This window comes from Lutra lutra, chromosome 4, assembly GCF_902655055.1.
Source record: "Lutra lutra chromosome 4, mLutLut1.2, whole genome shotgun sequence".
Lineage (NCBI taxonomy): Eukaryota > Metazoa > Chordata > Mammalia > Carnivora > Mustelidae > Lutra > Lutra lutra.
Genome location: NC_062281.1, coordinates 82203687 through 83357119, shown reverse-complemented (window position 1 = coordinate 83357119; position 1153433 = coordinate 82203687). Strand labels below are relative to the sequence as shown.

At 35.6% G+C, this 1153433-nt stretch overlaps 1 protein-coding gene, 1 long non-coding RNA gene, 1 other non-coding gene and 1 pseudogene across 3 annotated transcripts; 1 reads left to right on the top strand and 3 right to left on the bottom strand.

Moving 5' to 3' along the window:
- Positions 1 to 225567: 225567 nt before the first annotated feature.
- LOC125098715 (uncharacterized) lies at positions 225568 to 229028 on the bottom strand. Its single transcript, XR_007126925.1, has 3 exons — positions 228929 to 229028; positions 226941 to 226985; positions 225568 to 225620 (listed from the first exon to the last, which is right to left on the bottom strand). It is a non-coding gene; the product is annotated as an uncharacterized LOC125098715 (long non-coding RNA).
- Positions 229029 to 229150: 122 nt separating this feature from the next.
- On the top strand, positions 229151 to 1142331 carry SNTG1 (syntrophin gamma 1). The gene is given in 19 exon segments (XM_047727784.1): positions 229151 to 230202; positions 797800 to 797853; positions 806586 to 806720; positions 854311 to 854332; positions 854335 to 854366; positions 865999 to 866056; positions 866865 to 866908; positions 867000 to 867041; positions 909285 to 909387; positions 918018 to 918100; positions 924591 to 924721; positions 952253 to 952382; positions 980783 to 980821; positions 1052940 to 1053056; positions 1054165 to 1054236; positions 1083550 to 1083702; positions 1086207 to 1086299; positions 1111342 to 1111452; positions 1139910 to 1142331. Coding segments are annotated over 18 exon segments (1551 nt in total). The 5' UTR covers positions 229151 to 230202; positions 797800 to 797826; the 3' UTR covers positions 1140069 to 1142331.
- On the bottom strand, positions 633752 to 633858 carry LOC125099433 (U6 spliceosomal RNA). Its single transcript, XR_007127162.1, has one exon. It is a non-coding gene; the product is annotated as a U6 spliceosomal RNA (small nuclear RNA).
- Positions 973168 to 973285, bottom strand: LOC125099399 (uncharacterized; annotated as a pseudogene).
- Positions 1142332 to 1153433: the final 11102 nt, after the last annotated feature.

The following is a 1153433-nucleotide window of genomic DNA, read 5'->3' as shown; positions in this document are numbered from 1 at the left end:
ACACTATGGTGTTCGACCACAGATCAGCACTGAATCATGCTGAGTGTAGAATAATAACCTCACTCCATAAATGGGAATTAGTGGGACAAAAAAAGCATAGGATGGAACACAGTTTGTGAGATAGAGCTTTTAATAGGCAATCTATAGAAATGGCAATAGACTCCTAGGAACTGAGGTTTTACTAGTTTTATTAGTGCTTGTTTAGTTCATAAAATTCTAAATGTTTAGATCTGGCAAGGACTTTCACTCTTACTTAGCCTCATCTCTATATAGGAATGCAAATGTTCTGGACATTCAAGGCCTTGTCCAAAGTCAAATGACTAGGAGAGAGCAAAAGGTGTTGCATTGACTCTACCTCAGGGGTCAGGTAAGACCAAACTTCTTAACAATGTACTTACTCAACTGAACAGTGGAGAAATGAGTTACTACACCTGACCTGATATCACACGTATCCTGCTATGAGAAATGAAACCCGAAAGAAACCATACTGGTCATAATAATGATTAAAAATGTTTATGTCCAGATCATGTTCCATATGCTAATTATGATCTTAATTGACCCTTATGATTAAGAATGTCTAAGAAAGTCCATTTTTATGACAATTTTACAGATGAGGAAGTTGAGGGCAAAGGCATTAAGCAAGGTTTAATTGCATAGCTATCAAGAGACAGAGCTGGGAACTGAGACTCCAATTCCTTTGTTCTAACTTGATGCACTATATATTAATGTTTTTTGGTTCTATCTGATAAAAATAAACAAAACATTCAAAGGGCATAAAATGGGAAGGGCTATGTTAGGCTTAAAGAAACATCAGAAATAGAATGATATAATTTTAGCATTGTATGTGAAATTACTGTTTTATATTCTAAACATTTAAGATAGTCTTTTGTATTAAACATGTTACAGAAATATGATTCTATTGAATTACTCTCACAAATGTTGCACTTCAAATCCCTGTAGATTTTCCCCACATAAATATGTCTAGAAACAAACTCTTAAGTTAGAAGCTATATTTCTTATGTAATAAGTAATTTTTAAACTAGCTTTATTGAAATATAATTGAAATGTAATATTGTATAAGTTTAAGGTGTATAATAGGATGAGTAGATGTATAGATATAGTAAAATGATTATGACAATAAAGTTAGTTACACATTCATCCCCACACATAATTAACTATTTTTGTGTATATGTGTGATAAGAACATTTAAGATTCACTTTCTTAGCAACTTTCAAGAATATAATACAGTATTGTTAGCTATAGCATTAACTATGCAAATGCTGTACATTAGATCCCCAGAACTTATCCATCTTCTAACTGGAAGTTTGTACACTTTGACAAACTTTTCCCCATTTGCTCACTCCTTACCTCCTGGCAACCATCTTTCAACATTTTACTTCTCTGAGTGGCTATTTTTAGATTCCATATATAAGCAAGATCATACAATACTTGTCATTCTCTACCAGACTTATTTCACTTATCATAATGCCCTCGAGGTCCATTCATGTTGTTACAAATGACAACATTTCCTTCTTTTATATAGTTGAATAATATTCCAGTATATGTGTGTCAATATATGTCTCTTGATAGACTCATTGTTTCAATGTCTTGGTTATAGTGACTAATACTACAATGTACATGGGAGTACAGATATCTCTTCAATATCATGATTTTTTTTTGTATATATACTTAGAAATGGGGATGCCAGATCACATGATATTTCTAGTATAAGTTTTTTGAGGAAACTCAATCCTGTTCTTTATAGTGGCTGCACTGATTTATATTCCCATCAACTGTCTCCTTTTCTCCCTTATCCTCACCAATACTTGTTATCTCTTTTTTTCTTAATGATAGTCATTCAACAATATGAGGTGATACCTTGTGGTGGTTGTGATTTTTATTCCCTGATGGTTAGTAATGTTGAGAATCCTTTCACAAACCTGTAGTTCATTTGTATGTTTTCTTTGGGAAAATGTCTATTCAAGTACTCTGTCCATTTTTTAACCACATTATTTGATTTTATGCTATTGAGTTGTAAGATTGCCTATATATTTTGGATATTAACTTCTGATTTCATATCTAGTTCTCAAATACTTTCCCAATAGAGTATGTTGCCTCATTATTTCTTTAGCTATGCAGAAACTTTTAGGTTGACATAGTACCACTTGTTTATTTTTACTTTGGTCGTTTTTACAATTTGATGTCCTATACAAAAAATTGTAGCCAAGGCCAATGTCAAAGAGATTTTTCCCTGTTCTCTTCTAGGAGTTTTGCAGTTGCAGGTCTTATGCTTAAGTCTTTTATCCATTTCAAGTTAATTTTTGAGAGTGCTATAAGAAAGGGGTCCATTTTGGGGGCCCCTGGATGGCTCAATCTGTTAAGCATTTGACCCTTGATTTTGTCTCAGGTCATGATCTCCATGTTGTGAGATGGAGCCACACATTGGGCTCTGCGCTCAACATGGAGTCTGCTTTATTTCTCTCTCTCTACCTCTCTCTCTGTCCCGCCTCCTGCTTTCTTTCTTTCTCTTAAATAAATAAATAAATAATTTTTTCAAAAGGTAGAGGTCCATTTCACTTTCGTATGTAGTTGAACAGTTATCCTAACACCATTCACTAAAGAGATTATCTTGTCCCCACTGAGTGTTTTTGGTTCCCACATCAGATACTTGCTGACTATATATAACTGGCTTTATTTCAGGGTAATTGATTCTATAGCATTGGTCTATATGTCAGTTTTTATGCTAGCACTGTATTATTCTGATTACTATAATTTTATAATACAGTTTGAACAGGAAGTGTGAAGCCTCCAGCTTTGTTCTTTCTCAAGATTGCTTTGGCTATTTGGGGTCTTTAATGTTTCCATACAAATTTTAGGCTAGTTTTTTTTTTTTCTTTCTATTTCTATGAGAAATACTTTTGCAATTTTGATAAGACTTCCACTGAATCTGTATATTGGTTAATAACATTAATTCTTCCAAGTCTATTGATATGGGCATTTTTCCATCTGTTTGTGCTTCTTTTCAATTTCTTTCACTTATGTCTTATAGCTCCCAATGTACAGATCTTCCGCCCTCGGTTAAATTTATTATTAAGTACTTTATTCTTTTTCATACTATTGTAAATGAAATTGTTTTGCTTATTTTTCTTTCACATATTTCATTGTAAATGTTTAGAAATCCAACAGATTTTATATGTTGATCTTATATCCTGTCACGTTACTGAATTTGTTTATTATTTCTAAAAGATTTGTTGTAATCTTTAGGATATTCCTTTTATAAAGTCATGTCATCTGAAAACAGTTTTATATTTTCTTTTCTGACTTATATGCTTTTTACTTATTTTTCTTACCTAATTGCTCTGGATAGGACTTCTAGTACTATATTTAATAGGAATAAAGAGAATAAGCACCCATGTCTTCTTCCTGATTTTAAAGGAAAAACTTTCAAACTTGTGGAATATGATTTCAGCTGTGGATTTGTCATATAGAGCCCTTATTATGTTGAAATACACTCCTACTATACTCAATATATTGAAAATTTTTATCATAAAAGGACGTTGAATTTTGTCAAAAATTCCACATCTAATTGAGAGGATTATGGTTTTTATCATTTATTCTATTAATGTGATGTATAATATACACTGATTTGCATATTTGAACCATCTTTGCATTCCAGCAGAGATAAACTCCATTGATCATGGTGTATGATTCTTTAATTTGCTGCTGAATTTGGTTTGCTGAGAGTTTGAGATTTTTGAACCTATATAAATCAGGGACACTGGCCTGTAGTTTTCTTGTCTTGTAGTGTTTTTATCTTGCTTAGTATTATGGTACCCTGGCCTCATAAAACGTTTCTGAGGGTGTTACCTTCTATTTTTGGTAGAGCTTGAGAAAGAATGATATTAATGATAATTTAAACATTTGGTAGATTTCACTAGTGAAACCATCTGGTCCTAAGCTTTTCTGTGATGGGAAGTTTCTGATTACTGCTTCTATCTCCATAGTCATTATTATTCTGTTCAGACTTTCTGTTTTTTCATGATTCAGTCTTTGTAGGTTGTACCAGTAATGTATCCACTTAATCTAGGTTGTCCAATTTGCTTGCATGTAATTATTCATAAGAATAATAAACTCATATGGTCCTTTGCATTTCTATGGTATCCTTTGTAATGTTTCCTCTTCAATTTTTAGATTCTGTTTATTTGTGTCCTCTCTGGTTTTACTTGGTTAGCCTCTCTAATGACTTGTCAATTTTGTATATCTTTTTGAAAAACTAATTTTATTTTTGTTAGTTTTTTCCTATTGTATTTCTGGATTCTATTTCATTTATTTCTTCTCCAATCTTTATGGTTTTCTTCTTTCTACTAACTTTGGGCTTAGTTTGTTCTTGGGTTGTTTCTGTAAGATCTTTCTCTTTTCTTAATGTAGGCATTTATTGCTATAAACTTCCCTCTTAGAACTTCTTTTGTTGTAGCCCATAAATTTTGGTATGTTGTATTCTCATTTTGCTTTGCTTTGTTTCAAAACACTTTGTTGTTGTTTTATTTTTTAGATTTCTTCTTTGGCCCATTGGCTAAATGTGATTTTTTTCAGTTTTCTTCCTATTGATTTTTAGTTTCATACCACTATGGTCAGAAAAGTTACTAAGTAAGATTTTAATCTTTAATTTGTTAAGGCTTGCTTTGTGACTAACATAGTATCTATCCTTGAGAATGTCCCATGTGAACTTGAGAAGAATGTATATTCTGGTGCTATTGGGTGAAATGCTTTATTTATGTCTCTAAGTTCCATTTTTCTATAGTGCTATTAGGTCTGTTGTTTTCTTACTATTTTTTTTTTTTTTTTGCTTGGGTGATGTATCCAATGTTGAAAATGGGATGTTGAAACTTTGTATTGTTATTGTATTACTATTTATTGCTTCCTTCAGTTCTCTTAATATTTGCTTTAAACATTTAGGTACCCTAATGATGGGTGCATATATATTTATGATTGCTGTATCCTCTTTATGAATTGATCCCTTTGTCACTATATAATGATCACCTTTGTCTCGTGTCACTGATTCTTACTAAAATTCTATTTTATTGGATAAAAATATAACCACTTCTGCTTTCTTTTGGTTGCCATTTTTTATTGTGTTATTATGTTAGTCACCATAAAATACATCATTAGTTTTTTGATGCAGTGTTTCAAGATTCATTGTTTATGTACAACACCCAGAGCTCCATGCAATATGTGCCCTCCTTAATACCCATCACCAGGCTCCATTTGCATGGGATATGTTTTTCCATCTTTCATTTCCAACCTATGAGTGGTTTTAAAGCTTAAGTTAATTCTGTTATGGGCAGCATATTATTGAATCTTGTTCTTTTATCTATCCAGGCACTTTGTCTTTTTATGGAGTTATCCACTTACTTTTATGGAGTTATCCATTTACTTTTGAAGTAATTATCGATAATTATTGATAAAAATAATTGATAAATATGGATAATTATTGATAAGTAAGGACTTATTGTTTTCATTTTTTAATGAAAATTTTTCCTGACAGTTTTCCTTTAGTCTTTCTTACTGTGTTTCTTTCTGATTGATCTATTTCTCCTTAACTTTTGTGTAATTATAATAGTTTTTTTTTCTTTCTATGAGTAGGCTTACATATCTTATATCTTATAGAGATATTTTATAGAGAAAATGGTTTGTATTAGGTTGATTTTAACTTTCATTTAGTTGCATATAAAAACAAAACTTTGACTTTTCTTCCCTTGATATTTTGTGCCAATGATCTTACACTTTACATATTTTCATTTAGTGCATCTGTTAACAAATTATTGTAGCTATAATTATTTTAATATGATTGTTTCTTAACTTTTATGCTAGAGATACAATTGATTTATACAACACCATTACAGCATTACAGTATTCTGAATTTGACTATATATATACATTTACCAATGTATGAGTTTTATGTTTTTATATGTTTCATGTAGTTACTTAGCATCATTTCAACTCACAGAAATCTCTTTAGCATTTATTATAATGCGTGGTTAGTGATTAACTTTTTTAGTTTTTGTTTGTATAGGAATGTCTTTGTCTCTCATTTCTAAAGGTGAGCTTTATTGGGTATACTACTCTTGGTCGACAGGTTTTGTTTTGTTTGTTTGTTTTCTTAATTTTCCTTTCAGTATTTGCAAATATCATCCCACTCCCTCTGGCCCATAAGGTTTCTGCAGAGAAATCCACTGATAGCTTTATGGAAGTTCCCTTGATAAGTTGTTTTTCTACTGCTGCTTCAAAATGTTTCTTTCTTCTTTGACTCTTTGACAATTTGATTACAGGTCTCTTAGAGCAATTTTCTTTGGGTTGATATTGCTAAAAGTTATATGGCCTTCCTGTACCTATATGTACCATGATTTATGAAGCATTGATCTATTATTTCTTTATATAATCTTTCTGCTCTTTTTCTTTCTCTTTTCCTCTGGTACTCCCATGACTTGAATATTCACTTGCATGATGTTTTCCCATAATTCACATAATTGATAATTTTTCTTTACTCTTTTTCATTCATTTTTCTTTTTGTTTTCCTAATGGGCTAATTTCAAATTACTTTTCTTGAGGTTTGTCTGTTTTTTTCTTCTGAATGATGAAGTCTTTTATTGAAACTCTCTTTTGAATTTTTCAGACCTGTCATTGTATTCTTTAGTTTCAGGATTTCTGTTTGGTTCTTTTTTAAAGTCCCTAGTTTTTTATTAAACTTCTCATTTTCTTTATGCATTGTTTTCCTGATTTTATTTACTATTGCTTATGAAATACTTTTGATGAATAAATGAAGATTATACAGAAACAGAAACTAAAATCACTTTTAAAAAAATTTCTTTTGTTTAAGGTCTAGAAAAGACATTAAAATGACATCTTAAAAATCTAGTCAGTTGAAAATATTGGTGGTACAACCATGGTATATTTTTCATATGTGAAAATATTTTTTAATATAAATGGAGGCATCACTGACAAATGCATCAAGACATTGGTTATAAACTGCAGCTGACCAGGATCAGATCACTAATTGCTAAATGTCTGTTTCATAAGTAGATGATAAATAAAAGCAGACCAGGAGACAAAGCACAGTTCTTAAAGCTTGGGCTTTCTCTGTATTGGGTTTCTTTTCTTTCTTTCTTTCTTTTTTTTCATTCCTTTTTTTTTTCTTTTTACTGGCTGGTTACATCAGGATAGAAATCTTTCAGATTGTTGATAGCCATTATCCAGGAATGACTGACTTTTTTGGATCCTGTTTCTTTACCATGTGACTAGAAGAAGGACGTGCACTTTTGAGATCAGCTCATAGTCCTTTCTATTGTTAGTTACAGTCAAGGGCCAAAGAAAATGCATTTGAAGATGTATCACTTCACTTTCTTGAAGTTCACCATGCATAAGGTACTGCTGCTCACAGAAGCCCCAATTTTATCATCTGCATCCCATCAGCAACATACCCACAGTGAGTGTCCTCAAACCAAAACAGGATAACATCATCCCTGTGCATCAGCTACAGAGGAGACATTGTAGAAGTAAGGCCCCTTACTTAACACTTCCAAAGACTTATAGTTGGCAAAGTTGTTATCTCTTAAACTCCTGAGAAACATAAATATCAAACTCCCTTTCCCTTAATGCCTCATAGTAGTAGCACCAATAGAAAATCTCGTGTAAATTCTAGTCACTGAAGAACATATTTTATCTTTATTTCCTAACAAATTCTGTTCTCTTTTTAAGATACTTACTGCAACTTGCTGAGTGGCCTTTTGTAATTTCAGAGATCTTATTTGAGGCATTCATTATTCAACAATTTCTTTCTCTAATAAAAGAAACTGTTTCCTAGTTTTGTCTTTAACTACTATGTAGCTTACTCCATGCATGGCATGGCCTTAGGAAATAATTTGTATTTATCGCAAATGTCAGTGTTTAGTGAGAAATACAATGTAGAAACTTATACTCTACATATTGAATTATAGTGCATGATAATACAGTTTGCTGGTTTTGAACTAACGGAAAGTATTTCTCTCTTTATCTCTTGATTTCTTACACAAACAAGTATATAAACACATATATAAAAAATTAATGCATTTGTGAAATGATAGAAAAATAGAAAACACTCAGAAATAGACCAAAACATGTATAGTCAACTAATTTTTGACCAAACACTAAAGAAATTCAGTGAAGAAAAGATAATCTTTTCAACCGTGTTGAACAATTGCACATCCACATGCACAAAATAAAAGTAGATCCATACTTTACATTTTATAAAAAAATTAATTTGAAATGGATTTTAGATTTAAATGTAAAATCAAAAACCATATAACTCAGAATAAAACAAATTTAAGATGATTTTGGATTTGGTGATAAGTTTCTAACTAAAGCACATTCCGAAAAAGAAAAAAAAATTAAAATTTTTATCAAAGTTAGAAGTTTTGCACTGCAAAAGTCACTGTTACTAGACAGAAAGGACAAGTCACTTACTGAGAGGAAATATTAGCAGATTAGATATCAAGTAAAGGACATGCATCTAAAATATAATAATAAGGACAGTTAAAATACAACAATAAGAAAATTTAAAAATCAATTAAAAATAGGCTAAAGATCTGAATGTCTACCTATCAATGAAGATAGATTAGATAGATGATAGATGGATAGGTAGATGATATATTAGATAGATGGTAGGTAGATAGATAGCAAACAAAGATAGAGAAGGATGCTTCATGTAATTTATCATTAGGAAAATACAAATTAAAACAGTTTCAAGATGCCACTACAAACCTGTAAAAACAATTAAGTTTAAAAACAGAATACCAATTGCTGGTGAGGATGTAGAAAAACAAAAGCCCTCATTCATTCCTGGTCAAAATCAAAATGGTACAGTCACTTTGAAAAATAATTTTAAAGTTTCTTAAAAGTTAAACATTGTCTTATTCTATACTCCAAAAATGACACCAATAGGTATTTACTGGACAGATTGGAAAGTTTATGTCCTCAATAATCTTTGTAAGAGATTAACAATAGCTTTATTCATAATTACCTTAACTAGAAGCAACCAATATCTCCCTCTATAAGTGAATGGATACCAAACTGTAGTCATCCATAAGGACATATTATTTGTCAAAAAGAAAAATGTGCTATTTTTAAATATATTTTCTTTATTTATTCATGAGAAACACACAGAGAGAGAGGCACAGGCAGAGGGAGAGGGAGAAGCAAGCTCCCCATGGGGCAGGGAGCCCAATGGGGGCTCAATCCCAGGACCTTGGGATCACTAACCAAGCATAAGGCAGATACCTAACTGACTCAACCACCCAGGCACCCCAATAAATGAACTATTGAGCCCAAGAAAAACATAAAAGAATCTTAAATAAATATTGTAAGTCAGAAAAAAATCTGAGGTTTACTTCTATGTATGTGGAGTTTTAGAAAAAACAAAGCAACAAAGATTAAAAACAAGTCAGTGGGTGAGGAGTCAAGATGGCAGAGGAGTATCAATATGAGATGACGTCAGGTAACAGGAGATCAGCAAGATAGTTTATCAAACCATTCTGAACACCTACAAATCCAACAGGAGATCTAAGAGAAGAAGAGCAGCAATTTTGGAAACAGAAAATCGGCCACTTCCTGAAAGGTAGGACCTGCAGAGAAGTGAATCCAAAGCGACGGGAAGATAGACCGCAAGGGGAGGGGCCAGCTCCTGTCAAGCAGGGGGAGCAACAGAACACAAAAACAGAAATTTTAAGTCTGCTCCACTGAGGGACATCACTCCAGAGGCTAAGCTGGGGTGAAGACCACGCAGGGACAATGTGGTCTCAGGTCACACGGGGTCACAGAAGGATCGGGGGTTCCTGAATGTCGCAGAGCTCACAGGTATTAGAGTGGGGAAGCCAGCTACAGAGATGGAGAGGAGTGATCTCTCAAATTGGGGTTACCTTAAACTGTGATCTGTGGCACAGTTAGGCCACTGCTCTTTGAGCAAGGACCCCACAAAACCTGGGGAGACCCCCCTTGGAAGAGCGCAGGGATCTGCTGGGTTTGGAGACTCCAGGCAGGGCTGGGTGCCAGAGAGAGAGATGCTTGGTCACAGGCTGGGTGAGCTTAGAGCACGGCGGAAGGCCAGGGAGATAGGAGTGATTGAGCACTTTTCTCCAAGGGCACACTGAGGAGTTGGGCCCCAAGCTCTTGGCTCCTCCAGGACAGAGATTGGGAGGATGCCATTTTCATTCCTGTCCTCCAGAACTCTATGGAAAGTGTTCAGGGAACAAAAGCTCCTGAAAGCAAACCTGAGCAGATTACTTAGCCTGGCCCCTGGTAAGGACTGTGTAATTCTGCCTCGGGCAAAGACACTTGAGAATCACTACAACAGGCCCCTCCCCCAGAAGATCAGCAAGAAATCCTGCCAAGACCAAGCTCACTTATCAAGGAGAACAGTAGAATTTAAGGAAGAGAAAGCAAAGCATGGAATTCGTGGCTTTCTCTCCATGATTCTTTAGTCTTACAGAGTTAATTAATTTTTAAAATTTTATCTTTTTCTTACACTAATTTTTTTAACTTTCACTTTTTCCTCTTTTAATGTTTTTTAACTAGTTTATCTAAATAATACCTTCCATTTAAAAAAAAAAAACTTTTTGAACATTCATTATTATAGTCATATTTTATTCTTCATTGTATCTAACTTTATTTTTGTACACACATGGGGTTTTTACTACTAAAAGAATTTGGGATACCACTTCTTCTAATAGATGAAAATATACCCTGAATCTAGCACAGGATTTTGTTCTAGTCTCCAGCCTGAGCAGATTCTCTCCATTTCCTTTTTCTTTATTTTCTCAACCAACTTATCTTATAAACCTTTTTAAAGAATTTTTTCTAAAAATTTTCATCTTTAAAGTCATGTTCCATCCCTTCATCGTGTTTACCCTTATTGTGTGTGTGTGTGTGTGTGTGTGTGTATAAAAGTTTTTCATTCTTTAAAATTTTCAGAGGTGGGGCACCTGGGTGGCTCAGTGGGTTAAAGCCTCTGTCTTCGGCTCGGGTCATGATCTCAGGGTCCTGGGATCGAGCCCCGCATCGGGCTCTCTGCTCAGTGGGGAGCCTGCTTCCTCCTCTCTCTGTCTGCTTGCCTCTCTGCCTACTTGTGATCTCTGTCAAATAAATAAAATCTTAAAAAAATTTTTTTTCAGAGGTAGTTTCTTCTAAGAGACCAAAATAATCCCATAATTAAGTGGGTGACTATGTTCTATTCACCAATCTAATATATATATTTTTTCTTTTTTTCGTTTTTTTTTTCTGAACTTCTTGTTACCCTCTTCCTTCCCCCCATGATTTGAGGTCTCTTCTGATTTGGTTAAAGCACATTTTCCTGGGGTCTTTGTCACCCTTTTACTATCTTATTCTCTCCTTCATATATTCTTATCTGGATAAAATGACAAAGTGGAAGAACTCACCACCAAAAAAAAAAAAAAAAAAAAAAAAAAAAAGAACAAGACGCAGTACCAAAGGCTAGGGACCTAATCAATACGAACATTGATAGTATGTCCAAATGACGATACTCAAGGCACTAGGTGGGCTTGAAAAAGGCATGGAAGATATTAGGGAAACCCTGTTTGGAGAAATAAAAGCCCTTTCTAGAGAAATAAAAGAACTAAAATCTAGCAAAGCCAAAACAAAAAAGCTATTAATGAAGTGCAATAAAAAATGGAGGCTCTTACTGCAGCATAAATGAGGCAGAAGAGAGAATTAATGATATAGAAGACCAAATGACAGAGAATAAAGAAGCTGAGCAAGAGAGACAAACAACTACTGGACCCTCGAGGGGAGAATTCAAGAGATAAGTGATACCATAAGATGAAACAACATTAGAATAATTAGGATTCCAGAAGAAGAAGAAAGAGAGAGAGGAGCAGAAGGCATATTGGAGAGAATTATTGTAGAGAATTTCCCCAATATGGCAAAGGGAACAAGCATCAAAATCCAGGAGGTGCAGAGAACCCCCCTCAAAATCAATAAGAATAAGTCCACACCCAGTCATCTAAGAGTAAAATTTACAAGTCTTAGTGATGAAGAGAAAATCCTGAAAGCAGCCTGGGAAAAGAAGTCTGTAACATACAATGGTAAAAATATTAGGTTGGCAGCAGACTTATCCACAGAGACCTGGCAGGCCAGAAAGACTGGCATGATATATTCAGAGCACTAAACAAGAAAAACAAGCAGCGAAGAATACTATATCCAGCGAGGCTATCACTGAAAATAGAAGGAAAGATAAAAAGCTTCCAGGACAAACAAAAACTAAAAGAATTTATAAACACCAAACCAACTCTACAGGAAATTTTAAAAGGAGTCCTCTAAGCAAAGAGGGAGCCTAAAAGTAGTAGACCAGAAAGGAACAGAGACAATATACAGTAATAGTCACCTTACAGGCAATACAATGGCTCTAAATTCATACATCTCAATAGTTACCCTGAATGTTAATGGGCTAAACGCCCCAAACAAAAGACACAGGGTAACAGAATGGATAGAAAAAACAGAACCCATCAATGTGCAATCTACAAGAAACTCATTTTAGACCCGAAGACTCCGCCAGATTTAAAGTGAGGGGGAGGAAAACAATTTATCATGCTAATGGACATCAAAAGAAAGCTGTGGTGGCAATTTTTATATCAGATCAATTAGATTATAAGCCAAAGACTATCTTAAGAGATGAGGAAGGACACTACATCATACTTAAAGGGTCTGTCCAACAAGAAGATCTAACAATTTTAAATATATATGCCCAAAATATGGGAGCAGCCAACTATATAAACGAATATATAATAACAAAATCAAAGAAACACATCAGCAATACTACAATAATAGTTGGGGACTTTAACACTCCCCTCACTGAAATGGACAGATCATCTAAGCAAAAGATCAACAAGGAAATAAAGGCCTTAAATGACACATTGGACCAGATGGACATCACAAATATATTCAGAACATTCTATCCCAAAGCAACAGAATACACATTCTTCTCTAGTGCACATGGAACATTCTCCAGAATAGATCACATCCTGGGTCACAAATCAGGTCTCAACTGGTATCAAAAGATTGGGATCATTCCCTGCATATTTTCAGACCAAAATGCTCTGAAGCTAGAACTCAATCACAAGAGGAAATTTGGAAGATCCCAAATACATGGAGACTAAACAGCAACTTTCTAAAGGATAAATGGGTCAACCAGGAAATCAAAGAAAAATTGAAAAAATTCATGGAAACAAGTGATAATGAAAACACAACAGTTCAAAATCTGTGGGACACAGCAAAAGCAGTCCTGAGAGGAAAATATATAGTGATACAAGACTTTCTCAAGAAACAAAAAAGGGGGCACCTGGGTGGCTCAGTGGGTTAAAGCCTCTGCCTTCGGCTCGGGTCATGATCCCAGGGTCCTGGGATCGAGCCCCGCATCGGGCTCTCTGCTCAGCGGGGAGCCTGCTTCCTCCTCTCTCTCTCTGCCTGCCTCTCTGCCTCCTTGTGATCTCTCTCTCTGTGTGTCAAATAAATAAAAATCTTAAAAAAAAAAAAAAAGAAACAAGAAAGGTCTCAAATACACAACCTAGCCCTACACCTAAAGGAGCTGGAGAAAGAACAACAAAGAAAGCCTAAACCCAGCAGGAGAAGCAAAATAATACAGATCTGAGCAGAAATCAATGAAATAGAAACCAAATAAACAATAGAACAAATCAATGTAACTGGGTTCTTCTTCTTTGAAAGAATTAATAAGATTGATAAACCTGTGGCCAGTCCTATCAAAAAGAAAAGAGAAAGGACCCAAATTAACAAAATCATGAATGAAGAGGAGAGATCACAACCAAAACCAGAGAAATACAAACAATTATAAGAACATATTATGAACAACTATATGTCAGCAAATTTGACAATCTGGGAGAAATGGATGCATTCCTAGAGACATATAAACTACCACAAATGAACCAGGAAGAAATAGAAAACCTGAACAGACCCATAACCAGTAAGGAGATTGAAACAGTCCTCGAAAATCTCCAAACAAACAAAAGCCCAGGGCCAGACGGCTTCCCAGGGGGATTCTACCAAACATTTAAAGAAGAACTAATTCCTATTCTCCTGAAACTGTTCCAAAAAATAGAAATGGAAGGAAAACTTCCAAACTCATTCTATGAGGCCAGCTTTACCTTGATCCCAAAACCAAAGATCCCATCAAAAAAGAGGATTATAGACCAATATCCTTGATGAACACAGATGCAAAAATTCTCACCAAAATACTAGCCAATAGGATCCAACAGTACATTAAAAGGATTATTCACCACTACCTAGTGGTATTTATCCCAGGTCTGCAAGGTTGGTTCAACATCCAGAAATCAATCAATGTGATACAATTCATTAATAAAAGAAAGAACAAGAACCATATGATACTCTCAATCGATGCTGAAAAAGCATTTGACAAAGTACAGCATCCTTTCCTGATAAAAACTCTTCAAAGTGTAGGGATAGAGGGTACACACCTCAATATCATCAAAGCCATGTATGAAAAACCCACTGCAAATAACATTCTCAATGGAGAAAATCTGACAGCTTTTCTGCTAAGGTCAGGAACACGGCAGAGATATCCATTATCACCACTGCTATTCAACAGAGTTCTAGAAGTCCTAGCCTCAGCAATAACACAACAACAACAACAACAACAAATTAAAAACATCCAAATTGGCAAAGAAGTCAAACTATCACTCTTCACAGATGATATGATACTATATGTGGAAAACCCAAAAGACTCCACTCCAAAACTGCTAGAACTTGTACAGGAATTCAGTAAAGTGTCAGGATATAAAATCAATGCACAGAAATCATTGCATTTCTATACACCAACATCAAGACAGAAGAAAGAGAAATTAAGAAGTCAATCCCATTTATAATTGCACCCAAAACAATAAGATACCTAGGAATAAACCTATCCAAAGAGGCAAAGAATATATACTCAAAAAACTACAAAGTACTCATGAAAGAAATTGAGGAAGACACAAAGTAGTGGAAAAATGTTCCATGTTCATGGAGTGGAAGAACACATATTCTGAAAATGTCTATGCTACCTAAAGCAAGATACACACTTAATGCAATCCCTATCAAAATCCCATCCATTTTTTTTTTCAAAGAAATGGGACAAATAATCCTAAAATTTATATGGAACCAGAAAAGACCTTGAATAGCCAGACGAATATTGAAAAAGAAAGCCAAAGTTGGTGGCATCATAATTCCTGACTTCAAGCTCTATTACAAAGCTGTCATCATCAAGACACTATGGTACTGGCACAAAAACAGACACATAGATCAATGGAACAGAATAAAGAGCCCAGAAATAGACCCTCAACTCTATGGGCAACTAATCTTCAACAAAGGAGAAAAGAATATCCAATGGAAAAGAGACAGTCTCCTCCACAAATGGCGTTGGGAAAATTGGACAGCCACATGTAGAACAATGAAACTGGACCATTTCCTTATACCACACACGAAAATAGACTCCAAATGGATGAAGGACCTCAATGTGAGAAAGGAATCCATAAAAATCCTTCAGGAGAACACAGGCAGCAACCTCTTCAACCTCAGCCGCAGCAACTTCTTCCTAGGAATATTGCCAAAGGCATGGGAAGCAAGGGCAAAAATGAACTATTGGGACTTCATCAAGATCAAAACTTCTGCACAACAAAGGAAACAGTTAACCAAACCAAAAGATAACTGACAGAATGGGAGAAGATATTTGCAAAAGACATCACATAAAGGGCTAGTATCCAAAATCTATAAAGAACTTATCAAACTCGACACCTAAAGAACAAAGAATTCAATCAAGAAATGGGCAGAGGACATGAACAGACATTTCTGCAAAGAAGACATCCAAATGGCTAACGGACACATGAAAAATTGCTCCACATCACTCAGTGTCAGGGAAATATAAATCAAAGCCACAATGAGATATCACCTCATACCAGTCAGAATGACTAAAATTAACAAGTCAGATAATGACAGATGCTGGCAAGGATGCAGAGAAAGGGGAACCCTCCTACACTTATGGTGGGAATACAAGCTGGTGCAACCACTCTGGAAAACAGCATGGAGGTTCCTCAAAAAGTTGAAAATAGAGCTGCCCTATGACCCAGCAATTGTACTACTGGGTATTTACCCTAAAGATACAAACATAGTGATCTGAAGGGGCACGTTCACCTGAATGTTTGTAGCAGCAATGTCCACAATAGCCAAACTATGGAAAGAACCTAGATGTCCATCAACAGATGAATGGATAAAGATGATGTCACACACACACACACACACACACACACACACACACACACATATATACATACATACATACATACATAAATACATACATACATATATATACAATGCAGCCATCAAAAGAAATGAAATCTTGCCATTTGTGACAACATGGATAGAAGTAGAGGGTATATGCTTAGCAAAATAAGTCAATCAGAGAAAGACAACTATCATATGATCTCCCTGTTATGATGAAGTTGAAGAGGCAATATGGGGGATTTGCGGGGTAGGAGAAAAATAAATGAAATAAGATGGGATTGGGAGGGAGACAAACCGTAAGAGATTCTGAATCTCACAGAACAAACGGAGGGTTGCTGGGCGGAGGGGTGTAGGGAGAGGGTGGTGGGGTTCTGAACATTGGGGAATGTATGAGCTATGGTGAGTGCTGTGAAGTATGTAAACCTGGCAATTCACAGACCTGTATTCCTGGGACTAATAATACCTTATATGTTAATAAAAAAAATAAAAATGTTTAAAAAGTCAGTGTTTATCAATCGTTTATAAATAAACAAAACTGGCTTTTTTTTTAATATGGTCATTAGGCCATAGAGTGTAATGATATTTTTTTTAAGGTCATTAGGGCATATAGTGTAATGACAAAATTACATCATAGTGTAATGATGGTGTCATGGTGTGATGAATTTCACAAAATCCATAAAACTTTACAGATAGCAGTGAGGTTTAATGTACAGAAACTTTAAAAATCAACTAGTTCAAATGAATCCAGAATGGAATACAGACCATGAATAAGAATCTAACTATATTATAAATGTATGACATAATCCCTCTGAAGGGTCGGGAAAAAAAGTGGTGCTGACTTAATTGAGTTTGGAATTAACTGCAAACTCTGAGGCCAAATATGAAAATTCTGTATATAAGCATTATATGCTAGTTAATAACATTGTTTCTTACCAGGATATGTTAAAAACCTCAAAACTTCTGTATGCACACTGAAATTGAATACATAAATAAGTGCTTGTTGACAGTGGTGGCCAGGTAGTGACAGAAAGTAAGAAAGTGCTTAAAAAACAAAACTAAACAAAACAAAAACATATAATGAGAGGGAGCTATCAAGGAGACATAGGCGCCAACACAGAGAGTTTCCTATGGACAATGCTGGAATAATTTGAGCAAAAAAATAAATATTATACAGGAATATGACCCAGATTATAAAATAAATATCCGTGAGTACACACCGGTATAAATAATTGATCGAAGAAATAAATAAATGGGAGGGATGAGACATATATCTGGCATAAAATATTTTCAAATAATTATTGTTGATTCTAATCCCTCAAGGACAACACTTCTCTTCACCCCTTAAATGTGAGCTGTTCTTGTGACTTCCTTTCAAAGAGTACAGTATAGAAAAGAGGAAAGAAAGTTTGATTTTACAAAAGACAAATCTGATAAACCTACATAAGCCAGGTGGTCAAAGTTAACGTCAAGAGTGAGAAGTTATATTGATAGCATCTGGCTTGCATTTAATGTGATAAAAATGGCACTTTACTTTTGTGGCCTCCATCCAAAAATCCATAAGTTTCATCTAAACTTGAGAAAAACATCAGACAAACCCAAATTGGGAAACAGTATACAAAATGTCTGACCTATATTCCTCAAAGCCATCAAGGTCATAAAAATCAAGAAAACTCTGAGTAACTGTCACAGCCAAGAGGAACCTAAGGGGACCTGGTGAATAAATGTGATATGGTATCTTAGATGTGTGGCTGGAATATAAAAAAAGACTAGACAAAAACAAGGATGTTTGAATTAAACATAGATTTAAGCTGGTAGTAATTTAGTTCCTTTTTTTGAGACAAATATATCATCAATGAAACAAATTTTAACAATTGAGGGATGCCTGGATGGTCCCATTGGTTAAGCATCTGACTCTTGATTTCACCTCAGGTCATGATCTCAGAGTTGATTCCCATGTTAGACTCAGTGCTCCGCATGGAGTCTGCTTGAGTTCTGTCCCCTCTCCTTCTGCCCATCCCCCCGCTCATGTTTCTCTAAATCCATCCATACATACATACATACATACACCCATACAGTATTTTAAAAATATATTAACAATTGAGGAAACTGGATATAGGATGCATGGGAGCACACTGTACTATCTCTGCTACTTCCTGTAAGTCTAAAATTACTTTCAAATGAAAAGAATTATTTTTAAAATGTATGCATTTGTATTGGAGAAATATTATGAATAAATTCAAAAGGAAATTGATGATTTGGAAAAGTAGTTCGTTTCTTGTGCAAAAGTTGAAGAACTAAAGCAGTCATAAATTGATGTGTTTTTATTCTGGTAATAGGAAAATTAGGGCAAATATTAGTATATTCAAGTCCTTATAGAAAGTAATTGAATGATTTTAGTGAGGACCCCAGATATACCTGAGAAACTCTCTTCTTTGATTGATTTTAATGTCTAGAAAAAAGGGCGAATTTTACTTTCTGTTCTCTTAAAAATATTTCTGATTTTTCTAAGGCAATGTCTCAAAATCATTTTTTTATCTTATACACCTAATCCTTTCCCCAATATTTTTCTGTGCCTTCCCTAATAAAAGGCTTCAGAAGTCTTTTTTAATGATAGATTTATTCTAGAATGTTTTGGGGGCCACTACAAAGTGATGGGGATTGGCTTAGACTTTTCATATGGTTGCATGATTGCATTTCAGCAAGGAAAATTCTGTACAAAAGTACAATATTTCCTCTTTCCATAGCTTCTACAGCAAATGATCTCAAACTGGAATGCTCCCGTTGACGTATAACTGAAGTCTAGCCAGAGGTTTCCTTTGTTTTCAGTATATAACTGGGCTTCTGTAATTTCTCAGACAGGACAGTGAACCTTGATGGAAGAGAAACCCAGGCTCAAGTTGAGCTGGAAATACTGAGGACTGGATATCTTTTAAAATTACTGATGTTAAAATTCTTTTTATTTTTGTAATCATTTTTTAACTGAAGCATTACTGACATTTAACAGTGCATTAGCTTTAGGAGTATAACAGTGACCTGATATATGTATACATTGAAAAATGATTACCACAACACATTTAGTTAACATCCATCACACATTGTTATACTTTTTTCTTTTAATGAGAACTTTTAAGATCTATTCTCTTAGCAACTGGACAATCTTAAGTGATTAAGATTAGCCTTAATTCACTGTCTTATTTCATATGACTATTTCATGGTTAGTTCAAGTATTTGCTTATAGTGTGAATTAGTTCTATGACTTCTTGTTAGTTAAATTAGAAGGGGCACTGAGAACCACTTTGAAATCCTAAGCCTAGAGATTATTAATCAATGGTGACAAAGCCTCCATTTAATCATTCTTGTAACTTATATTTATTGAGCAAATTCAGGAATCAAATTGAGGACCCAAAATAAGGACTCAAAAACAAGCACTGCAAAATTACTAAATCTAGAAAAGGATAGACATATGTAAACATGATAAGGTTCATAAAATAGAGTCATAAGAGTCTTTGCAAATGTTTGCCTAAAAATAAATATTGCTTCAGGAATATTTCAAAAAAATTAAAATGGAAATGCCTAATCTGAATTTAAAAAAATTCATATATTGAAAGTGGAGAAATTTTAAATTTTAAAAAGAGAGAAAGAAAAATAGTGTAATAGAGAAGATAAATGTGATGAGTAGCAAGGACAAGACTGAGACACCTGACATAAAGAAATGCACAAGCCATGTCCAGGAGTTTGGAATTAGCCTGCATGTTCATGGGCCAGGGTTGTCACAACAAAGTGCCACAGACTGGGACTGGGTGATTTAAACAACAGAAACACTATTTTTCTCAGTTCTGGAGATTAAAAGTCTGAGATCAAGGTATTGGGGGAATTGGTTTCTTCTGAGGCCCCTCCTCTTGGCTTGTACAGGCAATTTTCTCACTATGGTTGCACATAGTCTTCCCCCTATGTATGTCTGTGTCCTATTCTCCCTATAAGGATAATGGAATTGGAATTAGGGAGCATCCTAATGAGTACATTTTATGTTTTCAACATCCCTACCTCCAAATAGTCACATTCTGAGGTACTTTGGGTTGCTATCCAACATGACTTTTTTTTTTAAGATTTTATTTATTTGCTTGAAAGAGAGTGTGTGTGAGAGAGAGAGCACAGGAGAGGGAGAAGCAGATGCCCCCCTGAGCAGAGAGTCCAACATAGAGCTATCCCAGGACTCCATGATCATGATCTGCACTGAAGGAAGACGCTTAACCAACTGAGCCACCCGCTCTCCCCTATTCAACAATTGAACTTTGGGGTGGGGTCACAGTTCAGCCTCAAACAGCCTGAGAATAGGATTAGGGAGGAAATGAAAGTCCCTTGAAGGGATTTGCAACACAAAGCAAACCCTTCCTAGTAGGAAGGATGAAACTGAAATCTGAACATATGATGTGCTAGCATGGTGACTGAGGCAAAAACAAAATAAATAACCAGGAACTAAAACAGGCAGGGATAATTTGAGACTCATCTTAATAGTTAATTATTGTGTCATGATAATTTATTAGATGTGGAGAGGGTTTTAAAGCAGTAGCTTTAAAATGAATCACTAAGTTTACTGCGTACAAAAAAAAAATGATCAGGATGTGAGAAGATGCAAGGATACACAAGAAAATTGTGTTAGGAAACACTGAATCCGAATTCATTAAACATTGACCCTGTGCTACCTAATTTTCAGTTTAATGAGAACTCTCAAATACTATATACCTTTATTTGTTTATGAGCATTCTTTTGTGTGGTAGTATGCAACCTAACTGAAGATGAAGCTTATCATGATTTAACAGCCTTGTTTTGGCCAGGAAGCTTTTTGTGATAATTTGCATGACATCTTATGAATATTTCAGTTGAATAAAAATCAATACAACAGCTGTTATATGATCATCTCAAAGATATCTGGTTATTGTGTCTTAAGGAATTCAGTTTTCCAGAAGAATATGGAACTATCATCCAAATTCAAAGAGTTACTTTTGTTATTTCCACAACTACAGGGGATTTGCTTCCTCTAATTATCCACTACTGGTTACATTTTTATGAGGGAAAAAAAAAAACAAGATGACAGTGTTGTGGAAATCACTTTATACTAAGCCATGAGTATGGCATAATGTACAATTTATATATCACAAACATAGTCTAGAGATGTAGACCAGAGTATAGAATTATAAATGTTTAGTTCATAATACAGTCCCTGGTTATTAATTTTCTTTTGCAGTAAGTAGTTATTCCATTCTAAACTATGCTTTGAAAAGGAATTTCTCTCTTTTCCAATCTTGAAAATAAGAGTTTACACTTTAGGGGCGCCTGGGTGGCTCAGTGGGTTAAGCCGCTGCCTTCGGCTCAGGTCATGATCTCAGGGTCCTGGGATCGAGCCCCGCATCGGGCTCTCTGCTCGGCAGGGAGCCTGCTTCCTCCTGCCTCCTTCCTCTGCCTGCTTGTGATCTCTCTCTCTGTCAAATAAATAAATAAAATCTTAAAAAAAAAAAAAAAGAGTTTACACTTTAATTGTGTCATGATTGACATATTGATAAAATATCATGAAAATTAAGGTCTTGGGTCTATTAGAAATTAACTACAATGACAATAAAGCAACATAATTTTCACTCCCCCAAAAGATTATAATGTACTATTCCAAGAATATATAATTTTCTATAGATATTTTAATACCATAACCTTTAGGCATGAAGCATTTAATAATATGCATGATTTTGAGTGTTGGTGAAAAGTTACACCATTTTCAAAAAAAAAAAGGAGTTAATTTTCCCACATGTCTTTAATAAGTAAACATAAAACTTAAAGGAAAATAATAACAGAGTAAACAACAACTAAAATGATAGATGATACAGAAATTACCCTGGCAAACTGTTCTCTCCCCAGAAAATGAAAGAAAACCTTAAAAAATAACATCAATTTCTCCCTCATGAAACAGTGATTTAAGTGTAAAAACAAGATATTTGATTTCCTGATGACAATATCAATAATATTTAAATTTAACATTATTGCTTGAAGCACAAAGCTGATTTTGAACGCTTGGTCACATTAGTTGTCAGAGGCAAAACCATGAGTTCTGGATTATGTTTTATTAGTTAATATTAAGAGCCACTATAGTTTATTTGTAAGCTTCTACAGCCACTGATATAACCAATAATAGAGCAACAGAAAGAGAGTGTGCCAAGGTAAAGTAGACGCTCATTAATACTTCAAGCACAGCTCAAAGATATTATTCTTTATAAATACTTAATTAACCAAGCCAAAGATCACCACACTTTTTCCTCTAGTTTTATAGAATTGCAGACTTTCATATGAACATGTCCATTATATACATACATGTTACAGACTTGGAGATAAATATACTACTCAGATTGTTTCTGATAAAGGAGGCCTTCAGTAGATGGCCTCCAGCTTTCCTACGTGAGGGTCTGCCTCAGCTGCAGATTACTGTCCCTTAAGCTAAGTCCCCTGAGCCCTGGCCATTTCAGTCCTACCAGGTCATTTAGATGGGCTGTGCTCACACCAGATTGGCTGAAGCTCTTGTTGGTCCTGCATTGCAGACGGACACTGGCTTCCTTTCTCCTTTTTCCCCCTGCTTTTCTCAGGCTTTGATACCTAATACACATCTTATACCCTCAACTCCAACTTGGTGTCTATTTCTGGAGAAATCAACCTGCGATATATATGGTCAAATTTTTAGTGGTCATATATGGTCAAATATTTAGTATAAAAATACTAAATAAGAAGCAATTGTTTTAAACATTAAAATTAATATTTTAAGTCAATTGAGACAAGAGGTAATAAATTACAAATCCAGAAGAGCAGTCAGTTCATATTCATGTAGAACATAGTTGACCAAAATGGTGTGTACATATAAAGAACTGTAATAGATAAGTGTCAAGTTAGAATCAAATTGTAAACCCTGTTACCATCCCAGACAAATGTGTAAGAAGAGGGAAAAATCATAAAGTAGGAAATTTGGGGATGTGAGTCACTAGTGAGGCTTCTCCAGAGATGGAAACTAAAAAGTAACAGTTGCTTGTGTACAAAAACACGTGTGGTCAAGAGCAAATTACCATACCAAATACTCTTGTGTTTGTTGTTTTAGTTAGGCAGATCAGAACTTGAACTCTATTCTGAATGATTCCAAAGCTCTTACATTTTCTTCTTATGCTTTCCCTTTGAAGAGATTGTGCAGAACAGATTAGTGAATATTCCAATACAATCAAGATGGCAACAGTGTAGGACCCTATTGTGGTCACATTTGGACAAGGTGCTTGGAGCATCCTATCATGCCAGAAAGCAAGGAAGTACTTGAAAAAGAAGATGGAAATGTCAAACACAGTAGGACACAGTAGCCAACTGAAGGAGCTTCCAGCAGTGAAAAATGGGGAATTTTTTTAACATTTTCTTCAATGCATTGTGGGGTTTTTGTTTGTTTTCATTAAGTTTTTAATTTAAATTCCAGTAGAGTTAGCAAACAATGTTATATTAGCTTCAGGTGTACAACATAGTATTCAACAATGCTATACCTTACTTAGTGCTCATCCTGACAAGTGTACTCTTTAATCCCCATTACCTATTTCACCCATCTCCCTACCACCTCCTTTCTGGTAACCATCAGTTTGTTCTCTAAAGTCAAGAGTCTTGTTTCTTGGCTTGTCTCTCTCTCTCTCTCTTCATCTCTTTTATTCTCTTGTTCATTTGTTTTGTTTCTTAAATTCTACATATGAGTGAAATCATATAGTATTTGTCTTTCTCTGACTGGCTTATTTCACTTAGTATTTTATTCTCTAGCTCAATCCATGCTATTGCAAATGGCAAGATTTATATATATATACCACATACTACATCTTCTTTATCCATTCATCTGTTGATAGATACTCCAACACAGGACCCCAAGACCATGGCCCAAACTAAAAGCAAATGCTTAACCAACTGGACCACCCCAACATCTGTAAAGTATAGGCTTTGAAATAATATATCATATTGATTGATTAGTTGTGGCAAATGCATTTTTATAAGATAATAATAATGGAACATGAGTGTTGGCATACAAATACTTGTGTTAGCCTTGTAACTTTCTGTAAATCTAAAACTATTTAAATATTATAAATTTTTTTCTTTAGAAAAGTGAACATTACAAAATAAAAAAAAACACATGCTGATATATATGGTCACTTAAAAAGTGTTCCAAGACTACACAATGGGTAAAAGACTGTTTCTTAAGCAAATGGTGCTGGGAAAACTGAATATTCACATGTAAAAGAATGAAATTGAATTTTTGCTTTAAACCATATGCAATAATTAGCTCATGATGGATTAAAGACAGAAACATAAGATCTAAAAGTATAAATCTGCTAGAAGAAAATGTAAGAGAATTGTGGGAATTCACAATCATCCTCCCTGGATGAGACTAATTGAAAAGCAAAGGAGGAGTGCCAGACACAAAAAGACAAAAACTCTATAATTCCACTTATGTGAGATACCTAACCCAGGCAAACCCTTAGAAACTTTACAGAAAGTAGATGGTGGTCACCAGGGTATAGGGAGATAAAAAAATGAGAGATTGTTCAATGGAAAGAAAGTTTCAGTTTTGCAAAATGAAAGATTTAAAGTTTTTTTCTACAACAATATGAATATAGTTATTCACCACTTCATTAAGAGAGTGTGTTTTCTAAGTTTCCTCCAAAACCTAAGAAATCTATTTTGATGTCCTACCTTGCAGAGCCTAAATAAAGACTTGTCTCTTGTTTCAATCATAGGGGTTGCATTAGGAAGCTCTACTTTGTCTGATACCGGTAGCTACCCTTAGAACCCTTTGCATATCATTCTGATCACATTTCTGTGATATCCGAGCATAACCCTTCCTATCTTTCAAACTCAGCTGTGATGAATGTTTTATGTATACTTGATCTGTAAGTTTTAGCTATTTCTTCTGGGGAGTTCTCTACCTATCCAGAGAAACTTAAATTGCCAGAAACATACCTCCTTTCAAGTCCTAGTCTTCACTAAATTATTTGCAACCACTTTTGTCACGCTCTTAATTTCTTCTCCTTCTTGCAGCATTTGACTGAAACCTAGGATGTGTAACTTTTAGCATGTCTAAGGATTTTTCTTTTCTCATTAATTGTGTTTGGATTATGAAAACTAGTATATTCATTATAGCAATCACTATTTTTATTTTTAATTATATATTTATTTATGTATTATATATTTATAAATAATACAAATTTGTTTTGTGCATCTAAAAACACAGACAATCCTATATTTGAAAATGTCAGGGCTTCTGAAATAGAACCCTGAAAGTTGTAGTCAGACTGAACTTTTATTGAATTATATAAAGTGAGCCAAAATTAATCTAATGATAATCTTTAAAAAGTAAATCTAATAGAGCAAAATTATTGAATCTAGGTGAAAAGAAAATGAATAATGGGTATGTATGACTTTTTGTTTATTTCATTTAGCCGATGCTAACTCAGAATTATGCCGGACAATTTTCTATATAATTTCTAAATATTAACTAAGTGATTCATTTAACAACTCAATGATAAAATGGAATCTCAGAGAGGTTCTATAACTTGCCCAAAATCTAGGAGTTCAGGCAATATGTTCAGGATTTCAACCTGTCTAATCTGGCTCTGGAGTCTATATTCTTGAGCCCCTACAGGATGCTGCCTCTCACTTATAAAAGTTTTATCTAGTTTAATTCTTGAATTTTTATCTTTTCCTTATGAAAGCACTTTTACTATTTAGAACAAAATACATTTTGATTCCATTCACTTTATATTTAAGAAGGTTTGTCTTTAGGCTTAATAACCATATTTTGGTTTACTTGTAAACAGGAAGTGACTAACAATGAATCTGATATCTTACAACATTCAAATACTCAAAAGGCTTGAAAAGAACAGCTTATAAAACAGCTGTTAGATTGCCTAAGGTAAAACTCATGGAAGTATATGATTCTCTCCTATAAGATTACTTATAAATGAAATAGTGCTAGGAAAAATAAGTGGATGCAATGAAACATAAATTAAAAATCAAAGTGAAAAGTATAATAATTTAAACAGCTTGATATATTTGAATTCCTATATAACAGATGGTTTTGTTGACTACAGTGTGTGGCTTGGTGTATTATAAATAACACTGCTGTCTCTGCCAGTTGAATGATAGTGGTCCACCAGTGTAGAGAGAATTGATATCAATAAGGCATAAAACAGAAGCATTTCTCAAGACATGCTCATTTGGTCCTTCCCTAAGGTTATAAATTAATTGGCAATCATGACACATGGGAGATGACAAACTGTTGTTAAAATGTCAAATATCCTCCTAAGGCAGAAATTTCTCTCAGATAAGAAACCACATTTAAATGAGATTTTTTTCTTAAATGAAAGATCTTTCGTGGCTTAATGAAAAAAAGCATTTCACTTCAGTATGAGAAATCCAGAACACAATGACAGAAAATAACAATTATTAAGTCACTGAGAGACAAAAGAATACTTTTTCATAAAAATGTTGAGAGGTGTGAAAATAAAAATTATTCCTCTGGAAACTACACAAAAAACATTGAGCTTTATATAAACAAAATGTATTATCACTCTTAGTTTGATGTTTGACATCTTTCCTGCAAAGCACTGCTTTGTATTTAAAAAGTGATTGAGTTGTGTTTTCTTTTAAAATTACCCTTCTGAAACTAATAATTTCAGTGATTTCTATGTATTTATACATAAGGGTAGTCTTACCGACAAACCCTAATAGCTTAGAATGGGAAGAATTCCCCTCTTATAATTCTCCCCCTTAATCCAGAGATTGATATTTTATTCCTGATATTAGTTATTATAGAATATGAATTGTTTATGATACAAATACCGTGTTTTAAATATGGTTTCTTCTCTGTGTCTGGGTGTTTAAAGTAATCCAAATTGGCATTAACTTTCTAAAAATTTTTTACTAGATGAGACATTGTTTCATTGGCTCTTAATATTCTACCATTTCTATCCTTTATACAATGTCTCAGGCTTAAGGAAACACCAAGCATTTAGCAATAAGTAATATATATGTACCATATAGAGCAAACCAAAAATTTCCAGGTGTATCCACATAGGGCATCAAATTTCTGGGAAATGTCATAGACTACAGCTATTTTTTTTCTTCTATTCCTATATGCTTTATTTTTACCAGATCTTGTAGTAGATTCATGTAAAAATCAATTAATTAGTTTAACAATATGTATTGTATTCAAAACCAAGATAATTAAGCCAAGACCTTCATTATCTACTGGGACTACAATATATATATGCAGGGAATGATGATGAACAAATTTTTTTTAGTAAGCAATATTTCCATTTTGAATAACATAGTCTAGTCACTTTTTCTTATAGAAACAGGGACTTTCAGGCTTCAAATCATTACTCAGAATTATTATATGAAAAAGAAGTCCATTTCTTCTACATTCTGCCACTCTTTTTTGCCTGTTCAGAGAGTATTTGGCCTACAAAACAACACTTCTGTGAGTTTCCTGATTTTGGTTCCCCATTTCCAATAAAATGGACTAGCCAGTATTGTACACATGTGTAGCTGTATCATTTTACATATTATGCTTTACATGTGCTCAAGTGTATTTACTTACAACCACTTTTCTTCCAAAAATGCTCTGTTGAAAAGTTTAAAAGTAACCTGAGAAAGTCACAAGAATAGTACAGCAAAAACCCATATACGCCACCTAGGTACACCAAATATAAACATAGCAAATATTTGCTTTATCTTTCATATTTGTTTCTTAATATTATGCTATAATTATAACTATAATAACAATGATTATTATTACTATTATAACATCAACTCCCTTTAAGCATATCTTAATTTTTCTGATGATCTCTGTGATGGTTAACTTTATATGTCATCTTGGTTAGGCTATGATGCCTAGGTGTTTTATCAAATACCAGTCCAGATTTAGTTCGAAGGTATATTTTTAGATGTGATTAACATTTCCATCAGTACACTTTGAATAAGGCAGATGAGATGGGCCTCATCCAATCATTTGAAGAGATTCAGAGCAAAAAATGGTGTTTCCTGAAAAAGAAGGGCTCAAGACTGCAACATGGAAACCCTGCTTGAGTTTCCATCTGTCATTCTGTGGAATTTAGATTTAAAACAGTGACATCAACCCTTACAAGTCCAGTCTGTCAGCTTGCTTTACAGATTTTAGATGCCCCAGCCCCCACACTCATGTGAAATATATATAAAATATATAGATATATATTTATATACATATAAAATATATTTATGTGAATATACATATGTGCAGAGAGAAATATATAATCATTTTTATATATTATACTGTATATCACATTACATGTATATTGTATATGTCTATACATACACTCATTGTATTATAAGTGTGTGTGTGTATATATATATATAGAGAGAGAGAGAGAAAGGGAGAAAGAGAGAGAGTATTAGTGAGGGTTGTAATCCACACCCACACATACATATCATATTGTCCTTTTTTCTCTGAAGAGCTCTAATTAATACAATCTATAAACCATTATTATATTCCCTGCGGACAGCAGAGATCTTGGCACTTATTAGGAATGCAATAAATACCATTGAATTAATAACCTGCTTTTTACTTGAATCTTCTACAAGACTTGGTAAAAAAAAACAAACAAACAGGAAGCATAGAACTAATATCTATGTTCTATGGTACTTTCTAGAAGATTTATAGAAAAAGGGATAAGGGAAATGGTAAGAGATGTTAAAAGAAAGTGTCTTGAAGAGATGTTAAAAAAAAATGTCTAGACTTAATTTCTTCAAAGTTCCTTATGATTTATGTTTATACTCTGCTTACTTTTTTATTTATTTCCCTGCTACATTTGTTTCCCCATTCTTTCAAATCTGTTTGTTTGAAGGCTAGATTTGAGGACGTTTTCTTTTATATGCTGCATAGAAGACATATCAGAAATCTGTCTACAGAAAAACAAAAGGGCAACTGTAATAACACACTGTAAAAGATAATACATTTTCATCAGCTACATGACAGAAAGTATTTATTTCCCCTCAGTGATTCACCATGGTGAGATCATCAGAATCAGCACCCAGACCAAAACACAGTCACCAAGCAAGTGGAACATGCAATCTAGATATGATTACTAGACTGGGGTTTGAAAACCAAAGATAAAGATACCTCAGAAAGCAAGTATGGAAGGGTTCTGGGACACGGAGAAGTAGGAAGTAAAAGAATTCTGTCTCCTCACCTAGACAACAATTGCAATAGCAGAATCCATGGGTTTTAACTATTTTGGAACTGGAGTCTGTTAGAAAGCTTTCAACTTCCAGGAAAAGTTTGAACGTAAATGTCAGTAATGTCAGTCAATTTTAGATTTAGTTCAGAGGGGCTACCCATTCCCCACTCCCCTACCCTTATGGAAAGCATCAATTCATGTTCTCTGAGCAGCTTTCACATAGCTTACAGTATTTGAAGTGGAGAGTGGAGGCCCTATTCCCCAAATATTAGGGACCTGTGTTCTCATTGCTGATTGTTGCTTCTGAACACCAAGCTCTCTTCTTGCTGTTGGAAATATCTCCCAGTTGGACTGAAGTGAATTTCAGGGGATTTAAAAAGCCAGCTTCTCTTCCTTCCTTTCTTTTTCCACCTTTTCAATTTATTTTTCTCTTTTTCCATTTTCAGGGACCAGATATTTAAAATGTAGGATGTTTAAAAGCAACCATATATACAGGTAAATTTAGAAAGTCACTACATATGCTCAGAGAAAGGCACAGATTCATAAGAAGCCCAATATCTTAAATGTACACCTCAGACTGATTCCCAGCACAAAGGTAGCCGGCAATAATCCAAAAACAAAAACTAATTAACACAGGAAAGGGGATGATCAAATTTCCAGAGTTACCAAATTATTTGATTCAAATATCCAATTTTCAAAAAGAAATAAATTATAAGGTGTACAAAGAAATAAGAAAGTATGGCCTGTGCAAGGGGATAAGAATAAGACAGCAGAAACTATCTGTGAGAAAGTCCAGATGGCAAACCTAAAACAAAAGTCTTTGTCAGACTTTGAAACAATTCTCTTAAAGATGGTCAAAAATCTAAGAAGATTGTGGAGAATGTCAAGAAAATTATGTATGAACAAAATGGAAACACCAATAAGAAAATAGAAAATCATAAAAACAATTCTATAGCTGGAAATAAAGTAACTGAAATGAAAATTTATGATAGGGATTCAAAGTCAGATGTGACCAGTGGGAGAATCAGTGAACTGGGACATGTGGATGGCTCAATCAGTTAAGCATCTGCCTTTGGCTCAAGTCTTGATCTTGGAGTTCTAGGATCGAGCCTGCATTAGGGTTCCTGCTCAGCAGGGAGTCTGCTTCTCCCTCTCCCTCCTCAAGCTTGTGTGCTCACTCTTTCTCTCAAATAAATAAAATCTTAAAAAAAAAAAAAAAGAAAGAAAGAAAGAAAGGAAAGTGAATAGAATTTAAGGGAACTATGTGAGACCATGAAGAAGACCAACATACACATTTTGGGTGTCCCAGAAGAGGAGAGACAGAAAAAAAACAGAGAGTTTATTTGAAGAAATAATGGCTGAAAATGTCCCAGATTTCATGAAAGACATAAAAATAAACATCCAAGAAACAACAAACTGTAGCCTGAACTGTAATAATCAAACTCTCAGAAGCCAGAGAAAAAGAGAGAATCTTGAAAGCAGCAAGACAGAATTTACTCTTCATGTACAAGGAATCCTCAATTAGCTAATCAGCCAACTTCTCACCAGAAACTGAAGGCCTGATACTTGGGCCTTTATATTCATAGTGATGAAAGAAAAACACTGTCAACCAAGAATCCTATATCTGACAGTACTTTTCTTCAAAAGTGAGAGAGAAATAAAGATGTTCCCAGATAAACAAAAGCTGAAGGAGTTCATCACCACTAGACTTGCCTGCCCGGAAAGAAAGACTGAAATGAAAAGAAACTGGCAGGTTACTCAGAGCCATACATAGAAAAAAATATCTCAGTTAAAGTAATACATGGGCAACTGTAAAAGCTAATGTGTTAACTTCAGTTTATACCTCAACTTTTTTCTTCTTCATGATTTAAAAAACTAATACATCTTTTACATATGTTATTTTTTTCTTACTTTATTGAGGTATAATCAAAATTAAAATTGTATATATTTGAGATGCACAGCTTGATGATTTGGTACATGCTGTGAATTACCACAATCAAGAAAACCAACATAAATATTACCTCATATAGCTATTATCATTTTAATATTTTTTCAGCTCAGTTGAGATATAATTGTCATATAACATTGTGTAAATTTAAGGTGTACAATATGAGGATTTGATGCACATATATATTGCAAAATGTTTACCAAAATATGGTTACTTAACACATCTTTCACTTCACCAATTGCCATTTCATTGTTGTTGTTATGCTGAGACATAAGTAAAATTTTATTTTCACATCAACTTTTTTTTTAAGATTTTATTTATTTATTTGACAGACAGAGATCACAAGTATGCAGAGAGGCAGGCAGAGAGAGAGGGAGAAGCAGGCTCCCTGCTGAGCAGAAAGCCTGTTCACATCAACTTTTGAGTATACTATTATTAACTACAGTCACCATGCTGTACCTTAGATACCCAGAACTTATTATTTTATAACTGAAAGTTTGTATCACTTGATCAATTCTCCCTATTTCTACCACCCCTCAATCCCTAGCAACCACCATTCTACTGTGTTCCTATCAATTCTAGCTTTTAAGATTCCACATATAAGTGAACTTTGATTAATTTCACTTAACCTAATGTCCACAAGGCCCATCCATGTTTTATAAATGACAGGATTGCCTCCATTACTATATATGAATAACATTCCATTTTATATATTTACTACATAATTCTTATCTACTCCCTCTCTATGGACACTTATGTTGTTGCCATGTCTTGGCTATTGCAATTAATAGTTCAATAAACATGTGAGTACAGATATTCTTTAAAATTTATTAAAAATTTAATTTCCTTAAGCTATATAACTAGTAGTGGGGTTGCTGGATCACATGGTACTTCTATCTTTAATTTTTTGAGGAAACTTTATACTGTTTTCTTTAACAATTGTATTAGTTTACATTTCTATCAATAGTAAATGAGAGTTCCCTTTTTCCCACATCCTTGACAGCATTTGTTATATATTGTGTTTTTGATAATAGCTTTTCAAGCAGGTATGAGGTGATATCACATTATGGTTTTGTTTTGATTTGCTTTCTCCTGATGATTAGTGATGTTGAGCACAATTTTGTTTCATTTGGCATTTGTATCTTTTCTTAGGAGAAATGTCTATTTAAGTCTTCTTCTCATCTTTTATTTTTATTTTTTTATTTTTATTTTTTTATTTATTTTTTTGCTATTGCTTTGTATGAGCTCCTTGTATATATTGGCTATTAACTCTTTATCAGATATAAGGTTTGCAAATTATTTTCTCCCATTCATTATGATCATTATGATGATCATTTCTTTTGTTATGCTGAAACTTCTTAGTTGATAGAGTACCACTTACTGGTTTTTGCTTTCATTGATCATGTTTTTGGTTTCATATCCAAAATTCATTGCCAAGACAGATGACAAGACATCTTTCCTACATTCTATTCTAGGAAGAAAGTTTTATAGTTTAGGTGTTACCTTTAAGACCTTAATCAATTTTTATGTAATTAATCAATTTTGAGTTATTTTTTGTCACTAGTATATGACAGGAGCTCAATTTTATTCTTTAGCATGTGCATATAATTTTCCCAACACCATTTTTTCCACCTTTTTTTCATTGAATATTCCTCTTCCCTTGTCAAATGTTAATTAACTGTATATGCATAGGTTTGTTTTGGGGTTACAATTATGTCCCATTGGTCTATGTATCTGTTTTCCTGCTTGTATGATACTGTTTTGATTACTATAGCTTTGTAGTATAATTTGAAATCAGTAAGTGTGATGTCTCCAGCTTTTTCTTCTTGCTCAAAATTGCTTTGGCTATTTGGCGGTTTTTGTAACTCCACATAAATGTTAGGATTTTATTATTTCTGTGGAAAATGCCTTTGGAATTTTTACAGGGATTTCATTGAATCAACAGATGGCTCTGAATAGTATTTATATTTTAACAAAATTAATTCTTCCAATACTTGAATAAAATATACCTTTCCATTTATTTGTACCTTCAATTTCTCTCATCAAAGTCTTATAGTTTGGGAATAAAGATCTTTCACTTTCTTGGTTAAATTTATTCTTAAGTATTTTATTATGTTGCTATTGCAAATGAAATTATTTTATTTCTTTTTAAATAGTTTATTTTAGTATATAAATACACAATTGATTTTGCTATGCTGATTTTGTATCCTGATGCTTTACTGGATTTGTTTATTAGTTCTAATACTTTTCTGGTGAAGTCTAAGATTTTCTGTATACTAGGTCATGTCATCATGATTTTCTCCTTTCTAAGCATTCTGACCAGGACTTCTAGTACTATGTTGAATACAAATGGTGAGAATGGACACCCTTCTCTTGTTCCAAATCTTAAAGGTAAAGCTTTCAAGCTTTCACTATTGAATTTGATGTTAGCTAAATATTTTTATTCACATCCTTTATAATTGAGGTATTTTCCTCCAAATCCAATTTCTTGAAGGTTTTTTACTAGAAATGCATGTTAAATTTTGTCAAATGCTTTTTATTTGCATATGACCTGAGATGATCATATGTTTATTCTATTTTATTTTATAAATTTTTGTATCATATTTATTGAGCATGTTGAACCATTACTAATATGTTCTAAAAAATAATTCCTATTTTAAAAGCTGTAACTTTGGTTTGTAACTCTGTATTTTGTCTTCTGCATAATTTAAAATACAATGCATAAAAATTAGTTTATCTTTTTAGACACACCACATATAAAAATGTAATTTTTTTAGTTTCTATTTTTTGTCCCTGCCAGGCTTTATATTAACATATAGTGCATTGTGTGTTTCAGGGATACAGGTCTGTGAATCGTCAGTCTCTGACATCAATGACTAAAAGGGGGTGTGGATTGAGGTCTAAAAGAGCAGATAATTTTTATGTTATTGAAGTTAAATTGATAAACATTCAGATTAGAATGTTGTAACTTTAGAATAGTATATATAATCCCCATGGTAACCACAAAGAAAATAGTTGCAGAATTTACCAAAACAGAAATGAGCATATAATCAAAACATTTCACTAAAAAATATAAACTAAATACAAAAGAAGGTAATAGGAAATGAAGGACAAAAATATATATATAAGGAATAGAGAAAATAGAAAAATGACAGAGGTTCCTCTTCATTGGTAATTACTTTAAATGTAAATAGATTAAACTTTCCAATCAAAAGACAGAGATTGTCAGTCTTTACGGGGTGGGAAGAAAAACATGATCCAACTTTATATTACCTCGGGCAAAAGACTCACTTTAGATCACTAAACCACAAATAGATCAAAAGTGAAGAGATGGATAAAGATACTTCATGCAAATATTTACCAGAAAAAAGCAGGGTGGTTATACTAATATAAGACAAAATTGATTTTAATTTTAAAAGGCTTACAAGAGGGGCTCCTGGGTGGCTCAGTGGGTTAAGCCTCTGCCTTCAGCTCAGGTCATGATCCCAGGGTCCTGGGATCGAGCCCCGCATCAGGCTCTCTGCTCAGTGGGAAGCCTTCTTCCTCCTCTCTCTCTCTCTGCCTGCCTCTCTGCCTACTTGTGTTCTCTCTCTGTCAAATAAATAAATAAAATCTTTAAAAAGTAAATAAATAAAATAAATAAATAAAAAGCTTACAAGAGGGGTGCCTTGGTGGCTTAGTCACTTAAGCATCTGACTCTTGATTTCAGCTCAGGACATGGTCTGAGGTTCACAAGATTGAGCCCTGCATCAGGCTCCACGCTGGGCACAGAATCTGCTTAAGATTCTCTCTCTCCTTCTCCCTCTGTCCCTCCCTTCCTACTCTCTGTCTTAAAAAAATAAATAAATAAAAATTTGTACAAGAGATAAAGATTATATATTTATAAAAGTTTTAACTCAACAAGAGTATATAAGAATTATTAATAATTACACCCATACTATCTGACCATCAATATATATCAGGCAAAAATTTGTAGGATTAAAATAAATAGATATTTATACAATAATAATTGAAATCTTTAATATCCTACACTCAATAAAAGGGAAACACACAATAAAACTATTATATATACCACATATATAGGACACTCTACCTAACAACAGTGATATATACATTAGTCTCAGGTGCACATGAGACATACTCCAGATTCCCAGATTCTATTAGGCTAAAATATAAGCCTCAATAAATTAAAAAATGTAAAGTATCCTGGGGTACCTGGGTTGCTCAGTCAGTTAAGCTTCTGACCCTTGATCTCAGCTCAGTTCTTGATCTTGGAATGTGGGTTCAGGCTCCACGCTGGGCTCCACATTGGGTATGGAGCCTACTTAAAAAAAGAAAAATATATAAATATATATATCTTTTATGATCACAATAGGATTGAAGTAAGCATCAGTAACAGAAGGAAAACCAGAAAATTCACAAATTTGCAGAAAGTAAACCACACATTCTTGATCAATTAATAAATCATAGAAAAATCACAAAGGAAATTCAGAATATACAGAGATTAATTAAAGTGAAAACACCACACATCCAAACTTACACAGTGAAAATAGTGTTAAGGGGGAAATGTATGGCTATATTCACTTCAGCATTATTCATAATACCCAAAAGGTGGAAGAAACTCAAGTGTCCATCAACAGATGAAAGAATGAAGAAAATACGGTATATACATACAATGGGATATTATTAAGTTTTAAAAATGGAGGAAATTCTGACTTATATTGTAACATGGGAGAACAAGGACACTAAGCTAAGTGAAACAATTCAGTTACAAAAAGGCAAATGCTGTATATTCTACTATGAGGTATCTGGAATAGTCAAACGCATAGAAACAGAAAGTGGAATGGTGGTTACCAAAGGATGGAAGGAGAGGTGAATGGGAAACTATTGTTTGATGTGTATAGAGTTTCAGTTTTGCAAAATGGACAGTTCTGGACATGGATGGTGGTGATGATCACAACAATATAAATGTATTTAATACCACTGAAGTAAACACTTAAAAAGGGTTACAACAATTATCATATGGTCTCGCTGATATGTGGAATTTAAGATATAAGGCAGAATATCATAGAGAAAGAGAGGGAAAAAATGAAACAAGAAGAAACCAGAGAGGAAGAAAAAATCATAAGAGACTCTTAATTTCAAGAAATAAAATGAGGGTTGCTGGAGGGGAGAGGGGTGAGGGATGAGGGTAGCTGGTGATGGACATTGGGGAGGGCATGTGCTGTGGTGAGTGCTGGGTGTTGTGTAAAACTGATGAATCAGAGACCTGTACCCCTGAAACAAATAATATATTATATGTTAATAATAAAAGTGGTTAAGATGATAAATTTCATACTCTATATTTTGCCACAATAAAAAATTTTATTTTTTTATTTAAAAAGAAAGAATAAAAAGTTGCTGATTTTCTAAAATTAAAGTACTCAGGCAAATAATGCCTGAGATCAGTGTTAGAAAAATGAGGGAATTAACTACTGAATTGCAGAAGATATTTGCAAATGACATATCCAATAAAGGGTTACTATCCAAAATATATAAAGAGCTTATAAAACTCAGCACTCAAAAATTAAATAATCCAATTAAAAATGAGCAGAAGACATGAACAAACTTTTTTTTTCCAAAGAAGACATACAGATGACCAATAGACAACATGAAGAGATGGTCAACATCACTCATCATCAGTGAAATCAAAACCACAATGAGATATCACCTCACACCTGTTAGAACGACTAAAATAAAAAACACAGGAAACAACAAATGTTGAAAAGGATGTGGAGAAAAAAGGAACCCTGTGTACAGTTGATGGCAATGCATACTGGTGCAGCCACCATGAAAAAACATTACGGAGTTTCCTCACTCTACTGGGTATTTACTTAAAGGATGTGAATACACTAATTTGAAAGGTATATGTACCCTTGTGTTTATTGCAGCACTAATTACAATAGCTAAAGTATGAAAGCAGCCCAAGTGTCCATCTACCGATGACTGGATAAAGATGTGATATATAATATTCACTTATATATGAATATTATTCATCTTTAAAAAAGAATGGAGTATTGCCATTTGCAACAGAGTTAGATACTATTATGTTAGATATATAGAGTTAGAAAGTATTATGCCGAGTGAAATAAATCATAAGACAAATACCATTTGATTTCATTCTTATGTGGAATTTAAGAAACAAAAGAAATGAACAAAGAAAAAAAAGAGAGACAAACCAAACAAAAAACAAAAACCAAACAAACAAACAACAAAAAAAAACCCAGTCTCGTAAATATAGAGAACAAACAGAGGGGAGGTGGGTGGGAGGATGAGAGAAATTGATGATGGAGATTAAGAATACACTTATACTGATGAGCACTGAGTAATGTATAGATATTGAATGACTAAATTGTACAACTGAAGCTAATATAATATATGTGAACTATATTGGAAGAAAGGGAAGGGAAGGGAAATTGCCACCTAAGCTTTCAGGTGGATTTTTTTTTAATTTTATTTTTTATAAACATATATTTTTATCCCCAGGGGTACAGGTCTGCGAATCGCCAGGTTTACATACTTCACAGCACTCACCATAGCACATACCCTCCCCAATATCCATAACCGCACCCCCCTCTCCCAACACCCCTCCCCCCATCAACCCTCAGTTTGTTTTGTGAGATTAAGAGTCACTTATGGTTTGTCTCCCTCCCAATACATCTTGCTTCATTTACTCTTCTCCTACCCCCTTAACCCCCCATGTTGCATCTCCTCTCCCTCATATCAGGGAGATCATATGATAGTTGTCTTTCTCCGATTGACTTATTTCGCTAAGCATGATACCCTCTAGTTCCATCCACGTTGTCGCAAATGGCAAGATATCAATTTTTTGATGGCTGCATAGTATTCCATTGTGTATATATACCACATCTTCTTTATCCATTCGTCTGTAGATGGACATCTAGGTTCTATCCATAGTTTGGCTATTGTAGACATTGCTGCTATAAACATTCGGGTGCACACGCCCCTTTGGATCACTACGTTTGTATCTTTAGGGTAAATACCCAGTATTGCAATTGCTGGGTCATAGGGTAGTTCTATTTTCAACATTTTGAGGAACCTCCATGCTGTTTTCCAGAGTGGTTGCACCAGCTTGTATTCCCACCAACAGTGTGGGAGGGTTCCCCTTTCTCCGCATCCTCGCCAGCATCTGTCATTTCCTGACTTGTTAATTTTAGCCATTCTGACTGGTGTGAGGTGATATCTCATGGTGGTTTTGATTTGTATTTCCCTGATGCCGAGTGATATGGAGCACTTTTTCATGTGTCTGTTGGCCATCTGGATGTCTTCTTTGCAGAAATGTCTGTTCATGTCCTCTGCCCATTTCTTGATTGGATTCTTTGTTCTTTGGGTGTTGAGTTTGCTAAGTTCTTTATAGATTTTGGACACTAGCCCTTTATCTGATATGTCATTTGCAAATATCTTCTCCCATTCTGTCAGTTGTCTTTTGGTTTTGTTAACTGTTTCCTTTGCTGTGCAAAAGCTTTTGATCTTGATAAAATCCCAATAGTTCATTTTTGCCCTTGCTTCCCTTGCCTTTGGTGATGTTCCTAGGAAGATGTTGCTGCGGTTGAGGTCGAAGAGGTTGCTGCCTGTGTTCTCCTCAAGGATTTTGATGGATTCCTTTCTCACATTGAGATCCTTCATCCATTTTGAGTCTATTTTCGTGTGTGGTGTAAGGAAATGGTCCAATTTCATTTTTCTGCATGTGGCTGTGCAATTTTCCCAACACCATTTATTGAAGAGGCTGTCTTTTTTCCATTGGACATTCTTTCCTGCTTTGTCGAAGATGAGCTGACCATAGAGTTGAGGGTCTATTTCTGGGCTCTCTATTCTGTTCCATTGATCTATGTGTCTGTTTTTGTGCCAGTACCATGCTGTCTTGATGATGACAGCTTTGTAATAGAGCTTGAAGTCCGGAATTGTGATGCCACCAACTTTGGCTTTCTTTTTCAATATTCCTTTGGCTATTCGAGGTCTTTTCTGGTTCCATATAAATTTTAGGATTATTTGTTCCATTTCTTTGAAAAAAATGGATGGTACTTTGATAGGAATTGCATTAAATGTGTAGATTGCTTTAGGTAGCATAGACATTTTCACAATATTTATTCTTCCAATCCAGGAGCATGGAACATTTTTCCATTTCTTTGTGTCTTCCTCAATTTCTTTCATGAGTACTTTATAGTTTTCTGTGAATAGATTCCTAGTCTCTTTGGTTAGGTTTATTCCTAGGTATCTTATAGTTTTGGGTGCAATTGTAAATGGGATTGACTTCTTAATTTCTGTTTCTTCTGTCTTGTTGTTGGTGTAGAGAAATGCAACTGATTTCTGTGCACTGATTTTATATCCTGACACTTTACTGAATTCCTGTACAAGTTCCAGCAGTTTTGGAGTGGAGTCTTTTGGGTTTTCCACATATAGTATCATATAATCTGTGAAGAGTGATAGTTTGACTTCTTCTTTGCCGATTTGGATGCCTTTAATTTCCTTTTGTTGTCTGATTGCTGAGGCTAGGACTTCTAGTACTATGTTGAATAGCAGTGGTATAACAGACATCCCTGCCGTGTTCCTGACCTTAGCGGAAAAGCTTTCAGTTTTTCTCCATTGAGAAAGATATTTGCGGTGGGTTTTTCATAGATGGCTTTGATAATATTGAGGTATGTGCCGTCTATCCTTACACTTTGCAGAGTTTTGATCAGGAAGGGATGCTGTACTTTGTCAAATGCTTTTTCATCATCTATTGAGAGTATCATATGGTTCTTGTTCTTTCTTTTATTAATGTGTTGTATCACATTGATTGATTTGCGGATGTTGAACCAACCTTGCAGCCCTGGAATAAATCCCACTTGGTCGTGGTGAATAATCCCTTTAATGTACTGTTGAATCCTATTGGCTAGTATTTTGGCGAGAACTTTTGCATCTGTGTTCATCAAGGATATTGGTCTGTAGTTCTCTTTTTTCTTGGGATCCTTGTCTGGTTTTGGGATCAAGGTGATGCTGGCCTCATCAAATGAGTTTGGAAGTTTTCCTTCCATTTCTATTTTTTGGAACAGTTTCAGGAGAATAGGAATTAGTTCTTCTTTAAATATTTGGTAGAATTCCCCCGGGAAGCCGTCTGGCCCTGGGCTTTTGTTTGTTTGGAGATTTTTGATGACTGTTTCAATCTCCTTACTGGTTATGGGTCTGTTCAGGCTTTCTATTTCTTCCTGGTTCAGTTGTGGTAGTTTATAGTCTCTAGGAATGCATCCATTTCTTCCAGATTGTCAAATTTGTTGGCGTAGTGTTGCTCCTAGTATGTTCTTATAATTGTCTGTATTTCTTTGGTGTTCGTTGTGATCTCTCCTCTTTCATTCATGATTTTATTTAATTGGGTCCTTTCTCTTTTCTTTTTGATAAGTCTGGCCAGGGGTTTATCAATCTTATTAATTCTTTCAAAGAACCAGCTCCTAGTTTCGTTGATTTGTTCTATTGTTTTTTTGGTTTCTATTTCATTGATTTCTGCTCTGATCTTTATGATTTCTCTTCTGCTGGGTTTAGGGTTTCTTTCTTGTTCTTTCTCCAGCTCCTTTAGGTGTAGGATTAGGTTGTGTACCTGAGACCTTTCTTGTTTCTTGAGAAAGGCTTGTACCGCTATATATTTTCCTCTCAGGACTGCCTTTGTTGTGTCCCACAGATTCTGAACCGTTGTGTTTTCATTATCATTTGCTTCCATAAATTTTTTCAATTCTTCTTTAATTTCCTGGTTGACCCATTCATTCTTTAGAAGGATGCTGTTTAGTCTCCATGTATTTGGGTTCTTTCCAAATTTCCTCTTGTGATTGAGTTCTAGCTTCAGAGCATTGTGGTCTGAAAATATGCAGGGAATGATCCCAATCTTTTGATACCGGTTGAGACTTGATTTAGGACCAAGAATGTGATCTATTCTGGAGAATGTTCCATGTGCACTAGAGAAGAATGTGTATTCTGTTGCTTTGGGATGAAATGTTCTGAATATATCTGTGATGTCCATCTGGTCCAGTGTGTCATTTAAGGCCTTGATTTCCTTGTTGATCTTTTGCTTGGATGATCTGTCCATTTCAGTGAGGGGAGTGTTAAAAACCCCTACTATTATTGTATTATTGTCGATGTGTTTCTTTGATTTTGTTATTAATTGGTTTACATAGTTGGCTGCTCCCACGTTAGGGGCATAGATATTTAAAATTGTTAGATCTTCTTGTTGGACAGTTCCTTTGAGTATGATATAGTGTCCTTCCTCATCTCTTATTATAGTCTTTGGCTTAAAATCTAATTGATCTGATATAAGGATTGCCACTCCTGCTTTCTTCTGATGTCCATTAGCATGGTAAATTCTTTTCCACCCCCTCACTTTAAACCTGGAGGTGTCTTCAGGTTTAAGATGAGTTTTTTGTAGGCAACATATAGATGGCTTTTCTTTTTTTATCCATTAGATACCCTGTGTCTTTTGATTGGGGCATTTAGCCCATTAACATTCAGGGTAAGTATTGAGAGATATGAATTTAGTGCCATTGTATTGCCTGTAAGGTGACTGTTATTGTATATTGTCTGTTTCTTTCTGATCTACTACTTTTAGGGTCTCTCTTTGTTTTTTAGAGGACCCCTTTCAATATTTCCTGTAGAGCTGGTTTGGTGTTTGCAAATTCTTTCAGTTTTTGTTTGTCCTGGAAGCTTTTAATCTCTCCTTCTATTTTCAATGATAGCCTAGCTGGATATAGTATTCTTGGCTGCATGTTTTTCTCATTTAGTGCTCTGAATATATCCTGCCAGCTCTTTCTGGCCTGCCAGGTCTCTGTGGATAAGTCTGCTGCCAATCTAATATTTCTACCATTGTACGTTACAGACTTCTTTTCCCGGGCTGCTTTCAGGATTTCCTCTTTGTCACTAAGACTTGTAAATTTTACTATTAGGTGACGGGGTGTGGACCTATTCTTATTGATTTTGAGGGGGGTTCTCTGAACCTCCTGGATTTTGATGCTTGTTCCCTTTGCCATATTGGGGAAATTCTCTCCAATAATTCTCTCCAACATACCTTCTGCTCCTCTCTCTGTTTCCTCTTCTTCTGGAATCCCAATTATTCTAATGTTGTTTCGTCTTATGGTGTCACTTATCTCTCGAATTCTTCCCTCGTGGTCCAGTAGCTGTTTGTCCCTCTTTTGCTCAGCTTCTTTATTCTCTGTCATTTGGTCTTCTATATCGCTAATTCTTTCTTCTGCCTCATTTATCCTAGCAGTGAGAGCCTCCATTTTTGATTGCACCTCATTAATAGCTTTTTTTTATTTCAACTTGGTTAGATTTTAGTTCTTTTATTTCTCCAGAAAGGGCTTTTATATCTCCCAAGAGGGTTGCTTTAATATCTTCCATGCCTTTTTCAAGCCCGGCTAGAACCTTGATAATTGTCATTCTGAACTCTATATCTGACATATTACCAATTTCTGTATTGATTAGGTCGCTAGTCTTTGGTACTGCTTCTTGTTCTTTTTTTTTGTTGTGAATTTTTCCACCTTGTCATTTTGTCCAGATAAGAGTATATGAAGGAGCAAGTAAAATACTAAAAGGGTGGCAATAACCCCAGGAAAATATGCTTTAGCCAAATCAGAAGAGATCCCAAATCGTGAGGGGGGAGAAAGGGGATAAAAAGGGGTTCAGAAAGAAAAAAAAAAAGAAACTATTAAAAAAAGTAAGCCGATAAAGAAAAAATATAAAAAGGGAAAAAAAAAAAATATATATATATATATATATTAGATAAACTATTTAAAAAACGTTAAAAAAGAAATGGTAAAACTTAAAGAAATTTAGCAGAAGAAGAGAAAAAAAATTGAAAAAGAAAAAAAAATTAAATTAAGTGCAAGGCTAAAGAATCATGGGGAAAAAGCCATGAGTTCCATGCTTTGCTTTCTTCTCCTCTGGAACTCTGCTGCTCTCCTTGGTATTGAAACTGTACTCCTTGGTAGGTGAACTTGGTCCTGGCTGGGTTTTTTGTTTATCTTCTGGGGGAACGGCCTGTTGTAGTGATTCTCAAGGGTCTTTGCCCCAGGCGGAGTTGCACCACCCTTACCCGGGGCCGGGCTGAGTAATCCGCTCAGGTTTGCTTTCGGGAGCTTTTGTTCCCTGAGTGTTTTCGGTAGAGTTCTGGAGGGCGGGAATGAAGATGGCGGCCTCCTGGTCTCCGGCCCAGAGGAGCCGAGAGCCCGGGGCCCCACTCCTCAGTGCGCACTCAGAGAACAGCGCCCTTTTACTCCCGTCACCCTGGCTTCCGGCTGCACTCCGAGCTGACCGAGCCTGCGACCGGTTCAAGGTAACCCCGAGCTGAGAGTTACTCCTTGGCTCTGTCTCTGTAGCCGGCTTCCCTGTTCTAATACTGGTAAACTCTGGGACTCAGACACCCCCAATCCTTCTGTCACCCTGCGGGACCTGAGGCCACGCTGACCCCGCGTGGGCTTCACCCCAGTTAAGCCTCTAGAGTGATGTCCCTCAGCGGAACAGACTTTTAAAAGTCCTGATTTTGTGCTCCGTTGCTCCGCCGCTCACCGGGATCTGGCCCCTCCCGCCGCGGTCTATCTTCCCGTCGCTTTGGATTCACTTCTCCGCCAGTCCTACCTTTCAGATAGTGGTTGATTTTCTGTTTCTAGAATTGCTGCTGTTCTTCTCTTCGATCTCCTGTTGGATTTGTAGGTGTTTGCAATCTTTAGATAAGCTATTTAGCTGATCTCCCACTACCTGAAGTAGTCTCAGCTGCTACTTCTCCGCCATCTTGACTCCCAGGTGGATTTTGTAAATATGTGTCAATATCCATTTTATTCCTAGTATCATTTCTTAGAGCACATTCCGTTAGTAGGCTTTGGTAACAACACAGTGCTCAGGACCACAACTTTTTTAAGTTTCTGGGGATGGGAAATCAAATTCCACAACGCAAATAGAAAACTGCAAAAAAATTATTATGTAATGAAATGTCTTTATTATATCTCATTATATCAACTAGTCACTGCAACTCAACTCTTAAAAAGCAGCATATAAAGTATAGCTGAATATGGGATGGAATGGATTTAAACAATTTGATATCACTGGGATGAGAGTTCCAGGAGTAAGGATAGCAAAGGTCTACAAAGTTCCGAATTTGTCCAGACTCAGAGAATAACTTTCTCATGTTTGGTCCTGTTGCTTTTTCTACAGGCTCTTACAAATGTAGCTCTTTATAAATAATAGAATAAAAATGAGATGAAGAAGAAGGAAAAAAAAAGAGAAAATAATTCTTATTTTATATAGGTCAAGTCAAAGCATTTGTTTCCAGATCCTTCAGTGTTCCTTCTAACTATATATAAGATACCTTAAAATTGGAATTTTGCAATTTTTAACATTATTAACTCTGAAACTTTTAAAGTGGTTGTGAGGAAAGGCCCACATGTGAATTAGAAAGACAGGTGCATTTGCCTTATTTCCTGACTGAATGTCCAGATGAAAACTAAAGAAAGGAAGCATTGAAGACGTGACCACAATTGTGCATACATAGGTGAAAATGAACTAAGGAGGTGGCTGATGAATGTGGTGCTGATTGTCCAGCAGGACAAGCAATTTTGTTTATTTGATAGTTTGTACAGATTGTGTTTAGCTTTGAAATGTTTTTAATTTTTTGGCAGCTGAAGCCTCTGTTTCTTGCCTCTAATCCCAAGCATTTCAATATGATGTCATTTAAAGATGGGAGCCAAGATAAAACAGGCATCTTTGGGATAAAAATTAGCCAGCTGCCAGGAAGTAAATGGTTTTGCAATAAACAAATGAGAGTGCTGTCACTTGCACAGCCCGAAGACTGTTCAATGAGTCTGTTAATCATTTTCCCTGCCTCTACTAAGATAGTCCCCTCTGTCCAGGGTGGCCATCTGTGACTGCCCTGTGGAAAAGGGGAAAGTCAAGATGCAGTGCCAATGTCCAACATTGTTCAGGGTCTTTGCAATGAAAATGTTAGAGATCCTGTCCAATTATATTAGTTAAAGGCATAGCACTTAATTTCACTATTACATTTTGTTGGGAAATGAACCCTTTGATATATTCAAGTGTATAAAGAGACACTGCATGCCAGTGAAATTATGTGATATCTGTGAAAATACCTCAAAAACGATAAACTATTCTTTGAAAGTTCCTAAATACATATTCTACAAATAAAAGTATTTTTTCATATTAATAGGATCAAAGCCTATAAGTGGCACAAGTCTGGAATTTTGGTTTCAGTTTTATTATTTTATATTGCTTCTACATCCATAATAGATTATGGTTAACACCCCTTAAAGCTATAGGTTAAAAAAAGGCATTATAATAGAAGACCGTAATAATAGAATATAAAGATATTTCAGTGAGAAGAAGCAATAAATATTCCTAAAATGAAAACATTAAGAGTTATTAGATATAACAATAAATTACCTTCTAAATTACCAGAAACTTCCTTAATGTATTAATACAATTTCCAACATGAAAATATTTTTCATGCAACCCAGAAATTTCACTCTGAGGCATTAACTCAAGAGAATTAAAACACAGAGGTGGGTGTGTGCATGCTTGCAGATTGCAGGTGTGCATGCACACACAGACACACACAACTTGTAAATGAATACTTATAAAAGTGCTTTGCATAATAATGCAGCTCTGGAAACAAGACGAATGTTCATTAACTGATGAATAAATAAAGAAATTTGGTATAGTCATAAAATAGATTATTATTCAATGATAAGAATAAAATACTAACGCACATACACATGGATGAATCTCAAAACATACTGTTAAAGAAGTCAGCCCCAAAAGGCAACAAACAGTGATTTCATTTATAGGAATTCCTAAAATAGGCAAAACTAACCCATGGTAGATCAGTGTTTGCTTGGAGGCAAGGAGGAGGAGGCTGACTTCAAAGAGACACAAAAAAATATTCAGTGTAATGCAAAAGTTGTATATGTCAATTTTGGTGATGCTCACTACTTGGGTATGTATTAGTATATTGGTGTGAACAACCCTAATTAGAGTAAAGGTTCAGCAGTGGGGTAAGCAGGAGTCTTTGTAAGTTTCAAAAGCTCTTTGGAAACTTTGGAAGCCACCTATTATCTAAACTGTGGAGCAATTCTGGCAGAGATTATCTCACTACCACCTTGTGGCATGTTCCCAAAATGTCCTTTAGTTACCCAAATGTTTTCAGGAAATACAGACCTCTACTTTTTAAAACCTTAAACAAATTATAATGTGAGCCTAATGGGGGTCTTCCTTTCATCTTGCCAGACTGTTTAAGTTTAGACAAGATCCAACTTTGGCTAATAGGAGTAATTTGGGTTCTGCCAGTAGCTTGCAGAAGTTTATCTTCATCATGGGATTGTTTTCTTCTATGATTGTTGTTAATGGATTTATTCCTACTCCATGTCATCCCATCCAGCACGAAATTGCCTATCATATCACATGCTGATGTTTATGCTAATAAACACCTTGTGGTTGAAGCCACTTTAAAAAAAATTTCACTTTCTTGTTAGAGCTGTGCTGTCAAATACAGTAGACACAAGGCATGTCTGGCTATTTAATTTCAGTTTAAACTGAAATTAAATAAAATTTAAAATTCAGTTCCTTAGTTGTGCTGTCACATTCCAAGCATTGAATACATCTTGTAACTGCCAAATAGTGGTGAAAATATAGAATAATTTCAACATCACAGAAAGTTCTATTGAAAAGTGCTCCTCTGGAACACGGATGAGGACTTTTCAAAATTTCTTGCCTTTTAAAATTATCACCGCTGAATTGTGGTATCCAAGGTCAACTTTAGGGCAATGATATTCTAGACTGCTGATTCTATCCTTTTCACAGATCTAGGAGCTCTAGGTATAATTCTAGGTACAATTTCATAGAAAACGAATCTCTTACTGCAAATATTTTAAGGCCTTACCCTTTTATTATCTAAGTTTAGTTTATCACCGGTTCTCTCCAATGGTTCATTTATTGGTGCTAAGTGATGTGGTTCCCTCATGTCTGTGCAACAAAAGGAGTTTTACACAGAGGTGATTCCCTCCTTCTCCAATAACAGCTGGTGAATAAGAGCTCGTGTACAGCACCAAATCCACTGTAGTTTCCCTCCAAGTTTACAATAATCCCACAGAAAATTTGGGATATTTAGGAGCTAGGCAGAACATGCCAATTAAATCAACCACAATGGTTGAAATAGAATAGGAAATAAATAATTGGATAATGAATGAATGATCAATTCTTATTGTGTTGATTAAGACTGTCCAATATACATGATAGAGATTTCCAAATATGTTTTCAATGAAATGTCTGTTAAAATCTTGTAATTAAAGAGTGGAACCTTTCCCAAAAGTATTACTTTGTGGGTATACACATACATACACACACACAAGGCTATATAAGACTTATATTCTTCAAGTTATTATTACAGAAGGTATGAAGCTATGCAAACTTCTACAAGTTAGGAGAAAAATATTGAACTACCATTAGGCTTTTCCCAGGAAAATTCCTGTCCTTGATTTTTTTTAATTTTTTTAAAAGATTTTATTTATTATTCATTGACAGAGAGAGAGAGATATCACAAGTAAGCATAGAGGCAGGCAGAGAGAGAGGAAGGGAAGCAGGCTTCCCGCCAAACAGAGAGCCCAATGCGGGGCTCGACCCCAGGACCCTGAGACCATGACCTGAGCCGAAGGCAGAGGCTTAACCCACTGAGCCACCCAGGCACCTCCCTGTCCTTGATTTAAAACTGACTCCCCAGTCAACATTTAAGAATGAATTGCATTAAAAATTGAGATAGACATGACTTCTCACTAAAAGTGAAAATAATTTTATCATTATATAGCAATGATAAAATCCAATCTTTAAAAAACTACATTGAGCTTTCAAAGGAATATTTCACTTTAAGTAACATGTTCCCAACTTCATCATTCAACTTATCACATACAATATATTTGATTCCTGGTGACTTTGACAGTTTGTTAGATAATGGAGTAATTTATATGTTTTATTAATGTGTAAATTAATTCTGATGTGTTCCAAATTAAGAACCTTGGCAGTACAGTACTTCAAAAGAAAACTTGACATTTTCAGGTTGGACTCACGCTATTTTTAAACGTTACCTAAAACTCAATTACACAGATCAAAGCAAAGATAACTCCACACATAATTGAAATGTTTGTCATATCAGAAATTGTTGTCTGGACTGATTAACTCATGGTTCTTGTAATTTTACATGGTTCTTGTAAATAACCTCTTTAAATATTATAATGTTTTAAAATACAAATTAATTGACTTATTCTAATAAGTCCATGTTTTTATCACTAAAGGTTTACAAGGTATAAATAATACATTTAATAACTCAATCCAACAAGTTTTTAGTGAGTAACTTTATTGCACAGTATTTTCCTAGGCCTTGAGGAAGGGACCCAATAAATGAAAGATACAAATCCTTTCCAGAGAGTCTATGTTACAGTAGACAGGAATTGGAGGTAGTTTTAGATGCAGGTGACTAAAGCTAGCTTATGATATATTTTACCTACATATCATGTATTTCATAAATAATATGTATGTTCAGATTTTCCACTTAGTAATCAAAAAGAAAATCAAAGGCACTGCTTTTTCTTATTATTAAAAGGAACAAATCTCTAAGCAATTCTCTAGGAAATTCAAATCTTATTGGAATAGTATTTTGCTGAACTTAACTGAGTTTTGGATGACCCTAGTCCTGTAGTGATAAGATCAGGAAAGAGAAGAATTCATCCATGCCTCTCTGCCTTCTCTGCAAGATGTCAAACATCATCAATTTTCATAACCTCAGAAAAGCCTGTTGGCTTCTCTTCACTGGCATGGGCTTGCCCTGCTACCATGACCACATGCAGAGATGGATAAAATAAAATGTCATTCAATAAATATTGTACTTCTGAATATTTTAAGGGTAAATTCTGTGTGACCCGATAAGAACAAAACAAACATAAAGAGTTTCATTTTTATCTTAGGTATGGTACAAACTTCATTTTGAATCTATGATCACTGCTATTTCAGCAACCTAAGATTCTTACCACCCCTGGGCATGCAATCCTTTCACTTCTAGATTATACTCTTCTGCTGATGGCTGATGAAATTGAACTGTGACCATAACACAACATTTACTATTACCCAAAAGGGGATTTCAAGAGACAGGTTGACCTTTGGAAATATCACTGGCTTAGTAACTTTTAAGATAATTTTATCTTGCAGGTTTGTTCACAATATATAGGGCCAAAATATTGAAAACTGTCACCAGTCTGCCTCTGTCACCAGCATAACCAGAATTGAGGAGTTTGAGCCATTGCCAATGAGATCGCCTGTCTAAATAAGATTTCAAAACCTATAATTGAGAGTAAGGCTTAATTACTAAAAGTTGTTTTCCAAGTAACCTATTATCAGATACATTCATTACCTTTTTTATTAAATTCAGTAATATGTGAAAGCTTTTTATAATTCACAGACCTGCACCCCTGAAACAAATAATACATTATATGTTAATAATAATAATAACAATAATAATAATAAAAGAATATTCTGCCAATAACAATGCAAAAATTCCAAAGTCTTGTCTAGACTCTATGTATGTAGTAAAAATAAAGCAATGTACACTGCAGAACCACATTCACTGAAGTTTTTTCACTGCTTTCACTGCTATTTTGTTCAATAGTATACACTAGCTTGTATTTTTAACTCTTTAAAGACAAGGTTCATATTTCAAACTGCTACTCTGCCAAAATGAGTGTTACACTTCTCAAAGTCTGTCTCTTGTCCAGGAACATCAGCATCATCCAGGACTCAGGTGAGGCACATTTTCACATTCCACCATGGACCTACTGAATCAAAGCATGGTGGACACAGGACGACCAAGATGATTCTGATACACATTCAGGTTTGAGAATCACTGGGCTAGAGCATTATAAGAGCCTCAATCTTGGGCGCCTGGGTGGCTCAGTGGGTTAAGCCGCTGCCTTCGGCTCAGGTCATGATCTCAGGGTCCTGGGATCGAGCCCCGCATCGGGCTCTCTGCTCAGCAGGGAGCCTGCTTCCCTTCCTCTCTCTCTGCCTGCCTCTCTGCCTACTTGTGATCTCTGTCTGTCAAATAAATAAATAAAATCTTTAAAAAAAAATAAAAAAAAAATAAAAAAAAAATAAAAAAGAGCCTCGATCTTGGGACCCACCAATGCTGGAGTATGTTCAGGACTCTTCCTATTTCTTTGTTATTGCTAGATATCTCCAGGAATGTGGAAGTCACTGTGTCCAAAATAACTCATTGAATCCTTGAAGAGATAGTAAAATCATAAAAAAGCTTCTTCTTCCCATGAGCCCAAAATCTTTAGAACCCAAGTGAGGACCCAGTTATTACAACTCCATTCTTAGGTGCTTAATTTTAAACAATGTATTCTTAATTCTAGTTGAAAATGATGGTCAAACCCATTTTATGCTAATTACCTTTCTACTTTTAGAAAATATTTCTCCTGTTATCTTTTTTTTTTAAATATGTCAGAAATTCACTTCATTTGCAAATGATTCTTGGTCCTCAACTTGACCGCTGGGTGACCTTAGGTACTAACAACTTTGGTGTTACCATGGACAGGATGGAAGAGGCACAACTTTCAAGGTCATTTTGAGGGCTAAATTAGGTGCCACCAGATGCAAGTGATTTAATTCTTGACAATAACACGGTGCTATTTCTCACTGTGTTTACCTTTCCTGGCTTCCTTCAATTACTTTTCCCCCCATTCCCACCAGCTCCAAGAAAACCTGTACTTTTTTCACCTTCTTGATGCTAATCAGAATTTCAAAAATCTCTTCTTGGCATTGTTGGGAAGTATAAGCTCATTTTCTATTTCAGTATTCTGCATTTTCTCACAGTGCTATATACCACAACCTGCATTCATTATGTGTTAGATATGCTTATTTTCATAATATGTTCATGTCCTTTAAAAAGTAAATCTAAATTCTGATAAATGTTGTACTGTAGCTGAAACTTGAAGACATTATGCTAAGTGAAACAAGACAGTCATAAAAAGGACAAATGTTTGACTCTACATACATGAGGTATTTACAGTAGTCAAATTCATAAAGACAGAAAGTAGAAGGGAGGTTACCCGAGGCTGAGGGAAATGGGGAGTTTGTGTTTTTAAGGGTACAGAGCTTCAGTGTACAAAGACAAAAAAGTTCTGCAGATAGATGGTGGTGATAGTTGCACAACAATGTAAATATACTCTAATGCATCGAACTGAACACTTAAAAATGGTAAATTTTTTGTTATGTATATTTTACTGCAATAAAAAATTTAAAAATTAAAGAGATTATGATTCATATATGTCACATAAATATCTGTGAATTATGCTTACCTGTAGGAAATACCACTTAAAGGAAAATCTGATTTTTCAGGAGAAAATAGTATTGAATATTTTATATAATCACTCCAAAGCAACTGAAATGAATAAAAAACAGGTCATTATAGATTTTTTTCCAACTGTTTGTACACAAGGATTTTTTAATATGTCTGTACAATTCACATATTTCTTAACTTAGAAAAGAGACAATATTTGCAGGTATTTATTCTAGTTTGTACCTTTCCTTTCATAAGTTTAAATACCAGTTTAAAAGAAATGTTAGGCTTAGACCAAGGGCCCTCATGTGTTCAATTAATTGGCACACTTTCTGTCAGAGGGGGAGAAGCTGTCTCACAAACAAGCTAGCTTGAATTGGCTCTGCTAACAAACCAGACCAACCAAGCTCCCACCAAATGCTCACCCTCTGTCCTAACATTAGCCATTGTTTTGATGCATTTCAACCAGCTTTCCTTTACCATTATTGAAAGATTTTTAAACTGAAATGACAAATTTTAAAGAGTACTTGGCAAGTCTACTCAGAGGCCAATATTTGGGCTACTGTCACTCTTTCTGTATGACTTTGTTTTCTTCATCAAGATTTATTTTCCATTTTATGAATATAAATTTGTTATATAAGAATAGAAGGAACTACACATATAAACATAATTCTGTAAGCACAATACATGAAAATAATTTAAATTTTTAACTTTCAGATGAATAACTGTACTATCATTAAAAGGAAAACTAAGAATGCATTGTTTTATTTTTATGTTTGTGTCACATAATATAATTATTCATTGAAAAAATAGAGCAAAACCCTATTTTTGTAAATTAGCTCTAATTACAACACTTTATGTAAATGGAACTTGTGTATAGATAAAGATTTTAAAATATCAAGAATTAATGAGAAATCATTTATTGGGATAGCAAAACTGGGATTGAACTTCTTTTTGAGAAAATGAAAAAGCACTGTCCCTGAACCTATGTTACTTTCTTAGAACAGTAGATGCCCTACATTTGACTTTCCAGGCTTTTGTGGGCTGTTTCACATCAATGGTAGGAGACCTCCTGTGAGTTCTGGAGCCCTTGTGCTCTGTGTTCCCACAGCACTTCCACAGCCAGAAGCCTCCTAATAGCGACAATGCTGCCTGTTCAAAGGAGATGTGATGTAAAAGGTGAACAGAGTCTGAGAGCCTTCACTTGCTGAGGATCATAGGATGGCCCACCACAACTTAACAGAAGCCATGAGAAAGGCTGTCCTCTTCTGTGGAAAGGAAATCCACTTTGCAGCATCATATCATCATTTCCATTCACACAATGGGTTTTTATGTGTTTCTGTGTTACCACATTTTACCTAGTTTTCCAAATCTAAATCTTGTTAAATGTCCATTTTTCAGTAACAGTTTATATGAAGTAGAATTTGTGTGAGTACAATACTGCATAACCTCATAGTTTTCTATTTACTATTACTAATTACTACTATTCTGTTCTGTTCTTCCTGTAGTGGTCCTGAACACCTATATTTGTTGGTAAGCTTATTGGGTGTAACAGCCATCTCTCCCTAGAACGATGTTCTCTTTCCAATTCTCTGACTCTAGTTTCTATTTTGGGTGACTCTCATCTTCACTGTGAAACTTGTCTGGTAGACAGCCATCTAAACTTGCATTCCTATCCACAGCTTCAAGTTAATTTGCTAAAAGCGATGTACTTTCTCGTCTGCATACCTTCCCCCCAGCCCACCCCCAGCCTAGCCCTCTGGCACTTTCAGTCTTTGTAGATAACCCAACTATTTAAACTGCTACCCAAAGCAAATTCCTGAGTCATCTTCGATTCCTCTCACTCAGAACTGACACTGAATCACTAATGGAGTGCAGTAAATTGTATCTCCTTAACTGATTAAATATCTTTTGTTCTTTCCACTTTTACAACACTTTTTTAGTTCAAGCTATAATTATCTTTCTTACATTGTCAAATACCCACAAAAGGGGAAATCATGGTCCTTCCTATGAAAGTTTTCCATATGGGAGAACATGAAACATTATTCTTATTTCATACTACGCACAATTATTAACTAATTAAATGGCAATTCAAGATGGACAATAGACTTAAACCTAAAAGATTAAACAATAGTGCTTCCAGAAAAATAAATAAGAGAACATGGCTATGATTTTCCTGGTCTTAAAGCTAAAAAAAAAAGTCAAGCTTCATTCTAAGAGAACATATTTGCAATATCTATCCATGCAATTGTGTCCAGACTATGTATCTCCAAATCAATAAGAAAAAACAAAAACCCAATTTTATTTTTTATTGGAGAAATATTTGAATGGGCATTTTATAAAAAGTGATATCAAATGGCAATACGCATAAGAAAAAGTGTTCAACATTGTTGAACATAGTTCAACATTGGGGAAATGCAAACAAAACCTTAATGAGAAACAAGATATCACTACACACCAACTAGGATTCACAATTCCTAGTTGTGAATAGCAACTTGCCATTCAGTTGCATAGCTGAACAGCATTGACAAGAATGCAGTTTTCATTAGTGGCTGATGGTATATACAGTGATTGAACCATTTTAGACGACCCTTTAACCATGTTTATTAAAGCTAAACAATTGCTTGTTTTATAAGCTGGCAATTTTATCACTAACCCAAGAAAAATAAGTATGTATGTCCATCAAAAGATATGTGCAAAAATGTTTGTCACAGCTTTACTAATAATAGGGCCCAAGTGGAAATAACCAAAATGTCCATCAGACAGAATAATATATTTTAAAACCATGATATACAATAAAATGAAGCAGGCGTAGTGAAGTACTGCCTCATGCAACATCGTAGAAGAAGTCTCAGACATAATATGGAGGAAAAAAAAAAGAAAAAAAAAACAGACATAAAACCATGTGTCCTCTATCATTACATTTACATGACATTCAAGATCAAGTATAATGAACAGAAGTTAGAAAAGCAGTTTTCTCTTTTGGAGGAAAGATGTTGACTGAAAAGATAGAACTCACAGTTCTGAATCCTGAAAACATTCTTTACTCAGTCTGGTTGGTGGAAACACTGGTGTTACATGTATAAAATGTTAACACATTGCACATTAAGATTATGCACTCAATTTTATGATAGTAAAAATGAGAGCTATATACATACATAACTTTTTCTTTTTAATTTTAAAAACCCTCCTGCCTAATTGCCCATACCCCCTTCTGTCACCACAGAAGTTTTTCTAAAATCCAAATCCCAAAATGCTCCCCCCATGGTCATCTTCATTTGATCCTTCTCCGTTGCCTTTAGGCAGAACTCTGTCATGGATTGGCCTATACCTCTATCTCCACATTTATCACTCTCACTCCTCTTTGAGCTCCCACCATTCCATCCAACTCTATTAAAGAAACTGCAGTTCTTCCCCTTTCTCCTGAATCTTTCTGTCCCAATAGCACTTAGTAGAGTACATCTATGTAGTTACTAATGTGATTGCTGCATTATAATTATATGCTTCATTTTTCATACTAGATTGCTTAATAGATTTCCTTAGATTTCCTTTCATACTAGATTACCTTAAAGATAAGGTCTCTAAATATTTTGCCTTATATCATGTTGTGTTATCTCCTGGATTTCATGCAATTAAGCACACAGACTCCAGAACAGGAGCACAGAATGGAACATAAAGTGTAGCACCCACCAGGACTTTGGCAGATGTTTTCAAGTAATACTTTAGTGGCTATAGAATGACTGCTTTTGAAAGGAGAGGATAAAAGTTGTGAGAGTTAAATCTTCATGGGTGAACCTTGATTCAAAGAAGTGATCTATAACTTCCTATGGCTATTAAACAATAGCACCTCCATCCAATAACTACCCAATACACAAGCTAGTTCATTTGGGGAGTGATAATGATGTGCATTATATCTACTGCTCTTTTAAATCTTGAAAACATTTTACAAGCACCAATTAATTTTCCCAGAACCCCTGCTAGGTAGGTGTTAGCTTTGAGTGTCACTTCATGCAGTGAACTCTGATGAGTCCATAAACCTAAGTTTGCAAAGCAAACATGCAAGACAATTGCAGTGGGTGAGGGGCACTGAGGATACTGGTAGCAAGTAGAGGAAGAATGACTTGTTTTTTAAAGATTATTTTTAGCTAATGGTCCTTCAATTTTTATTATGAACTTAGAAAGCACTTTGAGAAGTGTCAGCAATAGCAATTATGGTAAGACAAGTAAGTTTTCTATTAAACTGAATTATTATTAAGGATATTTTCACACTATTTATGTTTCTTATTTTATCTTATCTTTTCCCTTAGGTTCTTTGCAATAGTGTTAATTTGACTATTCTCTACCATACAAGTTTGGAATTTAGATGGGACTGACCCAAATGTTGATAGAACATAGATAGTCTTATATGGATCAATACATATCATTTTGGGGGCACCTAGTGGCTTGGTCAGTTGAGTGTCCAACTCTTGATCTCAGCTCAATCTTGATCTCAGAGCATGAGTTCAAGCCCCACATTGGGTTCCAAACTGGGCATGGAGCCTACTTAAAAAAGTTCAGTTCAGTTCAAGTCCTGGGATTGGGTTCCCTGCTCATACCCCTCCCCTCTGCTCATGATCTCTCTCATGCTCTCTCTCTCAAATAAATAAATAAAATTTTTTAAAAAAAGTTTTTTCTAGGAGGAGTTAAGATAGTGGTATAGTAGGTTTATACACTCACCTCATCCCAAGAACACAACTAAATAACTATCAAATCATTCTGAATACCCATAAAATCTAGAGTACTGACAGAACATACTGCACAACTAGAGGGAGAGAAAGGGCCACATCGAGGAAGGTAGGAAATATGGAACATGCTTCGGGGAAGAAATAGATCACAGGTGTTATGGAAAGGAGGCAGTGCTGGTCAAGAAGAAAGGTAAGAGAGAGTAGAGCACACATATATACACACAAGGAGAGCAGTTCCCGAAAGCTATTGGCTAGGAAAATGAGAGGGGCTGATTTTCATGAGTTTTTGCAACCAGTGGGGCTTGCAGATAGGAGTATTAAAGGTCAGTGACTTGGCTCAGACAAAGCCCTGAGGGCACAGCCCTACTCCTGGAGACAGACCAGGCAGATAACATAGGGTGTGACGGTGTGATCTCAGAAATACCTAAGGAACATGGGGGAGACTGCTTTCTCTTCTTGGAGGGGCATTTATAAAAACACCTCTCAAGGGACAAAAGACCAGGAGGCATCATTTCCCTCCCCTCTCACCTCAACATAGAGACAGAGACACCTGCTGAGGGCAACTTACCTTGATAATGGCTGCTTAGCCTGCTTGCTCCAAGTCTGACATCCTAGCGCTCTAGCACAATTGCCCTTCTCAGTCAAGCCTGCATGCATCTTAGCAGTGCCTAACCCTCCCCCAGAAGACTAGTGCAGACACACAACAGCATATCCCTAAAGTTTGGAGTTTTAAATGTTAGCAGGCTTGACTGGGATAGAGCCCAAAGTGCACTGTGTTGGCAGGCAAGCAACCTGGAGATGGGCAGCATAAAAATTGTAATCTGAGAAATGCCTGGGATGCAAGAGAGGATATTATTTGCTCTTATGAGAGTGCTTCCTTCAGAGCAACAAGCATGGAGATGCCTCTCTGGGGTCAAAGGAGCTGGCTGGTGCTATTTTCCTTCCCTGCCCCTCTATATAAATACAAAGCCACTTGTGGAATGAAGCTGAGCCCCCAACACTAGCTGCCTAACCTGTTTACACAGAGTACTACCCAACTCTTCTGATACTGTCCTTCGTGGGCTAGAAAGCCTAAGTCCCAATAGAGCAGGCCCCTTCCCCAGAAGACCAGCAGAGACCCCTGCATGCCCCACATCTCTTGAACAGAGATCTTCAGGGCCTCAGTTCTAGTAGAATTAGTTCCAGTCTTCTTTAAAATGCAGACCAGAGCACACCTAGATAAAACTCAACAGACACTGGCCAAGGTCCAAACATTGTCAACTATAGACAAGGAGGGTCTCTGCAGATGACTGGTCTGAAGGACTGGGCACCCAAAACACAGCAACAGAGTGCACATAGCATACACCAGAAATACTCCCTGAAATGCCATGTCCTAGAAACAATATGATCTTTTCTTCATAAAGCCATTATTCTCAGGAGCAGGAAACATAAGTAGCTTTTCTAGCACAGAGAAGAAGACAAAGACATAGGCAAAATGCAAAGATGGAGGAATTCATTCAAAAAAAAAAAAAAGAAGAAAGAAGAAGAGAAAAGAAAAAGATAAGGTCATGGTCTGAGAACTAAACAAAACAGATATAAGTAATATTCCTAATGAAAAGTTTAAAGCAATAGTCATGAGGATGCTCACTGGGTTTGAGAAAAGAATGGAAGATTTGAGGGAGACTCTTATCACAGAGATAAAAGAAGTAAAAAATAACCAGTCAGAAATGAAAAATACAATAACTTAGATTCAAAACAAACTGAATGCAATGATCACAAGGATAGAAGAGTCAGAGGAATGAATAAGTTATATAGAAGATAAAATAATGGAAAACAAAGAAGTTGAACAAAAGAGAGAAAGAATTGGGGAGAGTGAGAATAGACTTAGAGAACTCAGTAATTCCATCAAACATAATAACATTTATATTATAGGAGTCCCAGAAGAAGAAGGGGGGAAGGGAGCAGAAAATTTATTTGAAAGAATAATAGCAGAAAACTTCCCTAATCTGGGAAAGGAAACAGACATTCAAATACAGGAGGCTCAGAGACTTCCCAACAAAGTCAACAAAAGTAGGACAACACAAAAACATATTGTAATTAAATTTGCAGAACACACCAATAAACAAAATCTAAAAGCAGCAAGACAAAAGAAGTCTCTAACTTACATGGGAAAATCCATTAGTCTAGCTGGAGATTTAGCAACAGAAACTTAGCAAGCAAGAACAAAGTGGCATGCTATATTTAAAGTGCTGAATAGGAAAAATCTGCAGCCAAGAATTCTCTATCCAGGAAGGCTATCATTCAGATTAGACAGAAAGATAAAGAATTTCCCAGACAAAAAACTCAAGTATGGAACCACTAAACCTGCCTTAAAAGAAATATTAAAGGGGACTCCTTGAGTGGGAAAGACCAAAAGTAACAAAGACTAGAAAGGAACCAAGTAAAACACCAGAAATAACAAAAGAAGTAACAAAATGGCACTAAATACATATTATCAATAATTACTCTGAATGTAAATGGATTAAAAAGTCCAATCAAAAGACATAGGGTGTCAGAATGGTTAAAGAATCAAGACCCAGCTATATGCTGCCTCTAAAAAAAACTCATTTTAGACCTAAAGATGCCTGAAGATTGAAAGTGAAGGGAGGAAGAAACACTTATCATGCAAATGGAAGTCAAAAGAAAGCCAGAGTAGCAATTCTTATATCACACAAACTATATTTTAGGCCAAACACTGTACCAAGAGATGAAGAAGTGCACTCTATCATAATTAAGGGGTCTATCCAACAAGAAAAATCTGATAATTGTATATATTTATGACCCCATTACCATGGCTCTGAATGACACACTGGACTTCACAGATATATTCAGGACATTTCATCCTCAAGCAGCACAATACACATTCTTTTCAAGTGCACATGGGACGTTCTCCAGAATAGATAAATCACATATTGGATCATGAATCAGGCCTCAGTAGGTACAAAAAGTTTGTGATCATACCATACATACTTTCTGACCACAACACTTTGAAACTTGAAGCAAACCACACACACAAAAATTTGGAAAGTCATTTAATACATGGAGGTTAAACAGTATGCTACTAAAAAATGAATGGCCCATCCAGGAAATCAAAGAAAAAAGTAAAAACAAAATAAAACAAAAAATTAAAAAAAAAAAAACATAGAAACAAAATGAAACTATGACCATCCAAAACATCTGGGATGGGGTGCCTGGGTGGCTCAGTGGGTTAAAGCCTCTGCCTTCAGCTCAGGTCATGACCCCAGGGTCCTGGGATCGAGCCCCATGTCGGGCTCTCTGCTCAGAGGGGAGCCTGCTTCCCCCCTCTCTCTCCGCCTACCTCTCTGCCTACTTGGTATCTCTGTCTCTCAAATAAATAAAAATTAAATCTTAAAAAAAAAAAAAAACTCTGGGATACAGCAAAAGTGGTCATTAAGAGGGAATTATATTGGAGTACAGCCTACCTCAAGAAGGAAGAAAAGTCTCAAATATGAAACCTAAACTTACACCTAAACGAGCTAGAAAAAGAACAACAAATGAAGTCTAAAGCCAAGAAGAAAGGAAATAATAAAGATTAGAGCAGAAATAAATGATATAGAAACAAACAAACAAAGAATAGTACAGATCAAGGAAACCAGGAGTTGGTTCTTTGAAGCAATAAAATTGATGAACCCCTAGCCAGTTTTTTCAAAAGAAAAGAGAAAGACCCAAATAAATAAAATCATGAAAGAGGAGAGAAAGCACAACTAACACCACAGAAATACAAACAATAATAGGAGATTATAAAAACCTATATGCCAACAAATTGGACAACATGGAAGATGGATAAATTCTTAGAAACATATAAGCTACCAAAACTAAAACAGGAAGAAATAGAAAAACTTGAATGGGTCAATAACCAGCATAGAAGTTGAATCAGTAATCAAAAATCTCCCAAGAAACAAAAGTCCAGGGCCAGATGGCTTCATGGGAGAATTGTACCAAACAGTTTAGAAAGAGTTAATACCTATTCTTCTCAAACTATTCCCAAAAATAGAAAAAGAAGGGGACACCTGGGTGGCTCAGTGGGTTAAAGCCTCTGCCTTCAGCTCAGGTCATGATCCCAGGGTCCTGGGATCCAGCCCCACATCGGGCTCTCCACTCAGCAGGGAGCCTGCTTCCTCCTCTCTCTCTGCCTGCCTCTCTGACTACTTGTGACCTCTCTCTCTGTCAAATAAATAAAAAATATCTTTAAAAAAATAGAAAAAGAAGGAAAACTTCCAAATTCATTCTATCAAGCCAGCATTACCTTGATATCAAAATCAGACTCCACTAAAAAAGAAATCTACAGGCCAATATCCCTGATGAACATGGATGCAAAAAATCTCAATAAAATACTAGGATATCTTTTTTTTTTTAGATTGTATTTATTTATTTGAGAGAGAGAGAGAGAGAATGAGAATGAATGGGGAATGGGGAAGGAGGGGGCAGAGAGAGAGGGAGAAGCAGGTTCCCCGCTGAGCAGGGGGCCCAACACGGAGCTCTATCCTAGGACCCTGGGATCATGACCCAAGCTGAAGGCAGACACTTAACCAATCAACTGAGGCACCCATGTGCTCCAAAACCCTAGCAAATCTAATCCAACAGTACATTGAAAGGATCATTCACCACAAACAAGTGGGATTTACACCTGAGCTGTAAGTATGGTTCAAAATTTGCAAATCAATCAATGTGATACACCACATTAATAAAAGAAAGCATAAGAACTAGATGATCCTTTCAATAGACGTGGAAAGAGCATTTGACAAAGTACAACATCCATTCACAATTAAAAAAAAAAAACCTCAACAAAATAGAATTAGAGGGAATGTACTTCAACATAACATAATAAAGATCATATGCAAAAACCCCACATCTACTATCATCCTCAATGGTGAAAGCTTTTCCTCTATAGTCAGTAAAAAGAGAGGGATGTCCAGTCTCACTAGTGCTATTTATCATTGTGCTGGAAGTCCTAGCCACAGCAATCAGAAAACACAAAGAAATAAAAGGCATTCAAAAAAAAAACAGAAAAGAAGTCAAGCTTTCACTATTTGTAGACAACATGATATTCCATATAGACATAGATTTGTAAACAACATGATATTCCAAAAGACTACACAAAAAATTGCTAGAACTGATACATGAATTTGGTAAAGTTATAGGATACAAAATCAATGTACAGAAATGCATTGCATTTTGGTATACTAACAATGAAGCAGCATAAAGAGAAATCAAGGAATTGATCCCATTTATAATTGCACCAAAAACCATGATACCCGGGAATAAACCTAACAAAAAAGATAAAAGAGGTCTACTCTAAAAACTATACAACATTTATGAAAGAAATTGAAGATAACACAAGGAAATGGAAAAGCATGCCATGTGCATGGCCTGGAAGAAGAAATATTGTTAAAATATCTATATTACCCAAAGCAATCTGCACATGTAATGCAATCCCTATCAAAATACCACAGCATTCTTCACAGAGCTAGAACACACAATCCTAAAATTCATATGGAACCACAAAAGACCCCAAATAACCAAAGCAATCTTGAAAAAGAAAACCTGGAGGCATTATAATTCCAGATTTTAAGCTATATTACGTAGTGATCAAGACAGTAAGATACTGGCACAAAAACAGACACAGAGATCAATGGAACAGAATAGAGAGTCCAGAAATGGACTCAGAACTGTATATTCAACTAATCTTCAACAAAACAAGAATATCCAGTGGGGGAAAAAAATCTCTTCAACAAATGCTGTTGGGAAAATATACAAAAGAGTGAAACTGAACCATTTTCTTATACCATACACAAAAACAAGTTCAAAATGGATGAAGGACCTAGATGTGAGACAGGAAACCACTAAAATCCTGGAGAACACAAGAAGAACCTCTTTGATATTGGGTGTAAAAACTTCTTACTATATTTGTCTCCCAAAGAAAGGGAAACAAAAGCAAAATGCACTATTAGGACTTCAACAAAATAAAAAGGTTCTGCGTAGCAAAACAAACAATCAAGAAACTAAAAAGTGACATTTGGAATGGGAGAAGATATTTGCAAATGACACATCTGATAAAGGGTTAGTAGCCAAAATCTGTAAAGAACTTATCAACTTTAACATTCAAAAAAACCAAATAATCCAGTTTAAAAATAAAAGACATGAATAGACATTTTCCCAAAGAAAACATACAGATGGCTAGCAGACACATGAAAAGATGCCCAACATCATTCTTTGTAGGAGAAATACAAATCAAACTACAGTGAGATATCACCTCACACCATTCAGAGTGGCTAAAATTAATACAGGAAACAGCAGGTGGTGATGATGAGGTGGAGAAAGGGGAATCTTCTTACACCATTGTGGAGAATGCAAACTAGTGCAGCCACTCTGGAAAACAATATGGCGTTTCCTCAAAAAGTTAAAAATAGAATGACCCTACCATCCAGCAATTGCACTACTATGTATTTACCCAAAGGATACAAAAAACACTGATTTGAAGGTATACATGTACCCTGATGTTTATAGCAGCATTATCTACAATAACCAAATTATGGAAACAGCCCAGGTGTCCAATATATATAATGGGATAACACAACCATAAAAAAGAGTGAAATTTTTCCCTTTGCAGTCGCATGGATGGTACAAGAGAGTACTATGCTAAGCAAAATAAGTTCGTCAGAGAAAGACAAATAGTGTATGATTTCACTTATATGTGGAATTTAAAACAAAACAAAACAAATGAGCATGGGCAATGGAGGGGGAGGGTGGAGACAGGAGGGAAAGGAGGCAAACCAAAAACAGAACTCTTAACTAAAGAGAATACACTGATGGTTACTGGAGAGGAGGTGGTGGGGGATGGGTTAAACAGATGAGGGGATTAAGGAGTATACTTGTGAAAAGCACTGGGTGCTGTAGTGATAAATCACTAAATTCTACACCTGAAACTAATATCCCATTGTATGTTAACTTGCTGGAATATAAATAAAAACTTGGAAAAAAATAAATAAATTGTAAAATTTTTTAAAAAAAGTTTGTCCCTCCCCCCCAATAAATCTAATTTGGGGCAGGGAGATTTTCTTCACCTATAAAAAACTGACTGGTTTCTGCTTATATTAAATGTCTTTCCCCTTCTCCCTATCATTCACAACATAAGACACTCGAATTTGTTTCTACTTGGAATAACAGTTAGGACTAGATTGCTTGCCTTCATTTCTGTCACTTGTCCCTTGGACTAAGGGTCATTGTGGCCTCTTGACCTAGTAGGTATCTTGTGCTCCACCTTGTTTAAGCAAAAGGAAGGACCTCCTCCAGGATGCTATCATTCTCCCACCACCTATCTATTTGGACATCAACTCATGGTCCCTAGTTTGAAATCAGACTCGACACTGTCAGTTGATAAATGAGGCCAAATTATTGATTTCATTCATCTTTTTTGAAAACTACAGAAAGAAGAGTTGAACAGTGTGCTATGGCCAACAGAGGTTTCTTATGGAAAAATTAGCTTTAGTTCAAGCCTCAGTCCCAAAGAGCATTGATCAATTGACTAACACAATTTGGGGGAAATTCAGTAGATGTGAAGAATATAGTGAAACTGCTTTATATTTTGGAAAAAGGGCTGTGATACCGGGAACCACACCAGTCTATCAAATAAACTGTCATTGCAAAGCAGGAAGTTATTATTTATTCTGCTTGTGGCCTTATCGCTCTAACAGGAAACAGATTGCAAGATGAAACACTTTCAAATCCGATTTTACACTGTCCCTGATTATTAAAGTCCCTGTAGCAACACAGCAAACTTCTCAAATTTAGTTTAATCCATCAAAACTAATGACTTAAGTAGCAAACTTGTGATAGCTATTTACTCTCCAGCACCATACCCACTTTCCTAAGGCTTTGGCTTCTGACCTTATTTGTATCTAAATAGACTTCGTGAGTTGATTAAAGTTCTGGAGATCTGAAAATGTCATTTTGGAAATATTTGTTGGCATACAACTTTATGCTGACTCCTAAGATGAGGATATAAATTTAAGAATCATGCAGACAAAGAGATGTAGAAGAAAGAATAAAATTACTAGTGGGTAATTACGAACAGATTTACATGCATGCAAGGTAGAAGGAAAGTGAGAATTTAGGACAAAACTTCACATGTTTGATACAGGAAAGCAGAATATAGAATGACTCTGGTTGTCTCCTCTGGTATGGCTCCAGTACATCTCCTGAGAGACCCTAAGCTAATTTCTGAATTGTGCTTTTTACCTATGTAGACGTTTTCTGGCCTGTGCCCTTGGAGATACCTCCGAATTATAAAACTAGAGATTAGGCTTAATTCCGGAGATTTATCTCTATTCCAAAGGTTAATGTAAGGACTCCAATTTACTGTTTCTCTAAGGAACCACTGGAATGAAGAGAAGGGGAAATCATCTTTTTGCCCCTTGAAAGGGGAGAAAATAATTTTCATTTATCATTAATCCTCCTTAGTAGTTTACTTTCTCTAAAATGTTACAGTATTATTGTCCTATTATATACCAATATTCTGCATATATATATATATTGCAAATAGAACTTAAGGTATATGCAAGTCAGCCCAGTTATATTTGAAAGACAACTAATATGAAAAGCTATGTTTCACATATATAAAATGAGTTTATTTATCAATTAAGAAAAAGTCAATATACTATTGAAACTGATAATTAGCTCAGAGTATAGATTTTTTTTCACATATTTTTTCTATAAATGGATACTCAGTTTCAAGGAAATCACAATATTGAGTCCTTCATTCACTGTCAGTTGCAGTGCCTTAGATTTGGGGACAAATTCTGGTGATCAGCACAAAAGGTTCAATTTGAGGCCAAAATTAATCTCATAAACCCTAGAGAAAAGATTTATTTCTAGGTTAACTGAAAGATTTTAATTTATTCTTTTAATCGAACCTCTAGTTTAGGGCATTTTTCAGAACAGGTCTTATTTCTCTTGTCCTTTCATACTGAGAGACAGAACAGTAAAAACAGAGATGGAAATTTATCTCATTTCTTTTACTCTCTCACACAACTTATAAATATCAAAGCAATAATTTAATAAATTATTGATCTTGAGGTAGAAGTATGAGATCTGTAACAAAATTTTGTCCTGCTATTTTCCTCTTTATTCATGTATTCACCACAATGCAGTTTTAAGAAAAACAAATAATTTCTCTCTTTCTCTCTCTCTCTCTCTCTCTCTCTCACACACACACACACACACACACACACACACATGCACTACTTTATCTGCAGCAATAACCAGGATGCTTCTGTTATCAGAATTTTCTCATTAAAGGGATTTCAGAAAGGGAGATCTCAAGAACCAGAAAATTAGGAAATTTCTAGAATCTGCTTGGATGGATAAATTTATATTGAATATGTTATCTATGAGAAAATATTAAAATATTGCATGTGGGTCACATGCTCTCAGTGGGAAGTTTTATCCAAATGTAGGACTGAGGCAATGAGTGTCTGCAAGTTTTTGTGTGTGTATAGTTGGGTTGTGGGAGTGTTTTAAAGCAGACGCATTTATGTGCTGACAGACTTAAAACATCTATGTTTTCATTTAGAGCATGACATGAATCTTTTCGATATGTGTCAGAAACAAAGTTTTACTTACATCAATTCTGTCTAGATTTCAAATTAAATTTCCTTACTTTAATTAATGATCATTATTTAATGTAATCTACTGCATGAATTATTAGCTGAGTCTATTACTTTCTTTAGTTTTTCTTTTTATTATGTCCATAATATGCTCAAACTAGATCTGCAAAAAATTTTCTCTTTTTGATTGTAAAATTTTATCTGCATTAAAAATGAAAGCCAAAGAGATTTCCAATTTTTACTCCACTAGTTAGGAAAATTAATGACTTATGATTTCCTAACTGAAGTATCAGACATTCATATTTAACCAAATTTAGTTTGATTCATATCATATTTTATACAGCAAAATAGCCATAGGTATTTTATAGCCACAATACAAAAGAGTTAAAAAGAAAAGGACATTGTCAAAGAATAAAGAAAGATGACCAGTATCTTATTGTTTTTAACTCATGCAAAAAAAATATAGACTGAATGCAAAGCAGCTATTTTTAAAAGTGCAACAAAATTTACCATTTTAACCATTGTTGTGTCATTAAGTACATACACTTTGTTTTGCAACCATTGCTTCCATCCATCCCCAGCATTTTTACCATCTGCAAAACTAAAAATTTGTACTTTATTCTTCCCTCCTTCCAGCCACTGGCAACCATCATTCTGAAAGGAAGCAAATTTTAACATGTAGCTATTTACCATGTGATGATTGCCATTTGATGCTTGTTAAGAGTTAAAAAATGATTCCTCAGAGTACAGAAAGAGCTAAAGGAATAGAACGTATTGTTGACTGTGATTATTAGATGATGATGCTCATGGTTAAATTCTGTCAGTCATGTGGAAGTTATTTTTAACACTTAGCTTGTAAATTTTCGTAATACCTGATGTCACTTGGTTGTTTTTGAAAACTGATAGGAAAATGTTACATATTTATATGTTTTAAAAATATGTTCAAATTTTCTATAACCCTTCATTTAGAAGAACTTTAAATAAGTTAAAAGTTTCCATTTACAAGTTTTAAAATTTTGAAATATAAAATATTGAGGGGTGTGTGTGTGTGTGTGTGTGTGTGTGTATGAACACATTGTTTACAGCAACAAAATCACATAATGATACAAACACTTCTAAAGGAGCACCTGGGTGGCACAGTCTGTTAAGGGTCCAGCTGTTAGTTTTGGCTCAGACCATGATTTCAGGGTCCTAAGATCAAGCCTTTAGTCCTGCTCCCTGCTCAGCAGAGAGTCTGCTTCCTCTCTCCTCTCCCTCTGCCCTTCACTCTGCTCGTGCACATGTGCACAATCTCTCTCTTAAAATAAATGAATAATTTTTAAAAAAAAAAATAAACATTTCTAAACCTCTATAATTAAAATATTTCTCCATATCATAACTTTCTGTCAAAGCAATGATTTTCTCAGTGCTAATGTGTCACCCTTGCCTTGAAGTAAGGTGATATATGGTATAGTTCTAAATTCCATTTTTTTCTGTTACAGGAAAGATCAGCAAATTTAGATCACTTATTTTCTCCTTTTTTAAAATAATTATAATTTTTTACATTTAGCAATATGTTTTCTATAAAGTCAGTAAATTTTTTTTACTCAATGATTTCTATAACCAATCCTACAAAAATTGAAAACTAACTCAAAAACTGATATCAGTAGGTTAATCCGTACTCTAACTTAATTGATGGGAAGTAAACTTCAAAGACCATATATTAGTGAAAGACTAAGCCAACCACTATGGGCTCACTCTTCCTTGCATTACTCTTATAAATTATGAGATCAGAGAACTTCTGACACGTAGACCATTAATCATAAAATTTGGTTTTATTAATGTAAAAATCTATGGATTTTAATGATTTCTTTAACTCCAGGAGCTTCTGAACATCTGATTTTCATATCAAAGGTCCTATAATTTCTATCTTTTTATTATACATTAGGTTTATATTCTATATTATTCTTTTAAAATGTCAATTCTGTTGTCTTTACTCTTTCCTTCAAATTTGCTAAAGCATTATTTTTTTTAAAGATTTTATTTATTTATTTGTCAGAGAGAGAGAGAGGGAGAGAGAGCAAGCACAAGCAGACAGAATGGCAGGCAGAGGCAGAGGGAGAAGCAGGCTCCCTGATGAGCAAGGAGCCCGATGTGGGACTCGATCCCAGGACGCTGGGATCATGACCTGAGCCGCTTAACCAACTGAGCCACCCAGGTGTCCCTGCTAAAGCATTATTAATTTGAGTTATTAACATGAGTATTTGGACATATTAGAGTTTCACCCTCAACATGTCATCAAAAATAGACCCTTACTCCTGAAAAGAAAATATGATTGTGAAGAATAGTGTATAACTGAAAAGAGAAAAATGTGCATGAAAAAGAAAACAGGGAGTGACCTCAGTAGCAGCGGCCTTCATGGGAGAGGCCTCTTCTTGGGAGTGGCTCTGACCGGGGAGCGGCCTCATCTGCGGAGCAGCCTCATCTGGAGCGGCCTTCTTGGGAGGGACCTTGTTGGAATCATCGTCATCGTCTTTTCGTAAGAGACAGCCCTGACCGGTCAGTTTGATTTTTGATGCTTGGCATGAAATAAAGCTCTGTTTGATTTTCGCTTTATATCAGTCTTGTTCCTTTGATCACGGACCGTAACAGTTAGTATCTGACTTTTTTTAATCAGTCATTCTACTGAGAGTGTAGTGGTAGCTCAGTGTAGTTTTGATTAACATTTTCCTCATGATTAAACATCTTGAACATTTTTTCTTGTGCTTATTGTCCATTTATATATCTTCTTCAGAGCAACCTCTATTCAGATCCTTTGTCTATTTTGAATTGGGTTGTCTTTGTACTATCGAGTTATAAAAATCATAATGAAGTTTTACAGTTTAAAAATGATTACATATAAGGAAATAAAAGGAATACTGAATGCAAGAAGACATTACAGAGTATCATCAATGTTATAAGCAAAATAAAAAACAAAACAAAGAAATTTAATCTTAGATTTGTCACATATGGCAATGCTGAGCTTTACCTGAGCTCTCTATTCCTGCAAAACAGCAATGGTTAAGAAATTCACCCAGAAATTTTTGTTCCAAGAAATGGCTAACCGCAAAGGACCATCTTGCCTACACATACTCCTAAGGAGGACTTTTCTCCATACTTCTTCATAACTAATTCCCTTGTACATCTACCTCTACAAAACCTGAAGACCCCCTTCCTTTTCTTTCTAGATTTCCCTCACTAGTGAATGATAGCCTGATTTTATTAAGCTTGAATATGTATTGATATAACAATGAATAATTATTACAACTAATAAAGATAATAATAACATTGAATGTCGAGGTCATTAGAGCAGATGGAAATAAACTTTCAGATTCAGGTCAAGTTTAATCTAGATATTATTAGAGAAATTCAAGTTCTAGCATTTATGTGAAATTTAAAAGGTAATCCCTATAATAGAGGAAAGAATGTATAACTTTCAGATCAATAAGATTAGAACAATTAAAACAAACCAACATCAAATTCTAAATGAAATATTGATTATAAATTGACTTTAAGATTTACCAGAAGGTCCCTGGAAATGCGAAGGGTGTGTCTTTTCACCTTGTAAAATGGGAATGTTAAAATAATTAAGCTTATTTGATATGTTAGTTGCATGAAAATCATTGTCAAGTAAGAGATGCTGAATCTGTCTCTAAATTTCATATGAACAAATGCTATTACATTAATTCAGAAATTATATGAAATTCCTAGAAATTTGGAAGTATCCTCTATGTCCCTATGTCCTGATACTTGCTTGCCTAATATGAGACAACAGTAATGTTACTAGTCATAATTGCAGTTATTATATAAAATGTTGTACATTTCAAAAACTACCTGATTTCATCATCAAGTTGCATTACTTTAAAAATGAACTCTCATCAAATCTTTAACCATGACAAAAAAGGATTAAACCGGACTGCCCAGATCCTTATTGGCACTTTAGGTTAAGGCAGCTGCCCTTTTCCTGAAGACCTGTGAGCTGAAACTGGATGAGTCAATACAAACTATGAAGGACTCATCAATCCAATGGTTTGGCAACTCAAGAAGTTTTCCAGAACACTTGTATCTTCTATTCCCTGGTAAATAACCATGGTTGTAACATTGATGCCTATGCCATCAACAAATACACTGAAACTGCAAACCAGGAAATCCTGTAAATTGCAAACTACGGCCATCTTCACTCCAATCATCTAAAAACACTTTGAATCCAACCTTTAAAAAAATTATTTTGACTAGGCTGAATTCTGGATCTAAAAACTGGATTTTTTGGGTGCCTGGGTGGCTCAGTGGGTTAAGCCGCTGCCTTCGGCTCAGGTCATGATCTCGGAGTCCTGGGATCGAGTCCCGCATCGGGCTCTCTGCTCAGCAAGGAGCCTGCTTCCTCCTGTCTCTCTGCCTGCCTCTCTGCCTGCTTGTGATCTCTCTCTGTCAAATAAATAAATAAAATCTTTAAAAAAAAATAAAAACTGGATTTTTAGTCTGCTCTGATTATTCTTTATTTTTATTTTTCCATCAAAATGTCCTTCATTAAATTCCTCCTTAATCTTATGATCCAGTAAACACCCTCTACTCACAGAACTTGAATAATGATTCAACAGAATATATGATAATATTTAGCTCTGGTCTTTCATGCTTACTTGTCTTTGTTCTAACTTATGTTCTTATTTCCCTTTACAAGTGCCTTACTTCTGAACTGAATTTTCTCCACAAGAATCAAGCCAGATTCTTCTTTGTAAAACTTTTTGGAAAGTCTTAAATGGGGAGAAAGAAGGGATTAACAGCCCACAAGAGTGATATGAAAATTAGTTTAAACTGAAAGTGTTTGAATAATCAGCAGCCACGGAAAGGAACGTTACCTAATCTTGAGCAGAGCCTCCCAAAAATATAGCTTCCATTGATTCCTCTCTGAGGAAGTTTCCTTTTAGAAGAAGATTGACTCTTAGGACCAGGAAGTGTAAATTCAACTACTTACTAGCACCAAAAATCCAAATAGAACCTTCCATGCTTTCCCACTGAAGCCATAAACCTCTCTCCTATTTTTCTTTTTGTTAAGTTTATATATAGACATTTACTTCTGGTTATTCAGGGAGTTAGTCTTCACTGAGTACTTCTCACATGCATGTGTAAATAAACCTTGGCTTTTCTCTTATTAATCTGTCTATTTTCAGCTAACTCACAGGTCCCCAGCTCCCCAGCCAGTCAGACCTAAGATGTCAGAAAGGTTTTTCTTCTAACACACAGGTCAGGACCAGGTGGAATGGGTTGGTTATGGCGAAGGAGTTCTCACAGTCAGGACTTGGCTCTAAAGTCACCTCAGATAGAAACTCTTTCAGCCTTGTCCCATTTAACACCTGTGTTTTCAAATCCTCTTCCATATTCCTGACCCTTTATCTAAGAACTTTATGGTAAGGTATTTCATCTTCTGCCTGCAGTCAATGGTCTTCCCCAGTTCATCCATCTGCCTTTGCTGTATGCTCTCCCACAACTAAAAGCAATTAATTCTGAAAAGGAAGGTTAAATCCCTAGTTCTGCATGGGGTGAGCTTCATTCATTACTGAGTTGACAGTCTTAAGGAAATCCACAGACTGCCTCTTTACTGATCTTCTTAAAGTATTTAGTATCTGCATCATATATTTTTACCCTTAATTACAATGTTTTCCTTTATTAGGCTCCATTTCTTTAAGGCAGTCCAATTTCTTTCTTAGTTTGTGTTTCCTTATTTATTTATTTATTTATTTATTTGACAGACAGAGATCACAAGTAGGCAGAGAGGCAGGCAGAGAGAGAGAGAGGAGGAAGCAGGCTCCCCGCTGAGCAGAGAGCCCGATGTGGGGCTCGATCCCAGAACCCTGGGATCATGACCTAAGCCAAAGGCAGAGGCTTAACCCACTGAGACACCCAGGTGCCCCTTAGTTTGTGTTTCTTAAAAACATCAGTGGCAATCACTGTGATTTCTCTTTTTCTCCTACTCATTTGCCACCTCTCATTCCCTTCCTCTCCCCTCTTTCTCAGTTCTCCTTCCATCACAACATAACAAATGTATTCCTGAAACCATACAGGTAAACTCACAACACCTCTTAAAAGGAAGTCTTGCTATTATGGCATATGAAGAAATGTACATTTAAAGTTGATGTCACTTACTACATAGGTAGTGAAACATGGAGTCAGTATGTCAACACAAGCTGACCTGATACAAATCTTTCTCTTTTTCACAGGCCACTCTTCTTGACAATATCTATTAATGGATTAAAAATATCTAAATGTCAAATAAATTAAAACTTTCCATACTGAACTGCTGACTGTATGCTCATACTTCAATACACACAAAATTCCCACAGTCAACATTCTCATTTTAGATAAGAAGGATAGGTTCAATTTAAAGTTTAAATATGATCGTGTAGAGAAAAATTGTGCGTCATTGTTTAGAGCATACTCTATGGGGTTATTTGATTTTGATTCTGATTCTAGGGGACCTCTGTGTCTTTCATTGCCTTGGAGCTATTTTACAGCTCTGTAAATTATAGGCAAGTAAGGAAATGCAAATGAGGCTTGTCTATTGACAGGCAAATAATTTCTGTCTGGATGAGGTTCATTGACCATCCTCCCCTACCCCACCTCTGGAAAAGCCAATTTTATATCCATTTACAAATTCATTCAGAATTTGTGATCTATGAATATACTTTTTTGGTTTCTCCTTGAACTAGTCACATATAATAGATTCTCTCATTAATAGTAAGTTAAATAAAATCTCAATCATGTTTTAGTTTCATATCTATATGAGAATCATATTTTACCCTTTAAATGTTATGCCTTAACAATAAAATGATAGAATAATAATCCTACTTTAAAACACTCTTGTAATGGTAAAATTAGAAGGAATTTGAGAGATTTATTTAATCCCCCTTCAGATTACTAAACTAAAACACACTGAAATTGATTTGTCCACTTTCCCTTACCTAGTTAATACCATAGTTGCAACCAAATATAGATCTGCTGACTGGACACCAAAATCCAGTGTTTTTCCCATAATTGTAAAAATCTGTTTTATTGTTAAATAATTCCTGTAATTGTCTTGAGGAAAAAAAGAAGTAATAGACTGTAATTCATGAAATAGACATTAATAAAAATTATGAAGTAAGCTATTTTTAGTAATTATTCTTCAATTAATTTTTAAAACACATTCCCCAAAAAAGAGCAAATGTTGCAAAATTATTATCCAATTCTGATTGCAGCTACATAAATAATATAATTATATATAAGAAGATAGACTTTATAAATTATATCAAAATACTTAATATTGTCACAAGAGCAACCTAACAAAAAAAGGTGTGATAATGCTTTAGTAATACTTGAAACACCTATTTATAGTTTTTATAAATCATGGTGATGAATAATTTGGGGTAAGAGGGAAGTTCATCTGGGTTTCTCCCTCTCCTCTAGGTACTAGCTGTGTAATCAGAAATTATTTATGTAGAAAAGAAATCTTGTTTTTTTAAAAAACCATCCACTGTAGGGGCACCTGGGTGGCTCAGTGAGTTAAACCCCTGCCTTCGGCACAGGTCATGATCTCAGGGTCCTGGTATCGAGCCCTGCTTTGGGCTCTCTGCTCAGCGGGGAGCCTGCTTCCCCCCCACTGCCATGTATGCCTGCCTTTCTGCCTACTTGTGATCGCTCTCTGTCAAATACATAAAATCTTTAAAAATAAAATTAAATTAAATTAAAACCATTTACTGTCTATAGTATAGCATTCAAAGTTATCAGATTCTGCAAATTCTGTCCTGTCTGGTAGTGATTTTAATTGACTCTCCACTAGAAAAAAATGAATTCTGACCCATTTGTAATTTGTTTCAACATTTCTTTACTCCATATAAATTTCTCTTAATTCTTAGTTTTCTTTTGAACAGGCTATATCAACTACCCGCCTCCCTCAAATCATATGAATAAATAAATTCTTCAAAATTTTCTCATTTTTATATCTCTATAAGAATCATGATTGTACCTTTTCCTCAAATTTTTTTAATAATTCCTTACTCTACATCTGAAACTAATGATATACTATATGTTGGCTAAATGAATTTAAATTTAAAAATTTATATTTAAAAATCTCCTTACTCTAAGGCTTTAAAAGCCTTAGCCACTGTTGAATTAGATAATGTATTATAAGTTCCTGGCATAATATATGTTTCTAGCATATGTTTATATGCTCTGTTAAATAACAAAAATCTAACTGAATAAATTTTAAAGATCTAATTGAACATTGGACAACTCATTGGATCTTCATTGGACAACCCAGATCAGATAGCATCCCATCTAACTAGCAGAAACAAAGGGCTCTAGAAAGGGAAAGATTTTTAAAAACAACTGGGAAGCCATAAACAAAACAAAACAAAACAAAAGGAGTTATTTCAGCCAAGCTCATCTCCCTTTGTAGACAAAAGAGTCTTATTAGCTGGATAACCACACCAGTGCTGACCAGAAAATTTCAGATTAACTGGTAAGGACTCCATTTCTGGGGAATATTAAAACTGCAGTTAGTAGGTATTAAGCCATGGTTTGTTGATGTGGGCCTAGCACAAGTGACTCCATTCTGGATCTGTGGCTGGGTTTTTTGTTTGTTTGTTTGTTTGTTTGTTTGTTTTTTAAACAAATTTTAGTTTCTTTTACAATAAATCAAAGATGTCTCATTTTTATCTGCTTATATTACTCAGTAAAATACCATTCATGAATGAGCATTACGTGATATGATATTTAATTCAAATGAACCACATTCTTTCTTAGCAGATCTATTTATCAAATTTAATTTTATTTCTTGTTCCCATCTACTAGCTTTGAGCTTTCAGTTTTAGCAGGAAGCTCCATAGTTTGGTCATCAGAGCAGGTAATAAAACATAATGCCAGTAAAACCCACATTCTTTTGAGAAATACAAATTTTTAAGAAAAAGGTTTTATATGCTTCATGCTTGCAGGCTTTAGACTTCTGGGCAACATAAGCTAACAGACTAACAGGCTTTATGCCAATTCCAAAGCATCAAGTAGTTCTAAGAAATGATGGCTATTTTTAAAGCCACTCACTATATTTTTTCCTTTACCAACTATTTGATTCAATCATTGGAGAAAAATAGCAATACAAATTTACAACAAAAAGAAAACCAATAAAATTATTTTCAATATCCCTCATGAACATAGAGCATTAAACATGCCTTGAATTTTTTTTTATATTTATTTATTTAGAATATCTCTTGAATATTTAACTCTAGGAAATTCTTGCTTGGTTCATTTTCTTCCCAAAAGGTTAATCATCCAAACTCATTCTGTGTCATGAATATTTCCCTTGATGCCTAAAAAATATTTTGATCTTAAACTTAGTTGCTATTTCTACATCCTTTCATCACACTCAGCAATTAAAAAAATAAACATTTATTCTCAAATTGAAAATCAGTAAGAAAAAAAAACAAGTATATACTCAGAATTTTTAGGAACTCCTCCAGATCACATTCTCAATCTCAAGTAATAAAAAGAGAAATAAAGGGGTGCCTGGGTGGTTCCGTGGGTTAAGCCTCTACCTTCAGCTCAGGTCATGGTCTCAGGGTCCTGAGATCGAGCCCTGGATTGGGGTCTCTTTTCAGCAGAGAGCCTGCTTCCCCCTCTCTCTCTGCTTGCCTCTCTGCCTACTTGTGATCTCTGTCTGTCAAATAAATAAATAAAATCTTCAAAAAATAATTAAAAAGAGAAATAAAATTGAATTTCTGTCAACATTAAAGACACAAAAAACCCATAATTATATAAGTTGTGAAAGGAAGGGCTGTGACAATGGTTCAAAGATGTACTATTAGAAGAAACCTAGGGTAGGAAACCCAAAGAGGAAGCCATCTGGAAAGCTTCTAAGTTCCCCTGTGCAAATGAGGACATAGTATGGGAACTAGGGGCTGGTCTATATTGAAAAACTGGCTTCAAGGGTGAAGGGTGAACTCAACAGAGTTTGGGGAGTGGAAATGAAGTTTGGCATTGGCATAAATGCTTCTAACAATGTGTACCCATGATACAAGAAAAAAAAAATCTAAAACAGCAATTATTTCAGAGTATTAAACACTTATATGCTGCTAGAGAATAAAAACTGAACCCCAGGGTAGAGGAGTCAAGATGGCAGAGAAGTAGCAGGCTAAAACTACATCAGTTAGCAGGAGATCAGCTAGATAGCTTATCTAAAGATTGCAAACACCTACAAATCCAACAGGAGATCAAAGAGAAGAAGAACAGCAATTCTAGAAACAGAAAATCAACCACTTTCTGAAAGCTAGGACTGGCGGAGAAGTGAATCCAAAGCGACGGGAAGATAGACAGCGGGGGGAGGGGCCAGCTCCTGACAAGTGGCAGAGCAACAGAACACTAAATCAGGACTTTTTTTTTTTTTAATCATTTTTTTAATTTATTTTCAGCATAAAAGTATTCATTGTTTTTGTACCACACCCAGTGCTCCATGCAATCCGTGCCCTCTGAATACCCACCACCTGGTTCCCCCAACCTCCCATCCCCCACCTCTTCAAACCCTTCAGATTGTTTTCAGAGTCCATAGTCTCTTATTGTTCACCTCCCCTTCCAATTTCCCCCAACTCCCTTCTCCTAACTCCCGATGTCCTCCATGCTATTTGTTATGTTCCACAAATAAGTGAAACCATATGATAATTGACTCTCTCTGCTTGACTTATTTCACTCAGCATAATCTCTTCCAGTCCCATCCATGTTGCTACAAAAGTTGGGTATTCATCCTTTCTGATGGAGGCATAATACTCCATAGTGTATATGGACCACATCTTCCTTATCCATTCGTCCATTGAAGAGCATCTTTGTTCTTTCCACAGTTTGGCAACTGTGGCCATTGCGCTATAAACATTGGGGTACAGATGCCCTTCTTTTCACTACATCTGTATCTTTAGGGAAAATACCCAGTAGTGCAATGGCAGGGTCATAGGGAAGCTCTATTTTTAATTTCTTGAGGAATCTCCACACTGTTCTCCAAAGAGGCTGCACCAACTTGCATTCCTACCAACAGTGTAGGAGGGTTCCCCTTTCTCCACATCCCCTCCAACACATGTTGTTTCCTGTCTTGCTAACTTTGGCCATTCTAACTGGTGTAAGGTGGTATCTCAATGTGGTTTTAATTTAAATCTCCCTGATCGCTAGTGATGATGAACATTTTTTAATGTGTCTGATAGCCTTCTGTATGTCTTCACTGGAGAAGTGTTTGTTCATATCTTCTGCCCATTTTTTGATATGATTATCTGTTTTGTGTGTGTTGAGTTTGAGGAGTTCTTTATAGATCCTGGATATCAATCTTTTGTCTGTACTGTCATTTGCAAATATCTTCTCCCATTCCGTGGGTTGCCTCTTTGTTTTCTCAACTGTTTCCTTTGCTGTGTAGAAGCTTTTTAAATCAGGACTCTTAAAAGTCTGTTCCACTGAGGGTCATTGCTCCAGAGGCTAAACCGAGGTGAAGCCCAAGGGGGGTCAGCAAGGCCCAAGGTCCCACAGGGTCACAGAAGGATCGGGGTGTCTGAGTGTTGCAGAGCTCGCAGGTATTAGAGTGGGGAAGCCAGCTACAGAGACAGAGGCAAGGAGTGAGCTCTCAGCTCGGGGTTACCTTGAACCAGTCCAGGCTGGGTGAGCTTGGAGCACAGCCAGAGGCCAGGGAGATGGGAGTGATTGGGCGCTATTCTCTGAGGACTCACTGAGGACTGGGACCCAGAGCTCTTGGCTCATCTGGGCCAGAGACTGGGAGGCCACCATTTTCATTCCTGTCCTCCGGAACTCTACAGAAAATGCTCAGGAAACAAAAGCTCCAGAAAGCAAACCTGAGCAGATTACTCAGCCCGCCCCCTGGTAAGGGCAGTACAATTCCGCCTGGGGCAAGACACTTGAGAATCACTACAACAGTCCCCTCCCCCAGAAGATCAACAAGAAATCCAGCCAGGACCAAGTTCACCTACCAAGCAGTGCAGTTTCAATATCAAGGAGAACAGCAGAATTCCAGAGGAGGAGAAAGCAAAGCACGGAACTCATGCCTATCTCCCCATGATTCTTTAGTCATGCAGTTAAATTAATTTTTTTTTCTTTTTCAATTTTTTTTCTCTTCTTTGCTAAATTTTTTTAACTTTTACCCTTTTCTTTTTTAACGTTTTTTAACTAATTTATCTAATATATATATATATATTTTCTTTTTCGTATTTTTTCTTTATTTGTTTAGTTTTTTTAATTGTTTTTTTTTTCTTTCTTTCTGAACCTCTTTTTATCCCCCCCCCAACAGTTTGGGATCTCTTCTGATTTGGTTAAAGCATATTTTCCTGGGGTCTTTGCCACCCTTTTAGTATTTTATTGCTCCTTCATATACTCTTATCCAGACAAAATGACAAGGTGGAAAAATTCACAAGAAAAAAAAAGAACAAGAGGCAGTACCGAAGCCTAGGGACCTAATCAATACAGACAGTGGTAATATGTCATATCTAGAGTTCAGAATGATGATTCTCAAGGTTCTGGCCAGGCTCGAAAAATGCATGGAAGATATTAGAGAAACCCTCTCAGGAAATATAAAAGCCCTTTCTGGAGAAATAAAAGAGCTAAAATCTAACCAAGTTGAAATCAAAAAAGCTATTAATGAGGTGCAATCAAAAATGGAGGCGCTCACTGCTAGGATAAATGAGGCAGAAGAAAGAATTAGCGATATAGAAGACCAAATGACAGAGAATAAAGAAGCTCAGCAAAAGAGGGACAAACAGTTACTGGACCATGAGGGGAGAATTCGAGAGATAAGTGACACCATAAGACGAAACAACATTAGAATAATTGGGATTCCAGAAGAAGAAGAAAGAGAGAGAGGAGCAGAAGGTATATTGGAGAGAATTATTGGAGAGAACTTCCCTAATATGGCAAAGAGAACAAACATCAAAATCCAGGAGGTACAGAGAACCCCCCTCAAAATCAACAAGAATAGGTCCACACCCCATCACCTAATAGTAAAATTTACAAGTCTTAGTGACAAAGAGCAGCCCAGGAAAAGAAGTCTGTAACATACAATGGTAAAAATATTAGATTGGCAGCAGACTTATCCACAGAGACCTGGCAGGCCAGGAAGAGCTGGCAGGATATATTCCGAGCACTAAACGAGAAAAATATGCAGCCAAGAATACTCTATCCAGCTAGGCTATCATTGAAAATAGATGGAGAGATTAAAAGCTTCCAGGACAAACAAAAACTGAAAGAATTTGCAAACACCAAACCAGCTCTACAGGAAATATTGAAAGGGGTCCTCTAAGCCAAGAGAGAGCCTAAAAGTAGTAGATCAGAAAGGAACAGAGACAATATACATTAGCAGTCACCTTACAGGCAATACAATGGTACTAAATTCATATCTCTCAATACTTACCCTGAATGTTAATGGGCTAAATGGCCCAATCAAAAGACACAGGGTATCAAATGGATAAAAAAACAAAACCCATCTATATGTTGCCTACAAGAAACTCATTTTAAACCTGAATACACCTCCAGATTTAAAGTGAGGGGGTAGAAAACAATTTACCATGCTAACGGACATCAGAAGAAAGCAGTAGTGACAATCCTTTTCTGATCAATTAGATGTTAAACCATAGACTATAATAAGAGATGAGTAAGGACACTATATCATACTCAAAGGGTCTGTGCAACAAGAAGATATAACAATTTTATTTTTTTTAAGATTTTATCTATTTACTTGACAGAGAGATCACAAGCAGGCAGAGAGGCAGGCAGAGAGAGGAGGAAGCAGGCTCCCCGCTGAGCAGAGAGCCCGATGCGGGGCTCGATCACAGAACTCCGAGATCATGACCCGAGCCGAAGGCAGGGGCTTAACCCACTGAGCCACCCAGGCGCCCCAAAGATATAACAATTTTAAATATCTATGCCCCTAACGTGGGAGCAGCCAACTATATAAACCAATTAATAACAAAATCAAAGAAACACATCAACAATAATACAATAATAGTAGAGGACTTTACACTCCCCTCACTGAAATGGACAGATCATCCAAGCAAAAGATCAACAAGGAAATAAAGGCCTTAACTGATACACTGGACCAGATGGACATCACAGATATATTCAGAACAATTCATCCCAAAGCAACAGAATACACATTCTTCTCTAGTGCACATGGAACATTCTCCAGAATAGATCACATCCTTGGTCCTAAACCAGGTCTCAAATGGTATCAAAAGATTGGGATAATTCCCTGCATATTTTCAGACCACAATGCTCTGAAGCTAGAACTCAATCACAAGAGGAAATTTGGAAAGAACCCAAATACATGGAGACTAAACAGCATCCTTCTAAAGAATGAATGGGTCAACCAGGAAATTAAAGAAGAATTGAAAAAATTCATGGAAACAAATGATAATGAAAACACAACAGTTCAAAATCTTTGGGACACAGCAAAGGCAGTCCTGAGAGGAAAATATATACCAGTAGAAGCCTTTCTCAAGAAACAAGAAAGGTCTCAGGTACACAACCTAACCCTACACCTAAAGGAGCTGGAGAAAGAACAAGAAAGAAACCTTAAACCCAGCAGGAGAAGAGAAATCATAAAGATCAGAGCAGAAATCAATGAAATAGAAACCAAAAAAAACAATAGAGCAAATCAATGAAACTAGGAGCTGGTTCTTTGAAAGAATTAATAAGATTGATAAACCCCTGGCCAGACTTATCAAAAAGAAAAGAGAAAGGACCCAAATAAATAAAATCATGAATGAAAGAAGAGAGACCACAACCAACACCAAAGAAATAGAGACATTTATAAGAACATACTAGGAGCAACTCTATGCCAACAAATCTGACAATCTGGAAGAAATGGATGCATTCCTAGAGACATATAAGCTACCACAACTGATCCAGGATGAGATAGAAAACCTGAACAGACCCATAACCAGTAAGGAGATTGAAACAGTCATCAAAAATCTCCAAACGAACAAAAGCCCAGGGCCAGACGGCTTCCCGGGGGAATTCTACCAAACATTTAAAGAAGAACTAATTCCTATTTTTCTGAAACTGTTCCCAAAAATAGAAATGGAAGGAAAACTTCCAAACTCATTTTATGAGGCCAGCATCACCTTGATCCCAAAACCAGACAAGGATCCCATCAAAAAAGAGAATTACAGACCAATATCCTTGATGAACACAGATGCGAAAATTCTCACCAAAATACTAGCCAGTAGGATTCAACAGTACATTAAAAGGATTATTCACCAATACCAAGTGGGATTTATTCCAGGGCTGCAAGGTTGGTTCAACATCCTCAAATCAATCAATGTGATACAACACATTAATAAAAGAAAGAACAAGAACCATATGATACTCTCAATAGATGCTGAAAAAGCATTTGACAAAGTACAGCATCCCTTCCTGATCAAAACTCTTCTAAGCGTAGGGATAGAGGGCACATACCTCAATATTATCAAAGCCATCTATGAAAAACCCACCGCAAATATCTTTCTCAATGGAGAAAAACTGAAAGCTTTTCCGCTAAGGTCAGGAACACGGCAGGGATGTCTGTTATCACCACTGCTATTCAACATAGTACTACAAGTCCTAGCCTCAGCAATCAGACAACAAAAAGAAATTAAAGGCATCCAAATCGGCAAAGAAGAAGTCAAACTATCACTCTTCACAGATGATATGATACTATATGTGGAAAACCCAAAAGACTCCACTCCAAAACTGCTGGAAATTGTACAGGAATTCAGTAAAGTGTCAGGATATAAAATCAATGCACAGAAATCAGTTGCATTTCTCTACACCAACAACAAGACAGAAGAAACAAAAATTAAGGAGTCAATCCCATTTATAATTGCACCCAAAACTATAAGATACCTAGGAATAAACCTAACCAAAGAGACTAAGAATCTATTCACAGAAAACTATAAAGTACTCATGAAAGAAATTGAGGAAGACACAAAGAAATGGAAAAATGTTCCATGCTCCTGGATTGGAAGAATAAATATTGTGAAAATGTCTATGCTACCTAAAGCAATCTACACATTTAATGCAATTCCTATCAAAGTACCATCCATTTTTTTTTTTCAAAGAAATGGAACAAATAATCCTAAAATTTATATGGAACCAGAAAAGACCTCGAATAGCTAAAGGAATATTGAAAAAGAAAGCCAAAGTTGGTGGCATCACAATTCCGGACTTCAAGCTCTATTACAAAGCTGTCATCATCAAGACAGCATGGTACTGGCACAAAAACAGACACATAGATCAATGGAACAGTATAGAGCCCTGAAATGGACCCTCAACTCTATGGTCAACTAATCTTTGACAAAGCAGGAAAGAATGTCCAATGCAAAAAAGACAGCCTCTTCAATAAATGGTGTTGGGAAAATTGGACAGCCACATGCAGAAAAATGAAATGGACCATTTCCTTACACCACACACGAAAATAGACTCAAAATGGATGAAGGACCTCAATGTGAGAAAGGAATCCATCAAAATCCTTGAGGAGAACACAGGCAGCAACCTCTTCGACCTCAGGCACAGCAACATCTTCCTAGGAACATTTCCAAAGGCAAGGGAAGCACGGCCAAAAATGAAATATTGGGATTTTATCAAGATCAAAAGCTTTTGCACAGCAAAGGAAACAGTTAACAAAACCAAAAGACAACTGACAGAATGGGAGAAGAGATTTGCAAATGACATATCAGATAAAGGGCTATTGTCCAAAATCTATAAAGAACTTAGCAAACTCAATACCCAAAGAACTATTAATCCAATCAAGAAATGGGCAGAAGACATGAACAGACATTTCTGCAAAGAAGACATCCAAATGGCCAACAGACACGTGAAAAAGTGCTCCACATCACTTGGCATCAGGGAAATACAAATCAAAACCACAATGAGATATCACGTCACACCAGTCAAAATGGCTAAAATTAACAAGTCAGGAAATGACAGATGCCGGCGAGGATGCGGAGAAAGGGGAACCCTCCCACACTGTTGGTGGGAATGCAAGCTGGTGCAACCACTCTGGAAAACAGCATGGAGGTTCCTCAAAATGTTGAAAATAGAACTACCCTATGACCCAGCAATTGCAATACTGGGTATTTACCCTAAAGATACAAATGTGGTGCTCTGAAGGGGCATGTGCACCTGAATGTTTATAGCAGCAATGTCTACAATAGCCAAACTATGGAACGAACCTAGATGTCCATCAACAGATGAATGGATAACAAAGATGTGGTATATATACACAACGGAATACTATGCAGCCATCAAAAGAAATGAAATCTTGCCATTTGCGACGACATGGATGGAACTAGAGGGTATCATGCTTAGTGAAATAAGTCAATTGGAGAAAGACAACTATCATATGATGTCCCTGATATGAGGAAGTGGAGATGCAACATGAGGGGTTAAGGGGGTAGGAGAAGAATAAATGAAACAAGTCAGGATTGGGAGGGAGACAAGCCATAAGTGACTCTTAATCTCACAAAACAAACTGAGGGTTGCTGCGGGGAGGGGGTTTGGGAGGGGGGTGGGGTTATGGACATTGGGGAGGGTATGTGCTATGGAGTGCTGTGAAGTGTGTAAACCCAGCGATTCACAGACCTGTACCCCTGGGGATAAAAATACATTATATGTTTATAAAAAATAAAAAAAAAAAAAAACTGAACCCCAGACAAGGCGGTTGATCAAACTAGATGAGTCATTGAGTAGCATGTTCCAGAAGCCCTCAGCCACTCATTCTCAAAGAATAGAAAGGAGTCACAGAACTTTGAGTGGTCTTTTTGACAGGGAGTGGTGTGGTCATATGAATCTTACAAATTGTTTACTCCTCATAAATCAAAAGAAGAATATTAAGTCAAGTCAGGGAGATGAGTGAAATTCTGTTGCAAATGGTCTAACAAGGAGGGATCTGAGGGATTAAACCTAAGAAGTAAGTATAAAGTTACAAAAAAGAACCATCAAGATTTGAGAGTGTTTTGTTCTGATATTGGTGATGAAGTGTGTGTGCGCGTGTGTGTGTGTGTGTGTGTGTGTGTGTGTGTGTGTGTGTGTGTGTAAGAAAGTCCCCCCATTTCTTGAGAGTGGAGAAAAGAATGGAAGACATTTGAGGAGGCTGTGGATGGTATCCAAAAAGTCCTGGGATCTTGAAGTCTGAAGACTATACCTGGCAGTATGGATCTGGGAGTCATCACCATGTCATCATTTGTTAAAAATTAAGGATTTGATTAGATTATTTAGAAAGGGCTGTGTCTATATCCCCAAAAGAGGAATACAATTTCTAATATCTAAGCCTAAAAGTTAAACTTTTCCTTAAGTAACTTGCTATTCAGCCAAAGCATTCAAAAATTAACTTGAATAGTTTTATATAGTTAACTTTCTATTTAATGAAAAACTTTGTCAATATTGTACAAAAATTTCAAGATTATTCTTCACATTCTAATATGAGGTCCATAATCAAATTTGTACTCAACACACTTGCCAATTACAGTGAGTGTCAAACAGTTGCCAATTTAGCTATTGTAGCTCCTTGATAAACAAAAGGCAGAGAGAAAAACTTGTCCTTCACGGAGCTGTTAAACTTTTTCAAGTGTTTCAAGTAGCCCCCTGTGGAGACAGTTATTGAAATACAGTAAAAATATTCTATATGAAAGACTAATTTTCTTGGTTAGGGGAAAAAATGGTGTGTGTACAAATATTTTTTCTGCCATGGGACATATAATGATTTTATTTTACTCCTGACATTAACCTAAGTAAAAATATTAGAATGACAGAGTATTAGTTCCAACATTTAAATCTTAAATACATATTAAGATGAACATCAATAATTCCTATCTTTTTCTGAATTGAATCTGTGTCAAGGAAAGCCATTTTCACAGTAAGCACCTGTATTTAATGATGTGGATGATTATGGTAAATTATTTGTGAAATTGCTTTGTCTTTTTTTTCTTCTATAATATTTCTATAATTAATTCCTTGGTCTGTTGAAGGTTTAGGCAATGATTTCTATCATGTTTAAGTAATTAAATTGCTACACTACTTTGAAGAAAGATAACTGATTTTCACCTTAGGTTTACAGCAGTGTTTCACATAATAACTTGAGGTTTTATTATATTTTGTAAATATTAGTTAGGTATTTAGTGTGTCCTCAATGGTAGGTCTCCATTGTTATTCCCATTTCAGAAATGAGAGAACTGAAATGCACCAAGAACATGGCACAAAGTCCTGTTGAAACCTACTTTTCCTTTACTCACTTAGGACTCTCCTATGCACATAGATTTTGTTTACATCTGATACCCTGGGACCCTGAGATATGCTATAGATTTGTATTGACTTGTCCTCTTATATGAAATCAATTGCATAAAACATTACTCCATCTCAACAAGAAAGACATTTGGTGAGGCACCTGGGTGGTTCAGTTAGTTGAGTGGAACTCTTGATTTCAGCTCAGGTCTTTATCTCAGGGTTGTGAGTTCAAACCCTGCTGGGCTCCATGCTGGGCATAGAGCTTACTAAAAGGAAGGAGAAGAAGAAGGAGGAGGAGGGAAAGGGGAGAAGGGAGGGGAGGAGGGGGAGAAGAAGGAGAGGGAAAGTAGAAGGAGGAGGGAAAGAAAATAGAGAAAGAAAGAAAGAAAGAGAGAGAAAAAGAAAGAGAGAAAGAGACATTTAGATCAATAAATTTTGAATAATATGGTGGAATGGGAAATCCTAGACTTGTTTTCCCTCAGACACTGACTTAATGATAATATGCAGTACAAAAAGCCTTTATATGAACTTCAGAAACAAGTTATAAAGCCCCAGTGCTCCAGGAAAGTGCATAACTGCACTGAAAGTTCTTGTATTGTGTTTCACAGCAATAACCCCACCCACAAACTGTCATAGCCTAGTACAATTAGGAGAAAACACACAACTCATGGTCTCTCCCTTGGAAGGGAAATAGAGTTGAACATACATCCAATGTTTTGACTTTGGCTGACCAAGACTGGTTTCTGTCTCACCTGATTCCAAGTGCTGACTGAAAATCAGTGTATCTTGAATGTCTGGGGGGCCACTAAAAACAGGAGAACTCAGTGACTTGTTATAGACCAAAGAACCTACAGTACTATGGATAGAAACCAGAAAGAGCAAGAGATTAAAAGCTTCTAGAAAAAAGAAAAAACAAACAAAAACTAGCAGATCTCTCTACTTGAGGAATTTTTTCACAAGCCCAGAGAAGATATATCCTCAAAAAGTGTTTGAAAGGTCCCCAGAATCTCTAGCCAGGCTGACTGCTTTAGGTCTTTCCCTGCACAAAGACAATCTTTAGACTAGAGTAGATGATGTTTTCAAATGTCCAAATACTAGCAAAAAATCAAAAGAAATATCAAGAGTCAGAGAAACAGGATCCAATAAATGGAACTAGATAAATCTCTCCAAAAAATGACCCTAAATAAATGAAGGTTTATTAATTATTTGATAAATTCAAAGTATCTTTAAGTTATCTTAAAGAATCTCAATGAGCTTCAAGTCAATACAGACAATTAAATCAAATCAGGAAAATTAAAATGTCAACAAAGAAATAGAAACTCTGGGGCACCTGGGCAGCTCAGGTAGTTAAGTATCTGTCTTCAGTTCAGATCGTATCTAGGAATCCTAGGATCCAGCCTTCATCAGGCTTCCTGCTCAAGGGAAAGTCTGTTTCTCTCTCTGCCCACCTCCCTGCTCATGCTCACTCACTCTCTCTCTCTTTCTCACATAAATAGGTAAAATATTTTTTAAAAGAAATAGAAAAAATTTAAAAAGAAACAAATAGAAATCCTAGAGCTAAAGAGTACAATCACTAAATTGAAACTTCACTAGAAAAATTCAACATCAGACTTGATCAGACAGAAAAATCAGTTAATTCAGATAAGCTATTTAAAATTACTTCTAGGGGAAAAAAAGTAAACAGGATAAAGAAAAGTAAATAAAATCAGAGATATTTATGGGACATTGTAAAAGGATCAAGTTACATGTTATGGGAGTCTCGAAAGGACAAGAGACAGACAAAGTCTCAGAGAACTTACTTTAAGAAATAATGGCTGAGGGGCGCCTGGGTGGCTCAGTGGGCTGAAGCCTCTGCCTTTGGCTCAGGTCATGATCCCAGGGTCCTGGGATCAAGCCCCACATCGGGCTCTCTGCTCAGCAGGGAACCTGCTTCCTCCTCTCTCTCTCTGCCTGCCTCTCTGACTACTTGTAACCTCTCTCTCTCTGTCAAATAAATAAATAATTAAATAAATAAAATCTTTAAAAATAAAAGAAAGAAAGAATGGTTGAAAATGTCTTGAATATAAAAAGGAAATGGATATCCAAATTCAAGAAGCTTAAAAAACTCCGGTAGAATGAACTCAAAGAGACCCCTAGTAAGCCACATATTCTAATCAAACTGTCCATTATGGACTGAGTATTTGTGTCACCCCGAAATTCATATGTAGAAAACCTGTCCCCTGTGTAATTATATTAGGAAGTGGAACCTTCAAGCCCTACTTAGGATTATATGGGTGGGATTATAAAAGTCATTTTTTGTTCTCCTTTTTGTTCTCTGCCATGTGAGGATAAAACAAGAAATTGGCAGTCTGCAATCTGGAAGAAGTTTCTTACAAAATTCGACCATGCTTCTACCTTCAAATCAGATATAGAGTCTCCAGAACTGTGAGAAATAAAGTTTTGCTTTTTTATCCACTCAGTCTGTTGTCCTTTGCTATAGCAGTGCAAATTAACTAAAGACAAAGACAAAGAGAAATTCTTGAAAGCAGCAAGAGAAAAGTGGCTTATCACACACAAAAGACCATTCATAAGATTATCATCAGAAACATTACAGGGCATAAAAGAACGAGATTATATATTCAATGATCTAAAATTTAAAAATAAAATAAAATAACCCTACCAACCAGGAACACTATATCCAGCAAAACTGTCAATAAAGAAAGAGAAATAAAGACCTTTCATATAAGCAATAGCTGAGGGAGTTCATCATCATTATATCTGCTTAACACACACTGGTAAAGGGAATCCTTCAAGTTGAAATGAAATGGCACTAGACAGTACCATGAAAACATACAAAAATATAAAACTCTCCACTACATATAAATACATGGTCAAATTCAGAATTTTGTAAGACAGAAATCAGGGTGCATGAATTATTTTCACTATTGGTTATAGTAAAATCAATGACAAAAGAAGTTACTTTATAAGTTGAATGATAATTGGCATAAAATAATGACTGCCAAAAAAGATAAAAGCTTGTAAAAAAGTGTAACTAAAAAACCATGTTAATGCATAAAAATATTTTTTTCAAGTTTTTTAAAATTTACTTAAGAAAGAGAGGGGGAATTTGGGGAGAGATGGGGAGAGGGAGAGAGAGACTCCCTGCTGAGCTGGAACACCGATGAGGTACTGGATCCCAGGACCTGGAAATCATGATGTGAGCAAAAAGTATACGTTTAACCAAATAAGCCATCCAGGTACCCCAAAAGTATCTTAAAAGATAACATCGATAATGTAAGTGGAGTGGGGGGAAGATGTAAATTGTAGTGTATATTTTATGCAATTGAAGTTAAACTATAATCAAATTAAAATAATATCAGAATAACTATAGGATGTTTTCAAAAACCTCCCTGGTTAAAAAAAAAAAAAAAACTAATTGTAGAAGACTCTCAACGAAAATGAAAAAAGAATTGAAGCATACCATAAAAAATATTCACAAAAGCCAGAGAAGGATGGAAAAAGAGGAAAAGAGGTAAAGTGTTTCAAAATAACCACAAAACATTCAGAAAACAATTTAAAAAATTACAATAAAATGTCCTTCCCTTCCAGTAATTACTTTAAATATAAATGAATTAAGCTCATCAACCAAAAGATAGAGAGTGGCTGAATGGATGAAAAAAGTCCAACTATGTGCTGGCTACCGAAGTGTCTCTTTAGATGTAAATACATAAAAGCTAAAAGTGAAAGGGTAGAAAAATCATTCCATGCAAATGATAACTGAAAGAGAGCAGAGTTGTATCTACTAGCATGAGACAAAATAGACTTTAAGTCAAAAACTGTAACAAAATACAAAGAAAACATTATAGAATGATAAAAATATCAATTCAATGGAAAGATATCACAATTATAAACATATGTGGACATCATAGCAGAGAACCAAAATATATAAAGCAAACACTGAAAGAATTAGAAGAAGAAATAGAAAATGATACAATAATAAAATACAATGCAATAATACAATAAAAGTAGGAGATTTCCATACTACACCTCTAATAACAGAGACAACAATCAGACAAGATCAATAATGAAAACAAGAACCTGAATAGCACTTTAGACCAATTGGACCTAGCAGACATAGAAAGACCACTCCACCCTCTACTCATTCCTTTCAAGGAAAATGGAACATTCTTCAGGATAGTCACATATTAAGCCCACACATGTCTTAACACATTTAAGAAGGTTGAAATTATAACAAATATCTTTTCTAACCATAGCAGAATGAAACTAGAAATCAATAGCAGGATGAAAATTGGAAAACATGTGAAAATTAAACAACACACCCTTAAACAACTGATGGGTCAAAGAAGAAATCACAAGGGAAATTTAAAAATATCTTGAGACAAATGAAAATACAGACATATTATGCCAAAACTTAGGGGATAAAGCAAAAGCAGTGCTAAGAAGGAAGTTTACAGCAGAAAACATGTATATCAAAAACACACATCTCAAATCAACAACCTAAACTTAATACCTCAGAGAACTAGAAAAAGAACAAACTAAGCCTAAAGTTAGTAGAAAATTATGACTTAATAAGGATTAGAGCAGAAATAAGTGAAATGGTGAATGGGAAAAGAATAGGAAAAAAAAATCAATGAAACAAAGAATTTGTTTTTTGAAAAGACAAACACATCTGACAAAACTTAAGTAGACTAAGAAAAATGACAAAAAGATGCCAAAAAATTCAGAAATGAAATCAGATACATTCCAACCACCATAAAAATGCAAAGTATCAGAAGAGACTACTATGAAAAATTGCACACCAACAAACTGGTTAATTTAGAAAAAATGGATAAATTCCCAGAAACATAAAATCTTCTAAGACTGAATCACAAAAAAGTTAGAACACCTGAACAGACTAAAAATGAATCAGAAGATTGAATCAATTATCAAAACCTCCAACAAAGAAAAGGCCAGGAAATACTGAAATACTGAAAAGGGAGTCAAGGAGACTGAGTGGACAAAAGACAGTCTCCTCAAAAAATGGTGCTGGGAAAACTGGATAAACACATTTAAAAGAATGAAACTAGGCCTTTCCTCTTATATCATTCATAAAAATTAACCAAAAATGAATTCAAGATTTAAATGTAAGATCTGAAGTCATAACACTGAAAACAGGTGGTAAACTTCTCAAACAATTAATAATAGAATTACCATAGAATCTACAATTGGGCAATTCCACTTCTGGATAAATATCCAAAAGGATTAAAAACAAGATTTCCAAGAGATATTTTCACAACATGTTCATTACAATATTAATAACAATAGTCAGGAAAGGGAAACAACCTAAATGTCTATTGATGGGTGAATGGATAGAGAAAAGATAGTATACACCTACAATGGAATATTACAGAGCCTTAAAAAATGAAGAGGGGGAGACAAGATGGCAGGAAGTAGGAGGAGGAGCCCTTTCAACCTGTACCCTTAAGTGAGCTGATTATCTTCCAAAGAACTCCGATCACCCATGAAATCAGCCTGAGATCAGAATTATACACGTCTGGATCTCTACAGGGGCAGAAGACACCAGTGGGCAGGTAAAGCAGAGTGGGAACGTTGGACTGATATCGGAAGATAAACAAAAGGGGGAGGGAAAAGGTCCCTCAGTGGCGACCAATTGGAAAGTAATACCCCAATATGAGAGTGCCCAGCATCTGGGGACCAGCATTAACTTGGAGACTGGTTGAAAGCACTCAAAGAGAGCAAAGGATCGCGGGGGCGAGGGTGGGGAATTGTGGGAATCTGGGCGGCTAGGGACAGGGGCTTAAGTCCTGGGACCCAGGACAGCCTCCCCTGATGCTGAGCCAGAGAGAGTGCGGCGGAGAAACCAGGTCTTGGTCCCTGAGCACTGGTGTGCCCGAGAACGTGTGGGGTCCGGCTCCTGTGAGGGGCTGGGAGCCTCGCCAGACGGCAGAACACCTAGCAATGCTACAGAGACTGAGACGCTTGTGCCCCTCACCCTCCCCTGAGAGAGGTGCGTGAAGGCCCAGCCTGGCGCTCTTAGGCCCGCGTCATTCCACAAGAGCCTGAGATGCGAGGGCGACCCTCACCCTCCCCTGAGAGGTGCGCGCAAGCCCAGCACTCTTAGACCTGGAAAGACCAGGCACTCCCAGCCCAGGCCAGCGAGAAAATCTCAGTGTGCGATCACTGCTTGGAACCTCTCTGTCAGTCTGGAGCTGCCCAGACAGCCACCGCTGCCATGGCTTTGGGTACAAGTAAAAGATCCTGCGTCCCCAGGGACCGCGACTGGGAACCTGCTCTGCCAGCGGCCAAGGAGGAATTTATTTGGGCTCTGCAGCCAGACTGAGGCTTCTCTCAGAGAGGGAGGTCAGGATGCAGTTTGCTTTCCTCTAAACCTACAAAAATCATCAAAAGCAGTCAAGGTGAGAAAAAAAAAAAAAGCGAACAAACATAAAAACCTCCAGAGAACAAAAGCCTGAAAAAAAAAGTTTCCCCAGAGCCTACCCTCTTGAGGGGGGTGGGAGGACTTAACTCAAGGAACATCATTAAGTGAAAACCAACGTGGTAGGCCCTCCCCCAAGAAAACCAACCAGGAAAGAAAAAAACAAAACAAAACAAAACAAAACAAAACAAAAAAACAACAAGAGAACAACCACCACTACTTCATAAGACAACTTTTATTTTTAAATCATTCCCACTATTCTGGTTCATTTTTTTATATATATAGATAATTTTTTAACCTATTTACCATCACAGTGAGATGTCCAGTACATCAAATTCCATAATAACCTTCTAACCTGAACTTTTTGATACATACACCTGTGTTTTTCTTTTGCATTTCTATTCTTTTAATTTTTTTTAAATTTTAGTTTAGTTTAGTCTAGTTTATTCCTTTTTTATTTTTATTTTCTAATATTCATATAGAGTTAAACTTCAAGGTAATCCCCTTTCCCAATCAATGCTACCCCTATAAGTAAACCAATTTTTAATCCCCCTTTATTTTAGGAAAGTTGAGTCCTTTAACAAAGATGTCAAGATACATCCGGGAAGAATCAAAATAACCTTCCTTGCCCACACTGAGAATTTATTACCACTCTCCCATTATTTTCATCTGCCAGTGTATCTGTGTTTTTGTGTTTGTCCTGATAGTATATAAATCTTATACTTGGGGTTCTTTTTGATGAAGTTCTTCCTTTATTTGCTTATATATATTTTTTTCTCTTGTCATATACTTTTATCAGTCTTTTAGTTTGTCTGTTTTTGTTTGTATACTTCATAAATCTTACCTTGGGGCCCATTTGGGCTGAACCTTCTCTTTTATCTTCCCTTTTTTCCTGTCTCTCTCTCTTTTTCTTTTTCTTTTGCTTTTGCTTTTCTTTTTTCTCTCATTTGGGTGGGGAATCCTGATTGCTCAGAAGCGTTCCAGGGTGCACCTTGACTGCACCATGGGTGAGACATCCAGCTACATCCGTTCAGTCATCTCTCACCAAAATGACTAGGAGGAGGAATGCCCAACAGAAGAAAAATACAGAGGATGGGCCTTCTGCAACAGAGCTAACAGCTCTCAACATAGACAATATGTCGGAAAGAGAATTCAGGCTAACAATTATCCAGGCAATAGCTAGGTTGGAGAAAGCCATGGATGACCAAACAGAATTGATTAGGGCAGAAGTGAAAGCGACCAGGGATGATGTTCACAATGTTAGGGTAGAGTTGAAAGCCACCAGGGATGAGGTTCACAATGCTCTCAATGAGTTCCAATCTAATCTAAATTCTCTAAAAGCTAGGGTAACTGAGACAGAAGATAGAATTAGTGATCTGGAGGACAAACAGAGAGAAAGGATCAGTAGGAAGCCTGGAACAAACAGCTTAGAAGCCAAGAAAACAGAATCAGGGAAATAAATGATGCCATGAAACGTTCCAACATCAGAATTATTGGAATCCTTGAAGGGGAGGAGAAAGAAAGAAGTCTAGAAGATATAGTGGAACAAGTTCTTCTGGAAAATTTTCCTAATCTCGCAAATGGAACCAGCGTTCATGTACTAGAGGCTGAACAGTCTCCACCCAAGATTATAGATTCCAGAAAAACATCAAGGCACCTGATAGTCAAATTGAGGAATCATAATCATAGATATAATCTCTTGAAAGCCGCTAGGACAAAGAGGCTCCTTACTTACAGAGGAAAGCCCATCAGAATAACATCAGACCTGTCCACAGAGACCTGGCAAGCCAGAAAGGGCTGGCAAGATATATTCAGGGCACTAAATTAGAAGAACATGCAGCCAAGAATACTTTATCCAGCAAGACTGACATTCAAAATGGATGGAGAGATAAAGAGTTTCCAAGACCACCAAGGCTTAAAAGAGTATGCGACCACCAAGCCGACACTGCAGGAAATATTAAGAGGGGTTCTATAAAAGAGAAAAAAATCCTAAAAATATCACTGAACATAAATATAGAGACAATCTACAGAAAGAAAGACTTCAAAGGTAACATGATGTCAACAAAAAAGGTATCTATCAATAATCACTCTCAATGTGAATGGCCTAAATGTGCCCATAAAATGACACAGATTTGCAGATTGGATAAAATGACAGGACCCATCCATATGTTGTCTACAAGAGACCCATTTTGAACCTAAAGATACACCCAGACTGAAAGTGAAGGGATGGAGAAGCATCTTCCATGCCAATGGGCCTCAAAAGAAGGCCAGGGTAGTGATTCTCATATCAGATAAATTAGATTTTAAACTAAAGACTGTAGTCAGTGATACAGAAGGACACTACATAATTCTTAAAGGGACTATCCACCAAGGTGATCTAACAATTGTAAATATCTATGCCCCCAATATGGGAGCAGCCAATTACATAAGAAAACTGTTAATCAAGATAAAGAGTCATATTGATATGAATACATTAATAGTAGGAGATCTTAACACACCTCTCTCAGAAATAGACAGATCATCAAAGCAGAAAATCAATAAAGAAACAAGAGCATTGAATGACACATTGGACCAGATGGACCTCACAGATATATACAGAACATTCCACCCTAAAACAACAGAATACTCATTCTTCCCAAGTGTACATGGAACCTTCCCAAGAATAAACCACATACTGGGTCACAAATCAGGACTCAACTGATACCAAAAGACTGAGATTATTCCCTGCACATTCTCAGATCACAATGCTTTGAAACTTGAGCTCAATCACAAGGAAAAGTTTGGAAAATACTCAAACACCTGGAAGCTAAAGACCACCTTGCTTAAGAATGCTTGGATCAACCAGGACATCAAAGAAGAACTTAAACAATTCATGGAAACCAATGAGAATGAAGACACTTCGGTCCAAAACCTATGGGATACAGCAAAGGCAGTCCTAAGGGGGAAATACATAGCCATCCAAGCCTCCCTCAAAAAAATTGAAAAATCCAGAGTACACCAGCTGTCTCTACACCTTAAAGAACTGGAGAATCAACAACAAATCAAACCAACTCCACACATAAGAAGGGAAATAATCAAGATAAGAGCATAGATCATTGAGGTAGAAACCAGAGATACAGTAAAACGTATCAATGAAACTGGAAGCTGGTTTTTTGAAAGAAACAATAAGATCAATAAACCATTGGCCACACTGATCCAAAAGAAAAGAGAGAAAGCCTAAGTTAATAAAATTATAAATGAAAAGGGAGAGATCACAACTAACATCAAGAAAGTAGAAACAATCATCAGAAGTTATTATCAACAGTTATATGCCAATAAGCTAAGCAACCTAGATGAAATGGATGCATTCCTGGAAAACTGTAAACTCCCAAAATTGAACCAGGAAGAAACTGACAACCTGAATAGACTGATATCTAGTAACAAGATTGAAGCAATGATCAAAAACCACCCAAAATACAAGAGCCCAAGACCTGATGGATTCCATGGGGAATTCTACCAAACTTTCAAAGAAGAAATAACACCTCTTCTCCTGAAGCTGTTTCAAAAAAGTTGAAGCAGTAGGAAAACTCCAGACTCTTTCTATGAAGCCAGCATTATCCTGATCCCCAAACCAGGCAAAGACCCTACCAAAAAGGAGAATTTCAGACCAATATCACTGATGAATATGGAGGCTAAGATTCTAAACAAGATCCTAGCAAACAGGATCCAACAGCACATTAAAAAGATTGTCCACCATGACCAGGTGGGATTTATCCCTGGACTACAAGGATGGTTCAACATTCACAAATCAATCAATGTGACAGAACAAATTAAAAAGAGAAGAGAGAAGAACTACATGGTCCTCTCAATTGATGCAGAAAAAGCATTTGACAAAATCCAGCATCCGTTCCTGATTAAAACGCTTCAAAGTATAGAGATAGAGGGAACATTCCTGAACTTCATCAAATCTATCTATGAAAGACCCACAGCAAATATCATCCTCAAGGGGAAAAAGCTTACAGCCTTCCTGTTGAGATCAGGAACATGACAAGGATGCCCACTCTCACCACTCTTGTTCAACATAGTATTAGAAGTCCTAGCAACAGCAATCAGACAATAAAGAGAAATAAAAGGTATCCAAATTGGCAATGAAGAAGTCAAACTCTCTCTTCGCAGATGACATGATTCTTTATATGGAAAACCCAAAAGACTCCACCCCCAAACTATTAGAACTCATACAGCAATTCAGTAATGTGGCAGGATACAAAGTCAATGTACAGAAATCAGTGGCTTTCTTATATCATTACATCAGTGGCTTTCACTAACAATGAAAATATAGAAAGGGAAATTAGAGAATCGATTCCATTTACTATAGCACCAAGAACCATAAGATACCTAGGAATAAACCAAACCAAAGAAGTAAAGGAACTGTACTCGAGGAACTACAGAACATTCATGAAAGAAATTGAAGAAGACACAAAAAGATGGAAGACCATTCCATGCTCTTGGATCGGAAGAATAAACATTGTTAAAATGTCTATACTGCCTAGAGCAATCTATACTTTTAATGCCATTCCGATCAAAATACCACTGGTATTTTTCAAAGAGCTAGAGCAAACAATACTAAAATTTGTATGGAATCAGAAGAGACCCCGAATTGCTAAGGAAATGTTGAAAAACAAAAATAAAACTGGGGGCATCACGTTACCTGATTTCAAGCTTTACTACAAAGCTGTGATCACCAAGACAGCATGGTACTGGCATAAAAACAGAACATAGACCAGTGGAACAGAGTAGAGAGCCCAAATATGGACCCTCAACTCTACGGTCAAATAATCTTCGACAAAACAAGAAAAAATATACAGTGGAAAAAAGACAGTCTCTTCAATAAAGGGTGCTGGGAAAACTGGACAGCTATATGTAGAAGAATGAAACTCAGCCATTCTCTTACACCGTACACAAAGATAAACTCAAAATGGATAAAAGACCTCAACATGATTCAGGAATCCATCAGAATCCTAGAGGAGAACATAGGCAGTAACCTCTTTGATATCAGCCACAGCAACTTCTTTCAAAATATGTCTCCAAAGGCAAAGGAAACAAAAGCGAAAATGAATTTTTGGGACTTCATCAAGATCAAAAGCTTCTGCACAGCAAAGGAAACAGTCAACAAAACAAAGAGGCAACCCATGGAATGGAGAAGATATTTGCAAATGACAGTACAGACAAAAGGCTGATATCCAGGATCTATAAAGAACTCTTCAAACTCAACACACACAAAACAGATAATCATATCAAAAAATGGGCAGAAGATATGAACAGACAGTTCTCCAATGAAGACATACAAATGGCTATCAGACACACGAAGAAATGTTCATCATCACTAGCCATCAGGGAGATTCAAATTAAAACCACATTGAGATACCACCTTACACCAGTTAGAATGGCCAAAGTTAGGAAGACAGGAAACAACGTGTGTTGGAGGGGATGTGGAGAAAGGGGAACCCTCTTACACTGTTGGTGGGAATGCAAGTTGGTGCAGCCACTTTGGAAAACAGTGTGGAGATTCCTCAAGAAATTAAAAATAGAGCTTCCCTATGACCCTGCCATTGCACTACTGGGTATTTACCCCAAAGATACAGATGTAGTGAAAAGAAGGGCATCTGTACCCCAATGTTTATAGCAGCAATGGTCACGGTTGCCAAACTGTGGAAAGAACCAAAATGCCCTTCAACAGACAAATGGATAAGGAAGATGTGGTCCATATACGCTATGGAGTATTATGCCTCCATCAGAAACATGAATACCCAACTTTTGTAGCAACATGGACGGGACTGGAAGAGATTATGCTGAGTGAAATAAGTCAAGCAGAGAGAGTCAATTATCATATGGTTTCACTTATTTGTGGAGCATAACAAATAACATGGAGAACAAGGGGAGATGGAGAGAAGAAGGGAGTTGAGGGAAATTGGAAGGGGAGGTGAACCACGAGAGACTATGGACTCTGAAAAACAATCTGAGGGTTTTGAAGGAGCGGAGGGTGGGAGGTTGGGGGAACCAGGTGGTGGTATTAGAGAGGGCACGGATTGCATCAAGCACTGGGTGCAAAAACAATGAATACTGTTATGCTGAAAAGAAATAAAAAATTAAAAATTTAAAAAATAATAATGAAAAAAATAAAAAAAAATTTTAAAATGAAGAAAATACTATCATGTGTTACAACATGGATGGAACTTGAGGACATTATTCTAAGTGAAATAAACTAGATCCAAAGGGGAAATACTGTGTGATTGTATGTAAATGAGGCATCTAAATTAGTCAAACTGTTAGAAGTAAAAAGTAGGATGGAGATGTCCTGAGCCTCGGAAAAGGTGTAAATAGCAACTTCAGTTTTGCAAGTTGAAAATTCTAGAGGTTTGTTGCACAATAGTATTCATATATAGTTAACACTACTGTACAATGTACTTAAAATGGTTAAGATGGTAAATTTATTATGTTTTTTACAATAGAAAAAATATTACAGATTCACTTATATGCTCTTTTGGATTATTAAAAATGACTCTTGACAGGGACATAATTTGATGCTTATAAAATTATGCTTATTAAGTTATACTTTGGTGCTTATAAATTATGTGGATTCTCTTCTAAATTCATACCACCATGTTCTTGATACCTTCCTGTTAACACTCACCTGAGAGACAAAATATATCTTTGTGAATACCAAATACTTATAATAATAATAATAATAATAATAATAGCAAAGGCAAATGGTAAAACATTTTTTTAACATTTACTTAGTGCCACGTACAAAGTACTTTATGTGTATTTCCCATTTAGTCCTTGGATCTTCATTTATCCCTCCAACAAGCAGAACCATTATAACTTCATACCAACAAATAGCATTTTCATGCTCAGAGTAAAATATGTGGCAGCTTCTTGTGATCCACATCACTTGAAATTCTTTGTTTACAATATTTTTCCAATCACATCATACCTAGAGAGCTGTTCTTACTTAAAAACAAACCTTTTAAATTAAAATATGTCTTATTCTTTTAGGTATAATTAACAAGTCACTTTCTGTATATCCATCTATGGTGTTTATCCTATGGTGTTTATATATTTGTTAGGACAAGCTCATGGTGTGAGCCTGAGAACAGCTTATGGGCAGGGGTAAGGTTCTGTTTATTTCCAAATCCCTAACACATATGGTAAGACAATAGAACATATTACAATAGAACATATTACCTTATTAATGTTTTCATTATGGATGGATATATTACATGGAGAACAGTTTATATTTTGAATGGGTTTAGAGAAAGCGGTTCATAACCATAGATGATGAAATGATAAAACACACAATACTAATGGCACAGCACACCTAACTAATACAGTGTCCATGGACACTACCACCAGAATGGAAACCAGCTTCCAATTTCACAAAAACAGCGGTTGTGGCAATAAAATTGTTGGAAAAAATAAAAGAACAAAAAGCATACGAATTGGCTATTTAAAGAAGGGTAAGTGATCTATAAATGAGAATGAGAGGACTTCAATTAGGGGAAACTGGTGTGAGTAAAGGCACTAGAAAGTTATAACAATTCTTATATCTTGGGGACAGTGGATGAGTATTTTTGCCAACTTGCAGTGTCAGTGTAGAGGAACAGCGTGATGTGAGGTTGGAGAGGTATAACCCATTTATACCTAGATTTCTAGCTTCAAATTGCCCATCCAAAACATACTGCTACCCAACTATTTTCTTTTTTATACCTAAGATAAGTGTGTTTCATTACAGGCTTTTGACAGGATGTAACCAGCCCAGATTGGGCGCCAGAGACAGTCTAGTTCAAATCAAGAGTTACACAGCTAATTGGTTTTTAGGAATTACTTATAGTTGCTGAAACTTCAATTTCTTCAGCCAGAAAAGAATGATAAAAATACTCTCTTATAATATCTGCTGCAAAAATTACATAAAGTGTGTTAAAATTTCTAGTACTGTAGCATGTATTAGATACACAGTAAATGTTGTCTGGTTATGTTTCTTACATTTATAACTTTATAAACCTAGGAGTAATTATGCATCAGGCTTTATCTAATTCCCTGAATTTACTTAGATCTGCATCTATAGTATGATTCAGAAAAAGGGCACAGATAATACTAACACTTTGAGAAATTAGTTCTAAATGGCTGGTGATTTGTGTCTAGTAGTATCCTCACTCCTGAAAATCTCTAGCAACCATGGAAAGAAGGAGTGATCCACTTGTGTGAATAACTGAACAAAATAAGGATGGATTCCAACAGGGTGGCTAATGACAATCTAGAAGCATAAGGAATGAGACATTTTCTTCTTCTAAACACTAAGCAGAAGTCTGAGATATATTGCATTAGTTACATTGTTCTGTAACCCTTATGATTTTGAGAGTAGTAACGTGAAGCTAAAAATAGAATGGCTAAAAATAGAACAGGATATAATTATTGAGCACTATTAACATTTAGGAATAAAGGTTGTAAAACATTTTATGATTCATTTTTGTTTAACTGTTTATGCCAAAACACTTTACACCAACTAAACAATTGTCCTTCTTTCCTTTTTCTTTTTTATCAGATGCAGTTCTGGTTCTATTCTGTTTGCCAGACATCTTATTACACTACTCTGAACACTGTCTATGCATTTGTTAAAGATTTAAATCAGGGTGATGTCTGGGCAAAGAAAATAAAATTAGCAAAGAAATTAAATTCCATTTGATATGTCTGTTACAAGGGATAGTTACATGTTAAAGCATTAATAGTGGCTGTTTTCAATGTCTGCCTGGGTCTGCACACTCCACACAAACAGGTATGCATTACAGAATGCAAGATATTTGGAAATGCACATATAGTTTTACATATTTTTATAAGAATAAAGCTTTGACCAAGATTTAACAAATTAAAATCAACACATGCTAAGCCTTGTAAATTAAAGCAGAAACAAAATTTTACTCATCTAATGTGCATTATTGTATCCTCTTCAGGTATTAACCAAGGTTTGATTTTTGAAACCAGGGAACTAAACAGCTTGACCCCTCTGCAGATATACAGCAACAGCATGAATCTGAAATAAAATAAAAGTTCAACAAAGGAATCCTTACAGTCTTTTCCGGTGGGATATTTAGCAGACCCAGATTGTTTTCTAGGGGTAGGTTTTTAGAAGCATTATCTTTGTCTCAGTATCTTGAAGTGATAACTACATGCATTTCTCAGAATTTGCTTCTTAGGATCTTAAAGTGCTGGAGATTTTATCTCTTGAATTTTTTAGAAAAAAAGGATAGCTTTCCATCTTATAAAAGATGTTATATAAAATTTAAAATGAATATTCAATCCTCTCATATGCAGAATTTATTATGTGTGGGCTATTTATTTGAGAGATAGGGTCAGAACTTATGGAAAGGTATCTGTACAAGTGGTGGGACATTCTGGCATGATTTTTGCTATTTTATAGCCAAGTGTTTTTTTACTACATGGGATTGAATGAGAAGACATTTAAGGATTTTTTTTATTTACAGTTGATTGTTGGGTAGTTCATACAATTATCTATCAAATTTAGTGCCACTCAGGTATCCTATCTAACAATTGTTTGGTATTTCTGACAGATACTGCAAGCCACATCAGTAACAGGAGTATATTGATTTTGAGAGTTTACACACAAGTTTGAGACTGGGAGGCAAGAGACTTGAGCTCTGCTTCAGCTTGACTACTTGCCATGTTATGGGCTGAATCAGGTACTCCAATAAAATATTTAGAAGTCCCAACTCCTAGTACCTTAGAATGTGACTTGATTTGGAGACAGGGTCTTTACAGAGTTAATCAAGTTAAAATGAGTTCATTAGTGTGAACAATAATCCAGTATGACTGTTGTCCTTATAAAAAAAGGAAATTTAGGCACAGACACACACAAAGGGAAGAAGGCCATATGAAATGAAGAGAGAGGATGGAGTGATGCATGTTTAAGCCAAGGCATACCAGCAATTGACAGCAAACCAGCTGAAACTAGGAAAACACATAGAAGGATTCTTCCCCTCCAAGTTTCCAAGGGAGCATGGTCCCGCTCACATCTTGATTCCAGATTTCTTTCCCCCAAACTGAGACAATAAATTCTGTTGTTTGAAGCCACTCAGGTTTTGGTATCTTGTTATGGCAGCCTTAGCAAACTCACACACCACGTGAACTATCTTCTTTTTTTAAGGATTTTATGTATTTATTTGACACAGAGAGAGAGAGAGAGAGAGCGCATAAGCAGGGGGAGCAGGAGAGGGAGAAGCCGTGTCCTTGTTGAGAAGGGAGCCCAATGTGGGGCTCATTTCCAGGACCCTAGGATCATGACCTGAGCCAAAGCAGACGCTTAATGACTGAGACACCCAGGCACCCTTGACACCATGTGAACTTAAATAACATTTCACCTTGAGGTTTCTTTAATCTATACAATGGAAATAAGATGATAATAGCTATATTCATTTTTTTTAGAGAGTTGTTTGGAGAATCAAATGAGATAATGACTTTCAAAGAAAGCATATGTGTGTATGCACATTCTAAGCATAAATTTGACAATATGTGTCAAAGTGTATGAGTAAATAGATACATATTTCAGGTTTAAGTGTGTGTATGTACATGTACACATAATGTATTTTAATAGATGATAGAATAGAATAGAAGAAATTTTTCTTATGACTTCCTAGAAGGCAGAGGTAGAATCTTTTTCATTTTTATATCCTCATTGCACCCCATTTGGGTCATTTATCCAAGCAGAAATCTGTGGAAATTCAATACATCCTGGTTGAATTATATTTGCAATATTATGTATCTACAAACAGGTAAATATTACAAAATTAATTTTCCCAGGATTAATGTTAAAGGTGTAAGAAATTTAGAGCTATCATTATGGGAGAGTATATTTATGAAATTAACACGAATATTCCAATCCTTAAATAAAAATATTTTATTTATCTCAAGGTTGAAATTAGATTTTCACAACACTGTGAACATGAATTTGGAAATACTCTACTTTTTTTGTCATGTCACTCCATGTGTCTGTTCATGGTACACTGCTATTCTAATAGTCCTTGAAACACAAAAGCAGAAATTAAAATGTTAGCAAAGTCATTATGTGGATAAACATAGATGGTTAAAATAATGAATGACTTGTATATTGAATATCTTTGGCACTGACCAATCTTTCTTTTAAACCATGCTAAATAACAGTTAAATCATGTTTAACATCTTGACTTACAAGACATTTTTGATTTATAAAAAATTATTTGGAAACTTTGAGTGGATGTTAATATCTCAGGCCAAATATATAATAAGACTGCCTAAAACTATCAGTGATAGTTTTCACTTAGTTGAGCTCATTTAATTTGGGTCTGATTTATCTCTTTCAGCAATATATATATATGTATATTAATTTAATAAGTGTGAAATGCCCATGTCATGATGTAGCAATGAAACATCAAGTAATTTTTCCCTTTAGGTTCATTTTTTGCCATGATCTTTCACCCTTCAGATTAAAGATTTTTTTTTCCTTAAAATTAGTATTTTTGTATTTTTTGGGTAAATACTTACTAATGCAACTGTTGGATCATAAGGTAGTTCTATTTTTAACTTTTTGAGGACCCTCCATGCTGTTTCTTTTCTTTTCTGAAGTTATTACACCAGTTTGGATTCCCACTAACAATGTAAGAGAGTTCCTTTTTCTCCACATCCTAGCCAACATCCGTTGTCTCTTGTGTTGCTGATTTTAGCCATTCTGACAGGTGTGAGGTGATACCTTATTGTAGTTTTGATTTGTATTTCCCTGATGATCAGTGATATTGAACATCTTTTCAAGTGTCAGTTGGTCATCTGTATGTCTTCTTTAAAAAAATGTATATCTATGTCTTCTGCCTATTTTTTTAAAGACTTTATTTATTTATTTGACAGACAGAGATCACAAGTAGGCAGAGAGGCAGGCAGAGAGAGAGGGGAAAGCAGGCTCTCCGCTGAGCAGAGAGCCCGATGCAGGGCTCCATCCCAGGACCCTGGGATCATGACCTGAGCTGAAGGCAGAGGCTTTAACCCACTGAGCCACCCAGGTGCCCCATCTTCTGCCTATTTTTTAACTGAATATTTATTTGCTTTAGAGGGTTGAGTTCTATAAGTTCTTTATATTTTGGGGGTACTGACCCTTTATCAGGTATGCCATTTTCAAATTTCTTCTCCCACTCCATAGGTTCCCTTTTGTTCCGTTGATTGTTTCCCTCACTATTCAGAAGGTTTTTTTGTTTGTTGTTTGTTTGTTCTTTATCTTGTTGAAGTCCCAACAGTTTATTTTTGCTTTTGTTTCTTTTGCATTAGGAGACATATCTAGAAAGAAGTTGCTATGGTCAGTGTCAAAGAGGTTACTGTCTGTGTTCTCTTCCAGGAGATTTATGGTTTCCTGTCTTACATTCAGGTCTTTAATCCATATTGACTTTATTTTTATGTTTGGTAAAAGAAAGTGATTCATTTTCATTCTTTCACATGTTGCTGTCCAGTTTTCCCAATACCATTTGCTGTATTATCTGCAATAGCCAGATTATGGGAGCAGCCTACAGGTCCATCAACTGGTGAATGGATAAAGAAGATGCAGTATATATGCAATGGAATATTACTCAGCCATAAAAAAGAATGAGATATTGTCATTTGTGATGACATGGATGGAGCTAGAAAGTGTAATGCTAAGTGAAATGGGCCAGAGAAAGACAAGTACCATATGATCTCCCTCAGATATGGAATTTAAGGAACAAAACAAATGAGCAAAGGGACAAAAGTGAGAGAGAGAGAGAGGAAAACCAAGAAACAGACTCTTAAGTGTAGAGAACAAACTGATGGTTATCAGAGGGGAAGTGGGTGGAGGATGAGGTAAATAAGGGATGGGTATTAAGAGATGCTTGCTTGCTATGATGAGCGCTATGATGTATGGGAAGTGTTGAATCACTATATTGTATACCTGAAACTAATATTACACTGTATGTTAACAACTGGAATTAAAATAAAAATCTTTAAAATTTTAAAAAATAAAATTTTTTTTTCATGTGAGTATTGGGATTCAAAGTGTCAGAGAAGATGGTCAGCACCAAGCAAGTGAAAGGAGATTATACATATTATAGAAAGTGTTAAAATATTCTGTTTCTCAAAATAAAGCTATTGCCTCTAAAAATATAATACACATGTTAGTGTAATGAATCAATAGCATTCTCATTTTAATGTTGCTTTTCCCAAGCACATTTTCTTAGTGTTTCTTCATTAGCTGTGTGCAGTTTGAATTGCATGTCACCAGTCCATTATAACATTTTCTCAGTAAAATCTCAGTAAAAGTAGGCTTTCCCACCTCCAGGTTTTAGTGACCCTGGTAACAAACTACCTTCATTAAGTCCACAATGCCAACTCCAATTGCACTGAAATTACAAAATAAAATTGACTGTTTTACATATTCATTAAAACAATTTAGGTCTGAGTTATTTAATATAAATTGTAATCATCATCATAGAGTATAAAATTGCAAAAAAAAATAGTTTGATCTTTTTGGCATAGCTGCTCCATCTACAGGATTCTTTCTCTGGATGTATTAGCCTCTCTCATTTTTTATGAATCATTAAATCCTTCTTTTGCATTTATGATAATACATGCAACTTGTATAGTAGCTAACTAACTGATTACCATTTGTATTGCAAATTTTATTCATTTATATGGAAAATTTGAACTTTCTGGAACAACAATGCCTTAATATTTCTTGCTTCTTAATTTGTAGACAGTTGCCTCTGCCAGCATTTCTAACCTCTTTGTGTGTGGGTGAGCCTATAAATATAGATCCATAAACACATACTTGAATTTTTCTAGGCCTCACCCATTCATGGGTATAATTACTTTCATATTTCAAGTAACTTGAATTCCACTAGATTTTGCCCCAACATGTATCCAAGATTTCCAAAAAGTTTTTCTAATCTCCCAGAAACACCAGCACATATAGACGGAACTTATCCAGGAGGACCTGAAGCCAGCTGGAATTAGGTTCTAATTCCCTGAGGCCCATGGTGCAGAGAGCTACTGCCTCCAGGAGACCCTCATTCCCTGACAGCAGTGTTGCTCCCGAGCAGCCCTGCACCTCGATCATTTCTCTGTTTCCAAGCCCATCCCCTTTGTCAGACATCTCTGACAAACCCTGCTGAGCAAGAAGCCCCCCACTCTCATCTTCAGTGAATAGTCCTGGCAATAATCCCAGGGAGGTGGGGGACACATCTTCTTTCTTTCCTGCTGTGCAGTATATCTAAACAGTGTTGTTTGTATCTTAATAAAATAGCCCTGCATTATTTCCTTCTAGTGCTTCCCATCTCAGCACCCACAGACCACAGCCTGACTAGTGTACCAGTTGTGATGCTGAGCCTCTTTTCCTCAGGCCTTAGTCTCTTGTTGGGCATGAGTTTTTGTGGGTCTTCCCAGTTTCCGGGACATCCCATACATATTATAAGAGTCAGTTTAAATATGTTAGGACCTACCACACACCTATTTGTATGTACTTAAAAACAACCTCACTTGGGGGTACCTGGGTGGCTCAGTGGGTTAAGCATATGACTCTTGATTTTGGCTCAGGTCATGATTTTGGGGTCCTCAGATCAGGAACCCCACCTCCAGCTCCTTGCTCAGCAGGGAGTCTCTCCAGATTCTCTCTCCCTCTCCCTCCCCCTCTGCACACATGCAGGTGCTGTTTCTCTCTCTCTCAAATACATTAATTAGTTAAAAAAAAAAAAAGCCTCTCTGGGTTTTCTCCCTCTCTCTTCACCATGATACTTAGTCCTTTCTTTTCTCTGCTTAAAAAAAAGTAAGGAGGAAGAAAAAAAGAAAGGGAAGGAGGAAAGGGAGGGAAAAAATCTGTATAGAGTTGGGAGGTTCTCTAAATCCTCCCTGAATGTAGCCTCCTTTGAGGACTTGATGGGGCAAGTCTAAGATTTCGTATCAATCTGGTGGATGGAGATAAAGCCAAATTTAATTAAACTGAAAATACAATGGTCCTTGTCCTTGGACACCAAAGAGAAAATCTATATTCAATATCCTATATGACCAATTAGCTTTTTAGATCTTCTTGCCTCTAGCAACCACAGGTATTATATAACTAATAAAACAACCAGCAACTTGGCTTTTCCAAGGCAGGAAGGCCACATGATGTCACAGAGGCTACTCTGGACAGGAATCTGTAGCTCATGGGGAGAATGGAACTGAGAAGAGCTGGGAGGCCCAGAAACTGGGTCCCACACACCCACACTTCGGTTTCATCATTCCTAAAATGGGAATAAATGTCACTTATCTTATGTGATGGTTATGATAATGTAATTAGTATACAAAAAGCAGTTAGAAAACATTTATTAAATACTAGTTATTAACTCAATTTAGAATTCTTGATTTTCCATATCTTACTCTAGCCATGTTTATTTTAAACTTTCCCTGATTACACAACACTGATCTCTTTCTCTCATTTTGTTATTATTCATTATACTACATCATTTTCCACTTTAAATAGTAATCATTATAATTATTACAATAATGGTAATGTGCTAATTATGTTAATAATGAGTCATTTTCTATGAAAGTCTTTTATTAAACAAGTCAAATGTCAATTATGTCTGTTGATTACGACTTGCATTCATTATTAATTTTATCCTTGATAAGTGTTTGCACTAAACTAAGGAATCTTTTAAAACTCTAGCTAAGAAAGCTATCCCATCCACTTGGATTCATTGTCACCATGTGCTCACTAGTGCTAAGGAATTTGGTATCTAATGGTTTTGTACTTCCAAATTAGCGTGACCATTTATCAATAAATTAAAAATTAACCAAAGGGGGGGCGCCTGGGTGGCTCAGTCAGTTAAGTGCCTGCCCTTGGCTCAGGTCGTGATCTCAGGGTCCTGGGATCGAGCCCCGGCATGGGGCTCTCTGCTCAGCAGGGAGCCTGCTTCCTCCTCTCTCTCTGCCTGCCTCTCTGCCTACTTATGAGCTCTCTGTCAGATAAATAAATAAAATCTTTAAAAGAAAATTAACCAAAGGGTAAATAAGGGATAAGATCTTCCAGATGAATATCCCTAAAATGAATAATAATTTACTGAGATAAATATGGCATGCAAAATAGTATTAAAAATATTTTAGACTATATAGGTAGTCATTTTAAACTATTTTGTGTATAAATTGTGCAATATTTCTCTTTTTTTAAGGTTTTATTTAGTTATTTAAGAGAGAGAGAGGGAGAGACAGAACTCACACAAGTGGGAGAGCAGATGGAGGAGCGGAGGGAGAAGAAGACAGAGAAGGAGAGAACATCTCTAGCAGACTCCCTGAGTTCAGAGATTGCCAGGGTTCAATCTCACCAGGCCCCTGAAATCAAGTCCTGAGCCAAAACAGTCAGATGATTAACAAACTGAGCCACGTAGGCACCCCGATTGTGCAGTATTTCTATTTTCTTTTCAGTGTCATTAAGTACCTAAAAATAGTCATTTACAGGAACTTTAGAAAGAGATTTCTTACAGATTCAAAATAATACTTATGCCCTTCATTGCTTGCCCTCCAACCTTGTTGAGTCTCTATGGACCAAGATGAGATAACATTATTTATTTCAGGCAAAATCACTTTCAAACCCATTTACACACAATTTGAAATTGTAATTTTTCTAACAGACACATTTTTTAAAGTATGACCTTACTAATCATAATCATAATATACACAACTATAATATATGTCATCACCTGCTTTTCATTCTCCTAACCTATTTTAAAATGTTTCCTTTTTTTTTTTTTTTAATTTAAAATCATGTTCCAGGGTAGGCTTACTTTCACTTCTTTTCTTTCCTTTCCCTCTCTCTTTTTTTTTTTTTTGTTGTTGTTTTTTTTGGTTTTTGTTTTCCCAAATTAGTGAAGTAGAAAGAATAGGGACAGTGTCATCAGAATTCCAATATCAGCATTCACTCAATGTGTAAAATTAGGTTATCTATCAGGCAGGCTTCTTTTCACTCATTCTATAAATGGAGAGAATTCTCTCTGCCTTCCAAAAGTATTATAGCTGGGCTCGAAAAAATATATAAGAAATGAAACTATCATTATTCTAACTTTTACTGTCAACCGATAGGATGATAAATGCTTGATAATCATGTAGTCACTTATGCTTGAATAGTATTGGATATTATTGAAATATGTCTAATGATTCTTTGAATTTTTTTTTAGTTAGTCTATCCTTTTTGAGGTACCTGGCTGACTCAGTCAGTAGGGCATGCAACTCTTGATCTCAGGTTTGTAAGTTCAAGCCCCACCTTGGATATAGAGATTACTTAAAAATAAAATCTTAAAATAGATATTTCATAGCACATTCTTTTTATGTTAGTTAATTGTCCTAAGTTAACACTGTTTGTATATAAACATATATATGTTTATATATGTGTGTGTGTGTGTGTGTGTGTGTGTATATATATACATATATACGTGTGTGTGTGTGTGTGTATATACATATATACGTGTGTGTGTGTGTGTGTGTGTGTGTGTGTATCCAGAACATCTCTGACTTCTTTCTGAGTTTTCAGTTCAGTTTTTATTCACTGAGCAGCATTTATGTCCTCACACTCCTCTAGCTACACAAGTGAGCCAGACAGGTCCTTGCCTGGGGTTGTTAAGTAAACTCTTTGAGGATAAAAGAAAAGTAAGTAAGGAGAATTTCCCTATGGTTCCATAGGACAAATACAATGACAGGGTAAATAAAGTATAGTAAGTTGCTATAGAGAAAGAGTAGGCTTAGCCAGGTTGGGGAGGAGCAAAGGAAACCTGGAAGGTGGATGTGGATGCAGAGGGTTTTCCAGAGATTTACATCAGCACAGCTTACTTGGGGGAAGTTAGACAAGGACTCATCAAGTGACTTACGGGAGGTCATGCAATAGAACCGAGGACACTAAAAGTCTACTCTCACACAAACAAAATAATGATCCTAATGTTGCACTGCACAATAGCTTAATTTCTTATTAAATGATCACAGCAGAGATAGACATTGTTTCCAGGGGGCCACTGTTAATTAGGAACAAATCACATGGAAAGTGAGACTTATCACTGGTTGATAGTAGACCCTTTCTCTTTAGTTAGTATTGTGTTCGATTTTTAGATCAGCTCCATGGAATGCAATGAACATTCAGAAAAGTTAAACTCATGGAATGTCAATGTGCATGAATCAAGGAACAGATCAGCAAAAGAAGCCTGAGGTAATCGGTGCATCACTTGACAATCAAGGACAGAACCAATGCTTAAAGAATATAGAGAGAAATGGGGGAAAGAAGAGGATGAATAAGGGACAAAACCCCTCAAATACACAATAATATTGATGCAAGTTATTTGAAAATTACACCATCTGTCCTTGAAACCCATTTGATTTTTATCATGCTACTAATTTCTCCTCACACCTATTATAACACCCAGAATTCAAATGTTCATTGACAAGAAAATCTTTTGTGATGGTGAAATTGATAATAAACTATATTCGCTTATTTCTATGATCATCGCTGTGGTTCTCATAGATAAGTTCTGTGAGTTTACCATGTAGGATAATGATACCTACCGAAAAGAATGACAATTGCATTGATTGCTAACCTGAAAAAAAATGTAATCATGTATCTCTTTTCTCTGCAATACACAACACCAGACAATATAATCATCTTGAAATTGTGTGAGAGTTGGCAAAAGCAAACTCATGGATGTTCAGTATGGAATGAGAACAAGGGAGTACCTCAGTTAATCTTAGTTCAGACTGGAGAGTTCCACAGTACTGAAAAAGTGACCTATATTGGGATAAAGCAAATGGAGAGGTGCATTTTTTTAAATAGACTTTAAACAAAGTTTATGTTCTGCTCTCTATTTTTTCATATGGAATTCTGTTACTAAAAAGGGAGGGAGAGGAAAAAATGATACATAATGGTCAATGCCTTTAATTTTCAAGGGACATCTAAAGATGAGATTTATACTTATTTTTTCCTCAAGGATGACATGATAGAATCTCCCAAATATATGCAATTGTAGGAATGATTCTATTCTGTCAGAGTAAAATAAATATACTAACTTAAAAGAAAAGAATCTTTACCAAGGTCATAATGAGTTTCCAAAACACTGAATTTAACAGACAGACTTCAGAGTCTGTAGAAGAGATGATGGAGTAGAGTTCACTTTTCAATTTTTTTTTAAATCTTCTTTGTGTTAAGTGTCCCTTCTTTTTTTTTACTGCTGGTATCTACTTCTGACATTACCACTTAAGTGATAGTCCATACAGGAAGGCTTCACTGTACACCTTCCATGTCCAAAGGCTTGAGTCACCATTTTTCACAAAGCTGGTGCATGTATCTTTGTCATGGCAGTTACCGTGTGCATGACAATCATCTGGTGTATGTGACACCACCCACTGATGTGAGGACACGAGGTTTTTGAATCCACAGTGGCTAGTACATAATCAGCACTCAATATCACATACATTAAAAGAATGAATAGATGTATTCCTCTAACTTGGGTTTTCTCCAGTGGAAATGAAGCACACTCCTATTTGAAGAAAAAATGGGATTTTAGTAAGTTAGAAGCAGCAAGGCCAATACTTCAATTTTTTTTTTAAAAGAGGAGTTGATATTTTGAGTTGATTATTGAGTTCATTTTTCTCCATGGGGGAGGACTATGAAAGCAAAGCAAAAGAATAGGCTTCATATTCAAAGTGAGTTTTGCTATTATTCAGTTTTTGATAGTACTTAAAAGACAATGTTGTTGGGGCACCTGGGTAGCTCAGTCAGATAAGTGTCTGCCTTCAGATCAGGTCATGATCTCAGGGTCCTGGGATTGAGCCCCACATCCGGCTCTCTGCTCAGCAGGGAGCCTGCTTCCCCTCCTCTCTCTCTGCCTGCCTCTCTGCCTACTTGTGATCTGTCTGTCAAATGAATAAATAAAATCTTAAAAAAAAACTGGTGAGAATGGATTTCCTTTCTTTAGTCTTAATCTTTGTGGAAAGATATTAAGTCTCTTAGTTATGTTATTAGCTTTATTTTGCTTATTTTTAAAAGTCTGTATGGGGCACCTGGGTGGCTCAGTCGGTTAAGCAACAGCCTTCGGCTCAGGTCATGATCCTGGGGTCTTGGAATTGAGCCCAGCATCAGGCTCCCTGCTCAACAGGGAGTCTGCTTCTCCCTCTCCTTCTGCCCCTGCCACACACATGCTGTCACTCACTCATGCTGTCTCTTGTTCATGATCTCTCTCAATCATTGCTCTCTCTCTTTTTCAAATAAATAAATAAAATCTTTTAAAGTCCTTAAATCTGTCCCTGTGAAAAATGATTTTGATTGATTTTCAAATATTAAACTAATCTTAAATTTCTTGAATAAGGGCTACTTGGTCATATTGCATTTTAAGAAAAATGCATCATAATGTATTAGCAAATATATAAATATAAATACAAATAAAGTGTGTATATATGCATTATCAACAATAGCCAAATTAATGAAAAAAGTCTAATTGTCCATCAACTGGTGAATGGATAAAGAAGTGGGATGTGTTTGTGTGTGTGTGTAATGTATATTACTCAGCCATCAAAAAGAATGAAATCTTCCCATTTGCAATGATATCAATGAAGCTAGAGTATATTATGCTAAGTGAAATAAATCAGTCAGAAAAAGACAAATACCATACGATTTCTCTCATATGTGGAATATAAGAAACAAAACAGATGAACATAGGGGAAGATTTACTACTGCCATTTTACTTTTTCCTTCTGGTTATTTTTTTTTTTTCCATTTCTGTTTCTGTTTACTTTGTATATCAGTGGTTTTCACTGGTGATTTTCTCATTCTCTTCTTTTTATATGTTTTGTGTCACTGCTCTAGATTTTGCTTTGTGGTTACCATGAGGTTTACATAACATCACACCACCAAAATGACCCTTTTTCTGCTAGTAACAATCTGTCTTAATTTACCTATAAACCTTTCGTCCTTTTACTCTCCCCCTTTTATATTTTTGATGTCACAAATTATCTCTTTTTATGTTGTAATTTTATCACCAAGTTGTAGTAGCTATAGTTATTTTTAATGTTTTTTCTTTAGGCTTTACACAATAACTAAGAGTTTAATATACTATTCTGAAATAGAGTTACAGTTTCTGAGTTCGATTCATTACTTTAATCAGTGTTTTGTATAATTTCACCTTTTCATCTAAGCTTAAAGAGCTCCTTTCAACATTTCCTGTAACACAAATTAGTGGTGGTGAACTCCCTCAGATTTTGTTCGCCTGGGAACTTTTGATTTCTTCTTCATATCTAAAGACTAACTTTGCCAGATAGTATATTCTTTTTTTTTTAAGATTTTATTTATTTATTTGACAGAGATCACAAGTTGGCAGAGAGACAAGTAGAGAGAGAGATGAGGAAGCAGGCTCCCTGCAGAGCAGAGAGCCCTACGTGGGTCTCAATCCCAGAACTCCAGGATCATGAACTGAGCCAAAGGCAGAGGCTTTAACCGAGCCACCCAGGCACCCCCAGATGGTATATTCTTGGCTGATAATTTTTTTTTCTTTCAATGTTTTCACTGTCATTCCACTGTCTCTTGGCATGTCTCAGTTTCTGCTGAGAAATCTACTAATAGCCTCATGGGACATCCTTTGTAGGTTACTCCCCCCCCTTTCCTGGCTGCCTTTAATATTGACTTTGACAGTCTTAATATAATATGTCTTGGAGAAAGTCATTTTGCCCTGAAGTAATGGGGTATTCTATTAGCTTTGTGGGCTTGTATATACAATTCCTTCCCCATGTTTGGGAAGTTCTCCACAATTATTTTCCTAAATAACTTCTCTGCCTCCTTCTCCTTATCATCTCCTTCTGGTACACCCATTATTGATTGTTATGTTGGTTTTTCTAAGGATTCTGATAGCTTTCATTGAGTTTCTTCAGTTTTTAGAAATCTTTATTCTCTCTCCTCTTCCACCTGAATCATTTCTAGATTCCTATTTTCTAGCTAACTCTCTCTTGCCTCTTATCTGCTGTTACCAGTACATTCTAATGAGCTCTTCATCTCATTCACTGAGTACTTCAGTTCCAGAATTTTTGTTTAGCTCTTTTATAGAATTTCACTCTCGTGGTAATTAGTATTCCTTTTGTTCACTGATTTTATTCCTGAGATCACTTTATTGCCCAAGTCCTTTTGTAACAGGTTGAATTTCTTCATGGCAGCTATTTTAAATTCTTTATTGCCATATTCCATATCTTTGAGTTCAGTGGCTAAAAAATTATCATCTTCTTTTTGTGATACTATATTACTGTGATTTTTTTTTCATAGTGTTTGATGAAAAGTGAGTGTTTCTGCTACTTCATTTGAAATAGCAAACCCTTCTTAGGCAAGGTTCTGTTGACTTTGACACAAACAGTTGAACAGGTTGATAATTAGGAGCCTTCCTCTTTTTTCCAGAAGGTGGAGCTACAGCACAAGTTTTTGGTTTCTCTTACCAGTGCAGTGTGCCCCACCGCCACGCCCCCATTAAGGTGAAGTGTATACATTTAAAAGGAAAAAAAAAAAAAGGCAGAGGAAAAACGTGGTGGCAGAGTTGGGAGAGTGTGTACATACCACTTGGGGCTTTGAGTGTGCTCACCTTCAGCTACAGGGATTCTGCAGTGGGGGATCCCAGAGGTCTGTGAACTGCTCTTTTGTCAGAACCCAAGTAGGAAGACAGGAGACACTTTCCTTAGGTGCCCTTTGCCTCCTTCCCTTTCATTTCCCTCCTCCAATCACTGTGGTTTCTCTTCAGAGAGAGCAACAGGTCCCTCCAGCTGCGAAACAAATGCCCAGGCCGAACTCACTGCCTTCACTCTCCACCTCCTCTGCCTCACACCTGTCCCACCACCAGGTCGCCAGCACTCCCCTCTCCCCATTGCCTCCTCTGCTGACCAATTCACCCACTTTGGGGGGCACAGATGACTGGATCTCAAGTGTCCCTGCAAGCCCTGCACAGAACTTTTTTCCAAATATGAATGGACCATTAGCTGTAAATAGAAGGGCGGAAAGAAAAAGGAATGACAGGATGACTCAGCAGCCACGATGCTGATGTCACTCTCTAAATTTACTTTTATAAATGAACTCAACCAAAGTTATATCAAGTTCATACATCTTTTCAAAGGATTAAAATTTTATTTTATTTATTTATTCTACATTCTGTCATTTTAAATTTCATTGATCTCACCTTTATTTGAATCATGTACTTCGTTATACTCTGGATTACTTCACTTTTCTCTATATAATTTCTTTAGATGGTAGAATAGATCATTGAATTTATTTTAGACAACTTTCTTCTCTATTAGAGATGTTTCAAGATCTAAAATTCTGTCCAAGCACATTTAGCTTCATTCTCCACCTAATGTCATTTCATCCCATTCAAAATATTTTCTGGTTTTCCCTGTGATCACTACTGTGAGTTGTGATGCAAGTGTGCATAGGTGTGTTTGTTTAGTGGTATGTGTAATTTACAAATTTGTGGAGATTTTTAGATATCTTACTGTTTTCAATTTATAATTTATCTCAATGTTGGTGAGATAACACCCTGTATGATCCTAACTCTTAAATATGGCGTCTGCTCCGTGACACAATATAGAATCTATGTTGGTGAGTTTTCCATGACACCACAATACATGAGCTCCACTATTGTGTAGACAGCTCTAATACTGTTAATTAGCTCAAGATTATTGTAATGCTCTTCTAGTTTCCGATTTTCTAATTTCATGTCTACTTTTTAATCAATAACTGAGGGAGTAGTTTTGAAATCTCAAATTAAAATTGTAAATTAGTCTATTTTTTGGGTTTTGATAGTTTTTGCTTTATTTAAGTTTAATTTCTGTTGTAGGTAAATTAATAGGTATGATGTGATGTTATATATTCTTAATAAACTTTTCTTTACATTCTTTACATGTAATTTCATTACAAAATATTCCTCTGGCTTTTTTAAATATTTCTTGGATATTAATGTAACCACTTGAGCTTATGATTATTGTTTTTGTGGTATAACTTTTCTTTTTGTTTTGACCTATTGTGACATCTTATTGAAAAAGCATTTCTTTTAGACAGGATATATTTGGGTGTTGGATTTTTTTTTATATCAAGTCTAAAATTCTTGGCCTCTTAATTGTAGTGTTTAGATGATGTATACACAATGTCATTAATAATAGTTGGGTTTAAGCTTACCATTTGTAATTTGTTTTCTATTTGCTCCATCTAGTCTTTGTTTCTTTTTTTTTCCATTTCTAAGTGTTTTGATTAATTATATTTTTAGTATAACATTTGGTCTCCACTTTTTAAAAAATATTTTTTTTTATAAACATATATTTTTATCCCCAGGGGTACAGGTCTGCGAATCGCCAGGTTTACACACTTCACAGCACTCACCATAGCACATACCCTCTCCAATATCCATAACCCCACCCCCCTCTCCCAACCCCCCTCCCCCCATCAACCCTCAGTTTGTTTTGTGAGATTAAGAGTCACTTATGGTTTGTCTCCCTCCCAATCCCATCTTGTTTCATTTACTCTTCTCCTACCCCCTCGACCCCCCATGTTGCATCTCCTCTCCCTCATATCAGGGAGATCATATGATAGTTGTCTTTCTCTGATTGACTTATTTCGCTAAACATGATACCCTCTAGTTCCATCCACGTCGTCGCAAATGGCAAGATTTCATTTCTTTTGATGGCTGCATAGTATTCCATTGTGTATATATACCACATCTTCTTTATCCATTCGTCTGTTGATGGACATCTAGGTTCTTTCCATAGTTTGGCTATTGTAGACATTGCTGCTATAAACATTCGGGTGCACGTGCCCCTTCGGATCACTACGTTTGTATCTTTAGGGTAAATACCCAATACTTAGGCTATGTCTTTTAAAATTACAATGTCTACCCTAGTAGGACACCTGATGTAAATACACACACACACACACACACACACATGTCTAAGGACTAGGATATCATCATCATGGTAGTGTACACTGCCTGTACTTTTTGTCCCTCTTTAACAACTAAAAATTGACAACCATGCATAAACAAAAATGCCTCTGTGGGAGTTGTGGAATCTATCACTATATGTCAAAAAACCTGGTAGGAGTCTTGTCCACCTACGTATTGGATAGTGGGTAGATGGAACTTGGCATGTGTTGTGGAAGCAGCTGGCACTGGCAAACTGGCTCCATCCCTCTTAGCTACAGTGGAGAAAAGATGGACAGTGCTGGCTTGGGCAGACGTCCACAGATGAGAGAGACTTTATAGAAGTGCAACTGTCCTGGGAAGAGAGTCCAGCACTGTTTTAGAGGAAAAATACACACACATACATACACATTTACACATTGGAGAGAGTAAGGGGAACTTTGCTAACACTGCTTTATCCCCAAGAGGGCACAGAGTGGGACTGAACTAACCAGTGGTAGACCATCTATCATAAGGGAAAGGGAGAGTGGTAAGTGAGTATTTGCCTTCAGCTATTTGGGATGCTGATAGTAACATCTTGAGGTGGGAACTCCATGGCTGGAGGGAGACAGAGGGCATGATAGAGGCAGATATGAATATCAAAGGGCATTAAATGGACATGTTTCCTGGAATGTATTCAGGAAGCATGCCAATGAGCCACTGGTAGAACCCCACCTGAAGATTCCCCCCACTTGGCTCACAGGTACCCCAACACTACAAGTGCTAAACACACACTACCCCATATTCTCAGGAAAGAGTCCTTGTACACACTCATAACTGTGGCAACAAGAGTGAGTTCCATTAGACAGGGGATGCACTCAACAATCAAGCCAGGGTCTGCAGGCAAGAGAAACACCATCGTCTTCTAGAAAACAACAACAACAAAAAAAAAAAAAAAAAAAAAAAAAAAAAGAATTTTCTAGCTGTAAGAGTAAGACAAAATAAGCAAGCTTAATAATTTGTCCACAAAAGGGAGCAAGAAATGTAGAGCAGGCAAAATAATAAAAGACTGGAGAAAATGCCAGAAACAAGAAGGGTCACCAAAAAATATCCCCAACTGAATGACAACGAGTTAAGATCTGCAGAAGTGTCTGCTGGAACATGAAAAAGGAAACATGTGATCACCAAAAGATAATCATCGCTTAGTGACAGAACTCTAAGACACAGAATCTGATTTAGCTGATAAAAAATTAACAATTGTTCTAAAGAAACTTGACAAGCTACAAGAAAACACCGAAATATATTTCAATGAAATCAAGAAAGACATACATGGATTTTAAAAGCAGGTTGCCGGGAGGAGTCAAGATGGCAGAGAAGTAGCGGGCTGAGACTACTTCAGGTAGCAGGAGATCAGCTAGATAGCTTATCTAAAGATTGCAAACACCTACAAATCCAACGGGAGATCGAAGAGAAGAACAGCAATTCTAGAAACAGAAAATCCACCACTTTCTGAAAGGTAGGACTGGCGGAGAAGTGAATCCAAAGCGACGGGAAGATAGACCGCGGGGGGAGGGGCCGGCTCCCGGCAAGCAGTGGAGCAATGGAGCACAAAAGCAGGACTTTTAAAAGTCTGTTCCACTGAGGGACATCGTTCCAGAGGCTAACCTGGGGTGAAGCCCATGCGAGGTCAGCGTGGCCTCAGGTCCCGCAGGGTCACAGAAGGATCGGGGGTGTCTGAGTGTCACAGAGCTTACAGGTATTAGAACGGGGAAGCTGGCTATAGAGACAGAGCCAAGGAGTGAGCTCACAGCTCAGGGTTACCTTAAACAGGTTGCAGGCTCCGTGAGCTGGGAGCGCAGCCGGAGGCCAGGGAGACGGGAGTAGGTGAGCACTGTTCTCTGAGGGAACTCAGGGAACAAAAGCTCCCAAAAGCAAACCCTAGTGGATTACTCAGCCCAGCCCCTGGTAAAGGCAGTGCAATTCCACCTGGGGCAAAGACACTTGAGAATCACTCCAACAGTCCCCTCCCCCAGAAGATCAACAAGAAATCCAGCCAGGACCAAGTTCACCTACCAAGGAGTGTAGTTTCAATACCAAGGAGAGCAGCAGAATTCCAGAGCAGGAGAAAGCAAAGCACGGAACTCATGGCTTTCTCCCCAGGATACTTTAGTCTTGCAGTTAATTTAATTTTTTTTTTCTTTTTCAACTTTTTTTCTCTTCTTCTGATAATTTTTTTTAACTTTTACCCTTTTCTTTTTTAACGTTTTTTAACTAGTTTATCTAATATATGTTTTATTCTTTTTTATAGTTTTTTTCTTTATTGGTTTTCTTTTTTTAATTGTTTCTTTTTTTTTTTTCTTTCTGAACCTCTTTTTATCCCCTTCCCCTCCCTCAATGATTTGGGATCTCTTCTGATTTGGTTAAAGCATATTTTCCTGGGGTCTTTGCCACCCTTTTAGTATTTTACTTGCTCCTTCATATACTCTTATCTGGACAAAATGACAAGGTGGAAAAATTCACAACAAAAAAAAGAACAAGAGGCAGTACCGAAGACTAGGGACCTAATCAGTACAGACATTGGTAATATGTCATATCTAGAGTTCAGAATGATGATTCTCAAGGTACTAGCCAGCCTTGAAAAAGGCATGGAAGATATTAGAGACCCCACTTGGGAGATATAAAAGTCCTTTCTGGAGAAATAAAAGAACTAAAATCTAACTTGAAATCAAAAAAGCTATTAATGAGGTGCAATCAAAAATGGAGGCTCTCACTGCTAGGATAAATGAGGCAGAAGAAAGAATTAGCAATATAGAAGACCAAATGACACAGAATAAAGAAGGTGAGCAAAAGAGGGACAAAGAGCTACTGGACCACGAGGGGAGAATTCGAGAGATAAGTGACACCATAAGAAGAAACAACATTAGAATAATTGGGATTCCAGAAAAGAAGAAAGAGGGGAGCAGAAGGTATATTGGAGAGAATTTCCCTAATATGGCAAAGGGAACAAGCATCAAAATCCAGGAGGTTCAGAGAACCCCCCCTCAAAATCAATAAGAATAGGTCCACACCCTGTCACCTAATATTAAAATCTACAAGTCTTAGTGACAAAGAGAAAATCCTGAAAACAGCCCGGGAAAAGAAGTCTGTAACGTACAATGGTAAAAATATTAGATTGGCAGCAGACTTATCCACAGAGACCTGGCAGGCCAGAAAGAGCTGGCATAATATATTCAGAGCACTAAAAAAGAAAAACATGCAGCCAAGAATACTCAATCCAGCTAGGCTATCATTGAAAATAGAAGGAGAGATTAAAAGCTTCCAGGACAAACAAAAACTGAAAGAATTTGCAAACACCAAACCAGCTCTACAGGAAATATTGAAAGGGGTCCTCTAAGTCAAGAGAGAGCCTAAAAGTAGTAGATCAGAAAGGAACAGAGACAATATACAGTAACAGTCACCTTACAGTAACAGTCACCTTACAGGCAATGCAGTGGCACTAAATTCATATCTCTCAATACTTACCCTGAATGTTAATGGGCTAAATGCCCCAATCAAAAGACACAGGGTATCAGAATGGATCAAAAAACACAATCCATCAATGTGTTGCCTACAAGAAACTCATTTTAAACCAGAAGACACCTCCAGATTTAAAGTGAGGGGGTGGAAAACAATTTACCATGCTAATGGACATCAGAAGAAAGGAGGAGTGGCAATCCTTATATCAGATCAATTAGATTTTAAACCAAAGACTATAATAAGAGATGAGGAAGGACACTATATCATACCCAAAGGATCTGTCTAGCAAGAAGATCTAACAACTTTAAATATCTATGCCCCTAAAGTGGGAGCAGCCAACTATATAAACCAATTAATAACAAAATCAAAGAAACACATCAACAATAATACAATAATAGTAGAGGACTTTAACACTCCCCTCACTGAAATGGACAGATCATCCAAGCAAAAGATCAACAAGGAAATCAAGGCCTTAAATGACACACTGGACCAGATGGACATCACAGATATATTCAGAACATTTCATCCCAAAGCAACAGAATACACATTCTTCTCTAGTGCACATGGAACATTCTCCAGAATAGATCACATCCTTGGTCCTAAATCAGGTCTCAACTGGTATCAAAAGATTGGGATCATTCCCTGCATATTTTCAGACCACAATGCTCTGAAGCTAGAACTCAATCACAAGAGGAAATTTGGAAAGAACACAAATACATGGAGACTAAACAGCATCCTTCTAAGAATGAAAGGGTCAACCAAGAAATTAAAGAGGAATTGAAAAAATTCATGGAAACAAATGATAATGAAAACACAACTGTTCAAAATCTTTGGGACACAGCAAAGGCAGTCCTGAGAGGAAAATATATAGCAGTACAAGCCTTTCTCAAGAAACAAGAAAGGTCTCAGGTACAGAACCTAACCCTACACCTAAAGGAGCTGGAGAAAGAACAAGAAAGAAACCCTAAACCCAGCAGGAGAGGAGAAATCATAAAGATCAGAACAGAAATCAATAAAATAGAAACCAAAAAAACAATAGAGCAAATCAACGAAACTAGGAATTGGTTCTTTGAAAGAATTAATAAGATTGATAAACCCCTGGCCAGACTTATCAAAAGAAAAGAGAAAGGACCGAAATAAATAAAATCATGAATGAAAGAGGAGAGATCACAACGAACACCAAAGAAATACAGACAATTATAAGAACATACTAGGAGCAACTCTATGCCAACAAATTTGACAATCTGGAAGAAATGGATGCATTCCTAGAGACATATAAACTACCACAACTGAACCAGGAAGAAATAGAAAACCTGAACAGACCCATAACCAGGAAGGAGATTGAAACAGTCATCAAAAATCTCCAAACGAACAAAAGCCCAGGGCCAGACGGCTTCCCGGGGGAATTCTACCAAACATTTAAAGAAGAACTAATTCCTATTCTCCTGAAACTGTTCCAAAAAATAGAAATGGAAGGAAAACTTCCAAACTCATTTTATGAGTCCAGCATCACCTTGATCCCAAATCAGACAAGGATCCCAACAAAAAAGAGAACTACAGACCAATATCCTTGATGAACACAGATGCAAAAATTCTCGCCAAAATACTAGCCAATAGGATTCAACAGTACATTAAAATGATTATTCACCATGACCAAGTGGGATTTATTCCAGGGCTGCAAGCTTGGTTCAACATCCGCAAATCAATCAATGTGATACAACACATTAATAAAAGAAAGAACAAGAACCATATGATACTCTCAATAGATGCTGAAAAAGCATTTGACAAAGTACAGCATCCCTTCCTGATCAAAACTCTTCAAAGTGTAGGGATAGAGGGCACATACCTCAATACTATCAAAGCCATCTATGAAAAACCCACCGCAAATATCATTATCAATGGAGAAAAACTGAAAGCTTTTCCGCTAAGGTCAGGAACACGACAGGGATGTCCGTTATCACCACTGCTATTCAACATAGTACTAGAAGTCCTAGCCTCAGCAATCAGACAACAAAAGAAATTAAAGGCATCCAAATCAGCAAAGAAGAAGTCAAACTATCACTCTTCGCAGATGATATGATACTATATGTGGAAAACCCAAAAGACTCCACTCCAAAACTGCTGGAACTTGTACAGGAATTCAGTAAAGTGTCAGGATATAAAATCAATGCACAGAAATCAGTTGCATTTCTCTACACCAACAAGACAGAAGAAAGAGAAATTAAGGAGTCCATCCCATTTACAATTGCACCCAAAACCATAAGATACCTAGGAATAAACCTAACCAAAGAGACTAAGAATCTATACCCAGAAAACTATCAAGTACTCATGAAAGAAATTGAGGAAGACACAAAGAAATGGAAAAATGTTCCATGCTCCTGGATTGGAAGAATAAATATTGTGAAAATGTCTATGCTACCTAAAGCAATATACACATTTAATGCAATTCCTATCAAAGTACCATCCATTTTTTTCAAAGAAATGGAACAAATAATCCTAAAATTCACATGGAACCAGAAAAGACCTGGAATAGCCAAAGGAATATTCAAAAAGAAAGCCAAAGTTGGTGGCATCACAATCCCGGACTTCAAGCTCTATTACAAAGCTGTCATCATCAAGACAGCATGGTACTGACACAAAAACAGACACATAGATCAATGCAACAGAATAGAGAGCCCAAAAATAGACCCTCAACTCTATGGTCAATTAATCTTCGAAAAAGCAGGAAAGAATGTCCAATGGAAAAAAGACAGCCTCTTCAATAAATGGTGTTGGGAAAATTGGACAGCCATATGCAGAAAAATGAAATTGGATCATTTCCTTACACCACACACGAAAATAGACTCAAAATGGATGAAGGACCTCAATGTGAGAAAGGAATCCATCAAAATCCTTGAGGAGAACACAGGCAGCAACCTCTTCGACTTCAGTCGCAACAATGTCTTCCTAGGAACATCACCAAAGGCAAGGGAAGCAAGGGCAAAAATGAACTATTGGGATTATATCAAGATCAAAAGCTTTTGCACAGCAAAGGAAACAGTTAACAAAACCAAAAGACAACTGACAGAATGGGAGAAGAGATTTGCAAAAGACATCACATAAAGGGCTAGTATCCAAAATCTATAAAGAACTTATCAAACTCGACACCTAAAGAACAAAGAATTCAATCAAGAAATGGGCAGAGGACATGAACAGACAATTCTGCAAAGAAGACCTCCAGATGGCCAACAGACACATAAAAAAGTGCTCCACATCACTCGGCATCAGGGAAATACAAATCAAAACCACAATGAGCTACCACCTCACACCAGTCAAATGGCTAAAATGAACAAGTCAGGAAATGACAGATGCCGGCGAGGATGCGGAGAAAGGGGAACCCTCCTACACTGTTGGTGGGAATGCAAGCTGGTGCAACCACTCTGGAAAACAGCATGGAGGTTCCTCAAAATGTTGAAAATAGAACTACCCTATGACCCAGCAATTGCACTACTGAGTATTTACCCTAAAGATACAAATGTAGTGATCTGAAGGGGCACATGCACCTGAATGTTTATAGCAGCAATGTCTACAATAGCCAAACTATGGAAAGAACCTAGATGTCCATCAACAGATGAATGGATAACAAAGATGTGGTATATATACACAATGGAATACTATGCAGCCATCAAAAGAAATGATATCTTGCCATTTGCGATGACATGGATGGAAATAGAGGGTATCATGCTTAGCGAAATAAGTCAATCGGAGGAAGACAACTATCATATGATGTCCCTGATATGAGGAAGTAGAGATGCAACATGGTGAGTTAAGAGGGTAGGAGAAGAATAAATGAAACAAGATGGGATTGGGAGGGAGACAAACCATAAGTGACTCCTAATCTCACAAAAACTGAGGGTTGTTGGGGGGAGGAGGGTTGGGAGAAGGGTGGTGGGGTTATGGACATTGGGGAGGGTATGTGCTATGGTGAGTGCTGTGAAGTGTGTAAACCCGGTGATTCACAGATCTGTACCCCTGGGGATAAAAATATATGTTTATAAAAAATAAAAAAATAAATAATAAAATAATAAAAAGGAAAACCATACATAATCAAAATGAGAAAATTAATTTTAAAAAAAGAAAAAGAAAGAAAAAATAAGAGAGAACCAAACAGGGGTGCCTGAGTGTCTCAGTGTGTTAAGCCTCTGCCTTCAGTTCATGTCGTGATCTCAGGGTCTCTGCTCAGCAGAGAGCCTGCTTCCCCCTCTCTCTCTGTGCCTGCCTCCCTGCCTACTTGTGATTTGTCTGTCAAATAAATAAATAAAGTCTTTTAAAAAAGAAGAAAGAAAGAACCAAACAGAAATTCTAAAGGTGAAGTATCTAGAAATTTCAAATGCAGTAATGATCACCTACACCATAGGAGAACAAATGGAAGATAAAATGAGTGAGCTAGAGTTTAGGACTTAGAAATAAACAAGAGGAGGACAAAGAAAATGAATGAAAAAGATTAAAGAAACCCTACATGATCTATTGAACATCATCAAACATTCAAACATTAGAATATTTGGGAGTTCCTGAAGGCGAAGGGAGGGAGAAAGTGGTTAAATCCTCTTTAAGGAAATAATAACTGAGAACGTCTCCAATGGGGCGGGGGCGGGGGAGGGAAGTGAGGTGGGTTTAGATACTCATATTCAAGAAGGTAATAGGTCACACCTTCCTTTCAATGCAAAACAATATTCTCCAAGACATATAAATGAAACTGTCAAAACTGACAGACAAAGAGAGAACCCTAAAAGCAGAATGAGAATGAAAGATTGTAATTTACAGTTGGAGCTTTATTAGTCTAAGAGAAGATTTCTCAGCAGAAACTTCATAGGCCAGGAGAGAGTGAAATGATATAATCAAAATGTTGAAAGAAAAAAATTGCGAAGAAAGGATGTATTTGGCAGAGTGATCCTTCATATATGAAGGAAAAATAAAGACTTTCAAGCAAACACAAACTGAGGGAATTAATCACCACTAGACCTGCCTTGCCAGAAATGCTGAAGGAGATCTTTGAGCTAAAATGAAAAGATATTACTTAGTAAAATGAAAAAATACAACACACTAGTAAAGGTTAAATATACAGTCAGATTTAGAGAACTCTGATTCTGTAATAGGGTATTAACCACTTAACTATAGTGTAAACTTAATGCTTAAATATAGTATAAAGATTAAAGGAAAAGAGTATTAAATATAACTATAGCTAGCATAATTTGTTTAAAAATATACAAAACTAAAAGAGATTAGTTGTGACATCAAAAATATAAAAGAAAAATAAGAGTGAACTTTTTGTATGCATTGAAAAATTATTTTAGCTGAAAATGGGTTATTTTATTAATAAGATGTTTTACAAAAGCTTCAGGTAATCACTAAGAAAAATTGTAGAGTAGATGTACAAAAGGAAAAGAAAGGGTTATCAGAATTACCAATTGGAAAATCACCAATTCACAAAGGAAAGAAGTAAAAAAAAGAAATAATAGAACTACAAAACAGCTAGAAAGCAATTAATAACATGACATTAGCTTTTCCTTACAAATTAATAATTATTCTAACTACAAAGAGATTAAATTCACTATTAAAAAGCACATAGGGACACCTGGATGGCTCAGTTGATTGATCATCTGCCCTGGGCTCAGGTCATGATCCCAGGTTCCTGGGATCAAGTCCTGCATCAGCCTCCCTGCTTAGAAGGGAGTCTGCTGAGCCTACTTCTCCCTCTGCCTGCCACTCCCCTAGGTTGTACTTTCTCTCTCTGCCAAATAAATAAAAACTTAAAAAAAAAAAAAAACAGAGTTTCAGGAAGGATGAAAACATAAAACCCATTGTATGCTGCATATAAGAGCCTCACTTTAGCTTTAACAACATGCATAGGATCAAAGCAGAGAGATGGAATAAGATTTCCATGCAAGTGGAAACCAAAAGAAAGTAGGAGTATCTAAACCTATATAGACAAAATAGGCATTTAGCCAAAATTGGTTTAAAAAAAAAAAAGGAGACACAGAAAGTCATTGGATATGGTAAAGTGATTAATTTATTAAGAGGATATAACAATCATGAATACATATGCAGCCAACATCAAAACATTTCAATATACTAAGAAAATGTTAATAGACCTGAAGGGGAAAACAGACAATACAATGATAAAAAAGACTTCAGTAACCTTTCAGCAATGCAAAGACCATCCAGATGGAAAATCAACACAGAAACATTGGACTTGAACTATGATTTAGACCTAATAAAACAGCCACTGATAGAACACTGAAACCAAGAGAAATAGAATACAAATTTTTCTCAAATGCACATACCACATTTTCCAGGATTTGACTGGCCAGAAAACAAGTCATAGCAAATTTAAGATTGAAATCATACCAATATATTTTCTGATCACAACGGTATGAAACTAGAAATCAGTAACAGGAGGAAAGTTGAAATTCACAAATATATGTAGATTAAACAACAAGCTCCAGAACAATCAATGAGTCAAAGAAATCAAAAGGAAGACTAAGATATATCTTGAAAACTATATTAGCCAAAATACTATAGCAGACTGCACACAACACATTCTGCAGACACTCCCTAAAGCATCAAACCTTAGGTACCACATGATCTCTTTTTCATAAGACCATTAGTTTTCAGGTGCAGGAGACATAAATGGAGTTTCTAACACAGAGAAGGCAGAGACTAGACAAAATGCCAAGACAGAGAAATTTATCCCAAATAAAAGAACAAGATAAGGCCACAGCTAGGAAAAGAGATATAAGTAACATGCCTGATGGAGAATTTGAAGCAATAATCATAAGGATACTCTGGGCTTGAGAAAGGAATAGAAGGCATCAGTGAGATCCTTACCACAGTAATAAAAGAGTTAAAAAAGAATCAACCAGAGATGAAAAATACAGTAAATGAGATAAGAAAGCGGCTTCATGCAATGAACAGAAGGCTGGAAGAAACAGAAGGAACAAATTAGTGATCTACAAGACAAAATAGTGGAAAATAATGAGGCTAAACTAAAGAGAGAAAGAATAATTATGGAACATGAGAAAAGACTTAGGAAAATCAGAAGCTCCATCCAACATAATAACGTTCATATTATAGGAGTCCCAGAAGAAGAAACAGAAAAGGGGGCAGAAAATTTGTTTCAAGAAGTATTAGCTCAAAACCTTCCTAGTCTTGGTAAAGAAACAGGCATTCATATCCTTGTACAGAGAACTCCCAACAAAATCAACAAAAGCAGGCAAAGACCAAAGCATATTGTCACTTAATTTATAAAATATAGCAACAAAGAAAGAAATCTTAAAAGCATCAAGGCAAAAGAAGTCCCTAACTTAAAAGGAAAGATCATTAGGCTACCTGGAGATTTCTCAACAGAAACTTGGCAAGCCAGAAGAGAGTGGCATAATATATTCAAAGTGCTCAATGGGGGAAAACCTGCAGCCAAGAATACTCTAACCAGCAACGCTATTATTCTGAATAGATGGAGATAAAGTTTCCCAGACGAACAAAAACTAAAGGAGTAATGACCACTAATCCAGCCCTGCAAGAAATATTAAAGGCAACTCTTTGAGTGGGAAAGACCAAAAGTGACAAAGACTAGAAAGGAACAGAGAAAAATTCCAGAAACAACAAAACAAGTAATAAAATGGCACTAAATATATATCTATCAATAATTACTCTGAGGAGTGCCTGGGTTGTGTAGTTGGTTAAGCATCCGACTCTTGGTTTTGGCTCAAGCAGTGATCTCAAGGTCATGAACGAGCCTCATATCAGCTCCACGCTTAGGGCAGAGCCTGCTTAAGACTCTGTCTTGCTCTCTTTCTGCCCCTGCCCCCCCAAAATAAATAAACAGAGCTTTAAAAATAATAATTACTCTGAATGTAAATAGACTAAACACTCCAATCAAAAGACTAAGGTGTCAGAATGGATAAAAAACAAGACCCATCTAATATGCTGCTTACAAGAGACTCATTTTATTTTATTTTTTTTTAAAGATTTTATTTATTTATTTGACAGACAGAGATCACATGTAGGCAGAGGCCGGCAGAGAGAGAGAGAGACAGAGGAGGAAGCAGGCTCTCCACTGAGCAGAGAGCCCGATGTGGGGCTCGATCCCAGGACCTTGAGATCATGACCTGAGCCGAAGGCAGAGGCTTTAACCCACTGAGCCACCCAGGTGCCCCAAGAGACTCATTTTAGACCTAAGAACACCTGCAGATTGAAAGTGTGGGGGTGGAGAAATATTTATCATGCAAATGATAAAGAAAGTTGGGAGAAGTAATACTTGTACCAGACAAGTAGTTTTCGTTTTGCTTTGTTTTATTTTTCTTGTATTATGTTTTTCCAGCTTTGGTATCAGGGTAGTATTGGCTTCATGGATTGATTTTTAATGTGTTCACTGAATTCTGTTATTTGTAAGATTTTGATAAAAGTTGTCATTTTTATTTTAAGTGTTCGGTGAATTCACCAATGAAACCATGTGATCTTATGTTTTCTATGCTAGGAGATTTTTAATTCCTAATTCAACATTCATTCTTGTTACTGACATAAAATATTTCCTATTTCTTAGATTCAAGATTCATGATTCAATCTTGGTAAGTTATGCATTTTTAGGAATTATGTTTGTTTGTTTGTTTCCCTAAGTGTATGATTTCTGTAGTTCTGTGGTTATCTGTTGTATTGTTTTCTCCTCCATTTTTCATTTTAATTTTTGAGTCTCCTCTTTTTTTTTTTTAATAAGTTAATATAGTTAAGGCATTACCAGTTTTTTGTGGGGTTTTTTTGTTTTGTTTTTTTTTAGAAAAACTGGTTATTACTTTCAATGATATGTTATTGTTTATTCTGGCCTCTATTTTATTTCTGATTTTTCTTTGTTATTTTCTTTCTCTACTAAATTGTAGCTAAGGTTCTTCTTTTTCTAGTTCCTTGTGGTATAATATTAAGTTGCTTAAACTCTTTTCTTAGTACAAGCATTTATACCATAAATTTCCCTCTAACATCTGCTTTTGCTGCATCCCATAGATTTTAGAATATTATGTTTTCTTTTTCTTTTGCTTTGAGAAGTATTTTGATTTGCCATTTGATTTATTTAGCCCATTGTTTGTGCAACCATATGTTGTTTAATATTTACACGTTAAGTATTTCATATTACACTGTAGATTTTCCAGCTTTATTTTGTTGCTGAGCTTTAGTTTTTACCATCGTGGTTAGAAATATACTTGCCATGGTTTCAGTCTTCTTAAATTTGTAATTTTTAATTTGTAATTTTTGTTATGTCTCCTTTATGTGATTTAAACAGGGGATTCTTCTGTACCTGAAAAAAAATATATATTCTATTTTTCATATATATGTATATATACATACAAACACACACATAAATATATGTCTGTATATATATGTATATGTATATATATCTTTTAGAACAACATATTCTGAAATATCCTTCAGATAAAAAATGCTCTTATTGAAAAAAAATAATAATAACTTTAACTGAGGATACTTGTTTAAAATAAAGACTATCAGAGGGATGATGGGTGGAGTGATGGGTGAAATAAGTGAAGGGTATTAAGAGCACTGAAGATGATTTATAGAATGGTTGAATCACTATATCATACACCTCGAACTGATATAATACTATATGTTAACCATATTGGAATTAAAAGTAAAAACTTAATTAAAAAAAATTTAAGAAAAGAAATATCTTGAAACAAATGAAAATGGAGCACAACATACCAAAAACAATGGGATGCTTTAAAAGCAACCCCATGAGGGAATTTTATAGTAATAAATGTCTACACTAAAAGTATGCTAATAAATAACCTCACCTTATACATCAAGGAACTACAAAAAGGATAACAAATTAAATGCAAAGTTAGCAGAGGGAAGGAAATAATAAGATCAGAATGGAAATAAATAAAGAGAAGGAAAATAATAGAAAAATATCACTAAAACTAAGAGCAGACTTTTTGAAAAGATAAACTGGCAAACATTAGCTAGACTAAGAAAAATCAGAAACCTCAAATAAAATAAGAAAGAAGAGGCATTACACCTGATGCCATAGAAATACATAGAATTGGGGTACCAGGGTGACCATCGGTTAAGTGTCTGCATTCAGCTCAGGTCATGATCTCAGAGTCCTAGGATCTAGCTCCACATCAAGCTCTCTGCTCAGTGGGGAGTCTTTTTCTCTCTCTCTCCCTCTTTGCCTTCTTTCTTTCTCTCTCTTGCTATCTCTTTCTCAAATAAATAAAAACCTTTTAAAAATGCATAGAATTAAGAAACTACTATGAACAACAGTTATATATCAACAAATTGGAAAATCTAAAATAAATGGATAAACTATTAGAGAAACATATGAGACTTCTAGTACTATTTTGAACAACAGTGGTGAGACTGAGCATCCCTGTCATCTTCCTGACCTTAGAGGAAAAGCTTTCAGGTTTTATCCATTGAGAATGATAATCACTGTGGGCTTTTTGTAGATGGCTTTTATGATATTGAAGTATATTCCCTCTATTCCTACACTGTGGAGAATTTTAATCAAGAAAGGATGCCGTTGGGCGCCTGGGTGGCTCAGTTGGTTAAGTGACTGCCTTCGGCTCAGGTCATGATCCTGGAGTCCCGGGATCGAGTCCCGCATCAGGCTCCCAGCTCCACGGGGAGTCTGCTTCTCCCTCTGACCTTCTCCTCGCTCATGCTCTCTCTCACTGTCTCTCTCTTCTCTCAAATAAATAAATAAAATGTTTAAAAAAAAAAGAAAGGATGCTATAATTTTGTCAAAACCTTTTTCTGCATCAGTTGAAAGGATCATATGATTCTTGTCCTTTCTTTTATTAATGGGATGTAATACATTGATTGATTTGTGAATGTTGAACCACCCATTTAGTCCAGGAATAAATTCCACTCAGTCCTGGTGAATAACCCTTTTAATTTACTATTGGATCCTATTGGCTAGTGTCTTGGTGAGTGTTTTGACATCCATGTTTGTCAGGAACATAATTCTCTGTAATTCCATAATTATGGAATTAATTCTCCGTTTTAATAGGGTCCTTGTCTGGTTTTGGGATCAAGGTAATGTTGACCTCATAGAATGAGTTTGGAAGTTTTCCTTCCATTTCTATTTTTTGAAACAGCTTCAGTATAATAAGTATTATTTATTCTTTTTATGTTTGGTAGAATTCCCCTGAGAAGTCATCAGGCCATGGATTCTTGTTTTTTGGGAGGTTTTTGATTACTGCTTCAAATTCCTTGTTGATTATGGGTCAGTTCAGATCTTTTATTTCTTCCTGTTTCAGTTTTGGTAGTTTATAAGGTTCCAGGAATACATCCATTCCTTCCAAATTGCCTAAATTGTTACCATATAGTTGTTCATAATATGTTCTTAAAATTGATTGTATTTCTTCAGTGTTGGTCATGATCTCTCCTTTTTCATTCATGATTTTATTAATTTGGGTCCTTTCTCTTTTCTTTTTCATAAGTCTGTCTAGGGGTTTATCGATCTTATTAATTCTTTCAAAGAACAAGCTTCTAGTTTTGTTGATCTGTTCTACTCTCTTCTGGTTTCTATTTCATGGATTTCTGCTCTAATTTTTATTATTTCTCTTCACCTTCTGGGTTTAGGCTTTATTTGCTGTTCTTTCTCCAACTCCTTTATGAGTAAGATAAGCTTGTGTATTCGAGATTTCTCTTAATTTTTTGAAAGAGGCTTGTATTGCAATGTACTTCCCTCTTAGGACCAACTTTGAGATATTTCAAAGGTTTTAAACTGTTGTGATTTCATTTTCATTAGTTTCTATTATTTTTTTTTAATTTTTATTTTTAAAGATTTTTATTTATTTATTTGACAGAGAGATCACAAGTAGGCAGAGAGGCAGGCAGAGAGAGAGGAGGAAGCAGGCTCCCCGCCAAGCAGAGAGCCCGATGCAGGGCTCGATCCCAGGACTCTGAGATCATGACCTGAGCCGAAGGCAGCGGCTTAACCCACTGAGCCACCCAGGCGCCCCAGTTTCTATTATTTTTTATTCTTATTTAATTTCCTAGTTGAATCATTCATTCTTCAGTAGGATGATCTTTAACCTCCAAGTGTTCTGAAGGTTTGAAGTATTTGAGGCTAATTCCTAGCCTCAGCAACCAGAAAACAAAAAGAAATAAAAGGCATTCAAATTGGCAAAAAAGAAGTCAAACTCTCTTTTTGCAGATGACATGATACTTCACGTGGAAACCCCAAAAGTCTTCATCCCAAAATTGCTAGAACTCATGCAATAATTCAGCAACATGGCAGAATGCAAAGTCAATGTGCAGAAATCAGTTGCATTTCTATATACTAACAATGAGACTGAAGAAAGAGAAGTTAAGGAATCGATCCCATTTATAATTGCACCAAAACCCAGAAAATACTTAGGAATAAACCTACCAAAGATGGAAAAGGATCTGTACTCTAAAAACCACAGGACACTTATGAAAGAAACTGAGGAAGATACAAAGAGATGAAAAAAAAAAATCCATTCTCATGGATTGGAAGAATAAGTATTGTTAAAGTGACTATACTACCTAGTGCAATCTACAATTCAATTCAATCCCTATCAAAATACCATCAACTTTTTTCACAGAGCTGAAACAAACAATACTAAAAATTTGTATGGAGCCAGTCAAGACCCTGAATAGCCAAAGAAATGTTGACAAAGAAAACCAAAGCTGGTGGCACAAAAACAGACACATAGATCAGTGGAACAGAATAGAGAACTCAGAAATAGACCCTCAACTCTATGGTCAACTAATCTTTGACAAATCAAGAAATAATATCCAATGGAAGAAGAATAGTCTTTTCAATAAATAGTGCTGGGAAAACTGGATAGCCACATGCAGAAGAATGAAACTGGACCATTTCTTAGACCATACACAAAATAAACTCAAAATGGATGGAAGACCTGAATGTGAGACAGGAATCCATTAAAATTCTATAGGAGAACACAGTCAGTAATCTCTTCAACCTCAGCTGCAGCAACTTCTTACTAGACACATTTCCAAAAGCAAAGGAAACAAAAGCAAAAATGAGCTATTGGGACTTCATCAAGATAAAAAGCTTTTGCACACCAAAGGAAACAGTCAACAAAACTAAAAGGCAACCCATGGAATGGGAAAAGATATTTGCAAATAACATATCAGATAATGGGCTGGTATCTAAGACATATAAAGAACTTCTCAAACTCATACCCCAAAAAAACAAATAATCCAGTCAAGAAATAGGCAGAAGACTTGAGCAGATATTTCTCTAAAGAAGGATTCCAAATGGCCAACAGACACATGAAAAAATGCTCCACATCACTTGACATCAGGGAAATACAAACCATGATATACCACCTTACACCAGTCAGAATGGCTAAAATTAACAAAACAGGAAACAACAAATGTTGGTGATTTTAGAAGGAGAACCCTCCTATACTGTTACAAGTTGGTACTCTGGAAAACAGTATGCAGATTCCTCAAGAAGTTAAAAATAGAGCTACCCTCTGACTATGACAGAAATTACACTACTAGGTATTTACAAAAGATTCCAGAGGTAGTGAAATGAAGGGACACCTGCATCCAAATGTTCATAGCAACAATGTCCACAATAGCAGAACTGTGGAAGGAACCAAAATGTCCTTCAACAGAGGAATGGATAAAGAAGATGTTGTATATATATTCAATGAAATATTATTCAGTCATCAGAAAGGATGAATACTTACTATTTACATCGACGTGGATGGAACCGAAGGGGGTTATGCTAAGTGAAATAAGTCAGTCAGAGAAAGACAATTATCATATGGCTCCATTCATACGTGAAATATAAGAAACAGTTCAGAGGACCATAAGGGAAGGGAGGGGAAACTGGATGGGAAGAAATCAGAGAATATGAAAAGACATTCTCTTCTATAAATGGTATTAGGAAAACTGGATAACCAAATACAGAAAAATGAAATTGAACTCCTATCTTACACTACTCACAAAAATTAACTGGAAATGGAGTAAAGACTTGAACATAAGACTTAGTAATATAAAACTCCTAGAGGAAAAGATAGAGAAGAAGCTCCTTTTTTAGCAACAATTTTCTTGTACATGACACCAAAAGCATAAGAGACAAAAGTAAAAGTCAATAAGTGGGATTACATCAAAGTAAAAAAATCTCTGCATTGCAAAAGAAACAATCAACATTATGAAAAGCCAACCTATGGAGTGGGGGAAAATATTTTCAAACCATGTATCAGGTAAGGTATTAATATCCAAAATATAGAAAGAATTCACACAACTAAATAACAAAAAAAAATTAAAAATGGGCAGAGAAACTAAATAAACTTTTTTGCAAAGAAATATCCAGGAGTGCTTGGGTAGCTCCGTTGGTTAAGTGTCTGTCTTTGGCTTAGGTCATGATCCCAGGGTATTGGAATCAAACCCTGCATCAGGCTGCCTGCAAATGAGAAGACTGCTTCTTTCTCTCCCTCTGCCTCTCTCCCAGCTTCTGAGTGTTCTCTGTTTCTCCCTGTCTCACTCTCTCTCTCAAATAAATAAATGAAATCTTTTAAAAAATAAAGAAGACATCCAAAGGGCCAACAGGTACATGAAAAGATGCTCAGCATCATTAATTATCAGGGAACTGTCAAATCAAAACTTCAGTGAGCTATTACCTCACATCTACTAAAATGGCTATTATCAAGAGACAAGAGTAACAAGTGTTGACAAACATGTGGTTAAAGGGAACCCTCATGCACTGTTGGTGGGAATGCAAATCATTGCAGTCACAATGGAAAACAGTATGGAGATCTTTCCAAAAATTAAAAGTAGAACTGCCATGTGAGCCAACAACCTCCATTCTTGGTATATATCCAAAGGAAATGAAGACAGGGTGTTGAGAAGCTATCTGCTCTCTCATGTTCATTGCAGAATTATTTTCAATAGCTTCAATAGATATGGAAATAGTCTAAGTATCCATCAATGTATTGATGGATAAGGAACATGTGATATTCATATACAGTGGAATATTATGCAGCCATGAGAAAGAAGACAATCCTGTCATTTGCAAAAGCATGAATAGACCTTGAGGGCATTAGCTAAGTGAGATATGCTGGACAGAGAGGGATAAATACCATATAATATCACTAAATTGTGGAGTCTAAAAAAGCAAAATTTGTGAAAACAGAGAGTACAATGATGGTTAGAGGGTGGGGAAATTGGAGAGATATTGTTAAAGGATACAAACTTGGAATCTGTAGATGAATAAGTCCTAGAGATCTAGCGCACAGCACAGAGATTACAGTAAAAAATGCTGTGTTATATACTTCAAAGTTGCTGAGAGTCTAGATCTCACATGTTCTCACAACAAAAGAGAAATTATAATTATGTGAAGTGTTAGCTAATGCTACTGTGGTAATTATATAGTATCATAGAAATGTATCAAGTCAATACCTTATACATCTTGAACTTATACAATGGTATATTTGAATTATATCTCAATTGTTTAAAAATATCTAATTATAAATAATTATGAGAATTTTCTCTCATCTAGAACTACTCACTTTCCTAGGATAATACCATTAGTAACCTATTAATTTTCTACTAATAACTTACTTTTTTTGGTGTTGATCTTTTATTTTTCACATATTAAAATATTTCACAGATTGGGTGCTTTCCTTAAGTAAGTACATTTTTAAGTGACTGAGGGAAAATGTAATAATTTCTATTTAGCAACAGAACTGATCCAAGTGTGTGTGTGTAACCAAGGGAAAGAACAGGTATTTATTGAGATAGAGCACAAATATAACATATGTGGTATATACATACATATACATATGGTGTGTGTATAATATACACACATATACACGCACACCACATATATATAATACATATTTTTTCAAGTCCCTTTGAATACTTTAGAAGAAAATATTAAGGACTTATAAAAACCTCTTGATAATTTTCTCATGTTTCATTTCTGAAATTTAATAAAGACAGTTAAGATTTGCTATCTTTGTTTTTATCTACTAAAATATATTTATAAAAGCAGAGTACTTATAATAGTCTGTGAACCCTGCTATTATTCCAGAAGTTACCCCTTTCCCTTCATGTTAAAACTACTTAGCAACAAAGAGAACTCCTTCAGTATTCTATAGATTTTCCTTCCTTATTTCTTTGTTTCCATGGTATTTTAACATAGAGTGTTTTCTTAGTTCCCTTGATACCAGCTTACAAAAGCAATAGAATATGAAACTATTTTAAACTTCATGCTCCTAGCTTTTAATGTCTTCTATGAGTGAACTGTGTTGGTTAGAGAAAAAATTATATATATATTTATATATATATAAATATATATATATATCCTCTCTCATCTTTTCCAGATCCAAATTCATCAAACCCAGGACTTTCTTATACATAAACAAATACAGTGTGAGATGTTATTTACTGTCAATAATAAAGTGGAGTGTGTGGGATAGATTAGAATGTGGCCAGAAGATACATTTGACATGTGAATGTAAACAATGCTACTCTGTGATGTGAGTAGGTGAAGGTGTCCTACAAGGGGACTCTACAAAACAGTAGTAGCAGCACTTTGGAGTTAAGCTACAGAAGAAATGGCATGTCCTAAAGATTTTTAGTAAGGATGGTATTGTCAATTCAGCTTTTAATAGAAAATAAAATTTAGTTTTCTTTTTTTTTTTAAGATTTTTTTTTATTTATTTGTCAGAGAGAGAGGGAGAGAGAGCAAGCACAGGCAGACAGAATGGCAGGCAGAGGCAGAGGGAGAAGCAGGCTCCCCACCAAGCAAGGAGCCTGATGTGGGACTCGATCCCAGGACACTGGGATCATGACCTGAGCCGAAGGCAGCTGCTTAACCAACTGAGCCACCCAGGCGTCCCTAAAATTTAGTTTTCAAACGTATTTCTTTTTGGTCCAAAATTAAATTAAGTCAGCTGGAGAGCTCATTCACTTACTGATATATTCTTGTTCCTTCTGTTGACCAAGAATTGCATTTTAAAGATGCCAGGACATAGATAGATAGATAGATGGAGAGCTGTTGTAAGCATTATAATATTTTCTGTTCTATTTGACTTTCAACCCTGTACAAGTATTAATTTGATTAAAATTAATTTTACATAACATTTTCCCATTACTAATACATGGTAAAAGTACCATATCTAGTGCTGTATTTATTAACCATAGAAAAGAAATTATTCTGTATATTGTTAATGTGTAACTGGCTAAGTATTTGGCAAATGAAGTTAGATTCTTACCTCATCTCACCAGAATGGATTCTAACTGGAATAAAAATTTACATACAAAAGTTAAACTATAAAAATACAGGGGAACATATTTAAGGAAGAAGGCATTTTTCCATATAATACTTAAGGTTACAGTGGGAAATCAGGATCAACAGAATTAGATACATAACCACTTAGAAATCTAGATAAATCTAGTAAAACAAAAACTATAAAAGCATCTGAATATTATAAGACAAAGAATTACTAATCTTCTGAAGAATGAACATTTTTTAGAAACCAATAGGGAATGTTAAGCATCTTTGTAGACACTTGGGCCAAATTTTAGAAGGGCTAATTTAGATAAAAATAAATTCAATTATACATAAATAGAGAAAATTAATTTCTCTGGAAAATTTGAAATTAAAAAAATTACTAAGATAATTAGACACTGTTTATTGCTTCTGAAAGTATAAATAATGCCTAGTTTTAATATAGGTTGTAAGTTTTGGGTTATTTTTCATGAAATATACATGCAAAAGAATACATAAGATGAACACTGATGATTTAAAGAACAAATTAGCAACAGTGTACCCATTACCCAGGTTAAGAAACAGAAAAAATTGGTACCTCACATGCCCTGTGGTAAAAATCACATCTTCCTCTGCTTATCCTGAATTTTGTGTTAGGATAACTCATTTTTTAAAAAAAATAATTATATTCCCAATATACTGTACATCTTTACTATATATATATATACACATATATATATATATATATATATCCTGTATTGCTTTACATTAAATAATATGTAATTTTTTTCTATTAACAATTTTGCATACTCTAAGCTTTTTTCTTTGACTTGCTACTGTATTTTAATGTAAAAGTTTTGAACTTTAGCCACATTGTTGCCCATAATTGTAGTTCATTCATTTGTGAAGCTGTATAGATGCACTTAAATATATGTATATATTTTACTCCCAATAGAAAGTTGTATTTGGGCAGTTTCTTTTCTTTTTCCTAATATTTCTATGTGAAATCCTACAGTTTGTCTTAAAATGTCACATATGCAAAAGTTTCTCTAAGGTAGATATATTTAAGAGCCAGATAGCTAGGACATAAAGTTTGTGTATTAGCATTTTCATAGTTATATCCATTTTTCCAAAGTGGTTGTTGTGATTTGTATTTTTATCAGCCATGGCTGAGTTGCTGTTGTCTCACATCCTAATGACTTTTAACTTTTGTTTTTTTAAAACTATCTGACAACATTTAGCCCATTAGGTGTACATATAATGCTATCTCATTTTTATCTTGGTTTGCATTTTTGTAATTATTAATGATGTGTGTATCTTCCCAGAATTTGGAGTCATTTGTGTTTGTTCTTCTTTAAAATGTCTGCTTGTTTCCTTTGGTCATTTTTCTAATATCTAATATTACTATTATTTATTAATGTTATTACTATTATTTATTAATGTTCTCAGTATCAAATACATCCAAATCTTGTGTCAGTTATAAAATTTCCAAATATCTCCACATTTTGTGGCATATATTCTCTTTTCACTTTCTTCATGATTTGTTTCTAAGAACATCAATTATTAATGCTGTCTAATCTTTCAAATATTTCCTTAATTATTTGAAAAGTCTGTGCATCATTGGTAAATCTGTTACCTAAACTGGAGACACAAATGCAGAATAGGCCAAGCTGGATAACATAATTATTTACTATGTAACTGACCTATATCTATAATTTGTTTTTTACATATTTTTTCTTTGCATTTTTTATAGGAGCATGAACATCACAAGTAGTCAAACTAGGTAATTAGGACCAATGCTTCTGAGAATAACTGGTAAAATTGGAAAAATATTTTTTAAAAAATAACATGAATTGGAAAACACTAGAGAACTATGAGGAAGTGAACTATTGCAGAGTCAAGATCCAAGGAAGACATCCCAGAGAGATGATATTTGGCATCACTTTTCCCCAGCGCATTACCAGTTCCATAGGAAGCATCTGAGAACAAAGCAGAGCTTTCCATGAGGCCAGAGCCAGCCAGGAAGGGGGGTGGAAGAAGTGCTGACAAACTCACCTTGGGGATTCCATGTCAAATCCACCTGCAAGTCCTCTAAGTACTACCTCCAAAACAAAATAGATCATTTTTAAGTATAAGATTGAGTGTTCCCCCGATTTACCTTCTCTGAGAATTTTCCCAACCCCCCAATTATCCATCAAATATCATCGACATTAGGCACATCATTTCACCCATTACCCTTTTTAATTCTTCGACGTATGGATGACTCTCTGAAATTGCCTTGTTCAGCATCTCACTCCAACTCCAGAATACTCCAACTGAGAGTGAGGATGTTGGCTGCCCTTATTCATTGCTGTACACGTTGTGCTAACCGAATAGCTGGAATATAACATACACTGAGTAAACATACTGATGTTTGTTGCACAAGTGTTGACTCACCAAGCCCTTCTAGGCAGTAGAAACAACAGAGAATTGAAGGGTTTTGTTTTCCCACACAAGTCACAAATATTTCTTCTTCCTTCATCTAAATTGAAGGCTCTGTTTTACATTTACCACTGTTTTTTTGAGCTCAGTGGAAATAGATTGTTCTGAGATAATCTAAGAAAATAATCACAGGAATCTCACCCATCCAAATGAGATAGAAAAGCTTTCCTTTATTTGTAATTTGAGAGAGTAAGTATCTGCTTATAGCCGGGAAGAGCGGTGTTTCTGGAGTGCCTTGTGGGGGTAGCTCCTCTGCTTCCCCTCATCATCCCTCCTTCTACCTGTCTGGCTGGTTTCTCTTCTTCTCCTCGCACTATTAGAATAATGATAGCAATATTCTAATTACTTCCTCCCCTTTACTTCTTTCATATCCTTGCTTTTTTAATTTCACCTCCTGCCCATTCACCCCCTGTGGCATCCTTTGAAAACCGTCATACTTCATCTACTATCGTAACTGAACGCACATTAGTTTTGTTGTCTTTGTTTTTAGAAAGTGGGAATTTTAATGGTTGGATTTTAATCTGTTATTTCCTAAGCAATTGATTTCTTTTTTCTGAATTAAACTGTATTTATGCTTGGTGCAAGTGTATACGTGTATGTGGACAAAGAAAGTCGGGATCAGTTCTTCCCCTCTCCATAGCTTGATGTCCATAATAATTCACTGATAACAGGGAACGATTACAACTGGGGTCAGTCAAGCTTGCTCATAAGCACTTATTTAAAATGACAATTTTAGCTGAAAGCAAATATAAATGAGAGTAAGAAAAGATAAACTACATGTACTTAAAACCTTGGTAAAACACAAACTAATTATTAGACTGTTATAAACATTTCCTTGACTAAAGAGTGTCTGAAACTGGTAGATTGTATCCACCTTTATTATCTTGTATGACACCAAGTACTCCCAAGTGATTCAAAACCTCCCAAATGGGGTGCCTGGCTGACTCAGTCAGTTAAGTGTCTGCCTTCAGTTAAGGTTAGGATCCCAGGGTCCTGAGATGGAGTCCAGCATTAGGCTCCCTGCTCAGTGGGGAGTCTGCTTCCTTTGCTCCCTCTGGCCGTACCCGCTGTTCATGCTATCTCTCTTGTTCTTTCTCAAATAAATAATAAAATCTTTAAAAAAAAAAAAAAAGACCTTTCCAAATGTATTTATCCCAGTACACTCTAGATTTATTTATTTATTTATTTATTTATTTATTTATTTATTTATTATTTTGCCTGAATTCTGTTTTATAATGATTCCATGAACATATATGGATGACTTTTACTCTAAATACAACATGAAAAGTTCCAATCAGGGACTCCTGGGTCACTCAGGGGATTAACCATCTGCCTTTGGCTCAGGTCATGATCCTCAGATCAAGTCCTATGTCTGGCTCCCTGATCAGCAGGCAGCCTGCTTCTCTCTCTACCCCTCCCCCCACATGCTTGCTCTCGCTCTTTCTCTAAAATAAATAAATAAAATCTTTAAAAAGTTCCAGTCAATTCATTTGATGCTTTTTATTTTCAAAGTGATGTGTATACAAAATAATATTAAAGTTCACATGGTCAGGGGAACCTGGGTGGCTCTCTCTCTCTCTCACTCCCCTTGCTTATGTTCCCTCTCTTGCTCCTCTCTCTCTCTCTCTCTCTCTGTCAAATAAGTCCATTAAATCTTAAAAAAAAAAAAAAAATTCACATGGCCCTTGCTCTGAGGCCTCTTCAGTGAAACTTCAGGGAGCCTCCTGCTTTCCTAGTGGGATTTTTCATTAACATTCTCTCACCACATTGGCTTTGAACTCAACTTTTCCCATTATGATGTGATCTTTATCCTGCTGCCCCAGTTTCTCACCTGAATTCCTCATAACGGTCTCATTAATATGACAAGGTCTTCTCAGCCACACTGAAACTGAGCAACTCTTAGGCTCAAATGTTATCTTGGCAATTGCCATTCCTTTTGGGACTGTTTTTTGGAGGTAATAGATGTCCACTCTCCATGCCTTGTTTAAAAAAAAAATGAATCCTGAAATTTTTATTCTTATAAAAAAAATCTAAGTGTGCACTGCTGCAGAGATCGGGGAGACAGGAATCACATGGAAGCACAGTTCCCCAGGTCACTAACAATCACACCACTAGTCCACATATTGTGATCACTGAGATGTTGCTTATGAGGGCTTTAATCATGACCAGAGGTGATGAGCTACTTTTCTATCTAGAATTATCTTGGTGCTACATGCCTGGTTACTTTCCCAATCTTTATCCCAAACTAAAATTAAATACTATCTGTTAATGGATGAATTGTGTTTCTGCAAAATTCACATGTCAAAGTCTTAATCCGCAGTACCTCAGACTGTGACTGTATTTTTAAGGGTCTTTAAAGAAGTAATGAAGTTAAGATGAGCTCCTTAGAGTAGGCCCTAATCTTCTCTGACTAGTGTCCTGAAAAGAGAAAATGAGGACACAGACATGTACAGAAGGAAGACCCTCTGAGGACAAGGTAGAAGATGACCATCCACAAGCCAAGGAGAGGGGCCTCAGAAAAAACAACCCTACTGACACCTTGATCTTGGACTTGTGACCTCCAAAACTATGAGAAAATAAGTGTCTATTGTTTAAGCCACCCAGTCTGTAGTACTTTGTTATAGCAACCCTAGCAAACTAATATGGCCTCTCAGTAGCAAACTAATATGGCCTCTCACCAGCCTTACAGTTCACATTTGCAGAGGTCTCCTGGTATGATTCCACTATAATCTCTCCTTAAGCATGTTGGTGCCATCTTACTGCAAAGTGGCTATGCTTGGTTTATTGGTGGCGCTGCCTGAGCTCTGCTGATGACCAGACAACAACACAAATGTTACAGAGAATCTCACATAGATCTGAACATTCATATTTTCATGTCTGATTTTTGTCTTCAAAATGTGTTTTCCCAATTAAATGATTCAATCAATATTCCTAAAAATTCACATTGTAAACTTTAAAAAAGCACATTTTTTAGGACATAAACCTTTTTTTAAGTATTTTTTTTGAAGATTTTATTTATTTATTTGGTAGATAGAGATCACAAGTAGGCAGAGAGAGCAAGAAGAGGAAGCAGGCTCCCTGCTGAGCAGAGAGCCCGATGCGGGGCTCGATCCCAGGACTCTGGGATCATGACTCAAGCCGAAGGCAGAGGCTTTAACCCACTGAGCCACCCAGGCACCCTAGGACATAAACCTTAAACAAATCTCTTTGCCCATAATATTTTTACTTCTTTGTTGAACTTTACTATTTCTAAAATCATATCAAGGCTTTTTTTTTTTTTTTTTCCTTTAAAGCCAGATGTTACTTCTTGTTTGTGCTTCCAAGTCAGTATCACATGCTCTTCTTTTTGCTGAGCTGGCCCTAGGTTTGTATTGATTCCCTTCAGGGTTTCCTTGGAATCTAATCTTTCAACTTTGGATTTCTATTACCACACTTTTCCCCATTATTATGAATAATGTTCCTGTCTACCTATGATCTTTCTTCAGTGACTTCAATTCAGGGGAAATCGGTATAAGTTAATGCTCTCCACTAGTTTATCAGAATCTCTCCACCTGCTCCCATCTTTTTACTCTAGAATTCAGACTAAAATATTTTTAATTTTCTCCTAACAATATGCCTAAGCATTTATATGGCATTAATCATGATCCAAGCACTGTGATAAATACTTTATGTTAGGTATGATTATTCCCAATTTTCTTGATGAGGAAACCAAGATTTAGAAATTAAAAAACTTTTCAGAGTTCATTCAAGTATTAAGGGTTGGAAATATTATATAAATATAAGTCTGTCTGATTTTGTAACTAAGATTAAAGCACTTATTTAGGTTTCTTTTAAAGATTCTTAATTTCAGATTCTGTATACTCTAAAAATATGATATATAGTTCTTTCTTTTTTAAAAAGATTTACTTATTTATTTTAGGAAAAAAGAGTGTCTGTGCAAGAACTACGGGTAGGGGGGCGGCGCAGAGAGAGATGTAGAGAGAGAATCCCAAGCAGACTGTCGGTTGAGCAGGAAGACCAACACAGGGCTCGATCTCATAATCCTGAGATCATGACCTAATCCAAAATCAAGAGACAAATGCGTAACCAATTGAACCACCTAGGTGCTCTGATATATAGTTCTTTTTTAAAGAATTTTTTTTCTAAGTTGGTGCAGCCAATATGGAAAACAGTGCAAGATTTCTTAAGAAATTAAAAATAGAGCTTCCTATGACCCTGCAATTGCACTACTGGGTATTTACCCCAGAGATGTTGATGTAGTGAAAAGAAGGGCCATCTGTACCCCAATGTTCACAGCAGCAATGGCTACAGTCACCAAACTGTGGAAAGAACCAAGATGCCCTTCAGTGGACGAATGGATAAAGATTATATGGTCCATGTATACAATGGAGTATTATGCCTCCATCAGAAAGGATGAATACCCAACTTTTGTATCAACATAGATGGGACTGGAAGAGATTATGCTGAGTGAAATAAGTCAAGAAGAGAGAGTCAAGTATCATATGGTTTCACTTACTTGTGGAGCATAAGGAATAACACGGAGGACATTGGGAGATGGTGCGGAGAAGTGAGTTGTGGGAAATTGGAGGGGGAGACAAACCATGAGAGACTGTGGACTCTGAGAAACAGAGAGTTTTGGAGGGGTGGGGGGTTGGATGAGCCTGATGGTGGGTATTATGGAGGGCACATATTGCATGGAACACTGGATGTGGTACATTAACAATGAATGCTGGAACACTGAAAAGAAATAAAATAAAATGGAAAAAAAAGATTTTTTTTCTTATAAGAACAATCCACACTAATTTGTACAAAATATGAATAAAAGTATAAAAGAAAATTACACCTTTATGCTCATGGCCTAAAAATATTGGATTGAATATTTGATGTACTTCCTACTAGGCATCTCTCTTTATCTCTCTTTCTTTTGTTTAGGGAGGATCTGAGCCTCTAGTGGATATTTTAGGGAGGATCTGGTGGATACTTTATATAAATATATCATACTTCATATAGAAACAACTTTTTCCATTTAACATTTAACATAACTATTTCCCATTTTAACTTTTTGAAAATACTCACAATGGCTGTGTAATATTCAATTAAGTGGATAAACTCAAATATAATTTTAAAAGTCTCCTATCTTATATTGGATATGATTCTTGTTTTTGTATGTTAATAGATTCCTGTTCTTATCCTTATAAATAATGAAATCAGTAAGTATCTTTGAAACAAACTTTAAATTTTGTAATACGTTTTAATTTACAGAAAAGTTGAGAAGATACTATAATTTTCATAGATTCAACACACAGTTTCCCTTAGTATTCAAATCTTATATTAAGTTACATTTGTCACTATCAGTGAACCAATATTGATACATTATTAAGTAAATTCCATACTTTTTTCAGATTTCTTTAGTTTGCCTATGTTTTCTTTTTTTTTTTTTTTTTTTTGCTCAGAATCCTATCTGACATCCCACATTACATTTAGTTATCATCTCATGTTCCTTTTGATTGTAACAGTTCATCACACTTTACTTATTTCTGACAGTTTTGAGAAGTGTTGGCCAGGTTTTTACAGAATGTCCCTCAACTGAGTTTTATCTGCTTTTCCTATTTTTAGACTGGAGTTATAAACTTTTGGGTTGAAGACCATTTTTATCACATCTTTCCAGAAAACATACTATCAACATGACTTACCCCTATTGATGTTGACCTATTCCCCTGCCTGAGGTAGTGTTTGCCAGGTATCTCTGCTGTGAAATTACTCTTTTTCTCCTTTCCATACTGGACACTTGGGAAGGGAGGCACCCACACTTAAGGATAGGGAGTTGTACTCAACCTCCTTGAGGACAGAGTGCCTATGTAAATTATTTGGAATTATTATGCACTGGAGATTTGTCTGATGTCCCCCCATCTATTTGTTTATGCAATTATTATATAAATATGGACTCAGGGATATTTTTTTCATACTTTTAATTATAGTCTAAACTATTTTGTGTGTGTGTGTTATTCACTCAGATTGTCCCAGGTTTGTCCATTGGGAGATCTTTCAGTTGACTCCTTTGTCCCTTTCACATGTTCCCTCATTGTGTGTGTGTGTTTGTGTGTTTGTGTGCATGTGTCAAAGAGAGAGAGAGAGAGAGAGAAAGGAAGAAAGAGCACTTTCACTGTGTACATTTCATTGTGTATATTCCCTTTGAAAGAGAGTAATGTCACAAAGCTGACTGTAAAGAACCCTTTTCAGTTCAGGGAAACTTTTCTGAAAGTGAAAATATCCCAAAGAGTTACAGCTTTAGAACCTTCCTGAAGTGTCGCCTCTCCCTTCTCCTCTGATAGGTCAAAGAATCATAAAAGATGTTCACTACCTGTCTTGCAAATTATAATGATTCCAGATCACTGATGATGCCTTGTGGTGTGAAAATTAATAAAGGGGAACCACACTAAAGTGGACTTAAGAGTCTAAAAAGTGTGGCTAGAGGGGAAGATGCACCATTCTGTGTCAGTTACAGGAGGAAGTGTCAGTTATAGACCTCAAGAGAAGAATCATCAATGGGAAAGGATCATCAATTACAGGTTGCAACTGGAAAAGATGTACACTGCATCTCCTACAAGAAATCCATGAACCCTGCATCCACTCCATGAGAAACAGGTATCACCCTGAACTCTTGTTTTTCTCCAACAGATTTTCATTCAAAACAACCCCACCCACCTTCCTCCTTTTCCATAAAATCACGTTCCTCTCCTTTGTTTGTTGGATTTGCCTTTGGTTTTGCCATAGCTTGTGTGTCATTAATTGCAATTCTCCCTTATTCCTGAATAAATTCATTTTTCTGGGAAAATAACTGACAGTTTTATTTTTAAGCTTATCAGTGGTGACAGAAGTGTATTCAGGAGTGTTCTACTTTGGGGGAATCAATACCTTCCTGTATTAATATGCCGCAGCAGCATTTGCAAGTTTCACACAGTTCAGAACCTGCTGGGTGAGAAAGCCACACCTAAAAATAGGATTTTACAGCAAGTCTGTAGGCCAAGCAAACACTGCCCTTCCTCATTCCTTTACTGACCAGTTCTTGGCCTGGTGAGGATGTAATAGCAGGAAATCTACACTCAGTTTAGTACAAAATGAGTAACAAATGTTAGCTTTTAGCTCCTGTTTCTTAAGAGAAAAATGAAACTTTTGCAAAAACAGACAAATAATTTTCCAAGGGGCCTGATAACCATGTGATGCATCCTCATGCAGAGAGACTTTGGGCTACCACTTTGGGTTTCCCCAACCCATGAAAGGAGTTTAAAAATGGACTAATGGATGTTGAATTTAATTAAATATTACTCAAGATAAAAAAGAAAATAACATAATTCTTGAAGACAAAAATTTCTTGTATTCACAGTGTAAAGTAGGAATTTGTTTTTCTCAACTTTCCACTCTCCCTAATGTCCTGGAAAAGACAAGTTTTTGGAGAAGTCACCTCCAAGCACTTGTGTCTTCCTCAGAACTGATACATAGGGTAAGTTGTTTCACAAATGCTTTGGCTTAAAATTCACTTTGGCTTTAAAATTCATACTTTTTATCTGTAAAGGTCTTTCAACTGAATAGTTGTTAGTATCATTTCAAACCCTAAAATTGAAAAAGTCCTCAAAGATGTTTTAAACTTTAAATGTAAAATAATTGTAGTAAAATATTATTTAAGCTTTAAAAACACAAAATAACCCATTGGCTAAGGAGTTAAAATTCTGGTATCTCTCCCACTTTAATGTCCTGTTTCTTTCCTTTCCTTTCTGGTCCTTACCAGGGAGAGATCTGGTGTGGGGACACTGGGAGAGGAGGAGAAGTGTGCAGGCAGGCCAGCTGTCAACTTAACCCAGCTGAGGACCAGGAAGAAACAGAAAGCACAGTGTGTCCCTCTGAAAAGTCCAGTATTCCCTTCCCTGTCATAGGAGATGTGAACATCAGGTGTGCCTTCTTCAGCTCAAAAGGGGCACTGGGCATTGTGTCTGCTTACATCCTCAAAGGCAAACCTATTATTATTTCCAAGGTATCCAGAAACGTCATTCTTGAATTGCTTACAAATAGAATTGTAAGCTACCTGTCCCCCAAAAACTATTTATTCTGAAAAAATTATCTTAACTTTGAAGATTATATGCAAAATTTGAATTTTATTCTCAGGCTGACCATGAAAATGTATAGATCTCATAAGCCATTTATGGGGGAACAATAATAGATTAAATCAAATTATCAGATGTTTAAAGATTGCATTTCTCACCTAATACGTAGTTTTATTTTTACCTTAACTGTGAAATATGTTGACTGTCTTTTACCGCAGTACCTTGACAACCACTAAGACCACTTAGTGCAAGTTGTCACCCTGTGACACCCTAGAGCGGAGGCTGCTAATTCTCTGGCATGATTTACTGGCAGCACACACATTATTTATCAGTCAGTACAACTGACACACACTCAAAGTACCGGGGAAAGTTGATTGTGCCTCTGTTGACAAGATCGATTACCCATGCTAAGCTCAAAATTTTTAATTATGCATAATTTAATGCAGTTCCCCTCCTCGTAATTTGCATGTTTATACCCTTTCAGAGTTAAAAGAATATGTATGTGTATATATAGCAACAGGAGAGAGAACTACTAATGCAAGTAAGAAACCCAACGGAATACATATGAGTTACACATTTAATAGCAAACATTAGGCTCCTCTGTTTAGGAAAAATTAATATACAAAGTATTTTATATTAAAAATTATACCATCTGTTCAAAATGTGTCTGCTGCAGTGACTACAGTTTTCAAACATTACAGTGGAAAGCTAACTTATCTACTGTCTATAGTTTAGAAGATGGTTAGGTAGATGCTTGCTTTCCTAATGATGTCAGTTCATGATGTGATAGTTCATTCAATTTTTTCAGGTACATAATTTTTCTGCAAAAATTCAACCTATTTACTGATTCTAAAATTCTGAAATTAGACCAGAATCAAAACTTAAGTTTACATATTAAATGGTAATATAGGGGCACCTGGGTGGCTCAGTGGGTTAAGCCTCCGCCTTCAGCTCAGGTCATCATCTCAGGGTCCTGGGATTGAGCCCTGCATTGGGTTCTCTGCTATGCAGGGATCCTGCTTCCCCCTCTCTCTCTGCCTACTTGTGATCTCTCTGTCAAATAAATAAATAAAATCTTTAAAAAAATGGTAATATAGTATATATAATGGCAGGAAAGGTAACCAAATATTCAGAAAAATAAAATATAAAATTTTGATTCCCCTTATACTAGGATTTTAAATCAAACAAATTTGTTTGTATTTAATGCAATTCAGGGCATGTCTCTGTTTAGAGATATATATAGACAAACAAGGCAGAATACCAAACAAAAATGAATATTAATCTCATACTGAGCAGAAAAAATATATGTTCCCTAAGTTTGGTTTCTGCTTTAAAAAGGTGTGCTATATAGCATTTCTAGTAACTTATCGAAGAAGTTATATTGTGAAAATTACTGTCTGGCTCTGACTTCCCCAATTTAGGGACTTTGCATAGCTCATTCCAACTGCACTTCATTTCTTACCCACTAAGCAGGGGAGCACTTAATACCCAATTTCTACTCAGCTCACAGGGACATGGTCAAGGTCAAAGTGACCTGGACCTCATTGTACATATTTATTGTTCTCAAGCCTTGAATACTGAATCAGCATGGAGGAGATGGCTCACATTCTTGTGTTCAAACAGAACCTGTCCTTAAAGAACATTCCTACCATCAAATGAGAAGAAATGGTGGGTTTGCCATGACTGGTAGTAGAGACCAATTTTGCTAACTAATGGAGAAAGTGGGGATTCTGTGGCAGCATGAATTGGCTAGGAAGGCACACCTGGAAATGGTAGCTCTGCTCTACTTTTGCAAAAACAGTGTCTTCAAACACCCATCAGGACTTTTTCACTGAGATAATCTATTTACCACAGTGCAGATGCTATGATTAGCATATAGCAAATTAGGTTCTTAATGGGAGTTTGTGAACATAGATTAGAAAAAAAATGTGCCTTCAGTTTCACTGACTTCTAATTGATATTTAGCAGTTTTTTTCAATTATGAATGTAGACAAAAAAACAAAGCTTTGGGTGTACCAGTAGAACCCATAGCCATGGGGCACCTGGATAGTTCAGTCAGTTAAGCCACCAACTCTTGATTTCAGCTCAGGTCATTATCTCAGGTCCTGGGATTGAGTCCTGTGTTGGGCTCCACATTCTCCACTCTTGTCCCACTCCCTCTGCTCCTCCTCCTGCTCCTGCTCTCTCTCCAATAAATAAATAAAATCTTAAAAAAATAAAAGAACCCATATATATTTTAAATATTTTAATATTTATATACAATTATTGTTACAGATAACTCAAAAATATTGTTTCACTTATCACTATAATCATGGTATTTATTAAATTAAGAGGAATTTATTAAGTCATGGTACTTACTAATCCCACTGTTAAGTCTTACTTAAGGTGATTCAATATATATATATATATATATATATATATATATATATATAATTTGCTTTCTTTGTGCTTGTATGTATCTTACTTTATGTATTTACATGATTCTTCTGAGAAATGTTAATAAGTTCATTTTGCCATAGAAATACAGACAAAGTAAAAGAATTTTTATTGTGGCATGGTTTTCAGTGGCAGGGCAGAAAGTAAAGGCTTTTGAAGGCATTCTCCTTCCCATTTCAGTTTCCTGAAATTCTGACACCCCTCAGGGGAGAAGCATAAAAGAAAAGTAGTCAAGACCGAGATAGGATGGGAAAGAAAGAGGCTTTATTCCTGAAAGAACCATACTTTGCTTGTTGATGTCCTGCAGGAAGATGGCAGGTCCTCTGAAGGCTCTGGTTTAAAAGATGAGGTTTACCCAGAAAAGCTGTACCCTGGCACTGAGGTTCCCAGAATATATAAAGATGACTAATCCAGCTTGACATGGGATAGTAGAATCCCCAACTTCAAAGGAATATAAGGACTTGGCCAGAAAGAAGCACAATCAGTGGTGACCATGATGGATTAGAGCCCATACCCTTGTTTTCTGTACAACTGGAAAAAAAAAAAAAAAAAAAAAACTAATACCAGCTCAGATAATTGTGCAGCCTTGAGAAAAGACACGTAGCTTAAAAATGATCATAATTGAATTTACTGCCATTGTAGCAAAATGCTGGCATGGACTCAGATTTATTTTCATCTTAAGAAAAATGAGTACATATTTTACCTACATTCAAGTTGGGAAAGAATCAACCACATAGATTACATTATATACTTATATTTTTACACTTATTTTATAATATTAACGTTTTTAATTGTTATCATTTTTATGAGTATAAGAATATTATTTCAAGTCCTGATATTTGGGAAGAATGATGAGGCTTAATTTTTTATAGTTTTTGAAATCTGTACTCTGATTTGGGAGATAAGTTTGGGAAGACTATTTCATTATAGAAGGAGGCATTTTATAATGAAGAATCATAACTTCTGAACATGATTTTATGACTATCAACTTTAGTCCTTCATTAACAAATAATTGTAATGTGTGTACTTTAGAACACACTGGACATTATTAGAAGCAACAAAACTACTGCCATGGACAAGAGGTAGTTCTAAATTCGTAGTGTAACAGGAGAAAGATAGCTGAACGATCATGTAACATTAGCCAATGATAAGTACTGGGAGGGGAGAGGACTGGAGCATGTAACAGACACTGGTGAGTAGTTGGTAGGCTATTTTTGTTGGGTGGCGAGGAAAGGCTGTCTAAGGAATTGGCATTTATTCTAAGACATGAACACTGAGAAGGCACTAATCACAAGGAAGAACTCTAGACTCAGAGACTGGAGGATCCAGAGGCTTCTGGGAATTAGTGTAGCAATGTAAGGATGGAGATGTGTTTCTTAATGTACTGGACAAGAACAAAGAGAATAAAAGCTCAAGAACCAATAGCAGGAATTTTGCCTTTTCCATATGACACTACCTGCTTCAAGGAATGTGGTTAACATTTGGTAAAGATCACTTTGGATGCCGTTTTGAGACTGAATGCAGAGTACACAGTAGGTGTTCAAGATAACAGAGGCTTGGGTCATGTTAACAACAAAAAGAGGGAAAGGGTGGACAACTAGAACTATGTTTTATAGGTTGCTCTAACAGGGCTTGTTGGAGAAAGGAGTTTAGGAGAAAAGATAGAGTAACTGTATAATTTACTATCCAAACCAGAATGCTTTTGAGAGTAAAAGGAAGTGATTAGTAATAAGCCAGGGTAAACAATGTTAGCTAGGACTGTCCTTAATTAATCAAGACGTATGTTTATCCCAGATTAAAGGAAGAAGAGTCACAAGACTGAAACTGAGGTTTTGGCTTTGGTGACAATTAGAAAGTGTTGTGCTTAGTAGGAAGAAGCGCAAAGCCCAGAGCAGAACAAATTTGGGAGAAGAAATCAACTGGTCCCTATTAGATGTTAAACCTTAGAAACATAAGTTTTTTTTAAAAGATCTTATTTATTTATTTGACACAGAGAGAGATCACAAGTAGGCAGAAAGGCAGGCAGAGAGAGAGGGAAAAGTAGGCTCCCCTCTGAGCAGAGAGCCCGATGCAGGGCTCAATCCCAGGACCCCAAGATCATGACCTGAGCCAAAGGCAGAGCTTAACCCACTGGGCCACCCAAGCAACCCCCCCCCATTTTTTTAATCATTAGAATCTAAGTAAGGATTTAAGGGTTAAAATGCCCCTTAAAATACCATGTGAAGTTTTGCTAAGTTTTGTTCATTAATTTTCTAAAACAGGTAGGCTGCACTTCATAATGTTATATTCCAAATTTGCTGGGGGGTAGAAATCAGTGAACCAATTTATTTCATAAGAGGTTTTGTTAAGAAACTAATGTTATCATCAAATATGTCAAATTGTTTCCTTTATGCTATTCTATTCCTTTATAATTTGTTTACATAGGCCTGGGCTCATCATTTCAAAATCAGAATAATGAGAACAAAGTATAATGACTCTTAAGATTGAATTCTTTTTGAGACTCTTATGATACTTGTAAACCCTTTCAATAGTAGCACTTATCTTTTGAAGATAATTAGTCACATCTATTCTTCAAGAGATGGACACAATATTGAGAAAAATGTACCCAATCAAGAGAAAAGAATATATTTTTTGCTTAATACACTCTACTATGAATTGGGCACATAAATTCTCGATTAAGGCTGCATTATGTCTTGTGACAATGGTTTCCAAATCTGGGCTTCACATCCCAGGGATACACAAAATGATTATTTGTTAGAGTAAATATGTGTATATTCCTTCTACTCATCTGTAAACATTTTATTATTAGCAAAATATACTGGCATGGTAATACATTTATAAGATAGAAACATATAAAATCAGTGCTCAGGAAATATTTTATTGATGCAACTATCAGAAATGTCATATGGCACCACTGATACTAGAACTTTTTCACTCATTTCAACACATTTTCACTCATTTGGACTTTTTACCTGATAGAGTGGACTCTGAATTTGGCCAGGTGACCTTTGTTTGGGCTCACACCCACCCTAAAAATGCCTAGGTTGCAGAGTATTTCCTGTTCTCACCTAAGGGAAAGTCCCAAATCTGACTGGTCAAGAATTTGTCACATGACCTTAAGCAAATCACTTTTTCTCTCTTAATATTCTTATCTGTGAAACCAGAAATTTGGAATTAATACCTTGTTAAATTAAAGCATGAGTGAATAAATGATGACATAGGAATGAAATTTGTACTTAGGTTCCATCAGTATAAGACAGATTAACAGGAGAAAAACACCAGTTTTATTACATGCAGACAAAGGTCTGACTGTGAAAATGAAACCCAAAGAAATGAACAAGAAAGCAGTTTTTATTCATTTTAGACAAGAAGACAAATTTTTGAGGAACTGACAGGACAAAGAAAACAGATATTTAGGAGCTTTAACTTGTAAAGAATTCTAAATGGAATTTGAGCTAGGGTAGTAGATTAGAAAAAAAGTAACGAGGTGTGTATATACCGCTTTCTCAGCTTTAGTCCCTATCTCTGGTGATACAAGGATGTCTCACTTCTTAGAACAGGGAGGATATTTCTGACATAGGAGGTGTGTTTCCTGCTTGCAGGGGACAAAAGAGAGTTCTTGCACTAGCTGTTTCTTAAGTAACTTTCATTTAAAATAGTCAGTATGCTCCCAATGTTTATAGCAGCAATTTTCTCAAGAGCCAAACTAAAGAAAGAGCTCAGACATCCACTGATAGATGAGTAGATAAAGTTGTGGGATATGTATACAATGAAATATTATGCAGCCATCAAAGAAAAATAAAATCTTGCCATTTGCAACAATATGGATGGAAGTAGAAAGTATTATGCTAAATGAAATAAGTCCATCAAAGAAAGAAAATTATCATCTGATCTCACTGATATGTGGAATTTAAGAAACAAAACAGGATCATAGGGGAAGAGAGGAAAAAATAAAACAAGATGAAAGCAGAGAGGGAGACAAACCATAAGAGACTCATAATCATAGGAAATAAACTGAGGGTTACTAGAGGGAAGGGAGGTGGAGGGATGGGGAAAGTAGATGATGGGCATTAAGGAGGGCATGTGATATAATGAGCACTGGGTATTATATAAGACTGAATCACAGACCTGTCCCAAGACCAATAATACACTATATGTTAATTAATTGAATTAAAATTTTAAATGTTAAAACGATAAAATAAAATAATATGCCAAAGCTGAATATTTTGGGGCAGCCTACCTTTGACCCTTGCAGTGCCCTGGCATTCACTTCCTCTCAGATGCTCATCTTCAAAGCTCTAAAGTAGGAGAAAGAAATCTTAATCTCATCTTTGAAGTTACCACAACATAACATTGGATGTTTTGTACTTTGCAAATATGTCTACACATTGCACATATTTCAACAGTAAATTATAAATGACACCATTTAAATTGTGCAATAGGTACACATAGGGAAAATGTAAATCATGATAGGCCACAATGTGGTAGAGTTATTTTTTCTTTGCAAAGATAAATTTAACTAATTCATTAGTTCATTTTCATGGAGACAATAATTTTTTAAAAACACTGGAAAATTTTACTCAATGGATTTCCAGTGTAATGTTGGAGAAATGTCAGAAGCTACATTTGCATACCTTCTGGGATTCCCCCTAAATTAAAGGAATTTGGAAAATAATTATAAATGTAATATATGCAACCTTATCTTGTCTTATGGCATCAAAACTAATAAATCATGTAGATTAATAAAGCCCTGGAACCATAAATTTTAATAGAGTAAGCTTGCGCAAAAACAATAATGTCTACCAAAAATGTATTTACAAGTCATGGTTGCAACTATATTTCCATAACATAATTTATGAAATCATTATGAAGTACATACTTCATAATGATTACAAAACTAACTTTGAAGGCATTACTCTATTTTATGGAAAATAAAGTAATTTAAATGAACTTCAATTTTCATTTCAAATGTCATAACTCTTTCTACAATTTATCAAATGCCGCATTCTTGTCTCTGTGATTTGTTAAAAATGCCATCTTCCTGTCTCCAGCAAATTTGCACATCTATATTTCATTGCCAAGTATCATCAGTTGAAAAATATCTCTAAGGACTACTCTCCATTGAAAAATCTCTTCCTGACATTTTCTATGTAATACTTGTAATATATAATCAATACTTGATAAATCAGTGTGTTTCCATATAGCATCTCCAGAACACCTAATCCAGGTAAAACTTGCAAAATGTGTTCAATCACTATGCTTGCCACTACATCACCATAAACAGCAGCAATGGCAGCCCCCTGATTTCTCTATAATGCCAGGAGGGAGGACACTGGGTGCTTTAATAACATTGTGAGAATGGAAAAAGGCAGGAACATGGGTTACAGCATACAAATATTTACAGATTATTTGGAAGGAAATGTTGAGAAAGCTTAAAACAAGTTCTTCCTGATAAGAAGTAGTTTTCATGTGATGATCAGATAAGAAATCATTATATATATGAGGCAGATAAGAAATTGATGGGCACAGTATCCCCCCAGGAGCAAACCATCCCAAGTTCTGATCAGAGATTGTAACCCATGGTCTGCCACTCAGTGTGAGGACACCTGAAGCCCTTCTGAATGCTTTCCCACTTATGTGATGAGTCTGGTGAAAAAGCAATGATCCCAGAATGTGAAGAACACAAGTAATAAGTGTGTCATCCATCTGAGCTCAGTTGTCCATTTCTAGACGTTTCTCATTCTTTGCCAAGTTCCTGCAGGCCAGTGGAACCCATTAAATAACTTCTAGAGTGTGGTTTGGGGCTTCTTTACTAACAGTGTATCTCCTAAACTGGATTCTCACTTTTTCAAAGGTTGTCTGAGCTGCCAAAAGTCTTTTAATAAGTTCCTTTTCTGTTTAAATTATTTGAAGCTTTACTCCTATTTGTGGAGTAGCTGTGGCTGATAGGAGGCCTATGGAGACAGTGGTGTAAAGTGGCTAAAAGCTTTCCTGAAGACAGCTGGAGCCATGGTCACCAAATGTGTTTGCTGGGGAGCCACAGGTAAGTCAATGGAGGCCTTATTGTAATAAAAAATAAATGCTTGGTCTCTGTGCCTGATTCCTGTCATACAGCTTCTAAAACACTTGGACTCTCCAGAATAGAGTGGTAAGACTGTTTTGTTTTGTTTTGTTTTTTAATGCTAATAAGATGACTGGTGGTTGGGGGCCCTACAACACTCCAGGATAGGGGCTGGTCACCAGAAAGGCTCTGGCTTGACTAGAAGGGTGGGACTTTCAGCCTCACTGACTTTAAGGGAGTGGAGAAGAGCTGGAGATTGAATTAATCACTAGTGACAAAAGTTTTAATCAGTAATGCCTGCACAATGAAACCTCCACCAACACCATTTACCAACAGAATTCAGAGTTCTGAGTTGGTGAACACATCCACATGCCAGGAGGGTGGCACACCCCAACACCCTGGGGACAAAAGCTTCTGTGCTTAGGATCTTTCAGGACCTTCAGGATCTCTGTCATTTGTACCCTTTTTAATAAACCTGTGATACTAAGTGGAGCATCTTCCTGAGTTCCTGAGTTCTGTGAGTCGTCCTGGAGAATTAGCAAACCTCTTTAGGAGGGGTTCATGGAAACTGCTGATTTATAGCTGATTAGCCAGAACTACAGTTGGCAGGTTAGGATTTGCTACTGATGTTTGAAGTTAGGGCAGTTTGTGGGACTAAACTCTTCATCTCTGGGTTGCATGTTAACTTGGGTGGTTAGTGTCAGAATTGAACTGAATTGTAGGACACCCAATTGGTATTAGAGAGTTAAATTACTGGCTGATATGGAAACAATTCCTGCACATTTGGTGTTAAAAATGTTGTAAACAGAAAGAGTTGGAGTCCCCAGAAAAAAGAAGGACAAGACATAGATAGAGACTGAAGAGAAGTTCTTTTAGGACCCCAGCTATTTTTGTGATCTGTGCCCAACTGACTCTATTTGCCCAAACATACTTTTTGCAGAACTTCCTAGGAGGTGTTAGAATTACAAAGAAATGCAAAAACATCAGTAGTTAAGGAAAAAGGGAATTTTAAGGAATGCAAAAAGGAAATGGAAGGGAATACAAAAATCTAGCAGTCTCTACCAATGTGGGAAGTAAAGATAAGAGAAAAAAAAATTAAATTCCTTACTTACCATGACAAGTCCTTGAAACAGGTAGATTGACCTTCCTTTGGGAGTTCCACTGCCTCAATGTTAACACTTTGCTGTAGGCACAAGGCAATCTTAGTTTAACATCATCCCAACACTCCCAGGATCCTCTAAGTCTACTTTAACATATATAAAAATTCCTTTAGAAACTTCCATTATCTTTACCCTCCAAAACATATGCTGACAATTGCCCCTCAAGCATACGACCCACCAATATATATCTGAAGGGTCTCATGACTAAGGTTTTACTAGACAGTAATAAATTACTTTTTCCTAACAATAGCTGGCCCCTTCGAGGTCCTAGAAACCTTGCTTCCAAAGTTCCTTAAAAACATACACTATCCCTAACCCCCTCCCAACTTGAAAGTATATAATTAGCCACTCCTCATGACCCCAAGTGCAGCTCTTTCTGCCCGCATGTCCTGTCCCCATTCTTTAATAAAACCAACTTTTTGCACTGAACACATCTCAAGAGTTCTTTCTTGGCTATTGGATCTGAGTCCCAACCATTTCCTACCTCATCTACCAGGCCAGAAAATAGCCTGACCAAATTAGAGACAGTAAGTCAATGGTAAAACTCCTAGTGCTGTTTCAAAAATAAGGATCGACCTAATGCACACTCTTGAGTCATTTTTGTAAGAATTTAAATCACTTTGAGTACTCAAACACATGGCTAATTGGAGCCAGAGAACTGTTGATGCTGACCCTTGTTGGCCCTGTGACTTCAATCAACCAAGACCTGGGCTCTCTCAACTTAGGATGTCTTTTTGCCCCAGTTCTACAGTGAATTTTCCCTTGCCAAGTACCTCCATGAATATGCATGCACCCTTAACTTAAAACTGTCTCCATTTTTTTTTTTTTTTTTTGGAAGTAGAGCATTGCTTTGGGAAATGTGCTCACCATTCTCCTTAGTTGTTGAAACTAAAATCCCTCCTTTTCCCAGTTTTTGGCTTGGCTTTTTGGCTCAATGCCCAGCAAGAGGTGAAGCCAGTTTTGAGTTACATTGTGAATAAAAATAAAGCTCATATGTGGGAAACAAAGGCAGAAGGAAATGTAGATAAAATTAAATGTTCTTATAACCTGCAGCTCATGAACAAATCACTAAGTCAGGCAGAGTATAACTCCAGGAAACTCCCAATCATCTTAATGTTAATTCCTTGCTAGTGGGAAAAACTACCTTAGCTTGACAATAGCAAGGTCTCCAGTATCTTTGAGTCTTCTTTAATGTATGAAAATCCTTTGGAATTTCCCTTTTCTTTACTTCCCCTAACCCAGAAGTACATAATCACTTATTCCTCACAATCCTGGGGTGGCAGTCTCTTGTCCTGTGCTTTAATAAAATCACCTTTTTGCATCAAAGATGTCTCAAGAATTCTTTCTTAGCCATCAGCTCTGGACCCCAACAAAACACTACCTTGGATAAATTATTGACAAGATAAGAAACAGTCTGTTCACTCACTTTTCATTCATGCTATATGTGCTAGGTGCTGAGATTAGGTGGTGTCAATAATATGATAAGATAGTTTTATCCCAGCTATAGCTGCCAATGTCTACATTAGACTCACTGAGGGAAAGAAGAGGGAGCCACCCTCAGAAAGCTTAGAATCATAGTTATATATTGAATAAGAAGAAATGTAAAACAGGAAACATACATTTGGCGGAAGTATTCCTCTCCAGGAATAGAGAGGTACTCCTGATGTGGGAAACAAAGGCAGAAGAAAAAAAAATTCCTTACTATTTAGAGCCCATTGACAAGTCCTTAAAACAGGCAGAGTGCCATTCCCCTAGGGACTCAACTGCCTGGATGTTGACACTTTGCTAGGGCAAAAGGCAATCTTAGCCTGATCTCCAGGATCCTGTTAAGTCTACTTTAATGTATAAAAATTCCTTTGGAAACTTCCTTTATCTTTACCTCCCCACCCCACACCCCCACCAAAGATCCGTGTTGGCAATCATCCCCCAAGTATATGACCCATCAATATACATCTGAAAGGTGTCATAGAGTAAGGGACAGGAAGGGCTGGGTAGGGAGAGATAGATAGGGGGCTACATGATCAGGCTCACAAAAAGCACAGAAATGCTGAGGTGTAATGAAACTAGAGATAAGGGAATAAACAGGACCATCCTGTCCTGGACATCAGAGGTGGGTCTTTTTATGATAGTCACCTTGTTACTAACAAAGAATAACCAGATTCGAAAGAAGAAGTAAGCCATTAAAGATGTTATCACCAGTGGGGTGCCTGGGTGGCTCAGTGGGTTGAGCCTCTGCCTTCAGCTCAGGTCATGATCCCAGGGTCCTGGGAGGGAGCCCCACATCCGGTTCTCTGCTCAGTGGGGAGCCTGCTTCCTCCTCTCTCTCTCTCTCTCTGCCTACTTGTGATCTCTATCTGCCAAATAAATGGATAAAATCTTGAAAAAAAAAAAAAAGATGTTATCACCAGTCTTTATTTAAACCAACACATCACCAGGATGTTAAGGCCAAAAGCTCCCTGGTCAATTTAAATCAGTTTTAAACAAAAGACTGTCGGTGGAGGCCCATGTTGGCAACCCTGTCAGGACTCCTCTCACTCTTGAGAGCTTTTCCTGTGTCTTTGCTTAATAAAACTCTCTTTACTCACTCTCTTTTGTCCATAGGTTTCATTCTTCAACTCCATAAGACAAGAACCTCACTCTCCTGCTTTACACGTATATGAAAAGTGATCAACACTGTTGGGTCCGGACCCTCCGGGAATACAGGAGAAACAATAGAAATGACCACTGGGGCCGCCATCTTCTAGCCCCCCACCCTTCCTTAACCTTTGACTCTCCCGCCAAAAGGATGTATGCCCAGGTAACATCTGCATAGGTAACCCGATACCTATGCAAGAAACAGGAGCATCAGGAGCCCCCCCCCATACCCTCTGATCACCAAATACCTTACCATGTATGGATGTGAGCCCATGCCCTGCCTTGGCCCGATAAAAGACCCTGCCGAATCCCTCCAAGCGCGACTTCCCCGACTCCCCCTTCCTGAGTCGCAGAACCTCACCCGAGAGTGCTGACCTCCTCCGGCGCGACTTTCCTGGCTCCCCATCTCCTGAGCCCCGAAACTTCACCGGAGAGTGCCTTTAATAAATCTTGCCTTGTGCCTACTTCTCCTGGTGTTTTGTTTACCTCGCCTGTAAAACTTTACAAACATCAAATAGAGTCCTATATTTCCCACCCATGTGAGAATTTTGCAAGATGATTACTCTCCCTGCAATCAGAGATTGAAGGACTTTGCTTGAGGAGATCAGTTACTGGCTTTACATCCTAAATCAGAATCCTTATTTACCCTGATGATGTAATTTATGGAATGAAAATTAGGATACATGTTGATTCCCATGCAGAGTACAATCAGGTTAAAGGTTAAATTTCATCATGATTCAAATTCAAGGTGCCCTAAATTTGATTTCAATAATACATTTAAATGAAGAATATTGTCAGATATGTCACTAAAAGAGATAAGGGGAGTTGCATAGGATTTTCTCTACAGTTTGAAAGACAAGTTAGAGTACTTCTAGGGCTCACCACATTCCAATGGATAGTAATTATAATAATAAACAACAATAACAACAGTAAATATTTTTGAGAGCTTATTATGTGCTAAGCACAGTCCAGGTTCCAAAAATGCATGACTTATTTTGGACATCATTTTTATCCATGAGTCTTAGTTTTTTCTGCCTTTATTATATCTTCAGTCATTTCTTGATTTTTTTTTTTTTGAATCTTGGTATGTAGCATGAATTTTAAATCTTTATCCAAATATTTTTGGAAAAAATTGGGGGAATATGTTGAACATAAGCAAAACAAAGGAAGAACCAAACAAATAAATTTAAAGGTAAATATGTATAATTTATTTCAAAATGTTTTTTTCTGCTTCTAAATTATTATGCTTTGCCAATTACTTATTCAAAATGCCTCAAAGCCATGATTATCTCTGAGATCCTGAATGCAGCTAAGACTAAATTTTATGACATGGACTTCAAAATTTAGTTCTATCTAGCCCTGCTCTGGCTTGCTGTGGTGTCTTCATTTTTGGAAGCATGTGGGGAAGATGTACATGTAGTCCTTGGCTTACCTACTCCTCTGTTGGATGGTTTGGCTATGTTCCAGTTCAATTCCATAAACTTCTGGCTCTACAGCAGATTTGCTGATTCATTGCAGGGGGTCTAAACACTATCACTGCCTTCTCACATCCCTCCAATGGTGAGAATTACAGATACCCAGACACAACACCCAAGGTGAAATAACTCAAGGGACAATTTCACATGGGTATTTTTTTTTTTACAGTCTCTCTGTAAGGCCTTTTGGAAAAGTAAGTCTTCCTCTGGATACTGTATACTTCATATATCACAAAAAATTCTATTTTTAAAATAAATGTGTATTTATTCAAAGATAACTAAATTTCTTCAAAACTAACTAAACCATAGTTTAGTTTTATGAGTGTAGAGAACAAAATGGAGTCTCTCATGTCAAGCAAGCGTTTGTTTCAAGCAAAGACTCAAGCAGTTAAGGTACTGCAGCTAGGAGATTTCACCAGGACCAATGTCAGCCAACACCCCAGAACTGATAATGTGCAGAACTAGAGGAGGTCTGCAGAGACCCAAAACTGATTGAATCCCTTTAAACAGAGAAGGATTTTGTCAGCAAACTGTCAGACTCTTTAGACCTGACCCCTCTATGTCGACCACTTCACAAAGGCAGCTGTCACTGAAGGCTCTGTCTGATGGATCTCTGAACAGAACCAAGATCCTTCCCTGCTTGAGCATCAGAAGCAGTAAGTGCCAGAGAGTTGACCCGGACCAAACAGAGAGGCCTTATCTCAGCTGTACACCCACAAACTGACTTCACATTTGATTCCTTAACTTCCCGCACCCTTCTGTTAGCTTGTTTGTTGTGTAGCTTGCCTTGTACCCTGCTCCCTGTGCTGTGTAAGAAGCCAGGTTTAATCTGATAGTGAATTGTCATTGAGTTTGGAATCCTAAACCACTTTATCAGTGTGAATTAACTTTGCTTTATAACTGAATAAAGCCAACATTATAGAAAGATACAATTCATGTGTATGCCTTCATAGCATCCTTATGACAATGAGATTATTAAATGTTTAAACAAGTGATACAATTAGAATCAGTGAATTTTAGATATATTTATATCTGCTTGAATATAACATGCTACTTTGATGATATTATTATAAACTATTATATGTACTTTCCATAAAGCAGGAGAATACTTATTGATTACCTGTATTATTTTTGTAGTTTAATTTTGAAGTTACTGTTGACAAGCTTTCATTGTAACATATATAATTTAGAAGATGTGTATAGAAAATTCTCTTAAGATAGAAAGTTGAGGAAGTGAGGAAAGATTTCCAAGTACTTTTTTGGGGTTAGATAGAATGTGAGGGTGAACACTCTCATCTTTAAGTCTAATGTGTCAGGTCCCCATAGTTTACACATCCCATACCTCAAACTCTCCTCTGGTTATAAGACATAAATGGTAATATTTGGAAAGTCATGTGATACTAAGAATAGGAAGCCAGAAAACTAAGTATCTACTGTCCAAGCCAGATAATCATAAAACCAACCTTAGCTGAAAAAATCAAACAGGATATTGGGCAGGCTAGTTCAAGCAAAGTATGTAATGTGTTTTTCTGTATAGGTGTTTGGAAAGTTAACAAGTCTGGATACTGCCAGGAAAGGCCTTTACACTCTAGGAATAAAAAGAACATCATGAGGGTGCTTGGGTGGTTCAGTCAGTTAAAAGTCTGACTCTTGATTTCTGCTTAGGTCATGGTCTCAGGGTTGTGAGATTGGTATCTGCACTAGGTGTGGAGCCTGCTTAAGATTCGCTCTCTCCTTCTAAATAAATAAATAAATAAATAAATTACCATGAGAAAAAGTTAAATAATAATTTTTACATTTATTGCATGTTGAAGTGATATTTGGATATACCGTGTTAAGTAAAAAAGGATTTTTCCAAAGCTATGAGACTTTTGGATTCCTTTGAATTTCAAAGGCTGACAAGCAATTCATAGCCCAAATCAAATAGGAGGACTCTCCAGTGTAGCAACTCTTCCTACTTCTATGAACAAGGAAGTCTTGAGGATGACTCACAACCGAGAAAGCTCTGGGTGCTTGTTGAGCAGATGTGGAAGGAAATTTACAGTCTTTGAGGATGATCTGGAGCATGAAATAAGGTGATTTTGAGGCCTCAATGACCTATGGTGGGCATCTCAAATAAAATTTCCGTTCAGTCCTATATATACTAGGGCTGGATAAAGAAATTGGTGGGGAAGTAGACATATTGGTAGGAGTAAATACTATTTAATCCTTGAGGAATATTCTGGAACACCACTCCATTGGTAGTGAAGCTACCCACAGGGAAGAAAAAGGAAGATGTTTGGCAACAGATATTATAGTCTCTAGGGCTAGTAGGGCAAATGAAAGATATGAAGGCAGACTGGAAGGATATGAAGGATTATTAGAAAATTATTTCTTTTGAAATATAGAGGTTGGTGTTAAATCAAAAAACAACAGTTCAAGCAATATAAGACAGACTTATAGAATTTAGGAGATAACCTGCACTTATAATCTATAGTTTTCACCCTAGAATAGGAAAGTAGAAGTAGTCACCTAGAGATGGTGAGCAGTTCAGAGTGACTCCTAATCAGACATGTTCCATCCCTATGTGGCATCAACTGCTATCTGATGTCTTATAGAGGTACACATATATGGAAAATTTCCATGGTAAACTGAATTTAAAAAGGACTAGGCAGATGACGTGACACAGAAGTGAGGGAAAAACAAGGAAGGGCATTCCAGGTCTGCCACACCACAAGCTGCTTTGATATAAGTCAAATTATATTGCATTACACCCAGTGAACAAATTACATTGCCTTACACCCAGGAAACTGCAGGAGAATCCTCAGAATCCTCAAATAAAAATAGAGGGGGAAAATATGATAGTCCAAAAAGTACAGAACCTCTAGAGTTGTCTCTGCCAAGGACAACCACCAGTCCACCAAATTACTTGAAGTATGAAGATATTTTTGTTGCTCTTGTTTCTGCCTTTAAAAATAGCACTACAATTGTGTAATTAGCAAGTCTGTTTTGGAAGACACCATAACTTCTCCAAATAGTGATTTTCTGCTGGTGAACGAAAAGCTTAGGAGAGAAAGAGATTGAAGACTTTTGATCCTAATTGGCAGTATATGTTCATGCTTCTACAAAAGAAACAAGGTTTAAAATGAACTGCACTGAGCAGAAATTAAAGTGCCAAATCGAAGTATGAATGCAGCTAAAAGAAGTCATACTACAGACTTGGATATAGGAAATGAGGAAATGAAGAAACAAAAGGCACTGCTACAGAAAGGTAGAAAGAATCTATCAATCCTGTTTGAAGCTGAGTTATCCTGCTGAGCTTCCCAGATCCTGAATTGAGAACACAACTGTTAAGAATTTGTCAAATTAACACTTGTTAAGAGGAGCACAGGATACCAGATGGTGAATCGCTGTTCAACAACAGACCACAGGAGAAAGTGAAATAGAGTTTATTATTCATAGGTCCTGAAGGAAGTACTCTTTATGCCTCCAGGGGTCACATGGAGGACCAAGGCAGAGGGCAGAGAGAAACACAGGCCTTTACTAGGGTCTATGAGTAGAGTGCTTTGGGATTCCCAGGCTAAGGCCAGTTGGTCAATTCAAACAATTGGGGTTTTGGTAAGCCCAATGAGTCTTATGTAAGGGGTCCATAAAAGGAAGGAATTGGGAGGCAGAGGGAACTGTTGCTCACAACAGCTGCTGGGAAAGTCATACTAGGAATTTACAGTTGCTGGTGACTTTGCTGGCTCTGATCTGGGGCAGATGCTTGCATGAGGGGCTATAGTCAGTGGTCCCGGCAGCCCACCTGGCCTAACAAAAAGGGTACCAAAGCAAATTATCATGGAGGATCTTTGCTAAACTCTCAGCATCAACTGTTGCTTAAGACTTCACTTACAGGGAAACAGAAGGAATGAATGTCCCTTCCCACCCTATAATCCTGATTCCAGGTACTGAACCAAGTGCAAGAACCAGATCATATATTCCCAAAGCTCAAGGTAATATTGAAGTGCTTAAGTAGGTAAGCTCTTGAGAAAGAATGTCTATGTTCAAATCCTGACCACATACTTATATCCTGGACTTAACTTGCAGATTACTTAAACTTTCAGTGACTTACTTTTTTCATCTATCAAGTGGTAATAAAATCGATGCCTATGTTGGGGAGCTGAATGTAATGAGTTAATACCAACAAATCACTTAGAAAAATACTTGCAAGTACTGAGTAAATGGTAATTATTGTTATTGTCACTGTGGGACAGAAAATCAAAGCAATCATTATAAGGATTGAGTCTGAACCAAGAAGCATCAAACAAGAAGGTAGTAGACATCTATGTATAAACCTATGGACAGGATAAGTCAGCAAAAGAAAAAAATAATTCCACTTAGTATGAGTCTAAAATCACCAATTCTAAAAACCAGAACAATAAAAACTATTGCTAAAAAGGCAGCTAACAGGGGCGCCTGGGTGGCTCAGTGGGTTAAGCCGCTGCCTTTGGCTCAGGTCATGATCTCAGAGTCCTGGGATCGAGCCCCGCACCGGGCTCTCTGCTCAGCAGGGAGCCTGCTTCCTCCTCTCTCTCTGCCTGCCTCTCTGCCTGCTTGTGATCTCTCTGTCAAATAAATAAATAAAATCTTTAAAAAAAAAAAAGGCAGCTAACAAAATCAGTATCAGGTACATGAAAACATTCTAGATAAAACTATTTAATGAACTAGTCTGGGAAGGACTGAAGCATATTTAAGATTTCAAAAAGATTAACTGAGGAATTATATCAATCAAACCAAAACAAGAAATTCTGATCTTTAAAAATGGGTAGAAAGGAAACAACCAAAAAATGTCTAGAAACAATTAGAATCTTTAAAATTAAAAATAAAGTCATGGAAATTTAAAAAATAAGATTAAATCTGGACTGATCATAGTTAAGGAAACAAATTGGAGTATTGCAACATAAACATGAAGCAGTTACCCAGGATGTAACAAAGAAATACAGACAGAAAAGGCATTAAAGGGCAGTTACAAAACATAGATAATAGATTGAAACACTCCCATTTGGGTTTTCTTAGAGTGTTAGATGAAGGAAATGGAGAAAATGTGAGAGACACAATATATGAAGGGATCATAGCAGAGATTTTCCTAGAAATAAAGATGTCTTGCAACAAAAAACAAACGAAAAAACCTACTTTCCAAACAGGATAAATAAACATTAGTCTAAACTTAGAATATTGTAGTAAAAATGGAGAATATAAAAAAATGAAGAGAAAAATAAAAGCAGAGGGAACATTTAGATTATAAAGGACTGAAAGCAGTTTACTTGCCAGCTATGCAAATACTGAAAGACAAAGGATTACTGTCTTCCAAGAGGCTGAGGAAAACCAATAATCCCAAAAATCTGTGCTGAAACAAACTATCATTCAAGACTTACCAAAAAAAAGTGAAAATATTTTGCCACCCTCAAGCACTATATATATAACTCAATGATATACTCAAGCAAGAAGGACAATAATCCATAACCAAGATAAGAAAGAAACGATGAAAAGCACAAATATTGATAAAATGTCACTATACTCTCCAACAACTATAGTAATTAATGTTAAAAAAGTAAAGCTAAAAAAAAATCTGTATATCATATTAAGATCAAGGGAGTTGGAGCTTGATGATACCTTAAACACATGGTTCAATTACTCTAAGTTCCTTCTGCTTTGTAGGAAGAAGGAAAAGTTTATATCTGCAACTTGTTTAGAACAAAAGAAAAAGGTTAAAGCTCATGTAAAATTCAAATATATCTGTAAAAACCATAGAAGTATATTCTGTAGCTTAGCCGCATTGTGTGGTTGAGATGTATATATAGCACTGACCCCATAAGTATGAATAATGGCTCTTTGATTCAATAGTTTCATGAGGAAGCGAAGGCAAGTTTCTGGATCTTTCTCTGCCTCAACAGACTCATCTTTATTTTATTAATTTTTTTAAAAGATTTTATTTATTTATTTGACAGACAGAGATCACAAGTAGACAGAGAGGCAGGCAGAGAGAGAAGGGGAAGCAGGCTCCACGCGAAGCAGAGAGCCCAATTGGGGACTTGATCTCAGGACCCTGAGATTATGACCTGAGCCAAAGGTAGAGGCTTAACTCACTGAGCCACCCAGGAGCCCCAATAAATACATCTTTAAAAATTAATAAAATAGGGGCACCTGGGTGGCTCACTGGGTTAAAGTCTCTGCCTTCCGCTCAGGTCATGATCTCAGGGTCCTGGGATTGAGCCCCACATTGGGCTCTCTGCTCAGGAGGGAGCCTGTTTCCCCTCTCTCTGCCTGCCTCTCTGCCTACTTGTGATCTCTCTGTCTCTCTCTCTGTCAAATAAATAAATAAAATCTTTATTTATAAAGATGTATTTATTTATTTGACAGAGTGAGAGAGGAGGGACAGAGGGAGAGGAAGAAAAAAATCTCAAGCAACCTTCCCTCTGAGCATGGAGCCCTACATGGGGCTCAATCCCAAGACCCTGAGTTCATGACTTTAGCAGAAATCAAGAGTTGAATGCTTACCTGACTGAGCTACCCAGACACCCTTGACTCCCTCATCTTTAAATTGGGCATTGCAGGGTGCCTGGGTTGCTCAGTGGTTTGGCCTCTGCCTTCAGCTCAGGTCATGATCCCAGCGTCTTGGGATCGAGCCACGCATCAGGCTCTCTGCTTGGCAGGGAGCATGCTTCCTCCTCTCTCTGCCTACCTCTCTGCCTACTTGTGATCTCTATCTGTGAAATAAATAAATAAAATCTTTAAATAAATAAATAAATAAATAAAAATAAAAATAAATTGGGCATTGCATTAGTGCTCACCTCCTAAGCTTAATAGGAGAACAAAATGAATCAATGCCAATGAAGCTTTCTTCACCACACTGTATTTCAGGGAATTTCCTTGTACATTTAATCCAGCTTGGTGATTCTCTCTGTAGATGCATTGGTCCTAAACCGCCTGACCCACTGAGACTTCCTTTCAGTGACTATACTTTTCAGAAAGGTATTGCCTTTATATTCAAATGCTGAATCTTCTCCTTCTTTTAAATATTGACTTAATCTTTGTGACCACTTAAACATGTATTTCATACACTCCTTCATATTGTTATTTAAACAGCTTAGATCTCTGTAATGTTAATCCTTCTACTTGTTCTGTTTGCTGATTAAGGAGGATTGCTTCCACCATAGGTTTGTAATGTTCAAATGTAAATTCATCTTAAATTGGTGGTATGGTTGTAGATGCGATGTTAGGATTTCTCCCTCCAGAGTGATATTTTTTTCTTCATTTTTTCCTGCAATAATTCCAGAGGTATCTGTTGGGTTGGCAGGCTCCAGGAGTGCAGGAGGAACAATAGAAATGACCCCGGGCCCCGCTGTCTTCCAGCCTAACCCCCCCCCCTTTCCTTAACCCTTGATTCTCCCGCCAAAAGGATGTTTGCCCAGGTCACATCTCCATAGGTAATCTGATACCTATGCAGGAAACAGATAAAAGACCCCCGCCAACTCCCTCCCCAGTGCGACTTCCTCGACTTCCCTTTTCTGAGTCACGGAACCTCGCTGGAGTGCCCACCTCCTCCCGGTGCAACTTTCCTGGCTCCCCTTCTCCCTAGCCCTGAAACTTTGCCGAGGGTGCCTTTAATAAATCTTGCCTTGCGCCCACCTTGCCTGGTCTTGTGTTTATCTCACCTGCGAAACTTTACAGTATCATTGACTTAGCATCAGGTTTTCTGTTAACTTCTTGGCTCAGTCAGTGAAATGTCTGCCTTCAGTTCAGGTCATGAACCCAGGGTCCTGCAATCTAGCCCCACATTAAGATCCCTGCTCAGCAGGGAGTTTGCTTCTCTCTCTGCCCCTCCTTCCACTTGTGCTCTCAATCTCTCTCTTAAATAAATAAATGAAATCTTTAAAAAGATTTCTCATCATTTCTCATGCACTGTTGTTTTTGAAACTGTATTCAAGCCAAAATTAAGCCCTAAGTTTAGATTTTATCATGTGACAATTTTTTCATACATGTTTTCTTTGTTGTCTTCTTGGGCCACTGGCAGAAGATTTTTAGTCTCTCTTTCATTGGAATTATAGCTTAATGCAAGAGTTTTAATTTCAGTTCTCTACTTTTCTCAAGCCATAGACGTTCTATCTAATTAGGCTTTTACCATGGTGCCAAAACTCATTTCCCTACCGACTGCAGTTCAGGTAACAACACCACCACCACATTCCTGGGTTGTAATAGCACCAGGTAATGAGCTCATTGCTCCAGCCTTCTGCTCTTTTTTTGTTTCTGACATTTGAGGATTGCCCCTCTTTACTTGTGTGCTGCATCATACATTTTTTTCAAGTACTTGGATATGTTTGTAGGACAGACTTTCCTGTTACACAACAGAATTAGAACTCCACATTTAACTTTTATTATTCAGAAAAATGTAATAAATACATTAATTTTAATGTAGTTTTGGTTAACTTTCTGCTTGAGAGTGTTAATACTGTCATACTATACATTTTTTCTCCAATAACACTTAATATAATTTACAATGCTGCATTTCTTAAGAGTTTCTTGCTAAAGGAAGTTAGAGTTTTGCCAGAAAAACTTCAACATTTTTAATTCCTCTGTCACTGATTTGGTTTTAGTTTTTCAGCTGTCTTAAAAAACAAAACAAACGTATCTTCTTTGCTAAATAACTTTGGCTATTTGGATGGATAGTTCTAAGAGTTAAAATTTCAAAAGAGCAAGGCTTTGATTCTGTGCATTTGTGCTCTAATTTGGAAACAATGCTACAATGCATGGTCAAGTGGAAGTGGAAGAGAGGAAAAGAGACAAAGGGAAGAAGAAGTACTTAATTATATCATTATTCACATAGATATATTCAGTTTTTAAAATGCCCTGACTCTCTAAAGAATAATATAGATCAAAATATGAGATTAATGTTTCTATATATTATACATGAAAATACTGAAATTCCCAACACTGTAATATATATATACCATTTGGTATGCCATTGATATGGGTCCAATGTGTCTAATAATTTAGTTATTGAATGGTTGTGATATTTGATATATGAAGTTTATGCTACATTTTCATAATATTATGCATAAAAAGTTTTAAGAATCATGCTTATCCAGGTTCAAATATTCTCCACACAAAAAAGCAAATATCCTAAATGCAACTGAAAAAAAAATCCTATTTTAACAACAATTGCAAACTGATTATATGTTGCTTAAAGCATGTTTGCATACCAGGATAACACCATTTTTCAAATGAGTGTCTGCATATTGAATAGAGAATAGTGGTAGATTGAATTATTCACCTGGTACTTCACCACACTGAGATCACATTCTTTGCCTTTTACAGTTCTTCCCACTAGGAGAGGAATATTCTTTTCACTAAATGGACTTCCTTTGGACAAAAAGATTTTGGCTGATGTAACACAAGTACATCATTAAATGTAGTACATCAGTACTACATTAAAATAGACCTGAAATGTTTTGCCTTTGTCATGAGGACAACATGCTCCACTAGCACACTGGTTCCACAGGTCCATGGAGAACAAATACACAGGAGCATCCCAGACCAGCCTTGAAGTTTAGAGCCAAACCCAGCTGGGCTCATCTCCAGAGGCTTGGACCAGAATAAATAAATATCATTTTAAGCCATTAAGTTATGGTCTGGTCTGTTAGTCAGCATTACTGAATCAATAGTTAAAATACACAATAAAATATGCTTAATCATTCTGGTTTTGATAGACAGTTGAATTTATGCGTGTAACATATTTATTGATTTTTCAACAACAGGTTGACTTTAATGGTCTATTTTTATGATTCAATAAATATGAAACAGGGTATTGAAGCTAATATACCCTAAAATTAGACAGACTATCCATTATCTGTATTAAAAATGACTATAAATCTTAAAATAGCTGAGTAGAAATTTATTCTAGTAATAGTAGGCTGAATAATTCAGACCACTTACTAAATAAGACAAGGGAAAATGCTACAGGAAATTCACAGACAAAAACTTTTTAAATGCTTCTCAAAGATTTTCAAATCTAAGATGGAAAAATTATAAGACCAAAATCTGTGGGAAGAAGATACCCCAGAGACCAAAAAACAGCACTCAGATTTGCTTTTGGCTAAGGACATTTATTAATCCAAAAGAAATGGCTAAAACTTTTTAATAAATAGGTATCCATGTGGATGAAAAAGACAACCCATATCAGGGACACCTGGGTGGCTCAGTTGGTTAAGCATCTGCCTTTGGCTCAGGTCATGATCCCAAGGTCCTGGGATTGAGTCCAGCATCAGCCTTTTTGCCCAGCAGGGAGCCTGCCTCTCCCTCTGCTTGCCACTCCACCTGCTTATGCTCTCTCTCTCTCTTTCTCTGACAACTAAATAAAAAAAATATTTTTTTAAAAAAGAAAATACATACCTTATATCATATGCATAAAAACACTTGCAAAGAGATCAAAGGCCCAAATATGTCAAAAAGTTAAAATCAATATTAGAGAATATCTTTATACCTCAGTACATAAATGATCACACATTTTGAAAAATTACTTAACAACAAAGGGAAATCAGATGGTATTTGAATGAAATGATAAAGTGTACCATCACATTGGTAACCAGGGAAGTGCACATTAAAACCACACTGAAATATAATTACACTGACACTACATTTTTTTATCTATTTTCAGTTTTTGTTGTTTTTTTTTTTTTTTAAGATTATATTTGAGAGAGAGAGAGCAAGCCAGGGGAAGGGGCAGCGGGAGAGGGAGAAGCAGACCCCCCTGAATAGGAAGCCCAATGAGGCTCTTGGTCCCAGGACCCTGAGATAAAAACCTGAGCCTAAGGTAGATGTTTAACCAACTGAGCCACCCTGGCACCACACCACTACATTGTTTAAAGTTAAAAAACCTGGCAATACTAATGCTCAGTAGGAGTGATGTTTTCGAGTAAAGGAGCTTCCATATAATTACTATACTATACTATACTATACTATACTATACTATACTATACTATATTATACTATACCATACTGGAATTCAATTTTTTCATTGTCTAATGAACTGACTATACACAAAACCTATGGCTCAACAATTTCAATCTTGCATACATGTTTGAGAGACTAATGTTACACGAGTTACATATTGTTGCATAAAATTTATCCCTAAAAGAATCTTAAAACTATACACATTATCTCACATTCTCTCATTGTCAGAAATCTGGGAGAAGTTTAGTGTGTTGTTCTGCTTTAAGATGTCCCATAATGTTATAGTTCACCTTTCAGGCCAGGGATGCAGTCATCCAAGGCTCAAATGGAAGATCTGTTTCAAAGCCCATTCACATAGTTATTGAGGGAGCTCAGTCCCTCAGGATCTGTTAGGTAGAGGTCTCAGTTTTTTACCTAATGGGCCTCCTCACTCACAATATGGTAGCTATCTTCCTCCAGAGCAAGAAATCTGAGAGAGAAGCCACCTGGGTGATGCAGTTGGTTAAGCACCCAACTCTTGGTTTCAGCTCAAGTCCCAATTTCGGGGTGGTGAAATGGAGCTCCGTGTGGGGCTCTAAGCTCAGCATGGACTCAGCTTAAGACTTTATCTCCTCTGCCCCTTCCACCACTCTTGATCTCTCTCTTTCTGAAATAAATTAATTAATTAAAAAAAAGAAATCTGAGGAAGAGGGAGATAGAGATACACACACACATACACACATATACAGAGAGAGAGAGAGAGAGAGAGAGTCAGATAGAAAGACAAAGAGACAAAGACAGAAAGAGACACAGAGAGCCAGAGAGAATAGGGGAGCTGGTGAGCACCCAGAAAGGAACTACAGACTTGTATAACCTAACCTCTCAAGGGCCATCCATTCCTTAACTCATGTCATCCACTACTAGCCATACAGAGCAACTACTATAGAAATAAAACATGAACTTCAGAGTACACAGAGTGTGAAGATCAAAAGGCAGGGATCATTAGAGACCATGCAATGAGGCCCTGGTAACACATACATGGCTCTTCCCTATCCACATTGTTTATCATAGGTCCTAATAAGAAAGAATCCAAATGTTCATTAATGTTAAGAAAGATAAATAATCTTTGGAATAGTCTCAAATTGGAATATTATACATTAGTGAGAATAAATGAACTATAGTAACAATATAAAGATAAATCTTATAATATTGGCCAAAGGAATATAATAGAATCATTATAATTTGATGGCAACTACATATGTTCCTAAATAGACAAAATTAATTGCATTTTTACTAATGTATACATTGGAGGTAAAACTGTGAGAAAAACAAGCTGATTACAATATCAGTCAAGATAGAGGTTATAACTAGTGGAGTGAAACAGAAAGTGTTTGGAAAAGACCACAGGAGGATTTAGAAAAGAAACATTATGTCTATTTCTTAATCTGAATAATGGGTATGAATGTTTTCTATGTACGAATTCATTATGCCCTATATAGATGTATATTTTAACATTTTTCCCATGTGTGTTATAGTCATGTTGAATTATCTAAATATTACATAATGTTGGAGGAGAGGCAAGATGGCAAAGGAGTAGGAAACCCTATTTCAACTGGTCCCCTGAATTGAGCTAAATACTTACCAGAGCATTCTGAACACCTATGAAATCAGACTGAGATGTAAGATTATATGATTCTTGATCTCTACAGAGGCAGAGGATCTTCAGTGGAGGGTGAACCTTGCCTGGATTGTGGCTGATATTTTCAGCTAGACATCCCCTCAACCACCTCTCACCAAAATGACTAGGAGGAGGAACACCCAACAGAGGAAAAATTCAGAGACTGTGACCTCTGCCACAGAACCATTGGATATGGACATAAACAATATGTCAGAAATAGAACTCAGGGTAACAATTATCCAGACAACAGCTAGGTTGGAGAAGACCATTAGTGGTAACATAAAATCTCTAAGGTCAGAAGTGAGAGGTGATCTGGCAGAACTTTAAAATACTATCAATGAGATCCAAACTAAACTAAGTACTCTAACAGCTGGAGTAATGAGGCAGAAGATTGAACTAGTGAATTAGAAGACAAACTGATAAAACAACAGAAAGATCAGGAGGAGGTCTGGAACAAACAGCTTAGAAGCCAAGAAAACAGAATTAGGGAAATAAATGATGCCATGAAATGTTCCAATGTCAGAATTAGTGGGATTCCTGAGGGGGTGGAGAGAGAGAGAGGACTAGAAGTTATAGTTGAACAAATCCTAAATGAAAAGTTCCATAATCTGGGGAATGGAACAAGTGTTCATGTCCTAGAGGCAGAAAAGACACCTTTTAAGATCAACAAGGGTAGAAAGACCTCCAGGCATGTAATTGGGAAATTCACAGTTCATAAATTCAGAGAAAATATCTTGAGGGCAGCTAAGAAGAGATTGCTTACGTACAAAGGAAGGACCATCAGAATAACATCAGATCTGTCCACAGAAACCTGGAAAGCCAAAAAGGGCTGCCAAGACATATTCAGAGCACTAAATGAGAATAACATGCAGCCAAGATGACTTTACCCAGCAAGGCTGACATTCAGAATAGATAGAAAAAAAGCTTTCAAGGCCAACCAAGTTTAAAAGATTATGTGACCACCAAGCCAGCACTACAAGAAATATTAAAGGGGGATTCTATAAAAGAAGAAAGAACCCAAGAGTGACATAGAACAGAAATTTACAGAGACAATCAATAGAAACAAGGACTTCATAGGCAACACGATGTCAATAAAAACTTATCTTTTAATAATCGCTCTCAACATAAATGGCCTAAATGCTCCCATAGAACAGCACAAGATTGCAGACTGAATAAAATGACAGTAGCCATCCATATGCTGTCTACAAGAGACACATTTTGAACCTAAAGGTACATCCAGAATGAAAGTGAAGGGATGGAGAACCATCTTTCATGCCAACAGACCTCAAAAGAAAGCTGGGTAGTGATTCTCATATCAGATAAATTAGATTTTAAGCTATAAACTGTAGTCAGAGACACAGAAGGACACTACATTCTTGAAGGGTCTATCCACCAAGAAGATCTAACAATTGTAACTATTTATGACCCCAACATGGGACCAGCCAACTACATAAGACAACTGTTAATCAAAATAAAGAGTCCTGGGGCGCCTGGGTGGCTCAGCGGGTTAAGCCGCTGCCTTCGGCTCAGGTCATGATCTCAGGGTCCTGGGATCGAGCCCCGCATCGGGCTCTCTGCTCAGCGGAGAACCTGCTTCCTCCTCTCTCTCTGCCTGCCTCTCTGCCTGCTTGTGATCTCTCTCTGTCAAATAAATAAATAAAAATCTTTTTAAAATAAATAAATAAATAAATAAATAAATAAATAAAGAGTCCTATTGATAAGAATATGTTAATTGTAAGGGATCTTACCATGCCACTCTCAGCACCAGACAGATCATCTAAGCAGAAAATCAACAAAGCAACAAGAACTTTGAATGACACATTGAACTACATGGAGCTCATAGATATATATAGAACATTCCAACCTAAAACAACAGAATACTCATTCTTCTCAAGCCCACATGGAACAGTCTCCAGAACAGACCATGTATTGGGTCATAATTCAGCTCTCAATTGATACCAAAGGTTGAGGTTATCAACTTCATATTCTCAGACCACAGTGCTTTGAAACTGGAACTCAATCACAAGAAAAAGTTGGAAAGAATTCAAATACCTGGAAGCTAAAGACCATCCTGTTCAAGAATGTTTGAGTCTACCAGGAAATCAAAGTACTTAAATAATTCATGGAAACCAATGAAAACAAAGACGCATCGGTCCAAAACTTGTGGAATATGGCAAAGGCGGTCCTAAGTTGGAAATACACAGCCATCCAAGCCTCCCTCAAAAAAACTGAAAAATACAAATACACACTCTTTACACCTTAAAAAACTGGAGAATCAACAACAAATTAAGCCAACCCCATGCACAAGAAGGGAAATAATTAAGATAAGAGCAAAGATCAATGAGTTAGAAACTAGAGATACAGTAGAACACATCAATGAAAATAATAGGTGTTTCTTTGAAAGAATAAGATTGATAAATCACTGGCCAAACTAATCCAAAAGAAAAGAGAGAGGACCCAAATTAATAAAATTATGAATGAAAGGGGAAAGATCATGACTAAAACCAAGGAAATAGAAACAATCATCAGAAATTATTACCAATAGTTAAATGCCAATAAGTTAAGCAACCTAGAAGAAATGGGGTGTATTCCTGGAAACCAATAAACTTCCAAAACTGAAACAGGAAGAAATTGACAACCTGAATAGACCAATATCTAGAAATGAGATTGAAGCAGTGATCAAAAACCTCTCAAAAAACAAGAGCCCAGGACCTGATGTGTCTACCAAACATTCAAAGAAGAAATTATACCTATTCTCCTAAAGTTGTTTCAAAAAATAGAAACAGAAAGAAAATGTCCAGACTCTTTCTACAAAACCAGAATTACCTTGATCCACAAACCAAGCAAAGACCCTGTCAAAAAGGAGAACTTCAGACCAATATCTGAGATGAATATGGATGCCAAGATTCTCAAGATCCTAGCTAATAGGATGCAACAGTACATTAAATAGATTATCCACCATGACCAGGTGGGATTTATCCATGGAATGAAGTGTGGTTCAACATTTGCAAATCAAACAATGTGATAGAAGAAATCAATAAAAGAAGAGAGAAGAAACACATGGTCCTCTCAATTGATGCAGAAAAAACATTTGACAAAATACAGCATCCTTTCCTGATTAAAACTCTTCAAAGTATAGGGATAGAGAGAACATTCCTCAACTTCATAAAATCCATCAATGAAAACCCCACAGCAAATATCATCCTCAATGGGGATAAACTGAGAGCCTTCCCACTGAGATCAGGCACATGACAAGGATGCCCACTCTCACCACTATTGTTCAGCATAGTGCTAGAAGTCCTAGCAATAGCAATCAGACAACAAAAAGAAATAAATGTTATTCAAATTGGCAAAGAAGAAGTCAAATTCTCTCTTCACAGATGGCATGATACTTTATATGGAAAACCCAAAAGACTCCACCCCCAAATTACTCGAACTCATACAGCAATTCAGTAATGTAGCAGGATACAAAATCAAAGCACAGAAATCAGTTGCTTTCTTATGCACTAACAATGAAACTCTAGAAAGGGAAATTAAAGAATTAATTCCATTTACTACAGCACCAAAAAAACCATATGTACCTTGGAATAAACCTAACCAAAGAGGTAAAGGATCTATACTCAAGAAACTATAGAACACTCATGAAAGAAATTGAAGAAGACATAAAAAGATGGGAAAACATTCCATGCTCATAGATCAGAAGAATAAACATTGTTAAAATGTCTCTACTGCCCAGAGCAATCTATATTTTCAATGCCATTCCGATCAATATCCATTAGCATTTTCAAAATGCTGGAACAAACAATCCTAAAACTATATGGAACCAGAAAAGACCCTAAATTGCTAAGGAAATGTTGAAAAAGAAAAAACAAAGCTGGGGGCATCATGTTGTCTGATTTCAAGCTTTATTACAAAGCTGTGACTACAGACACATAGACCAGTGGAACAGAGTAGAGAGCCCAGATATGGTCACTCAACTATATGGTCAATAATCTTCAACAAAGCAGGAAAAAATATTTAGTGAGAAAAGACATTCTTTTCAATAAATGGTGACGGGAAAATTGGACAGCTATGTATAGAAGAATGAAACTTGACCATTCTTTTACACAATACACAAAGATAATCTTGAAATGGATAAAAGACCTCAACATGAGATAGGAATTCATCAAAATTTTATAGGTAGGGACCTCTTCAACATCAGCCACAGCAACTTCTTCTTTTTTTTTTTTTTTAAGATTTTATTCATCCACTTGACAGACAGAGATCACAAGTAGGCAGAGAGGCAGGCAGGGAGAGAGGTGGAGGCAAGCTCCCTGTGGAGCAGAGAGCCCAATGCGGGGCTCGATCCCAGGACCCTGGGATCATGACCCGAGCTGAAGGCAGAGGCTTAACCCACTGAGCCACCCAGGCGCCCCAGCCACAGCAACTTCTTTCAAGACAGGCCTCCAAAGGCAAAGGAAACAAAAGCAAAAATGAACTTTTGGGACTTCATCAAGTTAAAAAGCTTCTGGACAACGAAGGAGAAATAGTCAACAAAACAATCCCATGGATTGGGAGAAGATATTTGCAAATGACACTACAGGCAAAGGACTGATATCCAAGATCTATAAAGAATTCCTCAAGCTCAACACCCAAAAAAATAGATAATCATGTCAAAAAATGGGCAGAAGACATGAACAGACAATTCTCCAATGAAGACATACAAAAGGCTAGCAGACACATAAAAAAATGTCCATCATCATTAGCCATCAGAGAGATTCAAATCAAAACCACATTGAGATATCACCTTATGCCAGTTAAAATGGCAAAGATTAACAAGATGGTAAACAACAAGTGTCGGAGAGGATGTGGAGAAAGGGAACCCCTCTCACACTGTTGGTGGGAATGCAAGTTGGTGCAGCCACTTTGGAGAACAGTGTGGAGGGTCCTTAAGAAATTAAAAATAAAGCTATCCTATGACCCTGCAATTGCACTACTGGGTATTTACCCCAAAGATATAGATGTAATGATAAGAAGGGTCATATGCATTCCAATGTTCATAGCAGCAATGTCCACAATAGCCAAACTGTGGAAAGAGCCAAGAAGCCCTTTAACAGATGAATGGATAAAGAAGATGTGGTCCATATATTCAATGGAATATTACTCAGCCATTAGAAAGGATGAATACCCGAGGTCTTTTCTGGTTCCATATAAATTTTAGGATTATTTGTTCCATTTCTTTGAAAAAAATGGATGGTACTTTGATAGGAATTGCATTAAATGTGTAGATTGCTTTAGGTAGCATAGACATTTTCACAATATTTATTCTTCCAATCCAGGAGCATGGAACATTTTTCCATTTCTTTGTGTCTTCCTCAATTTCTTTCATGAGTACTTGATAGTTTTCTGGGTATAGATTCTTAGCCTCTTTGGTTAGGTTTATTCCTAGGTATCTTATGGTTTTGGGTGCAATTGTAAATGGGATGGACTCCTTAATTTCTCTTTCTTCTGTCTTGTTGTTGGTGTAGAGAAATGTAACTGATTTCTGTGCATTGATTTTATATCCTGACACTTTACTGAATTCCTGTACAAGTTCTAGCAGTTTTGGAGTGGAGTCTTTTGGGTTTTCCACATATAGTATCCTATCATCTGCAAAGAGTGATAGTTTGACTTCTTCTTTGCCGATTTGGATGCCTTTAATTTCCTTTTGTTGTCTGATTGCTGAGGCTAGGACTTCTAGTACTATGTTGAATAGCAGTGGTGATAACAGACATCCCTGCCGTGTTCCTGACCTTAGTGGAAAAGCTTTCAGTTTTTCTCCATTGAGAAAGATATTTGCGGTGGGTTTTTCATAGATGGCTTTGATAATATTGAGGTATGTGCCGTCTATCCCTACACTTTGAAGAGTTTTGATCAGGAAGGGATGCTGTACTTTGTCAAAATGCTTTTTCAGCATCTATGGAGAGTATCATATGGTTTTTGTTCTTTCTTTTATTAATGTGTTGTATCACATTGATTGATTTGCGGATGTTGAACCAACCTTGCAGCCCTGGAATAAATCCCACTTGGTCGTGGTGAATAATCCTTTTAATGTACTGTTGAATCCTATTGGCTAGTATTTTGGCGAGAATTTTTGCATCTGTGTTCATCAAGGATATTGGTCTGTAGTTCTCTTTTTTCTTGGGATCCTTGTCTGGTTTTGGGATCAAGGTGATGCTGGCCTCATAAAATGAGTTTGGAAGTTTTCCTTCTATTGCTATTTTTTGGAACAGTTTCAGGAGAATAGGAATTAGTTCTTTTTTAAATGTTTGGTAGAATTCCCCCGGGAAGCCGTCTGGCCCTGGGCTTTTGTTTGTTTGGAGATTTTTGATGACTGTTTCAATCTCCTTACTGGTTATGGGTCTGTTCAGGCTTTCTATTTCTTCCTGGTTCAGTTGTGGTAGTTTATATGTCTCTAGGAATGCATCCATTTCTTCCAGATTGTCAAATTTGTTGGCGTAGAGTTGCTCATAGTATGTTCTTATAATTGTCTGTATTTCTTTGGTGTTCGTTGTGATCTCTCCTCTTTCATTCATGATTTTATTTATTTGGGTCCTTTCTCTTTTCTTTTTGATAAGTCTGGCCAGGGGTTTATCAATCTTATTAATTCTTTCAAAGAACCAATTCCTAGTTTCGTTGATTTGTTCTATTGTTTTTTTGGCTTCTAATTCATTGATTTCTGCTCTAATCTTTATGATTTCTCTTCTCCTGCTGGGTTTAGGGTTTCTTTCTTGTTCTTTCTCCAGCTCCTTTAGGTGTAGGGTTAGGTTGTGTACCTGAGACCTTTCTTGTTTCTTGAGAAAGGCTTGTACCGCTATATATTTTCCTCTCAGGACTGCCTTTGTTGTGTCCCACAGATTCTGAACCGTTGTGTTTTCATTATCATTTGTTTCCATAAATTTTTTCAATTCTTCTTTAATTTCCTGGTTGACCCATTCATTCTTTAGAAGTATGCTGTTTAGTCTCCATGTATTTGGGTTCTTTCCAAATTTCCTCTTGTGATTGAGTTCTAGCTTTAGAGTATTGTTGTCTGAAATTATGCAGGGAATGATCCCAATCTTTTGATACTGGTTGAGACTTGAGTTAGGACCAAGAATGTGATCTATTCTGGAGAATGTTCCATGTGCACTAGAGAAGAATGTGTATTCTGTTGCTTTGGGATGAAATGTTCTGAATATATCTGTGATGTCCATCTGGTCCAGTGTGTCATTTAAGGCCTTGATTTCCTTGTTGATCTTTTGCTTGGATGATCTGTCCATTTCAGTGAGGGGAGTGTTAAAATCCCCTACTATTATTGTATTCTTGTCGATGTGTTTCTTTGATTTTGTTATTAATTGGTTTATATAGTTGGCTGCTCCCACGTTAGGGGCATAGATATTTAAAATTGTTAGATCTTCTTGTTGGACAGTTCCTTTGACTATGATATAGTGTCCTTCCTCATCTCTTATTATAGTCTTTGGCTTAAAATCGAATTGATCTGATATAAGGATTGCCACTCCTGCTTTCTTCTGATGTCCATTAGCATGGTAAATTCTTTTCCACCCCCTCACTTTAAACCTGGAGGTGTCTTCGGGTTTAACATGAGTTTCTTGTAGGCAACATATAGATGGGTTGGTGGCATCACAATTCCGGACTTCAAGCTCTATTACAAAGCTGTCATCATCAAGACAGCATGGTACTGGCACAAAAACAGACACATAGATCAATGGAACAGAATAGAGAGCCCAGAAATGGACCCTCAAGTCTATGGTCAACTCATCTTCGACAAAGCAGGAAAGACTGTTCAATGGAAAAAAGACAGCCTCTTCAATAAATGGTGTTGGGAAAATTGGACAGCCACATGCAGAAAAATGAAATTGGATCATTTCCTTACACCACACACGAAAATAGATTCAAAATGGATGAAGGATCTCAATGTGAGAAAGGAATCCATCAAAATCCTCGAGGAGAACACAGGCAGCAACCTCTTCGACCTCAGCCGCAGCAACATCTTCCTAGGAACATCACCAAAGGCAAGGGAAGCAAGGGCAAAAACGAACTATTGGGATTTTATCAAGATCAAAAGCTTTTGCACAGCAAAGGAAACAGTTAACAAAACCAAAAGACAACTGACAGAATGGGAGAAGAGATTTGCAAATGACATATCAGATAAAGGGCTAGTGTCCAAAATCTATAAAGAACTTAGCAAACTCAACACCCAAAGAACAAATAATCCAATCAAGAAATGGGCAGAGGACATGAACAGACATTTCTGCCAAGAAGACATCCAGATGGCCAACAGACAGATGAAAAAGTGCTCCACATCACTCGGCATCAGGGAAATACAAATCAAAACCACCATGAGATATCACCTCACACCAGTCAGAATGGCTAAAATTAACAAGTCAGGAAATGACAGATGCTGGCGAGGATGCGGAGAAAGGGGAACCCTCCTACACTGTTGGTGGGAATGCAAGCTGGTGCAACCACTCTGGAAAACAGCATGGAGGTTCCTCAAAATGTTGAAAATAGAACTACCCTATGACCCTGCAATTGCACTGCTGGGTATTTACCCTAAAGATACAAACGTAGTGATCCGAAGGGGCACGTGCACCCGAATGTTTATAGCAGCAATGTCTACAATAGCCAAACTATGGAAAGAACCTAGATGTCCATCTATAGACGAATGGATAAAGAAGATGTGGTATATATACACAATGGAATACTATGCAGCCATCAAAAGAAATGAAATCTTGCCATTTGCGACGACGTGGATGGAACTAGAGGGTATCATGCTTAGCAAAATCAGTCAATTGGAGAAAGACAACTATCATATGATCTCCCTGATATGAGGGAGAGGAGATGCAACATGGGGGGTTGAGGGTGTAGGAGAAGAGTAAATGAAACAAGATGGGATTGGGAGGGAGACAAACCATAAGTGACTCTTAATCTCACAAAACAAACTGAGGGTTGATGGGGGGAGGGGGTTGGGAGAGGGGGTGGGGTTATGGATATCGGGGAGGGTATGTGCTATGGTGAGTGTTGTGAAGTGTGTAAACCTGGCGATTCGCAGACCTGTACCCCTGGGGATAAAAATATATGTTTATAAAGCTGTAAAAAAAAAAAAAAAGAAAGAAAGAAAGGATGAATCCCCAAGTTTTGTAGCAACATGGACGGGACTGGAAGAGATTATGCTGAGCGAAATAAGTCAAGCAGAGAGAGTCAATTATCATATGGTTTCACTTATTTGTGGAGCATAACAAATAGCATGGAGGACAAGGGGAGATGGAGAGGAGAAGGGAGTTGAGGGAAATTGGAAGGGGAGGTGAACCATGAGAGACTATGGACTCTGAAAAACGATCTGGGAATTTTGAAGGGGTGGGGGGTGGGAGGTTGGGGGCACCAGGTGGTGGGTATTGTAGAGGGCACGGATTGCATGGAGCACTGGGTGTGGTGCAAAAATAATGAATACTGTTATGCTGAAAAAATTAAAAATTAAAAAAAAAAAAAGAAAGGATGAATACCCAAATTTTGTAACATGGATGGGACTGGAGGAGCTTATGCTGTGTGGAATAAGTCAGGCAGAGAAAGTCAATTATTACATGGTTTCACTGACTTATAGAATATAAAGAATAATAACATGAAGAACATTAGGAGAAGGAAAGGAAAAGTGAATTAGGGGAAATCAGAGGGGGAGATGAACCATGAGAGACTGTGGACTCTGAGAAACAAACTGAGGGTTTTAGAGGAGAAGGGGATGGAGGGATGGGTGAGTCTGGTGGTATTAAGGAGGGCATGTATTGCATGGGGCACTGGGTGTTGTACATAAACAATGAGTCTTGGAACACTGCATCAAAAACTAATGATGTATTTTTTATGGTGACTAACATAACACATTAAATTTTTTAAATAATAAATAAATAGTTCATAAAGTTGAGTTAGTTTCTTAAATGAAACCCATTCCATATGCATTACAACAGTCTTTGATCTAATAATTGCTTATAAACAAATGCCTTAAATATCAGGGAAAATAAACTTGAACATTCCTAGATCAATACAAATGTCTCACTGTCAAACAATGAAAATTGCTCCTGTTCCACTCCAATGTTCCTTATGTTCAAGGGCACAGTCAAATATTCCTTAAATGTCACACAGAGGTCTCAGAGTTATCATGAATTGTGTTGATAGTCAGAAAATATTAGAACGGAGAAGAAGAGAGAAGAAGAGCAGAAGAAAAACCAGGAGATAATGGAAGAGGAAAGGGCAGGATCTGGGATAATGGAAGGAGAAATGAGAGACAGTAAGATAACAGAGGCTTTATCTATGGGGACAAGGGGTTGAGGAATCACCTTGCTGGTTCAATCAGCATTGGTTACCCAAAATGTGACTGAGATTTTCCAAAAATATATCATTTATGTCTTTATATTGTTGAATTAATTAGGCTAAACTAATTATTAGCTGAGAAATAGGCTATCAGTATCTGTCTTCTCTATTAAGGAAAGACATAAGAAAACAGAAAAGAGCTTGGTAAATTAAAAGTTTCTAACTGAACATTAGTTATTATTGTGATCTTATATCTTCAGTGGTGTATTTTGAATTTATAAATTCCAAGTCATTTGAAAAAACTTTTAATAATTTCCAAAAGACTGAGGTTATCATCTAAACATTTTAACATTTCCAGTATACTGCTTAGCCCTACACTGCAATTACAAATAATGTTACTCTATGGACATTTAAGAGAGCAGAAATCAACAACAGCACTCACTAATGTTTCTGAGTTCAAAGGTGACCACTGTATTTCATCAGACTGGGTGAAGTCCAGGTCAAGGATTTGCCAGAGCCACCCTCCTACATTGCTCTTTTTAACTGACTCCTCAGCTCTGATTCTTACTGTGTAGCTTCAACATCTGAGTATTAACACAGCAACAACCAGTAAGGTTCCTGGAAAAGCCTTTGGAAGGTTTTCTTTCATGTCATGTCAATGGCATTTAGAATATCTGCTGCATATATCTACATGTATTTAAATCAAATCCATGACAGTTATGATTTTTTAAATTATGATCCAAATGCTATAAACAGCATGTAATATTGTCATGGCAGGGCACCTCATTGCTAAGTACCTTGCTTGGTCTCCTTCCCTTCCCACACCAGCTCTATAAGGGGCAGACTTCTTTATGGTCTTTGTCATTTGTGAGTAGATATGTAAAAATATTATACAGTTTTTAAACACAGCCAACTAATAAATATATAGCACAAAATGCAATCATATAAGCACCATTTTAAAATAAATATATATTATTGTACTATTAGATAGAAAACATGTAATAATCCCAATAACGTGGTAGCTAAAACAAGATAAAGCACTTCCATTGGGCTTCTCTGTGGACTGCTGATCTGTTCTCCTAAACAAATTCTTTTGAAGGTAAATAATTCTATAACATTAATTTTTTGGCAATTTATATGCTGGTATATCTGCTCTCTATGGCTTTTGAAATTAGTTTTTCCATCAACTTTGTCTTTTTCCCTTCAATGTTAATCTGACCATAAAACAAAATTGTCTATTATAAATGCAACAAAAAAATATACTGCTCTTTATACTCTCTAATCTAAATCTCTAGCTTTCTGAAAAATATTAATCTGTACTTCCTATACCCTCTCTTTGTCCTATGTCTCCACAAGTTTGAGGATACATTACACTGTCTTCCAAGTAACTACTCGAAATCCACCCCACTGTTCTCACCAACCTGATGAATGAGAAATGTACATGTGTATTTTGAAACAGATTTTTATATCAATCATTAATTTTTACTTGAATTTCTACCTCCTGCTTAAAAGGACTTCATATGACTCAGAGAAGTGGCTATTGTTCATTCTTTGACCAATATCATAAATGACTCCTGACAAAATATTCTTTTCAAGGTTATTAATTTTACACTTTAGAGTATTATAGGAATAACATTTGTAGCCTCGTTGAAACTTCACTTTCTTATACAGTTCTCACAGTAGGTAAGTCTATAAAAAAATTTTGTCTATAAAAATTTTAATCTATTTGAAAATTATACAATCATTAAAATGTAGATGAAACAGCATTATTATTCAACACATTAGTTTTAAATATAATAAAAATAACCTTTAACTTTTCTAGAGATTATGACCTACAGGGATCCTTCACATAATTATTACATTATTTTGGTCAAAATTACTGTCAACTCTGATATATTTTGGAAATTTAAATTAGATCTAGAGTGAACTAGTGCAGTCCTAAAAGACTGTTGGAATTTCAGGGTGCATCAAATCTGCAAGTTCACCCACCAGAAAAGAGCAAGATGCTCCTATGCTACATTTCCTTGCCCTTACTTTGCTCAGCTTTCTGGGAGTGTTGAAGTGTTAAAATTGGATCTAAAGGTAAGCAAAAATGTATATGAACAGTGGAAAAAATAGAACAGAGAGTCAGGCATTTGAGCTAGATGGAACAGACATCAGGGCCAGCACACACCTGCAAGGATAAGCCTAAAGCTCTTGTGTCTTCCCACTACCCAAACCAAAGACAACTTGTGGCCAGACACAATCTCCTGGGAGATATTACAGCATCCTGCCTGGTGGGAGGGAGGGAATGACTTGGACAATCCAAATCACACACCAGAGAGCTCAGGTAGACTACAAATATGGCTTTAAGTTGGAGTTTTTCAGTTGGTAGCACTCTGCCACCTCACAGAATATTATTAGCTTCTTAGAAGATCTAAATCCAGCATCAAATTATCAGTAATTTAGTTTTTTTCACCAGTAGAGGCAGTTCATGCCAGCAGGAATTTGCATACCTTTTAGGACATGGCAGTGTGGAATTCACACACAGGACAAGATATCAAAGGGCAAAAAAACCCAGAAATAATAAAGGAGTTTTATTCAGTACTATTCAGTACTACTGCAGTAGGGAAGAGATACTAGCCTAACCCGACCTCTAGTACACAGAAAAGGTGAAAGGAGATGCTTCTTAAACACTGGGATGTGCTAACATACAAGTCCCCAGGGATTTTAAGGGCTATGATTAGGCCATCTCTGACTACTAACTGGTGTTTATGAAAGTTAGGCTCCTACCGTCTGCAAAGACAGGGAAACAGGGGCCCTATTCTTCCTCATGATTACATTTCAAAACAATGGCTCCTAAGTCATTGAGGAAGATACTCCTGGGTTGTAGAACATAGCTGTGTGTCTCAAAAGGACAGAGAAAAGATTTTTTTTTTTAAAGATTTTATTTATTTATTTGTCAGAAAGAGAGAGAGAGAGCGAGCACAGGCAGACAGAGTGGCAGGCAGAGGCAGAGGGAGAAGCAGGCTCCCCACAGAACAAGGAGCCCGATGTGGGACTCGATCCCAGAACGCTGGGATCATGACCTGAGCGGAAGGCAGCTGCTTAAGCAATTGAGCCATCCAGGCGTCCCCAGAGAAAGGATTTACAATGCCAAGTTTTCCAAAGTAATTGTTCTGAAAATAGAGAAGTTATGGGCCTATGTCAGGTTTTTGGCTGAAACAATTATTTGGTAGCTTTGAGTTTTCCCAGGTAGGGACTTAGAGGAGCCAGCGTCATCCCACAGACAAGGCCTTAAAGTACTAGAAGCCATGCTAAGTTTGATTATCTCTCTTAGTGTGAGAGGTCAGAGAGATGGTTCCAGCTCAGAGTGTTTGCAGTTCTCAAGGGCATGTCTGAGACCTGGCCCATTTGACTGGTAAAAGTACAAAGAATCACTTAGATTTAGACAGAGATAAGGAGAATAAACTAGAAGTGCCAGCTTCCTATGGTCTTGAATCACACACACACAAAAGGGCAGTGCTAAAACAAAAGGGTTCAGCTGTGTGAGAATTACCCCTGCATACTGGCAGTGATCTGGACTCCCATTTGGACTCTCTATCCACTCTGAGCTGCTGATGGCTTCTCAGAGCAGTGATGAGGCAGCCAGAGACCACACAGAGGAGCTGACCCCAGGCTGGGGCTCAGCAAATCGAGTGGGACCCACCCAGACACGACAAGTTCAGGCTCCCCCCCAGCATTGCACAGCATCTGCTTGGAGTTGCATACTTGGCTGCACTGCCTTATGGGTGTTAAACATTGGCAATTTTTCTCTTTTCCTCTACTTCTAATTGAGTGTCACTTCAGTTTAGGGCAGGCTGACACTTTGATTTCTGTGTCTTACACTCACTGCTGGTTATTGTAGCATGATTTTCATTCTGTCTACAGGCAGGGCATTTTAGATTGGTTTGTTTCTCAGAGTTTCATGAACTCTGCAAAACTGAATCCATACTGGATAGGCAGGTGAAAAAAGGTATGATGTTTTTCTAGTATTGAATCTTTAGATGCACCCTGTCACAGTCTCCTATATGGAACTGTTTTGTTTGGTTTTGTTTTTTTCTTTTGAACCACTGGGAATTGTCAATATGCGAACAATTGCAAACTTTCAACTGTTTGTGGAGCTCCTGACTATGAGGCAGGCGGTTCCTTAAAGGCAAGAGGCCATTTTTGAGATTGTAAGTTTATTTAAATACATACTTATTATTAAATTTTGCACGTCTAAATTAGAACCTATCTTTAAAAATGGTGGATAATTTTCATCTAAGGACTTCATTCAAGTAATATTCTGATAAATTAAGTTTTTCTCTGGTTTTCAAATTCACCCACTTTACTGTGCAGGTGTGTCCAAAGGCTTCCAGATAGGCATAGTGTTAACAGTTCAAATTCTATAAATACAGCATTAGAAAAGAGTGAAATCTGACTGAGCAAAAATCTATATACAAATGAATACTATTTGATAGTGAAAACTTGGGGCCAAAATATATATCCAAAGAAATTAAATAATGATCATTTTTATAAGTTGCAAAAAGATTGACACTATTTTTCTTCCTAAAATGTATAATGTAGTTGAAAGGATGGTATTGACCAGGAACTGAGGCTTTAAATTAATCCAACATTCTTTAGAATCATATGATAGGTGAACTAATATAGTCTAAGAGTCAGGGAAGACTTTTCCAAGGAAGTAATGCTTAAGATAAGACCTAATATCTGGTGATGAAATGGGAAGAGCAGGTGAAACCAGTGGAGTTTGAAGTTTTGTGAGCAGAAGGAAAGGACTCCAAGAATACAGGGAGGTAATTTATTCAGAACATCTTGAATTTGGCATGTCTAACATAACTACAAACAAACAGATAAAACAAAATCAGAACAGAACAACAGCAAAAAAAAAAAATTGGAATTATTTTAATCCTCTGTCCTCACAAACATGACATGAAATTTATCATTGTAACTATTTTTTTTAAAGATTTTATTTATTTATTTGACAGAGATCACAAGTAGGCAGAGAGGCAGGCAGAGAGAGAGAGAAGGGGAAGCAGGCTCCCCGCTGTGCAGAGAGCCCAATGCGGGGCTCGATCCCAGGACCCTGGGATCATGACCTGAGCTGAAGGCAGAGGCTTTAACCCACTGAGCCACCCAGGCGCCCCCCGTTGTAACTATTTTTAAGTGTGAAGGTCATACATTCACATTGCTGTACGACCATTCTTACCACCCATCTCTGGAACTTTCTTTCATCTCATAAAACTGAAATTCTGAATCCATTAAACAACAACTCTGCATTAACTCTTGCCCCCCCCAGCTCTATTCTACTTTCTGATTCTACAAATTTGACTTTTCTATTTGACTTTTCTACTTCATGTAAGTGAATCATAGAGTGTTGTCTCTTTGTAACTGCCTTATTTCACTTAGCATAATGTCTTTGAGGTCATCTATGTTGTAGAATGTGTCAGAATTTTCTTTTTGTGGTTGAATTATATCTCATTACATATATAGCATCTTTGTTTATCCATTCACCCACCAATAGGCATTTGGGTTGCTTTCACCTTTTGGTTACAGTGAATATGCATTTACAAATATCTGTTGGAGTTCCTGTTTTCACTACTCAGTGTACATATCCAGTAGTGGAATTTGGGGATCATATGATGATTCTATTTTTAATTTTTTAAAAAAACTGCCATACTGTTTTCCATAGCTGTGGCCCGTTTTACATTTCTACCAGCAGTATACAAGGGATCTAATTTCTCCACATCTTCAACAACAATTCTTATTTTCTGTTATATTGATAATAACCACTCTAGTAAGAGTGAAGTGGTATATCATTGTGTTTTGATTTGTATTTCCCCAATTTTTAGTGAAGTTCAGTGTCATTTCATGTGCTTATTGCCCAATTGTATGTCTTATTTGGAGAAATGTCTACTTAAAATATTAGCAGATTTTTTAAATTGGATTTTTTTTGTTGTTGTTGTTAGATTTTAGGAGTTCTATTTATACTTTGAATGTTAGCCCATTATCAGATACATGACTTGCAAATATTTGCTCCTATTCTTTCAAGTGCTTTTCACTTTGTTGTTAGAGTCCTTTGATGCACAAAAGAGTTTAGTTTTAAGTGGTTCAATTTATCTATTTTTGTTTTTGTTGCCTGTGATTTGGGTGTCAAATCCAAGAAATCATTGCTAAATCCAGTATCATGAAGCTTTATCCTTTAATGTTTTATTTTAAGAGTCTTATAATTCTAGTTCTTATGTTTAGGTCTTTTATCCATTTTGAATTAATTCTCATATGCAGGATAAGCTAAGGGTCTGATTTTACTCTTTTGCATTTGTACAGGTTTTATAACACTATTTGTGAAGGAGGTAAGGGCAGATGACACCAATGAGAGCTCAAATAATAAGTGAGCACCTTGTATATATTGTATTTCCATTTTAAATAATTGTCCAAGATGAGCGTTCTGGGTCAGCAGATCTGTGCACTCTGTTCTGTGGAAATTGGGATTCCCTCCATCTTGTTTGTCTTTGATTCTTGGTGTGAGGCCTCAACTTCCTGTTGGGAGCTAGACTTTGAGTGTCTCTTTGTGGCTTGAAGAAAGAGGTGAAAAGTTCTCAAATAGACATTCCTGCTGAGGCTCCTGGGTGGTTCAGTCAATTAAGCATCTGACTCTTGGTTTCAGCTCAGGTCATATCTCATGGGCTGTGAGATCAAGCCCCATGTGGAGCCCCATGTGGGATTTCATGCTCTGTGGGGATTCTGCTTGGGGAGAGATTTTCTCCTTCTGCCCTTCCCCCCACTTGTGTGTACTCTCTCTTGCAAATAAATAAAATAAATAAAACTTTAAAGAGAGAGAGAGAGGCATGCCTGCTGCCTTACGGTGTAAGCCTAGATGATCCACATGTTTCCACTTCTCTTCCATGAAGGAAGACCATGGCAAGTGCTGGACAGCCATGTTCTCAGCCATCATTCTATACCAGTGGAAATGGGGGATAAATTTTGGTGGATAGCCAGCAGTATACATTGCAATAATCCTCTCTTGCCACCAAACAATTGTTTATCCCCTTTCTATAATATTTGAGTGTACTTGTGGCCATAATGGAGGTAACCACAATCTCATCCAGTTATAGCATACAAGTGAAGTCCATGGTTTTTAGCTAATGTGCCATTTTGTTGAGAGTCCAAATATGGTGTCTCATGATCTAGTAACTTATAATTAAAAATCAATTTATCTGGACCCTCAGATGCAAAATACAAAGAAACAAACACTGTATGATTCACTTGCATGAAGTACATAGAAAAGTCACGTTTGTAGAGGCAGAAAGTAGAATAGGGCTGGGGGAAGAGTTAATGTAGAGTTATTGTTTAATGGATACGGAGTTTTAAAAGATTTAAAAGATAAAGGATTTATCAGATTTAAAAGATAAAGGAAAGTTCTAGAAATGGATGGTAAGAATGGTTGTACTTTTTCCTTGGAAAGAAAATATAGAAATATAGAAATAATTCATCTAAAACCATCATTATACAGGGGGAGGAGTAAGATAGCAGAGGAGTAGGAGACATAAATTTCATCTGGTCCCAGGAGTCCAGCTAGGTTATCAAGCCATTCTGAACACCTACAAATTCAACAGGAGATCAAAAAGAAGATTAGCAGCAATTCTATGAACAGAAAAGTGACCACTTCCTGGAAGGTAGGATGTGTGGAGAAGTGAATCCAAGCCAGCATATGAGAAGAGAGACCACGGCAGGAGGGAGCCTCCATCAGCAAGCTACCAGCAAGTGAGAGAGCAGTGGAGAACAAAATCAGAAGATTTAGAAGTCGGCTCCTTGTAGGGACATCGCTCCAATGGCTAAGTGGAGGATGAAATCCTCACTAGGACAGTGTGGTCTCAGGACCCTCAGGATCACAGAAAGACCAGGGGTGTCTGAGTGTGACAGAGCTCCCAGGTATCAGAGCAGGGAAGCTGGCTGCAAAGAAAGAGCCAAGGAATTGGCTTTCAGCTCCGAGTTGCCATAAACCATGACCCAAGGCAAAGGTAGGCCACTAATCTGAGCAAGGATCCCACAAGTGGCAGATCCAGGGAGACCTCCTTCCTCCACCAGGGGGAGCAGTGTGGGAATGTGCTGAAGGAATCTGCTGGGTTCGGAGACTTCAAACAGGGCCATGTGCCAGAGATAGAAATGCTCAGTCAGGCGGGGTGAGCTCCAAGTGCAGCTGGAGACCAGAAAGAAAGGTGTGATTGACTGCTTTTCTCTGAGGGCTCACTGAAGAAGGGGACCCTGAGCTCTCAGCTCCCCTCTGGCTGGAGATTTCAAGGCTGCCGTTTTTATTCTTGTCCTCCAAAGCTATGTGGAAAGTTTTCAGGGAACAAAAATTACTGAGAGAAAACCCAAGCAGATTGATTAGCCTGGGCCCTAGCAAGGGTGGTGCAATTTTGCCTGGGGCAAAGATATTTGAAAATCACTGTAATAGGCTCCTCTCCCAGAATATCAACAAGAACATAGAGCCAAGACCAAGTTTACTAGGCAATGAGAACTGTGACACACCAGTGCTAGGGAAATACAGCACATAGCATTCATGTCTTTTTTCCCCATGATTCTCCAGTCTTTCTAAGTTAATTTTTTAAATTTTTCATTATTTTTTCTTTTTTTTTTAATTTTCCTCTTTCCTTTTTAACCAACATCTTATCTTATCAATACCTTTTAAAAATCTTTTTAAATTCTAACTTTTATAGTCATATTCTATCCCTTCTTTACATTTAACCTTATTTTTTGTATACATGTAAGCTTTTTGTTATTTAAATTTTAGGGGTAGTTTCTTCTAACAGACCAAAATATACCTTAAATCTAGTGTATGTATGGCTTTGATCTAGTCTCCCTGATCACATTTTCTCCTCTTTTTTTTTTTATTTTTTCTTCCCTTTTTCAACTTTTTATAAATTCCTTCTTAAAAATATTTTTTTAAATTTTCACCTTTACAGTCATATTCCATCCCTTCATTGTGTTTACTCTTATTTGTGTGTGTGTGTGTGTGTGTATGTTTTTTTCCTTTAAAATTTTGGAAGGCAAGATGCCTCACTGGCTCAGTGGGTTAAAGCCTCTGCCTTCAGTTCAGGTCATGATCTCAGGGTCCTGGGATTGACCCCACATTGGACTCTCTGCTCAGTGGGGAGCCTGCTTCCCCTCTATCTCTGCCTGTTTCTCTGCCTACTTGTGATCTCTCTCTCTCTGTCAAATAAATTAATAAAATCTTTTTTAAAAATAAAAATAAAAACAAAATTTTGGAAAGCAGTATCTTCTAACAGACCAAAATACACTCCAAATCAAGTTTGAGGCTCTGTTCTATTCACCAGCCTTTTTTTTTTTTTTTCCTTCTCTTCTCTTTCTCCCCCCCGCCACCCAGTATCAGGTCTCTTCGGATTAGGTTAGTGTATATTTTTTCTGGGGTTGTTGTTACCCTTTTAACATTTTGTTTCCTCATTCATCTATTCTTTGGACAAACTGAACAGGTAGAAATTCACCTCAGGAAAAAGAACAAAGAGGCAGTACTGACTGCTAGGGACTTAATCAATATGGACATGAGTAAGATGTCAGAATTAGAAAAGATCAACAAGAAAACAAAGGCTTTAAATGACACATTGGACCAGATGGACTTCACAGATATATTCGGAATATTCCATCCCAAAGAAATGGAATACATGTTCTTCTCTACTGGACACAGAACATTCTCCAGGATAGATCACATCCTAGGTCACAAATCAGGTCTCAACTGATACTAAAAGACTAGAATCATTCCCTGCATATTTTCAGACCACAGTGCTTTGAAACTAGAACTCAACCACTAGAGGAAAGTTGGAAAGAATGCAAATACATGGAGGCTAAAGAGCATCCTACTAAAGAATGAGTAGGTCAACCAGGAAATTAAAGAAGAATTGAAAAAAATTCATGGAAACAAAAAAAGTTAAAAACACAACTGTTCACAATTTTGGGGATGCAGCAAACATGGTCCTGAGGGAAAAGTTTATAGCAGTACAAAGCTTCCTCAAGAAACAAGAAAGGTTAAAAAAAAAAAAAGAAAGAAACAAGAAAGGTCTCAAATACACAACCTAACCCTAACTTAAAGGAGCTGGAGAAAGAACAACAAAGAAAGCCTAAACCCAGTAGGGAAGAGAAATAATAAAGGACAGAGCAAAAATCAATGAAATAGAAACCAAAAGAACAGCAGAACAAGTCAACAAAACTAGGAGCTGGTTCTTTGAAAGAATTAATAAGATTGATAAACACCTGGCCAGACTTATCAAAAAGAAAAGAGAAAGACCCAAATTATAAAATCATGAATGAAAGAGAAGAATTCGCAAGCATCACTAAAGAAATACAAACAATTATAAGAACATATTACGAGCAACTATATACCAGCAAATTTGACAATCTGGAAGATATGGATGCATTCCTAGAGACACATAAACTATCAAAACTGAACAGGAAGAAATAGAAAACCTGAACAAACCCAAAACCAGTAAGGAGATTGAAACAGTCATCAAAATCTCCCAACAAATAAGACCCCAGGGCCAGACAGCTTCCCTGGGGAATTCTACCAAACATTTAAAGGAGAATTAATACCTACTCTCCTGAAACTGTTCCAAAAAATAAAAATGAAGGAAAACGTTGAAACTCGTTTTATGAGGCCAGCATTACTTTGATCCAAAACCAGACAAAGACCTCATCAAAAAGAATTACAGACCAATATCCCTGATGAACATGGATGTAAAAAATTCTCACCTAATACTAGCCAGTAGGATCCAACAATACCTTAAAAAGATTATCCACCACGACCAAGTGGGATTTATTCCTAGGCTGCAAGGTTGGTTCAACATCCACAAATCAATCAATGTGATGCAATACATTAATAAAAGAAAGAACAAGAACCATATGATACTCTCAATAGATGCTCAAAAAGCATTTGACAAAGTACAACATACTTTCTTGATCAAAAGCCTTCACAGTGTTGGGATGGAGGGTACATACCTCAATATCATAAAAGCCACATATGAAAAAACACACAGTAAATATTATTCTCAATGGGGAAAAACTGAGAGCTTTTCTGCTAAGGCCAGGAACATGGCAGGGATGCCCACTATCACTACTGCTATTCAACATAGTACTAGAAGTCCTAGCCTCAGCAATCAGACAACAGAAAGAAATAAAAGGCATCTGAATTGGCAAAGAATAAGTCAAATGCCTACTCTTTGCATATGATACGATATTTGATGTGGAAAACCCGAAAGACTCTACTTCAAAACTGTTAAAACTCATACAGGAATTCAGTAAAGTGTCAGTATATATAAAATCAATGCACAGAAATCAGTTGCATTTCTATTCACCAACAACAAGACAAGAAAGAGAAATGAAGGAGTTGATCCCATTTAGAAGTGCTCCCAAAACCATAAGATACCTGGGAATAAATCTAACCAAAGAGGCAAAGAATCTGTACTTAGAAAACTACGGATTACTCATGAAAGAAATTGAGGAAGTCACAAAAAAAGGGGGGGAGGAAAATGTTTCATGCTCATAGATTGGAAGAACAAATATTGTAAAAAATGTCTATGGTACCTAGAGCAATCTATACATTTAATGCAATCCCTATCAAAAAACCATCAACCTGGGGCACCTGGGTGGCTCAGTGGGTTAAGCCTCTGCCTTCGGCTCAGGTCATAATCTCAGGGTCCTGGGATTGAGTCCCGCATTGGGCTCTCTGCTTGGCAGGGAGCCTGCTTCCCTACCCCCTCTCTGCCTGCCTCTCTGCCTACTTGTGATCTTTAAAAAAAAAAAAAAAGACCATCAACCTTTTTCAAAGAAATGGAACAAATAATCTTAAAATGTATATGGAATAAGAAAAGACTCCTGTTAGCCAGAGAAATGCTGAAAAAGAAAACCAAAGTTGGCGGCATCATAATTAGACTTCAAACTCTATTACAAAGCTGTCATCATCAAGACAGCATGGTACTGGCACAAAAACAGACACATAGATCAATGGAACAGAATAAAGAGCCCAGAAATGGACCTCAACTCTATGGTCAATTAATCTTCGACAAAACAGGAAAGAATGTCCAGTGGAAAAAAGACAGTCTCTTCAACAAATGGTGTTGGGAGAACTGAACAGCCACATGCCGAAGAATGAAACTGGACCATTTCCTTACACCACACACGAAAATAGACTCAAAAATGGATGAAAGACCCCAATGTGAGAAAGGAATCCCTCAAAATCCTTGAGGAGAACCCACGAAGCAACCTCTTCAACCTCAGTCGCAGCAACTTCTTCCTAGAAACATTGTCAAAGGCAAGGGAAGCAAGGAAAAAAATGAATTATTGGGACTTCATCAAGATCAAAATCTTTTGCACAGCAAAGGAAACAGTCCACGAAACCAAAAGACAACCCACAGAATGGGAGAAGATATTTGCAAATGATATATCACATAAAGGGCTAGTATCCAAAATCTATAAAGAACTTAACAAACTCAACACCCAAAGAACAAATAATCCAATCAAGAAATGGGCAGAAGACATGAACAGACATTTCTGCAAAGAAGACATCCAAATGGCCAACAGACACATGAAAAAGTGTTCCATATCACTCGGCATCAGGGAAATACAAATCAAAACCACAATGACCTACTAACTCACACCAGTCAGAATGGCTAAAATTAACCAGTCAGGAAATGACAGTTGTTGGTGAGAATGCAGAGAAAGGGGAAACCTCCTACACTGCTGGTGGGAGTGCAAGCTGGTGCAGCCACTCTGGAAAACAGTATGGAGGTTCCTCAAAAAGTTGAAAACAGAGCTACCCTATGACCCAGCAATTGCACTACTGGGTATTTACCCTAAAGATACAAATGTAGGGATCCAAAGGGGCACATGCACCTGAATGTTTATAGCAGCAATGTTCACAATAGCCAAACAATAGAAAGAATCCATCAACAGATGAATGGATAAAGAAGATGTGGAGTGTGTGTGTGTGTGTGTGTGTGTGTGTGTGTGTGTGTGTTTAAAATGGAGTATTATGCAGCCATCAAAAAATGAGATCTTGCTATTTGCAATGATGTGGATGGATGTAGAGGGTATTATGCTAAGCAAAATACATCAATCAGAGAAAGACAAGTATCATATGATCTCACTGATATGAGGAATTTGAGAAACAAGACAGGATCATAGGGGAAGGGAGGGAAAGATGAAACAAGATGAAACCAGAGAGCAAGACAAACCATAAGAGACTCTTAATCTCAGGAACAAACTGAGGGTTTCTGGAGCAGGAAGGAGGGATGGGGTGGTTAGGGTACGGTCACTGGGGAGGGTATGTGCTATGGTGAGTGCTGTGAATTGTGTAAGACTGATGAATCACAGACCTGTACCCCTGAAACAAATAATACATTATATATTAATATAAATAAATAAATAAATAAATAAGATGGCCAATAAAGATAAGGATACATATTTACAGAAACAAAACAAAACAAATCAAAACAAAACCATCACTATACTCTTCAAAATAGGAATTGAAAATATCCCTTGTCCCTGCACTGGTGAAAATTGGTTGATATGGAATGAAGGAAAACATGTAAGAAAGGCTTAAGGATTTATTTTTGGACTTTCTATTTCTATTCCATTGATCTAGAGGTCTTTTCTTTAGTCAAATACCACAGTGATTCTCCAGATTTATTGTAAAGTTTGGAATCAGGTAGTTTAATTTCTCCAATTACCAAAAAAAAAATGTATTGACTATTCTAGGTTCTTCTCATTTAGATATAAATATTAGAATTAGCTTATTGATTTCTGCAAAAATCTTTCTGGAATTTGAATAGAGATTGCATTGATATTTATAGGTCAACATGGGGAAAGTTGCCATCTTAATACTACTGAATCTTCAAATTCATTAATGTCAAATGTCCTTCTATTTATTTAGATTTTCCTTAGTTTATCTTAGGAATGTTTAGTAATTTTCAGTGTTTAATTCCTGTGTTTATTTTTTTAAATATTTTCTTAACTATTTTATTATTGCTTATGTTTATATGAATGGAAATTCTTTCTAGAATTCATTTTTGGGTTGTTCACTGGAAATGTAATCAATTTTGTATATTGATCTTGCATTCTGTACCTTTGGTAAACTCTTATTTGTTTGTTATTTTTATGTTATTCCTAAGAAGGTCTGCCCTGAAGGACATTATTTCAACAGAGCATACATAACTCTGGTTTTAACACAGCTCGGTGGATCTGGGCAAAGGGAAAAACTTATGTCCAGCCCCCTCTAGCTTTGTCTCATATAAGGCAAGAGGTAAAACTGAGAATTATTTTTGGATGTCACAACCCAGGGGTGCAAAGCCAATATAGGACTGAGATCTAATCATAACACAATGGTTCCCCTACTCCCACCTTACTGTCACATCAGTAGAGGTCTTATATAGTAACAAATAGTTAGAACTGGGGTCGGGGCGGGGGGGACTTTGCATCTCAGACCTTATTTAAGAAGGTCCTAAATATATAAGAACCCACAAAACCTTTATATCCTATATAAAACCCACATAAAATACATGTTTTAAATATAGAGAACCCTCAACATGGGAGACAAAACAAGGGATACCAAACAAAGGAAACCAGAGAAAATGTTATCCATTGACACCTACAGGTACATCAAAGCATATGGAAAGCCTAAATCCTACCCAGACAAACAAAACCTCAACTGAGGCCCTGTTTACCTCAGTTCTTTCATCTAGTACTTTTTATCTGGTTTAAAAATAACTATAAAGCATAGTAAAAGACAATAAGGCAAAATGAAGAGTTTGATGAGACAGACCAATAACCAGAAACAGACTCAGAAATATCAGGGATGTTGGAGTTACCAGAGTGGTACTTTAAAACACCATGATTAATATGCCAAAATCTCTAATGGAAAGAGTGGACAACATGTGAGAACAGATGGGTAATATAAGCAGATGGATAATATAACAGAAAATGTTAAAAATTTAAAAAAAATACTCTAACAGAAATAAAGAATACCATTGATGGGCTTGTCAATATACTGAACATAGCTGAAGAAAGAATTAGCAAGTTGGACAAAACGTCAACACAAACTTTCAAAACTGAAACTCAAAGAGAAAAAAGAATATAAAAGGCAAAATGGAGTATGCAAGAACTGTGAGAGTACTACAAAAGGCATAGATAGCATATACATAATTATAAATCAGAAGGAGAAGAAAAAGAAAAAGGAAAAGAAGAAATATTTGAAGCAGTAATAATTGAGAATTTCTGAAATGAATGATAGACACCAAGCCAAAGTACCAGGAAGCTCAGAGAACATCAAACATAAACACACACACACACACGCGCGCGCACACACACACCATATCTGTGTACAATATATTCGAACTATAGGAAAGAAATTTCAGACAGAGAAAAGCTTGAAAGATGTGGAGGTCTGGGGGAACATATTCACCTATACAGGAAAAAGATAAAAATTATATCAGACTTCTTTTCAAAAACCATGCAAGCAAGAAGACAGTGGAGTGAAATATATGAAGTACTAAAAGAAGAAAAAAATTAACCTAGAATTCTGTATCTAGGGAAATTATCCTTCAAAAGTGAAGGAGAAATAAAGGCAAAAGTAAAGAGAGGATACAAATAACTAAAATCAGAAATGAATGTGGGACATTAATACAGATCTTGCAGAAATGAAAAGGGTTATAAAAGAGTATTATGAGCAGGGGCTCCTAGGTGGTGGAGTCAGGTAGGCACCCAACTCTTGGTTTTGGCTCCAGGTCAGGATCTCAGGGTGGTGAGATAGAGCCCCACATCCGGCTCTGCACTCAGCATAGAGTCTGCTTCAGATTCTCTCTATCTCTCCGTCTGCTCCTCCCCCTGCTCATGCTCTATCTCTTTTTCCTCTCTCTCTCAAATAAATAAATAAATCTTAAAAAGATAACATTATGAACAATTGTATACAAACAAATGAGATATCTTGGGTGAAATGGACATAATCATAGAAACACAAAATTACCTAAGCTCACTTAAGAAAAAGTACAATTTCTTAAGAGAACTATAATGATTAAAGTGTTTGAATCATTAGAGAAGTCCAGGACTAAGAGGCTTCATTAGTGAATTTATCAAACATTTAAAGAAGAATTAATAATAATTTCCTCAAACTTTGCCAAAAAAAAAAAAAAAAAGAAGAAGAAGAAGCATATGGTTTACTTCCTAAATCATTCTGTGTATGAGGCTAGCATCACACTGATACCACACAAGGTAAAAACATTACAAGAAAATAAATTACAGGCCAATATCTTTGGTGAATATAAATGCAAAAATCCTGGACAACAAACTAGGAAACCAAATTTATCAGAATATTAAAAGGACTATATAAATGATTAAAAGGGCTACATAGATGATTAAATAGGATTTATATATAAATGAATGCAAAGATTGTTCAACATTAAAAAAAAATGTACCACATTGATAGAACTTGAGGGAAAACACAGGGTCATCCTAGTTGACTCTATAAAGTCATTTGATAAAATCAGACACTTTGTTTTTTATAGTAAACACCCTCAGAAAACTAGGAACAAAGGGGAACTTCCTTAACATGATAAAGGGCATTTACCAACCTCCCTTTCAAACCTGACATCATATTCAATAGTGAAAGAGTGAAAGCTTTCTCCCTAAGGTTAGGAAAAAGATAAAGTTGCCTGATTCATACCATTACTTTTCAGTATTATACTTGCTGTTTTAGCCAGGGTACTTTTAAAGAAGAAAAAATAAAATAAAATTTTACAAGTTGGAAAAAGAACTTCAAAGTTGACATGAAAATGTATTTTTGTATATATATTTTTTATAAAACACAAAATTCAGTAAATTTGCATGTAGAAGATCAAGATATTAAAATTCAATGTGTTTCTATACATCAACAAAGAGAAATCAGGAAAATAAATGAAGAAAACATTTCAATTTATATCATCATTCAAAAGAATAAGATATCAAGGGAAAATTTTAATCAAAGAAATAGAAGGCTTGTACACTGAAAACTGCAAAGCATTGCTGAGACTAATTAAATAAGACATAAATAAGTGTAACTCCAACTGAGTCCATAGACAGGAAGTCTTAATAATATAATGCCAATACTACCCAACACAATCTAGATATTCAGCTGCCTTGTAGAATCCTTTGAAAGAACCATACATGACATCTGAAAATTATTAGTTTTCTTTTTTAGAAGAAAAAATTTCCAAAAGATCTTTTCAAAGATGATGTCATAGATCTTTTGTTTGTTGTTCTCTGTAGTGAGAATTAATATGTTATAAAAAAAAATGTAACTGACTTGTTAATCGACAAATTCTTTCCTTTTACAGAAGGAATGGACCATAAAAGAGAAAAAATTAATAAGTAAAAATTTAGGGAGAAAAAACTTTTCCAAAATTCCAACAGACTTTATTTTCAGAAATAGAAAAAGTGGGGCGCCTGGGTGGCTCAGTGGGTTAAAGCCTCTGCCTTCACCTCAGGTCATGATCCCAAAGTCCTGGGATCGAGCCCCGCATCAAACCGGGGAGCCTACTTCCCTTCCTCTCTCTGCCTGCCTCTCTGCCTACCTGTGATCTCTGTCTGTCAAATAAATAAATAAAATCTTAAAAAAAAAAGAAATAGAAAAAGCCTATTGTCAAATAATTGACAAAATTGTCAAGTCCATTCAAATGGGGAAAAATGATTTCTTGAATAAGTGATACTGAGATGACTGGGTTTCCACATGCCAGAGAAAGAAGTTGGATCCCTATTCCACACCATTCACAAAAATTATCAAATTGGACCAATGATCTAAAATTTAAAAAATTTTTATTTTAAAAGCTTCAAGCTCATGGAGTAAAACATAAGTTATACACCTTCATGATCTTGGATTTGACAATGGATTTTTAGCTATGACACCAAAAGCACAAACATCAAAGGTAAAAACAGAAAACCTCATCAAAATTAAAACTTCTGAGCATCAAGTGACACTATCAAGAATGTGGAGGGCACCTGTGTGGCTCAGTTGGTTGGGCAACTGATTCTTGGTTTCACTTTGGGTCATGATCTCAGGGTCATGAGATTGAGCTCTGCATCAGGATCTGCACTCAGCATGGAGTCTGCTTGAGATTCTTTCCCTCTCTCTCTGCCCCTACCCCAAATCACTGACTCACTTTTTCTCTCTCTTAAAAAATAAAAAGAATTTTAAAAGAATAATGTGAAATACAACCAATGTTTGACAGAAAACATTCTCAAATTATTTATCTGATAAAGAATATCCACTATATATCAATCAACAAAAGAAACAATTCAATTAAAATGGGAAAGAACTTGAATAGATATTTCTCTAAACAAAATATACGAATGGCCAAAATCACATGAAAAGATGCTCAAAATCTTTAGTCATTAGGGAAATGCATATAAAACTACAATAAAGTTACTATTTTATACCTACTACCATAGCTATATTTAAAAATGGAAAATATCAGGTGTTGGTGAGAATATGGAGAAATTGGAATCCTTAGGTATTGCTATTGGGAATGTAAACTGATGGAAGACACTACAGAAAACAGTTTGGTGGTTCCTGAAAAAGTTAAACATATAAGGACAATATGACCCAGCAATTTCACTCCTAGATATATACCCCCAAAAAATTGAAAAGAAGGACTCAGGTGGATTCTTGTACATTGATATTCATTGCAACATTATTCACGATAGCTAAAAGGTGGAAGCAATTCAAGTGCCCACAACAGAAAAATAGGCAAACAAAATAGGGTACATATATAATGGAATATTATTCAACCATGAAAAGAACGAAGTTATATTACATGGGTAAACCTTAAAAACATGACACTGAATTAAATGTCAAACATTAAAGGACAAATATTGTATGATTCCATTTATATGAAATGCCTATAATAAGCAAGTTCACAGAGACAGAAAATAGATTTAGAGATTTACAGGAGCTAATGCAGAGGGGTGGTAGGTTATTGCTTAATGGGTCTGGAATTTCTGTTTCAGTTACTGAAAACTTTTGGAACTTGATAATGGTGATGGTTGTACAACATTGTGAATGTCATTAGTGCCACAAAATTATACACTTAAATATTGTTAAAATGGCAAATTTTATGTTTATATATATTTTAAAACAATTTTTTTAAAGATTTTATTTATTTGACAGATAGAGATCACAGATAGGCAGCAAGACAGGCAGAGAGAGAGAGGAGGAAGCAGACTCCCTGCTGAGCAGAGAGCCCGATGTGGGGCTCGATCCCAGGACCCTGGGATCATGACCTGAGCCAAAGGCAGAGGCTTTAACCCACTGAGCCACCCAGGCGCTCCCTAAAACAATTTTTTACAAAGGCTTTTAAGAAGTTAGTAGATGGCAATAATGGGAACTAGCTTGATGTGTTCAAGGCACAATAAGACGGGTACAAGTGGAACATGATAATAACGCAAACAGTGTTAGGGACTAAGTTGCAGATGAAGTCAAGGATGACGTCATGAAGGATCCTGAGGCCAAATTAGAGGTCCTTATTTGATTATAAATGCAGTGGACAGCAATGAAATTTTAAACAAGGGAAATAATCTGATATATGTTATAAAAAGATCACTCTGCCAATTGGACAAAGAATACAACAGGGCAAAAAATGGAGGGAATGACCAATAATAATGAAATGTATGTACACAAAGCAGCATAATTCATAATAGCCCTAAAGTGGAAACAACTCAAATGTCCATCAACAGATTAATAAATATATAAAAATTGGTGTATCCATAAAATAGAATATTACTCAGCCATAAAAAGGAGTTAATTCTATAACATGAATTACAGATATTTTGTTTTATAGATATTATGCTAAGAAAAGCCATTCATAAAAGGCCATAAACCCGGGGCACCTGGGTGGCTCAGTGGGTTAAAGCCTCTGCCTTCAGCTCAGATCATGATCTCAGGGTCCTGGAATCAAGCCCTGCATTGGGCTCTCTGCTCAGTGGGGAGCTGCTTCCCCTCTCTCTCTGCCTGCCTCTCTGCCTACTTGTGATCTCTGTCAAATAAATAAATAAAATATTTTTTAAAAAGGCCATAAACCCTATGATTTCATTTATACAACATATCCAGAATAGGAAAATTCATAGAAACAGAAAATAAGTGGGTGGTTTCTAGTAACTGGTGGTTGGGAAGAAATGGAATGTAACTGCTAATGAGTATGGTGTTTCTTTGAGAATGATGAAAATGTTCTGGAATTAGATAGTTGTAATGGCTGCACAATTTTGTGAATGTATTGAATCCTACACTTTAAAACAGTTAATATTATGGTGTGTGAACTACGTCTCAGTTAAAAAGAGAAAGACAGGAATGAAACCAAAGGAACAAATGAAGAAAGAAAGATTTTTCTACTGTACCCTCTGAATTCCCTTGGCATTTCTTTTTTTTTTTTTTACATATTTTTTTAGTTAATTTTATTGGTTTCTCTGAGGATTACAATGAATACCTTAAATTATAATAATCTTTTTCAGTAACATCAACTGAATTTCAATAATATATACAAACTTTGCTCCTTTCTTCCTCTTTCCCTTACTTCTCCTATGTGCTATGTTCATATAAAATTGTATCTTTATACACACATGTCAAACTTAATTTGTAATTTTTTTGCATGCTAGTATTTTAAATCACATATGATACAAGTAGTTATAAATAGAAAATATATTTATATTTTTTCATATTCACTTTTGTAATTACCTTCACTACTGTTATTCATTTCTTTGTTGGATTTGAGTTATTGTCTTGTATCCTGAAGTATTCCCTTTTGTCTTTGTTATAGGACAGGTATCCTTGTAACAAATTCTCTCAGTTTTTATTTATCAAGTAATGTCTAAATTTTCTTAATTTTTGAAGAATAATTCTGATGGCTGTATACCTTCAAGTTGACTATTGTTGTTTTTTTGGGTTTTATTTACTTATTTTATTTCTTTTTTAATATTTTAAATCTATCATACCACTCTCCTCTCTCTTTCATGGTTTCTGACAAGAAACCTTAGTTATGAATATTACTGGGGTACTCTTGTATGCACTTCTGTCTTTCTACTTTCAAGTTTCTCTTTATCTTTGTATTTCAACTGCTTGATTATGATGTGTTTAGTTGTGTGATTTTCTTTGAATTATACTAACTAGAGTTTGTTGAGCTCCTTGGATGTGTAGCATTTTTTTTTTTCCTAATCAAGTTTTGGCCATTATTTCTTCAAATATTTTTTCCACTTTCTCACTCTCTCTTCTCCTTCTAGGACACCACTTGATGTGTATGTTGGTATGCTTGATGGTGTCTCACTGGACCATGAGGCACTCATTTCACTTATTTTTTTTACTGTCTCTCAAACTGACTATTAATTAATCTATCTTTACATTCATTCAGACTCAAATATTTTGTTGAGCCCTCCAGTGAATTTTTTGGTTCAATTACTGTATTTTCAAATGAGAACACAAATTCAAAAAGGTATATGCATCCTTATGTTTTTTGAAGCATTGTTTTTAAGAGCCAAGATATGGAAGCAAGTGAAGTGTCCATCAATAGATGAATAGATTTCAAAAATAATATGATGCACATACAATGGACTATTACACATCTATAAAAAAGAATGAGATCTTGGGTTTTTTTAGTACCTTACTTGGACTTAATCTGAGACTTCTCTCTGACCAGTTGTAGGCAGCCCCTGACATCTCTGTTTATTATTGTATTCTTTATCCTGGCTTTGTAGTGCTTAGCTTAGTAGTAGGTCAATGATTATTCAGTGGTTATGATAAAACAGCTCAAGCCCATTAGGTTTCTACTTTCTGTTGATAGATCTGTATGTGAATTGGGAAGCACATTCAGTGTTTGGAAGGCTTCAATCTGTCCCAGTTTTTCCTTCCACCAGGTCTTTTCAGGAATTCCTTGAATTGATTATAGACTCTCAAATAGCCAGAAGTGTGTTGGGTGCTTGCCTCCCTCAGGTCTCTCCTTCCAAATATTTATCTCCTCATCAGTAAGGGATTTTTAGAGAGCAGAACTATTGCTTCTAATTGTGTATGGTTTTCTATTGGTGTATGGTCTTCAGAAATATTTTCCTATCAATATTTCTGTCATTAATTACAATGACAAAGTACATTAGTTTCTCTTCTCTGCTCCAACTCAAATTAGTAACTTCTGCCAGCAAAGATCATTGTTTTCATGACCAACATGTCTTGTTAACATTTTTTTTAAGAGAGGGGAGAGAGAGTGAAAGAGAGAGCTGGGGAGGGGAGGCAAAGGGAGAGGGAGAGAATCTTAAGTAAGCTCCATGCCCAGCACAGAGGCTTTTAACATAAACTGTTATAGGTTAAATAAAGCAACATATAGGATACCATGGAAACAGCTCTCCTAGGTTACATGGGTGTCAAGAAAGCAACTCAAAGAAGATGGGACTGAGGGATAAATAGAAATTAACCACTCTGGAGGAGGGAAGAAAGGTAGAAGGCACTTCCAACCATGCTGGAGTAAACACGTAGAAAATCATTACTCCCCCACAGCAAACAAAACAAAACAAAACAAAAAAAAAAAAAAAAAAAAACAACTATGACATAAACAAAGTTGTCAAAAACTCCTTTACATTATCAGGGCTCCAGAAATTGACCAAAGATCAACAATGAATGGAAAACATTTATTCATAAGGAGCTGTTAAAGTTCCATGAGTCTCCTGTGTCTTTGTTCAGTTTTCCCTCCCTTCCCCAATGGTCCTCTGCACTATTCCTTATATTCCACATATGAGTGAAAGCATATGATAATTCTTTCTCTACCTGACTTATTTCACTTAGCGTAATCCCCCAGCTCCATCCATGTTGATGCAAATGGTGGGTATTCATCCTTTCTAATGGCTGAGTAATATTCCATTGTATATATGAAACACATCTTCTTTATCCATTCATCCATTGAAGGACATCTCATCTCCTTCCACAGTTTGGCTATTGTGGACATCGCTGCTATGAACATTTGGGTGCATGTGCCCCTTCTTTTCACTACATCTGTACCTTTGGGGTAAATACTCAGTAGTGCAATGTTGGTCATAGGGTAGTTCTATTTTTTACATCTTGAGGAACCCCCATACTGTTTTCCAGAGTGGCTGTACCAGCTTGCATTCCCACCAACAGAGTAAGAGTGTTCCCCTTTCTCCACATCCTCGACAACATTTGTTGTTCTCTGTCTTGTTAATTTTAGCCATTCTGACTGGTGTAAGGTGGTATCTCATTGTAGTTTTGATTTGTATTTCCCTCATGGCTAGTGATGTGGAGCACTTTTTCATGTGTATGTTGGCCATTTGTATGTCTTCTTTAGAGAAATGTCTGTTCATGTCTTTTGCCCATTTCTTGACAAGTTTTGAAGTGTTGAGTTTGATAAATACTTTATGTATCTTGGATACCAGCCCTTTATCTGATACATCATTTGCAAATATTTTTTCCCATTTCATGAGTTGCCTTTTAGTTTTGCGGACTGTTTCCTTTGTTGTGCAGAAGTTTTTTTATGTTGATGATGTCCCAAAAGTTCATTTTTGCTTTTGTTTCCCTTGCCTTTAGAGATGTGTTTGAAGGAAGTTGTTGTGGCTGATGTCAAAGAGATTGCTGCCTGTGTTCTTCTCTAGGATTTTGATGGATTCCTGTCTCACATTTAGGCCTTTCATCCATTTTGAGTTTATCTTTGTGGATGGTATAAAAGAATGGTCCAGTTTCATTCTTCTACATCTGGCTATTCAGAGTCTTGACTGGCTCCATACAAATTTAAGGATTGTTGTCTGTGAAAAAATGTCAATGGTATTTTGGTAGGGATTGCATTGAATGTGTAGATTGCTTTGGGCAGCAGAGATATTTTAACAATGTTTATTCTTCCACTTCATGAGCATGGCATGTTTTTACATCTCTTTGGGTCTTCCTCAATTTCTTTCATAAGTTTTCTGTAGTTTCTAGAGTATAGGTCCTCTTCCTCTTTGGTTAGTTTTGTTCCTAGGTATCTTATGGTTTTGGGTTCTATTATAAATGGGCTCAATTCCTTAATTTCTCTTTCTTCAGTCACATTGTTAGTGTATAGAAATGTAACTGATTTCTGTGTATTGTTTTTGTATCCTGCTCCATTGCTGAATTGCTGTATGAGTTCTAGTAATTTGGGAGTTGAGTCTTTTGGGTTTTCCACATAAAGCATCATGTCATCTGCAAACAGAAAGAGTTTGACCTCTTTGCCAATTCAAATACATTTTATTTCTTTTTGTTGTCTGATTGCTGAGGCTAGGATTTCTAATACTATGCTGAATAAAAGTGGTGAGAGTGGGTATCCCTGCCATGTTTTTTACCTTAAGGGAAAAGTTCTTAGTTTTCCCCATTAAGAATGATATTTGCTCTGGGCCTCTCATACATGGCTTTTATGATATTGAGGTATCTTTCCTCAATCCCTATATTTTGAAGAGTTTACATCAAGAAAGGATGCTGTATTTTGTCAAATGCTTTTTCTGCATCTATTGAGAGGATCATATAAGGATCATATGATGGTTTACTCTCTTAAGGCAAAAACTTGGGTCTTAAATTTTAATTCTTTTTGATAGAATAGTAGCTTGGGTTATTAGAAACAAGTTTTTTCTTTATTGACTTAGACTACTTTTTATTTTGGTGTCTGTGTGGTGAATTTATTACCAATTGTGTCTAATATCTGCCTAAATGCTCTATTTCAGTTATCCTCAAATATGCAAAAACAGAGAAAGCATGTTTATATGCACATTGCACATAATTTTAGCAATTACAAATTTATTATTTTGACAGAAAATTAGTATTTTTCACTGTTTTATCTATGTGTGATTGACATCAACATATATTATTGAATTCCAATTCAAGAGATGGCACATCAGATATTAGCTAAATAACAAACTAGCTGCCTTCAAAATAAAAGTAGAGTAAGTTAAAATCTGTAATTTGATATTGCCATTAACATAAGATAAATCCTTGAATACATGTTACTCTATGGGGGGTGTAATAGGAACAGAATTATAAGAAGGAAAATATGGTCACTTTTACCTTTCTGCCTTACTGATGGCCTGAGATCTGAGGTTCTACTGCGTGGGTTTAGGTAATGACTCTTCATTTGCTAGTTAGAGTATGTTGGGCAAGTAACTTAATCTTAACCTTTCCAAACCTCAGTTTTGGCATCAGTAAAAAGGGAACAATAGAAGCTAGAGAACTGTCTGGCATTCAGAAACACGAACAGATGTTAGCTGTTATTATTACTACAATTACTATTATCATTATGGTCATTCTTACAGGCAAGCAGCAATGAAGAATGTCTCACATTAGGGAAACTTTAAAAATTTCAGGTACATATGCCTTGAAAAATAATACTTTACATCAAGGAAGTAGATTGATTCTTTCTAAGTTAAATAAATCCAGGTATGTTAATCCAATAAAGGTACTGAGCATAATGTTGAGGAGAATAAACACACATCTTAAAAGCAATAAACATTTTCAATTCACTGAATTTAAATGCCAGTTAAATTACTACACAGTGTACCGTTTACCAAAAGACATTCTGCCTAGAAGATAAGTAAGTCTTTAAATGTGGAAGAAGTATTTTCTCTTTCCCTAGTAATAACACTATAATAACTTGCATATCAGAAGTAGCATTAAGACAAACATGGTATAAGTCCGAAATCCTGCAGTAGCTTAAACAGAAAAAGTTTCTCTCTTCCTCCTCCCTTCCTCCTTCTCTCTCTCTCTCTCTCTCTCTCAGGAAAGAGATTTCCTTCAAGGTAATTTGTTCTCCAGCAGGTATTACACCTAGAGTAAACAGGTGGCACCACAGTGCTATGAGGTTATCAAGTCCATACATAACCCCCAAGACTAGGGAGCTTCCTTCCACAGAATGCTGCTGGGGATCACAAGATACTGCTCTGACATGCTGTTACCAGAGCTATGTGAAGCACTTTTAAAGAACAGTATCAAAGCTGTTCAGCCTTTTAAGTGCTTCACCATTATTCCCAGCAATGCCTCTTTTAATGAAGGTTTTTATATAGACAATGAAAACAACGTGAAAGACAAAAACCTACTATTTCCTAGAAAGCTATTAGAAAAGACCTTCAGTTTTGGGGAAGACCATAATGGTTCTTTTTCTTTTTTTCTCTAGAAATTATTGGTCTAAAAATGACCAAAAAGAAAAAGATGGAGAAATGAACTACTCATATTCTCTTTCTGCCTATTTATACCTAGAAAAGTTGTCTACTTCCCACATTCTAAATAAATTACTGGGCATATTTTATGGCCTCTCTTTTGAACATAGGCTTTCTTTTCCCTCAAGCTGAATAACTTCTTTTAATATCTTTAATGGGCATGGATAATTTAGAGATGATAAGAATGATACTTTTATCCAGAACAATGTGTGTGTGTGTGTGTGTGTATGTATATGTATGTATGTATATGTATATATGTATATATACGTATGTATATATGTATGTGTATATATATGTGTGTGTGTGTGTATATACACACACACACATATATATATATTTCACCCCCCCAACAAGTCAGCACTCAATGTATGTGGTCCAAACCTTTCAAAGACTTACCTGGCATATGAATTTGTGCACAGCATATATATCATGAATAGCACCATATGGTATGAATAGAGGAAATTACCAGGTGCCTGGGTGGCTCAGTGGGTTAAAGCCTCTGCCTTTGGCTCAGATCATGATCCCAGGTCCTGGCATTGAGCCCCACATGGGGCCCTCTGCTCAGCAGGGAGCCTGCTTCCTCCTCTTTCTCTGCCTGCCTCTCTGCCTACTTATAACCTCTGTCTGTCAAATAAATAAATAAAAATAAATAAATAAGTAAAGGCAATTACCAAACAGAATAGAAAGAGTAGGTTAAAGAGTGACTTCGGGGTGCTAAATAATCAGCTTTTGATGGCTTGTTTTGCTTGATGTCAAAATCAGATAATTGACGTTGATCGTTGTCAGATTAAACCTTATAAGCATATTTTGAGCTTTTACACGGATAAATTTCATATTGCATCTTAGTAGTGAAAGGGATCAGAATATGTCACCCCAAAATATGCCATTTTGGCATAGTGATTATTTTGAGCTGAAGGCAATTGAGAAGTAGCAGACTTAGGAAGAACTGTCCTCCTTTCTACCCTCCCCCTTTCTGCATGAAAGCAGGGCACACATTTCCATTTGTGAAGGGAACTCTCCAGTACTGGAAGATAACTGTTGATCAAAAGTGATGACTTATTTCCATAAACAAACCTTACTAAATAAGGCTTATCTTTCATTAGTTCCCCCCTATATTTACCTTCCCACAATTTACCACACTTAAATGCCAAAACCTCTCTTTGGTCTTTGCAAAAGCTTTTTCTCCTCTGCAGTTGCTAGATATAGCCCCCTTAAAAATATCAGACAATTACAATTCTACATGTTTCCCTTCTTTCTGTCTGTATTCCTTATTTTATAATTCTTTCTCTTTGTGTCTTTCCCCTTAAAAAAAAAAAATCACAGTTATAAAAGTTGTAATTCTCGTGGAGCCTGGGTGGCTCAGTGGGTTAAAGCCTCTGCCTTCGGCTCAGGGCATGATCCCAGCGTCCTGGGATCGAGCCCCACATTGGGGTCTCTGCTCCGCAAGGAGCCTGCATCCCTTCTTCTCTCTCTGCCTGCCTCTCTGCCTCCTGTGATCTCTGTGTCTGTCAAATAAATAAATAAAATCTTTAAAAAAAAAGTTGTAATTCTGGCTAAAGTTGTTGGTGTAAGATAATTAAAAAAAGGGGGGACACCAGGGGGCTTACTTGGTTAAGAGTCCAACTGTTGACCTTGACTCAGGTCATAATCTCAGAGTGGTGAAATCTAGCCCCGCATCCTGCTCCATGTTCAGCGGGGAGTCTCCTGGAGATTCTCTCTCTCTCCCATCCCGCTCTAAAAAAATAACTAATTAAAAAAAGAAAGAAAAAGCTTTTTAAATAAATATACTGATATGATAATTTATTTTGGGTAAAAAAAGATAACTTGGGCTAGAACTCATGAAAATGAAAAACAAAGCGATAAAAGTAGTTTTCCTTTCTCTCCTAGTTTATATAAAGGCACAACAGAATAAATGCATTACAAGTTTGGTGCAGACAGAAAATGTAAATGTTTTTGAAAATTAGGCAGCATTTTATAGAAGAAAGTCAAATAGAGAAAAGGGGGTTATTTTTTTTTTAGGAACTAAAGTTGTTTTGCTTTGTTTTTGCTTATTCTATTGTGGTAACAAGACATTTTACCATTTTAACCATTTTTAAATGTATAATTCAGTGGCATGAGCCCCACTCACGTTGCACAACTATCAGCATCACCAGCTTCAGTTCTTTTTCTTCTTTCCACTGTAACTCTGTACCCATTAGACAATAACTCCTAACACTCCTCCTCCCCACAACCGTGCTCCTAGGAATGTGTTTATTCCAGGTACCTCATATAATAAATACGGTTGGGGGGGTATTTGTTTTTCATTCATTTATTTTAGAGAGAGAGAGAGAGAGAATGCAAGAAAAGGGGGAAAGGCAGAGTGAGAGGGAGAGAGAGAAGAAGACTCACTTCTGAGCACTGAACCTGATTTGGGGCTTAATCTCACAACCTTGAGATCATGACCTGAGCCAAAATCAAGAATCAGATATTTAACTGACTGAGCCACACAGGCACCCCAGAAAATAAGCTTTTATTACATCATTTTATGAAGACATTTTCCTGCATAAGATGATTTTAGGACTGATAACAGGATGTCCTATTTTCATGAGGACCATATTGAATAGAATGGAATGGGACTTTTATGTTATAAGAGGAATGGAAAATATGTTATACCTAGCTAACGGCCATTAAAAATGAAAAAAAAAAAAAAAAAAAAGCAAAGCCAAATAATCACAGCAAAATTGGTTCTACACTGTTGCAGGGAATGTAGGATTCCCCAGTTCTTCATGGAGAATTTTCAAGGCTTGAAGTTTCACAGAGGCTATGATAGTCTTCTCCTCAGCATTATTCATGTATGTCTCATTGTTTCTCAGTTAAGCCATTGCTAGGATGCTTTAATAGAAATTTTCTATCTGCTTTTCTATCTGCTTTCTGTATTTTAACCATCTCTTACAAAAGAGATTCGGTGGCAATTGTGGACAAAAGCAAAGCAAGAAATGTGCAGCCACACAGGAGGCTGCTACCAACAGTCATGCAGGCAAACTTAAAGGCCTTTCCAAAGGTAACAACTAGGAGGGATAAGTGATCAATTTGGAAAAAAATATCCAATATGTTTCAAATCCATGTCAACAAGAGCAATAAGGCAAAAGACCATGTTTAGTTATTATCACATTACTGGTTACTTATATTTAAGAGAATGAGATGTATACCTAAGTATAAATTAGAATTATGTTCAGTTGCATTGTTGGCTCTGGTTACATTGAGGCTTACGTTACTACCTCCTGTGTTTATCCATTTGAAATAGTATGTTTCTTTATACGTTGCACTTCAAAGTAAAATGTGCACTCTGATTTATATAATTCCATATTTTGAAAGAAAATACTCAGGTTTATTTGTAAAATTAATTACTAACTACTTTTAAAATTTTATTTAAATAACTGTAAGATACCATCAGAAGAGGAATATGCATGTTATCAAAAAAGTTTTGCTATGAATTGTTAGGGAGGAAAAATTTTCCTTTATCGTTTAAGGACTCTTCTGGCTAATCCGAAAAATAAATTGACATGAGAAAGATTAGTTTTTTTTTTTTTATGTATGGGAACCCCAAATATATGAGAGGTTTAAAGACAGAAAGTTAAAATGAAGTATGTATGTCATCCTGAGCTAAAGAATGGAATAGGGGGCTGGGACTTCAGAGGGAAGGAGGACAATTCACAGGGAAATAAGTGAAGGGCAGATATTCGGTAGTAATGTATTTGCTTTACCAGATAGATGGAACACTTGGAAAAAAAAAATTATCCCTGGCCAAAACTCATTCTGGAAAAGAACCTCAATTTATATTTTTCTAGGTAGTTAAGGGAGTGGAAAATTCTCTTCTGGGCCTGCAGGGTCTCAATTGCCTTCAACTCAAAATAGTCCATGTGCTAAAGTGACACATTTTGGGGTGACTTGTTCTGAATCCCTTTGAGGTATATAAACATGATATAAATATTTTTGCAAAAGGCAGAATGCTAAGATGACTAGATACATCTTTTCTTCCTTTTAACACAGGCAAAATAAGTTTATCTTAGCTAAATATATGTGGATATATATGCCAATATTATAAACCCAAATCCATTAATCTAGTCAATTCATAAAAGTCACATTATTTTAATTCTCTTTGGTGTCACTGTTACACTTGTTGTGTAACAACACAACACACAGTTGTGACCCCAAGATCATGACCTGAGGCAAAACCAAGATTCAGATGTTTAACTTACTGAGCCACCCAGACATCCCACCAATAAGATTTATTTATGAAATTTTTTTTTTCTAGGGGCACCTGGGTGGCTCAGTGCGTTGAGCCTCTGTCTTCAGCTCAGGTCATGATCTCGAGGGGTCCTGGGATAGAGCCCCACATCTGGCTCTCTGCTCAGCAGGAAGCCTGCTTCCCCCTCTCTCTGCCTGCTGTTCTGCCTACGTGTGATCTCTTTCTCTCTGTCAGATAAATAAATAAAATTTATTTTAAAAAATTTCTCTAAGTAGAATATATGTAGGCAAAACAGTAAATATTTAGTACATTGAACAAAATTTTCTTTAACTTATGTAAAATATTCAAGGATTTAAAATTTTAGAAATGTATATAAAGTTAAAATCCTCAGCACTAATACAGCATCCTTGTAAAATGCTTTGGTTTTATTTGTTTTTAAGACATTAACTGATCCATGTCATGTTCATTAAAAGTAGATTTTTTTAAAAATGTCCTAAAATTTTCATTATTATACCACTAAACTGTCACAAAATATTCTCTAAAAATTTGATAGCATTATGATTGGAGACAGAAAGCTATGTCAGATATGATATTTTGATGGATTTTGATAAGATACAATTAACTTATTGCATTTCCCAGACATTGAGAAATATCTCCACCCTAATTCTTATTTTGGGTAGAGATTCTTTCAAAAACATTTAAGATGACTCTTGGAACACTGAAAAAATAAAGTAAAATTAAAATTAAAAAACATTAAGAATGTAAGTTGACTCTAAGTTCAAAACTCTAGGGGCATCTGGGTGGCTCAGTTGGTTAAGCATCTGCCTTCAGCCTCAGGACATGATCCCAAGGCCCTGGGATCAAACCCCGTGTTTGGGGGCGCCTGGGTGGCTCAGTGGGTTGGGCCGCTACCTTCGGCTCAGGTCATGATCCCAGGTCCTGGGTTCGAGCCCCACATCGGGCTTTCTGCTCAGCAGGGAGCCTGCTTCCTCCTCTCTCTCTGCCTGCCTCTCTGCCTACTTGTGATTTCTCTCTGTCAAATAAATAAATAAAATCTTAAAAAAAAAAAAAAAAACCCGTGTTTGGGCTCCCTGCTCAGTGGGGAGTCTGCTTTTCCTTCTGCCTGCATCTCCGTATGTCTGCTGCTCCCTCTCCCTGCTATGTTATCTCTCTCTCTCTCTGTCAAATAAATAAAATCTTTAAAAAAAATTAAAGTTTTCTTGGTTTATGTACTTTTTAAATGTAATTTGAGGGTCAAATTGCTTATTATTAGAAATAAGAAGTCCTAGATATAATCTGTTGATGTCAAACTGCTTGTCATGCTATAAACTTATTCTTCAATGTGGTGCCTCTCTGGGTTGGATGGGAGCCCTCAAATGTGGGGTGATGATGGGGTGAAAGCCAGTAGCATGGGTGGTGAAAGGACTCACCCAAGGCAGAACAAAGGAGATAGAAGTTTATTGAATATACCACAAAGAAGTAGCAGGCAGGATAGCAAAGAAGTAACTGCCACAAGGCAGTGGGTGGGGGGTGTATTTAAAGGGGGGCGATGAGGAGGTATGGTGATGTGTGAAATTTTCCCTTGTTTTGGTAACGTTACCTGGTTTTAATTAGCCCATTTGTTACTTAGAGTTATTGATATTTGAGATGGGCTGCCTTCATGGGTGTGTCTGTATTCAGCCAGGTGGTTGCTGTGGGCCCTTTTGCCTTGATCAAGTTTTCATTGCTCAAGCCTGTTGTCTAAAAGTGTCCTCTACGTCCAACTGCCTAACCCATTTTGCTATTTTCAGGAGGGTAGGTTCAGTTATCTTTTCAGGGATAGGTCTATCCTGCTAGGGAGGGCTGTATGGGCTTCACTTTTCCTTTTCTTACAAATGGTTGAAGGAAACTGAGTGGCCTTAGGTGCCAATCCTGTGAGTCTTTATTTCAGATTCCACCTGTGTCCTTAGCTTTCCTCCATTGACTGCCAAGGCTGACTTCTGTTCAGAGTGTTAAGAAATGGCTCTCTTGGGCTGAGATCTGCACCTCTCACAGTAGTGAGAAGGGTCTTACAGCTCAGTATAAAGATATTTTGACCCCAGAGTTGGTAATCTTTTTTTTTTTTAAGATTTTATTTATTCATTTGACAGAGAGAGATCACAGTAGACAGAGGCAGGCAGAGAGAGAGAGAGGGAAGCAGGCTCCCTGCTGAGCAGAGAGCCCGATGCGGGACTCGATCCCAGGATCCCGAGACCACGACCTGAGCTGAAGGCAGCGATCCAACCCACTGAGCCACCCAGGCATCCCGGTAATCTTGACCTTTCAGTTTCAGCTTCTGTGTTGAGATCAAGATTTCAAGGACTTGCACTAGAAAGGGGAATGCCAGAAATGTATGCTGTGCAGACAGCACTCCTCTTGCACGAGGTCTTGGTGCTCTGCTGTGGGGCACAAGAGAGATCTGCTGTCTCTCGGTCCTTGCTTGTCCACCTTCAAGCAAGTGAGAGCCCTGGTGCCTGCAATGAATCCTCCACATCCTGCAGGTGGAAACAGATCAGTTTCATTCTACTTTTCTAAGTTATTTGCACTTTCCACATCTTTTATTGGGAGGAAACCTCATAAAAATGAAATACAACATCACAGACTTCTTGTTTTTTTCTTGTATCTGAAACAATTCTTATTTCTCAATTTATCCATAAATTCATTTCCACTCTCATCCTCCTTGTATGTATATCAAGTCAACTGAAACCAACATGGACTTATTATAGTGTGATAATTTTTTGGCACCTAAGCCATATTAGCTGCTCAGGAGCCCCCAGATTTCCTCTGCATCCAGTTAGCACTATATTGTAAATTCACTGAACTTGGGATAGATTCTTCTTCATGGTCTGTTGGGGTTTTTAGCAATGCGTATAGCAAGGTGCTCTGCAAATAGCGGGTACCCCAAAACATTTACTAACAGATTATTGAATAAAGGCATGAAGACACACAATAAATGAATATTATAAGTAATTGTTCTAGACAATTAGAATTTTGAAAGATGGTGGGGTCACTTAGACACAAAAAGAATACTCCTTATATAGACAAAGCTTGATTATTAAGATCTTTGAAATTCTGAGAACTGAAAACATGCTTTTACCACATCAGAAGAACATCAGAAGACATACGAATTTTGTTTTGCATGTATATATCTTCACTGGTCATGAAATCTGTGTTGTATAATTCTGCATTTTTCTATATGGAAGATAAACTAGAAAAAGAGAAAAAGAGTAAGATGAACAGGAAGATGAGAAAAAGAAGGAATAAAAAGCAACAGAAATACAAAGGAAAGAGAGGAGAAGGCAATAGGAGCAGAAATGAAGGAGAAAAGAAAAAAAATTAGTAAAATGAATGAATAAACCTTTGATACTATAAATTGTAAAGAAACATTGTCAGTTTTAGCCAACATTGGAAATTCAGGTTTCCTTTTGATTATGATAACCCAGAAAAAATGAAATATAAAATTTCCAACTAAGATTGTTAATAAAATATAGAAATATAAAAATTTGTTAAAAGTGTAATTATTTGCATGAAAATATTTCTGTGATCCCATACACGTGTATCATATGTGTTTGTGTATAGTTTATATATAGATACTATAATATTTATATTATATACACACAGTGTTAAATAAATTTTATTCCAAGATTAAAACATAAGTTTAGGTTTCATTTATGAGGTCCTGCAATGCAAGAAATTGCTCTTTGAGAGAATCACTTGATTTTCTCCTAGAATGAGAGATTTATTTGGTGTTCAGAGGGTACTGTTTTCACATGTACAAGCTGAAGGGCAGGTGTTAGGGAGAGAATTCCAAGATTAGCTAGGAACAACATTAAAGTCTCTGTGCTTGGAAGTCAATTACTTTTGTGATTTAGTTGAGGTAATAGAGAGTTACCTTCCATGAATTTTTCAAAGGGGTTGAAATGCAGCCAAGTGCATAAATTTCATATACCTTTGTTGGGCCACCAATCCATGACGCTCACTACTTGAGAGTCTAACCATGTCCTTCTATTGTTCATTCCCTCGTGTTTCACATACGTAAGTGATGTTTTCCCCAATGAGCTTGCTAGATAACATGAATCTGGAGCTATCTGTGTCCAATATTTCCATTAAATGTTTGGAACACTTGGGCAACTCAGAAAAAAAGTAAGAGGAGTGGCAACACCTGCCCTAAAGGTTTAAGCTGTAGAATAAAATGTGCATGATCTTCTCTGGGCTTCTCACTGTGAGAGTCAATATATTCCCCAATTTTCCTTTAAAAATTTCTCCAAAACAACAATCAAAGGAACCAAAGGAATTCAATGTGAAAAGTGCTATAGAATGATATACTGGGCTTTTACATTTTCTTGCTCCCAACTAATTTCAATACAGAAGAAAAAAACTAAAAAGAAGAAATGAAGTTTTCAGAAGCAAGAGGAGGATGTGACCAACTCAACTGGCTTGTTTTGAAAAGGATTCATGGAAAATGCAACAGTTGGGCTCAGAAAAAGATATACTGTATCAGTTGATTATTGATAAACAAACTACCCCCAAAGTTAGTGTCATGAGTCAAGGTCATCTAATTTCAGGTGGGTTTGCAGATGTCTGTGGTGAACTGGGGGAAGGCTTGGAAATGGTTGGGCTAGAATAATGTCTACTGAGTGGACTCAGTTCTGCCCCATATCATTTCTCTGGCTGGCTTTTCCAGGGGAAAGTTCCACAAGGGAACCAGAAAGCTCAAGGGCTCTTGAAGTCCAAATCTAGGATTAACATACTATTACTCCTGGTTCCTTCTATTAGCAAGAACAAATTTCAAAACTACCCAGATTCAAGGGAGAAATAGATTCCAATACTTTACAAAAACTGAAGTATATTGCAAAGTGTGGGTGCAAGGAAGCCATTGATTAAACTTGTTAATCCAATCAATCCACTAGGAAAGATAGATAGAATATAGATAGATGACAGATAGATAATAGATAGATAGATGGACTTTACACATATGTATGTATCTGAACCAAAAAACCATTATATGATCTAGTGTGTAGATAAACTGTAACATACTATATAGTTGCATCCTTGCCAGAGGGTTTTTTTTGTTTGTTTGTTTATTTGTTTGTTTGTTTTTGTCTTTCATCTCAGGAGTTTATGACAAGGTAATGAATCAGTGTAAAAAGAAAGCAACATTTACATTATATCCACAGTTAATCAGAATCCATCATAAATTTATACTTTAATACATTAACTTTGGCATTGTGTTTGGTTCTAATCTTTTTGAAAAAATATGTATGTATTAAAAAAGCAAAGAAATAAAAAGTTTATGTTTGTCCTTTTTTAAAAAAATTTTCTGTTATAAACATCTGAATGAGTTTATGTTTGGGATATTCTTACTTAAAAAAGATATGCAATCTGAAATCTACAGGGGAGGACCCTCGAGAGAAATTCAAAGATTTTAAATGGTTATCACCCAGAGAAGCTTGGATGAGAATGTATTTTCACCGCATTTGAATGGCACTTTTGAGGCGCTTGGACAAAAACACAAGTTTTTGTGGCATTTACAGAATTTAATCTTGGGGAATTGGATGATATACCTCTAAAAGGCAGATAGTTATCCTCTTGAAATTCTGAAAATTTAATATTACAAGAAGTATGCAATACTGACACACACATATTAAGATGTGAAAAAGGGAAACAAACAGTAGTTGCAGATATACGTCCACAGAGAGAGTCACAAGGGAAAGTTACACATATTAATTTGAAGTCAGGCTGCCTTTCACCTGGGAAACTCTATAGAGTAAGTCCTGGAGAGAATAACACCATGACAGAACTCATTTATCATGCATGTATGGCTAACGGTTAAAGATTCTCCCTAGTAAGGCAGGGTAGGCCAGGCAATTTCCTCTCTTTCTGTACGCCTATCTCACACATACACGAACTATACATTAGAAGTCATCTACTTTATATCTGCTTTTCCATTTCTCTGACTCTTACCCCAAAATAATGCAAACAATAGAAATGATATTTCCATGAAACTATTCATACAAATAATATCAAAATTAGAAAATAGACTATGTCATAAAATAAAGATATGACCAATTATATTACCTCCACATAATAATTACATAGTCTTTAAAAGTGATTTTAAAAGTGATTTTAAAGACTACATAAAAGAAAAGTTGTACATATTGTGTTCAATTAAAAATGTTAGTAAAAATTATAAGTATACTGTGATAATTAATGAGAGATGGGGCAATTTACTGAAAAAAATTTTAGGAGAAAATACACTAAAGTTGTGAAGTAATTGATAAGGATGTGGCAGACAATTATCTTCATGCTTTTCCAATTTTTCCACAGTTAATTGTATTGGATTTTATAATAGAAGATGCATCTATAGATAAAAGCAATCATGTGCCTATTTCTCTTATGGAAGTGAAAATAATGAAAGTGTAAAGAATATAGATCAAAGAGAACGAAGGGAAGGGTATAGAACCAAATCTGTGCTTATGCCCTTCTGTTTTTGCTAACCTATGAATAATTTTAGTAATTTTAAACATGAATATCATGATTATACTAAAATATTATAATTATAGAAACATACAAGGTGAAACTTTCTACAAAAATACGCTTATTACAATATCAAAAATACACCTTTGGTGGTTTCAAATTGACTGAGTATAATTTTAAAAAGCAATTGTCTTAGGAAGTAACCACAGTATTAAAGCTCTTTCTTATGCCTGTAAATAACAAATTTTTCCAGGTTTGAAAAACAAAGACAGTATTTTGTTTAATTTTATATTCTTGGCAATTATCACAGTGCTTCAGTAGTCTGATCATTCAATTACCAACCATTTACTGTGCACTCACTGTGTGCACACCAGTGTACTGCACACTGTTCTAAAGAAGGGGATTCATAAGCACGCGGATTTATTACAGCCTGGATTACAGAGGGAGAGAGGAGTCAATAAGGAAAGTTAAGGGGCACCTGGGTGGCTAAGTGGGTTAAAGCCTCTGCTTTCAGCTTGGGTCATGATCTCAGGGTCCTGGGATCCAGCCCCACATTGGGCTCTCTGCTCAGCGGGGAGCCTGTTTCCCTTCCCCTCTCTTTGCCTGCCTCTCTGCCTACATGTGATCTCTGTCTGCCAAATAAATAAATAAAAATCTTAAAAAAAAAAAAAGGAAAGTTAATAATTTCCCATGGTGATACTTGTTATAAAGACATTAAAACACATTGATGGATACACAGAAAGACAGTGAAGGTTGTTTAAATTGGCAGGTCAGGGGAGGCCTCATTGATAATGAGACTTTCAAGCCAAGATACGAAGGAAAAGTGGGACCAAACATGTAAAGATCTGGGCGGTGAGAGTAGTACTTCAGTTTTAGGGAATGGCATTTGCAAAGTTTCTACAGCAGGACTGAGTTTGGTGAATATGAAGATTTGAAATGTAGGTGATCAAGGAGGAAAGAGTGATGAAGTAAATATCACACTGGCCAAACAGTGGTTATGCTCAATGGATTAGGAAACCCTGGGATGTTTTAAGCACAGGCAAGATATGGAATGATTTGTGTTGTCAAGAATCCATTCCTACTGCTGTGCAAAGATTCCAATGGAAAAACTGGCTGGAATGAGATAAATTATTGGTATGTTATGGATATATCAATTGCACTAGAGTGAAAAGTTATCCTGGAGGAAGTGGAAGGATTTGGGAAATATTTTAGGAACAAAAACAAGAGTTTTTCTTTGCTGATTCTTTGAATATGGTGTGTAAGTGTAGATAAATATTTACATGGCTCCTTGGTTTTGAGCTTTAACTGGAAGGGCAGTGGTGTATTTACTTGATGAAGACTATGTTCAGAGGAACAGATTCAGTGGGGGTGATGATCGAGTTGAGATGTCTAGTAAGTTTTCAAGTAGCTATGTCAATGACACAACTTGCATCTACATATATCTGGGACACAATGGAGTCTTTCTCAGATTGAAGTGTCAGTGTCATATAAATGATATTTTCAAAGCAATGGGATTTGGGATTGGATGAGATCACTTATGCAGATAATGCAGAAAAAGAAGAGTAGATTTCCAAGAACAAAATCCTGGAAATTCGAACATTAAGGGGTTTGAGCAGATAAGGTATCAGCACTGAAAACTGAGGAAAAAATATCCATTTAAGTGAATAACTTCACAAGAAGGAAGCAGGCATCAAATGGGTCAAAGACTGCTCTGGAGTCAGGTAAGATGTTGAATCTAATGTTAACTTCAAAAATAAAAGTTATTTTGGGGTGCCTGGGTGGCTCAGTGGGTTAAAGCCTCTGCCTTCAGCTCAGGTCATGATTCCAGGGTCCTGGGATCGAGCCCTGCATCAGGATCTCTGCTCAGCAGGTAGCCTGCTTCTTCCTCTCTCCCTGCCTGCCTCTCTGACTACTTGTAATCTCTATCAAATAAATAAATAAAATCTTAAAAAAAGTTATTTTATCACAAAAATGGGTTTATTTGAGAATAAAGAGAGAATTGCAGTTTGGGTTGTGCAAGCTATGGCAAAGCTATAGGTGAGTCCAACAAACAAAGGAGAGGAGTTATTTTATGAAGAAGGAGGAACTTGGGAAGCATTGTTTTGAATGTAAGTCAATTGGAGAAAAGCAGGAATTCAGGATGATGACAATTTCTCCTTGGCTGAGTTTTAGTACAGGTAGTCAATTTCTTGTAGGAGATGTAGTGTCCTTTTTTTTTTTTTCTTTAGCCATGTAACTGACACTTCTTCCTGTAACTGACAGTGAGCAGTACCACTCCCCATTCTTGTTTTCAGACTCTACTTTGGTGAGGTCTCCCTTTATTATTTTTCACAAATGTAAGGAAAGAATAATGACCACTGGATTCAGAAATAGAAAACTCATTGGTTACCTTGATAGAGAAGCCCAATTAGATGGGTCTAGGAAAAAAAAAATGGTGACATATAGGCTAAATTGGCAGTATATCTTTTAAGGATAGTTTCATTTTTTGTCATTGGTTAGCAACCTGCTACCATGCAGGACTTGATGAGCTGTGAAAGGATTTCTATAACACTGAAAACGTGAAGTGGAATTTCCACATATTTGTATATAAGCTCTATTCACATTGATGTGTCTGAATAAAGCAGTATTCCCTACTTGAAGTTAGTGAACAAAAACAAAAAACAAAAAAACAAAAAACTTTCCAAGACACTGCCTCTGTCAAAGAGGCATGAAGAGACGTCCTAGAAGTAGACTAGCTTGTCATATGTTGAGCATTTTGTGAATAAGGTCCTCAGCCAGGTGCTGTGTGTTAGTTAACCTTACTAAGTAGATTGCCTTATTTCGGTTTAAAAATGAGGATATAGGCTCAAAATATTAAGTAACTTATCCAGTGACAAAAGCACACTCTTTTTTTTTTTAAGCAAGTCATACTCAATTTTTTTTTCTAAAGAAAAATAAATAAGAAAGTGTTCAGTCATTGTCTAAAATTAAATCTTACACATGGGCAGCTGTGGTTTACACTGCCCAACTACACTCCTAAGTTTCTCTTACCTCCACTTATTACTTTCCCCAACAGAAAAATCAAACAAATGTAACTGATGGATTTTTGTACTTCAGCTGCTTTGAAACAGTAGACTTCTGAAATCTCATCTACCTTTTCCTATAACTGAAGTCAATTGAGCTCAACTAATACAAAAGCAAACACAAATTCCTCTAGATTTACCTAGTGATAATTCAGCAAATTAGAACATGTTAGCTGGAGGTGGTCCAGTTGCAACTGACAAAAGCCAAAAGTTCATGGTATTCCAAGAATTGAAATAGAAGACCTGCATAGCCCTGCTTCCTCAATATCCTTCCTCCTGATCCCATTTTGAATGATTCTCTTAGGAATGCTTTCTCCATTTGGGATTTTTTTCCCCCCACAAACTCAACATTTCATTAGGAAACATACAAAAGAAAAAAAATAAATAAGATCCAATTCGGAAATAATTGGCAATAGATAGATAATACCTACTGGTACTTGAACACAAGAGAATACCAGCTCAAAACGATGCTAGGGGTGTTGATTGAAAGAGTCAGATGTGGGTATTGGGTTATCTCTAAAAGGAAACATAAGGAAAATACAGAAATAATGAGAAAAATATGTTAATAAAAACAGAACCCCCGCACACTTGGTTGGCTCAGTCAGTTAAGCGGTTAAGCAGCTGCCTTCTGCTCGGGTAATGATCCCAGGGTCCTGGGATTGAGTCCCACATCCGGGGAGGAGGGTCCCTGTTCAGCAGGGAGCCTGCTTCTCCCTCTGCCTCTACCTGCTGCTCTGCCTGATTGTGCTCTCTCTGACAAATGAATAAATTTAAAATATTCTATTAAAAAAAAAAAAACAAACCACAAAAGAACAGAACCCCCAAGTTATCTATTCAGTCTTGAAATTGAGGTGTAGAAATGGTGACTAAGGGATACTCCATAAATAATATTACCTATTTTTTATAGATATATACAAAGGTACTAAGATTTTATATGCAATGCTTTTTTTTTTTTTTTTTGGTATATGACAATTCAGTTTCACAGGAATTATATTACCACCATTTTATATATGGAGTCAAGGTAGCTCAAAATAGGAGGCTTATATAAGTTATATAGAAGGTCAGAATTTTATATACAATAGATCATATTGTATGGATATTTTGCTTTACATTTCAAACTCCCCCCTTCAAAGGACTTCAAATTATTTCCAAAATGTTTCACAAACATGTTTCCTAAGATTCCTATACTGTGAAGAATGGGCTGGGTGGGATTGTATCCTAGTTTTGTAAACAAAGAAATTAAATGACCTGGTTTAGGATTCACAGTAACCATTCTAGAGTATTGAATTTTCTTATGAATGTAATTCTTCATATACCGCATGGTGTTGATGTTTACATTCACATTTTACTATGTTTACATTTTTAAAAATTAAAAAAAATTCTTTAAAGATTTTCTTTGAGAGAGAGCACGAGAGCATGAGCTGGGGGAGAGGCAGAAGGAAAGACCCAAGAAGGTCTCAGAAGCAGGGAGCCCCAAGGTAGGTCTCAATTCTAGGACCCTGGGATCATGACCTGAGCAGAAGGCAGACCTTGAACCGACAACCACCCAGGCACCCCTATGTTTACATTTTTAAAATAATAACTTAAAATAATAAAAAATACATTAATTTTTTTAATCTGCTCCAAGGGTGACATTTCTTAAAACATTTCCTTGATTGATCCCAGTATATCTGTCACCTGGTTTTGTTGCATTTTACTCATTTGTAGCATCAGATGTTTGACCACATTTAATTTTCATCTTAATTTCCATAACTGGTTATACAATTTGATGAGGAAAAATATGGAGTGGATTTTGCTTCTTAAAAAAAAAAAAAGACATCAAACTAACATACTTACTGGGATTGACAGTTCAAATTAATCAACCACTTCTTTTTTCTCTTCCTGGCAGAGAGAGAGGGAGGGGGAGAAAGATTGAAAGAGAGAGAGGTTCCGCATTAATGTCAATCAGTGCTTAGAAAGATAATCTGTTCCTCTAGGTCTGAATAATCAAGTGCATATGTTTTTAATTAGTAACGTCTTTGTACCCTGTGCCTCATTTAAGTGCTCTTCTTTTATTTGGTGCGTTAAATTTCTGCAATTATTCTTGTTTTTATATGTCTGGAGAAAATAATTCAAACAATCAAATCAACTAGAATAAGCACAAAATTAAATACTGCGGAGAGATGCCTCTTGACTGATAGGGAGAGAGTGGCCCCTGAAGAGTGTAGCTCTCACACAACAAGGCTGATTTTTCTCTCTTGACAAAACCCCAGCACTTTCTGAAACTTCCTTGTACGGATGACACATACTTATTTGTGCAGATACAAGAAGCATGTGTTCCAATACATTTAAGGAAAAGGGAAATTTCATTTACCACAATCCTGAGAATTCCATCTATTTTCACATGGACCGTAAAGCAAAACACACCCTTACAAATTAGCCTCAAATAACAAATACTCCAAGGAAGTTTGTGTATGTTAGTGAGACCAAAATATTTCGTCAGGCACGGTTCCAGAGATTCACACCTTTTAACCGTTCCTCTGCTCAAAAGGTCTGTTAGAGTAAGTAGATAATGGGCTTCTTTCCACTGCTACATTTTCTGCGTGTGTAGCTCCACACAGCGTCCGCGGCCTGCAATGAGCCCAACACTGGGCACCGTCTCCTGCAGCCAGAGCTGGAAGCGGGCAGGGCGCCTGGTGCTCACCCCGGGGGAAATGAAGGTAGCGCTGAGCAGCGAAATAGCTCAAAGTCCAACGAAAACATGCACTTTTCGTGTGGATAAATAACCTGCCAGCTTGATTTTCGTTCCCAAGTGATCCCGGTTCAAATGTTTCAGCTCAAGAGAACCAGCTAGCATTTTGCGGGCGCTGGCGTCTCCTACGTCCCTCGCTCAGCCAGTGCCTTGGAGAGCGCATTTAGCTCCGGGAGGCTTAGACCGGCCCACCAGCATGGACGGTTCCAGACCCACGCGCTAATCCGTAATGGAAGCGTGGGAGGAAAGCGTTGCGTTTATGACTTCCTCTGTGCTGCCAGAATCAGAGGACGAGGAATCTGAGAAATTGTCAAGGAAGGGAGGCCAGGGACAGGCGACAGCTCTTCTGCTACCACAAATTAGTGTTTCGCTCCGCCCTCCCCGCCCCCCGCCTCCCGGCTTCCATAGTAATTCTTTTCCAAATTTCCTTGCAAGTCTACTAACAGTCTTCTAGCACAGAAATCTACACTGAATAAGTTCAGAGCCTGAAGGGTTGGGCTGTTACACTACATTTTTCCTCTTCACTATACATAGCTTCGAGGGTCCCAGTGGATGTGATTTGGATCAGTTTTCCAACAGTTTCAACGTTGTGTATTTCAATTCCTCTGCTCACAACACTTGCATCTGCACCCGTTGCAGAGTGTGGGTGGCGAAGCCCTCAGTGACCGCCCTGGGGACCATCCACACAAACCCTTCCTTATGCTTTGGTATCAGCCGGTTAAGAGCAGGTAGAATGGGCAGAAGTGGGGGGACTGTACGGAGCTGGAGCGAAGTGCCTGCAAGGCCCAGGGAGACTCTGGATCAGAGAGGCTAGGGGGCGGCGTGGGAGACGAACGGGAAATGCACTGAAAAGCCAGGCAAAGGGCCGGGTGGGTTGGGCATTGTTCTGGCTTTTAAAGGGCGGGGATGGTCGAGCCCTCCCGCTGACTTTATGCATTTCTCATTCGATCCTTTGTGAAATCAGAGTCTTCCCACACCCCTGCGAGGATCCTGGGCCGTGGGCGGCTCTCCAGCACTGCCCTGGGAATGCAACCTCCCGAGGCTCCCGACTCGACACACTGTTTCACGAGGCTCCCGGAGCACTGACACTCACATGAACCGCGTCCGGCTGGATCCTCTTAGCTGCTCGGCAAGGATTCCGAACCAATTCAGCCGCGTTTTAAAAGGTAGCAAAGCCGAGATAGATGCTTTTTCTTTCCTTTTTCTTTTTTCGTTCTCTGTCTTTGTTTTTTTTTTTTGTTTGTTTGTTTGTTTTTTTTTGTTTGTTTTTTTTAACCTGTCATTTATGCCTGGAGGGTCCAAGAGGAACCCACGACCTCTTTACTGTGTCTAACCCAGGGATTTCAAACGGGGTTTTTCAGAATTTAAGTATGGTCCCCCCTAATTGATAATCAAGATTGCGGAGTGTTCTAAAATAACCCTTTCCATTTTCTGTAATTAGAAACCCAGAGAAACTCTGGATTTTCCACGGTACATAATCTATATTTATTCATATTCCCTCTCTCCCTGCCTCCCCTCCCCCCCACTTCCTCGTGCGCGTGTGTGCGCGCGCTTGTGCGTGCGTTTCCTTTCATTTCTAGAATTAGGAAACTCGTTCAGGGCCACTGAAAAGTCAGGAGAGGCTCAAATCTGATCTCTCACGGATTCTTTCCTCTAATGTTAGGTAATGTCCGGAAACGTTGTCACCAAATAAGTATGAGAGTATTATTTTGGAGAAACAGTTAACCCCTACCAAAATATAAAGCGCCAGAGGAAAAGAGGTGAGACTGGAAGACAAGGAAGCCCTTTGCATTCGCTGGTGGAGCAAAGTGCGATCAGGGGACGGGCTGGGGTTCCAGTCCTTATACTTCAGCACCGGAGGGGATGGACAGCGTCTCTGGACTGGGCTGCCGTCACAGGGACAGAACTGCGCTGCCCTTGCTACCACTGTCGTCGCCTCGGGGATCTGGGCTCCCTGCTCCTCGCAGCTAAAAGGCGGTGCCTCCTGATACCCCTTGGTTCCCCCTCTCTTTCCTTGATAGACGGAAAGTAACCCTTCTTATCCACCTGCTACAACTACCATACAGGGCTCTGAGGAGTCCTATTTTTCCACAGATTAAACTCTGAGCAACAACTTCAAGAATATTTCTCCGCAGGGGGCTGGGAGGAAATGCAAGCAGGAGAGTGAAGTTGAAGTTCTTAAAGGCTCTGAAAAACCATGGGCTCTGCAGAAGGGGTTGAAATGCTCAAAGGCCCACACTTCATGAAATAAACAGAATGCTCACGGGAGAGTTGCAACTATTTTGGAAATAGCTTTGAAAGAAGAGTTCCAGATCTACTCTCATCCCTACCTTAGAGACTGAGACTTCTAATTCCTTTACTCGGCTGGTAAGTGATAATATTATTACTTCTACTTATTTACAACTCTAATGACTTTTTAATAACGGTTTTAACAGAAAGATTATAAACAGTATGATCTTGCCTTGTGGGTTAAGGAGTAGATAATTTTATTTTTCAGTGATTGTTCCTGCAGCATGATCTTAGGAAACCTCTTGCCTCATAAAACAGTAGGATATTTTACTTCTCTGAAGCCTCTTATGTGACAAGAATATTAAAAATAATATGTATTGCCTTATATGATTAGAGTAAACTCTCGGTTGAGTATTTTTCTTAGTGCTGATCTTTTTGAATTTGTGTATTTAGTTTTTTTTTCAAAATTAATATAATCTGGCATTTTGTAAAAGGCTTTTTTTTAATCCTATGCATGCGGTTTAAAGTAATCTTATCTGTGTTATATAGTATTCAAGACTCAAAGTTACAAGTAGAGATGGTTTAGCAACCTCTTCTATTATATTTTATATTATTATAATTTGCCAAACCAGATATAAGAACAAACACATGTATACATACACACTTGATCCCTCTCTCTACCCAAACCCCCAAGTATACTTACACCTGTAGAATCTTATCTAAGAAATACACACATTTTTTTGCTTAGCATAGTCTTTCCAGCCTTTTAAATCTTAACACGGCTTGCTTAAACCAGATCTGCCAGAAGGGAGAAAATGAGAAGCTTTAGTGTCCCTTTTTAGGAGAGTTGGCTTTTGATACCATACTGACTTCTTCATTCTACAAAATGCATTTGTCACTGAAATCCAAAAAGCAATAGGCCAATAGGTTCTTGACAAACCATAAATTTTAAAGTGTTAATTAAATCTGTTTTCTGTTGATTCTTATTTCTGGAGTCTTCTTCTAGAGGTTTAAAAGTACAGTCTTTCACAGTGACCTTGATAAACATTCTGCTTTAATAAAAAGGGTTCACTGGGTAAAGGCAGTTACACAAATTTATAGCATATGCCTGACATTTCCGTTAGAGCTTGATCAATTCCAATAAGAACATTCGGTTCAGCAAGTAAGGACTTCTACAATCATGTAAATACATGTGATGCTATCTGCATAACCAATACTGTGGAAACAGTTCGTCCCTTTGAAAAATTATAGTTCTTTATGGTTCTCTTTTAATTTCATAGTTCATATATAAAAGTGATATAGAATGTCTCTAGTACATATCCATACATACTCCTCACTTTCAATATGAAAATCATCTGAGGCAGTTAAGATGGTATTTGTTGGTGAGTTGATGGGCCCTTATTTTGCATTGGCTCAGAGTGGCAGTTAAACTCTGAGGAAATATCATTCTTAACTGTCACTTACCGCTTACAATGAACCTGCTTGCTAAGCAGAAAGGAGCAGAGGCATCTATGTCATTGAGCTCCTTGGGGACTATTTTGCCCTATATAGGTCAGAAATGATAATCTGAGGAAAAGAAAATGTACCATTGATTTGGATTCCTTCCCAGGAGACTTAAAATGTGCTCCTAACGCAACCTGATTTTTTTTTTTTTAATTTTAGAGATGTGAAAGTGAAATTACCACATGTAATGATAAATCATGTTTTAAGAGAATGACAGCATATTGTTAAACTTTTATTCTGGTTGTCTATTAATTACCATAGAGAGACTCCCCTGGTCGGCAGAGCATAAAAAGAAAGCAGAGAATGTATTCCAGGAAGCATGGCTGTTGGTATGTGGCCGCAATTACCTTCTTGGTGATAGAGGGGGCAGGCTTGCCCTATGTGTGGCTGAACTACACAAAGTAGAAGTTACCTTTGCCTAATTCCTCTGGAGATTTAGTAGTAGAAATAAATAACTCACATTCACCCACTGAAGCTCAGGCAAAGTGCTCATATCAATCCTTATTTTTGGGGAAATTGAGATAGACTTCTGCAGACCAGCTTAATGCCTACCTATATACTAATATCTAACTGTCTTCCACTCCAAAAAAAGAAGAAAAAAAAAAAAAAAAAGGAGTTGGTGGGCTAATGAACCAGACCTTTCTTTTGTATAGAATCACCTGTCTTTAAAGAGAAGTCAATAATTTACTCTAGTAAATCCTTATCTTATTAAAGTCAGCTGTTTTAATAGTTATTTTGGTTTGTTACAGAAAAAGGATGCATGTGGTTTGGCCAGTACCAGACACAGCAATTCAGCATCCCCTCTCCTGGGGGTTAGGGGAGGGGAAGTATTATTGATAGGATAAGTGTTGTTGGCTGTTGCTTATATTTAAGACTCAAAAAAGAAAAGCAAGATAAGATTACATAATCAGGAAAATGTAAAGTGTATATAGGACAGAGGATAATTAACAGTGAGCTCTGGAATCTATTAGTTGCTTTTCTAATTTTAATAAGAAATAGTGGAGAGTGGGACAGAGTTCAGATCGGAATCTTTAAATTATGAAATATTATAAAACTACTTCTTGATCAACTTTTTCTGTAGGCCATCTAAATATTCATTTGATATTCTAATGTAATCACTGATATAGTCATATCATATTGGATTTGAGTATCTTCAAGTTGCTTTAGAATTGTTGCTTGAGTTTGAACCAAGTTACATATGCTTTTATCAAAACACATGGGAATATGAAATGATTATTATTGAAACTTAGTAAGGCCCCTAGTAATTGACTTTTATTTTTGTACAGTTTAAAATATGTGAATTCTAGGCAAACAACCACTTATTCATCCAATTCTAACAAGCAAGGTAAAAGCCACTGGTGAAGAAAAGTATTTCGTAAGTCAGAAATTATTTCTAGATATCTCACCTCCCCAGAAACCTTTACAGTGAGTCATAGAATAGCACTCAAATGGAAAAAGAATTCTTATTTAGTATATTCCTTCTGTTTAGATTAGGAGATTGAGTCGTACATGGCATGCATTGAAAGAAGCAAACATGCTGCAGTACAAAATATGTTATGCATCATGATGTAGCAGAACAAGTACTGTTTGACAGTTAAAAGGTCAGGATTCTTGAACTGCTTGTCATTAGATCTTGGACAAGTCACTCAACCCACTGAAACTTAATTTTTCTTCCCTAAAAGAGGTTATCTTACCTACTATTAAGGCACAATGCTTTATGTATGGTTGAAACCTAAGTATTTGTGGGACAAATGAATGAATGAATGAATGCCTACTCTATGAAAGGTTGGAGAGTCACGATATGATGCTTTTGAGAGCATTTTGGAAACCTGAGTGCTGTATCTTTGATTTATTATAAATAATCTCCAATAGCATTGATTGCTTCATTCATTGAAAAATTCCCTGGTGTTTCCTATATGGTGGCCATATCTCCTATATTTAAAAACTAAAGTGTAAGTAATACAATATTTTCCTGTTAACTCAGCATCAATTTTTTATATCTCTTAATCAAATCAATGTTAGAATGCAGGTAGGATTTATGCATTTATTACTCAAAACTGATACCATGTCTTACACCAAATAATCAAGCTTAGGTCAGCATGACTGGAGTTCATTTTATCTACTTTAATTTTGCCCTTAATTGGATCAATCACTGCCTTCGTGTCATCATTTTCTGGTCTGTAAAAGAGGAATGATATTATTAGTTATACCAATAAGAAAACTCATAGGATCAAATGAAGTTTAAAACTGAGTATCTAACAACACATGTAGAAAGCTTAGGTTTGATTCAGGGCAAGTGACAATGGAGTGAAGTGTGGACAACATGGACTGATCCATGGAGATGTCATGGAAATGCTGTGAAGATTAGTCCAAAGCTTAGATTCTATTCATGGACATCTTCAGGAATCTCAAGTTAAGCAACATCTCATTGCTTATTTTCTTTACGTTGGAGTTAAAACTACAACTATGATTTTTTAAATGTAATGACTATGATTTTTTTAAATGTAATTTTTGAACATGTAGTCTTTTTAGATTTCTGTATCTATAAAGATAGATACAGATTTCTATATCTGTATCACTAAAAATATTGTGATAACATGTTTAAGAAATCTAAATTGTTGTGATGAAAATTATAAGATTACCTAGTGATAGAATGTAAAGATTTTTTTTTTGTTTTTTTTTTTTGTTTTTTTGTTATCAGTTACCAAAAAGGGAAAAGGAAATAAACTACAAATAAAGGAAAATGGAGAAAAAGTAGGAAATGAAAGTCATTTAAATAATGTCATGTGACCAAGAACTTTATCTTTGAATTATCACTATGAAGCTTTTTTTTTTTTTAAAGATTTTATTTATTTATTTGACAGATAGAGATCACAAGTAGGCAGAGAGGCAGGCAGAGAGAGAGAGGAGGAGGCAGGTTCCCTGCTTAGCAGAGAGCCCGATGTGGGGGCTCGATCCTAGAACACTGGGACCATGACCTCAGCTGAAGGCAGAGGCTTTAACCCACTGAGCCACTCAGGCGCCCCTCACTGTGAAGCTTTTTGAACACATTCCATACAAAGTGTCAGAAGATCATTTTAGATTTTCATAAATTTAGTCTTCAAATTATCAGCAAAACTAAAATAATACCATTTTCTTAAATTAAAAGAATCATCAAATCAATGCATTAGAGTAGTGGCTAGCTCTCTATCACTTCATAACATTTAATGCACATACTTACTCAAATTTTAAAATTAAAATTTGTAAGGTAGTTATAACTACATTTATATTTAGTAAATTTATTACCAGTTACTCAACATTTGAAAGAGCCAGATTTAATTTTTTAAAGGAATACATGCTTACCTGATAAATTCACCAAATAAATTCACAGAAAGTAGGAATCTTTTAGAAATGGTATCAGAATTTTAACAATGTTACTCATATAAAACAGTTGAAAAAATAATACATTCTCTTTAAAACTTCTCAAATGGATCTATGGTGAGAAATAAGTAAGTATCTGAGATTAAGAAATTTAAGAATGTTGATAAGAAAAAAGTGTCAATGGGGGAAACAGGGTGGTGGGTATTAGAGAGGGCAGGGATTGCATGGAGCACTGGGTGTGGTACAAAAAACAATGAATACTGTTATGCTGGAAAAAAAGTGTCAATTGCATGGTAAAAAATACTTATTAAAATACTTATTAAGTACATATGAAGTCTAGTATCAAATATATTAGTTTTCTCATCAATTGATTATGTGATCTTGGGTAATTCACTTTATCTTAATTTAATAGCTTAACTATTTTCTTGATTCTCTTGGGAAATCATTATTGACTATTAGAAAACAAACACACAAAAACATACAGGTTTAGTTGAGCTGAAAATTTTCTTCTGCTTCCCTCAGATCATTTTTCTTGAAAACATTCCCATACTTTTATGATGGAAAGTGCATGAGATTTGGGATCAGTTGAATCCTGGTAGTCTCATTAGCTATACAAACGTGGGAAAGGGATGTAAACTCTGAGTCTCTTTATTTTCATATGTAAAACAAAGAAAATTTCCACCTCATCTCTTGTTGGGAATGGGTAAAATAACAGGGCATAGAGAATGGTTGGTGAACTGCCTCTACCCATCAGGAACTTGGTCAAGTTGGTGTTTGTTATTACTTCCTTTGTTAGGCCCATCTGCATGTGGTGGCTCTCACTATTCCGCAATTTTCTTTAATTACTTCTCCAGATGAATCTCCCATTTTGTCTTTCGAAGTGTACTGTGCTCATCACTACCTAGTTCTTTTCATCACGCTTTGTCCTAGACTGTTTGTTTTTCTGTTTACCTATCCAAACCTACTCTTCGTTGCATAGATTGTAAATTGAAATGCCTACTGGGTTTAGGCATGTATGCTAATGAGAGCGGCTGGCCAGGAGAGCCTGCAGCAAACTGCTGAAAGCAAGGCCCCCAAGAGGTTCCTGACTCTCTGCTTTTTTTTTTTTTTTTTTAAGATTTTATTTATTTGACAGAGAGAGATCACAAGCGGGCAGAGAGGCAAGCAGAGAGAGAGAGAGGAAGAAGCAGGCTCCCTGCAGAGGGGAAAGCCCGATGCGGGACTCGATCCCAGGACCCTGAGATCATGACCCGAGCCGAAAGCAGAGGCTTAACCACTGAGCCACCCAGGTGCCCCCTGACTCTCTGCTTTTCTCTATTAAAGAGAAATCTGGAAAGCGAAAGCAGAGTTTTGTGTGAAATCTCATTTTCAGCTAGTTTAGCTTTTAAAGCTTTTTAATAGAACAAACGCATTAGAAACTGGATTCAGTGCATAGGCTGCCTTTGTTCCTGTGGCCTGCAGAACCAGCACTTCTCTGCTTTCAGGGACATCTGTTAGAACTGACATTTGTAGTCAGTCTTTATTTTATTTTATTTTTTAAGATTTTATTTATTTATTTGACAGAGAGGGACAGCAAGAGAGGGTACACAAGGAGGGGGAGTGGGAGAGGGAGAAGCAGGCTTCCCCCATAGGAGGGAGCCTGATGTGGGACTCCATTCTATGACTGGGATCATGACCTGAGCTGAAGGCAGCCGCTTAAGAACTAAGTCACCCAGGCACCCAGTAATCAGGGCCTTTTACTAGTCCTGTTTTTATCTAAAAATAGGAGAATGAACCATGACTCAGCGAAAACCCTTATCTTAATACCTGTTGGAAGTTTACAGCTAATAAATCTCAAATGATGAGGAGTGGCTGAGATGAAGTAGATACTCCCATTTCTCTGGTGGTCAAAAATATTGTGGGAAAAATAGTTCATATAATAAATAGGAATGAATATAGATCAACAATATCCCATCATGTATTTATTCTGGCATCTTTTCTCACTACTGTCTTTCTTTCCTCTTCTTATACGTGCCACAACAACAATAACCCAGATGTTAATTTTGATTAAACTGTTAGGTGAAGAAAAAAAAAAGATAATAAATTACGGACTATGGTCTATTAAGTGCAAAGCAGTTCCTCTATCCCCAGATTCAAATTTTGGTGCATTCTGCAGGAAAAGGGGGACTATACCATAGGATAAAAAGAACAGCAACTGTCCTCTACAGGATTATTCTAAGACATTTAATGTATCTAATGCTGACCAAATACTCAGCAAAAATGGGCTTCTAGGTTTGTTGTCTTGATTTTCTAAGAAAGAACATCTTTAGGATGAAATGTATACAACATGAACTGCAATGTAATTAATATACCAAATCTTTGTGGGTGTCCTTTTTACTTTATTAGTCAAAAATGTATAATACTAAAAGGATATGTGGATGGAATAGGGAAAGTAACCAGTGTGGATAATAGTACTTCCAATTGGATAGCATTTTTTTTTCCTTTGGATGGTGTTTTTTTCTTTTTTTCCCTAGCATTTTAAAGTAATATATCTTCATTTATGATATGATAAGCTTGCTCCAGTTTAGATTATATATATATATTTTTTCCTCTGGTCTGATTTTAATATTGAAAAAGTAACACTCCTAAAGGCAGATCAATTGCCTAAATACTGCACCATGTATCATAAACGATCTGACCAAGAAGTAGTATGATAGGGCACATTTAGAGTTAAGGTAAATAAAGATAGGGTAGTTCATCTAATTCATTAAATTCATAAATAAGCTGTTCATTTTTCTCCTTGGGTTCATCATTTTCTCTACTTATAAATCCTTTAAGTGATTTATCTATTAACCACCTAATCAATTTATTTTTGTTTTCCATTTTGTATTTTCTTTTTATGGCAATAAATTTCTGAAAAGTCCCTTGAAGTTGGAGTTTAGAGTATTTCGTTGTTATATAGAATCTTCACAGAACATAAGAAATATGTTCCAGGAAACTTTACCTTTTTAAATTTCTAGTCATACTATGATTCTCTTGGCATTTTGTATGATAGTAACAGTTTTTAAGAAGTCCACTTTAGGGAATCTCATGTGATTTTTATGGCAGGACTGTGAGGCTGACTGTCATTCCTGTTTTCCAAATGAGGTAATGGCAAACTGGGAAAGTTAAATGCTTCTCCTATATTAAATAAAAATTAAGATTTATTGATATTTCATACTTTTCCACATGCTGTGGGTAGTTTGGGAAGAAAAACTGCCACTTATTCTATGCATATCTCACCTGTTATATGCTTCACTTGCTTCAGATTGTGATAAAAATAAAAAACCTCAGAAACTGTATTTTACTGACATTTTAGTAAGTTATGGAGGAGTTTAGATTCTTAAGGATCTTGAAGGGCTCCTATGTTATCATGACCCAAATTTTCTACAGATAGGGAGGTTTGTGGACAACATAATGACATGTTGAAGTCATATTTTAGAAGCATCAGGGTGTCATGAAGGACCAGGATTGGTTCTGTTGCAGTAATTCAGATTGGAGGTGATGAGAACTTGACCTAAGGGGATTAAAATTAAAAATAAGCAGATTAAAACTGGATGATTAGGTGAGAGTTATGCCACTAAAAAACAAAAGAAGAGTCAAGAAGAGGAGCTCTAATGAGATAATACTTTCAATACATGCTAGGTAAACGCTAAGCATATAAATGTCAACTGCTTTTCTTTGGAAGGAACCATGTCGCATCTGACTTGGAACATGTTAAATGAAGAGTGAAAGGGTGTTACAGCCAAATGGCAGGTGAAGGAGCCATTAGGTTCAGAAGGAGGATAAAACCTGACATACCCAAATCAGTCATTGCTATAAAGATTATTGCTGAAGCTGTGAAATACATTAACTTTTTGAGAGAATGAAGGGAAAACATTTATGAACATAAAGATTTACATTTGGGAATAGAAAAGTAATAGAAGAGAAGATTATAAAAAAGTACTTAGAAAAGTGTAAGTTTGAAAACAAAATTTCAAGAAAAAAATAAGTTAACATTGTTGATGCTATGTGGAGGTGAAAGGAATAAGGATTCAAGTGCCTTTGGGTTCACGCATGAGTAGATCAATGGGCATCTTGGAGAGAACAGTTTTTGAAAAATGATTAGGATAATCCTTCAGAGTATGAGGTCCTAAGGACCAAACCAAGGACAAGTGAATGGAAAGACCACATTCTTTCCAAGAATGTGATAGGAAGCAATATAGTTATCTTTTCACTCCTAGTTTACAGCCCCCACCCCCTTGAAATCTGGTGACATCATATTCCTGGGAAAATGAATACTTTGTTGCATTCATAGTTTTGCCTGTGGTAATGGGAGGTCTGGTGAGAAAAATGTCATTTATCATAGAGTAAATCTAAAAGAGATACATACAATACTTGGGAAGAGATTTGCTTAAGCTTTTATTTTTCCCATTATGTAAATATTTATTTTTAAGTGATCATGTAAAATATATAGAAGTCAATAATTGGTCTTCTTAGTTATTGGAAAATTAACTTTCCTCCACTAGTAACATGTAACATAGTTTTGACTTTGCTTGAAAGGATGAAACTCATCTCATATTATTAATTATTAATAATTATTAATCCTCCTTTGTATTATTATCTATATTATCCACTTTTTTCTGCTTTAGATGTGTAACATTTTGATATCTATCTAAAAGAAATTTCTGAGGATGAAAATGGGTACAAGAGATCTTCAGACCAATCAAAATCTCTGTACTTTTTTCTCATTGAGTTGAATGACCTGAAAGACCACAGAAGTATTGCCAGTTCTACTGAAACAGCTGGAATTTCCCAAAGAGTTCAGGCAAACAAAAACTTTGCTCTTGTCTAATATTTAAATTCCTTTCTCAAACCACTCAAATTCCTAGATGATTGCCTGGTTTACCTTGGTACAAAAAGAGTAAATTATCTACCTTTTGGGGGCCAATTAAGTTTTCTAAGCCTCTAATGTGCCATTTAGCAAATTACCTTTTCAGTGCGCTAAAAGGCTCTCTGGTAACCCTAAAGGAGTTAATGCACCACCAAACAGTGGGTGATTTATTCCCTCATCTCTGATGGAATCAGATGGTTTAGAGTGTCAGTGTGAACTTCTGCTTTGAATCAATGAGTTACATTTGCGTCTATGTGAGGCTAAGCCATAGAGGACAGGAGGTGTTTATCAATGTGGTGGAGGAAGAAGGGGAGTGGGAAGTGCAGATAATCTTTTCAACTATTATCCGAATGGAATTCCTATGCTATTACCTGTATATTTGATAGTGATAGGTTAGTTAGCAATCCATGGGCACAAGGTTATAGATTTATACAAGAGTTCTTTGTGAAGGAACCATCTCCTTTACTTTTAATGTAGTGACCATTGGTTTTTTTTTCTCCTGGTCTTATTTGAGAAATGGAATAATTTATTTCTGGCCAATTATAAATTCGCATGACTTAAATGTAAATGAGCTTACTAAATGCAACTCTTTGGTTATAATCCTTCTCACGTTTCTCCATAAACTCACCAATAGTTGTAGTGATTCATGTCTATTAGATACTATAATTTTCTGTTGCTGTTGATATTCTATCTGGCATGTCAGATGAAAAATTTTTTAGAATTTTTTCCTTCTACCCGTGAATCATATTTAAAGTAATATATGTATACATACTACATACTGTTCTACTGAATAAATTATAGGTGTTCTACATTATTTTAGGGTATACTATAAAAAATTGACAAATGGTAAATATTTACCAGTTATGTTTATGAATAAACGAAATTGTTTTTGAGAAATAAACAATTCTATTATAAACAATGCAATTTTTGTGAAAATGAATTTCTTTAACTCATATCCAAACTTTAGTTCTCTGAGAAAATATATTATTATATATATAAAAGCAGTAAAAGCATAGAACAATCAATTAAGTGAAGCTTAGAAATCATTTACATTATTTTTATAAGCAAGTAAAGCCCCCAACAGGCTAGTTTCTCCTGAATGGAATTAACAAAACTCCAAATGAAATACAGTCTCTTCCTTCTATGTAGTCCTAGAATATTTGCATAAGAGCTTCACTTCAGTGTGTGTAGCTGAGCCAAACAAACCACTGAGTTTTTTCAAGTTTATCAAGGACACATACACATTAAGAGATTGAATCCTAAGAGCAAGATGGCACTCAAATAGATAAAAGTTGTAAACATCAATCTGAGACTATATTATAAATATTTTTTATGAACATGGAAGTTGAGTGGTTGGAACAAGGCCAATATGTGGCCAAAAAAAAAAAAAAAAAAGTTTGGCAACTGATGAATTACTTAGCATTTCTTTTTGTAAAGAATAAAAGCTCTCTGGCTTCTAACAAAGAGTTTGTGAGCTGTATGGCAGTATTTTGAACAAGGAGATCATTTATAAATGCAGTCTTTATATTTAGGAAATGATTACGGGATGCAGCTGCAGTTTTTAATGACTTTTAATAAAGCACATTATAAAGTGAATTAGCAAAAATGTTTAACAGATGATAGTGAATCAAGACATTATAGAGCATCAGTAGATCTGTATATTAGATTGTTAAAGCAATATATGAGTTCCTGTAATACCACTGGGTTTGTAATTTTCTGGGATATTTTGAAGGAAAATTCAGGGCAGATTTAAGTTTAATGAATGAGATTAATGTATCAACAATTCTGCTAAGATAGTAAGAACTTTAGTTGTATGTCTGATTAAGTGAAGAATCTGAAAGTTCCTTAAATTTCTACAATATATAGAATTATAGAATTATAAAATAAGATTCATACGCAAATACATGAAAATATAATACTTCAACCATTTTAAATACTTGAGTGTTTCATAAAGGGTGAATGTACTTTGTAGAAAGAAATCGTTTGTTAGAAATAATCTGTGTTCAACACTTGTTTTACTGGCATTGTCAAAATTCTAAATTTCAGTGTCAAGTGGTTAGAATACTGATGAATAGAAGCAAGCCCGGCCCATAACTTAGCAGTTTCTGTACAATATTTGTAGGCCACTTCAGTATACAGAACTATTATAGAATTATATAAATACCTTTTAAAGACTAAGCTTGGTCTCTGACTTCAAGAAGTTTAGAGTCTAAAGAGGCAAACAATGGATATCCAGAATCATGAAATCATAACAAGGTAGAACCTGAAGTGAGCTCAGAGGTTATCAGGTTAGGAAACTGACCTTCAGAAAACTTTTGATATTTGCTAACAAGTTCAAATTAGTTCATGGCTGAGTTGAAGTGGAACCATAAATTATGATTTAATCAATCAATGATGATACTCCAAGAACAGTAAAAGAAAGATAAATACTGTTTAATGCCCATCATAGACACAGTTAGGGACAGCAATGCTATATTTGGATAATCTTTTTTCAACTTTTTAATCCAACTTAAATAATTATAAACTCAAAAGGATGTTGCAGAGACGGTTTCTTATGAAACCTATCCCCAACTTCCCCGCAAGGTAACAGTTTACATACTTAGAAAACAATACCAAAACTAGGAATTGATATTGCCACAATCCTGTCTAACAAATTATAAGTCTTCTTTAGTTCATCAGTTTTTATCTCAGCCCATTTGTGTGTGTGTGTGTGTGTGTGTGTGTGTATGCAATGTGTGTAGTTTTATGTAATTTATACCACTAGATTTACACAGCCACCCTAACAATCAAGATATAGAACTGTTTCATTCCTGCAAAAGAATTGCCTTGTTCTAACCCTTAATAGTGTGACCCACTCCCACTTGCAACCACTAATCCATTCTCGAGAATTTTGCCATTTTTTCATTTTGTGAATGTAATATAAGTGTGATCATACAATATATAATCTTTTGAAAATGACTTTTGTTTTTCCACTCAGCAAAATGCCTTTCAGAGCCAATCAATTTGATGCATATGTCAGAAGTTTATCCTTTGAATTGCTGGATAGTATTCCATGGTACAGTTGTACCAGATTTTTGGCCCATCTAGTGGTCAGAGGACACTTGGGTTGTCTCAAATCTAGGGCTACAATGAATAACAGTGTTATGAACCCTCATGTTTATGGAGTTTGTTATATAATAACAGATAATCAGAATGTCTCATTATAAATATATGGGACACTTAATTAGGATATGTTAATAATACATATACAGAAGTCAGGTAACATATTGGAGAAAATAAAGAATTTTGAGCAAGTAATACTATTTTAAACTGATGGTTGATGGATTTATACCAGTTACTTTTGCTTTATGAGCACTAATTTCTGATATGTATTAGGTATAAAGCAATAATATTTGTCTAAGAATTAATGCAAAAGTTTAAATTATTCAATAATCCCACACAATTACTGATTTCCTAAAAAAATTTCATTAATGCCATATGTATTTGATTTTATAATCTCTCCCACATTCTATAACAAAAATAAGGATATAGGTATGCAAATTAAAAAAATCTACATAATACTTAAAATGTAGATTATTTGCAATTTACATTATTTAGAAGTTCAAAAAGACATTTACAAAAACTTGATCATATATTGTGCCACATAGTAACCTATGACAAATTTCAAATGTTTGAAATTCTAAGAGCATGGGCTTTAATCAGTACCATTCAATTAAATAAATTAATTAAAAAATTCTAGAGTTTTTTCAGCAAATGGTGTTGGAACAACTAGATATTCACATGTCAAAAAAAAATAAATAAAGAATCTAGACACAAATCTCACACCTTTCTTAAGAAATAACTCAAAATGGAAAATAGACCTAAATGTAAAATGAAAAACTGTAAAACAAAAGACAACATAGGAGAAAATCTAGATCATCTTAGGTATGGTGATGACTTTTTAGATACAATACAAAGACACAATTCCTTAGAGAAATAATTGAATAATTGGTAAGTTGGATTTCATTAAAGCTAAAAACGTAGCTCTATGACAGATCATGTCAAGAATGAGAAGACAAACCATGGACTTGGAGAAAATTATTTGTAAAAGACATATTTGGGGGCATCTGGGTGGCTCAGTCATTAAGCTGCTGCCTTCCACTTGGATCATGATTCCAGGATCCTGAGATATCACCTTGCCGTGGGCTCCCTGCTCAGCAAGAAGTCTGCTTCTCCCTCTCCCACTCCCCCTGCTTGTATTCCCTCTTTTGTGTCTTTCTCTTTCTCTGTGAAATAAATAAATAAAATCTTTAAAAGACATATTATATAAAAACTATTACCCAAAATATATGAAGAACTCTTAAAACTCAACAGTAAAAGAAAGAACTTGGGGGAAATCGGAGGGGGAGACAAACCATGAGAGACTGTGGACTCTGAGAAACAAACTGAGAGTTCTGGAGGGGAGGCGAGTGGGGTGTTAGGTGAGCGGTGGTAGATATTAAGGAGGGCATGTATTGCATGGAGCACTGGGTGGTGCACAAACAATGAATCTTGCAACATTGAAAAAATAAAACAAAATTAAAAAAAAAATTAAAGTTAAAAATGGGTAAAAGACCTAAACAGAAACCTCAACAGGCACTTCACAAAGAAGATATACAGATGGCAAAAAAGCATATGAAAAGATGTTCAACATCATTTGTAATCAAGGAATTACATATTAACACAACAATGAGATACTACTACACTGCTATTAGAAAGGGGAGAGGGAGACGAACCATGAGAGACTGTGGACTCTGAGAAACAAACTGAGGGTTTTGGAGGGGAGAGATGGGGCTTCGGAGAGCCTGTGATGGGTATAAAGGAGGGCACGTATTGCATGGAGCACTGGATGTGGTGCATAAACAATAAATCTTGGAACACTGAAAAAAAAAAAAAAAGAATGTGACTAGGATGGCCTAAGGTACTTAAAAGTGATGATTATTATAACAGTTATAGGTTCTAATATTAATAAATAAAAATTGTAACATTTATAATGAAAAAAAAAAAAGAATGGCCAACATGCACCTAATGCTGGTGAGGATATGGAGCAAAATAAACTCTAATTCACTGTTGGTAGGAAAGAAAAATAGTACAACCACTTTGAGGACAGTTTTGCAGTTTCTTACATATCTAAACATAATCTAACCATGCAATCCAGCAACTGTGCTTTTGGTATTACTCTAATGAATCAAAAACCTATGTCCACACAAAAACCTGTGCAAGGATGTCTATAGCAGCTTTATTCACAATTGCCAAAACTTGGAAGCAATCTTGATGTATTGGGTGGATAGGTAGATGAATAAACTGTGGTACATACAGTGGAACATTATTCATTTCTAAAAAGAAGTGAGCTGTTAAGCTATGAAAAGACCCAGTCCCTCCAGTTCCTGGTGCTTTTTGCCTACCGCATTTACTCAGAAGTGCTCAAAAATTGTTGTTAAATGATTGAATAGTTACCTTTTTAAAGAGGATTAATATTACATATAGTTTTTGCTCTGCTGTTTAACTTCAGTGCTATTCCTAGTTCACTTTTCTTCTAAACTTTTATTTTGAAAAATTTCCATCCTATAAAAAAGGTTGAAAGAATGGTACAATAAACATCTGCAAATCTTTCACAGAGACTCTTTGTTAGTATAGTCTCTCATGTCTTTCATTACGGTGTTCAGTGTTATATTGTTATACATTATTTTTAACTATCTCAAACTAGTCCTTGTTACTGGTTTTTTTTTTTTTTTTTTTTTTTTTTTTTTTTTTTTAATTTGACAGAGAGATCACAAGCAGGCAGAGAGGCAGGCAGAGAGAGAGGAGGAAGCAGGCTCCCCGAGAGAGCAGAGAGCCCGATGCGGGGCTCGATCCCAGGACTCCGAGATCATGACCCGAGCCGAAGGCTGCGGCTTAACCCACTGAGCCACCCAGGCGCCCCTTGTTACTGTTTTTTAAAAGAGTCAGCACTTCTTCAGTTTTACTGACAATTTCTGTTTGATATTGTCTTTAGAAAATAGATATGATTTCCAAACATAGTATCTAGCCTTTTAGAATATATAATTCAATGGTTCTCAGTATATTTACAAGGTGTGCAGCCTAATTTCAGACTATTTTTAGTACCCAAAAAGAAATTCTGTATCCGTTAGCAGTCACTCTCCTTTTTCCTTTCTTCTCAGCCCTTAGCATTTCCTAATCTTTTTTCTGTCTCTATCTTAGAATAGGTTTCCTTCCGCACATTTCATGTAAATGGAATCATAAAATCTGTGGTCTTTCATGATTGACTTTTTCACTTAGAGTAATGTCAAAGTTTATGCGTGTTGTAGAATAAATGAATACTCCATTCATTTTCATGTATGATATTCTATTCTATTTTATGAATATACCACATTTTGTTTATCTGTTCATCAGCTGATGGGCATTTTGGTGTTTGTACTTTCTTTTTTTTAAGATTTTTATTTATTTACTTGAGAGATAGAGACAGCGATAGCGATAGGGAGGACAGGAGGAAGCAGGCTCCCCGCTGAGCCGGGAGCCCATGGGGGGCTAGGTCCCTGGACCCTGGGACCATGACCTGAGCAGAAGGCAGATGCTTAACCAACTGAGCCACTCAGGCGCCTTAGTGTTTCCACTTTTCTGACTGTTTTGAATAGTTATTAATATTAACATTCATCTACAAGTTTTTATGTGAAAATATATTTTCAATTCTCTTGGGTATATACCTTGGAGTGAAATTGCTTGGTCATATGGTTAATAATTTGATTAACTACAAAAGTGTTTTCCAAAGTAACTGCACCATTTCACATTCCCAGCAATAATGTGTGAAGGTTCCAATTTCTCTACATCTTTACCAACACATGTCATATCTGCTTTTTGATTTTAGCCATCTGAGTGGGTGTAAAGTGGTATCTCCTTGTTTTGATTTGCATTTACCTGATGATTAGTGATGTTCAGCATTGTTTCATGTGATTATTGGTTTATCTATATATCTTGTTCAGAGGAATGTCTATACAATGCTTTGCCTGGTTTTTAAAGGGGGGTGTTTGTCTTTTTGATAATGCCTTGTGAATGTTCTTTTTATTTTCTGGGTATTCCAACTTTATTAGATAAATGATTTCAAAATATCTTCTCCAGTTCTGTAGAGTGTTTTTTTTTTTTTTTTTTACTTTGTCAGTAATGTTCTTTAAAGCACAAAAGATTTCAACTTTGATAAATTCCAATTTATTATATACTTTGCCTGTGATGATTGATTGATTGATTTTTGGTATAAGTAAGGAACCACTGACTAATTTAAGAGAAGATTTTCATCTATGTTTTTTTTCCAAGACGTTTACAGTTTTAGCTCTTTAGGTATTTGATCCATTATGTGCTATGTTGTAGGGGCCGATTTCATTTTTTTTTTTTTTTTTGAGTGTATATCCAGGTATCTCAACACCATTTTTTGGAAAAAAACATTTTTTGTCCTTGAATGATCTTGGCACTTTGTTGGAAATCACTTGGCCACAGATGCAAGGGTTTATTTTTGGATTCTTATTTTTTTTCATTGATCTAGATGTCTAATCTCATTCCTTTACCAGTCTTGTCATTGCGCTTTTATACTAAGTTTCTAAAATAGGTGAACCCATTCACTTTTATCCCTCCTTGCTTGATGCCCTTTCATTTACATGATGGCTACTTATTTGTAACTTCCTAAACTCATTTTTATAAGGTTTGAAAAGGATACTAATATGCATTATATCATCCTTGTTTAGCTTAGTATTTGGGAAAGAAAAGAGGAATAAGCATGAAGGAATAAATAAATACATAAAAATTTATATCCAAAATATTTACTTTTTTTGAGATTCAGTAAGTTTATAATGGAAGTCAAATATGCTTAGACACAGAAGTAAATGATACAGTCTCTGAGACTACTATGCATGTGAGAAAGTCTCTTATGTAGTGAGTGGTCTGAGGCTGCCATCCATATCCTTAACCTAAATTTGACTCTAGTTCTTGTCATGGATAATTTCAGCATGGATATCTTCTCTGATTGTGAACACTTTTCCTTGCAAAAAACACCTCTTCTTCTCATGGCTATCTTTCCTGGTCATGTATTCCTTTGTACCTTTATATAAATATAATAATACATGTTATATGTGTGTATATTATATGTATTGCATTTTTATAACACCAATGTAACATATAATGATATAAATTATATCATGCATTATATACCATATATGTGTGTATATCACCGTATGATGCATATGTTATATATAACATTATGTGTGGGTTGTGTATATGTAATATACAATATGAATATATAATATACATATGTGATGTTATATAATATGTATATATTAAAGAACACATATACTTATATATACAACCATATATTATATACAAAATATGTTGTATTAATATACATGTACATGTTATATATGTTGTACATATACATATATTAAATATGTACCTAAACTGTATAATATGTTCTTTGTCATATTTCCATGTAGACCTTCTTTGAGGGAAAGCATGATGGAGTGGTATTTGCAAACTAGACAATTTGTGGGGGTCTGAACCACATTCCACTTGAATATTAAACTACTAATTCGAAGAGGAAATGCTGTGATTGAGAAAGGAAAGATTACTGTTTGGGAGGGAGAGACCTCAGGGTGAAACTATACACTGGACAATATTCCTCTGGAGGCTGTGTATCTTATGATATTTTTTCTGCCTGAAAGTAAAGTGAGTGCAAAGTAAACCCCAAAATAATTGTCAATGCCATGGTTATCTATAGTTCAATGATATTTCATAAAAATTTCAGGTGCAAAAAATCTGTTTGAATGTGCGTATGAGAATATCCTTTTTGAACAGGTAAATAAGTTGATTTAAAGGCTAATTTCCGGGGCCCCTGGGTGGCTCAGTGGGTTAAGCCGCTGCCTTCGGCTCAGGTCATGATCTCAGGGTCCTGGGATCAAGTCCCGCATCGTGCTCTCTGCTCAGTAGGGAGCCTGCTTCCCTCTCTCTCTCTTTCTCTGCCTGCCTCTCTGTCTACTTGTGATCTCTCTCTGTCAAATAAATAAATAAAATCTTTAAAAAAAATAAAAAATAAAGTCTAATTTCCTAGGGTAATATGGGTTACAGTATGAAGTGCCTAATCAATCAAATAGTTGAAACAAGTTTATGCATATGTGTTATAAATGGATCTTTGACAGGATTAGATAAGAAGCCTGGAGACAAATGCAGGAATAAAGAAATTGTTTCTCTTTGAACTTGTGGAAAAAAAGTCTTAAATATGGTTTTACAAATCATTATTATGTATCTCTGTGAGAAGGCCTGAGAAATCAATGCCAATACTCATTTAACGCAAGGAATTTCAATCCGTCCAATACCATAAAGATTGAGGAAAGCAAACAAAGTTGTCTAGATTACTAGTTAATAAGACTGACCAAGCAATTTTGGGAAGATTTAAATGTATGAATAGACCCTATTCTAGACTTGCTAAATCTTAATCTTAACTCTGTAATGAGAGAGTAGCAAAAAAGCAGTGTGTGTATATATTACAGCTCTCCTGGATATTCTGATGTTGTCTTCTGAGAATAAATGTTTGTAGAACACCTGATGAAATGAGGAATTAGAAGCATATCATTGGCCACCCCCATACTATTCCCCTTATTAAGGGCCCTCAGAGCCATAATTCACAGGCAGAGATGCTCTGGAGGATTTTGCATGTGGGAAATGCTGGGCCACTGGAATAAGTGGGTTTATTTGAGGAAGAGGAGCTGAGACAAGAAAGAATCACTGAAGCAGAGAAGGTGGCCCTGTTTAAACACATGCTGGTTCTCACCTTCCCAGTCCAGCTCAAGAGAGATGCCAAGGCATTGAACCAAGGTTTGCAGCACCCAGATTGGTATGTCTGTTGCTTGTGAACTCTCTTTTGTACAATTGGCAGCATTCTTTGTTCTCAGCCTCCATCTCTGACCCAAAGGATGCAAGCTAGAATCCTGACACCCTGGACATTGCAAAACCGAAAATTATAATTCATCAGCGAGCCTGGCACATGTGCTCATTTTGGTTTTTAATTTTTATTTGCATCTTAATTCTCCATTCACTTTCTCTACTGGACTATGAGACATGATCATGTTTTGTTTTTGTTTTTAAGTTCCCTGTCATAATATCTGTGATCTTTCAATGGCCATGGATACCAATGCTTTGGCATTTTAGTTTAAAGGAACTAATCGATAATATGAAAATGAACCCAATGAAAACCAGTTAAAGTTGAAACTAAAAAATGTTTATGACCACTGAATAAAATCCTAATGGAATGGATCCTGTGGACTTAGTTGGCAAGAGTTGAGTTTCCAAAATGCAAAGCCATTTGCAAACTAATGGATATAATTTAAAAGGTTTAGTACATGAGTAAGAATCATTAACAGAGTTGGCCAAAATTATGTCAGCTAAATTAATACCTTTTAAAAATAAATTTAAAAATTGATTTGGCCGAAAGGAACATTTTCTTTTTTTTTTATGTGTGGCTCCAATAATTATGTGCCTTGACAATTCAGTGTGCTTAAAATTTCAAATCCACTTTTGCTATGATTTCCCTATTTATTTATTAGTATGAGTTGATTTCATTGTGATCTTAATATTCTTTTGAGAATTATTATGCAACTTACAGTTTTGGAGACTTGTATAAGTATCATTCACATGTTTGGTAATTAAAATATAATTGTCAAATTGGTTCAAGTAAAGTGTTGAGTATCTTGATTGTGGTAATAGTTTTAAATTGAGCACTTTAAATATGTGCAGTCTGTTATGTTAATTATTCTCACACTGCTAAAAGAATTTCATTTAATCTATTTCTTTAACCTTTTAAGGTGGCTGTTAGATAATTTAAAATGACCTATGTGGCTCACATTACATCTCTATCAGAAAGTGATGATCTAGCCTTAACTACCATTTCACAGGAAATGCAGGGAACAAAAAAGTCTTTTATACAACACCGCTGGGATTCAATCAGCTATATCCAGAGTGGAGAATGTGTAGCACAAATGACCAGGCCTTTTCAACTAATATATGGCAAAACAAATCATAGCTAAAAATGGGTCTTATGAAAAATAACAGCAAAGGCAAAATGTGACTTTTTTTAGAGCTTGATTTTACATTTCTCTTTAAAGAGTTGTTCAGTTCTCTTAAACACAGTGTGTTTTCTCTCTCGCTCTTTCTTTTACTACCTCCCTCTCTTGTTTTAGGGCTTTTCTGTTTGTGAAATATTGCTTCAGCCAGATCCACAAGCTGGTAGTTTTGGCATAGTCATTGACTTTGTCTCTACCTCCTTTTTCATACCCCATCAATAATCAGTCTTAAATTCTGCTCTATGTTTGTCTTTCAATTTGGCTTCTCCTCTCCATGGCTATGCTAGCAGTCTCCTAACTGGTCTTAACAACTCCTTTCAAACCCATACCGCTCTCAGATTTATTTCTAAAACACAAATCCTAATCTTTCGATGACCTAGACCCTTACCCTCACTGATTGCAGACAGCTGACAGGGTAACTCCTTGTCATAATTTTCAAAGCTGAAATAATTTTACAAGCTGAACCCACTCGTCTCTCTAATCTCATGTATGGTCATGTCCCATGATACTTTCCAAATGACAGTATCAGCTGAGTATGTACTAAGTACTTTGCCTGCCATATCAAATTTAATCTGTACAAGAATCCTGGAAGGTAGATAACAATTGTAATCTCTGTTTATAGAGGAAGAGACATGGTGCATGTTTATTAAATTGGATACTCAAGATGAAAACAATGGCATTATTGTCAAAAGACAGTTTAACTACTGTACTGCTCTGCCACTGCCTACCTAACATTGAGTGGAATTCTTCCCTCCCCCACATCCACACCCTGTTCTCTCCCTCTTCCTTTTTTCCATTACTTTCTTGGACTTCATGACAGAAGTTAATTTAATTATACCACTTAATACCAGTGAGTTCCTCAGCAGGAAATATCCATCACTGAAAGTAGATAATCTGAAGGGAACTTAATAAATGGATTATTTCCACAGTGTGGGAAGGATTCAGGGAAACAGCATGAGCCTGCATGCAGTATACCATTGGGTGCAGTCTGAAGGAGCAAAGGATAGAGGACGGGAGCACTCATTTGGTCTCAGAGAAGGTGAGTGTGTGGACAGAGGTGACTGCCAGGATCTGTGTTTTCCTGAAGAGGGACTTTGCCAACTCAGAGACTTCATAGGCAGCTGACTTGGGGACAAACACCCCGAGCTCTCTTTCTCCACTCTCCCATCTCCTGTTGGTGCCTCTCATTGACTTTATTTAAGCAGAAGCCAGAGGCAAGGAAGCCACTTGATATAATCCGCTCAGCTCAGGCTCCTGTGGCACAGAGGTGAGTGGAGAATATGTATGAAGGATTTTTAAAAGACAAAAATATCACTATAAAATAGGTAACACATTTTGTATGTTATAAATTCATATAAACAATATTGTGATACAGACTTGTTATGCTTATCACCTTTTTTCTTCCGGCAATATGTTTGTGAAGATACCACCATGGTATTTATATACTTATAGTTCAGTACTCCCAGGTACCACATAGTATTCCATACTAGAGATCTAACATTTTTTACTTACTTATTTCATGGAGATGGACCCACAGATTGCTTTCAGGGACAGGATACTACGTGGGGTAATATAATAAAGTCCTCACACATGTCTCCTATTGATTTAATGAGTTTGCTGAGTAGAAGGTTTTCACAATTTTAATTTCATTAAATTAAACTGTTCTCCAAACTGTCTATTTGAATTTATACTTTCTTCACCAGTGCATGAAGATTTCCATTTTCTCACATTCTGGATAACTTTTGGCATATTCCATTCTTTAAATTTGCCATTCTGTTGGGTGAAAATTAATATGTTGACATTTGAATTTGCATTTCTATCTATATGAGTAAATGTTAGAATCTTTTCAAATTATTTTCAACCATTACGATCCCGTCTGTAAATTGTCTTTTTATGGTCAGATGTCAGTAAGTAGTATAAATGAATGACAGAGCACTGTAGCATGTGGTTTTATCACAGCTTTTTGAAAGCCCCTTGCTCTTGACCACTTAGTAGACACAGATAAATGCTCATTTAATATAGAGCAGTGTACTGTACTTACTTTTTGTATGTAGAATTCCTGCCATATGTCTTTTGAGTTGGCTCTGACTCTTCCGTCAGTCAATAAGGCTTTTAAAGTAACCAGACTGAACAACTTGTTCTCTAACTCCTTAGTACATTCTATACTTATGGATTCTTTTTTTAGAAAGGCCCACCTTTAGAACCTCTGTTCTCCCAGACAGCACTGAATGTTAGAAGAAATTCTAAACATGGGGCTTCTTGGGAAGACAGCAGATTCTGAATAGATCTAGAATTCTCCTCCCTGACTTTTATTTTAAAAAAGAAAAAAGAAGAATACTGAAATTCACTTTATAAAGTGAAATAAGCTAAAATGTGAAAGCCTTATAAAGCATAGTAAATTATACATTAGAGGGTATTTGAATGTGAGGTAGTATGAGGTAAATTCTAGGCTCTTGGGATTCCACTTGTTCAGGATTTGGTCTGTATAATCTGAAGTCCCTGGAATTTGAGGTGCTGGGATTGAACAGCTCACTACAGAGAAATGTTGCATTGAATCCTGGAGGAGGAGCAAGGGCACAAACCAAATGCCCTGAAAGACCTCAGAAACTGGGCCTGGAGACAGTGAGCTCAGCAGTCCTCAACAAATACATTAAATAGGAGTGAGCAAAAATGTCTTAAAAGGCAGAGATTCCCACACCAGAGACTGTTACAAATTAATATATCTGAGGAAAGCCTGTACCCACTCTTAGGGTAGGTGACAGTTGGTTAATTTAGGAAAAAAGTTGATTTACCTGGAAAATACTTTCTAAGTAGAAGCAGGCATAGCTGATCCAATCATAACAGATCTATCCTTATCTGTTAATATTCTTAATTTAAAAAATATAATTTTTAATTGAAATATAGTTGGCATATAACGTTATAGTAGTTTCAGGTATACAACATAGTGATTTGACCGTTATATACGTTAGGAAGTGTTCACTGTGCTAAGTGTGTTACCCTCTGTCAGCATACAAAATTACTACAATATTATTGAGTATTCCCTATGCTGTACTTTTCATCCTCATGACTTATTTCTTTTATAACTGGAATTTTGCACCTTTTAATCCTCTTCACCTATTTTTGCCTATCCCCCAACATCCTGCCCTCTGGCAGCCACCAGTTCATTCTGTGTATCTATGAGCCTATTTCTTTTTTGTTATTTAGTTTTGTTACTTATCTTTCTCTGACTTGTTTCACTTTGTATAGGACCCTCTAGGCTCATCCACATTGTCACAAATGGCAAGATTTCATTCTTTTTTAAGGTTTCGCATTTGATCTCTTCACTTGATTATATATAATATTTAATTTATATGGCTAAATCATTGGTTTTGATTCCAGAATTACCAAGGAAACTTTTCTAACATTTGAGCTCTTCTTAAATTTGCTCAATGAGAGACACTATGTACAACAGACAACATTTCTGTGCATTCCCTTTCCTCAAGGGACATATTGTAAATATATATTGAGGACCTGTTATGTTCCCAATATTGTGCCAGGGACAGAGGATACAAAACAGTTATGGCCCTGCCCTCATGGAGTTTATAATCTGGTGAGGGAGAGAAATATTAGACATATAATCATACAAGTGAAAATGTAAGATGTGAATGAATATGTGAGGGAGAAATGCAGGATGCTACCACCGTGAATGTCCTAGCCTAAGGTGTCAGGAATGACTACCTTGAGGAAATGATCTTTGGACTGATATTCTAAATTTAATAAACTTTAATTGATAAAATCGAGGTAACTTTAATGGGACAATATTTAGTGCACTGTTGGAACCACCTTGGAGATTTAGAGTGGAACATTAAATAGACTGAATTCGCCAATAAAATATGTATCTATATAGAGTGTATCTGAGTGGACAACCGTCATTCCAAGAGAAAAACTCTGCAAACCCATATCCTTTTGCATTCAAAATATGAAAAACGTAAATAATAATAAAATAAAAAGGTAGCTAGGTTCTTGGGTAATGTCATAGGACACTATCCTTTGACCTTTCACCCACTTTCCATCCAAGAGGTGCAAAAACATAGGCTCCTTGCTTTTTCTTTTGAGACAACTTAATGTCATCTAGCGGGTTGAATGACTTTCTTGTACAGTAACAGGGCCCCTCTTCACAGAGAAAGTCATCTTTATAGCTCCCCTTTACCTCCCAGAAGTTATAAGATGGAGCTTATAATAACCCTACTTATAATTGATATTCCTAGCAACACTTGATGTTGCTTCTTACCTTAATTCTGACTTTCCCATTGAAACTCATTAAACAATAATTGCTTACATTAAAACACTGAAGACATTTTTAATAAAAAGTAGCATTTAAGGTCAGTCATGGAGGTCTTTGCATATCCTTAAAATTAACGAGGGGCACAGCTGACAGCCCGAATTAGCACCTTGGGCTTGGAATGCCCGACCCTGTCCTGTGCACTGATTTACTTTATGCACCTGGCAAGCATTCCCAAGAGGGAATCTGTGCCGTGCTTTGCTAGAGGATACCATGAACTCTATTATAAAGTTTGTAATGAAAGTGTAGGAAGTTTTTGGGATAGAGGCTGGATATTCCTACTAATCTATTTCAGTATGCCTGAAATTATATGTGGTTCTTTTCTTCCAGATGCAACTCTGCCTTGGTTTACCATTTTATACTTATTTACTTATTTTTGGAGTAATAAGTTTTTATGAGTCTGAGAAACCTACTGAGAGCACATACGAGGATAAAAGATAATGAGAATTGTTTAGAATCTGAAGTCCTGTCTTTGCCATCAAGAGGCTTAAAATCTAGTGGGATATGTGAGAATGGATACAAATGATTATAGGTCAATATAGACCAATAAGACGAAGGGGGGATATGTATACTAAACATAGACTAGGCTACATCTATCTGCCTTTCTAGTTAGACAATGATATGAAGGAGTAAAGGAGGCAGTCTAACCCTTGACCATATAATCTGGTAAGAACTTTTCTTAATAGAGGCTGTATTTGGCATGAGGGAATCCTACCCAAGATTGGGGAAAAGAAAAATGAACTAATTGTGTTCATAGCTCTCAGCTTGCAGATCACTTTGTAGCCTAGAAAAATCTTACATACATTTCTTTTTTAAAAATAAGCTTTATTTTTTAGAATAGCTTTAAATATACAGAAAAGGTACAGGGAGAGTACAGAGAATTCCCATATACTTCATACCAAGTTTTCCCCTTCATTAGCATCATGGCATATTTGTTACAATTAATGAACCGATATTAACACACTATTTTTCACTTAAGTCTACAGTTTGTCTGGGTTTCCTTTAGCTTTCATCTGCTGTTCTGTAAAGGATTCTACCCAGGATACCACACACATTACATTTAGTCATTATGTTTCTTCGGGTTTCTCTTGACTGTGGTAGTTTCTCAGACTCTCTTGTTTCTTGATGCCCCTGACAGTTTTGAGGCATACTGGTCAGGTGTAGTATAGGATGTCCCTCTATTGGGGTCTGTCTGATGTTTCTCCCTAGGATTAAATTGGGGTGATGGGTTTTAAAGAAAAAGATTGTGGGGGTAAGCTGTCATCTTCATCAAATCAAGTCAATATGCCTAAGATCAACAACGGCTTATTACTGTTGATGTTGACCTTGGTCACCTGGCTCAGGTGGTGTTTGTCAGGTTTCTCCCTCATACGATTACCTGTCTACCTGCCCCTTTCCATCTTATACTCTTAGAAGGAATTCACTATAGAGAGTTGGGTTCCACGTCCTTGAAGGAAGACTATCTATAAAAATTATTTGAAATTCTTCTTCATGAGTGATTTTCTCTTCTCCTCCTTGTTTAGTTATTTAATCACTGATTATATTAGTATGGACTCATGGATGTTTATTTCATACTTTATTTATAGTGCAACAGCCTTTATTTTTTGGTTCAGTAAGTTTCTCTTAAAAATATTTAATACTCGGTTCCATCCATTAGGTAGAAGTGAAAGGTTGGGTCAGAGAGGTTAAGTGACTTGCAGAAAGATGTGCATTCAGAACTTCACCCAATTATGCAACTCATAGGCATTGCTCATTGTTTGGCAATAGGAAGCCTCCAAAGTAGTGGAGAAATTGGACAATAAAGGAAAAATTGCAGGACTGGGTATTGTAGGATGAAGATGAAATGCATGTTCTAGTAACTATTTAATTCAATAAATATTAAGCACCAGTTACATGTGCTGACATTTTAGGATAACTTTCAGGTCTTCAGACCTCTGAAACTGTATTAATTTTCCTGAAATACATAAAGAAGGACAGGATGACTTATTAAGGCTGGGAATTATAGTGAAGCAATTTATTTTGGAAGCTACGGTAGCATCTCCCTCTCTGAAGGCTTGAGCCAACATGGCAGCATTTTGGAATGATTACTATTTTGTCCAATCTATAAAATTATTATTTCTGCCCCTTTGGCCCTATAATCCATCTTTTTAAAATTTCACTCTGAGCCCCACAGTAAATAATACTTCATGTATTAGGCATTTAATATATAATAATTTAAAAATTATCTTTCTAAATGTCCTTATCCAAAGTAGTGCTAGTTAATCTATCTTTATTTTATGCATCCCTTGATTCTATATGATACTATCCTGGTGCCAGATCTTTGTAAGTTTTGAATTCTTACTCACATTTCCAAACTGTTTCTTTGGGAAGAGAAAAACACTCCTAAGATGGCTAAACGTGTATCAGGTTTGACTTTGCAAAGCTGTCTTTGGACTGTGAGCCTATAATTATATTTTAAGAAATACGGTATTGACTATTATACCTTTTATTCTATAAATCAGTAGACACTATGTTAGGAAGAAGTATTTGGAGAAAAGACATTGTGTCAATTTCAGAACATATTCTTAATTATGGAATCTGAAAATTAGCTAATGTTTGTTATTGTACTTGGCATAAAGTCCCCCCATTAAAATAATTAATTATGTAGTTTGCTCTTGCAGTGTGATGAACCGACTATTCTGAGTAGATACCTAATAATTATGTATTTAGTACCCTACATAGGATGACATCCATTTTTCCATCTTTAGTATTTCAATTTATAATTTTCAAAACAATGTTAGAAGTTTGGTAACTTAACTTTGGTACTAAAACACACACACACACACACACACACACACACACACACACACACTCATAGATTGACAAAATCTGGGGTTAAGAGACTCTCCTCCTCTGAATGTGCAAGTCTCTGGCGCAGTGTCCTGGTCCATCAGCATTTCATCTGTGCTCTGCTGGAGCACCTCCCATGGCAGAAACATTTGATTATTAGAGGCAGCCTATTCCAGCATTTGGGAAGCTCTAAATGGTTAGAAAGCCAGTGTCTGCATCGATTTAGTCTTTTTCCACTGATCTTCTATTAATCAACTATTGCCCCAAGAACTCTGCATTATGGAGACAGTGACTTGCAATGATCTTACAACAACAAACCATTATTTTTACATTAGTGTTCTGCTGATAAACCATATTCACCCTATCTGTGCTGGGCTGAGCCTTGCTCCAGACTCAGGTTAGGTTAGGTCTGTTTCTTACCCGTGCCTCCTGGGGCAGAAGGGGCAGCATCTGTCAGGCTCATGTTCTCGTGATGGCTGGAGCATGTCAAACAAGCCAAAGAATGCAGGCATGTTTAAGGTCTCTGCTTGCATCAGTTCACCAAGTGTCCATTGTGAAAGCATATCCTATGGCCCAGCTAAGCCTGAGTGGAGCAAGGATGGACACTGTACACAGGGGAGCAGGAGGGCGGGAACATTTGCTGGACAATAATTCAAAATATCATGCCTCTTAAATCTGATCTCTGTGTGAAAGCAGGTCATGCTAAGCATCCCCTCATATTGCAAATGAAGTGACTGAGAATCAGAAAGATTAAATATCTTGCCTCGGGTTACATTGAGTGCAAAAGCTAGGAAGCTAACTGAGATCTGAGTCCAAAGCTGCTTTTCTTTGGACTTTGTGCTTTTCATTGTGCCCACTATCTCACCCTGGTCCAGTATCTTTCTCTCTATTTACATACATTAATGTTGGGAGACAGTGTCATGCTTCCCTAAAGATTTCTCTTTTCCAGCTTTAGTATTCTACATTCAGCATCCTTTGATTTTCCAGGTGAACTCAGGCTCCTACCATATATAATAACCATTATCTTCTACTCGTAAGCATATTAAAGTCTATTAATTCAACTAGACAAAATACTGAGAATAACTTCAAAGATATAATAATTCAGTGTATGTTTTGACCAGTTTAGGCTTCAGTAAGATTCTAAAAATGACATTTTGAAAACTCTGGGAGATGTGTATGGTGGAGAAATATGCGTACTTCTATCAAGAGCATCAGTTCTGGGGCGCCTGGGTGGCTCAGTGGGTTAGGCTGCTGCCTTCGGCTCAGGTCATGATCCCAGGTCCTGGGTTCGAGCCCCACATCGGGCTTTCTGCTCAGCAGGGAGTCTGCTTCCTCCTCTCTCTCTCTGCCTGCCTCTCTGCTTACTTGTGATTTCTCTCTGTCAAATAAATAAATAAAAAATCTAAAAAAAAAAAAAGATCATCAGTTCTTTCTAAATTTTACTTGGATTCATGGGGCACCTGGGTGGCTCAGTGGGTTAAGCCTCTGCTTTCAGCTCAGATCATGATCTGATCCTGGGGTCCTGAGTTCAAGCCCCGATCCCTGCTCCAGGCTTCCTGCTCGGTGGGGAGTCTGCTACTTCCTCTCCCTCTGCTCCTTGGCCTCCCTCATGCTGTCTCTCACTCTCTTGCATGTAGGCTGTCTCTTAAATAAACAAATAAAATCTAAAAAAAGTACATTTTACTTGACTTCTTAAAAATTTTAAGTATTTAAAAAGTACCAATTCTATTTATTTATTTCATTATAAAATTTATTTTTAAAGTTTTTATTTTAATTCCAGTTAACATACAGTATTATATTAGTTTCAGGTGTAAAATATATGGATTCAGCACTTCCATACAATATCAGGTTCTCATCACAAATGCCCTCCTTAATTCCCATCACCTGTTTAACCCATCTCATCACTTCTCCCCACTCTGGTGATCATCAGGTTTTTTCTCTATAATTAACAGTCTGTTTCTTAATTAGTCTCTCTCTCTTCCATTTGCTCATTTGTTTTATTGTTTTCAAATCTACATAATAGTGAAATTATATGGTATTTTTCTTTCAAGGGCTTATTTCACTTAACATTATACTCTTCAGATCCATCCATGTCATTGCAAATAGCAAGATGCCATTCTTCTTGATTGAATACTATTCCATTGTGTGTGTGTGTGTGTGTGTGTGTGTCCCTTTTTCTTTATCTGTTCACCAATCAGGGGACACTTGGGCTGTGTCTCTATCTTGGCATTGTTAAGTAATGCTGCCATAAACATTGGGATACATGTATCCCTTTGAATTATTGTTCTCATATCCTTTGGGTAAAACCCAGTAGTGCAATTGCTGGATCATAGTTTTCTGTTTTCCACAGTGGCTGACCAGTTTGCATTCCTACCAACAGTGCCCTAGTGTTCCTTTTTCTCCACATCCTAGCCAACATGTGTTGTCTCTTATATAGTTGATTTTAGCCACTCTGACAGGTGCGAGGTGATCTCTCATTGTTTTGATCTGAATTTCCTTGATGGCAAGTGCTGGTGAGAATCTTTTCATGTGTTTGTTGGCTATCTGGATGTTTTGTTTTTGTTTCTTTTTTAATCTGGATGTCTTCTTTAGAGAAATGATTGTTCATGTCTTCTGCCCATTTTTTAATTGGGTTATTTGGTTTTTTGGTGTTGAGATTTTTAAGTACTTTATATATTTTGGATACTGATCCTTATTTAGATATGTCATCTGCAAATATCATTTCTCATTCCGTAGATTGCCTTTTAGTTTTGTTGATTGTTCCCTTCACTGTGCAGAAGCTAAAACATTCTAGTTTTAAAGTGGTGTTGGTAACTTTTAGGGATGTTAGTGGATTTCTTCCTTTTAGTGTTTTTAGTGGTTTCAGGATTTTTTTTTCTTTCTTTTATTTATTAAATAGAAGACAATATTTCTTTTTGTCTTTTCTTTTTTTTTAAGACTATTCTTTTGACAGAGAGGAAGAGATAGCGAGAGAGTGAGAGAGAGAGAGAGAGAGAGAGAATATGAGAACAAGCAGGGGGAGCGGCAGGCAGAGGAAAAGGAGAAGCAGACTCTCTGCTTAGCAAGGAGCCCAATGCCGGGCTCGATCCCAGGATCCTGGGATCATGACCTGAGCAGAAGGCAGACCCTTAACCAACTGACACACCCAGGTGCCCCAAAAGACAGTATTTCTGATTTGGAAAAGAAAGAAATTGCCTTAGTACTTTAAGTCTCACAATGTTTTCACGCAGTCAAATTGGACCTTTTGGTATAATCTGAATTTGGTCAGTGTTACGAAAATCAACCATTTTATGACACAAGTCCTCTTTGTTGGGACCAGACCTAAACAATGAAAAGGATACCTTTTTCTCTGTTAAATAATCTTAAGAGACGTAACCTTTAGTTGGATTCAAATTCATGTTAATTGCATACCATTTTATTTCTTCTTAAATTGAGTATGTTTATAAATATTTATATTTTCAATTTTTATATTAATAGAGTCAACATACATGTTTATCCCATCTACTAAAACTAAGTCCTCCTTAATCTTACAAGAGATTAAAGGAGAGTAAAGATATGTCTGTCCTCAAAACAGCTACAAGTTATTCTCATTGGTAAGATAATTCTGACATGTGAAGTTGCAGAGAAAATTACAAAGATGTAAGGAAAAGGACCTGGGCATGGATTTGCCAGAGCACCCTCACTGTGTGACCCTACACAAGGCACTTTTCTCATTGAATTTTACTTTCTTTATTTGGAAAAAAATATAATACTAGAAAACCTTTTAAGATTTTCTAGAAATAACAAATTAATGAATTAAACATCTATACAAATATCTGTCTTATGAATGCTCAGTATTAGCTTTTTTTCTATAAGCAGCATAACTTACATGTCTTCTGAAATAAAAAGCTATAAAATAATCATTAAAAGTGTTCAGTTATTATCAAGGGCTTGATCTTTCTTAGCACATCCTTACATTCTTTTTTTTAAAGATTTTATTTTATCTTACTTTTAAGGTTTTATTTATTCATTTGAGAGAGGGAGAGAGAGGGCACACATGAGCAGGGGGAGAGGCAGAAGAAGAGGGAGAAGCAGACTCCTGCTAGGCTAGGAGCCCATGGGTTTCAATCCCAAGACCTAAACTGGGACACGTAACTGACTGAGACACCAAGGCACCCCAGCACATCCTTACCTTCTTGATATTTACATTAAAAAGAAGTTCTTTAAAATTCACTCTAAGTATAAATATAACTGTATGAGTTCTTGGATTCATACCTTAAATAAGTTGGCATGAAAAAATAGCTACACTTGTGCTGTGTATTTTAATGATCACAACCTTTTCTTTTACAATATTCCATAGAACATGACAAATCAGAAAGAACTGGCATTGGGATATTTCATCTTATTACACATTTACAAAATTGCAAATAAAAAATAAAAATAAGTGTTTCCCAAATATCCATTTCATCTCTTTAAGATATTTTGTATGTTAGAAAAAGGCTTCTTAGAACCCTAAAATGATTACTGGAAAAAGAGCTAATTCATTGATTTGACCAAGAAAACCAAAACCCAAATCAAAAACAAATAACAAAAAAACCCTGAGTGGAAGCATATGTAAGCAATTAAACCAGGAAATAGAAGAAATATCATGAGGGACATCTGGGTGGCACAGTCAGTTAAGTGTCTGCCTTTAGCTGAGGTTATGGTCCCAGGGTTCTGGGATTGAGTCCTGCATCAGGCTCCTTGCTTGGCGGGAAGCCTGCTTCTTTCTCTGCCTGCTGTTCCTCCGGCCTGCCGCTTCCCTGCACGTGCTTGCTTGCTCTCTCTCTCTCTCTCTGACAAAATAAATAAATAAATAAATAAATAAAATCTTTAAAAAGAAAAAAAAAAAGATAATTTTTTAAAAGCTTCAGACCAAAAGTCAGGTATCTCATTCCAAAATCTGCATGTGCAATTTATTAGTCATGTATCATTTTATAAGCTATTTGGTCCTTTGGATACTCAATTTCTTTTTTTTTTAATTTTTATTTTATTATTTATTTGACAGAGAGAGAGAGATCACAAGTAGGCAGAGAGGCAGGCAGAGAGAGAGAGAGAGAGAGAGAGAGGAGGAAGCAGGCTCCCCACTGAGCAGAGAGCCCGATGCGGGGCTCGATCCCAGGACCCTGAGATCATGACCTGAGCCGAAGGCAGAGGCTTTAACCCACTGAGCCACCCAGGTGCCCCTGGATACTCAATTTCTTAATCTGTTAAGTAAAAACATTTCCGATGCTAACCATACAAGGTCTTTGTAAATTTCAGGTGCAAGAAGGCATGTGAAACCACTTAGCAAACCAGAGTGCTCTATTGTATTGATGAAGGCGTTGTTTTCACCATCATCATCTTTATCAGGGTAGTAAGTAAATCAAGAGATTTGCTCCCTGCATTCACTGGTAATACATACATATTATAAATTGTGCCTTCCAGGAAGGATGTTTCTTCTTAAAACTTAAATATATTTTAATCTCCTGTAGATGTTGTCTGTGTCAATGAATATATTTGCATTTTCTAACTGATAAACTGTGAAAATGGGTAACAAGATGTATATTGCTAGAAGACTTTTTAATCCCTATAGAATGTTTACTCAGGAGTTGATTTTATGTGATCATAATGACCATCTTCTAACTTCTTCAGAGACCAGGTCATTGGAGTTTAGGATTTTAAAGGAAAATGCTCAAAGATTTTAAATTTTCTACAAATAAATATATTTTGCCTCTATTAAAACTCCATTAACATTAAAATATGACACCTTAAAATTCAGAAGAAGTTTTGATCTCTGATTACAGCATAAATGTCTCTGACTCTTATTATTCTCTTCTATTTAATCTCATGAGATCTCTGTAAATTAAAATCCACATGGACTCATGTTTATCATTAAAATCTAACATTTGTTAAGGTCATACTGTAAGCTGGATCTCCAAAACCTGTGTTAAGTATATTATTTCATTATTCATTAACCATCACAGGTTATTTTCCTCATTTTGCATTGTGGAATTTGAAGTTCAAAGATGTTTAACTGTCTTCTACCAGACATGAAGACTGATAGATGTTGTAACAAAGACCTGAGTGTCTCCTCCAAGTATGTTAACTTTTCCTTAATGGTTCCTGTCCTGTGCGTTTTTTATTATATGATTTAATGTATTTCTTCAACCTTAACTTCCAAGCCACTCAACAATTATTATCTCATTCTTCGATCATCTACTGAATCATTTAATTTAAAAATTATGTTCTTATTTCCGGGACTTTTGAGGGTTGAACTTGAATTTACTCAAGTACTTTTATTATTTTTTTTAGATCAAAACATCCTCTGTCCTCTTGAGCAGCTATATTTTGGTAAAAGTCCATTTTTGTTTCTTTTTCCTCTCTCTAGATCCCCCCCTCTTTTCTTCTTCTTTTTTTCTGTTTATGATTGATACCTAAAGCTCAGTTCTGGCTGTTAAGAAAAATCAGTGAAAATGTTGGAACATCTGTGGCTGGAATGTTATCAGTCTTCTGCTGAGGCATTAGGAAGAAGCCGTTCTTTCTACAGTTGCCTTAACTACAAATCAAAAGGGCTTGCAGCTCAGGATATAGAGGAGACCAATTTACCTATTCATCTTGTCCATTAGGTCCTCCAGGATCTATGTTACTCGTCCTTTAGAGGTTCCAGAGCCACTGAGAATCACATTCTGTACATCATAAGTGGACTGATTCGTTCTCATTGGTTTTCACCCCCTGATCTCCAAGCTTCTTGAGGTCAAGTAGAAAAAATCCTGTGCTTATTGTTGGTCCAGACAGTATTGATGTTTGAAGCCATTCTGTCTCCTGGTCTGATGACTCAAGAAGCTCTTCCTAGGACATACTGCTGATTGATTAGTAGTTAGTGAGGAGGCCTGCTGGGATCCTGTCCACCACTTACTAATGAGGTATTTGAAATGATAGTGCACATTTATATGAACACAGATCAAGAATCAGTGTCATTATGGGGAAAAAAGATACCTTTAAACTGTTTCCATAGACAACTGATTTACAGCTTGATTGCAAATTAAAAATAAATGCTCACTTCTTGTGTGCTGAACTATTCACCCCTTATGCTCACGTGATACATAGTTCACTGGTCTTCATAAAAGAAGACCAGTGAACTTTCTTTTTCTTTTATGGGCATGAAGGTTACATCAAGATCTTCATTATTATTTACTTATTTCAAATTGTGTAAATTCATGTGCAAATAGTTGGGACAAGCTTTACTAGTTTTGTTTTTTTTTTTTTTTTAAGATTTAAAAATTTATTTTAGAGGGACACCTGGTGGCTGAGTCATTTAAGCATCTGTCTTTGGCTCAAGTCAGGATCCCAGTGTCCTGGGTTTGAGTCCACATTGGGCTTCCTGCTCAGTGGGGAGTCTGCTTTTCCCTCTGCCTGCTGATCTCCCTGCTTATACTCTCTCTCCCTCCCTCTGAAAAATAGATAAATAAAATCTTTTAAAAAATCCTATTTTAAAGAGAGAGGTCATGTGGGCAGAGGGAAAGGTAGATGGAGAGGTAGAGAGGGAATCCTTAAGCACACTCGATGCTGAGTGTGGAACCTGATGTTGGGTTCAGAATCAGGACCCTGAGATCATAACCTGAGCCAAAGTCAAGAATTGGCTGCTTAACCCACTGAGCCACCCTGGTTACCCAAGCTTTACCAATTCTGAACTACATGCAGCTCCTCAAAAGAAAGAGTATTATATGTTAGATGGACTCATTGGATGTTTTTGATTTTTGTATTTTTCAGTTGTGATAAAGGAGAGATCTGACTTCTGTGCTTAGCTTATTTTGCCTGAAAATGCCATACTTCTAAAAGTATGAGGGAGTATTGTTGATGCACACTTCTGAGTTAGCTGAACTATTTTTTCTTGTATATGTTTTTGTGGATTATTTATTGTGGATAATTATTCTTCGTTGAAATTCTCAAGCATGTTTTAGTTACTATTGGAACATTTTGACCTTAAAGGACAGTTTGAAGGACAGTTTCACTGAAATGTTTCCTTTTTTTTTTTAAATTAATTTATTTATTTGTGAGAAGAAATGAGAGATAGAGAGCATGAGCAGGTTCAGGGCAGAGGGAGAAGCAGACTCCCCATTGAGCAGGTAGCTCCATGTGGTGTTCTGTCCCAGGACACTGGGAACATGACCTGAGCCGAAGGCAGACCCTTAACTGACTGAGCCACCCAGGTGCCCCTTACTGAATCTTTATAGACTGTCCCCCTCTGGGTAAATCCTAAATGTTAGTTGCTTAATTTCTTCTTTTTTTTTTTTTAATTTTATTTATTTATTTGACAGACAGAGATCACAAATAGGCAGAGAGACAGGCAGAGAGGGAGGAGGAAGCAGGCTCCCTGCTGAGCAGAGAGCCCCATGTGGGGCTTGATCCCAGGACTCTAGGATCATGACCTGAGCTGAAGGCAGAGGCTTTAACCCACTGAACCACCCAGGCGCCCCCCCCCCCCGTTGCTTAACTTCTATTAAAACTAAATTTATTATTGTCCCAAATGGCCTATGACACATGATTGGTAATATAAATAATTTATTTTTAGTTTTAATCATAATTGTAAAGGTTTGAATAAGTATTGTTTACATTGTGTATGCTATTTCTCTAGCAGTTCCTATTTGTATTAATATTTAGGCTATATTTTTTCCTTTTTAAATGATAACAGGAATTCAGGGAAAAAGCTGTTTCTTTGCCAATCAAATAAAAGGCAGCTTCTTAATGTCTTGGTATTTTTTTCATGAAAAGGATCTATTTCGCCTTCTCAAAACGACAAATTTGATCATGCAGCAGTCTGGGCAGTTGGTTTTGATTTGGCATGTAGAAACTCCATCAATTTTCACCTTCACCATCTGCCAAATGTGGGTTATAGCAAATGCTCCCCAAGCTTTCTCTATTTCTCAGAGCTCTGAGACATATGAATTTCTTCCAGAATTCCAGAAAATATTGTCACTGTGAAACTGTCCATTTCTTAATTGCGAGGAGCTCACACCATACTTTTTTTCAATATAAAATGATCTGACTAGATGATAGCGGAACTGTTTTTTCTTTAGTCATTCATTAGGGTTGTCAGGTAGAACTGACAAAAAGTTCCAATACTTTCATTTTTAGAGATAGTGAAATTAGGACAAAGAAAGATTATGTCTTTACTCCAATTTTACACAGCTAATTAATGGTCAAAGTAAGAATAGATACTCGGTTTGCTGACATCTAATTCATCATGCTATTGTTTTAACGTGAATACTCTGTTTTGTTTTTTTTTTTAAAGATTTTATTTATTTATTTGACAGATAGAGATCACAGGTAGGCAGAGAGGGAGGCAGAGAGAGAGAGGAGGAATCAGGCTCCCTGCTGGAAGCTTATGTTATAGAACCCCTTAAATTAGTAGCCCTATCCTCATGAAATACTGAGGCCTAAATTAAATGGCAAAGCCTATTTTTATTAGACGTTCAGAATATTTTTCAGAAAGAAGGCTGTTTTTCCACTAACAGCTTTTACTATTTTCTTTAAAAAAAAAAAAAAAAGCCCACTGATGTATTAGTTTGCAATATTACTTTAAGTAATGTGTATCTTATTGTTTGCTTCAAAAAAGTTAGAACACTCTATTATTTTTTAGTTTTCTAGTATCCATATGTTGTAAATGTTTATCTAGTATTTTATTAAGCGGAGTGTTATCAACTGGCATCCCTATAGTTGGCAATGATATTAATGACTCCAAAAAGGTGAACGATTTTGAAGTGCTTCCATGAACATCCAAAGAATAATTATACCTGGCATCATTTTAATATTAGGTATATTTTGTACCTTTGTTTCTTAAAGATTCATAACCCACATATGGCATGAGGGAAAACAGTCTCAGCCAGATTAGTTGGCATAACTGCATTTCTGTTAAAGACCAAAGACTGTATAGTGTATCTCAGTGTATATCGTCATCTCATAAATCTGTTGTATGTACTGAGTTGACAAATAATGTTTTCTTTTTTAGCCAGATAACATCATTTTTTAACTTAAAATAATCTCATTAGAAAGTATTCATGCAACACAGTGATACTCTCAGCATTGTCTTGCTCTCTGTGGATCTTTCAGTGGCAGGCATTTTCAGTGTGCCCTTTGCAGGAGGGTTAAGGTGAGGTGAAGCTCTTTGTGTACAATGAGCCCCAGTGTTTTAAGCTGCTTTTTTGTCCATTCAAATGCAGAGACAGGAAGTAAACCTCTTACAAATACAAATCTAGCTGGCAAAGACACACCCAGTAGCTTTTTGTCACTTACTTATCTTTAACAGGAAATGGATTAATGTGGTTTACTTTTTTTACCTGGCACTTCCATTGATTTTAATGAACTCTCTGCTTTAAAATACATCTACTCGCTTGTGTAAAAAACCAAAACAAAATCTTTAGGCACTACGAAACTGCCTTGGTCATCCAGACTGCTGAGCAGATTTGCTACATATTCATCACAATTTCATCATGGAGATAAATGCCCTTAATAAGCTTTTCTCGGCCTTGCCTAGTGCAAGGCTGGTAAACTTTGACAGACCTTTGATTCCTAAGCTCTTGGCAAAAGAATTTTGGGACCCATATATGTCATCTCATTTTCAGTGCCATTTTTCTTCTGCTTTTTTTGATTGACATGTTTCTTTACTGTGCCAAATTTTTCTTTGATCCAGCTGGATAGATGTTCTCATCACAGAAATATCCTTTAGTATTATATGTATCAGTTGCTGTTTATTTAACAAGAGTCATGGGTATAAAGAACATACAGATTTAAAATTCTTACCTGGTTTATTTTACATTTTCCAGGAAGAAATTTTACTTTATTATTTTATTATTTTTGCATAAATAGTAATAAACACATAATCTAGGAGTTTGAGCAGAAAACATGGTATAACTAGTGAGTTGAAGAATCCCTCAGAGACAATGTATGCAATTAAGGCAAAACCCAAGATATAACTACCCTAACTTTGTCTTTTGATTGAATTATCTAGATTACAAGACTTGATCTTTCTAAGTAACTGTGCATCTCAGACTTTGCTTTGCTATTTTATAAATAGGGTCCTAGCATATTATTAACTTGTATTAAAAGAAATGTCAGTGCTAATGAGGGAGCAGGAGGCTGGCTGAGGACAAAGCAAAAGCTGGCACCTTGCACCCCACCTCTCCACCCGCTCCCCTAGGTAATGTGTGTGACATTCCTCAGGCACCCCTGACTGCCATAAGTGAGAAACAAATAGTTAACTTGTAGAAAATCACAATCCTACAAAACAGGAGTCTCCCTTGGTTTACAAATGTCCTAGAGATCTACAAACAAATAAGTTGCCTTATCAATAGCATAATTTCCAGAGGCAAATAACTCAGTTCCTCAAGCCCTAAATAAAGTTAAATTTCTTCTAAACCCAAATCTCACTAACAAAGACACTTGATAGCAGAAATGTGAATGGCTTGCCAAAAGACAACACTGATCAAGCTGCAAGGCCTCGGGTGTGCGGGCACCTTGTAGGCCCTCTTCAGCATATGAAAGCTCCGTTGAAACCTCCCTTCCCCTCACCTTACCCCAACCGCAAGGTACATAACCTGCCATCTCTCGCAACCAGAGGCAGCAGCAGCTCTTTCTGCCCACGGGTCCTGTCCCCATGCTTTAATAAACCACCATTTTGCACCAAAGATGTCTCAAGAATTCTTTCTTGGTCATCAGCTCCAGACCTCAGGCCACCGAACCTCACCTAGGTTCTAGAACTTCATCACTAAGGCCGGTGTGGCTATGATCCGTGGGCAACCCTGGGCAGTGCAATACGCGGGGTAGCTCTGATAACATTGTTACTCATATTTGTCTCCATTAACATATATGAAGTGGGACCCCAAGAAATAAAGTAGGAGCCTTAGACAAGCAAAGGTTAATTCAAGTCTTTTAAAGGCAGCGACCTCTAGAGCTTTAACAAAAACAATGCAGTCAGCATTATAACTTCTAGAACTCCACCATTTAGGATAATGCAATCCTCACTGGTATTTCATGTAGACTTGTGAAAAGGTGTGTGGGTTGTCTCATTTTCACACTTTCCAGGAGAGAGTGGTATTTTGTTAGCAAGAATGAGAACAGCAAAATCAACAAAATGCCATTTTCCTGAGCTCATTTTAGTCACTGGCTGTCCAACCTGTAGTATATATTTTTACTGTAATTAAATGCATTCATTTTAAAAAATGTGAATATTACTATGGGTGTCATTCATTTTTATGTTCTTTTCGTTCATTACTGCTATATTTTATATGAAACCGTTTTGAGCAATTGGAATTGGCTTAGCCATATATGGAACAGGGAGAATGTCATGATTTGTTGGTCCCCACACATAGGAGAGAGTAACAGGGAGGAAAATGCATGGCAAAGATAGGCTGGTGGGAAAGAACGTTTTCCAGAAGACAAAGTTCTCTTACTAATGTTTCTTACAGATGTCCAGATAAAAATAAAAACTGGAATGTCAGCAGAGACTGCATGAGGTTACTTAATCAAATCATTACCTTCATGGAGTCCTTTGGTTGGATTTTGAAAAGTTTGCTGAAAGGGTGGTGGCTTTAAAATTATGCAGATGACGTAGGACCTATAGAACGTGATATTTGAAGTCTTGCCCTTAAAAAGTCTCTCTGCTGTCCTATATCTAATGCTGCACTTCCATATTTAAAGATTTGCCATTGGGTTTAATAAGAGGTCAGGGTTTTAATAAACACAGGGAAAGATCAGGGAAGGAAGGTAGATGAGACTGAAGCCAATTGCTGAGGTCCCTGAGACACTGTGGCCAGTGAGAGGGGCTGTGTCCTGTCTAAAGGATCACATACCCCATTTTAAATCCACTGTGGAACCAAACATAAGGCAAACCACCTGTAGGGAGGCCTCCCACCTGCCAGCAGCATGGGAGAGAGGTGATACCGTTTATAGAGCTGGACATGCCTCTATGAGAAGGAGGCATTCCTACAACTCTAGAGCTAATTTGGTTGTCAATGTTTTCTTTCTAGTCCAAGAATTTACTACTATGAAACCTAATTAAGATCATTCTTAGGTGGAAACAGTGAAGTATATAATCACAGGTGAATCATTACTGGTCATGGAGTAGAAAGATGACACTTTTTATTAGAGAAATATTTCTCCTTTTTTTGGGTCTCCATAGCAGAGATTATAGCCTTCATAAAAGTGAAAATATACCTTCAATCAGAGCTTAAATTATCTCATGGTTGAAAATGTGCTTCTAAGCATCCAGTGGCTTGCTTTTTGAACTTTTAGTCACTGTGGAAAATATGATTCTCCTTGCAATATGAAAATTTAATTCGTCTAATTAGCTCTTGATCTTTTTTGTTTGTTTGTTACAGTATTTCTTAACTAGTAAAAATAAGTGGGATGCATTCTTTATATTTTTAATAGTAATTGTTAAATAACACTGCAGACATTTTCTGATTTGTGGAAATCATGCTCATGAGAAAATGATCTACAGTCCATGTGTGCCAAGGGTTCTCTCTCCATCCTGCTGCCCCTGAGATGGAGCATGGTGGCAAAGAGCAAGGAAGGGGAGGAAAGACCTTTCTGGTTTTTATTATTAGTATTAAGTATCATTGAGAAATAGGACATCATCGACCTGGGGCCCCTAATTCTTATTGCCAGAAAGTTAACATTTTAGTGAACATGTGATTCCATGTTTTGACCTCACAGCAGTCAGACATCTGAATTGTTTTTCCATAGAGAGATTTTTTTTTTTTTTAGATTTTTTTAAAATTTATTTGACAGATCACAAGTAGGCAGAGAGGCGGGCAGAGAGAGACAGGAGGAGGAGGCAGGTTCCCTGCTGAGCAGAGAGCCCGATGCGGGACTCCTTCCCAGGACCCTGAGATTATGACCTGAGCCGAAGGCAGAGGCTTTAACCACTGAGCCACCCAGGCGCCCCGCCGTAGAGAGATTCTTAACACACTGCATTATAATTGTAGCTTTATTGAAATATAATTCAAGTATCATAGTATTCACCTAAAGTGTAAAATTCATTGTTTTTTCTTTGTATGTACACAGTGTTGTGCAACCATCATCATAATTGTAGAACATTTCATCACCCCAAATAGAATGTTCAGACCCTTTAGTAATTCCTCCCATTCTCCTCACCCCCAGCCCCAAGCAACCACTAATCTGCTTCTGTCTCCATAGATCTGTTAATTCTTGACATTTCATACAAATAGACTCATACAATGTGTGTGCGTGTGTGTGTGTGTGTGTGTGTGTGAGAGAGAGAGAGAGAGAGAGAGAGAGAGAGTCTGGCATTTTCATTTAGTATAACGTTTTCAAGACCCATCCATGTTGTAGCATGTATTAGTAATTAATTCCTTTTTATGGCCAAATATATTCCATTGTAGGGAGAAATCACAGTTTGTTTATCTATTATTAGGTGATGGGAATTTTGGCTGTCTCCATCTTTTGGCTATTATGAAGAATGTTCCTATGGACATTTGTGCCTTTGTTTTTGTGTGGAAGCCCATTACAATGCACATTTAGTTTCTAGAATCCTGATGGTAACTTTTCTTGGTCTGCAGAGCACACCTGCTGATCCACATGTAATATTAAATTGCATCAGAATCTTTTCAGGATAGACTGGATGAAGATTTCTAGTTTAACCCCTTCACTTTGCTGATAAGAAAACTGGGAAGCCCATGAAGTTGGGAAGTTACCCACAGTGTTGCAGCTCCAAAGAGTCAGCACTGAAACTCCAGATCTGCTGGAGACTTAGCCTAGCATTCTTCATGTTGTACATTATACAACCAAATTGGATGCCATCAAAATGAACTAGAATCACATGAGCTGTACTGGGAAACTTATTTTTATAGTCTTTTTTTTTTCTTTAGAGAATATATTTGTTTTACAAATGTATTTGAATTGTAATTCAATTACAATTCCATATGTAATTGAACTTTCATTAGGTGCTATATCTGATGCTTCAAAGAGTGTATATGTATGCAGTATGTTAGGTATTAACATGCATATTCATATGCATGTAATATTTTAATAATGGCATTATTTTTTAGAAGATTTTATTTGAGAGAGAGAAAGAGATCATGGACAGGGGAAGGGGTACAGGGAAAGGGACAAGCAGACTTCCTGCTGAGTGGGGAGCCAGGTGTGGGGCTGGATGAGCTGGAGTCAGATGCTTAACCACCTGAGCCACCCAGACGTGCCTGATGACATGTTTTTTTTTGGTTTGTTTTTTTGTTTTTTTTTTTTTAAAGATTTTATTTATTTGAGACAGAGAGAGAGAGCACAAATGGGGAGGAGGATCAGAGGGAGAGAGAGTAGCAGACCCTCCTCTGAGCAGGGAGCTTGATGAGGGACTTGATCCCAGGATCCTGAGGTCATGACCGAGTCAAAGGCAGATGCTTAACTAACTGAGCCACAGAGGCACCCCATCTGATGACATTCTTTATAACAATTTTGATTTATGTTTTTCTTCAATTTGCTGTAAGACAGCCTATAAAGAATGTTGTATATGTCAACTATATCTCAATAGAGTTGGTGAAATTTATGTTTTTCTTGACTTTGAATTTGGATGTTTTTAATCCAACAACATGTATTTGTTGAACATAAATATGGACTTACTATTAGATATTTTGAAGTTCAGGAGAAAATACAGTTATATTAAGGAGTCAAAATAATACAACAAATAATGAACAAGGAAGTGAATAACAGAGGGTTAGGTTGGATGTTCTAAGGTCAGTTTAAGCAAATACACAGATACGACTTAAAATACAGATTTTGGTGACACTTTTTTTTCTTTAAGATTTTATTTATTTATTTGTCAGAGAGAGAGAGAGCACAAGCAGGCAGAGTGGCAGGCAGAGGCAGAGAGAAGCAGGCTCCCTGCTGAGCAGGGAGCCGGATGCAGAACTTGATCCCAGGACCCTGGGATCATGACCTGAGTGGAAGGCAATGGCTTAACCGACTGAGCCACCCAGGCATCCCAGGTGACACTCTTTATATTAATTAGAAATAGGACTTTGACAGAAAGATCTATATCTTTAAGCCTAACTTATGTTATCTTTGAGTGGATTGGATATGTTGATGTATAGAGTGTTTTATAGCTATGAAATGCTATGGTATAAATGGTACTATGAGTTATTTTGAGGACTACAAATGCAGGTATAATGGATTGATATTCAAATATATCAGATGCAAGTGAGTGGAGGGGATGAGGGCACAAAGTGGATAGAGCTCTAGAAGGAGCTGGGTCTTGTTCCAGTTCTATTCTGTTGCTAAAAGCTTGTGTGACCTTCTCGGTCTGTATCTTTCTAAATTGAAGATAAAAGATGTGCCCCTGCCCTTTAATGGTATGTAACAAGACATTGGCTCTTCATTCTCAGGTAGCATGGTGAAGGTCTTCCAACACTTAGGGAAGTGTGGAGGAATCCCCAGCCTGGATATGGCTAGGAGACTTAACAGGAGCAAGGCTATGAAGAGGGGAAAGGGTTACATGTATAGAAAAATATACTTTTATTAAAAGACCATCTTACAAACAGTTTTTCTCTTTTCAGGGCTGTTATTTTCCAGATGTTAGCTGCTGACTTGGGGAAAAATACAACTGGAGAAGCAGGACACTGCCCTACCATTTGACTAAAGCTCGGTTATATAGGGTTGTAGGGGTCCTGTTTTTGGCAAATTCTACTTCAGAAACACAGCTGGCTCTTTTTTCTGCCCCCCCCCCACCAAGCTGTTCCTTCTTTAAAGGAAATTTCTATTCACTGTTTGCCAGGCAACAACACTTTGCTGCAACACTGTTGTCATTAAGCATTGTATTTATGATTTGCCATTATTATCTACAATAAAAAGAAAAGTCTTATCTTCAGTAAGAGGTTGAACTCCACTGTCATCCATAGGCTGAGATTCCACGCTGGATGGAAACTGCTGGTTGTGGGAACCAGAGTGGCTGGTGCTTTCTGAAGTGTAGAAGATGCATGTATCCTTGCCAGGGATACTTGTCACCCATGTACCCCGACCCACTGTCTTTCTGCATAGAATTTTCAACACTGTCCCCCTTTTGTGGGAGGGGGGTGTTGAAGGTCCATGTTTGTAACTGTTATCCTGGTAAATGAAAACTCTGTGGTAAAGAATACCTACATCACTGCTGATGACATTTTTCTGGTGGGCTTCTTGGAGGAATACTTTCTGTCATAAATTATTGTTATAGAATGTACTTGATCGACTTTAAGGAGAATAGTAATAACTTACATTGATGGAAATTGTTTGCTGACTCATCTCCCCATTGTGATACTTTTACTGGTCTTGTGGCTCACATTACCTCCTGAGCCCGGATCCCCTGTCATCTTCTGTTGGTGGGAGACACTGAGACTCAGGAGAATACAGTGACTTGTTAGAATCACACAGTTAATTAGTACCAAGGTCACTTCTTGATTTTCCATCAAACTGTAAGAAAAATGACATTGTTTCTACTGGTTTTACAAAAATAACTTGTAATTGGCCTTGAGGGAGTCTGAGAATGGCAGTCAAAGTACACCAGTGGCAGCTGGGCAAACACCAGCTGCCCTTCTGTTTCTTGAGCTCTTGCACAGGCTCTGGTTAGCAGGTTCTAGTCAAGGGGACATTTAAAAACAAATATTAGCTTCTGCAGGTGTTGCTGAGGTGAGAGTGCAGAAGAAGAGACATGGGGTCAGGTTGGCACTGGTGACTAGGTCTGACTCTAGGATGTACCGAGCTGGTCTTAGTGGTCAGACTGGAGCAGTACCCTGGTAGATGAGTATAGATGGCACCTGAAGTCAGCAGGATGAGGAGATGTGAGGGGTTGGGCCTGGGCTACTCAAGTAGCTGGGTGAGGGACTCTAATGGCAGGCATCCTGGACTGTGTATAGCTGTGAGGCAGGCAGTGTCCTGGCGGGAGCAGGGATACACGTGGGGCTGCATGAACCAGAGTGGTGGTACTCAGACTAGAAGAGGGCAGCGCATACAGGGAGCTTCTGACTTCCAGCAGTTTCATTGCACCACATAACATAATTGTGTAAGATGGAATCTGAACAGATTAGTTAAAAGGATAAATGAATGGATGAGTGAATAAAATATGAATGGTTGAGTAGCTAATCCAACTCCAAGTTAGGAAGTCATCTTTAACCTGCCCCACTGTCATTTCCTTGGTTTTTCCCATGCCAGGAAGCTGAGAGACCCCAGGCATGAGCCCTCAGCACATGCTAGTTGAGCATTTTTCTGCAAAGGCTCTCCCAAGGAATCAGATGAAGAGAATATTGGAGACCAGTGCTTAAAAGTGAGTTTTGGCACATTGTCCAATTCTTACCTTGGCAAGTCTGATCTTGTTTTGGTTCTTGTCTTGGGCTTGCAGTGTCCATTTATATACTACCATCTCACATTTTTATTATTGTCTTTGGATCACCATTTGTAAGGCCCTGGTTTATATTATTATTTCAGTGCATTAGGGTGCCTTTGTTAGTGTTTACTCTGTTATCTTAAAAACTAAGGGTCATTTATCTTTATTCTTTTCCTTACAGGGAACATTCCTGACCAAGCAGGCAGTGCCTGTATACTTTGCTTCTTTTAATTCTGTAAGCCAGGTAGAATTCAGGTCTAGTGCTTATAGGCTGGAGTTTCCTTTACCGTAAGCTACTGATCTTTTTATTGTACATTTGTATGACTAGGAGCTCAAATTCATGAAGCAGTGCTATGAATAGATACCAATTTATTTCAGTGAGTTCTAAAATCTGTTAAAAATAGAACCTTGAAGAGATTTCATTTTCTTCTCTGTTTTCCATAGCTGATGTGACAAAATATGTCTTTGTAAATCTTTTCTTTTTTGTAAATCTTTTCAATTTAGAGAGAATTTTTCCTTGCTTCCCTACTAATGTCTGACTAAAAAAAAAAAAAAAAAAATTTCTAAAGCTTAAAATGAGAAAAATGGTTTGAATCAAACCTGTTAAATTCCCACAATTTATTTTCAACTTAACACAAGTTAAATGGAATATATGTGTATTTCACACTTGCCACAGTTCTTGTTCATAGTAGGTCCTTAGTGAGATCATTAATTTAATGTGTCAACATCAAAGTACCCAGGTAATTGATCAAACATTATTTTTGATGTTTCTTTAAAGGTGTTTGTAGGAGCACCTGGGTGACGCAGTTGTTTGGGTGTCTGACTCTTGATTTTGACTCAGGTCATGATCTCAGGGTCGTGAGATAGAGCCCTGCCTTGGCTTCATGCTGCTCGTGGAGCCTGCTTAAGACTGTCTCTCTCTCTCTCTCACCTCTCCCCCTCCCCCACTCAAAAAAATAAAAGTGTTTTTATATGAAATTAACATTTAAATTGGCAAACTTGAGTAGAGCAGGTTGCCTTCCATTTTGTGGGTAGGCCTGCAAGCATTTGAAGGCCTTCATAGAAGAACTGACCTTCTCTGAACAACAGGGAATTCTGGCAGCTGACTGCCTTTGAACTTGAGCTGCAATGTCAATTCTTTCCTGAGTGCCAGCATCCTCTGCAGAGTTAGACTTGCCACTCTCCACAGTCATGTGATCCGATTCCTTGAATTGAGTCTCTCTCTTTCTGTGTCTCTCTGTGTGTACACACACACACACACACACACACATGCACACACACAGAGCAAGCTCTAATGGTTCAGTTTCTCTGATGAACCCTGACTAATACACTTAGTGACGTTGGGTTTTGTCATTTCTTCTTTCTCATGAGGTGGCAAACCTTTGGTACAAACCTTTGTGTGTCCTGCTCACCTTTGCAATCTTCCATCCTAGCAAAATCTTGGCATGAGCAAGATACACAATCATGTTTGTTGAAATAAATTAGACTGTTCCTTTTTCTCATTTTTATGATGTTCCTATTTTCTTTTCTCTTTTTAACAAGTATTTTTATATTTATCCACTTCAGTGACAGTATTACTTAGTGATGTCCATGAAACAATGAAGTTTTTAAAAATGTTTTATGAATGTCCAAGATAGATAGAATTATGCTCAAAATAATTTTGAAATTTTGGATATTTTGTTTCTTCATATGGTACCTGAAGTACTGTCCAGACATATTAGTGCCAATATTTAATATAAATTAGAGGGTTTTGTTTGTTTGTTTGTTTGTTTGTTTTAGAGAAAGAGAGCACAAGTGGGAGTGGTGGGACACAGGAAGAGGGAGAGGGAGAATCTCAAGCAGGCTCCACACCCAGTGCAGAGCCCAACACAGGGCTTCATCTTACAACCCTGAAATCATTACCTGAGACAAAATCAAGGGTTGGATGCTTACTGACTGAGCCACCCAGGCATCCCTATAAATTAGAGTTTCTATGTACAGTAATCACTGAAGCAAATAGAAATTATAAATGGCATATGGAACAGGATAGGACATGGAATTTCTGACCTTTATTTTCAGTTAAAACAGGAAACACTGATACTATTTTTTGTTAAATGATGTCTGGTATCACATGTCTTCTTTGTTGAATGGTTGTGTTTTAGATGTTATCCTGGTAAGTGAAAATCTGAGGTAAAGAATACCTACATCATCTCTAATGGTGTTCTTTACCTCAGGTAAAGGATACTGGCATTCATTGCTCCCTGAAAGGTATTAAAATGGCACGATTTGATTGTACATCAGCAATATTGGACTTGCATATTTGTTACACCTACAGCGGTGAGGAATTTGCATTAAATAAATGGTGATAGGCTACACATACTTAGCTGTAAGTAGGTAGTTTTCTATTGAAGATTATAACACATCTGGTTACAGAGAGCAAGATGTTTAATGGGTGGTGATGATGTTGGTGGTGGTGGTGGAATCCAATGGCCCTTTTCACACTCCTTTCTTTATGAACAGCTGAATATGTGAGTATGTGGTGATTGAGGCCTGAATGTATTTGCCAGTATGACAACTTGCTGGTTAATCGGCTTGTTCTCTTCCTAAGGACATCTCTGATTTTCATGCTTACTCACCTGAGCAAACAGAGAATGAAATAAGAAAGTGAATATGTTAGATTATCAGTGAGAACTCAAGAGAGTTCTTGCTCTAGACAACAGTGATCTCTGTAGAAATTTGACATCTAGATATTCAAACACCTGACATATTTCCTTAAGGCGGGTGTTAGCATCTCCATTAATCACCATCCCCTATCTCCACCAGAAGGATTCAGTTTTCAAATAACAGAGAATTTTTTAATGAAAATAGTATAAATAGGGGCACCTGGGTGGCTCAGTGGGTTAAAGCCTCTGTCTTCAGCTCAGGACATGATCCCAGGGTCCTGGGATCGAGCCCCACATCGGGCTCTCTGCTCAGCAGGAAGCCTGCTTCCTCCTCTCTCTCTCTCTGCCTGTCTCTCTGCCTACTTGTGATCTCTGTCTGTCAAATAAATAAAATCTTAAAAAAAAAAAAAGAAAATAGTATAAATAAGTACAACTCTGGTTCATGTAATTTCAAAGCTATTTCAGACCAAATGTTATGTCACAAAATTTAGTTTATTTGCACTCTTTCTTTCCTAGATGTTATGTTAACTAATTTACTGAGTTTTTCCTTTGTCCCGAGATCTTTCATTTTAGCTTCTATTTTGTTTAACAATATTAAAGCCAATTTATTTTTTGTTCTTCAACCTTTGACGTTGGGTCTTCTTACTCTTCCCCTTCATCCACTATTTAAATTTTTGTGCACCTTCTCTGTTTTTCCCTGGTATTTTTACCATGAAATATTCGTATCTAAAATATATTTTGTTTCTTTTTTTTTTTAAGATTTTATTTGTTTATTTGACAGAGAGAGATCACAAGCAGACAGAGAGGCAGGCAGAGAGAGAGAGAGAGAGAGGGAAGCAGGCTCCCTGCTGAGCAGAGAGCCCGATGCGGGACTCGATCCCAGGACCCTGAGATCATGACCTGAGCCGAAGGCAGTGGCTCAACCCACTGAGCCACCCAGGCGCCCTAAAATATATTTTGTTTCTATTTCTGATTGAATTTTACTTATTTTCTATTTTTCTTGCTCCTCTTGGGAAAATGGTATGAAAAAATAAACTTTGGAGTCTGACTACTTGGGTTTTAATCATTGATCAAGTTGCTTCTTTCATGCCTCAGCTTATGTATCTATTAAAAAGGAGCTAAGAAATTATGGGGTTGTTATAAATTGCAGATTTTCCCTCAAAATACAGTTAGTACTTTAGATGTATTAGTTACTGTTGTTTTTCTTTTTTTTTTAAATAGTGTATTACAGATTCCAGTCTTTTTTACTAAAACATAGATTTTTGCCTCTGCAAATGATTTATTTTTATTCTACATTTTTCATTCCAGTAGTAGTTAATTTGTGATAAACAAAGGACGTCATGACTTGTGAAATCATTTTATTTTACAGCCATATTTTGTATGTACTGTATGCCTAGCACATAATAAATGCTCAATAAATATTTGTTTTATGACTATAATGCAAAGCTAACAGCTGTATTACAGTTTATGTAAGTTTGGTGTCTTATCATGAATTTGCCAACAATATATTTTTTGATCTTTCTATAAACAGTATCAGCAAATGTTTCTGTGTTCTATATATCATTTGAAGGGCACTGTGCTAGACAATACCATGAATAATACTAAAAGCTAACACTTCCTTAACACTTAATATTGGCTAGCATTGATCCAAGGGCTTAAGCGAATTACAATCCTCTTAGTAACCTCAGAAGCTGGATGTGTTGATTTCTATTTTGCAGAAGAATAAGCTGACACACAGAAAGTTTATGTGACTGGCCCAAAGTCATTTAGTTAATAAAGTAGCACAGCAAGGCTTTGAACAACGCTTTTCTGGCTTTGGGTTCTGTGCCTTTAATAATTCTTCTATATTTCCACCAAAATGCAGAGTCCCTGTTAGCAGGGTACTTACAGTCTATCACATTATGGTGTTTGTCACCATGCAACATAGCCCTTTGTTCTATTTCATTTGATCTACTATAGAGTCTACTTTTGTAGATATTGATGTGGTTTTGGAATATAGATGAAGTTCGGCAGGGTGAGGTCTGGAGCCGACGACCAAGAAAGAATTCTTGAGACATTTTTGGTTTAAAATGGTGGTTTTATTAAAGCACAAGGACAGGACATGTGGGCAGAAAGAGCTGCTGCACCATGGTTGTGAAGGGTGGTTGATTACATATTTTGGTTTGGGGGGAGGTAAGGAAAAAGGGAGGTTTTCAAAAGCACTTTTTCGTATGTTAAAGAGGACCTACAAGATATCATAGACCAAGCCATTGTCAAGTTAAGGTTGTTTCCCCCACTAGCAAAGCATTAACATTAAGATATTTGGGACCTTCTTGGAAGGATGTCACACATAACCCATGCAGAAGTGGGGGTGAGGAGGGAGGCTGCAGGGTGTCAGCTTATGCTTTGTCTTCAGCTAACCTTATGTTCCCTCATCAGTATGAGCCTATGAACCTTTCTGACTTGGTTTATTTTCTTCTTCAGGCTACAAATTTGCTCAGTGCATATATGACAATAAAAGTTTTCATTGATAAAGTGATAAAATCTTCACTACTCATCAATTTTTGTTTTCAATTTTTGTTAATTTATTATAACATATAGTATATATTAATATATAATGTATAATGCATATAATCCATTGTATAATCCATTATACATTATATAATCAGATCAGATGAAGCTTCATGATGAAGGTAATTCTTAAGCTAGATTTTGAAGAATCCCGGGCTGATGAGAGAGTATTTGTTTTTAAGTTCAATCACAGTTATATATTTATATATACTATGCTCTGATGTTTCAGAAAGTTAAAAGGGAATCCACTCAGGAACTTAGGAAGCAACTGGAAATAATACTGGGCCTTTCCATTGGTTTGGTATTGACTTGAGGCAACAGCCAATGTTGAAAAGGAAAGAGCAAAAACTAGGCTGCATCTAAAACTTGGGGGACTTGTGTACCAAGTAAAGGGACTTGGATAAAATCTGGACAAATGGGATGGGAAGTGAACATGTCTGAGCTTCATATATTTTAATTTAAGAACAGTGTGTAAAATGGATAAGAGGTGAAATGAGAGAAAAATTAGGTGCTAGCATATCCAGATCAAGGTAGTTAATGTATTGGTGGCTTGTATAAGCACTGCTTAATTCAATTAAAGCTCTGATTATTTTTTTAATGAGGTGGTTGAACTAATTTTTTAGGAGGCTTAGTTCACTTCTTAAATTTCCTTTTTTGATTGATTATGAATCTGTAAGAACTCAGAGGCTTTAATACAATAAAACCTTGGATTTCTTTCACCACAGGATCCATATATCACTTTACAGAGAATTGTATGATGTAGAAAAATTTCTAATAGCAAATTTATTTCATTTTAATTCACTTAATTTTTCAAACTACGTTTGTGACATATGGCACTTTGCATTGGGCACATAAGAGAACACAGATAGCTGTGCAATGAAAACAATGATACAGTGTAAATTCTAAGTTTATAGAACTTGAAAAATAGTGGTTTCTTCCCCCTCTGCTCTCCTCAGCTGCACTCCAAATACTGTTGATGGTGCATGTACCAATATTTGCAGTTTTTTGATGATGAGATTAAGGATCATTTGTATTTTTTTTTTTTTCCAGCCTGGTGTACAGTTGAGTGCTAACAAGACAAACTCATGTTTTTATTATTTGTTTTAGTCAACTTGCCATGATGCATACTGACTGAAGGGAACATTTATATCAGTCTTGGGATGACTGGCAGGGGTTAGATGACGAATGAAAATTCTAGTATGGTTAATGTCTATTAAAAAGTTTTTCACTGACCCGAAACTAATAATATCTTTGGGCCTCACCTTCTTGCAAAAATTCTCAGTGTGTGTATGTTAAGATCAACACACAGTTTCAACAGCTGTGGGTAGTGCTGCAGAAACGTGTGTTGAAATATGTTGCATTCTTCTGGTAATACATGTAAGCCCTACTATACAGTTTTTAATTTATTCAACATCTAGCACTTGGTGGCCTTGTCAGATTAGAGCAGACATTGTCTCGTCAGGACACATGCAGTTGTTTTAGATGATTATTTCTGTTCTGGAACTTCCAAAATAATTAATAACAAATTATCCATTCATTAGAGAATAAGCACTTACTACTCCCATCCAAATTATAGTCAGATGTCTGTCTTTTTTTTTTTTTTTTAATTTTGTAAGATTCCTGCCTGACTTGAGGGTCAGAGAAAGTAATAACTGATGCGGTTCTAATCGCTGTGTCTCTAGAGAAGGACAACTCTGCTGTCCTAGATTCTACAGCTAGTGAGACAGGCAAACAGCTTTTTTTTTTCCCCTCTCCTTAATTCTAGAGACCCTTTTCTCTTACCTTGAACAATTGGCAGCTGTGGTTAGAGAATGATGCCAAGTTTAAGCAAAGTTGACTTAAAGGTGTAGGGCATGTGGGCAAACTAGTGGCACTGTGAATGCACTGGAGACTCAGGTCCAAGCTGGCTTCAAGTAAAAAAGAGACTGTTTCAGATGAGATGAAATTCACTGCTTTCATTTGGTGAGTCCTGGCTTTCATAAAATATGCACCTGTGTATTTTAAAACACTAAAAAAATAATTTAAGCAAGATAGAAAGGTGTAAGAAGAAGTATAGGTTGGAAAAAAAGAGTATTTTTTAATGTTTTTAGTATTCAATATATTTCAATGTGAGGTCACATCAATTGAATTTAGGACTTTAGAACAAAATTAGAGATGCAGAGATTGAGAAAGGAATATTTGGAGAAATAAAACTGAAACCAACATTGATAATTCTGATCCTGTTTGATAACATATATAGCATTTCATTTCAACAAGCTGATATTTCTACAATTAGTCTAACAATTGCATTAAATTCTGTATTTTTATTCGAATTAGGGAGCATTCTTGGCATTATGCACATTATCATCTTAAAGGAGGGGAAAGCATGTTAATGTTATACTAGAAATCCCAGCTTTCCTTGTGTTAGACTCCTGGTGTTAGACTACGAGGTTGTTTCCTTTTTGAATACACTAAAATTAACCATTAGTTCAGGTTTTTATTTTGTTATATTAGGAAACATGCTGTTTTCCAAAGTGAATGAATGTCGCTTCCAAAATTTCAAATAGTACAGCTGTCTTTTTGTTCCTATCTAGAAGCATAGGCAATAACTCCATTAGTAAGTCATAAAAATCATAGACTGATAACTTTAATTACAAAAAATCACCTTAGATTTCCAAATGGAGGTCGATGAAGTAAAACAACCACCATTACAATATTATTTAATGAGGACTAATACTTGGTTAGTCCTCCATATTGTATAGAGTGCTTTTATGTATTTTATTACCTTTTTTGCACTTAACAATTCTATGGGATAGGTAGATAAATCATTATTAAAATAACTTTTCTACAAGGGAAATTTATATTCTAAGGACATACAGTTAAAAAGTGGTAAAATTATTCTGAGGCCTTTGATTTCAAATTTCTTGTTCTTTTCAGCCATTCTCAGGATGATGCATAAGGGATTATTTTGTTTGTTTTGTTTCTCTTTTGGCTTCAGTAAGAGATAAGCCCGGGCCTGGAAATTTGGAGAACATATCCCCCACATGCCAGAGCAGCGATTTACTAGCTGCATGACCTTGTGGCTCCTTTTATTAACTATAAATTGAGGGCTTTGAACTAGATAATTTTAAGTTCTTTCAGCTATAAAATTTGGTGATTCTATTTGAAGTAATGTAAGATGTTTCAGAAAAAATTACATCTACAATAATATATTTTATTGCTGAAAGTTTCCCAGAATGTATTCTGAAAATATTAGTTTCATATATATCAATATATATTATGTCATAAAAGGGTTTTATGGGTAATTAGTTTTGGGAAATTCAGGGTAAAACAAAATTAGACGTCTATTTATGGTAGAACTTCTAGGTGACTTTAGCAGACTAAGTACGGAGTAAATCTAGCAAAAGGGCACGTAGAATGAATACGTTGAAGTGTGCATTGCAGGTGTACTTCTCCGGAGGGTTGGATGGTCCAGAGAATGCTCCCTATGGAAACCCATCCTAGCCCAAACCTTCAGAGCCTGTTGTCAATCAGCAGATCATCATTGTGTCTAGCTACACCTTGTCTCTTCGAAAATGAGTTGGGGAGGGTTTTTGTTTGTTTGTTTTTGTTTTTAAGATTTTATTTATTTATTTGACAGAGAGAGAGATCACAAGTAGGCAGAGAGGCAGGCAAAGAGAGAAGGGGAAGCAGGCTCCCTGCCGATCAGAGAGCCTGATGCGGGGCTCGATCCCAGGACCCTGAGATCATGACCTGTGCTGAAAGCAGAGGCTTAACCCACTGAGCCACCCAGGTGCCCCTAGAATGTCTTAATTCATAGTGATTTCAGCAACTGAGATTACGCAGCAGCATTCAAGAGATATTTTCATTCTTCATTTATGGTAGGGTTGGGTGAAAGAATTTATGAAATTTCTTGGAATTTTTTACTAAGGATCCTTGAATTAGTTTACTTTCAGGCTATTTAATTTTGACTTTATGATACAATGCTTTTCAACTAAGTTTTTCAAGGTTAAGATTTTAAAAAATTGCCACAAAATATATAGCAACATTTGCCTTCAAGATCCTTATAATTTCTTCTGAGTCGTAGAGTTGGCACACAGTCTCTGCAACTCTTGATAATGTTTTTTTTGTTGTTGTTTTATTTTTTGTTTGTTTGTTTTTGTTTTTAATTGTGTTTAGGATAAGAACACTATGAACCTGAGCTGAATGTTTTGGTCTTTCACAGACCTTGCAAGATAGCTCTCCAATAACCATAATAGACAGGTTGTCTATGCTCATAAATCATAGGAGGTCCACAAGAAGGGGACTGTTGCTTTCAGTTTGGGGAAAGATTTCTCCTGTTTTACAACAGCATTGTTGTGTGCCTGCAACACTTAGAAAAACATATTTACATGTTCAGCATCTTCATTTGCTGATACATGCCTTCTTTATTTCTGACAAATTAACAAGGTTGAGAATTTGCTAACTTGCTTTTTCATCATTTCTTTTCTTTTTTTTTTTTTTGTTTTGTTTTGTTTATGTTGGTAGTAGGGCATATGGAATTCACTTTCATTTATTTTTCAATTAACAGCTTCTTTCAGAAACTGTATTTTCTCCCTGAGTCATTTATTCTTATTTTATTTCAAAAATTGGGATGGTGAGAGAATCGGAAAGATCTACTCCTGTTTTTGACATCTATTACTAATTTTCAAGATTCATATCCCAATTTACTATAACCATGATTTATCCAGATGTACCTTTCAATCAGTGGCAAATTTAATAAAGTTTTATATCTTTTTTGAGGGGAAAGCAAGGCCTTCTTTGAAGGCCCCATGTGTAAATATTAATGTGGAAAATGAAGGAATGGGAAGTTTTTGTTTTTGTAAAGTGAGGTAGTATATAACATTATTTAAGTGCCATTGATACAAAACAAGCCACTCACTTATTTTCTACATTTTTGCATTTTTATATTTATTTCCAAAACATTTTACTTGATTTCTCCCAGGTCATGAGGCTGACTGAGGCAGACTGTTTCTTGTGTTTGTGAAACTTACATGGAAGAGTGTGTGTTTGGGAGGAATAGGGGAAGGAGAAATAAAACATGACACTGGTTAATGTTCAGCAAAGAATTTTACAGTATCACAACAAAAGAAAAGTGAATTAAACTTGCCCAGGGAAGCCTTTTCTAAGGAGATAAGATTTAAACTGAGCTATAATGAACAGAACAAAGCTAAGTACATGAAGAGCAGGGGAAGAGGTCATGAAGCAGCTGGAGGGGAGGTGCCGAGGTGCCTGTTTGAGGAACCAAAGCAGAGAGGAAGAGCACCCTGGGTCCTGGTCCTGTGGAGAATTTTAAAGCCAAGGAGAGGAGTTTCAACTTAATTCTAAGTATAAGAGGAAGCCACCAGCAGGTTTTAAGCAAGATTAAATAGCATGATTCCATTTGTTTTGAAGAGATCACTGTCTATATTATGTGCAGAAAAGAATTGCAGAGTCAAGAAGGCATCTCAGAGACCAGGAGGTGGGCTCTGTTCTAGTGACCCAAAAGATAGATGCTGATGCTTTGCACTGAGGACATGCTGGTGAGGAAAATAGAGGTATTTGGGGCTCTGAGCTCATGATTTAATTACAAGCTGTGGAAAAGCACAGTCATTCCAACCTACCCAATTCAAAGAGAAGGAAGACCACCCTGAAAGGGAAAGTCAGTGAGAAGAGGAGAGCTGAGAGATACGGTTCTAGAGGATGAAGTAAAAATGGGTTTCACACCCTCTCAGCATCCTTAATCAGACTCAGTGCATAAAAGCAGGCATACAACTATAAAATATCTTTATATAACTCCTTGTACTACACCCATAAGTATTTTAGAGGATTTTCTTCAGAAAAAAAAAAAAGTCTCATAAAACAAACAAAAAGTACGCAGACTGTACCTTTGGTTCATTCTCCCTTTGAATGTAGAATCCTACTTTTGAAGCCAGAAAGGATCTTGAAGGCCGTTAAAAATCTAAGCCTTCATTTAGGTAAATGAGGATACTCACATCCAGAAAGTGTTACACCATATGCAAGGCCACTGGACCAACCGTGCACAGGTTGGGCCTAGAGCCTCATTGTTCTGCTGCCCATTCCGGTACGATTATATCAGAGTTTTTATACTGAATTAATAGCTTGAAGTAAATGTTTCGAAAGAAAAATGAGGTAGGAAAACAGAACAGAAGAAAAATGGGTGTGTGGACAGAAACTTGTAGGTTAAGGGGCAGGCCATTCAGTCTGGACATTTTGTGTGGGCAGGGTTCCCTCCGGGAAGAGATATTCATGGAGATGTTACAATGGATCACTTACCTTTCCTCAAATGAAGACAAAACAGATACTGTTTCTCCTCTTGACCATCACTATGGTCTCTGTCCCCTAATGATCCCATGCCTGCAGCACCAAAGTGTTCTGTCTTTCATCCTCAGATGCTGAGGGTCAGGGCCTCCTTGCGAATGTAGTTGGGTGCGCTCTTCTGTGTAGTCACTTGTTTCTCTCTCATCTTTCTTCCCTGTTAGATGGCAAATCGCTCCAAGGCAGAAACTATGTTAGGGTGAACTCAGAAGAAAGTTGCAATAAGTGGATGTTGAAACTAGTGGGAAAGAGACCCTGCCCGGGATATAACACCACCTCTCCTACACATAGTCTTTAAAGTGTGAATCTTGACTTCAGTTCTGCTTTCCCACTGTTGATCATGTCATAGGTAGAACATGGAAAGGGAGGAATTCACAACAAAGATTACTCAAAGTTGAGATTAGAAGACAAGAACACATGCATAGTTGCTGAGGTAGACACAACAGAGGTTAAAACACTGCTTTGGAGTCTAGAAGGTCCTAAATTTCTTTCCTGGGAAAACAGCCTGAAAGCTTGGTAAACGTGGGCAGGTGAACTTGTTTGAATCTTAATTTCAATATCTCCATAACGGAAAGTAAAAATTGATCATGTTACAATGATGAGGGGATGATCGTTTATGTTAATATGTATATCATGCTTCACACAAATCAACTTACTGTTCATTCTCATTGTGTATAAGTAGTTCATAACCAACATTCTGTGGTTTTGATGATAGTATTCTTCTTTTTCCAGGTCATTTTCATATTTTGACTCTTTTACTTAACCTTTGCTCTTCCTTTTGGACCCTCTCTCCATTTGTCTACAAACATACATCCTTAGGACTTATTCATTCTTGGGTTTTTAGCTTGGTCTGGGTAGACATCCAGTTCTTACCTTATTGTGTACTCCATGGCTGTAGCATCAGGAACTGTCTCCAGATTATAGGCTCCATGTGGGTTGGGACCATGTTTCTTCTGTTTATTGATGGCCTGGGCATAGAGGCTGCTCAGTGCACATTGGCTGAATGTCCAGTAAGAACTGTGCTGTGTCCATATCTCATATCTCATGAGTGTGCAAGCAGCATATGCATGTTATTTATAGCTGTGTGTGTGTGTGTGTGTGTGTGCGTGTGTGTGTGTGTGTCTGTAGAAAGACAGCCAGGCAGATGCACATGGTTATTTATATCTGCAGATTATTTCTTTGGGGAAAATTCTATCCTAGTAATGGAGCTTGCTGTTAGGAAGCAATCATTGTACCCAGATCAAAGGGACAAAATTTGCTGAATGTTGCTTGACAGGCATACTTCATACTGTTAGGATATAAGGAGCCATTGAGCCTCTTGAAATGTAGGGATAGAGCAAGTGAAGGGAAAAGACAGATGCATTTTATATCTACATTTTCTAGATAATCACTTTAAATTTTCATTTTTCTTTGCTGTCTTGATTGTATTAGATTGTAAATCATAGTCCTTTAAAAAAATAGTGATGGTAAATTACATATGACAAAGTTTTCCATCTTAACCATTCTTAAGTAGTTTACTCGTATTAAGTACATTAATACTGTTGGGCAATCAGTTTCCTGAACCTTTTCATGTTGCAAAACTGAAACTCTATACCCATTAAACAACACCCCAATTCTCCCTACAACCAGCCCCTGGCAGCAGCTATACTACATCCTATTTGAATTTGATTCTGTAGATACCTTTGTATTTTATTAAGGCCTGCTTGACACTGTAAAGGAACTAAGTGTTTGGACCAGCAACCATTTTCATATACACACTCTGGATCCAGTCACTCTGAAATTCTCAAAAAAATCTAAGCCCTGAGAAGACTGATCTCTTTGCTCCTCGACTTATACCTGGGCTTGGTCTCATACAAAATGCCCTGTCCCAAATCTGTCTTCACTAGTTCCTCCATATCCAGCCCCAGGGCCCTAATTTCTCCAGCACAGGAGCCTTTACCTCCTGACCTCCTGGTCCATAGTTGGGAGGCATCTGTGTTGCCCAGAGCGTTTCCTTGTGAAGTATAGTGTAGACTCCTTTTTTTTTTTTTTTTTGGCATAAAACTATGTTTTTAAATCTATAAAAACTATAAATTATACTTGGGTGTGGTAGAAATAAAATTTAATGTTGGGTGTTTTTAATAAAGTGGTCTTGTTGTTTAGACCAAAAAATTAAATTTACTATAAAACAATCCTTAGGAAAATGTGCTCCTAAGAGTTAGAAACATTAAACCTAACTTTTGCTAAGTGTTCCTTCACTAACTGTACACGTGTAGGGTTCCTGTTGTGTTTTTCTCAATCTTGTATGAGAAAAAAAAGTATTTTTTTCCTTAGAGAAGACCTGTATTTCTAATAAAAATGGTGTGGATTCCCACCACAGCAGCCTCATCTCTATAACTGCCAGTCTAGAGCTGGTGTACGCATAAGACAGTGAAGAGCAAAGTGCTTGTCTTTGGGGAACTAAATAAGAGATGCTTTTAAGTGTCTAACTTCTATCCAGGCTGAGTTCCTGATCAGCATTGAATTGAGTCCCCTGGCAGGCCTGATTATTAATCTGGGGAGAAGGAAAGGCATATGAGTTAAAAGAAGAAGTATCAGAGAACAAGAGCAAACAACAGCATTTGAAGTAATCTTAGCAATAATAGCAGAAAAGGAAAGGAAGAAAGAGAGAAACACACCGGAACCAGATCCCTGTACAAGTCTCATAATTAGAAGAACCAAATAATACAAATGCAAATAAGGAACACTTGACTTTCCACAGGCTTCAGGCTCAGAAAGTTTGCCTGTTGCTTTGCTAGACCATGAAAGTCATTATTTTGTTTGTCTTGAAGGCAGGCTAGACTGGAATGATAAAGAGTCTGGACTCTATGACATTTAGGTTTCCAATATTACACTATTACTTTTAAGGACATTATTGATTAGAATAAGTCAAAAACTGAATCGATATCATTTGTTTTAGCCTGTCCTGTATTATGGTTAGTTGTTTATTTGTCTGCCACCAACTATGTTAAATGCAATTTTAGAAAAAGAAGATGGCCATCTAACCACTACAACCTACTATTGAATTCAATTGAATAGCTTTATCTTTTTCAGGTGATCAATAATAGCTAAAATAATATAACCTGTTCATCCTTTTTATGCATTTTTACCTACGTGTTTTATGAAATGTTTTCCTGATCCTTAAAGCTTCATGAAAATATTTTTCTTTCAATTAAGTAATTAAATATGTTCTCTGTGTGTGTGTGTTTATAAAATGACCTAACAATCCCTGCCATTGTTGGGTATTTGGAGGATATAAACTTTCAAAAAAAATTTTTGTAGTGAAATAAGAGTATTAAGAAATAAAATACTACTTTTAGAATATATTTGCCTTAAGTTTATCTTTAATGTTTGGGAGGAGGATACTACTAATATTTTACTACAGGTCTTTTTTAAGCAAAATAACTAAATCTAATCTGTGAAAATGATAGCTTTAAAAATAAAAGTCTTTGAGAAGAAAATGAGTATGATTATCAAAATAAGTTGGTCCAAAGCTTCATGTCCTGGGACGCCTGGGTGACTCAGTCAGTTAGGCCACTGCCTTCAGCTCAGGTCATGATCCCAGGGTCCCGGGATCGAGGCCCGCATCATCGGGCTCCTTGCTCGGCGGGGAGCTGCTTCTTTCCCGCCTCTGCCTGCCTCTCTGCCTGCTTGTGTGGCCTCTCTCTCTCTCTCTCGCTGTCTCTGACAAATAAATAAATACATTAATTAATTAAAAAAACAAAGCTTCATGTCCCTTTTAAGTTAAAGAACACTATTCTTCCATTTCTGCATGAAGTCACTTATAAAAGCAAAAGTGTATATGTGTTTGGGAAAGTTACCTGAGAATGTGAGGTCTTTTCAATGATAATATGAATGGGTACCTCAGTGTTCAACTGCTGAAGAAGTCAACATTTGAATCTTTAAGCATTCAGAATATTGGGTATCTGGGTGGCTCAGTGGGTTAAACCTCTGCCTTCAGCTCAGGTCATGATCTCAGGGTCCTAGGATGGAGCCCTGCATCGGGCTCTCTGCTCAGTGGGGAGCCTGCTTCCCCCTCTTTCTCTGCCTGCCTCTCTGCCTACTTGTGATCTCTCTGTCAAATAAATAAATAAAATCTTAAAAAAAAAAAAACATTCCGAATATTTTATGAGGCATTAAATAACAAAAATACAGACCTGTAAATTTAAAGATCAAATTGGCTGTATTCAACAATTCATGAATTTGGCAATATCCCACCTAGCAATAGAAAGGAGTTTTGCAGAGCATAGGAAAGGAGAAGTTTTTGAATATGGAAAGGAGTGGGAAAAAATTATTAGCAAAGAATGCATTGTTTCAGGCAATGCACTGTTTCTGCCCTCCTTAAAGGGAACAGAAGGAGTCTGTGGGGCACATTATGTCACCAGTGCTGATCAGGTAACTCCACGTTGACTGGTTAAAGTTTATATTCTTGGGAGAGGTTGAAACTGCAATTAGGTTAGTTATTAAGCCTTGGTTTGCTAATGTGGAGTTTAGGACAAGTGACTCCATTTTGGGCTTGCAGTCACCTTTTTAACAATTCTCCCCCTTTGATCAGTTGTAGCTTAAGTAAAACATGTGATCATAATTTAAGGCATTGGCACCACTCAGCCAATTCTTATAGATTTTGTTGATCTTCTTTGTGGTGTTCAGAGGTCATGATGACTTCAGATTCACAATCTTTTAAGTTGGACACGCTCTTCATTCCTTTTCTGAGGTTCCAGTTTTAGGAGATTATTTCTTTGCTGGTTGGTGGCCACGAATATGCATTTAAAGTTTTTGAGAGGGGCGCCTGGGTTGCTCAGTGGGTTAAAGTCTCTGCCTTCAGCTCAGGTCATGATCTCAGGGTACTGGGATCGAGCCCCGCGTCAGCTCTCTGCTCAGCAGGGAGCCTGCTTCCCCCTCTCTCTTGCCTACTTGTGATCTCTGTCTGTCAAATAAATAAATAAAATCTTTAAAAAAAAAAGTTTTTGAGAGAATACAGTGCACATAGGAGATACTAGAATGATTATAAACAGGATAATTCTTAATGTTTGGAGTGCATTTTGGAGCAATTGTCCCTAAGACCTAAACCAATCAGAATCAAATAAGTCAAAGGAAGACCTTCCCGAAGGATCTTTAAGCTACTAACTAGCTTAGTCATCTTTAGTAATTGAGTTTCAACTTTCCCAGAAGTATTTTGTTTTCAGTTTTCCCAGAAATATTAATCCAGGTGCAACAGATGGTGTTGGCCACAGCACAAACACTTCCTTGCTCAGCTAAAAGATAATCAAGAGTTATTATTCTATCATCAGAAACAATTTTGGCCCCGGAGTCTAAGGATCTTTTTTGGGCAGCTGTTGTCCTAGCAATGGATTCTACAATATCATTAAGAGTTAAGGAGAGATTTCTGATTATATTTTCATTACATTTACTCCTAACTGGGAAAGTATGGCCCTACCAAAGGAAGTAAACCCTGAGTTGTGAATACCTCCTGGTAGTTCTTTTGATTCAATAATGGACTTAGTTCATTTGTGGAAAGTTGGGTGCACAGTTAGATAATTTAAGAGATATTGTCCAGCTATGTGCCAGCTATCTAAGCATGGATAGCCCAAGGAAAATGATAACCACCACAGACAAAAACAAATGCTGTGCATACATAGACCATTTCCAGGAAGGTTGTATTATCGATGGATTCATTCACAGGGATTGCTGCGTTTACCCATTCAAGCAGAGTAAGTGAGGTTTTCAGTACATACAGGGAAAAAAAAAAAATCTCCTAGCCTGAAATACAAAGTCATTTTAAATATTTTGCAAAGAGGTGCTGCTGGTGAGAATTTTTAGTGAAAAGGGACACATCTGACTTAGATAATCATGGGCATGTGAGGGTACAAGTATGTTAAGATTTATGTAGGTCATGTCTACTTAGGTTAGTACAATTAAAATTAGAGAAAGAAACAAAACAAGGCACTGGATGCTCTGGGTGTATGAACTGAACTTGGTAAGAGACTTCCAAGGGTGTCAACTGTAATTTCTGGTCATGTAGGGAATAGAAGGGAAATTGGTCACAGGGAGGACCAGGGGCTCTAGCAATAGAGAGAGATGGGAATCTTTGAATACAAATCCAACACTCTGAAAGTTTACCCCCCCCTTAGCAATGGCCTGGTAGATTCAGATGAGGGTGTTATCTTTCCAGGCTAATGCCAGAGTAAAGGAAAGAAAGAGAAGGGGAAAAAAAAAAAAAAAGTTTTATTTTCAGTTAGAGTCTAAGTCATGATCCTGGTACCTTATGTGGAAACAATCTACCTTGGTGTCAGCTACTTATTATCCTTGTCAATTTGATTCAGAGGTCTTCATTGTCTGCACAGGACCAGATGTCAGAAAGAGGTTGCTTGTTTAGCTGTGAGAAATCTCAATGCTTTCCAGTTTTGTAGCTGTGTCAGTGTTCAGGAGTGCTTGGTAAGGTCCTTTCCAATGGAATGTGATTATTTCCTCTGTTGATGTTTCCAGAGTACCTAATCACCACAGGCTCCAGATGATGACCAACAGGATGCTTTGAGTTGGGATCCAGGAAAGCTTCTTTAACCTTTAGCATAAAGCATTAAGCACTTACAATAACTGGTCATACTAACATGGGATAATGAGGGATCAGCAGAAAGTTGTATACCGATGGACAACTGTCTACTGGTGACTGTCAATGTGGAGTTTGTTTCCAAAAGTGGGAACTGTGAACAGTTAGCAAGGTGTGAAGTAGTCACACCTTAGGCCAAGGCAGTCTAGTATTATCAGTAAGTTTAGAGATTTTAAGTTGGAGAATCTCATCAGTTCTTTCAAACTTGTCTGGTGACTGAGGGTGACAGGGACACATTGATAATTACAAGAGGTTTGCAAAGCTTTCATTAAGGTTTGTATGATTTTCCAAGTGAAGTGGATGTCTCAGTCACTGCAGATTATGGGAGGTAGAACCCAAGTGGAAAACGTGTTCTCCAATAATATCTCTGGCACTGTGAGGTCATGCTTTGTGGCAAGAGAAAGCTCCAAACCATCCAGGAAACATACATACCATAAGAAGAATAAATTGATAACAGCTACTAACTGTAGTTGAATGGAATCCAGCTATAGGTATTCAACAGGTCCAGAGTGAGGAGGTCTGAGGCCTCTGGAGACAAAGGTTGTTTTTCCCGATTATGGGCCTGACAGGTCAGACATTATTGATAGACTGTTCTCATAGTTGTATAGAAGTACCCCCACCAATGTCTATTCATAATTAGAGTCATCTCAAACATGCCATGGTGAGTGAAGGAATGCAAAAAATTTGAAAAAAATGGGGTTTTCCAGGGATCTGGGAAGAACCAAGAGGCCTTCTTGGGTTTCTCATAGCTCCGACTGTTCATTGAATTTACAACCATTTTTTGCTCATTTTAATTTCTCTGTATCAGGAACAGACTGTTGCCGTTACAAGGACATCAGAATGGCAAAAGTCTAGCAGTGAGGGATCATTTTTACAGAAACAGAATGTACTTCATCTACAGTCAGCTGGGGCATTTCCCTGATGCTCAGGTTCAGTATTTTTAGTGTAAGCCTCAGTTTTGATGACAGCAATTTTAGAAGGTAAATAGCAGTAAGAAGATCATTTACTTGTTGCTCATTTTTGTTTGGGGTCCCAGAGAACCTATGAAAAACCCCTTTGTTTTCATAACATCCCCAAATTATGGAGAAATCTAAAGGTATACCAGCTACCAGTGTAAATATTGACAGTTTGTCCTCCTGATAACTGGCAACCTCCTGATAACTGGCAAGATCTGGCTAGACTGTGGAGCTCTGCTTGTTGGGCAGATTGAGTTTGTGGGAGGAAGGTTTCCCCTTTCAAGTAGTTTATATTGGGTAGTAATAGCACCACCAGCTTAGAAGTTCCCTTTCCTTTTTATGGTATAACCCATCAACAAACAAGGTTGGATCAGGATTAATTAAAAGGGTGTCTCAGAAATCAGGACATGGTGTTACAAAATGGGCTGTTATTACCATGGGACTCGTGGGGCTCATCTTCATCATGAAGGGGTACTAATATAGCAGAATTAAGAACTTTGGGACATTTAAGATTAGATTAGGTGGTGACAACAGAAGGGTCTCAGAGGAGGTTAGTCGCCTGCAGAGAAATATTGAGTTAATTCAGAGTTAAGAAGACTTTGGACAGCGTGAGGGTTTGTACATAAACATCATTTACTAGGGTTAAGTCTGCCGAGGCTTCTCCCCTCCTTTGCAGCTACAGCATATAGCTTTTGAGCAGTTAAGGTAGGCATGAGCAACTGAATCAAGGTGTATGCCACAATGGACAATGAGCCTATATTTATTGCCATGTTGTTATGTGAGCATTCGCAGGGCCTGGCTATCTCATTCATGCACAAATAAAACGAAAATGTTTTGAATGGTTAGGTAGTTCTAAGGCAGGTGTGGTTCTATAGTCTTAGTCGTATGAAAGCCTGCTCATATTTATCTTTCCAAGGAAGCGTTTCAAGGACTAAATTTTAGGAAGTTCATAGATTGAGGAAGCCAAAAGAGAAAAATTAGGTCTGTAATAGTCAGCCCAAAGTCCACAACGCTCTCACTTAGTAGTGGGCCTAGGAAATCCTTGGGGTAACTTAATTCTTTTTGGAGACAATGTTCCTTTAGCATTCAGGTTATGACTTAGGTCATGAATACTATATAGAGATAATTGCAAATATGGAAACTTTTATGAGCACCTATTTGGTAACCAACCACAGCAAGCAGTCATCTACATTTTGAGGAAGGGTTAATTTTCCCAGGATCTGGAGTGTGCTTGAATCTTGGTGGAGTACTTGGAAGAAAGAAGAAGGGATCTTGGTGAATGATTAAGGCATGACTGTCCAGGTATATTGTTGATTCTTTCAAGTAAATACAAATTGATATTGTGGCTGTGGTCAATAGGAATTTTGGAAAAGGCTGAGCAAAGGTCCAGAACAGTGAATTATTTTGATTCAGGTGGAATTGATCAATCACAAAAGGTTTCAGCTTTGGAACAACTGGGAAATGAAGAATAACTATCTTATTAATAACTTTAAGTCCTGGACAAATTACCATCCCTTCCCATTAGGTTTCTGGGTGATAAGATCCCTATGTTATAACGGCTGGTACTGGGCATAATTAGCCCCGGAGTGACTAGGTCTTATGTTAATTGGTGTGAGGCCCTGTGTGGACTCAGACTTTAACGGATATTGAGCCAATTTATCAAGACGTTTAGTCACATCCATCTGCACGTTTTATTCTCCCAGTGTCAGTATATGAAGTAGCACACAGAATTTCAGGCATCTAAATGAAATTAGGGGACTTTTGTTGGACTTCTTCCTCTTCTATATCAAGGACAGATGACAAAGTAACATGAAAGGTCAGGTTTAAGTTGGCCAGAAAACTCTCAGGTGAGGTCTTCACTGGAAGCAAAATGTACTAGCCCTTTTAATTTAGAAAGGAGATCTTGAGCTAATAGATTGCCTGAGGTGATATCACACAGCAAAAAATGCTTTTCAGTAAAAGGTCTCAGAGTCATTTGTACTGGTTGAGATAGAAACTTGCTCTGAATTTTATTAGATACACGTACTACAGAACCCTCTTTTTTACTCTGAGTGATTTGTTGTCCTGTGAGGGTGGATTTAAAGTAGAAAACATAGCTCTGGTATCAACTAGAATTTGGCAAGGCTTTCCGTTGTTATAGCTATAAAGCTAATAGCTTGATAGATTTTTGTTTATAGTCTTGCTCCAAGGTCTTTTCAAAGTATTTTGCTATGGTCACGAGTTCTGTCAGGCTGGTGGCCCCCATCCTATTTTCTGCCTTTTGATTAACCCACTAATCTCAGGAAATAGTTCATTTACAAATAGAGCAGCTAGAGCAGGTTAAGTGACCTCATTTATCTTATGAAATTCAGAATGCTGTAGGAAGAGAGCTTCCAAATGGGCTTTAAAGTTTGCCACAGATTCATCTTTCTTTTGTTTGTGTGTTTGAATAATAGACCAGTCAATGTGGCACGGAAGACTCCAGGAATGGCTATTAAAAGATCATTTGTGAGACACCTGGATGGCTCAGTTAAGTGTTTACCCTCCGCTGAGGTCATGATTCTAGGGTCCTGGGATGGAGCCCCACATGGAGCCCTGCATGGAGCTCCCTGCTCAGTGGGGAGCCTACTTCTCCCTCTCCTTCTACCCCTCCCCGCAACTTGTGTTCTCTCTTGCTTGCCCCACTCTCTCTCTCTCTCAAATAAATAATCTTTTAAAAAAAATTAAAAATGAGTTGTTATATTGTGAGTTATTTCTTGTCCACTAGAAGACCATGCTGGAAATCAAGATCTTGAATCTTGGGGCACCTGGGTGGTTCAGTCATTAAACATCTACCTTCGGCTCTAGTCATGATCCTAGGGTCCTGGGTTTGAGCCCCACATTGGGCTCCTTGCTCCACGGGAGCCTGCTTCTCCCTCTCCCACTCCCTCTGCTGTGTTCCTTCTCTTGCCATCTCTCTCTCTGTGTCAAATAAAGAAATAAAATCTTAAAAATAAAAAAAGATCTTGAAAATCATTCTTGGGATTGTGCTATTCTGCTTCCAAATCTAGTTTTGGGCGTTACCAGGTCTTACTGCCATGTGCACAAACTGATAAAAATCTGGTAACCCGTGCTTACAGGTCCCAATTAGGACTCTAACACTTAAAAAAAAAACAAACATTTAGGGATCACTGCTGGCTTAGAAAATCCTTTAATTGTGACCTTTAGTTCAGTCTTTGGTCAAGGAGTGAAAGATATCTAGGGAGGAAATCCTGCAACGGTGGGTGGCTTTTTTTTTTTTTTTTTTTCTTTAAAGTAAGCCTTTTGGCCAATATGGGGCTTGAATTCACGACCTGGAGATCAAGTGTTACATGCTCTACTGACTGAGCCAGCAAGATGTCCCACTGGATTGCTTTGCTTTAATTCAATATTCTCTTCAGAGTGGACAGGCATTAGTATTCTCTTCAGAGTGGACAGAGTTAGTAAAATGTGAGTTACTCAGGTAAGGAAGGATAGAGGGGAATGGGATCACCTTAGTTTTATCATCTTTTGTTTTGGGTACCTCTGTGTCTTCAATTTCTCATTAGCCTTTTGTAGAGTCTTTAATGAGGCTATTTTGGAATCTTGAAGCCTTTTGGAAGGTTCTGCATATCAGTTAAAGTAGGTACCACATTCTGTTTGTTTAATTTTGGAAACCTTACTTTGAGTTGCACTTCTTAAATGAATGAGCCTGTCTTAACTGGAACTTCCCCATAACAGCCATTGTAATTCTAGGTTGTTTTTAGTAGGATTTGGGAAGGGATTTCAATCAAATGGGGAAACTGTAGAAAACTAATTAGATCAGGAGCTCCATGCAAAGAGAGTAGAACTTGGAATCCAGAACCGACCTTAGAACTGCAGAGAGCTCTAATAGGTTTGTACCAGGCTTGTGTTTCTTGTTGTCCCCAAAGCTGCTGGAATTGTCTTTTAGCCCTGCTGCTACCAAATCTGCTCAATAAAGAAATTCATCCATTTAAATTTAAAGATCAAATTGGCTTTATCCAATGATTCATGAATTGGGCAGTGTCCCATAGCAATAGAAAGGAACTCCGAGAAGCTATAGAAAAGGAAAGACTTTTAAAGAGGAAAAGGAACAGGAAAAGGAAATTATTAGCAAAGAATGCATTGTTTTTGGCAAGGCCGCCTTTCTTAGGGGATTGGATAGGGTCTGTTAGGCATATAATCTCCTTATTTTGACCAGGTAATTCCATGTTGATGGATTAAGGTGGCATACCTGGGAGGTTGAAAGGTTAGGCATTAAGTGTTGGTTTGCTGATGGTGGGTTTAGCATAAGTGACTCCACCTTGGACCCGTTGTCTTCTGTTTTAACAGGAGTCAAATAATTTTGATTCATTTGGTAAATGTTTTTGCATTCTTGCTTTTTGTTAGGCACTGTTTTAAGTTTTGTGAATAGGCAAATATGTAAGAAATTCTGATAGCTGAAAAATGTGGATTTATAAATATATGGACATGCAGATACTATATGTAGTACAAAAATATGTATATATGTATATTAGTGTGTGTTTCTAAATGTAGAACTATATACACTTGACAAAAGCCTAAGGATTTTACCTTACCTTTTATTTACCTTAAAAAAAATGATGACTTAATCCAGTCTACTTTAAATCATATCTAGTTTTATTTTTAGAAAAATAATCAAATGACTGTTATCTAGTAATATAATGTCCAGATGTTTCCTACATTATTCGGTTGACAGAATACTTTAGAGTTAGTGTTAAATCATGAGATAGAAAATACCATTCAATTGATAAAATTCCATTCAGTTGAGTTAGAAAGTTATTACTTTTATAAAAGCATTAAATAATATGGGCTTTGTATATTTTCAGTGAAATTTTTTCAAAGGCTAAAAAGCTATCTGAAGTAAGTCTAGTGACCCTTCATAACCACAGGTTCTTCTCATATTTAACAAAGAGGTGATGCAGGAATAGGAGGATTTTTACTGAGTGGTTTCATGGACCATAAAACTTCAAGTATAGCTCCACAGTTATGCAATTACTTTGAGTCTTGGCAACTGGTCTTTGATGGATAATTATATTTTATGGAAACTCAACTCTAACTGGCAAGGGAAAAAATTTAACATAGAAACCTTCTGATTAATCTTTGCAAAGAGAGAGTTGCCCATACATCAAATAGAAAGGTCAAGTGTCTTGGAATTCAAAATTCAAATAACCTCTCTTTAAATTGTACATTTAGTGTGACTCCATATAGTATTGTTTATTCTGAGTTCAATAAAAAGACCAGATTTAGTTACTTAATACAAAGCATATGAACTATATGTTTAAGGATCCCTTTATTCTCTAGTTTTAAATCTCTAAATATTTTAAAAATAATTTCATTTGCTTTTTATTATTGAGAAGTTTATGAGGTATGAGAACTTAAATAACCACTTGAGATAACATAAATAAGGTGACACGTAAGTGTAGTGTTGAGGTTGCCAACAACTTATTGTTCCTGCTTTTCTGCTCCTACCTTTACCTGGTAAAGCCCCACACTGACCTTGTCCCAGGGAAGCAGTCAGCAACACCCGCTGAGGTCACCAGGATTATGCTATCTCTGTGTCCTGTATTTTTAAGGTTTGCAGGAGAGAGATGTAGGAAAAAACACTGCTAGCATAGTATGCTAGCATACTCCCATTTCCTTGTGTTCTCTCTACAGTATGCAGAAATGAAATACTCTAGATTTCAAAATTCATGTTTAGTTGTATTCAAGGGAGTATTTCATCATGGTCAGATGAGTGGGGAAGACTGTTGCCATGAGGTCCTCCTAGGATTTAACTTTTGGGCATGTACAAATTCTATTTAGAAGAGGCATAGTTCTGTCTTGTTTTCTTCCATATGTACCATTTTTTCTCACTCTCTTGACTACAGGTTTCCTTTGAGGGCAATTGTAGCTTCTAAGTTGTAGATTTAAAAACAAATTAACTTGAAATAAAGCACAAATATTTAAAAATATAATTCATGCTGTGACCAGCTTTTGTTTTTGTTATTTGTAAACAGTATTTTTCTCTTAGGTTGGAGGGAGATCAAGTATAAATTATGTTCAATAGCATTAAATGAATGATGAGGTATGAAAATTTTCTTAATGTCTCAGACCTAAAGCTATAGTTTATTCCCCCCGCCCAAACCATCACTACATTCTGTGGGAAGTAAATTGAAGAATTGACACTTTGTAATAGGAAGAGATTACCGTGTTAAGTGTTGTACAGCTTTAAGAATTTCTGCCTTGCTGATTTCATTAATGAAATGGCAAACTTCCCACATAATACCATTAAAAATTTTGGCTGTAGATGTGTCATGAAAGGTAAGTTGCTTCTGTAATGTTAATTTCTTAAGCATCTGTAACACAGCAATCTGTTCTTCTCTTGGGGTACGCTTTCTATCCTCTGCTTTATCAATTTCCAGAAGGAAAATTATCTCAAAGACATTTTTAATTGAATCCTGATTAATCAGCTTTCACTGGTAGCCAGGATTAGATTCCTAAGGAAGTTGAAGTTTCAGTATCAGGACTTGGGAAGCAAGGTTACAGAGGTACAAAATGACAGTTGAAAAATACTGCAAGGGCTATAAAAGTGGAAGCAAACATAATGCTTTTATTTTATTAAGATAAATATTGAAGTCCTACTTCTTATTATCTTCCTGGAGAATATCAATGTAACTTGTTATAGAATTTTCTTAGGGTAGATTAGACTTCTATTTAGAGGTGAAAATATTTTTTTTCTTTGACTAACAAGTTAAGGGAATTGATGACAAAGTATTTCATAGAAATCACTATACTGTAAAATGGTTAAAAGAAGACTCATATTTAGTCTATGGCAATACAAGTTTTGACGATCAAATCAGCAGTTTCAGATAATTCAGCAGATGGCATGCTTTTCTTTAGCTCTTGGTTGTGTTAGTTTCTTATCATAGGTGACCACAATTTCACTTGATCAGTTTTTAAACTTTTGATTTTATAAACATTTTATTTGACATTTTTTCCAGATGATAATGATCTAAATTTGTGCTAGTATATCTGTTATGATCTTCCTATTTTATAAGTAGAATTTTTGTGAGAGGTCTCATAAAATTCTACTTATTAAAAAAAGTCAAATAATTCATTGTAATGACAAAGAACTATGTGAGGTGAGCTCTGTAGAGAAGTGTTAATTTTTTAAAAAATCAGTGATTAGGATCATTTACATTTACTGAAGTGAATGATATGTTGATCTCAGTTCTACAATACTATTTTATATTATAATATATCACAAAAATGTTCTAAGTAAAGGTTGCAAGGTTGATCTTCAGATCTACAGACATAATTTTCTAGCATTAGTATTCTACATAAAATAGAAGGTGGAATGAAAGACAAGATGGTCAGATCAACAGGGAGACTGTGATAATCTGAGTCTTTCATGTCAGTCAGCACTTTATATATTATATTTCCATTTTCCTAAGGATCTAATTGGTTTAGCTAGTCTTCAGATAATGAGGTTTTCGAGTGTAGGTGAAATGCTCATCTAAGTCCTTTGGGCTACTGTGACAAAATACAAAATACAAAACAAATTTTAAGTTCCAAAAATACTTTATTTAAAAATATTTTTGCAAATACATTAACAAAATAATAAAAGTAATAATATGTACATAAGGAGAACAATGTATTCATACAAAGTAAAAACTAGTAAAGGGTCAAATGTTTATAACTGAACAAAACCTATGTAAATATTTTAATGATAGTGTAAGTAGAGTAGGTGCCGATATTTTCTTAAACAATTCCTTACCCTCTACATCCATGTGGAAGTACTTCTTCAAATGGATTGTGAACCTATTCTAGTATTTTATTTATTCCTTCAAAGCATTTGTATCTTTCCACTGATGGTTTTTAAAACATGTTTTCAATCTTACTTTGTTAGATAAAATGAGAAATTTACCTTTACAAGGAAAATAATTCATTTACCTTTTTATAATATAAGGAATAATATGAGATTATTATACAACAGATTTTGGTTTTTATATCTCTACAATTTTTTTTTTTTTTTTTTGCATTTTATGAACTGGCTTAACAGTATTGGATTTCTTAACTCTTGTAAGTTTTGAAGTGTACAGAGCTGGCTTCTTTCTCAAAGCAGATATAATGCAAGATTATTGCTGAAATACTTAAAGACCATTTCATAAAATGTGGAAAAGTTGTGGTTTTAAACTTAGAGCTTGATGGGGTCAGTGGTCATAGACTGGGTGGCTTACACATTACAGAATTTTTTTCTTCATAGGTCTGGAGGCTAAAAGTCCTAAGATCAGTATACCAGCATGTTCAGGTTCTGGTGAAGTCTTGTTTCTAGGGTACAGACAGCTGTCTTCTCACTGTGTCCTCACATGGTGGAGGGGGTGAGGTCTTCCTCTCAGGCTTCTTTTGAAGGACACTATTCTCATTCATGAAGTCTTCTTCCTCATGACCTAATCACTTCCCAAAGGTCCCACCTTCTAATAACATCACATTAGGCATTAGGATTTCAACATTAAATTTTGGGAAACACGTTCAGAGCATAACAGATCCCTTCAACATATAACTGGTCTAAATGTGGGTAAGAAGCTGATCCTTGATTAAACCAGTTGTAGATAAGCTGAATATATTACATGTATCAAATCATGGTCACTGTACATAATTAACACTTAACAATTTAATGCACAGCAGCTTTCATCAGAATAGGATTTTCAGTATGGTGCATACTCAGTATAGCCCAGATTAAATAATAAACTAGTGGACACTGGGTATGAAGAAGTCTTCCATAATGGTTGTTGCCAATTAAAATTCAAGGTTAGACCAAAATTTTTACCTGAAGTAAGGGATTTGGGTTGGCTTTAGCTGATATTGGGGAAAAATGGGTTATGTTTGGGACAATATGATAAGTTCTATTTGGGGGATGTTGAATTTGGATAACATGTCGGTATTCATGAGGACTGATCGAATTGAAGTGCCATATAGGACCTCAGAAGAGAAGCTGGGAGTTGTCCCTATGCAGATGATGAATATATAGAATGAAAAGAAAATAGATGAAGATATTTCATGGAAGACATGAAATTTAAGAGGATATATAAAAAAAATACGATAATAAGAATGGATTAGGAGAATGACTTCCAGAATGTTAATTTAAGGAGCTCCATAGCCCTCAGAGCAACAGTCATAATAGTTAAAATTGTAAAACGAAGCAACAATGATTTAAAGTCTGTGGAAATTCAGTGGCCTACAGCAAATAAAGAAACATTTATTCAAGGAACTTATTAAATCTCCATAAGAATACTGACAATCTGTGTTTGAGTCACAACCAACTCTCCCCAGTTTGACTCAGTATGACAAATGCTTTTTCCTGATCAAGTGCAGCCAAGGTACAGGCCACCCTTTCCATCCAGTTCTCAATATGGGGCTACATAATCTCCTTTGGAGGGGCAGGTCATCAACTTTTCTCATCTTACTCAGCTCCATGTTCCAGAAGCTCCATTCCAGGCAAGAAAAACTGGGAGGTCGGGGGCTCAATTCACCTACCTATCTCCCATTTGTAAGGTAGAAACTCTCAAAGATGCTGCTGGTCCAAAATACTGGGATTGCAATTTCCTTAGTCCTGGCTTAAACATAGAGGTTCATTGCAAGGAAAGGCAAACATTAGAGAAGATTAGAGCTTCTTGTTCTACCCAGCTCCTGATCATAAAACAGCTGTAATTCTAGAAGTGGGCTTCTAGTTTTTGACTTGAATTATGGAACAGTAACATAGAAGGTTTTCCCAAGAGGAGAGGCAGACTTTCAGATGCAGTGCTCCTAAGATTTCCCAAAGGGAAATGATTTTATTTGGAAGCAGGTGTGGGAATTTTAAGCCTAAAAGTGCTACTGAAAACAATGAAAATTTTGTTTATAAGCAATTAGGAGGATACTGGTAGTTCTTTGAGAGCAACAAGCTAAATCTTGTTCTATCTAAAACTTTAACAGAGAAAATAAAGTTTAGAGACGAACAAGAACAGATACAGTTAAGAAGAACCTTCCTGGGGCTGGAACAAACCATGAGTTCTGTCCCCTAAGTCTGCAAAGGGACCTAAATTTAACTGGATCATTTTTGTGGAACAATTTCAGCTCAGGGCACTTTTGAATATAATAAAGCAATGAGCCTGAAATTAATGGGAGCTTATAGCTAAGCGTGATATAAACAGATGTAGACAGCTTAACAGAGAGATCAAGGAAAGAGACCATCAAAAGAGCTTTTGAAAACCTCTGTCATTCCAGGGTGACTGCACACAGGCTCAAGGCAGTGACTTCTGAGAAGTTACACCAGAGATGGCACATGGAAAGGGAGAGACATCAGTGAAATAGTCTAGCCAACTAATGAGACAAACGAGAAAGCAAAAGCTGCAATAAGATTTGGGGAAATAGGGTTAAGTATCAGTAATCATAATTGTTACATTATTATCTAAAATGTCTGTTTTTCAACAAAAAATAGGGACATTAAAAAAAAACAGGAAAAAATGACCTATATATGGGATGAAAAAATAGAAACTGTTTGGAGAGGCTCAGATGTCAGATTTCACAGAAAGACTTCAAATCAGCAAGTACTGGTATGTTTAAAGAACCAATGCCAGTGATACATAGAAAAGTAAAGGAAGCTATGATGACAGTGTGTCATCAAACAGGCAATAAAAATACAGTGATAATATTATAAAAAAGAACCAAATGAAAGTTCTGGATTTGGAGTAATTGAAATCAGTGATCAGTAAGTTGAAATGAAACTAAGCAGTAATTGAAATAAAAATTCAATAGATGGGTCCATCAGTAGATTTGAGCTGGCAGATGAAAGTAAACTTAAAGATAGATCAGTAGAGACTGTGTAACCTGAACAGCAAAAAAGAAATGAAGAAAAATCAACAGAGAGCTTCACGGAATAACCAACACATGAATAATGGGAGTAACAGAGTAAGTAGGGAAAAAGAAAGTAGAAAAAATATTTGAAGTAATAATAGTGGAAAATTTCCTAAATATGATGAAACAAAGTGAATCTAGATTTTGGAGAAGCCGAGTATACTCTAATTAGCCTAAAGACAAAGACTCTCAAACCCGGACACATCATAGAAATATAGTGTATACTGAAATCCAAAGATGAAGATACGATCTTAAAAGCAGCAAGAGAAAAATAACTCCTCATGCGTAAAAGAATGCCAATAAAATTAATTGCAAACTTCTTGTCAGAAACAATTTAGTCCAGAAGTCAGTGAAATGACATACTAAGGTGCCAAAAGGAAAACAACAACAACAACAACCTGTAAAACAAGAATCTTATATCCACTAAAAATGTATTTAAAAGTTAAGAGAAAATAAAAGCATATCCAAAGCAAAACCTGAGAGAAATTATTGCTTCTAGACTTGCCTTCAAAAAAATGTTGAAGTTCCTCAGACTGAAAACAAGTGATCCCATAAAGTCGTTTTAATCTAAACAAAAATATTAAAGCTATAAATAAAATATATAAATAAAATATAATAAATAAAATAATAAATAAAATAAATAAAATATAAATATTAAATATCAATGTTAAAGTAATTATGCAGTTAAAAGAGAGTATAATTAATTGTAGATTTATTCTCCTTTTCTCTGTTGCCTGATGTATAGCATTGTATTTTTGGGACTGTAACACGTACGAATATAACTGACTATAACACCACTAGGATGTGGGTGGTAACAAAGCTTATTAGAGTTAAGGATATAATACTAGACAATAATGTGAATCCACAGGAAACAGAGCCAGTTAGGAGTCACATTTACATATATGACTGGATTAAGTCTGTATATATCTGAAACAGATTTTGTTAACAAAATCTGTAAATTAGCCTCAGAGCAACTAAAGAAATTGACCCAAAAGTGTAGTGAAAAATACATAAAAAATCAAAGCTATATAATAAAAATATTCATTCAATGAAAAATAAGAAAGAGAAGAATAGTGGTATAAAAAATATATGATGGATAAAAAAGCCAAAGTATAATGGAAAATAAAAACCTAACTATAGAAATAATAACATTAAATATGAATGAATTAATCCACTCAAATATAATCAAAAGGCAGATCTAGTCTGATTGGTAAGAAAAAAATCCAACTATGTGCTGTCCACAGGAGGCACACTTTAGAGTCAAAGAAACTGAAAGAGAGTCTGAAAGTAAAACCCTGGAAGGAGATAAAAGAGATCTTTTAACAAATGGAGTGGCTATCCTGCTGTCAGAGAATATGTATTTTATTATTTTATTTTATTTATTTCATCTCATTTCATTTTTAAATATTTTTTAAATGGGATCCATACTAGGCACAAACTCTTGGCCCTGATTAAGACCTGAGCTGAGATCAAGAGTTAAACATTAACTGACTGAGCAAGCCTGGTGCCCCAGACAACATGCATTTTAAAACTTATATTTGTTGCTAGACGTTAAGAGCAGTATTTTTATAATAATAAAAGGTAAATCAGTGAGGACTATATAACATATATATATGTATATATATATATAGTTTTGATTCTTTATTTTTCACTACACTTTTGGGTCAATTTCTTTAGTTGCTCTGAGGCTAACAGTACAGATTTTGTTAACAAAATCTGTTTCAGGGGCGTCTGGGTGGCTCAGTGGGTTAAAGCCTCTGCCTTTGGCTCAGGTCATGATCCCAGGGTCCTGGGATCCAGCCCCACATCGGGCTCTCTGCTCAGCGGGGAGCCTGCTTCCTCCTCTCTCTCTCTCTCTCTCTCTGCCTGCCTCTCTGCCTGCCTATGATCTCTATCTGTCAAATAAATAAATAAAATCTTTAAAAAAAACAACAACAAAATCTGTTTCAGATATATACAGACTTAATCCAGTCATATGTGTGTGTGTGTGTGTGTGTGTGTGTGTGTGTGTGTGTGTGTGTGTATGCCTAATAACAGAGCTTCAAAAGACATGAAGCAAGAAGTACCAGGATGGAATAAAAAGACAATTCAAAAATAATCAAAAATAATAGTTGGAGACTTTAACTTCTTATCAGATAATACATTTAATAATGGATAAGACATCCAGAAAGGAAATCAATAAGGGAAGAGGAACCTTGAACAACGCCATCTAGATTTAACAAACACCTATAGAACATTCCATTGAACAACAGCAGAGTACATGTGTTTCTCAAGAGCCCTTGGGACATTGTCCAGGATAGACTATGTATTAAGCTATAAAACAAGCCTTAATAAATTTAAAGATATTGAAGTCATGCTAAGCATGTTCTTAGATCATGTAATTAAAATCCGTATTAGGTGGTGCCTGGGTGTCCAATGGGTTTAGCGTCTGCCTTGGACTCAGGTCATGATCAGGGTACTGGGATGGAGCCCCATGTTAGGCTTCCCACTCAGCAGGGAGCCTGCTTTTCCCTCTGCCTCTCCCCGCTGCTTATGTTCTCTCTCTCTCTCTGTCCCTATCTTTCAAATAAATAAATAAAATCTTAAAAAAAATAAAATCAGTATCAGAAGAAAAACTGGAAAATTCACAAATACATGGAAATTAAGCTAAATCCTTGTAAATAACCGATTGGTCGATGAATAAATCACAGTGGCAATTAGAATATACTTGAGATGAAAGTAACTGAAGACACAGCATACCAAAACTTACTGATATATATATATATATTTAGTTAAAACGGTGCTTAGAGAGAATTATATAGATTAGTGCTTATATTAAAAAAAAAATCTTGAATGACCTAGTCTATCTCATCAAAAGCTGGGAAAAAAGGCAAGGTATACAGAAGTCAAGAATAAGAAAGATGAGAACAAAAATTAATAAAATGGAAAATAAAAAACAGTAGGAAAAAAAAAATCAGTGGACTTAAAAATGGTTCTTTTAAAATACCAAAAAAATTGACAAACTTTTTTGCTAGAATGACTATATTCAGTCGACCCTTAGCCAGTGTGGGGGTTAGAGGCACAACCTCCCTTGCAGTTGAAATCCATGTATAACTTTTGACTTCCCCAGAGCTTAACTATTAATAGCCTATTTTTAAAAAAGATTTTATTTATTTACTTGACAGAGATCACAAGTAGGCAGAGAGGCAGGCAGAGAGAGGGGGGGAAGCAGGCTCCCCGCTGAGCAGAGAGCCTGATACGGGGCTTGATCCCAGGATCCTGGGATCATGACCTGAGCGGAAGGCGGAGGCTTTAACCCACTGAGCCACCCAGGTGCCCCAATAGCCTATTATTGACCATAAGACTGTTACTACATATTTTGTATGTTACATGTATTATATACAGTATTCTTACAATAAAGGAAGCTAGGAAAAAGAAAATGTTATTAAGAAAATAATAAGGAAGAGAAAATACATTTATAATACTGTACTGTAGGTTAGCTATGATCAGAAAGAAAGGTAATAATGAGAATTGTTGAGGATATGGAAGAACCCTTCATGTTCTGCTGGTGGGATTGTAAAATGGTGCAGTCACTTTTGAAAGCAATCCTCAAATGTTAAACACTGTTACTATGTGAGCCAGAAATCCCACTCTTAGGGGATATACCGAGAAAAATGGAAACATATGTCCACCTACAAACTTGTACGCAAATGCTTACATTATTCATAATAGTCAAAAGGTAGAAAGAACCCAAATACCCATCAGTTCATAAAGGGATAAACAAAATGTGGTATATCTATAAAATGAAGACTACTGATAATAAAAAAGATTGAAATAATGATATATATTACAACATGGATGAACTATGAAAATATTACAGGAAGTGCAATAATGCATTCAACAGAAGAGCATTATTCCCTTTCTATAGAATGTCCAGAACAGGCAAATCCATAGAGTCAGTAAGTAGATGAGTGCTTGCCAGGGGATGGAGGAGGGGAGAACAGGTGTGATTGCTAATCAACATTGTGTTTCTTTAAAGCTTTATGCAATATAATAAAATTAGACAGTGGTGACGTTTGCACAACTCTATACAAATGAATTATAATTTTTTAATAGGGAGAATGTTATGGTTTGGGGATTATAACTCATTAAAATTATTAAAAGATAAAGAATGTCTTAAAGAGAATTCTCCCAATTTTTTTCTCCTGGTGTATTTCTCTAATACTACACTAATTTTCTATGCCTCCCTTACAACATGTATTCCTATACAGGAACAAGAATTTAACAACCTTGAAATTTATTATATGTATATTGCCTGTATTCGTGGAGCTGCATAACATACATTTCTACATAGTCAAGGAAGAGTACTTTCAAATTATATTATTGTAATAGTTTTCAAACTGAGATTATAAGAAAGTAAGGAATTTTCAGAAGTGGTACCACATTGTAGTGTAGATCAGGATGTGTGGGTGAAAGATACAAGATGATTGTAAATGAGAAAGGAATACAACAACCCTACCCTGAGTTCAGAAGTCAACCATAGCATACTGACCTTTAGTAATTTTGCATGGAAGAATTTGCCGTATTCCAATTCTCCACCAATGATAATGTTTTTTCTATGCCACCAAACAATTCTCCAGTTCTCAGTGGACACTGACAAGGTGTCTCACATATTTAACACAATTCTGGTACTGTCTACATGGAGAGTGTCAGATTCCACAGATTAAGGGTTCAGTTCCACGAGATGGCCCCAATTTAGATACCAGTCACAAACCCAGGCAGTCAGTTGCCTGTGCTTCTGACCAACTAGCTTGAATCTGGAGGTTCCTACAACTCCCCTCTTGGGTTTGATTTATTTGCTAATTCGCTCAAAGGAAACCAGTTCACTTCCTAGGTTAGCAGTTTGTTATAAAAGAATATAGTTCAGGAACAGCCAGATGGAAGAGATGCACACAGCAAGAAGTGGGAAGGAGCAAGGAGCTTCCATGCTCTTTGCCAAGATACTCTCAGAATCTCCACATTTACCAACCTTGGAGTTCTCCAAACCTCGTCCAGTAGGATTTTAATGGAAACCTTGTTACATAGGCATGATTGATTAATCACTGGCCTTTGGTGATTGATTCAGCCTTCAGCCCTTCTCCCTCTCCAGATACCAGGTGGATGAGACTGAAAGTTGGTTCTACTGAAAGTTTATCCTTAGGTGTCTTCCAAAAGTCATCTCATTTACATAAACTCAGTTGTGGTTGAGAGGGGCTTGTTAGGAATACCAAGACATCTTTGTTGTTTTTATCACTTGGGAAATTCCAAGGGTTTTAGTAACTCTTTGCAGAAACTGGGATGAATACCAAATACATAGTTCTCATTAATCACAATATCACATTGTAATTGTTTTTTATTTGGGAAAGATTTGTTTTCCATTTTAAATATAGCTTGAAAACTGTAATTTTATTGCATAGTAATTTGGACACAGATTTCTACTATATTTGAGTTGAAGCACATTAACTTTTATATTACTTGAGGTACTTGTAGTACAGATAATCTTGGTGGGTAAAAGTAATAAGTACACAGACAGCCTCAGAAACCTGCTTAACTGGAAACAAACTCCCACATATCTGCATTGACAAACGGGTAGTGTTAAAAGAAACTTTAAATTGGCTTTTTGTGGTAGTGTCTAACATCAGCAGAAAGGTGAAATTTTAAGTAGTACCTATCTCCTAATTAAAATACTTTACTATCCCTCTAGGGTAAAAAGTGAGTTTCATCTAGTAATGGACCTCTTGAGAATAATTAGGTTTTACATATTGCTTTAACCATTAATTTACAGACATAATTCAAGGTATGATGCCAAAAATGTATTCATAGTAAATAGAATGCCTAGAGAAATACTAAAATCAGCATTTTGTGAATGCAACCAATAGTATTTATATTGTATTTTTAAACTCACTTTCTTGGCTAGATTTTAAATACATACAGACATTGGAAACTTGGAAGCAGAGCATTATTTTTGCAGGAATACATTATCCATGTTTAAGGTTTTCATGTTCCTAAATCTCTTTGTGAAGGAAAAGCTTGTCATTGTATTTATGCTTACATGTATATATGCAAGCATTTTAAGTAATTGTATTGTTAAGGTCAAAGAGGATGTTAGGGAAGGTCTTTGATCCTAAGGTGAGAACAATACTTTTCTGTGGCTCTGCATTGAAAGGAGGATGATGTTGATAATTGAATGGAATACAAGATGAACCATCATATTCCTGTTGAAGAACCTTTGAATTCTTACACACCTAAGCATGTGGGGACATTTCTTTTCCTTTAGATCCTTTTCTACTCTCTAACATAAGATTCTAGTTCCCTAGGGTATCCGATATATGCTCAGTAGTCCAGTGAATTTTATTATATACTTTTTTGGTTGTTTAATAGTAATGAACATGTTTGTGTGTGTGTGTGTGCATGTGGGTGTGCACATATGTGTCTTTGTAAGTATGTATATACCAATAAATTGTTTTTATAGTATCATAGATTATGATACTATGTCAATATAGTACTTTGTCTTAGGTGGTATAAATGAGTTGTGAAAAAATAAATTATTTTCTACCATCCACATAATATTGGTCAAAATTCTCCAGTTCATTTTTCTTACTAAGGAACATTATAAAGAATTGTGCATTGAATTGGGATAATTCAATGAAATAATATTATTTCAAAACCAAAAGAATTATTAAAGTTATTGAATATAATACCCTAATTTTTACATGACAATACTCATCTTTTTTTTTCTCTGAACCTAGAGAATACCCTGATGAAATGAGATGAAAGGTGACAATGTTTATGTAGAAAAGTCAGGAGCTAAGGACTTTGAATGGGTTAGAGGACACAGCAAAGATAGGGTATTAAAGATAATTATGGCCACTTCTTTATTTCATTTAGAATCATTTCAGATGTTAAAATATAGTAAAGGAAACTTTATTATCTCAAAGTCAATAGGTCTTTTAATTAATAGAACGGAAGTGCTAGAGAAAATGGAGTAATTACTTAGTCATATCACCTCATGCTTTAAATCAGAGTATTAAAATCCAATAAGGTGATTTGAAATTGGTTTTTACTTTAAGATGGGAGAATACAGAGATAGAAAAACACCAGTTGAGAGAGAGATATTAATGAAAAAGAGATAAGGAAATAATCAGTTGATAAGATCTCAGAAGTTCCAGAATGGAGGAAATCCCAAGTCTGATAAAAAATTCTACTGAAAATTGAAGAGGGCCACTCAATGTAGTGTGAAACAATAAATGAAAAAGAAAGGATAGTTGTGTCTATTGGCACATTTGTTGGATTTGGGTAAGTTTTGGGGGATGTTATTTTTAGATTGCCCTTTTAAAAGGAAAATTGGAAATAAGATTATTTTCTGGAAATAAATCAGGTGGCCATAGGTTTGTAAGTTTGAGAGGAATGGAGACATTGGAAAATAATGTGCTAAGAAGAATGGGAGAAAATACTGATATTAGGAGAATTGTAGGTACTTGCTGAGAACCCAGTTGAGTTTGGAAAGTTAGTACATAATAAAGGCAGCACCAGTGTATGAAATTGTGTGACCTTTCTCCCATGGCATTCAGCAGTTTAGGGGTTTTGCAGGGCTGGCAAGCACGTTTATCCAGGTGAGGTTCCCCCCACCATACACACATGTACATGCACACACTCCGCCACCACTACTCCACCTGGTCAGTGTAAAAGAATACTGTAGTAGAAGTGCTTAGGATACTAACAAAATTGGGGCTGGCTTCTATGCTCAATAAAGAATGAAAACTGACTCTAGAACACTCTGCAGTGTGCTCACAGCTCACCAGCTGGACCTGCACACATAGGCATTACTCCCTACTTTTTCAATAGATTGCCATTTTCCTCTGTTCGTTGAATACCACTTATTTGGCTTCTTAGTAGTTGACAATCAAGATTCTCTTGTACCCTGAAGTTTTAAAGTTTTTTTAGGTCTAAATGCCTATTTCTTTAAACATAAATATTTTCTGAGTTTCACTAAGTCTACAGATGCACGTTGACAATCAGGGAGGATAACTATTGGCAAATGAGTCAACTGTAAATTTTAAGGCAAAAGAAAGGAGACTTGGAAATTCAAAAGACTAGCTGAATGCTGTGAAATATATTCTATTCAGTTTAATGTTTAAATTAGCATTTATTGGCTTGTCTTGTTATTTGCCATTTTAGAAAGCAAGTCTCTTAGCTTTTTTCATTTATTTTATCCTATTTCCCCAATCTTATACATACAGCTAAATGAAATGAAAAGATGTTAGTATTTTGCAACTGCTTTAGTTATTCTACGGTGATAGGATTTTTCAAAGGAATAAGCATGTGCCAAATCACCTGCAGTATTAAGGATCTTGGAAATAAGGACTGTACTGCTCATTATTCTTGGATAAATGTATCAAGGTGAAAAGTTAAAGCAGAAGCAATATAGATACATATTTTTTTCCTCCACAATGTTTGAGGAAGCATTCTTTATGGAAAGAGCACTTCATTTTTCCATCCTTGTGCTTCTCGTCTCCTTCAGTTCTAATTTTATCTGAAAACCTCACATTGCGTGTCAGAGAGAGTTATTTTGACACAATAAAGCTTGGAAATAAGGACAAGATTAAAATATATAGAGTGTACTTTCTAAAACAATAAAGTCCCTCTGAGTAAATAAGCTGAGGTACTTCGTAAAATTCTAACTATTAAAGAATACAGTTTTGGGGCACCTGGGTGGCTCAGTGGGTTAAAGCCTCTGCCTTTCGCTCAGGTCATGATCCCAGGGTGCTGGGATCGAGCCCGGCATCGGACTCTCTGCTCAGCGGGGAGCCTGCTTCCTTCTCTCTCTCTCTGCCTGCCTCTCTGCCTACTTGTAATCTCTGTCAAATAAATAAATAAATAAATCTTAAAAAAAATAAAACAAAGAGAGTTGCACCGTATCCCCACAACCCTAATTAAAAAAAAAAAAAAAGAATACAGTTTTAGTTGATGATATGACCTGATGATGATCAAGATGTTTGTTAAAATGTGCTCCCTGGAGGGATACCTGGGTGGCTCAGTTGGTTAAGCAGCTGCCTTTGGCTCAGGTCATGATCCCAGCGTCCTGGGATCGAGTCCCACATCGGGCTCCTTGCTCATCAGGGAGCCTGCTTCTCCCTCTGCCTCTGCCTGCCATTCTGTCTGCCTGTGCTTGCTCTCTCTCCCTCTCTCTCTCTGACAAATAAATAAATAAAATCTTTAAAAAAAAAAGTGCTCCCTGGAAATGATCTAGATCTCCTATCAATGCTTTTCACTACTGAATACTATCAGAAGGGTTATAGTTTTAATAACTGCCATTTCTCATAAGCCTCGAAGTTCTAATATCTAGGAACTTGATATTAGCAGGGACCTAAGAGCGTTGCTTGCTTTCTGATATAAATTTGAAGGTGGAAGCCAGTATCACATACCTTTTAGATTGCCAGCAGCCCTGGCATAATAATATTTAATATACTTATTTTATACAGTGTATGTGTAATGAATGACACATCTAAAAAATAATTAGCCTTTTTAATGGTAGACTTTTGTGAGCTACTGGCCTAGTTTATCACTTGAAAATATAAAATTTAACTTGGATTTACCCAAACTCAACAATTATGTGAATCCATGAAACTGTTCTCTGTATGAACTATCCCTGTGGATAGTTTGTTTTATTTTTTTTTTAAAGATTTTATTTATTTATTTGACAGATAGAAATCACATGTAGGCTGAGAGGCAGGCAGAGAGAGGGAGAAGAGGAAGCAGGCTCCCCGCTGAGCAGAGAGCCCGATGCAGGGCTCGATCCCAGGACCCTGGGATCATGACCCGAGCAGAAGGCAGAGGCTTTAACCCACTGAGCCACCCAGGTGCCCCCCCCCCGTATGTTTTATTTTAATTTAAATTAAATTAAGCTTAAACTAAACTTAAGCTGTGGGTCTGTCTAGAGCCAAAGAGAGCATGCGCATGTTTCACTCCATTGCATCACACTGTCTCATTCCCTCCCTCCAGCTTTTCAAGGGCATCACTCCAGAAATTTGGCCCTCGGGGCGCCTGGGTGGCTCAGTGGGTTGGGCCGCTGCCTTCGGCTCAGGTCATGATCCCAGGTCCTGGGTTCAAGCCCCGCATCGGGCTTTCTGCTCAGCGGGGAGCCTGCTTCCTCCTCTCTCTCTGCCTGCCTCTCTGCCTACTTGTGATTTCTCTCTGTCAAATAAATAAATAAAATCTTTAAAAAAAAAAAAAAGAAATTTGGCCCTCTCTCTAGGGCAGCTTTTAATCCCTATGCTTAGTAGATTATTCCCATAAGCATATAGACCTATATTTATGTTTTCCATCAAAAAAAAGGTAAAACTTAAATTTCTTGATTTTCATGAATTGCCACTTTCTCTGCTTTCTCTTACTCTTCAGTGGAATTGTCCACAGCCTGTCTTCGATTCCTTTCCACTCCTGTTTCATTTTGAATGCACTCATGTCATAGTTCTCCCTCACTCCATTACTGAAACTTTCCCCAGTCACCATTGAGATTTATGTTATTAAAACAATAACCAATTCTTAGTACTCATTTTAGTGAGTGCTAGCGAATTAGCTGTTAGTACATTTGTCACAGTGGGTCATACTCTTACCTAGAGAATGTTATATCACTTGACTTCAGAAGAACAGTGGCCTGGTTTTCCTCCACTCTCACTAGTTATTCTTTCTTACTTTTTGGGGAGTGATTGGGGGCAGATTAGGGGGAGGATTAGGAGCTCCCCAATCTGGAGATTTTGGAGAGTCCCAGGGTTTGATTGTTGGACATCTGCTATTTTATCCAGTTTCCTGCCTCTAAAATCTAAACTAATTCTGAAATTTGTATCTTTAATCAAGACAGGTCCAGCCTCGTATATATCTAAGTTTATATATCTATATTTATATCTATATCTATCTATCTATATATATGTATGCAGCTCAACATAGCTCTTTTATTTAAAAAATTTTTTATTTATTAGAGAGAGCACATGGAGGAGTTGGGGTGGGGGACAGGGGCAGAAGGAGAGGGAGAATCAGACTTCCTGCTGGGCAGGGAGCCCAATGCGGGGCTTGATCCCAGCAGGACCCTGGGATCATGACCCAAGCCGAAGGCAGATGCTCAACGACTGAGCCACACAGGTACCCTCAACATAGCTCTTTGGATGTCCAAAAACCATATTAAAGTTATGTCTAAACTTAATTCTTGATTTTTTTTCCCTCTCAAACCTCATCTTCTGCATTAAAAGTTTCTGTTTTTGCAGTTCTTAAAGCCAGAATCTTTCTTCCTCTTTTTCACTGTATATTTACTCCCCTAAGACAGTATCTCTTTTCTTAAAATATATCAGAATTCTACTATGTCACATGACTTCTGCCATCACTGTTTCATCCAAGTCAACGTGTCTTGTGCCTGGATTGTAATTACAGCCTCCTGACTGGGCATTAGTCATTTTTTTGTTTTTTGTTTTTGTTTGTTTGTTTGTCTTTGACCACCCCTCTCCAGTGTGTTCTCAAAACAATGGCCAGAGTGATCTTATTAAAGTCGGAACTGATCAATTCCACTCAGTGATGTTCCATCCCACTCTCATGAAAGCCAGGATCCTGTCCTGGCCTGTGATGAATCTGGCCACACAGGCCCCTTCTTTTTGAACACAGATACTGCCTAGTCCTTCACTCACCTCTAAAAACCCACAGGTCTCTGCATGGGGCTTTGCTTTGCCATCCTGTCAAGCCTGAGTCTTCTCTCTTCAGTTGTTGTCACCTCTCTCCTACGGTTCCTTCATGACTCGCTCCTGTGTCTCTGTCACAGGTATGCCTTCTCTGCCAGGTCTGTGAGATGCTCACTTGACCCTGGCATCTTGCCCCTACTTCCCATTCTTATGTTCTGCTTTCTTTTTTTCCATAGCACTTGTCAACCATGGGATCTCTAAATACGCTAAATGATTTGCTTCAGTTTGTTTGATTCCCCCACTAGAATCTAAGCCGCAGAAGAGTGGGGATAATTTTAGCTATGTTGTTCCCTGCTGCATCCCCAGAACCGAGATCAGTTCCTGGCCTAATAAACATTGTTGAATCTGTCGGGTAATTGTGGCTGGTATTAACGTTTCATCATTCCTCACTACAGGAAAAGTACAACCGCGGTCTAGAAAGACCAGGAGGGGAGTCTGTTCTTTCATTTAGTGCTGACCATAATAACTAGTCCAGGTGTTGCTTCTTCACGTTTCAGCCTCTGTGATCTGCCTCTGCTCTTGCCGTCTGTGTAGAAATGATTGTTTGCTTAGGGCCAGGCTTTTAATATCTACAGCGCAGAGTTTTCAGTCTTTTTCGCGCTAACATTATTTCTAGTTCAGATTTTAAGCCCAAGTGTCATCAACTCTGTTCCTAAAAATCTATCAACTCCAATTCCTGCAAGTTTTTAAATCACAGAAATGCAGCAAGAGCTGTGTGTACTCTGGGAGTGCCTGTTCTTCCCCATTATCCTGGAACGACTTCTCTTTTTCTCCTGTTAGATTTTAGTTCTGCACATCTTTATCCCTGTGTATGCCTCTTTCATCTTTCCTGTGACAGCTGGAGGGGCTTTCCATTTTTGGGAAAAGAAAGAAAACATCAGTGGTGAGCCTGACCTGAGAAGAGCTAGCCCATAATGCAAGTATCGCAGACCCCGTGCTACTTACTGTTAGCAATATCAAATATTCTCGTTGTCTCCAATAAACCAGGCCTTTACTCTTTCCTGCCCTAATGTCACATCAGTATATAAAGAGCAGGGACTGTGCTTTATAAATACGGGCAGAAATAGCGGCTTCCTGCTAGTTATTTAATGTACTTCATTCCATTCTTGCTAGTCTACTGTAAATTTGAATGAGAGGTTATCCTTTGTGTCACTGGCAGACTAATTTGTTTATTTTAGCTGATTGAGGGAAACTGTTTCACTATGTCTGAACTTTTGGCCCTTTGAAAGCATCAGAGCATAGTTACTAAGTGATACAGTTGTCACAGTGCATTTTTGGGGGTTGTTTTTTGTTTTGTTTTGTTTTTGCCTTTCATTTTCTTTGCAGATACCTTATCATCTAATCTCGTTGATGACTCTAGTTCATCATTACCACCCAGGCACTCAATAAGACAGGGTTTCCTGGAATTTGAACTCTACACATAAGACAGGCCTCCTATTGCATAATCAAAGTAGAATGTAAATGGGATAGCCATAAAACTAGTGTTAGGTTCTCTTTCTGGTCTAAACTGGTGTGACTTGATTACTGTTTGTCGAAGGGCACTGACAATTTCCCTCTCAATGTCAGCAGGCAGTGGTCTGCTACATGTGCCTAATCATGTGGTTCCCTCAAGGTTAAACACCTAGTTTGCAGCAAAATGTATGGATTATAAAAAAGTCATTTTACAAGTATCAGTTTATTTGATTTATACAACCCTTGTGAGAAGAAAGCAGAGAACTGAAATCCGTTTTGTAGATAAGAACTCTAAGCTCAGAGAAATTAAGTGCTTGCCAAAGGTGACACCGGCAATAGAGCCATTGAATCATCTCAAGAACTAAGGTTCTGGGGCTCCAGGACCAATGCTTTGCCAATACTTGGCACCTCATTTCTTATCATGCTTCTCATGTGTCACTAGACATTTTATTATATTAAAAAGTTTTGTTGATCAGTAATATCTCTGGAGACAAGGAAGAAGCATAGCTATGAACTGAAATGATGAGATTAAATCATTTAGGAAATTGATACATCACAAAACAGACATTTTTTGAAAAGGTGTTTTCTCTCTCCTGAATACAGAAACATAATGTCATTACTGTTTAGCCCTCAAGATAGTTTACTGCGTTTTTCCCCCAACTGTGTCTCCTTCATCTTTATTGTTTCTCCAGCTATAATGTGATTTTATGGAAGATATGGGTGATATCTTTTATTTGTATGTATTACTAATGGTTTATACTTGGTGTTTAGTGTGACTACAGGATCGATTATTGATGATGAAATGTATTTTCATTTTTAAGGTTCTCTGAACCTTCCCCCTACAAAACTATAAATGTTATTTTGGACTATGATTCAGTGAGAAGATTCATTTATGGAGGGTAGGGAGGTATAATAAAGATGGTCAGAAATTTTAGTAAATGTGAAAAGAGTACATCCAACTAAAACTCTTTGTTTAAAATTGAAGTATAGTTGACATATAATTTTATATTGGTTTCATTGTGTAACATATCCATTTAACAATTATATTCATTACATATGCTTACCCAGTAAGCATAGTTACCATACAGTTATCATAGTAATTATTAACCGTGTTCCCAATTCTGTACCTACATTCCCTGTGACTTATTTATTTTCTAACTGGAAGTTTGTACCTCTTAATCCCATTTACCAATTTTACCCATCCCTTGCCCTCCTCCCCTCTGGAAAGTACTAGTTTTTTCTCTGTATTTGTGAGTCTGTTTCTCTTTTGTTGTTCCTGTTTATTTGCTTGTTCATTTGTTCTGTTTTTTAGAATCCACATAAGTGAAATAATATGTTGTCTTTTTCTCTCTTAGTTATTTCACTTAGCATAATACCTTCTAGGTCCACCCATGTTGTTCCAAATGGCAAGATTTAATTCCTTTTTATGGTTGAGTAATTTCTATTGTGTATATGTACCACATCTTCTTTATCTGACATCTATTGACAGACCCTTAGGGTGCTTCCATATCTTGGATATTGTAAATAATGCTGCAATAAACATAGGGGTGCATATATTTTTTGAATGAGTGTTTTCAAATAACCCCATTAAAAATGGTCAGAGAAACTGGATCTTCCAAAGAAGACATCCAGATGGCCAATAGACACATGAAAAGATACTCAGCATCATTCATCATCAGGGAGATACAAGTCAAAACCACAGAGAGCTTTCACTTCACACTTGTTAGAATGGCCAGCATCAAAAAGATAAGAAATAACCAGTGTTGGTGATGATGTGGAGAAAAGGGAACTCTCCTGCACTGTTGGTGGGAATGTATCTTGTTGCAACTACTATGGAAAATAGTATATGGAAGTTCTTCAAAAAAACTAACAATAGAAGTAACATATAGTCCAGCAGTTTCACTTCTGCTATTTACCCAAGGAAAATGAAAACACTAAAAACTCCAAATTATTAAAGAAATAGATGGAAAAAAAGAGAAATGACTTGGACAATTTGGTATTGACCATTTCTCTCTGGGATATTGGATTATTTTCGGTACAAATGCAGTATTTGTAACATGAACAGCCATTAAGTTCAACTGTAAAAAAAAATCATTATTTTAGTATCTTAGTACGATTTCCTCCTTTGTTGTGGAAAGAAATCCAAGACCATTGGGAGGACTGCTCAGTTCTTCTGTTTGTTTTCCATAAGACTTGTTCAGATTTCAATTCTTAAATTGTTTAAGAGATTATGTATATTACATCCTCCAAATTTGGCAAATTTGAATATCATTCGTATAATAGAATGAAAGTTACCATATGACCCAACAATTCCACTACCAAGTGTATACCCACTACCAAGTGTATACCCAAGGGAAATGAAAATCTATCTAAACAAAACCTTATACAAAATGTTTTTAGTAATATTATTTATAGTCAATATGTGGGAACAAGCCAAATCCCCATCAACAGACTAATGGATAAGTGAATTGTGGTATAGCCCCCATATTGGAACATTATACAGCCACAAAAAGGAGTGAAGTAATGATACATGCTACAACACAGGTGAACCTTGGCAATGTTATGCTGCATGAAAGAAGTTGTTACAAAAGACATTTTATATGATTCCATGTATATGAAATGCCAAGAATAGGCAAAATAACAAAGACAGAATTCAGATTAATGGTTGTCAGGGTCTGGTGGGATGGGAGAATGAGGAATAACTGCTTAAAGTTACGAGGTTCTCTTTTGGTGTGACAAAAATGCTGTGAAATTAGATTGTGTTAATCGTTGCACAAGTCCATGAATATGCTAAAAATCACCAAATTGCACTTGTAAAACATGAATTTAAAGATCCACCAATTATATCTCAATAAAGCTGAATGTAAAAAAATTGCAGTGCATTTTATATTTGTTTAAAATAAAGGGCAAATAAATTATTTCTTTTTAATACTTAAAATATAAATGTTACCTACTGAAGATTAAATATTGCTGTTTTTTATCTCCCAACAACTGCAGTGGCTTTATGGGAAAAGTAGATGCTTTAGGAAAATCTTCATGGAATCTAGCAACATTTACCATTTTTTTTTTTTTTTTGCTAAGTACTTGAACTAAAAAAAAAAATCATTTTATTTAATTTAAAAGAAATTTAAATTTTAAGGAGAAAACAATACATTTCACAGTTTTGATGTAATTATCATGGAAATGTTTATTGTCTTGCTTTAATTAAAAGGCATGATTATCATGTGAAATTTATTTTCTCCTCCTAAAGAATAATTCTATACATGGGGCGCCTGGGTGGCTCAGTGGGTTAAAGACTCTGCCTTCAGCTCAGGTCATGATCTCAGGGTCCTGGGTTCGAGTCCCACATCAGGATCTCTGCTCAGCAGGGAGCCTGCTTCCTCCTCTCTCTGCCTTCCTCTCTGCCTACTTCTGATCTGTCTCTGTCAAAGAAATAAATAAAACCTTTAAAAAAAAAGAATAATTCTATACAGAAGACAGATGTTTTTATTACTGGAATTACTTGATATTTTACATTTTTTCCCCTGCAAGTGGAGCCACCCTTATAAATATTAGAACACTGTACTAATGCCTCCATAGGGGATAAAAGTGATTTGGCCATTTTCTTTCTGGAAAATGTCCAAATGAAAATTGCTTGCTCACTTGGCATTATCAGTTAGAATTAAGTCATGCTTCCAGGTGTCACCATCTTGTTCCCTAGAGTCTGGTCCTGATCCAGAACAATCCAGGGGAGGTGAATTTCACTGTGGTTGATATAGGGTTATTGCTCTAGTTAAAAGACTTTGCCAAGGATTCAAAATTATGCTAAGACTTTATTTCCTGTCAGATCTGCAAAATTTGCAGAAGAGTACACATTATGGCAGGGTTTAACAGCATATACGTGAGGACCATGTACTACCAGGAACATTATTTAATGTCCTTTAACCTCAATTTGTGGTCTTTATTAATGCTTTTTGTAAGGGTTAAATGTGATGATGTACACAAAGCGTTAGAATAATAACTTAAGTAGTTGTAATAGTGATCATACAACTGCTTGAATTCTGTCCTCTTTTCTGCCCCATTTATTTTGTTTATACTACACCAGCTTCACACTAATTGAGAATTACTAACTTTGAACTGTTTATTCTGGAATTCCTAGTAAATTAGGGAAATTTTTTGGAAATATTTGTCACTTTAAATACTTGTATCAAAGGCTGGTGGTTTCCCACATCCCAGCAGAGAAAGACAATGGTAAGTCATGTTTACTAAGAATTCAGGTTTTTGTCAGGATCCAGAGGATGCGCTCTTAATATAATTCTGCCATGGATATTGTGCTTACCTTTCCAATACCTCCTTCCCCTTCCCTTTTCATGCTCTCAACACCTCCCCTATGCAGCTAATGCTTGGTGAAGCAGACTCAATCTTGACTGGACAAAAAGACAGATTGCTCCATCCTAACATCCTAACCAGTGGAAATATTTGCTATTGGCATGTGACCCCTTGTGTTTCAATAATGTCTATGTAGAAATGTCTGGAGCTATTAGAGAAACAAATAAAGTTCCTTTTTCTCCTGAAATACCTTCTAGAAGAAAGCCTCTGTTGTCCTTGGAAGTAGATGAAGGAGCAAATAGCCATATAGCTACTTAGAACTAAAAGGGGAGCCAACATTAGAAGAAACCTGGTATCACATGAGATGGAGCAGAAGAAATAAGTGAAATTGGAATCTTTATGGCATTACTGCACTGCTGAACTAAATCATGTATGAAGCCTCCCTGCCTGTTAGCTTTCCATTATTTGAGCCAAAAAATTTGCTTTATTGTATAGCCAGGTAGAATTATATTTTTTAGATTTGTTTTGTTTCTTGCAACAGAAAATATACTGAAGTACCACAAAGTCATATGTATTTTTCTATTTCTAATATGAACACTTAGAAAGATATAGTCTAGTAAGTGTCAAAAATCTCTCTCTTCAAACTGTTACTCATGATAATGAAAGCATATTAAAACAAAAAAGAAAAATTTACATCTAAACTAGGGAACAAAATGATATAGAACATGGTGTCCTTTAACAGTCATTATGACTGTTAAAGAAATACAAAGGAAATCTTACTTTATTTTGCAAAATGCAGTGAATCATTTCAAGAATGATAAAATTATTAATCTTTAGTAAGAGATTATATATTGTCATGATAATGTGTCTTACATATTACCTTTAATTGAATGTATGCATCATGAATTTTTTTCAAATTTCCTGTGATGTTTTTCATCTTTGAAAAAAGAATAAAGATTATTTAAATATAATGGCATAGTCTACAGCTTTTGCTATAAAAAATGAAAATGATTAGCCATGTGATTGTATATTTAACACAATACATTTTTAAAAATAGAATTCAAGTAGCTTTTTATCTAAAATAAACTGAAAATGTACATAAAGATTGTGGTATATGTATAAATGTAAAATAGTCTATTGCATCATTTTTGAAGGAGGATATATATCTTAGTTAAGATACAGATGATGAATATTTAAAACTCTGACATAGGAGCGCCTGGGTGGTTCAGTGGGTTAAAACCTCTGCCTTCGCTCGGGTCATGATCCCAGAGTCCTGGGATCGAGCCCCGCATCGGGCTCTCTGCTCAGCGGGGAGCCTGCTTCCTCCTCTCTCTCTGCCTGCCTCTCTGCATACTTGTGATCTCTGTCTGTCAAATAAATAAATAAAATCCTTTAAAAAAAATTAAAAAAAAAAACTCTGACATAAAACAGTGCATGAGGTAGAGTTAGATTTGATGATGTGTCTGTTGGATATTTTGCTAATATTCCATGGGTCACTGAGGCTATATTCCTTGTTTCTTAGGTTGGGTAAAGTCTTTCGATCTGTCCTCCAGCTCACTGTTCTATCTTCTGTTCTATCATCAACTCAAAAGTCAGGCTTATCCAGAGGTTCTTATTTTTGTTATTTTATTTTTCATTTCCATAACTTCTGTTTTTTAAACTCCTTTTACTTTGTTGAATTTTTTTTTCGTTCATTTCAAGAGAATTTGAATTTGCTTGCTGAAACATTTCCATGATGATTGCTTTAAAATTCTTGTCAGGTTACAATATGTGTGATTCATCTCATTGTCAGTGTAAGAGAATAGTCTTCTAACTTTCCAATTGTGATCTTCCTGGTTCTTGGTATGACACGTAATTTTTTTATTATATCCTGTCTTTTTTCTGAACATCTTATGAAACTCTGCATCTTATTTAAGGGTTTTTATGTTTTGTTTTGTTTTGTTTTTCTTTTCTTTTTAGCAGGCATTCACTCTATCTAGATGTAGCAGCATACAGGTTCTGTCCTAATTTTGTAGACTGACTGGTATCATTGGCTGTTGCATTTTTTGACCCTGTGTGGTACTATTTCGGTTTCAATAGTTTATCTTGTGTCACCAGAGTATCCACTGGTCCCTTCTGGTACTGCCTGAATGGACAGAAGAAGTTGCCCAGGCTAGGCCTTTGAGTGCCTCTAAATGAGGAAAGGGATCCCTTGCCTAGTGGTGACTCTGAGCATTACCAGGCTAATACCTGTTGTGTAAAGATATCCCCTCAATTACAGATGAAGTAGGGCAGATGGAGATCACCTCTCAAGAGGATGCTTGTTGGGTCAGGGTTATCCTTGTGGGTCTTTCTTACAGTGTATTGTCTCTGGGTAGGAGGAAGTAGTCTCAGGTCATAGGGAACAAACTGACTTCCTAGGCTGGGCACATTTTGTAGCTCCATGCTTCTGCTGATGACCCTGGCTGGATGATGCCTGTAGGTGGGAGAGAAGAGTCAGGCCAGGGAAGGAGGCCATCTCCACTGGCCACTTACTGTCACATGGCTTCTGATTTTCACCAGTTTTCCCCAACATATTTGTGTTGGTGGGACTCCCTTTCTATGCTAGAGGAGCTTGTAAGCCTGCCTGGTCTGCTTTTGTTTTTATATGGAGGGTCAGGAATTGCTGGGCCTGAACGTCCTTCCTCTGATGAGTGGGGGTGCTGAATGACACCTCCCTTCTGAGCTTCTCCTCTAGTCCTGGGGCCCCAATCAACTCCTTTTCATTTTCTACCATTTAGAGCTCTCTTTTGGTCGTCTTCTTGCAATTTGTCCCAGAGTCTGTCATTGTACTGGCAAAGAGGAGCTGGGAGAGATCGCCTTCACCGTTTTGTTTGGACTAGGAAATTGTGTGTGTGTGTGTGTCTGTGTGTTTTGTGTTTTGTTTTGTTTTGTTTTAGCTTTTTAGGTGACACTGCATTCTCTGGAGAGGAAAATAAATTAGCAATATTTATCTACTGAAGGAGCTGAGAGTTGACTAGACAAAATTTTAAAGGTGAAAAAGTGGTAACTAGGTAATATATATTGAAGTTCTATGAATTGGTTTCATATCTGTCATTAGGCAGACCATGACTGGTTCCTGAATGATGATAATTCTGTAGGATTTCAGAGAAGAGAAGCATCACGTTGAGCTAGTGGGTGGGAGAATTTTACTGAGTCCAGTTCCAAATTTCCTCAATAAGAAATTTAGAGGGACAGAGAAGTATTTCTGGGATTATATACCAAAATAATATTTCTGTGTAGAATGCAATACTTTGTGTTTTAGAGTAAGAGCTCTAGAGTCAGATTTCTGGATCAGAATATTCAGTCTTCTCCTAACAACTAAGTGATGCCAAGAAGGTTACCAAACTCTGTACAGTTTTCTCATAGGAAAATGAGCTAGTAATAGCATCTGTGTCAAAGGGACGTTTGAAGGAGTAGATGAGCAAATATGTGCCCATTTCTTAAAGGTGATGTCTAGACAAGTACTTGATGCTTGTTCTTTTCTATTATTAGACATATCCTGTGGGAACTATTTCTCTTCTTAGCAGTCAGGTCCAATTTTCCAGTTTCTCTTCTTATGTGAGGTTCATTATTGCGGGCTGTTTTTTTCTTTTTCTTTTTTTCTTTTCTTTTTTTTTTTTTTGTTGTTGTTTTTTTTCTTTTTTTCTTTTTTGTTGTTGTTGTTGTTGTTTGTTTGTTTGTTTTTTAGTCATCCCAGATGTGGTTTGTGGCTGCATGAATGGATGGATGGAGAAACAAAGAAAAATTTTCATCATACTTATAGCAGCTAATACTAGAGAATGCTATGCTGATTTAATTCTACCTATGGCTAATCCCAGTAAATCAAATGATCTGTCAACCACCTGTTGTGTCAAACTGCTGATTTGTTAGAATAAGTGAATTAGATTCCTCATATGATTTACAAATGATTATGCTAAGATGCATTGCTTAATGCATTCTCTATGTAGCTCCTGTGCTTGTCTGTACTTGCAAAGTTAAATCACTATGTTAGAGGCATCATTGTATTTCCTCACAACATGTGAATAGTTATTTCAAGTAATTTTGGGTAATTTTAATTTTCATTCTTACCCTCACAATTTTCCTCTTATGGTGACATGACTTCTCTGTTGGTGCTTCAATTAATTATTGATTTGTTACAGTTTAATTCACTTCTACCAAATCTTAGATTTTCCATGATTATCTGTAAGGATATTACATGTGCTTGTTTGAGAAGTTGGTAAGCTGACAGATTGTCATTTCTGGCCTCCTCTGCACCCTAATTCTGTATGATTTGCATGCTAGTTGACTGGGAACTGATTTTTATATAACATGTAGCTCCCACTTAAAATGTATAATTTAATTTCAATGTCCATGCTTTTTAAAATTTTAGTTTTAATATTGGGAATATCTCATTGTTCATGGGATACAAATTCTAATACGAATACTACTCTAGCTGAAGGAATGGTTGGGTATACTTGGACTACATTTCCTTTTGGTCTAAGAAGCATGGGAATGTACTTTGGCATATGTTTGCTTATCTTTGTCAGAAACTCATGCTAAAGGAAGGAGGTCTATAATCTGAGAAGGAGCCTAAGCATTTTTGCTTATGGATTTAATGGTGACATTTTATCTTACTATGCTCTACGGTTTGAGAACAAATCTTTCCACAGCCATTGTCTCTTTATTTGTCTGGAGTATTTTTGTTGGAGTATTTAAATTTTTGTTTTGATTGTTGTCAATCTTCCAAAATCAATGATAGTTTCTTTTGAACTCTTATAAAAAATCTTGCAAGGTGCTAATTATCTTTTTCTCAAGTAAGATTATGTATAATGCTGGCACGCTGTATCATTTATCTCTTGAACCTCCTTTTTTTTTTTTTTTCCTTTCCATAAAGATTTCTTAATGGAGCCTACTTTCTTGGTAAATTTTATCAATCTATTGATTTTAAAAGAAATTCCTTAACATGTATAAAAGTAAAAACTTAATAGTTACTGATTCTCTCAATAGTAGTTTGGAATTATGTCTATTCACTACTTAAATGTAGTAAATATTATGTTCAATTATGTCAGGCACTATTCTATGTGTAATACTTAGAATGATCTATTGAATCCTCATAGAATCTCATGAGATCCTTTTCACATTTGATAGGTGAGCGAAATGAAGCACAGAGAGTTTTAGGAGCTTGATCATGATCACACAGTTAGTAAGGGGTATTCTTGTGTGGTTTAGTAGTTTTACCAATCCTTATGTGTTTCACTAATGTTTAGAGTGATAAGCCAATCAAATTCCTAACTTCAAAAGACAACATCTGAATGTATCATATAATTACCAATACATATAGATAACAAATCATTTATTTTAGAGAATCACCAATATAGGTTTTTTTTTCTTTTGAAGAATAAGACATTTACTAGGTGAACATGATGAATGCATTATCTTAAATTCTGAGAGGTTCTCTTAAGTTGTAAATTTTTACATATATATATATATATATATATATATATACATATACATATATATATAATTTTTTTTTTTTTTTTGCTAAATACACACCCACTTGCTATAAAACTTCCCCATACAGAATCAATGTTTTGGTTGCTTAGGAAACCTCAACTCATATTCTATCAACCACAGCTTTCAATAAACAAGCTACCATCTTTTAGGTATGATTTTTGGTTATAAGATGATGTTTGGTTGTAGGTTTCCTAGTGGGGAGTAAAGGGAAGCTGCTGATGTCTGTTAACTCAGAGACTAGTTAACTGGTTGCCCTTAACTAGGGCACAGGCCTCTTTCAAACAGTTCCATTTTTTGGCAGTCAGAGGGCAAGATGTTTTGCTGTGTTTCAAATTTCATTGCTCACTTCCCTGGAAATAGAGTAGTGTCATTTTCTTTATATTTTATTTCCTCATGTTGTCACACTGCAGCTCATTCATTTTAATAATAGTGAAATATTTCCCTAAATCAATAATATATATGCCACTTGACATGTTGAATATGAATAAAATAGAGACAAATTTAAATTACTTCTGTCATATGTCTGGTTTGTCCTTTTAAATGCAGGACTAGGTGTATCCATGTGACTGCATATGACATCGCTTTGAAATGGGATAGGCTCCACATTAAATAATGAGTGCACTTTTTACATATGGCTTATTGGATCAGTCTGATCACATTATTGACAGCCTGGAGAACCAAAAAGACTGTAAAGGATTTATAATCTGGCAGACATAATTTTGAATCTCTGCTCTGACATTTTAAGCTTTTTTACATTTAACAAATAAAGAAAACTTTCTAAGTCACAGTTAATAAGTGAGATTAAAATACTCATGTTTAAGGAGTTTTGAAAGATAAAAACAATGTTTTAAAGAGCTAGACATTTGTACATGATACTCAGGAATACTCCATGAACCCTCCCATATTTTTAAGTAAAAATATTTCTCACTTTCCCCAAAGATCTGTAACAACTCAGAATTTTGAGGGCTTTGGTAGATTTATTTAAGTTTAAGCTTTTTTTTTTTTTTTTTTTTTTTTAAGCTGGGAAGTATTCTTTAATGACAGCAAAATGTTAAACCTAGTGCTTTCCGGTTTTACTCTGTGTGTGTGTGTATGTGTGTGTGATTCCAGCGTATTGCCCCAAGGCTAGAAAATATCTTTTGAACATTTCTGGTCCTTTTATGTTTCTTTTAGGAATTGTGCTATTAAATATTAGCACAATTTTGGACAGAGATTGTCAATTCCTTAATGCCACATGAAGAGGAATGTATTTTGTGAAATCACCCTGTTTTCTGACACTGAAAGATGGACGGGTTGCTGACTTAGCACCTGGTGCTGAGAATACAGAGGTGAGCAGAGATAGTAGCTTCAGCCCTCCTGGACATTGTGTTCTGATGAAGGTGGCAAATTCTTAAATAGCAATAAAATGTAGTGCTTCTAGATTCATAGTGGAAATACTCGTTTTCATTGCCTCTTTGTTAGGATCATGCTATGGCCCACAAAGCCCTCCCCATGTAGGACTTTTCATGTAGTGGATTCAGGCTGTTGCACCATAAAAATAGCATCAAATATACTTGTGGTGAAAGGTTAGGTGAAATTGGCTGAAGATGATTTCCATACACACATTAATTTTACCTAAAAGGGGGGTTTTCATTAAATAAAATTTTACTGTTTACATGTTACATCCATACTGTCCTTTTTCTGGGTATGTTTCCTGAATCCCATTTTTTGTTTGCTTATCCTTATGCAGGAAAGTGCAATGGAGGCTGTTAGTTGGAGTGTTTGTGTCTTAAGGGTGGACTGTATTGTAAGAAAACGGAGTCCTGCTGCACACATAGAAATTACTTTTACTATCCTGTGTGCATCCAGAGTTAGTACTGTGGGTACTGGACTGCAAAGTTGATGAACCACAAAAATGATGAAACGTGCAGAGTCTTGATATTAATTCCCTACCTTTGTACAAACTTTAAAATTTCAGACAGACTGTCTATTGGTTAATGTCTCATCTAGTTGCAGCGACTCTGAGGTTGAGAGGTCATACTATTAAACTTACTGGAATGTAGGCCATGCTTTAAAATGTAGGTTGTGTCATTATTCCAATATGGTGAGGTTGGCACATCAGGAGATATTGCTATTGAAGTGATAGTTTGTGGATCAGTTTCCAAGAGGAAGGGACACAACACCTCATGGGAGTTCACATGGGAAAGTACCAGGTCCAGTAACAAAGTAGAGGATGAGGGTCCAACTATGAGCAAGAGACTTTATTGTGGTTTCTGTGGGAAATGACAAGTGAAGCAGGATAAACAGGTTTAGATTAATAGTATAAAACTTTAAATGCATCTAACCTATTTCCCTGAGGAAATTAGAGAAAAAATAAACATGGGCCCAGGGTTTTCACAGTACCCATGCTGAGAGAGGACAAACCTGAAACCTGAAAAATTTACTCTGGAGGAGGAATTCCAGAATTGCAGAGTGAAGACCTCAATTAACTCAGTCTTTCTCTAAAGCAACAAAAATATGACAAAACATCTAAAATCAATCATATCATAAATTGGGCAATTAACCAAGCCTACAAAATGAACCAAAGATCATTTATCCGACAGAAAATATTGAACTACAATGTGACAACAGGCTCTGTGATGTTTTAACTTGGGGCTATTCCCATCCTTTCTCCCAGCTGCACATACAGACCAGTTCAGTGGTATAGTAACCAAAAGCCAGAATCATTGCAGACAATGGAGAGATGTGACTATTTTTACAGCTCCACTAAAGCACCATCCCTTGGGATGCCTGGGTGCTCAGTCGGTTAAGCATCTCCTTCAACTCAGGTCAGAATCCCAGGGTCCTGGGATTGAGTCCCACATCTGGTTCCTTGCTCAGCGAGGAGCCTGCTTCTCCCTCTGCCTTGCTGCTCCCCCTCCTAGTGCTCTCTCTCTCTCACACAAATCAATAAAATCTTAAAAAAAAAAAAAACCATCTCAGGTTACAGTCAATATATTGTTCAAATTTTCAGTTCTTTGGAAAATCTCAGAATATTGTAGCTATTTGATTTGACTCAGAGCTCAGCTCAGAGTGGGAGCAGCAAATAAAAAAGTCTACCCCCATATTACCACAGAAACAACGGAAAACTGCTGGCAACATGCTAGATACTTAAGGCTGCCATTCAGTTGGGGCAAACAAGAGTCTGGTTATGAATTTAAAAGGAAACAGAACCAAAAGACAGCTGACAGAATGGGAGAAGATATTTGCAAATGACATAACAAATAAAGGGCTAGTATCCAAAATCTATAAAGAACTTAAACTTAACACCCAAAGAATGAATAATTCAACCAAGAAATGGGCAGAAGACATGAACAGACATTTCTGCAAAGAAGACATCCAATTGATAGATGAAAATGTGCTCAAATTACTTTGCATCAGGGAAATACAATGACATAGCACATCACACCAGTCAGAATGACTAAAATTAACAAGTCAGGAAAGTTATTGGTGAGGATACAGAGAAAGAGGAACCTTCCTACACTGTTGGTGGGAATGCAAGTTGGTGCAGCTACTCTGGAAAAGAGTATGGGGTTTCCTCAAAAAGTTTAAATTAGAGCTACTGTTGACCCAGCAATTTTACTACTGGATATTTACCCCAAAGATACAAATGTAGTGATCTGAAGGGGCACCTGCACCCTAATTATATAGCAGCAGTGTCCACAATAACCAAACTATGGAAAGAGCCCAGATGTTCGTTGACAGAAGGATGGATAAAGAAGATGTGGCATATATATATTCAATAGATTATTACACAGCCATAAAAAATGAAACCTTGCCATTTGCAATAACTTTGATGGAACCAGAGGGTATTATGCTGAGGGAAATGAGTCAATCAGAGAAAGACAATTATCATATGATCTCACTGATATGTGAAATTTAAGAAACAAGGCAGAGGATCATAAGGGAAGAGAGGGAAAAATGAAACAAGATGAAACCAGAGAGTGAGACAAGCCATAAGAGACTCTTAATCTCAGAAAACAAAATGAGGGTTGCTGGAGGGGAAGGGAGTGGGGATAGGGTAACCGGGTGATGGACATTGGGAAGGATATGTGTTGTAATGAGCACCAGGTATTATATAAGACAGATAAATCACAGACTTGTACCCCTGAAACAAATAATACATTATAATGAATTAAATTAAATTTAAATTTAAAAAAAAAACTCAACAATAAGCAAAAAAAGAAATCATATGAACACAATGATAAGGACCTCAAAGAAGTTTGATAGGTGTCTGAAAGTATGTGTCTATGTACAAGAAAGATCTGAGAAAGAAGGCACCAGTCACTCAATGTTGGATTACCTTGAAGCCCTGTAGAAGCAGGAAATGAGAGCTACAGCTGTCTTATAGGTTGTCTGAAGTTGAAATGTATGCTCTTACACACAGATCCTCATGGCAAAGTATGGAAAAATACAGGCAAGGCACCTAAGGAAATCCAGCCAATCATTGACCAATCCCTAAATCATAATGACCAAGGTAAGGTTCTTAGGAAACTGAGCTTAAAAATAATAACAAGAATTTAAAAACAATGTTAGTGGAGATCTCAATGGCCATAAACTACAGGAAGTACAGACTCCGTATTAAATTAGTCCAGGAGTTACTAAACAAATAATAACAGCAGCAAGATACCTTGCAAAGAGGTGCAGAGTGGAAGAATCTGACAGCAGAGAAGTTATGATAGGTCCAGTTTTCAACAAAAAACAATTATGAGGGACACCTGGGTGGCTCAGTTGGTTAAGTCATGCCTTCGGCTCAGGTCATGATCCCAGGATCCTGGGATCGAGTCCTGCATCAGGCTCCTTGCTTGGCAGGGAGCCTGCTTCTCTCTCTACCTCTCTCTCTCTCTTACAAATAAATAAATAAATAAAATCTTAAGAAAAAATATGAGACAGGCAAAAGAAAAACACACACATACACAGAAGTGTGTCATATGCATAAGGGAAAGAAGGGAGACAAAAAAATATATATACATATATATATCCTGAAGGAACACAGATTTGGGACTTAGTGGAAAGAGACTAGGTTATAAAATAAAAGGATAGATAAAACATACAATTTATAGTTTAACCAATGGAGCTGGAATAACAATGCTAATATCAGACAAAATACAAAATATGAGAGACTGTGGACTCTGAGAAACAGACTGAGGGTTTTAGAGGGGAGGGGTGTGGGGGGTTGGGTGAACCTGGTGGTAGGTATTATGGAGGGAACATCGTATTGCATGGAACACTGTATGTGGTGCATAAACAATGAATTCTGGAACACTGAAAAGAAGTAAAATAAAATAAAATGGAAAAAATAAATACTGTAGCATTTATATGAGCAAGATTCACTGTAATCTTAAGGAAAAAATGCTAGTGGGGTTTTTATATGGCAAGCTGCTCATAAAATTTGTATAAAGTGGCAATGACTCAGAATAGTCAAAATAACTTTGAGAAAGAATATTATTGGAAGATTCATTTTCCTGATTTCAAAAAACCTCCTGGAAAGCTACAGTAATGAAGATATTGAAGTATTGGCAAAAGGATAGACATCTAGATCACTGAAACATAATTGAGAGTCCAGAACTAGACATTCACATTTATTCTCAATTCATTTATGACAACAGTGATCACTCAATGGGGAGAAAATAGTCTTATTAACAGATTGGGCTGGCACAACAGAATATCTACATGCAAAGAATGAGTTTGGGCCCCCACCTTTTAACATAGTCAAAAATCAACTCAAAACAAACTGTAGACCTAAATGTAAGAGCTAAAACAATTTAGCCAGAAGGAAATACACAAGTAAACATCAGTTACTATGTATTAGAGAATGTGTTTTTACATATGACACCAGAAGCAAAAACAATAAAATAAAAAAAAATAAACTGGACATCATCAAAATTAAAAACTTTATGTCAAAAGGCACCATAAAGAAAGTGAAAAACAATGCATAAGATGTTTTCAAATTATATATTTGGTAATGTTTTAGTACCTAAAATATAAAGAGCTCCTATAACTTAACAGCAAAAAGATAACCCAATTTTTAAATAGGAAAGGATTTTGCTATATGTATCTCCAAAGACAATACACATAAAATAAGCACATAAAAAGATGCTCAACCTCAGTAGTCATTTAGTAAATGTAAATTGAAAGGATGTTGAGATACCACTTCCCACCCACTAAGATGGCTGGAATCCAAGAGACAGAAAAGAATAAGCATTGACCATTATGTGGAGAAAACAGGCCCCTTGGCTATTTCTGTTGAGATGTAACCTGGTGAAACCCTCTGTGGAAAACAGCTGGGCATTCCTCCTTGCAAATGCAGACTTGGAGCCACCATATGATTGAGCAATTCCATGATGGGCTACATATCCAAGAGAAATGGAGACGTATGTCCATGACGGTTCATAGCCATATTCTGCATAATATCCCCAAAGTGGACACATCATAAAAGTTCATCAACTGATGAATGGATAAAAAAATCCATTCATGGTATATCTGTACAATGGAATAATATTTAGTGATGTAAAATAATGAAATACATGCTACAATATCAATGGCACATGGGAACATGCCAACCAAAAGAAGGCAGTCACATAAGAGCACATATTGTGTAACTTTATTTATTTTAATATCCAGAATAGGCAAATATTTAGAGACACCAAATAGATTAATAATTGATAAGGTTGCATCTGGTGGAAGGATGAAGGGAAAACAGAAAAGAGGAATGCCTGCTGGTGTGTACGGGGTTTCTTCTTGGGATACTGAAAAAGTCCTAAAATTAGTTTGTGGTAATGTTTGCACAACCCTGTGAATATATAAAAAAAGGCTAAAGTGAATACGTTGAATGGGTGACTTTTATCTCAATAAAGCTTTAGAAAAAGTTTCCATTATCACTCTGATAGATGAGAAAAATTATTTAGTTCTCTTATTTGATAAGATTCTCAGTCTTTAGAAAGAATTAGTTAAATAGAGAATATGCTTATAAACACAATAAATACAAGTGAGTTTGCAGAGGTGTGTGTAATGAATGTGTTGTACACTTTATGATGGAAGAAGAACAGTCTATTTGTTGAGTGAAATCCAAAGAACTTTCCTTTATACTTTCTACTTATTTTCAGCAAAATTTTAATTTAACTTGCTTTCTGTAGCTGGAAATTTTTATCTGGGCCATTCATTTATCCCTTTAGCATCCACTTACACATCTGTTTGTTCATCCTTCCATCCCTGGATCCATCCAATACACTTTATGAACCTCTTAGCTCAAAGGAAGAGAGTTCTGGATGTGTTTTATGCATTCAGTAAAAACATAAATAACAGAGTCTCTCAAAATACACAAGGATATTTTAGGAGTAGATAGCAATATGATAATAAGGAAATGATATTAAGGCATTGGAACTAGGAATTCAACTGCACAGATATTTGATGGACTTTAATCCATGTTGAGATCCCATTGTGTGTAATGCCTTATGCACAGGGGTACCAAATATTCCAAGAGAGATAAAGGTGTTCTCTAAACATGGTTGTTATTTTGCCCCACCTGTAAAATTGAGAAACTATGAAAAATAATGTGATTGAGGAAATAAAACAGATGGTAATTTGGCGGTAGAATGCATGATCACTTATACTGTTAATCTGTAAAAAAAGATGAGAAAGCAGTCAGGTCTACGTGTCACTACACTTTGCCATTTTGCCATTTAATATAGGATTCCTCTTCTTAAACAGCACTTAACAGGGCAATCTCTTGCTCATTGACAAATCTGAAATCCCAAAGGAAAATATTTGATTTGATGGAAAGCTATTCTCCTCCTTTTTTTTTTTTTTTTTTTTTTTTGGTCTTCTCCTTCTTATTTTTTTCATTTTATTAGAGAAAGGAAAGTTTTCCACAATACAGAATAAGTAAAGTACCTATACTTTCTTTGGGTGGGTTTTGATGTATTTACTAGGGTCTTCCTAGGCACAAAGCAGACACAAGGCTTCCTACACATCTGCCAGTCTGCTATTCATTTCACTTATAAATCATTGGGTTTAATGCAAACAAAGTTTATTAACCTTGGATAATAACCTTTTTTTTAAAGATTTTATTTATTTAATCGACAGAGATCATAAGTAGGCAGAGAGGCAGGCAGAGAGAGAGGAGGAAGCAGGCTCCCTGCTAAGGAGAGAGCCCGATGTGGGTCTCGATTCCAGCACCCTGGGATCATGACCTGAGCCGAAGGCAGAGGCTTTAACCCTCTGAGCCACCCAGGCGCCCCTTGGATAATAACTTTACTATGTACAATGTAATCGTTTGGGGAAAATAAACTTTTAATTATATTTAAAATATTATTTATCTGTAAAGTATTTTTCTTGTAAATATTGTCTATTTAGGCACACTACCCATCTGCATAGAGTTTTTCTTTTTAATCTACATATCTTCTCATAAAAGTATATTTTATTGGAATGAAGATGGTGAAAATATACACAAATCATATCCCTGGGTGGCTTGATGATTTCTATTCTGTTAAGCTACAATGGGGAGGAGACCACTAATGCTTCTCTTTCTTAGGACATAAATATAATATACAAGCTCCTGGGATTTTGACTTTTGTGTAGTACATGAAGGAATTTACTTTTGTAGATTCAAAGAAATTTGGTGGTGAAAATCTCTACTTGGTAGGAATTAAATTATTTGGTGGGGTTAAACTCAATTATAAGTAGGTTCTTTATCCTGTTTTAAAATCTTAGATACAGGGGTGCCTGGGTGGCTCAGTGGGTTAAAGCCTCTGCCTTCGGCTCGGGTCAGGATCCCAGGGTTCTGGGATCGAGCCCCGCGTCGGACTCTCTGCTCAGCAGGGAGCTTGCTTCCTCCTCTTTCTCTCTCTCTGCTTGCCTCTCTGCCTACTTGTGATCTCTCTCTGGGTGTGAAATAAATAAAAAACGTTTTAAAAAAATAAAAAATAAATAAAATCTTAGATACAGGCACAATCCAGGGTTTCTCAAACTGTTGTAAAAGCCTGCTATCTCAGAATCACCCCAAATGTCTTTTAACCATGGAGATGGTTAAGGGCCACCCCTAATCTGCTGCAATAGAATCTCTCTGGTGGGGGCAGAGGGGGCTGCATTTTAACTACAGTTCCAGGTGTAGATTTTGCCCACAAAATCCTGAGACCCACAAAGGGCCTTCTGTAGGTTTTCTTCAGAGCTGACCACCCTTGAAGAACTGGCTGTAATAAACCCCACTGATTTCAGATTTGATCTTTAAGTAAAAGCTGGAAAGTCTATCCAAAATTTTCCAGTCTTATAATGCTCTTCTGTTGGCTTCTTTAATTCTGAATCCACTGTCATCATTTCTCAGTGCTATTAGGTGAATTCTGTCTCATTTACCCTTCTTTAGCTAGCCCCATTGTCAAAACAGATACAGTCTGTTATTCTTCCCAGATCCCAACTTCTCTTTATTTGTCCCACCAACATCGCATATATTTCTCCATTTAGATGCGAACATTTAATTTGATAGTGAAACTAAAGACACTTTCTATAGGTACAGTTAATGTGGGGGCTAGAGCAGGCCTGAAGAGTCAGTGCTGTGGCCACAGTGCTGGTGAATTACACAGCTCCTTGATAACCAATAAGCCTGTTCAAGCACCCTCTGAATGTTGGTTGCTACCTACATATGTGTTGAGTTGCGAGAAGTAATTAACACAGTTAACTTTAAAGATACTTCATTCCAGTGAACAAAAAAGCAGTGATGGAAAAATTTACCATATATGTTAAGGGAGCATGGTCATGTCATGCAAGGGACCAGGCTCCACTACTTTCTTGTTCTGTCACAATTTACAAGATACAAAACCACTGTGGGACCCAGTAATGGGGATGGTGAATCCCAGGTTAATGAGAGAATGGTGCTGATAAGTGCAGTAGTAGAAATCTGTACAAAAATGCTTGAAGTTTTAGAGAGTAAAATACCCAATTAGGTCTTGAGATGTGGGAGAAGAGGGCCTCTCGGACAGGCCTTACCAAGGCAGCTGGGCCAGAAGCCAGTGCCGTCATTGGAAGTATGTGAATAGTCTAGCAGTGTAGAGCAAAAGCAATTATTATTAAATTCTGGAAAGCCACAGAAATCCCAAATCAAGTCACCTTATCAAACAAACACATGAAAGCTACAGGTCCACTCTGGCAACTTAGAGGAGGACCGCAACTTAGTCAATGTCTTAAATATATAGTGAATTAAATTGGAAGGAACTAGATTTAATTAAGCAGGTTAGATTGCCTCTAGGCTACCTCATGTCACCCTTGTACCCATCTGGCAAAATCCAAACTGCAACAAAGATATGTGGGGTGAGGGTGGATCCTGATTTTCAAGTCATTCTCACACAATACACGTTGGTGAGGAGCAAAATGGGACCTTCAGGATCTCCAGGTTAAGGGTATTTAGAATTATCTTAACAGGATATAAGTAGATAATCAATGTGATCAGTGGCAAAAGAGAGAAAAAAACAACAACAAAAAAAACCCCAAAAACCAACCAAACAAACAGAAAACCTTCCATCAATGTTTTCTGTAAATATATAGTAGGAAAAGAATGGGAGCCCCAGGCTAAGAAGTCTGGCCATTTATGGAAGATTAACATGGATAAAAATAGGTGGATAATAGAGTGAAAATCTTTCTAGACTTGGGGAAGAATTAAACTTGTTCAATATCCATTAGGAGGGAGCCTGTGGAGAGGGACAGAGTAAAGATAGGATGGGCAGATATCCACAATAGCCAAACTATGGAAAGAACCTAGATGTCCCACAATAGATGAATGATTAAAGAAGATGTGTATACACACACACACACACACACACATGCACACACACACACACTGAAATACTATGCAACAATCAAAAATACAAAATCTTGCCATTTACAATGATGTGGATGAAACTAGAGGGTATTATGTTACATGAAATAAGTCAATGAGAGAAATACAATTATCATATGATCTCTCTGAGATGAGGGATTTGAGAGTCAGGGTGGGGATTTGTTGGGGAGGTGAGGAAAAAGAATGAAACAAGATGGGATCAGGGAGGGAGACAAAACCATGAGACTCTTAATCCTAGGAAACAAACTAAGGGTGACTAGGGGGTTGTGGGAGGGATAGGGTGGCTGGGTTATGGACATTGGGGAGGGTTTGTGCTATGGAGAGTGCTGTGAATTGTGTAAGACTGATGATTCACAGACCTGCACCCCTGAAGCAAATAATGCATTATATGTTAAAAAAAAAAAAAAAAAAAAAAGATGGGCAGGAGGGAGTGAATCCTAGGACAGAGGTAATGTTAATAAAAATTGGAATGAGTCAGTGCTTCTTACTTATTATTTTCTGTATCCTCACCACAAATGACACATTTATAAATTTTTTTTAAGTCAGGTAGCACTTAAGATGGTACTATTTTGTTGATGATGCTTTCCCAGATACAGTAGAAAACTCCTTAGGTCATCTGTATAAGGTTCCCAGGGTAAAGATGAAAGACCCTTTTGTATTTGTTGCAAAAACCTTACCTGTGTATGCAGCTATGGGTTTCAGAAAATTGTATTTCATCCATGCAATTTTAAGAGGCTTCTAGAGATTTCATAAGTATTTTGACCATTAAACTTAACTACAGCCTCTTTCCTTGTGCTTTTCAACATCTTTCATGTCTTCTCTAAAGACTCCTGCTGCTCACAGCAAAGTTAATGCAGTTTCATTAATATCCAGTACATTCAGTGAGTTAGTCTTTCCTAAACTGAAAGAATGGGTGGCTATAATAATAGCGACAAAATATTTTAACCATACATTTCCATGACACCCAGATAATCATGAGATGAACTAGAGACCCCAGTAAATGTTTAAGCTCTTTTGTAATCATCAGTGCAAACTTCAGTTGGGTCCACAGGCATTCAGGCTTCAGCTCAACTAGGACATCAACTGAGTTATATTAAGCCATGGGCATGTGTTTATGTAGATGGTGAGGGAACGCACTTCAGTTCTAAACTTGATTCTATATTAAGGTTGTGTCTTTTGTCAGTCTGGATATAGTTTCTGTAGTGGTGAAAAGGAGGGTATTCTCATTTTTACCCATGCATTCTCCGTATGTGATCCATGGACCAGCTTTGTCCGCATCACCGAGAAACTTGCTAGAAATTCAAATTTGGGCTCCACCCTAGAGCTACTGAATCAGAAACTCTGACGGTATAGCCTAGCAACCTGTATTTAATGAACTCTCCAGGTGATTCTCTTGTACAATAAGGTTTGAGAATTACTGTTCAAGGCAGATAGAATCAAAATATAAGAAGAGAAATGAGTATGTACTATAAAAGCAGCATGACCTTAGACATTAACTAATGGAAATTTGCAAAATCCTACACGTTAGATTTGTGTCAGGAAAGCTTACTTTTAAACATATGGAAATAACTTACTCCCTTTTAGTCATCATACTCTGTTACCCTCCACCATGTTTTCTATCAAAAACTAATACTGTACTATGTTACTTGAATAATGCCAGTCTCTTTTTGAAATGTAATCTTTTACACATTAATTCTTGGTAATATGTCTTTATAGCCACCACTCTGAAAAATATAGAAAACTGAGAAAAAGACATATTTTTGATGAGCTTTCTGAAATATAAAAATACATTCTCTCTGGTGCTTTCCTGGCACAAAGTAGGCTGCTATTTCACATTTAAAAAAAGGGTATATTCATTAACTTCAGTCATTTATAATAGGCCATTTTATCAGTAATCTGAGTCCTAATTTATCTAAAATTTTAATTACTAGGTATTTTTTTCTCTACTAACTTTACCATGCATTCAAACATGTCTGTCAAACTATTAATTAGTTTAGAGTGATAAATTTGTCCTAAAAATTAATGGAAGGTAAGAAGTCTAATTCTATGTGATGATGCGATATCCACAGTGTATGAAATGTATTTTCGGGACGCCTGGGTGGCTCAGTTGGTTGGACGACTGCCTTCGGCTCAGGTCATGATCCCGGGGTCCCGGGATCGAGTCCCACATCGGGCTCCCAGCTCCATGGGGAGTCTGCTTCTCCTCTGACCTTCTCCTTGCTCATGCTGTCTCTCACTGTCTCTCTCTCAAATAAATAAATAAAATCTTTAAAAAAAAAAAAAGAAAAGAAATGTATTTTCTTTTTATAATGCTACTCAGAGGCATATAATAAGTCAAAGAGAAGAACTATTAGATGAGAACTTTATGAAAAGGGAGGTGGGAAAAGAAACGGTTTTTGTTTAGTAACTCCTTCAGTCTGAAAAAGCAATGTTGGTATTTTTTTAAAGCCTTTTGACACCAATTCAAGATTTCAGATATTTAGGAAAATCCCATGTTGTTATAAAACTTTACTGTTTTGGAAAAATGTTTGGAAATCTCAGCATGCTGAAAATGTTAGAACCACTCTAAAACTATTCTTTCACTTTGCTCTTGCTTTAGGAAATAACTTCCTAATTGATTCATTGCAATTCTTTTTCTTTCACTGTTACATATTGGTATACAGAGTGCATCCCATTGGCTACAGTGAAGCAAATAACTCTATTCCTCACATTGATAAAATGCTAGACCAGTGGTTACATAAATGAGCTTGTATCAAGCCAGCAATCCTCCTCAGAGCTCTGTATTTAGGTCTCTGGCCCAGATTTTCTCAACCTTTTAGGCTGCTGTATATTTAGAGTAGAATACAAATGAGTTTCAGAAGAACATAAATTATCTAAAATTGTTCCCTACTGCAAAAAAGTTCAGATGTTTATTTGTAAAGAATTTCTTTGATCACTTGTGTGCTATTTTCCATCAATGCACATTCTGTTTCTGATATAATAGAAAAGTAGTCTTATGTTGTTATCAAGTCCAATTTTTAGGTTACTTTTCACTCCATGTATATCTTATAAATAATGATTTTGGTCTATTTGTAGGATTTAAAAAAATGTCTTTGGGCATGTACAGACAGTAATGGTTCTATATTTATCTTAGACCTCTTGTTGTGGAAAATCTTTGCTATCTGAATTCTACTTGGTTTGGACTACTTGGTATGTATATTTTTGTGAATGACAATATAATGGATTTATACTGCTCTAATGTAAGACGCTTGTCTGGCTAGTTAATCTGGTTAAAGGAAATTGATAATGAGATAAAGATTGAAGGTTCCAACTCCCTGTTGACCAATTGTCTTCATAAGGAGGAGAACCCAGTGTCCACACTCTTGTGCTGGAGACTACCACATCACAATTGGAAAATGTTGCACAGGAGTAAAATTTATGAGCATAAGGATAGTTGAACAGGAACACAAAACCACAAATAGAAAAATAGCCTAAGTTAAGAAACCCCAAACAGGAGGAGATTTATATATTCATTCAAAAATTACATTTATAGCACACATCTATATATGTGTGTGTATATATATATATATATATATATATATATATGGCCTAAAATTATCTTGCCTCCATTGAAAGGAACAAATGCTACATAAATATCACAAAGAGATGGGTATATAGATTTTTGAATTTATAGATTTTGTATTGTTAAAACCTATTTTTTTCCCCGTTAAGAAATACCTTTGGAGTGTCAGTGGTAAAAGAACATTAGAATAAGCATATAGATAAGAGTTAAATAAACAAACACTGAATTAATTTGTTTGATGATGGCTTTTGCCTAAGATCTCCATCCCCATTGTTTAAAACCACATTGTTACTCATGTACAGCATTGCTGTGTCTTCCTAACTGATCATTCACTTTAAGCTTTCTCTCCTGAGTACATCCTGTATACCTTTGTAAGACTGATCTTTCTACAGATCACTACTAGTTTCAAATAAGCAAAAGTGGGAATAAAGAGAGTGCTTTGGTGGTGTAATGGAAAAAGCAGGTAATATAGCAAACGGTAGCCTCATCTCTCAGGGCTACATGCTTTCTATACCTTTCTTTGTGGTAAGGTTTTGTTGTCATCCTTTATGGCTTAATGATTTTCTCTTCAGTTGGCACCAACCCCATCCAGAGATCTCATGTGTTATTTTGTTGCCCAACTGTACTGGGTTTAATACTTACCCTCCTCCAAATATTGCCCATTCAGAACTTTAAAATGTGACCTTGTTTGGAAATATTCTTTGCAGATGTGACTAGCTAAGATGAGAGCATGTGGAGTAGCGTGTGCCCAATGTGAAGATATGTGACATGTGAAGACAAAGACAAACATAAAGGGGGAAAATGTATGTGACAAGAGAAGCACAGGTCAGAGTGATGCATCTGTAAGCCAAGGGGTGGCAAAGATTGAGACCAACCACTAAAAGCTGGAAAAAGCAAAGATGGAAGCATGGCCCTGCTGCCACCTTGACCTCAGACTTTAAGCCTCCCTGACTGTGAGACAATAACTTTCTGTCCTTTGAAGACATACACTTTGTGTACTTTGTTATAGCAGCTCAAGGAAGCTAATACACCATCCAACACAATTCATTGCACATAGCACCTGTTCAGACTTTGATTTTTGTCCCCATACCCAACTTTCTCAATTCATCCTATTTTCTAATGGATTACTCATTTTCCATATCTTTTATTTTGGAATAAATATAAACTACAGAATAAATACAAACTTACAGAAAATTGTAAAGATAGTACAGGGATGTCCAGTTTATCCTTCCCCCAGTTTTCTCCAATGGTTGTTTCTTACATAATTAGAGTACAATACTGAAAGTAAGAAATTGACATTGGTACATTGTGTATATATAGTTTTATGTCATTTTATGACATATGTAGTTCCTGTAATTGCTACTTTGACCAATCAAGATACAGAATTATTCTATCACTATGAAGATTATATATATTCACACCCTTCCCTTAACCTGTAGACACCATCATGTTCTCTGTTGTTACAGTTCTGTCATTTCAAAATATTATACGTATGGTAATATATCACCTTAGAGATTGGCCTTCTTTTTCAACATAATGACATTGAGATCCATCAAAGTTATTGAGTGCCTTAACAGTTCATTTTTATTGTTAAGTAACATTCCATGGTATGGATTTTTTCAATTTATAAACTTTGACTTATAAATTTGATATATCTTAAATTATAATTTGCTATAATTCATAAAGTTTCCTTCAGTAAATTTGTTTAACCATTCAGTCTTTGAGAGATACTGAGCTCTTGGCTATTACAAATGAAGCTGTTATGATCAGTTGTATACAGAAATTTGGGTAGAATATAAGCTTTCATTTCCCTGGGATAAATGCTCAGGAGTGTAATTGCTGGGTCAGGTGGAAGTTTGATATTTATTTATTTATTTTTAAGAAACTCTCAGAATTTTAATTTCTTACTAGTGATGTTTGAGAGATTCAGTTTCTTCAAAACCCTGCCAGAATTTATATTTTTATTAATTTCTTAAAAATTTTTGTTAATAAATGTTATAAAATTTCATTATAGTGTTATTTGCATTTCCTTAATGGCTAGAGGTTGACTATGGGTTTATTTTACATCCATATAGTTTCATTAGTGATATATCTGTTCATCTCATTTGCCATTTTCTAACTGAATTGTTTTTTAATGTTGAATTTTGAGAGATATTTATATGTTGCAGTTACAAGTGTACAAGATTTGTGATTTGCAAATATTTTCGCTATGTTTGTGACTTTGTTTTCATCCCTTTAAGAGGATCTTTTATAGAAAATTTTTTTTTTAAATTTTTATGAAGTGTAGTTAATCAGTATTTTTCTTTTCTGTTTGTGCTTTTGGTTTTATGTCTAAGATCTCTTTACCTAACCTTAGATCCAAATAATTTTTTCTTAAGCTTTATTCTTAAAGTTTTACAGTTGTTATTTTTGCATTTCATTTTGTTTTATATTTTATTATTTTGAAGATTTTATTCATTTACTTAACAGAGAGAGAGTGCACAAGCAGGGGGAGCAGCAGGGCAGAAGGAGAAGCAAACTCCCCTCTGAGAGACCCTGGGATCGTGACCTGAGCCAAAACCAGACACTTAACTGAGCCACCCAGGCACCCCTAATTTTACATTTTAACCTAAGATTCATTTTAAGTTGGTTTTTTTTTTTTTTTGTATAAGGTATAAGATTTAATTAGATGTCCATATTTTTTTTGCCCATGGATTCTCAGTTGCTCCAGCACCATTTATTAAATAGACAACAATTACTCCATTGAATTGCTTTTGCTCTTTTGTCAAACATCAGTTGTCGATACTTGTATGTGTCTGTTTGTAGATTCTCTTTTTTCTTATTGATCTTTCTCTATTGATTTTATGTCAGTCCTTCCACTAACATTACACAGTATTGATTAGAATATAATAAATCTTAAAATTGGGTGGAATATTTCACTCATTTTATTCTGCTTTTAAATGATTTCAGCTGTTTTTCCTTCTCTTTTCAAATACATTTTATTTATTTTTTAAAAGATGTTATTTATTTATTTAAGAGAGAGGGTGAGCAAGCACGGGTGGGGGAAGAGTAGGGCAGACTCCCCGCTGAGCAGGAAGCCCAGCTATGCAGGCAGTGCTCCATTTGGAAACTCCTGGAACATGACCTGAGCCAAAGGCAGGCGCTTAACTGACTGAGCCACCCATACACCCCTCCATATACATTTTAGAATAATTTTGCTTAAATCTTCTAACAAATGTGGTAGGAATTTGGTAAAAATTGTGTTAAACCTGTATGTAAATTAGTAGCAAATTAACATTGTCACTATGTTAAATCCACCAGTTCATGGACATGGCATTTAATTTCTTAGATCTTACTTGATTTTTTTCAGCAGTCTTTGGTAGTTTTGTAATTTTGTGTCTGATATAATTTGTTATATAGTCAAATCTAATTTGTTAGATTTATATTTAAATATTCTTTTAGTGACTATAAATGGTATTGTGTTTAAAATTTGTGTTTCTATCACTAATATAAAGAAATGTAATTGATTTTTTTATGGTGCTCGTGTATCCTGTGACCTTGCTGAACTTATTTATGAGTTTTAGGCCTTTTTGAATAGATTGCTTGACATTTTCTGCATAGACCATGATGTGATTTGCAAATAAGAACCATTTTATATCTGTCTTTTAGATTTGTGTGTCTTTTATTTCTGTTGCTTATCTTAATGCCTCTAGCTGTAACTTTCAGTACTATGTTGAATAGTAGTGATAAGAGTAGATTTCTGTTTTTTTATTCCCAATCTTAAGGGGAAAACAATGTTTTACCAGACCGGCTCTCCATTTTTTAGTTACACTTTATCAGGTTTAGAAAGTTATCCTTCTATTTCTGCTTTACTGGGAGTTTTTATTATGAATGGGTATTAAATTTTGACAAATGCTTATTCTGCATCAATTGATATGATCATTTGATTTTTTTTCTCTAGCTTGTGAAATGATGGAGTATATGGATTGATTTTCAAATGCTAAATCGGCTTTGCATCTGTAGAATAAATCACACTTACTGATGGTGTGTAATTCCTTTTCTATATTGATAAATCTTATTTGTTAATATTTTATTAATAATTTTTGTATCAGATCCACTAATGATATTGGTCTGTAGTTTGTTTGCATTTTCTTTGACTGTTTTGGTATGAAAATAATACTAGATTCATAGAATGAGTCGAGAAATGTTGCCCTGTTTTCTGGATGAGAATGTATGATGATCATTCTTGAATATTTGAAGAATATGAAACTCCATGAAACCACTGAACCTATATATTTCTCTTTTGGAAGTATTTAATTATAGATTTGATTTCTTTAATAGTTATAGGGTTATTGAAATAATTTATTTCATCCTTGTTGGATTTCGGTAGAGTATTTTTTTTTCCAGGAAGTTGTCTATTTTGTCTAATTTATGTGTGTAGAGTTGTTCATAGAAGCTGTTTTATCTTTTTGCTATCTACACAGTCTATTATGATCCCCCTTGTTCCTATTGTTAGTAGTTCATATCTTCTCCCTTTGTTTTTTCTTAGTCAGTCCCACTAGAGATGTGTCAATTTTACTATTTTTTTCCCAAAGAACCACTTTTTCTGTCATTGATTTTGTTTTCAATTTCATTGTTTTATTCTCTTTATTATTTATTTCTTTTTGCCTGTTTATGGCTCATTTTCATCTTCTTTTGCTAATTGCTTAAGATAGAAGAATTGATAATTGATTTGAGACTTTCCCTTTTTTCTACTATAAACTTAGTGCCCAGAGTTTCCCTCTCAGCATTTCTTTAATGGAGCCTCGTATTTTTCTGTTTGTTTATTTTCACTTTTATCCAATTTGACCTGTGAATTATTTAGATGCATATGTTTAATTTCCAGGTATTGGAGATTTTCTTGTGATCTCTCTGTTACTGATTTATATTTTGATTCTATTCTGGTCAAATAATGTAGTCTGTATGATTTCAATTCTTTGAAACCTCTGTTATGTTTTTAAAAGTCCAAAATATAGTCTATCTTTGTCTGTAGGCACTTAAAGATAATGTTACTGGGTTGAATGTTTTATATATGTTGATTAGATGCTTTTGTTTGATGGTATTGATGAGTTCTTTTTTTTTTTTTTTGTCTTTTGTTCTATTAATTGGTGAAGAACATAATTGTGGATATCAGTTCTGTCAGTTTTTGCTTCACATATTGTAGAGCTCTGTTATTTGTTATTTGTTACATACACACTAACTGTTCCTCTCTGTCACTGGCAATTTTCTTTGCTCTAAAGTCTGTTTTATCTAATATTAACATAACTACTCCTGATTCATGATTGTATGATATCTCTTTTTTCATTGCTTCCCTGGGCATATTCAAGCTGAGTTTCTCATAGTTAGCATAGAGTTTTGCAACTTTATTATTTTTAATCCACACTGCAAATTTTTGTCTTCTAATTGGTGCATTTAGAAATTTACATTTAATATCATTCTTGATATCTTGGTGGTTAAGTCTGCCATTTATTTTAGCTTTTTAAAATTTTTTCTTATTTCTGTTTACTTTTTCTACCTTTCTCTTGTTAATTAAGCAATATTAAGAGCTCTATTTTAGTTTACTTGTAGTGTTTTTGAGTATATCAGTTTGCACGGCATTTTTAGTGGTTGCAGTAGGAATTACTGCACACTCACACACACCTGAGTATTTAAATATATACCTACACATCTATGTGTGTTTACACATGTGCACAAACAAAAATTCATACAGACACATACAGACATCTTATCAGAGTCTACTGGAATTGCTATTTTACCAGTTCACATGAAGTTTAGAAACCTTATTTGCTTTACATTCCTTTAAAATGCTCCATTTATAATATAATTATTTTATTTATTTTACATATATTGAGAGCCATATTATAGTGTCATATTTATAGTTTTAACCCTCAGATGTAATTAAGAAAACTGGAGAAGAGAAGTAGATTCTATCCACATATAATTTTGCTCTATCCATATTTTCTTTTAATTTCCCATTATCCCTTTTTCTTCTCCTTCATATTCTTTCTGTTCTGAGAACTTCCTATAGCTTTTCTTTCAGGGTATGGTCTGAATCTCTGTGTCCCCTCAGAAGTCACTTGTTGAAATCCCAACATCTAATGTGATATGTTAGGAAGTAGGACCTTTGGGAGGTGATTAAGTCATGAGGTGGAGCCCCACAGAGACCTTGTAAAAGAGACTCACAGACCCACAGATCTCCCTTGCCAAGTCCACCATGTGAGAATACAAGAAGTTTGGAACACAGAAAAGGTATCCCACCTGACCGTATTCATACTCTGACCTCAGAATTCCAGGATCCAGAACCATGATTACTAGTTTATTATACAGCATATAACTAAACAATGGCTAGATGGAAGAGATGCGCTGGGCAAAGTATGGAGAAAGGGTGCAGTTTCCATGCCCTCTTCAGGGCACCACCCTTTCACCACATTTACATGTTCACCAACCCCAAAGCTCACCTTATTAACATAACAAAAGACACTTTTTTGTCTCTTTCACTTAGGACATTCCAAGAGTTTTAGGAACTCTGCAAGAAATGGGGACAAAAACCGAATATATATTTATTATTATAAATCATGGTATCACACTCTTCCATCTACTTAAGTTGTGGGTTTGTTTTAGAGAAGAAAATGAGATGTTGCAGGTTGAAACTTCTTTGAAAACTGTCTTGCACAGTAATAGGCAAAAGTAATAAACTTTCTTAAAAATCATGGTTGACATATACCCAAAATCCCTCATATTATTTGGGATAGAGAAAATGCTGTATAATCTCTTGAATTTGATTGTTTAGTCATGGATAGGAAAGGGTGAGCAGTAAGAAGGGAAAATGAACTCTCGGCAACCACTTACTTGATAGTGATAACACATTTTTAATTAGTTGCATTCTTTGTTGGTGAAAGTCACCCTTTCATAAAGAAAAAAGAGCAGGGATGAAGGTTTTTCTTCTGTTAAACTAGTAGAAAAATCTGGAGCAGTCAGGCACAAGTTTCCCTAAGGATCTGGATTGTGGGAGAAATTAGTGTTTCCCCTTCTCAATCTGAAGAAATGTAGCAATTGGACCATCAAGCTTGTTGGCAGAATGCTTTCAAAGCATTAGAAGGAAGCTGCCAAAGAATCATGAAGAATAATAAAAACCATACTCCTTTGTCTTCATTTCATTAGAATAAATAAGAAGCGATGCAATGTGGATAAAGCTTTTCTTAGACTTGGCTACCTAGTCTACTTAGAAGGCAAACAAGATTGTTGAAGCTCCTAGGAATACTGACTGCTTTTCTGTTTAAGAGGTTTAAATACAAGGTAAGTGACAGCATTATTAAAGCAAAGGGAATTCTTTCATTGAAATTGCTATAGCAGTAAGAGCATAGGTGACTCAGTGGGTTGAAGTTGGAGTAGGGGGAATCTTTACTCTCATCTGATGTGATCCTCTGCCCATAGCCTAGGAAGAATGCCATTCTGGAGAGTTTGGTGTTTGAGAAGCTGATGTCATTTTCTGAGATCAGTAATATTCTTAAGTAACACCATGATCAGCCTAATGTAGATTGGGATGGATTATCCACCAGCAGGCCGGCATTCTCAACCGAAATTCCTAATTTACAACAATGATGGGGCTGTCTTATGTAGAACTACCTGCTCTCCAAGCTTCCCTTCTGGCTGCATTCTTTTCTGCTTTGCTGATCTGAGATTTCCTCCTGGCTGGTTCCTTTCTTAGCACTCCATATATCAAAAGTCTTAGGCCTGCCTCAGCAGAAGCTTTATTGACCCTTCTAAGGATATTTGGAATTTCCACAATGTTTCCTTTTAGAAATACAGCTCCTCTCATAGAGTTAATGTTAAATGTTGAAGAAATGAACCACATTGCTCCTTCTTCATACTTTTGCTAATGCTGGGAATGATTTTCTACTAGCATTTCCCACTTCTGTGGCCTCCCTTGATTCTTTTTTCTTAAACTTTTGTGTTGTTTGCTATCTAATATGAGGCTGCTTGCCTCTTCACTTTCCTATATGTGAACATTTTTTTCCTTTTTTCAAGATATGTAGGTTTGGACACACACAGTCTTTTTTCCTTGTACCCATTTTTCCTAGATGTGAAGAAAAAAATGTGAAACTTTTATAAAGGTACAAGTCAAATATTTTGGGAGTTGTCAAAATTTTCACCTTCTTACTATAAAAATGTGTGCTGTATCCCCAAGAAAAGAACTGGTATGTCCTCTTGTATTCAGCTCAGTTTAGCTTTAAGAGTCATTTGTCAGTTGGGATTCCAAAATTCAGGCAAAGGAAATCACTTTTGGCTTCTGCCCAGTGTCACAGGCCTTTATAGATAGCTATCCTACGTAGACAGTCTCAATAGGTTCTAAACAAGCCATTTAAGGCACAGTGGAATAAAGGGGACATCTGTGACTAGACTAGCAAGTGCTAACCTGACAGCAAGGAAGGCCAGATGGAGTTCCTTTTGAAAAAGATTTGGGTTGATCGTTAGGACAGATGTCCAAGCATGGCCTGCACCTGCCACAATCAAACTACAGACAAGTTGGAGACTAGTTTTGGGTTTCTATCAGAGATCTAGTGAGGAAAAAAGCTGGTGAAAAGGTCGGTCATCAAGAATCAGTATTGCAAAATTTAGAAAATTTGCTCTCTTTATGCCTAGATTTCTGTTTACAACAAGTCCACTCAGAATAGTATAAAATGATTGAAAAGGGTGTAACTGTGTAGTAGTATGAATGACTTGTTATATATGAACATGAATTAAATGTGTCATGTTGCATAACACATTATGCTTTCCCATTAATTCTCTCTTGAACATTCAAAAAAAAAGCTGCAAGGTAGATAAATAAGATTGTTTTGATAAAAAAAGAAAATTTTGACATGTTTGTGCAATTTCTGTACAATCTTTTTAGATCTTCTTGTGTTCCATGCCCAATGTCACTCTCAACTCTGGGCATGCTCTTTCCTCTACCTGAAAAATCTCTTTCCCACCTTGGCTGTCATTAGGTTCATGCTTATTCTTAAGCATCTTCCTAGATTTAATTTTCTCCAGATGCCTCATAGTGTGGGATGGATATTCTCAGAAGTACTTCCCCTGTCATCACACATACATTCCATCAACATGGCCTATCTCCTCGTCCATCTCTTTTTTAGATGAGGAATTCCCTGTACACAGGGGAATATCTCATGCATTAAGGAATCTTCAGATCCCAGTTGTGTGCCTAGTCTACACTGGCAGAGGATGACAGTTGTAGAATGAATGGATAGCACAGCTGATAATTTATTATGTATATTTAACATGCTAAAAATGAAGTACCTTTTCTTAAGCCATAGCAAACATCCTCTATAAGTTTAGAAGAACTTGTTTTCTTTCCCTCAGAAATATTATATCACATTTTATTTTGCCTAAAATCATATTCTAACAATAAGTATTGTTCCTGAGCACACAGACTCTTCTGGGACTAGACACTTATGAAATATACAGGAAGTTATGTAAGAATAAAAAAATTACCATTATATAACCTGCAGTCTTGAGAAGTGAATACCTATGTAAATTTTAATGATACAAGTTCATCTGTTTACTGCATACTTAACAGCGTCTTCATTTAAACAGTAGATACATAACTGTTTCATAACTCTGTAGCTTTCCAGCATTATGTGGTCTGGATTCCTTTTCCAATTCATGTGACAACTGAACTGCACAGCCAGCACATTTATTTTCTAAGTTTAGGAAGTGATCGGCTTTGTGTGTATTTCCACTCTTAAAATAGACAGTTTTGGTAAACTATAGATAGTTCAAAGTCGTTATTTTAATGAAGGGTATTTCTAAGGTTTTTGATGAGTGTATAATAAACCAGTGCTTCTCCAACTTTATTTCATATGAATCATCCTGGGATTCTGTTACAGGGAGATTCAGATTCAGCAGATATGGAGGAAGGCCTGAGATTCTGCATTTTTCACTAGCTCTCTCTGATGGCTTATATGTCACCCATGGACCAGAACCTCAAAATACAAGTTCTTATCTGCTTTGCTTGAGCTTCATAAAGCTCAAAATGGAATCAATATTAAGTTTGGTAATAAAAATACAATAAGTGAATAGTTAAAATATCAATGCTTCACATTAACTCTGTTAATGTGAATTAAATAATTCTGTTTCTTATAATACCCATGATGTATTTTTTAAAGCTTAGAGACATGAGTTTTAAAATGAGATTTCTGGGATTTGATTTTTGGATCACCATTTTAGTGACTGGTCTTTGGGAAGAATCATTATTGTATTAAGTTATTAGCACTGGGTAGGTACTAAACTTAAGATCCCTTTTCTGGGTGTTGTTTTGAGAAAAATAGGTAAATTCACGTAAAACAGCAATAAGTATGAGATAAAGACATTATAATAATAGTAATTACCATTATTATAGTAGAAACCCTTTAGAAACTGATAAAAGAATTACCAAACTTTAGGGTTGAAAGGGATTTTATGGTCATCTAACTCAAACATTCATGTGACATTTGAATCCCATTTGATAAGACGCCCATCCTCACCCATATGACAGCCCATGGCACTTGGGATTAATTTAATCACTGAAATCCCTACACTAGGTCTTCAGTCTGTCTTCTGGGAACTTCTTCCTGGGGGGCTCATTTTTTCCTGTGGATTCCTATAGAAATATCCTCATCAGTCTTCCATGTGCTGATCCTTCAGGGTTTGATAGTTACTACTAGCTTGCCCCCTTGCTTTTACCTCTTCAGATTGAAAACACAGACTCTTCAGTTTATACCCTCCTTCACATCTACCCCTTAAGCTAATCTATAGTCCCCACTTTACATCTTAAAGTCGGCCATTTGGAGGTGAGTGCCATGTTCCTGGGGTGGACTAATCCTGGGCATGTGCTGTAGGATGGGTTCTTCCACATTTCCTGTTCTGACTGCAGTAGTTCTCTTAATCACATTAACACTATGGTCATATCACAGTGTGGACCCAGAACTGCAGCTAATTATATCCCACATTCTTCCACGTGTGACTCTGTTACTCTTCTTTCTAGCCCTTCTGTGCATTAGGGCCCTCGTAGAACCACTTACCATGATTCCTGTTAAATGCATTCCTGTTATGTAGGCCTCATGCCAGTCCACATGGATAATTTTCTCTTCAATGAATTTGCTATTCCTCCAATTTTGTTTCAAAGGTAAAAAATGTATACATTAGCCTGACCTTGAAGTCCTCATCTAAGTCCCAAATAAAAGTTCTAAAAGGGAGAACCCTAAAGAAACAAATATAATGACCAATGATACTTAAAGAATATCCTTGAATTAATTTTTTATGTAGTTATGATGAATCAAAGAAAGGGTTACCATAGAAGATTATATTTATAGCTACTTTTATCCAGACTGGTATTTTAGTGTTAACAGGAAGATGAAGTATAGATGCATATTTATTTAATGGGAAATTATCTCATTTATAGGTTAACTAGTCTTGATTGATTTTCCTCATTTCTATCCTATTGCTTGATTCTTGGTTATTTAAGTTTACTAAATGCCTGAAGAAAACAGACACGAAATTTAAGATCATCTAATATGTAAATTTTGTCAGAGCCCTGGAAGAAGAGAGACTGAAGTGACTGCACATTAATTCAAGTTTTTTTTTTTATGATTATCTATATATTCTAGTATTTTCTTTCCTTCCATTTCTTCTCTTAAAATTGGATGTAGCAATAAGGGAAAAATATTGGCTTAAATATGTCAACTCTATGAGTGTAGCCTATAGTTTTAATATATCTTTCTGTTCGGTGTTCTGGTAGTGTGAATGGTAGTTTTGTTTTTTATGGCCATGACACTCAATTGCAAACCTTGCTCCTGATTGGCAAGAACTCACTGCTAAGAAAAACCCAAGGATAAGAAGATGGAAGGGGAGGGTAGGATCTAAAGAGAGTTTAAATACAATCCAGGAGGAAGTGGCTGCCACATGTGAGTGAGCTCTACCCACATGGTGATGAAGATAGTGCTAATCACTCGTTTGACATCGTTATGACAAAATGATACCACAGACACTGTGGACACTCTCCTTGGCCAACACCTAGTAGGAAAGTGTGTGTTTCCGTAGATTCAGTTTTTGTTACTCGAGTGTTTGTTTCCTGTCTGACAAATAGCCTGATGCTCACTCTTTGTACAGCAGATAAGCTCTTCATCCATGGTGCAGTGTGTTCCAGTGGGACCTGAGGAAATACTGTGCTTACAACATGACGTCCCACTTCTTTTTGTGAGATGGGAATAGAGAAAAATTTAATAAGCTGTGGGTGCCATTTGCCTAGAATGGCCACAACAGTTCCCTGCATTTATCCAAATAACTTCCTATATTTGATAAACTCTGGGAATAAAAGCTCAGTTTAATTACCAGGCCATTTCCTTATATAAAATGGGTATTAGGATAAGTTAGGCCCTCTAATTGGCTTTTTAAAAAATCTGATCCCTTTTATCTAAATCTAATGTAGTTGAGCATTTTATCATTCCTTTCATCTTTCCCCATACATTTCTCTAATTATTTATTTATTTATTTTGGCCTATTGAATATGTTCCCTATTACCTCTTGTTATTGAATTCTCCGGAGTGCTTTAATAGATGTGAATTTTCTAGTTTCTTTCTTCTTCTTTTATGTCAAATTAATCACATTCATTTTGTTTTTTCTAGTGGTGTGGGTACCATAAATCTAAGACCTAGACCCATAAGTCATGATTCCAAAGATACCAGACTTGCTTTTGTTAACTGACAGGTTAGTGGTGAAGGTGGAGATGACCTGCGCCCATAGTATCCTGCAAGGCAGAGACATTTCCATGGCCATGGACTGAGCCACAGTGTAAGGGAAGGACAGATGTCTGTGTACCCAAGGATTATCCATGGGGGCAGTGCATGTTGATTCTTGGAAAACACACTTGAGTTTCCAAAATGAGAACTAAGATGAGTCATTTTGAATCAAGGACTTATGTGACCTTTAAAACAGTGAAGCAGAAAGGCAAGCTAAGGGCAGGAAGTATGCTTATCTCAGCTTTAAACAAGCACCAGGAGTCTGCTTACGCTTCTTGTGGGGTTGTGGACTGTGAACACTCATGTCTCAGCCTGGCTTGAAACAAACAGTGTGCTTCACTTTTCAACTCCGGTAGAAATAGACTAGCTCTTTTTTTTTTTTTTTTTTAAAGATTTTATTTATTTATTTGACAGACAGAGATCACAAGTAGGCAGAGAGGCAGGCAGAGAGAGAGGAGGAAGCAGGCTCCCTGCTGAGCAGAGAGCCCGATGCGGGGCTCGATCCCAGGACCCTGAGATCATGACCTGAGCGGAAGGCAAGGCTTTAACCCACTGAGCCACCCAGGCGCCCCTAGACTAGCTCTTTTGCACCAAACATTGAATATAACATCTTTGGTTTTGTTAAGTCTTTAGTATTTGTCAAATATCATTAGAAATAAGTGGGACACACACATATTTTTTTCCATGAAACTTATTGTAGCCTTTTTTCTCTTACATATTCATTGTCTGACATATTAATAAGCATTTATGATTGGTATAGTTTAATTACACTATAAGCCTTAATTTGTTAGTGGTCTCTTGGAATGCTTTTAACTTATAACATTTAATATTTATCCAAGAAGAGAGATTTGCTCTTCTGATTAAGGTCATCCAGAGTTTATTCAGTATTTATTAGGAAGCAATCAAGGAAACTGAGATTATTAGATATTCTGCAGGACAAGCAATGCTATTTCTTCAAGTAATGGCATGGGAGAAAATGAGAGAAAAGTTATGAATAAAAGAGATTTAAGAGACAAAGCAAATGAATGCAACATATGGACCTTTTAGAAACCTTGAATGAAGCAAAACAATAATAAATTCTATGAGACTTTCAGGGAAAAGTTTAAAATGAATTGGGTATTAGATGGTATTAAGCAGTTCTTACTAATTTTATTAGTTATTTTCATTGCATTTTTTTGTTATTTAAAATGTTGTCTGACATGTTACACATGGCAACAGAGATATTCACAGTTGAAATAAAATGATATCAAAAATTGTCTTAAAATTCAGCAAAAAATAAAGATGGGGGGAAGATAGAATTAGTAGCCAAATATTGATGGCTGTTGGAAGTGAATTGTGTGTACAGGCAGGGTCACTACACTATTCTAATTCTATAAACTTTTGAAAGTTTTCATAATAAAACCTATATAATACATTAACAAACGAATATTACTAAAGGCTTTCAGGCATTTTACCATCTAAGATTAATGTTAAACAGTGACCTTCAAAACTCAAGGTTTCTAGGTGAAGGTAAATAAATCAGTAAGTCATTGTGAATCTGGAAAGATAAGACAGGAACGAGAATTGTATTCAATGTGAAAAATAGACATTGATTTGGGATTAAAAGGGATTGAGCTCAGTAAAAGCTTTAATGTCAAGAAGTATTTTTTTCCTTTTAAATCATTATTGCATTTTGAAACATTTACATTTCTTTTATTATTTATACCTCCTTTTATTCAGCGTAGGGGAAAGTAAGGGACTGTGGAGCCATATTTATGTGCTAGTTGAAAAGTTACAGTCTCCTTTTTTGATTCCTGCTTGCTTGTGATAGAATTAATTCCTGGAATTAGGATTTGATAATCTTTGTTATTAGGACAGCGTGAGTTGATTTTTCCACCTACTGAGTTTGCCCAAGCACGTAGGAAGAACATCAGACAACATTCCTTCTTGCAGGAGCGGCCTTTGCTCCTAACAGGGGAGCTTGTCAACTTCATAGCCGAAGCTAGATCTTGCCTTATCAATGTGTCACACTTTTGAAAGTCTAGCTTGTCCTTTATTTGCAGTTTTTTTCTTTTCTCCTAGTTTTCTTTTTTTTCTATTTTTTAAGATTTTATTTATTTATTTGACAGAGAGAGATCACAAGTAGGCAGAGAGGCAGGCAGAGAGAGAAGAAGGGAAGCAGGCTCCCTGCTGAGCAGAGAGCCCGATGCGGGACTCGATCCCAGGACCCTGAGATCATGACCTGAGCCAAAGGCAGCAGCTTAACCCACTGAGCCACCCAGGCGCCCCTCTCCTAGTTTTCTGTTATCAGCAATTATACATGAGATAATTTCTCTAATCTTCAATTTTCTTTGCTTTGATTATGCAAAGAACAATTAAATATAATTTACTCCCTAATTCTCTCAGTGATCTCTTCCCATCTTGCCAATCCTAGGTCACCTCTCTAACTACCCCTCCCCCAAATGTCTTTCCCCTGGACGATGCTAACATGTCACAGATCCTACTCTTTTCAAATTATTATTCATATGGCATGTTGAAATAACTTTGTGAAAAAATAAGCTACCTCCATAAATCTGTTGACTTAAAAACCTTCAGTGGTGCCCATTTTCCATTTGTTATAGTGTAAACATCCCCTTATGGTATTACGGGCTCAGTCGTGTCCCCACAAAATTCATATGTTCAAGCCCTAAGTCCTCCTACCTCAGATGTGGCTGCCTTTGCAGTAGGGCCTCTAAAGAGGTGATTAGGTTAAAATTAGGTATTAGGGTGGGCTGTAATCCAATATCGGTGGAATCTTCATAAGAAGAGGAATTAGGACACAGAGACATCAGCCATGTGCACACATAGAGGGAAGACCATATGGGGACACAGCAAGAAAGTGGCCATTTGCAAGCTTGAGAGAGGACTCAGAAGAAACCAATTCTGCCCACACCTTGACCTTGGACTTTTAGCTTCCAGAACTGTGAGAAAATTAATTTCTTTAAAGTCAACCAATCTACTCTGTTATGGTAGCCCTGACAAACTAATAGTACATGTGGTTTCCATGTTTTGGTCCATTATCTTTCCAGTTTCTCCTTTTTCTGTTTTTTTTTATTCCAGTTCTGCCAGTATTTTCAGGGTGACATGTTCTTAGCCTCTGCACCTCTGTACGTGCTCTAAATAGTTCTTCCCATCATAGCTTTATTTAGCCTTCAGGCCTTTGCTTAAATCATACATCATTAGAAGAGTTGCTTTCATTTCTAAATACATTCAGATCTTTTGATATGTATTACTATAGTATGCTACACCTCACTATCACCACATCAGTCATAATGTTCTTTGCATGATGATTAAATTAATGGATATTTTCACTTGCCTATTTTGACCTTTGGAAGGTCAAAGATATCAGTTCCCTAGGTATTTTAGGACTGAAGAACTTGGATTGATGTTGGAAGGCTATATGTGAGAGAATCGTATTTACCAAAATTAAAAACACTATTTGAAGCTTTCTTAGAAGAAAAGTTCTTTAGGTGACTCAACGCTTGAATTAATTAGATGTATTTTGTATTTTTTTAAGAAAGCAATGAAAATTCTAGAACCTGATGATACTTTTTATCTGAAAGAAGCCCTTCCTAGTATCAGTTCTTAGATTCCTGTGACAATATATAATTTCCCTGATATGTGATCTTTCATCACTTAACTGAGGACCCCTATAACTTCACCTAATAACTGGGTTTTACAGAATAAAAAAAAATCACGCTAAAACTTCATATTTATGGGATTGATAACAATAATTTAATTTCTCTGTCATTTTGTGGGGCCATATTTTATAGTCTAAAAGAACTGAAGATATGAATATATCAGGATTAAGAAAATGGAAATTTTATTACCATTGCTATTAAAAATGTGTCTTTTTTTTTTTTACCACATATCCCAATTATAATAATTAGGGATAAGTTAAACAAAAATCTTATAGAAATGAAATTATGATGGTTAATATGTACTTATTTTGAAGATTCACCCAAATTAAATATAACTGCATTTTAAATATACTGGCCTTTATTATTGTGGTTAAAATTCAAGGCTGAAATCCCCCTTTTCCAGTCCTAATATAAAATAAGGTCTTACTGTCTCTATCTTTAAGGTTTCTATTAATTTTACTCTTAATTTATTGGTATCTAAGCAATTTGAATTATTTTTGAAGTTAACCAATAATTTCATTTTCAGATATTATGTAATTTTTGAAAATACATTTTGAGATTCGTATGTTCATGTAAAGTTTTCATATTAGTTTGATTTGTATGTTCATGTAAAGTTTTCATATTAGTTTGATTATGATTCTCTCTAAAATATGTTTATATTTTGAATATATAATTATTATATTATTATATTATAATATATACACCAATAATTTTGTTTAGAATTAAAGCAATGTAGTCTTTGGTTTGTGACCATCTATGTATTAACCATTGGTTCATAAAAGAATAGCTCATTACTCAATATCTTGATTTTAAAATAATCATTATATCCTAAAGATTACTGACTTTAGCTTCATTTATTTTCCTCTTCTTCTTTTCCTCCCCCATTATTTTCCTTCCTCCTACTTTAAAATAATAAATATATCACAATTTTTTGCACTTTCTCAAATATTAATATGCAAAATAATCATTTAGGAAGAGCTTGTTAAAATATAAATGTTTCATTATCAGCAGAGATTCTATATTAGCAAGTATGGAGTGAAGCCAGGGATCTGAATTTTTATAAGCACAACGAATGAATGATCTTAAAAAAAATATATTTATTTATTTGACAATGAGAGAGAGAGACTATGAGAGCAGGAACAAGAACAGGGGGAGTGAGAGAGGGAAAGCAGGCTTCCTGCCTAGCAAGGAACCCAATGTGGGGCTTGATCCCAGGACCCTGGGATCATGACCTGAGCTGAAGGCAGACGCTTAACGTCTGAGCCAACCAGGTGCCCCTGAATGAATGATCTTAATAGATAGTGTCCATTTACAGACACTCCAAAGTCTTCTGAACTTATTTCTTATGTAGCAGAAGTTAAATTAGAATGTTTGACTAAAGCACAAATGTATAATTTTATGGTATACCAACATGACCAAGAAAAAAATTTTAAAAAGAAGTAACTGGGAACTATTTCTGGTACACCTTAGTTATATCAAGCATATAAAAGTAGTCTGGCTAACAAAATAGTTTGTGCACGGGATATCTCTGGACAGAGCTGATGGTGTGAACTGTGAGTTCTTTTACCCTCAAGCTAGTGTGAGTGGTCTCAACAAAACCACTTCTAGAGCTGACTATGTGTCCCCACAATTAAAGGATCATGGTAGATAGGTGTCTGACTCATGCCCAGACAATCTATGAGACATGGATGGTTCTTGCTTCCTTGGGAGAATTAACAATGCCTTGTATGCAAATATGCTCCTAGTATGTTAGGGGATGCTTCCTGTAGACAGGTAAGACTGCCACTTGAGGACATAGTCACACACACACACACACACACATACACACGCACACCCACCCCTCTTTCCCCACAAACAACAACATGGGCTGAGGGGGAAAGCCAGCATCCTAGAGAAAATCCCAATGAAAACACATTACCCACATCAAAGTAAGTTTTGGGAGATATTCTTAGTGAAGATCTTTGAAGAACCACCAGAAAATGAATAAACATCAAACATTTCCCAAGTTTATGAAGTGATAAGTCATCTTGTGATAACCACTCACAAAAGAACTTTACCATCCTTCTGCCCTGTGCCTGCACACTGCTTTTCCCAAAGAACACTGAAAATATTTTTTTAAAAATCACAATTTTCAACCTTGGGGCAAGTGAAAGAAGAGAAGGACCATACCTCCTCTGACTTCAGAAGTCAGCTCACACAACATCCTGCTGGGTTTAAAAGAAGATACAAATTTCAAAGAAGTTCATTGCTTCTAATATAACATAACGTCAGACATATTTAAACATCAAATTGAAAATGTGTTTCTAGGTTAAAGTGACCATAGAGTTTTTAACCAAGAATTATCAAGTCAGTCATGAAATTGACAATATCTTTATCCAAAAGCAGAGGAGAAATTTCTCCAAACATATTTTAGAGGGAATCATAAGTGCTATTTGTTAGATATGCCAGTTATAAATCCTAATTGTCATTTAAATTCTTTGCTGTTTATCAAAATTCAACCTGTTTTGAAAACAAAACAAAACAAAAATAATAAAATTATGTGCAATTATGACATTAATGTCCTTTAGTGATGGAAGGAGCTCAGAAACCGATCATTCTCTTTTGTACCTATGAATGTCACCACTGCTTTGACCATTCCATATCCTGACATCACCTAAGGGTTCTGATTCAGAGATTCTGTGACATGCAGCCACAGAATCTTTTTAGTAGCTCTGAAAATTAATCTGAAATGCACCATAGGTTGAGAACTATAGGTTTGTATAGAGATCTAGGGTGTGGCTTTGGGTTTATTGAAAAACATACCTATAAATTGATGTATCTAAAGTTTTTAAGTAGATTAATAAATTGTGTCATTGAATTAGGCATTGCAAACATTTGTCTTGGGCAAGGAGAGAAAAAGTTACTGATTTCAAGATCTTCTAGATAGAAGAACTTAATAATTGGTTATATGGTTACAAAAATTTTTTCTAGTTGTTCAGTGGATTGAATATGTGATTTACAAAGTACTTGGAAGAGTTTCTAAACTATAAGAGAATCTTATTGGCTTATATAGAAATGTGGTAGCTATATAGAAACATAAAAGATGTTGGTAGATGATATAGATAGATAGATTAGATAGATAGATAGATGATAGATTGATTGATAGATAGAGAGAGATAGAGTGCCAGACTGAGGCACCAAGTCTACATGTTGGAAGGATCAAACAGATAACTTACCTGATAAGTGACTTGCATAGAGTAGGATAAATATGGGGTAACTTTTGAACTTCTGTCACTCTAGGTCTGTGATTCTAGTAAGACAAAAGAGATGCAGGGTAGTGGCACTAGTGGAAAAATCTCACAGGCAGTCAGGATAGCTGGGTCCTGATTCTACATTCTGCTGTGAACAATTTGCAGGACCTTGGACAGGTGATCAGGGCTCTAAAAACTTTATTGTGGGAAGAAAAGTTCAACCGGATCACTGGTTAGCAAATTTTTCAGTGAAGCACCAGACAGGGAAAAAGTTTAGGCTTTGAGGGCCTATGTGATACCATTGCCACCACGCAAAGTGCCTGCTGTTTTTGCAAGGAAGCAGTCATAGACCATACATGAACAAATGGTCCTATACCTATGGGCCTAGAAAACAGTGTTTATGAACACTGAAATCTTAATTTCATGTAATTTTCACTTTTCATAAAACATTCTTTTTTTTTTTCTTACTTTCTTCAATATTTGTAGTATAAAAATCATTCTTAACTCAGGGACCAGAAGAAAGAAGTGGCAGAGGGGATTTAGTACCAGGGCTAGAGTTTTCTGACCCCTAAATTAGAGTATTTCCATTAGCTGTCATACTCTCAAGCTCTTGGGTTTTTGTTGTTGTTGTTGTTTTTAAGAGAGAAAGAGAGCACGAGTGAGAGTGGGGGGGCAGAGGAGAGAGAATCTTAAGCAGACACCGCACTCAGTGTGGTGCCAGACTGGGGGCTTGATTTCACGACACTGACATCATTACTTGAGCTGTAATAGTCAGACTCTTAACTGACAGAGCCACCCATGCCCCCTCAAGCTCTTGATTCTGTTATTATGACTGCTGTCCCTCTTCAGTCTGTTTTCTCATTTCTCTGCTATATCCTTATTTTTGCCTATCCATCTGGTACTATTTTTGAAAATAACCTTGTAGCTGCAGACTCACAATTTTTGTAGGACAGTCACAAAGATACCACATTCTTTCTCTCATACTTCTCTTCACTCATCAAATGGAAAGTTAATTCACCTCCTTTCAAAATGTTCTGAAATCTGTAATCACAGCCAACTTCATTCTAAAATGACTATAAAGCCTCCAAGACCTGGGCCAAGAGTAATCACTGATTAAACTGAATTCAATTAAATAAATCTAAAAAAAAGCAATCCTGTTTCCTTATAGAGATTGAAGATAAATGATCTCAGCATTTCCTTGAGTTTTGTATATGTTTGTTCATTTAAACAAAATAAATGATACCTTACTGCCACAGATGCTGGTTGTTCAATTTTTGTGTAATTTCCAATTTTCCTACATGTCTAATCCCTTTAATGTGTTATAGCTTCTACTTTTACCTAGTGGAAATTGCTATTTCTTTATAGTCAAATTATTAACTTTACTATAATAATTTTTGGATTCTTTATTCATATTAATTTTGTTCTAGTAAACGTCTCCTCCCAAATTTTAAGTGTCACTTATTTCATGAGGATAAGTGATTTACTTCTTTTTACTCACATTCTAGTTTTTAGGAGTATTAGATTTTGTTAGAATACATAGTAAAGGCTAAAGAGATATAATTTTGAGTTCAGCATAGAACTGTAAACATCATTTACCTGTACACAGAGCCATTATAAAATTATGTGCTTAAAATATTTTGTTAAAAAATTCATTTTATGTACAATATGAGAAAGAAAACCTAGGTCCTAGGGAATATTCAAAATTAAAAGATACTAGGAATTTAGGGGCACCTGGGTGGTGCAGTTGGTTAAGCATCTGACTCTGGGTTTCAGCTCAGGTCGTGATCTCAGGGTTGTGGGGTTGAGTCCCAAGTCAGGTTCTGGGCTCAAAACAAAGTCAGCTTGAGATTCTCCCTCCCTCTCCCTTTGCCCCTCCTGCTCATTCTCAATATCTCTCTTTCTCTAAGACACATAAATCTTTTTTTTTTAAATAAAGTATATTAGGAAATCATAAAAAGCTATTATAGTTACATGACCAGAAGAGTTAGAGTATGTTTCTTGTAGTAAATTGATAGGAGAAATAATTGCCATTTTAGAAAAACTTCTATTCCTAAGATTTTAACCAAATAACTGTGATTTCTTTAATGTTTTCTAATTAGCTAAACACAAACTTTTCTCCCACTCTTCTCCCTCAAAGAAGTGGTGACATCAAAGCTTATCTAGTGTTTCCTGCCCTTGTCTATGATAATGACCTTGGGAAGCACATGTTGAAATAAACATCCTCCGTGTCTTAGAGATTCTAAGCAAGGAATTTGCATTTTAACAGGTGGCTGATACTACTACTTTTTAAAAATTAAATCAGGCACACTTGATAATCCTTGTTTTTAAGAATTTAATTTAATTTAATTTAAGAATTAAGGATCAGGGTTTTAGTTTCTTCTGCTTTGAAATTGAATAATATTACCCATTTTAAAACAGTGATTAGAGGATTAAATGAGAAAACCCATATAATGGATTTATTTCAGAACTTGGCACACTGGAAATAATAAATCACCCTAATAATCACAATAAAACATAAGTAAAGTAGCTTTATTGTTGGCGTTCATGAGTGAGGGTATTACAGATACATTGTTCTATTTATCAGATAGAATAATTTCCTTCAGTCAACCAGCTTAGATGTTTCAAGCAAATTTTAGTTTATCCTACTCTAAACTGAAGGGTTAAAATAGTTCCAGAAGTATTGGGATAAAGGAAAATTTGAAACCTCGAAGATAATTACAATAGGAGACCAAAATAAGCAAGCAAAGAAAAAGGTGAAATGCACAGGATTCAGAGTTAAATTGTTGCACACATGAAATGAGGATCCCGACTTCCTGTCTTAAAGTCTACTGTTACTGGCAGTGGGCAGAACCACAGAACATGAGGAAAATCTGCAGTCTTCGTGTGCAGCATTGCTTGCACCTGATTTATTATGTCTCACAGCCGAATGTGCCCATTTGTTGCAGTATATTCCATTTATTGTCTTTTTGCCTTTTTTTTTTGGATGTTCAACTTTATCTCTTTTTGCCTTTTAAAAAAGTGATTAACATAAGTAGATTTTTTAGGTTTAGCCTTTTTCAAGATTATATTTATCATAAAGCACAAAGAGCATCAACTCCTAAAAAAAAAGAAAAAGAAAAAAAAGTGCACCTGAGTGGCTCAGTCAGTTGAGCATCCAACTCTTGCTTTTGGTTTAAGTCATGATCCTAGGGTTGCGAGATCAAGCCACTTGTCATTCTCCATGCTCAACTGCGAGTCTGCTTGAGATGCTCTCTCTCTCTGCCCCACTTCCCCTCATCCTCTCTCAGTATCTTTCGAAAATAAATAAATAAATTTTTTAAAGCAAATATTGTATGAAAATAATGATACTAGCTTTTTTTCCCCAATCAGTTCATTAGTTTTATTTCTGTAGTATATGTCTCATTACTCTTCAACATGAATTAGGTGAACACTGGCAATATAATAAACTTCCTCTTTTTTTACTTTAATATTGACTTTTTGACTTTAACATTTTATTCTTGACTTCAAATTAGTGTAGCATTGTTATAAATGGTGATATTGCCAACTAAGTTTTGCTTTCACAGCACTAATTTGCATTTCTATTGACTTATTCTTTATTTTTCTATCTATTTTTTAATTATCCTTTACATTGTAGCTGTCTGATTCTCACAGTGTGCCATTTAAGTCTCTTGAAGGCATGAGCTCTGTCACATGAATCAACAATGCTTTAGTATTTGTAAAATGAATGAATGCACAATGATTTTCCTGAGTCTTTCTCTGTGTTGTGTTGTGTCGATTTCTTTTGTGTTCTTAAAATTTTACTTTTCATTGCCCCTGCTACTTTCTAACTTGAATTGCCATTATTTATAATGTGCCTTACTGCCTTTAGAGGAACATACAGTTTTCTTGAGTGTAGAACTGTTTTCTGATTCACATTTTCATTCCCAAAGTTTTGCCCAAGTCTTAAGAATTCCTTTCCTATGTTTCAAAATAATCTGGATTTATAAGAAATTGTAAAGTTTGAAGATACAAAAAACTATAAGTTGCTCTCAAGAAGGTACATTAGAGGTGGACAGTATTTTTCAAAGAGTTATCAGTGTTCAGTCACAATTCATTGAATATCTGTTTCTTTCCTTATGTGGTGTGCAGTGAACACACAAAAATAAGGCAAGGTCCTGTTCTCAAGAAGTTTACAGTTTAAAGACAGAGAAAATAACCAGGTAGAAGCATGTGTAATACAAAATAGCTCAAGCCCTACAAGAGAAGTATTTACATAACATAGTGGGGCACAGAAACTGGAATAACTAATTTTATCTGTGGATTTCAGTAAAGTTTTCTCAGAAGTTACACAGTTACACAGTCCTGGTAATTTTTACATGTGTTTAGTCTATACAAGTAGTTATATTCTTTTATATACATATATGTGAAGAAAAATATATGTATAAATATGTAAAATATATATATATATATAAATAGGTATAGAATATATAGATATACAATTGTCATAAAGTATAAATATATAAAATATATTATTTGTCTTACATCAAATATTAAATGTATATAGTATATAATTATATTAGATTTAATATCAAATATAATTTATAATATAAATAAAAATAAAATAGAGAATCTATATGTATAGAATATAAATAAAAAATTAAAAATATATAAAAGCATTTCTATAATGATAAAGTAAGGACCCCTTGAAATCTGTGTCCTTATAAAAGGAAGGCCCCTTAAAAAAGAACAGGAAAGCACTGGCAAAAATTGTCAAATTAACTTTTACAGAACTCTGGACATTAATCAGTGGCTTATAACATTTCAAAAAAAATGATTGAATCTCATCAAAAGTCATGATCTTTCTGAATGTTAACATGCCATATTTTCATTTTTTATCTCAACTTCCATGCTCTCCTAGAAGACCAGCAGCCTCACAACCATGGTAGATGTGAAAATTCACAGCATAGCTACCACCAGAAGGGAGGACAACAGATTCCTAAGGAAGCTGCATCCACAGAAAACTGTCACTACATGATTTGTCTGATAGCTCCCTGGAAAATTCCGTTTTGACAGGGTCTGTTTTATTTGATCTGACTCAGAATTCTCACAGTGAATAGCCTTTCTCCCAGGGTGTTTGTTGAAAGCAGTCAATGACATTTGTTTAACATTGTAACTGTCCATGCCAGCAGTACCAGTAGGCAAACAAGAGGCTGATCAGAAAATTTACAAAGGAAATCTGGGAAACAAGATGTCTATATAGGACTTTGAAAAGCTCCAATATATTCCTGAAGGTCTAGAATGCTATCTGAATCTTCAAGGCTGGGCATATGCCTGGGAGAGACCTGAGAAGGCCCTATTGTTTCATCTTTGGCTGACTTTGAGGCTCTCCACAAGCAGAAAGTGAAGGCTATGAGAGAGTTGTAAACTGCTGTAACATGGGAAGCATGCCACAACACAGATGTGTGTACATGCACACATACACCAACACATCCACTGAGCTGAGAATTAAGTGGCCACATACAACAAAAAATACAGATATTACCTAATTAGTCCAGGAGTCTCCAGAGAAAAAACAACACAATAACAACAGCAAACAAAAACAACAAATCTTTTTTTTTTTTTTTTAAGATTTTATTTATTTATTTGTCAGAATGAGAGAGAGAGAGTGAGAGCACAAGCAGGGAGAACAGCAAGCAGAAGGAGAGGGAGAAGCAAGCTCCCATACAAATCCAACATAGGACTTAATCCCAGGACCCTGGAACATGACCTGAGCTGAAGGCAGACACTTAACCAACTGAGCCACCCAGGTGTCCCAAAAATAATAAATCTTGGAGATACAGGGGGTTAGTTTAGAGAATTGCCATAGTATATTATTTTAAATGTTCAATTTCATCAAAAATTATGAAACAGATAAGAAATAGCCCAATAATCCAATACCAGGAATAAATTCAGTGAATAGAAACTATCTCTGAGGAAGTCCAGACAGAATTACTGAATGAAGCCTTTATTTTTTTTATTTTTTTTTATTTTTTTAAAGATTTTATTTATTTGACAGAGAGAGAGAGATCACAAATAGGCAGAGAGGCAGGCAGAGAGAGGAGGAAGCAGGCTCAGTGCTGAGCAGAGAACCCGATGCGGGGCTCGATCCCAGGACCCTGAGATCGTGACCTGAGCCGAAGGCAGAGGCTTAACCCACTGAGCCACCCAGGCGCCCCTGAATGAAGCCTTTAAATCAGTGATTATGAATATATTTTAATAAGCTAAAGGATATTATACCTGACAAATTAAAGGAAAGTGTGAGAATGATGTCTCACCAATGGAAAAATTTTAAAAAAGAGATAAATTATTTCTAAAGAACCTAATAGGTATTCTAGAGATGAAAGTGGAATAACTTAAATAAAAAATTTGCTACTGAGGTTAAAGAGCAGATTTGTGTTGGCAGCAGAAACAATCAGTCCATTTCAAAATGCATTAACTAAGATTACTTATATGAGGAACAGTAAGAAAAAATAAATGAAAATGAATACAACTGACTTTTGGATTCTGCTTTGGCAAGTAAGGAGTTTGGAAATCATTACTTCCATTTTCAGGATAAAAAAAAAATTGAATGAATTAAAAATCAACAACTATTTTTAGACCCATCAGAAAATTCAGGTCACAAACAAAACAGTGCCCTCTCGGGGCGCCTGGGTGGCTCAGTGGGTTAAGCCGCTGCCTTCGGCTCAGGTCATGATCCCAGGTCCTGGGTTCGAGCCCCGCATCGGGCTTTCTGCTCAGCAGGGAGCCTGCTTCCTCCTCTCTCTCTGCCTGCCTCTCTGCCTACTTGTGATTTCTCTCTGTCAAATAAATAAATAAAATCTTTAAAAAAAAACAAAAAAAAAAAAACCAGTGCCCTCTAAATTGGACAGACAGATAGGCAGATACAGATAATCATTGCTTACCACAGCAGAAGACCAGGAGCAGTAACCTCTGTTGAAATCAGTACTGGGTAGGAACATTTGAATTATGATTAATGGTTTACTGGGGGATCAGTGTGGATCCAAAATTCCAAAGGGGTTAAAAGTTCCAAAGGGGTTCAGTTTTATAAGACCCCAAGCCCAATATTTTTGTGAGTTTTACCTTGAAGATCCCTACTAGATGAGAAAAGATGTCTTTGTGCTGCTAGCAAAGAAAAGTAGTCATTTTGAAATATGCCCAGAAAATTATGTTCTTAAGGCCTGTCTTCAAGGGAAAGAATTCTACTATAGACTAGGACTTTACCAAAGACCAGCTGGCTTGAGGAAAAGGAAATTCCCAATTTCAGACCCCTTTAGCCTTTCTTTCTACCTGAGGAGTCAGGGGAATAAACAGATTCAATGTGCAGGTCACACAGCCTATGCCCACAGGCTTCCTGAAAGACTGACATTAAATCATTAGGTCTAAAGAACACTTCTTCTACCCCACACCTTATCACCACACTAGTAGGGCTCCTGTGTAATTAACAGGAATACAACTGGAACAACTACATGTCTGATCTTATTTAAGATTTAGGGGAATCCAGAGACTAAAGGGGAGAGAAAACAAGGACGACACCACAGGAAATTTAAGCCACTGACACTAACAGCTCTAACAGTAAGCAGAGCTTTAACTACAGGCCAGATAAACATACAATCTCACACTAAAGGCCAGTTTATCTCAGTTCTTTTAAACCTAGCTTTTCTTTTTTTTCTTTCTTTTTTTTTTTAAAGTATTGTTTATATTGATTAAGTAATACCTGTTGCTTGTGGAATTTTTAAATTTGTTTTGTTGCTGTTGATTTCTTACATTTGTATCTTTGCATGATACCAATCAAGATTCTGGATAAGGGTCATTATCACGGGAACCTGTATGATTTTATTAATCCCTGGTGCCACAGGCATTCTATTTCTATTGTTTTATTTAATTAATTATTCTTTTAAATTTCAAAAAAATTTTAAAAAGATTTTATTTATATATTTAACAGAGTGAGAGAGAGAGTGCATAACAGGGGGAGAGGTAGAGGGAGAAACAGACTCTGGCTGAGGGTGGAGCCCAAGAGAGGGCTCCATTTTAGGGCCCCCAAATCATGACCTGAGCTGAAATCAAGAGCCTGAGGCTCAACTGCTTGAACCACTTGGTGCCCATTTATTTAATTATTTTTTAAAAATATTTGAGTATAGTTGACATACAATGTTACATTAGTTTCAGGTGTGTAATGTTGTGATTCAACATCTCTATACATTATGCTTTTCTCACCACAAGTGTATCCACCATCTGTCACCATAAAATGCAAATATAGTATCATTGACTATATTCCCCATGCTATACCTTTTGTCCCCAGATTTATTCATTCCATTACTGGAAGTCTGCATCTCCTATTCCCATTCACCCATCTCTCTATCCACTTCCTTCCGGTAACCATCTGTTTGTTCTGTCTATTTTTTCAGTGAAGAAAACTATCAACAAAATAAAAAGGTAACCTACGGCATGTGAGAAAACATTTACAAATTACATATCTGATAAGAGGTTAATACCAAAAATGTATAAGAAATTTATAAAACTCAACACACACACACACACAAAACTAAACAATCTGATTAAGAAATGGGCAAAGGACCTGAATAGACATTTTTATGAATATATACCTGTGGCAAACAGACATATGAAAAGATTCTCAATATCACTAATCATCAGGAAAATGCAAATTAAAACCACAATGAGATACCACCTTACACCTGTCAGAATGGCTAAAATAAAAAGATAACAGTAACAAGTGTTGACAAGGATGTGGTGAAAAAAGAACTCTTGTACATTATTGGTGGGAATGCAGTCACTGTGGAAAGCAGTATGGAGGTTTCTCTAGAAACTAAAAGTGGAAATACCATATGATCCAGTAATTCCACTACTGAGTATTTATTCAAAGAAAATAAAAACACTAATTTGAAAAGATATATGCAACCTTATGTTTATTGCAACATTATTGACAACAGCCAAGATATGGAAACAACCTAAGCATCCACTGATACACAAATGAGTAAGGAAGATCTGTTATGTTATATATGTGATATATGTATTTATCTATTACCTATCTACCTATCTATAATATAACTCAAAATGGATTATAGACTTAAATATAAGAGCAAAAGTTTAAAAATTTTAAAGGAAAATATAAGAATATCCATGCCTTATGTTAGATAATATTTTCTTAGCTATGCAACCAAAATCATGAGCAAAAAGTTAAAAAATATATAAGCTGTATTCCATTAAATTTACAGAAGCACATTTTCCTTCAGTGAACACTATGAAGAATAAAAAGAAATACCAAACTCTACAAATTAAAGAAAATATTTGCCAATTAATTTTTTTTTAAAGATTTTATTTATTTATTTATTTGACAGAGAGAGATCACAAGTAGGCAGAGAGGCAGGCAGAGAGAGGGAGAAGGCAGGCTCCCTGCTGAGCAGAGAGCCGGACTCGGGGCTTGATCCCAGGACCCTGAGGTCACGACCCGAGCCGAAGGCAGAGGCTTAACCCACTGAGCCACCCAGGTGCCCCTTGCCAATTAATTTTTGATGGATTTATGATCCAGAATATATAAACAAAATTTCAACTCACAATAAGAAATAATCCACATTTTAAAAGGGAAAAAGTTGAACTTACATTTCTCCAAAAGAATATATACCCATGGCCAATAAGCACATGGATATATACTTAACATCATTAATTACTTTTGAAATGCAAATCAAAACTACATTGAAATACCATTTAATACCCAACAGAATAGTTATAGTCAAAACCCAACAACAACAAATGTTGGCCTATATGTGGAGAAATTTGAATAATCCTGCTTTGCTGATAGGCATGTGAAATGGTGTAGCCACTTTGGACAACATTTTGGCCTCTATATGTTTAACCTGGTTAAACCTAGTGATTTGACTGTTACATATATGGCAGGATAAATGAGGGATGCCTGGGTAACTCAGTGGGTTAAGGGTCTGCCTTCAGCTCAGATCATGATCCGATCAACGGTCCAGATCATGGTCCTGAGATCAAGTCCCACATTAAGCTCCCTGCTCAACAGGGAGTCTGCTTCTTCTACCTGCTGCTCCCCACTGCTTGTGCTCTCTCTCTCTGACAAATTAATACATAAAATCTTAAAAAAAGAAGACATTTACACACAACTACTTTCACAAAAAGATTTATAGTAGTATTATGCATAAAAGTCACAAAATGGAAACAGTCCAAATATAATGAAAAGATAAACACAATGTGGTTGTCCGTAGTGTAATATTATTTGTCAATACAAAAGGATGAACGACTGATACATATTAGAACATGGGATGAACTTGAAAACATTAAGCTAAATGAAAGACGCTAAATCACAAAAGACCACATATTGTATGATTGCATTTATATAAAATGTTTGGGATAGGCAAATTTTTTCAGTTGCCCAAGCCAGGCACCTGGATGTCATTTTGAATGCTCCTCTCCTCCTTATATTATACATGCTGTCAATCACCAAATTCTGTGTTTTTTTTTTTTAAAGAAATTGTTAATCTCTCCAATTCTCTCCTAACCATCCTTGCCCAAACTACCATCTTCTCATACCTAGAGTATTCAGCAAACTCTTAAGCTGTTTCCAACTTTGTTCCCATAAAATCATGTTTTATGCTGTTGCCAGAATGTTTATTCTCATCTGAGCATTCTTTTTTTTTTTATTTGACAGAGAGAGAGAGAGATCACAAGTAGGCAGAGAGGCAGGCAGAGAGAGGAGGAAGCAGGCTCAGTGCTGAGCAGAGAGCCCGATGCGGGGCCCGATCCCAGGACCCTGAGATCGTGACCTGAGCCGAAGGCAGAGGCTTAACCCACTGAGCCACCCAGGCGCCCCTCATCTGAGCATTCTTCAGTGCCTTCCTTTTTTCAGGGTAATGTCCAAGTTTCTTTCTTTTTTTTTTTTTTTTTAAGATTTTATTTATTTATTTGACAGACAGAGATCACAAGTAGGCAGAGAGGCAGACAGAGAGAGAGAGAGGAGGAAGCAGGCTCCCTGCTGAGCAGAGAACCTGATGTGGGGCTTGATCCCAGGATCCTGGGATCATGACCTGAGCTGAAGGCAGAGGCCTCAGCCCACTGAGCCACCCAGGCACCCCAGTGTCCAAGTTTCTTGATGTGGTTCCTGAATAACCTGTTCCTGGCCTACCTTCCCATCCTTCATTTCTTTTAACTTCCCTCACTCCTGTGGTTGACACACAATGACCTTTCTTACATTCCTCAAATGGGATGCAAACTTTGTCATTCCAAACTTGCCCCTGTGACCCACTCTCTTTCCTGAATTGATGTCAACTGCTTCCATGGCCTCAACTAGCTAATATCTACTGAATAGTCAAGAGTGGGGTGAGCTGTTATCGCTTCTAGGAATCTCTCTGACCTCCCCCATCCTGGTGTGGTGTTCTTACTATAAACTTCCTTAACACCTTGCTATAATTATGTGTTTAATTTTCTATTCCTTCCACAGTGTTATATCTGGGAAAATAGGGGTCACTTCTATTTCATTATATCTTGCTTTGTAAAAAGAAAACAAACAAACAAACACCTCGTGTCCAGTAGATATTTTTGAATGAATGAATGTAATATTCCCTGAAAGATACCTTCCAGGTTTTCAATAAATTTGGAAAACATGTTAATGCTCTTGTTTCTCTGCTCCTCAGTCTTGTAGTGCAGTTCACGTCAAGGGGTTCCATAATGCTGGAAAGTGTGGGGTCGGGAGAAAAACAGATGTTTTTTTCCTGTGTGGGAAGCTTATTAACATCTCTGACTCTCACTTTCCTCATCCGTAATAGGCATGACAATGCCTTAAAGGACTGACTGAGGATAAAAAGAAATGTATGTAAAGAATGCCAATGTAGTAGGCAGTTCTCTTTTCCACCTTTGCTCAAAGAACCTCTCTCAACCTCACTCAGACTTGAGAACGGATATCTCTGAGGTTTGACATAACTTACAATTCATCCTTTTTTTCTCTAAGAAGTTGTTTGCACCATTTCTAAGCTAAACTTAGATAATCACATCAATATATTTTGTAACTTTTTAGAAATTCCTTTTTTTTAATAGATTTGATAGTCTCTCTTTCCCTTAGAAAATAAATTTTACTGTCTATTTATTGGAAACTGGATGCTATACCATGCCAGACCATCTCTTTGACCCCATTTTTCTGTCCTTTCTGTTTTCAAGGGCTTGGAAGCAGTTCCAAAGAGAGGAAAATATGAATCATTGCCTTCCCGTACATGCATTTTGAATTGTCAGGTTGTATTTGAAAATAGCCTTTTATTGTTTCACTTCATAATAGATAAAACATGGATTTCTGTCAGCCTCATGATCTTTTTGGTTCTCTGGGTCCTCCTGCTTAATCTAAGGATTCTCTGTCCTTAGGTTTTTTTTTTTTTTTTTTTTTTTTAATGTTATGCTAGTCACCATACACCATTTATTTTTGATGTAGTGTTCCACGATTCATTGTTTGCATATTATGCCCAGTGCTTCATGCAATATGTGCCCTCCTTAATTAATATCCATCACCTGGCTAACCCATGAGAGAAAATTAGTGGAAGATCATGTATTCTACATATAAGACATTGATCTCAGTCATGAAGGACAAAGCTGAATAGGCACAGAAATTTTGGACTTAGCACTAAACTTCGGTGCTTTTCTCTGAAAGAGAAGAACCAGCCCTTTACTTGGGGCTACATCCCTACATCTTCCGATCACTATGGAAACTCATCTCTAATTTTTTTTTTCTTCTTTTTTTGTGGTTGCCAGCCATATGACACAGCAGAAAAGCTATGGCAAATGGTGAAGTCAGGAGTTGGGAAACAGCTTTCAAAATACATAGCCAACTGGTTAAATTTGGAGGCACTGGAGCCTAATTGCTTGCATTTTGAATTTGTTTGCAAATCACATGAAGCAGGTTTCTTAACCTCTCTGTGCAAGCCATCACATTGTTATTCAGGTAGGGATAATAATAATAATTCTGCAGCACAAGATCACAGTCGATGTTACCTATCATTATCAAACGTCTCCTTCCAACAGTCAAGTAAGACAAATGAGTGAGTGGGCTCCATGGATTACCCAAACAGTAGTACATTGGACTATACATATTCAGATTAAGGGCATTTCATTTGGAAATAAACAAGCAAGCTTAAAAATTGTCATGGAGCCTCCAGGCTCAGTTCAAGAGGCTTACCATGTCAGTTGCACTGCATTTTGGGGTTTTGCCTAATAAATTTGTTATGTCTAACAATATATTGTCACAGGACGTGATATAGACAGCTATATTTCATTGTGCATGTCTGTGGTGATTCAGCAAGACATAATTTAGAGGAAATACTTAGAACTGTGATTGTTATTAAGGGATTGATTACTTGGGTGGCTTTCCTTTTCTTCTTCCCTCCCTCTCTCCTTCTTTCTGTCTGTCCGTCCATCTATCTGTCTCTCTTTTTCCCTTCCTTTCCCTTCCCTTTTTTTGGGGGGGGGGGGATTGTATACTCATAATGTGGTGTTATACTTGCCAAAGATAGGTGATTTTGTCATAGGTGTTCATTCATCTTTTGTTGCGTTAGTCAGCCGAAATGTAGTTGTCAAAAATAAGTTTAGCCCATAGATGGAAGCCAGGATGCATGACAGCAAAATGCGCTAAAGTGATGACATCTTGTTGGGAAGTGTGCCTTGGCTGAGCCTGTACATTTTTTTCTTTTTTTTCCTTTTGAAGCCTTAGTTCTTTACTTTTTTTTTTTTTCCCCTCCAGTCTTTTTAATTTTGTGTAAGCTGCCACAGTGCAGCAGAAGGTCTGTGGGCTCTAAAATTAGAGAGAACTAAGGTCAAATGTAAGGTCTGGTAATTATCTGGGGGAATTATATAAACTCCTCAAGCATCAGTGTCAGTGTCTGGAAAATGGAGATAATGTCTACTTACCAGGATTGCTTTAAGGATTAAACACTACAAGGCAGATGCTTGTGTCTACAGCACTATGCACATAGGATAAGGTGTAAACACGAACTTCCTCCTGTCATTTTAAACTGTGAGGGACCTGTGAGCTGAGACTGTGTCCTCCCTGTGTTTGTTGCTCAGCGGCATTTGGCTATGTCCCTTCTATGGCCTGGATGTTACGGGAATGTCACATCTCAGGGCCGGGGTTCTTATTTCAGGATCCCAGGATTCATGATCAACTTAGGGAATGATATGCACAAAAAAATTCTGACTGATGACATGTCTTTTGGATAATGATAACAGTCTTCTGTGCTTTATAACTTATTGACTGAGTTGCATGTAATTTGATAAGGTACTTACATATATTGGAAAAATGATTCATATGCAAGCTCTTTGTGGCTTGTGGTGTAAATCTAAATCGGTACCTTGGAATCCTAGGTCTCAAAGAGAGCTTTGAGATTTTGTATTCTATCTTTTGAAATTTGCACACCATAAGTTGTGGAGCCCATAGAGCTGAGGAGCTATAGCAAGGGGTCCTAAGACCCTTAAAGGCTGTACACATGTTCTGTAGGATAGAGGAATGATACATTCATGACACACTATACTTCTCCTAGTGTATGTAGGTGTTTATGCAATTAATAAAAGCAGAGGCACACAGAATAGATTTTTTTTAAATATGAAAATCTCTATCAGTGGTTGCTAAATATAGTGATGATCATGGTAGTAGAGGATAGTGGAGAAGGGCCTATGAAATGTTTTGCTGTGTAAAGTGATTATAATTATCATATGGCCTGGAAATCCTACATCGTATCTAAATCCTTCCTTTTCTTATAAAGAAACTGAAGCCTAAAATAATAAAGTGAATTTTTTGAGGTGACACAGCTAAGTTAGGGGTAGGCCGGAGTCTGGAAAACGTATGGCTTCACACCCAGTCCTCTGTTCTTTCTACAGCTACCTCAGATTTCTTAAATAAACTTTTTATTTTGAGATAATTATAGATGGTCATGCAGTTGAAAGAAATGATGTAGATGATCCTGTGTCTCCTTTACCCAGTTTCCCCCAGTGGTAACAATGACAATGATAAATGATAGTAAAATCAAATAACCAGGATCCTAACATTGATACAGTCAAATGATCTTTCACACATAACTGCAGTTTTACTATATTCATGTGTGTGTGTGTGTCTTTGGTTCCACACGAGTGTATCTTGAGTACAGATTCTTGAGTATATCATCTGAGTCAAGATGTGGAGTTTCATCACTATGGGGATCCTTGCTGCCGTGCTTTGATAACCATCCCAACCTTTCTCTCACCCATTCCCACAGGCTCCCCTAACTCTGGCAGGCAATAAATTGTTCTCCATATTTATAACTTTGTAATTTCAAGAATGTTATATAAGTGAAATCATATGGTGTGCAATCTTTTAGGACTGACATCTTTCAGTCTCGTTCCCTTGACATTCATAGAAGTTACTATGTGTATCAGTAGTTTCTTCTTTTTTATTTCTGAGTAATACTCCCCAGAAAGGATTTGCCATAGTTTGTTTAACCAGTCATCCATTGAAGGACATCTGGATTGTTTCCAGCTTTTGGCTTTTATAAATAAAGCTGCAATATATATGCATTTAAATTTTTTGTGGATGAACAGAAATTTTTCTTTCAGTAGGATAAATTTCAAGATTGCAGTTGCTAGATTGTATGGAAGCTTCCTGTTTAGTTCAGCTTAGTTTTAGTTTTTATTTTAATAACTTTATTGAGATATAATTCACATACCAAACAATTCACCCATTTGTCTGAAATTAAAGTAAAAAACTTAATTAAAAAACACAACTCGGCCATTTTAAACATATAATTCTGTGGCTTTTAGTATATTCATGGAGTTATGCATTTATCAACACATTCAAATTTTGGACATTTTCATTACTCAAAAAAGAAGCACTACACTCCACCCATCACCTCCCCCAACTTCCCAATCCCTCTAATTCCCTAGCATTAGGCAGTTACTAATATATTTTCTGCTTCCTATAGATATACCTATTCTGGGACTTCTGTATAAATGAATCATGAATTCTGTGGTCTCTTGTGATTTTCTTTTTTCACTTAGCATAATATTTTCCAGGTTCATTCATTGGAAAAAGTGTCAGGTTTTTAAAGTGGTAAGATAACTTTCCATTTTATGGATATACATTTTATTTATATGTTCATCATTTGGTGGACATTAGGGTTATCTGCATTTTTGGTTATTATGAATCATGTTGCTATGAATATTTGTGTACAATTTTTTGTGTGGATATGTTTTCATTTATCTTGGGTATATCTTGGAGTGGGAATTATTGAACCATATCATAACTCTAATATTTAACCATTTGAAGAACTGTTTCCCAAAGCAGTAGTAACATCTACATTCTTACCAGAAGTGTGTGAGTGTTTCAATTTCTGCACACCCTCATAAATGCTTGTTATTTTCTGTGGCGTTGATTGTAGTCATCTTTGTGAGTGGAAGCATTAACTCACGGTTTTGATTTGTTAACTCACGGTTTTGATTTGTGTGTTCCTGACAGTTAATGATGCTGAGCATATTTTCACGTACTTACTGGCCATTTGTGTATATTCTTTAGAGAAACATCTGTTGAGATCATTTGCCCATTTAAAGAAAATTGGGTCATTTGTTTATTATTGAGTACTAATTATTCTTTGTATATTTTAGGTACAAGTGCCATAACATACATGGTTTGCAAAAAATGTGTTTTCACTCTATGGGCTATATTTTCAGTTTCTTTTTTTTTTTATTTTTTTATTTTTTATTTTTTTAAGGATTTTATTTATTTATTTGACAGAGAGAGATCACAAGTAGATGGAGAGGCAGGCAGAGAGAGAGAGCGAAGCAGGCCTCCTGCCGAGCAGAGAGCCCGATGTGGTACTCGATCCCAGGACCCCGAGATCATGACCCGAGCCGAAGGCAGCGGCCCAACCCACTGAGCCACCCAGGCGCCCTATATTTTCAGTTTCTTAATGGTGTCCTTTAAAGTAAAACATTTTTAATTTTGATGATAACCAGTTTATTTTATCTTTTGTGGCTTGTACATTTTTTGTGTTCTATCTAAGAAACCATAGCCTTGTTATCCAAACTCACAGGGTTTACACCTATGTTTTCCTCCAGAAGTTTCATCATGCTAGCTCCTGCATTTAAGTTTTTGATCCATGTTTGGTTAACGTTTTTAGATGGTATAAAGTGTGGGGGGGTCTTTCTTTTTTCCAGTTTCCCTTTGCCCCCTTATTGTAGATGCTTAAACTTAGAATTTTCAGTGCTGTGTTGAATAAAAATGATGAAAAGAACCATCTTTGCTTGCTCCTCTTAGGGGAAGGGGGAATGGTCTCTAAGCATTATGTGTATTGTTAGCTGACCATTATGTGTATTGTTAGCTGCAAATTTTTATAAATGCTCTTTTTCTACTTAAGGTATTTCTTCTATTTCTAGATTGCTTGGAGTTTTTCCCTCTCCCTCCGTGGATTTGTCTTCAGATATGTCAAATGTTTTTAATGTCAATTAGTATGATCATATGATTTTTCTTTTTTATCCTGTTGATTTGGTGGATGGCAATGGTTGAATTTCTCATACCTGGAATAAATCCCAGTAAACATAGTGTATACTTTTTTTTTATGTATTGGTTGAATCAGTTGGCTAATATTTGGTTGATGCCTTTTGTATGTAAGTTCAATGGAAATATTTGAAATAGGGTTTATCTTTGTTCAGTCATTGTCTGGTTTTGCTAACTGGGTAACACTGGCTTTATAAAATGAGTGGGAAGTGTTTTTTTAAATTTGCTGATGTTTGCTTTATGGCTCTGGATAAAGTCCCTCTTAGTGAATGTTTGTTTAGTTTTGGAAAAAGAAATGCATTCTGCTGTTATTGGATAGAATATGCTATATGTGAATTAGATTATATTGTTGGTTGATTACGTTGCTTATATTTGTAATGCTGATCTGTTGTTTTGCGGTTTTATCAGGTGCTAAGAGTAGTGTTGGAATCTTGGAGTATAACCGCAGATTTGTTTACTTTTTCTTTCAACTCTGTCAATATTTGTGTCCAGCATTTTGTGGACCTGTTGCTTGATGCATACGCATTTTTTTTAAAGATTTTATTTATTTATTTGACAGAGATCACAAGTAGGCAGAGAAGGAGACAGAGAGAGAGGAGGAAGCAGACTCTCTGCTGAGCAGAGAGCCCGATGCGGGGCTCGATCCCAGCACTCTGGGATCATGACCTGAGCCAAAGGCAGAGGCTTGAACCCACTGAGCCACCCAGGCGCCCCGATGCATACACATTTAAAGTTGTTATGTCTTACTAGTGGTTTGAGCGTTTTGTCATTATGTAATACCCCTTTTTGCCTCTAGCAAGTTTTTTTGTTGTTTTTCTGAATACTGATACTAGTGTTGCCACACCTGCTTTATTTTTTTTTTTTAATGTTTGCATGTTATATCTTTTTTCTGTTCTTTTACTTTAACCTACCTGTGTCTTTGAATTTGAAGTGAGTCTCTTGTAGTCAGCAAAATAGGATTCAGCCCAACTAGGATTTGGTTTTTCTTGAAATTCTGAGAACTCTAAAAGGTGTTTTGCCCACAAATATTGGTTTAGTCCATAAATCACATATCATAAATATGAATGAACTTTGCACATTTTAATACATTCTCTGTATTATTTATGTAGTTTGAGTGTATAATATATAATATTATGTCTTATATATTTCCCCAATTGTATTAATTGTATGGTGAATTCAGTTGAACGTAAGGAAACTGGAGATAAGATATATGAAGTGTTACTTAACCACAGACTAATTAACTAATGGCTATAGACTTAGATTTAATTCTTTTGTCAAAGTAGGTAAATTTACAAGATGCTTCAGATATGTGTACTGATATTAAGACACATGGTGACATCATGGTGGATTTTTGCTTCTCCAAGGAAAATACTCTCTTTCAAGAGGCATCAACGTGAAGCACCACTGCGGCAGTAAATCTGTCCTAGTATGGAGTTGGAATTGCTAATCTACAATCTCAGATAACCAATTTTATTAACAAAATTAAAGTAGATACACTTTTTAGAGGTTACCACAGTAACCAAACTTGGGAGATAGATGAATTAAGTCAGCAAATAAAAATACTGAGAATTTCCAAAGTGTCCAGAATACTCATGTGTGCGTGGCCATACATTTGTATACTCAAAATGAGAATTCACTGTCATGTGTCTTATATCAGCAGACAAATAATAATGAGAATTCATGAAGAGAAGAAAACAGGGAAATGAATTAGATGATTCAAGTGTTAAATAATACCAGTCCACAAAAAAAGAACAGTAGGATCAGGATGCTCAACTGTCTTGCCAGTGGCCACTGAAACTAAAAATGTTGACTGATGTCCCCTGGGAGAGCACTGCCAATGCTAACTGACATCTTTCCTGTGCCCTCCACATCTATGACCAGATCCTTCCCAGCTGACACATTCTTTGTATGTAGAAGTGGTTGATATCAGATCACATTACAGTTGTATAACCCCTTTCTGGAAATCATGGCTCCCTTCCCTTTGATTTTGACTACTTATTGGCATTAGGACAGGTGGGGGATGGGTGAAATAAGGGAGGGGTTAAGAAGTGCACTTGCACTGATGAATACCAGGTGTTGTATGGAAGCATTGAATCACTATATTTATACCTGAAATTACTATTACACTATAAATGACCTAACTGGAATTTAAATAAAAACTTGAAAAATGCTAACAGGGGCTATCTCATTTTCAAGTCTTTAGGATGAACCTTATTGTAGTTTTAAAATGTTTAAAATATATCCCAAGGTTGTTGTGGGTGCTGGTGACCTCCAAGTGTCCAGATCTTAAATTCTGCTCTCCTCACTAAGACTGTGCATAATTTCACAGGGATTAAGAACACAAACTTGAGTCAGACTATTTGAGTCAAATTCTGTGTATACCAACTTAACTAACTGTACAGCTCTGGGTAACCTTCTGCTCCTTTCATTTGTAAAATACCTAACCATAGGATTATGATGAAGATATGATATTATAATATGATAATACATAAAGCAACATAAATAGTGCTTGGCATAAATTGAACATTCAATAAATATTAGCTGTTCTTAATGGTTTCTCAACATTACCAAGTATAACATGCCTAAGACAGAATCTTTGATTCCCGTATTCAGTTTCTCCTCAATCCCTGGAAATGGCATCAACCCATTTTCTTAGGCCCTCAGCTTAGCCATCAAAATGCATGTACCTTTCCCTTCTTCCCATTCTTCTCTCTCTCAGGAACTTCTGCTTTCTGTGCCTACAAATAGTAAATCCATTTCCTTGTCTCATGACTCCCATCTAGTTCAAGCCACTGTCATCCCCTGATGGGCATCTGCATCCTTCTCCTGACTTTTCTGCTTGCACTTCCTGTTGCCGGACTTTTACCACACTACAATCCAACATCTGTGCATTAGAATAAGTGATCTTTTCATATCCAGCAGTATGCTTTCACCTTCCACAGTTTGTTGGTGCATACTTTCCCTGAGAGCCTGGTGGCCAGGCATGATTTGGGCCTGCCCACTCTTCTGATTTCATCTCCTGGTGTTTCCCTGAGGCCACTCCATCTGTCCTTGGTGCATGCCTCTCTGGCGCTTCAACACATTCACCTAATTCTCATTTCAGAGCCATTCCTTGCTCGGTCTCTTCTGTCTGCAAGACTCTGACCAGATATTCACATGCTGGGTTCCTTCAAATTCTGATTTCAGTAGCTTATCACCTTCTCAGAAAGCTAATTTTGACCACCATATTTAAAATGCTCTCTGTCCCTTCGGATGCCTGAGTGGCTCAGTGTGTTAAGCATCTGCCTTCCACTCAGGTCATGACCCCAGGATTCTGGGATTGAGTCCACATCAGACTCCTTCCTCAGCAGGGAGCCTGCTTCTCCTTCTGCTTGCCGTTCCCTCTGCTTGTGCTCTTTTCTGACAAATAAAGTCTTTACAAAAAATAAAAATAAAAATAATGAAATACTCTCTGTCCTTACACCTGCTTGCCCATATTGGCATGTCTGTTGTCTGCATAGCCATCCTAAGTAAGTTTGGTGCATTAACTTATTATTTATTATCCCTGTATGATAATGTTTAGAATATGAAATTTTTTGCAGTCTTAAGTGCCTAGGACAGTGCTTAGCACATAGTAATTCTTCAGTAAGTATTGGTAAAATAGACAAATTTAGGGACACCTAGGTGGCTTAGTTGGTTAAGAGTCTGCCTTCAGCTCAGGTCATTATCCCAGCAATTGAGCCTCCAGGCTTCCAGCCCAGCGGGAAATCTTCTCCCTCCGCCCCCTCTGCTCCTTCCTCCTGCTTGTGCTCCCTCTCTCTCTCTCTCTCAAGTAATTAAATGAAATCTTAAAAAAAAAAAAAGACAAATCTAAGGAGAAATATAAAGTGAGAGGGTAATTACATCTGCAAAAGTTTCAAAAGATTTAAATTTTAGGTTATTACCCTTCAAATATTTATTAAAATATTATGAGCCAATAAAATAGTTAACCTCACATATTAGCAGGTAATTTTCTTTTTTTTCTTTATGCTTTTTTTTTTTTTAAGATATTTTTTGTAAGTAATCTCTATACCCAACATACAGCTTGAACTTACAACTCTGAGATCAGGAGCTGCATTCTCTACTGACTGAGCCGTAATTTTCAAATGAAGGAATCGGACTATGTTACAAATCTAATAAAATGTGATAAATTAAAATATCTTGAGATGTTTATTTTCTTTAAAAAAATCTTCTTTCTCTAATGCCAAGAAGAAGTTGATAATAAACGTCAAACTTCTAATCTTATTTTTGTTTAAAATATTTAAAGAATAAAAGCAATTATAATTTTAAATTAAAAAGAGTCTAGAGACAAACAAGTGAACAATTAAAAAGATGAATAAATAAACCTAAGAAATAAAACAGCAACTTAATTTGAAGTCCAGTTTACTGAAACTGAGTTGTTAGGCCTTTATGTGGTTATGACTTATCAAAATTACAGGTTCTAAGTACATATAACCTGTAAGAAAAACACGTGATTCAATCATGGTTTCTTTTTAACTGCATCATAGGGTATTTTGAAATCCTTTTTAAAAGTTTGTCTTGGGGGGATGCCTGGATGGCTCAGTGAGTTAAAGCCTCTGCCTTCAGCTTTGGTCACGATCCCAGGGTCCTGGGATCGAGCCCCGTATTGGGCCCTCTGCTCAGTGGGGAGCCTGCTTCCCTTCCTCTCTCTCTGCCTGCCTCTCTGCCTGCTTGTGATCTCTGTCTGTCAAATAAATAAATAAAATCTTTAAAAAAAAATTTGTCTTGGGAGATGCAGACATATTCAGAATCATCACAGGATATTGGACCATGGGGTAAATAGATGTTCATTTTTCTGTATGAACCCTGGCAGTTTAATTACACATAAGCTGAAATGCATGAATATGCTGTTTAACCAATCTGGGAAGTACTTTTAAATGAGGTAGTTAATTTGGACAATTAAAAAAAAAATATATATATATCAATATATATATATATATATATATATATATATATATATATATATATCTCCACTCTCTTCTTAATGTATTCAAGGTACAGATGTTTCCCAGGATGCTTTGACTAGAGGAATAGGTCTATGGAATCCAGTTTCTCAATATTATTTTCTCAGCTTTAAATAATCCTGACATCATATGGACTTTTTACTTTCTTGGATTTTTTTTTTAATTCAGTGAACATTTTTTTAGAAATAAAGGTAGTAATAATACTTCTAATAATAATAAAATGACAACTTGTAAATAATGATTAAATTCCTCCTTTTGTTCTCCCCTATATTTTTCAGTTTGTTTATGTCTATGCTATTGCAATGAAAATGTTTTCAGTCACAAGTAGCACAGGCTTTACAGTGAAAATGTATGAGCCCATAATTCTATTTCCTTATGTTCTAAATCAGTAGTGAAGGATAAATCGGAGTTGTTTTAGCTTTAATACTTAATAAAGGATAACATGAAATTACTCTAATATCAGGACTTTGTAAATCATGACAAATAATACCTATCATATTTGCCTTTACACTGTTATACCTGTCTAACTACCTAGCATTAGTAGTTTCTAGCACTTATGGAGAAATTTGTTGGAAGATCTTTGAATAGATAAAGATAAACATAGTAAGAAAATTTTTGTACTCTTATGTAGAAAATAGTGGAAAAAACCAGAAGAATGAATTATAACAGTAAATACATACAATAAATATTAACCATTGCTTATTCTTTCAACAATTATTTTTCATTCTTTTTTAAAAAGCCGTTCTGCCATTAACCACATTCATCTTTTTTGTTTTAAATGTGCCTCTTCCTGAAAGATGTCAAAGTGCTACATTATTTTGTGTTTAGTCCCTTTCATTAGTTTGCTTGTTATGTTTTGGTGCAAGCAATTTAAATGAAGTTTTACAAACTTGAGAACATTCTTATTTGGCACATATGTGGTTTTTCACCAGTTTATTTCAAAATCCAAACTCATGCTATTACTTTAAAAATTGAACTATTAATTTACACACCATTTAACTTCCAATTGCATTCTGAACCTAATTTAACTTTAAATTTACCTTTGAGCCATTAAGAAAATAAGATTAGTTGAAATACAATTGCAGGCCATATGGTTGTTTCAGGTCTTTCCTTTTCCGATGTGGAATTTTATTTCAATGGGCTTGTTTACTTAGCTCAGTGTGAAATTAATTGCTTTCTTGAAGTACCCTTCAGTTGTTAAAATTTGTGAAACTTTTTTGGTGTTCCCTTTAACAATTTGTAATTTGTTTTCTTTTGACTTTTCAAAGTATACTTCCTTAGTCATAACTCATGTGTTATCTTCATTGGATGAAAATCTGTGGTTGAGCAACATTCTCTCTCTTTTTTTTCCTTCAACTTTCTCTTTGTGTCAAAGATCAACAAAACACATAATTTTGATGTCTTTGGCCCAATATCTTCAGAATGCACATGTAGAGATACTGCCTTTCTACTGCTTTGCTTGCTCAATCTTGTCCTAGGAGATCTCTGATGACATAGAGTGCATGGTCCCAGGTCCTGGTCCTCTGTCTTCAGGATTTAGGCACAAGTTCTGAGGGGGCTTGTCACAGGGTAGGTTCTCAATCAGTAGTTGCTGCACAAATGATTACAAGAATATTTTATTTATTTATTTTTTAAGATTTTATTTATTTATTTGACAGGCAGAGATCACAGGAGGCAGAAAGGCAGGCAGAGAGAGAAGAAGGGAAGTAGGCTCCTTGTGGAGCAGAGAGCCCGATGCGGGGCTTGATCCCAGGACCCTAGGATCATGACCTGAGCCAAAGGCAGAGGTTAACACTGAGCCACCCAGGTGCCCCAATTACAGGAATATTTTAGATAAATTTAAATGTTTCCCAAAAATCCCACTGATCATTTCATTTTAGTATACATTATGCCCAAGCAAACCCAAACTTTTCAGACATAACAAAAAATCAGACAAAATACACAGGAAAACTTCTAAAATAAATCTGAGGGATCCATATGAAGAAAAGTAGAAAAGTTTGCTGAAAGACATAAAACAGGTGAAGGAATGGAGAGCTATCAGTCTTGTTCCTTGATAAATTCTCCATGTGACAATATTTTTGTTCTTTCCAGGTAATAGATGTGAAGCACTTCTAATTACAATCTCAGTGGGATTAATGGGTGTAACTGGGGAGGGGTTCTAGAAATTTTGCTTTTAAATTTATCTGCAATTATCTCCAGGCAGATTATCTACCTGCTATACCACCTCTAATTGTAGCATTTCTTGTCACCTGACTTGTACTTTTTATCTAAATCAATCTTGTCAACTCAGACTATAGTAGCCATTGAAAAAAAAAATGAGCAAAAAATCACTTCAAAGTGTTTCCAAGGTGTTTGGCATGAACAGCGCCCAAGGACACTTGCAGTGATATTTCAAGCGCTCTAAACTCTCAGCGAGCATGGCCTGAACTCTGTATGAAAGGAGAAATAATTTCTGCTCTACCATTCTTGGTTCTTGGCTAAAACATCCCTGTAATAAAAGACAGATTAACAGAAGAGGAAAAAACAAACAAACAAAAAACCAAAAAACCCTTTCAAAATAATGTATGTACATACCAGGTCCCCATAAAGATATAAGACTCAAAAGGTAGCCCAATAATTGAGGCTTATATACCATGAGCTAAGGAAACAAATAGGAATTTGGGGGTTCAAAAAGGGGAAAGCAATTCCTGGGAAGGTGAGAAGAAGAAACTGTGATAAGTGCCTTGTGGATAAGTCCCTCAGGTAAATCAGCGGTCTCTGGTAATAGGTCTCTCCTTAGTACAGATCCTGTTCCTAATGTAAACTTCCCTTCTAAAAGAGTAACTTCTACTCTGTTTTTAGAACTTCTCTAGAGCCTACTTTTTTTTTGGAATAATCAGCTCAAAATACTCCTTACACCAAAAAGGCATATTTTGGGGTGGTACATTCTGCTACTCTTCCCTCCCTGTCTAAAGCTGTGGCTAGACCTCTGCCAGATGGAGCAATTCTTAGTCTTCTTCTCTAGCTATTTTTTGTCCAGTAATACTGAGCACTTTGTAACATATTATATGCTACTGATTGATCTTATTCATTATCTATCTCCCATACTAGAATGGATGTTCATATATAATAAGTATTTCTTTCCAGGGGTGCCTGGGTGACTCAGTCAGTTAAGTGTCTGCCTTCAGCTCAGGTCATGATCCTGAAGTCCTGGGATTGAGCCCCACATCAGGCTCGCCACTCAGCAGGGAATCTGCTTCTCCCTCTGCCCATCACCCCTCTAGTGCACTATCTCAAATAAATAAATTAAATCTCAAAAAAATAAGTAATTATTTCTGTTAGCTCACTACTGCATCAATACTACCCCAAAATAATCCCCAAAACGTAGTACACACTCAATAAAGATTTCTTAAATGGGTGTGCTGCTGTTGAATGACTAGTTGAATGTTTTGTTCTTGCTTAGCTGATGTTAGTTATTCCTTTTCCTTGCTCCTGCTTTGTCCCATCATTTCCCCATGTGTCTTTCCTAAATCTATTCACAGATACTGTAACTTAAAGCATTATTTACAAAAAGTGCATGGAAGTGGTAGTTTTTATAAAATGACCATGTATAATCTATTCAGTGTAGTTCTTGACAAAACAGAAGAAAAAGCAAAAATGTTATCGTACCAATGATTTAAAATTGTTTTTAAATTTAAATTGTTTTAAAACAGTTTTCTCTAGACTGTTGATAACTGTCACTACCCCTTGAAAATATTATCTAGTGTTTTTCCTTTCAGAACTAGATGCTGGAGTGACATATTTTATGTATAAAAGGAAGTATATGTGAATTAACTAAGTGTCCAACAACAAAAAGGTGAAATAAAGTTTTGTTTAGCTCTACTATTTAAATTAAACTAAATGATGTACTTGAACTGACTTATGTGAGCTTACAAGAATCTATTCTGTGCATTTCTTCCTAAAATTACATTCAATGGAATCATGTTGGTAGGTAAGAATTGGACAAAGTGAGGGTATTTACATAAGAAAAACTTTCAAATTCTACAAATCACAGCTTCTTTTTTTTCTGAAGTGCTACTTGTCAAACATTTGCCTCAGTATTTACCAGCACACCGGTAAAAGTAACTCAGTGACATGGGAAAGAGATAATATGAACAGGCCTATATCTATTAAGAAGATTGAACCAATAATTAATACTCTTCCAAAACAGAAAGCACAGGCCCAGATGAGTTCACTGGTGATTTCTACCAAACAGTTATGAAATAAATTATGTTAATTCCCTATGATTTTTTTTTCAGTGGATAGAAACAGAAGAAATATTTCCTAACTCATTTTATGAGGCTAGTGTCATTCTATTACTAAAACCCCTGCAAAGATATAATAAGAAAACTGCAGATCAATATCTCTCATGAACATAGATGTCTAACCTTAACTAAATATTAACAAATAGAATTCAACAACGTATAACAAGAATTATACACCACAACCGAATGAAGTTTATCCCAGTATGCAATGCTGATTCAGTATTTTAAAATTAATTAATGTAATCCATCATAAGAATAGGTTAAAAAAGAAAAACCACATGATCGTATTAATAGATACAGAAAATCATTTGACAAAATCCAGCACCAATTCATGATAAAAATTCCCAGTAAACTGGGAATACAAGGAAACTTCCTTAATTTAATAAAGAATATTTTCCAAAAAAAACCCCCACATGACATTTACAACTTATAATTAATATCACATTCACTAGTAAGAAACTCCTCAAGCTTTCCTACTCAGATTGAAGTATGAGGCAAAGTTGTTTTCACTCAATGCTCATTTCCAACATTGTAGTAGAAGTTCTAGCTAATGCAATAAGCTAAGAAATGGAAATAAATGTATACAGATTGGAAAGGAAGAAATAAACTGTATTTATTCACAGTTAACATGATCAGCTATGTAGAAAATCCAAAAGAATAGACAGAAAAACTCCTGGAACTAATAAGTGATTATAGCAAGGCTGCAGGATACAAGGTTAACACCCGAAGATCAATTGGTTTCCTATATATCAGTAATGAACAAGAGGAATTCAAATTAAAAACACAATACCATTTACAGTAGCAACCTCACAATGAAAACTGTTCATATAAATCTAATGAAATATGTACAAGGTTTATACAAGGAAGACTAGTAGACTGATGAATGAAATCAAAGAAGAAATGAATGGAGAGATATTCTATATTCATGGTAGGAAGACTCTATTGACAGGATGTTAGTTCTTCCCAACATGATCTATAGATTCTATGCAATCTCAATAAAAATCTCATTGAGTTATTTTGTCAATATTCTAAAAGTTATATAGAAAGGCATGAATCCCAGAAGAGCCAACATAATTTTGGAGGAGAAGAACAAAGTTGGGGGACTGACCTTATGTGTCTTCTAAACTTAGAAGAAAGTTACAGTAATCAAGACAGTTTCATGTTGATTAAAATAAATAAATAAATAATAAATCAAAGAAATCAGTGGGGCAGAATAGAAAACAGAGAAATACATCCATATAACTATAGTCAACTGAGCTCTGACAAAGGGCCAAGAGCAATATAATGGAGTAAAGATAGTCTTTTTAACAGATAGCACTGGAATGACTTGGATATCAACATGCAATAAAATGAATCTAGACACAGAACCTTACACAATGCACAAAAATTAACTCAAAATGGATCACAGGACTAATTGTAAAATCCCAAACTATAAAACTCCTAGAAGATAACATAGGAAAAAAACAAACTAGAAGTCCTTGTATGTCAATAACTTTTTAGATATAACACTAAATGAACACCCCCTGAAAGAAATAACTGACAAACTGGACTTCATCAAAATTTAGAATTTCTGTGGAAGATAAGAGAATAAGAAGACAAGCTACAGAATGGGAGAAAACATTGTCAAAAGATCCATCTGATAAAGGATCCAAATCTGATAAGCCAAAATACACAAAGCACTCTTAAAACTCAACAAGAAGAAAACAAACAACCCAATTAAAAAGTGAGCTACATAACCTCATCAAAGAATATATGCAGATGGCAAATACAAGTGAGTACATGAAAAAAAAAAGTTCTACCTCATTTATCTTCAGGGAAATGAAAATTAAAATGTTGAGATATGATATGCCCATTAGAGTGCCAAACTCGAAAGCACTGACAACACTAAATGCTGGTGAGGATATACAGCAACAAGAACTCTCATTCGTTATTGATGGGAATGTAAAATGGTACAGACACTTTGGAAGAGTTTGGTGGTTTCTTAGAAAACTAAACATATTCTTACCATATGATTCTGTAGTTATGCTCCTTGGTATTTACCCAAAGGAGTTATAAATGTATGTCCACACAGAAACCTGCACAGGGATGTTTATAGCAGTCTTTTAGTTCTGTAATTCATTTCCTAGTTTGGGAGGGAGGGTCTCCAGTAGTGAACAATTCTTAGGACACTGGAAGGGTATCCTATAATTCATGTAGATTCAGACACTATCTAGCATCAGATTCCACAGGTTGAGGGCTCAGTACCACAAGACTACCTCCCACTTCAGATGCCAATTGCAAGCTGGTCTTTTTACCTGTACATCTGCCTGACCAGCTACTGATTAGAGGCTTTCAAGATCTCCTCTTTAGACTTCAGACCTCAGTCAAGCTCAAGCTGTTACCTACTCTTCTAACTAGCTATAAATCAGAGGTTTGGACAACCTCAGATTCAGTTAATTTACTATAGCAGGTCACAGAATTCAGAGACACGTTGCACTTACAGGATCACCAGGTAATTATAAAACATGGAAGGACATAACTCAGCCAGATGGAAAAAATAGTTAGGGCAAGGTATGGGGAAAGGACACAGAGCTTCCATGACCTCTCTAGATCCACCGTTCTCCCAGAACCTCCACATGTTCACCAACTAGGAACCCAGTCCTTTTGGGATTTTGTAGAGACTTCATTACATAGTCAAGACTGATTAAATCATTGCCCATTGGGGATTGATTCAACCTTGGGTTTCTATTCCCTTAGTGGAGGTTGAGGTGGGGTGGGACTAAAAGTTCCAATCCTTTATCACATAGTTCATTTCAAGAGCAATGAGCCCCCACCTTAGGTGCTTTCCAAAAGTTACCTCATTAACATAACACAAGATACCTTTCTCACTCTCAGCACTTGGGAAATTCCAAGGGTTTTGGGAGGTGTGAGCCAGGAAATGAGGATGAAGACCTAATATATATGATAAATATATTTTGGTTATTTGAATGACCAAATATATATTTTTTCTTATAAATCACAATATCTCAAGGAGCTTTATTTATAACTTCCAAAACTTGGAAGCAACCAAGACATCCTTCAGTAGGTGAATGGATAAATAAACTATTGCACATCAAGACAATGAAACATTATTCAGTGCTAAAAAGAAATGAGCTATCAAGCTATGAAAAGACTAGAGGAACTTCAAATGCACATGACTAAATAAGATTGATAAGATTATCAGATTGATAAGGCTACATATTGTCTAATTCCAACTATATGATATTCTGGAAAAGTCAAAACTATGGAGATGGTTAAAAGCTCAGTGGTTGCAAGCTGTTCTGGTGAGAAAATGAGTATAGAAGGAACACAGTGCATTTTTAGGACAATGAAAATACTATGTATGGTATCATAATCATAGGAACATGTCATTATACTTTAGCCCAAACCCACAGAATGTACAAAACCAGGAGTCCACTATAATGTAGACTGTGGGTTTTGAGCGATTATGATGTGTCAGTTTGGTTTAGTTATAACAAGTGTGACTCCTGAGTGTGAGATGTTGCTGTTGAGGGAAGCTGTGTAGTATAGGGACATGGAGTACATGTGAATTCTCTGTATATTTCATTTTTGCTGTGAACTTTGTTTTCAAAAAATTCTCTTAATTAAAAAATAATAATTTAGTGATTATAAAGTTATATTTTAGAGAATATTTTTTGACATGGGAAAATACAATTTAAAAATACTATATAAGAAAAGAAAAAGGAAGAAAGTAGTAAAAATAAAGAGTACATTTTCTCTATTAAAAATAAAATAAAAATGGGACACCTGGGTGGTTTCATTGGTTGAGCATCTGACTCTTGTTTTTGGCTCAGGTCATGATCTCAGTCATGAGATGTAGCCCCATGTTGGGCTCTGTGCCTGCTGGGAGTCTGCTTGAGATTTTGTCCCTCTACCTCCTCCTCTGCTCTTCCCCTGCTTATGTACTCTCTCTCTCTCTCTTTTTCTCAAATAAGTAAATACATCTTTAAAAAAATTTTAAAATAAAAATACTATATATAATTATTCATTACTAAAAATTGTATTATGAAACTCTACTGAAAATAAGAACTTTTAATATGGTATTGGTGGTTATCTCTGGATAGTGGGATTGGGAGTGTATTTTTTATTTTTTATTTTTTTCCAGTGACAATATACAGTTTAATCAGAAAATCTTTTCCTTTCAAAGCTCTGATGCATTCTCCTCTACCTGACTGCTTCCTCTACAGTCACAATGGATTCCTGATGTGATTTCCCGTGCTTTATTTCCTTCCTACTGCTCGCTCTTTTTTCTGCTTAGTGCACATTCCCTGTCAAAGAGAAACCAGAGCTGGACAGTAGTTAAAGTGGCAAAAGTAGATTATAGTCATGAATATTGCAAGAAGGGAAAAGAGATCTTAGTATAGAAGTGGGCTGAATTCCGAATACAACACGGACAAGTGGGAATTTATAGTCAAGGAGCAGAGTGAATGGAAAATTACTAAGAGGAAAGTTCAAGGGTAAGGGGGATTCTGGCTACTGACTTAAGAGGATTCTGGCTGATGAGTGACCAGACACCCACTTGAGGGGGTGAGGAATTTGATCAGTTATCTACGGTGATCAGATATTGAGGGTGAGGATTCTCTCTAAATAGACTCAGCAGAATTCTTGCTACAACAGGGCTTTACAGGACAGCAACCAAAGCCCAGCTGTGGACCTACTAGAGTAGAGAGCTCAGAAGAACCTGAATAAAATTTGGTCAAGGAGAGTATCTGGTAGTCGCTACTGTTCAAAGGAAGAAGAAATGTTCTTTCACTTGAAAAATATGTCAGTTTTCTCATTCAGTTGCTTTTTGTTTATTAAGAGCCAAAAGAACCATCTGTTGGAACTTAGTGGTAGAGAATATTTGTGAGCAGTCAAGCATTTAATGAGGGGAATTTCTGTGGAAATAAAAGAAAGAAAGAAAGAAAAAAAAAAAAGAAAAACAAAACAAAACAGTGGTTGGAAACCCATTTCTGAGCCCAGAGAGTAGCCAGCCGAAAAGATTTATAGATGTTGGGTTGGAAGTATTTTCTGATGGTGGAAAGAGGACAGTGCTGACGAGTAGACAGATTTCCTAGTTTGCAGTCTGAATATCTCTGGCGATGGCATATGTATCAGTATTAGTCATGTTTATTGGAGTAGAGCATAGAAACATCCAGCTTCAGCTTATGGAGTTCTTCAGAAAATCCAAATAAGAATTGAGGAAGTCAGGTTTTAGTTCTCAGTGACACCAGGTAAATAAGGTGAAAGAAATATTGGAAACACTGATTTGGAGAATAGTAGCCATATATTGGAGGAAATTAGAGGAATTGAGAACTCACAACAATTCACTATAAATTTTCCATTCAAACATAAAATTTCCCTCTACAGTTGACCCCTTCTGATTCTGTTTACAAAAACAAATCTGGTCTCCTTAGATTTGGCCTAGTTATTTACATAAATGCAGCAAGAATGATAACTGACCATACAGGTCTTTCTTTCAGGAACTCTGCTTTGCTGGAACTTTTCAAAAGAAATGTCATACTAGACTCTTAAAAGTCTCTAGACTCTAGGAAGCCAAGCCAATAACTCACCACCAGACTTCGCCTTTTGTACCTATTGATTTAAGTGACTTCTTCTTTCCTCTGGGTCCCCAAAATACCCCAAGTTTCCTAGGGCTGCCAGAAAGTGACCTTGCTCACTTACCTATAAGCTGGGAATCCTTTAAACCAGGTACCAATCTAATTTTTCTGAGAGGGTTTTGTAAAAGTTCTGTAATTCAACTTAGTTCTTTAAAACTGATTTATGTATGCATGTTGTTCTCAAACATGACATTCCCATCAAAGCCTGGGTTTTATAACCATTGTTTCAAATTATGTCCTGTAACAAAGAGAACTAACTCTCTTTTAATTTATGCAAATAGTTGTATTGCCATAAAAATAAAAGTACTCAATAAAAGTTTCCAAATTTTGGAGGATTAGGCAGGGAGAAAATGTTTCCTTTTTGTTTATAATGGTATAATCTATAAAATTGCTATAAATTATTGATAGCTGAAGAGAAAAAAGAAAGGAGGTTTTTTAACAACCAGAGAATAGATCTTTAAAGCACCATCAATGTTTCAAGCAAAACCATAATCATCCTTTATCACTTCATTCAGTCCCTATGTAATTAATTCTTATTCTGCTTGATCTTAGGTTATTAGTTTCATAAACCTATCAGTTTCTCCACTAGAATTCTGGACATTCTAACTCAGTTCACTGGTATATACTTAGAGTTATTTAGGCAACTCAATCACAGAGGATTCTGGCCTATAGCTGATGGCAAGAGCTTTTAGGAAAACATCAAAGTAAAATAACAACCGTCTGTGAATGACAAAAAGCTTAAAATGACCATGGTTAAAGATCTGATGAGGGGGCATTTGACAAGAAAATGTGATTATTTTTGTGACATATACAACATTTTAAATAATAACTGGATTTGTAACTGATAACATTATATCAAGACATACCATGAACAGCAAGGGGACTGACAATATTCAATGAACTTCACACAATTTCTAGAATACCGACATTAATAACACTTATCTATATAAATACAATCTAGGAAATGTTAAAACATCTTTTCTTACTTGACAGTATCTCTCATGTCATTCAACATATCATATAAACCAAATTATTTTTAACACGTCTCTTTTCACAAGGTGAAAGAATAAATCCTTTGAGATTATCCAGGAACCCTCCAGATGATGTCAATGTTAGTTTAAGAACATGATTTCATTTAGGATTTGATTTGGGAAAGACAAGTCTGTCAAAAATGTAAAATACCTTACCTCTGTAAAAGTAAGAAGTCTCACTTCTTTTAAGTAATCAAGGACATGGGAAAGGTTAATATAAAGCATAAGAAATTATTCTTATAAAAAAAACATAATGTTGGTGTTCTAAGAACGTTACTCAAAAGGTAAAAATGTTTTATAATGTCCTATAAAGAGCAGACCAATAATCCAAGACAATTTTGTCATTTTAATAGGAAAAAAAACCCAAGTTCTAGTTTTATACCAGTGTATTTTATATTGAAATTTGTTAAAAAATCAAACTTATGAATAAATCCATTCAGATCTTAGCCAGTTTGTCCACACATAATTTTTTTCTTCAAACCTTCTATAACTTTCTATGTTTAGTTAGTATTTTTTCCTTCATTTTCCTTTGTCTCATTCTGAAATACCTAGTCACTCTGACTTTAGGACAAAATGACTCTTTTACCCTTAATGAAAATATATCCTTCAAGTACATCTTACTTTCCTTGCATACTTTTCATGCAGAATTGTTTCCCTTATTATGTTTAGTAGTTTTATCTCCATATTTGGTCATAATTTCTAACCATTAGTAAATTTTTCCGCAGAAAATTGGAAGGTAGAAAGCTCTGAATTGTCTACAACATACCAGCATTCTGTAGAATATTAGCAAATTTTATATCATCTCACATTTTTTAGAGGTTTATTGTTCCTCATAGTATGGTTTTAAATGTAGCAAAAAGAACACGTTTATTAACAGGCTTAAATATGTTTAGCTTCCCTTTATCATGTAAAGATAATATGCCAGAAGTATTTAATCTTAAATTTATGTTCAATAATATAAAGATAATATGCCAAAAGTATTTAAGCTTAAATTTATGTTCAATAATTAGTGCTGCAGGAGTTTATCTTACTTTGAAATGACCGAGGTTTTAATCAAATATTAACATAATTTAGCATAGATCTAAAAGAGCATGTTACCACAGAGATTTTGGAAACTTGTTATTTTTGTTTGTGTATTTTTTGGACAGATTAATATTTAATAGATTTAGGCATCATCTTAAGATAGTTCCCAGTTAATTACTTTTACAGCATAAACATGTCAGGAAATATCACAAATGCAAAAAAACTAAGAAGTTAAATACATGGGTTTTTGTTTTATTGCTGTGCCTGATATGAATAAAGTAATGGATTATCAAACAATTCATTTTTTACTCTATATTTATTATTTTTTGTTCATAAGTTGAATTTCTACTTTTTATAATCTAAACATCTAGTAGAGATTTACAAATAAGTTTATTTCACTAGTAAACACAAGTAGAATTAAAATGTATGGTTATATTGTATTTCATGCTAACTCAGAAGATGCTGCTGTTTTTATTAAATTAACTATGAACCCAATATTATTCACGCAAGATTTCCAAATTTATGTGAACCTGAGAAGCATTCGGGTTAGTTTCTATACTTCTGGAATTTTAGGAATATTTAATTTATATAAGTGCTCACTTATCTTTAAACCAGTTTGAAAAGAACCCCTTTAACTCATTTGTAAATTAATTTGGTAATACCCTCTGGAGGTAAGAATATATCATGAATGCATAGCATACATATTTGATGCCCCGAAACATACTAATAGATGCAAATAGAGCTCTTACAGCTTTTATTCTAAAAATTTGAGCCAGGACCCAGGCTCAAATGTAGTGATATACTCTCATATTTGCTCCACTTTATAGATTTTATTTGAACTTTTGGCAAACGGGACAAACTGAGATTACTTAACTCTTCAATGTGAGGACTAAAACTTTTTTACCAATATTTATAGAGGAGACTTTTAAGATTTTCTTTGGCTTATGAACATTATGAAAACTGCGGACTGTGCACTTCTAGGTGAGAGATGGAGGGGACAACAAGCAGCTGTCTAGTTGTCTCCAGGCCTCATCTGAGTGGAAAAAATATCCAGTCTAGTTCCAGTTAGCCTTTTCCCCTCTTTTTAGCCCGGGGTGGTTGCTTCTAGGGGTCCCCGGGTCCCCGGAGAGGGGAGCAGTTTAAGGTGGCTGGACAGAGCTGTGGGGTTGACAGTGTGGAGAAAGATGTGGGAGGGACATTGAAGGGAGATGTATCGAAGGATTCAAAGTGCTGAAGGGAAGAGCGAGGTGGATAAAAGAGGAAGAAGGAGCAGATGTGTGGGAAGGGAGAGACCTTAGAGGAGAGGAGCCGGTTTCGGGAAATCTTTAGTTTCCCAAAGAGGCCGCTTGTACTCTGTATCATCCTTAGTAAAATTGTGCCAGTGAGAAAAGAAACAGCTAGTGGAGCAGTCAGCAGAGGTTCAAGAAGGGGGTTCAGTCAGCTGGGAAACTCCTATTCTTAAGTAATGCTATCTGGTGCTTATGAACAGGGAAACTGGGGTCTCTAACCTAGCCTCAGAGCCACTCACAAATAGAGAAGTTTAGGGCTAATCTAGCCTCTGTTAATCTGTGGCCCAGGGCCTCTCCTATGTTAAACTGAGAATCTTAAGGATCAGATTATTTTAAGAATGTCCTATTCTGTTTCAACTGATTGCCATCCGAAGCCCTGGCTTGGGAGTGAGTCTCCCCAAGAAGCCCAAATCAGTCAGCCAAGAGTGAGGGCAGGCTTTTTGAAAGGTGCACATTTGGGATCCTGTGCAAGAGGGTCCTGGGTCTGAAGATGGATCTAACTCTGAGCGATTTGTGGGCACCCCAATTATCAACCAGAGCTGGACAGTAGTTAAAGTTAGTAAAACATATTTTACTCAGGATCTCCAGCATTAAGAGGAGACCTTAGGATAGAACTGGGCCCAATTCTGGATACAATGTAGACAAGTGGGATGTATGGTCAAGGAGCTTCACTCCCAGTGGATGGAGAATTACTAAGAGGAAACTTTAAAGGCAAAGGAGGATTTTCTGCTGGAAAAATCTGACAGGATTCTTACTGAAGGCAGGCTGGAGTGACCAGATCCACCTGGGCCATGGTGTGGCAGAGAAATTCAGTCAGATATCCAGAATGAACATATTTCAAGGATGAGGGTTCTCTCCACACTGACTTAATGGGGTTCTTGCTAAAACCAACCTCTATAAGGCTGGGGTTGGAAGCCTAGGGTTGGCCTAGTTAAGCAAGGGGCTCAGAGTCTACTAAGAACATTAGGAAAATTTGGTTCAGGAGAACACTTGTTATCTTCCACACTCCCTTGCTCTGACACCAGACTTTTCTTTTGAAGATAGGTTGTGGTCAGGCTCCTCCAGCAGGTGTGGTCTGAGGCTGCCTCTCCTCAGCCCTCCCATCCCTCCCCTAGGGAGGTTCTTCCTTTGCAGCACATAAGGTTGGGCAGCATATGGTTTCTAACTTGTCAGTCTCTTCTCTTGTGATTATTTTCAAGGTCATTGTGGGATTTGCATACCCAATAGAATATCTGAAACAGAAAATAGTCAATAAATTTGTGGTAAAATAATAATGAATGGATATCATGATAGTAGAAGTATAATCATCGCAACAGTTAATAAAGTATTATAAGTAATTCACTCTTTATAAAAATGTAAAAAACAAAACATTTACTGAGGAATATCATAAACAGCTATATAGAAGTTACCTGGATATGGGAAAAATCTTAAACTCCATTATGGAAATGCTTGTGCATTTTCTTTTTGGAAGTCAAGATCTGAAAAATAGCTGTTGCTCCCATCATTTGAAAATGAAAAAATAGTTTTTCTTTTCTTTTACAAATTGTTTTTAAATTTTGGAGACAAGATTGGAAATCTATCATGCCTTAAAAACAAAAAGCATTATGCTACTTTCTTGTAAGCAGATGCAACTATAAATTAAATCTGTATTTTTTCCTATTATAAATAAAACTATTAAGTTAAATAACATATGTAGTCATGCACCTCCAAATTGCTGGTCAGGCCAAATGACAAATCTCATTAGTAGACTGGGCAGGACCTCCATGTTAGAGATTTAGGGTAGAAGCAAAAAAAAAAAAAAAAAAAAAAAAAGAAAATGGTTTTAGCTCCATTCTACAAACTACATTTGAGTAAACTGTTCAGGTTATCTCTTGCTACATAGCAAAGTGCCCTTCAAATCTAGTACTTTAAAACAACCACTGTGGGGTACCTGGGTGGCTCAGCTGGTTAAGCATCTGACCTTGGTTCAGGTCATGATCTCAGAGTCCTGCGATCCAGTGCTTTCCCCCACTTCCAGTGTCTTCGGGTTCCTTGCTCAGTGGGGAGTCTGCTTCTCTCTCTCCTTCTGCTCCTCCCACTCCTTGCTCATTCATGCTCTCTCTCTCTAATAAATAAATAAATAATCCTTAAAAAATAATAAATAAAATAATCACCATTTTATTATATCTAATGGCAGTGTGATTCAAGAATTCAGGCAGAAATTGACTTGGTAATACTTCTGCCTGGCCTGTTATTAGTTGTGATCACAGTGTGTTCATTTGGTGCCTGGGCTGGACTACGGAGTCCAAAAAGACTCAAAAAAGACTTTACTTACATGCCTGATACCATGGTAGGAATCGCTTGAAGCCACACCTTTGACTCGCCTTCTTTATGAAGACTAGACTTTCCATACATTTCTTTAGCTGGGCGGTTGTTCTTCTTACATCACACCTCAGGAATCCAAGGGAGAGTGTTTCAAGAGACACGCAGTGGAAACTACCCATGTTTTAAGGCCTGGACATAGAAATGGGTACAAACTACTTACTCTGTATTCTACTGCCCAAAGTGGTTACGAAGATTGCCCAGATTCAAATGGAGTATACCTATTACTTTAACTCCTAAAGGAACAATGTGGAAGAATCTGTAGATTTTTTTTTAATCTGCCATATATTCACAAACTTCATTTAAGAGACAATAAACTTTAAATTCAAGAGAACATGCTAGCACTAATAAAACTAAAAGGAATTACTGAGAAATAAAATGTAAAGTTTCACTTGATTTATTTTCTGTCATGTGAGATAATGTCAATGATAAAACATAAAAATGGTAAGAACAGATCCATTCATTTTATTCCATTAAAAATGGTATTATTGTTGAATAATATTCCATTGTATATCTATATACCACATCTTCTTTATCCATGCATCTATCAGTGGGCACTTCTCTTAACTATAGAAAACAAACTGATGGTTACCAGAAGGGAGGTGGGTGGGAGGATGGGGGAAATGGGTAAAGGGGATTAAAAGTACATTTATCATAGTGAACACTGAGTAATATATAAAATTGTTGAATCACTATATTCTACACCTGAAACTAATATAACCCTGTATGTTACCAACACTGGAATTAAAATGACAAAAAAGACTTTTATAAGTACTATATGTATTGTATATCTACCATATATCTTGAGAATGCTTCTTTAAAAAATTTTTAGTAATTAGAAATACTTGAATTTTTAAAAATGATATTATGTCCTTGCTAATAGTTATAGGATTCCTAGAAACTTAAACTATGGAAAAGTATAGCAAGGTGGGCCCCTTAGTTTTATTTGTATGAATTCACTCTTGAGCACATTTTTGAAAGTAGTTGTATTTTTGAAAGTCAAATATCAGAAAAATAAGCAGGAAATTACAGTTTAGCATCGTGGTTAAGAGCTTGAGACGTAGATTCAGACTGACATGGATCTATTATTTGGTCAAGTAATAGAATTTTGATGATCTTCCATTGTGATAGAAGAAATAATAGTAACTACCATCAAGAATGATTGATTATTAAGTGACAGTGTATGTGAATTACTTAACATAATGATGAGACATATAGACAATTAACAAATAACATTATTTTTACAAGTTACAGGTCTTGTAGGGGAAGAAACTAAGGAAGGGTATAAACTTCTAAACTATGGTGCACACAGTTAATAATTTCTTCAATCTCAGTCTTTTTGACAAGAAGCATGAAAATAGCAACTGAGGATCTTCCCTTTCTAGGAATTAACTATTTTTATAGTTTCATAAGATTGCTATAAAAAAGTACAAAAACTGGTGCCCTGAAAAAACAGGAATTTATTTTCTCACAGTTTTAGAGCTAGAAGTCCAAAATCAAGGTGTTAGCAGGGTCATACTCCTTCTGAGGCTAAGGAGAATTGTTCCTTGCCTTTTCCAGCTTCTGATGGTGGCCAGAGACTCTTGCCCTCTTCTGGTTTTCAACTACATCACTGCAGTAGGTAAAGCTATCATTACTTGGCATTTCACTGAGTGTCCCTGTCTTCACGGGATTTTTTTTTTTCCAGTATATAAAGATACAAGTCATTGAATTAGGCCACACCTAATGACATCCTAATTTGATTACATCTGTGAGACTGACCCAATTTCCAAATAAGATCACATTCACAGGTAGTCATGTTAAGACTTCAACTTAACATCCCAGGAGACAGAATTCAACCCATAACAGTCAACCTTCTGGTTCTTTGAAATTTATATCTTTCTCATGTGTAAAATGTATTCACCTATTTCAACATCCCCCAAAGCATTAACCAAATCCAGCATCAGCTCTAGGTCTAAAACCTTACCTAGATTTAATCAACTAAAAAAAAAAAAAAATCCCAAATACTATGTTCTTTATCATCTAAACCAGTTATGAGAGAGACCTAGGATATAAATGATCCTAGAGAGTATACCTTAGCATCAGTGGACCTATAATCAGACAATTCACTTGCTTCCAGAATGGAATGGTGGGAGAGGCATTGAATAGACATTCACATTCTCAAAGGAAGAAATTAGAAGCATAAAAGGTGTAATGGGTACTAAGCAAGTCCAGAACATAGCAAGAATAAATTATTTTTTTATTTCAAGGCCTGAGAATAATCATCTGTGTTTCAGTGGTTTTTTTTGTTGTTGTTGTTCTTGACCAGAAGAGGTTATGTTGACTCAACCGTGTGCATCTGTGGCTTGGCCTCAGAGTTAATCTTTGTTTTGTCCCATCTCTGTTTTTTTTGTTTGTTTGTTTGTTTTGGGGTTTTTTTTTCTTTTTTTTTTTTTTTTTTTTTTCAGACCAGGCTGGAAATGTTTCTGATGAAATAAAATTCTCATAAACCTTGTCAATTCATGACAGGGGTAAGTCATCAGATGAATGCTTTCCACAGAAAATTGCATATCTATTCCTAGATTCTGATGAGATGGTTGTGTGGATTTAAGAATAATACAACTAGTCTCTTTAGAAAATGATTGTCCACCCACAGCCTTTAATGTTCATATTTTTGTCAGTATTCCTATTCACGTTGATACATGTATTCTTTAAGAAAACAGGAAGCTTTTTTTCAAGCTCTCTCTCTCTCTCTTTCTCTTTTTTTATCCCCCCCCAGGTTCTTAACAGAATCACATCCAAATTTCTACGAACAGTCTTTTCAAGCCAAGCTAGGTTTTTTCTTATTAGATGTCTCCAGACTCTTCTAGTCTGTACTTTTTACCCAGTTTCAAGTCCACTTTCATGTTTTTCCTTGTTTTTTACAGTAGCCCCCGACTTCTTGACATCAGTTTACATAGTGAATTTCAGGGCCGTTGTACCAAATTATCACAAACTAGGAGGCTTAACACAACAGAAATTTTAATTTCTCAAAGCCACTTCAGGCTTCCTGCAGTTCCTAGAGGGGAGGATCCTTCCTTGCTTCTCCTAGCTTCTGGTAGCCCAAAGCATTCCTTGCCTTGCAGGTACATCACTCCAGTATCTGCCTCTGTCATTAGTTGGTGTTCCCCTGTGTGTTTCTGTCTTCATATGACATTTTTCTCAGTGGTCACATTGAATTAGGGCACAACTTAAAGACCTCATATTAGCTTACTACTGCAGACCTTATTTCCAAATAAGGTCCTGTTTACATGAACTGGAGGTTAGGACTTAAAACATATCTTGTTGATGGACATAGTTCAACCCATAACACTGTCCTAATCAGATCATATCCCAAAGGACTAAGATACAGAATCTAACAATCTTAAATTCTATTTTGGGATTGATTAGGTCTAGAGTGGTCTAGAGTGGAATTTTAGGAAACAAATCTATCTTATCCACATGGGTGAAGAAGAATGCTATTCCTGAGTACTCTAAAGATCCCTAGCTGGAAGCCTGTCTACCTTCAATAAACACTGATCCCACAGGGGCACCTGGGTGACTTAGTTGGTTAATGACTTTGGCTAGAGTCATGATCTCCAGGTCCTGGTACAGAGCCATGGGTCAGGCTTCCCTCTCAGTGGGGAATCTGATTCTCTCTCTCCCTCTCTCACATTCCCCCTGTGTCTCCCACCACTTGCTCAAATAAATAAATAAAATATTAAAAAACAAAACACACTGATCCCAAGTAGTGTGGGGAATTTTTTAGCAGGTCAAGAAGCTGGAACCATGAGCACGGGCCAACAAATACTGCACACCAGTTTAGCTGGAGTCAAACCCTTTCTCTTAATGGTATAATTGGCAATGATTACTTCTTAAGTAACATATTTTTTAAAAACTAAGTTGAAAGTTGAAAGTTGGTCTGTGTGCATTATATAACACATTAATATGTTATTAATGTTAAATATTAGTGCAGGTTCTATGAAAACATGATTGACAATACATGAAAATAGAGAAATAAAATTCTTTCTTTCCTAGAAGAATTGCTTTGAATGGATATGAAAGGGCCTCAAAAATTATATTAATTACTATTAAACCAAAAAAAGTAAGTACTAGTCAAGAAATAGAAGTTGACATACACTTAGGCCTACATAGTCTATTATATATCATAAAAATCTTAAGATTCTCAGGTGTATCACCAACTAACTTGAGACTTTCAGGTCTTTCTCTGAAATTTTAAATTTATATTTACAGGCACCTTGTTTTCCTTTGTAAATTATAGTAATTCAAATCTCATACTCCTGGGGTATAATATTTTAAGTTCCTTGGAAAAAGAAACTTTTAGAGAATCACTACAAATTATATAGCTGTTATTTATAATGTAGTCTGTATTTACAGTTTTAAAGTAGTAGTGACTGGGACGCCTGGGTGGCTCAGTTGGTTGGACGACTGCCTTCAGCTCAGGTCATGATCCTGGGAGTCCCGCATCGGGCTCCCAGCTCCATGGGGAGTCTGCTTCTCTCTCTGACCTTCTCCTAGCTCATGCTCTCTCTCACTGTCTCTCTCTCAAATAAATAAATAAAATCTTTAAAAAAAATAAATAAAGTAGTTGTGACTCAGGAGATTCCTAGCACCACACTTTCTCTCATACTTTGCTTTAAATATATAAGTAAATTTAAATTAAAATTATCACCAGGCAAAGCCAATTTAAAGGGGAAGATACAGAGTAGACAATTTAGGTATTAGTGACACAAACTTTAGAATTTCAGCATTGACACCATTTTTTTTAAAAGATTTTATTTACTTATTTGAGAGAGAGAAAGAGCATGAAATGGGAGAAGGTCTGGGGGAGAAGCAGACTCCCGCTGACCTGGGAGCCTGACTCAGGACTTGATCTTGTAACTCCGGGTTCATGACTCGAGCCAAAGGCAGTTGGTTAACCAACTGAGCTACCCAGGAACCCTGACACCATTTTTTGAGGTACAGAAATTTTATCAAAATGGCATGACCATTTTTTCTGCTTCTGACTTAACCTTCCATACGTACTCTCTGACGTGTTGCTGGCTTTTGTTGATTGACAGATTGCAGATGCCAGTACAACATCCGGACACATATTTTGGCTACAAAGAAAAGAAGGTGCAGATTAATCTGTATTCAGTTTGGCAGCTCTGTGTAGAATCATCCTTGCTTCTTCGTTTTATGCCTCCCCCATCTGATTGGCAGGAATTTCAATTATCATCCAGGGCAGGATATCTGAAGGAAAATTTTCTGGCACTCAGGTTATTAAATCATTTTACTGTTTCACGATTTCCTATTTTATTTTACAAGATAGTCCTAAAATAAAAACCCTATCTCTTAACTTGTTCAGAGTAGTAATGAATATTTTTTTTCTTTTTTATTTCTTTTATGAGGGGAAAAATTCAAATCAATTTAATTTTCTAACACTCTTGTACTTATGTATCATTATTAATCATATTTCATAGAATATTCTGAGATATATATCTTCAACTTTCATTCTCTAACTTAAGTATTTTTTTTAAAGATTTTATTTATTTATTTGACAGAGAGAGATCACAAGTAGGCAGAGAGGGAGGCAGAGAGACTGAGGTGGAAGCAGGCTCCCCGCTGAGCAGAGAGCCCAATGCGGGGCTCGATCCCAGGACCCTGAGCCAAAGGCAGAGGCTTAACCCACTGAGCCACCCAGGTGCCCCAAACTTAAGTATTTTTAATATCTTTAGGCTATATTTTTATGTAACATAAAATTCTCCTTTGTAGTGGACAATTCACATATTTGTAGTGAGCTTATAGTGTTGTGCGCAACAATAATTTCAGTAAATTTTTACAGCAGTTCCATCACCTTGAAAAGTCTGTTCATGTCCTTTTGGAGTCAATTCTTACTCCTAACACCAGCCCTTTTGTGTATGTCCAGTAATTTTTGCCTGATTCAATGTCATAAAGACTGTGTTCTGTGTGTGTGTGTATAAATGTGTATACATATGTGTTTAAATCTTACAGTTTCAGCTTTTGCCTTTAGATCATTTTGAGTTAGTACTTTTTATGGTGTGAAGTTAAGGGCTTATACATGTTTATATTTCTATTTACATATATGCATATATGTGCCTGCATATGTATATATGTGTATATATGTATATATATGTTGTATATACATATATATATGCATATATATGTGTATGTATGTATATATATATAAATATCCAATTGTTGAAGGAACTTTCTTTCCTTCATTGAATTCTCATTGCAAATTTGTCAAAGATTGTTGAAAAATACAGGTAAAGATTTATTGGTGTACTCCCAATTAATTTTGCTGACTTACATTAAATCTTTAGACAATACCACACTGTCTTGGTTTTTGTAGCAGTATAGTAAGTTTCAAAATTGACTATGGTGCATCTTCTATCTTAGTTCTTCTTTTACAAAAACTATTTTCACTATTTGTTCCTTTGCATTTCCATGAAAGCTTTATGTTTAGTTTGTCAATTTCTGCAATACTGTAAATGCCTCCTGGGCTCTTGATAGAGATTGGAATGAAAAAATAGGTACATTTTCAGAGAATTGTCCTCTTAATAATATTCAGTGTTCTATCCCATGACCACGAGTATCTCTGTTTATTTTGATCTGCTTTAATATTTCTTAGCAATGCTTTATAGATTGCAGTGTATAAGTGTTCATATTTAGTTAATTTTATTTCTAGATATAAAATTGTTGCTGTTGCTAATGGACTTTTTATTCGTTTTTTGGAATCTAATGTTATTATATAGAAACACAATTTATACTCATGGATCTTCTAATCTATGACCTTGCTAAACTTGTTTATTAGTTCTATTAGTTTTATTGTGGATTCTGTAGGATTTTCTATATAAAGGGTCATGTATATTACAAATAAAGATGGTTTTATTCCTTTCTTTCCAATCCAGATTCTTTTATTGATTTATTTGTTTGTTTGTTATGGACTATGTGTTTGTTATGGACTTACTGCATTGTAAAATGCAGTTATTGCAAAGTAAAATGTTGAATATAAGTAGTGAAAATTGATAGTCTTACCTTCCTCCAAAGTTAAGGAGAAAACATTTACTCTTTCTCTATTAAGTATAATGTAAACCATAGGTTTTTCAAAGAAGCCCCTCATCAGTTGTAAAACTTCTGTTGAAATTCTTTAGTCAGGAACTGGATTTTGTAAAATTCTTTGTTATCTATGCAGGTAACTATGTGTTTTTTATCATTTATTCTATCACTATCACTTAAATGAATACATTAATTAACTTTTGGATACTAAATCAGTCTTGCATTACTGAAATGAATTCCACTTGGCCATGATATATAAATTTTTGTAAGTTGTTAAATGTGATTTGTTAATATTTTTTAAAGTCTTTCATGTCTATGTTTAAGAGGAAGGATGTTCTATAATTTGCCCATTCTTGTGATATTTTCGTCTGATTTAGGATTACAGTGTCCTGGACTCTAGAATGAGTTGAGAAGTGTTCTACACTATTTTCTGAAATACTTTGAGAAAGTTATGTTAATTCTTTAAAATTTGATGGAATTCAGAGTGAAGCCACTTGGGTGGGCTTTTCGTTGTGGAAGATTTTAATTGCTAATTATATATATTTTATTAGCAAGTAACATAATAAGTAATAAGTCTACATAAATGACTTTATTTACTTTAATTGTTCAGTTTGCATAATTTGTGTCTTTCTATATATTTTTCTGTTTCATCTAAATTGTCTAATTTGCTGGCATACACTTGTTTTAATTGTACCTGACAAGTTTTTTGCTTTCATTATAAAGTTAGCAGTGATGTTTCTTTGTCTTTCCTACTTTCATGGACAGATTACATTTGTCTGTCTTTTTTATTTTTTTAATCCTTTTAGTGAACCATGATTTGGTTTTATTGATTTTCTATCTTGTTGGTTTCTTAACACACTGAGCCACCCAAGTGCCCCATTATCTTGTTGGTTTCTTTTAAAGTTTCTACTCTATAGTTTATTATTTCCCTCTGTTTGCTTGGATTGGAGCTTAGTTGAGTTCTTTCCTAGTTTCCTAAAATGAAAGCTTAACGTAGTAACTTGTTACCTTTCCTCTTTTTTGATATAGCATTAAAAATACAAATTTTTCTCAAAATACTGTTCAGCTTCATTTCATAAACTTAGTATGTTCTGTTTCATTTTCATCCAAGAAAAAAATTTTTAGAAGTTTAATTTGTAATTTCTTTTTGACTTATGTACTATCAAAACTGTATTCTTTAATTTCTTAATATTTTTGGTTTCCCAATTTTATTTTTGTGGTGGATCTCCAATTCTTTTTTTGCCACAGAATATACTTCTCATGACATTAATCTTTTTTACATATATTAAGTCTTCTTTTAGTAGACTTGCATAAAATCTGCCATTAGAATGTTCCATGTGTATTTTAAAAGAAATGTTTATTATTTAGTTGTTGGATTGAGTATTTTAAAAATGCCTACCAGGTCAAATTCACTGATAATGTTCCCTGGTTTTCTATAGATTTCCTGACTTTTTTTTTTTATCTTGTTTTATTAATTGTTTAGAAAGGATAGTTGAAGACTTCAATTGTTGTTGTTAAACTTTTTAGTTCTCTTTAATATTTTGTCAATTTTTTGTTTCCTATATGTTGGGACTCATGTATATATGATTATATAATTCTCATTTTTTTGTGTATAATGACAAATTTATCATTATGAACATCACTCTTTTCTCTTGCAATATTTCTTGTTTTAAAATTTATTTTGTCTGATATAATAAAACCAGTCCAGCTTTCTGATGGTTACTGTTTGTATGTGTTTATATGTTGTATCACTTGTTTTTTTTCATTCTCAATCTGTTTATGACCTTGATTGAAGATGTGTTTCTTATTGACAAATATATTTGCATCTTGATTTTTAATCAGAACTGAGAAATCTGCTTCTTTAATAGAATGTTTAATCTATTCATATTTAATGTTAGTATCATATTCTAGTTGTCTGACATTTATTACTCATAATTTAATTATCTCATGTCTTTTCAGCTTTTCTGTACCCCCACTTTTTAAAATATTAATTTGAGAGAGAGAGAAAGAGAGAACAGGAAGGGCAGAGGGTGAGAGAGAATCTTGAGCAAACTCCCTCCTGAGCACAGAGCCCGATGAGGGGCTCAGTCCTGACATGACCTATGAGATCATGACCTGAGCTAAAATCATGAGTCAGATGCTAAACTGACTAAGCCACCCAGGCACTGTGTTCCCTTTTAAAATCTCCTTTTGTGCTAAGCAATTTTAGTATGTTATTTTATCTGTTTATATTTTTACTACATTATTTCAAATTATTTTTTAGTGTTCATCTGTGGTAAGGTTTGTCAGACATTTTTCTGTAAAGACTCACATAATAGATACTTCAGACTTTGTAGACTATATGTTCTTTATTACGACTGATCAGCTGTTCTATTGTAGTGTGAAGTTAGGCACAGCCAATATATTCATGAAGAAGGATGACTATTTTTCAATACAAATTAAAGTATAAAGCCAGTGGTGGACCAATTCTGATCTATGGGTCAGTTTTGTCCTCTTAAGTTCTAAGGATTACACTGTATATATTAATTTGTTACAATCTACTTCAGAAGCATGATAGTTACATTATGATAAAATAGACAAATTTGCTAATTTCCTTATTCCACTCCCCTTTTGTTATATAAATAACATATATTATATCTATATGTTAATAAACCCCAAAATGTCTGTGATAATTTTTACTTCATATCATCTTATGATTTTAAATAGGCTAATAGAAGAATTGAGAATATATTTTTATAGATTCTTTTGCATAAACCCACACAATTACCATTCCAGAAATCTTGAAATTTCTTTCTGTCAATTTTAATTGCTATTTCATTCTTTTTACTTTCAGAGTAAATGGTTTATTTTAGTATTTCTTGTAAGTCAGTTCTGGTGGTAACATATTTCCTTAGAATTCTTTCTTCCTGAGAATGTCCATATGATTTGCCTTCATTTCTTAGATGAGTTTTACTGGTTATAACATTTTGGATTGACAATATTTTTCTGTCATCAATTTGAACAGAATAAAATGGTTTTTTTTTTTTTGGAATAGAATAAAACTTTTTTTTGCTCATTATGTCTGATGTCAGACATTAATCATGTTGTATATGATTATAATATATGATCATTTATTTATTGCGGTGAACAAGTTTTTTTCTTTGTCTTTTGCTTTCAATAGTCTGATTGATGTGGCTAGATGTTATATCTTTATCTTTATTTGGGATTTATTTGGCCTCTTAAATCTGTAGATTAAGGTTTTCCATAATGTTTAGAAAGTTTGAAATATTATTTCTTCATCTATTTTTCTTCCCCTTTCTCTTTCTCCTTTCTTCTTGTGGTTCAATTTCATATATGTTGCTCTTCTATCAATTTTATCACATGTTTCTGAAGTTATGTTCAGTTTTATTTAATCTTCTTTCTCCTTGTTCTTTAGATCTTGCTTTATCATCAAGTTCATGGGTTCTTTCTTCTCCCCTCTCAAATTTTCTGTTAAACTCTCCTAGGAAATTGATTTTAATCATTGTGCTTTTTAAAACCACAGAATTTCCAATTGATTTTAAAAAATAATTTCTGTGCTAGCTGAGACTCTCTTTGTTGAGATGTTGTTGTTCTGCTTTAACTCTTTAGATATTATTTCCTATAGCTCTTTGAACATATTTATAAAGGCTGCCTAGATGTCTTGGCTGAATCCCACATCTGGGCAGTCAGGAGAAATAATGCAGACATTTTTCAGTCTTCTAAGTATTGGTCATACTTCTTGTTTTTTTATTTATGTTTATTTTGTGGCATAATGGTACTTTGATCATTTATTGGAGCAACTCTGAATTCTGACTTTTTCCACTAAGTGCTGTTGTTATTTTGTCTGTTTGATTGTTTTGTAACTTTTCTGGATATATTTATAAAACCTTCTTCCCTGCAGCGTACCCCTGATTATTTCTCTGCTTTGATTTGTGTGGTTTTATTTTTAAGTCTGGATTCCTGTTATTCCAAACTGCTGTGTTTGAATAGTTTTGGATTCATCTTAAGGTTGATAAAAAGATATACTCAGGGACCTGTAGTCAGTCAACTTTCTAATCCCTGCTGTCAGATCTCTGTGTGTTCTGGAGAGAGTTTTTAAATGTCAGATCATTTTAAAGCTTCCTTAGCTATTACTTCTGATGGACTCATTCATGCCACCTGTGCACATGCAGAGGGTCTTAAAAGTTGCCAGGGATGTCTGAGTGTTACTACCCCCATCTCTGTTGTGCATGCACACTGACTCCTATCAGTCAGGAATATGTGGACACTTTATAAAGTCCCTTAGACCCTAATGACTATCTCAACTTCTTAGGCACCCTGTTAAACCCTATGCTCTTTTGGGACCTGGATCTCTGGCTGATGGAGTAACAGGACTCTCTTTAGTTGCCAGCAGAATTGCCAATTTAACTGACAGTGTTTCAAATCAAATGAGATTTTCCCAAGTGATTGTGGAGGTACTGGTTTTCATAGCCTGTCCCATCCTGATTATGCTACTATGCCAACAGAACCAAGGAAGCCTTGGTAAAACAGCCACAGTCCGTTGGGCACATTTTTTCATGGCTTTTAGCTTAAGTTCGGTAGTCTCCATGACCAAATACTTCTGTTTGTTATATGGCTTTGGCCAAAATCCAGAACTCTGAAATAGCCTATTTTATCATTTGGCCAGTTTTGTAGTTGATTTTTAAGAGAAAGATGTGTCTATTCATGCCAGAGGTCAGAACAACATTTTTATATAAGTGCTTATACAAAAAGCTAAAGGTACTTAGACATCTTTTTTTCTTTTCAAATCCACTGTTCAATAGTTGAAGTCAGTTTTATACCTGTGGATTACCTTGTGGTGGTTATATGTAACCAAACACAGTTAATATAATCAAGCTTTTCAATGAGAAAAATGGCTTATAATAGAGGAAGAATTAGACAATTGGAAACCTGGGCTAATTTCATTAACAATGTGCAATTTTAGGTCTTAAATGTGTGAGTTTTATGTAAAGCAACACATTCTTTCACTTCCGGTATTCTTTTTTAATTTTTTTTCACAACCAGAATTCTGTTCTTCAGAAATAGTGTAAGATGTACATAAGCTATAAGATTAAACAACTTCTTCAAGCATTCATTCAATTGGTGTGTTAATAGTTCATTGTCATCTTAACACAGATCTACATTTGTGCTATGATATATTTCTATTTATTGGGAAGAAATGAATTACCAAAATGATGGAACCATATTTGCTTGTGTTTTTCACTTGCATAATGCATCATGCTTTCTGACTATCCAGTCAGTAGTTTTGCAATGTCTGATTATTTAAAATTGTGAATCTTTAGTTCTGCAAATATTATCACATAGTTTCCTTAATCTATAATTTCTAGAAAAATCTACAGTGCATAAATTAATACTTCTTTGGCCATCCTGAATATATTTTATTTAAGACTTCTTTAAACATCAAGTGCCTCATTTTATGTGCAAACTCATGATTTTGTAAGCAAATTCATTTCATATTGAATAAATATACCCACCTTTTAAAGGTGGTGGGTATTATCCCTCTAATACTAGATGACACATTTGGAGAAAATACTGTCCTCAATATTGTGTAGTGGTACAAAAATTTTAATATACTATATTTTTGTTTTAATTTAATTTAAATTTGTTTTAAGTTACTTTTAATATACTATATTTTTGTTCTGGCCAAAATCTAGATGACCAAAATTTACATAACTTTGCATAAGTTATTTGTGGATCTTTTCCTTAATTATTTTATTACTGAAGTGAGAGTAAACTGTTATGGTTTAATGATTACAATTACTAATTATGAACACATTAATGATTAAAATTAAGATGTTTGTAATTACAATTAAGTATGAGCACGTTTTTAATTTTTATATGTATCAGTAAAAATATAGTCTCAAATTAGATGATGCAATAGCAGGAAGTCATCATGCAGCATTTTCTTCAGGTAATCCCAACTCTCTATGTTATAAAGTAATTGTGAAGGAAATTTGAAAAAAAAAAAAATCTTTTGTTTATTTTTAAAAATAACTTTTCTTCCATTGTGAAAATTATACACAGACATTTCAGAATATTAAGAAAATGCAGAAAATGTATACAAGTCAAGGCAAATGGTCAATAATCTAGAGCACTAATTCTTCATAGAAAAATCCACAAGTCATTGAAAACATGCTTATTTCTCAATAAGTATGTCTGGACTTTCTTTTTGAAATGTAACAATTCATAAAAATTAAGTTCCTTCTCCCTTTTTTTCTTCTTCCTTGCACATTTTATTAAGTCCCAGAGGCTCTGAGCACTCCTCTGGGCACTATATAAGCAGTACTGGATAACTCCAATGAAGTTTTTTTCACATTTGGATTACATTCCGGGGAAGTCAAAAGCTAAAAGCTTTCAAAGACCAGAGACAGGGTTGTATGCACAATAAAATCAGCACCTCAATATCATCAAATCCTTAGGTTCTTCTATTCTTCTTCTCTACTTCTCTTAGTGCTTACTTCATTCTTAGGTTGCTTTCATTGTCACGTTACATAGGCAATCTGTGCTTCAGTCTGTACTAAATATCTCCTGTTCAAGTCAGGAGGATGTAAAGAAAACTTACTTCCTGAGCCTGGAATATTATTTACTTTCTTTGATTAGGTCATCAAGTCATGTACCCAACCCTGGGACAGTAAAAAATCTTCAGGTTCATTTACTTCAAAGTTGTCCTCATGCAAGTTGTACTTTGGGATTTTTGGAAAAACTTACAGTACACATGGATGCAGGTTCTGGTTCAAGATGGCAACATACCATCCTGAGCTCGCCTTCTTCTATGGACACACTGAGTCTATACTTATACAAGCAAAAACTTCCTCTTATAATTTTGTAAAGGCTGACTGAGAGACTACTACACATCAGGCAAACAAAAAGAAAACCATATCAAAGTGTGCGGGAGGGGCTGGAACACAATCTTGACATAAACTCTACTTTTGGTGAGGCAATGTACAAATGGCAGAAAACTCAAACTCTGGAGCTTCTCATTGAGGAGTCAAGGGTTTGAACCCTACATTGGGTACCTCAACTTTTAAGACCGGCACCTGAGCGATGAATCCTTAAAACTTATAACTTTGAAAACCAACAGGCTCAAGTCCTGAGAATAACAAGATTGTAGTGATATTACAGATAGCTTTCAAAGGGCCCATATAATCAGACGTATCTGCCCTATTTCCAGCTCAGAGGAAGCCAGTCATGCCCAGACTTAAAAGTGAAGGAGGCTAATCTGCTTACAGTGCAGTGTCAGGCTGAGGACGGTATCTAATTTATCACATACCTTTACGAGCTTGCCGGAATACTCTCCAGGGTTACAGACTGCTGGGTACCATATCTGCACTCTCCCTTTGCCATGCTGCAGAGCACCAGTCTCTCTGAGAAGGGAGACTTTACATAGATCTGGTGCTCTTATCTTTGTGGCTGCTATCCAGGGGACACCTGTTGACTGCTTGGCTCTGGAGGGCAAGGAAGCTTGCATTCTTAGTCCTATAGGACTGTAATAATTGGTGTCACCTAGAAAGGAGCACATACCTCTGATTTTTGTGTGGCTGTGGTGGCCAGTTGGGCTTATGCTCATGCATTCCTTGGAACTCTAATCAAAGAAGAAAGGGTGTTTAAACAGCTGCTGTCCCCAGGGCACAGACAGAGGCAATAGGCCCAGGAGCTCCATCTTTGTGTGAAGGAGGCCTATTAGCTATTAACCATAGCTGCAGCCTGAGGGATAGTCTTGTAATTAACCATGTATCTAGGGTCTTACTGAAGGACCTCAGATGGCTGGCACTGTCTTTACACTCTTTCTTTGCTGCACTCCAGAGCTCTAGTGTCTCTTGAGGGAGAGTTATATATGTGGCTGATGCCCTGCTTTTTATATTTGATGCTCTGGTTTTTGCATTTGAAACCCTGGGGATGTCTCTTGATTGCCTGGCTTTGGTGGCCAGCGGGGTTTACATTCCTGGGTCCCCTGAGACTGTGGTAATCAGAGAGATGGCACTTGCCTACAGCACACTACAGTTAGAAGACCAGAACATGCTTCCCCTTTTTACCCCCTTGCTGTCTTTTTTGAAAAAGGCCTCTTTGTGCCCTTTGTATGTCTTGGACCTTTGGCCTGAGGGACAGGCTTCAGGTTTGGCATACTTCTAGTGGACTATGGAGCTGCTCTGAATGAATTTAGCTGTGGACACCATTTTGGTGCTCTTTCTCTGCCTTGCTCCAGCTTGCCAGTTATCACCCAGGAAATAGCTTGTACACTATCTGGAGCCCTGATTTTGTGACTACTGCCCAGAGGACACTGCTAGATTTTCTAGCCAGTAGGATTACACTTGTGATCCCATATGATATATTTGTGTACTTTTAAAGGCTACTGCTTGAAGGTCTGCCTTCCAAACAGTCTGAATCTGTGTGCCAGGATGCTCCCTTTAGAGACACTAACAGGTCTTGGCATACCCTTAAGTCCTGGGAGCTATAAAAAGATAATAGGCTGCTCGGGCAAACACAAAGGTCTAAGTGACAACTAAAAGCTGAGGCAGGATTGAACAATAAGATTCTCCTCCTACATGAGGCCACTTTTTTAAGATTGAAGTGGTGTGGGTTTTTTTTTGTTGTTGTTGTTTGTTTGTTTGTTTTTTTAATTTGCTGATAGGAACCAACACAGAGAACCAAGCAAATGAAGAAACAAAGGAATGTGTTACAAATGAAAGAAAAAGACAAAAGCCTCAGGAAAAACTCTTACTAAAATAGAGATAAGTAAAGATGTTTTCTGGATTCAGGAGATGAATGGATGGATATAGTGAGAATTTCAACAAGGAGATGGAAAATGTAAGAAATAAAACATAAGAAAGAAGTCAGAGACTTGAATATAAAATAATTGAACTGAAAAAATACAGTAGGCTAGTTGAAGCAGAAGAAAGGATCAGGCAAGCTGAAGACCAGGTGGTAGAACTTAGCCAATTAGAGCAGCGCAAAGAAAAAAGAATGAAGAAAAGAGAAGAGTTTAAGGGGCTTGTGGAACAATATCAAGCAGACCAACATTTGCATTGTGAGTTCCCAGAAGGAGAAGAGAGAGAAAGGAGCAGAGGTTAAATTTGAAGAAATTCTGTCTGAAAATCTCCCTAACCTAGGGAAGGAAACAAACATTTGGATCCAAGAAGCTCTGAGAATTTCAAATAAGATGAGCCCAAAGAGACCCACACCAAGACAGGTTATAATTAAAATGTCGTAAGATAAAGACAAGGAGAGAATATTAAAAGCAGCAAGAGAAAAAAAATCCTGTTATATACAAGGGAAGCCATATAAAGCTATCAGCAGATTTTTCAGTGGAAACTTTGCAGACCAAAAGGATCTTCATAGATACACTGATGATAAACAAAAAACAAAACAAACAAACAAACAAAAAAGCAAAAAAAACCTTCCAACCAAGAACATTTTTCTTAAAGCTTTTATTCAAAGTAGAAGGAGAGATGATGGGGCACCTGGGTGGCTCAGTGGGTTACAGCCTCTGCCTTCGGCTCAGGTCATAATCCCAGGATCCTGGGATTGAGTCCCACTTCGGGCCCTCTGCTCAGCAGGGAGCCTGCTTCCCCCTCTCTCTCTGCCTGTCTCTCTGCCTACTTGTGATCTCTGTCTGTCAAATAAATAAATCTTTAGGGGGGGGGGGGAAGGAGAGTTGTAGTTTTCCAGAAGAGCAGAAGTTAATGCAGTTCATTACTACTAAACCAGGCTTACCAGAAATGTTAAAGAAACATTTTTTTAAAGGATTTTTATTTATTTATTTGACAGAGAGAGATCACAAGTAGGCAGAGAGCCAGGCAGAGAGAGGGGGAAGCAGGCTCCCTGTTGAGCAGAGAACCTGATGTGGGGCTCGATCTCAGGACCCTGAGATCATAACCAGAGCCAGAGACAGAGGCTTAACCCACTGGGCCAGCCAGGCACCCCGAAGAGACTTCTTAAGAACAAAAACAATGGTCAGTAATTCTTAACAAGAAAAATCATGAAAGAATAAATATCCCTGGAAAGGTAAATATATAGTAAAGATCAATTACTTACAAAGATAGTATGAAAGTTAAAAGACAAAAGTCATAAAAATAACTATGATTACAATAATTAGTTAAGAGATGCATATATAACAAGATATAAAATGTGACATCAAAACAAAACATTGGGGATTGGAAAGAGAGTAAAATTGCCGGGCTTTAGATTATGATCAAACTTAAGTTGTTATCAACTTAAAATAGACTGTTATAAGTCCTTATATGTAAGCCTCATGATAACCATAAAGCAAAAGCTGTTGTAGATACACAAAAGATTGAGACAAAGGACATAAGTATAACACTAAAGAAAATCATGCAACCACAAAGGAAGAGAGTAAGAGAAGAAGGAACAAATAGGACTGCAAAAACAGCCAATAAATAATTAACAAAGTGGCAATGAACACATACCTATCAATAATTGTTTTAAAGCAAATGGACTAAATTGTCCAATCAGAAGGCATAGTATAGCTAAATGGATAAAAAACAAGACCCATCTATATGTTGCCCACAAAAACAAGACCTGAAAAAACAAAAACAAGACCACAAAAAATAAGACCCATCTATATGTTGCCCACAAAACACTCACTTTAGAATAAGGAAGTACACAGACTGAAATGAAGGGATGGAAAAGATATTCCATACAAATGGAAGCAAAAGAAGGCTGGAGTAGCTATACTTAGAACACACAAAATAGATTTTAAAACAAAGACAGTAATTAGAAACAAAGATGGGCATTGCAAAATGATGAAGTATATAACATTTAGGAAACTTTAATACCCAAGTTGCATCAAAGGATAGATCATCCAGACAAAATCATTAAGTATTGGTCTTGAATGACACATTATTAGATCAGATGGACTTAACACACACACAAATATATATATATATATATATATATATATATATATATATATATATATTTAACACTCCATCTAAAAGTAACAGAATACATATTCTTCTCAAGTGCACATGGAAAATTTTTCAGAATAGATCATGTTAGGTCATAAAACAAGTCTTAGCAAATTTAAGAGAATAGAAATTATATTGTGTCTTTTCTGATTACTATGGCATTAAGTAGGAAATTAAAGAAAACTGGAAAATTCATAAAAATGTGAAGATTAAACTATATGCTACTGAACAACTAATGGGTCAAAGAAGAAATCAAAGGATAAAAAATACCTTGAAACAATTGAAAATGGGTACATAACATATCAAAATATGTGAAATGCAACTGAGTAGTTCTAGGAGAAAGTTCATAGTAATAAATGCTTACCTCAAAAAACAAGAAAAAGTCTCAAACAGCCTAACTTTACACTTCAAAGAACTAGAACAAGAAGGACAAATGAAACCCAACGTTAGTAGGAGAACAGAAATAACCAAGATTAAAGCAGAAAAAATGACATAGAAACTAAAAAGGCAGTAGAGAAGATGAATATAACTGAGACCTGATTTTTGAAAAGATAAAATTGGCAAGCTAAAACTCACCACAGGGGGTGGGGGGAAGAAGATTCAAATAAGTAAAATCAGAAATGACACAGAAAACTTTATAACTGATTCCACAGAAATATAAAAGATCATAAGAGACTACCATAAACAATTATATGCTAACAAATTGGGCAATCTAGAAGAGAGAGAAATTCCTAGAAACATACAACCTATCTAGACTGAATCATCATAAAATAAAAAATCTTAATTACTAGTAATAAGATTGAATTAGTAATCAAAAACATCCCAACAAACAAAAGCCCAAGACCAGATAGCTTCATTGGTGAATTCTACAAAACATTCAAAGAACAATAGAATTAATATCAATTCTTCCCACAGTTTCTCAAAAAATTGCAGAGAAGGTAACTCTAGCAAACTCATTTTTTGAAGTCTGAATTATTTTGATACCACAAACAGACAAAGATACCACAACAAAAATTATAAACCAATATTTCTGGTGAACATGGAAGCAAAAACCCTCAACATAATACCAAACTAACAAACTTAATTTAGCAATACATTAAAGAATCATACATCAAAATCAAGTGAAATTTATTCTAAGGGTACAAGGATTGTTCAACATCCACAAATCAATATGATATACTACATTAATAAAATGAAAGATGAAAATCATATGATCATTTTAATAGGTGCAGAAAAAGCATTTGATGAAATTCAATGGCCATTTATGATAAAAACTCTCAACAAAGTGGGTATAAAGAGAATGGTCCTCAATATGATAAAGGCCATATATGACAAGCCAACAGCAAACATACTCAGAGGTGAAAAGCACACAACTTTTCCTTTAAGATCAGGAATAAAACAAGGATGTTCAATCTCACCATCTTTATTCAATATAGTATCATATGCCTTACCCAGAGAAATTAAGCAAGGAAAAAGAAGGTATATAAATTGGAAAGGAGGAAGTAAAACTGTCATTATTTGCAGATAAGATGGTATTATATATAGAAGACTCTAAAGACTCTATCAAAAAAACTATTAGAACTAATAAATTTAGCAAAGTGGCAGGAGACAAAATCAAAATACAAAAATCCAGTGCATTTCTATACACTAATAATAAGCTATGAGAAAGAAAAAAAAAAAAAAATCCCATGCACAATTGAGTTAAAAAGAACAAAATACCTTAAAGTAAATTTAACCAAGGAGGTAAAAGGCTTATATAGTGAAAATGATAAGACATTAATGAAAAAATTGAAGAAGACACAAATAAATTAAGATACCCCAAATTCATGGATAGAAAAATAAATACTGTTAAAATGTCCACACTGCCAAAGCAGTCTGTAGATTAAATTCAATTACTGTCAAAATTCTAAAGGTAATTTTCAATGAAATTCAAAAATAATCTTAAAATTTGTGTATAACCAACCAACCAACCAAATGAAACAAAACTCAGATTGCTAAAACAATCTTGAGAAAGAAAAACAAAATTGGAGATAACACACTCTCATTTCAAATTATAGTACAAAGCTATACTAATTAAAACAACATGGTATTGGCATAAAAACAGACTCATAGATCAATAGAATGGAATAAAGAGATCAGAAATAAATCAACACATATATGATCAATTCACTTATGATAAAGAATCCAAGAATATACAGTGGGGAAATGACATTTTTTTCAATAAATGATACTGGGAAAACTGGACAACCACATGCAAAATAAATGAAATAGACCACTATCTTATACCTTATACAGAAAATCAACTCAAAATAGATTAAAGACTTGACTCTAGGACCTAAAATCAGAAAACTCCTGGAAAAATACATAGTCAGTAAGCTCCTTGACATAGGTCTTGGTGATGACTTTTTGCATCTGACATCAAAAACAAAAGCAAGAAAAGCAAAAATAAATAAATGAAACTGTATCATAAGAAAACATTTCTGCACATCAAAGGGAATGATTGGCAAATTTAAAAAGGCAACCTGATGAATGGGAGAAAATATTTGTAATTCATTTATCTATTAAGGAGATATTATCCAAAATATATCAAGAATTCATACAACTTAATTGCAACAACAACAAAAAATCCAATTAAAAAATGGACAAATGTGAATATACATTTTTCCCCCAAAAGACAAACAGATGGCCAAAAAGTACATAAAAAGATGGCCAACATCAAATCACTAAGGAACTGAAAATCAAAACCACAATGAGATATAACCTCATTCCCATTAGAATGGCTATTATCATAAAGACAAGAAATAACAAGAGTTGGCAAGGATGCTGAGAAAAGGAAACTTTGTGCACTATTGGTGAGAATGTAAATTGGTGCAGCCACTGTGAAAAACCATATGGAGGTTTTCAAAAAATTCAAAATAAGACTAACATATGATCCAACAATTCCACCTCTGGGTATTTATCCAAAGAAAATGAAAACATGAACCTGAAAAGATATATACATGCCCTGGTCACTGTAGCATTACTTAAAATAGCCAATATATGGAAAGAATCTAACTGTCCACTAATGGATGAATGGATAAAGAAATGATATATACACATGCACACACACACACACACACACACACACACACACACAGTAGAATTATTCAGCCATGAAAAAAGAAAAAAATTGCCATGTGATAACATGGTTGGATCTCAAGGACATTATGCTAAGTAAAATAAGTCAGACAGAGAAAGACAAATACTGTATGATCTCTCTCAGATGAGGAATCTAAAAGAAACAAAAGCAAAACAACCTACTAAAACAACAACAAAAAGTAGCTCATGATAGAACAAATTGATGGTTTTCAGAGGAGGGAGGGGTGGGAGAAATAGTAAAAGGAGTCAAAAGGTAAAAAGAAAAATTGGGATCTAAAATTCTTGAGCTTCTGGAATAATGAGCCAAGGGAAAAAAGTGAAATTTCACAGGAAAGAAGTCCTGATTTTAGGTTAAAACAAATAAGTCACAAGAAAAGGTTTGAGGATATTTGAATCAGCTCATGTAAAGAGAAAAACAATCAAACAAAACACACTGATGCCCAGGTAGCATTCTGGATCATTTATATCAAAATCTTTGATGCTGGGGATGTGGCAGTCACTTTTTTGCAAAAGATGCACATTTTCAGGTAGGCCTGAGGGCTGCTGGCTTACCATGAGAATTTACTTGTTGTCTTATGTGAGTGGAAACTCCTATTGAACTGGGGTTCTCTTAGAAAGGAAGGATTGATTTGGGGTAGCAACCAACTATGTCCAAGTTTTTCACACTTCGCAGGAGTGTTTAGACGGAGTCGGGATACTGTGTTGTGGGAGGAGAAGGCAGAGGGGCAGTGAGGCTGGCCAGAGTACCACAGAAAGCTTCAACTGATGTTTGAAGTGAGTCTCAAAGAATAATAACTGGCAAGACAAGTGTTAGACATCATCTAATTTTCAGTATCAATTGTTTGATCTGAAGATAGTGCAGAGACAATATTGGGTACAGAGGAAGAAAGTGGAGGCAGAGAGACCATTTGGAAGCTGTGAGTGTACAGCTGGTGAGGAGAGACCATGTACTGAATTAATTCAGTAAGGAAGGACCTGAAGACAAGGGTACAGATTCAAGGAATACATAGGAAGAGGATTGACAAGATGTAATAATCAGTGTTGTGAATGGTGAGGAATGGTTTTTTAGGTTAACAACCGGTTTTCTGCTTGAATGATCAGATGAAGCAGATGGACTCCTGAGCCTAGAATACGACTTATTCCTTATGTCTCTGAGGCATAGGAAATAACAGGAGGAAGACAGGCTTGGAAGGCAATGGCTTGGGTTGTATCTGAAGTTTCCGAGGCTTTCCATGGAGCTATGCCCAGCATACAAGTGGGTAGCAATCCAGTGAGTCAACTGAATGTGTTCATGAATAGACACTGATTTCTGTGTTGTTTGCAAGAGGTCATTGAAAATATGGGTTTGGTGACCACCATTTGAAGGAAAATATCCAAAGGCCTATTACATATTGTGTAACATAGTAAGGAACTAGGATACAGGTTTTAAGCAAATGGTAACTTTTAGTAACTGTAGTAGTGGACCAAAGGTCTTCTAAGACAGGAAATGGGCAGTGTTTTAGAATACTCTTCTTGAAGGTAGTTATGTTTCGTGGCTTTCCACAGTTTGAAGGAAGGACCATTGCTCTTTTATTGCTCCACACAGGAAGGCGCTTCAAGGTCTTGTCAGGATTAAAAGTGTCTTTGGCTTGTGGTTACACCATTACGTTCCAGATAGTTTTTGTGAAATAAATGAGAGAATGTCATGTCTATTTTTTTTCACCTGGGCTCTGTTATTGAACTTTTGTGAGCAAGACATGTTTCAGAAATCTCAGGAATGCCTGACTCATTTTCAGGTTCTTCTTTTGTTGATATAATACATCTCTCAATTGTTGTGATCTCCTGGGGATTCTACCTTCCTTTCAAAGGGTCAGATTTGTCTTTGATTATAACAAGACTCTTGCTCAAATATCCCTGAGTCTTGATCTGTCAAATAGAGAGTTTGCACAGTTTTAGAGTACCTGAAATTTTTAGTAATATATTTTATTATTTTACTATGACATGTAGAAATGTCTTCTTTCAATAATTTCAGGCATCATTACATGGTATCAAAGTAGTATTAAAAATCCTGACTTTACTTGCTTACATTTCCTCCCACTTCCCTTTTGATTCTAAAATATTTTAGGTGTTTTCATATGAAAGAATGTTCTTAAATAATCAAACCACGTATTAGTCTATGCAAGTATTCTCCTTATCTGAGTAATTTTGAACAAAGTATGAACTTGATAATATTCCCTATTTGAAAATATGTGTGAGTAATATTTATTATTATTATTAATATTATTATTATTTTTTAAGATTTTATTTATTTATTTATTTGACAGACAGAGATCACAAGCAGGCAGAGAGGCAGGCAGAGAGAGAGGAGGAAGCAGGCTCCCTGCTGAGCAGAGAGCCTGATGCGGGGCTCGATCCCAGGACCCTGAGATCATGACCTGAGCCGAAGGCAGCGGCTTAACCCACTGAGCCACCCAGGCGCCCCAGTAATATTTATTATTAAACTTAAATCCAAATTAGCCAACAGTCATCCATTGGAAGTCCTATTACACTTCAAAAAAAAATTTTTAGAAGGTATTCCTTTCATAATTTGTAGTTCGAGAAAAAACAGATTCTATCTTTTCTTCTTATGCATGTTTTAATTAAGGTGATATGTGTGTCTTTCTTTAATGTACTCTGGCTGATGGGATCCCTGAAGATTGACTGATGGGAAATGAAGCTATAGGTAATCTACTGGGAGGATAACAGATAACTGGTTCCTTTTTAATTTTAAAATTTATCTGTTGCTTAATGGTCCCTGGAAGCTTGAGCATCATTTTAATTAAAACAAAATTCAATTTGAGTGAAATATGCAGTATGACAAGAACGCAGCCAAGGACTAATGTCAATGACAAAACAAAATTTGTCACATAGGTATTCCCAGTCTATATATAGAACTCCATCCCTTTTTCCTACTGTATGAAAAGTATCTCAAAGCACTTATTCCTTGTGACGTGTAATGAAATTAGAGTCAATAAACTATTTGCATACCTTTGTTGTTTCATGACCTTCAGCTCTCTGATGGCAGAGACCTCTCCACCTGGTTAAGTTCACTGTCCCTTAAATAGAGACAAAGAAGACACTTCATGAGTGATGAGGTGACAATGTCAAATGAAATGAAATACAAGCACCTAACCAGGATGCTTGTTGATATCAGTGAACGAGTTGTGAAACAATCTAAATAAGTAAACTTTAGTAGGTTTGTGAAAACCACTGTGGCAACAATGAAAGTACCTCCTAGACTATTGACTTTAGGGAACATAATTAATATAGGGTCCTCTGGGCTCTGGTCTGAATTCTAGCTCTGTGTTTGCTCCACAGCTGTGTTTCCTATAGGATGCTCTCAGATGCGGCCTGACTGAGGTAGGGATAAGTGAAACAAGTGGGATTCCTCTGGTGGGTGACTTTGGCTACAGACTCCACAGTGGTCTAGCAGAAATTTTCTAAGCCTGCTAGGCAGTTTAGGGGATGACCACCTCGTCTTACCTTTCTTTCCTCTTTACCCAGAAACAGCCTTGTGTCATGCATGGGCTGATGTGCCAGATTTCCTGGACCCATTTACATTTTCTTTCACAGACATTTCCTCCCCAAAATTATTGTGTATTAAATCTCATCTGAGCATTTGCTTTTCAAAGAGCCAGGACTAATACAATCTTGTTACACTGACAAATAATTTTATTATTTGACAACCTGTGTGCAGTATGATGTTATTTGATGCTAGTTCTAGAAATGCAAAGACAAAAAAGAGAGCACTCTTAATGAAATCTTGCTAAATTGGGAGAAAGAGTAATTGCAATACAATAAAAGTGTAATGATTTATGATACATGGATTTATCACAAAAGGAAAATGATGTGATTAGTGGAAATGCACCAATGGATACAACAAAAGATGAATTCTGAATATCAAAGTATATGAACACTCATCTGTATATAGATAATTATGCACATCATTGATCCCAGCTGGGAACAAACATTCTTGACAATTATGGCCTTATGAAGGTGTGTATGTGTTTCCAAAGTTTTATTATGCTTCACTTTATTGTGCTTTGCATATTTTATGTTTTTTGCAAATCTATGGTTTATGGCAACCCTGTGTTTAGCAAGTCAACTGGCATTTCTCCAGCAGCATTTGTTTACTTTGTGTCTCTGTGTAACATTTTGGTAACTCTCACAGATTTTAAGCTTTTTCATTAATACTGTATTTGTTATGGTGACAGTGATTATGACTCACACAAAGTTCAGATGATGGTCACCACCTTTCAGTAATAAAGCTTTTTAAAATTAAGGTATCTGCTTCTTTATATTTTTAAGTTTTTATTTAAATTTAAGTTGGTGAACATACAGTGTAATATTAGTTCCAGGTGTATAATACAGTGATTCAGAACTTCTATACCACTTCTTGCTCATCACAACAAATGCATGCCTTAATCACCATCACCTGTTTAACCCATCCTCCCACTCACCTCCCCCTTGGTACTCATCAGTTTGTTCTCTATAGTTAAGGGTCTGTTTCTTGGTTTGCCTATAACTGAGTGTTTTTTTCCCCCTTTGCTACATTTGTTTTGTTTCCTAAATTCCATATATGAGTGAGATCATATTGTATTTGATATGAATATATTTAGGTATATGTATTGAAATATATCTGACATCATCTTTATCCATTCAGAGTTAATGTCTCTTTCCATAGTTTGGCTACTGTGGATAATGCTGCTATGAACATTGGGGTGCATACTTCCCTTTGAATTCATATTTTTGTGTTCTTTGGGTAAATACCTAGTAGTAGTACAATTGCTGGATGGTAGGGCAGTTCTATTTTTAACTTTTGAGGACCCTCCCTCCTGTTTACAGAGTGGCCACACCAGTTTGCATTCCCACCAACAGTGTAAGAAGGTTCTCCTTTCTCCACATACTCACCAGTCAATACCTGTTGTTTATTGTGTAATTGATTTTAGCTATTCTGATAGTTGTGAGGTGATATCTCACTTTAGTTTTTGATTTGGATTAACCTGATGATCAGTGAAGTTGAGCATCTTTTCATGTGTCTGTTGGCCACCTGTAAGTCTTCTTTGGAAAAAATGTCTATTCATGTTTTCTGCCTATTTAGTAATTGGATTATTTGTTTTTTGGGTATTGAGTTTTATAAGTTCTTTATATATTTTGGATACTAACCCTTTATCAGCTATGTCATTTGCAAATATCTTCTCCCATTTCATAGGTTACCTTTTGGTTTTGTTGTTTCCTTCACTGGGCAGAAGCTTTTATTTTGATGGAATCCCAAAAGTTTATTTTTGTTTTTGTTTCCCTTGCCTCAGAAGACATATCTAGAAAGAAATTAATATGGCCAATATCAAAGAAGTTACTGCCTGTGTTCTTCTGTAGGATTTTTATGGTTTTAGGTCTCACATTTAGATCTTTCATCCATTTTGAATTTATTTTTGTGTGTGGTGTAAAAAAGTGGCCCAGTTTTGTTCTTTTGCTTCCTGCTGTCCAGTTTTCCCAACACCATTTGTTGAAGGGACTTTTTTTCCACTGAATAGTCTTTCCTGCTTTGGTGAAGATTAAGTGATCATATAGTTGTGGGTTCATTTCTGGGTTTTCTATTCTGTACCATTGATCTATGTCTATTTCTATGCTGGTACCATACTCTTTTGATAACTATAGCTTTGTTATATAACTTGAAGTCCAGAATTGTGATGCCTCCAGCTTTGCTTTTCTTTTTCAAGATTGGTTTGGCTAATCAGGGTCTTTTGTGGTTCCATACAAATTTAGGATTGTTTGTTCAAGTTTTGTGAAAAATGCTGGTGGTATTCTGATAGTGATTATATTAAATGTGTAGAATGCTCTGGGTATTATGGACATTTTAACAATATTTGTTCTTCTAGTACATGAGCTTGGAATATTTTTCCATTACTTTGTGTCATCTTAAGTTTCTTTCATCAGCATTTTATAATTATAATTTTATAATTTAAAGGGTTTTTCATCCCTTAAGTTAGACTTATTTTTAGGTATCTTGTTATTTTTGGTGTAATTATAAATGAGATTTATTTCTCAATTTCTCTTTCTCCTGCTTCTTTTTTGGTGTGTAGAAATACAACATATCACTGTATGTTGATTTTGTGTCCTGTGACTTCACTGAATTCATTTATCAGTTCTAGCAGTTTTTTTGGTGGAGCTGTTAGGGTTTTTTTGTTTTGTTTTTTAATATATAGCATCACATCATCTGCAAACAGTGAAAGTTTTACTTCTTCTTGGTGGATTTGGATGCTTTTTATTTCTTTTTGTTGTCTGTTTATTGTGGTTAGGATTTGAATAAAAGGGTAAGAATGAATATCCCTGTCTTGCTTCTGATCATAGAGGAAAAGCTCTCAGTTTTTTTTCCCATTTAGGATGCTATTAAACTGGGGGTTTTTCATATGTGGTTTTTAATATGTTGATATATGTTCCCTCTAAACCTACTTGACTGAGGAATTTTATAAAGAATGGATTTTTTTTATAAAGAATGGATGCTCTTTCTGCATCTATTAAAATGATAATGTGGTTCTTATTCTCTTTCCATTAATATGATATATCATGTTGATTGATTCGTGAATATTGAACTACCCTTATAACCCACGAATAAAGCCCACTTGGTCATGGTGAATAATAAAGACATCACTAAAACAATATTCCTAATGAACCAATATTCCTAATGAACAAAGATGTGAAAATTCTCAATAAAATACTGGCAAACGAAATCTAACAACGCATTAAAAAGACAAAAAAAATCAGTCCCCATGATCAAGTTTTGATGTCAGGGTAATGCTGGCCTCATAGAATGAATTTGCAAATTTTCCTTTCTTTCCTTTTTTTTTTTTTTTTTTTTTTGAATAGTCTGAGAAAATAGGTATTCACTCTTCTTTAAATATTCAGTAGAATTTACCTATGAAGTCATTTGGCCTTGCCATTTTATTTGCTGGGAAATTTTTTTTGATACTGATTCAGTTTCTTTACTGGTGATGGGTCTGTTCAAGTTTTCTGTTTCTTCCTGTTTCAGTTTTTGTAGCTTGTATGCTTCTAGGAATTTATCCATTTCTTCCAGGTTGTCCAATTTGTTGGCATATAGTTTTTTTCATAATATTCTCTAATAATTGTTTTTATTTCTGTAGTGTTGTTTGTTATTTCTCCTCTCTCATTTGTGATTTTATTTATTTGGGTCCTTTATCTTTGCTTTTAGATAAGTCTGGCTACAGGTTTATCAATTTTTTAAATTTTTTTCAAAGAACAAGCTCCTGGTTTCATTAATCTGTCCTTTTTTTTTTTTTTTTTTTGGTATCTATATCATTTATTTCTGCACCATATTATTTCCTTCCTTCTGCTGGCTTTAGGCTTTGTTCATTGTTCTTTTTCTAGCTTCTTTAGATGTAAGGTTTGGTTTTCTTTTGATATTTTTCGTGCTTCTTGAGTCATGCCTGTATTGCTATAATATACTTACATATTAAGACTGCTGTTGCTGTATCCTGAAGGTTTGGACCATTGTGTTTCATTTTGATTTGTTACCATGTAGTTTTTAATTTCTTTTTTGATTTCCTGGTTGCTCTATTCATTGTTCAGTAGCATGTTATCTAAACTCTATGTATTTGTGGTCTTTCTCAATTTTTTCTTGTGGTTGACTTCTAGTTTCATAGCATTGTGGTCAGAGAAAGTGCATGGTGTAACTTCAGTCTTTTTGTATCTGTTGAGGCCTGTTCTGTGACATAATATGTGATCTACTCTGAGAATGTTTCATGTGCACTTGAGAAGAATGTGTATTTTGCTGCTTTAGGATGGAATGTTGTGAATATACCTTTAATTCCATCTGGGTCAGTGTGTCTGTCATTCAGAGCCATTGTTTCTTTGTTTATTTTCTATGTAGAAAAATATATATAGGTTTTAAATTGTATTATTATCAATTATTGAATTACTATGTTAATATTGTATTATTATCAATGAGCCCTTTTATGCTTATTATTAATTGTTTTATGGATTTGGGTGCTCCCATTTTAGGTGCATAAATATTGAGAATTGCTATAAATTTCTTGTTGGGTTGTCACTTTTATTATTGTATTGGTCCCTCTCTGTATCTTATTAATGTCTTTGTTTAAGTGTCTGGTTCCTCTGATGTAAGTATTGCTACTCTGGCTTTCTTTTGACAAACATTTGCAAGATAAATGTTTCTCCATCCCTTCACTTTCAATCTTCAGGTGTCTTCAGCTCTAAAATGAGTCTTTTGCAGGCAGTATGTAGATGGGTCTTATTTTATTGTTGTTGTTGTTGTTAAATCCATTTTGACACCCTATGCCTTTGATTTAGTCCATTTACATTCAAACTAATAAATGGTAGATATATATTTATTGTCATTTTATTACTTGTTTTGTAGTTGTTTCTGGGAGATTTTCTCCGATTCTTTCTTGTCTTTGTCACTTTCAGTCTCTCCTTTCTACTCAAAGAGACCTCTTTAATATTTCTTGCAGGGCTGGTTTAGTGGTCATGAACTCGGTTAGTTTTGTTTCCCTGGGAAGTTATCTCTCCTATTTTGAATGATAACCTTTCTGGATGGAATATTGTTGGCTACAGATTTTTTCCCATTCAACACTTTGACTATCATGCCACTTCTTCTGGATTGCCAAATCTGTGTTGTGAAATCTCCAGCTAGCCTTATTCAGGACTTCATTTGTCTGGCTGCTTTTAAGATTTTCTCTTCATCACTATATTTTGGAAGTTTAATTACAATATGCCTTTTTCTTTCTTTCTTTCTTTTTTTTTTTTTTGTATTTCTGTGACTTTTTTTTTTTCAGTGTTCTAAGATTCATTGTTTAGGCACCACACCCAGTGCTCCATGCAATATGTACCCTCCTTAATACCCACCACCAGGCTCACCCATCCAACCACCCCCTCCCGCCAAAACCCTCAGTTTCTTTCTCAGAGTCCAGTCTCTCATGGTTTGTCTCCCCGTCTAATTTCCCCTAATTCACTTTTCCTTTCCTTTTCCTGTCCTCCGTGTTATTCCTTATGCTCCACAAGTAAGTGAAATCATATGATAATTGACTTTCTCTCCTTGACTTATTTCACTCTGCATAATCTCTTCCAGTCCCATCCATGTTGATACAAAAGTTGGGTATTCATCATTTCTGATGGAGGTGTAATATTCCATTGTGTATATGGACTGTATCTTCTTTATCCATTCGTCTGTTGAAGGGCATCTTGGTCCTTTCCACAGTTAGGTGATTATGGCCATTGCTGCTATGAACATTGGTGTACATATGGCCCCTCTTTTCACCACATCTGTATGTTTGGGGTAAATGCCCAGTACTGCAATTGCAGGGTCATAGGGTAGTTCTATTTTTAATTTCTTAAGGACCCTCCACACTGTTTTCCGAAGTGGCTGTACAAACTTGCATTCCCAACAGTGTAAGAGGTTCCCCTTTCTCCACATCCTCTCCAATACTTGTTGTTTCTTGTCTTGTTGATTTTGCCCATTCTAACTGGTGTAAGGTGGTATCTCAGTGTGGTTTTGATCTCAACCTCCCTGATAGCTAGTGATGATGATTTTTTTTTCATGTGTCTGTTAGCCATTTGTATGTCTTCTTTGGAGAAGTGTCTGTTCATGTCTCTGCCCACTTTTTGATGTGATTACCCGTTTTTTGAGTGTTGTGTTTGAGGAGTTCTTAATAGATCCTGGATATCAGCCTTTTGTCTGCACTGTCATTTGCGAATATATTCTCCCATTCTGTGGGTTGTCTCTTTGTTTTATTGGCTGTTTCCTTTGCTGTGCAGAAGCTTTTGATATTGATGAAGTCCCAAAAGTTCATTTTCACTGTTGTTTCCTTTGCCTTTGGAGACATGTCTTGAAAGAAATTGCTGAGGCTGATGTCAAAGAGATTGCTGCCTATGTTCTTCTCTAGGATTTTGATAGATTCCTGCCTCACGTTTAGGTCTTTCCTCCATTTTGAATTTATCTTTGTGTATGGTGTAAGAGAATGGTTGAGTTTCATTCTTCTATACATAGCTGTCCAATTTTCCCAGGACCATTTATTGAAGAGACTGTCTTTTTTCCACTGGATATTTTTTTCTGCTTTGTCGAAGGTTATTTGACCATAGAGTTGTGGGTCCATATCTGGACTCTCTACTCTGTTCCAGTGGTCTATCTGCCTATTTTTGTGTCAGTACCATGCTGTCTTGGTGATCACAGCTTTGTAGTAAAGCTTGAAATCAGGCAGTGTGATGCCCCCAGCTTTGTTTTTCTTTTTTCAACATTTCCTTAGCAATTTAGGGTCTTTTCTAGTTCCATACAAATTTTAAGATAGTTTGTTCCAACACTTGGAAACATGCTGGTAGAATTTTGATGAGGATGGCATTGAAGGTATAGATTGCTCTGGGCAGTAGAGACATTGTAACAATGTTTATTCTTCTGATCCATGAACATGGAATGCTTTTCCATCTCTTTGTGTCTTCTTCAGTTTCTTTCATGAGTGTTCTGTAGTTTCTTGAGTATGGATCCTTTACCTCCTTGGTTAGGTTTATTACAAGGTATCATATTGTTCTTGGTGCTATAGTAAATGGAATCAATTATTTAATTTCCCTTTCTGTATTTTCATTGTTAGTGTATAAGGAAGAAACTGATTTCTGTACATTGATTTTGTATCCTGCCACATTACTGAATTGCTGTATGAGTTCTAGTAGTTTGAGAGTGGAGTCTTTTGGGTTTTCCATATAAAGTATCATGTCATCTGTGAAGAGAGAGAGTGTGACTTCTTCATTGCCAATTTGAGTACCTTTTATTTCTCTTTGTTTTTTGATTGCTGCTGCTAGGACTTCTAGTACTATGTTGTACAACAGTGGCAAGAGTAGGCATCCTTGTTGTGTTCCTGATCCCAAAGGGAAGGCTGTCAGCTTTTCCCCTTTGAGAATGATATTTGCTGTGGGTTTTTCATAGATGGATTTTATGAAGTTGAGGAAAATCCCTCTATCCCTGTACTTTGAAGAGTTTTAATCAGGAGCAGATGCTATATTTTGTCAAATGCTTTTTCTGCATCAATTGAGAGGACCATGTGGTTCTTCTCTCTTCTCTTATTGATGTGTTCTATCTTATCAATTGATTTGCAAATGTTGAACCACCCTTGCATCCCAGGGATAAATCCCACTTGGTCCTGGTGAATAATCTTTTTAATGTACTATTGGATCCTATTAGCTGGGATCTTGTTGAGAATCTTGACATCCAAATTCATCAGGGATATTGGTCTGAAATTCTCATTTTTGATGGGGTCTTTGCCTGGTTTGGGAGTAATTGAGTAATTGCTGAGAAAAGCCAGAGTAATTGCTGGCTTCATAAAAAGAGTTTGGAAGTTTCTCTCCCATTTCTATTTTTTGAAACATCTTCAAAAGAATAAGTATTATTTCTTCTTTAAATGTTTGGTAGAATTCTCCAGGGAATCCATCAGGTCCTGGGCTCTTGTTTTTTGGGAGGTTTTTGATCACTGCTTCAATCTCGTTACTAGATATTGGTCTATTCAGGTTGTCAATTTCTTCCTGTTTCAGTCTTGGAAGTTTAAAGGTTTCCAGGAATGCATCCATTTCTTCTAGGTTGCTTAACTTATTGGAATATATATAACTTTTGATAATAATTTCTGGTGATTGTTTCTTTTTCTTTGGTGTTGGTCATGATCTCTCCCCTTTCAGTCATAATTTTATTAATTTGGTTCCTCTCTCTTTTCTTTTGGATTAGATTGGCCAATGGCTTTTCAATCTTATTGATTCTTTCAGAGAACAAGCTTCTAGTTTCATTGATGTGTTGTACTGTATCTCTAGTTTCTAAGTCATTGATCTCTGCTCTAATGTTGATTATTCCCCTTCTTGTGTGTGAGGTGGGCTTAATTTGATGTTGATTCTTCAGCTCTTTAAGGTGTAAAGAGAGTTGGTGTATTCAGGATTTTTCAGTTTTTTTGAGTGATGCTTGGATGGCTATGTATTTCTCCCTTAGGACTCCTTTTGTTGTATCCCACAGGTTTTGGACCAATGTGTCTTCATTCTCATTGGTTTTCATGAATTGTTTAAATTCTTCTTTGATTTCCTGGTTGATCCAAACATTCTTGAGCAGGATGATCTTTAGCTTCCAAATGTTTGAATTCCTTCCAAATTTTTTTCTTGTGATTGAGTTCCAGTTTCAAAGCACTGTGGTCTGAGAATATTCAGGGAACTATCTCAATCTTTTGGTATCAGTTGAGCCCTGAATTGTGACCCAGTATATGGTCTATTCTGGAGAAAGTTCCATGTGCACTCAAGAAGAATTAGTATTCTGTTGTTTTAGGGTGGAATGTTCTTTGCATATCTATGAAGTCCATCTGGTCCAATGTGTCATTCAAAGCCTTTTTCTTTATTGATATTCTGCTTGGATGATTTGTTTGTTACTGAGAGTGGTGTGTTAAGATCCCTACTACTAATGTATTCATATCAATATGACTCTTTATCTTGATCAACAGTTGGCTTAGGTAGTTGGCTGCTCCCATACCTGGGGGATAACTATTTACAATTGTTAGATCTTCTTAGTGGATAGACCCTTTAAGAATGATGTATTGTCTTTCTGTATCTCTGACTACAGTCTTTAGTTTAGAATCTAAACTAAAAAACATATCTTATATGTGAATCATTACCCCAGCTTTCTTTTGAGGCCCATTGGCATGAAAGATGATTCTCCATCCCTTCTCTTTCAGTCTGGAAGTATCTTTAGATTCCAAATGTGTGTCTTGTAGCCAGCATATGAATGGGCCCTGCCCTTTTATCCAATCTGTAACCCTGTGCCATTTTATGGGAGCATTTAGGCCATTTCACATTGAGAGTGATTATTGAAAGATAAGTTTTTATTGACATTATGTTGCCTATGAAGTTCTTTTTTCTGTAGATTGTACATTTCTATCTGTGTCACTCATGGGTTCTTTCTTCTTTTATACAACCGCCCTTAATATTCTTGTAGTGCTGGCCTGGTGGTCACTTACTCTTTTAAACCTTGCTGGTCTTAGGAGCTCTTTATCTCTCCATCCGTTTTTAATGTCAGTCTTGCTTGATAACGTATTCTTGGCTACATGTTCTTCTCATTTAGTGCCCTGAATATGTCTTGCCAGCCCTTTCTGGCTTGCCAGGTTTCTGTGGACACATCTGATGTTATTCTGGTGGTCCTTCCTCTGTATGTAAGGAATCTCTTCCCCCTAGTTGCCCTTAAGACCTCCTCTCTGAAATTGTGATTCATGAATTTCACAATTAAGTGTCTGGATGTCTTTCTAGAGTTGTTGATCTTGGAGGGTATCTTTTCGGCCTCTAGGGCGTGAACACTTGTTCTATTCCCCAGATTAGGGAAATTTTTATCCAGAATTTGTTCAGCTATATCTTCTAGTTTTTCTCTCTTTCTCCACCCCATCAGGGATCCCAATAATTCTTTCTTGGAACATTTAATGGCATTATTTATTTCCCTAATTCTGTTTCATTGCTTCTAAGCTGTTTATTCCAAGTCTTCTCCTGATCCTTCTTTTCTATCAGTTTGTCTTCTAGATTAGTAATTCTATCTTCTGCTTTGGTTACTGTAGCTATTAGTGCATTTAGATTAGATTGGACATCACTGATAGTACTTTTAACTTCTGCCAGATTGGCTATCACTTCTGCCCTTAGAGATTCTATGTTGTCACTAATGGTCTTCTCCAACTTAGCCATTGCCTGGATAATTGTTACCCTGAATTCCCTTTCTGACATACTGCTTATGTCCATATCCAGTAGTTCTGTGGCAGAGGGAATTCTGAGTTTTTCTGCTGTTGAGTGTTCCTCCTCCTAGTCATTTTAGTGAGAGATGGTTGAGGGGATGTATAGATGAATATATCAACCACGATCAAGGCAAGGTGCACACTTGCTACTTTTGCTGAATGGCCAGATGGGTAGGATCCGACATAGTTGATTGCTGCATGTATGTGGTAACCAGAGGCTTCTGGAATTAGTTCAGTTTTTAACTCTCACAGTTTCTGTAGATCAGGAATTTGAGAGCAGCTTAGCTGTTGGTTTTGGGTCTTTGAGTTGTGCTGCAGTCATCTGGCATCTTGACTGGGGGCTGGAGGATACACTTCTAAACTCACTCATATGGCTGTTACAGTGGGCTTCAATTCTTCACCACATAGGCCATGCCTCACAATGTGATAGCTGACTTCTCTCAGAGTGAGTGATCTTGTGTTTTTGGTTAATATTTAAAAGTGACTTTTTCATATATTTAGGTCACAAAATTCCTGAGCACTCCAGGAGGAATGCCACCCTGGACCACAACCTACAATATGTCTTGATGTGGACCTGCTTTTTTTTTTTTTTTTTTTAGTCTTTTGCTTCCTGGATCTGGATGTCTGTTTCCTTCCACAATTTATATGTTTTCTGCCAGTATGTCTTAAAATAAGTTTTCTGTCCCCTTTCCCTCTCTTTTTCCTCTGGAACTCCTTTAATATGAATATCATTTCATTTGATGGAGTCACTGATTCCCTAGTCAATTCTCATGTTCCCTAATTCTTTTTCTCTTTTGTTAAGCTTCATTACTTTCAATTACTTTGTCTTTTATGTCACTAATTCATTCCTCTCCTTCTTCCAGCCTGCTGTTCATTGCATCCAGCATGTTTCTAATCTTGTGTATTGCACTGTTCATCTCTGATCTAATCTTTTTAAATTATTTTTTCTCTCTTGTATGGGCCTCACTGATGTTGTCTATTCTTTTCTGATGCCCAGTGAGTATCTCTATGGTTGTTGCTTTAAATTCTCCATCTGGGATCTGCATTGTGAAGATCTTTAGCTATGGCCTTATCTTGTTCTTCATTTGGGATAAATTCCTCCATCTTCGCATTTTGTCTAAGTCTCTGCCTTCTTTTCTATATTACAAAAGCCAGTTATGTCTCTACTCCTGAAGGTAATTGGCCTTATGAAGAAGAGGTGATATAGGGCCCAGGGCCTGGAACTTCACATGCTGTCTCTGGTGTCTGCTAAGTGTGCTCTGCTATTGTGTTTTGGCTGCTCTTTTCTTTCGACCAGTCATCTGCAGAGGCTCTTCTTGCCTGCTCTGGGCACTGTTTGGTCCCTATCTTGAATGTGTGAAAAGTAGAATACAATAAGATAATAGTGATGCTAGTTACTATTGTTGCTCAGTTTTAATTTCCTTATAATAATCAGGAAAGAATGTAGAGCACTGTTACACTGAGAGAAGTCTGGTGTGTGTGTATGTGTGTTTCTCCCTGTTGGGTGCCTTTAAATAATAAATAAAGTGGAAAAAACTGTGAATGAAGATTAAGATCACATATTTTGTTTTTCAGAGTACCTACTTTGTGGGTCGATTTTTCTTTATGGAGTTTGTTTTTCTCATTCCTTAAAATAAACCAGAGTCTCTTTTTCAGAAATTTTTAATAAAACCCAAGGCTTATAATATATGCAAGTTATTTTGAAATGTGGAAAGTGATTTGGCGTTGTAAATGATTCTCTTCACTGCCATTATTTAAATGTAAGAAATAATTCCTTAGATGACAACCTTTTTTAAGGACAGAAGAACCCAGTCAAGTTAAGGACTAAAATGTGGAAATTATAGTTCACACTGAAATATAATTTAGTTATGTTGTGCAATGGGCTGAATATTTGTGCTTTCCCAAAATTCATATGTTGGAATTCTAATCCTAATGTTAAGGGTATTGAGAGGGGGGACCTTTAGGAGCCCTCATCAATGGGATTAGTGCCCTTCTTATGGGATTAGTGCCCTTCTTATGGGATTAGGGAATTTATAAGAAGAGGCCTCAGAGAGCGAGCTCATGCTCTTACCTCCTTGTGGCAAAACAAGTCCTCAGTCTGCACTCCAGAAAGCTCTCACAGAACTGGGTTATGCTGGCACTTTGATTTCAGAGTTCCAGTCTCCAGAACTGTGAGGAAAAAAAAATTGGTTGTATAAACAAGTTTATTTGTAAATGTAGTCAATCATACATAATTAACTTCAACAGAAGGATACATTTTAAACTCACTCAGAAAGCCGTCCATAAGTGATGTTCCCAAGACTGTAGGTCAGATGTACCCTAACCTGATGCCATCTTAACTGGCATAGTTTAAGTGGGATTAAAAAAAAAAAAAAACAATTAAAATGTAATTGAGGAGGATTTAAGCATATTTTTAAATTGCAGTGGCTCAAGTTTGTTCCCTTGAATTTTTTCAGCAAGGTTTAACTCTATAAATCTTTGAGTTTCTGCAAAATACATAGAAACTTTTAGGGCAGAAGAGTCTAATCATGAAGACGACCTTGGGATACTTACTTACAGGACAGTGAAGTCCAAATGAATCTGCTTTTGAAGGAAATAAAGGCTTTTCTTAGTTTACAACACAATTGTAGTCCTACTGAAAACTGAATTGCAGAGTTAAGTGTTTTCCAGTGAAAGGAACAGTTTTTGTCTGTTCATAATATGACCCGCTATTGGTAGAAATCATAAAATGTGCTTAAGAAGGTGGCAAAATGTGAAAACATAAGACACTTAGGAACTTGAATAGATACAGATTGCAAAATTTGTTTTGTTTTGTTTAAGAAAAAATAGCTGCCTGTAAGTTTCATTTTATTTTTAGAAGGGTACATGGAGAAGATTTGGTGTGATGGTGCATAAAAGTTAAGGATGGATCCAACTGACTTTTGTGCCAGAGCCTGTAGTCATAGTCTAAGTAGTTGTTCATGATATATATGAACAAATTTCCTCAAGCATTTATGTATGAGGATGAAATAAATAGTAGTAGTGTTTCTAGAATAAGTAGCATAGAGATCATTGAAGGAAAACATGAAACACGAATTCTTACTATAACTTGTTTGGATTGCTGATTCAACTAAAAATTACCTGTAGAAATGGTTATGAGTTTTGGATGCTTCATGTTGAAGAATTAAGTTCTGCTAGGACCCAATAATTTAGATGAATGTGGTGTTATCAGAAGTTTAAAGTTGAAATAATCTCTTTCTCATAGTCTATTTTTTAGAGAAGTATAAATCATACAATTGCAAAGTTTTTTTTTTCTTTTTAGCATTTCTTAGTTCCAAAGATAAATTATGACTTGATGTCAAGAAATATCCTTCTTTTCTCAGCCAATTTTGAAGTTTAAGAACAGTTCTGTATATAGTGTGTGTGTGTGCGCGTGCGTGTGTGTGTGCGTGCGTGTGTGTGTGTGTGTGTGTATCGCAGAGTTTAAAGAAAAGTTTCTTTGAATCCTGATTCAGAGAGGAAAATTTTTTTTAAATTTTTAAAAAAATTTTTATTTATTTATTTGAGAGAGAGAGAGATCACAAGTAGACAGAGAGGCAGGCAGAGAGAAGGGAGAAGCAGGCCCCCTGTTGAGCAGAGAGCCCGATGTGGGGCTCGATCCCAGGACCCCGAGAACATGACCTGAGCTGAAGGCAGAGGCTTAACCCACTGAGCCACCCAGGCGCCCCCAGAGAGGAAAATTTTAAGAGAATTTCTACCCATCAAGAATTTTGTCAGATACCAGACTAAAAAAAAACTTTTAGGTAAAGTAGATATTTGTTTTAAGTGTGCTGTATTTTGTTCAAACTTATTTATGTTACAGTGTTTGTTTCAATGATTTTCCTTGGCATACTTAAACTTATATATTGATTTTTATATGAATATTTTGAATGATTTGAGTATCACATTTTGGGAAAAATATATTCTTTTTTGGTGTTTGAAGAGCTATTGGAATTCTTCTTGCTTCTCTAAAATCTGATAATTTTCATTATTTTTCTTATGGGAATAAGAATTTCAGATTAATTAAAACATAGAATGAACCGCAGGCAAGGAGACAGATTTAATCTTCATTGTCTCCTGATACTCTTTTAAATTATTTTCATGTTTTCAGCATCTTTCTAGTGAGCTCAAAATGTTTCTACTGATTTGATCTTAATGGTCAAGAAGAGGACATCTGCCAAATTAATTTACCCTAGAGGATTTAATGAACAATACATTCTTTCCAAAGGACTGTATTTCAAGAGAGAGTAAAATAATGCTTCTTAATATAGTAGAGAAAGCATGGATTTGGGATTTTGACAAGCCATTTTTCATAATGTGATCCTTATCATGTGATGATGAACAAGTTATTTCTTTATTCCTCAGTTTTTGTTTAAAAATCATCATGTGATTTGGGGGAGAATTTAACATGATATATTATCTATTTCTCAGGGATTGTGCTAGGTTTTGGAGGTTCTATGAAACAAAAACCTATTTTCACATACAGTTCATACTCTAGCAAAGGAGATAGATATGCATTATAGGTATATAAAAAATAGTGACCAAATCACCCTAATTTCCTTTTTAGGGAGCGTATAATGAGCCATGTGCACAGTAAACAAAAAGCCACAATATATCTAGAGGTTACAGAAGGTGTTGGGGAGTTATTAATATTTTATACTGAGTTTTATATTTTTAAAAGTATATAAAGCTGTCTCACACAAAATGGGTGACTCAGCTGAAAGAAATATGTCTCAAATGGTAGAATTTTTGACATTTTGTTACCTGCATGGGAAAGATATTTAGAGACAGGTAGATATCTAGTCACACTCCACTGCTGATGATAGTCTCTACTCTAAAAGTGGATTTCTGTTGTTGGTCTTTGAAAATTTAGTTAGCTTTCTTATTTTATGAATAGACCCTGGACATTTTTTTTTTTAATTTTAAATAGCTTCTGTCACTGAAACACACACATAGCTACACACACATGCACACTATAGTGCAGGAACCAGAGATGGTTAATTGAGAACATTGGTTAAAAAGGGAATCTTTAAAAATGACATATTCTCCTAAATATGTTAACATCAGCTTACAATTGCATATTTACTTCTCAATCTTCTGCAATAAGGCCAAGATATTTTCTTTGATTATAAATGTGTTGATTATGGTCTTATTTTTTTCTTGCATAAATCATAACTGGTTTGTACTTTTTGTACTACATTTCTATTTTAAGGATTTTTTGAGTATAATAATACTTAGATTCTTGATAAACAACTTGAATGCAGAGCTTTCCTTTATATTTTTAGTAGTTTTTCAAACTTCTAAGGTTGTCTTGCTTTAATTTTGATAACATTTTGCTTAACAACTTACTTTTAGTATGTCTGTCTAAACATTCATAAACATTCATAGCCTCAATTCTGTATCTTGGCATGGATATTTCAAGAATTTGAGTATGTTTCTCAATATTATATTAAGTAGTCACACTAACATGTCATGCTAGAATCAATAGGTTTGGACAAACACAGTTGATTGACTCATGGTACCAATGTGAATTTTTCTGACTGGCAAGAGAGGAAGTGTATGGGTATCCTGTAACCTGTTGACAGCATGCAACAGCATGACAGGATACCCATACACATAGAGCACATAGCAATAGTCAATACAATTATTAGAAGACTTCCATTCTAAATCAGGACAGTTTCAGAGATTAAATTTTCACTATATTTATTTTTTTAAATATATATTTTTAAAATTTATTTGAGAGAGAGAGAGATCACAAGTAGGCAGAGAGGCAGGCAGAGAGAGTGGGGGAAGCAGGCTCCCCGCTGAGCAGAGAGCCCAATGTGGGGCTTGATCCCAGGACCCTGAGATCATGATCTGAGCCGAAGGCAGAGGCTTAACCCACTGAGACACCAAGGCGCCCCAAATTTTCACTATCTTTAAAGACAATATTACTAATATCCATTAAAATAATTTTTAAATGCCCTTTAATATTTTCATTTTCTAAAGATCTTTATATTGTATGGAAGTCCTTAAAAACTGTCAGAATTTGGGGGAAAAAAAAGTAACAATCAAACTGGAGAAAGAAGAATAGGATGCCTCCCTCCATGCTATAATAGATTTCTATACAGTATATCAACAACAGAAACAGATGGAGAGATACATAGATAGGTATGTAGGTAGATTGATAGAGAGATAAATCAATTTGCACTTATGGATGTTATTTAAAGGTCAGCTTTTAAATGCAATTTATATTTATTTTTTGCTTTCTTTTTAAGATTTATTTATTTATTTGAGTGAGAGAGAAACAAAGACAGAGGAGGGGAAGGAGGGAGAGAGAAACTCAAGCAGACTCTGTGTTGAGTGTGGAGCTCAACATGGGGTTTGATTTCACAACCTTGAGATTACCATCTGAGCTGAAACCAAGAGTCAGATTCTTAACCAACTGTGCCACGTAGGCACTCCTAAATTTAATTTGTTTTTAAATACTTCATTGTTAATTAGCTAATTTTTAATAACTCTACAATTAATATTCTCACTTTATTTGAGATTTATGAGTAAGTCACCTCAAAGCTTATTTTAAGGACTAAAGTAGCTTAAATTAGGAATCATGGTTTTAGAGAGAAAAATCACAAAGCAATTGTTAGAATCAAATGAAGATATGTTTAAAATATTTAGTGTTAGCATCTCATAAATAATTTCCCTTGACAAGTGCTAATTACTTTGTCTTTGCCTTGGATATTACCTAAGCCATACTTTAAATTATGAATCAGTATCCATATCATAGATCACATCCAAACTGCCTAATGTAGTGTACTAAATATTTGCATCAGATGAGGATCTAGATTCAGAGGTAGTAACCTTCCATGGGCTCACAAAAGCCCTGCCTTGCAGAATTTTCTGTCTTCAGGTGCTTGGGCCAGTATCACATACTAACAGAACAGAACTTTGTTAAAAGATATAGAAGCAATACAGAACATTTTTTGTTTGTTTGTTTGTTTGTTTGTTTGTTTAAAAATAGGGGCACCTGGATGGCTCAGTGGGTTAAGGCCTCTGCCTTTGGCTCAGGTCATGATCCCAGGGTCCTGGGATCGATCCCCACATTGGGCTCTCTGCTCCGGCGGGGGGGAGCCTGCTTCTCCCTCTCTCTCTGCCTGCCTCTCTGCCTACTTGTGATCTCTGTCAAATAAATAAAATTTAAAAAAATCTTAAAAAAAATCTTAAAAAAATATAGTAGGGCACTGTTATTTATTCAACTTGATGTGCTGAGTAAAGTCAGGTGGTCTTGGAAGACTGAAGAAATGTTACAAAAATACAAGACAGGTTATATTCTGGTATTTCAGAGGATAGGTCAAAGGCTGATGTGGTAAGAGTAACATACATTTGCCATCCCTAGCAATAATTTCGTAAGGAATTTGGATTGATAGATGTTTAATAACAATAGTAGGAAAGAAATGTGGAAACAAGGATTATCACTGTTATAAAGATGATACTCTATAATAATCCAGATTTATATTGTAAAAAGTGTCTATGAAGGAGGGGAAAAAAAAAAAACTAGCCAAAATTTAATACCTAAATAAATCAACAACAAAAGTGTGATCTGGTAATTTATTTTTGTAACATTATTAAAGCAAAAAGTACTTTATATATTTTTGTTCCATTTATCAAATCTTTGTTGAAAGATTTGATTTGTTAAAAACCTATGAAGCAGGCTCTTTGTTAATTTATTTGTGAGGTATTCTGGTCATAGAGTTGTCTGAACAAATCTCAAGACTCCTAGAAAAATCATCTCTCTTGGTTATAGCAGTAATGCTAATAAATACACATCAGTTTTGGTGGGGTTCTTTTGTTTTTTTTTTTTCTTTTCCTATCTTACTCTCTGAATTCCCTCACATTTGCATTTCTGGGATCACCTCCTAAATAAGCTTCTATACCTCCCAATATGGCCTGAATTATGAACTCCCTAATTGTGTTAAAGCCTCAACCCCCAAGGTGACTGTATTTAAAGAAAGGACCTTTCAGGGTAATTTAAGGCTAAGTGACATCATAAGGGTAAATAGGATTACTTGCCATATAAGTAGAGACAGCAGAGAGCTTTCTTTCTCTCCTTACATGCACAAAAGAAAAACCATGTGAGGAATTAGTAAGAAGGCAGCCATCTGCAAGCCAGGAATAGTCCTCACCAGAAGTAAATCCAGAAAGTACCTTCATCTGGAACTTCTAGCCTCCAGAACTGTAAGAAAATAATTTCTATTGTTAAAGTCACACACTCTATGGTATTTTATTATGGCAGCCCTAGTGGACTAATATACTCACGCTCCCTAGTGAAAATTTTTAATAGAAAGAGAAAAAGAGGATCACAGGTGAAACTGCGTTAACATTTGCCAAGGCCCAGCAAAGGACCTCTGCCACAGTTCCAAGCAAAAATCCTAGGATATGGAAATCATGATTGATAAATGAGACATGGTGGACAATTCCATTATCAAATAATAGGAGAAGAACTGGAAAGAAAAAAAAAAAAAAAGAAAAAGAATAAGAAAGAAGAAGAAGGAGGAGGAGAAGGGGGAGAAATGAAAGAAAAGAAGAAAGAAAAAGAGAAAAAGAAAAAAAAATGAATCTATTTGGGGCATCTGGGTGGCTCAGTCATTAAGTGTCTGCCTTGGGCTCAGGTCATGATCCCAGAGTCCTGGGATGGAGGAGGAGGAAGAAGAAAGGAGAAAGGAGAAAGGAGAAGAGAAAGGAGAAAGGAGAAAGGAGAAAGGAGAAAGGAGAAAGGAGAAAGGAGAAGAAAGAAAGAAAGAAAGAAAGAAAGAAAGAAAGAAAGAAAGAAAGAAAGAAAGAAAGAAAGAAACAAACAAGCCAGTTTACTTTTCTGATGTTCTCCTGCAAAATTATGGTGTTCAGATATATGATTGAAAGAAGTGTTGATTGAATTCCACTAAAATGTGGTTTTACAATGTGAGGGAGAGAATTAAGATTGTTTAAGGGCTCTTCAGGGACATTATTATCATGAAGCTTCAAATAATATTCAATTATTTAATTTATTAAGGTTAGATTTTTGAACTAGAATGTGTTTTTCTTGTGACTGTTTCATGGCTGCTTGAGAAAGCTTAATGTGATGTTAGGCCACTAATCTATAATGCTTATGTTGATTGATGGTGTTGTTGAGTTCTTCTATATCCTTCCTTATTTTTGTCTAGTTGTTTTGTTTTGTTTTGTTTTTGTTTTTAAGATTTTTGTTTATTTGGGCACCTCGGTGACTCAGTGGGTTAAAGTCTCTGCCTTCAGCTCAGGTCATGATCCCATGGTTCTGGGATCGAGCCCCACATTGGACTCTCTGCTCTGCGGGGAGCCCGCTTCCTCCTCCTCCTCTCTCTCTCTCTCTCTCTCCGCCTGCTTGTCTGCCTACTTGTGATCTCTGTCAAATAAATAAATAAAATCTTTAAAAAAAAAAGATTTTTGTTTATTTGAGAGCGGGGGGGAGAGAGAAAGAGAGGAATAGAGTGACGAGCAGTGGGGGATGCAGAGGGAGAAGGAAAAAGCAGGCTCTCTGGTCCCTGGGATCATGACCTGAGCTAAAGGCAGTTGCTTAACTGACTGCGCCACTGAGGAATCCTTGTCCAGTAGTTTTATCAGTTGCTGAGAGATCAGTGGTGAGATCCCAGCATAGTTGCGGATGGCTTTATTTCTCCTTTCAACTCTAACAGTTTTTACTACATAAATCCTGAAGCTCTGTCCATTGAGATATACACAATTAGGATTTGCTGTATCAAGTGTTAATCATCCTAGCCTACTTCTGAGGTCATATAAAATATGCCATCATGCAGCATAAAAAAAATCAGTATTTAAGTATCCATTCTTCAATAAAGTATTACTTAAGTATTTAAGTCATCATGCTTGTGGCACTGTTTCAAGAGTGTTCATATGTCTCTATTTAACCTTTTATGAGATATGTTCCATTTTCCTCCTTGTAAAAATTGTAAAAAATACAGTTAGACATTAGCGACTTTCAATTGCTAATAAATAGTCAAATTTTGGATGCAGGATCCTAGACCTCATGATAGGAACCATTATAATTAACATGGTCTGCCATTTTACACTTCAGACGTGACTTTTTTCCTATTTAATACTTGCTGTGACTCTGTGATGTAGGATTTACTCAGACATGCCTGGCTCTGTTTCCTTGTTTGCCGAGCAAGAAGATAAGATTCGAGGATATCTCCAAAATCTGTTTTAGCATAAAATTGGTCCTTCTGACTTCTCAGTGGTCCTGACTTGTTCCCAACTATCCTGCTAGGTCCTTCATTTCTATGACTTTTAACTTGTCCTTTTGTTTACTGTGCTTATGATTTAAGAAACACTTTGTGTTGGAAAGGATTTTGTATAGATATAATAAAATTCTTACCCACTTCTGTGTCTTCAGTCATTGCCCACATCATTGTGAGTCTATACATTTATGAGAAATTTGAATATTTACTTTCTCAGTATGCACTTGGCATGCTCACTGGATGCATGCCTCGTGAAGTTTTATATTTTAAAAGTCTACCTGTATCTTCCTCTTGACAGTTATATTTTTTAATATGCCCAAAGTGTTTTGTTTTAATCTCACCTTCTGTGAGCATTTAGGTATGAGGCTTAGGGTGATCATTGGTTTTATTTCTATGTTGATACAGGAATTATATTTCAATAACTTCCTGAGTTTTATTCTCTCATTCTGAAAATTTACACATGATTCTACCTGATCATACCATTAGCAGAATAATCTCTAGTAGAACTGTGAGAGAGTCACAAAATATTTTAGCATTTTAAGTGGAAAAAAATTATATTTCACTTACAGAGGACCAGAGATTCTGAATATATATTATATATATTTATACATATAAATATATATAATATATATATTTATACATACATATGTACATTTTTATATGTATTTTTAGTGCTAGGACTCATTTTCTCAGTGGAGAATGAGGTACAGCACAGTATGAAAAATATTATATTTGATAATGTTTTAAATTAGGTTCATACTGTAAAACACAGTTTAATAGTACTGGAATCAACATATTTTATTCTTTCTGCTTAACAAAGTTCTGATCACTAAGCTGAAAGAGAACCACTATTTGTCATTGTTCTACGTATGTGTAAAAATGTTCAAATACCTTTTTAGATATCATTTCCAGAGTGTGCACACAGTTTGGACTTGTTATAGTATAAAAACAATTTAGCTTAAGAATGGATCCAATTTATTATTTTAACTTTAGAATCCAAAATTATATTTCAGCATATCAAAATACAGGGCTAACTTTGCTGTAATCTGAAAATGTATGTGATTCTTCAAAGTTTCAGAATATTTTGGAAAAGTAAAACAAGAAGAATTACTCTTTATCTAAGACTGATTCATAACTTCAGTATGTGACATATTTCACCTTCTTTTCCTTATAAGAAACATAAGATGTAAGGTGTGTGAATCACATAAAGGAAAGCACCAATATCTCAGAGTCAACCGGCAAGTAGTTACAGATACACTGAGACACCGTGTGAGCCTTCATGTCTCTCAGTAAAATCCTCTTCACTAGATTCCTCTCTGAATCCTAGAATTCATTTTTAACAAATAACTTTTCCACATACTTTAATATAGCATCACAGATACAACTCTCATTGAATTGATGGAGGGAGAGATGACATTTGCTCTCCATAGGTCACTAAGCTCAGTTGTTCTCTCTGTTGCCACTAGATGCTAACAGTGAGCATTTATCAGTAACTTAAGGTCTCAGGAACTAGGAGGAAAGTAATGTTTCCCACAGTCATTTTTATTTTCTTTTCAGAGCAGGTCCCAAGTTATGTTTTTGTTTCTCCTCACAGTCTAATAATTACTGGTTGGATTTATAATTAGCAAAACTGAGGCCTGTTAAATACACCATCACTTGGGAAGAGCTATGTGAGTGTTGGTACTTGAGGAGGAAAGAGACCATGAGTACTGTACAAACTTTGGTCCACCACGTTTTGAGGTTCCATTTACCATAAAGCCTCTATGCGTTTCCCTATTTTTCAAATTTTTGGTTTGAAAATGGTCTATGTGATTTTGAGGCTAAGCTGCAACCTGCAACTTGAAAACATGATTTGCTGACTTTCTGGTTAACTTAGAATTTTCTAGTTGTTCAGATATTTCAGGTATTTGAGCCACTAAAGGTCCACTGTCAATGGACTCTACCCTGAAGAGTAGAAACCATTTTTCAATGGCTGGAGGAGGTAGTAATTCAGTTCCAACAAGCAACAGTTTATTTTAATTCCTAAGGCTTTTTAAAAAATTACATTTAGCATAATCTCCAATATTTTATGTCAAATAAATGATAAGAGGAATTAAGAGTTATTGTCACGTGTTGTTCTCAGTGCTTCCTTGATTTACCAATGTAGAGTCATGTAATCCTTACAATGTCCCTATGAGGTAGACACAATTGTTCTCTCTATGTAAAAGAAAATAGAAAGAAGAGGATTTTACTTATTTCTTAAAAAGATTTATTTATTTTAGAGTGAGAGAGAGAGTGTACATGTGTGGGGGAAGGGCCAGAGGGAGAGAATCTTCAAGTGACTCCCCACCAAGCATGGAGCCTGATGTGGGGAATCAATCCCATGATCCTGAGATCATGACTGAGCTGAAACCAAGAGGTGGATGCTTAACTAGCTGAGCCACCCAGGCACCCCAAGAGGATTGTATTCAAGGCTGGATAAGCAGTGACTTGCTGAGCTGGGTTATGTAAGGATGCTGACTACAGAGCCTGATTCTTCATCTTCTTCCATATGGCCTGCAAAGAATCTGAAGAAGTTTGAAAGAAAGAGTGAATAATTCTTTTCTTTTCTTTTCTTTTTATAGTTTATAAAAGTTGAAATCCATTCTTAAACTCCATGGATGTTAGTTTTTCAAATTTAAAAAAAATGTATCTGCTTTTTTTTTATCATTCTGAAGACATGGATATAATATTATGTGCATTTTGAAAACAAAATGTAATGTCTTTAACAGAATTGGAAGCAGAATAATGAAATCTAGAACCACTATGTATTAGTCTTGAATAGAGATGTATTGTGTTCCAGTTGGATAAAAGAATCTTACCCTTGACTAGCTCAGGAAAATATGGGTGCTATATTGGGTAAGGAAAATTAAGGAAGAGTCAAACCCCCTATCTGCTGGGATTGGAGGCACACAGCTGGCTTCAGAAACATCTGAAACAAACAAACAAATAAAAAAAAAAAATCAAACCTGAATACAACCCAAAAATACCTTTTAGAAATTTATTATTTCTAAAAATTCATTCATTCATTCATTTAATAATATGTAAATATATATACATATATATTTACATATTTACAAATATGTAAATAATAATTTATATAATTTATTATTTCTAAAAAAAATCAAACCTGAAAACAACCCAAAAAATCCTTTTAGAAATTTATTATTTCCTGAGTTTTCTCTTGAGTTAGTCTTTTTTCTTTCTCTCATTAACGTTCTCTACATAGTGGGAAAATACAACCAGTAAAGGCACTCAATTTTATATTTTATCACTGCTACAACTGGGAGAAGACTGAATGTCTTTTTTGGGTGCAATCTGAAAAATTTCCTGAAGAAAGCACTCAGGATGCCATTCCTGGGGGTGGGAGGAGGTGGCCTCCTTGGCATTGCTTTGCACATAGGAGGCTTTTGGATGAAGCTGGGTCATAGCATCAGTGGAGATTAAGTGATATGAGAGTGGATCTGAATAGACCAAACCCACGACAATGACCTTGCCTCCAAGAAAATAATAATATGACACAGTGGCAAGAGCAGAGGATTTAAGAGTTAAAGAAATAGTGATTCAAATCCTGGTCCAAATAATCACTTGGATGACTGAAGTTAGTGAATCTCTTTTTACGTTGGTTCATTCATCTAAAAAATGTTACGATAAATAAATGAGATAATATATAAACAAGTCATAGCTAGCATTAGGCTAGCTCGGTATCATTTTTATCTAAGCCCCTGTATTGTTCATGTATTATCTAAGCCCTTATTAGTCCATATAATTCACTCTGTAAATCCAGTTAATAGCCCCCTTTCAGATGAGAAACTGAGACATATGAAACTTAAAAAAGATGTTCTATACTCATATTTAGTAAATTTAGGAGACAGAATATGTAGATGTTCAAAAAATATCAATCATTTATAATATAAATTCAAAGTTCATTAATCTTCAGAGCATGCTTGCTCTTCCAGGAGAGCTCAATGTTCAGAGGTAGAACATGCATCATGTACTTTTCTGAATCAAACTTAGAATGGCCATAATTATAAAAATATCCCTCATTCTTCATTAATGATTGCTCATCACTGGTCTTGTACATAATTCAGTATCATACCTTGAGATATGTGGTGGTTAAGAGCATGGACTTGGGAGCCAGTCTGCTTGGGTTAAAAGTGTAACTTTGCCATTTTTACCAAATACAGTTTCTTGACTGTGTTGCTCAACATATTTGTGTTTTGAGTCTCTTTCTCGTCAAAAATCAATAGTAATAATATCTACCTTTCAAAGGTATTACAAGGAAAACATTAATGAACCAGCACTTTTAAGGGCTCTGAATAATGCCCGACCCTTAGTAATTACTCGAGAAATAGCTACCAAAACAAACAAAAAAAGAAATAGCTGCTACCACTGCTACCAACTATTACCATCTCTACTACCACCACCACCATTACCACCACCACCATTAATATTAAGGTGGGCTTTCTTCTTCTGAATCCACTGTTTCTGTTAATCACATTTTAATTTTTAGTTTCTACTTAATTTATGTGTCTCATATTTAATGTAGTCAAGAACTACATATCAAGTTCTAACCTATACTAAACTGGTAAAGAAATGGTGTATAGTATATTAAGGGAACACATCATGTAGCTCTGGAATGAGTGCAGTTATATGAGACAACAGATCGTATTTTATGGCAGCTTGCTAGATACTTTCATAAACATATTGTAGGAAAAATTGACCTACAAGAAACACTGAAAAGTTCTTTTCTCAGAGTGTTATTTTCTTTTTGCCCATACTTTAGGAAGACTGCAACCTAAAAGACATTGAAAAGTTATTGTTATTTATTGAATTTATTTTTCCTTAAGAATATTACAGTGTCTTCTGATTTTATTGCCAATAAATACACACTTGTAACACAAAAAAATAGTCTCTCACTATGTTATTTTTTAAATTACTTTTCATACGTAAGTGGTTGTGAACATAATAACAGAATCTTCAAATAGAGTCAAAATATATTGTACTGGATGCCTGACTAATTTTGGCTTTTGACTTGATTCTGTAATTTATGACTTTTGTGAATTTAGACAAATTACAACCACTGAGCCTAGTTTCCATATCTTTAAATAAAACACCTTAGCTAGATGGTATCTAAGCTCCCTTGAAGTTCTGATATTCTTAGTTCTACATGTAAACAAAGAAACCCAAGTGCATTCTAGGAAAGTTAAGCTCATCTATTTATCAGCATATACAAAATTTTATATAAAAAATAAAAATAATCTTAAAGAAAACTGTCAGACATAATCTTTATGTTCTTTGGAAAGTAACAGAGGCTGTCAGACAGGTATATGAAATAACATGATTTCATCATATAAATATAAACTTACTTTAGTTATATTATGCAGAGTATTTTAGAATAGTTGGATATTGGGAAACCAGTAGCACAGATGTAGAATTTTTCCAGGACTTCCAAGATACTGTGACTATACCAAAAGTTTGAATTTATGAAAATAATGCAGTTTGAGCTTTAACCTAAATGAGCAGTGGGGGGCCAGGGAAGGTATGGAATAAGACAGGCATATTTATCTTAAATCTAAATCTCAAAGTTTATGTTTCTGGATGAGAAAATGAAGAGTGGTGGTTCTATATTTTGGTGGTATAAATACTGGGGTGAGGAGTAATCCTGAGTGAAGCTGTGTGAGAAGTTGGCATGTGCATGCTGGCCCCTCAACTCCAGCCTCAACACTGTGCCTGCCTTCCAGTGCTTGTTATCTTTGCCGAGGGCCCTTGCATGTCCTTTGTCACACAGACACGCACATCTTGTAGGCTATGTGCCCTATATATTTCACAATTTTTAATCCATGCTTTCTTTGGATAATATTTAAAAAATTAAAGACACATACACATCCTTGGTAATGTGCACCGTACTTACCCACCTCCCAACCCTTGATTTCTATTCTTTTTGCAAAGCAAATAGCAAGATGTTAGTATTTCCAGGCTTATCCCAAGCAGAAGGTCCAGTGTGCTCACGTGTCTGGAGAGTGAGGGGATGGGAGAGGCAAAGAAGAGAGGGAGTGAGGGCACTTTCAGGAACTAAAGTAGATTACAAAGCCAGGTACACAGGAAGGACATGGAGAGAAGCAGGTTGTGGATCTAAAGGCCCTGTAAACTTTGGTAAGCTGTGTGGATGCCACTCTCAAGTTACTTGTAGAATCAAAGTCTTTTGAGTAGAGGAATGATACTTAGATTCATATTTTTAAAAGAGCATCCTGAAAAATAAACAAACAAACCATTCTGGCTACAATGTCAAAAAGTAATAAAGGGGTGGGATAAGGGGGGTGATTGTTGGCGTTCTCCAGGTTGGGAAGCAGTGGCCTGGACAGAAGCTGGTCATGGAAGGGGGACAAGAAGATTTGTGTGAAAGCACTGTTGGCCAGTTAAGAGTAGTTACAGAGTAGTAAAGAGAAGAAATTTCAGAGGTTATCTGGTAAAATACAGTGTCGATACTTCTTCTCACAGGAAATTGAGTTGTATGAGCTCCCATAGGAAGCGTATACCAAGGGAATAGAGAAGAGAATCTGATCTCTTTGCTTATAAAACAAGACTGGCAGTACATATATTTAACACCTGTTTATTGAGTGTCTGTTATGTGCTAACTACAAATACTGGATGGATTCTAGCAACTCATACTTCCAGTGTTGTCATAAAGATTACAGAACTATGTGGGGACAGGTGGCAAAATAAGTCATAGGTACTGAAGCAAAAATTAGATCATGAGGGTATAAAACCTTAGGTTCATTTGCTGTGGTTGCTACATGCCTCTAAGAAGTCTTGAAACTCTTCTTAACCTAATTTGCCAGTTTGTATCTAGGCATTGCAGAGGTTTATGTAAAAAAGACTGCCAGCTAACAGCAATCATTGTACTGCTCAGTACTTCTGCACACAGTTGTGTTGACATATAGGAGCATACAGACTTAATTGTCAGACAGGTAATTTAATAAAAGAAATGTGTTCACTCGTTTCAGTGTTTCTGAAAGGTGAGCCTAGGATGCTGAGTGAGTCTTATATGAATTCCTAATAACGAATAGATAAACCAACTGTTACAGCAGTGAGCATATGATACAGAGACACTGAGCTCAGTTTTATTTGCTACTGCCAAAAATATAAAGAGATCAGGTATTTAAGAATATCTTTATGTTAAGAAAGTGAAAGGGCAGTTTTATCTCACATACTTTAAAAATGATGAAATGGCAGATTGCTAAAAATTTCCTATTATAATCCTTCATTAATTATCATAATTTTCACATAAAAGCTTTCTTTCAAAATAAAATGTACCTTTTAAGTGTGTCCAAAAACACTTGTTTTGTTTCTTCCCAGGAAATAGCGGTATCGTGGAAAGCAAAGAAAGAGACACTTTCAAGGTCGAATACTGATAGTCATGATAGGGAAAGCCATGGTCATGATGTTGACAACATCAACAATTGTTCTTAATGTTCACTGACCCTTATCACAGCACACTTGTAGAAATATGAAGTGAGGGCACAGAAAGCTAAGTAGGGGCATTGTCTAGAAAAGAGGGGAAGCATGTTGGGATCTTCTAGTCTTTCCTGTTCAGAACCAGCAGGGTATTTGTTAAACACCAATTCCTAGTCCCCCTCTCAGATGCAGTGACTCAGAATCCTCTGGGAAGAGTACCTGGGAAACTGTGGTTGATAACACTCCCTGCTCCCTTCTCCCAAGCACTTCTAATTGGGGTATTTGGGAAACAGGTTTTTATGGGATAGTAAGTTTTAAGGAGTCCTGCATGAAGAAGAGCTATATAGCCCACAAGTATGTAGTTTAAAATGCTCAAAGGTCACCACATATTTGCTTTTTTAAATGATTTTTCCAAGGCCATGTAGGTTCTAAGTAGCAGAGCTTGGATCAAACCATCGCTAGAAGTGATTTTATTTCCAACACAATTGAATATGAATAAATATAATTCAGGGCTTTTAGTCTCTTTTTCTTAGCATAAGAAAAGTATCTTTCAATTTTGGGCTGAATTGCATCACCCCAAATTTATGTGTTGAAGTCCCAACCCTCTGGAGCTCAGAATGGATTCTCTGAAGAAGTAATTAAATTAAAATGAGGCCATTAGGATTGACTTTCATCTGATGGTTGGTGTTCTTATAAAAAGAAAGAACTGTACACAGACACCCAAGAAAGACTATGAGAGGACACAGGGAGAAGATGACCATCTGCAAGCCACAGAGAAAGTCCACAGGAGAACCTCCTTTGCACCCCCACCCCACAAAAGTGCCTGGATCTCAGACTTTTAGCTTCCAGGACTGTGAGAAGTAGATTTCTGTTGTTTAGACATTGTTGCTGTGAACATTAGAATGTATGTGCCCCTTCTTTTCACTACATCTGTACCTTTGGGGTAAATATCCAGTGTAATTGCTGGGCCATAGGGTAGTTCTATTTTAACATCTTGAGGAACCTCCATACTGTTTTCCAGAGTGGCTGTACCAGCTTGCATTCCCACCAACAATGTAAGAAGGATCCCCTTTCTCCAAATCCTTGCCAATACATTTGTTTTTTCCTGTTTTGTTAATTTTTGTCATTCTAACTGGTATAAGGTGGTATCTCCTTGTGGTTTTGATTTGTATTTCCCTGATGACCAGTGATATTGAACATTTTTTCATGTGTCTGTTGGCCTTTTATATGTCTTCTTTGGAGAAGTGTCTGTTCATGTCTTCTGCCCATTTTTTGATTGGGTTATTTGTTTTTTGGGTGTTGAGTTTGATAAGTTCTTTATAGATCTTGGATATCAGCACTTTATCTGTATTGCCATTTGCAAATATCTTCTCCCACTCCATGGGCTGCCTCTTAGTTTTGTTAACTGTTTCCTTTGCTGTGCAGAAGCTTTTTATCTTGGTGAAGTCCCAAAAGTTCAGTTTTGCTTTTGTTTCACTTACCTTTGGAGATGTGTCTTAAAAGAAGTTACTGTCGCCAGTGTTGAAGAGGTTACTGCCTATGTTTTCCTCTAGGATTTTGATGGATTCCTGTCTCATGCTGAGGTCTTCCATTCATTTTGAGTTTATCTTTGTGTGTTGTATAAGGGGATGGTCCAGTTTCATTTTTCTATATGTAGCTGTCCAATTTTCCTGAGCCAAAATGCCCTTCAACAGGTGAATGGATAAAGAAGATGTGGTCCATACATACAATGGAATATTATTCAGCCATCAGAAAGGATGAATACCCGCCATTTGCATTGACATGGATGGAGCTGGAGGGGATTACGCTAAGTGAAGTAAGTCAAGCAGAAAAAGATAATTATCATATGGTTTTGCTCATATGCAGAAGATAAGCAATAGCACAGAGCACCACAGGGGAAGGGAGGGAAATCTGAAGGGGCAGAACTTAGTGAGGGAGATGAGCCATGTGAGACTACGGAAATAACCTGAGGCTTTCAGAGGGGAGGGAGTAACAGGTTGATGGATATGAAAGAGTGCATGTGTTAATGATGAGCACTGGGTGTTATACATAACTAATAAATCATTGAACACTACATTTTAAAAAAAAGGAAAAGCAAATAAAAATAAAGTTTTTACATCAAAAAGAAAAAAAAAAAGGAGAGAGATTTCAGTTGTTTAAGTCACCAGTACCTTTTTAGTATATCTATAGGCATATATGGGCATAATGAATAATTTTTTAGAAATTTCTTGTAGACTGTGTAAAATAGTATTTTTCTGATGCTTCTGAAACATAAAAATCATTTAAAAAACTAAAACTACATATTGGTAAAACTGACATCTAAACATAAGATGATGAAAAGCAATATGTTCCTCACAACATGAATGGAACAGATTGAAGCTTTATTTTTAATCATCTACTTATAAATTATTGATATAGCTTCAAAATATGAGTAAATAAGGCAGAAAATTATCCCATTTACATGCCAAATTACTTCCAAGGGGCTTTCCTTTTTTCCATTTGTGCTAGGCAGTGATGGAGAAAATTGTTGCCAAATTTCTAAAGAAACTGGCCCTACATGTTGAAGCTTATTGCTAAAATTGGAGTAGTAGGCTGAAGAAAGTATGAGAATGGGATTTATTCTTAAAGATGTGATCGAATACTTCCTAGAATTTTCCAAGTATTTGCTTTGTCAAAGGGTTGATAACTGGATTACAAATTCCATTTGTTGATATGTAGTTGCTTGCACTGAACATAAGTTATTTTATTTTCATGGTATATTATCTCATAAATGATACTATAAAACAATTACTTACCCACTGATACAGCCTACCTGAAATTGCTCAGACTGTTACTATCACTATGTAAGAGTTCAACTGCTTATTCTTAAAAGCCATATTTTGGTTTTGGGTTGGAGCTCTTAAAAGAGATGAGGTGGATAAGAAGTAAATTGCAGAGGTCTCCTTCTCCTTCAGTCGGAAGTGGAGTGGTGAGGGAGCATATGTGCTTTTAATGTCAGGAACTCAGTCATCAATTTCCTCTAACTGTGAAATTAAATCCTGACTAAGAACCTAAGCCCTTTCAAAAGCAATTACATGTGAAATTCTAAATATAGATATTATCATCTCTTGTTTTTCCCTTCTCTAAACATTCTCAAAATGATTTCACTGTCATTATAAAAAAATGCACTATATTTATATTTATATATTATAAAAAAATCCCACTAAACTGAGGGAAAGGTTAATTTGGTCCAGTATTATTATCCTTTATTTTTGTTTCCTTTCAGAGGCATCAAGTTTTCTCTTTATTTACTAGCATGTGTCACATAGTAGTCATTCAAATGTCTATTTAATTAGTATCTATTAAGCTTAAATACATAGAACATGAATTTTTCTGTGAAAAGCACATAAAACATAAAAGATTTTTTTATTACTAAAACAACTATTGTGCTAAGTACTCCACCATTGAATTCATTCTCTGTACTAAGATAATACTGTGGAAAGTGCTGTGGATAGAAAGATAAGATGTAAACTTGCTGTCATGGGGCTCATGTTTGGTCTGGTAGTAAAGTATCATTTATAATGAAGTGTATCCTCTGTGACCACCATATAATGTGCTATGAGCCTATGGTAAGGTATGCTCGATGCTCACTGACACATCTTACGTAACCATTCTATGTGCTTATTGGCCATCATATATTATGCTGTGCCCATCATACAGTATGCAAAGTACCCATTGTATGGTGTGCTAGGTGATTTTTTACACCGTACTTAATGCCCATTATATGGCATGCTGAGTGTTAATCATAAAGCGTGCTAAGTGCAATATGTGATTGCTAATTGACCATTATAATACATGCTAAATGCCCATTACATGGTGTGCTAAGTACCACTGTATGTCTTGCTAAGTGCTTTTGTATGGAGTGCTATGGATGGGGGGTCAGTGGAGGGTAAAAGGCACATTAACATATTAACCTTGGGGAAAATAAGGACTATTTCAGAGAGGGAGTAACATGCTTAGCTGTGATGAATTAAAGGCATAGGATTGAATGTCAGACAAATCTAAGTTGAGTCTCGGCTCTCCATATATGTAGCTGTGTTATTGGTCAAACTATGTAGTATGTCTGAATCACCATTTCCTGACCTGTGAAATGAGCTAATACCACACAACCCATATAGTTGTGAGAATGAAATAAGATACTGTATCCATTACACTTGAAAACATGGCTCTAGAGTTTAGTCTTCAATCCATGGCCTTCATCTACTAACTGGTAACCTTGGACAAGTTATGCGAATTCTCAGTGCACATGAGTTATATGTAAATGGAGGACGACAGTTTATAGTCTTGGGGCTAAAATTAGATGAGTTCATTCAGGTAAATATGCTTAGAAACATTCTTTATACATAGTAATAAGTGTTAGTAAATATTTGTTATTCTTAGTTTATGGTAGATGTTCATGGATCAATAAATAGCAGCCATTACCCATAGATATTCATCTAGGAATGTTTAAAAATAACGGAGAGTAGCCAGGCAGAGAAGCAAAATAAACTATATGAGGAGACACTTGGAATATTTTGACTCTGTTTTACGGTTCATTTTGAGTGTATTAGAGAAAAAGCATAAGGTAGGAATGGAAAATAAATCTAGATGATAATTATCATCATAATAATATTGAATGATTGATATTATTAAGCCATTTTTTAGTCAGGTCTGGAGGGTATGGAAAGTATATATTGAAGTCACATTTTAACAGATACTTTTTAATTGCCTACCTCCAAATTAACCTTCACTCTGATTCAAATGCATTTTTTTTTTTAAATAACAGGAATCCTATTTTGTTCATGTGTCAATGAGTGAGCAGAGCCCAGGGAATACAAGATGATCTATCCAAACTAAACAGAGTTACAGAATTCCCTATGGTAGTGATTGACCTGGAAAAGGGCACGTGACTCAATTCTGGCTGACAAGACATGCGTTAAAGAACACTGATCATAAGAAAAATGGTCTCTGGTTGCCCTGATGACGTTGTACTGAGGGTCTGATGGCTGGTGCTGAAGCAGCATTCTTGGGTCAAGAGATCCATGGGCAAATGTTTACATGCTGAGGAAGCTGTAGTGAAAGAGTACCAATCCTGGGCAGGAATATTCAGGGATATCGCTCTTTTATATTACTCAGTAACAAACACAGTGATTTTAACTTCTGAAAGGGACATGTGACTAAACTGGATGCAGAATAGCCAAGTTAAATGGCTATGCCACATCATGTAGTTTTCTGAGAGGTTCTACAATGATAATAGATATAGGAGAGGAAATAGATTTGAATGGAATGAAAATGAGTTTTTTTTTCCAGAACTGTTCATTAGAATGTATATAAATTCAATTAAAATAAGTTAATAGTGAATACCTAAACAGATTAGATTAATACATTCTTTCAAAAAGTTTAGTGTTGATGGAACAGGAAGGGATGGAGTTAACTTGACAAGGTAGGGGTTTAAGAGCTGTTTTCCTTATATCACACAGACCCCAGTATTGGTGATTATCAAGACATCATTGTGGAGGAAGGTGTGGAATTGACACATTAGTGAAGAAACATTTGAAACCATTCAAAATAGTACTCAGGTTAGGCAGAAAGGCAAATGAGAGCCGAAGAGATTCCATGAGGCATGAGGACCAGAAAAGGCCTGTCTACAAAGTGATGAGTGCAAGTGTCCTGGAATACAAGATCCCAAGGTAGAATGCTTTCAAAGTAGTAATGGTGTCAGGGGTGTTAAAGGGATTTAGGACCTGTGCAGTCAGAGATACAAGTATGATTGTTAAGTCATTTGGTAAATAGAGACAATGCAATGGTGAAGGTAGAGAACTCTGATGTATAATAGAGTATAGTGTCTTTCAGTACATGGTAGATTCTTTAAAAAATAAAGAGAATTCTGGTGAGATGGTGGAGCAGAGATTTTCTTGATACAGATGTGGAAATTGAGCCTGGTGCCCCCTCTTCAGAGTGTGGTCCATATGAGAGTCACTTTGGGCAGCAGTTTTTTGTTACTTGTAATAGTAATAAGGTGGTACCAATATTATATTAAAATACATTTTTAGACCATCAAAGGGAAAATGAAGTCATAGTGAACTTACAGGCTTAATTAATAATCCTAAAAATAAAGTATATCAGACTTAATTGTCTTGAATAACAGGTGGTCATTGTAGGTCTTTTTAATCAAAATAATTCTTCTGGTTTCCAGACAAAGAGGGGGAGGGTCTGGAACAAAAGTCTCAGAGGCTTTTCCAGGTCTCAGTCCTCTTACAGCTGACCTGTCTCTGGGCCTAGCAGAGAGACTGCCCAGTCCAAACTGAGTCTTACTGGGTTGAGTTCAAGGCAAAAAGTGAGCTTTCTATCACTTTTAATGCCATTTTGATTAGTTTTCTAATAAAGTTTCATACCAAAATGCCCAAACCTAGTATCTTTATATTCCCAGTGTTATCTCAACTTATGAACTCTCTGACCAACAGTATACCATTAAGACATACTCTCTTCAGTAAAGAAAATGTTATCTCCATTTATTTTTATTGGATTATCTTCAAGTATGTTTTGTAAGTCCAATTGTGATGGTCTGACCGTGACTGCTTCTGTATGGCTACACACCAGTGCATCTAAACACAGCTCCAGTATCACTTCTGTATTCAGTAGGTGGCTTGTAAATTTATGTGTATCATTATCATGCTAAACTGGTCATTAGATTGGGGAGAGAGCCTAAAGAAATGTCTTTTACTGCAAACAAATGCGAGGGATCAAATTTTAAATTGCTTAAACTGGATAGCACTGCATATTAAGTTTCTAATGTGGAACTCCAATTACCCTCTAATGAGGAATCACAACTCACAAAAGCAACAAATATATTGAGGGGGGGAAGGATTTACATGGAGATACTATTTGCTTATCTCAGTATCAGTGCTGATGTGTTAATTTTATCTTTCTCCATTACTGACAGTGAAGGAGAATGAAGGTAAAGATGTACACCAAGCACAGAGTGAAGGAAACAATGCTTGGGATTAAGGGATAAACACTTTGCTGTATTTCAATGTATCACTCATAACAAGAGCTTCTGTCTTTAGATTTGAGCCTATAGCAAGAGCTTGTAGAAATTTAAAAGGAATATTTCTTTATATCATGCACTTAAGCCTCTAGCAGATTCTAAAATTCACAGATCCTAAAAGCAATAATAGTGAGCACCTATATTCTTTCCAAAATACCTGTATAAATAAATGTCCATTTAAAAAATGAAATATATATTGCTTCCAATATTTTATCCTAGATTCAATTCCAGTGCCATGACTTTAGAGTGATATTATGTTGGACAAATTACATTTCTTTTTCTTCTTCAATAAAGTGGAGAAAATAATTGAACCTGCCTTATGGAGTGTTGAAGAGTAAATGAGATAATAATGTGCCCAAGTTCTTACTATAATACTCAAATTATATATAGCCAGTGCTCAATAAATGTTAATTCTAATTACAATTACAAAAACTTTTAGAGTTTTCTTTGGCCTATCTATGTGTTCATCCTGTTCTTTAAAGAACTCACAATTTTAACTCTATAGCATTATATATTCATGAGTTGCAAAATACATGTTGTATTCATGTCTCAGTTCAGTAACCTGTGACTGAGTATCCACTTAACTATAAACATAGCTATGTCAGTCCAAAAGATAATGAAATTATGAAGAAAACCAATGTGACTAAGAACTGACATGACTAATACTGAATCAAAATACCATTTCATGAAAATTGAATATGGTAGACAACTCTGTTCTTGGAAATTGCAGATATCTTAATTTATAGCACTGAAGTTATTATTCCTACAACTAACATTTATTGGGTGCTTACTATTTATGTTGTACTACACTAAATATTAGGAAAACAGGAATACATAGGCTAAGTTAAATCTCTCTTCCCTACCATTGCTTAAATCTGTTTGATTAATTTAACATATAGGATACCTGATCACAGAGCACTGAACATTGTGCTGAAAGTAAAAGAATATTTAAGGGAGTTCTTGTTTCAAAGTTTTTGTTTTGTTTTGTTTTTTGTTTGTTTTGCTTTGTTTGTTTAGCATCTTTTAAAAAAGTATTGTATTTGTTTATTTTAGAGAGAGAGCACACACAGCAGGATGGGGAGGAGCAGGGGGCGGAGCAGAGGGGAGGGGAGGGGAGGAGGGAAGAATCTCGAGGAGACTCTGTCCTTAGTGCAAAGCCTGAGGGGGGCTCCATTCCCATGACCCTGAGATCATGACCTGAGCCAAAACCAAGAGTTGGATGCTCAATCAACTAAGCCACCCGGGTGCACCTCAAGGGTTTATAGCAGAAGAAAGCCTTGGCTTTTACTCTCCAAGTAAAAGACAGAAGGCAAGTGTATTAATCTGCTCTAGCTGCTATAACAAAATAACATAGACTATGTGGCTTCAACAGTAGTTTATTTTTCACTGTTTTAGAGGATGGGAATTCCAAGATCAAGGTGCTGTTAAAGTAGATTTCATTCTGGGCTCTTCTCTTGGCTTCTGGGGAGTCTCCATCTCACTTGTGTTCCCATGACTTTTTCTTTGTGCATTCACAGAGAAAGAGAGAGAGGACGCAAGCTCTCCGGCATCTCTTAGTGTAAGGGCACTCATCCCATTACGTGGACCCCACCTTCACGAACTCATCTAAATCTAATTACCTCCCAAGGGCCTCATCTCCAAATACCATGATACCGGGGTTAAGGCTTCAACATATGAATTTTCGGTGGGCAGACTCCAGCTCATGATAGCAAAGGTCTAAATAAATTTGAACTGAAGCTTCAGTTTAAATCCAAGACTTTTCAAAAAATCCAGAAACGTGTCCAGAAAAAGTATCAGTCTGTCTGCAAAAATTAACAGCACAAGGCTATGACAGTCTTGGCCTGGGTTCTCAGTGGCACACAAGATATTATTAGAAACAATTTTACCCTCTCTCTGCCTGCCTTTCTGCCTACTTGTGAGCTCTGTCTATCAAACAAATAAATAAAATCTTAAAAAAACGGTGAGGGCTCCTTGGTGGCTCAGTGGGTTAAACCTCTGCCTTCGGCTTAGGTCATGATCTCAGGGTCCTGGGATCGAGCCCTGCATCAGGCTCTCTACTCAGCAGGGAGCCTGCTTCCCCCTCTCTCTCTCTGCCTACTTGTGATCTCTGTCTGTCAAATAAATAAATAAAATCATTAAAAAAAAAGAAAAAGAAACAATTTTACCCACAGACTTGTCCTCAGGATCTTAGGTTTAAATTTATACTATCCCCAGTGGAGAATTATTTCAGGCTTGATAGTTCTCCCAAGTGTGATATGGTGAAACCACCCTCAACTGTCATGTATAGGTTTCTCAAGATAAAGAACAACCAAAAATTATGTCACATTTTTACATAATCAACAACTATAAATTACAAATTACAAGAGAAGCAAACTTCTTTTATTAAATATCAGAAGAAAACATAAGCATAAAGCAATACTGTATTTCAAGAATTTCACCCAACAGTGCCTGGCAACCACCATTCTACTCCCTGCTTCTATGTGTTTGACTTTTTTAGATTATGTATATAAATGAGATGATGCTCTCTTTCTTGTTTCTCATTCTGGATTATTTCACTTGGTGTAATGTCCTCCAGATTTATCAAAGTTCTTAAAAATGGCAGAATTTCTTTCCTTTTTCTAGCTGAGTAATATTCAGTTGCATATTTATACCACATTTTCTTCATCCAGTCATGCGGCAACAGAGACTAAGGTTATTTCCATATATTGGCTACTGTGAATAATGCTGCAGTGAACATAGGCATGCAGATATATCTGTGAGAGCCTGACTTCATTTCTTTGGCTATATAACCAAAAGTGAGATTGCTGGATCATATGGGAGTTCATATTTTTACTTTCTAGAGGAGCCTCCCTATTGGTTCTGTAATGGCTGTGCCAGTTTACATTTCCACCAACCGTGTGTGAGTTCCTTTTTCTTCTCACCTTCAACAAGAGTTTTTATCTCTTTTCTTTACTCTAGCCACTCTAACAGGTGTGCTTGTGCTCTCTCAAGCTGTCTCTCAAATAAACAAATAAAATCTTTAAAAATCAATAAAAATAAAAAATAAAATTACAACAGGCATAAAGGAAATTGAAACGTTAACTAAAGAATAAGACTTTTTTTTTTAAAGAAGGACAAGTAAAAAACAAAAGAAACTAACCACCCCCCCAAATGGGGTGGGGGAACAGAAGGAAATGTCAATATGAAAAGATTTTCCTATAACTGAAAAATACATTTATTAAAATTAAAAAGTTAATAGACAAGGTAAACAACAGATGAGACAGAGTTGAAGAGGGAATTACTAGAAGATAGATCTGGGGAAATCACCCTCAATTCAACCCAAAAAAGATAAATGGGTAGAAAATGAGTAAGCTCTAGTATTTAGAAGACAGAATGAGAAGATCCAACAAATACGTTACAGTAGTCCCAAAATACAAAAGAAAAAAATGGGAGAGAATTGAAATTCAAAGGGATAATGGCCTAAAATTTCCAGAAGCAATGAGACAAAAAATCCTCATCTAGAACGAGCCCGACAAATAAAGTCACACCTAGATGCATCATAGGGAGATTACAGATCACCAAAAAGTAAATCTTAAAAGCAACCAATGAATAAAGCAGATTACTTACAAAGAAACAATTAGGTTAAAAAATTTCTCAACAACTGAAACCAGAGTACAACAGGATAGTATCTCCAAAGTGCAAGGGAAAACAGATGTAACTAAACTTCTCCAGTGAGGTAAAATATTATTCAAGAGAGAAAGTGAAAACTACTCTAGCACTTGACTGCATTATGTTCTTTCATGCCTGTGAAGCTTTGTGTGTTCTGTTCCTTTATCCATAAAGTCCTCCTTCACCTCCCAATCTCCCTGCAGATCAAATTCAAATTCTTTGTAAAGTTTTCCTTAACGTTGACTAATATGCAGTAGCAAAAGAGGCCCTAGTAAAGAGCTAAGAACACAGGTTTTGGTGTGGATAGAAATAGTTATGAATGAGAACTGTGCAACTTTGGCCAAATTGCTGCTCTGAGACAATATTTTACTTGTGTAAATGATAATTTCAATCCCTAAGGGCTTGTTGAAAATGTTAAGTGAGATATATGTAAATTCCTGATATAAAATAAGCACTCATCAATAAGAAAATCTACAGATTAACTATTAGGAAAAAAAAAAAAAACTTCAGAAGGTTGCTTAAGATTGTCCAATATAAACAACTCAATAGTATTTGAAAATGTTTAACATGTAAAATACTGGATAAAAATCTTCTGATTCAGAAACCACAAGAATTAAGAAAGAGAAATAAAAAAATACATGTTTTGACTGTTTTATGGTAGGTTCCAGAATGCCAAAAGAAAAGAGAAAAATGTATTTAGTAGCCAGAGAATAAAGATCATACATTTTATAGTCATAATGGAAATCAGATATATTTTTAGGTATTTGTTTCAAGTACTTGTTACATCAGTGCTCTACTTTCCAGTACCAAAAACTGTATTAGTTTCCTAGGATTGCCATAACAAAGTACCACAACCTGGATGGCTTCAGATAACAGAAATTTATTCTCACACAGTTCTGGAGGCTACATGTCCGAGATCAAGATGTCAACAGAGCCAAGCTCCTTTCGCAACTCCAAAGAGGAATTTCTCCTTTCCAGTTTCTAGTGGTAGCTGTCTGTGCTTGCCATTCCTGGCTTGTAGCTGCGTCACTCCTATTTCTGCCTCCATTGTCACAGGGCATTTTCCCTCTGGATCTCTTTTCTTATAAGGATATTAATCATTTTGGATTAATGACCCTTGACTCTAGTACTTCACCTTTACTAATGACATCTGCAATGCCCATGTTTGCAATGAGGGTCTGTATTCCGAGATACTAGGCATATCTTTTGGGCACAATTCAACCCCTAAAAAAAGAATTCAATATAATAAACAGAGGACATTATGAGAGGAGAGAAAAGAGACAGCTTCTCCAAACTGGGATGCATAGGAAGATGGTGTTTGAGGACATGGTGCTTAAATAGTCTAGCATAAGAATTTCTTAAGGCCAATCAATATAAAGAAAATAGGTATTTTCCAAGGTTCAGTAGATTCTATAAAAAATATGAAACTCAACATTGCTGATGGAGGTTTAATGTCAGAGAAGATGGTATCCTTGAATAGATGAGAACATGTGGGGTTGTTCTGACAGTTATTATGATATAAGTTATAGGGGAACCACTGAAAGCAAATAGATCTCCCAGGTTAATCAGATGTGCGTAGCTAATTAGAGAGAAGAGAAAATGGAGTTCTGGAAATTGCCAACATGTGTGGAAAGGACAAAAGAAGGTGAACTTTCAGATGGGGTTAAAATATCAGATGGTATAAAAAGAGAGAATGTGTTGAACCCAGAGAGGATGGGTTGGGTATGAACTGTTCCAAAGAGATTAAGCAAGAGAGGGACATGCATGTGTTCACTGGATTTGGCAAATAAACTCTTTGTGACTTGTGGAAAAGATGTTTTGGTGGAATTTTACGGAAATGTACTCAACAAGTGTAGACAACAATTTCAAGTGTCCTTACTGTGGTGAGAAGAAAAGATAGAATGTGATAGGTAGGTGACTATTTTTTAAAAAATGAGAGATGGGTACCTTGGTAGTTCAGTTAGTTAAGCGACGGACTCTTGGTTTTGGCTCAGGTCGCGATCTCATGGGTCAAGATATTGCGCCCCACATGGGCTCCATTCTCAGCAGGGTTTGCTTAAAGATTCTCTTCCTCTACCCCTCTTCCCAGTCACACATCTACTCTCTCTCACTCCCTAAAATAAATAAATAGATCTTTAAGAAAAATGAGAGACACTGAGGTATATATATGTATTTAAAAAGAAAAAAATGTTGAAAGCTTCAAATTAAAAATATGAGGAAATTGCATTTTTTGCTTTTTTTTTAGTATTTTTTTAACTTTACTTTTTAAAGTAGACTCCACACCCAGCCTTGGGATCAAACTCATGGCCCTGAGATCAAGAGCTATATGCTCCTCTGACTGAGCCAGCCAAGAAAGGGGATATTTGAATAACATATGGAGTGTTATTCCTGGAAGAAGGGACACTGAGAGCATGGGTGGGGGGATTCACTTCGGATTGGAGACTAAAATGACCCAAACTTACTATAAAAAGGAATCCAGCTCTGATGGTGCTCTAACGGTGATTCTAGGAGTAATTTCAATTCTCTCTTTACAATGAGGAAGGATCAAAGAAATAGAAACAGTGCCGTAGATTTGATCTTGAGTTGGTTGTTTTCTGTGATCCTAGTGAGAAACAGCTTTACAGGTTCCCTGCTGTCAGCCCAGTAGTCAGCCTGGAAATGAACATCACTGCAAGGTTCAGGCTGCCTGGCTGCACACTGTAGAGCAAGAAAAGTTTAGCTCTTCAGAGTGGTACTCCATCAACAGGAAAAAATATCAAATGTGACTGAGTCTAATTCCTGGTTGTTCACTCCTTTTAGCCAAGACTCTCTCTTCATTGTCTCCTGAGTGAAGCCTGGTTTTATTTTATTTTATGTGCATTAATATTTAAATCTGATTTTAGATCAAAATGGTGACAGTTCTTAAATAACATTCCATCAGGTGGTAATAAATAAATAGATAAATCAAAAATTAAAATATTGCATAAAGGAATAAAACTGTAGCCTTCTTTTATGTTTACTTTCATTTTTTAAGCATTTGTCATTATTTGTATTGGTATATTCTATTTGCATATATAATAACAGAATTTTTTTCATAGCTACGATTACTATGTAACAGATGTTAAAATGATCACGGGCAAACAAGAACTATTTTATTGTTTTTCATAAGTCTGTTCATGGATATATGATGCTTTCATATTTCTGTTCATGGATATATGACTAGTTAAATTCCACATAGTCTTTCAGAATTTTTTTGGCTTACTTTATAATGTTCCTGTTTAGACAAAACAAAAATATTAAATAAAACATTGAACACTTGGAAAAGAGATTTACATTCCATCAAAATTAAAACTGTCTCAAAATCACTAATTATCTTGCAGTATAAAATTCAGTAGTTAATTTCCAGATGTTTCCACTATAGGAGGAGTTTTTCTCTTTGAAATACTTTGTTTAAAAAAATCTGTTTGATCTCTTCCAGTCCCGTCCATATTGCTACAAAAGTTGGGTATTCATCCTTTCTGATGGAGGCATAATACTCCATAGTGTATATGGACCACATCTTCCTTATTTGTGGGGCATAACAAATAGCATGGAGGACATGGGGAGTTAGGAGAAGGCAGTTGGGGAAAATTGGAAGGGGAGGTGAACCATGAGAGACTATGGACTCTGAAAACCAATCTGAGGGGTTTGAAGGGGTGGGGGTGGGAGGTTGGGGGAAACAGGTGGTGGGTATTGGAGATGGCATGGATTGCATGGAGCACTGGGTGTGGTGCAAAAACAATGAATACTGTTATGCTGAAAATAAATAAAAAAAATTAAAAAAAAATCTGTTTGGCCATAGATTCCACCATCCTGGCCAATTTTTATTTCTTTTTTTTAACTTTATCACAATTTGACACCTCTTTCTTTACCAATTCTGCTAATGTCAGTACCCTTTGGAGTTATTTTTACTTTCTTTTGCTTTGTGAGCTACATATTTTGTGAGGATTACTACATAAACTTCACACAATTTCAACTAATCTCTTTCTCCTCTCTCATTTTCCTTGTTCTATTTCATTTTCTTCTTGCTGGGTCATTTACTTGCTGGAGACTTGATTTGATATTTGTTGAATATTATTTTAGGTTTCAGCTGCAACGAACACAGAGATGAAGAGACTTATCCCTATGCTTTAGGAGCTTATGTTAAACAGACCTATAAACCAACCAACAGGTCCCATAATGACTGAGAGAAGTCCACACAAGTCACAGGGTAGAGGCCCTGAGGAAATTGTGATCACTACTGCCTTATTGAGGAGGAGATTGGGAGAATCTTTAGAATGGACTCATTTGAATTGTCGAATGAAAGTAGGTTTTTCACCAAGAAGAAAGGGCACAAAGCATTTGGGGACCCATGGTACTTGTTGGAAAAGGATATGTGGAGAGCAACCTAAATCACCACACATCTGGGGAAAAAATAACTGCTTCAGAATGACTTTAGTTTCAGCAAGATTGTTGCCATGGAGGACACTCCAAAATACTGTAAGAAACAGAAACATTACGTCCTACACAGTATTAATGCACTGTATTTAGAAATCCTCCCAGGCAGTGTAGGGGGGAAGGGAAGATGGAGAAAGGCAGTAGGAAGATGTGTGAGAGGCTCCTGCATTCATTAGTATAATGAGAGAATAAAAGGCAGCATAGCTTAGGATAGTGTTTTCAGTCAGCCCACTCATCTTCATTCCCATGCAGATGACAAGATCTGAGCCCCCATTTCACTGATAGAAGGTCCCCACATCACCGGGCTTCCTGCAGCTTCCATTCACTTCTTCTGCACTCACTCAGCAAGTGTTTATGTGAGGATTACTTTATGTGTTGCTTGCGCTGGTGTACGTGTGGGAACATGACGGTAAACAAAGACTGGTACTTAAGGAGTTTATCCTCTAGCAGGGGAGGACAGTCACTAATTAAGTAAACATGCAATAGATAGTCTCCTGGAAAGCACTTCAAAGGTCTGAGAATAAAGAAAGAGGGTGAGAAAAGTAGAGTGAGGATATGCTGCTTTACATGGTATGGTCCGGGATAGACTCACTGAGAATGTCATGAATGACAGTGACTTGGAGGAAGTGATGGCAAGTGAACCATGAGGGTCCCTGGAGAAGAGATCCCTGGATAAGCCTGAGGCAGGAGGCTTTTTGTCCTGAGGCATCGTCAACTCAGTGATTGCATTTGATACTCAGGTTGGACAGGGTCACTTTGGAAACGACTGTACAGGAAACAGGAGCTGTGAGGACTAAGGCTCAGGGCCTTCCGAAATATATGGATCGATGAGCTAAAAACTAACAGAAGAACCAAAAATTATCAGCAGTGAGGAAAGAGGAAACCAAGAGAAGGGAGTGTTCTGGTAGTCAGATGAAGAGCCTGCTCCTGAAAAAAGAGAAGGAACGATCAGCTATGCTGCATTAGTTCTCTATTGCTGCATAGTATATGATCACAAATCCAGTGACTTAGTACAAAATACACTTACTATCTCACACTGTCCATGTGGGTCAGGAATCTGAGCACAGGTTAGCCAGGTTCTCTGCTTCAGGAACTCATGAGGCTAAAATCAAGGTGTTGGCCAGGATGCATTCTCATCCAGAGGCTCAGTGGGGGAAGATTCTGCTTCCGAGTTTGCTCAGATTGTTTGCCAAATTCAGTTTCTTGCACCTCTATGACTGAGTGTCTCAGCTATTTGCTGACTGTCAGATGAAGGCCACCTGAAGTTCCTTATGAAATAGCTTTCTCCAGCATGGTCACTCTCTTCATCAACCCTTCAAGGAGAATCTTTGGCTTCAGAATACTAAGATGGGGTATTATCAATACAACATGGTCAAAGCAGTGACATCCTCTTTGGCCCCTACTGCCCGTCAGAAGTAAGTCTCAGATACCTCCTGTTCTTGAGGGAAAAGTGTTGCCCAAAGACATTAATATCGAAAGATGGGGACTGTCTTCCTATAGCCATAGAAGGGTCATCTCTGCTGGCACACATGCCAGAAGATGCAAAGAGGTCAGAAAAAAATGGAGATCGAGATTGGGTCTTTGGATTATGAGTGAAGGAGGGATAATTGACATTAAAAGCTGTTTCCTGGGTTAAGAATTTTTTGTTCAAGAAAGAATGGTTGAGAAGAATTGTAGAATACACAAATCTGAATACTTCAAACCTCTGCTTTAAAACGTTTAAACCCTATCCATTTCCTGGAGGATAAAGTTCTAATTCTTTGGCCTAGTCTTCAGAGAAGCCTTTTTCATCCCCTCCACAAACTCTACTTTGCAGGCTCTTCTATCTCTTCCCTATAATCTACTATGTGCATCCTATGTCCCAGGCAGGAGTGACCTCTCACCACCCCCTGAATATATCTAGTACTTCATGACTATCTAGTACTGCATGACTTTGCTCAGTGTAACTTTTTCTCTAATTTTCTTTTCTCTTTTCTACTTGGAAAAATACTACTAATTTCTTAACAACTGGTGTATATATCACTTAATTTATGACTTCTTCCTCAAGTCCCCCAGGCAGAATTGCTCATCTGTTCCTATCCATATTATAAGCCATACATAGATTTTTCTTTTCATTCATTTACAAACAGTTGTGTGTTTACTGCAATGACTTGTATTTAGAATTAAAAGAGGTGTGACCGGGACGCCTGGGTGGCTCAGTTGGTTAAGCAGCTGTCTTCGGCTCAGGTCATGATCCCAGCGTCCTGGGATAGAGTCCCACATCGGGCTCCTTGCTCATCAGGGAGCCTGCTTCTCCCTCTGCCTCTGCCTGCCATTCTGTCTGCCTGTGCTCGCTCTCTCTCCCTCTCTCTCTCTGACAAATAAATAAATAAAATCTTAAAAAAAAAAAGAGGTATGACATTTTCTTGTAAGGAGTTGTTCTCTCTGTATCTCAGTAAAGCATTTATAGAGCATTCTTTTATTTTATGGGTGTTAGTTTATTTTTTAAAATATGTCTGCATGTTGTGAGGTTCATGGGACATGAACAATTTCCAACATAGATCTGCATGCTAAATCTAACAAGTATTGATAGTTAATAGGTCCTTTATAACTAATAAATGGATTAATGAATAATGTTAATGGATTGGCTGTGGGTACATTTATGCTTCTTTTCATGGCAGCTAAACCTAATAGTAAAGTGAAAGCTAAAAAAACATTTATTTCATGTTTTGATAAAATTACAAATATAATAGATTTTTACATGTACAACATGGTCACACACATTTATTTACATAAAATTTATAGCTGATTACCTCCCTAAGACCCTTTCTCTGGATACAGTCAGGTTGGAAATAGAGTTTTGACATACGAATTTTGGGAGGACATAATTTAGTCCATAGAAGACTATGGGAAAATTATGTGAACAGAAAACTTAAAGACTTTTATTTACTTATTTTTACTCTATTCTCCAGTCTTTATTTTTCATATCTGAGGTTTTTTAAAATGTAAGTATAGTTGATATACAATATTAAATTAGTTTCAAGTGTACAACATAGTGATTCAGCATAATACATTCTAAGTCTGTCCATGTTGTTGCAAATGCATATTTGCAGTAATATTTCATTGTGCACATATACCACATCTTTTTTATATTCTTTATTAAAAAGTTTTAAATGGCAGCAAAAAATTATATTGAATGCATATACCATAATTTATTTAATCAATAATTTATATTTAGACATGTAATAAACATTTTTATTTTATTTATCCACATTTTCTGTGGATATTCATATATTCTGTTGCTATGTCTTACTTCCTTAAGTCCTAAATGTGGACTTACTGAACCAAAGGATATAAACAGTTTAAGCCTTTATATATATTGTTGAATGGCCCTCCCAGAATGGCTGCAACATATGAGAAGATGTCACTGACCTAGAAAACTGGATGCCTGTGCCATGTCTGCCAATAGTCGACTCCATTAAAATTCCCAAATATATGCTAAAATGACTCCAAATTATTTTCTTAAGAATCCATTAGTGAAGACCTGAAAAACAAGGGCATATTCACTAGATGTGTCATGATACAGGCTGATTTTTGAGAATTCTGCAAGGGGAAGAAGGAAGAGCCCTCATTTGTAGGACTCAAAATTATCTTAATGTACTCCACAATGGTGCTATTTGAAGAAACAGCTAATTATCTTTCATGTGCCCACTGTGCACATTCCCCAGATACCTGGCAGGATTGCAAAGCATCAGAGCCAAGAATGAGTCACTGAAATTTAAAGGAGATGAGACAGTTTGCAGGAAGATTCACAGTGATTTTTAGTGATGAGTACCCTGAAATAGCTCAGTAATTTAGTTCGGTTTAGATCAGTTGGTTTTCTAAGTTAAGCTGAGGTCTTAAGATTTTCAGAAAACCTTGTAGTTTTGATCTATATTGTAAAGAAACCAATGCAAAAATTATTATAGGGACCAGAGTAAAATGTCACACAATTCATGATGTCATTGAAATGATATATTATTGTATAAGGTCCCAGTATGGATTATCAGAAATCATCAATTAGTGACATCTATGAGGCAAACCTTTGTTCAGTGCAACCCAAGAAGTGAAGAAGTGACTTGAAGAAGTCAAGAAGTGACTAGTTCACATAACTAACTCAGTAGTTGCTACAGTACTCAAGAAGAAGGCTACTCGGAGTGGAACAAGGGTCTCACTTTCAGAATTGCAGTGTGTCAGTTGTATACATGTTTGCAGTCTTCTGAGTCTAATTCAATGCCACAGGAGATATTTTATCCTCAGCCAAATTCCTTGTTCTTGTTCATCTTGAATGTGTGTGTGTGCCTGTGTGAATGCATATGTAAATTTTTACCTGTTAAGCAAAAACCAAAGTTTATTTCATTTGTATTAAAATTCCAGAACACGTTTAGGATATATTTTAATGAAGGTCACTTGTGAATACATCCTCTTAATTTTTGCTTCTATAAAAATTTTGCTTGTTTTTGTTGTTAAAAATTAATTTTTCTGGAAATTCAGATTTTTAAATTAAAAAATAAAATTTATTATTAAAAATAATATTTTTAATATGGAGTTTCACTGTGGTATTTTAGGTGTTGATGCCTTTTTAATTATTTCTCTTATTTTAATTTTCTTGATCCTTAAGGTTGATGATTTCAACAATTTTGGAAAATTATTAACCATTATTTCTCTATATAGTATCTCTTCCTTGTTATACTTCTTGAGATAAGATGATCTTCTTGAAACTGTGATTTAAACATCTTTATTGTCTCTAGAAATGTCTTACTTATTATCCTTCTGAATATTGTTTTTGGCCAGTCTGTTTTTATACTCCAGAACTTGGACCAGATGTATGTTAGTGCTTACTTGACCTTTCATAGATTCCATATATACATTTTTTATTTGTTGTTCTCAGTATTTATTTGAGATCTGTCTAATTTGCTGATTCTACTGCTTAACTTTTTTTAAAATTTATTTATTATGTATTGCATTTTTATAAGATCTTTATTCTCTTTGAGTTATTTAATTAATTTTAATATTTTTATTCTTATAGTTTCTTTTCCAACTTGTCTTCAATTATTTAAACATGTAATGAACTTAATGAAACTTTTTTTTTTTACAATTTTATTTATTTATTTGAGAGAAAGAGCACAGTCGGGGTAGCAGCAAAGAGGAAGATGGAGAAGCAGGCTTCCTGATGAGCAAGAAGCCTGATGTGGGATTCGGTCTCAGGACTCTGGGATCATGACTTGAGTAGAAGACAAGGTTTTCTGAAAATCAGTTTAATGGACTGAGCTACCCAAGTACCCCTAATGAAACATTTCTGTGTTTCATAGTTGCTAATTATAATTTTGGTGGCATTTGCACTTTTGATTCTGTAGAATTTCCAATGGTAGTGTCTGTACTGCTTTGTTTATGAACATATGTCTTCACTAATAATTTCCTGTACCATTTGTTTGTGATTTTGATTGTGTTTTCATTTTCTTTTTACCTTTGCCTTTGGAATTTGTGGCATCTGATTTAATAAGTCATTAGAATTGCTCAACAATAATCTGTGTCTCTTACTGACCATCCACTAAGAGTTAGGTATGTTCGTAAGATTGGTTTTTATCAATGAAATGTGAGTAGAGAAGAAGGTTTTAGAACCAATATACATTTCCGGTGCTCTCTCTTCTCTGTGTTTCACTAAGAAACAATCCAGAGAGAAGCTAATCAGTAACATGAGTTCCAGAACTTCAACTTAACTGTAATGCACTTATTTTTTTTTAAAGATTTTATTTGTTTATTTATTTGACACACACACACACAGAGATAGTGAGAGACATGGCACAAGCAGGGGGAGTGGCAGGCAGGCAGGCAAAGGAAGAGGGAGAAGCAGGTTTCCCCCTGAACAAGGAGCCTGATGTGGGGCCCAATCCCAGGACCCTGGGATCATGACCTGAACTGAAGGCAGAGGCTAAACCCACTGAGCCATCCAGGTGCCCTAACTGTAATGCATTTATGAGCAAGAAATAAAACTGTTGTTTTAAGTTAGTGAGATTTAGGGGGAAGGGTGTTTTTAATACCAGTGTAACCTAGCCTGTCCTGAATTTAATATGCATATTTTTTGCAGATATTTGTGTTTACCTCTGTTGGGTGCATTTGGGCATGTTATAGTAACATATTAGCTTGAAGTTTTTCAAGTAACATATAGAGTGTTACTTGCAGCTCCAAATCCAGTTTATTTTAGAATTCTATATAGCTAAAAATTCTCAGGACTCACTTTTGTTTCTTGTTATCTTTTCTTGTGTTTAAATAACTTAATAACAAATAATAATTATTTAAATAATTTTAATAGTTTCTTATTAAGTATTTATTCAATAATATGTTCTATGAAGGAGATGGTAAATTTTGAAAAAAATAACAAAGTTAATCTAAAGTATTAAGAAACTTGGCTGTAGTGTTCTTAAATATGCCTTCTATTAAAAAGATAATTTTGGTTTATTTTTAAATTTGTTCTTTCACTGTAATGTTTTCCTTTTAATTCATGTTTTGGATAAAACTTGCTCAAGATATATGTTTTAATGAATTAATATTCATAGGTGCTAAACTATATGAACATAGATTGATGTCTTTTTATTGACTTTTGCATGTGAAATGCTATATTCCTTTAAATCACTAAAGGATATCTTTCATTAGATATAATCTTTTTTTTTGTAATTATGCTCAAGTTGTCTGGTTCTATATCCTTGTGCTCACAACATTTCCAGAAGTATGCTTCTTTCCCCTCTTTAAATATCTGTAATTAAAAAAAAAAAAAAAACCTTGTATTAAGTATAGCACACTAAATCAAATTCAGATTTAAGTGACTTCAAATAGCTAATGATTGATTTTTTAACTGGATGTTTATACCCTTTGACCACCTTCAGTCATTTCCTCCCTCCCTCTTAGCCCCTGGCAACTACAGTCTACCCTCTGCTTCTATGAGTTCACTTTTTTTTTTTTTTTTAGATTCTCTGTATAAATGTGATTATACAGTACCTGTCTTTCTTTGTATGATTCATTTCACTTAGCACAATGCATAAAGGTTCACTGATGTTTTCATAAATGGCAGAATGCCCTTATTTTTTATAACTAGATAATATTCCATCATATGTGTATACCATTCTTTCTTTAATCCATTTCTCTGTGACAGACACTTAGATTGTTTCCATAGCTTAGCTATTGTAAATAATGTTGCAGTGAATATGGAATGGGGTTGTAGACATCTCTTGAGAAAGTGAATCCATTTCTTTCAGATATATACTCAGAAATGGGATCACTGGATCATATGATAGTTCTGTTTTTAATTTTTTGAGGGGCCTCTCTTCCATTGTCATAGTGCCTATACCAATTTACATTCATACCAACAGTGTACAGGGTTGAGTAGAAAACCTTTTCATGTATCTACTGGCCATTTGTATTCTTTCTTTGAAAAAATGTACTTAAGTACTGTAACCTTCTTTAAAATGGATTATTTGATTTTTTTGCTAATGAGTTACATGAGTTTCTTGTTTATCAACTCACTTTTTAATTTTTGCTTTGTTATTTGTGCCCTCGGTGTCAAAAATTTAAAAAATCTTTGCCAAAACCAGTGTCAAGGAGCTTTTTTCCTGTGTTTTCTTCGAGGATTTTATAGTTTTAGGTCTTACATTTTAGTTTCACTCAATTTTGAATTGATTATTGTGTATTACATAGGATAAAGGTCCAATTTCATTCTTTTGCATGTAGATATATAAAATTCCCAATACATTTGTTGAGACTATCATTTCCCCATTGTGTACTATTGGCACATTGCTCAGAACTTCATTGACAGTATTAATTGTACAATTTTTCCTACATCAACCCTAACAGTAGTGAAAATAAAGGATGAAATATAACTTACAGTATAATGTTATCAAATTTATTACAGAATTGTGAGCAAAGAAACTTGTGAAAATGGATTAAGATATTCGAGAATGGTTCACAATGGATATGCATAACAACTATAAATAATTTTGCCTTTCCCTTCTTAATACACCTCTCATTTCTTTGAATATTTGGGTGAATGAGTTAAATGATTAGCTATATGACATTTTATTTATATTTTAAGAAATGGTAACCAGAAAGAATGCATGCCAGTGACATTGCACTCAGGTTTATTTGGGAAGAGATATGTTTTTACTAATTAAGTTAATGGTAAATGGAGTAAATTTTTCTAATAGCATGAATTTTTATTCTGTGAAATTGTGATATACTGTATGAATACATGCTAGTAGGTATAACTCATTATAACTTTTCACTGAAGTTTTGCAACAACAAGGCAATTTAAAAGTGAAGTCCAGGGGTGCCTGGGTGGCTCAGTCGGTTGTGTCTGCTTTCAGCTCAAGGCATGATCCCAGAGTCCTGGGATCAAGCCCTGCATCAGGCTCCCTGCTCAGTGGGGAGTCTGCTTCCCCTTTTCCTTCTGCCTGCTGCTCCCCCTACTTGTTCTCTCTCTCTCTTTCTCTCTCAAATAAATAAATAAAATATTTCAAGAAAATTAAAAAAAAAAGTGAAGTCCATGGTGCATCCCTATACACAGGACAGTGACATTAAATTACCATGTGCCACCATCTGCTAGAACACTTCCTCCTATAGGAAATTTGTTTATGTGCTTCTCATGCTATTATAATAACATCACTTTTTGTCCGAGACAAAAATTTTGCTTAGTTTTCAGGTTTTGCTTTGCTAGTTTTTATATTATTAAATTATATACTGAAGACAAAAATTGAAATTGCTCATTTTCCTCCCTTAATATTGAAATGCTGAATAAAAGAGGAGTAAAATCACATTTCAGTAATGGATGGAATGATTCTAGAATTTTTTTTTCCAGATGGGGTGACAGCTAATCATTGGTGTAGCAGAAACTCATTCTGTGTATTAAAAACCTTGCATTAGAGACAAAACTTAAAAAATGTCATATAGAAACCATTTTCCACCAAATTTTCTGTTACTCTCTTATGTTTAAATATGTGTGTATAACTTTTTAAAAATTATGTGTTTATTTTTATTTTAAAGAGAGAGGGAGAGAGCAGAGGGGACCAGCAAAGGGAAAGAGAGTCTTAAGCGGACTTTGCACTGAGTGCAGAGCCCTGAGGAGCTCAATCTCACAACCCTGAGATCATGACCTGAGCAAAAACCAAGAGTCTGATGCTTAACTGAATGTGCCACCCAGGCAGCCCATGTGTGTATAACATTTGCTCAGATGCAAGGTTTGATAAAATTTGCTTAGCTATCAATCTGCAAAAGCAATTTAGGGTGAACCAATACATTATTTTGGCATACAACTGTAGTTGTGATCTGGTTTAATTTGGGAGTACATTTTAGTGTAAGTGAAAAAATGGACATGTCACATATTCCTGAGTAAAACTTCCATTAAAGATACTTTTCTTTTTTTTTTTTTTAAAGATTTTATTTATTTATTTGTCAGAGAGAGAGAGAGAGAGCGAGCACAGGCAGACAGAGTGGCAGGCAGAGGCAGAGGGAGAAGCAGGCTCCCCACAGAACAAGGAGCCCGATGTGGGACTCGATCCCAGGACGCTGGGATCATGACCTGAGCTGAAGGCAGCTGCTTAACCAACTGAGCCACCCAGGCATCCCCATTAAAGATACTTTTCTAATGACATACTGTATGATGACTAACATAACATAATAATAATAATAATAATAAATTGAAAATTCAGTATTAAAAAAAGATACTTTTCACTTTATTGGTAATGGGATTAAATGCTAAGACTGAGTTCCTAATAAAGAGTTGGAATGCACCTATTCTATGTTGCCAATAAACAATGACATTATATACCTTAATCAGTATTTGAAAATTCCTCTTTAACATGAGGTAACTGAGTCACCAGAAAGCTTGCTATTCTCTTTTGTGCAGATTTCATTCAAAGTGTACCTTGGAGAGCAGGACCAAATGATACCACATTTCATCAGAAGCATTGGCAAAAGGATGTAACCACAAATGTTAAACATTAGCTTAGAAAATTTTGTCAGATAGAACCAAATGCCTACTTCAACCATCACTTTGCCCAATACTATCTCAAGTTATTGTATTGAAATTTTTAAAAACTTCAAATGGCCACAAAAGTTACTTATAACTTTTGTTAAATAAAGTTACTTTATTTAACAAATTATTTAGGTTGCACTGGACGTTGGATCTCCACCAGGCAGGTAGAGGGTAAAACCAATTAGCTGGAAAGTACACAAATGAAGATGATAATTTGAGGTAGTGGTAATCTCTGTAAGAAAAATAAAATATATTGACAAGATAGAGATGCATATAAGGCCTGACACTGTCTTGGTTAGGTTATCAAGCAGTAGTGTTTCTCTAAGCAAGAAATATTTCATCCAGAGAAATAATATTTTAGGAATAAGGAGCAGTAAGTGCAAGGGTTTGAGTTAAGACCAAACTCATCGTATTTAGGTAAAAGATGTCCACTCAGTAAGCCAAGAGGGAGTTGTAAGATATAAGGATTAGTTTAGGCAATTTAATGACAAAGGGGTCATCTCATTAAAAAAATGATTATATAAGACTTATGAGAGCTTCCAAATATATGATGCAAAAATTTGAAAGAAAAATAGGAAAAAATGGAAAAATCCATAATCACATTTGGAAATTTTGATGTCTTTCAATAATTCATAGAACAGGTAGATCACATAAAAAACTAGCATTAAAAAAAAAACTAGCATCAATCACCTTCATCTAATAGACAACTAATAAAACATTTTAACAAATAATATAATATAAATTTTTTTTCAAGTTCTAGCATATAGAGCATTCACAGACCAAATGATACAACTAAAAAATGTCTCAATAAACTCAAAGGACTATAAATACAGAAATAGTGGAAATATTAGAAGGGACATTCACAACTGTTTTTTGTTTGTGTGTGGTTTTGTTTGTTTGTTTGTTTGTTTTTAGCCCAGCATAGCCCTGAATCCAACACTTGAAAAACACTATAGCAGAATGGAAAAGTATAAATTACTGACCTTTATCATTTATGAGCATGGACACCAAAATATTATATGAAATATTGTCAGATCTCATCCACAATATATAAAAATAAGTGGAACTGCTGGATCACTGTGGTAGTTCTATCTTTGATTTTTTGAGAAGATTCCATCCTGTTTTTATTAGTGGTTATACCATTTTACATCCTTACCAACAGTGTGCAAGGGTTCTTTATCTATGTCCTCACCAACATTTGCTATTTCTTTTGATAACAGCCAAAAGAGGTGATATTTCGCTGTGGTTTTGATTTGCATTTCCCTGATGATTAATAACATTGAGCACGTTTTCATGTACCTGTTCATCATTTGAATATATTAGGAAAGCTGTCTATTCATTTATTCTGCCCATTTTAATTAGATTATTTTCTTTTCTGGTATTGAGTTTTTTGAGTTCTTCATATGTTTTGAATATTAACCCCTTATCTGATATATGGTTACAAATACTTTCTCCCATCCCATAGGTTACCTCTTTACTTTGTTAATTGTTTCTTTTGCTGTGCAGAAGCTTTTTAGTTTGATGCAATCTCACTTGTTTATTTTTACTTTTTTTTTTAAGATTTTATTTATTTATTTGACAGATAGAGATCACAAGTAGGCAGAGAGGCAGGCAGAGAGAGAGAGGAGGAAGCAGGCTCCCTGCTGAGCAGAGAGCCCGATGTGGGGCTCGATCCCAGGACCCTGAGATCAGGACCTGAGCCGAAGGCAGAGGCTTTACCCACTGAGCCACCCAGGCGCCCCTATTTTTGCTTTTGTTGCTTGTGCTTTTGATGTCATATCTAAAAAATCACTGTGAAGACCTATGTAAAGGATATTTTTTTCTGTTTCCTTCTAAAATTTTTATGCTTTTGGGCTTACATTTAAGTTTATGATCCATTTTGAGTTACTCTTTTAGATTATTTATTTATTTATGAGAGGGAGAGAGCAAGAGGAGAGGGAGAATCAGACTCACCACTGAGCAGGGAGACATGGATGTGGGGCTCGATCCCAGTACTCCAACATCATGACCTAAGTCAAAGGCAAACACTCAACTGAGTGAGCCACCCAGGTGCCCCTTGAATTAATTTTTATGAGTGGTCAAAGATGGGGGTCCAGTGTCCTTCTTTGACATGTGAATACCCAGTTTTCCCAACACCATTTATTGAAAAGTCTATCCTTTTGCCCATTGAGTAGTCTTGGCTGTCTTGTCAAATATTGGCAATATATGCATAGATTTATTTCTAAGCCTTCAGTTTTGGCCCATTGGTCTATTATGCTGTTTTTATTCCAGTACTACAGTGTTTCTACTACTATAGCTTTGTAGTGCATTTTGAAGTCAGAAAATGTGATGTCTCCACCTCTGTTCTTTCTCAAGATTGCCTTGGAGATTCAAGGTCTTTTGCGGTTCCATATGGATTTTAGAACTGTTCTATTTCCATGAAAAATGCTTTCAGAATTTTGATAAGGATTGCACTGAATATGTAAATTTGTTTAGGCAATACAGACATTTTAACAATGTAAATTTTTCTCATCAATGAACATGGATATCTTTCTATTTATTTGTGTCTTTTTGGATTTCTTTCATCAATGTCTTATAATTTTCAGTGTATCGATCTTTGACTTCTTTTGTTCAATTTATTCCTAAGCATTTCATTGTTTGTTCTATAGTGAATGAGATTGTTTACTTAATTTCTCTCTCAGATAGTTTGTTGTTCATGTGTAGAAATGCAACTGATTTTTGTTTGTTGATTTTGTATCCTGTAACTTTGCTGAATTCATTTATTAGCTTTGTTTTTTGGTAGAACTTTTAGGGTCCTTTATATAGCAGATAATGTCATCTGCAAAAAAGAGACAGTTTTACCTCTTCCTTTCTGTTTTGGATAGTTTTTATTTCTTTTCTTGCTCAAGTGCTCTGGATAGGACTTGCAATAGTTTATTGAATCTTAAAGGAAAAACTTTTCAGCTTTCCTGATCTTAAAGGAAAAACTTTCCAGCTTTCCACCATTGAGTATATTAGGTGTGTGGTTATCACATGGGATCTTTATAATGTAGGGTTAATGTTCCTTCTATACACAATTTATAGAGAGATTTTATGATGAAAGGGTGTTGAAATTCATCAAATGTATTTTCCTGAATCAACTGGAAGGATTATATGACTTGTATCTATCCTTCTATTAATGAGATATATCACATTGATTGAAGTATGTATGTTGAGCCCTCTTTGTGTCAATCAATCAATCAATCAATCAAGGTGTATGATCCTTTTTTTGTGCTATTGAATTTTGTCTTCTAGAAATTTGTTAAGACTGTTTATATGTGTATTCATCAGGGACATTGGTCTGTAAGTATCTTTTCTGGTAGCATCCTTTTTTTTTTTTTTTTTTTTTTTAAAGATTTTATTTATTTATTTGACAGAGAGAAATCACAAGTAAGCAGAGAGGCAGGCAGAGAGAGAGGAGGAAGCAGGCTCCCTGCTGAGCAGAAAGCCTGATGTGGGGCTCGAACCCAGGACCTGGGATCATGACCTGAGCCGAAGGCAGCGGCTTAACCCACTGAGCCACCCAGGCGCCCCTCTGGTAGCATCCTTAACTGACTTTAGTATCAGAGTAATGTTGGCATTGTAAAAAGAATTTGAGAGTGTTCTCACTTCAGTATTTCAAAAGAATTTGTGAGAAATTGATATTAATTATTCACTTAATGTTTGATAGGATTCACCAATGAGGCCTCTGGCCCTGGCTTTTTCTTAGTTCAGGAGGATTTTAATTACACCTTCAAGCTCCTTAGTCATTATTGGTATGTTCAGATTTTCTATCTTTTCATAATTCAGTCTCGGTATGTTTATGTTTCTAAGAAATTTATCCATTTTTTCCAGGTTTTCTAATTTGTTGGTGTATGAAAGTGCTTAGTAATCTCTGGTGAATTTTCATATTTCTGATTCTGTTATTCCTTTGTATTTTTATTTCAGTTATAATGTCTTCTCTTTCATTTATAATTTTATTTTATCCTCGTTTTTTTCTTCCTTCGTAATTTTGTTTATCCTTTCGAAAAACCAACTCTTAGTTTCCTTAACTTTTTTCTATTGTCTTTCTATTCTATATTTCCATTTACTTCTGCTTTAATCTTTATTGTTTTCTGCACTCTGCAAACTTCAGGCTTAGTTTCTTTTTTCTTTTTCTAGTTCCTTGAGGTGTTAACTTAGGATGATAACTTCTATTGAGCAGTAAATTGCTCTTTTCCCACCCTCAGAGACAGATTGCAGTGAATCTGTGATATTCAAGGCTAGAACTGTAGAAAACATAGAAATCTCTGAATTTACATGATGTCTATTCATCTCTTCATATGTTGTTATTTTTAGTATGTCTCTAAGGACAAAAACAACACATTTTTTAAGCTGATTACCAGGCTGAGATTCTTCAGCTAAATAAGAATTACTTTGTTAATTACTTTGTTACTTTGTTATACACATTTTTTATCACTTTGTTAATTACTTTGTTACTTTGTTGTACACATTTATCACTGTTGAATACATTTTTGTTTAGATTTCCATATTTTAATTATCTTAAAAATGAAGGCTGTGAACTATGAGAGAACTATGGACTCTGAACTGTGAACTATGAGAGACTATGGACTCTGAAATCCTTGCTGAGAAATCCTGAATGGCTTCCCAATGCCCTAAAAGTTGATATAATCCAATTGAGTGCTTAAGTATTCACTAACTTGGTGTGCTCCCTACTCTTCTGGCACCTACCAAGATGAGCACTTTGCCACAGCCACAAGTACATCCTTTCGTATTTTGACAATGCCATGTTTTTTCATGACGTTAGGAGGCAACTTCCTTTCCCTTTATCTCTTCAGTGAATTTAAGACTAGGCTAGAACCCTGCTTTATCTGTGAGTCACTGTGAGCATAAATAGGCTTTGGAGATGGTAAGTGTTGAAAACAGGGTAAATGATTTAATGACCAAAAGAACATGCACATTAGTTATTGAAAATGGTATGGGGTGCCTGGGTGGCTCAGCGTCTGACTCTTGATCTCAGCTAAGGTCTTCATCTCAGGGTCGTGAGTTCACAATGACTGTAAATTGAGAGACCAAACCTTCAGGATAGAAAGCAAAGGTGATATTCTAAAATACAAGTACTGCTTGATTACTACAGTGTTTACAAATCAAATTCTTCCTATCCAGTGTAGAAGATGCTGACCCAGCCCCAAAATATAAAGTTCTGTGAACTAAAAACAAACAAACAAACAAAAAAAACAACCTGAGGGTCTTGAAGGGGTGGGGGGTGGGAGGTTGGGGGAACAAGGTGGTGGGTATTAGGGAGGGCACATATTGCATGGAGCACTGGATGTGGTGCAAAAACAATGAATACTGTTACGCAGAAAAGAAATTAAAAAAAAAATGAAGGCTAATCATAACTAGCCATTTCCTAAGTGGATGGCTTTAGTGGTTTTGAGCTCAGCTCTAAAAATAACTTTGATCCCTAAAAAAAAAAAGATGGGAAAGGGCAGAAACTAAACTAGAAGTTGGTCACTGGAGTTATGGGTTTGAACTGACCCACTCAGAAGTCCAGCTGACACAATGCCAGTTACACTGATACCTGTGCCTTTCAGTTCACATCCCACTTACTTTCTCATTTGCACATATTTCCTCCTCTGATTTCTTTAGGTAGAGAATCAGTCTTTACATCTCCAAATTTGCAAGACATTAACTCCCCTAAGGAGCGTTTTCCTTGGACCCTAAGAAGAAGATCCTTTCACCTGTGTCTGAATTCCAAAGACACTTTTGACTTTTATGTCATTTATTACTTTCTGGTGTGCAGTATATAGACTTTTCTCTTCTACTTGATTATAATAAGCTCATTTGTGCTGTGGTTCATTTTAGCTCTGTTTGCCAAGGTGGTATCTGCACAATTTGGGGGAATGTATTGAGTCTGAGAGGTCAAAGCTGTGTGTATAAGAATATTGTGTTTTTAATTTTCCAGTTGTGCTGCTTATATTTGCACAGTGGTCCGAAAACACCTGTGGGTAAAACCTCTGGTGCCTTAGCACCAGGACAACAGCACCAAACCACAGAGTAGTCACAGTATCTTTCACTACTGCACATTCATAGTTAGAAAACAAAGCATCGGGCGCCTGGGTGGCTCAGTGGGTTAAGCCGCTGCCTTCGGCTCAGGTCATGATCTCAGGGTCCTGGGATCGAGTCCCACATCGGGCTCTCTGCTCGGCAGGGAGCCTGCTTCCCTCTCTCTCTCTCTCTCTCTCTGCCTGCCTCTCCATCTACTTGTGATCTCTCTGTCAAATAAATAAATAAAAAATCTTTAAAAAAAAAAAGAAAACAAAGCATCATTTATGAAACAAAAAATATGACTTTATTAAGTCTCTACCCCTGAGTACACATCCTTTGAATATTCTGTGTGAAGAAATGGGACCTACGCATACAACCTTCTGCAGCAAACCAAAGTACATGGTTATCTCAAGGAAAAACACTTGGGAGATTTAATTGTGGCCTGAACACTTTTTCATGGATCTCCTTTATTCCTTGCAAAAAGGACTGACAGATGTAAGATAGTTACTCAAGCCTGGGATTTTGGCAGACATTTTCTCAAAAATGAATGAAGTGAGTTTGTTATATCAAAGAAAACAAATGATAGTATTTGTTATCAATGATAAAATGCAAGCTTTCAAAAGAAAATTAGACTTGGGGAAACATGTATTTCATCTGCTTCACTCAAAACAGCATATCACAACAGCTACAATGCTGAAGCAAATAGGGCAATCTAGCTGTTGTTTCATAAGGTAGACACATTAAAGAGGTTCACATAAAAAAGGTACAGCAGTGACACTCTTCAGTAATTTACTTTGCTATAGAAGGGAAAATAGTTATTTTTATAAGAAGATGATATTTAAGTTAACATATAACTGACTGTTATTTTTAACTAAATTGATAGATATCTTGAAAATTTCTGTTTAATTTCTAATATAGCATTTATTGATAGATGTGACCCACATGCCCAATAACTCGTTAAGTTCTGAATACTTTTTAAGGGTATGAAAGGGTTCTGAGGGGAGCACTGGGCAAACTCTCTGACAACAATGTTCAGCAGATGCTGTCCCCTTGATAATGGAGCATGAATAGTACTTTCGTTTAACAAAATTAACAGAATTCAAAACACAACATAGGCTAGGAGGTTAAAGTTTCTTATTTTTTTCAACTGCACAGTTAATTAAGTACGTGAGCACATTTCCAAGTTACCCATGTTGATTCATACAGCTGTAGTTGATTCCTTTATACTGTTGTAACCAACCTTCTATTATAATATTGCACAATTTGTTCTTCTATCCTTCCCCCCACAACCATGGACATGTCTTTGTTTTTCTTAAGTGTTTTGCTATTACAAAAATGCTTTTGGTGAACAAACATTCAGTTATATTTTAATTTGCATGTGCAAGAGATGTTTTGTCCTTTTTTTAAATGGATGTATGTCTGATAATAGAATATTTGATACTTCAGATATAGAGTTCTGCAAAGTTAATAAATAAAACAAGACTACTTTCTATCCTGATTTACCAATTTATTGTCCTACTAGAATGTAAAAATTAGTTGCTCCACTTAGTCATAAACATTTATTATCTATTGCTTTCCAATTTGATGGTTACAGATGACATTGTATTGTGAATATTATATGTCTTTGCCTGATTACCAATGAGCAGGAATGCCTTTTGATATGATTGCTGGCCATTTGAATTTTTTCTTCCTTAAAATTCCTGTCTTAGGTTCATTTTTATATTGATTGTCTTTTTTTTAAGTGAAGTTTTTTTTTTTACATACTTTATTCCTTTTCTTCAGTTGTATTTTGTTACACAATTATTTGAGGTGTTTTTGACTTAATGCTTCAGATATCCTGTAAATCAGTCTTCTTGTTTTTAGTCCCACTTGTGGCAATACTTTCAGATTATCTAGTTTCTACATTTCCTAGCTTTCCTGTAGTTTTGCAATATAAATTGTCTAATTTCTGTTCTTGCCAACTGCTGGCTTAGGACAACTTTAAAAGTTCTTTGGTTTTCCAAGCAAAGTACCCATTATCTATCTGATTTTTAACTTCTAAAATTTCGTTGTTGTGTCCTTTCCTGCAGTTTCTAGTTTTTGATTCATGTTTTTTCTAATACCTTTACTATAATGTCCATGGAATTTTGGTTGATGGAAGGAAGGAAAATATGTCTTTAGTCTATTGTTATGGCATAGGTACTAGAAAATGTTTTCAGTATTTGATATGTGAATTTTAAAAATAAAATACTCATAATTATTTTGAAGCCTCAGTGAAACTAAAAACCATCTGCTTACATTTGTTTATTTGACTCTATCAGCAGTTTTTATTTGATAGTGTTGTCTTGTGATTCCAGGATACTTTCACAGACATGCTCTTATTCTCCCCCCAAATGTATTATGTCCCACTGGTTTTACTAATTCCATCACATATGAAAGTGTACCACAGTTCAGAGGTCTTAATTAGCTTGATAAGGAATACCACTGGAGAAATAGAACAAGAAATTAAACCAAGTCCTTCAGAATCCACCTGCAACTTCCTTTACTACAGAAAAATAAACCCAATTACCTAAAATAGACACTTAACCCAAAAGACTTAAAACGATAAACCAGCTGGGAGCAATTTTAATTCAGAAGAAGAAGAATGTAGAAATGCTGCATGTTTGACATTTCTTCGGGACATACTGAACAACGTATTTGCCAGGTTTTCTAATAAAAGAAAGACGTGCTCTTGAGCATTGCATTTAATTTCTGATGCAGTTTGCTCCAAGTCTTTTGAGAAAAATTTACTAATCCTTAGAGTTGGAGCAACTGTTTCTAGATATTCCTCATTTGGAGCCTTGTGGAATTGAATTCAATTTCTGACACATAGATTTTGCTACAGCAAATTGATTTTCAATTATTACTGAAATTTTTGTGTGAAATGATATAAACAATATCTATTGTAATGGTAACTGGAAATCTTTTGCTGACTTCTGAGAACAACTGCAGTGGGAAAAATGCTATTGATGTCAAAGAATTACCTCTTTCCAAGAAGAAAACATCTCAGTTTTCTTAAAGTCGTAGGGAGTACTGAAGATATGCACTAATCATTAGAGGCTGTGACATGCTTTTCCCTTTTGTACTTTGATTTTTGTATTATCAGCTAGAGTAATTCATGGTGAATTCATGGTAAATGAAATGTAAACAAAATAATACAGTATGTTATTAAGTTTCCTTGAATAACAAAATGTGTAGTTTGTACTTCCTGAATAGTAATGTCTATGAAATTTTCCTTAGTAACAAACAGGTGTCATTTGTAATTACTCTGTAATATATTTTATGCATTTTGAGTTGACATCACATTTACATGTATATTAGCTTATTACGATACTTCCAAGAAGCTCTTACAGAAGTACAGGCTAGCTAGTGTATTTCTTCTGGAGTGTACAACTTGAATATGAATCATGGACTGGAGAGAACTTTCTGTAAGGTTTTGGAAAACAAATGGGAACTGACCCATTTGCTTCCTGGCAGAAGGATATGAGGCTAAAGGGCACAGAGAAAGAAGAGTCCAGGCAGATGCAACTACCAATGGAAAGTAACACTGGTGCAGAAGAGGAATTCACATTTAGAGAATGACAATGACTATGGAATAGTAAAACTGAGGAGAAGATGAGATTGTAAAGTCAGGGCTTACAAACATATTATTAAGGACAGTGAATATTACTGTAAATGATATTGTGTCCAGAAGACAGGGAGATCCATGAAAGGGCTAGAAGCTGAGGACCTGCATGATTATACATTTGCATTTTTAAAGGATTATATGTTTGTAATTTAGAAAAAATAACTTAGGGGCGCTTGGGTGGCTCGGTGGGTTAAAGCCTCTGCCTTTGGCTCAGGTCATGATCCCGGGGTCCTGGGATCAAGCCCCGCATCGGGCTCTCTGCTCAGCGGGGAGCCTGCTTCCCCCCCCCTCTCTGCTTGCCTCTCTGCCTACTTGTGATCTCTCTCTGTGTCAAATACATAAATAAAATTTAAAAAAATAACTTAAGCATAGGGGAACAGGATAAGTGAGGAGTTTTTATGTGGGACACCATATGATCAGTATGTTTATGGAAATCTAAGCATGGAATGATAACAGAATAAAGCCAAGTAGAAGCCAAGGGAGGTGGAAAGACTTAGAGGGTGTGTAAGTTTAAGAAACAATTTGGAGGATATTTTCAAAGAACTTAATGGCCCACTGAATGTGGAGGATGGAAATGAAGGAAGAAATCAGTTTTTTGTCTTAGAAGATGTCTACCATTGATGGAGACAGGTTCTATGGAAAGATGAGTGTGTTTGGGGTGGAAGAAGGCTAACTTCCAATTTCCACATGTTGATTTTGAAGATTACATAGAGGAAACATATGGCAGGATGTTGTGTACATTTGAATTCAGGAAAAACTCTGGCCTAGAGTATAAATCAGTGATTGATTCTTGACTGGATATGGTAAAGTATGGTCTAGACTTGAAAGTACTGGTATAGTGAGGAAAGAGTTCCCAAGAGGAAAAGTGTAGAATGATCTGGGGAGGGGGGAAATGACTAACTTTGTAAGGTGCAGAAGATAAGACCCTAAATTACATCAATAAGTAATATTTTTTTTCAAAAACACGGTTCATTTTTCATTGTGCATTGATAAAGTATATAACCTTAGTTAGACATTCAGGCCTCTGTATTCTGGCCTCAACTGCTTTATAAGAATGAAGTAAAGAGGATGAACTCAGGGAAGGAGGAGACAGAATGAAGGAGAAGAGTAACAAGGAGAAAAAAAAATGTTACTTTGTTGAATTCAGTGAGTTGTGGAAATTACAGACTAGAAAGTTCGAGAGCTTGACTTGGCTACCACTCACTTAGGAGGACAAAAGAAGTTATTGAGAGAAATACATTAGATGAGAGTATCATCACCCTGGCTCTTGTCAGGGCAGTTCTGTGAACAACCTTTGGGTAAGAAAGCAGGTAACAAAGCCAGAAGGAATATGAGACAGCACCAAGAGCTGACCCTGAAGTCAACTGGTTATTAAGAACTATGCAATAGATAATAGGACTTTATCTTCCATTATGGTATCTGTCCTCAGAAGTCTAAAGCTCAATTTTACCTAGAGAGCTGGGATACATCCGGGTACTAAGGCATATACTTAAAATGTGGTCATAAAATAAAAATTACCAGGAAATTACCTTCTCCTTTTCATATATAAGCTTAAAATTATTAAGGAGAATAAAATATTACTCTGCTGCTATTCAGATACTTTACCGTGGTTGACATGACATGATGAACAATTATGAAGAACTTTGCATATGAACATGTTCTATTCCAGTATCAAATTCTGAAAAGGATTACTTTTTACTAGAGAACACATAATTCTCAAATGACAAGCATGGATAGTAGATGACACAGCAAATCCCATTAACTGGTACTTGTCAGATTAAAGCCATAACTATGAGACATTCTCTCCGAAATGGTATTTTAGTTATGAAAAGTCAAAAGATATTTAAAAGCAGATAGGTTTTTAAGTAAACTACAAATAGATACATTTTTAATCACGAGGGGATTTTTGGTTGCAATTCTTTTCGGTGCATTTAATATATCATATAAATAAATTTCATTTTTTTAAAGATTTTATTTATTTATTTGACAGACAGAGATCACAAGTAGGCAGAGAAGCAGGCAGAGAGAGAGAGGAGGAAGCAGGCTCCCTGCATAGCAGAGAGACCAATGTGGGGCTTGATCCCAAGACCCTGGCATCATGACCTGAGCTGAAGGCAGAGGCTTTAACCCACTGAGCCACCCAGGCACCATATAAATTTCATTTTTAAATTCATTTTCTGTGTTCTTCCTCTGCAGTGTTTACAGACCCTAGAACAGTACTGGGTTCTTAGTAGTCACTCAGATATTTGGTGATGTATAAATAGAAATAGTCTCATGAAATATATAACTTCATACCAGCAGTTGGAAATAGTGTGTTTGGCCATCTTAAGAAGTATGGCTATATGTGAGAGGATAAACTTTGTTCTTGTGAATATTTCTCTGGAATTCTGGTCAAAAGATGGAGTCATTCTTTATTTACACGTTTTTAAATTTGCCTTTAGCTTATTTCATGTGTGCCATGAGTTAAGAAAATAACCATAGGAACTAAGGTCCCTATGGAACCTTAGGAAATCAATTGAATTACTCTAGGAAAATAGGACCTAACCATAGGAAAAATCCATAGGAACTAAGCTCTTTTTACTCCCTAAGGAAAAAAAAAAATTCCCTCATTTTTAAGAAATGCTTGAATTTTGAGTCACGTGTTTTTAATCTTTAGAATAGGATAGAGAGTTGCATTCTGCATTGATGAACTTCACAAAAATAGCTTTGTTTACTGAAAAAAGTACAAATGGCCTAATGCTGCTCTATTTCGTTAAGTGAAATCAATTTAATGTAAAGATTAGTCTCCATTCCCAATCAGGGATTCCCATTCATTTTGCTCTAGCAAATTCTTTACTTGGAAAAATAAACATTCTACATCACAGTGCAGTCAGCGATAGGAATGATACGTTAGCAAACTGATGTATGTATATATTGAAAACATTTTGTAGGCTAGTCATTTATTCAAAGCGAAAACCAAAAAAAGAATGCTAGTCAAAATACACCCCAAAGTCTTTCTGTGCTGTATCACTGGTGTTTTTCTCTTTGTCTTATCCTTGTACTCATCTCTAGATAGAGTCTCTTAAACTGGAAAGTGTACAATTGACTTATTATTGCTTAATTTAACTAAGTGAAATAATTAAACTCATATGACAGTTTTCAGGCCCAGCCAGGCACACCTGTCCAGCTTGTGCTGGCTTATTATCTTCCAGTCCCTAAGCCTGGACTGTCACCCATTTAATTAAGTCCTCTTTGAATGATTTTTGTCAACAGTTACAGAAGTAACTCTTGCTATGCAGGTGCTGTGCATGTTCATTATATTTACATCTAAATATTTCTTTTGCCTTGGGATGATCCTAAATAGCATTGCATTTTTAAATTTGGTTTCTGCTTGTCTGAGGTTAGTATATAGAAATGAAGTTTAATTTTGTATTTTGACCTTGTATCCTGTAACTTCACTAATTATTAGTAATAGATTTTTTGATAAATTATTAGGGATTTCCTGCACAGACAATTATGTAGTCTGCAAATAGAGTTTTACTTCTTCCTCTCCAATCTTTAGACTGGTTAGAATTTAAACTACCATGCTGGGGAAAAAAAAAAAAAAAAGAAGAAGAAGAAGGAAAAAAGCAAGCAAGCAAGCTATGTTTAATGGAGTTGTGACAAAAGGCATTACTGTCTTTTCAGTATTAGAGGAAACATTGTTTCTTCATTAAGTCTGATGTTAACTGTGGTTTTGGGGTTTTGCTATTTAAAAAAAAAGATTTTTATTTTATGTATGTATGTATGTATGTATGTATGCATGTATGTATTTTGAGACCAGAGAATGTGTGAGAGAGAGCGTGAGCCAGGGAGCAGCAGAGGGAAAAGCGGACTCATGGCTAAGCAGGGAGCCTCACAGGGGGACTTTATCCCAGCACCCAGGGATCATGACCTAAGCCAAAGTCAGACACTTAACTGACTGAGTCACCCAGGTGCCCTGGGTTTTGTTATTGTTGTTGTTGTTATGAGTCTTTTTATTTGTTTTTGTAGAGTGTCTATTGAATTTTATCAAATTATTCTTCACCTATTGATGTGATTATGTGATTTTTCCTCTTTAACCTGTGGAAATGATGGATAACACCGACTGACTTTCAAATATTGAATCAGCCTTGTATGCCTGGAACCAAACTCACTTGGACTTGGTGGGTCATATAATTATTTTTATTCATTGTTTGATTTGATTTTCTAATTTATTTTTGAGGGGTTTTTGTTTGTTTGTTTTTGTTTTTTTACTTTTAAGTGTGTAAGAGATACAGTGTTCTCTAGTATTCTTTTTTTTGTATGTGTTGTACTTGTCTGGTTTGGGCATCAGTTAATCCTAGATCCATAAATTGAGTTGAAAAATGCTCCCTTCCTCTTGTAGTTTTAGGAAAAGTTTATATAAAATGGTTTAAATTCCTCTTTGAATATTTGGAAAAACTGTCCAGTAGCCATCTCAGGATAGAGATTACTTTTCAGAAGATTTTAATTAAAAATATAAATTTTTTAACCATATTAGACCATTTGGTTTATCTTTTCTTTTTGTGGTTGTTCGCAAAAGTTCAGTTGGTTGTTGTCTCAAGAAATTAATCCATCTCTTGGTGAATTCAAAGTGGAAAGTTTTTCATATTATTTCCCTATGATCCTTTTAATGACTGCAGGGGATTTTTTTTTTTTAATTCTCTATTTTATTCCATACATTTGAGATATGTGCTTTCAATGTTTTTATCTTTATCACTCTTGCTAAAGACTTAACATTATTGTTTATTTTTTCCTAAAAACCAGATTTTACCTTGCTAACTTTTGCTAAAGTTACTGTTTTAAATTTCGTTGACCGGCATTCTATTCTTTAACTTTTTTTTTTTTTTTTTTTGCTTACTTTAGATTTATTTTGCTCCTTTTCTAGTTTCTTGAGGGAGGAACTTCGATTATTGATTTGAGATATCCAGTCTTTCCTGATATAAGCATCTAGTGCTATAAATTTCACTCAGAACTGTTTTGTGTGTATGCAATAACTTTTGATGTTATATTTTCATTTTCATTCAGTTTAGTGTATTTTTTTTTATTTCCTTTTGAGACTTTTTCTTAGAACCATGGAATGTTTATAATTTTTTTTAAAAATTTCTACATCTTTGAAGATTTTTCTCGTCATTAATTTTGTTAATGTTTGTTTTATAATCCAGAATATGATCTATCTTGATGGATTGTTCCACAGACACATGAAAAGACCTAATTTTGCTAGGTAGAATGCACTATAAAATCCATCATCTATTGATGGATCCTTAGACTTCCAACTGTTTTAGCTATTCTGAATAATACTGCTATGATCTTGGGTGTAGAAATATATCTTTGAGATTATTTTTTTCCATTTCTTTGGGTATATCCCTAGAAGTGAATTGTTGGGTCATATGGTAATTATGTCTTCAATTATTTGAAGAATCTCCATACTGTTTTCCATAGCATCTCTACCATTTTACATTCATACCAACAATGTACAGATATTCAAATTGCTCCACATCCTCACCAACAACTGTTATTTTCTGTTTTATTTTTTATTATTTTTTCTTTAATACCAGTCATCCTAACTAGTGTGAAGTTGTATCTCATTGTAGTTTTGATTTCCCTAGTTAGTGATGTTGAGTATCTTTCCATGGGTTTAATGTTCATTTGTGTATCTTCTTTGAAGAAATGTGTTTTCAGTCTTTTTGCCCATTTTTAAATCAGGTTGTTTATTTGTTGTTTTAGTTCTCTGTGTATACTGGATATTAATCCCTTATTGGAAACATGATTTACGAATACTTTCTCTCATTCTCTGGATAACCCTTTTACTCTTTGATATTGTCCTTTGGTGAACAAAATATTTAATTTTAATGAAGTCTAATTTGCCCATTTTGTTTCTTTGCTAAATATGCATTTGGGGTCATATCCAAGAAATCATTGCAAAATCCAGAGTTGTAAAGCTTTTGCCTTATGTTTTGTTCTCTCTGTTTTGTTATACTCTGTTAACTTTAAATAACTTTTGTTATTTCTCTATTATGTTTTGTTATACTTTAAGGTCTTACATTGGGGTCTTTGATCTCTTTTGAGATGTTTGTTTATGGTATTAAGAGAGGATCCAATTTCATTTTTTTTGCATGTGAATATACAGCTTTTTCAATACATTTGTTGTCAAGACTGTTTCCCCATTGAATAATCTTGCCACTTTGTCAAAAATCATTTTACCATACATGTGAAGCTTTTTTTTTTTTTTTTAAAGCTGATCTTCATATTCAATTCCATTGGTCTACAGGTCTATCTGCCTTTCTGCCAGTACCACACAGATTCTTTTGATTGCCAAAGTTTTGTAGTTAAGTTTTGAAACTAGGACATTTGTGAGTTTTTGGCTTTGTACTTTTTTTTTTTTCAAAATTTTTTGACTATTTGGGATAGTCTGTGATCTCTGTATCTGTGAGCTTGGCTACATATATATTTTAGATTCCATGTAGGAGGGATCTTAAAGTATCTCTTTCTTTGTCGACTATACTTTGCATAATGCCTTCAGGGTCCATCTATATTATCACAAATGGCAATGTATCATTCTTTCTTTATGGCCAAATAGTATTCCATTGTGTATATGTACCATATCTTTTTTATCCATTTATCCATCAATGGATACTTAGGTTGTACCCTATCTTGGATATTATAAATAATGCTACAATGAAAATGTAGCTGCATATTTTTTCAGTTTATTATTTTCATTTTCTTTGCATAAATAACCCAAGGTATATTGCTGGATTATATGGTAGTTCTATTTTTAATTTTTTGAGGAATCTCTGTATTTTCCTCAGTGGCTGCTCCAATTTACATTCCCACTCCCATGCAACACTGCATGGGAGTTCTCCTTTGTCCACATCCTTGCCAGCACTTGCTACTTTTTGTCTTTTTGATTCTAGCCATGGTAACAGATATGAGAAGTTATCTCATTGTGGTTTTGATTTTCATTTCCCTAATGAATAAAGAGGTTAACTATCATTCCATGTACCTTTTAGCCGTCTATATGTCTTCTTTGGAAAATGTCTATTAATGTCCCCTGCCCATTTTAATTTTTTTTTTTTTTTTTTTTTTGCTATTGAGTTATGTAAGTTCTTTATATATTTTGGATACTAGACCCTTACCATAAACATGATTTGCAAAAATTTTCTCCCATTCAGTAGGTTGCCTTTTCATTTTGTTGATCATTTCCTTTGCTGTGGAGAAGATTTTTGGACTGATTTGGCCTCAGTTGTTTGTTTCTTTTGTTGTTTTTGATTTTAGTGTCAGAGTAAAAAATCATCATCAACATCTATGTCAAAGAGCTTACTGATTATGTTTTCTTCTAGAATGTTTATAGTTACAGGTCTTATGTTCAAGTTTTTAATCCTTTTTGAGTTAATTTTTGTGCATGGTGTAAAAGAGTGGTTCATTTTATTAATTTGCATGTGACTGTTTAATATTCCCAACATCATTTATCGAAGAGACTGTACCTTTCCTATTAAATATTCTTGGCTTCTTTGTCATAAATTTGTTGGCTGTATATATGTGGATTTATTTCTGGATTTTTTATTCTGTTCCATTGATCTCTCTTTATGCCAATACCATACTGTTTTTAATTACTGTAGCTTTGCATAATTTGAAATCAGGGAATGTGATGGCTTTATGCTTTGTATTTCCTAGTGATTTGGTCTTAAGTTTTTGTTTCTAGGAATTTGTCCATTTCATCTGAATTATTCCATTTTCTGACATATAATTGTTCATAGTACTCTCTTGAAATATTTTTTAGTTTTATTGATTTGGCAATAATATCTCCACTTTCTGATTTTATTAATTTGGGTCTTTCTTTCTTTCTTTCTTTTTCTTTTTCTTTTCCTAGTCCATGTGGCTAAAATTTTGTCAATTACTTTAATCCTTTCAAGGAATTTTTGGTTTCACTGATTTTCTCTACTGTTTTTCCTAATATCTATTTTTTTTAAAGATTTTATTTATTTTAGAGAGAGAGTGTGTGTGCAAGTGGTGGGAGGGACAGAGGGAGAGAGAAAATCACAAGTGGATTCACCACTGAGCATGAAGCCTGACATAGTACTCAGTATCACGATCCTGAGATAATGACCTGAGCTGAAATCAAGAGTCAGCACTTAACCAATTGAACTATGCAGGCACCCATCTAATATATATTTTGATTGTTTTGTGTATAATCTTATTATTTCCTTACTTCTTCTAGCTTTGGGCTTAGTTTGTCATTCTCCCTCCATTTCCTTAACTTGTCAAGTTAGGCTGTTGATTTGAGACCATTCTCCTTTTTCATGTAAGCATTTGCATCTCTTGAGTTCCGCCTTAGCATTAAATTTCCTGGTCAGAGAAGATACTTTGCATGATATCTATCTTTTCCAGATCTACTGAGACATACTTTGTGGCCCACCATATGACCTATCCTGGAAGATTCCCCATGTGCACTTGAGAGAATGCACGTGCCGTTGTTGTTTCAGTAGAGTGTCTGGCATATGTCTCTTAGGTTTACTTAGTTACTGCATTTAACTTGGCTCTCTCTGTACATTTTGAGTCTGGTTATCTATCCATTATTCATAGTAGAGTACTGAAGTCTCCAACTATTATTGTAGACCCATGTACTCCCTTCTGTCAGTTTTTGCTTTATATATTTTGATTGTTACTAGATGCACAAATGTTTATAATTATTTTATCTTCTTGACATATTATACCTTTTATTAATATACAATATGATCCTTTGTCTCATAAACTTTTTTGATTTAAAGTCTATTTTGTTTGATAATTGTGTAGTCACCATTGCACTCTTTTGGTTACTATTTGCATGGAGTAATTTTTTCCATTCTTATACTTTCAATTTCTTTGTGTCTTTGGTCCAGGATGAATATCCAATAGATAACACTTAGTTGAATTATAAGTTATTATCCATTCTGCCAATCTCTGTCTTTTGATTTGATAGTTAAATCCATTTACATTTGAATAAGGAATTTATTTCTGTCATTTTTCTATTTGTTATCTATATCTTAAAGGTTTTTGTCCTTTATTTCCTACATTATTTCTTTTCTGTTTAGTTGATACTTTGTAGTGAAATGTTTAACTTCTTATTTCCTTTTATGTATATTCTGTAGCTAATTTATTGATAGTTACCATGGGGATCATATCTGACATTCTAAATTTATAACACTCTAATTTGAATTTATATTAACCTAACTTCAACAACATACAAAAACTCTGCTCCTTTACACATCTACCTGTATTGTTTTTGGATGTTGATGTCACAAAATTACATATTTATACATTCTATGCCCCCCCCAAACATAAACTAGTAATTCTTTTAAATACATTAGTTTCTTATATTAGGTAGAAAACAAAACATGAAGTTATAAACCAATGTTAAAACAATGCTAGCTTTTAGACTAATAATTCTTTAAAAAATATATTAGTCTTTTAAATCATGTAGAAAAAAGGTAGCATTATAATGTACTTACAGTAATACTAACTTTTTAAAATTGCCAATGTATTGCCTTTCTTGAGAATTGTTTTTATAACTACAAATTACATTCTAATGTTCTTTCGTTTCATCCAGCAGGATTGCCTTGAGCATTATTGAAGAGCAGTTCTAATTATAATGAACTTCCTCAGCTTTTATTTTAGAAGAATGTTTTAATTTCCCTCACACTGTTGAAGGGCAGTTTTGCCAGATGCAGGAATCTTGGTTGACAGCTCTTTTGTTTTGTTTTTGTTTTTGTTTTTCCAGTTAGTACTTTGAATATATTTCCTACTGCTTTCTGGCCTTTGAAGTTTCTGATGAGAAATCTGCTGATAATCTAATTGAGAATCAATTGTATATTGTGGGCCAATTTTCTGTCTTTGACTTTTATTAATTTAACTAAAATGTGTCTTGCTGTGGGTCTCTTTGAGTTCATTTTGTTTGGAGTTCATTGAAATTTTTGGATGGGTGTGTTAATGTTCATGAAATTTAAGACATTTCAGCAATATTTCTTCAGATGTTCTCTTTATCCCTTTCTCTGTCTTTGCCATTTGAAACTTCTATTGCATGCATGCTTGTTTTCTAGGTGATGTCCCATTAGCCCCTTAAGCTCCGTTTACTTTTCTTCAACCTTCTTTTTTTTCCTTTCCAAACCTCAGATTCAATAATTTCCATTGCTTTATCTACAAGATTCTGAGGTTTTTTGTTTTTTGTTTTGGCCTAGTCAAACCTGCTTGTAAATTTATTGATACTTTTCACTTCCAGGTCCTTTTTTTGTTGTTGTTTCTTTTTAGGCTTTCTTATTATTAATATCTTCATTTTGTTTATACATAAACTTCTTGACTTCATTTTCTTCTTTAGGTCTTTGGATATCTCCAAATCAGTTATTTTAAGGTCTTTATCTAGTAGATCTGTCAGTAGGTCATTTTTCAGAAACAGTTTCAATGATTATTTTTTCTCTTTGAAAGGGCCAGACTTTCCAGTTTCTTTGTATACTTTGTGATTGAGTATGTGTGTTTGTATGTGCATGTGCATGTTGTCAACTGGATATTTGATTCTAATAATATAATACTTGAAATCATATTGTCCTTCCCTGACTTTTCAATTCTTAAAAAAATTTTTGCTTTAGTTTTTTTTGTTTTTTGTTTTGTTTTGTTTTGTTTACTTTTATAGGCAGTTGCTGTGCCAAGTATTTGTCTCAGATGTAAACTTAAGTTCTTCTCAGGCTTTTTCTGAATCTTTGCCCTTTTCCTGGACATATACAGCTGCTTTCTGTCACTGTATATACACTTGCTTGTACATGTCCTGGCCTTCGAAGTCTGACTCCCAAAAGAGAAAAAGAAAAAATGAATGCAGTGGTAAAGAGCACGCAATCCCCTCATAAGTCACTTCCACTAGAGGGGAAGGGAATTACCATATTGGGGGGAGATGTAACAACATCTCAGCCTCTTATCTCACTGTCTGCACCTCTGTGATCATAAGACACAATCAGTGATCAGAACATAAATCCCCAGTACTTGGAGGACGGGGTCATTTTTTGCTTACTCCGGCTCCAGAAATCTGTGTACAGGCTGCTCTAGGAACATGTGCACAGCTGCCTGACATTGGGCTGGAAATGAAAGATACACAGCTGCTACTGTACTAAGAGCTAAAATTAACTACAATTTATTGTCCAAGTCCTCCCCTGGAAGTTTCAGGCCTTCAAATAAAGTCCCAAACTCCCAAATTACATTAGACATATTCTGACAGTGCAATTGTTGTTCAGGTGAGGAAGCAGATTCCCTGCACTTACTATTCTGCCATCTTCCCAGGATCCTCTCCTTTTCCTTGCTTTTTTGAAAAGTATGTATGGTTGAACAATCTGGCATTTAATTTTCTTCTGTTTTACCTTTATAAAAATTATGTTATAATGCACATCATTTTCAGATACTTAAATGTTCTTCATTTAACACTTTATTTCAAAGACTTAAACATACTCCCTTTGTGACACTCTGTTAACAGATGAAATAGCAGATGTCTCTTGTACATTCATTTCATACTTTGAAGGACTAGCAAATTGTTTTCCAAGTTGTTGCATTAATTCCAGGGGACAGAGATGCATTTCTGTGGCTGCAATGAAGGACATTGACTATGCCTTTTGATTTTTGCAATAACTGTATATAGGTTTATTTTGTCATGACAGTGATAGAAACAAAGGACAGAAAGACACCCGATAATTCACAGACTAATGCTATTGTAGAAGTCTACAAAGGATGTTCTCTGAAGACAATAAGAAAATGCATATATAATCATTGCTTAAGCAATTCAATGTAAATGAGTTAGAGAAAATTAGATTCGTGAAAGTATCTGTTAAATGTACAATTGTGTGCATTTTTTTTTCTTTTTTGTGGTCATATTCCTTAGTGTTTGGTGCGTAACAAACTTTCCAAAATTTTAGTAATTTGAAAAAATAAGTAGTTACTATTGCTTATGTGACTATGGGTCAGCTAAGAATCTCTAGCTTTGGCTCTTGCATGGTTCTCTGGTTGACTATGAGTCAGATAAGCACTTTTGGTGTCTTCTCAAAGGTTCAGGGCCTCACATGGGACAATTAGTCTCTCTATGTGAACTCTCCTCATTCAGCAGGCTCTTCTGGGGTTGTTCTTTCCACTGGAAAAGTTCTGAGAGAAAGTGGAAATATGCAAAGCTTCTTGAGCCCTGGTTCCAGTACTAGCATATGTTTCCTTTTGTGGAAAGTACTGATCAAGCCCAGCACAGATATAAATGGTAAGAAACTAGTCACTCTTACTGGGAGATGCTATGGGCCAATTGCAAGGGATCAGAGTACAGGGAAGAATTAAGAATTATGGCTCTTTTTACAATCTCTGTCACAGTTTTGAAAGATTGATTTTTCCCTGTCTCTATTATCCTAAATGGATTGATAAATCAGCTCATTGCCTTAGCACAATAATCTCATAAAATGTATTTTAAAATGCAAGTCAAGAAAACATCACTGAGTCACTTATTATGTTTTTGTAAATATTATGAAAATAATTAATTAAAATTTATTTTGCCATTCTTGAAAACCCTAAATTCCCATTAATAATATTCCTACACTCTGTAGTGTGGAATGCTTGCTACTAGCCAGCAACTTGAACATATATCCTGACCCCTATGATTATAGCACACTGTACTATGCATATTCTTAACTACTGCTGGCAAGCTTAATTTGAGGTTGTCATTCTATTACAACATGCTTTATGTTGTAACAAAAGACTCATGTTTGGAGGACACAAAAATGTCTTTTCTTAGCTATAACAAGGTTCTGGAGTAAGGAAAGCTTACTGCAGTACTGCTGACAGAATTTGATTTTTTTTTTGTTCTGTTTTGCTCTGTTTTGTTTTTTCTCTTTGTAACATCAAAGCTGATAGAATTTTTCAAATAGTGACAAACATTCCATTTTAAAAGCTCTGACTTGTGAAGTTTTTATTGTTCATAAAATTTAAAAAAGTTGTTTTGAAAACATATCAAAATGACTCGCCAGTTTAATAATGATGCTTTTTGTCTTACAAGTGTATGAAGAAACCCTATGTTGAAACCCAAGTAGAATTTGGATAATGATGTGCCTCATTAAATAATGATTGCTTAAAATGTCTATATAGATGAATAATGTTCCAAAATACCGTAGATTTCATTTATTTAATTTTCTTTTTTTAACTTTTCAACACTTGTGAATTTGTTTTCTTCAATGGTATTTGTGGTACAGTGTTTTCAGTGCATAACAATTTATGAAAATCCAGTATAGGGCATATAGGCAATATGATTAAATCTGTATTAAATGACATACCTTGAATAACTGAAGTAAGAATTTTTTTAAAGTCATAAGTATTCTCTTACATTTCTCATTTTAAAAAGTTTCCATTAAATTCCTAAAACAAAAATTGAGTTGGATTTCTGGTTCTAAAGAAACTGGAGTAGGGGAAGTTTTATCTATTTCTTATACTTAAGTACAGCTTAAGATCCTAGACATCCTATGTAAAACATGTGTACTATGACCTGGAAGGCAGAGATAGAAAGACAGACCAGTCAGACAACTTAGAACCTGAGGAAGGACATGGTAACAAGGTCTCCAGAATTTCTTTTTTGTCTTGTTTCCCAGGTGGCAGAAACTCTGAATCCCTCATTTCTTGGATTTTCTTAAGCAATAAATTATTCTACTTAAACTTCTTTAAGTATTGACTTATTAGCATTAGCAAATTCAGAGTTTTTTTGGTTACTTGATTATTGTTTTGGATTTAGTTTTTATTTGGCTTCTTTGTTTCACTCATGATGTTACATTAAAATCTCTGTGGAGCCCCCAACTGCTGCTTATAAGTAAACATCATTGGGTGGTTGTGGAATTAAAAATGGTGAGTATGTGAACAAATGACATAAACTGTGACGTCTAGCCATCGGGTTTCTTTTCCCTTTTTCACTTGTCCTTGCTACTGCTTGCCCCTGGGGATGTAAGAATGGTTGCTTATGGCAGTGTAGTGCTAATACCTGTTCCCATCTATAATTATAGAAACCAGATGTGGAGCTGCCTGAGTGATGGCAGCATATTTTTCTCTAAGAAATGTTCCTACTCTTACATCTCAATAGGGACCTGTGGAACATGTTTTATATGTTTGTTTTTAATTGGAGAGATTTGATGTATATTTATTATTTCTGAACTAAAACCCATGGAATTCATCTATAGGGAAAGAGAAATGCAGAAAATGGGATAGGGTTAAGTAATTAGTTCATGGAAAACAAAGAAACAATAAAGGCTTAAATTGTATGGACCTTGAGATACTGTGTGGAGAATTGTACTGCAATTGATATTTTTCTCACTTAATATATAATTCTGAATCATCAGATTTATGAATTAAAAAAATAACCCTAGTGATAGGCAGGGTTTCCCAAGGCTGCAGTCATGTATCAGCTGGGGTATGTTTTGTTCCTAAGCTCAGGGTCTTTTCCAAATCCATATAAGTAATTGGCAGAATCCAGTTTTTTTTTTTTTTCTTTCAGCATAACAGTATTCATTATTTTTGCACCACACCCAGTGCTCCATGCAATCCGTGCCCTCTACAATACCCACCACCTGGTGCCCCCAACCTCCCACCCCCCACCCCTTCAAAATTCTCAGATCGTTTTTCAGAGTCCATAGTCTCTCATGGTTCACCTCCCCTTCCAATTGCCCTCAACTCCCTTCTCCTCTCCATCTCCCCTTGTCCTCCATGCTATTTGTTATGCTCCACAAATAAGTGAAACCATATGATAATTGACTCTCTTTGCTTGACTTATTTCACTCAGCATAATCTCTTCCAGTCCCGTCCATGTTGCTACAAAACTTGGGTATTCATCCTTTCTTTTTTCTTTTTTTTTTTTTTTTACAGCTTTATAAACATATATTTTTATCCCCAGGGGTACAGGTCTGCGAATCGCCAGGTTTACACACTTCACAGCACTCACCATAGCACATACCCTCCCCAATATCCATAACCCCACCCCCCGTCTCCCAACCCCCTCCCCCCATCAACGCTCAGTTTGTTTTGTGAGATTAAGAGTCACTTATGGTTTGTCTCCCTCCCAATCCCATCTTGTTTCATTTACTCTTCTCCTACCCCCTCAACCCCCCATGTTGCATCTCCTCTCCCTCATATCAGGGAGATCATATGATAGTTGTCTTTCTCCGATTGACTTATTTCGCTAAGCATGATACCCTCTAGTTCCATCCACGTCGTCGCAAATGGCAAGATTTCATTTCTTTTGATGGCTGCATAGTATTCCATTGTGTATATATACCACATCTTCTTCATCCATTCGTCTGTAGATGGACATCTAGGTTCTTTCCATAGTTTGGCTATTGTAGACATTGCTGCTATAAATTTTCGGGTGCACATGCCCCTTCGGATCACTACATTTGTAACTTTAGGGTAAATACCCAGCAGTGCAATTGCTGGGTCATAGGGTAGTTCTATTTTCAACATTTTGAGGAACCTCCATGCTGTTTTCCAGAGTGGTTGCACCAGCTTGCATTCCCACCAACAGTGTAGGAGGGTTCCCCTTTCTCCGCATCCTCGCCAGCATCTGTCATTTCCTGACTTGTTAATTTTAGCCATTCTGACTGGTGTGAGGTGATATCTCATGGTGGTTTTGATTTGTATTTCCCTGATGCCGAGTGATATGGAGCACTTTTTCATGTGTCTGTTGGCCATCTGGATGTCTTCTTTGCAGAAATGTCTGTTCATGTCCTCTGCCCATTTCTTGATTGGATTATTTGTCCTTTGGGTGTTGAGTTTGCTAAGTTCTTTATAGATTTTGGACACTAGCCCTTTATCTGATATGTCATTTGCAAATATCTTCTCCCATTCTGTCAGTTGTCTTTTGGTTTTTTTAACTGTTTCCTTTGCTGTGCAAAAGCTTTTGATCTTGATAAAATCCCAAAAGTTCATTTTGCCCTTGCTTCCCTTGCCTTTGGTGATGTTCCTAGGAAGATGTTGCTGCGGCTGACGTCGAAGAGGTTGCTGCCTGTGTTCTCCTTGAGGATTTTGATGGATTCCTTTCGCACATTGAGATCCTTCATCCATTTTGAGTCTATTTTCGTGTGTGGTGTAAGGAAATGATCCAATTTCATTTTTCTGCATGTGGCTGTCCAATTTTCCCAACACCATTTATTGAAGAGGCTGTCTTTGTTCCATTGGACATTCTTTCCTGCTTTGTCGAAGATGAGTTGACCATAGAGTTGAGGGTCCATTTCTGGGCTCTCTATTCTGTTCCATTGATCTATGTGTCTGTTTTTGTGCCAGTACCATGCTGTCTTGATGATGACAGCTTTGGAATAGAGCTTGAAGTCCGGAATTGTGATGCCACCAACTTTGGCTTTCTTTTTCAATATTCCTTTGGCTATTCGAGGTCTTTTCTGGTTCCATATAAATTTTAGGATTATTTGTTCCATTTCTTTGAAAAAAAATGGATGGTACTTTGATAGGAATTGCATTAAATGTGTAGATTGCTTTAGGTGGCATAGACATTTTCACAATATTTATTCTTCCAATCCAGGAGCATGGAACATTTTTCCATTTCTTTGTGTCTTCCTCAATTTCTTTCATGAGTACTTTATAGTTTTCTGTGAATAGATTCTTAGTCTCTTTGGTTAGGTTTATTCCTAGGTATCTTATAGTTTTGGGTGCAATTGTAAATGGGATGGACTCCTTAATTTCTCTTTCTTCTGTCTCGTTGTTGGTGTAGAGAAATGCAACTGATTTCTGTGCATTGATTTTATATCCTGACACTTTACTGAATTCCTGTACAAGTTCTAGCAGTTTTGGAGTGGAGTCTTTTGGGTTTTCCACATATAGTATCCTATCATCTGCAAAGAGTGATAGTTTGACTTCTTCTTTGCCGATTTGGATGCCTTTAATTTCCTTTTGTTGTCTGATTGCTGAGGCTAGGACTTCTAGTACTATGTTGAATAGCAGTGGTGATAACGGACATCCCTGCCGTGTTCCTGACCTTAACGGAAAAGCTTTCAGTTTTTCTCCATTGAGAATGATATTTGCGGTGGGTTTTTCATAGATGGCTTTGATAATATTGAGGTATGTGCCGTCTATCCCTACACTTTGAAGAGTTTTGATCAGGAAGGGATGCTGTACTTTGTCAAATGCTTTTTCAGCATCTATGGAGAGTATCATATGATTCTTGTTCTTTCTTTTATTAATGTGTTGTATCACATTGATTGATTTGCGGATGTTGAACCAACCTTGCAGCCCTGGAATAAATCCCACTTGGTCATGGTGAATAATCCTTTTAATGTACTGTTGAATCCTATTGGCTAGTATTTTGGCAAGAATTTTTGCATCTGTGTTCATCAAGGATATTGGTCTGTAGTTCTCTTTTTTGTTGGGATCCTTGTCTGGTTTTGGGATCAAGGTGATGCTGGCCTCATAAAATGAGTTTGGAAGTTTTCCTTCTATTTCTATTTTTTGGAAGAGTTTCAGGAGAATAGGAATTAGTTCTTCTTTAAATGTTTGGTAGAATTCCCACGGGAAGCCGTCTGGACCTGGGCTTTTGTTTGTTTGGAGATTTTTGATGACTGTTTCAATCTCCTTACTGTTTATGGGTCTGTTCAGGCTTTCTATTTCTTCCTGGTTCAGTTGTGGTAGTTTATATGTCTCTAGGAATGCATCCATTTCTTCCAGATTGTCAAATTTGTTGGCGTAGAGTTGCTCATAGTATGTTCTTATAATTGTCTGTATTTCTTGGGTGTTCGTTGTGATCTCTCCTCTTTCATTCATGATTTTATTGATTTGGGTCCTTTCTCTTTTCTTTTTGATAAGTCTGGCCAGGGGTTTATCAATCTTATTAATTCTTTCAAAGAACCAGCTCCTCGTTTCGTTGATTTGTTCTATTGTTATTTTGGTTTCTATTTCATTGATTTCTGCTCTAATCTTTATGATTTCTCTTCTCCTGCTGGGTTTAGGGTTTCTTTCTTGTTCTTTCTCCAGCTCCTTTAGGTGTAGGGTTAGGTTGTGTACCTGAGACCATTCTTGTTTCTTGAGAAAGGCTTGTACCGCTATATATTTTCCTCTCAGGATTGCCTTTGTTGTGTCCCACAGATTCTGAACCGTTGTGTTTTCATTATCATTTGCTTCCATAAATTTTTTCAATTCCTCTTTAATTTCCTGGTTGACCCATTCATTCTTTAGAAGGATGCTTTTTAGTCTCCATGTATTTGGGTTCTTTCCAAATTTCCTCTTGTTATTGAGTTCTAGCTTTAGAGTATTGTTGTCTGAAATTATGCTGGGAATGATCCCAATCTTTTGATACCAGTTGAGACTTGATTTAGGACCAAGAATGTGATCTATTCTGGAGAATGTTCCATGTGCACTAGAGAAGAATGTGTATTCTGTTGCTTTGGGATGAATTGTTCTGAATATATCTGTGATGTCCATCTGGTCCAGTGTGTCATTTAAGGCCTTGATTTCCTTGTTGATCTTTTGCTTGGATGATCTGTCCATTTCAGTGAGGGGAGTGTTAAAATCCCCTACTATTATTGTATTCTTGTCCATGTGTTTCTTTGATTTTGTTATTAATTGGTTTATATAGTTGGCTGCTCCCACGTTAGGGGCATAGATATTTAAAATTGTTAGATCTTCTTGTTGGACAGTTCCTTTGAGTATGATATAGTGTCCTTCCTCATCTCTTATTATAGTCTTTGGCTTAAAATCTAATTGATCTGATATAAGGATTGCCACTCCTGCTTTCTTCTGATGTCCATTAGCATGGTAAATTCTTTTCCACCCCCTCACTTTAAACCTGGAGGTGTCTTCGGGTGTAAGATGAGTTTCTTGTAGGCAACATAGAGATGGGTTTTGTTTTTTTATCCATTCTGATACCCTGTGTCTTTTGATTGGGGCATTTAGCCCATTAACATTCAGGGTAAGTATTGAGAGATATGAATTTAGTGCCATTGTATTGCCTGTAAGGTGACTGTTATTGTATATTGTCTCTGTTTCTTTCTGATCTACTACTTTGAGGGTCTCTCTTTGCTTAGAGGACCCCTTTCAATATTTTCTGTAGAGCTGGTTTGGTATTTGCAAATTCTTTCAGTTTTTGTTTGTCCTGGAAGCTTTTAATCTCTCCTTCTATTTTCAATGATAGCCTAGCTGGATATAGTATTCTTGGCTGCATGTTTTTCTCATTTAGTACTCTGAATATATCATGCCAGCTCTTTCTGGCCTGCCAGGTCTCTGTGGATAAGTCTGCTGCCAATCTAATATTTTTACCATTGTAGGTTACAGACTTCTTTTCCCGGGCTGCTTTCAGGATCTTTTCTTTGTCACTAAGACTTGTAAATTTTACTATTAGGTGACGGGGTGTGGACCTATTCTTATTGATTTTGAGGGGGGTTCTCTGAACCTCCTGAATTTTGATGCTTGTTCCCTTTGCCGTATTGGGGAAATTCTCTCCAATAATTCTCTCCAACATACCTTCTGCTCCCCTCTCTGTTTCCTCTTCTTCTGGAATCCCAATTATTCTAATGTTGTTTCATCTTATGGTGTCACTTATCTCTCGAATTCTCCCCTCGTGGTCCAGTAGCTGTTTGTCCCTCTTTTGCTCAGCTTCTTTATTCTCTGTCATTTGGTCTTCTATATCGCTAATTCTTTCTTCTGCCTCATTTATCCTAGCAGTGAGAGCCTCCATTTTGATTGCACCTCATTAATAGCTTTTTTGATTTCAACTTGGTTAGATTTTAGTTCTTTTATTTCTCCAGAAAGGGCTTTTATATCTCCCGAGAGGGTTGCTTTAATATCTTCCATGCCTTTTTCAAGCCCGACTAGAACCTTGAGAATCGTCATTCTGAACTCTATATCTGACATATTACCAATGTCTGTATTACTTAGGTCCCTAGACTTTGGTACTGCCTCTTGTTCTTTTTTTTGTTGTGAATTTTGCCGCCTTGTCATTTTGTCCAGAAGAGAGTTTATGAAGGAGCAAGTAAAATACTAAAAGGGTGGCAACAACCCCAGGAAAATATGCTTTAGCCAAATCAGAAGAGATCCCAAATTGTGAGGGAGGAGAAAGGGGATAAAAAAGGGTTCAAAAAGAAAAAAAAAAAAAGAAACTATTTAAAAAAAGAAAGCCAATAAAGAAAAAATATAAAAAGAGGGAAAAAATATATATATATATATTAGATAAAGTATTTAAAAAACGTTAAAAAAGAAAACGGTAAAAGTTAAAAAAATTTAGCAGAAGAAGAGAAAAAGAAAAAAAAATTGAAAAAGAAAAAAAAATTAAATTAACTGCAAGGCTAAAAAACCATGGGGAGAAAGCCATGAGTTCCGTGCTTTGCTTTCTTCTCCTCTGGAATTCCGCTGCTCTCCCTGGTATTGAAACTACACTCCTCGGTAGGTGAACTTGGTCCTGCCTGGGTTTCCGTTGATCTTCTGGGGGAGGGGCCTGTTGTAGTGATTCTCAAGCGTCTTTGCCCCAGGCGGAGTTGCACCGCCCTTACCCGGGGCCGTGCTGAGTAATCCGCTCGAGTTTGCTTTCGGGAGCTTTTGTTCCCTGAGCGCTTTCCGTAGAGTTCCGGAGGGCGGGAATGAAGATGGCGGCCTCCTGGTCTCCAGCCCGGAGGAGCCGAGAGCCCGGGGCCCCACTCCTCAGTGCGCCCTCAGAGAACAGCGCCCAGTGACTCCCGTCACCCTGGCCTCCGGCCACGCTCCTAGCTGACCGAGCCTGCGACCGATTCAAGGCAACCCCGAGCTAAGAGTCACTCCTCGGCTCTGTCTCTGTAGCCGGCTTCCCCATTCTAATACCAGTAAGCTCTGCAACACTCAGATACCCCCAATCCTTCTGCAACCCTGCGGGACCTGAGGCCGCGCTGACCCTGCCTGGGCTTCACCCCAGTTAAGCCTCTGGAGCGATGTCCCTCAGCGGAACAGACTTTTAAAAGTCCTGATTTTGCTCCGTTGCTCCGCCGCTCGCCGGGAAGCGGCCCCTCCCCCCGCGGTCTATTTTCCCGTCGCTTTGGATTCACTTCTCCGCCAGTCCTACCTTGCAGATAGTGGTTGATTTTCTGTTTCTAGAATTGCTGTTCTTCTTCTCTTCAATCTCCCGTTGGATTTGTAGGTGTTTGCAATCTTTAGATAAGCTATTTAGCTGATCTCCCGCTACCCGAAGTAGTCTCAGCCTGCTACTTCTCCGCCATCTTGACTCCTCCCCCCAGAATCCAGTTTTTTGTATTTGTAGGAATAATTTCCTTATTTTTATGTTGCATCAGCTGGTGGCTTCTCTGACCTCCTACAGGCAGTCTTCTGAAGATCTTAGGTATATGTTCTTCCATATACCTAAGGATAAGGTATAGGCATGAGGGTTAGGGTTCCCCTAACAAGACAGCTTACTTCTTCAAAGGAGGAAAATCTTTCCCAGTTTCAGTCTCTGACCCTTTGTAGGACTCCCCTCCTTTGGCCAACTCTGGCTACCCCAAGATAATTTCCCTCAAATTGGTTGACTCAAAATTAACTGATTTGGAAATTATGGCTACAAAATCCCTTTGCATTTGTCCTCTAATGGAAACCCATCACAGAAGTGATGTCACAAGCTCAACCCACAATCACGAGATCATGGGGAAGGGATTATACAGGGTGTATACTAAGGCATGGGAATCTAGGATACAGTCCAGAATTATTCCTCCCATAGTCCAGAAGCTTATAATCTGGTTTTGGGTTCTCAACATGGTTAAGGTTCAGATTTCTCTATGGAGTTTTTAAAAAAATCATATATTTATATTCATAGGCCTCTGTATAAATCTGATTTGGATATATCTGTTGAATCAGATATATATCTTTAACAAGACATACAAACAATTTCTATGCAGCCAGCTGTATGCCTCTGGAACTTCTCCCAATAACCACTGCTCTATTAAATATAACATTTCACCTGCCTATCATTTTAATAAAGTGTTAGAGCATTTTGAAAACTACGATTGAGTTCATGGGAGGACAAATAACATAAATGGGATCATTAAAAATGAAGTGTAAAGGCAGAAACATCATTCTAGCCTTTGGAAATTGCAATCTGTTGCCAGGCCTTGATGTGTAGAGGCTATCCCCCCTCTCCCTCAGTATAAAACTGAGTTAATAGCTATGTCTCATTAAAAATAATGGCATCAAATCAATAGACTATTCCTCACAAGGAGTGCTTTTAAATAATATTAATAATTTAAACTTGGACTCTAATTCTAAAGGCTGTGGTATTGGCAGCTTATATCTAAATGCTGACTACTGGCAGATAAGTTTTGGGAAGATTACCAAATATGCTTTTGTACTTTTTTTTTTTTTTAATAAGCCAATTTCCCCAAAATGTGTTCTGCAGAGCTCAATCTTATGACAGTAGCCATTTGGGAAATACCATCATGTTATTTTTCCCCTTGGTGATTCACAAGGTTTTGAGTTACTCCTAGAAATTCACAAAGAAATGTGTTGAAAATGTGTATGATATAAACATAAATGGGATGCATGTCTTCCTTATGGATAAAGTGAATAAATTTCAGTGTATAGATTTTATCGCTTCTATTTTTGAATGCTCATAGGACTTTTACTTTTGCTTTTTGCATCTAGACTATTCCCCAGAATGTTGAGATTGCCAGAGAAGTGACCTTTGAAAAAGGAAAATATTGCTCTACCTAAATTCAAGTAAGACCATTACTTTTCAAAAAGTCATTGTGAGTAAATTAATGAAAAAGATTCACTTTTCTACATTTCTATTACAAGTTGTTTTCTTCAATATTAAGTTTTCTGAAGCCACTTTCCTCTAGAACAATATCATTTTTTTTTTTTTTAATTTCCTGGTGTGGGAAGGGGAACAACACTCTGAACACAGGTCAAGATTCAGTAGTTAAACTACATTTGGACATATCCTTCCACCATATTTACTTAAACAACCGTATTAAATGTATGTTGTTCTTTTAATGAGCATCATTCAGAGGAAAGAGCAATATAAATTAGGTTTTCTAAAGCTTACTTTATTAGGTGAGGGGTCCATGACTCCTGATCAGGATGAGAGCTGGTGTCACATACTTTTGTGAACTCTGCAGTCCCAGAGAAAGGATAGATATGTGACCATACAAGGGAGGGTGGGGCTTGGCTAAATGTTCTAAAATGCTTTACAGCACTAGGGCCTAGAGAACTATCACATTCTCTGCTGTTTAGTCAGAACAAAGGGTGAGAAAGGGTAATGAAAATTAGTAAAGTAAATCAAATTGCCTTCAGAAAGGGAGCTTGAATCAGTACAGGCAAAGCAGGTGGAAGATGAGACTAGGTCTCTGACTTTGGCGCTAGGACAAATATTACATTTAGAAGGATTCACACTCTATTTGCTTGGAAGAGCAGAACCTGGTCACTAAAGTTTAGGACTGAAGTAACTCATTTTATTTTCCTAATAAATCTTCACAGCATTTTTGAGTTCTAATTTCCTGTCATGCAAGGACTTCATATATTATGGTCTTAGTGAGAATCATGAAACTCATTGTCATCTATTATGTTTAAAGGAACTTTAACACTTAAAAGTGTGTTGGGCATATATTGTTGCATTAAATTATATCTAAATGTAATGTTAAAATGCCAGGAATTCTTGAGAATATACCTGTGCATTATGAAAATCATAGAGTTCTAGGACTAAATGCATCCACCAGATAACCTATTAGAGGATTTCCCAGACTGGGTTCTCAAGGAGTATGGCAAGGTTCAGAGTCACTTAGGATGATAAACAACTATATCTAAAGTTGTTCTGGTTACTCAATATCTAAATTCTTTAATAATAAATATTTAGAATGGAACCCATGTAATGTTATATTACTCATAGTAGCACTCAGATAGAGATGGATTGCTAATACATTCACTCTTCTTTCCTCACTGAATCCTGATCCCTAACCACCTGAATGCAGGTAGTTTTTGGCTTCATGTTAAAACACAGATCATTCTTGGGGGCCTGGGTGGCTCAGTGGGTTAAAAAGCCTCTGCCTTCGACTCAGATCATGATCCCAGGACCCTGAGATCGCCCACATCGGGCTCTCTGCTCAGCGGGGATCCTGCTTCCCCCTTCCTCCCCGCCCTCGTCTCTGCCTACTTGTGATCTCTGTCTGTCAAATAAATAAATAAAATCTTAAAAAAAACCCCACAAATCATTCTCATCATTTGAATGCACTTAGAAAATTCTAAAGCACAGTTTCCAAGGAATCAAAAGGAACACATCCCAGTGCATCAGAAAATTGTATCCAAGGTTTTCCACTGATTTTTCATCACTATACTGTTTTCATAGTTGGACCTGTCCAAAACAATATCAGAGAGAAGCCCAAAAGACAAAAGAGAGGGGAAATAAAAAAAGAAATTATTGCAACAGGAATGGGTGTTGTAGATCCTTGGTTTCTCAACCTCTGCCTTTCCTTACCTCTGAATCCATTCCTCATTCCCCTAAACCCTACAAACCTAACAGACATTACCGTTTCCTGTGATTTTTTGGCTTCCCAGTCCTTTGTTTTGAAGCCCATGTAGAAGCATTAACTTAAACAGAGATAGAGAGTGAAACATAGAAGTAAGAATTCCCAGAATTACACTATGTTAGCCAGAAATGGAAAAGTGATTACTGTGCAAGAGAGATCATTCATTACTAACTTAGGTTTCCCAGTGTCAGGTGTTGCCATCTGTGCTTTCACTTCACCATCGTGCAAAGCTAAGTCTACATGATTTCAAAGTATCATACACTGTCAATGCTGTTTGAAACCCAGAGAGGTACATATAAATGAAAGCAGGGAGAAAGGCAGTCATAAGAAGAGTAATGGAAATTCATTTGAGGGTGGCTATTCTCATCCTTAAAACACCCCACAAAGAATAGTTAATATTTTATTTAAAAAATATCTCCAGATGCATTTCAAACATCTCTCTATTGTCTTTGGTATATATCTTTGACTCCCATATTTGTTTGTTTTAGTTTAACATACTTTATTGATAAGCAACATGTCTGAATTGATAATGCTTTTTTTTGAATAATGCTTTTTTTTTTTGAAGATTTTTAAAAATTTATTTGACAGAAAAAGAGAGAGAGAGAGAGTTACCAGGAGTGGGGGGAGTGGCAGGCAGAGGGAGAAGCACACTCCCACTGAGCAGGGAGCCAGATGTGAGGCCTTGATCCCAAGACCCCAGGATCACGACTTGAGCTGAAGAAAAATGCCCAACAGACTGAGCCCCACCAGGTGCCCCTGAATTGATACTCTTTTGAGACAGGTTGAGTAAAGAAGAGAAGTACTAGACATGGTCTAATAACACATCGCCTACCCACACTGCCTATTTTCTGATACTTGGCGCATACGAAATATGTCAGAACAACATGTCTCAGCATATACTGTACTGGTTTCCTTTTCCTTACAGTTTCTGACCTGACCTGTAGAATTTTACTTGTGCTTCCAGTGTTTTACTCATGCTTATATTTGTACAAATTTAAAGTTAAACTGGCTTCATGTTCGAATGGAAAATAGCCCCAAGAGCAGGAGCAAACTAGATATCCTCCGGGTGAGCAGGTATCCCAGCCTGCTCACCTGTCCCTACTTTCCACTGACTGCCATCTTTACTTGGCTAAAGGGATTTTTCTGGGCTTTTTCTATTGCCAGAACAAGATTACTGTAATATAAATACTTATGTTTGGATGTGTAGAGTTTTTTTCTATTACTGCTTCTCTATGCTTTTAGGATATTTGCGGCATCTGACATTGTACTTTGGTCTTCCTGTGGTCTGTCCCCTAGTGTTACCACTGCATCTGCTAGGAGGGTGCAACTTCTGTAGACCCATTTGCACCAGGATTGTTATTCAGATCCCCAGTCCTTCAGGCGTGCTTGTGAGTTTAGTCATTGGCTTCAATGGTGAAACATCTCTATTTTTGGTTTTGCTGGCTCTCTTTGTCCTGGGTAAAGCGACACAATTATCAAACACAAAGAAGCTTAGCCTTGAGCACAAAACTGGCTTTACATTCTAGGCAACTTTCTTAATGTTTTCTGACTGAGCTTCACTCCCCATCTACCTTGTTTAGAGGAATATGACTGAGTAAGTTGCCTGTGGGAGTTGCAGCTCCTGGTCGAGATACAAACACCGGTACAAAGAGCAATACTGTTCCCTGCTGACTTGTGTTTTAGTTTTTGCTTATTGTCTGTTTTCATGAGAATTTGAGGAGAAAACTATAGTTACTCTTTGTGACCCCAGGAGGTACCATCATGCCAAGGTGTATAGGGTCCCAATAAATATTTCAAAAAAAGTAATACAGTGATGAAAATATTTTTGGAGCTGTAGTCTGTGCATTTAATTTATTCATTTTAGAGAGAGTGTGTGTGCAAGTGGGGGGAGGAGCAGGGGGAGAGAGAAAAAAATCTTAAGTAGACTCCCTGTTGAGCACAAAGCCCACTGTGGGACTCTATCTCATGATCCTGAGATCATGACCTGTGCTAAAAATCAGGTGTTGGCCATTTGACTCATTGAGCCACCCAGGTGTCCCTGCATTCTATGCATTGTAGACGTTCTCTCATGGTTGAAAAAAGAATGGCTAAATTAAAAATATATTACATATATAAAATTAATATAAAATACATATATATGTATATATATGTATGTGTATATACACACATACATATATGTATATATCTATCATGGGCAGATTATTGTATTATCTTGATATTATTATTATCTTGATAATTCCATTCCATCTCCCTCTATTCTGGAGTATTCTCAGTGAAGAGAAGCAAGGATAATTCTGGCTGGATGAAGACTATTGGCAGCCTCTCAAGATTCAAAGTATATTCTCATGTCTGTGTCTGGCTGTGAAGAAGATTCACAAACTCTTCAGGTTACCATCAGTTACTTTGGTGATAAAGAAAACAACAAAAGTTCTAAAGAAATCTCATAAATATTATCCCTTTAAATGTTAGGCATTGTATCAAAGCTACAGAGCAGAACTGGAGAAATGCTGGAGCTTGGCAACGAAAATGACGCTCAGAGATACAGGTTGTGCCCAGCAGAAGTACAAGGGATAATAGGTTCACTAGGCAAACATGGATCAATGAAACAGGATCAGGGATGACTTTGTGGGAGGGAGAAGTGTGTACTCAGAGAAGGCCTTGCACACAGAAGAGCCTTACTTTTGATCCGATTTACATTAAGTTCTCAAGATCTATAGGTTTTTTTCAAAAACACAGTGTCATGTACCTATTGTTAGAGTATCATACAGAGGAGTTTCACAGCCCAACAGTATTCCCTGTGCTTGGCCTGTTTAGCCCTCCTCCTTTCCTTCTGAACTCTTAGAAATGATTTGTTCTGTTTTAAATTGTCTCTAGAATTTTGCCTTTTCCCAGACGTCATGTAACAGGAATCATACAGTGTGTAGCCTTTTCAGCCTGGCTTCTTTCACTTAACAATATTCATTTAAGAGTCTGTGTGTGTGTGTGTGTGTGTGTGTGTGTGTGTGACTTCCGTGGAACTTTCTTTTTATCTGAATAGTATGTCATTCTATAGAGGTCCCACAGTTTGTTTATTCATTTACCAACTTAAGGAAATTATGAAAAAAATCCTCTATAAACCTTCCTGTGAAGGTTTAACATGTTCTTGAATCAGTTGGCTGAATATCTAGTAATGCAATTGCTGTTTCATATGGTAAGACTATAGATAGTCTTGTAAAAACCTATAAAACTCTTACCATTTAGCATTCCTACCAGCAATGGAGAGCTCCTGTTGCTCCACGTCCTTCCCAGCAAATGATATTATGAGTTTTAAAATTTCTTTTTTTTTAAATTAAGTTTTATAGTATCTTTTTAAAAATGAGGAACCAAGGCATTAATTTAAAAATATACTTTTATAGTAAGTAGACACACCTTTTTCCCAAAACAACAAAGTTTATTAACACAATATCCAGCAAATATACATCACAAATGTATTTGGTGGGAGACATATACATTAAAGAATTAATAACAAAAACAAAGTACTTACAAATTCAAAATGAATTAAAGACCTAAATGTGAGACTTGAAATCATAAAAATCCTAGAGGAGTAACAGGCAGTAACCTCTTTGGCATTAGCTGGAGCAACTTCTTTCTAGGTATGTCTCTTGAGGCAAGGGAAACAAAGGCAAAAATAAACCATTGGGACCTCATTAAATTAAAAAGGTTCTGCACAGTGAAGGCAGCAGTCAACAAAAGTAAAAGGCAACTATTAGAATGGGAGAAGATATTTGCGAATGACATACCTGATAAAGGGTTAATATCCAAAATATATAAAGAACTTATAAAGCTCAACACTCAAAACACATGAAATGATGTTCAACATCATTTAGGGAAATACAAATCAAAATTAAAATGAGATATCTCGGCACATCTGTCAGAGTGGCTAAAATCAACAACACAAAAAACAATAGGAGTTGGCAAGGATGTGAAGAAGGGGGAACTCTCTGACACTGTTTGTGGAAATGCGAACTGGTGCAGCCACTCTGGAAAACAGTATGGAGGGTCCTCAAAAAGTTGAAAATAAAAGTACTCTATCACCCAGCAATTGTACTACCAGGTATTTACCCAAAGAGTACAAAAATACTAATTCAAAGGGATACACCAATGTTTATAGCAGCATTATCTATAATAGCCAAAGTACGAAAACACCCCAAGTGTCCATCCACTGACAAATAGATAAAGAAGAAATCATATACATACATAGATACAATGGCACATAGCCATAAAAGAGAATGGAATCCTGCTATTTGCAATGACATGGCTGGGGCTAGAGAGTATTAGGCTAAAGGAAATAAGTTAGAGAAAGAGAAGTACTGTGTAATTTCACTCATATGTGTAAGTTAAACAAATGAATAAAGGGAAAATAAAAAGAGAAGTGGAGGCAAACCAAGAAACAGACTCTTAATGATAGAGAGCAAACTGAGGGTTACCAGAGGGATGGGTTGAATAGGATTAAGGAGCACACTTGTGATGAGCAGTGGGTGTTGTATGCAACTGTTGAATTACTAAATCGTACACCAAAAACTAATATTACATTGTGTGTTAACTAACTGGAGTGTATATAAAAACTTAAAAAAAGAGGGGCATCTGGGTGGCTCAGTGGGTTAAGCCGCTGCCTTCGGCTCAGGTCATGATCTCAGGGTCCTGGGATTGAGCCCCGCATCGCATCGCATGGGGCTCTCTGCTCAGCAGGGAGCCTGCTTCTTCCTCTCTCTCTGCCTGCCTCTCTGCCTGCTTGTGATCTCTCTCTGTCAAATAAATAAATAAAATCTTAAAAAAAAAACAACTTAAAGAAACTAAAAAATAATAAATCTATGTATCTCAAACAGAAAAAAAAAATAGCTATAATTAGTTGGAAGTTCTATGAAGGAAAGGCTAAGTAGCTAGGGGAGAAACCAAAGGAGATTTCTTCTTTCCCTTCCCCTTGCCTCTCCTCCCCCTCCTTCTCCCTCTCCCTCTCCAGCCCCCAGCTCAGAACCGTAAGGCTATTTTGGGGGTTGCCTAACATTTAAGTATTGAAATGAACAATTAGAAACAACACAAATTAATGCATGAACGAACAGATACAATATGAAGCGTCTTTATCAAATCAGTATATATACCTAGTCAGTTCTTAGTCTAACAACTTCCTCCACCTCTCAGAGAAATTAGTCATATAATGAATCGGACATTTCTTACTCCTGAATATCAGTTATTCGTAACATTTGCAACCAGCCATTCTTCCTGTATTTTCACCCACTTTCTGATGATTATTTCTGTTCTTCCTATCTTGATCTATTTTTGCTTTATTCTTAAATCTCACTTTTCTTCAGTGCTGTTAACTCTGTATGTACTAATTCTTTACAGGAATGGCCTTTATTCTAGTAAAAGCCTTCTCATCATATAAGAACCAGACACAGTTCCCATCACCTTCCTCAAATTTTGCAGGAGGCCCAAACCTAATTAATTATTTTTTTCCTATACATACATGAAGACATTTTAGATTATTTTTTGCCTGTTTCCCCTACCAAATTGTGAAGTCCCAAAGAGAAAGGATTGGTTTTACTTTATAACTAATACTTGTTCAATCCTGTTCATTTCGTCCAGCCTGTCAGAACCAGGATTCTCCAGTCTCTGTTGGTGGAAACTGCCCTGGGCATGATTTCCAATTAACTAACTCTGGCTCGGATTCCATGTCCCTATACATTTTCCAGTCTCCAAACTCATTTTTCTGTACCTTGCACCCCTCAAATACTGCATCTGGCTGTTTGGACTTGATCTTTGTATTTGATTTTCCTAATAGACTTTAACATAAATGTGACCCCTGGTTCGGTTAATTATCTTGATGTAATTCCAGCATTCTTGCTTTTGCACAAACTAAAGCTCCAGGAACAACCATTTGGCTAGCAGTTTCATTGTTCCACCTCCATAAATAGGCAGAGAGGGAGGCTCAGGAGAGTTCAGAAGGTGCTATTTGCACACTGTACATTCTCATTATGTTTTAACTGAATTGAGTTTAACTGGTATTTACAGCATTCATTGATTCAGCAAGTTAACATTTTGAGTAATTTAAGGAAGAAAATAATGTTAGTACAATGGATAATGGTTAACAGGTTTTTAATTTCTTTTAAACTATTATGATTGCTAGTATGAGTATAAAAGTGCTTTAAGGTGAAAAAATGCAAAATTTCATCTGTCAGATTTCTTAGTGATGGATAATACTTAGTGATGGATATATAAAAAATGAGATGCTTTTGAATTATATTACGTTTTAGTCTTTTAGAAGTCCTCTTTGGATGTTTCCACTTACTATATTTTGAATAACACTGGAGGAAAACCAACAGTTTGAGAAGAGGCCAGTTGGCCAGATGAAGAAACAACAGTTCTTCTGAAATGAATGTCATGACACAATACAAGAATTATTATGCTATTTAAAAACTGAGCCAGATTTTCAAAATTACCCTACACCTGTGTGTCACAATATATAATTCCTAAACTCAGTGGAGCAAAGGGGAAACAGCTGATTAAGAACATAAGATTGTTTTCTAAAGTTAGATCAAAACTAACAAGCCTTTTATTGTAAAAAAGAATGATATTTACAAAGTGAGAATCCTTTGCAAGCTTTCTCAACTGTGGCCTAAATTCTTATGTATCGAAGAGACAGAGAGAAATGAATATATAATAATAACTTGTCATTTGTATAGTATTTCACATCTTTCATTTTTTTGTTTTTTGTTTTGTTTTGTTTTTTAAATTTCAGTGCAGCATCCAGCTTTTGATATATGGATGGTAGATTCTATTATTGCCAATTGCATTTCCCCTAATTTATACATTGTTATAATGGCAGATCAAGAATTGTCTCTTTGGGGACGCCTGGGTGGCTCAGTTGGTTGGACGACTGCCTTCGGCTCAGGTCATGATCCTGGAGTCCCGGGATCGAGTCCCGCATCGGGCTCCCAGCTCCACGGGGAGTCTGCTTCTCTCTCTGACCTTCTCCTAGCTCATGCTCTCTCTCACTGTCTCTCTCTCAAATAAATAAATAAAATCTTTAAAAAAAAAAAAAAAAGAATTGTCTCTTTGGGATTCCAGTTGACTGATCCAATATTTTTTTCACTACATGGCCCAACTAAATTTATTAGTTTGTGGTATGAAGAATCTAAGGAATGAGTCCTCAGTTAAATAATTAATAATAAAGATGAAATGAAGAGAAAATACATAAAATATGGATAGATATTACTAAATGCAAATTATTTTATGAGTCTGTCTACTGATGACCCAATGTATTAGTGATAAAAATAGCCTGAACCATAACAAGAAGCATTTTTCAAGAAAATAAAATACTTTGGAGATTGTGTGTGTGTGTCTGTGTCTGTGTACCAGACGGCTCTTAAGAATGACTTCACATTCTTTCTCTCTCTCTCTCTCTCTCACACACACACAAACACACACACACACACCCCTCTTTGGGTCACTTTTTCCAATTTTATCACTTCCATAGTGGTCAGGTCTACCTGGATTTGAAATACTTTATGCAGGCCCACGTCACCAATTCCTCATCTTATTTCTGCATCTCATACCTTTCAGTTATTTTCTCTTTCCTGGAAAGTACTATAAATATTCCTTTTACCTACTTGCTCTAATTCAAACCTGGAGGTCTCCTGTGGGTAATAACTTTCTCTCCAGGCTTCTCAGATGTGGTTGCCTCTGGTACAACTTAAGAACCACTAGACCTGGAGGTGGGCCTGTGTTCTCCATTGCTCCTCTTTGCTTACTGCATATGGAATTTGTCTCCTCTTTCTGTTCTCATAAACTGCTGCTCCTCTGCAGTGCATTCCAGCAGATGTTTTGGCTCATCTGTAGGATGGCAGCATCTACAAAAACACGGACCCTTGCTCATTTCCTGAAGATATTAGCCTCTGCCTAACGGTGTTTTTCTACGCTACTTATGGAGTTTCTATGCTTCAGTATTTATGTAGAAGTTTCAAAACTCAGCTTTCAGTTTACACTTCTTCCCTTTCAATTGTTTTTCCCTTCTTACACAACATTCCATTCCTGTTAATTTCTTAAACAACATTATTGCCTTTTACTGAAATATCTTCAAAATCTGTTTTTGGACTCTTTATAGTTCCCTTAGTTTAGTTAGTCCACATCACTGTTTATTGAGTACTTCTAATCCATCAATATTTTACCCTAATCACCATCTATAACCAGTTATGTCTTCATATTCTTTAATATAACTTGGATTCCATAGTGTGTCAGTATAATTTCTATCACACATTTTTTTTGCCTTTCTTTCATTTTCTAATACTTCCCTGGAAAAACCTTAACCAAGATTAAAACATATTTCTGTCTGCTTGTCCAAGTAGCAGAATAGACTTAAGGAAAACACAATTATGCTGATAAGTCAACTTTTAATTTTGATCCCAAACCTCAGTCAGGTCATAACAATTACTTGTTAGTAATCATTTGTCTTAGCTGGCTATTTATTTCTTCATTCTCTCCAAAATCTTCAGCAAACTTCCCCATCCATCATTTATATCTAATAATCTTGCTTTTACTTTACTCCAACAGAAGCAATAAGAAACAAATTATTTTTGTCTGTGTATGAGAAAATCTACCAAACCTGCATTCTTACCCATATTTCTCTTGTTACTGTGGGTGGAATGTATGTGCTCCTATCTTAGGCAAAACCCCTACACTTTTACATTAGATTCCATCTTTCTTCACCCCACTTACGGACTTTACTCCTGAAATTGCATCTTAACTATCCAAGTTTCACCAATTTTTTGATGTCTGTTCTATTTCTATATTTCCACCAGAATACAAACATGGCTATATCTTAAAACTAAAAATAAAATCCTTCCTTTAATTCCACTTATCCCTCTAGCACAGTCTGAAATTTCTGTTTTTCTCAATGTCAGACTTATTGAAGTAGCTGTGAATATTCCGTGTTTCCAAATAGTTACATCTTAGTCATTCCTAAAACTGTTATTCACTTATTCATTACTAAAACATCATTCCATGGATACCCTTCTTTTTGAGGTGACCAGTGATTGTCTAAAATATATTTCTGTCCCTTTACTCTCCATTTAAAATATCCTCCTTCACATCCTATTAATTCAATACCATTTATATTGCTTTTAAAAGTTGTTTAAACAATACACACTAGAATTTCAAAGTAAAAAAAGAAAATGGCTATGGTTGCTTTATTATTTGACATTTGAAAAAAAGTTAATATGTTCCTTTAAGTATCCTTTTCATATAATTTATGAATCATCTTCTTAATTGCAGTTATTTATTCCCATGGGGCTCTAAATTTTTACCAATGTTTTAAAATTATGATTGTTCATTTTTAGTAAAACAAAGAACAATTTGAATTTTTTTCTCAATTGGATATTTTGTAACATTAATTTCTCTGATGATGATGAATTCCTTTCATAAAGGGATGAAGTTCTAGAGTATGCTTAGAAAACATTTGCAGGTTGGTGTGCCTACGTGGCTCAGCTGTTTAAGTGACCAACTCTTGATTTTGGCTCCGGTCATGATCTCAGGGTTATGAGCCGAACCCAACTTAGGCTCCATGCTTGGTGCTGAGTCTGCTTGAGATTCTTTCCCTTTGTCCCTCCCCTGCTTGTGCTCCCTTTCTCTGCACCTCTTAAATGAATAAATAAAATCTTAAGAAAATATTTGCACACTGTGTTAAAAGTTATACCTCTAAACTTAGACTTCAGAGGTTAAAAGTTGATTCCATCATTCACCAGCTGTGAGACTTTTGACAATTTCTTAAACCCTCAGTCTTAGTTCCCACATAGATAATTGCCTTAGAAAGATTAAATGGATGATACATGTGAAGTGCTTAATATAATATCTATCAAATAATAAGCAAATAATATTAGTAAATAAATTTTAAATGCTAAGTATTTATTTCATTTTAAAGTTTATAAATAATTTTTCCAAGTGCCATATTTAACATTTTATTTAATTTTTGCACAGGCCTTATTAGAAGATGATGTTCTTTAGCTCATTTTATAGCTGATTAAAAAAATAAGAAACATCAAATTGTATAAAGCCATTTTGGTATAAACTCAGAATGTAATTGTTTCACAGAATTAATAAGTTTAGATCATTTAACACACTTCTTTTGCTATGAAATGAGCTCTATGGTTAAAAGCAATGCTGAATAAATACCATGGTGTTCGAGAAGGCATTTTATAAGTTCATGAATGGTAATTTGACAGAAGTGTCAGGGAAGGTAAATTGGTATCTATAGCAAATATCTTCTCCACAAAGAACTAAATGCTGCCCCTTCCATAATGGCAGTGATCCAATGTAAACAATCTGCCACTAGGCATCTGTCTGATCACAACAGGAAAGGAAGCCATATTAGCATTGATTGTATCCAGTTCAGCCTGGGGGAGTGGAAGTCCTTGTCACTTAGTCCATGCATATCCTCCATCCCTGCTACCATGACCATTTTGTTCAGCAACCCCTGGCTGGGGAAAGAGACTGACTGATACCAACAGAATGAGTCATCTCATCCTTATAAAATATTCTTCTGCTGAGGTCACTTGTTGGAAATCATTCACACATCTTCACATTCTATGCCAGTCTGGATTGGACTACCCTCATTCCAGTTTCCTAGACCTCCTTGTTGCCAATATTCCCATCATACTTCTTTAGATTCTTAACTATTCACCCAAGTCATTAGCCTCAGCACACAAATCAGTCAGATCATAAATCTTCTCTTCTTCCAGGCAAAGTGAATAACCAGGTAGGTATGCTGATCCAGATTCTGTCCACAGGTTGTATTTTACTTCATGATTGTCTTTAGGACTGTTCTGGAGTAAAGCTGTGGTGCCCTCTCTGTTCACCTGTGGATGGTACCCACAATATCATAGAACTACACCTATAAACCAAGCCTGAGTTTTTTTCATCCTCAGCCAACTAGTCAAAGGGAACTCCTCCTAAGATCATAGATGCAGGGTGGGAGAGAGAAGGCAGGATAGCAGGAGGGGACCGTGGGCATTCAGGCCCACTTCTTTATGCTATCTCAAAGCTATGTCCTTGGAACAACTCCCATTGTGGAAATGGTGTAGAGTGCATTACAGTAACAGGGGACTGGATGAAGAACTTCAATAGCCTGGGCCCAGCGTGTGGGCAGGTCAGCTAGCCCTCATGTGCTTGCTATTATGTCCTTCAGCAACAAGGTACACTATAAGATCATGTCAGAATGTTTGTGTTACTTCTTTTTGCATTCAGTCACTGTGTGATATTTATACAGCAGAATTAAATATTTAATATATTTCAGAAGAGAAACAATTTTGAGCAAGTATGAGTATTGAATATTCTAGGCATATAGTATCTTTTCAAAAAAAGTGTAAAAATTAAAAAAAAAGAAATTATCTTAAGTTGACATTGGTAGTAGATCTAAAAATTGACATTCTCGGAATCATCATCCTAGATTCTAATCTGAGTTAAATTCTAATCTAAATTAATTTACCTCTAAAGCATGTTTGATCAGAGGTATTTTGTGAACAATGGGGAAAGATTTGAGTATGTTATGGATGTTTCTGATTTTGTATTTGAAAATTAAATTATCCATAACAGTTATTTGGTAGCTTTCATTCAATATTCATCCATTCAACAAGTATGTGTTGAATACCCACCAGGTATACTAGGTTCTCCATTAATCACAGATGTTTAAACATGAATAAGATAAAAATCACTGCCTTTATGGAGTTTGCAAACTAGTGATTTTAACTAAGTATTTACAGAGGAAGACCAGCATTCTAATTCTGATACTTCCTAGAACAATTTCAAGTTTCACTGAATAAGATGACATGTCTAGTGCAAAATTCAGCTGTTAACTGTGTTTTACAGTCTTCACCTTCCTAGACTGAGGAGGTCAGTCAGAACAAAGAGTAAGACTCATGTTCTACGTGTTCCGCTCTTACAATTACAATCTAGATAAATTTTTATTCAATGTGTCAAATAAAAAATTAAATGAATATTTTCAGTTGTCTTCAAAACATATGTTTTTATGTCACAAATTCAAACTTGTCCTACCTGCTCTACTGAATTCAGAGGGTAATAACTATATGTATAATTAAAATTAAAGGCATACTGATTTAAGTCTGCTATTAACAGCATCGGCAACATCAATAAGGGTATGACTATTTCCAGTCAGCTTGAAACGTATAGCTCCAGTTGATTTAAATTGTTTCTTTTTGATAAAGGAACAGAGAATTGGCTGTAACTGACTAACAGGTCATAAATCAAATGGATATTCTTTTCCATTTGAAAAACTGAGGAAGGTATAGTCACAGCAAGTACTCTGTTTTCCTTTTTTTACCAGTGCCTTTTAAAGGTGTATTATTTCAATCAAGCTTCTTGCACACTCTTGGAGAAGATTTGTAAGCCATCTTAATGTCTCCTGTTGATAAACACAGCAAGATTCTGCACACATCACAGAAGTGCTATGCCTGGTCATTTGAGGCAAGAGCTATTAGCAAGGCAGTATGACAGACTCCAGTGATGAAGCAGCCACCTGTTTACTCTTTCAATAGGTGAAGCAAGGTGGCTAGAATTTCTGTAGGAGAAAGGTGCAATGACAAGATAATAAGACTAAATTGGGCTCAGATGGAATGGTGCAATTATACTACAAACAGCTTGCTTTTCATTGCTAATAAGCCATGCTGGGTTAGAGTATTTTCTGGATAGCCAGCTTATTTTTGTTACTGCTCTTATTTTCAGATTTTACCTCTTCAGTATTTTGTTTTCATTTGTCTTGCCATGCATCATAAATGCACATTTCTTTGAAACCTCACAGGTTTATGAGATTTTTTGTCAAAAACATTAGCATTTTTTTATATTACATATTAGACTGTGATTTTTCAGGGGACAAAAGTCTCTCTGATGTCTGACAAGCTGCATTATATGTAGCTGTTTGGTGATGGTAAGAAGACCAAGATTTTATTCTAAAAATATTTTTATTCTCATTTTTGTTTGATTGGAATCAACATTGTAGGACAAAGGGAAAAGAATGCTTTGCAAATTGTTATTAATTTTGAAACTGAGTTCTTGGCATAGGTTGTTCTATTATGCCAGATCAATCAGTATTATTCAGTTTTTTCACAAGAGCAATTTGAAATAACTTGGCAAATCACTTACTCTGTTGTCTTTGGTTAATTAGCTGCAAATGATACTGAAAAAGATGTATTTTTAATGTAGAATTATGAGGGAGAAATTATTCTTGAGATGAGAACAGTGATACGAATTACTATGAGATGTTTGTCCTTCAATAAATTAGCATATGATGACAGGAAAAAAAATGAAACACAAGATTTCCAAATTTTGCTGCCTCAATTTACCTCCCAGTATTACTAGATTACATAGAGTCAGAGAAACCATGGAGGTGGCTATGTGTGGCCTAATTTGTCCAGAACAAGCCAGTCTAAAGGCCATGGAGAGCCTGAGTCATGCTGAGTGTAGCAGAAAAGCACAACTAAAAGTTTTTGTTTGTTTTAGAACAAAACCACAGATTCTATTGGCTTGGGATGTCGGGAGTCTAGCTCAACTATTCATCTACTTTATCAACTTGAGAAATTTATTTCCTTTCCTTGAGCCTTAGTTATGTCATCTGTAAGACAAAAAAGTGCCCCATTCCATTGTTACATTCTAATTGCACTTAGCCCAAGGATTAAGGTGTGCTACCTATAGGCATAAGCATGGAATTACCTCTGAGAGAAATATATAAATTTAATCATGTCTTTCTCTGATAGTGTGTTCATTTGCTTTATTTATTTACCATATTAACAAAAGAATTAAGTTTGTGCTATGTCTCAACTATCTCTAAGCAGGTAAAGTAAGCAATTAATGCAGAATTTGTTAATCTATTTTAAAACAGAGCTTCATTTTTAAGATTTAAAAAATACTAAAACATCAACTTTAATTAGGAGACTTTCTTATGGTTTAAATTTATCTTTTGTTACTTGAAAGCTCTTTTTTATCCTTAAATCAGATTTTCTTAGGACAATGACATTATTTTAAGTACTGTGTTAAAGCCTTTGAGTACTCTATCTTCCTACTGTAATATAAAGATTAAAATTCCTTGATCAGGGACGCCTGGGTGGCTCAGTTGGTTAAGCAGCTGCCTTCGGCTCAGGTCATGATCCCAGTGTCCTGGGATCAAGTCCCACATCGGGCTCCTTGCTCATCAGGGAGCCTGCTTCTCCCTCTGCCTCTGCCTGCCATTCTGTCTGCCTGTGCTTGCTCTCTCTCCCTCTCTCTCTCTGACAAATAAATAAATAAAATCTTTAAAAAAATAAAATAAAATAAAATTCCTTGATCAAAACATTCATCAGTATAATTTATTAGAAAGACAACTCTTCCAGTTTCAGTACTATTGGAGTTTACAAAGGGGTAGTTATCCTCTTTCTAAGCTACAACCTAAAGTCTTAAGTCTCTATGAGTTGAATCTGTAAGATAAGAACTTAATGTCTTTAGTAACAAAAATATATGAATTATTATAATTGAATATCTTTTATGAATGTAGTCCATTAGTTGCTTTCCATATATCATTTGATCATCTCAAGATGAACAAGCTGGCACAAATGAAAGTCTAAGGAAAGATTACATACATAACCTTTTGTCAAAAAGACCACAATTTAATAAGTGACCAAGATCTGTTTTCAAGTGAACTTTTATGCATTTTATGTTTAATTAAATGCAGAAATGGCTTAAGAGAACTATAAAGCATAACAAAGCATATTACTTTAAAACCACTAGAAACTTCATTTTCCACTTTGTCCTAATTAAATATGGTTAAAAGTGTCTTAATTACATATATTACAAGTTAGACTATTATCTAACTTCTATCAAGTTAGAAGAAATACACATTGTTTACACTTAGATGGGACAAGTATCACACCACAAACCAAATATGTTGGTTTCTCTCACAAAGAAAGAGTACCAGAAACCAACTTGCTGCTTTAAAACTTGACAATCTATTTAGCTTAAGTCTGTTTTTGGAGAATCACCTTATTATAATCTACTTTGTCTCTTGCCCTTAAAATTGTTCATTGAATACCTATTACCGTTAAATTTGTTGCTTGAATTTAGGTGATGAGCCAAAGTAGTGCTGTATAGATTATTCTTCATGAGATTAAAAAGATAATGTTATTTATTTTCAATGTGAAAAATTTCAATAATGAAAATCTTGCTGTTGACTTTAAAATAGTATTTATTTCTAAAGTGTGGGTCAGATGCCAATGTGATAAGTCCTTCAGGAAATATCTATGAAAGATGGTGTACCAAAACAAGCAAATTTTAGTTTAGACTTAAAAAAAAGTGGATTCAGCAAGCCAAGACATCACGAAATGTATGCATATTTGAATTGTTGGTTTGAATTTCTTTATTATTTTATATAACCTTCTTAATAACAGTAAATTTCTGTTGCTGTCATGGCTGTAAAATTGTGTCCATAATTTCAGGACTCTGTTTTAGTTATACATTGACATATAATAAATTAGCACAAACTAAATGGCTTAAAACAGCACATAGTTAATATTTATCTCAAGGTTTCAGTGGGTGGGAAATCTGACACAGCTTGGTTGGGACCTCCATCTCAGGGCTGTGACAGGGCTTTAGTCTCATGGCAAGTATCTTGTCTAAAGGTCTCAGAACTGTTCATGAGCCCATTTGTTTCTAAGTTACTCAGGACCTCTCTCTTTGAACCAATCAGATACAATTTAAGAAGGGATTAACTAATTTAAAACACTTAAAAGTATATAAGTAAGAAAAAAGACAAAGGGAGTTCATTACACTGGAGATGACTGATATTGGAAATATTTTGAGAAAACTAAGAGGTGCTCCAGGATTATGGTGAACTACATACATAGCAACTGTTTAAGGAGAACCACAAACAGCAAAATATAAGAAATAATGAAGGAATGTTCCTTGTGGGGTAGTTTGTTGCATTGCATAACTTCGAAAATGCTTTTACCTTTAAGAATTTTGGTGTTCAGACTGATATTTTCCACGAGTCAAGCAGAAGGTAAATTCATTTTCAGGTTCTTCAGAAAATGCATGTTTTAAAGCCATCATTGTCATCCTTTCAGATCAACCAAGAGGATCTACTCCTATAAAATTATTTAAAAAGACTCTTCCAGGATTTCAAATAATGACAGTCTTTTTAAGAGTTTTTTTTAAAGAGTTTTTAAGAGTTCAGCTCTATAAAGATCGCAGTTATCATTTCAACATCTTTTGTGGGGCTTGAGCGGGTAGCCTGTATTATCTCTACTTATTACAGCTACTCATTCTTAGAGCCATTCTGTGTGTGCACAATTTGAGATACTCTGTTGGTTGAAAAAGTTCTCCTTTCTAAATACCTGCCACTGTATTTTTTAATCCAAGCCTTCCCTCTCTTCTCAGTCTACCACATTTAAAAGAATAAAAACAACAGGGGGTAACATTGGAAGCTGAAGGGTAGAAGAAATTTTCATAGTGATAGAATGATACTAAGGACCAATAAACTCAGTCATTTGAAAAATTTAAAAAGACAGAGGGATGCATGATGGTGGTGCAGTGCCCTGGGCTACTATGGACTGATGAAAGATGTCATGGCCACCCATACATTCAGCAGGTCCAGGTGGCAGCTAAAAGTCATCACAATACCACAGTGATGCACTTCTCCTCTGAGATTTGGCATGCTTCTAGATTAACCTTCTGAATTGTCCTTGTGCATCTAGAATCTATTCACTCTATTCCAGGTATTTTTTGGTTGTAGCCTTAAAAAGTTTTAACTCCATAAAATCTTTACTCCAAAGTAGGATCAGATCCCACATATGTCAGGAGAATGGTCTAATCATTTTCTAAAATGTTTACAGATATTTGGTAAAATTTCACCACCTAATAGTCTGTTAACATTGTTTATGATCTTCACACTTCTGTTTTTTCTTTGACCTTTAGCAACCTACAGTGTCATTTAAAAGACTTGAACCAAGTATCAAAGTAGAAGAATGTTTCTGTGTAATACTAGGTCATTCAGGTCTAGGATGAGTCTCCTTTAGCATGAATTATATATTACTGAGTGTGTGCGTGCATGCGTGTGTGTGTGTGTGTGTGTGTGTGTGTGTATCCATATCAGTGACCTTGATTTTGTTTATATGGAATGGTAGGACAAGTAACCGGTGAGTGTGGTGCAAGCTCATCAGTCAAAATTAGGGACTAACGGGACAGAGTGAAAGAAGGGTTTTACTTTGCTACTGTTAAAAGATGAAATGAGGCTTATTAAACACTTTAAGTGTTTACGTGAGCCAACATTGATTACAGTTGGGCACTGCCAGACTAGAAGTGGTTGGTAACAGGAACTGGGGGAAGAGTTTTATAGAAGAGGCAGAAGCAAGACAAAGAAACTATGTGATTGGCTCTAACTTCAACAGTTGTCTTATTTGTGAAAATCTAGTTGGGTGTTTGTGATTGGTTGTCCTTTGGTTTCGATTTCTTAAGCTTGAGACATTGCAAGCTTAGACTTTAGTTTGCTTAAGTAAGCTACTGAGGCATTTAAACCATTGTCAGTCAAATAGCCTTATTTTAAAAATAATTTAACATTTCTCACTTTAGGGGTTTAACTTTCCTTTTCATGATTCTCTGGATAATAACTTTAGTGCAGAGAGACTATTGATCATTAATTCTTTTGAACACGTTGAGTACAGCTGCCATGAGAAAATATTTAAATTATTCAAATAAAGTTATTTAAATAAAAGTGGTTCATTGAAAGAATCTTAAGCTCTGGGAAAATAAAAGAAAGAAAGAACAAAAAATAAATGTATAGATTCATATGTTATTTCTTTTTTAACAATTTTATTTATCTGTTTGACAGAGACACAGTGAGAGAGGGAATAGGAGGAGGGGAGTGGGAGAGGGAGAAGTAGGCTTCCTGCTGAGCAGGGAGCCCAATGCAGGGCTAGAACCCGGGGTCCTGGGATCATGACCTTACCTGAAGGCAGACGCTTAACAACTGAGCCACCCAGGTGCCCCCGTACATTAATTTTAATAGGAAATCTGCTTTACAGTAAAAATTTTCTTAATGTTTTTATGAAAAGGTCACTTTTAGTTATGTTTTTCTCCTATTTTATAATATTATTTTATATTATCATTATTGTAATATTTTTACTGTAGGATGGAGAATCGGTATAAAGACAATGAAGAATAGTTTGAGGCCAAAGAAAGAAAAATAAATTATATAGATTCATACTGACTGCGAGTGGGGATAAGCTGTTCTTCGATAACAAAATAATGCAGATCAGAATTAAAAAAATATATATCCTAGAGGTTATATGCTTCCATTGCCAAAGAACTTGCTGTAATGTTCCCTGAATTTTCCTAAGGTGATACAATGTGTTAATTTTAACTATTTGAACAAAGCATATAAAATATGATTTATATGAGATGTCAATTAAAATTAATACCAATAAAATTATGCCATTGTTAATATTATATAAATACATGAAAAATGATAAGAAAACTATCATTTTCAGGAAACACTGTGTTTGAAGACCACCTCTGTTATGTAAACATAGACATAGAATTGGAAAAAGAATGTTTCCCTCTGGTGATAGTTCTAAGTTCTAGAGAGAATCTAATTCCATATATAAAATGGAACTTTTCCTAAGCTGGATATCTAAATCATGGCTTTGTTCCAAGATCATATTCATGTAGTTCTCAGCGATTATAGAACTAGAAAACATCCAGGGATTCTTGATCTATGTTTGCATTCAAAGAAACAGAGCTCTCCTAATTGAGAACAAGCTCTTACATGTTGTTTGTTTAATTAAATGTTTAGTTGGCTGCTATCTAAGTTACTCTGAGGTGAGTGGGAAAAAATACTTGCATCCTGAGTATGTCTTTGTTTCAAAGGTATTATTTTTTCCCCTAAGGAAGCTCTGAAGAACAAAATAACTCTGAACTTGGATAGGTTACTCTCTAGAATATCAGTTCAGAGCTATTAGTTTTTTATGCAGCAGTATTTTTGCAATATAATCTTCAGGTTGAATTTTTTTTTTCTTGAGAAAAGCTTTTTTATTGACATATAATGTTGTGTAAGTATAAGGTGAATACTGTGATGATTTAATACATTTATATATTACAGTATGATCACCAGTGTAACATAAGCTAATACAACCGTTACACCACATAATTATTATTTTTTTCTGTTCTGAGAATATTTAAGACCTAGTGTCTTATAACTTTGAAGTATATGATACAGTATTAACTATAAACACAACACTGTAGGTTGGATCTCTGGAATTTATTAATCTTCTAACTGCAGGTTTGTACACTTTTATTAGTATCTTCCCTTTCCCACACACCCAGCCCCTGGTAACCACTGTACTACTCCCAGTTTCTATGAGTTTGGCTTTTTTTAGATTTTACATATAAGTGATAGCATACAGAATTTGTCTTTCTCTGATTTATCTTGCTTAGCACAATAGTCATGGAGTATCCACATTGTTGTAAATTGCAAAATTTGTTTATTTCTCATTGCTGAGTAATATTACATTGTATTTTAAAAAATCATCTTCTTTATCCTTTCATCCATTGACAGGCACTTGGATTATTTCCATATCTTTATTAATGTGAATAATGCTTCAATAAACATAGGATATCTTATTATCTTATTTACATTTCTTTTGGATATATACCCAGAAGTGGGATTGTTGGATCACCTGCTTTTCCCATTTTTTAATTTCTTCAGCAAATTCATACTGTTTTCTCTAGTGGTTTCACCAATTTACATTCCCACCAATAGTACACAAGGTTTCCTTTCTCTCCAAATCCTTGCCAACATAGGTTTCTCTTGTCTTTTTGATAATAGTCATTCTAATAGGATGAGGTAATATCTCATTGTGCTTTTTTATTTGCATTTCTCTGATGATGAATGAGTCAGAGCACCTTTTCAAGTATCTGTTGGCCATTTCTATGTCCTTTTGAAAAAAAGTCTCTTCAATTTCTTTGTCCATTTTTAATCATTTTTTAAAAGATTTTATTTATTTGAGAGAGAGAGAAATAGTGAAAGCACAAGCAGGAGTGGTGGGACAGTGGGAGAGGGAGAAGCAGGCTTCCCGCTGAGTGGTGAGCTTGATGTGGGCTGGATTCCAGGACTCTGAGATCATGACCTGAGCCAAAGACAGATTCTTAACCAACTGAGGCACCCAGGTGCCCCAATCAGATTATGTTTGCTATTGAATTGTATGCAGCCTTTTATATTTTGGATACTAAACCCTCCTTATCCAATACATGGTTTGCTAACATTTTCTTCCATTCAATAGGTTGTCTTTTCAATTTGGTGATTGTTATCCTTTGCTGTGCAGAAGATTTTGTTCAAAGTAGTCCCACTTGTTTATTTTTTTCTTTTGTTATTTGTGTTTGATGTCATATCCAAAAAATTTTTTTTTTGCCAAAACCAGTACCAAGGATCATTTTATCAATGTGTTCTTTTAGGAGTTTTGAGTTTACTGGCCTTATATTTAAGTCTTAAATCCATTTCAAGTTAATTTGTGTGAGTGATGTAAGATAAGGGCCCATTTTCTCTTTTTTACATGTAGTTATCCAATTTCCCAACACCACTTATTGAAGAGACTGTCCTTTTCCCATTGAATATTTTGGCTCCATTGTCAAATATTAGTAGACAAGATAAGTGGTTTTTATTTCCATGGGGCTTTTTATTCTGTTCTATTGATTTATGTATCTATTTTTATGCCAGTGCCAGACTGTTTTGATGGCTGCCTAATTTCAAATCAGGAAGTGTGATGCTTCCAGCTTTCTTCTTCCTCAGGTTTCCTTTAGCTATTTGGGGTCTTTTGTGGTTCTAGAATTGTTATTTCTACTACTGCTTTGAAAAAAACGGCATTAGAATTTTCATAGGGATTGCATTGACTCTGGATGGATTTGGCAGGCATGGACATTTTAACAATATCAATTTTTGCAATCCACAAACATGGGATATTTTTCCATTGGTTTATACCCTCTTTAATCTTTTTCTGTGAGTCTGGTACTTTTCATTGTACACATCTTTCAGTTTCTTGGATAAGTTTACTTCTGAAGATTTTATTGGTTTGGTACTATTGTAAAATATAGTGAATATTTCTTTTTCAGATATTTTGTTGGTAGTGTATGGAAAAACAACTAATTTCTGTATGTTAATTTTATTTCCTGCAATTCACTGAAATTGTAGATTAGTTCCAATGTTTTGTTTTGTTTTCTGGTTTTGGGGGTCTTTTTTGGGTCTTTAGAATTTCCTATATATAACATCTTATTATCTGCTAATAAAGACAGTTTTTTTTTTTTTTTCCTTCCTTTCTGATTTGGATGCCTTTTATGTCTTCGTCTTGCCTGAGTGCTCTACTAGGAATTCTAGTACAATGTTGAATAACAGTAGTGTTAGCATCCTCATTTTGTTCTTGACCTTGAAGGAAGAGCTTCCTTTTCTTTTCTTTTTTTTCTTTTCAGTGTTCCAAAATTCATTGTTTATGCACCACACCCAGCGCCCCATGCAATACGTGCCCTCCATAATACCCACCACCAGGCTAACCCAACCTCCCACACCCATCCCCTCCAAAACCCTCAGTTTGTTTCTCAGAGTCCACAGTCTCTCATGGTTCGTCGTCCCCTCCAATTTCCCGAACTCACTTTTCTCCATCTCCCCATGTCCTCTGTGATATTCCTTATGCTCCACAAATAAGCTAAACCATATGATAATTTACTCTCTCTGCTTGACTTATTTCACTCAGAAGGAAGAGCTTTCAGCCCTTTACCACTGAGCATGATAGCTGTGAATTTGTAAAAAAAAAAAAAAAGGCCTTTATTATGGTGAGATATGTTCCTTCTATACCCAATTTGGTGAGGGTTTTTAATTATGAAAAGATGTTGTATTTTATCAAATGGCCTTCCTGAAGTAAGGTTCAAATCCAATATTTCCTTGTTGGTTTCTGTCTAGATGAGCTGTGCATTGTTGAAAGTGTGGTATTGAAATCCCCTTCTATTACTGTACAGTTGTCTATTTCTCCTTTAATTATATTAGTATTTGATTAAAATATTTAGGTATTTCACTATATTTAGGTATACATATAATCATAATTGTATATGAGTAATTGCAATTAACAGTAGATAAAATTGCCTTAAACTATCGAGCAGTAGATATATAGATATTTTCTATATATATATATGGTTATTTGTATACATGTGTTTATATACACACATATATGTAATTATAAATATATAATGATCATTTTTGCTCAAGTAAGCTTTCTGCTAATTTATGTTCTTTAAGAGAATAAAACATTAGCATAGCAGAATCTTTCAGATAAGAGGATTTTCTCTTTTTCTTTCTTTGCTACTTACAAACGCATCCATTAAACATTTTTGTATCTACTTGCCAAGTATATCCCCGAAAAACTATTCTCCTTCCTCTTTATTCACTTCTTTATTCTTCTCCTGAATGAAATAAATAATAAAAAAAGCAGAAGATATTTTGATCCAAATTAGCCAAACAGATAATTCTTCGTTTCTTCAATGAGCCAGACTTGGAGAAAATGAGGAATGAAGTAGAGTTTACTCAAATAGGAGGAAAAGACAGCTTGAAGGCTGATTCTAAAGAAAAGTTCTAAATTGAACAATCATGATGATTGTTACCTTCACCAGGCATGATAATGTTATCCTATAACATTTTTGCATTTGGGTTTTATAAATTGTCTTATTAGACCTTCATAAGGACCCATATCCTTGTCAATTCTAAGAACATGGTATAGTTCAACAACTAGATGTTTAGTTAGCTATAAGATGGCAAATCACATTTCTGTCCTAGCCTTCTGAGTACTTTTTCAGTTCCCTTTCCTTGACATTAAATCAAAAACTCCTGTAAATTTTGGTCACCCTAGGTTAGGTTTCCTAGAATTTACAGAGGTGATTTAGTAGGAGAATTCCATCAAATACAGCAGTCCAAAATGATAACGACATTAGGAAAAAATAGTAATTTTTTTATTGAGCTAAAAGAACTCCTGAAATTAACTCTAGTTAAATAACCTCCATATACATAGATGGATATAGATTTGCAATCGTTATTGATATTAATATTATATCTCAAGACTCTTTCTTAAAATTAACGTTTTAATTAAAATATTTTATTGGTAAATTCTGAGTATTAGGGAAGAATCTGCTTGCACTTCCTATACATATATGTTTGATTAGAGATGGATTTGTTATCTGATTTACATTTTTTCATTTTCATTATCCCTTCACTATTATAACCTTCAAAATTTAATGATGTGCTAATTTTAAAATTTGCAAGAAGCATGTAGATAAATTTATTCAGTGGAACTATGAGAGGCAAGTAGGTGAGGCAAGTATTATTTTTTCTAATTCCAGTTTGACTTGTCATTGAATTTTTCTTCTGAGGAACACAAATCATTTTCCTAAATTTTTTTTCTGTCCCTTCAAATGTCATGGGATAAGTGTGGAAGACGTATACTCTTATTGACTTACTTCAAGTTGAAATTCAGTGGGTTTTCATCATTTATAGGCACATAGATAATTACTTTCAATAAAATATATGTGCTATACCTATAACATAAATCATACTAAGTAAAAAAATTTCAATTCTGAGAATTTTGACTCTTTGTATGAGAATGTCTTCACAATTTTTATCCAGGATTACATTGTCTTTGCCCTAAGGGTTACACATACATAATTAGATTCTGTATTGCCAGATTAATCTCCAGGATGGTGCATGAAACTATCACTGCAGGGAATAAAAATATTCTAGTTCATTATCTCCTATTATCTTTATTGTTTTATCTTCCACATTTATGTTTTCAATACATCTGGTTTCATACTTTGAACATGGAATTATGTGGGGAAACAGTTTTAATTTTTTCCCTAATAGTGGACCATTTCCTAAAACCATCTGCTAAACAATCTATTTCCCCCATTGATTTTAGTGGCATCTTTATTGCATAATTAGTTGCTACTTACAAATTGGTCCATCTGAAACCTCCCAATTGTGTTCCTTGGGTATATGCAGCTCTACCAGTACTATTGTATTTATTTTTGTGGTTCTGTAGTATATCCGTATACTTGTTTACTTTTGGGAATGAGCCACACACCCAATAGCAACACACTCCTTAACACTGCAGTGAGCTCCCTTGTTTGATGGCCAGTCCTCATGTCAAAAACCGACTTTAGACTGTTAGAAAGAAATAGTACTGGGGAGGAGCAAACCAGGAGGACAGTCTCCCACTTTTAATCTGCCAGCTGTGAAGGTGAGAAGCGGGAAATTAATGTACTTTGGTAGCTCCTTACACCTAAGAGCTTTTCAGTACCTTGAAAAGCATGCCATACTGTTGGCCTGAGCTTCTACTGATTATTTCTCTGGAGATGATTGTACTAGACAACACGGGACAAGCAGAAGCTGAATTAAAGATTTACTTCATTCTCAACACAATCTTCAGGAGCTGCAGAGCCCACTCCGCATGTCAAATCTGCAGGGGCTCTGCAAGTCCATGCCTCCTTACTTCCATAGTTTCATAAGGCAAGTTTGAGTGCAGTCCTAGTTGACTTTTGTGACAGATGACAGATATTAAGGAAGTATTTATAACAGAAAAGACAGAATTATAGCCCAGAAGAGTAATATCATCAGCAAAGTACAGTAAGGCATCCATTTCTGCTTTTATAAGCTATCTCTTCTTTAAACTGATGACATAGAACTTTGTTTTAGGTTAAGAAGATAGTAAAAACTGCTTTTCAACTTTTAATGTTGCAAATCAAGGAAACAAAAGTTCTTCTGTGATCAGTTGCTTTTACTACAGCCCAAGTCTTTATGTTCCTGTATTTTCTGATATCACAATCATGAGGAGGCTCAAACAGAATAAATAGTATAGTGGTTTATGAAATGATTGAAAGCAGAACTACCCAAGTTAAATTATTTCCAATACTTGTTTAATGTGACCCTGGAGAATTATTTTCATTTTTGATGAAAATTCCATATGAAATGGTTAATAGAAAAATTTATTGTTGAGTATGGTGAGGATCATCTCACCTGGAAAGTTCAAAAGGAATTTAATCCTGCTTACATTTGGAATGTTGTCTCTGGACAAAGGTAGGAAATACTTCTGTTCAGTAGAAATTTGTGTATTTTCCTTTTACTGTTATAAAATTTTCTTTATTTAGTTAGTTAGGTAGAACTGTTTAAACACAGTGGATTAGAACTTAAATTCTAATGTGCTCCTAAAAAAGCAAGTCAACTAATTAGGAGTTAAGCCAACAATTCTGACTGAGTAGCACAATTCTGGGCTGGCCCAAGAAATCCAAACCCCATTTGTGATTACAGATTCTGAGAAGCTATTAAAATGATAAAGGCAGGTTACCAGCTGTCTGCTATAGTATACGGTTATCTATAAGATGTTCTTCAGTCTATGGTGTAAATAGGGGGCTGGTCTGCCCAACATTCATCCCAGGGCTCATATAGTGTGTGTGTATTATAACACAATATAGAGTTCCCAAATGTAGAGTTTCCAGACCCCTTGTGATTTAAATTTTATCAGTCCACTTATATTTATGGGGATTTGATTCTGAACTGAATTACATGGATAAAGAAACAAGATCTTGAGACTATCATTTTGCTTTGTGTGGATGTTAACAAAAGACTGAGTGAGTAATAGGGTGATAGATAATTAATCCAACTATTCTTTTTGGTTTACCACTCTCCCAGTAAGTTGATTTTTCTTTTGAGGCTCTGAATGACATACTTACCTTCATTTTCCATATGATTGTGTTGGATGAGTACATAGGACATAATATTGGCAATTTTTCTTAATGCCTCCTGCATAACAGGCAGTGCACTAAGGCTTTATATACATTGACTCACTAAATCCTATAGTATCTTGTGAATTAAGTCCTGTTAGTATGCCACTTTACAGTGGGGAAATCAGGTCACCAAAACTGAAAATATTTTGCCCAAGTTCACAATGAGAAAAATCTCGGCAATGGAACTTCAACTCAGACAGGTTAGCTTTGAACTCTCTTTACTTAACCACTCTACAGTTAATTCTCTGCTAAAATATTTAAACCTCTTAATGGTTGTGATACCAGAAAGTCCACAGTCCTAACAACTTGGACTGTAGAGAAAGTGAATAACCATAGCAGAATACGTTGATTCCTCGATTTGCACTATTAATGCGTGAGGCTTGGTCCCCAGACTTGGACTAAAACTTGGAAAATATAGCAAGCTGAAACATTTCTTGCATGATAAGATGAACAGCTTGAAATCTGGCCTGTTCCATTCAGGCATTTATCAAACAATATGCCTTCTAAGCCAGGGTCCTTCTTTCTCAACTATTCATTCTTCTTGTGGTTACCAGAAGCACAATAGTAGCAAGTGTTAGAAGCATTTCGGGAAGACCTCAGTTGGCAAAAGACAATTTCAGAGGGAACCAAGGGAATTGAAGACCAAAGGGGTTTCTGAAGAAGGATGAGGAATAATCCATACCATGTTCAATTTGCATTGTGTTGATAGTATTTAAGGCCGCTGGGACTAGAAAAAACAAACAGAAACAGCAACAATAAAGAAAACTGAAGTACAAGAGTGTCACATTTGACATAAGAAAATATATCTGCTTTATTCTTCACTGCAGTGAACAGAGTACACACATTATTATTTCCCCTGAATCAGAAAAAGGGCTCGTATTTATAAGCAGCTTCATTATCTATTTGACTTTTCATTCCAAGCCTTTGAACTTTCTCTAGTACCAGGTGTTACATTGAGGTATGCTGACTATAACTCTTGAGGAAGGAATATAGATGGAAATAAAATATCACTTCCTCAAAGTAGAAACTAGGGGTTTAAAATGGTTACCATGCACTTTAAGGACATAAACCCAAGGTTAGGAAATAAATAATTGGGATTAAAGTTTTTTCATTTCTGTACCACTTATGTGGTATTTTGTTATAACTAGGTGGCTGCAATTTCTTTTTCCCAAGAGAATTGAAAATAAATGGGTTGCAGTTGTGAATAGAATGTAGAATGATTAGTCTAATTTTATGTTTTTGAATTAGGAAGAAAAATGAGTGTCATTCAGATTAGGGTTGGACATCTGTGATGTCCATTTTATACTTTTGCTGTGATTTTTAAATAGACTTTAATATTTAAAATGGTTTTAAATTTATAGAAATATTGAGAAGATAGTACAGCATTCTCATGTATTCCCACACCCAATTATTGTTATATTAATATGATGAATTTGTTACAACTAATGAACCAATATTAATACATTATTTTAACTGAAGTCTGCTTCTGTGGACTATACAATGGAGTATACTTTTTCAGATATATTTAATTTTTACGTAGTGTTCTTTTCATTCAGGATCTCATCAAATATATCATATTACTTTTAGTCTTCATGCTTCTTTAAGCTTCTTTTGGCTGAAACATTTCCTTAGACTTCTCATGATTTCGATGACCTAGACAACTTTGAGGAATACTGGCCAGGTATCTTATATATAGAATGCCCCTCAGTTGGAATTTTTCTGATTCTTTTTCTCCTGATTAAATGGGGTTATTAGAAGGAAGATGGAAAATGGAAGTGCATTTTTCATCACCTTATATGAAAGGCATAAACCATTGATGTGATTTATGACTATTGGTGTTGATCTTGATCACCTGGCAAAAGCAATTTCCCCACAGTAAAGTTACTTGTCACCTCTCTCCATCTTGTACTCTAGAAAGAACTTACTTTGTGCATGAGAAGTTATACTCTTTTATTTAGAGTAGAGCATCTACAAAATTTATTTGGATTTTTTTTTCTTTAGCAAGGAAATTTCTTTCTTTTTCCCATTTATAAATTTGCTCAGTCATTACTTTATTTGAGTATGGGCTCATTTTTATTTTATACTTTAGATTTTAATTAAATACTAACTTATTTATTTTTTAACTCAAATTGTTTTACTTTTGGCCATTGGGAGATCTTTTCAGTGGCTTCTGCATTTTTGACATACTCCCATGATGAAGAGGTTTTCATTTTTGTTTGTTTTTGAAGAACTTTGTTATGTTCTTATGATCATCTTGTATATGGTTTTTATTTTTGTTTGTTTTTGAAGAACTTTGTTATGTTCTTATGATCATCTTGTATATTTCCTGTCCAAATTCTGGAATCAGACATTTCTCCAAGGAGCCTGGTTCTTTTTATTGGAGAATGATATTAGGAATCAGCGTCTGGGGGCTGTGTATCTTCACTGCTGCTTTTAGGTACTCTTAGCTGACAGAACTAAGAAATATGTGTGTGAATACTAAGCCTGGTGCAAACATATCTATATCTGTTCTATATCTGTATCATCAATATCTACTGTATATCTGAGTCTATACCTGTATCTATTAAGCCAAACATGAGTGGATACTAATTACTCCAACTCTTAATCTGTTGCCACATGGACCGATTTAGCTTCCTTTCTTGATTATTTGTAAATTCTCACACCAAATATTGAAAATTTGCCCCCCACAATCAGATACAAATTTACTGAAATATTTAATTCCAGAATATCAATATCAGGATTCTTAATCTATATTCCCATGGGAAAGACCTTTATTGACTTAAGTAATAGTGTTTTTGTGTAGTTCCTTTTATTTTTAGCCTTGTAGACTCTAGTCCTTTCCAAAGTTACATAGTTCTGCACCTTCTGTCCCCAAGCCCATCAATAAAATTGTTTAATACATATTCATAGTAGAATTAGAGTCTCTTGGCACAGTGTGAATTCCTCCTTGGGATCCCCTAAGCTCCTAAATTACTATTATTATTATTATTATTTTTTACTTTGCATGCAGTATATTTCACTCTTTTTAAGTTCTATGGTTATTGTTAAATGGATAAGAGTCATATATCTATGATTACAGTACCACACAGAATAGTTTCAGTGGCCTAAATAATTTGTGCCTTCCCACCCTGTTTCCTTCCCCCTGTTATTACTAACCTTTTAAAATCATATCTATATTGGGGCACCTGGGTGGCTCAGTGGGTTAAAGCCTCCGCCTTCTGCTCAGGTCATGATTCCAGGGTCCTGGGATCAGGGAGCCTACTTCCTCCTCTCTCTGTGCCTACTTGTGATCTTTGTCTGCCAAATAAATAAATAAAATCTTAAATAAAAGACATACCTAATATCTTTGCCTTTTCCAAATGTGATATAATTAGAAACATGCAGTATATATTCTTTTCACACTAGTCTCTCCACTTAGCACATATTGTTTCCTTACTGTCTTTTTGTGGCTTGAAAGTCCATTTCTTCTTTTTGGTAAATTTTGTTTTATTGTACATATGAACTACAGTTTCTAATTCATTTACTTATTGAAAGACATCTTGATTGTTCCCACATTTTGGCAATTACGAATGAGTTGATATAGACGTCAGTGTTCATCATTATCTGTGGAAATAAATTTTCAAATCAAATGAGTAAATACTTGGTGAAGCAAAGATGGATTGTTTAGGGAGACTAAATTTAGCTTCAGATGAAACTTCCAAACTATCTTCCAAAGTGACTGTACCATTTTTCATGTCCATTGGTAATCAAGGAGTGATTTTTTTTTCCCAAAGATTTATTTATTTATTTGACACACACACACACACAGAGAGAAAGAGAGAGAGATTGAGAGAGAGATCTATCACAAGTAGGCAGAGAGGCGGTCAGAGAGAGTGTGGTAAGGGGTAGGGGGGGAGGTGGTGGGGAAGCAGGCTCCCTGCTGAGCAGAGAGCCAGATGCTAGGCTTCATCCCAGGACCCTGAGAACATGACCTGAGCTGAAGGCAGAGGCTTACCCCACTGAGCCACCCAGGTGCCCCTCAAGGAGAGATTTTGATCCACATCCTTGCCAGCAATTGCTATTCTCAGGTTTTGGATTAAGTCATTACAATAAGTAACGTAATGGTAACTCATTGTTTAATTTGCAATTTTCTACTGACTAACAATGTTCAGTAACTTTTCATATGCTTATTAACCAGTTACACATCTTCTTTATAAAGTCTATGTTCAAGTCCTTTGCTTATTATTTAATTTAACGACGTTATTTGTTTTCCGAGTGTAGAATTTTAAGAAAAGTCTATATTTTGGATCCGAAGGCACATACATGGATTTTCCTTTTCTTCTCCCCAGTCTTCAGCTTCTATCTGCATTTTCTTAACAGTGTCTTCTACAGGCAGATGTTTTAATTTGATGTAAATTTCCAATTCATTATTTTCTTTCTAATTTCATGTTTACACTTTTAGTTTTATATCTAAAATCTCATCACAAAACCTAAGATTATATAGATTTTCCTCTATATTTTCTTGTAGAAATTTTATATAGATTTGTGTTTTACATTTAGGCATGCATTTTATTTTGAGTTAATTTATGTGTAATGTAATGCATCTTCCTAGTTTTTTTGTTTTGTTTTGTTACATGGATATCATAATATAGCAACACCATTTGTTAGGAGCCATTCTTTCTTCTTAAAATTGCCTTTGCTTCTTTGTCAGAGATTCACTGACTATATTTTTGTGGGTTTATTTTTGGGCTCTCTGTTCCAGCCCATTGATCTATGTATCTATTCATTTGCTAGTACCACACTGTCCTGATTACTGTAGCTTTATATTGAAACTTGACACCCATTAGTGTAAATCTTCCAACTTTTCTCTTATTTTACAGTATTCTGCTATTTATTATGGAAACATCTTTTGTCTTTCCATATACATTTTATAATCAGTTTGTGACTGTAAATAAAGTAGGTGTCTAAATATTAAATAGGATTGTGTTGAATCTATAGATAAATATGGAAGGATGGATATCTTAGCAATACTGAGTCTTCTAATCTCTGAGCACAGAGTTTTATAGATTCTCATGAATAGATCAGTACATTTTTGTCAGAATTATACATTTCTATTTCATTTGGGTTGATTTTGTAACTGGTATTTTTTATTTCAAATTTTAGTTGTTCACTGCTGATACATAACAAAGCACCTGGCTTTTGTATATCAACCTTGTATCTGGTGACATTGTATTATTCACTTATTGGCTCTAGGAGATTTTTAAAAAATCAATTCATGTCAATTATTGTTCAACACAAATTACTATATCATATGCAAATAAAATGTTATAAAATAATCATATTATCTGCAAATAAAATGAAAGTTTTTTTTTTTTCTTTGTAATCTGTATATCTTTGATTTCCTTCTCTTGTCTTACTACACTAGCTAATACCTTAATTGAAAGTTCCAATAAGCAGAGGTGGGAGAGAGCATCAGTGTTAAATAAATAAATCTTTTAAAAAATTAAAATATTTTATTTATTTATTTGACAGCAGAGATCACAAGTAGGCAGAGAGGCAGGCACAGAGAGAGAAAGGAGGAAGCAGGCTCCCTGCTGAGCAGAGAGCCCGATGTGGGGCTCGATCCCAGGACCCGGGGATCGTGACCTGAGCTGAAGGCAGAGGCTTTAACCCACTGAGCCATCCAGGCGCCCCAATAAATAAAATCTTCAAAAAAAAAAATCTATCATGCATACAAATATTTACTATTCATTAATTTTTTTTTCTCTTCTTTCCCTCTTTTTCTACCTCTGTGGTTTTAGTCAAGAGAAGACATGAATCCTGGATCTGTAGTTTGATATGCCATAATTTTGGCAAGTTCTCAGCTACTATTACTTAAAATACTTCTGCCTCATCTCTCTCCTCTTACACATATGATACATCTTCAGAATTATCTCAAAGTTCTTGAATATTCAGTTCTTCTATTCTTTTTTTTTCCTTTGTATTTCAGTTTGGGAAGTTAGCATGTTTTCAAGCTCACGTATTCTTTCCTTAGCCATGTCTAGGGTTCTGATGAGTCCATCCAAAGCAGTCTTCATTTCCATTACAGATCTTTTGGTTCAAGTATTTTTTTTTTATTCTTTCTTATGGTTTCTCTCTCTCTCTGTTTGCATAGCACATCTGTTTCTGCAAGCTCTCTACTTCTTCCAGTAGAGTCCAGTTTATGGCTCCAGCAGCCCTCTCCTTGAGTTAAGCTTATCTCAGCTCATTCTTTGTGTTCACCTGTCTGTCTAGGTTTCAGAGTGGCAGTTTGCTCTCAGACCTTAGCTCTGATGGGTACAACAAATTTGTTGACTTTTGGTTTGTTCTGTTTTTTTTTCCTATCGTAAAGACGGAAATGACGGCTTCCAAGCTCTCTGTTTTATCAGAGCTGAAACAAGAAGTATATCATTTTTTCAATAGCAGTATTCAGACTGTTTATTTCATTGTTTTACTCTCTATGCAGAAAATCAGGCAGTAAGTAGGAAATGTATACCTTTTACTTATTTATTTTACTTACTGAATTTGAAGTATAGTTGATATACAATGTTGTATTAGTTTCAGGTATACAACATAGTGATTCAACAATTCTATAGGTTATAGTGCTCACCACAGTAGTGCAGTCACAGCCTACCAGCTCCAACATAATAACAATATTATTGACTGTATATCTTATGCTGTACTTTTCATTCCTGTGACTTACTTATTTTCTAACTGAAAGTTTGTACATTTTAATCCCTTTAATGTATTTCACCCATCCCCTTATCATCCTCCTGTGTCAGCCACAAGTTTGTTTACTGTATTTATGAGTCTGTTTTGCTTTGTTTGTTCACTTATGATTTTTAGACTCCATTGATAAGTGAAATCATGTGGTATTTGTATGACTTATTTCACTTAGCATAATACCCTCCAGATCTATCTGTGTATACTTTTTAATTGGGCATTCTAAAAACCAGAGAGAGAGAGGCTAATACAAAAGTTCACTCATTGTGCTATCTTGTCTTGCTATTTGGTTGATTTAAAAAAGCACAGGTGTTTGCAAGAAAATCTGGTTATATTTATAGTGAAGAATAATGTAACACTTTTAGTTTAAAAAATAAGTTTTAAAAGGGATGAATGTAAGATGACTAGAAATAGCTAGGCAATGTCAAAGCAATTTTTTAGCAAATATATGATTTTCAAACCCAATAATTCTGTTGTTATTGATGAACTCTATAAAGGACAGTCCTGCCTTAGAGACCTTTCAGTTTTGTAAGTTTATGAAAAACATATAGTGTTATTTCCTGAAAAAAATATGTAGTGAATACATTTTGTGTACAGAGAATTTTATCTAAATTCAGTAATTTACCAACACATTAAAACAGGAACAGAAAGGGACGCCTGGGTGGCTCAGTCATTAAGCGTCTGCCTTCAGCTCAGGTCATGATCTCAGGGTCCTGGGATGGAGTCCCTCATCAGGCTCTCTGCTCGGCAGGGAGCCTGCTTCCTCCTCTCTCTCTCTCTCTGCTTGCCTCTTTGGCTACTTGGGACCTCTCTCTGTCAAATAAATAAATAAAATCTTTAAAAAACAAAACAAAAAACAGGAACAAAAATGTTTGATTTCCTCAAGTGAGAGTGACTGCTATAGCCTAGTTGTCTGCCTTGTAAGTTTTGAAGTATATCTGCAAATGAGATTTATTTTTTAAATGAAGATCTTTTAATTTTTGAATATTTTAATTTATCTTCACTATACCTACATCTGTATTAGGTATGTTTTTGGTGTCTAATGGATGTGATACTGAAAGGGATAAAATCAGTACTGGATTATTTGGGTATGAATTGGACTCACAGTGGATTATCCTAACAGTGTTTTTCTGTCTTGTTCTTGCCAGTGAAAATACATTTTTTGATCAGATATCTTCGAGTAAACTACTGGTTTTATTCCTATAAATATTAGATTGGCATAAATGTGAAAATAAATCTTTGAAAATCAATTTAATTCTAAAATGAAATAGAAATACTTTAATGGTAGCCCCATCATTGCTAAATAGAATTAGGCAGTGATTAAATAATAGAGTGATTTCCACCATTTGGTTTTAACACTCAAGGATTTCTTCAGATATCTCAAAAGAGTATTGTAATAATACCAACAAATTTATTAAAGAGGATGAGTTTCATGGTAATTTAGCCCTTAGAAGTGGCAGAGTATAAAACGAGCACAATTAGAAGCTAGTCTTTTTTTTAAAGATTGATTTATTTATTTGAGAGAGAGAGAGAGAGAGAGCATGAGTGGGAGGAAGGGCAGAGGGAAAGAGAGAGAGGACCCTGTCAACCAGACTACCCCCCACCCCACCAAGGGGCTCAATCGCAGGACCTGAAATTACAACCTGAGCCAAAAATCAAGTGTTGGACGCTTAACCTACTGAGCCACCCAGGTGGCCCACTTTTTATTTTTTTTTAAAAGATCTAATTTTTAAGTAATTTCCATAACCAACATGGGCTTCGAACTTATAACCCTGAGATCAAGATCACATGCTCTGCTGACTGAGCCAGCTAGGTGTCCCTAGAAACTAGTCTTAATTGTACATAGTCACTAATTAACTTTGTTCTTAGACAAGTTGTGCATCTTTTAAGATATTATCTGTAGTGTAAGACTCCTGCAGTGACTGAAATTCACACATGGATAATTTATGATTGTTTTTTCCAAGACTAACATTTTAGAGTCGTTGTTTAAGAATACAAGTGGGGAAACAGGGTGCTAAAAATCAGACCAAAGAAATGTAATGTAATTCAATTGATACTAAATATGTTGACTATAAAAAAACTATGAACAAGGGATCTTTTAATCACATAGTGATATTGAGATAAATTTCATAACAGTGCACAGAAATCTGGAGCTTTGTTGTTTAGCACGTCCATCAGGAGAATATAAGAAATCTGTTCTACTTAATATGGAAATGTTTAAATGATGCATTTTAAATAATGCCATTTGTTGGGACACCTGGATGGCTCAGTTGGGTAAGCATCCAACTCTTGATTTCAACTCAAGTCATGATTTCAGGGCTGTGAGATTGAGCCCTGCATTGGCCTCTATGCTGGGCATGGACCCTGCTTAAGATTCTTTCTCTCCCTCTCCCTCCATCCCTTCCCCACCTCTCTCACTCTCTCTTCCTCTCTAAAGGAATACTATGATTATTTGAAAGTGATTGCTATAAATAGAAATGTTAATAAAAATATAGGATAGTAGTAGAAAACCATTTGTGACATTTGAATTGATTTTGATCAGAACTTTATTATCAGAGATTATTTCATTTTCTCTATATGATTATATTCGGTTAATAATAATGATTATGTAAAAAAATGATTGTGTGATCCTTATTTCATGCCTCAGACTGTGTTAATTCTTCAATGTCTTGACTTTTTTAATCTTAATAATAACACTATGTAGTCAATAATCTTTTCCTCTCACTCACCTTGAAGTAACAAGTCTATTATAGTCAGAGCTGGAATTCCAAGACAAGCAATTTGATTTTAGAAACTTGTATGTGTTACTATCTCTCCTTTAAGAAAACCTTAAGGGAAAAAAAAGAGAATTTTAAGAGAAATGAAATAATTATCAACAAAAAATTATCTGATACTTTTAAAAAGAGAGATATCAAGTATTTATAGAAAGTATTTTATTTTCATAAGAAATGCTACAATTACAAATATAAAATCATTTTGGTTTAATGGGATGAAAGAATTTGCACATTAGATAGTGTCAGACACTGAGTTTCAGAATTTATTTTCTTGTCATTCTGTGCCTCCCAGTATGTGAGTCAACCACTGTGAACAAGATCGAAAGGCTTCCCCTCTCAAGATGCTCACAGTTCAAAAAGAGAAATAAATGAGTAAAAAATAAATGACAAACTGGATATGTGCACTCCAGTAAACTGAATTCTTTCAGGGATTTCAATAATAGCTTTTTATAGAATAAAATGTATTAAAATATAATCCAAAGCATTAAAAGAAGTCTAGAAATTTCACAATTGTCACTTAAAAGCAGTAGTTTTTCTCATTCTCTCCATCAGCACACGTATATACAAACTCAGTAATTTCTTGAACATTGTTTATTTTAACTTCCATTGTGATAATAAGGAAAGTCATTCAAACTAAGCAGCCCTGTTGCCTGGGCAACGTTTTTCTTTCCTGTATTCATCTCGTTCCAGATAGGGAACCATTTTAACCATCAGTAAAGATATGCAGATTATATCCTCTAATGAATGACAGGGATTCTATCCATCCTGAGTAACGAAATTCACTTGTAGGAGAAATACATCTCTATTAAACAAGATGGAATTTAGTGCTGAAATGCAGGATTGCATGGAAGCTATAACATAATCACTCTTTACCTATTAGGTTTCCATTAGGCAAACATTGTCTACACATATAAATAATGTGTGACTAAATAAAAATATGCACAACTCTTGCCCTCCAAGAATTCACAGGTCTGCAGGAAAGACATATGAGCAAACAAAAACAAAAGTGACAACAAAAACCCAAAACTAAATATTTTAGCATAAGAAAAATGGTATTTTATTTTTCTACTACAAGGTGCCACAGTGATTTGAGTTAGTTAACTCACATTTTGCCATGTGATATATTCACTGAGGCTCTGTCTATATATATATTCACTAGCAGAAAAGTTCCACTTCCAAATGTGCTATTGAATGGTGCAGATCAGTTACGGTTTGTCCATGTGGCAGTGTGATTGGCAGGAATTCAAAAGTACCATTCACTTCCTTTGAGCAGCTGTGTTTTAAGATCAAGCTGACCAATTTGAATGGAAGTTTTGGTTGGAATGTTTTTCAGAACTGTTCCATCAGAGAACGTGTGGATGCAGCTACAGCACAATTTAGGCATGTCTGTGCAATGGTGAGCATTTCAGTGACGCTTCCCCCAATAACCTCCATTAGAAATAACTTTTCTTATGCCTCTAAACTACTTACAATTTTGCCTGTCCCAGTTATAGAGCCATTGCTCTACTTTCTTTTGTGTCTTTTTTTTAAGATTATTTATTTATTTATTTATTTATTTATTTATTTATTTGAGAGAGAGAGAGAGCGCAAGTGAGCGTGACCAGGGGAGGGGCAGAGGTAGAGGGAGAAGCAGACTCCCCACTGAGCAGGGAGACTGATGTGGGGCTCTATTCCAGGACCCTGGGATCATGACCTGAGCTGAAGGAAAATGCTTAACCAACTGAGCCACTCAGTCACTCCTCACTGTATCTTTAAAGCATGCATATATGCATCTCTTTAGTATTTAAATGTTCTAGAAAATTTTTAGGAGATTATAAGAGTTTAATTAAATTTATCCCAGATGACTTTTCACATACTGTTTATCACAGAGTAATAAGAATTAAGAACAATGAAATTCTTATGAGAGATATCTAGTTTAGTTGCAAAATTGAATCAGTGATCAGTATTTTTTTTAAGAATTATTATTATTATTATTATTTTTTAATTTAAGACAGAAAGAGAGAGAGAGATAGTGGGGGTAAGGGGCAGAAGGAAAAGGAAAGAAGTCTTACAAAGACTCTACTCTGAGCACAGAGCCTGACCTGGGCTCTTTCTCATGACCTCAAGATCAGGACCTGAGCTAAAACCAAGAGTCCACCACTCAACCACTGTACCACCCAGGGGCCCCAAATTAGTGATCAGTCTTGATTAGAATACCTTATTTATGAAAAATATATTGGCAAATCCATTGATTAACATTAATTTTAAAACCAAAAGGTTTTGCTGTTGTTTTGTTTTCATTTTTAAAGAAAGAGAGTTTCGATCTCCCATCAGGAGCATGGCTCACATGTGTCTTCCTTTCTGACAAATGTCTAATTCTTTGGTGCTGACAGGAGTCTGGGACATCCGTCATTCTATGGATTGCTTAGATGAGGAAGCTTATTGACTGGCCTTCTTTCTTATCTTTTCATTTAGGTGACTTCCAAAGCTATAAAGGTACAAGAACAATTTTAAATCCCATCTTTAGATATTATTGACCTTTTTAAATTTTAGATTCATTTTTTATTTTAGATTTCTTAGCATTTGTTTTTTGTGGCTTAATGTGTTTCAGCACTTCATTTTATATATATATATATATATTTTTTTTTTTTAACTGCTTTTCAAATATGGAACTCCTAGCCCTCCAGTAGGACTAAAGGAAATACGTGCTGAAGGAAAATCTGTGCTACTTGTTTTGTCAATAATCATATATTTGGTTTTTATAAGAACCTGGTAAAAGGAAAATAAGAAAATTCAATCAATCACATCTTCAAGAGGGTGATGGCCTTGGAGGAAGGAGGTAGTTGCCACTGATCTATGACATCTACTTATTTTAAGTTACTTTGATAAATTTGTTTCCAGTTTTATCTGAGTTAGTGTATACTAGCCTTTATGATTAAAATAATTATTTTAGGGCAGATGCAATAATTATAGTTTCTTTTAAATTGAAGTACAATTACCATGCACTATTATTTTTGTTTCAGTTGTTCAATATAATGATTTGATAATTCTGTACATTTTGCAGTGCTCATCAAGACAAGGGTAATCTTAATCCCCTTTAACTATTTCAGCCAATCTGCCCACCCACCTCCCTCCAGCAACCAACAGTTTGTTGCAATTTTTTTTTTTTAAATTGAAGGAATTTGGGTGTGAGGATGATCTGCCTATGACATTTATCCTGTTGATTGCTAGGGTTGGTTTGGTTGATCTGCCTGGCTAGAGGGGTGTCCTCTTTCTCTCTCACTGCACTGTAGACATTAGTAGAACAATGGGGCTTGTCAAACTTCCAAACATTTAAGTGAAGTCCTGTGTGTGGCAGTCTGCCTTTCTAAACAAACAAACAAACAGACGAACAAAATGTACAATCATGAATCATGGTATTTGAATGTTAGAAAGGGAATCTTGGGATTCTTTTATTTTTTTTGAAGATTTTATTTATTTATTTGACAGAGAACACAAGTAGGCAGAGAGGCAGGCAGAGAGAGGAAGGGAAGCAGGCTCCCTGCTGAGCAGAGAGCCCCATGCAGGGCTCAATCCCAGGACCCTGGGATCATGACCTGAGTCGAAGGCAGAGGCTTTAACGTACTGAGCCACCCAGGTGCTCTTTGGGATTCTTTTAATAAGGACAGGAAAGTTGCTAAAATTTGTATGTCAACAATAAATTAGAAAAATATAGTTTAATGATTGTTTTTAGAGAATATTAGATGTATTTAACCCCAGAATTCATGCTAGGAGAACATTTGGAATACCATTATTACAAGGTTTGTTGGGACAGAGATTGTTCAATACACCAGGTTTTCTGTTAATATTTAATAGAAATAGAAAACTTATTTATTGAGCTTGGAGGGAAAAACAGTTAAAGGGTAAACACAGAAAAAAATATTGTTTAAATCTTATTAGTATTGAACAATAATGGAATAAGTATGCTGACACCAAAAAAGAAGTCGAATTTTAAGGTTGTGATTCAACATGATCCAGATATGTTAATTTAATAAAAAGAAACTTTATCATGATATGAATGTTTACATATTTAAATGTTACTAATTTAAGTATGATTGGTATATTGATAAGTAACTCATTTCGTATTGCTGATGTATATTCATATATAAGAAATATCTAATAAAATTACATTAGACTATGATGAGAGTTATATTAATGGAGTAGAAGTAGACTTTTTAAAGGCACTAGGGAGATGGCCCAGAGGGGTAAAGAATTTTACATTTGCCATATGTCTAAATCAGTGTTTAAAATACTATTTCCTGACCTTGGTAATTGCTCCCTTCTATTGTAATCCAACACCTTCATAATAAGATGATGAATATAATAATGTTCTTATCTCATTCCATAAAATGAAAATAAATCCACAATAGATTTAATAGAAAAAAAAATCAAATGGAAGCACACAAGGCCAACTCTACACACAATTTAATTCAAGGATTTAGAAGGACTTATGATAATAAAAGCTGATTACACTTAATATCCCTTTACATTCTACAAAACACTAATTTCACATCTAATAAAAGTATACTCATCATGACAACTCTACAGATCTTGAGAGTAAGAATGATTACTTGATTTTCAAATGACCATGAGAGTGATAGAAAAGCTCTTCGAGCCCAGTTCCTCTGACCTGTTCTGTGCTGTTACCACGTCATTATCAGGAGGAGTCGGTGGATTCAAAGATGAGGGAAAGATTGGAGACTGAATTCCATGGAGAGCCATGAGAAAAAGGGCTTATCAGCTCAGGTTGGGGGCTTTTGATTCCTTCTCTTAATTTTGTTGTCATCAACTTCTGCTCTTCCCAGAGGAATAAAAATATATATTTTATTTCTATGTATAAACATAAAACATAACAAAAATACACTATTACATCAGACCTTGAGACAGGAAAGCATCATGTGTGTTCACAACTGTTGAAATACTATTCAGCATGAATTGATTCTCTATGAAATTTGGGTATATGGCTTTGTTCATTTTTTCATGGTAGTAAAAATTTGGATTCTTAATACAAATGTTTTATAAAATGAGAACAATGTTTTCTGTTTAGCAATATGAACAGTATACTTAACTAACATTCTTTATAGCATATAAAGGTTTCAAGGAAGATGGAAGGAGATTGCAGGATTAAAAGTATGAAAGAATGTGTCGCATTGTGTGCAGTTCTTTTTTTGCTTCTCAACACCCTCAGCCATTCCAAGTAGTTATGAATGAAAAAAGTTTAAAAATTCACACACTAAAAGGATTCATTCACATTCAATGTATTGGATTGCAGTATATAAGAATACTCACTGTGTGGTCATTTCTCATGTGTGTGTGTGTGTGTGTTATGTATTCAGATTTGTTTAACATTCATAAGTACCTGTGTTACGTATTCTTAGAAATAAAAAGAGCTATTCGTCTTTAGAAGTATAAAAACTTATAAAATACTTGACAATCACTATTACATTGTTCTTATACTTTCTTACATTATAGGGGATTAGAGTGAAGGTTTCAAATCACCAAATGCTATTTTGCTTAAAATAACACTTTATCATCATAGTAATATCATGATAATATGATAATATGATTTTAGTTATGAAAATGCAAAAAATATGGACTAGAGTTAAACAAAGAGCAACAATAATCAGCCCTCATATTCCAACATATGTACAGCAGACTAATTTCCTGAATAACTTTTGCAACACATCATGTATAAAAAAGTAGGTACAAAATCCCTTTATGTGCCCATTTGATTTGGCAAGACAGTGAGAGAAATACCAAAGCCTGAAACAGCAAATTGGATGAGTAATAAAGCACCAAAGCTGAAGGCTGAGGTGAGAGCTCTTGATCCTCAATGGACAAAGTGTTTCCATTTTAATGAGACTCATGAAGAAGAAAGGAGAAAATGCCCAGACCTGCACAAGGTGGGGAATCATTAAGAGAATCTCACAAAAACAGACTCCAGAAGGTGATTTTCTCAAGAAAGGGGCAAATTATACAAAGAAGAAAGTGCTCAAAGGATAAGACAGAGGGAAAACTTTTATGCTTTATGTAGATGGAGGAAAAACAGCTTTAGCAAAAAATTTCTGTTGAGAGTCTGGTTATAATATACCTTTTAGACTAGAATCCACTCTATTGCTGTTGCCCTCAAAAGGCATAAACCTGGAATTTACTTTAAGAAGTTCCCAACTGGTGACCCCCTACATAATGGAATGAATAAAGGGAATCCATTTTAAATCAAAACCTCAAAAAATCCCACAGATAAAATTTTATTGATCATAATCTCACATTACTCAAAATCACATAAACTGAAGCTACATCCATCATGAGCAAGTGTAAGCAGAAGCAACAAATACCCATAACAATGTAGCATATTTTTCAGATGGAATAATCATATTATAAAAGGCAAATGACACAAAAGAACAGTAGTATTATTTTAATAATGTAAGTTAAAATGGATTTTATGACAATAGCCTTTCTAGAGAACAGACATGGAAGTAAATTTACCAGGAGAAAATAACAATTCTAAACTTTCATGAACACAGTAACATAACTTAAAAATATATAAAATATATAAAATCAAAAGTGATTGAACTACAAGAAAGAATTAACCTAGCTATAAGTCTTTGGAGAGATTTTAATAATTCATCTTCAAAATTGATAGTAAATATATGGAAGGTTTTTTTAAGTAAGTTTTTCACTTTAATTCCAGTATAGTAAACATACAATATTAGTTTCAGAAGTCCAATACAGCAATTGAACATTTCTATACATTATGTGGTACTCATTAGGATAAGTGTACTCTTAATCCCTTTTACTTATTCCACCCATCCCCCCACCCATCTCCCTTCTGGTAACCATCAGTGTATTCTTTACATTAAGAGTCTGTATTTTGGTTTGTTGCTGTCTCTTTCTTTTCTTCCCTTGCCCACTTGTTTTGTTTGTTAAATTCCACATGTGAGTGAAATCATATATTTGTCTCATATTTGTCTCCTACTGACTGACTTTACTGGCAAAATGTATGGAGGATTTGCACCACATAAATTGCAAGGCGAAATAGTAATTTCTCCTCTAAAGCAGCATATGTCCTAACAATCTTTTTGTTCTGTCAAAATATACACAAATAAACAGCAAGGCTTCTGAGAAAGGGAGAATTGGAGAGGATAGTACAAAACCACGTGGCTTTGTAAAAAAAACTCACAAAGCAAAAAAAAAAAAAAAAGATTTAAGACTCCAGGGGATAATTTGGACAGCCCATGCAGACGTGTTAATGGCAACAGATGCTGTCACAGTGGTTACTAAAAATGTACCAAAACAATAGAGTAGTTATGATGGCAAAACTTGATTTGGACCATGGCTGGTGGTTGCTGAGACAAGATAGATGGAAAGGAGCATGAGCCAGTGTGCTCCTGTTAGGGTGATCACAGGCAGTAGGGCAGTGAACAAGAGCCAAACATAAGAGCAGGGAGTGTGCCACTCTGGGATGGAGCCCAGGAAGCCTGTGTCTAGGATAGGACACGCTTCCCATCATCTTAAGATAGATGATAAAATGCTCTTCCTGATGGTATAGCAACAGTGCTGAACATTTTTTCATTTCCTCATAAAGACCATAATTCTGCTATCATTTGACCTTATTTTGTCTAGGATGTGTTATAGATGAATGAAAATCAACACAATTTGTATGCTATTCCAGAATAATTCTCCTATTAATGTATCATATGTAAGTGAATTTGCTTAACAGAAACACATGTTGTGGTGTACCAGGCTGCACTTAGAATTTTGCACTGAGTGATTGGAGAAAACTTCTTTCAAATCAACTCCATGAAACAAGTGTGGGTATCCGATAGACTATATTCTCTGACTACAGCACAATTAAATTAACACAACGAATTCAACAATAACAACAAAAAAAGTCATTAAAACCTCCATATATTTGAAAATGAAAACATTGGAGATTAATTTTAATCTCCTAAGTAGCTCATAGTTCAAGAAGAAATCATACTGGAAATGCATGCATATGTATACAAAATTGTAAAATAGAAATGGCTAAATATAAAAATGTGTGCACAGGGGCGCCTGGGTGGCTCAGTGGTTAAAGCCTCTGCCTTCGGCTCAGGTCATGATCTCAGGGTCCTGGGATCGAGGCCCGCATCGGGCTCTCTGCTCAGCGGGGAGCCTGCTTCCTCCTCTCTCTCTGCCTGCCTCTCTGCCTACTTGTAATCTCTCTCTCTCTCTCTGTCAAATAAATAAATAAAATCTTTAAAAAAAAAATGTGTGCACAGAGAAACATACAACCATTAATGCATTTATTGAAGAAGAAATCCAAGACTAAAAATTATTTTAAATATTAAGAAAAGTGCAATAAGAAAGAAATCATAAAAACGTGAATTGCAATGGAAGGCAGAGATACAATGGAGATCAATGAAGCTCAGGTGTCAAAATGGAAAAGCTCAAAAAAAAAAAGATGAATACAAAAATTACAAAAAAATCTTAATACCAGGTTTTCCACTTCTGCTATTCCTCCCCACCACATACACACATACAACAAAATCTTAACCAATTATAAGAAAGTGTATTCAAAGGTGGCAAAAGAGAACTAATGATAAAGGAAGGGTCTGATAGAGAAAGCAGTTCAGCAACGTGTGCTGTGTTCTTGGCCCACTTTTCCTCTGTATTTTCCAATTTGGGAGGAATTTGACAGCTTTGTGGCACTATGGGGATAGCAATTTGAAACTAGTGCTTACCGAGTGTTAGGATCTTAAAAAGCAGCATGTTAAGAGTAAGAATAAACCTGAAGTAGACAATTTGTCACTAGGGACTGCTGCTCAGTCTCAAGTGATCTCCAATGCCAAAATTAGTTTAAATGGTCCTTGGAGTGTTTGTGTCTCCAGGTACAGACAGAAGCAAATGTATCTCTTCTCTGAAGGCAGATAACATCACCCTAGGCTGCCTATTATTTCTGTAGATAACCTTTCAGATACAATGTTCTGCTTGCAATAGAAATTAATCACCAACAGGAGGAGGAGGTAAGAAAACATGAATGAAAATTGCAGAAACTGAGAAATAAGTCAACAGTGGTTTCAGTAATTGGGGTTATCAGAAGCAGTCCCTTAAACTCATAATACATTTGAAAATTTATATAAAATTGCAAAATTCCTGAAATAGTTTTTTAGGACTAACTCAAAACAAAACAAACAAGCTAACAAATAATTGGAAGAGATATTAATGGGAGTGGCAATAAAAAAAAATGACCCCCTAAGTGGTACAGGTTTCTTTTGAGGGTAACAAAAATGTTCTGGAGTTAGATACTAGTTAACAAAGTTAACAACTTTTTGAATACATTGAAAACCACTGAACTGTATACTTAAAAGACTAGAAATGTTAAATATCTCCCCAGAGTCAGGAGAGTCTAACATGGAGTTTCACCAGTTATTCAATCTTTTTTTCCAGCTTTATTGTTGCAATATTACATTGTATAAGCTAAAGGTTTATGATATGATGATTTGATACATGTGTATAATGTAAAGTGATTACCACAATGAGGTCAATTAACATATATATTACCTCACATAACTACTATTTTTTTTTTTTTGTAACAGAAGCATTTAAGATCTACTTCCTTAAGAACTTTCAAATCTACATTATTGTAGTCACCATGTTGTACACTATATCCCCTAAACTTATTTATCTTACACTGAGAATTTGTACCCTTTGACCCACATCTCCTTATGTCCTCCATATCTCATCACTGGCAACCACCAATCTACTCTGTTTCTAAAAGATCAACTTTTTCAGATTCCACATAGAAGTGAGATAATACATTTGTCTTTTCTGTCTGACTTATTTTTTAAATTTCCTTTATGTTCATCTATGTTGTTACAAAAGAGAGTCTTCTCTCCTTTTTAATGGCTGAAAGATTCTGTTACAGAAACACACACACTTCAGTTGTTTCTATGTCTTAGTTATTGTAAATGCTGCAGTGAACATGAGGAGTACAAATATCTTTTTGAGGTATTAATTTCATTTCTTCTGGATATGTACCCAGACATGGGATCATAGGATCATAATACTAATTCTCTTTTTAATTTTTGAAGAAACTCCACACTGTTTTCATAGTGGATATACCAATTTATATTCCAAACAACAGTGTAGAAGTGTTCCCTTTTTCCATACCTTTGCCAGCATTTGTCTGTCATTTTGAGAATCGTCATTCTTAAGAGTGGTAAGATGATATCTCATCAGTTTTGATTTGCATTTCCATAATGATTAATAATGTTGAACACTTTTTAATATACCTGTTGGCCATTTGAATGTCTTCTCTGAAAAAATATCTATTCAGGTCCTTTTTGCAGTCATATTATTACTTTTGTTGCTATCAAACTGATTGAGTTTCTTATATATTTTGGATTTTATACCCTTATCAAATATATAGTTCGGAAATAGTTTCTCCCATTCCACAGGTGGCCTTTCTATTTTATTGACTGTTTCTGTTGCTATGGGAAAGCTCATTAGTTTGATGAAGCACGACATACTCATATTTTTGCTTTTATTTCTAGTGTTTTTGGTGTAGAAAAAATAACTGCTAAGTCCAATTTTAAGGAGATTTTTCCTTATGTATTCTTCTACAGGGCTTATGGTTTCAAGTCTGATGTTTAAATCCTTAATCCATTTCAAGTTTCAGTGAGTGGTGTAAGATAGGGGTCCAGTTTTCCCAACACCACTTATTGAAGAAACTATCCTCTCTTCATTTGGTATTCTTAGCTTTCTTGCCAAATCTTAGTTGACGCTAATATGCATTATTTCTGAGCTCTATATTCTGTTTCACTGGTCTGTTGGTTGTATGCCAGTATTGTATGTTTTGATTACCATAGGTTTGCAATATGGTTTGAAATCAGAAAGTCCAATGCCTCCAGCTTCATCATTTTGCAAAATTGCTTTGGTCTTTTGTGGTACTGCATAAATTTAAGGATTGTTTTTTCTATTTCTGTGAAAAATGCTATTATAATTTTGACAAGAATTGCATTGAATCTACAGATGACTTTTGGTAGTATGGACATTTTAACAATATTATTTCTCCCACTCTGTAAACATAGGGTGTCTTTTCATTTGTTTGTATTTCTTCAATTTATTTCTTCAATGTAATAGTCTTCCATGTACACATTTATCACCACTTTGATTAAATTTATTCCAAAATATTTTTTGATGATTTTATTTTGATGCTATTGTGAGTGGGGTTATCTTCTTGTTTTATTTATTTATTTTTTTCCCAAAGATTTTATTTATTTATTTGACAGACAGAGATCACAAGTAGGCAGAGAGGCAGGCAGAGAGAGAGGAAGGGAAGCAGGCTCCCTGCTGAGCAGAGAGCCCGATGCGGGCCTCGATCCCAGGACCCTGAGATCATGACCTGAGCGGAAGGCAGCGGCTTAACCCACTGAGCCACCCAGGCGCCCTATTTTCTTGTTTTAAAATATTTATTTTATTTATGTATTTGAGAGAACTTATTTGTTTATTTATTTGAGAAAGAGTGGGGGAAGGGCAGGGTGAGTGGGAGGGAGGGAAACTCAAGCATACTCTGCTTTGAATGAACACGACTCAAGGCTCAGTCTCACAACCCTGAGATCATGACTTCAGCTGAAACCAAGAGTCAGATGCTCAGCTGACTGCACTCCACAGGCATCCCAGGAATTATTTTCTTTTTCCTATTGTATGTAGTTTTTTTTGCCAGTAAATAAAAGGAAATTGATTTTTATCTGTTGATTTTGTATCCTGTAAACTTAATGAATTAATTGAATAGTTTTGATAGCTTTTTTTTGGAGTCTTTGATTTTCTATATATGAAATGATACATCTAAAAAGATAATTTTACATCTTTCTAATTTAGCTGCCTTTCCTTTCTTTATTTTTCCTAATTGCTCTACCTAGGATTTTCAATAATATGTTGAATAGTAATAGTGAGGGACTTGCTCCTCATCTTGTCCTGATCTTCTGATCTTATAGGAAAATGTTTCAACTTTTCACCATTGGCTATGATGATAGTTTTGGGCTTGCCGTATATGGCTTTTATCACATTGAGATATCTTTCTTCTATACACTCTTTTAATAGTTTTTATCATGAAAGGATATTTAATTTTGTTAAAGGCTCTTTCTGCATTTATTGAAATGATCATATATCTTGATTTTCACTTTATCAATAAAGAGTATCACATTTATTGATTCAGTATGTTGAACCATTCTTGTATCTCAGAGATAAATCCCGCTTGATCATGGTGTATGATTCTTTTTACATGTTGCTGAATTCAGTTTACTAATATTTTGTTGAGGATTTTTTTTTCTATATTCATGATAGATATTAGCCATTAGCTTTCTTTTTATACAGTGTTTTTCTCTGGCTTTTGTATTAGTATAATGCTGTCTTCCTTGTTAAATAAATTTGGGAGTAGTTCAACCTCTTCAATATTTGGAAGAATTTGAGAAGACTTGGTATTAATTATTCTTTATTTTTTTACTTTTCATTTTATTTTATTTTTTTAAGAATTCACCTTGAAGCCATCTGGTGCTTTGCTTCTCTTTTGGGGGGAGTTTTTGATTACTGATTCAGTCTTGTTTGTTATTGGCTTGTTCAGATTTTCTATCTTTTCATAATTCAGTGTTGGTAAGTTCTGTGTTTCTAGGGATTCATCCATTTCTTATAGGTTTTCCAATTTGTTGGCTTATTGTATGTTCATTGTAGTATATTGTGATCTTTTGTATTTCTGTGGTATCACCTGTAAATGATGTGGGAGAGCTAGGTTCTTGTCTCACAGAATTGAAGAATGAATCTAACGGACAAAGGAGAGTGAGTAAAGCAATAGAAGTTTACTAAGCAAGGATAGAAAAAGCTATCAGAAGTTAGAGGGCTCCTGACAGGGTTGCCACTGAAGGCTTTTAGGGATGGTCTTTTATGGAAAGCCAACCAGGGAACTTAAATCATTTAACATCTCTTCCTGGGGTCCAGGGGAAGGAATGAATAAGGGACAGACAGGGCTAGGTAGGGAGAGATAGGTAAGGGGCCATGGGATCAGGCTCACAAAATTCAAAATGTGAGAGATGAAAGGAAACCAGAGATAAGGGAACAAACCAGACCATCCTGTCCTAGGTGTCGGAGTTAAGGTCTTCTTAGAACAGCTACTTGTGACCAAATAAGAATTACCAGATGCAAAAAGAAAGTAAGCCATTGAAGGTGTTATCACTAGTCTTTACTCAATGGTTCCATCAAGAGAGATGCAGAGGCTAGCTTCAGACAAATACACAATAGTGAGCAGTAGCCATGGGATCCTGGGACAGCACAGTGACAGAGGCCACAGCTAGCTATTGGTATGAATGTAGGCTGCAGTGGGAAGAGGCTGAGGGAACAGGGGGAGACTCAGGTAATTGATGTCTGCAGTCACAAAAACTATGTATAAAAACTTTATTAGCAAAATGGAGGGCATCCATGAAGGCTATAGTAGCCATTGGTTTTCTCAGTGATAAAAGCTGATATGGTCATCTGTGGAATAGACTTCCGGGGTCCAACGCAATGCCCTGAGTGATGACAGCTAGGGGATCTGAAGCATTTGCAAGAGCTGTGGAGGTCCTTAGTTGTGAAAGCTGCTGGAGTCTTCTGCAGAGCAAACCACTGAGAATTGCAGGTTCTTCTACCGAGTGGCTCATACTGGTAACTCCAACCCTCCTTCCTTATTCCTAACCATCTTTAGCAGTCTCAACTTTGCCTATCTCTTGGTGTGGTAAACTGACACAGGTCCATTGTGTAGTTCCTTGAAAGGCTGGGGTAGCTGGTCACTCAACCCATTCTCCTTTTCTTGGAGAGAAGAACTCTCTTAGAGGAATTCCATCTTGGTGCTGAGTAGTGTCAGCCTGGGGGATGGGATGATGCAAGAAAATGAATCCATTCTTCCTTAACCTTATGTGTTATTATTCTGTTATTTTGTTCTGCTGTTACTAAACTTTTTAATCTGGACTTCTGAGCTCTCTTACTTAGAGTTATTTTTATTTGTCAGTAGGTATCTAATAATTGTTCATTATGAGGAAGCAGAGGCTGAGTCTCCTGCTCTGCCATCTTGATGACATCACTGTCCCTAGATCATTTCAATCTAATACAAAAATTTTCAGAGAACAAAAAAGAAAGAAAACTCCTAATTCAGTATTATTAATTATTCTATATGACTAATATAACTGGATAAGACAACTAGAAAATGAGAGTGAGATGAAGGGGAAAAAATGTCAATTTTACTCAAGTACAGAGATGCAAATGGATTACATAAAAATTAACAAATGGAATGCAGTATAAAACATAACCATCACATCACTGAGTTTATTATAGTAGAGAAAGATGTTTTTCATATTAGAAAATCAATTAATGAAATGCACCTCCTAAAGGAACTTAAGAAAACTGTTATCCCATTAAATGCAAAGATAATCATTTTATGAAATGCAGCTACCACTCATCAAAAAACAAAATGTGAACAAAAAACAATAAAATAAAACAACATTAAAAATTTTATTTTTGTTTAAGTGAAGTGTATTTTTTTTTAAAGATTTTATTTATTTATTTGACAGAGAGAAATCACAAGTAGGCAGAGAGGCAGGCAGAGAGAGAGGAGGAAGCAGGCTCCCTGCTGAGCAGAAAGCCTGATGTGGGGCTCGAACCCAGGACCTGGGATCATGACCTGAGCCGAAGGCAGCGGCTTAACCCACTGAGCCACGCAGGCACCCCTGAAGTGTATTTTTGAAAAATACAGCAAAGATTGTCTTCAATGGACAATAATTTTTTAAAAACCTATGTAAATTAGACAGCATTTTTAATTTCAGTACTTCTTTCAATATTGCACTAATAGCCTTGCCACATAAAAATAGTAATAGTATAAACATATAAGGAATGAAGAATAAAATACTGCTACTATTTGCATAGGAGGTATTTATTTGTCTACATAGACACACCCTTCAATCTCAAATTGATAAACCAAGAAACTAGCAAAATTATTATGTATAAGATAAATCCATGTTAATGTGTGATATTTCTATATAGCAGGAACAAGCATTTTGAGACTATAATAAAATACAAATTCTTTAAAATGCCAAAACTATAAAATAAGCATTATAGTAAATGAAACAACACTTATAAGACTTGCATGTGAAAGTACATAAAGCAATAAAATACATTACAGAAAACCCAGATGGTTAAGAGAAATATCACATTAATGGAAATGGTACTGTTTTAAGCAAATTGAATCTACTTAAATTGATTTAAATATTTAAAGCAAGGGAAAATGCTATTTAGTGAACACAGGTTTTCAAAGAGTATCATGCTTAGACTTAGGCAAAATGTGTCCATCTACAGACCCCAGACTTTGTAGAATTCCACACACCATAAATACAAATACTTTTGTTGTAGCACATTTGGCTTCTCTGTCATGGGATCCTTAACTCAGCTTTCACATGGTAAGACTCACAACCCTAAATATGGATCTAGTTATTAATATAACTTGGGCTCCAGGAAAGCTTTCTCAATATCTAATATTCTAAATCCATAAAACAAAAGTTTTTTTTTCTTTTTTTTTCCTGAATGCCATAAATGTTTGTCATAATGCCATAAATGTTTGTCATTTGGACAACATAAAAAACAAAGAGACATTTGAACAGTGAAGTGCTTAGGTAAGGGAAATAAATTAAATAACATGTCAGATACTTTTTAGGTGCGTGAATGCAGTATGTTCTTGCATAACAAAATATGCTTACTCAGTAGAGCCAAAGAATCATTTTGTTTTCTTTCTGCTCTAACTTATGGTTCCTGGAATATTCACAAGTTAGCATAGCATTCGCAACAGTTAACAGCTGACAGTTGAAGATATTTTGCAATATTAAAAAAAATTGTATTACTATTAGATATTTTCATAGTGTGCCTAGACATGCATGCATGAAACATGACACTAATTTACTCCTTAAATATATGAACACTGAAGCATAAGATTGTAAATAGTGTTATTTTATTAAAAATGATAAAAATTTAGTTTCACTTTTAGCAATTTAATATTAAATTTTCATATGTATTCATTTTAAAATAATACTTTATCATTTAATGGAATAGATGGTTTTGAATATTTTCAAAATACAATTATAAACATATTTGAGGGGCAATTTGGTTAACATGCAAAGAATCTGGAAGTTGTCTCTCCATTTTTTACAAGATAATACTGAACAAACTGAAAATCAGTGACTTTTATTGTATTCATCAGAGAACTGACTGTAAGGCACATCACCACACCAAAATTTGGAGACATCAAATCAAGAAAATGATATCTCAGATATGCTCATGTGAGACAGAAATTCCTAAAAATATAAGCTGGTAGGAACAATTAGCTGACAATGTTATCAAATTGGCAGAGAGTAAATGTGAACTAGGATGATGGGGACAAACTCAAGGTGTTACAGTCTTAGGGGAGGTCTTTATACTTGCATGGTTTCACCTCCAGGAACCATTAGGTACTGATGGTGAAAATCTCAGAAAGGTGTCCTGTGGGCAGAAGGAGGGGTAGAATAATCATTGTGGGATAGTTGATTTATGTCTACATGAAAAAGACTAACTCTCTAGAGTTTTACTGTGCCTGGGGAATGGTATTTCTCCCACTCCAACTTACTCTAACCCTCCAGTTCATAAGGTGAAAATAAACTATACCTTTGAGAAAAACTTGTAAAGATCACAGCCCAGAAACAAAGACCCACTAAGAAATGAGCTGTCACTATTAGATTGTAGACTGTTTCTCATCCTTCCTACTTTATCAGTACACCAACACGATTCCAGTAAAGTCATAGTAAATTACACTTGAAAGAGCTGCAAGATACAAACTCTCTGAGGAGGAGTATATAGAGAAAGCAAAAGCCAAGAGAGAAAGGAGAAAGAAGAAAAGCTTAGGAATTGAAGCCTCTGACCATCATAGTTAAAAACAGGATTTAAAAAGCCCAATTGTTAGAAAATTAATTTATATATTAACATGTAAGGCCATTTTACCCTCAGTCCTTATTACTGAATAAAATATGTGCAGCTTTCAACAAAAAGTATAAACAATAACAACACAAACAAATAAAATTAAAACAAAATCATGCAAAACAAAACACAATGTGGGACCAAATAAACAGAATGTTCACTAGCAAGAGTGAACCTTAAGGTAAGCTTTAGATAGTGGGTGATTATGATGTGTCAATATAGGTTCATAGTTATAAAAAATGTACCACTCTTGTGGGGATGTTGATAATGGCAGAAGCTGTGTCAGTACAGGTCCAAGGGGTCTGTGGGAAATCTCTGTATCATCCTCTCAAATTTTCTGTGAACTAAAACTGCTCTAAAAAAAATAAAATCTCAGTAAGACAAAACAAAAGTTGTCAAGAAACAAACCAAGCAGTAGAAATAGAATCAGATACGGTATCAATTTTAGAATTATCAGGGGGAGAATTAAAAATGCTGTTAAGTCTCTAATAGTCTCTAATAGAAAAAGAAATAGATAATATAAAATAACAGATATAAAAAGATCAGAGAGATAAATCACTAAAAAGGAATTTAAGAAGAAATGTTAGAAATCTAAAACACTTGGGGCACCTGAGTGGCTGTGAGTTAAGTATCTACCTTTGGCTCAGGTCATGATTCCAGAGTTCTGGGATCAAGCCCTACTTTGATGTCCCTGCTCAGCGGGGAATGTACTTCTCCCTCTCCTCCCCACTTATGCATATGCTTTCTCTCGCTCTCTCAGATAAATAAGTAAAATCTTTAAAAAAAAAAAAAATACATAAATCTGAAACACTCCAAGGAAAAGAACAAATATTTTTGTTGTTCAGATTTGTAGACTTGGCATAGCCAAAGAATGTCACCAAACTTAAATGCAAAAGGGAAAGAAAAAGAATGAAAAAAAGCAAAAAAGCATCCAAGAAATATGGGACAGTTTCAAAAGATATCATATATAAATGCTTGAAGAATTTGAAGAAGAATAAAGAAAGAACAGAGTAAAGGAAATATTAAAAGTACTAATAATTGAGAACTTTCCAAAACAACAGATACCAAACATAAATCCAGGGGGAATAGGCAACACCAAGCATCATAAATGCCAAAATTATCTATGCCTAATAATATTATATTTATGTAGAAACCAGAAGCAAAGATAAAATATTGAAATAAGCCAGGAAAAGAAACACTTTACCAATAGAGGATTGAAGATATAAAATGCAGCAAACTTTTCATCAGAAATCATGCAAGTAAGAAGAGAAAGGAGTGAAATATTTAAAATATTTAAGGAAAAATTTCCACCAACTTAGAATTCTATATCGGGTAAAACTATCTTCAAAGTGTTAAGAAAAATAAAGCCTTTCTTAGAAAAACTCAAACTGAAGGAATTCATCACTGGCAGACATGCCCTGGAATGAATGTTTAAAAGAAGTTCTTTAGGGAGAAGGAATTGATATAACACAGAAACTCAGGTCTCATAAAAATGAAAAGCACAGGAGAAGGGATAAATAAAAATACAATAGATAAGTTATTTTCTTATTCTTAATTGAAAACATAACTATTTAAAGTATTAATAGATCAATTCACAAGGTGATTATATCATATGGTTAAGTTGAATGACAATACCATAATGAATGTAGGGGAGGAATGGGGTATACTCTCTTAGAAGGTACATTCATAGCAAGTTAAACAATATAGTGTTACCTGAAGATGTACTTAGATTAGTTAGAATTATACATTGCAAACACTACTACTGATTTTAAAGTGTATAGTGAATGTACTTAGAGATAAAATGATAAAAATGGAATCATAGAAAGGTCAATTCAAATCAGAGAAGGTGGAAAGAGAAGAAAATAAAAATAAGTACAAAAATTGAAAATGGGTAAACATGGCAAATATTAATCTAATAATTATTTTGAATACCAATTATCTAAATACATCAGTTAATAGACGGAGCTTCAGAATAGTGCAGGAAAACAAAACAAAACAGAACTGAATGTTGTTGCATTGTGTACCAGGAGACACTTTAAATGGAAGTAATCTGATTGGTTACACTTAAAAGTATGGAGAAAGATATATTAACACTAACAAGAAGAAAGTTGGAGTAGCAATATAAATGTCAGGGAAAAAGATCCTTCCAAACAAGACAGAGTAACAGGAACAATAGTTTTACAGGAAGACCTTGAAATCTTTTAATATGTACACAACTAAACTAACTAGAATGTCAAAATATGTGAGGCAAAAACTGATGGGTCTGAAAGAAATATACACAGAAATATGATTATGATTGAAAACTTCATCATCCTTCTTTCAGCAACTGACAGATCAAACAGGCAGAAAGTCAGTATAATTGATCTGAATGGCACCATAAATCAATTTTTCCTAACTGATATTTCAAAAATTATTTAGCCAGTGATAGCAGAATAAATATTCTTCTCATGCTCACATGGAACATCCACCAAGATAGATCAAATTATAAACAATAGAATTACATATTAACACATTTAAAATAATAAAAATTATATGATGTTTTCAGAATGTGATGAAATGAAGGTAGAATAACAGAAAGATAACTGGGACATCCCCCACCAAATATCTGATGATTAAATAACATACCTCTAAGTAGCACTTGTATTGAAAGTCTTAAAAGTTATTTAAGTTTATAGCAGCAATGTCCACAATAGCCAAACTATGGAAAGAACCTAGATGTCCATCACCAGACGAATGGATAAAGAAGATGTGGTATATATACACAATGGAATACTATGCAGCCATCAAAAGAAATGAAATCTTGCCATTTGCGACGACGTGGATGGAACTAGAGGGTATCATGCTTAGTGAAATAAGTCAACCGGAGAAAGACAACTATCATATGATCTCCCTTATAGGAGGAAGTGGAGATGCAACATGGGGGGTTTGGGGGGTAGGAAAAGAAAAAATGAAAGATGAGATCGGGAGGGAGAAAAACCATAAAAGACCCGATCTCAAAAAACAGACTGATGGGTTCACCTGGGTGGCTCAAAAAGTTAAAGCCTCTGCCTTCAGCTCAGGTCATGATCTCAGAGTCCTGGGATTGAGCCCCACATCGGGCTCTCTGCTCAGTGGGGAGCCTGCTTCCCTTCCTCTCTCTCTGCCTGCCTCTCTGCCTACTTGTGATCTCTGTCTGTCAAGTGAATAAATAAAATCTTTAAAAAAAAAAAAAGGCGCCTGGGTGGCTCAGTTGGTTAAGTAACTGCCTTCAGCTCAGGTCATGGTCCCAGAGTCCTGGGATCGAGTCCCACATCAGGCTCTCAGCGCCATGGGGAATCTGCTTCTCCCTCTGACCTCCCCTCTCATGCTCTCTCTCACTCTGTCTCTCTCTCTCTCTCAAAATAAATAAATAAAAATCTTAAAAAAAAAAACAAACTGAGAGTTGCTGGGGGAAGGGGGATCGGGAGACAGTAGTGGGGATATGGACATTGGGGAGTGTATGGGCTATGGTGAGTGCTGTGAAATGTGTAAACCTGGCGATTGACAGACCTGTACCCCTGGGGATAAAAATACATTATATGTTTATAAAAAAAATAAAAATTAATTTTAAAAGTTATTTAAAATATTTTTATTTAAATAAAAATGGAAATACAATTTATCAAAAAAGTGGAATGTGGCAATGTAGAAAGAGTTTACAGCATCAAAAATCAAACAACAGTAAAACACATAGGCACACACACACATATATATGTGACAGAGAAAATCAATGAAAACAAATCTGTTTCTTAGAGAAGTTTAATAAAATTGACAAATTTCTAAAAAGGCTAAGAAACAGAAAAAATGATATAAGTTTTCATTATCACTTGAAAAAGGTAATTTCACTACCGACCCTTCAGAAATACAAAAGTATCTTGATGGAGTCAAAGGTATATTAATGAAATAATAGCCTGACACATGAATTAACAATTTAGATAATATAAAACAATTTCTTAAAAAGGCAAAGTACCACCACTCATCTAATGACAAATGAAAATTTAAGTAGTTTTATAACTATTAAGAAAATAGAAATTATAACATAAAAACTCCTAAAAAGAAAATCTATAGGATTAAAGTATTTCATTGATGAATTCTATGAAAGATTTAAGGGAAAATTAATGCCAGTTCTACACAGTCTCTTCTAGAAAACAGAAAAGAAGAAAAAACCATTTCATTTTTTTTCAGCTCTTTTTTATTTTATTTTTTATTTTTTATTAACATATCATGTATTATTGGCCCCAGGGGTATTGTCAGGCTTACATACTTCACAGCACTCACCATAGCACATACCCTCCCCAACGTCCATAACCCAACCACCCAATACCATTTCATTTTAATGAAGCTAGTACTACCCGATCCCAAAACTAGCAAAAAGAAAAAAAAAAAGTACAGGGCTCTATCTCATTAATATAAATGCAAATGTATTTTAAAAAAATAGCAGGGGCACCTGGATAGTGCAGTTGGTTAAGCATCTGACTCTTAGTTTTGGCTCATAATCTCCTGGTCATCAGATTAAGCCCTTACCTAGAGCTCCGTGCTCAGCAGTCTGCTTTGATTCTCTGTCCCTCTGCCTCTGCCCTTCCTACATGTACTCTCTCTCTCTCTCAAATAAGTGAATAAATCTTAGAAAAAAAAAAAAAAAAAGGCAAGAAGTGGAATTAAGCAGTACATATACCAAGTGGGTTTTCCAGGGATGCAAGGCTGGTTAAATAATTTAAAAGAAATCAAAACAATCCATGATAATTTCAATCCAAAAGGAGAAGTTACTTGAAGAACTTGACAAAGTTCAGTATACATTTATGATAAATACTCTCAAAAACTTAATAGTAGAAAGCAAGGAACTTTCTCCACTTAATGAAGAACATCTACACAAAACTAATGGTTTACATACTACTTAGTTGTGAAGGACTGAACCTTTCCCTCTAAATTTAGGAACAAGCAAGAATGTTTACTCTCCTTACCCTTAGTAAACATCATTTAGGAAGTTAGGGGCAATGAAATAAGACAAAAACAAAATGCATATGGATCTGAAAGAAGAAATATCATCCCTAATTCTAGGTGACATGGCTATCTACACAGAAAATACCAAAGAACATGCAAAAACAAACAAACAAACAACAAAACAAAAACAAAACCCTCTTAGAACTTAGAAGTGAGTTTAACAAGGTCATAAGAATTATGATATCAATATTCCAAAAGTGCTTTGTATTTCTGCACATTAGAAGCAACAAATGGAAACTAAAATAAAAAATATAGTACCATTTACAACTGCTCAAAATGACAAAATACTGGGGTATAAATGTAAACATTTACAGGGCTTCTAAGCTAATGAATAAAACATTCCAATAAAATGAATCAAAGAAAATGGATGTATAGCCTTAATGCAATTCTTGTCAAAATTACAGCAAGATATTTTGTGGATAAGGACATGATGATCTAAAGTCAAATAGTAAAAATAATTTTGAAAGGGAACAATAAAGTGGAGTGGATCACTATATCTGATTTCAAGATTTATTTTAGAGCTTCAGAAATCAGACCCTGATGTACTGGCAGAGGCATAGGAACAAGGATCAACAGACCAGGATAGATATCCCAGACTTATACACACACAAATATGACCAACTGACTTTTAACAAAGGTGCAAAAGCAATTGAATATAGGAAGGACTGCTGTCTTTTTTAAAAATGTTACTGGAGTAACTGGATATCCATAGGTAAAAGTGAACCTTGATTTAAACCTCACTCCTTATTTAAAAAAATAACTCAAATCATAAACTTAAATAAAAACTGTAAGTCTATAAAATCTTTAGAATAAAATATAAGACAAAATAGATGTTGAAGACTAAGAAGTCTAAGAAGACTTCTTAGACGTGAACACCAAAAGCATGATCATTAAAGGAAAAAATCAATAGATTGGACTTCCTCAAAATTAAAACACTTGATTTGTGAAATTCTCCATCAAGAAGGACAAACTCCAGGTTGGCGTAAAATATCTGGAAACCACAAATCTAACGAGGGGCTCATATTTAGAAGTTAGTTGTAAAGATTTCTCAATACTCAACAGTTTAAAAATAAAACCACTCTGATTAGAAAACAGGGGGAAAAACATGAAGGCACATTTCACTGAAAAGGATATAAGGATGGCAAATAGATACATGAAAGTATGTTCAACTGCACTAACTTTTAGGGACATGAAAATAAATTGCACAGTATAATATCACTGCATGCCTATCAGTTTAACTAAAATAAAAATTCAGACAAGTTCAAATGCTGACAAGGATGCAGAGAAGGTGGATCTTCCATACAATTCTGGTGGAAGCATAAAATGATTCAGGAATGTGGGAAATACTTTGAGAGATTTTTTATAAAACTAAATGGATTATTCATTCTTTGGGTGTTGAGTTTGATAAATTCTTTATGTATTTTGGATACTCACCTTTGATCAGATAGGACATTGGCAAATATCTTCTCCCACTCCATAGATTGCCTTTTAATTGTATTATTTCCTTTGCTGTACAGAAGCTTTTTATTTTGATGAAGTTCCAATAGTTTATTTTTGCTTTTGTTTCCTTTGCTTTTGGAGATCTCTAGAAGGAAGTTGCTATGGCTGATGTCAAAGAGGTTATTGTCTGTGTTTTCTTCTACAATTTGTATGGTTTTACGTCTCACATTTAGGTCTTTAAACCATTTTAAATTTATTTTTTTATGGTGTAGGAAAATGGTCCAGTTTCATTATTTTGTGTGGTGGTGTCCAGTTTTCCCAACATCATGTGTTGAAGAAAATGTCCTTTCTCCATTGGATATTTCTTCCTGCTTTGGTGAAGATTAGTTGACCACATAGTTGTGGATTCATTTCTGGTCTTGCATTCTGTTCTATTATCTATTCGTCTATTTTTGTGCCACTACCATGCTGTCTTGATCAGCTTTGTAATATAACTTGAACTCTGGAATTGTGATGCCTCTAGCTTTGCTTTTTCAAGGTTGCTTTGGCTATTTGGGACCTTTTGTGATTCCACACATATTTTAGGATTGTTCTAGCTTTGTGAAAAATACTGGTGGTATTTTGATAGGAACTACATTAAATGCACCCCAGTGCTTATAGCAGTATTATCTATAGCAGACAAATTATGGAAATAGCCCAAGCATCAATCAACTGATGAATGATAAAGAAGTTGTGATATTTAACTATATATAGCACTTGCTGTGATGAGCACAGGGTGATGTATGGAAGTGTTGAATCACTATACTGTACACCTGAAACAATTATTACACTGCATTTAACTAATGGGAATTTAAATAAGTACTTAAAAAAAAGAAAAAAGAAACTAAATGGAAACTTACTATAGGACCCTGTAATTGCACTCCTGGGCATTTATCCTAAAGACATGGAAATTTATGTCGACACAAAACCCATACCCAATTATTCATAGCAATTTTATTTGTAATAGTTAAAGACTGGAAACAACAAATGCCACTTAATAGGTAAATGATTAAACAAACTTTGCATATCCATATCATGGAATACTACTCAGTAACAAAAAGGAGAAACTATTGATACATGTAGCAACTTAAAGAGATCTCAGGGACATTATGCTAAGTAAAAAAAAAAAAAGCCAGTATCAAAAGGCCTCATGCAAAACAAACAAGCAAAAAGCAAAGGTCTCATACTGTATGATTCCATTAATAGAACATTCTTGAAATGATCATATTAATGAAATTGAGCACATATTATTAGTTACTATGGGTTAGGATAAATTGGTGGCAATACAGAGGTCTCTGTGGAAATGGAATGGTTCTGTATTTTTATTTTGTTGATTAACAGAATCCAAATGTGTGACAAAATCACACTGCACTTTACACACACTTCATAACAATGTCAATTTTTTTGCATTTATTTTACTATAGTTATCTTGGTTGTAACAACTGGGGAAAACTGGGTGAAGGGTAAACAAAATGCTCTGTATTATCTTGAATTTCTGTGGGTCCATAAAAATCTTAAAATAAAGAAGTTAAAAATATACTAAATTTCTAAAACCATAATGTAAATACTACTAATATTATTTATTCTTAAATATTACCAAAAATCCAAAATGAGATAACTTCATATCACAGTTACTTTAAAAAATGATATCGCACAATTATTCAAAAATTTTAAGAGTTTTTCAGGTATTAAAAAATAACTGAATCATGTGTTAGAATGAAAGTCAGTAACTAGTTGTTATAACCTGTTAGTAAATGTAGAAAAATAGATAGTTTTAACAAAGATAATCACAGAGAATTACACAAAAGAAAGCAGTATTAGGGAAGCTGCAAGTACCTTTGGAAAGTTCAGTAAAAAATTAAAAATGAAAGAATCAGTGTTTGATTGGTTATTCGTAACATTCTATTGAGTGTTGACAGGGTGTATGGTGTTCTGTGACTGGAAATAAACCAAAGCTTTTTTGTTGAAAGGAAACACTGAGCAGACCATTAAGGTCAGCTATGCTTCTTGTAATAAACCTGCTGTTTTATGGGGAAGGGGTTTTATGGGGAAGGGAAGAAGTAGATAGAGCTTAGAAAGGATTCTTCTTTTTTCCCCCCTACTGGTACGCTTCATAGATTTTCCTTTCCTAAATGTGTGGAAGAACAACAGCACACAGTGTTTAAAATAAACTCACTTGGGTTTTTATTTTTCCTTCAAGTTGAATGTTAGCTGTTTTTGTTTTCACAATGACTCCAATGCAAGAAAAAAAAAAATGTTTCTAACCTTTCATTTTATTTTAAGGAATATATATTATACTCCATACTGAGTGCACAGCCCCACGTGGGACTAGATCTTATGACCCTGAGATTTTGAACTGAGCTGAAACCAAGAGCCCAGTGCTAAACTGATTGAGCCACTCAAGTGCCCTCCCAGAGATGTTTCTACTTTTCTTTTTTTTTAAGATTTTATTTATCAGAGAGTGTGCACAGAGGTGGGAGGGGTAAGGAGGGGAGGGACAGAGGGAGAGGGGAAGCAGATTCCCTACTTGGCAGGGAGCCAATGTCAGGCTCAAGCCCAGAACCTGAGATCATGTCCTGAGCTGAAGGCAGAAGCTTAATGAACTGAGCCACTGAAGCATCCCTGATATGTTTCTGACTTAAAGTAGATAATACCTTAGCCATGGAGAATTACAGAACATTGAAAAATCTATCCCTGATGAATTTGTAAACAACTTTAGGAGTCTAAAGCCCACTTATCTCAAAAGAGCAGAGGCATTGCCCCTCATTCTCAATGTGACAGATTTCTGAGTGGTGCTGGGGGGTGTAAAGAGGAGGACATGCCTCTTTAAAGAAGACATCCAATCCCACTGGATGGCTTTTCCAGATCACACAAATTTCTTTTTAATATCCTAACATAGATGAGCCACCCTTGTCCGTGATGATATGCTGTACTGCTCGTGTACAATGAAGGCAGAAATTACAGATTTAGAAGAAATAATTTCTGGAATTAGAAAATAGACCATAACTGAGTGTAGAGAGACATTCCATGATATTCATTGTAATTAGTTGCTTAATGACTAAGGTCTTAAACTTTTTCCTCTCAAGGTGTAAGATCAAGGTGTACTGCTGTTTTATCTGTTTATATTTTGTAAGTGAAATCTCTTTTTATGTTCACAATCATTTTTTAATTAGAAAAACTTTCAAATATCAAATATATACAAATATAAAATAACATAACAAACCCTAATGTAGGTATCGTACAGCTTCAACAACCGTCAGTTTATGGTCAATTTTATTTCATTTATATTCTCTACCCACTTCCCTCTATTTTCTCTGATTATTTTGAAGAAGATCCTAGACATCATAGAACTTCCTTTTTAAGTAGTTTAGTGTATGTATCTAAAAAATAAGAATAATTTTTAGAGGCACAACTGCAATACATCATTATCATAAGCAATGCTTTCACATAAACAACTATTCAGTGTTTGAACTCCCCCAATTGTTTTGTAATATTTTAAAAACTTTATTCAAATAGAGATAAATAAAGATCATACCTTAAGTCCCTTTTATCCCTCTCCCTCCTTTATTTTTGTTCTCTCTTTTTTTCTTTCTGTTTTTGCTTGCGATTTCTTTCTTTCTTTTTTTTTTTTAAAGATTTTATTTATTTATTTATTTGACAGAGATTACAAGTAGGTGGAGAGGCAGGCAGAGAGAGAGGGGGAAGCAGGCTCCCCACTTAGCAGAGAGCCTGATGCGGGGCTCGATCCCACAACCTTGGGATCATGACCCGAGCTGAAGGCAGAGGCTTAACCCACTGAGCCATCCAGGTTCCCCGCTTGTGATTTATTTCTTAAAAGAACTAGCACTTTTGTCTGGTAGTGTTTCCCGCATTCTGCGTTCTTTTTTCCAATGGCATTTCCAGGCGGTAATTACTATACCTATGTTCCTTTGCTCCCTATATATTTTCCTGCAAATCTCAAATTAGAGCTATGGGCTTGATAAGATTCAAGTTTCATTATTTTTGTCAAGGATACTTAATTAGTGGTGTTAGGTACATTATCAGAAGCTGCATGTCCAATTTTCTCTCTTTTTATGAAGTCAACCATCACCAGTGACCATTTACTAGATCCATCTTTTCACTAGATTTTGAAAGTGGTCTTAATTTATTACCTAGAATATACTTGTAACAGAAACCTTCCTCTTACCAACTGTTTAGTTGCCACGAGGAATAATCCATATGTGAAAGAAAGGACAAATGCTAGATTGATTTTCGTTACTTACCAGTTTTTGAAATAATGATTTTCCCCCAAAGCAATCTACAGAGAAGTGAAAAGGGATTTAATTTTTAGTCTTTCTTTAATATTTTAAACACATTTAGTCCATCTCTGTGAAATTACTAATATTATTAATTATTAATGCTAAAATAATCTCAACTTTGGTCAACAAGAACCTCCTAAATTGTTTTCTGAGTCCATATAATACACCATTAGTAGTGTTTGTAGTGTTGATAATCTATTATAACAAGATTTCTCTGGTGTATATATTACCTGCTCTAGAATTAGCTAAACCTTTAAGAGAACATTTAGAGACAGAACTCTGGGTACTGTGGGTATTCACTGTTACTCATACAGTCCTGGCTTCTCAGTCTTTTAGTAGGAAGATTCAACTTTTTTTTTTTTTCCTCCAAGATGAGATATATCATGGGATCATACTTCTACTTCTAATCCAAAGTTTTGGAATTATTACTTAACTCTGGCTTTGCATTTATTTCTCCTTCCCACAATGAAAACTCCTGATTCCTAACAGCATTAAGATCCTAATTTATTTTATTCCACAACATGTACAATGTGAGAATCATAGCACCAACCTTCCTAAAAAACAAGAATACTGAAAATTTTGCTGTGATTTTGCAGTTCTGGTATTTCCTTTCCACATAACCTCTAATAATATTTGATAATTATTGTATTCTCAAGCCACTTGAAATAATTTCTTTCTGTGAGATTTTACTGCTCTGGATAAATAGGTTTCATTAGTTTCACTTTCAATTTTTAGAATTGTCTTTTTAAATATATTTTTTCAAATTCAAAGGTACAAACCAATATATAATCATAGAATGCTATAAAAGCCTTATATAATCAAAGAATCTTAGCTCTATTCTCTCCAACATAGGTTTTTATTTTAGTTTCTAGTGTAGCTTTCTAATGTCAAAATAGAAAATACTGTCTTTATACCATATACAGATAAGTGATAACATACTGTGTTTAATTTCATTTTTATCCCCCAGAATCCTTAAGAGTACTTCATAGTTTCATGGATGTATTAAGTTGCATAATGAAAGGCCATTTCTGTTTCTCTTGCTTAAACTATCGGCGCATTTCACCTGTTCATTTTTACATAGAGCTGTTGTTCTTTTTTAATTAATTATTTCAAATCTTTTAAAATATATTAGTGATAATGCAATTGTGATATGTTTCAAATACATGCAAAACTATTTTCAAGTTTGTTATTTATGTTCTAATAGTTTTTGCTGGGACAGAGTGTTTCATTTTATTTTATTCTTATTTAGTCAAATAATCAACCTTTTTGTTTTTTCTTTTTATCTCTGTATTTTGACTCACAATAAGGAAAGGTTTTTTTCACTCAGAAGGCAAAGAATAGTTAATTGAAATAGTATTCATGCTTTTAAAACTACATATAAATATCTGATGTGTGGTCATTTATCCTGGAGTATGGTTTAGGCTAATAAATCCAATTTGAACTTTCTATATCTACCTATGCAATCATTGCCCGAGTTATTTATTAGAAAGTCCACCTTTTCCACTTATTTGAGATACTATTGCCTTATTTATAGCAACCAAACTTTAACTAGCAGTAGAGACTATTTCTGTGGTTTATTTTAATCCATTTGTCTTTTTGCCTATTCATGTATCAGAACTACACTGCTTTAATTTATAATTTTTGTAATTGGTTATAATGTCCTAATTACTCTGCTTTTTTAGAATTTTCCTGTCTATTCTTGCCTCTTACAGCTTCCAAATGAGTTTCAAATTTACATTTCTAGGCCAAAAAAAATACTTAATGACATTTTGTGGTATGTTTCATTGAATTCCTTAATTAACAAGGGATTTCAATGTCCTATAATAGATTTCAACATAGATCATGAATAGATTATCCTATAATGATTTCAAAAAACTTGGAATAATGCTGTTTTCTGATCCAAGAACCTATGTTTTTTGTCCAAGTCCGACTTTATGTTTTTCAGAAGTGTTTCTTCACATGGATTTATATATGTGTGTGTGTGTGTGTGTGTGTGTGTGTGTGTGTGTGCTTTGATGGGTTTTTGTTTTTTGGCCTTGAATTAATACTTTCCATTATTTCTTCATGACGTTTTCTGTTTGTTTACATGCAGCTAGTGATTTTTGCATGTTGATGTTCTCACCTCTTGTCTCTTACTGGTATAAAATTTCCCGCTTTTCTTTTGACACATTGTTCTCATGATCAGTTTTTCCATTGATTCTTTTCATTATTCCAGGTATGTTACATGCATTTCCCTTTATATTTGTGTACCTCTAACTGTTGTGTTTTGTCCAACTCCAGTTCTTACTCCCAGACAATGTTGAATAGAAGTGGTGGGGATATCTTTATTGTCCTTTTGAGTTCATCAGGAAAACTTCTAGTGTTTCCTGCTCAAGGAAGATGACAGATACATCTCTACATGTATCATATAGTTGTTATATTAACATTTGAAACTTGGTAAATCTTTCTACTTGTGTATGTGGTAATATGAATTCTTCCTTAAATATATGAAAATGGCAGATAATATTAAAAGCACTTTATAATTTTAAATCAATTACAATTCCATAAACTCTAAATGTCAATGTTGTGGAATTATTTAATATGCTCAAACATTATAAGAATGTTTACCTTAATTAAATAATTCTGTAGTGTTCTTCTTTGGTGCAATTTATTAGACTTGTAGCTATTATCTTATTGAGTAGAATAGAATGGAAATGGAAATTTTGCTCTGTTTTTACACTCAAGAACAGGTTTAGTACCGTTAATGTCTGTTTCAGAGGTTTAGTGTGAGTCTATTTTGAAACTATCTGAACTTACTGTTTGTAGGGAAACTTGTCAACAACTTTTTTATTTCTTCTATGATACTTCCTCTGTTTAGTTTCTGTATATACCAGTTTTATCACAATTGATTATATTCTCTTTAAAAATTTTTTCACTCCACCTAGATTTAAAATGTATTTTTTAAGGATCTAAGACTTTTGAAATTTCCTCTCTTAATAAATAGTTATTCCCTTTTTAATTTCCAGTTTTATTTAGTTGAGCTTCCTCTCTCTTTTCTATGTGTTAGATTGGCCAGAGCTTTCCCTATTTTATTGATTTAATTAATGAATCCCTTTTTGGATTTTTATATTAGATCCAATTCTTTTGTTCTTTTAACTTTTTTTCTTTCTGACTTAAAATCACTAATTCCATTCCTCTCCTCATTTTTTTATATCTTATTTTATTTACTTTTTCTTTAGTAGTGTTTAATTTATTATTTTCATTTTTAAAGGTATCAGGATCTTCTGTCGTAAGCTTCCTTCTCATAATTCCTTTAGCTATTTCCCACATAACCAGAAAAATATTCAATGCCATTATTTTAAAATAATTCTTTCATTTTGCATTTTTATTTAATCTAAAGTTGTTGAATAAAACATTTTTATTTTGTGTTTGTGCTTTTTCTACCTAACTAATTGTAACAACATTGAAGTTGTGTTGTTAGCATCATTTTTATTTTTTCAAAATGATTGAGATCTTTTTTATGACAAGACACAGAAAATTTTGCCAAGGCTCTCTGTGAACTTAAAATGAAGATAATATTCTATATCATCAACCCTTGGTCATAAACTAAAACCTGCAAAGTCCATCTTCAGCTGCTGTTAATCTTTTCATACTGAGTGACAATGCTAAGTTGGAATAGCTTCTACTTTGCTGATCCACCCAGGACTGCAGAGCTACTGACACCATCCAGGGACTGCTGCCCAATGCAATTGGGATCCGTTGGAAATATTTTGGGTTTGTGAAGATACTTTGTCAATATTGTAGATATTGTCCATGGTTTTATTTGTTTCTTTGTTTGTTTGTTTCACCCCACTTGTTCTGTTGTTTCATTTTTTGTCAAGGCTTGGGAGAGGGGTAAAGATTGTGAAGTAGTTCATCCATCAATGTCTTGACCAGTTCTTGAACTTACTCATTTGATCTTTTGAGTAGTTAGAATAGCTTCAGGTTAAAAAGTCCCAATTCTCCCTTCAGACACAAGAATAGCCTTTGACTTCTATCACAACTTGAAATTGTGATCTAAATGTTACATGCATTGTAAATTGAAAAAGTACATTATAGCTTATAAGTAATTATAATATTTTGGCATTTGCTAATGGGTGGAGAGCTGGAGGAATAGTTGTAAGAATAGTTAATACTAAGGCTATCAACCAGAGTTAATGGAAAAGCAGGGTGAAGACCCTATCGAGATTTGCTGAGAGCAGCCCAAAACATGTCAGCTGGACTTTTGAAGCAGATATGCCCAGGCCCGGGTGTTTCCGTTTTGGAAGGCAAGTAAACAACAGTGCGAGGGAATGACAAATTCATGCTTTTGAAGCATGGACAACGTTTTGCGTATTGTTTATTTTAACAGTGAGCTAAAGCATTTTAATTTTACCATACTGAGTTTATAATTTTAATCTCAGCAGAAGGTGATGACAGCCTGAACTGCTTTTTCAAATACTGAAAGTCACAGTTCTCATTTTGATGTTTGTGTAATAAATGAAATTTACATAGTTAAAAGAATTAAAATTCCAGTAAGTTCCCTTTAGTTATTCCTAAAGTAATTTAAATTTTATGAACCATCATTAATCTTTCATTCTACTTTTGTTTTGTGACTTTGCTTAACAAATTTGCCTTACAATTTTACATTTGATATTTCATCCCAAGAGAGTTCTCATCTGTGGTAACCAGAGAAAATGGAAAACAATCAATAAAGATACTCCTGCTTATAGAATCAAATTTAATCCTCAAAATTGTCTCAACTGATGGGTTAGCAATAGAAATTCTTTATATTTAAGTCCCTTATCCACAAGTGAAAGAATTTATAATATAGTGCTTAAACAAACAAAAAAATTAAGCTTAATAATTTTGATTACCCATTTTTTTTTAAGATTTTATTTATTTGTCAGAGAGAGAGGGAAAGAGAGCAAGCACAGGCAGACAGAATGGCAGACAGAGGCAGAGGGAGAAGCAGGCTCCCTGCTGAGCAAGGAGCCTGATGCGGGACTCGATCCCAGGACGCTGGGATCATGACCTGAGCCGAAGGCAGCTGCTTAACCAACTGAGCCACCCAGGCATCCCTGATTACCCATTTTTAAATAAACTCCTTCTCACTCATGAGACATTCATATTCTGAATTTATATATATTTTTAAAGATTTCGTTTGTTTATTTGACAGAGAGAGACAGTGAGAGAGGGAGCACAAACAGGGAGAGAGGAAGAGGGAGAAGCAGGCTCCCCGCTGTTCAGGGATCCCGATGTGGGAATCGATCCCAGGATGCCAGGATCATGACCCAAGCCAAAGGCAGACTCCTAATGACTGAGCCACCCAGGCGCTCCTGAATTTATATTTTTTAATCTTTAGGAAATGATATGCACTTTTCTGTTTTACTTTTTATGGCAATGAAGGATGGTAAAGAGAAGAAAGGTTGCTTTCTCTAAAGAACTCTCCTTGGAAGAATCAAGAAGTATCTACTCTAAAAAGCCATCCAGAAATTCATGAGGACATAGGATAACTTTCTCTTTTACTAGAAAATTAGAATTAAAAAAAAAAAAGACTGTGCCACATAGGTATAGATAAGGACTAATAGTAAGGTAAAAAATTATTATACATTTAAAATTTAAAAGCTAGATCAATACACTTGTTTGATGTTTTTATTTTATAAAATGTTTTGACATACTTATTTTTTGTTGTTGTTTTGTTTCTTAAGTACTTTATTTATTTGTCAGGAAGGGAAGCACAAGAAGGGGGAAGAACAAGCAGAGGGAGAAGCCGTCTCCCTGCTGAGCAAGGAGCCCAATCTGGGGCTCCATCCCAGGATTCCAGGATCATGACCTGAGCCCAAGGCAGATGCTTAACCAACTGAGCCACCCAGGTGTCCCCTTATTTATTTATTTATTTTTATTATTATTTTTTTTTACATTTTCTACTTTCTAGCTTTAGATTCATGTGAATCATTGTGTTATATTTAAGGCTTAACATCCAAGAAATCCAAGAAGGAGGGCAGAGAGCATGAAAGGGAACAGCTTGGCACCAGAGTTACAATTTGGGAGAGACAAATTCAGACTGCATGGGATTAGATGAGGTAACAGAAAAGTCTTGAATGAAGGAGAAACAGTATTTTTGGTGTATCATAATATAACACTGAATTTTACCTTCTGACCTTCAACAGTGACTAAGATGAAGCTGTGTGATAATCCTGTAAATACGTATAGGAGCTGGAGTAAGGGGATAAGGGATTTGGGTGGCAGATGTTCCAGTGTACATGTGGGCAGGCATGCAGTATCTGAGGAGTCTCTTCAAGCTCCTGAGTACGGCTTTCAGTTAAATAGACAGAGTTTAGATCTTGGGGAGAGAGGAATAGCAAGATGCCTGTCACAATCCTAAGATCAGCTATAATAATAGTTGCCACAAAGTGTACCGAGAAACACGAACTAATGTAGAGCATTGCTGATGAGGAGGGAAAGACTTGAGCCATGGGGTAATGACAGACTTCTCAGTTACGTGATGAGCTTTGTTATGAGAACAGAAGTACCATGGGGTACTTCTGGAACCAGGAAGCAAGAGGGCTCACACTGGGCAAAGCTGACATCAAAGCCTCAAGTCATCTGAGTGAGAACTATTCATGGAAAGTCCTGTGGTCCTGAGGTCCCTGGCACAAATATAAACCTTACTACTGAGTGATGGAAACATGGGCTAAGGCTCCTGCTCCCTTTCTACATCACACTTAGACAGCCAGTGGCCTAGACTGATCTGTAACTCACGTGACTTACAGTTGTTGAAAATAAAGGCAGAAAGAGGTGTGCTTGGATGTGGATTTGAGGGTAGCAGAGGACTAATCTGTTCACTACAACTTAATTAAACAAGGCATTTATTATTATCTCAAAATTTTATTTAAGAATTAGCCTTGAAGAAGTTGAGATGTTTGTGCAAGGTGAAATGTATGGCGTGTGATAGGGTCAGGTATTTTTCTAACATGCTCTTTCTACTACATCCCAAAGTCATTCTTCTTATGCTCATTTGTTTTTACTAATTACTAGTACTGGTGTTACTGTTAGTATTAGCCCTTGATCATTTTTTTTTAATTTTTAATTTTTTTATTTTTATAAACATATAATATATTTTTATCCCCAGGGGTACAGGTCTGTGAATCGCCAGGTTTACACACTTCACAGCACTCACCATATCACATACCCTCCCCAATGTCCATAAACCCACCTCCCCTCCTAACTCTCCTCGCCCCAGCAACCCTCAGTTTGTTTTGTGAGATTAAGAGTAACTTATGGTTTATCTCCCTCCCAATCCCATCTTGTTTCATTTACTCTTCTCCTACCCCCTTAACCCCCCATGTTGCATCTTCTTTCCCTCAAATCAGGGAGATCATATGATAGTTGTCTTTCTCCGATTGACTTATTTCGCTAAGCATGATACCCTCTAGTTCCATCCACGTCGTCGCAAATGGCAAGATTTCATTTCTTTTGATGGCTGCATAGTATTCCATTGTGTATATATACCACATCTTCTTTATCCATTCATCTGGTGATGGACATCTAGGTTCTTTTCATAGTTAGGCTATTGTAGACATTGCTGCTATAAACATTTGGGTGCATGTGCCCCTTCGGATCACTACGTTTGTATCTTTAGGGTAAATACCCAACAGTGCAATTGCTGGGTCATAGGGTAGCTCTATTTTCAACATTTTGAGGAACCTCCATGCTGTTTTCCAGAGTGGTTACACCAGCTTGTGTTCCCACCAACAGTGTAGGAGGGTTCCCCTTTCTCCGCATCCTCGCCGGCATCTGTCATTTCCTGACTTGTTCATTTTAGCCATTCTGACTGGTGTGAGGTGATATCTCATTGTGGTTTTGATTTGTATTTCCCTGATGCCGAGTGATATGGAGCACTTTTTCATGTATCTGTTGGCCATCTGGATGTCTTCTTTGCAGAAATGTCTGTTCATGTCTTCTGTCCATTTCTTGATTGGATTCTTTGTTCTTTTGGTGTTGAGTTTGCTAAGTTCTTTATAGATATTGGACACTAGCCCTTTATCTGATACGTCGCTTGCAAATATCTTCTCCCATTCTGTCAGTTGTCTTTTGGTTTTGTTAACTGTTTCCTTTGCTGTGCAAAAGCTTTTAATCTTATGAAATCCCAATAGTTCATGTTTGCCCTTTCTTCCCTTGCCTTTGGCAATGTTCCTAGGAAGATGTTGCTGCGGCTGAGGTCAAAGAGGTTGCTGCCTGTGTTCTCCTCAAGGATTTTGATGGATTCCTTTCGCACATTGAGGTCCTTCATCCATTTTGAGTCTATTTTTGTGTGTGGTGTAAAGAAATGATCCAATTTCATTTTTCTGCATGTGTCTGTCCAATTTTCCCAACACCATTTATTGAAGAGGCTGTCTTTTTTCCAATGGACATTCTTTCCTGCTTTGTCGAAGATGAGTTGACCATAGAGTTGAGGGTCTATTTCTGGGCTCTCTATTCTGTTCCATTGATCTATGTGTCTGTTTTTGTGCCAGTACCATGCTGTCTTGATGATGACAGCTTTGTAATAGAGCTTGAAGTCCGGAATTGTGATGCCACCAACTTTGGCTTTCTTTTTCAATATGCCTTTGGCTATTCGAGGTCTTTTCTGGTTCCATATAAATTTTAAGATTATTTGTTCCATTTCTTTGAAAAAAAATGGATGGGATTTTGATAGGAATTGCATTAAATGTGTATATTGCTTTAGGTAGCATAGACATTTTCACAATATTTATTCTTCCAATCCAGGAGCATGGAACATTTTTCCATTTCTTTGTGTCTTCCTCAATTTCTTTCATGAGTACTTTATAGTTTTCTGTGTATAGATTCTTAGTCTCTTTGGTTAGGTTTATTCCTAGGTATCTTATAGTTTTGGGTGCAATTGTAAATGGGATGGACTCCTTAATTTCTCTTTCTTCTGTCTTGTTGTTGGTGTAGAGAAATGCAACTGATTTCTGTGCATTGATTTTATATCCTGACACTTTACTGAATTCCTGTACAACTTCTAGCAGTTTTGGAGTGGAGTCTTTTGGGTTTTCCACATATAGTATCCTATCATCTGGGAAGAGTGATAGTTTGACTTCTTCTTTGCCGATTTGGATGCCTTTAATTTCCTTTTGTTGTCTGATTGCTGAGGCTAGGACTTCTAATACTATGTTGAATAGCAGTGGTGATAATGGAAATCCCTGTGGTGTTCCTGACCTTAGCAGAAAAGCTTTCAGTTTTTCTCCATTGAGAATGATATTTGCAGTGGGTTTTTCATAGATGGCTTTGATAATATTGAGGTATGTGCCCTCTATCCTTACACTTTGAAGAGTTTTGGTCAGGAAGGGATGCTGTACTTTGTCAAATGCTTTTTCAGCATCTATGGAGAGTATAATATGGTTCTTGTTCTTTCTTTTATTAATGTGTTGTATCACATTGATTGATTTGCGGATGTTGAACCAACCTTGCAGCCCTGGAATGAATCCCACTTGGTCGTGGTGAATAATCCTTTTAATGTACTGTTGAATCCTATTGGCTAGTATTTTGGTGAGAATTTTTGCATCTGTGTTCATCAAGGATATTGGTCTGTAGTTCTCTTTTTTGTTGGGATCCTTGTCTGGTTTTGGGATCAAGGTGATGCTGGCCTCATAAAAAGAGTGTGGAAGTTTTCCTTCCATTTCTATTTTTGGGACAATTTCAGGAGAATTGGAATTAGTTCTTCTTTAAATGTTTGGTAGAATTCCCCTGGGAAGCCATCTGGCCCCGGGCTTTTGTTTGTTTGGAGATTTTTGATGACTGTTTCAATCTCCTTACTGGTTATGGGTCTGTTCAGGCTTTCTATTTCTTCCTGGTTCAGTTGTGGTAGTTTATATGTCTTTAGGAATGCATCCATTTCTTCCAAATTGTCAAATTTGTTGGCGTATTATTGCTCATAGTATGTTCTTATAATTGTCTGTATTTCTTGGGTGTTAGTTGTGATCTCTCCTCTTTCATTCATGATTTTATTTATTTGGGTCCTCTCTCTTTTCTATTTGATAAGTCTGGCCAGGGGTTTATCGATCTTATTAATTCTTTCAAAGAACCAGCTCCTAGTTTCGTTGATTTGTTCTATTTTTTTTTTTTTTTTTAGTTTCTATTTCATTGATTTCTGCTCTGATCTTTATGATTTCTCTTCTCCTGCTGGGTTTAGGGTTTCTTTCTTGTTCTTTTTCCAGCTCCTTTAGGTGTAGGGTTAGGTTGTGTACCTGAGACCTTTCTTGTTTCTTGAGAAAGGCTTGTACCACTATATATTTTCCTCTCAGGACTGCCTTTGTTGTGTCCCACAGATTCTGAACCATTGTGTTTTCATTATCATTTGTTTCCATGAATTTTTTCAATTCTTCTTTAATTTCCTGGTTGACCCATTCATTCTTTAAAAGGATGCTGTTTAGTCTCCATATATTTGGGTTCTTTCCAAATTTCCTCTTGTGATTGAGTTCTAGCTTCAGAGCATTGTAGTCTGAAAATATGCAGGGAATGATCCCAATCTTTTGATACCAGTTGAGACCTGATTTAGGACCGAGAATGTGATCTATTCTGGAGAATGTTCCATGTGCCCTAGAGAAGAATGTGTATTCTGTTGCTTTGGGATTAAATGTTCTGAATATATCTGTGATGTCCATCTGGTCCAGTGTGTCATTTAAGGCCTTTATTTCCTTGTTGATCTCTTGCTTGGATGATCTGTCCATTTCAGTGAGGGGAGTGTTAAAGTCCCCTACTATTATTGTATTATTGTTGATGTGTTTCTTTGATTTTGTTATTAATTGGTTTATATAGTTGGCTGCTCCCACGTTAGGGGCATAGATATTTAAAATTGTTAGATCTTCCTGTTGGACAGATCCTTTGAGTATGATATAGTCTCCTTCCTCATCTCTTATTATAGTCTTTGGTTTAAAATCTAATTGATCTGATATGAGGATTGCCACTCCTGCTTTCTTCTGATGTCCATTAGCATGGTAAATTGTTTTCCACCCCCTCACTTTGAATCTGGAGGTGTCTTCCGGTTTAAGATGAGTTTCTTGTTCGCAACATATAGATGGGTTTTGTTTTTTTTTATCTATTCTGATAGCCTGTATCTTTTTACTGGGGCTTTTAGCCCATTATCATTCAGGGTAACTATTGAGAGATATGAATTTAGTGTCATTGTATTGCCTGTAAGGTGACTGTTATTGTATATTGTCTCTATTTCCTTATGATCTACTACTTTTAGGGTCTCTCTTTGCTTAGAGGACCCCTTTCAATATTTCCTGTAGAGCTGGTTTGGTGTTTGCAAATTCTTTCAGTTATTGTTTGTCCTGGAAGCTTTTAATCTCTCCTTCTATTTTCAATGATAGCCTAGCTGGATATAGTATTCTTGGCTGCATGTTTTTCTCGTTTAGTGTTCTGAATATATCTTGTCAGCTCTTTCTGGCCTGCCAGGTCTCTGTGGATAAGTCTGCTGCCAATCTAATATTTTTACCATTGTATGTTACAGACTTCTTTTCCCGGGCTGCTTTCAGGATTTTCTCTTTGTCACTAAGACTTGTAAATTTTACTATTAGGTGACAGGGTGTGGAACTATTCTTATTGATTTTGAGGGGGGTTCTCTGAACCTCCTGGATTTTGATGCTTGTTCCCTTTGCCATATTGGGGAAATTCTCTCCAATAATTCTCTCCAATATACCTTCTGCTCCCCTCTCTGTTTCCTCTTCTTCTGGAATCCCAATTATTCTAATGTTGTTTCATCTTATGGTGTCACTTATCTCTCGAATTCTCCCCTCGTGGTCCAGTAGCTGTTTTTGTCCCTCTTTTGCTCAGCTTCTTTATTCTCTGTCATTTGGTCTTCTTATATCGCTAATTCTTTCTTCTGCCTCATTTATCCTAGCAGTCAGAGCCTCCATTTTTGGTTGCACCTCATTAATAGCTTTTTTTTATTTCAACTTGGCTAGATTTTAGTTCCTTTATTTCTCCAGAAAGGGCTTTTATCTCTCCGGAGAGGGTTTCTCTAATATCTTCCATGCCTTTTTTGAGCCTGGCTCGAAACTTGAGAATCGTCATTCTGAACTCTAGATCTGACATATTACCATTGTCTGTATTGGTTAGGTCCCTAGTCTTCGGTACTGCCTCTTGTTCTTTTTTTTGTGGTGAATTTTTCCACCTTGTCATTTTGTCCAGATAAGAGTATATGAAGGAGCAAGTAAAATATTAAAAGGGTGGCAACAACCCCAGGAAAATATGCTTTAACCAAATCAGAAGAGATCCCAAATTGTGAGGGGGGATAAAGGGGATAATAAGAGGTTCAAAAAGAAAGAAAGAAAGAAAAAGAAACAATTAAAAAAAGAAAACGAATAAAGAAAAAATATAAAAAAGAAAAAAATATATATGTATTAGATAATCTAGTTAAAAAACGTTAAAAAAGAAAAGGGTAAAAGTTAAAAAAAATTGGCAGAGGAAGAGAAAAAAAATTGAAAAAGAAAAAGAAATTAAATTAAGTGCAAGGCTAAAGAATCATGGGGAGAAAGCCATGAGTTCCGTGCTTTGCTTTCTCCTCCTTTGGAATTCCGCTGCTCTCCTTGGTATTGAAACTGCACTCCTTGGTAGGTGAACTTGGTCCTGGCTGGGTTTCTTGTTGATCTTCTGGGGGAGGGGCCTGTTGTAGTGATTCTCAAGTGTCTTTGCCCCAGGCGGAATTGCACCACCCTTACCAGGGGCAGGGCTGAGTAATCCGCTCGGGTTTGCTTTTGGGAGCTTTTGTTCCCTGAGCGCTTTCTGTGAGTTCCAGAGGATGGGAATCAAGTAGGTGGCCTCCCAGTCTCTGGCCCGCAGGAGCCGAGAGCCCAGGGCCCTATTCCTCAGTGTGCCCTCAGAGAACAGCGCCCAATTACTCCCGTCTGCCTGGCCTCGGGCCGCACTCTGAGCTCACCCAGCCTGTGGCCGGTTCAAGGTAACCCCGAGCTGTGAGCTCACTTCTCGGCTCCGTCTCTGTAGCCTGCTTCCCCGTTCTAATACCTGCAAGCTCTGGGACACTCAGACACCCCCGATCCTTCTGTGACCCTGTGGAACCTGAGGCCACACTGACCCCGCATTGGCTTCACCCCAGTTAAGCCTCTGGAGCGATGTCTCTCAGCGGAACAGACTTTTAAAAGTCCTGATTTTGTGCTCTGTTGCTCTGCCGCTTGCCGGGAGCCCGTCCCTTCCCCCGCGGTCTATCTTACCGTTGCTTTGAATTCACTTCTCTGACAGTACTACCTGTCAGAAAGTGGTTGATTTTCTGTTTCTAGAATTGCTGTTCTTTTCTTCGATCTCCCGTTGGATTTGTAGGTGTTTGCAATCTTTAGATAAGCTATCTAGCTGATCTCCCGCTACCTGAAGTAGTCTCAGCCTGCTACTTCTCTGCCATCTTGTCTCCTCCCCAGCTCTTGATCATTTTTAAAGACTGGAACTCCCTCCATCTCTTTTGCAAAAAACATTCCATTTTTTTTTTTTTTTTTTTGGTTAGTTAAAAACCTTATTTTAAAATGAAATAAAGGAAGAAATAAGTGATTTCCTTAGTGAAGGACAAATGATACAAATGTTCATAGGTTACTTCACACATCCTCAGTGAGCATTCACAGCCAGAAGAGTCCCAGTATCAGAATCCTTACGAGGGTGTGACACTTAGATTTTCTAGCCTAAATTATTCTTTCCTAAACGGACTGGTAAAAATTTCTCTTTACTCGGTGCATCTGAATTCCTTTTATAAAACTTACAATGACAAAGTGAAATTGTGTTTGAGAATTAGTTAGAAGCTAAAGCAGCAGACCCTTCACAAAGAATGCAGGGCCATTTCAGGTGTTCAAAGGAACTTCAAGTCAGAAGTTTGAACTTCAAGTGATATCTAAAAGGAAGGCGCATCTGGAAGAACCCATGGCAGAAATACATTTTTTAAATCCAGAGGTTATTTTTTAATATGATTTTTCCTTCACATCTACTCTATTCATATGTATGTTTGGTTTATCATAAGGCAGTCTCTTCTCTAGATCTTTGAGTAAGACTGATGCTTAAAGACACACCCTATTTATTCTGTATCTGTTTATACCATTTAGTGTATTGACGTGAACCTCCAAGGAATACACACATTCTACTTTGTGAACATGGCAGTGTGTAGACATTATGTTTCCAATAAACCTTTTGTATACCATATCGATGTGTATACAACCTTTAATTTAATTGTGTATAGAAAACAGATAATGAGGTCTGTTTGTAGAATAGTACTGCATAGAAATCATGGAGTTTACTTTGATTCTTGGACTGACTGACTTTACTTTGATTCTTGGACTTACTGAGTGTTGCTGTTGAGATCAGTGAGCTTGTCTGCTCTTTCTACTGAAGTCTTGGACTCAAGTAAATGTTGACTTATATAAAATTAAGTTCTACTTCTGAAAGTTAAATGATTAACATATGTGTGTGTGTGTGTGTGTGTGTGTGTGTGTGTGAATTAGCATTCAGTTCAACAACAAATATATCTATAAAATATTTAGGAATAAATTGACAGCTAATGACATGTGCACCAGATAAATCAGTGTTGAACTGTTATCTTCATATATATTAAAAAAAAAAAACCCGTGTGACAAATACCTAATTTTAGTGTTGTGATAGTCTGATAAAAAATTTTAAGAGCATTCTTTGATATTTCAGATTCCATAAGCAATTTTAACTATTTAATGTTCATTTAGGGTTTCATGTAAGTACAGTTCCTCTGAGTTTGTAGATATTTTGAGTGCTTTACTTATGAGTACTTTTTCCTTGTTCACATTGTTTGCAAGATCAATTTGACTGTTTTAATCCTCTCACATCAATATCTTCCTTTTCACTTCTACTGTACCAATATTAGAAACCAAATCTCTTACAATTTGAATGGATTTTAGAATGCAAATGCCCACCTGATGTTTCCCAATTCTATGCCATTTTTTTGTTACATTATTGACCAACCACTGTTGAACACTTTCAAGGATGTGAACTAATCAGTTTCAGCACAGCTCTCCTTGGGACTACTCTTAAGAACAAAAGTCATGTATTTTAAGGTATTTGTCTTCAGGCCAGATGTCAGTGGAAAACCTCCATCTCTTTTTGTTTTTCTGTGTTATGCCAAGGGCATACATCCAGATCACAAGCTCTAAAAGGTGAGATTGGAAACTTGAACTCTGGCAGGTTTCCTCATCATCTTTTCAGAATCACAAATATGTAGTGCCAGAATCTACATGTGATAGAGGATATGAAAAATGAATACATTCTCCAATGCTTCTTTTTTCTCACTGAGATAAATGTGGAGGGGTCTCAGAAGGGTGTAGAACTGACTTGGTGGCACTGACCTGGTTTCCAGGGCTGGGGGAGGCTGTTGGCAAGTAGGGAGATGATGAAGTCACTCATTTCCACATTCTGCTTCCCACTGTCAACAATCTACTCAGAGTGTCAAGGCAGCAGGCCTGTGGAAATGCTACCCTGTAACCTCTTGATATACTCAATATTGTTTCATGTTTTTTCTCTTAAAATAGAAAAGTCATGGACTTTAGAACCAAGTCCATTTGACTCTAAAATGTACTCCCCTCAGTTTTAGATAAAACATGCTCCATCTTCTGTGTTTCCTTTAGGAGTACTATAGACATTTTAAATTTCAATATGAAAGCCAGCCCCTCTCAAGCTGGGAGCTGTGTTAACACAGAAGAGATTCTCGTGGGCTTCACCCTGTATATCTGCGGCATCCACAAACATGAATATTTACCAACTCTTTGCCAATGGAGGATCACATAATGGCCAGTTCAATGTTAAGACATACGTGTCTCAGCACTTTTTTTTTTTTTTAAAGAAAAACCTGGGGTGCCTGGGTGGCTCAGTGGGTTAAGCCGCTGCCTTCAGCTCAGGTCATGATCTCGGGGTCCTGGGATCGAGTCCCTCATTGGGCTCTCTGCTCAGCAGGGAGCCTGCTTCCCTCTCTCTCTCTGCCTGCCTCTCTGTCTACTTGTGATCTCTGTCTGTCAAATAAATAAATAAAATCTTTAAAAAAAAAAAAAAAGAAAAAAAAAGAAAAACCTGTAGTTTCAAATATGCTTGGTGATCACAGAGTGGATGATGGTAGACTACTATTTCTGGTGTATAAGCCTATAGCCTTAACTCACAGAGGGAAAGGGATAGAAACAGACATTCTACAAACCTAGAGCTTGTTTTCCTTTGAAAATCGTATTCTCCCATTTAAAGTGTTGTGGTTTGGATAAATCCTAGCATATAGAGTTTTTCCAATTCTTTTCCATTTTCATTCTCCCAACAAAGTTTTTTATTAAGTTTTCTTGGCAAGATCAGAGCAATTATAACTCTCAAAGTGCCTAGGAATATTCTCAGTGCATGCCTATGGAGCAATAAACATGTTTCATATGCTATGTTAACCCGAATGTTTTCCTTCTCCCAAAGAGCCTAATAAGTCAACACACCAAGATGAGTCTGACTTCAGAATCCTGCCTGGGGCTACTCTCTCACTCCTGAGAGCAGTGATCTGGGGCTTTCAGTGTCTCACAAGTGCCTGATTTGAGGCAGAATGCCAGACCATAGATTTTGGTCCCTGTTGCTCTTCTGAGGTTGATGGCTAAATAAATAGATGGCAACACAGTCTGGAAGGTGAACACTGGGTGTAGAACCCTCTGCTCACTGTAACCTGGGGCTTTTCACTTATCCATCTGCCCTCAAGTTTCTCTGTCAAGACGGTAAGACCACAGGAATGAGTGCCCTCCTCCTCTTTTGGTTATTATGAAACACTACTGAATGCATACAAATGAATTTGGAAAGTACAAAAACTGTGTGAACTATTAATTGTTACAGCAATGGTTCATGGAACTTATCTTTAAATTGGGAGAATGCCACACAATTGCAAGTCTTAAAAACCAGAATTGATATAAAGCTTGCAGAAGTCCTTATAAATTGAGTAATTTAAGAAAGAGTGAAAATCCTTAAATATTTCTTATTAAAATGGTTAATGCATAGAAATAACATACACTCGATATTAGATGTATTAAATGTGACGCTACTTAGACTGAATAAATAGGGATTATTTGCTCTTTCCTAATTAATGCAGAAACATAGCATCTTTGTTCTTCATCTTCTGCATTAGTTTGCTAGGGCTACAGTAAAAAAGTATCACCAATTAGGTTGCTTACACAACAGAAATTTATTGTCTCACAGTTCTGGAGGCTACAAGTCCAAGATCAAGGTATAGACAAAGTTGGCTCCTGTTGGGGGTTGTGAGGGAAGAGTCTGTTCCAAGGCTCTCTCCTTGACTTGTAGATGACCATCTTCTCCATAAGTCTTGTCCTGTCATGTTTCCTCTATGCACGTCTGGCTCTTTATCCAGATTTCTCCTTTTTTATGAGGATACAAGTTATAGTGAATTAGCGTTCATCCTAATGACTTTTTGTTTTAACTGCTTGCCTTTATAAGGATGCTATCTCCAAATAAGGTCACATTCTGTGGTACTGGGTGCTGGAACTTCAACATCTGTATTTTGGAGGTAACATAATTCAACCTATCACATCCCCTATTTTGAAGAGGACAGCCCTCAAATCAAAGCTCTTTATTTTTTAGTTAGACAGCCTTCTTGCTTTTCAAATAATACTGACAACTCTTTACCACAATGCTTCAAAGATTCAACTTTCAGCTTTTCGGCATCATGCTTTTAAACACAATTCTCCCAAGGACAAATCCATCCTTATTTATCTCTGCATTTCCAAAAGTTGATTTCCTTTTTCCCAAAAGCTTTTTCTCTGCTTGACACCTTCATAAATTTCTCCCCATCCTAGTGGACTCAGTCAGACTGTCAATTCCCCTGTGAAGCTCCTTAAAACTTTCACCCCAATCTTGACAACAGTAAATTCTACAGAACCTTCCTGGGCTGCCTGCTCCTTATTATGGGTCTGTGCTCTTTGAAATGAAAAACTCTTTTTATTTATATATATATCTAGATATTTCTAAAACCCAGCACAAAAATAAGGTACATAAAACACAGCAACCACTCAATTTCAGTTAAAACAAAGAATCAGAGTGAATGGCTGGAAGTGAAAATAGTGGTAACACTGGTCATCCTATTAGCAAGACCTCATGTTTGTTTGCTATTTACCATGTGCCACGTATACATTAATTGTTTTACAAATTTATTCTCATTTTACAAATAGAAATATTATACAATGTAGTTAAACAACCTGCCTCGGTTTATAAAGTCATTAACGGGGATGCCAGGATTAGAACCATGGCAATGAGCATCAAAGACTACATTCTCAACTACACAAAATATTGTCTAGCAAAGAATATAATCTTTGAGAGATTTTTGTGTTAGATGATGAAGTTGTTTTGCAGAACCTACTTTCATTTCAGTTGTCTTTCTGGAAACTGAAAGATACTAAAAGTAATGGTGAAATCTCATTTTCATTATTCCCTAGATAGCCCGAGTTGTAATTATCATGGAAACTCTTAGGTAATTTCTTGCACCTTATTCTCCTACTAGAATCTTAGGTTTCCTTTCAGTAATGTCAATACTAAAAAGAAGTGAATGAGGAAGGACAAATGGGTGTTTGTATTCTGCCAAGATTTTTGGTGCTGGGGAATTGATGGTCTTTTTTATTCTCACTGCTTTTGCTTTGAACACTTTTGTTATCTAGCAATTCTCATTAAGTTCATCTCAGTCTGAATTGTAACCTTTCTGATATTATTCATCTTTTTTTTTTTACTTTATTTGCTATAGCTTATTCAGTGTACCTTCTGTCCTTTTTAATTGACCCTTTTAGATTTGAGCTCATCACAGAGCAGAGAGCTATCTTTGCATCTGTAATTAGTCTTTAGAAACCCTTAGTTTTCTTTCTCACCAGGGTCATTTGTAATTTTAATGTCAGACTTGTATTTTTAGAATGGGGCATGGGTATTTATCATGTTTAGCCATGATTATTATTCTTACCACTTAACTGGTTTCCTTGCCTCTGGAAGTCTCTTTCTCTCTAATTCATTTTATAAATATGTCACATTTCTATTGTTTTGAACTAAATTCTAAAGGACATCATCATACTTTGTAACCTTCACTGTCATCACATGTATTAGCTAGGATGGCAGTAATACAGTACCACAAACTGGATGTTTTAAGCAACAGAAATTTATATATTCACAGTTGTGAAGACTAGAAGCCCAAAATCAAAGTGTCAGTAGAGTTTGTTGATCTTTTCTGAGGTTTTGAAGAAAAATATGTTCCATCTCTTGCTCCTCGTTTCTGGTGGTTTGATAGCAACTTTTGGTATTCCTTGGCTTATAGAAGTATAACTGCAATCCATCTACACATAGTGTTCTCTCTGTGTGCATGTCTATCCACAAATTCCCCCTTTTTATTAAGATATAATTTTATTGGATTAAGGACCCATCTTACTGATTACATCTGTAATGCCGCTATTCTCAAAAGAGATCACATTATGAAAGTACTGGGGACAAAGACTTCAACATATGAATGTTTATTTAACTCATAATACCATGTTACTTGACACTGCAAAACTCTGTCCTTTCATTTTTCTATAGGATAAAGTAAACTCTACCTCGCCTCCAAGATCTGTCACAGTCTGACACTTAAAAATACCATGATCTACTGCTTCCCCACAGTAATGTCCTTCTCAAATACTGATCTGTTTACCAATGACAAAGCATGTTATCTGCATTTTACTGCTTCTGTGTTTAGTTTTCTTACTGTTTTTTTTCATCATCTGGATATTCTCTTCCTTGAGTCTCCTGTGGAGTTTCATAATTATAGGACTGTTTCCATATTTAAATATGCTCCATATATTAGTAATAATCTCTTGGTGTATACTCCTATTTATCTTACTAAACTGTGAGCATCCACAAGATAGGGGCCAAGCCTCTTATGTCTTTCTAATTTGCACAGGGCCCACCATAGGGTCTGAAATATGGTAGATATCCATATATTGTTTTCTTAAAAAGACTGATAATCAGTAATAATAAGAAATGAAAGACTAATTATTATAGTGAGTTAACAAATGAACTACCTGATCTACCATAAAATATTTAAAAATTTTTTAATATTTAATATTAAAGTATTTAAGGACTAGAACCTTATTAATGTTTTTATGTTTTTATTTATTAAATAACATGTCCCAGAAACCATGTAAACTTGAATAAAACATATCTTCAAGAAGTTTATTATCTGAGGAAATAGTCAAAACATGAGAAAATAGAAAAGGGAGAAAATTAATTCCAACATTGTTTTGACTAATATTGAATGTGTTGAACAAATATTTTAATGGAAAGTAAAATAAAAGGAAATTACTGTAACTTAAAAAACTGGCCTTGACTTTCAGAATGGAATTGTGAAGAGCTCAAAGTTTGGACCTTTTCTATAACTATGTAAGTCCTTAACTGGAGATAGTGGTATATATATGTGTGATTTCTGGACATTCTCCTAATGGCATACACCAAATGGAGAACGATTTATTCAAGAAAAACTGCTTAATCTTAATCAGAGTAGCAAGAATTATCGCATTTGAGTCACACCTGCTCTCACCTTTCACCACACAACTCCATATGATGGAAAACCTATTCTGTGTAAATATGGTAATGATAGGACTCTCTCCTTAGATTCCTCATCATGGTTTAATCCCAGCAAGAGTGAACCAACCAGATCTTTCATCAACCCTGCCCCCAGCTTGTGTTGAAGGAGCTCTTAGAGGCAGGCATGGTAGAGATTGAGGATTCTTCCCTCACTGAACCCATACTAATTAGGACTTAAGTTCTGTATAAGATATGAGTGGCAGAGAATATTGGGCCCAATAGTTTTCAACTGAATCTGCTCATAGGGTGTTTGTTCCATGCCAGAAGAAAGCCAAAACAACAATAACAACAAGAAGCCAGAAGCTACCATCTTCATCTAGCACCTTGCTTCAAGAGTAAGGATATCCCTCCAGAAGCAGGATGATAACAGGATAATCATCATGTTCAGTGCAGTAGTGTGGATTTTCTGCCAAGTGTGAGACAGAGGCTATAAGAACAGAAAACGTCATATCTCTCCCTAAAGAGGACACCTTTGGAATTATTTTCTAAGGGTGTTACGGAAAACAATGGAAATTTTTTGGTCAGTAATTCAGAAAGAAATACCACCTAAAAATTTAAAAGAGAGAATCAAGATACAAAGACAGCTAAGAAGAATTCTCCTAAGGTTCTGGGAAGTTATAAAAATTATAAAATATGCATAGTGTGAATATCAGAAGCAGAAGAAATACAGAAAGGAAGATAAGAAATATACAAAGCAATGATGACTGGAAATTTTCCAAGATTAATGTCAGAAACAAAACTACAGATCTAGGAAACTAAGAGAACAAAAGCATGATAAATACTTAAGTATATATACCTAGGCACACTGAATTCAAACTGAAAAAGTAAAAAATACATATTTTTAAAGTATTGAAAAAAGTGAGAATAAAAGTAAAAGTGCATATAAAGGACAAAGGGTAAGAATCATATAAGATTTGTCTTTAGAAATTGTGCAAAGATTTATACCTGAAAACTACAGAACACTTATGAAAGGAATTGAGGAGGACACAATGACATAGAAAAATATTCCATGCTTATGGATTGGAAGAACAAATATTGTGAAAATATTTATGCTACCCAGAGCAATCTACACATTCAATGCAATCCCTATCAAAATACCATCAACAGGGGCGCCTGGGTGGCTCAGTGGATTAAGCCGCTGCCTTTGGCTCAGGTCATGATCTCAGGGTCCTGGGATCGAGTCCCGCATCGGGCTCTCTGCTCAGCGAGAAGCCTGCTTCCCTCTCTCTCTCTCTGCCTGCCTCTCTGTCTGCTTGTGATCTCTCTCTGTCAAATAAATAAATAAAATCTTAAAAAAAAAAATACCATCAACATTTTCCACAGAGGTGGAACAAATAATCCTACAATTTCTATGGAGCTGAATAGCCAGAGGAATGTTGAAAAAAGAAAACCAAAGTTGGTGGCACCACAATTCCAGACTTCAAGCTATATTACAAAGCTGTAATCATCAAGACCTTATGGTACTGGAACAAAAATAGACACATAGGTCAATGGTACAGAATAGAGGCCCCAGAAATGGACTCTCAACTCTCTAGTCAACTAATCTTTGATAAAGCAGGAAAGAATATTCAATGGAAAAAGGACAGTCCCTTCAACAAATGGTGTTGGGAAAATTGGTCAGCCACATGTAGAAGATGAAATTAGACCATTTTTTTAAATATCATATACAAAAATAAACTCAATGAATGAAAGACCCAAATGTGAGACAGGAACCTATCAAAATCCTAAAGAACACATTCAGTAACCTCTTTGACCTTGGCCACAACAGTTTCTTGCAAGACATGTCTCCAAAGGCAAGGGAAACAAAAGCAAAAATGAACTACTGGACTGCAGGGATGTCACTCTGGAGAACAGTATAGAGGTGCCTCAAAAAGTTAAAAATAGAGCTATCCTACCACCCAACAACAGCACTCCAGTTTACCCAAAGGATACAAATGTTGTGATCTGAAGGGTTACGTGTACCCCAGTGTTGTAGCAACAATGTTCACAATAGCCAAACAATGGAAAGAGCCCAGGTGTCCATCGACAAATGAATGGATAAAGAAGATGTGGTGTATAGGGTTCCTGATTGGCTCAGTCATTGGCGGCTGCCTTTGGCTCAGGTTATGATCCCAGGGTCCTGGGAAAAGCCCACATCAGGCTCCCTGCTCAGGAGGAAGCCTGCTTCTCCCTCTCCCACTCCCACTGCTTGTATTCCCTCTCTCTCTGTCAAATAAATAAATAAAATCTTAAAAAAAAAAAAAAGATGTGCTGTATAAACACAATGGAGTCTTACCCAACCATTTAAAAAAAAAAAAAAATCTTGCCATTTACAATGATGTGGATGGAACTAGAAGGTATTATGTTAAGTGAAATAAATCAATCAGAGAAAGACAATTATGATATGATTTCACTCATGTGGAATTTAAGAAACAAAACAGAGGATTGTAGGGGAAGGGAGGGAAAGGTAGAACAAGAGAGACAAAAGATAGAACAAGAGAGGGACACAAACCATAAAAGACTCTTAATCATAGGAAACAAACAGGGTTGCTGGAGGGAGGTGGGGGGTTTTGGGATAACTGGGTGATGGTCAGGGAGAGCATGTGGTGTAATGAGCACTGGGTGTTATATGCAGCTGATGAATAAATGAACTCTATTTTGGAAACTAATGATACACTATGTTAATTAATTGAATTTAAATAAAATAAAATGGAAAAAAAAAAGAAACTGTGAGAAAGAAGAGAGTAGAATGAAATACATAGTGTTGAAAAAAGTGAAACCCACAAACCTAATATTCTGGATCCAGTGAAAGTATTTTTCAAAAGTGAAAAATAAATGACTTCCTCAGAGAAATAAAAATTTAAGAAATTTGTTGATTGTATATTATTTGTTTCTTCAGAAACAAGAAAATGGTGTAGGACAAAAATTTGGTAAATAAAAACTGAAGAGCATTAGAAAAGAAGTAAGTGAAGGTAAAAGAAAAGATTTATTTTTTAATTCTTAATTGAAGTAACAAGTAATAGTCCATTCAAAATAATTATAGCAACAATATATTCGGTGGATATAGCTAATGGGTAAGTAAAATGATGACAGCAAGGATAGAAGGAATTAATGTGAAGAATTAGAAATACTTCCTTACAAGGTACTTTTACTACTCATAAATCAATATAGAGTTATTTGAAAGTAGAATTGAGTTATACATAAGTGTATATTGCCAACCTAGGACAACTAATAATTTAAAAAAGAGCATAATTGTTATGCTTAACAGGAGAAAAATGGAATCATATAAAATATCCAATTAAAACCAAGAAAACAGAAAGCATAGAAGATAAAAATAAAAATAAAGAACAAGGGACCCCAGATAACATGATATTCAGTGGTGAAAAACTATTCAATATAGTGGTGGTGGAAGGGTCCTAGCCACAGGAATTAGACAAGAGAAGAAAAGAAAAAATACCAAAATCAGAAAGAAGAAGTAAAAATGTCTCTATGTGCAGATGACATGATATTATATATACAAAAATCTGTTGGAACCAACGAAGGAATTCAGAGAAATTGCAGGATACAACTTTATTATAGAAAATATATAAATTTAATACACAAAAGCTGCATTTCTGTACACTAATAACAAATTATCAGAAACAGAAATATAAAAAATAATTACATGTATGATTACATCATAAAGAATAAGATATGTAGGAATTTATTTAACCAAGGATGTGAAAGATCTCTACACTGAATATTTTAAGACATTGATAAAAGAAATCGAAGAAGACACAAAAAGTAGAAACATATCCTGTGTGAACATGGGACTGGAACAACTATGACTATTAGAATCCATTTAACTGAAAGCAATTTGTGGATTCAATGCAGTCACTATCAAAATTCAAATGATATCTTTCATAGAAATAGAACAACCTTAAAATTTCAATGGAACAAAAAAAGACTATGAATAGTCAAAATAGTCCTAAGAAAAAAGGACAAAGTTAGAAGCATTATGCTTCCTGATATCAAGCTATATTGCAAAACTAGAATAATCAAAATAATATGGTTTTGCAAGAAACAGATACATAGAATACAGAGCCCAGAAATAGACCCCTGTGTGCCACCTCCTGACCGCACACAGGAGAAGAATGAGGCACAAACAAGTCAGCTGCAGGAGAATAGGAGCAGGGGGCAAAAATAGAAAAGACTGTTGCCCCAAACAATTCCTCAGTCTCATATTTATTAGAGAACTAACAAAGAACCAACAAAGAAGCCAGAGTAGATGACACATTGACCATGAGTCTTGTAGATACATAAAAAGAAAGGCAAAATATGTCTGGTCACATAGTACATGACCTATAGTGAGCAAGCCCAAATGAAAGGATTATCTGACTAAAGGCTGATGCTCTTGGGGGAAGAGGAGATAACGGAAAAATGAAGCAGGTGGCGTTCAGCCTTGAGTGAGCTAGGCATCCCCAGTTGCTTGGCTTCAAGGACATATATCGTCCTCTCCCCCAGAAGCCTGTTGCCAGTACATGTTTTTCTTAAAGCAATATCTAAGCATACTTGGTAACTAGCAATAAAAAGAATTATCATTTCACCTATAATGCCAAGATGAGTTTGTTTGATCCAAGTTTTGCTGGCATTCTGGTGCCACTTTAGTACAAATTGTGCAGTTTGTACAGTCTGATGCAAAGCTATTCCTATAGTGGTAGCTGTAGCAGTAATGGCTATAATTCCTAGGATAGCTGTTATAAGCAGCCCAAGATAGCTGTTATAAGCAGCCCAAGATATAGCTGTTATAAGTAGCCCAAGATATCTAAGCAGGTCAAGATATGACCCAATTCTTCAAAACTGTTAAAAGTACATGCATATTTGGGGAAGTTTCCCAAACATGGTGATGTTTGCTTCTTCTTCTGTAAGCAGATGCTTACAGATGTAACCAGATGCTGCTGCTTCTTCTATCTATGAGAATAATAAAATTGTCTGTGTAAACATTCTCATTCACACAAGTGAACACCTTAAATTTGGGATAGTTTATTTCTCCAATGTTATGATCAAAAGTCATTTTGCATTTGGGAATAGGGGGTGCTGCTGTGCTATATTTAGGACCCCGATATTCATTGGCTAGGAGAGTGGAGAGTATACATAACTGAACTTTAGTTAGATTAGTATTAGTAGGAAAGTCCACTAACCATCTTTGATCATCAGAGGTAAGACAACTGGAATGATTGCCAATACATATCTGTCTATTTTGACATTCTAATGTAAGATTAATATTTGTGCCTTCCTCTTGAGGCAATAATGGCAATTTGTAATCCAATATTTCAGGGACCCACTTTGCGGCATTCAAATAAATTGGTATTATATCTTCTCCCCATTTTACTGGACGGAGCAGGAGAGGATTGAGTATATAAGCCCAATAAGTAAAGTTATCTTTTTTTGCATAGCATCCAGGAAGACTTATGGCTACTGTGATGAGGGCCATCATAGATGTAGATGTAGAAATAGTAGATTAGATGTAGAAACATCTAATCTAAACATAGATTAGATGTAGAAATGGTAGCAGTTTTAATATGCTATAAAATATACACTGTATATAAAGAATCAGATAACAGACTAAATGAGGAAGAAACATCTTGAAATGTAATAACTGTCATTAATTTTGATTTTTTTAAAAGATTTTATTTATTTATTTGACAGGGAGAGATCACAAGTAGGCAGAGAAGCAGGCAGAGAGAGAGGAGGAAGCAGGCTCCTTGCTGAGCAGAGAGCCCGATGTGGGGCTTGATCCCAGGACGCTGGGATCATGACCTGAGCTGAAGGCAGAGGCTTAACCCACTGAGCCACCCAGGAGCCCCATTAATTTTGATTTTTGTGTTGAGAGACCGGTAGTAGATATTTTTGAGGTAGGACCATAATAATAGGCTTTGCCTTTTGTTCCCTTATCATTGCCCCTGAACAACTTTTGACCCTTTAATCTTTAAGGTTGTTGAAGGTGGAAGGTCTTATCTTCTGTAACTTCTTCCTACTGAATAGGGGCGTAGAGTTGTCCCTACTTATTTGGGTCAACATTGGTCAGTTGGGGAGGGTATAGGGAAGTTAGAAAAGACAGAGGCAACTCAATCCAATGCTGACAGTAAAGAAGTGTCTCTGTGTGTGGTAGTTTCTCTGATTTTTACCTCAAGTTGTCTATCTTAGGTAAACTACAAACATTTAAAGACAATCAGATCTAGAATTTAACATCCACAAAGGTGGGTGTTATTTAAACAATTTTTCGCTTTAAAATAGCCCCTTTTTCCAGAGATAGCCAAATCCGGACCAATTTATTTGAAAAATAAGTCCAGTTTTAGCAAACTTGGCCTAATTATTTACATAAGCTCAGTAAGAACAGTGAGTGATCATACAGATTTTTTAGAATCTGCTTTGCTGGAACTTTATAAGGAATCTCTAGGTTGAACTCTTAGTAGCTTCTATAGGCTAGAAGCCAAGCCATATACTTGCCATCAGATATACCTGTAATACCTGTAGATTTGGGAGGAATTCCTCTTCCTGAGGTCCTCAGAGTATCCTGAGGTTCCTGCACCTGTCAAGAAGTGACATTCTTTACTCACCTGGTGAGACTGCTGAGAACCTGTAAGCAAGGTATCAGGCCAACAGTTCCAAGGAGCTCTGTGGCTCCAGGTTTCATAAAGCCAACCCCAATTCCTTAAAGCTGTCTGGTTATATCTGAGTCTATACATGTCCTTTTCAAATATGACATTCCAGTCAAAGCCTTGGTAAAATAACCCATGTTTCCAATGGTGTCCTGTTATAAGGAGAACAGATTCTTACGAATTTATGCAAATGACTAGGATTATTATGGAAGAAAGAATACTTATTGAGACCTTTTGAATTTGAGGGTTCAGGTAGAGAGAAAAGTTGAATGCTTTGATTTGTTTACAAATGAGTATTTTTACATTTCTGTAAGTCACAGATGTCTTAAGAAAAGGTCTCCTTAGTCTGGAAGAGCAAACATTAGATAACCAGCAATGTTTCAAACAAGAGTCGTAACACTATAAACCTTTTAGTTTATTTAGTCCTATCTTACTAATTCTGGTTTAGTTTGAATGCAGCTTTTACTTAGTTCTAGATTTTACCCATTTCACTTTTAGGATTTTTAATATAATGAATACCTGTATCTGTCTTAAAAGTCTTTTATATGAATCTCTTTGAAGATATAACTTATTTTACAAGAGAATAAAAACAATTATAAATGACAAAAAAAAAAAACCCTCAGAAATGGACATTGTTAATGATGATAGGAGAGTTCACTAGGATACGATTAGACAAGGAAACTCAGTTATTCTGTGATACATAACACTTCAACAGCCAGAACCAGAGTGTTACATACCAAACAAGCAAGCCAAATTAGTCAACAAGACATTGCTTATGATTTAAGTCTTTGGGAAGTTTGTTAAAAACCTTAGAATTTTTAAAACACATGCCTAAATATATCAGGGACTTTAAAGACCTGATAAAGGCATGACATAGAAACTGTTTTTTTTTCTAGGCAGGAAGAGAGAGCTATTTGCATTTTCTTATCAAGAACAGACCAACAATTGAGAAACCTTTGTCTTTTTGAACAAGGTGAAACCAACTTTTTATTCTATACCAGTGTCTTTAAAATTAATTCATTTCAATCTTAGTCCATCCTGACCACACCTAAAATTTGTTTCCAAAGATTTCCCTTCATAAACTTTCTATAGCTTTCTTTTACATTCAGATTCTGTCCTGAGCCATTTCTTTCCAAAAACTAATTTAGGACAAAATAACCTTCTTTTTTTTTTTTAAGATTTTATTTATTTTTTTGACAGACAGAGATCACAAGTAGGCAGAGATGCAGGCAGAGAGAGAGAAAGGAGGAAGCAGGCTCCCTGCTGAGCAGAGAGCCCAATGCGGGACTCGATCCCAGGACCCTGAAGGCAGAGGCTTTAACCCACTGAGCCACCCAGGCACCCAAAATTACCTTCTTTTACCTTTAAGAAAAATGTATTCCCATTCCTCATCTTTCTTATATATCTCCTACTTTTCTATATACATAGTTGCATCCCTTATTTCCATCAGTCTTACAGTTAGTAGAATTTTTCACTCTTTAGAAACCTTAATCTCCTGTGCTCGCTTCGGCAGCACATATAGAAACCTTAATCTCCAGCGAAGACCAAAGAGTAACCAGTTGTGAACTGTTATGTCAGAATTCTTAAATGGCACATTTGTGAATCAGTTAAGCACAAAGCTTTTATTTTATTTTATTTAAAACTCTTTACCAACAGTTTTAAATATTTCTTTGAAATAAGTCAAAAGCACAAACCTATGTCCAGTAGTCAGTGCTTTAGCAATTTATCCCATTTGGAAAAGACCTAGGTGTCCAACAAATTTTATTCCATTTATCATCCAAGCAAAACTGTTTAAAGTTTTAGGCAACCAAAAACTTTGAAAGCTATATTAACAATTACCCAAGAAAACTTCGAGACAATTAACTATCAGTTTAGTCATCTTTTTGTTAACAAATTCCAACAGAGATAATATCAGCTTATTTGAACTTCAGCAAACCTTCATAGAAAAAGTTTTATATATTGTGATGATAAATTTAAAGACATGTCTATCTTACTTAAACCAACAAATTTAACTTAGTTAAAATACTGATTTATGTTCCACTTGGGCCCACCCCATTTTCAATTTTTACCTGAGACACCGGGTTTTGTAAAAGCTGTAGAATGGAGCAAATAAGAGTCCAAGTAGATCATATAGTAACTGGAATTGGTTTACCTTTAGCAGGCAAAAGTTTTAACTTGTCCTACTTTTTCCCATGTCCATAAATCTAAAGTCCCTAATATGGGGAATTAGGAGAAATGTTCTTTAATTACCTTTAAAAGCTCCAAAATTTTGCCCTCCCTGACTTCTGCTCCTCCCTCCTTAGGAGCCATCTCAACAAACATACATAAGGGCGATAAGTGTTAGTGCTCTTTATATTACCCATACCCATACCCAACGCACTAGCGGGAAAAAGGCACAGTGGTGCAAAACTCACATTGGAGCTTCTTCTCCTGTTTCATTTCTCGTCTCTTGTGTCTTGTCCCTGTTCGGGCACCACTTGCTGCCTCCTGACCACGCATGGGAGAAGAAGGAGGCACAAACAAGTCAGCTGCAGGAGAATAGGAGCAGGGGGCCACAACAGAAAAGACTGTCACCCCGAACAACTCCTCAGCCTCATATTTATTAGAAAGTAGGTAACAACCAACAAAGAAGCCAGAGTAGATGACACATTGACCATGAGTCTTATAGATACATAAAAAGAAAGGCAAAATATGTCTGGTCACATAGTACATGACCTATAGTGAGCAAGCCCAAATGAAAGGATTGTCTGACTAACTGCTGATGCATTCAGCCCTGAGCAAGCCAGTCATCCCCAGCTGCTTGGCTTCAAGGACATATATCATCCTCTCCCCCAGAAGCCTGTTGCCAGTACATGTTTTTCTTAAAGCTATATCTATACTTGGTAACTAGTATAATTTCTCATAGGTTATATTTTAAGCAGTACATTATTCTGAGGGACAGTTAAACTTGTGTTACATAATTGTTTAATTTGTGACAAAGGAGCGAGGAAAATAAATGGGGGAGTACAGTCTCATCAACAAATGATGTTAGGAAAACTGGACAGCCACATGCAAAATAATGAAACTAGACCCATATCTTAAACCATAGACAAAAATGAATAACAACAACAAAGAAAAACAACAACCAAAACAAAAATATGGATCAAGGGCAAATAAAAAATAATAACATATATGGTACATATTAATCCAAATACATCAGTAATCACTTAAAATATCAATGTTCCAAATATACCAAGTAAAATGTAGAGACTGTTGGACTGGATCAAAAAACAAGCTTCAACTATATCTAGTCTGAAAGAAAAACCCACTTTAAAAATAAAGGCACAATAGATTACATATAAAAGGATGAAAAATGATATACAATTCTTACACTACTCAAAGGAGACTGAATTAATTACAGTTGTTAATAGTAGTAGTATTAAGCAAACTGTAGAACAAGGAAATTATGAAGGATACAGAAGGATATTACATAGTCACAAAGGGTTCCATTCTCTGAGAAGATTTAACAATCCTTATAATGTTAAATGCATGTATTAGAAAAGAAGAAAGATATAAAATCAATAAAAATTTTATAAAGATTAGAAAACTAGAAAAGGAAGAGCAAATTAAGTCTAAAGTAAAAGAAAAGTCCAAAGTAAAAGAAAAAAATGACAAAAAACATAGCAGAAATCATTGAAATATAAAACCAATAGAGAAAATAAACAAAAGAGCTAGTTTTCTGAAAATATCAATAAAATTAATAAATGTCCAGCCTCTTTCTATGAAAAGAAAGAGATGATATACAATGTTAATATCAGAAATGAAAGAGGGGCCATCATTAGTGATTCTACTAAAAGGAGAGTAATATTAATATTATAATCCATCACATTAACAGGACATAGAAGAAAAATCTCATGATTACATTAATAGATTCAGAAAAAGCATTTGATGAAATTCAACACTCAGACATGATAAAAACTCTCAGCAAACTGGAAGTAGAGGTCAACTCCTCAACTTGCTGAAGAACGTTTACAAAACCCTATAGATATACCCAATGAAGAGAAACTAGATCCGTTCCAGTAAGATGAAGAACAAGACATAAATATTTGTTCTCACCACTCCTACCAAGTATCACACTAGAAGTCCTAAATAACATGAAAAGACAAGAAAAGGAATAAAAGTATACAGATAGGGAATGAAGAAATAAGACTGCCTTTGTTCATAGATGACATGATTGCCTATGTAGAATGTCCCAAAGCATCAGTAAAAAAAACTCCTGGACCTAATTAATGATAACAGCAAGGATGCACAATACAAGGTTAATATGCAAAAGTCCATTGTTTTCCTATATACCAGCAATGAAAATAGAAATTTAAATTGAAAATACAATACCATTTATATTAGCACCAAAAGTAAAATATTTATATATAAATCTAACAAAATCTGTACAAGATGTATTTGAGGAAAACTGCAAAACTTGAATACATGAACTTAACAAAATAATAGAGAAATATATCATGTTCATAGATAGGAAGAAAATGTTGAGATATTAATCACTTCCAACTTGATCTAGAGATTCAGTGGTATCCCAGACAAACTCTAGCAAGATCAGTGGGAGGAAAGGAAGAATGATACATAGGGTAATGAGGATTTTTAGGACAGGGAAACTATTCTGTATGATACGATAATCATGTATGTCTGTCATTATACATTTGTCAAACCCTATAGAAGTTATAATAGAAAACAAATCCTAATGTTAATGGTGAACTTTAGTTGATAATGGCCTGTCAATATTGTTTCACTGATACAACAAATGATGTAGAATGTTAACAGCAGGACAGCTATATGTTTTGGGGGAGGAAATATGTGGAATTTCTCTGTGCTTTCTGCTCAGTTTTGCTGCAAATCTAAAAATTTTCTACAAACTAAAATCTATTAAGTTTTTAAAAAGAAATATAACTACTTAAGTTCGATCTTCAAGCTAAAAAGCAAATAATAGCATACAATAATTCAAATCCACATAAAAAAATCTAAAAGAACAGAAAAAGATAATCAGGTAATTATAAAAGGTATTATAATTGGATGTTTATTCCTTTTCTTCTCATAACTGATTTAAAATTAAATGGCATAACACAACATGTATGTAATTTCATTGTTGAGCCTATAACAAATAGAAATGTTTGTAACAGCACAAAAAATTTGGACGATGATGAGGGAGAATTACAGTAAGGAAATGATATCAGAGGGTAAATAAATTCACAAAAAGAACAACCAGAATGGTAAAAATGAAGTTTAATATTACAATCTCCAAATATATATCCTTGGTCTTCTCATCATCTTTTTTTTCCCTCAGCATCTTCATAAATTAGTACAAAGTAATTATTTTTAAAATGCATTACTTGGTTTGTAATACAGAGAGATATCACATGTATAACAATAATTACAAAATAAAAAGAAAAATGGTAAATAGGAAAAACAATCTTAGGTTTCTTCTTTTCGCTGCTACTCACATCAAACATTTATGTAAACAATGTGTGGTGTTCTTCCCCTGAACAGAAAAACTCTCTGATACCAGCTGGGTAACCTACAATTTAACTAAATTCTGACAACTACCTGGAGATAGTATCAGACCCCACAGATTAAGGGTTCAATTTCACGAATCAGCCCCTGCTTCAGATGCCAATCTTAAATCCAGGTTGGTGATTAAACTGAATCTTGAGCTTTTCTCCTGTCTCCAGAGGTTGGGGATGGGACTGAAAATTTCAACCTTCTAATCATATGGTTGGTTCTAGAGTAACCAGCCCCCACCCTAAAGGACTTTTGGAAAGTTATTTTATTAGTAGAAATTCAGAAGTGGTTGAAAGGGGTTTGTTATAAATAACAAAAGTTATTATCACTTATCAAATACCAAGAATTTTAGAACCTCTGTGGGAGGGACAGGGACAAAGAATAAATATATATTTATTATAAGTCACAATATCACAGAGACAACTAGGTTATATAGGAGTATAATTTCTTTATCTCACTGAAATTGGATTAGTATAAATGTGGTATAGTTTGTTAAGATGTATGTTCTAAACTGTGGAGTAAACACTGAGAAAAGTGCTTAAGAAATATAATTAAGGTAACTAGAAGAATTAAAATGTTAATAATAGAAAATACACACTTAATGTAAAAGAATGGAGGAAAAATCAGAAGACAAAAACAGATATGAGATATATAAAAACAAAAGCAAAATGTCAGATGTAAATCCCACCATATCAATGACATTATTAAAAATAAATGGGTTAAACAATCTAATCAAGACAGAGATAGTGGAATTGGATTAACACAGCCTAGATTCAAAGGTATATATAAATTGAAAGTAGAAGGACAGAAAAAGGTATATCACATCAACAACAATCTTAAGGCATGGTTTTACTAATATCATGCAAAATAGTTTAAGATAATCATTTTTACAACCAATGAAGGGTATTTTATCATAAGTTTATAATACTTCAGGAAGAAATGGTAGTTATAAAAAATATGTGCGCCTAACAAGAGAAATATATGAAGCAAAACTGACAGATTAGAATGAAAAAAAAAAAAACAGACAATTCAGAAGAGTATTTGGAGACATTGTACCACACTTTCAGTACTGGGTAGGATAGGCAGAAAGAGCATGAGAATATAGAAGTCTTGAACAACACTATAAATGAACTAAACCTAACAGGAATATGTAGAACCACTCTACAAGAACAGAATGCATGTTTAGGAACACATGGAACATTTACATGATAGGTCAAATGCTAAGCCACAAAACAAACTTCAATCAATTTGAATACAAAGAAATGAAATTTTAAAAAGATTAAAAGGAAATCTGGTAAAAATAGAAATATATGAAAATTAAACATTCCCATATAGTCAAAACATCAAAAAAAGAAGTTGCAATGGAAATTAGAAAATACTTGGAGAAAATTTACAAATACAATATACCAAAACCTATGGAAGCCAGTTAATGTTGGGTTTAGTAGAAAATTATAACTATAAATGCCTATATCAAAAAATAAAGATCTCAAATAACATAACTTCCACCTTAAAAACAGTTAAAAAAAGAAAGCAAAGTAAGTCCAAAGAAAGCAGAAGAAAGGGAATTATAAAATAGAAAAAAATATATACAGAATAGAAAACAGGATAAAGAAAATCAATGAAAACAGTTGATTCTTTGAAAAGATCCACAAAATTATAAAATCATTAATTAGACTGACAAAATAAGAAAGCTCAAATTACTAAAATCAAAATTAGAAAAGAAGACATCAGCATTGCACTTACAGAAATAAAAAGGAATTTAAAAGGAACTATGAACAACTGTATATTTTAAGATTGATACATTAAAAGGCAAATTCCTAGAAGGGAACAAAATACCGCACTAACTCATTAAGAAATATTATAATAAGCCTATAAATATAAATGAGATTAAATTGCTAAGTCAAAATCTTTCTTAGAAATTAGAACCCAGGATCAGATGGCATTACTGATAAATTCTATCAAATATTTAAGGAAGAATTAATACCAGTCTTTCATATATAACTCTAAAAAATTAAAAAGGAGTCAATACTTCCTAATTCATCCTCTATGACCAATATTACCATAATATAAAAAATGCATATTTATGTAACAGTTTCCAAAAACACTAGAAAACTAGACCTAGGAACACATAAAAACATTATACACCAAACCCTGTGTGTATATCACTAGAATGAAAACATAGTTTAACATAAAAAAATCAATTAATGTAAAATCCTATGTTATTAAAGTAACTTAAATGTAATTATTGGGGTGCCTGGGTGGCTTTGGGTTAAAGCCTCTGCCTTCAGCTCAGGTCATGATCTCAGGGCCCTGGGATCAAGCCCCACATAGGGCTCTCTGCTCAGCAGGGACCTTGCTTCCCCCTTTTTCTCTGCCTACCTCTCTGCCTACTTGTGATCTCTCTCTCTGTGTGAAATAAATAAATAAAATATTTTTTTAAAATGTGATTATCTTAATGCGTAAAAAATCTTTTGGCAAAATATAACACCATTGCATAATGAAAACACTCAACAGACTAGAAAGAAGGCAACTCCCTCAATCTGTAAAGAGCAGCTTTAAAAAACCCACAGAAGGCAGCATTCTTAGTAATTAAAGACTATCATCTTTCTTGATAAGTTCTGAAACAAGACTACTTGCTTTTGCCACTTTTATTCATCTGTGATAGAAAGTTCCAGTACCACAATTATGCAAGAAAATGGAATAACAGGCATCCTTATTGGAAGAAACAAATAAAACTATAATTATTTATAAATAACATGGTCTTCTAAGTAGAAGATTCTGTAAAATACACACATACACACACACACAATAGAGCTAATAGACCAGTTAAAAAGAGTTTCAACTACAACAGCATAAAATGAATTATATTTTAAAAACTAGCAATAGTTTTTTAAAGAAATCAAGCAAACAATTCCTTTTGCAGTAGCATTGAAAATAATAAAACAAATTTATTTAAAGTAAATTTAACAAAAGCAGAACAAAATAGGTACAGTAAAAATTACAACATTTTTGTAGGAAATTAAAGACCTAAATAATTAGAAAGACATTCCATTTTCCCTGACTGTAGGACAACATTATTAAAAGAATTATACTTTATAAATTGATCTATAGACTACATGTAATTCCTGTTAACACCACAATTGGCTTTCTTGCAAAAATTGATAAGCGACTGCTTCTAATATTTATGTAGAATTTCTAAGGACTGAAGTTATCAAATTCAGTCTTGAAATAGAGGAATAAAGTTAAAAGACTCACACTTCTAGATTTCAATACTTACTTCAAAGCTACAGTAACCAGGATGTATGATGGAATTCATAAGGAAATATATAAACAAAAGAATGTAATTAAGATTCCAAAAATCAACCTTTACATTTGCAACAAATGGATCTTCAACAAAAATGCTGAAAGAATTGAGTAGGAAAAGTAGTCTTTTCAATAACTTGCTGTGGGACTATAGGATATACACAGACAAAATAATCAAGTATCACTTCATCAGACCATAAACAATAATTAGCTTAAAATGGATTATATACCTAAATATATGATCTAAAACTATAAAAGTCTTAGAACACTGAAGTAAATCTTCATGAAATTTGGTTAGGCAATGATGTCTTATGATAGGAAACAAAAGCTCAAGTAAAAAATAAAAATACATAAATTAATAAAATTAATAACTTTGGTGTTACATATGGTATCACTAAGAAAAGTGAAAAGACAACACACAGAATGAGATAAAAGATTCCAAACTGTGCATAGTCCTTTAGAGTTAAAAGACAATCTCCATGTCCCACACTTACCTAATTTTCACTCCATTCTTGGAGGGTAGGTGTGCTGAAGATTACCCTTCTGACTTTAAATCTACCTTTTGGAGGGTCAATGAGGTCCACTAAGTGAAAGATTCTGGATTAAATCTCAGCTTTTCTGCTGACCAATGGTCTCCCTAGTAAACTACCATTGAAGGTGGTAGAATAAATATGTTATATGTGGTGAATGGTTGGAGATGAGGATGAGTGGATAAAGGAAATAGAGCAAAGGAAGTGTTTTGGATAGGAATAGAGGGAGATCTATATGGGCATATGTAGTCAGATAGGTTTTAAAGAACACATTTATGAGCTCAAATGTGATTGAGGTGGCAACAGGAAAAGAGAATGGTTTGGGGGAAAATTGTAGACAATATTTCATACCTAGCTTTAGAGTTGGCAAAGCCAGGGTAAATATGGCAAGCTATGTAATTTCCCCAGATCTGAGTTTCCTTATCTTTAGAGTGAAAGTACTTATCCCTTCCATCACCAAAGTTTTATAGTGACCAGAAAGGATGACTGTGATAATGTCTGTGAGATGTACACAGCCAGCTCTCCATCAAGAGCATTGGCTCTGATTATAATCCTAAATAAAGTGAAATAGAAACTATGTTCCAAGTTGGTTAACCTGGAAACAATGTAGAAAAGAAGGGAAACATGAGAACTTGGGTCAAGGGAAAAAATAATGTGGCATCATTTCAACATATAAAATTCTACTCTTCTCCTTCATACCTGATACTGGCTTCCCATTGTATTTGTGTTCAAGGAGGCATTACAGTAAGGTGGCTTGAATGGCCTGGTCACCTTTATAAGTAAGCCAAAACCTAAGCCAGAGACAATTCCTGCAAGTAACTCAAGGTTAAGAAGGGAACCAGTCACAAATAGCCAACTACACTTTCACAAGTAATGCAACCGCTTCAGCTATATCCAAACAAATAACTTCCTTGCTTTGCTTCCCACCTTCTCTATAAAAACTGGGCCTCCTAGCTTCTATGGTGGAGCTGCCCTACTTCCTGTTTCATATTGCCTAATTAGAATTAATGTTTGTCAAAATAAAATTCCTCAATTAAAAAAAAAAAGATTTCAAACCATGTCTGATAATGAAATTGTATCCAGAATGTATAAAAAATGTTACATCTCAGTAATAAAAAGACAAATGACCCAACTGAAAAACGGGTGAAGCATTCAAATAAATGTTTCTCCAATGACGGTATGCAATTGGAAAATCAGCATATGAAAACACATTTAACATTCTTAGGGAATTAAAGTCAAACCACTAGGAGATACAGTTCACCCTCACTAGAATTGGTGTAATAAAAAAGATACTATATACTGCTGAATGTGAAGATAGGAAGGAATTGGAATGCCCATGCATTGTTGTTGGGAATGTAAAATAGTGTAGTCACATGGAAAGACAATTTAGCAGTCCCTAAAAATGTTAAACACTAAGTTGCTTTATGAATTAGCAAGGCATATTCAATATTCAAAAATCAAACTGAGTAATCTGCTTTATTAATGGGCTAAAGAAGAAAATATATAGTCCTATCAATTGATGCAGAAACCACACTTAAAAAATCCAACACTCATTCATGACAAAACTGTCAATAATTTAAGATATTAAAAAAAACCAAAACCAAAAAAAAAACAACCAAAAAAAAAAAAAACCTCATCCTGAGAGAGAACATCTACGAAACCACACAAGCTAACATGATATTTACAGTAGTGGAATAAATGTTTTCCCCCATTTATGAACAAGGCAAGAATATCCACTCTCATTCTTACTGAGCACAATACTAGAAGGTAAATATACATGGTGAAAATGAAAAAATAAAACCATATCTATTTGCCAATGAAATAATTAAAAAATCAAAATGAATCTGCAGAAAACTCCTAGAAAGAATGTATGAGTTTAGCAGGATTATAGGATACAAGACCAATACAGAAAATTCATTTGCATTTCTACATACTAACAATAAACATGAGGAAACAAAAATTTTAAAAACACATAAATTCAAAATCTGGACAAAGAAAAGTATATATTTTGGTAAAAAATTAACAAAACATGTACAGAATCTATATGCTAGAAATCAGAAAATGTTGCTGATGCAAATCAAAGAAGATTTAAATACGTGGAGGGAAATAATGTGTTCACAGACCCCATGATCATGAAAGACTCCTCATAGCAGAGAGTTCAGTTCTCACCCAAGCTGACATATAGATTGAATCTGATATTCATCAAAATACTAACAATTTTTTATAGACATAGATGAGAATATTCTAAAGCAAAGTCTCTGGTGCTAGACTAGCCAAAGTATCATTGAATGTATGAGCATTCCAATTCCTTCATATCTTCATAGTCAGCTGTATGCTTTTTGTAGATCAAGATGAGTTAACTTCCATTTATTCTTAAATTGTCCAAAGTTTTGTCAGAAACGAATACAATATTGGTTGTAATACTGTACTAGTTTTCCAAGGTGTTACCATTGAAGGAAAGTGTATAAAGGGTACATAGGATCTATCTGTGTTGACTCTTGCAAGTGCTTTTCAATCTAAAATTTACTCAAAAAGTTTTTTGAGAAGAAAAAAAAACATTATGTACAGGCAAAATTATATTTGAATGTCCTTCATGGTATTCTTAAAATATGGTGGTGATATTTATGTGCACAGTATTATACTATAAATATGTATAGTATGCATGTGCAAATATGCATGTGCAAACTTTTAGTATCTAACCATGTATAATAGCTCCCATGTTGCAAACCAGAATCTGAAACAGACCAAAAAAAAAAAAAAAAAAGAAAATAACACATACATATATAGTTTTTGCCTTCAAGGATTTTGCAAGCTAGTAAGATAATGAGACATATAGAAATGACTCTGGTACAGGGCATTATGTGGTAAGATACATGAAAGACATACTCGCATTTACCATGTAAGCAAAGAAGGGAGATAGCAATGCTCTTAGGAAAAGTCCATGGGACACCCGTCTTTTGTGGTAATCTTTAAGGATAAGACAATTGTTATAAACCTAAATTAGTAGTAGGGAGAAAACAAGGATGAAAGAAACACCTTAAACAAGGATATAAAAGCATGAAACATGACATGGCAAAATACATTGATTTCTTCCAAATCAATAACTATATGTGATGATGTCAGGAAAAAAAAAAATCAGAGCCAGATTTTAGAAGGTCTTGAATGCTAAATTAAGAATTTTATATTCATCCCATACATGGTTAGAGTCATTTAAGATGTTTCAATAAGACTGCGCATATATAAACCAGGAAATCTGATAAAAAAGCATGCATATGTGAAAACTTTCTATTTTATCCTAAAAAAATGAATTAAGAATTATGAAAAAGAAAAGTTATTTTAACAAATAACTCTGTTATCTTGTGATTTAAAAAACAAAAGTCTTCCATAATTAGGGTACAAAGAGGTCTTCTGTAGTTAGGTTATTGAAATATTCCAGTCCAGAGGAACTGAGATTTGCATGGTCTTTGAAAGAACTGAGTTGAACTAAGTTGAAAAAAATGAAATGCAAGGGTCACTATGTCAAGGAATTTGAAATGGAGCCTGAAAACCATCAAGGAGGTGGGCTTTATGCACATCCCCATTGGTGGAACCATGAACTTTTGAACTTGGCCAAACCACAGATGCTTCAAGGACTCTGCCTGAAAAACCCGCAGCTTGCTGTAGTAATAGACTTTTTCATAGTGATAGCCCTAGCAACCAATTATGTTAGCCAAGATTAGTTTCCTGCTGCCAACACCAAACAAAATTTCTTTGTAAACAACATATAGAAGCAATTCCTTTTGTCTTTAAAAAACCTTTAACCCTTTGCTTCTGCCTTTATTCTCGGTCGATTCAAGAGCACTACTGTCCTATAAGTTCAGTGAGGGAAGAACTCAGTCTGTTCAGGGCTTTTAGCATTTTGCATGGTGTTTGGAATGGAACAACAGATCAATATCTATTTTATTTATTTATTATTTTTTAAAGATTTATTTATTTGAGAGAGAGTGTGGGTGGGGGGAGGGGCAGAGGGAGAAAGCGAGAGAGAACCTCAAGCAGACTCCCCACTGAGTGCAGTGCCTGTTGTTGTGAGGCTTGATCTCATGACTCTGAGATGGTGAACTGAGCCCAAATTAGGAGTCAGCTTTGTTGTTGTTTGTTTTTTGTTTAAAGATTTTATTTATTTATTTGATAGAGATCACAAGTAGGCAGAGAGGCAGGCAGAGAAAGAGGGAGGAAGCAGGCTTCCTGCCGAGCAGAAAGCCCCATACAGACCTGGATCCCAGGACCCTAAGACCATGACCTGAGCCCAAGGCAGAGGCTTTAACCCACTGAGCCACCCAGGCTCTCCAAGAGTCAGCTTCTTAACTGACTGAGCTACCAATATGTATTTTATTTTATCTTATTATTTTTTTAATCTATTTATTTGACACTGAGAGAGGGAACACAAACAGGGGAAGTGGGAGAAGGGAGAGCAGGTTTCCATCTGAGCAGGGAGCCTGATGTGCAGTTAGATCCCAGGACCCTGGGATCATGACCTGAGCTGAAAGCAGACACTTAATGAATGAGCCACCCAGGCACCCGTCAATGTGCATTTTAATGAATTATGAATGCAGACACACATTAAATAGAATCACTAGGCTTAGTGAATATTGATTTTGTGTGTCAAAGAGAAAGGAAAGATGTAAAAGCAAATCTGTTGAGGCGCTGGTGTCTGTGTCCTATGAATTATGAGACAATCACAGCTCAGCTGTTTGCAGTGCCTTTGGGCATAGCTGGAATAAGGTGAAAGTTACTCTAAATATGCTCTTGCTGCCTCTGTTATTGCTACTTAGAAACACTCAGTCAGAGTCAGAGAAATAGATGAACCTGGTTATTTTTTCTGAGGGAGAACATGAGATACTATGTACCAAATTCAAATCAACAATGAATCCTTTGAGCTTGGATGATTAAATGGAATAACAATATCCCTGGCAAGCATGATTTGAGGTAAGATTATAGAAGTGTGTGAGAAATGGAAAGTATTAAAAATGTGGTTTTTTTTGGTATTTCATCCCTAACCCTTTCTGAAGATACATTATTATGTCAACAAACTGAGAATAATGATGGCGACATTTACTGAACAAGTACAAACAGTATAAGTTTCCTTTTTAATGCACCATATTTCTCATGTTTATCTGGAACTCAGAAATTTTTTATGTCCAAATTCATTGTGGGTTTTTTTTTTTCACTTGTTTTTAAAATAACAAATACTTTTTGCATCCACTTAAAGTTTGAAGCTCTAGGAGGCTTTCTGGTAGTGAATAGGCAGTGACATCATTTTAATCAGCTCTAGGTGAGCTGTTTTTTTACTGATTATATTTACAGGGGTTTGTTTTATACCTACATAGATTTCTTACAGCAATTTGCTTTCCAAGAATTAAATTGCAGGCTAAAAATTTAAGGTATAATTCAGTTTTCTTTCATCAGGATGATTCAACTGAGTTTAATTAGGGAGTTAGCTATCATATTTGTACTTGAGCTTACTTTCTAAACATTTATTCTCTGAAAATCCTACGGTTAAGATTATTTGGGAGCTTCTTGTGTTTAAGTAAAGGCATGTACTATGCATACTCAGTTATAGTATTATCCATTTGTCAATTAATTGCTGATTGTTATGGCTTTCTCAATGTTCACTTGTTTAGTTTGTACTACATTTCCCTGAATTCTCACTCTGTATAATGCTGGTTAGTGTGGGCAGTAAAGAATATCCTTTTGCAAGATTTGGGGGGCAGAGGTGAAGCAACAACTTCTGTGTAGCTCCCACATATAGTTTGCTTCCCTGCTGGCTGACCTTGTTGGCCTGAATTAGTGGTCAGGGTTGTGACTGACATCTTCCCCTGAATCCTCTAGCATCTTTGTTTTCTTGGCCAAGGGTATATACTTAGCTTTATAACAAAGAGCCTTGACTTCTGGAAGGCCCCCATACCATTAAGATCAACATAATAAGAACTGAGAGGGAAAAGCAGCTGTAATTATAATAACAAAATGATACATAGTATGTTAAATAGTTAAGTGTTACAGAGTAAATTGTAACATTGATCAGTGTTATGAAGATAGGAAGGGCTAAAAGGGTTTAGACATACATTTCAGTTTCAAACAGAAAGGTCAGTATGGGTCTCCTGGAGATGAATTTAAACAAAAGCTTCAAGCAAGTGAGAGGATTAACGTCAATGAAGAATATTTTATATCTTGGAAAAAGCCATGCCAAGGCCCTGTAGTGAGTTTATGACTGATATGGCTGAGCCATGGCAAGGAAGCCAAAATGGTGGGAATGATGGGAGAAAGGGAGAAGATAAGAAAGAAAGTCAGAGACTTAATGGGGAAGTACCAGGAAGAATATTATTTGAGGACTAGGGATCTTTTATTAGAGATTGGGCTTATGGTGGAGTGAGGTTGGAGCCATCTTTGGGTTTGAATTAAATATGGACATGGTCAGACCAAACATTTCTAGAAATTCATCCCACCTGCTGTAGGAAAAATTGACATGAGTGGCTCAAGTCAAGTCCTAAAGACCAGTAAAAACCATACGGTACCCATGTGAACATTATGATGGTTCCTGACGACGGTGATTGCAGAGGAGGTGGTGGGAAAAGTTAGTATATGGATGCTCTTTATAGTAAGGTCAACAGCATTCCTTAATGGATTAGATGTGAAGTTGACTAAGAGAGACAACCCAATAGCTTTAGCCCTCCAAATCAGGAAGTTGCTATCCCTGGAGATGAGGAAGGCTCTGAGTGTAACCTATTTTGTCAGTGCCTGTTGGAGAATCAGAATACAGAGAGGTTCTAAACTCTGATAAAAATCAAATATTTTAGATTTTGTTTAAGGACAAGTGTTTATAAGTTGCCAGGTCAAAGCATCCCCTGCCAGATATAGGTAAACAATACCTGTTATTAATTCATGAAGTTATTCCATGGAACAATGTGGCAAGTGATAACTGGTAGCATATACCACATAAGCAAAGCAAATTTAGGAAAATCCAGACTTAAAAATTAATACTGAACTGTTATATGTTGAAAAGTATTATTTAAAGAATTCACAAGCCCTGATGTATCAAATGTGTTTTCATGTTAAACAAATCTTTTCAAGAACATATCCATTGATTGTAGAAAGGTATCCCTGTGTCTTATAGTAATGTTTTCTTAGTAGACCCATGTGTGATGGGGTCAGATATGGGAGAACAGAACAGACAGTCCTAAAATGAGGAATGCAAATTAAATGCAAAATGAGACATCACTACACATCTATTAGAACAGATAAACTTTTAAAAACACCTAACAATAAAACATTAACAATAAAACAATAAAACATATCTCACTATCATTTTCCTTCTTCTGTCCTCCTAAACCATGCACATTTTTAGAGGGAAAAGCGCTTCTAGTCATTAAACCAATATGATTGCTAGGCATTGCTCTAAAGGCTGATGTTGGTCAAGGAACAGAGAATAACAGTGTGACTAGGAGTTTACACACCGGTGAGAAGAGATTGGTAATATACACATAAGCTAGTAATAACATAGACTATGACATTTTCTGTAAAACAAAACCAAATGGGTAACAAGGTAGAGATATGCCAATTTATGTAGGGAAAACCAAGGATACCCAAGTTATATAAAAAAATGTAATGAAAGACCAAGAAGTAGTCCTCCACAAGCAATCTAGTCATAGCCCAAATGGGATAAAAGGGTGGAAAAAGGCATGGTTCCCTTAGCCAGACTTTTCTGAGTTGTCCTGACATGAACAACTATTTAAATCAGTAGACTTTATTCTTTTAAAAGAGTTTTAGGTTTAGATAAAGATTGAACAGATAGTACAGAAAAGTTCCACACACTCCCTCTGCACATAGTTTATCTTCCTATTAGCCACTTGTATTATTAGTGGAATACATTTGTTATAATTAATGAACCAATATATTATTATTAACTAAAATCCATAGTTTACACTAAGGTTGACATTTTGTGTTGTACAGGTCTGTGGGCTTTGACAAATGCATAATATCATATATATATCATTATAGCATCATGTGGAATAGTTTCAGCACTCTAAAAACCAACTGTGCTTCACCTGTTCAATCCCAGCCACCTCCAAAATTCCTGGCAAGCATTGATCTTTTATTGTCTCTATGGTTTTGCCTTTTCCAGAATTTCATATAGTTGGAATCATAATGTAGCTTCTTAAGATTGGCTTCTTTCACTTAGTAATATGCATTTAACATTCCCCATGTCTTTTTTTTTCCCATGTCTTTTTTGTAAATTGATGTCTCATTTCTTTTTATTGCTGAATGATATTCCATTGTATGGATATATCATGATTTATTTGCCAACTTACCTAGAAGGGCACGTTGGTTGCTTTTAGTTTGTGATGGTTACACGTAAAGCTGCCATAAACGTTTGTGTACAGTTCTTTGTGTAGTTATATGTTTTCAAATCAGTTGGGTAGTGCTATAGGAATAGGTTCACCTGATCATATGGTAACACTACACTTATCTTCATAAGAAACTTGAAAGCTGTCTCCCAAAGTGGCTATACCATTGTATATTCCCACTGACAATGAATGAAAGTTCCTGGTACTCTTAACTACATCCTCACCAGAATATTTTATTGTTAGGTGTTTTTAAAAGTTTATCTTTTCTAATAGATGTGTAGTGGTGTCTTATTTTGCATTTAATTTGCATTCCTCATTTTAGGACTGTCTGTTCTGTTCTCCCAATCTGTGTGTCTTTTCCTGCACCACCGTTGCGTACAACTTTATAGTAAATCATGAAGTCATATAGTGTGAGTTGCCTAACTTGTTCTTTAGTGTTGTTTTGGCTATTCTGAGTCTTCTGTCATTTCATGTAAACTTTAGAAACCAGTATGTCTGTATCCACAATATCTTGTAATTTTGATTGGGATTGCAATGAATCTACAGATCAAATAGACCTATCATCCTAACAATTCTGAGTCTTTCAAAATCACTGAAGTGATTTATAAATGTTAATTAGATCCAGTTGATCAATGGTCCTCTTCAGTTCAGCCATGTCCTTATAATTTTCTGTCTCCTGTAATTTTATTTATTCATTTGACAGAGAGGACAAGCTGGGGGAGCAGCGGGCAGTGGGAGAGAGAGAAGCAGGCTCCCCACTGAGCAAGTAGCCTGATGTGGGGCTCAATCCCAGCACCCTGGGATTATGACCTGAGACGAAGGCAGACACTTAATCGACTAAGCCACCCAGGATCCCCTAAACCCACTTTTAAATATTACCATAATACTTCACAAGTAGTGCAGGTATACAGGTACCTTATAACCCTTACAACAGAGTAATTCATTAGTCCTCACTCTCTTTGTTGTGACATTGCTGTCACTCATTTCATTTATCCATGTGCTATCATCTCCTAGTACATGGTTGCTATTATTACTTTGTACAGTTACCTATTAGATCAATTTGGATATGGAAAATAAAATACTTTATCATTTTTGATGTTCTTTCTTTATGTAGATCTAAGTTTTACATATATCATTTTCCTTCTGTCTGATGAACTTCTTTTAATATTTCTTGCAATGTAAATTCATTGAGAAAATCCCTTCAGTTTTTTTTTTTTTTAAAGATTTTATTTATTTGACAGAGAGAGAGAGAGATCACAAGTAGGCAGAGAGGCAGGCAGAGAGAGAGAGGGGAGAAAGCAGGCTCCCTGCGGAGCAGAGAGCCCGATGCGGGGCTCGATCCCAGGACCCTGGGATCATGACCTGAGCCGAAGGCAGAGGCTTTAACCCACTGAGCCACCCAGGCGCCCCCCCCTTCAGTTTTTACTTGTTTGAGAAAGTCCATATTTTTCCTTCACTTTTGAAAGATAATTTCACTGGATACATAATCTGTGATGGTATTTTTTTCAATACTTTAAATACCACCCTTTTGCTCTGTGGTGTCTGATGAGAAACACAATATAATTCTTATCCATGTTTCTCTATAAGTAAGATGTTTTGTTCCCCTCTGTCTTTTTTCAAGATATCCTCTTTGTTTTTGTTCCCTGAAGTTTGAATTTAATATGCCCAGGCATAAATTTTTTAGTGTTCATCTTTCTTAGTGTTTTTAGAATTTCTTATATCTGTGGTTTGGTTTCTGTCATTACAAAATTCAGAGCCATTATTACTTCAAATATTTCTTCTATGTTCTCTTTTCCTTCTGATATTTCATTTATGCATAAGTGACAACTATTGTACTGGTTTCACAGTTCTTTTTTAAAATTTAAATTCAGTTAATTAACATTTAATGTATTATTTGTTTGAGGGGTACAGGACTGTGATTCATCAATCTTATATAATACCCAGTGCTCATTACAACACATACCCTCCCCAGTGTCCATCACCCTGTTAAACCATTCTCCTGGCCCCTCCCCTCCAGTAACCCTCAGTTTGTTTCCTAAGGTTAAGAGTCTCTTATGGTTTGTCTCCCTCTCTGGTTTCATCTTGTTTCACTTTTTCCTCTCTTCCCCTAAATTCTTAGATATCCTGGGGTGCCTTCATCTCTTTCCTTTCAGTTTGGGAAGTTTCTATTAGCATATCTTCAAGCTCACTGATTCTTACCTCAGCCATGTTCAGTATACCAATAAGCCCATAATTTTTTTTTTTAATTTTACTTTTTCAGTGTTCCAAATTTCATTGTTTATGCATACTTTTTAATAATTTTTTTAGCTTTATTAAGGTAGTGAGTGTCAAGAGATTATAGTGAGGCAATGACTCACTGAATCCTTCCATTAACTATTAATTAACAAAGATGCAAAGTTCTGATATTTTGCTAACTAACTAAACAAAATTCATCTGATTTATATTTTTTTCTTACAGATCTTAAAACTGAATTAACATCTTTCTTTCTTTCTTTCTTTTTTTTTTAACTTACCCAGGAAACAATGAATTTAGCAGTGTAATAGGAAACTAACATTTGCTTTCTCCCACCTCTCATTTTTCATAGTTTAAAAGTATCAGGACTAATTGGATAAGAGAATGACTTAATCTATAAATCTTAATTCTGTATACTATTTTTATCTATTTATGTTGTGGAATGCCAGCATACCATGCATTTCTGTATTTTGCTTCCTCTCTACCTAATCTGGTTACTCAATATCAATAGTAAAAATTTTGCTTGCAATTATCTGTAATGTATAAATTATTACAAACTAGAAACTGTCTTTCATGAAAAGAGGCTTCCATAAAATAGCCAAACTAGAAATTGATTATGTTAACATAATAAGTTCAGTTAGTGCTTAACATTCTTTTAACACAAAAAGCTTTTGTGGCTGTGCCTGATCATAGAAAGTTTTTAGAAGTTTCAAGAGAATCATATGTAGTTTTGAGAGGAAAACCATAAGATGAAATAATTTTATATGTAAAGTTAGGCAGACATATGATTTCAATTTATTTTTGAATGGAATTGAAAATGGGACCATCCGAGTAATAGATGTCATAAAATGGAATTTAAAATACCATTAAACAATTATGAGATATGTTCCAATGTTGATGTAAATAGTTGTTTATTTTTTGTCCAGAGGTGTAGACATTTTACAAACTTTTTCTAAATCCTATTTCAGAATTATATAGTTAATGCATCAGGGAAATACTAAACATTTCTGTGAAATGCCCTGTTTCTAGTATTATTGATGGTTATGGAAGACACTCAGGATCTAGATTAATTAAGTTTTTATTAAATAATTGTGCTTGTGTTTTATTAGTTTTATTTAAAATTTTCACCATTTTTTAAAAATTAAGTGTTGATGCTTATGGAAGACACCTAATCAGGACCTATATTAATTAACAAAAATTAACTTTATGAACTGTTTTTTCTCCAAATTTTAAAAGTATGATTTTATACACAATTGAGCATAATACTTCCCAAAGACATGTCATTTCTCTGACAACTTAGTCATTTCTAGCTCTTCACTCCTTGAAATTGCAAGATTTTTTTTTATTGATTTTGCACTTTGTCTCTTCCTGTTGATTTGACCTTGTGATGTGTTTTCTGCTTCATTAAAAGTATGATAATGAGACCTGCCTAATTGAAATGGAAATCTCCTCGGAACTCCCTGTGATTGAATTTATTGTGAATCATAAATAGGGATCCTTGAAGATAAACAAACTTTGAATGTTGATTCATAGCCAAATGCTGAGGCTGTTATGGGATGCTTATTTGTCAAATAAACTCTGTTATATGAAACCTTCTGGGGAAACATCAGTGGACTCTAAATCAATAATCTCAAGCATGAAGGAGAAAAAAATAAGAAAGAAAAATGAATAAAGAAGAATGTAGAACTCTTTAAATGTGTACATTGAATCAAAATAATTACATATCTGGGGAAATAAATAGCAGGCACTTCTCTATTAGCTACAATGTTTCAAGTAAAGTAAATATGCTCTTATCTTGAATCCTTAATATCTGGGAGAGCAGTTTAGGGTTATTAGACTGCCATTTTCTGCTACAGAATTCCAGGAATATTTGTAACATTGTTGAAATTCTCTTAGGGATCATTCTTATCATTCTTACCATGTTATTGCTATAAAATCCACCATGGCTTACATAATAATTTATAATACAGTATGAGTTTAGGACATGAGAGGATACTTTCAAATATTTTCACGTATCTGCCCTTTACACACTTGCTTAACCACTATTTACTGGAAACTTAAGGGGTGCATAGAAACCATGCAGAAAAGCATGGTTCCTTACCTAAATAATCTATAGTCTAATTGAGAATCATTAGTGTTTGGTAAAATTAGTAAGAGTGTGTATAGAGTGAACTAGACAGCTCCAAATAAAATCAATGAAATCAGATGATACTAAGAAAACTCTTTGAAGATGCTGTGATTTCAGTATGTTATTCCTCTTTTTGGTTCTAAAAAAAATGAGAGAAGCATTATAAAATTTTGAATTAATATTTTTAAACATCAACTTGATGAATTTTACCAAAACAATTTTTTACTTACTCACTGTATAATGGAATGAATAAATAGACAAAAGAGTAACAACTAGGAATAGTTTGCCCTTTTAATCTCCTTAGTTCATGTTTTTCATATGTATATTTATATTTGTTTTGAAAGCTTATCATAAAACAGGCAATCTTTAAGTTTTGAATATTCCATTTATTTCGTGTAAATTCACTTTTTTTTTTGCCATCACTCTTTCCAAAATCCTTTGATAGTAGCACTCTGTTTATATGGATTTAGTTCTTACCAGAGTTTTAAGCAGTTTCTTCAAGGTCACATGAGTACTGTACTTCCCGTGCTTTTCTGGTTGAGCAAGTTTGTAGTTTCCTTGATGTGTATGTACAATAATTTGAGTTGCATATATTTTTGTTTTTAATAAACTTGGTTTTTTAGAACAGTTTCAGACTTAGAAAAACTTAAAATATGGTATGGAGTTCCCGTGGCATCCCCTGTTATTAAGAGCACATTAGTATGGTGCACTTGTTAAAATTAATGAACTAATATTGATACATTAATATTAAGTAGAATCTATAGTTATTTAGATTTCCTTAGATGCCCTGTTCTGTTCCGTGATCCTATCTAGGATACCACATAGCATCATTCATCATGTCTGTTCAACTTCTCTTGGTTGGTACAATTTCTTTGCCTTTGATGACCTTGAAGTTTGAGGAGTACTTGTCAGTATTTAGTAGAATGCTTCTCTATTGGAAGTGGTTTGAAATTTTGCTCATGAAAAGAATGGGTGTGTAGGTTTTGGTGGAGAAGACCACAGAGATAATGTGTTTTTTCATCACATCTAATCAAGCACACATATTATCAACATAACTTATCACTATTGATGGGTTACAATATATTACTAATTTGTTATTTTATTGCTCGAATTGTTCTTGGTCTTGACCACTGGAAACTCTTTTAGCTGACTCCCGTATCCCTTTGGCATCCCTCCATCAATGTGTATGTGTTTGTGTTTTAGCACTTCCTTACTTCACTTCACTACTAGATGCTCTGGTCTTACCTTGTATATTTCTTCTCCCAATCCTAGAATTGGCCATTTCTCTAAAGAGCCCTCGTTCATTTGACTGGAGAAGGATATTAGAAAATAAGGTCTGAACATTAAATCTGTCATGTGTACTAAATGTCATTTCATTTGGTTCTCCCAGCTAACAGTAAAAGGGATTGTATTTATGCACAGTAACTCATATACCTGTATTTGTATAGAGCTAAATGAGATCTTATGATGTCTCCACAACTATTCTGTTACTACATGAATTTTTATAGCCTCTAGACACCTTGTTATATGTGAATCCCCTCTCCCAGAGTGAGATATGTCTCCCACCATTTTCTGAATTATTCAATTCTAGAATACATTCACAGCAGTATCAGAATTGTTAAGCATGACCCCTTGGGCAAAACATTAATGATTACACCACACTGCTTATGTGCAGTTTCTTTTGCCTCAAACTTTTAGTTGAAGACTCTCCTGACATCCAAAGTTTCTTAAACCAGCAACTTTTTCCTTCAGTGACATCATTGTCACATTTTGGATTTCATCCTAGTTTCTCCTGACAACTTAAATTATTTTTAAAACATGTTCATACATTAAAGTTCACTCTTTGTGTTTGGCAATAAAGAATGTGGCCTCATTTAGAGAGGGGTCTGGCCTTTGTCCAGGCTTCTGGGAGGTAACCTCTAAAACTTTTGGTATATTCTGAGTGATAGGAATATCTTTATTATTTATGGCAAACTGCTTTGAGCACAGTTGGTAGTTTATGCTAAGAAGGTGACTACTCAGGCAGCCTGGCTACACTTGATGTTCTTAGGATGGGAATTGCCAGAAAGCCCGACCATATGATTTACTGAGGGCTTTGGGTAACACAGTATCAGGTCAGCCTGGATTCTAGGCTCAACCATGTAGACAATCAACCATCCAATCATGGTTAGGTAATGAAGGCTGTAGACACTGAAGCATGGATGAGATGCCCAGGGTGGCAATACTCCATACTGTTTGTTATCTATCAGTTCTGGGAGAAAAAAACTTTCTGAAAACAATGCCAGCTTCATATTTGGAACCCTCCTAGATTCTACCCTATGTGTCTGTTCCCTGTGCTGATATTAATGTATCCTTTCTCTGTAATAAGTGTATTCATAAATACAATAGATTTTGGTAAGATACGTGCAACTTCCTATCAGTTTTTGAAACTGAAATTAATTTTGGAAACCCCAAATGTAGTTGGTGTCAGAAATGAGAGTGGTCTTATGTGGAAACTGTGCCCTCAAACTTGATATGTGGACCCTAACTTCTTGTAGTTGGGGTTAAAAGTCTTTGGTAGACTTGGCAACCTGGAAGGCTGTGCCCTTGACATCACAGTTTTTCCAACTTGGGGGAATGCTCTACAGTTCTGTGAATTTTGATGAATGCATAGAGCCATATAGCTATCATTACCTTATCATAAAGAGTAGTTTTGCTGCCCTAAGATATCCCTTGTGCTTCACTATTGGTAACTCACCCCCCTCAGGAAATCTCTGGGCATCTCTGATTTTATTACTGCCTCCATAGAGTTGTCTTTTCCAGAATGTTATGTTATAGGATCATACAATATATACCTTTTGCAGACTGGTATTTTCCCTTTGTGATATGCATTTAAGATTCTTCCATGTCTTTTCATGACTTGATAGATAATTTTTAAATTACTGAATAATATTACATTGTATTGACATACCATCTTTGTTTATCTTGTCATGTATCAAAAGACATGTTGCTTCCTGTTTCTGGCAAATATGCCATATAAATATTTGCAGGCAATTTTTTGCATAAAAATAAGTTTCAACACAAGTGGATTAATTGCTTGAGCAAATGGTAAGACTATGTTATACTTAGTAAGGGACTGTCAAATTGTCTTGTCAGTTTTCTGTTTTGTATTTTGGAGATTTTAAAATGAATATGATAGTATCTGATTATTGTTTTAATTTGTATGTGCCAAATGAAAATTTATGTTTAGAATATTTGCATATACTTATTTATCTTCTCTATATCTCTTTTGGTGAGGTGCTTCTTGAATTTATTGTCCATGTTTTAATTGGATTGTTTTGGATACAGATCTTAGATGTGTTTGGAATTTTCTTTCATGTGGTTAGCATTTTCTCCCATGTGGTTTATATTTGTTTTACTTTAACAGTGTATTTTGCATATAAGAATTTTTTAATAAAGTTCAACTTACCACCTTTTTACTCAAATATCGTGCTCTTTTTAGAAAGGTTTTATTTGTTTATTTGACAAAGAGAGATAGAGAGCACAAACAGGGAAAGGGGCAGAGGGAGAGTGAGAAGCAGACTCCCCACTGAGCAGAAAGCAGACCTAGGGCTCACTCCCAGGAACAGGGTCAGGATCGTGACCTGAGACAAAAGCAGACACTTAAATGACTGAGCCACCCAGGTGCCCTGTATCAAGCTCTTGATATTGTTTATAAACACTCTTTGCCAAATCTGAGTTCCACTGGATTTTCTCTTATGTTTTCTTCTACAGGTTTTATATAGATTTAGGTAATATAATCCATTTTGAGCTAATTTTTATGAGTGGTATAATGTATGTCTATATTCATGTTTTTGCATATGATGTCCAGCATAGTTTGTCAAACAGACTGTTTTTCCCCCATTGAATTATACTTCATGTTTTGTCAAAAATCTGTTGATTATATTGTATGGATCTATTTCTGGGCTGTCTATTCTGTCCCATTGATCCACATGTCTATTTTTTCACAACCAGATTCTCTTGATTACTATAGCTCTGTAGTAAGTTTTAGTGTCTGGTATTTTGAGTTCTTCAACTGTTTTTCTTTGTGTTGTTTTGACTATTTTTATTTATTTATTTAAAAATGTTTTATTTATTTATTTGACAGAAAGAGAGAGTGATCACAAGTAGGCAAAAAGGCAGGCAGAGATAGACTGAGACTGATACAGAGAGCCTGATGCAGGGGTCAATCCTGGGACCCTGAGGTCATGACCTGAGGCAAAGGCAGAGGCTTAACCAACTGAACCACCCAGATGCTCCTGTTTTGACTATTTTGATTCTTTGCATTTCCAAACATTCTTTAGGATCTCCTTATGAATGCACTGAATCTGCAGATCATGTTGGGAAGAATTAAAATCTTAATGGTATTATATCTTTCTTTCTGTGAGCATGGAACATCTCATTATCATTTCAGATTTTTTAAATAAATTTATTTACTCAGATTTCTGTAGTTTTTCTCATTTAGATCTTATGTTTATTTTGTCAAGTTTATAACTTAAGTATTCATTTTTTCATTATTGATTTAAATGATATTTTGTCTATAATGCCAAACTACAATTGTCCATTACTGGTGTATTATAAAGCAATTGACTTGAGTATATTAACCTTATGTCCCATGAACTTACTTATAATTATTTATTAGTTTCAGGAATTTTTTTGTCATATAATTGGGACTATCTTACATAGACAACTATGTTAATTACAAGCAGACATTATCATTTCTTCTTTCCCAATCTGTATCAGTTTTTAAAAAAGATTTTATTTATTTATTTGAGAGACAGAGATCACAAGTAGGCAGAGAGGCAGGCAGAGAGAGAGGAGGAAGCAGACTCCCTGTGGAGGAAAGAGCCCGATGTGGGGCTCAGTCCCAGGTCCCTGGCCCACTGAGGCACTCAGGCGTCCCACAATCTGTATCAATTTTATTTACTTTTCCTGTCTTATTGCATAAGTAGGACTTTCACTACAGTGTTGAACTGGAATGATGAGAGAAAGTATTTTGCTTTGTTCCTGATCGTAGGGGAAAATATGTAATTTTTCACCATTGAGTATGACATTAGCAATAGGTTTTTCATACACTCTTTAAACCAATTAAGGAAAGTTCTCTTTTAATTTGCTGACAATTTTTATTATGAATGGATGCTGTATTTTGTCCACTGTTATTTCTAAACATTTTATTTATTTATTTATTTATTTGAGAGACAGAGAGAGAGAGGGAGAGAGGGAGAGAGAGAGAACATGAACAGAGGGAGAGACAAAGTGGAAAAGGAGAAGGAATCAAGCAGTCTCCCTGCTGAGTGCACAGGCCAATGATGAGCTGGATCCCATGACCCTGAGGTCATGACTTGAGCTAAAACCAATCTACTGAGTCACCCAGATACCCCTTTTCCACTGTTATTTCTGAATCTATTAACACAATGCTATGATTGTTCTTATTTAATGTGTTGCTATGATGGAATTATATTAATTTGTTTTTGAATGTTGAAGGAGCATTCATACCTGGAATAAATCTCATTTGGTTATGTGGGTTATGTTTTACTATTCTTTAAATGAATTGTTGAATTTCAATTGCTAATTTTTTTCTGAGTCCACATGTTCTTTATTCAGAATTGTATAAATCCTTATCAGTTGCCTTTGTGTACTTTTTCTATGTATATGTGTGATGCTAGCTTGATTTTGCAGAATCCTCCTTTTTTCTTAATAGCTTAACTAGAATTTCATATATTATATATATATATACATACATACACATAAAAATATTATCTGAAGTTTATATAGATAGATAGCTCACAGTAACATTTTCTTGCATAGTACATTTTAATACATTTCTTCAAGTAGGCGGTACTGTATTTCAGGCACAATAATTATCCTTCAGTTAAAAGTTTTTCTACTTTCACTTATTTAATTGCTTTATATTTTCACTTGCCTTTACTCTCATTTTTGCAAATCTTTTCTTTTTATTAGGTATGAAAATTATTTTTATTATGCTTCTCATTTTTAATAGTGTTTGTTTGCTTTAAAATGTTATTTTAAACCTCAATGAATTCCTTGAGATTGGCAAATTCTCTTTTCATTTCATTCTATTTTTTTTAATTTTCTCACTCTTAAACTCTTCCTATATGGAATTCAAGTGCTTACTAATCTGATATTGAATGAAATAGTTATGATATCATAAAACAAGTGTGAGAAATTTCTCTCAGCATCTTGAATTATGTTATGTTCATTTGTCTCATTAATAACATGGTTCTTATATTCTATTGGTTTTCTACTTCAATATTATGTTTGCATAACATATTTGCCAGGTTCTTTAACTCACCTCTGTGACCTTATGTTCAGTACTTTCTTTTGTTCTGATACAGTATGACAGATTTCTCAGTTCTTTTCCTACTTTATGCATGACATCCTTTCCCTCTTTCTGACTATCTGACTTGTACCTTAAAGCCTATGCTGTGCTCTTTTCTGTCTACTTATTTATATATACCTTGAAGGAATGATAGGGGTGGGCGATAGCATCAACAGAATGGGGGGATCCAAGTGGACGTGGCCACATAAAAGCATATTGTCTTTGCTAGAATACCAGAATTCCACTTTCCTTCTGGTATTGTATTTTTAAAGTGCTCCCCACTAGTATTTTTTCAACCTATTTGGAGGCTATATCTATTTCAATGTGACAAATCTCTTGAGTTTTGGTTTTCTTTGTTTGCTTAATGTCAGTGTGTAGTGTAAGAACCTTCACCTCTACAGTCATTCTTGGCATTTTTTTATCCTTGACTCACCTATTTCTCTCCACCAGTAACATATTTTATACGTCCATTAAAAATAAGACCATAAAACAGTAGCCACAATTTTCTTTTCTTGAGATCTGGAGTATTAGGGGGAATTCCTTACATTGCTACCATATACCTGTATCTCTTAGAAATTGTGAAGGAAGTGTTAAGATCTGAGTTGGTTTGGGTGTCTCTTTAGTCCCCCAATTTAATTTTTATCCTTTTTTATTAATTTCTAAAGTTAATTGCATTCTGTTAATTCTGATATATGGGTTGGGGTGCAGGTTTTGTTACTGTTTTTAATACATTTTTGTTAATTTCATAATTGATGAAGAAAGTTTGCAATGCAATTTTTTTTTTCAAAGATTTTATTTATTTATTTGACACAGAGAGATCACAAGTAGACGGAGAGGAAGGCAGAGAGAGAGAGAGGGAAGCAGGCTTCTCGCTGAGCAGAGAGCCCGATGTGGGACTCCATCCCAGGACCCTAAGATCATGACCTGAGCCGAAGGCAGCGGCTTAACCCACTGAGCCACCCAGGCGCCCCCAAAAAATATGGAACGCTTCACGAATTTGCGTGTCATCCTTGCGCAGGGGCCATGCTAATCTTCTCTGTATCGTTCCAATTTTAGTATATGTGCTGCCGAAGCGAGCACTGCAATGCAATTTTAACCCATTATTTTAATAAGGAACAACCAGTTTATTTTTTAAGCTATACTATTAGGCTTCTGTCCCATTACTCAACTGAACACAGTTCAATTGAAGCCATCAATGATTTCTTCCTTACTAAATCCAAGCATCTGTTTTCAGAGCTAATTTTATCCCACCTCACTCAAGCATTTAATGTGATCAGTTTCTTTTTCTGTCCAAAAATTCTCTTCTCCTTTCTCATCAGTTAACTTACTCTCTCCTTACTGTGTTCTAATCTGCTTAAGTTCTTCCAGTTCTATTAGCATGTTTCTTCCTCTGACTTCTATTGAAACATGGGTTTTCCTCTCATCTTCATTCTTTCCCTCCCTGCATAATCACTTCCATGCTTACTGTCTCAAACATGTGTCAGGTTAAAGTCTCTTTCTCAAGATCTAAACCTACTGTCCACTTCCCAATGAAAGATACCATATGGGACCTTATTGTTTTTTTTAATTTTCCCCTATTATTGTTCTTTCCCTGTTTTGTTTGTTTTGTTTGTTTGTTGGTCTTCATGAATGAAACCACTCCACCAGAGAGTCTGAAAGGTAAACTCATTCCCTCTTACCTTTGTGTACAATAGTGCCAGTCACTGACTCAGAACAGTACCTAGTACAGAGGACTGGCTTGGGTCACTTTTCTTAGCAAGAACCAAGATGCCTATGGTCTAGTTGTTGCCTGTCTCCACATATAAAACAATACTCAAGGCTTTTAACCATGAAACTAATTACTAATCCGTGGTCAGTTGCCTGCTTTCTGCCTCTTTCCAAGTTTATAAACTCTTCATTTTATACCTAACTTGTCTTCCTCCTTCCATAATCATCACCATCTGATCCAGCTTCTACATTGCTTGATTGATATTTTTAACACATAGTCTTAAGCATGCTATTTTCCTTGCATAAACACTTAACTAACCTTCTACCACTGTAACCTGAGTCCAGACCCTGAAAAATCTTTAAAACCTCTTGTTTTCCTCATTAATAATCCCTTATTCCTTATTGCCTGCTACTGGCCTTTAACAACATTCAGCAGCAAATTCAAAAATTATTTCATGAAAATTTTGTTATGCTCACTGGCACTCCCAATATCTGCTGTGTTCTTTCTACTCATCTGTGTCCATCTGGCTCTCCCTTGTTTATTATATTGCCAGTCTCGTTGTGCATATCATCTCTATGATGCCTTTTCTGACTCCCTGCCTGTTATCTACTTTCTCCTTTGCCTTCCTCCAAGTATGGCATTCATATTATGGACATTCAAGAACTGTAAATCTCTTTAGGAAAAGAACAAGATGTGCTTGTTTATTTAAATTTTTTCTCTCTAGTATTTAGATGAATGCCAGTCATACAGTAAGACAGAATAGAATGATAGTAATGAATGAAGTATATGTTCTAAGCTCTGAAGAAGCATTCATTTATTGAAGAGTAACAATTTGGGAGTGCCTGGGTAGCTTAGTTGGTTAAGCAACTGCCTTCAGCTCAGGTCATTATCCTGGAGTCCCAGGATCGAGTCCCATATTAGGTTCCCTGCTCATCACAGAGTCTGTTCTCCCTCTGACCCTCCCCACCACCTCGTGCTCTCTCTCTCTTTCTCTCTCTCTCTCATTCTTTCTCTCTCTCTCAAATAAATTAAAAAAAATTAAAAAAATGAAGAGTAACAATTTGGGTTTCTCAAAAAAAAAATTAAAACTCCACACACCTAGATTGGTCATATTATCTAAATACAAAGCCCCTCATATTTTGTATTCGTTTAGAAAAAGAAAAATAATTAACCCAGTCAAGTAACAAAACATATTTTCCAGAGGTTTAAATTGTATGCCATTGATTTATTGATTTAATTGGTTTAAACTTATTAGAAATCAGTGATGTACACCATTTATTTCCCCATAGTTAAAGACATATTTTCTATAATGGGAAACTCTATACTTTATACTGCTCTTCTTTGAGAGCAAAGAAAATCCTTGTTTTTTCCCTCATAAACCAAACACTTTGCATTTGTACTCAGTAGGTCCTCACTGAACTAAACTGCTCATTTCAAGACAATACAACTATCTGGGGAACTCATGGGTTCAGAAACATTGAAGATTTTATGCAATAAGGTTTGCTATAAGGTTATAAAATGTTGTTTAAGGTCCTCTGGATAATAAAGGGTAGGATAAATCGAATGATTTCATGTTATACAATGAAATGACATTGAAATATATGACTATTTTTGTCATTTCAGAAGTTAATGTACTTAACACTTTGGTCTTACACCAAAAGGGATAATTTATCTTTTAATTACCACCCAAGTATCACATGTTTAAGGTTGCTAACATCAATCTACAGTGTCTCTTCTTTTTAAATTAAGCATGGCAATTTTACCTTTTTCTTGTCAGAAGAGCAGGGCTGAGTTCTAAGGTTCTATCTATTTAATAGGAAAATATATAGTTTCAGAATGTGACCAACTGGAAAGTAGGAATTTGATTCTGGTGCTGTTCTAAATTTTGCTTTGGAAGATTTTTTTTTTTTTTTAAGGATCAAAATGGTAAAGCTCAACTTTTAGACTTACAATAATTAGAATGCATATAATAAGCTTAGCTAGATGATTCTTATATAAATACCTCAGTCTTTTGTTCTACGGGATGTGGAAAATAAAGTGACATAAAACCTAATCATGTGCTGTAATGTTTATGGGAATCCAGGTAAAACTGTGTCTTCAGTAGATAATACATCAATTTTAGTGAATCTTACAGCATTGTCTCCTAAGTTATCATTGAGTAGCATGTACAAATCTCCAATTCATGAATGCTTCAGTGCCCATGACTCTTCTGTAGAGCAATAAAACATAACAACCTCAGAAAGTGCAGATATGCAGTCAGTGCCTAAGGTAGATCGTTTCTTTTTGCTTCTACCTCGGTTTTGATGAAATATTGTTGTGTAATATTAAATAGTTTCCATACATCAGTGCATCACTGACACCCCTAAAGTTCTTTAATATTTACTTATTTGAACTTAAAGAAATATGAAACTAGAATATAAACTATATCTGGCAGGAAACTTTGTCTGTTTTGTTCTTTGCTGTATTTTCAGTGACTCTACGGGCAGAATAATGAATAGTTACTGAATGAATATTGACAAAAGGAGAAGCCAAATAGGCTTACCATGGTTACAGTCAGGATGGATGCCAGAAAAAAAAAAAATGGGTGAAATTGGTTGAGCATTCATCTTCCTGTAGGATACCTATGTTTCTTTCCTTTTATAGCAAGGGAATATATGGTATATACATCTAGTGAGTTTGAGGTTCCTCAAAAATGTACTCACAAATTTAGATGACCATGAACATCAGTCCTGTAGAGTGTGTGTATGTGCAGGGGGTATGATTAAGATCCCTTCAAACTAGCAGCGTTTTTTAATTCTTTCACTGAGAGCAGAGCCCTCACGTTTAGAGTATACTTTGACCTCTCAGAAAGGGCAGCTTTATATCTCATGTGGGCTGAGAACCTCTTCTGACATATTCTGTCAAGCTTATGTTCCTCAAACCCCTTCTGTGCCAAGGTTCTCCAAATCCTGCTTATTTTAGGCATCTGGAATTACTCTAATAAATAAACCATCTTATGTGCTTTGACAGTTATATTATTTCTCTTTATTCATCACGACTTTTTAAAAAGTACCGTAACTCAGGTTTCAGAATGCCATTGTGAATGCCAAATGGTTCTTAAGAGAGGATTTTTTTTCATTCTTTGTAATCAAAATAATTACAGCATAACTTATACCAATGTTCACTGGTGTATTTTCTATGTAATATTGGACTACTGCAGGAAAACATCATTGTTAGGATTACTGGGGTGATAGAAAAGTTACTGGTTAACTGCACAATCTTTATTTTTCAGAAACTTTGGGGTTATAGTTTTCAGAGATATGTTAAGTTCTTTCAACTTTGTACATCCCATGCCCCTAAATATCACCATGTTAGCACATATATATCACTACATTGCCTTTATTTGTCTTCATGTTTGTCTGTTCTTTTTGTTCTTCTTGAGAATGGGTCTAGGAATTTACCCATTCATTCACTCTTTTTTTTTTTTTTTAAAGATTTTTTTTAATTTATTTGTCAGAGAGAGAGGGAGAGAGAGCGAGCACAGGCGGACAGAATGGCAGGCAGAGGCAGAGGGAGAAGCAGGCTCCCCGCCAAGCAAGGAGCCTGATGTGGGACTCGATCCCAGGACGCTGGGATCATGACCTGAGCCGAAGGCAGCTGCTTAACCAACTGAGCCACCCAGGCGTCCCCATTCATTCACTCTTATTCATTTTTGCATGTGTGCACTTCATTCAATTAATAACTAATGAGTGTTTGTAATGCACTCCTCCAAACTCTGAGGTTTTGGCAGAGAACAAAATGGCCAAATATTTCCTCAGGTGTCTTACTACTAGACATAGAGAGACAGATACATGTAAATATGTAATAAAAACATATGTGAATTTATAATAAAATACCAGGGCTATGAAGTAAAAACAGAGCACAGGATAGAGTCTGAATGGTACTATTTTTAAAAGTGTGGTCAGTGAAGAGCTCTGAGGCAAGTGATTTGAGCAGAGACCTGAATTAGGTGGGGAGCAAGCTATGTCAATATTTAGGAGAAATCTTCACCAGGTGCAAGGAAAAGGTTGTATCTATGTCATGCAGTAGAAAGCTTGCTTTGTGGCTTGAGGATCAAGGATATAATGAATGGGAAATGAAATAGTAAGAATGACATTGGAGAGGATGCAGGGCCAGATTGTGGAAGCCCTCCTAGACTGTGCTAAGGATTTGGAATTTTATTGTGTGTGATAGAGTCAACACAGATTTTGGACAAGATGTAACATGACCAAATGGTTGATTTTTTGTTTTGTTTTGCCTAATTACTCTGGTTATTATGTGGAGTGACTGTGAAAAGGGAAGAATGGAATTAGAGTTATCAGTTGGGAGAATTATAGAATAATCAGGTGATAGTTGTGTGCTAGACAAGAGTGTTAGGAATAAAGTTAAATAGAAAGGATAGTTGGGGGGTGCCTGGGTGGCTCAGAGGCAGAAGCCTCTGCCTTCGGCTCAGGTCATGGTCTCAGGGTTCTGGGATCGAGCCCCGCTTCGGGCTCTCTGGTCAGTGGGGAGCCTGTTCCCCCCCTCTCTCTGCCTGCCTCTCTGCCTACTTGTGGTTTCTCTCTCTCTGTCAAATAAGTAAATAAAATCTTTGAAAAAAATTAAAAAAAAAAAGAAGGGATAGTTGGGATATATTTTGAAGACAGAGAAGATAAGATTTGTTGATAGATTGGACCTGAGAAGTGAGAGAGAGGAAGGCATCAGGATGACTCCTAGTGTTTTGGACTGGCCAATATAGAGATATTTATTGGAGCAGAGAAAGGTTTGTGGTAGAAAGCAGAATGGGGGAATTTTTGTGTTGTTTTGAGTGCTCAGTGTGAATGCTATTATATGTGTAATTGAAATAGGTGGTTAACCTGAGTCTGGAGTTCATAGAAGAAGTTGATCCTAGACAGACAAATGTGGGAGATGCCAGTGATGTAGATGGCATCTAAAACTGTGGACATGGTTGATACCATCCAGGGAGTAATACTGACAGGAGAGGAGCAGAGGGTCAGGGAGAGGGAAGTTGAGTGGTTACCAGATTAGGAAAGCAGAAGGAAGATTCCAGGCTGATATAATATATAACAGGTGTAGTTGAGAACAGGACTCATTTGAAGACAGGACAAACCAATTCGAGTAAACTACAGAACAGAGTGTGATATGAAATGAACAGAAGGAAGGAACAAAGCAGGTGCTAAGTCGAGATGAAGCTGATTAGTGACTGACTGAAGGATTTTTCACTGGCAATTACTAACATATTCAATTGTTTCTTTAAAATCCATCTAATTGGGGGAACCTGGGTGGCTCAGATGGTTAAGCATTTGCCTTTGGCTCAAGTCATGATCCCAGGTCCTGGGATTGAGTCCTGTGCTGGGCTCCCAGCTCAGCAGGGAGTCTGCTTCTCCCTTTCCCTCTGCTTCTCCCACTGCTTGTGCTATCTCTGTTTCTCTTTCTCCCTCTCTTGAATGAAAAAATAAAATCTTTTTAAAAATAAAAATAAAATCCATCTAATTGAATTGTGAAAACTTGTTTAGAGAGGTAAAGAGAAGGGGCAGATAAACCTAGCATTCAAGAAGTACAGGTGAGAGGTGGTTGATCTTGGGCCCTGATGGTGACTGTAGAAAGAGAAAAGTGAAGGTATTTGAAAGAAAATGAGAAGACTCAGGTCAGGTTGCTAGTCTAAGTGCTTGGAAGAAGTGTTATTATCTGCTGAGATGGAAACCACTCATACATGGAAGAAGCATCACAAATTTGATGTGTTTCTTGTCAGGTGGGTGTTTTGGTATTTGGGAGAAAAACTAGACGCATATTCTGATTTTTAATCATCTACAACATCCAGTTGGCAATTAAAGCCAAAAGGGTAAATGAGCTTTCTCTGTGAGTGCATGGAATTAGGGGAAGCAAGAAGCACTGGAGAAAAAGCCATGTCCAACAGTATTTGAGACAGATGGAGAACAAAAGAGATGGAGAAGGAGCAGACAGAGATCTGAGATAAAACCCAGTGGATTCTGAACACAGAAACAAACAAACAAACAAAAACAACATACAAGAGCCTCATTTTCAGGGCATTGAATGTAGGCAGTATTCATGAGGTCCCAAAATTGTACTCCTACCAATTTGCTTCTTAGAATATCCTTAGAATATGAGAGTCTATTGTGCAGCAAATAGAATTGATTGTGGAATTGGGACATCCAGAATGTTGTGTCAGTGTATTAGTTTGCTAGAGATATGGTTTGGTTTAACCACCAAATAAATGTATATTCTCAAATTTCTGGAGGCTTAAGGTCTGAGATCAAGGTTTGAGCAGCGTAGGGTTTCTTCTGGGTCCACTTTCCTTGGCTTTAGATGGCCCTCTTTTTGTGTCCTCCCAGTGTCTTGCCTCTGTCCTCATTGTCCTAATATCTTTTTATAAAGATGCTAGTCATATTGGATTAGGACCCACCCTAATACCTCCCTTTTAACTTAGTTACCTATTTAAAGACCCTATCTCCAAATATACTCATATTCTGAGTGATTTCAATATGGGAGGGTTAAGATTTCAACACATGAACTTTGGGGAAACATAACATATCCCATCATATTCAGATTACATAAAATCCAAAATTTATAGGATTTATGACTTGAAAGGAAAAAAACTTAAAATTTGTCTAGAAATCATTCTATATGTAGCATCATACAACTTTACTATTCCTAAAGAAAAAGTAATTTATACTTCTATATTGCTGGAGAGTATGTTTAATCAAGAAAAAATTGTGACATAATTAATGATACCTTAATTTAACATCTGTTATTAGGAAATGTGGAAGAATGGATCAAGTTGTGAACAGGTGCCCACGGCACCCTCTCTTCTACCCCAAAATCTATAAAATAATGAAAAGAAAAGAACAGAATAAATCTTTTGCATAAAAAAGCTAAGAACAAGTGAAAAAAGTGAAAAGGTCAGATCAATAGACTAGATGATTACATCTCTAATGACACATTAATTATTGCATTTGAGCAGAGTTCAGGTAGTACTAACCCAGATTCAATAAATATAAGAAGCAGAAAGAGCTCAGGAGCCACTGAACCGACTTCAAGGCGCAGTGTTTGATACAGGTAGTATGTTTAGCTACTGCAGAAAAGCAACCAGTCAGATGTTTGTAAATATAATAGACAGGTATATTTTGAGGAATGGACTTGTGCTTATGGAAATTTGAGCCCCAAATCTGCAGTTCAACTGTGAAGGCCTATAGGCTGGAGACCCGGAAAAGAGCCTAAGCTGCAGTTTTCTTCCTAAAGCTATCTGCGGGAAGAATTCCTTTTTTGCTTAGGGAGGTCGTTCTTTTGTTCTAGTCAGGCCTTCAGTGTGTTGGAGTATTGGATAAGGCACACCCACATTGCACAGGGTAATCAGCTTGACTTAAAGTCCACCAATTTAAAATGTTAATTTCATCCAAAACACTTTCACAGAAACTTCAAGAATAATGTTTAAATACATATCTGAGCACCACGGCCCAGCTGACACACAAAATTAACCATTACAGCAATCTGTTTTTCCTCTACCACTGCTTACTTGCAGCAAAGCATAAATCAGGGAGGAGGCCAGTGTGGCTGATACACAGGTCAGCGGTTCAAGTGGCCACTGTCCTGTCAAGAGCCTCCCTTTCCCTGGCTGGACAGTGGACTCTAAATCATTCCTTCCACCAATATGTCACAGCCCTTCCCTCAGTAGCCAGGTGCTAAAGAGATGAAAGCAGTCAGATAAATAAAATCTTTTTATAAAAGTCATTTTGTACAGATCATATGCTCATGGATGTACTAGATTCTGAGAAAGAAACAATTTAAGACAACATCTACTTCCAAAGCATTTAGAAATGTTAACAAAAAAGCAAAGGCAATAAAATCAAGCCTAGGAATAAAGTACATTTTTAAAGGCAATGATTTAAATACTAAATAATAATATACATTTTTTATTATAATCCAGCTCATGGTAAAAGAATGAAGTACTACTAATGTTAACATTGGTAGGCAGTTGAGTTGTGGAAATGCTCTGTGCTTTCTACCTCCACTTCAAGAACTCATAAGATTTCCACACCCCTGTTCATTTATATATATATATATATATATATTTATATATACATATATACACACACATACACACACACACATTTTTATTGTTTATGTCCTAATATATATACATATATATACACATTATATATATGCATATATATAACGATACACATACACTATATTTTTTGTGTACTATGCTAGAACATACACTGTATGTGCAAAAGTGTTTACAGTGTCCCTGAAAATATATTTTCCATTTAAGGTGCCTGGGTGACTCAGTCACTTGAGAATCTGACTCTTGATTTTTATTCAGGTCATGATTTCATGGTTGTGGGATCAAGCCCAAGGTAAGGTTCAGCATGGAGTTTGCTTGAGATTCTCTCTTTCCCTCTCCTTCTGTCCCTCTGTCCCCTCATTCTCTGTCTCTCTAAAATAAATAAATAGGGGGACCTGAGTGCTCAGTTGGTTAATTGTCTACTTTTGGCTCAGGTCATAATCCCGGGGTCTTGGGATTGAATCCTGCACTGGGCTTCCTGTTCAGCGGGGATCCTGCTTCTCCCTCTCCCTCTCCTGTTCCCCCTGCTTGTGCTCTCCTCTCTCTCTCTCTCTCTCTGTCAAATAAATAAATAAATAAAGAATAAATCTTTAAAAAATAAATAAATAAAATCTTCTTTGAAAGAGTTTTTGCATTTAACATAATAAGTGAATAATTTCTTTGAAATAAAAGTTCTATTCTAAACCAGTGTGCCATTAATAGGATTTGTAGTTTTAACTGAGAAGTGGTTTCCCAGCTGCCGCCACAGATCTATTGATCTGAGTCATCTGGATTATGGAATCATAGATTTTTCTTTTTTGTGATAGGTTAAAGGGAGAAAACATGACTGCCAGTGAGTATTGATGCAAATAATTTTTCACAAGGTTAATTATCCTCATTCTGTGGAGATTCTTAACTGCCACATTCTTTGCATAGCTATTCAAATGTCAATTTAAAGAAAATTTAGAAACTTCAAGAATCCCCATATACTATTCATAAAAAATAAAGCACTAAAGACACTAATATCTTTAGACAAATGTTCCCCTGTTGAATCTAAATCCATTCTAGAGATTTCAATTCCTGATTGTTCATAAAGAAAGTAAGTCTCAATCTACAAAGTACACCTAATGCATGTGGATCCTATGATGGCATTAAGCATGTGCTTATCTCATTAATAGGATCTGAAACAGGAAAATGTGTTAAGGTATTTAAGATTTTAAGATCTAAAGTTATTTAGGATCGAGTCTGTTCTCCTCCAGACCCAAGCACAGCACCATCTTTTGCATTTTAATTAAAGGAGAGAACACTAGTAATGGAAAGGGTGGGTTACAAGTGGCAATGAGACCAAACTTCCTGTCATATCTGAGGAAATAAACAATCCTTCCCTTAAATAGTGAGTACAAGAAGAACTGCCTAAACATGTGCTCCACTTATCCCATAAGTCCATCTCAAGATTTATTGTTCATCAACTTGACTCTGGGTTCCTTAATAGGAGAGTCCATTATTATTTATGCCATTAGTGCTTGGCATAGCTCAGAACACATGGTAATCCCCAGTGCATGTTTATGGTTTTCTATTGCATGGATGCAAGCATTTCTTAAATTAACTACAGAAATGGAATGGGAAACTTTTAAGCAATTCATTATGGAGCTGAGGAGTAGCGCAGTAGGAGGAGGAACACAGAGCTTTGGGAGGAGAGTTGGTTGGTATACCTGGCTTTTTTGACAGCAACCATTCAATCAATAACCACATGTCTGGTATGTGAGGACACTCTGCTAGAGGAGGAGAAAGTGAATGTAAGTAAAATATTGCTTTTGTTGTCAAAACAGAGTAATGGAATAGCATTGAGGAGGGAAGAACACAGATCCTTTATGTCATTATCCTGTTCAAAGCTAAAACATCCCTAGCAAGGACCAAACTCTCCTACTCATTGGCCGGCTTTACCAGTGCTCCTGAATTTCACTCCCTTAAACGGGTGTTCCCAACACACTGGCCATTTTTTCCATGCCTTTCCTTCTCAACATCTAACCGCATGTTCCTTATGCTTGACATATTTTTCACATCAACTGCTAATCATTCCTCAGGAAGACACTCCTTCTGGCTTCTTTCCAATGGTTAGCTTATTTTTTCAGGTCTCATTAAAAAAGTTATTTCCAGGGCACCTGGGTGGCTTAGTCATTAAGCATCTGCCTTCAGCTCAGCTCGTGATCCCAGGGTCCTGGGATTGAGCCCGCATCCGGCTCTCTGCTCAGCAGGAGGCCTGTTTCTCCCTCTCCCACTCCCTCTGCTTCTGTTCCCTCTCTCACTGTCTCTCTCTGTGTCAAATAAATAAATAAAATCTAAAAAAAAAAAGTTATTTCCTTGAGGATGTAAATCATAATACTAATAAGAAATGAGAAGTGAAATAACATATGCCCTGTTACTCCCAATGCTTCTTAGCAGGTTCATTCCTCCTGTTTGTTACCTCCTGTGTTGTTCTTTCAGAACAATCTGACAATCTTAATTATTCAAGGAAAAACTGATTATATATTTATTAAATTATAAGTTATAAGAAAGCAGAGATCAACTCTGCTATACTTAGCATATGATAAATATATAGGTATGTGTGTCTATACATGAGAGGACAGAGCATTATATTTGTGTAAGAATGGACATGCATACAGAAGTGATGACGAAAGGCATTTCCAACAGATTAGGGTATCAGGAAAGGCTCCCAAGGAGGCTAAGATGTTCAGACTGCGGAGTTTTGCATGATGAGACAGTAGTTAACAGTTTTGTCTCCAGAATCACCTTGCCTGGGTTTGTCACTTTACTATGTAATATTTGCTAGTACAGCTCTTAGAAGGTCCTCAATAAAAATCACCCAATTATTTATTCATTACTTATTACTTATTCGTTATCACTTTGATGCCATAGCTGGTCATAGTTAGTGTACTCTGTCAAAATAATTGTTGTCTTTGACTCATCCATTTACTGAACAAAAGTTTACTGAATGCCAACTATGAGCATTGTGTTAGATTCAATTCTAAACAAGATACCCACATCTTAGATCATGTAGTGATCTTCACTTTTCTGCCCCCACTGTGCTAGATGCAAGGGTACAAGTATAAGCAAGAAACAGTATCACAGAACCGAACTATTTCCCACTCCCCTGACCCATAGTGGCAACTTAAAGCACTTGCAGATTTACCTTTCATGTCTTTTTATGAATCTTGCCCACAGAGCATAAGAAAAATGTCAGAAAAATTAGTATAAAAACTTGGCAGCCTGTCTTTTTAAACAAAATTGTTAAGTTTCTTATCTTAATTCCAGTGTAATTAACATACATTGCTACATTAGTTTCAGTTGTACAATATAGTGATTCCACAATTCTATACATCACTCAGTGTTCATCATGATAAGTGCATTCTTTAATCCCCATCACCTATTTCCACTCATCCCCCTACCCACCTCCCCTCTGGTAGCCATCAGTTTGTTCTCTATAGTTAAGATCTGTTTCTTGGTTTCTCTTTCCTTTTTTCCCCTTTATTCATTTGTTTTCCATCTTAAATGACACTTATGAATGAAATCATATGTTATCTGTCTTTCTCGGATTTATTTCACTTAGCATTATACTTCTAGTTCTATTTATGTCATTACAAATGGCAAGATTTCATTTTTCTATGGCTGAACAGTATTCCATTATATATATGCACCACATCTTCTTTATCCACTCATTGACTGATCGACATTTGGGCTGCTTCCATAATTTAGCTATTGTAAATAATGCTGCAATAAAGAGTAGTGCATGCATTCCTTTGAATTAGTGTTTTTGTATTCTTTGGGTAAATACCCAGTAGTGTGATTATTGGATTATAGGGTAGTTCTGTTTTTAACTTTTTGAGGAACCTCCATACTGTCTTCCATAGTGGCTGTGCCAGTGTTCATTCCTATCAACAGTGCACAAGTGTTCCTTTTTCTCCACATCTTCACCAACACCTGCTGCTTCTTGTGTTTTTGATTTTAGTCATCTCACAGGTATGAGGTGATATCACATTGTGGTTTCAATTTGCATTTCTCTGATGATGAGTGATGATGTTTTATGTTTTCTTGTGTGTGTTGGCCATCTATATGTTCTCTTTGGAAAAATGTCTATTCATGTCATCTGTATGGCAGCTAATCTTTAAAACAGATTAATATGACCACATCACTATGAGAATTCCTTAATTGTATTTTTCAAATTATATATTCTAAAATAGACTCTATATAGTACAATTTCCAGTAACTTATACAATAAATAATCTCAAAATTTAGGAGCTTAAAACAGTAATAATCATTGTATTATCTCTACAGGTTACTGAGAAGATTTGATAGGAAAAAGCTCAGCTCAGGGAATTTGCTTGGTTTCCTTATATTTGTTTCAAAAACAACAAACCAAAACAATGGTGTGGATCTCTTTCTTTTCATGAAATTAAAGGGCATACTCGTGTTTCTTTTCACATAGTTTGGTTTAGGTACCTTGCAGTGAGGTGGCCAGTGAGACATTCACATGGTTACTGAAGTCTTCCAAAGTATGTACTCCAGGGAACAAAGTAGAGACTGCATTGCCTTTCATGATAAAGCCTCAGAAATCAAATAATGTTATTCCCACCATACTCTATTAGTCAAATGTCACAAAATCCTCCCCAGTTGTAAAGGGAATGGTCATAGGCCCCACCACTCTGTGGGAAGTGGGGTAGTTTCACATTGCAAGAAGAATATATGAGATGGGAGATATTGTTGTGGACATATTTGCAAATACATCTGGCCATGTTGAAATTTCAGAAATTTTGTCCTAAAAGGTTCCTCCCTTTGCCTAAAAGGGTACATAAATATCTAGTGTTTGCAATTTATTTCTTTGACTTAGCAGATATATCTCTTCAAAAGTTATTTTCCTTCATTTTCATTAAGGCATACCTACTGAGAAAATGTGAATGAAGGAATTGCTTGATGTAACTGAGTTTAATAAAGAAAATTATTCCACTTTTTGTCTTATCTCAATTCATGAAATAATTATTTTCTTTATTTTTGAGGAAGGTATAATGAATATCTCTGAATACAAGAAGTAATAAACCTAAAAAGGTAAAGAAATAAATCTGATTTCAGCAATAATATTGGTGAATTAAACTATCCTGGTAAATATTATTATGCAATCAGAAATATAGAATTGAAGAAGAACATTGGAACAGAAAGTATTCATGAACACATATTTCTGAAAGTATATATGCACATAATACACAAGACACATTTTCAGGCATATATTCTAAGAGTACAGTGTGTGACTTGAAATTGATTTAAACAAAAATTGATATACTAATAAATATCAACAATTAGAAAATTTCTCTTGTGGTTATAGATTAGGTAATTCAGACAAATCTTCCCATGGAGCAAAAATATAAAGGGAAAAGGCTTATTAAAGAATCTAGATAGAGCTGGGGCGCCTGGGTGGCTCAGTGGGTTAAGCCGCTGCCTTTGGCTCAGGTCATGATCTGGGAGACCTGGGATCGAGTCCCGCATCGGGCTCTCTGCTCAGCAGGGAGCCTGCTTCCTCCTCCCTCTCTGCCTGCTTGTGATCTCTCTCTGTCAAATAAATAAATAAAATCTTTAAAGAAAAAAAGAATCTAGATAGAGCTAAAAAAATAAGGACAATTACTAGAGTAAGATCTGGGAGACAGTGAATACTAATGTATGCTGATGTAAAATTCCTAATCAGTACTTATTATTTCTTTGTATGAATTTGAGTTACTGGTGTCATTTCCTGTTAGCCTCAAAAAATTATTTCAGAAAAAAAAGTTATTTCGGTACCTTTTGTAAAGCAGGTATTAGCAATAAAATCTATTTTTTTTGTTTTGCATTATCTTTGCTTTGCCTTTATTTTGGAAAGATAGTTTTGTTTGATATATAATTTGTGGTTGGCATTTTAATTTTCATTCAACAGTTTGAATATGTCATTCTGCTGCCTTCTTGCTTTCATTCATTCTAATGGGTAGTAAGATATTTAATATTGTGGTTTCCTTGTATGTGATGAGTTATTTTTCTCTTGCTGTTTTCAAGATTTTTTTTTATTGATCCTTGTCTATCAATAGTTTGACTCTGATACAGTTAGATGTGGATGTTCTGTGTTTATCTTTTTGAAGTTCATTGAGCTACTTGAATGCACAGACTAATATTTTTTGTCAAAGGTGAGAAATTTTTTCAAATATTTTTCTGCCCCCCTTTCCTCTATTTTTAGGACTCCTATTGCACATATGTGTTTATGCTTGATGTAGTCCTAATGGACTATGGGTCTCTCTATTTTTTTAATTCTCTGTAGTTTTTGTTCTTTAAATTGGTATTTTCTATTGATCTATCTTCAGGTTTACGGATTCTTTTTTGGCCAACTCAAATTTACTGTAATCCTATCTATATTGAAATTTTCATTTCAACTATTATATTTATTTCTGTTTGGTTCGTTTTAAATAATATCTGGGGGCGCCTGGGTGGCCCAGTGGATTAAAGCCTCTGCTTTTGGCTCAGGTCATGATCCCAGGGTCCTGGGATGGAGCCCCGAATCAGGCTCTTTGCTCAGTGGGGAGCCTGCTTCCCCCCACCCCCCGCCTGCCTCTCTGCCTACTTGTGATCTCTGTCTGTCAAATAAATAAATAAAATCTTAAAAATAAATAAATAAATAAATAAATAAATAATATCTGTCTCTTTATTGATTGTTTATTTTTGAATAATCATTGCCAACATACTTTCAATTAATTCTTTGAACATATCATTTTCTTCTTTGGACATATTCATAATAGCTAATTTGAAGTCATTTACTAGTATGTACAGTAGCTGGAAGTTCTCTGGGAAGTTTCTATTGACTTCTTCTTCTTCTTCTTCTTCTTCTTTGGGTCTCACTTTTGTGATTCTATGAATGTTTTATTTTATTTATTTATTTCTGGAAACTGGAAATTTTATATTCTATTTTATGTACTATACTGTTGCTTATAGTTTGTCATGTCCTCTGTATTATTATAATTTTTGCTATTTTTTCTATTCTTCTTTTCTCTTTTTTTGTCCTTTATTTTTAAATGACTTGCCTGGACTGTTTCTATATAACTGGCTTCCTGCAGCATTCATTCACTGAAGGCCCTGATTTTAAACTCTATTTCTTTTCTTTTCTTTTTTCTTTTCTCTTTCCTTCTTCCCTCACCCTCTCTTCTCTTTCTTTCATTCTATTTCTTTTTAAATATTTTATTTATTTATTTATTTCAGAGAGAGAGAGAGAGCATGCACAAGTGCAGAGGTAGAGTCAGAAAGAGAGGGAGAAGCAGACTCCCCTCTGAGCAGGCAGCCTGATGAGGCACTTGATCCCAGGTCCTCAGCTGAAGGCAGACCCAACTGAGCCACCCAGGTGCCCCATCTATCTTCCCCCCTTCCTCCCTCCCTTCCTTTCTTCCCTCTTTCCTTCCTTCTTCCCTTCCTCCCTTTTCTCTCTCCCTCCCTCTCTTTTTTTCCTTCTCCCCCTCCTTCCCTTTGCTTTCCTTCCCTTCCCTTTCCTTTCCTTTCCTTTCTTTTCTCTGAGGTTCCTAGGGGTTACCTGTAAATCAGCCTTGTTTAGGGATTCATCAGAGGTAGTGCTTAAGCATATATTATTTAGTGACACTTTGCAGAAAGATCAGATCAGTGTAGGATATTGGGAAGCACATTCAATGTTGAGGCAATTTATAGCATATCTTAGCTTTTATTTTCTGCATGTGTTAGTTTCCCTGCTCAGCTGAAGAATTTCAGTTAGCTGCAGCTCTCTGCTATCTCTTCTGAGATGCACAGCCTTCTAGACAGCCAGGGATGCTGGGAGTTTCTCAAAGACCATTATGGTTGTTTTGTCCCCAGATTGCCTTATCGTTTCAACTAGGCTGTTCCTTGGCTTTCTCTGCTGTTTGTCAATGGGATGATGAGAGCTTTTGCTAACACCTCTGGTTATGTTCCCCCTGCCCCCCTCCATATTTCCCTTGGAATCAAGACCTCTGAAGAAGTAATAAACCTAAAAAGGTAAAGAAGTGACCTCCAGAAGTGAGATTACCGTACTCATGACTTTCCTAGCCTGGTAGGTTTGGGCCACATTGGAGCTGGGTGGGGACTTAAGAAAAGCTTGAAGTGACACTCGGGGTCTGCCATATCCCTCCTTATCTTCACCAGCCCTCTGTACTCCCTGCCCACATGATGCTCAGGAAGACCTGGTACTCACGGCCTTGTTCTCCCTAGCTGTGGTTTACCTCATAATAATTCATTACTGACTTAGACTTGATCATTGACCTTGAGTTGATTAATGCCCTTGAGTTGACTGCTGAACTAGATTCCACTGCTGACCTCGAATTGGCCACCACAGAGTTCCCTGCCCACCTGGAGTTATCCACCACTGCAGAGTCCACTGCTACCTTGGAGTCCTCTGATGACTTGGAGTCCCCCACTGACCTGGAGTCCCCTAGTCACCTGAAGTTGACCACTGACCTGGAGTCCACTGCCACCCTGGAGGTCCCTGCTGACTGGGAGTCTACTGCAACCCAGAGTTCACCACTGACCTGAAGTCCACTGGCACCCCCAGATCCCCCGCTGACCCAGAGTCCACTACCCCTCAGAGTCCCCCCACTGACCTGGAGTCTCCCACTGATGTAGTCTCCATTAGTCATGTAGAATTGACCATGGATGTGCATTTTGTAGACATATAAGCTTTCAGATCATCTACTGAGGTGGAATCAAACACTCATAGATTTGAGGAAGCAATCACTAAAGCCATGGAAGATGTCACTGCAGCTCATTCAGAAGAGCCCATGACTAGAATACCAGACGAGCCAGGCACCTTTGTGGGATGCAACAAGTCCATCTCAGTACTTTTTAAAAATGAAGCAGATTTTCAATTATTTGTGAACATCACTCTTCCAACCACAACTTTGTAAGAAGATTAGGAGATCCTGAACAAGCTTCCATTCCACTATAGGATACTGACTAATTGTAAAGGACTAGTAAGACATAAGATGTACCAGCTGAAGATAAACAGAGTGGCAGGAGTTATACCTACACAGAGGAGGGCTATCTCTTAACCATGTCCCATCTCATAGGGGCTCAATAAATGATTTTTTTTTTTGGAATTGAAAAAAAAAAAGAAAAAAAGTTCAGACCAAATACGAAAAATCCCAAATGTTTTTATGGAAGTTCAGCAAATTTCCTTGAATAAATGCATCTTGATCAGTTGTATGATTTTGGTCAATTTTAAGAATAAGAACTAATTTATTTTGACAATTTTTTTCCAGTATTATCATTGTTCTTTTAGAGATTTGCTGAAATGTCCACTTCCAGAATAACTAAAATATACATTCCAGACTGAAAAATATTTGATGAATAAAATAATTAATTAATATATTAATTAATATCCCACTTGGCCAAAAAGTCTTGAGATGGCTCATTTTATTAACATGTTAAAATAATTCAGTGCTGTGATGCCTGCATAGCTCAGTCTGTTAAGCATCCCAGTCTTGATTTCTTGAGATCAAGCCCCACATAAGGCTCCATGCTGAGCGTGCAACCTGTTTAAGATTTTATCTCCTTTTCCTTTTGTCCCTCCCTTGCTGATGTTTGCTCATTTTTGCTCTCTCTCTCTAAAACAATAAAAATAAAATAAAATAATTTAGTGTTGAACACTTAAGCACATATTTATGTTACCACTTCCAAAGTTTTTAAATGTTTTAGTAGTATTCTATGGTCTTCAAGGTGTGAAATTACTATTTTTATCACATTAGACTCTCAGATGTTTTAATCAGTAGTTAAATAGGTAATATTCACCTCTTTATTCTAAATCAAACAAGTTTAGGCCTCAAAATTTTTAATAATAAGATGCATAAAAATATAAAAGAACATAACTTATATAACAGTATGCTCTCATAGAACATTATAAATTCTCCAGGATATGGAAATGTGTATTTTACTAGAAATGAATATGTAAAATGTATATTTTACTAGAAATGAAAATGCATGTTTGTAAAATTTCAAATAGGATACTTTTAGAATATTTGTGTTTGGTCACCTGAAATTTTATTTATTTGTTTTTATTTAAAAAACATAAAACAATTCTAATATTTTAATGTTTTAGCTTGTGTAACTTGTATTGAGTCTGATTGCAGGCCATGGGACATAGTCCTCTGTGAATTGGACATGGAAAATGGAGTAAATTCAAAGTCAAAAGTTATCACCTCAAAAGCAAAAATCCATTTGATGTCCTTACTCAAATTTGCTACTTTAAAAAAGAACCTTATTTATTGTCCAAGCTGCTTTCCTCTAATGATGTTAAATGCAGTTGGATATTGTGAGTCACACCATAGTTATGCCAAAACAGATGTGTTTGTGCTCTGCTTTGGCACCCCAGCTTGGTCCTGTTTCCGTCATAACATTACAGCTTCTTTTGAATGAAATAACAACTTGGATAAACTATAATGCCACATAATTATATCAGTTGAGTTTTCTGCAGTGGAATAGACTGACATTGACCAAATTGTTTCCATATCTGATAAAGAAGAAACTTATGGACCCCACTAGCATGGTCAAGGGACAGACCCAACTGAGAGGATGAAGATAAAACAATGGCAGAAAGGTGTTATTTAGATAAATCATATTTAAAAAGATATTTTTATTAACAGACATTATTTATTAGAGCCATTTTAGATTCACAGCAAAAATGCACGGAAGATATAAAGATATCTCATATACCCTCCATCATACACAGACATAGGTGTTCCCATTATTAACATTCCCTACCAGACTAGTACATTGGTTACAAAGGACATACTTACACTGATGCATCATTACTACCAAAGTAATGGTTATGTTAGAGATGATTCTTGGAGTTGTACATTCTATGAGTCTGAACCATATATAATGACAATATAATGACATACATTCACAATGTTAGTATCATTTGGAGTAGTTTCACTACCCTAAAAATTCATACTCCACATATTCATCCCATCCTCATCCCAGCCCCTAGCAATCATTGATTGCTTGCTTGATTTTTTTTTTTTGTTACTGTTTCCATAGTTTTGTGTTTTCCAGAATGTCCTACAGAATCGTACACTGTGTAGACTTTTTGAATAGTCTTCTTTGACTAGTCAACTGTATTTAGGGTGCCTCCACGTCTTATGGCTCAATAGCTCATCTTAATTAGAACTGAATAATATTCCATTTTCTGGATAAGCAAGAGTTTATCCATTTATCTACTGAAATCCTTCCTGGTTGCTCTCTATTTTTTATTAGGAATAAAGCTATGTTTAGCTTTATTTTATTAGGAATAAAGCTAAGTCTATATTTATAGACATCTGTTTGTAGGCTTTTGTGTGAAAATGAATTTTCAGCTGTTGGAGTAAATAACAAGAATACAATAACTGGATTTTATGGTAAAAATATGTTTAGTTTATAAGAAATCACTAAACTATCTTCTGAGGTAGATGTACCATTTTGCATTTTCACCAAATGCAAAATTCCTGTTAATTGTATTAACATGGGTAATGGCTATATTAACATGGCTTCCTGTTCCTGCACATCCTAACCAGCATTTAGTATTGTCAGTGCTCCAAATTTTGGCCATTCTAATAGGCATGTAGTAATGTCTCATTGTTGTTTAGTTTTACATTTTCCTGATGATACACGACGAGGAGCATCTTTACATATCTGTACATACACTTGTACATCTTCTTCAGTGAGGTGATTGTTAGGAGCTTTGGTCAGCTCCTATTTTTGTCAGCTCATTTTCTTATTGCTGAGTTTTAAGAGTTCCTCTCGTATATTTTATCTATTTTATCAGGTATGTATTTCGTAAATATTTTCTCTGAGTCTGTGGCTTTTCTTTACATTTTCTCGACAGTATCTTTTTTTACCTTTTTTTTTTCATTTTTACTTTTTTATTTATTTATTTTAGTAGACTCCACACTCAGCATGGAGCCTAGTGTGGGGGTTGAACTCACCACAATGAGATAAAGACCTGAGCTAAGATCAGGAGTTGGTTGCTCAAATGACTGAGCCACCTGGGTGCCCTGACAGTATCTTTCCTAGAGTATACTTTTTAAAATTTTAATGTGGTCCACACTGTCAGTTGTTCTTTCTTTCATTGATTATGCCTGTGGTGTTGTATCTAAAAAAAAAATATTGCTGAACCTAAAGTCATCTAGATTTACTTCTATTCACTTCTATCTAGAAATTTTATAATAGATATGTGATCCATTTTGAATTAATTTAGAAGAGTACAAATTATATGTCTAGATTCATTGTTTTTGCATGTGGATGTCAATCAGTTACAGCACTATTTATTAAAAACAGTCTTTGCTGCATTGTGTTGCCTTTGTTCCTTTTTCTAAGACTAATTGGCTATATTGGGGTGCCTGAGTGGCTCCGTCGGTAGAGCTTGCAACTCTTAAATCTTAGGGTTGTGAGTTCAAGCCCCACATTGGGCGTGGAGCCTACTTAAAAGCAAAACAAAGATTTGTTGGCTATATTAACGTGGGTGAGACTTTGAGCTTTATAGTCTGTTCCATACATCTATTTGTCTATTCTTTTGCCAATATCATAGTGTCTTGATTAGTGCAGTTTTATAGTAAGTCTTGAAGCCAGATAAAGTTGATCTCAACATTGTTCTTCTTTTCATTATTGTGTTAGCTATTCTGGATCTTTTGCTTGTACATATAAAACTTAGAATCAGTTTGCCGATATCCACAAAATAATTTCCTTGGATTTTAATGGGAATGCTTTTTTTTTTTTTTAAAGGTTATTCTTATTCACTAGAGAGAGAGAGCGAGCTAGACCACAAGTAAGGGTGAGGGTTAGAGGGAGAGGGAGAAGCAGGCTTCCTGCTGAGCAGGGTGCCCAGTGTGGGGCTCCCTCCCAGGACCCTGAGATCATGACCTGAACCTAAGCCACCCACGTAGCCCTTATTGGGATTGAATCTAAAGGTCAAGTTGAAAAGAACTAACATCTAAAAATATTGAGACTTCCTTATTAAAACATGAAAAATTTCATCGCTCCATTTATTTATTTCTTGTTTTTTTCTCATCAAAATTTTGTAGTTTTACTCATATTGATCTTGAACTTTTTTTTTAGATTTATAACTGTTTCATATATGGGTGGTAATGTAATTTGCAGCATGGTTTTAATTTCAAATTCTAGTTGTTCATTGTGGGTATAAAAAAGAGTGATTGAGGAGGAGTCAAGTGGTGGAGAAGTAGCAGGCTGAGACTACTTCAGGTAGCGGGAGATCAGCTAGATAGCTCATCTAAGGATTGCAAACACCTACAAATCCAACGGGAGATCGAAGAGAAGAAGAACAGCAACTGAGAAACAGAAAATCAACCACTTTCTGAAAGGTAGGACTGGCGGAGAAGTGAATCCAAAGCGACGGGAAGATAGACCGCGGCGGGAGGGGCCGGCTCCCGCGAGTGGCGGAGCAACGGAGCACAAAATCAGGACTTTTAAAAGTCTTTTCCGCTGAGGGACATCGCTCCAGAGGCTTAACCGGGGTGAAGCCCAGGTGGGGTCAGCGTGGCCTCAGGTCCCACAGGGTCACAGAAGGAACGGGGGTGTCAGTGTCGCAGAGCTTACAGGTATTAGAACAGGGAAGCTGGCTACAGAGACAGAGCCGAGGAGTAAGCTCTAAGCTCGGGGTTACCTTGAACCGGTCGCAGGCTCGGTCAGCTTGGAGCATGGCTGGAGGCCAGGGTGACGGGAGTAATTGGGTGCTGTTCTCTAAGCACACTGAGGAGTGGGGCCCCGGGCTCTCTGCTCCTCTGGGCCGGAGACCGGGAGGCTGCCATCTTCATTCCTGCCCTCCAGAACTCTACGGAAAGCGCTCAGGGAACAAAAGCTCCCGAAAGCAAACCCAATGGGATTACTCAGACCAGCCCCAGGTAAGGGTGGTGCAACTCCGCCTGGGGCAAAGACACTTGAGAATCACTACAACAGGCCCCTCCCCCAGAAGATCAACAAGAAACCCAGCCAGGACCAAATTCACCTACCAAGGAGTACAGTTTCAATACCAAGGAGAGCATCGGAATTCCAGAGAAGGAGAAAGCAAAGCACGGAACTCATGGCTTTCTCCCCATGATTCTTTAGCCTTGCAGTTAATTTAATTTTTTTTTTCTTTTCTCTTTCAATTTTTTTTTCTTCTACTGCTAAATTTTTTTAACGTTTACCCTTTCTTTCTGAACGTTTTTTAACTAGTTTACCTTATATATATATTTTTTCCTTTTTATATTTTTTCTTTATTGGTTTTCTTTTTTTAACTGTTTCATTTTTTTCTTTTTTTTTTTCTGTTTTTTTCTTTCTCAACCTCTTTTTATCCCTTTTCTCCCCCCTCACGATTTGGGATCTATTCTGATTTGGCTAAAGCATATTTTCCTGGGGTTGTTGCCACACTTTTAGTGTTTTACTTGCTCCTTCATATACTCTTATCTGGACAAAATGACAAGGCGGAAAAATTCACCACAAAAAAAAGAACAAGAGGCAGTACCAAAGGCTAGGGACCTAATCAATACAGACATTGGTAATATGTCAGATCTAGAGTTCAGAATGACGATGCTCAAGGTTCTAGCTGGGCTTGAAAAAGGCATGGAAGATATTAGAGTAACCCTCTCGGGAGATATAAAAGCCCTTTCTGGAGAAATAAAAGAACTAAAATCGAACCAAGTTGAAATCAAATAAGCTATTAATGAGGTGCAACCAAAAATGGAGGCTCTGACTGCTAGGATAAATGAGGCAGAAGAAAGAATTAGCGATATAGAAGACCAAATGACAGAGAATAAAGAACTGGAACACGAGGGGAGAATTCGAGAGATAAGTGACACCATAAGACGAAACAACATTAGAATAATTGGGATTCCAGAAGAAGAGGAAACAGAGAGGGGAGCAGAAGGTATATTGGAGAGAATTATTGGAGAGAATTTCCCCAATATGGCAAAGGGAACAAGCATCAAAATCCAGGAGGTTCAGAGAAGCCCCCTCAAGATCAATAAGAATAGGTCCACACCCCATCACCTAATAGTAAAATTGACAAGTCTTAGTGACAAAGAGAAGATCCTGAAAGCAGCCCGGGAAAAGAAGTCTGTAACGTACAATGGTAAAAATATTAGATTGGCAGCAGACTTATCCACAGAGACCTGGCAGGCCAGAAAGAGCTGGCATGATATATTCAGAGTACTAAACGAGAAAAACATGCAGCCAAGAATACTATATCCAGCTAGGCTATCATTGAAAATAGAAGGAGAGATTAAAAGCTTCCAGGACAAACAAAAACTGAAAGAATTTGCAAATACCAAACCAGCTCTACAGGAAACATTGAAAGGGGTCCTCTAAGCAAAGAGAGACCCTAAAAGTAGTAGATCAGAAAGAAACAGAGACAATATACAATAACAGTCACCTTACAGGTAATACAATGGCACTAAATTCATATCTCTCAATACTTACCCTGAATGTTAATGGGCTAAATGCCCCAATCAAAAGACACAGGGTATCAGAATGGATAAAAAAACAAAACCTATCTATATGTTGCCTACAAGAAACTCATCTTAAACCCGAAGACACCTCCAGATTTAAAGTGAGGGGGTGGAAAAGAATTTACCATGCTAATGGACATCAGAAGAAAGCAGGAGTGGCAATCCTTATATCAGATCAATTAGATTTTAAGCCAAAGACTATAATAAGAGATGAGGAAGGACACTATATCATACTCAAAGGAACTGTCCAACAAGAAGATCTAACAATTTTAAATATCTATGCACCTAACATGGGAGCAGCCAACTATATAAACCAATTAATAACAAAATCAAAGAAACACATCGACAAGAATACAATAATAGTAGGGGACTTTAACACTCCCCTCACTGAAATGGACAGATCATCCAAGCAAAAGATCAACAAGGAAATCAAGGCCTTAAATGACACACTGGACCAGATGGACATCACAGATATATTCAGAACATTTCATCCCAAAGCAACAGAATACACATTCTTCTCTAGTGCACATGGAACATTCTCCAGAATAGATCACATTCTCGGTCCTAAATCAGGTCTCAACTGGTATCAAAAGATTGGGATCATTCCCTGCCTATTTTCAGACTACAATGCTCTGAAGCTAGAACTCAATCACAAGGGGAAATTTGGAAAGAACCCAAATACATGGAGGCTAAACAGCATCCTTCTAAAGAATGAATGGGTCAACCAGGAAATTAAAGAAGAATTGAAAAAATTAATGGAAACAAATGATAATGAAAACACAACGGTTCAAAATCTGTGGGACACAACAAAGGCAGTCCTGAGAGGAAAATATATAGCGGTACAAGCCTTTCTCAAGAAACAAGAAAGGTCTCAGGTACACAACCTAACCCTACACCTAAAAGAGCTGGAGAAAGAAGAAGAAAGAAAGCCTAAACCCAGCAGGAGAAGAGAAATCATAAAGATCAGAGCAGAAATCAATGAAATAGAAACCAAAAAAACAATAGAACAAATCAACGAAACTAGGAGCTGGTTCTTTGAAAGAATTAATAAGATCGATAAACCCCTGGCCAGACTTATCAAATAGAAAAGAGAGAGGACCCAAATAAATAAAATCATGAATGAAAGAGGAGAGATCACAACTAACACCCAAGAAATACAGACAATTATAAGAACATACTATGAGCAACTCTACGCCAACAAATTTGACAATCTGGAAGAAATGGATGCATTCCTAGAGACATATAAACTACCACAACTGAACCAGGAAGAAATAGAAAGCCTGAACAGACCCATAACCAGTAAGGAGATTGAAACAGTCATCAAAAATCTCCAAACAAACAAAAGCCCAGGGCCAGATGGCTTCCCGGGGGAATTCTACCAAACATTTAAAGAAGAACTAATACCTATTCTCCTGAAACTGTTCCAAAAAATAGAAATGGAAGGAAAAATTCCACACTCTTTTTATGAGGCCAGCATCACCTTGATCTCAAAACCAGACAAGGATCCCAACAAAAAAGAGAACTACAGACCAATATCCTTGATGAAAACAGATGCAAAAATTCTCGCCAAAATACTAGCCAATAGGATTCAACAGTACATTAAAAGGATTATTCACCATGATCAAGTGGGATTTATTCCAGGGCTGCAAGGTTGGTTCAACATCCGCAAATCAATCAATGTGATACAACACATTAATAAAAGAAAGAACAAGAAGCATATGATACTCTCCATAGATGCTGAAAAAGCTTTTGACAAAGTATAGTATCCTTTCCTGATCAAAACTCTTCAAAGTGTAGGGATAGAGGGCACATACCTCAATATCATCAGGCCATCTATGAAAAACCCACGGCAAATATCATTCTCAATGGAGAAAAACTGAAAGCTTTTCCGCTAAGGTCAGGAACATGGCAGGGATGTCAGTTATCACCACTGCTATTCAACATAGTACTAGAAGTCCTAGCCTCAGCAATAAGACAACAAAAGGAAATTAAAGGCATCCAAATCGGCAAAGAAGAAGTCAAACTATCACTCTTTGCAGATGATAGGATACTATATGTGGAAAACCCAAAAGACTCCACTCCAAAACTGCTAGAACTTGTACAGGAATTCAGTAAAGTGTCAGGACATAAAATCAATGCACAGAAATCAGTTGCATTTCTCTACACCAACAACAAGACAGAAGAAAGAGAAATTAAGGAGTCCATCCCATTTACAATTGCACCCAAAACTATAAGATACCTAGGAATAAACCTAACCAAGGAGACTAAGAATCTATACACAGAAAACTATAAAGTACTCATGAAAGAAATTGAGGAAGACACAAAGAAATGGAAAAATGTTCCATGCTCCTGGATTGGAAGAATAAATATTGTGAAAATGTCTATGCTACCTAAAGCAATCTACACATTTAATGCAATTGCTATCAAAGTACTATCCATTTTTTTCAAAGAAATGGAACAAATAATCCTAAAATTTATATGGAATCAGAAAAGACCTCGAATAGCCAAAGGAATATTGAAAAAGAAAGCCAAAGTTGGTGGCATCACAATTCCGGACTTCAAGCTCTATTACAAAGCTGTCATCATCAAGACAGCATGGTACTGGCACAAAAACAGACACATAGATCAATGGAACAGAATAGAGAGCCCAGAAATAGACCCTCAACTCTATGGTCAACTCATCTTCGACAAAGCAGGAAAGAATGTCCACTGGAAAAAAGACAGCCTCTTCAATAAATGGTGTTGGGAAAATTGGACAGCCACATGCAGAAAAATGAAATTGGATCATTTCCTTACACCACACACGAAAATAGACTCAAAATGGATGAAGGATCTCAATGTGAGAAAGAAATCCATCAAAATCCTTGAGGAGAACACAGGCAGCAACCTCTTCGACCTCAGCCGCAGCAACATCTTCCTAGGAACATCGCCAAAAGCAAGGGAAGCTAGGGCAAACATGAACTATTGGGATTTCATAAGATCAAAAGATTTTGCACAGCAAAGGAAACAGTTAACAAAACCAAAAGACAACTGACAGAATGGGAGAAGATATTTGCAAATGACATATCAAATAAAGGGCTAGTGTCCAAAATCTATAAAGAACTTAGCAAACTCAACACCCAAAGTACAAATAATCCAATCATGAAATGGGCAGAGGACATGAAACAGACATTTCTGCAAAGAAGACATCCAGATGGCCAGCAGACACATGAAAAAGTGCTCCACATCACTCGGCATCAGGGAAATACAAATCAAAACCACAATGATATACCACCTCACACCAGTCAGAATGGCTAAAATTAACAAGTCAGGAAATGACAGATGCTGGCGAGGATGCGGAGAAAGGGGAACCCTCCTACACTGTTGGTGGGAATGCAAGCTGGTGCAACCACTCTGGAAAACAGCATGGAGGTTCCTCAAAATGTTGAAAATAGAACTACCCTATGACCCAGCAATTGCACTGCTGGGTATTTACCCTAAAGATACAAACGTATCTTTAGTGATCCAAAGGGGCACGTGCACCCAAATGTTTATAGCAGCAATGTCTACAATAGCCAAACTATGGAATGAACCTAGATGTCTATCAACAGATGAATGGATAAAGAAGAAGTGTTATATATACACAATGGAATACTATGCAGCCATCAAAAGAAATGAAATCTTGCCATGTGCGACGACGTGGATGGAACTAGAGGGTATCATGCTTAGTGAAATAAGTCATTCGGAGAAAGACAACTATTATATGATCTCCCTGATATGAGGGAGAGGAGATGCAACATTGGGGGTTAAGGGGGTAGGAGAAGAATAAATGAAACAAGATGGAATTGGGAGGGAGACAATCCATAAGTGACTCTTAATCTCACAAAACAAACTGAGGGTTGATGGGGGGAGGGAGGTTGGGAAGGGGGGTGGGATTATGGGCATTGGGGAAGGTATGTGCTATGGTGAGTGCTGTGAAATATGTAAACCTGGCAATTCACAGACCTGTACCCCTGGGGATAAGAATATATTATATGTTTATAAATAATAAAATTAAAAAAAAAGAGTGATTGATTTTTGTATCCTGCAACCTTACAATAATTACTTATTAGTTTCAGGATTTTTTTTTCTTAATTCTTTTATAGGTTTTCTATATACATGATTATGTCATCTGTAAACAAAGATAGTTTTATTTTTTTTTCATTCCTAATCTGTATAACTTTTATTTCCTTTTCTTTTTTTAAAATTTCGTATTCAATATATTAAACTTGAAACCAACAGTGAAGCTTGTCAGAGCCTTTAAGCTCTACTTAAAAATCTTTGTTTACAAATCCAGTATACTTTGTTTTAAAATTTTAAAAATATCTACCTTCACCTCTTGTAATTAATACTCAATTTTTTTTAATTTTGACAGATTAAACTTCTGTAAATATTTCCCAAGCATATACAAGCTTTATTAAGTAATTTCTCCTAAACTTTTTAAACCATCACAAATTTGATTCAATAGATCAAAATTGTTCAAGCGTTTCACACACTAAACAAAGCAAAGCCAGCTTTACAACAGTAATGACAAATCTTCCTTAGGACGTAAATTCTTTTGCAAGCCCATTCTAGACATACCAGTTTACTAAATCAGATCCTTTTAAACTTTGTGAGACTGTTTACACTCACATTCTCTTAAATGTCAAATTAAAATGATATCCCATCAGTCTCAAACATTATTAAGTACAAGAATAACATTATTTTACTATGTTAGGTGGGCCTTCTATATATTCACACATTTTTTTACCTTCTGTATAATGTTGACAAGCTCTGGTGAGAGATGTCATGTTTGCCTTGTTTCTGTTTTTAGTCAGAAAGCTTCAAGTTTCTCACTAATGAGTATGTTTGATGTAGTTTTTTTTTTTTTTCTCTTTTGTGGATTTTTTTTTTTTTTAAATCAAGTTGAGGAAGTTCCCCTCTATTCCTAGTTTACTGGGAGTTTTTATCATGGGGGGGGGGTGTTTGATTTTCTCACATACTCTTTTCTGAGTCTATTGATACAATTAAGTGACTTTTCTTCTTTAAGCTTTTGAAGTGATGGATGACATAAAACTGATTTTTGAACGTTGAACTCACTTTGTATACCTGGAATAAATCATACTTGGTTATGGTATATAATCCTTTTTATACATTGTTGGATTTGACTTGCTAATATTTCACTGAGGACTTCTGCATCCATATTAATGAGAAATAATGGTCTATACTCTTCTGTTCTTGTAACATTTGTCAGATTTTGATATTAGGGTAGTATTTATCCCATGAAATGAGTTGGAAAATTTTCCCTCTTTTTTAATCTTTAGGAAGAGATTGTAGAGAATTTGCATAATTTCTTTCTTAAAAGTTTGGTATAATTCACCAGTGAACCCATATGAGGCTGAATGGTTATGGATTAGTGCTTCAATTTCTTTAATAGATATGGGCATAATCAGTTTGCCTATATCTTCTTGTGAGAATTCTGACAGATTATGTCTTTCAAGGAATTGATCTATTTGTTATCAGTTTTTTGAGCATAGAGTTGTTCATAATATTCCTTTTTTATTCTTCCAGTACCCATGGAATCTGTAATATCTCTCCTCTTTCATTTCTGATAGTAGTAAATTTTGTCTTCAATTTTATCTTATCTTTATCTTCTCTAGCATATCAGTTTTATGGATATTTTCACAGACTGCTTTTGTTTTTATTTATTTTCTGAATTGATACCCTGTCTTCAATTTCATTGATTTCTATTCTTTTTTTTTTTTTTCTTAATAGGCTCCACACCCACTGTGGAGCCCAATGTAGGGGGAGGCTTGGACTCACAACCCTGAGATCAAGACCTGAGATGAGATCGTGAATTAGATGCTTATCTGACTGAGCCATCCAGGCATGCCATTTTAATTTTTATTATTTCTTTTCTTCTGTTTTATTTAGATTTTATTAACTTAAAAAAAAATCCTTAAGTTTAGATGATCGATTTTTAGATCTTTCTTATTTCTAATATATGCATTCAATGATACAAATTTCCTTCTAAACACTGCTTTTGTTGAATTACACAAATTTTGGTATGTTGCATTTTCATTTTCACTTAGTTTAAGATATTGTAAAATTTCTCTTGAGATTTCTTCTTGTACCCATATGTTATTTAGAAGTGTACTGTTTAGGAACACCTGGATAGCTCAGTTGGTTAAGCAGCTGCTTTTGGCTCAGGTCATGACCCAGGTTCTTGGGATTGGGCCCCACATCAGGCTTCTTGCTTAGTGGGGAATCTGCTTCTCCCTCTGCCTGCTCTGCCTGTTGTTCTCCCGGCTTCTGTTCTCCCTCTCTCTCTGGCAAATGTATAAATAAAATCTTTAAAAAAAAAAAGTGTACTCTTTAATCTTCACATAATTTGAGGATTTCCCAACTATCCATTATTTATTCTTAGTTTAATTTCATTGTGATTTGACAGCAGAAATTTTATTATTTCCATCCTTTTAAATTTTAAGGTGTTTTTTATGGTCCAGAATATGGTCTATCTTGATGAATATTTTGTGGAGCTTGTGAAGAAATATGTATTCTACCGTTGTGGATAAAGTAGTCTATAGATGTTCATTTTATCTAGTTGATTGATGGTGCTGTTGAATTGAACTATTTTCTTACTAATTTTCTGCCTGCTGACTCTGTCCATTTCTCATAAAGGGGTGCTAAAGTACTGAAGTATAACAATGGCATTATCTATTTCTCTTTGTAGTTCTATCTGGTTTTGCTCATGTATGTTCACACAGTGTTGTTAAGCACATACATGTTAAGAATTGTTAATTCTTGGAGAGTTGATCTATTTATCATTATGTAATGCTCTTCTTTATCCCTTATAATTTGGTTTGCTCTGAAGTCTGTTCCATTCATTATTATAATAGCTACTCCAACTTAGTGTTGGACAATTAGTGCTATCTTGATATATTTTTCCTCATCCATTTACTTTTAATTTCTATGTTTCCTTACTTATAAAGTAAGGATGAGCACAATATCACACAAATCACACTTATAAAGTAAGTATGAGCACAATATATAATTTGCTCCACTCTGACAATCTCTGACTTTTAATTGGTACATTTAGACATTGACATTTAAAAAGGCAGTTGATATAGTTGGATTAATATCTACCACATTTATTACTTTGTTTGTTGCCATTGCCACTGTTTTTTGCTCCTATTTTTGTCCTCTACTTTTTTCTACCTTTTGTGGTATTAACTGATCATTTTATATGATTCTAGTTTCCACCTTTGTTTCCATTCTAGTTTTTCTCCTATATAATTTATACTTATTTTTTTAACTTTCTTTATTGGTTGACCTAGAGTTTACAGTATGCATTTACAACAAATCCACATTCACTTATAAATAACACTATTGCTTCTCAGGTAGTGCAAGCACCTTATAGTAACATAATCCCAATTTCTCCCTCCTCTTATGTTGTTGCTGTCATTCATTTCACTTATACATAAGCACAGATAAGAATAAAATATTTTTTTCCAGGTACAGAACTCTCTCAACACTTTAAATATTTTCTCTCAACACTTTAAATATTTCACTTCACTCTCTTCTTATTTACATAATTTCTGAGGAGGATTCAGGCGTAATTCTTATCTTGCTCCTCTATAAGTAAAATTTTTCCCCTCTAGTTTCTTGCAGGAGTTTTTCTTTATCTTTGATATTTGTATTCTGGAAGTGATATGTCCATCTATAGTTTTTATTTGTTTGGTTTTGGTTTTTTATTTTTAGGAGGGAGGGGGCATTTATCCATCATCATGTTTTCTGAGCTTCTTGTATTTGTGGTTTAGTATCTGACTATAACTTGGGAAAATTATGTTACTGTTCTTTCAGGGAGTTCTTCTGTTCCTTTCTTTCTTCTCCTTCTGGCATTTCCATTATGCATATGTTACATCTTTTGTAGTTCTCTGAAAGATTTTTGATATTCTTTTCTGTGTTTTTGTTTGTTTTTCTTTTTTCGATCTCCTTCTCCCTTCCTTTCTCTTCATATTTTGAGGTTTCAATTGAGATATCCACAAGGTTAGAGATTTGTTCCTTATCTGTGTCTTAGCTACTAATAATCCCATCAAAGGCATTCTTCATTTCCATTATATGATTTTGATCTTTAGCATTTCTTTTTTTCCCCCCTTAGGCTTTTCATCTCTCCGCTTACATGTCCATCTGTTCTTGCATGTTGTCACCGTTATCCATTAGCACCCTCAGTATATGTATCAGAGTTGTTTTAAATTCCCAGTTAGGTAACTCCAACATCCTTGCCATATCCGAGTCTGGTTCTGCTGCTTGCTCTGTGTCTTCAAACTGTATTCTGTGTTTCCTGTTAGTATATCTTTTAATTTTTAGCTGCTTTCCAGACATGATGTACCAGATAAAAGGAACAACTGTAAATAGGTCATTACTAATACATCAGTGTGAAGAGAAAATATTCTACAATCCATGATTAAATCTCAGTCTTTTAATTAATCTTCACTTTTGGATATGAATTCCACCTGTATCTCAGCTACCCTCCTTCAACTTTAGATAGAACAGAAAGGTTAAAGGAGGATATGGCTTGGTATCTCCCTTCCTCCAGGTCAGATTAAGCTGTGATAAAAGCCCAGCAAGTTAAGATGTGGTTAAGTAGTTACTCCTAAAGGCAGAGATTTTTAAGAACAGAAGTACAGAATGCTGTGTCATATTTCAAAATGGTAATTTTTTTTTCTCCCCCTGCTAGAAACACATGGGAATTTTCTCTGATATAACTGAAATCATTTCAAAATTACACAAGGGAATGGAAAACAAAAAGTGCAAAAAATTTTGGATACCCTTGGACTAGATTTTTAAATAGAGTTAATAACGTTTCATCCCATTTACTTTATGTCTGTTTTTTCTCTTCTTCCTTACTCCCTCTGTTCCTCTCCCATGCCTCCCTAAGTCTTTTTCTCATATACATACGCATTTTCCTCTACTTTATTTATTGTGAATTATAGCCTTAGTGGAATAAGGATACTCCTTATTTTTTCAATGCTTTATTACTCTGAAATATATCTTGTCAGGTACCAAGTTTGTAGCTCGTGCTCTCTTTATATTTGTATTTACTTGGCATCTTTGCTTAAACTTGTATTTTAACCTTCCTATCTTTGTCTTTATATCTTTTAAATACAGGATAGAGTAGGGTTTTGTTTTGTCAACTGGAAATTTTTTTTTTAAGATTTTATTTATTTATTTAACAGACAGAGATCACAAATAGGCAGAGAGGCAGGCAGAGAGAGAGGAGGAAGCAGACTCCCTGCTGAGCAGAGAACCCGATAAGGGACTCCAGCCCAGGACCCTGGGATCATGAACTGAGCCGAAGGCAGAGGCTTTAACCCATTAAGCCACCCAGGCGCCCCATGTCAACTGGAAGTTTAATTTTTTTAATTGTTTGAATCAATTTACCTTATTGATATATTTAATCTGTTCAGTGTTTCACTGTGTTTATGCATATTCACATCTCTTACATAAACAGACTCTGGTATTATATAAATTCTCTCTGACATTTCATTTTCTTTCTCTTCCATTTTAAATCTTTTTTTTTTTCATTAGGAAGTTCTTAATTTTTGATCTAATGGTTACTCTTCTATTAACATCAATGCATTTATATAATTTTCTTTCTCATTTATTATCTTCCTCTACAAAGAGCATTATTTAAACATCTTGTAACTTCTGCCCACCCCAGCCTTTTCCTACATCATCCAATCTGAAGTAATATCTTTTACTCTTTAAATATTTATAAGACAATCATTAAGCCAGTTCTGGTTTTCATTTGTTTTCCCCATTAGCTCCTCATACCCTTGATTTTTTTTTTTAAGATTATTTATTTATTTATTTGACAGAGAGAGAGATCACAAGTAGACGGAGAGGCAGGCAGAGAGAGAGAGAGGGAAGGAGGCTTCCTGCTGAGCAGAGAGCCCGATGCGGGACTCGATCCCAGGACCCTGAGATCATGACCTGAGCCGAACGCAGCGGCTTAACCCACTGAGCCACCCAGGTGCCCCATATCCTTGATTTTGATATTTGACCTGGATCTGTGTTCACTGAAAATATAACTGTAGCATGCTATATTCTATCCCATCATTTAATGTTGATCGAATGGCAAATATAATTTGCATTCACCATTATTCTTCTTGTCAATGTCTCTCCTCCCATTATGTTTATCTGAAGTTCTTTCTCTAAGACAGTCTTCAAGAAGTACTCATGGGAACGGTTCTCTGGGCTTCTAGGTTCATGACTATTTTACATTGTCTATTTTACTCAAAATAATGCCCTTGGCTCACATTTTCTTTTCATGAATATCTTAAATATGTTACTTCACTTCCTTCTAGCAAAAAGCATGGTGATTAAGAAACTGAAAAGCAGTATTATCCTCTTTCCTTTATATTTGACTAGCTCAATTTTTTCTTAAATGATGAAATGATTCATAAAAATCTCTTTAAATTATATTTAAGTCCGGTATTTTTCTAAAACATACCTTGATGTTGGTCATTTAGATTTAACATTTCCAGATTTCAGACTATTTAAATTTCAGATATTGTTTGAGGAAAGACGTGTGTGTGTGTGTGTGTGTGTGTGTGTGTGTGTATAAAATAGACTACATGTATAAATATATAATATTATATAATATTACATAATACCATATATTATAAAATCACATATATATATATATATATATATATATATATATATATAATTCTTTTGCTTTGGTTTTCTCCTGTGGTCTTACCATATGTGTGTTAGATCTTTTTTCCTTTCTTCAATATGTTACATTTTAAAATGCTTTTAAAATTTCCTTTCTTTCATTTTTTAAAAGAAATTTTGGTTGAATTGTAACATATACATTAAAACATGTAATAAAGATTACAGTTAAATGAATTGAACATACTCATGTAAACAGTGTTTAAAGAAGAAGTGGAAAGTTATCAAAACCCCAGTAGTCCCACATTTCTTCATTTAATTGCTAATATCATGAAAGGCAACTCCCATCTTGAATTTTAATATGGATTTAAGTTTTATGTAAGGGATAACTACAGTATGTACTTTTTTCATATTCACATACAATTCCTTATTCACTCAATCATATCCTTGTTGTTGTGTATAATTGTTAATTAAATCTCTTTTATATATATATATTCCATTGACTTACTATGTCATGATTTGTTATTTATTGTGCAGCTAAATGAAATTTGGGCTTTTTTAAGGTCTTAGTTATTAAGAAGAGTTCTGTTATGACTATGAGGCTATCTGTCTTTCAGTGAACATATATAGACATTCGTGTGCATAAGCCTACAAATGGGATGGCTGGGTCTTAGAGATACTGGATATGGCCAATTTTGGTAGGTACTGCCAGTCCACCAGTGTTCTATGAGATGTGTAATAATTCTTCATCTATGAAAACAATTGAGATTGTCTTTTTTTTTTTTTTTTTAGCTGTTCTGGAGGTGTTCTGTTTTTTTCTTTCTTTCTTTTTTAAAATTTAGTTGTATGTGGTAATATTGCATTGTAGTTTTTTTTTTTTTCCTTCTTTCCCCATGTCTTTTTTATTAAAAAAAAAAAAAGCTTCCAACTTCTCTTTCTCTGAAGGCATTTTCTGATGGGTTTACTTCTGCTTTTTTTCTTAATTTTACTTCTAAAAAATGTGTTTTTCACTTCTAATTCTTTCCTGATTTATCAATTAGCTTCTCAGTTTTATTCATTATTTTTTTTTCTTCTACCATGTCCTTAATTTATTTTAGTTCATTTTGAACAGTTAGGTAATAGTTTTTATCTATTTGTGAGCAGGTCTTATTGTCTGTAAGGACACTATTCTGCTCCTCATTACCTTTTTCTTATAGTAACTTTGTGAGTAATTCAATTATGATTTGTTTCCTATTCTTAATTTTTTAAATAAGACATTCAATTTCCCCCCCAACTTTTGGGAAGGAGATTATAAAACTTACTCTTCTAAGTTTGTGGCTTTAGCAGTTCTTCAGTAGCCATAATGAGTTTTTCAAAAAGAGTTTCATGCTTTCTGAGACATCCTGGGTCTCCTCTTTTCTCCCACTCAGCTGTATCCTCCCTTTTCTTTGCCACTATTTTTCCCTGTCCTTTCAGTGATGAATATGTTCCCAGAGGTTTGTCCTCAGTCCAGGGCTTTGTTCTGAAAGATAGCTTTGCCTGGACAACTTGAAGCTTAAAGATTTGCTGTTCCAGCCTCTGTAGACCTTATCAGAGTCCTCCTTCTATGCACCTATTAATTGGAGAATACAAAAAATCCTCCAAGCTTCAGCTGTTCTTCTCAAATAAGCCTGCTGCACTCTCCAGAGAGCTCTTGTTAGCTATGAGTATTTCTTTTTTCTGTTCTTTCATATCCGTCAGAGAATTTTTTGTTTCTCTCTTCTTCCTTCCATACAGATAACAGTTCCAGCACAGATTAGAACTGTTCTTGTGTTTTTTCTCCACTACCAAACACAGTTTGGGGTGTGTGAGGCTACCTCATTTCTTTTTGTGTTGTCATTGTTGTAGATTTTATTTGTTTTTTAATACATTAATATGTTATTATTAGTATGTGTGTGTCTCAGTCACTTTGTTTTAGGGAGAATTTAAGAAGATCAGAAAGTCACATTGACACCACCTTTGTCTTCCATTTTCTTTAAGATTTATAATATTCCAAGTTCTACATTTTAAGCTGGATAGACTACAGTAGTGTTAACTTCATTTTCCTCAATGTCTCACATATTATAACTATTCATTCATGCATATTAAATGTCTAGTAAAATAAAAGTTGGTATCATTTTGTAACTGTCCATAGATATAAAATAACTGTTAGCAATGGACTATTAAAATTATAAATGCTATTTAGATTTTTTTTTTGTTCTTGCTACTTTTTTGCTTTCATTTTCTTAAAAAATGTATTCCAGAGCTACAGAATTACAGACATAGTGGTGGATTTTCTAGGAGTTGCATTTATTCTATTTTTATTGTTATAAATCAATATTTTATTAATGTAGTTATATTTCAAGTACTTTATTTGGGTTGTTATTAAAGGTAATCCATTTGAGGAAATTTTTCTCATAAGAAAATAATTACTCTAAATTTAAAAAGTTATTCTCTTGATGCAATTACAAAAATATGAATGTCCCTTATTTTTCATCATGTTTTTGAGAACTTTGGGAAAACAGCACACTCTCTGTGCTCTATAGACTGCAGTTATCCCCTTTAAGTAAAATATGAGTTATATATTTTTAAAATAAAATGCTAACTGATGTCATCTATAAGTTTATGGAAATTAATGACAGCTTAAACATATATTTGCACTTCAAGACAGAAGGTAGTGAAAAATAGGTATTGACATATTCCATGGCATGTGAAGTTCTTTTTTTAAAAATTTAATTTAATTTTTTTTAGTGTTTCAAAGTTCATTGTTTATGCACCACACTCAGTGCTCCATGCAATACATGCTCTCTTTAATAAACACCACCAGGTTCACCCAACCCCCCACACTCCTCCCCTCCAAAACCTTCAATTTGTTTCTCAGAGTCCACAGTCTCTAACGGTTTGTCTCCCCTTCTGATTTTCCCCAACTCACTTCCCCTCTCCACCTCCCAATGTCCTCTGTATTATTCCTTATGCTCCACAGTAAGTGAAACCATTTGAGAATTGACTGACTCTGCTTGACTTATGTCACTCAGCATAATCTCTTCCATGTTGAGCCTTGTCCATGTTGATAACAAAAGTTGGGTCCTGTCCATGTTGATACAAAAGTTGGGTCCTGTCCATGTTGTTATAAAAGCTGGGTATTCATCCTTTCTGATGGAGGCACAATACTCCTTTGTATATATGGACCATATCTTCTTTATCCATTCATCTTTTGAAGGGCATCTTGGTCCTTTCCACAGTTTGGCGACCGTGGTGGCCATTGTTGCTATGAACATTGGGGTACAGATGGTCCTTCTTTTCACTACATCTGTATCTTTGGGGTAAATACCCAGTAGTGCAATATCCCAGTAGGGTCATAGGGTACCTCTATTTTTAATTTCTTAAGACTCTCCACACTGTTTTCCAAAGGGATTGCACCACCTTGCATTCCCACCAACAGTGTAAGAGGGTTCCCGAAGATGCATTCATTCCATTCATAAGCCAGGTTTTGTCTATTATAACTAGAAAGTCATAGTTTTGATTTGCACGTCAAAGATGACTTGAAACAGTTTTGTTTTTGAAGCTTTGAAGAAAGCAAATGCATCCTCATGAATTCTTGGCATTTATAGTCATCTGGAAAGAGCTAATAAAAATATTTTTCTGAAGTTGTCTGATGGTGTTAATGGCCCTTTACTGAGTTTAAACAAGCTTAAAGTTCAAGAGGCAAACCACATGCTTTTGGCTATTCTTACATATTTTAAAGGGCACCTAGCCTTAAATTTATTTTAAATTTTTTTAGTTTTATTTTTTAAAGATTTTAATTACTTATTTGACAGAGAGAAAGAGAGAGACAGTGAGAGGGGAACACGAGGAGGGGGAGTGGGAAAGGGAGAAGCAGGCCCTCTGCTGATCAGGGAGCCTGACATGGGGCGCAATCCCATCACACTGGGATCTTGACCTGAGCTGAAGGCAGAGGCTTAATGACTGAGCCACCTCCCCACCCCCAGGCACCCCGGCTTAAATTTCTTTTAAAACCTATCATTTCCCAAACCAAAATTTCATGATTAGAAGTGAGCAGTATATTTACTCTTCTCTCTCTCTTTTTAAAAATTTTAAATATTAAAAAGTCTATGCCTTTTAATCTTTTGAATATTAAAAAAAGGATTATTATTCTAAGAAATACAGGTCCAGTGGCTTTGATCCCCCCCCCCCAACCCCACCACATTGTTTGATGCCAAACTACTGCTGGGCAACCAAATGGATTTAGAAGCATATCTGATTTTACTGCATTCAAATTTCAATAGGATAAGTGGGAAATTTGACATGCAACCTATTTCATTCATTTAAAGCAGATTATTTCTGTCTTAGTGAGAAGTTTTGAAAATCTACAAAAGTGACAGACAAGTTCCGAATTGTCTGAGTTGTTAGATAGCTGATGTAAACACCTGAAAGAAGAAGTAGAGCTGGAAGGCAAATGTCTACCTCATTTCTCTGTCACCATCTCTCTTCCAAAATTTCCTAATTCCTTAGAGGAAAATCATTTTAATTCTTAACATAATAGGAAAATGTTTTTCAATTCAATACCATGCATATTTGAATTCCTTATCCACAAACCCCTTGGCCAGTAAGCAAGAAATACTGAGTTGAGACAGTTTACTGGAGAACATAATTTTTTGTTACTTCTGTCATATTGATATTAAAAGTGAAAACTCAGTCCCTACATATGTGAAAATAGGCAGTTGTCCCTTTTATTTAATATATGTTAATTAAACTTCATGGTCCTTATATGCATATCCATTGGCAAATGCTTTAATCTAAAAGATATACCTAAACTTGTAGGTCTTTTAAAAATTTTTATTAACATATAATGGAAATTTGTAGTTCTAAATGAATGTTATCCTTCAAATTGGTCACCTTGGAAAGGAGTATACATATTACAGTGATACCATAATTGCTCAAGATTCCTGTTCTTTTTTGTTTTTCATACTTGTTTCCCATCTTGTTCTATAGTTTTATTAAATAAAATGGATTTTGCGAATTCCTTGGAATACATAAAATTTCAATTTCAAAGGATGAAGATTTGACATGGCTAAAGGAGAGTTGAAGAAATGCATTCTAAAAGTAGTTCTAAGAGTAGGATTAAACGTCTTAAAGAAAAATAGTTGTATATAAGTACTGTCTGAAATTGAGTATTTAAAACTTATGCTGGTTAAGTAATTTGTTTATTTAGATAAAGGTATGAATATGACTCTAAAAATATGTTTACCCAAATATAAAGAGTATGCGTGTATATGTTGTATATTTCATCAATATATAACGGAATGATAGAATGTCATAGCTAACAAGGGTCTTATAATCTATCAATTCTCAATTGGTGCTGTCTTTAAACAAATGTCCAGAAGGTTTTATTTCCCGATTTCACAGCTTCTTAAGAGAAAACTGAAAGTATGTCCTAGCTTCTGATTCATTGTTTATTCACTGAAGCATGCTTTTTAAAAAATGTTATGAACTTTCATTTGAACTCAAAATTATTGCTGCTAACTTTTGTTTCTGAAAATGTATTCCTTTAATTTTGTAACTGGGTAATTGAGGTGTTCTATCTCTGTATTTCCCCCCACTCTATTCATCTAACAGGACCAAGGGGTCTGGCTGTGACCAGCCTGAGTAATTATGTACCTCAGCATTTATATCAGGGACTGTAGGACCCCTGAAGTGAGCCATTTAATAAAGGTTATGCTCCATTGTGAATACAGATCCAAAGTGTTTTTATAATCACATTTTGATGTGGTTTATGTTTATATGTGACTTTTGATTGAAAGCAAAATTAACCTTTTATTAACATGAGGGCTTGAAATAGTTATACCAAAAGTAGGTTGTGTGTCCTGAATTACAAATAACCTTTCATACGTAAATGTCTTATTTTCAAAATATATCTTTTTAAAATGTGTAATGTGACAGGAAATACAAATAATTTGATCCATGGACCTTGAAATTTTAGAAATATATTTCATAATTTTAATCTGTTATCACCTGCAACTGGGTCAATTTTCTCTCTCTCCATACACACACACACACACACACACACACACACTGAACCCTACAAATAACACATTTAAAAAATAGATAGGAATTAGAAAAATGCCTAGTTTAAGATTATTTTCAAAAATATTCCATAGAAAAATGCATGAAAATACACTTTGCATAGTTTTGACTAACCCAAGAGTCATGTGAAGTAAGTCATCAAGGTAAGCAAACAGTCTTTGTAGTTGATTCATCTAGTTCAAATATTTGATATTTACGTATTATCATCTCCTCTGATCACCATGAAGTATTAATTATCTATATAAATGGAGAAGACTGGAAGAATAGATTCTCCTTAATAACAAACATTAAGTGAATGTAATGTGAATATGATTTGGAAATGTATTTTAGAACTGTGTATGTAGAATATTTTTTCTGTCTTTATTTTTTTTTCCGTCTTTAAAATAGACAATATAGCTGTATGACAATGGATAAGTTATTCCTCTACTCTGGGATTCACTCTGGTCCTCAATGTTCTTATCTTCAAAGTGTGAAAGTTTGATTAAGTAATAAATCTAAAGCTATTAGAATAAATGTATCATTTGAGTGGTATCATAAAAACTTAAACCAGCAACTAACACTTTTCAGTTCCTACTTACATTATCTGCTTGAATCCTCCCTAGACCTGTTTCCAAAAAAGTGAATGTTTAGTTATCATCTTAAAGTATACAAACAGGTACCCTAGCCCACAGATAGCTTATTTCTCTAATAATCACAATTAAATTATTTATTTTACTTCCAAACATAAGACAGATTTAATAATATGAAAATATAAACTTTGGTACAGAATGTCTAAAACTTGCAATAAATCATAACATTGTTTTAAGTTTATAACAGATTTCAAAAATAAGTAAGGTGAGGGGGCATCTGCCTTCAGATCAGGTGATGATCCCAGGGTCCTGGGATTGAGTCCCAGGTAGGGTTTCTTGCTCAGCGGAGAGTCTGCTTTTTCCTCCCTCTCTGTCCCTCCCCCTGCTTGTGTTCCCTCTCTCACAGTCTCTCTGTCAAATAAAAAAATAAAATCTTAAAAAAAAAAAAAAACCAACTAAGGTATCACCATAAAATTAGAAATTAGAGTTGTAACTAAAGCCAGTGCTTCCAGGGTCTCAAGGAAAGAGGAACATGGATACAGAAGGGGTCTACTACTCGCCAACCAAGGCTTTGGATTAAAAAATGTACTGGGCTGCCTGGGTGGCTCAGTTGATTAAGCCCACTGCCTTTGGCTCAGTCATGATCCAGCTCCCACCTCCGTGGGGAGTCTGCTTCTCTCTCTGACCTTTTCCCCTTTCATGCTCTCTCTCACTCTTAAATAAATAAAATCTTTAAATATATGCTATGATAATGGGGAATTTTAAGTATACAAAAATACAGAAAATAGTATAATAAACGACCACATATGCATCACCAAACGGCTATATAACAAAACATGGTATATCTTTACCTCTTCTCAACTCCCAAAACTCCTTCTTTGGTTTGCAACAAAAAACAGATGACATACAATTTCATCTGTAAAACTTTTCTCAAGGTGCCTTAGTGCAGGAGTAGACTTGAAAAACTATGTACAGCAAAGGGAGGATATCCAGGTAATGTATTTATTACCTTTGGTCTGTGGGTAAAAATCATCTTCTCTAATATTCACAGCCATACATCTACCATTAGATAGCTTTGGGATTTAAATTTGCAAATTCTATATGATCTGTGAATAGGCAGTAAACAAAGTTAACACCTAAAATCATTTGCACACTGAAAATATTGCCGGAAGGATCCATCCTTGATGGAGAACACACGAGTCCTTTAGGTCATCCACCAGAACATGAGTTCACAATCCAAATTGCAAAATACACAACGAAACTTCCAATTTTAGTGTAAGGAATGTCAGAAAGTACAGCAAGCAAATTAATGTAACCACAAAGTTTTTACAAAATAACTTTAACAGAAGCAGAATCTAAAATCAATATATACAAAATGATTAAATAAAGATTTAAATATATAATAAGTTATTGTCAAACAATATACCAGTCTTAAAGAAATATACCAGACTTAAAAGAATAAGTAGAAATTCAAAAATATATATATTATATTTTATATTATAAAAATATAATATAAAAATATGTGTATATAATATAACCATGGAAATTAAAAAGTGTGGTAAATATATTTGGTAAATAACATAAACTATAGTTGTTGCAATATAAGAGGTAATTAGAAAGTTGGGGTACATACTCTTATTTAAAATATGGAAAATGTGACAGAGGAGTTAAGAGAGATGGTTATGGAAAAATATGTCTAACATATATCATTTAAGGATTCCAAAGAAAAAATACAGAGAAAACAGAGAAAATATTTATTTGAAGGTATGGGTATAATTGGAGTTTTAAGGGATTCCCCAATAAATAACAGTATTTTTTTAATCTGGCCCTAAACAATTTTACAATATAATTAATGTAAGAAAAATATCACTTTTATTATTGATAGAGAATGTATTAAATAATGTTTCTTATTGTGAGAAACAAACTTATGAATGAAATTCTAGAATTGAACAGAAATACTGACCCATCAACATCAGTGTTTTACTGGGTAATATTGTGAGGTAAAACTTGCAGGATGGAAGAACAGTAAGAAACTTCCCAAAAGAACAAAGTCAATGATAAGTCATGAGCAGGTAATCTCTCTAAATTTACCGTCATGTGAGTAAGTCATTCTACATCCTCTGAGGGTAAGTGGATTAAGGGATAGTGGGATACACAAAGTTATAAAGACTGAAGATATTTCAAATTTTTGAAAATTCAGATGATAGGAGAAAAGGGCAAATAACATCACAAAGTTGATTAAAGGTAGGATAAAACTCCTAAACAGGGTAAATTGATAAAAATCCACACCAACACATGATGGAATGAAATTACAAAGAATCAAAAGCAAAAAGATTATCTGAAAAGCACACAAAGAAGAAATGCAAATTACATAAATAAAAAACAAATATTAGAATAATGGTACATTTCTCAGTGGCAAAACTGGAAGCCAGAACTCAATGACATAGTAACATCAAATGTTTGAGTTAAATTAACTCTTGACCTATAATTTCATACTTACGTAAACTACTATTCAAAAAACAAGACCAAGATAAAAAAATTTTTCAGACGATATACTTGAAAGCATTTACCTCTTACACGATATACTTGAAAGCATTTACCTCTTACACAGTTTCATTACAGAATTTTCTAGATTGTTCAAAATGTGTAGAAACATTGAACATTAAAATAAAGGACCGAGATGCAAGAATGAATTATGTATAGGTATTTAGATAAATTTGGGAGTAAGTGTAAAATTGTTTGACAAACTGTAGTGATAAAATTTAGATCATACTGGGACACCTGGGTGGCTCAGTTAGTTGAGTGGCTGCCTTCGGCTCAGGTCATAATCCCAGGGTCCTGGGATCGAGTCCCACATCGGGCTCCTTGCTCAGCAGGAAGTCTGCTTCTCCCTCTGCCTCTGCCTACCACTTTGTCTGCCTGTGCTCTCTCTCTCTGACAAATACATAAATAAAATCTTAAAAAAAAATTTAGATCATACTAAATCATACTAAAATAATATGCTATTTGCATATATGTTATGAAACAGTTAAACATAATGTAAGTCATGGTCAGTCAAGTCAGGGAGATAGAGGTATTTATTGTCTAATATGAATATATATATATATGTTAGCAGAAATAAAATAATTAAAATAAAGTGTAAATTGCAAAATAGTAGAAAAATTCAATTAACAATAAAATAAAAATAATTCAGCTAAGAAAAAAAAAAAAAAACTCTTGAATAAACCAAAAATAAAGGAAAGAACAATAACAACAACAACAAGAAAAAAGACAGGCTGGGGCGCCTGGGTGGCTCAGTGGGTTGAGCCGCTGCCTTCGGCTCGGGTCATGATCTCAGGGTCCTGGGATCGAGGCCCACATCGGGCTCTCTGCTCAGCAGGGAGCCTGCTTCTCTCTCTCTCTCTCTCTCTCTCTCTCTCTGCCTGCCTCTCCGTCTACTTGTGATCTCTCTCTGTCGAATAAATAAATAAAATCTTAAAAAAAAAAAAGAAAAGAAAAAAGACAGGTAAATCAAAAGCTCAGTGTGAGGGGCGCCTGGGTGGCTCAGTGGGTTAAGCCTCTGCTTTTGGCTCAGGTCATGATCCCAGATCCTGGGATGGAGCCCTGCATTGGGCTCTCTGCTCAGCAGGGAGCCTGCTTCCCCTCCCTCTCTGCCTGCCTCTCTGCCTACTTGTGATCTCTGTCTGTCAAATAAATAAATAAAATCTTCAAAAAAATAAAAAAAAAGCTCAATGTGAAATGTAACCAAATAATATAGTATATGATATTAAATGTGAATGAGCTAAACTTACTAGTAAAAAGATTCCCATTTTATGTATAGTAATGCAGTAATTCAGTGTAATGCTTATAAAGAGTTTTTTATTCCATTTAGTCAGATACTAGAAATTTTAAAAATGGACAACCAACATATTATATAATTAAGTAAAAATAGCAATGACATTTATAAGGTTTTGTCATATTTCCAATAAATGATTTCCTACAGTACTTCAGCTTATAGTAATATACTTTTCACACCAAAATATGCTTCTGGATTTTTCAAGTCTTTCTTCATCAAAAATAATTTTGGGACAATTTTTTGTGGAAGTAACCATGCAAAATATAGTAAGATATAGGAAAAGATAAAACATTTTATTTTTTATTTTTATTTTATTTATTTATTTTTTTTTAAAGATTTTATTTATTTGAGAAAGAGACAATGAGAGAGAGCACGAACAAGGAGAAGGTCAGAGGGAGAAGCAGACTCCCCATGGAGCTGGGAGCCCGACGCGGGACTCCATCTGGGAACTCCAGGATCATGACCTGAGCCGAAGGCAGTCGTCCAACCAACTGCGCCACCAAGGTGTCCCAACATTTTATTTTTTAAAGATTTATTTATTTTTATTTTGGAGCGAGAGAGAACAAATGCACAAATGTGGGGGGGGGAAGTTGAGGGAGAGGGAGAAAAGCAGATTCCCCACTGAGCACAGAGCTGACTCAGGGCTCAATCTCACAAACTGGAGATCATGACCTGAGCCAAAACCAAGAAGAGCCAGATGTTTAACCAACTAAGTCACCTAGGTGCCCCAAAATAAAACATTTTAAATCATTACTTGCACTTAGGTATATCTTTTTTAGTATATTTCATTTATATTTGTTATTACATTAACTTCTAAGACTGTTTCTTGTTTACTCTGCATTGATTCAGTGAAATTTAACCATGTTCATTGATTTGACTACATTAAAATTATTTATAAGACTGCCCATATCTGCCATCTATCATGTATCTTCCACATAAATGATTCCAGAAATCTGTTTTATTCTTTTTATTTATTTTATATATTCTTTTTTTGTCTTTCTCTGATTTCTCAGGAGTAGCAACCATTTTTTTTTCTTTTCATTTACTTGCTCAGAATATATTTTAGCCATTCCGTAGTATAATCTATATATTTATCTTGAATTTTTGATCTTTCTGTATTTTTAAAAGCACTTATTCCTTTATTTCATCATCAATTGAAAAATGAAATTTATTATGTGACAGTTTGCCATCTTTTATTTATTTCCTTTTCTTCATTTGTTCTGTGGTTTCATTAATTATATTACTTCTTTGTTCATACTAATTGTGTTTTCTTCACAATGCTTGTTTTCATTATTTATTGACTTTTTCTTTCTTTTTTTTTTAATGAAGATTTATCCATTACTTTTAGAGAGAGGGCTAGAGAATATGGGGGAGGAGCAGAGTGTGAGGGAGCAGGACAAGCAGACTCCACATGGAGTGTTGAATACAGAGCTTGATCCCAGGATCCTGAGATCATGACCTGAGCTGAAAACAAGAGCCTGATGCTCAACCTACTCTGACACCCAGACATTCCCCCCCTGACCTTTTTCAGTTATGGTCTTTTGAATCTTAAAAATATCATTTCTGTACTTTTATTCATGTGTGTGTGTGTGTGTGTGTGTGTGTGTATTAAGTTGATTAATGGAGCTAAATATTGCACTATACCTAGTTAATCATAGACTAATAAAAATAAGAAACACGTTTGGACCAAATGATTCTGTGTAATGTTCAGATTCGGATTTACATAGATTCAGCCTTCTATAACACATTTTGGTTATTCATCCTCATTTCCAATTCTTGATGGATTAATGGTACAGAAATCACAAATTTATTTTGGTATATATTGATGTATAAGCTGCAATAAAATGTTAGAAATGATGCTCTCAATTTTCAAAATTGTTTTCTAAACTGCCATAATAAATGCTTTTTGTATGTGTGTTTATCAATATGGATTCCAGCAACTACATTAGTAGGATGTCATTGTAAGAGCCTATTTAGTTAGAATGTGATAGAAAGGCTACTTAGAAAAACCTTCTGTTCTTCACCAAAATTTGTAAAACACATGCCAAAATCAATTTTATTTACCTGTAGTCTAGTTTTAAGTATTTAAGTTGTACAGTTTCTTAATTGCTATATATCTTATAGCAGATAGCCTGGATTACAACTGGTTTTGATTATGGAAATTGCCCATTTCTTTAAAAATTTTATGTTAAATGACAGCATTTTCAAGATAAAGAGGGAAAAGGCATATGAAAATATAAAACCCACCTTGTAACTTCAGCTGCAATTTCCTAGTTTGAATCTGTACATCCACTGTCACATTAATTGCTTTATATGAAATTTTCACTTGCAGGAAATATTTTATTTGTTGGTCACCAGGTATTTCTGTAGGTGGAGGAATTATGTCATATAGGACAATGAAACTTAATTGTTAAAGTGCACATTCTGAATTTATTTTATGTTGTCAAAACCATGGAGAACAAGCTTGGAAAGAACATTTAAAAATGCATCTTTATAGTTGTTTTAAAAAGCCTTTTATTATGGAAAGCAAATAGAGAATAGTATAGTGAAATAATAGTGATCAATATCTTCTTTCATTTCCTCTCAATATCATTTTCTTCAGACATATTTAAAAATAAATTTTCACTTCCTCTCATTTCTACCTTAACTAATCCAGTATGCAAACCTAAAATACAAAAACTTTCTTTTTCTGCTTAATCAGCTATTATCATGATTTTAAAAAATATTGATAAAACTTGTATCAGTATTTAATAAACAACCAATTTTCAGATTTTTTATTATCTCCAGGCTATCTTTTCCACTTTGGTTTCTTCAATTTAAACCAAACAAGCTTTTACATTGTTAAGGAATCTCCTTTGCCTTTAGGCCTCTTCTATGGAAGCTATTTATTAAACATGAGGTGAGCATTCCAACTCAAATTCAATTAGTGTGTTTTACCTAAGTATTTTTTGAGTTTATACTTGCACCTTTTTTCTCTCCAAGATGCTTATCTTGGCCCTTTTTCTCTCTGGTTCATTGAACATTTTCCTTTTTATCACTCATTTTGACCAATTTGACCATGGCATATTTGTTGTACTTTCCCTTGTGTTTCTTGTGCCTAAGCTTTGTTGAAATTCTTGGATCTGTGTGTGTATAGTTTTTACCAAATTGAAAAACTTCCAGACATTGTTTTTTCAAATATTTTCCTTTCCTACTCTAGACATTCCAATTACATTTGTAGTTGGCCAATTATGATGGTTTGTTTATTTTTTGGAAAATGTTTATTTTCTCACTCATGTGCATTCAAGTTCAGTTTTTTCCTTCGTAATGTCTAAATTTCTGTCAATCTTATTGAGTTTTTTTAATTAGATATTGTACTTTTCATATCTGGAAGTTGAATTAGGAACTTATTTTCATATCTCTAATATCTCTACTTACCACTTTGAATATGGAGAATCTAGTTATAATTATTGTTCTAATATCCTCATCTTAATTCTAACAGCTGGTCATTTCTAAGGCAGTTTTGATTGATTTCTTATCTTCTTACTATATAGCCAATTGTCTTGCTTCTTTGCATGCCTAGTAATTTTTTATTGCTGTAAGACATGAATTTTACTTTACTGTGTACTAGCTGTGTTCTATATTTTTATAAATAATACTAAGCTCTATCTGAATGTAACTATTTAGAAGGAGTTTGATCCTTTTGGATTTTGTTTTCGGGTTTCTTAGGCTGAATTAAGTTTGTTTAGATTTTACTAGGACACTGTTCAGACTAGGGGTAATTATACCTCATTGTTGAGTCATGCCCCTTCCAAGTAATTTACCCAGTGGTCATGGAGTCTGGATGAGGGGAGAGGCACTCTTCTTGGCCAGTATGAGAATGGAGTACTATTTCACCAAATCTTTTTAGGTGCTTTTTTCCTGGTCTTGAATAATTACTTCATATACATATGCCGTTTGTCCTGTGGCCTGGAAATTCCCTCAGGCAGTCACCTGGGGCAATCATAGTGGTCACTTCATTTTTTCCCATTACTATGTATCATTGGCTTTATTCCTTTATTATTTTGAAAACCATTTTTTCTATCTTTATTTTCTATTGTTTTCTGCAGGAGGGTATATCCTATCTGTTACCCCATCTTGGCCAGGAGCCTAACTCATTATTAGTCTGAATAGCCAATTTTTACTTTGTATTATGATTAGTTCAGTGATATGATAACTTTAATGTAAATCAGTCATATTTATTACACCATAGCTTAATTTAAGGTGATGTAATTGTTATGCAAAAGAGACAATCAATGCAAGGATAATTGGGCAATAAAATCTATATAACTTGATCACCTTCAGTTTTACTTGATGTAAAGGGAAGACTAAAAAATGGATATCAAGCTTACTGGAGTGTCAGAAGTAGATGATTTTCAGTGGAAGATGTTGAGACCCTTGTTAGGCATGTCTCATGTCAAGTGAGAAAACAGTATCCATTTAAAGAAATGGAGGGGTGAGGGTGGAGATCTGAATCACATGAAGGAGTTTGGAACACTTCACTATTTCCTGAAAGAGCCTTATAATTTCTAAATTATGCTTTGCCTTATGTTGTTTTACCAATCTGGAATGATCTGTGTCACCTGCCCCTTTATTCCAAGTCAAATTTAGAGAATTGCAAATGTCACTTGTTTAATAAAAACTTTTGTAATCTAACTAAATATAATTGCGTCCCTCTCTGCATTTGGCTTATACATCTATTGAGTACTTTAAATTTATCCTGTATTGTAGGTACTTGTAAACTTTATTCTCTACTAAATGGTTATTACCTTGAAAGATAGATTGTGCATTAGATTTTTTGCATCCCTTACTAGAGATCGTGAATTGTGTACTTCATTTAAAAATGAGTTTAAAAAGATTCAAGTTTAACGTTAGTATAGTATTCTTTTATGCACATTATTTTTTATTTTTAATATGTGAGATCAAGGGCTAAGGCTACATTGATCACTAAGGTGATTGCCAGTTCAGCTTCAGTCTGTTACAGAGGTGATGCAGACAGTGTGCAGTACAATTCAACTTCATTTCCCACTTATGTCCTGCAGCAAAACCAAAACCAAAACAAGCAAACAAACAAAAAAACATTGATTTTCAGGAGCTAATAGGAGATACATTACAAGTTGGGATAAATAATTATAATATTTTTCTTACTTCATAAATACCTTAATATCATTCAAACTCCATATGCATTTTATTGAGATTTCCCCACAAATTAGATAGTAAATAGTAAAACAAATAAAAAATAACTGAATCAATTGCCTTATGTAACATCCTTAGGAAATTGTTTAAGGGTAATAAAAACAGCATTTAAGATATAGTAAACTAATATTGTAAGCAATGAAAACAATGTAACAGAAAGTTATTGAATTTTGGATGGAAAAATCAGAAATTTCGGATTGCTTCAGAAAACAAAGTGGAAAACCTGTAGCATTGGATTAAAATGTGGACTAGATGAAATTATGTTAACATAATCATTCCAAGAACTTTTTTTCTCTTGAATACTCACAGGAAAAATAGCTAACTTTCATTCAAAATCACCAAAAAACCCTCCAGAACAATAATACTAAGCATGCAAAATCATCAAAGCTCTGCTCTCCCTATTTATGCCATGAACAACTGTATCACAATTAAGCTCAACAATTCATAGGTGTAAACTGGAAGTATACTGCTTACAAGCCTATTTCTTTCTAGCTTTTGAATTTTCATTGAATAAAATATGACCTGAGAATTCAGAATAGTATGAAAATAAATATGAGAAGAAATCATTCAAAGGAAAGAGTATTACTCAAATGCTATCCCCAATTTCTTTTTATTGAAATTACAATTCAATTGGTTTTCAAGGAACCAAATTTTGAAATTGTACGTTTTCTCAAAGATTTCAGGTGTTATGGTTTGCTTTATGTTATTTCATTATATTTCAGGTTATATTTAATCTTCTTTTCCCTTAGTCTTGTAATTGAAAGTAATCAATTCAAAAACATTATCATAGTCTAGTAAAATAGTACTTAAATCTATATTCTAGTTCTACGTAATTTCCACCTAACAAATGTGCCTTTAAGCACATTTTTAATACTCTTTGAACCTCACTTCCTTCACCTGTTAGATGGAGGTAAGCCAGCTGATCTTTAAAATCTGTTAGACTAGAGCCCAGTTGTACTTTCTTTAAAACAACAAATTACTTTTGGGAATTTTTCACCTGCAATACACCACTGACCTATTCACCTCATGGTAAACATGTATACGTTCTCCTAGCCTATAGAATTTGAGAAACATGGAAGAATCTACAACAATGTCAGATGTTTATTAAGAGCAGAAAATGCAAATTCTGGGCATTGAAAGTTTGGTGCATAGACCCAGCCTCTGTTAATGACTCACCTTGTGACCACGGCCATGTGTGTTTAATCAATTTTGGACTAATTTTGCATGTTTCATTCTACTTAAAAGTAAAGCATGTTTCTGAGAAAGAAAAATCGGTGCTTTTCCTCATGTTACTATTAATAAAACCCCATAAAACATAATTAAGAAAAGTGAAAGGTATTGAAATTTTCTTTATGTAACTTAATGCTTGGTCATTATCTTATAGAGCAAATTTGTCTAAAAATATAATTTACAAAGAGATTTTAAATAATTTTACTTTTCTTTTGTATCTGTGTCTTCACAGTATACTTCCCTGCTTAAAGCACATTACTTAGCACCTGGGTTGTAATTACTACAGGCTCATTTGTCTTCCTCAGTGGACTTGAGGGCAAAGAGCTGTCTCTTTTCACATTTGTTTAGTTTGTACTTGGAACTGTTCCCAGCATGTACCAATACAATCTACAAATATGTGTAAAGAATATTTTAAGGTAATTATATAATTATGCCACTGTGGAATCCACTGGATACCATGCTTAACTGCATAAAGAACATCCGTCTTTCTGTAACTTGAGAACATATACTGATACTCTCCTTGTGGTCTAGATCTTGTTTACCTCCCTGGAGCTCCATCTGTTAAATTTACTTACTCATTTCCCCAGGAGAAAGGAAGATAATGTGTGATTCATTACCCTCCATCACTTCACAGCACAGAACTAATCTCTCAATTACCCATAATACAAATGGCGCTGTGTGACTCCCGTGGTAACACTCTGCACAGTTTATCTCAGAAGGATCTAACAGAGGACCAAGAGCTCTGCTGCCAATACTGCTGGGTAAATTTCCTTAAGTAGATTTAAGAAGCTGCCAGTCTTTCTTGTCAGCATGTGAATTATGTAATTTGTGAACATCTAGATTTATAGAGCCATGAATATTGGTTTTAAAATCCTGAAATTTATGTTCTGTGTATGTGTTTGAACCACAAGTGTTATTATAAGAAAATAATACATGCATATCCATCCAACTGGCAACCTCGTATTTTAATGTACTTCTTTTTTTTAAAAAAAGATTTTATTTATTTATTTGACAGAGAGAGATCACAAGTAGGCAAAGAGACACTCAGAGAGAGAGAGAGAGAAGGGGCAATGCACTTCTTTTTAAAAGAAGTTTTCAGAGTGCTTTTATACACATTTTCTATTCTGTCATTCTATCTTCCATTATAAACTGGTATATTCATATGAAAAGAAATATCACTTCTACTATTTATCTAGTGTTACAGCTTATATAGAAAAGGCAAGACACATACTTCTTTCCATTTATTTAAGAGTTTTCAGAAAATGATTTGGTATTCTTCATAGAAATACATCCCTGGGGCCATTAAAATTTTAAAAATAGTCATAGTAGCTTTATTTACAATAGCTAAGAACTGGGAAATAAGCCAAATGCCCATCAATAGAATAGTGAAATGAATTGTGTTGTATCCACGTAGTGGAATATTATATAGCTTTCAGATAACTTGATTAGCAATAGCACAACAGCATGGTTAAATCTCAAAAATATAATATTGAATTAAGAAAAGTCAGACAAAAAGTACATAGTGTATATTTCTATTTATGTAAGTTTAAAAGGAAATAAAATTAATCTCTGGTGTCAGCAGCTAGATTAGCAGTTACCCCTTGAGGCAGATAATTCTGAGCAACCTGTGAAGTCTTCTGGAGTGTAGGAGTCTTCCTCTGTCAAACTGTTCGTGGAAGTCTTCTGTTATAGAAAGTATGCAAAGTATAATGCAATTGTAAACTGTGGTTTAGTTCATATGTCAGCGGCTAATAACATGAACATACACATGCAGTCTTGCAATACTTCTTTTTATTGGTCTTCAGAGTATCTTTTATGATGACAACATTGACTATCATGTAACTAGATACTTTATATTTATCTTTCTGTAAATTCATTAGCCTCTTGAATTTTAGTATTTCTATCTATTCCAGTGACAAATGCAGCAAATGTATATTGACCTTTCTGAATTGATTGATCCCATGATTCCAGATTGCTACATAGCCCTTTCATTTTTGTTTTGTTTTGTTTTTTAAGATTTTATTTATATATTTGACAGGGAGAGAGATAGTGAGAGAGGGAACACAAGCAAGGGGAGGCGGAAGCAGGTTTCCTGCAGAGTAGGGAGCTTGATACATCTCAGGACCGGGGATCATGACCTGAGCCAAAGGCAGATGCTTAATAACTGAGCCACCCAGGCGCCCAGCCTTCTTCTTCTTTTTTTTTTAATCCATCTGTTTTTTCCCTGTGAAGCTCATACTTAAAATTTTCATGATTACTGGATATTTTTTTCATGGATATGATATTCTATTTCACTTCTTAGAGTATATTAATCACAGTTTTAATTTTTTTATTAACTCAGCTTCCTTTTTTTAAAATTGTAGTTTATAAATTTGTAGACTTCCTGCTTGTTATTATACAACATGTCAGGCATGAGAAACAGTACAAGAGATAGTATCGCAGGCCCACTTAATCACTACCGTACTAAAGAAATGCCCAGAGGTAACTCTCTAAAATGCTGTATCCTTTCTGCTTCCTGAATCTGGTATTTACAATTTCCAATGCATATTTTTACACATTTAATACTCTTAAGGAAATATTTTAAGTTGTGATAAATTCTCCAAAAGCAAAAGTTTGTCCTGAATTTTGAATCATAGGTAATCCATGGAACTGCAAGCAGATTGTTCCGAAGACCCACAAGGGCTGGAGGATCTTCTTTATATTTAGCCTGGAAGATTTATGCAGTAGTTCGGAGAGATAGAATATAGTCTATCTTTAGTGTAGAGTCAGTTTAAAAACATATTTTTTCTCACATGGCAAATTAACCACAACGGCTCAATGCTTTTATTTAGCCTGTTCCTATTTTATCTATGAAAAGAATAAATCTTAAATATATTTCTCAACCCTGAAGTAAATCATATGTTGCATGTTATGCAATTAAAAATAAAATTGCCTACATTGTCTGCAGCTATTTGTAGAGACACAACTTTTAAAATTAAAAGACTTTAGTTTCTGGAGCAGTTTAAAGTTTATGGAAATACTGAGGAGAAAGTGCAGTGAGGCACATTTAACTCTCACGCCCATGATTTCCTCTGTTATTCATATCTTGCTTTACTGTGGCACATTTGTTAACAGTTGATGAACCAATATTACTATTAACTAAAACCCACAGTTTGTGTTAGATTCTGTGTTTTCAAGTTCTATGATTGAAGAAAAGTATGTCATCTATCCACCCTTACAGTATCATACACAGTAGTTCCTTGATCTAAAGATCCTGGGCTCCACCTTTTTGTACCTTCACTCCTCACTCTAAACCACTGGCAGTCGCTGGTCTTTTCACCCTCTGTAGAGTCTGACCTTTACAGAATGTCATGTGGTTAGGATAATACAGTGTGTAGCCATTTTATAAGCCTGCCTGCCTTCCTGCCTTCCTTCCTCCTTTTCTTTCTTTTTTTCTCTTTCTTTCTGATTTATTTATTTGACACAGAAAGAGTATAAGCAGGGGGAGCAGCAGAGAGAGAGGGAGAAGCAGGCTCCCTGCTGAGCAAGGAGCCTGAGGTGGGACTCATCCCAAGACCCCAGGATCATGACCTGAGCCAAAGGCAGACACTTAACCAACTGAGCCACCAGGTGCCCCTAAACTGGCTTCTTTCTTGCGATAATAGTCATTTAAGGCTTCTCCTTGAATGGCTTGAGAGCTCCTTTTTCTTTATTGCTGGACAATATTCCATTGTCTGGATGTACCAGTTTATCCATTCACTTATTAAAAGACATGTTGGTTGCTTCTTTGGTAATTAAAAACAAAGCTACTATAAGCATTTGTGTGCAGGGTTTTGTGTGGACCTAAATTTTCATTCCAGTTAATACCTAGGAGTGAGCTTGCAGGATCATGGCAAGACTATGTTTAGTTTTGTAAGAAACTCCTAAACTGTTTTCTGAAGTGGCTGTACCATATTATTTTCCCACCAAAAAAAGAAAAAAGAAAAAAAAGAACAGGAAAAAAAATAAAAAATTTACTCCACATCCTTGCCAGGATTTCATGTTGTCAGTTTTCTGGATTTTTCCCATTCTAATAACTGTAGTGATATCTCATTGTCGTTTTGATTTGAAATTCCCTAATGCATGTTGAACATCTTTCCATACATTTATGTGCCTTCTGTATATATTACTTTGTAAGGAACATCTGCTCTTTTGGCCATTTTTTGTTTTAAAGATTTTATTTATTTATTTGACAGAAAGAGAGAAAGAGCTCAAGCAGGGGGAGCTGCAGGCAGAGGGAGAGGAAGAAGCAGACTCTCTGCTGAGCAGGAAGCCAGAGGCAGAGCTTAATCCCAGGACCCTGGGATGAGGACCTGAGTGGAAGGCAGACCCTTCACCAACTGAGCCATCCAGGCACCCCTCTTTGCCCATTTTGTAATTGGGTTGGATGTTTTCTTACTGCTGAGATTTAAGAGTTCTTTGTCTATTTGGATAAACAACTTTTATCAGTTATATTTTTTATAAGTTATTTTCTCCAAATCTGGCTTATCTTCTCATGTATGAGAGTGTCTTCCACATAGCATTATTTTTAAAATTTGGATAAAATCCAAGTTATCCATTATTCTTTCATAGATCATGCCTTTGGTGTTGTATCTGAAAGGTTGTTGACAAACCCAAGGCCACCTACATTTTCTCCTATGTTATTTCTAGGAGTTTTATAGTTCTGCATTTCACTTCCAATACAGTTAAAAAAGACAGGTCTTGTTCCTGATCTTAGCAGGACAGCTCATAGTTTTTCACCATTAGTAGAACTTTAACTGTAGATTTTTTGTAGGTGTTCTTTATCAGGTTTAAGAAGTTCTGTTCTTACTAGCTTAATTTTGTCAAACGTTTTTTCCACATTCCTGTGAACATGCGATTTTTCTTCTTTAGTCTTTCAATGTGATAGACTGAAATACTTAATTTTGAACTGCTAAACCAACCTAGGAACCTATGATAAATTCCGCTTGGTCCTGGTGAATAATCCATTTTATACATTGTTAGATTCAATTGGCTCATTTTTGCTGAGGCTCTTTGCATTTGTATTTATGAGAGATACTAGTCTGTAGTTCCCTTGTACTGCCGTTGTCTGATATTGATACTACTGTTAATACTAGCCTCATAAGATGAGCTAGGAAATATGGAAAAGCATGCAGAGAACTAGTATGATTTCTTACTTAAATGTTTGGTGGACTTCATCATGGAATCCATATGGATTCCATATTGGATTCCATTGCTTTCAATTTGGGAAGGTTTTAATTTTTCCTTCAATTTCTTTATTAGGTATAGACTTAATTATATTATCTATTTCTTCTTGTGTGGGTTTTATCAGATTATGTTTTCAAGGGGTTGATCCATTTCATATAGGCTACCAATTTTGTGAGCATAGAGTTTTCCATAATATTCCTTTACTATCATTTTAGTATCCACAAAGTCTGTGGTGATAGCCGCTTTATCATTTCTGATAGTAGTAGATTGTGTTCTTTCTCTTATCTTCCTAGCCTGGCTAAAAATTTGTCAATTTTATTGATCTTTTCAATTAATCATTTTTGTTTTCATTGATTTTTCTCTATTGAGTTTTTTATTTTTAATTTCATTGACTTGTGCTCTCATAATTTTTTTGTTTACTTTAATTGCTCTTTCTTTTCTAGTTTTAAAAGATAGAAGCTTAGATTATTGGTTTTTATCTTTCTTCTTTTCTAGTATGTGCCTCCAATTTTATAAATTTTTCTCTAAGCACTGCTTTTGCTGAATCCCACACTTCTGATTAGTTGTATTTTCATTTTAATTTGTAATATTTAAAAAATTTTTTTTGTAATATTTTTAATATTACTTTATTTTTCTTCCTTGAACGATGTGTTATTTGAAAGTGTATTGATTAATATCTAAGTGTTTTGAGATTTTCTGGCTATCATTCTGTTATTTATTTCTTGTTTAATTCTATTGTATAGAACACACACTGTATGATATCTAGTCTTTTACAATGTTAAGATGCTTTTTTATGATCCAGATGTGATATTCCGGGAGTTGTTTCCTGTGAGCTTAAGAAGAACTTGTATTATGACTGTTGGATGAAGTAGTCTATAGATATTAATTAATTAATTTTATCCAGTCCATTAATTATGCATTTGAGTTCAGTTATGTCCTTAGTGATTTTTTTGCCTGCCAGGTCTATGCATTTCTCAAAAAGGGATGTTGAGGTCAAGATGGCGGAGAAGTAGCAGGCTGAGACTACTTCGGGTAGCGGGAGATCAGCTAAATAGCTTATCTAAAGATTGCAAACACCTACAAATCCAATGGGAGATTGAAGAGAAGAACAGCAATTCTAGAAACAGAAAACCAACCACTATCTGAAAGGTAGGACTGGCGGAGAAGTGAATCCAAAGCGACTGGAAGATAGACCGCGGGGGGAGGGGCCGGCTCCCGGCGAGTGGCGGAGCAACAGAGCACAAAATCAGGACTTTTAAAAGTCTGTTCCTCTGAGGGACATTGCTCCAGAGGCTAAACTGGGGTGAAGCCCAGGCGGGGTCATCGCGGCCTCAGGTCCCGCAGGGTCGCAGAAGGATCGGGGGTGTCTGAGTGCTGCAGAGCTTACCGATATTAGAACAGGGAAGCCGGCTACAGAGATAGAGCCAAGGAGTGACTCACAGCTCGGGGTTGCCTTGAACCGGTAGCAGGCTCGGTCAGCTCGGAGCACGGCCGGAGGCCAGGGTGACGGGAGTCATTGGGCGCTGTTCTCTGAGGGCGCACTGAGGAGTGGGGCCCCGGGCTCTCAGCTCCTCCGGGCCGGAGACTGGGAGGCCGCCATCTTCATTCCCATCCTCCGGAACTCTACGGAAAGCGCTCAGGGAACAAAAGCTCCCGAAAGCAAACCCGAGCGGATTACACAGCACAGCCCCGGGTAAGGGCAGTGCAACTCTGCCTGGGGCAAAGACGCTTGAGATTCACTACAACAGGCCCCTCCCCCAGAAGATCAACGGGAAATCCAGCCAGGACCAAGTTCACCTACCAAGGTGTGCAGTTTCAATACCAAGGAGAGCGGCGGAATTCCAAGAAGAAAGCAAAGCACGGAACTCATGGCTTTCTCCCCATGATTTTTTAGCCTGGCAGTTAATTTAATTTTTTTTTTCTTTTTCAATTTTTTTTTTCTTTTTCTCTTCTTCTGCTAAATGTTTTTAACTTTTACCGTTTTCTTTTTTAACGTTTTTTAAATAGTTTATCTAATATATATATATATATTTTTTTCCTCTTTTTATATATTTTTTTTATCGGCTTTCTTTTTTTAAATAGTTTCTTTTTTTTTTTCTTTTTGAACCCCTTTTTATCCCCTTTCTCCCCCCTCACAATTGGGGATCTCTTCTGATTTGGCTAAAGCATATTTTCCTGGGGTTGTTGCCACCCTTTTAGTATTTTACTTGCTCCTTCATAAACTCTTACCTGGACAAAATGACAAGGTGGAAAAATTCACAAGAAAAAAAAGAACAAGAGGCAGTACCAAAGGCTAGGGACCTAATCAATACAGACATTGGTAATATGTCAGATCTAGAGTTCAGAATGATGATTCTCAAGGTTCTAGCCGGGCTTGAAAAAGGCATGGAAGATATTAAAGTAAACCTCTCAGGAGATATAAAAGCCCTTTCTGGAGAAATAAAAGAACTAAAATCTAACCAAGTTGAAATAAAAAAACCTATTAATGAGGTGCAATCAAAAATGGAGGCTCTGACTGCTAGGATAAATGAGGCAGAAGAAAGAATTAGCGATATAGAAGACCAAATGACAGAGAATAAAGAAGCTGAGCAAAAGAGGGACAAACAGCTACTGGACCACGAGGGGAGAATTCGAGAGATAAGTGACACCATAAGACGAAACAACATTAGAATAATTGGGATTCCAGAAGAAGAGGAAACAGAGAGGGGAGCAAAGGTATATTGGAGAGAATTATTGGAGAGAATTTCCCCAATATGGCAAAGGGAATAAGCATCAAAATTCAAGAGGTTCAGAGAACCCCCCTCAAAATCAATAAGAATAGGTCCACACCCCGTCACCTAATAGTAAAATTGACAAGTCTTAGTGACAAAGAGAAGATCCTGAAAGCAGCCCGGGAAAAGAAGTCTGTAACGTACAATGGTAAAAATATTAGATTGGCAGCAGACTTATCCACAGAGACCTGGCAGGCCAGAAAGAGCTGGCATGATATATTCAGAGTACTAAACGAGAAAAACATGCAGCCAAGAATACTATATCCAGCTAGGCTATCATTGAAAATAGAAGGAGAGATTAAAAGCTTCCAGGACAAACAAAAACTGAAAGAATTTGCAAATACCAAACCAGCTCTACAGGAAACATTGAAAGGGGTCCTCTAAGCAAAGAGAGACCCTAAAAGTAGTAGATCAGAAAGAAACAGAGACAATATACAATAACAGTCACCTTACAGGCAATACAATGGCACTAAGTTCATATCTCTCAATACTAACCCTGAATGTTAATGGGCTAAATGCCCCAATCAAAAGACACAGGGTATCAGAATGGATAAAAAAACAAAACCCATCTCTATGTTGCCTACAAGAAACTCATCTTAAACCCGAAGACACCTCCAGGTTTAAAGTGAGGGGGTGGAAAAGAATTTACCATGCTAATGGACATCAGAAGAAAGCAGGAGTGGCAATCCTTATATCAGATCAATTAGATTTTAAGCCAAAGACTATAATAAGAGATGAGGAAGGACACTATATCATACTCAAAGGAACTGTCCAACAAGAAGATCTAACAGTTTTATTTATTTGTTTTTTTAAAGATTTCATTTTTTTATTTGACAGAGAGAGAGATCATCAGTAGGCAGAGAGGCAGGCAGAGAGAGAGAGGAGGAAGCAGGCTCCCTGCTGAGCAGAGAGCCCGATGTGGGGCTGGATCCCAGGACCCTGAGATCATGACCTGAGCCAAAGGCAGAGGCTTAACCCACTGATCCACCCAGGCGTCCCAAGATCTAACAGTTTTAAATATCTATGCCCCTAACGTGGGAGCAGCCAACTATATAAACCAATTAATAACAAAATCAAAGAAACACATCGACAAGAATACAATAATAGTAGGGGATTTTAACACTCCCCTCACTGAAATGGACAGATCATCCAAGCAAAAGATCAACAAGGAAATCAAGGCCTTAAATGACACACTGGACCAGATGGACATCACAGATATATTCAGAACATTTCATCCCAAAGCAACAGAATACACATTCTTCTCTAGTGCACATGGAACATTCTCCAGAATAGATCACATTCTTGGTCCTAAATCAAGTCTCAACCGGTATCAAAAGATTGGGATCATTCCCTGCATATTTTCAGAACACAATGCTCTAAAGCTAGAACTCAGTCACAAGAGGAAATTTGGAAAGAACCCAAATACATGGAGACTGAACAGCATCCTTCTAAAGAATGAATAGGTCAACCAGGAAATTAAAGAAGAATTGAAAAAATTAATGGAAACAAATGATAATGAAAACACAACGGTTCAGAATCTGTGGGACACAACAAAGGCAGTCCTGAGAGGAAAATATATAGCGGTACAAGCCTTTCTCAAGAACAAGAAAGGTCTCAGGTACACAACCTAACCCTACACCTAAAGGAGCTGGAGAAAGAACAAGAAAGAAACCCTAAACCCAGCAGGAGAAGAGAAATCATAAAGATTAGAGCAGAAATCAATGAAATAGAAACCAAAAAAACAATAGAACAAATCAACGAAACGAGGAGCTGGTTCTTTGAAAGAATTAATAAGATTGATAAACCCCAGGCCAGACTTATCAAAAAGAAAAGAGAGAGGACCCAAATAAATAAAATCATGAATGAAAGAGGAGAGATCACAACGAACACCCAAGAAATACAGACAATTATAAGAACATACTATGAGGAACTCTACGCCAACAAATTTGACAATCTGGAAGAAATGGATGCATTCCTAGAGACATATAAACTACCACAACTGAACCAGGAAGAAATAGAAAGCCTAAACAGACCCATAACCAGTAAGGAGATTGAAACAGTCATCAAAAATCTCCAAACAAACAAAAGCCCAGGGCCAGACGGCTTCCCGGGGGAATTCTACCAAACATTTAAAGAAGAACTAATTCCTATTCTCCTGAAACTGTTCCAAAAAATAGAAATGGAAGGAAAACTTCCAAACTCATTTGATGAGGCCAGCATCACCTTGATCCCAAAACCAGACAAGGATCCCAACAAAAAAGAGAACTACAGACCAATATCCTTGATGAACACAGATGCAAAAATTCTCGCCAAAATACTAGCCAATAGGATTCAACAGTACATTAAAAGGATTATTCACCACGACCAAGTGGGATTTATTCCAGGGCTGCAAGGTTGGTTGAACATCCGCAAATCAATCAATGTGATACAACACATCAATAAAAGAAAGAACAAGAACCATATGATACTCTCCATAGATGCTGAAAAAGCATTTGACAAAGTACAGCATCCCTTCCTGATCAAAACTCTTCAAAGTGTAGGGATAGAGGGCACATACCTCAGTATTATCAAAGCCATCTATGAAAAACCCACCGCAAATATCATTCTCAATGGAGAAAAACTGAAAGCTTTTCCGCTAAGGTCAGGAACACGGCAGGGATGTCCGTTATCACCACTGCTATTCAACATAGTACTAGAAGTCCTAGCCTCAGCAATCAGACAACAAAAGGAAATTAAAGGCATCCAAATCGGCAAAGAAGAAGTCAAACTATCACTCTTCGCAGATGATAGGATACCATATGTGGAAAACCCAAAAGACTCCACTCCAAAACTGCTAGAAGTTGTACAGGAATTCAGTAAAGTGTCAGGATATAAAATCAATGCACAGAAATCAGTTGCATTTCTCTACACCAACAACGAGACAGAAGAAAGAGAAATTAAGGAGTCCATCCCATTTACAATTGGACCCAAAACTATAAGATACCTAGGAATAAACCTAACCAAAGACACTAAGAATCTATGCTCAGAAAACTATAAAGTACTCATGAAAGAAATTGAGGAAGACACAAAGAAATGGAAAAATGTTCCATGCTCCTGGATTTGAAGAATTAATATTGTGAAAATGTCTATGCCACCTAAAGCAATCTACACATTTAATGCAATTCCTATCAAAGTACCATCCATTTTTTTCAAAGAAATGGAACAAATAATCCTAAAATTTATATGGAACCAGAAAAGACCTCGAATAGCCAAAGGAATATTGAAAAAGAAAGCCAAAGTTGGTTGCATCACAATTCCGGACTTCAAGCTCTATTCCAAAGCTGTCATCATCAAGACAGCATGGTACTGGCACAAAAACAGACACATAGATCAATGGAACAGAATAGAGAGCCCAGAAATGGACCCTCAACTCTATGGTCAACTCATCTTCAACAAAGCAGGAAAGAATGTCCACTGGAAAAAAGACAGCCTCTTCAATAAATGGTGTTGGGAAAATTGGACAGCCACATGCAGAAAAATGAAATTGGATCATTTCCTTCCACCACACACGAAAATAGACTCAAAATGGATGAAGGATCTCAATGTGAGAAAGGAATCCATCAAAATCCTCGAGGAGAACACAGGCAGCAACCTCTTCGACCTCAGCCGCAGCAACATCTTCCTAGGAACATCACCAAAGGCAAGGGAAGCAAGGGCAAAAATGAACTTTTGGGATTTTATCAAGATCAAAAGCTTTTGCACAGCAAAGGAAACAGTTAACAAAACCAAAAGACAACTGACAGAATGGGAGAAGATATTTGCAAACGACATATCAGATAAAGGGCTAGTGTCCAAAATCTATAAAGAACTTAGCAAACTCAACACCCAAAGAACAAATAATCCAATCAAGAAATGGGCAGAGGACATGAACAGACATTTCTGCAAAGAAGACATCCAGATGGCCAACAGACACATGAAAAAGTGCTCCATATCACTCGGCATCAGGGAAATACAAATCAAAACCACCATGAGATATCACCTCACACCAGTCAGAATGGCTAAAATGAACAAGTCAGGAAATGACAGATGCTGGCGAGGATGCGGAGAAAGGGGAACCCTCCTACACTGTTGGTGGGAATGCAAGCTGGTGCAACCACTCTGGAAAACAGCATGGAGGTTCCTCAAAATGTTGAAAATAGAACTACCTTATGACCCAGCAATTGCACTGCTGGGTATTTACCCTAAAGATACAAACGTAGTGATCCGAAGGGGCACGTGCACCCGAAAATTTATAGCAGCAATGTCTACAATAGCCAAACTATGGAAAGAACCTAGATGTCCATCAACAGACGAATGGATGAAGAAGAGGTGGTATATATATACACAATGGAATACTATGCAGCCATCAAAAGAAATGAAATCTTGCCATTTGCGACGACGTGGATGGAACTAGACGGGATCATGCTTAGCAAAATAAGTCAATCGGAGAAAGACAACTATCATATGATCTCCCTGATATGAGGGAGAGGAGATGCAACATGGGGGGTTGAGGGGGTAGGAGAAGAGTAAATGAAACAAGATGGGATTGGGAGGGAGACAAACCATAAGTGACCCTTAATCTCACAAAACAAACTGAGGGTTGGTGGGGGGAGGGGGTTGGGAGAGGGGGGTGTGGTTATGGATATTGGGGAGGGTATGTGCTATGGTGAGTGCTGTGAAGTGTGTAAACCTGGCGATTCACAGACCTGTACCCCTGGGGATAAAAATATATGTTTATAAAGCTGTAAAAAAAAAAAAAAAAAGAAAGAAAAAAGAAAAAAGAAAGGATGAATACCCAAGTTTTGTAGCAACATGGACGGGACTGGAAGAGATTATGCTGAGTGAAATTAGTCAAGCAGAGAGAGTCAATTATCATATGGTTTCACTTATTTGTGGAGCATAACAAATAGCATGGAGGACAAGGGGAGATGGAGAGGAGAAGGGAGTTGAGGGAAATTGGAAGGGGAGGTGAACAATGAGAGATTATGGACTCTGAAAAACGATCTGAGAATTTTGAAGGGGTGGGGGGTGGGAGGTTGGGGGCACCAGGTGGTGGGTATTGTAGAGGGCACGGATTGCATGGAGCACTGGGTGTGGTGCAAAAATAATGAATACTGTTTTGCTGAAAAAATAAAAGATTTAAAAAAAAAAGTTAAAAAAAAAAAAGTTCCAGTAAAACAAACTTAAAAAGAAAAAAAAAAAAAGAATAGATCTTCTGTTTTATCTCCTGATTCATTTTAAGTATCTAGAATAATGCTTGGAACATAGTAAACATTCAATAAATATTTGTTGAAAGAGTGAAGAAAAAAGTAAAAAAAAAAAAAGGGATCTTGAAGTTTTTAATTATAATAGTGGCTTAATTTATTTCTTGTATTTCTATCAAATTTTTCTTAAGGTTTTTTATAGTCTGTTGTTAGATGCGTAAGCATTAAAGATTATTATGTGTTCTTGGAGACTTGACCTCCTTACCATTATGTAATGTCTGTCTGTATCCCTAATAATTTTTCTCAGTTTGATGTCTGCTCTACCTAAAATTAACACAGCTACTATAGCTTTGATCAGTATTCACATTATACACTTTTTTCATCCCTTTCTTTTCATTTAATTAATTAATTTATATTTAAATTTTATTTATTTATCCAACAGAGATCACTAATAGGCAGAGAGACAGGCAGAGAGAGAGGGGAAAGCAGGCTGCCTGCTGAGCAGAGAGCCTGATGTGGGGCTTGATCCGAGGACCCTGGGAGCATGACCTGGGCCGACTGAGCCACCCAGATGCCCCCATCCCTTTGTTTTTAATCTATATGTATCTTTATATTTAAAGCGAGTTTCTTATAAACAACGTACAGTTGGGTCCTGTTTTTTTATCTACTCTACAATCTTTGTCTTTTAGTTAGTGTACGTGGATGTCTGATATTATAATGATTATTACTGCTATACTTGGATTAATATCCACAATATTTGTTATTGTTTCTATTCATTTATGTTTTGCTGTGTTTCTATTTTCCACTCTTTCTGCCTTCTGTGGTTTTAATTAAGCATTTATATGGTTCCAATTTCCCTCCATTCCTAGCATATTATTTTACTTCTTTTTAAAGTTTATCAGTGGTTGTCTAGAGTTCACAGTATTCATTTGCCACTAATCCAAGTTTACTTCAAATAACTCTACTCCATTTACAGTTAGTGCAAGTAACTTAGAATAAATTATTCTTAATTCATCTATTACATTCTTTTGTTATTGGTGCTATTCATTTCACTTATACATGATCTATACTTATCAAATACATCGTTGCTATTATTTTGAACAAAGTGTTATATTTTAGATTAATTAAGAATAAGAAAAATAAATTTTATTTTATTTTAACTTATTTCTTCTCTAGTTTCTTTTATTTATTTATTTATTTATTTGACAGAGAGAGAGAGATCACAAGTAGGCAGAGAGGCAGGCAGAGAGAGAGGAGGCAGCAGGCTCCCCGCTGAGCAGAAAGCCCGATGCAGGGCTCGATCCCAGGACCCTGAGATCATGACCTGAGCCAAAGGCAGAGGCTTTAAACCACCTAGCCACCCAGGCGCCCCTCTTCTCTAGTTTCTGATCTGTATCATTTTCCCTTTCTCTTAATATCTTTACATGTTCATAAGAGAGGCCTACCAGCAATAAATTTTCTCAATTTTTGTTTTCCTGAGAAAGATTTTATTTATATTTCACTACTGAAGAATATATATTTTTTTCAGGTAAAGAATTCTTGGTTTTTGTTTTGTTGTTTTGTTTTTTTCTGCCCACCCCCCCACCTGTCTTCTTTCCACTTTCTTCTTGCTTGCTTGATTTTATGAGAAGAAGAATAAAATTTTTTGTCATTGCTTCCTTATAAATAAGGATTTTTTCCCTTTAGTTTCTTTCAAAAATTTCTTTTTCTTTTATTTTTGCAGTTAAACTATGATATGCTAAATGTAATTTTTTGTTGTTGTTTGTTTTTTGTTTGTTTGCAAGTTACCTTGCTTGGTGTTCTCTGAGCTTCCTGGATTTGTGGTTTGGTGTCCGACATTAATTTGGGGGAAGTTCTTTGTCATTAGTGGGTATATGAGGATTATTTCTGGCTAATATACAAATCTCTGGACCTTCTTAAACAGTTTAATATTCCTGTTCCTTTATTTCCTAGCAGAACACTGTTAAGGGTCACATTTTTGGTAGGAGAGAACTATCGTTAGGAGAGTAAAATATGATAAACATATTAAAGCAGTGACAAGTTACAGTTGCCATGACTGAACAAAGAAAGGTGTGAGATTCCTAATGAGCAAATACTGAGTGAACATAAAATGGAGTGTTTGAAAGAATTTAATAAGATTATGTATTAAAAGTGAAAATTATTTCCTATGATACTTTGTTTCATAGTAATAAAAATTTGTCTTACACAATTGGGCATTTTAGTAAATTATTGTTTAGTAGGATTCCCCCCCTTCCAAAAAAAAGGACAAATATTAAACTGTTACTTGTCCCATATTTTCCTAGGTTTAAGGAAGAAACCAGAGGCTTATGTTGTAGGAAGATTATTTGAAAAGCCAGTAGGAAGACAGAATCAGAAATAATAAAATGAGAAATCTTTTAAAGTAATTTAATGTTCTGAAGGTGTCTATTACCCCCCCTTTTTTTAAAGAAGATGGTTAAAATGTCAAGGGTAAAATACATAAAAGAAAATAAATTCAAGATGAAAAAAGTCTGAAAGAAAGTTTGCAACTACATAGAAACCAAGATGATAGATAGATAGATAGATGATGGATTCAAGTGTCTGGCTAAGATAAGGATCCATTCACAATAACCATCCATCTATAAGACTTCAGAATCTTTTATTTTAAGATCATATATACAAATAAAAGTTCATAATATTCTCTCTCTAGTTTTAAAGCCAAAATGTTAAAAATATAAATCATATAATGAGTATATCTTCCAACATTAAATTAAATCTCTATCATCACTATTCACTTTAATGACATATTATTTAAGCAAAATGGTGAATTGGACAGCTATGTCCTATGTGACAAGTTATAGACATGCACTATTATAAAACTGTCACATTATAAGAATTCATTTAGCTAATGAAAAAATTTTTCATCAATTCCATAAGCACTTATAAATGCATACATATATATACGTATACATGACAATGTATTTTTATTATTTATATATTACGTATATTATTATTTTATAGATTAAATATACCTGTGAATATTTTAGATATGTCAACATAAATAAATTTATATAGCTTTTGAGTGATTTTACAAGAAATGATGAAAAAGTGATTTGAACTTAATAGATTCACATAATATTTCAGTGTTTTTCCCCATTCTCCTCTGAACTGGATAAATTTGCTGAGAAATTCTAGGCAAAAATTCTAAATGTAGTTGGTACTACATGCTAAATGTAATAGGCAAGAATTTTAAATGCAGTAGGTAGCTTATGCTTGATTCTTTCTGAAAAGCTTTACAAACATTACTTACTTAATCCTTCAACTATTTTGTCAGGCAGGTATTATCTGCCCCATTTTACACAGGAGAGTATTTTACAAACTAAGTACCTTTCTCAAGTACTTTATAGATACATTTTATACATACTTTTTAAAAGTAGCTGCTGTGAACCATCCTGTGTTGTGGTCACAGCAGCAAACAGTTGTGGAGTTGATGCACTCTCTTTGGGCAAGGTGAAGATTACTGGGGTCTGATTTGGTTGAAGAAGTCAGAAGAAGAATTGCTGAAAAGTTGTATTAACTTGAGGCCAAAGGATACTCAATGAGTGGAAGAAATAGCCCTGACTGAGAACAGAGCTTTGTATTTTTAGAAATTGAAGGAAGGTCAGCAGGGCAAGAAACCCAACCAAGGAGAGAGAAACCTCCATTGGCAATCATATGATTCCATCCTTGGGAGGATTTTTTTTTCTATTTTTTTTCTCAGTTCACAGAAGGCTCACATGGCATTTAAGTACAGGCATGGTAAGGCAAATGTATATTTTAACAGTATTTGTGGACAATGGATGCTTGCAGATAATTAATTGGGGATACATTAAAAAAAGAGGAGTTCTTGTAAAAGATGGTTGTGGCTTGAATTTCTAGGGGAGCTAGAGAAAGTTATAGTTGGGACATAGTTAATAGGATATGGTAATGAATAATGTCCAGAAAGTGGAAAAAAAAATTCTTAGCTTCTTCACATCAAAGCTAGGGCAGGAGCAACTGATGGGTGGAAGTTCCCTGATTCTAAGTGGAGGAAATAGTAGAAAGAGTATTCAATTAAGATTCTGTCAGTTAAATGAGTCAGGTCTGAAGCCAGGAGGGCAGATACAGATGGGAAATTAAAAAAAAAAATTAGGATCATCATTGCTGAACAAGGAATTCTGAGGCTACACTGCTAATTGCTGCAGATCCACCATTTAATTATTGGCTTTCTAACTCCCAGACATATGTTCTTAACCACTAAGCAATGGAGCCAGGCAGGCACACAATTTTATGAAATCTGAAAAACTTCAACATTGGAAAACTCCCTTATATACTACATCCACTCTAATGAGCTACCATATTATGAGCATCATATGATGTTTATTACATACATACTTTTTAATCTGTTCTCTAACCATTTCTCTAAATGGTGGTTGTTATTTTCATTTCATAGAAAAGAAAGCTTCAAGTTTAGAAGGTTAAAAACTAAGCCAAGGCATTGGTTTAGAACCTTTCTCTTGAAGTTCCCTTTAGGGCTCCCGTGATGCCCACCAGCTTAAAAGAACAACATTCTTAGGAGGAAATGATTCCTTAGGCTTGTAGTAGTGGTGGTAGTTGCAGGGGGAGGTATGGATTCTTTTCATAATTAAGTTAATAGTAAAATAAATTTCACTGAGGTATAATCAAGCTTGTTTTGGCAATAAGTCATATTTGACTTGGCAATAAGGCAATAATTTACAGAGTCATGTGTGAAATGTTTAACAATATTTACTTAATTGTGTGATTCTCCTGTTGGAATCAGCTATTATGTCAAGATCTCATCTCATCTACTATTAATAATGTATGTCCCAGGTGTATGCATGACTGGTCCACTAATGTAGCCGTCTGTCTCTAAAATTAAAATGAAAGCTTCACCAGCAATTCATATTCGCCATCACCAGAGCAGGTTATATACCAGTCCCCTCAGTACAAGGAAGGGTGAAGGCACTGCTTTCATGTAGGGGCATTTGAGACACTCAGTGCTAAACAAAGAGAGTGTCACCAGGAAAGAGTTCAGTTACAGAATAACACAGTTAGAGCAGTCACTTTCTTCTGAAGTATGATTACTTCCTTCACTGAACCAATGTAATCATTTGAGTAGACCCATTTCTTCCATGTATTCAGGTTGTAAATGTGTATCAATAGGTAGCCTAATACTATTAGGTAAAATCTATTACATTTGAAGTCAACTAACAGTAATTTGATGTGGCTTTAGATATATGAATATTGCCCCTAAAATAAGTGAAAGTATTGCTAACAACTTAAGCTTACGGAAATAGTAATGAAACTAAAACAAATAAAAAATGCAGGACAAAGAAAAAAACATTTTTAAAAGTCACTGCTACTTTGTCAAAAATGTGATATTCCAATGTTCCAGGGAGTCTCTTCCGTCCATTTGCCTGATGTGTAGAATGGCTGAACTAATTTTCCCCATGTGTTTATGCTAAATATTTTGTTTTGGTATCAAATCTGACATATTTTTTTAATTCTTTTTTTTTAAAGATTTTATTTATTTATTTGACAGAGAGAGATCACAAGTAGGCAGAGAGGCAGGCAGAGAGAGAGGAAGGGAAGCAAAGCAGGCTCCCTGCTGAGCAGAGAGCCCGATGCAGGACTCGATCCCAGGACCCCGAGATCATGACCTGAGCCGAAGGCAGCGGCTTAACCCACTGAGCCACCCAGGCGCCCTCAAATCTGACACATTTTAAATAACAGTTAATGCTGTGTATTTTGAGGCACTTTTTTTAAAAAGATAGATTTATTTATTTATTTACTTGGCACAGAGAGAGAGAGAGCGAGCACAAGTAGGCAGAGCGACAGACAGTGGGAGAGGAAGAACCAGGCTCTCCACTGAGCTGGGAGCCTGATGTGGGGCTTGATCCCAGGACCCTGGGATCATGATCTGAGCTGATGGCAGCCGCTTAACCAACTGAGCCACCCAGGTGCCTTAAAGCACGTTTTAAAAAATATTTTATTTATTTATTAGAGAGAGAGAAATAGACAGCAAGAGAGATCATGGGCGGTGGGGAAGAGGGGCAGAGGGAGAGAGAGGAATAGACTCCCTTCTGAGCAGGGAGCCCAACACAAGCTCTATCATGGGACCCTGAGATCATGACCTGAGCCAAAGGCAGATGCTTTGCCTACTGAGCCACCCAGATGCCCCTCAAGGCACATTTTAAGCATAGAGGAGTTGTGAAGTGACAAACTCTAGAGTCAGACTGATAACCTCAGGGCCTGGCCCCATCAATTCACAGCTAGGATCTTAGTTAGGCACCATCACTTAACCTCTCTGTGCCTATGCTTCATTATCTACAAAGTGGAAATAATAAAAGTGCCTACCACAAAGCATTGCTATATAGAGATTAAATGAATTAGTATTTTTCAGTTAATACCATTCAATGCTATTTTAGTGTTTATTTTGCTTTTACTGACATTTTCTAAATATATGTGTTTTATATGTTCCCCAGACTTTTGTAGATATGCTTACCTTATTATTCAGAGTTCTATGGCTTCAATTTCTATCTGAATCACAAATACATCATATAATACTTCAGCTTATCTTTTCATTTCAAAGCCAGACTTTGCCTTTTTTTTTTTCTTTTTGTGATGAATACGCATTACTATTTATTGTTACTATTGGGAACATTATGGTGACTACACACTGGAATTTATTCTGAGCTTTTCCCTCAACATGTCATCCCATCCACAGTGATTCTGTGCATTCATGCTTGCCCCTCTTCCTGGAATGCTCTATCTCCATTTACTTCCTTGGAGATATACCACTCATTTATCAATGACATTCCTTTTGTGGCATTGGTAGAGGCTTTGCGAGGTTCTCCTCAATTATCTGATTGAGTCATTTTGCTTCTTGTCCTTGCACAGTAAATTGTTTGCATACTACATATCAAATGAACCATAGTTGTAGTCTGCCTCCTTAGAATGTAGGGAGATGTTTTCTCAGGGCAGAGATTGTATCTGTGCACACCCAGCCTTTGCAAAATTCCAAAAGTAGAGTATGTTTGTTTGTTGGAATGAAGGAATGATGTATAAAAGAATGTCTCATAAATATCAGATAAACTTCTTGACTACATGTCTCTTAATTATAATAGTTTCTTCTTCTAGTAGCCTTCTTATGTAGCACTCCCAACTATTCTACAATAAGGAAACTAAGCCATTGTGCAGTTAAATTACTGCATAAATTCATGACCCAGGGATGGGTAGAGATGTACTTTGAACCCAACCATTCTGGCTATTGAGTTTGTACTCTTTACTACTATATGTCTCTTAATATCAACATTACTAAAGAATTAACTGTTTATTTTTGTACTTATTATGTGCCAGACAGTATAAATGTTGCTTTGGGAATATTAATGGTTGTTTTTTAATCTTCAAAACTTCCTTTCAGAAGAGGTATTGCTATGCCCTTTTTATCCTCCAATTGTATCAGATTAGAAAATCAAGAATTCAGACTGTTGGTTCTTACTCTTATATATAAAGAGTTTAAAGGTCATAACTCCTTTTTTCACAAAAGAAAATGTAAGAAACAGTAAGTCAACAACTCTTTCAGACCCATTGGAAAACTGATCAAAGAGAAAAATGACACCCCCAGGACTGGAGAGACGGGCAAATGTAGGGTGTCACTAAAGCTTACCAAGAACATAAAACACCATTGAACTCAGCAAATGGTAGGAAATGGTGAACTGTAATTGACAAATTTTCAGGAGTTCAGTTTAGGCTAGATTTAACTCCTGTTAAATACTCCTGGGGGTCCAGCCTTAAGGGGCCACTGAACATTCAGGTGTCTTTTCTTTAATAGCCCCACCTGGTTCTCACAGTAATGATCACAGAAAAATAAATACCCATCTGCTTCCTGCAATACCAAGGGAAAAGTAATTATTTTGAAATACACCAAGAGCATTCTCTCTCTAATTAACGAAGATACTTCATCAAGAAAAACACTTTATAGAGCCTAGCCAACCTGGGGAAATGTAAATACTAGCCTCCAGACTTCTCAAGATTTCCTATCTCACTCAAGGGCATGGGAGGGAAGAGAAGCTGAGAAAGACTTGTGAAGGTCACAGCCCAGGAGCAAAAAGAGTACCTTATCAAAAGATAAAGGACTGTTTCCCTTTCTCTCCCACCTTACCACCATAACAACAGCCTCCAGTAAAAGAGCAGTGGATTGCAGCTGAGAGAACCCAGGGAACAGACTCCATTTAAAAAGGAGTCTGTCTGGAAACTCAAAAATAGCACAGGAGATAAAAACAAGCATACTAGAGTAAATTGAAAGCTCAGATGCCTATAACTACTAAAAAGAGTAAACACCAGATAAACATAAAACCTCACACCGAAGTTCTTTTTTACCTACATATCTTATCTAGTTTTGAACCAAAAATTTCAGGCATACTGAAAGACAAAAAACAAAACACAAAACACAGTTTGAAAAGAGCAAATAAAAGAATGGAAATCAGATAAGGCAGAGATTTTGGAATTATCAGAGTGGGAGTTAGAATAACTGTAAAGAACCTAATGGGAAAGGATGGACAACATACAATATCAGAAGCATAGATATAGAAACTACAATAAGAAATCAAAAATAAATGCTAGAGGTGAAAAACTTTGCAACGGAAATGAAAGAATGTCTTTGGTGGGCTTGCTAGTGACTGAATAGAGTCAAAAACTTAATCAGTAACCTTAAAGATTTATCATTAGAAATTTTCTTTTTTTTTTAAATTAACATATAATGTATTATTAGTCCCAGGGGTACAGGTCTGTAAATCACCAGGTTTACACACTTCACAGCATTCACCATGGCACATACCCTCCCAAAGTCCATAACCTCACCACCCTCTCCCTAACCCCCTCCCTCCAGCAACCCTTAGTTTGTTTTGCGAGATTACAAGATGGGATTGGGAGGGAGACAAAAAATAAGAGACTCTTAATCACTTTCTATTTCTGTGCCTTTGTCTATTCTGGGCATTTTCTTTAAATGGAGTCATTTAAAATGTGGTCTTTTGTGACTGACTTCTTTCACATGGTGCAGTGTTTTTAAGCGCGCCTATTTAGTGGCATGACTTTATACCTTTCATTTAATCTTTGCAGATCATCTTTTTTTTTAATTTTATTTTTTATAAACATATATTTTTATCCCCAGGGGTACAGGTCTGCAAATCGCCAGGTTTACACACTTCACAGCACTCACCATAGCACATACCCTCCTCAATATCCATAACCCCACCCCTCAACCCCCCTCCCCCCATCAACCCTCAGTTTGTTTTGTGAGATTAAGGGTCACTTATGGTTTGTCTCCCTCCCAATCCCATCTTGTTTCATTTATTCTTCTCCTACCCCCTTAACCCCCCATGTTGCATCTCCTCTCCCTCATATCAGGGAGATCATATGATAGCAGTCTTTCTCCGATTGACTTATTTCGCTAAGCATGATCCCCTCTAGTTCCATCCACGTCGTCGCAAATGGCAAGATTTCATTTCTTTTGATGGCTGCATAGTATTCCATTGTGTATATATACCACATCTTCTTCATCCATTCGTCTGTTGATGGACATCTAGGTTCTTTCCATAGTTTGGCTATTGTAGACATTGCTGCTATAAATTTTCGGGTGCACGTGCCCCTTTGGATCACTACATTTGTATCTTTAGGGTAAATACCCAGCAGTGCAATTGCTGGGTCATAGGGTAGTTCTATTTTCAACATTTTGAGGAACCTCCATGCTGTTTTCCAGAGTGGTTGCACCAGCTTGCATTCCCACCAACAGTGTAGGAGGGTTCCCCTTTCTCCGCATCCTCGCCAGCATCTGTCATTTCCTGACTTGTTCATTTTAGCCATTCTGACTGGTGTGAGGTGATATCTCATGGTGGTTTTGATTTGTATTTCCCTGATGCCGAGTGATATGGAGCACTTTTTCATGTGTCTGTTGGCCATCTGGATGTCTTCTTTGCAGAAATGTCTGTTCATGTCCTCTGCCCATTTCTTGATTGGATTATTTGTTCTTTGGGTGTTGAGTTTGCTAAGTTCTTTATAGATTTTGGACACTAGCCCTTTATCTGATATGTCGTTTGCAAATATCTTCTCCCATTCTGTCAGTTGTCTTTTGGTTTTGTTAACTGTTTCCTTTGCTGTGCAAAAGCTTTTGATCTTGATAAAATCCCAAAAGTTCATTTTTGCCCTTGCTTCCCTTGCCTTTGGTGATGTTCCTAGGAAGATGTTGCTGCGGCTGAGGTCGAAGAGGTTGCTGCCTGTGTTCTCCTCGAGGATTTTGATGGATTCCTTTCTCACATTGAGATCCTTCATCCATTTTGAGTCTATTTTCGTGTGTGGTGGAAGGAAATGATCCAATTTCATTTTTCTGCATGTGGCTGTCCAATTTTCCCAACACCATTTATTGAAGAGGCTGTCTTTTTTCCAGTGGACATTCTTTCCTGCTTTGTCAAAGATGAGTTGACCATAGAGTTGAGGGTCCATTTCTGGGCTCTCTATTCTGTTCCATTGATCTATGTGTCTGTTTTTGTGCCAGTACCATGCTGTCTTGAGGATGACAGCTTTGGAATAGAGCTTGAAGTCCGGAATTGTGATGCAACCAACTTTGGCTTTCTTTTTCAATATTCCTTTGGCTATTCGAGGTCTTTTCTGGTTCCATATAAATTTTAGGATTATTTGTTCCATTTCTTTGAAAAAAATGGATGGTACTTTGATAGGAATTGCATTAAATGTGTAGATTGCTTTAGGTAGCATAGACATAGCTGGATATAGTATTCTTGGCTGCATGTTTTTCTCATTTAGTACTCTGAATATATCATGCCAGCTCTTTCTGGCCTGCCAGGTCTCTGTGGATAAGTCTGCTGCCAATCTAATATTTTTACCATTGTATGTTACAGACTTCTTTTCCCGGGCTGCTTTCAGGATCTTCTCTTTGTCACTAAGACTTGTCAATTTTACTATTAGGTGATGGGGTGTGGACCTATTCTTATTGATTTTGAGGGGGGTTCTCTGAACCTCCTGGATTTTGATGCTTATTCCCTTTGCCATATTGGGGAAATTCTCTCCAATAATTCTCTCCAACATACCTTCTGCTCCCCTCTCTGTTTCCTCTTCTTCTGGAATCCCAATTATTCTAATGTTGTTTCGTCTTATGGTGTCACTTATCTCTCGAATTCTCCCCTTGTGGTCCAGTAGCTGTTTGTCCCTCTTTTGCTCAGCTTCTTTATTCTCTGTCATTTGGTCTTCTATATCGCTAATTCTTTCTTCTGCCTCATTTATCCTAGCAGTCAGAGCCTCCATTTTTGATTGCACCTCATTAATAGCTTCTTTGATTTCAACTTGGTTCGATTTTAGTTCTTTTATTTCTCCAGAAAGGGCTTTTATATCTCCCGAGAGGGTTACTCTAATATCTTCCATGCCTTTTTCGAGCCCGGCTAGAACCTTGAGAATCGTCATTCTGAACTCTATATCTGACATATTACCAATGTCTGTATTGATTAGGTCCCTAGCCTTTGGTACTGCTTCTTGTTCTTTTTTTTGTTGTGAATTTTTCCACCTTGTCATTTTGTCCAGATAAGAGTATATGAAGGAGCAAGTAAAATACTAAAAGGGTGGCAACAACCCCAGGAAAATATGCTTTAGCCAAATCAGAAGAGATCCCAAATCGTGAGGGGGGAGGAAGGGGATACAAAGGGGATCAGAAGGAAAAAAAAAAAAGAAACTATTAAAAAAAGAAAGCCGATAAAAAATATAAAAAGGAAAAATATATATATATATATTTGATAAACTATTTAAAAAACGTTAAAAAAGAAAACGGTAAAAGTTAAAAAAATTTAGCAGAAGAAGAGAAAAAAAAATTGAAAAAGAAAAAAAATTAAATTAACTGCAAGGCTAAAGAATCATGGGGAGAAAGCCATGAGTTCCATGCTTTGCTTTCTTCTCCTCTGGAATTCTGCCGCTCTCCATGGTATAGAAACTGCACTCCTTGGTACATGAACTTGATCCTGGCTGGGTTTCTTGTTGATCTTCTGGGGGAGGGGCCTGTTGTAGTGATTCTCAAGCGTCTTTGCCCCAGGCGGAGTTGCACCGCCCTTACCCGGGGCCGGGCTGAGTAATCCGCTCGGGTTTGCTTTTGGGAGCTTTTGTTCCCTGAGCGCTTTCCGTAGAGTTCTGGAAGAAGGGAATGAAGATGGCAGCCTCCCGGTCTCCGGCCCGGAGGAGCCGAGAGCCCGGGGCCCCACTCCTCAGTGCGCCCTCAGAGAATAGCGCCCAATGACTCCCGTCACCCTGGCCTCCTGCCGTGCTCCAAGCTGACCGAGCCTGCGACCGGTTCAAGGTAACCCTGAGCTGAGAGCTCACTCCTCAGCTCTGTCTCTGTAGCCAGCTTCCCCGTTCTAATACCGGTAAGCTCTGCGGCACTCAGACACCCCCGATCCTTCTGTGACCCTGTGGGACCTGAGGCCGCGCTGACCCCACCTGGGCTTCACCCCGGTTAAGCCTCTGGAGCGATGTCCCTCAGCAGAACAGACTTTTAAAAGTCCTGATTTTGTGCTCTGTTGCTCCGCCACTCGCCGGGAGCCGGCCCCTCCCCCCGCGGTCTATCTTCCAGTCGCTTTGGATTCACTTCTCCGCCAGTCCTACCTTTCAGATAGTGGTTGGTTTTCTGTTTCTAGAATTGCTGTTCTTCTTCTCTTCAATCTCCCGTTGGATTTGTAGGTGTTTGCAATCTTTAGATAAGCTATTTAGCTGATCTCCCGCTACCTGAAGTAGTCTCAGCCTGCTACTTCTCTGCCATCTTGACTCCTCCCCTCATTAGAAATTTTCAAACATAAAAACAAAAGCAAAAAAAGACTGGGGGGAAAAAAAGAAACAGAGTATTCCAGAACTCTGGGACAGTTTCACAAGGAGTAACCTGTGTGTAATGGAAAAACCAAAAGAGACAGAAAGGAATAGAAGACATCTCGAAGTAAAAATGACTGGGAATTTTCCAAAGTTAATGATAGACATAAACCACATATTCAGGAAGTTCAGAGAACATCAAACAGAATAAATGCATTAAAAAAAAAATCTCTCCATCTATCTATTTAAAATCTATACCTAGGCCCATCATTGCAAAAAAATTAAGAACAATAAAAATCATGAAAGAAATCATATGGAAAAAACAAAACAAAACAAAACCAAAACTAAAACAAACAAATAAAAAAAAAGTTCTTTAAAGAGAAGGATAATTATATAGATCAGAAACTTTGATCTAAGTGTTCCAAAATTCATTGTTTATGCACCACACTCAGTGCTCTATGAAATAAAATAAATTAAATGGGGGAAAAAAAAAGAAACTTAGATCTGTATAAAGAAAAGAAGAATGCTAAAGAAGGAATAAATGTAGGTGGGATAAAACGATTTGTCTTTCTTACACTTAATTGATCTAACATATCTGTTCAAAATATTAATGGCAACACTATAATTGGTGATAATAGTTTCTAGACTAGTGAAATGAAAGAGCGGAATTAAGAATATTGGTTATAAGTTACCTGTATTCCCATGAAAACACATAATGTATTTCAAAGTGGATTAGTTATAAATGTATATTGCAATCATTACAGCAAACACGGAAATAATTGAAAAAATTAAATTGATATGCTAAGGGACAAGAAGAAATGAAATTGTGTGAAATGCTTAACTGAAACCAAAAAAAGCAGAAAAATAGGGGAAGGCAAAACAGAAACAAAACAAAAATAAAAGGCAACAAATAGAAAACAGTTACAAATGTGATAGATAAAAATCCAACTATGTGAGTTATGACCTTAAATGTGAATGACCTAAGGACAGCAACTAAAAGAGCATCAAATTGGGCAAAAATCAAGAAGACCCAAGATATTTTGACAAAGTTTTACAAAAATAACCATACTCTTACCATATTATGCAGCAATAGTACTCCTACAATGTTTCCAACTTAGTTGAAAACCTACTTCCACACAGAAATATATGGACTAATGTTATAGCAGCTTTGTTCATAATTACAAAAAACTATAAGCAAACAAAATATCTTTCAATAAGAGAATGAGTAAAGAAAATGTGATGCATTCGTAAATAGGATATTATTCAGTGATAAAAAGACATGGGCTATCAGGCCACAAAAATACTTGGAGGCACTTGTAATGCATATTGCTAAGTGAAAATTCAGTCTATAATGGGAACATAATGTATGGTTCCAACTATATGACATTTTGTAAAAAACAAAACTGTACAAACATTAAGTTCTGTGATTTACAAGAATTTGAGGAGAGGGAAGAAAGGATGAGTAGGAGGAGCACAGGGTTTGTAGGGCAGTGAAACTGTTCTGTATGACATGGTAGTGGTGGGTATATGACAATGCATTTGTCACAACCCGTAGACACATAGAATATGGAGAGTGAAACTTAACCTCAATATAAGCTAAGGACGTTAGTTAATAATGTATTGATAATGACTCATCAATTGTAATGAATGTGCCACACTAATACAAGGTTTAATAATAGGAAATGTTGTATATGACAAAGAGGTGGTATACTGAATCTCTCTATACTTTCTCAAGTTTTCTGTCAACCTAAAACTGCTAGGCAACATAAAGACTATTATCTTTTAATCTTTTCTATTTTGCCCATCCCCCACCTGCCTCCCCTCTAACAACCGCCAGCTTGTTTTCTGTATTTAAGAGTTTGGTTGTATTTGTTTGTTCATTTGTTTTGTTTTTTAGATTCCACATGTAAGTGAAGTCCTGTGGTATTTATTTTTCTCTAGCTGACTTATTTCACTTAGCACAATACTTTCTAGGTCCATCCTTGTTGCCAAAAATTTTATATATATATACATATATATACACATATATATATCCCATTATTTATACACACACACACCCTACACATCTTCTTTATTCACTCATCTACTGATGGACATTTGGGTTGTTTACATATCTGGCCTATTGTAATTAACACTGCAAAAAACATAAAGCTGCATATATCTTTTTGAATGCGTGTTTTCATTTTCTCTGGTAAGTACCCATTAATGGAATTACTGGATCATAAGGTATTTCTATTTTTAGGTTTTTGAGGAACTTTCAATTATAAAATAAATAAGTCAAAGAGATGAAAAGTGCACCATAGGGAATATAGTCAACATATTGTAATAACGTTGTATGGTGGCAGATGGTGACTATACTTAATCATGGTGAGAACTGAATAATGTATAGAATTGTCAAATCAATAGGTTATAAAGCCCATATATGTTAATTATACATCAATAATAATGCTGAAGAAAACAAAATAAAGTATATTAATTTAAAAGTTGTTAAATTAACTTATGCTTCTTGTATGTGGCAGAGCCAGGATTCCAGCCCAGTCCATCCTACTCAAATACCATTACTTTTAAAAAATTCAACATGTCTTCTGGGCGCCTGGGTGGCTCAGTGGATTAAAAAATTCAACATGTCTTCTGAAATGACACTAAGCCATCTACTAAGGAAGAGGATTGCTTGGTTATTAGCATGCAAAGAGAGGACTAATAAGATACTTATTAGGAGTGTTATTAAAAAATAATATTTTTCTTGAAATAATATATGACTGACAAAGTAACTTTGAGCAGAATTTACCTTTGTTTTATCATAATTTTTGAACTGGGTATGTTGTGCTCAGGGAACAAGAACACACCATTAGAGACGCCTGGGTGGCTCAGTTGGTTAAGCAGCTGCCTTCGGCTCAGGTCATGATCCCAGTGTCCTGGGATTGAGTCCCACATCGGGCTCCTTGCTCGGCAGGGAACCTGCTTCTCCCTCTGCCTCTGCCTGCCTCTCTGTCTGCCTGTGCTCGCTCGCTCTCTCTCCCTCTGTCCCTGATAAATAAATAAATAAAATCTTAAAAAAAAAACAAAAAAACCCATACCATTAGCCTTTCAGAACCTGAGATTCCATAATTAAAAGTATTTGTGCATGAAGACCTTAAAATTATTCTATGTGTTTCTGATAAACTTTGAGCATGTGACTTATAATCATACCATCTCTTTTGTCTTCCTTAACTGAGAACAGATTTTTTTCCAAGAGTTTAAACAGAGTGTGTGTTAGCATATCCCACTGGGTCATTGATTACAAGCAGATTAAAAATATACTGTATAAGGCAGAGACATTATTTTCATCTTTGCAGTATCTCTAAAATGTAAACACTCCCTACTTCAATAGGTGCTCAGGTTAGTTGAATGAGTTTGATTATAGAGAATCTTTCATTTTAATGTAGAAAAAAGTATTTGACTTGTTCAGAAAAGAATGACATTTTACTCTTGGATTTGAGACTTAACCTAATTCAAACCTTCAAGTATGGACAATCCTGGATGAAAGAAAGCAAAGAGGTTTAAGTTATTTGAGTTTTTATTGCTGGGGCTGTTTGTTGTTGTCTTCCTTTGTTTCTGGCTAAATAGCATTTGGGCTAACTCAGTGCAGTGTAGCCTAGGTTAAGAGATGTAGGACCAGGCTTCCTTGGAGAGATTAATCTCTCTCTCCCTCTTTCTTTATATATATAGCCAAGTATATAACCGTGTGTGTGTGTGTGTGTGTGTGTGTGTGTGTGTGTGTGTAACCAAATATACAACCAAGTACTCTATGTGGCATACTGAGAAGTAATCAATACTATAAAAATAGGCAGCTAATGTGCTGGAGTTCAACAAGGAATTTATAAGAGAGGAACAGTCCCTAATATATTTTTTCCCTGTTTCATAAGTGGGGCTTTTTCTCTTCCATCCATATAGGCACACTTTAAGCTTAATGAATATTGTTATTTTCATTTCTGTGCAAAATATTGGGCCAATCTGACATATTATTTATTTGACAAACAATTGTATTAATTGGTTCAATAGTGTTTATTAGAGTTAACTACTGTTTGCTACTCCTTTGAATACTGAATGTCAATAGATGTAGAAAATGAAATTAGGTGAATATTGATGTGAGAAACAAGACTCAATGGCTGAGAATAAATTCTGATTGCAGGAAAGGAAGAAATTAAACAATTGGAAAGAAAACATGATAGTAAAGCAACTTAATCATTTAATTCTATTGCCCAGATGAATGGAATTTAATGTATTACCAGAAAACTAATATTGGCAGGGTTGGACTCAAGCATTAGTGGTACCAGTTTGGCAGTGACAAATGTCATTTTTGCATAGTAAAGGTAATTGATACTGAGAGTCTGAATAACCACCCCCCTCCCCCGTACATGACAAGATCATTGTCCTTATAGAATAATCAAAGGCCAAAAAAAAAAAAAGAAAGGTCAATACAGTGATCTTTTCATTCACTCTTAGCTGTTAGAAAATAGTCAAGTAACTGACCAGTTTCCCCAAAATAATTTTTGCATGGCTGCCTATTTCTGTATTCTCAAATTAAATGTACTATCCCAAATATTGTGGTTTTCAACCTCACTTCCTCCAAGCCACTTTTATAGTCTGGATGACCATAAAAATGGCATAATCACTATTTGTGCAGTAGCAATTTTGTCACTACTTGCAGAATTGCAATAAATATATAACTTGTTTTTGTTCCAAAGAATAAATAGGCTGCTATAAAAGGCAGTTTTTTTTTTTAACTTCTGCTCATTTTAGTTGTTCCTGAAGTAGTTTAAAAGCTTTCAGATACCATGTACCTTTTTAACATTACAGACTGCCACCTACTGGAAGATAAACTAAATATGTAGACACCAGTGAAAACACAGTATTTATCTTGTTGAATGCACACACACATTTAAGAAAAGAAAACATCAATATACTTTATGCAAACAATAATTGGCTTGAGTATTTCTGGATTGTTTTAAAGACAAGAATTTTTCATAGCTAACCAGAAATGAAATATAGTCTATGCACTACACAAAATAGTTCTTTACCTGCAAATCAATATATAGGACAAAAATATGTTTTACTAAGGTAGACAAATCAGAAATATATTTAGAAAGAAGTGTTTGGCTCTAAAAATGCAATTATATCCATTGATTTAATCTGCCAGTGGTTCAATTACATCATATTCTAAGTTGCCTTAAATCTGTCACCTATATTTCCCAAGCAAAATTGAAGCCAAATCGGTTGGAAGAGAGGCCTAGGAAACCACATGATTATTAATAGAGAGGAACAACTATCCAAATAAGTTAAAAGTAACTTCGAAAGAAAAAAAAATGATTGCTCATGGTAATGTTTATTTAACCTTATCTTACTTGTCTTAGCTATATGTACCTCAACCTTCTACTTGCTATAATTAATTACAGAAAAGGATTCTTATATCGTTTGTTATTCATGTTAAAACAAATGTGTTTTTCTCATTTATCATTATTGATAATGACTCTTAGAAAACTGGAAATGAAGGTTGAGATATTATTACCCCCGGGCCTTGTACACATGGGGACTTTCTGTACAAATTAAACATAAAACAAGTATGAGGCACTATATGTATTTCACTATATTTATTTCCTTCTATTTCTGAATAAAACTGAATAAAAACTGATAAAACTAGTAAGCTCCACACAGGCAACAGGAAGACCACGTTTAAGTTCAATTAATGTATCACCTAGTCCTTGGAATCTGAACCAATCCATCTGGGACAGCCTGAAGGAGTGCCTCAAAAGGCAGCTCCAGGGAGTACAGGAAAAGCACAGAAGTAGATGAACCCTGCATTGAGCTTCCTTTGTCATTGGTGGGAATGGAAAATCATGGCTTGGTTATATGACACCAATGCCAGTCTCACACAAAAGCTTGGTGTGATTCAGTTCTACCTAATTCCGTCTTGAGTAATGAAACTAGAGCCTAAATTTAACAAACAAATAAACAAACAAACAACCCTGGTGAAAAAAACCTACTCAAGATAGAACAAAATTTTACAGTGATGCCTGGGAATATGTTTCTACAGGACCAAGCCCTTCTTCAGGATAGAGACTATGTTCACATCTTTATACCTATAATGTCTAGCTCAGAGTCTAAGGCATAGTAAGTACTTAGTAAATATTTATTAAACAAATGACCACTTTTGACTCACAAGGCTTTTGGTAAAAGCACTCCTATGCTATAAACTGGGAATGATTACTTACTCCTATAAATAACTGAACCACAAAAACAAAATATTTTTATTCCAGACAAAAATCTAGGAAAGCTGGGAAAGACATACATGTTTGTCCTTGTCTTATTTTCAGACTGTATGTGACAACAGAAGTAGAATTACCATAACGATTTTCTCTACTGGGAGGTTTTCTGAGATTGTCTAGCAGGCCATGGACATCATGATAGAATGCTCTTCATAACTGAATGGTGGGGCAGTGACGGGATCTGGAATTATCAGTGAGCCTTCTCCAGTCCCATGGACCTATCAGGGTTCCTTGAACACATTCAGCTTGTCTACTTCTCAATCTCTGCAAGTGGGTTTCCCTTTGCCTGAAGCAATCTTATCCTGAATTTTCTTTAAATTCATTTTCCTTCTGAAACCCACTCTCTGCACTTCTTCTCAAATGTATTTAGAGACACTAGCATTGGCAATGTGTATTATATTTTCTTCTTGCGTGATCACTAAAGATATTTGAAAGGTGGTTATGAGAATTGGAATTACCCATGTACTTTTGCTTTATCTTAGATTCAGTCAAAACTCTTCAGTTTGGTCGTTTCATTTAGAAACATAATAGATTTCTCAATGTATACATGATGTATTTGTATTTTGGCCAAATCCCCATTAGTGTAATAAAAATAATACTGTTTTTAAACACTTCACAGTCTATGGCTGGATAGTTTGCATTTTTCTCTGTGTCTGGATGTGTGTTTAAGGATTTATTATTTATTTGACAGAGAGAAAGAGGGTCCACAAGTTAGGGGAGGGGCACAGGGAGAAGGTGAGATTCTCAAGTTGACTCCGAGCTGAGTGCAGAGCCCTTTGCAGGGCTCAATCCCAGTACCTTGAGATCATGACCTGAGCCATTGAAATCAATAGTCAGACACTTAACACACATGGGCACCCCATGTGTGTGTGTTTAAAATAAAGTTATAAACTATTGGAAGGTCATTTTATGGTAAGGTTGAAATATAAAAAATTGCAATTTCTGTGGGCCCTAAAATTCTCCATATCAGCAATTTCATATGGCATAACTTAACACTTATAAATAAAGTTGACTCAATTTTCTTTTAAGGATACATTTATATTCTCAACTTAAAAAAATATTTTTGTTAAATGGCAGTGCATTAATAATTTTCATGTGATAGTGAGCCAATTCTCTTTAACTAAATGCCATGTTTTCTGGGCTCTTCTACATCTGGTATTTATTAGTTTGTGACTATGATAATTTGTAACATATAATCAGTAAGAGAGGAAATAAATTTTAGGAAATAAATTTTATTCATATACATGCATGTTGTCATTTAAGCAAATAGTAATATGAGAAGTTCTAGGTAAAAACAAGTCTTTATATTTGCTTTGCTTTTTAAAAAGAGAAAAAAAAATCTTCCTTTTATCTGACATTCTAATCCTCGATGTATACAATCTCTCTAGACTAAATTTAAGACATGCTTTGTCATAAAATATGTTACTTTGATCTCTGGTATTTTCTGTTTTCATATTTGCAATTAAACTTTCTACATTATACTTCTTCTAAAGGACTATTAACATCTTAATAGTCCTTAATATTATGTCTCTGGACATAATAGTTTCCATTGTATCATATCTTATGATTTCATTACAAATATTTATAATAACAGAAAGAAAAGGCAGAATTCATTATTCTGTAGAGAAGCTTATTAAAATGCTCAACATGGATGGAAGGGTGAAGACAGAGACTAGAATCATGTTCACATAGTAAAACAGGGGTTTAGGCTCTGTGCATGTGAACATAAAAGAGTTGGCCTTGTGGAGTTGGAAAAGGACTGACATGTTTTCTGTTCTAATCCATCTTTCTCAGAGCTGAAGCAAGTGGATTCCAGAGAAGTCAAATGATCTTTCTGGAGCTCTTGGGCATATCCTTCAGTATAATAATTCTGTATTATTACATCAAACTTCTTTTTTAGGGAAAATGAAGATTTTAGTCCTAGGAAACAAAGTTGAAACCAAAATTAGATACCCAAGAAACACAACAATCAAACAAAATTTTGTCACTGAAAATTTTCCTGCCTTATTGTTTAATCAACGCTAATTTCTAGTGGATTTATATCAATCAGCCCAGATTGCACCCTGTTAAACCTGAACAAGCTTAACTTCCCAGTGAGTGAAGGTCTTTCAAACCTACAATAATAGCAAATTGGATAGATAGAAATGCCATCAGCAATGATTAAATAGATTCCATGGCATTAGTTAGAACATAGTTTATGAATCAACTACTAAATGGATAACCTTTGTATCATTGCTATGTTTTATAGGTCAAAGTCCCTACCTAAGATTATGAAACAACATTTTAAGGATAGAATAGTAAAGTAAAATATTTCTGTAAGAACCATCAATGTCTTATGAATATTACAATGGTTGAAAGAAATTAATAATGGATTTGCTTTATAGAAATATTTTTAAAGATTGCAAAATACAAACAAAATAAAGTCAAGGGAATTATTTTTTTAAAGATTTTATTTATTTATTTATTTATTTATTTATTTATTTATTTATTTGACAAAGAGATAGAGACAAGTTGGCAGAGCGGCAGGCAGAGAGAGAGGGAGAAGCAGGCTCCCTGCTGAGCAGGGAGCCAGATGCAGGGACTCGATCCCAGGACCCTGGGATCATGACCTGACCCAAAGGTGGGTGCTTAAAAGCCAAGGGAATTATTAACAGAACTGCCTATGTTCCTTCATTTGTAAATGAAGAAATGTAAATAGCAAACAAATAGTAAACTAGATCAAATATAGAAATAATTTCTTTACTGTATTTTATCTGTATTTGTATAAAAATGACTTTAATCATTTTTATTCTTTTTGACTCTTGTGTGATCACCATATGCACTTAACATAGTGAGGTTATCAGATAATGAAAACCAAGGCAATGTCCCTGTTGATTTTTTAAATAAAAAATAACGATGACTAATAGAAGAGGTGCACTTTTTTTTTTAATCAGGTTATGTTCTAGGCTTAATAAAGTTGAACCCTGGGCCTTAACATCATTACAGTAAAGATGAATGTGGATGCTTCTCAGGCTTGCAAATTTAGGAAGACATTAATCAATAGAAAGGAGAGATCAGGGTGGCTTGGCTGGTGTTAGCACCTTGAGAAGATGCTAACTCAGTCCTGCAGCAGGTTTTTCTTCTTTCTGATGGAGTACCATAGTCTCCAGTGATAATCTTCCAAAAGACAGTACATAGACCCCAAGGTCAAACATTTTGCTTTCTGTTTGAAAAGGTTTAGTTTTGTAGTTTGCTGTATAAGAATCTATTGGCTGATTATATTTTACTCAAAATTTATTATGGTTTTTCTGTGAATCTTGACATGTGACCATTTTTGAAAAACAAAAAACTCAGTGTTAGAGTTAAGTATAGCTTTGTTTTAAAAAAGTGCACATACGCTAGTGGTTTAAAACAACACAGCAATGTTTATCTCATGCCGTATTAGCTGGGGCCTGTTGAAGGCTGGCCCATGTGTTCATATAAAGACTCGCTCACTCATCAGTCTACTATACCACTGCAGCCTCTCTATGTGGCCTGAGCATCCTCACAACATGGTGAATGCATTCCGAGAGTAAGTGGCCTGAGATAAACAAGAAAGAGTGAGACAGAGAGAGGGAGAAAACCAGGATGAGGCCACCAGTGCAGTTATAAGGTAGCTTTGGAAAGCATGTGTGTGTTATGGCACACTTTTACCCATCTATTCATATGTGTGTGTGTGTGTGTGTGTGTGTGTATAAAACATCTCTCGATAAAAAAAAAACACTTACATTAAAAAAAATTTTTTTTGAGGGAGAGAGAGTGCATACGTGCATACAAGCAGAGGGAGGAGCAAAGGGAGAGGGAGAAACTCTTAAGCTGGCTCCATGCCCAGCACAGAGCCCAACACGGGGCCTGATCTCATGACCTCGAGAACATGACCTGCGCCAAAATCAAGAGTCAGATGCTCAACCAACTGAGCTATCTAGGCACCCCTAAAACTTCTTTATATAAAACAAGGTATTTTTTTCAGGTATGCTTTCTTAGTTGATATTTTTAAAGATTTTATTTTATTTATTTGTCAGAGAGAGAGGGAGAGAGCGAGCACAGGCAGACAGAATGGCAGGCAGAGGCAGAGGGAGAAGCAGGCTCCCTGCCGAGCAAGGAGCCCGATGTGGGACTCGATCCCAGGACGCTGGGATCATGACCTGAGCCGAAGGCAGCTGCTTAACCAACTGAGCTACCCAGGCATCCCCTTAGTTGATATTTTTAGTGTCTCTTTCATTTTATCTGCATTTGCCTGGTGTCTTTTTCCATCCAGTTAATTTTAACCACCTTTGCTTTAGTTTAACTGCCTTACTTTATCAAATATAATTGTGTTTAATTTCAGTAACTGGATATCGTTAACTTTACTGGTAGTATGTAAATATTCAATTTATTTCAATTGTGTTTTATTATATTATTTGACATGATGAGAGGACATAGTGGAGCAAAGTGTAATTCTAAGTAGTTGCCAAAAGTCGTCTGATCTATTAAACAGGTGTCTACGATGCATTAACCACAGACAGGTAGGCATTTCCTTCTAGCTTAACTTTAATAAATGGCATTAGATGTAGTTGTGCTGTATTGGTACTTCCTTAGATTTCAACCTGGGATCCATTGATTGATTGATTGATTGATTGATTGATTCTGAGCACTTGCTGTGTACTTGGCGCATAACATACACATAATTGAAAACTTATTAAACTGTAAGCTCCTTGAGGGTAAGGACCACACATTGCTCATCTGTGTATCCCCTGCTTAGCCTATACTAGGTGTTGAACAAATATTCCTTCCTTCATTCACTGCAAGAAAGTATGATGTTATGGGTCCCTAAAAGAGTTTCCAGTTGAATCCCTTAAGTAAGATAAACAGACATAAATAATCATATATACATATATACTTGAAATAGGACTGTGGATTTCCCAGTGAGCCTGTAAAAAGCCCTAGCCTAACGAGCCATGGAAATATAAATTAGAGAATATTTACTTTCTCTCTCCCAAGAAACCCACTTACATACCATAAGGATCAGATCTTTAGCCATCAGATCTGTTGCTCTAATAATGGACTTAATTGCTGTGATACAATAGGAAAATAAACCTTGTCTCATCTCCCCAAAAGCTAACTGGATACATTGTATGATAGGCACTTAGATTAGCTCCCAAGATGGTAGGGTGGCTGAAGACTTATCTTTCTAGGTATTCACATTTTAAGAAGGAGTGAGGTCAGGGAACTAGGAGCTATCTCTAGGTCTTAGAAGTCAGAGACAGAGGGGTTATCTGGCCTTTGGAAGGTGCATTTACATTCCAAGATGTTAGAGTAAGAATCGAGTCCCTCCCCTCCAGTCTCACTGGAGCAAAAGTGTCCCTCTTCACTCTTTCTCCTTTAGGGGAGATGGAATGAGTCTCTCTCTTCTGTATATAATGGAGAAAATCCATGTTTTTAATCACTTGCATATGAGTGTCCAGTTACTCATGTAGGATGCTTGGCTTGGTTTTCATTATGTTGCCTCAAGGGTAAGGGCTGAGGCAAGGAGAGACAGTGCACTTAGTATTTATTATAAGATGATGAATCAGACATCTGTCTGATCCAGAACACCTTGTGTGCTCAATCAGAATAAAACTAATAAAGATGAATATTAAATGCCACACAAGTAGATAGCCTATAATGAATGTGGCAAATATAAATAGCACCCTATGGATTTAAGATAAGAAGCTCTTACACTGATTTTTCCTTTTTTCTTTTTCCTTTTTTTTTTTTTAATATTCATTTATTTGACAGAGAGAGAGAGATCACAAGTAGGCAGAGAGGCGGGAAGCAGGCTCCCTGCTGAGCAGAGAGCCCCATGCGGGGCTCAATCCCAGGACCCTGAGATCATGACCTGAGCCAAAGGCAGAGGCTTAACCCACTGAGCCACCCAGGCGCCCCTTTCTTTTTCTTTTTTTTTGTCTTCCTCAAAGGGAGGAATATAAAGGCAAAAGGCAATCATTCTATACTTCCATCATCATGCCTATCCTGTGGACACCTGGTATAGATTAAGTTTTCCCTTTGCACTTTTCCCCTCTGAAGATTTAAAAGTTACAGAGAGTTTTTTAAACAGCTTAAGCAGGAACAAGCAGAGAGAGTCAATCAATTATCATATGGTTTCACTTATTTGTGGAGCATAAGGAATAACACAGAGGACATTGGGAGATGGAGAGGAGAAGTGAGTTGGGGGAAATTGGAGGGGGGGATGAATCATGAGAGACTGTGCACTCTGAGAAACAAATTGAGGGTTTTAGAGGGGGGTGGGGGATTGGGTGAGACTGATAGTGGGTATTAAGGAGGGCATGTATTGCTTGGAGCTCTGGGTGTGGTGCATAAACAATGAATGCTGGAACACACAACAAAATAGGCAATTACATTAAAAAATCATAATAATATTGCTAGGCTGGGGCTTTGTAGGAAGACTTTCAGTATATTTTCTATACATGCATATGATTATAGCCATCACTGCTGAGGATTTAAACCTAATTTCATTCTTACAGTATGTATTGTTTAACTGTTATAGGTATGACATCAAAAAAGATATTGCATAGTTTGTAATAACTTGAAAGAGTCCCCACATAAAGAGGTTTTAATGCTTCTAACCTGGTTAGATATTTAAAATACCTACATTAAGCATTTAAGAACAAAAAGCATTTAAGAACAGAAGCATTAAGCATTTAAGAACATTAAAGCATTAGTAAAATGTTGAATGTGGTAAAGTCTGCAAATTGGCAGTATTTTCCGTTTTTTTAAGGGTCAACCACATATGTACCTCGGAAACATTGCTTTAGATAGAACACCCAAAACATAGACAGTGTTGGTTATAGTAATTATAACCACAGAATTTCTTGACTATCCAAAAGGCTAATAATGAAACTACCCAAAATATGAAATTGTAACACATCTTTCATCATAATAGCTTAATTTATGATATTTTTAATTCCCTAAAGCCTACTTTTCTCATGGTATTTATATATGTCTACTTAGAAGTTACTAAGAACTTACTAAGGGTTGTTCTTTTTGCTTTATGTTGAAACCATTTAAGATACTGTTTTTCCTAAGACATAATTTATCCTGTTGAAAAATTCTTTCTTGTAAGGAATTGTATTAATCTATATTATTTTGTATGCTTCTCTGTGTTTTGGCTATAGCAAGAAAAGGAGATTTTAGAACTTTTGGTAAACCTTTCTGTGGAGTCTGTTTTTACCTGATTTTTTAAAAACAAGAACTACACATATACCCATATCTTTCTTTTACCTACCTTTACAAGTGAAATTGGATCGTGAACCTAGGGAATTTTGGTCTCCGACAGACTTTAAGTAAACTTATTTATAACCATCTCATCTTAGATATTGCCTAAGACTCAGAAAGGTAGACTTACTCAAATTAACTGCCGAGGGTAAATACAATTAGATAATTAGCTTAAGATTGGAAAGTAATTTTCAAAACAGAGTTGCTCTAATACATCCCCATGTAAATTGACTCCTGAGGAGAACTTTTACTGCTTCTTTCTGTTGGCTGCAGGGGACCCCTGTGGAGAAGGGAGAAGCTCTGGATCACAATTACTCAAAAAACAAAAAACAAACAAACAAAAAAAGGCCTAAATCTTGGTTATTGCTTTTCATTCTTTCCATTATGGAAACAGCTAATACACAAATTAAGACAGGTATTAGACAGGTTTCTAAAAGCAGTAGAAATCCTCTTCCCCAGACTTACAGTGTGTAGACTTCTCAGAGTTCCTGCCCCAAAAGAAAACTTTTAGTGATTCCCATCCTCCCTGAAAGTAGAAAGTAGAAATGGACAGGAGCTCATTTATTACTTCAAGCAAGTAGAACTTAGCGGTATCACAAAAATAAGAAGTTACCCTGATAAATAATTCAAGTCCAAAGCTCCCTTTTAATGATATATGACACCTTAGATCGGGTTTTTGTTTTGTTTTGTTTTGCATGATCCTGAGGTCAAATGCAGAATGAACATTTATTTTAAGCACATTTAGCCAGGCATGTATGTTTGTACGTGTGTCCATCCACAGTATGTTCTTACACATCATTCACTGATAATGCACCGAGGCCAGGAACCAGCCCTTTCATTCATACAAGGTAAATTTCAACCACAAAATCCAAATCCATTTTGGATTCCAAAATCCAAAATCCGTATGACAAGAGAAGCAATACTTTCAACTGAAATGTGAATAGGTGAAGAGTTGTTAAATCAAGGCTAGAAACCTTCTAAGAATGCAAGGGTGAAAGACTTCAGTTGTGAATCACATGCTTTTAATGTCTAGTATTTTAACTGGTCCCCAAGAAAACCCATGGCGCTGTAGAAGGACTAATTGGGAGTGTGTATCTTCTGCTCAGAGTGAGGAGGCCACATAAGCCCTCCATGGGAGTGGACCTATCTTGGAAGGGCAGACCTGTGAATGAGAAATGCACTCAGTGATTGCCAAAGCAGCATTTTCCATTTCAGAGGACTCTGTTGTCCCCTACTGTCCTTATCCAGAAAGCTCCATTTGTCTGTTTTCACTGCACTCCTGCTGATACAAACCACCTTTACAAGCTTTTACTAAGAAAGCCTTGACTTTTCCCCTCTGAAGATTTAAAAGTTACAGAGAGTTCTTTAAACAGCTTAAGCAGGAACAAACAGTTACAGATCTACCATTTTATTAAGAGGAAGTATTGACTCTGCAAAATGAAACACAATCAAGCTTCCATCCAAAAGCTTGGCAACATTTTCACACCTGGCTTGGAATACTCTGTTTAATACTGATACTCTATGGAATATTAATAAAAAATTTCTTTCTTCCCTATTTTATTTATGATACTTCTTTTTTTTTTTAAGATTTTATTTATTTATTTGAGAGAAAGAGAGAGAGAGAATGCAGTCAGGTGAGGAGCAGAAGGAAAGGGACAAGCAGACTCTTGTCTGTCTAGACTGTTGCTGAGTGAGGAGCTGGAAACAAGGCTCAATCCTATGACCCTGAGATCATATCCTGAGCCAAAACCAAGAGTTGGGTGCTAAACCAACTGAGCTACCTGCTTATGATAATTCTTATGGTCAATTGTCACATTTTCTATGCATTGTATCACTACTGAATCTTGCATATAGTGATTAAAAATGAATTAGCAGTGATTATATGTTGTTTCACCTTGTTCTGGTTACCTGTAAGCAAATTCTGCAATCTGAAGGTTGGCCTAACCATATCTTCTGCTATATTAGTTTCCTATTGTTGTATAATAGATTACCACAAACTTAGTGGCTTAAAACAGCATTCATTATTACCACATTTTCTATGTGTCAGGAGACCAAGCATGGCTTAGCTGGGTACCTTGTTCAGGATCTTCCGAAACCACAATCAAGGTGTCAGGCTGCGTCCTTTCTGGATCTTGGGGCTTCTTTCCAGCTTACACGATTGTTGGCAGAATTTAGCTCCTGGCAGTTGGAGTACTGAGGTCCCCATTCTCTTTCTGGCTATAAATAAAACAATTAAATGTAAAATCAGCACACAGAAATGCATGCCTAGTGTGTAAAATTGATGCTATTAAGCCTCTTGAAAGTGGAAGGATATAGAGAAATGTACTTAGATATAATACTCAAGTATCTTTTAATAAAAGAAAGCCTAGCATTCTTTAGAAGCATATATTATTTCCAACAAGAAGACTTAAGGTCTGAAAGTCATGGAAGGAATTAAAATGTGAGTCTGTTGACTTTCAACACCTACACCATTTCCCTGAAATCATGCTGCCTTACAGAGAATTTTAGTTTAAATATTTCATTTTATACATGAAGAAACAGAAAAATAAAAGACAAATATGTACTTAGTAAAAGCTTTGAGAGCAGAAGAACTTAGATCTCATAATTATTTATTGATTTTCTTATTAATTAGATTGCCAATTTTAATCCAAATAATATGCTCACATCTCTAATTCATGATGTATAATGATTAGATATTATCGAGTGAAGGGAGAAAATTGAGGTCATTTATATTGCTTCCTCATGCTGCCCATTATCCCTGTCCAATCTGAGAATTCTTATTTTGGATTCTATGGTACTCTAATACATTTTTATATACTCACGTTCATTATATCCTCAACTGCTTTTACTTGAGAAAGGACACATGAAGGATAAAACGTGTGAATCTTTTAAGTTCCAAAAAGGTTTTTGTTCTGCCTTAATATTTGAAGAATAGTTTGGAAACATTTTGCCCCAGGGCTTACTCCATTGTTCTAGCACCATTACTGCTGTTGAGCAGTGTGACTCCCCAGATGTTTTACCTTCACTTGAGAATCAATTGACCTCAGACCGTGGGATTCCTATACTGTACAAATGAAGAGATTTCATTCTAGGGCAAGAATATCCTCATTTTTAGACTTAACTTTCATGAGAACAAATTAAAAAGCTTCTAATTATTTGTCTGGAGTTAATCACAGCATTTAGGCTCCTTGATTTCAGGCTTCAGGTGTAACTGCTGGTTCTGAGCTCAGAGAGCCATCCAGTCCTAGAAGAATTGTCCACACTCAACATCCTATGCAATTTTATCATATTTTATTTTAAGCTATGGTCCTTCTACTGTCAAAATTCTTCCATTTCTTTTTTTTTTTTCTTTCAGCATTTTTGAAATAACCCTTGCCATGCTAACTCCCTATCTTTGTGCTGTCCTCACTTGGGAGGCTTAATTTTTCTACACTTGTACATGAGGGGACGTCTGAAGGGTTAAAAGTCAAACACCTGCTCAGTTCACCACATTGAAGGCACCACCTGAAGTCTGGATCCATCTTCCTAAGGAAGGTGTGAAAGCAGCCCATAGAAGCACAGCAGGCCTCTATTAGCCTGGTTTTACCTCTCCCCTCAGGAATCTCAAAAAGAGAAACAAGGAACTGTGTGCTGTTGTGGACAGAACCAGGGATTTATAGTTGAAAAGAAGTGTTCAGTTCTACCATAAAAATAAATGTAATGTTACATTGGGCAAATGTTCTGTACTCATTGTGTCTGTTTCTTTATCTTCATAAGTAGAAATAACTCTTATGAGAACTACTTAAGATGATGTTTGTACAATGCCAGACTCTACTGGTCTCCAAACATCCAAACACTTTTGCACAACTTAAGGGCCCCTATGAGTCATCCCTGTGTTCTGCTTTTCCAGTCTTAATGAATCAGTGTGTTTGTGTTATATCCAAAATTGCCCCACTGGGCCTTTAGCATGTGTACTGTCTTCTCTCTGGACAGCCTTCCCTCCATATGTATTTTGAGAACCTGCTCTGCCTATGAGATTTGGTTTCACCTTCTCCTTGGGAATGATTGCCTCATGTCTGTTACCTGTACCAGCCATACTCTGCAAGCAGGGTGTTACCTGTTCCCCTTGGCAAGCAGGACACAGGGCTCTATTAAATGTGGCCCCATTACAGCACTGCCCACACTGTTGGGTAGTTGAGTTTCTCTCACTGGTCTCCTTAGCCAGAACTCTCAGACGGCAGGGATTTAGTTCTCTACCTCTCTGTATTCCTGTGTCAGCTGCTATCCAGGTATGTAGAAGTCAATCAATAAGTGCTAAGTTAAATTGAATTGAAATGAAATCCTAAGTACACATATTGTTTCTGAGACATGCTTTATTACTCCTTTGAAGTGGTGTGAATTCTCAGAGCATCAGACATGTTTAATGTTCTAAGGGAGGTTTGAAATTACATTCCAGAATCAATATAAATGTTCCTGGCATTTGGGAATTATCACTATTCCTCCCAACACCAAGCTGAATAGATTTTATATGGTGTTAACATCATTTTCTGTGGAGTAAGACTGGACTTAAAAAACAATTGACTTCCTTGATGCTGAGGCAGGTTTAATACTGTTATCTCTTGATTGTCCTTGTCAGTACACTCATATTTATCTGTAATCCCAGAATGATTTTCACTTGTCACCTAGGTTATTTTCCAGTATATTAATAACTGCTTAGTGTTGGGATTTTCAAGAATATAAAGTAATTTTATCTTGTATTATTTTTAAAATGGTGAAATAGGCTTAATAAGAAAAAGTATATATAAGTGAACACTCCAAAGCATATTGTAAATGATTGTTGGATTATAGTGGCCCCTATTTCCCTACATGAACCCAGGTAGTTGGTAATTTGTGCCCACATTGACTATGTATATAGGTAGAAGTTGTAGTTGTTTTCTTTTTCTATGATGTTTTAAGTACTGCCTTAGTCTTTTAATATACAATCCTCAGCTTATCCATAAAAGCTTTCTTCAGCCACATTGACATAATAGGAGACCTTTTTCAAATATTTCATGTGTGCCCATCATGTGGAGGTACCCGCATGACCTGGGTTTTGGGGGTCCTATGTCTTCCAGTGAGAAGCAAGCCTTCTCTTAGGAGTCTTACTTCCAAAATCACTTTAAACTGTATAGGAATGAAAGTTAAGGAAATAGTAGTTTTGCTATACCAGTTATACGCCAGGTCATTCCCAGTTTGTTTGGAAGAACACTCTTATATTTGCTTTGTGTTTGTTAGAGCACGTGTGTGTGTGTGTGTGTGTGTGTGTGTGTGTGTTTAATTTTACCAACTAATGGAAGATAAGAGCAAAGGTTAGGACCATTTATCTCCATGTGTTCTCAGGAAACCCTGATAGACAGTCTAAGGAACAGTTCCATGTTTACATTTGACCCACTGAAGGCGATAATTGAATTAAAAAAGGATAGATGGCTCTGGAGATGATTAGCCCAGAACCCCAGTTCACAATTCAAGATTTCTGATGAGCTTTGCAATGATTTAGGCACTAGAAAACATTGACTCAATAATAATATGTTTAACTTTCACAATTTCATTCTTTTAGAAAATTCTGGTACGTTTATTGGGATAATTTTAATCATTGTAAATTACCAAATAATGTTACCGTAAGTATAGAAAAGATAATTTACTTTTAGCAGTATTGGGATTAGTGCTATGTTTTTTTAACAGACTTCAAATTTAGTCAATAAATTAGTTTGTGCTATGGAAAATTACCACCTTCTATGCAGATACGGTAGTGTTTTTTTAAACCTTGATTAATTATTCAGGTTCAAACCATCAAGTGTGACAACAGAACATTTTTGTGCCTGACATTTATATTTCTTCTTATTATAAGTAATTTGCACAGAGTTAGGTATTCCTTTGCCTCTAAATATTTAAAGAATTATGCATAGTGGTAATCTGTGACCTCACCAGAGTGGTCTTTCTGACATCCTCGTTGTGGAACATCACAGACATATCACCACCCTGCCCTGCAGTGTCAGGGAAAGTGACCATTTCTGCCTTCCAGCTGCAGAATGTCCTTATATTTTTCCCGTTTGCCTTTGCTGTCATAACTGAAGCTGTCAGCTAGTTCTTTCCATGGGTACATGAACATCAAAATTTCCCAAAATAGGCATGCCTTTTATTCTGCGCTAGGCTCAATGTTCAGCTGAGTTTACAGTCTTTGTCCATGAAATCGTCCCCTATTCAAAGGGGCCTCTGGATTTCTGACATTTTCACTCTTCCTATTCCCCAGTTCATAGGCATGTATTTGACATCTGGACGGGGCTGGATCTTACCCTGCACTGCGCAATTTGCTTTCTGGGACTGTACGTTGTAAACTGCTGTCATTTAAGTAGTCCTGAATTTGCTTGCCTTGGATGTTATAACATAGGATAGCCCTGGCTTATCTCCAATTTTTGCATCTCTGCTTTTCTTGTTGTTTCCAATGTGATAATCTTTTTCAAGAAAGTTCCTTTGAGCTAGTCTTGCATCAATGACAGGAGTAATGTTTTCTAATCTCAAAGTGATTTTGTGAATCTGTCTAAAATATGCTGCTGTCTTACAAGTGAAAACAAATGTATGTTCAATTAAATGTGTGAAAAAAGCTGGAGTGGTCCGTCAACTTCTACATCTTAAACTCTTAAGACATCTTTCAGTATGATGGGAGTAAATTTTAAGGCATAAAGCTTCAAGATTAAAGATTTTAAAAATCCTATTTAAGAGTATTTTTCTAATTCCTTCCCCCCCCCCCCGCTTTCTATTGGCTTCTTTCAGTCCTTGTTCCACATTTAAACCTTCAATCCATCACCATTTCCAAAATATCTACTACACAAATGTAGTAGATACGCGCGCGCACACACACACACACGCACACGCACACGCACACACATATATATATATATACTAATCCCAGAACCTGGAGCTTAGCATCTACTTGGTAATCCAATTTTCTATCAACATTAGACAGAGATCATGCTTCCCCCTTCCCCTTTTTCTTCTTTTGGAGAAAACTATCAGTCTTATCATCGTGGTACTTGTTTGGTATCCTGGAAAGCGTTGATGTGTTATTATCATTTTTTTCTGACACATTTAAATAATAACACCACCTTTCTTTCTTATTTATCCTGAAGTGCATTACTACATTTCATCTCAGTGTCTTTTCTAGGATATTTTTATAGCAAATAGCCTTAGGAAAAAGGACACTATCTCCCTCCAGAGCAAAGGGCAGGGTGCTTAATGTCCAGTATAAGAAAAGTAATGTCTTTCTATAGAGAGGAAGGCAAAGATGTTTCTGCTCGTTGTAAAATATTTAGGTTTCCTAAGCCCAATATTGCTTTACTGTGAGGCAGCTTACTTCTTGTGCTGTCACCCTTCTGGACCCTTCTGTGCCACCTCCATGGGACATTGGGACAAAGAAATCTGGTAGAACATGGTGATGCTTGTGAAGCTTGTTATGCTGTGAGTGTGTAATGAAGTTCTTAACCCTGACCCAGGAGTCTCATGTTTTCTCTCAGACACTTGAAACTGAGACAAGACAAATTGTTAACTTGCAAGTAAATTATGAGCTTGTGAAATCTTAGACTCTTCACTGTTCTTCACAACCAGGTCATGGGCTAACTATTATTATCTTATAATTACTTAAGTCACTGTTAATAGATAGGTATTAAGGAGGGCACATGTTTTGATGAGCACTGGGTGTTATACACAACTAATGAATCATTGAACACTACATAAAAAACTAATGATGTACTATATGGTGGCTAACTGAACATAATTTTAAAAAGGCAAAAATTAAAAAATGTAAATATTCAGTATTACAGATATTTTAATTAAAATTATTTTTTTCATAAATGTTGAAAAAGCAAGAGAAGGAACACAAGCAGGGGGAATGGGAGATGGATAAGCAGACTTCCTGCCAAGTAGGCACGATCCCAGGATCCTGGGATCATGACCCAAGCCAAAGGCAGATGCCCAATGACTGAGCCACCCAGGTGCCCTAAGAAGAAAGAATTTTAAAAATGAAAAGTTATTTGCCATGTATTATGTATTAAATCCTTTTGTGTTTTCCTATAAATACATTTTATAAACCAACTCAATTTCCAATAAAAGGTATTTTAGAGAATCTTTGATAAGCATGTGATTTATGACTGAAACCGCATTTGAATTTCACATTTTGGTAAGATATTTTTCAACTATTGGTTGAGGAAGATATAAATTTACTAACCAAGAAACCCTACCAAAACCAAAACCAAACAAACAACAAAAATCCACTTTATATTTCTGCATGGCAGAATATCTCTAACAATAGAACAAAACAAGGAATCATCGTTTTCTTAGAGGTCATCCATTGCCTTTGTTCAGAAGTTTCATTTTTCATGACCTCAGAAAAGCAATGTAGAAGCTAAGTTTAATAGAGGAATAAAAGTGAACTATGGAAATGTTCTCAAGAATTTCAAATAAAATCAGAATACATTATAATTGAACAACCTGAAAAAATAGTTGAGACCTCTTCTGAATTCATATTTTTTGTGTATTTTTGCTCACAGCTTTATACAAATATCAAAGATATATGCTGTTCATATTTACCTGGAGAATACAATGGCACATAGTAAAAATGTTCTGGGACAGTAACAACCATTTAACAAATGTAAAGCATGGATATTAACCTTTACTCTGAGATGATCATTTACTGCTACATAATGTGTACATCACAGAATTGCATATTTTTTATACCAAAGATCCAATTAAGATGGAAAAAAAACACAATAGAATTGCATATTTATTAGCAAAAGGACTCTTTAACAACATTTTAAGTAATTTTTCTCAAAAGGTTATTAGATTATATTACTATCCAAAAAGTTATGTAAGTATGTATTTGCATAAAATAAATGTAAAATATACTTATTTTTGTATAAATGCATATATGTGTTTATACATATATATATAGTTACAAGAAATGTCTAGATACAGGTAATGCATACATTCCTGTCACATATTAATATGTACAAATACAAAATGTATATGTGTATTCCAAATTATTTTGATTAAAGAAAGAAAAAAAAAACATGGATTCTTACTATCCCAGGTAGTTCATATTTTTATTTTAGATTTGATAAGATCACTTTAATTTCAGTGCTGTAATTTATGTCACACTATTATATGTACTTTTTTTCTTTGTTTTTGGTTTCATAAAACAATCACCTCTGCAGGACTTGAGGTGAAATGTTATGTCTTTTGCCAGGCTTGCCAGAACTCCCCCTTCTTTTTTTTTTTTATATTTTATTTATTTTATTTGAGAGAGAGAGACAGTGAGAGAGAGCATGAGCGAGGAGAAGGTCAGAGGGAGAAGCAGACTCCCCGTGGAGCTGGGAGCCTGATGTGGGACTCGATCCCGGGACTCCAGGATCATGACCTGAGCAGAAGGCAGTCGCTTAACCAACTGAGCCACCCAGGCGCCCCAGAACTCCCCCTTCTTGTATGATGTGGCATAATATCATAAATTCAAATCTCCCACCAGGGTACTGTATGCATGATATTCTTATGGATTCAAATGACACCAGGCATTTATTGCTGGTGTTCATTAAATGACACTCTTCTGGCATGGGAGCCAGCTTTAATTTTGAAAACTGTCTTTTCTCCCAGGTAGGTGTGTTCAGGAAGAATCTGATGTCCGATTTCTTTATTTGTACTCAAGAAATGAAAATGGTCTATCCTAAAATCTTAAGAGGGGAAATTCTTTTGAGCCTGTTTAGTTTCTTACCTTCAGACTCCAGTTACTTACACATGTAGAATTATATATAGTGGCTGAGTCTAATTTCAGAATGTCTGAAAATTATTTACTCTGTTCTCCTTATTATACACAGGAGAAATTAGGAGTTTCTATTGAAATATATTTATATCACACATAAGTGAATTAGAATAATTTAGATTATAAAGGTAACTTATCAAAAGACAAACATCATTAAAAAAAGAAAATCTAATAAAATGATTTAGATTTTAAGTCATATCTCTAATCATTTAATGTGTATACATATTTTTATTTAATTTTAACATTTTATCTGAGATTTCTCATGGGATTAAAAATATGAATAGAACTCTACATGTTAAGGATAGAAATAAGTTCAAGCACCTTGGTAGAGAAATGTGGTAAATTATAATATTGGAGCCTTCCTTTATAATTGTCCCAGTTTTAGTTATAAAAAGTTACCCAAAGGGGCACCTGGGTGGCTCAGCGGGTTAAGGCCTCTGCCTTCGGCTCGGGTCATGATCCCAGAGTCCTGGGATCGAGCCCCACATCGGGCTCTCTGCTCCGCGGGGAGCCTGCTTCCCCCTCTCTCTCTTTCTGCCTGCCTCTCTGCCTACTTGTAATCTCTATCTGTCAAATAAATAAATAAAATCTTAAAAAAAAAAAAGTTACCCAAATACACACAAGTTATTTCTTGTAAACTAAATTATTTTATATCCCTAAGGTAAGATAATTCTATCATGATGACATGATCTTTTCTCTAATTATAACCATGGTAAGTATAGAAATAATACAAATTGACCATTGCTGAAACTCCTCTCCCCGTCCGACTGTCATACGCAGGGCTTTTGTTATTAAAAAAAAAAAAAATCTTCTTGGACTTAAATAGAGCAGAAGTCGCTTCTCCTCCACCTGCCATTTCTGTTCCTCTCAACCTTTCTACAACAGTGCAGAATGCTGATATGTGCTGGGATCGCTTGTGTCACACTGTTTTCCCTGTGCATGTCTAATATGATGTCAGAGCTCATGATTTCTTACTGTCATCTTAAACCATCTCCTTCCAGTCTTCATCTTCCATGGCTAGTTCTCTTTAGGACTAGCTCCCTCTATCATGATTCTTTATGTTTCAGGTGACAGAAAAGCAAATACAAATTGTCTCACTAAATGGAGAAGTGTGGAGGTAAAACTAGTTTAGTTCTAGCAAGCAGCTCGAGGTAGAGAGGGCCACGTTCTCTGCACCTTTCTGGTCTGCATTCCTCAGCATTAGCTCTGCAAATCCTCCAGCTCCATGTGTCAACCTCAGGGGTTTGCCCTGGGTCTACCAAAAGCTGCTGCAGCCTTGAATGCTTATGTGCTGTCCGGGCCAATGATTCTCAGACTTCAGTGTGTATCACCTTGAAGATTAAGCAACACCTTGCGAGGCCTCACCTCCCAGAGTTTCTGATTCAATAGGTTACGGTAGTGCCTGAAAACGTGCAGTTCTAACAAGATCCAAGGTGACACTAATGCTGCTGAACCTCTTTGAAAATCACTCTTCTAAGTAAAATGTGTTTCCCAAACTTTAATGCACTTATGAATCTTGAAGAACATGTTAAAGTTTAGAATCAGATTCAGTAATCCAGGAGAAGGTCCTGGAAGTCCTCCTCCGCAACAAGATCTTGGGTATTTCTGATGCAGCTCAAATGGAACCACATCGTGAGAAGCTGGGATCATTGTAGGCCAGTGTTTTCCAACTTTACATCCTGAGTCTTCTGGAAATACTTTCACACATGTGGATTTCCAGGAGCTTCCCATGACGATTCAGGTCAGGGTGTCTGGAGTGTGATCCTGGAATCAATTATTAAGAAATGCCTCAGGTGACTTAAATTTTGACAAGTTTAGGAAGCATAGAAGAAGGAGAAAACTTCAGAGTGATCTCCTGGATGAGAGAAAAGATATTTTCCCCAAAGTCCCAGCAAACCTTGTTTACATTTTGTCCCTCGTTGAGTTTCCTGATGCTAGGGTGTTGGCTAACTAGAACGACCTTGAAAATGAGGATAATCAGATACAAACAGCACATGTTCAGTTCTTGTACCCACAGTAAGGGTGACAATACACAAACAAAACAAAAACTGAATATATATCTAATAAACCAACATAGTAGCCTTAATCTGGTCAATGAAGGTTTTTGGAAATCTTTTAACAAGGGAAAGGGGAAAAATTGGAGACTTTCATATCTCATTTTTTTTCCTTATACACTTACAATATTTTTCATTTTAAAGGTAATTTGTTTTCTTTTTTCTTCCTCCCTCCCTCCCTTCCTTTTTACCCTCCCTTCCTCCCTCCTTTCTCCTTCTTTCCCTTCCTTCCTTCTTTCCTCCTTTCCCCCTCCCTCCCTCCCTCTTTCTTTTCTTTTCTCTCTCTTTCCTTCCTTCCTTCCTTCCTTCCTCCCTTCCTTCCCTCCTTCCTTCCTTCTCTTTCTTTCTTTCTCTCTTAGGAAAAACTATAAAAGTGATTTAGCAGAATTTTAATTTTCTTCACATGAACAAATCAAGAGCCTTTTAAATTACATTGCCAAGGTCACACAGACATTAAACAGTCATTATAAAGTATAAAATTGAGTGTTTTCTTCCCAATTCTATTTCTACCACATAGAAGCAACTTATATTTATTGAGATTTTTAAACACATTTTATTAAAATTTAGCAACATATGTAGGTGATAAATAACTTCTCATCATATAAATGGTCTAATTTCCATAAGGCACTGTGCTTTGTTATGTATATTTTATGGATGGTATTTTGCAATCTTGGTGTTAAGGCTTTGCTGAGATAGATGCAAATATGCATCTAAGTGTGAAATAAAATCAAATGTACAATCAAAACATAAATGAACCATATTCCTAAAATCTATGAAGATCTATTTCCATTAATAAATGCTAATAACTGGATTGCCAACAGAACTATAGCCACTGGAGAACAGAAACGATGACAAATGAAACTAATAGAGTCTGCCTTTCTTTAGGCCTATTAGGACACAGAATTTTTTTAATCCTATTTTATTTGTTTTGTCTTAAGGCTAACTGAAAGTCTATTTTCCCAATAACAGTGCCAAGGCCAAGCAGAATTTCTAATCAGAATTTACTGCTAAATAATCAGATTTTAGTTGAAAATGCTTTTGGTTAATCTTTTTAACTGTTTACTCAATAAATACTTATTAAGAACATATTAGATGCTAGCTTTTATTTTAGGAGCTGAAATGAATAAGAGTGGTCTTTGCTCTACCTGGGTTGGCATCTCCTATTTCTTTTTCAGTAGAGATTGCACTGGTGGTCCATCTGGGAGGAGAAGATGGTGGTCAGTGTGCAAGCAATGACCACAGTAGCAGAAGGTGCTACATGGGGATTAGAATTCAAGCTGAATCTATGTGACTGCTAGTGTTAGAGCAAGCAGTTCACCTTTAAAAACTGAACTTTATCCTTGAATCTTGTGGTTGGGGAAAACCTTTGTGGTGCGTGTGTGTGAAATAATTCTAGCTATTCAAGTGTGATGTTAGTGATTGTAAAGAAATGAGAAGTTCAGAGAACTATAAGGTGTATTCAATTTCAATTACTCACAAATATTAAGCAAGCTGTATCTATTTTATCCAAGTTGAAACAAGAGCATTTTTTCTTCAAAAATTAACTTACAAGTTGTGTGTTATTATAAGTTTAGTGTACAGCCATTTTATGAGGTGTTTTTGTAGGTTTAAATAAACTCAGCCATCTTCAGATGCAATTCCTTTGGGAGGAAATATCTGGAGAAACTCTTATAGGTATTTGTATACTGGCCAAACCAAAGGTGGAAGGGTGGTATGAAATTTTCCTATTGGTATTTTTTTCTTAGTCCACTGAAGGATACAAGTTATTAGAGAGAGTTCCATAGGTATTTATATACCTATCTACCCAAGGACAGTCCTCTCTCTGAAATTCATGCCTTACAATATGAATGAGCTCTTGCCATAGTGCAAAACTGATTAAAAAATAAAACAAGTTACCACACTCTCAACAGTATTTATTTCCTTGAAAATGTTGTTGTGTGTACATGTGTTTTTTTTTCCCCTCCAGATTTATTTATTTATTTATTTGAGATGGAGAGAGAGAGTGTGTGTGAGTTGGGGTGGGATATAGGGAGAGGGAGAGAATCTCAAGCAGACTCCCCACCCAGCTGGGAGCCTGAGGCAGGGCTCAATCCCACCCTGAGATCCCAACCTGAGCCAAAATCAAGAGTCAGAGGCTAAGCCAAATAGCCACCCAGGCACCCCTGTATGTGTGTTTTCTAATGGCAATGGCTTACATGTATTTTGAAAGTAACTAGAAATATAGACAAGATCAATTTAGACTAATGTGTTTTTTCTGTATGGTTTGGCAACATCTACCCAATGTTTATTAATGCATTTTCTCAGAGACACAGTATCTTAAAATACTGTATTAATGACAGTACCTCTCATTATCTTGGATGTGAAAAAGGTTATGATGAGTAATTCACTCATATTCAGGATTCATGCCTGCATTTGCTTTTCTATAATCCTTGAACTTTGATGAAGGTATTTAAAATAAATTATATTCAGGGGCACTTGGGTGGCTCAGTGGGTTAAGCCTCTGCCTTCGGCTCTGGTCATGATCTCAGGGTCCTGAGATCAGGCCCCGCATCGGGCTGTCTGCTTGGCAGGGAGCCTGCTTCCCGCCTCCCCGCCTGTCTCTCTGCCTATTTGTGATCTCTCTCTCTGTCAAATAAATAAATAAAATCTTTTAAAATAAATTATATTCAATTCTAGCTTACTCATCATTTGCAGGCCAGGAAACTATTTTTGTTTTTCTCTTATTTTAATAAGCATTTAAATAATTTTGTTGAGTTCTTACAAATCACAAAACTTAAATAATAGTAATGATGTCTTTCTGGAAAGAAACAATTTAAAGTGATGGGTAGTTTTTAAAGCAGTAAAATATCACTCGAGGCTTTTTACAAATTGAATAACATTTTCTTTTTACTGCTATTACTATTACAATTGTTACCACCTTCCATAATCATAATTTCTATTTATTAAGCACTGATCTTGTGCTGGGTCTTATGTTGAATACTTTAGATGTATTACTGATGTGCTCGATTTCAACAATTTCAGACTGCATATAAGAGTCAACTAATTTCCAGACTACATGTAAGACTACACTAGTTCCCATCAATATAGTCACATTTACATGAGTAATTAGGGAAAAATACAAAAGGAAAAACTGGAAATATAAAAGATCTCTAAAATTAGATTTCTAAAAGTTTTTTGTTGAAATATAATTGACATAGAACATTAGGTAACTTTGTATACAATATGCTGATTTGATATATTTATATATTATAAATGGTTACCACTATAGCATTAGCAAGCATCTCTATAATTTCCTTTTTGTGGTTGGAAGAATTAAGATCTAATCTCTCAGCAACTTTGAAGTTTATAGTACAGTGTTATGACTGTAATCACTATGCTACGCATTAGATCTCTGGGACTTATTTATACACTAGGTCCCAGATTGTACCCTTAAACAACAGGTCTCCAATTCTCCCACACCCAGCCTCTGGTAACCACCAATCTACTCTCTGTTTTTACAAGTTTGTTTGTTTGTTTGTTTTTTTCCTGGTTCCACATATATGTGATATCATACTGTATTTGTCTTTCTCTGTCACTTCACATAGCATAATGCTCTCAAGGTTCATTCATGGTGTTTGAAATAACACGATTTCCTTTTTTCTCATGGCTGAATAATATTCTCTTCATCTTCTTTATCTACTTATCTACTGACAGACATATAGCTTGTTTCCATATCTTGGCTATTGTGAATAATGCTGCAATAAACATAAAAAAGCATAGGTCTCCTTAAACTCCTGTTTTCATTTCATTTGGGTATTTTCCCCAAAGTGGAGTTTCTTAATCATGTGATAGATCTGTTTTTAAATGTTTGAGGAACTTCAAACTGTACCAATTTACATTTACATTCCCACCAACAGTGTTTAATAGTTCCCTATTCTCCACTCTCACCTACATTTGTTATTTCTTGTCTTCTTGATGATCAATTTTTAACAGGCGTTAGGTAGTATCTAATGCATTTGGGATTTGCATTCCCTTGATCCTTAGCGATGTTGAACATCTTTTCATGTGCCTTTTTGTCACTGGATATCTTCTTTAAAAAAAAAAGTCTATTTAGGTCCTCTGGCTTTTTTATCAGATTGTTTCTTTGTTATTGAGTTGTATGAGTTTTTAAAAAAATATATTTTGGACATTAACCCATTATATGATATATGGTTTACAAATATTTTCTCCATATAGTTTCTCCTTATGTTCCCTTTTCATTTTGTTGTTTGTACCCACAAACAACAGAAGCCTTGTTTTGCAGATGCCTTCTTTAGTTCTTTAGTCTAGCTTTTAGTTTGATGTAGTCCCACTTGTTGATTATAGCTCCTGTTGCTTGTACTTTTGGTGTCATACCCCCCAAAATTGCCCAGCCTAATGTCAAGGAGTTTCTTCTTTGTCTTCTTCTAGGAGTTTTATGGTATTTGGTTTTATGCTTAAGTGTTTGATTCTTTTTGAGTTAATTTTTATGAATGATGCCCAATTTCATTTTTTTGCATGTGATTATCCAGTTTTCTCCCATCACTGTTTAATGAAGAAACTGTCCTTTCTCCATTGAGAATTCTTATCTCTTTGGTCAAATATTAGTTGGTGTATATGCAGTTGTTATTTTCTTGTCCCTCTATTCTGTTCCATTGATTTATGTGTCTATTTTTATGCCAACACCATACTTTTTTAATTACTATAGCTTTGTAGTATGTTTTGAAATCAGAAAGTGATACCTTCAAGTTTTTTGTCCTTTCTCATGATTGCTTTGGCTATTTGGGATCTTTTGTGGTTTCATACAAATTTTAAGGTTACTTGTTTTATTTCTTTTATTTTTAAGTTTTTTGTTTGTTTGTTTATTCGACAAAGAGAGAGATCACAAGCAGGTAGAGCAGCAGGCAGAGAGAGAGGCGGAAGCAGGCTCCCTGCTGAGCAGAGGGCCTGATGTGGGGCTTGATCCCAGGATCCTGAGATCATGACCTGAGCCAAAGGCAGAGGCTTAACCCACTGAGCCACCCAGGCACCCCGTTTGTTCTATTTCTGTGAAAAATGTCATTTCTTTTCCACATGTTTCATTACTAATCAATGAAAACACAAATGACTTCTGTATGTTTATATCCTGCAATTTTGCTGAATTCATTGATTAGCTCCAACAGATTTTTGGTTGACTCTTCAGAATTTCTGTATATAAGATCATATCATCTGCAAATAACAATAATTTTATTTTTCCTTTCTGATTTTGATGTCTTTAATTTATTAGTCTTGCTAATTGCTCTAGCTAAGACTTTCAGTACAATTTTGAATACAAGTGATAAGAGTGGGTGTCCTTCTTTTGGTCCTGATTTTAGAGGAAAAGTTTTCAGCCTTTTGGCATTGAGTATGATAGCTGTGGGTTTGTTGAAAATGGTCTTAATTATGTTAAGGTATGTTTTTTCAGGACTCAATTTATTAAGAATTTTAATCATGAAAGGATGTTGTATTTTGCCAAATGCTTTTTCTGCATCTATTCAAATAATCATTTATTTTTTATTCTTTCATGCTGTTATTGTGGTGTATTACATTTATTGATTTGCGTAGCTGGACATTCTTACCTCTTAGGGACAGCCCACTTGATCATAATGTATAATCCATTTTATTGGACTATTGAATTTGGCTTGCTAATATTTTGTTGACAATTTTTGCATGTATATTTTTCAGTCATATAGGTCTCTAGTTTTCTCTTCTGTAGTATCCTTATTTGGCTTTGGTTTCAGGATAATGCTGGCCTTGTGAAATGAGTAGGGAAGTATTCCCTTCTCTTCAGTGTTTTTGGAAGAGTTTGGGAAAGATTAACATTAATTTTTATTTAAATATCTGGTAGAATGTGCTAGTGAAGCCATCTGATCCTGAACTTCTCTGCTTTGGGAGGTTTTTAATTACTCATTCAATCCCTTTAATTGTTATTGGTATGTTCAGATTTTCCACTTTTTCCTAATTTGGCCTTGTTTGGCTGTATGTTTCTAAGGTTTATACCTCTCCATTTCTTCTAGGTTATCTAATTTATTGGCATGTAATTTTTCATAGTGGTCTCTTGTGATCCTGTGTTTCTCTATAGAAATAGTTGTAATCTCTCCTTTTCATTCTGATTTTATTTATCTCAGCCTTTATGTTTTCTAAGTTAATCTAGTTAAAGATTTGTCAGTTTTGTTTAGCTTATCAAAAACTAGCTCTCAGTTTTGTTTTTTTCTACTGATTTTTGTGGTCTCAATTTTATTTATTTCTGCGTTCATCATTGATACTTCCTTCTGCTAAATGTAGTCTCAGTTTGTTCTCCTTTTTCTAGTTCCCTGAAGTATAAACTTAGATTGTTTCATTGAGATCTTTGTATTTTCTTCTTCTTCTTTTTTTTTTTAAGATTTTATTTATTTACTTGTCAGAGAGAGAGAGAGAGAGCGAGCACAGGAAGACAGACAGAGTGGCAGAGGGAGAAGCAGGTTCCCTGCCCAGCAAGGAACCTGATGTAGGACTCGATCCCAGGACACTGGGATCATGACCCAAGCTGAAGGCAGCTGCTTAACCAACTGAGCCACCCAGGGGTCCCGAGATCTTTATATTTTCTTAATATCTGCATTTATTACTATAAATTTCCCTTCCCAAAACTACTTTTGCAGCATCCCACAGTTTCTGGTATATTGTTTCCATAATGATTTGTTTTGAAATAGCCTTGATTTTGCATTTGATTTCTTCTTTGGTTGATTGATTATTCAGGAGTGTGTGGCCTAATTTCCATGTGTTTGTTGATTCTCAGCTTTCTTTTTGTTGATTTTGCTTTATGCTGTTATGATCTGAAAAGGTATGTGGTATAATGTCAATCTTCATAAGTCTGATAAGACTTGTTTTGTGTCTTATCATATTATGATATATCTTGGAGAATGTTTTGTGAACTTTGAGAAGAATGTCTATTCTGTTTCCTTTGGATGGAATGCTGTCTAAATATGAAGTTCATTTGATCTAATGTGCGGTGCAATTCCATTGTATCCTTGTTGATTTAATGTCTAGATGATCTATCCCTTCCTTGAAAGTTGGGTATTAAAGTACCCTATTATTGTATTGTTGTGTATTTCTCCCTTGATATCTGTTAGTGTTTTTTTTTTAAGATTTTATTTATTTATTTGACAGGGATCACAAGTAGGCAGAGAGACAGGTGGGGGGTGGGGGCAGGGAAGCAGGGTCCCTTCTGAGTGGAGAGCCTGATGTGGGGTCTCTGATTCCAGGACGCTTAGATCATGACCTGAGCTGAAGGTAGAGGCTTAAGCCACTGAGCCACCCAGGCGCCCCAGTATTTTTTTTTAATATATTTCAGTCATCCAATGTTTTATATATATATATAATTGCTGTATCTTTTTGATGAATTGACCCCTTTATCATTATAGAATAATGTTCTTTATCTCTTGTTACCATTTTTGCTTTAAAGCCTATTTTGGTCTGATTGAGTATAGCTACCTCCACTTTCTTTTGGTTCCTAATTTTAAAAAATTATCTTTTGCTATCCCTTCACTTTGAGCCCATATGTATTCTTAAAGTGAGTCCTCCAAATGCCCCATAGAGTTGGGTCTTGTTTTTTAATCCATCCAACTACTCTGCTTTTTCATCAGGGCATTCAATGGATTTACATTTAGAATAAGTACTGATATGTAAGGACTTACTAATGCCATCTTATTTTTTTCTAGTTGTTTTGTATTTCCATTGCTTCTTTTTCCCTCTGTTCTGCCTACCTTTGTAAGTTATTGATTTTCTGAGACAGTATCCTCTGTTTCTCATTTCTTTATCATTTGTACACCTGTTGTAGGGTTTTGCTTTGTGTTTATCTAAGCTTACATAAAACACCTTTACAGATAAAACAGTCCATTTTAAGCTGATAGTAAGTTAAATTTAGTTGCCACAAAATCTTCACCCTTTTACTTTTCCCTTTTATATTTTTGATGCCATTGTTTACCTTTTTTTACATTGTATACTTATTAAAACATCACAGCAGCTATAATTATTTTAATATTTTTTCTTTGACCTTTATACTGTACTTAAGTGATTTATATACCCTCCTATTACAGATTAAGAGTTTTTTTTATGTCTGAATATATCTTTACCATTATTAATGTGTGGTATACTGTTATATGTTTTTATGTAGCTGATTTATACCTTTTCATTTCAGCTTAAAGAGAATTTTTTCAGCATTTCTTGCAAAACAGGTCTAGTGGTAGTGATCTCCTTAGCTTTTGCTTGTCTGGGTAAGCCTTTATTTCTTCTTCATATCCATAGAATAACTTTGCTGGCAAAGTATTCTTGTCTGGCAATTCTTTTCTTTCTGCAATTGAATATGTCATTCCACTCTATCCTGGACTCTAGGGTTTTGCAGGGAATTCTGCTGATAGACTAATGGAGATTCTCAGGTTGCATTTCATTTTCCCCTGGATGCTTTTAGATTTCTTTCTTTATTCTTGATTTTTGGCAGTTTCATTATAAAGTGTTTTGGAGATTTCTTTGCATTGAGATAATAGGATCATTCATTAGCTTTATGAACTTGGATGTCCAGTTTGTTCCCCAAGTTTGGGAAGTTTTCAGGTATTAGATCCTTAAATAAATGTTCTGCTCCATTCTTCTTCTGGTTCCCTGATTATTCAAATATTTGTTTGTTTTATGAGTTTCTATCAATCATGTATGTTTTCTTCATTATTTCATTCTTTTTTCTCTGATCTTCTATAACTGGGTTATTTCAAAATTCCTGTCATCTAACTCAGTGTCTTCCATTTGCTCTACTCACTGCAGATATTCACTACTGCATATATAAAGTTTTTAATTTCACACAGAGTTCTTCAGTTCCAGAATTTCTCTTCAATTCTTTTTTGTGATTTCTATCACTTTGGAAAAAATTTCATTTGATCACATATATTTTTGAGAATTCATTGAATGGTTTTCTGGGTTTCCTTTTTTTTTTTTAAGATTTTACTAATTTATTTGACAGAGAGAGAGAGAACATAAGCAAGGAGTAAGAGCAGGGGAGAAGAGGAGGCAGCCTCCCCACCAAGCAGGAAGCCCGATACAAGACTCAGTTCCTGGACCCCAGGGCCATGACCTGAGCCAAAAGCAGATGTTTAGCCAACTGAGCCACCCAGGAGCCCAGTTTTCTGAGTTTCCTTGTAGCTCATCGAGTTTCTACAAAACTGCTATCTTCAAATCTTTATCATCTAGATAAAAAAAATTCTATGTCTTTGAATATGGTTATTGAAGAATTATTATTATTATTATTATTATTAAGATTTTATTTATTTATTTGCAGAGAGAGATCACAAGTAGACAGAGAGGCAGGCACAGAGAGAGAGAGAGAGAGAGAGGGACGCAGGCTCCCCGCTGAGCAGAGAGCCCAATGCGGGCCTCGATTCCAGGACCCTGAGATCATGACCTGAGCCGAAGGCAGCGGCTTAACCCACTGAGCCACCCAGGCGCCCAAGAATTATTATTTTCTTTCTTTCTTTCTTTCTTTTTTCTTTCTTTCTTTCTTTCTTCGTTTGATTACATGTTTCCTTGATTTTTTTCATGTTCCTTGTAGTTTTGTATGGATGCTTACACATTTGGTATAGCAGATGCTTCCTTATATGTTTTCTAGTTCCCTTCAAATGAAGTATTCTGGTTAATGTTAATATCTCTGGAATTACCTATCTTTGTATTGATATACCTGTTCTACATTTCTGATCCTTCTGGCAGCAGAATTTGTTAAGTTTTCATGTTTTCTCTGGTTCTTACAAGGCACCAGGATGCTACTAGAATCACTTCTTCTTCTTCTTCTTCTTCTTCTTCTTCTTCTTCTTCTTCATTCTTTTTTTTTTTTTTTTTTTAAGAAGGTGGCATTATAGCTCAAGTTTGTAGTTTCTCCCTTGTCGACAGACTGAGGTCTGTTTTCTCAATGCACTCTCTCTTGCTGCTGCCCATGGAAATGCACACAAGAAGATGATTGCAGTTTGTTGGGAGGTGTGGATTTGGCAGAGTTGGGCATACCTGTGGATCTACCAACCACAGGTTGGTAGGTGGACTTTCTTCTTCGTGAATTCACCAGGAACCATGTCGCTTATCTTCCTTTTCCCCAGTCTTCTCTATCCCTCCTGCTGCAGTCAGCATTTAGTATTGCTGGAGAGAAATGGATTTCTCCAGCCATGTCCCACACAACTGGATTAGCTGGGCACCCACTCACCACTGCCTTTGCCCTTGTGGGAAAGTCATCACTGTTAGATAGATCACACATATGGTGTTTCCTTTTGGGGTGGTGCAACTCTGGGAAAGCTTCTTTCGTCATTGTCTCCTCTGTGATCAAACTCACTTTTTTTTTTTTCTTTCTTTAATGGCATGCTGAAATTTCGTCTCAGGAAAGCTGGAGTTCTGCAAATTCTCTCTTATGCATGGGTATTTGTCCAGTTCAACACTCTCTAGGTTTTTTTCCCCAAAAGCACAGAGAGGGCTCTGGGCAGGTTTGCTGACCTTCCTGGCTCTATGGCTCTTACAGAGCTACCTGCCTATTACCAGATGCACAGGTGGGAGAAACTCCTCCTGGGTTCCTTGTGGTGTATGTGCTAGATTCCTCAACGTCCACAAATGTGGATGCCTATTCTGTTGTTAAAAAGAGGGAGGATAAAAAAGAGGAACATCTTATGACACCACAATGCTGTTGTAATAACCTAAATGTTTTATGCATTGATTTTCTCCTAAGAATATTTAAACTTTTGGTTATGTCATTATACTATGCAAAAGGACATAGTGATATGATTACCTAAATATCCCTCTAGGACAAAATAATCCAAATGTGGAGACAAAGATAGTTAATGAATTTACTTTTATATCAGTTATTTTTAGTATACTTTTTAGCACTGGATATATATATGTATATATATATATATGTGTGTGTATGTATATATATGTATATAATATATATATATATTAAGTGTATTTATTAAATGAAGTTAATATACTGTACTACATGTTATATAAGTATATATGTTATAATTAAGCATACATTTATGTCTATTAAATACATGTTATATATTGTATATCTTTAAATATACACAATATATATTCTTTTTTTTTTTAAAGATTTTATTTATTTATTTGACAGACAGAGATCACAAGTAGGCAGAGAGGCAGGCAGAGAGAGAGGAAGGGAAGCAGGCTCCCTGCTGAGCAGAGAGCCCGATGCGGGACTCAATCCCAGGACCCTGAGATCATGACCTGAGCTGAAGGCAGCGGCTTAACCCACTGAGCCACCCAGGCGCCCCACAATATATATTCTATATATACATATTTGAAAAGTGAATATGTATATGGAATGTACATATTTATTTATTTTCCCTTTGAGAGTTGCTAGTCCAAGAGTAAGAAACTTTGCCATATCTGAACTAAAATATTTGTGAGGTGACCTTAAAGATTCATACATTATTTTTTTTTAAGATTTTATTTACTTATTTGACAGAGAGAGATCACAAATAGGCAGAGAGGCAGGCAGAGAGAGAGGGGAAAGCAGGCTCCCTGCTGAGCAGAGAGTCTGATGCGGGGCTTGATCCCAGGACCCTGAGATCATGACCTGAGCTGAAGGCAGAGGCTTAACTCACTGAGCCACCCAGGCACCCTGAAATTCATACATTCTTAAAATCTTGCAGGAATAAATTAAGAAATTTTTTTAAAGTCATATATAGACTATGAGACTAGAAGAATGAATATAGCAATTCAAATTCAGTTACTTTGACCAGTTCCTTCAATTTATTATGCTCTTTTTAAATTCAATAGTCTGATTACTTTATGGTATCTTCATAATTATGGCTGTTGATTAAGAGCTCTTAAAAACATAAATTATGAAAGTAAAGCACAATTATTCTTGCTTATTCATTTTAAATTGCACAAAATATTTCAAAACCTTATTGGTCTCTAATTATTAACATAAATCCTTTTGATACCTTTCTTTTCCAAAGTGTTGTAAAACTGCCTAAAATCTAGTTTTGAATCTGGGCACCTGACATAGAAACTATTTTCTGAGTATTTCCTGCTTTTCTAAAATACATCACCAATTGGATATATATAAAACAGTTAAATTGATTGCCATAACTATTGATATGTTAGCAAACCATTTATCATCCAAGCATTTGAGTAATATGGAACTTTCATCATTCAATATTAAAAATTTCCAATGAACAATGATAGAATGAGAGCTATGTTTACCCAATGGATAAAATCATTCCCAAATGCATTTCTACTTTTATATGTCCTCAGGAGCTTGAGGTATGGTAAAGGCAATATACCACAATAACACCACAAAGGTATGCTTGTAGGCCCTGAAATCCAGAAAAGAGCAGAGTTCAATCCTGGTACTTGGATATGACTATACCAAAATCAAGAGATGCTACACAATTATGCTCAAGATCACAAAGTGAGTCAGGAGAGAATTATATCTTAACCCAATGATTTTTCTGCTACACTGTGGAATTATATTTAAGTCTGTATTTTCAAAGTATGACCACTTGAATCCAAATAATTTGGATACCTATGAAAAATTCAAATTCTTGAATTTTTCCCAAAATCCACTGAATCAAAATGAAGTCTGGGAGGATCTGCACTAATAACAATCAACCTGTAACCCTTTCTTATATGCATCAATTAAAATATATATATATATATATAATACAAACATTAAGGAGTAAAATATAGCTATAACTATAAGCAATCAACTTTTTTGTCAGTGTCATTAATATACTAATACCATCAAAATAACTGGGGGAAATTCTCAATAACAATAATGTAAGTTCTTAAGAGTTTATTCCACATATGATTGTTGTTCTAGTGCGAACACAAATGATGGATAAAATGGAAAACATTTTTCTATGTGATGCCATCATTTCTTTTCCCAAGTGCATTAGCTAGGCATTAGAAATTTATTGTTCTTTTTATAAAGCTATTTTTCTTAAGCTACAAGTTGAGAACTAGTCACTTGACTAGCAGTGAGTCTATTGAAGCACATGACATTTCCTAGTTAGCTGTACTAAAATGTACATAGCTGTAGAATTCATAAAGCTCCTAGAATAAACTTAATTAAGAGCACATTAATTTTATTTCTGGCTGTACTAAATGCTGGATTATAGCCAATATTAAAAGATATCACTAAATATATCCTAAGCCTACATACAAACTTCATTGATTTTATTATGTTTATAATAGTAACAGAAGTATATGTTTGCATGCATGGTCTTTCAAAAAATTACTGCTTTTGATTAGAACTCCATTGAAAATATAGAATATGTATTTTAACTAATATAAAATACGTTCTAATCATTATCCCTCATAGTTTGCTAAAAATATTAAAGCATTCAATCATGACTTTATTGGCAGATAATATATAGCAACCTCCTGTGGTGGTTAATTTTAAATGTCAGACTGATTGGCCTACAAAGTGCCCAAATATTTAGTCAAGTATTATTCTGAGTGTGTCTGGGAAGGTGTTTTTGGATGAGATTAACATTTGAATCTGTAAGGTAAGCAAAGTAGATTGCCCTCCCTCCTTGTGAGTTGTCCTGATGCCATCAGAATGCCTGAATCAAACAAAAATGGTTGACTCTTATGCAAATAAGCGTGAATTCCTGAAATAAAATAAAATTAAAAAAAAAATTTAAAAAGAGTGAACTCCTCCTGCTGACTGACTTGAGTTGGAACATCAGTCTTTCCTTGAGTTTTGACTTGAAGCAAAACACATCTTTTGAGTTCTTGAGCTTGCTGACTTTCAGATTAGAATCTATACCTTTGGTTGTTCTGGGTCTCAGGCCTCTGGACTGAAATGGAAACAACCCCATTGGCTCTCTTGCGTCTCCAGCTTGCTAATTGCAACTCTTAGAATTTCTCAGCCTCCATAATTATGTAGGACAATTTCTTATAATTAAGGAATATAGTTTTATATATACATATCTGTGGGGATGTATGTATATGTTGTGTAGGAATACATATATAGATAATATTTAAACATACATACATGCATGTATGTACATCCTTTCTGGCTCTGTTTCTTTTGAGAACCTTGACCAATATATCACCTTCCCACCTACGTGAAGTACAGCTCAGCTTTATTACAGACAACAGAAACCACAGATGTGCTTTCTGGCAATATAATCTTTGATGAAGTACATATGCTTTTCCTTCACAGAAAACAAGATGCTGACATCATACTAGAACATTGTTAGTCAGTGATTTCCTGCTAGAACAGATGTAACATAATAGTATATTTAGGTAAAAATGGTACAGAATAAATTCTTGTGTAAGAGAGACTTCAAATTAAATTTGTATGTTGCTTATACTTGTAATTATGTTTATTCTCATTTGAATGAGATTAAGTCAAGCTGGTAGAATAACTCCCACATTGTACTATCTGTCCACTATGAGGCAAATAATTCAGGAACAAGTTAATAAATATGCCCATGTTGTGTATTTCCTTATCATTTTTCTCTTTATGAGTATCTTTGACTACCTCCCATTTTTGACAGTAGAGAAAATAAAATTAAGTGTGGAAAGAGCATGGTCACACATATTTTATATCCCAGCTCTATCACTTCTGAATTTGGCTAAGTCCCTTAACCAAACTGAGTTTCCCGACCTTCCTCAGAAAATGTGTTCTATATAACAAACACCTTAGGCTTATAAAATTTCAGTTATTTATCATGATATAGGTAATCTAGTAGACTTTCAATAAATATTTATTAAGTAGAAATTTATACTTGCTTCAAAAGACCCATACATCATTATGATATTTTCCCCTATTTTAGAAGAATACAAATGTAAAATGAGGGATAAAATAAGTTGTTTAGAGGTCACTGTTGAGGAAATGTTAAAAAATCCAGATGTTTGAAAGTATCTAGTTGCCAAATTTATATAATCTTAATGTGGAAATTGACTAAAAATATTTGAGAATGAATTCATTACATATATATATGTATGTGATGAGGTTTTGCCTCTTAAATTTTGAAATAATTTTCATAAATAAACTATCCTATTAAATTTAATCATTAAATAAAAATAAATTTAATTTTGAAATAATTATAGATTCACAGAAATTTCCAAAGAAATGTACAGGGAAGTCCCTTGCATTCTTTACTTAGCTTCTTGTAATGTTAATATCTTCAACATCAAAGGCAGGACACTGTGTGTGTGTGTATGTGTGTGTGTGTGTATGTCTACAGCACTGTGCATTTTTATCACATGTGGCTTCATGTAAATACCACCACAATCAAGATATATGTCAATACCATAACATAAAGCTCCCTTTTACTTCCATTATAGCCCTCTCCCCATTTCTTTTCCCTCCCTTTTTTATTATTGAATTATCTTGATGATTAATAACATCATCATCAACAGCAACATCAGACATTTTTTTAAGTAGGCTCCACATCCAGCATGGAGTCAAGCATGGGACTGAACTCAGAACCCTGAGGTGAAGACCTAAGCTGAAACCAAGATTCGGACACTCAACAGACTGAGCCATCCAGGTGCCCCAATATCTGACATTCTTTTTTTTTTTTTTTAATTTTTTTTTTTTTCAGCATAACAGTATTCATTATTTTTGCACCACACCTAGTGCTCCACGCAATCCGTGCCCTCTACAATATCCACCACCTGGTGCCCCCAACCTCCCACACCCCACCCCCCCAAAATTCCCAGATCGTTTTTCAGAGTCCATAGTCTCTCATGGTTCACCTCCCCCTCCAATTTCCCTCAACTCCCTTCTCCTCTCCATCTCCCCTTGTCCTCCATGCTATTTGTTATGCTCCACAAATAAGTGAAACGATATGATAATTGACTCTCTCTGCTTGACTTATTTCACTCAGCATAATCTCTTCCAGTCCCGTCCATGTTGCTACAAAACTTGGGTATTCATCCTTTCTTTTTTCTTTTTCTTTTTTTTTTTTTTTTACAGCTTTATAAACATATATTTTTATCCCCAGGGGTACAGGTCTGCGATTCGCCAGGTTTACACACTTCACAGCACTCACCATAGCACATACCCTCCCCAATATCCATAACCCCACCCCCCTCTCCCAACCCCCTCCGCTCATCAACCCTCAGTTTGTTTTGTGAGATTAAGAGTCACTTATGGTTTGTCTCCCTCCCAATCCCATCTTGTTTCATTTACTCTTCTCCTACCCCCTCAACCCCCCATGTTGCATCTCCTCTCCCTCATATCAGGGAGATCATATGATAGTTGTCTTTCTCCGATTGACTTATTTCGCTAAGCATGATACCCTCTAGTTCCATCCACGTCGTCGCAAATGGCAAGATTTCATTTCTTTTGATGGCTGCATAGTATTCCATTGTGTATATATACCACATCTTCTTTATCCATTCGTCTGTTGATGGACATCTAGGTTCTTTCCATAGTTTGGCTATTGTAGACATTGCTGCTATAAACATTCGGGTGCACGTGCCCCTTCGGATCACTACGTTTGTATCTTTAGGGTAAATACCCAGCAGTGCAATTGCTGGGTCATAGGGTAGTTCTATTTTCAACATTTTGAGGAACCTCCATGCTGTTTTCCAGAGTGGTTGCACCAGCTTGCATTCCCACCAACAGTGTAGGAGGGTTCCCCTTTCTCCGCATCCTCGCCAGCATCTGTCATTTCCTGACTTGTTAATTTTAGCCATTCTGACTGGTGTGAGGTGATATCTCATGGTGGTTTTGATTTGTATTTCCCTGATGCCGAGTGATATGGAGCACTTTTTCATGTGTCTGTTGGCCATCTGGATGTCTTCTTTGCAGAAATGTCTGTTCATGTCCTCTGCCCATTTCTTGATTGGATTATTTGTTCTTTGGGTGTTGAGTTTGCTAAGTTCTTTATAGATTTTGGACACTAGCCCTTTATCTGATATGTCATTTGCAAATATCTTCTCCCATTCTGTCAGTTGTCTTTTGGTTTTGTTAACTGTCTCCTTTGCTGTGCAAAAGCTTTTGATCTTGATAAAATCCCAATAGTTCATTTTTGCCCTTGGTTCCCTTGCCTTTGGCGATGTTCCTAGGAAGATGTTGCTGCGGCTGAGGTCGAAGAGGTTGCTGCCTGTGTTCTCCTCGAGGATTTTGATGGATTCCTTTCTCACATTGAGATCCTTCATCCATTTTGAGTCTATTTTCGTGTGTGGTGTAAGGAAATGATCCAGTTTCATTTTTCTGCATGTGGCTGTCCAATTTTCCCAACACCATTTATTGAAGAGGCTGTCTTTTTTCCAGTGGACATTCTTTCCTGCTTTGTCGAAGATGAGTTGACCATAGAGTTGAGGGTCCATTTCTGGGCTCTCTATTCTGTTCCATTTATCTATGTGTCCGTTTTTGTGCCAGTACCATGCTGTCTTGATGATGACAGCTTTGGAATAGAGCTTGAAGTCCGGAATTGTGATGCCACCAACTTTGGCTTTCTTTTTCAATATTCCTTTGGCTATTCGAGGTCTTTTCTGGTTCCATATAAATTTTAGGATTATTTGTTCCATTTCTTTGAAAAAAATGGATGGTATTTTGATAGGAATTGCATTAAATGTGTAGATTGCTTTAGGTAGCATAGACATTTTCACAATATTTATTCTTCCAATCCAGGAGCATGGAACATTTTTCCATTTCTTTGTGTCTTCCTCAATTTCTTTCATGAGTACTTTATAGTTTTCTGAGTATAGATTCTTAGTCTCTTTGGTTAGGTTTATTCCTAGGTATCTTATAGTTTTGGGTGCAATTGTAAATGGGATGGACTCCTTAATTTCTCTTTCTTCTGTCTTGTTGTTGGTGTAGAGAAATGCAACTGATTTCTGTGCATTGATTTTATGTCCTGACACTTTACTGAATTCCTGTACAAGTTCTAGCAGTTTTGGAGTGGAGTCTTTTGGGTTTTCCACATATAGTATCATATCATCTGCAAAGAGTGATAGTTTGACTTCTTCTTTGCCGATTTGGATGCCTTTAATTTTCTTTTGTTGTCTGATTGCTGAGGCTAGGACTTCTAGTACTATGTTGAATAGCAGTGGTGATAACGGACATCCCTGTCGTGTTCCTGATCTTAGCGGAAAAGCTTTCAGTTTTTCTCCATTGAGAATGATATTTGCAGTGGGTTTTTCATAGATGGCTTTGATAATATTGAGGTATGTGCCGTCTATCCCTACACTTTGAAGAGTTTTGATCAGGAAGGGATGCTGTACTTTGTCAAATGCTTTTCCAGCATCTATGGAGAGTATCATATGGTTCTTGTTCTTTCTTTTATTAATGTGTTGTATCACATTGATTGATTTGCGGATGTTCAACCAACCTTGCATCCCTGGAATAAATCCCACTTGGTCGTGGTGAATAATCCTTTTAATGTGCTGTTGAATCCTATTGGCTAGTATTTTGGCGAGAATTTTTGCATCTGTGTTCATCAAGGATATTGGTCTGTAGTTCTCTTTTTTGTTGGGATCCTTGTCTGGTTTTGGGATCAAGGTGATGCTGGCCTCATAAAATGAGTTTGGAAGTTTTCCTTCTATTTCTATTTTTTGGAACAGTTTCAGGAGAATAGGAATTAGTTCTTCTTTAAATGTTTGGTAGAATTCCCCCGGGAAGCCGTCTGGCCCTGGGCTTTTGTTTGTTTGGAGATTTTTGATGGCTGTTTCAATCTCCTTACTGGTTATGGGTCTGTTGAGGCTTTCTATTTCTTCCTGGTTCAGTTGTGGTAGTTTATATGTCTCTAGGAATGCATCCATTTCTTCCAGATTGTCAAATTTGTTGGCGTAGAGTTGCTCATAGTATGTTCTTATAATTGTCTGTATTTCTTTGGTGTTCGTTGTGATCTCTCCTCTTTCATTCATGATTTTATTTATTTGGGTCCTTTCTCTTTTCTTTTTGATAAGTCTGGCCAGGGGTTTATCAATCTTATTAATTCTTTCAAAGAACCAGCTCCTAGTTTCGTTGATTTGTTCTATTGTTTTTTTTGGTTTCTATTTCATTGATTTCTGCTCTGATCTTTATGATTTCTCTTCTCCTGCTGGGTTTAGGGTTTCTTTCTTGTTCTTTCTCCAGCTCCTTTAGGTGTAGGGTTAGGTTGTGTACCTGAGACCTTTCTTGTTTCTTGAGAAAGGCTTGTACCGCTATATATTTTCCTCTCAGGACTGCCTTTGTTGTGTCCCACAGATTCTGAACCGTTGTGCTTTCATTATCATTTGTTTCCATAAATTTTTTCAATTCTTCTTTAATTTCCTGGTTGACCCATTCATTCTTTAGAAGGATGCTGTTTAGTCTCCATGTATTTGGGTTCTTTCCAAATTTCCTCTTGTGATTGAGTTCTAGCTTTAGAGCATTGTGTTCTGAAAATATGCAGGGAATGATCCCAATCTTTTGATACCAGTTGAGACTTGATTTAGGACCAAGAATGTGATCTATTCTGGAGAATGTTCCATGTGCACTAGAGAAGAATGTGTATTCTGTTGCTTTGGGATGAAATGTTCTGAATATATCTGTGATGTCCATCTGGTCCAGTGTGTCATTTAAGGCCTTGATTTCCTTGTTGATCTTTTGCTTGGATGATCTGTCCATTTCAGTGAGGGGAGTGTTAAAATCCCCTACTATTATTGTATTCTTGTCGATGTGTTTCTTTGATTTTGTTATTAATTGGTTTATATAGTTGGCTGCTCCCACGTTAGGGGCATAGATATTTAAAATTGTTAGATCTTCTTGTTGGACAGTTCCTTTGAGTATGATATAGTGTCCTTCCTCATCTCTTATTATAGTCTTTGGCTTAAAATCTAATTGATCTTATATAAGGATTGCCACTCCTGCTTTCTTCTGATGTCCATTAGCATGGTAAATTCTTTTCCACCCCCTCACTTTAAACCTGGAGGTGTCTTCAGGCTTAAGATGAGTTTCTTGTAGGCAACATAGAGATGGGTTTTGTTTTTTTATCCATTCTGATACCCTGTGTCTTTTGATTGGGGCATTTAGCCCATTAACATTCAGGGTAAGTATTGAGAGATATGAATTTAGTGCCATTGTATTGCCTGTAAGGTGATTGTTATTGTATATTGTCTCTGTTTCTTTCTGATCTACTACTTTTAGGGTCTCTCTTTGCTTAGAGGACCCCTTTCAATATTTCCTGTAGAGCTGGTTTGGTGTTTGCAAATTCTTTCAGTTTTTGTTTGTCCTGGAAGCTTTTAATCTCTCCTTCTATTTTCAATGATAGCCTAGCTGGATATAGTATTCTTGGCTGCATGTTTTTCTCGTTTAGTACTCTGAATATATCATGCCAGCTCTTTCTGGCCTGCCAGGTCTCTGTGGATAAGTCTGCTGCCAATCTAATATTTTTACCATTGTACGTTACAGACTTCTTTTCCCGGGCTGCTTTCAGGATCTTTTCTTTGTCACTAAGACTTGTCAATTTTACTATTAGGTGACGGGGTGTGGACCTATTCTTATTAATTTTGAGGGGGGTTCTCTGAACCTCTTGAATTTTGATGCTTGTTCCCTTTGCCATATAGGGGAAATTCTCTCCAATAATTCTCTCCAATATACCTTCTGCTCCCCTCTCTGTTTCCTCTTCTTCTGGAATCCCAATTATTCTAATGTTGTTTCGTCTTATGGTGTCACTTATCTCTCGAATTCTCCCCTCATGGTCCAGTAGCTGTTTGTCCCTCTCCTGCTCAGCTTCTTTATTCTCTGTCATTTGGTCTTCTATATCGCTAATTCTTTCTTCTGCCTCATTTATCCTAGCAGTGAGAGCCTCCATTTTTGATTGCACCTCATAATAGCTTTTTTGATTTCAACTTGGTTAGATTTTAGTTCCTTTATTTCTCCAGAAAGGGCTTTTATATCTCCCAAGAGGGTTGCTTTAATATCTTCCATGCCTTTTTTAAGCCCGGCTAGAACCTTGAGAATCATCATTCTGAACTCCATATCTGACATATTACCAATGTCTGTATTGATTAGGTCCCTAGCCTTTGGTACTGCCTCTTGTTCTTTTTTTTGTTGTGAATTTTTCCGCCTTGTCATTTTGTCCAGGTAAGAGTTTATGAAGGAGCAAGTAAAATACTAAAAGGGTGGCAACAACCCCAGGAAAATATGCTTTAGCCAAATCAGAAGAGATCCCAAATTGTGAGGGGGGAGAAAGGGGATAAAAAGGGGTTCAAAAAGAAAAAAAAAACTATTTAAAAACAGAAAGCCGATAAAGAAAAAATATAAAAAGAGGAAAAAATATATATATATTAGATAAAGTATTTAAAAAACGTTAAAAAAGAAAACGGTAAAAGTTAAAAAAAATTAGCAGAAGAAGAGAAAAAGAAAAAGAAAAAAAAATTGAAAAAAAAAATTAAGTTAACTGCAAGGCTAAAAAATCATGGGGAGAAAGCCATGAGTTCCGTGCTTTGCTTTCTTCTCCTCTGGAATTCCGCCACGCTCCTTGGTGTTGAAACTACACTCCTAGGTAGGTGAACTTGGTCCTGGCTGGGTTTCCCGTTGATCTTCTGGGGGAGGGGCCTGTTGTAGTGATTCTCAAGTGTCTTTGCCCCAGGCGGAGTTGCAACGCCCTTACCCGGGGCCGCGCTGAGTAATCCGCTCGGGTTTGCTTTCGGGAGCTTTTGTTCCCTGAGCGCTTTCCGTAGAGTTCTGGATTACGGGAGTGAAGATGGCGGCCTCCCGGTCTCCGGCCCAGCGGAGCCGAGAGCCCGGGGTCCCACTCCTCAGTGCGCCCTCAGAGAACAGCGCCCAATGACTCCCTTCACCTTGACCTCCAGCCGTGCTCCGAGCTGACCGAGCCTGCTACCGGTTCAAGGCAACCCCGAGCTGAGAGTCACTCCTCGGCTCTGTCTCTGTAGCCGGCTTCCCCGCTCCAATACCGGTAAGCTCTGCGACACGCAGACACCCCCGATCCTTCTGTGACCCTGAGGGACCTGAGGCCGCGCTGACCCCGCCTGGGCTTCACCCCTGTTAAGCCTCTGGAGCGATGTCCCTCAGCAGAACAGACTTCTAAAAGTCCTGATTTTGCTCCGTTGCTCCGCCGCTTGCCGGGAGCCGGCCCCTCCCCCCTCGGTCTAATTTCCCGTCTCTTTGGATTCACTTCTCCGCCAGTCCTACCTTTCAGATAGTGGTTGATTTTCTGTTTCTAGAATTGCTGTTCTTCTTCTCTTCAATCTCCCGTTGGATTTGTAGGTGTTGGCAATCTTTAGATAAGCTATTTAGCTGATCTCCCGCTACCCGAAGTAGTCTCAGCTGGTACTTCTCCGCCATCTTGACTCCTCCTCCAATATCTGACATTCTTAAATGAAGACCAAAGTTATGCCTTGTGTTAAATATCTTCCAATACTCCAACTTTCCACTCCTCCCATTCCTAACTTTGAGACACAGCAATAGACTTAGTGACTGTCAGGACTTGACCTAACATGACTGGTTTTTGTTGTTGTTGTTGTTTTACCATATTCATCATTTCTACTTAAATACATACACATTATTCTGCAATTGTCAGTAACTTTTTTATTTTGTAATCCTGTTGAACAACAATGCCACTTTTCCCAGCCTCCCAGCCACTGGATACTGATGTCCCCCTTTATGTCTCTAAGACTTTGATTCCTTTAGATAGCTCATTGTGAGTAGAATCATGTAGTATTTGTATTTTTGTGATTGGTTTATTTTGCTTATTGTAATATCCTTAAGGTTTATCCATGTTGTACCATATGACAAAATTTCCTTTGTTTTTAAGGCTGAATAATATTTCATTGCAGGTACACTACATTTTGTTTATCCATTCATCCATCAGTGAATATTTGGGTTACTTCCATCTCTTGGCTATTATGAACAATTTTTAAAGAATATGAATGTGCAAATACCATTTTGAGATCCTGTTTTATAATTGATGGTTAATTATAAATGGAATTCTTTTGGCTGTATACCCAGAAGTGGGATTGCTGGATCATATAGTAATTTTATTTTTAATTTTTTTGAGGAAGATCTGTACTCTTTTCCATAACAGCCATATGGAAATTATACATTCCCACCAACAGTGCACAAGTATTTCAATTTCTCCACATCTTTGTCATCTCTTGTTATTTTCTATGTTTTTTTTAACTAAGTTCTTTATTTAACTGCAGTATAGTTAAAATACAGTGTTATATTAGTTTTAGGTTTAGAATATAGTAATTCAGCAATTTTGTCCATTACTTAGTGCTTATCATAAATGCATCGTTAATCCCCATCTTCTATTTCACCCATTATCCCACCCATCTACCCTCTGGTAACCATCTATTTATTCTCTATAGTTAACAATCTGTTTTTCTGTTTTTTTTTTCCCCTTTGTTTGTTTTATTTCTTAAATCCCATATATTAGTGAAATCATATGGTATTTGTTTTTCTCTGACTTCCTTATTTCACTAAGCATTCTACCTTCTAACTCCATCCAAGTAGTTGTAAATGGTAGGATTTCATTCTTTTTTATGACTCAGTAATATTCTATTATATGTACCATATGTTCCTTATCCATTCATCTATCAATAGACACTAGGGCTGCTTCCATATTGTAAATAATGCTGCTGTAATATAGAGGTACAAATATCTTTCTAATTAGTGTTTTTGTAGTTTTGGGGAGAATTCCCAGTAGTATGACTGTTGGATCATAGGGTAGTTCTATTTTCAATTTTTTAAGGAAACTCCATACTGTTTTTTGTTTTGTTTTTGATAGTGGACAGTCTAAGAGGTATGAAATAGTATGTCCTTGCGGTTTTGACTTGCATCGCTATTATGACTACAGATATTGAGCATCTTTTCCTATGCCTATTGACCATTTATCTATCTTCTTTGGAGAAATATTTATTCATATATTTTCCCAATATTTCATTTGAATATTTTTTGTTGTTTTGTTTTTGAATTGCATGGATTCTTTATGTATTGAAGATATTAACCCATTACTAGATATATGCTTTGAAAATATTTTCTCCCATTTCTTAGTCTGCCATTTTACTAGGTTGTTTCCTTTTTTCTGCTGAAGTTTCTTTTCTAAGTTTTAGGTAGTCCCATTTATCTATTTTTGCTTTTCCTGCCTGTGCCAAGAAATCATTGCCAAGTCCAATGTCATGAAGTTTTCCTTTTTGTTTTCTTTCAGGAGTTTTGTATTTACAGATCTTATATTTAGGTCTTTTTTAAATTTTTTCAATTTTTTAAAAAATTTATTTCTATTTAAATTCAATTAACATATAATGTATTATTGATTTCAGAGGTAGAGTTCAGTGATTCATCAGTATTATATAATATCCAGTGCTTATGATATTGTGTGCTCTCCTTAATGTCCATCTCCCCCCAGTTACCCCATTTCCCCACCCTTCTCCAGAAACTCTCATTTTCTTTCCTATGTTTCATATTTACATGTTTCTAGAAATACATGCATTTATTCTAGGTTGTCCAATTTGTTAACCCATTAACATTTAAAAAAAAATTTGTGGCATTATTTTGTAATATCACCACTTTTTTTCTTTTTGAAAGATTTTATTTATTTATTTGACAGAGATCACAAGTAGGCAGAGAGGCAGGCAGAGAGAGGGGGAGAAGCAGGCTCCCTGCTGAGAGGAGAGCCCAATGCAGGGGGGAGCTCAATCCCAGGACCCTGATAACATGACTTGAACCGAAGGTGGAGGCTTAACCCCTGAGCCACCCAGGTGCCCAGTATGACCTCTTTTATTTCTGATTTCTCTTATTCTGTTTTTACTTTTTTCACATTTAATCCAGTTAAGAGTTTGTCAATTTTTTTCAACTCTTATTTTTTTTCTATTTCATTTATCTGCTGTCATCTGTTTCTTCTGCTAAGCTTAGATTTAGCTTGTTCTTCTCTTTTTAATTCTATGAGGTGAAAGTTTTAATTCTATGAGGTTAAAGATTTTTATTTATTTATTTGACAGACAGAGATCACAAGTAGGCAGAGAGGCAGGCAGAGAGAGAGAGGAAGGGAAGCAGGCTCCCCGCTGAGCAGAGAGCCCCATGCGGGGCTCGATCCCAGGACCCTGGGATCATGACCTGAGCTGAAGGCAGCGGCTTTAACCCACTGAGCCACCCAGGCGCCCCTTCTTTTTTTTTTAATGTAGGCATTTACTGCTATAAACTTCCCTCTTAATTCTTTTGCTGTATCCTGTAAGTTTTGGTATGTTGTATTTTCATTTGCCTCAAGATAGTTTATAATTTCTTTAGTGATTTCTACTTTGACCCATTGTTTTTTCAAGAGTGTTTTAATTTTCAAATGTTTATGGATTTTCCTGTTTTCCTTTTACTGTTGATTTCTAGCATCATTCCATTATGCTCAAAGATAGTTTGTGTGATTTCAATCTTCCTAAGAGTGTTAACAGTTTTTTTGTGACGTAACATCTGATCTACCCAAGAGAATGTTCTGTGTGCTTAAGAAGAATGTTTATTCAGCTGTTGTTCAGTAGAGGATCTTGTATATATATATCTGTTAACTTCAGTTATTCTATAGTATTTATTTAAGTCCTTTATTTCCTTTTTGATCTTCTGTCTGGTTGATCTATCCATTATTGAAACTGGAATATTTTGGTTTCCCATTTCTACAATATTTTGGTTTCCCACTTCTACAATTATTGTGTTGATGTGTATTTCTCCCTTCTATTCTAAATATTTACTGTATGTATTTGGGTTCTCTGTTGTTAAGTGCATATTTATAATTGTCATATCTTCCTGCTAAATGACCCTTTTATCATTATTTACCATTTAATTATGTATCCTTGTTTGTCTTTTATGAGATTATTTGACATGAAGTCTGTCTTATCTGATATGTGTGTAGCCACTTCTGCTCTCTTTTGGCTTGCCATTAAACCATTTTTTTTTCCCCATGCTTTCACTTTCTGCCTGTGTATGTCCTTATATTTAAAGCCAGGCTCTTGTAAGCAGCATATAGTTGAATCTTATTGTTTATACATTGAGCCATTATACATCTTTTGAGTGGGGGATTTAATATATTTACATTTGAAGTAATTACAGTTATGGAAATACCTATTATTGTCATTTTGTTTATTGTTTTCTGTATGTCTTGTAATTATTTTGTCCTTTTTCCTCTCTTGCTGCATTCGTGTTTCATATGTATATATATATACACACATATATATGAAATGCATATGCGTATATATATATTTATATGAAATGTATATGTATATATATACACACATATACATATATATGTATTTGGTGATGTGCTTTGATTCCTTTATCATTTTCTTTTTATCATTTTATCATTCCTTCCACCTACTTTATGTATTAGATATTACCATTATATCATTGTCTCTCTGGGAAAATAAGGGCTGGGACTTCTGCCATCTTGCTGGTGTAGCTTTCCTTTTCCTTCTATTTTTAAATGGACAAATAAACTTTTAGAGTTATTATTTCCTATTACAAATAAGTCAAATAGGTAAGAGATTATCATAATTTAACTTAATATACTTTTACTAAATATCTACTCTGTGCCAAGTTCATTAGAAAGTCTGGGAATTCCAAGAAAAAAGTAGGACACATGTCTGACCCCATGCAGTGAAGGAATAACAAATAAGAAAAAAATCATTAAAATCTAGTGTAATGATTTAAATAATGAAAACATGTATAGAGTGAAGACTGAGGAATTGATTCTCTGTAAAGAGTTATAGAATCCATCTGAAGAAAATCCTTACTGGGCTTAATTTTGGGAGGTAGACGGGTAGATTTTATATATGTCTACCAATATTTATATACAAATCATACACACAAAAAAATCCATGATTTTTAACTGAAGAGTTTCCAAGAAACGATTGTAAACATAACTGATTTAGGATATAATGGTTACATTGAAAATGATTTCCTGGTTCTGTCTGCCCAAGGAATAGATTTAGATGTAAACATTTATCCATTCTGTGTGTGTTTGTGTGTGTGTGTTTGTGTACATTTACCTACAGAATTTTTAAAAACCTCAGCATTGCGTGTTTCTTTTTATAAATGAGTTTTATTATTGTCTCTGCAGAGAATGGAGGGAGTAAAAGATGCTGATGCAGATAAAATATATTGTACTTCTATTGAAAGAAACCCCAATGAAGTATACGGTGAATTCTGTTTTGTAACATAAAAAAGACTTTTTTTTTTTTTCATGAGAATAAATGAGTTGCAATGCTCTTTGATTGGAGATTATTAAATTCTAATATGACATTATTTAAAGAGTGCAAATGCATATTCACAAAGTATAGTTGTTAATTTAAATTCATAAGCTGAAGAATGTTTAATTAATGTGTAAATCTCATCTTTACATCTGCTACCATTTGGTTAAATTGATATAAAAAACTTAAACATTTATTAAGTAGTTAAAAATGTATAATATGTCTCAGTTTCTTCATATTCAGAATAAATATGTATTTTCCAGGATTGTTCTGATGACAGAGAGACAATAAATGGGAGATCATTTAAAAAGTGTGAAGTTCTGGGGCACCTGAGTAGTTCAGTGTGTTAATCCTCTGCCTTTGGCTCAGGTCATGATCTCAGGAAGTCATGATCTCAGGGTCCTGGGGTCAAGCCCCATGTTGGGCTCCCTGCTCAGCGGGAAGCCTGCTTCCCCCTCTCTCTCTGCCTGTCTTTCTACCTACTTGTGACCTGTCTCTCTGTTAAATAAATAAACAAATAAAATCTTTAAAAAAATAAACTTAAAAAAAAGTGTGAAGTTCCAAACTCACAAGAAACATTGTGATTTTATTACGATTAAATGCGCATTTTAAAATACATTTGAAGAGCCCAATATACTTGCAGCTGAATATTATTTTTCTTAAAATCAGATGTCCTTAAGTCCACATGTAATAATTGTGACATTGACTGTCATATCACCTGGCTTGTGTTGATGCTGACTCCAGACCTCATTCTCTATTATTGTTTGATCACCAGGTTGTTTTGTCTCAAGCTTCCATGAGCATCCTCACTCCCCTGGGCATCCTTACTCCTGAGACTTTGCAAAAGTCATCTCATTAGTGCTCCAGATCTAGCCTGTACAGTGCTGTCACATTATTAATAGACACCGACCTCATCAAAAGCTAAAATTTTCCAAATGTGGCTCCTATCTGCCTTGATAACATGGTCTCCACTACACCTGCTCTATCCGTCTTAGTTGGCTTGTGAATTCAACAGCTCCTTCATTCTATCCATACTTGAGTGCAACATCATTTGTTCCCCAGAGGACATTCACTTCCCACTATATATCTAAATTCTTCTGAGTTGAGGAATGCAGTGGACAGGACTTTATACTCTTTGGCTTAAAGGGCTTGGGCTTAAAAAAAAAAAAAAAAAGGGCTTGGGCTTAAACTCTGACTCTGTCTTTCCTGCTGTGTGAGTCTGGACTTGTTGCTGAAATTCTCTCTGCCTCAGTGTTCTCATTCAGATGATGAAGATGAGAGCAGTACCCATTTCATGAAGCTGGTGTAAGCAATTAAATCAAGACTGCATGTAGGCAACACAGGCCTAGCACAATACAGGCCTACTTAGCCCTATTTGTTATTAATATAACTAGGACTAATCATTAGTAGTAGTAGTATTAAGGTAATAAAAGCAGTGGTAGTCATATGGTGCTGGTAGTAGTAGTTGTAGTAGTAGTAGCAGCAGTAGAAGTATTTGTATCAGAATCTTCTTCCTGACCTCACATCCTCTCAGCTTACCTTTTACTCCAGCAATTCTGAGAGAATATATCCTGAGGGGAAGCCCCTGCTAACTGCCTCAGCTGCACTGCTTGTCTCTGTCTATCTGCCTGGGGGAAGGGAGTTAGTACCCACTGGACAGCTTGGCCCAATAAGGTAGATATGTGAATAAGAGCCTACTTCTTCCCTGCCTCAAGAGGGTAATTTTAGGTACATTATAACAGCTCTTCAGCAGTCCCCAGGCTGAGCATAGCTGGAATGGGTAGTGAGTTTGCATTTTGACCTTCATATGTCCTTCACACTTCTCTTTCTGCTTCTTTTCCTGTGCCACCTCTCATCCCCATCCCCTTTTGCTCCCCAGGACTACCTTAGGTAATAAACTCTCTTCCTGTAAATTCTTCTTTTCAGCTTTATTGAGGTATAATTAAAATACATCATGTGAAGATTTGACATATGTATACTTCACAAAATGGCTACTGTACACCTCACTCACATAGTTACTGTGTATTTATGCATGTGTTTGTGTGATAAGAATGCATGGGGGCGCCTGGGTGGCTCAATGGGCTAAAGCCTCTGCCTTCAGCTCAGGTCATGATCTCAGGGTCCTGGGATCGAGCCCCGCATCGGGCTCTCTGCTCGGCGGGGAGCCTGCTTCCTCCTCTCTCTCTGCCTGCCTCTCTGCCTACTTGTGATCTCTGTCTGTCAAATAAATAAAATCTTAAAAAAAAAAAAGAATGCATGAAGTCCATTCTCTTAGAAAATTTCAAGTACTCAACATAGTAATCTTTATTTTATTAACATATGACCTATTATTTGTTTCAAGGGTACCAGTCTGTGATTCATCATTCTTACATAATTCATAGCACTCACCATAGCACAAACCCTCCCTAGTGTCCATTACCATTACTCAGCCACCCCAACCCTCCCACTCCCCTCCCCTCCAGAAACCCTTAATTTATTTTTTTTTTTAATTTTTATTTATTTACTTGACAGAGATCACACGTAGGCAGAGAGGCAGGCAGAGAGAGGAGGGGGAAGCAGGCTCCCCGCTGAGCAGAGAGCCAGATGTGGGGCTCGATCCCAGGACCCTGGAATCATAACCTGAGCTGAAGGCAGAGGCTTTAACCCACTGAGCCACCCAGGTGCCCCCCCTTAATTTATTCTTAACCCTGGTCATCATTCTGTACATTAGATCTCCAAGGCACATTGATTGTTGATTTTGGTCATTCTAACTGGTGTAAGGTGTAAGGTGGTATCTCAATGTGGTTTTGATTTGAATCTCCCCAATGGCTAATGATGATGAGCATTTTTTCATGTGTCTATTAGCCATTTGTATATCTTCTTTGGAGAAGTGTCTATTCATGTCTTCTGCCCATTTTTTGATGTGATTATCTGTTTTGTGTGTGTTGAGTTTGAGGAGTTCTTTGTAGATCTTGGATATCAACCCTTTGTCTGTAGTGCCATTTGCAAATATCTTCTCCTATTCCGTGGCTTGCCACTTCATTTTATTGACTGGTTCCTTTGCTGGGAAGAAACTCTTGATCTTGATGAAGTCCCAAAAGTTCATTTTTGCTTTTGTTTCCTTTGCCTTTGGGGACATGTCTTGAAAGAAGTTGCTGTTGCTGATGTCAAAGAGGTTACTGTCTATGTTCTCCTCTAGGATTTTGATAGATTACTGCCTCATATTGAGGACTTCTTTCCATTTTGAGTTTATCTTTGTGTATGGTATAAGAGAATGGTTGAGTTTCATTCTTCTATATATAGCTGTCCAATTTTCCCAGCACCATTTATTGAAGAGACTGCCTCTTTTACACTGGATATTTTTTTCCTGCTTTGTCGAAGATTATTTGACCAGAGTGTTGAGGGTCCATATCTGGGCTCTCTACTCTGTTCCACTGCTCTCTGTGTCTGTTTTTGTACCAGTATCATGCTGTGTTGGTGATCACAGCTTTGTGTAAAGCTTGAAATCGGGCAACGTGATGCCCTCAGTTTTGTTTTTCTATTTCAACATTTCCTTAGCAATTCGGGGTCTCTTCTGGTTCCATACAAGTTTTAGGATTGTTTGCTCCAGCTCATTGAAAAATGCTCGTGGAATTTTGATTGGGATGGCATTGAAAATATAGATTGCTCTAGGCAGTATAGGCATTTTAACAATGTTTATTCTTCTGATCCATGAGCATGGAATGCTCTTCCATCTTTTTGTGTCTTCTTCAATTTCTTTCAGGAGTGTTCTGTAGTTCCTCGAGTACAGATCCTTTACCTCTTTTGTTAGGTTTGTTCCCAGGTATCTTATGGTTCTTGGTGCTATTGTAAATGGAATCAATTCTCTAATTTCCCTTTCTATATTTTTGTTGTTAGTGTATGAGAAAGCAACTGATTTCTGTGCATTGATTTTGTATCCTGCCACATTACTGAATTGCTGTATGAGTTCTATAGTTTTGGGGTGGAGTCTTTTGGGTTTTCCATACAAAGTATCATGTCATCTATGAAGAGAGAGAGTTTGACTTCTTCTTTGCCAATTCAAATACCTTTTTTTTCTTTTTGTTTTCTGATTGCTGTTGCTAGGACTTATAGTACTATGTTGAACAACAGTGTTGAGAGTGGGCATCCGTGTTATGTTCCTGATTTTGAAGGGAAGGCTGTCAGCTCTTCCCCGTTGAGAAGATATTTGCTGTGCATTTTTCATAGATAGATTTTATGAAGTTGAGGAATGGTCCCTCTATCTCTATACTTTGAAATGTCTTAATCAGGAACAGATGCTCTATCTTGTCAAATGCTTCTTCTGCATCAGTTGAAAGGACTATGTGGTTCTTGTCTCTTCTCTTATCGATTTGTTCCATCACATTGATTGATTTGAGAATGTTGAATAAACCTTGGATGCTAGGGATAAATCCCACCTGGTCTTGGTGAATAACCTTTTTAGTGGACTGTTGGATCCTATTAGCTAGGATCTTGTTGAGAATCTTGGCATCCATATTCATCAAGGATATTGGTCTGAAATTTTCCTTTTTGGTGGGGTCTTTGCCTGGTTTGAGTTCAGGGTAATGCTGGCTTCATAGAAAGAGTCTGGATGTTTTCTTTCTATTTCTATTTTTTGAAACAGCTTCAGGAGTTTAGGTATTATTTCTTCTTTGAATGTTTGGTAGAATTCTCCAGGGAATCCATCAGGTCCTGGGCTCTTGTTTTTTGGGAGATTTTTGATCACTACTTCAATGTCGTTACTAGATATTGGTCTATTCAGGTTGTCAATTTCTTCCTGATTCAGTTTTGGAAGTTTATAGGTTTCCAGAAATGTATCCATTTCTTTTAGGTTGCTTAACTTATTGGCATATGACTGTTGATAATAATTTCTGATGATTGTTTCTATTTCCTTGGTGTTAGTCATGATCTCTCCCCTTTCATTCATAATTTTATTAATTTTGGTCCTCTCTCTTTTCTTTTGGATTAGTTTGGCCAGTGGTTTATCAATCTTACTGATTCTTTCAAAAAACTAGCTTCTACTTTCCTTGATGTGTTCTACTATATCTCTAGTTTCTATCTCATTGATCTCTGCTCTAATCTTGATTATTTCCCTTCTTGTGCATGGGGTTGGCTTAATTTGTTGTTGATTTTCCAGTTCTTTAAGGTGTAATGAAAGCTGGTGTATTTGGGATTTTTCAGGTTTTTTCTGAGTGAGCTTGTATGGCTATGTAGTTCCCCCTTAGGATGGCATTTGCTGTATCCCTTAGGTTTTGGACTGATGTGTCTTCATTCTCATTGGTTTCCATGAATTGCTTAAGTTCTTTGATTTCCTGGTTGACCCAACCATTCTTAAGCAAGGTGGTCTTTAGCTTCCAAGTGTTTGAACTCCTTCCAAACCTTTTCTTTTGGTTGAATTCCAGTTTCAAAGCACTGTGGTCTGAGAATGTGCAGGGAATAATCTCAATTTTTGTATCAGTTGAGCCCTGATTTGTGACCCAGGGTGTGGTCTATTCTGGAGAAAGTTCCAATGTGCACTCAAGAAGAATGGGTGTTTTTTTGTTTGTTTGTTTGTTTGTTTTTTGTTTTTTGTTTTATGGTGGAATGTTCTGTACATATCTATGAGGTCCATCTGGTCCAATGTGTCATTCAAAGTTCTTATTTCTTTATTAATTTTCTGCTTGGATGATCTGTCTGTTACTGAGAGTGGCATCTTAGGATCCCCTACTTTTAATGTATTCAGATCAATATGACTCTTTATCTTGATTAACAATTGGCTTATGTAGTTGGCTGCTCCTGTATTGGGGGCATAATTATTTACAATTGTTAGATCTTCTTGGTGGATAGACCCTTTAAGAATGATGTAGTATCCTTCTGCATCTCTGACTACAGTCTTTAGTTTAAAATCTAATTCATCTGATATGAGAATCACTATCCTAGCTTTCTTTTGATGCTCATTGGTATGAAAAATGTCTCTCCATCCTTTCATTTTCAGTCTGGATGTGTCTTTAGGTTCCAAATGGGTCTCTTGTAGACAACATATGGATGGTTCCTGTTGTTTTATCCAATCTGCAATCCTGTGCCATTTTATGGGAGCATTTAGGCCATTCATGTTGAGAATGATTATTGAAAAATACATTTTTATTGACATCATGTTGCCTGTGAAGTCCTTATTTCTATAGATTGTCTCTGTACATTTCTGTTCCATGGCACTCTTGGGTTCTTTTTTCTTTTATAGAACCCCCCTTTAATATTTCTTGTAGTGCTGCCTTGGTGGTCACATACTCTTTTAAACCTTGCTGGTCTTGGAAGTTCTTTATCTCTCCATCCATTTTTAATGTCAGCCTTGCTGGATAAAGTATTCTTGGGTGAATTTTTTTTTTTTTTTTTCATTTAGTGCTCTGAATAGGTCTTGCCGGCCCATTCTGGCTTGCCAGGTTTCTGTGGACATGTCTGACTTCATTCTGATGGACTTTCCTCTGTACATAAGGAATCTCTTCCCCCCAGCTGCCCTCAGAAGCTCTTGTCTAAAGTTATTATTCATCAGTCTCACAATCAAGTGCCTGGAGGTCTTTCTAGACTTTTTGATCTTGGAGGGTGTTCTTTCTGCCTCTAGGACACGAAGGCTGGTTCCATGCCCCTGATTGGGAAAATTTTCATCCAGAATTTGTTCAACTATATCTTCTAGTTTTCTCTATTTCTCCAAACCCTCAAGTATCCCAATAATTCTGACATTGGAACGTTTCCTGGCATCATTTATTTCCCTAATTCTGTTTTCATGGCTTCTAAGTTGTTTCTTCCATGCCTCCTCCTGATCCTTTTTCTCTATCAGTTTGTCCTGTAGATCACTAATTCTATCTTCTGCCTCAGTTACCCTAGCTGTTGGAGTATTTAGATTAGATGGCATCTCATTGATAGCATTTTTAACTTTTTTCTGGGCAGCTTTCACTTCTGCCCTTAGAGATTCTATGTTGTCACTAATGGTTTTCTCCAACCTAGCCATTGCCTGGATAATTGTTACCCTGAGTTCCCTTTCTGACATACTGTTTGTGTCCATATCCAATAGTTCTGATGGAGAGGGCAGTCTCTGAAAATTTCCTCTGTTAGGTGTTCCTCCTCCTAGCCATTTTGGTGAAAGGTGGTTGAGGGGATGTGTAGCTGAATATATCAACTGCGATTCAGGCAAGGTGCACCCTGGAACACTTCAGAGCAATCGGAAGTCAGCACCAAAAAGAAAGAAAAAAGAGAAAGAGAAAAAAAAGAGAGAAAACTCAGCTAGAATGAGCCCCCAAATTAAGATTTATAAGGTATTCAAACAAAAACGGACAAACAAAAAGACCGACAAAAGTAAATGACAAGGGGGAAAAAAGAGCCCAACCAAAATGAATCTCAAGGGTAAGATTTATATAATACCAGAACAAAAACAAATACACATGAGAGACTATGGACACTGAAAAACAACCTGAGGGTTTTGAAGGGGAGGGGGTGGGAGGTTGGGGGAACCAGGTGGTGGGTATTGGGGAGGGCACGGATTGCATGGAGCACTGGGTGTGGTGCAAAAACAATGAATACTGTTACACTGAAAATAAAAAAAAAAAAACAAATACACAGAAACATCGACAGAAGAAAAAGATGGGACGGTGGTTATAAATCCTTGATGTGGGTGAGGAAGGTTACTTGATCCTTCTTGGGTGTATCTTGATATCTTTGTTAAAGGACTCAACTTTCCAGAGATAAAGAGAGATTAAAACTCATTTATACATAGGGGTAATATTGATTAGGGAATGAGGATTATCTTGAAGCTTATATCTATATGTATATTAAAAAATAGAAAAGAAAAAGAAAAACAGGTATATGTATGAAAAAAGTTCAATTTAAAAGGTTATTATGGGGCGCCTGGGTGGTTCAGTGGGTTAAGCCGCTGCCTTCGGCTCAGGTCATGATCTCAGGGTCCTGGGATTGAGTCCCGCATCGGGCTCTCTGCTCAGCAGGGAGCCTGCTTCCCTCTCTCTCTCTCTCTCTGCCTGCCTCTCCGTCTACTTGTGATCTCTCTCTGTCAAATAAATAAATAAAATCTTTAAAAAAAAAATAAAAGGTTATTATGGAATATGTTGTATTAAACCTCTCATTGTAATGGTAAGTAGGTTCAAAAAATTAAAAAGAACAAGAATAGTGAGAATGAATTAAAAATAAAAGTTGTATCTATGAAATACACAGGTTTTAGGGCAATACTGGGAACTGAATATCTTGTTTTCCCCTGATATTGGGGTTTTGCAGTTTTATGGGGACCCTGTGGTGGTTGTTCTCTCGTTCTTTTGGCTGCCTTTCTCAGGGATGAGGCTACCACATTGTTTTTCAGTCAGTCTTGCTTGCTTTGAGTCCTCCTGCCCCCTATCAAAGGACTGGGCTCTGTGGAAACCACTTTTTCAGGCTTTTGTTCTCTGGAGGTTTTTGTTCTTTGGTGGCTTTTTGCGGCTTTTCAAGGTTTATTAGAAAGCAAACTGCACCCAGACCTCAACCTTAGAGAGAAGCCTCTGTCTGCTCCCATCTGGGTGGTCCAGAACACACAGACTCCCCCCTCTGCAAACTTTGGTGAACTATGCAACCTCCCACAGGCAGTGCACATTCCCAGCCACCATCTCAGGGGTCGCCCTAAGCGCCTGCTTGTCTCTGCACCCCTGTGCCACTAAAACCTTGAGCAATATTGGTCCAGGGAACCCACTTTTGGTGGCTGCCTTTGCTGGGATTGCTGCCTGGGGTTCACACCTCACAGTTATGCATGTTGCTACCAAAGAATCCAGACAAGAGATCATGCTGAGTTCCCTCAGGCCTGGGCTGAGAGCCTCCAGACACTCTGTGGTCCTAGAGACCTCCCTCTAGTGCCTGCCAGGAGCTTTCTCAGGTGCAGGTGGAGGATGGCTCAGACCCCAGTCGTGCAGTGTGCACAGAGCACAAAGGTTGTAGTTCTAGGGAATGCAGGCTGGTGTTGTCACCAGACCCCCTCATTCAGGGGTGGTGTACACCTAGCCCAGCAGTGGTGCAAGCCACACAACCTCAGGGCCTCTGGGACCAAGAATTGGAGCCTCTCTCTGGCATGGGTGGTCACTGGTGGTGGCTGTCCTAGGTCCGTGGGCTTAGGTCCATGCCCATGACCACCCAATTCCACCAGTTGCCCCTTAAGATCTTTTACTCTTTTTGAGTGCTTTTAACCAGACTCCAAGTTAATGATGTTCTCCAATCACAGGGCACTTTTGTACTGGAGTATTACTTTCAAATGGGTCACTTCTAGTGGCTCCCTTCCCTTCTGTTTATCCTCTGATATAAGTCCAAGTGTTCCCAGTACGCTTTACCTCTCCACCGGTTTCTTCTGCCCCCAAAGAGATCCAGAAGTGTATAATCCTACATCTCAGGCTGATTTCATGGATGGTCAGAGTGTTCTGGTGGATAATTAACCCACATTAGGGAACCAGTTGAAACAGGGTCTCTGACTTCTCTGCCATCTTGCCCCTCCTCCCATTATTTCTTTAAATAACTTTTTTGCCCCCCCCCCCCCTTTTTTTTCTCTCATCTCTTTCTTGGAGTCCTATAATGAGGAGTTTTTGCTTCGTTTTTGTTTTTTTTGTTTTTGAGGTTTTTTTTTTTCTTTTCCTTTTTTTTTTAATTGGTATCCTATAATTCACATAAGCACTCATAACTCTTTTTGTTGTTGTTGTTGTTGTTTGCTTTGTTTTCCTTTGACTGAATGATTGCAAATGACTTGTCTTTGACTTCACAGATTTTTTCTTCTGCTTCTCAAATATACTGTTGATAGTCTCTATTGTATTTTTCAAGTCATTCATTGTATTCTTCAGTTCTAGAATTTCTGTTTGGTTCTTTTTATGATTTCTATGTATCTGTTTAACTTCTTATTTTGTTTATATATTGTTTTCTTGATTTCACTGAATTCTTTCTGAGTGTGTCTTCCTTTTTTTTTTAACCTCATTGTGTTTCCTTAAATCAACTATTATTTTTCATTATTTATCATGTAAGTTGTGTATCTCCATATCTTTTGAATTGATTACTGAGAAATTATTATTTTCTTTTGGTGGTCTCTTGTGTCCTTGATTTTTATGTTCTTTTAAGTCTTGCATTTGTCTTCACATTTGAAGAAGCAGTCATGATCAGCAATCAGTAAAGACTGACTTTAAAAGAGAAAAAATTGTCAGCCTAGCCAAGGATACTGAGGCTTTCTTAAACCATTTCCATGGATACACATGCTCCACACTTGTTCCCTCTTGTGGGGAAATTCTTAAGATTGGATGCCTTCTTGGAGGACCTCATGGTTCAGTTGGTTAAGTATCTGACTTTGGCTTCGGTCATGATCTCTGGGTCCTGGGATTGAGTCCCACTTTGGGGTCTCTACTCTGCAGGAAGTCTGCTTGTCCTTTTCCTTCTCCCCCTGCTCATGCTCTCTTTGTCTCTCTCTCAGAATCTTGAAAAAAAAAGAAAAAATCAAAACTAAAAAAAAAAAAAAAAGACTATATGTCTTCTCTCAGTCCTTGAAAGTGAGGTCAGCTTTCATGAGCCTCTCATTTGCTTTCCATGTAGTAGTTCTGAAAGCTCAATTTTGAGTACTTTCTTCCAGTTTTGGAGTTGAGATTTTTTAAAAGATTTTATTTATTTATTTGACAGATAGAGATCACAAGTAGGCAGAGAGAGAGGAGGAAGCAGGGTCCCTGCTGAGCAGAGAGCCTGATGTGGGGCTTGATCCCAGGATCCTGGGATCATGACCTGAGCTGAAAGCAGAGGCTTTAACCCACTGAGCCACCCAGGTGCCCCAGTTGAGATGGCTTTCTATGTGTACCCACTAGCTATCTACAAAAGTCTGCACTCACTACCCCTCAGAGGCATGAACAAGGAGTCAGCTATAACCTTTAAGGATGTGTTGGTGAATTGAACAGAGCATTGGGGTGTCTGTGGGCCATTTGGGGGGACCCACATTGGAAGTGACTTCAGTGGTTTATTGATGAGCATCCTCATTAGTCTGCAAAGAGGTTAGTAGGATACATGAGAGCCCTGGATGTGTCTTCCCAGCCCCTGCCCCACCAGTTATATAGTTCACCTCAGTATTCTGAATAGGGCAAGGAAGAGGACGACTTCTTTGGCAATGTTCTGCACAGCTAGGGAAGCCAGGAACTCATTCATAGACTTGCTTTTCTCTGTGAAAGAAATTATGAGTTGAGAAGGACTTTTTGTTTGTCTGTTTGCCACTAAGCTGTTCCACCTTGGGGGAGGTATGATGTAGGTAAAGTAAAACTCTTCCCCTTACCCACTTTGATGTGTCCAGTCTTAGATTCTTTTATCCTCCAATAGTTTGTTGGAACTTCTCCACTGAAATCCCAGATTTCCACATAGGTATGTTCATCCATGAGTTATTGTCAAACTTGTGTTTGGGGAGAAGATGGTAGAAAACACCTGTTTGCCACTTTGTTTTTGTCATTTGACTTGTAAGCTCCTGGTCAACCTTTATTTTCTGAGGTGAGACCAATGGTTAAGACTTCTTTACTTTCGATGTCCATGTATTTGACTGTATTCCATGAATCTTCTCAGCTCTAATACACAGTGATATATTCTTGTTTATGCTGTTTGGAACTTAACCTAACCAGAAATGTGATATACCATATATATATATATATATATATATATATATATATATATATATATGACTTGTCTTTGACTTCACAGATTTTTTCTTCTGCTTCTCTCAAATATATCTATATTTGTTACTGTGTAAAACATTAGCACTGTTGACTGTCTATGATGTATGAGCACTTTAGAAATCTCCTTATATGTGCTATCCAACTGAATTCTTTCCATTCACCCTTGCTGGTGGTGATTATCAACTTGAAAATTATAGTGGAAGTAACTGAGGTTTAGAGAATTTAAAATATTCGACAGTTTCTTATAGGAAGTGAGTGAATGGCTTAAATTCAAACCTCGCTTTCCTTTATTTCAAAGTTAATATATCCTTTCTAATATTATTTGTGCTTTGTCTTTCCATTTACAAATGTGACATGTGTCTTCTATTTCACACTAAACCAATCACTGCTTCTGCAAATATTTAAGCTACAGTGGGAAGAATAGTCCACCTAAAATATTGAATTATATTTTAAGTTTGGGCACAAAACTGAAGGATCTTAGAAAAAGTATATCATTTTCAGAAGTTTCCAATTCCAAAGGGACTTCCCTTTACTCAATAATGTAAAGAGGAAGTTGTAGTAAAATGATTGTCAAGGCTGTGCTCACTTTTAAAATTTTATTATCTTTCAATCTAACTTGATACTTTATGATTTCATAAAGTGAGATAATATTTAAGAGGCTTGAATATTAATAATCTTATTTCTGAAAGTGATTTATTTTAATTATTACCATCACACAATTATTTTTCCAGATTTTAAACATTGTATCCTGTATCTTTTAATAATATCAATAAATAATAATATTCTTTTTTACTAAATTGAGCTGAATACATGTGTTCTCTGCTGTGAACCATGATATCTAACAATTTGTTTTAAAATATATAACTTCTAAGAAGACTAATTTTGATGGTGAAGGACTCTGTGAAAAGGAATTTGCCAATGCTATTCTGCCATATTTTGGACCACCTTTTAGGTATCTGAGACTTCTACATTTTCTACTAAAATCATATATTAATTTGGACTAGTTTGATAATCTGTTGCCTTGCTAATAAGAGAAACAACAGGGCTTTTGTTATCTCCTGGGAGCCTGACTTCCCATCAGGGACTTACTGGATTGAAATCTTCATATTAACAGAATCCCTTGGTGATTCCTTGGGATGATAAATTTTAAATTGCATCTTTGAAATACAACTCAATTACTTCCCCAGGCCACAAAATGAATGAAGACTTCATATTTTTTTTGAAGTTTTGTCTTTCTAAAAAATGATAGGGCATTTTTTCCAATTTATGTCAGTCCCTGAGTTTTCAATGAGAGCCATTAATATTATTGTAGTCCCCTCTTTAAATTCATAACAAGAACTCCTTTAATAGTTGTAAAGAGTAAAGATAAATCAAATGTCTGCCAGAATTTATCATTATTGTTAAAACTAAGGGTGAGATGTTAAAACCATTCTGATGAAAATATTGTTCTTTCTATAGAAAAACTTGGTAATGTTTTTGAAATGGCATAGTGATAAAAATTTCGCCTCAACTGAGCATTCAACTGGTCAAAATATCAGAGTAGTTGTTTTTGGAATCATGGGAAAGATTTAATAAGTAACTAAATTTTGTATAACAAAATTATACCTTTTAAATTAATTTAATATCATTCCTATTCTCCAGTGTATTATTATTATTTTGTGTGGTTAAATGACTTATCTTTTAATTTTTGTTGCTTTATTGAAAAGCATATGATACATGGAAAGCATGTTGATTTGATACATTTACATATTATAATATAGTTCCCACTATAGCAACAATTAGTACCTTTCTCATATTACATAATTACTATTTGTTTTAGTGGTTAGAATAATTAAGTACTAGTCTCTTAACAAGCTTGAAGATTATAATATAGTATTGCTATCTATAATCACTATACTCTGTGCCAGATAGATATCTAAGACTTATTTACTACCTACTGCAAATTTGTGTCCTTAAACCACATTTATTTTATTCTTCTAGTGCCCAACCCCTGCAAACACTATTTTAATCTCTGGTTGAATGAATTGGCTTTTTTAGATTCCATATTTGGAATTATTATAGTATAGTAATTGTCATTCTCTGATTTATCTCACTCAGCCTAACATCCTCAAGATCCATCCTATGCTGTCACAAATGGTAGGGTGGTCTTCCTTTTCATGGTTGAATTATATTATATTGTGTATATATACTACATTTTCTTTATCCATTTATTTACTGATGAGCACTTAGGTTATTTCCATATCTTGACAATTGTGAATAAAATTGCAATAAACATGGAAGCATTTATATTTCCTCAAACTCTTATTTTAATTTCATTTGGATATATACCCAGAAGTGGAATTTATGGATCATAAAGTAGATTTGTAATCTACATTTTTGAAGAAGCTCCATATTGCTTTTTTCATAGTGGCTGAACCAATTTACATTCACAACTAACAGTGTATAACCAATATTGTACAATGGATATCTTTTCTCCAGTGTTCACCAACCCTTGCTGTCTCTTGCTTTTTTGATGATAGCCGTTTTAACAAGTGTGAGATGATTTTTCATGTACCATTGGCCATTTGGATGTCTGCTTTAGAAAAATGTCTATTATCTTTTGTTTAGGTTGTAATGCAAGGTACACTTTCATACAGATGGTGTTACTCTAATAAGGCATGGAAACAGTCATGATTTTCCCTCCAGAGCTCCAGGGTTCGAGAAAAATGGCCTAATTTTCTGTGGGAAAGAAAGCAAGCCTGAGAACTTGAGCCTACTCTCTTGCCTATATCAACAGTAACTGTTCAACACTTAGGCATTTTTCATACTGAATTTCTGCATAGCATTTAGATGGAACACATCATTCCATGGCTGAATTAGTAAATGCAATTCCCTAGTTGGTTTTGTCTTTCTCTTAACAGGTGGAACACTGTTTTAAGTTGGGAACTTTTTTTTTTTTAACATAAATGAGTATTTTCCCTGTGAAGAGCAAAGGTCATAAGCTCAAATACCTCAGGCCCTGGGAGATAAATTAACAAGTGAAGGTGTAATGTATTCTAGAGAGAAGCAACTTGCAATCAATTAATTGAAGAGGGAATTGTCTTGCTAGAGTGAAAATTTGACACACAAACAAAATCTGTCTACAGGCCACATTTGGTGCTTGGTTTGTTATCAGAGATCTCTCCTATAAAGGATACTTGAACATGTAGGGCAAAATGATGTGTTCTAAAATGAAATCATTTCTGAAATGCATTTCATCCTGGTGATAAAAAATGATGTGCCGGGGAGGCCTGGGTGGCTCAGTGGGTTAAAGCCTCTGCCTTCGGCTCAGGTCATGATCCTGGCGTCCTGGGATCGAGCCCCGCATCGGGCTCTCTGCTCAGCGGGGAGCCTGCTTCCCTTCCTCTTTCTCTGCCTGCCTCTCTGCCTGCTTGTGATCTCTGTCTGTCAAATAAATAAAAATAAAATCTTTAAAAAAAAATGATGTGCCAATTGCTGACCTCTGTGGGCATAAAGCCTTGTATCTTTAATGTCATCAGAACCATTCCAAGCATGTGGCTGGCAGACTGGACTGACTTGGGTGAGCCTGCCTGCTGTGCTGACCTGGCGGATGCCAGGGAATTGGGATGGTCACAGGACAGCGTAGGTGACAAAGCCCAGAACTTTATAGAGTCAAGGATTTGTGCATGAAACAAATATAACTTGTCGAGGAGCCAAGTGAAGATAAGTGAATGAGAGGGACTTAGCCATAGACTAAAGGGAAAGTAGCATATGACGGTTAATGCTAAATAATCATAGTTATAATCAACCAAAAGTGAGAGTAAATAGTCCAGAACAGTAGCAGGGAAAGGGAGAAGCAGGGAAAGGGAAAGGTTTAATCACAGGGAGTGGTGCCAACCTCAATTCTGACATGCACTTGTTTGTGGATATTATCTCCACTGAAAGGGAACCAGGATAGGGTTATTGACCAAATCCTCCTTCGCTACAATGAACAATAAGAATTTTGTGTTACTATGATTATGTAGATCATATACATCCTGCACTTCATATTTAAAATAAACTCGCAGTTACTAAAAATTGAGACTCATTCTTGCGGTTGAGTTTCGAGTGTTTACATGTCTTAGCATGGGTAAGATACTTTCATTTATCATCTTCCTGAGTTTTCCTTGTGGCAGTAATAATAATTTTTTTAAGTTAACAATGCTATTGATTGACCTATTTATATTAATTTCTAAGTTTTTCAAAATACTTACACACAACCGTATTTCATTTGAACTTACATCATCCCTGAATAGAGGGATTGGATTCCTCATTGGAAAGAAAGAGTATTGAGAATTGGACCATTTAAGTGCATTTATTAAGTGCCATGGTCGATAGAGTGTGCTTCTTGAATGCCTTCTGATGTTTCCAACACTGCACTTGTCTTCTTTCTGGATCCTTATTAAGTTGGATACTTGTTTTCACCTGCCTCCATGTATCTGAGGGCTTCATTTTAATCTGTTTTATCAATACACATCTATATTAATGTTTCCCCATGGGTTTTAAAAGAACATTGCCTTACTCTGTAATCCTATTCATTTTCTCCTTCTTTTGTAAGTTATATATGTTGACCATTTTTTCTGTATTCTTTACATATATATTTAGAATTTACTTTCTAAAGGATTAAAATCTCATGCCTCAAAGCTGAAACTTCTATCCAGACCTGCTCAAGATGAAAATAGAGATGGTCACATAGTGTATTGTATAGACATGTTCATGTGGAGAAAAGGTTTTGAAAATAGCAAGAAATAATTAACTCCAGAATAGAAAGTCCATACCTTGAAAATCTCACCATCAGAGATGGTTTTAAGACATTGAATCTGTAGAGATCTTAATGCCAGCCTGTGTGCCAAACAATTACATAAATTGTGAAGGAAGCAGACCTGTCCGGGGGGCTCCCTGTCCTGGCTAGACACCATGAATCCCATGTTCATACTAAGATAAGTGGCATGAAATGTCAGCTTTCTGAGTCATAGGCACAAAATAACTACATTTACAGGAGATGCTTCTTAGGAATTGTATATGGGGAGGGCATAAAAAAGCAAATGAACTAAAGGTTTGTATAATGAGTTTGAAGTTTTAAAATGATTAGACCTAGGTACTGAGAAATCAGCATCTTCATCAATGAAAACCTTGAGAAGAAAAAGGAAGAAAAAAATCAAGTATGTTAACAATATGAATATTGATATCCATATATTTATAATTTTTTGATTTATTTCTGTGCACAATGGAAAGGTTTGTAACTTTGTATATAATTTCATGTTTTTTAGCCATTTTCTGGATTTGGAGTAGGAGATAATCTTAAATGATTTTTTATTGAAATATATTTGACATAACATTTTGTAAGTTTAATGTATAAACATATCAATTGATATATTTATACATTGTAATGTGATGACCATTGTAAAATTAGTTAGTACCTCTACCATATTGCATAATCATTTTTTGTTGTGAGAATAAAGGTTCTAATCTCTTAGCTAGTGATTATAACACAAAATTGTTGTCTATATTTACTATACTGTGCAATAGATCTCTAGGACTTATCTACTTATTGCAAATTTATACCCTTAAACAATATCTCTCCTATTTCCTCCATGCACCAACCTGGTAACCACCCTTTCACTCTGTTTTTATGTGTTTGGCTTTTTAAGATTCCACTAAATTCAAGAACACAGAAGGAGGAGACACTTTGTGCAAAATATGACATTCTTCAGTTTTTTGGAAAACTCTTATAAGCATGCATCTCTTTCAAAATATTGTTTACTGTATTTCTAATTCACTAGGCCTTGCAGTGCTTGTCTGGCAATGTATTGATGAATTTCCAGAATTTCTTCTCTTCCTTTAAGTGAAGTATCAGATGTCAAAAAAGACTTCCTTTTTCTTTTTTTCTTAGAGAGTATTATAAAAATTACATAATTTAAGTTAAATATTCACTTAAAAGTATAAAAAAAATCTAGCTAAATTGATTGGCTGAAAATGAATTTAGCATAAAAATCAAAATCACTTAAGGAATTGACATAACTGACTAAATATGCATATAAAAGTTGTAAAATCAATGTGGAAATTTTAAGTCCATATAAATTATCAAAACATCAATAGGAGATTGGAGTTATTTCACTTTTTACAAAAATTGATTTTGGAAAGTTCCCTCAGAGATTTCAAAAATTCTTGATAACTTTGCAAACAAAGAGAGCAAGCATAACTGGCCAACACTGATACAGTATTTTGGGGAAAATAATTTTAAAATGCTAAAAAATGCATAAGAATAAAGTCTCTGGGCCTATAACAATGATCTTGAAAGGAACACTCTTTCTAAAGGGGTGGAATTGAATGTTGAAAGTGAGAGGAGCCACACTAGGAAAAGGAAGTTCTCACTTAGGTGTGGCCTGGTCTAAGACTGGTCCCTCTTGTCCTCTGTGTTGTACATGTTAGCTTATCACAGGGCTGCTCCCTTAAACACTGAATTCCACAGTCTCTATGTGGCTAGTCTCAATGTGGTTATCTTGTGAGGTAAAGAATAAAATGTGAATGGGCTTGATGTATTCAACTCCCATTTTCTTCTCTGGCACAAATTTGGACAAAGAAACCAAAGGTGATTTTTCTCAGACTGCATATGGTGAAGACAACAGGGAAATAAGATGGAAAGAGTGAGTTTCAGATGCTTTGAAATCATCTCTTGATTATTAAGCTTGGACCTTATAGGAGAGGAAAAACAAGCTGCTATCCTGTTTAAGCCATTATCACGTGGGTAATTTTTTAAGTAACCAACCAGTATGCTAACCAAAATAGAAAGCTGAAAGAAAGGGCAGTCAAAGATGGTGGATGAGTCTTAACTAGGAAGAGTCTTAACTAGGGAGAAAATTATTGGTTATCAGACTTTAACAAATAGTACTATAATGAAATATACCTATTAGAATGAGAGGTTTCATTACCAGAAGATTTTCAAAACTGGAGTAGCAATACTTCTATCAGAAAGACTGTAATAAAAGACAAAGAAATGCATTGTATAGTGATAAAATGACCAATCCAAGGAAAGGATATATTTGTAAATATTTATGCACCCAACATAAGAGCACCTAAGTATCTAAAGTAATATTAACAGATATAAAGGGAGAAATTGACAGTATTACAACAGTAGGGGACATTAACATCCCACTTAGATCAATGGATATATCATCCAGACAGAAAATCAGGAGGCAAATCAGCCTTATATGACAATTAGGTCAGATGGACTTAAAAGATGTCTGCAGAATACTTTATCTAAAACTGTAGAATAAACATTGTTTTCAAGTACACATGGAACATTTTTCAGGATAGATCACATGTTAGTCCACGAAACAAGTCTCAATTGATTGAACAATATTAAAATAACATAAAACATCTTTTTTGATCACTATGGTATGAAACCAGAGATCAATACAAGAGGAAAATTGGAAAATATACATGCAAATGGAGATTAAACTGCATGCCCATATGTAACCAGTTGATCAAGGAATAAACCAAAAAAGGAATTAAAAAAATACCTTGATATAAATGATAATGGAAAAACAACCTTCCAAATTCAATGAAATGCAGCAAAGGCAGTTTTAAGAGGAAAGTTCATAGTGATACAGACCTATCGTAGGAAACAAGGAAAATCCCAAACAAACAATACAATTTTATACCTAAATGAAGTAAAAAAAGAAAGAACAAAGCCTGACATCAGAAAGCAGGAAGTAAGAAGGATCAGAGTGGAAATAAATAAAACAGAGACCACAAAACAATAGAAAAGATCAATGAAAATTGAACTTGTTTCTTGGAAAAGGTAAACAAAATCGATAAACCTCTAGCCAGACTCATAAAGAAAAAAAAAAATAGTGAAGAACTAAATAAATAAAATAGAAAATGAAAGAGAAAACCATAAGTGACTCTTAATCTCACAAAACAAACTGAGGGTTGATGGGGGGAGGGGGGATTGGGAGGGGGGTGGGGTTATGGATATTGGGGACGGTATGTGCTATGGTGAGTGCTGTGAAGTGTGTAAACCTGGAGATTCACAGACCTGTACCCCTGGGGATAAAAATATATGTTTATAAAAAATAAAATTTAATGGAAAAAAAAAAAAAGAAAATGAAAGAGAAGTTATAACTGACCACCACAGAAATACAAAAGATTGTAAGGACTACTACAATTATATGCCAACAAATTGGGAAACCTAGAAGAAATGTTTCAATCCCCAGAAATACACAAATTTCTAAGACTGAATCACAAAGAAATAGAAAATCTGAATAGATCAATTCAAGTAGTAGAATTGAATCAGGAATTTAAAAACTCCCCAAAAAGGAAAGTCAAGGACCAGACAACTTCACAGGTAAATTCTAGAAAACATTTAAGCAAGAGTTATTATCTACTCTTCTCAAATTATTCCAAAAAATTTGAGGAGGAAAGAACACTTCCAAACTCATTTTAAGAGGCAACATTACCTTGGTACCAAAACCAGAAAAAGATATCACAAGGAAAGAAAATTCAGGACAATATTCCTGATGAACATAGATGCAAAAATTCTCAAGAAAAAATTAGCAAACAAACTCAACAATACATTAAAAGATCATACACCACAATCAAATGGTATTTATTCCAGGGATGCAAGGATGGTTCAACATCCACAAAGCAATTAGTGTGATATAATTCATTAACAAGATGAAAGACATAAATTATGTGGTCACCTCAATAGATGCAGAAAGAGCATTTGACAAAATTTAACATCAATTTATGATTAAAAAAAAAACTACATAATAATGGCCATGCATGATAAGCCCATAGCTAACTTCATCCTCAGTGGTGAAAAGCTAAAAGCATTTCCTTTGAGATCAGGAACAATACAAAGTTGCCACTTGTCATCACTTTTATTTAACACAATACTGGAAGTTCTAACTACAGCAATTACTGAAAATAATTACATTATTGTATGTAATAAGGACATACAAACTGGAAATGAAGAAGGCAAACTCATTATTTGCACAGGGCATGTTACTATATATAGAACATCCTAAAGATTCCATATACAGAATCAATTATATCTTTGTACACTAACAATAATTTATCAGAAAGAGAAATTAAGAAAACACCCTTACTTAACAATTGCATCGAAAAGAATAAAATAAGAATAAAAAAATAGGAATAAATTTAACCAAGGAAGTGGAAGACCTATACTCTGAAAACTATGACACTGTTGAGAGAAACTGAAGATCATGCTCATGGTTTGGAAGAGTTAATATTATTAAAATGTCCAAAGCAATCTACATATATAGTGCAATACCCATCAAAATGCCAAAGGTATTTTTCAAAGAATTAGAACAAAGAATACTAAAATTTGAACAGAACCATAAATCCTAAAGTTTGATAGAATCACAAATGACCCCAAATAAATAAAATCATCTTGAGAGAGAAGAACAAACCTGCAGGTATCATGCTCCCAGATTTCAAACTACACTAAAAAGCTATAGTAATCAAAACAGTATGGAACTGGCTTGAGAACAGATACATGGAAAAATATAACAGAATAGAGAGCTAAGAAAGAAACCTACAATTATATGGTCAGTTTAAAGGAGGCAAGAATATACATAGAGAAAGTATATGGTGAAATAAAGCATAAAGAAATGTATGAAGAAATAAATGGTGCTAGGATAACTGAATAGCTACATACAGAATGAAATTAGACCACTATCTTATATCACATACAAAAGTAAATTCAAAATGGATCTAAGATTTGAATGTAGATCATGAAACCATAAGCCTGCTGGAAGAAAGCATAGGCAGTAAGCTCTTTGAGATCAGTCTTACTAATATTTTTCTTACCAGTATCTCTTTAATCAAGTGAAAAAAAAAAAGCTAAAATAAGCAAATGAGATTTCATCAAATAAAAAAATCTTTTATACAGTGAAGGGAACCAACAAAACAAATGGCAACTTACTGAATAGGAGAAAATATTTGCAAATCATACGTCTGATAAGGGGTTAATATTCAGAATATATAAAGATTTTACACAACTTAATATCAAAAAAGAAATCAAACCAATTAAAAACTGGACAGAGGACCTGAATAGATATTTCCATAGAAGACATGCAGATGGGCAATGGGAACATGAAAAGACAGTCAATATCACTAATCATCTGGGAACTACAAAATAAAAGCAGAATGAGATTGACTATTATCAAAAAGGTAAAAAAAAATAACAAGTGTGATCAAGGATGTGGAGAAAAGGGAACCCTCCTACTTCGTTGGTGGGAATATAAATTAGTGCAGCCACTATGAAAACAGTATACAGGTTACTCCAAAAATTAAAAATAGAACTATCAAACAAATCTACAATAAATTCCACTTCTGGGTATTTATCCAAAGAAATCAAAAGCACTAATGAATAAAAAGATACATGTACCTCTATGTCCATTGCTGCATTATTTATAATAGCTAAGACATGGAAGCAACCCACCTAAGTGTACACTGATAAACAGATAAAAAGATGAAATAGATACATGTGATATACATATACATACACACAGACACAATAAAAAGATGAAATAGATACATGTGATATGCATATACATGCACACACACACACATATATGTGTGTGTGATACTCATGTATATGTATGTACATAGTAGAATACTACTCAGCCATAAAAAAGAATAAAGCCTTGCCATTTACAACATAGATACATCTAAGAATATATTTTTTAAAGATTTTATTTATTTATTTGTCAGAGAGAGAGAGGGAGAGAGAGCAAGCACAGGCAGACAGAATGGCAGGCAGAAGCAGAGGGAGAAGCAGGCTCCCTGATGAGCAAGGAGCCCGATGTGGGACTCGATCCCAGGACGCTGGGATCATGACCTGAGCCGAAGGCAGCTGCTTAACCAACTGAGCCACCCAGGTGTCCCAAAGAATATTATGCTAAGTGATATAAATCAGACAGAGAAAGACAAATATCATACGATTTTACTTGTATGTGGAATCTAAAAGACAAAACAGAACCAGACTCATAAATACAGAAAACCGCCGGATACTGGAGGAGATAGGGTTGGTGTGCAAAATAGGTGAAAAGGATTAAAAGACAAAAACTTTCAACTATTAAATAAGTAAGTCACGAACATATGATGCACAGCATATTAAAGAGCCAATATTACTATAATAACTTTGTAGGGTGACAGATGGTAACTAGACTTATTGTGAGGATAATTTCATAGGTATAAAAATATCCAATCACTATGATGTACACCTGAAACTAATAGGATATTTTATGTAAATTATACTTCAACTAAAAAAAGATGAAAGATGCATAAATAGTTGCCTCAAGGCACACGATCTTAAATGAACTAAATGTTCACTAAAAATGAAACCTGAGTGACTGACTGTAGATGTCATTTTCAATTCTATTGTTTTAACCAATTTCGAGGGGGACCAATTAATCAATTTGCAAAAAGGCACCATCTGAAGATGTGGAAGCATCTGGAGAGGGCATATGCTGGGTTTGAATTTGGGATACACAAAAAATGGAAGATAAATTTTGCACATTTCATAATTTTGCCTAGGGCAAATTCTATAAATAGATAACATTTTTACCTTCAGTAAACTGAACTGTCATAGTAAGCAGAGTATTATAAAGACTTTTTCTTTACACTCACTAAGTAAAGCATTCTGGAAATTATCTAAGTAATTTACATCCAAAATATTTTTGTACCAATGCTTTCTATTCTATCATATGTAACTACCAACTCGATTCTCCATTTCAACATTTTTCTAAGGGTGTGCTGTTGTAGAAGTATATTCTTTTTGTTTTATCAGCCTCTTGCCAAATGAAAAATTTTTAAGTTTTATATGCAGCATGCATAAATTTGGCTGCATTTGTCTAATTTTCTTTCCCTGTTTGGGGTATAAAGATGAGCTTAAATCAACAGGAATTGGTGCTATTCTCAGCACAGTTGAAGACAATAATTTGTGTTAATTTTTGAGTACTAGAACCATAAGAGACAAGACCTCTGGACAGAAGCCAAGTCCGTTGGTCCATGCCATTTAAGTAGTATACTCTGTAAGTGCTCAAGAAATATTCCTCTTCATCTTCTCTTTTCTTGGGCAGGGACCATGCTTTCATCACTTGTTGGGGCACTTATGTAATACTAGTAGAAATTGGCTTCCTTAGGCTAGGACTTTTCCATGCAGTGTGGCTTATCACTGAGCTGATCATGGGGATTCTAAATGGATCATGAATAAGGTAGGTCACATTTAAATATTGTGATACTTTAATTTTATCATTTTTAATTTTATCATTATTCACCCAAGCTATTAATGCATTGTTATTCTCGTCATATTTTAAGTGATGAGATTTTCTACTAACCATATTTTAAGAAACTAATTTCCATAAAGTCTATTTTTTTTTCCTATTGCAACTGTACTGGATACTAAAGTCAATAAACCATTTTTTTTCTTATCCCTGGTTATGAAGATGAGAGCATTTGGAAGTTATACATTTGTTTTTGCATTATATCTTAATACAAATCAATTCATTTAAAGCAATTATACAAAGAAAGCCTTAAAAATCTCAGATGTGAATAGGAAAAAGTAGTATTGAGATGATGAATGTGTCTCTAGAAAATTTTTTTGTTGTTGTTTTCTGAGGAAAAGATTAAGTTTGAAATTTCCAATTAAGATGTCATTATTTTGTTAATGGACCACTAAAAAATGAAATTCTTTTCTCATAGCTTTTTTTTATAGTATAACAGAAATATTTGATATATAATATATTTTGAAAACCATGATATTGAACCTGCTTGTACTTATTAATTGTGCTTAATGGACTTTCAGAGATACTTAGAGACATGTTTTATTAGTCAGTTATTGTCACAATAATTCTGCATAGTAAAATCATAAATCTCACTGGCATTCACTATTGTGTCAGTCAAGATCCTCCAGACAACAGAACCAGTTTGATACCTACATATCTGGAAACATACTCTGAGATTAATTTTTTTTTTAAAGATTTTATTTGACAGAGAGAGATCACAAGTGGGCAGAGAGGCAAGCAGAGAGAGAGAGAAGAGGAAGCAGGCTCCCTGCAGAGCAAAGAGCCCTATGTGGGACTCGATCCCAGGACCCTGAGATCATGACCTGAGTTGAAGGCAGAGGCTTAACCCACTGAGCCACCCAGGTGCCCCCTCTGAGATTAATTTTTAGGAATTGGCTCACACTATTATGGGAGCTGACAAGTCTGAAATCTAAAGGATAGACTAAAAACCTGGAAATGATGTAGGAATTGGTCTTGCAGACTTGAAGCTGGTGTTCTTTATCCGAGAAATGTCCGAGTTTGCCTTGAAGGCCTTCCAATTATTTTATTTACATGAGTCTCACCTACATTATCTAGAAAAATTTCATTTACTTAAAGTCAACTGATTATAGATATTTGCCGTATCTGCAAAATACCCCCACAGCAACTCCGTTAGTGTTCGATTATGTAACTGAGGACCAGGTTGAATAACTGGTCTGGCCAAGTTGGCACACAAAAACAGTCCACTCCTTGTCACCTTGACACCCAAACACATCTTCTTAACCTACTTAACCTCCAAATAGAAACCACAAAGTCATACTTCAAACAAAAAAAATGCAACTATTCTTTATAAAACCTAAAATACACTAATCATTTCCTTTCAACGTAATAGAGTCCTTAAGTGATATTCACTCTTCTCCTTAGTGTGCTGTAACTTAAATACTGTAATATAAAAGTTTATATTATTAATAAATTATATGTTACATAAGAAGGGGATAAGAGAGGGAAGAAAACAAAAACATTTGATATACACATGTACTCATACATATATACACACAAACATTTATATGCATATATAATATATACAATTTAAATATATAGATTAACGTGTAATGTATAGTATATATTATATAATACACTATCCATGATATAAAAACACAAACATATTCATAACAAAATGAAGAAGAAATACGTAACTGGAGTCTCATTTCTGTAACGGAATAACATGGATGTAGCCCTTATTTATAGCTATTTTCTTCCACTACCATTGCATATTCCTTTGCCTCAGCAAGTACCTCAGCTGGTCATGGTTCATCATCTCATAGGGTAATCCAAACTTTCCTTCACAAAGGGTCTAACCCATGAGTAGTTGTGTTTTAATTGTTTTTTTGTTTTGGTTCATTTTTTTATGGTTTTCCATTGACTTCAATCACATGGTGTAGTAATACTAAGAGAAGCCCTAAGGTACCTCCTGTATTCCACACATATATCTCATTACTTTGTTGTAGAGTAGCAATCCAATTTCCCTTTGAGATCAGGATCAGTCACCCCAGCTGGTAAAGTAACTCCTTCTTTGATATTGATTCAGTCATGAGGATCCTAAAGTGGCTAGGCAGCTGTCTTAGTTTCCAGTTAAATGGAATCATTCTGTCTCCTGCTGGAAGTGTTTCTCTCTTTGGAACAAAGATCTCTAGACCAGCAGAACCTAAGTTTACAGGAATAGGAAGTAAACATTTTGCTAGTGGGCAATAGTGGGTAGTGCCACTTTCATTTACTCTTTTGATTCTTGGATCCATTGATCCTTGCAATGGGAGAAAGAGCACCAAAAATATGATGCCATTTCAGAGCATATACAGCCTTCTGGAGCACCTTATCCCAGTCCTGCAAGATATTGCTAACTGACACTGTAATTAAGTCTTCTTAAGGCTGTTACACTTTTCTATCAAGTGTATAGATGTTTCTGATGATGAGGTACATGGTAAGACCAGTAAATTCCATGATCTTGGGCCTATTCCTCACTTCCTCACTTCATTAACTGTTAAGTGAGTTTCTTGATCAAAACTAGTGCTGTATGGAATACCATGGCAATGGTTAAGGGATTCTATAAATTTGTGGATGGTAATTTTGGTAAAAAGATTGCATATAGGAAAGGCAAGTCTATTCAAAATATTTACTCTAGGAAGAACAAAACAGTACCCATTCTAATATTGAAGTAGTCCATCGTAACCAAACTGTCATCAGGTAGCTGGCTAATCATCACAGGAAATGTTGCTACATTAGATTCAGCATTGATCTCTGTTGTTGGATGATTAGATATTGAGCAGTGACTAGCCAGTTTGATCTTGGAGAGTGGAAGTCCATGTGGCTGACCCATTAATATACTCTATCCTTGCCACAAATGTCACTTTGTTCATCTGTCCATTCACCACTGTCCATTAATCACCTAAAGTTATGATAACCCACTGTCATTCTCAAGACTGTTTTTCTGCACTAGCCAAATAGGTGGGTTGAATGGGAATGTAATGGGAATCATTACACCTCTGTATTCCTGAAGTTCTTGATGGTGGCACTAATATCCATGATCCCTACAGAAATTCAGTAGTTTTACTATTTGTCCTGGTAGAGACCATTCTAGGAGCTTCTACTTCTAGGGTTTCTAGACCTTTTCTTTCATAATAGCCCTCACTCCACAGAATAAGAAACAATGTGGAAATTCTACCAGTTGCTGGGTATGTCTACTTCAATTACATATTCTGGAGCTCTGGCAATAATAATAGGATGGGTTCTAGAGTCCCCTGAACTCACTGTGAGATGGGTCTGAGTTAAAGTTTCGCTTATCATCTAAACTTCAGAAGCCCCAGTGCTAACTGAGGGACCAGTGTGATGATTTGAATCTCCTAGAATTCGTGCCAAGTCAGTTAAGGACTAGTATCCAGTAGTCCCTGAAAAGTCTGATTATTTTCTTTTCCTCAATGGACAGTTACCCTGGTGGAAGGCCATCTGTTTTGTTTTGTTTTTCCTTTTAGGAAAGCTAGAGAGACATAAACAGGGTCCTTTTCCAAGGGAACCCACCCTTCCCCCCATTCATTGGGTTCTGGACCTGTAAACTGGTTCAGATTTGGGAATTGATTGAAGGCCCATGACTGTTTTGGTGATTCAGGATAGACCATTCCCTGGACCTACAATTCTGCTTTTTTTAAGATCAGGTTAGGAAGTAAACAGGCTTCCCATCTATTTCAGTTTTGGGAATACATAATCAACTTGCCAGTGCCATAGTGTCAGACCCACGAGTGACCAAGTGATACTCAGACAAGTAGGAGAACTCAGATTTATTTTATGCCGGCAGACCCAGATGAGCTCCTGCTTGAAGTTCTGGGCCCCAGGCAATGGGGTTATAGGGCTTTTATAGAGGACTACAGGAAGTCAGGTTCCAAAGCCTATGCTGACTGCTGGTAGGTGGGTTTAACGTGGGGGAGTGGGGACTGCTTTAGGTGGGAACAGTAGTGCAGGGAGCCTGTGGTGGGAAGCCTGTTTACAGAAGCAGAAGCGGCTGGTTATCTCTTGCTCCCAGTAGGGCTCTGGTTATCTCTAGCTTATTGTTAGTAACTTTCCATCTTCTGGGGCCTCCTGGCCTGGGTCGGCTCTGGGTAATTTTCCTCTTCAATAGGTTTCTGAGAGTCAGACTATTCTGATTACTGCTTTGAAGACTCTGATTGTCCATTATGGTAACCATTCCCACTTTATCTTTGGTGATGAAGCACTGCCACTCTGCCCTGCCACTCCAAAATCCAATTACTCCCTGCATTTAAGGATCCCAGTTCAGTGGCAGCACTACTCACTATAACTTCTAAATCACAGAAGTGACCACAGAGTGTTTGATTCCTAGAGGAAATCCTTGCCTCACAGTCATGGTAGAAGTTGTAACTGAGTAGGTTTCACATGATAAACTCACTCTGACACCCCAACCTCCCTGAGCCTTTGGATCACATCCTCTGCATAAACCAAGGCCGGTCTGTCATGTCTAACTCTCCTGTAGTGGGCCATGTTTTGGTCCATGTTTTAGCCAATGAGCCAAACAAACTGATAGATCCCTTCTAACCCCACTAGGTTAAACATTAAATCCAGAATCCGCTTCATGGGGCCACGTCAGTAAATTTGACTTAATTTAACTTTATGTTCTTTCCACCATTATCCCATATTCTTTTTTCTTTTAAAATCCCACATCCTTAGTATCTATTGCTACACATATTCCTCAGAATTCTGTCTGTATAAATTGGGGAAAATATGCAATTCTTTTCACTGTAGCATACCTCTTCATGGGTCACACTTCAATTAGGAGTATTCAGTGCTGATATTTTATATATTTCTATAGCTATATTAGTGTTTTCTTTCATGGTTGAGGTAGAGTCACTGGTGCCTTTAATCAGATTAGAGAACAAATTCTGGAAATCCCAGAACCAATTCAGAAAATGCCTTCTTAAAGTTCTATTCCTCTAAAACCACTCTTGGTTCCAAAATCTGTATCAGGCAGGATTCTCCAAAGAAACAATCACTTTGCATGTATGCACATAAACATATATACATATACATAAACATAAATGTTTATGTATGCATATGGAAACACACACATATATGTATGGAGAGAGAAACAGAGACAGACAGAGACTTTAAGGCATTGGATATAATTTTGGTAGCAAAGCCTTCTTACCGATTGGATGAGGCTAATGCACATTATTGAGAATAGTCTCCAATACTTAATGTAAGTCAACTGTAGGTGTTATCCACACTTACAAAGGTTTTTCTTTTTTTTTTTTTTTTAAAGATTTTATTTATTTATTTGACAGAGATCACAAGTAAGCAGAGAGGCAGGCAGAGAGAGAGAGGGAAGCAGGCTCCCTGCTGAGCAGAGAGCCCGATGCGGGACTCGATCCCAGTACCCTGAGATCATGACCTGAGCTGAAGGCAGCGGCTTAACCCACTGAGCCACCCAGGCGCCCCATCACACTTACAAAGGTTTTTCAAAGCCGAACCTAGTCAGAGTTGGACGAGTAACTAGGGACTATAGCATAGTCAACCTGACATATAAAGTTAACCATTACAAATGCTAAGCCTTTATTTTATTCTAGAATCTGGAGGTTGGCTCTAGGTCAGTCTATTTAGTCAGGGATGTGAGAATGACTCTGCTTTACCCTATGTTCTGTGGGCCATTTAAAAAAGTTTTGGTTTACGTATATCATTCTTTGCTCAGGCCAAGTGTATGGCGGCTTCTCAAGATGCAAGAAGTGCAGGAGAGCAGTGGGAACATGCAAGGCCGTTTACGAAATCAACACGAAATTGGCAGGAGCAAGTCACGTGGTCAAGTCTAAAGTCAATGTATGGGGAAAATACTCCCCCCATAATAAATTTATGGCATGGAAGTGGGTGCCAAGAGAGATAGAGAATCTGGGTCAATCATTCAATTTTCTACAGGTGTTTACATATTTTAGCTTATGGTTAATTACAGCCTTGACGTCTTTCATTGCATCTGTAGAGAATCAAAAGTTATCAATATAACCTTCACTCAAATGCTAGTGTTCATCTAACAGATATTCCTTTGCTATGGTGTTTTATTTTTAGAACCTATTTTTGTTACTAACTCAGATATATTATTACTGACATATTGTCATTTACTAAAAGCTTCCCCCAAATATGAATAATTTATTTCTAACATCATATGCTGTCAGAAAAATAGACACATAAATAAATATATATATATTTATATTTATATAAATATAAATGGAAATAGGCTAAAAGGATCAGATAGAATTATATCTTTGCTTTCATTGGGAAGAACATGTGGAAGTTTAGTGTAATTTTGCCTGGATAAATATTACTGGGTACATCCTTACAACATAGGCTTTCCATATATACGTATACTTTCTTGCTCTATCAGCTGACCTTGCTCTATCAGGATCTAAGTAAGGGGTTGAGTAAATAAATAAATAAATAAATAAAATGGGGGAAGAACAGGCACATCTTCTTTCCAATGTAATTTCAAATAATTCATGTAGACACTTCACCCTCAAGGAAACAAAGTATAACTTCCCACTCCTTAAGTGTGAGCTGCTCATAGTGACTTCTAACCAAAGAGCAAAGTGTGGAGAGAGGGGAAAAGAATAACTTACCAATGGGGAAACCTGATAAATAATATCCTAGTCATGTGGTTACACTCATCCTCCACAGTGATAAATCCTGTTGACAGGTGGACCACTGATACAATGTGGTTAAATGATTCCAATGTCTGTGGTATCCTCCCTAAATCTCTAGCTCTAGTATAATCATGAGAAAAACAGCAGAATAATCCCAATGTAAGTACATCCTACAAATTACTGATTAGTACTCCTGAAAACTGTCACACTCATTTTAAAGAAACAAAGTCTGAGAAACAGTCATAGCCATAAAGAGCCGGAGACATGGTGATTAAATATAATGTGCTGTCCTGGACCCTAGAGCAGAAAAAGGACAGTAGAAAAAAAAAATAGAATCAAGTATGGATTTAATAATAATATGATAGTATTGATCCATCAACTTTAACAAATGTGCATACAAATGTAAGATGTTAATAATACGGGTAAAAGGAATGTGGGGTATATGGGAATGCTTTGTGCTATTTTCACAATATTTATGTAAATCTAAAGCTGTTCTAATATAAAAGTTTATACAGAAAAGTCTCAAAATTTTTAAATAAAAGAACTGAACAGCTTTTACTCCAATTTTTAAATTTATAATCATTGAACATAGTTTTATTATAGTATGCAATTTATTCTTACCTAGTAACTAACTTGTTTCAAATCTCATAATAGTATTTTTGTGAATAAACATTGAAATCAGTACCTAATGTTTTGATGAAAGGTAATGGAAGATTCAAGAAAAAGAAGGAAAATGCTAAAAATAGTAGAGGTGAAGGCATTTAAGGCATCTTAAAATGTATGAACTAATATTCAGCATATGAAACTAAACATGAGCTTATGTTTAGACAGATGGTTAAATAACCCCATGTTTATTTATCTAGTTGCTTTTTAGTAGCAGGAAATTGGTTCTAGATAGATAGACCATGTTTTTATATAATTAATAAACAGTGAAATTCTACTTTTATAGTAAAGGCATAACTTTATATCAAAGTTGGGGATAAGCAGATATTTATAGTTTTTTTTTCAACAGTTTTAAGGGCAATTCTGAAAAATGATTGTTAAAACTAACAACCAATTTCTCATGGCTATCAAAAATTTAAGTAATTTATTTATATATTTATTTATTTATTAAAAGATTTTATTTATTTATTTGACAGAGAGAGAGAGATCACAAGTAGGCAGAGAGGCAGTCAGGGAGAGAGGAGGAAGCAGGCTTCCTGCTGAGCAGAGAGCCCGATGTGGGCCTCGATCCCAGGACCCTGGGACCATGACCTGAGCCAAAGGCAGGGGATTTAACCCACTGAGCCACCCAGGTGCCCAAAAATTTAAGTAATTTAAATAGAGAGGGAGACAAACCATAAGAGACTCTAAGATAGAGAGCAAATTGAAGATTGATGCGGGGAAGTGCGTGGGAGAAGGGCTGAATGGAGGGTGATGGAGATGAAGGAGGGTACCTGTGATGAGCACTGGGCATTGTATGTAAGTGATGAATCACTAAATTCTACTCCTGAAACCAATATTACACTGTATGTTAACTAGCTAGAATTTAAATAATTGAAAAAAGAGATTACCATCAAAAAATAATCTAAAAAGAAAAAAAGATTAAGTAATTTATAGCATCAAATTATGATGTTTATCATCAAATTGCCTTTTATTTGTAAATAATTTGTTGCTACCTAGCTTTACTATAATCAGACTGCTTGTGCATTCCAGGTCCACAACCCTTAAAACTTATTTAGGGAAAATACTCAATATATAATGCAATATGTTCAGTTGACTATTGAAAACAGTCAGTCTCTTTTCTTTCAGGGTCAATAGCACTGATCCAGTGACAGCATAAGTGAACTCCCTGCTCTATTTCACCCACACTTACTAAGAAGAACAAAATAATTTACTGTAATAAATTATTAAATAATTTACTGTTCCAAAGACTGAGAGGAGGATTATTTTGAGGAGTCCAGTCTTTTACTGTGGAATTCACCATACATTTCACTTAAAAGTCTCATTTACCTAAACTATATTATATTTTGGCTCTGCGTTTTTTCCATAGTGTCAGGGTGTTAAATTTCTATGACCACTCTTGGTTTTATTATCATATAACCAAAATAAAATTATCTAAAAGCATTAAAAATATGCATTTTATATGCATTTGTGCATGTTCACCATTTACATATTATAATGACCACAAAATAAATCTGTGTTAATATTTCATACATTGATTTATCTTAATATTATTCACTCTGATAAATAGCTTGTTTCCTTACATCATACTGTTTGTGAATAAAATTTTGTTTCAGAGAGAATTATTCATGCATGCAGCTTTTTAATTAAAAAGAGAAAGATTAGTCAACCTTTTTTCAAGAGATAACCACATGAAAGGCAACTTTTAATTACTCCTTTGAAGTTTCTTTCCCAGTTGCAAACTCAGGTTTCAAAATGAAAGCTGGGAATGCACACAACACTTGAGAGAAGAGGTTTATCCCATCTCAGATCCTGTCTGAATGCTCACTGGAGTGGAGAGGTGCATAGAAATGCACCCTCTGGGTCACACTGAGCCATTTATGATGCACAAGGGCGGGAGTTAAGACTTCTTTCTTTACCTTCTGCTCTTTTCATTGTACTCAGGGAATTCTTGTCCCTTACAGGTGGCCGTAAACAGTTTGCCCAGAGAATCTGCTCCATAATTGCTTATGCTTTGCTTTATTAGTGTTTTCCACTCTTACACTCAATGCTGTGCTTGATGGCTTACCATTTCTCTGTCTTTTCAGACGACATCCTTTGAGGTGCCGTAGCACATGGATTTCAGGACTGCCTGTGAAGAGGTATGTTACATGGCTTTCTGCTTTTTGAATAAGGAAAACCTGTTATAAATGGGACACATTTAGCCCTCTTTTATATAAGCGAAACACTGCTTTTGGTGGAGGGATGGGTGACAGGTCCATTTCAAGTCCAAGGTACGGTCTGTTTCTGCAAGTCTAAAAAAGCCAGAGTGCCTGGGGAAGCTCAGATTTTCACTCTTCCTTAAGAATACTGGAGCATATTTGATGTGATTAAATTGCCCTTCTCCATAAACTATGCACTCACTACATGATTTCAGGTAGTAGAAGTGTTGGAAGTAATTCTTTTCACATAAATGGTTATAAATTAGAAGATATTGATGTCCTTTTCAGCACTAAAATTCTATGATTTTTTGATTCCAGTATTATTTAAGTATTTCAGTATTGTTTAAGTATATCACACATAGCAATTCAGATTCTCTGTAGAGCTGTCTTCACACTTGGTGTGAATTAAAGTGATACATTGCTCTTTCAAGGATTTTAAAGGCCATTCAAATGTGTAGTCAGTAGTGCATGGAGTTAGGCCCCAGGGATATAACCATTCTATCTTAGGAAAATACACTATTTTACTAAACATGCAACATTCAAAGCATTCTTTCATTCTTCAGGCCGAATGCAGTCACTCATAGGTTAAAATGTTCCATATTTGCTTAAAAGGTTTAAAATATTTTTATTGTATATATAGATACCCCAAGAAAAACAACCATGACTAGATTACCTATGATACAGTTAAAAACAAACCAAGAAACACTTGTTATTAACATTTGTGAAGATTGTTCTTTTTTTTTTTTTTAGATTTTATTTATTTATTTGACAGATAGATCACAAGCAGGCAGAGAAGTAGGCAGAGAGAGGAAGGGAAGCAGGCTCCCCGATGACAGAGAGCCCCATGCGGGGCTCGATCCCAGGATCCTGGGATCATGACCTGAGCCGAAGGCAGAGGCTTTAATCCACTGAGCCACCCAGGTGCCCCAGATTGTTCTTTTAATGAGATGTCAAGTGTTGTTTCTTGCAAAAATATCTACTTTTAAAAAGTATTTGTCAAAAAAAAAAAGTATTTGTCACAGTTGTTTCAAAGTTTAGAACAGAAGATCTTTCAGAAAGTTAGTAAATAGTTTATATATTTTTTTAAACATTTGGTCATTTGAGAGAGTGTTCACATGTGGGCATATGTGCACCCAAGGCCAGAGGTGTGGGGGCAGAGGGAGAAAATCTCAAGCTGACACCTGGTTGAGCTTGGAGCCTGATGTAAGACTGATCTCACCACCAATGAGATCAAAACCTGAGCCTAAGCCAGGAGTCATTTGCTTTAAATGACTGAGCTACCCAGGCACCCTGCTTTTATATTTTTAATACTTAAGCTCAAGCTTTTTGTTTTCCAAAAGATTTTCTCTATGCTAACACTTTTCAAAGTATTTTATAGTTATTTATTTACAGATCTCTCTTACATGCTACACTAAATACAATAATGACGGTGTAAAATTTATTCATCCTTTTAACTCAGCACCTATCAGTTCATACTTTTAAAAAATAATTTAATGCTTTAGAAACTTAAATTTAAAAACATACATTTTAATTCTGTGTCATTTCTAGTGTTAAATACACAGTCTCATACTCTTAATTTTGGATGTAGTAAGTCTATTTCCATCACTGTGTTTGTTATCTTATGTTTTGGGTAGTAAAACACTCATCGTATGGATATTTGCATGAATGAAATACAAACGAAAAGTCATGAGAAAAGTCATGAGATCCTCAAAGACAAGATAGTGACCAAATACTATTTTAACACTTGGTTTACCTTGGACTCCAGAGACTGACTTAAGATTGATTTTTCCAACTTTTTTTTAAACAAAATTGTTTGATTCATTGATTTGGAATATATATATATCAAGTATTATTTAAGGTTCAGATTTATTTTATTTTACAATGATAATATCGCTGTGATCATCTTACTATTGCTTTCTGTAGACAGAAGTTCTTGTTCTCTTGCAATGAGTCCTTTGATAATTTCCACCATTTTAGACTGTCCCCAGGGTGGGGTTAAGCTGTCTCAGAACTGCTCAGCAGCAGCAGCCATGTGTCTTCCACACACTGGCTGGGTTGGCAGGAGTACAGAGCTATGAGATACTCTGAAGATGATCAAATCCCCCTGTAGATGGATCAAAGTCAATGAGTGCAACTGAAATGTACAGTCTTAGAAGATTTAAGTGGACAGAAACCATAAAGATAATTTAGTTAACTGTCTCACTTCGCAGGTGTAGAAATTGAGCAATTTTATGAAATGCTAAGTCCCATTTAATTAATTAGTTAAAAGCAAAACCATAATGTGTAGCTTGGAACTCTTTAAGTTTGATCCTCTTTCTAAACTATGTTGCTGGAAATTATAACATAGTCAATTATAACATTATAACATAGTCAAATATATGTTGAATAAAAGTTGTTTTCTCTTGACTGCTAAGATATTAAAGATGTAAATCTGATATCCACATCATTGGACAGATCTAATTGATTATAACCATGCACATACCAGGAAGTCTCTTCATTGAAAGAAAAGGGAAGTATGTCTAGTTCCATATAAAATATTTTAATTTTCTAATACAAATCATTTGTAAAAGAAAGGTTTATTAATTAAGAAGTTTCTCCCCTTAAAAAGAAAATGTTGTAATACTTTTAAGGAATTGGAATTTAGAAGTCTGATAAAATGTAAAAATAAAGGTAGAGAATATAATTGGGACAACACAAAATTCACAGTTTGGAAGAAAAAGTGCATGTTATGGGCAGGCATAATTACTGATTCTCTACTTTTAAAAGTGTCGTCAAAATAATGTGTTAGGGGTGCTGTGTAGCTCAGTTGGTTAAGTGTCTGCCTTTGACTCAGCTCATGATCCCAGGGTCCTAGGATTGAGCCCTGCATCAGGCTCCCTGCTGATTGGGGTGTCTGCTTCTCCCTCTCCCACTGCCCTTCCTCCTCCTACTCTTTCTGGTGCTCTCTCTCTCTCAAGTAGATAAATATAAATCTTTAAAAAAATAAAATAACAATGTGTTCAAGAAGTAATTATGCTATCTTTAGTGTAGGTATTCCTCTTACTTCATTTTCCTCATATTTCATTCCTCATATTAATTTTCATCTATATTCCTTAAAATATTATTCACATCTCTGTGTTGACCATGAAAATACATATTTTCTGTAACATATATTTAATAATTTATAATTCATTTACATATATAATTTAACTTAGTCCTTCACATAATAAGAGAATTTGTGACTATGATTCAATCAACAAATATTGAAACAAAGCTTACTCTCAAAAAACACTATACTAGGTCCTACATATTAATAGTCCACAATGATAAAAATGGTGTTAACTTATTATTAAGATCTTCTTGTGATAGCAACGTATGTGATGAGGTTAAATATTGTGATATTATTCAAGTCTCTACATGTGATGCCTAAATACAATTCTGCTTAATTGTTAGGTGAATATATTTATTCAGTAAAAACCCCGAGTTCAAAAAAGGAAACACTTGTTTGGATGGAGTGGTCTTGGAAAGCCTCAGAGTGAAGTGAGTCATGTACTAGGACTTGACAAATGGCTGGCATTTAGCCAAGGAGATCATGACTGGAAGTAATCCTGGAAGGGAGTACAAAATGCAGTTGGAGGCAGATGGCATCAAATGGCATTTAGTGCAATATTGCAGTAATATGGTAGGGTATAAGAAATTACACAACACTTAAAACTATAAGTTTACAGAACAAATTAAGTTATATTTGGCAAGCAAAATATGGAAATATCAAGGATACCTATAAAACTATGTGCAGGACATATATGGTCTCTGCACCCTTGTAGTTTGTAGTTTTTTATGTTTGATATTACAAGTTTTATATTTCAAGATTAAAGGAACATAGATTTTAAAGTTTCATGAAAGTGGTGGTTCCTGGATGGCTCAGTAGGTTGAGTATCTGACTCTTGATTTTGGCTCAGGTCATGATGTTGGGCTCTGTGCACAATGCAGAGTCTGGTTGAGATTCTCTCTCTCCCTCTCTCTGCCCTTCCCCATGCTCACACATTCTAAATAAATAAATAAGTAATAAATAAATAAAATCTCTAAAAAAAAATGTTTCATGAAAGCACATGTTCTTTCAAAGCCTAGAACCTAAAGAGGCCTTAACTTTTTAAGATTTATTTATTTGAGAGAGAGAGAGAGAGAGAGAGAGATTGAGAGAATGAGTGGGAGGAGGGACTGAGGGAGAAGCAGACTCCTGTGGAGCAGAGAGCCTGAGGTGGGACCCTAATCCCAGGACCCTGGGATCATGACCTGAGCTGAAGGAAGACACTTAATTGACTGAGCCACATAGGTGCCCAAAGAAACCTTAACTTCTAAGTATGAAAGGAATCATAGCCAAGTTTTTAAAGTTCCAAGGTTTAAGCTAAGCCTAAATTCTTGTTAAGTTTAACTGTGAGGTTTGTTTAAAACAGAGTGAATTCATGTGAATTCATAAACACACTTCATTGATTTACAGAAAGCTAGTTGATGACTAGATTTTTAAAAAGTATTGCCTGTTAAATAATTAAGATGCATGGCCTTTTAATAGTCCTCTAAATAAACAATGTGGATTTTGTAAAATCCCCATGCAATATAGTATCTTATATCAGGCACAGGAAAACATTTGAATCTATATCATTTTTTATGAACCATCCCTTTAAAATTTCAAGTTTTATGTATGTTTCATAATTTGCATAATATATTGTATACGTCTACATAGAGCACATACATTTCTTTACTCATGTGCAATGTGTACACAGTCCACAAAGTTTGAAGACAAATGATTCTTATGTTAATAAAGAAACAGACAGGTACAGGATCTAAGTTTATAGTAAAATGTGCAGCCAATACTTACTTAGGTGATTTTTTATTGTTCAGCAGTCTGGGTGCATGGATCTGATGACTGCAGCCAGACTCTTTTAGGTTATGCTATTCTAGTGGCCTCTCTTGCAGTCTTGGTTCCCATTTTTAACCTTAAGCAATCTATGGAGGATGAGGCTATGCAGATTAAGCCTCTCCCCATATAAGACAGTGTTTTATGCATCCTCGGTAGCTTGCCTTTGATGGAAAAATCATCAGGTCAGAGTGGTCTCACTCACTTACCCCCAGTGGTCATTGTTTGATACAGAAAAATACAGTTGGTTCAAGATGATGACCCTCTCACAACTGTTTGTACTCCCAAAGGAGATTCTTGGTGACTGAAGTGCTATCTCCTGGTGAGAGACACCAGTGGTCATATCACTGTTTATAGGAGGATTGGGCGGAAGCATCCCTCAAATAATCTGTGCATGAGTGAAACCAGAGCAGGTGGTTAAGAGCACAGAATCAGGAGCCAGCAGTCTGGGTTCAGATCCTGACTTCCATTTGTCTCTGCTCCTCTGCTCCTTTCCTGTCTATGAAAGCGGGTGCACTGGGTTGTTAGGAGGAACAAATGAAATAGTATTTCTGGAAACACAGTAAACTTTATGCAAGTGGTTATTAAACAACAAATAAAAATATGACTACATTTCACTAGTGATGATACCAGTCCAGCAATGCTGTTCTGAATCAGAAGATTTCCCAGAAATGGATTTTACCTATTTTTTAATCTACTGTACCAGTTCTGACTCTAATGCAGTTATTTATCAGCTCTCAACATCTTCTGCTCAAGGCTTATATATCTGTTAACAAAAAGTATATTGTATCTTTCCCAATTCCTATCCATCTCCTTTTCGAAGAAATACATTTATAAAACATAAATCACTGTTCAGACTTCTCCAAGGTATCTCTAATACCTTTAAACTCCTGGAATATCATGTAAGGGCCTTGACCTTCCTCCTCTTCACCTGGCACCTCTTCTCCCTTGGCCTCTGCTGGATTATGCAGACTTAGCACTGGGATGCATTCTCATGCCTCTCTCTTCTTGAATCATGTCAGCTACCCAGTTTCATACTTTCATAATTTTATTCATTTTCTCTCTTGAATAAAATAACTTTTGCCTCCTCTAATTATTTCCTCAATTTATTAAGACGACCGTACATTTTTTTTTATCTAGAAAACCTTCTTTAACACCTCCCTTCCTCAAAAATATTTAACTCTTCTCTTCATGTTGCTCCCACATCTTATACCACATTGCAGCTTATGCATGTATGTATATTATATAAGTAAGAACGCTTGGAGGTCAGAGACGATTGTCTGATTCATGTCTGAATTATTTGTAAATTATTTGCAAAATTGGTGTATGTATGGGATTTAAATGTTTTCATGTACATAGCTGAATTTTTATAATAACATATATGTAAAATCTATAACCCCTAAAGAACGAATTTAAGTTCAATTTGTTTCAAGCTTCATTAGTGCTGTTTTCTGTTCTCTTCAAACAGCTATTTATGTGTGTGTGTGTGTGTGTGTGTATTCATTTTAACAAAAGCTACTTCATTGTTTGTTCTCTTTAATTCTGTCTTTTCAGGACCCAAATGTGAGCTCAAAGTCTATATATTCTGTTTTGCAGACAACTGTCTAATAATTAGGGGACATTTTATACATTATTTGAGTGAATGGAGCTTTGACCACATCAGATGTAATGAGAGAAGTCTCATAGCTATATTTTTGTCCCTCAAACCTTCCCTGGATGATCTTTGATATCTCTTTGATGTGTAACAATAATGTATTTATGGGCTCTCAGGGAAAACCCCTCTTTCATCCTCACGTTAAGACAGAGCATTATTTGTCATTGCCAGCTATTCCATTACACTTCTGGGAGAAAATTGACCTGACTATACTGTGCATTAAAACATCAGCAAATGCGCTCAATTATGTTCACTTGGCTTTGATATTATTTTATACCCTCCTCTTCCCCATGCTACCACAGAGAGTCCTGATGTTGGCTCCCAGACAAGATCACATTGTAAGCATGAAAGACGTTTCTCTGTGGAAAATGTAGAAAATTATGTTCTATATTAAGGAAAATATCATTTGCCTTTGCTGAAATATTTTTGTCCTCTAGACGTATCCACTTGAGTTATGCTCTAGAATAGATTAATCGACACAATTTAGTGAGTGCCTGCTGTGCGCCAGTCTCGTAAAGGAGGAAAGAACACTATCCTTGCTCTTGGAAAAGACTTGTTTTTTTCTTAAAAGATATCATAACACTTATGAAATAATTACAGACTAATATAATCCCATAGTGATAAAGGGTATGATGGTATGTATTAGCATATGGGATAAAGCTATTTACAGAAGGAATTATCTTTAGCAGCATCAGTATGTTCCCATTTACATTATGAAACATTCTTTTAAAGAAACAAACTCCTAGCAATCCATATGTAGATTTATATTCCAAGAGAAAACCTGGTATTATTGCCTAGAATTTTACGCTCATTAATACTAAGGATAAATACATATTTCTATAAACTTATCCTTTATCTGAATTAAGAATGGCTTAATAATTATTAGATGAAAATACAATTGCCAAAGTGGTCATTGTTCCTATTGACTTTCTGGTGCAGAATGACAGCCAGTGATTATTTTCTGTCTAAAAAAAATTTCCTTTTGTATTTCTGACAAATGAGAAACTTAAGTGCTCTTGCTAGGGAGCATATTTCTTTCTTTTTTTTAAATTTTTTTCCCTTTCATTGTTGCAAAATTCATTGTTTATGCACCACACCTAGTGCTCCATGCAATACATGCCCTCCTTAATACCCACCACCAAGCTCACCCGACCCCCCACTCCCCTTGCCTCCAAAACCCTCAGTTTCTTTCTCAGAGTCCACAGTTTGTCATGGTTTGTCAGCATATTTCTATTTATCTGGGTGAATATTATATACTTTCAGGAGTGATGGGATTTGTGGGTTTCTTCAGTAATTACTGAAGTGATTACTGGTAGAAGGCTATCTAGTGCAAGTTCAGCAGTCTTCACAGGCTATTTTTATAATTCCCCCAAAAATATATGAAGCAAAACAATGGCTTGGGAATCACAGATTTGGGGTCCTAAGCCAGGCTCTGTTTTTAATTAATTGTACTAATTTAAGCAATTCACTTCTCCCCTTTATCCTCATTTTCTCATCTGTACTGTGTGTGTGTGTGTGTGTGTTGGCAAATAGGAATGATGAAATTGTGGAGGATAGAAATGATGTTAAGTAAGTATGGTTTCAGTTTCAAAATTCTATGATAGAGGCAAAATGTAGATTAGTGGTTGTGTGGGGCTGGGGAGGGCTAGGGTGATGCACACAATAGGTTTCCTTTTGGAGTTTTGAAAATGTTCTGAAATTGATTATAATGATGCTTACACAACTTTGTACGAAAAACCATTGTCTTATAGATCTTAAGGGGTTAAATTAGATAGAATGTGAATTATATCTCAATAAATCTCTTATCAAAAATTTTATATTTAGATAATATATATTAAACAAAATTTTGATTATTTTTCAAATCTAGTATATAAATATACTCCTTATTCTCCTAATCTTAGTGGGTTTTCTAACAAATCTCCATTACCTGAGGTCTACTTCACATGAAATGGTTAACTTTGTCTCTGCTCCTATATTAAGTATTATGTTCCAGATTTATCAGAGTGCATTTTCCTTAGCTCTCAAATGCTATTCATCATGTTTTGCTGTGAATAGCCCATAAAATTATATTCTATAACCTAAGTAAAATTTTTTTCCTCTCTTTTGTTCTTTTCTTGCCTGAAGACAAAGACAGGGATTTGTTTGCTGCAGGATGGTAATCAGGAGCCTTTCAAAGTCCGGCTGCACCTAGCCAAAGATATTTTGATGATCCAGGAACAGGATGTGATATGTGTGTCTGGTGAGCCTTTCTATTCTGGTGTAAGTAGCTTTCCTTCTGTTGAACTCTTTTTTTTTTTTTTTTTGTTAATAAAAATGCTTATTCACAGAAAGTTCATAATATATTATTCTTTTACTTTCAGAGCATAGTCAATTCTCCTGCATGTAATTTTTGTTGACATTATTGAGTAAGCAATGTCCTTGTATAAGTACCAAACCTAGGTCCACAGCCACCTATCAGGGCTCATCCCTACACATTAGGGCATCCCGTTGACTCCCAGTTGTTAAGTGGCTGCAGTGACACTTGTATAATCTGATCTTGAGAAAGTGCATTCTACCTTTTCATACAGAGGACTATTTGAGGACAGTGCACAGTAGTTTTTCCTGCCCCAGTCTTACCTTGCATCACATTGGACTTTTGGAGGTGGCACAAATGTGGAGCCCAGTGATTTGCATTTGGGAAGCGTGAGACTTTAGGTGGCAATCACTGGACTCAATATCAATGCTTTTCCCCAGGAGATTGTGCATGAATGATTCCCTGATAGAATTATGCCCAAGTGTCATAGCAAGTTCTGTCTAATGCCCTAAATGGTTGGCATATTACCCTGCTGCTAATCCAGCCTCAGAAAGAGCCATAAATTATCAGTCAAAACTCATTGATCTGCTCACCAGCACTGAAGTACAGCTGTGGAAGACATCTTTAGGTGAAATTAGATTATATTGGACAAAACAACTTTAGCATTAAAGAGGACAACTTTTAGAGTTCATCATTTATTATGTAAACATTAAAGACATTATTTTAACAGTGTTGCCAAATATGATCTCAGAAGAAATTACAGCAAGTAACAGTCTGCTTCCTGGATTCCCCAGACATCTATAGCTATTTAGCACAAAGATTTAATTTGTAGCTTATTAACAGACTTACCTTGGAGTATTTTGTTGGTGGTTGAATAATGCTGAACTTGAGTTTCCACCTCACTTCTCACCAACATCCTATGGGAGTCACACCAGGTCCTAAATCAATAGGCCCTTGCTTACTAAAGATAATGGACATTTTGCAGACTGTTAACTCTTCTTTTGTCACAGACGATTTAAATCATCCTGAATCATGGGTCTGGCTGTCAAAGCTGATTAAATTGTTCTTATGGAGTCCCCATTCTTCCTTTTAGTTAATAAAAGAATAGCAGTCAATGGTTGATTTCTCCTTCCTTCCCTCTTTTCTTTCATCTTTCTTTTCTTTCTTTCTTTCTTTCTTTCTTTCTTTCTTTCTTTCTTTCTTTCTTCTTTCTTTCTTTCTTTCTTTCTTTCTTTCTTTCCTACCTTCCTTCTTTCCTTCCTTCCTTCACTTCTTTCACTTGTTCTTTTTACCTTCCTTCCTTTCCTTTAACTCCTTCTCCTCCTTCTCTCCCCCACCTCTCTCTCTTTAGTGAAGCAATATGATTAATATAACTCTCTAGAGTGAATATTTTACACAAATTCTACATCAGTAAGGTGTTGTAATTTGTAAAATTCAGTCTATTAATACTGAAATAATGTTACTGATTTTAAACTATACAGTAAAAATGGTTAATACACAAAAATGTAATCTCTTGTTTCAAAAGAATGCTGGGAAGAACTTGACAGATTTAAGACAGAATTAACGCTGGGAAGAACTTGACAGAATTAAGGCAAGAAGAACACTGGGAAGAACTTGACAGAAATATCCTATGATAATGTCAACAAATGCAAAAAAAACAACAACAATTGACAAAATTTGACAGTCATTCATAAGAAACACTTTCAACAAAGTCTGGATAGGATGGAACTTCCTTAATTGAATAAACCCTAAAGAATACTTCTCACTAACCTTATAGTTTCTGAGTTTGTAAGCAAGTCAAGGATCATCACTTGCTTCATTTTTACTCAGTATAGAGTTGGTTATACAGTAAGTTGGGAAATGGATATAAGTGGCATAACAATTGAAAAAGAAGAAGTAAGGGGCGCCTAGGTGGCTCAGTTGGTTGAACGACTGCCTCCGCCTGAGGTCATGATCCTGGAGTCCCGGGATCGAGTCCTGCATTGGGCTTCTCCCTCTGACCTCTCTCCTTTCATGCTCTCTCTCTCTCTCTCTCTCTCTCAAATAAATAAATAAAATCTTAAAAAAAAAAAAAGAAAAAAGAAGAGGTAAATAGCTCTATTTTAGATGTCAAGATGATGTATGTAGAAACCCCTAAGAAATCTACAAAAAATAGAATAACATACAAATTCATCAAGATTGCTGGAAATAAGGATGATGTCCAAAGTTAATTGTACTTACATAATTTGTAACAAACAAAATAAAAGTGAAATCCACAATACATCAAAGGAATAATACACTGAAATAAAATTAACAAAATATGTACGAAGTTTTAACCTTGAAAACTATAGAACTGTGATAAATGAAATGAAAATAAACAAGTAAATGGAGAAATGTAACATTGTCATTAATTAAAGACTAAATATTGTTAAGTTTTCAAATCTTCCTAAGCACCCAACATCAATTAAAATCCCCAAAAAGTTTTTGTAGACCATGACAAGTTGATTCTAAGATTTACATGGAAATTCAGACTCAGTACAGGTCAAAAATGTCCCATCCCCTCCGCCCAAAAATGTCCCATCCCCTCAGCCCTTGACAACCTCTATCCTACTTTCTGTTTCTGTGTATTCATCCTTTTCTGTCTGGTTTATTTTATTTAGTGTAATTCTTCAAGGTTCACCCATCTTGTAGCACGTATCAGAATTTCCTTCCTTTATAAGACTGAATAATATTCTTTCTGCATGTATATACCATATTTTGTTTATCTTACCTATCTATCTATCCAATAGTGTACATTTGGGTTGTTTTCTCTTTTTTTTTGCCCTTTGGAATAAGGCTAATATGAACATGGGAGCACAGATGTCTGAGTCATTGTTTTTCATTCTTTTCTGTATGTTACCAGAAATAGAATTGCTGGATGAAATGGTAATTCTGTGACTTTTGTTTTGTTTTGTTTTGTTTAATCTCATATCAGGTATGTGATTTGCAAATAATTTTCTCCCAACTTATGGGTTGCCTTGTTACCCTGTTGTTTCCTTTGATGCACAGAGATTTTAATTTTTATGAAGTTCAGTTTGTCTACTTTTCTTTTGTTGACTATACTTGTGTTATACCTAAGAAATCATTGCCAGATCCAATGTCATGAAGATTTCCCCCTCTATTTTCTTCTAAGAGTTCTTAGTTTCAATTCTTACATGTACATCATGTACACTGATTCATTTTGAATTAATTTTTGCATATGGTGTTATGTCCAGCTTCATTCTTTTGCTGGTGGGTATCCAGTTTTTCTGATACCATTGCATCTTTGTACCCTTGTCAGAAATCATTTGACCATATAAACAAGGTTTTATTTCCAAGCTCTCTATCTGTAGCATTGGTCTGTCTGTCTGTTTTTATGTCAATACCATACTGTTTTGATTACCTTAGCTTTGTGGTAAGTGTTGAAACCAGTAAATGTATGGAGGGAGGAAGGGCAAGATGGCAGAGAAGTAGGAGACCTTGTTTCAATGGTCCCCTAAAGTGAGCTAAATATCTACCAGAACACTCTGAACACCCATGAAATCAGCCTGAGATGCAAGGTTATACACTTCTGGATCTCTACGGGGGCAGAAGAATATCAGTGGTAGGGTAAAGCAGATTGGGAGCACTCAGACTGATATGGAAGGATAAACAGAAGGGGGAGGGAGCCGCCAGAAGTGACCCATTGGAAAGTAATACCCCAACACGAAAGTACTCTGTGCTTGGGGACCAGCATTAACTTGGAGTCCGGTTAAAAGCACTCAAAAAGAACAAAGGGACAACTGGTGGAATCAGGCAGCATGCGCAAGGCCCTAAGCCCATGGAGCCAGGGCATTCACAGCCAGCACCCATGCATGCCTGAGACAGCCCAGTAGTAGTTCCAGTTGGTGGTCCCTGAGCCTGTGGCTTTCCACTACTTGCACCAACACTTGGGCTGGGCACACTCTGGCCCACAGCTGAGAGAGCCCAGCATAGGCTCCTACCAGAGATCCCTGGGCCTGCAGCCTTCTGTGACCTGTGCCACGGCTGCTGAATATGAGCATACCTGGTATGGGCCTGGACTCCAGACAGCAGTCCTGTCAATGGCAGCCACAGGAATTGGGCTACTGGTACCAATATTGCTCATGGTTTTAGTGCCATAGGGGTGCAGAGACAAGCGGGAGCCTTGGGCAACCACTGAGATGGTGGCTGCAGATGTGCAATGCCTGTAGGATTTTGCAGTGTTCATCAGAGTTTGCAGAAGAGGAGACTGTGTATTCTGGACCATCAAGAGGGGAAGCAGACTGAGGCTTCTCTCTGAGGCAGAAGACTGGGTGTAGAAAGTTACTTTGCACTAACCCTCCAAAAAGCCACAAAAAGCCACCAAAGAACAAAAACCTCCAAAGAACAAAAGCTGGGAAAACAAGTTTCCATAGAGCCCAGTCCCTTGATATGGGGCAGGGTGACTCAGTCCAAGTGAGAGTGACTGAAAAACAACACGACAGGTCCCTCCCCTAGAAGATAAGCCAGAAGAACAAGATGACAACAACCACAGGGTCTCAAAAAAACTATAAAATACCAACATCAGGGGAAAACAATATATTAAGTCCCTGGTGCACCTTGCCTGGATCGTGGTTGATATATTCAACTACACATCCCCTCAACCAACTCTCACCAAAATGACTAGGAAGAGAAACACCCAACAGCAGAAAAACTCAGAGGTCGTGCCCTCTGCCACAGAACTATTGGATATGGACATAAGCAGTATGTCGGAAAGGGAATTCAGGATAACAATTATCCAGGCAATGACTAGGTTGGAGAAAACCATTAGTGACAACATAGAATCTCTAAAGATGGAAGTGAGGGCTCATCTGGCAGTACTAAAAAAGCTATCAATGAGATGCAATGTAATCTAAATACTCTAATAGCTAGGGTAATCAAGGCAGAAGATAGATTAGTGATCTAGATGACAAACTGATAGAGAAAAAGGATCTGAAGGAAGCCTGGAACAAACAGTTTAGAAGCCATGAAAACAGAATTAGGGAAATAAATGACGCCATGAAACATTCCAACATCAGAATTATTGGGATTCCTGAGAGGGAGGAGGAAGAGAGAAGACTTGAAGATATAGTTGAAAAAACCCTGGATGAAAATTTCCCTAATCTGGGGAATGGAACAAGTGTTCATGTCCTAGAGGCAGAAAGGGCAGCCCTCAAGGTGAATGAGTCTAGAAAGACTTCCAGACACTTAATTGTGCAATTCATGAATCATAATTTCAGACAGGAGGTCTTAAAGGAAGCCAGGGGGAAGAGATTACTTATGTACAGAGGAAGGACCATCAGAATAACTTCAGACCTGTCCACAGAAACCAGGCAAGCCAAAATGGGCTAGCAGGATATATTCAGGGCACTAAATGAGAAGAACATGCAGCCAAGAATACTTTATCTAGGAAGGCTGACATTCAAAATAGATGTAGAGATAAAAAGCTTCCAAAACCAGCAAGGTTTAAAAGAGTATGTAAACACCAAGCTGGCCCTACAAGAACTATAAGGGAGGGAGGTTCTATAAAAGAAGAAAGAACCCAAGAGTGAACATAAGAACAGAAATTTACAGAGATTATCTATAGAAAAAGGATTTCATGGGCAACATGATTTCAGTAAAAACTTACCTTTCAATAATCACTCTCAATGTGAATGGCCTAAATGTTCCCATAAAATGGCACGCAGTTGCAGATTGGATGAAACGACAGGACCCATCCATATGATGTCTATAAGAGACCCATTTAGAACCTAAAGATATATCCAGACTGAAAGTGAAGGGATGGAGAAGCATCTTTCATGCCAATGGACCTCAAAAGAAAGCTGGAGTAACAATTCTCATATTAGATAAATTAGATTTTAAGTTAAAGACTATAGTAAGAGATACAGAAGGACACTACATCATTCTTAAAGGGTCTATCCACCAAGAAGATCTAACAATTGCAAATATTTCTGCCCTCAATAGGGGACCAGCAAACTACATAAACCAATGGTTAATCAAAATAAATAGTCATGTTGATATGAATACATTAATAGTAGGGGATCTTAACATGCCACTCTCAGTAATAGATCTTCTAAGCAGAAAATCAACAAAGAAACAAAAGCTTTGAATGACACATTGGACTAGATGGACCTCATAGATATTCACAGAACATTCCACCATAAAACAACAGAATACTCATTCTTCTCGAGCAAACATGGAACTTTCTCCAAAATAGTCCACATACTGGGTCACAAATCAGGGCTGAACCAATACCAAAGAATGAGATTATTCCCTGCATATTCTTAGACTAAAATGCTTTGAAACTGGAACTCAATCACAAGAAAAATTCTGGAAGGAACTCAAACACTTGAATGCTAAAAACCATCCTGCTCAAGAATATTTGGATCAACCAGGAAATCAAGGAAGAACTTAAACAATTCATGGAAACCAATGAGAATAAAGACTCATCAGTCCAAAACCTATGGGATGTGGCAAAGACAGTCCTAAGGGGGGACATACATAGCCATCCAAACCTCACTCAAAAAAAATTGGAAAATCCTGAATGTACCAACTCTCTTTACACCATAAAGAACTGGAAAATCAACAACAAATTAAGCCTACCTCATGCACAAGAAGGGGAATAATTAAGAATAGAGCAGAGATCAATGAGTTAGAAACTAGAGATACAGTAGAACACATCAATGAAACTAGAAGCTGGTTCATCACATTGGCCAAAAAAATCCAAAAGAAAAGACAGAGGACCCAAATTAATAAAATTATGAATGAAAAGGGAGAGATCATGACTAACACCAAGGAAATAGAAATAATCATCAGAAATTATTATCAACAGTTATATGCCAATAAGAACCTAGAAGAAATGGATGCATTACTGGAAACCTATAAACTTCCAAGACTAAATCAGGAAGCAATTGACAACCTGAATAGACCAATATCTAGTAATGAGATTGATGTAGTGATCAAAAATCTCCCAAAAAACAAGAGCCCAGGACCTGATGGATTCCCTGGGGAACTCTACCAAACATTCAAAGAAGAAATAATACCTATTTTCCTGAATCTATTTAAAAAAAAATAGAAACAGAAAGAAAACTTCCAGACTCTTTCTATGAAGCCAGCATTACCCTGATCCCCAAACCAGGCAAAGACCCCACCAAAAAGGAAAATTTCAGACCAATATCCCTGATGAATATGGATGCCAAGATTCTCAACAAGATCCTAGCTAACAGGATCCAACAGTACATTAAAAAGATTATCCACCATGACCGAGTGGCATTTATCCATGGGATGCAGGGTTGATTCAACATTCTCAAATCAATCAATGTGATAGAACAAATCAATAAAAGAGACAAGAACCTCAGGGTCCTCTCAATTGGTGCAGAAAAAGCATTTGACAAGATACAGCATCTGTTCCTTATTAAAATGCTTCAAAGTATAGGGATAGAGGGAACATTTCTCAACTTCATAAAATCTATATGAAAAGCCCACAGTGAATATCATTCTCAATGGGGAAAAGCTGACAGCCTTCCCATTGAGATCAGGAACAGAGCAATAATGTCCACTCTTGCCACTGTTGTTCAACATAGTACCAGAAGTCCTAGCAACAGCAATCAGACAACAAAAAGAAATAAAAGGTATTCAAATTGCAAAAGAAGGTGTCAAATTCTCTCTCTTCACAGATGGCATGACAGTTTATTTGGAATATCCAAAGACTCCACCCTCAAACTACTGGAACTCATACAGAATTCAGTAATGTGGCAGGATACAAAATCAGTGCACAGCAATCAGTTGCTTTCTTATACATTAACAATGAAAAAATAGAAAGGGAAAATAGGTAATTGATTCCATTTACTATAGCAATAGGAACCATAAGATACCGAGGAATAAATCTAACCAAAGAGGTAAAGGATCTGTACTCGAGGAACTACAGAACATTCATGAAAGAAATTAAAGAAGACATGGAAAGATGGAAAAGCATCCCATGCTCATGGATCAGAAGAATAAACATTGTTAAAATGTCTATACTGCCCAGAGAAATCTATACTTTCAATGCCATCCTGATCAAAATTCCACTGGCATTTTTCAAAGAGCTGGAACAAACAACCCTAAAATTTGTATGGAATCAAAAAAGATCCAGAATCATTCAGGAAATGTTGAAAAAGAAAAACAAAGCTGTGGGCATCACTTAACCTGATTACAAGCTTTAATACAAAGCTGTGATCATGGTACTGGCACAAAAACAGACACATAGACCTGTGGAACAGAGTAGAGAGCCCAAATATGGACCCTCAACTCTATGGTCAAGTAATCTTCTACAAAGCAGGAAAAAATATATAGAGTGGAAAGAAGACAGTCTCTTCAATAAATGGTGCTGGGAAAATTGGACAGCTATGTGTAGAAGAATGAAACTCAACCATTCTCCTACACCATACAGAAAGAAAAACTCAAAATGGAGAAAACACCTCAACTTGAGGCAGGAATCCTGGAGGAGAACATCCCATCAGAATCCTAGAGGAGAACATAGGCAGTAACCTCTTCAACATTAGCCACAGCAACTTCTTTCAAGCTATGTCTCCAAAGGCAAAGGAAACATAAGTGAAAATGAACTTTTGGGACTTCAAGATAAAAATCTTCTGCACAGGGGCATCTGGGTGGCTCAGTGGGTTAAACCTCTGCCTTCAGCTCAGGTCATGATCTCAGGGTCCTGGGATTGAGCCCTGCATTGGGCTCTCTGCTCAGCAGGAAGCCCGCTTCCTCCTCTCTTTACCTGTCTCTTTGTCTACTTGTGATCTCTCTCTCTCTGTCAAATAAATAAATAAAATCTTTAAAAAAAATAAAAAGCTCTGCACAGCAAAGGAAAAAGTGAATAAAACAAAAAGGCAAGCCACAGGATGGGAGAAGATATTCATAAATGACACTACAGACAATGGGCTGATATCCAGGATTTATAATGAATTCCTAAACTCAACACACACAAAACAGATAATCATGTCAAAAAAATGGACAGAAGTCATGTACAGACACTTCTCCAAAGAAGACATACAAATGTCTAGCAGACACATGAAAAAATATTCATCATCATTAGCCATCAGGGAGATTCAAATCAAAACCACATGAGATACCACCTTATACCAGTTAGAATGGCCAAAATTAACAAGACAGTAAAATAACATGTGTTGGAGAAGATGTGGAGAAAGGGGAACCCTGTTACACTGTTGGTGTGAATGAAAGTTGGTGCAGCAGTGGAGAAAGGGGAACCCTGTTACACTGTTGGTGTGAATGAAAGTTGGTGCAGCCACTTTGGAAAACAGTGTGGAGATTCCTCAAAAAATTAAAAATAGAGCTACCCTATGACCCTGCAATTGCACTCCTGGGTTTTTACCCCAAAGATACAAATATAGTGAAAAGAAGGGCCATATGTGCCCCAATGTTCATAGCAGCAATGGCTATAATCACCAAAACTGTGCCAAGAGCCAAGATATCCTTCAACAGACAAATGGATAAAGAAGATATGGTCCATATATACAATGGAATATTACACCCCCATCAGAAAGGATGAATATCCAACTTTTGTATCAACATGGATGAGATTGGAGGAGATTATGTTGAGTGAAATAAGTCAAGCAGAGAACATCAATTACCATATGATTTCACTTACTGCGGAGCATAAGGAATAATGTTGAGGATATTAGGAGAAGGAAAGGGAAAGTGACTTGGGGGAAATTGGAGGGGGAGATGAAGCATGAGAGACTGTGGACTCTGAGAAACAAACAGAAGGTTTTGGAAGTGAGGGGACTGGGGGGATGGATGAGCCTGGTGGTGAGTATTAAGGAGGGCACATACTGCATGGAGCACTGGGTGTGGTGCAGAAACAATGAATCTTGGAACACGGAAAAAAAAATTAAATAAAAAAAAACAAGTTTAAAATGCTTAAAAAAATCAGGAAACATACATCCAGCTTTGTTCTTTCTCAAGAATGTTTTGGCTACATAGAGTTTCCTTGGGATTCCATATAAATTTTAGGATGGATTTTTCTATTTTCATAAAAAATGACATTATAACACTGAATTAATAGCTAGCTTTGGATATTGCCACGAACACAGGATGTCTTTTCATTTATTCATGTCTTTCTTTCAGTAATGTATTGTGGTTTTTAGTGTATGTCTTGCACCTTCTTGTTAGTTAATCCCCCTAAGTTATTTATTATTTATATGCTATTGTAAATGGAGTTGTTGTCTTATTTTTTTTTTTGATCAACTGATTTCTGTGTATTCACTTTGTATCATGCTGCTGATTTTTTGTTTTGTTTAGTGACTGTGTATGTATAATTGTGTGTAACTTTAGGTTTTTCTGCATATAAGATCATGTCATTGTGATCAGAGATAATTTTACCTTTTTCCTTCCAATTTAGATATCTTTTTTGGTAATTTTCTTGCTTAATTTCTCTGTCTTTTTAAAAAGATTTTATTTATGGGCGCCTGGGTGGCTCAGTGGGTTAAGCCGCTGCCTTCGGCTCAGGTCATGATCTCAGGGTCTTGGGATCGAGGCCCGCATTGGGCTCTCTGCTCAGCAGGGAGCCTGCTTCCCTCTCTCTCTCTCTCTGCCTGCCTCTCCATCTACTTGTGATCTCTCTCTGTCAAATAAATAAATAAAATCTTTAAAAAAAATTAAAAAAAAAAGATTTTATTTATTTATTTCACAGAGAGAGAGAGAGAGATCACAAGTAGGCAGTCAGAGAAAGAGGGGAAGCAGGCTTCCTGCTGAGCAGAGAGCCTGATGTGGGGCATGATCCCAGGACTCTGAGATCATGACCTGAGCCGAAGACAGGCGCTTAACCCACTGAGCCACCCGGGCACCCCTCTAAGTCTTGTATTACTATGTTTAATAGAGGTGGTAAAAGTAAGCATCCTTGCTTTTGATCTTAGAGAAAAAGCTTGAAGTTCACCTCTGAGTCCAGTCTTACCTGTAGGTTTTTCATATGTAACTTTTATTATTTTGAGGTAGTTTTCTTCTAAGATTTTTGAGTGTTAAAAGGGTGTTGAATATGCCAAATGTTTTTTCTCCATCAAATGAGACGATTTTGTGTGTGTGTGCGTGCATGTGTGTGTTTCCTTCATTCTGTTAATATGGTATATTATAATGATTGAATTTCATATATTGGATTATCCTTGATTCCAGAAATAAATCCCCCTTGTTCATAATATATAATATTTTCAATATGCTGCTGAGTTCAGTTTGCTAGTATTTTGTTGAGGATTTTTGCATCAAAGTTCATAAGTTCATAGTTTCTTTTCTTAACATCCTTTTTTCTGGTTTTGGTATCAAGGTAAAATTACCCTCAGTGGATGAGTTAGGATGTTTTCCCTCTTCTTCAATTTTTTGTAAGAGATTGAGAAGAATTGGTATAATTTCTTCTTTTAATGTTTGGAAGAATTGACTAGTGAAATTAGCAGGTTCATCCAAGTCTTTTCTTTGTTGGAAGGTTTTTGATTACCGATTTAAACTCTTTGTTAGTGACATATCTGTTCAAATTTTCTATTTCTTCATGATTCAGTGTGAGTAGGTTTTGTGCTTTTAGGAATATATCCATTTCATAAAGGCTATTCAGTTAATTCTTCATTCTTTCTTTGGGTTATTTTTAAATTTCTCTTAAGTTGATAGTAATGTCTTTACTTTTTTCCCCCTGATTTTAGTTATTTCTTTCATCTTTAATATTATTTTTTTTCTTAGCCAACCTAGGTAAACAATTGTAATTTTTAAAATATGTTCAAGGAACAAACTTACTTCATTGATTTTTCTCTACTGCTTTTCTATTCTCTTTTGTGTATCTCCGTTCTAATCATTATTATTTCCTTCGTTCTATGGGCTTTATGCTTAGTATTTGTTATTGTTGTTGTTTTACTTTTTCTATTTTCGTAAGTGGTTAAGTTAGGTTGTTGGTTTGAGATCTTCCATTTTGACGTAAACTTTTATAGCTAAAAGTTCCCTTCTTGGCACTGCTTTCACTGCGTCTCAACATTTTGATGTATTATACTTTCATTTTCATTCATTTCTGATATGTACTACTTTCTCTTGTGATTTCTCCTTTTTCCCATTGAGTGCTTAAACGTATCTTAATTTCCAGAGATTTGTGAATTTTCACTTTGCCTTCTGTAACTGATACTTGATATCAGACAGGATATATGATGTATCCTAGAAGGCATACCATGTGCACTTGAGAAGAATGCTAGCCTTTGAATGGCCTATATATTGCCCTGTTTGTATGCCTTGTGATTTTTTGTTGAAAATAAGACATTTGACCCTTATAATGTGGTCACTCTGGTAATCAAATTCTTCCCTCCCACAGGGTTTGCAGCTTTTGTTCGTTTTTTAGTCTTTAATTTTTGTAGGTCATCTCTTTGCTGGGTATTAACCTAAAGTATCAACTTGAAGTCTTCTCAGATCTTGCCTGAGCTTATGTCTTTCCCTGGGCATGCATTGTGACTTTATCTATCTATCTATCTATCATCTATCTATCTATCTATTATTTTTTTCTTTTGAGTATATTAAGTGTTGGGCTCTCAGAAGAGGAAATAGGGAGAAATGAAGGGAAAGGAAGGCTCTGGCTCTTTAAATTCCTTGGGAGTTTCTTCAACACTTGGAGGCACCTCTGTAATCAAAAGTAGATATCAGTGATCAGAACTAGAATCCCCAATATTTGGAGTAGAGAGTCCCCATTATCTACCCTGTTTCCAATAAGCCAAGTGTAAGATGCTACAGGAAGAAATACATAGATGTCTCTCACTGGGCTGATGGTGCGATGGGTAGTTACTACAGTTCTGAGAGCAGGAATTGACCTAAGTTAGCTGTGATTTACCATCCAAAACTTCTCCTGAAAGTTGCAGTCTTTACAATAGACTCTAGAATTCAAAAATAATTGCACCAGACAACCAAGTGCAGTTGTCTAGGTGGAAAGGATTCTTGGTGCTTCCTATTCCCTCATCTTCTTTAAAGCCACTGGTCAATTGTCAACCAGATCAAAGGGGAATAAAAATCTTTTCAATAAATAATGCTCAATGAATATATGGAAAATTCAGATTACATCTGACTCCTACTACAGATATTTTGAGATTTATTCTTACTATGAAATATAAAACTAAAACAAATAATTTTCTGGAAAAAAACCACGGGAAAATGGTTTTGTGTTCAAGGCTAGACAATTTTTTTTTTTTTTAGGATGAAAGAATACTAATAAAATTTAAAAAAAAGAATAGTAATGTGAACTTCACTGAAATTTTTAAAAAATTGGACTTTAAAATTCCTTATAAGAAAATAAAATGACAAGCTCCAGATTAGGAGAAAATATTCCCATTTGACACAGGGCTTGTGTCTAGTATATCTAAAGAACTGTCACAAATAAAAAAAAAAAAGGTACAAACAACCCAATTAAAGAAACAACAACTGAGCAAAAGACCAAAAATAAGATATGCAACTGATTAAGGAGAACTTAAAACAATGTTTTAATTAATCAGTCATAGGAATTGCAGATCAGATTAAAATTCCATAATATACAACTTCATACCCATTATAATGGCTTAAAAAAAGACTTGGCAAAAATGTGGTTCATTTAGAAAACTCATGCATTAGAGTGCCAATTGAGCAACCACTTTGGAAAACTATTTGGCAGTTTCTTATAAAGTTAAACATAAACATACCCTAAACTAAAAAAAAAAAAAAAAAAAAATCCTACTCTTTGGGATGTACCCAAGAGTAATGAAAATAAATGTTCACAAAAAGACTTGTATAGGATATGCAAGTTGTGAACTAAAACAAGTTGTTAACTGATGCATGAATTCTGATACCATACTAAAATGAATTTCTATTCATTTATTCTCTTAATAAAGAAGTAAATAAAGTATTTTTATTTTCTGGTTTTACATATAAGAGCTTGGAAGTCACCACTTGATCATAACAAGTAGAATTTGAACAGACTGGAAAATCATCAGCTCTCCTAGGATCCATAAGAGAGGAGAGGACACAGGGCAAACTGCTGCTCCCAAGACTGGTTAGACAAGATAGGCACTGTGGTCAGCAGTGCTAGGGTAGGAAAGCCAGAATTGTAATTGAATTGCTAGAGGCTCAGTGTGGATAAGTCTGAGAGTCAAAAATGCAAGGGGAATTCTGGTTTCTAGTTCTGCTTTTAAGGAGCTTGAAAGTAAGTCACCACCCCTTCCTCAAAAATATAAAGTTGAGGGGTGCCTGGGTCGTTCAGTGGGTTAAAGCCTCTGCTTTCAGCTCAGGTCATGGTCCCAGGGTCCTGGGATCAATCCCTGCATCGGGCTTTCTGCTCATCAGGGAGCCTGCTTCCCTTCCTCTCTCTCTGCCTGCCTCTCTGCCTACTTGTAATCTCTGTCAAATAAATAAAATCTTAAATAAATAAATAAATAAATAAATATATATATGTATATATGTATATGTGTATATATATATATATATATATATATATATGTATATATAGAAAAGACTGAAAAATCACCAATTCTCCTTGGATTCATAAGAGAGAAAACAGGGCAAACTTCTGCCTTCAGGACTGGAGAGACAGAAAGTTGAATACAGAGAGTTGTTGCTAACCAGAGCAGACTTAAAGGCAGACAGTGGGAATCAGAACCAGGGTAGGAAGACCAAACTGTAATTGAAGAATTGCTAGCCACTCAGTGTGGGCAGTCTGAGAATTAAATACTCCAGGAGGACCCGGTCATAGGGACCGCCACAATGGTGTGAAATTTACCTCAGGAGTTTGACCAGTTTCTCAAAGAAAAAGTTGGAGAAAATCCCTCAAGTGTTCCCTGAGGTGGAGGGTGATGTGGAACCATTTTGAAATAAGCCAGATCACTCTGTTCTTCTTACCAAAGCCTGCTCTCTGGGGAAGCTAGTTAATGAGAGCCTAAACTACTTGGGTGTTTTCAGACCCTAACTGACCTGAGGAAGGGAAATACCAACTCCAGCACCTACTCCAATGCATTCTGGACATCCTGTCTAACTCAAGGGAGTAGGAAAAAACTGAGAACTTGTGAGGTTCACAGTCCATAATCATGGGCTTACCAAAAGAGTGAGAACAAATCGTAGGACTATAGAAAGCTTCTCCTTCCCTACACTGCACACCACATTATTAAAGGCCTATTGACAGTAGTTCCATTTATGTAGTACAACATGGGAAGCTACCAAGAAAATTTTACAAGGACTACCAAGGAGGTTACAAAAACACACACAGATTTTGAAGAGACAGAACAAACACCAGAACCAGACTTGTCAGACATGCTGGAATTATCAGATCAGAAATTTAAAATGACTATGGTTAATGTACTAATGGCTCTTCAAAATAAAATAGGCAGCATGAGGAAAAACGTGGGTAATATAACAGAGAGCTGGGAATCCTAAGAAAGAACTATAAGAGTTCTAGAGATAAATACATGGTAACAGAAATGATGAATGCTTTTGATGGGTTCTTTAATAGACTGGACACAGCAGAGGAAAGGATCTCTGAGCTAGAGGATTTATCAATGGAGACCTCAAAATCTGAAAAATTAAGAGAAAGAAGACTGAAAAGAACAGAATACAATATCTGAGGACTGTTGTAGGATAGCTACAAAAGGTGTAACACATGTAAAATGAGAATATCAGAAAGAGAAGAGAAAAAGGAAGAAATATTTGAATCAACGATGACTGAGAATTTCCCCAAATTAATGTCAGACATCAAACTACAGGTGCAGAAATCTTAGAGAACAGCAGTAGAAGGCTGCTTAAATGCTAAAAAACCTACACCTAATCATGTAAATTACAGAAAAGCAAAGATAAAGAAAAATAAAATAAAATAAAATAAAAATAAGTAAATAAAAAGCACACCTTGCTTCTAGAACAGAGATCAGATTTACCACTGTCCTCCCCTCAGAAATCACTGAAACAGGAAGAGAGTGGAGTAAAATATTTAGAAAGTGTTGAGAGGAAAAGTTATCCAACCTAGAATTCTGTACCCTGCAAAATTATTCTTCAGAAGTGTAGGAGAAACAAAGAGTTTATCAAACAAAAACTGAAGGAATTTGTTGGCAGTCAATCTGCCTTTCAAGAAATAATGAAAGAAGCTCTTTAGGGAGAAGGGAAATTATATAGGTCAAAACATGGATCTTTATAAAGAAGGGAAGAGCAACAAAGAATAAATAAGTGAAAGAAAAATGAAAACTTTTCTTTTTTTTTGTAATTGGCATAACAGATAATAGTTTATTCAAAATAATAACAAAAAGTGGTTTTGATTATGTATGTTTATGAGTACTATATATATACATATATATATATATGTATATATATATGCATATCCACGCTTATTATAAGTGAAATGACTGACAGAAATTAGACAAGGGAAGGGAGAGCAGAATTAGCATTACTTGGTTATTATAATGTATACATATTACCTATGAAGCACTGTAGTGTTATTTGAATGTAGATTTGGATTACCTGCAATTATATATTGCAAACTTTTGGCCAACTATTAAAAAAAGTAAAAAAAGTAAGTATAACTGACATGTTAAAATAGGAGAGAAAACACGAATCATACAAAATATTCAATTTAAACAACAGAGGCCAGAAAAAGAGTGAAAGATAAGAATAGGATAAAAAACAGGGCAACAATCAAAGGAAATGAAATCTTGCCATTTGTGACGACATGGATGGAACTAGAGGATATTATGCTTAGCAAAATAAGTCAATCAGAGAAAGACAATTATCATATGATCTCTCTGATATGAGGAAGTTGAGAGACAACGTGGGGGGTTGGAGGGGTAGGAAAGGAATAAATGAAACAAGATGGGATTGGGAGGGAGACAAACCATAAGAGACTCTTAATCTCACAAAACAAACTGAGGGTTGCCTGGGGCAGGGGTCTAGGGAGAGGGTGGTTGGTTATGGATATTGGGGAAGGTATGTGCTATGGTGAGTGCTGTGAAGTGTATAAAACTGGCAATTCACAGACATGTACCCCTGGGCCTAATAATACATTATATGTCAATAAAAAACAAACAAACAAACAAACAAAAACCTTTGAAAGTGGAAAAAAAAAACCAACAGGCCAATAAATCAAAACAATTACAAATATGGTAGCCATTACTCCATCTATATCAATAATCACTATAAAATCAATGGTTTAATATGTCAGTTAAAGGACAGATATTGTCAGAAAGCAGATATTGTTGGAGTGGATCAAAAATCCAGGCCCGATTACATGCTGTCTATACTAAACACATCTTAAAAATAGACACGTGCAGATTAAAATTAAATAAGCTGAGAAAAATATGCTGAAACTATAGACTATCTTTAATAAATATAGATATAAAATCCTCAACAAGATATTCATAGATCAAATCCTACTATGTATATAAAGAATTATACACCAAGACCAAATGGGATTCATCCCAGATATACAAATCTGGTTCATTATTCAAAAATCAATTAATACAATCCATGACATCAATAGGCTAAAAAAAGAAAACAAAAACTTTTAGGTGGAAGAGTCCTAGAAGGGAAGCCCCATCTTCCCTTGGCATACTGTTACAAAGAGACCCCATCTCCTTTCCAATACATATCTCACTACTAGGCCAAATCAGTTTGGTCAGGAAAATATCTGGTAGCTACTGCTGCTTAGTTAACCATTTTTCTCTCTCATAAAATCACAGGAACTAATGAAGTCCCAGTCCTTTCCTTCTGAAAGCAGCTGCAGCTACTAAACAGGTATTGCCTATGTGCACCTTTGTAGGCAGGGTCTAGAGTGTGCTTAGTCACTGTCTTTCAGAAATCCTAAAATAAGGGGTCATTAGTCCCTGTCTTCAAGGACACAGCAACATTTTAGGTCTCTGTGTTCACCACCTCTTGGTGGATCCTCACAGAAGGTAGAGGAGACAGTGCCAGTGCTACAGGGACTTGCCTGCACTCCTGTGGTCCACTGCTTCCTACACAATTGTGGTTCCTTACCTAGGTACTGGCCACTCTCAGGCTCAGGGCTTTCTCTATTTGTGCGAGTTCAGTAATTATGTGCACAGGGCAAGGGAAAATGCTGGGAATTTCCTCCCCCAACCAATGGCCAACAAGTACTGAAGGGTAAGCACCAGCTTCTTCAATTTTGGGTGGTACTTTAAGGGACCTACCGATTCCAGTAGGACAGGACCAGCTACACGGAACAGCAACCTGCTTGAAAACACTCCTTGCATTGGCTTAATTTCCTTCTGCTCTCTCAAGCCCTCCCCTTCATTTGAGAGCATTTCCTGGGACCCATCCCAAATGAAATTCTACCTTCTGTATTTACATCTGGGGAAAATAATCTATGAAAAAGAATGTAGTGCCCTATGCTCTCAGACTTAAACAGTTTTTCTCTGGGAAAACTTAGTCTGCTCTTTGAAACCTTCCACTGCCAAAGGCCCTTAGACACCTCTGTACTGGAAACCAGACCCTCTTTGAATGTGACCTTCACAATGTATGGTTTTTGTGCTTTCTCCACAATGGTATCTTGATTTTTCACTTAATATGAGTTTGGGAGGGTGGGGGAAATCTGGGCTGAGGTACTCATCCAATTTGTGAGAGAATAAAGTCACATCTTTGTGTGAGAAAAATCTTTGTGTGAATTTGTGTGAATTTCTGAAAGCAGAAATTCACAGTTTAAATTTTCTTACACCCTGACAGTAGGGCAGGAGGATCTAAAATTTGTGTTCCTAAGCCCATTCTATTAGTTTAGGCCTGGCCCTGGGATTGTCACCTTCTGACAGTTTTGGCCAGCTCAGTCCAACTGAGAAAGCCCTGGGGCAATGAGACTCAGGAGCCACCATGGGATAAGTGCAGAACTGGAGAGTTAGCAGTGAAGCCTGGCAATACCTGAACTTCTGTGGCATACATGGAATTGGCCTACTGAACAGGGAGCACAGACACTAGGGCATAAGCCCAGGGTAAAGGTCCTCTTGAATAGATGAGACATGGGGCTAAGTGGTTTGAGAACTTGTGTTAGGCAAAATGTTAGTTTGTGAAGATCAAGGATTAGCAGACTGGCCAAAACCCAGGCATCCATGCTAAGTGAGATACATAGCTCCTTTCTCTGAAGGCCCTGATATAAGGTAGGTCCTAGTTACAGGAATCTAGAATTGGAAAATTCGTAGTAACTGTGTGAGGAGATGACTCCGTGAGAAGACAGGAAAGATATTGGATTGGGATGATGAAGGAATACCTTGGAAGTCTATTATGGACTGAGTATATGTTCATCCCCAATTTTCATAGGTTAAAGCCTCACCCCGAATGTGATGGGTCCTTTGGGATGTAATTAGGTTTAGATGAGGTGATGAGGATGGAACCCTGGGATGGGATAAGCATGTTTATAAAAAGAGGATGACTTCCTCTTCCTCCCATGTGGAGATACAGCAAGAAGGTGGCCATCTGTAAGACAGGAAGTAGGCCCTCACCAGAATTCAACCATGCTGGCTGACACTCTGATCATGGACTTCCAGCCTCCAGAACTGTGAGAAAATAATGTCTGTTGTTCAATCCATTCAGTCTATGGTATTTTGTTATTTTGGTATTTTGTTAGCCTGAGCTAACACAGAACCTTTACTTCATGGAATGGGGTATGGAATTTGAGAGAGGAGGGCAGCACGGGAACATCTCATAGGCCATAGGATGAAAACACCACAGCCTGGTGAACCTTATCAGCAAACTATGGTGGAGCTGAACTCCTGAAATGCCATCAGTATGAGCTTAGTAATGAAAATGGCAGAATAATCACTCTCATCAGACAGGGACATAAACTCATGTCATCACTCCCTCCTCAGAGAGTTTTGGAGTTTACAACAGAACTGAGTCACAGACTGGGGCAAAGGAAAACCACCTTGACAAATGACATTTTTATTCTAGTTATATGCATAAAATTCAGCAGAATGTTGATTATTTGGAAAGTTTGGAAACATTTTCAATTATCAGTAACAAAGAATAAAGTTCAGCTATCTAAAGCAGGTACTTTGACTTCTATCAGCAAACAGATTAGATTTTGGTCCCAGGCTTTGTATTTGTTATTTTTCTGGAATATTATATGATTTGTTCAGACATTATATGATTGAAATTTTAGCATCAAGTTCGTATTAGTTAAGTCCTTTTCCATCTGTAATAATTTGGAAACAGTAGAAAAATGCCAGCAGCAATTACTCAAGGCCTTAGATGCAGATAAGACAGTGTCTGCTGATCAGAATGATACATAGCAGTTGTCAGATAGATATGTTGAAGCTTCAGTTAACATAAGAAAAAGTGATCATCTTCTCTTGTACTCAGAAATCATTCAGTTCCTGTCACCCTCTGAATGATCTACCGCTTTTAAGTCAGAGATGGCTGTGGTTGATCTAGTGATATTGCCTTCTCCAGTGTTGCCATGAAGGAAAAATCAAATTTAGCCTATGGTAGTTTTAATATTGACAAAAAAATTTTAGAAAGCCATTGAGGCTAAAATCAACATGAGATAGCTACATATTTCATTAGAAGATGCCAGTTTCAGGGGCGCCTGGGTGGCTCAGTGGGTTAAGCTGCTGCCTTCGGCTCAGGTCATGATCTCAGGGTCCTGGGATCGAGTCCCGCATCGGGCTCTCTGCTCGGCAAGAAGCCTGCTTCTCTCTCTCTCTCTCTCTCTCTCTCTGCCTGCCTCTCCGTCTACTTGTGATCTCTCTCTGTCAAATAAATAAAAATAAAATCTTTAAAAAAAAAAAAGAAGATGCCAGTTTCAAACATATAGCAAGCAGAAGGCAAGAAAATCTTGGATATTAAATCCCAGATACAGTAGAACTACCAGATAGTGATATAGCATCAATATCAAGTAGCTCCCCTTCCCTGATCAATAAGAGATATAGTCCAAGAGCCCCAGTGGATGCCTGAAACCATAGATATATAACCTTATATAAATTGTGTTTTTTCCTATACATGTATACTTATGATGAAGTTTAATTTATAAATTGGGCACAGAAATTAACAATTGATAATAAAGTAGGATAATTATAACAATATCCTGTAATAAAATTATGCATGCGTGGTCTCTCCCTCTTTTTCTTTCTTTTCTTTCTTTCTCAAAATATCTCACACTGCACTCACCTTCTTTTTGTGATGATGTTGGATGATCAAATGCCTGTGTGATGAGATCAAGTAAGGAGAAAGATGTATGCATGTGATATAGTGGTAGACTGCTATTGACTTCCTGATGGTGCATCAGAAGGAAAAGCATTTGCTTTCTCACTGCACTTGACCCTGAGTAACTGAAATAGTGTATTTTAAAAGAAAACCTTGGATAAGGCAGACTTTGGGGAGGGGTTGTTACTGTAATCAGTATCTTAGTAGAATTTTAATGGGCATTATTAGAATTTGGAATCAAGAAAACACACCAAGTTCCTTTACTTGTGCTTGTAGAAGAAGCATGCAATTAGTAATCCCACTAGAGAAACCATAATTTCCTGAAGGTAACATTCAGAGAAGTTAACAGCTACCTTTAGCCTTGGAGTTAGTGCTAATTCCCACAGGGGATTGTGATAGGATGCAGAGCAGTGTGGATGATCTTCATTACCTGTGAAAAATTTGATCAGAAGAAAGACTGTAGCTAGATTAAATAGTGTGCTCACTGGTGGTAAATTCTTATTAGGTCACCTAGGACAGATGGACAGATGGTGTGTGTAGCCTCAGATAATGTTTTTTTCCCCCATGTCAAAGAGCCATTCAATAGAGATGAGAATCTATGCACATACAAACAGAAAACATACACATATTTTTCAAACTTTTACTATTTTTATTTTTATGTATTTATTAGAGATCTATTTATTTTAGAGAGAGAGAGCGAGCATAAAAGGGCAGAAGGAGAGGGAGAGAGAATTCTAAGCAGACTGCTAGCTGTGCACAGAGCCCAATCTGGGACTGAGTTCAGGATCTGAGCTGAAACCCAAAGTTGGAGGCTTAACTGACTGCACCACTCAGGGGCCCCTATTTTTCAAACTGTTGAAAAGTCATCTCAAGTGCCAACAATTGCCTATTAGAACATGTTATAAAATTTGATCTAAGTAAATATATGATTTTCCCAAGTCAGTTGTACAGATAAAAGGGGTCATTGGTAAGTAAAATTAACATAGAAGCTATTGGTGTAATTCTGACCTTTTTAAAATTTTATTTTATGTGTATGAATGAAATAATGGAGGGTATTTATCTCTGTTCCTCATTTTGACCTGTGCTTTTTCGGGGGAGACAGTCATTGCAAGTAAGACCAGGAAAGGGGGATCTGAATACTTCTCAAAATTAAAAAAAAAATAGTTATAGGTAAACAATTATGCTGTATATAGCTGTAATTTTATAACAAAAGGACATACAAAGGCCTAACCTTCAAAACTAGAGCATTTTTTTTCTTTTATTGTTATAGAGATTGTAAAATTTATATGAGCATGCTGGAGAACTTTCTTTTGAGGTGTTTTTGTTTTTTGAAACAATCAACAATCACTACTTGGTCACTGATATTTGTAAATCTCCCAGGGTTTAAGCTGCAGGAGCTATGGCAGCTGTGGAACAGAGGATTATATTTTCTCTAGACCTATGGTGATGTCAACAGTTCTAATTGATCAGGGACAACTACAATGATGTGGGCAACAGCAGCAGTGAAGTTTGTGATTACTAGCAGTCCCTTAGTTTATGACAGAGGAGGTGCAATGGGAGATTTCAGTGGTGTTAGTTGAAGAATGTTCCAAATGAAAAAGAAAATGAATGATAACATTTATCACAAGAAAAATAATAGCACTGGCAGAAGTATACTTTATAAAGAGAGTTAATTTTTCTCATGAAATCATTATTAATGATATGAAGCATATTAAGAATATTATGCATAACATGCTCTGTTAAATGCAGATTTTTAAGAGCATTTTTCTATTGTGTACTGGAAGTCTTTTTTTTTTTACCATTAAAACAATTTTAACATGTTTTTCTTCTTACGTATAAAACAAATGTATGGGCAAGTCTTTAATATTCCATTTTAAGGCCAAAATATAATTTATTTATATTACTTTTGTAGCCTTATTGCCATTGAGTCTGTAAGAAACATCCAAATGATGCCAGAATATATTATATTGATGGCATGCATAATTACTGAAATATAAGTATGTAAGAATAACAAACACATTTTTTTTTAAACATTTTATTTATTTGAGAGAGAGACAGTGAGAGATAGCATGAGCGAGGAGAAGGTCAGAGGGAGAAGCAGACTCCCCATGGAGCTGGGAGCCTGATGCGGGACTCGATCCCGGGACTCTAGGATCATGACCTGAGCCGAAGGCAGTCGCTTAACCAACTGAGCCACCCAGGCGCCCAACAAACACATTTTTCAAATATATGATTCAAATACTTGAACAAACAGAATAACAAGTCATCACCATTATATATGTTGAATTAGTAAAATCCTATTATATTTTTCATGTATTGGACATATACATAATGAATAGATTATGCCCTCTTAAAAACCATGGCTCATCAGTCAGATTGCTTGTCAAACCAGATTGCTAATTTACTTGGTTTCAAATGTAGTTTATCTCCCCACTTGGATCAGCCTACAATCACCGAAGGACTTTGGATATGTCCTTTACTGATAGTGTATTTTAAAACTCTATTATTTTGTGTTTAGCATTTTCAAATAACATAATAAAATCATCTTTTTTCCCCCCTTAATCTTAATGCTCTTGATTTATATGAACAGAGCTGGTCTTTTGAATTGTTGCTCAATATGTATATGTTACCTGATTACCCAAGAAGAGAATGCATTTTTGTAGAAAAAATGGTATCTAATCTCTAGCCAATTATCTTGTATCAGCTGTCATAAACATCGGTATTAAGGACTAAAGTGTGAATAAGCTGCCCCATGTCTTCTACAGCCCTACCTGCTAAATGAATTGTTCATCCATATAAACAGACAAAGCTTGGATGGTGGAATTAGATTAGTTCTAGGCCAGATTTTTCCACTTATTAGTTTGATTATTTCAGTTTCCTTACATATAACTGAGGAAAATATGATTTGCCTCATTTCCTTACATGTAAACCATATAAATGAGGATAATACTTATTTCAATGAGTAATTGTGAGGATCAAATAAATTAATGCATGTAACACAGGCAATACAGTCCCTGGCACATAGTAAGGTCTTAAAAATTATATTTTCATTAACATGAAATATGACATATGTAGGTGTGTATAGATATGATGATAACACAGTACAATAGTCTTACTTAGGGGCTGCTCCCAAAGACTGTCATTAAGGAAATATATCTTAAGTACTGGGCAGAATGTTGCAAGATGTATGTGGAGAGCAGAACTTCTACTCAAAGGCAAAGTGTGTGGAAAATTAATAAGCTATGAAAGAGCATGTAGCAAGCAAGGATTGTGAGTCATGGGACAAAATGCTTATGGGATGGAGTGGGGCAGGATTTAAGGTAAGGTGCAAGCTCATAGGAAAAGTTGCTGTTGTGTTGCCTTTAATGAAGAAAGGTACATGAGAAGAAATATCAGATTTCAGAGAGGAATAAAATAAAAGCTGAATCTGAAGCATGCTCAGCAAAAATTTCTCATAAAACTCCTCTAGGACCAGCCTTAGAGAATGATGCATGGGTATAGAGTACAAAGCAAACAAGCAAAACCAGCGTTCATTTCACATACTTGGACATAATTGGAGTTTCCACTGGACCTGTTTATATTTCTCTTTTTGCCTAATATGACATTTATTGCACTTCCCTATTTACATATTTTCTGCCACCAAAAGACTATGAGTTCCTGGAGGGCAGGGAGTTTGTTTAAATCATCTTAGCAAGCTTCATACTTACAAAGTATTAACCTTGAACAGCATTTGATAGGAGTTCTAATGAAAGAATGAGTTTAAGATAGTGAACAGAAGAGGAGCCAATCTGTTCAAACTATTACAGCCTGACCCCAGTCTCTTCCCCTTAGGACTGTTTCAGAGATTGGTAAAGCTTGAAACCAGATCAGAATAGTTTGAGCAACATATGAAAAGTAACTTACTGACACTTGTTCTTCAAGTGAAAGATGGTGATTACAAGTAAACACAGAGAGTGAGGAAAAAAAAAAAACACAAAATTTTTTCTCCTTTAAATTTGTGTTTTTTCACTCTGTGAGAGTTGAACATGTCAGTTGACTAAGGAGAAGCCAATGAAGTAGACATGAGGAGATACAAGGGAGAGGGAATAAAGATTACTTTCAGGATCACTAATTAGAAAGACATGTTTAGGAAGATAGGCAGCAAAGCCACAGCTTCTCATTCTAATATGTGGGCATCTCTTCTCTGAATTGCATAGCAGTGATGATGTGCACAACATATCTCTGGACTTGAGGCAAAGGAGAAGCAAAATAAAGGAGATAAGGGATTGGCAACAATACAATGTATTGATTGGATATCCAGATTGGAAAAGAAGATATAGAGTACCTTTAGACCAATTGGAGACATTAAATGTAGGCCATATATTAGATAATATCATGGTGGCAGTCTTAAATTGGGATTGATGATGATATTGGAAAAATATATTCAGTAAAAGAACATGTCCTTGTTCTTAGAAAAAATATATAGGAAAATTTAGAGATGAAGTGTCAAGATGTCTGGTACTCACAAATGCTTCAGCAAAAATAATACCTAAATCAATATCTAGAAAACAAGAGAGTACTTGTAAATGTGGCAAATATAAACATCTTGTTAATTTTAAATTTAGAATCTAGGGATGCCTGAGTGGCTCAGTCAGATGCTTAACTTATGGCATCTCAGAGAGTCATCCCTGACGAAGGAGGCACCACAGGTCTAGCAGCGGAAGGCCCGCTGGGTCACTATTTTGGCCACGTGCTGGGAGCTGCTCCCTCGGGGCCCTTCCTTGCCTTGCGGGGCCTGGTTCTCCATTTTGGTCTCGTCCCTGTGCACCTTGTCAATGTGCTTGGCCAGGCTGCTGGGCCGCTTGGTGTCGAAGCTGCAGAAATCGCACTTGAAGGGGCGGTCCTTGCAGTGCACGCGGCTGTGACGCGCAGGGCCGCGGCGCTGGAGCACGAGTAGCTGCACTCGGGCACTTCTCCGGGTGGTCGGCCTGGTCCCGGCCCTGGAAGGAGCAGTGCAGGCACTTGAACATGTGCTTGATGCGGACATGAGACTTGGGTCACGATCCCAGGGTCCTAGAATGGAGCCCTGCATCTGAATCCCTGCTCAGTGGGGAATCTGCTTCTCCCTCTCCCCCTCTTTCCAGACTTGTACTCGCTCTCTCCTTCTAGCTCTTGCTCTATCTCAAATACATAAAATCTTAAAAAAAAAGGGGGGGGAGTCTAAAGGGGGATATTAGCCATTCTTGCAATGTATTATAGATTTGATTTTTTTCTCAAAATGGAAACTGTGGAAAGATGACTATCTACTACCATTTTAAAGTATAAAAGTATAGTATAATATTTCCAAAGCTGAACTAAGAATGTAGATCAGATCTATAATTTTAAAAAACAAGAACTGAAATTGGCTTATTAGAACAATGATGCTTAATTGGCTTATCAGTTATATTGTTCTTATTTATAAATTTTCATATACAATATATACCATACATATATAAATTAATTTTTATAACATATAATTTGCACTTGAAGAGCAAGAAGGATATGTCACTCATGTGCCCATCATCAGCTTAAGAAGTATGATACTCATACCCTCGGTGCTTTCCTCACTGGTACATTCGCATTTTGCGTTTTGTTTTTATAATACAAAAACTGATTTGCATTTTGTGTTTATAATCCTGTTAACTTTATTTACTATGTGCAAATACTATGAATCTATAAATAGTCTTTATCCACATATATGAATCATATATAGTATGTATATAAATGGTAAATAGGTGGATAGGTAGATAGATATTTTAAATTTTTAAATTTGTTTTTCTTCACCTTATAAGAAGGTTGACATTTTTGCCTTATTTTGTTATACTTTGTTATATTTTGCCTCCCCCACTCTAAGGTTGAGTGTGGAGTTTTAGAAAGTCTGCCGTCTATCTAATTATGCTTTCTTTTTTTCCCCCATTTAAAAAAAATTATGTTATGTTAGTCACCATACAGTATATCATTGTTTTTGATGTAGTGTTCCATGACTCATTGTTTGTGTATAACAGCCAGTGCTCCATGCAATGCATGCCCTCCTTACTACCCATCACCAGGCTCACCCATAGTCCTACCCCTATCCCTCTAAAACCCTCAGTTTGTCTCATGGAGTCCATAGTCTCTCGTGTTTCTAATTATGCTTTCTTTGTAGGGATTCTGTCCCTTCTTCTGTGCTTTGAAGGTTTAAGAATCACTGTCTCTGGTGATCTCCAGTTTCACTCTGATGTACCTATGAAGATTTCTTTCTGTTTACTTTGCTTTGGATTCAAGCGACTCTTGAATATAAGGATTCATGATTTTTTTCAATTCTAAAGAATTACCAGCAATTATTTTTTTAAAAGTATGAATATTTCCCAATCTCTCTGTTCTTTCCCCTTGGTAATACATTTTAGGTGGATGTTAGATCATCTCCCCTGATTCTTCATTCTCTTACTTTCTTATATTTTATTGTTTGTCTCTCTGGAGCACTGACAGTAACTCCTTCGTGTTCTTTCACTTCACTAACTCTCTCTCAGGTTACATTCACTCTGTTGTTTAAACTATTTATTGAAATTCTGATTCTGGTAATTATGTTTTTTTTTTTGTTTTTTTGGTTTTTTTGCTTCTAAAAGTTCTATTCGATCCCATTTTGTATTTGCTACATAATGTTTTATGTCACTGTCATACATTTAATATCTCTTCCTGTTCTAGTAATCATATTAAGAATCCTATATGTGGTGTCCTTGGAATTCCAGTACCTGAAGTGTTCGTAGATCATAATATATTTATTGTTCCTTGTTTGTTTGTTTGTTATTGTGTTGACTCATTCATCATGCTCTATTTCTTCCTGTGATTTTTCACTGTGAGCCGAGGGTTTTTGGCACTCTGGGTATTTCTTGGGATTCAGCTATATAATGTGTCACAAATATAAAATTTGCATTTGCATTTGCTTTTGCAGGTTGTCCAAGGATACTAGCAATGAGATACCCTTTAAACTAAATTCTGTATTGGGATTTGAGGCCAGAAAGGTAGTGTGAACCTCATCTCAAACCCACCTGTAGGGCAATAATATTTACAAAATCTCAGGAGAATTTGTTCTTAATTCTTTCATTCAGAGCAAAATTCAAAATGAACAAGTTTTCTACTATAGCCCTTTGGGTGGTAGAAATATTTTTCATGCTTACCCACTATTACAATGCCACCTCTCACCTTGCCTAGGTCCTGCCAGTCACAGGCCCAGGATGAATGCAAGCAGGGCCATTGCTTGTGCAGAGCCTTCCCACACCTTGACTGACATTTCATTTTCATTCTGACAGACAACTGAGATATTTTTTCCTCTTCTCTTATCTCCCTGTCTATGCTTTGGCATTATTTTTTGTTTATCCATCATTTTTTTGTATGTTGTCCTGAAGAAATATTTTAGCATATCTGACTCAAAGGAATGCCAGATTTAAGATAGTTTTGTGTTTGTGTGTGTGTGTGTGTGCATGCGCACGTGCATGTGTGTGTGCGCACACACACATGGGTATGTTTTATGGTAGAAATCTATTGGTTTTGAAATTAAGCAAATCTGGCTTGTAATCTCAGCCTCACCACTTGCTAGCTTTGTGACACTATGTGAGTTAATTATCTTCTCTGAATCTTGGTTCCCATGAGTGAAAAATTTATATAATTTACATAATTCACTGTGACAGCATTAAATGAGATTGCATTACCTTGGAGCCTGCTTAAGGTGAAAAATAAAAGTTGGTTCCCTTCTTCTCACTTTCTCTTTTTCAACTATTTACTTGTGTTTGCCTTGGTTCCAGAACTTTATCTGAGGTCATAATTGATTCCTAAAGCAATGAACAATCTACTGATCTGGATATTTGTTCCTTTCTGTAGTTCACTTTGCCTATAATTTTGAATGATTATTCTGGATGAACAATTTTAAGAATTTAGGCAGTAGCCTTTCTGTATAAAGTTAGAAAACAACAATTGTCACCTCAAAAAAAAAAAAAGTTCTATGAGTGAATGAATGATTTTTAAATGCAAAGGATTTCCATTATTATTACTTGACACCTAAGTAAAGTGTTCTTAATATGATATTGGTAAAAAAGAGCCTAGGGATATTCTAAGGATTATAGATTTATGAAGGTTATATTGCTTCCATAGAATTTTATTTTAATTAAATATGTAATATTTCAATGAGATTGAGTAAGATTGATAGGCTAACATTTGGATTGTTTTGGAAATGAAGAATCACACAAACAAGGTGAAATTAAATGTCATATTGTGAAAACAAGTTCCATATAATTTATGTAATTGCTATTCTACATGATTTAACATAATAAATTAAAGACTGAATTTTTAAATTAAAATGGTCATTTTTTAAAATGACACATTTACTATTTTCCCCCTTAGAACTGACTTCTTCTGTTGTTTTATGTCACAGACAGAGAAATTTGATGTTTAAAGAAATACGTTTTTTTTTTTCCTTCACATAACACTGGAGAGGTACACAAGGAGGCCTTGCAAAAAGTCAGATTTTCACTACAGCCCATTGAACCCCCCTTCACAATAGTGTCAACTAAGAACTCTCAGGGCGCAGTAATGAGGCATGCCTATGCCTCCAGCCATGGTTTTGTCTGTGGAGGCCTGGAAAGCAGCTGGAATTCCACCTAGGACCAGCAGTAACAAGGAAATTCTCACCTTATATGAGAAAAGACAATCAACAGATGCCAACCATAAAATGATACAGATGTTACAATTATCTAACGAGTATTATAAAGTAGCTGTCATAAAATTGCTTCATGTTTGTTACAAACAGGATTGAAACAAATGAGAAAATAGGTCTTAGCAAAAGTGGAAATTATAGAACTGGAAATACAATTGTAATAGAAACTCAATGGATGGGCTCAACAACAGAATGGAGAAGATAGAGAAAACATTAATTAACTTTAAGATGTAAAAATAGAAATTACCTTTCTGAACAAAAGAGAGAAATTGAACTGGGGGGAAAAATGGGACACATGGGACTCTAACAAAAGCTCTAACATTTATTTCATCAGAGTCCCAGGAAAAGAGAAAGAGATTAGAGCTCAGAGTGCTTGAAGAAATACTCACTGAAAACTCCCCATTGTAAGATATAATTCTACACATTCAAGAAGTAAGGCAGATCTCAAAAGGATAAAACCAAGAAACCCATGTCAAGATACATCATAGCCAAATCCTGAAAACTAAAGAAAAAAAAATCTTAAAAGCAGAAAGAAAAAAGGTTAACATATTAGAAACAGGGAGGAAACAATCTACTGCAAATGACAGCAGTTTTCCCCTAGAAGTGGCAAAGTACTCCAAAGGCTGAAAAGAAGCAACTGTCAACCCTGATTTCTATATATGTCAAAAATATTCTTCAGTAATCAAGGGGAAACTGATACATTGTCAGAAACAGGAAAACTAAGAAAAATTTTTACCAACAGAAATATTCTAAAGAATGACTAAAAAAGACTTTATAAGCTGAAAGTAAATGAAGAGGAAAGAAATTAGAATAAGACAAAGGAAGAAAGAACAATGGAAAGAGTAAAAATATGGGAAATACAATACCTTTTCTTTCTATCGAGTTTTCTAAATGATGGATGAAGGTTCAGCAAGAATTGTAGCAATGTTTAATGTGGTTCTCAGTGATCATAGAGGACATATTAAAGGCAATTATATTAGAAATAAAACAAGGTAAAGGACATAAATGAAGATAGGTATTCCTCATCTGCTTTGCATTGGTAAAATATTGGCACTGGGTGACAGTGATACTACCTATAACGAATCCACTGCCTACTTAGTGTACAAGCACTAAATATGTTATACAAAGAAATGCTCAAAAAGCACTATAGATAAATCAAACTGTAATTCTAAAAATAATATATACATATCTACAGGAAAACTGTGAAAAGGAGGGGAGAAATTAACAGAGAGAACAGAGACATTACAAAATAAAATAAAATGCCAGAATTAACATATCAATTATTTGATTAAATTAAATTCAGTTTTATTTTATTGGTGCAAACTTATACATTAAAAGGTAGAGATTAGAAGTGTGGATAAAAAATAAGTTCATGCTATCCTCTCTGCAAGACTCATATCAAGTAAAATGATATAAATAAGTTGAAAATAAAATTATGAAAAAATCTATAAAGATATGTCATTAATGAAACTGTTAATTGAGAAAAGCAGACCTCAGAAAGAGTAGATAGGAATATCAGACTGAGTGGACCTTGGGGCAAAACAAAAATTATCAGATGCAAAGGAATATATTACATAATAACAAAAGGTAAACTTATCAGAAACGTATAGCAATCTTAAGTGTGTATGAACAAACAAAACAACTGCATAATACATGAATCAAAGAGTGATAGAAATGAAAGGAGAAATAGAGAAATCCACAGTTATATTTAAAGACTTTGACATCCTCTCTCAAAAATTGATAGGCCAATTCAGCAATATATTTGAACTCATTAACCAACCAGATCTAATGAACATTTACAGAACATAAAGCATATTATGTATATGTTTAAAATATGAACAGAGAACATTTATCAAGAAAGAACACACTGGGAGCCATAAAACATATGTTAGGAAATTTAAAAGAATTGAAATACAAAGTGTGTTCTTTAAGTATAATTGAATCAAACTAGAAATCAAAAACAGAAAGAAGACAATTACCAAACACTTGGAAACTAATCAATGCAATTCTAAATAATAATGAGTCAATTAAAATGTCTCAAGGGAAATCTAAAAATACATTGAATTGAATCAAATATAGCATATCACTATGTGTTGGATTCAGCAAAAGTCATATTGAGAGGGAAGTAGCATTAGATGCATACATTAGAAAAGAAGAAAATTTAGGGATGCCTGGGTGGCTCAGTTGGTTAAGCGGCTGCCTTCGGCTCCGGTCATGATTCCAGCGTCCTGGGATTGAGTCCCGCATCGGGCTCCTTGCTCAGCAGGAGCCTGCTTCTCCCTCTGCCTCTGCCTGCCATTCTGTCTGCCTGTGCTTGCTCTCTCTCCCTCTCTCTCTGACAAATAAATAAAATCTTTAAAAAAAAAAAAGAAAAGAAGAAAATTTAGAGTCAATAATAAAAACTTTCATGCAGAGGACTTGGAAAAAACAAAAGCAAAATAAATATAAAGCAAGTAGAATGAAGGAAATAATAAAGAGCAGAAGTCAATGAAATAAAAACAGAAGGAAAAATGAATTGAGGAAAAATCATGTAGAGGAAATAAATGTAACAAAAACCAGGTTTTTAGAAAAGATCAGTAAAATTGACAAGCCCCCAGTAAGACTGATGAAGAAAAGATACTGAATATATGGATTCAGTTCCAGATCACCACAGGAAAGGGAATATCACAGTAAGGCTAATCAAATGAATTTTCTAGTTTTCCACTGTGTATAGACATTATGTTTACAATATGCTATAGTCTCTTAAGTATGTTATAGTGTTCTCTGTTAAAAAAAAAAAGTACATACCACAGTTAAAAACACATTATTGCTTAAAAATGCTGACTATCGTTTGAACTTTCAACAAGTCATAATCTTTTTGCTTGTGGAAGTTCTTGTCTTAATGTGATGGCCACTGACTGATTAGAATGGTGGTTGCTCAAGGTTGGGTGGTTGGGGCAATTTCTTTAAGACACTAATGAAGTTTGCTGCAACAGTTGACTCTCCCTTTCACGCATGAGTTCTCAATAGCATGTGATGCTATTTGATAGCATTTTATCCACAGTAGAATTTCTTTCAAAATAGGAGTCCATCTTTTCAACCCTGTCACTGCTTTATTAACTATGTTTATGTAATATTCTATATCTTGGTTTGTTATTTCAACACTAATCACAGCATCTTAACTAGTAGTTTCCATTTCAAGAAACTATTTTCTTTGCTCATCCGTAAGAAGCAACTCTTCATCTCTTCAGATTTTTACATGAGATTGCAGCTATTCAGTCACATCTTTGGACTCCACTTCAATTTTAGTTCTCTTGGTATTTCTACCACATCAGCAGTTACTCCCTCCACTGAAGTCTCAAACTGCTCAAAGTCATCCTTGAAAGTTGGAATTAACTTCTTTCAAACTCCTGTTAATGTTGATGGTTTGACCTCTTCCCATGAATCATGAATGTTCTTAGTGACATCCTGAATGGTTAATACTTTCTAGAAGGTTTTTAATTTACTTTGCCCAGATCTGTCAGGGAATCACCATCTATAGCAAATACAACCTTACAAAATGTATTTCTTATATAATAAACCTTGAAAGTCTAAACAACACCTTGATCTATGGGCTACAGAATGGATGTTGTGTTAGCAGGCATAAAAACAATATTAATCTCATTGTTTTCCATCAGAGTTCATGGGTGATGAAGTAGATTGTGAGCAAATAATAAAATATTAAAAGGAATCTCTTTTTCTTATAATTTTTAAAAGATTTTATTTATTTATTTGACAGAGAGACAGGCAGCAAGAGAGGGGACACATGCAGGAGTAGTGTGAGAAGGAGAAGCAGGCTTCCTGCTGAGCAGGGACCCCCCCCAAGACAGGGATCAATCCCAGGACCCTGGGATTATGACCTAAGTGAAAGGCAGACACTTAACAACTGAGCCACTCAGGTGCCCCCAAAAGAATCTTTTTTTCTAAGCAATAGGTCTCAACAGGAGGCTTAAAACATTCAATAAACCATTTTATAAACAGATGTGCTGCCATCCATACTTTGTTGTTTCAATTTTAGAACACAGATAGAGTAGATTTAGCGTTATTTTGAAGGTCCCTAGGATTTTTTTAGTGACACATGAGCATTGGTTTCAATATAAAGTCACCAACTGCATTAGACCTTAACAAAAGAGTCAGCCTGTCTTTTGAAGCTTTGAGCCAGGCATTGGGACCTCCGCTCTAGCTATGAAAGTTCTAGATGGCATCGTCTTCCAATGTAAGGCAGTTTCATCTACACTGAAAACCTGTTGTTTAGTGTAGCCACCTACAAGCATGAACTTCACTAGATCTTCTGGATAACTTGCTTCAGCTTCTACATCAGCACTTTCTTCCTCATCTTCCTCATAAGTTATGGAGGTGGTTAGTTTTCTCAAAGCACATGAACCAACCTCTGCTTCAAGCTTTTTCTCAGCAGCTTCCTCATCTCTCTCAGAGTTTACAGAATTGAAGAGAGTTAGGGCCTTGTTATGGATTAGGCTTTGGTTTAAGGGAATATTGTGACTGGTTTGACCTTCTATCTAGACCATTAAAGCTTTTTCCATATCAGCAATAAGGTTGTTTCACTTTATGATCATTTGTGTGTTTATTGGAGTGGAACTTTTAATTTCCTTTAAGAACTTTTCCTTTGCATTCACAACTTGGGTAACAGTTTGATGCAACAGGCCCAACCTCTGGCCTGTCTGGTTTTCAACGTAAGTTCCTCACTAAGTTCACTCATTTCTGACATTTGATTTAAATTGAGACATATGCAACTTTTCCTTTTACTTGAACACTAAGAGCCTATTTAGAGTTATTGATTGGTTTAATTTCAATATAGCCCGTATCTCAGGGAATATGTTTATTGGTTTAATTTCAATTGGTTTAATTTGGTTTAATACATTTAAATTGGTTTAATTTCAATATTCCCGTATCTCAGGGAATAGGGAAACCCCCAAAGAGGGAGAGAGATGGAGGAATAACTAGTTGGAGTACAGTCAGAACATACATGATATTTTTGAAGTTTGATGTTTCATATGGGCATGCTTTGTGGTGCTACAAAACAATTACAACCATAACATCAAAGGCAGTGATCACAGTTCACCATAATAGACATAATTAATAAGGAAAAAGTTGGAAATATTTTGAGAATTGCTGAAATGTGACACAGAGACATAAGTGAGCAAAAGTGCCTGTAGATTTGCTTGATACTCAGGTCCCCCAATGCCTCAGTGTATAAAAAACACACTATCTGTGTAGGGTAATGAAGTGAAGCACAATAAAACAAGGTGTCCCTGGATTATGAACAACTCTACACACCTCAGTTTAACAAATTAGGTGAAGTTGGCTAATTCTTCAAACAACTCAGGCCATATGAAACTGATTGTTTTATAATTAAGGAAATGGAATTTCCTGTAATGAAAGAACTCTATAAAAAGGAATCTCAGGCCTTAGGTAGTTTTGTTGGAGAACTCTACCAAAGAATAATTAATAAAAAATCTATAAAGTCTCCCTCCAGAAAAGAGAAGCAGAGGTAATATGTAACATTTCATTCTTTAAACTTATTCTGATACCAGAACAAGAGGCGGTACACAACTTAAAACTATGGATCGATATACTTCATGAATACCGACACAAAAATTCTTGGAATGTTAGCAAATAGAATTCAACACTGTAAGGAATTATATATCACAATCAAGTTGGGTTTATTCTAGGGATATAAGACTGATTTAAAATCCAAAAATAATCAGTGAAGTCAATTCATGATAAAAACTGTCAGAAAACCAGGAACTTCTATAATTTTAAAGAGAATATCTACACAAATTTATAGTTAATAACATAGTTAATACTAAAAAATGAAATACATTCCCCCTAAGTTTGTGAATAAGGCAAAGATGTCTGTACACAGCACTGCTTTCCTATGGAATATTGGAGGTTTTAGCTAGAGCAGTAAGGCATTAAAACAGGAATGAAAGGCATATAGATCAGAAAGAAAGAAATCTGTCCCTTTTTTTCTGGGTATACCTGATACTTCCTGAGTATATCAGGTGAATTTCATTGTAGGGTTTTTGGACTTCTTGGCCCTTCTCTCCTTAAATACTCTTTATCTGTGTATATTTTCACTTATTATTTTCTCACCAAAACCAGTTGTGCTCAAGTGTCATCACCTCAAAGAGACCATTTTTATTCCCTTTTCGTTAGTATGAAGTTCTATCTCTCTGGCATTATTTTTCTCCAAAGCGTGCATTGCCCTTAACCTGTCTCCCAATTAGAATGTGAACACCTAACAGCAGGGATTTTTGATGTTTTGTTCTCTTTTGAGTTACAACAGATAAAATAGTGTCTCCTATGTAGTAGCCATTTATCAACTATTTGAAATATTTGCCATTTCAAAAAAGGAAATAAGAAGGTCTCATCTCTCTTGGTTTTGAATTCTGTATTTAAGCTATTCTGAATAATTATCCTTTAATTACCCCTTTTGAAAAGTTTGACTCTCTTAATATTTTTCCCTTTAACATTCCCATAAAAGTTTTAATTTTAACTGAAGTTTATTTCATTTTCCCTTCATCCAAAAACCACAGCAGAAAAGTGTCATCTCACAGAGAAATATGGTAATTGCATGCACAGACGCAGTACTTCCAGTTCAAGTATGAAGACGGGTGTGTCCTGTGTGGAAATCGGCTAAGTAAAGCTCAGTGCGTGAAGACTTGACTTAGAGCAAATCTATATATCACTTCAAGAGAGGCATAAAGCAGAGGAAAATGAAAAGAAGTTCCAGCTGGAAGCTGGCAACAATTTGGTGGGGTGAGAGACAACTGACAATAGATTAGAGAAAGCTAAAATCTCAGTGCCTGAAATGGAGCTGCTAACATAGGCAATGTGAAGTAGTCAAACCCAAACTTCACGTGGCACAAAAACTCAAGAATTTAAAGCCTAAGAGTCCAATGAAGTCCTGGGTTCAGGAAGGGCTCAAGACAGAAACTGAATTTCTGTGTAAAGTTTTAAAGAACTGGATTGCATTTCTTTTTTTTTTTTTTAAAGATTTTATTTATTTATTTGACAGACAGAGATCACAAGTAGGCAGAGAGGCAGGTAGAGAGAGAGGAAGGGAAGCAGGCTCCCTGCTGAGCAGAGAGCCCAATGCGGGACTCGATCCCAGGACCCTGAGATCATGACCTGAGCCGAAGGCAGCGGCTTAACCCACTGAGCCACCCAGGCGCCCTGGATTGCATTTCTTAGATCACAAATCCTCATTCCCCAGTCTGTCCCTAACAGTAAGCAAAGATGAAATTTGCTTTTAGAGGGTGAACCAGAGGCTCAGGGAATATGGCTATAGTGGGGCATTTCACTGAAAATTAAGGAGGCAGAAACAGTGAGATGAAGTACCCCAGTGACCCTCTTTCACGTCACTCCCTCCTCAGAATATAACAGGGAGTGAGGTTATTCATTGGCTAGTTTGAATAATTGCAGCAGCTTGAGGCATAGGCAGTTCTTAGCTCTTAGGTTCTTAGTTGTCTGGTGCCAGGTCATGAGTGATTAGGGCAGATGGGTAGTGACCCTGAGAGTGAGACCCCAGTCAGGGAGGTGGTTGGGTGTGGACTTAGTTTGTTATTCCAGAGGCAAACTGTCCAGCTTCAAGCCAGGGCCTCAAACTGGGCCAAGACTAGCATTTAAAAAAAAAAAACCAAAAAACAAAAAAACCTAAAAACAATGGAACAGGGTATTGTTTCTTCTAGATCCTTTCAACAAAACGAACAAGTAGATTATGTGTGTGTGTGTGTGTGTGTGCGTGCGTGTGTGTGTAAACCGACCTAAAACAAGGATCTCAGGAAAAGCAAAAGTCAAGATTAATAATATTACTGTAATTTCCCTCTAAATTAGCATGATGACAAAGGCAACTATCACAACCATTATTTAATGGCATTATAAAATTAAAAGCTAATTCCACTAAGATATGAAATACCACAGAAATATAATCATTATTAATATCAATATCTATAAATGTATAAATCCCTTTTTGAAAACTGGACTATTGAAAACATAAAATAAACAGTGGTTATGTACATTTTCAAAATTATTTTCATATAATGATTCAAACATATTCTAGGACAAATAACTCAAATGTTCTTTTATAATCTGCCTAGAGGTTTTATGGGTATGACATATTCAAACACAATTTATTATGTTTGGTGATTAAAAGTGAGTGAATCTTTGTTCCACATGACCTTTTAGATATATATGTGTCTGAAACAATTCGAAATCACAGAGTAAATTTTTCAGTTAGGGAAAACAGTAGATTAAACAAAAAGAAATAGCATGCTTAATACAGGACTTCTCAGAGCTGTCATAATCTTAATAAGTGTTAGAAAATAGGAGACAGAACGGATCAGGGGACAACCACATGGGTGGTTGCTCACAGTGCCTGGATTTCAATTCAAAGGATTCACCACTGACTGAACTTGGCCACATTAATTGACATCACTTTACCCCTTGATTCCATTATAGATGCTCATTTGTCAGAACAAAACTATAAAGATAAGATTTCAGTTTCATAGGTGGTGGAGAATATGAAAGTGGAAAGGTGCTATTCCATTCTCTGCAATGGTACCTTTAAAAATAAACAGGAAACATTTAAATTTCAAACAACTTCCATGTCTAACTGTTAATTCAGGAAGGACTCACTACAAATTACATTTGCCAACAGGCTTTGGGAATGTCAGCCTACCTTTTCCTCTACCATCAGCTTAGCAGGAGAAGGGTCTTCAGGGGTTGCCAAGGAATAAAACCAAAAGGAAGGAAACAAGGTACCCCAGATGTCCTTTAAATATTATCCCCACAAGAAACCATAAAGATGAACATTTTAAAATATATTCTCCTTAATTGCTTAGATTTTGTGAAATTATCTAGGGAAGTGAGTTTAATGCCTAAGCCTTCTCCCAAAGAATGCTATTACTTCCTTAGAACAAAGGAGTTCTAAACTCTAAATAACATTATTCATCAAAATAGTTTTTTTTTTAAGATTTTATTTATTTGACAGACAGAGATCACAAGTAGGCAGAGAGGCAGGCAGAGAGAGAGAGAGGGGGAAGCATGCTCCCTGCTGAGCAGAGAGCCCAATGTGGGACTCGACCCCAGGACCCTGGGATCATGACCTGAGCTGAAGGCAGAGGCTTTAACCCATTGAGCCACCCAGGCGCCCAAGTGTTTCATTCTTTTAAAAACTATTTTCGATGGGGGCGCCTGGGTGGCTCAGTGGGTTAAGCCGCTGCCTTCGGCTCAGGTCATGATCCCAGGTCCTGGGTTCAAGCCCCACATCGGGCTTTCTGCTCAGCAGGGAGCCTGCTTCCTCCTCTCTCTCTCCCTGCCTCTCTGCTTACTTGTGATTTCTCTCTGTCAAATTAAAAAAAAAAAATCTTTAAAAAAAAAAATGAAAGGGACTTAGAATAGCCAAAACAATTTTGTAAAAGAAAAATTTGAGACACTCACACTTCCTGATTTAAAAAAAAACTTAGCAGTTTTAGAGAAGTGGTAATTTGGACAGTGTGAGATATGTCCACATATGGCATATGGATAGTGATATAGTCATTGAAATAGAATTCAGAGTTCAGAAATAAACCTTCATATTTACAATCAATTAATTTTCAGGGGTGACAAGACCAATGGGGAAAAATTATCGCTTCAACCAATGGTGTCAGATTAACTGGATATCCACATGTAAAATAATGAATTTGGGAACTTACACCATTACAAAAATTAACTCAAAATGTATCAAAAATCTAAATATAAAAGCTAAAAATATGAAACTCTTAGAAGACAACATAGGTATAAAATATTGTGACACATTCAAAGGGTTCAAGGGGACATTTCTCCCAAGAAGGTATATAAATAACCAATAAGCAAATGAAGAGATGCTCAACCTTGTTAGCCATAAAGGAAATATATATCAAAGCCACATGAAATACTTTATAGCCACTGGGATGGTTATAATAACAAAGATAGATAAGGGCAAGTGTTAGTGAAGATATGAAGTTGGAATTCTCAGACACTACTGGTGAGAATTGTAAAATGGTATAGCTTCATTGGAAAACATTCTAACAGTTCCCAATTTCACTCTTTAGCATAGGGTCAAAGGAAAAAAGCACATAGGTACATACAAAATTTGCACACAAAAGTTTATAGCAGCATTATTTATAATAACCAAATAGTGTAAACAACCTAACTGTCTATCAGTGGAAGAACGGATAAATAAAATGTGGCATACCCATGTGGTGGAATGTCATTAATTTAAATTAATATTTAATTAATAAAAATTAAATATTGATACATGCTACAACATAGATGAACTTTGAAAATATCATGGTTAGAAGTCAACATGAAGGACCGTACACTGTGTGATACTATTTATGTGAAATGTCCATAGTAGGCAAATCTATAGAGATAGAAAGTAGATTAGTATATCTACTAATTAGTTAGATTAATTAGTTAGATTAATTAGTAGATAGTTAGATAATTAGTAGATCCCTAAGGCTAGGATGGGCTTTAAGGATTGAAGGATATGGGGTTACATTTTGAAAAATGCCAATATTTTAAAATTGATTATGGTGATGAATGCATAACTGTGTATATACTAAAATTCATTAAATTGTACACTTTAAATAGTTGGTTTTATGGTATATGAATTGTATTCCTGTAAAACTATTTTTAAAAGGATGAAAGATAATCTATATATATTCCTATATCTTTAAATATTTCTGTGTGTAACCATCTGTATCCACATTACACTAAGCATGAGTTCATACTGCTATCTTTAAGTGTCTTCCATTACACAACAGACTGTTTTAGGCTTTTTCCCTTGTTGTAAATTCCCACTCCAACAGTAAGAAACTGGTTGTTCCCATCTACTACCAACTTACTTGTTTAATTCATATATATATATATATATATATATATATATATAAAATCAGAATTATTAACCATACCTTCATGTGGAAGAGCTTTCTCAACCAGAATAACCAGAATACAATACCATGTGCAGTCCCTTTTGTCTTTAGTCTTTAGCTTTTTGTCTTACTGATTCCATTCATTACCAAAGTTACCTAGTTCAGCACATTTACGGGTATTCCTTTCAAGGAGATAGTAACAGACATTTTAAATGCAATGAGATTGTTTTGTTACAGCTGCATTCCCTCTCTGGATCCTCTAACTTCTTAATGACTCCTCTAAATGAATCTCTATTAAGATGCATTCTTTGTTCTCTAAAGTTTTATGTGCTTTCACTAAAGCCTAACGTCATGTACCCATTATTATAATATCAAAAAGAATAGTTTCATTACCCTGTAAATCTCCTGTGCTTCATTTATTCAGCCCTTCCTCCCTCTCCCTGAATCCCTGGCAACCACTGATCATTTCATTGTCTCTATAGTTTTGTCTTTTCAGAGTATCATATAAATGGAATCAGAATATGTATCCTTTTAAGACTGGCTTCTTTTACCTAGTGGTATACATTTGAGGTTTCTCCATGTCTTTTTGAAGCTAGACAGTTATTTCTTTCTACTAGTGAATAAATAAATTCTTGTATAGATGTACCACACACAGTTTTGTTTGTTTCTTTATCCATCCTGTGGATAAAGTGCATCTTGGTCACTTTCAGATTTGCCAATTATGAATAAAGCTGTTACAGATATTTTTATGCAGGTTTTTAGGTAAACACAAATGTTAAAATTAGTTGAATAAATATGTAGGAGTGCAGTTCCTATGTAATCTTTTCAGACTTCTTTGAACTCTATGAGAAACTACCAAACTCTCTTGAATTCCGACCAGCAAGGAGGGTGAATTCTTATGATGATGTATCCCACTTGTTATAGTCAATGTTTTAGATTTTAGCCATCCTAGTAGATGTGTAATGTTACTTCATTATTTTAATCTGCAATTCCTTAATAACAAATGATGTTGAGCATCTTTTCATATGCTTACTTGCCATCTGTATATTCTTTGATGGGGTGCTTGCTCAAATATTTTGGCAACATTTTAATTGGATTGTTTATTTTCTTGCTAAGTGTTAAGAGTTCTTCATATATTTTGGAAACAAGTCCTTTACCAGAATGCATTATGCAAATATTTTCTTTACATCTGTGACTTTTCATTCTCTTAAGCATATCTTTTACAAAGTAGATGTTTTTAATTTCAAAATATTTTAACATCAATTGTTTCTTTTTATGGATCATGCTTTTGATATTGTATTGAAAAGCACATTGTTAAACCCAAAGTCAGAGATTTTCTCTTGTTTTCTTTAGAAGTTTTATAATAATAGTGTTTATGTTTAGATCTGTGATCCATTTTGTGTTAATTTTTATGAAAGGAATAGCATCAATGTCTAGATTGTTCCCTTCCTTCCTTCCCTTCTTTCTTTCTCCTTCCTTCCTTCCTCCCTCCTTCCTTCCTTCCTCCCTCTTTCTTCTTTCCTTTTTTTTTTTTTTTTTTTTTTTGGTTGTTGACAAGACTATCCTTTCTTTTTGCCATTGAATTGCCTTTGTTTCTTTGTCAAAGATCAGTTAACTGCATCTGCATGTTTGCTTTTGCTTTGTTTTGTTTTGTTTGGGGGCATTCTGTTCTATTCCAATAATCTATGTGTTTAGTCTTCAAAAATTTCATGCTGTCTTAATTACTGTAGATTTTAGTAAGTCCTGAATCAGGCATCCTGAGTCTTCCAACTTTTTCTTCTACTTCAATATTGTGGTGGCTATTATGGGTCTTTTGGCTTCCCATGTTAACCTTAGAAACAGTGTATTAATATTCATAAATAGCTTGCAGAGATTTTGGGATTGGGATGGCATTGATTCTATAGATCTAGTTGGGAAGAGTTGAATCCTAAAAATACTGAGTCTTCTAGTGCATGAATATAAAATATTTCTGTTTTAATCATCTTTGATTTCTTCTCCAGAGTTTGTAGTTTCCATATAAGTTCTCACTTATTTTGTTAGATTTATACCAAATATTTCCTTTTTTGTGAGCTATTGTAAATGATATTGTGATTTTCATTTCAAATTTTAATTTCTCATGGGTGATGTATAGGAAAGCAATTGATTTTTGTATATTTTTTTGTCTCCTGTGACCTTGAACAATTATTTATTATTTCCATGAGGATTTTATAGATTCTTTGGGATTTTCCAGATAGACAATGACTTTGTTGCACTAGTTGAGACTACAAGCACAATGTAAGAGGAATGATAAGATGATCCTTGCCTTTTTCTTGATTTTAGAGGAAAAACATTCAGTTTCTCACAATTCCTTCTCTTTTTATTACAGTGTACCCTGATTTTCCAGTTTCTTTTTTTCTTTCATCCCAATTCTCCATCCCATCCCAGTCCTGCTGTTATAGTGGAATCAGAGATACCTTCATTTAAATCATGATCTGGATCTTGTCAAGTTAATATAAATCTTTTATATTTAGTTTCTCATTCTAAATTAGAAAAATATTGTCTATCCTGTGTTGTTAGGATGATTACTTGGGAAAATACTTGCAAAAAACTTTTCGTTTTTCACTTAATGCATGAAAACCTAACTTTGATATAGGCCCTATGCTAAATTCTTGGAATTCAACTGTGAACAAGCCTCAGCTCTCAGAAAAAATAGTTGACAAAAAAAAGTCAAGGTCACAATGTATTTAATAATTATATGTGCTATGAAACCTGTCAGTTCACATATTTTATTTTCAGTACCTAGAAGCTACCATTTTTATTATTATTCCTTTTTCAACTTTTTATACTCTTCTTGAACCATCAAAAGAGCTAATGACATTCCCTCTTTTCTTGTATATCTTCTTTATTTCCACCCCACATAACCAGTACAAACAATTCTCCTTTTGATAATCTCTCTAGTTTCTGCACTGTTTTCACTACTTCCTTCTCTTTTCAACTACATATCTCAAACATCTCTATACTTGGGATATACCATAACAACACTTTATGTTTGGTATCATGTATATTTTGGTTATAGTTCCCGTGTAGTTCATACAGCATACATGGAGTATTCAAATATAATAATCCAGAGGGCAGTGGTGACAGCAATTTGATTTTTACATAAAACAAATGAAGCATTTAAAACAAGTTTTTTTTTTTTTTCAAAACATTTATACTAATTAGGTATACAGCCCATCTTTTTTTTTTTTTTTTAAAGATTGTATTTATTTATTTGACACAGAGAGAGACAGAGTAAGAGAGCACAAACAGGGAGAGCAGCAGAGGGAGAGGGAGAAGCAGGCTCCCCACTGAGCGGGGAGCCTGACCTGAGGCTCTCTATTCCAGGACCCTGGGATCATGACCTGAGCCAAAGGCAGACACTTAGGCAACTGAACCACCCAGGTGCTTCTACAGCACCTTTTTATAAGTTCATCCTTTACATTTTGTAAGGAATAGGAAGATTAAAGAGAGGCTTTTTGTATATGTAAGTATATGAGGGTACTTGTCTTGATTTTGTGTTTTAAAGAATAAAATAAACAATAATGCATTAGTTTCCTGAAGGATAGGACTTTGTTACTTAGGCAGTGTCTTGTGACACCCCAGATGTAACTAAATACAACTTCAGATCAGCTTTCAGATATTCTCTGATATATGAGGTGAGCAGCTGAAACAACTCATTACATTGCATTAAAAAAATATATTTTGGTGGGGACAGTAGGGAAGAACCAAATATGAAGAGGTGGAAAGGGGATAGAGGGTATAGCTAACACAAACATAGAGACAGTGGGAAGAATGTCTGGAAGGTGTCACACTGGGAACAGTTGTTTTGCCATTCTATACTTCCCACTACCTGCAGTGATAAATTTAATATTTTGGCTTAAAACACGAATTTGTCTTGCTTGTTTCTCCTTACTTTCTTAAAAAATAAGCTAATGAAGCAATAGCATATAAAGGTGTTGCCTGGGATTTGCATATATGTGCATGTGCCCATGTGTTTAAAATACCTTAAAATAATTGCTGTCTCTGAGATTTTCAGCTGGTATTGCTGACTCTCTAGTCTCCAAACTCCTTTCTGCATCAGCAATCTTGTATTTGATTTGGAACATGTTCTAAATATTCTCCACCAAAGACTGGAAAGCAGTCTTGTAGAGAAGGAGTAAAGACATTGCATAGACCTTTGATCACCCTGGCGTGCTTGTTGTCCCTTCAAAGAAAAGCAGTGTTTCTGTATACATTTGGCTGGTTAATAGAGTTTACTTATCAAGTTGTCCTTGTGACTAATGATTTTTGTGCAAGACATTGTAGGAAATTTAGGTGAAGTGATTTACTAATAAAATACATTTTCTTTGACAGACTGACTTCTTTACTTTGAGAAAATAAAGATGAATCTTTATTTTAAGGAGTCAAGAATTTGTTCCTTATAGACATGGAATTAAGAAAATAACTACTATCTAAAAAGCTGTTTAGTTTGATAGGCAGTTTTGTGAAAGCAGTTTGCTTATCCGTTTTATAAGAGTAAAGATAACCATTTATTTGGCTTATCCTTGAGCTGAGACTTCCAGTATTTGAGTTACTCTGTGATGTAACTATTGGTATATGTGCTGCCGAAGCGAGCACGTGTGATGTAACTATTGGAATACAAAGTGGATAAATATTAATCAGATATTTAAGTGACTACTAAATAAGAATATCTGTCTAGAATAACAGATTGTGTGTATTTGTGTGTGTGTGTGTGTGTGTGAGAGAGAGAGAGAGAGAGAGAGAGAGAGAGAGAATATTAAGCTTCTACTCTATCCTGGGGTCTTTCACAATTACTAATCCTCAAAACAAAGCTGTTACTGTCTTATTTATCACCATTTTACAGATTAGGAAAAAGAGATTCATAGGGATTAAGTAATTTTCCGAACATATTAAGTTGTGGATACTTGAGTCATTGATAGATTCTTTGATTTCAATTCCTTTATTTTCAATTTATAGCTTTAATCAATCCTTTAGTGAGAAATAAACAGTGATTACTTAATTTAACAGGTTCCTCTTACCTTGTCTAACAAAAGGACATTTCCAATAAATATGTAATTTAATTTAAATTAGATTTTCTGTGTGTATAATGCATGTGCCCACTTTCCTTTTTGCTTCTGTACATGAAGTTATGCTTATATACATAGATATTGCAATATAAGTTCTAAAGTACTGTTTCTTCCCATACCTGTGATCCCAAAAATGGGGAGTGATACAATATTTGGCTTACAAATAAAAAAGTAGAGTTTATGGTATTATTTAACATGAATAATGTGTTTTATATTTCATGTTCCTTTTCACACATTGTAATACACCTATAAACTTACTTTGTGTAATTTTAATGTTGACTTGAAAACATAATTAGAGGACAGGTTTTAAGAGTGAAATCTATAGTTTTAAAATAGGTCAATTTACTTAGGACATGACAAAAAATTGAGATAACTAAGTGTTATTCATTTGTACTAATAGTTTTTTTCTTATGCACCAATCTCCGACCATAAATGTTTATTTTTTAATTCAAAATAAATGACACTTATTACACCTCAATTTCTGGTATAGTGGTTTTGTTCTTTAATCTTTTTTTGCTTTTATTTATGAAATCTAAAAACATGGCTAAATGAAAGTATCTTGTAACTGCCAACATGATGAGGTTTTATACTATACTATCTTAAAGTATTAGGAAGAACCATCAGAAGCATACATTTTCCAGATTTTCTCTTTGTTCTTTTTAAATAATATAAACTGCTCCACATAGCCCCTCTATTCTTTCTTATTGAAAGAATCAATAAGAAAGAGAGCATAGCAAATAAGCTGGGCATTTGTAGGGAGAGACATCTATCCCAAGTACAGCAGGAGAAAGGGGAGGAAGTCTTAAATTGTTATGGATAGGGGGAGGTTCAAAACATAAGAAAGTTATAAGTAAGTTGAGAAGGTAATAAATAAAAGCTTCAACACACTTCCAAATAAGCATGATGTAGAGACGATTGCCCTAAAACAGAGTAATACTGATTTTTTTTAAATTAAAGGATTTGTTCAAATGTGGATTTTTGTGATTTTTGTTTTAGACACTAGTGATTGAATTATCTTTACCATTGTTGAAGGAAAAAGATAATTGATTTGAAAATTGATAATTCCATTGTCATTATTAGTTAGGTATAAAAATCCATTCTTTTCCAAATAAAACAATCATTATGAACCTGGTTTATCCACAGTTTCAGTCCTAGATACACACATGAAATCATTTATGTGTTGGGACATAGCAGCATCCCAGCTCAGCTCTCAGATTTCCACAAGCAAGATACTTGGTACTGAAGGAAATAAGACCTTGGTTGACAAAGATATATTTACCATTGACACAGAGTTAGTTTTTTTGTAATCCAAACTTGTCATTTCTTAGACAACAAGAATACATAGTGTGAAAATGAGAAAATGAGAAGATAAAAGTTAAAATTCCAAAATATGTCCAGAGAATCATTGAAGGAAGTTTAATAACCGTACAGTCCCTTTTATCTAGACAAATAAATTAACCTTTGATTAAAAATTACAAAATGATCCATTTGTTGCAAAAATTAAAGCCTGTTTGGTGTCACAAATGTTTCTTTTTTAAAGGAACAAAAACAGAACCGAGAGAAGAAAAAATGGTGTGTAAGTCTATTATTGTGAAATTCTAACCTCTTTTAAAATCCTGTCTTTCAGGAAAGAACGGTGACCATTAGAAGACAACTGTAGGAGGATTTGGATTAAGCATAAAGGTATCCTGTCTTTTCAGTCTATCCTCAAAGGCCATGCTGTAAAGCCTGCATTTTTGTGTATTTTGATTTTTTTGCTGATTAATCAAAATACACTATAAGATAAGAATGGCTATAGCAAACTGTTCAGTATTTGGAATGAGATGTAAAATAGGTAAGTTCTCACAAAACCTTGGGCAACTTTTGATTTAGAAATTCTCTTAGAAAAAGTACCTGGGGGCGTCTGGGTGGTCAGTGTGGTTAAAGCCTCTGCCTTCGGCTCAGGTCATGATCCCAGGGTCCCTGGAATCGAGCCCTGCATCGGTCTCTTCTGCTCAGCGGGGAGGCCTGCTTCCTCCTCTCTCTCTGCCTGTCTCTCTACCTACTTGTGATCTCGCTCTATCAAATGAATTAAAAAAAAAAAAATCTTTTAAAAAAAAGAAAAGTACCTGGGAATTTTACCTGATATTGAACCATAGGTCATTCACTTCTCTGGTGTCATTAACATGTCAGATATTGTGTGATAATATGCATGTCTCCTCTAACCAGCCAAATAGGAGCCACTGCCCTTTCAGTGAATGGAGCCAAGAACAAGTTTTAAACTATAATACATAGTTAAGACTTAGTTGGATTTTGTTCATCTTTTTCTTTGGTTAGTTTCCCTTTTTATAAGAAACCAACAATTTTCATATCACAATGCCAAGTATACAGGATAGGACAGAATTTAGCATCTCATTTATTTTAAAAATGACCATACCTGTTCACTTCCATTTATTATTAAATTTTAAAGGCCTCTTTTCCTCCTGTATATGGTTGACTAGTAAAGATGTACTATATCTGCAATTTGTCATCACTGAAACAAAACAGAAAATTTGAAAGGGTGAGAAATTACATAAATATTATAAAAATTAACTCAATGTCTTTAAAGCCCTTTAGAAATCTACGTCTCTGCATAGATAAATGAAACTTAACTTTATCTTGACCATTGGGTTAGGTATTTTGCCTATGTAGGGTGACTATAATACATCTCAGGTATATATTTCATGAAATTTTAACACAGCTCAGTTTATATATGCTTGGAAAGTGGAACTCTAAATTTGGTGATTATCAGTTCTAGTTCACATTATGGAAATGACTTAGAAAAATGTACCTGTGTGGAATAGCATTGTGTTGTCAAGTGATAAGAATATCACTACATAAAGTGTTAGTTTTAAAAATATTTATTTAACTTTCCTTTATCTATCATCAGCTAAAACCAGGAAGGTTTTGCAGACCAAGTTAATAGGATATGGAAATTATTTTTGTTTTTGCTGTGATATTTATTGGGATTGCTTGAAGGATTTAAAGTTGCCACTAGAGATAGTAAAAAGTCCATGAAAGAGAAAAAAAAGCTAAGTGTGAATAAAATCCAATCATGAGAGTTGGTTTCATTTGAGACAAACATTTTCGCCTAGTAGGCCTGACTTACTCTTTCTTCTTTTCTTTCTTTCTTTCTTTCTTTTATTTATTATTTGAGAGAGTGTGTGTGTGTGTGCTTGAGCAAGGGAGGGGGCACAGAAGAAACAGACTAGGGGAGTGCAATATGGGTCTTGATCTACTACCCATCAGGAGATCATGACATGAGCCCAAACCAAGAGTTTAACACTTAACCAACTAAGCTACGCAGCCACTCCAACTCTGTTTCTGATGGTGGAGCTACATTAGTTTTGTGTAGGCTGGAAATGTTCTTTTCTATTTTTTTTTCTATTTCCATTTATAATTTAAAGCCAATAATACAGTGTAATTTATTTTACTAAAATGTCACAGTTTTAAACCTAGGCAGTTTTTAAAACATCAAGAATTTTGCCAAATGAATTATATCCATTTAACATTTTCGTTATTCCAATCCAACTGAAACTCCTACATCTAACTAAATAATTTTTTAAATCAAATGTGTATAGTTTGCATTCATAATATTGACCACAAAAGCAGTATTTATTTTATTTTATTTTTTTACATTTTTATTTATTTATTTGACAGACAGAGATCACAAACAGGCAAAGAGGCAGGCAGAGAGAGAGAGGGGAAGCAGGCTCCTTGATGAGCAGAGAGCCCAATGCAGGGCTTGATCCTAGGACCCTGAGATCATGACCTGAGCCAAAGGCAGAGGCTTTAACCCACTGAGCCACCCAGGTGCCCCAAAAGCAGTATTTTAATTGTGATTTGTGCCATATGTTAGGAATTCTAACAAAAAAGGCAATTCGTTTACAATTCTTATGACACACTAACCATAGATACTAGAATTAATATTTTTATTTAGAATATTACCCAGTCATTCTGAAAAGATTTTTTTTAGTGTTTTGCAATTTGCTTTCTTAATACTTACCTCTGACACTTGCTTTTTTATTTTTAAACTATCTTTCAGGGCACCTGGGTGGCTCAGTCAGTTAAGTGCCTGCCTTTGGCTCAGGTCATGATCCCAGTATCCTGGGATCAAACCCCACTCCCTGCTCAGTGGAGAGTCTGCTTCTCCTTGCCTCTGCTCTTGTGCTCTTGCTTGTTCACTCTTGTTCTCTCTCTCTCTCTCTCCCTCCCTCCCTCTCAAATAAATAAAATCTTAAAATAATAAGCTATCTTTCATTCTGTTAATGTTTGTGCATATATATATATACACATATATATATATTTCATGTTATATATATATACTATATATGCAGAATGAACATGTAAGAAACCATTTTAGCTTAAATGCAGAATTAATATTTTAATATTCACCATTTATTTATTTTCTTATGTATTTATTTGTGTACCTATTGCTGGAGCAATTTGAGCCAGTAATACAATTATTCACATAAATATATAAACATATATCTTATCCTTATTTGCTTCAGTTAAGTAATCACTTCTGGCACACACTGGAGATTTTGCAGTGAGAATTATTGACTTAAAACCTGGAATATCTCAACTAGAGATAACAGAAGGAAGAGTGCCTGTTGGACAATTAAAGAGGCTTTAACCAATATAGTGAAGACTCCTACAGGTGCTCCTGAATTTCACTATATTAAGAACATATGTGAAGTTATTTCAATTTTACCTTCTAAAAAATTATTTGTAAAAACCTAACTAAAGGGTAAAAAAATGTTTTTCTTTCTTTCTTTCCGTCAGAAAACACCAAAACACGCCAACATGTGCTGTTACAGGTCAAAGCCAACTGGCCATGCTCTGTGCTCCTGACAAATCTTGGCTCATGGGCCTTTCCTGCCACTGTCACCATTGTGCATGGTGGCAACTCCTCAGTTTTCCCACGTGGTGGTCAGTGCTACAAAAGTTGGTGGGCAACATCACAGGCTTCTTTCATAGCATCTTTCTAATGCTTTATTTATTAACGTGCCCTAGTGGCTATAGACTGTGGGCAGAATGATGTCCTTGAAGCTACCAATGTTCTTTAAGCCTTGATATTGCCTGTTCATGTACAATGTTCTTATTCCCCAACACTCTCCAGGCAGAAATTCCCCTATAACGGTGGTGAAATAAAAGTGAGCCTTTACCTTCTCTTATTTTCTCTACCTTATTATTGAGACAATATATCTTAGGGATATTAAAACTTCAGGGATAAAAGTTTGTGGCTTAGTCTAAGGTGGCTTAGAGATTGAGGTAGTCATATGTCAGTATGTCTAATTCTAGGTGTTTATAATTTGATATCTTCCCTTGAAGGACAGTATGATGTAGTGCATGTTAAGGAGAGTTTCCATCTCAAAATTTCCTAAAAATCTTAAGGAATAAGAGAAAAACGTAAATAAAAATGAAAGATTATATTAGATCTAAATTTCTAAAAATATATTTAAGTTTTAGCCCATTTTCCTTTCAAATTTTATTTCTTCTCTTACTATAGTTTTGCTTTTTTCACCTTAAGAAAATTTTTGGTTTGCACTATTAGGACTTTCTTACAAGATCTAAGACTCTCCTTTGAAAAGCCACATTTATTAATATTTTAAATCATATCCAAAGTTACTAGACCCTCAATGTGGAATACAGCACCCAAAAAGAGCTTTGACATCAGTTACACTGAGATTTAATGTAGAAGTCAGATTTATCTCCAGAGACAAATTTATTTTTTAGATCCTAAAATCCCATTTTTTTTTTCATAACAACAGTGTTTTAAAAGATTGATTTATTTATTTATGAGACAGAACACACGGGCATTCACATGCGCAGGAGTTGGGGGGAGGGGCAGAGGGAGAGAATCTTCAAGCGGACTCCCCACTGTGCACAGCCCTCCCCAGGGCTCCATCTCACGACCCATGAGATAAAGACCTGAGCCAAAACCAAGAATCAGTCACTTAACTGACTAAGCCACCCAGGTGCCCCATAACAGGTGTGTTTTATAATGGAAAGGAAGAGATGAAAATTACCTATGCATCTATGTTAATTATACAGGAGGGCAAAACAAAACAAAACAAACAAAAACAAAATCTCACAATGCAGAACCAAAGACCTGTGGGGACGTGACAGACTTGTGCTAATGCTCCACATGGCGAAGCAGGTGTCCTGACAAATAGAGCCGCTACACACCAGGCTGACTATCTTGTTCCATCTTCCCATCCTCTGGTTTAGCTAAACTTTGGTCTTCAGCTCCTAAAAAAGGAAGGGATTCTTTTTAACCCCTGGGGAGCATGCCTATCCCTGGATTCCTGCTAGTTTCTACTTTGTTCTCTCAGTGCAGTTAGCCAATCAAGTAGGAGCAAATGCACAACTGAACCAAGGTATAATGAGTTGAAATTTGGAGGTATGATATTCACACCTCTGTCGTCATCAAATAGCATTTCATCCACAAGCACCTACTTCAGAACACCTAAATAGAGATTATGGTCATACCTTCTGATCAGAAACTTAGTCATGAAGCACTGCTAGAGTTTTCTGCACTGTGCTCGGTCTTGCACTGTCTTCCAGAAAGCCTTGCTCATTCAAGCTATTTTTACCTTTGTGTTGCTTTTTAGAACACTTTTAGCATCTGCCATAACTTTGGATTTTTTTGACAATTCTTTAGGATTCTCCCTGGCTTTCACCATTATTCATTCTTCCTCAATTTAAACATCGCTCAGAATTCAGTGTGTGTGTTTTTCTTTTTTTTCCTTATTAGTTTTTGCTTTTGTCACTCAGCAAAATGTCAAACTCTTCTTATTTACATTTTTAAACTTCCAAAATATCATTCTCCAAAAACTGAACAAAAAGATGACTAAACTCTCCACTTAAAATCACATAATTTTCTCTGTTCTCAGACTGAAACTGCTTCTTTTATAAAAAAAAAAAAAAGTTCAAAAATTACAGAAGTAAAAACAAGGAATCATTGAAATAGTAATTAGTGAAAGGTTATGCTCACTCACCAATAAAGACAGTTTGCAGAGCAAGAGCACTCAAACCAAACCATGGAATGAGACTCAGGGTAGATTGCTATAAAAAAACTTACATTGTGGGAAGGCAGTGACTATTTATTCTTCACAGGGACTGGTTATAAAATTATAATTTTCTTAAATGATAAGGAACTGGTTGGTGGTTACCTCATAACAACCTTGGGAAGTAGTTCAAATTTTACTTATGATTTCTAGAGGTATAAACAAGAAAGCCTTGCAAAATAAGCTAAATGAAGCTTTGTTTGTCTGACTAAAGTGGTTTTGTCTGCTCAGATAATTTTCAAGGCTGGTTTCCATTTGTTTTTGATTTTCACACCTTGAAAGCTCTCAGGTTTATCAGGCTGGCTGGCATATCTACTCGTTTGTCTTACAGGACATTCTGATCTGGGCCCTTGTCTAGTTTTCCAGAGTTCCTAAATTCCGATGGTCCTTTCTGTCCTTTATTCCTGGCTCTTCAGCTCCTCCCCCGCTTTCCCTCATAACACATCTGCCTTCTGGCCTTCTGGTAGAATCTTTCTTTCAAGGGCTCATCCCTGTTGTCTGGACTATCCTGAAACTTAACTATTTCCAAAAATAACTTAAAGGTCTCCCACACCTGCATTCCCAATAATCACCAAAGCTTTGCAACATAAGACACAATGTTCTTGTATTTTTGCTTAATTCTTATGAGAATCACCATATGGATAATCACCTTAAGGCAAGCCACTATCTTTTATTGATCTTCCACATCTTTGAAAATAGAATACCGTATATTTGCATATTATTACATCATACTTCTGGCCATTGTCAGTTAATAAATCACTTTTTAGAGAAAGGGTGTTTTGATTTTTTAAAAAAGATTTTATTTATTCATTTGACAGACAGAGATCACAAGTAGGCAGAGAAGCAGGCAGAGAGAGAGGAGGAAGCAGGTTCCCCGCTGAGCAGAGAGCCAGATGCTGGCTCCATCCCAGGACCCTGGGATCATGACCTGAGCTGAAGACAGAGGCTCTAACCCACTGAGCCACCCAGGCTCCCCTGGTGTTTTGATTATTATTATTAGAAAAGGTTCTATAGAGTTATTTTCCAACAGACAATGCTATGTCATCCATGTCCATTAAGGGAATGTTTGTAATCAAAGGTGATTTTTACATGAAATCTTTAACTTTGCAGCAATCAAGAATGAAATTGTAATTATTATTAAAATGTTATCATTTATAAACAATAATTGCAAGTATTTATTAACTGTTCCTTAAGTGCCAGATGCTAAGCTAAGTACTTTATATTCAGTTTCATTTGGCCTTTAGTATCGAACAAAGAAGGTAACTATTGCTATTCCTCTTTGGCAATGTGGTTAGGTACTAAGAGGTTAAGTAATTTACCCATTGTTGTACCTGGCAGAGCTGGGTCTAAATCTCACATAAAGCAAATTACATAGTCCTTACTGTTAATAACTATGCTCTGTAGCTGTAGAAGCCAGACTAAATTATCTCTAAACTCTCTACTTGGGAAAAGAAGTAATATTTCCTCTCTAAATTATTTACATTCTGGTTTTTTCAAAATTAAACTAAATAGATCAATATTTCCAGGATCAAGCAAGCAGTTTAATATCAAGGACTTGGTATTATTTGCATCAAATTTACCAAATAAAAATATATGTCTTCATAGCAGCTATAGCAAATGTCTGCATTTTAGGGGCACTTGGGTGGCTCAGTTGGTTAAGCAACTGTCTTCGGCTCAGAAATGATCCCAGGGTCCTGGGATTGAGCCTCACATTAGCTCCTTGCTCAGAGGAGCTTCTCCCTCTGCTTGCAGCTCCCCCCACTTATACACTCTCTCTCTGTCTCTGACAAATAAATAAAGTTAAAAAAAATAAATTTCTGCCTTTTAATTTATTAGTAGGTGATACAACACACCCTCATTTACATATACTTCTCCTCCCCCTGTTCTCTGTTCTTTTTACTTGAGTCTGATTCTTCTATTTCCACCAGAGACAATATGGATACATACCTTTACACCATAGAAATAGGAGGATAGCAGACAGGTAGTAAATCTGAGGTTGAAGATTATGGATGAATCCCCAAGAGTCAGTTAAAACCACTGATCAATTTTCATTGTAAAGACTGTTTTTAATTAAATAGTTTATTGAGATGCAATTTACATATCATACAACTTAACCACTGAAAATATATGTTAGTGGTTTTTATTATATTCACAGATGTGTGCATTTTAGAACAAATTCTCTTCCCCATGTCCTTGAACTATCATTCCCTTCTCTCCTTATCTCCCTAACTCAGCTCTAAGCAACTACTAGTGTACCTTCAGTCTCTCTAAATTTTCCTACTTTGAACTTTCATATGAAAGAAATTATATAGTATGTGGGAGAGACCAATAATTTGTGCCAAATTCAAACTAAGTGATATTAGGAGGTAGGCATGGCACTCAAATAGGTAAGGACATTTTCCCATGATATTTTCAGATTATATTCTTTTAGGTACTTGTCCCATATTTGTTCATTAGGCTTTTGACCTTAATTATTGTGTTGTTATTATCTGCTTACAAATATCTTCCTAGCTCTAAATAGATATATAATGGTGGGATCTACTTCTCTATATCTCCCCACAGAGCCCAGAATATGATTGATTGATTAACTGGAATAATGAAAATATCAAATTAAAAATATTTATCTGGCAAGATTTCCAATGATCTAGAAACATCTTGGCTTTGATTTGGTGGAATTTCAGTTATACTGGCAAATTCTTTGTATGGAGTCTTACTTAAAATGCTTCAGATAAGAATTAATATTCTGGTTCCTACAAAGCTAGTTGTAAACTTAATTATGCATTGAATGGTATATATTTTAATAATTTCTGGGATGCACTGTAGAATGTTGCCTCATTTTCCTTAGTCTTGATTTTACACTGGAACAACGGAGCTCAATTAATTCATTTATTCTCTAAACCTTGACCACAAGCCTGCACCCTGGCTGGCCTAATAGTACGTTGAGGAGAAGTGCCTGTAAAGGAAACTCTGTCTTGACCCCCTGCCCCTTATAATCCAGTGGGAAAGTAGATATTAATCAAATTGTGATGTAAATAAATGTAAATTATAGCCTGGATTCAGTGTTACAGAAGTGAATTACTTCAAGTGAGGAGACACTGATGAATGGGATCCTTTAGCTAAAATTCTGAATTTGAGTGAGGGTTTACCAGGTTAAGAGTAAAAGAAAAAAACAAACAAACAAACATGTAGGCAGAGGGGATAGCGTATAATGATGTCCTTTGGTGTTCGAGTGATAAATGTCCAGGATGAAGACATAAGGCAGGTTGAGGCCTTAAGACAGAGGGCTGCTGAGGATCTGGGGTTTTATTCTAAGTGTCACCTGTTTCAAACAGGATGAGTTGCACTGGAAAACCTTACATTTCCCCATTTAGGTCCAGAGCTAAATCTTATTAATTTTAATAGAGCTGGACTGCTCTCACAAATCATCCAATAAATTAAGGTACTATGATTTTAAGTTCCAATTTCATCTCCTGAGTTTTGGCTAAAAATTTGCTCTTTAACAATTGATTTAAGAATTCTTTCAGAACTCCTACTGTTTGATTAAAAAAAAAAAAACAAATAAAAAAACACTTTTGGACTCAAACCATTCAAATTTCAGGAGAAATTTTACATATAGAAGAAAAACTTGACAAAATATGGGTTAGTTTCAGTCTGTCATTTAAACATAGTTCTAACTCTGTGGTGTTGAGGGAGGAATGGGGTTACTGAGCTGGCCCTCAGAAATTGCTATTTCGTTTTTCTGTTTTTTGTTTTCCCCTAGATAGACCTCAGGGAAAGGTTTCCCACTGTACTACCATGGTACTTGGCATTAGAAATCTGAGCGCTAAGGAATTTTTGGATTCAGTAGTGCAAGGAGAGAAAAATGTGAAAAGCAAAAACAGCTAAAGAAAAACACTCTGATGACAGCCACACAGACAAGAAAAAAATATGTGACATAAAAATATGTGACAAAAAAAGTGACATAAAAAATGTCACTTTCTGTCCCCAAATATCTGAACCACAAAATATCTGGTTGAGTTTATTTCTTCTTTTTATACCACCTAAAACTTCATTGGTGGATGATTAGTCTCTGTTAACTAGTCTTTTCTTCTAAGAAATGGAGACATATTCTTAAAATCCTTTCCAATTTCCAAGTATCTCTAGAAACTAACTGTAACCATGGGCATTTAATTTCATTGTATATTCTTAGCTCCTACTTAAAATCATTCTTCAGTATGTTTACAACAGTAGCTCTTAGGCCTGGCAAAGTTTTTGACTTTATTTATTCATTTGTTCATTCATCAATAAACATTTCAAAGATAAAAAAGAAAGATATTATTCCATGCACTGGGTTTACATCTATGTATGAAACAAATTACCAGAAAAATTCAGTGCCCTCTTGGAACTTATATTCTGCTTAGGGATGGGGGAAAATGAATGAAAATGAATAATAAATATAATAAATGAATAAAGATAATAGTAGGTTGGAAACTGATAAGTTTAATGGGAAAGAAAGAATAGAACAGAAAAAGGGGGTTGGGAACTTGGAACCCTAACTAGTAAATATTAAGGGTCTTAGAACAGATTAGTGTTAAGCTTATTTACCACTCTAATGTCATATAATTTTATTCATAAATCTTAATTGATAGACTAGGATAATAACTACCTTGTATTCAGTGTTTGTTGTGTGCTAAATAAGGACTCATTTCAATTATACTATCAGACACAAATCACTATCTTTTGATCAAATGAGAAGTCATCTTAAACAGGATTTGGGCTTATTATCAATATACTGACCAAAAGGCAAAGCAGAATTAGGAGCCATGTCTCTTACACAGAGCTAGTCCTGGTGGGTAGGTGGGTATTTGGTTGGTAGGAAATAGTGAGTAAAGTGAGTTAGCACTGGGTTTGAATTTCAGTGTGAGGAAGACAGTTTTCAATATTTCACTTATTATGTTTCTTCTTTAATATTCTGGAAATAAATTAGAACTAATTGCCAAGAAAATGTTGACTACTACTACTTTTATCAAAAACTATTGCCCGCCTTATATTTAAGTATATTGGCAATTGAGTACTAAAAACTGACATTCATGGAAAAAATATGGTTCTAAAATAACTTTTGTTTTTAAATAAAAAAAAGGTTTAGGAAGTTTGTGTTCTGAAGATAGAGAAACCCAGTAGATTTTAGATCATCTTTTCAACTGTCCTATGTTAAAAGTGCTATACTTCTTTAATACATGACATTTTATTTTCTATTATTAGTTTTTTTATAAATTTTTATGATTTTATTTATTTATTTGGGGGGAGAGAGTGAGAGAGGGAGACAAAGCAAGAGCAATGGGGGGTTGGCAGAGGCAGAGAGACAAGCAGACTCCTTGCTGAGCAGGGATTTTTTTTCCCCATGGGAGCTCCATCCCAGGATCCTGGGATCATGACTGAGGTGAAGGCAGATGCTTAACTGACTGAGGCACCCAGGCACCCCAACATTTTATTCTTTAGTGAATTTATTTGATTTTTCAACTGTTGGTTTCAATATTCTCAGCTCTGTAATATTTAAACAGAATTTTTATGCACTTATTTCAGGATTTATTTTGTTTCCTTCCATATAGGTCTCACTTATTTATTTATTTTTTAATTTTCTCTTATTTCATCTGGTCAGTTAGATGAAGAATTATCACAGTGTTTTGCCAGTATATTTTATTCTGTTGTTTCATATGTGCTTTCACACATAGAGAAATCTAATATTAATTAAAGAAATGCAGATGATCCCTTTCCCAACATGCACATGCACACTCTGATTTTTTGTATCATTTTGTGCAGTTAAAGGTCTCTCTAGTTACTTAACATCCCAAGGGGTCTGTGCTTGGTCACCAACATAGAGCAACTTAGCTAGTTAATGGAAATACATAATTATCTGGCATTTAAACAAAATAAGAAATTCTACAATGGACAGCATGCTACGCATTGGAAAGAATGGCTAGTTAAGGCATTTCCAATCTTTAATTGAAAAACAAAAGCTTTCAAGGTCAACTGTTATTAATTGCTAGATGTCACAGTATATTCTAAATAGGTAGATAAGTTTTTTTGGGAGCACTATCTGCTGAGTAGAGAAATTCCACAAGATTATTTAGATTGTATCTGGTGTCCATTAACATATTATTCTTAGCATGTATAGTTTCCTAATTAAAGGCAGAATTTTTACTTTTGCAATTAAAAAGCACAACATATGATTTTTTTCTTTGCAGGGAGGAGCTGAACATAATATTCCAGTTGTCATTTCAAAAATCTCCAAGGAGCAAAGAGGTAAAGTGTTTAGAGAATTACATAGTACCTGTTCCTTTGTAAGCCATCCTTACTGAAGAATAGGTCATATTAAAGAACCATAAGTTAACATGTGACTGACTAGCTCCAGGTTCCCCATGACCAGAGAGTAAGTAGCCAAGTCTGATTCCTAACTCTATCACTTTATTACTCCAAGGAAGGATTTCTCTCACAGGAAAGCAAGGATGAAAGACAAAAGAACATGCGACTGTATGAAAAATTAGGGACTGCACAGCTTTTCAATTATTTCATTATACAAACATAGAGACACATTTAATGATTAAAACGTCCATCAAATAAGGCAATTCCTCATACACATATTTTTTCAGTTCTCATATGCAGTTTAACTTAGCCTGTCATGAAATTTCATTTAGAAAAACACCAAACATCTAAAACAATTTTTTCAATGACTGAAATCAGTAAAATTATCTAATGTTCAAAAGGAAACTTAGAGCTGATCTCATAGCTGATGGATTGAATGTCTAGATAAAAAATTTTTCACAGATACCCTAATATTATAAGTACATGAGAAAATTTTGTCATCCATCCAAAAGAGTGACCAGTTTTAGGCAACTGTAAGATCTGAAATGATGGGAATAAATGGAAATAGGTATTCCAATGTGTGGGCAGAATCATACAATTGCTTTTGCAATTACTTGTGGATCTTTTAAGATGCTATCTGTATAAAACATTTAATATTTTCCTTGTATTAATTTTGATTTTACTTAGTTATAAAACTCATCTGTATGAAGAAAATAGTTTGTGCATAATCATTACCCTTCCTTTCCAGCGGAACTTTCAGGGCTGCTCTTTATTGGAGATGCAATTCTACAGGTATATATTTTACCCTTATTTTCTATGTGCAACCAAAACATAAATTCAATTCACAGTATGCCAAGTGAAACCATAATTTTTTTCACTGCAGATAAATGGAATTAATGTGAGAAAATGCAGACATGAAGAAGTGGTGAGTTTTCTTTACTTTTTCCTAATATCATAATATTCCCCATGTGCAAATAAGGATCTATGGCACTGCTAAACACTGTTCAATTTATTCATTAGGTAGATGTGACATTGGTCCAGTGTGTTAATCAAATTTTCAAATGATCTCTTAATTAGTGTATGTGTATGTGTTTCATATTAGAAGTAGGTCTGTGGTACTACCCAGGATGAAATGTAATTCAAAGAAATACCTTGACCATTGCTTGTTATGTGTTTTTGCAGTTATCCTATTAATCCCTGCCAGCCAATGTCCACTTAGTATATATATCTCTAGGTGAAATATGTCTCTGACTCTTTGCAAATGTTTAGAAGCTTTTAAACAATAGAATTTATGTCTGTAAAATCTTACACAGTAACAGAGTCAACTGGAAGAGCATATAACGGCTGTGTGTGTGACAGAGAGAGAAAAAAGAAAGAGACAAAATTTAGAGTTTAATCTCAAAGCATACTGAATTAGCCCTCGGCAGAATGGTCATCAATCTTTGTGTGTGTGTGTTGTTGTGTTCTGTGGTATGTATGTATGTATGTATGCATGGATGGATGGATATTGGTAATTATGCATATCTGAGGCCTCAGCCTCAGATACTCTATTTCAGTCAGTTTAGGTAGGCCCAGGAATTCGAATTTTAATAGTCGGCCCACGTGGTTCTATTGTAGGTGGCCTGTCAATCACACTTTGGGAGAAGCTGGAAGGTTGAAGGGCTTCTGTTGGTGATGGTGAGAAGACATAAAACATGATAAAAAAGAATAGGACAGTGTTAGGCATTTGGGAAACATTCGTCATGGTTGATTAAGTAAGATTCATAGAGCCTTCACTGAATTTCTATAGCAGCTTGCAATGGAAGAGATAGAGGAGAAATTATGTTCAAAAGTTTATGCTCAAGGGTTGTGTTTGGATACGTTGTTCCTCTGTTAAAAGCTATTTAGAGAATACCATTCTGATGTGTTTGTGTATTTCAAACCTCAACGAGGCACCATAAGTGTTTCTGAGAAATCACAGTCCCACAAGCAGTGATGCACGGGAGGGTTTTCAGTTGTGCATGCTTGGAATAATTCATCTAGTTTGTATTCATCACTTGTCTTTTGTCTTCTCCAAAATCTTACTGGGGCCATGGTATCACCACTCTGTGCTGAACATCACATGTAAAAATATGTGTTTCAAGTCTTGAATTTACTACGGATACGTTCAGAAAAAGCAGAGTTTTAGAACAAGTTAGAGACAAATGAGAAAACAGCAAAGAGAGCTCTGTTCTGCAGATACAGATGCAAATGTTAAATATAGCCATGTAAGCAAAGATATTTTAACTTTAGTCTTCTCTCGAAAATACAAATTGATTTTAAACTCATTATACAGGAAGCAAAACCAAGTGCATTCTCTTTTAAAACCACATGCTGTTAGATGGGGTCCTGTTTGCAATTTGCCCTTCTGAGGCAGGCAGCATGCTTACACAAGCTGTGCTAGCTTTGATTAGACAGATTAGTGTGGTGTGAAAGATTAGAATGTGCTAATAACGCCACTTCCTAATGCTGTTCATTCTGTTTCAAAGAAAAGGAATTTAGGATTGTATTGCAAATTATGTGCGCCTCTTCACAATACACTTATTTTTTTGAGAAGCTTAACCTTATCAGCTTTGAAATATAGGCACTAATATTCTGAAGTTCCACTCTTTCCTTTTCCAACAGTAATTAGATGCCTTTGTCCTCACTGCTAATTACCTAAGCAAGTAGACTGACTTATACCTCAGTGGGGCTGAGATATTAATTAAATGTTTAAGAATGGACTTAAATGGGCAGAAAAAGGCACAACAAGCTCAAAGGATGTAGATGGTTTTAAAATAGCTTGTTGATGTACCACATTCTGTATTCCAAATCAGTGATTCACACAGAGTTCCAAACTCAGAAACAAATTGAGTAGGTGTGACAGTATGTTGTGGGTGCATATAACTTTCCTTTTATTCATCTGCATTACTCATTGATGTTGCTAGAAATTTTGTATTTGTTCCCTGATTAACTTCAGTCTTAGGATGCCTTCAACAATATAGATGTAACTTCTGTGTTGGTGTTACAAGATTTAATCTTTGTGATAGGTGAATCCCACAGTGTCTGTTATGGGTACCCAGTAAGACTATTAAAGAATTATTTAGCCAAATGCCTAGAATTAGATCACTGAAGCATTTGTGTCTGTGTGTTTCCACGTTACTAATGTGGACATAAAATACACCAATTCTGGGTTTGCATCCATACCATGCAAAGCAAGAAGATTGCTGAAGAAGAGAAGCTTCTGAAGTTCCTCATTAGGAAAGACCAGCACAAGTGTTAAGGGTTGTTTGGTGTGTGACATGGTGGGAAGGTAGCAGGGTACTCAGTTTAGAGGGCTTTCACACTCACAAACGACTATCTACAAGTCCTAGCTGGGCCACTTATTAACATTGTAACTTCAGGAAAATGAACTTGCTTGTTCTGTCCCTCTCTTATTCATCTGTAAAAACAAACTAATAATTACCTTTATAAAGACTGAATGGGAGTAATGTATATGAAACTCCTGGCACAGATCTGGCAATTAAGAACACTTAGGTATTATTTTATGCCATCAAATAATATTGCTTCACATGTTGGCACTCTTCTCCCTATTCACTCCCAGTGGTTACTACTGTGTCAGTGCTGGGCAGTGTCTTGTTGAATCCATGCTGTCCCCTTGGAGCTTCCCATACAGAGAGAGTCCTAATGCATGCTGGTCTGCATCCCAAGCTCCTTCCACCACACCCAGTCAGAAATTGAAGTGGGCACCCACGTCTGGAGGGCAGAGCTGTTTGTAAATCAGGGTTTCTTGTTCATGATAGCAGACGTCTTTTTATTTTTTTATATGAATGTGTTTTATACTCCCAGGATACAAAAAAACCCTAATGTACCTTTTTTTCCAAGAAAATGCTGATCTGTTGTCACTGTTGATGTTAAGATTGATTCTATTTTTATTTAAAGATTTTATTTATTTATTTGACAGAGATCACAAGCAGGCAGAGAGGCAGGCAGAAAAAGAGGAGGAAGCAGGTTCCCTGCCGAGTAGAGAGACCAATACGGGGCTCGATTCCAGAACCCTGGGATCATGACCAGAGCCGAAGGCAGAGGCCTTAACCCACTGAGCCACCCAGGCGCCCTGATTCTATTTTTTTTTACCTGACCATTGAACCTTAGACACATTAAATTGATTGCTATCTCTCTACCTTTCTATCATCTATCTATATTTTATTAACAGGTAAATTGATCACATATCAAAATCTGAGTACCATCTATATGAGACATACTGAGATAGAGTTCTTTGTGTGACAAGAAAGAATATACAAATAATTTTGTCTCTAACTTTATTGCTATGTGGACATCATTTCTGTAGAGTTTAATAATTAAAAGAGTTGTACAAAAATTATTAGGAAAGGGCATGTTGACTTATGGTCTTCAAAATATAACAGTGGTGATCTATATATGCTCAGTCAAAATAAAAGGAAATAAGCTCTATCTATAGCAGGAAAAAATGCATCTTGACTCTACAATCATGAGTATCTCAAAGTATGTAAGTTAAAATGATATATGTATGCAATAAAAACAAATTTCGAGAAAACTAATATTAAGTGTTGTTTAATAGCATTTTAATTATTATGATATGCTTAACTTAATTCAAAATTTCCATTGGAATAAAAGTAATATGTTCTTTTCTTAACTTAGATTAATCAGAAAATAATTTTAAAAGGCTTATATCCTATCATCTGAAAATAAAGCATTAATTTATTGAAACAGTTTAGGTTACCAAGGAACATATTTAGGATGTGATTTGGGAACACACATCATTTTACATCTTGGCAAAAAAGATTAAAATATCACAGAGTTACAAATTGTGTTTTACTTAACTGCTAATAATTCTTAATTTGTTCTCAGCTTGGAAAAAGGTTTTGAGGTCTTACTGCTTAATACTTTGCTTAAGAATTCTAACCATAGGGGCACTTGGGTGGCTCAGTGGGTTAAAGCCGCTGTCTTTGGCTCAGGTCATGATCCCGGGGTCCTGGGATCGAGCCCCGCATCGGGCTCTCTGCTCAGCAGGAAGCCTGCTTCCCTTCCTCTCTCTCTCTCTGCCTGCCTCTCTGCCTACTTGTGATCTCTGTCTGTCAAATAAATAAATAAAAAAAAATCTTAAAAAAAAAAAAAGAATTCTAACCATAGTAGACTCCTTTTCTTTAAATTAACTACCACCAAGGAAAGCCATATATGAAATAATTATATTTTTAATACTTTCTACTGATGTTAGAAATATTCAATGCAAAGACAGAAATGTGCAAAATATTGTTTATGCTATGTCTGATTTTGGAAAGAAATAAAATATCCAGAACTTGCCTTACCTACAACTTAGCTTTTTATTAACACTGTTAGGAGTTCCCTCTCTGCTAAACCCACAGGTCTGTCTCATTAGGTATGAATATAGATAGCATAGGCCACCCTTTAATTAAATGCATGGTCTTCACTCTTGGCTACTGATTCTCATCAATTCCTTTATTTGCTGTCTAACATAGTTCAATGATCCAACTTTGCAGCTCCCTTAATAATGAGACAAAGCCAAGCCTGATAAACCAATTACTTAGTGGGGTCCCAGCCAATTTTTATCTAGAGGAATGGACACAGAGAATATATAGCAGCAGGCACAAGGAGACCATGTCATACTTGGGGGACAAAGTGACTTGAGGTAGAAATGAACACATTGATATTCCTTCCTAACCTCTTGCAAAGACTCTTAGCAGTCACTCTCAGTCTCCGGGTTAGAATGACAAGGGTAGATGTGTGTTATAGAGATTATACAAGTTCACAAAACTGAAATTTTATTTTCAAAATGATTAAACTGAAAGGCAAGGAGGAGAAAATGTGTGGAATGGAAGTTTGAAGATCTAAATTAAAAATTGTGTTACAGGGGTGCCTTGGTGGCTCAATCGGTAAGGCATCTGCCTTTGTCTCAGGTCATGATGCCAGGATCCTGGGATCAAAACCCCTGTTGGGCTCCCTGCTTAGCGGGGAGCTTGCTTCTCTCTCTCCTTCTACCCTCTCCCCCACCCTACTCCTGCTTGCTCTCTTTCTTGCTCAAATAAACAAAATCTTCTAAAAAATTGTGTTATAGGCACTTTTCTCATCTTTGTTATTTGAAAGGTAGAGTTTGAGTGGTGGACTATTTGAAATATATCAGTCTTAATATCTTTTTCAGCTAAAATGTTCAATTATTTTATTTTAAAAGAACACATACTTTGTTAAAATTGTAAAACTAACTATACAACACAAACAGTGAACTCTGTTGGATCTAACTATGGGCCTTAGCCAATAATAATGTACTGATAAGGCCTTATCAACTGTAACAAATTAATACACTGGTGCAGGATCTTAATAATAAAGGATACTCTGTGAAAGAAGATGGGAAGGAACTTTCTGCATAATTCTGTAAACTTTAAAGCATTATAAAAAGTAAAGTCCATGAAAATTGAATAAGAGGGAAAAACAAAACAAAACACCCTCCCCTGTTCTCTTTCCTGAGTAAGGAGCTATATGCCAAAATCATGGATTTATGTCAGGTGTATAGAAAAGTCATGTAAATTGAGAAGTGATACTGAGAGCTGTCGTAATTACTCAGATTAGTTTTTCTTCTTTTGGCCACCCACAACTCCTAGGGATTCAGTCTGTGTTCCAGGAGAGATTTCATTAGGGGGGAAAAAACTGAAGAAAAATATTTGGGGGAGAATGCCTTTAAAATATCAGAGTGCAAGGAATGATGACTTGCTGCCTCTAAGAAAATATCTCAGAACACTGACTACCACTATGTGATGAAGGAAGTGGTACCCAGTAGAGCAGCCACAGTGTCCAGCAGAAGCAGTAAAGTCTTGTTAGCATCTAACATAACCAAGAGAATTTAACAGAGGTGACCAGAGAAGAAGAGAGAAAGAAAGATAGAGCACTGGACAAATGGAAAGACTAATTGGTAAGCACAAGTATACACTCAGAATAATCAGGGGATAGATGATTTTTTACAGAGGTTGAGATTCTACAATTTAATGGAGGGTAAAAAAAATAAATGAGATAAGGGTTATGCATTCATCTATCACTCTCAAAGTGGGTCATTCTTAGCAAGAGGCTTCTAGAGTTCTATGTTCTGAAGTCGTTCTGAGACATCTCAGGATGCTACAAGGTACTACTGAAATAATTGGGGCAGTACACATGATTCTCTGGATCAGAGATCTGGGTATCAGAAAGGGAAAACCCAAGATCTAGTTAAAGATCCAAATACCTATGATCACCTGGATAAGGAGTGGCTCTTTGGGTAACTTTAAGGCAGAAAGATATCCTATTATGCATGTGTTTACTTTTAAGAAGGTCTGGAAGCCCTATAACAGCTGCTATGGAATTGTGCCGTAGAAACTACCATGCCAGCTGCTATGGAATTGTGCCGTAGAAACTACCATGCCCTTTACCTAATAGTTCCAATGTTGTATATATAAACAAACTCCTAGACAAATCTGCTTTGGTCTGAATGGCTATATCTCCCCAGATTTCCTATGTTGAAATTCTAATGCCAGTGTGATAGCACTGGGAGGTAATTGGGTCACGATTGTAGAGCCCTCACGAATGTGCTTATGATATTCCTTTATATTCTTGATTAATTGGGTTACTTGACTTACCTATTTCAAAGAGTTTGTTTATTTTATACATTCTGGCTGCAAGTCAAATATATAATTTGCAAATATCATTCCCAATCCTGGCTTGGCTCTTCAGTTCTTAATTGTATCTTTTGAGCTTAAAGTTTTTGATTTTCATTAAGTTCAGTTTATGGATATTTTAACTTTATCCCTTGATCACAGCTTTTGCTGTCTTATCTAATAATTCTAAGGATGCAAAGATTTATTTATTGCTTTGTTTTCTTCTGAGAGGTTTATGGTCTTAAATGTTACACTTAAGTTTATTATCAATTTTGGTTAGTTTTTGTATATGGTGTGAGATAAAATAATGTGGGTATTCAACTATACCAGCATCATTTGCTTTGGCACTTTTGTTACAGTGAATCATGCTAAATTTAAGAGTTTATTTCTAAATATTTAATTACGTTCCATTAACCTGTGTATGCTTATGCTAATATCACACTATTGATTACTGTAACTTTGCAGTAAGTTTTGTTATTGAAAAACTTAAGCCTCCAAACTTTATTATTTTCATATTTTGTTCTTATCTTTATTTTTTATATTTGATTTTTTAAAAAAAGTTTATGTTAGAACAGTTTTAAATTGACAGAAAATTGTAAAGATAGTATTGAATGTTGTGATATACTCTATACCCAGTTTCCCTATTATTAATATCTTGGATTATTATACATTTCTAATGATTAATAAAACCAATGTTGATACATTGTTATTAATAAAAGTCTGAATAACATTCTATTCAGATTTCCTTCGCTTTTACCAAATAACTGTTTTTTCTGTTCCCAGATCCCAACCCGAACACACATTGCATTTAGTAGTATGTCTACTTAGGCAACCCCTTGGCTCTAATATTTTCCAGGGTTCCTTTTTTTTTTTTTTTATAACTTTAGCAGTTTTGAGGAATTCTGGTGGAATATTTTGTTGAATGTAACTCAATTTTTTTTTTCTGATTTATTCCTTGTGATTAGACTGGTTTATGTTATTGGGCAGGAAAACCATAGAGGCAAATTGCATTTTTGTCATATCATATAAAGTGTATATACCATCAACATGACTTTATTAGCACTAATATTAACTTTGATTACTTGGTTAAGGTAGAGTTTGCCAAGTTTCTCCACTGTAAAGTAGCTTTTTTGCTTTCTTTCCATATTGTGTTCTTTGGAAGGAGTATACTATAGAAAGCCCACACTTAAACAATGCAGTATAAGCTTCACCTCTAGAACTGTGGGTTATCTACTTATATTTTTTGAAATTTTGCTACATAGGAGATTTGTCTATGCACCATATTTGTTTACTCAATCATATTGATAGATCAGTATAGACTTGTTATCTTATAGTTTGGATTAGAAGCTAACGCTTATTTATTTGTTTGTTTGTTTGTTTGTTTTTGCTCAGGTGGTTCTAGCATTGGCCCTTGGGAGCTCTTTCAGTTGGTTTCAGTGTGGCTTTGAAATACTCCCTCAGAATTTTTTTTTTTAAAAGCATTTCTCCTTTTTTGGTACTAAATTATGTTTCAGAATCATCTTGTAGATTTCCTGCCAATCCAAGAATCAACCATTTCTCCTAGAGGTCCTTCTTCCCTTTATTAGAGAGTGTATTAGATACAAAAATCTGAGTCCTGGGTGTGCTCATTGCTGCTGGAGTAGAAGAAACTTTGAGATACTCTCAGGTGATGAAACAAGGAAATATATGTGTGTGTGTACAGACTGGTTCATAGGTGCTAGTGCATTTATACATATTTCTCTATATAGCCATATGTATCTTTATTAAGCTGAATGTGAGTTTATATGGCTGCCTCCAACCTAATCCATTATCATATGGATAATTCTAGTCTCCTCTCTTGCTTATCTGTAACCTCCCACTTCAACAGGTGGCAACATCATTTGCCATACATTTGGCTAAGTATTCAAATCCAGTATGTATGTGCAGGAATATAAGAATTGTTAACCCATTCCCATTGCCCAGTGGGAAAAACTTCATTAAGTGGAGTAGAGTTTGTGTACAGTTTTTGTTTGTTTATTTGTTTGTTTGTTTTGGCCTACAGTCTTAACAGATTTTATTCATTTCCAAAGTTAGAGAACTCAGTAACACTCCCCCTACCCCTGGAGTGAGGTTGTTACAAACATTCATCATACAATGAGACACTCTTGTTACATTCTACATTACATCATAATATCACCCAATCTCCTAAAGACTTTTACACATTAAGGTTCTCTCACTTCTTGGCTATAAATTCTACGGGTTTTGACAAGTGCAGGTTATCATGTGTCACCATTACAATACCATATAGAATAGTTTCATTTTCCCATAAAATCCTCTTCATGTATTCCTTTTTTACTCCTACCCATGCCAGGATTATGGAAATGACCATTTCACTGTATATATAGTTTTTTCTTTACCAGAAAGCTATGTAATTGTAATTCTAGAGAATATATCCTTTTCAGATTGTTTTGTTTCATTTAGCAATGTGCATTTATGAATAATCCATGTCTTTTCATGGCTTGATAGTTCATTCCTTTTTGAGCACTGAATAATATCCCATTGTTCATACAGTGGAATAGTAAAAAACTGCACTACAGTTTGCTTATCTATCCACATACTGAAGAACATCACCCTTGCCTCCAGTTCTTAATGATTATGAATAAAACTGTTATAAATATTTGCATGCAGGTTCTTGTGTGGACATAAATTTTCAAATTGGCAATAATCTAGGACTCGGATTGCTGATTACGTAGTAAGACAATACTTAGTTCGTAAGAAACTGCCAAACTGTCTTTCAAAAAGGTTGTGCCATTTTGTACATCCATTAGTAATGAAGAAGAGTTACCATTGTTTGATATTCTCACCAGCTCTTGGTATTGTCAGGTTTTTGGTTATAAACCATGTTAACAGCTGTGTAGTAGTATCTCATTGTTATTTTAATTTATAGTTCCTTAATGACAAATGATGTTGAACACTTTTTTCATAGACTTATTTACCTTATTTTTATTTTCTTTGGTGATATACCTGTTTGTACAGTTTGCCCACTTTTTAATTGAGGTGGGAGTTTTATTGTTGAGTTAAGTTCTTGGTGTATATTGGAGATAGCTATGTGTACATGTTGGATACATAATCAAATTTTTAAAAATATATGTTTTAAAAATAGTTTTCCCTGCTTGTGGTTGAGTTTCCTTTTAGTTTTCTAAAAAGTATATTTTTCAGAAGTTTATCATTTTATTTTTTATTTTTTTTTAAAGATTTATTTATTTATTTATTTGACAGACAGAGATCACAAGTAGGCAGAGAGGCAGACAGAGAGAGGGGGGAAGCAGGCTCCCTGCTGAGCAGAGAGCCTGATGTGGGGCTTGATCCCAGGACCCTGAGACCGTGACCTGAGCCGAAGGCAGAGGCTTAACCCTCTGAGCCACCCAGGCGCCCAGAAGTTTATCATTTTAATAAAGTCCAATGCATCAATTTTTTCTTTCATGAATTGTGCTTTTGGTGTTACATTTGAAAACTCATCACCAAACCTAAGATCATTGGGTAATGCCCTTTACTTTCTTCTAAATATTTTATAATATTGAATTTTACATTTAGTTTATGATATTTTTGAATTAATCTTTGTGAAAAGGATATGTTTCTTCTAAGTTATTATTGCTACTATTTTTGCATATGGATTTTAATTGTTCCAGCACATTTGCCGAAAAACTATGAATTTCCATTGTATTGCTTTTACTCCTTTGTTGATCAGTTGACTGTACTTGTGTGAAGCTATTTCTGTTTTTTTTTTTGTTCTCTTCTGTTAATCAATATTTATGTTCTTTGCCAATAGCATGCTGCCTTGATTATTGCAGCTTAATGGTTTAAGTCTTGAAGTCAGGAAGAATACTTTCGTTTTCCTCCTCAGTATTTTCTTGGCTCTTTGAAGACTTGTTTTTCCATATAAACTTTAGAATTACCTTAATTTGTTTAAAGTTTTTATTTAAATTCCAGTGAATTAACATACAGTAATATTAGTTTCAGGTGTACAATATAGTGATTCAGCAATTCCATACAACCCTCCGTGTGTGTCACAAGTTCACTCTTTAATCCCATTACCTATTAACTCATCTTCATACACCCACTCCCCTCAGCTATCAGTTTGTTCTCTATAGCTAAGAGTCTATTTCTTGGTTTGCCTCTCTGTCTCTCTCTGTCTCTCTCTCTCTTTTTATTTTTTTCATTTTGCTCATTTGTTTTATTTCTTAAATTCTTTTTTTTTAAAGATTTTATTTATTTATTTGAGAGAGAGACAGTGAGAGAGAGCATGAGCGAGGAGAAGGTCAGAGGGAGAAGCAGACTCCCCATGGAGCTGGGAGCCCGATGTGGGACTCGATCCCGGGACCCCGGGATCATGACCTGAGCCGAAGGCAGTCGTCCAACCAACTGAGCCACCCAGGCGTCCCTATTTCTTAAATTCTATATGTGACTGAAATCTTAAGGTATTTGTCTTTCTCTGATTGAATTATTTTCTTTAATGTAATACTCCCTAGCTCCATCCATGTTATTGCAAATGGCAAAATTTCATTATATTCAAGGCTGAGTTATATTCTAGTGTGTGTGTGTGTGTGTATACCACATCTTCCTTATCCATTCATCAGTTGATGGGCACTTGAGCTGACTATAATTTAGCTATTGTAGGTAATATTTCAATAAACACCAGGCACATGTATCCTGTGAGGTAATATTTTTGTATTTAGTGGGTACTTGGTAGTGTAATAGCTAGATCATAAGGTAGTTCTATTTTTAACTTTTCGAGAACCTAGCATTGAGTTCAGAAAACTTGCACAGTATGATTTCAATCTTTTTGTATTTGTTGAGGCTTATTTTGTGATCTAATATGTGATTTACTCTGGAAAATATTCCATACACACTTGAAAAGAATGTGTATTCTGCTCTTAGAATGGAATGTTCTAAATATACCTATCGAGTACGGATATCTACAAAATAGCTTTTAGGATTTTGATAGTGGTTATATTAAATTGATCAGTTCAGGAAAATCAACATCTAAACAATATTGACTCTCATAACCCATGAGTGTGAATTATCTAGTCTTTATTCTATCTTTAGGACTTTGTAGTTTTGCACATCTAAATCCCACATATATATTGTTAGATTTAACAAAGGTTTGACAAAGAAATTAACTTTTGTATATTAAATGTCCATTTTGTTCCATTGTTTTATTTCTTTATCTGTTTCAGGAATTGGTGGTTGTTGTTACTGTTGATTTTGGTTGAGATTTTCTATGCAGATAATATCTGTGAATAAAGGTGACTTTATTTCCTTCCTTCAATCTACGTAATTTTTATTTCTTCTTGGTTATTGTCATAAGGTACTAGACTGGGCTTTCAGCATGATTTGAATAGACATTGTGGAGCAGATATATCCTAGCCTTGTCTCAGTGGGAAGGGTTCCAACTACTTACCATTAAATACGATGTTAGTTGTGGGGTTTTTGTAGATACTCTTTATCAGTTGTGGAAGTTCCCTTGTATTCCTGCCTTGCTGATAGTTTTAATCATAGATATATGTTGGGTTCTTTCAAATACTTTTTCTGCATCAATTGATACAACCATAGTATTTTAGTTCATTAGCCTTTTGATGTGGTGCATGATGCTGATTGACGCTGATTGTATTAAAGATGTTTAATCATTGTTGCTTACCTGCAATAAACCCAATTTGGTGTGGTATATCATTCATTGTATAGAATGTTTGGATTGTTGTGCTAATAATTTTGGGGGGGTCATCGTGTTAATGAGATATATTGGTCATCATTTTCTTTTTCTATAATGTTTCTTTAAAATCATTTTTAAAGAGCATTTTTTAAATTAACATATAATGTACTATTTGTTTCAGGGGTACAGGTCTGTGATTCCTCAGTCTTACACAATTCACAGCACTCACCATAGCACATACCCTCCCCAATGCCCTTCATCATTTTTGATATTAAGATAATGCTAACAGCAAAGAATGACTTAGGAAATGTATCTCATGCCTCATATTCTAGACAACATTATGGAGAATTGTTATCATTTCTTCATTAAATATGATAGAACTCAACAGGGAAGCTGGGTTGGGTACTTTTTTATCTTTTTTTGGGTCATATCATTAGTATTGGTTCGATTTCTTTAATAGATAGAGGCCATTTCAGAATACCTATTTTTCCTTGTGTGAGTTTTAGTAGTTTTGTCTTTTAAAGAATTGATCCATATCTTCCAAGTTATCAAATTGTGGGCAGAGTTATTCAGAGTATTCCATTATTGACCTTTTGTTTTAATATCCATGGGATCAGTAGAGATGACCCTTCTTTCTTCTCTGATATTGGTGATCTGTATTTTCTCTCTTTATTTCTTCATTATTCTGGTTAGAGATTTATCATTTTTATTAATCATTGTTCAGATTTATTTAATCATTGTCTATGTTTCAAAGAACATGCATTTTGTTTCATTGATTTTTCTCTGTTGCCTTTTTTTTCCCATTTCATTGATTTCCTCTGTAATTTTTATTGTTTACTTCTGTTGCTCTACTTTTTGTAGGTTCTTATAGTGGAAGCTTATAGCACTGGTTTTAATCTCCTTTATTAATATATGTGTTTAATGGTATAAATTTCTATATAAGCATTCCTTTCACTGCATTTCACAAATTTTGAAAAATTGTATTTTATTTTTATTGAGCTCAGAATATTTTTAAATTTCTCTTCAGACATTTTCTCTATGTGTTACACAGAAGGTTACTGTTTTATCTTCAAATATATGGGGCATTTTCCAGCTTTCTTTCTCTTAGTGATTTCCATTTTAAAGCCCTTGTTGTGGGGCACCTGGGTGGCTCAGTTGGTTAAGCATCTGCCTTAGGCTCAGGTCATGATCCCAGCGTCCTGGGAACAAGCCCCACATTAGTGGTCCCTGCTCAGTGGGAAGGCTGTTTCTTCCTCTTTCTCTGCCTATTGTTCCCCCTGCTTGTGTACTCTCTCTCTCTCTCTCTGTCAAATAATAAATTAAAAAATAAAATAAAATAATGTCCTTGTTGCTTGGGGGTATAGTTTGTATGATTTCTTTTTAAATTTTGTTTTCTGAACTAGAATCTGGTCTGTCTTTACTAATTTTCCATGTAAGCTTGTGAAGAATATGCATTACACTGTTTTTGGATGGCATATTCTGGAAAAGTCTATTGTATGAATTAGAATGATAGTGTTGTTCAACTCTGCCATTGTGGAATTGCTACCTGCTTGAACTATTAATTCTTGAAAGAGTGCTGTTGAAGTATACAACCATCATAATGGACATATCTATTTCTCCTTCAATTCTGTAAGTACTTACCTCACATGTTTTGGTATTCTTCTGTTAGATTATTTAGTATTACTATATATTCTTAGATTCTATCAGTTTATTATTATTCAATTCCTTTCCTTTTTTAAGATTTTTATTTATTTATTTGACAGACAGAGATCACAAGTAGGCAGAGAGGCAGGCACAGAAAAAGAGGGAAGCAGGCTCCCTGCTGAGCAGAAAGCCCCATGCGGGGCTCAATCCCAGGACCCTGAGACCATGACCTGAGCTGAAGGCAGAGGCTTACCCCACTGAGCCACCCAGGTGTCCCTCAATCCCCCTCTTTAACCTGCAGAAATTATTTTGGTTCTGAAGTTGGCTTTGTGTGTAATTCATATATTTCCTCCAGCTATCTTTGATTAGTGTTAGCAAGGTACATTTTCTGTAAGCCTTTATTTTAAACTTATCAATATCTTTATATTTTTGGGGTAGAATTTAGAATTAAGTTTTATATCCCCTTGACAAACCTCTTTGCTAATAGATGCATTTAGACCATTCAAATACAAAGTGGTTATTGATAAAACTGAATCAATAACCACATGTTTATAAATATGTTCTATTTGTTGAGCATTTATTCTCTGTTTCTTTCCCCTTACACTCCAATTTTATTTTTACTTCCTCCAAATCATATTTTTAATTAATCTGCATTATTTAATCTTCAAATAGCCTTATTCTGTTTCATGTGTAATTCAGGTACTTTATACAGAATATTCCTAATTCATCCCTTTCATCTCTTACATAGCTGTCATTGATATTACTTATCTGTATCTTTCAACAAACCCATACATTGTTACTATTACTTTTTTTTTATTATCTTGATCTGAGTTTCTGGCATATTATTTTTCTAATCCGTAAACAAATTCACCTAACTTTTTTTTTCTTTTTCTTTTTTTTTTTTTTTTTTTTCTCCCCAGCTCAGAGTCTCATGTAAAGCATTCTCTATTGTTCCTAAGGTTTTTATTTCTAGGTAAGATGTTTCTGTCATTCTGTAGCTTATTTCAGGATTTCTTTTTTGTCTTTGATTTTCTCCAATTTGAGTTACCACAGTAATTACCGATGGAAAATAACATATCCACACAAATACTTATACGCAAATGCTCACAACAGCATAACTCATAGTATCCAGAAAACAGAAACAACACATCAACTGATGATTGGATGAACAAAATATGGCATAGTCACAAAATGTTATTTGATAATAAAAAAGGATAAAAGTACTGATACATGGTACAGTGTGGATGAATCTAAAAAACGTAGTAAGTAAAGAAGCTAGTCACAAAGGATCACGTATTGTGTTATCTCATTTACATGAAACATCCAGAAAGGCAAATGCATGGAGATAGAAAAGCGATTAGTGGGGCGCCTGGGTGGCTCAGGGGGTTAAGTCTCTGACTTCTTGGGTCATGATCTCTGGGTCCTGGGATTAAGCCCCACATCAGGCTCTCTGCTCAGCAGGGAGCCTGCTTCCCCATCTCTCTGCCTGCTGCTCTGCCTACTTGTGATCTCTCTCTCTCTCTGTCAAATAAATAAAATCTTAATAAGAAAATAGATTAGTGATTCACTAGGCCTAGGGAGAGGGGGTGATGAGAAGTGAATGTTAATGGATACAGGGTTTTTTTTTTTTTCTCTAGGTTGAAGAATACAGTAAGAAAGCTTACTTCCACCGTTTTACTCAACATAGCACTGAAAGTCTTAGCCAGTGTAATAAGGCAACAGAAAAAAAAAAAAAGACATCCAAATTGAAAAGGGTAAATCACATTATTTCTCTTCATAGATGACATAATTTTATATGTAGAAAATCCTAAAGATTCCATTTGAAAATGTTAGAACTAATAAACACAGCAAGGCAACTGGACAAAAATCAACACACAAATATCAGTTGCATTTTATACACTAAAATGAGTAATACAGAAATTAAGAAAATAATTCCATCTATATTTACATCAAAAAGAAAAAATATTTAGGAAAAAACAAAGGCATATAATAGGAAATAAAGTCAATGATACTGTAATAGCATTTTTAAAAAGATTTTATTTACTTATTTGTCAGAGAGAGAGAATAAGCAGGGGGGAGTGGCAGGCAGAGGGAGAAGCAGGGTCCCCACCGAGCAAGGAGCCTGACACAGGACTCAATCCCAGGACCCTGGAATCATGACCTGAGCTGAAGATGATAGTTTAACCGGCTGAGCCACTCAGGTGTCCCTGTAATAGCATTTTGTGATGATAATTAGTAGGTAACTACACTTATGGTGAATATGGGATAATATATAGAGAAGTTAGATCACTATGTTGTACACCTGAAACTAATATAACATTATGCGTCAACTATACCTAAATAAAAACATTAAAGTTTTTATTTTTATTTTATTTTATTTTAAATAAAATAGTACGGGACAATGGATAACCATAAGAAAAATATAACAATCTATAATCACTCAATATACCATAATAAGCTTTTTTTTTCATAATAAGCTTTAAACAGACCATTTTTAAAAAGAGAGGCAATAAGATTTGTACACTAAAGACTGTAAATGTTGCCAAAAGAAAATAAAGAAGAAACAAATAAGTGGAAAGACATGCCACGTTCATGAACTGAAAGACTTAGTTTTGTTAAGATGTCAGTTGCAATCTGTAAGTTCAATGCAACCCCTATCAAAATCTCAATGACTTTTTTTTTTGCAGAAATAGAAAAATTCATCAAAAGACTGGAATAGCCAAAACAAAATTGGAAGTCTCATACTCTCAAAACTTATTACAAATCTACATTAAACAAAATGATGTGGTACTGGCATAAAACCAGACATAAACTCATGAAATAGAATAGAGAGCCCAGAAGTAAGTCTTCATATGTATGGTCAAATAATTTTCAAAACATATACCACAATCATTCAATAAGGTAAGGAGAGATTTTCCACAAATGCTGTTGGACCATTCCCTTCCAGCATATAAAAAAAATTAACTAAAAATGTATTAAATATTTTAATGTAAGACCTAAAATGATAAAACTCTTAGAGTAAACAAGGGAAAAGCTTTACATAGGACTTGGTAATGACTTCTTGAATATCACACAAAAAACCCAGGCATTGAAAGTAGAATGGTGGTTGCCAGGGAAGACTGGCTGGAGAGGAAATGGGGTATCATTTAATGGTCATGGAGTTTCACTTTTACAAGATGAAAGCCATCTGGAAATTTGTTGCACAACAATGTAAAGTATGTTTAATACTACTAAAGTGTACACTTAAAATGGTTAACACATTAAATTCTATGTGTATTTTACTAAAATTAAAAATGTGGAAGAAAATCTAGATGTAACATAAAAATTCGGATTTATGTCTTTTCCCAAAAGATTAGCAGCTCTCACAGCTCTAGGCCTCCATACTTCCTCTGTTTGCCACAGTTTATAGCCTTTCCCTGTTGTCCATTTGCCTGTCTGGCTCATGTAGTCACTTGAATGGCAACCATGGGATAGCAAAATATCCAAGTTAGTGAATAAGAATGTATCAGTATTGGTTCATGATTTTGAGTCATGAGATGACATGGCAATGAGAAATGAAATATATTAATATAAAACGTTAATAGTGGGGGAAATTGGGTGTGGGCTGTATAGGAATGCTCTGCACTACTTTTCAACTTTCTATAAGTCTAAAACTGTTCTGACATAAAAAGTTTATTTTTTAAAAACTGAATCAAATGGTACTTAAAATGAACTCACGTTTTTTTCTTTTCTTTGGCTGTTTTTTATTTTTTCTCTCTCCTGTTGAGAATGTGAACTCCCTGGGAGTGAGAATTGTTTCTCTTTTATTCAATGTTTGTGTACTGACACGATGCAGGTGATCAATAAGTATATAGTGAATGAAATATTGAAACACTGTCTCTACCTCAAAGTAGGCTGTTGCACTAAGTAATTTTCCTCTTCTCTTTCAGAGCTTGTTTATCTTCTTTTCTCACTCTTTCCACATAATTCTCATAGAATTTTATTCAATTGTCCATCACAATAGTTCTTTTGTCAACTTGAGAAAGGAATCTTATGCAGTCTCTGGACTACAGGCTTTAAAATATGTCTTCATTTTCCTACAACTAATCATGGGATTACAAAAAAATCAACACAATCTGGATCTCCACCTACCATTTTGAAAACCTCCCTGTGAATAATTCTTTGGACTCTAAGTCATTCTTTTTTTTTTTTTTTAAGATTTTATTTATTTATTTGACAGAGATCACAAGTAGGCAGAGAGGCAGGCAGAGAGAGAGAGAGAGGAGGAAGCAGGCTTCCCGCAGAGCAGAGAGCCCGATGTGGGGCTCGATCCCAGGACCCTGGGATCATGACCTGAGCCGAAGGCAGAGGCCCCAGCCCACTGAGCCACCCAGGCGCCCCTCTAAGTCATTCTTAATACATTTCTACATTTGACTGTTTTGGGATTTAATCTGGTGCTGTTGTTTAATTATAGGTGTTTGGATTCCCATTTATCTGTTTCTGGGTCCCAATGATAAATTTCTAAATAACAAACAAAATGTGATAAGACTTATTTTAAAATTCTTCTTTGCCCTGGAAAGTTGATGGTTATCATCAACCATTTTATTCTTCTAATTACTGAAGCAAATTTCTAATCACCAGTTTGGTGTTTTTGGTTTTGTTTGAGTTTGTTTTTCCAACTTCAGGATTTCTGGGATAACTCCTTTTTCTTTCTTTAAAATGTAAATTATGTCCATTGGAAGTATATTTTCAAATTTTGCCTTCCTTGTCTTTCTCAGAGTTTAGTAGTGTGTCTGTATGGCTGAAACTATCTTTGTTTTTTGGGGGGATTCATCCTATTTCAAACAGTTATGTTACTTATATATGTTGAAGACTTCCAGGGGTTTGTCTTGTGGCTTTTAAGGCAAGAAAGTGAATGGGTGTGTATAGTCAGATATACTTCTAGGGGTATTTTACTGGAGTCCCCTATATTTATTGAAAAAAAATTTAATAAATTATTCCCATAATATAAATATATAGAAGTTCTATAATAAAACATTTATATGATGGGCACCTGGGTGGCTGGCTCAGTGGGTTAAAGCCTCTGCCTTCAGCTCAGGTCATGATCTCAGGACCTGGGATCGAGTCCCACGTCGGGTTCTCTGCTCAGCGGGGAGCCTGCTTTCCCCTCTCTCTCTGCCTGCCTCTCTGCCTGCTTGTGATCTCTCTCTCTCTCTCTCTCTCTGCCAAATAAATAGATAAAATCTTTAAAAGAAAAACATTTATATGAAATTCCTCTTATTTCATTTAATCTAAGTAATTTTCTAATAATGTGAGTTATCATTTATTAAGTAGCTACAGTACCAAAATCTTGTCTAAGCATCTTGCTTGTACCAAAACACTTAATCTTCATAAATTTGTTAGATAGGTAAGACTACTACATTTCAAAGATGAGAAATAGGTATCACAGACAAGTTAAAACAATTGCAGGTTATACAGTTGGCAAATTGTGGAAATAGAATTCAAACTAATAGAGTCTAGCTCCAGAGCTCAAATTTTAACAAGGACATGCCATTTAGGGTAAATAGTTTAAGGAGAGTTTTATTATAGTACTTTCTTTTGAAAATATGATGGGAATTAAAGTTCTTGGACGTTTTCTTCAGTTTTAATTGTTGTTGTTGTTTGTTGTTGTTGTTATTGTTGGGTTTTTTGTTTGTTTCATTCAGGAATGTTATTGGGCATGAGTATTAAGGAAATCTCCTGATTCCGCTTTCTGTCCTGAATATGAATCTCATGATGCCAACTGCTAACTGTTTTTAAGTACTCCAGATCTGAAGTTCTCTGTGTTAATAAAAAAAGTTCTTTTTTTCCTGCAGCATTTGAAATGGATTTCCTAATGCTCGCTTGGGGGTTGAATTCTAGTTTGCTTGTTTTTTGTTTGTTTTTCTCCTTCAATTTTCCTCTACCTACTAAATGTCCCTGATGATTCATTTAGTAAACATCTGAAGAGAATTTGGTTCTACATGGCATAAGATTTGTACATCCTGGCTTCACTGGAACTCATGGAGAGACCTCTCCTCTGTTTTCAGAGAAAGCCCTATCTTGAGGCTAGCACCATTATGGTTCCTGGACCCAAACAACATCACCCCCTTCAGCTGTCCCCTGTGTCAGGCTGGCAGTGGATTTCTACAAAAGCTAGTCTACACATTGCCTCAATCCTGCTGAGACATTTTCCTCCCAAATCCTTCATTAAATTCCCCTCTTCAAAATGCCTAAAATAGTTTCTATCGATTAGACCTTGACAACTGCAGATATTTATCTATATTTCAAGTTTTCCTGGGGTTTTAAAGAACGCTGTTGTATTTTTCATCTTGGAACTTCAATAGATGTTTGTTGATTAGGATAATAAATTGGATGAGGGATGGGCGCCTGGGTGGCTCAGTGGGTTAAGCCGCTGCCTTTGGCTCAGGTCATGATCTCAGGGTCCTGGGATCGCGTCCCGCATTGGGCTCTCTGCTCAGCAAGAAGCCTGCTTCCCTCTCTCTCTCTCTCTCTGCCTTCCTCTCCGTCTACTTGTGATCTCTCTCTGTCAAATAAATAAATAAAATCTTTAAAAAAAAATAAAAAAATAAATTGGATGAGGGAAAGTTATAAAAATAGATTACTAACTATGGAGGTGAAAAAATAATAAGACCTTAAACTAACTGAGGAAAGAACACGTCTGGGTAGAACTACATGTCAAATGTCTTAAAGTATAATACTCATATATATAATTTTTTAATTTTATTTTTTAAAAACATATAATATATTTTTATCCCCAGGGGTACAGGTCTGTGAATCGCCAGGTTTACACACTTCACAGCACTCACCATAGCCCATACCCTCCCCAATGTCCATAATCCCAACCTCCTCTCCCAACCCCCCTCCCTCCATCAACCCTCAGTTTGTTTTGTGAGATTAAGAGTCACTTATGGTTTGTCTCCCTCCCAATCCCATCTTGTTTCATTTACTCTTCTCCTACCCCCTTAACCCCCCATGTTGCATCTCCTCTCCCTCATATCAGGGAGATCATATGATAGTTGTCTTTCTCCGATTGACTTATTTCGCTAAGCATGATACCCTCTAGTTCCATCCACATCGTCGCAAATGGCAAGATTTCATTTCTTTTGATGGCTGCATAGTATTCCATTGTGTATATATACCACATCTTCTTTATCCATTCGTCTGTTGATAGACATCTAGGTTCTTTCCATAGTTTGGCTATGTAGACATTGCTGCTATAAACATTCCGGTGCGGGTGCCCCTTTGGATCACTACGTTTGTATCTTTAGGGTAAATACCCAGCAGTGCAATTGCTGGGTCATAGGGTAGTTCTATTTTCAACATTTTGAGGAACCTCCATGCTGTTTTCCAGAGTGGTTGCACCAGCTTGCATTCCCACCAACAGTGTAGGAGGGTTCCCCTTTCTCCGCATCCTCGCCAGCATCTGTCATTTCCTGACTTGTTCATTTTAGCCATTCTGACTGGTGTGAGGTGATATCTCATTGTGGTTTTGATTTGTATTTCCCTGATGCTGAGTGATGTGGAGCACTTTTACATGTGTCTGTTGGCCATCTGGATGTCTTCTTTGCAAAAATGTCTGTTCATGTCCTCTGCCCATTTCTTGATTGGATTATTTGTTCTTTGGGTGTTGAGTTTGCTAAGTTCTTTATAGATTTTGGACACTAGCCCTTTATCTGATATGTCATTTGCAAATATCTTCTCCCATTCTGTCAGTTGTCTTTTGGTTTTGTTAACTGTTTCCTTTGCTGTGCAAAAGCTTTTGATCTTGATAAAATCCCAATAGTTCATTTTTGCCCGTGCTTCCCTTGCCTTTGGCGATGTTCCTAGGAAGATGTTGCTGCGGCTGAGGTCAAAGAGGTTGCTGCCTGTGTTCTCCTCAAGGATGTTGATGGATTCCTTTCTCACATTGAGATCCTTCACCCATTTTGAGTCTATTCTCATGTGTGGTGTAAGGAAATGATCCAATTTCATTTTTCTGCATGTGGCTGTCCAATTTTCCCAACACCATTTATTGAAGAGGCTGTCTTTTTTCCATTGGACATTCTTTCCTGCTTTGTCAAAGATTAGTTGACCATAGAGTTGAGGGTCTATTTCTGGGCTCTCTATTCTGTTCCATTGATCTATGTGTCTGTTTTTGTGCCAGTACCATGCTGTCTTGATGATGACAGCTTTGTAATAGAGCTTGAAGTCCGGAATTGTGATGCCACCAACTTTGGCTTTCTTTTTCAATATTGCTTTGGCTATTCGAGGTCTTTTCTGATTCCATATAAATTTTAGGATTATTTGTTCCATTTCTTTGAAAAAGAATGGATGGTACTTAGATAGGAATTGCATTAAATGCGTAGATTGCTTTAGGTAGCAAAGACATTTTCACAATATTTATTCTTCCAATCCAGGAACATGGAAAATTTTTCCATTTTTTGTGTCTTCCTCAATTTCTTTCATGAGTACTTTATAGTTTTCTGAGTATAGATTCTTACTCTCTTTGGTTAGGTTCATTCCTAGGTATCTTAGAGTTTTGGGTGCAATTGGAAATGGGATTGACTCCTTAATTTCTCTGTCTTCTGTCTTGTTGTTGCGGTAGAGAAATGCAACTGATTTCTTTGCATTGATTTTATATCCTGACACTTTACTGAATTCCTGTACAAGTTCTAGCAGTTTTGGAGTGGAGTCTTTTGGGTTTTCCATATATAGTATCATATCATCTGCAAAGAGTGATAGTTTGACTTCTTCTTTGCCGATTTGGATGCCTTTAATTTCCTTTTGTTGTCTGATTGCTGAGGCTAGGACTTCTAGTACTATGTTGAATAGCAGTGGTGATAACGGACATCCCTGCCGTGTTCCTGACCTTAGCGGAAAACCTTTCAGTTTTTCTCCATTGAGAATGATATTTGTGGTGGGTTTTTTCATAGATGGCTTTGATAATATTGAGGTATGTGCCCTCTATCCCACACTTTGAAGAGTTTTGATCAGGAAGGGATGCTGTACTTTGTCAAATGCTTTTTCAGCATCTATGGAGAGGATCATATGGTTCTTGTTCTTTCTTTTATTAATGTGTTGTATCACATTGATTGATTTGCGGATGTTGGACCAACCTTGCAGCCCTGGAATAAATCCCACTTGGTCGTGGTGAATAATCCTTTTAATGTACTGTTGAATCCTATTGGCTAGTATTTTGGCGAGAATTTTTGCATCTGTGTTCATCAAGGATATTGGTCTGTAGATCTCTTTTTTGATGGGATCCTTGTCTGGTTTTGGGATCAAGGTGATGCTGGCCTCATCAAATGAGGTTGGAAGTTTTCCCTCCATTTCTATTTTTTGGAACAGTTTCAGGAGAATAGGAATTAGTTCTTCTTTAAATGTTTGGTAGATTTCCCCCGGGAAGCCAGCTGGCCCTGGGCTTTTGTTTGTTTGGAGATTTTTGATGGCTGTTTCAATCTCCTTACTGGTTATGTGTCTGTTGAGGCTTTCTATTTCTTCCTGGTTCAGTTGTGGTCGTTTATATGTCTCTAGGAATGCACCATTTCTTCCAGATTGTCAAATTTTTTGGTGTAGAGTTGCTCATAGTATGTTCTTATAATTGTCTGTATTTCTTTGGTGTTCGTTGTGATCTCTCCTCTTTCATTCATGATTTTATTTATTTGGGTCCTTTCTCTTTTCTTTTTGATAAGTCTGGCCAGGGGTTTATCGATCTTATTAATTCTTTCAAAGAACCAGCTCCTAGTTTCATTGATTTGTTCTATTGTTTTTTTGGTTTCTATTTCATTGATTTCTGCTCTGATCTTTATGATTTCTCTTCTCCTGCTCCTTTAGGTGTAGGGTTAGGTTGTGTACCTGAGACCTTTCTTGTTTCTTGAGAAAGGCTTGTACCGCTATATATTTTCCTCTCAGGACTGCCTTTGTTGTGTCCCACTGATTTTGAACCGTTGTGTTTTCATTATCATTTGTTTCCATGAATTTTTTCAATTCTTCTTTAATTTCCTGGTTGACCCATTCATTCTTTAGAAGGATGCTGTTTAGTCTCCATGTATTTGGGTTCTTTCCAAATTTCCTCTTGTGATTGAGTTCTAGCTTCAGAGCATTGTGGTCTGAAAATATGCGGGGAATGATCCCAATCTTTTGATACCGGTTGAGACCTGATTTAGGACCGAGGATGTGATCTATTCTGGAGAATGTTCCATGTGCACTAGAGAAGAATGTGTATTCTGTTGCTTTGGGATGAAATGTTCTGAATATATCTGTGATGTCCATCTGGTCCAGTGTGTCATTTAAGGCCTTGATTTCCTTGTTGATCTTTTGCTTGGATGATCTGTCCATTTCAGTGAGGGGAGTGTTAAAGTCCCGTACTATTATTGTATTGTTTTGATGTGTTTCTTTGATTTTGTTATTAATTGGTTTATATAGTTGGCTGCTCCCATGTTAGAGGCATAGATATTTAAAATTATTAGATCTTCTTGTTGGATAAACCCCTTGAGTATGATATAGTCTCCTTCCTCATCTCTTATTATAGTCTTTGGCTTAAAATCTAATTGATCTGATATAAGGATTGCCACTCCTGCTTTCTTCTGATGTCCATTAGCATGATAATGTTCTGGAGGTGTCTTCGGGTTTAAAATGAGTTTCTTGTAGGCAACATATAGATGGGTTTTGTTTTTTTATCCATTCTGATACCCTGTGTCTTTTGATTGGGGCATTTAGCCCATTAACATTCAGAGTAACTATTGAGAAATATGAATTTAGTGCTATTGTATTGCCTGTAAGGTGACTGTTACTGTATATTGTCTCTGTTCCTTTCTGATCTACTACTTTTAGGGTCTCTCTTTGCTTAGAGGACCCCTTTCAATATTTCCTGTAAAGCTGGTTTGGTGTTTGCAAATTCTTTCAGTTTTTGTTTGTCCTGGAAGCTTTTAATCTCTCCTTCTATTTTCAATGATAACCTAGCTGGATATAGTATTCTTGGCTGCATGTTTTTCTCGTTTAGTGCTCTGAATATATCATGCCAGCTCTTTCTGGCCTGCCAGGTCTCTGTGGATAAGTCTGCTGCCAATCTAATAGTTTTGCCATTGGATGTTACAGACTTCTTTTCCTGGGCTGCTTTCAGGATTTTCTCTTTGTCACTAAGACTTGTAAATTTTACTATTAGGTGACGGGGTGTGGACCTATTCTTACTGATTTTGAGGGGGGTTCTCTGAACCTCCTGGATTTTGATGCTTGTTCCCTTTGCCATATTGGGGAAATTCTCTCCAATATACCTTCTGCTCCCCTCTCTCTTTCTTCTTCTTCTGGAATCCCAATTATTCTAATGTTGTGTCTCTTATGGTGTCACTTATCTCTCGAATTCTCCCCTTGTGGTCCAGTAGCTGTTTGTCCCTCTTTTGCTCAGCTTCTTTATTCTCTCTCATTTGGTCTTCTATATCGCTAATTCTTTCTTCTGCCTCATTTATCCTAGCAGTGAGAGCCTCCATTTTTGGTTGCACCTCATTAATAGCTTTTTTGATTTCAACTTGGTTAGATTTTAGTTCTTTTATTTATCTAGAAAAGGCTTTTATATCTCCCGAGAGGCTTTCTCTAATATCTTCCATACCTTTTTTGAGCCCGTCTAGAACCTTGAGAATCGTCATTCTGAACTCTAGATCTGACATATTACCAATGTCTGTATTGATTAGATCTCTAGCCTTTGGTACTGCCTCTTGTTCTTTTTTTTGTGGTGAATTTTTCCGCCTTGTCATTTTGTCCAGATAAGAGTATATGAAGGAGCAAGTAAAATACTAAAAGGGTGGCAACAACTCCAGGAAAATATGCTTTAGCCAAATCAGAAGAGATCCCAAATTGTGAGGGGGGAGAAAGGGGATAAAAAGGTTCAGAAAGAAAAAGAAAAAAAAGAAACAATTAAAAAAAGAAAACCAATAAAGAAAAAAATATAAAAAGGAAAAAAATATATATATTAGATAAACTAGTTAAAAAACGTTAAAAAAGAAAAGGGTAAAAGTTTAAAAAATTTAGCAGAAGAAGACTAAAAAAAAATTGAAAAAGAAAAAAAAATTAAATTTACTGCAAGGCTAAAGAATCATGGGGAGAAAGCCATGAGTTCCGTGCTTTGCTTTCTCCTCCTCTGGAATTCCGCTGCTCTCCTTGGTATTGAAACTGCACTCCTTGGTAGGTGAACTTGGTCCTGGCTGGATTTCTTGTTGATCTTCTGGGGGAGGGGCCTGTTGTAGTGAATCTCAAGTGTCTTTGCCTCATGCTGAGTTGCACCGCCCTTACCAGGGGCCGGGCTGAGTAATCCAATCGGTTTTGCTTTCGGGAGCTTTTGTTCCCTGATCGCTTTCGGTAGAATTCCGGAGGGCAGGAATGAAGATGGCGGCCTCCCGGTCTCTGGCCTGGAGGAGCCAAGAGCCGGGGCCCCACTCCTCAGTGCACCCTCAGAGAACAGCGCCCAATTACTCCCGTCACCCTGCCTCCGGCCGCGCTCTGAGCTGACCGAACCTGCGACCGGTTCAAGGTAACCCCGAGCTTAGAGCTCACTCCTTGGCTCTGTCTCTGTAGCCGGCTTCCCCGTTCTAATACCTGTAAGCTCTGTGACACTCAGACACCCCCGATCCTTCTGTGACCCTGTGGGACCTGAGGCCACGCTGACCCTGCATGGGCTTCACCCCGGTTAAGCCTCTGGAGCGATGTCCCTCAGCGGAACAGTCTTTTAAAAGTCCCGATTTTGTGCTCCGTTGCTCCTCCACTTGCTGGGAGCCGGCCCCTCCCCCTGCGGTCTATCTTCCTGTCGTTTTGGATTCACTTCTCTGCCAGTCCTACCTTTCAGAAAGTGGTTGATTTTCTGTTTCTAGAGTTGCTGTTGTTCTTCTCTTTGATCTCCCGTTGGATTTGTAGGTGTTTGCAATCTTTAGATAAGCTATCTAGCTGATCTCCCACTACCTGAAGTAGTCTCAGCCTGCTACTTCTCCACCATCTTGACTCCTCCTCCTCATATATTTTTTTTTAGTCATAAGACTTAACAACGCAAACTCTTCAATAAAGCATTCTTTCTAAGTCACTCTTTCTTCTTCTTCTCCCTCTCTTCACCACACACACACACACACACACACACTCACTCCGATAGTGAAGGCTAAAGTTAGCTTTGGAAAATATTACTGTCTTCTTCCTTGAGATCTTTTTCAACATGAACAAATTTAACTTTTTGTCCACCCTTAGTTGGGTGTGTGCAGTCTCCCTCGGAATGGATACAATTACTTTCAGTTCACTGACTTGAGAGATCTTGAAATATACAGGAAAGAAATATGTCTAAATCCATTTCAATAGTTGGAACTGTAATGTGTGGTTTACTTAAACTTATTTACTACTTACCTAGAAAGCTGCTCAGGCAAATTAATACATTCCTGATACACAGCATCATAAAAAACCTGAGAAAATAATTGGAATCAAACTGTCAGTTAGCATTAAAATAATTAGATGAGATATGCTCATTTGACATGAAAATGTTAGCAGCATAAAGCTTCCAGAGAACTTTTATACTGTCAATAGTGTTCTTTTCACACTGATTTGATATTGAAGGCTTGGTCAAAAACATTGTACATTTGCTGCAAAATTAAATTTTGATGATCAGTTATAGAGTATTTTATATGGTCTAATTAAGATCAATAAAATATTTTTATTTCACAACATGAATTAGCCTATATTTGGTAATATAAAATATTTCATTGAAAAAATCAAAAGGTTGTAAAAATGAGAGAATACACAGTTGTTTCAAAAGTGATGCAGTTCAAATATTATGTGGGAGACACAAAACTATAATTGCTGTTATTTTTATTACAAACAAGTATTGGAAATCCAATATACACATAGAATAAAAATATCTCAAATAAAAAGTATCACACTAGAAAATGTTTCTCCCCATAAATGGTTTATGTTTAATATAACAGCACCCACAGAACAGAGCAGTGGTAGTTTGAAGGCATATGATATAAGGTATTATATACAACATGAAGAGCAATGGATTATATACAACATACAATATAAAGTATTGTATGTAACATACAACACAAGGTAATTATATATAACATATTACACATGATATGATATACAACAGGCAATGTAAGGTTATTATATACAACATATAATACAAGGTTTATTTATAACATGTATTTTGTTTTGAAATGTTTACACTCTTTTCCTGTAATTATTCATGTTTCATTTATTCAAGAAATGTGAAGTATCATACTTACTGGGTAGCAAATAATTATGACCATGTCAAATGAAATTCAAGAACTTTACTCTTTTTCCATGTTAAAAGCCACTGAGGTTAATATAAATGATAAGACGCCTGCACTTTGTTTTCCATTTTGTTACTCTGGATTTTATGAAAGAAATCATAGTATCTTTCTGAGATTTTTTTCTAACCAACAATTGGATAAAGGTTCTCTATCTCCTAGTTACATCAAAGAGAGTTTGATGATTGGTTTAGAAAATGTCTAAGAATTCCTGTTGAGTTTCTTTTACAAAGCAGTATCAAAGAGAAGGCATACTTTATTATTCCTAATGGTTTCCTTTACAATGCAGTATTTGTTGCTGTTAATTCATTTTGTGCTTTCTGCACAGTAATGAAAGTGAGATGGTCAGTTCTGGTGGCGAACAGGATCAGTGCTGGTCCTGATTTTTTCAGCCCTGCCTGCCACGTGTTACAGACAGATTTATTGAGTCTCCAGTTTATGAAGCTAAGATAGGAACCGAGTCAGCAGTGTTGTTGTAGCGATTTCCCAGTCCAGTGATCTGACAATTGTTGCCCCAATCAGTCTGTCAACATGTCTTTCCCATGCTTTCTCTTTCCTCTCACTGGGTTGTAGTTGTGGAGCAGCTCTGTCTGGGGGTATTGCTGTCGCAGGTTGCTATGGAGACAGAGCAATAATAGATATGGAAGTAAAAGCAGCTTTCCCCCTCCTCTAATTACTGACAAATGTAAACCCTTATCCTACTCAGGACTGCACATATAACTGAAGCAGGTGGAATGAGAATAAAATAATATCAAAGACATATGGGTCTACTGTATTTAATACTCCTGCTGGGAAGGGAGCCCAGCTTCCCTTATTCTCACCTATGTACCACCTGCTTTTCAAAGGAAGTGTTTGTGAGAATTAAAATCAGTAGTTTTCTCTAATACTGTTTCATCTGAAGGTACTATTGTCAGTAATTTTCTCTAATACTGTTTCATCTGAAGGTACTACTGGTACACTTACATAACCTCAATGGACATTCATTGTTCTTAAAATCTCTAATAGAACATAAGCTATTTCAGTTTTGTGTCTCAAAAGAATAGGCTATAGAGTGCTGAAATTGGCATTAATTTTCTTCAGTTCATATAAACTGATAAAGCTTAAATTCCTTGCTACTAAGCCATTTCTATGAGGCCACACAATCATTCCAGATGGCCTCTGACAAAATGTAGTTTTAGGAATGAGAGGGGCCTAATATACTAGCACCAAACTATGTTCAACAAATTGTCATTGATATGTTTACCCTTTCCTGACAAGTCCTTAGGATTGAGGCCATGACTCATGTGGTTTGGAGATTAATGGGGATGGGAATGAAGTGTGAGCCTGGAACAGAGTACATGAATGCAGAGAGATTTCCCAGAGTTGTTTCCTTGTTTTTGTCATTCGGGTATCAGATGGCTAGAGTGTCCTTAGAAATTCTGTTGGAAAAGAAGTAGGGTTCAAAGTAGAAAAGTACACTAGAGAGAAGTTCAAGATGACAAAGGAGAAAGGCAGTAAGTTTATAATTTTGCTAAAGGTCATTCTCTCAGTAATATCCATGTAAGTAAGATGGCAACATGCATGGCTCCCAAGTACAGTGCATGCATCTCATAAAGTACATCCTCCTGTACCATTTGATAGGTATCTTAATGGCTTTTACAATTGTGGTCTCTCCAACACCTTTGTGCATGATAGAGTTCACTGAAGACTGAGAGTTGAAGTAATTGTTAATAGGAGGGATATATTTTTTCATTATGCCATTAGGAACATAGGAAGGAGCCACATTATTTTTTTCCTTCCTTATTGAATATATTATGTTTGAAGCATACACATGTATCTTCAAGTATTTGAAATCACCAAATACCAAAAGAGACCACTGGTTTCCCATAGCAGTACAGCTGTGTTTCTCCTTGTGCAAACTTCAGTTACCACGGAAATGAGGCACAGCTTACTCTGGTGGTCCCAACAATGCTGCTAATGCTATCGGAACATTTATACTGTACTTAATGTGCATCACAGGGGATGGCATTTAAAATTTAGAATAACATATTTAAATGACTCACGCAATAGACTGAAATGACAGTGTGTGGCAGAAAGAGTATAGGCAGTTGTAAAATATTTACTTCTTAGTTCTATGTTGTGCAAACATGTGATAATATACATAAACAAATATTTAGCAATGTATTCTGCAGCTGCAAATCTAATGTGGGTGTGATGACATTTAGCATTGTGTTTCAAATTTTAACAATCATTTGTGTGAGATAATTTTATGCAGAATTCTATAAAAATAAGGAAAAGCATTATGATTACAAATTTGACTTAAATCTGGAACACTATTTTACAAACTAAAGATTCGTGTAGCTGTGGCTTTAATGTGAATTTAGAATAAATATGTGCATCGCAATCTAATATGATTATAAAATATTGTCATCTTCATGGGATTTTGTTTTAAATACTCTGGACTTCCTTAAATAAACATGGAGATGTTCTGTACCTCACTGTCATGGCTCAAATATATTATAGCCATGTATAAAAAATAAGTTATAATATTTTCACCTGTAAAAGGTATTTTTTCCCCTTCCCCCAAGATTTGAACAGATTTTATTAGTGTGCACTGACTGCGTTTTATAATTATACTTTCCATCATTGAAGGAAGGTAGGGAGCCATTCAAACATAAAGGTCTGATTTAAATATTTTCAGGCCTCAGTAAACAGTTGATTACATTCGGATTGGTAGTTGAAGCTTTCCTCATTTGATGAAGTTAGTGATGATCCTTGAGGTATGACCAGCGGCAAAACTGGTGCAAAACTTCTGAGACCTTCTATTGTGAGGGCAAGCATCACACTGGTCATCTCATTTGTCATGCCAAGGAATGAGAACAGTGTGCAAAAGTTCAGTGATACCCATATTATTAGCAGAGAGGCTAGAAGAAAATCTTGTGATGCCAAGTATACTAAGTATATTTGGGCTTGAGTAATTTACATGTGGTGTTTACTTTTTTTAAAATTTTTTATAAACATACAATATATTTTTATCCCCAGGGGTACAGGTCTGTGAATCGCCAGGTTTACACACTTCACAGCACTCACCATAGCACATACCCTCCCCAATGTCCATAACCCCACCTCCCTTTCCCAACACCCCTCCCCCCAGTAACCCTCAGTTTGTTTTGTGAGATTAAGAGTCACTTATGGTTTGTCTCCCTCCCAATCCCGTCTTGTTTCATTTATTCTTCTCCTACCCCCTTAACCCCCCATGTTGCATCTCCACTTCCTCATATCAGGGAGATCATATGATAGTTGTGGTGTTTACTTTTAAAACCTTCCTTTATAGCCATTTTTCCCCTTCTAATTTATTGTGGGCACTTGTTTCAATGCTGCAGTTTCTGTATTACAAAATATGGTGTTTTGAATATGGTAGACACCTGATGTATGTATGTTGCATTGATTTAAACTCTATGCTAATTAGTCTCCCCAAAATATGCACAAGTAAGTAATTTACACAAATGTAGTCTTACTAATTTAGAGAGAAGCTACTTTCTCCATTTCATCCTGTCTCCTAGTCCCTGAGGGGAATGTGCCTTCTATTTATCTCCTTCTCAGAGGTGGTGCAGTGTAACTGGATGCTGGATATAAGGGGTATGTGAAAGCTGAGAGGTTGTGATTATCATCTTAAAATCACTATGAGAGTCAAATATGCTTTTTACATAATTATTTAATTTTGCCATTAACCTTTCTGGAAAAAGGCCCATGGAAAAAATGGAGAACTCATACATGTAGTTTGTCAGTCTGTCATGTATTAGCTGATGTATTTCAGCAAGCTGCTTAACTTTGAGATGTTTTCAAATCTCATTTGTAAAATAAAAGGTAATAACTTCTGTCTTATTTACTTCACTGGCTTTATTTTACAAACCTAAGGCTCTTATGTAACTTGCATCTTTGGTGACAAGTTATTCATTTACATACATGTGGATTATTTTTTTTAAAGATTTTTTATTTATTCATTTGACAGAGAGAGAGATCACAAGTAGGCAGGGAGGCAGGCAGAGAGAGAGGAGGAAGCAGGCCCTCCGCAGAGCAGAGAGCCCGATGTGGGCCTCGATTCCAGGACCCTGGGATCACGACCCGAGCCAAAGGCAGAGGCTTTAACCCACTGAGCCACCCAGGCACCCCCATACATGTGGATTATTAAACATACAGCTGAATGTTAAGACTTTTAGTAGAAACAGGGGCACCTGGGTGGCTCAGTGGGTTAAGGCCTCAGCCTTTGGCTCAGATCATGATCCCAGGGTCCTGGCATCCAACCCCGAGTTGGGCTCTCTGCTCAGCAGGGAGCCTGCTTCCTCCTCTCTCTATGCCTGTCTCTCTGCCTACTCGTGATCTCTGTCTGTAAAATAAATAAAATCTTTTTTAAAAAAAAAGACTTTTAGTAGAAACAAATTAACAAATCCAAATAATTTATTAGTCAGATAATGTGGGCCAATACTAAGTAGAAACAATATTGTCATATTCAGTTATTGGGGATATTTTAACAGTGTTGCATTAGGTTGCATTGTCATCTCTGAAAGTGTAGTGTTTGGAGAATCAGTGATGTATATAACATTTAATTAGGAATAATAATGATGTTTGGGGCACCTGGGTGGCTCAGTGGGTTAAAGCCTCTGCCTTCAGCTTGGGTCATGATCTCAGGGTCCTGGGATCGAGTCCCACATTGCGCTCTCTGCTTGGCAGGGAGCCTGCTTCCTCCTCTCTCTCTGCCTGCCTCTCTGCCTACTTGTGATCTCTGTCTGTCAAATAAATAAATAAAATCTTTAAAAAAAAAGAAATATTAAAAAAAAAAGGGATAATAGTGATGTTTAAGACAGGTTGAGTGGTGCCCCAGTTATCACACAGCCAGCTCTTAGCCCATGAATCTAGTTTTGCTTCTGTGTCTAATGAGATGCAATATTCAAGCTAATTATTCTTTGTGCTTTTGTCCAGCACAAGAATGAAATGATGGATTTGAAAACTGTTCTCTCCTATTTGTTGTTCTCAACAAATATATAATCCTTTGAAGTTTTCTTTTGAGATCTTCCAAAAGAATGTCAAGGGTTAAATTAACAGTGGCCCTATATAACAGTTACTTACAGAAATTGCAACCAAAGCAAACAAACCAGTAGACAAACAAAACAAAACAGCTGTTTTCATATGTATTGGAAGGAAGTGACTAATTCAGCTGAATTTAAAGAACAGGAAAAACTGTTGCAAAATTTACATTTGTATACATTATTATCTATCTATACATAGCTTTACAAATAAAGCTGTCTCATCTGAGTTCTGGGTTTGTAGTTGATTTTAATATGTTCTTTTCACCCTTAGATTTTACATGGAACCCTACATATAATTTCTTACATTATTATGGTAGTAGTATTTACATTTAACTCCTTAATTCATTAAGACTTATTGTTAGTATATTGTTTAAAATCATGTCCTATCTTACTTTCTTCTTAAAGGATAGCCAGATGTGTTTGTATCATTTATTATAACCAGTCTTTAAACACTAGATTAAAAAAACGTCTGTCATATATTTAAAGTTCAAGTACATTAAGATCTATTTTGTAGTTTTTACCCATTTCTACTGATTTGTATATCAATAAAGTACTGATTTGATTAAGTAAGTTAATAACATATTCAGATATGGGTAACTCAATTCCTCTTGACCCCTGCTGCTATTCTTTGAGCTTGAAGTATTCTTGGATGTTCTGGGAGACATTGACTTTATTTGTTCTTATAGAAAATTTCCCCAAGTATATGGTACATCCTTGCAAGGCTTTATATTTTGATTTCTATCCTTCAATAAAATATACAGTTTACTTTAAAGCAATCTATGCTTTGAAAATTGTAAGGTTTTTATAGGTTTTCCCCCCAGATTTTTAATATTTTTTCCTTGTGCTAATTGCTAACATATGAAGAAGATATTTTACATTACAGTGATCTTCTATGAAGCTACCTTAACACAATATTTTTAAAATTCTAATCAGTGTTTTAGTGGGGAATTTTTTTAAGTATACAACTATATTTTTAATAATGAGTTAATTTTATCTTCTTAATATTTATAAATTTTTATTTTATATTTCATATAAAATATAAATTTTATTTTGTATTTTATTTTATATTTATATTATATTTTATATTATATATATTATATTTTTATTTTATATTTTATATTTTTATATATGCTAGAATTCATAAAATATTTTTGAAAAATAATAGAGACAGTATACATTTTTATCTAGTACCTGATTTTAATTAACATGGTATTGTTGTTTTAATATTTAGGATAATTTTTTTAATGACTTTATTAAGTCTAATGACCCAAAATTATTCAATGAAGACTTTTTATGAGACAGGTGCTATGCCAGACTCTTTGAATATTCTGTGAACAAGATATACCCTATTGTCCTTGCATAGCACACATTTTTATGGTGCACAGATATGAGAATATTAGACATAATATGTCAGCACAGTATGGGGTAGGTAGGAATATGCTAATAGGTATAAAAAATGACAGATAGAACAGGAAAATGAGGACAGAAGTATGCGGAGCGCTATAATTTTAAATAGGTTGATAAAGATAGGACTCATTAGGATGACTTTTGAGGTAAGAGTAGAGGAGGTAAGGATGTTAGCCATGCAAATATTTAGGGAGAGACCATGCTAGGCTCAGGGAACTACCAGACATACTCAAGAAATATCATGAGATATTCTTTTATTCCTATTTTTCTTAGAGTTATATTAGAAATTACAGCTTGATTGACCAAGTGTCCTTTTAGACACTAATGGAAAGGATAAAATTCTCTCTCTCATCTATTATCTATATGTATTAATAGATAGGTTATATATGTTTAACTTGTTGATGAAATTAAAGAAGTTATTGATAATAACTTCTTGATATTTATCCAGGCTTGCTGTTTTGAAATAAAGCCTATTTGGTCGTTGTATAATTTCATTTGTCACTTGTAGGATTCTATATGTGAATAGTGTATTCAAATTATTACAACTATTTTTATATTAACAGTGACCTTTTGTTTCTTTTCTTCATATGTCAGACTTTATTATTCATTTTCATTTTAGTTTGATTTAGTGACATGAATTGAAGAGGCCTCAATAATTTTATGCTGGAATAATTTCTTCTTTAAGAATTAGATAAAATTCAGTTTTGAACCCAACTGTTCCTGATGCCTTTTGTGAAGTAAAGCCTTCATGAATTTTAAAATTTAATTAAGCCTGCTTAATAGAACATAAACTAGGCAATTGGCTATATAATAGTAAGAAGACAAAGTAAAATATTGTTTGAATTATTGAGGAAATCATCTTGGAATTAAAATAAATGCTATAATAGCATTTCTATAACCATGGGAACTAGCTAACAATATATTCTGCTTGTTATATTGAAGTTGGATTCATCTAGTATTTGACTTTTCACCCACTTTTGTTACATAGAATTTTGTTCTAATGGAGTCTTTGAAAGTGATGGAATTATTTTTAGTTATAGCTCTAAATATTCCAGTAAAATTTGCTCAAGTGTTTCAAAGTGCTTGCCTCACTAAAGTAAATGGTCCTTTTCCATATTAAAATTCATTGATGTTATTCCATCCTGATTATCAGAGGTTAAATTTATTATTCAATCAAACTTCATTCGTGATTGTAATATTTACTAAAATCCAAAAATTACTGCATACATCAACACTATTTTAGGTTGAAACTTAAGGAATTCAGAAATATTAAAATTTTAATAGTTATTTTTAAACATATAGCTAGATATAAATTTTTGCTATAACTTTTCATTTTAAAACAACACAAAATTTGGACTAGAAATACCTGTAGAAAGGCTCTTATTTTAATCCTTTATATATATATATATGGAGGGTTTTTCATAAATTAAAATCCAGGAACGATGAAAAAAATGAGTGAATGCATCCTCAGGAATGTCACATTACCTTTCTGGAGCTACTCTATCCGTGATAATTCTGACCTCCAGGCCCTTGTCCATCCATTCCTCAGTCTTCCAGCACTGTTCTGTATCTCCTGGTCAGAGTAATATAAGGTAAAATATGACAGTTTTAAACCATCCCAAATTCCTTACCTCTTTTGCTTTGCTTCTTCCAAATTCTAAGTCATAGTTGATTTCTCACAGCTGGTTCACCCATTACTTCCAATGGTGATGTGATATGATCTTCCTGATATAGTACTATACCCTGTTTTCCAGTTGGATAATCTCTGCTGTTCCACTTGATTTACTACCAAGCCAGTAGCACAGTTCTTGAGACTATTGGAGACTTCTTCCTTGGTCAAATGATTCTCTCTAAAAAGGCTCTATCTCCTGCTCTGAAAACTGGCAGCCACTGTGACCCCAGGTGTATCTGTAGGTATGAATGTATTCATTGGCGTTCACACTACAGAGAGGGTAGTGTGCTCTTTCATCTGTCACTCTGCAGATTCCTCTGAAATGAATGTGAAAACAGGTGCATAGTGTAGAGGACCCTCTAACCCCATTTAGTAAAGCTTTTAAATTAGTTTGTCTCAAACTTTTACTCTATAATACAAGTAACAAGTCAAGTTTTTCAATTAATTAATATAAACAGAATTAATTGAAATAAACAGAAATCAATATAAACAGAAAGTGATTGCATAATAATTGTAATAAAAAGTGATTTATTTATTCTGTATTGACATGTAATTACCATGTTAACGTGAGCAGCAGAGCTTGTGATAATACCTAGTGTTAGCCCAGTTGTTTTGTCTGTAAGGCAACCTGTTTAAAACCATTCCTCAAAGTCATGTTTAATTTCCTTTTCAGCCAGGAGTCAGGGCTTTAAGAAAATGATTTACTGCACTTAACAATATGTCAAGAGAGATGAGTCAATGTTAATGTGAAATTCTAGGTACCTCTTTTCCATCACTGTCATCAGTGAGCGGCAATACTTACCTTACTCTCTGGAGATCTAAATCTTATTTGGTTGTTCTGGACATCATGCTGGCTAGTGGCTCTGGTCCTCACAGACTTTCTTACTGCCCTTTTTGCCACTGAAGATGTGTGTGGGTTGTGGGGGAGTGTGTGTGTGTGTGTGTTTCCTGATATGTGTGCTTACAGTATGTCCAGGCAAAGCAGAAATCCTTCTGTTCATCGATTATAAACAATCCCCAAAGTTGAGATAAGAGACAGGGATGAATAGGCAGACCACAAAGGATTTTTAGGGCAGTTAAAATACTCCATATCATACAATAATGGTGAATACATATCATTACATACTTACCCAAATCCAGAGAATATACAAGACAAAGAGTGAACCCTAAGGTAAGCAATGGACTCAGTGATAATGATGTGTCAATTCGTCATTTGTAATAAATGTACCCTTCTGATGGAGGACAGATTTGATGACCAGGAAACTGTGCACATGGGGAGGCAGGGAGAATACAGGAAATCTCTGTGCTTTCCCCCAAAGTTTTGCTGTGAACCTAAAACTACTCTATAAAAATAAAGTCTTCAAAAAAATAAAAATATAAAACAGTTCCCAGCCATGGATATTCTTGACGTCATATACCAAAACAGTGGCAGACAGCAAAATTCCTCTTTAAAATCTCATATTAGATAGAATATCCTACAAGGGGAAGGAGAAAAAGGTGAAGAAGACAAAATGATTTTATGAATTTCACCTTCTAACAGCAAGTAGAACTCAAAAACATTCAGTTCATGAATTGAGTTGTTAAGTTAGTCATGGTTTAATATAATAAACCTATAAATATCTATTTTAATTCCTACCCCCTGTTCCTTCTTATTGATTGCCACACTTTACCTATCTCTCACCCTTTGTTTACACACACACCCAAGGCAATATGATAGAATAACTGTGATAATCCATTATCAGATCAAAGAGCACATTTGATTTGCATCATAAGATGTGAATGAAAATGAAAAAGCTGGGTTTATTGGTGCAGATTTCTGATTTTGCAGGAAGATGACATCCATCATAACTCATGATATAGAATCTATATTTTCCACCCTGACAGTATCAGGCTGATGAAATATGCATCAAAGCATAGTAGCAAAGCTGGGAAAAAAAAGTAAAAACACATAATGTCAATCCTGTTCACTGAAAAACTGAATATTCCTGCATTTATTAAGAAATGTATATGTGTCAAGGACTTGAACTTGTGATTGCCCTGAAAGATAACCATAAATGATCCTTTATTAAAAACAAAACTAAGTTATCTCCCGAGGCTGAGATTTTACAATTAAAAGTTATTTTACAATTTTTCTTAATTACACCTGAAAAAAAAAACTTCAAGATTGAAGTACACATGGAAAGCAATCTTCTTTAACTTATACACCTTTATTCTCATATTTACCCTTAAGATGATCATACTTCTCTTTATTATTTAATGGTAGGAATTATTTGCCATACATTTACTATAGAATATAAATATTGACCTATTGTGTTCCACCATCCCATATATTTCACTGATTCATGACCTCTCAATACAATTATATAATAATTATTGTATCAGTGTTAAATGTCAATGCAAAACAAAAGCCAAGTTCATAAGTTCATACTAAGCCAAATCCTGAATAAAAAACAACAACAACAACAACAACAACAACACTGGGACCTTGAATAAGATTGTCTTTCATCTATAGAAATGTGGGAGGGAATTGATACCTTTATAGTATTATATCTAGTGACCCATGGCATAACATAATCTTCCATTATTTAAAAATTAATGTTATATTTGTAGATATTGAATCAAAACCAGTTGACCTTTGTGTTGTTAAAAAGCAAAATTTAAACAAGTAAACTTGAAAAACCAAATTATTTTGTTAAGCCATTTATGAATAAGGCAACATCCCATCTAGCAAGTAGGAAGGAGCTCCAAGGTTCTATACAAAACAGAAGAATTGTATAGACAGACATAGGAAGGGACAATTTGTCAAAAAAAAAAAAATTAAAAAAAAGAAAAAAGGAAGAAAGTTTTGTTTGAGGCAAGGTCACCTTCCTTAGGAGGAAAGACAGAGGGCCTTAGTAGATGGATTACCTAGTCTTCCTTTGGGGGAATGAAGAGGGACCATGTGACAGATCACCTCCTTGGTGCTGATCAGAAAACTCCTGATTATTTAAGATTACATTTCTGGGAAAGGTTGAAACTGCAATTAGATTAGGTATTAAGCTCTGGTTTGGTGATAGCCTAACATACACGACTCCATTTTCGGCCTACGGTTTTCATTTTTTTTTTCTTTTAAAGATTTTATTTATTTGACAGATGGAGATTACAAGTAGGCAGAGAGGCAGGCAGAGAGAGAGGGGGGAAGCAGACTCCTCGCTGAGCAGAGAGCCCGATGCGGGTCTCGATCCCAGAACCCTGAGATCATGACCTGAGCCGAAGGCAGAGGCTTAACCCACTGAGCCACCCAGGCGCCCCTCATTTTTTTTAAATAAAGATTTTATTTATTTATTTGACAGAGGGAGATCACAAGTAGGCAGGCAGAGAGAGAGGCTCCCTGCTGAGATCCCATTGTGGGGCTCCATCCCAGGACCTTGAGATCACCACCTGAGCTGAAGGCAGAGGCTAACCTATTGCCACTCAGGCACCCGTATGGTTTTCATTCTGAAAGCATATTACTTTGTATCTATACTATTTGATGCTGAACTTCTTTAGTAACTCAACTGCTAATGTCTCATGTAATGATGTCTACAGATTCCCCAGGATTCCCTATGCTCAGAATTATCTTATTTCTGAATAATGACAGTTTCATTTCTTCTTTCAATTCTTGTGCATTTTATTAGTTCTTTTCTTTCCTTATTGCAGTAAGACCTGAAGAAAGATTAAGGGAAACAAGTTAGTGGACATTTTTGTCTCACTTCTGAGCTGAGAGAGAAATATCTCAATAAATCACCATTGGTGATGTTTCTTAAAGAAATTTCTATATCTTCTTTATAATATGAAGACACTATTTTATAAACTCAGTTTTCTATAATTTTTATCAAATATATTTTATTAAATTCTTCTCTTCAATCTATTAAATGATTATTTTTTTATTTTTTTAAACTTTTTTTTTACTTGTCATGAAATATATTATTTTTCCTGCATTTGAGTGGGTGAGTTTTATTGTTCTGTCCTCAAGTTTACTGATTCTAACTTCTGTCATCTTCATTGTATTACTGATTGAATCATTAAGTTTGTTTTTTATGTTAATGCTGTTTTTAGTTCTATAGTTTTCATTTGGTTCTTTTTTTCACAATTTGTATTTCTTTGCTGAGATTTTGTGATTTTTCATTTGATTCAAGAGAATTTGTAATTTCTTGCTGACATATTTTTATTAAAGCAGCTTTAAAAATCCTTGTCAGATAATACCAGTTTGTAATTTATCTAATTGGAGTTAGCTATCTTTTCTCATTCAAATTGTGATTCTCCTGGTTCTTAGTGAGACATGTTATTTTATCATATCCTAGCCACTTGCTTATTATGTTGACCCTGTGGTTCTTACATAAGCTCCCCCCTCCCTTCCCCCCCCCCTTTTTAGCAGGAATTCACTCTATTTGCCATACAGGTCCTAGTCTAATTTTGTGGCCTGTGGTTCCATTGGCAATGTGCTTTTTAGAGACTGTTTGGATTCTTTGGTCTAATTGATTTCCCACTGTTACCTGCTGATGCTGTTTGAGGAATGTGGAAGGAGTTTTCTCAGGCTGGGCCCCTTGGTGCAACTAAGTAGGCAAAAGGACTCTTTAATCCACCATTGGGTAGAAATCCCTCTGTTGAGTGGGAGCTTCTAAAACACCCCTCCTCTGTTCTGTTCCATCAATCCTGGGATCCCTAACAGATCTTCTTTTCTCTTTCTACCTTTCAGAGTTGGACTTGCCTTTCAGTTGTCTCTTGCAGGTTTTTGAGTGTTTATAATTACTGAGGGGGAGAAGGAAAAGATGAAGAAGCCAAGCCATCTTCTCCAGAGCAGAAGTCATTCTAAATCATTTTGATAGTCAATTCTCTAATGACTGGGTGGAGCATTTTTTCTAGATGTTTAATCATAAACTGTGTTCCCATGTTTATTAACTGTCTCCCCACTAATTATTTGTAATTCTCCTCTTAGTTGAAGTGAGATATCCAAATTATAAGTACACCTATATATTTTCTAGATATGTATGTTATAGATAACTCCTCAGCTTCTTGTATTTCTTCTAGTATTTCTTACATTTGTCTTGATACAATTTTTGAAGAACTTGACATTATTTAAAGTGGTAGAAGACCTATTAATTCTATAATTTAAAAAGCATTGAGAGTTGATAATAACAGTCTCCACCATTATTCCAAGTCTTCAGGGAAAGGATTAAAATATGCAGAAATATAATAGGAAAATAATACCTTTTATATTTTTTGCAAATGTGTTTGACTGAACTGTGCCAATTTGTTTAATTTGAATTTGCTCTTTCATCAACATCTGGAGGATCATTTATTTTGATATCTCCAAGTGGTATATAATAGAGGTTCAATATATATTATTAAATTAATGACACAGTGGCTTGAGCACTGCATCTTTCTGTAGACATCATAATCTCTCATATTGCCTAATGTATACCATATACTAAGAGACCTCTACAAGTATGAATGGACTATGATGACATTGTGAATGAACAGGAGACCACCAAATGTTGGGAAAAGAAGAATATGATGGCTATATTCCTACAATGTTACATAATCCATTCCCTCTATCTTTAGTAAAATGTTTTTGACCACTATAGAAAAAAGAGATGTGGAAAAGACAACAAATCTTTCAAGGTTTTGTAACCATATAAAATACTTTGTGACCATACTGATAACAGTATCATTTTTATTCTGTTTTATTTTAGGTTCAGGTGCTTCGGAATGCTGGAGAAGAAGTGACCCTCACAGTGTCATTTTTAAAAAGATCACCTGCTTTCCTCAAACTCCCACTGAATGAAGATTGTGCATGTAAGCATTTATGAAGAATAGGTAAAATGCTCACATCATCATATTTATTTTCTAAACCATTATTTCCTAACAGTAACTGGTAATTTTTTTAAAGTTGGTGTTTCTGCTTGAATACAAATATTTTTGTATCACAAAGCATTCTATGAATGCTCATGCAAAGAAAACAGATGTTATTTTTGTTTCAGAATATATTCAGCACATTTACAGTTATTTGCTAACCTATAATTGGAGACATTATTTATTATAAAAATAGTATCATATCAACTACATACATTTTTTATCTCTATTTTATCTCATTCATAATATTTGATTAATATATTTTATCTAACTTATAGAATTATATACTCATATTTGACTACTGGACTTGCTAAACAAGCATTATCACTTAAGTCATCTGATGAGGTTAGGGAGATTGAAGGAAGTAACAGTCCATGTGGAAATTTATAAGAGTTACTTAAAAATCTCTTGCCTTTAAATCAATTTGTTAACAAGTTAATTATATATCTACCTGGTGACTTGGCAGTTCTACTCCTAAATGCTTATGGTAGTGACATAAAATTGGAAGACTTTCAAAAGCCTTATGCAAGAATGTTCAAAATAGCTTTATTCATAGTGGCAAACTATAGGAAACAGCTCTGTTCTATATCAATAGGAGAGTGATTAGCAAACTTCAGTATATTCATCAAATGGAATATTACACAGCAATGTAAATGAACATCTGAAATACGTAACACAAGTGACTTTCATTATGAAATAAGCCAGACATAAAAGAGTAAATAAAGTATGATTCCATTCTAAAAAAGTTCTAGAAGAAGCAAAAAGAAATCTGATACTAAGAAATTAAATTAATGGCTGTTTCTAGGAGTGTTATTTATTGGGAAGAGGCACAAAGGAACTGAGATTTTTGTTCTTTTGCAACTGGTTATTGTTTTCTATATCTCCTCTAAGAAATATTTGCCTACCCCATGGTTGCAAAGAGATTCCCCTAATTTTTACTAGAAGCTTTATGAGGTTGGCTTTTATGTTTAAGTTTATTTTATTTTATTTTTTTTAAGATTTTATTTATTTATTTGACAGACAGAGATCATAAGTAGGCAGAGAGACAGACAGAGAGAGAGGAAGGGAAGCAGGCTCCCTGCTGAGCAGAGAGCCCGATGTGGGGCTTGATCCCAGGACCCTGGGATCATGACCTGAGCCGAAGGCAGAGGCTTTAACCCGCTGAGCCACCCAGGCGCCCCTATGTTTAAGTTTAGAATCCATTTTAGATTAATTACTTTTTGTGTCTAAGTGAGGAATTTAGAATCAATAAATGACTTTCTTATTTCCATTAATTTTTGTGTCTATTCTTTCACTGTAACTAGTGTTGATCACATTTTCCCATTTTGCAATTTTTCAAGATTATTTAGCTATTCTAGATCTTTTACATCACTACATATATTTTAGAAATAATACATCAATTTCTATAAAATCCAATTATGATTCTGAATGGGATTAAGCTGGATTTATAGATAATTTTGAGAATTAATACATTAATAACTTTAAATCTCTCAATTCATGCACATTATATATCATTCCATTTATTTATGTTTTAATTTTTCTTAGCAACATTTTAGTGTTTTTAGTGAGAAGGTCTTGTATATCATTTTTCATTAAATTTATTTTTAACTTATTTTAACTTTCATTAAACTTATTTTTAAGCATTTCTTATTCTACCATAAATGGTATTAAAAAAAACTTTTATTTTCCAGTTACTGTTGCTAACACATAGGAATACAGTTTATTTTTATACATGCACATATTCTGCATCATAGGGTTAACTTTCTATTAGTTCTGTAGGATTTTTGATATATTCTTCAAGGCTTTTCACTTATGTTATCTGTAAATAATGAATTCTAATTCTTTCTTTCCAATCCACATTTTAAAAATTTCCTTTTCTTGCCTATTGCAATAGTTAGGACTTCCAGTAAATTGTTATATAATATATTGAGAGTAGATATCTCTCTGCTCAAGATATTAGAGGAGAAATTTCCAGTCTTTTACCATTAAGTATTATATTAGCTGTAGGTACTCACACATGTCCTTTATTAGGTTGAGGAAGCGTTCTTTTCATTCTTGGGTTACTGAGGAGTTTTCTTTTTCTTTTAAACATAACTTGATGTTGAACTGTCACAATTTTTTTTTACATCCATTAAAATATCATATTTTTAATCTATCTTTTAATTCTGCTTATATGGTGAATTTTAATTTTATTTTTATTTATTTATTTATTTATTAAAGATTTTATTTATTTATTTGACAGAGAAGGGTCACAGGTAGGCAGAGAAGCTGGCAGAGAGAGAGGAGGAAGCAGACTCCCTTCTGAGCAGAAAGCCCAATTCAGGGCTCGATCCCAGGACCCTGGGATCATGACCTGAGCTGAAAACACAGGCTTTAGCCCACTGAGCCACCCAGGCGCCCCTCTGTTATTTTTTTAATTAATTAATTAATTTTTAAAATTTCTTTTCAGTGTTCCAGAATTAATTGTTTATGTACCACACCCAGTGTTCCATGCAATACCCATAATACCCACCATAATACCCACCACCAGGCTCACCCAACCTCTCACTCCCCACCCCTCCAAAACCACAAGATTGTTTTTCAGAGTCCATAGTCTCTCATGGTTCATCTGCCCCTCCAATTTCCCCCAACTACCTTCTTTCCATCTCCCCCTGTCCTCTGTGTTATTCCTATGCTCCACAAATAAGTGAAAGCATATGATAATTGACTCTCTCTGCTCGACTTATTTCATTCAGCATAATCTCTTCAAGTCCTGTCCATGTTGTACAAGAGTTGGGTATTCATCCTTTCTGATGGAGGCATAATACTCCATCATGTATATGGACCACATGTTCCTTATCCATTCAACCATTGAAGGACATCTTGGTTCTTTCCATAGTTTGGCGACTGTGGCCATTGCTGCTATGAACATTGGGGTACAGATGGTACTTATTTTCACTATGTCTGTATCTTTGGGGTAAATGCCCAGTAGTGTAATTGCAGGGTCATAGGGAAGCTCTGTTTTTAATTTCTTAAGGAATCTCCACACTGTTTTTCAAAGTGGCTGTACCAACTTGCATTCTCACCAACAGTGTAAGAGGGTTCCCGTTTCTCCACTTCCTCTCCAACACACGTTGTTTACTGTCTTGTTAATTTTGGCCATTCTAACTGGTGTAAGGTGGTATCTCAATGTAGTTTTGATTTGAATCTCCCTGATGGCTAGTGATAATGAACATTTTTTCATGTGTCTGTAGCCATTTGTATGTCTTCATTGGAGAAGTGTCTGTTAATGTTTTCTGTTTTTTGACATGATTATCTGTTTTGTGTGTGTTGAGTTTGAGGAGTTCTTTATAGACCCTGGATATCAGTCTTTTGTCTGTACTGTCATTTGCGAATATCTTCTCCCATTCTGTGGGTTGCGTCTTTGTTTTTTTGACTGTTTCCTTTGCTGTGGAGAAGCTTTTGATCTTGATGAAGTCCCAAATATTCATTTTTGCTTTTGTTTCCTTTGCCTTTGAAGACATATCTTGAAAGAAGTTGCTGTGGCCAATATCGAAGAGGTTACTGCCTATGTCCTCCTCCATGATTCTGATGGATTCTTGCCTCACGTTGAGGTCTTTTATCCATTTCAAGTTTATCTTTGTGTGTGGTGTAAGAGAATGGTCAAGTTTCATTCTTCTACATATAGCTCTCCAATTTTCCTAGCACCATTTATTGAAGAGACTATCTTTTTTCCATTGGATATTTTTTCCTGCTTTGTTGAAGATTATTTGACCATAGAGTTCAGGGTCCATATCTGGGCTCTCTACTCTGTTCCACTGGTCTATGTGTCTGTTTTTATGCCAGTACCATGCTGTCTTGGTGATCACAGCTTTGTGGTAAAGCTTGAAATCAGGCAACATGATGCCCCCAGTTTGTTTTTCTTTTTCAACATTTCCTTAGAAATTTGGGGTCTATTCTGATTCCATACAAATTTTAGGATTGTTTGCTCCAGCTCTTTGAAAAATGCCCATGGAGTTTTGATCAGAATGGCACTGAAAGTATAGATTGCTCGAGGCAGTATAGGCATTTTAACAATGTTTATTCTGCATTTGCATGGAATGGTCCTCCATCTTTTTGTGTCTTCTTCAATTTCTTTCATGAGTGTTCTGTAGTTCCTCGAGTACAGATCCTTTACCTCTTTGGTTAGGTTTATTCCCAGGTATCTTTTGATTCTTGGTGCTATAGTAAATGGAATTGATTCTCTAATTCCCCTTTCTGTATTTTCATTGTTAGTGTATAAGAAAGCAACTGATTTCTGTACATTGACTTTGTATCCTGCCACATTACGGAATTGCTGAATGAGTTCTAGTAGTTTGGGAGTGGAGTCTTCTGCGTTTTCCATATAAAGTATCATGTCATCTGCGAAGAGAGAGAGTTTGACTTCTTCATTGCCAATGTGAATACCTTTTATTTCTCTTCATTGTCTGATTGCTGTTGCTAGGATTTCTAATACTATGTTGAACAAGAGTGGTGAGAGTGGGCATCTTTGTCATATTCCTGATCTCAAAGGGAAGGCTGTGAGCTTTTTCCCATTGAGGATGATATTTGCCATGGGTTTTTCATAGATAGATTTTATGAAGTTGAGGAATATTCCCTCTATCCCTATACTTTGAAGGATTTTAATCAGGAATGGATGCTGGATTTTGTCAAATGCTTTTTCTGCATCAATTGAGAGGACCATGTGGTTCTTCTCTCTTCTTTTATTGATTTGTTCTATCACATTGATTGATTTGCGAATGTTGAACCACCCTTGCAACCCAGGGATGAATCCCACCTGGTCATGGTGGATAATCTTTTTAATGTGCTGTTGGATCGTATTAGCTAGGATCTTCTTGAGAATTTTAGCATCCATATTCATCAGAGATATTGGTCTGAAATTCTCCTTTTTGGTGGGGTCTTTGCCCAGTTTGAGGATCAGGGTAATGCTGGCTTCACAAAGAGTCTGGAAGTTTTCCCTCTGCTTCAAGTTTTTGAAACAGCAACAGGAGAATAGGTATTATTTGTTCTTTGAAAGTTTGGTAGAATTCCCCAGGAAATCCGTCAGGTACTGGGCTCTTATTTTTTGGGAGGTTTTTGATCACTGCTTCAATCTCGTTAATAGATATTGGTCTATTCAGGTTGTCAGTTTCTTCCTAGTTCAATTTTGGAAGTTCATAGTTTTCCAGGAAAGCATCCATTTCCTCTAGGTTGCTTAACTTATTGGCATATAACTGTTGATAATAATTTCTGATGATTGTTTCTATTTCCTTGGTGTTAGTTGTGATCTCTCCCTTTTCATTAATAATTTTATTAATTTGGGTCTTCTCTCTTTTCTTTTGGATTAGTTTGGCCAATGGTTTATTGATCTTATTGATTCTTTCAAAAATCCAGCTTCTAATTTCATTGTTGTGTTCTACTGTATCTCTAGTTTCTATCTCATTGATCTCTGCTCTAATCTTGATTATTTCCCTTCTTATGTGTGGAGTTGGCTTAATTTGTTGTTGATTTTCCCATTCTTTAAGGTGTAAAGACAGTTGGTGTATTCTGGATTTTTCAGGTTTTTTGAGGGAGGCTGGATTTCCCCCTTAGGACCGCCTTTGATGTATCCCATAGGTTTTGGACTGATGTGTCTTCATTCTCATTGGTTTCCATGAATTGTTTAAGTTCTTCTTTGATTTCCTGGTTGATCCAAGCATTCTTAAGCAAGATGGTCTTTAGCTTCTAGGTTTTTTAATTCCTTCCAAACTTTTCCTTGCAGTTGAGCTCCAGTTTCAAAGCATTGTGATCTGAGAATACGCAGGGAATAATCTCAATCTTTTGGTATCAGTTGAGCTTTGATTTGTGACCCAGTATGTGGTCTATTCTGGAGAAGGTTTATATGGTGAATTTTTATTTATTTTTATTATTTTTTAAAGATTTTATTTATTTATTTGAGAGAGAGACAGTGAGAGAGAGCATGAGTGAGGAGAAGGGCAGAGAGAGAAGACTCCCCGTGGAGCTGGGAGCCCGATGTGGGACTCGTTCCCGGGACTCTGGGATCATGACCTGAGCCGAAGGCAGTTGTCCAACCAACTGAGCCACCCAGGCATCCCTATATGGTGATTTTTTAAATATTTATTTTCAATGCCAAATTAAGCTTGAATTCCTAGGATAAACACCACTCATCATGAAATGTTAAGATTTTTTCTTTATATATTGCTGGTTTCCATTTGCTAATATATTAAGACTTTAAAATATATATATATATGTTCAGGGGCCCTTTGGTGGCTCAGTCATTTGAGCATGTCCTTTCTTCTCAGGTTGTGATTGCAAGGTCCTGGGATCAAGTGGCAGCATTGGGCTCCCTGCTCAGTAGGGAGTCTGCTTCTCCTTCTCCCCCTGTTCATGCTCTCTCTCTCTCTCAAATAAATAAATACAAAAGAAAAACTTAAAAAAATATTTTCATGAGGGATTTCCATATATACACTTTTGTAGTGTTTTAGTACAATTTTGGTACTAGGGTTTTTAATGTCTTCATGTAACGTGTGGAATGTAACTCCTCCTTTATTTCCATAAAGATTTTGCTTACCAGTAGTAGTATACTTTTCTTAAATAATTTAATAAATTCACCAAAAGGCAACCTAAGCCTAGAACTACAGTTTTTATTTTGTACAAATTCATCTCTTGAATTCTTTTTTTTTTTTTAAGATTTTATTTATTTATTTGACAGAATGCAAGTAGGCAGAGAGGCAGGCAGAGAGAGTGGGGGAGGCAAGCTCCCCACTGAGCAGAGAGACCAATTTGGGCTCGATCCCAGGACCCTCAGATCATGACCTGAGCCAAAGGCAGAGGCTTAACCACTGAGCCACCCAGGTGCCCCAATCTCTTGAATTCTTATAGGACTTTTCTGATACTTTTTCTTCTTTTATAAATTTTGGTAAAATGTTTTTCAAGATTTTTTTTTCCATTTTAACTGAGTTATGAATTTATTTGCATGAAATTATTCATCATATCCTTCTATTATTCCTTTTAATGTTTTTGGCTGCAGTAATTCCACCTTCTTCATTCCTGATATTAATAACTTGTATTTTCTCACTCTTTTTCTACATCGTTTTTGCAATAAGCCTTATTAATCTTTCCAATGAACCCATTTTTGTCTTGGTTAATTTTTCTGTTATTTTGTTCCAATCTTACTCTTTTTCACTTTTATTTTTATTATTTTCTGTCTTCTGATTTAATTTGCTTTTTCATATCTAACTTCTTTTTTTTTTTTTAAGATTTTTAATTTATTTATTTGACAGAGAGGATCACAAGTAGACGGAGAGGCAGGCAGAGAGAGAGAGAGAGGGAAGCAGGCTCCCTGCTGAGCAGAGAGCCCGATGCGGGACTCGATCCCAGGACCCTGAGATCATGACCTGAGCCGAAGGCAGCGGCTTAACCCACTGAGCCACCCAGGCGCCCCATATCTAACTTCTTAAGTTGAAAACATACATCATTGAGTTTGTACCTTTCTTTTATGCATACATTTAAATCTTTGAATTTCACTCAAAAGACTGCTTTGGATCTGTCACAGAATTTGACATATTATTTTATTCTGTTCAAAATGGATATACATTTTAAAGTAATATGCTTATGTATTAAAATATTACCTTTAAAATATATCATGTTTTCCAAAAAAAGAATAAAAAATCAAGAAATATGTATTCTAATCCTAACTGTAAAAAATACTGAATTGTGAAATTTCAGTTTAAGACATATATTACTCATATTTAAAGAAAGAAAGATATTAGTAGATTTCTTATGAGATTCTGTTATGAAATATTTTAGTGTCAAGTGCACCAATTTAGGTAACATGAATGAAGTTACTTCCAATTATAGCATATACCAAGAACATTTTTTTAAAAGATTTTATTTATTTATTTGACAGAGAGAGATCACAAGCAGACAGAGAGGCAGGCAGAGAGAGAGAGAGGGAAGCAGGCTCCCTGCTGAGCAGAGAGCCCGATGCGGGACTCGATCCCAGGACCCTGAGATCATGACCTGAGCCAAAGGCAGCGGCTTAACCCACTGAGCCACCCAGGCACCCCACCAAGAACATTTATAAAGAGCCCATATGTATCACTTCTCAGCCTTTTGGCTAAGATCAAGTGTATAAAGCGCCCATATAAACTTTTTTGCATGGTGGAAATTATGGTATCTAAAAATATGACTTCCTCATACATTGAGACATGATAATAAATAGAATCTCTGTAGACAAACCACATTCTGGACAATTATAAGTATGGTTCATAAGTGTAGGTCACTTTGGATAATGAAATGAAATAATAATTTTATAAGGTTATATGTTTTTATTTAATAAAGCCTTGCAATATTTCTGAAATCAAAGATCAATACATGGTTCTCTTTCAGGGTCCCACTTTATTCACTTAGCTTACTTGCAAAACTCCAGCTTTGATATAAGTGAAACTAAAATTAATTTTACTAACTTATTTTCTTGACATTACTGAGTATATGGAAATATATAATGTAGAATGCATCAGTCTAGAATATTTCGGTGTTCTAACCAGTGGGATGTTGTGATGTTTTTTTTACAGGTGCTCCAAGTGACCAGAGCAGTGGCACCTCCTCTCCTCTTTGTGATAGTGGTTTGCATCTCAACTATCATCCCAACAATACAGTAAGATGACCAAGCCATAGTTCAGATAAATAAGGAGATAAGACAAAGAAAGGAAAAGAGTTATATATATACATACATGAAACATACAATATATAAATGAATACATTACATATTATATATAAATATATATTACATGTGAATATATAATATATATTATATATATATGAATAATCACAGTTTGCAAAAAATGCTAATGACTCTTATTGCTCTGATATAGTTAAATCCTTGTTTGCCTCATCCTTTAAACGTTAGAAGTTAAGATTATTTTTTATAACAGTTATTTTTTAATGTCATTTTTCTCCTCTTGGGTCTGCATTAAGCCTTTGGTAAGCTGTAGAGACTTAATTTCATGAGATCACACATAACATCACATAATCATTTTATAACAGTGCATATTGTATGTAATTTCATGCTCTAACTGATTTGACATGATTTTTATCATTTTTCTTTTGAAATAATTTAGCTGAAAGTAGCTATTTAATTTTCTATTTGGTAGGATTTCTTAACAATCTGCAGGCATACCAGGAAATTAATGCAAAGAGAGAATAGTCTAACATCTTGTTAAAATGTCACAAATGTTAGACTATAGATGTACTTAATCATTGATAAAACTGGCATATTTTTATATATATTTAATAAAATGTTAAATTTTCTTTTCCAATTATAATGTGAAGGAAACAAGTTTTTGTTGTTGTTTTTTGGATTTTTTTTTATAAATATGTTTGGGACACCTTATATTTCACCCTTCTAAATGTTTACACATGCTAAAGACAAAACAGCTCTCTCAGGTTATATGTGAGTCTAACAAATTTCCCCTGAGATCACAAACATGAAGAATAACAGTAGTGCTGATATTAAATAGAGTTTTATTTTTCTATTCTACATATTAGGATATGTAGAAAGCACATATCACTTCTGCCTTGTAAGATTCATCTTTCATTTGACATTCTTGGCCAAACTGTGGCATTTTACCTCAAAGTACTCCTTTTGAGCATCTTCAGCCTTCATTGTACCTCAGTGCACCACTACATTCCTTAACTGAGTACCTTAGGTACCCAAGTCTTTTTAAATTTTATTATTTCTTTGTTCTTAAACCTTGGCAAGACCAAGGGTTATCTCTATCCTCACAAACCAACCACATCTGAGTGTATTTCATCTGATCTTCTCTTTTATTTATGTTGCCAGAAAAATAATTGTCACATTATAGATAATATTTAAAACACTGTTCTTCAGAAGACGGCAAGATCTTAGTGACTTAAACATTGCTTTCCTAATGAATCAATGAATATATATATATTCTGTGCTGCCACTAGCATGCTTCTTAATACTACGGACTTCTTACAATCTCCAACCAAACCTTTACATTTTACTTCAGAAACTACTCACCTTCTTTCCTTACTATTTAGATGCTCTTGGTGCTTTGGATGCTTTTCCAGTCCGCTTTACTGGGTAGACCTATACCCAGCCGCTGTGAGTGGGTTACCAAACCATGCCATCACACTCCCCTCCCCACATATCCTGCCCCCAACCCACCCCATTCACTGTTGACTTCTCTGGAGTCACTACTCCCTCCCAGGTGGTTGCAGCCAACAGGGTGAGATCTTCAGGAGCCCACATTTCTGCCAAGGTTGTGCCTTGCCTCATCCACTGCTTTCCTTAGTCATCACAGGTTTATCCTGAGAACTTTCCCTTCACATATCATTGAAACAAAAGTCCCCATCTCAGCTCTGCTCCTCAGACAGGAAGGAAGAGCTTTTTTACTTCAGAATAGGCCGAAGCTGTTTAGTCATATTTTTAATCTAATTCTTGTCCTATTACCCTTGGATGCCTCTATAATAATGAGAAGTGGAGAAGTCAACATAGAAGGACTATGGCTAAGAATCAGTCTTCTTCTTCTTCTTCTTCCTTTTTTTTTTAATAACTCATCTCATTAACACATAAAAACATCTGTGAATTTAATTTCATGAATGATGCCTCTAGGTTGTTGCTTGCTATCATGTCCTCTTTAGAAAGGTATGATTAAGCAATAAAATCATTGATTAATTCTACAACATGACTCTTCCACATAAATCCCTCTATATAAAATTTAAAATACAATTGTAAATTTCCCTTACACGAATTATGTCTTTTTATTTTCAAGAGGGAATTTTATTTTCATTTTTAGCATTAGGATTGAACACTATTTTGCCATTGCTGAAGATCTTTAGGTTCAGGGAAATTCATGATACTTACCATGATTTTAGAGAATAAGAACCAAGACATATGTAAATTGAAATAAAGTATATTAAAATTAAAAAAAATAATGTGCTTCAATTAAATAAATTTTTACTGAGTATCTGCTTTGTGGAAACACTCTTCTAGATACCATGGGGAGAAGTTAATTGTGTGTTCTGACCCAAAAAGTTTAAAATTCAGATCTATAGACAAATGCATAAAATTAACTATAATAGAAGCAGAAAAAGAACAATGGATATTAACATTTAGATATCAGAGGAAAGGGCTACTAGGGACTTTGAATATCTGATTTAATTGAGCTCAACAAAGATTGAGGGACTATGAACCAAATCTTTGTTCTAATGCCTATAAGAAAGTAAATCTTCAGGCCCCATCAGATCACTCTGACTTACCTGGCCAGTGCTATCCTGTGTTTCTCTTCTGTGTCTTGAAAGGCTTGGAGGCAGGTATGTAGAGTGGAGGACATTTTTACCCAGAGATTTCTAAAATTAGGAGTAGTTAAAGGCATGTTTTCTTCTGATCCCTCACTAAATAACAATGAACAAGGGTAAATAGGAAACAAATATGAACTGAGAAACATTTTTCCACAGAATATGTGCACAGTCTAAACAGTCTTAATTCTCTGATCTGTCTAAATCCTCAATTCTATTCTGGACCCAGGTAACCCCATTTTTTAATTACTAAGGCTTAATTATTATCTGAAGCAAATTTTGAGTAACTAGGCACTATTTTTGTTTTCTGAAACAGCATTTTAAGCATATGGGAAAATATATTAACATCACTCCACCATCTTACTAAAAATATAGTCTAGCCATTCTAAGGACTACAGGTCACTGATTCTGGGGTATACAAGAGTCCTCTGGTTTGCAGCCAATGTGGAAGAACAGAATTTGTTTTGTGCTCACCAGGAGACTCAAGTTCAGATAAGTAGCTAACCAGATTCTGAGAAAAACTTTTTTTAACTGTATACCTTTACTGAATACTTTTTATGCCAAGTCCTTACAAAATCTGGATTAGCATTTTGCTCTATAGCCAATTCTATTTTGATATGATTGTTCTTGAGATTGTTGCATGGCAATATACCTTGAGTTGTGTTAAGTTTGGGGCAAAGAATCTATTTTAAAGCAAAGACTATGTAAATATTACTTTTCCCACTCACATTATTACTATTCTAGAAAACAACATTCTTGACATTGAAGAATAAAGCTCTTAAAAAGTAGTTATGAGACTTAAACTATAAAAGCCATTATTTTAGTTCATTCATATATAATTAAAAATAACTCTAAGATATAGTAATAAATACTATTAAAGAAAAAATAGAAAACAAAATTATATTCAATTTTCATAATTAAATAAGGATGAATAATCTTCAAAGCTCATTATAAATAACAGATCTGTAAAATGAAATACATTAATGTTGATTCACTCAATAGCTGAAGTGGGACTTATTTCATACTTTGTATAAGGAAACATAAAAGAAAGTGATATTTGACAACTTTGTTTCTTGGAAGTATCAAGTTCAGATGCTACATCAAAGACATGTCAAAGATCACATGTATTTTCTTTCTTTTTTTTTTTTGAAGATTTAATTTATTTATTTGACAGAGAGATCAGGAGTAGGCAGAGAGAGAGAGGAGGAAGCAGGCTCCCCATTGAGCAGAGAGCCCGACGCGGGGCTCAATCCCAAGACCCTGAAATCATGACCTGAGCTGTAGGCAGAGGCTTTAACCCACTGAGCCACCCAGGCGCCCCCACATGTATTTTCACATATGAAATATTTTATATTTCAGGGGGTGCCTGGGTGGCTCAGTGGGTTAAAACCTTTGCCTTCAGCTCAGGTCATGATCCCAGGGTCCTGGGATCTAGCCTCGCATAGGGCTCTCTGCTTGGCAGGGAGCCTGCTTTCCCCTCTCTCTCTGCCTCCTTGTGATCTCTGGCTAATAAATAAATAAAATCTTTAAAAAAATATTTTATGAAGACTATGAAGTCTTATGAAACATGATTTCTAAGGCTTATATTCATCTATTAGTGATTATCATTGTCCTCAATATTCCATTGCTTAACTCTTCTATCTTGTTATACTTCCTATGTCATTTGTTCATGGAACATAAAAAGGAAAGGGAACTACTTGTATTTTTCAAGAAAGATGAGGAACCATCTTTAAATAACTTGCCTAAAATCATATAACAGAATTGTGAAATAATCAAGACAAAAATCTGAGTTATTCTTTGCATGGTTTCACCTCTGATTATGAATGGTAAATGTTGTGCTATAATAGATATGATGGCCCTAGAATCATACAGAGATAGGTCCGAATGAATCTGCCTGGCACTGTCATTTTCCAGCGGGCTGACCTGGGCCGTTTATTTACTGTAAAACTTCTCAGGAGAGAACCATACACCCTATGGGGTCCTTTGAATCCATTCCAGACATATGTTGACATGTGCTTGATAGTTATAGGGCAGCTTGGTGGGACCTGGGACACTTACACTTGCTACAGTCTGTTCTGGTCACAGAAACCTAGTCGGTTTATCCTAGTGTGTCACTGAAGATTATTGTTTTTTCAAGGGTCCTCATGCAGAAAGTGGGGACATAATAGTTTACTGAGTCCAAAAATGCTTTAGGTTTTTCTTTTGTGAGCAGAAGCCTCGTGATATCCTTACCTTTAGAGATAAACACACTAAAACACAGAGATTTTAAATAAATTGCCCTTAGGTTTAAAGGACTGGTCAGTTGGGAAATTGGCATTCTTGAACCCGGGTGGTCTGATTCAGAAGTCAGAGCTGAACCCTCCCCACCTTGTGGTACTGTCACCTAACTGACTCCATTCCAAATGTTGACCATCTATAACATGTGACATCAAGGACAGAAGAAAGATTAACATGAAATCTATGTCTGTGCCTTAGCAATCACCAAATAAGCATGAAATAAGCACCAAATAAGCATGTTGTATCAAAGGCTGGGTGTCTTGGAAACCAATTACCAGTAGGGGGCACCCTCAACTGGATGGTCTTTGCAAGTCTACCCTTGCTTTCTCAACAACTGGAAGGATTTAATACATTTTTATTGGCACAGTTGATACCAATTAACATAATAATACCAAAGAGCACTCAACCTTTAGCGAAAATAATGGAAGTTTTCTCCCCTAAGCAATTTTGAAGAAATTAATACCTTAAAGAAAATATTAGGGGAGCCTAGCTGACTCAATTGGTGGAGTACCTGGTCCTTGATCTTGGGACTGTGGACTCAGGCCCCATGTTGGGTGTAGAGATTACTTAAAAATAAAATTGTTAAAAAAAAAAAAAGAAAATGTTACTAATAATATTGGTATTAATGGAGTTTCAATATCCAGACTAAAATAGGATCGTCTTCCAAAATTATTACTAAAAAATTATAAATCTATAGAATATAAAGAAGTCAGTTTGTGCCTTGGCCCCCATATAATCCATCCCAATTTAAATATCAGCATTATTCCATGTACTACTGCCAGGAAGAAATATTAAAGTAAATCTGAAATAATGAAAGAAGCATGAATCATCATCAAGTGTGAAAAGCCCCAATTTTATTCAAATATATATCTTTTCTATACATAAGGAAAAAGACCTAAACTTCTAATGAAACTTAAAATACATGTAATTTTAAACCAGCAGTGGTTGACTTGACATGACTTTCAAACAATGTAAGAAAATACGAACATTTCATAAACATGAAGTTACAACAATGGACAAAGAGTACCTCGAGTAGTTTTTAAAAGCTGTTTTATAAGAATATTTACTCAAAAATATTTATGAGCAACTGATAAATCACAAGCACTTACATAGCACTTTTTAGTGCTTAGCAGATACTCAGAAAATTGTAGCTAATGGAATGAAATACAAATTATTTTTATGTTGTCACTTACTGCTTCATTGCAGTTACAGCTTGCCTCTTATTTCCCATTCCTGATTGAATTCAGTTCTGTCATCCTATTTTTTCTTCCTTCTCCCCACTTCATTTTTTTTTTTCATATGCTTTCCCTACCACTCTTAATCTCAGTGATTCCTTTCTCACATTCCTATAGAATGCTTTTAATAAAGAAATTAACAGTGCAGCTTTATTGGCAATGAATATAAATCCCTTTTTGAGGCAGTCTATAAATGTCTTTTGATTATTTAGGGGGAAAAATTAATCCTCTCCAAAGGAAAAGTATTTGTTACATAGAAACTCAAAACACAGAAGCGAAAAAAAGAACATTGATTGTTTGTATTCTTTTCAGGACACATTATCATGTTCTTCATGGCCAACATCTCCGGGTTTGAGATGGGAAAAGCGATGGTGTGACCTTAGGCTGATTCCACTGCTTCATTCACGTTTTTCTCAGTATGTGCCTGGGACAGATTTGAGTCGGTGAGTTCAAGTTAGTAGGTTTTGACTTTCTGTTCACTGCAAAAGAGGCCTACAACTAAACTTTTAACATAATATGGCTTATGATTTTTATTCTCAACACACTTCTAATAGTAGAAAGAAGAACTACAAAAAAAATAGTATAACACAGTAAAACATTTAGGAATTCAATGACTTGAAACATTCAGTTAAGGCCCTAACTCTACCAACTTCTGTAATAGATTTAATGTCTTAATAATAAATAGAGTTTTATTGTTTTCTTTTAATTTCTTATCTTAGTTTTAGTAAGTTTTTTTTCTCAAGGAAATTATGTAGTTCATTTAGGTAGCAAACTTTATTTTCATGTACTTAATGGCAGTGCTATCTCACGCTATCTTTTTAAATAAAGGTAAATTATTAGCAATGTCCTGAAGCTCTGCATTTTGTGTTTTATAAATAATGAGTTTCTGCTTCTTTCTTGATTGTTTTCATTCCTTAAATTCTTTGGCTTGACTTTTTGTTCTTATAGTTTCTTGAGATTGATGTTCTAGGTGTCCTGAGACTTCTCTGTAACAAGTGGTATAGTAAATATTTTAGACTTTGCAGGTCTAATTTCTCTATCACAACTATTGAATTCTTCCTTTGTTTCATGAAAACTCCCATAGACAATATATAAACAAATGGGTATGGCTGTATTCCAATAAAACTTTATTTATAAAAACAGGTGTCAGGCAAGATTTGGTCTGTAGGTCATAATTTCCTAAACTTTTGTTTGATCATTAATTTTTCAGATTTCCTTTGCTAATATATGTAGTCAGAACCGCACATTTCCATCAAATTCTGCTCTAGCTATACCCAGAAATTCAGGATTATGTCTTGATTTAGTTACATAGCTTTTTAGTGTATCATTTGGTATAGTTTTCTGAGTGGTTGCTCATCTCATCACACCCTGCTATTGATTTATCACTTTGAATGAAGTATAGAAATATTACTTTCATTTAGGTCCCTTAATCCTCCCTAATTTGTAAGCATAATTATCTTAACTTTTTTTACATATATCAAGCACCATATCAGATGGTATGATTTTTGTTTCAGTCATCAAAAATGATCATAAAAACTTATGGAAAGGATAGTTTTTTAATATTTAACCTAAGTTTTACCCATTTCAATATTCTTTCTTTCAAAAGTTCTAAGCCTTCTGTTAACATTTCCTTTCTATTTAGAGGTGTTTTTTTAAAATTTTTTATTAGCCATTCTTTAAAGGTATATTTACTTGTATCAAATTCTCTTAGTTTACTTTGTCTGAAAATATCTTCATTTTACCTTAACTCCTAGGATTAGTTCCCATGGATATAGAAATCAAAGTTGATAATTCTTGCCTTGTATCTGAAAAACGTCATGCAGTGCTTTGGGCCTCCTGATCATTCAAATTGGTGCTTCCCTATAAATAATATTGCTTCCTGTTTTTAAAGGATTTCTGTTTTTTGTTTTTTTTTTCTTTTAGTTTTCAGAAGTTTAATTATGATGTATCTTTGGATGGATTTCTTTGGTTTTATTCTCTCCTGGTTTCCCTCAGCTTCTTAAATCTGTATGTATATGGCTTTCAGCAAATTATGGATGTTTTCTGTCATTACTTCTTTAAATACTTTGACAGTCCCAGTCTCTCTTCTTTCCTTCTGTCACTTTGATAATACAATGTTAGCTTTTATATTATTCTTCCACAAATCTATGAAAATTTATACTTTGTTTTTCAATCAATTTTCTTTCTGCTATACAGACTGGGTAAATTCTATTGATCTGTCTTCAAATTCTATGATTCTGTCTTCTTTTGTTTCCATTCTGCTATTGAGCTCATTCACCATGATTTTATTTTTTTGTTGTTGTTGATGTGATATTCAGGTCTATCATGTCTATTTGAGGTGTGTGTGTGTTTATTGCTGAAATTTTCTAATTTTTTGTTTGTTTTAAGAGCACTTGTAATTGCTAATTAAAGCATATTTATTATGACTGGTTTAAAATACTTGTCAAAATAATTTCAGTATCTTGTTCATCTCAGTATTGGTGTGTTTGGATTATCTTTTCTCATTCAGGGTGTAATTTTCCTGGCTTTAGTAAAACCAGTGATTTAAAAAAAAAATGTATCCCGGACTTTTTGGGTATTAAATTATGAGACTTTTGATTCTTTTTTAATCTCCCTTTTAAAGCAGGTAATCCCTTTGTTGCCATGTAATAGGGCTGGATGGGTGTGTATGTTAAATTCCCTGAATCCCCACTCATACTGCCTCATTAAAAATTACTGAAATGCAAGTTGTCAAACTCCTCAGTCCCTCTAACTAAATCCTGGTGAATGTCAAATGCCAACTGGATCATGCAGTGCCTTTGACTGGAATGTCCGCTTATTTTCCTGCTTGACCCTTCTGCCTCCTGGGAGGGTGGAAGGGCGGGATTGACCACATTGCTTTATTGCTGCAGGATGAGGTAGATGCTCAGCTCTCCATAGTGAGACCCTGTGGACAGAGAGGAGGAGATGGAGGGAAAGCTGAGGGCAATAAGTCCTACCTCCCACCACCTCACTTAACCTTGGTGATGATAGGTGGGCATGGAAGCTAGGCTTCCTGCTGATCCATGGTGGTTAGCACGGGAGGAGAAACAGAGTACCCACTAACTCCATTTCAGGCCACCTTCCTGAGTGTAATTGCTGCAGAGTGGGGATGGGGGTTAAGCTTCCCACTAGGTCCCAGTGATATTATCTCAAGAGGAATGGAAATTCTGTCTGCTTCTTTGATGTGGGAAATGGAGGATCAGTTTCCTGCATGGTCTCTTGAACACCACTAAGTGATGGAATCAGAGGATGTGTGGAAGACTAGCTCCCTGCTTGGCCCTGATGAAACCTGGGGAAAAGGAGACAGTGGTTCCATTGATGCTTGATTGTATTAGGGCAGGTTTCCAAAAAATAGTGAATGTGGTTAGCCTACTCATTTCATAGTCCTTTAGGGAGAAGAGACTTTGTTGTAACCCTTTTTCTGTCTTGCTGTTAGTGATTCTGGGTTGCAGACTCCTAGAGCACACTGTGTAGGATATATGGGAGGCAGTAAGAAAACCCACAAGACTTACCACCTTGCCATTCCTCAAGTCAAAAGGTCCCTAGGCAATTAGCCTTATCCTTTTCTTTTCATTCGTCATCTCTACCTGTTGTTGGAGTATGTCCATGGTTCGTTAATTGTGTTGGGTGGAATTTGAGCAGAATGGGGCTACTCCTTCTTGGCCAGAATTAGAGTCTGGAAGTGTTGCTATTCATGAAGCTATTTTCTTAAGTATTCATTTAATTATATTTTCTAATTTTTGTTATAATTACTTCTTTGACTCATGGATTATATTTTAGATAAAAATGTATTGCAAAATTTCAAAATATTTTGGGATTTTTCTAATTATCTCTTTTGTTATTGCTTTCTAGTATAATTTTATATAGAATAATTTCAAGCCTTTAATACTTGTTGAAACTTGATTTTATCCAGTGTGTGAATAGTTCTAAATGTTCCATATACACTTAAAAGAATCTGTCTTGTCATTTCCTAAAGTATTTTACATATTTTACATATGCAGTATTTTACATATTTCAATTAAGTCATATTTATTCATATTGAGAAAGGTGCATTTCAGTGTGACCTTGTGTCTTTGTGTGGTGACTTTGTGTGTCTCTTCTTTTTAGTGTGTCAATATTTGCTGTATACATTTAATTTTATTTTATTGGATATAAGAAGATTTAGAACTTTATGACTTTTTGATGTATAACCTTTTTATCATTATGAAATGTCCCATATCTCTGAAGTTGTTTCTTGCTTTCAAGAATTGCACCAAATTTACATTATATATTCTTTTATTGATTTCTTTCAACTTTCATTAGTCTTACTCTACAAAATGTGTCCTTTCTGAGCTGTATATATTTTTCTTTTATTTCTTTTTTTTTTAAATCCAAAATAACAATCTTAATCTTCCAATTGGATTATTTAGTCTAGTTCTTGTAATTACTGGTATATTTGGGATTATATCTACTGTGTTAGTATTTGTTTTCTATTCAACACTTTAGGTTTTTATTTTTTATAATTAAACATTTTATCTTGAGATAATTGTACTTTCACATGTAGTTGTATGAAAGAATACAGGTATTCTGTTTACTCCTTACCCATTTTCCCAAATGGTAACTTCTTGAAAAACTATAGTACCATACCACATTCAGGAAATGAACAAAATCCACTAATTCAGATTTCACATGTGTGTGTGTGTGTGTGTGTGTGTAGTTCTATAGAATTTTTCCCATGTTCACATTCTTTTATCCACAAACAAGAACAGTTACATGAGAACATAAGAACCTTCCTGTTGCCCTTCGATAGCCATGCCAATATTCTTCTCCCCAGTATACCCCTGATCTCTGACGATTTATTAATCTGTCCTTCATCTCTATTATTATGTAATTTTAAGAATATTATATAATATTATAAAATATATAATATATAAATGAAATCTTACATTATGTTACCTTAATGGGTTGAATTTTCTTACTCAGCATAATTCTATAGTAATTCTTCCAAGTAGTTGCATTTTTCAGTTGTTCATTCCTAAAAAGAAATGAAAAATTTCTAATTTCTTTTTTTTTTAAGATTTTATTTATTTATTTGACAGAGAGAGATCACAGGTAGACAGAGAGGCAGGCAGAGAGAGAGAGAGAGGGAAGCAGGCTCCCTGCTGAGCAGAGAGCCCGATGCGGGACTCGATCCCAGGACCCTGAGATCATGACCTGAGCCGAAGGCAGCGGCTTAACCCACTGAGCCACCCAGGCGCCCAAAAATTTCTAATTTCTAATAGTATTACATGGTATGAATATACTGCATTAAAAATATTCACCCCTTGAAGGATATCTGGGGTCTTTCTGTTTTGGGATATTCTAAATTAAGATGCTATGAACATTTGTGTATAGATTTTTATATGAACATACATTTTCATTTCTTTGAGTAAATGCTCAAGAGCTCAATCATTGAATTGTATGTATATTTAGTTTTGTAAGAAAGAGGTACACTGTTTTTTAGACTGACTGTACAATTCTACATCCCCACAAGCATGTATGAGTGATCTCATTTCTCTACATCATTGCCAACATTTGGTGTCATTGCCATCTTTTTAGTTTGTATTCTGTTAGGAATGTAGCAATATGTCATTGTGACCTGAATTTGTGCATTTTAAAGGTGTTGAACATCTTTTCATGTGCTCCTTTGTCATATGGAATCCTCTTTGGGGAAATTTCTTTTGTCCTTTGACTCTGTTGTAATTCGGGATTTCTTTAGAGTCTCTTTTATAAAACACTAATGCCATTCATGAAGGTTTCACTCTCATGGCTTATGGTTAAGCCACTCCAAAAGACTCCACCTATTAATGCCATCACACTGGTCATTAATATTTCACCATATAAATTTTGGGGTGAGGGGAACAGGGGACACAAACACTCAGACCATAACATCATACAATTTATTTTTTATTTTTTATTTTTAAAGATTTTATTTATTTGTCAGAGAGAGAGGAGAGCGAGCGAGCACAGGCAGACAGAATGGCAGGCAGAGGCAGAGGGAGAAGCAGGCTCCCCGCCAAGCAAGGAGCCCGATGTGGGACTCGATCCCAGGACGCTGGGATCATGACCTGAGCCGAAGGCAGCTGCTTAACCAACTGAGCCACCCAGGCGTCCCAACATCATACAATTTAATTCAATTCAATTTACTAATTTTGCCTTTTCAGAAAATGCTAGAAACTTAGAACAATTTAACTCTTTATTCTTTTTCTATCTTTGGACATAAGTCTTTTTTTTTTCTTTCTTCCTCTTTTTTTAGAGGTTTTATTTATTAGAGAGAGAAAGAATGAGGCAGGGGGGAGGGGGCAGAGGGAGAGGGAGAAGCAGCCTCCCTGGTGAGCAGCAAACCTAAGGATCTCAGGACCCTGAGATCACTACCTGAGCTGAAGGCAGACACTTAACTGACTGAGCCACCAGCATCCCTTGACATATTTCTGATATGATTTTTAATTCTATATGTATTTTAAATTCCTCAAGGTATTATATTATTATTTTTACATAACTCTTCACATGTATCCTATCTTTAATCTTTCTGTTTTTCTTTGTTTCATTCTTTTGGGTTTGTTTTTCTTCTGCTTTAAGAAGTCTCTTAATATTGCTATTAACAATATATATTTTTAAGTGCATATAATTGTTTTGTTTTTACTTCAGAAAAATTCACACAGATACATGATATAGAATCATTTAGCTAAAACAGTTTATGAGGAAAAAGAAATTGGTTGAGTCCAGATGACTCCCTACATTTTTATTTTTATGGTGCTGCAATACATCAACAGCTTTTAGCAATTGAATTAATTACACTCAATAAATATTACAGTAATAAGCAGTTATAAACATAGCACTATTCAGAGTGGATTTCACAGCAATTCACATTCAAGAGCTAATTTATTGTTCATTCATTCACTCAATAAATATTGATTTAATGTCTGTAAGTAGGAGGTGTTGTGTTTGGTTCTTTCCCTGAAGGAGCTTACAGGCCAGTGGCAGTTGCAACAGTGAGGAGAAAAAAAATAAATAAAAGGATAAATTACTAGCTCAGGATGATAAACATAGGAAATTATTTATGTTGGTTCAAAACCTAGGATGTTAATGTTGGCTGGATTTCCCAAGGCCCATAATTTTAACTTCAGTGATAAAATACCTCTTGTATTTACTTGCAACAAAGTTGTGTTACTGTCATATACTATTATCTAGGTATGAATTAAAACATCACAATATTTTTTATCAGTGTTAAGACAGTTTATGTTCATCTATGGTAATGACCCTGATTTACAAATATATATCAGATTTCAATTCTGAAGTGTCTATATTGTAGAGCATTGTAGTGTTGGAATATTAGAATGGGAATGGGAAGTAGAGATTGTGGGAACTTTGGATACATTTAAATTGCTAAACTTAATTTTCCCTATATGATAAGAATATATTGAATTTATATAATGTTATGTGTATGTGTGTGTGTGTGTGTGTGTGTGTATTTGGATTTTAGAAAGGTAGTATGTATCTTCATACATTCAATACTGAGCATGCCTCATGGCTCACAGATGCTCAATAAATGCTTATTAAATTAGTTTTAATGAGGACACATTCCATCACTTTGTTTTTGAGTAAGAGCATCACCTACTGCATGCTTTTCAAACAGTAGGAAAATCAATAGTATTGTAATAAAATCTGCTGATTTGCACTATTACTTTTGAAAATTCCAATGGCTGCAGAATCCCTAGTGTCTTTCCAAGAGCGTTCAGCCTTTTTCTCCTGAGGTGAAGACATCTGAGTTGGTGTTTTTGTTTTTGTTTTTGTTTTTGTTTTTGTAGGCACCTATGGATGAAGTTTAGTACTGGAACAGAGAGCAAGAGTGGTGATTGTGAGAATTATGTTTATTTAAGCATGCAAGAATTTTGTAAAATGAATTCAAATGCTGGGGACAAATATGAATCAGAAATACTCAGTTCATAGTTGCTCATTGAAGGATGGGACTTTTTAGAAATGTATAGTTAAGAAGATCTCAGGAGGGAGGAAAACAGGTGATAATATGAAATAGAAAAGAAGTAAATAGGTAGGGAGAAAAGGCTGATTATAATACTATAAAAACAGAATCTATTGCAAATAGTGTTTTAAGGTGAAGAAAGTTGTTGATTTTATCAACTATAAAAAAGAAATACTGAAAGAATCAGAAACTCATTAATTTTGGAGTGACTTAGGATGGAATGATTTTTGGAGTTAACTGAATGGAAAACAGTTGTTTATAAGAAGAATATTGGCAGGGGCACCGGGGTGGTTCAGTTGGGTAAGCATCTGACTCTTGATTTCAGTTCAGGTCATGATCTCAGGATTGTTATCTTGAGCTCAGTGGGGAGTCTGCTTGAGATTCTCTCTCTCCTTCTCCCATTGCTCCTACCCATTCTCTCTCTCTCTAAAATAAGTAAACAAAAACTTTAGAAAAAAATAAAAAAGAATATTGACAATAAAGAAAGGGGAACTATGTAAAGGTTATGCTAATGTGATGAGGGGGCAAAGAGGGATATGGAATTCAAGGCCTATCATGGTCAGGCCATGGTTACTAATTGAGGGAAAGGAGTCAATGCCAGAGAAGCTAGAGGAAAAACAGCTTCCTGTTTGGGTTATTCTTGCTATTCCATTATTCTTGCTATTCCATTGATCACTTGTTACTTGTGGTCCTATACAGATCCAGAGTGATTGAACTGATTGACTTTTTTCATTTTCTGTGATAGGTCGACAGGTCCACAAGGACTTTACTTCATGTAAACCAAGAACAACCAATAACTTTCAAAAAATATTTAACTAAATAACATTAAAATTCTACTTGATTTCTCCTACCCACAAGCCATACATGTGTTGCTTTGTATAGCACAATATCCATATATACTCCCCCTCTTCATGTGTTGGTTTGCAAACTGGCCCCCTCATTCATGTAAGGGCAAGGAAAGATCCAAGAAAGAGGTAGAACCCTCCAGATTGGTAGGTGACAGGTTTAATAAGAAAAGGAACTTCCTTATGTGGTTTGTCTTGAGTGACTGCAAAGTGAATAGATCTCTGCACCCACCCAAAAGAATCTTTAAGGGGTGCCTGGGTGGCTCAGTGGGTTAAGCCTCTGCCTTTGGCCCAGGTCGTGATCTCAGGGTCCTGATATGGAGACCCGCATCGGGCTCTCTGTTCAGCAGGGAGTCTGCTTCACCCGCTCTCTCTGCCTGCCCCTCTGCCTACTTGTGATCTCTCTTCCTCTGTCAAATAGATAAATAAAATCTTAAAAAAAAATCTTTAAGTTGATACAGAAGCCTTAATTGGGTTCAGTCACTTATGCCATCCAGATGGTTTCAACAACACCTTAATGTCCTTAGGACATGGAAATGGTAAGCAAAATGTATATTCTAAGGACAGGGCAGGTGGTGAGGAGCCTCCAGTAGCCTCATTCTAGCTTGAGGATCAATTTGCAATCATTTCCTCTCCATTACACTATCTTGTGGGGTTAAGGGAGAAAGTGCCATAAACCCTTTAAGATATATTTAAAAAGCTTAAATTTCCTTTGGGCAACTCTAGAAAACTTTGCATAGTTTTTTCAACCTAGAGAAAAATTATTTTGTCAGATATTCCTTACTTATTTTATTTCTCAAGTTTTTGACATAATTACTGATACTTCAATAATACAAGCCTAAAAATCAAATTTTAACATTTTCTGTAGCCAAAGAATGATAAAGTCCCAGCAAACCTGAGTATATCTGGAAAATTGAAAAAATAAATAAGGAATATACTTTAAAAGAACATATTCCAGCAAGTTTGGGGCTTAGATAAAAGATTTCTGATTGAGAAAATAAAAGATATGTATTTCTAAAACATAAAATCTTAACAAAATATAGGGTAAAGACACCAGATATTCAAGAGTTAGAATTCAAGGCTATCCTTTCATAATGACATAGAGATAGGTAGGATTCAGGAATTGAAGAAACTATGAAACAAACTATGAAATGGATATTACAAGAAATAGTTTATCCAATTGTGTGAGATAAATACGATGAGTGTTAGGTAAGCAAGAGAATCTGCAATATATATAATGCTGAATGCAGTGAGGGTAGAAAGATGGTAAAGTAGATCATAGGTACTAAGATCTTGATTCCAAGATACCAATTGTATTGGGACTATTGTGCACAAGTTATTACTTTTTCCAGGGAATTCTGACACATTAGGAAGAAAAAGCTATAAAATTAATTTAATTGAAATTTTTGAATGTCAGGAATTCATAAGGTAAGAATGGCTGGAGGTCAAAATGTCAGGAAAGTCTATGACAAGATGAAAACACATAATTGATATGGATGAATAGGGAATTCAGTCTATGGAGGAGTACAAATATATGCAGAATAGATTTATGGACAGAGACAATTATAAGGATTTAAAAAAGATGAAGAAGAATAAGATAATTAAGTGGTGATAGAAAGGAAAAGATTACAGTCAAAGAACAGAAATGTCAGAATTTAAGTTTGGCAATGACAACTGGATCTCAAGTTATCAAAAGCAGTGGATTTCTAAAATAAAGGAAATAAAATAAAAGACATACAGATTAGGAAGGAAGAACCAAAACTCTCTTTGATTAAAGATGGCATGATAACCAATGTAGAAAATCAGAAAGAATTGACAAAAAAAGTCCCATAACTAATAACTGATGATAGCATGTATGCAGGATACAAGATTAATATGCAAAAGTTAATCATTTTCTTATCTACCAGCAGTGAAAATGAGAATTTGATATTAAAAATATAATAACATTTGCTTTAGCACCCAGATAAAGAAAATGTTAATTTATAGGAAAAAACTACAAAACTCTGATGAATAAATCAAGGAAAATTAAATAAATGGAGAGATAGCCCATGTTCATATATAGGAAATCTTGATATTGTCAAAATGCCAATTATTCCTAACTTGATCTTTATATTCAATGCAATCCCAATCCAAATACTAGCAAGTTATTTTGTGATTTTTTTTTTTTTGGAAGAGTTAGAAGAGCCAGAATAGCTAACACAAAATTCAAGAACAAGAATATTTAGAAGACTGATACTACCTGACTTTAAGACTTAGCAAAAGCTGCAATAATCAAGACAGTGTGGTACTGCAAAATAATAGCCAAACAGATCAATGGAACATAATAACGAGCCCAGAAATAGACTCCCATAAATACAGTCAACTGATGTTGAAAAAGAAGCCAAGACAATACAATGGAGAAAAGAGTCTTTTCAGCAAATGGTGCTGGAACAACTGGACATCCACATGCAAAATAATGAATCTAGACCCACACCTTATACCTTTCCTCAAAATTAACCCCAAATAGATCAGAGACCTAAATGTAAAACACAGAATTATAAAATTTCAAAAAGATGACATTGATAAGAACTTGTATAAGCTTGAGTGTGGTGATGATTTTTAGATAAAACACTGAATGCATGATCTATGAAAGAATAACCTGATAAGCTAGATTCCATTAAAATTAATAATTTATGTTCTACAAAAGATAATGTCAGTAGAATGAGAAGATAAACTATGGACTGGGGGAAAATACTTGCAAAAGACATCTGATAAAGGACTGTTATCTCCTGCTCCAGCCCCCCCCCCAAAAAAAAGAAAGAAAGAAAATAAAGAGAGATGAAGCTCTAAAAGTGGACAATAAGAAAATAAACAACCCAACCAAAATAATAATAATAATAATAATAATAACAAAAATAAAAAATAGGTCCAAAACCTTAATAGACACCTCACCAAAGAAGATATGCAAATGGCAGGTAAATGTATAAAAAGATGCCCCACATCATATATTACCAGCGAAATGCAAATTAAAACAACAACAGGATACCAGCATAACTATTAAAGTGACCAAAACTAAGGACAGTGAGAATAATACCTAGGAGGATATGGGGAACTAAGAATTCTCATTTACTGGCAATGAGAATTGAGCCACTTGGTCCAGACACTTTGGAAGTCGTCTGGCAGTTTCTTACAAAACTAAACATAACACTTACCATGTGATCCAGTAACCACATTTCTTGGAATTTACCCAAAGGAGATAAAACTGGTAGGGCAATACCAGGAGCTGAATATCCTGTTTTCCCCTGATATTGGGGTTTTACAGTATGGAGACCCTGTGGTGGTTGTCCTCTCGTTCTTTTGGCTGGCTTTCTTGGGAGGGCCCTGCCATGTTTGTCTTTTTTTTTCAAGCAGTCTTGCTTGGGTTGAGCCCTCCTGCCCCCATCAAGGGGCTGGGCTCTGTGGAAACTGGATTTTCAGGCTTTTGTTCTCTGGAAGTTTTTGTTTGTTTGTTTGTTTGTTTGTTTGTTTGTTTGTTTTTTTCCTTGGCGGCTTTTTGTGGCTTTTCAAGGTTTAGAGGAAAGCAAACTGCACCCAGACATCTGTCTCAGAGAGAAGCCTCAGTCCACTCCCTGCTGTGTGGTCCAGAACACACAGATGCCCCCTCTGCAAACTCTGCTGAGCTGTGCACCCTCCCACAGGCAGAGCACATCCTCAGCCACTGCCTTAGGGGTTGCTTGAAGCTTCTACTTGTCTCTGCAGCCCTGTGCCAAAACCAACTAATAACAAAATCAAAGACAAACATCAACAATAATACCATAATAGTAGGGGACATTAACACACCACCTCACTGAAATGGACAGATCATCTAAGCAAAAGATCAACAAGGAAATAAAGGCTTTAAGTGACACACTGGACCAGATGGACATCACAGATATATTTAGAACATTTTATCTCAGAGCAACAGAATACACATTCCTCTCTTGTGCACATGTAACATTCTCCAGAATAGATCACCTCCTGGGGCACAAATCAGGTCTCAACTGGTACCAAAAGATTGGGTTCATTCCCTGCATATTTTCAGAGCAAAATGCTTTGAAACTAGAACTCAGCCACAAGAGGAAAGTTGGAAAGAACTCAAATACATGGAGGCTAAAGAGCATCCTCCTAAAGAATGAATGGGTCAACCAGGAATTAAAGAGAGTTTAAAAAAATCATGAAAACAAGTGAAAATGAGAACATGACTGTTCAAAATCTTTGAGATGCAGCAAAGGCAGTCCCAGAAGAAAAGTATATAGCAATACAAGCCTTTCTCAAGAAACAAGAAAGGTCTTAAATACACATTCTAACCTTATACCTAAAGGAACTGGAGAAAGAACAGCAAATAAAGCCTAAACCCAGCAGGAGAAGAGAAATAATAAAGATCAGAGCAGAAATCAATGAAATAGAAACCAAAAGAACAGTACAACAGAACAATGAAACTAGGAGCTTGTTCTTTGAAGGAATTAATAGATTTATAAACCCCTGGCCAGACTTATAGAAAAGGAGAAAGACCCAAAGTAATAAAATCATGAATGAAAGAGGAGACACCAAAGAAATACAAACAATTATAAGAACAAATTATGAATGGCAACTATATGCCAGCAAATTAGACAATCTGGAAGAAATGGATGTATTCCTAGAGATGTATTAACTACCAAAACTGAACCAAGAAGAAAGAGAAAACCTGAACAGACCCATAACCAGTAAGGAAACTGAAACAGTCATCAAAAATCTCCCAACAAACATGAGTCCAGGGTCAGATGTCTTTCCAGGGGAATTCTACCAAACATTTAAAGAAGAATTAATACCAATTCTCCTGAAACTGTTCCAAAAAATAGAAACAGAAGGAAAACTTCTAAACTCATTCTATGAGGCCAGCATTAACTTGATCCCAAAATTAGACAAAGACCTCATCAAAAAGGAGAATTACAAACCAATATCCCTGATGAACATGGATGCAAAAATTTTCACCAAAATACTATCCAGTAGGATTCAACAGTACATTAAAGGGATTATTCACCATGACCAAGTGGGTTATATTCCTGCACTGCAAGTTTCATTCAGCATCCACAAATCAATCATGGTGATACAATACATTAATAAAGTAAAGTTCAAGGACCATAGAATACTCTCAATATATGGAGAAAAAGCATCTGACAAAGTAAAACATACTTTCTTGAACAAAACTCTTCATAGTGTAGGGAAAGAAGGTACATAACTTCAATATCATAAAAGCCATCTATGAAAATCCTATGAAAATATCATCCTTAATGGAGAAAAACCGAGCTTTTCCCCTAAGGTCAGGAACATGGCAGCGATGTCCACTATCACCACTGCTATTCAACACAGTACTACAAGTCCTAGCCTCAGCAATCAGACAACAAAAAGAAATAAAAGGCATCCAAGTAGACAAAGAAGGAGTCAAATTGTCAGTGTTTGCAGATGAGATGATACTTTATATGGGAAACCCAAAAGACTCCACTCCAAAACTGGTAGAACTCATACAGGAATTCAGTAAAGTGTCAGGATATAAAATCAATATACAGAAATCAGTTGCATTTCTATACACCAACATGACAGAAGAAAGAGAAATTAAGGAGTTAATCCTATTTACAATTGTACACAAAACCATAAGATACCTAGGAATAAATCTAACTAAAGAGAAAATGAACCTGTACCCAGAAAACTCTGGAATAGTCATGAAAGAAATTGAGGAAGACATAAAGAAATGGAAAAATGTTCCATGCTTATGGGTTGGAAGAACAAATATTGAGAAAATGTCTGTGTTACCTAGAGCAATCTAAACATTTAATGTGATCCCTATCAAAACACCATCAACTGTTTTCAAAGAAATGGAACAAATAATCCTAAAATTTGTGTGCAACCAGAAAAGACCCCAAATAGCCAGAGGAATGTTGAAAAAAGAAAACCAAAGCTGGTGACATCACAACTAGACTTCAAGCTCCATTACAAATCTGTGATCATTAAGACAGTATGGTACTGGCACAAAAACAGACACATAGATCAATGGAACAGAAAAGAAAGCCCAGAAATAGACCCTAAACTCTATGGTCAACTAATCTTCAACAGAGCAGGAAAGAATGTCCAATGAAAAAAATACAGTCTCTTCAACAAGTGGTGTTGGGAAAATTGGACAGCCACATGCTGAAGAATGAAAGTCGACCATTTCCTTACAACACACACAAAAACAGATTTGACATGGAAGAATGACCTCGATATGAGACAAGACTCCATCAAAATCCTTGAGCAGAACACAGGTAGCAACCTCTGTGACTTTGGCTATTTCAGCTTCTTCCTAGAGACATCACCAATGGCAAGGGAAGCAAGAACGAAAATGAACTATTTGGACTTCATTAAGATTAAAACAACAACAACAACAACAACAAACAAACAAACAAACAAACAAAAACACTTTTACACAGCAAAGGTAACAGTCAACAAAACCAAAAGACAACTGATAGAATGGGAGAAGATATTTGCAAATGACATATCAAATAAAGTCTAATATCCAAAATCGATAATACTTATCAAATGCAACATCCTAAGAACAAAGAATCCAATTAAGAAATGGGCAGAAGACATGAACAGATATTTCCGCAAAGAAGACATCCAAATGGCCAACAGACACATGAAAAAGTGCTCCACATCACTCAGCATCAGGGAAATACAAATTGAAACCACAGTGAGATACCACCTCACACCAGTCAGAATGGCTAAAATTAACAAATCAGGAAAGGACAAGTGTTGGGGGGGGTGCAGAGAAAAGGGAACCTTCCTACACTGTTGGTGGGAATGCAAGTTGTTGCATCCACTCTGGAAAACAGTGTGCAGGTTCCTCAAAAAGTTGAAAATAGACCTACCCTAAAACCCAGCAATTGCACTACTGGGTTTTTACCCAAAGATACAAACGTAGTGATCTGAAGGGCCATGCACACCCGAATGTTTATAGCAGCAATGTCCACAATAGCCAAACCATGAAAAGAACCTAGATGTCCATCAACAGATGAATGGATAAAGAAGATGTGGTATATATATACAATGGAATATTATGCAGCCATCAAAACCCCCAAATCTTGTCATTTGGGATAACGTGGATGGATCTAAGTGAAATAAGTCCATCAGAGAAAGATAATTATCATGTGATCTCACTGATATGGGGAATTTGAGAAACAAGACAGGATCATAGGGGAAGGGAGGGGAAAATGGAACAAGATAAAAACAGAGAGGGAGACAAACCATGAGACTCTTAATCTCAGGAAACAAAATGAGGGTTGCTGGAGGAGACAGGAGTGGGAGAGATATGATTGGATAATGGACATTGGGGAGGGTATTTGCTATGGTGAGTGCTGTGAATTATGTAAGATTGATGAATCAGAGACCTGTACCCCTGAAACAAATAATACATTATATGTTAATAAAAAAATAATAAAATAAAATAAAGTAGTTGAATGGATAAATAAACTGTATATTCCAGATAATGGAATATTATCCAGAACTAAAAAGAAATGAGCTATCAAGTCATAAATAGACATGGGAGAACTGTAAATGCATATTACCAAATGAAAAAAATCAATCTGAAATAGCTACATGCTGCATGATTCCAACCATACGACATTCTAGAAAAGACAAAACAACAGAGGCAATAAAAAGATCAGTGGCTACAGGTGTAGGAATATACAAGGGAAGGTAGAGGAAGAAATTAAGAAGTTGGGCAGAGAGGATATTTAGGGCGATGAAAATACTCTGTATATTATAACGATGGATACATGATATCCTACATTTGTCAAAACCCACAGAATACAGAACACTAAGGGTGAATACTAATGTAAACTGTGGACTTTAGGTGCTAATGATGTGTTGATGTAGATTCATCAATTGTAACACATGTACCACTCTAGTTAGGGAATGTTCATAATAGGGGAAGCACTACATGTGTGGAGGCAAGGAGTATATTGTAAATCTCTTTACTTCCCCCTCAATTATGTGGTGACTTTTTTTTTTGTAATATAAATCTTTATTGTCATATGCAATGTACAAACTAAATAATTTTTCATAATAAATTCTAAATCTGTTATTTTTTTGTATATTATTTTCTAATTTATTTTTTAGAAACATATAATGCATTTTTATCCCCAGGGGTACAGGTCTGTGAATCGCCAGGTTTACACACATCACAGAACTCACAATAGCACATACCCTCCCCAGTGTCCATAACCCCACACCCTCTCCCAACCCCCGTCCCCCCCAGCAACCCTCAGTTTGTTTTGTGAGATTAAGAGTCACTTATGGTTTGTTCCCTCCCAATCCCATCTTGTTTCATTTATTCTTCTCCTACCCCCTAACCTCCCCCATGTTGCATCTCTACTTCCTCATATCAGGGAGATCATATGATAGCTGTCTTTCTCTGATTGATTTATTTCACTAAGCATGATACCCTCTAGGTCCATCCACGTCGTCGCAAATGGCAAGATTTCATTTCTTTTGATGGCTGCATAGTATTCCATTGTGTATATATACCACCTCTTCTTTATCCATTCATCTGTTGATGGACATATAGGTTCTTCCCATAGTTTGGCTATTGTAGACATTGCTGCTATAAACATTCGGGTGCACGTGCCCCTTCGGATCACTACGTTTGTATCTTTAGGGTAAATACCCAGCAGTGCAATTGCTGGGTCATAGGGTAGTTCTATTTTCAACATTTTGAGGAACCTCCATGCTGTTTTCCAGAGTGGTTGCACTAGCTTGCATTCCCACCAACGGTGTAGGAGGGTACCCTTTCTCCGCATCCCCACCAACATCTGTCATTTCCTGACTTGTTAATTTTAGCCATTCTGACTGGTGTGAGGTGATATCTCATTATGGTTTTGATTTGTATTTCCCTGATGCCGACTGATGTGGAGCACTTTTTCGTGTGTCTGTTGGCCATCTGGATGTCTTCTTTGCAGAAATATCTGTTCATGTCTTCTGCCCATTTGTGATTGGATTATTTGTTCTTTGGGTGTTGAGTTTGCTAAGTTCTTTATAGATTTTGGACACTAGCCCTTTATCTGATATGTCGTTTGCAAATATCTTCTCCCATTCTGTCAGTTGTCTTTTGGTTTTGTTAACTGTTTCCTTTGCTGTGCAAAAGCTTTTGATCTTGATAAAATCCCAATAGTTCATTTTTGCCCTTGTTTCCCTTGCCTTTGGCGATGTTCCTAGGAAGATGTTGTTGCTACGGCTGAGGTCGAAGAGGTTGCTGCCTGTGTTCTCCTCAAGGATTTTGATGGATTTCTTTCTCACATTGAGGTCCTTCATCCATTTTGAGTCTATTTTCGTGTGTGGTGTAAGGAAATGGTCCATTTCATTTTTCTGCATGTGGCTGTCCAATTTTCCCAACACCATTTATTGAAGAGGCTGTCTTTTTTCCATTGGACATTCTTTCCTGCTTTGTTGAAGTTTAGCTGACCATAGAGTTGAGGGTCTATTTCTGGGCTCTCTACTCTGTTCCATTGATCTATGTGTCTGTTTTTGTGCCAGTACCATGCTGTCTTGATGATGACAGCTTGGTAATAGAGCTTGAAGTCTGAAATTGTGATGCCACCAACTTTGGCTTTCTTTTTCAATAGTCCTTTGGCTATTCGAGGTCTTTTCTGGTTCCATATAAATTTTACGATTATTTGTTCCATTTCTTTGAAAAAAAGAAAGGATGGTATTTTGATAGGAATTGCATTAAATGTGTAGATTGCTTTAGGTAGCATAGACATTTTCACAATATTTGTTCTTCCAATCCAGGAGCATGGAACATTTTTCCATTTCTTTGTGTCGTCCTCAATTTCTTTCATGAGTACTTTATAGTTTTCTGAGTATAGATTCTTAGCCTCTTAGGTTAGGTTTATTCCTAGGTATCTTATAGTTTCGGGTGCAATTGTAAATGGGATTGACTCCTTAATTTCTGTTTCTTCTGTCTTGTTGTTGGTGTAGAGAAATGAAACTGACTTATGTGCATTGTTTTTATATCCTGACACTTTACTGAATTCTTGTACAAGTTCTAGCAGTTTTGGAGTGGAGTCTTTTGGGTTTTCCACATATGGTATCCTATCATCTGCGAAGAGTGATAGTTTGACTTCTTCTTTGCCGATTTGGATGCCTTTAATTTCCTTTTGTTGTCTGATTGCTGAGGCTAGGACTTCTAGTACTATGTTGAATAGCAGTGGTGATAATGGACATCCCTGCTGTGTTCCTGACCTTAGCGAAAAAGCTTTCAGTTTTTCTCCATTGAGAATGATATTTGCGGTGGGTTTTTCATAGATGGCTTTGATAATATTGAGGTATGTGCCCTCTATCCCTACACTTTGAAGAGTTTTGATCTGGAAGGGATGCTGTACTTTGTCAAGTGCTTTTTCAGCATCTATTGAGAGTATCATATGGTTCTTGTTCTTTCTTTTATTAATGTGTTGTATCACATTGATTGATTTGCGGATGTTGAACCAACGTGGCAGCCCTGGAATAAATCCCACTTGGTCGTGGTGTATAATCCTTTTAATGTACTGTTGAATCCTATTGGCTAGTATTTTGGTGAGAATTTTTGCATCTGTGTTCATCAAGGATATTGGTCTGTAGTTCTCTTTTTTGATGGGATCCTTGTCTGGTCTTGGGATCAAGGTGATGCTGGCCTCATAAAATGAGTTTGGAAGTTTTCCCTCCATTTCTATTTTTTGGAACAGTTTCAGGAGAATAGGAATTTGTTCTTCTTTAAATCGTTGGTACAAATGCCCTGGGAAGCCTCCTTGCCCAGGGACTCTTGTTTGTTTGGAGATTGTTGATGACTCTTTCAATCTCCTTACTGGTTATGGGTCTGTTCAGGCTTTCTATTTCTTCCTGGTTCAGTTGTAGTCGTTTATATGTCTCTAGGAATGCATCCATTTTTTTCCAGATTGTCAAATTTGTTGGCGTAGAGTTGCTCATAGTATGTTCTTATAATTGTCTGTATTTGTTTGGTGTTAGTTGTGGTCTCTCCTCGTTCATTCATGATTTTATTTATTTGGGTCCTTTCTCTTTTCTTTTTGATAAATCTGCCAGGGGTTTATCAATCTTATTAATTCTTTCAAAGAACCAGCTCCTAGTTTTGTTGATTTGTTCTATTGTTTTTTTGGTTTCTATTTCATTGATTTCTGCTCTGATCTTTATGATTTCTCTTCTCCTGCTGGGTTTAGGGTTTCTTTCTTGTTCTTTCTCCAGCTCCTTTAGGTGTAGGGTTAGGTTGTGTACCTGAGAAATTTCTTGTTTCTTGAGAAAGGCTTGTACCGCTATATATTTTCCTCTCAGGACTGCCTTTGCTGTGTCCCACAGATTTTGGACCGTTGTGTTTTCATTATCATTTGTTTCCATGAATGTTTTCAATTCTTCTCTAATTTCCTGGTTGACCCATTCATTCTTTAGAAGGATGCTGCTTAGTCTCCATGTATTTGGGTTCTTTCCAAGTTTCCTCTTGTGATTGAGTTCTAGCTTCAGAGCATTGTTGTCTGAAAATATGCAGGGAATGATCCCAATCTTTTGATACTGGTTGAGACCTGATTTAGGATGAAGGATGTGATCCATTCTGGAGAATGTTCCATGTGCCCTAGAGAAGAATGTGTATTCTGTTGCTTTTGGATGAAATGTTCTGAATATATCTGTGATGTCCATCTGGTCCTGTGTGTCATTTAAGACCTTTATTTCCTTGTTGATCTTTTTTTTGGATGATCTGTCCATTTCAGTGAGGGGAGTGTTAAAGTCCCATACTATTATTGTATTATTGTTGATGTGTTTCTTTGATTTTGTTATTAATTGGTTTATATAGTTGGCTGCTCCCACGTTAGGGGCATAGATATTTAAAATTGTTAGATCTTCTTGTTGGATAGACCCTTTGAGAATGATATAGTGTCCTTCCTCATCTCTTATTAAAGTCTTTGGCTTAAAATGTAATTGATCTGATGTAAGGATTGCCACCCCTGCTTTCTTCTGATGTTCATTAGCATGGTAAATTGTTTTCCACCCCCTCACTTTAAATCTGGAGGTGTCTTCGGGTTTAAAATGAGTTTCTTGTAGGCAACATATAGACGGTTTTTGTTTTTTTTTTTTTTTATCCATTCTGATACCCTGTGTCTTTGGATTGCAGCATTTAGCCCTTTAACATTCAGGGTAACTATTGAGAGAATGAATTTAGTGCCATTGTATTGCCTGTAAGGTGACTGTTCCTGTATATTGTCTGTGTTCCTTTTCTGATCTACTACTTTTAGGGTCTCTCTTTGCTTAGAGGCCCCCTTTCAATATTTCCTGTAGAGCTGGTTTGGTGTTTGCAGATTATTTCAGTTTTTGTTTTTCCTGGAAGCTTTTAATCTCTCCTTCTATTTTCAATGATAGCCTAGCTGAATATATTATTCTTGACTGCATGCTCTTCTAGTTTAGTGCTCTGAATATATCATGCCAGTTCTTTCTGGCCTGCCAGGTCTCTGTAGATAAGTCTGCTGCCAATCTAATATTTTTACCATTGTATGTTACAGACTTCTTTTCCCAGGCTGCTTTCAGGATTTTCTCTTTATCACTAAGACTTGTAAATTTTACTATTAGGTGACGGGGTGTGGACCTATTCTTGTTGCTTTTGAGGGGGGTTCTCTGCACCTCCTGGATTCTGATGCTTGTTCCCTTTGCCATATTGGGAAAATTCTCTCCAATAATTCTCTCCAATATACCTTCTGCTCCCCTCTCTCCTTCTTCTTCTGGAATCCCAATCATTCTAATGTTGTTTTGTCTTATGGTGTCACTTATCTATTGAATTCTCCCCTCGTGGTCCAGTAGCTGTTTTTCTCTCTTTTCCTCAGCTTCTTTATTCTCTGTCATTTGGCCTTCTCTATCACTAATTCTTTCTTCTGCCTCATTTTTCCTAGCAGTGAGAGCCTCCATTTTTTATTGCACCTCATTAATAGCTTTTTTTTTATTTCAACTTGGTTAGATTTTTGTTATTTTATTTCTCCAGAAAGGGCTTTTATATCTCCTGAGAGGGTGTCTCTAATATCTTCCATACCTTTTTCAAGCCCAGCTAGAACCTTGAGAATTGTCATTCTGAACTCTAGATCTGACATATTACCAATGTCTGTATTGATTAGGTCCCTAGCCTTCGGTACTGCCTCTTATTCTTTTTTTTTGTGGTGAATTTTTCCGCCTTGTCATTTTGTCCAGATAAGAGTATATGAAGGAGCAAGTAAAATACTAAAAGGGTGGCAACAACTCCAGGAAAATATGCTTTAACCAAATCAGAGGAGACCCCAAATCATGGGGGGGGGGAGAAAGGGGATAAAAAGAGGTTCAGAAAACAAAAAAGAAACAATTAGAAAAAGAATACAAATAAAGAAAAAATATATAATAGAGAACTATATATATATATATATATATATATATATATATATATATATATTAGATAAACTAGTTAAAAAACGTTAAAAAAATATATGGGTAAAAGTTAAAAAAATTTAGCAGAAGACGAAAAAAAGATTGAAAAAAAATTAAATTAACTGTAAGACTAAAGAATCATGGGGAGAAAGCCATGAGTTCTGTGCTTTGCTTTCTCCTACTGTGGAATTCTGCTGCCTCCTTGGTATTGAACCTGCACTCCTTGGTAGGTTAACTTGGTCCTGGCTGGATTTCTTGTTGATCTTCTGGGGGAGGGGCCTGTTGTAGTGATTCTCAAGTGTCTTTGCCCCAGGTGGAATTGCACTGCCCTTACCGGGACCAGGCTGAGTAATCCGCTCAGGTTTGCTTTTGGGAGCTTTTGTTCCCTGAACGCTTTCTGTAGAGTTCCGGAGGACGGGAATGAAAATGGCGGCCTCCCAGTCTCCGGCCCAGAGGAGCCAAGAGCTCAGGCCCCACTCCTCAGTGTGCCCTCATAGAATAGCGCCCAATCACTTCCTTCTCCCTGGCCTCCAGCCGGGCTCCGAGTTCAACCAGCCTGCGACCGGTTCAAGTTAATCCTGAGCTGAGAGCTCACTCCTCGGCTCTGTCTCTGTAGCTAGCTTTCCCGCTCTAATACCTGCAAGCTCTGTGACACTCCGACACCCCCGATCCTTCTGTGACCTTGTGGGACCTGGGGCCACGCTGACCCCACATGGGCTTCATCCTGGTTTAACTTCTGGAGTGATGTCCCTCAGTGGAGCATACTTTTAGAAGTCCCAATTTTGTGCTCTGTTGCTCTGCCGCTTGCTGGAGCCAGCCCCTCCCACCGCGGTCTATCTTCCCGTCGCCTGGATTCACTTTTCCGCAGTCCTAACTTTCAGAAAGTGGTTGATTTTCTGTTTCTAGAATTGCTGTTCTTCTTCTCTTCGATCTCCCATTGGATTTGTAGGTGTTTGCAATGTTTAGATAAGCTATCTAGCTGATCTCCTGCTACCTGATGTAGTCTCGGCCTGCTACTTCTCCTCCATCTTGACTCCTCCCCTAAAACTGCTCTTTAAAAAAGTCTTAACAATGCAAGTTGTGAGGGGGCAAATGTTACTCTTTTTATTTTACACACAGAAAAATTCAAAGTTAGAAATTTACATAAAATAACTTGCAATAATTTTGCAGATAATAAATGAAGTGGGATAGAAGAGTTTTTCAGACATAGGGAATACTAGGGAGGGGCAGAAATAATTGCATAAAATTACAGGACTTATTTAGAGAATGATGAGTTACTGTGTTTCAAATCACAAAACAAACTGGCGATTTAAACCTTGGAAAATAGGTAACAAAATAGTTCAGAAGAGCTCCCCATATACCTCACCAAATTTTAGGTTTTGAGCCTGACTAATAAAAGCTATAATGAAGCATTCAACCAAGATAGGATGTCCAATGCAGAAAAGATCCTGAACTTGGTGAATGTGATTTGAACTCAACAAGAAATAAACTGCTGAAATCACTAACCTAAGTTCTTTTTTTTTTTCCCTTTCATTTATCACTTTCCCAAATAACTAATAACCAAATCAAGTAAATGGCTTGTTTTCAATAGCACTTGAATCAATGTTCTCTACTAGTACACAGAAAACCACTCTCTCAAAACAAACTCTTTTGTCAGTCTTGCCTATTGCAATACCTTCCTATATCCTTCTTCATTTTATTATCATTTTTCCCTATTTTCTTCACCACCACAGAGAACCTCTCTAAAATACAAATATGAGCCTTTCATTCCAATTCTTGAATGTTTCCATTGGCTCCCCCCGGCTTTAAGGATTAGGTAGAAGTGTTCTAACATGCTAACATGCTTTGCAAAACTCTTAATGATTAGGCTTTACTTTATCACCAACTTCATGACTTGCCACCTCCCCACATGCACATTGTCCAACCCCAAAAGCCCCCATTCCTCCCAACATGCTCATGATAATTTGGTTTTGGATTAACTATCTCCTGTCCAAATGCTTTTCCTTATCGTCATCTAAGCTCTTAGCCAGTGAGAACCCAAACTTTGAAGTAATTTGACACTATTCTCTTCCTCAAATTCCATTTTAAAAATGGTGTTATTAAATCACACCCTTTCTAATGACTTTATAAAGCCCTTGAGCTAATTGGTTCATTTTCACTCTGACTAACATGTATTTATTTCAGTTCCATATAATCTCATAGTTTACCAGTTATATTGGTAGTTTTTTATATAAAGGCCCATGGTTTCTCTCTGTGACATACAAAGCCCTTCTAGTGACATACAAAGCCCTTCTGATACAAGCCTGCCTGCTTTTCCATGCTCATATTCCACCCTCTTCCTCATAGATGTAGCAATCCAGCCCTTCCAAATTGGTATATTTTAGTGTCTGCACTTATTTTTCCTCATATTTGAAGTGCTGTCTCTCTCTGCTTTCTCCTGTTCACTCCTCACAAATTTAAGGTCTTCCTCCAAATGCCTTCATGAGGTATAGAATCAGCAATGAATCGAAATATGAATTATAAATGGTGTTAATAAGACATATATATATAAATTTATATATATGCATAAATTATATTGGAAATCATGTATGAACTTTTATAGTTAGCAGAACATTTCTCACACAAAGAAAGATTAAATTTTTATTTAAAAAATAAACCTGCATTAAAATTCAGCAACTTTTGAGAATAATTTTCATTGCCAGAGCAATGACCAAGAATCCTCAGGAAAATATAAAAATATTGAGCAGATATAACTTCAGGTTATTTAATTCTAATATTGTAACTGTTTTTTCAGTAAGTGTGTGTGTGTGCACACATGTGTGTATATTAAAAATCATAATTCTGCCTGGGTATCCTCTAGACTACTAAAATACTGTTAAAGTTTAATGTCTTGCAATACCAAATAAATGGATAATGTAGTCTATTGATTTCAAAATGTGTACCATCAAATAAGATGAAATGAAAACTTTTTTTTCCTGATTATCTCTAGTCAGAGAAATACATTTTCTAAAAGCTAAAAATAAAAGCAAAAGCACTATAGTTCTTCCTAAGTGCCCGATGAAAGAATAAGTCCACTAAACATTCCCAAATATTGCAGTTAAGACTACATATGAATAGATTATTCACAGGAAAATTATTCATGGAGCTTCAGTGATATGTGAAAGTTATCTGGATCTCACAAATTACTCCATAAATACTTGTTAAATCTGTAAAGTAGATTATTCTCGTTTTCCTATATAGGAAATTGCTGTCACAACTAAGTAGACTAATTTGCCAATACTCTCATTTATTCAAGACTATAATCCTTATGATCAGCCTATTTTGTAAGATGTCATATGTAAGCAAAGGAACTGTTCAAGTATTTCACTTATATTCATGAAAGAGTTTCTATTAAATCAACCTAAGAAGTTGAAAGGAATGTAAAAAGTGATATATGTTAACATGTAAGCCTGGATTTATAAAAGATTAGTCCCACAGAATTATTCTTTCTAGAGACCATGTAACATACATGATTGCATACAGTGCAGATTTGATCTTAGTATATTAACTTTAATCAGCTAAAAATATCAGAAGCTGCCATGATTTATTTAAAACAGAGAGGACAAATACGTTCAGGACATGTCTTAATTTATGGGGCATGAAGAAACAGTTATGATCATCAGAAGGCAGAAAGAAATGTGTATTACTAAACTCAAATTAGTTCTCATTTTCCATGGATGGTTGAGTTCTCCGGATATTTTAAATGTCTTCCTCACTGCTGAATATCAAAATTAAAGCTAAGAAAGACATGTGAAGTTATAATATTCTTTTCATGCCATGCATATTTTTTTCTTGTCACAAATTCAAAAGAACGCTACTTCAAAGAAACAGACAATAGTTGTACTTTCTAAAATCTTTTCATGTATTTTTAAGAGAAAACAAAAAAGTATATTTGAACACTTGCAGTTATCTGTTGAAAGGGGTTAGTGAAGGGTGTAAGAGAAGAGTTCTCTAAAAATATCAATAACTTAGAAGCAGAGTGCCTTTGAAGTGAGAGCTTTAGCATGTGTCCACTTATAAGATAGGGATTTATGTCATGGGAAGGCAAGGTGACACAGGTGCTGGAGTTGAGCGAGGCCTATGCTCTGTGGGGTGTCCTTTCTTTGTTTGAGGAAGTGAAATCATGCCTACTACCCACATATACGTAGTTACAAAATACAGAAGACAGAAAAAGTATTAAAGAAAAATATATAAATTTATATAATTTACAAAGCCTTTGAATGCTGAACTTGAGAAGTTTCAATTTCTTCATAAATGGCTGAGATTTAAATACAGTTTGTGTGTTTCCAAAGTGTGTCATGTTACACAACAGAGTCATTCTCAAGCTCAAACCATTTGGCTGGCTTCCTTTCATTTTGAAAATTTTATCAATGCTGTCCATTAAGCTCACATCTAAATATGCAAGAACTTCATACAAAAAAAAAAAAGTCATTAAAGCTGTAGGGAGCCAGTTTGAATTCTATAACACTTGGTAAGCAATTAAGGATGACATCATTTAATTTTCTCTACAACAATAACAAAAAATCAACAGAAGACCATAAGAATATTTATACTGGCCATGGATTTTATTTTATTTTTTAAATATTTTATATATTTATTTGACAGACAGAGATCACAAGTAGGCAGAAAGACAGGCAGAGAGAGAAGAAGTGAAGCAGGCTCCCTGCTGAGCAGAGAGCTCAATGCAATGCGGGGCTTAATCCCAGGGATCATGACCTGAGCTGAAGGCAGAGGCTTTCACCCACTGAGCCATCCAGGTGCCCCTGGCCATGGATTTTAAAGAAAAGTTTGGTTATTGAAATGTACAACATTCACATAAATTCAGAGAAAATTTAAAGCTGAGGAGGAGCTACAAAACTCTTGTTCAAACCATCTTTGAGAAGAGGGATAAACTGAGGTTGAAGATAGTTTACAACTAACAAAATGCTCTAGCGCATGATATCAGGTAATTTTGTATATGATGTTTAATGTTTGTGTGTCTTTTTTGTGGTCTTTCCATTGCAATTTAAAAAATGCATTGAAAAATATAAAGGGTCCCCTGGGAGGCTCAGTTGGTTAAGCAGATGCCTTTGGTTCAGGTCATGATCTCAATGTTTTCAGATTGAGTCCCCCATAGAGTTCCCTTCTCCGCCCTCTCCTCCCCACTCATGCTCGCTCGCTCTCTCTCTCTCTCTCTCTCTCCCTATCTCTGTTGCTCTCTGTCTCTCTCAGATAAATAAATAAAATCTTTAAAAAAAAGAAAAGAGAAATGTAAAGAGGAAATGATGTCAATGAAAGTAATAAATACACTTTTATGTATATTTTTATGGTAAAAGGGGAAAATAAGCCTTCTAACATGTCTTTAGATATACTTCCATATATGTAACATATATTTTACAACTCAAATCTTCAAATTTATCTGAATCTCAAGATATTTTCTAGGAATTCAAAATTATATGTTTTCTGGGTTCATCCTTGGTGTTCCATTTAAAAACAGAAATAGCCATAAAAATAAGTAAGCAAATGTGAATTTGAAGCTGTATTTCTATGGTGTAAAAGCTTTCAACAGATAACTATTTCAACTTGCAAATAGATAAATGAGATGATGTTTAATCTGATTTGTTCTGACATGTCTGCAGGCAGAATGCTTTTCAAGTCATTGCTGTGGATGGGGTCTGCAGTGGGATTATTCAGTGCCTCTCTGCTGAAGACTGTGTTGACTGGCTACAAGCAATAGCAACTAATATTTCAAACCTCACAAAGCACAATGTAAGTAGTGACTCAAGGAATACCTGGACATAGAGTTTCTCAGCTGTGGCAAATTTCTTCAGTATATATATAGCTTTACAACAACTAGTTGGTGCTTACCTAAAAGTGAATTTATATCCATCATGAAAGCTATTTTCTAATAGTTACCTAAAGAAAATCACTTTATCTTGAGAGTTTTAGCCTAGAGTATCCGTTTAAGAATACTTACACATTTAAATTTGCATTCACAAACATGATAAACCATCAGCATAATTTAAATAAGTGAAAGTAAATATGTATATATGTAGATATACATACATATAAGTATAAAATTATTTTCAACTAAAGCAGTATTGAATTTCAAGATTCATTGACTTTCCTTTAGTGATTTTAGAATTGCAGCTGGAACTGTTTGAGGGGGATGAGAGGGGTAGGTGAGAGTCAGCATGGAGACAGGCAGTCCCACCTGGAATGATGCTGGCACAGGATTGGTCAGAAGATGCACTGTAGATGCACTGACTCTTAGAGTCATGTCTGTTTTATCAGGAATGGCTTCTCTACTTTTTCTCTATTTTTCTACTTCAACCTTTCTTTCCCCATTCTGATCTCATCATTATCTCTATCTTTTCATTATCACTATTCTTTCATAACATAACCAATCCTTTCTCCTTACTTCTAGAAGTATAGTCCAACAAAATATGCAAAACTAAAAACATCACTTCATTGAGTGCTGACATGAATCATTAAAAATTATTTGATCTTAATGAAAGATTATTCTATTTCAAAGACAATACTAGATATCATCCATACCTTTGTCTTAATATGCCCCTTCAGACACAACCCTTTTTATGCCATGTTGGAGCATTTCAGTCCCAAGGAAATTTCACAGGTCTATTATGTAAATGGTCAGGTAGAAATATGTAACTCTCAAGCTCATGAACATACAAAACTCTCCCATGTGAATGACCCTTCAGATTCAAGAATCTTTGCACAGATTCTGCTTTGAAATCTAGGAAAGAGCAAGGCCATGCACATGTCTTCTGACTCCATGTTGAAGGGATTGCCTGGGAGTGGAACTGACAGGGATGGGACACATTAGTATTCAGCATTTCTCGGAATGCCAAGTATTTTTCATTCCATGACTGCAGGTCTCTTTCTATAGATAACGTCAATACTTGGCAACATTGTGTGTTTTTAAATTTTGGTTATTTGGTACGTGTGAAATTATTTCTCAATGTGGTGCTAATGAAGAGAAGTAAATTTACTTTATGGTGTCTAAATGGGTACAAATACACCAAGCCTTGCCCAGGGACATCACCCGACAAGGAGGCCTGGCCTGAGCATATCTGGCTTGAGCAGGAGTGACCCCCACAGCATCCAATCTTTGCCATCTTTTGGTTTCATCATATTGGAGTTACAGAAGATGAAGATGTTAAGAAATTTAGGACTGTTCCCACCCCCCCAAAATACAGTGTTCTCTGAGGATCATGACTTTCCTCATTTCCGACATATTTCTAAGGGATTTTCTAGGGATAAAGTACTATAAAAGTACTGACTTTCTATTTCATTATATGTAGTAATTAGAGTGCTTAAACAATGAGCCAAGATAACTATATTTATGAGAAAAAAAGTATTTTTAAAAGAACAGAATGTTATTCTTTGATTGACTTATTTTGCTTTGCATAACACCCTCTAGTTCTATCCATTTTGTTGCAAATAGCAAGATTTTTTTTGATAGCTGAATAGTATTCCGTCGTGTGTGTGTATGTGTGTGTGTGTGTTTATACCACATCTTTATCCATTCATCTGTTGATGGACATCTGGGCTCTTTCCACAGTTTGGCTATTGTGGACATTGCTCCTATAAACAATGGGGTGCAAATGCCCCTTCAGATTACCACATTTGTATCTTTTGGGGCAAATACCCAGTTGTGCAATTCCTGGGTCATAAGGTAGCTCGATTTTCAGCTTTTTGAGGAACCTCCATTCTGTTTTCCAGAGTGGCTGCTCCAGATTGCATTCCTACCAACACTGTTAGAGAGCTCCCCTTTCTCTGCATCCTTGCCAACATCTGTCATTTTCAGACCTGTGAATTTTAGCCACTCTGACCAGTGTGAAGTGGATATGCTATGTAAACAATACACTGGATTAAAAAGATTTTTTTTTAATCTTGTGAAGAAAGAATGTAAAATATCTTATTTATAATTTTTATACTGATTACATATTAAAATATTTGAGTTAAATAAAATATTATTTAAATTTAAAAAAGGGTGTTAGATTTTAAATCCAAAGTTTTTCTCTTACCAGATCCAAATTTACAATGACCCCATATCCTAGGAACATTCTCATGAAAACAGTTTCTTTGGACTGTGTTTAGTTAGAATGCTGTGACCCAGAAGACAAGCATATGGGAAGAAAGTGAAGATGAAAATGTGTCTATTCTTTATAGGCATAGAGAAGAACAAGTCAGATTTTACTGCTTGTTTTTCATCCTTGTGATAAGTACTTGCCACAAGAGAGGAAAGCATTCTTATCCAATGCTGAGAAATCCATAGGTCTAGTATGATAATATTGTTGTATTAAAGTTATCTAGTTGTTCTTACACACCTTTGAGATTACATTCTAACTGCATGTCCTTTTCATCTTATAATCAGTTCTCACTCAAAAGGACTATTATTGCAACAAACTCCCACGTACCTATAGCACTACATAAACGTTGAAAGGTCACTGGGCACAATAATCATATGTGAAAGTTAGATTGACTTCCCTGAGGAACAGTGGTTGCCCTGAGGATACAATTGATATGGTTGGTTCATATGGTGAAAGAAATGATACAGCTTGAGAATAGCTGGATGAGTTTTTTTAACAGAGGCAGATTATTCTAGTTCTCTTAATTTTTTTATTCTAAAAAAGATAGAAATAATACTTTGCAGAAGCTTATAGGAGTTTTTTTTTCCCTCTATATCTGCAAATACTTTGAGGGTACAAAAGCTTATGGGAATGTAATTCTGAACAGCTTAACTACTATTAATAGGTGCAAAAATGAAAACATTGAGATGGATAACTTAGGAAATTTCACTTGAGATTAGCATGCATCAACATAAATTTGAAAATGAGATCAACTAGAAAATGTATATAAAATATTATGTTAACAAGTAAAAACAAACATCATATTATTGAAAAGACATAAAACGTATGCACCCCTGATTAGAAGGATAAAAGAGATATTAAAATTTTACTATTTAGAAACTATTTAATAATGAATGGTTTTTTAGTAATTGGACTAATTGGAAAATATACATAGAAAGTTAAAAGAAAGCAAACAAAACAAAACAAACAAAAACTCTATACTAGAATTACTTGAGTAATATGTTAACCACTTGCTAATTCTTTGATCACTGATTTCCAACAGTAATAATTCTGTTAAATAGGGAGATTTTCCTACCTATTTTATGTGGAAATTCCATTGTATTTGTTATCTTAAAAACATTCTTTTTCCAGAAGGTCATTGAATATAATAGTTAAAAATATTTTGACAAACACTATTTCAGTTTGGCAGTATTCAAGGTGACTTCAAAATATTTACAGAGCATTTAGTAATGGTATGTAGTAGAAGAGGATACTTCAGGGACTTGCCTTAAAGTCATGCTTGCACAGAAGCCCATTCATTCTACTTAAACTACATACTCACACATTGGAAAGGAAGGAACGGCAAAGGCTACAGTTTACTGGGCTGGGTTCCAGCAGGGCTAAACCAGGTCACTGTGGGCATTTTCTGTTATTTTGGGTAAAGTAGACTTGAATAGATTGGTAAAGGTAAAACTCATGAATTGTAAAAAAAAAAAAAAACAAACAGTTAATACTTTAAAATTCCCCTTTCTGCTCTTTATTGTTTTATCAAATCCATGATTAAATAACTAGAGAAAGTTATTAATTTTTATTTCCATGATCAAATCATATAAAAAATTGAAGATCTTAAAATACAGTGACGCTGTAATGGGATGAAACTCTTGGGAAATATTGTGGAGGGTAAATGTATTTTGCGTGTAGAAGGAATATGAGTAATTAGGGGCCAGCTAGCAAACTTTAATAGGTGAGTTTCTAAGATGACTCAAGTTTCTCTACTTCCAGTATACACCGTCTGTGCAGCCCTTCCCCTTCATGTGCAGGCTGGATAGTGAATTGAGAAGCAAATGCTTCCCTGTCAGAATTTCAGAAGACACTGTGGTTTCAATTGACCTGAACACAACCTGGTGAGAAACCCAGAGAGAGAGGACCCAGCTAGCCCCTCTGGATTCCTGACTACAGAAAATATAGGAGAGTAAAATGTTTCATTAAGTCACTAAATGTTGTAGTTAGTTACACAGCAAAAGGGAACTGCATTTGTTTCCTAGAGCTGCTATAACAAATAACTGCAAACTTGGTAGCATAAAATGACATAACTTTATTTTCTCACTGTTCTGGAAGGCAGAAGTGCCAAATCAAGGTGTCATCAGGGCTGGATCTGGAGGCTCCAGAGGAGAATCTCTCCTTTCCCCTTCCAGCTTCTGGTAGCTGTTAGTGTTTCTAGCTTCCACGGCTCAGGGCCACAACACTGTAATCTATGCCTCCATGGTCACATCACTCTGTGTGCCTGTTCTCCTTTATGTGTCTTTATGTGCCTCTTATAAAGGCACTCGTCATTGGATTTAGGGCCCACTCAGACAATCCAAGATAATCTCGCCCCAAGATCCTTAACTTAATTGCATTTATAAAGATCTCCTTTTTTTTTTTTTCCAAATAAGGAAACATTTGCAAATTCCAGGAATTTAATGTGGATATCTTTTTTTTTTTTTTTTTTTTTTTTTTTTTTTTAGTGGTGGGAGGGCAGTCATTGGTGTACTGCAAAAACTAATATGGCAAACAAACAGCAACTTAGATTCAGACTTTATGTTCTGATTTATTTTCCTAGGTAGTGTGTCTAATATCAGCAGAGTTTTCAAATCTTTATTATGCAATTCATGAGAAAGGACCTAGAATTTCTTTCAGTTCATCCATGGAATTAGGGTATCTCCTTCTCCCACTTGCTTGTCTCTAGGATCTCCCCCACACTGTTTGGCTCCCAGGGAATAGCTGTCTTTGATCTGTCCAGAAAGTCAGAGCTTACTCTCAAACTATTGCCTCTTGCACTGGTGTACATTTCCTCATGATTAAACCCTCTTTCAAGGCAAAACAACATGAAGAAAAAGAGAAAAAAGAAAGTAGTAAGGATCCCCCCTATAATGGGACCCCCTTCCTAGTTTCTTATTCTAAAAGGTGGGTTTTCTCTTGGGATTTCTAGATGCTCACAGTGCCACTGTATTCATAACAGCAGCTGTTTGATAGCCTGGCCTTGGAGCAGAGTTGTGAGCCAAAAAGGAAAATGTGATGACTGTCCTTTCCAGAACCCATGACTCACAGGGACCCCTATCTCAAGGCTCTGGTCAGAAATATGAGCTTTTCTCAGTTTTGCTGATCATGATCTAATTTGTCTTCATCTCATATCAACTTTGGGAAATAAAGCAAGCAAAAACAAAACACAACAAAAATGGGAAACCCACTATAATCATATTAGTTGTTATTTAATTTTTACTTCTCTCCCCAGTGTCCTAGTTATTATTTTCTTTAAAGATTTTTCTTGTAGTTGCCTTTTGTATTTTGCCCACTGTATTTAGTTATGGTCAGTGGGAGAAATCGACTGCAGGGGGCTTATTTCTTTTTGTCTAAAACTGGAAGCAGTAGTTTTAATAAAAATAAATGTAAGCAAAAAGGCAGTGTACTGAAAGAAAAGAATTGCTATACTATCTTGAGATATCTTGGAAATATCCTTCAAAAAATTAAGTCATTTTCAGTTAAATAGAAAGATATAGAAAATTCATAAGAAAGAACATTGAATCCAAGAAATACTGAAGGGATTTTTTTTTTTTTAAGAAAATAAGGGCAAAGTAATGGCCTCCCCAAAACATTTATATCTTAATTTCTAGAACATGTGAGTATGTTATCTCACATGGCAAAGAGAGTGAAGTTGTTGTTGGAATTAATTTTGTTAATCGGCTTACCCTCAAATAAATTGATTAGGTTGGATTATCCAGGATTACCCAGTGGAATCACCAGTGTTTTTAAAAGTGAGAGAAGGTATGGTGTACCTAGGTGGCTTATTCAGTTGAGCATCTGACTCTTGATCTCAGCTCAGGTCTTGATCTCAGGGTCATGAGTTCAAGCCCCATATTGGGCTCCACACTGAGCATGGAGCCTACCTTAAAAAAAAAAAAAAAAAAAGTGGAAGAAAGTAAAATGAAACAATAATGGAAATAACAATATCTGACTTTGCTTGCCCTGAAGATGCAGGAAGGGACCAGAACTTAAAGAAAGCTAGGAGGTCAGTAGACTTGACTAAAGACAAGGGGATGTTGCTCCTCCAGAGCCTCTAGGAAGGAATACATCCCTGTCAGCATGTTGATTTTATGCCAGTGTGACACATTTAGGACCTCTGACCTATAGAACTGTAGGATAATAGATTAGTGTTTTGTTTTCAAGTCACTAAATCTGTGGTAATTTGTGATTGCAACAATACAAAACTAATTCAACATTTAGATAAAGCCACTGCATTTTTTTTTTTTTTACCTAATCTAACTCTCATGGTTCAATCTGAAAAGCATAACTCTAGTAGCCACAAAATGCACTTGCATATATCAGAAAAACAGCTTAATATGCATATTACTCATTAATCCAAGTGCAAAACAGAATATGATGTCATTTGAGTCCCTACATCCTTTTTTTTTTTTTTTTTAAGATTTTATTTATTTATTTGACAGAGACAGCGAGAGAGGGAACACGAGCAGGGGGAGTGGGAGAGGGAGAAGCAGGTTTCCCACCGAGCAAGGTGCCCAAAGCGGGGCTTGATCCTAGGACCCTGGGATCATGACCCAAGCCAAAGGCAGACACTTAATGACTGAGCCACTCAGGCACCCCAGAGTCCCTACATCCTTTAAAAACAGCTCACTTGTAATATTAAAACAAAAATAATCATAATTGTTGAGTTAAAACACACTAACCAAGTTGTCTTTAGAGCTGGAAAGAGGGTCTGTTTTTCTCAGTACATTGCCGGGCATGGCTAAAAGCCTTCAAATACTACAGAAAATGAGTCAGGAGAAACCATCTGAAGCCTGTGAGAACTGCTGGTGCCAAAAGAGCATGCAGGACTGGATGGGTCTTTCGGACAGAGATTAGAACTAAAGTCAAAGGGAGTCATTGTCACGTGGAGAGTTCTGCCTGACTTGGGGAACAACAGCAGCAGTGGCCAGGAGCAAAGAGATGGTGTGTCCAACTTTACCCTGCTCAAACAGGGTAGCATCTCTGTCCTATGTCCTTGCATTTTTGGTCCTTACCATAGTCCATGTTGAACAAATATGAAGTGAATGAATGAGTCAGCCACTCAATCAGTAGTTGTTTGAAGTAAAGATTACTGCATAAGTGGGGAAAAAAGAGGGAAAGGGGAAATTAATCAAGCTACAGTAAGCACTGCAGTGAAGACGTCTCATTAAATTCTTTTAACTCATTAGATACTACTCAGTAAATTCTTACAACTTCGGAGGTATCATCTGATTTAAAATAGCTGTGGAGAAGAAGCCCTGTCAGCGCGATCCACCATAGATAATTCCTGTAGACTGCTTATTTCTGGACATATTTCCCTGTCCTTCATAAATCGCTACCCCCCCAATAGGTGTCTGATAGACGAGCATGTTTTAAAGCCACTGTTTCACAATGCAGCAACTGAATCCTTGACAACTCAGTATCAGGAAATGCTTCCTTATACTGAATAAACCTCTCCTGTTGCTTTCATCCATTTGTACTAGTTCTGCCTTGGGAAAGACAAACAATAATTTAAATGTTCTCTTTTACTTGGCAACTCTTCTGATATAAAAGGGCAAGTATTGTATGCCACAGGCTATTTCTGTTTCTGTTTTGTTTTGTTTTCCCAATTAAAATATCACTGGTGTCTTCCTCCTTGGGTTTTCCTAGTCCCTGTCCCTGAATGTAGAAGCTCTTTTGAATAAGTACAGTATGAATTATCTATTTAAGTTTTTGTTACTGACATTACCATGAACTCAAATATCTTAAAGTTTCATTATTTTTAAAATTTAATTTAATTTAATTTTTTTGTGTGTGTTCCAAAATTCATTGTTTATGCATCTCACCCAGTGCTCCATGAAATATGTGCCTTCCTTGATACCCACCACCAGGCTCACCCAACCCCCCATTCCCTTCCCCTCCAGAACCCTCAGTTTGTTTCTCAGAGTCCACAGTCTCTCATTAAGTTTCATTATTATCTTGACATGCATTTACTGAATTTGCAGTATCCATTTACATATGATTATATATTAACATTCAATGACATTACATTTCATTATGATGATTAATAAAGATTTTTGTGTTTTCTCATTAACTAATATATATACTACATTAGCAGTAGTGAAAAAAGTTCAAAGTTTAAGTATGTGCTTTATATTTAAGTACACTTATGAGTAAGAAAACCTGGTTCTTGTTTTGGTTGCACCAATTACAAAATATTCCAAGTTATGCAAGCAACTATATTAAGGCATTTAGGAAAAAACTCACAAAGTATGAGCTATCATTGTAGTTGTTCTCCTTACTAGGTTACAGTGATATTCAAATAAGATATTTCTTCAGCTAAGTACCATAGCCTGTAATATGTAATTTTTAAGAGCAGTATTATATTTATATTAATATAAGCCTAATATTCTACCCCACATTTTTAGAAGAATGTTGTGCAATGGAGATTCAAGAAAATGTTTTAGATATTAGCAAATTGATAAAAATACAAGAGTACTAAAGATATGTCTTCTTTTTAATGTTTTTCTTAATATGTACAGTGACTTCCTTTCAGTGTACAGAAAGGAAAGGGGAAAGATGTATAACTTTATAAAGCAGACACATAAAAACTATAAGCACAGCAAGTGGATCAAAGTTGACTTTAACAGTTGTAGTCATATTGATAGTATAAACCCTTGATATGATGTAGTAAAAATGGCACTTTACCTCTGTGGTCTTCCTCTCACAAATCTGTAACTTCTGTTGTACCATGAGAAGGGCACCAAAAAATGCCAGGTGATGAAGAACCTACAAAATACTTGACCATTACTCCTCAAAACTGATGTCATAAAAGAGAAGGAAAAGTCTGAGAAATTGTCACAGCCAAGAGTAGCCTAAGTCCTTAAGGTAATGATGACTAAATATAATATGATATCCTGGATGAGATTCTGGAATAGAAAAAGGATATTATATAAAAACTAAGGAAATCTTAAGAAAGCATGGACTTTAGTTAATGATAATATATAGGTATTGGTTCATTAATTATAACAAATGTTTCATAACAATGGAGAATACAGAGTTAATAATATGGAAAACTGGGTTTGGTATACGGGAATTACTGTCTTTAGAACTTTTTATAAATCTAAAACTGTCTTAATATAAGTAACATACAGTGTTATATTAGTTTTAGGTATATGATATAATAATTCAACAATACCATATATTACTCAGTTCTCATCAAGATAAATGTCCTTTTAATCCCCTCTGTTTCCCCATTCCTTCACCTACCTCCTCTCTGGCAACCACCAGTTTGTTCTCTGAATTTATGAGTCTGTTTTTCTTCTTCGTTTCTGTTTTCTTTCTTAAATTCCACATATGTTGGACAATAAATCTAAAACAGTTTTAAAATAAAGTGTTTATTTTAAATAATACACATAATGTGTATATATAATGCAAATATATGTATATTTATTTACATTATTTGTAAGTCCATTAACACCAGATATTGACATTTTTTAAAAGATTTTATTTATTTGACAAAGATCACAAGTAGGCAGAGAGGCAGGCAGAGAGAGAGGGGAAGCAGGCTCCCTGCTGAGAGAGTCCAATGTGGGGCTCGATCCCAGGACCCTGAGATCATGACCTGAGCCGAAAGCAGAGGCTTTAACCCACTGAACCACCCAGGCGCCCCTGATGTGTATATTTAATAAAATAAGAGAATGTGTACCCTATGGCATTGCATCAAACTATTTAATGTTTTAATTTGTTGGGAAATACATTTCCATATGGTTGAACTAGAGCCTTGCCAAATAGGGAAGGTCTAGATACATCCCTAGAATAACTGAAAACTGCAAAATCATTAACCATAGCTCACTGAATACCAGGGCTGGATGGAAATCATTAAGAAAAGATTGGATTTTGCAAAGTCCCCAAGACCACTCTTCAAATTTCTCTAAAGCTTATCTCATGTAACTCCAGAACATTTTTGATAATAATTGACTAAATTACAAAAAATTTACACATGCACACATATGATATGGTAATAAAAACATATACAGAAGATTAAATAGAAAAGACTATTAACTGAATGATGGAGTCAAGAACTTACTAATCAACTATTAGTATTTGTATAGCTAGACCTGAAAACAGGAAGAAGTATGACTTCAAAACACTCTGGTTTGATCAGTCAAAGACAATCCAAACAGACACATGGGGTTTGGCGTCATCAGCTTTGACATAAAGTCCTAGGTTCTCTACCTATGAGTTCTGGGGCTTGGGCTTCATATTCGTCCTCATAAAGAGGCACTAAGTTAAATTTCAATCAATGTGAGGGTTAACTGAAGAGAGTACTTTAAACATTGTGGCCCTTAAGTGATGCTGAGACATTAGTAGTTTTCCCTCTCTCCAGCTGCATTCAAAATGAAATGATTTAATCCATAAACCATCAATAAATGACAGATCAATTTGCTTATTGTATGTGAGGTTGCACCTCTTTGTTTTGTAGAACAGTCACTTGAGATTCTGAAAGATTGTTGTTTAGGTAACAGAATGTTGATGAACTGGATATGAGTTAAAATGAATATCTAGTAGTGACTACACCGTTAAGTAGCTTCAATTTTAGGCAACCCAAAGGTCTACACCAAAGTTCTCTCATGTTTAAAAGAAACAGAGAAGGCAGATAAAATGTGTAACTTTCTTTCAGCCAGTGTCTCATAAATCCAATCTTCCCAATCACTCTCTACTACTATACCACTAAACTAATCCTGATTGATAAACAGTTTCATTTGACATTTCCAAGGTTAATTGCTAACATAAGGAATGCCCTATCTTTTCTTTTTCTTTTCTTTCACAATTTTATTTAAATTCAAGTTAGCATATAGTGTAGTATTGGTTTCAGGAATAGCATTAGTGGTTTATTACTTGCATAAAATACCCAGTGCTCATCACAAAAAGTGCCTTCCTTAATGCCCATAACCCATTTAGTCCATCTTCCACCATCCTCCCCTTCTTCAACCTTCAGTTTGTTCCCTACAGTTAAGAGTCTCTAATGGTTTGCCTCCCTCTCTGTTTTTCTTATTTCACTTTTTCTCCCCTTACCCAATGTTCCTCTGTTTTGTTTCTTAAATTGCACATATGAGTGAAATCATATGGTATTTTTCTTTCTCTGACTTACTTCACTTTGCATAATACACTTTAGTTCTATCCATGTCCTTGTAAATGGCAATATTTCATTCTTTGATGACTGAGTAATATTCCATAGTATATATACATCATATCTTCTTTATCTAATCATCAGTTGATGGACATTTTTCCATAATTTTGCTCTTGTTGATAGTGCTGCTATATACATTGGGGTTCATGTGCCTCTTCAAAGCTTTATTTTTTTATTCTTTGGATATCTCGTCCTCTTTTTAAAATTCCTTCATATGTATATGTATATAAATGTGTGTATATGTATTTTCTCAGCATGCATTTCTTTTATTGAAATGAAATGTATAACTGGAAAAGTATTACTTGTGTGTATGTGCATGTGTTAGATGATATATAGAAGATATAGATAGATGATAGACATTCTGTGTTTCTATTCTCAATGTTTTATTGAAAATTAGTATGATCTTAAGAATATGTGATTGCACATGTGAGAATCACACATATTCACATTGTATTATGTGAAAGAGAATAGGTTCTCTTCCAAAGATGTTTGCATTAATTAAGAATGCTTTCAGGGTGCCTGGGTGGCTCAGTGGGTTAAGCCTCTGCTTCAGCTCAGGTCATGATCTCAGGGTCCTGGGATCGAGGCCCGCATCGGGCTCTCTGCTCAGCGGGGAGCCTGCTTTCTCCTCTCTCTCTCTATGTCTGCCTCTCTGCATACTTGTGATCTCTCTCTCTGTTTCAAATAAATAAATAAAATCTTAAAAAAAAAAGAAAAAAGAATGCTTTCAATGACAAGTAAGAGATACCCTAAGTACTGATGGGGTAAATAGATGGGTTTTGTTCCCAACTGACAAGAATTCTGGATGGTGGCACTTACTGGCTTTGTTTCAGTGGTTCAGGGAAGCCACCGAGAACCCATCTTCTATCTATACACATTATCGTCCTCCGCTACCATTAGAGTGTTGACTTTTACCTTGTTGGCACCTCATGGTCACATAAGGGCTTCAACAGTTCCAAACATCACTTTTGTGTTTGGAACAGGAAAAAAAGGAAAGAAGGGTAAGTAGCACATGTACAGATAGCACCTTTAATCAGGCTAAGAGGAAAGTCCCCTTTAATCAGGAAAGAGGAAAGGGGGTGGTGGCAGTGAGGTGAAGGTAGCTAGTCTCTACCATTTTTTGCATTTACAGTGAGAAATGACTGAGAAAAGTAGATTGTGAACAGCTTTTGAGACAAATAACTAACAGTATCTACCACATTATTTAATATTAAAACCATACTAATCTTAAAATACATGTGTGTATAACCAATGCCCTCTAATTTTTGTGAGATAATCATAGTCTTTCAGGATTTTTTTTCTCTCACACACAGACACACTTTTAAATCAGTCCTCTGAGTTGACTCAGCAGGTATTTCACTCATCTTCTGTATTTTAAACATTTACCTTCAGAAGTGAAAACAAATTTATTCTGGAGTCATGTGTTTAATTCATAGAGATCTGCAATATTAGATGGCAAACACTTGCAGGTTGAAAAAATAGGATATTTTTTCCTTCAAGATGTTGGTTGTGAAAAGCTAAAGGAAAAACTATTATGTCTGCCACGTTGAAAAGGTTTGACAAAGCTTGTAGGTGAATTGAAAGTCATGACAAAATAAAGCCGAGGACAAAGAAGATTTACTGACAATGAACTAAGCGCTGTGATCAGAGTTTGCAGAGTGTGGTTCTGACAAGCATGGGTGTCACTTAAGTAGACTTTTTCTTCCTTTTTATAGCTGCTGATATTTCTGAGTCTTTAGAGGTACTTTTTAGTCCTAGTGTGTTATTGTTTTCTACATTGTTTTTCCTCATGCACAAAAATATGAACATCAGACATGCAGGTGTCAACTAAAAATGAGTTATAGAGAGTGAAATCAAACTGCAGAGTCAGTAATTTAAATCAGAATAAAACCAAGGGCAAGTTTGGGCATTACACTGTATCCATATTTTTAGCCATCATATTTTTGCTTTTTACACAATTAGAGTTTATTTTGGCATGTTAGGTCAGGAGAGATCTCAATAAAATAACCTACTTTGTTTCTTGGAAAACTACTAAATTTTTTATATTGAACAATATTAGCTGATTTTCATTTGTACAACCCAAAACGTCTACTTTGATATTAGCTGAATAATGCAATCATTATAAAATGGGGCAGTGTTACTGGACAGAACTTATGTGCCACCTTTGATCCAGCCAGCTCTGCCAGCTTGACCTCTTTCCCCTCACCCAGTAGGACTCATTCTTTTGCCTTTCTTTCTGGCCAGAACATTCCCAAATCTTAATATTTTCCAGTTTTAGAGCCACAGGAACTTCCCAGGGGGCCTCAGCTTAACACACCCACCATTCTAGCCACCTGCAGTGCATAGGACTAGACTTCAAGATGGCCTTCCTCATGCCATAGTTGCAGGAGCCAATCCTACTGGGCCCACCAGCTGCCCCCACACTAATGACAACTCAGAAAGAATAGGCAAACTGATCCCCATGAGACATATATTATCCAACAAGAGACAAAGGGCCAAAAGGAACTAGCTAACAAATTATTTGTCATTCTCCAATAGATGAATTATTTGGAAATGCAGTAGTTGCATAAAGCTCTATAGGTATACACACTTGACTGAACACCAACAATGGTTCATGGAGAAGCTATTGCCAACTCAGTGACTCAGGCAACTTACCACCATGTATTTGCCTTCTGCTGTTCTGCCTTACTTCGTTTTACCTTTCCCTCTTGCTTCTTTGGGATTGAACATTCTCCCTCAATAAAGGTTTAACATATATGACTTCCTCAGGCTATATTTCTAGGGAAGCAAGACTAAAGAAATACATTTTCCCTCTAAATATTCATTATAGGGTACTAAGTGTTCCATGGGGAATACATTCTTGCCTAGTAGCAGTGCAATATGGAAGAGAAGTGTAAATGAAGTGTGCTAAGTAGGTAGATGAAGGGTCATTAGGAAATTATGCAAGAAATCATTTTGAGTTTGCAGTTGCTCAGTTGAATACATCTTAAAAGACCCCTTATTCTACAATGGAGCTTAAAAGCTAAAGACACCTGACTAGAGTGCAGAGGTGGCTGCAAACATTTCCTGAGGATTGAGTCTGAATTATTATGTATAAACATTGCATTTTCTTCCTTAAGAGTCCTGCTTAATAATTTAGCGATGGTAAAACTAATTTCTTCACCTATGATTAATACTGACATATTAAAAAATAGGTTTCATTACTTCCTGAAACCCATAGTTCCTACACGGTGCAGGCACACCTACCCTGCAGTCAGTTTTTCCCTCTTTTTTACTTTAATAGTGTCTTACACTACCTGTTCCAACACTCATTCCAAAACTCAGAATTATTTGTTGCATGTTTGTTTTGCCAGCTATACCAGATGATTTCTGAGGGTAGGAATCCTATATCCTTGGCATTCACTTGATGTCTGACATACAGTCCTTTCTGAGGTTTAGTGAACTCATGGAAGAAAGAATAAGTCAGCTCTGAATGAATAAACGTATGCAATTATAAATGGCTGCAACTTACTATCAGCTACTAGGCTTTTAATTCACAGTAAGATTAGATAGAATATATATCTATATATATATCCATATATATATATACACACACAGATATAATCATGTGCAGTATGTATATAGTATTTATCATATATATGCTAATCTTGAAGATGATGACAGGTAGAATTGAAAAATTCTTGTACTAGGAAAAATAAAGTTTAAGAATACTCCTTTGTGTATAATATAGAATCATCCTGAAATATTGATTTACTGTTAATAGATATGTTTTTAAAAGTAACATGGTACACTTTTAAAATCATATCTGTAGGGATGGTAAATAACCAAGGTAGCAATGGCATCGAATCCATATCCTGGGGGGAAAAAAAAGGATGAAAAATATGAGCTGAAATGTGGGTTCCTGAGGCAAAAATCATTTTTTGATTCTTCCCTCTACATGGTAAAGGTAGAGTTTTATCAGCACGTTCAGAATGGATATATTGCCTTATGTGCCCACAGACTAATATCATTAGTCTTCAGGTGGATTTATAGCTATAGAATGAAGATCTCTCTTAGTCCTCACACATCTGTTAAATAATATTGGCCACAAATCTTTAAGGAAATTGGAGGACTGTTTCTTGCTTCCATAAGAATGATTTGCTTGGGTAAATCTTCAAAATTGATTTTCCTGGGAAAATATACTTTGTTAGCAGGGTCCTGGAGGATCCATTCTGAGAACACACAACTTCAGCCACCAAAATTGACTTGTTTTTGAGGTATAAAAATAAAAAAAAATAATATAACTTAGATAAAAGTTTTTAATATAAGATCTTCACTGATCTTCAAACATTTGAGTAGGGAAAACTATCATCAAAGACATTAAAAGTAGGAGGGAAGAAAATTTTAAAAGGGATATTTGAATATCCTATTGTATTTCTTTTTTGGCCTGAAGAGATAGTCACAAGGGGATATTACTACTTTAGTTTCTAGATACAAATTGATTGTGCTAAAAGTTCATATACAAAATTAAGGGATTCAAAAAATAAGAGTGATGCCCATCATATCCTACAGGCATTTTCCAAAGAGCTAGAACAAACAATGCTAAAATTTGTATGGAACTAGAAGAGACCCCAAATTGCTAAGGAAATGTTAAAAAAGAAAAACAAAACTGGGGGCATCACTTTGCCTGATTTCAAGCTTTACTACAAAGCTGTGATCACCGAGATAGCATGGTACTGTCACAAAAACAGACACATTGACCAGTGGAACAGAGTAGAGAGCCCAAATATGAACCCTCAACTTTATGGTCAACTAATCTTCGACAAAGCAGGAAAAAATATATATACAGTGGAAAGAAGACAGTCTCTTCAATAAATGGTGCTGGGAAAATTGGACAGCTATGTGTAGAAGAATGAAACTCAACCATTCTCCTAAACCATACACAAAGATAAACTCAAAATGGAGAAAAGACCTCAACATGAGGCAGGAATCTATCAGAATTCCAGAGGAGAACATAGGCATTAACCTCTTTGACATCGGCCACAGCAACTTCTTTCAAGGTAGTCTCCAAAGGCAAAGAAAACGAAAGCGAAAACGAACTTTTGGGACTTCATCAAGATCAAAAGCTTCTGCACAGTAAAAGAAACAGTCAACAAAACAAAGACACAACCCACAGAATGGGAGAAGATATTTGCAAATGGCACTACAGACAAAGGGCTGATATCCAGGGTCTATAAAGAACTCCTCAAACTCAACACGTACAAAACAGACAATCATGTCAAAAAATGGACAGAAGACATGAACAGACACTTCTCCAAAGAAGACACAAATGGCTAACAGACACATGAAAAAATGTTCATCATCATTAGCCATCAGGGAGATTCAAATCAAAACCACATTGAGATACCACCTTACACCAGTTAGAATGGCCCACATTAACAAGACAGGAAACAACGTGTGTTGGAGAGGATGTGGAGAAAGGGTAACCCTCTTACACTGTTGGTGGGAATGCAAGTTGGTGCAGCCACTTTAGAAAACAGTGTGGAGATTCCTTAAGAAGTTAAAAATAGAGCTACCCTATGACCCTGCAATTGCACTACTGGGTATTTACCCCCAGGATACAGATGTAGTGAAAAGAAAGGCCACCTGTACCCAGTGTTTATAGTAACAATGGCCACAGCCACCAAACTGTGGAAATAACCAAGATGTCCTTCAATGGATGAACAGATAAAGAAGATATGGTCCATATATACAATGGAGTATTATGCCTCTATCAGAAAGGATGAATACCCAACTTTTGTATCAACATGGATGGGACTGGAAGTGATTATGCTAAGAGAAATAAGTCAAGCAGAAAGAGTCAATTACCATATGGTTTCACTTATTTGTGTAGCATAAGAAATAATATGGAAGCCATTGGGAGAAGGAGAAGAGAAATGAGTTGGGGGAAATTGGAGGAATAGACAAACCATGAGAGACTGTGGATTCTGAGAAACAGTGTTTTGGTGGGGTGGGGGATGGGGTGAGCCTGGTGATATTAAGGAGGGCACATATTGCTTGGAACCCTGAGTGCGGTGCATAAACAATGAACTTTGGAACACTGAAAAAAAATGAAATAAAATAAAATTTTAAAAAAGAGTGATATTTAAAACAAGTGGGCAGTCCTATTACAACAAGTTTTATTTTTAATCAATTAGTTCCAAATTTATCTTTATTAGAGCCAGTTGTGTATTATTACTCTTAACTCAATTTAACAGATCTGCTGCAATAATTAAGCTTCCTTTAGGGAGTTCCCATTATTAACATTTGTGAAATGTTGTCAAAGAAAAAGGAAGACACATATTTATCATCTTCCCCAGCATTTAGTCAAAGTGAATATTATTCTTTAAAGTACAGTTCATAATATTTATTTTAGCAATGTTCATTTTTGATGTTGGGTAAATTAAAGTAGTTGATTTACCATGATTATTTTCATTTCTTTAGTATAAGAAATTCATCTGAAAAAATTTGTAATGTAAGCATTCGATGACTTATATTTGTCCTCCTAGCTTTCTGAAACAACCTCAAACTTAAAATTCAAAGTTCTAATGAATTTAACTCTATTTAAATGTATTTTTAATTTTAATTTTAATTTACATTTTAATTTTAATTTAGTTAAATTTAAATGTTTTTAAAATGAAAAGTCTTTAATGAAATGAAAATCTTTAAATTCAGTACTACTGAACTTAAACTTTTAATACTATAGGAATATATTCTTGCATGTAATAGAGCTTCAAAATATTTATTTCTCTAAAAATTTAAGACTTCATCAATACCAAAGATTCCTACAAGGAAAAAACAACCCCTAATCTAACAGAATAAAAGAAGAAGAGAGAATAAATGGTGAAAATGTTTGATAAAATAGAATGCATCATTTTTCTGACGTTATTTAATATCTATAAAACTATGTAGATGGTATGCAGCAAGTAAAATTTTTAGAAATTATAAGATCTAGAAAATAACTTTCTTTTCTATTTCATTTCATCCATAACATGAAGATTCTTCTCATGTTGGCTATTTAATTATTTTTCCCCTTAAAAAAGTCTATTCAAAATCCTCTTTCTGCAAGAGTGTATCTATATTACTTGACTTTTATATTTTTGGGGTCAGTTGTTTTCTAGAAAATCAAATACAAAACCTCATTTGCCATTTAAAGGATTAGTGTTGGTAGAAAAATGTATTTTAAAATGTCCTTTCATTTGTTTTTTTTTTGTTGTTTTTTTTTTTTTTAAATACAATTTTTTTTTTTTATTTGACAGAGAGAAATCACAAGTAGGCAGAGAGGCAGGCAGAGAGAGAGGAGGAAGCAGGCTCCCCACTGAGCAGACAGCCCAATGTGGGGCTTGAACCCAGGACCTGGGATCATGACCTGAGCCGAAGGCAGCGGCTTAACCCACCGAGCCACCCAGGCGCCCCCTTTCATTTGTTTTTAATTTTAGATTTTTATTAAAGTGCAGAAGAATATAACATGAACATTTATTGTAGTAATAGATATATATTGCTAGTGTTTTTATTAGTTTATTACTATATATACATTAAAATATGTGTATTTGTTTACTATATAAAATAAAATTACCATTCTCTTGTATAGATGATATTATTCTTTGTTCAATTAAGATTTAATCATGAACATTTTCCCATGATACTAATTATATTTTGAGATTACTTACTTCTAATGGACTAATAGGGTCTTAATTTTGCATGTATGATAATTAATAAATGGATGTTATTACTTAACATATAAATAATTTAAAATATATCATTAAATAATAGTGCACTATGGATTTTTGGGGCATACATATTAATCAGTTAAGACACTGCTGGTTATACCTTAATGTAAGTATCTTGAAAAATAATAAAATAATATGAACTTTTTTTAGTCTTGCAAACCAAGATTATGTCTTAATCGTATCAGTTGGATCAAGGCTGGGTTGAAATTTTGTAGGATTCTGTTTACTTCTTTTTTTTTTTTTCCCCTTTCCCAGTGCTACAGCCCTCCAGGCCTTTGAGTTGAGAGTACAGTCTATTCCTGGGAGCTCTCCTTAGCTGACTCTGAATTCTCTTTGCTTACCTCTCAGCATAGCAAATTTCTAAAACTGTTGTCTGCTTTTGGATAATTTTCAGATTAATATTTTTAACCTTTCATCCTGCCTCAATTCAGAACTCAGCAAATATCTTGAGGTGAAAACCAATTTTATGTTCAAAGCCCTACAGATAAAAAATGCTGCCAATATTATCCTATGAGAAAAATAAATTCTCTGCTTATTTCTCTGTCTGGGCAAATCATGCTTCTCACACTCTTCCAGTGCCAGTCCAGTGTTTTCAGAAGGCCAGCTCACCTCTGTGTGCTCATCTGTCTTAGAGCTTACCTATGCACACCCTTGTGACAGCAGGTGCTCTCACATGCTTTCAAACAAATGCTTTTAGTCAGTTCACAGCTCCATTCTAGTTGTTATCAACAGAAAGGTAGTTAGTTTCATGCTTTCTCATCCTATTTAGGAGCCTAATAGTTTTGCTTTCTTTCTTAAATATGTCTCCTTAAATATGGACTGCATAGGCTAGTGGGTGATCCATTGTTCTTCAAGTAATTAACCACTTTCTCCACTATTGCTCTCTGTTAAAACTTAAAATACAACTTTATCATTAACTCAGTATACACATTTAAGATTCAATTATTTTTATTATTATATTTTTATTTACATATTATATTTTATTAGTATATTTATTATTCACTATTATTTATTCAGTTAATTATCCGCTAAAAGTCATTGGCTCATTTAGTTTTGCAGTGGTAAAACCCTGTTTTAATTATTGTAATTCTACATGCTCTCAAAATTCTAAATGCATTTGAATAGCCTTGGAGATTAACCTTAAATACCCTCCAGTATATTTGACCATTTATTCCTGATGGACCCATAAAAGTCTAAATATAGTTGTATTTAAATAATATCACCAGAAATTTTAATTTGGAAGAAATTTGAAACTCAGGAATGGATCTACATAATCTACATATTTCATATCAAGTTAATGGTTATGAATTTTATTCTTCTTAGGCTTATCAAAAGCATTTTGTTCCATTTCTGTATCTATTTTTTTCCAAACTGAAGAAGACTACTGATTTGGATATACATACATGGTATTCATACACCTTAAAATCTAAGTCATTTTCGTCTAATTATCTTGGATATTTTTTATGCAACAATGACATATGTATTCTGCTCTTTTTAATAGTCACATTTTTACATTCTGCTTTTCCCCATATTATCTGGGCTATAATTTTCAATTAGCAATAATCGCGCCTCGGATAAACCTCATTGGCTACGATACTGCCACTGCGCAAAGCTTGGGCTATAATTTTTAATTATACTGTTTAATAATGATAAGGACTGTTTTTTGTTAAATCAATTTCATATGTTTAATTTTTATCATGATATTTGTTAATTTGAAATAAATGATTCTATATAATGTAAAAAGATCATTATTTTCTTGTTTTACTTATTTTATTTCCTTTACCATTCTTTTATAAATATTGGAATTGCATTTTAAAAAATGGTTTTGCATATCTATTTATGAGATTAAATTATTTTCCTTCTCTAATAACCATCCCTTAGATGTGTTTCCATAAACCATACCTGGCTTACAAATAGGTTTTTGTATGTAGTCCTCACTGTCTTTGAAATTTAAAGTAAATGTTGAAATTTACATGTTGAAATTTGTCACAAAAATTAAATTTCCAGAATCTCTGATAAAGTTAAAAAAACATGTTATATTTTGGCAGAGCAAGTGTCAGTTCCTAATACCAACTTCTATCATTAGTCCAAAATACATATTAATGTAGTGATTCCCATTATTTTTAGCCTTTCTGTTAATTTTACTCATGTAGAAATCATTGGCAAAGTTGAAAAATGGGGTTTCTTCAATACGTTACAAGTCTCTGTCATAAGTGTAGTTATAAGATATACTAAGAAAGAAGATTCAGTCAGATCCTAGTTCAAGAAAAATTAGGAGAACTAAACCAGTTACAGATTTTCATGTCACAAATGAGAGCCTCACAGCAGGCCCTGGTGATGAGCTTCAGAGTACCACCAACAGAAGGAACACTGGCATTATTTTGATTCAGATCTAGGATTGTCAATGAGTTTGAGAAGGTAGCAGAAGCATGCTATATTCCCCATAAGATAGTTAATGGTGATTGGCAATACTTGTTAGGTAGTTGGACACACTGCTAGGCTAAGGGAAGATAAAGGCAGTGCAATTAAGGGTTATGGTGATGTAGAAGTCAGTAAGCACATTGAATGAAAACAATGTACGAATTAGACCCACAGGGAATATTAAAGAGAAAGCTACTGGCCAATTCCAATAGAGTTTTCAGAAAAATTTTTATGGTGCTTATGGTTCTTGATTATGTAATACAACACCACAGCCTTTGGTGTCAGACAGAACAAGACTGTACCATATTCAGGATGAATTTAAAAGCTGTTTAATTTTTGTGCACCACAGGTAAACATACACACACACACACACACACACAGACGACTAGAATCCTGCCAGGTGAAAAAAAAAGAAAAGAAAAGAGAGAGGGAGTGAGGATGGGTCATAGAGGGAAAGGGACAGGAGAGAAAGCATGCATGCACAAGCTAGCAGGTGATGTGGCAGGGAGAGGGTTTGTGAGAGAAGGCACCAGGTTTGTATCCAGGAGTTCCATACAGACAGAGACCTAGTATACAGGTGATCCCCAAGAGAGGCAGGGACAAGATCATGGAGGGACTTGCATGGTATTTCATTCTACCAATTTAAGATTTGAATTTTTAAAATAGCATCTTAGAAGTGTGGTATAAGCATTTTAGGAGGTTATTGTTTTTATTAATCTCCCTTTTATCAAGAACATATAAAATTATAGAAATGTGAACCTTTATCTGTGATGTCCTTTTTTGTTACAATGAGAAATTGGAGAAAGAAATTCCCAAATCCCCTCTATAAATAAATGTATGCAGGTCACTTTCAAAAGTCAAGAAAAGCAGATGATAGGAAATCCTACTGAGAGGTACAACAATAATTTACTGGCTAAGCACTGTGCTCAGGTGTCATAAAATATTTTTTTAACAGAAGTCTATTTAAATCTCACGGTACTCAATCTGCCATTTCTACTAATGCAGTAAACTCAATGTTGGTGATTCTTAGTATCTTAGCCACTTCAAAATTATAATTCAGTCTTTTTTGGGTAAATACTAAAATTCCGGGTCTCCTCCCTTTCCTCCCCTTTTCCCTTCAGGAATAATGTATCACTTCAGCATTAGTCTCTGGAAACTCTTCCATGGAGTCTGTACCGTGCACTCTGAATATCATAATTTGTCCTGACACACTTCCTGTTGTGTGTGACCCTACCAGTATCTTCAGCTCACATGTCATGAAGCTTCCTTTTGTCTTCCAGCACTGCTATTATTTCTCATCAACCTAGCACTCATGAGAAATCTTGGATTCTGTTCTTCAGATTAAAACAGTTCCCCTAGCTACAGCTATTCTATCATTTTGAAGCCATGCTTAATAATGGGAGTCTATGGAATTGAAGAAGAGAATCCAAAGGTCTCCACCGGGATGTCACAAACTAATTTGTGCTTTCTATGTCTACTTCCTCAAAACTTGGCCTCCCATGCCCCAACCTATCCCCTCCTCTCTTTATCTCTCTCTCCATGCTTTTGTCTCAATCCTGAAATTATTCTTCCTGTGAGATGAGTGCTATTAATCATCAAGCATTCCTTCCAACTCTCATGTATAGTATTAACTCCATGTTTTGAAACCATTAGAATTCCTATAGACATTCAAAGTTAATAATCTAGAAATTTATTTTCTTTAGAAGTAATTTGCTTTCAATACTAAGTTAACCTCAGAGAATTTGATTCTTTGTTTTGAGATATCCTGTCTTTTCATCTGTTCAGCAAACATTGATTGAACACCCACTAAGACCTAGACAATCTTACATGTAAGAAGTAATATATGGAATAAAACAAAAATCTGTGACTTCATGAACTTTTCTCTAAAGGGAGGGAGCAAGCAGATCATAATACAAAACATAAAATAAATAATATTTCACAATGCTAAGTGATATGGAAAGAAAGAAATTTAAAGAAGGCCATTTATAATGGGGCACTATTTTAGACCTTTATTCTATTTCTAAGCCTAGAGGTTTATAAAGAAATATCAACTTTCTTTTTCATAGCATGGTAACTTAAAAGGATTCATTTATTTTCTTTTGGTCCTTTCGCCTATTTTAATGAAAAATTTTGTTCAGGTACCTATTTGTTTATCTCAGTTTAAAATTATTCAATACATTCCCTAGTTAGGCCATATGAACACAGATTAACTAGGAAATCTTTACAGCTCTCCATGGATTGTCTGCATTGTAAAAACATTGCATGCTGTAAAAGATGCTTGTGTTTGTGCTGTAAACCTGACAATATCTGTCTCTCCCATTTATTTTAAAGTACTGCATTGCATTTTTTTATTTAGAAGGAAATGTTCCAGTGTGATTCTAGAAAAAATAGAAATTAAAGTACTATATTTTGTTTTCTTGAACAAATCTGAAAGAGCTTATTTAAGCATATATGATAGCATAGGTTTGATTTTGAATAACAATTTTTATTGAATGTCATTGTTAGTAGGTACTACACAAAGAAATGCCATTTGTTTAACCTCAGCCATGAATTTTATGTCATTCGCAAAACTAAAATCACATATTGTGGGAACTAAAAGATAGGAGAAGGTAGAATTTCCATTCTCAAAGTGACTTCAGCAACCTAGGAATCAAAGGTAATTCCAGAAATGACCCACTGAGTTGGGCCTCATCATACAATTGCACAATAAAACAAAAATAAGTTGATATTTTATTTTTAAATATTTGAACTTCATATCATATTTTTATAAAACTTATGTTCTCAAATAACATAAGAAATTATCATCACTTAGATTTTGTTTCCTTCAAGTAGGTCACACCATCCTGAATCTAGGCATTGTCTTTCAAATATGTAGAAGTCATTAAATCAATTTACATGTTTGTGAATAACCGTGGCATAAAACTTCTTGGACATGCAAAGCCTCCACCTTTGGACATAGCACTCTCAGTCTCAGCTCATTTTGTTGTAGTTATCTTCTCTACAGGACCATCACGTTTTACTACCTGATGGAAGGTCAAATCAACTTTGTTTCTTTAGCCATTAAATTAATTTTCCTTCTTTTCTGGAACTCTCTATAAAGTTTTAAAGCATCTATGAATCTTCTAGAAGAGGTCACATAAGTTTTACCAGATGTACAAAGAGGTATGTGATTAAAAATTATTTATAGAAAAACTTTGTTTGTTGTCTTTGAAATAAGTGTCTTTCCTTAAGGTTTCAACATAAATTCTAATTCTGTATTCATTTTGAAGGTAGAATATCTACATAAATAAAAGTCATCTGCTTGAGAGATTTATTTATTCTTCCCTCCTTTCCTTCTTCCTTTCCTCTCTCCCTCCATTCTTCCATCTTTCTCCTTATCATTTCTTTGTGAGTACTGATTAAAGTATTCTTCCTATTTTTATCAAGATGTGAGGGGGTCATGAAAAACAAATACACGATGCAAATTGTATCCTCTTATACTTCTACATAGACATTAATTATTTTCCATATTCTTACCTTAAATCAACATGATGTTAAAACATCCAGTGTTTACAGATTTGTCTTTCTCTTTTGGAATAAAAGCTTTAACATGGATTTCCTTCATCTGAATGCACTTTACTTGATAGTTGTCTATGTCACTTAAGGTTCTTATAGAATGACATGTAAGGCAATCTTAGTCAAAATCATACTCTGCTTCCTTTACAGCTTTGGGATTAATAGTTTAAGTAATCCCCCTCCATAAAGAGCTAGTTTGATGTATCTGCAATTATGTACTTTTGTCTCTTCAAGCCTTCATGTTCAGACACTGACTCTTTTTGTTCAATATCATATTAATTTTTCAGCTTTGTGTAATATAAATTATTGATTCTGATAACACACGATTAACATTGGTTTCTAACAAAAGCATCTTTTGGACAAATTTTAACTTTCCTTATTTGAAGATCAGTCTAAAATCATGCAGAGAATTTAGGATTTCCATTATTTGGAATTAATATTGTTGCCAAAAAAGTAGACAGTTTTTAAAACTCTGCTCTATGAGAGCATTTAAGAATATATTATAGTTTGATATTTTATTACTTTTAATAAATTAAACATTATTTCAACCATACAACATACAGCTTTATTTTTAAAAATAAGGTTAAATTGTCATTAATGTTTCCAATATTTTTATCTTATCAAGCTATTTTATTGATATGATTTCTTATAACTACTAAATGAGTAATTTGAAACAAAGTACTTCTAGCATTTAGCATTTTCTACATTGAGTGTTTATTTATAATTTAGGTTTCCTAGAATTTGCTTGTAAATGTTAAATAGGCATACTGTTTCCAACTGATAAAGACTTTCACATCTGAGGAAACTTCAACTAATTCCTTATTCCTCTGACTGTGGCATGCCTGCAAGTGATTCTCTGGAGGTAAATGGTGGGCAACCTATATTCTGGAACCCAGCCTGGTTCACATATGGTTGTCACTCACTTAGTACTTGAGTATATAAACCCTAATCTAGCATTGCCAGGAAAACTGAAGAGCATTTGCAAAAGACATCTTTGCTTAGCTTCTTTAAAGCATTCTCATTGTTGGAATGCCTGGGTGCTCAGTCAGTTAAGCGTCTGCCTTCAGCTCTGGTCCTGATCTCAGGGTCCTGGGATTGAGTCCTGCATCGCATGGAGCTCCCTGCTCAGCATGGAGCCTGCTTCTCTGTCCTCCCTCTGCCTGACACTCCCTCTGCTTTTGCTCTTTTTCCCTCCGTCTCTCTCTGTCTCAGATACATACATACATATGTACATTCTCATTGTCTTCAAAGGAAATCCAAACTTCTTTTATATTAATTTTATATATTATTATTTATTATATTAATAATAGTCATCACTTATTGAGCTCTAACTTCATGACATTTATTTTTTCATTAGTTTTTCCAACAAATACATGTGGCTAATATTGTTATGGACATTTTACAAAAGAGGGAAATTAGACACAGAATAATTAATAACTGTCTAATGATATTTAATAACAGTTACAGCTGGGTTTCAAACCCAGATCTCTATGACTGCAAAACTTGACAATGTTATTATGCATCTACATTGTGGCTCCTGTGTTGCACTTAAGTTCATTCCACACTGCAGCCACTTGGCCTCTTCAGATTCTGTAAACTAGCCTCATTATGCTATTGTCTCATCTTGGAATGACTTTTGTTTTCATGTTTCAGCACTTTGAGCACCATGACTCACATCAGTAGAAGACCATTAAAAGGATTTTAGAAATGAATGAATGACAGTCTCAACGTTTCTCTTTGCATTTATCAAACCTATACATGTATGTGCATGTGCACATTTACATACATTACTGTGGCCTGAGCATTGTTACGATTACTCAAATTATTCAGTCTTTTTTTTTTTTCAGATTAAAAAAATAAAAGTTACAAAGCTAGATAGTTCATGCTGGAAGACAAGGGTCCATACAAAATTTTGGTAGAATTTTACAATTTTTTATAATAATCCATAAGAACTAGCAAGAAGCATAGTTCCACAAAGTATTCAATATGAATTTTTTTTTTATTGATTAAGAAAAGGTGTTTAGGAAGCAGTTTTTTCTGTCTATGTCTCTAGACTATACTGATTTTAGCTTAAGATGCCAGTAGTTTTAGATGTTTCTTTAGTTGATTCCTCACCAAAGCAAAAACTATTTTGAAATTACTATAGCAGTATAAGAAAAATATATGTTCTTTGTACATGTACCTGCTGAAATCACATAAATCTTCTAAAGTTTTTTTTTATATTTTAAATGACACACAGTTTGCCAGAAAGTATTTTCTTGCACACAAACAATTTAATGATTCTCTAATTTTATGCATCATATCAATTAAATTTCCTGTTATTTACACATTTGTCAGTAAGACAAAGGGAATGAAACTAACAAAGAAGGAAAAATAAAATAATTCAATAAAACAATTTCTAAGTGAAAACAGTCTGTGATTAGGGTAGTGTATGGTTATACTGCACAGAATTAGCATTCTTTAAGTTCTCTAGAAAATCAATGAGAAATAAAAATTGGTTTAACGAGGAAATATTCTGTTGAACAAAGACTTTGTGTGTTATAAGTTCATTTGTCTAAATATGATATTCATTTTCAGTTGGATTTTGAAGTTTGTTTATATGAAAGAGGAAATCCTTTCTCTGAATATTCATTTTAAGTTGTTTTGAAATGTTAAGCATTAAATTATCTTAAAGTAAATGTTATACTTTATTAAGGGTCCTGAATGAAAATAGTTTGACACACATACTTGATCTTTTAGTGTTGGAGTATTCTATTTCTTCTATTCTCTTCAATGTTAAAATACATTTAATATAATATTTCAAACTGAAAAAATAAACTACAAAAAGTTACTCTATATTTTCCATAGATTGTCATTTAACATTATATAGAAATAGAGGCTTTTCATTTCTCATAAATGAGAAAATTGTTAGATGAAAATCTTTCAAAATGTTTACATGTCCAATTTGGAATACTTTTGATAATCAAAATTTCAAAAAAAATTGTAATTAGTGTTTGACATGCAGTGATTTTAATATGTCAATTTAGACTATCAGTATATATTAACTCACTTAAAATAGATTCTTCTAAAATTTGGGAGATCTCGTATAACTTTATGTTTATTGTTCTCACTTTTATTATTTATTTATTGTTGCAGATTAAAAAAATCAACAGAAATTTTCCTGTAAACCAGCAGGTAAGATGGAAAAGTACTTGGAGAGACATATCATGCATTTTTTCCATTGTATCTATTATAGAAGATAATCTTGATTGCACTTAATATTTACATGGTAATAATTGGCACTATCATTTGCTCTCCAGGAAAATACATACTTTATTAGATTTCTTTCATATTATATGATATATCTGTTTCTCTAATCATATTAAAAGCAGTTTTAAAAAATATTTTATCTAAGTAAACTAAGTAAAAACTATATTCAATAAGATACATATATTTATTTAAATATAATATTGAAGACCTAAGAGAGCTATTTCCATAAGATAGTTTGACTGTATCTTAACATGTGGGGAACCTATTTTTTAAATTTTAATTCCAGTTACTTAACATATAATGTATTATTTATTTCAGGGATAGAATTTAGTAATTCATCAGTTGCTTAAAACCCCCAGTGCTAATTAAATCAAGTGTCCTCCTTAATGCCTTTCACCCAGGCACCCCATCTCCTGACCCAGCAAACCTTAGTTTATTCCCTATAGTCAATAGTTTGTCTCTCTCCATTTTTATCTCATTTTATTTTTTCTTCCCTTCTCCTATCTTCATCTGTTTTGTTTCTTAAATTCCACATTTGAGTGAAATCATATGGTATTCATCTTTCTTTGACTGACTTATTTCATTTAGCATAATACACTCTAGTTCCATCCACATTGTTGCAAATGGCAAGATTTCATTCCTTTTGATGGTTGAGTAATATTTCATAGTATACACACACACACACACACCCCATATCTTCTTTATCCATTCATCCACTAATGGACATTGGGGCTCTTTCCATAGTTTGGCTATTTTAGACACTGCTTCTATGAGCATTGGTGGCCATGTACTCCTTCAAGTCACTCTTTTTGTATAGGAGATCTATGTTTAATTGACCTAAAAGTTAGAAGAAATTTTCAAAATTAGGTGAAGGTATTTTACATGAATCTAAATGAATGTGTAGAATGAAAGTGATGTCTGATTAATCTAGCCAAGAATCTAGTTGATATATTAGACTATTGATTATAGAATAAAATAATTGATTATAGAAAATAATAATTCTACTTATAATTTTATTAAGCTGAGCTTAACTTTTACTTTGCCTCATAAACATTATAAAAACATTTGTTTGAATGAGGAAAGTAAATATAGGCTCAGTTTTGGACTCACTCAAGTCAGCAGTGTGTCAGGTTTGTGTGATGATAGAGAAGCAAAGGCCAGCCATGCATTTCTTACCCTTGACATCAACCTCAATGTGTAAAAAATGATCAAGATCTAAACATCTAAGTTATCTATTTATAAATGGTAGACCAGTCACAAGTTAATTTCAATGGTAAAAATTTTAAATAAGCCTCTTATGAAAACTAAGTTACTTTTATCATCTAAACCTCAGTTCCTTCATTGGTAATATTTGTAAAGTGCAACTACATTACATGTTTATTTTTGAAGATTAAATAACAAATGTGAAATTCTTGGTATATGCCATTATTAGCACTAATGTGTTAAAATTTTAAATTTGTTTTTTAGAATATATAATTTATATTATTGCATAATTTATATTAGTAATGATGCCACTAGCCCATACTAGCCCACAAAGTTATGTGTGACTGAAATACTAGTGAAAATAAATCTGGATAGCTCAGTATGTCTACAAAGCTGTGAACTATGTTTTTCCAGCCATAGGGATACCCCGTTTCCTAACCTCAGGTCCTCACACCTGAGTCATGCTGATATTTTAGGTAGATGTAGAAGTTGGAGAGATGTATGTGCTGTGTGTCTCATCACATTCCACTGTGGTTATGTCTCATGCCTTTGTTTGTGGTGCAGAGATCAGGGCTCTATCCCAGAGCTACTGATACACTAGTTCTGTGATGATACTTGGGAAACTCCCATTGTGACTCCCATTCCATTCCAGATGCTTCTGATCCTAGTAGGATGTTACATAGGAAATACAGTTTAACAATTGTATAGAGCTATAGTGGATGGAAAATTCATTAATGAGAAATTATTAAAATAGAAAGGAGCATCAGCCTTTGAGGAAGTTTGTAATACCCATCAGTAAACATAGTCATTTTATAGTCAGATACATAAAAATGTAGATCTGCTCATTTGTGGAATTCTTGCCAAAAATATGAATGATGAATGTTTCTTTAAGAATGACTCCGATATCTGTGTTATCATCCTTCCTTGCCCTTTCTAACCTCGACGTGTGAAGAAGTATTAATAATTAATGTAATTTATGTTGCTATAAATATTTCATAATTGTAATAACCCCACAGGTATTCTTTATTTATGATGACAGCTACATTCGACACTTCCTACATTTTCCCTTCAATAGCCTGTAGGAGTCTTTGCCACCTCTGCATTTATCTAGGTTTTGAATAATAGTAAAATAAATAAGAATCTGAAAAAACTTAAATATAGAGTAAATAATAAGAACTGTTTACTATTTCAACCCAGACACATATAATAAATGTAGGTAAGCATTAGCATCCTTAGCTTTTTATTTTCTAGCTTTTTAATAATATTATACCAAAATTTTATTTGAAATCTCTTAGCATCTCACATTTTTAAAAATCATAATGAATTCTTTTTGACATTTTAACAACTGAAAGCAAGAGTTAATAGATTTTTACCTTACTACTTTCCATCATGGAAATGAAGACATCCAGGATATAGGATTTGTTTATAGTTCAATATTCATATTTCCACACCATTGGAAAACTTGCCTGCATAATTTGATAGCAATGCATTGGGAGACCAAGGTACATTCCCTATTTAATAAAATGTGAGTTACTTTAATGAATAAACATCTGAAAACACATATAATCTCATTTCTTCTCCAGATTTAGCATTCAAATAGGACTCTTGGACTAAACAACATTGTGTTGCTTTAATATCAAATTTTTTCTAACTTAATTTTCATGTAAAGTTTTCTGAAGCTTTGATTATAAATATACATGTTTATACATATGTTTTTGATTGAATAATTTAGGCATATGTCAAAATAGTCAAGTGTTATGAATGAAAATCAAGCCCCTTCATATCCCCGATGCACTATGTCTGAAAAAAATAAATAAAATAAAAGATGCCACCCACTCAAACAAAAGTCTTCTGCTTCCTCTGGGATCCAGTTTTGAATTTGTGCTTTCATGTGGTACAACTACCCCAACCAGAAAAAATTAGAATAAAATAAAACATAAAGGGGACTGGAGGATATTACTATTGTCTAACGGGGCCGATGTTAAAACTTAGCTCTGTAGGGACACTCCCACAAATCAGGATGCGTGAGACTTTCAGTAAATTACTCTCATGAAAGATTTAAATCTAAAATGTTAAATTATTGAGTAAATAGATCACTATAGGGGAAATCATAATTTAGAGATTAAAAAATTCAAAATTATTTTTTGAGGCATGGAGGGATAGAGGAGAGGGAGAGAGAATCTTAAACATGTTCCATGCTCAGCACAGAACTGATGTGGGGCTTAATCTCATGACCCTGAATTATGATCCAAGCCAAAATCAAAAGTTGGACATTTAAGTGACTGAGCCACCCAGGCTTCCCCCCCCAAAATCCAAAACTATTTTAAATTATCATGTGCTCTTTAAGTAAAGGAATGGAAATTATAAGTCAAGAACAGGATATGGTGTTAAAATATATGGATTTTCAAGAGAATCAAATAGGAGTTAAAATTTTTTAAAAAAGAACATATTTAAAATTAAAATCAGTATATGTGCTGCTGAAGCGAGCACTAAAATTAAAATCAATTAACCAAGTGAATAATAGAATAGATGAAGATGAACTGAAAGGGAATGTGATCAGAATACAGCACACACAGAAAAGGGTAAAAAAATAAAAGTTAATGTAAGACATGAATTTTAGAATGAGAAACTAAAAAAAAAAAAAACTTCAGAAAGACTGGAGAAAATGTATGAAGGTCAATGTATGAAGAGAGACATGGCTAAGAGTTTCTGTGAGTCTTCAGATTAAAGACTGAAGAATCTTCAGTCCATGCTCAGACAGGGCATGGATTAAATAGAAATAAATCCACACCAACAAAGGATCTGAAACAACCTCAATATCCATCAGTGGAATACTTTGTAACCATTAAAAGGATAAACTAGTTCTGTTGGTACTAGTATAGAAGGCCATCCAAGAAAGTTTATTAAGTGGCAATAGTGAAGAGAAGAATAGGAAACAGAATAAGCCACTGTGTTTTAATAAAGGAGTTGGAAAGATACATACACATGTTCTTATTACAGAATAAAAAAAAAAAAAATCCTGAGGAGTTAGAGAAGAATCAGGTAAAGGTGTCGAATCTGAGAAGTATTATAGCCCAGTCTCCTTCCCGTTGTGAGGGTTCCATTCCCAAGTTCCTGTGCTTAAGCCTTATGCCTTTTCCTGGTAAACCCTCTCTTTTCACTTTCCACTCATTTTATTGATTTAAGTTCCCTATTCAGTTCCTGCAACAAGGAATTGCATTTTGTTTAGTTTTGTCTTGAGCTCAGGTGTGTGTTAGCTCCATTGTTCCTGATACAAATTCTATTTTCCAATTCTGCATATAGGGATCAGCTCAGACTACCTTATTTACTTGACATCTTTTGGCTTTGGTCTTTACTATTGGAATAATTGGAAAATTTATGTGCTTGCCATTTAAGATGTATTTCTAAGATGTGTCAGGTTGAGCATCTTTATGTGACATCAGTTTATATTTTTAATCTGTCTGCCTTCAAATTTTGAATATGTTTCTATTTTCTTCCTATTTTTTTGTTAGTACTGCATACTCAATACATGAAGGACATTTACCCCTTGTATTTCTGTGTGGCCTAAGTTAGCAAAAAAAAAAAAAAAAAAAAAAAAAAAAATGTATGTAGGGGCAGAGAGGGAGAGAGTGAATCTTAACCAGGCTCCACACCAAGTGCAGAGCCTGACAAGGGATTTGATCTCACAACCCTGAGATCATAACCTGAGCCAAAATCAAGAGTCGGACACTTAACCAACAAAGCCACCCAGGTGCCCCAGCAATAAAAGACTTTTATGGCTCATAAGATTTGTGTTGTACTTAGAAAGATTTTTTTTTTAATTTAAAGGTTAAAAAAAGTAAAAAACGATCCACTGTTTATGTCTAGAAAGTTTAAGTTTTTATTTTGACAGTTAAACAACAAGTTTTTATAGGACCCTAACCATTTCTTTCTTATTGCATTTATCACATTTTGTGGTATTCTCTATTAACCCATCCTCCTTCTCCCAACCCAAACTCAACTGTAAGCTCCTAAAGATAAAGGTATTATTTCTTGTTCTACCCTTAGCTCCTAAAACAGTGCCTTACATATCAATCATCCTTCTGGTAGAGACCTCAAGGTAAAGGTCTTTGGGAATGTCTTTAAATAAGAAAGGAGATTAAATCTGAGTCTTCTTCAAAATTTAAAGCTTCCTTTTTTCAAAAAAGACTCTTAAAGAAAAATACAGGGTATAGACTGGAAGAAAATATTTGTGAATTTTATATCTAATAAAGGATTTGCATCCAGAATATATATATATATATATATATTTTTTTTTTAAAGATTTTATTTATTTATTTGACAGAGAGAAATCACAAGTAAGCAGAGAGGCAGGCAGAGAGAGAGGAGGAAGCAGGCTCCCCGCTGAGCAGAAAGCCCGATGCGGGGCTCGAACCCAGGACCTGGGATCATGACCTGAGCCGAAGGCAGCGGCTTAACCCACTGAGCCACCCAGGCGCCCCCAGAATATATTTTTAACAACTGAAAAATGAATAGTTAGAAAAACAACTCAATAAAAGAAAATGTGCCAAGATTTGAATAGACAGTTCACCAGAGATGTACCCAAATATCAAATAAGCACATGAAAAAATACTCAACCTCATAAGCCATAAAGAAAATGCAAATTAAAAACACAATGAAATACCACTACATATACACTGGAATGGTTAATTATAACTGTTCTTGCTAAGTATTGGCAAGGAAAAATTGGAATTGTTATATACAGCTGGTGGGAATATAAAACGGCACAAACAGGAGTGCCTGGGTGGCTCAGTGGGTTAAAACCTCTGCCTTTGGCTCAGGTCATGGTCTCAGGGTCTCTGCTCAGCAGGGAGCCTACTTTCCCCCCTCTCTCTGCCTGCCTCTCTGCCTACTTATGATCTCTCTCTGTCAAATAAATAAATAAAATCCTTAAAAAAAATGGCACAAACACTTTGAAGAGTCTGGTGGTTACTAAAAAGTTAAATCTATGCCTACCATGTGATCCAGCTAGTTCACTCCTAGGAAATGAAAACATGTGTTCTTACAAAGATTTGTTGACAAATGTTCATAGGAGCTTTATATGTTTATAGCCCCAAACTGGACACAGCTCAAATTCCAACAAGTGAATGGACATTTAGTGTCATATCTATATAATGGAATATTACTTACCAGCAAAAAGGAACATGCTACAACACAGATGAATCTCAAAATAATTGTACTGAATGAAAGTAACCAACCACTCTTTCCTCCAAAAATAGAGTATAGGTTGCATACTTCTTTTGTGATAATATTCTAAGGCTTACAAATTAAGGTACAGAAATCAGAAAGAAAATCAACAGTTGCCTGGGGAATGGGAGGGGTGTGTGCTGACAGAAAGAGATTATAAAGGAGCATGAGGGAACTTTGTGGTGATGGATATGTTCATTATGTTGGTTGTAGTGATGGTTTTATAGGTGCATAAGTATGGGAAAATTTATTAAACTTTATCCATTAAATATGTGCCATTTATTTATGTCATTATACCTCAATAAACTCTAAACCATTCTTAATGTTAAAGTGTCTGGGAATCAAATAAGTTAAAAATTATATTAAACCAAAGTTATTGGGATTTGGTTTAATCTTAATTATTGTCTAGACTTGAAATTAAAATTATGTACCTCCCAGTTCACTTTTCATTAGGAGTAACTTTCTCATTTCCTCTGTACATCTAGAACATAACCATTTATTTTCTCCATTATGATTTTGATCAGATTTATTTACTAAAAAATGCAATGAAATTCCTCTCAATTGATATATTTAATGAAAAGCATGGAAAAGGGTGACAGTGGTCTTGGTGTTAAGTATCTGTTAAGCCAGTGATATTCAGCGAGTGTAAAATTACGTTGCAATGATTTTCCCAATAAATTAGAGATTGTTTAGATGAGCAGACCTGTATCACACTGCCGTATATACCTAAATCCTCTAATGATTTACTGTATTAACTAAAACTCCTCCATTGTGAAGCATACCTCATTATTCTCATAAAAATAACATTTTACAATGAATATCTTCTGTGATTACTAAGGAGAAAGTTTATGGAGGATTAATTCATCATAAAAATATAATGAACTCCCTTTATATCAAGCACTATGCAAAATAGTATCATTAAATTATAATAGTTTGAATACATAAACATTATATTATTTCAAAATAAAATATTACCTTAGGCAGTTTATTTTGTAGAAGGATTCATTTTGTCTAGCTATAATAATTGGGATATATTATTATAGAAAGATCTATAGAATCTATAGAATGCTGGTGACAACAGAGAGAAAAGTGACCAATTGTCTCTAATTGTGTTGGGAGAGGTAAGAAACTAAAAAAACTCTTCAAAAATCCATTTTTGGAATAGCGTCAAAGAAGATAGAGGAGTAATGATCTCCAAAACTTAGCTTTTCTATAAAAGCAACCAAAAAACTGCAGAAATGGTCCCAATAAACTTTTCACAACTTTGAAAATTCACCAAAGGCTTGCTGAATCCAGGGAGCATTTACAGGCATCCTTTGAAAATATTACAGGTCCAGTTCCAGACCACCAGTATAAAGTGAATATCACAATATAGCGAGTCAGATGAATTTTTTGTTTCCCAGCTCATATGAAAGTGCCACTGCAATCTATTAAGTATGCAGCATCCTATCTAAAAAAAGGTACATACTTTAATTAAAAAAAATTTATTGCTAAAAATATGAACTATCATCTGAGTTTTCAATAACTCAAAATCTTTTTGCTGGTGGAGGGTCTTGCCTCAATGTTGATGATTGCTGACTGATCAGGAGGGGATGTTTGCTAAATGTTGGGGTGACAGTAGTAGGTTCTCAAAATAAGTCAACAGTGGAGTTTGATGCATCAATTGATTCTTCCTTTCATGCATGATTTTATTTATTTATTTATTTTTTGTTATATGTGATGTTCATGTGTGTGAAATGCTATTGAACAGGATTTCACCCACAGTTGAACTTTGTTCAAAATTGGAGTCAATCCTCACAACGCCCCACCACACTACTTTATCAGCTAAGTTTATGTAATACTCTAAATCCTTTCTTATTTTTCAACAAATTTCACAGCATCCTCACCAGAAGTAGATTCAATTTCAAAAAACCACTTTCTTTACTAAACCATAAGAAGCAACTCTTCATCCATTCAAGTTTGGTCACAAGATTGCAGCAATTCAGTCACACCTGCAGACTCCACTTCTCATTCTAATTTTTTTTGCTATTTCCACTCCATCTGCAGTTACTACCTCCATGAAGTCTGGAACCCCTCAAAGTCATCCATGATGGTTGGAATCAACTTCTTCCAAACTCTACTTAATGTTGATAGTTTACCTCTTTCCATGAATCACAGATGTTTTTAATGGCATCTGGAATGGTCAATTCTTTTAAGAAGGTTTTTGATTACTGTGCCTAGATCCATCAGAGGAATCACTGTCTGTGACAACTATAGCCTTTTGAATTGTGTTCTTAAATAGTAAGACTTGAAAGTTAAAATTACTCATTGATGCAAGGGCTACAGAATGGTTGTTGTGTTAGCAGGCATACTCACAACATTAATCTCATTGTACTTCTCCCTCAGAGCTCTTGGGTGACCAGATGCATTGTCAATGAACAGTAATACTTTGAAAGGAATATTTTTTTCCTGAGCAGTAGTTCTCAACAGTGGGTGTAAATTGTTCAGTAAACCATGTTATAAACAGAAGTGCTGTCATCCAGCTTTTGTTGTTTCACTGATAGAGCACAGGTTGAAAAATAGAGTTATGCTGCTTCCTGATCGCACACAGGAGAAGAATGACGCACAAACCAGTCAGCTACAAGAGAAAGGGAGCAGGGGTAGGCAGTTGAGAAGACTGTTACTCCGAACAACTCCTCAGTCCTGTATTTATTAGATACAAGATAACAGTCAACAGGGGCGCCTGGGTGGCTCAGTGGGTTAAGCCGCTGCCTTCGGCTCAGGTCATGATCCCAGGTCCTGGGTTCGAGCTCCGCGTCGGGCTTTCTGCTCAGCAGGGAGCCTGCTTCTTCCTCTCTCTCTGCCTGCCTCTCTGCCTAGTTGTGATTTCTCTCTGTCAAATAAATAAATAAAATCTTTAAAAAAGAAAAAAAAAAGATAACAGTCAATAAAGGAATTGATGGAGATTGTAGATAAGCAAGATATGCCTGATCAAGCAGCATAGGATTTGTGGTTGAGTAAACACATTTAAAGGGATCTTTTAATTAACTACAGGTGATCTCTGAAGAAGGAGAGATAACAGAAAAAAAAGCAGGTTCCACCCAGAGCTGGCCTGGGGTTCCCAGCTGTTCAGCTTCAAGGACATATATCATCCTCTCCCGCAAAATCCTGTTGCTAGCACATGTTTAAGCACTTTAGTCAGTACGTTGTACTGAAGTACCGTTACAGAGTTAGCGTAATTACGAAGGGCCCTAGGATTTTCAGAATGGTAAATAAGCTTTGGCTTCAGCTTAAAGTCACCAGCTGCATTAGCCCCTAACAGGAGAGTCAGACAGTCCTTTGAAGCTTTGAAGCAAGGCACTGACTTCTCCTCTCTAGCTATGAAAGTACTAGATGGATAATTCTTCCAGTAGAACGTTGTTTCACCTACACTGAAAATCTGTTGCTTTGTGTAGGCACCTTCATTAATTATCTTAGCTAGATCTTCTAGATAACTTGTTACAGCTTCTACATCAGCACTTGCTGCTTCACCTTGGCATTTTTATATGATGGAGATGGCCTCTTAAGCCTCATGGATCCTCTGCTGGCTTCAGACAGTTTGCTTACCTTTCTCACTCCATAGAATTGCAGAAAATTAGGGCCTTACTCTGGATAGATTTGGCTTAATGCAGTGTTGTGGCTGGTTTGATCATCTGTTCAGATAATTACAACTTTAGAACAGCAATAAGGCTGTTTTACTTTCTTATCATTCCTATGTTTACTAGAGTGGCACTTTCAATTTCCTCCAAGAACTGTTCCTTTGCATTAACAAGTTGGCTATTTGACACAAGAGGCCTAGCTTTCAGCCTATATCAGCTTTTGAAAAGCCTTCCTCACTAAGGTTACTCATTTCTGACATTCGATTTAAAGTGAGAGATGTGTGATTTTTCCTTTCACCTGAACTCTTAGAGGCATTGTAGATTTATTAATCGGCCTAATTTCAAGATTGTTGTGTTTCAGGGTATAGAAACACTTGAGAAGAGGGAGAAAGATGGGGGAATAGCCCTGGTCATTGGAGTAGTCAGAACACAAATAATATATATTTTTAAAAGATTTTATTTATTTATTATTTATTTGAGAGAAAGTGAGACTGAAAGCATAAGCAGGAGGGAGCAGCAGAGGGAGAGCTGGAGAAGCAGGCTCCTCACTGAGCAGGGAGTCCAATGTGGGGCTCAATCCCCAAACCCTAAGATCATGACCTGAGCCAAACTCTGATGCTTAACTGAATGAGTCACCCAAGCACCCCCACAAATAAGATTTATTGATTGAGTTCTCCATCTTGTTTGGGGACAGTCTATGGAGCCTCCAAATAATTACCATAGGAACATCAAAGGTCATTGATCACAGATCACCATAGCAAATATAACAAGTAATGAAAACATGTGAAATATTGCAAGCACTACCAAAATTTGACAGACCAGGTGAGCCATTGGCGCTGATAGACTTGCTCAATATAGGGTTGCTGTAAACCTTCGATTTGTTTAAAAAAAAAAAAGTGGCAAAACAAAACATGATAAAGCAAAGCAAAATAAAATGTGGTGTGCCTTTATTCAAGAAAAACAGCTGAATCTTGGTAAGTCAGTTTTGTGGCACTTCAACTTGGTCTAGTCCCAGTGTGCCTCTTCTCCAGCAACACGGGGATCCTGAAAGTGGCAGCTCACATTCCCAGGGCACCCTGTCTGCTCAGACCTACTCATTTTCTGGTCCTGCTCCAGGCATCATTTAAAACTAGCTAGCCTAAGTAAGATTTGTGTATTCCTTTCACTCATTTAGCTTTATTGAAATGTGTGCATCTGAATGTCATTTTTAATCCTTTTTTTTAAAGGTTCTATTTATTTATTTTAGAGAGAAAGAGCACAAATGGGAGGAGGGGTAGACAGAGAGGAAGAAGCAGACTCCCCCCTGAGAAAGAAGCCTGAAGCAGGGCTTGACCCCAGTACCCCAGGATCATGACCTGACCCGAAGACACATGTGTAAACTGACTGCGCCACCTGTGTAACTCCTGTGTGTCACTTTTAAGCAAAATATTCACTAGAGATTGGCAATTTGTTTTTATTTTGGATTTCAAAACCCAGGTTCTTTTCAACAGGAAAGACAACTTATAATTGTTGACAATAAAACAGTCACATAATCTGGTGATAGTGAACCTGTTACTGTTTCAGTCCATTTTATAATACTTGGTGATAAAATTTCATGACATTCTATGATTTAAAAGAGAATCCTCCTCAAAATGAATATTTCCCTATAAATGAATTCTTGTAAAAGCAACTAGCTTATAAATCAGTGTGAAGAGATAGTGGCAGAGGTTTCAGAGGAAAAAGAGGACTAAAAAGTATTTTACAGTTGAGCACACACCAAATTATGCACAAAAATTAGCTATTATAATGAAGTTATAATGAAATTATTATAATAAAATCAGCTACATTTTAGAAATCTTGGAAGAGAGTTGTGGGTGGGAAAAGATAGAAAGATGATAGGATAAGATATAGTGTATAGTGTACACAGAATTTCATATTAAGAGGAAAGCACTGATGCAGAAACAGTGGAATACTGAGATACAGGATGGGGTCATCTGTGCAGTTATACCCAAGGATGAAAATGTAAAAGCCCAAATTTCCACAAATTTTCTTTGTAGCCATGTTTCATCGGTAGGAGTTGCCTCACAAAGAAATCTCCTCAGGATTTACTTTCTATTACTTTTCTGGACTTAAAATGATATTTAGATCCTTGCACATTCCAATTTGGGAAATACAAATCTGGCTTGAGACGAGATAGCTTGTGCATAGCCAGTAGAGGTGCAGAATCTTATCCTCCCTCAATCCTACCCTTACTCCATCCCCACCCTGCTTTCTGTTACTACAGGTCAGTTTACATTTTTCAGAATTTTATATAAATGAAATCATACCGTATGTATGATTTTTTTTGGGGGGGGGTCTGGCTTCTTTCACATAACATAATTATCTTTAGTTTTGCCCTTGTTACCTTATGAATCAGTTTTCTTTCCATTCATCACTGAGTAACATTTCATTGCTGGCTATATCATTTGTATAACCATCTATTCACCTGGTAAGGTACATTTGTTCTGTTGTAAATTTTGGTGTACTACAGATAAAGCTTCTATAAATATTTATGGACAAGTCTTTGTGTTGACATATGCTCTTATTTCTTTTTGATAAAGTACTAGTCATGGAATAGCTGCATATTATTGAGGTGTATGTTGAACTTTTTAACAAACTGCAATACTGTTTTCCCATTTGATAAATTGTCATACTATCTGTGTAAAAAGAGTTCCTGGTGTGGTCAGTTTTTAGATTGAGGCGTTCTAATAGACCAATTGTGATCTGTCATTGTGGCTTTAATTTGCATTTCTTGAATGACTAATAATGTTGAGCATCTTTCCGTGTGCTTACTTACCATCCATATATCTTCTTTTGTGAAATGTCTATTCAAATATGCTGCCCCAAATTAGAAGTTTAGTTATGATGAAGTCCAATTTATCATATTTTAATGGATCATGATTTGGCATTGTATTTAAGAAATCTTTGACTAGGGGTGTTTGCATGGCTCTGTTGGTTAAGCGTCTGCTTTCGGCTCAGGTCATGATCCCAGGGTCCAGGGATGGAGTCCCACATCCAAGTGGAGATCCTGCTTCTCCTTCTCCTTCTGCCATGCCAACCACTTGTGGTCTCTGGCTCTCTCTATCAAATGATTAAATACAATTAAAAAAAAGAAAGAAAGAAAGCAATCTTTGACTAATCCAAAACAGAAATTTTCACCTATGTTTATTCTTAAGTTTTTTTGTTTTATAATATTCTCTCATGTCTTTGATCCATTTGGTGTTAATGCTTGTTTTAAGAGTGAGGTAGAGATGAAAGTTATTTTTAAATTAATATCTAATTGTTCCAGTGTTTGTTCAAAATATTATTCTTTATCAGTTGAATGGTTTCATGCTCTTATCAAAAAATAAATTGATCATATATGTGCAAGTTAATTTCTGGACATTCAATTCTGTTGAGCTGGTCTTTTTGTATATTTTGACACTAATATCACACCATCTCAGTTGCTGTAGCTTTTTAATGTCTTGAAATCAAGAGCTTAGGTTCCAGGTGCCTGGGTGGCTCAGTGAGTTAAAGCCTCTGCCTTCGGCTTAGGTTATGGTCCCAGAGTCCTGGGATCAAGCCCCAGAGCATTCTGCTCAGCGGGGAGCCTCCTTCTCCCCCTCTCTCTCTGCCTGCCTCTCTGCCTACTTGTGATCTCTGTCAAATAAATATATAAAATCTTCAATAAGAGAAAAAGAGTTTAGGCCCCTTAGCTATGTAATTCTTACATGAAATTATTTTAGGTACTTAAGGCTCTTGCTGTTTCTACATTAAAAACATTAAATTGTCACTATATTTGTAGGAGTATTTGGATTTTTATAGGGATTGTTTTGAACCTGTAACTAAATTTGAGGAAAGTAAAGATTTACCAATATTGAGTTTTGAGATCTTTGCACCTGGCATATCTCTCCATTTTTTAAGCTTTCTTTAATTTCTCTCTGAAATTGTTTTTTAGTGCTCAGTGCATAGATTTTGTATATATTTTATCAGATTTATTCATAAGTAGTTCATAATTTTTAGATGGTATAAAAATGGTAGCATTATTTAAATTCAATTTCTAGTTTTTCTTTGCTAATATAATAGAGATACAAATGATTTTTATATTGATTTTGTGTTCTTTAACCTTGGAAAAATCATACTAATTTCTAGGAACTATAGATGATCATGTTTGTCTGTGAATAAATATATTTTTAATTATTCCTTTCCAACATGGGTACATTTTACTTTATTTTTTATTGATTTATGGCACTGTAAGATTCTCCAGCATAATGCACACTACATTTGGTGAGAGTGGACATTCATAATTGGTTTCTGATCTTAGGGAGAGAGCATTAAATATTTCAACATTAAGTATGATATTAGTGGTGTGTTTTTCATAGATGCCCTTCATCATGTTGAAGAAATCCCTCTCTATTATGACTTTGTTGAAAAGCATTTTATCATGAATGAACGCTAGATTTTGTCAAATGCCTTGTTTTATTTATTTATTATTTATTTATTTATTTTAAAATTTCTTTTCAGTGTTCCAGAATTCATTGTTTATGCACCACACCCAGTGCTCCATGCAATACATGCCCTCCATAGTACCCACCACCAAGCTCACCCAACCTCCTATTCCCCTCCCCTCCAAAACCCTCAGTTTGTTTCTCAGAGTTGACCTCGTATTGTATTATATTAATTTATTTTCAGAGTTAAACCAGTCTTTCATTTTTTGGATATACCCCACTTGATCAAAATGGTTTACGTTTTTTATATGTTATTGGATTCAATTTTCAAAAATGTCAAGAATTTTTGCAGATATATTTCTGAGATATTGGTTTGTCACTTTCTCTTCTCTTAATGCCTTTATGTGAAATAAAATGTGATGTGTTATATTTTCACATATTTCATTGAAGGTAGTTTATAACTAATTATTGAGTTCTTATTTTGCCTGTAACTATTCAGAAAAATGTTGTTTAATTTCCAAATATTTAGGGATTTGTATGCCCTAGTGTCAGAGTAATGGTAGCTGTAGAGATTTAGTTGGGAAATCCTCACTTTTCTTGAATTTTCTGAAGAAATTTGCGTAGCACTCGGATTACTTTTTCTTGAAGTATTTGGCAAAATTCTCCCAGTTAAGCTACCTAGACCTGGAATTTCATTTATATGTAAGTTTTCAATTAAAATTTAAATTCTTTTGGAAATATAGGACTATTCAGACCACTTGCTTTTGGTAATTTAGGTCATTTTAGAAATGTATGCATTTTATTTTAATCTAACTTGTTGACATAAATTTATTATTCTTTTCTAATATATATTTTAAGAGTTATAAATTCTTCTCAAGTAGTGTTTAACAGACTCTCCTCAAGTTTGATATGTTATATTTTCATTTACAATACACTCACAATATTTTGTCACTTTATTTGTAATTTATTCTTTTATCCATGGTGGTTTAGATAAGTGTTTAATTTCCAAGTGTTTTTGAATCTTCCCTATTTCTTTCCATTTTTATTTCTAATTTAATATAGATTTAGTCAGGTAACATATTTCAGTTGATTCCAAATCTTTAAATTTTGTTGAGGTTTATGCTGCAGTTTATCCTGGAACATAATACATATATATTTATAAAAAGTATGCATGTTTTTGGTAAAAAATGTTTTTTCAAATGTCAGGTATGTTAAAATGGTTGATAGTGCTATTCAAGGCTTATATATTTTACCGACTTTTTGATGAGTTGTTTTTCAAGTATAGATAATAATGTCTATTTCTCCAACTACCTTTATTTTTAAAAATTAGTTTTGTCATTTTTTCATTATATTCTAGGTTTCTACATTTACAGTTGCATATATTAGATATTGGCATTTTTGTCATGGAGATGTCTTCTATATTTCTTGCCCTAAAGTCTATTTTTTCTGATATTAATGTTGCTTCTCCATCTCTCTGATGATTCTTATTTTTTGAAGGTTTTTATTTTAATTCCAGTATAGGTAACATAACTGTTAAATATATATATATATGTATAATATTTATACATACCACATTTTCTTTATCCATTCTTCTATCAATGGACACTTGGGCTCCTTTCAGAATTGTACATAATCATGTGATAAGTATGGGGTGCATATATCCTTTTGAACTAATGTTTTTGTATTATTTGAGTAAATACCCAATAGTGCAATTACTGATGGTACGGAAGCTCTATTTTAATTTTTTTATTTTTTTATTCTTATTTTCTTAGTGAATCCTGTTCTAATCTTTTACATCCCATCTATTCTTCATTGGTGGAGTTAAAGAATGTTTATTATAGAAAGCATAAAGTTGGATCTTGTTTTTATAAATCAAAATCTGAGTGCAAAATTAGAATCCATGAGTAGGTGTCTGATGAAAATGATGGAAAAATTGCAGTTTCAGGTGAGTCTCAAAGTGTTAATCTACTAACTTCAAATCCACAATTTATGAATGTAGAATGTATATGAAAGAGTTGGGTGAAGTTAAGCTTGTGATGAGAAGGGTAGAGTGGTATCAATAGCTCAAAATTTCCTGAGTTTAGGGTTATCTTGATTTTGAGATATGGAACAAATGAAAGGAGTCCCTTTTGCAACAAAAGAATATCTTCCTTGAGCCTGTGGATTTATCACCAAGATTTTATTTCTTGTAAGAGGGCAGTGATAAATTGCAATTATGTATTCAAAAATCCAAATGAAAAAAGTATGAATTCAGTGATTTATTATTTCATATGGTCAAGTGAAATACATAGAGACAGAAAATATGAGAAAATACATTTTAACTATATTATCTCATACCTTAATGAGCTGGTGAATACAGATTTTTTTGAAGCACAGATACCATCAGTTAACTGATTTATGTTTTTTTAAGAAAGGTAATGCATTTAAATATTCAGATATTCTCATACTATTGGTGAGAGTGTGAATTGTTTGTTTTTAGAAGGTGGTTTTGTACTGTGTATCAAAATGTAAATCGCACATATCATTTGGTTCAATAATAATCATTTTTAAAGACTATTGTGAACAGGAAAATATTACATGTAGTAGAAAAATTAAGACAAGACAATTTTGATACTATGCACAATAACAATAACAATTCTTAAATTTCCAAATAAATTTTAACCTTTATTTATATTTTGAAAAAATACTAACATATTTCTGAAATACAGAAAAAGAGCACTTAATATTAAACTTGAAGGAGATTAATGCTTTCTAGATTAGAAAACTTATAATCATCATGGCAGGAGGGTCGTGCCATTTACAATAATAAGGAATTGAGAGATAATTTTCTTTCACCAAATATGAAAACTTTCCTGATTTGTTAATTTTTATTTTCATCCTAAAAAATGAAATTAGAAAGCTAGTGGAAGAATTAATTTGGGAAGCCTCAAAATATCTTCTGACAAACTGACATACAACAGAAAGATGATAGCATTTATAGTTACTCAGGAACCAATGATCTATACTGAAATTTGCATTTTAATTACATAATCTTATCCACCAAGGCATGAGTTATTTTATACAATTTGAACAACAGACAGATTTAGGAGAATGACTAAAGTGGATATGCTCAATACTTGTTTTAATGACTGAAACTGTAAATTTTTTTACAATGAAATTTGATTGGATTTCTTATACTTTGCATAACGGTTTATTTTGTCCCATGAACAAAACAATAAATGCAGCATGTATATCAGAGCATATTAAAATATAATAAAATATTATTACACAATAAAAAGCTTAAAAATTAATATATGATATTATCTTAATATCTTAAGATAATCAGAAGCATTGAGGAACAGGAATTTTCTCTAGACAAAATGATATAGTATATTTAGAAGTCAATAAATAGTAAATAGTCTGTGATAATACATTAGGAAGGAGATCTAGAAGCAGAATAGAATTATGGCTGGAGGAAGAAAGACGAAGATAAACACCTATCAGCTTATTTTGACATTCTGCTCAATTAAAGCATCTTGGGGCTTCAGTGTGGAGAAGCTTTTTGGGTACATCTTCATAGTGGTCTTGAAAAGAGGCTGGAAGAGAAAATATGGACATGCTAAGGGCATGGACGGTAGACATCACGGTTTTGATGGGTGTTATTTTACTTTTTAGAGGTATAGGGAGGAGAAATTGTCGTTTCATAATATGTCTCCACTAACTTCCAATCGCTGAATAAGACCCAAAGTCTTATTAAAATATTAATATTTTAAATTAAATTAAATAATTTAAATTAAATTTAAATATTTTAAATTAAATATTAAAAGCATTATTCAGAATCCCATCAAGAGACAGAAACCACACCAATTGTCTGAACAGAGAACATTTAATGTAAAGAACTAGATATAAAGTACTAAATAAGTAACCGAGAAGGTATAAAGAGATTACACAGGGGTTATCACAGAGGTAGCAGAAAGCAGCCCACATACCGAAGGTGGAAAGAAAAAAAAAGAGAAGCAGTACAGTCAGGGTATGTTTTGTGGTGTGAAAAACAGAAAACAGAAAAACAGAAACAATATAATATATATTTTTATTGAAATACATATATTACAGTCTTGAGACAGAATTCCTTCTTCAGGAATTCAGGTTTTGCTCTGAAGTCCCTCAACAATTGGGAGAGGCCCACATTGTGGAGGATAACTAGATTTACTTAAAGTTAACTTATCGTAAATGTTAATCATATTACAAAATAGCTTCACAGGTAGGAGTAATTAAAACATAAACACTTAGATGATGTTTTGAGGAAGTGAAATTCCGATGTATGAGGAGAAGAGAGCATGACTTGGCTATCACTGGTGTCACTGAGCTAGAAAAGGGACCCGTTGGAATGGCTCAATGAATCTGGTCATGAAAATGTTGGAAAAACTGTAAAAAGGATACAGTTGCCATTACAGGAGGGAATTGCTGCTGGCCAGGTGAAGAAGCATTTCTGGGCTGATGCTCAGAAAACATGAGCAGGCAGTCAGTTCACCAGCAGTAAATAAGAAGCAGTAGAGAACAACAACAACAACAAAAAACTAAGTCCCTTCTTCAGCCTTGCTGTTTCTTTCTTGAGCCCACGTCCCCTGCTTTCCAGAGTACACAACGCTAGAATCAATCAGCAAAATTCCATCAGGGTAGTAGACCTATGTTATACTGTGAGAATGTCAAGATGAACAAAGCTCTCTGTGGACTATACTACAGAAAAGAGCGGGAGTTGACATACCCCCGAGACAAGCTTGTGGCAGGTATTAGAATATTTTAACTAATATAGCCACTCAATCACTCTGTAGTTCTTTTTGTCACTCACCTTGTTTTATTTTTCTGCCTATCACTTATCACTGCATACAACACTAATCAAGTGATACTGTACTGGCAATTTGTTGTGAATTATTTTCTGTGCACTTCCTTTTATTTTTTTATTTTTTTATTTTTTTTTAAAGATTTTATTTATTTATTTGACAGAGAGAGATCACAAGCAGACAGAGAGGCAGGCAGAGAGAGAGAGAGAGAGAGGGAAGCAGGCTCCCCGCTGAGCAGAGAGCCCGATGCGGGACTCGATCCCAGGACCCTGAGATCATGACCCAAGCCGAAGGCAGCGGCTTAACCACTGAGCCACCCAGGCGCCCCTGTGCACTTCCTTTTAGTTAACCAAAGAATTTTACTTCTTGTGTGTTCATTTCCTATTTTATATCTTAAGCATTTCCCCCTGTTATATCCATGGTTGCTATTTTAAAATTGATGTAATATTCATACTATTTTCCCACCATTTAGTGGATTTTTCTGTATGATAAGATATTTCCCCCAAAAATGAACTCAAAACTTATTTTAATTTTCCATTGCTGTTGTAGGACATTGCCCAGAGGTAAGCAACTTAAAATGATTAACATTACATCAGCTCCAGGTCAGGAGTTCTCCATAACTTAGCTTGTTTCTCTGCTCAGTTCCTCCTAAGGCTGCAATCAAGTTGTTGGCTAGGATGTGTTCTCCTCTGGAAGCTTGATAAAGATAGAATCCACTTCCAAACTCATTAGGTTATTGGCAGAATTCAGTTTCTTGCAGCTCGATGACTGAGAGTCGGCTTCTTACTGCTTGTCAGCTGGAGATCTCAAATACTAAAACCTACGTGCAGTCCCCTACCAAGTAGCCCCCTTCACAGGCTGTTCACATGCTCACAACATGGCTGTTTGCCTCTTCAAGGCCAGCAGGTAATTCTCACTAGAGTGTGCCAGCAAGATGAACTTTCACTAGTCAAATAGTCTGTTGGGTAGAAGCAAGTCACAGGTCCCTCAGGGTAGGAAATTTTACAAATATATTACTGTGTGATTCATTTGCAGTCACTTGTGTATATGTTCATCGCAAAACCCCACAAAATAAATGAAAAAAAGTCACAAACACCCAAAAAATAAATCTCAAACTTATTTTGCTATTTAGTTCTTACATAATTTCACTGCTTCATAGTTCTTTTCTCATTGGCAGATGAATTAAATTCCTTTGGCTGTGTGATAAATTACTTCAAACTTGGTGACTAAAATGACATACATTCTCTTATAGTTCTTGAGGCCAGAAGTCAGAAATGGATTTCACTGGGCTGAAATAAAGGTGTCAACAGGGTGCACTTTTTACAGAAGCTCTAGGGAAAAATCAATTTATTTATCTTTTCCTGCTTTTAGAGGCTGTCCTCCTCATGGCCCCACTCCCATCACCTCATCTTTCCCTGCTTTCATTTCACATCACCTTTCTCTCTACCTTCAACTCTCTGAGTCTCTCTCATAAGGATGATTGTAAATACATTTGGGCCTACCCAGAAAATGCCAGGTAAATTACTCATTGCCCGGTGCTTAACCACACTTACAAATTCCCTGTTACCATATAAGGTAACATCCACAAGTTCCAAGAATTAGGACATGGATATTTGGGGGGACACATAACAAGTATTCAAAACTGGTGTGCTTATTTATATTTTTAAATTTTATTTATTTATCAGAGAGAGAGAGGTGAGAGACTGGAGAGAGCACTGGTCTGGGAGGAGAGGGAGAAACAGGCTCCCTGCAATCAGGGGGCCCGATGCAGGACTTGATTCCAGGACCCTGGGACTATGACCTGAGCTGAAGGCAGACTTTCAACTCACTGAGCCACCCAGGCACCCCTGGTGTGCCTATTTAAATGACAACTCAATTTTTAGCCACTCTCAAGGGTAACATGCAACAATATAAAAGAAACCACTAAACTCTGTATGTCCTCATGCTTATCCACCCCTTTATTGATCCTACAATTTCCAGGTTTTAGTGGACTTGGCTTTTCATTAACATCATCTAGATTTCTCCTGAAATAAACACACTTCCATTTTTTTTACACTCTAATTGTTACAGAAAATCTAGAAATCCGTGAATATAAAAAGAAACAAATAATTACTTCATTTCCCAAGGGCAACCTATATGAAGATACAGTTTTTCCCCGTGTTTGTATTATTCATGTGCTTGTTAACTTTTTGTTATACTAGCATATTGCATGTATAACAATGTTTTTTTTTTTTTAAAGATTTTTTATTTATTTATTTGACAGAGAGAGATCACAAGTAGACGGAGAGGCAGGCAGAGAGAGAGAGAGAGGGAAGCAGGCTTCTTGCCGAGCAGAGAGCCCGATGTGGGACTCGATCCCTGGACCCTGAGATCATGACCCGAGCCGAAGGCAGCGGCTTAACCCACTGAGCCACCCAGGCGCCCCAACAATGTTTTATCTCGTACAACTTCACATTTAAGTTATGTGCATGTTTCCATTCTCTATTATGGAGATTCTCTACTATGGAGCATTACAGGAGTCATGCTTCCATTAATAGCACTATGATTAATATCATGGCACATGCAAGTGTTTGAAAATTCAGATATGAATTTGAGATGCATTCAAAAAATGGATTTTTGTTTCAAATATGATGAATATTTGAAATTCTTTTGATAATAATAGCAAAATGGGATATAGCAAAAAGGATATACCAGTTTACAGTACCTGTACAGTGTACATGAGAGATTTCTCTGGTTTCATCTCTGTGCCAGCACCAGACCTATTGCTCAAAGAAAGTCATGTCAAGATGGGATTGGGAGGGAGACAAACCATAAGTGACTCTTAATCTCACAAAACAAACTGAGGGTTGATGGGGGGAGGGGGTTGGGAGAGGGGGTGGGATTATGGATATCGGGGAGGGTATGTGCTATGGTGAGTGTTGTGAAGTGTGTAAACCTGGCGATTCGCAGACCTGTACCCCTGGGGATAAAAATATATGTTTATAAAGCTGTAAAAAAAAAAAAAAAAAAAAAAAAAAGAAAGAAAGGATGAATCCCCAAGTTTTGTAGCAACATGGACGGGACTGGAAGAGATTATGCTGAGTGAAATAAGTCAAGCAGAGAGAGTCAATTATCATATGGTTTCACTTATTTGTGGAGCATAACAAATAGCATGGAGGACAAGGGGAGATGGAGAGGAGAAGGGAGTTGAGGGAAATTGGAAGGGGAGGTGAACCATGAGAGACTATGGACTCTGAAAAACGATCTGAGAATTTTGAAGGGGTGGGGGGTGGGAGGTTGGGGGCACCAGGTGGTGGGTATTGTAGAGGGCACGGATTGCATGGAGCACTGGGTGTGGTGCAAAAATAATGAATACTGTTATGCTGAAAAAATAAAAAAAAATTAAAAAAAAAAAAAAAGAAAGTCATGTCAGTTTGGGCTTCCTGCCTCTTCTACTAAATGCTCATTATCTTTTCTTTTCATAGGCCCCTGATTTAATGGCTTTCTACTTGGAATGTAGTGGTTCATACTCTTCAGCTTCCCTCCTGGACTTGTCTGGGGAAAAATAGCATGGTTGTATCAGTTTTCTATTGCCACCATAACAAATTAACACAAATTTAGCAACTTAAACAACACATATTTATTATCTTATATTTCTGTAAGCCAGAAGAGGTACATGGTTTCAACAGGCTAAAACTAAGATGCTGGCAGCATTGCGTTCTTTCTGGAGGATCTAAGGAAAAAATTATTTCCTTTCTCAAACTTTCCCAAGGTTCTTGGCAGAGTACAGCTTCTGAGGTTATAGGTCTGAAGTCTCCAGTTCCTTGCCAGCTGTCAACTAATCTCTCATCCTAGAGATCGCTGTATTACTTGGCTTTCTTCCACCATATTCAAAATAGGAGTAGTGCTTGTGTTCCTCTCATGCTTTTAATCTCTGCTCTTCTATCATATTTCTGTGATGCCACCATCTTGCTCTTAAAGACTCATCAGATTAGACTGAATTTATGGGGATAATTCAGGATAATGTCTGCATCCCAAAGTCTTTAACTTTAATCACATTTGTAGAGTCCCTTTTTGGCATGCAGGAGCATATTCACATGGATATATTTGGAATATAATAATTATTTCCACCCTGATGGAGATGAAAGAGAAGACAGCATACATCGCTTTTGAAGCTGGACACAGCTCTTATTTACTGTGGGCCTTTTGCAAGTTTTTTACCCTTTTTGGACTTCTGTTTCCATATCTGTAGAATGGAAATAGTGATTCTGGTTAAGAGAAGCAAACAGTGAACAAATACATATTTATAGAGATTAGGGGTCAGTTTAGTCTGAGTATTGAATAAAGGTCTCATTCAGAAATGAGACATGCCTGAGAAAGCTTTAGAGGGATGAAGCAAATTTCTAAGTCAGGCCTGTTCAGGGGTAACTGATCTTGGGTTGCTCCTAGGAAAAAGCAATTTTGGCTAAACCATAATGGATGACAAAGAAAGTGGTCCCAGGTGAGCCTGGAAAGGCAGGCAGTTATTAAGTCATGCAGTGCTTTGCAATCCAGGGCAAGGGGATTGAAATTCATTAACCGAAATGGAAAAACAGAGGGCTAAGTGGATCTGTGAGTATAAAGAGATACCATTCTTTGAGATGTGGTTATTTAATGAGACTTTAACTTTCTATGCTATTTACTTTCATTGTGATAGTCATAATTTTATACTGTTCCAATTTTTCTTTTTCAAGTAAATATAGCATTCTTTGAGATATGAATCATATTATGTCACATTACATCTCTCTTGGGGCAACAGTTCATACATTCAGAGGTAAGATACAGCATTCTCACTACAGAAATCAGGATATCTCCATCCTGAGTTACAGGTACAAAATGATGGATTCATATAGTAATATCACAGGTTCTCCAAAATGTAAAAGATGCAAGGGTGGGCGAAGGAGGTTTTTGTCCCTTATTTCTTTTTAAACATTTGGGCCAAGAAAATTTAAGCAGAGATTTTACTGAGGTATTATAGCCAGTATTAGTCAGCAATGATAAAAAGCAAAGATACATTATGGATGGTTTTCTAACTCTTTAAAGTAGAGAACAGATAAAATAAAGAGTATAATAAATAAGTCTTAATATAAACTTAAAATTTGTTTGAAAAGAAGTTGTTGATTTGTAATTTCACAATCTAAGAAAGCAAAAGGATAAGAGCAAAGCCTAATTTGATCAATTATCCTAACAAGTATATATTGATGACTTATTGGTAGGTAATTAAGTGTACATCTACAATACTGATTGATGTAGAAGTTAATTTGGAAAAAATTTTAATGTGATAATCTACAAATATTTTATTTTATTTCAATTATGTAAAAAAGGGATGATGAGAGAAAAATGATGAATTATATCTCTCAGATTTTATGTCTAGTTGCTTTCCATCTTGCTTCCCTCTGCTGCAGCCACTCTGGTATACTGGCCATCTCACAAACACATTGGAGTTTCCCATTTTCAGGTCTTTGTGCTGATAGCCAACTGCCAGCAGTGTTCTTTCATCCAGTATCCCTACACCAACTCTTTATCTGCCTCAAGAATATGCTCATTAGTGCCTTTCTCCCTGAGCCTAACTGACTTATCTAATTAACCTACTTGCAAGCACCTTATCCCATGTGCTGGTCTATTTTTTCTTTCCTCTAGAATATTAAAAAACTTAGTAAAGAAACATTTATTAGCTTTGTTAGGTATATCCTAAAAAGCCAAAATAGAGCTCAATAAATATTTGCTGAATTACAGACTGCATAGTATTATATACATACTGCTAATTGTATTTTCATTACTTCCAAACACCTCAGCTTGTGTAGAGTTAATCCTGTTATAAAGACATATTTTGTGATTAATCTGTATTTTTTTTCCTCAGATATAATTGTTACAGATAACTTAGAAAAAAAAAGAGGGTATGTGTATGTGAGATTGGTATTTGTCCTTATTGTCCTTGGGAACTAACCATCACACTTTATTTTTTCAATTAATCACTTAATGGGGATATCTCATTCTTTATGAATTAAGCATAAGATCAACTTACATTTAAAAATTACATGTTGGCACTTGTTTTTTGGGAGGTTTTTTGATCACAGCTTCAATCTCGTTACTAGATATTGGTCTATTCAGGTTGTCAATTTCTTCCTGGTTCAATTTTGGGAGTTTACAGTTTTCCAGGAATGCATCCATTTCATCTAGGTTGCTTAGCTTATTGGCATATAACTGTTGATAATAACTTCTGATGATTGTTTCTATTTCCTTGGTGTTAGTTGTGATCTCTCCCTTTTCATTCATAATTTTATTAATTTGGGTCTTCTCTCTTTTCTTTTGGATTAGTGTGGCCAATGGTTTGTCAACCTTATTGATTCTTTCAAAAAACCAGCTTCTAGTTTCATTGATACGTTCTACTGTATCTCTGGTTTCTACCTCATTGATCTCAGCTCTAATCTTGATTATTTGCCTTCTTATGTGTGGAGTTGGTTTGGTTTGTTGTTGATTCTCCAGTTCTTTAAGGTGTAGAGATAGCTGCTGTGTTCTGGATTTTTCAAATTTTTTTGAGGGAGGCTTGGATGGCTATGTATTTCCCCCTTAGGACTGCCTTTGCTGTATCCCATAGGTTTTGGACTGAAGTATCTTCATTCTCATTGGTTTCCATGAATTGTTGAAGTTCTTCTTTGATCTCCTGGTTGATCCAAGCATTCTTTTTTTTTTTTTTAAAGATTTTATTTTTATTTATTTGACAGACAGAGATCACAAGTAGGCAGAGAGGCAGGCAGAGAGAGAGAGGAGGAAGCAGGCTCCCTGCCGAGCAGAGAGCCCGATGTGGGGCAGAGGCTTTAACCCACTGAGCCACCCAGGCGCCCCTGATCCAAGCATTCTTAAGCAAGGTGGTCTTTAGCTTCCAGGTGTTTGAGTTCCTTCTGAACTTTTCCTTGTGATTGAGCTCCAGTCTCAAAGCATTGGGATCTGAGAATGTGCAGGGAATAATCTCAGTCTTTTGGTATCGGTTGAGTCCTGATTTGTGACCCAGTATGTGGTCTATTCTGGAGAAGGTTCCATGTGCACTTGAGAAGAATGAGTATTCTGTTGTGGAATGTTTTGTATATATCTATGAGGTCCATTTGGTCCAATGTGTCATTCAATGCTCTTGTTTCTTTATTAATTTTCTGCTTCGATGATCTATTTCTAAGAGAGGCGTGTTAAGATCTCCTACTATTAATGTATTCATATCAATATGACTCTTTATCTTGATTAACAGTTTTCTTGTGTAATTGACTGCTCCCATATTGGGGGCATAGATATTTACAATTGATAGATCATCTTTGTGAATAGTCCCCTTAAGAATTATGTAGTGTCCTTCTGTATCTCCAACTACAGTCTTTAGTTTAAAATCTAATTTATCTGATATGAGAATTGCTACCCCGGCCTTCTTTTGAGGCCCATTGGCATGAAAGATGCTTCTCCATTCCTTCACTTTCAGTCTGGGTGTATCTTTAGGTTCAAAATGGGTCTCTTGTAGACAACATATGGATGGGTCCTGTCGTTTTATCCAATCTGCAACTCTGTGTCATTTTATGGGTGCATTTAGGCCATTCACATTGAGAGTGATTATTGATAGATACGTTTTTATTGACATCGTGTTACCTTTGAAGTCTTTCTTTCTGTAGATTGTCTCTATATTTCTGTTCAATGCTATTCTTAGGATTTTTCCTCTTTTAGAGAACCCCCCTTAATATTTCCTGCAGTGTTGGCTTGGTGGTTGCATAGTCTTTTAAGCCTTGCCACTCTTGGAAACTCTTTATCTCTCCATCCATTTTGAATGTCAGTCTTGCTGGATAAAGTATTCTTGGCTGCATGTTCTTCTCATTTAGTGCCCTGAATATATCTTGCCAGCCCTTTCTGGCTTGCCAGGTCTCTGTGGACAGGTCTGATGTTATTCTGATGGGCTTTCCTCTGTAAGTAAGGAGCCTCTTTGTCCTAGTGACTTTCAAGAGATTGTATCTACAATTATGATTCCTCAATTTGACTATGAGGTGCCTTGATGTATTTTTGGAATCTATAATCTTGGGTGGAGATTGTTCAGCCTCTAGTACATGAACGCTGGTTCCATTCGCGAGTTTGGGGAAATTTTCATGAAGAATTTGTTCCACTATATCTTCTAGACTTCTTTCTTTTTCCTCCCCTTCAGGGATTCCAATAATTCTGACATTGGAATGTTTCATGGCATCATTTATTTCCCTAATTCTGCTTTCGTGGCTTCTAAGCTGTTTGTTCCAGGCTTCCTCCTGATCCTTTCTCTCTATCTGTTTGTCCTCCAGATCACTAATTCTATCTTCTTTCTCAGTTACCCTAGCTTTTAGAGAATTTAGATTAGATTGGAACTCACTGAGAGCATTGTGAACCTCATCCCTGGTAGCTTTCAGCTCTGCCCTAACATTGTGAACATCATCCCTGGTCACTTTCAGTTCTGCCCTAATCAATTCCATTTGGTCATCCGTGGCTTTCTCCAACCTAGCTATTGCCTGGATAATTGTTAGCCTGAATTCTCTTTCTGACATATTGTCCATGTTGATAGCTGTTAGCTCTGTTGCAGAAGGCCCATCCTCTGTATTTTTCTTCTGTTGGGCATTCCTCCTCCTAGTCATTTTGGTGAGAGATGACTGAACGGATGTAGCTGGATGTATCGACCATGGTGCAGTCAAGGTGCACCCTGGAACACTTCTGAGCAATCAGGGTTCCCCACCCAAACAAGAGAAAAAAGAAAAGAAAAAAGAGAGAGAGAGAGAGACAGGAAAAAAAGGGAAGATAAAAGAGAAGGTTCAGCCCAAATGGGCCCCAAGGTAAGACTGATGAAGTATACAAACAAAAACAGGCAAACAAAAAGACTGATAAAAGTATATGACAAGAGGAAAAAAATATATATTTATATATGTATATATATATGTATATATATATATACACACACACACATATATATATATACATATATATAAGCAAATAAAGGAAGAACCTCATCAAAAAGAACCCCAAGTAGAAGATTAATATACTATCAGGACAAACACAAAAACACAGAAACACTGGCGGAAGAAAAAGATGAGAGAGTGGTTATAAATCCTCAGTGTGGGTGAGGAAGGTTGTTTTGATTCTTCCTGGATGTATCTGGATATCTTTGTTAAAGGACTCAACTTTCCTAAGATAAAAGGGGATTAAAAATTGGTTTACCTATAGGGGTAGCATTGATTGGGGAAAGGGGATTTACCTTGAAGTTTAACTCTATATGAATATTAAAAAATAAAACTTTAAAAAAGGAATAAACTAGGCTAAGCTAAACTAAAATTTAGAAAAAAAATTTAAAAAATAGAAATGTAAAAGAAAAACACAGGTGTATGTATGTATCAAAAAGTTCAGGTTAGAAGGTTATTATGGAATTTTATGTACTGGACATCTCACTGTGATGGTAAATAGGTTAAAAAATTATCTATATTTAAAAAAAAATGAACCAGAATAGGGGGAACGAGTTAAAAATAAAAGTTGTCCTATCAGGTAGTGGTGGTTGTTCTCTTGTAGTCTTTTTATTTATTTTTTTTGTTCTTTCCTGGTTGGTTTTCTGGGGGAGGGGCCTACCACGTGGGTTTTCAGTCAATGATGTTCCCTGAGTTAAGTCCTCCCGCCCCACTCAAGGGGGTGGGCTCTGAGGAAACCGGGTTTTTTCAGGCTTTTGTTCTCTGGAGGTTTTTATGTTTGTTCACTTTTTTTTTTTTTTTTCCTTTCGCCATGACCGCTTTTGATGGTTTTTGTAGGTTTAGAGGAAAGCAAACTGCACCCTGACCTCCCTCTCAGAGAGAAGCCTCAGCCTGATCCCCTGTGGGTGCTGCAGAGCCCATATAAATTCCTCCTTGGCCGCTGGCAGAGCAGGTTCCAGGTCGCGGTCCCTGGGGACACAGGATCTTCTGCTCGTACCCAAAACCATGGCAGCGACGGCTGTCTGGGCAGCTCCAGACCATCAGAGAGGTTCCAAGCAGCAATCTCACACTATTTTCTCGCTGGCCAGGGCTGGGAGTGCCTGGTCTTTCTGGGTCTAAGAGCGCTGGGCTTGCATGCACCTCTCTCAGGGGAGGGTGTGAGTTGCAAGGCATCTTAGGCTCTGAAACAATGGCACGGGTCTAAGAGTGCCAGGCTGGGCCTTCGCACACCTCTCTCAGGGGAGGGTGAGGGGCGCACCTGTCTCAGGCTCTGTAGCACGGCTCCGCATTCTGCCGTCTGGCGAGGCTCCCAGACCCAGACCCTCATAGGAGCCGGACACCATGCATTCTCTGGCGTGCTAGCAGCTCAGGGACCAAGACCAAGACCTGCCGCACTGTCTCTGGCTCCGTGCCAGGGGAGGCTGTCCTCGGTCTGGGGACTTAAGCCCCTGTCCCTAGCTGCCCTGATTCCCACAATCCACCCCCCCCCCCACAATCCTTTGCTCTTTTGGAGTGCTTTCAACCAGTCTCCAAGTTAATGCTGGTCCCCAGATGCTGGGAACTCTCATATTGGTCAATCACCAATCGGTCACCTCTGGTGGCTCCCTCCCCCTTTTGTTTATCTTCTGATATCAGTTCGACATTCCCACTCCACTTTACCTGCCCACTGGAGTCTTCTGCCTCTGTAGAGATCCAGACGTGTATAATTCTGATCTCAGGCTGATTTCATGGGTGATCGGAGTTCTTTGGTAGGTAATCAGCTCACTTTAGGGTACAGGTTGAAACGGGACCTCCTCCTACTTCCCTGCCATCTTGTCTCCCCCCAGCACATTTTTCCTTGACCAGTTGCTCTAGCTAGAATTTGGATAGAAGTAGTAAAAACAGTCAACCCTGTCCTGTTGCTGATCTTACTGGGAAAGTTTTCAGTCTTTTATCACTGAGTGTAAGGTTAGCTGTGGGCTTCTCTCCATATTCTCTCCATAGCCTTTGTTTGCTGAGGAAATTTCCTTCTATTTCTAGTTTGTTGAGAGTTTTTATCATGAAGATGTATTGGATTTGTTGAATCTTTTTTTTTTTTTTCTTTTTTTGGACATAATTGAAATGATCATGTAACTTTTACCTCATTCTGTTAATGTGGTTTGTTACATTGATTGATTGATTGATTGATTGCTTTTCATATGTAGAACCATCCTTGCATTCCAGGAATAAGTACTATGTGGTCAGAGTATATAATCTATTTTTTAAAAAATATTTTATTTATTTATTTGAGAGAGTTCATAAGTGAGCAGCAAGCAGGAGAAGAGAGAGAGAAGCAGACTCCTCCCTGAAAAGGGAGTCCAACAAAGGACTCAGTTCCAGGGACCTGACATCATGTTAACCAACTGAGCCATCCAGGAATCCTGATAGTATAAAATATTTTTAATTTGTATTGAGTTCTATTTACTAGCATTTGGTTGAGGATTTTTGAATCTATATTCATCAGGGATATTGGTCTTTAGTTTTCTTTTCTGGTAGAATTTTTATCTAGATTTGATATTAGAGTAATGCCCTCACAGAATAAGTTTGGAAGTTTTTCCCTTCTTCAGGTTTTTTTTTTTTTTTAACTACTTTTTTTTTTTTTTTTTAAATAATTTAAATGTTTGGTAGAATTCACCGGTGAAGCCATCTAGTCCTGAAATTTTCTCTGCTGGGATGTTTTGATAACTAATTCAACCTCCTTACTAGTTATAGGTATCTTCAGATTTTCTTTCTTCGGGATTCAGTGTTGGTAGATTGTATATTTCTAAATTTTTTGTTGTTGTTGTTAAATCTAGGATATTCAATGTCTTGGCATACAATCATTTATGGTTCTCTGTTGTAATCTTTCTTATGTATATAAAATTAGTAGCAATGGCCTCTTTTTATTTTTAATTTTATTTACTTGGGTCTTTTCCCTCTTTTCTTAGTCAGTCTAACCAAAAATTGTTATTTTTTTTTTTAAATCTTCTTGAAGAACCAACTCTGGGTTTTATTTAGTCTATTTACTTTTGCATTTTCCCTTTTGCTTGTTTCTGCTTTTATCTTTATTATTTCCTTTCTTTTTATTATTTCAGGTTTAATTTGTTTTTTTAAGATACAAATTTTTGTTTGCAGTGGAATTGAAGAAAAGTGTAAGTTTTAATATTTATTAGAGGATCCATTTTCATAAGGAATTCCTTTAACTATGTTCATAGTTTTAAAAGAATTTTAATGTAATTTATGCCCCTGAGTTCCATAAAATAAGACAGTGAGGTTACCATCAATGTGTTAATTTTAACAAGGCACTTAGTAAATGGCATGCCTCAAATACAACTTTAAGTGAACAGACAGTTTTCTACAATAAATTTAAAAAATCTTTACAATTTCAGTTTCCTTTAACAAAGATTTATAACCCAAGGTTTACAATTCAAATATCCTTGAAATTATTAAATTAAATACTTCAAAATTTTTGCTTTTATAAAAGTAAACAGAAAATAGAGTAAGAAATTAAATTTTATGACAACTTATATGTGAATAATATAACCTATAATAACTGATATGTAACTTTTATCTCCTGTTCTTAAGGTTAGTTGTTAATTCAGTACATTTTTGTGTATATATCATACGTTATGTAATTTTTACTAGAGATATTATTTTTCTTGTCATTATAACTTAAAAGTTAAACTCACTTGTTTTATTGTGAGCTTTCCCCTATATTCCTTTAAAATCTAAATTTCAATAGTTGTATCAAGGTGTATAGATGTAATCTATTAACATAAATTTATTTTTTCTATTGACACAACTATTGATTCAATAAATAGCATGTGTATGCTTGTTTCTGTGCATTTCTGATCATTTTCTTAGAGAGCTCCTAACAATTACTGAGTCAGAGATGATTTTCATGGCTATGGTTTTATATGTATATATATAGATTCATGTCACAAATAGCCCTCAAAAATGTTTATAATAAATGTCTCTGTACAGCCACGTTAGAGCGGCCTCTAGTGTCATTTTAATTTCAGGATCTCACCTAGAATTCATATACTTACTTTCCTTTAGCATGATGATTTATTTTTTCATCTGTGGCAGAAAACAATTGATGAGTAATAGCGTGTAGTTTTGATAACTTTATTTGGCAGCTCTAATGGAATATTTTCTCTGTTCTCATATCAGGAATTTCTGTTTGTTGTTTGGGTCACTCTGGCCACATATCAACTCTAGTCAACTTTGCTAAGAAGAAGCAAAGTGGCCCCGGGAGTCATTTTAAGTCAGAGGATGCACAAAGGGAATGTAATACTCTAAATTCTCTGAGAGAATGAGGTCAAGACCAAGTTACCATGTTAGCAGCGCTTTTAGAAAAAGCAGCACTTTTCAGCTTTGAGCTTAAGTATTCTAAAGCAGTATTGATACCCCTGTGTTGAACTATGGGATTCCAGTCTCAAGGAAGATCTTATACATTCTCTAACTTGACCCTCCATTTCTTAACATCATCGTCAGTACTTATTTCTGTGATACACTTTCACAAAAGCCATTTCTTTTATTTGTAAGGTAGTTCTTTCTATTCATGAAGAGATTATTATTTAAAGGTTTTCTTACAATGACAGGAAGTCATGTTGCTGGCAATATTGATTCAACAATATCCTTGTGCTCTTTGGAGGAAGCCAAGAAAGTTTATTCTCTCTACCATGTAAGATATTCATAGAAGCAAAAAAATGTTTATTCCTCTCTGTCTTCTCTTATATGATCTAAACATACTCGGTTTCTTTACCTGTTTTCTTTGACTCTTGTTTTCCAGAATCTTCAACATTTTTATTGAACTTCTTTGAACATATTTTAATTAGTCAATTGCCCTTTTAAAATTTGGTCCCAGAATAATGATAATAATAATGGTCCTCTTCTAAATTCTTTACTTATTATCCCACTGAATCCCACATCATATATATATATATATATATATATATATATATATATATATATACTTAATTCTATTACCCCCACATTCCAGATGAGGACTCTGTTGTTCATGGAGTTAAAGGAGCTTGAGCAGATTACATAGTTACTGACATGTTAGGTGCTGGGCCCCCCAAAAATGCAATCTTACCCAACTTATTTTACGTGCATCTACTCTAGATATGGCAGTCCATGTAGATCACAAAGGGTTATTACTTCCTTTGTAAGCAAGATATTGAATGAATATTGTGGAGGACACCATCTGGCAGTTATATCAAATCATTTACTTATATTGATCTTTCAGGCCACTACTTTCTTTCTCTTTTTTTTTTTAATATTTCCATCATAGATTACCTTACTCATACTCGCATAGTTAACATTCTGAAAGTAAATGAATTCTTTTACATTTAAACCTCTTAAATTTTGTCAGTTTGTTTTAGTCTGACAAAATGTATTTGGATCTGCTCTTCCATTCCAGTGAATTAGCTAATATTCCCAACTTTGTGCCACTGCAGTTCTGACAGGAATACTTTCTGCATGGGCGCCTGGGTGGCTCAGTCAGTTAAGCTTCTGCCTTTGGCTCAGGTCATGATCCCAGTGTCCTGGAATGGAGCCCCACTTCCAACTCCCTGCTCAGCAGGGAACCTGCTTCAGCCTCCGCCATTCCCCTCCCCACCATTCCCACCCCAGCATGTGCTCTCTGGCTTTCTCTCTCTCCATTTCTGTCAAATAAATAAATAAAATCTTAAAAAAAAAAAAAAAAAGTATTTCTGTTTTCGTCCAGATTAGTCATAAAATTGTTAAAAATGACCAGGGTTTTCTGATAGGTTTGGATATGATTCATGCACCTAGAACAGGGACAGGAATACATATTTATTGAATTATTTTTTAGATCTTCTTTTAGAGGACAGACACTTCATATCTGCTCTTCTCGCCAGACATACTGTGGTAGAGGGATTACATACATTTCCTTCAGCTGTGTATACATTTTCAGACTTGTTACATAAGGTGTTCAAAGTCCCTTTCTGATATCAGCTTTGCCTGAGAACATATGTTTTTTCAGATTATTCTTCTAGATTCAGAAGCTTCCTAAATATATTTTGCGACATTACCACACTTATGAGAAATTGTGTGTTAAGTTTCCTTTGCTCAAAACCTCTCTTTACTATGTATTTTTGTTAAAGTCTGTTAAAATATTTCAAAAGTATGCTGAGAGTATTAATTGTAGGTTATTATTAGCTGGCTACACATTGAAATAAATAACAAAGGCAGCAGTTAGATTATATAATTCAGTTCAAGAAATTAAGTAAAACATATTCCTAGATTAGAAAGAACATTATCTTCTATATCATTACTTACGTGTTATCTATTTGGTCTGTCATGAAAAAATAAATGTAAATTAAAGTGTCAGTTTATTTCTCATTATAATTCCCATTTACTTTCCATTATTGATTTTAATGTTTTCTTACTTGTGTACTGATTCTGTAGATTGCCTATTTTATTATTATAAAGTGTCTTTCTTAGCCTCACTTAATGCTTTTTCCCTGAGTTCTATTTTTTCTGGTATAAACATTATCCCTTCCATTTTATTTCATTTGCCTGCATGTCTGCCTTTGCTCATCTTTTTATTTCCAACTTTCCTGAGTCACTTTGTTTTGTATGATTTCTATAAATACTATGTAGTTATCCATGAAGTAATATGACAGCCATCTTTTAATACAAATTTACTTCATTTATGCTAAATATTAGCTATGTGTGGTTGAATTCTATAATCGTGTTTTAATCAGTTTTAATAAAAAATGTATTATTTAATACTTCCTGTTTGTGTTTACTTTTAGCTGATAGGGTTTGCCTTTTATAATCTTCTAATTTACAGTCATTCTCCACTTCCTTAGATTCGAGCTATAGAATCCCTAATTTGAAAAATAAGAGAATGATGCATTTCTTCTTCCTTTTTCCTTTCCTAATATCCCACTGCTTCAATAAATTACTTCTATATCTTTAATATACTTACTTCCTTATTACTTGATTTTTTAGCATTGAATGATACATTTTGATAACTGGCTACAATGGATGGTAGTTAGCATAATCATGCTACTGATGGTTTCCTTTCTGCAACTTCTCCCAACTCAGATTTTAATTTATTTTAATTTCTTTATTAAAATAAAATTCTTTATTAAAATATAAAAATAAAATAAAAATAAATAAAATTTTAAAATAAAATATTATCATTAAATATTAATATTAATTTTATAATTTATTATTAAATGTTAATATTATTAATTTAATATTAAAATATTAATATTATTAAAAATTAAAATAAAATAAAATATATTGATAAAATATATAAAATATAAAAATAAAATTCTTTATTAAAATAAAATAAATTTATTTTAATTTCTCCAGTGCAATAATTTACAACATTTTAATCTTCCTTTGTAACAATAAGTATGAATTCAAGTTTGGTCTTGCTTTTTTACTGATAGTGTAGTTTCTACTGTCCAGTACCAACTTGGCTTATTTATTTTCAACTCATCTCATTTCTCTGATTGGCAAAAATTTGCCCTCTTTTTTTTTCCATTAGAATGGTGTTTCCATTTGTTTTTACATGTTTAGAATGTTTAAACTGTGTTCTTTACTCTTGAGTAGCATGTTCATATTAAGACAGCACTCACATTTTCTTTCTTTCAGAACATTATTTTACTATTTTGTTAAATTTTATAGTCAAATGACTAAAACAAAATTGGTTTTCTTCCCTTTTAGGAGATTTCCGTATTGACCTGGCCTAACTGACCAAAAGCTCCTTTCCTTTTCTTTGAAGCTTAATAACTTGGTTTAGGCCTCATGATTCACTCTTCTGGTTCAATTATTCCTGGAACACAATATGTCTATATAGGTTCAAATAATCTTATATTTTGTAATTTTTTTCTTTAAATGTATCTTCATATTTTTTTTTAATGATTAGCACAGTATTACGTCTTGCACATAATAAAGACACCGTATTGGGTGTCCATATTGGGTGTCTTTTACTTCTTTTCCATGGATATGGTCTATGAATATTTATATGTTCTTCATCTATTTCTGTTTTGTTCCTCTCATTTTCTCACTCCTCTATTATTAATTGAGTTCTCAGTAGTGTCCTTTCTAATAGTATCTTTCAATTTCACCTTCATTTCTGTGAATTTTAAAATTTTTGTCTCCATTTCTCTTCTGAGATGAACCAGCTCTGTTTCTTCTCTTTTTCACTTTAGTATCTTTCTTGTAGTCTTTATAACTGCTTTGTTTTCTTATCATATAAGGAAATTTTTTTCAAAATTTTATACAAATTTTTTATCATAATTTAATTTTATTGCAATATTTCTTTTTTAATATTATTTATTTTGAAATGAATTTTCTGTTCATTATTTCTCTTGTGTTATATTAAGTTTAAAGAGCAACTATGCATGTTTCTCCAAGTGAAGTAAATTTTTCCTGGTCAAGTCTGTAGCAGAGAAGCCCTCTCTATTCAGACATGCAGAAACTTTCCTCTAATAGATGTAACCTAACAAATCTTTACTAATCATATTCAGATAACTAATAAAAATTCTGGTTATGAAATAAAAATGTTTAAAAATATTTTTCCCTGAGATCTATAATATCTGCTAATCCTGCATGCTTCTCATGGCTAGAAATTATTCAAATGTGTCATCATTGATATGAACCATTGTTATAAAAAGAATAATTGAATCCTTAAAATTGGACGTGAAGATTCATAGAAGATTTATTTCAGCAATCATCTATTGTTTACACTTCTTTAAGATTTACACAGAACACTTTATTTTATGATTTCACCGTCATGCTGATTGGGTCATCTCATGTTCATATAAATTATAGTCCTTATTTTCTCTATTTTTTTAACTTGCTATTATAGTAACTGCCAAGTATCATAATAAAAAATTTGGGTGAAGGTGTTTTTCTGATGGACTTAGCTACTGTGTCAAAGGAAATGTATAACAGTGCTCTCCCAATATTATTAATATGTATGACTCATCACTTAGTCCAGGGACTATGCATGGGAAGTATTTGTTTTCTTTCACTTCATAAATCAATTGATTTTTCTCTGATTTCTGAATAATTTTGTAATTATTTTTAAGATTCAATTTCCATTGGGCATGTTGGTGAGAAATCAGAGTTGACAAAAGCTAAGAAGGGATTTATGAAAGGCTTAAATTACATTTTATACATATATATGTATATATGTAAGACAATGAAATATAAAATGAGGCTTGAAATCTTAATTTATTTCTGTATCTATATCTTACTATAATTGAGTAATAAAAGAGCATCCTACTTTAAATCTCCTATAAAGTGAGAAACAGAATTAGATTTAGTTTTAGATTTTAAGAGGATAACAAAAAATAGAAATTATCTGCTTTGGGGTGCCTGGGTGACTCAGTCAGTTAAGTGTCTGTCTTCAGCTCAGGTCATGATCCAGCCCTGCATAAGCTCTCTGCTCAGTGGGAAGCCTGCTTCTCCCTCTCCTGTTCCCTCTGCTTGTGCTCTCTCTCTCTTTGTCAAATAAATAAATAAAATCTTTAAATAATAATAATAATAATAAAATTATCTGCCTTAAGCTTCTAAATCCTGGTCAATACCATGTGTGATTAAGGGATCATAGTAAGTAAGCAAGTTTGGAGATCTAAAAACCAAACTTGTTTCTACACTTCTTCCTGGCTGAATGAATGTTCTGTAGTTGTCCTAAACTCTGACTTCTAGTTGCCTTAACTATAAATGTGTTGTTCTAAAGTAGAATTTAGGGGTGCCTGAGTGGCTCAGTCATTAAGTGTCTGCCTTTGGCTCGGGTCATGATCCCAGGGTCCTGGCATCAAGCCCCTCATCAGGCGTCCTGCTGGGCGGGAAGCCTGCTTCTCCATCGCCTACTCCCGCTGTGTTCCCCTTCTTATTGTGTCTTTCTCTGTCAAAAAATAAATAAAATCTTTAAAAAAAAGTAGGATTTGATTGAATAGAAATAGCACAACATTATGTCTGTCACATAGCGAATACACCAGCTTTGTTAAGAACTGCAAAACATCTCAGATGTTATCCCAATTACAAGATTATGTACTTTATATGTATTAATACTGCCAAAACATGAGGCACCTGGGTCATGGAAACAGGTACTTTACTGATTCTCATAACCAGACCTACAGCCAAAGCACCGTCAGTGTCAGTCTGTGTCAGTCACCACACTTAGACCTGCAGGAATGCAATGAGAACTGATAATTACATTCTACCTGAGTGTCAAGTCACACCCCTAGAAGAGAAGTGAGGGAGAACAATATTTCTTTGATTATGCACAGGCAAAAGACAACTGCCCCCTCCACTCCTGAAAGGACAGATAGACAACTTATTTTTTTGAAAGAGAATGAAAAGATCCTGGGCTCTCTGCCTAACTTGGAATGTAAATGTCTCTCCAATGGCCAGGTAAACCCCAGGTATTTACAGTACCTCCAAACTCTGGGCTTGGGCCTTTTTTCATTAAGGTTTTATTTTTACATAACTGCTACACCTAATATGGGACTCAAATACAACCCAGAGATCAAGAGTTCCATGCTCTACCAACTGATCCAGACCAGGGACTTTCTGCTTTTTGAAATGTACAACTAAGGAGGGAGCAATTCACTTTTCTTGCACCTTGGGGCTTAGCCTGGGAACTTTTGGAGTGTAACCATTTGGCGCTTTTAGGGAGATTAAAGAAAGTTTTATTATCCTTTCAATTCAGATCAGAGCAATTAACTAGAAAAATAGCTACAGATTTAATTCTCCTGGTATATGAAAAGAAAAATGTTTCTAGTAGAAGTAAAGGCAAACATTTTTGTTTTGTTTTTTGCTTGTTTGTTTGTTTTGTACATTCCTTTGGATCAGGAGACTAGGGTTTTTAGTAAGAACACTGAGAAATCCAGTTTCATTTCTTCAGAGTAAGGTAAGTGGGCACAGGTATTTTGAAAGTTAATATACCATTTTCTTTAACATTACATTTTCTTTAACCTTGTTTTTCAATAATCACCAATCATGATTCTGATTATATTATAATACTAGGCTATGAGGAGTCTAGTGTAACCAGAACATATTTTGTATGCTTGCCTGCATAGCATTCTTTTGAAATAGTTTTTAATTGAAATACTTAAATAGTTGAGGGGCACCTGGGTGGCTCACCTGGGTTAAAGCCTCTGCCTTCGGCTCAGGTCATGATCCCAGGGTCCTGGGAACGAGCCCCGCATTGGGCTGTCAGCTCTGCAGGGAGCCTGCTTCCTCCTCTCTCTGCCTGTCTCTCTGCCTACTTGGGATCTCTCTCTGTAAAATAAATAAACAAAATCTTAAAAAAAAAAAAAAAAGAAAGAAAGAAATAGTTAAATAGTTGAAATAGTTTGAAATAGTTTTTAATGTTTCATGGACTTCATCAAATTAACAATGAATAGGTCTGAACCAATAACCAAAAGGTTTATTCAAGGGGATGATTACATGTTAAGTAGGTAAATTAACAAAGGATAAGTAAAGACAACCCCCTAGGCGAAAGGGTTATATTTTTAAATAATGCATGGGTAGGACAACTGTTATATTTTGTTTTATCACTTCCTCAAGTGTGATTTAATTGGCCAAACCATGTAATCCATTTCCCTTGACACATGAAGGAAGATAAAAGTGATTAGTGTCACAGAAAAGCATAGTAAGAATGTTTGGCTTAAGAGACCAAGTCATCCCATTTGGGATTTAATGGATTGACTCTATGCTGCATAGTGCATACACTGCAGAAACCTTCTTTATTGCCAGCATTTCCTTTCTACCAGTTTTGATGATGTAGGCACTAAACCAATGCTCAAGTCTGCTGTATTTTACTAGACTAGTCTTTAGTGCTATTTGAAGCATTGAAGTATAATTCAGACAATGTGACTAATCTGTTAAGTGATTTGTCATTAAGAAATACTTCTAAAACAAGCTCATGTGAAACAGAAATATTGCACAGTTTAGAAAACACATTTTTTAACAGTGGTTATTTTTTACAGGAGGATATATGCCATTAACTGAAGGGAAAAAACAGCTCAAAATTCAGAACTGTTTATTAAATTATGTTTATATTTATAGTATCTTCTACCATTAAAAGACAGATATAAGTTTGAGAGTTGGAGAAATATTATAAAATGATAAATGTTATGTCATAGACATTTTATTATCTTTTATTAGCTTAAAATATATTTTATAGGAAGCTAGTGAATCTTTGTTTTCTTTTTTTTTTAAGATTTTATTTATTTATTTGACACACAGAGATCACAAGTAGGCAGCGAGGCAGCGAGGCAGGCAGAGAGAGAGGAAGGGAAGCAGGCTTCCTGCTGAGCAGAGAGCTCTATGCAGGGCTCGATCCCAGGACCCCGGGATCGATCATAACCTGAGCCAAGGGCAGAGGTTTTAACCCAGGCGTCCCATGAATCTTTGAACTATACATCAAAAACTAATGATGTACTATACAGTGGTAACTGCATATAATGAAAAAATAAAAAATATATATCTATATATATATTTGTGACTATTATTATGATGAAATAATAAACAAGGAAAAGGGCTCAATCATGTATATCTGAGAGCCAGATATTATAAAACCTGTAGGATATTTGCAAAACCAAAACTATGGAGAAGACTTTCATATCCAATAAATGAATTGTGGTTATATAGCAAACGAAGGTTGAAGCTGTTTGTTTGCACTTGCAGGCCCAAAATGAGATTGCTGGCAACCTTAACAAGTAAAGTCCCTAGGTGGGAGTACTCCAAACTCATTGAAACTAGATAGGCATTTACCTGAGATACCATACCTAGGGAAGGGACTAGTTATTTATGACAAATACTGCTAACACATAAATATGAAAAGTGAAGTAAAAATTGAACATTGAAGTATGAGAAGCAAGATGTCAGTTGAGTAAATTGGTGGGGAATGAGGTGTCAAAGAGGAAAGCTATGAAGTCCAGTTGTCTATAGTACATGTACAATTTGAGTTCTATATCTACAGAAGATAAGGACGGATTGCTTCCAAGGTAAAGGGAACTGTACATGACAGGACAAATCAGTGAGTGAAGGAAAAAGCTTTTATACTAATAAGGCAAAGATTTGATTTTCAAATGAAAAGTTATCATCGTGTCAGGCATCAGTAGGACTGAGTGACACAGGAAGGAAATGCATATTCAGCATATGGACTAAAGCCCATGTCATTTTTCCTTTGAAGAATAATAGAAATAGATCTTCCAGATCCTGTTTGATCAGGAAAAGAGAAGAGTAAGAGCATCACCAAAAAGGTGCCCAAGTTTTGAGAAAAAATTCTCTAAGGCACTTTTGTGTATATTCGAGAAGAAACACTAATTTCCAGACTTTTTTTTTTCAAGGATGTTTATATAGCAAACAGTCTTAGAAAATAATGTTTCTCTTCAAAGCAAAGGGAAGAGTTGTTTACAGTCTTAGAGAATAGAGATAATATCTCCCTCCAGAGCAAAGGGGAGGCATGCATACTGTCCATCATAAATCATTTAGTTAAGTTCCCTAAACTCAGAAACCCTCTCATGGAATGTAACACAAGGTACGTGCAGGTGCATCTGACAAAAATACGTTAATACACATGGTGTTTGCTGTATCGTGATTAATAAAGTTTTGTCTCTGAACCAAGAATATTACATCTTTAGGCTAGTATCCATACTAGCAACTGTTTCCTTCCTATAGAATTTAGAGAATCCAAGAGCCTCCTTTAATTTTGTGTTCTCTCAGTTCCTTTTGCAGTTCAAGCTAGCAGTATTGCTGCTGAAATGATTTTCACATTTGGAAGTGCCCACAGGCTTCAAATGTATTCACTCCATTAGATAAAAGTTATCGTCACAGATCTTTCTGAGATAATCTCCCCTATAGTTTGCCCTCCCATTGAGATGCCTGGGAATAACACCCTTGAGATTCCTAGAGATCCTCCAGTTTAATTGAGATCTCTGAATTACATCCTTAACTTAGAAGGATCCTCTGTGTGAAATCTTGATCTTTCTGGGATTTAGGGGCAAGGTTGTATAACCACATACCTAGGCTTTCCTCTCTGCTAACATTTCAGGACCCACCCAACTCTTGACATATATTGCCATCTGGAGAAACAGAACATTCAAAATCATCAAGCCCCATTTCATTTGTATTAAATAGTCCTTCACCTACTTTTCCCCTTCCTTCTCTCCTCTGACATTTTGACTATTTGCAACAAGAAGAAACCAGGCAGCACCTTCAATATTTTGCTTGAAAATATCCTTAAGAATATAACTAGTTTCATTCTTTACAAGTTTTGCATTCCCAGTAACAGTAGGAGATAATTTTGCCAAGCTTGGTGAAACTACCTAGCAAGATCTCCTTTCTTCCAGCTTCCAGTAACATCGCCTTATTCCCTTCTGAACCCTCACTGGTAGGTAGCATTCCTAAAGTCCACATTCCTTCTAATAGTTCAAGATAATCAGTCTTTTTGCAATGTGATTTATCTTGCTCTATCATCCAGCCCAGAACTTTTCCAGCCTCTGTCCTCTCCCTTCCCAATTCCAAAGCCGCTCCCACCTTTTAGGGTTTTATTAAAGCAGTACTGTACTTCTGTCCTGGAGGTCTGTCTTAATTTTCTGCTGTGGCATAACAAATGACCACAAATGTAGTGACTTTAAACAACACACTTACTCTTTCACAGTTTCTCTTGGTCAAGTGCCCAAGTTTGGTTTAGGTGGGTGCTCTACTCAGGATCTTACAGGGCTGCAGTCAAGGTTTTGGCCTTGGGTATTATTTTACAAGAAGTTTGGAATTCTCATCAAGGGCTCAATTCAGATTGTGAGACTAAGTTTCCCAGCTACCAGGGGCAGCCTGCCATTTCCTAATGCATGGCATTCTCCACAACACAGCAGTTTGCTTCTTCAAGAACAGTCATGTGTCCCTGCTGTTTCCAATCTCCTTTTAGTGGTTTACTTGAATAAGCTCCACCAAGATAATTTTCTTTTTGATTAAATTAAAGTCAAGTTATTAGAGACTTTAATTACATATGCAATACCTATTCACCTTTACCATATAACATTATATAACCAATGGAGTGACATCTACCATATATTTTTCGGTTCCTATGCACACTCAAGGAAAGGGGATTATGCAAGGGCCATTGGGCATAATGGTAGCATTCCTATTATTTATTTATTTGTTTACTTATGCTTTTTATTCTCCCTAAGGGACTTATTAGACCTCCAGAATTTCTAAAGAATTATTAGTTATTCTCTTAAAACTTTCTCATGATCACACAGAATAATGTCTCATAGTAGAGACTCCATTAGTACATCTTGCATGAGTTAATCTCTTCATTTCCCATATCCTGTATAGTGCCTGATAAGTTTAGGCAGCCAATAAAGATTTGATGACAACTAAGAAAGGAAGAATTACTGTAAATTCATCACCTTCCAGTTGTATAAGTGAGATGTTAACCTTTAAAGATATATCACTTCTTGGTTCCTGAGATAGACCAGCATGTCATTGTATCATGAAACCATTTTTAAAGAATTATAATAATGTTTCCATTTTTTGGTGGGGGGGAGAAACTAATAATAACCATACTAATTCTCTGATTGTTATATTAATTGGGTAAATGAACTGCCAAAACAAAGTAGTTCAATACATGTGAGGGTCTCATAACATGTGAGTTTAATTTTTTACTCACCTAACAGTTTAACACAGGTGTTGAAACAGGCAGACAAATTCCCTCTACACTATGATTTTGAAAAAATCATCTTGTAGCTCCACCATCTGTTAGGGTCTTTGTATCAAAATGCATCCAGTTGCATTTCTCTATTCTCTTCTCTTCCAAACAGTGAATAGTATAGAGAAGCTGCCTGCAAGTGGCACTCACCATCTCAGCTCATATTACATTGATGAGTTCTAGTCACATGGTCATACCCTCCTGAAAAGAAGCCTAGAGAATGCACCCTCCTGGATACTTCACTGTATTTTTCAATTTAATTTACTAAAATGATCTCTAAACCTTAGCATTCGATCCTTGCTTATTTGGGTGCAAGTGTCTTAGTTGAATAAGATGTTTCTTGTTAAACAATCATGTTTATTAAAATTGTGAAATTTTTAATTTAGATTTAGTTTTAGGAAATCTTGTTTGTTTTTCTCATTTTACAGAAAGAAAGCCCCCAAAGATTAATACAATTCAGCATGTTTTTTTCTGTTAGCCCTATAAGATAACCTTTTTTTTAAGTTCTGTTGCTCCATTATGAATAAGTTATCTTATCTCAAGAAGCTTAAGATATAGCCAGGTTAAATGACTTCCCCAAGGTTATAGAGCAAGTAAATTTTAGAATTAGACTTAGGATACAGGTTTCTTAAATGTTTTCACTACAGTATTTAGTATAGTTTTTGTTGCTAACTGGCTTTTATTTTTGATCCAAGCAAGACGCAAAATTGGTTACTTTATGTTTTTCACATAGGGAGGATAGGTAACAAAAAATCCCAGAATTAATTTGGATTGTTTGCTAATTTATTTAAATGAGTCATATCAACATTGATTTGGTTTAGTTTTTCAAAGAATTCATTCAGATTTATCTATCTAGATATTATTCTATTGTCTAAAATATTTAAGGTGCAAGAGTTAATTGAAATCAAAAAGTGTAATTTTTGTGAAATATTTCCTTTAATCTCCACTAAGATATTAAGGATAAATTACTTGGGCACATATTTCCTTTAATCTGCACTACGACATTAAAGATAAATTACTTGAGCACATTTTCTCAATACATTGATTATAGGTTACTTTCCAAAAATATGTTACCAATAATATGATAGGCAGAGTAATGGCCACCAGAGAGGTGTCCGTGTCCTAATCTCTGGAACCTCTGAATATATTACTTTATATGGAAAATAAGATTTTTTAAGTATGATTTTGCTTGAGGACATTGAGATGGAGACATTATCCTACAATTATCTAGATATGTCCAATCAAATAATGAGTCCTTAAAAGTTGAGAACCTTTTCAGTCTCAGATAAGTGAATGAGAGAGAAAGAGAGAGATTAAAGTGATAATGTGACCATGTAATAAAGGCAAAGATTCTTAGTTGCTGGCTTTGAAGATGGAGAAAGGAGGTCATGTGATACAGAGTAAAAGTAGCCTCTATAAACTGGAAAAGGCAAGGATATAGATTCTTCTCTAAGGCACCCAGAAAAGAGTACATCTACTAACATCTTGATTTTAGCCCAATAAGATGTGTTTCAGACTTTTTACCAACAAAACTGTAATATAATGAATTTGTGCTATTTTAAGGCACTAAGTCTGTATTAATTTTAATAGTTGTGACAGGAAATGAATGTAGATTTGGTATCTAGAAATAAGGTGTCACTATAAAGAACCAAATCCCTAATTGTCCAGAAGTTAGTGTAGATTCAAAGATTCATATGACAATAATGATTTTTCTCATCTGCCTTCTGCTATGCTTCTTGAGTGAAAAAGCAAGCGTCCTCATGTTTTCAAGAATTTTTTTTTACAGAACATTGAGTAGTCCAATGAAAGTAGGTGGAGCAGGATAGCATCTCTCCTTAGGGGTCTGTGTAGAAAATGCCTTACAGAGCACTGAGATATTCAGATGAGGAAGAAAAGCAGTTATTCTTGAGGTCTTCAGTTATTCCTGGTAATCTTGAGGTTTTATGAATAGCCCTCTCTGCTCCAGAAGAGGAAATAACCATAGTGCAGTAGGCATACTTTCTAACAGAGGAAAACCCTGTCAAGTTTTCTACTTTAGACACTATTTCACTTAATGCAGAATTTGTTTGATGATTAAAATTGGAATTTAGAATAGAATATGCTGTAAGAGGGGCACCTGGGTGGCTCAGTGGGTTAAAGCTTCTGCCTTCTGCTCAGGTCATGATCCCAGGGTCCTGGGATCGAGCCCCACATCAGACTCTCTGCCCAGCAGGGAGCCTGCTTCCTTTCCTCTCTCTCTGCCTGCCGAATAAATAAATAAAATATTTAAAAAAAAAAGAATATGCTGTAAGAGTTACAGTTTTCCTGTACCAAAAAAATAATCAAATGTCTACAAAGTCATAAATGTTTACTGTAGTGAGAAACCCTCTGTCTAGACTGAGATTCATGACTGATTAAATTAACTGAAATTAGCAAAAAAAAAAAAAAAAAAGACCATTGTTACGCTCAAAAAGCTGAAAACTATTCAATGGTTTTCATCTTTTTTAACTATTTAATTGTTGGAGTCTTATAATACTGTTTCAATTGTGTAAGAACTTAACTATGACATACATTTTTTTTTTTTTTAATTTGACAGAGAGAGAGAGAGATCACAAATAGGCAGAGAGGCAGGCAGAGAGACAGGGGAAAGCAGGCTCCCTGCTGAGCAGAGAGCCCGACACGGGGCTTGATCCCAGGACCCTGAGATCATGACCTGAGCCGAAGGCAGAGGCTTAACCCACTGAGCCACCCACGTGCCCCAACTATGACCTACATATTAAGGAGAATATATTATTTATGCAAAAGTAGAAACTAAAAATACACTAAGTGGAAATGCAACTTTAAAGTTCTATAAAAAGAGAAGCTAATTATTCTGTTACAAAATAATCTGTTAGTGACAGAAATCCTTTTCAAAAATAAAACTATCACCTTATTTCAATGGTGTATTTATTTTCACAGCATCCCTTTAGTCACTAGCCTTTATCAGAATTGGAAATTATGTCCAATGCCTCACTGAGCTCTCTAAATTTTTAGTAATTTGATTTCCTTCATATACTTGTTTTATATGTGGAACTTATTGCCTTTTTCTTCTTTGAAATTAGGTAGGAGAAAAAAATTGTAATGTCAGCATAGCAATGAAATTAAAATAAATTATAAAATATGTGATTTGATTTTATTGATCTTCTATATTAATTTCAAGTAGTATGTATTTTCTTATAGTACTAAGACATATATTGCTGATCCCAGCAGAATCCTCTATAACCATGCTTACAGCATCCTATTTGCAGGGTGATACATATTATTGACAGCAAAAAATTCAGATTCAGTTACACTTCTGTTGTGGTAATGTATATTTAAAGATATATTCAAGTAATATATCAATTAACCCCCAGGCCAGACCTGAATATTTAAAACTCAAACCTGTAACTATTAACAAATCTTACCTGTTTGTGTACAGTGATAGAAGACTTTTATCTTTTCAACAAACCATTCAAATGGGAGCTTCCTTTCTCCATGACATTTATCAACAGAAGCTCTCTCATCTGAAACCATTGTTTATTAAATTATGTGACATACTCAATTTTGCTTTTTCTTTTCTTAAAAAAAAAAAAAAGATTTACTTATTTATTTTAGAGAGAGTGAGGGGGGAAGGGGCAGAGTGAGAGAATCTTCAAGCAGACTTCCACTGTGTAGGGAGCCCAAGATGGTGCTCAATCCTACCACCCATGAAATCAGGACCTGAGATGAAATCAAGAATTGGAGGAAGCTACTGAGACACCCAAGCACCCCTAGATTTTATGTTTTCACGACCAGTTATGTTGTATCCTCATGTTTCAGTGGTTGTAAGGTCTTCTGTGGTCATGAATTTTGGGATTACTGTCGTTGCAGTTTGAGAACACTTTAAGCTCACCATCAAAATGAATTTAGCAAATTGCCTGAAAAGTTTGATTTAGAAATAAAAAAGCAAATATTGAAAGCATAATATGCATTAATCAAATTGCCTTATTAAAACCTTAACTGTATGAATAAATATATGTAGAGGTGGAGGAATAAAGAAGTTTGATTTCATAGTAAAATGCATCCTGTTTTTACCGGTCAAGAGGAATGGCTTTTCTTGCTTTGTACTATTTATATTCCAGGTTTTTCTTCTCTTTATACTCTCTTACTCTGAACAGAGGTGAAGGGATTTATGTAAATGATTTAAGGGCACTCTTCTGTAATTCCTCTTTCCCCTTAGTTCTTTAATCTATACTTTCTCACCTTCCTGTGCTAATTGAAATCTGGCTCTCCTGCAGAGAATTGTTTGATCCTGTAGTTCTCAAATGGAATCTGGCTTCTCTCCCTAACTCTTCATTTTACTAAACTTGGAGAGGCAAGGCAATTTGCTCTCTCCCACTGCACTGTCCTCTAATCTTTTCTCCATCTCTGTCTCTGTCGGTATCTCTCTCCCTCATATAAACATGCTCTTTCCACCATGCACTCTCACTATCTACTATCCCAGAAATCTGCCCAGCTGGGTGATAATTTTAGTCCTTGGATCATTACATCTCCACTGTTGGTCCCTCAATGCTTTTTGCCATATGAAGAAAGCTATAGGAGAGTGTCCTGACCTTTCAGTTACTTGACCTTCTCTTATGCAGTTGCCTTGATGTTCACACTTTCTCAAAACTCTGTGTAACCTTGGTTGTTCTCTGCACCTTGTCATTATGAGTACTTACAGTGTGATGATAAATTCCAAACATTCTGCTCTAAAGTGATACCTTCCACCCCAGCCCTTCAGGCACCCCAAATTCCACAATACTTGACACTAATGGAGTCTTGGGCTGTTTGATCCCATCCTTGTATTTTATGCCCTTTACACAAGGGAAATTCCATAACCATTTGATATTGTCATTCCTTCACATATATCTTGAGCTCACTTGCTTCCTTATTCTCTCCTGGGGAAAAATCATTCCGATTAAATCCAACTCTCCTTTTACTCTATGACTGTTCTCATAGCTAAATATAGCTAAAGAAAATCAAACAGCCATGCTGACATTAAACTCCTGATCACTGACCCCAAGTAGGCTCCTAAGGCAGCATGACAGTTATTCTACCTTCTTTAGTCTTGTAGTTCCCTCTTTTAAATGAATCTCTGCTGTTTCTTTAAACCTCCAAACCACTGCCCTTATCCTCAGAATCAAAAGACAATTTTGGTTCTTGCTTCACTGAGAAAATTGAAGCAATCAGTGGAGAACTGCGCACATCTGCCCACTCTCTGCATCTGTGCTCTGCCGTCGCTCTAAGGGAACCCTGAGCTCTGAGCTCTTCCCATGCTCCTCATGCCCCCTGCATGGCTGCACAGCCTCTCTCTCTCCATGAGCAGTTGTCATTCACCTTTCCCTTTCCACCCAGGGATTCTTAGGACCACTATGTTCTTTGCTGTCCTTGAGAGCAAACCTCCTTGAAAGAGATTGCTATATTCACTGTCCCTAGTTAGTCTTGCCCATTTTCTCTTGGGTCTAACCCAACTGCAATCTGTCCCAACATCACAAAAGAGGGCTGTTTTGCTAGATCAATAATCAATTCAGTCCTTATGGCATTTGAGTTGTCAGAAGGATTTGACGCAGCTGCTCACCTTCTTTTCACTTGTCTCTCATTACATCAAAATTGCACGAGCATTTTTCCCTACATCTTTGTTGTTTTCTCCTCTTCTCTGACACTTTCAGAACCCTATTTTGGGTCTCTTCCCTCTTCTGTCCACATCCATCCACCTTCAAGCCATTAAATAACAGTCTAAACTTGAAATCAAGATTTCAAGACTTGACCGCTCCTTTGAACTCCACAGTGGTTCTACAATTTGTCTCTCGAAATGCCCACTTTATGTCTAAAATTATCACAGTCTTAAAATGTCTAAAACTGAGCTCCTGATTTTTCCCACCAAAGCTGATTTTTTTTTTTCAAAAGCTTTCCCATCTCACCATGTTCATCACCATCTTCTGTTCATAAAGGTCAAAAAGCTGTATCATCCTTAACTTCATTTTTTTCTTTCACACTGTATGATGAAATTCAACTTTCAAAATACATCTAGAATCCAAAACCTCCTAAAATCTCTGTTGTCAATCTTTTACAGCTTCTTTCCTCTCTCCCAGGATCACTGCAATAGCATCCTTCCTGCCTCTGTGCCTTTTATAACCCTTCCCTTTCTGTCAAGTGGTACTGTTCAGACACATTCAGATTCTGCCTTTCCTCTCCTCAGACCCTTCATGACTTACCATCTCACTCAGAGCCAGAGTCCTCACAGTTGTCCCAACGGTCATCTTCCATTTGGTCTCTCGAGGCTGTCAAGGCCTCAAAAACCCCAAGGCAAATCCTGCATTCCAGCCTCTGTCTTCCTCAGTTTCTCTGTCCTAATGCTATTCCCTCAGATGTCCATACAGGGAATTCTCTCAGTTCACTTAAGCCTATGCTCAGATACCCACTGTGAGACTTTATGGCAATCTCATCCAAAATCTGAGCCCCTTTCTACTTCTTCCCATTTTTCCTTCCCTTGTGGGTTTTTTTTTTTTTTTTTTAACTTGCTTTCCTTTAAGACCTCTTACTTCTTGACATAACATGTTTTGTTGTTGTTGTTGTTGTTGTTTTAATTTGACAGAGATCACAAGTAGGCAGCTCAGCAGGCAGAGCAGCAGGCAGAGAGAGTGGGGGAAGCAGGCTCCCTGCTGAGCAGAGAGCCTGATGCCAGGCTTGACCCCAGACCCTGGGACCATGACCTGAGCTGAAAACAGAGGCTTAACTCACTGAGCCACCCAGGCACCCCATATGTATTTTTTAAATCTTTTAATTTTCAGTCTTCCAAAAGGGAATCTAAGTTGCATTACTGCAGTGTGTATTTAGTTCACTGCTGTAGCTACAAGACTTGTAACAGACTTGGCGGAATTACTCTATTGTGTGAGTGTGTTGGGGAAAATGTTCAAGTTACCAAGTCATATGAAAACATTACCTTTATGTGTAGAAATCTTGGATGGTGTTATATATCCTAGCCAAAACACAAAACAGAACAAAACAAATCTTGAGTTTTAGTTTTTAATTGTAAATCAAGAGGGCCTAGAATTTTTTTAATTGTCATAGAAAAGTCAGCCTAAGATGAATAATGTATTTCAGATAACACTGACTTGTTGCCAGAAAATGGCCATCCTATTTCCTATTAACATATTCAGGGTCTGCTGCCAGGTCTACCTGCTTTCTTGTGCTGACAAGGGTGTCTCTTTTTTCTTTCCTTATTGCTACTCTCCAAAATACCCTGGCACAGTCCCAAGCTGCTTAATTTCAGTGTCTTGAAAGGAGCCTTTGTAGCCAACCCTTTGCAGTGACAAATCAGGGTAACTGCCATAGTCCCCCATTTGAGGGGCTTTGTGCTTCTACAGTAATTGCTGGCTCAGCAGTGGTTTTCAGGAAAGCAGCTGGCAAGAGGGAAAGGAGATGGTTTTTTACAGCTGATACAAAAATAACAACAGGTTCATTTGTAAACTCACGATCAACCATGCGCCCTTCTACCAAAAGTGAAGATTACTTCTTTCTGCTTATACCAGAGCACTCCGGGTACATTTAGTTCATTTCGTGACTTCTTTTTTGTTTAAAGCTCTCTATGAGATTCAGTTTATTAAGATTTCTCTTGGATAAACATTAACACAGCAAAAGTCTTGTAAGACCCCCCACAGAAATAAAGCCACCTAGTGAAATATTTAGCCAACAGTAAATAATTGACATTACAAAGGGGTTGGACCCAGGGATGAATTCCTAAAAGGGACAGGAGTAGCTTTGATTGCTACCCTGGGGAGCGGGAAGCAAGTTGCCTTCTGGTATGAGAGGGAGGGCGAAATTAATGCCAAATACTTCAAAGGCTGTGATGAGACAGTGTAGTTTGTCACTTGAGCTGAAAGGCTTGAATTCCTAGGAGCTGTGCTCACTGAATGTGAAGCATAGAAAGGGTGCATTCATATGAGTAGGTGGGTAAGCCAGTTCACAGTGATGCAACCCCAGGGCTCCACAGAAAGTTTTTTCTCCTAGAAGTAACAGGAGTGGATACTTTGAGGTGCACAGTGGTTGCAGTAGTGCATGGTGTGGGTGTGTGTTTTTTTTTTTTTTTTTTAATCTTCTGGAAACATAATTAAAAGCAGATATATGGATTTAGTAGGTGCTGTTGATATTGTTATCTGAGAGCAAAGGGGCTGGGTGGAATATAAAGATGATTCTATTTGGGAGATAGAATCTCCTCTCCCTTAATTCAGGAACATGAGATTAATTCTGAAGTTCCACAGAAATGCTCTGAGATGGGGGTAACACCAAATCGGGATTCCTAGGTAAATATTTTTAAATTCTTATTTTCTTGTCTTCTGTAGGCATTTTTTGATTGCCGTGGTTCTGAAAACATCTGTTACTCGCAGGTGCTTTTAGTTGTAACATGTAAACTTCTACTAATAAGCTGTGTGCTTGTGTATGCACACGTGCACAGGCACATACACATCAAGGTTAGAAAAACAGTCTTTTTGGTGTAGAAACAACTAATTGTTATGTTGATTTTGCATCAGTGACTGTTAAATTCACTGAATTCTGTGCTCCTCTATACAGCTGTATATAAATTCTAGCAAATCCATATATTGAATTGCATTTATTCTATTTTCATTTGCAGATACCAATTTTATTATTTTGTAATTTCCAGTTACCTCCCATAATTGTTGAACTAGTCATTTAATTTCAAATACACTGAGCGTAGCAGTTTTAAATTCTGGGTCTGATACCATCAAAATCTGAATCTCTTATGTGTATTTCCCCTATTGCTTATCTTACCTCCTAGCTTCTAAACTGTATTTATTTTTGTCTCCTTTTATAGCTCCTAAATATTGGTTTAAAAGCAGACATTGTATGTAAACCCTATAGACATGTGAGGTTCTACCTAAGGTTATCTTCCTTTAGAGAGGATTTACTTTTATTTCTGGCAAAATAAAATTAAAAAGATGTAGTTTATCTTATCTCAATCAGGACTGAGTGTTTATGAACTAGGCTGTAGTCTTTATGGTCATTTATTTTTACTCTTATGTTATTGTATTCTGCTGACTTCTTTTCTTGGAAGGCTGAAACCCAAGATGTGCTGCTTTAACCTTTGACTCTGAGGAAACTTAGTGTGTTGGCCCCTCAGCAGTTGGTTTACAATAGACAAAGGCCAGGGGAAAATGGCAACTGAAGGTGACTCACATCCCTGAGTTTTCCTTTTCACTAAAAGGTGGGTTGCTTAGGTCTTTGTGCTATGGTAACGTGGCAATACCTTCTAAAATGCTTTTATCCTCCTTTTAAAAATTTTGCTTATTTTATTCCAGTGGTTCCAGGAAGTAGAATTGATTTTAAACAAGCTTTCTATTTGGAAATACCTGTTAATCAAGAACCCATATTGTTTTTTTCTCTCTTTCAAGTACTAGAATGCTTTCATCATGGTTTCTTCTGTTATAAGTAATAAGCCCTATTCTCAATAATACAGACTTACCAGCTGTTGGGTCTACTCCCTGACTTAGAGATAAATATGTCCAGAGTTGAGATGGCTTTCACATCAGATAAAGAGTTTGTTAACACATAGAATGCTGGGCCCCAACCCTAAGATTTCTGATTCGGGGGATCTGGGATAAGACATGAGAATTTGCATTTCTAACAAGTTCCCAGATGATACTGGTAATGATGGAATAAGGACCACTCTAACACAGGGAGATCAGATGAGCATATAATCCGTCTTCACTTTGGTTGAGAAGTCGGAGGCAAATTTGGGAACCTATGTTAATAAATATAAAAGATTTAGTGTGCTATAATTATTTTGCTACAAAAATATACCATTTGCCTCTTTATTATTCATAAGGAGTATGTTGTTACCTTCTGTATTATATCTTCTTAAATACCTTCCTTTCCATTTACCCCCTAAAAAGTTGGGGATGCATTTTTTTTAAATTTGAGAGACAGAGATCACAAGTAGGCAGAGAGGCAGGCAGAGGGAGAGGAGGAAGCAGGCTCCCTGCGGAGCAGAAAGCCTGATGTGAGGCTCAATCCCAGGACTCTGGGATCATGACCTGAGCTGAAGGCAGAGGCTTTAACCCACTGAGCCACCCAGGCGCCCCGGGGATACATGTTTTAACATTAAATAGTACAAATGACAATTTATTTAAACAAAGATGAGTTTATTCAAGAATAGCAGGGAAATTACAATTTGGGACAAGCAAACGATGGCAAATCATAGGCAAGTCCCTTAACACAGAAAGAAAGATAGCTTTTATTAGGAGCCAGAGGAAACTGGGGAGAGATGTGTTAAACAAGGTCACTTGGAGGAGAGTGAGAGTTTGAGGTTGTGGTTGTTATTGAAACATGGAAATCCTCCTTCTTCTTACTGGTCATATGGATTGAGATGAGTGGTATGTGCATGAGAGCTCTCCTTTCATGGTTTCCTAACTTCATTTTAAATGAGGTTTCTTTTATTAATTTTTTATTTCCTCCTTTTGATTCTGATATATTTTTTTGAAGGCATCAAAGCATCAAGTAGTCCATTTTGGTTGAAATATTTCTGTCTATATTTGTCCTCAGTGCTGGGAAGAACCTTTCCCAGGAGTCATGCCCCATGTCAGAAAAAGGGAGAATAAGTAGTGACCAGAAACCATAGAGCCACATTTGAGTAACAGGAGAGATAGAAGGACAGGATCTCAGGCATTTCCTCCTCTTAAATTCATATTTTGTCGAGATTATATGCATTGGAGATCATCTCAAAGCCCTGTGCTAATATTGTTTTGTTTTAGTCATCATTTTCACAGCCCTCAGAATTGGTAAGAAAGACAGTTAACTCAAAAAGTGGTTCATGGGTACCGTGACTGTATTTCTCATTATCCCCAAAGCAGTTGGCAGTCTCTCTTGGTCCCACGTCTATCACCAAACCTTCTAGCACTGACTTGGAAATTCCAGGTTGGCTGGTTAAGGGTCACATTCCTTTTGAAGCCAAGTGGCTTGCTTAGAGATTTTATGTAACTAGATAGAGTTTCAACCACTCCAGAAATGTTAATTCAGGTGCAGCAAATGGTGTTGGCCACAACATAGAAACTTTATTGTTCAGCTGAAAGATAATCAAAGATAACCTAATTATCAAAAAAATTTTGGACAGAAAGCCTAAGGATCTTTGTGGGGCAGCTGTTGTCTTAGAAGATTCTGTAATATCTTTAAGAATTAAGGAGAGATTTCTGATCATATTCTCATTTACATTTATTCTTAATCAGGGAAGTGTAGTCACAAAGGAAATGAATCCTAAATCACAAAAGCCTCTTGGTAATTCCTTTCTAACTTAGTGATCTCAATCCAGGGAAGTCAACCAGTGAAGTGTCTTTGTTGGTGGAAAGTTAGGGTAACAGATAACTAAGAGACATTGTCTGGCTATGCACCAGCTATCTAGGCATTTATCGTTCCAAGGACAATGGTAACTAAAGTAGGAAAGACATTAGTTTGAAGCCAATAACCAAAAAAAGGATTTGTGAGACATCTTTTATGAAAAAGATAGTTTTATTAAAGTGCAGAGACAGGACCCATAGGCAGAAAGAGCTGCACTGGTGTCTGCTGCTTCCTGACAGGACATGGGAGAAGAATGAGGCACAAGCAAGTCAGCCGTAAGAGAATGGGAATAGAGCCCAACAGTAGAAAAGACTGTCATGCCGAATAACTCCTTCATCTCATATTTATTAGAAAGTGAGTAACAATCAACAAAAAAGCTGGAGTAGATTACACATTGACCATGAGTCTCGCAGATACATAAGAAGAAGGCAAAACATGTCTGGTCATGTGGTACATGACCTACAGTGAGCAAGCTTAAACGAAAGGGTTGTCTGACTAACTGCTAGTGCTCTCTGGGGAAGGGGAGAGAACAGAAAAATGAAGCAGGCAGCGTTCCACCCTGAGCGAGCCAAGCCTCCCCAGCTGCTCGACTTCAAGGACATGTATCATCCTCTACCCCAGAGGCCTGTTGTCAGTACATATTTTTCTTAAGGCTATATCTAAGCATGCTTGGTAACTAGTATAATTTCTCATAAGTTGTATTTTAAGCAGTACATTGTTCGGAGGAATGGTTACAGGGGTCATGTGCAGGGATAGTTTAAGTCTCTAAGAAATTTGGGAAACAAGGTTTCCAGGACCTCCAGGGGGCTAGCTATTGGGAAAAAGTAATTTATTACCATCTAATAAAACCTTAGTCCTGAGACCTTGCAGAGGTAGGCATGCGAGCCATATGCTTGGGGGATGATTGCCAACACATATTTGGGGGGTTTAAAGATAAAGGAAATTCTAAAAGATTTTTTATATGTTAAATGATGCTCTTTTAAGACCACTTTTCTGGAACCATGTAAGGAAATTACCAGGTCACTTTTCTCCAAGGGGCTTTATTTGCTCTGAAAAGTCAATCTTAGTTCTTTAAAACTGTCTGGTCATATCTGAATATAGGCACATCTCTCTCAAATATGATATTCCAAAGCTTTGGTAATGTGACCAATGTTTCAATTGTGTTCTCTTACAAGGATAATATATTCTTATTGAACTTTTATAAATAACTGTATTTAATAAATAAGAATATTCACTATATGTTTCTGATTCTGGAGGGAACAGGTGGGGAAAAAGAAGTATTTTACCTTTATTCATAAAGATATGTCTCATAAAATTGTAGTGTAAGAGAAAATAAGAAAAAAAATGTTTCCTAAAATCTGGGAAAAAAACTCAGTAAAGAACCAAAAATTCTTTAAACATGAGGTCATAAAAATTATGATCATCTTCCTCAGTTAATTCAGCCTGGCGTTACTGATTCTTTTTCTACTTAAATCCAGTTTTTCACTAGATGTGGAAATTTTTACCTAGTTAAGTTTTATGATTTTAAAATTACCTGAAAATACTATTTGTCAAAAGCCATTTCCTTGAATCTTCTTAAAGACGAAATACTTTCACAGGAGCACTTTTTGTGAAAGCATCAGAATAAAACAGTAACTGTCTATAAATGACAAAAGACGAGAGTGGCATGGTTAAAGATCTAATGAGAATTCACTCCAATACAACTGACAAGGAAATTTGGTTATCTTTGTGAAATACATTTTAAGATAGTAACTACAATGACAAGTGTTCTTATTACATTAGGACATAGCAAACTTCAGGAATTTCTTTTAATTACTGGGACATTTGTATTAATAACATATATCCACACAAATGTAGTCAAAAAAGGCTTAGAATCACCTATTTCACAATGCTTAACATGTTAAGTTAATATGCCAAATAAGCCTACTTAGTTTCGCATCTCCCTTTTTATAAGGCAAGAGAACAAATCCTTTGAGATGGCCCAGGGACCCACTGGGTGGTGGTAGTTGGGGGTGGTGATTACTTCAAGTTGGGAAAGACTTTAGAATTTGATTTGGGTGAAGTTTGTCAAAAATAGCAAAAGGTTTGCACACTTGGTCCAATAGGAGTAGGTCACTGTGAAACAATACTTAGCCAAAATGACAAACACTTCACAAGCAAATAAAGAAAGTTAAATAGTTGTAAAAAGCCTTAGCTTTTTTAGTATTGAAAAGACTCAGTTTTTTTTTTTCTGCATGTAATCAAAGAACTGATAATCAAAGACCTGACCTTGTTTTTCTAGGGAGATTGCATTAAAGATTAAGAAAAACCTTTGTTTACAATATTTTATTGACAGCAGACCAATAATCTAAGAAAACTTTATTCTTTAAAGAATAAATGGAGAAAAACCAAATTCTAATTTGGTTAGCCAGTGTACTTTTATTAATTTTTTTTAAATTTTAATTCCAGTATAGTTAACATACAATGTTTTATGAGTCTCAGGTGTACAATATACTGATTTAACAATACTATAGATCATCTTCAGTGCTCACCATGATAAATCTGCTTTACCTATTTCACCCATCCCCCCCACCTCCCCTCTGATATGCTTAATTTTAAACAAGTACTCTCATTTAAAGTTACTTTTTAATAAGATTTCTTCACATGAAATAAGTATTGCTCCAGAATACATGGTTCTAAAAGATATAGATATAGATATATCTATATCTATATATGTAATATTTCATACAAGAAAAATAGAATACACATTTTCTCCAAGTACACATAGAAGAATCGCCTGGTTAAATCACATAAAAAGAGATATAACAAATGTTACAAATTTAAGAAGACTGAAATCATACAAGCGCATTTTCCAACTACAGTGGTACAAAACTAAAGATCAACAATAAAACAAAGCTGGAAAATATACAATGTAAATGTTAAATATTTGATATGTAAATATTAAACAACACATACTGCACAAGCAATGGACCAAATAAGAAATCAAATGGCAAATCAAAATATGTCTTGAAACAAAAGAAAAACACAATATTCCAAAACCTACGGGATGCAGCAGAAGCAGACATTAGTGAAGTTTATGTTATAAATGCTTGTATTAAGAAAAATGTTTCAAATAAAGAATTTAACATTACACCCCAAGGAACTAGAAAAAGAAAAAGTTTAGCTGAAACTTAGTAGAGGAAGAAAATAACAAAGAAAAATCAGAAATAAATAAAAGAGGCCATAATAAATAATAATATAACATTGAAATTAATGACCAGTTTTTCAAAACAAAACAAAAACAAAACTGGCAATGTTTCAACTACATTAACTAAGAAAAAAAGAGAGAGAGAGAGAGAGAAGACTTAAACAAATTGAAAGGTGGAAGAGAAAACAGTTTGACAGATAATAGAAGAAATACATAGTATGATAACAGATTACTATAGAGAACTATATATTAACCAATGAGATAAGATAACTTAGGGGAAAAAAGCAAATAATTCCTAAAAATGCACAAGTTAATGTTTCCCCACCTCCTCACTTTCAATCTCAAGGGATCTTTTAGGTTGAGAATGAGTGTCTTGTAAGCAGCATATAGACGGTCTTGTTTTCTTAATCCATTCTGACACCCTATGTCTTTTGATTGGAGCATTTAGTCCATTTACATTCAAAGTAATTATTGATAAATATGTATTTATTGCCACTTTATTACTGGTTTCATCATTGTTTCTCGAGTTTTCTTTGTTCTTTTCGTGTCTTCTTTGTCACTTTTGGTCTCTCTTTTCCACCCAAAGATACCCCTTTACTATTTCTTATGGGGCTGGTTTAATGGTCATAAATTCCTTTAGTCTTTATCTGGGAAACTCTTTATCTCTTCTATTCAGAATGATAGCTTTGCTGGATAGAGTATTCTTGGTGGCAAATTTTCCCATTCTTCACCTTGAATATATTTTTTTCCACTCCCTCCTGGCTTGTCAGGATTGTGTTGAGAAATCTCCATCTAGCCTATGGATTTTCCCTTGTAAGTTAAGGGCTTCCTTTGTCTTGCGGCTTTTAAGATTTTTTTCTTGCCGTTTATTTTGCCAATTTAATTACAGTATGTCTTATGATGTTGACCTGCTTTTTTGTTCCCCCCATGAGAGTTCTGTGTGTCTCCTGGCTCTGTATTTCTATTTCCTTCCCAAGATTAGGGACATTTTCTGCTGCTATTTCTTTTCTTTTCTTTTCTTTTTAATTACTGCTGTTATTTCTTTAAATAAATTTTTTACCCCCTTTTCTCTCCCTTTTTCTGGAACTCCCATAATATGAAGTCTATTATATTTGATGGAGTCACTGATTTCCCTCAGTCTATTCCTGTGTTGCATGATTGTTCTTTCTCTCTTTTGTCCAGCTTATTTTCCATTACTTTGTCTACTATGTCACTAATTCATTCTTCTGCTTTTTCCAGCCTGTTGTTTGTTGCATCAAGCTTGATTTCTATCTCATTTATTGCATTCTTCATCTCTGATTGATTCTTTTTTAACTCATTTATCTCTATAGTGGGGTCTCCCTGATGTCTTCTATTCTTTTCTCAAACCCAGTGAGTATCCTTATGATTGTTGCTTTCAATTCTCCATCAGGCATTTTACTTATATTTATTCCAGTTAGATCTCTGACTATGGCCTTATCTTATTGTTTCATTTGGGATAAATTCCTCCATCTTGTCATTTTATCTAAGTCTCTGCCTTCTTCTTTGTGTTAGAAAAGCCAGTTACGTCCTGAAAGCAATGGCCTTATGAAAAAGTGTTCATATAGTACTCAGGATCTATTGCTTCAGTGTGTGGTGCATTTGCTCTGTTGTTGTGTTTTGGCTGCTCTATCCTTCAGGTCAGTTGTCTGCAGAGGCTCTCCTTGCCTGCTGTGCACAGTATTTGGTTCCTGGACTAAATGTGGTGAGTTAACTAGGCATGCTCTGGTCTGCTTGTGAAATGAGACCTGACAACCTAACCATGAGAATTAATGCCCTGCAGAAGTCTCTGGTTGAGAGATGTGATGGGGGCAGAGGCTTGTGCTGATCTTCTGTAGGAGGGGTCCACCATGCTGGGACAGAGGTAAGCTTGACTTAGAAGAGCAGTCCCCCCAGAGCATAGGGGGTGAGGTTTGCGTAGGCAAGTTAGGCAGACTTGTAACTGTGCTGCCTCCTGCTGGTAGCTCTGTGTTTGTGCTGAGTGGCTGGGTAGGGAAATGCCACTGGCCAGCTCCCCTTTTTCCAGAGAGGTATATATGAGAATGCTTCCTCCTTGGGACTATCTCCAAGAAAAGTGAATAATCCACTGTGGACCCAGGTATTCTTCAGATCACTGTTTCCATGCTGTTTCCTGGGTTGTCAGTCTTCTCTCCAGGAGTAAGGAATGCCCTCAGGCATCAGCCAAACCCACTGACCTTTAAAATTATAGACTTTAAACCACACTGGATGCAAGAACTCATGAAATTCAGTCCCTTTTGTTTTCTAAGCCAATGGTTTTGGGAAACATTCTCCTTGTGCATTCCCCTGTGTGTTCCTCTCTCTTTGCCACTTTCTGAGATTGTGCTTCCTTCCCTTTGTAGCAGCTGCAATCTGTTTCTCCCCTAAGCCTCATCTTTGCACCTCCTACCTTCTTTGATGTGGCCTCCTCTTTCTCTTTAGTTGTGGTATTTATTCTGTCAGCCTTCAAGTTGATTTCTGGGGTATTTAAGAGGATTTAATTTTTACCTAGTTGTGTTCATGGGATGAGACAAGCCTAGGGTCCTCTTACTCTGCCACCATCTTGGGGTTAATTGGCACCAGTTTACTTTTGATATTAAAACTCATCTTAAAATAAGTTCATTTTAGTTTTAGCCAGTTGGACCACATATTAAAATACTTCAAAGATTCCCTTTCCACAAACACTCTACAACTTACTTTTTTTACATTCATATTTTATCCTACTTTCCCTTCTTTAAATAACCAACCTCAATTTAGCACAAAATTACTTTCTTTTCCTTCAACAAGAAAGTATTTCCATCCCTCATACTTTCTTTTACCAAAAGCACACATCCTACTTTTCTTGCTGTAAAGATGCTTCCCTTGTTATTTATGGTAGCTTTAATCACATAAATTAAATCAGAATTCTCAACTCTTAGGAAACTTCACTAAGAAATAAACAATTGTGAACTATTTTTTACATTAGCATTCTGTGAAAGTATAAATGCTTTCTATGATTTCTGGAAACATATGCTTTTTTCTTTTCTTTTCTTTTTTTTTTTTAAAGATTTATTTATTTATTTATTTGACAGACAGAGATCACAAGTAGGCAGAGAGGCAGGCAGAGAGAGAGGGAAGCAGGCTCCCCGCTGAGCAGAGAGCCCGATGCGGGGCTCGATCCCAGAACCCTGGGATTGTGACCTGAGCCGAAGGCAGAGGCTTAACCCACTGAGCCACCCAGGTGCCCCAACATATGCTTTTTTTAATAGAAAATTTCTCAGCATAGCATAAAATATGTTTACTGATAGACTCAAATATCCTTAGTTCTTCTATAAAAGGAAACCAAAAGTGGATAGGACTGTGCTTGGTAATTTATGTTTCACTATTTTATCCTATTTGAAATTATCTGAATAGTCAATGAATTTAACTTATTACTTAACTTAGCAAAACTTTAAGGTTTCAGGTTACCCCAACTACTTAAAAAGTTCACCTAAAAATATTTTTTTCCTACTTATCTCTATTTAATTTACTTTCATTAGCAATTACATTTAGATTACCCACAAAAATTTTATGAGAAATCAGACAAAGTCAGCCTTTATTCCAAGGTATTTTTATTATTGACAAATATTTTGACAGAAATAACAGAATCCAACAGTACATTAAAAGGATTATTCACCATGACCAAGTGGTATTCATTCCTGGGCTGCAAGGTTGGTTCAACATCTGCAAATCAATGAGATACAATACAATAATAAAAGAAAGAACAAGAACCATATGATACTCTCAATAGATGTTGAAAAAGCATTTGACAAAATACAGCAACCTTTCTTGATCAAAACTCTTCAAAGTGTAGGGATACAGGGTCCATACCTCAATATCATCAAAGCCATCTATGAAAAACCCACAGCAAATATGATGCTCAATGGGAAAAAAAAAAAAAACAAAAAAAAACAAAAAAACAAAACTAAGAGCTTTCCCCTTAAGGTCAGGAACATGACAGGGATGTCCACTATCACCACTGCTATTCAATATACTACTAGAAGTCCTAGCCTTGGCAATCAGACAACAAAAAGAAATAAAGGCATCTGAATTGGCAAAAAAGAAGTCAAACTCTCACTCTTTGCAGATGATATGATACTTTATGTGTAAAACCCAAGAGACTCCACTCCAAATCTGCTAGAACTCATACAGGAATTCAGTAAAGTGTCAGGATATAAAATCAATGCACAGAAATCACTTGCATTCCTATACACCAACAGCAAGACAGAAGAAAGAGAAATTTAGGGGTTGATCCCATTTACAATTGCTCCCAAAACCATAAGATACTTGGAATAAACCTAACCAAAGAGGCAAAGAATCTGTACTCAGAGAACTATAAAGTACTTATGAAAGAAATTGAGGAAGACACAAAGAAATGGAAAAATGTTCCGCACTCATGGATTGGAAGAACAAATATTGTGAAAATGTCTATGCTACCTAAAGCAATCTACACATTATTTGCAATCCCTATTTTGATGTGGTATCAAAATACCATTCATTTTTTTTTCAAAGAAATGGAACAAACAATCCTAAAATTTATATGGAACCAGAAAAATCCCAAATAGCCAGAGGAATGTTGAAAGAGAAAGCCAAAGTTGGTGGCATTGCAATTCCAGACTTCAAGCTCTAGTACAAAGCTGTAATCATCCAAACAGTATGGTACTGGTACAAAAACAGACACATAGATCAATGGAACAGAATAGAGAGCCCAGAAATCGACCCTCAACACTATGGTCAACTAATTTTTGCCAAAGCAGGAAAGAACGTCCAATGGAAAAAAGACAGTCTCTTCAACGAAGAGTGTTGGGAAAACTGAACAGCCACATGCCAAAGTATGAAACTGGACCATTTCCTTACACCACACACAAAAATAGACTCAAAAGGGAAGAAGGACCTCAATGTGAGAAAGGAATCCATCAAAATCCTTGAGGAGAACACAGGCAGCCATCTCTTTGACTTCAGCCACAGCAACTTCTTCCTAGAAACATTGCCAAAGGCAAGGGAAACAAGGGCAAAAATGAGCTATTGGGACTTTACCAGATCAAAAGCTTTTGCACAGCCAAGGAAACAGTCAACAAAACCAAAAGACAGCTGACAGAATAGGAGAAGATATTCGCAAATGACATATCAGATAAAGGGCTAGTATCCAAAATCTATAAAGAATTTATCGAACTCAACATGCAAAGAACAAAGAATCTGATTAAGAAATGGGCAGAAGATATGAACAGACATTTCTGCAAAGAGGACATCCAGATGGCCAACAGACATATGAAAAAGTGCTCCAGGTCACTTGGCATCAGGGAAATACAAACCAAAACCACAGTAAGATACCACCTCACACCAGTCAGAATGACTAAAAGTAACAAGTCAAGAAACGACAGATGTTGGCGAGGAGGCGGAAAAATGGAAACCCTCCTACATGCTTGGTGGGAATGCAAGATGTTGCAGCCATTCAGGAAAACAGCATGGGGGTTCCTCAAAATGTTGAAAATAGAGCTACCATATGACCCAGCAATTGCATTACTGGGTATTTACCCTAAGATACAAATGTAGGGATCCGAAGGGGCATGTGCACCCGAATGTTTACAACAGCAATGTCCATAATATCCAAACTATGGAAAGAACCTAGATGTCCATCAACAGATGAATGGATAAAGAAGAATTGGATAAATGGATAAAGAAGAAGAATTGAATGGATACAATTTCATTGTATATATCTATATATATATTTATATACAGATACCATATATATAGTGTATGGAATATAATAATGAAATACTATGCAGTCATCAAAAGAAATGAAGTCTTGCCATTTGCAATGATGCGAATGGAAGTAGAGAGTATTATGCTGAGCCAATTAAGTCGGTCAGAGAAAGATAATTATCATATGATTTCTCTGATATGAGGAATTTGAAGGGCAGGGGGGCTGGGGAATATGGAAGGAAAAAATGAAACAAGATGGAATCGGGAGGGAGACAAACCATAAGAGACTCTATCTCACAGAATAAACTGAGGGTTGCTGTGAGGTGGGGGTGTAGGGAAAGGGTAGTTGGGTTATGGACATTGGCGAGGGTATGTGCTATGGTGAGTGCTGTGAAATGTGTAAGCCTGATGACTCACAGACCTGTACCCCTGGGGCTAATAATACATTATATGTTAATAAAAGTAATTTTTAAAAAATAACAGAACCTTATTTGATTAGTAAACCTAGGTGGAACTGCATGTCTGCAGTGTATTTAATGTTGGTACTCTGAAGACATGCTTATGTTAACTAAAACAAATTTAAATTAGCTTCTATTTGCCAAAGATTGTCTCAAATCATGTGAACCTGAAAAACATTTGGGTTAGTTTCTACTAAGTTTGAGACTTATGAATACTTAATTCATGTAAGTGCTTATTTGTTTAAATCAATTAAATAGAGATCTTTTTACAAATTAATTTTAATAATATGAACCAGAGGTAAAAAATAACACACATCTGCACTGACACATTAAACATTAAACATATCACACAGATATGAACAGAGACCTTACAGCTTCCATTTTACTAGTTATAATAGAAGTTGTTTCTAGGTTGTTTTTCTGGTAAATGAAGCTGCCTGTTTCAATGGCTAAAACTAAGTGTGTTTTTTTTTTCCAGGTTTTTATTTAAATTCTAGTTAGTTAACATATATGGTGAAATTGGTTTCAAGTATAAATTTAATGATTCATCACTTACATATAACACTCAATGATCATTACAAGAGTCCTCCTTAATACCCATCACCCAGGTAGCACATCTCCCACTCATTTCCCCTCAATCAACCCACAGTGTATTCTCTATCTTTATAAGTCTCTTATGGTGTGCTTCCCTCTCTTTTTTTCCCCTCCCCCCATGTTCATCTGTTTTGTTTTTAAATTCTTCATATGAGTGAAATCATATGGTATTTGTCTTTCCTTGTCTGACATATTTCACTCAGCACAATACACTCTAGTTCCATCCACCACAAATGGTAAGATTTAATTCTTTTTGGTGACTGAGTAATATCTCCCTGTGTGTGTGTGTGTGTGTGTGTGTGTGTGTGTGTGTGTGTGTGTGTGTGTACATATCACATCTTCCTTATCCACTTATCAAGCGATGGATGTTTGCTATTTCCATAATTTGGCTATTGCTGACAATGCTGCTATAAACATCTAAAACTAAGTTTAAGTGCTCTTTTTTTCTTTTGTTTCTTTACTGGTAAGAATGACCTTTCTGAAGTTTGTACTTTAACATGTATATCTCAGGCACAGAGAAGAATGCAAGTTATAAATCTTTTAAGGTAAACAGGGAAAGTTTGGAGATTGAGATGAAGGAACTGGTGAACTTCGAACTACTTCTAGAGTTATATTTCTAGTTTTTCAAACATTTTAAAGATAAGGACTGTTGATTTCAAATCCTCAAAGAACTAGGTTGCAACTTAATTAGCAATATAAATTAATCCACCCACCCACCCAACTATATCATCTTCAAGTTGTTTAAGGGAGAAGGCCTAAAAAGAATTCCTATCAGGCTCTAAATATGAGCTATGGTCACAGACTTAGTCAGATTGGTGTTCTCCCATTTTATATTCCTTTTATCTAATTGCTAATCTCAGGAGGTAATCCTTTTACAAAAAAAATTGAGGATCATCTCTGGCTAGTTTTTTTTTTTTAAGATTTATTGATTTATTTATTTGAAAGAGAAAAAGAGAGAGAGAGTGTGTGCCTGCATGGGGGGAGGGGCAGAGGGAGAAGAAGAGACAATCTTTTTTTTTTTTTAAGATTTTATTTATTTGAGAGAGAGAGAGAGAGATCACAAGCAGGCAGAGAAGGAGGCAGAGAGAGAGGGGGAAAACGGGCTCCCCACCAAGCAGAGAGCCCGATGTGGGGCTCGATCCCAGAACCCTGAGATCATGATCTGGGCCAAAGGCAGAGGCTTAACCCACTGAGCCACCCAGGCACCCCATGGAAGAAAACTTTCATGCATTGCTGGTGAGAATGAAAAATGGTATAACCACTTTGGAAGATAGTTTTGTGGTTTCTTACAAAACTAAGTATACTTTTGTCATACATTTCAACAATCACACTCGTTGGTATATACCTAAATGAGTTTAAGACATGCCCGGACAAAAACTTGCACACTGATATTTTTAGCACTTTTGTTCATAATTGCCAAAACTTGAAAGCAACCATTATGGCTATCTATAAGTGAATGGATAATTAACTAGTATATCCAAGAATGGAGTATCACTCATCACTAAAAAGAAACAATCTATGAAACCATGAAAGGACACGGAGAAACCATAAATGTATATTAAAAATGAAGAAAATCAATCTAAAAAGGCTACATAGTCTATGATCCTAAGATATGACATTTTAGAAAAGGTAAAATTATGTAGACAGTTAAAAAAATGTCAATGGTTTCTAAGGCTTGGGGAGGGAGGGATGAATCAGTGGAGCACACAGGATTTTAAAGGCAGTGAAATGATTCTTTATGTTACTATAATGATAGATACATGTAATTATACATTTGTCAAACCTATAGAATATGCAACACCAAGAATGAACCATAATGTAAACTATGGACTCTGGGTGATAATGATGTATCAATGTGAGTTCATCAATTGTAACAATGTATAACTCTGCTGGGGGATGTTGATAGTGGGAGAGACACACAGGCAGTGTATGTATGGGGGCAAGAGGTCTATGGGGAAATCTCTGCCTTCCACTCAATTATGTTAAACTGCTCTAAAAAATTAAAGTTTATTTAAAAGAGGCAAAATAATAATGTAAACTAAAATAAATTTTAAAGTAACAAATAAAATGCTGCTATGCAGTGCAGGCTTTAAATATCAGTTGTATTTTCAGATAATTACACATGTCATTTAAAATTAGCAAGTTTATACAAATCAAAACCACAGTGAGATATTACCTTAACACCTGTTAGAATGGCTATCATCAAAAATATAAGAGATAAAAAGAGTTAGTGGAGATGTAGAGAAAAGGCAAAAATTGTCCACTTTTAGTGGGAATGTTAACTTGTGCTGCCAACTGTGGAAAACAGTATGGAGCTTCCTGAAAAAAATTAAAAATAGGTCTACCGGGGTGCCTGGGTGGCTCAGTGGGTTAGGCCTCTGCCTTTGGATCGGGTCGTGATCCCAGGATCCTGGAATCGAGCCCCGCAACGGGGTCTCTGCTCAGCGGGGAGACTGCATCCACCTCTCTCTCTGCCTGCCTCTCTGCCTACTTGTGATCTCTGTCTGTCAAATAAATAAATAAAATCTTTAAAAAAAAAATAGGTCTACCATATGATCTAGCAATCCCACTCTTGACTATATACCCAAAGGAAAGGGAAACTGGCCCTCAAAGAGATATTTTCTCTTCCATTTTCATTGTAGCATTATTCACAACAGCCAAGATATGGAAACAGATATACATCAACAAATGAATGGATAAAGGAATTATCTGTTAATTGAAACAAGCCAGACAGGGAAAAGGGAAGTGAGATGTATTTTATATTAATCCTTGAGAAAGGAGGAAATCCTATTGTTTGCAACAACATGGATGTATCTTGAGGGCATCATGTCAATTGAAATAAGCCACACAGAGAAAGACAAATATTTCTTAGTGTTACCCATACGTGAAATAGAAAAAAACAAAACAAAACAAAAAAATTAAACTCAGAAGTAGAGAGTAGAAAAGTGGTTGCCAGGGGCTGGAGAAAATGAGGAGAGGTTGGTATAAAGGTGTAAACTTTCACCTATAAGATGAATAAAGTCTGAGGATATGGCATAATAACATAACTGAAATTTGCTAAGAGTAGAACTTAAATGTTTTTATCTATATAAATAAAATACATACATATGTATGTATGGTTGATGGATGTGTTAGCTAGATGTAATCCTTTCATAACACATGTGTTCACCAAATCATCAAAATGTACAACTTTAAATATCTTATAATTTCATTTGTCCATTTATACTTCAATAAAGCTGAAAAATAGCAAGCTTCTGAAATATTTATCTTAAAATTATACATTTTGGAAGTCCTCTTGTCACTTCATATGCAAGAGAAACCATTTCCTTTTAATTATCCTTATTTCTAAAATATCCCACTTGAAATACTCTTATGTCTATATGGCCCATTTGGTTTTTAATATTTTTTTAAGATTAAATGATAGTTTTTTAAAAAGAATTATCATTTGCTGTGACAGGCGTGGGAAGAATTTACTAAAAATGGCTCGATCTCCTCAAACATATAATTATTTCACAAGAGTCCTGATAATGATGAAAGCCAAAGTGTGTCTTTTGACATCTCTGCACAATTGAGAAGAACCTCTTTTCCTTGCTTTAGACCAAAAGAAGATAAGGACAATCCTTGGCCTGGAGAACAAACGTGAAGAAATATCCCAAACAGATCTGATAATCCCATTTTTATTAGTTATATCATCAATGCATCCCCAAAGCTATACACTCAGTTCAAAATAATAAAATTGTATTCAATGATATTACTTGAAAAATACAGTATTTTGTTCTTAATATTTCAGCTTCCAGGAAATTATAGAAGCAGGAAGAGGCAATGAACTGAAATTTCACAATGTTACAGAAACTTAAATATTTCCTTCTCATAATTATGTATACCACTAATTCTTTTTTCTCTTGCCAGTACAAAGGAGTCATAAACATAAACTATAAGTTTTATCAAATTGAGTTAAAATGAAAGATTCTGACCTAATTGTGAAGTGATACAATGACTAAATCGTTTGTAATAACTAAAATTTCATCTCTTTGCAGTGGTCCAAGAATGATCGCAATTTAACCGTATTTGTCAAAATACTTTTATCCCCAGAAAACTAACAAAGCTCTATTATATGAGATTGTTATAAAAATATTATTAAAAACACACATTGCATGCTATTATAAACAGGGTTTTACAAAACATAATGTATGTAAAGAAAATTCATAAAACACAGATGTGCCTCTTGATTATTCAAAAGCCACACCCGTACACAGCTATAATCCAGGTCAAGAAAAGTAGTTTGCTAATAACTCACATTTTTTCCCCAACTGCTTTCTCCCCAATCACAATGGGTTTGCTGTCTTCTAAAGTAACCATTATTCTGACAGTTGTGGTAGTAATTGTCTTGCTTTATGACAGCACTTTTTTTCCCAACCAGAAATGCATTCCAAAACAAGTTTATTTGAATCAAATTATATATGTTTGTGTGTATTTATTATTCCATATCTACTTCTTTCAATTAACATTATGTTCTGCGAGATTCATTTATGTTTTTCCATTTAACTATAATTTACTAATTTTCCTTGCTTTATACTATTGCTTTATTATGCCACAATTTACTGCTATTTTTAATCTATAAAATATTTTTAGGGTACACATTTTAATACCTTGAACTATCTGGTACATAGTTGGAACTAGGAAAAATATTGCTACATGAGTAGTCTTTTTTTTTTTTTTTAAGATTTTATTTATTATTTGACAGAGAGAGAGAGTGAGCACCAGCAGAGGGAAGGGCAGAGGGAGAAGCAGACTCCACTGAGCAGGGAGCCCAGCATGGAGCTTGATGTAGGACTCTGGGATCAACACCTGAGCCAAACATAGATGCTTAACTGACTGAGCCACCCAGGCACCCTGCTACATGAATATTCTTATATATGTGCTTCAGTGCATATGTATACACATTTGTGTTGAGTTGATAATGGAAGTGAAGAATCAAACTCCTACCAGTTTTATATGAGCTTTTACATTGCTACATGTCCTCATGAAAATTTGTCACTTCCTGTCTTTTTAATTGTAACCAGTTTGGGAGATATACACAGGAAATGCATAATGTTTTAAAAATGCATTTCTTGTGGTTTATGGTTTTAGGGCCTACATTTAAGTTTTTAATTCATTTTGAGTTGAGTTGAGTTAATTCATTTCTGTATATGGTGAGATAAGGATCCAATTTCATTTATCTGAAGGTGATTATCCAGTTTTCCCAGTCTGTTTATTCAAGTGAATATCCATTCCTCATTGCTCATTCTTGCATCTTTGTCAAAGATCAGCTAATCTTGAATGCACAGATTTATTTCTGGGCTCTCACTTCTGTTTCATTCTACATATCTCCTTTAAGGCCCATATCTTATGTTTTGGTTACGATTGCTTTGTAATATTTTTTGAAATCAGAAAGTAGAATGCTTCTAGCTTTGTTCTTCTTGCTCAGTATTGCTTTGGCTACTCAGGGTCTTTTGTGGTACCATATGAATTTTAAGATAATTTTTCTATTTCTATAAGGCATGCCATTGGGATTTTGATAGGAATGGTATTGCATCCCTAGGTCAATTTGGATATTACGAATATTTTTTTAAAAATAATTCTTCTAACCTGGGAACATGGGAAGTCTATTTATCTGTGTTTTATTTCTCTCTGCAAGTGAACTGGTTGTCTTGAATTAGCTGCTAGCCTAGGCTTGACTAAGCTTTGTCCAGCAGGTAGTTCTGGCTCTGGTTGATCCCACATACCTTGGGTATGCTTTTCTCATAGTAATAGCAGAAGCACAAGATACTAAGCCCAGCTCTACTTGTGTCATGTGCATTAATACCCCATTAGTCATAACAGATTTCAAAACAACAATAAGAACAAAAGTCTAAGAACAAAAGTCTAAGAGCAACCACAAAATCAAAGTAGGTTACGTGAGGTAGGAAATATATCATCCCAGATACTTCTATTACATAGAGTTATAGTAAGAGATAAATGATATATGAATATATTGTCAGGAATATAAAACTCATTGAATAAATGCTTATGTATATATTTGAGCTTCACAACAATCAAATGATTGAAAGAGGAGTGTCTTATCTCAGATAATTTCATTTTGGAAATTGACCTATCAATATTTAAGGTCTAGAGACAAAAGTGCTGCTGTCATTGCCATTAAATATATGAATAATGTTTGAATAAACTATATTCATATTAGATTTATGATTAAAACAAGAAAAGTTATCATCTCATCCTGTCAGTTAGAGGGGAGGTATAGTATGCCACAGCAGTGGTAGTGACACAAGGTACTTGTCTTTGACTCATCTCCTTTACCCACTTAAATATTTTATCCTGGGAGCACATCCTCATAGTAAAATGCCACTAATTGGGAAACTGATAGGATAAGTCAATAAATTTTATTACAAAGAAACATTTTTATAGTTTATATAGGAATGGTGGAGAGTGGGAAATATAATTTATGCCAAGTTGGATCACAAAACAAGCAAACACTTGATAAGTACTGATGGAAACAAACTCTTAGGAGTGGTTTACATTCACTTATTGGAAAGTATATCTGTCTAATGTATTTTTTTCATCTATTACTTTGATAATTTTATGAGAGAATTAAAATATTCAAGGTATGAAAAGTACATATCTGTAATGAGACATTTCTTTTATTTACTGTTAATCATGTTCAATTTTCTTGTAGATAGTCTACATGGGCTGGTGTGAAGCACGGGAGCAAGACCCTTTGCAAGACCGTGTGTACTCACCGACATTTCTAGCCCTGAGGGGATCATGTCTTTACAAGTTTCTGGCACCTCCAGTAAGTGTCTTCATCCAGTGTTTTTTTATCCATATTATCACTACAGAATGACATCAAGTTAATAATAGTAAATACCATATTACCAACATATTTTAAAAATAAAATACAGAAAAAATGGAAAACGGTCCAAATGTTCTGAAAATATCTTCCTAAAAATATATGTTCTAGCATTAAATATTTACTTTATAACCCTGAAAAGCATTTCTGTCCAGGAATTTATGACCTTCAAAACATGTTTGTCTATGTGATACAGGTCTATCTAAATTAAAAAATATAGCATTTTGATATCCTATTTTCTAGTCATTGGTCTTTGTACTAAATATGTATGGGTACCTATTGGACCTAAGGTCTTTCTTCTGGAAACATGTACCTTACACAGTAGAAGATTCTCCATAAATATTTATTGAATATAAATATCAAATGCCAGACCACTCACTTACCGGTCTGATATTACATAGGGTCTTGGAAATATCAAGTCTGACCTGTTGCTATTTTGAAGGACTATGTCTCCACGAAGTTCAAAGGACCCAGAAGGCTGGAAAAAAGCCATTAATATTTATATATTTTATTATATTCCTACTCTGAAAAATTTCTTATGACTAGACAAATACATATTTTAAACATAAAAAAGTGAAATGACTTCACTGTGGTGTTTGGTGTCTTCACAATGTTATAAGGCCTTCACAACCTGAAATGACTTCCTGATATAAATGATGTCTTTTTAAAAAATTAAAGCCAGCATTGACATCTAGTATTCTACTTTGTATGTAACTGGTGGCAAAATTACTATGTGTGTGAAATATAAAAACTTAGTATTTATATGTAGATAATATACACATTATTTAAAATATGTAAGTACATTGGGCAAGTGAAGATTGTTACATAGAACATAAAACACTTGCTGACAAAGGAAGAGAAATGGTGATAAACTTAGAAGAGAGGAAACCAAAATACCACACATGGACCTCTATAAAAATAGCTCCACAACTGAGATATATAGAACATATAGGAAAGTTTCCTTGTGTACCATAATATATAAATAAAATAAGAAGGAAATCAGGGTTACCTTTCTAAAACAAATGACATAAAAGTTTCTCATCTTTTAAAGGTGACAACATGGGACTGGACCCGAGCAGAGAAAACATTTTCAGTTTATGAGATTATGTGCAAGATTCTCAAGGTATGAACAATAAATAGGTAGTGAAAATTTTCATGGCTTTTCCTTACCAATGGTTCTGTGCTCATAAGTAGTTCACGAAAACAAATGATGCAAGGATATAAAAGATAAAGATAAAAGAAAAAAATATATAATGAATAGAATGCAGAGAATTATATAAGCACCCTCATATCAGTTTAAGTAATTACTAAGAAGATTCTGTAGTCTCTCTGTCTGGGGAGAGGAACAGAAAGCTTAGTTCATTGAGGGAGAAATTCAACTGAAAATGGTATTAATTTAAACTTCAATTATTACCATATTTGTTTTGTTTTGTTTTTCTTTTTTTAAATAAAACAGAAAAAAAAGTCTTAGAAAAAACGAATTAGAAAATGCAGAAAATATAAAGGCATGTGCAAAGAAAGATCATTTTTTTTTAAAACTTCAGAGTTAGGTTACCTTTTTTTTTTTTTTTTTTAAAGATTTTATTTATTTATTTGACAGAGAGAAATCACAAGTAAGCAGAGAGGCAGGCAGAGAGAGAGGAGGAAGCAGGCTCCCTGCTGAGCAGAAAGCCCGATGTGGGGCTCGAACCCAGGACCTGGGATCATGACCTGAGCCGAAGGCAGCGGCTTAACCCACTGAGCCACCCAGGCGCCCCCTACCTTTTTTTTTTTTAATGTCAGAGTTAGGTACTTCTGAGTACACCAAAGAATATATAATTGTCATAAATCAATTAAAGTTCTGGCAATACACAAGATAATTGGAATGGGAAGTCATCGAGAATTCTGTAAAATTCTAAATGGTTTCTGTAGCCATTTTTAAGAAGCAAACTGGGAATAATTTATAAAACCTAAATAATAATCTGCATTCAGTTTTTACTCTGAGGTCTATAAACTTGGAAGATGATAATTAAATCCTTGTTAAGGTTGACCTTGTTTGTGTAGCCAAGAAGAACTAAGTTCCCTCCATTTTATGTTGATTATTTTCTTCTAGTTAAAGATTCAGTAGAAAATGCTGGAATATTTACAACATAAATGAAATGTATCAAAAGTATCTGAAGGCTGAGAAACAAAAAATATTATTACCTCAGAAATGCTCATAATTTTTCTTCCCTACAAAATAATCCTAGATTAAAGCTAACATTCATAGTAGCACAAGAACAAAATAAAAATAAAGGTCATTGTTTGCTGATTACTGTGTATGGTTCTGGTTCTATTTTGGGGTAGATGGAGGAAGAGCAACTCTGACATACTTGAGTTGATTTTTAGTAAAGAAAGCCCTGACAACTCCTAAAAGATGTAGAAGTGTCTGAAGAAAAGGAGAACATGCCCAACTCCAGTTTTTTAAAAATAAATACCAAAACAGCTAATGGAATTATAATTTAATCTAATTGAATGAGATTCTAATTAAAATTTTTAGCCAAAAAATGGTGGAATTCAGAAGAAAGAATTAAAGAGAGAGGGGGAAGAAGGAAGGAAGTGGGAAAGAAAGGAAGGAAGGGAGGGGGACAGGGAGGAGAGAGGGAAAGAAGGGGAGAAAGGAAAGAGGGAAAGAAGGGGAGAAAGAAAAAAATAAAGGAAAAAATAAACCAAAACTCACTACTCTATCAAGTCAGTTTTGTCAATTCCTTAGCCCTACATTAATGTAACTTTTTCATAGTAGTAATCCAGGATGCATTTCTATATTCTTATTTAGATTTAAATTATTTCCTAATCATTTTCCAAGTAGCTATATGGTCTTTATAAGCCTCTCTTAAATTAAAAAAAAAAGGCAGATTGAGCATTTAAAAATAATTCAGTTTATGGTATTACTTGAAATAAGGACAGTTTTAAAGGAGAGAATAAGAATTATGTGTGGCTCTATGTAACCACTCACTACTTCATTTCTCTTAATTTTTTTTTTACAATGTTAAGATTATATGGTTTGTAATCTTTTCTTATGTAAAAATGTAGAGTTTTTTTATGTCAATATACTTAAAAAAAAAAAAAAAACCTTGACCTTTTGGTAGATGTAATGTATACCATCATTTGGCCATATTTATTTACCCGTTTAGGTGCTTTCTCATTTGTTCTATCAGACATCACAACAATGACTAATTTATATAATAGATAGTGGTTGAATATTTGACATACACCAGGTAATCTGCTAAGTGCTTATTATATGGCTGGGGGAACAAAAAGCAGAAAAATTCCCTTCTTTCACTGAGCTTACCTATCAGTAGGGTGGCAGACATAACATTAAGTTAACATGAAGGCACACACACAAAAAGTCAATAGCAAAGAATTGATGTTTCCCCCACAGACTTTTATGTAACTTTCTAGTTATTTCTTTTAATCTAAATTCTGAGTTTTGGAAATCCTGGGTGGAAAATATTTCAACATATTCATGATGTTAGGTTTAGGTATCTAAATTCCTTCTTAGAAAAGTCATACCAATTTATACCACCATTACAAATATCTACAAGTCCCTGTGCATTTGTTCTCAGCCCAAATTAAAATCAAAGAGCACTTCTCATTTATCTGTTCCTATATAATTTCCTATTAGCTCATTAGTTGCTTTGGGAAAATTTTTTACGTAATTTAGTGAAGCCTGGAGATAAGTATTTTTAGACGCTCAATAGAATATAACTTTACTCTTACTTGTGATATGTAATAAGAAAGCTCTCCTACCATTAATCAATACAACACTAATTTTCTGTGCTTCATGAATTTACATTTGGCACACAAAATTGTCTGCTGAGGATTCTTTTTCCCAAATGGAAATGTGATATAGCACAAGAATAGAGTGAACATGAGACTCAGTGTTAAATGGATACTTTTCCTGCATTCGGATCAGTGCCTGGAGGATGATTGGTTTAGCACATCCAGACTCAGAGAGTTGGGTCTGGGAAGCAATTCTGAAGGAGGTCTTCTGTAACCCAGCCGTCTACTGCCATGAGGGAACAGTCCTGTGCAGATGTATGGATTGTAGACTTCAGTCTCCAGAAAGGTATCTCTCGGATAAGGCAAATTTAAAGGCAAGTTTAATAATCTGGACAACAGAACATCTAGCCTGGTACTATTAATAGAGAAAACCTCTTCCTCTCTTCCAATAGGAAGCTATACCAGTACTTAGAAAAATGAAGTAATAATAGTTACCCATTATATAAAGCTAACACATAAGTGCCAGGTATTGTTCTCAGTTTCTTGACATAATAATTTACTTAATCTTTACAACACCACTATGAAGCAATTATTTTTCCCATTTCACATAAATGGAAATGAAGGCAAAGAGAGTTTAAGTAAATAGCTCAAGGTCACAATAGCTAGTAAATGCCAGAAGTAAGGATCTGAATCTTGCAGTCTGTCTTAGAAATCTGTGCTCTTAAATATACTATATTACCTCTTTCTCTTTCAGGAAAAGCATTGATAAATTAGACAGAAATGAAAATGAGAAAGCCAGCCAGGTGATGAGAGAACAAAATTTTCAGAACAAGACTCTTGACAAAAAATGACAACTCTGTTACTAAATACATTACCCTTTGCAAATATAGTCAGCACTTTGACCTTCAATTTCTTCTGTTCAGTGGAGCTAACAAAGCATGGGATGCTCTAAAGGTTGGCAATTCATTAATCGATATGTGAATGTATTTTTATGAATTAATTCATGCTACAAATGTCCATGAAGTACTCTCTATGTGCCAGCCACCTAACTAGGTATTAGGGATCCCATGCATCTGGAGAGGAGAGCTGAGCTCCCAAAAAGCCTAGATGACCAAGGAATATAGAAGGGCCATTTTGGAGGAGGCCTTAAATAAACTTGAAAGATAAATGATTATTAAAGGGTTCAGATGATGTCTTTTATTTAGAGTTAGAGTTTGGTGAGTGGGAGAAGAAGTGGGCATTGTGCATATAGGAAGTAATGGGTAAACTTTTCCAGGTGTACAAAGAAATATGTGTCATTTAAACAACTAAAAAAACATTCCGTATGTCTGTAATTTGGGTATGGAGCTATGCTGCTGCTTGCGTGGGGGGAGGGGAAGCTGTTAAAAGACAATAAAAAGGAATATAAAACTTATCTGAAGAACAAAGGAGCCCCCTAAGAATTTCAAGCCTGAGAAGTGACTGAGTTTGCCATCTTTAAAATAGTCTTCTAACTGTACCATGAGACAGGATGGGAGGGATGGGGTGGAGGGATACTCCGGAGCTGCCACCAAGATCCTGGGATAGAGATGACCCATTCCAACAAGACATGGGCAGTGGGCTGGAGAGGTGCAGGGTCAGAAGAGGGGCAGAGTCAGAAGACTGCATGGAGGCCTGCAGTGGTAATTACCCTCATGAGAGCCACAGGCCTGTAAGGCCTGTCCTCTCTTAACCGCTCTGGTTTATCTGACTCTTGGGCAAAATGATTGCCTGAGTTCTCACTCTAAGACCACAGTGTAGCTGAATGCAGCTGGAAAAAAACTCACCATGTGTTGAATTCTGAGCTTGCACCTCAAGAAAGCCTTTAATTCTGTCTCACAGAATTCTGTCCTCTTGTCTAATCTACCAAAACCTAGGTTAAACCTTCTCCCTTTCCGCCAAAGTTAATAAATATTTCTCCTTCTTAATCTTAATTGATAGTCCTCTTTCCTACTTACAATGGCTGTCAGCTTTGTAAATCCACTGGCAGCCCAGTACTAGAGATGGCTGTCCTCACTCATGTCTAAGGCCAGGCCAGCTCCTCCAGTATAAGAGGCACAGCAGGGAAACTGGCATTTCTGCCCTATAACCTCCAGTGCACATGTCCTGCCCAGACCCCATTGTACCTGACTGCTGGCATGCCTTATGGAAATCTCAGATGTTATATGTCTCAAATTTAGGAAGGGCAATTAATTGGTGAGGAACTTGAAATACCATGGAGATTAGAGAAAAAAGGAAAAACAGAAACTAGAATTCTGTTTTATTTTCTGAAACTAGGAGAAGAAGGAATGACCAACAGATACTTTATATAAAGTGGCAAAACCAGTACTCTAGATAATTAACTGATAGCATACTGATTCTTAGCACTGGGTACACTGACATTAGAGGACCTCATGTGCTGATCAAGAGGAGTATGTCCAGATGTCCTGGGACCTCTCATTTATTCAATTTGGGGCCTCATTAAAAAAAATAAAAAGTAAAACTAGGAATAAAAATTGGGCATGAAAGTGAATATTTAGAATGAGGAAAAAAATCACAACACAGAATAATTTTAAAAGAAACACCAGAAACATTGGAAAATTTGTAAAAATGCATTATAGTTTTTACCAGCTATCCAATGCAATTCTTTAGTACTTTTTCCCGTATGACTTTGGAGTGCTGTATATTCTTTGGTTGTCTCTTCAAACAAAAATAACTTTAAAATATCAGCTTCCACAGGAAAGAGAAGTTACTCCCTGTGTTTTGTCTGTACCTAACTGGGCACCTGTGCTATCTCCCAGCTGGAGAATACCCAAAGTGCCATCCTTAAGTACAATTCCTCATGTAAACTGAATCTCATCCTACAGCTGGATTTAGTAATTCAATTTCAGTGATCAGATGCTTCCTAGTAAGAGAATGACAGGACCTATCAGCATGATGTGAAAGCCAAGGCATAGTAATTATCCTGTTAGCCAATCAAGACATGAGGAAACGCAGGAGGTGTGAATGGAGTATCTGACCTAGTTCAATGTAGTTGAATTGTATGAACCTCCTAATATCACGTGGCTAGCAAACCTTGCAAAGGAGGAGGTCTACTTGGTTTGTAGGTAGTTAAAGCTTACCCCTTTCAGAGCCAGCATTAGACTGAGGAGGAGCAAGCCTTTTTGAAAGACCATCTCTCTTTTTTTTTTTTTTTAATTTTTAGAATACTGCTTTCCATACTAACGTTATATGTTTTAAGTTTAAATTTTTGATAAAATATACATAGTGGTTAGTATAATCACAGTGATACTCTTTCAAAATCATTTTCAGGATGAAAATGCCACAATATTATGGCTGGCTGCGCTGAGTGAGGAGAGCTTTTCTATGTGTGTTGGTGGGAGATGGAGAAAGAGAGAAAGATATTCAACCAAGTAGATATGGGGATGGGGAATGGGAGCCTGATTTCTCACTGTCAGACATAAGAGTTGCAAATATGGCAGGACAGCCCGAAATAAACCCAGTGGAGCTGGATTAGAATTAGAAATACTGCTATATGTAGGGAAAGGGTAGTTGGATTATGGACATTGGGGAGGATATGTTATATGGAGAGTGTTGTGAAGTATGTAAGCCTGATGGATTCATAGACCTGTACCCCTGGGGCCAATAATACATTCTATGTTAACAAAAATAATTAAAAAAAAAAAGAAATACTGCTATATAATTGGTGTGTGTGTGTGCGCGCACAGACCTTACCCTGCCTCCTGAGAGTACCTGGTTCAGAGACTCCCCAACAGCAAGAGCACATCCAGCAACCAGTTATCACTTTCTTAATACCATCCTCCACTACGAGGAGCCAGAACACTATAGAAAAATTGTTGCTGGGTTGACTGCAACATAGAAAGTAAAAGATAAGTTCAAATCATTATATTGTCCCAGAAAATCAGAAAGTGCTTAAAGAATGAAGGAGATATGTCAAAAGACACAGAACTGCTTCAAGGGTACCTGCTGACAAATCTGGGACAAACTGATATTCAAAATAGAAAGCCATGAATCTATCTTCACAAAAATAAGTAAATAAGTGGAAACTTCAATAAGAAACAGAACACTTAATAGTTTCAAAATACCTCCCTACACAGTACTTACTACAATTTCAAAAGAGAAAAGTGTAACTTCACAGGGGACTTCACAGTCTTCACAAGTTGATCAAAATTAACATTTTATTAGTGGAACAAATCAAAAGCATTATGCCTGATGGTATGATAGTAGAATATCACAATTAGTAGAAGAATATCAGGTCTCTCTCATTCCTCCTAGAACTGTATAATAAACCTAATCTAACCATGAGAAACATCTGGTCTAATTTAATGTAATAATGATGAAACCCAACAAAATTTAATTTAATCTAGTGTGATGTGATCTATTCTAATCATAAGGAAATGTCAGAAAAACCCATTGGAGGCACAGTCTACAAAACAACTGGCCGGCAGTCTTCAGTAGTGTCAAAACTTCAATAGTGGTCAAACTATTATGGGCCCGTGGGTGGCTGAATCAGTTAAGCATCTGACTTTTGATTTCGTTTCAGGCTATGATCTCAGGGACCTGAGATTGAGCCCCGAATGGGGCTCTGTGCAGGGCCTGGAGCCTGCTTAAGATTCTCTCTCCCTCTCTCTCTGCCCCTCTCCTGCTCGCTCTCTCTCTCAAAAAAAAAAGGTATTAGTGTCAAAGTTATTAGAGTCAGGGTAAGGCCAGGTACTCTTCCCATTTAAGGCAATGGGAGCCATGACAACTCCATACCAAGATGATTCTGAACTGGTGAATCATGAATGAAGTATAAGGACTATAGAGCAACAGTAGACAATGTCAAATTCCCTGTTCTCATGGTTGTATTATAGTGATGTGGGTGAATATCCTAAGGGTCTTATTTGTTAAAACTACATAGGAAATTATGGGGGTGATGGGTGATGAGGTATCACGTTGGCAATTATCAAATGGTCAAGAAATAAGCCTTTGTAATTCACAGGCAAATTTTCTTTATGTGATTGTAATAAAAATATCACATTTCAAAATTTGCTAAATAGAACTATAAAACAAACATACAAGAAAAATAACCCTGTCTCATGTAGAGTAGATGCAGCAAATCATTCTAAAGGTACTTTGTTTTTAAAGATTTTATTTATTTATTTGACAGAGAGAGAGATCACAAGTAGGCAGAGAGGCAGTCAGAGAGAGAAACAGGCTCCCCGCTGAGCAGAGAGCCTGATGCGGGGCTCGATCCCAGGACCCTGAGATCATGACCTGAGCCGAAGGCAGAGGTTCAACCCTCCCTCTAAAGGCAGTCTTGCTGGTAAAGAACATTTTAAGACAATACTGATTAAAATTTTGCTTAAATACAAGTAACTAAAAATCATTGTTAAAATGAGTAGAATAAAGAAAAAGATAAAAGGAAAAAATAATTTTATCAAATGTAAATAATAATAAAAAATTAAATTAATCCCATATTAAAGAAAGAAGTATTTAACTAAGTGAATTTTTTTCATGAGCTTCATATTTTGATATCAAATATATTCCTGTATTTCATAGTTATTATATTGGTAACTAAAAAGCTAAATCCAGTATTAGTATTTCTTTTATCCTTACTACTAGTGTTTTAAACAGGAAAGAGCTGCTCCAAATTTTTTTATGATCCGATTTAAATAAAAGCAAAAATAAAAAAAATTAACAATGACATTCAAGTATATAATATATTCATAAATGAAGATATTACAAGAAACAAAATGTGGAAGATAACATGTGGCATCAGAGTATATTGATATCATTATTAGGCAAGAACTAATGGTTTGTAATTTAGATAAAGAATTAATTTTGAGTAGAATTTTATGCCAATGGCATTATTAATGGGAAGGATATTATTTGACTCTGAAGTTACCAATTTTGAAAATTATTTTTTAGGGAAACCATCTCAGCAAAAAAAGATATGTCTGCATTTTCTGGATAAATTTATTTCAGTTTTCATTTTTTAGATAATAAATATTAATAACTATTCTTCAAAGTGTATCAATTGTTTTGCATTTTATTAAGTCATTTAAAAATGGCTAGGGTTCTTCATTTCTTAGCGTTTCACCAGAGAATTAAATCGTCCTAAAATGTGCAATCACTTCCTGAATCCAAGCTTCTTAAACTATGTTTTATTTTTTTCCCTCTGCATTTCACTGGTGACTTCTTTTTAAAGATTTTATTTATTTGAGAGAGACAGAGAGAATGAGAGAGAGAGAGGATAAGAGAGGGGAGGGTCAGAGGGAGAAGCAGACTCCCCACTGAGCAGAGAGACAGAAGTGGGACTTGATCCTGGAAGTCCAGGATCATGACCTGAGCTGAAGGCAGTCACCAACTGGCTGAGCCACCCAGATACCCACACTGGTCATTTTTTAAGAGGCTTTACAAACTGTAAATTAAGGTAGTGTTACTGCTCTGGATAAGAATTATGGTTTCTCTTACCCTGATATCTGTCTGTGGAAATGCCTCGGGACAGCAAAGACAGGGTGACTGCTGTCCACAATGCCAGCGACAGCTACTTCAAATCCAGCCTCCTTTCTTAATGAAACGCAATGATCATAATTGATAAACATTTGACTTTATCTTTTATATTTTTATTTTAGAATTGTCTTGGATTTATTAATATTTTAGCATTGTACATGACTTCTGAAACCTGATGATTCCTCAAATTTTATCTTTTTTGTTAGAATATTTACAGACTTAAAATACTTTTATAAAGCTTCTAAAAAAACTCAATGTCCTTATTTAAAGCAGACAATTATCTCTTAGCAATGGAATGTGGGAATAAAAAAATTCAGTTACCCCTCCTTGAGAATGTTATACACAAAAGATACCTAATCTTGTTTTCCAAATAACCAAAACCCATCCCTGTCTTTCTTAATATCTAACTATTTATGGCACATTCCTTCCTCATTTAAGTGGGTTTAAGAACAATATGTTTATGAATTATCACAACTTCATGTTGCAGAAATCTATTTTCCTTCAGTCTGACTAGAAACATAGCCCGGCTAATTCTGTAAATAAGTACTGGGAGCATTGCTATTCTAAATCTTAATATTATAACTTATTCCAATAATTTTAATAAAACAAGAGAATATAGCTATGTTAGGAAAATCTTCCAAATGAAACACATTTCAAGTGAAATTTATATAATACTCATAAAATATGAATAGGTTTAGCATTTTAAAAAAGTATTTAAATAATTGAAAAATCTTCCATAATAATTTTCTGGTTATGAAAATTTTGTGTGGGCAGTTAGTGAGAACATACCTTTTGTTTAAGGAGAAAGTTAGAAAATTGGCTTTACATTAGGGAGATGCAAATTAAAACCACATTGAGATACCACCTTACACCAGTTAGAATGGCCAAAATTAGCAAGACAGGAAATAACATGTGTTGGAGAGGATGTGGAGAAAGGGGAACCCTCTTACACTGTTGGTGGGAATGCAAGTTGGTGCAGCCACTTTGGAGAACAGTGTGGAGATTACTCAAGAAATTAAAAATAGAGCTTCCCTATGACCCTGCAATTGCACTATTGGGTATTTACCCCAAAGATACAGATGTAGTGAAAAGAAGGGCTATCTGTGCCCCAATGTTTATAGCAGCAATGGCCATGGTCGCCAAACTGTGGAAAGAACCAAGATGCCCTTCAACGGATGAATGGATAAGGAAGATGTGGTCCATATACACTATGGAGTATTATGCCTCCATCAGAAAGGATGAATACCCAACTTTTGTAGCAACATGGGTGGGACTGGAAGAGATTATGCTGAGTTAAAATAAGTCAAGCAGAGAGAATCAATTATTATATGGTTTCACTTATTTGTGGAGCCTAACAAATAGCATGGAGGACAAGGGGAGATGGAGAGGAGAAGGGAGTTGAGGGAAATTGGAAGGGAAGGTGAACCATGAGAGACTATGGACTCTGAAAAACAATTTGAGGGTTTTGAAGGGGCGGGAGGTTGGGGGATCCAGGTGGTGGGTATTGTAGAGGGCACAGATTGCATGGAGTACTGGGTGTGGTGCAAAAATAATGAATACTGGGGCACCTGGGTGACTCAGTGGGTTAAAGCCGCTGCCTTCGGCTCAGGTCATGATCCCAGGGTCCTGGGATCGAGCCCCACATCGGGCTCTCTGCTCAGCGGGGAGCCTGCTTCCCTTCTTTTCTCTCTGCCTGCCTCTCTGCCTACTTGTGATCTGTCTGTCAAATAAATAAATAAAATCTTTAAAAAAAAATAATGAATACTGTTATGCTGAAAAAAAAAAGAAAAAAGAAAAAGAAAATTGGCTTTATTGCCCAAATCCATTTGGTGCCAATCTCAAGGATTCATCCTGTAAGAAGAAAATTATTTGTATTCCTCAATTCAGTATAAACTCTTTCAGGTCTATTTTAGGTTTTGTGGTAATCTCTCTAGACTTAATATATTTGGATTTTTGTTTATAGACATTTTCTACCTTGCAGATTTACTATTGTATGAAATCTTAAATCTGTTTGACCTTCCAAAACCTTATATTATTATTTACACTGGTGCACATAAAGTTTTAGTACTGGAAGAAACCAGGTATAAGCCACTTCTGAGGCCTTCATTCATGAAGGAACATTGCAGAAAAGCATTGAAATCTCCTTCAAGTTGTTTTAGAATGTCTTTTTTCTTTAAAGATATAGTGTCATAGATAATTTTCAGTTCCAGTTTTTAATCATATGATTTTATTATTATCAATAATTATATTTGTTTTATTATATATTTATTAATAAAATATTGTTATTATTATTTTTCTATTGTTTAGAATGATATCAACTTCTGTGATTAATATTTTTCCATAGAAATTCAGCAACACACACTCAACACTGTCTATATCCTGTTAGTTATCCCTTGCAATTTTTTTTTAATTTTTATTTTTAATAAACATATAATGTATTATTAGCCCCAGGGGTACAGGTCTGTGAATCGCCAGGTTTACACACTTCACAGCACTCACCATAGCACATACCCTCCCCAATGTCCATATCCTTTGCATATTTTAAAGAGTTGAATAAGTTGTACCCATTGCTCACTTCCCACTTTATAAAGTATTAACAATGAAAATTAGAGGCACTCTAGGTTATGACTACTCAGTCACTGCTGTAGAAGGAACACGTGAGGACCAACTCTCTGGACCCATTCTGCTCTCTGTCCTCACTAGATCATAAACCTTTAAAGTATGGTTTTACAGGCCTGTGATGTTTACATTAAATATGTCAGGACATATACTGTTAGAAATGGGCTTTTCAGTGGGTCAGGTTTTTTTGTTTTTTTTAAAGACATATATGAACCAGATTTATTAAATTTAACTTATGTGATTAGATTTCATTGTTTGCTTCCCCTTTTAGCTTAGTAGCTATAAAATTATATTACATCTGTCAGGAAAAAAAGAGTCTTTGGCCAAGCTCTGAAATGCCTGAAGAAGTATTTTCAATTAACATGTAGTTTTCTTATCTTTTCTTTTTTTTTTAAAGATTTTATTTATTTATTTGAGAAAGAGAGAGAGAGAAAGAACACCAGCAGGGAGAAGGGGCAGAGGATGAGGGGAAGCAGACTTCCTCCTGAGCAGGGAGCCCTATGTGGGGCTCCATCCCAGCACAATGGGATCATGACCTGAGCCAAAGGCAGATGCTTAACCAACTGAGCCATCCAGGGGCCCAACACATATTTTTCTAAATAATGATATTAGGAGCATTAAAATTTACCTTGAGATTACATCTTTTTTAAAAAATTTTATTTATTTATTTGACAGAGAGAGATATCACAAATAGGCAGAGGGATAGGCAGAGAGAGAGGGGGAAGCAGGCTCCCTACTGAGCAGAGAGCCTGATGAGGGCCTTGATCCCAGGACCCTGAGATCATGACCTGAGCTGAAGGCAGAGGCTTAACCCACTGAGCCAACCAGGTGCCCCAAGATTACATCTTTTTTTTTGCTGTTGCTCAGGTTTTTATTTTAATACCAGTTAGTTAACATACAGTCTAATATTAGTTTCAAGGAATAGACTTTAGTGAGTCATCACTTATATACAACTCCCAGTGCTCATCACAAGAAATGCTCTCCTTAATATTGGTCACACATTTAACCATCTCCTACCCACCTCCTCTCCAACAACCTTCAGTTTCTTTCCTATAGTTGGTTTGCCTCTATCTTTCTTTGCCTCCCTATGTTCATCTGTTACGTTTCTTAAATTCCACATATGAGTGAAATCATATGGTGGTGTTTTTTTCTCTGACTGATTTATTTCTCTAGCATAATACACTCTAGCTCCATCCATGTCATTGCAAATGGTAAGGTTTCATTTTTTTTTTTTTTTTTGATGGGTGAGCAATGTTCCGTTGTATATCTATGCTGCATCTTTATCCATTCATCAGTTGATGGACATTTGGGCTCTTTTCACAGTTTGCCTGTTGTTGATAATGCTACTATAAACATCAGGGTGCATGTATCTTTTCAAAAGCCTATTTTTTATCCTTTGGGTAAATAACTGGTAATGAAATTTCTGGATCATAGGGCAGTTCTACTTTTTTAAAAATATTTATTTATTTATTTGTCAGAGAGAGAGAGAGCACAAGCAGTGGGAGTAGCAGGCAGAGGGATAAGCAGACTCCCTACTAAATAAGGAGTCTAATGCAGGACTCTATCCCAGGACCCTGGGATTATGACCTGAACTGAAGGATCATGACCTGAAACAGACATTTAGCCAACTGAGCCACCCAGGCATCCCTGGGTAGTTTTATTTTTAGCCTTTTGAGGAACCCCCATACTGTTTTCCTGAGTCGCTGCACCAGTTTGCATTCCCACCAACAGTATTAGAGGGTTTACATCTATCAACAGTTGGATCTTGACAAAATGATCCTTGTTCCTAACTTTTTAAAAAACTATTTATTGAGAAAATACTTTATAGGATTCCAATTTGTTGTGGCCAACAAAACATAATTAGGAGAAAAATTATTCACTCCTGTGAAAGGTTTTCCTTTCCAAAGATATAGATATATAAACATGCATATGTGTGTTTATGTATTTGTCTGTGTTGGAGGATGTGTTTTGTCATTTTGTGCTCTGGAGATATTGATTATGATGTTTTGGAAATAATAACTATTTGATATATTTTTTGTTTTATCAAAACATGGAAAAAATTTCAATTGTGCTTTTGCATTACTATACAATTATTCATTTTTTTACTATGTCATGTTTTCTCTGAAAAACAGCCAATGATCTTAATAGGAACTAACATAATTCTTAGGAAGAGAGTTATGGCTGCTTTTATTTCAATAAATAACTTCACTACTTTTAGTTTTGCTTCCCTAAGGTGTATTCATCCTTCAGCCATTCACTATGTACTATTATTGTCTAGTTTCTATATGCCAAATTAACAGGATTATCAGATTAATTAGTATGAATCAGCATCAGATTACTGAAGCTTGACTTCTGGACCCAATAATTCCCAGCAGTATATCATTGATAAATCACTTCATTTTCTTTATTCTAGAATTATCACCCTTAAGTCAGGAATTATAATTATAGCTACTTTTTTTTATTTTTTTTTAAAGATTTTTTTTATTTATTTTATTTGACAGACAGAGATCACAAGTAGGCAGAGAGGCAGGCAGAGAGAGAGAGGAAGGGAAGCAGGCTCCCTGCTGAGCAGAGAGCCCGATGCGGGGCTCGATCCCAGGACCCTGGGATCATGACCTGAGCCGAAGGCAGCGGCTTTAACCCACTGAGCCACCCAGGCGCCCCAATTATAGCTACTTTAAAAAGTTATTGGTATGAATAAGTATGCTAAGAAAGGGCACTTAATCAGCACTGGAAAAACTATTAGGGATTTCTTTTTTTCAGTATTTTTGTATTATGTTTAGTTAGCAACATATAGTACATCATTAGTTTTTGATGTAGTGTTTAATGATTCATTATTTGCATATAACATCCAGTGTTCATCACAACACATGCCCTCCTTAATACCGATCACCTGGTTACCCTATCCCTCCCCTCCTTTCCCTCTGTAACCCTCAGTTTTTTTCCTGTAGTCCAGAGTCTCTCATGATTTGTCTCCCTCTCTGATTTCTTCCCATTCAGTTTTCCCTCCCTTCCCCTTTGGTCCTCCACGCTATTCCTTATGTTCCACATATGAGTGATTTCTGTCTCTAAATTTCTCTTGAAAAGTATGCCATGATGATGAACTAGAATTAGACTAATTTTATAACTCTTGGCAGTTACTTTTCTCTGGTGTTATACCAGGTTCTATTGCAACCATACACATTATAGAAGGAGAAATAAGGAATGTCCCAGAGACCAGAAATAAGACTCTTATCCAATGGAAAAAAAATTGATCAGCAATGTATCCTGTATTGAAGTCATTAACAGACATCTTTCTGTGCAATAGGGTACTTTGGTGACATCCATTCCCTGTGCCAATTTTTGAACAGTCTGTTAACATATATGGAAATACAACCTTGATCAATTGAACACCAAGGCAATGTTCTTTCTCCACTACCCTTAGTTATTAGAATTCTTTTGTGGGTGGTAAATGATTCCATCATTTGTGATTCCAACAACCTATTGACCCATCTTGTATACCAGTAGTAGGAAGAGAACAAACATGAAGTGCACACAGATTCTACAAAAAGGGTTTTATATGTATAGCCAATTTTATTTTAAAGACTTGCTTAATATAATAATAATAATATAATAATTCAAACAGTATACATCAAATAGTGTCATCCTCTTGGTGTTCTCATATAACATTTGCAATTCATATAAGAATATTTGTATAATATGGCAAATCTCATTTTATTGTGCTTTACTTTATATTGAGCTTTGTAAATTCTGTGTCTTTTAGAAATCGAAAGTGTGTGCCAACCTTGCACTAAGCAAGTCTCTTGGGTGACATTTTTCCAACATTTTCTCACTGCCTGTCTCTGTGCTACATTTTGGTAATTCTCACAATATTTAACATTTTTTCATTATTTTTTTTTTTAATTTTTTTATTAACATTTAATGTATTGTTAGCCCCAGGGGTACAGGTCTGTGAATTGCCAGGTTCATTATTATTATTTTTAAAGAGATTTTATTCATTTATTTACCAGAGAGAGAGACAGCGAGAGACGGAACACAAATAGGGGGAGTGGGAGAGGGAGAAGCAGGCTTCCAGCTGAGCAAGAAGCTCAATGTGGGGCTCAAACCCAGGACCCTGGGATCATGACCCAAGCCGAAGGCAGACACTTAATGACTGAGCCACCCAGGCACCCCACAATATTTCAAATTATTTCATCCTTATTATATTTGTTATAGTGGTCTTTGATCAGTGATCTCTGATGTTAATATTGCAATGTTGTTTTCATGCTTGCTAACATAATATTCATTATGCAGCCCATTGACCAAGGAGCAATTTCAACTTTCAAGTCTTACTTTTTAAGAAATACATTTTGTAAAGCTATCTCTGCCATAGATAGTGATTCCTCTGATGGATCTGGGCAAGGTAAATGGAAAGTCTCCTGGAAAGGATTCACCATCCTGGATGCCATTAAGAACATTTGTGATTAATGGGAAGAAGCCAAAATATCAACATTAATAGGAGTTTGGAAGAAGTTGACTCCAGTCATCGTGGATGACTTTGAGGGGTTCATGACTTCAGTGCAGCCAATAACTATAAATGTGGTGAAAATACATACAATTAGAATTAGAAATGGAGGGCACCTGGGTGGCTCAGTGGGTTAAGCCACTGCCTTCGGCTCAGGTCATCATCTCCGGGTCCTGGGATCGAGTCCCGCATCGGGCTCTCTGCTCAGCAGGGAGCCTGCTTCCCTCTCTCTCTCTCTCTGTCTGCCTCTCTGTCTACTTGTGATCTCTCTCTCCATCAAATAAATAAATAAAATCTTTAAAAAAAAAAGAATTAGAAATGGAGTCTGAAGATGTGACTGAATTGGTCCAATCTCATGATAAAACTTTAATGGATAAGGAGTTACTTCTTATGGATGAGCAAAGGAAGTGGTTTCTTGAGATGGAAACTACTCCTGGTGATGATGCTGTGAAGATTGTTAAGATGACAACAAAAGAATTAGAATATTACATAAACTTAGTTAAAGTAGCAGCAGAGTTTGAGAGGATTGGTTCCCATTTTGAAAGAAGTTCTATTGTGGGTAAAAAGTTATTAAACAGTATCAAAAACTGTCCCCACCCATACTTTGGAGCATCCTAGGTCCCTGGTGACATGGAAGCATTGAACTGCAACACAGAAATGAGACTGAGTGTGAGAATGGAGCAGGTATGTGCTCACACTCAGCTCAGTTTACTCTCAGGACAGTAAATGGCCTGTAGGGGACAGTCTTCCTCTCTTCAGTGACATTCCATCAGAATGACCAAAAGATAGTGTGTACAAACATAAGAAATAGAATTTAACAAATATTAGGAATTTGGGGTGTCTGGGTAGTTCAGTTGGTCAAGCGTCTGCCGTCAAGCGTCTGCCATCAGCTCAGGTCATGACCCCAGGGGCCTGGGATCAGGCCTTGAGTGGGGCTCCCTGCTCAGTGGAGAGTCTACTTCTCCCTTTCTCTCTCCCTCTGCCTTTCCCCTGTTTCTGCGCACACTCTCTCTCTCTCAAACAAATAAATAAAATCTTTTAAAAATTTCAGAATTAATTTTGTTTGCTTTGTCTAATTCCCATTCCTCTTGTTCTTGGGGAGCCGCTTGCAAATAAACAAAAATAATAACCATCTAATCTAAAGATAATTTTTTAAATTTATTTGACAGACAGAGATCACAAGTAGGCAGAGAGGCAGGCAGAGAGAGAGAGGGGGAAGCAGGCTCCCCGCTGAGCAGAGAGCCCGATGTGGGGCTCGATCCCAGGACCCTGGGATCATGACCTGAGCCGAAGGCAGAGGCTTAACCCACTGAGCCACCCAGGTGTCCTGAATCTAAAGATAAATTAACATAGGATATATTTATTAATTGCTCTGATAATTTGAAAACTAATACAATAAATGCCACAGAATAGATCAGTTGTAGACATTGACTAAGAAGATTTCCCAACTGAATTGCAGAAATAAAAATTATTTTGGACCAAAAAATATTTGCATGCTTTGTATTTATGTAAAATTAGGGTTATGAAGGTTATATGGTCGTAGTTTTTTGATGCAGAAACATAAACTGATAACATGAACATTACAGGTCATATGGTCTTTAAATGCCAGAAATAGAAAAAAATTATTTACAATGGGAGGGAGAGAGAGATGTTTTATTCCACATGTAAATGATGGCTCTGAGTTATACCACATTCAATTATTTTCATAACATCTGTTTTCCAACAATATTATGTATATTAAAACATTTCATTAGGACATATATGTATGTATATATGTATATATATGCAGTACTTTATAGTTTAAATTATGCATTGTTATATATACTTACATATATCATGTATAACCTATTTTCTATTCAACAGAAATGTGTAAAAATGACAATAACGTTATTTTTGTATGTGCAAAAGGAAACGTAGTCTTAAAATATGTTTTGATGTTTGCACTATTATGTAGAATAATGCAAGAGGACCAAAAGCTACTCAGAATGATCCAGCAATGCTTATGGTTCTTTAAAGACTCTTTTTTTAAAAAATGTATTTATTTCTTTTTAAAGAGTGATTGAGAGCAAGTAAGAGCAGGCACACAAGTTGGGGGAGGGGTAGAGTGAGGAAATCTTCAAGAAGACTCCCTGCTGAGTGTGGAGCCAGATGCAGAGCTCAATCTCATAACCCGTGAGATTATGAACTGAGCCAAAACCGGGAGTCAATCACTTAACCAAGTTGGTCACTTAACCAAGACTGAGCCACCCAGGCACCCCCAAAGAGTCTATTACTTAGCTGTTCCTAACCAATTGCTAGTTTCATTGCTATAAATGCCATTTATATACCAATAAGTATGAATTCATGGAGAGCTCTCTCCTCCATTTATGGCCTTTTAGATCCCTCCAGATGGATGTCTCATAGGCATCTCAAACTTAAGTCCTCCCACTCTCCATATGCCCACCTCAGCTAATGGCCATTCTAACTTTGGCATTCTGGTTATTTACTTCCAAGAACTCGGTATCATCCTGAAGTCTTTTTCTCCCAGACCCTTATCTGATGAGCAAAATATACTCTAAACTGATGTTATAACAGTGGCTCACCTTCGTGTCTCACCTGTGTTAATCTCAGCGGGTTTTGTCTGTTTTTCTGACTTAACCTTGTCTCCTATTAGCTTTCAGCTGAGTCAAAGTAAAATCCAAGGCTTTCATGACAAAAACAGAACACTGTAAGATCTCCTGCACACTTTGCTCAGCTATCCAACTGTCTGCTTTAGTGGCTTGCTACCTTCTCCTAACCCTCCAGTGCTATGATGATGTTTTAGAGCTTGTTTCTATCCTCCCCAAATATTTTAAATATTGTATTCTTTTACTTTATGCCTCTCCTCAAATGTCATGTCCTTAGAGAGCCCTTTTTTAATCATTTTATATAAATGGCAATGCCCCCTGAGGTAACATTGCCACATGCTTTAAACGGGCTTTATCAGCATCTGACACATTATGGTTAATGTGTTTTTTTTTGTTTGCTATATGGTTAGTTTCATTCTCACTCAAAACAAATCTCCATGAGGCATAGATGTCATCTGTTTTGCATGGAGATATGTCTCCACACCAGAACAGTGCCCGGCATGTAACAGGCGTGGAATCCTTTTTTGATTGAATGTCAGCTGAATATCCATGGACATTGGTATAGGACAAAGGTAAAATATGTTCTGAGACAGCAGTGTATATATGCAATATTGAACTCTTCTTGAAAGGTTGAAAGTTATTTGTGTTGTTTAAAAGAAATGACAATAGAATTTTTTTTAATTTTTTTATTTTTTTATGAACATATAATATATTTTTATCCCCAGGGGTACAGGTCTGTGAATCACCTGGTTTACACACTTCACAGCACTCACCATAGCGCATACCCTCTCCAATGTCCATAACCCCACCCCCCCTCCCAACCCCCCTCCCCCCAGCAGCCCTCAGTTTGTTTTGTGAGATTAAGAGTCACTTATGGTTTGTCTCCCTCCCAATCCCATCTTGTTTCATTTATTCTTCTCCTACCCCCTTAACCCCCCATGTTGCATATCCACTTCCTCATATAAGGGAGATCATATGATAGTTGTCTTTCTCCGATTGACTTATTTCGCTAAGCATGATACCCTCTAGTTCCATCTACTTCATCGCAAATGGCAAGATTTCATTTCTTTTGATGGCTGCATAGTATTCTTTCTATATATACCACATCTTCTTTATCCATTCATCTGTTGATGGACATCTAGGTTCTTTCCATAGTTTGGCTATTGTAGACATTGCTGCTATAAACATTCGGGTGTACGTGCCCCTTCGGATCACTACGTTTGTATCTTTAGGGTAAATACCCTGTAGTGCAATTGCTGGGTCATAGGGTAGTTCTATTTTCAACATTTTGAGGAACCTCCATGCTGTTTTCCAGAGTGGTTGCACCAGCTTGCATTCCCACCAGTAGCGTAGGAGGGTTCCCCTTTCTCCGCATCCTTGAGATATCACCTCACACCAGTCAGAATGGCTAAAATTAACAAGTCAGGAAATGACAATAGAATTTTAAGAAAAGACAACATCTCATGGTATTGAGCTGTAAATAGAACTCTGTTTTATTTTGAGCTGCTCTTTAGAAGACAACTCAGAAGCCAGGAGTAAGATTATATTATCTATACTCGTGAGTATTAATTGAGCAGTTTGGATTCAAAACTTCCCCTTCATCTGACAGAATGTGCAGGTTTAATTGAACACATTTTATGAGAGGTTTGCTAGTCCAAATAGCACTTCCCACAATGATCTGCACTTTTTACATGTCCCCAGACATAGCACTAATACAGTATACTAGGGGATATAAACAGAAATGTAATTTTAGGAGATGCAAGTAGTTCCCTTTATATCTCATTTTGGTTAGATCCACTAGTCCATTCTGGCTACTTGTTGGCTTTTACTACTTGCAGGATTAGAAAAAGTTAGAGAGGTTGCAATAGAGAGACATTATGATAATTAAATCCTAAAACATAGCACCTATGTTTTAGGAGTTATGAGAAAATGTAAAAGAATTTATATCATTTGGTTTTATAAAGGAAAAGCTGAGAGGTGACTTGATAATTGTCCTCAAGGATATACAAAGTTACTTTTTAAAAAGTGATGACCACCTGTTTTTAATCACATTTGAAGAAAGATTAAGAAAAAAAGTATTATAAACTGCAGTATGAGGGATTTCATTTCAAAAAGGAAATACCAAGAGGTTCTTGGGTGGCTCAGTGGGTTAAAGCCTCTGTCTTCAGCTTAGGTCATGATTCCAGGGTCCTAGGATTGAGCCCCACATTGGGACCCTGCTTCCCCCTCTCTCTGCCTGCCTCTCTGCCTACTTGTGATCTCTGTCTGTCAAATAAATAAATAAAATCTTAAAAAAAAAAGGAATACTAGAAGTTGAAAAGATGATCTTTACATACTAACTATTAAAGGCCAAGAATTAGGATTTTATTCTTTGAATATATTTAAAGGTGGGATTGTTTGGATTATTACTTGAAAGCAGGAACAAATGAACAGTCACAATTCCTAGTTTTTATGACCCTAGGATATCCACATTTATAGTAACAAGTTATAATTTCCACCCCTTCCACACCCCTTTCCCCCGGAAAGCTTTTTATCCAGAAAACCATATCCTCTTCCAGTGGAAGCATGGATTTCTAAGCACAGATCTGAGGATCTTTAGTATGATATAATCATCCCAAGAAACAAAATATTCAAGTTGAAATCTGGAAGATGAATTTTATAACTATTAATTGAAATCATTAATTTCAATAGGTAATTTTTTAAAAAGTCTCTCTTAGTAATATTATAAAAATTAACTGCATTGTTTTCTGTGTCTATTGCTTGTTTTTCTGTTTCTAGTAATTGTAATTTATGGTGGTAAAATTTCTACTAATTTCAATAACTGTCTTAGAGAAAATGCTGATACCAATCAAAATAATAATGAAAAATGATTCAAGTATACTTAATAAGAAATCAAGAATGCAAATCAAACATGAGGATTAAGTTTCCTTTGATAATTATATGCCCTTTATGTGCCATCTACTTTGTAAAATCATTTTCATATAAAAAAATATTTTCCCTTTGAAGGTGCATAGTATTTTCCCACATGACCTAGCTGTATTTCCTGAAACTCCTTTTTTTTTTTTTTTCCCTTCAGATAGGGCTTTGCTTCCCTAAATTTCCTATAGGAAGCTAAATCTAACACATATTTAACCAAAGAAAGAGATTTAAGCCCTGAAGTGTGTACAGATTTAAACAAGAGAATTCTTATAAATACTGTAAACTAAGGGGCATGTTGGAAGCACAGGAAGTTGCTGGGATCAATGTATTCCCACCTAAAAGAGCCAGGAAAAACAACCTGGGGTTTGCTCCAAGATAACAGTTAATGTTTTTGCATCTGAGTCATGTCAATTCCAGTGACAAGATGGATGCTTGTCCTTTTAGATTACCTGTTTGTTAGGTTCATGGTGGTCTGGGGTAATATGTCCCACATGTATATTATTTAAGCTACTTCCCCCATCCAAATATGTTTTGAACCTAAGAATTCTAATCTTAGAATATCTAATCTAATCAGAAAAAAATTGTGAAAACTGAGTATATTTTTTAAAACATATTTTGCCTATACACCCTAGAATTATTTCCCGTCCCATCAGGCTGCTTGCTGCTTGAAAACCAGTATTTAAAAGACACTGGCTAGGAGGGAATGAGGTGTTTAAGGAGAAATTCAGGGTAAGAGATTACATGCATATTGGTGAAAAGGGTGGAGAGATATATGGCTATCCACGAGGAAAGATGGAACATGCACATTGAGCAAACCTTTATGTAACATATACCCCATTCACTTTGAGGTGGAGACTTAACATCAGAGTAATGTGTTTTTGGATTAGTGTTGTTGGGGTCAGGAGCCAACGGCCAAGAAAGAATTACTGAAACATCTTCGGTACAGAAAAGTGGTTTCATGAAAGCATGGGGACAGGACTGTGGGCATAAAGAACTGCTGTCCCAGGATTGTGAGGAGCATCTGCTTATATACTTTAGGGTTAGGGAAGTTTCAAAAGGGTTTCCTTTGCCAAAGAAGACTCACAAGATACCAGAGGTGTTGCTATTGTCAAATCAAGGTTATTTTCCCTCTAGCTAGACATTAGCAATAAGAGAGTTGGAAGCTTCCTGAAGGAACATTATACTCTGTCTGCCTCAAGTGTTTGTCAATGGGCTGCTTACAAGGATATTTCATTTAATCTGCATTCTTCTGCCGTTGTTTCCCACTCAACAGCAAGGCAAAATTCAGCCACTAACATCAGGAGGTTGTCTAGGACAAAGAAAGGGCCCTGCGTTTGCTCCCAGAGACAATATAAGTCAGATGGGGTCTTGGGCTACTAAGGAATTCTCTGCTAAGGAATGCAGGGCTTTGCTTGTTCAGGGACTGGAACCACATCAGTTGACCTGGGGTCCAGGCTTCTGCAGAGACAGCCAGTGGGTTTGTTAGTGGGATCTGAAAACATACAATAGCTGAGTAGTGGGAAACAAGTCTCTGAAAAACAAGCTTTAAACTTTCTGGTAGTTTCAACTTCATTAACCCTGTGGGATAGGGTTTTAGACTCTCTGAATTTTCTGTATGTATACTTGTTTAGGTTATTGGACCTTTCCAAACCTTAATGTTCCCAGTATAAACTGGATAATGGGATGCCTAAAAGGATTTTATAATATATACAATATTTCTCAAGGGAAGATATTTTTTAACAGGAACAGTACATGAATATCTATAAGGATTCAAGATTAATTAACATTTAGGAAGCTGTTTTAAATTGGATCCAAATTTACACACCCAAGTAGGCACATACGCATATAGCACACACAGATATCTAGAGAATGGCAAGAGTGAAGTTTGCCCATATAATAAACAGTTATGGTAAACATGTTTCCCTTTCAATGTGAATACTGGTAGTAAATTTTGTTAGAAAATGAAACCTTCCTGACTGCCCTTATATATTCTACCTTCTACCATACCAATATTACACTGTATTACAGAGAAAGGTGTGTGTGTGTGTGCACGCACTAAAATGTACACAAGATTTGGAGTCTGATCTACTCCAGATTTTTAGTAATGGTCAATATTAGTGATGGCTAATATTGTGACTATTAGTGATATTATGTGATATTGGTGATAGTACGGAGCACTAGTATGTGCTTATTACTTTCCTAAGTGATATACACATATCAACTCATTTAATCTTTAAGAACCTTGAGAAAGGTACTATCATCCCCTTTTTAAAAATGCCTAAACTGATTCTAAGAGATGTGAAAAGAAGTGGTAAAATTGACGTTCATATTTAAGCTGAATGGCTTCCAAACTGATGGAATCTTAATCCCTAGGGCCAAAGAGGTTTTAAAAGTGGGGGGGGGTTGACCACTATGTCCTAGACCTAGTTCCCTCATCAGGGAAATGAGGATGTTAGCCTGTTCTAATGGATTATTATACAGATTAATTTAGAGATTATATTTGAAAGATATGCTTTCTGTTTTTTTCTGAAATTTTTTTTATTATGTCCATTTATATCAGGAATTCCAATTGCCTAAGAAGAACAAAGAGATTTAAAGTTTTATTCCTTTCCCAGATAAGGCAACTAAAATCCAAAAAAAGAGAATTAACATACTGCATAGATCGCTCACTTGGTTTGATTTTATTTTTCAGCATCTAACATCTAAAATAGTATTATAATGCCATTAAAAGTATCATTTTTTGTACAGGACTTGATGTAGATTTAATAAGTCCCTTTAGAGACTCACTCATTCTTGAAAGTCTAATTCAAAATTAATTGGTAAAATTTAATTTTGATGGTATGTGTTTCCCTCTCATTTTTAGTCACTAAAATATTTGCAAAAAATAGAAATTATTATTTGTAGCTAAAGAACACTTTCTGGGTCTCCTCTTCCTGTTTTATTAAAAATATATTTTTTAAATGTATTTTAAAATATACATTGTATAAATGTATAAAATGTACATTTTATTAAAAATACATGTTTTTTTAAATTTTTATTTGTTTTACATAATCATGCCTAATGATTGAACGATTTTCTTATTCCCTGTAAGTCCAAGTAAAAGAAGCAATAGCAAACATAACAGTCAAAAACATATTAGTTAAGTCATGTAATTTATAAAGTAGCTTATATTTAATATAACAATGCAAAAATATTTATCCTTCATCTCCCCATTCGTTTTTTATTTGCATTTTCAAATCCACAAATGTAATTAACTTGAAGAAAAAAATATCTATTATTAGAACAATAATAAGTATAGTTGGAAAAGTGTGAAACAAGTGACTTGCCAGATTAGCAAATACCGGATGAAACAGTTGCAGTGTCAAGAAGAGAAGAAACCATATAAATATATGTGGAAGCTTTGCCATAGAGATAACTCGCTGATTTTTGGCAGCATTTTCTGCCTTTAATCTTACATGTTTAAAGTACAATAGAAAATTTATGGCTGGCTATGTCTAGCTCTCAATAATTATTCTAAACACATAGTTTATTTATTTATTTATTTAAGTTAAAAAAATGTTTTGGTTTTACTATTGTCCTCTGAATACCTTGGAAAAGCATATATATTAATAGCAAACATAGCTGTAGTATGTTGTTTCTGTGTAATATTGCTTTGTGAATCTGAGACAAATCCTAAGATTTGGATATTAGTCTGCAGAAAGTGTCCAGAAGACCTGAAATAAATATAAAAAAACTAGAGGTTACTTCTGAAGGGGAAATGGAAAATGAGATCAATGCACAAAAATAGTGCTCAAGATGTGTATAGCTGTTATTTTATTACCATTAAGTAAGCGATACTTTCCAATGAGTAGCGATTACAGAGGCTACTGTTCCTACTGGGACCAAACTCACACTCTGACTAAAGATAAACAAAGTGTTTGGAGAGCAAGTTAAGGAAGTAGAGATTAAGGAATGACATATATAGTTATTTTATTAAATATCAACATGATATTGATGTCAGAAACTATGCTAAAATGTATATGCATTATCTTAGCACATCCTATTACATGCAAGAGTTGAGATTTGAATCCAGACAGCATCTGAGGCTACAGCCTGTGTTCTTATCACTATAGCAGGTGCACTCCAGTAGACAGCATGAGGGAGAGACAGAGGAGTATGGATATTTTGGATGATTACTTTTAAAGCAGCTCTTTCAAATGCTTGAGCTATAATCGCTCTTCACTATACTTCTAAAAAAGGATTCCAACATGTTACTCTTCCCATCTTCCTTCTGTAAAGCAGTGTACTCTGCCTCTTTCTCGCCTTAAACGCTTCAAGGGGTTTTTATGGCACAGGCAGTAATGTGCATTTCTTAGCAGGAGCACCTGAGCCCATGAGTCTTGCAGCCGATTGCTCTTGCAGGAGTCTCCAAGTCCTTGATGATAAGGCGATCTCTTCCTAGAATAAAATTTTCTCCTTTCCACTTTCAAGAATGATTTATTGCTACTTATTCTGTTTCCTTAGCACTTTAGCTGTATACAACTGTCATGATGCTTTTTATTATTTTTACATACTTGTCTCCCTCAGTTGTTAGGGTACGGAGTCGACCACCCCTCAATTAGACAGAGAACACTCTGGATAATGCAAGTCACACAGCGAGGTTTATTTCCAGCTAGCTGGGGTCCAAGTATCCGCCAGGCGCAGCGGGTTTCAACAAGGACCCCGAGCACTCAAAGCCAAGGGTTTATATAGCATTTTCAAGGCACTTTCCCATAGCTACATACATATCTTGCACCCCACTTTGACGGTTTAACTTTATTTAACCTTTTGCCACCCCGGCATCACCCTGGCGCCATCCTGGTGGTTAAGTGAGATTTAGGCTTAGAAGAAATTTAACTTTATTTATATTTTCTTCTGCCTCAGCCTCCCTCAGTTTTATGGTGGGGAGGGCGACCTTAGGCCTTGAAGAACTGAGCCATTTGTCTCTGGAAATTGGGCCATTGAAGAGATAGCCCTTTTTGTTGTAAATCACTCGGACATTTGCAAACCAAGGGAGACTCCTGTCTTGCAGGATTGTGATCTCTGCAAGTTAACTATTTGTTTTTCTTTAATATTTGGTCCCTGTGGCGCCATCACCTAACCGCCCTGGTGGTATACGATTAAGTTGTTTCCTAGGTTTTAGCTACTTTCTCTTATCTCAAGTTATGTGTGCGTGTGGGCTGGTTAGGGACGCTCAGTAAAATGGCTTCCCGGCCTTCAGGATGGCCATTCTTCTGCTAACCCACTCTTACAGTGCAAGGTGCCGGCTTTTGCTTTGCCAAGATGGCTGTACTTATGTCAGGGCTAGACTCGAGGTGGGTACAGCCTTGTTTTTCCTGGCCTCCACAGCTGGAGCTGGTTTCTGGGACTTGTTTTTAAGTCCCCTGGAGGAAGGGGAGCAGGGACAATAAAGTAGGTCCTTACACAGTAAACTGTAACGATTGAGTGCCTGGATGCCCATAGCAGTTATCGTTCGAGTCAGTGCATGACGAGTGTTCTATAAGCAGCAAATGACAAAAACCACATGTGTTCATAGATGTCCAACTTATATTTTCAGAGTTAAATAGAGGATTCTATCTCTGAGAGCTTCAGTGCTTAGGTAATGTAATTGAAGATGCTAATTCAAGTTTTCAAAGAGTTTACTGCCAAGAAAACAGAAAATCTTAAATGAATATTATTTTAAGATTTAATGGCAACATGCAACTTAGGAGAAGGAAAAATACCAAAAGTTTTCTGGCTATTAATGACATTGATTATTTTGTTACAACTTTATATTACAAGGAAAGTTAAGGCCCATTGAATAAACCATGAAACTGGAGGGGTTTCCAGAAATTCTGTAGTATTTAGTTACAGTTTTTGCGCCAAGGTTATCAATTCAAATAAGTAATAGAGAAGTAGAAATATATACAACATAAATAGAGGATTTGCTATTTTATATATATATATATATATATATATAGCGGCTTGTCATTACGCTTATGTTAAAGTCCAAAATTCATGATCTGTCCAGTGACTCATCTCCTTTCCCAGTGTTGGCTCTCAACAACCTCTCTCTTCTCTGTTCTCTGGATTTCTGGAACATACCTGAGGCTTTTGCTTCAGGCCTCTACCGATACCAGCCTCTTTGTCCGCCAAAGTTCTCTTCCTGGCCATTCAACCTTTAATCTTCCACTCATCTTTCAGCCATTGTTTGAAATTTGCATCCTAGAGGACATTTCCCTAACTTGCCCATATAATTTGATGTAAACTTCTGTTGTTACTCTCTATAATGGCACTTATACTGATTGTTCTTGATGTATTTACTTAGTACTAATTTATTTAATGTCTGTCTTTGCTGCTCCTCTAGACATTATATGCTCTAAATGATTAAAAATTACTTTATAATTATTTACCATTGTACTATATTTTTGAAGATAATATGTTTTCATTTCCCCCCCCTTGAAATAGTATAGGAAAATCATAAATACAAAGAGAATCTAGCCTTCCTTAAGCTTGTGAGTATCTTCTGGCAGCAGTTACCAAAGCTAAATTCTACAATCAGAAGAACTATTGCCATATATTCACTCTTCCTCTAGTATTTTAAGAATCCAAATTTGAAAAAAAAGAAGATTGAACTTACTAATAAAATAGTTATTATTTTAAAAACACTTGCCAAAATAGAGAATTCTAACATTTTGGGTGCTTAATGATGATACCTTTATGTAACTCCATATAAGAAACGGAGACACAAGTTACTAACTCATCTTTGACCATTTTCAGTACAATCCACATGTGATTCAAAGGCTATATCTGACTTATTGCCTGGGATTACCAAATTTCATCAATTCTTAACTGTATTTTCTTTGAACATCTCTGAAATTGAAATACACATAGATGTGTGAACATAGTTGAAAACTTGTAGTAAGATCAAGAAATTGCCATGTGAAAGTTTTTTTGACTCAATAAAATACAGTCACATAAGTAAGGTAAATATGTATCTTTTAAAAACAACTTTTTTAGATAACCTAGACTCATTTTTTTTTTCCATTTCTCTTATAAATGAATACTGTCATGGTGCTTTAAGGGTTAAATAAATCAACTCAATAGGAAATATCATGCTTATTAAACTTTTCAAAATTTGCAAACATATTAGTAAGTATTATTTAACTTCATCTTGACAGCTCTGTAAGGGAAAAAGGGAGATTGTTTGTGTTATCCCTTCACACAGTAAAAACTGAATCTCATGTGTAAAGTACTTTTTGGTAGCTACATTGCTAGTAAGCATAGAAGCCAAAATCTTCACTTCTGTTTCATGAGGATGCTTCAGCATTGATACAGAAAAGAAATGCATTTGTTATGGAATTTGGGATGTGGAATTTAGGCTGCTATGGCCATTTTTAATGAAGACTTAGTTGTATCATAATCTCTATGATAATGGCATCTCCACCATGAATTTAGTCAATATTGATTCAAGGTATGGCCATGTTAGCAATATGGATTGATGTATGCCAGCCTGTGTAACTCCAGGTTTTCATAGGACAGTGACCTTTTGGACCGGCGGAAACACTGCTTCACGGTGCAATCTGAGTCTGGGGAGGATCTCTACTTCTCCGTGGAGTTAGAGTCTGACCTTGCCCAATGGGAAAGAGCCTTCCAAACAGCAACCTTTCTGGAGGTGGAACGGATACAGGTGAGAGTCTGTGAAATTTTAGGATCTGTGACTCCTAAAAATGCATGACTGCTCCCTAGAATTTAAATCTTAAATAGAAATGCTATGATTTTAATTAATTTACAAAGTAATTTCCTGTTCTCCAGTCACGACCACCCAACTTTTAACGTGAATGGCTTCATTCTTTCACTGTGGTTTTTCTAGAAATAATTCCCTTCAACTCTACCCTTCAAAATCATACATGTAATTTGAGACTTTTTTCAGAGGTCATATCATCGCCAAGATTTTCCTGATTTTCAGTCTTTCCTGCCCATTATTACCACTATTGCCACAACTATCCTGTTCAAACTCATCCCACTTGTGAGCATCAATAGCACTTCTTTCATCTGTTTTCTTAGGTCAACTAACGCTGTCTTGTATTGCAGTGATATGTGCTTGCCATTCCCCACACTTAGTTATAGCTTGCCTGGGATTGTTTTATTCGTTTACCAGCTGAAGTACAGTGCATTTGCCCTGCATATTTATTAAGCTTTATTTCTTAAATGTAAAGTTAAATGTAGGTCAAACTTCACAGAACCTTCAGCCTCTTCAATTCATGGGACCATGGAATAGATAAAGTTCCCAAATGTTGCTTCTGTGGCTGATGTCTGTCTGATAGAGACTGATGGCAAAATTGAGCAGTTGTGATGCACTTGCCATATGTAAATGGATTTGTAGAGCCAGGATCTAAATGTGTGATTATTGATGAATTAGTTCCATTTGTAATTCTGAACTTAATGAGATAAATTTTAATGTTCTGTAATGAAGATGTTTTCATCTGATATATTCTTTTAAATTATAGTAATTAAGAATAGCAAGCCATTATGTCTAAATTAGTGGGCATGAGATAGCCTTGAAGATTTCTTAATATTGACAGTAGTTTTAGTAAGGTAGTAATGGGTGGATACAAGCATGGAATATACCCATGCATTAAACAAATAAAATTAGACCCAAAACTGAAGTTAAAAGGCCCATTAAGTTTATTTTTTGAGCTGGTTTTTGAAAACTTGACTTCAAAGGGGTAATTTGGCATGGTTATAACTTTACTCTGGTAACTGGGCTTAAAGCCATGAGTATAGGTTTTTGGTGAAGATAACTTGATGCATTTAGCCATCATTATAGTCAGAATGTGATTCATTTAATGTACTTTTATATACAGTATTATAAATATGATGTAAGGATTAGTATTAAAAATTTGCTTGAGATCAGTTTATCTCATTCTCTTCCTCCCTTTCTCCCTCCTTGTGAATTATGAACATTTTTCTTCATTTGAATATACCAGTAGAGTTTGCAATTAAATGAAAACAAAATTGGCCTGTGGACAAAAAGATGCATCATGTAGCATATAAGTCCTGAGTTTTTATTTCATATTTATTATTGTTAAATTTTAGTATTTCTATTTTAGTAGTCTTTCCAAAATATTTATGTAAGTAAAATTATAATTTAATCTGATCTCAGTGTGAAAAGTCATTGATGATTTTTTTTTAAAGATTTTATTTATTTACTTGACAGATAGAGATCACAAGTAGGCAGATAGGCAGGCAGAGAGAGAGGGGAGAAAGCAGGCTCCCCACAGAGCAGAGAGCCTGATGTGGGGCTCGATCCCAGGACCCTGGGATCATGACCTGAGCCGAAGGCAGATCATTGATGATTTTTGAAGAATCAGTAGGTTTATACAAATAAGAAGCAAGTGATAAATGTCTTTAGAAAATAGCTTGTACCACATGGATGAGCATTGTATGAGAGACTCTCAAGGTAAAGATGTTCTTATATTTTTTTCCTTGGTTGCTGAATCTGTGTTTGTGTGCCTTAAAGTTCTCTTTTAATAATATCCATGAAATTGATATGCCAAGAATTGGACTAATATCTTAACCTTTAATAGTTCATTTTTGTTTTAATCCAAATGCAATTATATTTAGCTATAAAATATAACAACAGAACATAATCTTGCCTAAACTTAAACATTTTTTTTAAAGATTTTATTTATTTATTTGACAGAGAGAGATCACAAGTAGGCAGAGAGGCAGGCAGAGAGAGAGAGAGGAGGAAGCAGGCTCCCCGCAGAGCAGAGAGCCCGACGCGGGGCTCGATCCCAGGACCCTGGGATCATGACCTGAGCCGAAGGCAGAGGCTTTAACCCACTGAGCCACCCAGGCGCCCCTAAACTTAAACATTTTTATACCAGTTTTATTGGCAACATAGCAAAGGGTGCCAGTATAGCACAAGATAAAGACAAGTTCACAAGGAGCAGGATTGAATATGTGGTCCTGAATACCTCTTGGCAGGTGAAAAACCTATTCAGCTAGCTTTATTAATATTAAGATGTCAATAATACTATGTTTCTTATACAATTATTGCTGATATTAAGTTAGCATTGTATAAACAACTTATTAGGACCTGTCACACAGTCTTTGATAAATGTTGTCTGTTAATACTGATATTGGGTCAATCACAAGAAAAGTAACAGTATTTTCTGTTCTACCTAGTGCAAGACATATGCATGTGTGCTAGAAAGTCATCTAATGGGACTCACAATTGACTTTAGCACTGGATTTATCTGCTTTGATGCTGCAACAAAGGTAATGTGTTCAGATCAGCTCTGAGGAATGTGCTGCAGACACTGTAATGTAAGAATGACTGAAATAACTTCTAACTCCTGTCAACATTTTAATTGGTTATCATGTATCAAACTTAAGATCCTCATTTTTTAATAGAAGAAAATCATGCTTTATTCTGTTTATAGAAACACAAAAGCTTGAATTTTTAATGAAACAAACATGTTTCCAAAAAAACATTTTAAGTGTATAAAGTGAATATATATGTATAATATATATACATTATAATTTACAATATATTTTAATGTATGCATTATAATAATGTATGCAAAAGAGAATATATATATATATATATTCTCTTTTACTAAACGTTTAGCATCTTACTAAGGGAAATCTCTTTTTCTCCAAACACAAGTTTTTTTTTTTTTCCTTTCCCTCCTTTATTTGACATGTCCTCACAGAACATCGATCAGTTAAAGAGTAAAATTGATGCTGAATTTCTGACATGTCTAACAAGGAAATTCATTCATCAGATTGACTTGTCATACATTTGAAGGAGACACAACACAAAGAGACCAAAACTGGCAAATACATGTTTTTTAAAAAAGGGTTTCTTTCTTTATTATTATTTTTTTCTGCATCAGTATCCCCAATATCCAAACAGGGAAAACATTTTTTTAGAGTTTAGTTTTATAGGTAATATGTTAGAATCATAGTATGGAGGAATTTGGGGTTTAGAATTTCTAGCCAGGAAATATAACCCTTGTTAACTCTTACTTAGCTTGGAAAGGTCTTGTGCAATCTGATTGGATACCTTTTCCACAAAAGATCTTCCTCTGAGAGGAATGTACATTGAAGGATGAAAGGAATCCTCTTGGATAGTCATGTCTAAAAAATCTTTAAACACAACTGATCCCTCACCCATTGATAATCTCCCAGTACCAGAGTCACTGCTGCATTTTCTGACTTGGGGTTCAGGTCCCCATGGAGGACATTCTTTTCCCTCCCATGACACAATCTATTCCTCAGATCCTCTCCACTTTTTCCTTTATCAAATTATGGCCTAAGAAATAAACCCATATATTCCTTCCCACTAATTTTAAAGATTACTGAGTAATCCTTACTGGGAAACTTTTATCTTACCTAAAAATCAAGCATTATACAGAATTTTCAAAAACAAATACAAGTAAAACAAGATTGATATAAATGTGTGAGAAAGGCAGTGTCCTGAAAATAAGAGGTTTTGGATCTTGGGAAAGATGGGAGTCCATGGTGCAGTCCCACAGCTCACAGTCAAGTATGATGTGGACTGGTGTCTAGAGATCTTAGGAGTTTTCATGACCTAGCAACTGAGACTGTCACACAAAAGCTCAAATTATTTAAAGATGGGCAATTTATTTTTCACTTAGTGAAATTCAATAGCGTACATTTGCTGGTCAGATGGATTTGACCATCCAGTGCATTGCCTTTGCATAATGCCAAAAGAATATTTATCTAAATATGGAATTTCAGATGCTGTGGCTCTTTTGATGACTCTCAGATGAGATTGCCATCTCTTTTTTTTTCCTATGACCAAAGACTTTCTTGGGAATAGAATATTCATTCAATTCAGGATAGCCTCACGAGTATTAAATTAATATAACATATTTACTAATTTTACTACTCAATATCATAATTATTAAATCAATGTAATAAATAACTTTCAAAATAATTAAAGTGGTTAGAAAAAAATTAAAGTGTGATTTTATAAAGAGAATATTATAGCTATAATTGTCATCAAATTCTACCACATGAAGATGGAAAAATCACTCATATATGAGAGGGAAAGTATTAAAATTCATCTGAACTCATTTCTGAATGCCTGAACTTAAGTTTTTGTTGTTGTTGTTGTTGTTTTGTTTCTGTTTTTTGTTTTTTGTTTTTAAGGATAGTATAATCTAAATCCATGTCAAGGTCCTGTTTTATCCCTTTGTGTGGTAAGGGAGAAAATCCAGATATGGATGTTCTATGTGACATGTTGAGGTATTCCTGCCTGGGTGTGCAGGGAAGGAATGAGCGCCCAGGAGACTCTAAGCAAATTGTTATGATGCCATCTAGGGCATATCATTTAGCAAGAATGAGATTTTAGTCAGTACAAGCTTGACACAGAAAAAGCCAGTGGCCTTGGGGAGTGGTAATCACCATCTTCCCATTTTCCCTTGTTGGAAGTTCCTAACTCCAAGGCCACCTGAGAATAGTGAGGGAGGGAGAGAGCCTGTCTCCTTGTGATGAGCAAGGTATTCATCACTAAACTGACACTTGCGCAGTAATAGGGAACTGTTAATAATTATGTCAGGGCAAACCACTGACTTGCCTGTACTGCAAGAAGGTGGCCTTACTCCATGTAATGGAGTAAAGTAAGTAAAGCCTAAAGTAAGTAAGTAAAGCCCAAAAGTTATTTTTAAATACAAAAAAGAAAAAAAAAGTAATTATGATGTATAAATTAAAGCATGTTTTGTTCCAATATTTTATTAAAACAGTTAAATAATATTGTTATTTTCTCTACTTGATATGCCAGTGAAAGAATCTTTAAAAATATATGCCCAGCAGATTTTTTAAATATTTGGTTCAGGAAGGACAAAGCAGCAATACTATTGATACCCTTTAACTGTTCTTATTTTATCCGTCTGCTCTGCATCTTGATCAGGCCCTCCAGCTTTGAAGTGACTATGGAAGCAAACCAAAGGTCGTATGATAAAGTATAGATTCCAGAAAGGGGGAGGAGGTGTACTGAGTAGTTAGCTGAGTTCCATTTAAAGCAAGTTCTACACTGTTAATACACCAGCCAAGGGGAGAATTTATATATATATATCTATATATAGATATATATATATATATATAGAGAGAGAGAGAGAGAGAGAGAGAAATGATAAATATGGATATATATATATATATTTATCATTTTTAAAAGATATTTTTAAAATAAAATAAACAATAATGAAAAAATAAATTAGAAGACCAAATTAGATACTTAGGGAATAAAGTCTTTGTGGCCTTAGTTTACACTACACTGCTATAGGTTTGGAAGCAGTGAGGTCTGGGAATGTCAAGCTAGTTTTGTTACTTGTCCCTTGTGCATGAACGTCCTCAGGGAAAATTCTTTCCCTGAGGACTTTCTAGACAGTACAATACACACTAAATAACTCTGCATTTCCCATACTTCAGTTTACATTAGCAACGTAGCAGAAGGTTATCCATCCTTCTGTTTCAGTTAGTGTTGCTGGGGAGATTCCCTCATAGAAGTTTATTGCCATATAACAGTTCAGCTTGTTTTTTGTAATCTTTATCTTTATTAAAATGTAGCCTGAGTGTTAGAAAAGGTTTTCTCATTAATATGTCAAAGTATGATGTTGCAGTACTAATATAATTCCCATAGCTAAAAGTATTGATTTGTTGCCATTATATTCCTTCAAAAATTCATATATGCATTACTTATAGCTATTAATAGATTTCCTATATAAACAGAGACTTTAGTAACATTTGTAAATAAATAGTTAATGAATACTTGTTTCCTATTGAAAGATAGAAGAGGGATATATAAGGCTTCCTGGAAATTGAGACACCAAGGATAAGATTATCCAGACAAATATCTGTAAGTAAGGAGAACACTGAATTTGAGGTCAGACATGATGCAAGGTCAAGTTTGTGGGTAGCCAAGAGCCAGATTATGAAAGGGAACCTAATAAAGAATTGCACCTGATCCTAAGAACAGAAAAACATTTGAAGGGTTTGAGACACAGGAATGAAATGATCAGAAATGTGTTTGGCAGCATAAACCCAGTAGAATAGTAGATGACTGAGATGGAGAAAACCTGGGGAAAGCCTGGTTTGGCCCTCCTCTGGACATCTACCACTTGGAAATGTTCTAGAAAAAAAAAAATGCATGGTTAACAAGGTCAAATAAACAGACTGTTACAAGTTGAGGTTGAGGGTGAAAATAGTGTATGAACAGAAGTAAGAGATGTTCAATATCATGGAAGCTAAGTTATAAGGAAGGAAATGTAGAAAATGCTTGGAGTGAAAAACTGGGCTCCTGGATTGTGGTCCAGTGCATGTTTGACCTAAATCTGATTTATACTGTGTAAAGGTCACCCTAATGGAGGTATACAGATTGCATTGATTGGATGGAAGCAAGACTGAATGAAGAGCCACGAATGGAAATAATTTATGTCTCCCTTTGATAATTTAGAATAAGAATAACTTTCAAACTTTTCTTTTTAAACATGAAATTTTGTAAAAATTTAAAAAATGAGGGAATTTCTTTTATCTGTATCAAACAAATAACACCTGAGTTCTAATAGTTAAAATAAGGATGAAGCCATCAGATCCCACACCTTAGACCTCCCCCTCACTCCCAATGCTGCAGCCCACGGGATAAGTCAACTCTCTTGCTATAATTGGAGCCCAAAAACTGTTTATCCTGTGTAAATAGCAAATGCAATGCGTGGGGTACCCTATATCCTGACCCGAACACTTCATGAGAAATATAAATATTATTCGTATTACTGTTTCCCCGACAGAGTCTCTGAAACCATTGGTTCCCTAAAACTGTTACAGTCTGATAGTTTCTTTTTTTTAATGTTTTAATAGTTGACTTTGAGAAATTCTAGGATAAATTACTTAAAAGGCTTCTCTACTTCAGTATATCTAAGAACCAGTACTAACACAGAGAATGTCAAAAATATTTTTGAAATCATGATTGGTTAACAGATCTATGCAGATAATAAATTATTAGGTGAAAAAAAGTAACATGCTTAAGAATTAGCTCTGTCCTATTTTAGAAGCTACCATAATGATTTTATGTTTCCTTCTTGTACTCATTACTAACTTTAATTGATTATAGTTTGGAAGTATTATCTGGAGGGAAGTTATAAAACTCATGTCTGTGCATGATGACCTGCATTTTAGGAACTTTATATTCTATGCCATAAAAGACAATGTCACCCTAACTGAAATCATTTCTTTCATGGTTTTGAGATGTTCTGTATAAAATTAGAGGACTTTCTTTTCCCAAAGAATTGTGTTGCAGAATTAAACTCATTGTTAGCATATTAATCCCTGAAGTATCTTAATCTCTATAATACATTTATAGCTTTAAGTAGATACTGATTTCTACAGTGTTTCAAGGTAAAATTTGGAAGGAAGTTGAAATGACCTCTACTTATACTCTTCATTTTCAAGAGTCTTTGATATATGTTGAAGTTGAAGGTCGCTAATTTTTAGGATCTTTGAGCTACTGTTTCTCCTAAAGATATATGATATTGTTTTCATGTACACACACACATTTCATTATATGTTTGACTTTTTCTGAAAAGCACTTACGTAATTATAACAACTATAACAAGAATTCCATAGGTCAGAACTCTCAAAATGGAATTAAACCTTTAGTTTTTCCATTTAGGCTATTTTTTTTTCTATAATATTTCAACTATTTCATATCAAAGGTAGATACTAAAAGCCCAAAAGGAAAGCTTGAAATGATTAAAAATGAATATTTTCTTGAAATATCTCCTACATAAGTAGAAATCTTAAATGTAGATATGCTATTATGTAGTGACAACAATATTCATATAAACCTTAACATTTTTCCTTTATACAATATCTTTCAATCATTTTGCTTCCTCAGTTGTGTAACTTACAGTCCCTAAATATGGACAAAAACATCAAATTCTATTTTATGGAATTTTTACATTCTTCTTCAGATAAATTATTTTTTCTTTGCTTTTAGGAGAATGAAGAACATTGCATTTATTGCAAAATAAACTCAGACATTTAGGGAAACAATACATCAGGTAATTTTTTTTTAACCCTCAAACATTTCAATAATAGCCCTAAAGTAAATGTTCAAAAGAGAGGTATTAACCCAAGCTTTCATACCAGTATATTAGCCAGATGCAACATAATAATAGAATCCTGGATTTTTCCTTCATTTCTTGGCAATATTAAGACACATTATAAAGTAATGTGGAAACTAACACATACTTAATTGCCTATATTTATAATTCAAAGTATATAAAGACCAAAAGCAGGGAAGAGTCAAAAATTCTTTGGCTAGTATGCTATTTTTAATTTAATAATAAAAATTATTAAAAATTTTTAAGTCAGATATTATTAAAAATATTATTAAAAATATCTGACTTAAAACTTCTTTCAGGGGCGCCTGAGTGGCTCAGTGGGTTAAGCCGCTGCCTTCGGCTCAGGTCATGATCTCAGGGTCCTGGGATCGAGCCCCACATCGGGCACTCTGCTCAGCAGGGAGCCTGCTTCCTCCTCTCTCTCTGCCTGCCTCTGTCTGCTTGTGATCTCTCTCTGTCAAATAAATAAATAAAATCTTAAAAAAAAAAAAAAAAAACCAAAAAAACTTCTTTCAGTGTATTTTAGATTATCTCCTTTAATCATCAGTTTTGTTTTTTATGAAATTTTTTGCTAATATCACATAGTAAGTAGAATAATAGCTGTGTGTATATCTTACAGCATTATTCTAAAATAAATAAGATAGCTTTTTCAGAAATAAAAACATAGTAAATTGTCAAATACAGATTCTGAAGTCCTTAAGCATTATTTCTGACCAGACTATTTTTCAGAGGGTTTGTCTCAACCACAGATCCTATCTTTTCATCCAATCCCAGGAATTCATCATGTTTTTCCCTGTTTATTTCAAATTCCCCAGAATTCATTGATTAGCTGCTTTTCACCTTTAACACCTGTAGAACCTTTGCAAATCACATAGCTGCTGAGCCTACCTTCCTCACCTCTGAAACAGACATGCAAATGACATTTTTTTCATGGGATTATTATAAAATTTAAATAAAATGTATATTGAGAGCGTTGCACAGTGAGTAGCACGAGATGAGCCTTCCTAAAAGGTGGATACTTAAATTTCTCCCACATGGCTGGGTAGTTCTGCCCACTACAGGGCACCAGAACCAACAATACCTTACTACTGTGGCCATCCTCAAAATGTCACAACAGCACTGTGTTTTCTAGAATTTTGATCAATCAATCAACATGTGTCTGCTACATTCCAGTTCTTGTGAATCTGTGCTTTCATGAAGGTCTTTGTTTTCATGGCACCCAGTGGAGAAGATACACATTAAGCAAGTAATCATGTTTAATGGTTCTCAGCAAAGGGAGTTCAGGGTAGCATGGAAGCATGTAAGGTAGGTTAAGGGCCCATAGGTGGTACTTAGAGTAAACCACATTTCACTTGAAAGTTGACATGTCAGGAGCGGCTAACAAGGAGCACAATGGAGGCAGATGCAGCAACGTGTGTGAACACTCTGGTATGTGAGATGACTGACAGTTTCACTGTGGCTGGAGCAGGAGAGTGAGAGGGCTGCACTGACCGAAAGTAGTCAGGCACCAAATAATAAGGACCCATAGTCTTCACAGTAAAGACTGGGCACTCACATCAGTTAGCTGTGGCCACAAAATTGCTATTGAACACCCAATGGCAACGTTCACTGGCTTACAGCAGTAAATGTTTGTCTTTTTGTTGTTTTCCTCATAACTGTATGGGATCAGACTATTGATCTGTATAGGGCTCCGTTGTGAGTCTGCAGTTTGGATGGTTCCCTCAAGCGTCATGATTTGACTCTACTCTAGTTGTTCCCTATTCTTCTTAAGAGAGCAAGCAAAAACAAGCAATTCTTCTTTAGCATCTATTGTTGGAACAACTGCAAAATCCCACCAGCCAAAGCATGAGGCTGCAACCGAATAAAAGGACAGGTCACCTGGGAGAGCACCTCAGAGTTACACTGAAATATGCCTGGGTACAGGGAGGATGCAGATTTAGGCTGAAATGCCCTTCGTGCCAAGGGCCATGGAAAGCCACTAAGAGATTTTATCTTAGTAACATGATGCAAGCCATGATGACTGCAGCACATTTATGGAGAATGCTTTGGAGGGGAAGATGAGTGGATGTTGGAAGGGAAGAGGGTTATTAGAGTAGGATTAGAGTAGGAGGCTTTGAGAATGAAGAGCAGCAGGGAACTGAGTCATAATAAGTCATAATAGTCAGGAGTGCTTAGAGAGAGAGTAGAGCTAAGTATAACACCAAAGTTTCTGACCTGAGCAATTGTATGAGGGGAAACTGAAATACACTGGAAAAGGAGTGGATTTGGAGGACATCTGTTGAATTATTTTCAAGCAAGTAACTGTGGAGAAGTCACTGAGTAGTTACTATGTTCAGCATAAAAACGAGTAGTTACTATGTTCAGCATAAAAACGAGTAGTTACTATGTTCAGCATAAAAAAGGATGTTACTTTTTTGGTGCTCTGTATCTTACATGATACAGACTTTTCTAAGTTCAATGACTTTTCTAAGTTTCTTGGGAAAACACACTCCAGTGAAGTGTGATATACCATGGAATTCAGATACTATTGAAACAGGAGAGCTAGGTTTTTGTCTCACAGAGCTGAAGACTGAATCCCATGGACAAAGGAGAGTGAGTAAAGTGAATAGAATTTTTAATAGGCAAGGGTACAGAAAAAAATTTCTCAGGAGTGAGGGATCCTGACAGGGTTGCCACTGGGGGCTTTTAAAGATGGTCTTTCAAAGAAGGGTAACTGGGGAACTTAAATCCTTTTAACATCTCTATTGATAGCACCCGTTGAGTAAGGACCAGTGATAACACCTTTAATGGCTTTTATTTCTTTTTAGGGTAGATAATTTTTTGATCAGAAGTAACTGTTATAACAAGACCCCACCTGGACACCTAGGACAGAATGGTCTGGTTTGTTCCTTTATCTCTGGTTTCCTTACGCCTCTACATTTTGGGGATTTTCATGAGCCTGATCCTGTACTCTCCTACCTATCTTTCCCTACCTAGCCCTGTCTATCCCTTACTCACTATAAACAGACAACTTACATTGGGAACTTAAAATGCCAAGGTATAGTTCTGATTGCTTTTCCGTATACCATCCAGTGCTGTGTAACTGTTTTTACTTATGTCAGAATGACTTCTATCATGAGATACTTCTTGGTCTCTAATACAGACCAATTTCTGGCAGGCAGGCTTCATTCACCAATCCACTGAGATATGAAATTACCACAAATTCTTTGGGTAAATAAAATTTAAGCTCTACCTGGGATCCCCTATGCATAACATCCTATGTAGATCTATTTAAGCATTAGATTTACATATGCCCTCACTAACCTTGAGTAATTCAGACTCTCTTCAACTGCTTGCAATATTGTATGGCCATTTTAACTAAATCGAAATGTTTCAATGCAAAAAGAAAGATTATGCATCCTAAAGTAATTCATTATGTTGCTAATTTAATGAATGAAATAGTTTCCCAAGTGATATCTTTTACAACTCAGTTAAAAGTAAACTATAGTAATTAAGATAAAATACTTAATACTACTAAAAAAAAAAAGGTAAACTATCCATTTCTAGAAATGCAAATGTCTTTGAATTTTGGGATTTTTTTTTATTATGCTCAGGGAGAAAAAGAATAAATGATTGATTCATACCAATAACGTTCATAATTAAATTTTAGAAATCAAATTAGTTAATACGAATAATGATGCTGCCTCAAAAATAAAGATATGCAGATACTTACGCATTAATTTAGCAGTTCTTTAATAGCATGCTTCATCTCTGTCAGTGGAACAGCCTGCAGACAACCAGGAGATGAAACCGTAAAGCCTTATTGCATTGCACAGACACATTGTCTTGGATGTAGCATCTCGGGAACCCCCTTTCTTTTTTTCTCTAGAGCTATTACTATCCATTGAGTAGGCAACTGTGTGTGCATATGTTAAAAAGAAATAACTGGAAAAGAGTTCATTTGTAGGGTGGGTTGGTAATAAGAACTAAAAGTATGACGGAATTCTGTCATGTTGCCAGAAAACGACAACAACAACAATGATAAACAAAACAAAAGCAAAACCCTAAGAACCTGAGAAACTTATACCAACTAAACCATATTTTCTTGCCCATTCTTATTGTGCACATGACATGTAAGGTTCTCAAAATGAAATTTGTATGTTAATAATAACAAATAGCATAATTTGTCCAATAGTATTTAGAAACATGTTAGTACATCCTTTCTCATATATATTCTGATTATTCTTTTGAAAAAAATTATGTAGATATGATTAAAATAAGTACTCTGCATCTGTCAACTTATTACATTGATGACTTCAAGCTATTACAAAATAACTCACAAAGTCTGAGTTTTAAAACACTTTTTCTGGTTTTAAATTTTTTGTTATTATTCTATTATTCCAAATAAGTTCTTAAAGTGAAATTCTGTGTAATCTTCTTCAAATATTATATATATGAAATGGAAATATCTATACATAGATCCCTATATGTAGAGCCCATTTGAAGGGAATTAATTTAAAAGAAATATGTCTGATAGATAACTCTGAGCTTGATTGGGCTGTTCCAGCCTGTCTTTAATTTAGGCATCTGGCCTGATGATAATGAATTTCTGTTCTGTTAACTAAAGCTCAGATATGCATCTTGATCTCTAAGGCTACATGTTAAAAACATCTCAACACAGTGTGTCCTACCCTGAGTTTGTTGTCCATTTTGGTCTGACTTCTTTGCCTATCTTCGTCATCAAAAGAAGTTTGAATTGTCTCTATACTCGTCTCTTCCTCCACAGCCCCTCCTAAATGAATCTGCGAGGTATTTGCACACTAACTTGGGTAATCTATTCTCATTTGGGTTTTTGCAATACCATCCAAATAGTCCTTTTTGATTTATTTATTAAACACGCTCTTTTTATGCATTAACTATGCCATGACCACTAATACACAAGGAATGCAAAAATGAATACAATCCCTTATTTTTTTTTTTAAGATTTTATGTATTTATTTGACAGAGAGATCACAAGTAGGCAGAGAGGCAGGCAGAGAGAGAGGGGAAGCAGGCTCCCCGCTGAGCAGAGAGCCTGATGCGGGGCTCGATCCCAGGACCCTGAGACAATGACCTGAGCCGAACACAGAGGCTTCACCCACTGAGCCACCCAGGCGCCGCACAATCCCTCCTTTCAAGAAGTCTACATTTTAATGAAAAAGACAGATCTGGAACTGGGTATGTTTAGGTACTGTGGCAAGAAGCCAAAGCATTATAAAGCATAGAGTTGCATTCCTCTCTGGTCCATCTTTCATGCTAGATTAATGATACTTCTAAAATGTAAATTCAGCTATGTCTTCAGTTTCTCTTGTTAAATTACTTGAGTGGCTTCCTACTGCCTTTAAGACAATATTTGTTATCATATACAGAAGCCTCTTAATGTTCTTATTTCTGCCTGTAGTTTAGCATCATCTCTTGGGACATTTGGTGATTCAGGGAAGTTCCACACTTTTAGACATAATATTCCCACAACTTACTTTCAGCCTTGAGTGCAAATCTTATCCGTAAAGCCTTCTTTCACCCATCTAATTTATTTATTTATTTATTTATTTAGTTGGTTGGTTTTAATTTAATTTTATTTTTTTCAGTGTTCCAAGATTCATTGTTTATGCACCGCACCCAGTGCTCCATGTAATACGTGCCCTCCTTAATACCCATCTAATTTAGATGTCCCTTCCTTGAGAGCACAGAATTGTATGCATACCCCCAGCATAGCACTTATCCTAATGTACTACAGTTAAGTCTGGTGGAGATATTAACTCTAATCTCTGATCCAGACTCAAGCACAGTTCAAAGACACAGAATTAACTCAATGACTAGTAATGAATATATTGATGAATATGATACCACCTAAGGAAATAAGTGAAAGCCATATGCTTTCATCTAATTCTGTGATCTTTTGATATTGCTCTTTTTATCCCTCTATCATCACCTTTCAAACGAAAATGTAATATTAGTATAGAGATGAAGTAAAAATGCAAATTAGGCCCAAAGACATAATTAATAAGGATAAATTTTACAGGAATGAAGAACAAATGAGAAGTATAAAGATGTGTAAAGAAAAGTGGTTTTAAAGAGAAAGTTTCTTCTGGCTTTCCACCAAATATGACCCCTAGCCCACCTACAAAAAAAGAGAAAAGGAAAAAGAGCCACTTCTAGAACACTAAAATGTGTGGGAAATTAATTTCAGGGTGTGGGAGGGTGGATGGAAGGAAGGCAAGAGGTGATGTGTTTGCTTGGGCTTCTTGCCAAAATGAAGGGTGATGCAAAATGGAAATAAGGCTGAGTCAAAAGTTTGATTTACTGCTTAACTAGAAGATCCATCACGGCAATTTGCAAGGAAAAGAATAATGCATTTGTGGTTATTGCTGGGCAAACATGAATTAAATGTGAAGTACCAGGTGTTGGTGGTGTTACAGGAAGTGTGAAAATAGATCCTGGCTTCAAAGCATTTTTTGTTGTAATTATTAACATGATCTATGCAGTAAGTTGTAATACATATAGATTGTTCTTCCTGGTGTTTTTGCCCCCTGTGTTATAAAATATCCTATATCTATTTCTCATAAGTTAGATAACATGATGTTTACATTACCTTCTTATGCAGAGGTTATTTCCATTTTTTTCAATAGGAATTTTTCTGTGGGGCATGAAAAATTGAGGCTTGCAAAGAGTGAAAGAAGAAAACTGCAAAAGTTTGCTTTTGAGATTGTTTTATCTCTTTTTGTTCAGCATGCCAGTTTTTCATTATCATTTACACATCTTTTTTTTCTATTTATATGAAATTAATGAAGTACACTTTTGAATAGTCTGCATCTAAGACATTCTGGATGCTGTTCAAACATGAATTCATTCACTAACCTGGGTCACTTGGTTATATCCAGTTTTGAATCCTATTTTTTGAGGGATTATACAAATGTAAAATGTTCTCCAGATGACTAATATTCCCAATCTTTAAGCCAGTTCTACCAGTGGGTCTTAAATAAATAAATAGTTTATGGAAAGCTTTTGATTTGTAGAGGGAGAGGGAGAAAAGCTTAAAATAGCAAAGTATTGATCAGGAAGGGATGCTGTACTTTGTCAAATGCTTTTTCAGCATCTATGGAGAGTATCATATGGTTCTTGTTCTTTCTTTAAAAAGCTGTAAAAAAAAAAAAAAAAAAAAAGAAAGAAAGGATGAATCCCCAAGTTTTGTAGCAACATGGACGGGACTGGAAGAGATTATGCTGAGTGAAATAAGTCAAGAAGAGAGATTCAATTATCATATGGTTTCACTTATTTGTGGAGCATAACAAATAGCATGGAGGACAAGGGGAGATGGAGAGGAGAAGGGAGTTGAGGGAAATTGGAAGGGGAGGTGAACCATGAGAGACTATGGACTCTGAAAAACGATCTGAGAATTTTGAAGGGGTGGGGGGTGGGAGGTTGGGGGCACCAGGTGGTGGGTATTGTAGAGGGCACGGATTGCATGGAGCACTGGGTGTGGTGCAAAAATAATGAATACTGTTATGCTGAAAAAAATAAAAAAAATTAAAAAAAAAAAAAGAAACAAAAGGTAAAAAAAAAAAAATAGCAAAGTATTATAAAGAAGAAACAATGACTTAGAACACACTGTGTTTGGGAAAATCAGTAAATTACTTTCCTGGGTTTAGTGTCTTACACTAAATGGGACTCTGGGTCTTTCTTCTATTTTAAGAAAGGAGTCAGGCATTTGCAATGAAATTTCATTTATAACTGATCATGCTCAATAAATGGGTCTGTGATTTTTTTTTAGTTAGGTAAAGAATTATAGCAAATCAAAGATCCAGCTTGAGATAAAAGCAGAAATATGAATCATGGAGAATAATATACTTAGGTTTGATTTCCACTTATTAGCTGTGAGATCTTATGAATGTGTACACTCTTTCTTAAATTGTATTATCTGGAAAATGGAAATACTCTGGTCTCCTGCATCACTCTTGCAGGAATGAAAGGGCCTACATAGAACAATATGTTCATTGTAAAAACATGTCAATTGAAAGACTACAACAGACACACAGAATGCTTCCAAGGCACTAACAAAGTTTTTAAAATTTTTTTCTTTTTTCTTTTTCTTTTTTTTTTTTTTTTAAGATTTTATTTATTTATTTGACAGACAGAGATCACAAGTAGGCAGAGAGGCAGGCAGAGAGAGAAGGAAGCAGGCTCCCTGCTGAGCAGAAAGCCTGATGCGGAACTCCATCCCAGGATCCTGGGATCATGACCTGAGCCGAAGGCAGAGGCTTTAACCCACTGAGCCATCCAGGCACCCCAACAAAGTATTTTTAAATTACGCATGATCCGTACATGTGTTCACCCAACAAATGACTCAATGCTATGTGCCTCATTATTTGCATGATATATTCTGTTTGATAATAGTTCAACATTTCATCTTCAGTCATCATTTGTAGGCACATTTTATAAGGATTACACTTTGGTTTAAGAATGATGACCTTAAGTTTTAAATCCCAAATGACATTGAAACAGAGGTTTTTAACATTTATGTTTGCCTGTGTTGTTTTAAATAAAATGTATTAATTATAAAGGGTAGGTCAGAGGCAAAAGATTCCTTTGCACACTTTTTGTCATAATCTTTAATTGAGAGAACACTCTGGTTAATAAGCTTCAACTATATATTTTCTTACTGTTTGTTTATGTCATCTTTAATGACTTTATTATCACTACAGTATTGAAAATGCTGTGATTCATTGTGTTGTTCTTTCTTCAAAGATACAGATGACTTTACTTGCAGCTTTAGGCAGTTAAAAATATTTAAAGGCATCTTCAAAATGCCACATATGTTTTATATTTGTCATTCCTTATAATAAAAAAGCTGTTTATGATTGTCAGAAACAAGCAAATGGTTTAATAATCAACAAGGTATTTAAGATAGCTTGTTGCATTAAATATTTTATTTTATAGTGCAATTTTTATTGTTTTTTGAAATGTATTCCATGGAAAAAATTACCTGGTTAAACTAAGTTAAATGAGTTTCATTTCTGAAAATATCCTCAGACATTATTGTGCTAATGAACTTCACATACCAACTGTATTTGACCATGCTCAACCTCCTTTTTCTCCAGGAACAAGTAGAAGCAGTCCTCCATGGAAAGACTTGGGCAAGTGAAAAATCTAGCCTTTGATTATTTATAATGAAGTCTTTGGGATCAAATTCCACATTTTAAAAATGTTCAGAAATGTCTTTACATATTACTGGTAGTTTTTGGGGTTTTTGTTTTTTGTTTTTTGTTTTTTTCTTACTCATTTTGTATTTGATCTCCATCAAGTTCAACAAATTAAGCTTACTCCTGGTGGCAAGAATTTTCCAATACTTCTAGCCCCAAACACGGCCATTTCATTAAATTTATCTAGAGAAGACACAGATTATGGATTTGCCACATCCAAAGATATTATTGTCTGTTGATTGTTAGAGTGTTGCCTGCTCAAAAGTTGGATATTTCACAGTTTTTTTTATTATTAATTATTTTTACTAACATATAATGTATTATTTACCCCAGGAGTACAGGTCTATGAATCGTCAGACTTACACATTTCACAGCACTCACCATAGCACATACCCTCCCCAATGTCCATAACCCAACCACCCTCTCCCTACCCCTCCTCCCCCCAGAAACCCTTAGTTTGTTTTGTGAGATTAAGAGTCTCTTATGGTTTGTCTCCCTCCTGATCCCATCTTGTTGCATTTTTTCCTTCCCTACCCTCCTAACCTGCCCTTCCTCTCAAATTCCTCATATCAGAGAGATCATATGATAATTGTCTTTCTCTGATTGATTTATTTTGCTCAGCATAATACCCTCTAGACCATCTAGTTCCATCCATGTCATTGCAAGTGGCAAGATTTCATTTCTTTTGATGGTTGCATAGTATCCCATTGTATATATATACCACTTCTTCTTTATCCATTCATCTGTTGATGGACAGCTAAGTTCTTTCCATAGTTTGGCTATTGTGGACATTGCTGCTATAAACATTCAGGTGCACATACCTCTTTGGATCCCTACATTTGTATCTTTAGGGTAAATACCCAGTAGTGCAATTTCTGGGTCATAATGTAGCTCTATTTTCGAGTTTTTGAGGAAACTCCATACTGTTTCCAGAGTGGCTGCGCCAGCTTGTATTCCCACCAACAGTGTGGGAGGGTTCCCCTTTGTCTGCATCCTCTTCAACATATGTTGTTTCCTGACTTGTTAATTTTAACCATTCTGACTGGTGTGAAGTGGTATCTCATTGTAGTTTTGAATTGTATTTCCTTGATGCCAAGTGATGTTGAGCACATTTTCATGTGTCTGTTGGCCATCTGGATGTCTTTTTTGCAGAAATGTCTATTCATGTCCTCTGCCCATTTCTTGACTGAATTCTTTGTTCTTTGGGTGTTGAGTTTGCTAAGTTCTTTAGAGATTTTGGATACTAGCCCTTTATCTGATATGTCATTTGCAAATATCTTCTCCCATTCTGTCAGTTGTCTTTTGGTTTTGTTGACTGTTTCCTTTGCTGTGCAAAAGCTTTTGATCTTAATGAAGTCCCAATAGTTCATTTTTGCCCTTGCTTCCCTTGCCTTTGGGAATGTTTCCAGGAAGAAGTTTCTGTAGCTAAGCTTGAAGAAGTTGCTGCCTGTGTTCTCCTCAAGGATTTTGATGGATTTCTGTCTCAAATTGAGGTCTTTCATCCCTTTTGAGTCTATTTTTGTGTGTGGTGTAAGAAAATGGTCAGTTTCATTCTTTAGCATGTAGCTGTCCAATTTTCCCAACACCATTTGTTGGAGAGACTGTCTTTTTTCCATTGGACATTCTTTCCTGCTTTGTCAAAAATTAGTTGACCATAGAGTTGAGGGTAATCTGTTTCTGGGCTCTCCATTCTGTTCCATTGATCTATGTGTCTGTTTTTGTGCCAGTACCATACTGTCTTGATGATGACAGCTTTGTAATAGAGCTTGAAGTCTGGAATTGTGATGCCACCAACTTTGGCTTTCTTTTTCAACATTTCTCTGGCTCTTCGGGATCTTTTCTGGTTCCATATAAATTTTAGGATTTTTTGTTCCATTTCTTCAAAAAAATTGATGGTATTTTGATAGGAATTGCATTAAATGAATAGATTGCTTTAGGTAGCATAGACAGTTTCATAATATTTATTCTTCCAATCCATGAGTATTTCACAGTTTTTTTTTTTTTAATGAAGTTCTCATTTTAGTATATTTTCCCCACCTTTCCAATAACATGACAACCACAAAATAAAAGGAAGGAGAAGGAAGATTTTCTTCTTTAATAGGTGTTCTCTCTTGATGCATGTATTTAACAAAAGTTAGGTTCATTGTGTCAGTTGTATACCAGCTACTCTATTAAGGGTAAGGGATGCAATGATGAGCTAATCAGACCAACTGCTTGTAGATTTGAAGCTTTCTTTATAGTGAAGAGAAAACAGGATGGTCACAGACTGAAGTTTTGTCTGGGAAGGAAATGAACAAGGTATTGACAAACAGATTACCTCAAAAAGTCCTTTTAATAGTTTGAAGGGAAAGGGCTCTTTGAGGCATTGATATTTCTAGTGAGACCTGGATAATTAAAAGGGACCAACTATGAAATGAGTTGAGGGAAGAATTTCAATTATACAATATATAAGACCTACATCTATTCAGATTGCTGTCTAGAAAACCCACAGAATTCCCACTTATCCTCTTTTTCCTGTGCATCATTTATGTATAGGAAATCTAGTATTTCCTGTTTCCCACTGAACTCTCTGACAAATTTGCTAACAGTTTTATTCTTCTTGGATACCAGGAGACAAGTTGTAGCATGCATTCTGGTATACCAACTGGCTCATGGATATAGAAATAATGAATATGTCTCTCCTTACCTCATGACACCTGAAGAACAGCTGACTTTAGCACTTCTTGTCCAACTGCACTTAACTTTATCAGCAAGGACCCTCCATGTTCCCTTTGTGCTGACCAGGAAAATATTCTGGTGTGACATTCCCATATCAGCCAGTATTTCGATATAACAGGACTCTGGGAAGGAGGACGGTATAAAAGATAAGCTTGTTTTGTTGTTGTTGTTGTTGAGTGTGGATCTGTGGAGAGGGCTGTATCACATACTGAGGGGGCAGGGTTGGATGGAAGAATTAGGCAGCATGAAAAAAATACTTCCATTTAAAAGATTTTATATAAATGAATAAATTAATGAATAATTTTGTCTATGAAAGGGTTTAAGCACTCAGTCAAAAATTCTCCCTGCCCCTCCTAGTTCTATGCTTTTCTTCTACTACTCACTACCCTTTTGCTCTGAATATAGGAGCAAAACATGCTAAAACTCTTGCAGGAAAAAAAAAAAAAAAAAAGGAAGAAACACAAGGAAGTCATAGGAGCAGATGGAGAGGGAGGAGGTTTTCCAGACATGGTATAACCTAGAACCAGGAGTCTGTGCAATATATCACTCATAGCAATGTGAAATTGTTATGATATTACTAGGACATGTTTTCTCAAATGTGATGTATTTTATGACTTATGTGTAAGATCAAGTAAATTTTTAATTTTAAAACTAAATATAAAGGTTGTTTTTGTTTTTGTTTTTTCCCCTCCCCACCCCCCATAGAAGACTATAGACAGATCCAGAAGGCAGTCTTTGTCTTTGGAAAGTTGTCACCTCTACTTCCATATTCTCCCAAAATCATCTCTATTATTGCCACTTGTGTCAGGGGCCTTCTTATCTCAGAATTTGCCATATTCTACTGTTCTACTGGAAAAAAACTCTACAAAATTTAACTAATAGGAAAAAAAAACCTATTTATAAGCAATTTTCATTAGTATCATTTTCACAGTAATACTTTAAAGTAGGATAGTCAAGTATTACTACTTTTAATTTACAAAGAATGTACTAGTCTCTAATTAATTAAGAATCTTACCCAAGTTCATGTGGCTTAAGTTTGGGTTACATTTCAATACTTATGGCTCTAAGATCAGGATTTATTTTATTTCAGTACATTGCCAAAAAAAATGCACTACCTTTCCTGAGATAAATGCATTATAATTGGGGAAAAGATCTTACTATCTTACTGGTAATGGAAATTAGATCAGTATATGGGGAAGAGGGCACCAAAAAGAGGTGATCAGGGAGAGGAGTTTCTTTCTTTCTTTCTTTTTTTTTTTTTTAAGATTTTATTTATTTTACAGAGAGAGAGAGAGAGAGAGATCACAAGTAGGCAGAGAGGCAGGCAGAGAGAGAAGGGGAAGCAGGCTCCTCGCAGGGCAAAGAGCCCGATGCGGGGCTCGATTCCAGGACCCTGAGATCATGACCTGAGCTGAAGGCAGAGGTTTAACCCACTGAGCCACCCAGGCACCCTGGGAGAGGAGTTTCTGATCCATAAGATCCTCCTCATCTCATTCCATGTTGGCAACTATTGATTATACCATTGTGTGTAGTATGCATATATATGTGTGTATGTGTGTGTGTGTGTGTGTGTGTGCATATATATGTGATATATATGTGTGTGTGTATAACAGAATAAAAAAATGGAAACAAAAACTTCATATATTTTTAAAGTTTTATTGTGGCATCATGCAAGCTCACTTTTCCAATAGAATTCTGCATGCATTTTATAGAGAACTTATTACTGCATCTTGGCTTACTTTCTATCCTGATTGGAAAGCTCTTGAGGCAAAGAACACCTGCTTCTGTCACTCTTCACTAGCACCTTATTCCTAAGAACATCAAAATCTGTTAAATAACCACAGACAATCCCACTCTCCATACACATCTCACCAACACCATCCCATCTCAGTCTACTTCAGAGCTGGCTACTAGGAACCTACCATTGTATTCATCATAACAATATATAAATCGCATGTTATAAAATATAGTGGTTTCTACTCATCTTTTTCATCATTAATATTTTTACATAGTTGTCATGTTTATCAGAGTCTTAAAAACAAAATATTGTCATAAGAAATAGGATTGCTGAAGAGTTCTTAAACTAAGTTCTTTTTTAGACCTGTGAAACTTTTACTGGTAACATGTTCAGATTCAGAATCCTCCAAATTGGCCTTAATGAATTTCTGTGAGAATTACCCATTCACATAGCTTATCTAGCCTGTTCTAACTCTTCCTAGTATATTGTGTTAACTTTTGTTTGTTTTAATACTTGCAAACATTTATTGAATACTATTTTCCAGGTACCAAGATAAGTGTGTTAACTACATGCTTTGTTTTGCTACTGATTTATCTTTTTTGTTGTTGTTGAGGTGGAGTTGGCATACAATATTATATTACTTTTAGGTGTACAACATAGTGATTCAACATTCATATACATTAGTGAGTGATTACCATGATAAATCTCGCTGTCCTCTGTCACCAAAGTTATTATGATATTAATTTTGTGTCATTATCTCTTAACTGACAAATCTTTCAGTCAATCATTATTAGACTCATCAACTATGTTATTTTTCTTTGGAATTTCCCAATTATAGCCAAGTAGTCATTTTGCATATTCCCAAAAGTTTCCAAACCTCCTTCATATGTCTGTCTATAATATGCCTTCTTTAGCCAGAGTAAGTTTGTTGTCGTTCTTTATTAAAAATAATGAGCTTTTAAAGTCTGTTTTACCCCTTGAAAACCCATTTAGTTGAAATAGTAAATTTCTGTTTTACACTGTAATAATTACATATGAAATATTTTTAAATTTTAATTATAATTTGAGAATATAAAAGCCTTAATTTTTTAGCTTAGCAAGATAAAAATAAATTTCTTATGCAAAACCATATATAAGTTAATGTCAGTACCTGAGCTACATAAGTTGCTATATTTAGCAGACATTTTCCCTCCAGCCTTTTACAAGCTCCTTAGTTTTAACATGGTTAATCTCATCTAATTTCATGTCTTCGTGTTCTTCCTCACCATTATAATGTTTGTATTTTTCTATGTAAATATTTAATTCTGGTGAACAGTATTTTAAGCAAAATGTTCACAATTTCCATTTTCGATATTTACTAATAATATATTTAACATTTTCTTTTGTTTTTCATATATCCTATTCCTTAGTTAATTTTTAGAAATGGGATTTCTGGATCAAATAATATGAATATTTTAAGGCTTAAAATATATTAAAATTATTATCCTAAAGAATTCACATTGTTGCTAGCAATTTTATGCAAATATTTGTTACAACATAACCTTGCTAGCTTTAGTTACTAAATTTTCAGTGCTCTTTACTAAATGTTTGGCAAAGTTAAGTCATTTTAATATTATTACACTCTAGTGAAATTGAACATGCTCTTATATTTATTAAAAATAAGTATTGTTTTGCCATTTTAATGGCTTCTCCATATTATTATGGGCCTTTTTATTATATGTTTAGAATTTTCTTTACACTATACCATATATCCTATATCCCACTAAGTTTATTGCATTTCATTTTGGTAAATATACATTACTTGTACATATGAGTATATAATTTTTTGTTACTCTTGTATCTAGAACTCCCTCTTTTCAAAGTTATTCAATATTCACTTACATTATGTAGTTTTCCTACAGTTTGGCTCATTTTAAATTATTTCACTTTTTAAAACATAAGGAATTTTATTTAGAGGAAGTTGTGAGTTAAATGTTTAACTTATTTTTTTTTCCAGAAAGTTAATTGTCCACATGATTTTATCGTTAGAGGATTCTGTACAGTAGTAGAACTAAAGAAACATTTAAGCAACTTATAATATTGCATATTGCTTCTTTATAAGTTGTATACTCTCATAGTAAAAATTAAGACAAAAGCATTTACTTGTTCAGAAATTAATGTCTTTGGGATGGTGACGATGTCTTTTTTATCTAAATCTATCAAGGTGATTACTATATAGTAGTCATTAAAAATGTTTGGTGAATAAGTTGATAAAGACAGCAAGATTCTGTATAAATGCATTATGTGTCCTTATAAGTTTCTCATCCTTATTTTTAAGGAATTTGTGATTTTGCAATTTCATTATACCTTTTTTTTTTTTTAAAAGATTTTATCTATTTACCCGACAGATAGAGATCACAAGTAGGCAGAGGCAGAGAGAGAGAGGAGGAAGCAGGCTCCCCGCCAAGCAGAGAGTCCGATGCGGGGCTGGATCCCAGGACCCTGGGACCACGACCCGAGCGGAAGGCAGAGACCCTAACCCACTGAGCCACCCAGGCGCCCCTCATTATACCTTTTAAAGTGTGAACTTTTTAATTAGCATTTGCCTTGAGTAGATTTTGGAGATACATTGTTTCCAGAATGATTTTTTTTAAGTTTTATTTCTATTGTGTTAAAATAATATAAAATTTCCCATTTTAGCCATTTTTAAGTGTACGATTTGGTGGTATTAATTGATTCACACTGTTTCTGAAACTTGTCATCACCCCAGGTAGAAACTCTGTTATCATTCAGCAGTAACTGTCATTTTCTCTTCATTACAGAATAGATTTAAAAAACATGATGCAACAACATGCTGTCTGCAAGAGGCTAACTTTACCTCTAAAGACTCAAGTGGGTTAAAATAAAAACAATGTAAGAAAGTAATCCATACAAATAGTAACTAGAAGAGAGCCAGTGGCTAAATCAGTTTAAGAATAGATTTTGTCAGGGCACCTGGGTGGCTCAGTCAGTTAAGAGTCTGACTCTTGATTTTGGCTCAGGTCATGATCTCGGGGTCATGATCTTAGTTAGGGTCCTGAGATGGAGGTCTGCTTCTCTCCCTCTGCATCTCCTCCTACTCACTCTGTCTCTTTGTCTCTGTCTCTCTCAAACAAATAAGTCTTTAAAAAAAGATTTTATGTTATTGTTATAGGAGACAAAGAAGAGTATTATATATTGATAAAAGGATTAATTCAAGAAGAAAATTTAACAATTATAAACATAGGCAGCAAACATCAGGGCCCCAAAATATTTTAAACATTGAGAGAATTAGAGTATTATGACTTTGTTAAATTAACATTTGTTAAGTAAAGCACAGGGTGCCAGATGGTGAGCCACAGTTCTGCAACAGACCACAAGAAAAAACTGAAATATAGGAGTTTATTACTAGCAGGTCCTGGAGGAAGGGCATGGCATGCCTTGAGGAGCCACGTGGGTAGTTAAAGCAGTGAGCAGTACAGACAGTGAGACAGGACCTGGGGTGCATGCCTTTTTAAGGGTCTATGGGTAGAATGCTTGGGGTTCCTGAACTAAGCTGGACTGGTCAATTCATGCCCAAAGAGCAGTGTTTTAGTAAGCTGCATGGGGGGCTTATCTAAGTTGTACACAAAGCATACAGACCCTGGGAGACAAGGGATTCTATTGATCAGAAGGGCTGTTGCGGAGTCATATCAGGAACTTACATGTTTGTGACTCTGTGACTCCTATCTAGGGCATGCACTTGCACAAGGGGGCTAATGTGGGTTTAAGGTCCTACAGGCCACTTGGTCAAACTGAATGGATGCTGAGGCAGCAAAACAGCGGCTTTGCTAAACTCTGGACATGCAGGGAGACATAGACAACTCTATAATAATAGTTGGAAGTTTTGATACTCCACCTTCAATAATGGAATGAACAACCAGACAGAAGACCAATAAAGAAGTACAGAACCTGAACAAAAGTGTAACTAACTATATCTAACAGACATACACAGAATACTCCATTCAACTGGAACAGAATATACATTTTTTTCAAGTGCACATGGAACACGCTCCAGAATAGACCATATATAAGAATGTAAAACAAGTAGTAACAAATTTTAAAAGGCTGAAAACATGCAGAAATATTATTAAATAATTTAATAAATAATAGAATAATGAGAAATATAATTCATATATAAAGTCATTTTTCCAAAATAGCTTTATATTTCAATGAATTATTGAATCATGTTAAGGCCACCTGATGAAATTTAATAAACATATATAACACACTCCACTATAATAACATATTTTAAGTGGAAACCTCTCAGAAATACACACTGAGATTATTGTCAAAAATGACAGGGTCTTATCTCATTTCTAAAAATCTTTAGCCCACCTAGTTATAAGAAATATATCAGATATATTCCAGTAGAGGGCATTCTACAAAATCTTGAGCCAGAACCAGTACTCCTCAAATTGTTAAGGACTGTCTGACAAGGATCTGAGAAACTGTCACAGACAAGTAGAGCTGAAAACAAAATGAATAAATGTAATGTGGTATCCTAGGTAGAGTCTTAGATAAAAGTCATTAAGTTGAAACTAAGAAAAACTGCATAAATGATGAACTCTGGTTAATAAAAATGTGCCAATATTGTTTCATTAATTGTGACAATGTACCATGTTATGTGATATTAAAATAGAATAAATTGTGTGATAAGAATTCTCTATACCAGGTCCTATTTTTTTCTCTCCAACAAAAAAAAATGCACACTTCTCACTTGCAAAAAATCTTTGGGCTTGTCTTTGGGATTCCATGTCACTATATATTCAAACAATAAGTTCATGGTCATATTGTAACTAACGTTTGGTTCTTACATAGATTTCATACTATCTAAACTTGTCTCTGTGATATTGGAAGATGGCTTTCAGTCAAATAATTCTATTGACTGGAATATTATAGATTGATGGGTTAGTTCTCTAAAATGCTTATTTTAGTAGTCTAGTGAGGGTACCATATAAATTTTTGTTGTAATTATTTGCTAAGGCTGATCTTTTATCTTGACAAAACTACAGATTATTAGTTTAAGCTTTAAGAGAAAGTACTACAGAATATCTATAGAATTATCAATTCAAAAATAACCTTACCACTTCTATTAATAGAAAAAAGAAACAAATAACAAATATTATTGCTCTTTCAGTAGCATAGACATATCTTTTAATTTAGCTTGTTTTATTTCATGATAATATAAAGCAGGATACTCAAATTGATTTATTTGCACATATTTTTTGAAATAATTATTTCATGGGCACTAAAGTTATTTCTGGAAACTAAAAGATATGTTGAATAGTAAGTTATGGCCTTTGATAAATATATTTTAATTTACTTTTTAATCCTATGATAGATACAGTACTAATTTAATATGATTAACTTTTACCACTTAAAAGAGGACTATTTCTTTGTTTGAATGTAGATATTAATTGTGCTGACTTGTATATGTTTCTCTTTTTTTCCCCCTTTAGGCTATACTTTGGAGATATAAATTTTCTCAGCTTAAAGGTTCTTCAGATGATGGCAAGAGCAAAATCAAATTTTTGTTTCAGAATCCAGATACTAAGCAGATTGAAGCAAAGGTAAATACAAATTCATCATATAAACCATCATCATATAAACTGACTGTATTAATGCCATTAAGATGCCGGGGAGAATATTTAGGAGAACCAAAAGAGCAAAAACCCACATTATCTATTTATTTTGGGACATCCCTCATGGCCAAAAGAATAAAATCACTTTGAGATTTTAGTGGCAAAATTTCACTGAAAGGCATAACTCAAAATAAGTTAGAGCTAACTGCATTTTCTTAATTTCTTATAAACTACATTTGTGCCACACTAAAGTAACATTCTAGGAATCAAAATAGTCACTTTCTTTGTAGTTTCACATTTTAAATAATAATTTAAATAAAAAATTCTGATTATCTATTATCGATTCCCTCTTTGAATATGAATACAAATACCCAAAGAAAAGTAGTTTTAAAATTAATTCACATTTTCCTCATGTTATTATGTGTTAATAAAATGAATAAGTGAATGATTTCTTGGTTTGTGATGCAAATTTTCAGTATTTTGAAATATATTAGCTATGTTGTTTTAAACGCATCGGAAAGATTCACTACATTTATTTTTATTAATACATATATTTGTATATATTCAGAATTTAAATTATTTCAATTACTCTACAAGAAAATTCACAATAATAATGTTTGGGGTAGAACAAGTTATAAATATATTATTCCAATGTGGAGGAAAGGATAAATAACAAACACTAAAGTGAAAAACTAATGCTATGGAAATGAAAACCCATATATAATTTTTCAACTATAGATTAAAATTAACATAATTTTGTTACATTCTTGCACCTATTAAATTCAGGTGAGGAGGTCAGTCTGACAGTCAAAACCTTCCAAAGAATGACCCTCTCTGACATCTTAGTGCACATCTCCTCTAACACTGCTCTATACTCACATCAGGTCCTCTCATTCTTATTTTAACAATAACTTCTTTCTTACCTTATGTATCTGCTCATTCTTGTCCCTTAACTTTTCTCCGTGGCTTTTTGTTTGAATTTCTCTGTGGATACTCTATCTCTGTCTTATATTTATCTTTGGAGTCGCCTAACTACTCTGCCTAGTCTGTAGGTTATTTAAAGCAGAAACTGTGGATACAGCCCCTTTCTGTTGGCTCTTTTCCTGCTACATTTCTCTAAAGCATTGGTGTTACACATGGTCTTGCTTTATATTTGTCTCCTGTCAGATTAGGCAAATACCATCAAAACTTTACCCACTCCTTTTATTTAAAATTGCTGCATAATTTTCAATTCTGTTTCCATCATTGCCTCTTCCCTAAATATAGATGTATCTATGGAGCTGCCTTCTTCCCATCCCTTGCTACAGCTCCTCCTCTTTTCCCCTCTGACTAGGATTGGTTGATCATTTCCTTTGTGCCAGACACTCACACTGCTCTTTAAATCAATTCTTAGTATTACCATCAAGAAATGCATTACTGGAAATACAAATCAAAACCACAATGAAATATCACCTCACACCAGTCAGAATGGCTAAAATTAACAAGTCAGGAAATGACAGATGCTGGCGAGGATGCGGAGAAAGGGGAACCCTCCTACACTGTTGGTGGGAATGCAAGCTGGTGCAACCACTCTGGAAAACAGCATGGAGGTTCCTCAAAATGTTGAAAATAGAACTACCCTCTGACCCAGCAATTGCACTACTGGGTATTTACCCTAAAGATACAAATGTAGTGATCCGAAGGAGCACGTGCACCCGAATGTTTATAGCAGCAATGTCTACAATAGCCAAACTATGGAAAGAACCTAGATGTCCATCAACAGACGAATGGATAAAGAAGAGGTGGTATATATACACAATGGAATACTATGCAGCCATCAGAAGAAATGAAATCTTGCCATTTGCGACGACGTGGATGGAACTAGAGGGTATCATGCTTAGCGAAATAAGTCAATCGGAGAAAGACAACTATCATATGATCTCTCTGATTTGAGGAAGTGGAGATGCAACATGGGGGGTTAAGGGGGTAGGAGAAGAGTAAATGAAACAAGATGGGATTGGGAGGGAGACAAACCATAAGTGACTCTTAATCTCCCAAAACAAACTGAGGGTTGCTGGGGGGAGGGGGGTTGGGAGAAGCGGGGTGGGGTTATGGACATTGGGGAGGGTATGTGCTATGGTGAGTGCTGTGAAGTGTGTAAACCTGGCGACTCACAGACCTGTACCCCTGGGGATAAAAATATATTATATGTTTATAAAAAATAAAAATAAATTAATATAAAAAATGCATCACCATATTCTAATAATGGTGAACGATGTTAATATTTTCAGTTCCATATTCTGGCTAATATGGAAACTCAACCACTAGCTATTGATAGCAGTATAACATTTGATATATCACTTCTCTTCTCATTTTTTTAAGTGCTAATAAATCATAGTTGACAACAAAATCAGTTGAAACAAAAAGAGAAACTCAAAGCAATGACTAACTATAATGTTTGTACTTTAGTTCTATGTAGCATATGTTGTTTATACAGCTAATTATACTTACTTAACTTTATTACCCCACAGCTTCTAAATATTACTCATTCTTCTTATAGTGTTTTAGGCAATATTTAATAAATTCATTCATTAATAGCTAGTTTCAGAAAATTCATTGAATGGCTTTCTTAAACTTTTAGATTATAAATTTTGGATAGGAGAAAGACAGACAAAAATAACAAAATATGACCATTGGTGAATTATATAACCATAACGTGTGTGTGTGTGTGTGTATATATATCATATATATAATATATATATAACCATAATGTGTGTGTGTGTATATATATATACACATATACACACATATAAAATATATAAATTATATAACTATAACTTCTTTAAAGACACCACCTCCTTCTATAGAAAGAAGGATAATAATACCTCTAAGGGTAACATTGAAAATACCAAGTTAAATATGGAGACTAACACAGATGAAACCAACTAATCGGCTCTATAGGATTGTTTGGTCTTACTGGTATGTATCACCTCTGCTGACATAAAAATTGTTTAAGATTTAAAACTAGGGGCACCTGGGTGGCTCAGTGGGTTAAATCCTCTGCCTTCGGCTCAGGTCATGATCCCAGGGTTCTGGGATCGAGCCCCACATCCGGCTCTCCACTTGGTGGGGAGTCTGCTTCCCCCTCTCTCTCTCTGCCTGCTTCTCTGCCTACTTGTGATCTCTCTCTCTGTCAAATAAATAATAAAATCTTTAAAAAAAAAAGAATTAAAACTACAATTGTTATTTATAATTGTAACTTGTGAATAATAATAAAAAGTACCATCACAGGAGAACATCAAGGAGAATGCTGGCATGTGTCACATTATTGGACTTATTGGACTTATGTATCATAAGGATGGCTTATGATTGAAATTGATATCATTTGAGGATTCAACATTTCCTCTGTTAGAATATATTTTTTTAAATTAAGGGAATAGGCAACATGATACAGTGGAAAGAAAATTAGAATCAAGTAGCCTTGAGTTAAAAATCTCCTTTTTACCATTTTCTTTATCTGTACTACCTAGAGCAATCTATCACCAAATTACAAATTGCTACTCTTCAAGGAAAGTATAGAAATAAATATCCCCAGGGCCTGGCACATAGAAGACAGTAAAAACGAAAAACAAAAACAAAACAAAAACAAAAACAAAAACACTGATGAATGATTTTATCATTTAAGGATCTAGCATAATGACTAAGGAAATATCCAAAAATAACAGCTTTTATTATTAGGAGAGAAGTTAGTAAAGGTGATTAACGTATATAAGCTCAGTGTCCTTCCCACATTTAAAAAATTCAAGTTTATAACCATAACCCAAGCTTGCATCATTTATTAAATGCCTGGGGTATTTTCTGTATCTTATTAATTTTATTAATTTTTAAAATTTCAGTGTAGAAAATTTGCCCTGAGTCCCTGTCTCCGAAACAGGGACAGAAACATCTCTGTATATTGTATAACTCTTCTAAATTTATGTATATCATAACATTGGTAACCATCCTGGATGGAAATTGTTCACTAGCATGCTTCCTCCACTGGATCAAGAACTTTTAAACACAAAGAATATATCTTGTAACATCATATCCCTAAAGCCTGCCCTGATGCTTGCTGGGAGCAAGAAATAATAATTTCTTAAATTACACTAGATCATTATTTTACAATTGAGGATGGTAAGCACTTTTCTCAACATTTTATTATGAAAAATTTCAAGCATACAGCATACTTTAAGTAATTTATAGTAAAGGGCCTCTACACACTAAATGCTATGATTAGCATTTCACTGTACTTCTTTATCATATATCTGTGTACTCATCCCTTTATCTGTCCATTAATCCATCATATTTTGACACATTTTGAAGTAAATCACAGACATCAGCATTATATTAAGCAGTTTTCAAAATGTATTTGTGGAATATTGTCTTTGTCCCTCTAATTTCAAATTCCTCACCCATTGTTTTATTGGACAATTCCTCAACTTATAGTTGTCTTTGATAGTTAACAACTGTATATTTTAAATTGCATAATCTAAATAACAAAAATAAATAAATGAATAAATAAAACTCTACCAGAAAATAATTTTAGTAAACAACAAAAATACCCAGCAAGTTAAAGCATTATATTTTAGGGGTGCCTGACTGACTCAGTTGTTAAGCAGCTGCCTTTGGCTTGAGTCATGATCCCAGGGTCCTGGGGTTGAGCCCCACATTGAGCCCCACATTGGACTCCCTGCTCTGTGGGAAGCCTGCTTCTCCTTCTCCCACTCCCCCTGTTTGTGTTTCCTCTCTTACTGTGTCAAATAAACAAAAAAATCTTTTAAAAAAGCATTATATTTTAGTCCATGGATTTTTTAAAAATTTCATTTACAAAAGTAAGTTGTACATATACAATTTTTGACAGAAGAAATGAGAAACAGTTTCAAAAATAATCAATGACATAAAATTCCACATTACTTGAAGAAAATTTTATCTTACCTAGAAAGATCAGCTTTCTTATGACTTAGATTAACATAAAAGAGATCAAAGTGACAATTTCTACTCACAGTATTTTGATAAATATTTTGAAACTATGTGTCGTGAAGTCTCCATGTACTTCCATAAGTACATTGTAAAACTTTTTTGATTTTGGACAACAACTTGGGAATATTTTCTTCTATAATCATTAAGGTTCTTTAAAAAGTTTATTTTTAGGTTAAACATAAAGGACACATTGGTAAATAATGATGTGAAGAAAATAATTTATTACTTCACTTGTCCTAGCCTTAACTAGATAAAGCAAAACTAAACAAATACCAGTTATTGAAATTTGTTAAATCTTATAATGCAATTTATCTTTATGTGCCATTTATTGTTTATCTAATTTTTATACAAGTCATTACCCTGTAATAGTAAGAATATGAGCTTAATAGTTAAAGAGCTCTGGAGACCTGGGAGGCTCAATTGGTTAAGCGTCTGCTTTTGGCTCAGGTCATGATCCCAGAGTCCTGGGATCAGCCAGCCCTGCATCGGGCTCTGAGCAGGGATCCTACTTCTTCCTCTCACTCTCCCTCTGGGTGCCATCATTTCAAATTCCGTCTGTTATCTCAAATAAATAAATAAAATTTCAAGAAAAGTAGTTAAAGAACTCTGGCTTCTGTATATAAATATGATGCCTGTTATGTAGGATGAGTTATCTAAGCTCAGACTACGCATCCTCCAGCATAAGATGGAGAGTATTATAGTCCATGTTTTTTATGAGGATAAGAGCACATGTGCTCTTCTCAGAAGACTTGAGAATACCAACATACTTCTGTTACGTGTTCAAAAATATCCTAGAATTTGCAGAAAGTTATAGGTAAAGAAAAAGAAGAAAAAGAGTTTTTGTCATCAGCATAAAAGTAAAAAGATGCACAGAAAAGCCCATAATCCCCAAAAGATAAAAGACCATTAAAAAGATTCAATTGACTTGACGTGAAATGGGTGGCTCAGTCAGTTGCCTTTGGCTCAGGTCATGGTGGCGGGGTCCTGGTATTGAGTCCGGCATTGGGCTCCCTGCTCAGTGGGGAAGTCTCTTTCTCCCTCTCCCTCTGCCTGTGGATCTGCCTACTTGTGCACTCGCGTGCTCTCTCTCTCTCTCTCTGTCAAATAAATAAATAACATCTTTTTTTTTTTAAGATTTTATTTTTTTATTTATTTGACAGGTAGAGATCCCAAGTAGGCAGAGAGGCAGGCAGAGAGAGAGAAAGGGAAGCAGGCTCCCTGCTGAGCAGAGAACCTGATGCGGGACTCGATCTTAGGACCCGAAGATCATGACCTGAGCCGAAGGCAGCGGCTTAACCCACTGAGCCCCCAGGCGCCCCAATAAATAACATCTTTAAAAAAAATGAATCAATTCAATGATTCTCACTCAGGCAGTTCTCCATATGAATGAGTGGGGAGTGAGAATGAGCAGTGGTTCAATTGTCAGGATAATTATTTGGAAACTCTCTTTGAGTTTATAGGCTAGTCAATCCCTCCTTTCCCATGAGTTTTTGTTGCAGTAGAGACAATAAGGGGTTTATCTCATGCTGAAGCTGTGAGTGTGGATAAAGCTCTAAGTGCCCCAAAGATCTCTAGAAATGATGGAAGACCCTACTCCATAAGACAGACTTCCAGCTTATCCTCAGCCACACTGTCTCATCCTCAGCAATTACCCAAGACAACTCCCTAAAATGGAATATATATAGTAACCTTCTCAGAGTGCATAGAAAGACTTGCAGCTAATTTTTAAAAACTAGCTCTTATGAAATAGAGTAATTAGTGATTTTATGAAACATGAAGATCACATTTGAAATAAAAACTATGTAAAAGAATAGAAACAGCAAAAGCTGGAAAATATAGCTGAGGGATTCTCTAAAAATGCAGCAGTATAAAATATGGAAAATATAAGACGAAAGACGATTCTGTGAATCCACTGTTGGAACGAATAGCATTCAAGATGAATAGAAAGGGTAAATGAAGGAGAGAAAAATAGAAAATTTGCATTAAAAAAAAAACAAAATTGATGTGTACTTCCACTTTCAGAGTGAAAGGAAAAACTGAGTTCTGATTAGTAAATAAATAAATAAATGAATAAATCACACCCCCAAACTTTCAAAATCCAACAATAAAACAGAAATTCAAATCATCTAGAGGAGGGGTGACTTGTGGAATAGTGGCTAGAGGGCCTCAGTAAACTTGCCCTCCCTCAAAAACAGTGGAAAAGCCTGCAAAGCTACTGAAATCAAGTATCCGTTTTCAAGTTTTCTAGAAATTAGCCAAATTGACGAAAATGGAAAATAACCAAAATCACAGAATGAACGGAAAATTGTCTCTGCAAGAGAAACTGCTTGGCCTCACTCGGTAACACAGTGGCTTTATAGCCAAAAGCTAGTGGCATTGCAGAAATTTGAGAGGTCTGACCTCATCTAGAGCAAAGTCAGTAATTTGGTTTAATTTGCAGCTTCCTGAGAAGTCTCTATTCTTAGTGTGGTGGTTATGTGACTCAGAGCTTAACTCAGCAAGGGGAGGGGAGAAAAGAAAAGAGGGGATCTACCCTAGGACATAGCAATAGCAAACTGCTGGTAACATTTTGACTATCTAAGCCTGAGATTTCAACTGGAACAAACAAAATTCTGGTCTGGAATTGAAAAGAAAGTCATAGAATAATAGACAATGATTGTGAGTTTAGGGAAACTCTGATGTATTCTTGGAGATTTATGTTGATATGTGCATGCCCAGGAAAGACCTGGGAAAGGAAAAGACACCAATCACTTACTTTGACTGAACTAGGGACCACATATAGGCAGAAGATTAGAGTTAACTTTGTCTTGTAAGTGTCCTGAAATGTGCCTTTATATGCAGATTTCCTTGACAAAGAATAACAGACTTAAAGGCAACGCATAAAATGAAATTGTCTGACTGATTGTTGGCTGACCCAGATATGACCAATGGGCAGCTAGACTTAGAAATGTAAAACAAAAACAATAAAATATAAAACAAAACAAAAACCCTAACACAAACTAACAGAGAACTTAGTATGAGCACACTATAGGGAATACAAATTCTATAGAATTAATGCAAGAAAGTGTCAAACAAACAAACAGCAATAAGAAAATCAGCAGATTTTCCTTGGGAAATCTTGGGATTAAACCTTGGGAAATTAGAAGAATCTGACCCTAAAGCTGTTAAAAGATATTATCTTAAATATATAATTTCCACCAAAAAACTAACACATGTGTAAAAAGCAGAAAAGTATATACATAAGCAAGATAAATACCAACCAACAGATTATGTCTTAAATGGGGTTCAGATTTTGGATTCAGTAGACAAAGACTTTAAGTCAGGTATAATAAATATGTTTAAATTACTAAAGAAAACAAGGTCTAAAGAATTAAAAATATGACAATGATGTCTTACCAAACAGAAAGCAACAACAGAGACATTACATTAAAAAATAGAGTATCTATAGTTGGAATATTCACTAACTGAAATAAAACATTAACTAATGGGATACAAAAAGAGTTGAGTTGGCAGAAGAAAGAATCAATAATCTTGAATATAGGACAATAGATATTATCTAATCAGAGAGACAGAAAAATAAAGAATAGTGAAAAACAACCAGCAGCTCAAAAACCCATGTCATGCTATCAAACACACCTGTATATGTATAATGAGAGTCCAAGAAGAAAAATAGAAAGGGACAGAAAACGTATTAGAAGAAATAATAGTTGAAAACTCAAAATGGATAAAAAATAATCTACATATTCAATAACTCAATGGACAAAATATGTGAAGGGGAGTAAGAGATACAAGCTTTCAGTTAGGGAATGAATAAGTCATGGGGATAAAAGGTTTGGGCTAGGGGATACAGTCAATGATATTATGATAACATTGTATGGTGATGGATGATACCTACACTTGTGATGAGCATGCATAACATGCAGACTTGTTGAATCACTATGTGGTACACCTGAAACTAATGTCACATTGTGTGTCAACAATTAGCTACATTAAAACAAAACAAAACAAAACAAAACAAAACAAAAAAAAAAACCAAAACACACACTCCAAGTAGAATAAAATAAAAAAGAACTGTATCTAGACTTATCATAGTCAATTTGATGATCAAAGAATTTCTATTTAACACAAAAAAAGCAGGAATCAAAGAATAGAGGAACAAAACCTAATAAACATTAAAAAATGAGTAAAATGGCAGATGAAAATCCTCCATTTACAGTGATTTCATTAGATGCAAAAAGCTTAAATACCTCAGTTAAAGGTAGAGATTGAAGAAAATTACTAAAAACATTGTTCAATTAAATGCTGTTTATAAGAGAATTTAGATTTAGAAGCAGATTGAAGGTAAAAAATGGAGATATAGATAGATGTCTATCTATATCTCACATATATACATATACCATAGAAACATAATAAAACAGAACTAAAGTGACTATACTAATATCAGATAAAATAGACTTCAAACAATAATTGTTAATTAAAAAAGGACATTTTATAGTGATGAAAAAGTGAATTTGTCAGAAAAACATAGGAATTGTAGATATACATGCACCTAATAATATTAGTTCAAATGCATGAAGCAAAAGCAGAATTGAAGGGAGATGTAGAAAACTAAACAATAATAATTAGACTTCAATGTCTCATTTATAATTATGGATGGAACAACTAGGAAGAAAATAAATGAATAAAGAGAAGACTTGAAAAAAACAGAAGAAAACAGCTTGCTTGGGCAGACGTCTATAGGACATTCCACCAAAAAACAGCAGAATACATATTTTTTCTCAAGTACTTATAGAATGTTTTTCAGGATAGGCCCAATGCTATGAGATACAAAAGCCTCAATACATCAAAAGTATTGAAATCATATAAAATATATTTTCCATCAAGTATGAGATTAAACTAGAATAAACAAAAGAGAATTGGGGAACTTCATAAATGCAGTTGATTCTTGTTATTCATGATATTTAAGTTCTATAAAGTCATCATGAACAGTAATTCAGCAAATACTGAAACATTGCTTCTAGGGGATATACAGGGTTGAGTTCTTGCAAGCCTCTAGCCACAGCATTTTCATCAACTGATTAAATATAACTTTTGTTTTATGTGTGTTTTTGTTTAAAGGCAACTTATTTAATATTACTGTTGAGTCTTTAACATTGAACTCATAGTCACCAGAATTATAACTCATGCCCAGACAAAGCTTATCCAACACTTGTATTTCCTCTGTAAGCATATTATAGTGTTCTTTTTTTTAAAGATTTTTAAAATTTATTTATTTGAAAGAGAGAGAGAGCAGAGTGAGCAAGAGAGAGAGCACGAGCTGGGGATGAGGGGCAGAGGGAGAAGGAGAAGCAGGCTCCTTGCTGAGCAGGAGACCAATGCGGGGCTGGGATCATGACCTGAGCCAAAGTCAGAGGCGTAACCATCTGAGCCACATAGGTGCCCCTAAAGATCTTGCACTTGAGCACCAAACAGCATTTTAGCACTATGTTTTACAGTCATTTTATTTTATTATTTTATTTTATTTTTTAAGTTATTTATTTATTTATTTGACAGAGAGAGAGACAGGAGGGAGGTAACACAAGCAGGGGGAGTGGGAGAGGGAGAGCAGGCTTCCCGCTAAGCAGGTAGCCTGATTCGCGGCTCCATCCCTGGGATCATAAGGAGCCAAAGGAAGACACTTAAGTACTGAGCCACCCAGGTACCCCATCTTTGTGGTTATTTTAAAGAGCAAAGTCACAGATACAAAAATGTGAAAATCTTGACACTAAACAGACTGCAAAAAAGACATTTTCTTGTGTACATTTCACAGTCTGAGCTGAAACAAGGAGTCCAAGTGTTACCTTGTTTGACCTCTACTAGGAAAGTGCATGCTGTGTTACTAAAATTTTTCATTGCTTTGCATATATCCACAAATGACCATGAGAACACCATGGGTAGTGATTTGGAAGTAAAAATAAATGTTAGCAAGTAGTTAAATTTGCAAATATAGAATCCACAAATAAAGAGAATTGACTGTATGTGCTGGGAAAAGGAAAACTTTGAAACTATCAGTGAGTCTAAGGTTAAAGCACAAGAATTATTAGTAAATATTTTGAGATAAATGAAAACAAAAGCAATCTATTAAAATTTATTAAATGCTGATAGATCAGTGATCGAAGTAAATTCATATCTATAAATATGTATATTAAGAAAGATTCAAATCAGCATCCTAGATTTTCAGTTAAGGAAACTAGATAAAGAATACTAAATTAAAATCAAAGGAAGCAGAACAAAGGGAGCAATAAAGATTAGAGCAGAAAAGTATAAAATAGAAGATAAAAACAATAGATAATATGAATAAATTCAAAAGTTGATTCTTTGAAAGTTCAGCTAAATTGAAATCCCTTTGGGAAGTCTCATCAAGCAAAGAGAAGATGCAGATTGCTAAAATCATGAATGAAAGAGAGGACATAATTCCTGATGAAATAAATTTGGAAAAGATAAAAAGAAAATAAAGGAACAACTTTATGCCAACCCCAACTAAGTAGCTTAGATGAAAGGATGAAATTTATAGAAAAACACATACTCCCGAATATGACTCTAGGAGAAATAGTAAATTGATTAGACCTACTGAAAGTAGAGATTGAATTAATAGTTTGAGAACTTCATTAATACAAAATGATTTCACCAATGAAAAAAATACTAACCATATTATTATGCAAAATATTGTATTATTTAGTAGTATTAATATTATTAATACTTACAAATTAAATCCCTCAATCTTTTAAAATAATTATGAACCATGACCAAGTGAGATTTACTACAAGAATTCATGATTGGTTTATCAACCCCAGAATAATCAATGTGGTACACCACATTAATAGAATTTAAAATACATGTATTGTCTCAGTAAATACAGAATACAGAAATTTCATTAGCCCATCACCCTTTCATAGTAAAAACACTCAGTGTAAGAAGAGAAGGGAAATTCAATCTAATAAAGAACAGCTGTGTGCAACCCACAGTAAACATCATACTTAATAATAAGAATAAATGTTTTTCTGCTAAGATCAGAACAAGACAAGGAAGTCTGCCTTACTACTCCTACTCAACATTGTACCATATGGTCTAGACAGGACAATCAAGCAATAAAAAAGAAATAAAACTATCTCAATTCACACATGCTGATGTTACATATTGAGAATAATAAGGAATCCTCTGAATACCATTTTCACTAATAAATAATTTCAGCAATGTTGTAGTATACAAAATCAACATACAAATATCAATTATATTTGTATATATAAGCTATGAACAATTTCCAAAAGAAATTAAGAAAATAATTCTATTTACAATAACATTTAAATGAATGAAATAAGAAAATACCATCAAAAGAAGTGCAAACTTGTATACTGGAAATAAGTAATATTGTTATAAGAAATTTAAAAGATTTGCATAGAAGGAAAGATGTCCTATACTCATTAATTGAAAGGCAATATTGTGAAAAAAGCAATTTATTCCTAAATTGAACAACAGATTCAACAAAAACCCTTTCAAAAAAGCCAACATTTTTTTATCATGGAAATTGACAACCTAATCTTAAAATTTTATGACAATGCAAGGTATCCAGAACAACCGAAGCAGTTGAGAAAGAATGAAATTGAACAGCACACACTTCTCAATTTCAAAACTTATTACAGAGCTATGGTAAACAAGACAGTATATTGACAACTCTGGCATAAGGATAGACATAGTGCAATAAGAGTCAACAGTCCAAAACAACCTTCTCTCTTATAGTCAATTGATTTTGGAAAGTCTGCCAAGACAATGCAATGAAGAAAAAATAATCTGTGTGTGTGTGTGTGTATCCATAATGTGCGTGAGTGCATATATATATTTTCTATTTAATTAAAACTAAAAATTTTGCATCAAGAGACCCTCAAAAGCCATAAACAATTCACAAAATGGGAAAAAATATTGTTTCTTGATTCTTTGTTACTCACATTTAGGTTCTGTGTCTTCTAAAGTAAGAACGCAAACTGGAAAAAATATTGACATTTTGCATTGAAAGCAACATGCTTATGGAAAATTGCACTTGAAATGCTCATAATAGAGCGATTTTAACAAAAATCCAATTCTATTGATTTTTCACAAGACCAGAGCCATAGATATTTCATAATTAACATTTCTGTTTCTCTGAATCTTCCTGATTTTGCACAGTGATGAGTGGTAGGGTGTATAAGCAGACACTGTGATACATTTTAGACTGGACATCTCTTTATACTTAGACTGAAAGTAATAAAGCATTGACTTTTTCTGTCAGATTTATTACTTATTATTGTAAAACTGTAACAACACATATAAATAGTAATGTAGTCATTATATCAAAATCCTTTATTATGGAATATAAATTCATAAGTAGTTATAAAGATAATACAGAGATATTCTGTATACTCTTCATCCTGTTTCACCCAATGGTTATATCTTATGTAGCTGTAGTATGATATAAAAAATAGGAATATGACATCAGTGCAATATGTGTATAGTCCCACGTCAATGCTAACATGTGTGCATTTGTGGAACCATTTCCATGATCAAGAAACAGGACTTCCTTTATCATGTTGATCCATCTCTCACTTCTACCATTTCTAAATCGTAGCAATAATTAATCCACTTTTTCATTTCCATTATTTGTCATTTTGAGATTATTATGTAAAATAAATTATGCAGTATGTGACATTCTGAGCTTTACTTTTTTCACTCAGCATAATGGCCTTGAGATTTGTCTAAATTGCTCTGTATGTCAATCAATTGTTCTTTTTTGTTGCAGAGTAGTATTCCATGATTTGGTTATATGTTTACCCATTTACCTGTTCAGGGACGTTTGCTAGTTTCCAGTGTTTAGTTATTGCAAATAACTAAAGCTGTTATGAACAATAATGTGCATGGATATGAGATTCCATTTCTCTGGGATAAATGCCCAGAAGCACAGTTGTTCTGTGGTATGGAAAATGTTTGTTCAGTTTTGAAGAAAATGCCAAATTATTTTTCAGAGTGATTATTAATGTTTTATATTTTCAATAGTAATGTATGAGGAATCCAGTTTCCTCATCAGCATTTGAAATAGTTACTACTTTTTATTTTAGTGGTTCTTATCATACTGTTAATTTTCATTTTCCTAATGGCTAGCAATGGTGAACAACTTTTCATGTGCCTGTTTTCTATCTATATATTCCTTTTAGTGAAATGTCTATTTTTATCCACTTTTCAATTATATATTTTATTTGTTTGACTATTGAGTTTTTGAGCTTTTTTTTTTTTAAAGATTTTATTTATTTATTTGAGGGAGAGAGAGAGAGCACATGCAAGAACAGGGAGGTGAAGGGGGAAAAGAAGCACACTCTCCATTGAGCAGGGATCCGACATGGTGCTTGATTCCAGGACCCTAAGATCATGACCTGAGCTGAAGACAGACACACTAAGCCACACAGGTGCCCCTTATGAGTTCTTTATATATTCTATACATGAGGCTTTGTTAGATATGTTGTTTGCAAATATTTACTTCTAATTCTTCCAAAGCTTATCTTTCATCTTCTTAACAGGTATCATGCAGAGAAAGTTTTAAAATTTTCATCAACCCCACTTATCAATTATGTCTTTTATAGATTATGCTTTTGATGTCATGTTGGGAATTCTTCATCAATCCCCAGGTGTCAAAGATTTTTCTCCTATACTATCTTCAAAAAGGTCTGTAGGCTAGGGGAACCTGGGTGGCACAGTCAGTTAAGGGTTTGGATCTTGGTTTTGGCTCAGGTGGTGATATCAGGGTCATGAGACTGAGACCCACATTTGCTTTACACTGAACAGGGAGCCTGCTAAAGTTTCTGTCTCCGTCTCACCCATGCACACACATTATCTTTCTCTCTCTAAAAAAAAAATATATATATATATATTTTTTTTTAAAAAGTTCTGTAGGTTTGCCTTTAAATATATAACACATCTGAGTTCATTTTTTCCTGTAAGCTGTGAGATTTAAGAAAACAGATGTTTTGTCCAAAGATGCCAATTATTTCAGCAACCTTTGTTGTAAAGACTATTTAAAGACTATTGGATTGTTTTTACAATTTTGTCAAAAATCAGTTAGTCATACTTGCATGGTGTTATTTCTTGTTTTATTTACCTCTTTGTCAATATCATATAATTCTGAATACATTAACTATATAATAATACTTTAAATGAAGAAAAGTGATTTCTTCTATTTTATTCTTATTTTTCAGAATTGCTTTAGCTATTCTAGCCCCTTTGTCTTTCCATAGACATTTTCTAATTACTTTATCTGTATCTATGAATAATCTCATTGGTATTTTGATAAGGATGTCATAAAACAGTCAATCTGAAAAGAATTTGCATCTTATGCTATGTTGATTTCTTAAGGCAATGGAAACTGGATACTTTTCTCTTTTTTTAAAATCTTTTTGATTGAATTATTCTGCATTGTGTACTTTTTACCAAACAAATTCCATGCATGTTTTGTTAGATTTACAATTAGGAAAATCATTTTGCAAGAAAATGTCATTGGTATTGCTTTTTAAAATTTTGTTTTTCAAATATTGTTACAAATGGAAATATAATTAATGTTTTTATATTTACATTTTATCCAAAACCAGTATAAATACACCTATTAGTTCTAGGTGTTTTTTTGTTTTTGTTTTTAAGATTCCTTGAAATCTACATAGATCATCAACACATGAGAATTACGGGAAGATATATTTCTTTTTTTCTTAATCTGTATCACATTGCTTTCATTTTCTTGCCTATTGTTTTGGCTGCATATGTAAATACTATATCACTATCAGTAGTGACTGTGGACATTCTTTTCCTTCTTTATTTTAGGGGAAAGTATTTACTCTTTCACCATTAAGTGTGTTGTGAGCTTAGGGCTTTAACAGAAGTTTTCTCAGGTTGAGTTCTCCTCTATTTCTGTTTTCCTGAAAGTTTTCATTATGAATCGGTGTCAATTAACATGACCATGTACATTTTTTAGCTTCTTAATAAGATGAGATATAGTAATTGGTTTTGAAATGTTGAACCAATCTTACATTCTTAGAATAAACCTTACCTGATAATAATGTGTAATTCTTTACATATAATGATGAACCATGTTTGTAAAATTTTAAGAATTTTTGCTTTTATGCTCATGAGAGATACTGGTTTATAAGGTTTTTTGGTGTTTTTGTTTGTTTGTTTGTTTGTTTTTGATGCTACCTTTGCCTGGTTTTTATATCAGGATAAAACTTGTCTTATAAAATGAGTTTGGAATGTTTCCTTCTCTTCTATTTTCTGGAAGATACCATGTAGAATTGTTGATTCTTCTTTAAAGATTTGGTAGAATTCTCTAGTGGAAATATCTGGGCTGGGAGGTTTCCTTTTTGAGATTTTTAAAAATTATTATTTCAGTTTACTTAGTAGATAGATATTCAAATTATCTAGTATTCTCAAAAGAGTTGTGATCATTTTTATTTTTTTAAGGACTCGGTCAATTCTATCTTAATTGTCAAATTTATTTGTGTCAATTTTCTTATAGTATTTCCATAGTCCTTCTTTCTTTTTTTTTTTAAGATTTTATTTATTTGACAGAGAGAGAGATCACAAATAGGCAGAGAAGCAGGCAGAGAGAGAGGAAAAATCAGGCTCCTCGCTGAGGAGAGAGCCCAATGTGGGGCGATCATGACCTGAGCTGAAGGCAGAGGCTTTAACTCACTGAGCCCCCCAGGCGCCCCATAGTCCTTATTTCTTTATTTCACTTTGAATTTCACTTCTTTATTTCACCTAATTTTAGTATTTCACTTTGAAGTTCTGCAAATTTTATAATGATATCTCTCATTCCTGTGAGTAATTCATGCTTCTTCTCTATTTTTTTGTTAGTCTTGATAGAGACATTTCAAAAAACCAAAATTATTTTCTCATTGATTCTTTTAGTGTTTTAGAATCAATTACATGAATTCTGGACTTAACTTTATTAATTTGCTTCTTTCTGGTTGCTTTAGTTTTATGTTGCCCTTCTTTTTCTAATTTCACAAGATTGTATTTTAAGATCACTGATTTGACAGTTCTTTTTTTTTTTTTTAAGATTTTATTTATTTATTTGACAGAGAGAAATCACAAGTAAGCAGAGAGGCAGGCAGAGAGAGAGGAGGAAGCAGGCTCCCTGCTGAGCAGAGAGAGCCAATGTGGGGCTTGAACCCAGGACCTGGGATCATGACCTGAGCCGAAGGCTGCGGCTTAACCCACTGAGCCATCCAGGCGCCCCGACAGTTCTTTATTTATAACCCAAATATTTAATTCCAAAATTTCCTTCTTATCACAGCATTTACTACATTCCACAAATTTTGATAAATTGCATTTCTATTTTAATGAAAATCAATGTGTTTTTAATTTCCTTGAAGTTTTCCTTCTTGATCAATGGAATTCTTCAGAAGTAAAATGTTTATAAAGTATAAGTATTTTAGGATTTTCCTATTATCTTTCTGGAATTGATTTCTTGTCTGATCTACTTGCTCAAAGATCATACTCTATATGATTTCACTTTTTTTAAAATTAGTTGGCATATTCTTTATTGCTCAAGATAGAACCTTTTTACAACTTGGCAAGAGTGGGAATCTAGATCTTTGCTGGTGGGACTGGGAGTAAGGCCAGTTTTTCTGTAGCATTAGTCCAGAGTAGAGTAATTAATGAGTAGACTGCCCCTTTTCAGATCATATGGCTAGATAGAGTTGTCTATTGTTTTGTTTTGTTTGTTTTTTCCATTTGTTTGTTTTGTCTGTAATCATTGGTGTTTCTGGGCCCAAGCTCTTTACTTTCTTGTTTGGAATATATGATTTAAAAAGAAAAAATGAGTTTTTACCATATTATTCATCAGGTCCTGAGGTCGCTGGATCCCTATCTGCCTTCTCCACTCCTTTCAAAATGTCCTTTTGTTTGTTTTACATGTCATTTCCAGAGTTTTTATTACACTTAGGAGAAATAAGGAAATCATTCTAAAAGTAGAAGTATATTTTTAAAGTACTATTAATACCACATCTAAAGAAATATAATTGTCATAGTGAGTCAGCTTCTTAGTTAATCACCTTTCATAACTGCAATGAAATAATGACAGACATATAACAAAAATTTGACAATGAAAATCTAATTATGGATATGGCTCTTATTATGGCAATAACTAGCAAGGAGATTGAATTAGTGATCAAAAATTTTCCAATAAAGAAAAACCCAGAATCAAAAGGATACATACGTCAATAATTAATAAACATTCAAAGAAGAATTAATACTGATATTTTTAAAACTCTTTTAAAAGATAGAAGAGGAAACACTCTCAGAATGATTGTATGAAGGTAAAATTACCCTGATTTCAATGCCAGACAAAGATTTAAAAAAAAAAATTAAACTAGAGGCCAATATCCTTAATGAACATTGATACAAAAATCCTCAGTGAAATACTAGGAAATCAGAATCAACAGCACATTAAAAAGATCATAAGTTGGATTTATTACTGTGATGCATGAATGATTTAACACACAAAAATCAATATGATATACCACATTAGCAGAATAAAATATAAAAAATCACATGATCATTTCAGTAGATGCAGAAAAGCATTTGACAATCTTCAGACTCTTTTTATTATAAAAACTGGCCCAAAAAATAGTATGAAAGGAACCAACATCAACGTAATAAGGCCAAATTTGAAAAACCCACAAGCTAACATCTTACTGAATAGGGAAAAACTGAAAACTCCACAAAAAGTCATTAAAACTAATAAATTCAGTGAATTTGTTGAATACAGAATTGGCATAAAAATCAGTGGCATAAATATATACTAATAAGAAGTTATCTGAAAGAGGAATTAGGAAAACAATCCTATTCACAGCAGCAACAAAAATAATACATTACTTAGGAATTAACTTAAAAGAGATGAAAGACTTATACACTGAAGTTTCTAAAACACTGATGAAGGAAATTCTAAAGGACACAAAAGGAAAGATATCCCGTGTTTCTATGTTTATGAAAAGGAATGATTAGTATTGTTTAAATAGTCATATTACCCAAAATGATCTGTAGATTCAATGAGATACCTATACAAATCACAGTGATGTTTTTTACAGAAAGATAAAAAATCTTAAATTCATATGAAATCATAAGACTCCAAATAGCCAAAGCAATCTTAAGTAAAAAGAAAGCTGTAGGATCCCATTTTCCAACTTTAAATTATGCTACAAAGCAATAGGAACCAAAACAAAGCTATAGGAACCAAACCATATATATATATATACATATATATATATATATGCATGCATGTGTACACACACACACACACACACAGGCACATATGTGTAAACATATAGACCAATGAATAGGATACATATTCCGGAAATAAACCCACATATTTATTCACCTGCTTATTGACAAGTGTTCCATGAACAGCAAGGTAAGTATAGGTTCTTCAACAAGTAATGATGAGAAAACCATGTATCTGTATGCAAAACAATAAAGTTGGATCACTAACACACAACATACATAAAAATCAACACAAAATGGATTAAAGACTTAAATGTAAGACCTGAAATATAAAACTCCTAAAAGAAAACATAAGCAAAGACCTTCTTGAAATTAGTCTTGGCAAAAATTTTTTGGCTAGGACATCCAAAACATAGGCAACAAAAGCCAGAAGAGACAAGGGGACCACATCAAACTAGAAAGTTTCTGTACAACAAAGAAAATAATCGGGGCGCCTGGGTGGCTCAGTGGGTTAAAGCCTCTGCCTTCGGCTCAGGTCATGATCCCAGGGTCCTGGGATCGAGCCCCGCTTTGGGCTCTCTGCTCGGCTGGGAGCCTGCTTCCCTTCCTCTCTCTCTGCCTGCCTCTCTGCCTACCTGTGATCTCTGTCAAATAAATAAATAAAATAAAATCTTAAAAAAAAAAGAAAATAATCAAGAAAATGAAATGCAATCTACAGAAAAAGAAAATTATTTGCAAATGATGTATCTAACAGTGGATTAACATCCAAAATACAGAAGTAACTAATACAACTCAATACCAAAAATACAAATAATTCTATTTAAAAATGGGCTAAGTCCTAATAGACACAAAGAAGAAATTTAAATGACTAACAATTATATGAAAAGGTGCTCAACATCACTAATCATTAGGGACATATAAACCAAAATCTTTTTTTTTTAAGATTTTATTTATTTATATGGCAGACAGAGATCACAAGCAGGCAGAGAGGCAGGCAGAGAGAGAGGAGGAAGCAGGCTCCCTGCTGAGCAGAAAGCCTGATGCAGGGCTTGATCCCAGGACCCTGAGAACATGACCTGGGCTGAAGGCAGAGACTTTAACCCACTGAGCCACCCAGGTGCCCCTAAACCAAAATCTTAATGAGATATCACCTCACACCTATTAGAATGGCTATTATCAAAAAGACAAAAGATAATAATGTTGGCAAAAAGGTGGAGAAAAGGGAACCTTTGTGTCCTGCTGGAGGCAATGTAATTTGGGACAGACAATAGGGGAAACAATATGGACATTTCTCAAAAAATTAAATAGAATTATCCTATTATCCAACAATCCCAATCCTGGGTATATTTCCAAATGAGATGAAATGAAATCATTGAAAATATGTCTGCACTCTCATGTTCATTGCAGCATTATTCACAATAGTCAAGATATAGAATAAACCTTACTGTCCTTTGACAGATGAATGGATAAAGAAAATGTTATACACACACATAATGAAATGTTATTTATGCTAATAAAAAAGAGCATCTTGTCATTTGTGATATGGGTGGTACTGGAGGATATCATGCTAAGTAAAATAAGCAAGACACAGGAAAAAAAAATACTGCCTGATCTAACTCACATGTGGCATCTACAATAGTTAAATCCTGAAGCACAAAGTAGAATTGTGATTGCCAGAGGTTTGGGGGAGGGAAAACGAGATGATGTTAGTCAAAAGGTATAAAATTTCAGTCATATAAGATGAATAGTGATCTATTATATAATGTGATTGATGATAGTTGACAACACTGTTTAGAATAATTCAAATAAAATTTCTCCCCACCCCCAAACACAATGGTAGTTATGTAGAAGTGATGATATGCTAATTACCTTGATTTTGGCACTCTTTTCACAATGTATATGTATCAAAACATCAATTCATATCTTAAATACATATAATTTTATATGCCAAAGATATCATGATAAAACTACTAGAAATAAAAAAGAAGGTTACCCCAGCATTTAAACTATGGGTCAAAAAAAAAAATTAAATATGGAAGCTGTTACAGTGTTTCTTTTCTCTTGAAAATGGTTTAAAAGTGATAAAAATGGTTTAGACAGTAGATGCATATCTTGTCATATATAATAATAAGTAATTGCTAATAAAACATGCTTTAACTTAATAATACTATGTACATTCCTAGTTACAAGACAAATGCATTATAACCAGAGCTTATTTAACAATTTGTTTGGGGAACATGATTGAGTTGCCACAAGTATTACAAAATTAAAAGTTCTATATAGCATTTAACTTTTTGGTTGTGAAAAGGTCTCAGAAATATTGAAAAAAGTCATGTAGATTTACCTGGGAGTTGGGGAACTTACTTTGTTTTTACGTTTTTGTTTTTGTTATTTTTTTATGGGTATATGAGAACAATGTCGTATTACAAAACCCCATTATACTTTTTTCTCTGAAAACAGAAATAAATTCTCATAAATTCTCACTTCATTACTCAGAAAGCTTAATAAATTTGCCATCTGTTTTCCAGAGCCTCATTAAACTTCTCAGAACTTTCTGAGTAGAACAGGGAAATGGTTCCCATTTGAAGTCATGAGCAAATTGTAGCTATTGAACAGTTTACCAAAAAATCTCATTTTATCGCTATTGGGAACTTTATAAAAGTGGCTTATATCTGTTGTAAATATGACACTAGTATATGAAGGATTACTAACATATTCTTATAGTCATTCCTACTAAATTTTCTAACCATATATATTTTCCTTTACTACTTCTAATATCTTGTTTTTGTATTTATGTACATGTATTTTTAAAATTATAATTTGATATAATATGGCCAGACAATCCTCTGACTTCAAAACAGGTTGTCTTTGAAAAACATCAATGAGGCTTTATTCGTTGAACTCAATAACAATTTCCCTCAAAAGAAACACTTAAAATATTGTCTAAATTAGTCTGTACAGCATATTAATCCTAAATTGCTAAACTTGAGATCTGGAAGCCATGGTAGTGCTTTTTTTTGCACAGTATAATAAAATAAAGAAAAAAGCAATTGCTTTTCTATTTAGTGGAACAGTGCAGAGTATAGAAACTCATTTCCATTGATTTGCTCATTGGAGTCTTTTCCCCCAAACCATTTCCTGCCCCCAGTTTCCACCATCTCAGAGGTTCTATGCTGCTGGAGGATAACTTTTCACAAATGTTAGGTTTGGTAAGACTTAAATCAAAAAATCAAGAATTGACTTCCAGCAATGCCACTTTTAGCTAATCTGTATATATCTTCATTTTCTCATTATAAATTGTGGATAAAAGTCCTGTCTTAAAATATTTCTGTAGGGACAACATATTTTGTGGTTTGATGGTAAAGATTGAATATATAACACAATAGATGGAATATTTTGTATGCTCAGTGTCTGCCAAAGATGCTACTTAAGAATTCATGGTGTGCTGGTTTTCTTTTTGGAGAATGACTGGCAATTTAAGTGAATTCATATTTATATTTAGCACTGAGGTCTCATAGATGAGGAAGTTTAATATTCACACACTTGGGTAGGTATTTGAGATGAAGGAATTCCCTCTGCATTAGAAATGAAGGAACATCTTCCTATCCTGCTTTTCACAATTTCTGACTTTTTTTTGGCATCTGGAATGAAAGATTTTATAAAATTCCAAGATTCTCTTCCTTTCACTGCAAATCATTGACAACACCAGCTGTTTAGACTATGGACAAAAACAAATGAGGCTAGGGCAGGGACACCTACTTAGTAGTGCTGGTCCTGCATCCATCCATGTTTTGTAGTGCTTCATACTGTAAAAGAAACTGAAGCATCAGTAGATTGATCAGGGGAAAATTGAAGTCATTTGTGTGTGTGTACATAATTTATATTTTTATAAATATAAAAAATATAAAAGTATTATACTTTTAAAAGAACTTCTAAACTCCTGGGAATCACTGAGGATTCCAAACCATTTTTATTTCCTATTGAGAGTTCTTTTTCTTTGTACATAATTTATTTTTCAAGTCTTCTATTTTCTCTTTAGGCATATTGAACTTGGTCATGTGTGCTAGGAGTCAAAAACACTTCTTAACTTGCTAACCTATAAATTTAAATTGACATCTTTAATGTAAAACAAATACATTAATTGCCTCTAAAATAAGTAACTTTCAAGGGGAAATGTTCATGGTGTGATATATTTGTTTTCCATTTTGCCAAAAGTCACCATTTACTTATAGAAGGAAAGTTATTAGATTTTTATTTTGTTGATATAAGTAAAAACATTTAGAAAATCAAAATTTTAATAATAAAGTTACACACGGGGTGCCTGGGTGGCTCAGTGGGTTAAGCCTCTGCCTTCCACTCAGGTCATGATCTCAGGGTCCTGGGATCGAGTCCCACATCGGGCTCTCTGCTTTGCGGGGAGCCTGCTTCCCCCTCTCTCTCTGCCTGCCTCTCTGCCTACTTGTGATCTCCCTCTGTCTGTCAAATAAATAAATAAAATCTTAAAAAAAAAAAGATACACGTGAAAGCATTTTCCTAGGCAGTAAAATAACTTAAAATAGAGTATAGTAACCAGGTACTGTATTGTCCTCTCTTAATAAGGAAATAGATAAAAAATTACAATAATCATGAAATCATTTGAAAATGGGAAAAATTGAATTTTGATCTGAAAAATTATTTGATTGTGAAAACAGGTGCTATATAATTGTTCATAATATGTACATATTTAGAGTCTTTTAGATTTTCATTATGATCAACTGTTTAAATTGTCCCATATGAGTTTCTTAAGTGCATAAGTCATGTCTTCTTCAAATTTATGGTCCCAGTGAATATCAATACATCGTCTGGTATATTGTTATTCACTGAATAACTTAATATTAGAGAAATGGTATAAATATAGTAATAACATATATTAGTATCTTATTCTTTTAATTAACTTAAGGAATGACACAAGATATTACTAAATAAGATTCTATTACATCAAGATCCTAGAAGTACTTAAGCCTTTGAAAGTAAGCAGATTAATATAGATTGACAATTAAATGAGTTTTTATTTTTATTCACCAAGCCTTATAATTAAGTCAGGAAACCAAGATAAATAATAAATCAATAATCCAAACCACATAAAAATTGCAAATCACTGTACTTTAAAGCATCTTATAAAATCAAATATAAATGTGGGTTGGATTTCTAGAATGGGAAAATAAAATCTTCTAAAATGGCACTTCTCTGGAAAAACAATGAAAAATCAGTCAAAATTATCAGGATTAAATTTTTCAGAACTTTAAAGTAACCATATGTTTGCAATTACTGTAAAGTATTCATTATAGACAAAGCAAATATAAAACAAACAGCTTAGAAAACTTGACAGCTATGAAAAACAGTACCCCTGAAGCCACTGGAGAGTACAGACTGGGCTTAGAGTTTCTCAAAAAGCCTATCCCAGGAATACTGTAATTATTTGATCTTATTTGATCTATCTGGAAGCTCCATGGATAAAGCACATTTGTAGTACTTTTCATTACTTGACATGACTCAAACCGTGTTCATTGAGAAAACCCAACACCAAGGAATTTATTGGTATTTATTGAAAACAATCAGAAGCACATTATAATTACCTGAGTTGGTGATTTTAGTAGTGGCAAACAAAAAGCTAAGGAAACCTTAAAACTAAGATCTGAGGAATAAGGGGCATTGAAAAACTCTAATTATCTTCCTGAGAACTATAATGACATATGGTTAGGCAAAGCTGTGTGCATGACCTAATGTCTCAGCCCTGTTGAGTCAGACTGTTATAACACTGGACCACTAAGAGACTTTACTAGCAATGGTGATGGGAAATACAGTCTTTAGAGAATTATGAATTATATCAGGAAGGTCACTAAAAAACAAACAAAAAAAATGAAAAGGAAGGAAGGATGAACAATAACACTATCAAACTGCCTCAGATACCAGGGAAGGATGAGAATCTTTTTTCCAAAGTACGTTATTGAAATGTCCAGTTTTAAATAAAAATTGTGATACATTTAAAGAATCAAGAAATTGTGGCACTTATATAAGAAAATTAACTATTAGTAAGAACTTTCCCTGAGGAAATCCAGCTATTGGACTTAATAGACAAAAACTTAGAATTATCTCCTGCATACATGTTCAAAAGGCTAATGGAGACCATGCTCAAAGAATTAAAATAAAGTGTGATGTGTCTCATGAAATGAAAAATGTCAAAAAAGACATAGAAATAATAAAGAGAATCAAATCAAATTTTATCATATAAAAGTGCAATAACAAATAAAGAATTCCCTTGGAGGTATTAAACAAAAGATTTGAACTTGAACAGAGAATGAGAGAACTTGGAAGAGTTCAGTATATGTCAATCTCACTAAGTCAATTGAGATTATCCAATCTAGGGAACAGAAAATGAGAAAATGAGTAAAAATGAACAGATCCTCAGAAACTTAAATGTGTGACAGCATCAATCACATACATAATGGGAATCTAAGGAAAGCAGGGAAAAAGGGGGAAGAATGACTATTTGAAGAAGTAAAACAGCTGAAAACTTCTCAAATATGATGAAAAGCATTAATCTCCAAATCCCGGAAATTCAGTGAATTCCAAGTATGATAAACCCACAGAGAAACAAACATCGTGATTGAACTTTGAAAAGCCCAAGTAAAGAATTTTGAAAGCAGCAAGAGAATGATTCCAACAGTACTTGGGATCACTAATAAGGGTAACAGCTGATTTCTAAAATTAAGCGATAGAGACCACATGGCACTAGAATGATATATTTAAGTCCTGAAACGAAGATTAGCAAACAAGAGTCCTTTATCTAGCCAAATTTCCCTTCAAAAATGAAGAGGAAATTAATTAAATCTTTACTAGATTAAGCAACAACAGAGTTTGTCACTAGTAGATCTACACTATAGGAAATGTTCTTCAGAATGAAATAAGAGAATAGTAACTTGAATCAACATGAAGAAATCAAGCATACTTTTAAAGCTAATTCCATAATTAAATATAATTGACAGTATAAATACATTTTGTTTGTAATTCTTCTGTTCTTCTTACTGATTTAAAAGATCACTGCATAAAATAAAAATTATAAAACTGTCACTGGGTTTACAATTTACAAAGCTGTAATATGTAAGACAATAGCATAAAGGAAGGGGGGAGGCACCAGAGGTATATTGGAACAAATTTTTAAATACTATTGAATTAAATTGGTATTGATCCAAACCAGATTGTTCTAACTTGTTAATTGTATTCTCCAGAATAAATAACTAAATATATAGTAAAATAACAAGTGAATTAAAATTATATATGCATACACACATAAAAGAAGGCAGTGATAGAGGAATAAAAGAATAAAATATATTGTAAACAAATAGCAAATGATAGACATAAATTATACTTTATGTATAACTACATTTAAAGTAAATATATATATTTTTTTTCTTCATTTTTTAAAATTTATTTTCAGCATAACAGTATTCATTGTTTTTGTACCACACCCAGTGCTCCATGCAATCCGTGCCCTCTCTAATACCCACTACCTGGTTCCCCCAACCTCCCACCCCCCCACCTCTTCAAACCCTTCAGATTGTTTTTCAGAGTCCATAGTCTCTCTTTGTTCACCTCCTCTTCCAATTTCCCTCAACTCCCTTCTCCTAACTCCCCATGTCCTCCATGCTATTTGTTAGGCTCCACAAATAAGTGAAACCATATGATAATTTACTCTCTCTGCTTGACTTATTTTAACTCAGCATAATCTCTTCCAGTCCCATCCATGTTGCTACAAAAGTTGGGTATTCATCCTTTCTGTTGGAGGCATAATACTCCATAGTGTATATGGACCACATCTTCCTTATCCATTTGTTCGTTGAAGGGCATCTTGGTTCTTTCCACAGTTTGGCAACCGTGGCCATTGCTGCTATAAACATTGGGGTACAGATGACCCTTCTTTTCACTACATCTGTATCTTTGGGGTAAATACCCAGTAGTGCAATTGCAGGGTCATAGGGAAGCTCTATTTTTAATTTCTTGAGGAATCTCCACACTGTTCTCCAAAGAGGCTGCACCAACTTGCATTCCCACCAACAGTGTAAGAGGGTTCCCCTTTCTCCACATCCCCTCCAACACATGTTGTTTTCCTGTCTTGCTAATTTTGGCCATTCTAACTGGTGTAAGGTGATATCTCAATGTGGTTTTAATTTGAATCTCCCTGATGGCTAGTGATGATGAACATTTTTTCATATGTCTGATAGCCATTTGTATGTCTTCATTGGAGAAGTGTCTATTCATATCATACAGCAATTCAGTAACGTGGCAGGATACAAAGTCAATGTACAGAAATCAGTGGCTTTCTTATACACTAACAATGAAAATACAGAAAGGGAAATTAGAGAATCGATTCCATTTACTATAGCACCAAGAACCATAAGATACCTGGGAATAAACCTAACCAAAGAGGTAAAGGATCTACACTCGAGGAACTACAGAACACTTATGAAAGAAATTGAAGAAGACACAAAAAGATGGAAGACCATTCCATGCTCTTGGATTGGAAGAATAAACATTGTTAAAATGTCTATACTGCCTAGAGCCATCTATACTTTTAATGCCATTCCAATCAAAATTCCACTGGTATTCTTCAAAGAGCTGGAGCAAATAATCCAAAAATTTGTATGGAACCAGAAGAGAATATTTTTTAAATTATTTCAATCCAAATCTATCATGTGAAATGTGTATAGAGAGATTCAAAATATATTTTAAGCTACTCCGTGTTTTGTACTTTATCAAGAATAAAATTTTATTCTGATCAAATATATTTCTATCTAGCATTTATCAATACTGAAATGACTTTCATAGATAATAAAAATGCCTAGTATTTCTAGCTCTTAGACTGTCATGTTTTGAAGTAAATCTGTTATACATCTGATATTTATATATTAAAAATTTCTACAGTTTCTATACATTTGATGTATATATATATAGAGAAATTCAATGTATATTGATTCAAATCACGTTTACTGAGCTTGGAAAAAAACTCATTGTCTAGTTGTCTAGTTATTATCAACTTTTTTAAAGAAATTGATTTTTATTTTATCTAAAGCATTTCTTTAACCCACTGAGCCACCCAGGCACCCCTATCTAAACCATTTCTTTTTCCCTTTCAGGAGCTGGAATTTTCAAATCTATTTGCTGTTCTTCACTGCATTCATTCATTTTTTGCTGCCAAAGTAGCTTGTTTGGACCCTCTCTTTTTAGGCAATCAGGCTACCGCTTCTGCTGCTGCCAGCTCTGCTACTACAAGCAAAGCAAAGTATACAACTTGACATACCGAGATTTGCATTGTCACTTACTATGACTATATAAAGAAAATAAACATAGTCATCATTTTAGACCCTGGAGAAACAATCATATCACCAAGTAAACAGTGAATTCAGTTTGAAATTTGAACAGAAAGCAAGGTCATAAGGGATCTCAAAAGCACTTCTATTTTGGAAGGCATTGTGAATAATCTCAAATGAACATAGCAGCTTGTTCTCATCGAAAGTGAAGACAAAAGAATGAATGATTCAACGTATGTAAATAATATACAAATTGTAAGCTACCTATAAATAAAAATACCACTTAAATGGTTATTTCTGTATTTTAGATTATTTTGTATGACAAATATATGTTGGGCCAGATCATGAACTAATGCCCTATCATTGAATTTTGAGTGATATAAAGGAGGCAAATAAACCACATGGCAGCGAAGAAAATAGCATGTAAAAAATTTCATCAAAGAAGAAAGCACTTTAATTTGCTAATGTAGATTTTCCTTGCATTCTCATTCTGCAATATGACACTGGCATTCCAATTTTATCTTGTTGTCAACTATTCCTAAGATTTTCAAAAGAATAAATACATTGATTCTATGATAGTCACAATGTAAAATGTACTATTTTTCCTTAAATCACTGATATCAATATTTTATTGCTGCTAGTGTCAACCAAATATGCTGACATGTGTTAATTTAATTATGAACCAAGAAAACATTCATGAACCTCTTGTTCTTTCCTTCATTTAAGAAGGTTTATACTTACCTAATGGGATTTGTTATCAAATTAATGTTTCATAAATTTTCAGTGACCCCAAGAACTTTTGTAGAGAAAATAATACAAAAAATGTGGTGTGAGAAACTCATACAATTCTTTGTATGCTAATCTACTAGTTAATCATGGACTGAAATGACCTTAGAGTGTAGTCTCAGTTTTACTTATTTCAGGAAAATGATATTTTCCCATTTTAGAAATATTTTACGAGAAAGTAAGGTAAGATATGAAAATAAAATTTTTAATTTCTAGCTTACCATGTCATAAAAGTGATTATATAATACAAGAGTATGTGGGTTATTTTAGTTATCTTGTCTTAGTAAATGTGAAGAAGCTGGAAATTTGAAAGTATCAGAGGTATCTGCTCCTGACTCAGACCCTGGTATTATACAACTATTCGTTTAATGTGGAAAACACTGTCTGTACTTTACTACAGCTGTACTGAGATCTGCTTTTAAACAACTAGCTGCCTATTAAAAAAAAAAAGAAAAAAATACTTTTTTTTAAATTAACACACGTGTTCCCAACTAAATCAAACATAGATAGTTCCTTGTGAAGATGATGAACTATCCAATAAGGTGGTTTAATTTTCTTTTTTAAATAGGAAAAAAAAAAGTACTCAAGAAGGAAACAAAATTATTTGCAAAAAGGACACATGATCATTATGCTTTAAAATTTACTAAACCATTTTCATAATCATCATAAATTATTTATTCACTATGCATCTGGTTAATTGTTAAGCATGTTAAATTAAAAAGAAAAATTGAAGGTTCATCATTGTACCTGGCAAGAGTTAAGCTGGATCTAGGACACCTTACTAAAAGAACTATGGCTAGTTGGACACTACATAGTTTAAATATATTTTATCTTGACCATAACATTAATTAATTATATTCATAATTGGGATGACACTGTGGAAATATTGCTTACTAAGTATTCACCCAATAGTATAGTCATTCTAAAGTCAGAAGTCCACCAAAAGCTGACTTCAGTAAGCCTCTGTTGAGCATATGGGGGAAGAGCAGAGGGAGGCAACTACCTTAGGGTCAGAAGCAGTAGTAGCCACTTCATTATAGAATCTCTGCTATGAGCTAGAGTTGTATCTTGGTGTGCCCCACATTGGGGTAACATTTATGTGTCCACAGTGTGATAATCTGGTCTATTAAGTAATATGAAGTGGCCTAGTTAGCCAAAAGGAAAAAAAATAGTTTTAAAACTTAAATACCTGTTATATAATCATTTTTAATAAATAAAATATCAGATTTTTGTAAAAGCTCCATTTTAAATATACAAAAAAACAATTTAATCAAATACTCTTTTTCATTATATCAAAAAAATATTCTAGTCTGTGCTTATGTGTATGATGAGGGAAAAGGTGCACAATGAGATATGTATGGGTATATATCTCCTTGTACAACACACACACACATATACATGTGTGTATATGTATATAATAAAATGCTACCCTCAAAATATATTAGAATTATTAGAATATATTTCAAGTAATATATTTAATATACTTTAAATTTACACTGTAAATTGTAACTTGAATTAAAATTTATGATAATACAATATTGTGTTTATTTTTGATACCATTGATAAAAAGCTAACAGGCCTAAATTACTATTCAACATTAGTGGAGCACCTACTTATTAGAAAAATATTATTCTGATGTTCATCAGTTACCAAATAGTATTTAACATTTTCCTTTACAGTGGAATGATTAACCACTGTCATTTGTTATAACTTGGACTATTTAAATGAAAAAGCTTAAAAATGAACAAAATAATCAGACAAATCTCCATTTCTCATGTAATTTATGTTTAGGTGCATGAGATTTATTCATGAAATCCTAATTTGTACTAGAGCACATTTTAATAGCCGAATGCTTATTTATGTGTTAACCCCTCCAGTGCCTTGGGATATGTGTGTATGTGTGTGTGTGTGTGCACATTATACATATATATGTATGTATATACATACATATATATATACATATGTATATATGCACATACATATATATGCACATTAAAGGATTCATTCTAGTGTACATAGTGCAAGCTCAAAGGGAATATTATATTATAGGTACTTAAGTCAGAGAAGGAAGTTCAAATATCATTTGAAGTCTTTGTTAACTACTATAATAATGTATTTTGCCTGATAAAGAATAATAATTAATTAAAGCTGAAGTATATTGAAGCAGGGGCATTTTTAATTTGTTATATTGCAACAAATATTTATTTAAGAAATACTTTAAGATAATGTAAGTGTAACATATACCCCAACATTTATCATCCAACACTATTTTAAAGGAGAATAACTAGCTAATCATTTTTACCCTTTTTTCAGGCAGGTACAAAATTAGAGTTTTAAAGTCTTTGCTCACAAAACTGGCATTAAACAGGAAGAAAAGTAATTACTTGAAAATAAATATCAAATTCATATTAACCATGTTAGCAGAGAAACTTTCCTTTGGGTGCATTGGTTTTAGATGGACATTTTCTTCATTTACGAGGACAAAACTTGTTCATAAACTCTGTTTACATGGAATGCTGGGTTTGCAAGAAGGTTGATTTATTATTGTGGAAAAGTAATAATCTTAACAATTATTTGAATTACTGCTAGAAATCAGCAGGTGGAGAAGCTTTAAAAGCACAAGGATGATCTTGTGCTTAACTTTTTAAGGTAAGTGTACATGTTCCGAATTAATAACAAACATTTTGCTACTCTTAATAGTGCTGTATTCATGCGCTCTTCTTAAGGAATTGCTTTATTCATACCTCTAAAACTCTTGTTTATGATTTATTCTTATTCCTTAACACTTTAAAATCATAATTCACTTATTTGCACATTTGAAGTTGCTTTTGAAGATAAACAAAATATTATAAATGTTATATATTTTATACATATTAAAAATGCAATGAAAATACCAGACATATGAAATGTAAATATATTTATTTCATTTTTAATTGTTTTGGTGGATGTTTGTAAAATGTAAATTAATATCTGTGACAAAAAATTTGTCACTTTGTTCTTTAAGTTCATTAATGTATCACTAATAAAACTGTACCTTTTTTAATGAAGCATACTGGAAAATAAAAACAAATACTTTTTACTACATTTGTATTTTTACTTCATGGGTTTGATTTATAAGTTTCACATGTGTTTAGAGCATGATTCTGATGAACTTAACTGTAATGAACAGGGGCAGATAAGAGCTATCAGCCTGGGGTGCTGGTCTCTGGGGGCATGATCTGTTCTGGTTAGTCAATATTTATGAAGATTAGACATCTGACCCCTAAAGACGCTAAAGATTGAAAAAAAGATGTATTTGCCAAATTACTTAAACAACCAGACTTGCAACTTTTGAAAACATGACAACTTTGATATTTTCACAGTGGTTCATTGTGAGGCAAATCTACATTGAGAGGACTGGTCTAACAGGGTATAGACATCTGCCTATTTTTAACTGAGAAGGCCACAGTTGTCTTTCAGGTAATTACAGTGCCATAAAAGAGAGTGATTACAGGAATCAGTTTAAAACAATTATTTCAGTTGTTATTCCAGTTGATATCTATATTATTATTCCAGTTGTTAAATGAACATCTCTCATTTTTTATATATTTTTGTTTTGAAAAAAAAAAAAACTCTGCTGAAAAAATAGTACATGCCCATCATTAGTAATTTAAGCCACTAAAAAATATTAAAAAGTAGATACTATATTAAATCTTACAACCACAAAAATAAACAATTCATTTTAGAATTATATATATATAGATACATATACATATATATCTGTATCTATCTATATCTATATCTATATCTATCTATCTATATATATTATTTTATATAAAGCCCAAAAGAAATATAATTAGTTGAGAGACTGATGTACAAAGGCATGGATTAAAATGCTTCTATAAATATATTCTTTCAAGAAGTACAATATAGGGCGCCTGGGTGGCTCAGTGGGTTAAGCCGCTGCCTTCGGCTCAGGTCATGATCTCAGGGTCCTGGGATCGAGTCCCGCATCGGGCTCTCTGCTCAGCAGGGAGCCTGCTTCCCTTCCTCTCTCTCTGCCTGCCTCTCTGCCTGCTTGTGATCTCTGTCTGTCAAATAAATAAATAAAATCTTAAAAAAAAAAAAGAAGTACAATATAAAACAGATAACTGTGTTTTGGGTGAATGTATGAAGAATAATTGTAAAATGTGTATTTTTGAAAATTAGCTATTAACAATAAGTAGAATTATGCATATATTTTAAAAGGATCATGAACTCAAGAATATTCTTTTTTTAATTTTTAAGATTAATTACAGTTTAAATACAAAAATATCAACTTTCCAGAATACAATCCTGTATGTTTTGATAAGTGGATATGATTGCACACTACTACCAAGATAAAAATATTGCATAGTTCAGTCTCACCAGTAAATGCCCCAGTGCCACTTTGTAGACAACCCCCTCTTCTAACCTTCTAACTTAACCTTCTAACTTAACCTTCTAATTGTTCTTCTAACAATCTGTCCCCATAGCTTTCCCTTTTCAAAATTGAAATGTACAGTATGTCATCTTTTGAGATTATTCCCTCTCTTTTGGGAGATCACTTCTCTACAAAAAGTCTTTTTGTGTATGTGCTCCTTCAATAGGATACCAAACTTGATTCTATTCATCATGTCCACAAAGGTTCTATAACTATCATTGTCTTTATCCATTGGATCCCTCCTATCTCCTGTCACAGGCCCCTGTAACCAGCTTTGTAGTCTTCTAGGCATGAAACAGGTACTACCTCTTATGTGAGCAAGTAGGGAGAGAAGGGAGGAAACATACTCTTATAATTTGAATACCATTTAAGGAAAATACAACTCTCTCTCTCTCTCTCTCTCTCTCTATATATATATATATATATATATAGAAAGAGTTTTATATATATAAATAAGTATATATTTATATATTTAAAAGAAATATATTTTAATATGTGAATATTAAATATATAAATTTAATATATATGGTAATTTATTAATTTAATTTAATTATAAATTGAAATTTAATTTTAATTAATAAATAATATATATTTAATTTAAGAGTTTCCATGAGTTTACTTTTCTTTTTAAAGATTTATTTATTTGAGAGAGAGAGAGCAAGCAAGCATGAGTGGGAGGGGCAGAGGGAGAGGCAGAGAGAACCTGGAACAAGACTCAAGCTAGGCTCTGAGCCTGATGCAGGACTCAATTCCACAACACTGAAATCATGATCTGAGCCAAAACCAAGAGTCTGATGCTCCACCAACCAAGCCATCCAGTTGCCCAAGCCTGAGTTTACTTTCATGTGAACACGAGTTTTTAAATTATTTGAGTAAATATAAGAAGGTTAACTGCCATGTCATATGGCAAGAGTATGTTTAATTTTGTAAGAAATCATTAAAATTTCTTCCAAAATGAAAGTACAAGTTTGCTTTCTCACCAATAATAAATGTGAATACCTTTTGCTTCATATCTTCCCCAGCATTTTGGCCATTCTAATAGTGGTAGCCTTATTTAACCATAAGCAGAATAAGAGTCTTAGTTCTCATTGCCCCATAACTCCTATTCTTCCCAACTGATTCAACTTGAAATTCCTCATCATCTTTGTATTTGTTTGTTAGAGCTGCTGCAACAACGTATCACAAACTGAGTGGCATAAACAACAGAAGTCTATTAGCCTGCAGGCCTGGAGGCTAGAAATCTGAGTTCAAGGAGTCAGTGGGACCATGTACCCTGTGAAGGCACTAAGGAAAGATCTGTTCTGGTTCTCTCCTAGGGTCTGATAGTTCCTTGACAGCATAATTGCAATTTTCACATGGTATTCTCCTGTGTGGGTGTACGTCCTTTTTAATAAGGACATCAGTCAAATTGGATAGGGGTCTGCCATACTCTAGTATGACCTCATCTTAACTCACTAAAACAGTAATAACCCGATTTCTAAATAAAGTCACATTCTGATGTCTGAGGGTTAGGATTTTAACCTATTAATTTTGAGGAAAACACATTTCAACATATAACAGTCCTTTAGATGACAGCTTAAATGTCCCTTACAATGAGAAGCATTTTTCCTTTTCTTCATCAGAAAAGCTGAATTCTTTCTGCCATGTACTTATAACATGTGGTGATTTAATTTACTATTTTCCCTATTAAATTTTTAATTTTTATGAAGGCAGAGATTATGTCCATTTAAATTTTTTTTTTTTTTTTACTTATTTGACAGACAGAGATCACAGGTAGGCAGAAAGAGAGGGGGAAGCAGGCTCCCCGCCAAGCAGAGAGCCCAATGTGGGGCTTGATCCCAGGACTCTGGGATCATGACCTGAGCCAAAGGCAAATGTTTTAACCCACTGAGCCACTCAGGCAGCCCCGATTATTACTTACCTTTGTATATTTACCACCTAGCACCATGGTTGGAAAACAGTTGTGGGTGTTAATAAAAACAATAACCAAAACTGAGGTTTTAAAATTTATTTATTTATTTGACAGAGAGAGATCACAAGTAGGCATAGAGGCAGGCGGGGGGAAGTAGGGAAGCAGGTTCCCTGCTGAGCAGAGACCCTCATGTGGGGCTCTATCAGGACTCTGAGATCATGACCTGAGCCGAAGGCAGGGGCTCAACCCACTGAGCCACCCAGGCACCTCCAAAACTGAGGTTTTTGTCCAGAATTAAAGTAGGTGGCATTATAAAAGTGACTACATTATGCTATTTTAGTGATTATATTGACATAATTGCTTTTTTTTTCTAAGAAAATAGTTGGAGAGTTTGTTCTTATAAGGAACTGGTAATCATACAAATAATGGCTGACAAAATAAGAAAACAAGAGTTGATATTCCTTTGTATGTTTTAAATTATTTAGGTCTGATGTTTCTTGTCTTGCATTATCATTTTATTAAAAACATTATGTAGTTATATATATGTGTGTGTGTGTGTATATATGTGTATATATGTGCACATATATGAATACATTTTAGTAATCTATAAGAGTGACCTATATCGGTAATACATAAATACATTTTAAAAATTGTCAATTTTTAAACTGAGTAGTACCTATCTTTATAGAAGAGTTACATTATCTAGAGAGACTTTTTTAAAAAGCAAATATAAAAGAAAAATTTCAAAATTAAGGCATTGTAAAGTAAATATTAAAAAACGTATATAGATATAGTATTATGCAGTGGAACTCAATTTACCAATTCTGTGAAACCCTCTCAGAAAGATAAAAATAATCAATATGCATCCAGAGAGGATAAGGATCCCTGCTATCTAGCAGTAACAAATTAACATTCTTAAGAATAGTCAGGATGAAAGGAAAAGGAACTACTTCAGCTTTTCTTTTTCTTGAGTTACTGATTTTGTTCAATAAGTAAGTGAAACCAAAGAGTCAAAGTCAAATAACCATGAATATGTTATGTTGACATTTCTAAATGACTTTGAATGTGCATAATGGGATTTGCAGATCTGGTTTATGACAGTTTCCAAAAATGATTATGTGAAACAAAAATTTTTTTTTAAAGATTTTATTTATTTATTTGACAGACAGAGATTACAAGCAGGCAGAGAGACAGTCAGAGAGAGGAGGAAGCAGGCTCCCTGCTGAGCAGAGAGCCCGATGTGGGACTCGATCCCAGGAACTTGAGATCACGACCTGAGCTGAAGGCAGCGGCTTAACCCACTGAGCCACCCAGGCGCCCCAAAATTTTATCACTTAAAAAAAATGATTATGTGGGCACCTGGATGGCTCAGTGGGTTAAGCCGCTGCCTTCGGCTCAGGTCATGATCTCAGGGTCCTGGGATCGAGTTCCGCATCAGGTTCTCTGCTCGGTGGAGATCCTGCTTCCCCCGCCCTCTCTCTCTGCCTGCCTCTCCATCTACTTGTGATCTCTCTCTGTCAAATAAATAAATAAAATCTTTAAAAAAAAAATGATTGTGTTGCCGTGGTCACTTCTGTCAGGAACACTCTATCTTACCTCTTTTATACCAAGCAGTTTTAGTTTCATGATTGTTATGTTCTAAAATTCTAGTGCTTTGTAATTACTTTATTATATTATATTACTTTGTAATTACTTTATTCTTTTCCATAGAAAATGTTGCGAATGATTATCAGCTACTGTCTTAAAATAATTTATTGAAAAAAATAACTTATTGCTGTGAAATTTATATAACATTAAATTAAATATTTTAAAGTAAACAATCAGTGACATTTAGTATATTCACAGTCTTGGGCTATCACTACCTCTATCTAGCTTCAGAACTTTTCCATCATTCCAGTAGGCAATTTTACCCCATTCTTATTTTCCCTCAGCCCCTCACAAATGTCTATATGCTTTTTGTCTTCATGGATTTATCTACTCTGGATATTTTATAGAAATGGAATCATACAACATGTGACCTTTGTGCCTGACTCCTTTTACTCAGCAGATGTGTTCTGGGCTCATCTGTGTTGTGTGAAACAGTTCCTTTTTATGGTTGAATTCCAACTACTCTGATAACATAGAAAAGGAAAGGAATAATTCTGCTCATTTGAGTTCCAACCCCCTCTCAGAAAAGTCAATAGTGATGGTGTTAACGGAAGCAAAGAAGGATCTATGTCCATTATTGGATTCAGAATGGTCTCTATAAAATATTCACACAAGCACAATTTGTCTTTGAAAGTGGGTTTTCTCCTGAACCCTGTTGCATGTTTTCTGCATAATGTGAATAATTTATGTAGTTCTCTAATGCTCCTCCTTAAACCTTCCTGGCTTAGTGTTGCCTAACATTCTCCAAAATACAATTATTCTTATCTGTATTTTATCAAAATTCATATTCCTTAAATTCAATTAAGTTAAGCTAAGAGAAATATAGAGAATAAAATAAAAATGAATTCAAACTGATGGATGTTAATGACAATAGACACCACTTTTATAGAATTTACTATGTGTCCAGCCTGCTTCTAAGCTGTTTATATACACTAACTCATTTAATCCTCATGGCAACCTTAAAAGTAGGTACTAATATTATTCCTATTTTATGGGTAAGAACATGGAGTTTAAACAGATTTCCCTAAATCCTCTAGCAAGTTACAAAAGCAGGAAAAATGAGAAATGCTTGTGTGTGTGTGTGTGTGTTTGGAAGTACATAAATGAAATATCAGTCCCAGTAATTAACTAAAAGTTGGGGGTATTAGAAAGGTGGGTAAGCTTTTTACTTGTTTGTTTTTTATTTATAATCAGACATGAGAGAAACAAGGCTCAGTGATTGGGTGTTTGATCTTATGAATTGCTCTGTGGTGATGTTCTACTTTAGAATGTGCTTTGTTTAGAATGTACTTTGTTAGCAATGTCTGATGTCTCAAATTCATGAGATTACAACCAGTGTCTTCACAGTGGAATCTTTCAATGAAAGTAAGTAACAGGTCATCCCTCTAGGGGTGGATTCTCTTTATAAATTGAGACTATATTACACAAAATTTGTAAATATAGTGGGAGGTGTTATAACAGCAGGGTTACACCAAGACACATTATAATTATATTGTCAAAGGTGAAAGACAAAGAAAAAAATTGAAGCAGTAGGAGAAAAGAGAGGTTACATAAGAAGAGAACCACCATAATTCATATGACTGTTGGCAAATTTTTAACAGAAATTAATGATATATTCAAATTATTGAAAGAAAAATCTGTCAACCAAGAATTCTATATCTAGTGATGATGAACATTTTTTCATGTGTCTGATAGCCATTTGTACGTCTTCATTGGAGAAGTGTCTGTTCATATCTTCTGCCCATTTTTTGATATGATTCTCTGTTTTCTGTGTGTTGAGTTTGGGGAGTTCTTTATAGATCCTGGATATCAATCTTTTGTCTGTACTGTCATTTGCAAATATCTTCTCCCATTCCGTGGGTTGCCTCTTTGTTTTCTTGACTGTTTCCTTTGCTGTGCAGAAGCTTTTGATCTTGATGAAGTCCCAAAAGTTTATTTTGGTTTTTGTTTCCTTTGCCTTTGGAGACATATCTTGAAAGAAGTTGCTGTGGCTGATATCGAAGAGATTACTGCTTATGTTCTCCTCTAAGATTCTGATGGATTCCTGTCTCACGTTGAGGGCTTTTATCCATTTTGAGTTTATCTTTGTGTATGGTGTAAGAGAAGGGTCGAGTTTCATTCTTCTATATATAGCTGCCCAGTTTTCCCAGCACCATTTATTGAAGAGACTGTCTTTTTTCCACTGTATATTTTTTCCTGTTTTGTCAAAGATTAACTGACCATAGAGTTGAGGGTCCATATCTGGGCTCTCTACTCTGTTCCACTGGTCTATGTGTCTGTTTTTATGCCAGTACCATGCTGTCTTGGTGATCACAGCTTTGTAGTAAAGCTTGAAATCAGGTAACGTGATGCCCCCAGTTTTATTTTTGTTTTTCAACATTTCCCTAGTGATTCGGGGTCTCTTCTGGTTCCATACAAATTTTTGGATTATTTGCTCCAGCTCTTTGAAAAATACCAGTGGAATTTTGATTGGAATGGCATCTAATAAAGTTTTCCTTCAGAAATGAATTATGAAGACTGTCCCAAAACAAACAAATGAAACAAAAACTGAAGGAGTTCATTACCACAAGATGTGCCTTATAAGAAATGTTAAAGGGAGTTCTTTAAGTGGAAGTAAGAAGACATTGATAAAAGTCATAAAATTATTTTAAAAAGGTAGCATTAAACCTCCTGGTAATGGTAAACACATGGTCAAAATTAGATTCTGTAATTTTGTTATGGTGGTCCATAATTCACCTACAAGTCTAGATTAAAAGAGGGGGAAGAAAAGAGAAAAAGAAAAATAACCATAACAACCAAAATATGTTATTACAAATATATCTGTCCTCATACCAAAAGCAGATAAGGACACTAATAGATAAGAAAAACACAGGCTGATATCCATAAGGAATATAGATGTAAAATTTTTCAATAAAATATTCACACATTGGGGCGCCTGGTTGGCTCAGTGGGTTAAGCCGCTGCCTTCGGCTCAGGTCATGATCTCAGGGTCCTGGGATCGAGTCCTGCATCGGGCTCTCTGCTCAGCAGGGAGCCTGCTTCCCTCTCTCTTTCTCTGCCTGCCTCTCTGCCTACTTGTGATCTCTGTCTGTCAAATAAATAAATAAAATCTTTAAAAAGAAACATAAAAAATTAAATAAAAACTTCTGCACAGCAAAGAAACCATAAAAAAAGTGAAAAGACAACCTATGAAATGGGAAAAAATATTTTCAAACTGTATATCTGATATAAGATTAATACATAAAGAACAAATATAACTCAGTAGCAAAAAAACAAATAATCCATTTTAAGAAATGGTCTGAATAGATCTTTTTCCAAAGAAGATGCATAATAGGTCAGCAGCTACATGAAAAATGTTCAACATCACTAGTCATTAGGGAAATGTAAATAAAATCCCCAATGAGATGTCTCCTCATGTCTCTTAGAATGACCATCACCAAAAAGACAAGAATAACAAGTGCTGGCATGGATATGGAGAAAAAGGATTCCTTTGCACTGTTGCTGAGATTTCATATTAGTACAAACACTATGGAAAGTAGGATGAAAGATCCTCAAAAAATTACAAATGGAACTATCATTGATCTACAATTCATTTCTCCAAATATATCTAAATATGATGAGAACATTAACTCAAAAATACCTGTACCTTTATATTTATAGCAGCATTATTTACCATACTTAAGACATGGAATCAAACTAATTGTCTGCTGATAGATGAATGGAGAAAGTTGTGGCATATTTATATAATGAAATAGTATTCAGCCATAAAAAATGAGGAAATCCTACCATTTGTGACAACATGAGTAGATCCTGAAGGTATTAAGCAAATTGCAATAAATCTGACAGAGTGTGGGAATTCATAGTGCCTGGATAGATAAGATTTAGGTGAAATATGTCTTCCAAGGTGAGACCAAATAAAAAGCAAAAGAGGGTGCCTGGAATGCTGGGTCTCCTTTAAATTTACTGAGCTGTCGGGGTACCTGGGTGGCTCAGTTGGTTAAGCAGCTGCCTTCCACTGAGGTCATGATCCCAGAGTCCTGGATCGAGCCCCACATTGGGCTCCCTACTTTGCAGAGAGCCTGCTTCCCCCCTCCCTCTGCCTGCTGCTCTGCCAACTTGTCCTCTCTTTATATATATCTCTGCCAAATAAATAAATAAAATCTTAAAAAAAAAAAGAAGTTTCTGAGCTGAAAACAACCAGATCTTAACGGGCTGAACCCTCTCACCTAGGGACTAAACGTTTAACTTAGATGAGAAACACTCACCTTTTAGTCATGTATTCATCATACCCTTAGCCTACACGCATGTCACGAACACCCTTTGCTTCAATCATGCGTTGCTCCATATGTCTATATCTTGATTATTAAAGCCTAACATTCCTTTCTATTTTTCTGCTCTTACGTGGTGCATCGTTAAGACTTGCAATGAAAGTGGAGACTAAATCTGGCTCTGGGCTTTTAGCCACTAGAACAACTGAGCCCCTTGCCTTCTCCTTTCTCTTATGTAGGTGTCTGGAGTAATCTTTTCACTCACCACTTCAGGGTTTGCTGGCCAAACCCAGCAA